Source organism: Equus przewalskii, chromosome 3 (assembly GCF_037783145.1).
Source record: "Equus przewalskii isolate Varuska chromosome 3, EquPr2, whole genome shotgun sequence".
NCBI lineage: Eukaryota > Metazoa > Chordata > Mammalia > Perissodactyla > Equidae > Equus > Equus przewalskii.
The window spans coordinates 22264848-23316933 of NC_091833.1; the positions used below are offsets into that span (position 1 = coordinate 22264848).

A 1052086-nucleotide genomic window follows, 5' to 3' on the forward strand; every position below is an offset into this window, starting at 1 on the left:
ATGGGCAACTGGCTAAATCTGAATGAAGTCCGTAGATGAGTTAATGCGTCAATGTGAATTTTCTGGTTTTGATCACTGTGTTATGGTTATGTAAGTTTTAACATTGGGGAAGCTGGGTGAAGGGTACAAGGGGACTTTATGATTCCCAAACTGTTTTGTAAGTCTGAAAATTACTTTAAAAGGAAAAGTTAAAAATTAAAAATAAATGAATAAAATGAGAAGCCCTCAGGCCTTACTCCAGAGAATTGAATTCAGTAAGTCTTGGGAGCGGGCTTCGGCGATTGTGCTTTTAACAAACGGACTGTGAATGAATAGTCAACCCATGTCAGTGGGTGGAAGCAGAATAAACAAATGAATCAATAAAAACATGGCAGATGTGACTTGTGTGTGGCAAGGGGCAGAATGACCTGGGCTATGAGTATGGGCAATTTTAGAAGTTTCTACTTCAGAAAATATTTATACCTTCCATGTTGTTAATTTTTTTCTTAATCAAATGCTCCCTATGAATCACACACTTTCTGCTTTAACTAAATCCCCAAACTCATTTACTCAAAATATGTTTATTGATAGCTTTGTGTGCCAGTTACTGTGATCAGCGTCATGGGGATGAAAATAGGAAGACACAGTTCCTGCCCCCAAGAAGTTTAGAGTTCATGGGGTAAGACACATACTGGGAACAACTCTTAAAGGGAGCAGGGTGTGATGGTCGACTCAGGGCGCCTGGATTTGACCTGAGCTTGCTGGGGGCGGGATGAGCGGTTGGTCTGCTGGAATGTGGGGGAAGGGAACAATCTAAGAGGCAGTTGGGGAGGCAGCTCTGAGGGGGGAGGACAGTTGGAAGAATGAGAAAGCTTTCCGAGAGGGATGCTCAAGGGGGAAAGTTTCCGATCCTAGAGGACCAGATGAACCATAGTGCTGTGAGCCAAAACAGGGAAGCTGGGAGAGGATGGAGGCTTGAGAGATAGGTAAGTCCTATATTTGCTGTGCTTGGGTCTGTAAGAGGCACCTGAGGGTCACCTGAGGACGGATTCCTGCTCTCCAGGATCCCACACTTGGGGCAGGAGACTAGCACAGCCTCGCTGAGCTAGAGGTCCGGACAGAATGAACTTAGTGCTCTAAGGAAGGTACAAGAGATGAGCTGTCTGGGGCTCAGGGGCCAGGAGCTTGGGGCTGGCTGGGTTTCAGGGGACAGACTTCCACTGGCCTTCGGAAATGTGGGTCTGTTGGTCAAAGAAGAAGATGAAGACTCAAAACAAAGAATTGAAACGGGCTCCCCCAGCTGACAGAGGAGGAGTTACGGAGGGAGCAAGTGCGGCTCGAGGGTCATGGAGGAGCCAAGGGGGAGTCCTGGGTAGGCTCGCCTTGGAGGACACATGAAAGCATGGTTAGAGGGGGCGTTTGATCCGGTAACCCAACTCAAACCCCTGTTGTGTGCATGTGGGAGCTCTGTCCTTGAGTTTTCTCACCTTTAAATCGGGGAACAAATAGAACCTGTCTTAAAGGAGTATTGTAGGATTAAATGAGCTCATATATGTAAAGTGCTTTAATATATGCGCAGTGCTCGACAAATGCTGCCATTAATTAGAGGGCAAGAAGAGAATGAAGGAGCAACTCCAGGGGCTGCAGAGGAAATCAAGGCGGTGCAGTCACTGGAGCCCTGGGACGAACAGGTTTTCAGAAGTAGAATGGAGTCATCATGATATCAAGCAGCAGTGAGAGGACAGGTATGGAACGTGTATTGTCACAGGCAAGTCTCAGTACAGCCTGATGAGGGAGTTTCTGTCATCATCCCCACTCCAGGATGTTACAAGCCCGAGGTCACAAGAGCATGACTTAGATTTCCTGTTGGGATCTGGACCTTGAGTGTGAAATGGCCCTTGGGTTAAAGGCTGGTTTCCCTTAGAGATGGTCATTTTTAGGATGCCTTCCAAGGGCCAAGGCTCTACCAAATGCTGGTGACCTTGAGGTGAACAAGCCTTGAGCCACGCCCTCAGTGAGCTCCAAGGACGAGGGTTCCTGTAGCCCCTTCCTCCATTGTGCCATGTCCAATACACCCCGAAAGAGGTCCATTCTTCTCCCCTGGCTCAGACACCTTCCATGGCTCCTGTGGTCTCCGGCCGAGGGACTGATCCAGCTGTACGCAGCTCTTCTCTGCTTTCAGGGCCTCATCTGTGTTCTGAGCTGCCATCCCAACCCAGCTTTATCTCTCTGCTGCCCAGCCTTTACCTGGTGCCTGGTCACACCGATCCCTTTCCTGCCCTATTAATACCCTTAATTCGTCCCTTGAAATCCCTCCACCAGCCACGGAAATCTAACCCACCTCCCTCCAAGCCCTTCCCTGGCTACAAATCCTCGCAGATCTCTTTGTCCTGTCTCTGTTTTCCTAGATTTACAGTGGCCCCACAGTGTGATTCAAGATGAGCGGTTGTACTTGGCTGATACCATGTGTCTCTGTCCTGAGTTATATATGAGGACGGAAGCTCCTTGAGCCGGGGATGGTATCTTAGCCATCTCCAGCATCCCTGCAGTCCATGTGCTGAGAGCTGTGGGGAAGTTCCAAAGCCCCACCAGACTCCTGCCACCACTTATTGCCATTGGGTGCCCAGGCCCAGCCTGGGTGGGAGGAGCAGGGTGCTGTGAGCACTGGACTGGGAGTCAGGGTCTTTTGGTCTGTGCCATCCCACCCACTGCACGGCCAGTGACCTTGAACAAATAGATCCTTTCCTCTGGGCTTCAGTCTCTGCATCTGTGAAGTGTGGATATGGCACTGGACTAGACTCTTCCCAAGGGCCCTTCTTTAATGTGCACACAAAACCCCTGGAGATCTTGTGCAGATTCTGATTCAGTAGGTTTGGAGTGGGTCCTGAGATTTTGCATTTCTAACAAGCTCCCGGCTAACTGGATACTGGAGGTTCTGTGAGCCACACTTGGAGTCACATAGGTGCAGCCCGACGGTTCTCGGCCCTAGCTGAAAAGTAGAACGGTCTGACAGGTCGCTGCTTCTGTTCCTCCACCTCTTTCCCCGTTTAAAAAATTAAATTTCCTCTGGGGAGACCAAAAATTGTGATGCTGGAGTTACACCTCAGGCCAATTAAATCAGAATTTCTCAAGGTAGGAACCTGGCCTCAGTGTTGTTTAAAGCTCTCCAAGTGAATCCAATCTGCAGCCCAGGCTGGGAACCACTGCTCTCCCTCACCAGCAGAGAATTTCGCCAAATTAGCCATTTTCAGGTAAAGCTTTTGTTTTCTGCTGCCCCCTGGTGGCCATGTTGTTCCCACACAGTCAGATTTCTAGCTCAGGCTGATTTCCCAGAGTGGAGACAGGACTCTCAGAACAATGAAGAAAGTAATGCTGTTGCCCAGGGTGAACGTCGCTGCTCCCCCAGGACCCACCCTACTGTGAGGGGGCTCCTCCACTGCCCCTGTGCTGAGCAGGATTCCTTAAACAAGGGCCTCAGTCCCAGATTCCTGAAGGCAGCCTGGTGTGCCTGGGGACAGGGAGGATCCAGGAAAGCAGGAGGAGGAGCCTCTGAGACAGCCGAGCCAGAGGCAGGAGGCTGGGTTCCAGTATCAGTGCCGGCCGGAGCTGAGCGGGTACGCAGAGAGGGCATAACCCAGGGCGTTGACGTGTCTGTGTTTCAAGACAATGATGCCTTGTATAAAAGCCCATGGTGTGAACCATAGGAAAGTAAAAGGTCTCTTTTTGACTGTGAGGAGCTGGGGTGGCCATCAAAAGGCCTTGGAGGCTGAGAAGAAAGAGGTTTTCTAAAAAGTCACTTAGTGGTTGAGTGGCAGATTCAGGGTGAAGACCCAGCTGCCTGGGCCCACCGTGTGTCCCATCCCAGCTCAGCTTGGAGCCCTGTGTTTATCATCAGGACCAACCCCCTGGTGGGCTTTCTTGGGGCCTGAGGTCAGCTGGGCACTGTTTGCTCACTCACCTGGGCAGGAGGAATTCTGCCCTCGAGAACCCTGAGTGCAGCGCAGGCAGCGCCCCAGCAGGGAGCGGTCCTGGGGCAGAACCCAGGGGCTCACGCAGGAGCAGTGGTTCCACCCTCCCCGGCTGGAGGGCAGGTTGATCACAGCCGCTGACAGAGACCAGGGTGACCTTTGTCCCGGGAATCTTTCTAAGCACACTTTTCATTGTGTCCCTTTCCTGCTTCCAACCTTGAGTGGCTCTCAGCTCCCTACTGGGAAATATTCCTCCATGCGCCGTCCCACAGACTCATCCTGAGCCTTCCTGCTCCAAGCCTTTGCTCTTAACTCTTCCTCGTCATCCCACAGGCACATCCCGGCGCCATTGCCCATGGAGTTCCCATCCCTGCTTCCCACCTCCTCTTGCCCTTACAGCCCAGAGCAAACTTGTCCTTCCTCTGAATCTGCAGAGAACCTTCTCTTGGCATGACTCCTTGGCACCTTCTCTCTTTCCCTGCCATGACTTCTCTTCCTTAGGGGCAAAGGATGGTTTAGACTTTGCGGCATCCTCTGCATGAGAAATAGTTCATGTGTATTGAATTCTCAAGTGTCCAGATTGCTGACAGGCTTGAGCAGGATTCAGGAAGCCAAGTGTTCAATGGCAGGTGGCAGGGTCAAGGTGTGAGGGCTGGGAGAGTCACAGGAATCCCACCAGACATGGACCTGGCCAGAGAGGGGAGCGGCAGCCAGGAGAGGTCGGTGGACTCTCAAGGTGGACAGCCACTGTGACCCATGGTGGGTTAGGAGGGAGGAAGAGGAAGCAGCTGGGACAAGGGACAAGTGAGGAGGGGCATTGGCTGGGTCTGTTTCCTCTCACAGAAATGTGTTTCCCCCCTCTCCACGTCTGGTCTCTCTACCTCTATTTCCTCTTCAAACCCCACCAGTCTGCCCTTAGAACCTCTCTGATCCGTTTCCTTGATACTTGGTCCCCAGCCTGTTACACTCACCTCCATCAAATCTTTGCCTCTCTGTTTCCTTGGTTGTCCCTCTCACTCAAGAAACTCCATAGGGACTGGAATAGTGTCTTGTTTTTTCTGGTCCCCAAAGTACCAGACCCAGTGGCTGGTCCACAGAAAACCATCAATGGATGATGCTGAGTGGACTCATTCAGGGATGCAGCAAGAGAGAAACAGTGGGCATGATTTTCCCATTGACAGGGATCCTGGAGCAAAAGGAGAGACTCTCCAGAAGGGGTATGCCCTGAACCCAGCCCTCAGCTTTCCTGGGCCCCAACCACAGGCACTCTTGAGAGGCAGACCTAAGGTTTGGGTTGCTTAACAATTAGACAGCAGGGGGCACTCTGGCCCTGGATTCCTACCCCTGGTGCCCTGGTCCTTTTTCTCTTGACCAGAAATGCTGACCCCAGTGGTAGGATGCCCACAAGTGGAATTGCAGCAGCTCAGAGCCTAGGGCAGCTGGCTGACTTCTCTCTGGGATGGGGGGGGGGGGGGGGCGGGGGGGGAAGGAGTTCCCCATCTTCACTGCCTGCTCTCTGTAGGGTGAGGAGTAGGAAGGTGCTGATGATGCCCCTGGCTCACAAGCGCATCGTGGCCGGGCCAAGAGTGCAGGTCAAGTCGCTACCTCGCCACTGATCTTGACGCATTCGCTTCCCCGCTCTGGGCCTGTTTCTCCTCCATCAAATGGTGGAGCTCACCCCTTCCATCCTGTTCTAGGGTGTAGAGCATCCCCCAAATCATTCTGAGCTGTGGGGCTGCTGTGCAGACCACCCACGCTTTGTGGCCCTTAGGGGACCAGAGTCATGGAAATCAGCCTTCTCCTGCTGTGGGACTGGTCCTAAGCTGGGCATTTCACATCCCCTTCCCCAAAGTCCCGCATGCACAACTGCGGGGACGAGATAGCCAGTCGAGGAAAGGAGCTGGGGCCCCTTAAGTGATGAGGCCAAAGAGGGTCCAGAAGTGGGGAGTAGGATGCTTTTTCTGTAAGTTGTCAAGTCACTCCAGACAGGATGATGTGTTGATTCTGACCACATGAGTGGCTCACATCGGTAAGAACTATCCAGAGATGGGGTGCTCTGATGACTCCAATAGTGCTTGTCCTTGAGAGGGAGCGGGTGACAAAGGAATAGCAGGGTGGTGGGGTGGGGAGCTTAGCTTTAAAATGTTTACCCATTTAAAAAAATTGGTCAGGTGCACATGTGGCAGATGGGTAAAATCTGTTAAGTCTGGTTGGCTGCTGTTTTCTGAAACCAAAATTTTAGATTTGAATGCATGTATTTGCAAACTATAAGAAAAACATGCCGGGGATGGCCTGGTGGCACAGTGATTAAGTTCACGTGCTCCACTTCAGCGGCCCTGTGGTTTGCAGGTTTGGGTCCCAGGTGTGGACCTACCCACTGCTCATCAAGCTATGCTGTGGTGGCATACCACATACAACATAGGGGAAGATTGGCACAGATATTAGCTCAGTGACAATCTTCCTCAAGCAAAAAGAGGAAGATTGGCCACAGATGTTAGCTCAGGGCCAATCTTCCTCACCAAAAAAAAAAAAAAAAAAAGAAAGAAAGAAAATAAAAAGAAAGAAAAAAAAGTCCCTCTGAACACAGTTTGTTTGAATGCAGTTTCTTGATTGTCAAAGCCTCCAGGGATGCGAACATCCCCTGCTGCGTGGTTTTCAGCAGAAACTCGGTGCTCAGACTAAAGGGTGACCATGAGGAAATGAGGACAGAGGACAGCCCTGGGGCACGAATGTCTGAGCCTGGGTGTCAGTCCCAGCCAGAGGAGGAAAGTAAGGTTGGTCCCTGCCTGACCACCAGCCCACGTGGTCCACAAGCAGCCTCTTGCTACCAAACGAAAGCAGACAGAGATTGAGGGAACCGAGGAGAGGTTTAATGGAGAAAAGATAAGGAAACCTCTGGACTCACCATTATTCTGACACATTTCCAGTTATTGGCTGACTGCTGGCCCCTGGGCAGGCCCCCTGAGTGGGCAGGTTGGGTGACTGTAAATGCGCAAGGGATGGGCCTTGGAGCTGACCTGCTTGCTCGGTAAATCAGCAACTTGTGCCGCTGGTCATGTTCACAGGGGAGCGTGCTTTGAGATGACAAGGAGCTGGCCGAGACCGGAGGCTTCCCGCCCCGAGCCGGAGCCGGAGCCAGGAGTCCCCCAGAGGCGCAGCCGAGGATGCCCGCACCTGCGGAGAGTCGGGGCAGGAGCCCTCTTCCCCAGACGGGCGGCCCACGCACGGAGCTGCCTCCGCTCCAAGCCCGGTGGCCGCGGCCACGTCCACGCATCCACTCGGAGAGCCGTTGCCCCGGGGAGGGCAGCGTGAGAGGGCTGGCCACGCATCTCTGCTGACTTCATCTCCCAGCGAGGGGAGGACGGCGGCGGCGGAGTGCAAGCCCGATGGAAAGCCAGACTGGAATCCGAATGCCCCCACCGGCTGGGGGCCCTCTGCACGCTTCGCGGTGGTCTTCGGACCCGGAGCGCCCGGCCAGGCCTGCAGTTCTGCCACTGCTGGCTGTGCCACCTGGAAAAGTTATCTAAACCTCTCTGTACCCCAGTCTCCTTCTTCGTCACCTGGTGATCATAACTGTCCTGACCTCATTGGATGGCTATGAGGTTTAAACGAGGTAATATGTGCCCAAGGTTGTTCTGAACAGGGTTTCTTTTGTTTGGAAGGATTAAAAAAAAAAAAATTGGAATACTCTCTAAAAAGAGTAACTGACCTCAGTACCCTTGAGTGCCCGGTATTGAATGAGGGGGTTCATGAATGGGCATCAGGGTGGATGGTCCTGCCTCCAACACTGCAAAGCCTTGTGTCGGTGTATTGTGTAGAAATACTTTTTTTCCCTAGGAGCCCACAGGCTAAGATGCTCAAAGGGGTCGTGACTCAAGATTGGGTGCCTAGGGGGTTTCAAGTGCCTTTGTTCTAGACTGGAGTTTCTCAGCCTTGGCACTATTGACATTTGGGGCCAGATAATTCTTTGTTGTGGGGGTCTGTCCTGTGCATTGTAGGGTGGTTAGCAGCATCGCCAGCTCTTCCCATGACATGCCAGGAGCATCCCCTCCAATTTGTGACGATCAAAAATGTCTCCAGACATTGCTAAATGTCCTCGGGGGTGGGAGGGGGGCTCAAAATTGCCTCTGGCTGAGAACTACGGCTTTGCAACATTCCCTGTGGAGGACGTCCTCGGTAAGTTGAAGCTGAGCAAGATTACTTTTCTGACCCTCGGTGGTCTCTGCCTACTTCTGCGCACTGTCTGGAGGGTCCAGTTACATCCTGGCAAAGGCTTTTCAAAGTTGATGGACCACAGACTTTCCAAGCCCCAGCCCTGTTTGCTGTCAACTATTGGTTCCCAGACCTGGCTGGGCAGCTAGATCAACTGGAACTCGGTTTTTATTATATTAATTTTTTCTCAAACCTAAAGGAGTTTTAGAGCATTAAATGCAACATAAATCACTCAGTTCATTACTATTCATTAAAACCTGAGCTACAATTAAAGTTAAATAGTTAATTCTTTGGGGAACAAGGTCTTGAGGTAATCTCCTTTTGTGGCGAATACATCTTTTTTAACCACAGATCTCAGAATTGATAGTTCCTCGTTCAGGCGAAAGATCAGAGAAGGATTTTAAGGAGAAGGCCCAGTGAGGAAACAGATGTGGGAGAAACGTCAGAAGTATTTGCTGGGGCATCCTGGATGTGTTGAGGATCTTTGACTCCCCCCCTCTTTTTTAATGATTAATTGTCCTCCATAGGCGAATCAGGCTTGGCTCTTCTCTTGCTTAACTCCTTGTACACCTGCTCCAACATGTCCCCAGAAATTCCAAATGACTCCAGGACGTGTCGCTCTCGGGAGCTTTGTTCCGGAATGCTCATGGAGCTTGCTTTGGGCAGTCCTTCAGTTGCGAGTCCTTCAGTCTCATTGTTGGGGCTGTGATGCCGGGTGCCAGGCAGCAGACACAAGCTTTGGAGATGCTATGGGTGCAACATGGAGCACCTCTGGGTGAAGATCCCTTAGACTAAGGGAACCAGGTGCTGGCTTTTGCCTTGAGTCAGTCCCACGCTCTGTGGGACTTGGGGATCTCGTCAATGACTCCAGGTAGAAGGATCAGCCTGGAGTCGACTTCTGGGAGGTATGTGTCAATAGTGCTGAGTGTGGGCATCTGAGTCCCTCTTTGCAATTGTGTGCACCTGGGTGTCATCTGCACATCTGGTCCTGTGAGCTCAGATTAGGATTCCCAGTAGTACCTTGTGACACCACAGCTGTGCCGTGACAAATGTAAAATGTGCTGAGACATCTAGAGTTTGGTAAGGCATGTGCACCATGGCCCTGTTGCCGGCTGCTTTAAAGGCATCAAGGTGGCTCTCTGCAGAGCGAATATGGCTGTTTTCATGGGTGTCTCTAAACGATACCACTAGGCTGTTGAGGGCTGCATGGTATAGATCAAGTCAATGTTGCAGTTCGTCATCAACCTGTGGTATCAGAGATTCTGGTTCCCCGTGTGAGTGTGGTAGTCGTGGAGCTGGGGTATCAGGTTCGGAATTAACTGCAAATGGCACCTCTGAGAACATGTCTCTTCAAGCTGGGCAAACTGCACCAAGGCTTGTGGTGCAAATTGTCGTAGCAGTGTGGGAGTCCTCACATTTGCTATGTAGACAGCAGAGCCGATACTGGAGTATGTCCAGTCTCCACAGGTGGGTCCACAGTCTCATAATTCTCACTTGAAAGAGCCAGGGAGCACTGCTGAGGAAGGTGAGGATTGGGGTGGCCCTGGATGGGCCATCTTTGTGACAACCGAGTTGTTTCCTTTTTGACATTATGGCAGAGTGGGTCTTCTGCTCTTACCTGAAGAAGTTAATGGTTTTGGCAAAGCACAGATATGAGATCAGTAGAGAGCTCAGATGAGCCTAGGACAAGGTATAGGGGCTTCCTTAGCAGGCATGGCCCCCTGTCTAGGCTGAGCTCCTCCAGTGAGGGACAAGGAGGACCTTGTAGGTTGGTGCATTGTTGTTGGTGGGAAGAAACAGTTTGAGCAGTGGTCTTTGTAGTGGTCAGATAGTTTTTTAAACCCCACACCTCAGATCGTTGTCTGCATTTTCCCTCTTGGGCAAAAGGAAGTTCTAACTTGGGGAAAGCACAGATTGTATTTTCTCAGTAGGCCTAAGGGGAACCATAGGTGGAGGAACGAAGGGGCACTGGAGGTCCTCCCAGGTGGGTGGGATCTCCCTGGTGGGGTGGGCATCTTTGTCTTGATGTGATCATGGAAATCATGGAAATGACAGGTGGCCCGTGACATCCTGCTATTTAGAAGAGAAGAGTTTCTTGCATCTCTTGGTGGGACCCCAGCTGTACCATGTAGGAGGCACACCACACACTCAAGGCCTCAGATGACCCCTTGGAACTGGTGTTGGGACCTCGAGTCGGGGCTGGGCTCCTTCAGCAAGAAGAGAAAGACCCTACAGGTTGGCATATTGTTGGTGCTGGGAGCGAGATTTCACCTGTTTTGATGGTTGGGCCAGAAGAGCTCTCTGATCATTGAGGGTGTCTTCCAGGAAGTTTCTGGTGACTGCTTGCTTCTTGGAGTTGGGACACGGTTTGTTGAAGAGTCTCTTTCTTGGTGTGTTTGTCCTAAAACATGTCTCAAGTTGGCAGTTCCCACTTTCTCTGTGTCAAGAGCTCTTCTAACATCCTCTGCCATGAATGAGGGTTCATGGCTTTCCTGGTTCAGAATGCAAATGTAAATTTTATAGGACCTCTCTTGTTTTTCTAATTTTTTCTCCAGGTCTTGGATTTTCTGCTTATTCATTTTCACTTCCTCAAGCAGCTTCTGCTCTTTCTCCTTCCTGATTGGCTGTCTGTGCACCATCGTGACTTGTTGCCCATGGCCTTCATTAAGGCCTGTGTGGTTTTGCCTTCATTTTCCAGGTGAGCATTGACCCGGTGCAGGGGACCCTTGCCTCCTTCCTTGCCTTACCTACTCTTCCAACACTTGCACGCTGGACGCATCATCTCGCTCAGAATTGGAAGGCCGCATCTTTTTCAAACCACTCTCTTTCTTCCTGACTTTGTTAGTGTTGCAGAGCCCTGACTTGCTGCTCATGGCTTTCTGAAGGCTTGTGTGATGTTCCTCTTGAGTTTTCGGCCGAGCATGGGCTGTGCGCCCTCTTTGTTCTCCCTGCTATGGCATGGTGATACTGCCACTCTCTGTTTGGAAGAGAAGGAGGCTGCATCTTTCAAACTGTTGTGGACAGTGTTTTGTCCGGGGATTGTCATGATCTGATCCGTCAGACTTCGTATTTTTTTTTATCCTGGAATTCGGCTGCTTTCTGCCTCGTGGCACATTGGATGCCGGGGTCGGGGGCATGAGCCATGGTAAATGGCACCAGGAAATTGGGGTATTTGCCCACCGACTCCTTTCTCTTCTTGGCTGAGGGATGCTCTGCAGGCATTAACTCTCCAGAACTTGCGGCCTCCCCGCCTTTGAGGGTCCATTTCTTTTCCCCTTTGTGCTTTCTCCTGGAGTGCTTCAGTTCCTTTCCAGTTCACCCAGCTGTGTCAGCTGCTTAGTCTTTGATGAAATGTCCTCTCTTCTGAGGAGTGTGTCCTGACTTTGATGATCTTTATGACACCAGAGGCCAAGAAAAGCGACACTGCAAAGGGAGTCAGAGCAGCAGCCCCCTTCCTTCAGGACTTGTAAGGGCCACCTTTGGGGTGAGACCAGAGATCTGTCCTCTAGGCTGTGACTGTGGGGACAGCTGGTGCCCCTTCAGCTTCTCCTTTGTGTGTGCTGACAATAATCCTTGGGGGACGCGTTGCCCTGTCCACCCCTGCCGCAGAGCCACGGTTTGCTGTGCGGGCTTTGTCATTTAGAGCATGGTTTTGTGCTTCAAAACTTTTCTTTGGGTTTTAAAATTAACATTCAGGAGGCTCGCTTTTCCTTAACCTTTAAGTTCCATTTGCAATTTCTGCTCTTAACAAATTTTAACGATCCCTTTTAAGGGGAGTTGGTGAGATTCCGGGTCCCATTGGAAGTGGTTAGTGGTGATGGCCCATCTCCTGCTCATGACAAGCTAACAGTCACAGACTGGGCGGTGCAGCCTGGTGCCGGTCCTGTTCTGCCCTGGGCTGGTGGTCCATAAGCTCATTTCTCTCTCCATGTTCCATTGAGGTGAGGCTGGCTTCGGGGACAGGCGACCTGTGCTGTCACGCAGGCCCCACACTTGGTTTAATGCTCTGCTGTCGTCATCTTGAAATTCTTAAGAATCTTTTGAAGAAGGAAGCCCCGTGTTTTCTTTTAGCACTGGGCCCTACAGATCATTTACCTGGTAAGTCCTGAAGAGGGGCAGTTACAGACCAGAGTGTGTCCCTCAGCATTACTGAGGGCAGCGGGGGAGGAGGGAAGAGCTCACTGGAGAAAGAGTTGTGGAAAGAGGCTGGGGTTAAGGAGAGAGAGAGTGGAGGGTGGGTAGAGAGGGAGAGGGCCCACCTTAAAATCAACGGGATGAATAGGATGAGAGATTAGGCATTTTGTGTGGGACTCAGAAAGGCAAGAACATCCCCGCGATGGTTTGCCTCCGCAATTATTTGCCATCTCATCAGACGGGGAGCCCCGTGTGGGCAGGGATGGGTTTGCTTTGGTTCTTTACCAGGTAACTCCCGGTGTGAGTGTAGCATAATGGACAGCCTGTAGCTGAGGCTCCGAACAATAGCCGTCAAACAATGACAAACTTCATCACTGAGCTGAATGGCAGTGGAATACGTTTCTTTGACGAGCAGCGAATCCCCGGTGGGTCAGGGCACTGGTTAAGCAGAAACCAGTGGGTCGTTGGGTGTTAATCACTGATATTTCTGTTGTTGGTTGAATGCAGTGGAGCACATGCCCTTTGGTACACATCTGGGGTTGCAGCCCCTGGCCCTAACCCCATGAATCGCTCAGTGCCTGTTGAAGAACTTTCTTCTCTCAGCATCTGGCCCTCCAATCTGGATTCTTTGTGTCTCTGCTGGGTTCCTTTTTCTTCCCCTGCCTCCCACCATAGGCACCATGGCGCTCCAACTCAAGCACCTTAAAAATGTCCACTTAACAGAATGACAGATGGCATGGTTGGTCCCTCCAACCACTTCTGTCACTTTCTGCCTATTTCCACATTAAGTACATGCTTCCCACCTGACTAGCACTCCCACCCTTACCCCTGCAACTGAACAAACCCTTTGGTCAATGTAGGTGGTCTGTATATAATAAATAGGCTTGCTTTGCTTCTGTGGTATCTACCCAACCCCACATGCCTTCCCTGTCCTGGGAGCTGCTCCCTCGGAGGCCGACCCTCCCCTGCTTCTCATCGTGCATGAATTTCCTGGAATAAATCCTCCAGGATGAGGCATCTTGGGGAAGACAAAGATGCTGGGAGTCCAGGAGAGGGTCTCTGGTATCAGCTCTGTTCTGGACACCGGTAGCTGGAGTGGGGTCGGGGAGCCCGTAAGTATTTTTCTTTGATGGGGGTGTGGGACCTCCAGTGCAGAGGGTGAATTTAAGCACGCGCCTCAGTTCATGACAGTTCATTATCAAGGGTCTACGCAAGATCCCTCTCTTGTGGGTTTTAATCTTTTTGAATGAGATTTCCCACTCTCACACCTCCCTCTCCCACTGTGGGCAACGGTTCTGGAATGCCCAGTGCGTGTCTTTTGGTTTTTTATTGCTCCAACAAAGCACTGTTCCTATCTTATGTGTAAGCACTTTTAATTCACATAGATGGTATTGTCATGCCATTTCTTATTCTGTTTCCTTTCTCACTCAACACTGTATTTTAAGACGTGATCTTCCGTTCCACATTCTTAAAATTTATTGAGATTACCCAAAGAGCTTTTGTTTATGTGGGTTAAAACTATCGATATTTACTACCTTAAAAATTGAAACGGAGATGTTTAAAAATACTTATTTATTGATTCATTTGAAAATAGCAATGATGAGCCCATTGCACATTAATGTAAATAACATTTTAGCATTATTATGAAAATAGTTTTGACCCCGAAGACTCCCTGTCCTACAATAAAGTGTCAGTTTGTTCCAGAATGTGAAAAGGCCCTGTGAAGGACAAAGTTTGGAAAGTGAATTTTATAAGACCTGCATCTGAAAAGAAACCATGGAATATATTATATTTTAGCAGAGTTTGTTCAGGTTTGATGGGCTTGTTTCCTTGGTTTACTGATTAATATGAGTGCCTACAATATGGAAAGTCATTCTAGAAGGGGGAGATTCTGTGTTTGACCAGAGAATTTTTTGGTGCTTTATGTTGAATTTACCGTGTCTAAGATTATTTTAAAACACTGGGAACAAAACGCTCCTCAATTATAAACAAGCTATATGTATACTTCTTTGTTTATTTTACTCACTTATTTCACAATCTGTGCCTGTGTAGGCTTTTAAAAGGAAAATTAACATATTATTCACCTTTTTAGAGAGTAGAGGTCAATGGCTTTTAGGCTATTATTAGGTTGTGCAGCCGTCACCGCTATCTAATTCTACCTCATTCCAGAACATTTTCGAAATGAAACCCTGTACCCATTAGCTGTCATTCCCCATTTTCCTCTCCCAAACCCCAGCCCCTGGGAATCATTAGTCTACTTTGAGTCTCAATGGATTTGCCTATTTTGGACATTTCATATAAATGGAATCACACAATATGTGGCCTTTTTTGTCTGGCTTCTTTTGCTTAGCACAATGTTCTTGAGGGTTATCCATGTTTAGTATGTATGAGGACTTCGTTCCATTTTATGGGTGAGTAAGATTCCATTGCATGGATACACCACATTTTATTTATCCTGTCATCACTTGATGGTCATTTGGGTTGTTTCCACTTTTTGGCTATTATGAATACTGCTGCTATGAACATTTGTGTGTAAGCTTTTTGTTTCCATATGTCTTCAATACCCCTGAGTCTGTTTACTTTTCAATGTTATCGCTTGATTAAATGGTTAACCGAAGATTGTTTCTCAGGCACCTATGGCATTTATTAACAAGTGTCCAGATCTCTTCTGACAGCTCTTTAGATTTTGCCTTCCCAAATAATTTAATATGCAAAGAAAAAAAGTGAAAGGGAACTTTGAGGATATCTTTCACAACTACAGTGATCTTTGAGATTCCCTGAGGAGACTTGGAAAATCACAAAGATTTGTTTTTGCACCTTATTAAAAGAGAGATGCTAGAAATAATTAGGTTCGTCTGATGTGTTATTATTGTAAGATTTGCACGAGAAGAGTTGTCAGATGGGAAGCCATGTTCAGCCTTCCTGAGGTTAAGCTTATATGGATGAGATGCTAATGTAAGTATTTTAGAAATTGTATGTTTTATGGGAAGTCCCTGGCGATCTGTCAATGCTCTCACTGCCCATATGTTTTTTCCCTCAGGGGAAATGCTCATCTAACGTCTTTTGAAATGGTTCTGTACTGTACCCTGAGAGAGATGTCTGCTCTCCTGCATTCTGATATTATTGGTTAGAGCCATCAATTAACCACAGCTCTGGCATCTCTGTCATCGTACAAATATTTCTGTTTCCTCTGATGCTTGCCTGAAGGCTCTGCTCTAAGCCGCAGCCTGCAGCCTGTGTCTTCAATGCAAAGGGCCAGTCTTAGAGCCTCTTGATAAATGACCGTACCAGGTACTTCAAACCTGCCGTACTTTAAAGAGTAGACTCCTGGGTGCAGGCTTCTGACTGGCGTCACTTAAGCAACTCCAAGACTAGGCCCGCAGACCCAGTCAGGATTTCCAGGACTCTCTTTGGTCCAGAAGCGGACGGCTTCATGACAGCGGACTGCTAAGCCAATCTAGCGGAACAAGAATGAATGGCAGGGGGCTGCATGAAGTGATGTAGGAATTTATTGTGGTTATTGGTTTATGGTGATGTTGTTTGAACACTCTGCTTTCTGGCTATGTGGGGGTGCCTTTTCTCTTCTTCAGCTCCCTGTAACCCACAACAATTTAGTAGACTCTGCTTTTGTAAATGGAAATAAAATGTTTACAAATGATGCTCGGTTTTCACTGGTGTGCCCTGGCATCTCATTGTGGTTTTAATTTGCATTTCCCGAATGGCTAATGATGTCGATCATCTTTCATGTGTCTGTCTGCCATCCGTATCCCTCTTTAGTGAAGCGGCCCAAGTTCTCCCAGCAGACTGTGGACTCTGAACGGAAACAAAGGACAGGCATAAGGAGCACCCTGAGCCAGGCTTCTGGGCAGTTTCCGGGCCCCCATCTCTTCAGCGTCTCCCCTGCCCCTGCCATGGGACCAGTGTGTACAGGTCAGCTCCTGGGCTGTGGCAGACAGACTTGTCCCCGTGGGATGTCTGCCGGGTTGGAAGACTGACACCCCCGAAGGAGGAGGCTCATCCCAGAGGGTGGCACTTTCTCTGAAAGGTGAGTAGGACTCCCCAAATTTGGAACCAGCTGAGGCCCTGTGAGGCCTGGGGCAGCCACAGAACGCCGGCTGGAAGTGGAGGAAGCATCTGGCACATCGACTCTAGCACCCACAGTAAATATTATTCCCACGGCTGCCATTCCATGATAACTATGTGCCAGGCACTGTGCTAAGTGTGTGTGCAACTAAGATTACCTGAGTCCTCTCAGAACACTCTGAGGAAGACACATGCTGACCCACATCTCATACTGTGACAGGAACACAAATATTAACGAGTAGGGGGGCTGTGTTTTTGCCTGTGTATTAGCTTCCTGTTGCTGCTGTAACCAATTTCCACAAACATTGTGGCTTAAAACAACACAAATCTATTGTCTTGCAGCTCTGAGGATCAGAAGTCCAAAATGGGCTAAAATCAAGGTATCGGTAGGCCCGTGGCACTTCTGCAGGCGCTGAGGGAGAGTCTGTTTTCCTGCTTTTCTGAGTTTCTAGATGCTTCCTGCTTCCATCTGCAAAGCCAGCAGTGGCTGGCTGACTCTTACATCTTGTCGCTCTGACTCTGATTTCTGCCTCCCTCTTTCACGTCTAAGGACCCTTGTGATTACTTTGGGTGCACGTGGATAGTCTCCGTAAGGTCAGCTGATTAGCAACCTTAATTCTTCTACAACCCTACGGCCCCTTTGCCAGGTGGGGTAATGTGTTCACTACATCTGGTGCCTAGGGCTCAGATATCTTAGGGGGGCCATTATTCTGGGGGGTTGAGGGGTACTAGGTGAGGAGGAGGCTGGGAGGAAGGGCACCCTGCGGTGTGTGGGTTGAGCAGGTGTGGCAGGAACTGTAGGGTGTGAGGATGCAGCCCTCTGGACTTCCAGTCTAGCTGGGGGCGGTGGGGGGGGGGGGTGGTGGTGGCGGTAGGTGGTTGGGAGGGGGCTAAACACACAGGTCACATGGTCATAGTGCTAGGGAGAAAAATATTGCTGGGAGGTGCTTTGGAGTGCAGGGTGTAGCAGTGGGCTGCAGTTGAATCAGGGAGGGCCTCATTGAGAAGGTGACACTTGAGCCAAGACCAGAAGAAGAGGAAGAGCGGGGTCATGAAGCAGCCTGGGGAAAGAGCGTGAAGCCCCCACCACCCCTCAGCAGTCGCAGGGCCCTGCACGAGCTGGTCCTGTGGGGTCCTTCTCCCTCTGAGCCTCAGCTCTCTTGAGTAACTGGCAGTTCCCCCAAATGAGCCTGGCTGCCTCTGGCTTTGGTGTCACTATTTACGCTAATTTTTTTTTCCTGCCAGGAATTCACGCCCATCCCAGTCTAGGTTAGGGGCCTCTTCCTATGCTTTTTTTCGGACTCACCTCTTAACCCCCTGGGTTACTGTTTTCCTCATCCATCAGGCCCAGGAGCCCTTAGGCTCTCAGCAACCAGGAACTGTCGTATTCGCTACTGTGTCCCCAGCACCCAGCATTGGTTCATCTCGCAGACAGTGGTTGAACGCCAACAATGTGAACATGCCATCTGTTTTCTGTTGGTGTCCTGACAGAGACACCAAATGCCAGGCAGCATGCCCCCAATCCTAGTTCCCCCTCCACCCTTCCCCAAACCTGCTCCTCTCCCATCTCGGTGGCTGCACCCACTAGGCATCCAGTTGCTCAAGATAACAGCCTTGGAGTCATTCTTGACTCCTGTCTTTCTCTCACGTCGCTTATCCATTCCTTAGCAAGACATTTTGATTGAATCTTAGCAACTGGTCCAGAATCTGATGTTTAACATCACCTCCCCACCACTTCCTTGGTCCAAGTCACCAGCATTTCTCAACTGCACTGGTGCGTCAGCCTCCTAACTGGTGTCTGTTTTCTCTCTTGCCTCCTATAGTTTAGTGTCCACACAGGAGCCAGAGTGACCTTTAAAATACATCAAATTATGTCGTTTCTTTGATGTCGCCCCTTCAGTGGCTTCCCTTGACACAACAAGATCTGAAGTCCTTTCCATCACGGCCTTCAACGTACCACGTAACCTGGCCTCACTTGTTTCCCCAATCTCATCTACTGTTCACCCCTTTCCTTCATTCTGCCTTGGCCCCAGTGACCTTCTTTGTGAGCCTATGGGGAACTCTTCCACCTCAGGGCCTTTGCACTTGCTGTTTCTTCTGTCTGGACTCTCTTCCTCAAGATGGCAGCAAGGTTCACTCCCTTACCTCACTCATGTCTCCACTTGAATGTCATCTTTTCAGAGAACCTAAAATAACCCTCGCCCCTTTCTGTCCCTTTCCCTTGTTGAACTTTTCTTTAGAGCACTTATCACTACATCATGAATATTTTTATCTATGTTTATGTCTTTCACCTTAGAGTATAAGCTTCATGAAGGTCCTCAATAAATGTTTGTTATTGGATGAAGACAATGGATCCCAATGGACAAAGTGCCCATGGGAGTGGCACCGAGCTGAACATTGGGAAGCCAAGGAGGGGACCCAGAGGAAGAGACAGTTCCTTTGTTACTACTGCCAAGGGGTCTGTGGGCCACACATTCGAAGGTGCTGGAGGACACCAAAGGGGGCCCTCCTCATGGGGTCACATGTTCCCTGAGTGGTCAGGGCCACACCTTCTCAGTGCCACCAGAGCTATCCCTCCTGTCTTTGTCTTCTCATTGTATCCCCATGCAACATACGGTAGAAGGTAGTTATCAAGAAAATATCTTTGTTTTTAGCACTTTCCTTGGAAAAACCGCAGGGGTCCAAACCCTTTGGAGGTTGTTCCCAGTGACTTGGCACCTGGTGGATTTGAACAGCCTGCTCTGGGAACGTCTCATCTTGGTCTTGAGATGCAACCTAATTCCAGCTTATTGAGCTAAGGTTCTGAGCACGGCCCTCCTCCTCGGGACTTCCTAAGTGGACTTGATGCCCCTGGGCACTTTCCTTTCTTTTAATAGATTGTTTCTGCTGGCTTTTGTGGTAGAAGCTGGGGCAGTTGATGGAGAAACTCAGCCAAGCCAAGAGAAAGGTGCTGGAGAACCTATGTATCCCTCACAGGGGCGGGGCCGTTCCTGGGTGGACCTGGGAGGACCTGGGAGACTAGGGCAGAACACAGGTGCCCCCCAGGTCCCCTTGCTCCAAACTATAGAGTCAGATGGCTTTCGGTAATCTTTCCAAAGGGAATTGTGCAAATGTACCCCAGAGACAATTGCATTTGAGGTTGAAATCTCTGTATCTGAAAGGGCTGCTCTATGCCTGACTTTGGTTCAGGTCCCAAGCCCCTATTTGGAATGGGAAATCCCACTCAAGGGCAGGGAGCTTGGCTAGGATCTTCCTTCAAAAGATTGTGTTTGGAGCTCACCAGCTCCTAATGCATCTGTGAGTCAGGCAGCAACCAAGTCCAGTGTTCATGGAGAGAAAGAAGCAGTTAAAATGAATCCCAGGTGCCACCCTATGCTCCCTGTCACCTCAGCCCCTGTTCACCTGGCATGGTCTCCTTAACACAGGACAGTCTGAAGGCATCACTAATGATGGCACCATGATGGCCTTGGGATCTCTCTCCTCTCTCCCTTTGTCCCGATGAACAGATATCTGCATTCAGAATGCCCTAAACGGGCTCCTTAAGGAGACGAAGTCTCCTTGAGAGCATGAGTTTCCCCTTCCACTGAGCAGAAAGTGTGCCTGGAGAAAGGGCTCCAGCACACCCGGGTCTGGGAGCTGCAACCGGGTAGAAAAGGACCCTGCTCTGTCCCCGTGTGGATCTAAACCGGGCAACTGCTCCACCCCACCTTGCCCCGATGCTTTGAGGGGAGCGCAGATAGAGCAGTGTGTGTCTGGGAGGGCAGGTGTGAACCTGCAGACTGGGCTACAGCACCTCGTTGGAAGACCAGGGATGACGGGGTGATGGCACTTGGTGGACAGGAGGTGCCCTGTAGGATACACAGGGAGGGCAGGGAAATGGATCGGTATTCGGACGTGCAGCAGGGCCTCGTGGGAGTGGTTAGATGGCCCCTCTCCCTCTGCTCTCTCCCTTTCTGTCTTTCTCATTCTCTCTTATTCTGTTTGTTTCTCTGTCTCTGTCTCTCTCTCATTCTGTCTCTCTCTCTGTCTCCCTCCTTCCTTCCTGTGCTTTTCTCTGCGTATTTTCTCCACTATTCTGACTGGCTTCCTCTCCCAGGCTCTTGGTTTCTACTCTTCCCAGCATCAGTCGGGGCTTTGGTTTTGGATTGCCATGGTGCCACCTCTCAGCCTCGGAGCTATAGCACTACCTAGCCCCAGTGCCACATGGTCTGCCTGACAGCCTGGATCTCAACCCTGGATTCCGGGAGACTCTTACTGGCCCAGCTTGGACCAGATGTCCCCTCTCAGCCCAGTCAGCTGCGGGCAGGCGGAGAGGGGTCAGGTGGCTCACTGGGCTGCACCATCCGGCTTGTGAACAGCATGGCTTCTCTTGGAAAGGGGTGTGGCTTGGAAAGAAATGAAGCTTATATCTGATCCAGGTATATCTACCCCTCTGGGGTCCATTAATCTAGATGGGTTCCTGGAAATCAAATAGAGGACATTTCCAAAGGTGACTTCAGAGTCACACCTGCCGTATTTGAGTCCTAGCTTTGCCACTTCAGAGTTGTATCACCTTGAACAAGTTACTGTCTTTGAGCTTTAGTTTCTTCATCTGACAATAGTATCCATTGCATAAGATTGTTGTGGGATTAAATGAGGTCATGTCAAAATGCATCTTGTAGGCAGTCAATAAATGATAGCATTAAAAAAAATGAGTTATCTCTCTACTCTAGGATCTCAAAGAGCTCTATGGACCCAAAGGCCAAGCTGGCCCTATATCAAGGGGTACGTGATGAGTTGTTGTGGGCTAAACTGGACTTTGAGGAGGAGAAGTTAGGTTTGTGGCATTCTAGGACTCCTGGTTGGAGGTCCCCCTGCTTGCTGGAGGTCACCTAGCCCCACTGTTCCACACCCCACTGGTATCCCTACCCTAAAGTGTGTGGATCTAATCTGTGGGATTCATACCCTGGCTCTGCCCCCAACTGGCCATGAGATGTGGGGCTGGTTACTTAATCTCTGAGTTTCGGGGTCTTTACAGTGGAGACAACCGCAGCACCTCTCTCAGAGGCTTAAGAGAGATACCTCAGCTAGACTGTTCAGCACAATACCTGGCACTTAGTAAGTTTCACTGAGCTGGTAACTGCTGTTATAACCTCGGAGACGTAGAAAGAAACAGGGAGCAAAGAACAGACAGGTTGCTGAACAGATAGGCAGTGGATGGCGAGTAAAAGCCCAGAGTCCTGGGGTCCCAGGGCCCTGCTTTAGTGGTTCTGCCCCAGTCGGACAGTCCTGACGCCCTCCCCCGTCCATGGGAGAACAGGCTCTCTTTGTCAAGATGGGCTGCGAACCGCAGAAGCTGACCACTCGACCAGAACTGGGTGAGCTTCCATGGCAGAACGTTTCCATTTTATTGTCTGTAAACTCTTCTTTGGTAAACAAGAAGACAAGGAACCCAAAGAGAAAAGGAGCACAGTGAGTCAAGAAGACGAGAGAGGGCCGCTGCTCTCCACAAACACGGACTCTGAAAAGACAGCTACGCCATTAGCGGGGAGGTGGATGGAACCTGGAGTTTGGGGAGGGTGGTGGCATCGGGGAGGGGCGGAGGGGAGCAAGAGGGAAGGGCTAGTCTGTTGGACACAGAAGCCTAAATCATACAGTGAATGAGCTCATGCATCACAGCGAAGGGAATGAGGGAACCTCCACCTGGGCCCCGCCCACCTTCCATGCAGTTGGTGCCCCGCTGCAGGCAGAGCAGAGTGTCCCTCACATCACATCACGGCTGGGTTGGGTTGGAGAGGGCTCCAGGAGGCCCGTCAGCAGCCCATTCTCCATCTCTCCTTTCCTGCTCTGCAGGCTGGCGTGTGCAGGTCGCAGGGACCGGGGCAGGGGCGCTCGTGATCTCTGGGTCTGGGTAGAGGGGGCTGGGTAGCAGGGGCAGGTCTGGGGGAGGTGGAGAAGCAGCCCTTGTCCCCAGTTTACATGGGGGGCTCGCTGCAGAGGACAATCTCCAGGTCCTTGCGGTAGAGCTTCCCAGCCTCGGCCAAGGACATGACGCTCTTCCTGTAGTTGGTGAGCTGTTGGATGTTCATTTCCTAGGAGACAGAGGCAGCAGGTAAGAGCAGGCTCAGTGGAGGGCCCCACCCAAATGGCCCCCTGGCTCAGTCACAAACACACTACCCGGAAGCTTTCTCTCATCCCATCCCAGTGCAAGTGGCCCAGAGGGATAAAAAGCATGGGCTTTGGAGTCAGAAAGCCCTGGGTTAAAACCCTCTGTCTTTCTCCTACTGGCTGCATTGCTTTGGGGAAAGTATTCAACCTTCCCAAGTCTCAGCTGCCTCCTCCATAAAACGGGTACACTGGTGGGCCTGCCTCACTGAGGAGTCATGACGGTTAAATGAGGGAATGGACGTAAATGACACCTAGCACAGTACCTGACACAGGGCATGCACTCCCCAAACAGTAGCTGTTGTGATGACAGCCATTATCTCTGCATAACGTGTATAAATTCCTCTACCCCATGGGCCTCCGTTTACTCAGTCTGGGTCCCTGCAGGTGAGGGACAGAATGCCGGGGAGACTCCCTGGTCTTGTCTTCAGGCCCCTTGGACCATACTTCCCTAAGCCGCCCCTGTTTAAACAAGGAACTCTAACTCCTGCCTGCTCCAGCAGCAAAGCTCACCAGCCTATACTTCTTGTTCACCGGCTATTTGCTGCCTTCAGAGGTGCCCCGTGAACGTACGTGCAGTCTCATATAAAATGGAGGCCAACATCAAAGAGGACACCAACATCTAATAAGCCTTGTGTTGAATATATACTTTATGAGACTTGCTTTGGATGCAAATAGCCAATAGGTCTGAAATATAGCAAAGCCATCATCAACATTGGAAAATCACTTAACAACTATCTTTTCCTTTCCTTTCCTTCCTGACTACCTTCTTCTCCTCTCCCCTCCTCTGCTCTTTCACCCCTTCCCCTTCCCTCCCCTCCTTCCTTCCTCCTCCTCCTCCTCCTCCTCCTCCTCCTTCTTTTGTATTGAAAATGTTGACAGATATTTTTCAATACTTTCCCTTCTAGGCTGATGGGTCATTGTCCTTACTCAGCTAATGAGAAAACTGAGGTACCAAGACAATAGGCTAAAGGACTGGACCAACTCCACAGTCAGAAATGTCCTTAGTCCCCTGAGTCCCAAAGCCTGTCCAATGATTTACTTGGCTCACCTGTCCTCACTCGCATCTTTTTCGGTGCTCAAAGGTCAGTCTCTTTTTGCATTGTTTCGGGACATCCCCTCCTGTTAATGATTCCCGGTTTTTGTGCCACCACCCAGCGCAAAGGCACTTTGCAAGCATCCCTAGATTTGGGGGACATCTTCCCTGAAGTTGTGAAATCCCTAGAAAAGTCACCTAACTCATAACGCTAGGGTGTGCCGAGCTATCTACCACTCAGTTAGGGGCCAGGTAAGGGACCCCATATATCAACCCCTGAGCTTGAGGGGACTCCCCCACCCTCCCCGTGCAGTGTGGCAGCAAGAGTCTCAGCAGCATGGAGAGAGGGGATGCTCACTTTCTCTGTCTAGGAATTTTGCTTGAAGCTGGGGAAGCCTTTAGCGAGTTGCCTCAGGAGCGCTAAGAAATGTCCAAGTTTGATGCCATCAGCCTATCCCTCAGGAGCCTCAAACATTAATCTGCTCAGAAACCGTATCACAGTCCATGCGGCACCAGTAAAACGGAACGAGCATCTGCCATGTGGGGTCACCAGTAATGGCCGTTCCCTTCCCAACCCAGGTGCTGGGATTTACGGTCCCGCAGCTCTCTCTTTCGACTGATTCATTCCCTCCATCCCCAGATGCCAAATGTGGAGCTCACCACAGGTGGAAGGCTCCCAGGTAAACAACTTTATTAATATCCTTGTTCTCTAACCTTCAGAATTGCTTCCTAACCCCAACACCTGGTTCTCTTTTTTTCTCCCACATCTCGAGTCAACCGATACAGCCCTATGAGTTGTCTTTTGTGTTAATCAAGAAAGAGCCTCATGGTGATGACCAGGAAATTTGAGATTTAATGCATGCTTTCAGGGTCAACCAACCTCAGGTGTAAGGCAGGACAATACGGAGAAAAATTATGCCTCATTAATACAATTACAGTTAAAGATATTGTCCTTCATGATGCCCAACATTCCTTGGACACATACGGGTGCATAAATAATTTTCTCCTGGAATTTGGTGCCAAGAAAAAGTTTGCTGAGTTCTAACGCTTGGTGAGTACTTCCTTCTTCCCAGGAAATGTTTGCTTACTTATAATTTATTTTCCGTCTCTTTCAAAAGCCAATTGTAGGTAACATAAAGAAAAAAAATAAACAGGATGAAAGAAATGAAGGATGATACTCAGGATAAGGATAAAGACATCAGAAAGCAATTAGACAGGGAGACAGACAGACTCAGAGGCTGCGATGAATTTTTTTCCCTGAAACTGAGCATTAAATTTAGCTCTAGCCTGGCAGCCAAGACAGTTAGACAACGCAAGGATTTATAGAGCATTCATCATCTAATTGAAGAAAGCAGCAAAACCATTTGCTCAGAGAAAGACATTTTCCAGGATGTGAAGGAAGATAAGCCGCAAAAGCTTGTCGCCTGGTTTCTGTTCCACCTGACCCCTCCCACCCAGGGCCCCAGAGGAGCCCATAGAGGGTCTCCTGGGGTCTGTCCAAGAGGCAACGCAACCAGCAAAGTAATAGCGTTTAATTCTCAGACTTTTGTTTGAGGGGAACAAATTCTTCCATGACTCCTTTTAGCCTCTTCCCCAGTTCCAGATGCTGCAGTTAATCCATTCAGAAACCCTCACCTCCAACTGGCCCCTGCTCTCCAAAATCTCTCCTTGTGTTAAAAGTCTTTTTTTGGGGCCAGCCCCGTGGCCGAATGATTAAGTTCCTGTGATCTGCTTCGGCGGCCCAGGGTTTCGCTGGTTCGGATCCTGGGCAAGGACATGGCACCGTTTGTCAGGCCGTGCTGAGGCGGCGTCCCACATGCCACAACCAGAAGGACCCACAACGAAAATATACAACTATGTACTGGGGGGATTTGGGGAGAAAAAAGCAGGGAAAAAAAAAAAGACTGGCAACAGTTGTTAGCTTAGGTGCCAACCTAAAAAAAAAAAGTCTTTTTTGTTGGCAATGTGGCTGATACTTCCAGGAACTGGGCTGTATCAAAACTGCCATTGCCTCATCATAGCATCATTTACAGCAGCCAACAGATGGAAGCAACCCAAGTGTCCGTCCATGGATGAACAGATAAACAAAATGTAGAATAGACATCCAACGGAATATTATTCAGCCTTAAAAAGGAAGGAAATTTTGACACATGCTATAACATGGAAGAATCTTGAAGACATTATGCTAAGTGAAATAAACCAGTCACAAAAAGACAAATGCTGTATCGTTCCACTTATATGAAGTATCCAGAGCAGTCAAATTCATAAAGACAGAAAGTAGAATGGTGGGTGCCAGGGGCTGAAGGGAAGGAGGAATGGGGGTTATTGTTCAATGGGGACAGAGTTTCATTTTGGGAAGATGAAAAAAGCTCCGGAGATGGATGGTGGTGATGCTTGCACAACTTTGTGAATGTACTTAATGCCACTGAACTATACACTTAAAAATGGCTAAGATGGCCAACTTTATGTTATGTATATTTACCACAGTAAAAGTAAAAGAATACAAAACATCAATCAAGCAACCAGAGAAAACAAAACCAAAACAAAAAACGGGCATTGCCTTGTTAGGGCTGATCCGGGGGGAGCAGAATGCACTCCGCGGCGTTCCTTCCCACCCCTCCCTCAGAGGCCTCTCTGCTCCCCTGGGGACACCGCCCCAGGCCTCTGGGCTCAGCTGCTCACCTTCTTGTTTTTCTCATACAGATCCTTCAGCAGGGCATCCAGTTCATTCTCATCAATGTAGCCACTTCCGTCCTGGGGGTGCGGCGCAGAGGGTCAGCACAGAGCTCTAGAAATCGGGCCCCTTGACCCCTGACCTTGCCTCTTGCTCCCCCCCGACCCATTCCAGGGAGGTCACAGAGTCTAACCTTCCCTTTAGACTGCGCATAAGGAGGTGCTCAGACTGTGCGGCGTCAAAATAACACGTCGCTTCTGACTTTACGAGTCAGTACAGGAATGGGACCGTTCAGGACAAACTTTTGATAGCCTTTCATGCTGGTGTTTTTTGTTTGCATTGAAAATACGAGGTTCAAGAAGTATTTAGCCAACTCCCTAAGTGCCACATTCCATAATACGATGTCAAGATGAACACAGGGGCTGATTAAAGTTTACCCCTAACCCTTTATCTATAAGGAAGGCCACTGGAGTCCCACAGGCATGGGGCAGCTAAGGTAGGGGTGACGGGTGGCATGGAGGTCCTCTCACGCCCCACTTCCTAGAAAAAACACCTGGCTCCCATGCAAAACCATGACTTGGCACGAAGGGGCAGTACTGAGCACCTCCTCCCTTTGGCCCCAGCAACGTAATCACGCCCTAGCTCCGAGCACAACCCTCTGCCACGAGCTGTTCTCTCCTGCAATTTCAAGGAACCGAGACCTTGGGCTCCACAGGCTACAGATTGCGAATGACATTTGTCTTCTCACCCAGCAGAAGATGGGAACCAAAAGGGACTGGAAGAAACCACAGGGTCCGAGCTGCCCCTCCGACAGCTCGTCTATTCCTAAGGATGAAGTTGAGCCATTCCGGTAAGCGGGCTCCCCTGGTGGTGGGGCCCCTGCACTGTCCTCCCTCTTACCTTGTCGTAAAATGTGAAGATCGCGTTGAACTCCTCTGAGGTCAGCTTCATGCCCTGGAAGGCCCAAGGTATTAAAGAGAGAAGCAAAAGCCCCGGAGTGTGAGAGTGTGTGAGTGTGTGTGTGTGTGTGTGCGCGTGCGTGTGTGTGCAGTGGACTGGGGGACAGGAACGTGGAAGGGTGAAGCTCAGAGGGATGAGGGAAAGGGAGGAAGTGAAGAAAAGCAAAGTGACCCTTTTACCTGAAATTTAAGCAGGAAATTTTCCTGTACGGGCAAGAGTCTGGAAGAAAATGTCAGAGCAGAGATTAGGAGACAGAGCAGAGGCAAGAACAACTCAGGCATCGGGGGATGCAAAAGCAGCATCTGTAGTTATGGAAACGGCCTCTGAGCACTTAATAATCAGGAGTTAGTGGAAAGCTCTAGAGAGAGGAAAGCAGACACACGGAGGTGTTGTCTAGCTTTGCCTTGAACTTTGTGACACCTGACCCGTCACTTTTCCCACTGATTGATCTTAGAGACGGGGACAGTAGCTCAGGAATGATCTGCAGGGGTCTTATTAAAAGTGACACTGGGGGTGAGGGCAGGCGCTTACCGGGACATCTCTGAGAGGCCCAATTTGCCATCCCCGTTCAAGTCAAACATCCGTAGCTGTTGGGGACAGAAAGAGGTACCTAGGTTATTCACTTTGCCCTTCTCTCATGTGGGCCCTTGACCTGCCATCCCCTCTACTGGAGAGGAACGAAGATGGGCGGAGTGTGCTCATGCCTCCTCTGAGGTCTCCTGGAGGCCAGGGACCAACATGGTCTAAATCAGTCATTGGGAAGACAGCAGGGGCTCTGTCACTGCTCCCCTCTTCCCTTCTCAGGGAGAGGGCCACAGAGGCCGGCAGACCAGCAGGCCAGCACCAAAGGCCCACCCTCTCCAAGTTTATCCTCTCCCGGAGCTGCAGAGGCTGTCATGAAAACAGATGTTTCCAGACTTACACTGGCCCAGGAGGCAGCTCAATGGGACCTCAGAGAGAGGGGCCATGAACTAGCATCCCTTTTGCCAGCTGCCAATGGGAGTCACTTCACCCAGGCCCGAAGAATCAGCCAACAAAAGACTCTGCAAACCAAGAAATCCACCAGCTTGAGCCCCCGGGGAGGAGGGACACTTCGGCCCACTCACTATGGTTTGGGTGTACTCTTGGAGCTTGGCTTCATCGTACGGCCGGTTTGCCTTCTTCAGTAGGTCCGACAGGAATCCCTGGAATACAAAAGGCCTCTTCGATCTCTGACTCATTCAGTCAGTCCCTCACTCCCTTGTTCACTCAGTCATTCAGTCAACATTGTTTTTGGAGGTCTACCACTTGTATAGCTTACATCCCTCATAATTCCCTAACCCCTTAATGCTTGTGGAGTGACCTTGAAGGCCTAGGGGTAGCTCCTGGCTGCAAACTCGCCCCACAAGACAGGCAGTAGAAACTGGCTGTGGCTCCTCAGAGAACCAGGACACAGAGCAAAGCAGTGCCTGGGATCACCGTTCCAGAGGAATCTAGGGGTAGACATACAAGCCAAAAGGCCAGTCTGCTGGACCCGCCTTGAGGATGCCTGTCCTGGGCACTGATGTGCAGAGGAGTGTGGTTTGGTTGCACTCTATGGCCTTACAGCCCCATGTTACTGACTTTACACGGCTGCCCCAAACACGTCCAACAATTCAGAGCCAAGCATGTGTACTCCTAAGCAGACCACAAACCCATGTTTCTCACCCAACGTCTCTGCCCCCTCCAGGCTCCTTAAACCCGCCACCACTCTGGCCTCAGTGACATCCTCTGAGGCCTCCACACCCTCCCCAAGCCCCAGCCTACCTTCAGCTCATTGGCTTCAATGTAGCCACTTCTGTCTGTGTCATACTTCCGCCAAGCCTGCAATGGGAACATCAACCCGTTTGCAAAGACCTATCAACATCTTTAAGCCTCCCTCCATTTCCTTTAATGGGCCAGGCCAGGTCTTGATATTCAAGAATATTATAGTGAGGTGGGGATGTGGACGTGGTCAAGCCCAGTCTCTTCAATGTCACAGATGAAGAAATGAGGGAAGGTGTCTTGGCCAAGGTCACACAGAGAGGGAAAAAATCTGCTCGGATAAGGTCTCCCTACTCGAACTGGCTACAGGCCTGGGTCTCTTTTCAGATCATCGTGTAACCAAGTTATGGTTTTCTAAGATGCTAACCAGGTAGCTTTGACCAGGGCTAGCACTAGGATGTACTGGATCTGATTTTTGCTGTGGGTATATAGGGTGTACTTTTACTGCTCTGGAAGCTTCTCATTCTCTGTGTGGGGGCTGGGGGCAAGGGTAAGAACTCTCTGGAAGGGGCAGAAACAGGCTTTGGTTATTCTTCACTGTACTCCCGCCTCCATCCCTCCATCATGATGCATATGGCGGTCATGTCTGAAGGTAGAGCAGAATTGGTAGTGTAATCAGTATGTTTAGAATATCCCAAGGCCACTCCCCTACCTTTCTGAGAAAAAGCATCACCCCCCTTTTTTTTCAGGAAACCACCCCTCTCCCATGCTCAGTCCATATGGTTCAAGAGGGGTTGACCCATCTCCAGAGGTAGACATGTGACCTAGGCCTGGACAATCGATCTCTCCCACACTGGTTCTGGGCTCTGATCTGAGTCCCAATTATTTGGTGCATGTGTTGAGTCCTGCTGACTACAGCATCTAGGACGTCAAAGAGAAGCAGCGCTTCAGGAGGTGACATGAGTCTGACCACCTCCTTCCTCTATGTTCTGGCCATCTGAGTAAGAGCAGACATTACACAGGAGAAATAAGGAAAAACAGTTGCAGTAGTTTTAAGATGTCCACAAATTCTTCACCTCCCTTCCAAAAGTGGAGCTCGATTCCTATCTCCTTGATCATGAGCTGGACTTAGTGACTTGCTTCTAATGAACAGAATATGGCAGATTTGACAGTGTGGGCCTTCTGAGCCTGGGTCACAAAGGTATAGAGGTTTCTTTCTTGTTCTCTCTCTTGGATCACTCCCTATGGAGGAAGCCAGCTGCCATGTTGTAAGGACACTCAAGCAGCCGTATAGAAAGGCTCATGTAGTGAGGAACTGAGGCCTCTTGCCAACAGCCACATGATTGTGCCATCTTGGAAATGTATCTTCCAGCTCCAGTCAAGCCTTCAGATGACTGCAGCCCAGCTGACACCTTTTTTTTTTTTGAGGAAGATTAGCCCTGAGGTAACATCTGCCGCCAATCCTCCTCTTTTTTCTGAGGAAGACTGGCTCTGAGCTAACATCGGTGCCCATCTTCCTCTACTTTACACGTGGGATGCCTGCCATAGCATGGCTTGACAAGTGGTATGTATGTGCACACCTGGGATCCGAACCAGCAAACCCTGGGCCACTGAATTGGAATGTGTGAACTTAACCACTGTGCCATTGGGCTGGTGCCCCAACTGGCATCTTGACCTTTATCTCATGAGAGACGCTGAGCCAGAACCACCCAGCTAAGCTGTTCCCAAGTTCCTGATCACAGAAACTGTGAAATAATAAATGTTCGTTGACTTAGGCTGCTAAATTTTGGGGGTAATTTGTTATGCAGCAAGAGGTAACTAATACGATGGTCCTGAGAAAATATGGTCCTGTATACAACTGCCGGAAAACCCCAGCCTTTTACCCAGGCCATCTGGTGGAGAGGAGGAGTACCATGGTGGGGAGTGGGGGAGGGTGCTGCCTGTATCTGTGACAAAAAGGCCCAGAGAACCCTGCTCCCCAAATCTTTAGTCTATTTTGATGCCTGATCATATTTCTTAGATTTTCTTTCAAGTTTTCTTCCCTTGATTTTTCTTTCCTTCTCCCTTTGCTCTAAACTGCACACCTGGACGCCAGCAACACTTGATTTTCTGAGAGTCGGCAAGCACTAATTCTTTTCCCAAATTTAACCTCCTCTTTTCCAAATCATGTCCCCCTTTTATTGTCAGGAGTGTGGGAGTTCATAGATATTTTAGGATCTTTCTCTCATACCAGCAAACAAGGCTGTGTAACTCTCACAGTATAGGAGCGGCTCAGGAAAGTTGATCCTGATTCTTTTTTAGTTATGGGTCAACGAGCCAATCGCAGCAAAAAGCTAGACTTATACTACAGACGACTTGGGGAGATGGTATTTGATTCAGGGAGCGTCCTTTCTCTGGGGACAAACAATGCCCAGTTCTGTCAAAATATTCCTTCCTTGGCCAGAAAGCCTACTCTTGAGAAAGTACTAAGAAATGTGTGTTTTCACATATGAAGGTTTTCAAATATGAATTTACCGACCACCTGCATGCATTCAGTACATTAGAATTGAGTTCTTCTAGGTTGAGCCTTGACTGGGAGAAAGGCAGACACCCCTTAAATTGCCTAGAAGGAGGATAACCTGAAGGGACCCCAGACCCTGCACAGAGCAAAGCACTTGGCTGCTCTTCGGAGTGAGAGCACCCCAGCAGCCTGACCTCCCTCCCCCGCCCCCCCCCCCCCGCCCCCGCACTGGATCCTCCCCTCCCCCACGCTCTCATGCTCCCTTCTCTGCCCCTTTCAGTACTTTGTGCTCATCCCTCGGTGGGTCATTATTCTCTTCCCATTCAAGGTAAAGAGTTCAACAGACCTGGGCTTTGTGAAATCTGAAAGAAATCCTGAGGTGCCACTAAAATTAGAAATTAAAATGTCGTGCTGAGCCGTGGGGTGGGAGCTATCTGATGGCACAAGCCTTTCAGGGCTACTCAGGGACCATTTCATGTTTCCAGCTGATAAAAATGGAACAAACAGACAGCCCCAGAAGGGGATGGCGGGGTCCCAGGAAACTTGAGAGGAGGAGCGGCTCCGTAGTTATACTGGGGCTTATAGGATAAAAGTAGATAAGAATACGGAGTTGTGCCAACCACATAGAGAGAAACCACTAATGATTTTGAGAGAGAGAGGGAGAAAGAGGTGTTTTTTGCCCCTCTTTAAGCATCTCTGCCTCCTCCAAGCTATCATCATCCCCATTTTACAGACCAGAGGTGGTACAGACGCCAATCTTTGTCTGCCTTCCTATCAGGAAAGGACCGGTCAGGCATAACACTCCCTTTTCTACAGAGAGAAAAATGGACACTCACAAAAGCAGCACCTTGACAAGTTCCAAGTATACGCAGGACTTTCCCCCCCAGATAGGCGAGAGAAGGATTAAGAAGAGAATCCAGGATGTCAATGACCAGTTTACGGAATCTTGCTATCTTGAAAAATCTGGAGAAAATTGTTTCAAGCACCATAAAATTAAATCCATATTTGATGCTTCTGCAAGCTGCTGTTTAAAAAATAACTCTTCCACCCTGAGAATTGGTTATTTCTAACCGACTTTCTATCCACGTGGGGAACTCGCTGCCATGCGGGTTTCTGGGCTAGCTCTCCAGTCATTTTAGGCAGTGAATCATGGAGTGGGGATTACCGGTGGCTGGAAATGGATTTAACGTGACGAACGGCAACTCTGAGTCACGCTGAAGGCCAGCCGTTATTTATCACAGCAGGCGGTATGTGTGTGGGGGGTATGGGTTGAGTTTCACTCTGAGGGCGCAGAGCCCCAGAAAAATAGCAAGAAATAATTGGTAGTATGCTGGGCATCAGGATTAGTAATATAGCTGGTTGAACCATATGGAACTTCCAATTTCTGTAAATCAAAAATGGTTAAATATCAGCAACTTCACATGGTTCAATCTATTGGTTGAATGTTACTCAAAGGACACTTGAGTGTGGACGTCCGATTTCACAGGAGAATCTCAAAGAGTTTCTGTTGCAAAGAGGGCAATGTCCATTTTAAAGGGGACACTGAAACCCAGACCGCAGTCAAAGATCAAACCTGGAAGATACTAGAAACTGGAATTCTCACGGGGCTTTTCCAGCTTTAAGACGGTACCTAAACCCATCCCTGCCAAGCATGTTCTTTGGAACTCTGACTTTGAGGGACACTAACGTTAGTGAGTGAGAACAAAGGATGGGGGACCCTGGAGCCAAACAGAGTGAAATGGGTCTCTTCAGGATTTCTCAGAACCTATAATATGCAAACGACTGTGACAAATCCCCAAACGGGAGATAGAGTGTAAACAGCATTTCCCAAACATACTTGACCCAGGCTTACTTTTTACCTTATTCCCCACACTTCAGTGTGCACACACATCGCCCGGGAAGCTTGTTAAAATGTAGATTCTGACTCAGTGGGTCGGGGACTCTGTATGTCTAACAAGCACCCACATGATGAGGATGCTGACGCTGCTGGTCCATGGACCACACTTTGAATAGAGAAGCGGTAAGGGGTTTAGTGTCTCCCAGGGATGGTTCCCAGGCATTCGGGTGGGCCTGGCTCCTGAACATGGGCGAAAGGCAGGCCCCAGTGTGCAGATGGAAGGCAGCGCCTCGGCCTCACCTCCATAAACTCGGCGCTGGAGCCCACGTGCTGCCTGAAGCACAGAAGGAAGTTCTCCTCAGTCGGCAGGATCTGCGCCAGCTGGGGGATCAGAGAGCAACAGTAACATTATGGAGGGCCCCGCCAGGGAGCAGAGCAGACTTCCCTGTAGGAAGGATGGAAAATGGCCAGTGGGAGGCAGCGTGGGAGGTGCATTTTGGTCCATTCTGCTTTCTTCCTTGAGAACAGCCCTTCAAAGGGGGAAGAAGGATGTTCTGAGAAGTACAGCTGAGTCACCTCAAACCTTAGCGTTTGAGTACTTGGAGGGACAGAAAGCGGTGCCACTTTATAAATGCAAGTCCCAGACTCAAAAGAATACTGAATAGATTATTCCATATATATAAAATTCTAAAAAATGCAAACCCATCCGAGGTTGGCGGTTGCTAGTACAGGATGGTCTACACCAGGCGGGGGAACTCCGGTGGCGATAGAATTGCTGTATTTGGATTGTGGTGGTGATTACATGGCTGTATGCAACTGTCTAAACTCATGGAACTTTCCACTTCAAATTGATGCAGTTTATTGTATATAAATTATACCTCAACAAATCTGACTTCAAAAATGCAAGTACCCTTGTGGAGCCAACACGGCCGGCTGCCCTCCCAACTGGCGTTCCCCCTTCTTCTGCTTCCAGCATCCTTGGTCACAGGCAAATCCTGATTAGCCTCAGCTAAACATGCTAATCCTATTTCTCTTGCCAGTGATTGGCTTATGGGTAGGCAGGTGACCTAGTCTTGGCCAATGAAATGTGAGAGGAGGTCTACTTCTGGGAAAGGTTTCCTTGTTCTTATGAGGAACCTGATCAGATTAGCTCTTTCTGCATCTGCTTGGTTGTATCTGGCTGTGATGCCTGGAACGGCTGCAGCCAGCTTGCTACCAGCCTGAGGATCAAGCTGTTTTGGGAGCAGAGAACAGAACCAAGAGAACTACAGAGAAGTGGAGCTGGACGCCTGGCCTCCTTCACCTGGAGTCAACCTTGCCCATGGCCATTCTCATTAGGAGCCTCTCGTCGTTTAAACCAGGAGTCGGTCAACTATGGCCAGATCTGGCCCAATGCCTGTTTCTATAAATAAACTTGTATTGGAACAGGACCACGCCCATTCATTTACATATTGCCTGCGGCTGCTTTTGTGCCACAAAGGCAGAATTGAAGAGTTGTGATACAGCCTGTATGGCATGTAAACCCTAAAACGTTTACTAGAATCTGGATCTCTGTAGAAAAAGTCTGTCGACCCCTGGTTTAAGCCCATTTGGGTCAGGATGTTCTGAGACTTACAGTTTAGGCATCTACAGTGGCTGCTGTTGGTGCCTGTCCCAGATCCCCTTTAACTAGGCTGGTGGGCCATCCCTCAGCTGCTGTGAAGGGTGACTGCCAATGGCTCATAGCTGTCCCCTACAGGAGAACTGCCCTTCACCAAATTAGGGCTGCCCCACCCAGCTTCCCCACCCCCACCCAACCTGCAGGGGGCAGCCTGCATCCAAGGACTGACTGATACAGGGGTACAAAGGACCATCCCCTGCCTGCCTCAAGGGGGGGCCAACTCTGCGGCACAATCCACACTCCAGAGCTCCCCATGAGATCAGGCAAGACTAGGCTCCAGCTGAGACCATGCGCTTAGCTCCTTCCTCTGCCCTTTCCTGCTGCCCTCTCTCCCCTTCTCTTGAGCGCTCTCCCTCAATAAATCCCATCCACTGGAATTTCTGTCTGTCTCTGCTTCCCCAGGGGCGGGGGACTACACCCTCAGTGTGGGCCACCATCATTATTCTTGACCCCTTGACCACGGGTTGCCAGCTGATTGTCAGAGCTATTTAGTTAGGCCTGCACACATGTGCATAAGTGTATGTGTCTATATGAGCATATGTGTGTAGGCATGTATATATAAATTGTTAAATTAAATAAGAACGCCAATAGACTGAGGTGGCCTTCATGCCTTAGTGGCTCATGTAAGCAAACCAAAATCTAAACCAACAGCCAAAACAGCCAACTAGGCTTTCCCAAATAATGCAACCACTTAAGCTACAGCCATCAAATCATCTCCTTGCTTTGCTTCCGCCTCTTCTCTATCAAAGTCTTTCCCTGAGCTTCTGTCAGTGGAGCGTTCCTAACCACTTCCGGTTTGGCACTGCCCCATTGGAATAGACTTTTGCTCAAATATACTTAAAAGTTGTTAAATATGCCTCAGTTTATCTTTTAACAATCTGTATATATCTATGCGTATATGAATACATGTGTGTATATATACACACATAAATTATAATGCTATAACTATAAATTATTTACATTTATATGTAAATATTTTATATTTATATATAGTTATAAGTATATATAAATTATATATAAGTATACATATATCTATCAGTATACACATAAATATTTATATATTTATGTGTTGAGCAATTGAGATGTCATCTTTGTCTTAGGGCGGTTGTTAGTGCTTCCTCCTTCCTTGTGAGACACAGAAAAAGCCCCATCTCTACTCTTTGGTCAGCCTAGGTCTAGGGGTGGGGTGGGGGACTTCAAGACCAGTGCCTCATGTAGACCCCTAGGACACCTGTGCATGGAGAGGCACAGGCAACAGATGGCCCTTCCCACGCAGCTCTGAGCCAGGGCAACAGGACTCACCTCTGCCATCTCAATTTTCCCATCTGAGTTCTTGTCATACTTCTGCATGAACTCCTTCATCTTCTCCCCAAAGTTGTCACTCTTTGACATCTAGGGAAAGACAAAAGGGGCTGACTTCCTGCTGGGTCCCATGTGAACCGAGGCTTTTCCGCCCGCTCGGTGCAGCAGTGCTGGGAATCATTTCGCAGCCTAAATCTGCAGGCACAGAACCAGGCTGAGCCAATCCCCTGAGAGATCAGGGCAGCACCCTTTTCCTTTTCAGGATCCCTCCAAATCCAAACGGTCTCTTCTTTGAGGCTCAGTCACATAATTTTCAAAGGGGAACAGGACAAGTGGACATGCTCTGTGCCATGTAATTAAACATGCCCCTCTGCCTTTGAGATGGATTAAACCACAGCTCTCTCAGAAGGGCGAGGACTTACTCCCATCACTCAGATGTGAGGACTGTGGCCCCATCAGTTTACTGAGGCAGCTTTTAATAAAGTCCCACTTATTCCAGTGGCCCCCAATAGGTTCTAAGCAGTCCACCATCGTAAGGTGAACGCTCATTTTCCTCTTTAAAGACTGACCGGCAATTCCACATATTTTTCACTCTGATTTTTTGCCGGGAAGAATGTCAAGAGAAAGTCTTCATATAGCCGAGGGGTAATTTGGATAGTCCCCTAGATGACTGTGACTACTAGAAGGACCAAGAACTTGAAATTTGGGGTGGGTTGTGTGTTTCCTAGGATTGGGCCGAGGAGAAGTCTACCAACTCTTAGGGTTTTTTTCTGAATCCCTTCTATTGTTTTTTACCTTTGGAACTGGTCTCAATTTATCAATATTTATTTATTTATCAGTATCTATTGCTTTACATTTACAAATGTGCATGGAACGATCCTGGCTCTTATCACAAATGTGGTCATCCTATATAATTTTTACGACAGTCCCGCTGAGGTCAGTAGCCTCTCCATTTTACACACAAATGGAGGCCAAGATGAAGTGACTTCTCCCGAGGTCACCAGTTAGTGTCGCCAGAATTTGAACTCATGGCTCTTGCTTCCAAGGCCAATATTCTTTCCATTATATAACAGCTGCTCTGAGAACCAGTCGGGGATGATGTCAGTAGAGACGGTTGTTGACAGACTTGAAAATCACCCCTGATGCTATCTGAGGAAGGGAATGACTAAGAGAAGGATTTCAGATTTGAAGCACTTCATAAAAACACATTCTTCCACCTACCGCATGATCCCAGAATCAGTTGTGAAGCCTGTGTTTTCTGTGATCCAGGCTTCATTACCCTAGTAATGAGAGGTGATGGGGGAACTGTTGATAAACAAAGCCATGAATCACCTCCATCGCTTAAGACCATTGCCTGGACATCCTCCTCACTGGGGCACTCTGCCGAGCTCTGAACCAGGAGCTGGCCAGAGGATCTGTGACTCATCTTCCCAACCGCTCCATGAAGACTTGCTAATAAGAAGTGGATTGGCCAATAGACACACAGGAGGGGAGAGTAGAGAGACCCCCAAATGGCCCGGGAGAGGTGGGGGGAGGGAGCGGGTCTGACTCTGTATATTCGAGAACCAGACATGGAATCATATCAGGCTACCTCCTACCACCTTAGCATTTCAGTGTTTCAGACGCTCTTCCAAAAGGCTTTAGTGAATTCAGTGGTCCCAAGCTGGCACCAGGGCAAACAACGTCCATGCCGTTAAGGAGCTGGGACATGATCTGGAGTCACTTCAAGCAGGTTAAGAAGGGCAGTCTGACACCTCCACACATAAGGCCAGCCAGCACCACCCGGTTCAGATACTGGTTTGGAGCAATCCTCCATTTTCCTTTAGGTCCTTCCTGAGGATTCCAGCCTTTGTTGGTCTAGAACAGTGGTTCTCTATTGGGGATGATTCTGTAGCCCCCACAGGGGACATGTGGCAATGTCTGGAGACATTTTTGATTGTCACAACTTGGAGGGGTGCTGCTGGCATCTCACGGGTAGAGGCCAGAGATGCTGCTAATCACCCTACAATGCACAGGACAGTTCCCCGCAACAAAGAATTATCCAGGCCCAAATGTCAACAGTTCTGAGGCTAAGAAACTCTGGTCCAGAATAAAGTCACTTGAAACCCCCTAGGCACCCAGTGTTGAGTCACGACCCCTTGGAGCATCTAAGATAGGCTGTGGACTCTTCCCTAGGAAAAAATACTTTTTATACACACATCCACAGACACAAAGCTTTGCAGTTTTGGGGGGTTCATCAATCCCTGGTGTCTGTTCATGAACACCCACCCAAGCACCCAAAGATATCGAGGTCAGGGACTCTTTTTCAATTTTTAAAAATCCTTACAAATAAAAGAAAAACCAAGTGTCAAGACCGGAGATGTCAGGCCCACTGATGGGTTGTATAACCTGGGATAGACAATGCTCAAAGTTATGGTCAGGATGACAGAAAATCCCAAATAATTGGGAGAGAGGTCCAGGCTTACCATGCCAGAGCCTTTTCTTGCCTTCTCCAGCTCTTGGAAAAAGTTTTCTAGCTCTTTACCTTCAATATACCCATTTCCTGCAAAGATAGCAAAGAAAAAAAAGTAATTAACCTCAGAGCTAAATAGTAAGATGGATGGTGGGGGGCAGGGAGTCAGGCGCTCCATGGAGAACACCTTCTCCTCACTGGTCAACAAGCAGGTGTCAGGGCCAGCCCTGGACTGTTAGGGATGTAGGTCCTGCCCTCAGGGCATTTGCAACTGTAGAGATCCGAGGTCAATAACGGTGTGTCTTTGGGGTATACATGTGGTAGTCAGAGAACACTGGCAGGGACCAGCATCTGGGCCATGCTGGCAGAGGTGGGCAGGAGCTGGGAGCTGTCCTTCGCCAGCTGGGCGAGCAGTGGGAGCTGGGGATCTGACAGGGGACAACAGGTCATCAGCATCAAGGCTTGTCAGCAGGTGGCAGACCCTGGTCAACAGGTGAATGGGGTCAGAGGCAGAACTTGGGGGTCTGGCGTAGGAGGGTGCACTGAGTTGAAGAATGTCCCCCCAAAATCCACGTTCACCTAGAACCTCAGAATGTGACCTTATTTGGAAATAGGGTCTTTGCAGATGTAATTAGTTAAGATGAGGTCACACTAGATTAGGGTGGGCCCTAAATCCAACGACTGGTGTCCTTATAAGAAGGCCATGTGAAGACACAGAGAGATACACAGGGAAGAAGGCCATGTGAAGACAGAGGCAGAGATTGGAGTGACGCATCTCCAAGCTAAGGAGCGCCATGGATTGCTGGCAACCACTAGGAGCCAGGACGAAGACACGGAACACGTTGCCCCTCAGAGCCTGGAACCAATCCTGCCGACACCTTGGCCTTCCGGCCTCCAGAACTGTGAGAGAATAAATTTCTGTTGTTTTAAGCCCACCCAGTATCTGGTAGTTTGTCACGGCAGCTCCAAGAAACTGACACGGAAGGGAGGGGTGGAAAGAGGAGGGCAGGGCATCTATCCCACGGGTGGGGCACCCGAGAGAGTGGGTCACAGGGACGAAGCACAGGGGAGGCAACCCACGACACGGTAACGAAGGCGGGACTCTGAGGTCGGTGGAGGCAGACAAACCCTGGTTCTGCTGCAGTCACCCACTGAACGACTTTGGGAAAGTTATTTAACCCGTCTCATCTGCAAAATGGGTTACTTTAATTAAACGGGGATTTTGTACGTAAAACCCAGCCCATTACAAGTGCACCGTAAATGTTGCTATAATTTGAGTTCAATTCAACAAACCTGCCTCTAAGATGGGAATGAACCTGGGTGAAAAGTGCAGTTATAGGACCAGAGCCCAAAGGCAATGCCAAACTTGCAAGATAACATGAAAAGTGAGAGGTCCTTGAGGTTCTCAACCCTTGAACCCAGCTGGCCTAGAGACCAGGCTGAACTGAGTCCACCGCGACAGTCACTGGTCTCTGCTGTGGCGGGAGGAGGCATTTGTGGGGGGGAGGTCAGACAGGCCTCAGGCAAGGCTCCCCACACTGCGGCAAACCAGACCATCCTGGGATCTTTAAAAAATATGGATGTCTGGCTCCCACGCCCAGACATTCTGACGTAATTGGTTTGGGGTGTGAACTAAGCATCGTGATTTATTTTTAAAGCTCCCCAGGTGATTTCCATGTACAAGCAGGGTTTGGAAACCACTGGCCTAAAGTGAGGTTCTAAATCTGATCTAAAGCATTGAGCAAGGTTCCTACAGACAACCTTCAACTTGAACAGGAAGGGGAGACCGTGGCTTGCTTCGAGGGCAAACGGAATTACAAACTAAACAAAGAAAATAAAAAAGAAGTATTTACCCTGGCCCTGGGGGGCTGAGGGGGTGTGAGGGCAGGGTATGTGTGAGTCCCAGCCTCTCCCCCTAAGAATTTAGATTCCGAATAAATAACCTTAGAGGTGCCCTCTCGTGGAGAAGATGCCACAATAAATACTGTATGAAGAGAATCACTTGAGATAAATTACTAGGTATTCTCGTCTGCAAGCAAAAGATGTGCTTGTAATAGGGGCAAGACTTGAGATCTTTTTTTTGGCCCTAAGCTAGAGTGGTCAAATTTCTCCTAGGATGTTCTGCAAAGCTTCTTGGGAGAGTTGGAGTTTCACAGTGTGTGCCTAAGGGCTTGCAAGGCTAGGTGGAGTTGGCGGGTGCTGGTGGGAAGAGGTTTCCAGGCCAAAAGGCAGTCATGTAGTTGATCTTGCCCCCTAGCTGAAGAAACGAGTGATTTTTCTCTCCCTGGTCACTCCTTGCGGTATCTGGCTATTCTGCCATTTCTTAGGCAGGAGGCTGAGCTCAGCTCTGGGCCCAGGTGCAGCTTCCGGAAGCCCGAGGCTGGGGTTGGAGCGGGGACTTGGAGCTCGTACTGTGAGCACGCATTGGGATTCCATGAAGCGGAGGCTCAGAGGTGGGCCCCGAGCCAGGCCTGGGCTGACACGTGATGAGTGCGTGTGTGTCTGTTTCGTGACTGTATCAGGAGGTGGCTGCAATGAACTTGGGCGGCCAGCCCGACAGCGCAGCAGGATGTGTTTCAAAGAACAGCTGCCACTCAGCTCTGAAGACAGTCCCCCCTAACCATCACTGTTGGGCCTGCTTTGCACGGGGCTGCCCTGCCATTTCTTCTCCAGCTCCTTCACTGCAGTGCAGGGTGTCGGCAGATTACTGGCCCTTCTTGTCGGGGCAGCAACACCTGGTTCTTCCCCTGCCTTTATCACACTCACGGATTCGCTCTGGGATGTCACCTGTCTGAACTTCAGTTTCTTCGCCTATAAAATGGGGATAATGATAATGTCTTCTTCATACAGCTGCAGTGAAGATTAAATGCAGCGATGATAACACACATAAAGCGCTGGCCCGTAGTGAGCCTCAAAAATGCCAGCGGTCATTACCACCACGGTGGGTGTTTCTGCCTGCTGCCCACACCAGGGAACATGTTGGCCTTGGGCTGCTTGCTTCAGGCTGGGATGGTTTGGAGATGCAGAGGGAGGGCAAAGCAGGCAAGGCCAGCATGGAGCCAAGCCCCATCGAGCAATCTGAACCAAAAGAGGAAAAGTAGAAAAGGGCAGACCTATGGGACCCACCTTTTCCTCGGGATTTCTCTGAAACTTACAAAGAATAAATGTATTTATTTTTACTTCACCTTGTTCTAGAAAGGTTCAAGGTGGTTTAACAACCTCAAGAACCAGACGATCAGCCAATGCCTTGCCCAGCAGGAAAGTGTGGATACTTCCAAACATCAATACCTCCTCACAAATATAACACTTTTAATTTTTCAAAGCACTTTCACCTTCTTTCTTTTCTTTGGCAGATAATTTGAGGCCTCACTATGTGTAAGGCCCCATGTGGGTTGCCGTGGGAGATATGACGATGCATAAGAGCTAGCTCCTGTCCTCCAAGTGGTCACAATCCTTTCAGACACACAGGATCACAACATTGCACAGTAGAATTCTCTCCTTGTGACAGAAGAAACTGAGGCACAGAGAAGGTAAGCAACTTGCTCAGGATCACACAGCGAGGCAGGACCAGAACTGGGGAGTCCTAATTCCTGATCTAGGCTCCATTCATTCACTCAGCATTTACTGAGCATCTGCTTTGTGCTGGCTGGGTGCTAGGCAGTGGCGTGTCCTCGAGCCTGCCATGCTAGGAATTCCAACACCACCTCCCTCTCTGTCCCCTGCCCCAACAAAGGGACAGACAAGTGGTTCAATTTGACAAGTCTTTATTTTTTTAACTGAACAACAGTTCAACTTTGTACCTGGAGCTGAGGGAGCAATAGCCAAGTCCTAGACGTGAGCCTGTTCCTCAAGAGCATTCGATGGTCTCCTGGGGTGAGGCAGCCAGACAAGAATGGCTGAAACCAACCAGCTGAAGGCAGAGGGTCAGGAGCAAAGATCAGGTAGGCAGGCAGGGGCTACGGGGCCCAGAAGGGGCATCCTCCATCACTGGGGGAAAGGCCTTGGCTACTTGGTTTCCCTCTGAGCTACTCCCCATCCATCACCCAGGATGCATCTATTGTCCCTGGCTGGGGTAGAGGACAGGTTGGCTGACATCCTTTGAGGGAGGACTTCAGCATGGACAGAGCTGTTTCCATGACCCTCATACAGGGAGGTGGGGTGACTGGCCGCCAAGCAAATCTCACGTGGATGAGCATCAGTGAAGATGTGGTTACCATGGCAACCATCACTCCTTACCTCCTTATCAAACCACACCCAGTGAACATTAGGGAGAGGGGGCTGGGTGGGAGCCAAGGACCCTGCATCCTTCCTTATTCTCTCTCACTGCCATTCTTCACCACCACTGTGCCTTGCTCTCCCCAAATTTAAAGTGAGACAACACTTCTTTACAATTAAACTGATCACAGACACTTGGAAAGCCTTGACCAAAAGATGCTCTGCCCCACAGTTGTAAGGGGCCCTGAGATTTGTGTGCACAGATTTTCTAAAAGTTGACCAGGTAAGAGGAACCTGAGTAAGAGGTATAATTCTACCACCAGCTCTGTGACTGTCCATGCGACGTTGAACAAGTCAATCTCTCTGAACCTCAATTTCTTTATCTCTAAAATGAGTATAACTGTTTATGCCCTTTCTACTTCATAGAGCCATTGTGACAGCCGTACCTAGTAATGCTGCAAAAGCGTTCTGGAAAATGTAAAATCTCACATAAATGGAAAGCATCATTTTTATACTCTGTGCTCCTAAGGTCTTCTGAACAATTCCATAGGTGAAAACCCTTCGGCCCAGAGTTCCAGCAGGACTGCTATCTTTGGAGCACCAGTTCGCAGCCCAGGCTGCGTATTAGGGTCACCTGGGGAGCTTTTAAAACAACACCACTGCTTGGGCCTCACCCTCAGCACTTTTGATTTAATTGACAGGGCGGGGAATTCTTGTGGGCATATTTTCAAAGCTCTCCAGGGGATTCTAACGTACAGTCAGCGATAAGAACATCTTTAGAGCAGCATGTCTTCAATTTTAAGGTGGGCAGCAATTACCTGGGGAGCTTATTAAATGGAGGTTCTAATTTAGTCAGTCTGTGAACGTGGGCCTGCTGTTCAAAGTGTGGTCTGTGGAACAGTAGCGTTGGAATCACCCGGGAGCTTGTAGAAATGCAGCATCCCAGGCCCCAGCCCACACCTGCTGAACCAGAATCTGCATTTTAACAATGTAGGAACATAGACATTTGAGAACCACTCCTTTAGAATGTTCTCTAGTGGAGAAACTCTTAGGGGCTCAGATCCAAAGGTGTGAAGAAAGGGACGAAGGAGGAAAGGATTTAGAAAGTCTAAAATTAACACCCAATCCTATGGATTACAAATCTTCGTCTATTTCCTATTTTTTGTCAATGGTTGCCAGGGGTGGGGGTTGGGGGAGAAAGGAGCACAGGGTATGTTTAGGGTGGGGGAACTATTCTGTATGCTACTGTAATGATGGAGATATGACACTATGCATTTGTTAAAACCACGGAACTGTGCTACACCAAGAGTGAACCCGGGGGCCGGCCCGGTGGCGCAGGGGTTAAGTTTGCACGTTCTGCTTCTCGGCGGCCCAGGGTTTGCCGGTTCAGATCCCAGGTGCGGACATGGCACCGCTTGGCAAAAGCCATGCTGTGGTAGGCGTCCCACGTATAAAGTAGAGGAAGATGGGCATGGATGTTAGCTCAGGGCCAGTCTTCCTCAGCAAAAAGAGGAGGATTGGCAGTAGTTAGCTCAGGGCTAATCTTCCTCAAAAAAAAAAAAGAGTGAACCCCAATGCCAATTATGAACTTTAGTTAATAAGAATGTATCACCACTGGTTCGTCAGTTGTAACAAATGCACCACACTCACACCAGATGCTAATAATAGGGGAAGCTGAGTGAGGGAGAGGGGTATATGGGAACACACTTCTGCTCAATTTTCTGTAAACCTAAAACCATTCTGAAAAAGTCTATTAGATTTAAAAAAAAAAAAGTTGATTAAAAATAAAAGCCAGAAATGGCTCAAAGATACTTATCTTTGAAGCTAGCAAGGTTAGCATCTTCTTCTTAGAAACCACACGGCTTTGGCTTTCCATTCCAGGTTGAGGTGGGGGGCTGGCGTGAGCCCTGAGATGGTAGATCTGGGTCTCATCTTAACAAGTGACAGCCCCTCTAAAGACTAGAGGAGCCTAGACCAGCACTGCTCAAAGCGTGGTCTGAAGCAGCAGCTGCAGCGCCCGGGAGGCTGCTGGAAATGCCAATCCCCCAGCCGCACACTAGTCCTACTGAATCAGAGTCTTTGGGAGTGAGGCCAGAAAGCTGTGTTTGTTTGTTTGTTTTTTAAACTATTTTATTGTGGTCCTATTGACCTATAACGTTGTGTAAATTTCAGGTGTAAGTGTTAGCGAGAATCCAGGAGCGGAGTGACGCAGGTTCAGACTTCCTTTAAGGTGCACAAGAAAGTGTTCGTGAGGCCAGGTCACCTGGCTGTCTGTCCGGAGTTCCAGTTTATGGCAAAGCAAACAGCGCTCTACCCTCTAGTCTGAGCACCCTCTGGGAAAGTCAAATGCCACCCTTTAAGGCAGGAAATTGGCATCTTCAGGCTCTGCCCCAAGGTTAATATTACTTTGCATGGTGCACACCATTTACCAAGAGCTTTCCATTCCCCGCCCCATCCGGTGTTCAGTACTCTGCCAGACGGACACTCTCCACCCCGTGTTAGAGAGGAGTTCAAGGGGGAAGGACATACAGTCACTCAGCTAACAGAGGGCCTGGACTAGCCTGATTTCCTGCTATTCATCCCTGGGACAACCTCTGTTCATATCTGTCTTTGTCTTGGTTTCTCTCTTTGTCAGTCATACCCATATGCACACACACATACATACACACACATGCACATGCACACACTTCTCCCAGTGGTTCCTGGGGAGGAAAAACCCAGTGCAAACAGCCACTGGATGAGTGTGCATTCACGACTTTTAATCTGTGTTTCTAGGTTGTGCTGCTTCTGGAACAGTGGCTCTGGAGCTGGGCTGGGTCCCCTGAACCTGTGGACAGCTGGCAGCCCGATGCTGGGCCGATTCCCAGGCGTGGGGGAGGCCAGAAGGATGGGGCAGATTGGGCGAGAGAGGAGGGGAGACAGCAGAGAGCCAAAGAGGAGGGGGAGAGGGCGGGGGCCAGAGGCCGCAGATGGGACTGGCTGGGCAAAGGCGGGTGCATGATGCAACTGGCCAGGAGGGCGGCCAGAGCCAGCACGGGAGAGGCGCTGTGTTGGAGAGCCTCACGTCTGCTCTATTAATGCCAACTCCCTGGGTACTGGAGGCGATTTCCCCGAGGGTCTCCTGAGCCCTGGAAACCCTCCCTAGGGGCTCAGCTAGTGAAACCCCTGAAGTCTGGAGGGGATAAACAAGGCCAGCAGGGCAGGGATGTGCCATCGCGGGGCGGGTGGCTGCCCGGGCGAGGCAGGCTGAAGGGCTTGTTTGCGAAAACACGTCCCCGTGGCACCTCCCCGGGGGAACCCAGCTCTCCTCAGACATAGCTGCCTCCACTGGCTGGCGCAATCTCCCTCCAGGAGGCAGGGCGCTGGGGCATGAGATCCGCACAGAGGGTGCCCAGCGCAGGGCTGGCACATTGTGGACACTCCACGCCAAAGGCGCGGGCAGCGAAACAAGTGGGGATTTGGGGGGTGAAAGCAGAGGCTGGGTAGAGCAACTCAGTCCTAGGAGGCTGCTCCTAAAGTCCCCCAAATCCTGACATCATGCCCAAATGAGAAAGATCTCACAGAGATGCAGCGTCAGGGTTGAAAGACATCCTCCCTCAGACAACTCCGACCTTGACTCCCCGGACCAGACCCGCCACCGCCCCGCCTTGAATGCGCCAAGAAGCAATCATTTTTATAAACCCTGTAATTAGCTTATGAATAGCACAGTTATATTGCATGGTAAACACTGCAGTATTTGTGTAAATACTTAATATATACCAGATATTTTGTAACCCTGTTTGGGTATGTCTTCCTCCTGGTATCCCGAGAGCCTTCATTTAGTGTCCCAGGGCAAGCCGCCCAGGCCTCTCCGCACCTCTGAGAGGCGCTGTCGCTTAGCTCTCCTCTTCCTCCCCACACCAGGGACAGAAGCCAGCACTGGGAGAGCCTGCCTGGGCTCTGTGTCCGCCGTGCCGGGTGAGTTTGGAGGACACTTCTGTTACTACCATCAGGTGTAGGATGACAGAGGAGGGAAGGCAGGGCAGGGCCTTCCTCAGCTCTTTGTGGTCCTGTCACTAATTTGCAAAGTCCTGGGGGCCCACACAGATGAGGAACAAGGCTCAGTCCCTGGGAGAGGCTCTCCGCATCCCCAAGACCATCTGGAGGCAGACACACACCCAGAAGAGTCTAGGCACATTCCCACACCTGCAGCTAGGTAGATAGATAGATATATATGTCTCTTTTGGGAAGAGGGGGAGGTATCCATAAAATTATTTTCTTTTTATATCTTCATTGTCTTGCTGATTACATAAGAAAAACACATGCTCTTGTAAAATTTTCAAACACTGTAGAAATTAACTTAGAAAGTAAAAGAAAACGTCTTTGAATTTTACTTAATCCACTCGGCAGAGAGAACCACTGTTATTATGTTATATTCTACCATTTTCCAGCATACATGCTTCATTAATAATAAAAATGGGCCCACACTATAATAGTGTTCTGTACAACTTTCTTAAATCCTGATAATACATTTTTGACGTTTTCCCATGTCAGTACAAAAGCTCCACCCTGTTCTCCTTGGTTGCATAGTATCCTACTGTAAAGATGAGCACAATTTATTTTTCTGTTCCCTAGCGAGGCACATCTTTTCCCCAAATTTTCAGTATTCCAAAGAACTTGGTATAGACCCCTCGGTCATACAACCTTTTGCACATGTATGAGTATATCTACGTAGGATGGATTCTTGCAGTGAGTGGATTCCCTGCTTGGTCCCTCGAACATTCGCTGGCTCTGGGAGAGACCCATCTTACCCCTACACTGTCAGTTGCTTCCAAAGGGCTGGCCGAGGCTAGGGTGTTTCTCTTCTGAGCCACAGCTCGGTCCTCACGGCCCTCCTACTGGTTGTCAGCAGAAGAGGAGCTGGTGGCCCATGTGGTCAGAACCCCACGGAGAGGCCAGAGGGAGCTCTGAGCTGGGCATTCCCTCAGCTGCCTGGGTTTTGCACAGTGAGATAGTTCCTGACAAAAAAGGGACTAGGGAACAATAGGACAGTGGACTCAGACATGGAAGGCCTTGTGAGGGTCACTCAGAACATGGAGGGAAGAGCCCAGCCCCTGCCCGGCTCACAGGGTGGGCTGGGCTGCCTCCTCCCCACCTCTGCCTTTGAGGCATGACATTGGAACCCTCCCAAACGCACCACCCTTGGCTGACCACTGGGGAAGAGTCAGGGGTGGTACTGGGGACTAGGAGACAGGATTTGGGGTCCTCCACCTTCCCACTTTGCTGTGTGATCTTGTGAAAAGAACTTTGCCTCTCTGAGTTCCAATTTCTCCCTCTCCAAACACCTGCTCCTTCCTTTCTCCACTGCAAGGCTACTAATAATTTTGAAAATAACCTAACTCTTCAGACACAGACACCAAGAGGACCACTCTTCCTCTCAGTTAAGAAATGGGCTGAGTTAGGGTCAGAGCCCCCGCCCCCATCCCTACTCTCCTCCAGACCCAGCTTCTCCTATGATCTCCTGGTCTCTGTTTATTACAGGAGTCCAGGAGGGGTGGGGCGGCGGCTCCTTCTCCCTGGTGGCTGTGACTCTGGGCTCCAGCGAGCTCACTCCAGGGACGCAGTGGGCTGCAAAGGGGAGTCCTCCCAAGGCTCCTTAAGTTTGCAAGTGGTAGGGGCACTGTTAGAGTTGGGAAGAAACCCAGATGAAAACAGAAGCACCAGTTAGTTAGAAGGAGACCCAGATAGGGCAGAGAGTGCCTCAGGGGAGAGATGGTGAGCTCCCGGCAGCCTTTGGGGGTTTGGGAGGGGAAGGGTGGGGAAGGTACAGAGCAAGGCGCCCAAAGCCTAATTCTGGGTCCCTTCATGGAATTCCAATTCAGTTGTATCCTCATTCTCCTATATCATCCCTGTGTCATCTCTGGCATTTTAATCTTCTTGCTTTCCTTCTCTGTTAGGTCCATGTTCCCTCCTTGGGATTTCCCAGAGGCTGTGACCAGAGAGGGCAATGGGATGCCTGGTGGACAAGGAAGCAAGAAGCACATATTTAGCTCCCCTTTCACATCGGAGCAGGAAGGAGCCAGAGGTGCAAAGGCTTTGGGTGTCTTTAAAGACTCTTAGGTTTAGTTCTAGCCTAGCTCTGCTCTAGCCCCGCCAAGGACTCCTTTCTGGGATTAAAGGGACTGCCCATCACCTCTGAGCCGGGTTGGGGGCTCTTCTGCGGGGAGTGGAGGGAAAGCAGGTGCCAGAAACCAGAGAGGGGCAACAGGTGCTGGCTAGTGACTGGCCCCACCGCTACCTTGCTACACAACCTCGGAGAAGTCACTCCTGGTGTCTGTTTCTCCATCTGCCCAAGGAGAGTCAGGATCTGCCCAGCAGCCTCACAGTGCAGGACTCAAGGTGTGACTGTGTTTTGAAAAGTACAAAGTCTCAGATAAATGTGAGGATTTGCATGATTATCGAGAGTGCTATTGGTTGTCCCCATGAGAACAGGGGGAAAGTAGAACTGAGTCCTGTTTACAGCTGACTCATCTGGCAGGAGGCCGGTGGTATAACCTTGGCCACTTGGTAACTTTCCTTGAATCACGCAAGTCTCTGGTGCAGATAAACTGGCAGGAGCATCCTTGGGGAATATGCATGTCATCTGGAATACTAAGAGCTGCAATCTTCTTCAGCCCTTTTCCCCAAGGGAGTTTTACGGCATGAGCCAGGATTGGAAATACAACCCCTCCTTAGCCCCATTTTACAGATTCAACAATCTACCCACCTCCTTCATTAATTCACAGGCAGGTCACGGTCCTAATTCAGGTGTCACATGCCCAGTCCTCTGCACGCCCCCTCCCCCCCCCCCCCAGCTTTCTCAGTTGGTTCCAAGGGAACAAAACTTCACTCATTAGTGTCCCCAGACATTAACCCCTGCCTCCCCAAGCACTCTGCTTGGCCACCTTTCTCGGCCACCCTAGCGAAGTGAGGACGGGAGAAGGTCAGAAGAGAGTGAGCCCCACCTGATCCTCCCTCTGGTTCCCATCCCCCTCACTCTCCATCCCAGGAGAAACACCCTGAGCCAACACCCCGCCAACAGTCTGAGACACCAGAACATTCTCGATGCCCACCCCGGCCAGGACCTCAGAGAGGGAAATCAGATCACTTCATTTGTTTTGGAGTGGTGGAGAAAAAAGTCTCCAGCTCTGTCAGAAGCCTCTAAAGGGGGCTCTCTCTTTATGCCTGTGTCAGACCATCACAGACTCTTGGAATCCTTGCTCTGGGAGCCAACTCCAAAGGCCATTCAGTCTAGCCCTCGATTTTTGAGTGAGTCAATGTCAAGACCACACAGAGCAGAGGGTTGGTCACTGAGGCATTTAAGATCGTGCCTCCTCCCACCCAGAGATGGAGTCACCCAAGCACCTAGGATGATCACCATGAGGGAATCTGTCAGGCTGGTACCCCAATCTAGTCCCCACCATACCTGCTGCTGCTGTGGGTGGGACCCGCATGCCCACAGGGGATGGAAAATGGGCAAAGGAAGCCCAAGCAGGGGTGTGCAGGGCCCTGATGCCACTCTCCACCCCTACTCCCAGCAAACAGGTCTGGGGAGGCCAAGGATTTCCTGACAAGATCCCCCAGCTTTCCCCAGGCCCCAGCACAGTGGCAGCAGCTAACCTGGTATTCAACAGAAGGGGAACCTGACGAAAGAAAGGAGTGGGTTTTTGAGACCTGTGGCTGCAGCAGCTGAAGGCAGGATATTACCTTGAAGAGAAAGGCGGGGCAGGTAAGATGGCAGGGGGAATCATGAGCCTTGCCGGCTCAGGCCTCCTCTCTGGGAAAGCTCCAACTTGCCCAGAATGAGGCTGCAAAAGCCAGTGGGCTCTCTGTCGTCTATGTCAGGGAAGAAAAGTTACTGACAGTTGTCACCAGCGCAGCAGGACGTCTCCCAAACTCGAGATCCCGACCTCAGCAGGCTTTGTGGCCAACACACCCCCTGGGGCAAACGTACGCCTACCAGCATCAGCAATGTGCCCTTCCCCTCGGCCGCAGGTCCCCTGGGGGCGAATGGGTACAGAAGTTGGGAGCTTTACTGACCGTCTGCGTCAAAGTGCTTCCAGATTTCCAGGAACTGGGACGCCGTCAGCTCGGCCAGGTGCAGGTAAGGGGGCTGCTGCTGCGGGCCAGCCATGGCGAGCCGCTCAGAGACCTCAGGCGGCACAGTGCTGTCCCCGTGCGCCGGCTCCGCTCGCGCACTCGGCCAGGTCCTGCGCGCCACGCTGCCTTTATATACAGTCCGGAGGCTGCGCCCGCGACCGGCCGCCGGCAGGGGGCGCGCGCGCCCAGGGAATCGGCCCGGGGGGCGGTGGGGCGGCGGCTGAGCAGCCGGGGGGCGCGGGGGGCGCTGGGGGCGCAGGGGGCGCGCGCATCCCCGCCGGGCCAGGGAAACGCGCTTTTCGGCACCAAGGGGAGGCTGGCTGCCCTGGCCTTTCTGACTGCCTTGAGCACCGCGTATTATTGCCAGCAGCTGCACTAATAACAGTAGTAACAAGCAACACCACCAATCGTAATAATAACGTTTGACAAGTATTGAGCGGCTGGACTTCGCGGTTCACTGGGTCTCTCTCGTGCCTCCTCTCGTCTCTGACCCTTCTACCGCAAGAAGAACAGGGACTGCTTTTCCGATGAGGGGACTTGAGACTTCAAATGACTACAGGACTTGCCCGGCAAATAAGGGGCTGTGCTAGAATTTGAACCCAACTCTTTTCCCACGCTCTCATGGCCCCTTATAGGGGCCCGGTCTTGGGGAGAAGCCAGGCATCCTCAGGGCTTTACTGGGGGGCGGCTGGAATCAGCGACACCCAGGGAGGATCCAGGTGGGAGAGGAGGAGGGGCTTCCACTGTCCCTTGGGTCTTGGGTCTTGCGCTCCCTTGGGTACCTCTCTCCAGCCCGGGTACCTGCCTCACCCTGGACGGGTTCTGGGGGCTTTTGGACCTTGTTCCGAGAGTAGCGGAACTAGATCCTCATCTACTAGTCTTAACCACGCCCACCTAGGGACATCCTGGGAATTTGCCTAGGCCAACGGCGGCTAGAGAAGGTCCGTCGCCGACTAGGAATGTTCTGCGTTGGTGTCAGAAAACAGGAGCAGCTACAGAGAGTACGGTCCCCAGGACAGCAGACGGGTCTCCCCAGGCTGGGAGCTGGCCTCCCTCCCCGTTCTCCCTTGTGGCCTGAGCCCCGGGGGCCTGTCCTGCCTTGTGCACCCGTTATCCCAGAGTGGCAGCTTGTCCCCACTTTCTCTCCTCTCCTGCAGAGTGACTGAGAAATGAATTGATGCTCATTAACATGTGCTAATGAGTGCTAGCTGAACGGCCTTCCGAAGGGAGAGCGAAAGGAAGGAGGTAAGTGAGAATCGAAAGGAGGTCAGCTAGGGGAGAGAGGAACGCCAAGAGGAGACAGAGACCGGGAGGGGTAAGCCCGGCATGAGCCTGGAAGGGGCGATATAGAGCGAAGGTTCCAAAACCACTGGTTGCTTGCCCGGAGCTAATGTGTTTAGAGTTTGTGGCAGGAAGAGACTAGGAGAGAAGGAGTCATAAAAAGCCGGCTTTTGAGGCCTGTATGCATTCCCTTCCCCATTGCTGCCAGAGAGGAGTCCTGGGCTCAGAAACTCCCCAAAGCCTCTGAGTCTCTCTTGCCCTGCCTCTGGGATGGCAGGATGGTTCAGTGGTTAAGAGCAGGCACTCTAGAATCAGGCTGCTTGGACTTGAATCCCAGAATAAGCTGTGTGACCTTGGGCAAGTCACATAGCCTGTTTATGCCTCGAGTTTTCTCTTCTGCAAAATGGGAATGTGGGTATTTGCTTCTTAGAATTATTCTGAGGATTAAACGGGCTGACACACCCTGAGGATTAAACGGGCTGACACACCCTCTGCCCTTCACGGGAACCAGAGATCAGCCGTGGTTGGCTTGGCAAGAAATTCCTTGGCCAGCATTCCTCTCCTGGGGTGATGAATGGCTCCTCGAGGGATTAACCCCAGCGTGAGGCCAAGGGGAACAGTCCAGCACAAGCTCTTAACCACTGTCCCGCACAGCCCCTCAGGCACCAGGCTCAACCCCGTCCAACTGGGACACTGTCATTCTGGCTCTTCTCACCCACCTCCTGCCCCCTTCCCTGGCCCAGATCTGTGCGGCCAGAGAGCTCATCCCTGGCTCCCTAAAGATCAAAGCCAGGACCCTCCTGCTACTTGGGTTTTCCTGGTGAGGAAGAGAGAGTGGAGCTCCTGCTTCCTACTTTCCAGAGTGTTGAGATGGGGTAAGATGTCGGCTTGACTGGGGGAGGTCCTGGGTATGACTAAAGAGTGGCCACAGGGACCTCCAGACTGCATTGGGACAGGCTGCTTTGTCCATTTTAGATGCAACGCTGGGGTCTCTTTCTGGGAGGTGCATCCCTGACTCTCCCAGACACAGGCCAAGGGAGGGCCGCAGAGCCCAAGCAAGTCCCTTTTGTCCCCAAGCCAAGTCCTGCGGAAGCGGTCACATTTAGGAGTTACAAATCTTGCTTTGGGGTCAGACAGATGTGTGTTCAAAACCCACTTACTGGTTGTGAGGTCTTGGGCAAGCTATTTAACCTCTTTGAACCTTAGTAAAAGTAGAAGTGATAATACTGGTTGCACAAAGTCAGTGTAAGGACCAACAATAATATAGTCAAGGGGTTAGCTAGCACGAATCCTGGCAGTGGTAGGTGCTTAATTAAAAGGTAGTTATTATTATTAACAGGCTGTTAGGAGGAATTTTTCTTGTTCTGAAATAACACAAAAGGGGCTAAGTACCCCACTTGTAAAACTACTCCATGCAAGCCAGGCCCCTCTCGTCCGCAGGCCTCACTAAGTCTGCCCTCCACGTCCAGCCCAGGCCGGAGGCGATACGAGGTGAAGCCTGCTTTGGGGGGAGAGGGAGTACATCATTTGTGGCTCCTCTGAAGCCATGGGACTCTCCAGGTTCGGGGGGATACCTGCAGTAAGGGGATACTGGCAAGTGCACCTGGTCCCACAGCAGAATTCTGGAGTCTAGGCCCCCGTGAAGACAGAACTGATGCTGTTTCTGACTTCAAGCTGTCTGAAGGCCCAGGCTGTCCTGTCGTGTGACTAGAAGGAAGATGGGGGCCATCCAACTCCATCCCCATTCTCTGCAGCCCTTGGAGGCCACTGTGGCTCCTGGGAAAGGTGCACGGAGTTTAAAGAAGAGCAGAAGCCAGATGCATGCTGGGTGATCCTTGGCCTTGAAGGAGGCAAGAATGGAGCTGGAAACTGCTCCCAGAAAACCTTCATCCCGCTCTGCAGGAGCCCATGGACTCCCTGAAGACCAGGGGCCGTTGCTTCTACAATCCCCAGGGACCAGAGGCTAAGAAGGGCTCCTCCCCTTTCTCTGCCCAGCCCCACCCCCGCCCCACCCAGGGAGGAGGCCCACCCCTCCTCCCCAGGCTTAGCCCTGGAGCCATGGCCCTCCTGCAGTGGGGGAGGAGGACAGCTTTGAATCTGAGGAGAGGCTGGACTTTTCAGCTGGACTGGATCAGGCTTAAGTACCTGCCTGTGAGAACACATGGACTCAGATCAGGAAATCGCTAAGGGATGGGAAAGAGAGATTGAATGAGCACCTCTGAAAGCCCTGATGATAAAAGTGAAACACTTTCAGCTTTCTAGCTCAATGAATTGAGACTCTTGTCATTATTTTGAGACGTCTGAGGTTCTGCTACGCCTCCGGGATCTCCTCTCACGTTTTATAACGATGGTGATGATGGTGATGATGATCATCATCATCATCATGGCCAGAAGGATACCTTTAGATGCCGTTAAACAGGACTTTAAAGTGTCCTGCTTCGTTAGGTCCTCACAACTAGCCTATCAGGTGTGCACGGTGAGGACTGGGCCCATTTTAAAGATAAGGAAACCAAAGCTCAGACCAAGACCTGGCTGGGGTGGGATATCAAGAACACTCTGACTTCTCCAGTTTCCAGTTTCCACTTTCCAGGGTACATGGAGTCCTTGTGGCAGATGCCAAGCTCCTGGACAGTATGTACAAAGTTCTTCCTATGTCCTGGCCACTGGAGCCACAGGGCACCTCTCCATGGCAAGGGGTGATGCCATGTCCACTGTTTCCAGGACGGCCACGAATTCAGCTGATAGCTGGTTCCTCCCTTCTCCAGAAAGGGCAAATTGGGTGCCATCCTTCCTTTTCCACCCTCAGCCCACCGTCCCCATCCTGAATGCTAAAGCCCAATATCGTGGATTGGCGAGAAGACTTGCCTGACGTGCCCTCTGCCTCAGACCCCAGGACCGCCCCCAAAAAGGGAGGGAGGCCTGCTGGCTATGAGACGGCGAGACGCAGGAGAACAGACGACAAACGACTTTCCAGCCAGTATGCAATGGGCCGAGGTAATTGGCAGAGCTCCTCAGAACACCTGGTGTTATTTAGGAGAACATCAAAGAAAAAAAAATCAGAAGCCCGACCTGGTTCCTCCCTCTGCCTGGAAATATTTCTTCCAAATATTGCTTCTTTGGTCTTTAAAATAATGGTCAGGCCTGGCTACCAGGGTGCCGGAGAGCTGGCCTTGCTTCCCAGAAAGGAGGATGAAAGGGATGCAGGAGCCCAGCAGTTTCCATGGAAACGGATCAGGTGGAGGGAGAACAGAGTCTGGAGGAACCCAGGGGTGGGAGCAAGACTTTTGGGTAAACTTGGTCTGAAGCCTGAGAATCTGTGGACAAAATACTTGCCTCTGAGCAAAGGATTCGGGTGACCAGGATAGCACCAGGAGGTGGGATAACAGTGGCTGGGGGGCCATCAAGTGACACTCTCTGCCAACAAGTAGGGGCAGGGGAGCTGAGAGCTCAGCCTCCAGAATCCCATAGGCCCCTTTCAGATCTTAGTTCTGCTGCTGACCAGCAGTTCTGCCACATGATAGCCGTGTGACCCTGGCCAAGGTGTCCACCTGCTCTGAGCTTTCATTTCCTCATTGGTAAAATGAGGATAATTCTAGTAACTTACTTGTATGGCTTTTGTGAGCATTAAGAGTGGTAATGCACATAAAGGGCGGAATAGTGCCTGGGATGTAATAAGCACTCAAATGTTGTTATTATAGATGAGAAAACTGAAGGCAATTGATGAGTCTAATTCAATCAGTGCAGCCCATCCCCCTGGCCAAAGTGATTGGTTCAAGGATAGGCAATGAGAGATCATATCCCAGAATACAAAGGAGCTCCTGGAAAGAACTTCCTCTCTACTTGCAGACAGTCTGGTATGAAGCTGTGAGGTCTGGAATTCCTGCAGCCATTTTGACACCATGAATGAAGAGTCTAGAGTGGTCCGAGATGAGGAAGAGCACAGAGTGGAGACTGAGGATGGAGCCTATATTGCAAAAGGCAGGGCAGAGAGACTGAAAAGTTGGGCCACATGTGACATCGTTTGAGCTCCTGGATCAAGCTGAGCCTGACGTACCTTCGGAGTTTTCAGTTATATGAGTTGATATATACCCATTAATGTTGAAGTCCACTTGTGTTGGATTTTCTTTCATTTTCAACCCAAAAGCCCTAACTGATAATCCAAGAAGAGGGCAGTTGTTCTCATGGGAGCTGGACTTGGGAAACCTTTAGGAACTGAGGCTTCTCTCTTTCTTTTTTCTTAGGGCAGCAGGGCCACTCTTTCACAGATTCTGTCTCCATCTGCACAGCTCCTTCACCTCCTTCTCTCCCACAGCAAGCGGCCTCACCACCTCAACTTTTGTTGCCTATCATGGCCACCCGGTATCACCTTGTCCTCAACAGTCATAGCTTCCATTTCCCCTAATGGCCTAGGCCTCTGTTCCCCTATTCCAGATCCCCAAGAGAAGAATCTGCTCGGTCTCGGTCCTCTTTTTATGTCAGGCCATTCAAGTCACAGGTTGCTGTCCAGCTGTGGGTGGACCCCACCCCTCGATCCAGTCAGGCGTGGCTGGGGGCGTGGGGCGAGGGAGTGCTGGGCAGAGCAGAGAGGGGCTGTTTCCCTTGAAGAGAGCTGTGCGCATGGTGGCATTAACTAGTACCTCTGGTACTGGGTGCTCAACGTGGAAAACTCAGTCAGTGCGACACGTTTGCTGTAACCCTGGGTAAGAAGTCCTCTGACCAATAAGCCCAAATGTAGAGGAGAGAGCCAGGGGGAGGGGGTGTCATCTAGAACAGAAGTTGGCAAACTTTTTTTGTAAAAGGCCATATAGTGGGGCTGGCCCAGTGGTGCAGCAGTTAGGTTTGCACATTCTGCTTCTCGCGGCCCGGGGTTCATCGGTTTGGATCCCGGGTGCGGACATGGCACCACTTGGCAAAAGTCATGCTGTGGTAGGCGTCCCACATATAAAGCAGAGGAAGATGGGCACGGATGTTAGCTCAGGGCCAATCTTCCTCAGCAAAAAGAGGAGGATTGGCAGTAGTTAGCTCAGGGCTAATCTTCCTCAAAAAAAAAAAAAAGAAAAAAAAGAAAAGGCCATATAGTGACTTTTTTTGGCTTTGCAGGCCACAGGGTCTCAACTACTGAACTCTGCCGTTGTAGTGCAAAAGCAGCCACAGACAACACATAAACAAATGAACAGGGCTCTGTTTCAATAAATCTTTATTTACAAATACATGTGGTGGGCCGGATTTGGCCCGTGGGACGTGGTTTGCTGACCCCTCATCTGGTAGAATGAATTCTCGGCTGTCTCTAACCTGTCTAAGCCTGTTGCTTCTATGAAATAGAGACAGTAATAGAATGCCTGTACGAGGATTGTTGTCATGATTCAGGAAAGCGATGTCCATGGATTACTTAGCACAGTGTCTGGCACAGAGCAGAGAGATATTGGCTGCTTCTGTTCTCTTCATCATTCAGTGAGATCTCAGGATAACTGCATTCTAGATCCACCAATTGGCTTTATGAATCTGGAAGGGAGCCTTCATCTTCTCTGCGCTGAGCTGGGAGCTGAGGCTCCTTCTCCATGGGAGGTGAGCTGGGTTCGCCAAAGGAAGGGGTTGGAGGAGATAGAGAAGGAGGACAAGGCTCAGGCAAGGAGGAGCCAAGGGAAATAGAGTTGCGGATGAGTTGGATGAGTACCGATCTGCAGGGCCTCCGGGGGAGGCTGGCTCGGCCTCTGCTTGGAGAACCTGGCAGGGAGCCCTGGGCTCCGTTTGCAAACAGACCTGCTCTATTTCTTGCCAGAATGCGACTTCCTGGTGGCCAGGAATTTGGATCCTTTCACCAAGGATGGGAAAAGGGTCCCCAGAGGAGCAGTGTCCCACTTCCAGGATTCCCCAGGATGCGGCAAGGATGCTGGAACGAGGCGCGAGAGGATAAGGGCTGCATTCCATTCATTCACGAATTCCTTTAAAATTTAACTCATTCATGCTCTCAAAAATAATATTTATTAACCATCTGCTTTGTGCCAGGCACTGTACCAGGCCCTACGGATGGACTGAATGGCAAAACAGAAATGGTCCCTTCCCCTTAGGAATTTAAAGTCGAGTGGGGGAGACAGACATTGATCAAACCACACAATTCAACAGAGAAGCGCAAGCTGAGGGTGTAACAGGGGTCCTGTAAATATCTCGCATTCTCGGGAGGCCATCCTGAGAGGGGATCAGCCAGGAGAAGTGGGGTGGTGAGCATTCCTGGGATTTAACCCCCATGCACAAAGGCTCTGTCAGGGAGGAACTGTGGCGCCAGTGGGAATGGAGCAGAGGGTGGGTGGGAGGCATGGTGGGGGTGATGCTGGAGAGGTAGGCATTGGCCAGGGTCCATCTTCAGGGGTGGGGGACATCTCCCTTCCACCAAGGGCAATCCCCTGGAGAAGAGTGCAGGTGTAATTGGTTGGCAGCCGACACCTGTAGCAGCTGCGAGGTGGGTGCCCTGGCCGGTGAAGGGCATCGGGTGGGGCCCCAGCAGCAGCTGCTCCACCCCAGACAGGACCAGATGCATCTAAGCGGTCCAGGCAGGGAGAGACAAGGCCAGCCACTCTGGAGCAGTGGCCACTGGGAGGACCCGTGTCCCTGCAAGTGACCTCCACCCCCTACTAATAGTTACCTGGTCATCCCTGCCCTCCCTCATACTCAGAACCACCTGGAGATGGAGGCGAGGGGAAGAAGAAAGACTGAGCATTTATCCAAAAGAAGCCAGCTCCTCCAAAAGTGCCCTTCTGGGTGACACAGCCCTGGGGTACCATAAATTGGCAATTTTAGAGGGTGCTCCTTCATTCTGGGTGCTTCCGTTCCCAGCGGGGTGGGGGCACTTGAGGAAGAGTAGATCAATTACAGGAAAGGAAGAAGCTGTATTTTCCTTGCACATCTATCTGAATGAATTTGTGACCCTGCTCCGCTCAGTTCTTCTTTGTCATCCCCACTAGAATGTAGGTTGGGACCTTGTCTATTTTATTCATCACTTTTTCCCAGCTTTCCGCACTGTTTGTGGCCCATATGCACTCAGTGAATAATTGTTGAATGAATGAATGGGTGGATGAATGAATGAAGGGCAGCAGAGCGGAAGAGGATGTTTCTGCTTATAGAATCAGGACTCTCTGGAAGCTTTAGAAATGACTCCTTGCTGTGACTGGACCAGCTCGACTCCTGGCAATCAAGTGCCAGGCAATGGGCCCACTTGGGTCGACCCCAGGAGGGCAGCTGCTTGCCCTGCTGGGGGCTGCAGCACCGTCTGGTGAGGATGAGCTGCCTGGCTCTCGTCCTCTCCCCTCATTCATTGATCCCCAGGCCTGGCTCATGGCTGCTGCCTCCTCTGCCTTCCTGTCCACGTCAGTGGGAATCCCCTCACAGGCCGGCCACAGGCTGGGGCTCGGGGGGAGCAGGCCCAGGCTGGAAGAGGCCAAGCTGGGGCGCTTCCTGGAATCTTCGGCTCCGGCTGTGATTGCTGATGGTCTCATACCGGAGCCAGAAGCCCGGGCCCGGCCCAGCCCAGCCAGCACTGGAGCGTGACAAAGGAGAAGGTCCAGAAGGAAGAGAGGAACAGGGGGAGGAGCGGAGGGAAAGGAAGGGAATGTGGTTTTCCAGAAGTCACAGAACTAGTTAGTGGGGTCTGGGCCTCCAGGGTCACCGGCTCATGGTAGATGCCAATGGCGCCCTGCCGAGGTCCCCTGTAACAATGGGACAACATTCCCCAGCTGCTGTGAGTGTTGGCCGCTCGGGCTCAGAGCTGCTCCATTCTCTGGAGAATTGCCGCCTTGCCCAGCGATGCTCCCCCGACCCCTACCGTGGGACAACCTGCAGCCAACGACTGACAGATCCAGGGTGTCATGGCTTGGCCCCTTGCTTCCAGGTGAGAGAACTGTGTGGTACCATTTGTGTTCCAGAGCTCCCCGTGGGACCAGCCGAGGCCAGACTGTGGCTGAACCCACATCTTTGCCTGGCTCCTTCCCCTGCCCCATCCTTCTCCCCTGGCTCCATACAGGATTTTCCTGAGCCCCCTCCCACAATAACTTACCTGTGTAAGAATCCCCATCTCGGGCTCTGCTTCTAGATCAGAGTTAAGGCATGCATCTCTGACTAAAACGTCTCTCTCTCCACTTGTTGGGAAGCCCATCTCTTCAGTCTAGGACACCAGTTTCTGACGGTATCTGGAAATAAGTGTGTTTTCACCTGAGGGCAGCGTCGCTTCCAGCATCTCAGCATGTCGGTGGTGTGCCAGCAAAGCGTTCTAACACCGCCATTTCTCAACCGTAGGAACTTGGACCAAGACCTTAACTTCTCAGAGTTTCAATTTCTGCATCTGAGGAGTTGGGGTCATAATACAATCTTGCAGGGTGGCTGGGAGACGGGGGAGGCGGGGGGGTAGTGACAAAGAACCTGGCTCTAGAATGGGACACACCCGCCCAGCTGTGTGACCTGGGGTGTGTTGTGGACTTCCCTAGTCTCCATTTCCTCATCCAGAAGATGAAGATAATACCAGTAGTGAAGCCTCAACACGGGGCCTGGTCCACTTAGTGAAAACTACTGTAGACGTTTATATGGTCCCTGCACAGACTAAATCCTCAATATGAAGGGAGTATTGTTGTTTTTATTAATGGGGATGATGCGTCTAAAGTCAGATGGTAATAATAGTAACACAAACCTTTGGTAATTTGGGAGAGATGCCTAAAGAGTGGTCGAGAAGTGTGGCAGATGGAACCCTGGGGGCCTGATACATCGGATCTGGGCCGGGGAGGGGCAGACAGACGGAGCCCACCCGGCTCGCTTCTCAGTCAACTGGCATGAACCCTGAGGCCACTATTCTGCAGCAGCCTGCCGCCGGTGGCTTGCGTGCACACCAGCCCATTTGTCACCCTGTCATCTCCTCCACACTTGAAAGCGGATCCCTAGGGATCATGGACAAAGCACACAGAACAACGAGCCGATTTTTTTCTCTGGGGCTGGAGAAGGGGAGTGAAGGACGGCGAGCAGCAAAGAAAGACCGAGGGCTTGTCCTTGTGGAGGGGTGCTTGGAGCGGGTGGGAAAGGTGTGCATTCCGTCTTTCTCTGAGAGCGGGGGTCAGTGAACTGTGGCTCTCAGGCAAAGCCAGCCACCTGCTGGTTTGCAGGGCCTGCAAGCTAAGAATGGTTTTTATATTTGTAAACGGTTGGAGAAAATTAAAAGAAGAATACTCTTTTCTGAAAACTATATGACATTCCAATTTCAGTGTCCGTAAGTAAAGTTTTTCTGGGACGCAGCCCCGCCCATCTGTTACTGTAGTGTCTGTGGCTGCTTTCATGCTATGAAGGCAGAGTTGAGTGACTGCAACTGAGACTCCATGGCCTGTGAAGCTGAAAATGTGCACTCTCTGGCCTTTTCGGAAAAGGATTGCCGACCCCTGACTTGCAGCAGCAGGCTGACAGAGACCAGGCGGAAAGGAAGTTGCTTCTCCCCTGCTTGCATTTCTTTCCCTCTGCTAGTCCATCTCTTTTCAGCAAGCTTTCCCTTCAGATGCCTGGTACTTTCTTAACACCTGGCTGAGGCAGAGGGAAGAAACTGATTAATGACATCACCCTAAGGTGTTGGTGACTTAAGGTATTGCACCCTCCTTCTCCCGGGAGATTGGACTAAAGGAACAAATTTTAGGAACTGTGGACCTTATGCATGTGTGTGTGTGTGCATGAGAGAGGGAGAGAAATTTGTAATCACAAAAGGTGGAAGCTGCAGGGCTGTGGCTCAAAGGAAATAGATAAATAGATTCTTTGCAGGATGAGCTGCCCGAGCAGTGTGAGCCTGACTTAGTGGCTCCTGGACCCTCGGAGGGCAGCTTAAAGCAGGCGCCGCTCTTTCTGATGTGGACTCTAAGTCTGTATGGTACAAGCCTCCTTTGATGACCAGAGAGCACTGGGAGGACATGGAATCTGTGAACAAGTCATGCCATTGTGGGCACCACCTCTTTCCAACGGGGCTGCCCAGGAGATCAAACCCCCGTGGCTTGGCCAGAGGACCGCTGACAGCTGGCTTTATGCTTTGGTGGCCTTGACGCTTGCTCTGCTTTTGGGGCCTTTGGTGCTCCACTCCTTGCCTTTCTGCGGCAGCACACCTTGTCCTCCTCTCTCTCTGCTGCCTGGATCTGAAGGTCACTCACAGCCGGAGCGCAGGGCCCGTTTAGCCTGGCCTCTGCGGCTCAGCCGTCCCGCAGACCACAGACCGGCCTCAGCCGCCCTGACTTCAGGCTCTAATTGGCTGGACGGCAGCCATGGGGCTTCACCCAGCCTGCCACCTCTGGCTTCTGTTAGCCACATTGCCCTCCCTCCCAGAACCAGGGCCAGCTCTCTGAAAAGCCAACTGTTAGGGGCTAAATTGTGTCCACAAATTCATTTGTTGAAATCCTAACCCCGAGTACCTCAGACTGTGACCGTATTTGGGAACAGGACCTTTAAAGAGGTGATTAAGTTCAAACAAAGCTGTTAGGGTGAGCCCTAATTCAGTCGGACAGGTGTCCTTCTAAGAAGAGGAACTGTGGGCACAGAGAGAGACACCGGGGATGCGAACCAATGAGGGCTCTGGAGGAAGTGTCCCAGGGACTCATCACGTTGCTCCTAAAGGACAAAGACTGCACTTCACTGATCTCTGTGAGCTCGGCACACGGCCAGCCCCTTGATGCATGGAGCTCCGCTTCGTGAGTGCTTTCTCTCAGGTCCGTGCTGGGCTGGGCCCCTCCCCTGTATGATCCCACTGACCTCCAAGCTGGAAAGTGGGCATCACGTCCTTCCCACCTCCTCCTCCACAAGGAGGAAGCATCGTAATGACCTACAGCGCTGGGCACAGTGACTTGTGCGTGCAATGGCTTCTGTGGGCTTTGCCCCCATCAGCTCACACCTGCTGCCTTCTTCAGGGACCACCTGAGCCACTTCACCTGCAAGGAAACCGGAAGTGCTCAGGCAGGGTCCGGCGGAGGCTGAGACTTCATCTAACATCAGCCCCCCGCTTGGCCTCCTTCCCTTCCCCATCCTGCCCCTTCCACCCCCTTACCGGTTCCTCCTGGCGGCATTTCCTTGATAAATCATTTGTCCCCAAATCCTCGTCTCAAGTTCTGCTTCTAGGAGAGTCTGACCTAAGATGGGGTTGGCAGACTATGCCTGTGAAGGGCCAGATAATAAATATCTAATCCATATTTTAGGCCTTGTGGGCCGTATAGTCTCTGTCGCAACTACTCAGCTCTGCCGTTGCAGTGCAAAAGCGGTCATCGACGACACGTGAATGAATGTGCGGCTGCGTTCCAATAAGACTTCGTTTACAGAAGTAAGGCGTGGGCCAGACTTAGTCTAGGGGCCATGGTTTGCTGACCTTAGACTGAAGACGACAGCCCTGGGAGCTTGGTGCGTTCTCACATCCCCATTTGATACATGAGGAAGCTGGGGTACAGAGAAGGTAAGTAGCCCACCTAAGGTCACACGATGGTGAGTGGCAGGGCTGGCAGACTGGCTCTGAGCTGCCCCCTGCCCCAGAGGTCTAGCATGCCAATAGCTCCAGACGTCTTCCAGGGTGAAAGCAAAAGGGGGTGCAGGGGAGGGGCCGGCCTGGTGGCGCACGTTCCACTTCAGCGGCCTGGGGTTCGCCACTTCGGATCCTGGATGCGGACATGGCACTGCTTGGCAAGCCATGCCATTGCAGGCGTCCCACATATAAAATAGAGGGAGATGGGCACTGATGTTAGCTCAGGACCAGTCTTCCTCAGCAAAAAGAGAGGAGGATTGGCAGCAGATGTTAGCTCAGGGCTAATCTTCCTCAAAAAAAAGGTGGGGCAGCAGGGGAGAAAGGTCTGGTTGGCTTAACTCCCCTCCATCTCAGGAAGCAAATGTGGCCTGGGTGGGTGTGGGGGACGCATCTTTCCTAAAGTTCTGAGTGACATCCTCTCAATTATTAATCGGTTCATTTGCCTTCCTAAGGCACTGGGGGTGGTGGGGAGTGAGAAGGACTCCTGGAATCCTTTGTGAAACCTACGTGTTGGAACGATTTTAAAAATAGCACCAGGCCCTTTGACAAGTCGAGTGCTAATTACCCCAATGCTATGGCACCCGAGCCGATGCGCCGCCAGGGCCCAGGCTTGGGGTCCACCCCCAGCTTTGAATCGTGAAGTCTTTGTTGAGAAGTGAGGGGTGGCTGCCGGTGCGCCCCAAATTTTCTGGCTCAGGCCGGGGAGCTGCTCCCTTAAAGGGTCTGCAACCTGGACTCCAAGGGGGATGTGGCACAAGCTGGCTTCCGGCACACGTCAGAGACGGGGATGGGAGCAGGAGGAATCTGGGTCTGTCACGCCCTGTGGCTGGTCAGCCCACGAGGCTTTCTGACCGGCTTTGTGTGTGTGTAAACTTTTCCTTAGCAAAAACCATTTATATTCATTGTCATAGGTGCTGCTCAACAAAAAGAAGAAAAGCCCCCCCGCAATCCCAGCGCCTGGGTTAGCGATTTATTAACATTTGGTTTAATTCCTGCCAGTCTTTTGCCTATGCATATATTTGCATATTATTTATATATTACAAAAAAGAGGTCAGACTGCGCACATGACTTCGTTTCGATGACTCGCTTTGCCCATCTTTCCGCGCTGTTGTACACTCTTCTCCAATGTCTGCTAAAATGGCCATGCCTCATGCATGCGGTGCACGCGGGTCTGAGCGCTGCTTTGTTTACCAATTCCCCCTTATTAGGGAAAAGGCCTCGTTTCCAGCCATTTTGCGCTTATAAACAAAGTAGCTAGATCTTCGTTCCAGTCCTTGAAGATCCCCTTACGTTTTCAGGTGTGGAATTGCTGAGGCCTGGGGGAAGCTTTGGGGAGGCTGGAATCTTCCTGATCTGTTTTAAATTATCTACAGCTTCTTGACAAGATGTTCTAAGGGAGCAATTAAGGGCACATGTTCTAAAGGTTGAGCGGCTGGGTTTGAATTCCAGCTCTGTCTAGAAACAGTTTGGGACCCTGGACATATTACTGAGCCTCAGTTTCTCTATCTGTAACGTTAGAACAATAGTACCCAACTTTGTTGTGTTACTGGGATAACAATCTGACTCCCTGCCACTGCTCTGGCCTTGTCCCCTCCTGCTCTTGCCCTTGCTCCTGCTCCCCCAGCCTCACTGATGGAAAACATCAGTGGCATGTCCACCACAGGGCCTTTGCACTTGCTGTCCCCTCAGCACGATACATCCTTCCTCCAGATTTCCACATGGTTCACTTCCTCCCTTCCCTCAGGTCTTGGCTCAGATGACCCCCTTTCTGGCCACGCCCTCTCCACCATTCTCTGTCTCTTTACTGAGTTTTATTTGTCTTAGACCACTATGACCTCCTGACATATGGCATGTTATTTGCTTTTGTCTATCTCCCCACAACCCTGAGAATATAAGTGCCTTGAGGGCATGGAGTTTGTTGTTTTGCTCATGGCCATGGCCCAGTATCCGAACTATATCATCTGTTGCTTAGAAGGTGCTCGAAGAGAATTTGTGGAATGGACGGATGTTGCGTGTGAGGTGCTGAGCACCGTGCCAAGCCCAGGCTGGTGTGCAGTGAGTTGTTATTCACCTGCTCGAAGAGCTGGATAGAGTGACTGGGAAGTTGGAATGGCGTGGTCCCAGGGTCTGAGGCGCGGGGACACTCTGAGGAGACAGGAGGCAGGAGGCAGGAGGGCTGTGGTATTTGGCTGCTCCACCAGCCCTGGGCCGAACAGGGCTTGGGGCTGGCTGGGCTTGTGGGCACCAGGGAGGTGTGGCTGCGGTGCCCTCTTCTCTCTGCTTTCAGCTCCCTTCTCCTCAGGTACACTGCCCCTCCTTCCCCAAGCACAGCACCTCCTCTTAACCATTCTCTTTCTGCGTTGTGGATCTCAAAGCGTTAGTAGGCAGCTGGAAGCCTGTGAGGAACCAAGGGAGCTTCTTTTTCCTCCCCGCTTTCTTCTTGAGCTGCGTTCCTCCTCTCTCACCCTCATTCTCCATCCTGCAGTCCCACTGCATTGCTTGATGTGCCCTGAATGCTCTCTCCCACCCCTGGGCCTTTGCATATGCTGTTATCTCTGCCTGGAGCACCTTTCCTGGTTCTGTTCACTCCCTCGCCCCATCCCAGCTCACCCTGGCTCATCCTTCAGGACTCAGCTTAGGTTTCACCTGGGAAGGACCCGCAACCCTCCTACCGAGTCTGGCGCCTCCGCAGCCCCCACGCTTCTGCTCTCATTGTTTTTCTCACACTGCGTTGTAATTCTCTGTTTTCTTGTTGGCCTCCCCGACTAAACTGCACAGTGAACGCAGGGGCTCTGCAGTGCTCACTGTTTACCCTCAGCGCCCGGCCTGGCACAGAGAAGGCGCTCGGGATTGTTAGTGCATGAATCACCGATGATGAGACAGGCACCCTAAGCGTCAGCAGGGGACAGAGCCCGGGTGCCACATCTGCTCATGGTCTCGTGGTGAATGGTGCCGGGAGCTGGCGTCTTGGGTTCTGTCTCTCAGGCCGGGCACTTGCACGGTTTCTGGCTACAGTATCCTAATGCGTCCGGGGAGCGGTATTCTCCGCTCGGTGTTGCAGCCCCGTCCGATTCCAGCGCTTCAGCCAGTTTCTATAAATGTGAACATTTCAATCAGGCGGCAGCTGCCATGGTAACTGGCTGCATCTTAGAACCCGGGCACGGGGAACAGGCGAGAGACCAGGAAGTGACCAGTGAGAACTGGCCTTGCCCAGGTGCCCCGGGAGCCGGCACTCAATGCTCCCCTCTCTGCGAAGGGCTCCTCCAAGGCTTTCTCTGCTTGTACTTGCCGTGTCTCCAGCTTATCCTCTTGGATTCCTGGTTGTGTGGGGCTCAGATGAGGCAGGCCGAGATTTTCCTTGGTACACCACAGTGATAAGACGGGAGGGGGCATGGTAAACAGGGAGAGGAAGGTTGCACTCACTTCAATATTCTGTTCCAGTTAAACTTCCGAGTAACCATAGAGGCTCGTGGGCACCTCCTTCTCCTGTGGCAGGACAATGTTTTTGAAACATTAACTAATGTTGTTTCCTCCATGGCATTTTTTTCTCCCCATTCAGACTGTACAGCTGTGTGGTCAATATTTTGCAGCACATACAGCTGTGCATATGCATACAGTTGTTCAGGTTGTGCATTGCCTAAGTCCATCCAGGCTGTGTGCATGATGCTCCCTGAATTGTGCAGTGTGATAGCCCTGAGAAGGGGTATAACAACAAAAGAAAAAGGGAGATGCTTCAGGGATTTTGCATTCAAAAGCCTTGACCTTAGGGGAACAAAATGAAATCCAACTATAGATAAAAGGATGAGAGAATGTTGGATAACTAAGAACGAGGATTCTTTAGCCCTAGGGTAAACAAAGAAAGATTCCTTGGCTGTCAGAAGGAGAAGAGAGTTAGTGGCTCACTGAGAAGAGGACCCTGCACTCTGCAACCTGAGCCCAGTCCCGTTAGGGCAGGGGGTGTGGCAAAACCCTCAAGTCAGTCTGCAGAACCCAACAGTCTCAGCGGCTTGTGCCCCATTTCTCAGGTGGAGAGCCAGAAAAGAAAGAGCTGCATGGTAAATCTAGGCAGACAGGCCATCCAAGGGTGAGGGGCGGCAGCGTGAGAGCCAGCCAGGGAGCTGCTGAAACGGAACGATCCCGTGGCCAGGAGGGGCTGTGACTGAGCAGCCTCCGTGCAGACCAGCGATGAGTGTGGCTGGGGGATGGCTGAATCCGAGGAAGCCTGTGTGGACAGGGGACAGCCAGAATCTGATCTCCCTCCGCCCTCCCCTCCTGGGAAGTTAGATGCAGGTGTGTGGGGAAGTGGGGCCAGGGGTCCTCAATTTGGCCAAGATTTAGTGTCTGTTCTCTGGTGGGGTGAGAGGTCAGAAAACATATTAAGTTGCATGAAAGAAAAATAAGGTAATGTTTCTTGCAGTCAGTCCTGAGTCTTTGATACAAAATTTGTTCCCACTACAACAAATTGCCTTGAGGTTCTTGAAGAGAAGCCTGATTGGCTGTCACTGGCTTATACCAGTTGTTATCACCAGGGCTGCTCCTTAGCATTGCCCGCGAGCTTGTCCAAACACTCGGTGTGCTTCAGACTCAGAGAACCAGGAGGTCTCGCGTGGGGCTGGCCCGGGTACCGCACTGGCGAGATCAGCACTGAAAACATGGCCAGCGAGCATCTTTCCAGCTGAATTTGCTGTGTGCTTTTGGGAAAATGTCTTCCTCTTTTTTTTTTTTTTTTTCTGTTTCTGTTTCTTTATCTGTAAAAATGAGTAAAGCCCCTCTCCTTCTGTGAGTGACTCTGACCTCTCAGAAATTGTCCGAGGAAAGATCTTAAAAGAAACCTAAAGCAATGCTGTTTATTAAAAAGCATTCCATGATTACTGTTTAAAAAGGGAGTCTCTGCCACTTAGCAATGAATTCTTTAGTATTAACAGAGGAAAGAATAAAAATAATAAAACCAGTTACCTATAGAGGGAGAAGGAACAGGTAGAGGGGGCAGGGACCGAAGCTGAGCTTCGCAAAATGTACCTTTTCTGTAGATTCGACTTGGGAACAGTGTAAATATTTTACATGATTACAAACTGAAGTTAACTCGAAAATGAAAATAACCTCTGGACACCGAAAGCAACATGAAACCTGGGAACCTAACTGTGTATCAAGGTGGAGGCGCACAGAGAAATGATTTCATATGGCTTTTAAAACACGATAATTTAACCGCACAGACTTAGTGGAATACAGCCTAAGGACAAAACCCCCTGAAAAATAGATCTTAAACTGTTTTCAGTAAAAATATCATTCGAAATAATATTGACATTATTATTCAAAACGATTTCATACATACGGTAAAATAAAGCGAATAAGTAATGATATTAGAAACCAAGATTTTCAGCGTAAGAGAGGAGATGCAAATATAAAATTAAAGACTTCAAGTAAAAATGCTGTAATTTAACATTTGAATTGGAAATAGTTAAAATTTATGATGTATTTTCTCTTTGAAAACACACACACATTGTTGTATTTCCTACATCTATAAACCCCAAAAGTCTGGAACAATGACCAACTCCATAGCAATGAGAGGACCAGAGCCCAGTTTATAGTCTTGGAAACCATTCCTCGCCAATAGAGGGACGTTTCAACAAAATGCAGTGTGTGGAACATGTTTAGATCCTGATTTAACAGAACAACGCTAAAGAAACATTTATGAAATGATCAGGAAAATCTGAAGACGAATTTGATATTTGATGAGATTAAGGAATCATGAAAATTGCATTTGGCTATGTTTTTGAAAAGAGGTCTTATCTTTTGAAGGTATAACTGAAGCATTCACAGTATTGCTTGGTTTTGCTTCAAAATAACCCAGTAGGACTGGGGAAAAAAGTGGGTGGACGTATAGAAGAAAAAAGATTGGGCATGCATTGATCATTGGTTACCTTGGAGTTCATTGTACTTAAACTCTGTACTTTCTCGTGTGTTGAAAATTTCCATCAAAATTTTTTTAAGTTGAAAGAAAGTAAGAAGAGGGAGGAAGAGGAGGAGAAGAAAGAGAGGGCATTCCATAGAGCTCCCAAATTGAAGAAATCTTAGGCTGTCCTCAAAGAGAGAAGTCCAGGCGCCTTCAAGGAGCCCAGCCACTTCCCTCTGCCCCAAAGGTCACAGTGCCTACTGGGCAGAGAGACACGTGACTGGTGACCCAGGCAGTGAAGCGGAAATCGGGGCAGTGAATCAGATGATCCATTTAGAGGCAGCTGGCTGAGCCGGCCTGGTGGAAGGGCGGCTGTGAGCTGGGTACAAGCGGAGAGAACTGGGGACCAGGACCAGCTCGGAGCGTGATCCCCCTTTCCTCTGGCCATGGCTTCTAAAGGGAACAAATCCTAGTTTTTCACGTGGGAGTCCAGCCGAGAAGGTTCCACTGGGAAAGTGTCAACAGAGCCAGGCTCTGGAGGCCCTTGTGTGATTCCAGGTTTCAAATACTTTATAATGCTAATTTTTCCCCACATTATGAAAATAACATATTTTATTAACGTATGTTATGAAATAACATATTATGAAAAAACATAATGTTTTGTGAAAGGAGCTAAATACAACAGGATACAGACTATATTATTCCATTTATATAAAATTCAAAAAGAGCAGAATTGAACTATGTTGTTTAGAGATTCACGATTAAGTGGTGATTTAAAGGAAAAACAAGGGTGTGAACGAGACGGTGAGAAGAGTCCTCTTTAGGGGCATGGGGGAGGCTGCCGTCAGACAGGACTTGGGCCGGGCTTCTGAGGTGCCCATACGGGGAGAGGTCACGTGGGTGTTCGTTCTACAGGTTACTAAGCTGCGAATCTATGTTTTAGGCATGTCTTTCCAAATGTGTTATATTTCACAATAAAAATACAAAAACAATGTACTTTGCCTGTAGAAAATGAGGAAAATAGGAAAAAGTACAAAATAGAAAAAGAAAGGTCACCTATGATCACTAAAAGTGACTGCTTTTGACCTTTTGATGTGAATCCTTTGGAAGGAGTCGAGGTTGGCGGTTAAGAAGTGGATTTTAGAGAGAAACAGACCCAGCGGGGTTCAGATCTTGGCCTTGCCAGGTCCCAAATGTGAGAACTTGGGCAACTGACTAAAATTCTCATCTTCAGAGTGAGGGATAATCACCATACCCGTCTTGGAGGGTCGTCATGGGGTCAAATGAAATAATACATCGCAAACGCCAAGAAAATAACAATTGTTCAATCGATGTTAGCTATTTTTAACTTGTTCCAACGTTTAAAAAGCTTTCGTATACACGTGATATACAATCTGTACGTTATATGCATATATATAATCTATATACTTTTATGAAACCATGATTGGGGGTCTTATCAATTCTGACTTGAGACAATTTTTAAAAAGGCAGTGATCCTTTATTGAAGTTTTTAGAGGGCCAATTCTATATAATAAAGCCTGAATAATTCGGTGTAACTTTCAAAGCTGTCTCTAACCCACGCGACTCCATCGTTCTCCAAAGCTTGATTAGCTCCTGAGCCTTTTCTGACACGGTTCCCTGTGTCTGCCTGCTCTTCCCTTTTTCTGCTAGTTGAAATTCTAATCATTCTTGGGGACCGAGCCCAACTGCTCCTGTGTGAAATCTTTCTTGGTTCTCCCACTTGGGGCAGGAGAGAGTCACCTACCTGGGGACTGCCTGTGCTGTGGGAGCCTCAGCGGAGAAGCCCACACTCTCTCCTGCCTCCAAGGTGGAACCTGAGTCAGTGTTTACCCATAAAGGTGAGGAGCGGGGCCCCAAATTGCTTCCTGCTGATTCGAAAGCCATTGGAAATAAGTCTCAGGTAGGGCTCAGGGTGGGAATACCTACCCAGATGCTAGGCCCTTGAACAGAATTTTAAACATTTCAAGCTAGTATGACTCCTTCTTATCATCTAAAAGCTAAAAAAGTTGCAGATTTAAACATACAAGAGACTTTTTCTCATGTAGAAAAAGATCCAGAGGTGAGTGGTGGTCCAGGCCTGATAATGGAGGCTCCACAATGCCATCAGGCTGACTCCTGTCTCTCTGCTTTGCCACCTCCAGTGCACAGCCATCCTTAAGTCACCTCATGATCTAAAATGGCTGCCAGTGCACCAGCCATTAGCTATCCATGACAAGTCATAAAGGAAAAAAAGGGGGGTGTGGACATGCCTGCCTTTTTAAAGAGTCTTTCCAAAAGTGCCGTACAACACTTCCATTTCCATCTTGTTGGCCAGAACTTAGTCACCTGGCCATACCTAGATTCAAGGGAGTCTGGGAAATGTTGCTGCCCAAATACAATGAGTGTCCTGTTATAAAGGAGGAAGGTGTGAAGGGTTGGGCTAAGCATCAAGCCGTCCTTGCCTCAGCTGGAAGGCTCTGCCGAGAGGCAATGTGACCTGCATGGCTCTCACCTGTAAGGGGAGCTGGCACAGAACAGGCATTTCTGGGGGTGACAGTGGCCGAGATGGGGAACATTAATGCCACCATCACATAGACAATGCCCTGGGGTCCTGGAAAGTCGAGTGCCCTGCCCTGCAGTGGTTTCCTCAGCCTCCTCCCTCTTCTTGCAATGGAGTGCCCTGCGCTTGACCCCTCCTTGAAGGAGACGCTCCCTAATTCCCAGCTCCAAAACATGGTAGGGTGATTTCCGGAAACATTTAGATTTTTGTTTTGGTATTCTGTACTTTTCAAAGTGCTTTTGCACACACAGTTGTTTTATTCTTGCCAAAGCCTCATTAGTAGTAATAGGTGGTGGCGATGGGTCTCGCCACACGCCGTGGAAATGCTGAGCACTTTCACATGCATCCTCTCACTTCATTCTCACCGTGGTCCCAGAGGCCGGAACTGCTGGAAGCCCATTTATCAGATGAAGAAATGGAGGCCCAGGGAAGTGAACTGACTTGCCTGAGGTCACAGAGGACGCAGCTGGGCTCTGAACCCAGTTCTGTTTGATTCTGAAGCCCAAGTTTCTCAATCGTAAGGCGAGCGGCTCTTATTTCCATTTGAGGAAAAGAGAGCCTAAGAGAGTGAAAGTGACGTGTAAAAGGTTATAAACCAAGGGGGTGGTGATGCTGTCAGGACCCGGGCTCCTAGCCCTCTCCCCACTGAGCTGCATGGCCTCATCACCAGGGCCTCAGAGCGCCACCCAGGGCAAACTGACTCATGTGGCCGCTCACCCTCACTCATATCGCTGCCCCTTCCATGCCTTTCCAACCCAGGGCATCCAGGCTAATCAAGGCCAAAGGAGGACTTGTGAGGTGTCTGGGAGAGGCTGCAGACTTAGCAGGCGGGAGCGAGAAGCGTCTTTTGATTTGTGAGCTGAACCCCTTTGAGCTGAAGATCCATAGGAGTGAATTGGTTAGGGAAGGCTTGCCCTGCCATGCCCCGCTTGCAGTAGCTCTTGAACGTGCCACCATCCTCCAGCATTGTGACTCCCTCCCGGATGACCCCTGCAGCGGCCCCATGGACAAGCAGGCATCAGTTGGAGTAATCATTCTGCCAGCACCAAACAGGTGGTTTCTTGCTGGTTCCAGCCCATGATATGACTTCAATATCTTTTCCCCACTGTTTGGCATGGGCAGCTGGCCCCAAGTCTTAGCTATAGGAAGAAGGCCTGGATTCAAGAGATCTTTATAGAAAATTCCAACCGGACCCTGGCAAAGCTTACTGGGAACCCCACAGGGAGCACCACCTCACAGGGCTATTTCAAGACTCTCCAGCCTCATTCAAGCGCTGAGCACTGGGGCCGGCCAGGCATTTGGGAAGCAGGGACCGCCGGGCTGAAATGCAGCCCCGGAGCTCGCTGGCTGTCCTACCAATCACTCTGAGGCTTTCACTGGCCACCTGAGCAATTTCAGGAGCACCCAGGATCAGCAGACCCACAGCTGGAAGGAATGCTATGGTCGTCTTGTCCAGGCCTGATCTCCAGGCCTAACCGCGGCAAACCAGACCTACTGGGAATATTTTCCAGTTGTCCATAATTCAGCAGAGGGCCTTGTATCCTGCTTCAGTGCCTGCGCATCCTAGGCACTCAGTGAAGAAACGCTGAATGATGAATATATGAACAAGTTTTCTCTGTAACTCATGACTTTCAAGCCAGGAAGTTCTGCAGGATGCCCTATAGCTAAAGACTGAGAGGCGCGCACCTGCGGTTGAGCAAAGTTGGGTTTATCGTCTCTTGGCACCGAAGGAGAATGAACACAGGAGGACCATGGGGTTTCCCAGCAAGATATTAGAAAGGACTAAGTATAGATTTGGGGTTGTGTTGGGTGATTTTGGGGAGAATTCAATGAAGTGGGGCTTTGTTCTAGATTGGAGGCTATCAGGAAGAAGGGGTAATTCTGTAGCTGGGTATCTGTATTTATAAACAAATCACCATAAATCTAGTGGTTTAAAACAACAAAAATTTAATCTATTACAGTTCTGGAGGTCAGAAGTCCAAAATCAGTCTCACTGGGTTAAAAGGCAAGGTATTCTGAGGGCTGGTTCCTTCTGGAGGCTCCAAGGGAAAACCTATCTTCTTGCCTTTCCCATCTTCTAGAGGCTGCCTGCAATCCTTGGCTTATGGCCCCTTCCTCCATCTTCAAAGTCGGCAGCAGAGTGCACTCACATCTCTGCCACTGCCTTCCTCTTCCAAGGACCAACATGATTATACTAGATATACCTGGATAATTCAAGATAATCTCTCCAATTAAAAATCTTCAGCTTAATCACAGCTCCGAATTCTCTTTAGCCATGTAAGGTGACATTTTCACAAGTTCTTGGGATTAGGATTTTTTGGGGCAGGGGGGTCCATTATTCAGCCTACCACAGTATCTTAATAATTCTTATCCAGAAGGCACGAGGAATGGAGTAAGGCCAAAGCTGTAATTGGCAAACAGGAGCAATCACTCATATTGACCAGAATGTGGGGATATTTGGTCACTTTTGTGTTTTGGGCAATGTTCATATTTTTGTCTGTGTTTAGACATGGTTAGGGAATGGTCTTGTTTTTGTCTCGATCCATCATGGACACTGAGTGGCCTTGTCTGACGTTCTTGTTCTGTGAAATTGTTTACGTTCAACGAGAGAACACCATGGCCCAGCTCGTGGTGCCAGGCAAGTTCTTGGCCATTAGGGCTGCCTTTCTCTTTCTCCTGGTGATGGATCCTATGAGGAAAGGTAAGGCAGTTGGAGGGGATAGTGTGTATCGTGGGGGGATGTGCTCTTATTTTACAGGCCTCTTCAGGGAAGGCCTCATTGATGAAGCTGGTGTTTGAGCAGAAACTTGAAGGATATGAAGCAGGAAGCCACGTGGGCAGAGGGAAGCGTGTTCCAGGCAGAAGGATTATCAAGTGAAAAGGCCCTGAGCTGGTGTTGGGTGTGGGGTGTGAAAAAGAGAATGGAGTCAGTGATACTCCAGAAGTTTCAGCCTGAGCAACTGGAAGATGGAGTTTCCATTTATTGAGAAAGACTTGGCTTTATTGCGGGAAGAGTTTAACTTTTCAATAAACTTTTTATGTTAGAATAGTTTTTGATTTACAGAAAAATTGTGAAGATAATACAGAGAGTTTCTACACACCTTACACTGTTTCTCCTATTCTTAACATATATTAGTATACATTTATCCCAACTAATGAACCAATATTGATACATTATTAATAACTAAAGTCCATACATTATACAGATTTCCTTAATTTTTTCCTACTGTCCTTTTTCTTTTCCGGGATCCCATCCAGGGTACCATCTGACATGAATAACCCTGTCTCCTGAGGCTCCTCAAGGCTGTGACAGTTTTTCAGACTTTCCTTGTTTTTGATACCTTGACAGTTTTGAGGGGTGCTGGTCAGGTGCTTTGTAGAATATCCCTCAATTAGGATTTGTCTGTTTTTTTCTCATAATTAGGCGTATAGAGTTTTTGGAGGAAGACCTCAGAAATAAAGTGCTCTTCTCATCACATCATAGCACGGGTACATACTATCAACGTGACTTACCATGTTGACATTAAACTTGATTTTCTGGATAAAGTAGTGTTTTTCAGGTTTCTCTGCTATAAAGTTACTCTTTTACTCCCTTTCCGTGCTGTACTCCTTGAAAGGAAGTCGTCCTGCACTGCCTACACTTAAGGAATGTTATCCTCCACCCCCTCGAGGGTAGAGGATCTGCGTAAATTATTTGAAATTCTTCTGCATTTAGCAAGTCTCCATTTACTTATTTACTTATTTATTCAATCACTTATATCAGGATAGACTCGTGGGTTTTTATCTTATACTTTGGGTTATAACCCAATACTACTTTATTTATTTTGTTGCTTAAATTATTCCAGCTTTGACCAGTGGGAGCTCTTTCATTTGGCTTCTATGTCTTTTTGATATATCCTCCTCATTATTTTTTTTCTTTGGGCCCTTCCTTACGTCTAGCCCTGCAATATGCTCCAGGCTCCTCTTGTATGTTTTCTGCCCCAGTCCTAGAATCAGCTATTTCTCCATGGAGCCTTGGTTCCTTTGATTGGAGAATGGCATTCCCGAGATCTGGGAATCAGGTCTGCTTATTGCTACTGGGATGTTGCTGCTCCTAGTCCAGGAGCTCCATTTTGGTAATATTAAGTTCAAGCCCCTCATTTGACATCCAAGCAGAGATGTATACACAAATGGCAGTTCTGTATAGAGGTCTGGAGTTCAGGGAGGGGTCTGGGCTGGAGATGCACATTTGACAGTCACCATAATGGAAATGGTGTTAAAGTCATAAGACTGGATGAGACTTCCTAGTAAGCAATAAACAATAAACAATTGAGAGATGAGGAGTGAGCAAAGAAGGTGAGGAGTGGGCAGTGAGATAGAGAGAGTGGCATCCAGAAGCCAAGTGAGGAAAGATTTTTAAGGAAGAGATGCTGATCAGCTGTGTCAAGTGCTGACGATACGGTTGGGTGAAATGAGAACAGATCAGTGTATTTTGCCATGGGAAGGTCATTGGTGATCCTCCCCAGGGCTGTTTTAGGGAGGTGATGGAGACAAAAGCCTGACAGCCGCAAAAGAGAATAGGAAGAGAACCCGTAGATACTGAGTTTGGATAGCTTTTTAAAGTTTTGCTTTAAAGGGGAACAAAGAAATGGGGCAATAGCTGGAGAAGAATATGGATCAAGAGAAGGATTTTTAATTTATCCATTAAAAAAATAGGAGATATCGCAGTGTGCTTTATGCTTATGGGAATAATCCAGTGGAAAAGAAAAAACTGGCCATTCAGTAAAAAGAGGGGACAATAACTACAATGTTTATTAAGACCTTATTATTTGCCCTCACTCTTCTAAGTGCTTTACATGAATCATCTTATTAAATATTCACAAAACCCTACAAGGTAAACATTATACCCATTTTAAAGGTTAGGAAGCTGAGGGCCAGAGAGATCAAACAACTTAGCCAAGGTCAAACAGCAAGTGAGTGGAAGGCCCAAGATTCAAATCCAGGTTCTTCCGACACCAAAGTCTGTAGTCTTAGCCAATGTACTCTTTTTAAAATCTTTCGCGAATTTTCTCTTCTCTTTCCTTCATTTGCTTCTTTTCTCTTCAGGAGGAAGAGTCTTTAGAACAATGGATATAGTGTGGGCTGATGACTCTTTCTGTGGTTGGGCCATGGAGCCACCATACTTCTCCTGAGCCACATTAGCAAGGGAATGGCCTCTGATGACTTTGAGGTGCTCCATGTTCCTCTTCTCCCATGAGGGGTCCAAGTTCTTTTCATCCAACCATCCGTCCATCCATCCACCCAACCATCCATCCATCCACCCCCAACCATCCATCCATCCACCCATCCATCCATCCATCTCAGAAATATATTGAGCCCCTGATATATGTTAGAGTCTAGGGATACAATACGGAATAATATGGACACAGTGAATACCTGCCCTCATGAAACTTACTGTCTCCTTCCTGAGCACCTTTGGAGAGAGGTGGCCAAGTCTGTGATGGGAAGTGACAGTGACCTTTTATTGTCCTCTGGTCTCAGGCAAGTAATACAAGGAAGGCAAAGGAGTTGGGTGTAGAACAATAGGGATAAGTGGGGACTGTGGTTAACTGGAAAGTTCACGGCCCATCTAAAGGGGACAGCTGCTCCTCAATCCCAGCTGAATGTGGTCCTGAGGCCCAGTGTTGTCAGATATTTGTATTTCGTCAAAAGAAGGTAGAAATTAACATTTTAATGTGAGAGCTCTCAATTTTAAGATTCGGGCAATTTGTTCTAATAAATCCTCCCCTTACCTGTCCACACCCCCTGTCCCTCCCCATATTCCCCCTTGCTCCCCACCCCCCATCTATGGGTCTGATTCAATCTATGGGCTATTGGCTTGCAATTTTTGCTTTATAGCAACCCAGTGGATTAGATAAGACTGGCAGTCCCATTTTAATAGATATTATTTCATCCTTATTATTCTTTGATCTTTTAAAAATTCAAGATTGGGACTTTAGCCCTGTAACTATCACTGGTTAAAAATAATTTCTCTGTAGTATGCCTTCTGGCTAGTAAGATTACTGAAGTGTGCCTGGAGAATGCATGACTAGACGTGCGTTTAGCGATGTGGGTATTACTTTAATTTTTAAAGTCACCTTGTCTAGGAAAAAAGTAAAAAAGAAGCGTTTCATAGGAAAACTCTTTGGTCTTTTGGAGCCCCTTTTGATATGAACAGGAAGAGCAGAGGGAAAGGACAACACAACTCAGAAACTTAGGACTGGGACATAGACAGTCTTTCGTGTCTAGGTCACTGAATTGAATTCAGCCCAAGGCAGAACTGTCTAAACACGTGAGCATCAACGGCTGCCCAGTGGACCGTGTGTGTGGGACCTGGGATTGCAATTTGCTATCATATCTGAGTTTTCTCTACCACTTGTGGCTGTGCTTAGGTGCTGCCCTTCACAACAAGCATGTGAATGCTGCCAGCACCGTCTTTCCCTGTTTAGCGGATGTGGACACTGAGGTGGAGGGAGGACGGGATGCTATGTTTAGAGAGCCCAAGAAGAAGCCAAAATTCAAGTCTTGACCTTGAATTTAGGTGTTGCCTACCATGTGTAATATGGTGTTTCCTAAATGTTATTACACATATTGATTCTTACTGTATTTTTGTGCCATCGTGCTCTTATTTACACAATTTAAAATAATTGACCTCTATTTTTGCTTAAAGACTTTATTCTGTAAGGAAGATTTATCTTACATCCATTAATCCAAAACCAGTATTACTTGCCACAAATAGAAAGTAACAATAAAGTATGATAAGTTACATAACCAGTACAGTTTTATAAATGTTTATCCATGTGTTAACTACACTCATCTTGTGTGCCATTAGTGGAAGGCATTAGGCCTAAGTCCTGTGAGGAAAAGGAGAGTATGGCTAGTTTTGGATTATATGTAGCCAGTAGGTCAGGTTCACCATTCTCCTATATCTTTTGCTGGGAAGCTGTTAGTTCTTTTAGTTCGTTAATTGATGACACATTCATTAGATCCTACTCTGAGCCAGACAGAGGTTCCCACCCCTGGGATCCCTCTCATGTGAGATTATTTCTGTGGGTCATGAATGTTGAGATGTTTGCCCCAGGTTTTTGTTGTGCTTCTTTGGCTGCAAACTGGGCTGACCTTCCTCCAGGACACACCAGAACAGTCCTACCAGTTGTTTATGGCTGACGCCTGTTCCGATCACTCAGTGCATCTGATTCGGATGGGTTGGTGGTTAAATATTTTGAATATCATTCTTAGTGGCAGACAACAGAAACTAATTCAAATTAATTTAATAAAGGAGAATTCATTGGAAGAAACTGAGATCTTACAGAATGTTTTGGAGGCTGAAGAACCAGGCCAGGGATGGGGCAGAATCAAGGCCAATCTGGGGTGCAGTGATGCAGGAGACACCAGCATGGTTAGGACCTGATGCTGGTCAGGAGCAGGCCTCACAAGGGTCAGTCTCTTTGGCTCTCTGATCACAACGAAAATCCAAGGAGAGACTGTCTGACCGCTTCAGGTTTTGGTCAACTGGACACATCTCGAGTGGCAAAGGGCAAGGCCTGGATTCTTGTATCCCAAAGAAAAGAGGTAAATTCTCAAAAGGGAATAGGGGCAGGCCCCATGGCCGAGTGGTTAACTTTGTGCGCTCCATGTAGGCGGCCCAGGGTTTCACCAGTTCGGATCCTGGGCATGGATGCGGCACCACTCATCAAGCCATGCTGAGGCGGTGTCCCACATGCCACAACTAGAAGGATCCACAACTAGAAATATACAACTATGTGCCAGGGGGCTTTGGGGAGAAAAAGGGAAAATTTAAAAAAAATCTAAAAAAAAAAAAGGGAATAGAAGTGGTTTTAGAAAAGAAAACAGAAGTGGATGCTGAGTGATCAAAAGGCAACAAGTACCCAAATATATTGCCTTTTCAGATGCGGGGGAGAAAAATTTAGGTCCCTTGCTAATTAGTAGAATGATTGTGGAATGGGAAGAAGATGAGTTTTGCCATAAACAGTAAAGTTGGAAAATGTTGGTAATAGTTACCCTCTAACCGTTTTTGAGAAAGAAATATCTTTTTCTCTCTCGGTGATTTTGTATCTCCATATTATGTGATTGTATTAACTAACTAACTATCTAAACTTGGGGGGGATTTAATGAGAAGGACCATTGTACCTGAATTGAAAAGTTCTTGTTTTCCCTCTGTGTTCAACTCTGAGCTTAACATAGATGAAACAAACAAACAAAATGATCAAATTTAAAAAACCCTACAGATGTGGGATTGAGTGAAGAGGATATTTGTCTCTGAGTCCCAGCTCTTTCACTGAGTATCTTGTGAGAAGAGATCTTTAGTGAGATGCTTTCTAGGAGAATTTTCCGTGGTCTTAGGCCAGACAAACTTCCCAGTATCTCTCCCGGGTTGATGGTTACCTAGATTGGTATTCTAAGGCAGATGAATCTATAGAGTCCTGCCCAGTTCATAAGCACTCCTACTATACCTAAAAAGGAACTAACTTTTAGGTGGAACTCTCCCATTTATCACTTTTGTAGGGGAAAATAGTTCAGTTGATTATTTAGCATCAAGAAGATCAAACTCCAGATGTCTGACTGAATTCCTCTTTAAAATTATTTTATTGAGGTCACACTGGTTTATAACATTGTGTGAATTTCAGGTGTACGGCACTGTATGTTGACTTCTCTGTAGACTGCATCGTGTTCACCACCAAAAGTCCGGTTTCCATCTGCCACCATACATATGTTTTGACTCAATATTTTTGATATTTGAAGTGCCAGCCTAAGTGCCCCAGAGATGTAGCTTGTTGGGCCATTGGGCCTGCTTTATTTATTGTGGCTAGACCAGGATAAATGGCATGTGTAAATTTAATCAAAGAGAGACATCAATAGTCAGTCAAAACAGAAATAATTTGAGAATGGATTTTTTCAACTTCAACACACACACACAAAGTTCATGAAACAGTACTTACTCTGACTATGTGCAAATGCACTAGGCATTTTTTAATTCCATTATTTTCTTTTTAAAATGCTGGTCACAATCCTCTAATATTGATTTTGCATAGACCTACAGTTCTAAAAACACTGATACAGATGGTCCAAGCTTGAGGCCAGCATCTTGTGGCCTGTTTGCTGCCATTGGAGCTGTCCACATTGCTGACTTCTGCCCACTCAATTGACTTGGTATATAAGAAAAAGCATCCTAAAACCTCTCGAGCTAACCATCAGAAGATGTACTTTTATGCTCACTTTCTCCTCTTTTCCATCCTGAAAAATATTCTCTGGCTATAAGGCTGGATGTTATCAATGCAGAATTGTGTGCACTGAGAGTAGCCCTTGCTAGCAGCTGGCCACTGTCCTGAGCACTCTGCATATGTCATCTCTTTTAATCCTTGCAATAACCCCATTCTTAAGAGGCAGACCCCATCCTCATCTCCATTTTCAGATAAATAAGTGGATGCTCAGAGATTTTATAAGTTGCTCAAGGTCACACAGTTACATAGAGGTGGAGTTGAGATTTAAATCCAGACCTCTCTGACTTCAAAGATTTTTAATAAAATTTTCTCCTTAAGATGTGTAGGTATGGGATCTGAATAATTTAGATCAATTTCACAGCGTAGTATTCGCTTTTTCACAGAAGGTCCAAATAACCATCCTCCCCGCCCGGGCTCAGAGCTGTGGTGGATTGTCACAGTGCACGACTGCACGTGATGGGCAGTGCGGGTGACTGGCCAACACCGACGACTAAGCCTTGCTGAGGGCCAAAACACATCCCTCTCAACCTCAGGCACCAGTCATCTGGAGAAATGCTTCTCTTATGTTTTGAACGATTGCTAAACACAGTAAACCCTCCTGCAGCAAAACATGCCTTCCACATGCCTATATGTTGGTTTAGAGCAAATCCAGCCAAAGAGAACACAGCCAACTCAAGAGCAGGAAGAGAGCACACATGTTGAAAGAGCACCTATATTTGTAATCCACATAAATACACTCTCTAGCTCAAACCAGAGTTTAATATATCTACGTAAATGGCCGATATTATACCCGTGTAGGCTTCTCCAAGGTCACCTGGGCATTGCAACACTTTGCAGTCCAGACATCTGACATGAACCAGATGGCTCCCTTCTTTTTCATAATAACGTGTTTACTTCTTCTCATCCTCCGTCTGACATTTATGGAGTACCTGGTCAGATGAGCAAAGAAAAATAAGACAAGGCTCATCTGCTATTGAAGCTGATGCAATCTCCTCCCTTCCACAACTGCCTATTATGGGGCTCTGTGCATTGCCTGAGGCCTCACCTGTCTCTTTCTGTTCTTCTTTTCTGTTTTTGCAAACACCTCCGTACTTTCCCCAGAGATGAGCCACAAATTAACGTGTGCATTGGAGACCAGCACATGGTGACATCAGGATTTTAAGGGAGCCAGTATTCCCTGTGTATAAATGATAGACTCAGCTCCCCATGGTTCCTCAACTTCTAATCAAATATGCTAATTCGAACCCTATAAACAAGCAAAGACTCGGAAGAAAGTGGCTTCACACAGGTGAAGTGTGCAAAGCTATTCCGAACTCTACTTACGTTGTGGGTTGATATTTCTTAACCTTTGTTCTTCACCAATAAGTATTGTTCTGCTCTCATCCTGCATTCTTTTACCAACTATATAGGATTCAGGAGAATATCTTGCCATTATCTTTATCATAGTTGACAAGGAGCACTTACCTAATTTTGGAGTTTGATCAATTGATACTCCATAAAAGTAGGCATTAGCATCTCTCTTAATCCCCCTCTAACAGCACATGGTAGGCAGTAAATACGTGTTTGTTGAATTAATTCATTAAAAAACTGATATGGGCAAGTACTCACATGGTAGTCTTAGCGCCGAGACGTTGAATAAAGCCCAGGTCCATCTAGAAAGGGTTTTCATGGTCCCTGGGCGAGGACATTGAGATAGAACATTCTCAAGAAAAAATACTTATAAAATGAGAACTCTGAGGGTCAACAGACATCTCTGGGTTGGAGGCAAAGTTCACATCTGCCAGTGTCAACTGCCATCTTTCTGATAGTGACCTTTTACTTCTCATGGGATAGGGTTATGCGGATATAGAACAAGTAAGAAAGCTACACCTAAGAAAGGGTGGTGAAATATTACACCGACAGAAATTTGGGGGACCTTTGGACAATACGTGTCTTTTTGAGTTACATGGAAGATGACTACAGCCTTTTTCCCATGAGTAGGCAAACATTAGTTACCAGTAACATCTCCCAGAATTCCACAATCCGGACAGACCTCTCTCTCTTCTCTACTCTGGCTCAGGATTCCAAGATGCCCCAAGGTCCTTAGAATCTTAGAGCTGAAAAGAACTTTTGATCTCACTGAATCCAAATGACCTTGTTTCGTAAATGAGTCTTGGACTCATTGAATTCCTTCGTTTATTCGTTAATTCAATCTCTATGTCCTAAAGATCTACCAGATGCCAGGCACGGAGCTCCTGTAACTACGGGGCCACAGTAGTAAACAACACAGAAAAAGTCCTCCTAGGTACCCTCTTTGCTCTTATGTAATTTACATTCCGATGGAATGACACAGAGAGAGAACCAGTCAGATAAAAAAATGAGCAAGACCGTTTCAGACAGTGGTGAGTACTGGGAAGAAGGTAAAACAAGGCGGCGAGACGCTGACTGAGAGAGGGGATGGACGTGAGAATAGGGCAGCCTGCCTCTATAACAAGTATTTGAAATGGGATCTAAATGACAAGAAGGGGTCAGCCTTGCAACGTTCAAAGTGGAGAATTTTCTGGCTGCTTCTCTGGCAAACACCACAAGGTGGGAATAAGTTGTTGTATTCAAGACCAGAGAGAAGGTTGGTGTGACTGGACCACAGGGAGGGAGGGTGAGGCAAGACGTAAGGTGGGCAAAATGGACAGCAGTCATATCATGCATGACTTTGCAAGTCACGGCAAATGTTTTGGAATCCACTCTCTATGCAACAGGAAACCGCTGGGGACCTTAAGCAGGAAAGGAAAGTGATTTGGTATTATTTTTAAGGGGCTACTCCAGCTGTCTAAGGAAAACAGTCCATTGGAGGTGGCAACGGAGAAGCCTGGAGTATATGGAAGAGGCTTCTGCTGTGATCCAAATGAGCAATAACTCTTCAGTCAGATAGCGAGTCAATGGCAGGCCCATGGGTAAAAATATTAGGTTTTTTTGAACAACAAATGGATTCAATACAGTTGAAAAAATATAAAAATGAAAGAGTAGTTATGGTTTAATAAGTGCTCAGTATTGCAGGCTCTGTGTGATGTGCTTTACATGCATCATTTTATTTAATAGTTGTCTTAATTATCTAATGTGGATTCTATTCTATTTTATAGATGAGGAAACTGAAGCTTCAAGAATTTAAGTATACTGTCCACGTTTCACACAGATAGCAAGTAGAGGGGCGGAGGAGGATTAAAACCCAAACTAACTCCCAGTGTCCGTAAGCCACAAACATCAGTCTCAGTACTTGTAGCGAGGGGCAGTATAGCCTAGTGGTTAAGCATTTAGGTGTTGGAGCCAGAAAGCCTGAGTTCAAATCCTTGCTCTCTTCCTTACTAACTCTAAGATCTTGTGAAAGTCACCACATTTTTTGTAACGTGGTTGAAATTTTTGCTATATTGCATCCCTCTCCCCTTTCACCTCCCCGCCATTTCCCCATGGTAATTAGTAATAAAACTCTGAAAATAAATATGACCTTTAGGCTTTGTCTTTGCAAAGAACAGAGAAGCTGAGAAGACTAGGTCCCATGTTCCAGCCATGGCTCAGAGAGTGGATGGCACTAGTGCCTGAGGGAAAGGAGCAGATGCCAATTCTCTGGATCCCTGGAAAAAAGGAAAATTGGGGGAAGGGGCTTGTATTCTGAATGTGGCTTAATAAGCAGCTTTGGGACTGGGTAGGCAGAAAGGCCTCACGGGTTCCTTAGTACATGTGTGGTCTGGAGGTCTCTCAGATCCACGTTCATTATTTTCACCGGCTGTTCGGTGTCTGTGTTCTTACACGCGATGGGCAGCAGGGGGCAGTGCAGCCAACGTATTATTTGTGAGTGAGGGGCTGTCTGCTTTTCACACAAGGGTCTGGGGAAGAGTTAGTGCTGCCTAAAACTGCTCCTATCTGAGGAGGTTCTGGGTAGGGTACTCCACCTTTTTTCTTCTCCAGGATCTTATTCTTCCCTCTTGTCTCCTGTGCTATTCTGCTTCCTCGCCTCCTCTGCTCTGCCTCATATCCCCATGTCTCACCTTTTATCTTTGTAAAGCATCCTCACACCCATTGCCTCCTTGGGTCCTCCCAAATATTCTGTAAGAGAGACAGGGTCAGGTCAAACATTTGTCATTTTGCAAATGAAGAAGCAGAGACCTAGAGAGGTGCCTGGTTGCTAGCCCCTGTTTTTCCCTCCAATATACTTACAGGACATGAAAGCCAATAGCCAAGGCTTATCTTGTTTATCATGCTAGAAAAGGCTGTTGTGCCACCAGGGCACCCCCCCACACTTGGGAATTTGAGCAAAAGCTGCCAAAGCAATAAACTGAGAAGGGGCTTGATCAGGGCCGTGGACTCTGGGGTACTGTCAATTTCCTGAGGCTCTCCCCTGAAACGATGAAAAGTCAAAGGGCTCAACCCTTTGATACCCACTTGGGACCAGTGGGTATAGATCCATCTTTGTGCTTTTTAAGAAAAGAAGCCACTGGAGCCCTTGGCCCTGGACTCAGTTGGTTGCACTGAGCCAGTGAAACCTAAGACTACATCCATTGTGCAGAAGCATAGGACAGTGAGCAAATTTCTTTATCTCTTCAAGCCTCAATTTTCTCTCCCGTAAGAGGTGATTGTAACAGAGCAGTCATGACAGAGTCTACACATACTCTGCATTCAACCAATATTGCTTTTTGTGTCAAAACAGGAGATTTACTGTTTCCATAGCTACTCATTGTGGAAGACTGATTACATCAATGGCCCTAATTAATGACTCCCTGTAGACATACGCTTGGCGAGGAGAATTTCTAGTCCCTGCTCTCTCGGAGTCCAGGCTGGCCTTGTGTCTTGCTTTGGCCAACAGAACGCAGCATCTGTCAGTTACAGGCCTCGGCCTCCAGGGGCCTTGCGCTCTTCGGCAGTCTCTTGCTGGCTTTGGAAACTCTGCCACTATCATATGAAAAAGCCTAGGCCAGCCTGCTGGAGGATGAGAACCACGCGGAGCAGAGTCCAGTTGTCCTAGCTAAGGCCATCAGACCAGGCTACAGCCAATAGACCCCCAAGCATGTGAGAGAGCCCACTTAAGGTCAGCAGGACTGCCTCCCTACCCACGGCTGACTTCCGGTACAAAAGCACATCCAGTGGAGACCAGAAGAACTGCTCGGCTGACCCATATAAACTCACGAGTAATAGCAAGTGCCTATTGTTTAATATTGCTTGGTTTCATTAGAGTTTACTATGCATGCAGCAATAGCTAACTGATACACACAAAGTTTTATGGAGGCTCCTTGAAGAAGGGGGGTGATGCTGGGTGAGACTGTTTGGAAGGTTACTAACTACATTACTGAATTCTTAAGGACATGTGATGGTCTCAAGTTCGGGGATAGTACGTGGTAGTTCAGAGTAAACCCTGGAATAAAACAGACCTGGTTCCAAATACCTACTCTACCACTTACTAAATGTGCACCTTGGGTCAAATTTCTGTACCACTTTGTGACTCAATTTATTCTTCTGTACAATGGGGATAATAAGAGTTATTGGGAGGATTGTGAAGATAAAATGGGATAATGTGTGTAGAGTGTTTAGTATAGTCCCTGACATATAGGGAGCGCTCAATAAATGTTAAGCATTCTTACTTGTAATGATGAATTTAATCTCCAAAGGACATCTCTACCTACAACCATGGGGTTGCGCCAGCTCCAACTGGTAACTCAGGACAGGATTTTGCAATTAATTCATCTAAAGCTTTGATAAAAGAAGAATTAAAATTACACGCATATTTTTTCCTCCCTTCTATAATTATAAAGTAGCATATACTGTATACCTTAACCAAAATCTCTCCTAGGGCAAAATTCCTGATTCAAACAACATTTGTATAGTGAGTGATGACTTATAATTATGGATATCGAACTCCACTTCAGTGCCTTGAGATAGACTTATTTTCTTAGAAAGGAAATGTGCACACCGTGCTCAGTTGTGAGACAGGGGCATAAATCTCTCTTTGCTGCCAGTTGTAACAACTTACCTCATATTTTGTTGAATAAGGAAGCAGAGCAGTTATCCACAATATCTAAGAGGGAAAAAAATCGTCTGACTATGTAGCTCACATGCAAAGATTTAACTTGACAGGAGATCTCAAAAGGAAACCAGATGTAGGTTTATTGTTCAGGACAAAACTCCCTTCAGTGATCCATTCCTCGCCGGCTTTCAGATGGCAGTAGTTGATGTTTATTCCTAATGGAAAAGGAAAATTGTGAGGGAGGTGGGGAGCCGGGGTGGAAATTCTTTCCTGACTAGAGAAGAATGCTGTGTCAACTCCTCGTTCCTGAACAGAATTAGGCTGCATGAGCGTTCACTAATTTTGTTGATTCTCAGTTGATTTAATTTAAAAAATGATAAAAATAAACTTGACCCTTTCTCTGAAGGCCCGCTCTTGGCCTTTTTTGTTTTGTTCTTCTTGGTCATGTCACTGGAGTATCTGGCATTAGCTACATACCTGTGAATACCCACAACACTCTTTGCATGCAGTCAAGGGGTTTACAGTTGCTCACGTGCATCAGGGCACTCCGGGGTCCTGTTTTAGAGGGAATGGTAAGTTCCCCAAATCCCATTACCCGGTGGTGGATCTCTCCAGCCCCTTCTCACACACATCAGATGGAGAATTTTCATCCCCGTATAGGTCACTTGTGCTTGTTCCTCCAAGGATCACAGTGAATGCACTTGACATTATCACTAAATCTCATCTGTGAGTTGCTGGGCAGAGATACTGACTCCCCTGTGGGCTACAGAGGAAATCTGTGATCACACCGAGGTTTCTGTGCTGGGCTGCTGCCATGACTCCCACTCGAGAGATCCTGAGGTTCTTGGGTCAGATCTTCCCCAGCCTAATTCCCTGAGCGCTGCAGTGTGGTCGAGGCGAGAGAGACATGCGCTTCAGGGTGGCGAACAGCTCGCCGGCACCCAGCATCCAGCAGTGGGGCTGCACCAGATATTTATGGTGAGTTCCCTCCGGATTGGGTGGTATTTAGGCCTTATTGGTTGTTAAATATTATGACTATCACTGCTGGTTGCAACCTAAGGTTGCAGAGAAACAGAAACCTAAAGTCTGTATTGTACCTCTCCAAATCCAGGGGAGGAGGCATAGCCAATCTCTCTCTCTCCTCATATCTGGCTCTTTCTACTTATCTTTGAGCACAGCAGAAGATGGCTGCCCCATAGTTCCTGATTAATATCATTTCACTTCAAGCCTCCAGCAGAGACCAACCAGGGTCTCTGGATTACAATCCAGAATTCCTGGGGGAGAGACTCTAATTGGCCAGGTTTGGGCGAGGTGTCCATCTCCAGTCAGCTGTGGCTAGGGGGTCACAGTCACATGATACAATCGTACCATTTAGCCAGCCCCTGAGTGATGAGGAGTGGCAATCACCTGAGAAGGGCAGCTTCTGAAACGGCTCCCAGTGATCGCTACTTCCTGGTATCCACACCTCCGTGTAATGCCCTTCCTTTGCGTGTGGGCTGGACCTAGTGACTCACTTCTAATGAATAGACTATGCCAAAATTAGGTTACAAAAGACTGGGACTTCTTTCTTCCTCAAATTCTTTCTCTCTGGTTCTTCTTGGTTACTTATCTGATAAAGCAAGCTGCCATGTTGTGCCCTGTGGAGAGGTCCATGTGGCAAGGAATTGAGGGTGGCCACTGGCCAAGCACCAGCAAGAAACCCTTCCAACAACCACAGGAGTGAGCTTGGAACCAGATCCTTCCCCAGTTGAGCCTTAAGACGACTGCAGCCCTGGCCACCCCCTTGATTATAGCCAGATCCAGAGGCACCCAGAGCCAGAGGCACCAGGCTAAGTTGGGCTCCGATTCCTGACGCACAGAAACTGTGAGGTGAAAGATGTTGTTTTAAGCCACTGAGTTTTACTCCACCATTCCAGAAGTCCCACCGCTAGGCTACTAAATTTGGGGGTAGTTTTTTTTTGTGGCAATAGCTGACTAATACAGGCTTTTCGTGACTAGAGAGGCTCTGAGGTCAGATGAGCTGTGTCTTGTCCATGGACCAGCTGTGCGGTTTTGTGCAAGTTATTGAACCTGTTCAAGTCACATTCTCTTCTGTAAAATAGAGATGATAGTAATAATGCAACCATTGTGAAGACTACCAGTGCTGGCACTTAGTTTAGCTGTATTAATACTAATAAATTAACTAACTGATATTAGCATTAGCCATGAAGTTAGCTAATGTTACTGAGCTCTCACAGCTCTGCTAACCCCCTACACTTGGGTTATCGGTGCCTCAGTTTCTTCTTCAAAGAACTCTGGAGAATTCTATGCCCCTTACAGGAATGATATAGAGAGAAACATAAAATATCCAAAAAATCTCTTTGAAGCAAATGGCTATTTAACTACTCAATATGAAGAACTATTTTCACTTTACTCATTTTGGTTTCATAGTGAAGAACAATTTCATATCATGGAGAAGTCAAATAAACACAGAATTCATGCTCTCAGATTCAAAATATCAAAAAAGTATTTGAGTTGATAGAATAGAATTTGTTTTTGCAGTTTCCTTCACACAGAGGCAATCCGACAACCTTCTGCAGCCAATTATTTTGTGCGTGGAAATGCCAGGGCACTATGCAGGCTGCCATCCATCACAGAGACGGCGCCTGAAGATGAAGTGCATGGTGATGATCATGGGCGTTTAAAAGGTTTCTGCCTTCTGAGGCCAAAGCCCGTGGTGTCAAAGGTTTGATGGGATTTGCTCATTAATTCCGAGCTTGAATGCTCAGTTACTGTGTTTCCATTACTCCTTGGGGATGCTGTTTTTCTCCCACTGGGAGCTGTGGACCTTGTGTGACGGTGGGAGATGTCAGATTTGCAGATCCCCCTCCCGGCTGCCTCCATCTTTTCCCTGCTCCATCCCAAGGCCACTGCCCAAGCCCAGATTTCCTGTCTATCTGCTTTCGCCATGCTGTGTCTTTACTACAGCACCCGGGGCTCAGCCTGTCTGCCCTCTCCTCCACTCGTTCACGCTGCTGAGCTGCTTCCTTCCTGAGCCTGGCTGCTGAGTGGGGAGCAGCCTTCTGAGCCTCCTCTACCTTGGCTGCCCTAAAGTCAAGCACAACAGAAGCCCTTTCTGTGTTAAGGGTGATGCCACTCCTTGCTGAGAAAACAAAGGGCAGCAGAAAGAGTAAACGAGAAGTGTGGTAGCCAGATGGCCTTCACAAAAAATACCAGGCTCCCTGAGAAGGGCCTGCCACCGCCATGAGGCTGGGGTCTGCTGGGGTCTGCTGGGGTCATCACGTTTCATCTCCTCCCCCACCCAACCCTGTCCCTGAGGGTCGTAGGGTGAAAGTGCCAGTCTCCTCACAATTACAAAACAACAGCACTTTTTTGCTTCCAGAAACACTCTCCCCCATCATTCAATGAAATTAACTAGTTAAAAATAATTACCAGTAACAAACAAGGAAAGAGGTTATCCTGATGCTATAAACTGAAGCGAGTCCAACAAGAAGAAAAGCAGAAGATTTTGATGAGACTTAATGCAGCTCCTACATCACTCTTTCCCCCAGAAGTGACACAAGGGAAGGAACGAAGTTGCAAAACCGTGAGAATTCTCACCAATTCCCCTGATTTGTGTAGAAGCTGATAAAATTGGGAGTAGGAAACTTAGAGAAAAATTGAGGAAATCTCTTCCCAGGCCAGAGGTTCCCACCTATGATCTCAGTATCATGGCTGAGCCAGGAAAAGGCCCCAGGTGTCATCATCTGCCAGGATTCCATGCCGAGTCAGGAGATGAAGCTTGAGGGTATCTCCCCCTGGGAAGAGGGGGTACCCCAACCTGGACATTAACACACTCTTAGAAGAAAGGGTAAACCCAGTCCTGTACCAAAGACTGCAGGAAATTTGCCAAGCTTTTTCTAAGTTCCTACCCTCAGGCTACAGGAAAGTGAATGGAATGCAACCTAAGAACTCAAAATACACCTGGAAGGGAAAAAAGGTCCCAGATGAGGTTCAGAAGTTGTCAATGAGAATTCATGTTCTTTCTATCAAAGCAAAAAGAACTAGGTAGAGCTATCCATTTGAAACATAAGCAGGATTAAAAGAAGCAACATGGTAACTAAGCAAGTGTCTGCAGGTGGATAAATTGAAAGGAAGATTTAAATGAGCACAGCAGGCATAAAACAGATGAAAGACTGCAAAAAAAATTTTCCAGGAACCTAGGAAGAGTTGCCTCCAATTGCTTCAAGCTACAGAGGAAATTAATATGAACATGAACTCAGTAAGACAAGAGTCAAAAACAAAAACAAAACACCAAAAACCTACTTTGGTGATGAAATTCAACAAACCAAAAGATGAATGAGGAGGTCAAGGACTAAAGAAACACACATTTCCAGGTGATCGTGGGACAAATTCTACAACGTATGAGGGAAAGAAAGTATAAATGTCCTTTGAAGATAAAGGCAATTGGAAACATTTTTAAGCTTGCTCAAACTTGGCATCTATGAGTCCTCTTGAAAAAAAGTTCTTGAAACTGTGGTAAAAAAGATATAAATGGAGAAATCATAGTAAAAGGACTCCAAATGAATCAACTTGCATATGATAACACCAAGGTTTGGGCCTGCACAACTGGGAGAATGAGTTGTCATCTATTGACATGTGTGAGGCTGTGGGTGGAAGAGGTGATTGGGACTGATTTCAGTTTAATATGAGATGCTAATGAGGCACCCAAGGAGATTTTGAGTAAGCAGTTGTATATAAGAGACCAAGGTTGGAAGAGAGGTCTGAGATGAAGACACACATTTGAGAATCACAGACATAGTGATGACATTTAAGGCTTGAGATTAGATGAGATCACTCAAGGAAGGAGTGTAGAGAAGAGGACCGAGGAACGAGCCTTGGTTCACTCCAAGATTAAGAATCAAGGACAAAAGGAGAAAGGAGCAAAGAAGACTGAGAAGGAAAGTCAGTGAGGTAGGAGAAAACCAGAAGAGGGTGGTGTCTGGAAAACCAGGAGAAGGATGGGTATCAAGATAATTAGGTGATCAAATGCTGCTGAACGATCAAAGTAAGATGAGACTTGAGAATTGTCCACTGACTTTAGTGCTGCAGAACTCATGGATGACTTGACAAGAGCTGTTTCAGTGGACCTGGATAGTTGAAAGCCTGACTGGAGGGGATGTAACAGACAATTAATTTTCAAGAAGTTTTGCTGCAAATGGGGCAAAGAAAAGGAGTGGTAGCTGGGTGGGATGGTGGGTCAAGATAATTTTTTTTTTTTGGAGGAAGAGTAGCCCTGAGCCAACATCCGCCGCCAATCCTCTTCTCTTTTGCTGAGGAGGACTAGCCCTGAGCTAACATCCATGCCCATCTCCCTCTATTTTATAGGTGGGACGCCTGCCACAGCATGGCCAGACAAGTGGTGCTAGGTCTGCACCAGGGATCCAAACCAGTGAACCCCAGGCCACTGAAATAGAACGTGTGAACTTAACCACTGTGCCACAAGCTGGCCCCAAGATAATGTTTTTTAAAGATGAGACTGGATGGGGTTAATTTCTAATTCTATTAAGCAATCGGCCAACTGGCTCTAGCCTCAGTAGTGAGCTCTGGGTTGGAGAAATAAGTTTGGGAATAATCAAACGTATCATCAAACTTAAGATTGCCTGGAGATTAGATGAGATATCCTAGGGGAGCATGTGGACTGAGAAAAATAGAGGGCCTAATAGAGAAATCCAAGGACACCAATATTTAATAAATAGGCAGAGGTATGGGAACCTACAAAGAAGCCTAAAGAAGAATGACCATTGGAGATTATGCTGTCACCAAAGTCATGGGAAGAGAATGTTTCAAGAAGGAAGATCACAGTGTTGAATAGTGCCAGGAATTCAATAAAGATAAGACAAAGAATTCTAGGTTGGATGTAGCAAAAAGGAGGTTATTTGGGGTCTTCAACGAGAGAGTTTCAGGGATGTAATGAAGGAGAAGCAAATTTTCATGAGTTGAAGAATTACTTGGAGATGATGAAGTGGAAACGATGAGAACAAAACTCTTTCAGGAACTTTGGATATGAAGGAGGTAGGGGAGAGATGGGGCAATGATTGGAGGAGGACAGGTTTGAGAGACTTATTTGCAAGATGGTAGAGACCCACATATCTAAACATTGATGGAAAGTTACCAGGAGAGAGGGTTGGGAGAGAGACTCCTCTGTGCCTTTAGGATGAAGTTCAGACAGACAGAGAGAGAGAGACAAAGAAGGGGGACAGAGAGAAAGAGAGATACAGGAGAGAGAAACTATTGACGGGATCAGGTTCCCTGAGAAGTTGGAAAGACCTGGGAAATGGAGAACAGAAGGAGGGACCGGTCTTAGACACCTATTCCATGATGACAGGCATGATAGGAGAGTGAGTATAGATGCTGATAAGCTTGTGGTGAGTGGCAGAATTCTGAAGAAGTTCTCTTCTGACAGCTTCCATTTCCTGTGTGAAGGAGGAGATAAGATCATCTGACGATGAGTGAAAAGACTCTTCTGTCCTTCTTCCTATGAGAAGAGTGGAAGAAGTTTGAGAGTCTCTGGGAAAGAAAAAGAGACTAGTCATCTGGAAACAGATGAAGTAGGGGAAACAAAGACAGGAACCAGGGGGAATGGAAGGGAGTGACTTGTTCCACTTTCTTCTTTGTCCCCTACACCCTAGAAATGGACCTCTTTTTAAAATGTTAAGGGTATTCAAAATGGGTGATCAGGGAGGATATGGATAAGTTGGGCTTGAATTCCTCTAAGTCTTTTAAGAGCCATTGTCAACAAACTCCTCTTACCCCTTCTGGTCTCAGCTTCGAAGCCAGTTGTCTTGTGAGCCTTCCTTGGCCTGGAGTTTTGAGGGGATTGTCGATCTAACTCCAACAGGGACTGTGGAAACCATGAATTAGGATCCTGGAATTTGGATTGAGGCAGAAAGGATGTTCAATGAGGAAAGCAGACATGCAGGAGTCTACAGCAAACGTCCACAAGCTGTGGCCATGGGCCAAATCCAGTCCACTGCCTATTTGTGTAACAAAGTTTTATTGCAGTTCAGCCATGTGTGTGGTTGCCCTCCAGCTACAACATCAGAGCTGGGTGGTTGTGATAGAGAATTTATGGCCCACAAAGCTGAAAATATTTACTATCTGGCATTTTTACAGAAAATGTTTGGGTGATCGAGGAGAGTGCTAGAGGAAAGAGGGGAAAGTTTTAGAGGAAAGATAACCTTGAGAAAATCCCAACTTCTGAGTCTGCTTCCTTTTCTGCAAAATAAGGACACCATTCATTAAATCATTCTTTCATTTAACGAACATTTATTGATTGCTTACTATGTGCCAGAAGCTGGGAGTACACAGATCAATAAGATCCAGCCTGTCCTTTCAAAGGCCAAAGCAGAGACGGATGAGTAAACAAATAGTTGGAATACTTAGAGATAAATGCTGTGTGCATGCCATGGTGATGAATGGGAGGTATCTCACCTGGCCCAGGTGGGGCTGGGAAGGCTTCGAAGAAAAACAGGAAAGGAGGAACTCATCAGCATGTAGGGGTGCTATGGATGAGAATGAAATCAGCCAGTTATTGTTGCAGCATGACTGAAGATCAAGGAGAATCAAGGAGGGGGAATTCTTGGAAGCACTAAGATAGAAGGGGTAAGTGAAGGGAGATGAAGAAGAAGCAGTGAGAGAGGCAGAAGGGGAGTGAGGAAAGTGTCAGGGGTGTATGGGACACATAGGGCACCACTACACCACCCCGCCCTTGACACACCTCCCTGGCTGGTCAGTGCCCTCCCTGAGGAGCCCAGATGTGGTTTCACAACTGTCTCAAGACAGCATTCTGGACAGCCACCACCAATCAGTTGGAGTTTGCCCCCGAGATGAAACCTATCGGTGACCGTAAGGTATACACAAGCAATCTTAAGGTATACATGAGCAATCCTAAGGTGTACACAAGCAATTTGTTAACTACAAAGGACCCCAAAAATGTAATGTGCTATCACTATCAATAGCGAATGAAATAAAATAAAAATCTAATAATATGGCAATGTGTGTAATTCAACCCAGATATCAGAATTTGAAACCTACTTTGGTAAAGTAAACATCACACAAAACAGAACCTATTTTTAATAGATTCATTATACTCTTTCCAAATTCAATCTGAGAAGCGTACTCCTTCCTGAAAATCATTCATGCATGTGATTTAGCGGAAAAAATGGATTTCTAAAGTGTATAGGAGTTTGAATGGATTTAAGAATAAGGCAGACAGTCCTCTTTTTTATGTTTAAAAATTTTACGAAATATTTCACACACTCAGAAAAGTAAAGAGAATAATAGAACACTCATATATGCACTAGCTAGATTTTAAAAGTACTAATATTTTGCTACTGCTTAAGAGCTTAATAAAAAGGCTAAAAACATTACAGATACAGTTGACATCCCTTTTGTGCTTCTTTCCCATCCCCTCTACCTTCCCAGAGGTTACCGCTCTCCGGAAGTGGGTGTGTATCTTCCCCTTCCATGTTTTTATATTTTTACTACATTTGTATCAATAAACATTAAACAGAACTGTTTCATGTGTTTTTAAGCATCATGTAAATGGGAAGGCAATGTAAAACTGTTCTGCAACTTGCTTTGATCATTTCACATCATATTTTTGAAACACGTCCATGTTGACTTATGTGTTCATTCATTTTACAGCTGGTCTTTTTTCTACTTTTTGAAACCTGCCCAAACTGTTGAAGACAGAAAGCAGATACATCTGACAGCTTCTCACTGGCAGATACGAAATAATTTGGTCTCGATTGTCTTCTCTTTTTTCCCATTCTTCACCTTAGTCTCCCTCTCTCTTTTCTTCTTCTGCTCTATTTTAAATATAAAAAGGAACAGCAAAAGAAGGAGAACTCTGCTAGGAGGGCCTGAATTTAGCACCCTATCTTCCAGAAAAGAACAGACATTTTTCAGGAGAAGCTAATATCTATCTGATACTGGCTAAGTGCAAGAATCTGTGCTAAGCACTTTACATTCATTTGTTAATCCTCAATGTGACCCTTGGAGGTCTTCCATGCCCAAGGTCACATAACTAGTAGATGGTGATTTTAACCCAGGCACTCAGATGCCAGAGCTGATGTGCTTAACCATTCAAACAGAGGAGCCATATTGATACCAACGAGGAGCGGTGTTAGGTGAGCTGTTAACAGTAGGAATCCCCAGGATTAGTGCTTTAACAACTTTTGGGATTGATTTCACTTCTAAATTAAGTATCATAATGATTGTTAATGAAAAATAATAATAAAGAGGTACTTGAAAATTCACAGAGTTGAATGTTACTTCAGCTGTTTTCTCACCTGAACTTCAGCCACCCATTGATTTCGAACTCCCTCCTGGGTATTTCTGCTGGACTAGTCCACTATCATCCCTAACTCTATAAGCACCAAGCTTAGTTATCTCCTTCCCTCCTGACCATTTCCTATTGCAGCAGATTCTGGCACCTCAGCCTGGCCTCCGTGGTCTTCCACACTCTGGCTCTTCACTATTTGCTACAGACTGAATTGTGTTCCCACAAAATTCCTATGATGAAGCCCTAACCCCCAATGTGATGGAATTTGGAGGTAGGGCCTTTGGGAGGTACTTAGAGTTAGATGAGGTTATGAAGGCGGGGTCCCCATGACAGGATTATTGCTCCTATAAGAAGAGATCAGAGAGCTTGTTCTCTCTTTCTCTGCCATGTGAGGACTCAGAGAGAAGGCGGCCATGCACAAGGCACGAAGGGGGTCCTCACCAGGAAGCAAATCTGCCAGCATGTTGATCTTGGACTTCCCAGCCTCCAGAACTCTGAGAAATAAGTTTTTGCTGTTTAAGTCACCCAGTCTACGCATTTTGTTACAGCAGCCTGAACTAAGATATACCTACATAGCACTTCAATCTCATCAACTTTCTACCCCTTTTCTGCAATCACCTTTCCTCTTGGCTGTTTTTTCACCCATGTTATTTTCCTGAGCTAGGCTTGCACTCCCTCCTCTCAAATAACAGCAACCTTTTAAGACAAAAAGTCTTAAAAGTCTCTTTTTCCCACTAATTCCCCCTTCTTCTTCTTCTTTTTTTTTTTTTTGAGGAAGATTAGCCCTGAACTAACATCTGCCAATCCTCCTCTTTTTGCTGAGGAAGCCTGGCCCTGAGCTAACATCCATGCCCATCTTCCTCTATTTTATATGTGGGACACCTGCCTCAGCATGGCTGGCCAAGCAGTGCAATGTCCACACCCGGGATTCGAACCAGCGAACCATGGGCCACGGAAGCGGAAAGTGTGCGCTTCACCACTACACCACTGAGCTGGCCCCTCCCCCTTCTTTACACTCTTATGACCCCCAATCTGTGTCATACAATACAGCCCTTAGTTGTATAATGTTATTTACTTTTAAACATCTTGTGTCTGCAATGAAATGACGACTGCTTCAAGGGTGGGCCATGTCTTGTATTCTGTTCCACGTGTCAATGTTTCCCAACCTTTTTTTAAAAAAAATCCTGAGCCAATCACACACTAATATACATTCTCTCTTAAACCCTTACGAATTTTTTAAAAAGTCATTTTGGTCATTTTTACATGCAAGAAAATAAAGAAGTGATTTTAAGTAAAAATGTATTTTAGGTCAGTATGCTATTAATGATTGTATGACGTCATTTTAAAGTTCATCTAAAATATAGTCTTTAATGATATTTATAACATATACTGTAAAAATGTATTTTGACTTGTCCTCATTTAGTAAGCGACTCACTCTGTTTAGTTAACTTTAAATTAACTATGTAAGAAAAGATATGAATTGCCGAAAAATAAATTTTAAGACATTTCACATTGCATTTTCATCCTCAAGGCAATGCAGAAAGTAGTTTAACTATGTGTTACAGGACCAAAAAAGCAGACAAAAACTGCTTTCATAACCTGATGTTTAGAATTCTTGCAATTATGCTTAAAAATTAATTGATTTGTTTCAATAATTTTTGTTTGGTTTCTAAACAGTAAGAAAGAAGAGATTTCAGGCTGGTGTTTTCAAATACTTTCCCACAAATACTACAATGTAAATGCTCTACTCAGTAGATGGATAGACAAATTAGTTATAATTTTTAATATATTTCCTCTTTTTAACATTGTATTTTGGCAGCTTAAGGTGCTGCCTGAGAATTTTGATCAGAATGCAATTTAAAGATCTAGTGAAGAGCATCATGAGGGAAGCTGGAAGAATTATTGTCAGGTTTATAACCTTCATTGACTTCTGGAATTTCAACGTCAGTGGTCTCTTAGTTTGCTGCCTTTAAACATTGGTCCAGAAGAGAGTAAGTGGAACACTATGTGACAAAGAATAGGAATAATTTAAGATTGCATAATGATCAAAACTAAGCCTGAATGGGCCAGGCTAGTGGCACAACGGTTAAGTTTGCATGTTCTGCTTCGGCAGCCCAGGGTTTGCCAGTTTGGGTCTCGGGTGCAGACCTATGCACTGCTTATCAAGCCATGGCAGGCGTCCCACATATAAAATAGAGGAAGATGGGCACGGATGTTAGCTCAGGGCCAATCTTCCTCAGCAAAAAGAGGAGGATTGGCAGCAGATGTTAGCTCAGGGCTAATTTTCCTCAACAAACAAAACCAAACAAGACAGAAAACTAATCCTGAATGGTGTTGACTAAATCAGATAAATGGATCAAATAACTGATGAAAAGAACATTCGCCTGGTCTCTACCGAGTCCGGCGCAGTTCACTTAAAGCTCACTGAGAGTGTTCATGGAGAATACTGGATATTCATTGCATGTCGTATTTATTTTTTAATAGAAAGAGATGTCATTCTTGCCTTTCATGATATGAATCCCTGTTTATTTCCCCCAATATTTTATTATGAAAAAGCGTCATCAGAGAAAAGCTGAAAGAGCTACATAGTAAACAGCCATGTGTCCACCACCTAGATCCTACGATCACGATCATTTTGCTGGACTCACTTTTTCATCAATCCATCCCTCTATCCATCCATCAAGCCATCCTAGGGGTGGTTCATTTCATAGTAAGGTACACATGTCAGTACACTTCGCCCCTAAACACTTCAGCACAAATATTTGTTTATGGTTCTTTTATTTTTTAAGGAAAAATTCTAATTAATGAAATGCTCAAATCTTAATTGTACCATTTGACGAGTTTTGACAGATACATATACTTCTTAACCTGAATCCCCTATCAAGATATAGAACATTTCCATCACCCCAGAAAACTCCCATTGGGGTTTTGGAATGATGATTTGTACAGTGTCCTCTCACAGAGTCTGTCCAAGGATGTAATTACAGACTTAGCCAGTTGATTGGTGATAAACGACTACAGAAGCAGTTTTGTTTCTATTTGTTTTAAAGGATCACAGAAGCGGTTTCGTTTCTGTTTGCTTTGATAGAGAAATATAATCAGAGCAGAGGCTGGGGAGCTGGTTGATTTAATTCTTATGCTACTTGCATTCTCATTGTCATGACAGTTGAATATAAAGAACACTCAGGAATTGGAAAGAATAACTAATTGTAGCTAGCTTCTACTCAGATACTGCGCATGTTCATTAAAATATATATTTAGAAGTTGATTCTAAGTGCATTCACATAACTGTGCATTTTAATCTAGATTTGCAAATATATTAGCGTGGGGCTTAGTTATTTTCTTTCACCCCTTAAAGTTTCAGATACTCATTTCATTCATTCATAACATTTCATCTTTTCCAAAAACTTTGCAACAGATTGTTGCTTTTAGGACAAAATGAATGAACCTCTTTTTTTTTTTTTTTTAATTACTGGCCTACTCTAAGCATTTCTAGCCATGAGTGTGGACTATAAAGTTGTTTTTAAATTACTGGAGGCAATTTCTAGGAACACTGTGCAAAAGAGATTGGCCTTGGAGTCAGGCCCACGTGGGTCCCAGCCCTGACTCCACTACTTGTTGACTACATGACCTCCAGCAAATTGCTGCATCACTTTTATCCTTGATTTCCCTGTTGATGAAATGGAGGTAATACCTGTATCTACCTCATGGAGTTGTTGGGAAGATTAAATGAGAAAAAAAAGACAGCTCAGTGCTTAGCACATATTATGTACTCAACGAACGTCAGTGAATGTGATTATTTTAGTAAGGACGGGTGCTGTATAATCTTTATTATTTGAAATATTCCTGATAATATTTATAAACCTTAGGGAACATAGTGACTGTGTTTAAGAGATCACATATCCTTCATCTACTCTTTAGTCCCACAAAAGAACTATATCCACAGCTTTTCATTTTCAATTATTATTTATTGAGAATCAGATGTAAAAAGCAATCAACTCCCGCCAATAGCTAAAATGAAAAAGATTCACAACATGAAAAGTTGGCGAGAATGTGAAGCCAACAGAATTCTTCCATATTGTGGGTAGGGATGGAAAATGGTGCAAACACTTTGGAAAACTGTTTGGAGGTTTCTTAAAGAGTTACACATTCACCTACCTCAGTGATTCTCAAAATGACAATAATGCTGAGGTTGAGAAGCCCTGATCTACTGCCTGACCAAGCCGTTCCTAGGTTTTTACCTGGGAGTAAAGGAAACATATGCTCACAAAAATGTCTTGTACTAGAACGTCCATAGCAGGTTTATTCATGATGTTACCGCCAAAAGGGGGTCTTCTGCTCACTGCAAGACAAGCCAACTGTTGAGAGGCAAGGTGGTAGGAGACAAAGCGTTTTGCTACCACTTGCTAGCAAGGTAGAAGAAGCGAGGACTAATGTCTCAAAGAACCGTCTTACAGAACAAAGACTACAGGCCAGTTATACACGCGCTGGTCTCAGGGTGGGGTAGACATCTGGTCTTAGTTCCTGATAATCTTTTGGTTTATTGGATATGCATCAGAGATCGGAACCCCCTATACCCTGATTTAGCTTAAAGATAATAAGAACATCTTTAATATGTATAGTAAAGATTACTATTTAGGACAGTGGTGCCAACAATAACAGGCCCAAATTCAGATGTCCATCAACAGGAGAAGAGAGAATTAAATTGTGGTCTATCCATACAATGGCATACTACTTAGCAATAAAAAGGAACAAACTACAGATACATAAAACAACATGGCTGAATATTGACAGGTTTCAGAACATGCTACCCCAAAATACGGTGCCTTGGCATATTGAATATTTTAAGCTAAAGGAATTTGAGCAATGGCAAATGCAGAAAGAGCTCTCTGACCTTGCCCTGAAGCAGGTCTTAGGACCTATCTCGTGCGAGATATGCCCTCCCTATACCTGGAGGAAAGGAATATCCTGTCTCTAAAGATGGAAGGCCTGCAAGAGGAATCTGAACATGCCATGTTAAGTTTCTCTCAGTTTTCTACTCTTAGCTCATACCCATTTGTCACATTTTTCCATGACTTTCCACTCCTCATCAAACCTAGTAAAACACTCAGGTTTAATGGTTTCTTCAGGTCTTCATTTCCTTGTGAAGGCTTCCACATCACATAAAACAAATCAGTAAATTTATGTGCTTTTTCTTGTTAATCTATCTTTTGTGAGACTGCCCCAACTGAGAACCTAGAAGGGTATAAGGAAAAGATCTTTTTCCCCCTAAAAATATATTAAAAAAATATAACACTGAGTGGAAAGGGGCTGAAAACAAAATATTTTAAACTGTAATCATTGAATTTATGTGAAATTCTAGAATAGGCAAAACTAAACTATGGTGATGGAAACCGGTCAGTGATTGCTTCTTGGAGATGAGAGATTGAGAAGGGGCTGGTGGGAACTTTCTGGAATATTTAATAGGTGTTTGTCAAAAGTAGTTGAATAGTACACTTAAGATCTGAGCATTTGACTGTATTTAAATTATACCTCAAAAAAACTGAGGAAAAAAAAAAGGCAACCAACCTGTGAGTTTGGAAGATCTTGGAAGATCTTTTTCCTCCAAAGAGATTTCCATTGGTTGTTCCTCACACTCTCTAACACTTATATTTTCAGTCTTTTTCATTTTAGCTACTCTACTGTGTAATTGTATCTCACTATGGGTTTAGTTTACATTTCCCCAAAGATTAATGAAGCTGAACATCTTTTCATATGTTTATTGGCCTTTGGATATCATCTTTTTGAAGTGTTTGTTCCGGTCTTTTGCCCATTTTTCCACTGGGACATCTTTTCTTATTTACTTGTAGGAGTTGTATATTCTGGATAAAGTCCTTTGTCATATATATGTATTGTAAATATCTCCCAATCTATAGGTTGCCTTTCCGCTCTCAATGGTGTCTTATGATGAATAGACATTCTTAATTTAAATATAGTTAAATTTATATGTTTTTCCTTTTGTTTCTTTTAAAGATTGGCACCTGAGCTAACAACTGTTGCCAATCTTCTTTTTTTCTTCTTTCTTTTTCCTTCTGCTTTTTCTCCCCAAACCACCCCCCCCCCCCCCACCAAGTACATAGTTGTATACTTTAGTCGTGGGTCCTTCTAGTTGTGGCACATGGGACGCGGCCTCAACATGGCCTGATGAGTGGTGCCATGTTCGCCACCAGGATCCAAACCCATGAAACCCTGGGCCTCCCTAGTGGAGCACGTGAACTTAACCACTCGGCTGGCCCCTATATTTTTCCTTTATGATTAGTGCTTTTTGTGTTGTTATAAACTTTTTGCCTACTTCAAAGTCATGAAGATGTTCTCTTATATTTTCTGTTAAAAGAGTTACTGTTTGACTTTTAAAACACAGATTGGGGGGCTGGCCCCGTGCCCTAGTGGTTAACTTCCTGCGCTCCGCTGCAGGCGGCCCAGTGTTCCGTTGGTTCGAATCCTGGGCGCGGACATGGCACTGCTCATCAAACCACACTGAGGCAGCGTCCCACATGCCACAGCTAGAAGGAGCCACAATGAAGAATATACAACTATGTACCGGGGGGCTTTGAGGAGAAAAAGGAAAAAAGATAAAATCTTTAAAAACAAACAAACAAACACAGATTGGCAATCCAAACGAAATGTATTTTTGTTTATGAGATGAGGTAAGAGTCCAAATAAAGTTTATAGTTTTTCCCACATGGATATCCAAATGACCTAGCGCCATTTTTTGAAAAGACAATTTTTTCTCCTTTGATGCCTGCCCTGGAAGACTTATAAAAGATATATTTTATATATACATATACAGTTTACATAAATGGTTCAAACCCTACACTCAGTTCTATATTCTACTATTTTCGCACAATACTGTTAACACATACAGCCTATTAATGGCTGCATCTCATTATATGAATATATCATAAAGAATTTAATTAATTCCCTTCAAGTAGACATTTAGAGAGTTTCCTGTTTTTGTTATTGCTGTTATTAAGGTGCCGAAATGAACATTTTGTCCAAAGTAAGTGCCAGTTGTTTGTTTCTAAGGATAAACTGCTAGGAGTGGGAATTGCTGGGCTAAGCGGCGAGGCCCCTTTAAAGTTTGCCTTCTAGAAGGTTTATACCAATTTTCACCCCCACCCACAGTAGATAAACCTGTTTCTCTCACCAACAGTGGCCATTACCGATCTTTTTAAATCTTTGCTAAATCGGGTGAAAAGAAAACATATTGTTCTCATTTCCAATTCTTTTTTTATAACAGGTTAAACAACTTTGTATATCCTTATTGGCTACAGTACTTGTTTTACTTTTTTTGGGTGGCTTGTTCAAATCTTCACCCATTTTTCTTGACGTTGTCTTTTTCTTATTGGCTTATAAAGATTTATGTACTTTACAATAACCGAGTGTTATCTCGCAGTTTCGTTTTTACCCTCACGCTGTCTATTGAGCACCAGTTTGAACTCAACCTGTACTAGGAACTAACTTCCACCCAACAGCGCGGCAAAGCCTCCGGGGCCAGAGGCCAGGTGGGCGGAGCCAGCGTTTGCCCCGGTCTGCCCCGCTCCACCCACCTCTCCACTCTAGGGGGCGGGGCCAAAAGATGCTCCGTCTGCGCGCGCAGCTCCCGTTGCCATAGAGACCGCGGTGAGCAAGGTCGGCGCTTTCCAGCTCGAGTAGCCCGCAGAGAAGCAAGCTTAGGGAGCGAAGACGAGAGTCGGCGGCGTGCGTAACGTTGCCGCGTGACGCCAGCCCGGACGCGAGGCGCGTGCGCAGAGTGTGCCACGGCCCTTGGGCCACCCGGCGTTCGGCGGCGGCGGCGCGGCCTGGAGGTGGGCTGCCGCTTCCGGTGTGGCTCGTGCGGGGCCGGTCTTCCTTCCCGGCGTGCCACTTCCCTCACCTGTAGAGCACGTGCCGCAAACCCAAAGGAGCGACCGGCCCGGGAAGCAGCCCGGGGAGCGGAAGTGGAGAATGGCCCCCTCGAGTGAGGAGAGCGAGTGAAGCACCGCCTCTAGACTCTGGGGGCCGAGGTGGGCGTGAGCGAAGGTAATCCAGGCCCGGGCCTGAGCCCGGGCCTCCTTCGACCCTCCAGTGGGTGAGGCAGGGGCTGGGACCGAGCTTCCTCCGGGGAAGGGACCGGGCCGCTCGAATGGAGCTTGGGACTCACTTGCACCCGCTGAAATGAGATCTTGGGTGCCCCTGGCCCAAAGTGAAGCGCGGGGTCCACTCTATAGCTATTCTTTCCACCGTTGCTCGGAGGAGGAGATGGCGGAAATACTTCTAAAACTCCTTTGTAAGTGTTAATGGAGAGTTAACAACTGTTGAGATCTCGTGGGATTTGTGTTCTGCCCACGAAATTTGCAGGAATTGCCGTTGTGGCTTTGGGCTGGGGCCTACATGACTTCCTACTCGAGTCTGCAAGAGAAGAATGTTAATGCTGTCCCTCCTAGCAGGATTATGATGCTACAAAGCTCTATGGAGTGCTTAGTGAAAGGGACAGAGGAACACATACCAGAAACTTTTTCCTTAGATTCTGGAAACCACGTGCATTTTTTTTTCGTCGTGCATTGAAGTGCTGGAGTGAAGTTCAAGTGCATTATTTTGACTCGTATTCAGAACCTAATCAGAAGAGGGCCTTTTGTGCTAAATATGATATCCGTTCATTTATTCAATAAATACTGAGTGTTTACTGTGTACTAAGTGCTGTTTTAACCTCTTGGGATCATAAGTGAGTAAACAAAACAAAGATTCCAGCCCTGTGGAGCGTAGATTCTAGTTTGGGGAAGACAAATAATAAACAGTAAACATAAGTACGTAAATTATATGTTAGAAGGAAAAGAGTGCTGTGGAAAAAAGAAATAGAGCAGAGTCCTTACCTTTGCCTTTACTGTTGGTAATACAAGGTGCAGCTTTAGATTAGGATGTCAGGGGAGGCTCGACAGAGGAAGTTACACCTGAGTAGATACTTGAAGGTGGTGAGGGAGGTAGGTATGCAGATAACTGAGGGAAGAGTGTTCCAGGCAGAGGGACTGACCAGTGCCAAGACTTGCAGGTTGCAGTGTGCTTGGTGTCTTCAGTGAACAGTGGGAAAACCTGTGTGGCTGGAACAGAATGAGTAAGGGGGGAAGTAATAGAAAATCAGGTTAGGGATAGGGTGAGGCTGGAGGGCAGAAATCTTCCTGGGCCTGTAGGCTACTGTGAAGACTTTTGCATTTACATTTGAATGAAATGGGGACCCATTACACAGGTTAGAGCAGAGCAGCGACATAATGTAACTTGGGTTTTATAAGGTTAACTCTGGTCAGTGCGTTTCAGAATAGACTGTAGAAAGCCAGGACAGAAGCAAAGAGACCAGTTAGAAGGCTGTGGCGGTAATCCAGGAGAGAGTTGACAGTGTCTACAACCAGGAGACTGGTAGCTGGAGGTGGGAGAGAAGTGGTTGGATTCTGGGAATTTGATAGTAGGAAACAATGTTTGGATAAGTTGTGCGTTATTGATCTGAATGTTATTCAATAAACATAATTTATGTATAAATATATAATCTATGTAATTTTGGTCTGTGTACCACAAGTATGGTGAGGAAGAACAATGGAGTGTTTGAATCATTTTGATTGTTCTGATGTGAAGGTATTACCTATTAGCTTGGCTAAGATTTCTGAGCTTACCTACAGGCATTAATTAGTAGGTGAAGTCAATGTCTAAAATTAGACTTTCTTCAAAATAGAATATATTTGAGATCTAAACATAGTTGTAGTTTCCAGGAAGCATAGTGTGAATTAAAATTGAATAGCTTGTTGTAATAAACTTTGGTTTGCTTTTATTTACGGCTTTAGTGAATGTGAAAATGCCTCCCTTTTGCCTTCTTTCGGAAGTTTGTCTAAATATAGCTTCCAACAGTAAAAAAAAAAATTGATTTAAGGTAGGAATTAAGAGATTGATGGGTAATTGTGACTATTAACCACACTTTATGTGGAATTTGTAAATATACTGTGACAAACAGAAATGACTAAGAAGATACTTGTTACTTCAGGAAGCTTACAAGCCAGTAGACACACTTGTAAATAACTTAAAATATAAAACGATAAAAAACTGTGCAAAAAGAACAGTATAAAATAAATGCCAATAGGATAGTCTTCTGGATATTATTGTATTTATTGTGGCACTAGCTCACCGTTATTTCCCATCTTAATCATCAAACATTGGCTTTTTGTAGGATAGTGGTGTAGATGTCCTTTTTTGCATGTTTAACAGCTTTCGATTCTTTTTGAAAACTGATGTAGAATGCGTTGAAAATGCTAAATAAATGCAGAACTCATGAGCTGAAGCACATATTGATTGACATTGTGCTAAGTGCCATGTAATACTCATTGCTCTGTCTGCTGGAATTTAGAACTATTCCAAAAGTATGCCATTAAGCCGTGCATCTTTGTCTCGTATCCCTTTCCCATCCCAGTGGACCGTTGTTTTTGGTTTCTTAGGCAGTGTTAGAATGCAAAATGTAGGGTGACTGTTTGTTATTTATCTATCCAATAAGGATATTTCTTCAGTTTTAATAAGAACATTTAATAAGGATATTTAATAAGGATATTTCTTCAGTTTTAGTGGCAAGAAATAAAGTTTTATAGTGCAAATGTGGAGCCGTCTGACCGACCAGATGAGGCAGGGTCTGTAGTTTAGAGACATGCCAGCGTGAACTATAGGTCAGTTTCAGCACTGAGCAGGCTAACCAGTCAGTCAAGTCCACCACAGTTACCAGGCAGTATGGTGATGAGTGTCAGTTGATGGCCTAGAAAGGTGATTTGGTACCACCAAAGTGCGAGAGCATGAGATCTGGACAGGTGACATATTCAGCAGTCCTGGTAGGTAGGAAGTAGATGGTAGCAGAGAAGCCTGGTGGCAGGACCAGTACTGGGTTCAGGTGCAGGATCCTCTCCTGGAAGGACCTGAGATTCAGAGGGAGCTTAAAAAAAAAAAGCTAAAAATCACTTGTTAGAGCTTGATTACAGGTCGTGTTCAGGGATGAGTCTTAGTTTAAGGGTGTGTTCGGGGCCCTGTGGGTGGTGTCTCAGGCTGTGGGTAAAGGAGAACTTTGGGGAGGAGCTAGAAAGGTTACTGTGGTAATAAGAGCTCCCATTCACTGATGAAAATTCTTTGGTATATGCTTTTTATATGCTAGGATGTTTTATCCTCATCTAAAAAAAGGTCAATTTTTTTAAAATAAGAAACTGAGACTCAAAGATGCCAAGTAATTTGCCCAAGGTCACTTATTAAGATGTAAATAGCAGAGCTGGCATTTGAGCCCAGGTCTGTTGGATCTGGAAGCTGTTCCTCTTTCTTCCAGATTGCCTCTTTATGTAATGGAGTGTGCTGATCTTAGCCTTCCCATTTTCTGAGGTTTGTCATGAGTGTGATCCGATATGCTGTGGATGAGATTTCACTCACTAATAAATTTGATTCATTTAATTATGTGTTTTCTTTTTCTAGATTTTAATTTAATTTGAAAATGAGTAAGTGCAGAAAGCCACCACTGGGTTCAAGTCCTGAGACATTCAGCCCAGATGTTCTTGCTGACGTTGCTGAACTCTTTGCCAAGAAGTTTTCTTATGGCAAATCACTTAATAATGAGTGGCAGTTACCAGATGCTAGTGAGATTTTCACCTGTGACCACAAGGAATTTAATGCATTTCTTGATTTGAAGAACTCTCTAAATGAAGTAAAAAACCTACTGAGTGATAAGAAACTGGATGAATGGCATGAGCACACTGCTTTCACTAATAAAGCTGGAAAAATAATTTCTCATGTGAGAAAATCTGTGAATGCCGAACTTTGCACGCAAGCATGGTGTAAGTTTCATGAAATTTTGTGGAGCTTTCCACTTATTCCACAGGAAGCTTTTCAGAATGGAAAACTGAATACTCTCCACCTTTGTGAAGCCCCTGGAGCTTTTATAGCTAGTCTCAATCACTACTTAAAATCCCATCGACTCCCCTGTGATTGGAGTTGGGTGGCTAATACTCTGAATCCATACCATGAAGCAAATGACAATCTTATGATGATTATGGATGACCGACTTATTGCAAATACTTTGCGTCAGTGGTATTTTGGTCCAGATAACACCGGTGATATCATGACTTTGCAATATCTGACTGGACTGCAGAATTTCGTAAGCAACATGGCTACCATTCACTTGATCACTGCGGATGGGAGTTTTGATTGCCAAGGAAATCCAGGCGAACAAGAAGCTTTAGTCTCTTCTTTACATTACTGTGAAGTTGTCACTGCTCTGATGACTCTTGGAAATGGTGGCTCTTTTGTTCTAAAGATGTTTACTTTGTTTGAACATTGTTCCATAAACCTGATGTACCTGCTAAACTGTTCTTTTGACCAAGTCCACGTTTTCAAACCTGCTACTAGCAAGGCAGGAAACTCAGAAGTATATGTGGTATGTCTCCACTATAAGGGAAGAGAGGCAGTCCATCCTCTGTTATCTGAGATGGTGCTGAATTTTGGTCCTGAAATGACCAGGAAAGCTCTCTTTTCCCATCATGTGATTCCCGAATCTTTTCTTAAAAGACATGAGGAATGTTGTGTGTTCTTTCATAAATACCAGCTAGAGACTATTTCTGAGAACATTCGTCTGTTTGAGTGCATGGGGATAGGGGAAGAAGCAAAGCTGAATAATTTAAGGGACTGTGCTGTTCAGTACTTCATGCAAAAGTTTCAATTGAAACCTCTTGCCAGAAATAAATGGTTAGTAAAAAAATCTAATATTGGTTGTAGTACAAATACAAAATGGTTTGGGCAGAGGAACAAATATTTTAAAACCTATAATGAAAGGAAAATGCTGGAAACCCTTTCATGGAAAGATAAGGTGGCCAAAGGATACTTTAACAGTTGGGCTGAAGAACATGCTGCATATCATCCTGGGCAGTGTTCTCTTTTAGAAGGGACCGCTTCTGATTGTGAGTGTCTGTTATGGCATATTTTAGAGGGAAAGAAACTGCCAAAGGTAAAGTGTTCTCCTTTCTGCGATGGTGAAATTTTAAAGACTCTTAATGAAGCAATTGAAAAGTCATTAGGAGGAGCCTTGAATTTGGATTCCAAGTTTAGGGCAAAACAGCAGTATTACTGTTCTTGTCACATTTTTTCTGAAGAACTGATATTTTCTGAGTTGTTTAGCCTTACCAAGTGCCTTCAGGATGACCAGGTTGTAGAACCTAGTAACCGAGTAAAGTGCCTGCTCGTGGGTTTTCCAACTCGCTCTGACTTCCAAATGCATATACCATTGGAAGTTCGACTCCTGGAATCAGCTGAACTCATGACTTTTAGCTGTTCATTGCTTCATGATGGAGACCCAACTTACCAGCAGTTATTTTTGGACTGCCTTCTACATTCATTGCAGCAGCTGCATACAGGAGATGTTATGATTTTGCCTGTGCTTTCTTGTTTTACAAGGTTTATGGCTGGTTTGATCTTTGTACTCCACAGCTGTTTTAGGTTCATCACATTTTCTTGTCCCACATCCTCTGAACCCCTGAAGACCTGTGCAGTCCTGCTATGTGTTGGTTATCAGGACCTTCCAAATCCAGTTTTCCAGTATCTGCAGAATGTGAGTGACTTGTTGAGTGCTCTGCTGAACGCTGATGCTCCGGAGCAGGTTTTAGAGTTTGTGCCAATGGAGGTGCTCCTTAAGGGGGCACTGCTTGATTTTTTGTGGGATTTGAATGCTGCCATTGCTAAAAGGCATTTGCATTTGATTATTCAAAGAGAGAGAGAAGAAATTATCAGCAGCCTTCAGTTAGGAAATTGAACTTGTCCTTCCTGAGATTTAACTTTATGGCTTTATACAGTTTCCATTGTTACTGCATCCTTTTGCTGTTAATTTAAAACCTTTCATTTGGGGGAAAGGTCAACTTTTGGTTGTTTAAAGTCTTATTATTTCTGGAGAACCATCTGCTAGTTCTGATCTCTAGGATATATCTTCACACACAGGCATGGAATTTTCCATGTGATGGAATCTACGCAGTGATGATATTCAACCTCAAACATGAGATGGGTGTATGTGCTTGCGGTGGACACACCCATGCTTGCCTATGCAGTTTAGTTGGTCTTATTTATCTGCTTAAGATTTGCACCTGTGTGCCTTCATTCAGATTAGATTTTTCTTCCAACTAATTTCTTCCCAATGGCTAATGCTGTTAATGAGTTGATAGACATCTTTGATGAAAGGAGGTGAGCCACTCCTCAGCAGCACTGATTTCCTTTAACACTGACCATGTCAGTTATGGATTCGGAGAACTCATCTTGCCAGTTTTCTTTGTATTTGCCACTCATTGCCTTTAGGCCATTGACCCAATTTACTGTTATCGTTCAAATAAAGCTCGTGTGCTGTTAAATGAATATTTTACTGACCACAACCATCCAACCAGACAGCATATCAGGACAGCTTCAAACCAAAGATCATGTTTAAAACAATGAAAAGTTACTGTGTGTAATACACTCCTGTATCATGAAAAGCTTCATCTAGCAATGGTGTAGTCATTTTTAACTTCCAGGAACTAATCTTTGAACCGAAAGATTTTTTAAATTGTAAAATAATGTTTGTGCTTTCATATTGGGGACATGAATGTGATGAATGTAGTGAATACTGAAGAAAAATTTTTACACTTTCAGAATGATGGTTTAGCATTTAAAATTTTTTAATTGTTACTAATTTCTTTTTTTAATGTGAAAGTAGGACTTTACCCAAAGTTAACCATGAGATGGTTATTGTATCAGTTGTTTGATTTCTTTTGAATTATATGTATTTGACAGTGTAAATGAGGTTTTCTGACAAACTGTTAAGCAAATCTTCATTACTTTGAAATTCCACAAAGTGGAGAATATTTATATTCTCATGTGTGCATTTTAGACATTTTTGTTAGTTATATGGAAAAAATGTATTCTCTGATGTATTTGGTTGATAAATATTAATCTGGATTTTTTTCATGTTCTTTGCTATTTTGAGTTCCATTATAGATTCATGAATAAAGTCATTAGCAGAGAGATTTTGTGTTCATCTTTTTTAAAGAGAATCATGGGGAAAGTTAAAAATATAACTTGGAAACAGATTTTTTTTAAAGGAAGGTTTGAGTGGGAGTTAATGTTCCTTCATTTCCTCTGATTTGTATTCATTAAAATTTAGTCCTTAATATTGTAATATTTATGGAAGCTCTACTTTGGGAAAGAAATTGAATACTTAAAGGAGAGAGGAGGGAGGGGAGATTTGGTCCTGGCCAGGGAGGGTGCGGAGGCCCGGAGGTACATTTCTGAGAGAAATGTGGTTTCCTACTGGTGACTTTATGGAGACAGTTCCAGTTGTATAATGAGAGAAGTCTGGTAGGAAATTGCTTACGGAGAGGAAAAACCACTCTGGGGAAACCATTTTGTGCTTAATATTCTTTATATCTTGGCTAGCTTAGTCCAATATAATGACACAGTTTATTTTTACTTATTTAGCCTTTTGATTAGAATGAAGTTGAAACCCTTTCCATTAAGCCCCTCAAATAAGTATCGAATGCTTAGTTTTTCAACACTAGTCTATGTTGGAATATATAACCTACTGGTGTATGCTAGAACATATTTTGGTCTTTAACCTGGCTTTTGGAGTCAGTTGCCGTTCATGCAATTTATTGGATTCACGTTTGCTTTAGAGGTGGGTGACTTGAGAAAGGTTCAGATTGAACTAGATGTTGATGACAGGTAACAGTGATTTATAGGAATTTCTCTTTGAGAAAAAGGGGAGGAAAAATGTTATCCAAAAAATGAATGAAAAAGTAGAGGACAGTAAGAGATGGTTTGTATAGTTTATCAAGGTAGTTACTGTTCTTTAAAAACATTTTTGTATATATCTTGCAAGTTTTAACCTAATTGTGATGCTTTTTGGAAAGAATTTTTAATAGCCAGAAAATTTAAATTTCACATATTTCTTCTTAAAAGAAGAAATATGTTTCTTAAAAAACTTAGTTGAGAATGAGGTCTTATAAATTTAATTTCTTCAATATTAATTTTCTCCCTTAGAAAAAAGTCAGTTTTATATTTTAATGGGGGGCTTTTGTATATTATCCTAATGTTACTTAAATATTTAAATACGTTGAAAATACCTTTTATAAAATAAATTTAAAATCCAAGTTTGTGAACTTTACTCTCTCTTTAAAGTATATTGTTTAAAAAGATTTACATTAAAAATTTTTTTTATGGGGCCAGACCAGTGGCAGAGTGGTTAAGTTTGCATGCTGCACTATGAGGGCCTGGGTTTGTGGGTTTGGATCCCTGACGTGAACCTACATCGTTATACTGTGGTGGCGTCCTACATACAAAAAATAGAGGAAGATTGGCACAGATGTTAGCTCACCGACAATCTTCCTCAAGCAAAAAGAGGAAGATTAGTAACAAATGTTAGCTCAGGGCCAGTCTTCCTCACCAAAATAAAAACAAGAAAGAAAAGGAATCTCTTTTACTCCAGAGATCTTGGAATGGAATGTAGGAAGCAAGATTAAGATATTAGAAGAGTTAAAAAAAAACATGTTTATTAGTATTTTGTTATTTTACTTATCTGTGATGAGAATACCAAGTGTTTAAAAATATTTAAACCTTATCTTTCATTTCCAGATGAGATCATTAATTGAATAGTTTTTAAATTAGTTACAGTGCTGCGGTATGGGTATATAAAATCAGTTAATCCCTCACCTTTTTGGAAATGGAAATGTTGATTATAAACTCAACCAAAATCTTATTTTCCACATTTAAATACTTTTCACTGATTTTAAAAAAAAGGGAACACTGATATTTCATTTAGTGTATTTTGTTTTCTAAGATAAAAGTAAGAAATAGGACATTTTTAGTTTTGTTTCAGTTTTTTAAATTGCTTTAAACTGATTATTTTGTAAAAACGGTACATACTTGTAAAGATTTTAACAAAAGATTTTCTGTTAATGTTATGTTCTAAAAAATAACACTTATTAATTACACTGGTACAATTAGGCTTTATTTAAATATCTTGTGATCTAATACAATTTGAGCAGAACAGGCTTAATATAAATATTATTCTCTGGTAAAATGAAAAATTATATATTGATGGTACAGATATGCAAGGCTTGCCTGAAAATTCATTTAATATATAGTTACTGTTGAAAAGAGAGACTCAATTATTTGATAATAGGCCTCCCCACCTTTTTTTTTTTAAGTGCATTAAAACTAATTTCAGGCTGATTTTAGCAGCAGAACTAGCAATACAATTTAAATATTCCCTAATGAATTTCTATTTGGATGGTAACCATTTTTTAAGATTGGCCTAATGGCCAAGTAGCAGGTAAAATAAAAGCTTGATACTATATATAGTTAGTTCATAATATGTAGGTGTGTTTTAGGGCATGTAATTAAAACAATACTCAATAAATTTATAATGAATTGTTGCTCATTTTGAGCTTCTAATCAATGCATTCTTTAGTTAGTTTATATAAAATAGCGATGTTTGAATAGGGAGTTCTTTTTTACCCCCCATTCCATTTTTTCTTTTTTCTTAGTTTTGGCTAATACAGAAGAGTTGATACTGGAATGTTTTGGAAAGAGGTGAAGCTGCTTTATGACCACAGATCCGTGAAGATGCCAGCTGTTTTTTATTAGTGAAAGTATTTAGAAATTATCTGTTACTGAGCATAGGTTAGTCTTTAATTTCACTCAACTGAAAATTTTATTTAAAGGTCTCATCTACTCGTGTTCACATATAGGTTGTGTACTCATTACACATTGTACCCCTGATAGTGTTTCTCTAATTTTTTTGAAATCTTGATCTTGATGTCTTTCCAGAGTGTCTTAATAGATGAACTAGGTGTAATCACTCTGTGTTCATTTATACCAAGTGCAGTAGCATCAGTTTAGCCTGTTACTGGACACTATAATTTCATACTGCAGCCACATTGTTGATTTGTGGCTTGAATTTGTTGTGATATAATTTAAGGGAAATATTTGCAGAGGTTTTTTCCTAAACTACTTGCGTACATTATGCTGACAAGCCACTATTATTAAAGATTCTACAGATCTTTGTGGATAAGCATATTTGATTTACATGCATATCTCCATCTTTTTGCTTTTTAAGATTGCGCTTCAACACCAAATGATTTTACTCAGCAAGACAGATGTGCTTTCACTGTCTCGACTTTTAGAGAGTTTCTATTGTGTTTCCAGTAAATTCTAGGATTGAAAAATTAGTCTGCGTACTAGAGTAGCTGAGAAAATTCAGAACAAGTGCAAACATCCTAGTGAATTTTTTTTATTAGGGTAAGCATCATTCTTGCAACCATCCAATAACCCCAGTAATATTAATCTTCCTGGAGCTATTGCATTTGCTGCTTGTATCGTTCAACTTGAGCATTACTTTAAGCAATCATATATTGTTCTTTTTTTTCCCCCTCCACTCGTTTATTTTCTGGCCTGAATTATAAACTGAAGGGCAAGGCACTGCAATGTATACTTATTTTACATCCCATATTGTCAATATAGGTGTCTACAGAATACATTTGATTTTGTTTTTTATTATAAAAAACCTTGAAACATACACAAAATTAAAATCACGTAACAGCCCCCATGTACCCTCACCCAGGTTCCATAGCTATCGACATTTTTGCTGGACTTGTTTTAGCCTCCTACACTTTTTTTCTTGGAATATTTTAAAGCAAATTCATGAAATATCTCTTAACAGATAAGGGCTTTATCACACCTAACAAAATTAATATCCAATACTTAGTCCATGTTTAAATTTTCCAGTTTGTCGCAAAAATGCCTTTTTACAGTTAATTCAAATAAGGATCCAAATAAGTTTCACACATTGCATTTACTTAATATGTCTGAAGTCCCTCAGTCTGGGAAGAGCCCCTCTCCCCATTCTCCAGTCCCAACTTTCTCTTTTCCATGCTGTTTGAACTGTCCTGCAGTTTTCCACATTCTGGATTTGGCTGATTATTTTATCTTTTAACTTGTATTTCTATGCCACATATTTCCTATAAATTGGTAGTTAGATCTAGAGGATTGATTACTCTTGGCAAGAATATTCTGTAAGTGGTGTGTACTTCCTTTTTTTTTTTTTTTTTTTTTTTATCACATCAGGCAGCACAAAATGGCTAGTTGCCGCCTCTCAGTGACATGAGGGTTAATCGGAGGTTCAGATGTCAACCATTTTATACACTAAGTTTTCTATCAGTCTTTCACTTACTAGTTTTAGCATCTGTTGAATATTGATACTTAGCTGTATTTATTAGCAGTTGCAAATTAGTGATGTTCTATGTTTCTTCTGTATTGTACTTTATAACACATATTTGTACATATAACATATTTGAAGTCATCGACTGTTTTTTCTGAAATAGTTTGTTCATGGAAAGCTGGAGAAATACGTAATTTTTAAAAACATTTGATCACTTTTCACAAAAGTAATTTGGTGTCTTAGCAACCTCCAAAGGTGACTGGTGAGACTTTTTTGCTGTAGTTTTTCAACTCTCTTTAGGAAGTCCTGCATGGTTATATATTTGATGCCCTTCAGTCAATTACAGCTCTTGTTCTGACTTGATGCTGAAGTTAACCTGTTTTGGTGTGGGTTGGGGAAGGGCTCCTTCAAGTTGATACCTATGTCATTTTTACATATTTCAAACAGTCTTTGATAGCTTCCACACTTTCTGGCACAACATGTGCCAGTTTCATCTTGTGTATTTTTATGCCCAGACCTGACATCATCCCGACCTTAGTGGAAATGTCTGAAGCACAGTGGTTCTCAAACTTTTTGGTCTCAAGACCCCTTTACTTTCTTAAAAATTATTGAGGAATCCAAACAGGTTTGGTTTGTGGAAGTTATATCTGTTGATATTTTCCATATCAGAAATTAAAACAGAAAAATTTTAGGTTTATTAAGATAATGATAAAACCATTATGTGCTAACATAAATATTTTTTGTGAAAAATAATTTCCAAAACAAAATTTAGTGAGAAGCATCATTTACATTTTTGCAAATCTTTTTTTCTTTACAGTAGAAGACAGTTAGATTCTCATCTTTTTTTTTTTTCACATTCAATCTGTTGCAATACATTGTTTAGCTTGAAGTACTTAAGAAAATCTGGTTTCACATAGATATGTAGTTAGAAGAGGGAGGAGTATTTTAATGACCTTTTCAGGTAGTTGTGGGTATTCTGTGATACTACTCCAAAACTTGACAGGTGATAGTTTCTTAAAAATTTTCTAAAATTCTAATTTTTGCTTACATGCTTGAATTTTATCGTGAAGACAAAGATTGTCAGTTGTTTTCCTTGAAGTGACTGCTCACTTTATTCATTTTTGAGGAAGTATTTGTCAGATGCTCAAGTCTGAATAACTATAGTTTGTCTGCCAGTTGTTCCTTAAAGTAAAAATGGTGTTCCATGAAAAATGCACAACTTGAGTTTGCAACTCAGTCGCACAGATGCTTTTCCTGGAGACAGCCACCCGACTTCGATATGCAGCGGAAGTGCTTTATCTCCCCATTTCTTCACCCAGAAGATTAAAGATATGTATTCCAGGGTCCACACTTAATAAAATTAATCATCAAGGATATTCATAAGTAAAAATGGCTTTTTTACCTCACCATGAAGCTTCTTAAGTGGCTTAAGCTCCTGAACTCTCCCAGAGCCATTTTGGTTCATGGCTGGTGTCTGTTGGCTGTTCTTTGCAGGGGGACAGAGGCTGGAGTATCCACTCTGCCATCTTGATGATGTCACTCTCTCATTCAGCCCTTTAAAAATCTCATTCTATTGTCTTCTAGCTTCCATGGTTTCCAACAAGATGACTGTAATAGTTTTTATGTTTATTTCTCTTTAGTGATGTCTTTTGTTTCCCTTTGGCTGCCTTCAAGATTTTCTCTTTGTTTTCTTTTTTCAAAAGTTGAATATGATTTGTCTGTCTCTGGCTTGGATATTTGTCTTGGTTGGTGGTTTAGATCTGTAGTTTGATGTAAGCCATTAATTTTGGAAATTCTTAGCCAGTATCTCTTCAGATATTTATTATACCCTATTCTATGTCTGTTTTTTCTTTCTGGAATCCTAATTGCGCATCTGTTAGATCATTTGATGTTGTCCTACAGTTCCTTTTTTTACTCTTTTTTTTCTCTTTGTCTTTTATTTTGGATATTTTCAAGTTTGCTGATTCTTCTCTTTCCTTTCTTAAGTCTGCTGATGAGCCTGTCGATGACAATCTTGTTCTCCATTACCAGGTTTTTCATTTCTAGCATCTTCGTTTAATTTTTCTTACAGTGTCTCTATCTTTCTGCTGAAGTTATTCATCTGACAAATGAGTATTGTTCAATTTTTCCATTGGAGCATTTGACATATTTTTCATAGTTATTTTAAATTCCCCATCTGATAGCTCCAACATCTGTGTTATATATGAGTCTGGTTCTGTTTATGGTTTTAGTTTCTTGGCATTGTGGGTTTTTTCCCTTGCTTTTTTGTTACACCACATCCCTAGAGATTTTTTTTTTTATAGGGGAGATGGAGAAGAATAATGTGGGCAGGGCCCTATGGCCTCCCTGCAGCAGCTGCTCTTCCCCTTTCCTAAGCCTGTACCATGAGGAATGCTTTTGCAGGACTCTTGCCCTCATTTTTTGTGAGTACCCATTGGAATCCATAGAGAAGGAAGCCTGTGAGTGCTGTGGACTCCCCCGATATAAGCAGCCTTTAAGGCTCCATACTCTGTCGCCAGCCAATACTCAGTCTCCGGCAATTTATTAGCAATTCTAGGTGAATACTTCTTACCAATGTTCAGCTGCCCCAAGTAAATACTGCTTACAGTCCATGTCTCCTTGCAGGCACTTGTCTCTTCTCAGATTTGGGGCTGGTTGGTGTTTCCTCAACTTCAACTCTTTGATGGATCCAGGAAAAGTCATTAACTTGCAGTTTGTTCAACTTTTTTTTTAATTGTTAGAATGGGAGTGACATTCTTTCTCTTTTCCAGCTCTCTGTACCCAAGTAAAAACTAGAAACCTGATCCTCTTTTTTTAACCCCCAGTATCTCTACTGGCAGGGTGACTATTTGTCCTGGTTTACAGGAGTATAATTATTAATAGCATCCCCCTTTCACTGAAGAGTTTCTTCATTTGAACGATAAGTTCTATGATTGCTGTGTCCTTGAAAATATTACATAATGAGGTTTCACCAGGAGCATATGTTAAATTTGGATGGGTTTGCTTACCCTGGATAAAAATCAACTATTGAAGGTCATTTTGGTGATATTCGAGAGGACATGAGAAGAAAAGGTGTAAACGAAAGACACATCAACCAAATCCAATGTGTAGACTTTGTTTGGATCCTGTTACAGCCCAAAAGAATTTTATTTTAGACAATCAGGGACATTTGACATGGGCTAGGTGTTAGAAGATATTAAAGAATTATCATTTTGATAAGTGTTACAATGATGTTATAGTTATGTTTTTAAAACCTCATTTATCAGAAATAAATTCTGACATATTTGGAGGTGAAATGGTATGACAGTGGGAATTTAAAGATACACAAAAACAAAAAAAAAGTGAGAGAAATGTGATTAGATAAGAATGACAAAATTGATAATTACTGAAGCTAGGAATTCATTATCTTATTATTTCATCTTTTAAAATATTTTTGTCAGTTTCCATAATAAAAACTTTCAAAAAGAGAACAAGGGGCTGGCCCCGTGGCCGAGTGGTTAAGTTTGCGTGCTCCACTTCGGCGGCCCAGGGTTTCACCGGTTTGGATCCTGGACGTGGACATGGCACCGCTCAACAAGCCATGTTAAGACGGCATCCCACGTGCCACAACTAGAAGGACCCACAACTAAAAATATACAACTATGTACCAGGGGGTCTTGGGGAGAAAAAGGAAAAATAAAATTAAAAAAAAAAAAGAATATAATCATGAACCTATTTCTTAAAAAAATAAAAATGGTAAATATGCTACAATTTAAACTGGTGAAGGTGAATTTTTCTTGTGGCGGATGAAGGGCCAGGCAGCCATGCCTAGAAGTTCATGTGAAAACTTCCCGTGCTTCAGCGGTTGTTTAGCCAACCAGATGATCTGTGATATGATAATTACAGGGTGAAAAGAGGTGAAGTGCCATGGTTTCAATGCAGTTCAGTCCTGCAGACCTATGCTGCATCTGGAGGAGGGAGGGCACCTTGCAGATGTCTTACTAATTGTGACTCAACTTAGTGTCTATTTTGTGCAGGCCTACCTTAGACAGGAGACACTCTGCTTTTCTTCCCTTTTATCCAGGTTCTCACTGTCTCTTCATTCTTCCCTGTTCATCATATAGAGAGACAAATGCCTTGGGATGTGGGGTAACAAAGCTAGAAAGTCCATGGGGGCAAGGACTGTTCAGTGTTCTGGACAGTGAATGGTACACCTAGTACCATTACCGGCACATAAAAGACATTAAATAAATATTTAATGAAGAAATGAATGAATAAATTCACATTTACTGCTTGTCACATAGAAGGAACCTAATAAATATGGTATTTGTTGAATTGTGAGTGACAGAATCAAAAAAAGAATTTTAGAGTCCATGTCTATTTAGTGCTAGGCCTCTTCAAAGTCTTTGAAAGATGTCCAGATGAACAGAATCAGCCAATGTGATGTCTGTGAACAGGCAAGAGAAGCCAGAATGAAGTACAGCTTCATTTAAAACGAAAAGAACAATACAGTTACATACATGCCACCTTTCTTTCAAATATGTTCACAGAGAAGACAATGATTTTCTCCTCCCCTCTAAGAGTCCTCATGCTATAGTTCTGCAAAGAAATCAGGAGACTTTGTAATATCCTGCCCACAAAAAGTTGGAATGACAGGTACCCTTAAATAAACAGGTGTAATTAATCATGATGCTGCTTGTTTTGATGAGCATGCAAGAGTGACAAGTTAATAATAAATCTACAGCTCATACAGGGAAGGAGGGTAAGGAGGTGCTGTGGTTTAATTTACATCTTTGGAAGGCACCGAAGATTTAATAATCTCCCTGCCTCATGCATCAAGCTAATACCCCTGAGGCAGAAAAGCAAAACATTTTAAACTTTTAATATGAGAAGCAATAAAATCCTGTCTCTGGTCACAGATAAATTGAGTTTCTGGTGGTCTCAATGGAACCCTAGTGTGCATGATTTATTCAGATTCCATAGCTGCTCAGGACCCCTGGGAACCTTGGCTGCAAAACCAGGCAAGCTAGGAGCACCATGGGAATTGCCAATGTAATCAGAAGGTCTAGACACAGGGCAGTGACTGATTTTACCTTAGATCTATCCAATAATTCATTTCACCTTCTATGTCGTCTAAAAATAGATTATGGAATACAAATATATGTGAATTTGAGATTCAGTTCTAAATGATTGCTTTTAGTTGGAATTATAACCGACTCTCTGCTTATGTAGTACTTGTCCTTAAAAGATTAAAAGCTGTTTTGAAGTTTTTACTTTCTTTTTTTTTTTAACATTGGCCCTGAGCTAACATCTGTTGCCAATCTTCCTCTTTTTTTTTTCTTTTCTCCCCAAAACTCCAGCACATAGTTGTATATCATAGTGGTACGTCATTCTAGTTCTTCTATGTGGGATGCCACCACAGCATGGCTTGATGAGTGGTGCATAGATCTGCGCCCAGGATCTGAACTGGCAAACCCCAGGCCACCAAACGGGAGTGTGTAAATTTAACCACTCAGCCACTGGGCCAGTCCCAAAGTTTTTACTTTCTAAGTGTAGGATTTTAACCTGGCTAGAGAAACTGGAATACAGAAGGGGAAAATAACCCTTCATGGCAAAAAGAGTGATTTCTGAAACCTAAGCAAGTTTTAGATTTCCAGCTCTTGACTTCCAAGCAGCTAAGCTATGAGATGTATTGAACGCATTAATTTGGAAAACTGTCCCCTTATTGATACTAATATAGAAAATATCATCTTCCTTGTTTAAAAAGTAGGCTATGATTGTCTTAGAGAAAGAGGGAGGTAGAGTTATGTGCATTTGCAGTACAGTAGTTCCTCCTTATCTGTGGTTTCACTTTCCATGGTTTCAGTTACCCGCAGTCAACCACAGTCTGAAAATATTAAATGGAAAGTTCCAGAAATAAACAATTCATAAGTTTTAAATTATGTGCATATCTGAATAGCATGATGAAATCTCGCACCATCCTGCTGTGCCCCACGAGGGATGTGAATCATCTCTTTATCCAGCGCATCCACACTGTAGACACTACCCGCCCGTTAATCACTTAGCCGTCTTGGTTAGCAGATTGACTGTCACTGTATTGTAGTGCTTGTGTTCAAGTAACCCTTATTTTACTGAATAAGAGCCCCAAAGCACAAGAGTGGTGATGCTGGCAATTTGGATATACCAAAGAGAAGCCATAAAGCGTTTCCTTTAAGTGAAAAGGAGAAACTTCTCAACTTATTAAGGAAAGAAAAAATATCTTATACTGAAGTTGCTGGGATCTACAGTGAGAACAAATCTTCTATCTGTGAAATCATGCAGGAGGAGAAAGAAATTCATGCTAGTTTTGCTGTCGCACTTCAAACTGCAAAAATTGTGGTTACAGTGTGTGTTAAGTGCTTTGTTAAGATGAAAAAGGCATTAAATTTCCAGGTAGAAGACATGAACAGAAAACGTGTTCTGATTGACGGCAGCCTGTTGCACCAGAAATCATTGAGCCTGTACAAAGACTTCAGCAAGGGGTCCCCTGAAACGAGTGACATCAAGCCATTTACTGCAAGTAAGGGATGGTTACACAGATTCAGGAATAGGTTTAGACTGAGAGAGACCACATTCACGTAACTTTTATTACAATATATTGTTATAATTGTTCTATTTTATTGTGAGTGACAAGCATATCTTGCTTTATTGTGCTTCACAGATGTTGTGTTTCTTACAGATTGAAGGTTTATAACAACTTTGTGGGGCAAGTCTGCTGTTGCCATTTTTTCAACAGCATTTTCTCACTTCATGTGTCTGTGTCACAGTTTGGTAATTCTCGCAATATTTCAAACTTTTTTATTATTACTATATTTTTTATGGTGCTCTGTGACCAGTGACTTTGATGCTACTATTGTAATCGTTTTGGGGCGCCGTGAGCTGCACCCGTAGAAGACAGTGAACTTAATCAGTAAGTGTCGTGTGTTCTGACTCTTCCACTCACTGGCCATTCCCCTGTCTCTCTCCCTCTCCTTGTGCCTCCCTATTCCCTGAGACAGAACAATATTGAAATTAAGCCAGTTAAACCAACCCCACGGCATATAGTAGTGAAGCTAGCAAAAGTCAACGACAAGGAGAAAATAGTAAGGATAGCCAGGCAAAAGAAACTAACCTACAAAGGAACCCCCATCAGGCTATCAGCAGATTTCTCAGCAGAAACTTTACAGGCTAGAAGAGAGTGGAATGATATATTCAATAATCTGAAGGACAAAAACCTACAGCTGAGAATTCTCTACCCAGCGAAAATATCCTTCAAATACGATGGAGAAATAAAAACTTTCCCAGATAAACAAAAGTTAAGGGAGTTCATTGCCACAAAACCTCCTCTTCAGGAAATCCTCAGGAAAACCCTCATTCCTGAAAAATCCAAAAAAGGAAAGGGGCTACAAAACCAAGAGCAGAGGAGATAAGTAGAAGGACAACAACAGAGAGTAGCAGCTCTACATCAGAACAGATTAAACCATGGGACGAGAAACAAAGGAAATTGAAGAAAACCGGAAAACAAGACATAAAATGGTAGTGGTAGGCCCCCACATCTCAATAATCACTCTAAATGTAAATGAATTGAACTCCCCAATCAAAAGACACAGAGTGGCAGGATGGATCAAAGAACAAGAACCAACAATATGCTGCCTCCAGGAAACACACCTCAGCCCCAAAGACAAACACAGACTCAGAGTGAAGGGATGGAGAACAATACTCCAAGCTAATAATGAACAAAAGAAAGCAGGTGTCGCTATACTAATATCAGACAAGGTAGACTTCAAAGCAAAACAGATAAAGAAAGACAAAGAGGGACAGTATATAATGATAAAAGGGACTCTCCACCAAGAAGACATAACACTTATAAATATATACGCACCCAACACAGGAGCACCAAAATTTGTAAAGCAACTCTTAATAGAACTAAAAGAAGAAATCAACAACAATACAATAATAGTAGGGGACCTCAACACACCATTAACGCCAATGGACAGAACATCCAGACAGAAAATCAACAAGGAAATAATAGAATTAAATGAAAAATTAGACCAGATGGACTTAATAGATATATATAGAACACTTCATCCAAAAACAGCAGGTTACACATTCTTCTCAAGTGCACATGGAACATTCTCAAGGATTGACCATATTTTGGGAAACAAAGCAAACATCAATAAATACAAGAGAGTTGAAATAATATCAAGCATCTTTTCTGATCATAATGCTATGAAACTAGAAATCAACTACAAGAAAAAAGCAGAGAAAGGTGCAAAAATATAGAGACTAAACAACACGCTTCTGAACAAACAATGGATCATTGAAGAAATCAAATATTATCTGGAGACAAATGAAAATGAGAACACAACATACCAAATCATTTGGGATGCAGCAAAAGCAGTCCTAAGAGGGAAATTCATCGCAATACAGGCTCACCTCACTAAACAAGAAAAAGCTCACATAAGCAACCTCAAACGACACCTAACAGAACTAGAAAAAGAAGAACAAACAAGGCCCAGAGTCAGTAGAAGGAGGGAAATTAAGCCAGTTAATAACCCTACAGTGGCCTCTAAGTGTTCAAGTGAAAGGAGAATCGCACATCTCTCACTTTAAATCAAAAACCAGAAATGATTAAGCTTAGTGAGGAAGGCCTGTCGAAAGCTGAGACAGGCTGAAAGCTAGGCCTCTTGCACCAAACATTAGCCAAGTTGTGAATGCGAAGGAAAAGTTCTTGAAGGAAATTACAAGTGCTACTCCAGTGAACACACGAATGATAAGAAAGTGAAACAGCCCTGTTGCTGATCTGGAGAAAGTTTGAGTGGTCTGGATGGAAGATCAAGCCAGCCACAACATTCCCTTAAGCCAGAGTCTAATCCAGAGCGAGGCCCTAACTCTCTTCAGTTCTGTGAAGGCTGAGAGAGGTGAGGAGGCTGCAGAAGAAATGCCTGAAGCTGGCAGAGGATGGTTATGAGGTCTGAGGAAAGAAGCCGTCTCCCGACACAGACGTGCAGGTGAAGGAGCGGGTGCTGGTGGAGAAGCTGCAGCGAGGTATCCAGAAGATCCAGCTAAGATAATTAATGGAGGAGGCCACACCAAACAACAGATTTTCAATGCAGATGAAACAGCCGTACACTGGAGAAGACTCCATCTAGGACTTTCACAGCTACAGAGGAGAAGTCAGTGCCTGGCTTCAAAGGACAGGTTGACTCTTTTGTTAGGGGCTAAGGCAGCTGACGGCTTTAAGTTGAAGCCAGTTCTCATCTACCATTTCAAAAATCCTAAGGCCCTTAAGAATTATGCTAAATCTACTCTGCCTGTGCTCTATACATGGAACAACAAAGCCCAATGACAGCACATCTGTTTACAACATGGTCGACTGAATATTTTAAGCCCACTGCCGAGACCTGCTGCTCAGAAAAAAAGATTCCTTTAAAAATCTTACTGGTCAGTGACAATGCACCTGGTCACCCAAGAGCTCTGGTGGAGGTGTACAATGAGATTAACGTTGTTTTCAGCCTGCTAACACAACATCCGTTATGCAGGATCAAGGAGTAATTTTGAATTTGTCTTATTATTTAAGAAATATATTTCGTAAAGCTATAGCTGCCATAGATAGTGATTCCTCTGATGGATCTGGGCAAAGTAAACTGAAAACCTTCATGGAAAGGATTCACCATTCTAGATGGCATGAAGAACGTTCGTGATTCATGGCAAGAGGTCAAAATACTGACATTAACAGGAGTTTGGAAGAAGTTGATTCCAACCCTCATGGATGACTTTGAGGGGTTCAAGGCTCCAGTGGAGGAAACAACTGCAACGTGGTGGAACTAGCAAGAGAGCTAGAAGTGGTGCCTGAGGATGTGACTGAACTGCTGCCATCTCATGATAAAGTTTTAACGGATCAGGAGTTGCTTCTTGTGGATGAGCCAGGAAAGTGGTTTCTTGAGATGGGCTCTACTCCTGGTAAAGATGCTGTGAAGATTGTTGAAAGGACAGCAAAAGATTTAGAATATTACATAAACTTCGTTGATAAATCCCTCGAATTTTTTGAGAAGATTGACTGCAATTTTGAAGAAGTTCTACTGTGGGCAAAAAGCTATCAAACAGCATCGCATGCTACAGAGAAATTATTCATGAAAGGAAGAGTCAATCGATGTGGCAAACTTCATCATTGTCTTATTTTAAGAAACTGCCACAGCCACCCCAACCTTCAGCAAACACTACCCTCATCAGTCAGCAGCCATCAAAATCGAAGCAAGACCCTCCACCAGCACAAAGATTACAACTTGCTGAAGGCTCAGATGATAGTTAGCATTTTTTAGCAATAAAGTTTGGTGTGTGTGTGTGTGTGAGGAAGACTGGCCCTGAGCTAACATCTGTGCCCATCTTCCTCTATTGTATGTGGGATGCTGCCACAGCGTGGCTTGACGAGCAGTGCTGGGTCTGTGCCTGGGATCTGAACCTGTGAACCCCGGGCTGCCAAAGCAGAGCGTGCAAACTTAACCACTACACCACCAGGCTGGCCCCAGCAATAAAGTATTTTTTAATTAAGGTATGTACATTGTTTTTTAAACATAATGCTATTGCACACTTAATAGACTACAGTATAGCGTAAACATAATTTTATGCACTGGGAAACCAAAAAATTAGTGTGACTGGCTCTATTGCAATATTCGCTTTATTGCGGTGGTCTGGAATGGAACCTGCAATATCTCTGAGGTATGCCTGTATGGTTGTTAATCTCTTCCTGTGCCTAATTTATAAATTAAGCTTTATCATAGCTATGTACATATAAGAAAAAATGTAGTATATATAGGGCTCAGTACTATCCATGGTTTCAAGCATCCACCGGGGGTCTTGGAACATATCCCCCACTGATAAGTGTATGTGTATACAATGTATACAGTGATATGTGTATGTGTATTCATTGCTCCAATTTGTCATGAAATAATTTTTATGAAAAATTAGATTGTAAAATATGATTTCTGCGCATCTTTTTACTAATGCTGCTTATAATTTCAACAGAATCATTTGTGATGTTTAATGCACTGTTATAGGAAATGGAAAAAAGAGCCTAAGTTGGTGACATAAAAATAGCTATTTCCTCTCCTCCTTCTATCTCCCTCCAGCCCCCGTGGCTCTAAATCACAGCTATAAATTGGGGTTGCATTTTGTTATGTCTTCCAAGGGCACAGTGACTGGCGTAGAATGAACTTCAGACTATTGCTAGCACATCTATTCAACTTAGCAGTTAGGAAAACACATACCACCCCATATACACCTGGGCTGCTTCTGCCTGCCTCTCTCTTGGGAAGGTTAGATTCTACTGGTCAGGAGTTCAGTTCGGGCCAGGTGGAGGAGGCTTAGAGGCAAATCTCTTCCTCCTTCGGTTAATTCACTTAGCAAACATCCATTGACTGCCTTAGGTCCTGGGGATGCAAAGGCCACATAAGCAGAGAGGTAAAGAGCACTGTATCTGGTTCCTATTGCTACTGTAACAAATTACCACAAACTTAGTGCCTTAAAACAACACAAATTTATTGTTTTCCTGTTCTGAAGGTCAGAAGTCTAAAATCAAGGTGTTGGCAGGTCTGTGTTCCTTCTGGAGGCTCTGGGGGAGAATCTCTTTCCTTGCCTTTTCCAGCTTCTAGAGGCCACCTGCATTCCTTGGTTCACCACCCCTTCCTAGAATCCCTTCGACTCTTGCCTCTGTTGTCACATCTCCTGCTACTCAATAAGATCTCCTACCTCCCACTTATAAGGGTTCTTGTGATTACATTGAACCCACCTGGATAGTCCAGTATCATCTCCCCACCTCAAAACCCTTCATTGAATCACATCTGCAAAGTCCTATTTTCCATATAAGGTAACATTCACAGGTTCCAGAAATTAGGATGTGGATATCCTTGGAGGGGCCATCATTCAGCACAGAATTTGGCATTGGACAGCTCTGCCACTCTCTAACGTAATATGACTATTAAGTAAGTTTCTTAACCTTTCTGTATCTCAATCTTATCTGAGAAATGGAATAAATACTATCCATCTCATAAGGTTGTGTGAAGATTAAATGCCTGAAAAAAATTAGCACTGTGTCTGACATATATTACTAATTCAATGAATGAGAAGTTCATGAATTGTTGTTCTTAATAATCAATGATGAAAGGGCACAGTCTCACCTCTTTGAGGACTTCTAAGTCTAGTGGAGAAGATAAATAGGTAAACAAATAATTATAAGCCAGTGTGAGGCAGTGTGACAAGGGCTATATTTGTCTCAGGCCACAAGGATCCTCCATGCATGACTTCAATCAGTCTTTTATAGATAATCACCTAACACTGAGTTTTGAGGCAAAGGAAGGGAAAATATAAAAGGTTGTTTGAAGCTATGGCTGACATGAAATGTCAGGTCCTGGCAGGTTGTATATTTTTATTTTGATGAGGTCATGTTTTTTCTAAGAAAAATTATTTCCTGGCCTTGAGATATTCTGATAACTCTCTTGGGCTTAGGGTATATGCCATTTAGCAAATCAGGGCCTTGGAGGGCTAAGACTGCATTGTACGGTAAAAGGAAAGATGGTAGTGTAGGTCTGTCAGAGGAACTTGAAAGTCATCCTGTTCCTCTCTCCTCCTCTCTCTACTGACTGTCAAGTCTTCCCTCCCCCAAGGGGAAAGAGTGCTGATCTGATTGGAAACATTCCAGGATTCTAGTTGGGCCAAGTTTGCTAATGACTAGAGTCCCTGTGTGTGAAAAAGTCGGTGCTCTGGGTGGGTATCATTCATGTGTCTCTCCCATCTATGTGGCTTGAGTGGCGAGGACCAGGGTCCACTCTTTTCTCTCTACGTAGCAGCTGCCCCGAGCTCGCATGCTCTCCCTATTCTGTCTGTCTTGTTCCCTGATTCCATCCTCACCTTGACTCTTCAGCAGCATGTGACACAGACTCTTTATTTGGCTTCTAAACACCACTTTCTTCTGTTTTCTTCCTAGCTCATGTCCACTCCTTCTCAGTTGTCTCAGCTGGGTCTTCCTCATTTCCTTGACTTAATATCCAAATTTGCCAAAGCTCAGTCCCAAAACCACTTTTCTGTCTCTATTCGTCCCATTCTTAGGGATTTAAATATTGTCTATGTATTGATGATGCCAGCTTTAGTTTTCCATTGCTACTGTAATAAATTACTACCACAAACTTAGTGGCTTAAAACGACGCATTTATTATCTTAGATTTCTTCAGGTTCGAAGTTTGACACAGTCTCACTGGGCTAAACTAACCTGTCGGCAGGGCTGCATTCCATTCTGGAGGCCCGAGGGGAGAAGCTATTTCCTTGCCCTTTCCAGCTTCTAGAAGCCTCCTACGTTCTTAGCTTGTGACTCCTTTTCTCTATCTTTAAAACCGTCAACATCTTCTCTCTCTGACCATTCTTCCTTTGTCAACTCTCTCTCTCTTTCACCACAGCTGAGAAAAGTTCTCTGCTTTTAAACACCCATTTGATTAGATTGGGCTCACTCATATAAGCCAGGATAATCTCCCCATCTCAAGGTCCATGCCCTTAATCACACCTGCAAAGCCTTTTTTTGCCATGTAGGGTAATATATTCACAGGTTCTGAGGATTAGGTCATGGGCATCTTTGGGAAGACAGTGTTTGCCTCCCACAATGCCCAAATATATGTCTCCAGCCTAGACCATTCTCCCGAACTCCAGAACCATATATCCAACCACCTACTTGACGTCTCCATTTGGATGTTAATAGACATCTCAAACCTGATTTGTACAAACTGAGCTCCTGAGCAACTTCCCCCAAACCTGCTGCTCTCTCATCCTTGATGTCAATTGATGGAACCACCCTTTAAGTTGCTCAGACCAAAACCCTAAGGATTATCCTTGATGCTTCTCTCTCTTTTGCACCTATATCTAGTCCTGCAGCAAATCCTGGTGGCTCTAATTTTAAAGATATCCATATGTGACCACCTGTCACCTCCTTCACTGCTATCAGCCTTGTCTCAGCCACCATCATCTCCCATCTAGATTAGTGCAGTAGCTTCCTGACTGGTCTCTCTGTGTCTCTGCTTGCTCCAGTAGCCTCCTTACTATTTCACAAATATTTAAAGCACACTCACACCTCAGGATATTCACACAAGCTGTTTCCTCTGCCTGGAAATCTCTTCTGCCAGAAAACCCCACGGCTTGCTTGCTCACCTCCAAGTGTTTGCTCAGATGTCACCTTCTCAGTGGGCCCACTCTGAAAACCCTTATTTAAAATTGTATCTCCCTCTACATTGCTCTTTCCCACTGTGTGTTTCTTGCACTTTATAATTTACTTTTTTATCTTGTTATGGTCTGTTGCCCCCACTTGAAAGTGAACTCCACAAAGGCAGGCAGGAGTTTATTCCTGTTGTGTTCACTGTTGTACCCTCGGTACCAAGAACAGTGTTTGGTTCATAGTAGATATTCAACAAAATTTGTTGAATGTGTGAATTCTCTCTAGCATTCCTGAGTGGTTTTTGGGTTAGCCTTCCTTACATCAGAAGAGTGAAGATCAAACTTGACTGTTGGGAGACTGGAACAAACAGTACAACATTGGCCAGCTCTAGCTTTAGGATGAGAGGGTTCTGGAAATTGACCTGCTTACTACCCATAAATGTTTCTATTAGAGAAATAAACAAGTAGACTCACAGATCTGTCTCTCAGTGCCTGGGATGAGAAAAGTTGTAATAAATTTAATCATTGTGATATCGTGACATAATAAGAAATGTACATTTGTTCTTCATCCCAGTTCCTGAATGATAGGGCATATTTTGTTATTCATAATAAGCCCCTTTAAATCATAACTGAGTTTATGCCTATGAGGTGATTCTTGGAGGGCAAATTCTGGTTGCCAGATGAACTTACCATGTGATTGGTTAGAAGGTGGGAGTTTTCAGTCCTGACCTCTGGGGAGGCAGGAGGGGCTGGAGATTGAGTTCAATCACCAATGTCTAATGATTTAATCAATCATACCTAGGTAATCAAACCTCCATAAAATCCCTAACGGAAGGGGTTCAGAGAACTTATCAGTTGGTGAACACATCCCCGTAGCTGGAGGGTGGTGCATCCCAACTCCAGAGAGACAGAAGCTCCTGTATTTGGGACCCTTCCACACCTTGCCCTCGGTACCTCTTCATCTGGCTGTTCATCTGCATCCTTTATTTTATCCTTTATGATAAGCCAGTTAATGTAAGTATTTCCCTGAATTCTATGAGCTGTTATAGCAAATTTTCAAAACTGAGGAGGGATTTCTGATTCAAGGGAGTTAATAAAAGGATTAGAATACCCCTCCCCATTGTCACCTAAGAAACAGGTACTCTACTGCACAGAGTTTGACTTTGGGTATCCTCTTTTTTGTTTGCCATTCCTCTTGGAAGGAGCCCAAAGCTGATTAGATATTTGAGGGAGAACAAAATGACAAACTTGAACTGGAAGTTGGGGAAAGAAGGTATTCTGAAACTTTTTCTCCTTATTTTTAAAATAATTAAGTAAACTTGAAAGGGAAGGACTTCTTTGAGTTTTTCAAAGTCCAAAAATTGATTCCAGGTTTGGGGCAGGAAATGTCTATGATGAACCTGGAACATCTTGTTGTACAGAAAGAAAGAAAACTATTGATTATTGGAGTTGTGGCAAAAGGACACAGGGAAAATTTGAGAATCAAAAAGAGTAATTGCTGCAATTGATTGAAATACATAAAATATAAAAATATCTTGGTTCATACTGATACTTTAAAAAATTGTCATCATTGGAAATTGCTATGGCACCAACTCATTACTCTGAAAATTAATAAAGGTATGGAATGATAATGTCTTTCCTATATGAACTGTGTTCAGGGAAAAATAGCTAATGAAGAAAGTTATTCTTTTTTTCTTGTATAATTTTTTCTTATTTTGAAACAATCTCACTCCTACCAAAAATGTCAAGTATGGTACAAACTACTTTTTTCCCCAAGCCATTTGAGAGTAAGTTACCAACCTGATGCCCATCACCTCTGAATACTGAATACCTGAAATACTTTGTATTTCCCATAAATAAGGACGCTCTCTTAGATAACCACTATATCAAAATTATGAAATTTCTTCAAAATTAGGAAATTGACATTGATGTCCAGTTGTCCTAATGACATCCTTTATAGCAAAAGGGTCCTGTTCAGAGTCACGTGTTGCATTTAATTGTCATGTTTCTTTAGTCTTCTTCATTCTGGAACTGTTCCTCAATCTCTGACTTTCATGACCTTGGCTTTTTTGAAGATTACAGGTCAGTTATTTTGTAGATTGTCCTTCAAATGGGTTTGTTTGATGTTTCCTTGTGATTAGATTCAGGTCATGCATTTTGGAAGGAACATCACAGAACTGGAGCTGTGTTCTTCCTTTTGCACCTTCTTGTCAAGTGGCATGTGATTTTGATTTGTCCCATTACCCATGATGTTCCCTTTGATCACTTCAGTAAGGTGGGGTCCATCAGGCTTCTTTACTGTGCAGGTACCTTTCCTCTTTGTAACTAATAAGTATTTTATGAGGAGGTACTTTGAAAATATTTAAAATCCTGTTTTTTATCAAACATTCATTTTAGTCATTTATTTATATCAGCAAACCCGTGGATTCTTATTTTAGTCAATGGGTTATAATCTGTTACTATCATTCTTTATTTTGATGCTCAAATTTCTCAGATTAGAAATGCAAGAGCCCATCCCTCTGGCCTTTGTGTCTGCTGGCACGTCCATCACTCTCTGAGTGCTTTCTGACGCAGGATGTCCCAAGCACATCTTGTACTTTCCTTGCTCTAACCCTTGGATCAGCCATTTCTCTCTGCTTCCTTTTAGTGGCGAATAGTATTTAGAAACCAAGATCAGGTGCTGTTGCTGTTGGGTATCACCACTCCCAGCCCCTCTCACCCTCTCAGTGGATAGAGCTGAGGAATATATATGTGTATGTGTGTGTATATGCGTGTGTAATGCAACATGTGACCTTGTTTGTATTTGGATTCAGAGGAATCAATTGTAAAAAGACATTTTGAAACAATTGGGGAAATTTTATAGGAACTTGGAATTAGATGATATCACGGACTTGTTAGTTTTGTTACGTGTGATAAAGACATTGTGATTATGTTAAACAAAATCCTTATCTGAGAGAGGCAACTGACATACTTACAATGAACTCTACCTTCAAGTGGGTTAAATGAGATAATTTAGGTGGAAAGGATTATCTAAATAAATTACTATTCTCTATATATGTATATGTATACACACACACACACACACACACACACACACACACACATATATATACAGACACACACATATATATACACATTGTAATTTGAGCTTAACCTTGAGTTTGGTATATAAGATCTGGAATCTCAGCCCTCTACATCCAATGTCTAGAGCTCATGTAATCCAAAAGTTCCCTGTTAAAGTACCCTTTTAACAAGCCCCATTTTATGAGACCCAGAAAGGTTTTGACCACATCCAGAGAAGACTTGTTCCTTGACCTTGAGTTTGGTACATGGTATACATCTTATCCCAAAGATAGAACTGATAATTTGAGACATTATAATGTATCCTTGGCTTTGGTTCAGTTTTTGTGACATTAAAAGGTTATTTAGAACCAAATGTGAAACCTATCCTTCATAATCCTGTCTGTGAACTGTCACTGGTATGACAGGAAGGGTCAATGCAGACATAACGACTTCTATCCCTCACTGGATAGGGGAGGTGGCCTCTAGCCCCCACAGCTGTTCCTAGCTGGAACAGTCATAGTTCCTGTGTGCTCTTTGACATCTGGAGCAGCTGCAACAGCAAGCAATTTAGCGCAAAATAATCCATCAATTAATCTCTTTGTTATTGGACATTTCAGATGCTTGTGCCTTGGTTTGTACTATAAATGAGGTAGGAAGTGGCACGACTGCTGGTTGTTACAGGCATCTCCCCATGTTATGGTTGTCCTGCCTACCCCACCAGTGACCCAGGGGGTGCTCCAGAGCCCAGAGAAGAAGAGTAACAGTGTTAGGAGGTGGTGAGACAAATGGTCTATGGGTTATACACAACTCCCTCAACACTGTCAGTGACTCCACCCTTTGTCCCCCACCCCAGGAAGAATATCAGGATGCCAGTCAGCGAGAGGGCTAACCTTGGGTCCTCTTTAACTACAAAGAAAAGTAAATGATTTGACACCTTAATACTTGGAACGCTGGTAACAAACTAGTGTCAGGATATCACAGTTCAGAGCTGCTGCTCTAGTGGAATACTTTTAATAAATAACAGAAATGTAAAACAGTGTTTACACACTTCGGCAGAATTGTCCAGAGGCCAGACTCTTGCCGAAGCTGAAAAATCCCTTGGAAATCTTCAGCTTTGCACTTAATTACCACCTCCTTTGGCTGTTTCTCTTTTACTGCTTTCTTTCCTCCCCCTGTGATTTGCCCTTCTTGTTGCCAAACGCACTTTCTCTTCCAGACACCATCTGTTTTGAGAATATATTTGTATTTTCTTTTCCCTTCCCAAAGTGGCCCTACTTTGGAGGCTGCATCTTCCCCGCAGAGGCTTCTACTCTGTTACCTCACGCGTTGGAGGGAAGGGAAGCTGGGGCTTGCCGAACGGAGAGATAACCAGGAGCCCGACGGAGATATTCTTCTGGACTCGGAAGTATGCTTTGAGTTCCCAATGCACTCACCCTCATAAGGACCTTGGGGTACAGGGATTGGTTGTGGTATGTCTTTAAAATATCTTTTGTTTGTTATAAAACTTCAAAGAATTCCAAAGTGTCAAAAGGAGAAAGTGAAAGTCATTCTCTCCAACACCATTCCTCAGAGGGACATGAACCCCTCAGCCACACAGTGATCCCAGTGAGTGCTGTCAACAGTGCGGTCTATATCCATCTAGTCTTTTTGCTGTGTGTGCATCAAAATGTGTAATATGAATATATAGAAATTTAAAACAGAAATTGGGTCATACTATGTATATTGCCTGCAATTTGCTTATTATTATTTTACATAAGTATCCTGGGCATCTTTTTATGTCAGTACACATATATTTTCTCATTATATTTAACAACTGGTATTCCACAATATGACTGCACCATGATTTATTTATCCAACCCGTTACTGATATATATTGATTCCAATATCATTATTATCACCAATGCCTACCACATTTATCTTTATACTTGTGCAGCTATATCTATAGGATGGTGGGAATTGCCGCATCAGAGAGTTGTGCATTTTAAACGTTGATAGATACTGTGCTAAACTTTAATATGCAATCACTACCAGAAGCACAGCATCGTCTCCTTTTAATTAACAGAGATTATGAGATAAATGATAATGATTTGTAAAGTGTAAAGTATTTCACAAAGTATTTTTATTCAACTTATTTAACATTAACGGATATTCTATCAGAAGATAATGTCACCTCTAATTTACAGGTGAAGAAACAGAGCCTCCTCAAAATTAAGCGATTTGCCGAAGATAACAGACTTGGAAATGGCAGAGCTGAGCACCAGTCCCTCTTTTATCTCCAAGCCTGAATTTGTTTGTCCTGCGCGACTATTGGCTTCTCATGGAGGAGTGCTAAACCTCCTGCTGTGATGGATTGACTGACCACAGGTGCACAGGGAGGGAGTGTGGAGGGAATACTGGCCAGCCAACCTTATCCTCGTGTGGGACATCCCATGGCACATCCGTGGACATACAGACTTTTCTCTCTCTGCCATCAATTCCCTTGGTGATCTCATTTGGTCACAGCTTTAAATATCATTTATGTCAGTGACTCCCAAACTTATATTTCCAGTCTAGAATTCTCTCTTTAACATATCCTATACTGAACTCTTGATCTTTCTTCCTAAACCTGCTCTACCTACGGCCATCTCAGTTGGCTACTACCTCATCCTTTTAGTGCTTCAGGTCCAGATCCTTGATTCCTCTCTCTCATACGCTTCATTCACAGAGAATATGACCAAGGCCATATTGCCAGTTCCTGCCTGATTTGAAATTAAAATTCAGGTGTGTCTTGCTCTAAAGCACAATGAGATTATACTTTATTCTAATCCCATAAGCCCGAAATGTAATTCTGATCTGATTCTTGGAATTTGTATTCTAATTTAGGAGTCCATGGACTGAGTAAATGTTTAGAAATAAGATCAGGTGCTTGATACATTTATTTCTTCTGGTTTCTAAGACCACAAAAATTGAAAGTCTGAGTTAAACACACCGAAAACATAATTCATCTTAGCTGAGGAGATCAGTGGGCCCAGACTTTGAAAACATACAAGGCCCCCTAGGTCACTTCTTCCATCTGCACACATAGGGGTGGGAGGAAGAAAAATGGGGATGAGAGGAGTCCCAGAAAGGAGCTTCGGGCTCCGCTCCTCGTTCCCTCCCTCGCAAAAGTACAGGGTCAGAACAAATGCCTTCTAGTGGAAAGGCAGCTAATTTGGGGCGTTTAAACAGGAGCTGAGGCAAAGCTGTGCATTTTCCTCAAGGCACAACGGGAAGCAAGCTCTTAAGTAAGCCATGGTAAAAATCTTGAATTATTGATCAGAAGGGGATTTAACTTGTCAGGAAGTGTTTATTTTAATTTTAGCATATGCTTTTGGTATTTGTGCATCTGTGTATGTGTTTTTGTGTAGGAAGTTGTCATACTCAGAAACCAAAAGGTGAACAGTATATATGCTGTTTTAATTATGATTCAGTTGTCAACTGGGACCTCTCTGGCCGTAGGAAACCTAGGGGATTTAATTCAAATCTTCAATGTTACAGCCTGGCTAGAGTTCGCCTGGGACGGGGGGTTCCTAGAACGCGAGCTTTCCCGGGCTAACACTGGAAAAGTCCTGCACAAACTGTGGCAAGTGGGTTACTCTAAGCTTGACTGTGTCCAGAGCCCCCACCACAGTTTTTGTTAATTCCAAACTGCTTCCCTTTGCCCACCCCCTTGTTGTGACTCCTGTGTTCAGGCTTTCTCAGTTCCACCCTGGACCGACCTGCATGCAATTCTCAGTTCCTTCATGGGTTTCCACAAAAACTTCACTTCGCACTATGCACTTAATGAAGTGAGCAGCTTTCCCGAAGATTTAAGGGGTCACATAGTACACTGAACAGCCGCTAACCATCTCTTCTTAGCACCCCTCTCTTGCTTTCTCTTCCTGTCAATCTCTGTTGCAATCAGCAAATTTATTCTCTTATCTAGAGCATTTCTGCCTCTCAGGCTCCTTGGTGGCAGAGAGGGTCCCACATTTTATTCCATGGGGATATACCAAGAAGTTTTCTCAGCAAAGATGGGTCTCATCTAAGAGGAATTCTTAACCTGGCTACTTAGAGAATAAAATTGTGTCTATTACATTACATAATGAAGAATATTTTAAACAAAATGGGTAAAAAATTTTGACTTGGTTTGGGAATTATTAAGCTGCCTTCATTTTCTCTCTCAGTTTCATCTGGTAAGATGCAACTCCACCCCCAGTTACACAGTGCTGGTTCTTTCCTTTTCTCCCGGAGCTCACCAGTACGGGCTCAAGTGAGAGTAGAGCTTAACTCTCTTCTTGTTTCAGGGACATGATGGAATTTTCTCCAGAGGTATGTGGCTTGATGCATTAACAAACCCCTAAGGATACTGGCATTGCGAAGGGAGTTGTGTGTGCATCTTAAAAGCCAAATGATGCATCTTTCCTCACAGAAACCATTAAAGATTCAAGTCTGACTTGGACCAGAGGCAGTAACAATAAGAAAGTTGTCAAAACCCTTTGTCAGGAAGGAGCTGGAGGGAGGTGAGATCAGATGGAGAGACTCTGGGTGATCTAGAGCACCTGAATAAGGATCCTTTCTGCTCCTCTTGAAACTGACACGTCTGAGCAAGCGTGGGAACCTGTTTAGGGTGGAGGTCAGAAGCCTCACCTGGCTTTCAGTTCCTCTTACTCATTATGTTTGGACTCTGGGAGAGTCAAAGAGTGTTATTTATGGAGAAGTTAGCCAGGAGAAGAGGGAGGCATGGGGAAAGGCATACAAAAGAGATAAAACGTGGGGAAACAAGAGTGGAGAGCAGGAACCGTGGGTCCTAGAGTGCTCACAGGCAAAAATTTGGATAAGTCATTGGATTAATTAATTAATAAGGCAGATTAATGCTCTTTTTGCATGCCTAAGAATATTGAGCTCTTAGCAGCTCATTGAAGCTGTGTTACGGGAAAAGACAGAGACTGTGCAGAAATAGTCACCACTGATTTGGAAACTGTTTTCATTTCCTGAGCTCCTAAATAATGAAACTGTTTTCTGAGATGGGAACAAGAACTGTTATTCTAGGATGGAAACATCCACAGATCATCTGATATAAGCAGCCACTGTAGCCAAAGCACTGGTGTTTTTGCATTCTTTGGGAATCCCATTTATCCATGGCGTAGAATGCTTCAGTCTTACATGACTCTTGGTAACTCTGCGTGGCTAGCAGCAGAAGTAAAGACCGTTTATTAAGGGTTTTAGGTGGCAAGGTGCAGACATTGATGGACGAAGACAGTTGGTCAGAAACAGGAAGAACAAATGGCCAGAACACATCATGTAATTCCACTATATCCACGTGAACTTAGGCTTTATGTCCTCATCTTCATCTTGGCTCCCAAGAAACACACACACACGCACGCACACACACAGCATATCCACCCATGTATGTGTCAGCCATGTTCCTCCACTAGGATCCCAATTTTGCCCTCCTTAATGGAATAGCGAAGAATATTTTGAAATCCTCCTTCGTGGTGTATTATCCATGCCATGACTACCTTCATTAGTGCAGTAGGCAGTATTTGATTTAATAAACAGTTGGCAATGTTGCTACAACCCTATTTTAATTTTACAGTTGTTTTTCTATTCCTATGGGGGGAATTATTTATCTTTAAGCCTAACATAATTTTAGATTTTACTTTATGGTTCCTTCCTCACCAAAAGTTATTGCCCTCAGTTTTCAAAGTCATATCCATCTCTAGAAGGTCAGCAGCTGGGACCAAATCATATCAGGGTCATCCCTGGCTGCCATTAACCCCTCTGATACATCCATCTGCTTTTCTAATGAGCTCAGGGGCCTGAGAACCCTCCAAAGCCTCAGGGTTGGTCTAACGAGGGCAATGGGGTGCTTTTAAATTGAATTTCTCGTTTCCTCCTAACATTTAGCACAGTCAGCTTGTGAAAGACCAAAAGCTCAGTATCTGCTTCCTTCTGGCTCCTTCCTGTGTCGTTATTATGGCGGCTGTACTCCTTTATGTTTAGTCTAGCTGGAAGATAAACACCTGAGAATTTTCCTCTTTGTCCCTAGTATCTGACATAGTTGGCATGGTCTTCAATGCCTAGGTGTCTGAGAAATGTGTGCTTAAATGAATGAATGGATGAATCCTTATGTATTCCTCTCTTATTCTTTAACAGGATATTATAATTATCAGAGCAAGATTTTTATACAGGCTCAAATCAAACATTTCTTTCTTTCCATCTGGATCACTTGGGCATTTCATAGATCCTTCCTCATTTTGCCAGAAAGAGAAAAGAGAATCTGAGATTGGTCACACCCCCTTCCCTCTAAAGTGAAAGTAGTAGCCCATTTCCGTGTTCGCCTTTCTGGAGTTCCTGGCTCTGTCACTCTCCAGTCTTTTGTTCCCAAGTATCTAAGATTAGATTTTATCTCAGAAATTGTCATCTTCACCATGACTAAGCCCTGATGATCCGTTTTCAGGAATGTACCCTCCTCGTCTGGAAGCCTCACCCTTCCTTCTCCTCTGCTCTCTAGGCTTCACTTGTTCATAGCGGCACCCCCAGTGGCTGGCCCAATCTGCTCTAAGAGAGCAAGGATTCAGTACAGTATTTGATGGGTCCATCAGAAGACATATTAATAAGTGAAGCAAAATTTTACTGGGGCTTCAATGGCCACTTCAAGTTCAACCTCCTCTGAAGCTTTTCTGACAACTCCAGTCAACCACGGTCTTTCCCTTCTTAACCACCTTCATGTTTATTGAATATTTTTTATAGATTATTACAGTGCTATTTATTTTGTGGTATATTGCACATTAATATTTTCATGTGCATGTGCTTCACCTCCCCATGACTGCAAGTCTCACCCAGGGGCTAATTTGTGTAGCATTTGAAGTTTATACAATCTTGAAATCCCTTTATTACAAATAAAAATTAGGTGCAAAAGTACCTAATTGTTTTTTAGCATGAGTTATACTAAATTACACCATTAAAAAAGCTAATGAATACCATATACATCATGAAATAAAAATAACAAGATTTTTATTCATTAGCTGCTTGCCACATCTCTATAATAATTTTCTCCTATACTTTTGTCTGCATAATGTTTGATTGCCCCTTCATATAACGATGGTCTTGTAGCATCATTTTCTCGAGAGAACAGAAAGATAGTTCAGGCTTTTTTCTAGCACGGTTGATATAAGTTGTTCTTATTCTTGACAGGTTCATGTTTACCTTTGTGTGGTACCTCACTCACAGACATGTTCTCTCTTTGTAGTACTGCTACGCTGTTGGGCCCTACAAACACAGGGATTCTATTTTGTGAGATTTTAATCAAAAAAAAAGAGGAAAAAAAAAGCATAGTGCATTTATAATTGTATACACTGCATTATCAAGTATTTTCCTAACAGGAGACAATTTTTGATTTTGACAGTTTGGGGTATGACAAGAGCCGAGTGCCTGAGGACTGGAAGAGCTTTTCACAGACCGGCTCTGGCTCCACCTCGTTTAAACTGCAGGTCTTCTCTACCACACGCTGTTGGTTCCAGAGCCACGTGACACTTTCCTATCATAAGTCAATCCCTGATCCTGGGCGTTCGTGTCTACCACTCTTTCAATTATGTCTCTCAGCCACCAGACGCAGCAAGTGTCTGGTGTCTCCTCTTGACAAGTGTTTCTCTCTGGGTCTCCTCTTGACAGTTAATCACTGGCAGGGTAGTCCTGTTGGCAGTTCTTGGATTTGCATTTTTAAGAAGTCCAAAACAGAATAAAATTTGCCTTTAAATTTTCTTCCAACCCAGACATAGTCCATTTTGACTAATCCTCAGGACATGAGGTAAGATATATTTTCCCCCTGCAAGCAAGACAGTGGGTAATTAAACATAGTGCTGACAGTTTTTGTTCCTAGGCCCTGTAAGAACATTATAATTAGTCTTTTAATTTTTGAGCTGAGTCTGATGTCTTAGCAGGATAAGTCCAGTTCTACAAACTGAATAAATATCAATCACTAGCAGAGGAGCAGGTGTAGAAGACAGAGTCTGCAAAGGACTAGATGGGGAAGCTGGGGGTCGTGTCCTCTTGGTTAAGACCTTAGACTCCAGTCAGACAGACCTAAATCCTGCCACTTACTGCCTGTGTGATTTGGGGCAAGTCACTTATGCTTTTGGAGCCTCAGTTTCTCATTTGTGAAATGAAGAGAGTAATCCCACAGGGTTGTGAAGATTCATGTCTGTAACGCAATTAGCACAGAAACATAGGGTAAACGCCTCAGAAATATTAGGTATCCTTTCTGCTAACATTTCTCTGTCTTCTAGGTCTATCTCGATATCTGATATCTTTGATTGTTTAAGTCTTTTCCCAGATTCCAGCCTTTTTAGCTGCTTTTCAAAAACAGCTCTTTTTGATGGTAGGTGCCAGAGCTTAGTCATTGTCTGCCCACAGTGCCTAAAAGGAGCGTTTTGCACGTAATAACCCTTCCCATTCGCTTAGCAATCTACTATTTACAAAGTGTTTTTCCAGGTTGTATTACTCAGTCTTCAAAATGACCCTCTGATGGTGGTGTCACCGGAGCTCACCATGCTCCGCCTTTCTGTTGCCTCTCGCCGAGCTCATGCCCAGCAAGGCTGCCACACCAGCAGCTCCTCCCTGCTAGATGCCAGGCTGCCCCTGTTATCATTCAGGTCTCCCCACTGGGCTCATCTCCTCATTCATTCTCCAGCAGGGCATCCTATTTTACTTGTTCATGGCACTGTTCACATCTGATACTTTACTTGTTTATTTTTTATCCAACGTCTCACGCAAGAATACAGGCTTTGTGAGAGCAGAAATGTTGTCCCCTCTGTCTCTGTGCATGCCTTCTCAATAGGGACAATATTGTCCCCAAGGGAGCAAAAAGTGATTCTTGAGGGGCAAAAAACCTCACTGTTTTTATGTATAAAGCACAAATTTATATGCAGTACATAAACAGATATACAGTGTAGACATGGTATTAAAATTTGGGAGGCATAATTAGGACAAAAATGTCTAAAAAGGCCCCTTAGGGGAGCAATAATGAAAAAAAAGGTTGAAAACACTGCTTTACAGTATTCAACAATGCTGAGCACAGAGTCGGCTCATAAATAATATTTTTTGAATGGCTGGATCATGTCCATTAATGGTTGCAGAAACTGAGGTTAGAGAGGTGAAGTAGCTAACCTCAGGACATAAAGGTGATAGATGGTAGAACTGGGTCTCGGATCTAGATTTCCTGGTCTTGTGCTTTTTACTCTAAGCCAACCAGTAAATGCTCAATATATGCTTTCTGTGTTTACTTGAGCATATTAGATATTCCCACAAGAGGAAGTAAAGCAAACATATTTTCTAAGCGACACAAGAAATAATCTCAGAAAATCGTTCTATTCAGAAGAGTCCAACTAGTCTTCTTCTCCGGGGACATTAACGATGCACTGTACATGACTCATCTTTGAAATGGGAATCAGTTCCGTCTCCTACTCTTGGTAAAATAAGAATGAAAAGGTGAGAAATATTTTTAGTATTTCAGTCATAGTTTCACAGCATCCCTGGGCCAAAAGAAATAACTAACAATTCCATTTATTAAGTGTTTATTAATAAATTCCATTTATTATTAACAGGTCCAAATAGCTTAATAAGCATATGTCCTAACAATTTAGGACATACATATCTTCCGTTGACCTGTTGATCACGGGACATCTTCTCAAGCCTTGGGATCACCACCACCCTCATTTCCTTTTCCACATTGATTTTTGTGTGATACTTGCTTTCGTCACAGCAATTACTGAAAATCCAGCTTTGAAAGGATTCAGTCATTGGAAGCAGTATCATAATCTAGCGTTGAAACTATGAACTAGCTCGAGCTAGTCGTTTCCAAAAGATATTGCTGTGATTCCTGTGAACATTTAAAACAACCTGACACCCTTGTGAGTTCACTGTGGCACTTCGAGGTGCCATGGCACACAGTTTGGGAACTATGGCAGTAGACCAAGGCAAAATAAGATGCTGGCTTGAGGTAGAGTCATAGCAGGGGAGTCGGAAAGAAGTGTGAAAGTGTAAAGATATGTGGAAGTGAAAAATTGGAGGCAATTGGTCCCCAAATGGTAAATGAACAGGATGTGGAGAGGAAGGAAAGAGGTTTGGAAAATGAAGTTTGGCGGCTGGATGATTAGAGAACTGTAATGTAGTAGATTGTAGAACTCTAATTGTAGTAGAGAACTCATGTAGTAGATGGCTTTGGGGACCCTGTCCAGCCCACCTTCACTTTCTTGAGAATGAGAACCATGTCCACACAGGAGTGGCCCTGGCAGCCGTGTTCATTCAAAGTGACTCTCTGGCCGAAGACGATTGGACCGGAGAGATACGTTGCACTTGAGCCACCTAAACCAATCAGATTTTCTCTCTCAGATGACGAGTTGCTCCCAGCCAAGCAATTCTTCCCTTGTTCTGCTGTCTGCCCACTAGTCCGCTCATCTCTTGCCCTTTAGAACTTCTAGATGGGATTCAGACACAAACCTGCTGTGTCCCCTAATACATTAAATTCATGGGTGGTCCCCTCAAAGTCCCTTTCTTTTGACTAGAGGTTAGGAGGTGGGGCTCACAGCTCAGCCCTCTTTGAGAAAATCCTCCCTAACCACCTACTCCTGACCCTCGGTGCACTCAGGACGTGAACGGCTTAAGCGTTCTCTAGCCTGTTTGCTTTGTAAACTCTTGGTCTAGTTCCTCTATTTGAAATTTGCTGCCTATTGTGCCTCACCTCAGTTGTCTACTTTAACATCTTCAATAAGATATCGCTTGTTTATTCAACTAGCATTAAGCTCCCACTAGACCAGTGCTGTCCAATAGAAATATAATGCAAGTCACATATGTAATTCAACATTTTCTAGCAGTCAGATTAAAAAAGAAACAAGTGAAATTAATCTTAATAATAATAATCTTACTTAACCCAATATATCCAAAATGTTATCACTTCAATCTGAAATCAATATTAAAAATTACTAATGAGATATTTCACATTCTTGTTTTGCACTAAGTCTTTAAAGTCTGGAGTTTATATTTGTCCCACATTCCAGTTTGGGCCAGCCACACACCAAATGCTCAATGGTCACAAGTGTCTAGTGGCTACGAGTGTCTAGCGTCTAATGGACAGCATGGAGGCAGACTGTAAGCTGGTTCTGTGGCAGGACTGGCATTCTTCTTGGTCCTTGCTGGATACCACAGTGTTTGGCATATAGTAGGCATTCGATATTTGTGCAATTGAACTGAACTATAATAGACTGTATGAAGAAATTATCTAGGGAATTGTTCCACAGCTTCCCACAGCACTGAGAGTCTAAATCATTCAATTCTGCACACATTTAGTTCGCCCACATAGTTTGTAATTCATTTATTCCGCAAGTATTTAGGCTCCATGAAGGCAGAGGCGTCTTTGTCTTGTCCCTAAGATCTACCACAGTTCCCAGTATGGAGATTTGGAGATTCACGCAGTCAACAAATATTTAGTGTCCATGCTGGACTGGTTAGTTTAGGTGCTGAGGATCTGTGTTGAACAACACAAACACAGTCTCTGTCCTCCTGGAGCTCACACACAATAAAAAGTAACAAGGACTATGAAGGAAAGAACTGAGGTGACATGGTAGGGTGTGGCTGGGAATGAAGAAACAAAGGAGTAGGGAGAAGTAGCTGACCCTTCAAAGAGCTAGGGGAGGGCAATCTGATTGCGTCTTACCACAGGCCTACAAGCTCTCTCCTTTTCAGCCACGTTGGCCTTTCATTTTCTCTAACACCCAAATTCATTTCTTTTAACTTTCTGTTTCCTTTGCTTGTGTTTCTGTCTCCCTTGCTCTTCTCTAGCTGGTGTCTTCTCAGGTCTCAGCTCCAATGCCGTCTCCTCAACATCAGCCTCCCTGACTGTGCTATCTACAGGGCTCATCCCTTTAGGCGCTGTCCATCAATCACACATTTTGTGTATCATCACAATCTGAAATGATCTTGTTTGTGCACCTGTTGTCTCCCACACCGTAAGGAAAGCTCTAAGTAATTAGGGACTCTGTCCTGACATTGGCTATCTTACAGAGGCTAGAAAAGTGCCTCTATGACAAAGGTATGACCAACAATAGTGATCAATAGATATTTACTGAATGAATGAATGAATGTCAAGAGTTAAAGTCTTTGGGAGATGTCTCAAGGCAGGATTTGAGTGAGGCCACAATCTAAATGAAGTCTGAGAAGGACCGCCCTTTTTCAATCTTGGGTCTCTGAGAAGGAAGATGGGGTTAATGCATATGAAAGCTATTCTCTTGGACAGTCTTGGGTGTCTGGCAACCTGGGTTCTGGTTCTAGCTCCTTTGAGAATCTACATATATCTATTGGGTAAACGGACCTAAACTTTTGCATATAACTTAAGGGGGTTCATGGACCTCCTGAAGAGATAAAAGGACCCCAAGTTAAAAATTCCTGTACACATGAGGACCCTCACAGCAACACGGGGAGACTAGCGTTAAATGAGCTCATGCATGAAGCACCTTTAAAGAACTAGGACAGATGCCTGGTCAAGGCTGCCCTTGGTGAAAGAGGGTGTCCGAAGAATTCCTGAAAACCAAATTTTTTCCCACCAAGCGTCCCTGCCTAGCGGTTGCTATGGACGCTTGCCTTGTCCAATCATCGAGCAGCTTGCTAAGCTGTGCGGGGCTCGGTGGTTGCTGTGGCAACGGATGGCAACAGCTCCTGGCCCGAGGCTGCACCGGAGCCGAGCGTCGGCTTGGAGGCGGGTGGGGAGCCCCTTGGCAGCGGCGTCTGTGAGTGGGACGCGGGGTTTTGGTGGGGATCGGGGAGCAGAATTGACAGGGGTTCGGGGGTGCACCGAGGTCGGAGGTCCTCGCAGTGACCGAGGGGTCACAGTGCAGGGGGCATGGGGACGGGCCTGGGGTCTCCTCCATGCTTTCCCGCCGTTTGTCCCAGAGGCTCCCTAGGCCTTCCAGACCCCACCCCTCCCTTGCCTTCTCTGGCCCCTTCTCTCACCCCAATTAAAATAGTGGCAGTTCCGATTTCTGTTCTTGGGATTCCCCAGCCAGACAGGTAGCAAAGGGGCAGGCATTGACCCGAAGGACAGAAGACCTCGGTGTTCACCTTGCTTCTGATTTCTAATTTAGCCGTGAGCCCTTGGACGAATCATTTTCCCTATTTTCTCACCAGGAAAGTGGGGTGCCACGCCCCCTCTCCTCCTTCTCCTCCCTCCCCTTTTCCTTCTCAGGATAACTGTGGGGATCAAATGCATGACCACTGCACCCTCAGATGTGCTTTACCTGTCTGATCTCATCTTATAGCCGCAACAGTCCTGTGGAGTGACTGTAATGATTAACCCGCCTTCACGGTTGAGCAATCTGGGCTCAGAAAGTGTCCCATGATCCGGGGTTAGTGAGTGGCGGTTGGTATGACTCTTAACCACCACCCAGGGGGACTACCCCGTGTCCTGTCCTCTATGTGTTTACCTTGGGTTTCTTGCTCCCTGCCTCTATTGGGTGCTGTTCTTTTCATTTCAGAATACTTCAACCAGTATGTATTTTATCAAGATGGCTCTTTCCCACTCTCATTTTCTGTACTCCTTAAAGTAATTGAGGACCCGTTTCATGTCTAGTACTAACCCGGATATTTTGCAGGCCAGAAAAGAAAATATTGTAAGATAGCATCTGTGCCCTCGAGTCACATTTTACTGTATTCGGTTCAGAAGTCAGTGCTAAGGTCAAAGATATCCCCAGAAAATCCCCTAAATTGCCCAGGAGCAACCCAATTCAGATATTGAACCACTGAAAAGATTTAATTCTGGAAATATTTAAACACATTTCACAAAATTCTAATTTATAGACTTTTCCTATTTGTCACCATAAATTAGTAGAAGGATAAATTTATCAATTCCATTATATCTTTGTTCTTCTAAATTTTGCTGGGGCCCTCATTTCGTACTTCAGTTTCTTCCTTGAGAATGTTGAGGAGGCTCTCACCATCTGAGTGGCTACCCGGACGTCACTCTTTGCTTGGTGGGCTGGTCAATCCTTGGAATCATTCATGTGTACCTCTGTGGTCTCCCCAGTCTACACTGGACTGACTCTTCCAGCGTCAATGAATTCGACACTAGCATCCTCAGGATTGCCATCTCCCCTCACTGTACAGCCCACTGACTGAAGACGGTCACCCAACTATTTTAGAGGTTATTCTTCTGTCTTTTGAGTTAGCTGACTATGAATATAGTTGAAATTTCATTATCCCCATTGATGTAACTCTTTTGGGGTCTTATTGTAGAGATTGTACTTGCTCTGCATAGGCGTCAACACTTGATATTCTCAGTCGTTTAAAACTTTGTCTTTCTGATGGGAAAATATTGACTATCACTTTGTTATAGTTTACATTTGCCAGATTACTAGCGAGATTGAACAGTTTATGATTCTTGACTGTTGATACTTGATCTTCTGTGGATTGCCTGTCTTTATCTTTGCCCAATTTAAGTTTGACTGTCCTTTTTGTATTGACTTGTAAGGCTACAGTACATACTTTGTATGCTATGTTGAAATATAATTTAAATTAATATTTTCTCCCAGTAGGTTCTTAGCTATTTTTTTAAGTCAGGTTCATGATGTATAGTTTACCTTCTGTGAATTTCACCCCTTTTAGATGTAGAGTTCCATGAGTTTTGAAAAATATATAGTCATGAACCATATAAATGTATCGAATGATTCTGTGAGCTCCGAGTGCTTCCTTGTACCCAGTTGTAGTCAATCCACTTTCCCCTCCCCCGGCACCTGGCAACCAATGATCTCATTACTGTTTCTGTGTTTTCCAGAATATCATATAAATGGAATCATAAAATACATAGCACTTTTTTCCGTGTTGTTTTATTTAACATGTTGCTTTTGAGATTTATCCGTGTTGTTGCATGAAGCAGTAGATCTTTCCTTGTTATTGTTGAGTACTATTCAGTTTAATAGATGTACCACCAGTTGATGGACATTTGGGTTGTTTCCAGTTTTTAGTGATTATGAATAAATAAAGTGGCTATAAACATTCACATACAGGTCTTTGTATCGACATGTATTATTATTTCTTTGGATAAATACCTGAGAGTGGGATTTCTAGGTTCTATGGTAAGTGTATGTTTAATTTTATAAGAAACTGCCAACCTGTTTTCCAAAGTGACTATACTGTTTTGCATTTCCACCAGCATAGTATGAGATTTTTCACTTGCTCCAAAACCTGCTAACAGGTGACAATTTTGTTAATTTTAGTTATTCTTGTAAATATGTAGTAATATCTCCTTCTGTCTTTAATTTGCATTTCCCTGATGACTAATGATGCTGAACAACATGTGCTTATTTGTTATTCTCTCTCTTCTTTGGTGAAGTTTCTGTTCATATATTTTACCCATGTCTTACTCAACTGTCTGCTTATTGAGTTGTCTTTTGAAGTCAAAAGTTTTTGTTTTGATAAATTCCCATTTATCAGTTTTTTCTTTTGTGGATGGTGTTTTGGTGTGCTATCTAAAACTCTTTGCTTAATCCAAGGTTAACACAGATTTTCTTCCATGTTTTCTTCTTGAAGTTTTATAGTCTTAGGTTTTACGTTTTATTTCATGTTTTGTATATGAGCAAACTTAGAATTATTTTGGAGAAGGCACAACAGTACCTCTGGCTTGTGTGTGAGAATGATTCACGCAATCACAAAGTAGAGGGCAAATTATTATCTGTTATGAATTAGTGGTATAGTTTCACAAACTTCAAAATAGTTTTGAGAATGTTTCTCCACGTTAGCAGCAAAAACATTTAGAACATGAAAACACATCAAGTTTGAAAGAAACCCACATAACCTGTGAGTATTGAAAGCACGTATTAACTGGTACACTTTGGGATCTGCGTAAGGCAGAGATTCTTGACTTCCGTGTTCATCTTTTGAGGGACAGTGTTTATAGCTTTCATCTGATTCTCAGTGGGACTTGGACCTCAAAGATTAAAGATCACTGGCTTAGGATGAGCACATCTTAGAATGCAGGGGACAGTAATAGGCCTCGTCACGGCTGCTGTCATAAGAAGTGAAGCATCAGCCATTTCCTGAGGGCACTCTCTTCCTCTCAAACAATTTCACCCGAGATGGGTTTCTTCGTTAACGCTGCAGGTGCGCTCAGCGTTTGGCTGCTCCTCCTATAAAATGGTCTTGCAAGACGGATGGGTGCTTGTAGGATCGTGCTAGAAGGATTCAGGTTGTGCAGAGGAGGAGAAGCGATGAACTGATACATTGCAAAATGCCTCTACTGCAATTTAATCTGAAAAACTGTGCAGTCTTTTCATTACTTCGAAGAGTTAAGGTGCTTTAATTCTCTGATCTTTTATTTTCAAGGGTGATATTTGTCCCTTGTGGTGATAGGGAAGAAGAGTGGGCTTTTAAAAAATGTTCTGTGCTTGGGGCCTGGCCCGGTGGCATAAAGGTTGAGTTTGCACATGCTGCTTCTGTGACCTGGGTTCACAGGTTCCCATCCTGGGCGTGGACCTAGCACCACTCATCAAGCCACACTGTGGTGGCATCCCACATAAAATGAAGGAAGATTGCCACAGATGTTAGCTCAGGGCCAATCTTCCTCACACACACACACAAATGGGAAAAAAAAATTTATTAGAAAAATGTTCTGTGCTTGATTGAAAGGCTTGTCATGAAAGTATGTGATATTGTTACAGTGGTGATCTTCATCTTAAAATGAATAGCAAAAAGTCAACTTGGTTGACTTTAAGGAAAAATTAGGGTGAAATGCCGGCCAGCCCCGTGGCGCAGCAGTTAGGTTCACCTGTTCCGCTTTGGCGGCCCGGAGTTCACTGGTTTGGATCCTTGGACCTACGCACCACTTATCAAGCCATGCTGTGGCAGGTGTCCCACATATAAAGTAGAGGGAGATGGGCACGGATGTTAGCTCAGGGCCAGTTTTCCTCAGCAAAAAGGGGAGTATTGGCAGCAGGTGTTAGCTCAGGGCTAATCTCCCTCAAAAAAAAAAAAAAAATTAGTGTGAAATGATGAAGAAAGAAATCTCTTGTAATTTCACTGGCAGTTCATAAGTCTCCTGTATTTTATTTTTAAATGCCATCTCCTTGCTTTAATAGACTATCTAAAATGTCCTGAATGTAAGGTTGCTCTAATAACATTATGATCTGACTGCACCCGTGTCTGTTTTTATTTCTTTAAACTACTATTTTAAGCCCAAGTTAAACAATTTTGCCTAATTCTATGTTCTGTACAACTATGTTGTTGATGCTTGTTTTTATTATAAACAATCCACCCAAGTTTGCAGCAGTGGCTTTGAAAAATCCCTAATTAAAATAAATTTCAAGGTTAAGCTATTTTTATTCATGCCTGAAAACAATTACCAATACTTGTAGCTTTTAAAATAATAACAGTGTGGTAAGCATATTTCAAAACCAGGAAGGCAGAAATTTGTGTTTATGAAAGCCAAAAAATTAGTCTTGCAATGCTTTGGAATGTCCCTGGTAACTAATTATAGATGATATGTATTATATGGAACCTCATAGATTTTAGTGAGAAGTGGATAAAAAGGGGCTTTATGTATTTCATTTCTGATAGAATCTCTGTCACTCTTGGAGAGAATTAAAGTTTAATAAAAAGGAGTAACAGAGGGATGTAATCTAAAAATATTAATTAATAGCTTTAGCTCTACCAGAATGAGATTCTGTAATAAATGGTAGGCTGTCAGTTGCTAAATCATGAAATATTGCAGAGAGGGAACAGGCAAAATACTCTTTTACAATATGGCTCGTGATGTTAAAACTGGTAGTGGTAGGGAAGCTTTGTACTTGTTAATCATTTGTGTTTTTACATCACTGTGTGTAATTACAATTAAACACATGGTTCCTAAAAAGATAGTGTGTTCTTAGCAATTAAAATCATGGCAAGCAGCTTTTTCTCCTCCCCAACATACAATTAAACTGAATAGAATCACACATGCTGTGGGTTCTTCAGAGGAAAGGTTCTATGCAGATTCGAGGAGATTAGTATTCTGTTCCCCAGCCCTGTCATCTTGACCCCGCAAACGGCGAACTTTGCAGCTGGCAGAGGGCTTCCAAACATGGGTGTTATGAAGTGGTTACCCTCTCGCCTTTCTCTCCCAATCCTATTCTTGCCACACGGGGATTAATAGAATACATTTTTTAATGAGATTTTTGGAACAGTCTAACAATAATTGGATGTGTTGTATTAATATGGCTTTCTAAATTCTGGGGGCTCAGCTAGCTCATGAAATTCCTCAAGGGCACAGAAAATTCATCTTTTATTTTCTTAAGCCAACCAATGTTGACGTGTTTGCTTGTGAAAAAAAAAAATTCTTTCATTTCATTGCAAGGTTTTTTATCTAAAGAATATAGAATTTACTTTGGGTTCTGGGGAAACCAAGTTCTCGCCTGATTTATGATTCTTATTACAGCAAATTAACTTTAGGAGATTTTTCAACCAGGATTCAGCAGTGCATGAAACATTTCACCGGTTGAAATACGGCTTTGTGGCTACTGGTCCGTCCCTTGAACCAGACCCCAGCAGTGTTAATGGGTCTCCCCCAGAGCAGTGGAGTTGGAGCCCGTGGTAATCTGTTCACAGATGAAATCTTGTAAATAAATGTCTTGTTTGCATGAGAATAAATAGGCCCAAGTATACTTTCAATGATTTTAGGTACAGGCTTTTGTGCCCACCAGTAAGCAGTTATTTGCTGGTGTAATTAACCATCTGCACCTTATTGTGAGGGTGCAGCTGGCTAATTATGCCCAGCGCCATAGGGCAGGTTAAACTTCTCATCTGCATAAGAACTGGAATTGCAACAAAGGACACTGACCTTTACAAATGAGTCCCTAAATTTAACCAGTTCAATGTGAGGTCCCCACTCATGGAATTTTGTTTTGTTTTGTTTTGTTCGGAAGTGAAATTTATATACGAGTAATGGTCTTTCTATTTGTAAAGTAATTAATACGGAACCATAGGACAGACTTGTATTATTATGAGTCAGGGACAAATGAGATCCCTGCTGAGTTCAAATTATTTTGTTTCCTCGTTTTGGAGAAGTGCTACATCAATATGGATGTACATGTGGTCGTGAACTCATATGAATGACAACTTGGTGCATCACTGAGAGTTCAAATGGGCTAAATTTGGGTATTAACCATTTCAAAATCATTTTTAGCAATAGTTGCACATCCTTCTTATGACTTAGTGGTTGGATGGTTTGAGAGAACAGCAGAATGCTGGAGAGCAGAATCTTAAATTTCCATGTAGGTCATATTCACAGTCAATGCCCATTGACTAAGTGTGGCGGAGGTCTGCTATAGGGTGAGTCTTCCCACGTTTGCTTGTCTAAGATCGTCTTTGATTTGCCCTTACCCTTGAAAGATATTTTTGCTGGTTATAGAATTAAAAGATGGCAGTTTTTTCTTTCAGAATTAAAAGATGGCAGTTTTTTTTCTTCCGGCATATTTGAATTTGTCATTCTACCAACTTCTGGCTTCCATTATATTGAGAAATTAGCTCTCTATCTAACTTGGCTCCTTTGAAGATAATCTGTCTTTTTTATTGGCTTTTTAAATGATTTTTCTCTTTATTTTTGGTTTTCTTCACCCTCTCTAGGCTAAGTCTAGGTATGGATTTTTTTCCCCATCTATCTAGATTGGGATTTATTTGGCTTATTGAATGTACATATTGGTCTGTTTCAAGATTTTGGTAAAATTCTCAGCTATTATTATTTTTTTTAAAAGATTGGCACCTGAGCTAATTTCTGTCACCAATCTTCATTTTTTTCTTCTTCTTCCTCTCCCCAAAGCCCCCCAGGACATAGCTGTATATTCTAGTTGTAGGTCCTTCAGGTTGTGCATCAGCTATTATGTTTTAGATGTGGCCTCGGACTCATCTCTTTTCTCTCACTCAAGGGTCCAGTGATGTCAGATCTCTGTCTTCCATGTCTCTATTTCACTTGTGTATTTCAAAAACTAAAGTAAAATAATTTTTTTGTCACTCCACGTACTGACCTGCATAATTCTTCTGATTTATTTTCTAGTTTAGTCATATTCTTTACAGCTATTTAAAATATACATTTTGCTTATCTATGAAATTTCTAAATTTACTGTATCTTTCATTGCTAGGTGTTCTATTTGGATATCTTTCAAATCTGCTGTATAACTTCTCCCATAACATTTTGTTTTAAAAAAATGTTTAAACCTAAAGAAAACTTGAAATAATAGTACCTAAATACCCTTTACTTAGAGTCATCAGTTGTGAGCATTCTACCACATTTGCTTTTGCTTTGCCTTTTTTCTCTCTCTCTCTATTTTTTCTTGAACCATTTGAAAGTAAGTTTATGACTGCCGAAGGGCGATCTCATGACACTACTCCTTTATATACATTAGCAGGTATTTTCTAAGAATAAGAACATTCTTTTACATAATCACAATACTGTTATCACAGTCCATAAATTAAAATTGGTACAGTATTATCTGATATACACTCCATATTCATATTTCCCCAATTTTTCGATAATGTCCCTTTTAGTGGTTTTTTTTTTCTTTATTAAATCCGGGATCCAGTCAAGGATCACATGCTGCCTTGAGTTGTTCTGCTTTTTAGTCTCCCTTAGTGTAGAACAGTTCCCTTGAAATTTCGTTTTTCTGGACATTGACATTTTTGAAGAGTACAGTTGTTTTACAGAATTACTCTATCATTTTATTTGTCGATTGAAGATATAGTCAAGCTTGTCTGTTAGTACTTCAAACATAAGAGACACGCTTGAATGTATCTTGAATAAACATAGTCATTTTATAGTCTGTAGCTAACAAGTCTCCTAGATGAAGTGTTTGATGGACTTCCTATTATCTTTAGTTTCTGCTAATTTTGCTCATGGTATCTTGTGTCTTGTGTGTTTGCTTATTTCTGTTCTTCATTGTCCTTGAAATAGTGTTTGTGGGTCTGGTATGACGGTGCCGTCCTCCATGGGAGATTTATATTTGCTTCTTCCAGGCAACTCAGGATCTTTTAGTCTGGGACTGCCCTAAATCCAGCTCATGGCTTGACGTTCTCTGGACAATTTAAATGGTATGGGCAAGGACTGCAAATTTGGGTCAGAAATGACCCCAACTTTTTGAATATTTTTTTTCCTTCTTTTTCCTATTAATTCTTTTTCTCTGCTTAGCACCATAACAAGTTTTACTGTGGCTTTCTGGGGATGATGATGGAGTGACCAGTTTTAATTTTGGGTTCCAGCCTATGGTGAAAAAGATCTCTCATTATACTTCCCATTTTGAGCAGACTCTAACCACAGACTTCTATCTTATTGCCCAATAAGGCCAACAAAACCAAAGCGCCAATGTTTCTGGATTAGCAAATGCCCTAAGGGCAGAAGTGGCTAAGGCATTCTAGGGCTTTCCTTACTGCTCTGGTGTCCGATTTCCTTTAGATTTTGGTCTGGTAATTGCTACTATCTTGACAGCTCTTTAAAACTTTTAAGGAGTTTAAAAATTTTTTCACCTCGAGCTTTTAGTTGTGTTCACATGAATGGTTGGTTCAACTAACTGTTACCAGCCTTTACTGGAAACTGAAGTCCTCTTTAATTTTAGGAGAAATTTTATTTTTGTCCTTATTAGAGATGAAGGCTAGATACAGATATTTTTCATACTTTTAATAGGAATCGATCTGGCCAAGCCCTGTGAAAACAATGCGCTAAGAATTTCCTAGTCATTATTTACCAATGTGATAACTGAAAAAAGAAAAATGGCCCTATTATATACCAGACAGCCCAAGTACAGTGTTACAATATGTAGCCAATCTCTGTCATTGGTTTTCATTACTGAATTTTGTTATGACAGCCATCCAATATGAATTAAAAGAATTACATTTGACATTTTAATAAAAGGTAGACATGCAGCATTTAACAAGAAGCTACTAGTGAGAATCTATGAGACAGTGATCAGTGTTGAAAGCACTCAATTGAGCAGGGTCAAGCTAGCTTGCTGTCCACTTGTTTCTGGGGATTGCCACATCCCTGATGGCTGGCAGAGATTGATGAAAGCATGGGTCTCTTTCTTCACTGAGGTCAGTGGGCACCATGGAGGGGTCAATGAGTAATTGCAAATTTGCTCTTCTTTGTATAACTGGCTTTATTAAAGGGATCCCAAACGTTTTGTGTGAAGGGAAATCTAATTCCCAGGTGTTATTTTTGTCAGATGGATTTGGTTAATAAATAAGATCACTTTTAAATAATGTTTGCAAATATCTCTAAGTTGTTAGTACTTTGAGAAAATGCATGTAAAATGTATCACTTTTCTGTAACCCCCTCTATAGAGGATTTACATCTTTAAAATCTGAAAGTGAAATATTTCTAGTTATCTCTTCTGGACTCACACATAGTGGGTGACCTGGAATTTTTGGATCCATGTGAACTTCTGGAGAGACCTTGTTATGTGCTAGTCGTCTTCAAATGTGGGCTTGGTAAGAGCAGAATAATTTGTATGTGGAATTACCTGTCCTGGGTTACCTAATCCAAATAGCCAATGATTTTTCACGATTTCCAGATTTCGAGGCATCCTTGATGGTACATTTGATGGTACAAATGCATTAGTCTACACATTTTATATAAGTACAAAATGTGTAAACTTATTCTCTCCTGTTCTAATAGAAATGAGGCATTTTCCACTTGCTTTGGAAATAGCAACTCACGCAACTGCATAGTAGTTATTTGCAAATCTTCCTAATAAACTCTAGAGCAAATTTCAGGTAAACATAGGATTCTTAATAAATGATGATTATTATTAGAGAGTCCTAGATTTCAAGTGACAGAAATTTACTTCAAACTTCAATACAGCTTAATGACAATAAGGAATTTCTTAGTCCGTTTAGTTAGGACCCTAGGATGGTTCATGGGGTCAGAAGATGGGTCACAGTTCCCAGGGCCTCAAAGTTTAGAACTGCTTTCAATACTGCTCTGATTTGCTCATATTCGTCTTTCTTCTCTGCTGTCACCCATGCATCCTGCTCACATTTCTGCTCTTATCTCCTTGGCTTTGTTCTGCAAAAAGTCTTCTCTATGTAGTGAGGAAGATGGCTGCCAATAGCTTTAAATTCATTTTCAGCCCATCAAGTCCAAAGGAAGAACCTCTCTTTCCCCATGTCCAGCTATCATTTAAGGAAAGGATTCATTGCATTGTTAGGGAAAATGCTCTCGCCAAAGACCAATCAGAACGTAGGAGGATAGGACACTATGATTGGCTGGGTCTGCTTACCCCTTCTGGAAGGGCAGTGAGTTCTTACAAGAAGAAGGAGAATGGGAGGGGGGAATTATACTGGACAGGCAAAAAAGTCCTGTACGAGAGTAGATTGTTAAAAAGGGTTAAAAGCTGTTAAGGAGTATTCCTGACTGAGTACACATTTTTGAATCCAAGTAAGATAAATAGATTTAAGAAAATTATTATCTACTAAACCCACTATCAGTATAGGAGAAGACATTTTCTTATGTTAGAAAATTCCATAGATTTGAAGAATTGATACAACACACTGGAGGAAAGAACGATTGAATTAGGGATTGTTGTAAGTGTTAGGAAAAGAAATTAACACACCCAAGATTTACCTTCGCTTAGATTTCTTCCACAAGAAGTCACTAAGAAATGGTAGACTGCAGCTTTTTTTAAAAAAATTTCTTTCTAAAACAGCAGGAGGGAGCCATTACTACTGTTGTTGATATTAAAATATGAATAAGCCCTCATTGATTTGATGGTTGGATCAAAATAAGGGATTTTAGTTATCAATGAATGGTAATTTCAATGTCTCTTCTTTATTGCATCAAATTCATAAGTAAATATGCATTTGTTTATGAATTTGCTGCACTGAAAATAATATGAATTGCTTAGCATTCATAAGAAGCTTATAAAATAGATTCCTTTGAGTGATTGTGTGTGTGTGTGTGTGAATCGAGGCAGATTCTGCAAATGAACGTTCATTATGTGTAATAGCTGCAGAAGCCAAAGGCATTCTCACGTGTGTGTATCTGCAGGTCTTTAGACTCTGGCAGTGACAGAATCAATGGCATATAAATTAGACGTTATTATATTTTGGTACAGCAAACATACATTTGAAATAGCTTGTCTGCTGTGTTTAAATGAGCATATTTGACAAAATGAACAAGACCATCAAAAACTGCCCTTGCAAGTTATGGTCTGAATGGCTCTCAAGTTATTCATGGTATGGTAATACATTACAAATAATAGATGGACGGCAATTATTTATAAGGAATTCACTTTGTCAAGAGACTGTGGCCACAGCATACAGCTCAGATGACGTTTGTGTCAAAGAACATTAATTGGCTCAGATAACTCAAAAGTTCCTGACAATCTAAGGATTCAAATGATGTCATTGGAACTCAGTCTCTTGGCACAGCTTTCGTTTGTGTGGCTTCGTTCTTAGACAGCCTCTCCTCTCGTGGGGGCAAGAGGGCTGCCAGCAGCTTCAAGCTCATATCTTACTTCTCAGCAACCTCGATGGAAAGAAAGAATGCCTCTTTTTCAGCTGTTCCAATAAAGTCAAAATGAAGCCTCATTGGTTCTGATTGGTTTGACTTGGATCATTTGCCCTGTCTTGAACCTATCACGATGGCCAGGGAGATGTGACATTGGGATAAACCACTCCTGGATTGGAGCAAGGAGTGGGGTGTTTCCCCAAGGAAAAACGATATTGATCTCAGAAGAAGAGTAAATGGATGCAGGGTAGTAAAAACCAATAAATACCTGACAAATGATTCTACTGTTAAATGAAGAAGGAAAACAATAAATGGTTCAGTGATTCAGCTGCCCATCCAATCATTTAACAAATATTTATTGACTCCATGCCAGGCACCATGTTAGGCCTACATACCAGTGATGAGCACAATGGTTAAGGTCTCTGACCTCATGGAGCTTGCTATCTGGTGGACAAGGCAGACATAAAAATCTAGTTACACAAATAATTTACTCAATATGTGAAAAATGCAACTGCTACGAAATATGACAAGGGAACTTGAGGGAGGTGAAAGGCTTTCTAGAGGGAGTGATGGTTCAACTGAGACCTGTAAGATGACTCTAGGTAAGCATGGGAAAGGAGGTGGGATGGAAGGAGAGAGTTCCAGAGATTTTATGTCTAAATAACCCTGTAGTTTGATCAGGGGAAGAGGGCAGCCTGAAAACCTGGACAGAAGGGAGACAGCATATACCACTGGGGGTGATGGACTTGGAGGGAGAGGCTGGGTGTTCCAGAGACAAGAACTATGCCTTTCACCATGTCGTCTGCGGGTGTCCATGATACGGAGTCTCATAATCCAGATCCAGACATGAATCAAGACTCTTCCTGAAAGAAGATCTACATAAACCTCAAAGACTCTCAATTTTAATATACCCTTTCCAAACAACTTATTGTTTTTTTGGGTTCTTCAAGTGAGAAGGGGCTGGAAAATATGCCCTTGGTTGCTGGGTAGACAAATTTAAAGTGTTTACTTTTAGCCATTAAAGTTCTGCAAGTAGCTGTTCAGCGTTAATACACTACGTGTCCATCTCAGCTAACGCTAATTGTATCTCAACCTGATGCCTGAAATGAAACAATCAAGATGTCAAGACATTAGCTCTGTAAATCTTGGATTAGGTCGCATGAATGGATTATCCAGATTAATTTCAGACGTCTGAGCAGTGCGCTAAGCAGACTTCTCCTAGTCCTGGGCACTCTTTGTATTGTGCTTCATTTTTGCATTCTATTTTCAAATTAAAAAAAATAGTTCCTTTTTTGCATTGGAAGATTCTTTAGGCATGTATTAGGATTTCTCCCCATATACCATCTGCACTCAGTAAATGAGGATTTCTGCTTCTGAGAATGGTAGACTAGGTAATGCAGGTCCACCCTCCTGCTGAGTGCAACTAGAAAAATGGACAGAAAGTCTGCTTCAAGGCACTAGAAAGTTAACAAGATGGTGAAGAACTATCAGGCCAGGTCTAGGGGCAACATGGACCCAAGCAAGGGAGCCCCAAATTTAGAGCTCCTGAGAGCACATGCAAATTACAAGGAAGAAGCTGAGAGACCAAGAGGCTGGACAGTGTTTGTGGGCAAAGGCAACAGGGATTGGTGAGCAGGGCCAGCCAAGGATAGAGGGAACCTGGTGAACTTCTTCTCTTTGGGTTTGGACCTCAAGGGGCTGCCTCAAAGGAGAAGGGATGAACTGGAAGAAGGCCCATGAAGCCACTTGAAATGAAAAAACAAGCCATAGAGAGGGCAAAGACATTTGTAAAAACATATAACTGCAAGAGGGCTTGCATCTGGAAGGACTTCCACAAATCAATAAGAAAAAGACTACCCAATAGAAAAAAAGTCAAGAGACTTGAACACTTCACAAGGCATTTCACGAAAGGGGACAGACATCCAAATGGCTAACAAACATATGAAAAGGTACTCAATCTCATTAGTAATCAAGGAAATGCAAATTAATACCACAATGAGCTGTCCTGACACACTCACCAGAGAGCTAAAATTTAGGTTGCTAATAGCAAGTGTCAGCAAGATTGGGGGCAACCAGATGTCTCATACTCTGCTGGTGGGAGTTTAAATAGCTACGACGAATTTGGAAAGCTGTTTAGCATTATCTACCATAGTCGAACATATGCATACCCTACGATTCACTGATTCCATTCCTGGATATATACCTGTCCTGGTGCACAGAGAGACATTTGCAAGACTGCTCATAGCTGTACTATTCATGATAGCCTCAGAATGGAAACAACCCAAATGTTAACTAATAGCGGAATGGATTAATAAATGGTAGTATATTTAAACAGTGAACTATTATACTTAAATGAAAATGAACAGACTACAGCTATATACAATGAACTAGATACATAAAGTAGAGCCAACGAAGCCAGACACAAATGGTTACATATTGTGTAATATCATTCTTCTAAATATTAAAAACCAGGCAAAACTATAGTGTTTAGGGATTCATGCTTAGGTTGTAAAAGAAAATCAAGGAAGTGATGTCTATAGAAGTGAAGACGATGGTTACCTTTAGTGGAGAAAGAGGGCTTAGTGATTGAGAGGGGGTGGGAATGTTACCAAAACCAAAGTGGGTTTCCCTCCTGGAGAGTCAAATCAGACTCTCAACCAGAAGTAAGTTGTCTCACAGAGTAAAATATTTTTGCAGCAAATAGGAGACCATGAGGAATCATTTCCAGAGTCATGGCCTCCCCAAACAAAGGGAAGCGGGGACCTTTTATTTCGGATGGGGAGTGAATATTCAAAAGGGAGAGGTGGGTATTCGCTTGCACAGGCTCAGTTGGAAAACATGCTTCCACATATACTGCAGGTCATGGCAATAAGGCCCGAGCTCCTCCTGGAGAGATCTTGGCATTAAAAATAAGGCAAAGGCCATAGCCAGAGCTCTCTGGTGAGGCTTGTTCTGGTTCAGGGTGGTTGGTGATTGCGTCTCCTTGACATAACAACAGGAATAAAAACAATTTGGAAAAACAGTTACAAGCTTCCAAACCCACCCCTGAGTTCCTCGGGGCAACTAGTTGGGGCACCTAGTCGGTGACAGGAGGGTCCTTCTGGGGTGCTGGCAGTGTTCTCTTCTTAGGAGGGTCCTTCTGGGGTGCTGGCAGTGTTCTCTTCTTAGGAGGGTCCTTCTGGGGTGCTGGCAGTGTTCTCTTCTTAGGAGGGTCCTTCTGGGGTGCTGGCAGTGTTCTCTTCTTAGGGGATCCTTACACAGATGTTCACTTTGTAATAATTCATCGAGCTGTAGATTTTGGAAACAGTTTTCTGTATGCATAGAATATTTCACAACAAAATCTTTTAAAAGACGGTATCACTGTATCTTTTATCAACCTCATCAAAACTAAAAGCAAAATTTATCACGCGCTCAATCAAATTACGGCGATGCTTTTCACTGAGAGATGTGACCAAGTCTGAATGCGGCAGATGTGCAGCGTGCCAAAGTCAAAATTCAGTTCAATTTCTGGGTGCTTATTACTGTATGCTGGTAGCCACATCACTAAATTTCATTTTCTCTCCTCAAAACCAATATAATTTTACTTGTAATTATCTAATATAGTGCTTTCCATGTAGTAGATACTCTATTATCTATTAAATTACAAGTTAAGATAATTGAATTCCCATGTGAGAAGTAATCTATTTTGGAACTATAATACTTGTAGATTCTTAGTACAAGTAATGAAAATGATGTGAATTGGGGCTCACAAATAAGAAATAATAAGCACTTTCTGCATCTGTGGCTCTCTCTGTTCTGTCATTAACTTCTTCCTATATGGCCTATAGTTGGCTGTTTGACTTTTCCCCTTCGTGTGTCTGGTCTGGAAGCTTCTACAGTTTCAACAAGCTTCCAGGGCTTGACATTTTCCTATGGGGAAACATTTCTTTTTGTCATTTGAGGCCTAGGAAAAATTAGTTTTCACTGTGCATTTTGTGATACTGTGATTTATAATAAGAAATATATATTTGATCTTCGTTCTTGTTTCTGGCATGGAGCTCCATAAGCCTTGGAATTTCCTAAGTGATGAGAGGGATAAAGGTGTCTTTTGTTTTGTTAATGAGGTGACTTTTGGACCTCACCTAAGGATGGGGGCTGGTTGCCAGGAGAACCAACCATGTGATTGGAGGGTTGGAACTTTCAGTCCCGCCCCCAGCCTCCAGGGAGGGGAGAGGGGCTGGAGGTTAAATCAGTTGCCGTTGACCAATGACTTAACAATGACTCAGTAGTGAAGCCTCCATAAAGACCCAAAAGGACAGAGTTTACAGAGCTTCTGGGTTGGTGAACACATGGAGATTCAGGGAGAGTGGTGCCTCTGGAGGGGGCATGGAAGCTCTGAGCCCCTTCCCACATACCTTGCCCTGTGCATCTCTTCCATCTGGCTGTTCCTGAGTTATATCCTTTTAATAATGAACCAGTAATCTAGTAAGAAAAATGTTTCTCTGAGCTCTGGGAGCTGCTCCAGCAAATGAATCCAACCTGGGAAGGGGTCTTGGGAACCTCCAATTTATAGCCAGTTGGTCAGAGGTGCAGGTAACAACCTGGGTTTGTGACTGTGTCTGAAGTGGGTCGGGGGGGCGCAGTCTTCTAGGGCTGAACTCTCAACCTTTGGAATCTGATGCTATTTCCAGGTAGATAGTGTCAGAATTGAGTTGAATTGTAGGACACCCAGCTGGTGCCCCGAGAATTGCTTGTTTATGTACCCACTTCCCCCCACTGGAACTGGTGACCGGAACAAAATACATCTTCCTTTTCCTTTTCTTCAACATGGATCAAATAAGAGGATTCTTTCTGAAGTTTGTCTCTCTTATCTACCTCAAATGTAACAAGTCACACATCCTGCAGAGACAGATTGTTCTCAGGAAGTATTTCAAGGAGAAGAGAGCAGAGGCCAGTGTGAAACCTATGAAATCTGAAGTAATCCAATTTAAAAGAGATCAAACAAATAGAAAAGCAAGGAGTATAACAGCTTTAGAAAAGTAGAAAGCCAGAAGATGCAGCAGGATTAAGAAATGAAAATTAGTCCTTTTACTCTGAGTGCCTGGAGAGCCCCTCACTGACAACAAGTCATGTTGCATTTACTTGAACATTTCCCCTAATCTTTTCTTTGATATTTTCCTGCTAAAATGGTGTTTTTGGGGTAAAGAAATATTTATCAACATCCCAGAATATAATCTTCTCTGGTCTCCCTGTAGCAGTAGCCGAAGTTGAAGATATGTGAACAGTTTCATCTTCTCTTATTTATTTCCAGCAAGGAAGGTTTAATTGAATGGAATTTCTGTCTTTTCAGTTTATTTTTAACCAAATTTTCTGCTAATAATAATACTAAGAACAACTATATGTCTGGTACTGTGCAAAGTGAGGTACTTTCCAAACTTTTTTTTTTTTTAAAGATTTTATTTTTTCCTTTTTCTCCCCAAAGTCCCCCGGTACATAGTTGTATATTCTTCGTTGTGGATCCTTCTAGTTGTGGCACGTGGGACGCTGCCTCAGCGTGGTTTGATGAGCAGTGCCATGTCGGCGCCCAGGATTCGAACCAACAAAACACTGTGCCGCCTGCAGCGGAGCGCGCAAACTTAACCACTCAGCCACGGGGCCAGCCCCCAAACTTTTTTTTTTTAAAGATTTTATTTTTCCTTTTTCTCCCCAAAGCCCCCTGGTACACAGTTGTGCATTTTTTTTAGTTGTGAGTCCTTCTAGTTGTGGTATGTGGGACGCTGCCTCAGCATGGCTTGACGAGCAGCGCCATGTCCTCGCCCAGGATTCAACCAGTGAAACCCTGGGCCGCCGAAGCAGAGTGTGCAAACTTAACCACTCGGCCACAGGGCCAGCCCCCTTTCCAAACATTATCTCGTTTAATCCTTATGGTAAACAGATGTGACGGATGTGGTAACTGGCTTCTAAGATGGCTCCCAATGATCCTCATTTCCTGGTATTCAGGTCCTTGTGTGGCCTCTCCCACAATGAACAGGGCTGATCTGTGTGACCAACAGATGTTGTGTAAATGATGATACGTGACTTCTGGGTCACAATAGACACTGCTGCTTCTGCATGTTCTCTTGGTCGGCTTGCTCTGGAGGTAGCCAGTCATGATGCCATGATGACATTTAAGCAGCCCTGTTGAGAGGCCCATTCGGAGAGGATCTGAGGCCTCCCGCCAACAGCCAGGACCAAGTTGGTGGCTGTGTGAGTGAGCCATCTTGAAAGTAGATTTTCCAGCCCTAGTCAAGCCTTCAGATGGCTGCACCCCTCCCTGCCATCTTTGACTGCAACCTATGTCATAAGGGAGGCCAAGCCAGAATCACCTAGCCCGTCTTCTTTCAAATTCTTGAATCACAGAAACCGTGAGAAATGAGAAGTGTTTTTTGTTGTTTTTAGCCACTAAGTTTTGGGGTAGTTTGTTACATGGTAATAGATAACTATTAGAGTGGGCTCACGACTGTTACCTCAGTTATACAGACCAGGAAACTGAGGCTTGGGAAGATTAAAACTCAGGTCTGATGACTCCAAAGCCCTTGGTCTTAATGAAAACAAGATACTTTCTCAGGGTTTTGGTTTATTAGTGCAGACAGTACCTTCTGAGGGGGAAAAGAAAAATTTTTTTTCAAAACTATGGGAAAATGTTTTTATCCATCAACCTATATGTTTATCTAAATGCATTGAAGGCACGCGGGCACTGCAGTCGTGTATAAACATGAAGCACGGTGTTTGGCACTGCGCTCTTTGAGGTTTGTTTTCGTCTTGCACTTTGCTCACTGGGTAGAAAAGATTTTAACTTCTGAGATTTAAACTGGGAGCAAATTGGCTTTTGGCAAAGGAGAGGTGTGGGAATGGAAGAAGCAGGCAGACGGAAAAATACAAGGAAATAAGTTTTTGAGACATTTACGATGTCGGGAAAGCAAGGAGAGATGGATAGAGAGGGGCAATGGGGTATGATGATGGTGATCATGGTAGTTACTTATGTGACACGTACGCGTCCCCGAAGCATCTGGGGGCATTCACTAACTTAATAACAGACAGCGTGAAATTCTGCCTTACCAGGCAACAATCCACTCTAAATTTAAACTCTTAGATTCAGCTTGCTTCTGCGTTCCCAGAGGTGAACAGAGCTCAACTCCCTGCAGAAAATGAATTTTGTGCTTAAAAGCATCTATTCCAAAACATTTTTTTTTTTACTTTTTTAGAATCCAGTGTTGCAGGTCTATAAAGGCAGAGCTTTGATGCAAACCACGTCCTGCGAGGTTCCCCTTCCTGAGAGTTAGCGGAGAATACATATTCTTGTCTTTTCTCTGAAAGAAGATACTGTGTCATGGCTACTGAACACTCACTTAATCTAGTCTGTGTTACACAGAAACACTAGAAGGAGCAAAAGTTGGCATTTAAATTAAGGAAAACCAAACAAAAGAGGGAAAGAGTTCTTCTGAGAAATGTTTTAGCCTTGTGAAAATTCTTTTAATGAGTGCAATTTAATATTCAATTCAATTCAACAAATATTAACTGAGCCCCTTCTGTGTGCCAATCACACATGGTCAAGAAGCTTACATTCTGGAGGTAAAGACAGGCTTGTAAGCAAATAATTGCCATACAATGTATTACATTCAGTAATAGAGGCATATGCAAAGGACAGAGTGATTGGCACTCTTTGTGTGCATTAGGGAAAGCCTTGCTTCTGGGGACCTTTGAGATGGGTTTTGTAGGATGAATAGAAGTTTGCTAGCCAGATGAGGATGGGGATGTGAGAAGAAAGGATGAACCCATACAAAGGTATAGAGGTATGAAATAGCCTGGCGCATTTGGGGACTGTGGAAAGTCATTCATGTGGATTAATTAATTAATTTAGCAGATTTATTAAATAAGCATATGCAATGAGGCACTGTACTGGACACTGGGAAGGCATTCCAGGCGTTACGTACAAGTCTGGAGGTGTGTGAGCACTTGAGAGATTGTGAACTTCAAGTTGAACATAAAGTGCAGAAAGGGTAGGTTCCCAGGATGCATGTCATGCTGAGGAACTTGCAGAGTATTCTGGACTAAAGGATTTTAGGCAGGGAAATTGCTTGACCAAATATTCCCTTTATAAAGGTCGCCGTGGCCCCAGTGTAGAGAATGGCTGGGGCATGGGCAGGCGGCGGGAGTGGGGATGTCATTCTGGAGTCAGGGAGGTCAGTGAAAAAGTTGTAGTCACCCAGCCAAGAGATGAGAGTGACATTAAGAAAGGAGGGCAGCAGGAATGGAAAGGTGGAGATGGACTCATGAGATGTCAGGGAGGTGGAGTCACAAGAGAGCGGCAGTGTAACGTCGTGATTAAGGGTGTGGACTCTGGAAGCAGAGTGGCTGGGTCTCTTCCCAGCTCTACCCTGTACCAGTGTGGTTCTTACCTTCTCTGTGCCTCTGTTTCCTTATCTGTGATGTGGGAGAATAATACTACCTACATGTAGGGTTGTTGTGGCAATTAATTGATACGTATAATGCTTGGAACACTGTCAAACGAAGTCAGTCTTCATTAAATATTTAGTTATTATATGAGTGGTTGGAGGAGAGAAGTCATAGCTGACATCTGAATTTGGGGCTTGAGCAATCGTGTGAATGATGGTTCTATTCGCAGAGGGCTGCAGGAGAGCAGGTCTAGGGGCATGCTGGGCTGGAGGTGCCTGTCACACCCAAGAGGAGACATATGTAGACACTGGGGTCGATGGGGTGGATCAGAAGGGATCTGGGTGGGACAAATCCTCGAGAACTGCAGGAGGGCACGGGCAGGGGCCTGGGAAGTAGAGGGAGGGCCTGGAATAGCTCCTGGAAAGAGAGCTGATGAGGGAAACAGGTTGGGCAGTGTAGAAGGCCCAGTGGAGGCTGGAGACTCCAAATTTGCAGTGACATGATCTGGGCTGTTGTCTGGTTTTCTCCAGCAGTCCTGACAGGCTGGGTGTAGAGGGAAGAAGAGCTGGACAGACCCAGTGTTGGGGTTTTACTGGCTGTGATGGCGAGACTTGGAATGAGGATGTCGGCAATATTGCTAAGCCGCTGGGGGACAGGATCAACTGTGAAATCTAGGCTGGAGAGGAAAGAGTGAAGACGTGAGAGGGTTGAAGCAGCTAAAGGGAGGCTGGGAGATGAAAGGGCGTGAGGAGGCTGAGACAGGTGTGGAAGTACTGGAGAGAGAGAGTGCTAGAAGGTGCTGCTTGTGATCACATGGAGAGAGAGCGTGCCCTCTCCACCACTCACCAAAGCGTTTAATTCTTATTATTTTTAAACTAAAACAGTAGCACCTGCTTTTTGTAAAACTTCAAACACTTTAGGAATTCAGATCCACTTTGGAAGTGAAAATCCCTTATAATTCTAATAATTTGTTATGATTTTTATGATTTATTATTTTAGATATATTGTTAATAGTTTAGTATATACTGTTCCATATTTTTGTATGCAGTGTTTCTTAGTATTGTCTCAGAAATGGAATCATATTGTACATACCATTCTGAAACTTGCCCTTCTCCTCCTAATTTATCTTGGATATCATAATTTCTTGTACATGTAAACCTTTGAGAATGGCTTATTTATCTTTTCATTGTCCAAAGTGATTTTAATTTTTGTCCAATTTTTTTCTCTGTTATGACTTTCGGTGGATTGAGAGGCTTTTCTTTTTCCTTAAAAAAGTATTTTTTTAACATACAAAAAGCTGCACATAATTAGTGTATTATGTTTGAGTGATGAGTTTGGAGACAAGTATACACCCATGAAACCGTCACCACAATCTATGCCATAAACTTATTCATCACTTCCAAAGATCCTCTCGTCCTCTTAGTTATTATTATTGTGTGTGTGATAAGAACATAACATAGCATTGACCCTCTTAGTAAAATTTTAAGTATTTAATACATTATTGGTAACTCTAGGCACTGTGCCTTATGGTAGCTCTCTGGGACTTACTCATCTTGTAAAACTGAAACTTTGTACCTGTTCACTAATATCGCCTCATTTTCCCCTCCCCTCAGCCCCTGGCAACTACCATTCCAGAGAGGGAGATATTGAAACTAAAGATTTTACTTAGATATAGCGCAGTGTCTGGCCGTGCTAAGGTCTGGAAGGGAGTCCATGGGAGTGCAGATTGAAGTGTAACAGGGTCGAGAGTGTTTTGAATGGCTTTTCAGCTGTGTTGATGCTGCAGTCACCCAGGATGACGGCAGGAGTTGGGAAGGAAGGGAGGAGAGTGAGCCAGAGGGCAGAATCCTCAGTGGGTGAGCATGAGAAGGGAGCAGACAGAAGAGATAAAGACAAGGAAGTGCGTGGTAAAGGGGCATGGGTAAGCAGCGTGGGTGAGGCTGCAAAGTAGACAAGCACCAGGCAGGGAAAGTGTGTGAACTTTATCCTATAGGGAGTGGGGAGCAGCGAGGATAAAAGATGAAATCATGTATTTTAAAGATTTTTTTGTAAGAATGTGAAAGACTGGAGGCAGCCAACCCCGTTGGAAGACTATTGTAGCTGTCTTGGAAAAAATCTGAGAGCTTCAGGTGTGGATAAGAGAGATGTTCAAGAGGCCAACTGGACAGGACCCAGTGACTGATAGGGTGGGGGTGAGGGAGCAGGAGGAGGTGAGGACAATCCTCAGACTACTGGCCTGAGAAAATGACAGTGAAAAATAACCAAGATGGTGAGAAATGGAGGAAGAGGAAGAACAAGAAGTGTGTGTGTGCGCATGGGTGCAGGCTGTACAGGGGAACACGGTGGAAAGAAATATAATGGCCATTCAATTAAAATATAATTCTAGAAGTTTGTGAAGTTAATTGTAAAAATAAAAATATATTCTAGATGGAAACTAAAGATTTGGAGATATGCCTAACTGGTACAGTAAATGCCCTGTTGAAAGTATTGTTATCCAGACCTCTTTAGTTAAAAAGTTCTTCGGGTCATGGCCCCTTTTACCATATTTTGACCTGAGGGAGGTCTTTAAAGCACAGTGTTAAGGTAACCCATGGATTACATGACCCAGGCATTCCAGGGGCGTTAATGCATGTGACCTATTTGCATGGATTCAGTCCTGTGTTAGATATTGGAGCAATGGGCTAGGTGGTTATCATTTTTAATGACACTCCTGAATATTGACTCCGTCTAATTTCCTGGTCTATGGCTCCTTAGAAATTCACAAGCATCCATTCTATGCGAGGCACTATGCATTATGGTCTTTACCTCAAGGAGCTTATAGTCTATCAAGGTTAGTGTAAACACACACATAACTGCAAAGTAGAAAGTTGTAGGTGTCACAAAAGAGAGACAAAGTAAGGTACTGGAAGGTCAAAGAGGCTGAACAGTCACTTCCAGCTGGTATGATCAGAAGTTGCTTCCATAAGGAAATGACATTTGAACCAAGAAGAGATCCGAGCAGAGGTGAAGCAGGGACACTGCAGTGAGAAGGAGCAGTGTGAGCAGGTTTATAGGGAAAGGTCCCTTAGCCCTTGCAGATGCGGAGCCACGAAAGCAAGATCCAAGTACTGTAGACTGGGCCTGTAGCATAGTGTTAGTGATCAGGAACAAAAAGGGAAAATAGCCAAGATTTTAAAGGACTTAAGGAATGAGTTATAGAAATAAATGAGTTTTAATTCAAAAAATACCTGAGACATCAGATTTTTAACAAGACAACTGCTTTGTGCTTCGGTTTGATGAGAGGAGGACATTCTGTTTCTATTCTGTTGAACTAGAACGGTCAGTTTCAGTTACAGCATACCTTATGAATACATCTTTTCATACTTGGGGTAAATCCTCCAGCAGAAGATATCTATGCATCAAAGAATATACACTGTTTTAAAAAATTGCCAAAATGAAGTTACTGATTTACATTCTACCTGTAGCGTATTAGAGTGCCCACCTTCACAGCATCCTCAACAATAATGAGTTTTGCCAGTCTTTCCCTCACTTTCTTGCAAAAAAACAATTTTTTTGAAATAATTATAAATTCACAGGACGTTGCAAAGAAACACAGAGAGGTCTCAAATACCGTTGACCTCCTGTTTCCCCCAGTGGTCACATCTTACATAACTATAGTATAACATCAAAACCAGAAAATTGTCACTGGTATAATATATGTGTATAGTTCTATGTCAATTTATGGCATGTGTAGATTTCTATAACTTCCACTACAATAAAGATAACAGAAAATTCCCTTATTAGGTTCACTGATAGCACTAGAAACTGAACTCATAGCTTGTAAGAAGTGAAAACCGTGCTATTAGCAAATTTTCTCTTGTTTACCCCAACTTTGTAAGTCTCAGGATTTTACCTGTCATTTTATTTCTTCTTTGTGTGTCTATTCTATCACCACGAGCATCTCCTTTATTGTAATCCCTACCCTGCCACCACCATCAGTACCATTCTTAACCCCTGGCAATCACTCATTTGTTCTTCATCTCTATAATTTTCTCATTTGAGCATATTATACAAGTGGAATCACACAGTATGTGACCTGTTGAGATTCTCTTTTTTCACTTCTTTATGTCCCTGAGATACATCCAAGTTGTGGCATATACCAATAGTTTTTTTCTTTTTATTGCTGAGTAATATTCCATGATGTGGATGTACCACAGTTGTTTCACCATTCACCTACTGAGGGACGTTTTGGTTGTTAAGGCTGCTTTGAATAACCATGCACTGGTTTCTGTACGGACGTAAGCTGTCTCTGGGCTAAAGGTCCAGGAATATGATTGTTGGGTCATTTGATAAATGTATGTTTAGTTTTCCAAGAAACTGTCAAACTGTTTTCTAGAGTGTCTGCACCATTTTACATTCCCATCAGCAAAGAGAACCAGTTTTTCTGCGACCTTGCAAGCATTCGATATTGTCACTATTTTTTAAATTCCTAGAACATTGTATTAGATATCCATATAACGCCCATTTCAAAATATCTTAACGTAAACTTTAAGTAAACAACAAAGTTTTACAGAATTACTATAACTCATTATCATTTTAGTTTGAAGAATTGCTTACTGGAGTTTTTTTAAGTTAGAGGCCTGGTTATACTAACAGAAAAATTTGAAGTTACTGGTACTATTTTTATCCATATATGTAAGAGAATAGGAATTCTATGATGTATTTTTAAAAACTTTATTGTGGTATGATTGATGTACAAAAAAACCTGCACGTTTACCATATACAATTTGATGAGTTTGGACATATGCATATACCCGCGATACCACCACAACCATCAACATAATAAACATATCCATCACTTCCCAAAGTTTCCTGGTGTCCTATACTTAACGTGAGATCTACCCACTTAACACATTTTTAAGGGCACAATGCCGCATTGTTTAACTATAGGCACTCTGTTGGACAGCAGACATCTGGAAAGTATTCATCTTGCACAACTGTTTTTTATTTTAACAGTTTTGACAGGTGTGTGCTATTTTTTCCTCGTGGTATTAATTTGTGTTTTCCTGATGGCTAAATTGCTCCGGCACTATTTTTTTAAAGGCTGTTTTTCTTCCATTGAGTTGCTTTTGCACCTTTGACGATAATCAGTTTGGAATGTTTGTGTGGGTCTGTTTCCGAGTTCTCTGTTCTCTTCCGTTGATCTACGTCTCTTCCTCTGCCAAGACCGTGTAGTCCTGGTTACTGTAGCTGTTTAACAAGCCCTGAAATTGATAGAATAATTCTTCCCACCTTATTCTTCCTTGTCAGATTGTTTTAGCTGTTAAAGGGCCTCTACCTTTCCATATAAATTTTAAAATAAACTTATGTCTAAAAAAACCTCAAAAACTTAAAAGAATTGACATCTTTACTTTCTTGAGTCTTCCAATCCATGAATGCACATCTTTTGCTTAGATATTCTTGGGTTTTTTTATCAGCACTTTGTCATTTTTAACATTCAAGTCCTGCATATGTTTTGTTCAATTTTACATCTATTTCTTTTTTGAAGGGATGGCAATTGTAAGTGGTATTGTATTTAAAATTGTAGTTTCCACACCTTCATTGCTAGTATAGAGAAATATGAATGATATTTGCGTGTTTATCTTGTGTCCTGTGACCTTGCCGTTCTCTCTTGTTAGTTCTAGGAGGTTTGTTGTGGATTCTTTGGGAATATCTATGTAGACATTCATATCATCTGCAAATAAGGACAGTTTTATTTCTTGTTTTCTGCTCTCTATTCCTTAAAAAAAATTTTTTTGTGCTTATAGCACTGAGTAGAACTTCCAGTACACCATGTCTGATAGCCATGATGAGAGTGGACATCCTTGCCTCGTTCCCAATCTTAGGGGAAAGCATTCAGTATTTACTATTTAGTATGGTGTTAGCTGTAAGTTTTTTGTATATTTTATTATGTTCTCCTATATTCCTAGTTTCTGGGAGTTTTTATCATGAACGGTGTTGAATTTTGTCAGATGCTTTTTCTGCATAAATTGATATGGTCATTTAGCCTGCTTATATGATGATTACACCAAATGAGATTTGAAAATTGAACTAGCCTTACATTCCTGGAATTAACCCACTAGGTCATGGTGTATAATTCTTTTTACATATTCTAAATAATTTGTTAAGATTTTGATAATATTTTGTTAAAATTTTTTTCATTAATATTTGTGAAGGATATTAGTTTTTGTTTGTTGTACTTTGTCTGATTTTGTCTTAGGCTTCATAAAATAAATTGCAAAGTGTTCCTTTCACTTCCATTTTCTGGAAAAGATTGATAGAATTGGTGTTAATACCTCTTCAAACATTTGCCAGAATTTTCTAGTGAAACCATCTAGGCCTGGAGATTTATTTTTTGGAGTTATAAAATTATGAATTCAATTTCCTTATTAGTTAAGTTATTCAAATTATCTATTTCATATTAAATTGTGGTAGTATGTGTTCTTTGAGGAATTGAAGAAGCAATTCATTTAAATTGTCAAATTTATGAGTGTAGCATTGTTTATAGTATTCCCTTATTATCCTTTTGATGTCTGTATGGTTTGTAATGATATCTCCTGTTAAATTCCTGATATTGGTAATTTGTGCCTTCTCCCTCTGCTAGAGGTTTGTCAATATTATTGATTTTTCCAAAGAACCAGATCTTTGTTTCATTAATTTTCTCTATTACTTTTCTATTTTCAATTTCATTGATTTCTGCTCTTATCTTTATTATTTTGTTCTGTTTGTTTGCATTGGTTTTATTGTCTCTTCTTTTTCTTTTTCTGGAGTTAAGAGCTTAGATGATAGATTTGACTTTGACTGTTTTTGAATCTAAGTATTTAATGCTATGAATTTCCCTCTCAACACTGTTTTAGCTGCATACCACAAATTTTGAAATGTTGCATTTTCATTTTCATTCAGTTCAATATATTTTTGGATTTCCCTTGAGAGTTCCTCTTTAACTTATATAATTTTTATAAGTGTGTTGTTTAGTTTCTAAGTGTTTGGAGATTTTCCTGTAATCTTTATGTTGCAGGTTTCTAATTTGATTTCATTGTGGTCAACCAGCACCCTCTGTATGATTCCAATTCTTCTAATTTTCTTGAATTTTGTCTCATAGCCCAGATTATGGTCTATCTTGGTATATGTTCCCTGGACACATGAAAAGTGTGTACATTCTGCTGTTGTTGGGTGGACTGCTCCATAAATGTTGATGAAATCCTGGTGGTTGATTGTGTTGTTGAGTTCCTCTATATCTTGCTGATTTTCTGTTTAGTGGTTCTATCAATTGTTGAGAAAAGGGTGTCGAAGTCTCCAACTACAATTATGGATTTGTATAATTCTCCTTTCAGTTCTATCAGTTTTTTCATAATATATTTTGAAGCTTGGTTCAAATCACATATTTTTTAAGTTGTTTGCTGCATTTACAATTGTGATTGAGATTGCTCTGTCTTCTTGGTAGAGTCACCCTTTTACATTAGCTGGTCTGCATTCTTCTCTCCACCTTTCAGTCTTCTTTTGTTTATCATGTATGAAATGTCCAGGGTTTTTGCTATATTTGGCAGAAGGAATAGGGAAAAATATGTCCATTTTATGAGTAGTGGAAGTCCCTTGACAGTTTAAAAACTTGATTTATTATATTAATATCTTTACCTATGAAAAATTTAAAACATGCCCCAAAGTGGAGAGAATATCATAATCCAGCTTCAATGGTTACCAAGATTTTCTTATTCTTGTTTCATTTATCCTCCTCCCTCACACACCCACATACCCACACCCACACCCACATTTTTTCCTGGAGTGTTTTAAAGTAAATCTCAGACATAATTTCTCTTTACCTGTAAATACTAATAGATTTAGTATCTCTAACAGATAAGAACTTTCTTTTAAAAAATCATACACACAGTATCATTATCCTACCAAAAAAACCCCACAATAATTATTTCATATCACTATTGTTCATTTATTGGAATCATGATCCAAACAAGGTCCACTCTTGCATTTGGTTGGTACAACAGTCTTTTAACCCATAACTGTTTCTCTCTCTCTCTCTCATGCTATTTATTAGTTGAATAAACTAGATCATTTTCCTATAACATTTGCCACTTTCCAGATTTGACTTAATTGTATTCTTACAGAATATGCATGTTCCTCCATTCCCTGTATCTCTTGCAACTTGGCTAATAGGTATAGAGGCTTAATGAGATTTGGGTTTAGATTTTTCTTAATACTTCTACATAGGTGGTGCTGTGGACTGCATCATGTCAGGAGGCACATTATACGTCTGGCTTTCACTCTTTTAGTGTTAGATTGATTTCGAGGGCTCAGGTGTTGTTGGCCTGATTAGGTCATTATAAAGTTCTTCAGCAACATCTTCCCTGACGGTTTTAGCACTGATGATCCTTCGTTTCATTAGGGGCTGCAAAATGGTGATTATTTTTCTGTCATTTCTTCTGCATTTATTAGCTGAAATTCTTCTATGAAGAATAATTTTTCCTCATTAACTATTTGTTAACTTACAATGCAATTTGTAAAAAAAAAATGTTCAGGATAAATGGCTGATTCTTCCCTTTTATTATTTCCAAAATAATTAGTTTGATGCCCTAGCAACTTCCAAAGGTGACCAATGATTTTTTTCGTATCATTTGAACTCAGATTTTTAAAGACTAATCAATTACAGCCTTTTTTCTTGGTGCTCAAATTGTCCTATCTTTGGTGAATGGAGACTCCTTCAAGTTGCTCTGAGTCCATTAGATACAACCCCAGTAGCCTTTGATAACGTCCTTGTTTTGTGATATAATAGAAGGTACCAAGTTCATCGTATACCTTTCATGTCCCAGAGCTCAAATTACCCTTTTCTCCAAGGAGCTGTGGTTTCTTTTAGTGGGAAATGGTATTTAGAGACTATGAGATGCCCCTGGACTGTCATTGCTTACTGGCCTCTAATTGCTTCTGGGTTCTTTCAGTAGGCAGGTTATTTAAAAGGAGAAAATATCATGAGCTCATACTCATATTTTCAATTTAAATTTAAGAGTATAGGGTTTCTTAATATCAGAACTTCTTTGATTTTATACTTTTTGAATGCTGAAATGCTTAGTCCTAACAATATTGATGTAACTACTTGTTTTTAAAATATTATTACTAATATTATGATCAACGATTAGACTACAGTTGACATACTATGTTTTAAGGTCAGTTGGAACAGGTGTTTTCTCTTTGTGGTTATGACACCAACAAGGTTCATTTGTTTCAGTTTGTTTTCAGTTTTTAAGAATTGATTTCTTTTCTTTTTTTGGTGAGGAAGATTGGCCCTGAGCTAACATCTCTTGCCAATCTTCCTCTTTTTGCTTGAGGAAGATTGTCCCTGAGTTAACATCCATGAAGAACTGATGTTTTAAAAGTGTTTTAAAGTTTATTTTTAGTAATTCTACTGAGATAACATACAATTCATCCATTTAAAGTGTACATACAATTCAACAGGTTTTAGTATACTCACAATCATGTGAATATGTACAAACATTCCCACAGTCGATTTTAGAACATTTTCATCATCTCAGGAAGAAATCCCATACCTTTTAGCTATCATTTCCATCCCTTTATCCCTCCCAGTCCTAAGCAACTACTAATCTACTTTCTCTCTGGAGATTTCCCTGTTCTGGATACTGCATGTGAATATACTCATAAAATATGTGGTCTTTTGTGACTGGCTTGTTTTACTTAGCATAATGTTTTTGAGGTTTTCCCATGTCTCTATGATACACGGGGGTGCTTCAGCCTCACCCCTGGATTCTGGGATTTTTCACAAAGCTGTCTTGTCTGTGGATAGTTGCCAGTTGGTCTTTGTGTAAGGGAGACTGAAGTTGCAAACCCCTTCTTTCACTATCTTACTGATATCACTTCCCATATTATTTTATATTGTAATAATTTTGTATATTACATTTGATCTGTTGTTTTTCTCTATTATGTCTTCTTTGCTTTTTCTAAAATTTCATTTGGTATTTAGGAAGATTTATCTTTATGTTCAGTAGTTTTCTTTGTATATAAACCCTTTATAGTGCCTGTGGGATCTGTTTCTGTATAGCACATTACCCCAAAATTAGTAGCTTCAGACACTGAATATTTGTTTTCTGACAGTTTCTATAGGTCAGGAATCTAGATGTGGCTTAGCTGGTGCCTCCTACTCAGGATTCCTCACATCTCCCCGTCAGGCTGTTGTCCAGGACTGTAGAGATCTCAAGGCTCAGCTGGGGCTGGCAAGTCTGCCTTCGAGCTCATTCCCATGGTGGTTGGCAGGCCTCCGAAGACCTGCTTCCAAGCTCTTTCATGTCATTGCTGTCAGGCCTAGACTCCTCACCACACTGACCTCTCTGTAGGCTTCCTGAGTGTCCCCACCATGCGGCAGCTGGTGATCCAAGGGAGAGAGCCAGGCAGTGCCCAGAGGGGATCAAGTCTCTTTCTACCTGGTCTCAGAAATGGCATCCCATCCTTGTGCCGTGTTCTATTTGTTAGAATACCTCAGTACAGCCCACACTCAGGGGGAGGGGGTTACACAAATATGGAAATGCTCGGAGACGAGGGTCTTTGGCTGCCATCATAGAGGCTTTCTACCACGAGGCCCTTACTCTTCCTTTATTCTATCTGGCTCAACAGTTTGACTCCTACCTATTACTTACGCAATTGTTAATGATCTTATTCTACTTTCAGCTTTCCTTCTCTTTTTTCCTTTCATTTTAAAATTGCATACTTTCTACTTTGTCAGAAAATATGTTTAAATTCTGTTCCTCTCGTCATGTCCTCAACTTCATTTTAATCTCAGCCCTACAATTAAATACGTGAAATGCTCACTGTCAGTGCTCTGCTGAAGTTCGTCCGTCATCCTCAAGCCTTATGCTTATTCCGTTTGAAGGGTGTCTTGAGAGAGAATGGTCAAATAAACAGGTAAAGTAGAAAACTACAAAGTATATTTATTGAGCAGCGTTCATTTGTTTATCTGGGGAAGATAAAAGTGCCAAAATGTGGGAACTGCTTGTAACTCCATGTCTTCCTGGAGCTTAGTCTAGAATCACTTGGTTTGTCTAAAAGGGATCCTAGACTTTGGGATAAAACCAAGTCTAGACTAGTAACAGGGAATACGTACTAATTACGCGGTTGTTCCAAGAATTTGATGTATTTTTGAAGATCAGTATTTTCTAACCCTTCCTGTATTTAAGAAAACTTTAAAAAATGTGACCAGAATTCAGGAATTAACTGTATTTATTCTAAAACTTTTTTTCACTTTCAGGTGAGCAAAGGAAATAACTAAAAATGGCGAGTAGAAGACTTGAGGAGTCCATGGGGGCTGTTCAGATGGGGTTAGTCAGAATGCTCAAAGGATTCCGAAGCAAGGTGTTGCCCCCTCTGAGTCCAAAGGTGGTCACAGAAGAGGAAGTAAACCGAATGGTAATGTATTAGAGAATTTCAGTGTGAAGTCCGTCATGCAGTCTCCTCAGGAGAATGACAGTTGCTACTTGGCATTCTCAGAATATCAAACGGAGAATTACTGACCGATAATATCAATTTAGTTAACATGGTAGGTTGCTGCAGAGCATAGACACCTCGTAAAGCCTGAGAAGTTTTTGAAATTATCTACATCAAAGTGGAGGCTTGACTTGCTTAAGTTAATCAGTTGAAGTGAGACTATGCAAGCAAATTATTAAAGTTTTCTAAGTATTAGGTTGAACCCTATGGGACTGTCATTTGTATAGTTCAATAACAGTCAAATATCAAAATTTCATAGGGTTTAACCTAAATAATCTATCAACTGTTGGTTGGCAAGAGTTATTTTTGCTTGTATATTTGTAGAACATAGAGCATTAATATAATGACTATATGGTATCTAGGAAAAATACATAATTTTTTTGTCGTTTAAAATAAAAAATATTTATATTTTTAATGAATTATAATGATTTGGTGAGAATTGAATTATAAACTACATACTATAGAAAATATCAATAACAATTTACAGTGTTAGCGGTAGTATTCACTACATTTTAGAAACTAGTCTCAAGTTACATTCCAATTAGAAAAATAAAATTTATCATGATTCTCTTTTATGGTGGTTATTATTTCATATTTAAAGCAACTCGACTTTTGCTTTTAAGACTTCGTTATTTTTATTTAAATCACAACAAAGCTGATACCTCTTAACATTTTAGTATTCTAATCTGGGTTCTAATCAAGAAGAGTTTAAAACAACAAACTGGAGGCTATGGTAGAAATATGCCTTTGTTTAAATAGATTCAACCACAGAAATTAATATTGTAGGGAATATGAAGAGCAACAATTTTAACCCAAGGTTAAGTGAATCAGCTAAATTATACACCTCGGAATGTTTTTAAAACATTGATTATGTTGCCACCAAAGATCACAATCTCCTTGCATATAACATAGACACTGGAACAATGTGAACATTCCAGAACAATAATAAGTAAATAATAGTGATTGGTCCTGGGTTATTTAAATGATTTTATTTACCTGATAGGTTACATTTTCTTTCTTATGACATTAGAAAGTGTTAAAGCATTTTGTGTTCTTGTTTGGTGTGTGAATATGCCTGGCTGCTGGACCTGACAATTGGCTTAGAGCTCTTTCAAAGCAAGGTCTACAGCACTTTTGTGATTTCTAAACAATTCAGACTCAATCCTAAGCAGTGTAGTCAGGCTTTCTAGACCCTTGACATTTTATCAGATCTCTTTAACCTGGTCTAACATGATAGGTAGACACCCAAAAGCTTTGCTTGTGTGTTCTAACTTCAATTGAGGAATAGAAGTATTTCAAACTCCTTAGCTCTGAAGCCCAAAGTGATTTTAGAAACTTACAAGTTTTATGCTTAGATGCTTCTTCTGAGCATAAATATTAAGCTCTTTGGAGAAGTTCCTGTGCAATTTCTTGACCCCTTCCCCCACCCCCATCCCCTGGGTTCCTTTGTGTGATTCCTTCAAAATCATCAGGAAACAGCAACCACGTGTCATTTCAAATTAGTGCACAAAGAGCTCAAAAGTGCACGTGTGCTTCTCTTGTATTATTTAGTTACCTTAAATATTTTATAAGAGAACTTAGTGGCATTCCAGAATTATCCTGAAAGCTGCAAACACAAATTATTCATTGCTGGCACTTATGAAAACACTTTTTCAGTAAAACCATTTATGAACCTTTGGCTCTTGTTGTTTTAAATCCTAGCTGACGCCCTCGGAGTTCCTGAAGGAAATGTCCCTCACCACAGAGCAGAGACTGGCTAACACGCGCTTGATGTGCCGGCCGCAGATCATCGAACTTTTAGACATGGGGGAGACAACGCATCAAAAGGTAGCTGCTTTCTGGCATACCTCCGTAGAAAATAGGCCCTGGAATAATGTGAACATTCTCGAGCAACAGTAACTAAGTCCTAGTTACTGTTTCTGGGCTGACTAATCCTTTACAGAGTTTTTGTTTTTAACATTCTTTTTCTACCTCTGTTGGTCTTGCTGTCTGTGATTTGATATGGAGAGAATTACAATTAATACAATAAGTAAAAATAACTTGTGACTAGTCACACTTCTTTCTTAGCTACTTCTGGACACTATTGTTTACAGATTAGAAGTACTTCCAAGAATGACATTTGCCAAGTCCAATTAAATTATCTTCTTAGCGCAAGAAATCCCTCCTTACCTGAGCTGTCATCACGAGGAAGGAAGAAGGCGGAATTGTTTATTAAAGTAGGCATTTGCTGTCTGTTCTGGCTCATTTCCCATAACAAATATACCCTTTTAGTCACTAAAGAATAGTTACTTTAACACGTTTCTCTATTCTAATGTAAATCACATATTCTAGGTTTTAGGAGCATATGATTATAAATAAGGTCTTATTTCTTACTTTTTAATTAGTTTCTTGAAATATGCCCTTCAGTTTTTATGCACAAATTATGGTGTGAACGTTCGTCAGTTGAACTGCTGGAGCTTAGCCTCCTCTCAAAGGGTTCCCCGGCCATTCCTGGGAGTTTTCCGAGTTGTTTCCCACGTCATGGATGAGTCCCTGAAGCTCTTTTGCTCTCAGTGCAATATTGCCTCCCCTGTCTAGGATACGCATAAACTTTGCTCTTCCTCTGAGCGCCGCTAGATCTGGTTATTCGTTGTTTCTTCTCTTCCCCATATCCGCCCTCGAACTTGAGGGCAGGGAACAGAGCTTTGCCCACAGCTGATTTATCCTACTTAAGGCTATTTGCTCCTTCCCCATAGCTTAGCTAAGACCAGACTGTGCGTGTTTTTCTGTGTGTACTGCTGTGTGTGTGTTCTAATGTACTTTGACTCCCGCCATGAAGGATGAGGAAATCGGCATACTTTCTACACCTCATCTTCTCTCCTCTGTCTTCTGTCAGCTCAGTTGCTTATTTTTACTTTATTTTCTGGAGTTTCTTTTGTCTCTTAGTTGGGTGACAGTCACCCTCTACTAATTTCTTCAAGAAAAGCTTATGGAAACTATATTTCCTTGGTTTATATGTTGGGTAATATTTACCTATTGCCTTTATACTGAACTGCAGATTTGTCAGGTATAAAATTCTTGGTCACTTTTCACCATAAGAACTTTGCAGGCATTTTCCTCACTGCCGTCCAGCTTTAAATAATGGTCTGCAGAACTATGAAGCCAGCTTGATTTTCCTCACCATAGAGACTTTAATCTTTTAGCTTGTATGCCCAAAGACTGTATATGCTTAGTTAATGTCCACTGATTTTATTAGGATGTAACTAAATTTTTCCTGAGACACCATGCACCTTTATTTTATTTCTAGAAGGCTTTTCTTGAATTCATTCATGCCATTTGTGGTCTTTTCTTTAGGAATATCAATTGTGAACATGTTGGACCTTCTTTGTCTGTCCTTCGACATGTTGTATTTCCTCTCTAATCCGTTTTTAGCTTTCTGTTCATTTCCATTTCATTGTAATTATGTACATCAGGCTATCCTCTGTGTCCTTTACTTTGAGTTTTGTGTGTGTGTTTATCTTAAAATTCATTCTTTAGTGTGACCAGTTCAGCATACCTGGTTGTCTCACAGCATTTGATGCAGTTAGTGTCTCTATTTAGTACCATTTTATTCACTTGTATCTCAGATACCACACTCCTTTGGTTTTCTTCCTACTTCACTGGTTGCTTTTCTAAATTTTATATATTGGATCTTTCTCCTCTTGCTGGTCATTAAATGTTGGGGCTCCCTAGCTCTTGATCCTTGAACCTCTTCTTTCTCTTCTGAATTTACTCCTTAGGTGACCCCTTCTAGGAACAAGGCTTTAAATTCCACTTTTTAATAATTATTTTCATAATTCTATCTCTTGCTGTAGACTATCCCCTGAACTCTGGATCATATATTCAGTTCAATGTATGATTGGCAGCTCAAAGTTAACATATTTAAGATCCAATTTTTGCATTCTGTTCCTTCCCTAAAGATGTAATTTTTCCTCTTTTGTTTCTTCCCTCTGGTGTATAGTATCCCCATTTATCTATTTTCTCAGGCCAAAAACCTTGGAGTCTCTGGTGCCTCTCTTTTTCTCACATCTTGTATGGAATCCAATGACAAGTGCTGTAAACTCTGCCTTCACAAATATCAAACCACTTTAATCAAACCACTTCTCACCACCTCGACCACCACCATCCCAATTCAAGCCACTATTATCTAGACTACTGAAATAGCCTCCCTGTTTCTGTTCCATCTCCCCATCATCAATTCTCCACAAAGAAGTAAGAGTGATTTTAAAAGATGTAAAGTAGGGGGCCAACCCAGTGGCATAGTGGTTAAGTTTACATGCTCTGCTTCAGTGGCCCAGGGTTTCAGGCTTCAGATGCCAGGTCCAGACCTACACACGGCTCATCAAGCCATGCTGTGATGGTGTCCCACATACAAAATAGAGGAAGACTGGCGCAGCTGTTAGCTCAGGGACAATCTCCCTCAAGCAAAAAGAGGAAGATTGGCAACAGATGTTAGCTTAGGGTCAATCTTCCTCATCAAAAAATAGAAAAAATTTATAAATTCGAACATGTTCCTTCCATGTTTAAAACCACCCAGTAGCTTCCTATTACCCTCATAGTTATAGGGTCCTGCCTCATCTGATCCCGCCTCCCTAATGGACCTCTTTTCCTTCTACTCTTCCCCAGCTCATTCTCTTCTCACTGAACTCCCCTCTTGCTGCTTTTCAAACATTCAAAGATAATTCCTACCTCAGGGCCTTTGCACTTGCTATTCCTTCTAATTGGAATGCTATTCTCTCAGATCTTTGCATGACTTGCTTTAGATCTCTACTTAGGTGTCATTTCCTCAGAGAGGCCATCTGTTGATTATCTATTGAAAAGAGCAACCATCCACATTCACTCTGTTTTCTTGTCCTGTTTTGGTTTTCTCCATAGCCTTATCATTGCCTGATCGTGTATTATTTTTTTATCTGTTTCCCCAAGAATGTCAGCTTCATGAGAGCAAGGGCTATGTTGGCTTCATTCACTGTGTTTGCTCAACATATGGAAAATGTTGGAAACTCAGCTAGTATTTATTGAGTGAACATATGTACGTTTTTATTGCTTATATTCTCCCTGGGCTCTTGAATATTTGCTTTACGCTCTCTGATTTTTTTTCCATTATGTTCTTTGAGTTTCTGGTGAAATGGTGCGGTTAAGATTTTCATGGCAAGACTTTTCTGTTAACTATTCTCCATTTGCCATTTTCTTTATTTTTCTTAAGTACTTTTGTGTGGATCCTGGCTCGATTTATCATTACAATTATTATCACCACTTGTCTTTGACAGAAAGACGCGATCTGTTTATAGACCGTCAATGCTGAGGCAGGGCCTGGGTGGTGTCCTGGACCAGCAGGAATTCTCCAGGATTCTCAGTGCAGCTCTTTATGAAAGAGGATTGTGTGTGACTGTGGGGATTCCTAGGATTCAGAGTCCCCCTCTTCTAGCCTGCCTCGTGACAGACCGCTTCCTATTAATATGTGTATTTGTGTTTCCCAAGTCAGCCTTGCCTTCCCCACTATTTCCTGGTGTGAGATGGCATCCAGGGAATTTCTTGTCGCCGTTCCTGTTATTCCAAACAAGCAGTTGGTGGTTTTGCCTCTCAGGATGTGCCGCCCGCCTTGGAGAGCTGTATAACGCAAGCCTCACCTGAAATCTGAAGTTGCAGACATTCTTGCTGGGCATCTTCTCTCGACTCTGCTTATTTATTGCAGGAGGGTGGGCAAGGGAGCTCAAGCTGCCAGTTACAACCTACGCAGAGTCCATCTCATATTTTAAGTGTCATTTAAGCAAAAATCCATCGTTTCCTCCTGCACTAGAGGGCCTTCTTTGTCCTGTATCCAGTGTCCGTATATGCAAAGGTCTGTTTCTGGACTTTTTCATGCCATTGGTCAGTTTGCTTATCCGTCTCCAAACCACTGTGTTTTCGTTGCTATATATATATAAGCCTTTATAAGGCTTTCTAAAAAAAGTTTTAAGTCTTTCTCTCTAGTAGAGCAAAATGCTTTGTTCTTTAAAGATATTTTCTCTTATTAATTTTCAAACGTATCTTGGCTAATTTTGGTTCTTTGCATTCCCATGCACATTTTAGAATCAATTTATCAAGCAGAGAGATATTGGTTGAGATTGCATTGTCTGTAAATTAATTTAGGAAGAAGTGATATCCTTATGATATTGGTTCTTCAAATCCATGGACATATCGTCTCTCTCCATTTCTTGAAGTCTTCTTTAATTTCTCTCAGTGAAGTTTTATAGTTTCCCCATAGAAATCTTTTGCATAGCTGTTGTTCTGTTTATTCTCAGATGTTTTTTATTTTTGATGCAATGTTATCTAATGTGATTTTCCCTCTTTTTAAAATTCTGTTATATTTATTGAGGAGTAATTTGTAATAGTATCTATTTAAAAATTTTTTTTATTAACTACTGCTACATAATATCCAGCAACCTTGCTAAAATTCTCATAGTAATTCTAATAATTTATCTATGGATTTATTTGGATTGTCTATGCAAATACTTATTATCTTAGAATAATGGCAGTTTTATTTCTTTCTTTCCAATCTTAATTTAAAAGAATTAGTAGACAATTTTTTAGAGAAGTTTTAGGTTTATATAAAAACTGATGGAAAGCACAGAGAGCTCCCACATGCCCCATCTCCCTGCACCACACAGTTTCCCCTGTTATTTACATCTTGTATTAGTGTGGTATTGTTTTTACAATTGATGAACCAATATTGATACATTATTATTAATTATAGTCCATAGTTTACATTGGGGTTCACTCTGTGTTATACTTTCTATAGTAGGCTTTGACAGATGTATAATGACGTGTATCCACGGTTACTGTATCATATAGAATAGTTCCACTGCCCTAAAAATTGCATGTTCCACCTATTTATCTCTCTCTCCCTTTGCCTGAGCCACTGACAAACACTGGCACTGATTTTTGTTGTCTGCATCATTTTGCCGTTTCCAGAATGTCGTATATCTGGAATCAGACAGTATGTGTCCTTTTCAGATTGGCTTTCTTTCAGTTAGCAATATGCTTTTAAGGTTCTTTTCGATCTTAATTTTTTATGTATTTCACTTGCGTCTGTGAATTTACTACTAGTTCCAATAGAATGCTGAGTAAAAGTTATGATCAAAAGTATCCTTGTCTTATTTGCTAGAGTAAAAGAAAAAAAAATCTCAATATTTTACCAATAAATACAATGTTGTTGTTTTCTTTGAGAAGATCTAGATAATCTTTGATTAAGGAAGTTACCTGCTTCTCCTATTTTGGTAGGAGGTTTTTCTTTTATTGTTGTGAACAGATATTTAATTTTATCAAATGTTTTCTGCATCTATTGAGATGATTATAATTATTTTATCCTTTATTCTTTTTTTGTCAAAAGTATATTTTTAAATAAAATTTTTAGTGAATTTACATATGTGTATGTGTGTATTATGAGCACACAGCTTGATGAATTTTGACGACGTAAACATGCTCGTATAACTACCACTCAGATCAGAGAATGTAGAATATAACTTCACGAGCCTTCTAGGAGCCTTCTTGTGCTTGTTTCCCAGTTATTACCTCCCCCTCCTTTCCAAAAGAACTGCTAATCATGGGTTAGTTTTTCCTTTATTTGACCTTTATATAAGTGGAATACCGCAGTATGTGCTTTTTAATTTCTGGCTAATTTCATTCAATATTATGTATTTGAAATTTATTTATGTTGTGTTTAGCAGTAGTTCATTCATTTTCATTGCTGTGTAGTATTCCATTGATGACTATACCACAATTTGTTTATCCGTTTGACTGTTGATGAGCACTTGGTTTTTTCCACATTTTGACCATTATAAATGATGTCGTTATAGACACTCCTGTATCTTGAATGCACATGTACACATTTCTATTGGGCATATAAACAAAGTGGAATATACATGAAAGTGGAATTTCTAGCTTATAGGCTATGCCTATGTTTCACTTTGGTAGGTAATTGCCAGTTTTCTAAAGTGTTTGCACCTATTTACACTCCCACTAGCTGTGTGTGAGAATTCCAGTTGCACCACGTCTTTGCTAGTAGGTAATATTGTCCCTCTCTTTAATTTAAATCATTCCATTGGGTGTGTAGTGCTGTCACACACTGGTTTACTTTGCAATTTCTTGATTTCTGATGAGGTTGAGCACCTTTTCATATGTTTATAAGCCATTTGGATATCTTTTATAAACTGCATGTTTATGTTTTTTGTCCATTTCTTACTGATTTGTAAAAGTTCTTCATGTATTCTGGAGACTAGCCCTTTATCAATTATTTGTATTGCAAATAATCTTCTCCCGTTCTTTGTTTCTTTTTCATTCCCTAAAGGGTATCTTTTGATGAACATACATTTTAAATTTCAATATGATTTGATTTACCAATCTTTTAATTTATGTTGTGTATTTTCTGTGTCCTATTAAAGAAAGTTTTGCGTTGTTCAACATCATAAAGATATTCCTCTTGGTTTTCTTCTGAAAACTTTGTTGTGTTACCTTTCACATTGAGAGATTTGATACACTTGGAATGGTGTGCAATAGGGGTTAAATTAAGTGTCTGTATATTTAAGGATTTGTTTCTGAGCTTTCTAACTTATTACGTTTGTTTTTATGATAATTCTTGTGCTAATATCCAACAGTTTGAATTACAATGATAAATAACAGTATATGATACATAATAATATGATTATAATGTCTTGCTACTTGGTAGAGCGAGTTCTTGCTCACCTGTCTTGTTCTTCAAATGCATCTTGTCTATTCTGGATCCTTTGCTTTTTCATATAAATTTTATAATCAGCCTTTTAATTTCCAAGAAAATTTCTGCTGGAATTTTTTTTCATTGGATTGCATTACATTTTTAGATCAATTTGGAGAGTATTTGATATCCTTAATATATTGAGTCTTTTAATTCATGAACATGGTATATTCCTGTATTTATGTAGGTCTTCTTTAATTCTGCTCAATAATATTTTGTAGTTTTTTTCAATAAAGTTCTTGTACATCTCTCATTGGATTTATTCCTATGTATTTTATGTTTGGGGATTCTATTTTAAATGGTGTGTTTATAAATTTCGTTTCCTAAATGTTCATTTCTAGTACATTGAAGTATAATTTTTTTTTGTTTTTTTGTTTTTTGGGTTTTTTTTTTTTGTGAGGAAGATTGGCCTTGAGCTAACATCTGTTGCCAAACTTCCTCTTTTTGCTTGAGGAAGATTGTCACTGAGCTAACATCTGTGCCAGTCTTCCTCTATTTTATGTGGGATGCCGCCACAGCATGGCTTGATGAACGGTGCTAGGTCCACGCCCAGGAGCCAAACCCGCGAATCCCAGGCTGCTGAAGTGGAGTGTGTGAACCTAACCACTATGCCACCAGGCTGGCCCTGGAATATAATTGATTTTTGTATGTTGACCTTGTACTCAGTGACCTTGATAAATCACTTAGTAATTCTAATAGTTTATCTATAGATTATTTTGAATTTTCTAAATAAACATTTTTTTCTTCTTGGGAAAATGACAATTTTGTTTCTTCTTGATCAATTTCTAATGTTAGAACAACCTTGAATTTCTGAGATAAGCCCAATTGGGTCATGATGTGTTATCCTTTTTATATATTGTGAGTTTCAGTTTGCTAATGTTTTGTCTCTCTCCCTCTTTCCTTTTTTAATTTATGGTTCATGAGTAAGATTGGCCTATAGTTTTCCTTTCTCTTACTGTCTTTCTTAGGTATATGAAAGTGATGCTAATGTCATCAATTGAGTTGAGAGATGTTTAATTTTTTGTTTTTCTTCCCTTTGGGAGAGTTTCTGTAATATTTAAGTTGTATCTTCTTTAAATGTTTGCTAGAATTTGCTTGTAAAGATATTTGGGCCAGGGTTTTCTCTATGAAAGGTTTTTACCCAGAAATTCAATTTCTCTAATAGTTACAGAACTCTTTGTATTTTCTATTTCTTTTTGTACTTATTTTGATAAACTGTATCTTCCTAGGAATTTGTACATTTTATCACATTTACTGACATAATATCCAATTATTATCTTTTTACTTAGTTCAGCTTCTTTTTACTTAGTTCAGCTTCTGTAGTAATGTCCCTATGTTCATTCTTTATTTTGGCTCTTTGTGCCTTCTGTCTTATTTTCTTAATCAGATTCACTAGATATTTTATCAATGTTCTTAGTCTTTTTAAAGACTCAACTTTTGGCTTTGTTGATTTTATAGTAAGTATAATTACTTTCTATTTCATTAATTTCTTCTATTGTTTTGTTACATCATTTTTTCATTTGTTTGGGTTTTTATTTGTTTTTTATGTTTGCTATTGTTTTTCTAAATTATTGAGATGAATACTTACATCTTCAGTTTCCAAACTGTGTGCTAAGGTGCCCCAAGGTGCAACCATGACAGGGCATCATGGGGAATTCTAAATTTTTAAGAAAACATGGCAATACTCAAAACCTGTTTGGCTCTACACAAGCCACTAGCTTGAGGTCATTCATAGTCTCAACATTAGATCATTCTGTCTTGTTAGCTCTTCAGTGCCACCAAGCAGATATTTGTTGATATAGGTTTTCTTGTTATTATCCTTGGGGAATTGGTTCAAATTACCTTATTCCCAATTACTGAAAATGGAAGTTTGAGTTGGTGTTCTAATTAGCCTATGTTTTTAAAACTGAGAACCAAAATTCCTGCTTCCTTTTGTGTTAAAGAAGTTGATGACAATAACCTTAGTGTTAATATCCATAGGTCTGTGTGGTACTTTCTTACCTTCCCCAGTCATTTCTGCCACTGTGTGACTATAAGATTAATTTGCTCTTTCAACTCCAGTTTTCAGGAATTGACCTGGATCAGGCATTATTCCAGCCCTTTCCATCAGAAATTGTATTCCAGAACTATACTCCCTGTGAAGTCTATGAAGTTCCACTGGTTTTGAGGAACAATGACAAAGTGAGTATATTTGCTGAGACAGCTGTACCTTCATGGATATATAAGAAAGGATTAAATAAAATGGGATCCTTTAGGATCTTAGATAAGTTCCTTAATTTGATAGACCTAGGAAAATAAATGAAAACATGCACTTTGACCATAAGCTTAATGAAAAGAGACTATGTTGGTTTGTTGCTATATGTTCAGTCCCAGGGCAGTGCCCAACAAATGGTAAACTCCCAATTGTGTGCACTGACATTTTGTTGAATAAAGGATTGGCTTGAAGAATGTCATGAAGTTCTCATGTGTGACCAGTTGGGCTGGGTTTTCATTTAAGACACGGCAACTACTATTCATCTTTGTATACTCTGCCTCAGAGCCATCAGTTCCCCTATTGAAAGTATAAAGTCTACTCATACGAATTACAGTTGTTGAGCCAATGCATTTATATTCGGCAAATTGTTTTTCTTTTTTTAAACTTCAACAAAATGGAGATCCCTGTCCCCCTTTTCTCCCTTCTCTCTTCTACCTCAGATAGCCTTCAGAGTTTGTCTACAGACAGTTTTGGATGGCTTCTCCCACTGTCTCTACCTTATCTCTTTGTGGTTGCAACTGAGAATTTCTTCTCCATTTTTATGCCTTTTTCTTCAGAGATAAATTAGGGTTTATTTCAAGAAAAGATATTAAGTGCCCGGAGATATCCTTGACATCTAACAATAATGAAAGAAAGAGTAATGCGGGAGGTCAGCATGAGGCACAGTTAGTGTGAAAAGTAATCAGATGAGGAGGAAGACATCTGAGAGATGCTAAACTTCAGGTGTAAAGACAAGTAGGAATACTTACAGGAATCCAAGAACGTGGAGACAAAAAATTCTAGCTATAAGAAAAAAGGGAAGATAAGTGAAGACTATGCAAGAATTCAAGGCAAATGGGAAGACTCGCAGTTACATTCAGTCCTGTAGCTCATTAAAGGAATCAGTGATGCCTTTCAGAGATCAGCGGGGTGATTGAATGACAGCAAGGTCAGACTCTGGAGAAAATGGTGTATTTAGTTCTTTGCTGCAAGAGTGTTAGCGAGAGAAGCTCATGGGACAGAAGCTAAAAGAGTAGGCAGAGAGAAGAAAAAGAATCGAAGGTGCTCAGGATTACGTCCCTAGACCTAAGGAAGAGATACATGACGTAGACGCTAGGACTCTCCTTTCATGGAGGGCTGCCAGCCGATTCAGTTTCTCACTTCTAGGTCTCTTTTTCCCTTTCTCCATTGCTTTCTGACTCTTGCACGGTATTTTTAGGCTCTTAAAGATGGAGAGGAGCTAGTCCAGAGAGGAAGTACTAATTTAGCTACTCCTCTCCAGCCCTAAATGAGAAGTGAGTGTTGGTGGGTTTATATGAGCAAGTAAAGGGTATGGGGCGTGTTTAAGTTTTGTCTGCCAAAGGGTACTCAGTTCTCATGGGTAACCCAACACCTACTTGGTAAGATGCTGCTAGAGTGTAGCACCCTGTGAAAGGAAGGGTCCCAGTTCAGAGCGAGTCCAGCTACCAAGAAGCAGAGAGATTTCTCTCGGCTACACAGGCTTGGTCTTGAGTGAGTTACTCCCAGGAACCGTGTACTAGGTGGTTGACGCAAGCCTTCTTCTCTACTTCCCTAGTTCAAGGACTTGTAAGGACCACTGGGACAGATTTGGGGTGCTGAGAAATGCTTTCTGTGCCATTCACCTTTTATTTGCTTTCTCACTGGCATGGAATGCAAAAGAGAGAGCCTGTTTGGCCATTATTTCTCTGTCTTTCTCACACACCCCGGGTGAGAGTACGCCATGAACACTCTGTAAGCGGCAGCACAATTCTACTTCGGGTACAATTGTAGGTACCCAGACTCCAGAGTCAGACTAATCTGGGTTCAGAGTCCATTTGAGCTGTCTCCTAGTTACAGACCTTAGGCAAGTCACTTCACTTCTTCAGGCTTTGGGGATGATAATAGTAACCATTTCAGTATGTTGTTTGGAATATTAAATGAGATAATGAATGTAAGGTATTCAGCTCAGTGCCTGTCATGTAGTAAGCACTAAACCAATATTATTGTTATTACTATTAGTGTCGATGGTGTTTTCCTTTCTAGTTTTTAATCCATAATGCTACTCTTGCCAAAATTATTCCCAGCAAGCTTACATAGTATCATTGAGCACATCATAAGGGCCACTGCACATTTCCCTTCCCAGCAAAGCCACTTCTGTTCCTATCAGATTTGCACACATCCCTTCCTTACCTCCCCACTCTCTAGCCTTAGGATCTGTCTGAATTCTGTGCATTTCGTCTTCCCTTCCCCATCTGAGTTTCAGCTTTGAGAGGTTGTGGGAGTTCTTTTTTCCTCGTTTTTCACCCGAGACTGCTAGGTTATGCTTAGCTATAGTTAACTTCTTTTTGCCCCCTTTGAATCTTTAAAAAAACAATCCTCTCCCTTTCCTTGTGTGCCTAGAACGTCCACCCTGACCACCCTCATTCTTCTCACAATTGCATTTCTTTTCTTGTGAGGGCTATCTGAGATAGAGACATGTACTCTGGGTGAGGCAGGCAGAGAAGAAGAATGACTTTAAAGGAATGACACTGTTTGAAGCTGGGCTGACACTGGCCTTGGGGACAGTGTCCTGCTCTCTTTGTTCTTGCTTCCCAGTGGTGTTTACCCAGGATAACCTCATAGAGAGGAAGGGTGGAGTTAGGCCAGGACTTGACTCCCGACGCCATTGCTTGGTGAAGCTGTATCACTTAGCGCAGGTGTCTGTTTCTTCCTCGGTAGAACGGGAGTCAGAATGAAGCTCAGCGGCTGAGATGAGGGTTAAGTGGCACAGCATGTTCAGTGTGGATGGTCCCTAGCAGGAGTGCAGTCAGTGTGGTTTCTTCTCTCAGGGCAGTTCTCAAATGTTGGGAAATCCGGCTTCCCTCTGCTGTGTGGGTGGGGTTTTAGATGACTAAGCAGTTAGTCTTTGAAGATAGTCACATTTAAGTAATAAAATCAGCAAAGACTTGCAATAACAATACAAATGAGTAATAATAATCATCTTAATAAAAATTAAAGCTAAAATGCATGGAATGCCTCCTCTGTGTGAGGCCCTGGGATAAAGGTAGGTACTGTCATCTCCTTTTACAGTTGAGGAAATTGAAGTTCAGATCTGACCACAGTGACATGGCTAGTAAGTAGCAGACGGAGATTTGGGGTTTAACTACGAAGATTGTACTTTTTCTTCTGCTTTTTCGCATGCACAGTGTCCATCCTTGTGTGTTTTTCTTGCAGATTCCAAGGATGGTGAAAGTTGTTGAGCAAAGTTCACCTTACTTTAAAGTAATCAGCCCCAAAGATAGCGGCCACAAAGTAGCTCCGGGAGTGCCATCCATATTCCGAATCCTCTTCACTCCAGAGGAGAACAAGGTAACAACACTGGCAAGAAATTGCTTGAATGCTTGCCACTGGCAGTGTACAATTCTGGACATTCATGGAGGAGGTGGTGGTGGCGGTGGTGGTGGTTTGATGGTGGTGGTTGTGTTTTTGATGGTGTTGGTGTTGATGGTGTTATCGTTGTCATTGGTGGTGGTGAGAGGAGTGATAGGGATGGGTGAGAGGAGGGGATGGTGCACCCCGGGAATGAGGAAAGAATTGTCAAACAGTGCTGAGGGTTTATATGAGCTGTAAGTAGCCAGGGTATAAAGAAAAGTAATCATTCTGGGTGCTCCCCCAACACCTGCCTCAGCATATTTCTATTTGACTATACAGCTAGAGGGACACTGAAAAGGTAAATAGTGTGGTCTAGTTCGCAATGAGCTGAGACAAAGAATAAAGATTATGGCTTCTTGAAGTGTGGGATCCTAGTTGGTTACATCCCTCTTCCCCAGATTCTAACTAGTTTAGGAAACAGACCCAAGATCCAAATAATGATCACAGTTTTTGTCTCATTGATGGCAAAGAATATGGCCAGGACCTGAGGCCGAGACCGGGCCTCCTCCTGCTCCCCAGTGACTGGCAGATCACCAGTCTTTGGTGAAGGACTGACCTAATAGATAGCTCTCCCCAAGGCCGAGTGGAGAGCTGGAGCTGAGTGCAGAGACCTGCCCGGCCTGCTCAACCCTGTCTGCTGAGGCAGGCTAGAAAGAGCCCGAGTTAAAAAAGGACCCCATTTCCCCTCAACACCACTATCGCCGTGGGAATCTAGCCCATTCTCAGGTGCTCCTCAGTTGTAGAAATTCCAGTTGCTCCTGGAAGCAGGGACCAGCCAAGGGGGACTGAGGGCGGAGGCCTCCTCCCCGCCCTTCTCCAAGAGCATAAAATTGTGTGTTGAGTTCTCCTCCACATGGGCCAAAATGGGGACTCATGGGAGGAGGAAAGGGCATGATTGAATGAGTGAAGACCAAAAAACAAGACTGAAATAGGCACAACAAAATATCAGCTTGTATATAATGTTAATAGTGTGCGCGCTCATCTGTATTTTGCCATTATAGTTGGAATCAAAGAGCATAATGGAGACAGAGAGAATTAGCTTTGATTCCCTGCTTCTCCATCACTAATACTGATTAGCTGCTGCGAATGTCATTACCAGTATTCCCACTGCTATTGCTACTGTTCCTACTTTTCTGGAGAGCAGGGATGGAGAATTGAATGTGGTCTGCCAAGCGTGTACCGCTGTAGCGAGTGGTTAGAAATTCCATTTTAATACACTGCTGTTATTATTTTTCCACTTTGTGGTATTACTATTTATGTCTTGGGTTGTGTTTATGGGCCTATAATTTTGTTTGGGGTACTACTGAAATAAAGGAAAAGACGAATAGCCCCAGAAGTAGTGCTTTTTGTTATATATTGTTGAAGTCCTTGTTTCTTCTCGAGACTCTATATCTAAATACTATCTGTGAAGAGAACGGTACCTGGATTTTGTTTGGGTGTCAAATTCCTACACTGTCATTTCTGTAGGAAGCTGGTCATGAGTCTTTGCTGGATTTGAGGAGTTGACTTTCCTTAATTTTTTCTGTGCTGGAGAAAGTAAGTCTTCCATTGGATAAGTATTGTTGTCCCTGCAGGTAGTCTGGCTGAGAAAGGGAAACATGGAACTTTGTGAGGAGGTGGAATGTTCTAGATCATAATTGGTGTGTGGGTTATATGGGTGAATTCATTTGTCAAATTTGTACATGTAATATTTTTATGATTTCTAACATATCTAAATTTTACTGTACAGAACTATAAAAATATAATAATAACAATAGAAGGGGGAATAGATGGAGCTATAGATGAAGCCGTATGACAAAATGTTAATAATTGTTGAATCTGGGTAATGGGTACATGGGTTTTTTACAGTATTCTGTTTTCTTGTATATATTTTAAATTTTCCCTAATCAAAAGCTAAAAGAAAAGAGAGATTTTATTACTACTTGTATGTACAGCAAATAAATAATTGAAATGTATTTTAGTACGTTTGTATTTGCTTTATAAATATGAAATGCTAACATGCCCATTGAGGATTATTACTTGGCTAAATATTGTGGCTGCTTATCTTACTCCTAGTTTTTTTATTCCCTCTTACCACTCCATTTCACCAACATTGCATGTCTTTCAGGGAGCCCCTCATTTAAAAAATTAAGTTAAATGTTGTTTTACTGTTTCCTCTTCTAAGTATTTGAAAGTTGTCAAAGGCAATGTGCAAGTATGAGGAGACAGAGAGTGTGAATAATGGCCACCTGTGAGAAATGTAACTATCCAGATTTGGATACATTAAGATTGTGCACTGGATTTGGGCTCTAAGCTATAATATAATTTACAGAATTCATTTTTCGAAGGACTCAGTGATCTCTTCTTTTGCTGACTGTCCGAGACTGATGGTGGGTATCTGGGGAAGCTCCTGCTGCTGGTTTTGGTGGCCTTCTACTGCACGGATCCTATTACACTTGCACCATCAGCAGGGCCTCACTCTCGGTAGATTTTCCAGTCATCTGGGCCTCTACATTTGCTCTTACTGTGGGAAAGCCAACAAGGCCGTTTGCAGAATGACCAGCTGGGGTTTGTGGTGCTGCCTATAGTGCTGCTCCAGAATGTGGCAGAGGAGTAACTAGAGCCTGATTTATTTTAGGAAAAATGGAAGTCAATCTTTTCACAGTGTCACTTAGTATTCAGTTGGCCAAATTGATAGCCAACAACATACGTATTTTTTCCTCCTTATCCCCTGCTGATCTGAACACGCTCCATTCCCATTTACCCTCCTCGCATCTGGAAGGCAAGATATGTAAATTGCAGCATGCCACAGCTTAATGAGCCCGTCCCCTTTCAACTGGGTTTTCAGCACCCATGTATATTAGCATGTCAAAGATGATAATGCAGTTTACGTTTTTTTCTGTCGTCTGTTAATCTGGCTTCCCAGGGATTTATCTTGTTAAGAATGCGAAATACCCAGATAACAGGTGCGGCAAATTCACTTTGGCTTTCCTTATCTCTTCTTCTCACAAGACTTTTAAAATAAATGACTGGATATGTTTTTAATCTAATGATCCTAGGGTACATGTCATCTATGGTAGAAATATAATAGTCAATGTTATCATAACACTATAAAATTCTTGAGCCTGGCATTTTTCTTGACCTCTTAAATTTGTATCTTTACTATTAAAAAGGATATGAAAAATATTAGGCTTTCATAGGAGAGCAAAACTGGGTACTTCCTTGGACTTAAGAAAGCATATATTTACTATAGTGTTGTCATGTGGAAATGGCAGCAGTGGTTTGAAGAAAATATGAAGTGATGCAATTTTATTACTCAGTTATGCTTTAAGAAAATATCTAATTTGCTGTCAAAGTAATTTTCCTGATTTGTAACTATGAAATTTAAAAATCGTGATCCAAGAAGAGTAGGGAAATGTTAACATATATTATGTTGTCTAGGTGTACAGCAGTAATGAACTATATTGCCAGCGTTTTGAAGTCAAGTGCGGCTATCATAAAATTTTCCACAATCAACAATTTTTGTTGGCAAGGATAATTATAGGGATTTTATTTTCTTCCTGCTTGGAATTCGCCCTCCCTAGCTCTGTCTGGGTCACCCCGGGAACCCCAGTGCCTATCCCAGTGCCTGACACACAGGAAGTGTGCAGTAAATATTTGTTATATGAGATAAGTAAGTGAAAATTAATATCAAAAAAACAGGGAGGAGTTTCTTTACCTTGAGGATGGCCTGCAGATGATAAAAGCAAAAGCATATAGAAAGGGTTCAAATATCTTTTTGCACCGTGAATGTATTAGATGTTAGCTTTCTCTCTTGTCATTTCAACCAGAAGAAAGATGGCTAAGTCCTCTCCAAGAAGAGTGTTTCTCTCCATTTTGTGTCGCATCTTCAGTGAGTCATGTCGCTACTTTTCAGCTTCCCGGACTTGATAAACATCATTTTATAATACGGCTAACAAGGATGTTGAGAATTCTCTTTATGAAGAACTCTTGATAGTTTAGTTCCCAAATAAAGATATGAAAAATGAATAATATTCTTTCATTCACTCTGTGTCAGGCCCAGTTCTATGAGTCAGGATGTCAGGCTCCCTTGGAGAACAGAACAAGCTTTGGCCTTCATGGGGTTTATGTTCCACAATGAATAAACAAACAAATATATAATTTAATGTCAGATATTGACATGATGGAGAATGGAGAGTAGTGGGGCTCCTGTTTCCTTCCAGTAGGAGGATCAGGGAAGACTTCTCTGATGAGGTGACATTTGGGCAGAGAACTAAATTAAGCCATGCAAATATCAGAGGGAAGATATTTGTTTGGGAGAGGGAACAGCAAGTTCAAAGGCCCTGTGACTGAAACATGCTTGGCAACAGGCTCGAGGAAGTGCAAGAAGGCCAGTGTGGCTAGAGCAGAGGAAGCTGCTGGAAGCAGGGTAGGAGATGAGTTGGCAAAGGGTGAGAACATAAAGGGTCTTAGAAGTCATGCAAAGTAGGATAGGAAGCCACCATAAAGTGTTTAAAATATTTTTACTGTGGAAGCTTTCACCGTAGGTAAAAGTAGAGAGAACAGTATAGTGAACTGTCATCACCCAGATTTTCAAGCTTTCAGCACATGACCAATCTTGCTTCACCCATCTGGCCCCCTGCCCCAGAGGATTATTGAAGCAAGTCCCGTAGTTAATGTGACCACAATAGCATTATCACACCTAAAAAATGACAATAACTCCTTAGTATCATCACATATCTGGCCACTATTCAGATCTCCCCAGTTGAGTCATACGTATATATTTTTAAGTTGGTTTGCTTAAATCAGGATCAAAATAAGGTGCTGATTGCATCCCCATCAGATTCTGTAGAATGGTCCTCTGTCCTTTCTATTTCTTATAAATTGGTGGTTAGATCTAGAGGCTGGATTAGATTCATGTTTAATTTCTTTTGGCAAGAATTCTTAGGTGATGTGGTACTTCCTATTTCATCACATCAAGAGGCACAAAATGTCTGTTACGTTTTGTTTTGTTTTTGTAATGATTCAGTGAAGATCCTGAGGTACATTCATACGGGAAAGAGAAGTGCTTGATCCTTTCCCTTTATCTACCCTGGCAGGTTTTGATTAGGAATGACACATCTGGCTTACACTTTAGGATCACTCTGGTTGTTGCATAGAGAATAGACTGAAGGAGGTGTGAGGCATAATGGCTAGCTGCCTACCCTTGACATCCGTCTTCTCTTTCCTCATTCATAAGAGAATCACAAATTTTGATTGGACTCATTGCTGCCTGAAATAAAAGATTGCATTTCTCAGCCTCCTTTGCAGCTACCCGTGTCTCAACGTTGGCCAATGAGATGTGAGCAGGATTTCTAAGGCCTGTACTTGACGAGAGCTGACACGATGGGGAGGTGCTCTGTTTTGCCCTTCGGCCTTCTCCTTCTGGCCTGCAGCTTGGCTGTGAGAGATAGCTGGCATCCCAGGAATCACTCTGCCTCCTGAGGTGACATTGAGGATGGATGCTGTGTGCTAGAATGGTAGGGCAGGGATTTAGGAATTTGAGTCTCTGGTGACACTGTGGATACCAGCCTGGCCCACTGACTTCTGGACTTCCTTATGGGAGAGAAATAAACTTCTATCTGTCTAGTTTAAGCTGGTCTTATTTTGTTCTGTTCCCTGTTAAACGTAGCAGAACTGAACCCTGATGAATACAGGGACACCAGGCTATTGTAATAGTTCAGGCACAAGATGAGGATGATTTAGACTAAGGTGGCGACAGTGAAGGTGATAAGAAGGAGGTGGATTAAGGATATATATTTTGATGGTAGAGCTGTCACACTTTGCTGATAGATTAGATAAAGGGTGTAAGAAAGAAAGGAGTCTAGTTTGACTCATGGTATCTTGGCCAGCAGCTGACCAAATGGTGGCACCATTTCCTGCAATAGGGAACAGTGGAAGAAAAGCAGGTTTGTGAGGCTGGGTGGGGGTAAGGTAGGGAATCAGGGGCTCTGTTTTTTTATATGTTAAATTTGAACTTCCCTTTAGTCATCCAAGTGGAAATATCAAGTAAGCAGTTGGATGCAATTATCTGTGGTAAAAGGGAGATGTTGGGGCTAGAGACAAGTATTTGAAAATCCTAAGTGTAAAGATGGTACTTTCTATCAAGTGGTGGATGAGATGATGTTGGGAGTGAGTGTAGACAGAGGTTGGGAAGAGGAAGACTTGTCAACAGAGGATGAACTAAGAGGGGTAGTTGTGAAGTGGGGGGGAAACCAGGAGATTGCAGTGCTCTGGAATCTGAATGGATGAAGTATTTCAAAAGGGAGGGAGAGCTCAATTGTGTCCAAAGCTATGAAAAGTGGAATAAAATAACGATGTAGAATTAGCCATTGGCTTGGCAAAGTCACTAGTGAGCTTGACAAGAAGAGCTTCTGTGGGACGTTGGGTTCTGAAACCTGATGGGGTTGGTTGAAAAGAGAATGGAAAGTGAGGAGGTGGTGATATTGAGTATAAATAACACCTTTGAGGAGTTTTGCTGTAAAGGGTAATTGGAAGAATGGGGCAGTAGCTGGAGGTGGATGTTTGGGTCATGGGTAGGTTATTTAATATTTAATATGAGGCTATTCAACTATGATTATAAGCTGATGTGTGAATGTTCAGTAAAGAGGAAAAAACTGCTTCAGGAAAACTCTGGAGAAGCCAGAATGATTGAGATCTAGTACACAAGGAGAGCGGTTGGTCGTGGATGGGAACAGCAGTGAAGGCAGAGTATGTGGATATAGAGACAGGTAGATTGGTAGATTTAAGGGTAACTTAGCAAAAAAGCTGGAGGAAATGAATTCCCTTAAGTAGATGATTTATACATGAATCGTGAAATAACCATGTTATCATTGTATATTAAGGATAAAAATGGTCAAAATAAATTTGGAAGCCTCCGGTCTCTTTTTAAGCCAAAGATCAAAGGCATTCTTTTCTTTTCTTTTTTTTTTTTTCTGCTTTATCTCCACAAACCCCGCCCTGAACACAACTGTATATCTTAGTTGCACATCCTTCTAGTTGTGGGATGTGGGACGCCGCTTCAACGTGGCCTGACGAGCGGTGCCATGTCTGCACCCAGGATCCAAAGCCTGGGCCACTGCAGTGGAGTGCGCGAACGTAACCACTCGGCCACGGAGCCGGCCCCAGGCATTCTTTTCTAATAGATGGAGAAATGCAGATGCTGCCAGGAGGCTGAGACCCCCGCTAAATCATGTGAAGAATCAGAGTGGTAGAGGAGGAGGCCTGCAATACCTGATAGTCTCATTTTTAAACTGATTAGGACTGGAGAGCTGATTCTTGCCTTCTGAGCGGTGAATTCAGATTGAGAAGATACTGTATAATAAATACCTTTAACTGGTTAGGGAATTTATAACATTTCCAGGGACACCAAGTATTTAACTCACTGACTCCTAATTAGATCTGGCTTTAGCTGTTCCTCCATCAAGGTTAGGAGTGGAGAGAAGGCAGAAAGAGGGTTGGGAGGGCTTACCCACACTGGCCGTGCTTGCCCTTGAATGCCTTGAGAATCATTTGTTGCAGGAGAAGCCATCATTTTCCTTTGCCTGAGACTTTAAAGGACAGAATTATTGCCATGTTTGCTTCCTATCATGGAGCTAATATAAAATCAAGATTCATTCTCTTCTCAGAAAGTCAAATCTGCCATTATCATATTCTCCTGATGGTTTCTTAAAGTTTGGAAGAGGGACATGTTGGAAGGAAGGCTAGCGGGCAAGAAATGGATTGGAAGTTTCATCTGGAGAGCATTGGCATATAGGGTAATATTTTAGGGCATAAAGTAATTTATGGCTAAGTCTCTCATAGTAGAGGGGAAAGAGCTCGGAATAAATATTTTGGCTCCGAGTGGTGCCCTGATTGCTCCTAATCTAAGTACAGGGGAAGGGAGTACATCAACTGAAGTAATTGCTTAGCTTGCAGGCTGGCAGAGCGTCCCAAGTCACAACATCTGAAGGGATTTGAAGCCAGTAGAGCAGTATACAATCGTCTATTACATAATCTAATATAGTCATGTTCAATACAGAACTTCAGAGATTGGAATATATTTTTAAAGAGTTGTTTAAAGAATTTCTTCTTATTCTTTTATGAGTGTGTGAATTGATTATGAAAAAATATATAATTCTGATCAGACATCATATCTTACTCATTTGGAAATTTGAAAAGATTTTAAAACATCCTCATGAATATTTCAATTAGCCTCCCAAACTATTTTCAGCTGTCTTCAATTCCTTATAGAACAAGGCAGAGAATATGTAAATGTAGAATAAAATAAGACAAATTACTTTGGGATCGCCTCTCATGCTGGATTCAGCAGGTTTTGCTCTTTCTCTCAAAGCCTCAGTTAATGTCAAGTTTCCACATGTGCCAGGAGCTTTCCAGCTTCTAATTCCCAGCAAAACCTTTGCTTGATGGTTTTGAGCTCCTAAGAAAGAGTGAAAACAGTACTTATCTCTTTAGGATTCTGATGTGATCAGACTACACTGCTTCATTGTTGAATTCTGTGCAGTTCTCTAGGATCAGGTATTCTTAGTGTAATTTGTACTTCCTTATGTCTGAATAACAGAATTTTGAGCCTGGCGTTACCATCTAGAAACCAAGATCCATGGAAGAGCTAAGAGTCCAACAACTCAATTTTAATGAATTTCATGAGTACTGTCCATTAATTTTTATTACTCACTCCCACCTCAGGACCTTTTCATTCACAATTCCCCTTGTCAGGAACATTCCACTCCTACATCTCCCTGACTGGCTCCTTTTGCTCTTCAAGTCTCCATCCAAAGGTCACCACCTCAGGGAGGCCTCCTTGGTTGTTCTAGCCTAAAGTAGCCCCTTCGCACTTTATCACTTGCCCATGTTTTATTTTCTTCAAAGCCCTTGCTGTTTTCTGAAATTATCTCATTCTATTATCATCATTATCACCAGATTATCATCATTATCATCCTAATGACAAGAGTAAACAGAAGTTGAGTTTTCCCTGTATGCCTTACACAAATCATCATATTTAATATAACGTTTTAATAATGACAGCCTACATCGATTGAATACTTTTATTACTTGCCAAATGCTAGGCTAAGCATTTACCGTGCTGGGCCGGGTCAGTGTCATCTCTTGCCTGGACTACTGCGGTGGCTTCCTAACTGGGTTCCCTTTTCCCATTTTAGCCTCCCTCTAGTTCGTTGCCCACATAGCAACTAGTGATTTTTCTAAAACGTAAATCAGGTACGTCAAGATCAGCTTTCAGCATCATTGATGATTTCAGCCATCTTGTGGTCTTAGCAATGCCTTACGAGATCCTGCGTGATCTGGCCCCTCCACACCCCTGCTGTATCTCTGACCTCACCTTACCTTGTTCCCGTCCAGCCACAGGCTCCAAATCACACTTTGCCCAGATTGCCATCCATCCACGTGGTTTCATTTCTCACTTCACTCAGGTCTGCTGCGATGTCACCCCCCTCACTGGGCCTCTCCTGACCACCCTCTATAAGAGAGTGCTCCAATCGCTCTCCACCCCCACGTCATGCTTTATTTTTTTCACTCCCCACTCCCACTGTGAGTACTAGATTGCTCATTTTCCTGCATTCAGCAAATATTTGTTGGATATTTACCAAGTGCTAGGCCCTGTTCTAGGCACTGGGTATATCTGTTAACACAGAGATATTGAGGGAAGCATAGAACAGACTCAAAATAGATAAAATAGATAACATGTTAGATGACTTTAGGGGGAAAACTGAAGCAGGATGAAAGACTAAGGAGCAGGGGGGCAGGAGAGAGAAAGTTAAGTTTAAAATGAGGTATTTGGGGGAGGCCTCAGGGAGAAAGTGGATGATTATGAAGTCTCGAAGGAGACTGGGGAGCGAGCTCTGCGAATAACTAGAGGGAAGTGTGTTCTGGGCAGAAAGAACATCGTGTTCAGAGGCTCCGAAGGAGGAGCACCTCTAGCATGCTCAAGGAGCAAAAAGGGAGCCTGAAGCTGGTTCAGAGTAAGGGAGGGGAGAGGAGGAGATGTGGCCAGAGAAATGACAGAAGTGTCGGGCCGTAGCACTCATGAGCCCTCCAGCTCTCAGCTTGGGAGAATTTGAACAGAGGAGTCCCGGAGCTGACTTACATTTTAACTGGATCCCCTGGCCCTTGTGTGGAAAATAGACTTTAGGAGAGCAAGGGTTGAAATAGAATCCAGTTAGCCCAGGATAGATTGGAGTGCCAAGGGCCAGTGTGGCAGGGTGGAGATGGCGAGAAGTCATCATGGTCTGGACATATTTTGAAGGTCAGTCCTACAGGATTTACTGAGAAATTGAGAAATAGAGCAATCAAGGATGGCTCATTCCAGGATTTTAAATCCAGGCCACTGGAAGGATGGGGATGTCAGTGCTGAGACAGGGAGGCAGTGAGGGAACAGATTTAGGGTGGAGGGAAGGTCATGGGGAGGACCTCAGCTGGCATTGTGGAGCCTTTGTGGTCATGAGTAAAAGGCTCCCCCTCTGAGCCGATGCACTAGGAGCCAGCAGAGTGGGCTGGATCTCAGCCCCCACCCCTTCCCCTCCGCAGGGCATCTTTATGCACAATTGCAGGCAGTGGCATTAATCAGGGACTTTGCTTTGGGACGTGGTGAGTTTGCGTCCAATGAGATGCTGACTGGGCAGCCAGGTATGAGTTCAGGGAGGCGGAGCGACTGCAGCTGTACAGGCTCTGCCATGGGAGCCGTCCTGTCTATTTCATCTTTGGATCTATTTATCTAAGTATTGCACTGTATACTAGATATGCTTTGTTTACCTGTTTATTGTCTCCTCCATCATTTCATAAGCTCAAAGTGATGCATATCTGTGCCTCCTACTCAGTTGTATTCCCAGACCTACCTCAGTGCCTGGCTCCTGAACACTTCATAAACATAGTTGAATGAATAAACCAACTGGGGATACCACTGCTTTGTACTTGTCCTGTGGGCTTCATGAAATTGAGTGCATGGCCGGGTCTATGTGTCACTCTATATGTCAGATATTCCTATTCCCACTCTGTGACTAAAACCTCCACCCCTGAAGACCGTTTATTACATGATTACCAGAAGGACATTCAGTTCAAAGTGGACTTTACATTTATCAAGCTTGCCTTGCAGCTAAAACACACACTAAAGTGATGGGAAAACTTAAAATGAAGAAAAATACACCTGCTTTAGATAACAAATTCCTTTCATAGCGTCTTCTGAGCTTCTGGCCTGTTCTTGAGGGGAATGTTAACACTTTCCCTTTACGTTTAGTTTTGCTTGGTGGTGAGGGTTTACTTTTAACTTTTTCTTTGCTACATGGAGGATGAGAGTTCCATTTTTCTATGCTATGAGATGATATAAAGGGAGACTCAATTCAGCATTTCTGTTGCATTTAGACTCAAGACCAGGGAAGATCCATGCCCAGGGCTCAGGATTTTTATTTGGAATGGCTTTGCACAAGAGGTGAGGTGTAAGCTGGGCTGCATATCAGTTAGCTATTGTTATATAATAACAGACCGCTTCAAAATTTAATGGCTTAGAATAATAAATGTTTATTATTACTCACAAGACTAGGATCCAGCTGGTCTTAACTGGGCCCACTCATGCATCGGGTGCACAACTCTGCTCATCTTGGCTGCGATCTCTCACATGTCTGGGGCCATGGGCTGGGCTGGCGTGGCCCTGGCTGGGACATCTGGGCTCTCATTCTGCAGTAGGCTAGACCAGGCTTGTTCACATGGCAGTGGCAGGGTTCCAAGAGAAAGACTGGAAATGCCCAAAGCTTTTTGAGGCCTCAGCTGGGAACCAGCATAGCATAACTTCTGCCACATTCCACTAGTCAAAGCAAGGGGTGAAGAAATAGACTCCACTCGTGATGGAAGAGCTGCAAATTTATATTGCAAAGAGTGTTGACATAGAGAGACCATTAATTGGAGACATCAGTCTAACACATGGGCTTGAAGGATAAATAGGTAGGATTTCGAAGGAGGATGAGAGGGAACCGCTGTGAACCTCCCCTGATCTAAAGAAAAATATGCCTTGACTGTCCCCCACCCCACCTCCCTAATATCTGGGAAACCCATGAAGCGTAAGCTTCTCTACTGGCTTGTAGGTTTTATCACTTGAACTGTTCTCTGTCTCTCAGAAAAGGGTATCTCATTGAAAGTGCATCTGTATATGTCTTGAGACGGTTTCATAGAATACATTACGTTGTTTTGCAAGCTCCCTGGCATACGGTCGTATTTCTTGCACAGTTATCTTGACCATGTTGGTGTTTCCACAAATAATGATTCTTCTCTCATAGGATTACGCCCATATGTTGACCTGTGTTACTGAAAGAGAAAAGTTTATTGTACCCATCAAAGCTAGAGGTGCAAGAGCCATCCTGGATTTTCCTGACACACTGAATTTTTCCACTTGCCCTGTCAAGTACAGCACTCAGAAGATTCTGCTGGTACGAAACATTGGCAACAAAGATGCTGTGTTTCACATCAAAACTCATAGGTATGCATTCCTTCGGCTCTTGTTTGTGATTGATTATAGCTAAATCTAGTCAGCACAAGTAATTTGCTAGAATAGCAGTCGGGGTAGAAGTGCTTGTTACAATCTTCAGCTGCAGGATTGATGCTCACTGATGTAGAGCAGACCGCCACAGGAGGAACAGTCTGCACACGTCCCACCCCCCTTGGGGGCAGGGGGACTGTCCATTTTTAGATTTCAGGCCACTTGTTTGCCCTGCAACCTCAGCTCTCTGCTGGGTTCAAGAAAAGTTGTGATTTTGTTGTTTATCTGTTTTATTTTGATTATTAGAGTGAGAGAGAGACTCTTCCCAGCTTTCTGCATCCTTGGTGGAAGCAGGACTCTGAACCACGTTCAATAAATCAACCATCAAAGGCAAAGGAAAAGTTCTTTTGAAAATCATTGTCACCTGACATTGTCCATAAGCACCTGTCCAGCTTTTGTTTGTCATCTCGTGGTGAGACTCCTGCATTTTTACTGAAGGAGAAGGAAGCAAGTTGTTCAATTGGTCCACATGACTTAGAAGGAACCAATCTTTCTTGATTTAAAAAAGGCCTCCCCAAACTACCGTCCATACTATACATTAAACACTTCCTGTTATATTGGTATTTTTCCACTGAAAAAGCGAATCCACCCCAGGCAGAAAGCAAGTGCAGGCAGCATATCTTCCCAGACTGTTTGGCTGAATCTTAAAAACTACACATAAGTGGCAATTTCTTACATATCGCATTCATGTAAAGTGAAACAAAATCACTTCACAGATTTAATAGTGTGAATTGCAGGAAATGATCTGAAACTTTTCCATCCATATAAATATAAAGGTGAATCATCTTTCCTAGTATAGAGAGACTTCTAAGGTAAAATGATGAGTCAACTCAAGGACTAGTCAGGCATCATAAAGGCATTAGAAACTCTAACCCAACCTTCCCATTTTACAGATGAAGGAAGTAAGGTCCGAAAAGGGAAATGACTCCAAGTTCCCTCAGTAAGTTAATAGCAAAACCTGGAATAAGACAGCATGGACCAGTTCTGGGCTTATTCACCCGCAGATCCATTTCTCGCCCTTCCCCTGCTCTGCTCAGTATCGCTGTGGGGCCATGTTAGCCCTCCTAGCACTGAAAGGAGATTGGAGAGTGGGAAGAAGCCAGGATATTTCTCGTCCTCCCTCTCTGACTTCAGTAGAGTCCTCAGCAAGCAGGTGCGTCTCCTCTATGCTTCTATCTCCTGTCAGACAGGCCTGCCACTGTTCCAGCTTCTGGCAGGTCCCCAGGGTCTGATAACACTTCTTCCTCTCCTTTTGTCTCCGGCTCCGTGGTGGGAATGGCTTATTGCTGTTACTAATCCTTGATCTGCCCCACTGTCTTAAGCTGGGCTTTTCATCTCTCCCATTGTCTGTGTAAACAAGTCTCTCAATTAAATTCCATGATATTTTTGTTTTCCTGTTTAGACTCTGCATGAAATAGTTTTATGTTCTTTCGACAAAATGCATGTTTTCCAACCATGTTGTCAATTCTGTAATCTACCTCAAATCCTTCCAATAAATTCCTTTTCTCTTTAAGTTAGCCAGAGTTGGTTTCTCTTGTTTGCACCTGAGAGCCCTCATGGCCACAAAGAGAAAGGATGCGGTTGGATTTGTGGTCACATCGTATTGAATCAGGATCTCTTGGGACATCCCCTGACAAGTATCCATTCTAAAAACGCATGGGTGATTGTGTTGCCCAGACAGGGTCGAGGACCATTCGTTCAGTGAACACGATCACCAATAGACATGGTAGAACATGGGAGATAGCTTGAGAATTTGGAGTCAAAAACCCAGGGTCTACTCTTGGTCTTGCCCCTTTTAGAGTCAATATACAGTTAGAAACAATATCTCCCAGGAAATTTTTTACAAAACAGATCATGTTCTTTTCATTGAAATAATGACTTAATTAATGGTTATGTTTATGAATAGTTAGGTTCGTATAAATTATGAAAAATAAAATTTCATTTATGTGTCTTTGCCCCATTAGAATGTAGCTCCTCAAATGCGAGGAGTGTATCTAACTCTTCATTTGTATGTCCTCAGCATCTAGCAAAGTCTCTAGAATAAATAAGTGCTCAATAAATGTTTGTAGAATGCCTAACCAGCAATATATCACAGAGGCAAAGCTACAACTATAAACCTCTACAATAATTTAAAATAAAAAACATGCTCCAAGGACTATAAAAGAGGCATAATGTTTTTCACACTAATAAAAGGAGCTGCAACGTGCTATAAAGTGTAGAGAGAGCAGAAACAATTACTCTTGAACTTTATTATAAATTTGACCTAAATCTTTAGTAGGTACCAGAATAACTTGGACTATTAAAGTAGGATTAATTTTGGAAGGTGAAATTGAAAGGATTAAGAAACAATTTCAAAATCTAAAACCTTGAGTTATGAATCTGTTAATAAGAAAGATTATCTGAAGAAAAATCCTAATATTATATTCAATATTTAATATAGTAGAACCAATATTTACTGTTCTGCTAAAATATTGCATCTCTTGGGTGGAATAGTTTTAGTTTTAAGAGGAGTTCATAGTGGATTAAACAAAAATTCAGAATCTTTCTTGTGGCTCATGATTTTTAGCAAACCCAAGTTCCCTCCCTAACTAACTTATTGGATATTAATGAGAATTTGATATCAAAACCAAACATTTTGGGAGACAGAGCCAGCCTTATACCCTTCTACCTCTTTGTAAGAGCATTTTTCTCTCACTTGATGTTTTCTAGCCTGTTCAGCCTGTCTGCCTTTAGTAAAGTGAAATGCAAAATCAAATTATAGACAGTGTTTAAGCACCAGAACTTAATACACTCTACCCAATTAACGTCTGATTTATTGAGAAAGCTTAGGCAGCTCTAAGTAGATGGCTATCCCAGGTGCTTTTCTAACTACTGAAGAAGTTTAGCGTGATGTGAATCCAACAATTAGCACAACGGGAAGGTTTCTGTTACCCTGTGTGGAATTTGGATTTCTGGAGGTCCTGGTGAAGGGTCGCCTTGTCCATAGAAAATTAGCTTGAGGTCTGCAATGCACCATTCACTTCATTTCAAAACTCTTCCTTTGCTACCAAGAAATGTTTGTAAAGAAAAGGAAAGCACAGTGTAGAAAGAAAAATATTAGGAACTGGGGAAGCAAAGATAGAAGAAAATAATGCCACGTTGTTTTCAAAGCCAAGAAACTGGACTCAATTCTCAACACTGCAGATTCTTACTGAAGCCGGAAGGAAGGAAGGAACTTTTAAGACTATGAGACTCACTTTCATCTCCCACGAATCAGAGGTTCTCGAGATCCTGAAAGTCTGCTCTTTTTCTGTGCCACCAAGATGTTATAAAGGTTAATTAATGATTATAGATTTTTAAAATTTCCCTTTAAAAGTTGATTGTAATTCAACTCAACGACCTCTTCTGAGCGGCTCCTGTCAATGAACTGTGCATGGGGTGGCGAGAGACACAAAGACGACTCTAACCAGGTGGCTTCTGCCTTCGGAGTGGTTCAGGGTAGGCAGGAAGCACTTGAGCTTGAAGGCAGGCTTCCATCTCTGCTGCTCCACTAGCTAGTTTGGAGCATCTGTTTTCTCTTGTCTAAAATGCAACCAGTGATATTTTCTTTCTCAAGATTTTTTTGAGAGTTAAAACAATTGACGTGTGTAAAGTCCCCAGTGTAGTACCCAGCATAGAGTCTGTGCTCGTGAAGTTGTGATTGCTTTCCCCGTCTTGTCATCTCAAGTCTCTCACTCTTGAGAGAGGCAGGCATGAAAAACAACTACAGTACAAGGTGCACTGAAGTAAGATATAAAAAGAAAGTTACAGCCTCTGAGAGGAAGGAGACATTCTTTACAAGAGGGAGGAACAGGGAAGATGCTGCATAAGAGGTGACTTTGAGTCTGGGCTGTGATAGGTGACTTCAGAAGAGTATGACATATGGAAAATGGTGAGTATTCCTGTGCAACCCTAGCAGTTCTGGAAAGTCAAGGTCGGGGCACAGTCTGCCTGGAAGGGAGAGGAGGGAAGGGAGGGAAGGCTACGGGTGAAGAAACTAAACAATCCCATCCCGTCCCACCCCAGCCTGACTTGGAGCGTAACAGATGTGTAGGATATTTGGACATACGTATGTGTTTAATGAGAATGTGAAAACTATTTGGGAGCAGATTGTGTGGGACCTCGAATGCCTAGGAGTTTGAACTTTATTATGCAGATTATGAGGGCCACTGAAGGTGTTTGAACAAAAGATGGATGTGTTTTTTATAATATCTCTAGAGCAGTGTGAAGGATTGAGAGGAGAATGATAAAAACTTGAACTTGAAAATCTAAGCACGCAAGCTCATCTCCAGATAAAAGGCTCATCTTTTATCTAGGAAATGAGGGACATAGCAATAACAATAACAAAAATAATCATAAACACTTGTTTAGCACTTGCTATGTGCCAGACATTTCTCTAAGCTCTTGATCAACTCCTTTAGTCCTCACTACGACCCTAAGAAGTAGGTGCTGTCATTACCCTCATTTTACAAATGAGACGACTGAAGTTCAATGACTTGCCCAAAGTCATGACACAGTTGAGTTTTGAACTCATTCAGCTGGCTAAGTGACTAGTAACCGCTACCCCATAGTGTCCTACAGCAATGCCTAGGGTTCTTTGGAGGATTGGTGCCATAGGTGTGGGAGAAGGACAGGCAAAGGAATGGGAAAATACCAAAGTGAATGGAGAGGGAGAGCAAAATAGAGAGCACCGAGAAAATAAACAATTGCCATGGCAGGAAGCACCAGAGGTCCTGTAGTAGTAATCTCAGGTGCCACCAGTGCTACCCTTGCCATAAGTTCTGTACCTTCATAGAAGAAAGCCTAGGTTTTCTGAAGTTAAGTCCATTATCTAAAAGGAAAATTTAAAGAATGAAGACTCTAAAAACAGTTGTGATTGAAATAAATAATCAGAAACAACTTAGCCTGACAAATATATTGTACAACACATTCTTTTGAAAAACTAGCAATTTAAAGAAGTGAAATGGACCATGAAAATAATTAAATGGGCTGGGTTTCCTATTTAGAAGGAAGTTATTTAAGGTACTTCATGATCAGATCCAGATTCTTTCTTGGTACTCCCTTCCAGGACAATTAAATGAAACTATTTCCTATTCCCCAATCCACCCTACCTCCTCACAATGTCTGCATGCTCAAATTCTACTTTCAAGACACAGAATTTGTCCCCAGTTTGCCTTTCCAAATGCATTTTCCACCCTTCTCCAGCCTGTTCTCGCCCAGGAGGCTGACCGGTATGGCATCGGTCAACAGGCTCCCATGCGTCTGGCTTCTGGTTGGGCACAGCCACTGGGAGGCCCAGCAGGCAATCAGACAGGAGAATGTGAGATCAGGACACTTTTCCTCCTAGTGTCTTTCTTGTGAGGCACCTGGGCTGGCCATCTCTCTTGACTAAAGCTCCTTGCTTCCTATAAGGCAGCCTTATCTTAGGACTCTCATGGGTTTCAAAACCACTCCTTCTCCTTGGTTCTTTGGGCCTACAGGTGGTAACAACTCTGTTATTAATAACCCTGGACAATTGCATCATCTCTTGTAGTTCCCCTCCTTCCTCCCCTTTTAAATAGACCCTTTGTTAAACTGTCCTCAAATTATCCTCATGTAATTGCTCCATCACTTTCCTTTTGGGGCTCTGGTATATTTTTCTGTTATGAAGCCTTCTTTTCTCTGAACTCTCGTAAAACTTGGTTTTTATCCCTTCAAAGGTACTGTTCTTTTGCAAATTACAGTATTTGCATACATGTTGTAAGTCTGTCTTTCTGGAATCACTCAATGAATGTTAGATTTGTAACCATGGGCCCTCCAGGACCAGTTCAACTGACCCCATCTCTTACCAACAGAGTGATTAAGAATTGCCTTTCAGAAAATCTGTGAAGTCACATATCCAGGGCATGCACAAAAGAAAAAATCTTGACCTGAAATGAAAAGATCCTCCTTCCCGTGGAATCCAAGGACCAGGATATGACCTGAACTCGAAAGTCAGACTCTTCTTATCAGAAGCAAGGGGTCCCTCATTTAGGAAGATCCAGTGTTAAAATTCCTTCCCCACCTCATCAAAAATGTTTCGAACCCTATCGTAAAAGTTTGGAACCTCATTGTGTTTATAACCTCATCATAAATATTTAAAACCTTACCATAAATGCTTGAAGCCCACCAATCAAAACCTGCCCCACCAGCGTTTCCACGTGCCAGCCTGTTCTCCCTAACCTCTTAAATTTTGCCCCAAATCCTGAACCAGGGAGACAGATCTGAGGGCACACACCCCCTGTTCTCCCTGCAGATCAATCTGGAAGAATAAAGCTGATCTCTTTTCCCAAAGGTTGATGCCATAATTAATTGCCTTGTTTATGTGCATTGGGAAAGTAAACCGCAATTTTGAACGGTAACAATGATGTGTCTCCATGTGTGTTGCAGGCCTTTCTCTCTAGAGCCGTCTGTTGGAACTCTTAATGTGGGAGAGTCCATGCAACTAGAAGTGGAGTTTAAGCCACAGACTGTGGGCAATCACAGCCAAAGACTTATCGTGTATTATGACACAGGTATGCATTATTCTTTGTTAAAAGTCCTACATGCTAAGAAAGGTCAGATGGGAAATATGGTGAAGCAAAATAGGAAATGGTTATTCTGGTGGCGTTACAATAAGCTAAGATCCACGGGGTAAAGAACCAAAGCATGAATGCCTTAAACAGAAATAATGTTGAACCAGATATAAATTCCACCTAACGGGTTTCTCCAATGCTTGAAAGCCTCAGGGCTCAGGAGGGAACCTACACCCAGAAGTCCCACTGGTAGATTGAGGCTGTTTACATGTAAATGGAACTGAAAGGTAACTTAATACCTCATGGGTTTTCCATTTGACTTATTGCTGCATTTGTCTAACATTAAAAATGTAAGCCCTAGTTCAGAATGTTCTTGTGTGTGCCCACTAGTCTATATAAGATCCAGTTGCTTTTATCCTTAGAATGTGCAGATGTCTTAACATCTTACTTAAATATAGGACTGTGTCTGTTGCCACTAGCATTTCCTTGAAGACCACACCTGCATAATCATGAAATTTACACATTGTTTTTGCAAATATTTAGTTTATAGTCACGCAGACTGCATGTACATTTTGCAAGTCTCCAAAGTTGGTTTTTAAATTAATATTTTGGGGCTGGCCTGGTGGCTTAGTGGTTAAGTTTGCATGTTCCACTTCAGCAACCCAGGGTTTGCAGGTTTGGATCCTGGGCATGGACCTAGCAACACTTTCCAAGCCATGCTGTGGTGGCATCCCACATAAAATAGAGGAAGATTGGCACAGATATTAGCTCAAGGACAATCTTCCTCACACACAAAAAATTGATATTTATCATTCCCATTTATTATTTCACGATTTTTCTGATTTTCTTCTTACTTCCTTTTTTACCCATTTATGTTGATTGACCAAGATTGTCTGTTGCAGAAGGGCATCGTAGGGAGAAAACAGAAGTACACAGCCAGGGAAAGAGCAACAAATGACATCTAGGTCACAGTTCAGAGTTTCTGGCTTTGTGGATGCGTAAATGAGCAGGACCATTCAAGACCTTGCCTAAGGACTGGTGGTTAAATGGTCCTGGCTCCACGCTGCCTGTCATAACAACCACAAATAACCAGTGGCACAGACTATATTTCTTTCCTTTTAATGTTGCCACAATTCACTGGCTGCTAGCAAGAGAAACCTAACCTGAAGTAGCTTAAGCAAAAGGTTAAAGTTTTGGCCCATGTAACCAAATAGTAGAAAGTTAAAAGCACAGCTCATGACACGCCAGGGACGCTGATTTTCCAAAATAATCATGGCATTTTACATTCCCACCAACAAAGCATGAGAGATGCTTCACATTCTCGCCAACATAGAGTGTTGTGGTGTTAATTTTAGACACTCTGGTGGTGTGAAGTGATGTCTTCTAGTGGTTTTAATTTTCATTTCTCTAATGATTAACAACGTTGAGCACCTTTTCGTGTGCTTACTGGCCATTCATATATCTTTTTTAATGAGGTGTCTGTCCAAGTCTCCGGCTCATTTTTTATTGAGTTGTTTTTCCTTTTATTATTAATTTGTAAGAGTACTTTATAACTTGATATTCTGAATACTAGTCATTTGTTAGATATATGTATTAATATATTCTCCCAGCCTGTAGCTTGCCTTTTCATTTCCTTAATGATATTTCTTGATGAGCAGCAATTTCTAATTTTGATGAAATCAACACATTATCATTTTTTTTCTTTTATGGTGAATGCTTTTTGCCTTCTTGCTAAGAAATCTTTGCCTTCTCCAAGATCATGAACATATTCCCCTATGTTTACTTTTAGGAGGGTAATAGTTTTAGCATCTATGTTTAGTTACTGACTCATCTTTGATTTCATTTTTGTGTGTATGTGAGCTAGGGACCACGTTTGTTTTCTTTTTTTTTCCCATATGGATTATTGGCTCTTCTCCATTCTGTTACCTTATTCTAGAACTCTAATTAGTTACGCTATTGTTCTATTACTTAATCTACCATTACTCTATTATTTGTTCCATTTAACCTCTGTGTTTTCCATTTCTCCCATTTTATGTCTCTGTAGCTTTCTCTGGATACTTTATTCTTATCCATTCAATAATCTCCTATTCAGTGAAATCTCATCTGCTGAGTTTTGCTTTTTCAATTATTATAATTATTTTCATTTCTGAAAGTTTTATTTGGTTCTTGTCGAATCTAATTGCTCTCTACTCTTATTTTTGAAGTTTTCCTATAATTTCTTAAATATATTAAGCATAGTTATTTATATTCTGTACCTGATAATTCAGGTGTATTGTCTGCTTAGTTAGTTAGCTTGCTGTTTATTATTTCTGATGGTTTTCAACCATGGTACCTGTAGGGGAGAAAAAATATGTTTGTCCTCTATTTTTCTAGGTTTTTGACTGGGGCCCCTGTAACAAAAGACAGATTAACAAGAGAAAAACATACAAATTTATTTAATATAAATTTTAAGTGACACAGAAGCCTGTATAAGGAAATGAAGACCTGAAGAAGCAGTTAAACCTGAGTGCTTTTATGCTGAGTTTGATGAAGAGTGAGAGTCGTGGAAAAATGTGATAGGACAAAAAAGGGTTTGAGCTAAGTGTAGTAAACTGGGGGAAGGCCTGTTTGTTTAGATTCCTCCGGGCATTCCTCTGTCTTTCGAGATTAAGATGCTCCTTTCCTCCAGGTATAGGAAGGCACCTCTCACATGAGGGTCTTACCACCTGCTTCAGGGGCAGTTCAGAAAATCTGTCTTGCACCTGCCGTTTCTCATATTCCTTCAGGTTGAAATATTCAATATGCTAAGGTGCCAGATTTGGGGGTTGTGTGTCCTGATCTCCATCATATCTTATGCCCCTTCGTGTTTTGTAATGTTTGGATATAGCGTCCCCACTTTGGGAAGGCCCTGGACTTTATGTCCTGTCCTAGGCACACAATGCGGTAGTTAAAGCAGAAGTTTGAGGGTTAACAAAAGCCCTTCGAGTAAAAGACAGCTTTGCACTGGATTATTTCCCAGCATTCTTCACTGTACTTCGATGTCCTTATTTTCCTATCAGGTTAGTGATGAATTTTAAAGTAGTTTAAAAAATATTTTATGGAGTATTTTAGCTAATTCAATCTCCAGTTTAATCTGCTGCTTAAAACTGACTCCAATTTATCCTTTTTTCACATTGTTCAGCATTGTCTATAGAGTATTTTATCCTTTCCCACTATATAATCCTTTCTATTATCATATTATGAACATGGTTTATCCCTCCATGTATGTAGATTTTCTTTAATTTCTTTCAGCAGTAGTTTTCTGGGTATAGGCCTTGAACATTTTGGTTAGATTTATTCCTATATATTCATTGGTCTTTGATGATCATGTGATTTTTTATTACATTTTTTAAATTGAAGTATAATTCAGATACAGTAAGATGCACAGATAAATGTACCGTTTGATGAGTTTTGAGAAGTGTAAATACATGTGTAACTACCACCCCGTTCAAGATACAGAATATCTATCACCTCAGAAAGTTCCCACATGCCCTTTCCAGTCCATTCCTCCATTCCCTATCGCAGAGGTTCTGATTTCTATCACCCTCTATTAGTTTGCTGGTTCCTGGACTTCAAATAAAGGTACTCATACAGTATACACTCTTTTGTGTCTGGTTTCTTTCATTCAACATAATGTTTTTGAGATTTATTCATATTGTTGTGTGTATTGGTACAGTCATGTACCACATAACGATGTTTCAGTCAGTGACGGACTGCGTATCCTACAGTGGGCCCATAAGACTAGAACCTTATAGCCTAGATGTATAGTAGGCCATACCATCTAGGTTTGTGTAGGTACACTCTGTGGTGTTCACACAACAAAGAAATTGCCTGACGACGTATTTCTCCGAACGCATCCCCATCCTTAAGTGACAAGTGACTGTAATTTTCTTTTTGCCCCTGAGCAGTATTCCACTGTGTGATTATACATAATTTATTCATTCTCTTGTTAACACAACTTTGGATTGTTTGATGTTTTGGGCTATTATGAATAAAGCTTTCATAGCCATTCTTGTACAAATCTAGTGTGTATCTGTGTGTGTGCTTGCACACGCTTGTGTACATATGTTTTTATTTCTCTTGGGTAAATATTTAGGAGTAGAATTGTCGGATCATAGAGGAGTTATATACTTAACTTTACAGGAAGCTTCCAGATAGTTTCCTAAGGTGGTTGAAGTGTTTTATGTTCCCACCAGCAAAGTATGAAGGTTCCAGTTACTCCAAATACTCATCACCTCTTGGTCATGTCAGTCTTTTAATTTCAGTCATTCTGGTGGATGTGAAGTAGTATCTACTTGGTTTAAATTTGCATATGCCTAATGACTAATAATGTTAAATAACTTTCCGTGTGCTTCTGCCTATTTTTATGTCTTCTGTTCTCAAGTGTGTTTTCAAGTTTTTTGTCCATCCTTTACTGGATTATCTATAATTTTGTTATTGGCTTGTAGTTTTTATATATTTTTGGTACAAGACTTTCAGAAATGATTCTTGTGAATATTTTCTCACAATTAGTGGATTATCTTTCTAATTTTCTTAACAGTGTCTTTTCATTAGCAAAATAATTCAATTTTGATGAAGGACAGTTTATTACTTTTTTCTTTTACAGCTCTGTGGTATGTTTTTCTAATTTTATTTCCTAAATTTTTGTGTGTGTATCAAAATACAATGAATTTTGTATGTTGATCTTTTATCTACAGACCTTGATAAAGTACCTTATTAACTCATGGTTTATCTGTAGATGATTTTTTATTATGGGTATATACAATCAGTCATCTACAAATAGTGATAGTTTTATTCTTTTCCAATTTTATGCCTTTTAGTTCTTATTCTTTCTTACATAGTCTAAGCCTTCAGTACAAATTCAATAGAATGGTAATAGAACATCCTTCTCCTGTTCTCAGTCTCAAAGGGAAGTTCTCATTGTTTCATCATTTAGTATGATGTCTTTAGTGGATATTCTCTATCAAATTAAGAAATCCCCTTCTTTCTCTGGGTTTCTAAAACTTAATCTTGAATGGGTGTTGAATTTCATCAATTACTTCTGCATTTGTTGAAAGGATTATATGTTATTTCACCTTTATTCTTCTAATGCACTGATTGATTTTCAAATGCTAAATCCCTACTATATTCTGGGCTAAACTTAAGTTTTAAATATTTTTATTTTTATTTTAATAAACCACTGGATTAGAATTGCTAATATTTTTTGAGATTTGCTATTATTGTTTGAGAGTTTGGCATCCAAATTCATGAGAAAGATTAGCCTGTAATTTTCTTTTCATATAATGCCCTTGTCTTTGGTCTAAGAGAACAAATTAGTTTCATAAACAAGTTGGAAATTATTCTCCTTTTTTATTCTCTGGGAACTTTTTTTTTTTAATATTCATGTTACTTCTTCTTTAAGTGGTTGAAAATTCATTGTTCAAGCTATCTGGGCCTAGAACTTTTTTATTTTTTTGAGGTTTTCAATTATTTAGTTTATTTAGTAGATGTAGATCTACTAAGATGTTTCTATTTTTTCTTGTGCGATTTTTGGTAAACTTTTTAAAAGAATTTTTCCACTTAATCTAAAAATGTAAATTTATTGGCATAAAATTGTTTGTATAACCATAAATATTTGTAATGTCTGTAGGATCTGTAGTGATATCGCCTCTTCCATTATTGATATCAGTAATTTGTGTCTTTTCCCCCTTTTTATTTCTTGATTTGTATTGTTAGGGCTTTATCAATTTTATTAGTTTATTCAGAGAACCAACTTTCAGAATGGTTTTCTCTATTATTCATTTCTTTTCAATTTCATTGATTTCTACTCTTATTTCATTCCTTCTACTTTCTTTAGGTTTAATTTGTTATACTTTTTCTAAATCTTAGGAGGGATTCTTAGAGCATTGACTTTTCAACCTTTCTTCTTTTATAATTAGACATTTAAGTCAATAAATTTTTCTCTAAAACTGACTTTATCTTCAGCCCATCTGTTTTTCTATGTTTCATTTTCATTAACCCTTAGTTGAAAATATTTTAGAATTTCCATCTTTATTTCTTCTTTAACCCATTAGCTATTTAGCAGTGTATTGCTTAATATTCAAACATTTGGAAATTTTCTAGTTTTCTTTTTGCTATTGGTTTCTAGTTTAGTTCCACCAGTGACAGAAAATAAATTCTTTATGAGTTCTGTCCTTGAAATTAGTTGAACCTTACATTATGGCCCAGAATATGTTCATTTTGGCAAATGAGCCCTGCACACTTGAAAAGTGCATATCCATAAATATCAATTAGGTCAGGTTTGTTGGTAATCATGTTGCTCAATCTATATCTCTACTAATTTTTGTCTCCTTGTTTTATTAGTTATTGGAAGAAGTTTTCATTTATATATTTTGAGGCTATAAAACTAGGTGTGTACACATTTAGGATTATTATAAATTCCTATTGAATTAATCATCTTATCATTATGAAATGTCTCAATGGTTAGTAAGATTTCTGGCATTAAAGCCTACTTGATGTGATATTTTATAGTACAGCAGGTTTCTTTTGATTAGTGTGTGCATAGTACTTTCTTTCAACTTCCCTGTATCCTCATATTTAAAGTGTGACATTTGGAAGCATCACCAGGTTATTGGTGGTTTTGAATCGAGTCTGAGAATCTTGGTCTTCAGTTCTTTTATGTTGAATGCAAATACTGATATATTTGGGTTTGACTCTTGCGTTTGACTGTGAAGTAATTGTTATCATTATGGGGAAATTATAGCTGAATTTCAACAAAAGTCTTTGTGTTGTTTGTGTTGATAGTGGATGACAGTGAAAAAAATATGAGTGTTAATAAACTCAGTCAGTTATACTTTTCTTCCAGCTGGATCTCTATATCTTTGTGAGATATCATTTTCATTTGTGTCAGCCCCTAAAATTAAGTATCGGAAAAAACATGGCCTTACAATTACCTTTGGTTCTCTATATCACAGGATTTTAAACCAGGAGTTTAAAAAAGAAGGAAACATAGTCAATCTTTTTGCTCTCACTAAAATAATTGTTGGCAAAACATATCAAATTATTTTTAAAATATTGTTATCTTTCTCATTCTTTTTAATATTTTGGGCTGTATTTTTTAATGCATTTGACATGAGTACTCTAGTATATGGGTATAATTTATAAACAAACAAGTCTACATATGTTGGGAGTATAATGTCAAAAAATTTTCTTTGCTTGAGTTTTGAGACCAACAGGCATGGAGAGCTCATATATCAATAGAATCAAAACTTGAGAGACTTCAGGAATAATCTAATCCAGTCCTTAGATTTTAGAAATAAAAAACTGAAGCCCTAAGAAATTAAGTGGCTTGCCCAAGGTCACATAACTAGTCAGAAGCACAATGAGAATCCAGACTCAGACTCTCAACCCCTGTGGACTGCTTTTTCCACCGTAGTGGAGCATCCTCCTACTCTCTCATGCTGCTATGGATGCAGTTTCACTCTCTTAATCCATTGACTTCGAAATGCAGCTGCATTTTCCCAGTGATCCTCTGTCTGGATTTTCCTTTTACGTGAGTATTTAGATTGACACCTATACTTACATTTGTAGTCCTGGGCTATTTGTGTATTAAAATTTAATCATTCATGGAAGTTGATTTCTACACCCTGACGTTTTGGTGTCAACTTTGGTTCATGAATAAAGTCATTTTCTAAAGATTGCAGACAGAGGTAAACTGTCTTGCAGCATTTTTTCTTACATGAAATGAACTGCTAGAAAGAATATGCTTTCATCTTTATTGTGGGTTATCAATGACCAGAACCTATAACCTTTCGTTAGTGAAAAACAGCAATGACCGCCTAAACAATTAATCATGGAGCTTTTCTAAACAGCCATGATCACTGGCTTCTCATTTCACTAAATAAGCATGGTTGAACTTTCTGCAGCTGTTTGAAGGATGAATTGATTTGAGGATGGAAATTTAGCATGGGTTTTTCTTCATACTTCCTCAAACAGTGTTCCAGAAGGAGCAGCACTGATACTCCTCGGTGGGAAGTACTCAATTACTTTTCTAAGTTGCTGGTCCTCCAGTGGATATATTCTTGATTAAATGCAGCCAGGAGATTTTGCTTTCTTGACAACCAGAGTTTTGAACCAGTGCTCTAGCAATTAAAGAGGTCGTGTGAATTTCACCAATATCTAATATTTTGCTCATTAACATTTTCCTGCACCAGAACTCTCCCCTCCTTTCTTCCTGTGTGTGCCCTTATGTAGTGAAATCAAGTTTAGGGAATTGATTTTATCCCAGAAATGATTTACTTATCTTTTTTATTGTAATCTAAAACTGAGAAAGAACTGAAGTATCTTGATACATCTTACAAACTAATCTCTACAGGAGAGGTTAAGAATACAGTTACTCAAGCCTACATTAGTAACAGCAAAACAAAACAAAGCAAAAACCGAACCAAAACAAAACAGATAAGTAAACTAGTTCTATCATTTCAATAAAACTGAGAAGTGAAAGTATTATTTACCTATTAAGAGACAAACAAATGGTTAATTGCTTAGGTTTTGCACTTTTCACCTGGGTATTGAGAAACTTTTAATCTAAAGGTTCAAGGAAATATTAGTATTCAGAATAGGTTTTTTAAAAAAAGGCATTCCTATTGAACTGTTGGTTACTTGAATAAGCACCAGAAGTAGGAGCACAGTGGTGTTTTTCTTTTTCAATACCTGGTGAGATTACTTCAGCTGAAAGGTGACATTAAGCACTGGCATAAGCAGGAAATAGAGCTGATGCACTTACTCAGCATTTTGTAAAGTATTATGTCTCTCACTGAAGAGGAGATATTTCAATTTAGGAGTCAGAAGTTGGCAAATATGCTCTTCTCACCAAAGATGTGATGATGTATTATTATTAAATATACCAGCAATAGCAATATCACTACTTCCCGGGCAGCTTTACAATTACATATATATTTTATTCTAATAAACCATAAAGAAACTCTTTTTCTCCTAAAGGCCAATAAAGGAATACCAAGATATAACATAGTAAGTAATTGTGTGATATGCTATCTTGCAGTTGAAACGACTGAATAATATGTATCTGAATATACCTATACAGACTCACCTGGATAATCTTTGTTTCCATTGTGTGATTATTGTAATTGATTATAAATGTGTGCAGTTATAATTAGAAAATCTGGCAAAACATAGTTATTGTAAAAGAAGCAAACGTTTTCACAGGGCTGTAGAGGCAATGGAAGCATTCCTTGGCCTGGTTTTCTTTTCTTCATTTCTTAATCCATAGTTTACGATGGAGAAGAGCAGAAGCTGGGACGTGCTGGGGTCAGGGGTGGTTTAGGGGAGGGGAGTGAGGGTTCCGTAAATTACACAGCGAGTGAAGACTCTCAAGTTATTAGGTGTTAGTGTTTAAAGGGACATTAGAGGACATCTCTTTAACTCCCCTCATTTTAGAGATGAGTAAACTGAGGCCCAGAGACATTAAACGACTGTATACCTATTAAAGTTGGAGCTCGAACCCAGGTCTTTGGCATCCTCTGAGGCCTGCACTCTTTCTGTAATTCTCTACGGCCCTCTCTGCAGTTTAAGAATACTGATTTTGGCACTGCCACTGATGTGCTGGGTGAGCTCAGTCCAGTCATGTCATTTGTTTCCTGAACCCTTTAAAGAGAGAGCACCTCCGAAGAAGTTGGATTCAGCAATTCACTTGAGTGGTGGATTTGACCCTGCTGTGACCAAGAGATGAGAAGCACTCTTTCCATCAACTTGTTAGTTCCCTGGAGAATCTATGGCTCCACTCATATATTTTATTTACTGTCGTCTGTTGTCAGAATGTACCGAAACCACAGTATGAAATGTATTTGGTATATAGCTAGCTTCACATTTTTTTGGGTAAAATTAGTTTTGTTCATATTTGTTTCTGCTTGATTGATAGCAGCAAAACTGGCAAGAGGTAATGAGACTTTCCACAAAATGTTTCTTTACTAGGACATAATAAATGACGATGGCTAACTCATCTACAGTGATTGCAGCATTCAACCCCAGAAGCCAAAAAGGGACCAGAATGAGAACAGGCATCCCAAGGTCACAAAAAGATCTTAATACTGAGGCCCAGGGGTCCTACCCATTCTCACGGACTTAACGCCCCTTCCATCCTAGCAGTCGTCTAGGGACTGAGGGGTTGGGGACCCTTTTAAGATTGTCTTCATGAAAGTGGGTGTAAAAAGCAAGTACTTCAATAGCTGTGGGGACAAGACAAGAGTTATTGCTTCCTTCACTTTTTGGATCTGATGAGTTTTGGAAGATAGTGGTAAAAAAAAATCAATATTAGATGGTTCTCAAAAAGAATATAGTGGCTCTTGCTATATTTCCAGGAAGGGACAGTTTTTCAGTGAGCAACTCAAATTGATGACATTGTCTCTCTGACCCCTAGATTTGTATGAAATCAGTAAGCCCTTGGATCTTTTTCCTTGATTGGTTTTTAAACAATGAAATATTTCAAATAACCACAAAAGCACAGAAATAATATGATCAACAACTATTATATTTAACACTTCTCAACGTTTTGCTGTACACATTTCTTTCAGATGTTTTATTTTCTGGATAACTAAACTGATTATAGATTTGAAGTCACCTTGTTACTCTTACCTGATCTAACTCCCATATCATAGTCCTCAGAAGAGCTGTATTGGGTGCATTTTTATGCCATTCTTACATATTTACTTATCCGAAAACAATATGTACTATTGTCTCAAGTGGTTTTAAACTTCACATAAATGGTATATCATTTTCCCAACTTCACTGTTTCATTCAACATTATGTTTTAAAGATTTAAACACATAGATACATATAGCTGTGGTTCATTTTAACTAAGGCAACACACTCTAGCATGTGACAATACTATAATTTATCTATTCTCTCATTGAGTATTAGGATGTTCCTAGAGTTTTGCTATTACAGTAATTCTGCAATGAGTATCTTGTGTATGTCTTCTCGTGCAGCTGTGTGAGATTGTCCTTAAGGACGAACATCTGGAAGTCCAATTGCCGAGTTATAGGGCAAATGGATCTTGAGCTTTACTGGATAGTAAATTGGTTAGTCAGATGGTTGCACCAATTTGTGTCTCCATCGCAGTACATGGAAATTCTTGTTCCACATCCTTGCCAGTATACTGCCAAAACAGCATTGTCAAACTGTTGGACTTTTGTTTATCTGATGGTTATGAAATGGTATTTTATTTTGTATTTCCCTCGTTGCTAGTACTATCTAGCAGCTTTCCATGTTTCCTGGAGGCCCTGTAATCCTTTTGTACATTAAAGTTTTGGATCAGTAATGTATTTGTATATTCAAAAATTAAAGCAATATTTTAGAAGTATATATTGAAGGTGTTATTTCCACCCTATCTCATTCACCGTGCCCCTGCTCTCGATTTATTGATTTCTTGTATATCCTTGCAGTGTTCTTATGCAAATAAGTGCAAACAGGAATGCATAATCTTATCTTCCCCCCAACACAAAAATAACATACTATGTAAGTTGTTCTAAACTTTGCTTTTTATACTTAATCATATATCCTGGAGATCTTTTCCCATCACTGTGTACTTTTTTTATACTTGCACAGTATTCCACTTTTAGGTATAGCACAGATCATTCAACCAGCCTTCTCTTGGTGGGTGCTTTGGCTGTTTCCACTCTATCATTATTAAGAACAATGCTGTAAAGAATACCCTTGATCTTGTTCTGACTCACATATGGGATAAATTTCTAGAAGTGGGCCAGAGGAAAATAGTTTTCTAATTTTGATGGGTATTTTGATCTGTGTCAACAAATTCACTCCATAGAGTGTGGAAGAATGGTACCATTTTGCATTCCCACAACAATGTATGAGAGTGCCTTCTCCCACAGTCTTGACAACAATTTGTGTTCAAACTTTTGTTTTGTTTTGCAATCTAATTGGAGAAAATGGAGTCTAAATGCATCTTTAGTTGTATTTCTTTTCTTATGAGAGAAGTTGAACATCTTTTAATTAATATGTATAAGGGATCTGTATATTTCTTTTTTTGTACCTCTAACCCATTCTTGTATTGGATTGTCTTATTGATTTCTAAGAGATAATTATATATTTGGGGATTTAATCCCTTTGTCTCAGATATGAGTTACAAATATTTTACCTAGTTTTTTTTGTTTTTGCTTATGAATTTTGTGCCATGCAGTATTTTTTTTTCATTTTTTGTAATCAAATTTCTTAATCCTTTTTAGAAGAATCTGGATTTTTTAAAAAAGATTTTAAAAAATTTTTTTCCTTTTCTCCCCAAAGCCTCCCAGTACATAGTTGTATATTCTTCATTGTGGGTCCTTCTAGTTGTGGCATGTGGGACGCCACCTCAGCATGGTTTGATGAGCAGTGCCATGTCCACGCCCAGGATTCAAACCAATGAAACACTGGGCTGCCTGCAGCAGAGCATGCGAACTTAACCACTCGGCCATGGGGCCAGTCCCAGAAGAAGAATCTGGATTTTGAGTCACAATTAGAAAACTTTCCCCTCTAAAGTTATGAAGAAGTTTTCCTGTGTATTGTTCTATTTTTATGGTTTCATATTTCACATTTAAATATTTGATCTATTTGGTATTTATTCTGATGTTAGATGTGAGGATTTTCCATATGGCTACTGAGTTGTACCAGTAGCACTTTTTTTTTTTTTTTACAAAGTTTATTGTTATCAATGATTTGAGATTCTGCTTTTATTGTATAATAAATTCCAACGTGTATTTGGGCCTGTTTTGACTTTTTATTCTATTCCATTGTTCTGTCTCTTTGTGCTGTTTTAATTACTGAGACTTTATACTATGTTTTAATTCTATCAGTTCCTATTTTACTGAGTTTTTTAACAAAAAGTGTGTTTTGAATTTTGTCAAATTCTTTTTCATCATCAATGGAGAAGATCATATAATTTTTCTCCTGAGATCTATTCTATATTAATGGATTTTCTAATAGCCATCTTTGCATTCCTGAAACAAACTCCACTTGGTTGTAAAGTATCATCCTATTAATGTGCTGATGAATTATGGTTTCTATTTTTTATTTAGGATTTTACATTGATATTCAGAAGTGTAATCAGCCTATATATCGGCCTATTTGTTTTATATTTATCAGATTTTAATAACAACGTTGTACTGAAAATACAATGTGGAAATTAAAACCTAATTGTGTTAGTTTAATAGTGGAATGGACACAGCAGAAGAGAGGATTAGTGAATGTGAAGACAGGTCAGTAGAAAATACCCAAACTGAAGCACAGAGGGAAACAAGGAAGAATGGACCCGAAAAAGCACACACAAAAAACCAAAAAAACAAAAACAGAACAGAAAGCAAAAGCCATGCAGGACCCAGTCAAAAGGTCCACATACGTGTAATTGGAGTCTTAGAAATAGAGGAAAGAATGGGATAAAAAAATATTTTAAGAGATAATGGCTGAGAATTTTCCAAAAATGATGAATGACATTAATCCAAGCTTCACAAAGCTCAGCAAACCCTTAGTAGTACAAATACTGCTGAAAACCAAAGCAAAGAGAATAGCATAAAAGTCGTTGGAGAAAAAAGACACATCACCTTGAAAGGCACACTAATAATACTGATGGCAAACTTCTCCGCTGAAATTATGGAAGCCAGAAGACAGTAAAATAACATCACTCAGGTGCTGAAAGAAAAAATGCTAACTTAGCATCCTTTACCTATTGAAAATATCCTTTAAAAGTGAAGACAAAACAAAGACATTTTTAGATTAAAAGAAGCTGAAAAAATATAGAATTCTGGGTTTCCATTGTTTTCTCCTTCATCATGTTGAAGAAACCATTCCATTGATTTTTACTTTCCATTGTTTCAGTCGAAAAGTTAGCTGTAATTCTAACCATGGGTCTTTTGAGGATAATCTATCTTTTTTCCTCTGACTGCTTTTAGGAATTTCTCTGTCTTTGATTTTCTTTAGTTTCACCGCAATATATTGTGTATGAATTTCTTTTAACTTATCCTATTTGATATTTGTTGGGCTTTTTGAATTGTGAACTGATGCCTTTAATCAATCCTAAAAAACTCTTAACTATCCTCTCTTGAAATATTGTCCTTGCTTCATTACCTCTTTCCTCTCCTTCTGAGTTTCTAATTAAACACCTACACCTTCTCACTCCATCTGCCTAGTCTTTTACCCACTCATTGTGCATTTTCCATATATTTTTATTTCTTCATATTGCCTTTTGTATTTTCTGAACCATCTTCCATTTCACTATTTTTTTCATAAACTTAATAAATTCTCTTATTAAGTATATTCTTAGAGTTTTTAAAATTTAGGTGATTTTTATTTTATTGCTATAAGAGCCTAGAGTGTGGCTCTTTTTCAGAATTTCTAGATCTTTTTTTGATTTCCTATTCCTTGGATATAGCTTCAAACTGATCCTTTGTTTCTTTAAATTGGTAAGCGTAGTTGGGTCATAGTCTATATTTGATGATTCTAGCATCTGATTCTTTGTGGATCTGTTTCTGTTTTTCTTGTATCTTCTGGTTTTAACATATGGACTTTTACTTCTTTGCATGCCTGGTTATGTTGGACTATGTGCTTTTTAAAAAAATGTAGCATTATTCTAGAATAAATCTCAAAATGTGTTTATACTTTGTTAATTTCTAGGTGAAAAAGTGTTTGTATCTCTGTATGGAGCTGCCATAGACATGAATATAAGACTGGACAAGAATTCCTTGATCATTGAGAAAACCTACATATCTCTGGCCAATCAGCGAACGATAACTATTCACAACCGCAGTAACATCATTGCCCATTTCCAGTGGAAGATATTTGCTACCCAGGAAGAGGAAGACAAAGAAAAGTATAGGTTTGTAAGAAAAACTGCCTGTATACTGTAATTTGGGGGAACACAAAACTCAGTGTTTATGAAAAACCAATGACTTTTGTTTTCAACCAACTCACACAATGTCAAATTTTTATAACTTGGTTCCAGTGAACAATACTCCTTTTTTCATTTAAAGAACTTGAGTTGAGCTATTTGGAACACAATGTTGTCCATCCTCAGATAATCTTCACCTGGTTATAATTTATCAGTAGCTAAACTCCTGGATTTTAAAGACCAAATACATCATTCTTCGCTATTCTCTCAAAACTAATCTACATGTGTGTATTTCTTTTCATAACCCTAACTAGATTGATCAGATTTCATAGGGTTTCTAGAAACAATCTCTTTTGGATTGGGATCAATACGGAATTTTTTTTCAGTCAGTGAAAAGATGTTTCTAGAAAGTATAAAGAATGACGAAAAAGAAGGGCTTAGATATAACAGCTTATATATTCTCAGTTTTAGTAGCATTGCTCAATCCCTGATAACCATATGATTTAATAATGATTTCTTGTTGGTATCTTTAATCTTCTGGTTTTTAAAGATACTTCAGGCAGTGGAGAAAATTAAAAAATGGAAAACCAAACAGTTTTGACTAATCTCATCACTGCTAAATTTTGAATATTTCTTTTAACTGAGTCTATCTTTGCCTCTTTTAAACTCAATTTGCAATTTTATCTCCTTCCGTCCTCCCTGAGTTAGCACTTTTGCTGCTTTCATTGGAATTTATTTCAGCCTTTTTTATTTGCCTCTCCATTTTCATTAAAGATTAGCCCTGGGAAGCTTCAAAGCTTTGTTTAAACCAAGTTAGTATGTGATAAAAATAAAATTCTTAGGTCTGTGGAAACCAGGCAGAAAGCCCCCAGTGTGCTGTCCCTAATTGAATCAGAAGGAGCTGTGACAATAACAGGACACAGTGGACCAGAAGCTTTAGCATTCAGACGATGAGCTTTAATCACTGGATTGCCACTGTGTCATCTTTAAAAAGTGAGAAAAGAAAAGCCTTTCCTGCCTGAAACCTTCATTTTGCCTCATGATATAGAAATACCAGTAGTTTAAAAAGGCAAGGGGAAACTGCTAATCCATCACTTCACTTGTCTTGATTTCCCAGCTGACATACGCATACCAACAATCAGATTGGTCCAAGCACGTTTAGAGATAAAATGGGAGAGCAAGTACAAGTAAAGAAACAGCAGATTTGCATTGTCTTTCCTTCACTATCTCTCTTGCTCTTTCTGTTATTTCCTCTAGCAATTTTTTCATAGCAAGGGAACAATAAAGAATAGCATTTTTATAACCATGATTGGAAGCCTTACTTTTATCATCTAGGATCGTGACCCTCCCTTAAACAATGAACTTGAAAAGTGGCTTCACATGCTAAATAAGAATACCTCCATTTTCACTTTGGGTGACACAGAGTGACGTAACTCATGGTTCTCCAAAGTGGATTGGTTGATCTAAGACGAGAGTCTATGGAATGCGCTGCCCCTTTCCTTCTCCCCCCTCCCCAATTTCTTATTTGACCCGGGTGTCTCTTCTTTCCCATGCCGCTCTCCTTCCTTGATATGTCCCCAAGCATGTCACAACTTTCATCTTATTAGCCATGGATTCTTGTCCTGGATGTAACTAGCCATGAAATGCCCATCCTCTCAAAAAGCAAGGCAAATACAGACAGGTTTGCTCTTTACTGAACTTTTAGTTCCTGTCTCAGGGTAGTTGCCCCTCTGTGGGTGGCTGTGCCTTGCTGTGGGTATAGGCCCCTTTCTCCTCCACATCGCAAATTCTCAAATTGTCTCTTAGGCCACACATGAGTGGCAGATAAAGCAGAATGTTCTTATATAGCTTGCTTGTGGGCAGTGGTTTGCTCATCCTCGAGAAGCAGCAGTGAGATCTTTAGCTAATGGTATAAATTCTCTCTGGAGCCCCCAGCGAGACCAGTGCAGGAATCCCTGGCATAATCTTTGCATGACTCTTCTGCTCTTGATGGTGAGCATACTCTTCTTTTGTCCTCTTCCTTCAGCAGTCTCTGCAGTTAAAATGTAGAGAGGAATGTTGACTTTGGTCCCGAACTTAGAACAGAGAAGATCTATTCTAAATGGGCTCATGCATACTTTGAGAAACTGAAATTTCCCTTTGCAGCACCCACAGGACCTGAGTTAAACCTGCCATGTAAATTTTAGGTGAGACCCAAGAGTGGGCCTGCTCCTCTCCAGTTGTAACAGTGGGGTGTCCCAAGGCATTCATCTACAGGAGCTGAAAGTTGACTTCAGGAACGCTAAGTGCTTTAACAGATGCCCTCAAGACCTTATTCCAGCCATCAGGGTTTCTTGTCCTCCAGCATCTTGATGATGTGCCTGGGCAAAGACTTGGATATCTTTTCTCCCAGTAGAGGAATTTCAGTCCTACTCAGGAATAGGAAGCCATATTCCTTTCTGGCAGTCTGTCATTTTCACCCCAGGAAGAATGACTTCTCCTTCTACTGCAGCATGTTGGTACAAACCTCGGACACATGTCCAGATTTGGGGGCCTTGGGCTCATCCCAGGCTCCAGACTCTGACAATGAAGATGTCACTTCCCCTAGGCAGAAGTTCTAGGCTTTAATTTTTTTTCCATTTTTTTAAACCTTCAGTATCAGATGTAGGGACCTTTACAAAATTACTTGTGGGTCTGTCTCCTTTCTGATGTTTTTCTGGGACTTGGAGAGAAATTAATCTCTTCAAAAACGGAGGTTGCATTCATCCCTCCTTACTTCCTCCTCCTTGCCCTGAGGGATTACAAAACATCCTACATCCTTCATGCTCATTCGTATCACATTTTATTATATTCAGAGACTTGGCATGAGTTTTTCGGGATTTCTACTCCCCATTTCTCCATCAAGCTTATGGGATTGTCTCAATGGCTCTAATTCTAGATTTGCTCTGTATAAGAACTCCTAGAATCCTCAATGAAACACCCACAAAGTGATCAGAATGGATTTGTTCCACAACGTTCCAGTGTAGGAAATGACATGTTTCTCTAGATAAATCAGTTTTAATTGGTCTTTGAGCCTTCCACCTGAATAGTAATAAAAATTTAATCTCGGGGCCAGACCAGTGGTATAGTGATTGAGTTCGCATGCTCCGCTTTGGCAGCCCGGGGTTCACAGGTTTGGATCCCAGGTGCAGACCTACCACCACTCTTCAAGCCATGCTGTGGCAGCTTCCCACATAAAAGAGAGGAAGATTGGCACAGATGTTAGCTCAAGGACAATCTTCCTCACCAAAAAATAATTTAAAAAAAGAATCTGAAGACTTGAGTGGTACTTGGTAAGCAGGAAGAGGATTGCTAGTCCTCAGCTTATAACAGTCATCACAGAGTTACTTGGTGTCCAGGATTACATGGTTTGTTTGAAGGTGGGTGGCTTCATCCTTTCCATGCCAAGTGTGGACATGGGAGTATTTCTGCCAGCTGTTAAGTCTGTGGCTCTTAGTTTTTAATCTCCTCAGCATCCAGTTACCACCTCTTGGGTGTGCTGCAAAGGAGCAGGGTGCAGGTCTCTAGCACTTCCAGATGAAGAAGCATTACTGGTTCAACACTACTGTAACTGAGACACAAGTCTTCCCCATTGACTATAGACCGTAGGCTGGACTGTACCTATGCCTGAAGGTAATGGGTGTTGAGGCTACCAGACCATTTGTAAAATAGGTTAAATCCATGGTTTTACTTGAAAGAGAAGGCTGGTGTGTTGTTACGCTCTCTAATGAGAGGTCCCATTATCTGTAAAACAGAACCACCTCTGAATACAAGAGACCATGAATGTCAGCAGGACAAGATTGCAAAACAATAAAGTGAGGTATATAGAAGCCCTTGTTGGAGTCAACTCAGCTGAAGGTGTTGTTTCACACTCCCTTCTTAGACTCTCAGCCGTGGCTTCAATTCTCCATCAGAGAACAAAGAGGAAGACGTCTGGTATCCCCACTCCCCTTTGCATTATAGGGCTGTTACTGATGCAAGAGTCCCAACAGCATGGGAGAAGAATAGCATTTGAGAATTTTTGTTTTGTTCTTTTTTGTTTTCTGGTCTAAGTGTTGAGTTAATCATACTCCTTAATTCATGGACCATTATCATCCTTGGTCCACACAAAGCAATTTATCCCCACACCCCACACCCATTAACCCCCCTAGATAAATATAATGTTTATGATTCCCATTATTTGTTTAACCAATCCTTCAATCTCTTACATCAAGTTTATCTCATTTTTTTTGTTTTGTTGCTAACACTGTAATGAACCTCTTTGTACCTCTGTCTTTGTTTACATCCATGATTGTTCATTCCTACAGATAGGTATCATAAACTCCACTCACAGGAATATGTGGTTTCCTTTCTTTCTGTGGACTGAGTTCTCTTTGATTTGCCCTGCTCTGCCCAGAAGAATAGAAGGACTGCCACTCTGGTCACCTTGGACACTGCTTCCCAACTAGCAATAAAAGGAAGCACAGAGTGCTTTCTTTCTTGGGACCAGAACACACTGAATCCATTTCTTTGACTTCTTTATGCTCAGTGACCAAAGGACGCTGAGTGCTACAGTTATTAAAAAGAGTTATTTGACATTGCTGAGTATATGGTTTGCATGAAGTCATTTAGAAAATACTTGGGGCTGGGACAGGAATTCAGTGACCTTAGGCTCTCACTGAGCACTCACATTGCTAAATAATTTGTCTCTCACCATTGGTCATGCCAGTAAAATGGTGATGATATGTCCTGAGAGGAGATAAAATTCAGTCATCAAAGTTCAGGTGAAGTAACTGATACCCTGAGTAATGTGAACACAGCTTCAGTGAGGGCAGAGAGCAGAGGGTTGGGGAAGGCTGCTTTTCTGACATTGCGATGGATATTCATGATGGATTTGATGGGTGGATGAGACCATTTCCAGGAGGATGGACTGGAGAGGAGCCTTTTATAAACTTCTTGCTGGTAAGAAGCTAGAAAGAAAGAGAAAAGGAGGTATCTCAGGTGTAGTTGGAGCATTTTATAAGCTTGACAGCTTGATAATTGCCTATGGTTGACATAGGGAGAAACTAGTATTTATTGAGCAACTGCTTTGTCCCAGAAACTGCACCAGGTCCTTGATCACATTTGATCTTCAACTCATCTCTACCATTGAGGACCTCCTATTGTCTCTATTTTATAGGTGAAGGCATTGAAGCTTACAGGAATTAGGTAACTCCCAAAGTCACAGAGCTAGTAAATAGACAACAGAATTAATATCCAAACCTAGTCCTTGCTGGCTCTAGATTCTGTTCTCCAGGTAACTAACAGCTAAGAAAGAATTAAAGCTAAGCAAGGTAAAAGAAACAAAATTGTCCTGTAAGTGTGAGAGGCAGGGTAGCTGTTAAATATTTAAAAAGCAGCCTGGAAGACACTGTTACCTAAAATAAAATATTTGTCCCAGTATACATAAGGTCTCAGGAGTAAGCAAATGGGCTTAAGTAGGACAGGGGGCCCAGGAGGACTTCTTGAAGGAAGTGACTAGAGATGAACAAACTGAGGCTCTTGAGAGGTTAAAGTACAAGGTCGCCCACCCAGTATGTTACAGACTCAGGGCAAGGAGAGACCACCCCAGGGTGATGGATGAGACCATTTCCAGGAGGATGGACTGGAGGGGAGCCTTTTACACACTTCTTCCTGGGAGTGCCAAAATAAATCTCACGTTTCCTGTATTTTCTTTAGAGTCTGTGATCATCTGATCGAAGAGGAAAAGACTGAGACCGACGAGTTTCTTGAAGAGTGCATTGTTGATCCTTCACTCCGAGAACGTCTTTCCATTCTCTCCCACACCTTTGAGAATCAGAGAAAGCTGGTTCAGGCAGACAGCATGCTCTTCTTGAATAATGTTTTCACTATTGAGCCCTTGGTGAGCACATAAATACAATCTGACCCTACAGTAAGCATAGTGGGAGCGCGGGCTTATTTTGGTAGAGTACTCACTCTGGAATTGATATAGTGAGTCCTGAGAGCGTAAAGATTCCATCTGAAGAGGCTCATCCTCATTGTGAGACAATGAGTGAAGATTAAGGGTAAGAATGCTCATAGATCACACTTTCTATGCACCAATCACTGTGGTAAACACTTTATATGTGTTACCTGATTTATCGCATTTGTATGTATATTATATTACTACAATCTTATAAGATATAATCAGTTCCCCATTCTACAGATGAGGAAATTAAGACTTAGAGAAATTTGATAACTTGCTCAAGACCAAACAGTGGCAGTGTTTAAAAATTTATCTCTGATTAGCCTGACCCTAGAGCAGGGTTTCTCATCCTCTGCACTATTGACATTTGGGGTTAGACAAGTCTTTGTCCTGTACATTGTAGGATGAATGCTATTAAACATCCATCTGTGGATGTTTAGCATCAACTGTGACAACTGAAACTGTCTCCAGACATTGCCAAATGCCCCCTGGTGGACAAAATCACTCTGGTTAACTGCTTTGTCCTTTAGTCACTCCATAAATACTTATTGACTGCATGTTCTGTACTGGGCACTGTGTGTGAACAGGCAACGATGAGCAAAACAGATATAGTCTTCGATCTTGCTGTCTCTCTAGTGAGAGCTGAGCCAGAGTTAGAACATGGTCTCTGATTCCACAGACCAAACTCTTGACCACCCTGCCCTACTGCCTCAAAATGAAAGTAGCTAGCATCTTCCATACTGATTATGTGTTGGGTACTGTGCGTTCCCTTATGCTTGGCAGTCACAGAGTGATGTGAGGATAAAGACAGCAATAGAGTTGAGAAAGCCCACTGCTAGTTAGAGCTGCTGGACTGTTACCATTCAAGCCAGTGGAGAGAAGACGTGGGCACAAGGACACATTAGAATACAGGGTCACTTGTGGGAAATGCCACTGACTTGTGTAGACCTGTTTTCCTTATATCTGCACCTCCAAATTGTTTTTAAAGGATATAACATAGAAAAGGAATTCCATGGCTAAATAAGTTTGAGAAACACTGGGTTCAATATTGTTTGAAAGGTTTCTCTGCTGTAAGACCTCTGAAAGTCTTTAATACGGTGATGTGCCTTGTAAATCTTCAAGAGGGAGCCTTCCCTTGGAGACATCCTTTGGGACTAGTGTTTTATGGGACCTGCTGTGTGAATCACTGATGAAGACAGTCAGGACACTAGGTCAGAGGCTGAGGTGATTATCACAGGCTAAGAAGTTGGAGGAGGTTTCTTGGGAGCAGAGCCTTGAATTGGTTCTTCCAGGATGAGACTCTTGCTGTTGTTGAGGAAGATCACCTTGAGCCAACATCTGTTGCCAATCTTCCTCTTTTTGCTTGAGGAAGATTTGCCCTGAGCTAACATCTGTGCCAATCTTCCTCTATTTTATATGTGGGTTGCTGCCACAGTATGGCCACCGACAAGTGGTGTAAATCCACGCCTGGGAATTGAACCCAGGCCACCAAAGTGGAGCATGCTGAACTTAACCACTAGGCACTGGGGCTGGCTCCGGGATGGGACTTTTGAAGAACAAAATTGGGGATGTACGTAGCATAGCTCATCTAAGCCTCCATGAATAGATCAGTTTGCTTGAAGAAAAGGGCTCGTGTAGGAAAACAAGATTGGAGATGTGCGTTGAATCTTCTGTCATGTCAGAAGACTGTCCAGGGCTCAGTGAGCAAAGAGATCTTCAGAGACGATGAGTTAGACAAGCAAGAAGTTAAATCAAGATGAACATATAGTCTTGGACAGACAGGACAGGTAGCAAGAGTGAAAACATGTCAAGCCCAAAGATGTTGAAAAGCATTAGAGGTCCAAGCAAGCAAGTGGCTGAGCAGGGCAGAGGCAGGGAGAAACAATCAGGGCTGACAATCTTAGACATGCCTATAAGGTCCAGCATGTGGACAGTCCAAGAGTCTTCCCAGCCGCTACCACAGATCCAGGCTGATGACTGTTGTCCTGTTTCTCATTGCCTTCTGGGAGTGATGGCTCTGGAATTACAAACATTGGTGGTCAGGAGGAGGTGGCAGGCCCACAGGTGAGTCTTGTACATTTCCAGTTCAGAAGTCAAAAGACTAGGGTTAACTCACATTTTCTTCTCCTGATGCTGTCTTTCATGAACCACGCTTCTTGATGGAGATATATGAGTGCTAAAATATGGGATTTAATATGTTTGTTTTTGAATTCCAGATGAGAACTGAGTTGGGCATTCTTAGCACAAGGCATTTTTTCACCATTAGGAAGAAAAATATTTTCTTTAGATAATGACACACAGAAATGGTACTTTTAAGTAATTGAGACTAATTTTGTTTATATTGTTTGGGGAAAATATCACTGCAAATAGGAAGGGGATAATATTCAGTTAGAGTGTAAATGGTCTTTAGGGCATCTGTAATGATTTTGTCTTTTGTGTACACTATTCAAAATTTCATCTCATGATAGTATTCATTAGCTGATTCTTAACAATTTTTGCAAAATGAAAATGAAGGCATAAAACTTTTCTTGTGTCTTCTTAAAGTCATTCTGGTCAAAACAGCAGAACTCAGTGTCAGTTATAGTGAATTATTTATTGATGTTAAATCTCCTTTTTTTTCTTCTTAAAGCTCCTGATAGTTTTATAGAAATACAGTTCTTGTGAGTGTAATATAATCTTACCTTGTACAGTACTTTTGAAGGTATTTGATGGGAAAATTCTACCATTTCATTAGCTTCTTGACCCAAATGTAGAAAATGGGTTTTTTCTACTGTAGAGATTTTTATTTTCTGATACAGGTAAATAAATGCTAAAGTAGTTTGGGATGAGAGAGTTGGAGAAGGATTTATAGAAAAGATGAGCTCTAAGCTGAATTTTAGAAGGAGGATAAGATTTAATTAAGTGTAAAGGAAGAAGGAAAATGTTTCCAGTTGGAGAAATTATGAAAACAAAGAAAACAGAAAGCATTAGGTTCCTGGCATATTAAATAATAATGAATAGAGCAGTGTTTCTGGAGCAGGAAGTCATGGAAAATATGAAAAATAAGATTTGAAAGGAGAGTGGAGGAAATCTCTGCCTGGCCAACCTGTTGTGCTATAGCCTACAGGCTATTGTCTGCCACAGTGTGGCTCTGCAAACACTGAATCTGAGGGGTCATACTGTATATTCCTTGCAAAAAGGAAGCTTTGTGGTCAAATAAGTTTGGGAAATACTTGGGAAATCCAAGTGGTAGAGCATAAGCAACATTTCCCCATGACCATACACCCCTGTTGTCACACAGCACACCATGGTTATCCGAGACTCACTACAGGGTTTGAAGCAGGAGCATGATGTGTTCAGGATGTTTTAGAAAGATTATCCTGGTAGCCACGTATGGGTTAAACTGGAGGAAGGTGGACAGAGGGTGGAATGAGTGGTGCAGGTTGGGCAGGGGAAATGCACTAGTGCAGGAAGAGTCAAGGAGCCTGAACATCTCTGTAGGCAAGTTCAGGGTGATATGTGAGGATGATGCTGACTCAGATGGTCAGCCCAGTGATAGTCGGAAAGCAAAGGAAGTGGCAGATGTGAGAAATGTTCAAAAGAAAGACACTAAAGTGCTTTTCAATTGACTGGCCATTGAGGGTAACACATGGTGAAGAATCACATATCTCCTCAGCTCTGAACTAGAGTGACAGGCAGAATTATGATGTCTTTGATAGAAATTAGCAAGTCAAGAGGTGGTTTAATTCCAAGCTTTGCCAATAGCAAATGTGACCTTAAGTAAGCCATTAGATCTCCCTTGGCTTTGGTTGCCTTGTACATAAAATAAGGATATGGGGTAGGATACTTTTATTCTTTTTGATTCACAAGTTACGATTCTCCGATTTAGGAACAGAGTCTGAACTCCTTAAGGTCAAAGAATACCTTCTCCTCATCTGTGCCCCAGGCCTAGAAAGAGAGAAGGAAGGAATGAAGGAATGGAAATCAATTAATGGTGATGTTTGGTTCCTAAGGTGTTGAATTTGAGATGATAATAGATATGCAAAAAGTTTTGGAAATGCAGGACTAAATTTGTGGAAGGTGAATCAGGAAGGGAGGCAAGATTTGTGAGTATCCTATAGAGGTATTGATTGTAAGCCTGAAAAGCAGATGGAAATTCTAAGAGCAGAACAAAGAAGGAAAATTGCAGAGGGCCCAAGACAGCCCCCTGGTGCTGACCTTTAGAGGCCCTGCAAAGAGAGGAGAGGCTATGAATTGAGAGAAGGGTGGCCGAGAGGAGTACCAGCCAGCTGAGAACTCATCAGTCTGTCTTACATGTCTTTCAACCCTGTTATGCCTGGTTCATCATTTTCTACTGAAGATCTCTTCTGAGTCTTGCTCACGTATCAGATGAGTTATGCCAAATGGCTGCTGTTAAATTTCTGACAGTTGAGCCATGCATCAGCAATTAGTTTTTTATTAGGGTGTGATTCCTTTTAATTAGCTTCTTGATATGAGTTGAGTTCACAGTAGAAGCAGAGAAGATTAAACCAAGCAGTGTCACCTTCTGATCTCACAATCAATCTCTAATTGATATGCTATTCAAAAAATAAAAATAGGGCCGGCCTGGTGGCAGCATAGTGATTAAATTCACGTGCTCTGCTTGGGTGGCCTGAGGTTGACAGATTTGGGTCCCAGGTGCAGACCTATGCACCGCTTATCAAGCCATGCTGTAGCAGGTGTCCCACATGTAAAGTAGAGGAAGATAGGCACAGATGTTAGCTCAGCAAAAAGAGAAGGATTGGTGGCAGATATTAGCTCAGGGCTAATCTTCCTCAAAGAAATAAATAAAAAATAAAATGTTGGTGTAGGGGCTTAGAGACCACCTTGCTTTCTGATGGGCTCTTCAGCTTCTGTCCACCGCGGAAGGACATTGTCTCCAAATGAAAGAAACTTAAAAAGGAAAAAAAAACTGGTTACTTAGGTTCTGAAAATAAAGAAGAAACAACATACTTATTTTCTCAGATCTATGTCTGTGCATCTTGGTTCTTCAAAATGCATCAGCTAAAACCAAGGTTAGTTTAGCCCTTATTGTCTTCTCTCCTATTGAGTGTTTTATGGGACTCTTTCAATTTAAAGCAAGTACATTCAGGATCAAGAGATCCGTCACTGTCGCTAAAGTGCCCAGAGGTGGTGATGGGTTTGAATTTAGTCAAATTTTATTAATATGATCATGTGAGTAGTTTGACTCAATGCTGTGAGAATGACTGACCAAAACCCTACAGCTGCAAGTTCTTGCTCTGTTCTGCCACCTGCTCACCACTCGGCCACTGGTTAGTGCCATCGCCTTGGCTCACTTTCTTCTCATCAAGCTCATTGCACAGGGTTGCCGTAGGGTCTCTTGTTCGAACCTTGAGGAGCTATGCTGTCTTGTCTTGGGTACTGAAGTGGTCACAGAGTGTAGAAGTGGGAATCTGTCTTTTGAGAAACCCCAGAGGCGTTCATTAATGGAGAAAGGGGGTAGGCAAGGATCCAGAGTGACCACAGAGGGAAGGCAGTTCTGGGCAGATACAGGACAGAGGTCTGGAAGAAATTTTTTTAGCCTCACTTGGTAATTTATTGATATTCTAATAGTAGCCATAATTGTTCTAGTCATAAAAGCATGTGGCATATTACTACTATTTATACCAAGTTCCTCATGTCAATTCTTTTGATAATGTCTTGAAGTATTAATGCAATTCGCCTAAAATTTTCCGTTTATTCCTTACCTAGAGAAGGTATTGGCTTCTGTAAAATACTGATCATTTCTCAAGCCACCTGCTTCTATATAGTTTTTTTCCCCATTGGAAAGGAATTGTGAAATTGAGTCTGTTATGCATGTTTTCTCCTTCCAGAAAAGCAGGTGGAATCGACTACTTTCAAAAATATAATATTCTATTTTGCTAGATGGACTCTGGCTGCACAGAATTTTGACAGTCTCATTCTGTTATATCCTCTGCTTAGGTCTCCTGGGCATTCGAGTAAGAGAGATTCAAAGACAAAAAACATGATTCAGAGAATTGAGAGGCAGAAGAATATCACAGGGCAAAAAGAGAATTAAGTTTTTGATTTCCATGGGCGTCTAGGAGTCCTCTGAGAAATTACATCACAGATGTGTTGGCCTTGTTTCTCAACTCCGGTGCTGCTGGCTCAGGTCACACTTTAAGATGTAGCGATTTTCTGAATGTTGAACACATGATACTTTCTTAAAAAGAAAGCTCTGAGAATTTAGAGGTATTTGCCCAAACTGGTCCTAGCTGATTGGCTAGCATCAGTGAGCAGGGGAAACGTTTCTGCTTCTGTTTTGTTGTCTTTTCCATCAAAGAAAACTTCATCCAGTATCCCTGAGGAAAAGTCAGCTTAATTTAACTAAGCCTTAAAAAGGGAGAGAAACTTGATAATTCCTTTTTACCGTGTGAGTAATAGTAAACCATGCTCTGTTGTCACCTAAACCTGCAGAAAACATGCAGTTCAGCAATTCAGACTTTGAAAGCACAGCTCAAATTTAGTTTACTTTATTTTTCCCAAATCAGTATAGCATGTGAGCTCAGCAGAACCAGGTTGGGTGGAAGCCCAGATGGCTACCAAAAAGGAAAGATCTAGCTTTTTACTGCAAACCCCTTCCACTTCTTGTACCATTAGCCATGAGTCACATTGCAAATATGTGGGAGCTGACACCTTGGAAATGGACACCAGAAAGGAGAAGGAGGACAGGGATCCGCTGAGAACAAACTGTCCTTGACAAGTCGCAGCTCTTCCGATAGCACGGTTTTCCTATTTTTCAGCCTCCCTTTATCATTGATGGTCTCTCAGATCTTTGTGCTTGGGCAAACCTTTTCCAGTTGTGCTGGTACATTCACTATTGTACTGGAGAAGCAGCGTAGGTGGAGGGAGGCCTAGGGAAGTCTCAGAAACAGCAAGGTTCCTCGTGGCTCATTAAATAACTCAACACCCTTCCTTGCTGGAAAAGACACAAATCTGTTCTCTCCAGAGAAAGGCACGAACATCACACATAATGACCTCGGTTCTGTAAAACCGCGGTGGCATTTTCACTGTATATGGGTTGGAGTATCTCACCCAAGACAGAGAACACCTTTTGTGAAACTTCCTCTGACAGACGGCCAGATCTTAGATCCCCCTTTTAGAAACTTTTCTGGTCATTATTTTGAGAATCAAAATTTTATGAAATTCAGTTTTTTGTCCTATCCTAGGAGATGCAATGGAGTAGAAAAATCTTCTTGCATGTCATGTGCCAATTCAATCTTTTCTCTCAATGATATTTAGGGTAGTTTACCTTCAACTTTTTAGCTTCCTTTTTTTTTTTTCTATTTGTCTTTGAGACAACTTTATTTGCTCCAAGTGATGATAAGGAGAGCCATTTTTTCTCTCGCTGATCTGGAAGTTTCTAGAAGAGTAGTTGTGGGTAGTGAAACAGATTATAGCTTCTAATTAGTGCTTCTTTTTTTTCTCTTATTGATTGATGGAAATTTGACTTTAGGAGGATGTTTTTATTTCCCAAGAGAAATTCTTTAAATTTTCCTTAAATATAATAAGATAGCTGAAAACATTTGTTTATGTTGTCAAGAATATTTCCATTTTGGTGGAACGTGATGGAATTCATCACACAGGATAGCAGCTCTTCAAATCATTATTCACTCACCTTGCTGTGGGCTGCCTGGACCCTGACCCAAGCGGGATAACTTGATAAAGATCTACCAGTGTATTTCTCAGGAGCTGCAACATACTGATGTTGACTGTGTCATCCGAGAGAACCTCCTGAGAATCACCTTCTAAGGGAGTTGAACATATGAGCATGCAGGGCGTCCTACTATGTTCGCCAGACAGAAGCACCAGTCATGCTGGCTTCATCTAAACCTGATTATTGCTTGTAATGATTTAAATTTACTCTGGCATTTTTTTATGATGTGAGAAAGGTCACTCCTGACTTCTTGTTATAATTGCAGTGAGGTTCAGGAAGTGAGATTGTCACTCAGCTAACATCCATACCAACCTTCCTCTATTTTGTACGTGGGATGCTGCCACAGCATGGCTTGATGAGCAGTGCGTAGGTCTGTGCCCAGGATCCAAACCTGTGAATGCTGGGCCGCCAAAGCGGAGCACATGAACTTAATCACTATGCCACCGGACTGACCCTGCCAGTATGATTTTTTAAGGAGATCATTTTTAAAGTATACTTTCTCATGATTGTATTAATCACCTATCATGAACCAGTGCAGTAGGTTCATAGACAGCTTTCAGAACATCTCAGCACTGCGTCCATCAAGTCACTTGGTTGTTTGTTCTTGTTCCAGAAGGAAACATGAAGTTCCATTTCCAGAGATATTTAATATTTGTGCAAAAACTGCAATATGGGAGTTTGCTTTAGACCTGAAAATTCAAAATAGCTTCCTTCTAGCAGGTCACTTGATTAATAAGTGAAATGCAGTCATGAGTCCAGGAGAAAAACAAAACATTAGCACATGAAGGAAGTTAATTAAAATATAACTGAAGGCCATTTTGACAATTATTTTCAACAAGCAAGATAATAGTCACTTATGGATTATATGTTATATACTCAGTCTCTCATTTGGAGCAGGAAAGTGGACAGGGATGGGAGAGAAGTCATATATGGAAGGAAAGCAGAACAGCAGGGCTTCTGTGTGATGAGGCTGGTTTCACAGGACTAGGAAGAAAGGATATTGATGTCAGTGCCAGTAGGGAAAATTCTGAATATTTTGGTTTTCAGAAGGAAACTTTAGAAGTGAGCGACAAAGTAAGAAAATTCTTTTCAGAGACATAAATAACATGGAAGTTAATTTCAGAAGTGTTGGAGAAGTGATATGAAATGTTTCAAAGATAGACACGTAAAAGTGGGGTCATTTTAGGCAGATTGCCTGTTTCAAGGGTTTGTTCTCTCTGATTTGCTAGAAAGTGCTGTGTTAAGTTTTTGCTATAAAGAAATAGACGTTCTTTGACTTTTAATCTCTACTGAAAAATAAAAGTGTCCTTGTACATGTTCCCAACTCCTTCAAATGACCTGATATTGAAAGCGTCCCTCTGCGAGAGGAAACCGAATGACCACACTTCAGTTTTCACAGACACGCACAGCCCTCTTAATGCACGTCACCTGCTACCGGCCCAGGAGAGGACTTTAGAATAGGATTTGTCCTTGAATTATCTCCCAGGGCTCAGTAAAAGCTGCAAGTTACCAGCCGATGTCACAGGCACAGTAAAACAACTACAGCCCAGGATAAGGAAGCACTGAGCCCACAGTCCCGTTCACTCAGTCTGAACCCTGTGACTCAGATCCCCTTGCACTGGTGTTCCCTCTCCAAGCAGAGGGGCTTCTCAGCCTTCAGGGAGCCTCTGTGGTACATGATCCTCTCATGGTCACATCTGGACATCAACACGCTCTCCTCTGGTGAGATTCTGGTTGCCTCTCTGGAGCGTGTCCATCCCACCATTTCCAACTCACCAGTTCTGATAATCAGACTTCTTTGATGATGGGTGTCCAAGAGCGCTTCTGGGAGAGAACTTAAGTGTGTTGCTTTCTTGTGTGCCTATGGACCTTGGATTCTCTTGCTCGGATAATGCTTTGGGAAGGAGTCTGGCCCACCCCAAACCAAAAGATCCCTGAATTTGCCCACTTGTACTGAACTCATCTGATTTTCAGTGTATCCTTTTGCAGGCCACTTCCTACCATTCTGGTGAGATCTTTCTAGCATGGGTTTTCTCAGGATCCAAGATGGCTGCTTTGGTCAGTCAGTTTGAATAGGAACAGGTCAGCTGTGTCCATTCTACACCAGAGTCTAAACCCACCAGGGAGATACAAATGTCTCATGGGTTAGGAAGAAGCTCAGGGCTTCAGCTGTTCTGAGATGGGCTACCCGCTGATACACCAGTGAGTGGATGAGCCACCCCTTCTGCCTGGCCTGTAGGCCCATTCTAGCCATGAGTGCTCCTAACATTCCATTTCACTACAACCCCACAAATGAAAAGGGGCCAGGTATTTGCCATGTATCAGAAGGAAACAGGTACTTGTTTCAAGGTTTGGAAAAGCACCACAGTGAAATGCCTAAATAAGTGAAAGTGATTAGGACTTCCCTATTCCCTACGTGATCTCAAAGGGCCCTTTTAGCTCTAAAATGATATGGCTTTTGTGGCTCCAGTTGAGGAGAAAATGGCAGAAACAGGCTATAAAGACGAACAGGCATCTAACCAGACAACTGAGTGGATACGACTGATTCAATAAATATGTGGAGCACTGACTGTAGGCCGCCTCTGGTTTAGGCGCTGGGGATAAAACAATGCCCACCCTCATGGAGCCTTCATTCTAGTGTGCTCAGCTGGGATGTGAGCGCTCCCAGGACCCACATGCCAGTCACAGCCATGACTGCTACTTCTCGGAGGCTCCGAGCCCTTCATCATTCTGAAGTCAGGGCACGCTGCCTGAGAAGCACACTGATCAGACTGTCGCCTGCATCAATAAACCCCAATTGGATCTAGTTTTCTCTTTTCCCCCTCTTGTTTGATGTCTGCATTTTAAACCATTTTGTTATCTGAGCCCCTTTTTTTCCCAGCACTATGTTCATTTCTAGCCCCACTGGAAATAAAATATGCGTTGGGGACTATCTAAAACTGGAGCCTGTTTATCAAGTTGTCTTTCCTTAGTTTTCTATTTAGCTGGTGGGACCCTTTATGGATTTTTGGATGTGTTTATCACTTATGCCCTACTTGGCCCTATTTACAAAAACCATAGGAAAAACACAAATTTTTCCCCCTAATTTTTCCAATGCTTTCATCTTAGTCTTTCCAAGTGACATAAAAATAATATCACCATAGTAAACAGTTATCTACTGAGCTCTTACTATGTACTGAGCCAGGGGCAAAGCATTTGACCTGTGTGTTCTCGTCGGACCTTAGGAAACCCTTTGAAGCAGGTGCTGTTAGCGTCTCCTCTTAGAGCCCTGAGAAGTAAATGAAGAGGCCGCAGGTTATGTGGTTAGTACAAAAATATTTTTCAAAGAATACCTGAAGGGGATTCTGATATGTGGCATGTTGCGTTACAATTTCAGAACTTGGTTTCCTTATTAGACTTTTGAATGGTTGAATTCAAGTGAGAAATATCACACTGGATCAGAACCAAGATTTGGTCTGGCCATTGTTCTACCTTGGGCCATTGATATGTTTTCACAGAATAAGACTATTTCCTATGTTGTCACCCCAGAAGTTAGGAATGTGGTTCCTCCTTCAAGGAAGTTGAGTACTTCTTTCTCTGTGGCCTGTCTGGACCCTATTTATATAGGCATAGCACTTATCACATATATTATAAAGCATTTGTATACATGTTTATCATCCCACCGAGATGTGAGCTCCAAACAGCCTTGGACCACACCTTTCTTCATCTCTGAAGCCCAGTGCTGGACACACAGTGGCGTATAATGAATGTTCATTTTATATGCAAATTTTAAAAATGCCCTAAAATCCTAGTTTCCCTTAGTAACTAATTATATATTTATGAACCCACTGAAATTGTCTTTGAAGCTTGTTTCCAATTTGCACCACCTCTTAACGAATAATGTAAGTTTACTACCTGTTGGGTAAAATAGCGCTTTCTTTTATTTGCTGTAAAAATATTTCCTTCAAATTTCCTGAAGTTATAGCATAAAAACAACCTTTAAAATCAGTGCCGTCTGTTTATCCTGTTGGTTTTAAATTATTCTTTCATGTTTTTCAGGAAGGTGATGTGTGGCCCAACTCATCAGCTGAGATCACTGTGTACTTTAACCCTCTGCAAGCCCAACTCTACCAACAGACTGTTTACTGTGACATTTCAGGTAAAGACTTCCTATGTGCAGTAAACTCAGGTTACCACATGCCCAGAGCATAGAGTGGGGCACCTGAGTGTGTGTGTGTGCGTGTGTGTGTGCGTTCGGGCTATCAGCAGTGCACCATATCAGCAAGGGAATATTGGAGTCAAGTTATGCACTTCTCACTTCTTTCTAGAATAGATCAAACCCTGAGGGACATTACAATTGTAGTGTGGTGGTGGGGCATGATTTTTAGAGCAGTAAGAATATTACTTGAGACAAATTCTCACAATGTTATTTTTTGTTCTTTGTATAGTATTTGGATACTTAATTTTTTCATTTTTAAGGTTTTATCAAAATAATGCGTACCAAGTGGGATGGGAAGGCAGCCTGGCAATGGCCAGAGATATAAGGAGGGTATACAAGTAGGATGGCAACCCGATGGTTTCATATTAGATATGTGTAGAGGAATTAAGCAAAAAAGTAAACATATTGAGGATAACAGGAGCCTGTATTTTTCATTCTTGGAAGAGGGAGATACAAATGTGGAAAGACGGGAGGCAAAGGGAGCCCTTTGGTAATGGAATGGAATTGGACTTATCAGTATGAACTCACAGTTGTTGATATGCATAGAGATAGAAATAAATATAAATGTAAATGTGTGTATGTGTATATGTACATACATATGCATATTTCTTAGCTATGTCCATTGAGATATCCTGGAAGTTTGAGACCCTACTAGCAATGAGCATACATAGCACGCAAAGCTTGGTTTATAACTCTCACCCTCCATTAAAAGGAACCTTGGAGAATTGACTGATTCCAGGACTGAGGCAGAGAAAGAACAAGATGAGTCTGGAACACTCTCTTGTTCTAGACAGTAAGGAAATGCTCGAAGAATGATGATATGTCAAAATGACACAGAAGCCAGCAAAGAGACTCTCACTGACTGAACTTGGAACCAGATGAGAGTCAAAATAGATAATGATGCTAATAAATAATAATCCATTGAATAAATAGGAATCTATGAATCCACTCAACAAAATTTACTATTTGGCAATCACAGTAATAATCAATTCTGGTAAAAAGTGTCAATGGATCTCAAAACCAATGGGTGAAAGTGGGGTGTGGAACAGGATTTTACATAGTTTCAAAATGTCCTCCCTCAAAATACTTATTAATTATAAAGAAAAGAAAATTAACTTTACACTGAAGAAACCTAGTAGATGTTATGTTAGTTAATACCATCAGTAATAGAGCAAATCCACCTTTTGGACTAACCACTGGGATGCAGTGAGAACACAGCATCTCTTCAATGATATTAGAGCCAAAATACCTAACTTGGGTCTGATAATGAGGAAACATCCGACTAACCCAAACTGAAGAACAAAACAAAATGACCAGCCTATAATCTTCAAAAATATCAACTTCATAAAGTCAAGAAAAGATGAACTATTCCAGACTGAAGATCAATCTAGTCAGAGAGACATGACATCTAGGTGGAACAGGTGGGCCTGCATTGGATCATTTGCTATAAAGGAGATTATTGGATATAGGATGTATAGAAGTTCTTTGTACAACTCTGGAAACTTTTCTGTATTTTAAAAATATTTCAGAATTTTTTTTTCTGCTTTTTTTTCCCTCCCCAAATCCCCCCAGTACATAGTTGTATATTTCAGTTGTGGGTCCTTCCAGTTATGGCACGTGGGATGCCACCTCAACATGGCCTAATGAGCGGTGCCATGTCCGCGCCCAGGATCCGAACCCTGGGCTGCTGAAGCAGAGTGAGTGAACTTAACCACTCAGCCACGGGGCTGGCCCCTCAGAATTTTTTTTTAAAATGCTGATGCCAATAAATAAGTAAAACATGTAAATAGTAAGATTACAAAGCTAGATAGTAGTCTCTTTCTTCAGTACTGCTTCCAAGAAGAAGCACTTTTAGCTCTTTCTTGTGGTGGTAATTTCCCTTGCTAATTCTATGCTTATATTGCTATTTGTTGATTTATCAATTTCACACATTACTTTTGAGTCTGCAATATGGAAAATGAGTATTTAGTCAATTATATTTCCTCTACCCCTTCTTGGGCTTATTGAGTTATAATTTACATGTAGCAAAATTCATCTTTTTTGGCATACAGTCATACGAACTTTGACAAACATAAATAGTCTGGTAATCACCACCAAAATCAAGTATAGAGTCTCTCCATCACCCCATAAAGTTCCCTCATGCCCTTTTGCAGGCAATCCTTCCTCTATCTCGGCCCCTGGCAACCCAGTTATTTTAATATATTTATTTTATTTTATGAATTTTATTTAAAGACTTAAGTAACATACATAAAATTAAAATTTTTGTTCCATCAACTGTGCAATATCTCTTGACATATAAGGATATTGGGACCCCTCACCTGCCCACCACCATTCCACCTTATTTCTCCCTCTCAACTTCTGTGAGTCGTTCTACTTTTATATTATTATGGTTGATAACCATATTCAAGTGTTCTGTTTTGTCTACATAAATTTTATATGCTGAAGGGCCAAATTGTATTCTTGGGTTGCATTTTATCCTCTGCTAGTTGAGTATTCTGACCTATAGTCACTCAAAGAATGCCCCTACGTCTATATCAAGTAAATTCTCTTTCCTTACTGCCCATTAGTTTCTCACAGTTCTGCCTTGTTTTAGCTTACTTCGCAATTGACTTGAGTCTTTTGTACCGCTTTTGGGGATTTTTTCCCCCTGTGGTTTCTAATTCCTCATTTTTTCACTCCTATCTAATGTTAGAATTCATGCTCTTCTCCTCAAAGACATTTTTCTCAGAGTACACCAGCTTCTTTTTCTAATTCAGATCAGTCACCTCCTGCACATTTGTTACCCAGGAATTTTTTTAAAAATTTTCATGTGTGATCCATTAGATCTTTTCACTTAAACACTTTCCTCAAGTAAGTTTCTCAGAAAGGGTATATAGAAGGGAAACTTTGATCCTTGAATGCCTAAAATGTCTTATTCTGCCTCCATACCCACTTGATAGTTTAGCTGGCTATAGAATTCTAGGTTCAAACTAATTTCTCCTCAGAACTTTGAAGATATCGTGCCAACTTACTGTAAAAATCCAGAAGTCTAAGGTCACCTCTCATTCCTTTGTAAGTGGCCTATTATGTCTCTCTCCATGTTTTCTGGAGCTTTCCTTTTGTACTTGGAGTCTAACATGTCGTGAAGCTGTTGTCCTAGAGTAAGTTTTTCTAATTCATCTTTCTCAGCTTTCTATGGGCCATTCGAGTCTGATTACTTTTGTGTCACTTCAACTTTGTATACTTTATTTAATTTTTTAAAAATATTTTTTCCTCCATTTCTTTTCACCTCATTCTTCTGGAAATCTTAACAATCCAATGTTTAGCCCATAGAATTGATCATCTGTTGTCAAAGAACAAGATTTTAATCATCAACATGAGTAACAAATGACATTAAATGCTGTTCAAAGCTATTAAATAAGGATGCCCACAGAAATACTGATACTTCCTAGTCAAAAGATTCCAGGGTAGCAGGCATCATGCATTCACAGGTTTCCTTCTAACGCCTGTGGTCTGTGGTTGTCCATTCCTATACAGATTTCCCCCGCTATTCCAAAGTAGAGTGTCCTATGAAACCTTTCCTTAGCTGAAATGGCATAAAGAAGCAATTACCATTAATTTACATGGGAAAAATTTTTGAGCATTCCCAGACCCAAAAAATAAGCTACCAAAATAAATCTAGATAAAGCACAGTTGTTTACAGACACAGTTCAAAGCTGTGACAGCTCGATGCCGAGTGTAGCCCTGGGGAAGGAGCTTGGCGGCTCTGCTTTCCCTGCGTGGGGTGCGAGCTGCCTCTATGACTGCTCACTGTAAAACAAACGCTGTACGCTATTTCAGCTTTTTTTCATAAAAGAGAAAATCTTCGGATTTCTTTCAGTTAGCAAAAACAAGTACTAATGTAAGTCTTTCATAACAGGGAAGTGGTGTAAATGAACTTTTGGATAGTGGGGGAAACCTGTATAAGAATGAGAAAATGGACTTAATTCTCAGGGTAGCTAGTACTATGAGCTAGTACTCTACTGTTTTATTTGTAGGTCTCCCAGGATATGGCTGCAGTGGTTATTTTAAACTTGGGGAGAGAGTACTAATATTGCAAAATCATTAAAATCTCTTCAAGTGCAAAAATCCTACTGTTCTGCTATGCCAGCGTGTTTGCAGTCCATAGCTATGCAGCCACATTTCTCTGTGCATAAAGGGGTCAGGCCATCTAAAAACAGTGCAGAAGGATGGGCTGCCTGACTCAAGATTGTGCTGCCCTCCAACTCCCCCACGTGTGTGTCCCTTGCTGATGAGGTTTCCTTCCCTTCCCTGGATGTAACTGTCACCTTGAATTTTATTATAGTTAATTTGCTTTTGTAAATAATTTTACCACCTAGCTATTCATCCCTAAGAAAAATAGTATGGTTTGCCTTTTTAAAAAATTTATATATTGGAATGATACTATATGTCTTATGCTTTTAGCACGAGGAAGATAAAGCCACTCAATAAATGTTGATTAAATGAATGAGCAAATGAATGAATGAGTGAGTGAATTAATCAGAGTGTGATGTGATCTCTCCCTTGCCCATGAATGTGGGATTCTCAACATGGCCCAGACTGAATGCAAAATGGATTGGGAGTTTCTGGATTGTCATAGTCTATGTCCACACTTCAGACCAGCATCACTTACCCCAGAGTTCTTAATGGGTCTGGAGGAAATGTTGGCACATCAGTGTTCAGACACAGGCTGGCGGTGCTCCAGTGGCCCCCGTGCCACAGGTGCGGGTCTCCCTCCCATCTGCAGCGCCCCTGGGACTTCGTGCTTGGCCATGTTCCCGGGGGTTGGCTGCTCTCCAGGAGGTTCCCAGACATTGCATAACTAGTTGTATTTATCTATTGTTTTGTTTGCAATTCTGAATTCTGCCGCAGAACTCACATCCTGGGTAAACTGAATAGTATAATTTTCCATCTGCATGACATTCTTTTTTTATTTTGTTAGTGATGTTTTAAAAGATAGGATTGCCAGAGAAGGGCTTTGTTTGTATAGTAATTCCATATTATCTTCCCTGTAAATTCCATACAATTCTATGTGTCTTTTCAAGGGCTGGTGATGATTCCTTATTATTATCTTCAAAGGGTTGGCAAAACCTCCTGGTTTTAGGTCACTGAGAAATACTTCTTAGGCAGATAGAATAAATAAATGTGTCCATAAAAAAAAAGTGTCATTCTTTTCCATGGTCATATAGGAATCCTTTGTGTTTACGTACCACAATTTAACTTTTAACCTTTTGTCACTAAGAAATAGAATATAGATTCAGAAATGTACATAGTACATGCTGCAGTAGGCAGACCAATGGCCTCCCAAAGATGTCCATGTCCTAATCCCAGACCCTGTGAGTATGTTACTGTGGTTATGTTACATTACATGACAAAGGGAAACTAAGGTAGAAGATGGAATTTAGATTACCGTCATGTGCCGCTTACTCACAGTTTGGTCAACAAGAGACCACATATACGTTGGTGATCCCATAAGATTAGTACCATACAGCCTAGATGTAGGCTGTACCAACCAAATTGGTGTAAGTACACTCTGTGGCGTTTGCACAACAACAAACTCACCTAACGAGGCTTTTCTCAGAACATATCCCTGTCATTAAGTGATGCAGGACTGTACTAATGAGCTGACCTTAAGGTGGGGGGATTATCCTGGATTATGTGAGCAGCTCAGTGTAATCACAACGGATCTTAAATGTCAAAGAGGGAACAGAAGTGTCAGTCTCAGTGTCAGAGTGATGCTCTATGAGAAAGACTCAGTCGCCATTTCTGGCTTTGAAAATGGAAGGACCAAGGAATTTGGGCAGCATCTAGAAACTAGAAAAGGCAAGAAAATGGATTTTCCCCCTGAGCTTCCAGAAAGAAACCCTGGCCAACATCTGATTTTAGCCCAGTGAGACCTATTTTAGACTTCTGACCTCTCTAACTTTTGAGATAATAAATTTGTACATAAAGTCACTAAGTTTGTGGTAATTTGTTATAGGAGCAATAAGGAGCTAATACACATACATCTACATTATAACAAATAATTATAAGGCAAACATTGCCTCCAAGATCGATAATAGAATATTTCCAGCCCCAAGAAGCCCCCTGTGTGCCCCTTCCCAATCACACTCCCCTCACCCCAACCTGCCCCTGAGATAATCACCATTCTGTCCTTCATGATCACTATTTCCTGGCTTTCATTTATAGCTTTTACTCCTGTGTATGTATGGCTGTATATTACAATTTAGTGCTGTCTGCTTTTGCAATGTATGTAATTGGAAGCAATCTGTATGTCTCATCCATGTGGTTGCTTGTAGCTCTAGTTGTACGTCATTTTCATCATTGTACAGTGTTCCATCGTGTGAGTGTATGTTCAGAGACAGGAAGGAGCAGAGAAGGCCAGCATCATTGGTCTTGAGGAAGGCCTCTTGGGATGCGTGCAATTTAACCCACATCTCCTACTGCAACCTTTTTTTCTTTTGAAAGCTTTTATCTCTAAGCACCATGAGTACGAAGATGTACAAAACATAGTTTCCGCCCTCGGAAAGCATAGAATGAATGGGGGAAACTGACACATAAGCCAACAGTTATGTCACAATGCTATCGAGTGAATGAGTGAATAATAGAAGAGGATACAGGACACACAGCTCAGTATTGGGTTTTTAAGGAAGGTTCCCCAGAGAAAGTGACTCTCAAAGTATTTGTTAGTTAAGTAGAAAAAAAGGAGAGGCTGGGCATATCAGACAGGGAAACACTTTGTGAAAATACACAGAGAAACACTATGCAAAAATATATAACATTAACATGAAATGGCAAGGAATTGCAAGTTCTTAGGGTATCGCTGCCAGAGAGACAGAGACAGAGAGAGATAGAGAGACTTGGGAGAGGAGAGGCGGGGGCAGGAAAGGAAGCTGGAGGCTGGAGTAATAGATAGGATGCGGTTAATGGAGGGCTGACATTGACTGCCAGACTAAGAACCTTGGACCTCATCCTGAGTGCAGTGGGGAGTCACTGAAGGGCTCTAAGCAGGGGAGTGACCCGCTTAGATCTGAATATGGCAAATATAACATCATTAAATCTTTCCAGTCAACCTGAAACTGAATTTTTTCCTTCATTTAAAATGTTCAGATTTTCTTAGAAGTAGTTAAACCTGTACGTTAGATATTTATAAAGACTTGCTGATGGTTTCATCTAGGTCCTGAAACTGATCTTTCATCTGTCTTCACTTTCCAATGAAATGTGTAAATTCCTAATTTAACCATGAAGACTACCTTTTTAAAACAACTCAAAGGGAAACTACACATATTTGGTTTGGATCACCATATGGGAACTTCAAAGGAAACAACACTTTCTGATTTAAACTGTGAAATGTTTCGCTAGCTAACGTCGTTAATGGGTGCTTCAGAGCCAAATTCAGAAAAGCAGCATGGTGGAAATGATTTGAGATCTACCTGTTTCCTTTAAAGACCCAATTAAGATGGAACCTCATTGTCCATTTTCATTCTACACATCGTAAGAGAAGCATCTGAATTTTTCACGCAATTTAGACCTTCTGATTTTTAACCTATTTGAACTAACGAATGGAGATTTAGGAAAGAGAAAGCCAAATCACGCCAATCGTTAAAAACATTTTTGAGTTTTCAGAGTAATAAGTGAGTAATACTCTACATATTTGTAGGTTTTCTTTCTCAATACTCATCATACCACAACCTCATAATAGCATACGGTTTCTTAGTCCTATGAACAAGAAATTATTTTTTTGCTCAATTATTATGCTTACTTTAAATGATACTTTCAATTAGCAAATATTTCAAACATAAAGGAAAGTACAAATATCTATGTATACATACCCAGATTTAGGAAAACTTGAAAATGGAAAGGTATGCCCATGTTTTATGTCAGGAAGATCAACATCATAAATAGGTCAATTCTCCCTGTAAATGTAATGCGATCCCAGTGACAATATCAATAAGTTTTTTTTTTTTCAATTGGGTTGATTCCAAAGTTCTTATGGAGGAAAGAAATGAAGTAGGATTGCCTAGAAAATTCAGAAAAACAAGAATAATGCAGGAGGACTAGCCCCACCATATGGTAAAACTTATTAAAAAGCTATACAATTTTATGGTTCAGGAAGGTGAAGAGAAAGTAGCTATCAAATCAATATTCATTCTTCCTTTCATCCTTACCAATCAGACGGCAGAAGCAACAGCAGCACCACACCATAATCCTCTAAACCCGCCCCTGCCCCAAATCCGCATTTCCCAATGTCCTTGATATGTGAGCAAAATAAACACCTTAACTTGTTTTAGCCACTTTGTTCCATTTATCTTTTGCTGCATAACAAAGCACCCTAAATTTTGTGGCTTTAAACAAGTAGCAATCATTTATTTTGCTCACTGATCTGCAATTTGCTCAGGCTTCAGTAAGGATAGTTCCTCTTTGCTCCACATGGAGACGGCTGAAGAGGCTTGAAGGTGGAGGCTGATAGCATTTTACATCCACCTACGTGTCTGGCAATTGATCCTGGCTGTTGGTAGAGACCTCACCAGGTTCTATTTGCCAGAACCCCTATCCGTGGACTCTCCCTGTGGCTGCTTGCTCCCTCATAGCATGGACAATGGAATGAATTATTGACACGAGGAATCTACTGAAGTCTAATTGTCATTTCTTTAGGTGATCTGTCTTTTCTATCAGATTGATACTATGAATTACTTTATGCTTTGATGTTCTACAGTTTCACTGTGATGGACTTACCTTTATTTTTCTTACTTGGTACTTGATATGCTTCTTCAATCTAAGAGCCTTTCATCAATTCTGGAAAATTCTCCCCAATTATTTCTTCAATATTGTTTTCATCTCATTGTCTCAATTTTTTCCTTCTGGAAACTCTTTTAGACATATATCTTTCCCATATAATCACCATGGATTTTAACTTCTCCTTTACATTTTTTATTTCTTTGTCTTCTTTTTTTATTTGTTTGTTTTATTGCAGTAATATTGGATTATAACATTATATAGCTTTCAGATGTACATTGTAATATATTTCGAATTCTGTGTAGACTACATCATGTTCACCACCCAAAAACTAATCATAGTCCATCCCCTCACATGTGGGTCTAATCACCCCTTTTGCCCTCCCCCCACCCTTCCCCTATGGTAACCACCAATCCAATCTCCATTGCCATGTGTTTGTTTGTCGTTGTTTTTATCTTCTACTTATAAGTGAGATCATACGGTATTTGACTTTCTCCCTCTGACTTATTTCACTTAGCATAATACCTTCAAGGTCCATCCATGTTGTGACAAATGGCTGGATTTCATCATTTCTTATGGCTGAGTAGTAGTCCACTATGTATACATACCACATCTTCTTTATCCATTCGTCCTTTGATGGGCACCTAGGTTGCTTCCAAGTCTTGGCTATTGTGAATAATGCTGCAATGAAGAAAGGGGTACATGTATCTTTATGCATTTGTGTTTTCAAGTTCTTTGGATAAATACCCAGCAGTGGAATAGCTGGATCATATGGTAGATCTATTCTTAATTTCCTGAGGATACTCCATACTGCTTTCCATAGTGGCTGCACCAGTTTGCACTCCCACCAGCAGTGTATGAGGGTTCCCTTCCCTCCACATCCTCTCCAACACTTGTTGTTTCCTGTCTTGTTAATTATAGGCATTCTGACCAGAGTGAGGTGATATCTCATCATAGTTTTGATTTGCATTTCCCTATAGCTAATGATGTTGAACATCTTTTCATATGCCTGTTGGCCATCCATATATATTCTTTGGAGAAATCTCTGTTCAGACCTTTGCCCATTTTTGAATTGGGTTGTTGTTTTTCTTGTTGTTGAGATGTCTTTGTCTTTCTATGATACATTCTGGGCATTTTTCTAAGGCCTTTCTTCCAGTTGACTAATTCTTTCTTTGGCTATGTCCACTCTTTGGTATATTCATCTGTTAAGTTTTTAATTTCATCCACTTGGCTTTTCAGTTTTAGAAGTTCTATATAGTTTTAATCCTTTCATTTTTTTCTCCTCATTATGGTTTCTATTTCTCCATTTACCTCTTTAAAGATTTTAAGAATGCTATGTTTAGAGTTTCTTTAAGAGTTTTCCATTATCTCAAACTCTTGGGATACTAATTTGCATGTTTATGCTAACCACTGATTTTCTTCATACTGGATTGTGTCTTCAAATGGTTTGAAATGTTTGTATTGTGAGCTCATATTTAGCATGTGCTATGGACTGAATGTTTGTGCCCCCTAAAATTCGTATGTTGAAACCTAACCGTCAGTTGGATGGTATTTGGTGGTGGGACCTTTGCAGGTGATTAGGTCATGAGGGCCCAGCCCTCATGAATGAGAATAATGCCCTTATGACAATGACCCCAGAAAGCTCCCTCACTCCTTCCTCTATGTGAGGAGATAGAAGACAGCATCTATGAATCAGGAAGTGAGTTCTCACCAGACACTGAATCTGCCAGTACCTTGATCTTGGACTTCTCAGGCTCCAGAACTGTGAGAAATAAATGTTTGTTGTTTAAGTCACCCAGTCTATGGTATTTTTGTTAGAGCAGCCAAGACAGCATGAGCACGGGATCACAGAAGTATTCCTTCAGAGCAATGTTTTTATTTCTTCTGTGAAGAACCCTACAACTTTTGTTTTCTCAGCTTCTGATTCTTTCACCTGTAATATAATGTAAACCTGGATCCCATACCTGTACATGGGACTTTTATTTCTCATAGGAGCTCTTTCCCCTATTCAGAGTGCTAGGTAGAGGACAAACTTCATCACTGCTTCCCTAGACCAACAGGTAGAATGTTTCTAGTTCTGTTTTTAGAAAGAGGTATCCTATCCAAGGTCCTGGATTTATGCAAGTATCTAAATTCAATTCCTCATTCCAAGATAGGAACAAAGCCATATGTCCTGTTTTGGGGAGAGTTTTAAAAATTGAGCCACTAGACCATAAGGCCTGTATGTACTTTACAAATCTCCAAATCCCCTTTTTATTTCTAGCATCTAGTATTTTACTTTCTTTCTTTCTTTTGATCTTGGATAAGTATTAAAAATATATATTTGTCTTATTTTTAATAAGCTTTTTTTTTGTATTTGAAGTGGAAGGATGGACTGAGTCAGCTTCCTCTGCCATATTGTCAGAAGTTAGCATAGTTCTGTTCATAGGTTCATATGTTCATTTATTTCTAGAGATAATGTCCTTAGAGAATCTGCACAGAATCACTTTAGCTGCTCATTAAAAATGTAGATTCCTGGGTTTCATCTATGTTTTATTGAATCAATATCTGTGGAGATGGTCCTAGAGAATATCTATTTTATTTTATCTGTTTATTTTTTTCTTTAGATTGGCCCTGAGCTAACATCTGTTACCAATCTTCCACCTTTTTTTGGCTCCCTAAAGCCCTAGTACATAGTTGTGTATCCTAGTTATAGGTCATTCTAGTTCTTCTATGTGGGATGCCACCACAGCATGGCTTGATGAGTGGTGTGTAGGTCCATGCCCAGGATCCAAACCAGCGAACCCAGGGCTGCCAAAGCAGAATGCACAAACTTAACCACCCGGCCATGGGGCAGGCCCCGGGAGAATATCTATTTTAAATGAGGACTAAAAAGTATGTGTTTAGTAAGGTTGCAGGATACAAGATCTATATAGAGAGAAATCAATTGTATTTCTATACAATGAACAATGGGAAATTGAAATTTTAAAAAGCCATATCGCTTACAATAGCATTAAGAAATACTTAGAGATAATTTGACAGAGGATGTATAAGACCTGTGCACTGAAAACTATGAAGCATTACTGAGAGAAATTAAAGACCTAAATAAATGGAGAACTATACCTTGTTAATAGGTGGTTAAATTCAATATCATTAAGATGTCATCTCTCGCCCAAATTTATCTATAGATTCAATGCAATCAAAATCAAAATCCTAGCTGCTTTCTTTGTAGAAATTGACAAGATCATTCTAAAATTCGTATGGAAATGCAGAGACCCTAGAAGAGCCAAAACAGCCTTCAAAAAGAGGAATAAAATTGGAAGGCTACTACTAACTGATTATAAGACAACTTTTAAGCTACAGCAATCAAGATAATCCAGGGTAATCTCCCCATCTCAAAATTCTTAAGTAAATCACATCTTTTGCCATACAAGGTAATATTCACCCTTTTGCCATATGAGGTAATATTTACAGGTTCCAGGAATTAGCATGTGAGCAAACCAATGTTCAGCCTACCACAGATCCCATGTAGATGCCCAGTTGTTTTAGCTCTTTATACTATGTATAGTCTATCTTTCCTTACTGATATTCAACGCCTGCTCTGTCATGAATCAAATTTACGTATATGTGTGCATTTATTCTGAGTTCTGTATTGTATTTCCTTAGTCACTTTGCACTTTCTGCCCTGATACCACGTTATCTTAATTACAATGCTTTACAATAGATTTTAGTTTGTGAAAGGGCAAGTCCCCCCAATTTATTCTTCTTTAGGAATGTCTTGGTTATTATTGGCCCTTTGATTTTACATTTAAATTTTATAATCAACTCATCAAATTCCACCAAATTCTACCTGCTGGCATTTTGTTTATTAAAGCACTGAAATTGTAGATATAGATCAGTTGGAGAAAAATTGACAACTTTGCAACCTCAAGTCTTCCTTTTCAAGAACATAACCGAGTTCTCCATTTGTGTAGATCCTTGGTACTATCTTTCAATAAAGTTTTACAATTTGCTCCTTGAAGGCCTTAAGTATATTTTATTAGATTTATTTCTAGGTACTTTATATTTTTGTTGTTATTATAAATAACGTCTTGAAAATTTTTCTGACTGTTGTGTATAGAAATGCAGTTAACTTTTGTGTATTGATTTGGTAACCATCAATCTTACTCTATCTTATTAATTTAAAAAAATATTTATATGTTCTTTAGGATTTTCCAGGTAGACAGATCCAAAATATGAGAATGATGGCAGTTTGTTCTTCCCATTTATCCTTTTTCCCCCCTTTTTCTTGTCTTACTGTAAAGGAATGGAGCTCGATACTGGACATCTACGATATCTCAGATATCTTAGACGGCAGGTGTTTGAAAGCCCATGGTCACATTTTCTGGTATTTAGTGCAATGTAATCCACTGCATTGAGAGATTTCAGGGCTGTTATAGGGGTTCTATAGTGCATCTCTCTGCTTCTTATATGTGAAACCAGGACACTGCAATTGTAGATGAGAAACTGCCCTATTTTAAAAAAACATTGAAAAATTTTGTTCTTCTAGTAACAAATCTGTCCTTAGAGCTTACTATTTCCTTCAGGCTTGTGCCTCTTACTGTCTTTTGCCAAGACAAAAAAAAAAATCTCTGCTTCAAAATTCTTGTGGAAAAATAGCATTTGTAATGTAACCCTAAAATTTAGCCTAATGCAAGGCTGGGTCTTATTTGTACTCCCATTCTATCCTGGGTAAGGGCAATGGCTAGTTACAAATAAGACAAACTCCTTTGAAGTAATTAATAATTCCCAAAGAAACATTGGCTCGCTGCTTTATTACAACACATCTTTTTTTATTATTATTATTAAAGAAGGCAGTCAAGGTAACAGATGGAGAAAGCTTTAAGCCTGACAATTATAAATAGTCTTGCAGTTTATTCCACAATATATTTGCACTTCTCATTATTTGCCATTCTGAAAGTTGGATCTCTGTCAAAATGCTTTTCTCCTGACCAAGGAGTACAAATCATTGCCAATAGATTAGAACTCTAACATAATGGATTAGGGTGACGAGGTTGGGTTCTCTAAAAGTTTTACTTATGTTCTAGAGTATTGTCAACACTAACAACTGACCTTTGGAGGAACCTCTCTTCTAGGGGTCAGATGGATTGGAGGAACCCTTTGAGTAAATTGCCTGTCCCAAATATTGCTAGGATTGTTCTTATTTCTTATACTCAAAATAATACTTTCCTAATGACCACTGTGTTGCCAAGCACCAGAGGGGAAACAGAGACAAGTGTTCTTGTCTTTAAAAGGACAGTCATGGAGAGAAAGCATTAAAGATACAGAAGTTAAATAGCAACAGAAGGTAATGGAACATAAAATGTCTCAAAGCATTATAATGATGACAATAAATTAGAAATATCACTTGGTTGTCCAAAATATATTTGTTGTAATACTGAACATTACATCTAACGGAGCATCAAAAGTATTTTGAATGTTCAAAATGTTACACACAGAGCAAGTATATCATTTTCCCTTAATAACTTGTAATTTAAGTAGTGCATATTTAAGGAAAACCTATCAAACTCTCAAAGATTTTTAAAAGTGGTGATATCCCCACTGTCAGGGAGGATGTGGAGAGACAGGAACCATTAAATACTGTTGATGTCTATGTGTAAATTGGTACTTCCGTTCTGGAGTAATAGTGCCCATAGCTGTCAAAACGTCAGATGTTCATCCCTTTGTGCCAGCAATTCTGTTTCCTATAATGGTGGGCTGGGTAGTCTGGATCAACTGTCTCTCTCTAAGAACAACTAGAAGAGCAAGGCAAAATATTTTTTCAAACCTCTTTTGGAGGCAAAAGAGAGCTACCAGGACAGTGAAGAATTATGGGCCAAGAGCCAGGAGAAGAAAGAAACCAAGACAATCACTTTGGCAGCCTCTTTATCCTTAGTGACACTGACTTTTTGGTAGATACTGCAGAGAGACTAGAAAGTTACATAGAGTTGGAGAAGAAAACATAGGCGTTCATGGGATGCCCGAGGGGAACAGGCCCTAGGAATCCCCTAGGCTTAAGTGAAGTGGGGCCTGGAAATGGACCAGCCCTCACAAGGACTGAAGCTCAGCTTTGGATCATTTCTCAATTATTGATTTGATTAAGACAGTTCTTCTCCACTGGGGTTTCAAGAGACAATTAATTCCTAATGTTCTAAGGCATCTACTGTATATGAGGAATTAGCTTATATTTACGATAGTACTTGCTACATAGCTTTCTTGGGAGGGTTGAGAAAATAGTCACTCAAATGATTTCCTGCAGGGCTTAATTCTCTCCCAGAAGCCTCACTGCAAATGGTTAGATTAGGTTATCTAGGATTGTTAATGCCCGCTAGTCACCAGCCAGAAGCTGGAGGAAAACATCTTCTTAGGGCTTCAAATTATCTCTACAATTTTTTTATACACACTGATCAGCACTCAATCAAAAATAACTGAGTATATGAGAAGATAACACAATCTGATTGAACACTGAGATAAACAATAGAAACAAATCCAGAGGGAGCCAGAGAATAGAATTATCAGACACGGATTTTTTAATATTCTTACTAAAGACAAGATTAATCAGAGGCCTGGAAACTATGAAAAAATCTAATGGAAAGTCTAGAACTTAAAAGTTATAATGACAAATTAAGAACTCAGTAGATGAATTTAATAGTCTATTAGGTACAGCCAGAGAGAGATTTTGTAAACTGGAAATTAGATGAATCAAAAGAAAGTATTCACACTAAAGCATGTAGAGGAGAATTACAGAAGGAACACAAGAGTCAAGTGGAATGTGGCAAAAAGTCCATATATGTATATAATATATATTTTCATATATGTATATATGTGATATGTATATAATATTATATATATATATATATTTAGAAGGAAAGAAGTGAGAAAATGGGTCATAAGCAATATTTAAAGAGATAATGACTAAAAAATTTTCCAACAACTGATGAAAGGCATTTATCTACGGATTCAAGAAGTGCTACAAAACCCAAGAAAGATCAGTGCAAACCACCCCTGGGAATATTATAGTAAAACTGCTCAAAACCAAAGATGAAAAGAAAATCTTAAAACAGTCAGAGGCAAAGACATAGTACCTCAAACGAGGAAAAGACAATAAGCTGTGTTCTCAACAGCAACGGCAGAAGGCAAGAAATGGTAGCATGATATCCTCAAAGTGCTTAAAGGAAATACAGGAAAATTGCTCATAAATGTGGTCAAGGATATTAATTGCATTATAATTTGTTGTAGTGAAAAGTTGGAAACCATTTAAATATCCAACAAGAAGGACTGGTTAAAAATACTTACCTCAATCTTTAGGTGATAATGTGTGAAAACGTTCCAGAAGTATTGTTAAGTGAAAAAAGCAGGTTACAAAAAATAATGTATAGGATATGCTCTCATTTACATTAACAGTATTTAAGTATGATTAAGTATGGAAAGATCGGCACCAAAATGCTAACAATGGTTGTCTTTGGTTGGTGGAATTATGAGAGAACTTAACATTTTTATAATGATCATGTATTATCAAATGAAGAAGTATCCATTTTTAAAAAGGAAACAAAACCAGGCAGTACTTTAAAGGTTTGTGCTCTGTATTGCCCTGGGGTCCATTGTGGATGCATAATAAGGGAGACCGTTTAGTAGATTCCATTACCTCTGCATGAAAGAAACTGCAAAGTAAGGGTCAGGTAAGACTCCTCGACTTGATCCCTTAATACCCTGGCTCGTCCTAAATCCCAGGGAAGGTCTGTGCAAACACCATCCTTTGGAGCCCGTGGTGACTCTCACTTGATGAGAAGCGTCAATCAGTCAGTGGTCACTCTTCCTCTAGAAGAAACTTAAGGATACAGCTAATATTGGGTTAAAAATTTTAATTGTTTTTTCTGCTAAAATGTCAGCTTAAATTGCAATATAAGCTGTTCTCTAAAGGTAAGAAACTCACGGTATGCGTGTTTCTTAAAGATAAGCTACATCTTCAGCGTCAGTTAAATTGTAGTTCCCTCAGTTCAGGGCAGGGAGTTGGTGCTGTAATCTTGATTGCTTACACTGGTAACAAGTTGTGGGTAACTGGGGGTAATGAAGCATTATTTAGGGTAACACAGTCTGCATTGTTTTCATAGGCCGAGAGATTCGTCTGCCCCTCCGAATCAAAGGGGAAGGAATGGGGCCGAAGATTCAGTTCAACTTTGAATTGCTGGATATTGGGAAAGTTTTCGTCGGATCTGTGCATTGTTATGAGGTAAGCACTAGAATTGTTCTTTGGGACTCAAACAGTACTTGGCCTTTTTTTGTTTGTTTTATTTTGTTTGTGTTTTCATTGATAGGAAATCTGTGTAATCACATCCATTTGCCATTACGCATACTTTCTCAGACCCCAAAATGATCTGACGCTTCCTCCTTTCTCCCAGCCTTGTTGAGGGGAGCAACTTTTTCCATCCTCTTCAGCCCCGTCTAACTTTATTGAAAACTCAAAAGCATCAAAGCCATAACTTAATTGTTTTTCTCCTCATCATTTTGTGGATAAATACAGCTCCCCATCTGTTTAATGCTTGTTCTCGACAACAGAAATCCTACAGATCAGAGGATAGAGAACCTTTCCAGAATGTCCTAGTGAGGATAGCTGTTTTCACACATCAGAATTTTCTCTGAATGCACTGGTCTCCAATCCGTGATTTAACAACCAATCATCATGGTTTCTGGAAGAGACCTCCCTGCTTTGTCTTTCCAATGAAATGGAAAATGATCCTTTTTCAAGATGTCTTCATGGGTTCTTCAGGATCAAAGTTGCTTCCGTGTCACCTCATCACTAAATTTGTATCTAGGGCACTTTTTTATACTATCTCAAACTGTTACCATTAAAACTTTATTTTAGAAAGATCCCTAGATTGTAAAGGTTGGTATTTCTATACCGGTAATAATAAAAGCAGTTATTTAATGAGTGACAAATAGGTGTCAAGTTCCATGTTTCGTTGTGTGTGCATGTCTGTATGTGTGTGTGTAGTTTCTAACCCTTACAAAACGGTAGGTTTTACTGTACCTATTTTACAGATGGGAATCAGGAAGCATATAGTGGTTAATACCATCAACAGCATGACCCTGCGTGTGTGTTGAGCATGGTACTAGTTCTTTGACATGCATTAGTTTGTTTAGTGCTCATGAAAACCCTACAGAGTAGATACAAGGACTATGCCCATTTTATATCTGAGGAAGCTGAGGCTTAGAGAAGTTTTACTGGATAAGGTAACATTAAATACTGTAACAAACAAATACGAAAGTATATACTATCTCAAACTTAATAGAAGTCTATTTTGTTGCTTAAATAAAGTCCCAAAAGAGGTTGCTAATCAGCAGATGGCTCTCCTCCAGCAGAGAATAGGCTCCTTCTGTCTCATGGCTCCTTCCGTCTCATGGCTCTGACATCCCTAACATGTGACCTGCAAGATTGCAGGCTCACACGTGTCACACTGGCAGAGCAGAAGGAGCATGGAGGGGCGCACATGACAGATTTTTTATTTATTTTTTTATTGAGATATGACTGACGTATAAGAAAGATTTTTTATAGGAGATGGTACTGTAGATGGCATGCATCTCTTTCGTTCACATCCCATTAGCTGTCTGTAACTGCAAGGGTAGCTGAGAAATGTAGTTTAGCTGTAAGCACAGGAAGAAGAGGAAATGGGTTCAGTGAACAGCAAACCTGACTCCGCCATGTTTGGTAGTAACTTGGCAAGGTCACACAGCTTGTAAATGTTTGTGAAGAGAAGGCCATTTGCCGGCCTTTCAACCCCTTGAGCTCTCACTGTGGGCAAATCCAGCCTAGAGCCGACTCACCACTCAGCCCAGCCTAACCTGGTGTGGGAGGTACGTGCCCGGTTGCTGTTGATAGCTTCCTACAGTGTCATTTGTCCCCAGATTCACTACTTAGGCAACTAAGGCCTAAAAGGGATGATGTGAATGTTAATGTCATGATGAGATGGAAAATATATAGAAACACAATTTAAATGAAGAAATCAGTCACATGACTGTCATAAAATGGAAAGTGGCACAGCTACTATATTGCAGTTTGAAAAATGAGTCACTTAGGGAGAAAATAAAAGATACACTAGTTCTTATTCAATTGATATTCTGTCCATAATTCATCCAGTGTGAATTTCCTTAAATCTTATAGACTGCTCCTTTATATTTTATAGACATCTTATAGACTTACAGATGCCACATCAGAAAAGGACCTTTAGTTCTGATGCAAAATGGATAGGGTTTCTCTGAGTGTAATAACAATTCCTTACAAATTTAGCAGAAGTCCACTCTAGGCCACTACTTCCCACCCTCCCGGATTTGAGTAGTAAAGCAAACCACAGCCAGCTAAATAAGTGTTAAATGAGGTGCCGCATCACACTGGACAATTTGAAAGCTGTGCAGTGGCAGAGAAGGACATGGTAAGGTGCTTCTCACGGGAGTATTTTGCACTCTCTGCATGTTTAATGCTGATGCCTCATTGCATCTCTCAATTTATTACCTTACCTACTTGAGACAAATTTGAATAACTCTTGCCCTTAGTCATTGCTGAGCTTAGCAGATACATAAAGATTAAACCATAACCCCAAGAGTCTACACTATTCCCCAGTGTAATTAGAAGGAAAACAAATGAGAGGTGAAGTTGCATCATAAATTTCCTCCTCTCCAAGGAGTGGGACTGCAAGGGTCAGGGCATTACCAGTAATCGAAATGTCTCGGAATCGTGTTCCAGATGACTGCTGGATTCTGGGTACATAACTAGGTGCTGCTTTGTTGGGGCAGAAGAATGACACACATATCCTCAAATTGGAGGAGCTGGCACCTTATAGAAAATCTGGGTCAAACATTGCTGTTAACCAAAAATATTAAAAGGCGATCCATGCATCTCCTCCGAGAGAAGAACGAGGGTCCTTCAACCACTAACTGCTAACGCCTTTGAGTTGCCATCCAGTTACCGCTAGTGCATGTCGGTTACTTCTTAAGCGGAGGTAAATTTTAAGCCCATTCTGCTTGGCACTGGGGATAGCAATAGCAATCGCTGCCATTTATAAGCACTCTTTGCCAGGCACTATTCTGAGAGTTACATAAATTAATAAATTTCATCTTCACGGCAGTCTGAGTAGTAGTACTTACATTTTACAGATGGGGAAACTGGGGCACAGAGAAGCTAAGCAGGTTTTCCAAGGTCACACAGCTATTAAGTCAATGGCAAACCTAGGATTTCAACCCAGGCATTTGGCTTCTGAGTCCTGGGTCATAATCACTTTTCTACATGGTCTCTTTAAAGAAATGAATGGTGAAGCATGAATCCTACGACCAGGGAACTTAAAACAGAGCAAGGGAGATGGGAAATAAACGTAAAAAGATGAATAAAATATCAAGCAGCAATTAGTTTTGTATCTTTTTTGGTGCATCATCCATCTTCTCTTGGCAGAAGTGGTTGTCTTCCTCTGCAAGGGCCCCTGACTATCCTGCGTATGCTCTTGATTCTTTCTTTGCTGCTTCTCAGGAGGCAACCTGAGCTAGTCGATCCCAAATCCACTTCGACCCCTTTCCCTTGGTTACCTAGCCCCCTTCTCTTATTACAGCAACAAACATCTAGGTCAGCCGCTGAGGATGCATGATCTCATTGAATATAAACCTGCTAGGTCTCCTCTACCATACCTTCCCAAAGCTTTGCCACCCCTCTTCTCACTTTTACTACTCATTTTCTCAAAACAGGAATCTAGAATAGTCAACCACCATTTCCTCTGCCCCTACTTATTCCCTAAACATTTGTACTCTGGATTGTGCAATCAGAGTCCATTGGAGTTACGCTCTTCTTCAAGGGTAGGAATGACTTCTAATTAAAAATTTTAAATCTGTGATATTTTCTCAGAGCTTATCCTCCTCAACCTCTGTCCACATTCAACCCCTTCTGGAAATTCTTCCCCCTTAGCTTCTAGATTCCTAGAAGCCCACATACATTTCTGAATGTTTCTTCATGGTCTCCCATGCTCTTTTTCCTCCAGTGCCTTGAGTGTAGATCAAGGGCAGTTCCTACATACACAGAACATGCTGTTCACCCGTTCAGGTGTAAGCATTGTCAAGGAATAGAGGTTGTGTCTTGGGAGCGCAGGAAAGAACTGTGGCTATAGTGCAGGTTCACGGACAGGAACTGTGGGAGGTGGGAGCGAGAATGGTAGAGTGAGCCAACTGTGGAGGACTCTGAATGCCAGGCACAGTCTTTTTATATACACACACCTGGTGTGCAATCAAATGGGGGCGATGACATAGTTCCAGAACACTAGTATACAGGAATAAAACTTTTCTATAGTAAAACAATCACTTGCATAATCATCCCAAGCAATTATCTATCCAATAGAGTTTGAGATGAAAATATCCCAATAGGATGAAATCTAATAGTGCAACAAAGAGAATCCATCCAATCTGGAATCCACAATGATGCTCATTTACATTCTTCAAGCTCCGTTAGAAACACACATAGGCTTGGGTAGTTGTTGCTCCTCTATTCTGACTGACTTTTTATTTTTCAGTATTCCACTTAATCTCAACTTTCTCATGCATATAAAAGAGATGCCTACCTTCCCTCGGTTACTTTACAGAGAGTATCTAAAAAAGGTATTTTAAAGCTCTTCTTCAGTTGATGCTATTATGATTAGTCATTATAGCATGAGTGTAATACACGACTAACTCCATTTTAAAGAGGAAACTAAAAACACAAAATTACTTCCTGGCTTTGTATTCCTATCTTCAAACATTCAAGATGAAAGACTGTTCATTTCTCCCCTGGAGTTTTCCTTTGGTTCTAATTCCTGCAAGTGTCTCTGTGCTGGTGTTAAACAATACATCCACATGAATATATGAAAATAAATCAGAGGTCCATTGTCTACCTTTTCATTCTTTCCTTTTTATTCATACAGGCAATACTATCCAACAAAGGCAGCATTGATGCCCTCTTCAATGTGATCCCTCCAACTTCAGCTTTGGGGGCCTGCTTTGTTTTCAGTCCCAAGGAAGGCATCATCGAACCAAGCGGAGTCCAGGCTGTCCAGATCTCCTTCAGTTCTTCCATCCTGGGGCACTTCGAAGAAGAATTTCTGATCAATGTCAATGGGACACCTGAACCTGTGAAACTGACCATTAGGTAAGATCCATCTATAACTAATGTGAAAATTAATTGAAGTTTTTACCTATTGCTTTCTTAAGCTTCAAAACTAGATCATGTCTTGAATGTCCATAAATATCTTTGTTGATAGGAACATATCAACATAATGGGGTGTCTAAATTTCTATTCGTGTTTTCCTATTGAATATGTATAACTTATCATTGTAACATGGATACAGATGCTTTTTGGGTTCTAGTTTTTCCGTAGGCTATAGCCTTATAAAATAAAGACTTAAACATTAAACTAGTTTATGGTTACTCTCTCTGTTTTAGGATATTTAGGAAAAATAAGTTATAGCAACACTTGGATAAAATCACCTTCTTGACTAAGCTTTGGCTATTATCACAGTTTTTCTAAACTCTCATGTTTCATTTTCATTTCAAGAAAATTCTTTAAATGCTTTTACCTGTAATGGCTCCAGGTATTGTAAAAGAGGCTACTTTAGTGTCAGTCAGCCAAGGCAAGGCACTTGCAGCTTTTGTGCTAGAAGCCTTTTGATGGCTTCTCCAGCTGCTTGTAATAATTGAAAGTCATTAATAGCAGAGTTTGTCCTCAGGTTTTAAAAAGAAGTTCTTTGTGACCAACCCATTGGGCAGATCTATAACTTTGGTTCCTGGTGCTTAGAAAGATCCTACCTTCAGAACACGTGGCAGATTCTATCTGGGTTCCCACTGCAACAGCTTGTTAATTACCATGGCAGTCTCTCTTATTATGGTTACTGCTAGCAGGACCTCCCTCCATCTACAGCTGAGGTCTCCCTCGGGGTCTGGAGGTAACAGAAAAGAAACAAACACATCTGGCCTGAAGAATCCCAGGAAAACTTACTGATCTTGTGATATCTACGGAAAATTCAGAATCTCAAGATCAGCTCAAAGTGGTTATCATTTCTTCTCAATTATTCCACCTAAGTATCCCTGTTACGGAGTGAATTCTGTCCTCCAAAATTCATTTTTGAAGTCCTATCACCCAGTACCTCATAATATGGTTGAACTTGGAGATAGGACTTTTAAAGAAGTAATCAAGGTAAAATGAGGTCATATCGGTGGGCTCTGATCCAATGTGACTGGCATCTTTATAAGAAGAGGATATTAGGACAGGTACACACATAGGAAAAATCATTTGAAGACATAGAGAGAAGATGACCATCTACAAGCAGAGAAAGGAATCCCTCAGAAGAAACCAACCCTATTGATCTTGGACTTCCAGCCTACAGAACTGTGAGGAAATACATTTCTGTTGTTTAAACCACCTCGTCTGTAGCAATCTGTTATGGCAGCTCTAGCCAACTAATATAACCCCTAGCAAGTAAGGAGAGTGAATGCGTATTCTTCAAGGGCTCTGTGGCATGGCTTAGACAGCCTGCTACAATCATAAACTTTTCTTACGTCTCAAGACTTATCTGAAACATTCACAAGGCATTTACATTCTCTTCCATAATACATCTGTGTTTGTGATCATAGAAAAACTTGGAGTTGCTTTCCAGATATTTGAATAACATTGACTCTTCAAGAAGATGTACCATGCTGTCCTGGCCCATGATTGACATCCCTCAGAGATATACAGCATATAAGAAGGACAGGAGAACTTTTTCACATTATATGAACCCCGCTCTGTAACAGTTCACTTCTCATGACAAGCAGTGGAGGTGGTTACCTGGAGAAGCAGGAAGAGCAAACCTGCAAATGCAACCTTTGTCTCTTGCCCTCAATAAGCCCCAGAAGATCAGCTCTTGAGACCTCCCAATGAATCAAGGCTTTCTGACTTCTTGGCATAAGGAAGTATTGTTCAGAATCGTGAGTACCCTCCACAACATCCAGCATCATAGACAGGCCTCCATACAAAAGTGGGAAAGATAAAACCTTACATCTCTGCTCTTATAAAAATTTAAGATGAAAAGAATAATGGCCCTATCTGTAGTAAGAAAGTATAGGATGTTAAAGGATCATAATTTTACTTTTCATGTAGATGAAGAAAAAGCAAAATGCTGGCCAAGACAGGCTAACTGTCCTTCAAGTTGAATAAGAAAGCCCATCCCAATTTCATTTGGCCATTCCACATTTTAAGTTCAGACTAATAATTAATACTGCATCTAATTATCAGCAAGCACACATTGCTACTCTATTTAAGAATAAATATGTATTTTGGGTATTCACCTAGTAAACTCTTATGAAGCATAGCCTCCCCACAAGGTTAGGTGTAGTGACTGGTGAATTTGGGTTTGTTAGACATTAGTGTTGCAGGAATCCTACTGTCCTAAGCTTTGACTCTGTGAATTATTTATCCAAATAATAATTGATTATTTATTAGGATGTGATTGCCCATTTCCTAAACTATTCCCTAAGCTAACTAAAAAATAAATTAAAAGAAACTTCAAGGGAGTTAAAATTCTACACTAGAAAATATCCACTTAACACAAAGGAAGGCAATAATGGAGGAATAGAGGAACAAAAAAGACATTAAGACATAAAGAAAACAAAGAGTAGAATGGAAGACATGAATCCTACCTCATCAATAATTACATTAAATGTAAATATATTATCAATTAAAAGGCATAATTAGCAGAATGGATTTTAAAAAACACACAAAACATGATCCAACTGTATGCTGTCTACAAGAAACACACTTTAGGGGCTGGCTCTGTGGTCGAGTGGTTAAGTTTGCATGCTCCGCTGCGGCGGCCCAGGGTTCGGATCCTGGGCGCGGACATGGCACCGCTCGTCAGGCCATGTTAAGGCGGCGTCCCACATCCCACAACTAGAAAGACCTGCAACTAAGATATACAACAATGTACCGGGGGGGGGGGGGGGGGGGTTGGGAAATAAAGCAGAAAGAAAAAAAGATTGGCAACAGTTGTTAGCCCAGGTGCCAATCCTTAAAAAAAATTTAAAAAATTAAAAAAAAAGGAAGATTGGCAACAGTTGTTAGCCTAGGTGCCAATCTTTAGGAAAAAAAAAAAAAAGAAACACACTTTAGATCTGAAAGTATGAATAGATTGAAACTCAAAGTATGGGGAAAAGATAGGTCAAGCAAACAGTAACCAAAAGAAAGCTGGAGTAGTTATACTGATAGACCAAATAGACTTTAAAACAAAAATTATTACTTGAGATGAAGAAGGATATTTTACAATAATAAAAGAGGTCAATCTATCAAGATATAACAATTATAAACATAGATACACCTAACAGCAGAGCCCCAAAACACATGAAGCATAAACTGAGAGAACTAAAGGGAGAAATAGGTAATTGAACAATAATAGTTGGAGATGTCAATACCCCACTTTCAATAGTGGATAGAATAACGGCGGAAGATCATAAAGGAAATAGAAGAGTTAAACAACACTATAAACCAACTAGACGTGACAGACAACTATGGAACACTTCACCTAACAAGTTCACTTGGAAAATTTTCCAGGATAAATGATGTGTTAAGCCATAAAACAAGTCTTGATAATCTTAATGATTTGGATTATACAGAGTATGTTCTTAAACCAAAAAGAAATGAAATTAAAAATCAAAAATAGAAAGAAATTTGGGGGAGTCATAAAAATGATGAAAATTAAACACACTCCTAAATTACCAATGGGTAAAGGAGAAGCCACAACAGAAATTTAGGAATACTTTGAGATCATATGAAAACAAAACAATATACCACAACTTATGAGATCTAGTGGGAAATTGATAGATCTAAGTGCCTATATTTAAAGAGAAGAAAGTTTTCAAACCAATAACCTAAATTTCTACCTTAAGAAACTTGAAAAAGAAGAGCCAACTAAATTGAAAGCAAGCACAGGAAGGAAATAATAAAGATTAAAGTGGAAATTAATGAAATAAAAAAGAAAAACAATGGAGAAAATAAATGAAACCAAAAGATGGTTCTTTGAAAAGATCAATAAATTGACAAACCTTTAGTGAGAGTGACAGAGAAAAAAGGGGGAAATACTCAAAGTACTAAAAAAGTAACAAAATGGCAATAAATATATATTTATCAATAGCTACTTTAAATGTCAATGGACTAAATGCTCCAATCAAAAGGCATAGGATGCTGATTGGATGAAAAAACAAGACCCATATATATGCTGCATACAAGAGACACACTTCAGAACTAAACAGACTCACAAACTGAAAGTGAAAGGATGGAAAAAGATACTCCATGCAAATGGCAAAGAAAAGAAAGCTGGAGTAGCAATACTTATATCAGACAAAATAGACTTTAAAACAAAAACTGTAACAAGAGACAAACAAGGACACTACATAACAATAAAGGGAACAATCCAACAAGATATAACACTTGTAACTATCTATGCACCCAGCATAGGAGCACCTAAATATATAAAGCAATTAACAGACATAAAAGGAGAAATAGACAGTAACACAATAATAATAGGAGACTTTAACACTCCACTTACACCAATGGATAGATCATCCAGACAGAATATCAATAAGGAAACATTGGCCTTAAATGACACATTAGACCAGATGCACTTAGTAGATATACAGAGAACATTTCATCCAAAAACCAAAGAATATGCATTCTTTTTAAATGCACATGGAACATTCTCCAGGATTGATCATATATTAGGCCACAAAACAAGTCTCAATAAATTTAAGAAGATCGAAATAATACCAAGCATCTTTTCTGAGCACAAAGGTATGAAACTAGAAATCAACTACAGGAAGAAAGTCGGAAAAGCCATAAAACTGCAGAGATTAAACAAAATGCTACCAAACAACAATTGGGTCAATGAAGAAATCAAAGGAGAAGTAAAAAAATACCTAGAGACAAATGAAAATGAAAATACAACATGCCAAAATCTAAGGAATACAGCAAAAGCGGTTCTTAGAGGAAAGTTTATAACAATTCAGGCCTACCTCAACAAACAAGAAAAATCCCAATAAACAATCTAATCCCAATAAACACCTAAAGGAACTGGAATAAGAAGAACAAACAAAGGCCAAAATCAACACAAGGAAGGACATAATAAAAAGTCAGAGCAGAAATAAATGAAATAGAGACTAAAAAAACAATAGGAAAAGTCAGCGAGAACAAGAGCTGATTCTTTGAAAAGATAAACAAAATTGACAAACTTTTAGTTAGACTCACCGAGAAAAAAAGAGAGAAGGCTCAAATAAACAAAATCATAAATGAAAGAGGAGAAATTACAACAGACACCTCAGAAATACAAAAGATCATAAAAGAATACTATGAAAAACTATACTCCAACAAATTGGATAATCTAGAAGAAATGGATAAATTCTTAGAATCATACAACCTTCGAAAACTGAATTGAGAAGAAGTAGAGAATTTTAATAAACCAATCACCAGTAAGGAGATCGAAACAGTAATCAAAAACCTCCCAAAAAATAAAAGTCCAGGACCAGATGGCTTCCCTGGTGAATTCTACCAAACATTCAAAGAAAACTTAATACCTATCCTTCTCAAACTCTTCCAAAAAATTGAAGAGGAGGAGAGGCTTCCTCACTCATTCTACGAAGCCAAAACGATCATCCCGATACCAAAACCAGACAAGGACAACACAAAAAAAGAAAATTACAGGCCAATATCACTGATGAACATCGATGCAAATATCCTGAACAAAATACTAGCAAATTGAATACAACAATACATTAAAAAGATCATACATCAAGTGGGATTTATTCCAGGGATGCAGGGATGGTTCAACATCCACAAATCAGTCAATGTGATACACTACATTAACAAAATGAAGAATAAAAATCACATGATCATCTCAATAGATGCAGAGAAAGCATTTTACAAGATACATTTATGATAAAATGTATCCATTTATGATAAAAACTCTAAGTAAAATGGGTATAGAAGGAAAATACCTCAACATAGTAAAAGTCATATATGACAAACCCACAGCCTATATCATTCTCAATGGAGAAAAACTGAAAGCTATCCCTCTAAGAACAGGAACCAGACAAGGATGCCCACTTTCACCACACTTTTTTAACATAGTATTGGAAGTCCTAGTCAGAGCAATCAGGCAAGAAAAAGGAATAAAATGAATCCAAAGTGGAAAAGAAGAAGTGAAACTGTCACTATTTGCAGACGACATCATTTTATATAGAGAAAACCCTAAAGAATCCACTAAAAAACTTTTAGAAATAATAAATGAATACAGTCAAGTCGCAGGATACAAAATCAACATAGAAAAATCAGTTGTTTCTATACACTAACAATGAAGTAGCAGAAAGAGAAATTAAGAATACAATCCCATTTACAACTGCAACAAAAAGAATAAAATACCTCGGAATAAACTTCACCAAAGAGGTGAAAGAGCTGTACACCAAAAACTGTAGAACATTGTTGAAAGAAATTGAAGAAGGCACAAAGAAATAGAAAGATATTCCATGCTCTTTGATTGGAAGAATTAACATAGTTAAAATGTCCGTACTTCCTAAAGCAATCTACAGATTCAATGCAATCCTGATCAAAGTTCCAACAACATTTTTCACAGAAATAGAACCAAGAATCCTAAAATTTATATGGAACAACAAAAGACCCTGAGTAGCCAAAGGAATCCTGAGGAAAAAGAACAAAACTGGGGGCATCACACTCCCCAATTTCAAAATATACTACGAAGCTATAGCAACCAAAACAGCATGGTACTGGCACAAAAACAGACACATCAATGGAACAGAACTTACAGCCCAGAAATAAACTCACACATCTATGGACAGCTAATTTTCAACAAGGGAGCCAAGAGCATACAAGGGAGAAAGGAGAGTCTCTTCGATAAATGGTGTTGGGAAAACTGGACAACCACATGCAAAAGAATGAAAGTAGACCATTATCTTACACCATGCACAAAAATCAACTCAAAATGGATTAGAGACTTGAATGTAAGACCTGAAACCATGAAACTTCTAGAAGAAAACATAAGCAGTACACTCTTTGACATCAGTCTCAGCAACATTTTTTTCAAATACCATGTCTGACTGGGCAAGGGAAACAGTAGAAAAATAAACAAATGGGACTACATCAAACTTAAAAGGTTCTGCGCAGCAAAGGAAACCATCAACAAAACGAAAAGACAATCTACCAATTGGGAGAAGATATTTGCAAACCATATATCAGATAAGGGGTTAATATCTGAAATATACAAAGAGCTCATACATCTCAACAACAAAAAAACCAACAACTCAATTGAAAAATGGGCAAAAGATCTGAACAGAGGTTTCTCCAAAGAAAATATATGGATGGCCAACAGGCACATGAAAAGATGTTCAACATCATTAACTATCAGGGAAATGCAAATCAAAACTACAATGTGGTATCACCTCACTCCGTTCAGAATGGCTATAATTAACAAGACAGGAAACAACAAGTGTTGGAGAGGATGTGGAGAGAAGGGAACCCTCATACACTGCTGGTGGGAGTGCAAACTGATGCAGCCACTGTGGAAAACAGTATGGAGTTTCCTCAGAAAATTAAGAATAGGTCTGCTATATGATCCAGCTATTCCAGTGCTGGGTATTTATCCAAAGAACTTAAAAACACAAATGCATAAAGATACATGCACCCCTATGTTCATCACAGCACTATCCCCAATAGCTAAGACTTGGAAGCAACTGAGGTGCCCATCAAGGGACGAACGGATAAATATGTGGTATATATACACAATGGAATACTACTCAGCCATAAGAAATGATGAAATCCGGCCATCTGTGACAACATGGATGGACCTTGAGGGTATTATGCTAAGTGAAATAAGTCAGAGGGAGAAAGTCAAATACCGTATGATCTCACTCATAAGTATAAGATAAAAGCGACAAACAAACACATAGCAACAAAGATTAGATTAGTGGTTACCAAAGGGGAAGGGGGGAGAGAGGAGGATGAAAGGGGTGATTAGGCATACATGTTTGGTGATAGATTGTAATTAGTCTTTGGACGGTGAACATGATGTAATCTACCCAGAATTCGAAGTATATTACAATGTGCACCTGAAAGTTATATAATGTTATAATCCACTGTTACTGCAATAATAAATAAATAAATAAAAATTGGAAAAAAAGAGAAGGAAACTAAAGACCAATAACTTTTATGAATATAGATTAAAAATCCTTGACAAAATACTAGCAAGCCAAATCAAACCAGCAGCATATAAAAAGGATTATACACCATGACCAAGTGGGATGTATCTCAAGAATGAAAAGTTGGCTCAACATATGAAAATCAATCATGTTATACGACATATTAATAGAATAAAGAACCCAAACCACATGATCAACTCAATAACATAGAAAAAGCATTCACCAAAATTAAACACCCTTTCATGATTAAAAAAAAGAAAGCTCAATAAACCAAGAATGGAAAGGAACTCCCTCGATATAATAAAGGGAATCTATGAAAAACCCACACCTAACATTATACTCAGTGGTAGAAGATAGACTGCTTTCCCACTGAGGTCAGGAACAAGACAAAGGTGTCCGTCATTGCCACTTCCTTTTGATGTTGTACTGGAGGTTCTATCCGAGGCAATTAGACAAGAATAAGAAATAAAAGACATCCAGACTGGAAAGGAAAAAGTAAAACTCTCTTTCTTTGTAAATGACATGATTTTGTATATAGAAAATCCTAAGGAACTCACAAAAAAACTGTAGAGCTAATAACTGAGTTCAGAAAAATTGCAGGATATAGGATCAGTATACAAAAAATCAACTGTATTTCTAGACAGTAGCAATGAAAATTCAAAAATGAAATTAAGAAAATTCCATTTACAATAGGTTCAAAAAGAATAATATACTGGGGAATTAATTTGACAAAAAAAGGTGCAAGACTTGTACTTTGGAAACTACAAAACATTGTTGAAAGGAATTTAAAAGAAGACCTAAATAGATGAAAAGACGTCTGTGTTCATGGATTGGACGACTTAGTATTAACTTAAGATGGAAATATTTCCCAAAATGGTGTATAGAGTCAACATGATCCCTATCAAAATCCCTGCTGCCTGTTTTGCAGTAATTGGCAAAGTGATCCTAAAATTCATATGGAAATGCAAGAAACCCAGAATAGCCAAAACAATTTTGAAAAATAAGAACAAAGTTGGAGAACTAACATTTCCTATTTCAAAACTTTCTACATAGATACAGTTATCAAGATTGTGTTGTACTGGCATAAAGATAGACATATAAATCAATGGTATAGAATTGAGACTCCAAAAATAAATTCATCCATTTGTGGTCAATTTATTTTTATCAAGGATGTTAAGACAATGCAGTGGGAGAAAGGATAGTTTTTTCAACAAAAGATGCTAGAGCAACTGGGTATCCACATGCAAAGAACGAAGTTGGACACCTACCTCACACCATATACAAAATTAACATAAAATGGATCAAAGACCCAAATGTTATAACTAAAACTATAAAACTGTTGAAAGAAAACATAGGTATACATACATATGACCTTGGATTAGGCAATGGTTTTTAAAATGTGATGCCTACATACAAGCAGTCAAAGAAAAAATGAATAAATTAGACTTCATCAAAATTTTAAAATTTTGTACTTCAAAGGACACTATCAAGAAAGTAAAAAGACAACCTACAGAATGGGAGAAAATATTTGTAAATCTCAGTAAACATATAATATAATATAGGGGCCGACCTGGTGGTTAAGTTTGTATACTCTGCTTCGGTGGCCCTGGGTTCATGGGTTTGGATCTTGGGCACAGACCTACACACCACTCATCAAGCCATTTTGTGGCAGCTTCCCACATACAAAAAAAAAAAAAAAAAAATAGAGAAAGACTGGCACAGATGTTAGCTCAGTGACAATCTTCCTCAAGCAAAAAGAGGAAGATAGGCAACAGATGTTAGTTAGCTCAGGGCCACTCTTCCTCATCAAAAAAAAAAAGGGTATATATATATATATATAATGTAATATAATATATAATTTCATATTATAATAATTCAATTATTCCATCTCTTAGTCTTTAGAATTATGATTTTAACAGACCACTGCCTTGATTGAGGGCACAGTCTTGGCAGAGACTATCCCAATATTCAGAATCCCTATTAGAATGAATGTGACCATTTCTAAATCCAGATGGTGTTCAGCCACAATTCCCTTAGTTATATGTGCCTTTGAAGAAATGTGATTTAACTCTGGTTCTTTTCACTTCTGCGTGATTAAATGACTGCTTTGTGCAATTTTGTGAGTTTCTTTCTTACTTTTGTTAGCCTTTTGTGCATTTCAGACACTTTTGATCTATTTGTTACTTTGGACCCCCCAAAATTTCTTTTACAAGTCCCATAGCCAACCCGTAGGCTTGTTTGACTTCCACTCTCAACTAGATCCTAATTCTTTGCTGAGTACTAGCCACTTCTTTTGAAACCACTTTGGATCATTAGCATGAACTAGAATAGACAGTTCTGAGACGGGCTTTTAGAATTGAAACTTGCTGCATTGAGTCTTTGCTGTGATGGCTCCTCCCAGGCTCGCAGCAGCCCCTCGCTTCGTTGTGGTTAGATCTATAGCCACAGGAAGAATCTCCAGGGCGCCAGTGCGTTCAGCATGGTGTGACACACCTCCACCAGCAACACCTGGAGCTGGATGAGTTAGGAGAGTCCTGCTTAGTGTGTTTTCTGGTACCTGTGTGTCTATAACTTTAAAAAGCTTTGGCGCATAGATGGGGAATTATTTAAGTTCTTATCTTTGGTCTAGAGATTTTAGGAACATGGATCATGGAGAAAAACAAGAATAAACAATTACCTGATGTATTGGTTTTCTATTGCTGCTGTAACAAATTACCACAAACTTAGTAGCCTAAAAGAATACAAATTTATTATTTTACAGCTCTATAGATCCTAAGTACCGGGCTAAAATCAAAGTGTTGGCAGGGCTGTGTTTCTTTGTGGAGGTTCTAGGGGAGAGTCCATTTCTTACCCTTTTTCAGCTTCTTGAAGCTGCCCACATTCTTTGGCTTATGTTCCCTCTTCTCCATCTTCAAAGCCGGCAACGGCTGGTTGAGTCCTTCGCCGATTGCATCATCTGACCTCCTCGTCTGCCTCCCGCTTCTATTTTTAAAGACCCTTGTGATTATGTTGAACCCACCTGGATAATCTAGGATCCTCTCCATATTTTAAGACCAGTCAATTAGCAACCTGAATTCCTTCTGCTACCTTAATTCTCCTTTGCCATGAAACCTAACATATACACTGATTCTGGGGAGTAGCACATGGACATTTTGGGGACCGTTATGCTATCTGCTGCATCTGAATCAGCTAGAAGCATAGAATCTCTCTGTTATTTATTTTAAGCTAGAGTATCACTCCAAGATCATGAAACCTGGCACAGAGGGAGAAATAGATCAACATTTAGAGTAAAGGGCCTTTAAAGTCCTCTGTTTCAATCCTCCCTTTTATGCATGAGGAAAAGAAACTGAAGCCTACAGAAGTAAAGTGACTGGCCAGCATCACAACTAGTTGGTGGTAGGCACTGGAATGAAACAATTTCATCAAAGTGTGGGACACGGAATGCTGGTATCATTGATTTTCTTTGATATTTATTTTATGATTAGACTTAGAATTTTTTTTTCTCACCTGAGTTAAGAACTTTTCGTGATATGTGTCTCATCCACATTAAGATTGTGTGCCATTAGTTTGGTGATGTGTCTGCTCTGCTTAATTCATTGGTAGGAATATGGTGATAAGTTTAAGATGCTCATTTTACAGAAGGAAGAACTGAGCATCATTTGCTAAAACTCAATAGTTTAAGTCTTGAAAAAGAATTTTAAGAACCACTGTGATAGACCATGATCTCATGGTTTCTTTAAGTCCTAGATTCTGTAATTGATTGAATGCCAAATTATGGTTTTCAGTACTTACCCTCTCCCCAGTTCCTGATTGTTACCCCGAATTCACTGGATTCCCTCTCCACTCCCTGCACTTGTATTCGTTCTCACAGAGGCTGTGTCATTGGACCTACCTTCCATTTTAATGTTCCTGCTCTGCACTTTGGCGATGTTTCCTTTGGTGAGTATTTTTCCATTTTAAAATAGAAATTGAGTAGAATTACTTTTTTCTCTACATGGGAGGAGGAAGTTTATAAATAATCTCTCTTACCATTTTTTACGAGTGGTGGCTAAGAGGGTCTAGAATTGCTCTCTCCTTCCTCTGCAGGAGTAGCATTTTGGTGCCATTTCTAGTTTATAGGTGACAGTTGTAACTGTGTCCTGGGCGGTCATAGCTGTCAGGCCATGGCTGTCCTAGCTCTTCCGGCAGTGGAACAGCAGAAAGCCTCACACTTCACTCCACCATCTGAACACTGTGAACAGTCTGTGCAGATTCTGATTGGTCAGTCTGGCTACACAGCAACCTTCTCATAGAGATGCTCTCAAGTTGACAGTGAACCCAGTGGTGGTTTGATTCAGGTGTTCTATCACCCCCAGTTAAGGACTCCTCTGCATGTTTGTGTTGTGTTCTCACTCAGTTACTTTGCTGAGTCATTTCCTCCCGTCTAAGCTTCCCCAATAAGAAACATGATAACAGTAGTAACAGCAGTAGCTGCAAAAGCGTCCATTCAGTGGTTCTTCCTTGAGTTCCAATCACAGCAAGTGAATTACGTGCAGTACTACATTTAAACCTTTTAGCAATCCTTTGGGGAGGTACTGTTTAAGATGCTCATTTTACAGAAGGAAGAACTGAGCATTAGAACAGTTAAGTAACTTCCTAAGGTCACACGGCAGTGGCAGAATTAATATTTCAGTTGAGATCTAAATTACACACTGTGAACAAGGGTGATGTTGCCCCCAAAGTGATGAAAATTGGTTCTTGGGGGTTGAAAAAGACATAAATGCAACAAAGGTTTGTGGTCCTCCAAAGTTCAACTCTACCCTACAGAATCTTACTACTTAGTATTTAATTTTTCTCGTCAGGGAAAAATTAAATCTAATTTAAGTCATATTTAATAAATCAATTTGATTTAAAATTAATTTATCCCAGTGGTTCTTTTTAAGCAGCAATAATTTTAACAAAAGGTTGAGAAACCCTGCTCTAAATCCATATTCCATAATCCTTTCCATTTCGCTCTGTTGCTTCCCATTTTGACTTTCCTTTCTTTTGCTTCCTTTCAAGTAGGCCCATCTACTTGGGAACAAACAGTTCTTTACAAAAAACTGATTCATAATGCCCCTTTAGCACTTGCTTTAACATTTGGGTGTTATAACAGTTTTATTTATTCAGAACACATTTATTTATACAATGCCCCCCCATCTATGTTATATTGGGTAAGGTAGATACAATAGGAAAATCTATATAAATGAAGTTGAATCTCTGTTACTATAAAATATAAAAATGACTGGAGAGATTTTTACAAATCTCTAGGGCATGTCTGAGTGATAGATAGACTCTTTTGAAGGAAAATAAAAGTGACCTGCAACCTGAAAATTATCTGGTGGCCTACCAAGAGAGGCACGTGCTCTCAGGCGTAACTGTGACTGATGCACAATAAGGAGTGGATTAGTAAACCCGAGGACCTGTGCAGTCATCCTCCAAACAGTTCAAACTGAGTCCACGGAGAGGTCTGGGCAGCTGATGCAGGGCAGCAGCCTACCTTCCACAGGCATTTAAATGCAAAGTCCAGCACAAGGACATTTGGAAAACGTGCGCTATATGGTATCGCCTTCAAGGGAGAAAACAAGTCCTATTTTTTTTTTCAGAGTACTCATTGTTAAGGTTGAAAGGAGGGAGGGCTTCTGAGGGTGAGTGTTTAGGGAAGCTTTCTTGAACTTATAGATGAGCTGGTTCTTGACAATGTTTAGTATGTGTGCATGAAGCAAGCTTGATTCAGATTGATGAAAGACTTGTAATCACATGGATCTTTCAGTTATTATTTGCTAACGTGACTAGTCTGTGAATTCCAGAGGGAGCTAACCTGAGCTGATAGCCATTAGAATTAAAGGTAAAACTCTTCACCAAAGAACTCCAAGAGCCTCAGAGAGCCTGGCCAATTTAACATCAATAATACTATTTTTACATTCTACGTTTCCCAAGCATTGTGGATTGTGAAATTTTTGATCAAAAGGTTAACACACTGTAAGATTCTTTATAACTCTTCTATGTATGACTGGTATTCCCCAGGTGGGAAAGTTATAATGTATGATTTCTTAGTCACATTTATGGCAGTGGCCATTCTGTATAAGAAGGCTCAAATCCATCTAAAGAATTTACAGACAATTACAAGAACCTATTCTGAACTGGGTGGTTTGGGCACAGCCCATTTGTGTTTGAAAGGTCTTCTGGAGTACAATTTAGACCCATGTCCCACTGCACAGTGTTCCTGGAATATGATAGCAGGATTTCTGGCAGGAGCCAGCCACATCCCCAGCTACAGAGGAGAAATTTTCCCACCAACTCTTATTCAGAGATTATCTTATCTCATCTATCATGGGACCTGTGGTTTTTTGTCAAAGGCCAGCTCAGACTTTGGGGCACGTCATAGTTGGTGTGCCAGAGCCCATTGAAGTGGACAGAGGATCCCAATTTTTGGCGATGTTTGTTTTCTAAGGCTGAGGCTGAATTTTCTGTGTCCAAAATGAATTGTGCAGATGTGCTTATTGATCTTTCATATTCTAAATTATTTCTATAGACAACCACAAAAGGACCACCTTTTTGCACAATGATCTGCCAACACATTTGCCCTTGCTTTGTTGAGATTTTTATTTTACTAGAAAAATTAGGAATCTATTGTCTAAACAATCCCATAAATCCTAAAAAGTCAACCATTTAACTTAAAAACAGTCAATTTAATTTTTGGTCTTGGGGAATTGCTAAATCAATTTAATACTCTCCTTAGCTAGGGTCCATACTTTAAGAGAGAGGTCATGCTCCAAATAATGTACCACCTTCTGTCAGAATGGAAATTTTTCCTTTGCAGCCTCATGATCTTCTGTTCCTGGTCTTCTTAGGGGCTTTCTAGACCAGGTGAAAATGCACATATTGAATGAGAATCAAACCTCTTGAGAATATTGTCTTTTAAATAGCTATTTAAATACTGGGAGGGGTATGAAGGTGCCTCTATGAATCTTTGAGGCATTCTGGCCAAGCATGTTGTTAATTATTCCCAAAAAAGTCACATAAATGTTGAGCTTCTATGTACTGGATACTAAAGAAGGGAGAACAGAGGTCTACACTATAGAGTGCTTGCATTCAAATGGAACTGTAGATAGAATAGTGTTAGGATTTGGTGCAACCGGAAACCCAGGAATGACATTCATATTAATAACCCTTCAGTCTTTAATAAAAAAATATGCCTTTCCTTTAGGCTTCTTGACAAGCAATATGGGTTACAGGTAGTTGTACAAGGAATTGTTCTAGCTAGTAGGTTATAATTGGCTTTATTCTCTGAAAATCTTCTAGCTCCAGGGAAGTAGTCTGAGCAATGGTTTGGAAGGACCCACTTGAATCTTTAAGGATCCACTTACCCTACATTACAAGAGTGTTTATTCCCATAAATGGTCAGATAAAATAAGAATAAGGGATCTACAGTGTCAAGAGTCTTTGTTGAGAAAGTTCAGAAAAGTCAAATGTAGCAATTACATGATTGTGAAACTGACTTTCTAGCAGTTCCTCTGGAATTTCCAAGAATAATCCTTCAAGTACGTGTAATCAGACCATTCTTTTTCCATAAAAGATCTCTTCCGAGTAGAATGGCGGGTATGTTATCACAAAGGAGACACGAACACGTATCCTCCAACAGTCCTAATGTGTAGACAAAGGCTCAGACATGGGGAGAGAAGTAGATGGGTTCAAGACAGCCCCTGCAGTACTGCAGTAATTACTCCAAGAGACCAACTGTATTTTATTGCAGTAGTGTTCAAGGAAGAAAGAATAGTGTTTGCATCCAATAGAAATATGCATATTTATTCTCCTATGGTTATAGATCATTCTTGTTCTGCAAGTGGCAGCAGATACAATGGGCACCTAGGGAATCCAGAATCAGAGCTCAGTTTATTGCTTGCCAGGCAAGGAGGATCTACATCTCTTAGGAAAGGAACATGAGTCTCACTGAGAAGAATGTAGGAGGGCTAGATGTGGCATGAAAAAGTGGCTTTGTCTAAGGGAGGTAAAAGCTGATGTGTTAGTCTCTGGCTGTCTCAAAAGCAGATTGTAAAGTCTCTCTCGGGAGAGGCTATTATTTGATTTTGTGTCATCGACCCTGAGAGCATGAGCTCCAGACAGGTTCTAGATGAATTATACAGTCTTGGCAGGCTCTGAGTCACACAGTGGGCAAAACCACACAGGCTTCTCCTTTCACACATGGGCAAATAAAAAGAGCAAACAGGATTCTATTTTTGGGGAAAAAAATCTGTATTTCTGTGCAAAGATTAAATGCAAAATATACTTCTGGAAGACTATTCAGCAAACTGATAACAGAGGCTGCCTCTTGAGAGGGGCCTGGATGATGACCAGGGGGCTTGTTTTTATGTCTATTGTCACTACTTAATAAATGAATAATGAGTATTCATTGAATGAATGAGATGGATTTATTAATTGTAGAGTGAAAACAATATCAGGGAGAGCTGGAGTTAAGCAAGTAGTGAGGAGTTGCATAGACGGCTCATTTAAGGGGTTCGGCAGTGCTAGGGGAAGCTGAAGGTAAAGGGAGGTATCATGGGGCTTTTATTTCTCACCTCATATTTTGTTTTCCAGGGTTTCCTCATACCTTGATATGTTCCCTCAATAATACCTCCTTGGTCCCCATGACCTTCAAACTGCGTGTCCCTGGGGATGGCGTTGGCCATAAAAGCATTTCAAGTCATGAGCAGTATTCAGACAACAAAAGACCGTTTTGGAACAAGGGCGAAATACCTGTAATGAAACCAAAAGAATTCACTATCATCCCCGACTCTGGCACCATTCGCGCCCAAGGATTTGCGGCTATCAGGGTAAAGTGCACAGCCTTCCAGGACGTGGCCCAGCAGCTCAACCCTCAGAGAGCTGTTGGGACCACATCTCAGGTTTCCTCTGTATGCCCAGGGTCATGGGAGGGGGCGCCTCTAATTCACATGGAAAAGTGGGCCTGGAAGAAAAGAAACCACTGTGGCAAAAGAAAGCAGATGCAAATGTATTGGGCAAAAGAACTGACCCTGCTCCAGTGGATTTCCATCAATCTAGATGCCTGGCCTTCACCAGAACAGTGCATTCTAGCAATTTCTAGTGAAAAAATTGCTCTATACAGATAGTGCACCCATTAGTACTAATATAGAAAGATTTAAGAACTCACTGATGTTTAGGTCCTCCTTTCCGTCAGACTCAAATCGTTTACACCAATAAAAGTCCAGATTTATGCCACAGATGATACCCAGTTTACTCAGATTTTTAATCCGAATCTGGGCTTCCTGTGAGTGCGGATGTGACATTCCTAGCAGTGCTTTATATTTAGCTCCACAATGTGATGCTTTGGTCACGGCCTTGTGGTGCCACTAGCAGAATTACTTCGTGTCTAACTGAGAAAGGTTTTACTGTCCTCCCTCACTTATCTGTTGCTTCTCCAAACAGTTAGGTCTAGCAATATTGAAGGCTGCTAAATTGAAACGCCTTTATCTTTTCCGGGAAAGCAAAAAGATAAGACTTCATAGCTAAGGTTGGTAATTTTCTCTTTAGTCATTATCTTTGAATATTTAATTCAGCTTTGGTTATATCCCCAGAATTTGTTTTAAATGCTTCATAATATCTCACCATGAATCCACTCATTCTAAATCTTTTCTGGGAGTTTTTGGCTCCTCCGAGGGCTTCTCAATAGGTCCAATGAGGTTTGATGTCATACATCGTTATAACTTCTCAGGCTTGCTGTCTTGGTCCATTTGGGCTGCTATTACAAATCCCAGAGACTGGGCAGCTTATAAACAACAGAAACTTGTTTCTTACAATCTGGAGGCTGGAAGTCTGAGATCAGGGTGCCAGCATGGTCTGTGCTGGTGAAGGCCCTCTTCCAGGTTGCCGACTGCTGACTTCTCCTCATATGCTCACATGGTGGAAGGGGCTAGGGAGCTCTGTGGGGTCTTTATAATCCTATTCATGAAGGCTCCACCCTCACGACCTAATCACCTCCCAATGGCCCCACTGCATAATACCATCACACTGGGGGTTAGGATTTCAACCTATAAACTTGGGGGGTCACAGCCGTTCAGATCAGAGCACCTGCCAACCCTGACTTCCCCAGGGAGAAGACCTACTGCAATGAATCTTTTTTTTTTTTTTGCCTCTTCTACATAGTACAGGGAGGTTTTAGAAGACATAGCATCTACCTAACAGCCTTCTGCCGGAACTGCTTGTTCTTCTGCCTTCAAACCATAGCTCAGAGACGTAAGCAAGGGCTGGAGTCTCTAGGAACCTCTGCAGGCCGGCGCAGCTGCTTCTCTCGAAATCTGACAAGTTTTCTTTCCAAATCAATGACTCCATCTTCACTTTATTTTTCCTTTATATTTGGAAAAGCTTTCTCCAAGCTTCAATTTTCCCTCCCGATCTGCAGTTCAGCCACGTCTGTGCAGATTCAAATTTGCATCCAATGATTCCCTTTGCAACCCCAAAAAATTTTAATTAGTACCTGATACATAATTTATAGATAGAAAAGCCTTAGCTGATGCCAGAAGCTGTTTTCTAGACTTACAAGTATCTCTTCCAGTACAAATCATTTTTAAGCAATTAAAAATTGTAACCAGGCTTCAAAAGCCTAAATGTAAAGTTTTGCAACAGTAAATAAAAATGTAGGGTAAAATATACTGGCCGGATATTGTCCTTGGATAGATTTTTCTTTAGACTTTGGAGCTTTCTATTTTCTGCTTTAATAATGAATATTGGGGGCAGGGGGTAAGATTTTGGTAAAAAAATAAAAAGACTAGTTGATGTCGTATGCCATTTTCTGGAACTGACATGGTTACGTTCATTCATGTTGCTAAAAGAGAAATTTAGCTGTAGTGTTTTATCAGTGTATTATTGAATTTTCATAATTTAAATAGCCCAGAGGTGTAGGAAACAATTTAAATTGCAATAATTAAAGTTTGCCTCATATTGCTCATCCTTCAGGATCCTTTTTCCCCTTTCGCAGGTATGTGGCTTCTTTGATACAACCTCTTCAGAAATGAGAAAGCTATTGTACTAAAACCATTTGGTCCTAACCTGGCCTTTGAAAAAACTCAGCATGCCCTGACCCCAAAATGTAACTCGTTCAACTGAAAATGTAAAACCCCAAACATCCTGTGAAGCGCTCAGAAGCCACACTCATCAAGGGTGGCCCTCCCTCAACTCCCTTCTCCCCTGTGCGGAGGGAACGGGACTTTTTAGAAGAGCAGCTCCTCACCTTTTTCTTTCCAGGTGACCTTATGCTCCAACACTGTGCAGAAATACGAGCTAGCCCTGGTGGTAGACGTGGAAGGTGTCGGGGAAGAAGTGCTGGCACTCCTAATTACGGCGAGGTACCATGCTCACCCGCTTTCTCTCCTCCCCAATCTCCTCTGAGCCGCCAGTAAGGGGCTGCCTCTCCAGAAGGCAGCAGGCCCAGTTCACACCGCATTTGTTCTGCTTTCCTAGGAAGGGAAGCTGAATCTGATATTCAGGTGACAAAGCTTTAAAACAGCAAGTGCACCTTTGGTGGAGATAAGAGAAGGGATGTGTATGTTTTGCAGTGTTGAGAATAATAGTGCTCTCTAATGGGTCTGCCTTTCCAAGTATATAAGTCAAAAGGTTTTAGCGGAAAGAGGCAAGCAGTTGCTGTTTGTTATTTGTATCTTTAAATATAGTACTCCCAAGTCATGCAGCAGAAGGAGTGGTGCCCACAATCCTGTGATGGAATATCCATTTCGCAAGGCAGTCCTGCCTCAGGACACTGTTACTGTGACTTGAATGCAGGCTGCAAGCAGGCCCTCAGAACAAGGCCCTCCCCAACAATATAAACCCCTGAGAACTGTCACCAACTTCTCTTTTTTTTCACAGAGGCAGCAATGAGCTCTGGAGTCTGGTTAAGATCCTGGCTCTGCCACTTGTTAATTGTCTCTCCTTGACCAAGTTACAGTCTTTCTGAGGGTGATATGTCACTTACTAATGACGACAGTGATCCTAAGTAAAATCATGGGCCACACTCTTGACAAAGCAACAAGTGTCCAGATCTGGGACGTTCGGGTGTGTATGTGAAAACGCCCTCTAAAGGAAATAGGGAAAATTACTTAGAAAAACTCTGATAATATATCAATGCCTAGGACTTAGGTCTCTCGTGACTCTTAGGAAGTCCTACCTTAGAGAAGGTGCAGACGTGCTGGTTGGTGTGGCCGTCATAACTGGCACCATTTCACGTGTCTTGGGTTTGGATGAAGCCAAAGAACAGCCCTAAAAGAACTTGAAGGTCAAGGCCTTGCCGTGATCTACTTAGTACTCCTTTCAAAGACCTAATTCTTTTGTTTGTTTAGAAACACCAAAACTTCTTTCATCTGATCCTTCCTGTACCCAACTTTGCCTTTTGCCTAGTCTTGCATTTCTTTTCTATAAGGGTTTATTCTGACACTTTCAAGCCCCTTCCCTGCAGCTATCCATAGAAATTTAAAAACAAAGGTCCTAAGAGGCTGTGCCCCTCCTACCACGTGTGCTCTGTGACCCCAGTCGAATACTCGAAACCCTCTCAGCCACAGCATTTCAGGCAGTAAAAGATTAGCTTTACGAAAGTCACTGGGTCAACTGACAGCTTCCATTATAGCTAAAAATCAACACTCATCCATGCTACCTCCCAGACCTTGGGGTTAACAAGATCCTTTTGTGTCATTATTTTTGGTGTAATCTGTAGGAACTACTCAAAGACTCTCAACAGAAGAGTTGCTTTTAGAACTTGCTCCCTCAAGAATTCTCCCAGAGAGCCAGCAGTGATGGCTCGCTGTGCCCCTACCACGGGATTAATCGTCTCTTCCTGAGCCCTGCGTGGCACTGTGCTATGCTATTCACCGGGCTCTCCCGTGTTTCCCACAACACCCTAAGAAGAGTTAATGACGCTCCTGTCAATCCCTAGAATTACCTTCATTTTACCTATGAGCGAAATGGGACTCGGGGAGGGAAAGAGACTCGCCCGCTTGCGCTGGGAGGGTCAGTGTCTGAACCTGGCTCTGACTGATCAAACACCAGTGCTCCTTGCCATTGCCCTATATTGTGACAGTGCCGCAGAGCAGGTCCAACTTTGAGATGCACAGACACAAAATAAAACCCAAGTCACCTAATAGTAGGCCAACTGCACACACAGGGCTTCAGTTTCTCTGCTCCCCAAGCACAACTCTCCCTCCCTCTCCCCCACCCCACCCCCGCCATACTGAGCACCACTGTCACACAGCCAGTTCTGGGTCGAGCAGCTGCCGGAGCCTACTGATCCAAGACAGCTGTTCTGCATAGGAATTACAATTATTACCATCATTTAGATGGCTTGAGCTGTTGCTAGGCCTCAGGGGACTCTGACTGGTCCAAAGTGTCACAGCTAGTTAGGACCCCATGCTGGTGGCATTGGCCCTGTTTACCGTGAAAACAGATCCTCTGCCCTAAGGAACTTGCACTGTGGGGGCCCCTTGCCCAGGGAAGGCCAATGAAAAACAGTGGAAATGTTAGTCATTACCCACGGAAGACAGCTGTTTAAGGAGTCCTGCTTCTAGCTCTTTTTTGATTAAAAAGTGGTGACTGGGGGCTAAGGGACAGAGATGACAGGAGGGAAGATTTGAAAATGATTAATGTAGTTATTAGAGAAAAACTACTATGTGACAGTGATAAATGTGCTTAACTTGGGACTCTGCGTGCTCCATATGTAAACAAGCTCTCTGTGCTTTTGAATTCTTTAATGGGCTCCTTCCTGTGAGCAGGTGTGTGGTACCCACCCTCCAAGTGGTTAATACAGAGGTGGACTTCGGGCGCTGCTTCCTGAAGTACCCATATGAGAAAGCGGTCCAGCTTGTCAATCATGATGATCTCCCAGGATGCTATGAGGTCCTGCCTCAGGTGAGTTACTTTATCCTTTTTCAGTGTTGATTTTTCTTCAGTTGGATTCCCTCGATGAGAAAGAGAAATCCTTCTAAAGAGCAATATTCCTGGACACATGGCTTTATGTAATTCTGATTTTCCACCCTGGGATAATCTGGGGATTGGTATTATAAAACCGCAGCTGGATTGCCACCTGCAGGAGTGAGCAGCTGCAGGTGTAAACAGTTGGTTATTTCCCAGGGAAACTGCCTTTGATAAAGAAGGGAGAGAGTCATTTAAGCCAACCTGCAGAAGTTGCACCTGCTAATAATTGCCTATGAATTAACCATGCCTGGGAAATGAGGCAGAGCTAAGAGTTTTCATTTATGTCTATGGCTGTAACTTGAACAGCATCACTAAGATATAGTAATACAATATTTATAGATGGACTTGTTGGACCAGAAGGCTAGAGTTAATACAGGAAGGAGAAAGGAGGAATTGTTTCTTAGTGTTTTGTGAAATGGATCTGTCCGCATGCCACTACACCTAGCTAGGTAGGGGACTAAGCAGTTAAACATATGTGGATAAAGATTCAAAAAGATATGTCCAGACTAGAGTAATGGAAGTTTACTAATAGATGCACTTTACCAAGAATGCATTTGGGTTTAAAACTCAGTTCTAGAGGCCAGCCCGATGGCGTAGTGTTGAAGTTCATGTGCTCCTCTTTGGCGGCCTGGGGTTCGCTGCTTCAGATCCTGGGCACGGACCTATGCACCACTTATCAAGCTATGTTGTGGCAGGCGTCCCACATATAAAATAGAGGAAGTTGGGGACGGATGTTAGCTCAGGGCCAACTTCCTCAAAAAGTAAAAATAAAACTCAGTTCTATAAATACAATACTCTAATAAAAGTTCACTCAAAAAAGAAATCAACTAGGGGTTTTATGTGGTTACAAGTTCAAATGAGTTAAAAGACCAGCGTGGTGCCACAGAACCAAGGTTGGTTTAGACTGCATCGGAGAAACACAGTGTTCGGCTAAAGGATGGAGATAGCCACCGGTCAAGCAGTGCTAGAATTTTGTCTTCAGATCTTGACATTGTATTTTTTTGATGGAAACTTGAAAAAAAGCAAATTTTGTTTGGAGAAACCTGAATGTCAGTCTACGACATCTAGGATTCCAAGTCATATGAGGAGCAAACACAGTGTTTAATATGGAACAGAGAGGACTTAGCTGGGACGAAATAGCTACCCTTCGCTGGTCAAAGGCCTTTCACATAAAAGAGGGCATTAAAATTGTTCTGTGGCTTCTCTGAGACAAAATCAGAACCTAGGGTTTGGGTGACAGGAGACAACTTTTCTAACTTTCAGATGTTCGACAGCACAGCGGCGAGCCATGAGCGGCGCACAGGTGTCTCACGCACTCAGAGCAGGGCCTGCATCTGGGACCATGAGGAAGCTATGTCTGCACAGCTGGGCTGGGAAAAGGGTGAGGCACTTGCCTCAAGTGCAAAATTTAGGGAGGAGTCAAAAAACTCAGTAATGAAGATCAATAATATGTTCATGCCACATTTTAAGAAATCAAAATTAATGCCAAAAAATCCATAGTAAATAAAATATCAAAACGTCGATAAAGATGGAATCAGTATTGCTGCTTCTTCCTTTGGCCCGCGGGGTCCAGCAGGGCCGGGCAGAACGCTGCTGCAGAGGGAGGTTGTGTTAGATTAGGCCGTGTTGGACCAGGCCAGGTGCGGATAGACCAGAGTGAACTGGACAGGGGAAACCTGCACCTCTGTTCTCCTCTCCGGGAGCCAAGGCTCTGAAAAGCGTCTCCCAGAATTACTCAAACTTATTTGGCCGTGGGATTTTAAAAGTTTTATTTTGTGTTGTCACGTAAAAGCAAGTAATATGCTACGGAGCAGGGTTCTGAGGGGCACGCATTCGTAAACACTGGGCAACATTCATTCATTCACCTACCTACGTCTCCATTTAGAAAACATGTAGTAAGCATATGTTTTGGGCCAGAAAGTGGGCCTGTCTTGCGGAGAGGCCCAGGTGGTGCCCTAGGAAGTTTACAGCCCATGGAGAAGATGGACACATTGATATTGTACGCTGTGAACCAGGACTGCAGGATGCTCCCTGGGGACAGAGGAAGAGCCCTGACTCGGGAGCACTGGAGACACCTGGGGGCATTCGGGATGAAGGTGCAGGCAGGTCAAGGGGTACGAGCGTTCCAGGAAGAGGAACCATAAGTGCAAAGGGTTGGAAGTGGAAGCAGTATCATGTGTTCGGGAAATACCAGTGGCCTCTATTGGTGGCGCGCAAAGGGAAGAGGTGGTGGGGAACAAAGCAGGAAGGCGTGGGAGGCCGGGTTAAGGAGTCGGACCGTGGGAAGCTGTTGTCCTGAACTAATTCACGTTGTGGATAATTTCTGCACTCTGCTGGGTTGTGCAATTTGGATTTGGGGCCCTATGCACTTAGCCAAAATTCCTTTAGGCTGCATTGGGGTGCTCATCCCCATTTACTTGCTTGAACAATGATACGTTTCTAAAGAATCTCCATGGACTCAGGACAACGTTTGTTTCAAAATAATCTAATATGCTGTTGATTTCATACCGTGCTGTTGACTTCATGCCTATCCCTCTGGCTGGTCTCGCCCACCAGGTACATGAGCATGCACCCGCCGTGCTGCTTTCTAGTCCCAGCCCCTGCGGAATCATCCCCCCCCACAGCACTGTTCACATACCTCTGGCCCTGGAGACCCAGGTCACTGGAGAATGCAGGTCCACAGTGTACATCTCGACCTTCGGGAGCCAGGACCCTCCTATGGTGAGAGCCAATTTTTAGAATTGCAGTTAAAAATCGCTGTACTTCTCGCCAGGCATTTCAAGCCTCCACGTTTAAGGCACACACCATATTCACAAATCCTCCAGTTGTTTATAGTTCTAGAGTTTTACATTCTCACTCCACAATGATAAAATACTAGTGCTGTGTTACTTCGGGAATCTGTTTGCGAAAATGTCTAAAAGTAGTGGTGTTCTATGGGAATTATTCTTAAACTCCTACCAGGAGTTTCTCACACACACACTCAGACACGCCTGCTCCCTCTCCAGACCCATTAAATCAGAATCCCTGAGGGGAGAGGGCCGGCACGTTGGTATGTTTAACATCCTCCTCACTTGTTCCTGGGGCAATGCTGGGGGTCACTAGCTTGCTGCACGTGGGCTCCAAGATTGGTGTCACTCTCTGCTCACTGGATCTTTTCCTGTAAATTACTGGATGTATATATAAACATATGTATATGATATATTACAAATATATAATTCCTGTGGGGACCAGCCCAGTGGCACAGTGGTTAAGTTTGCACATTCCTCTTTGGCAGTCCGGGGTTCGCCGGTTCGGATCCCGGGTGCAGACATGGCACCGCTTGTCAGGCCATGCTGTAGTAGGCATCCTACATATAAAGTAGAGGAAGATGGGCACGGTTGTTAGCTCAGGGCCAGTCTTCCTCAGCAAAAAAGAGGAGGATTGGGAGTAGATGTTAGCTCAGGGCTAATCTTCCTCAAAAAAAAAAAAATTTAAATAAATAATTCCTATTTATATCACATATTATATATAATTGGACTTACAGACGAAACTAGCCTACTGAAGCTCTTGAGAGAAGTCATCTCTCTCCAAGCACAGGAAGAGGGAGACATGGAAAGTTCTCTGCTGCTTGAGCTGAATCAAAGGATGAATCCTGAATCTTGAATCCTTAAGGAAGGGCCCAAGAGGCTATGAATCTCTAGACATTTGGTTTACTTGGAAGCCGGATAACGTCAGCATACATTTGTCTGAAGTGATTCTAGTTGCTTCGAGACTGTGATAAACTAGGATTTTGCTTTTGCCTCCTGCGTGTAAGATGCCGTAGATAAGCCACCTGAATTATAAAGCAGCATCACTAAAGCAGGCCACCCTGAAAGATGCCACCAGTCCAGGTCCCCTACCAGCCTACACTGTGCCTGCCCTGCACAGATGCAGTCCACGAGAGCGTCGTTTGCTGAGCAGGTAGCACTTTATGAAAGAAAAAGACCCCCCTTCCTCAGGCAGACACAGTGCCTGGCCAAGGGCACAGGACAAGGGGAGCAGAGCAAGGTGGATTTCAGCCCCCACCTGCACAACTGTATGCAGTGGACAGCCCTGTCATGCCACTAGTAAAGCAGCAGAGCTAGGACTCAGTCTAGACACATCTGACTCTGAAGTGCAGGTCCTTAACCCCACGCTAAGTGTTCTTGAGGCTGGAGTGCCGGGTGGCATACAGAGGACCATTATCCTGGTTTCCCCTCAGTGGACGGCTCTGGGCTGACCCAAGGAAGTGGTTCATCCTTCTTAGGGAGGAATTCCAGGCTGGATTCATAGGTCTGACCAGCATGGACATCCCTGTGTCCCTCTGGCCACAGAGTACCAGGGAGAAGGGATGTCAGTTCTAAAAGGACCCTTTTATGCCCCTGCTTTTTATTAAAGGGGTGTCCAGAGGCTTCTGTGTCAAATGATTTTACAGGTCAGCCATTTTCAGCTATTCCTGTGTTCTTTCTCTCTCTGGGAACACAGGTATGTCACTTAAAGAGCATCGGAGAAGGCCCAGTTATCTATGTGCATCCCATTCAAGTTGACTTTGGCAATATCTACGTCCTGAAGGACTCCTCCAGGACCCTCAACCTATCTAACCAGTCCTTCATTCCTGCGTTATTTCGGGCACACATGGTGAGTAAATTGTGGGACTGTTGGGTGATGAAAACAGTGTTTTATAGACAATGGCCCCATTTTTGCAAGAGGCCTTTGAAAGTGATCACTAGAGGCAGAGATTTACATGGTTCAACTGCATTAAACTTCATTCTCATCCCCAATTCCTCTTTATGATAGTTCTTTTATTGACTAAGAAACACAATATGCGTGTAGTTTGGTAAACAAGCAAATATATTTACTATAATCCCAGTTCAGGAAGATGCTTCAGAGATCTCCTTACTCAACTGTACCTGAGCCCAGCCCACACCTCCAGGAAACACTTGTTAGATGTCTCCGCACTTGAAAATCCTTCCTTAGATTTAATTTTAACCCTCCAGGCTACAGATTTGATAGTACGCTTACTCTAGTTTTATTCTCTCTTTCTTCTAGCAATATTTTAACGTAGTTGATAAGGATGTATGAAATACATCCAGGTAGCATTTTCCAAAATACTTACAAAATTAAAGAAAACAGCAAAACAAAGGTAGATATTAAATGGTTCTACAAATGAATCTGTCTTATTTCTGTGTATTTTGTAATGACATTTAGATCTGCTTATCTTCTATAAGCTAACTTTTTTTAGCAGAAATAATATCTTTTTTTGCAGAATTTTAGGAATTTCTAACCTAGTCATTAAAAGTATTCTTGATTTTAAGAAAAGTTTTCTAAATTTAAATATAAAATTTAAAATAGTATAGCCCTCCTCCTATCCCCAAATTATTGGCATTGGAATGAGTGCTAACATTTGGCTTCAACATTTGTCAGATATTTCTGAAAAATCAACTATTAATTTTATAAAAGTCACAACCGGAAGTAATAGGATCATAGTTTTCTGTTGACTTCTGACAGCTGCTCCGAGTCTTTGGTCCCGGTCAGCAGCCGTATGTCCTTCTCACTATGCATTTGTATTGTCGTTTGTCATTGCTGCTTGTAAAGGCAGCCATTTCCTGTACAGTCACTGCCCATCTTAACGTGGGGTCCAGACACAGCCCCACTCTTGTTCCAGTACCTGGTGGATCTTGTGTGAAGCAGTGTTTAATAACGTTTAAAGGAAAATCCTGCAGAAAAGATGCCTTTGCTAGTGTTTATCCAATTAGTTAGTTGATGTGTTGGTGGAAAGCACGGCGTATAGGAAGTGTTTCTTCTGGTCCAGTTTTGTATGTGCGGGGTTCACAGTGGGGGATGGAGAGAGTCAGCTGACCTGTCCAGACAATGAGAGGTGGCACGGGAGGCTCCCAGTGGATTACAGAGGAAGGAGACAGGCAGAGACGGAGAGAGCACTTACGTACAAATACAGCAATGATTCCCTTTCATTCTCAGATATCTCCAGATTTCGCTTATTATGGCAACTTTTGGTACATTTTAAGAAACAAAAAGCACATCAAGGATCTATTTTCTAATTTAAAAATAGTGTGTATATTAATATTAATATATAGTGTAAATATTATTATAGTGTGTATATTAAATCACCCAGCTGTTTGTTAAAGTGGGGCTTTTTCTTTTCCACAAAGTTTTCATGATTCCATCTTCTTCTTTTTTTTTTTTTTTTTGAGGAAGATTAGCCCTGAGCTAACATCTGCCACCAATTCTCCTCTATTTGCTAAGGAAGATTGGCCCTGATCTAACATCCGTGCCCATCTTCCTCTAGTTTATATGTGGGACGCCACCACAGCATGGCTTGATAAGCAGTGTGTAAGTCTACTCCCAGGATCCAAACCAGCAAACCCCAGCCCACTGAAGCGGAGCACTCAAACTTAACTGCTGTGCCACTGGGCTGGCCCCCATGATTCCATCTTTTGATTCTTTAATATCATCTTAAATCAATAAGCTCCAGTTCCAAGGAGCCCAAAGTGTGATATAAGTGATCTGCTGCAGAATGTGTTTCTCCCTCAGTCCTTTCCTGGAAAACTGGTGTTTACTGAGTTGATTGCCCTTATAGCATAAAAGTAGTTCCAAATTTAGCTCTCTTAGGTGAAAATTAAACTCCTTTCATATTTAGGCTGGGATTTTTGATGGATTTCCTAGTAAATACCATGTGTGTTAATATTATAGAAACTGAATTACACTAACAGAAATTAACTACAGTGGAAGGAAACTGAAATACCTTTTGTTAGATTTCAACATGATGTACAGTACTGAACCTACAAATTCATTCTTACAGAAATTACTGAGCATTAGGAAAGGATTTCAGTTGATAGTTTTTCCCTAACTAAGCCTAGAGCTCAGTACCCAGGTAAGTAGGGATCAGATGTTTATTGCATTCAATGTCTCACTCCTTCCGAAATAAGTAGGGCTGAGGGCACATTCTTCACTTCTTCTGTTGTTGCAACCAGTTAAGGTCTGGAAGTTCTCTTTTCCTGTGGGATGCCCTGACAAGAGGGCTCATTCTCTCTCCTCTTTTGGCTGTCAGTGATGTCTGCTCTCCCCAGATGCAGTACCCACTGTCAGCCATCTGTCACGCCCGGCCTTGTGCATGGGCTGCACATCACGGCGAGCACTATGATTTGATTCTCCCTTAGCAAGAAACGACTGTTTGTTGTCAGCCGGAGGGGTCGGGAGTTGGGAAGCTGAAAGCCCACCTTCACAGTGATGTTGGGAAGATAAATGACACTGAGCGATTCTGAATTTCTCAGAAACGAAATGCTGTACAAAAGAGGATTTTTAAAATCCCCTGAGACCTCTTAGAATAATGTGAGTGAAGAAACAGTGTGGATTACATTTTTTTTTCTGTTCCATTAAAGCTTAATTTATCCTGAGTGTAAAAAAATTGCTTCATACAAGAAGAGTGCTCTGTGTCCTGGAGCGGTGACTTTCCTTTGCCTTTGCCTTGGAATGCCTGGAACAGCAGCCTCCCCCTAAGGTTCCCAACGGGCTGGCTTATCTGGATTAAGCTGAAGGACTCAAAACAATAGAGAAGGTCACCTCCGGTTGGGAGGGGTGAAAAGTATCAGAATGTGAGAGCAGAGCGTGCAAAGGCCCTTTTGGCAAAAGTGTGTGGGCTCTGCTTGTACACACAACACTCCTTCAGGAAAATAGATTCTTCTCTCTAGGTGACGGCGGAAATGAAGATGAAAATATGGTAGTCTCCCCCCGGGCCCTGGGACCTCAGCACTGGGCCTTCTTTGCTTGGGTGCCCTTGCTCGGCAGAACAAGTGCATTGCTCACAACTTGTTTGGGAACATCTGGAATCCTTTTCCTTTTACTCTTGGTTCTAATGCAGCCTTGAGCACCATTAAGTTGAGAACTTGTGTGCAGTTGTCAGCGACACCTTGGGATTCAGCTGGTGCTGAAACACCATCACGGTGGCCTTCTGCCTCTGCGATCGGTGGGAGAGGCCATTGTAGTTAGATCCTGAGAGTTTCTGGGATCCAGGAAACAGGAATTCTGATGCCTCATTCAAGCATGGTTCTTTTTAAACATTTATTTTCTTGGTCACTTGCCATAGAAATACACAGTGATGTGGCATCAAGGGCTTCACTGGGCCTTTACAACTCCTTCAGGTCCTAAGCCGTTGGGTTATTTCCTCGTTTATGCAGGGGCCCCCTTCCTATATTTGCTTGTATATATGTCTGTCTCCTTAAAATGACAGGGGTCTCTGCTTTGAATTCCCAGCACCTAGCAGCAGGCTTGATGATGACCATACGATGGCATTAATTATGACATGTTTATTTAGCTCTATTTGCAACTTTACAAGCAGTATTTCATTTACTACAACTCTGTGAGAAAAATACTGTTATAAAGTCCATTTTAGCAAGGTAGAAACAGAGGTACAGACAGGTTAAGTAAATTGCCATAACCTCTAAGTGTCAGAGCCTGGTTCCAGACCCTCATGGTCTGACTAAGCTAAAACTTAGTACAGTCAGACTCAAGTTCTTGCTAGTCTGAAAATGAAATACAATTTAATTTGTATTTCCCTTTTACTATTGAGGTTGAGAGTTCTTCATGTGGGTATCGTCTTCTGGAAATTATCCATTTGTAGATGTTCTTTATACATTGTAGATACTAACCCTTTACTTATGATGGGGTTTTGGATTTTTTAAAGATGGTTTCATTTTGATGTGGACTTTATGCATCTTTTCCCCCCTTGTGTCTGTTTTTTATTTGTGCTTTAAGAAATATATTCCTGCTCTTTTGTTTAAATAGTTTCAGGCTCCTCTTTTCCATGTCTTTAATCCAGCTAAGTTTATTTTTATATATAATGTGAGTGAAGTCTAGTGTTCATTTTCTAGTTGTGTAAATTTGGACTTCTTATTCATCATCCCTGTGTTTTATCTTCCTCATCAGTAAAATAGAGACAATAATAAAACTCACCTAATCAAGTTGTTGAGAATGACAGAAAATAATACACACGAAGGACTCCTTTTCTGTTTTGTATTGGATTGATAAGTTTTCCCCAAGCCCCTTCCAACCACTACTACTTCACATACATTTTTCCTGTACTTGTTTGGAAGCTATATATTTTATTTAAGTAGCTCTATTTACATGGTTAACAAATAAATTGTATCTCTTTCTAACAATAATGGAAGAATTTAGTACCTTATTCCTCTTCAAGGATAAGACAAGAACTCTATCACACGTTTATTACCTCTTGACCTTTCCCCAACTCCCATCATTTTTTGATTATTGTATAGAGTTTTGGATCTTCTCTTTCTTATCACAAAGAAAGTTAGTTGTTGATTTTTGTCAGTCGGTAATTAACTACTCACTAGTTATCAAAACAGTTTTGCTGATTTTTCTTTATTCTTCTTTTATTTCTTATATCTCTCTGCTTCCTTCTTGGTTTGCATTTCTCCTTACTACATTATATCCTTCTTGTCCTATGCTAGATGTCTCAGAGTTTATGTATGTTTGACTATGTCTTGATTTCACCTTCACTCATGCATGGTAGTCTAGCTGAGTATAAGATTCTATTTGACAGTATTTTTTCTTCAAAGATTGATCTCTGGCATCAGTTGTTGCTGATAAAATTCCTCTGTTAGTCTGATTATTATTCCTTCATAGGTAATTTGTCTTTGTCACTAGTTGCTTTTAAAACTGTGTTTTTATTCTTGATTTTCTTAAATTTCTCTTTAATGTATCAGAGGATTTGACCCTTAATTCCTGGAATGTTTTTTGCCATTATCTCTTCACATGTTTCTTCTCTGCCATTCCTTCTATTTCATACTTTGAGGAAAAAAATATCCATATATGTGTTTGTATGTCTGTGTGTGTATACATACACAAACACACATATGTTCCTGTACAATCCTACATGTCTATTTTTATTTTTCATCTGTATTTTCATCTCTTTATCTCTCTGTGCTGCCTCCTCAGTGATATGCTCCAATTTAAAAATTCTTTGATTTTGACAAGTCTGAAGTTTATCTCATCTATTTACTTTTTTAATTTCAGTGACTGCACTTTTCAATTCTAAGATTTCTAATTGGTTATTCATAGACTCTATTCTTGATTCATATCTCCATGTTTTTGTTTCATGATCCTTGTTTTATCTATCTTATGCTACCCTGCATCTCTTTGAGGATCTCAGGCACATTTTCTAATCAATTTTGGTTAGCTCTATTCATTGCTCAATAATGAATTCATTAACTAATTGTTTGAAGCTGTCCTTCTTAGCATTTGGAATTTTAAATGAGAGATTGATCTGGGGTGGGTATGTTTTTCTCTCATTCTCAGTGCTCTTACCTCCCTGTCTAGCATTTGTTACATTTGCCTTCACTCTGGACAGATGTCACTAGTCCAGAATCAAGTGTTGAGCCTTTTTTTCCCTTGGGATATTGGAGAAGTCACAGATCTGGTCATCACACTGGACAGTGGCTTGGCCTGTGTCCTGTCTACATGACAGTCTCTGTCTCACCACCACCATATCCACCACCACCGACACAAGTCTCTGTGTAGACTATAGCCTCAGAAACATCACAGCTTTGTTCATCCTTCTTGAAAACACAGGGAAACTCTCTTGGCTGGGGAACTAGGTCCTTATCCCTTACTTTCTATAGGATCATTTTGGATTCCGTTTTTCTCCCTTGAGCTTCTTTTACTGGTTTCAGGACTTAGAGCTGAGGAGGTCTGTAGGTTAAGGGCTCCTTATTGTTTCTATTCCACTTTTGGTCCATACAATGTTTATCTTGTTTTTGAGTACAATTATGCCTGATTCTTTATTTTTTCCAAATTTTATCTCTTTTTTTTCTGTGTTAGACTGAAAAGCATGTTTTAAAGCTTAAACTCATTGATTTATAGTCAGTCCTCTTAACTACTTTTTATAGTGCTTTATCTATTATCAGTGAGCACTTACAAAAGGATGGTGAAATGTGTCTTCAGTTGACATAAGAGAGCAGAGTTCTTATATCCCTGCCTTAATTGTGAAAAATCTATAAAATAAACTCATAGGAATAAGGACATAAGAAGAGAATAACATTCTGGTTTATCATGGTGGACATCTTTTCTTTTACCATATAAAAGTCATTCCAAAATGGATTGTGCTCTTCTTGAGCCATACCAAGTGACTTATTCAGTCACAAGAGAATACCAGTGGCAATAATATCAGGAGACTTCCTGAAGCAAAGGTTTGTGCTTGACAGAGAGCTCTGAGCTTCTCATCCCCACCTTCATTTGAGACCTCTTTTACTTTGGCAAAGCTAAATGTGAAACCCAGAAGAGAGATTCCAGCAGGTCATGTTGATCATAAACCACACTGAGAGAAAGAAAGCTATTGGCTGAAAGTTAAGTAACCTGATGGGTCAGCACCTTCCCTGAATTTAGAACGACAGCTCTACTGATTGAATATGACTAGTTTGAGTATAAGCTAAAGCCAAAATGAAAGGAAGATGTTTGGTTCCCTTTCCCTAAAGAGGTATCCAGAAAATAAAAGAAAAATATATTGGTTTCCTGCATACTTTGCAAACCTTTCCATCTTCATTTTGCCTGTCCCAGCTCTTCATTAACTTCAGCAAATTGTTTTTCCTAATTAATTATTATCCAGGCATACTTGTTACCACAGAAGTAGATTAAGGTAAAACTTCTTTAAATGGATCAAACGTGTTTTCTTTTTCAACTTTCACCCTCCCTCCTCCATGTATAACTTCTTTGCCATTACCAGCATCATCATCAACCCAAGCATTATGGACTAAATGTTTGTGTTCCCCCAAAATTCATATATTGAAATCCTAACCCCCAGTGTAATGGTATAAGGAGGCGAGGGCTTTGGCAGATAATTAGTCATGAGGGTAAGTCCTCATGAGTGGTGTTAGTGCCCTCGTAAAAAGAGACCTTGGAGAGCCCTCTCACCCTCTCCATCAGGTGAGGATACAGTGAGAAAAATGTCTGTCTGCAGCCTGGAAGAGAGCTATCCCCAGAACCTGACCATGTTGGTGTTGTGATCTCAGACTTCCCTCCTCCAGAACTGTGGGAAATAAACTTCTGTGGTTTATAAACCACCCAGTCTTTAGTATTCTGTTATAGCAGCCTGAACTGACTAAAACACCAACTCATTCACTTTTCAGAGATGACTATCATTGTCATTATCAACTAAAGAATTTATTCTGCCTGTTTGTGCACTGACAGTGGGCAGTTGTATTCAATAATAATCTAGTACAAAACGAAATAAGCAGTTTTATTTAATGAACAAAGACAAGAAGAGATGCATTAAGTAACATGGTGTAAAGGTTTATTAATTGTATGAAATCTCCAGCACACATACATCATGATTACATGATGCTTATCAGGGAGCAAACCATACTCTTCTTCAGTCCCATTTGCTCTTCCCTGTCACAAGGAAAAGGATAGAGACTGGAGGGGCATATATGACTTGGTACATCTCTCCATAAGGTGGCACTTGGGTTATGTCTTTTTTTTAATGTCGATAGCAATGAAACTGTTGTATGCAACATTAAGTTTCATAGTTTGAAAGAAAAAATCCCCCTCTGGGATGTAAGGACTTTGAGTTGGGATGCGTCTGGGGGGGAAGGACATTATCTGAGGGTGGCATGGTCATGTGTCATGCACAGTTGTATTACCCATGGTCACTCAACAAACAGTTGTTGAGTATATGAGTGCTGAAGAGAGTAAGGGTGTTGTGTTCAGACAGATCTGGAATAAAGTCCAAACCCTGCATGCACTAACTCTGGGAAAGCTATTTAACTTTTCTGAGCCTTGGGTTCCTTCTTTTCAAATAGAACTAATAATGGCTTCTAGAAGATTAAACATGATAGTATATGTAGAAAGTGCATAGTGAAAAATAAGCGTTCAGCATTCAATGAGTGGTACCATTGATTATTAATGTTGACAGACAAAAAGATCTGGGTGAAATGGCTTGTGGAGAGACTTAAATTTTTATGACATTATACCTTAATATCTTTTATATTTCTTTCTTAGATAAGGAAGGAAAAGAATTAAGGCACACTCAGAGAAGCCCTAAGGTTTCAAACTAACTGATCCACGTAGTACAGAGCTCTGTGAAATGGGAGCTATAATTCTGCCTTTTTCCTCACTCTTCACTTGTTTCTCTAAATTTTTGACAGTGAAACCATCTTGTAAAATATAAAACATTTGTATTGATGAATGCATATGTGTTCTTCCACATCAAAGAAAAGAGGTTTGTTAGCCAAGAAGTTACCATTTAGAAATTTTGGTTCATTAGCTTTCTGTTTTTCTTATCTTCTTGGAGCTTACTTACTCATTTATTTGTACAGATACTCCCTGGCACCGTATAAATCATGCCTATGTGCTCAGGAGCTATCTATTTCCTTTTACTTAACTATCTTCATGCCTTGTGGTCGATCTGACACCTTTCACCAAGTCTTGAGAAGGCAGTGACTTTCAGAAAGAACATTATGGTCCTTGTTCAAGAATATATCCTAGTAGCCTGAAAAGACTGTTGGCACATATTACTTAAGAGCAATATAAATTATAAATACCTGCCTCCCTCATACAATCAAACTCAGCTGGCCTTAAAATTCTTACAGACGTTTTTTCCCCCACAAAGGGGGAAATCAAGAGATAAGGCAATTGCTTGAGTGACGAGAACTCTCAGCATATTAGTCACCAAGCCCTTTCTACTCAATCTATCATCCAAACTACTTCTCTCTAAGAACAAAGAAAAAAGCTGGGTAAAGTGTGAAAAATCATGAGTTTGAGGGGATGACAGACCAACAAAGCTAGTTACAACCCAAAATAAAAAGGAAACCGAGAAATACGTGCCCAGCATTTGTGACTGCTGTTCCTATATTATTCTAGAAGAGGTTGAAAAACCAAAAGGAGCTTTCAGAAAACTCATTGGGCTAGGAAGATAAATATTGAAATCAGGATGGGCTAGAGGGATAAAAATAGGAGAAGGATGGACTTGGTAAAACTCCCAGACTTTTGCTTAGGACTCTGAAAAGCTACACCCTGGGAACAAAGGTAAACTAGAAGAGACTCTCATTTCAAATCATTTTAATTTCTGCCTGGATAAAGGAGATCCAGGATTTCTAGTTATCCCCACCTCTTCCCCAGAAGCAAATATATATTGGCACCAGAGGAAGAAAACATTATTCTAATCCTTAAAGCATATCTACAATTTTTATATACAATGTCCAACAGTTAAAATAACCAGGCATACAAGAAGACAAGACAAATTAATAGAAAAACTACAATATTCTTAATATACTCCAGGAAACACAAGGCAAGATTTAAAATTTTCATAGAGATCTTGGAAGTATAAAGGAGAAATAATGGAAATTGAAGACCTAAAATATACAACAGTTGAAATTAGAGACTCAATAGATGGATTTAACTGCACATTAAATATAGAAGAAGAGAGAATTATGGAAGTAGAATTTAGATCTGAAGAAACTACTCAACATGAAACACAGATAAAAAGATGAAAAATGTAGAAGAGTTGGTAAAACAAACAAACAAAGATGGCAGGTATGGTTATTCGAGTACCTGAAGGAGAGGAGAGAGTGGAGTAGAAGAGAGAATGGCTGAGACAACAAGACACAGATTCAAAAAGCATTACAAACATAAAGCAATATAAATATAAAGAAAACTACATCTAAGCACTTTATAGTAAATCTGCTGAAGACCAAAGAGTAGATATTAAAAGCAGCCAGAGAAAAAAGATGATTTACCTTAAAAGGAATAACATTAAACTGGCTGCTGACTTCTCAGGTACTGCTGAGGGCAGGCTACCATGATGAAGAGAGGCCTGTAAGAAAGTCTTCATACTGAGAGGTAGCACTCCAGCCCCTTCTCCCTCGATTCTCAGAACACGGGCAGAAGATTGGAATATTTCACCAGCCATAAGAAAGGGCAGAAATAAACTGAGAGTTGGGCATCGGAAAGGTCTGTGTGGCCGTTGACCGGCTGCTCCCCAAGTACACAGCAGCTTGAGTGCCTAACTCTTAAATTTAAGTACTTCAACAGGCCCCACCAAGAAAGCTTGTAACGCAGCAGTAAGAAACCAAAAAACAGAGAAATGAGAACTGGAAGGAAACAAAGGTAGTACAGTGAGAAGAAAGCTTAAAATAAAATTGTCATTAATAGTCTTGGGAAAATAAAAGATGACTTTGCATCCATGAACAAGAACAGGGTGATATTTTTAAACAGAAGAAGAACAAAAGTGTGCTCATAGAAGTTAAGAAAATGATCACAAAAATTAAAATTTTCGCAAGAGAATTGGAAAATAAAATTGAGAAACTATCAGAAAGTAGAACAACAAGAAAAAAGAGCTAGAAATTAGGAAAGATTAGAAAATTAGATGATTTGTTCAGGAGTTCAAGTCAGTGATTTCAGAAAGAACAAATTTTAAAATGGAGGTGAAGAAATTATGCAAGAAATAATTCAAGGAATGAATTCAGAACTAACGAGACGAATTTTTGCAAAAGACTCATCAAATATGCTGCATAGTGGCTGAAAATAGGACCATATAAATGCACGCCATTGTTGAGTTCTAGACCACTGGGCACAAAGAGAAACTGGAGGAACTTCCAGAGAGAAAAAAAATTAATAGTGGAAAGCAAAAAATTAGGAGCCAGAGTGGCATTAAACTTCTAGAAAGCAACGCTGGGCCGAGAGGGGAGAGTTTCTGAAGGGAAATAAATCCTAATCTTTAATTCATCATCCAGCTGAAAGACTAAAGTGTGGGGGTAGAATAAAGACATTTCAAATATGCAAGATCTCAAAAAGTTTGTGCTCCACAAACCTTTTCCCAGAAAGAAATTGAAGAATGTGTTCCACCAAAGTGAGGAAGACATGAGATTGAGGAAACAGAGGCTCAGACCCAGGAGAGAAACCCAAGGAACGCACAGGATGGTGCCGCCTGGCATTTCTAGGATGCCAGCCATATCACAGTCCCAGAGCGCAGCCGGTCCAGACAGGAGTTGCAGAACAGATGGCTCCAGGAGAGATTTGTCTCTAAGAAGATGGAACTGGTAGAAAAATCTGATGTTTCTGAAAGTATTGAAAGGAGATTGAACGTTTTAATTGAGAGTTTGGGAAGGAGTCCATGATAGATACATTAAAAACCAAGCAAAGACAAGACAATAATTCCTGGAAAAATGAAAGTTTGTACCACAAAGGAAATGTAATCATAGTACACTTTGCATAGCTCAGCTGTGAATAGTATTTGCTTGCTCATAATGGTGTAAATTCTCACCAGAAAATAAGTTTTAATTACATTGGGAGGATGAGGAGAAGACAGTGAAGGAGAGAGAAAGAGACAAGGAGAGATGAGGCGAAAAGAGCTGTTATTACTTCCACAGAGAGAAGGAAAGAGACAATGCTCAAACTGAAAAATCAAGAAGTAGCAGTAGCATACTTAGAGATAGGGAGGGAAACACCAAAAGAAAATGCTAGAAGGATTGACAGTGGTTGCCTCCATTACTGGGCAACAGTGGGAATAATGGCGAAGGGCAGGAGTGGGCTCAAGGGACTACTGCTTTTCACAATCTGCCTTTTCTAGAACCGTTTGACTTTGTAAATTGTGTATACGTATACATTTCATAAAAATAAAATTTTAAGTTTTAAAACATGCTGCAGGACAGTATGTATAGTATGCTGTGATTTATGTAGGAAAAGTATATATGCAAAGATGCTTTTTTTAAGTCATAACGTATCTCTAGAAAGATGCGCAGAAAACTGCTGACAGTGGCTGCCTCTGGGCATGGTAACTAGTGGCCACAGGCAGGCAAGTGAGAGAGAGACTCTTAACCCTGAATCCAGTTAAATTTTACCCTGTGTACATGTATTATTTATTTTTAAAGCAAAAGCTTCAAGAAAGAAAAAAACTGGGAATGAAACTGACGCAAGAGAGCAAATAGTGTTAACATTAGATGGGCTCTGAAGAGAAAGAGTGATCATATCCTTTTAGGATGAGTTATTTATTCAATAAATATGAGTGTGTGTCTTCTTTTTACACAATTAACATCATCCTTATAGAACAAACGGAAATTAAAGTTAAGAAAGAAATCCCTCATAGTGCCACCCTGCAGATAACCACTATTAAATTTTTGATGTACACCTTCTGAAACTTGACTATGTATGTGGGTTTGTCTGTGTCTTCCCACCCCCTCCCGTGGGATAGTACTATTTCATTACCAGCTATTTTCACTCAGCAGTGTAGCGTAGTCACTTTCGAAATGAATTATTAAAGAACATTCCTGTTCAGATCATTTTCGGTGACTGAGTTTATTGCATCATTTGGTTCTTCCACAGTTGATTTAACTAATCCCCTACTGATAGGCTGTCTCCAGTTTTTCATCACTGTAAACAATGCTCCTGTCCTAATTGCTGCCCACATCCTTAACTGTTTCTTTAGACTAAATTTCTAGAAGTGCAATTGCTGGGGCAAATAGTGCGAATGTAACTAAAAGTCTTGAAACATCTTATGAAATTATTTCCCAGAAAATTTGTACTGATTTATATCCTGCCCGCAGCAGTGTTGCAGAATGTTACCCCCTCCTAAACCCTTGCCAATGTTTTGTTTGTTTTTGCCAAACCTGGCAGATGAAAAAATGTTGTATTGTTCATTTGTGTTTCTTTGGCTTACTGGTGAGGCTGAACATTTTTCATATGGTTATTGACCAGCAAATAAATATTTTTTGAGCACCTTCCCCATGCCTGGTACTGTGCTAACTGAAGTGAGAGACATACAAGTAAATAAAATGGTCTCTTTCTTCAAAGTGTTTATCATCTCAAGAAAGAAATGAATACACAGCCAGAACAGTATTACAGTGTGCTATGTTATGATATGTAGGTACAAAGGAGGAAATGATGACTTCTGTAAAACTAACAATGTTCATAGGTAGGAACATTTGAGTGGAGACTTAAGGGATAAGGTGGAGGAGGATAGGGAAATGGGGCATACATTTCCAGAGAACAGCAGAGGTAAATGCAGTTATGATGTACAGCGCACTTGGGAAGAGTGAATGATCTGGTGTGACTGAGCCAAGGATGCATGATGGAAATTGACAGTGCCTAGGAAGTCAACCTGGAAAAGTGCATTGGGGCCCTCTTATGAAGAATTTGGAATAGATCCTCCAGACCAAAGGCTCCTATCTGGTGTACCAGTCTTGACTGCAGGCTGCCATGTTTCAAACGGAAAAAGTGACAATTACTCACCATGTTTGGGGTCCATGGACCCTAGAAATTGTATGTAAAGTTAGGGGTGGGTGTGTGTGTGTGTGTGTGTGTGTGTGTCCATTGTCTACGGAGGGGTTCCATAGCATTCTTAAAGATGATAAAAGCTTTCGTACCATTGGTCCAGACATTGAAAAACCATCTAGTATCTTCAGCAGGAGAGGAACAGAATGAGGTCTGTGAAAGAGTCCTGCCAGCAGGGTAGACTGGGGAGGGCGCAAGCAGGAAGGAGAACTGGACGTGACGTTTTGAAAGATAACGTTAATAATAACCACCGTTTGTTGAGTATTTACTCTGTAGTGGACAAAGTGCTAGATGCTTGGCACCCATTTTATTTCATCTTCAAGTAGCACGTTTAACAGTGAGGAAACTGAAACTTAGATTTTAAAATTAGTCCCAGATCACCTGGCTACAAAAGGCAGAGTCCAGAGTTGACCGCCACGTCATGTGACTCTAAAGCCCACTCTTTTCATCATGACCCTCTCCGCCTCTCTTGTAAGGCTCTGGCGCCATGCCCTTTGTACTTCATCTCCTAATTTTCAGTTAATTATTTTAAGCAGCAAAATGACTCACTTCAGGGAGGAGACCCACATGACCAGAGATACCATTTAGAAAATGAAAAGGAGACAGACCTCAGTGACTGTTCATTGTTCTTGTCCCACAAAGAATTGATCATCTGCTGAGATAATAGCATAAATCCAAAGAAATCCCTCACTCTGCACGTTGGTTCCTGTTGTTTGTGTGCTCTCGTTCCATGGAAGGAAATTCTTGCAGATTTCAACTGGCAAATGAGTCATTTTGAAGAAAAGTGCTCGGTGCTGTTTTCTTCAAGCTTCACAGTCATTAGCACTACAGAATAGGAGCTCTGCCTGAGTGTATTCACTCTCATTTATTGTTGAAATGACAACAATATGGCAAACAATAGTGTTCCTGTCTTTCATGGCAAATATTAAATACATGATAAGGAACCTTAGGAAAACTCTGACTGTTGGGAGCTGAGCGCTGCCTGGGAAGTGCGCTGATGCCCTATTGTCAAATAAAAAGCAAATGTTGTCCTTAGATATGTGGGACCTCAGTGGGGAGGGCTGAACACTGATCACCAGAGGGCATGGAATTCTGACTTGCAAATAGCGCAATTTTTCCATCTTTCGCACAGTCGTGTGCACATGCGCATACAAACCTCCTGAGCATGCTCATGGGCTGCTGTAATGACTCTGGCTTTCTAGCCCCAATTCACAGAAAATAACAGAGGCAGCTGTTGCTGAAGTCTTAATGGAAGGCTTAGGGAAAGTTCATTTTTATCATCTTTGGAGCAAATATGTGAAACCCTATGTTAGTCTTCTATTGCTGTGTAACAGATTGCCGCAAATTTAGTGGCTTGAAACAACACAAAGTTTCTGTGGGTCAGAAGTCAGAAGTCTAGGCATGACTTCGCTGGCTCCTCTCCTTAGGATCTCAAAAGGCTGAAATCAAGGTGTGGGCCAAGCTGCATTCCTTTCAGGAGGCTTGACTAGGGAAAGATCCCCTTTGGGCCCCCTCAGTTGTTGGCGGAGTTTATTTTCTTGCAGTTGAATGAGAGGCCTCCATTTTCTTGCTAGCTGTCAGCCAGGGATGGCTCTCAGCTGCTGTTGACCCACCCACAGTTCCGTACCACGTGGCCCCTTCTGTAGGTCCCCTCAATTGGAATCTCTCACCAGGAAGAGCCCAGTGCCCTCTAAGTGCTCACCTGATTAAGTCAGGCCCACTAAGGATAATCTCCCCATCTGCTACTAATCAAGCAGCACCTAGATTAGCGTTTGATTAAATAACTGGGAGATATTGAGAAGATAACTATACCCCAGGAGATCTTGGGGGGCATCTTAGAATTTGGCCTACCATAAACCCTTATGAGATGCTTCTCTTCTGGCAAGAGTATTGTATATTAAATGCTTTCTTAGCATCCATCTTTGTTTTCTCATTTTTGTAATCTATTTTTTTAGCAAATACTGTTGAGCCCATAATTATATGTCACGTGGGGCATTTAAACTGTTAGTAAAATGATGACAGTAGGTGTCATTTACGAGGACTTACTATGGGCCAGACACTGTTCTGAGTTTTACATGCACTACCTGATTTAACCATCACAACAACTCCATATGGAAGGTGCAGTCAGTATCACAAGCTACAGTTGAGGAAACTGAGGCTGAGCATGGTTAAGTGACATGCCCAATGTCGGACAGCTGGAAAGTGGCACATCTGGGATTCGAACCCCCATCTCTTTTCCTTCAGAGCTCTCCTTCCTAACCTATTTCCATCGGTTCTTGTCCTGCTGTATTGTGATTTTGAGAAGGTTACCAAATGTCTCCATAGCTATGACGTTAATCATTCACTTATTCCTTCTCCAGTCAAATTTGCCATCTAATAACAGCAAATGTGATATAGACCAGGTCCTCCCCAAAAAACAAGGGACACTCCTAAAAGTCAAACACCAAAGAGAGACAAGGGTGTTAGAGCAGTTCAGAGCCTGACTTTCGGTAAGCATAGTACCCTAGCAGCTGGCATTTTAATGTGCCTTGTTCTTGGCTTCTATGATATACTTCGCTGCCTGGTTTTATGCCAAACATTGATTAATAAGCTTCATCAAAAAGAAAACTTACCAGTTCAGCCCCAGAGAGCAACTTCAGGTCTTCTTTCCAGAGCAGCCAACCTGTGTCAGCAGGAATCAGAATAGAAATGGTACGCATCCACTGAAAACCAATGTCCCCTGACTTGAAATAGCACTTATGCTGGTGACACCCTCTCTTCATTGTGAACAGAGGGTCGACCTGTGCTACCGGCTAGTGAAGGAAAATAAATGGTTATAATAGGAAAGATGACATTGACAGTACCCTCTTCTGAAAGGCATTTGTTTTTTGATAAAGGAAGGACAAAAATGGCATTGATTTATGTTTTAATTGTAAGCTGAGTCTCATAAATGAGTGAAACTATATAGAGTGCTCTAAGGCCACAAATTTAGGAAGAACGGCCCACAGGGTGAGATGATCTTACCTGGAGCGTTCTTATTTTATCTCCTAGCTGCCCCTCCATTTGTCCGAACAGCAGAGGGATATGAACTCCAGGCCTGAAATGCTCATAGGAGTTAAAATACCAAGTCATGCTCCCACCTTTGTGTTCTGATGGAGCGAACTCTTCACCTTCCAAAATGTGAGATGCAGGGCAGTTGAAGGGAAGACCTGAGGATATGGCAGTAGACTGAACCAAGGAGGTAGCTTTGGCAGACAGTAGCTATCAATTCACCATGCCCACCCCCCTTTACTCTTGGACCCAGAGCAGAAGAGATTTCCCAGCCTCCTTTGGAGTTAGGTATGGCTGCATAACTGAGTTCTGGCTAGTGGGAGTGGGCAGAAGTGATGTGTACCACTTCCAGGCTGCTTGGTGCACAAAATCTTAGCATGTGACCCTTCATTCTCTTTCTTCTCTTGTTGACGGACTGGATGTCAATGTCCAGAGTGGCTTAGAAGCCACAAGTTAAACATGTCAGAATCTGTATAGCTGGGGTCCTTGAATGACTGAATGGAACAGAAGCCCATCCTCGCTCCTGCCACCGATTGGAATTCAGAAATAAGCTTCTATTGTATTAAGGCATTGAGCAACAGGGATCGTTCTGTTACAGCAGTAGCATTACTTTATCTAAAATAGTAGCCTAGAATCTAAAAACTGAATGTAAGACTAGTAGTTCTAAGGAAGGAGAAGGGCTGGTTACTCAAGCATTAGAAATCTATTTCCATGTATTGCTTTAAGTATGTAGGTCAGACTGGAAATGATATAAGTCAAAGACTGCTATCTACTGTAATAAAAACTCACAAAATGAAGCTACATTGGTCCATTTAAAAATGTCTATAGATACCTACAACATGACTAACAATAATGTACAACTGAAATTTCACAAGGTTTTAAACTATCATAATCTTAATAAAAAAGGTCTATAGAAAATTTAATTTGCATTTATAGCCTTTAGAATTCATTTTTGTGTTATTTTTTATGATTAATATGTTAGAGGATGTTAGTATTTTCACTTTGGGACTATGTCTTAGTTTGGGCTGCTTTAACAAACTGCCATAGACTGAGTGGCTTATAAACTATAGAAATTTCTTTCTCACAATTCCAGAGACCTGGAAGTCTGAGATCAGGGTGCCAGCATGGTCGATTTCTGATAAGAGCCTTTTTCCAGATTGCAGACTGCCAACTTCTCCCAAGATAGAGAGGAGAGCAGAGGAAGCAAGCTCTCTCATAATTCTTTATAAGGACACTAAACCCATTAGTGAGGGCTCCACCCTTATGACCTCATCTAATCCTAATTTTACCTTCCAAAGGCCCCAGCCCCTAATACCATCACATTGAGGGGTAGGGTTTCAATACGAATTTTGGGGGAACACATTCAGTCCTTGACATTCTGCTCTAGCCCCCCAAAATTCATGTCCTTCTCACATGCAAAACACATTCATTCCATCCCAACAGCCCAACAGTCTTAACTTGTTCCAGCATCAACTCTAAAGTCTAAAGTCCAGAGTCTTATATAAATATCAACTAAATCAGGTATGAGTGAGACTCAAGGTAGATTCATCCCGAGGTAAAACTCCTCTCCAGCTGTGAACCTGTGACACCAACCAAGTTGTGTGCTTTGGGGCTGTTGGGAAGGAATGAATGTATTTTGCATGTGAGAAGGACACGAATTTGGTAGGGCTGGGATAGAATGTCATGGACTCAATGTTTGTGTTCCCCCAAAATTCATATGCTGAAACCCTACCCCCCCAATGGGATGGTACTAGGAGGTGGGACCTTTGGGAGGTGATTAGGATTGGAGGACGTCATGAGGCTGCAGCCCTGAGGCATGGCATTAGTGCCCTTATAGGAGTCACAAGAGAGCTTGCTTCCTCTGCTCTGCTCTCTGCCATATGAGGATACAGTAAAAGGTCGGAAGTCTTCAGTCCAAAAGAGGATTCCCACCAGATCTTGACCATGCTGGCACCCTGATCTCAGACTTCCAGCCTCCAGAATTATGAGAACTAAATTTCTGTAGTTTATAAACCACCCAGTCTATGGTACTCTGTTATAGCAGTCCAAGCTAAGACAGAAATTGGTACTGAGAGTGGGGTGCTACTGTAACAAATACCTAAAAATATGGTGGCAGCTTTGGAACTGGGCAATGGGTAGAGGCTATAAGAGTTTCTAAGCATGGTGGAAGCAGCCTACATTGCTGTGAATGGAATAAGATAGACTTAAAAACATTTGTGGATAAATTAAGAAGATGCAAAGAAATTATTTCTTTGAACCTAAACATGAGCAGAATATATATAGTGACATTCAATCCTTGTAGTTTCTCTTGCCAATAATAACTGATCTATAATACTGAAGATTAAATTCCTGAGGATTATCTTTTTGGTTACTTATATTTTAAGATAAAGTTATAAACAAATATAAGTTAATGTTCTGGAAAGACAGACTTTGCTTACTGTTTTCTTAATATTTGAGTACCTTACTGGGGCTAATTTGCTGTGAGTAGAAAAGTTAGAGAAGAAATTTTGGAAAAACAGATTGAGTCCTACAAGAACCAACATTTTTTTCTGGGAGTACACTAGTGTGGTATTTAATGTTTAATTGTTTTCTTTTATATCCATGTCTCTAGAGATGTCCTACATTAAAAGATCATGAGTAATAATAGGACTCTTGACTTAGAGTTAAATCTATACCAAAATTAAAAGAAAATTTCCTCCTCGTCATTCATCTACATCCTGGTTATAAACAATTTATAACCTTGAGAACTGTTCATCTTTGCTTCATTTAATTTATTCACATTTAAAAATGCAGTTTATTATTTAGTTCCCATGTAGACTTTCAAACCAAGAATGAATGTTACTAGCATTCTGGTCTGTCTAACAGGATTTTCCTCAATTGTTAATTGGGAAATTGCCATTTGGGTTTAAATGTTAGATTTTCCTTACTTAAGTACATGTGAGCCTATTCCTAAGAGAGTGACCGTTCAGGACCCACTGACCAAATCCAGTTTCCAAGGCTGCACTGGGGCCAGACCTGGATTTTGGTGATGTTCCAAGGCACTGCGACCCTATGAGATTCTGCCTAGGTGAAATTTCTCAATCTTGCCTGCAAATTGCAAAGGATATTCTTTTTATTTACATCATCAGTGCAACGCTATTCCAAACCCAATCTACAGTTGTCAGGAAGTTTCTGATTCGTAGCCTGACATTGTACATACACCCTCATCCAACTACATGTGTTTTTACATTTCTGTCTCTTTCTTTTTGCTAGGAGAAGTACATTAGAGAAATTAAATGGAGGAGGGATAATTTTGGACTGAAATGCCCTCTCAAATCCAGCCCACAGAGTATATTTTACATTTGTTTTTCAGTTACTGTTTTTCTCTATGTGCTTTTCTTTAGAGGGCTTCTTCTGAGCTTCCATACTCAGAAGAGTGTGAGGAGCCAAGAAGATTCACGAGGGAATAATCAAACTCTTTTCTGATGAAGCGGAAAGTTTGGCTTTGCCTCTCAGTTATTGTCCTGGAAGTTTGTAAATGGATCTCTACATCTCTTCTTTTTTCAGCCTTTCCCAATGCATTGTTGGTCATCACTAAGTATTTTCTTTGCATATTAATCCTTATAAGTATTTCTGAGTAATTTGTTCCCCCAAATAAAACAGGACTGTCAGAATTGATTTAAATGATATAGCAATCAAAAGAGGGATATGATGCTTTTTGTTAATTCTGAGATAATTGTTTACATATGAAATTATAGTAGAATAAATTTGGATTTTATTAATCAATAGCATAATACAATTAGGGATCACACCAGCTGACAACTAAGCCCAATTTCTCATTTGGAGAAAAAAGAACATGTCTGATACATTTGTCATACAGTCAAAAGGTTTCAATATCCTCTGCTCTGGAAAAGCATCTTGTTCTTTAAATTTCTCTGAAGCACTTTCAGCCCAGCCTCCTTCTGACTTGCATTTTTGTTGTTTACACGGTCTCCCTGAATGTCATCACTGTCAGCTCCTTGGGGACAGGAAATGTGCTTTGGACGTTTTTGTGTCTCCCACAACACTTGGACCTCAGAACCACTGAATATGTATTTGCTACATTTACTTGGAAAGTCTAAAAAACAATTTGCTTATCAAATTTGCAGATGACTAGGAGGAGTAGCTAATAAGTCGAATGTCATAATCAGAATTTTAAAAGATCTCAGGCTGAAAAATGTGTACAAATTATATACAATAAAACCTGAATTCAAAGTACAAAAAACAAAATTAAGACCATAATGGGTGTGTATAACAGTGAATTACACATAGCTGAAGAAAGAATTGGTGAATTGGAAAATAGCTTGGAAGAAATCATCCAAAATGAAGCACAGAGAGCAAAAGAATGGAAAATGCAGATGAGAGGCTGAGACAGAGAGGATACATTAGGAAAGTCATACATGTATATAAGTGAAGTAGTACAAGGACAGCAGAAGGAGACTGAGGCAGAAACTATTTAAACAGATAACAGCGAAGAATTTTTCAGAAATAAAAGATGCCAAACCACAGATTCTAGAAACATACCAAATTCAAAGCAGGATATGCAAATAAACCCATAACTAGACACCTTATAGTGAACCTGCCCTACAAACAATTAAATACAAGGAGAAAAATCTTAAGAGCAGCCTTAGAAAATAGATAGATTACCATCAAAGAAGCAGAATTTGTATTTTTAGATTAAATAAAGTGCTTATATTATGAGTCATTTTTTATAATTTGAGAACTTAACCAAGTTTTCAACTCACTTTGGAGCCTGATTGTGCCATATGACATTTTATTCTAAAGCTGGGATGCAAGATTTGAAAGACTTTTACACAAAAGAGGGAGATTCAATTTATTCTGTTTCGCTCCAAGGGAGTGGACCAAATACCAATGTATGCAAGATCCAAAAAATATATACTTCTACTTAATGTAAGGAAGAGATATCTAATAGTTTGAGTTGTTAAAACCTGGAATAAGTTACCTTAGATGAGAAATGAGTTCTCTAACATCAAAGGGTTTGATTAAAGGGCAGATGCATTGGTTAGTTTATCAAAGATTTATTAAGCACCTACTATGTACCAGGCATGGTTGTAGATGCTGGGGATAGATCAGTGTACAATACCAACAAGAACAAAAAAGACAAAAATCCCTTCTATGGAGAGCTCCTATCCTAGTGCAAAGAGGCAGACAAGCCCAATAGATAAGTCACTTATGCCCTGTGTTAGAAGGTGAGACGCACTAAGGGAGCAAATGGAAAAGGGTCAAGAGGATCAGGAGTGCTGGGGGAAGGTGTGCAGTTAACATTTGATAGTCAGAGTGGGCTTCGTTGAGGGGCATTGCTTGGCCAAAGACCTTAAGGAAAGAAGGGAGTGAGCTCTGAGGGTCTAATCACTTAAAGGGAACAGATTGGCGGGAGTCACTTTCAACTCTAATTTAGTCCTTTCGTATGTTTCAAATAAGTTCAGAATTTTAGCAAATGAAACTCTGTCGACTATTATGAAATAGTAGAAATCAAGAGAACTTCCTATATTGTGTTCATTGATGAAAGCTGTTCGTCCTCACTATAACATCATAGAAACTTTGCACTTGAAAGACATTTCTGTTAAAAATTCCAAATTCCAGGAAGGACTTCGTACCTTCTGTTGGTATCTCAGAATCTGGAGATTAGAGCGGATAATTAGTATAAGCTTGTTAGAGAACTGGGCTGTCATCTTGAGAAAGAGATGTAAAGAATCTTCACAGAGCATTCAGAAGTAGAATTGTAGGTTTGCTCTTCAGAATCAGATTGCTTTTTGAAAAAAAAGAAAAGCCAACAAACAGCCAGCTGCCTTGATTTGAAAAAATAATGTTTATCTCTGATGTTGAGTTCTGCAGTGCCAGCTATTTGAAGTATAGAGGGCTTTGACATGTGCAGAACAAAAAGCCAAGAATATCTTCACTGTTAACTTGTAGTCTTGTGTTGCAGGCACACAAAAAGTCCCTTTGGACGATTGAACCCAGTGAAGGCATGGTTCCGCCGGAAACTGATGTTCAACTGACGCTGACCGCCAACCTGAATGACATACTGACATTCAAAGACACAGTCGTTTTGGACATTGAAAACAGCAACACCTACCGGATTCCTGTCCTGGCTTCAGGAATTGGTTCCACCATTGTTTCCGATAAGCCCTTTGCTCCAGAACTCAATTTGGGAGCACATTTTAGGTAGGGAAATGTTATGGAGCAATTTTTCTAGATATCACATATGTTGTATAAGCTGAGCATCACTTCTACTTTGGAAAATTATTTTTAAGTACATAGAACTAGCCTCCTGAGCACCCCCACTTTTCCCATCTTCACTTTTCCCCCTCCAGATGGGTCCATCAGCCACAAGAAGAAACTTCGTAGTCATAGCTTGGTGACATTCTCCAAGCTGTGTCCCTCTACACTAGAGAAGAGATGCTTCCTAGGAAATGCATTCTTCTCTCAAGTTGTAGTGGCTTTCCTGTGACAAATTTAGAATCTCTACCATGATGTCTCCTCTTTGATTCCAATACACTGCTAATCCTTCTCCGTGAATGTAGAAAATAGATGCATCTTAGTGGTAACCTAAGTAGAGTATATCTAGGAATGTAAAAATTTATTGCAAATGTATCTTATCATGTATTGCAAGACCAGTAATTTTTTTGGTACCATGTCCTCTGCTTGCCTCCCACGATAGCACAAACAATTGAGATGGTTGCAAACGACTCCACCCGAAAAGCTAGAGAGTCTAAATATTTAAATAAAAGGTGGTACAGTATAGACACCTCTGAGCAGAACGATCTAAACGTGACTCTAAAAATGTATGAGGTTCGAATGCTAACCGTGGAGGATATGTGTGATTTGTTTGTAGTTCCTCAGAAAAGTCACGCAGCTGTCGCTCTTCGACTCTCGGGGCCCAGTTGAATTTGGCCTGTCCTTTGCAATACTGTGAACAGATCTCAAAAGTGTGCTCCTGCCATCTGGTCTAACAGGCCCTGAAACCAAGACGGACACATTGTGCTTAGAGAAGATGTGCCTGACAAAAATCAGTTAGGAGCCTCGCACAAGCCCATCCACACCTCCTTTCCTCTGCTCCATCTACAAAACATGGCATTTGATTGAAAATACCACAAACCAATAGGAATTAAGAGGCAAGTTAGCTAGATGAATTGCATGTTTTCAGAGGAGCATCCAATTACGGTTTTTGTGTCAACTAGATATAAAGACGCTGCTCTCTGCCTGTCTGTTGGCCATAAGCAAAGGAATTTTCATATTGTATACCATGTTTCTATTTCCAAATTTCTTTGTTAAGTGCACTCAAATATAATTATAGAAAACAATATGCTGCAAACCAGACTTAATTACGTGTTCTCCTTAATCTACAAATAGTGCTGAATAGTCCCAAAGGATAGTCTGACACTTGCCTGGAATTAGAGAGTTAGCTAATAGTTTTCTGTGAATATAGAAGCAAACTGTAGCTTTTAGCTGCCAACTTCTCCTGTGCCTAAACCCTCTTGTTACTCTTTTTGACGTAAAACCATGATACCAGAAACCTGCAGAAGAATCCTCAAAAGCAGGGATGGGCAGACTGAAGCCCATTACCTGTTTCTATAAATAAAGTTTTATTGAAAGACAGCCATGCCCATTCGTGTACATATATTTTCTATGGCTTCTTTCACAGTATGATGGAGAAGTGAATAGTTGTGACAGACCGTGTCACCCAAAAGGTCTAAAATATTTATTATTCAGCCCTTTAGAGAAAAGGTTTGCCAACTTTTTGGGCATAAGAGTCTAAAGAAATACCCATATGCCACTTCTTCTGATTGCATGTTTTTGGGCAACTCCCTTAAATTTTTAGAGCTTCTATTTCTTCATCTATAAAACGAGAGTAAATATACTTATTATTACTGGGTTGCTGGGATGATTGAAAGATATAGTGTGAATAAGTAACACAGACCCTGCCTAGTTTATAAACAGTTTCTATTATTTATTAGTTCTCCACAAAGCCTACTCTTAGCCATGAAGTCAAACTACAGAGTACAGACTCCAATAAGCATACTCTGTGAATGCATAATTAGATAGAAATGGTTACGCTTGACAACTGGCAAATACTCTTTCTTATTACCTATCTGATGTTTCAACTACTTATTAGATAGATGTCATTTCCTGATGAGGAATAGAAGGAATGAAATCTCAAAGCCTAATCAAATTTAAAACATTAAAAAACAGTCCTTAGATGAATTTTCTCCCTGAAAAAAATATTTTAAAGTAAGCTTATAAATCAGTAAAACACACACACCCACGCACACACACATTTGACTCATCTCCAAGATCTTAGAAATCCCAGTGTCTGGCAAAGAGCCAGACAATCAAGAGGTCCTTAATACACATTTGTGGAATAGCCGAATGAATAAATGAGCTAGCAGCATCTTTAAAGCACATTAGTCTGAGAAAAATGACCAGTCCAGGTGGTGTTCTGGCCCCTTACAGTCCCCTTGACCTCTGGTAAGGCTTGGAAGATATGTGTCATTTCTCCTCCAAGTTCCCTTCAAATTGAGCCTACCACAAGACATTTCACTCAGTCAGTGGAAACTTACTCAGCGCAGTTTGAAATATACTTCTTCTCCAGTAGGTGTTTTTGCCCTCCTTTCACTCCTCAGAACCATTTCACATCAGAGTGGTTTTCACATGAACTGTAGATGTTCTGTGGTGTGCTTGACCTGCCGGGAAAGAGCGAGGATGGGTGGGGACGCTTTCCCACAGCCCCTTCCCTGGTGATGGCAACTCAGGAACCAATCCAGGTCCCTAACCCAAGTCTATGAAGTCTGCTTTGTCCCATTACTGTGGTAGCTCCTAGTAGCACCATGATTTATCCTTCCTAAATTTTTTTTAAAATAATGTATATTTCATTTGTCACTTTTTAAGTACTTTCAGAGGAGTAAATCCCAAGGGTATAGAGCTGAACAGAACACCGTGACGCTGAGTCCTCTCAATTCCTGCTTACTCTTTTCCAGCCTAGACACCTATTATTACCGCTTCAAGTTGACTAACAAGGGACGTCGGGCCCAACAGTTGTTCTGGATGAACGAAGATTTCTGTCCCCAGCACAAGCTGAACAAGAAGGGCCTGGCTAAGAAGGGACTTGCTAAGAGCCAGCCCCAGCCCCACTGCTCCCAGGAGCCTAGGAATTCCCAAAGCCCCGTGTTTCAGCTCCACCCCATCAGGATGGAGCTGTACCCAGGCCAGACAATCGATGTGATACTCGAAGGCTATTCTGCTACTCCCAGGGTAAGAGGACAGCACATTTAGAGGCTATTTTCATCCTAAATAAATCTTCTCTCTATTTCTTAGGAGAGTCCCTTGACATTTATCTGAAGGAAAGATGTGGTTTCTCAAGGATTTCATACAGCGCTGAGTTACCATGGCAGCGATCATTGCTTTCAAGGTTCAGCTCTGATCAGTTTTGTTTGTTTCTACAGCTACCATGAACCTAACCTTAAAATGCCATTTAAAGTGGGGTTCTCATCCCCGGGGTCGACAGTGACCAGCCAGCAAGTATCCAGTAGAGGGACACCCAGCGTTCAGCCAATGCTAAGCCTCTTATTAACGCTTAGCAGTATTCAGTTCATATTTATTCAAAAAGGATGTTTCTACAGACACTCTTAGCTGCCTCTCCTATCCAGGCATTGGGACATCCCTGGTTCCTTCCCCTCCCAGCCTGACACAACAGCATCACATTTATAATCATCATGTTTTTATGTACCAATAAAAAAGCTGAATTTATCTTCAGCAACTCTGATGTGCTGTTCTTATTGATATTATCACCATTCTACTTAACATTAAAACAGATCCAAATCACATGTCTGTTTATTCCTATTTCCTCCTGGAGATTGTGGAGATTGGAAACCATCAAAAACCTAAAGGAAACTTCTGGAATCACTTACAAGCTTCTTCTACCTCACAAATGCAGACTTTGTGAATAAGAAATGATGCTTGCCTGAGCTTCTGCTGGTGTCACCTAATTAGGAGGTGATACACAACTTTCTCCTCGTGAAATAGGAAACAATAAGAAATTTGTCTCCCAACAGACAAGATGGAGAAGCTGGTCCATTGCTTAGCTCCTCTAGGGTCACAGATTGCACTTTATTTCTTTTAATCGTTTCTTCACAAAGCATTTTCAGGTAAAACACATCCTCACTGCAAAAAAAAAAAAAAGGTTGTTTCCTATTCTGGAGTACATAACATACTCTTCCTCTGTGTTATTCAGGGGTTCAGCCAACTTTTGTTGAGTGTGTACCACATGACAAACACCATGCTAGGCACTAAGGATGCAAAGATGAATAGAATGCAGCCCCTCATCTCAAGACATGGACAGCCTCTTGCAGGAGCACATTCACAATGTCGTTATCAAGAGTTAACCATATTTTTAAAGGCATTAAATCTGAGCTCCTGGGGTTCTAAATTCAGTTTAAGCTTTACTAAAAGCTTCCCTGAATGTTCTTCCAGGTTATCTACATAATTGAGAAGAGACTTGAATTCATTAACGTCTGAAACCTGAGTACTCTTCAATACAAGCTATTCATGATATAAATTCACTTTGGGTCATTTCTACTTTATAAAAATCTGGGCCTCTCGGGTCCAAAGAAATATTAGTTTCTGTGGCATGATTTTTAAATATTCAAGTACGAAAGGCACAATTTTTCCAGCCACCGTTTCTAACTAGCTTGATAAGAAATCGTGTAGCTACCAATGAAGTCCATGAAGGATTTCATCCACCTTGTCCATCACTGTTTTGTATGTCCAGTCGCTAACAGCCATGATACATAGTACATCTTCCATATATATATTGGTTGAACTGAATGTAAATTGATTGTGTCCTCAGGAGCAGTCAGAAATAGACACAGGATCCATCCAGGACATATTTAACCCATCAGACTTTGTGACAGAGAGCGATCCCTGAAAGGCACTATTTAGAAAAATGAACTCTTTTCTGGTATCCCCAGACAGGTAGTTCAGAATCAGTTTGCTGATTGTTGAGAATTAAGTTTTCTGAGATATGGATGTATCTCATCTGCAGATAGTCAAAGAAAAGCTGGTCTGCCACGCCATCATCGGGGCCCAAAGGGAGAGGAGCTTGCTGATGGCTGTGAACATCATCTGTGAGTTTGTGTCTCCACTTATCCAGCTCTCCACCAAGCAGCTCCTATACCGACTGGAGAAGGTCAGTGGGGCTGTGCTGGGGAGGCTGCGTGCTCCAACCAGGGGTCAGCATGTTCACATTTTCATTTTGGAAGCTAAATTAATAGGAAGCCTGTTACCCTCACACCCAGCCAGGTTGTTTTAAGCTCCAGAGGCCAATACACGTTCAACCAAAAATTCTGAATCTAAACCTATGTTCCTTTGAAATGTAAATTGCTATGGAAATCCTACTTCCATCATTCCTGATGGGTAAGACCAAAGTGAAGGGATATTCCAGTACACTGAAAATACACTTTAGTCGATCATTTTCCTCTAACTAGTAAAATAAACATCATAGTATAGAAAAGGTTGGAGTAGAATTATTGGTAATTATAATAATCAGTAAGAACAGCTACCACTGATTGATTGGCATGTGCTCAGCCTCAAGCCCTATTTGTTACATGCATTTTCCCAGTTGTCCCTCACAATAATCTAGGTTCTGTTATCATTCTCATGATGCACATGAGGAAACTGAGATACAAGCTATTATGTAGGTCACCTAACACTGCTTGAGAATAATCAGCTTAAACTATTTGGTTCACACTTTGATTTATATGGCTATAAATGTCCATAACTTTATGTGCCCATTAAGGGCAAGTAATAAATGGAGGAGGCAGAGAACAGGGGAGAGATGGGGATGACTGCTACTGAGGGCAGGGGCGGGATGGTGAGGAAGTCAGGGAGACATCACAGGAGGACTTGACCGAACCCCAGGCAGACTTCCATCATAGAATTACTTACCATTCAAGGCAGATATGTATGGAATGTCTCTTCTGAGTTGAGGACTGTCCTGGTGCTGAAAATCTGGCTAACCAACCAGATGTAGTTAAAGCTAAGAGACTGGTCGAGGTTACAGACTGTAAATAAATTGTTAAAATGTAGTTATTTAAAATACAATTCTAAACAGTGCTAGGAAGAAGAGGTATAAGGTGCTACGAGAGCATGTCTCAGGAGACATGGCCTTCTTTGTCCATGGGGTCCTAGACTTGAGCAAGTGCCTCAAGTTGAGACTTGAAGGAAAAATAGAAATTAGTCTGGAACAAGGCAGGGGGAGAGAATGGTAGGCAGAGGGAACAGCACGTGCGAAGGGCCTGAGTTAGGAAAGAGCTTAGTGAGTGTATAGAACCGAAAGCCCACCTTAGACAGAGAAAGTGCAAAGAATGACATGAGGTCCATCTAGAGAAGTGAGCAGGGGCCAGATGAGTGTAGCATGACTGGAAGGCATGTTCTAGCCTTTGGGTTTTGTTGTGGGCTGACCTCAGAGGGCTCCATGGAGGGAGAGGAGTGACATGGTCAGATTTATTCATTCAGTCACGCTGGCTGCTGAGTGGGACATTTATTAAGGCCTCCCATGTGCCGGGCACTGTGCTGCGCACTAGGAACACAACAGCAAGAATAGTCCCTCCCTGGTGAATCTCACAGCTGACCAGGAGGACCAAGCATTAAGTAAGCCATTGTCCCATAGTGCGGGAGATACATACTGAAAGCTAAGTCTTGAGACAGTGTCCTATCCTACAAAAGGACGGGGTGTGGCAGTGCCTCACAGTCATGCAGGAATACACCAGGGCTCCTTGCATTACCTGGAGGCTCGTAGGAGAATGTTCGAGACCAGTTATTCTGGTAGTGGATTCTGTCATACTTTATTTATATTAAATAAATATCTATTGAGCACCCACCATAGACAACGTGCTCTGCTAGGAGATGAATAAGGAAGCTTATAGTCGAGTAGGCGAGGTGAGATGGACAAGTTCAATTCAAATCAACAAATAATTTTTGAGCACTTACAGTGTATTGAGCAGCAAAGACACAGCAAAACCCTGGCTTAGCAGACTAGCAGGGAACGCAGGCATGGAAGAAGGAGAGTAGGGTTTCAGTTAGAGGATGCTAAACTAACTGTGACAAGCTCCATGAGACGTATGAAAGAAAATACTTCAAGAATTCCTGCTACAGTTATTAAGCCCTCATTGCTCTTTTTTAAATTCTTCCTTTTTTAAGTAATCGGGAAAGATATTTATTGGTGAGAGCTGCACTGAATTTTTTCATATTTTCTCTAAATGTATCTATTCAAAGAAAATTCAGTGAATATTTATTGAATAGTTATTCTATGCAAGACATTACAGTATATGTTAAATATGCAGCTTAGTTTCTTATTAGATTTTTTCGAAGCCCTTAAACACTCATATAAATGTGTGGGTAGTGTTCCTTTTCTTCTCTTTATATCATTAAGCCTTATTTTAAAGACACACACACACATATGCTTGTTTAAATGTCTATTGTTTGAATTTATCACTAGAATAAAATAGCAAATATTTTGAATATGGCAGTGACTTATTGAATTAAAAAGTGAATTGAGTCACAACTCCCTGTTTGGTTTTGCCCTTCTCTCCTTTCCCCGGATATCACATTTGAAATCTGTCCACCTTCTGTATTTTTTATTGTTTATTTCCTGCTCGCATTTAATCCATATCAGGGACAATGAAGAAATGTACCTGCATCACCCAGCGTGTGAAAGAGACCTGTTAGGTCTCGGTATTCAGATTTAATTATATAACACCCAATTATCTGTTCCGTCTCCTTGTTTTCAGCTCCAGGCAGTGTATCTGATTTAGTACATTAGACCATAATGATACTAGCCCTGCCTATGGGGAGAATTTTCCATAACCATTTCCTCAGATTTGAGCTACTTTATAACTATTGTACCATTGATAGACCACGGAGATGAAACCACATCTCTATGGAATTGAAAAGGTCAATTGAAACTAGCAGCCAGTTTGCTTCATGAAGTCCAGCAGCGAATTCTGTCTCCTGATAGCTGGGGAGACAGACAACCCAGAGAGATGGGGTCATTTTAAAATAGAATCGGTGCTCGGTGCATCGACTCCTTCTCACCACTAGCCTCTAAATGGCCTCTTGCCAAAACCAACCAAGTGTGGCTTCTTCACTTCAAAGCTACCTGCAGTGACACAGCAGCCAGGGGAAGGTCACTGGGTGGACAGTTCTCCATGCAGCCTTTGTTAATGGCCCCAAAGTACTGCTTCATCCCTCCCCCAAACTGTAATATGCAACCTGCAAATGCAAGGTGAATGCAATCCCCATAGTACTGGGTTAGAGGGAAGCGGTGGCTGGCATCTCATGGTAAGTGCCAGACCGAACCCCTGAAAGAACTTTGGGAGTGCACAGGGGGCTGGTGGAGTACAACTGAGGCAGGAGGCTCGAGCTAACTATTATGGACTGAATGTTTGTGTCCCCAAAATTCACTTGTTGAAGCCCTAGTGCCTAATGTGGTGATGTTGGAGGCGGAGCCTTTGGGTGGTAATGAGGTCATGAAGGTGAAGCCCTCATGAATGGGATTAGTGCCCTTATAAGAAGAGGCAAGAGGGAGAATCTCTCTCAGCCATGTGAGGACACAGTGAGAAGATGGTCATCTACAAGCCAGGAAACGGGCCCTCAGCAGACACTAGATATGCTGCCGCCTTGATCTTGGACTTCCCAGCCTCCAGAACTGTGAGACATAAATGTCTGTGGATTAATGCACCCAGTCTATGATACTTGTTATGGCAGCCTGGACTGACTAAGATGTGGTGGACACTGGTCAACCAAGCTTGCTCAGAACCAGGGGACCCAGAAACCACAGAAGGAAGACAGTGCTGGACAAAGAAGCAGAGACAGGGTCAGATCAAAATATGGAATCAGGAGGATTTCACTGAAATCAGAGCAGGGAGCAAAAGAAAATTGAAACAAAGAGGCCTGGAAGAACAGGCTAGAGTTGCTGTAAGAGCCAGGCAATGACTGAAGGGGGGTTCCCTTTAGGGGCCACAGGTTGGGCCCTCTGGTCACCTCCTGCTGATATTAAAAGACCCCCTTTCCAGGGCACACGAGAAATAATGTGGACCCCAACATCAGAAGAAGAGAAATCCAGTCTGACCAGAAACTGCCAGCTCAGGATCCATTTCTGATGCTATCTCCAGTTGAAAAATTAAATTTGATATGTCTAGCAGAGTGAAAAGATGCTTCTCAACCAACTATCCTGGTGGTATCAGGAAAAATTTACAAGAAACAGTTATGAGCATTTGTCAATATAACAAGATTAGTAGATTTGCAAATTGGGTATTTTAAGCATGGAAAAATATCATGTAAGGAAAAAATGGTTTATTCATTATAATAATACCTGGGTTCTTCCGCAAGCTAACGCTAGTTTATTAGACTTTGTTTATGACACTGTGGAAACTTCTACGGTAATAGTTCTAGCCAGAGGCCTGGCTTGTATAGGTGTTTTTTTTTTTTTTTAACAAGAAAGTAAGAAATCAAATCTGTGTTTTCTGGCTTATGTAGGTTCACTTCTCAGTTGTCCGCCATACATTCCAAATGATTTATCTAAATCTCTGCAAGGGAAAAAATTTGTGGAGAGACAGACACAGACAGAGACAAAGGGAGAGGGAGAAACGCTAATTCATTAACAATGAATTCGAGACTTTTGTTCCTAAAGCCTTACCACGTTTGCCGTAACTTGATTTGTTTCCTCTTTTTCCTTTTTTGCAGAAACCTAACACTGTCCTGCAACCTGATTACCAGCCCTTGGTCATGAAGAACGTTTCCACGCTGCCCGTGAACATGTTGCTCTCGACAAGAGGCCCCTTCTTCATCTGTGAAACTGATAAATCCCCACTGCCCTTAACTCCCGAGGTAACTGACAGAGGGCTGTCCTAACGAGGTCCTGGGGGAGTGGTGTGTGTGAAACAGGAAGAGAATAATATCAGTACACTACCTAAATTTCAGTCCAGAAAAGTACAAAGACCCTAGGCAACAAGGAGGAAAAAATACAGAAAATTTAAAATGAATTGTAAATAAATTCCAGTATCGATCAGTAGGAAAACTATTAGTCATGATGTAAGAACTCTGGCTCCTTGTGATAACCCTCTCATGCCTGCACTTTATAATGAAGGTGATCTTTAGAAAACAGTGACTTCCCACTAATGAGAGTACAGATCTTTTAAATCCCCTCCCTCAAATCCGACCAAAACTTCACACTCATGGAAACGAGGAAATAGCCCAAGCCCAGTCTCTAAACCAGCCAGCCCATCTCCAGATACTGAGAAATCTGAACTGGGGGGAGGGAGGAGGCTGTGAGCCCACCTGGCCACCAGTCTGCGGCAGGATGCAGCGTTCTCTAAACATCCCTACAAAATCATCTCTGTGATCCTTTGCTGGGCGTGATGACACCAGTGGAAAAGGCAGGGCCATGGGACATGCAGCACTGCAGAGCTGTGGGAAAGGAAGATTGAAGGAGAAACCAGATCCACACACCATCTAAGGAGACAGCTAATGGAGAAGTGGTATGAAGGAGGAAGGGAGGACAGGCAGCAATCGCGAGATCTCAGAAGAAGGAGCCGGTGACTTAAGATTTGCTGTGAGCCATACTCAGGGAGATGGGTCTTGGGGGGAAATAGGCCAGAGCCACTTGGTGAGAGGGTGTTGCAGACAGTACCCAACTGGAGGCTGTAAACTGCACTGCCGCCTTCCCCTGCGCCTCCCCACCCATTTTTTTAGTGGGTCTCATTCAAGCGTGAGCTGGGAAAAACCAGCCAAGATCTTTGAAGAGAGAAATAAAAGAGGGCAATGATCATAAGCAAGAGGCAGATGAAAACCTGCTGCAAGGGAACCCACGCCAGGAAGAAGACCACAAGCACAAGCAGGTAGTTCTCCACAGTCTCAAAGAAGTTACAGATGATGTGACCTGACTTTAAAAAGATGAGCTACCAGCGTTCAAAGGGGGATGAAGAGTGAACTCACTGAGCAGAGGGAAACAAATGGATGAGAACATGAGAATTCAGACGTGAGCAGCTTTCTCAGCTGGGGGTGGATTAGACCCACTCTCGTCCCTCCTTGAAACCTTAATAAGATAAAAGTAGAAATGTTCAAAACGAAAGAAGCCCAGAGCAATAAAATAAAGGGAGAAGAGAATGGGTATAAGCCAAATCATGAGAGATTTAAACAAATTCTAGAAGATAGAATGAGGATGGAGTAGGTTGACAAAAAGGCACAAAACCTGCAGCCTAGAAAATTCTCCAGTGAGGCTGCAAATATGTGGGAGTCATTCAGCCCAAGTAGCCTGGACTCAGAGGCAACAAGTGTGAGAGAGCGCTGAAAATAGAGAGATTCCGTGTGCACAGGACAGCTGTCTCACCCAACCCCACACGAAAAACACGGGCAGCTGGCTTTTGTCCCACTTTTAAAGATAAGTGATCTTCCCCAGAGAAGTTAATCAAAACATTTAGGGAAATTTAATGTTTCTAGCATGAGTGTCAACACCCAGAATACTCTCTGGTATCTGGGGTGTGTCCACCACCTGACCATGCCCTCTCTGCCCAAGGAAAGTGTTCTGTAGACAAGCCCTACCACACAAATTGAGATATGGGGGCCTCTGGACTGTGGGGATACCAGTGAGTGAGGAACTACTGTTTCTTGTAATAACTCTTGTAGTACAGTTTGATCTTTTATGTTATTTTCATGTATAACTTTAATAAAAGCATACATATAGTTTAAAAAATAAAGAGCTTCTACAAATCAACAAGAAAAATACCAACAACCCAATAGAAAAATAGGCAAAAGAAATGAACAGAGACTTCACAGAAAGAAAAATAAAATGGCTCTTAAATAAATAAAAATATGCTCAAGTATAATCATATTAAAAGAAATGCAAATTAAAATTACTGTGAAACACATTTTTTTTTCTATCAAATTAGCAAAGAGCAAAAATTGGATAGTGTTCTGTGCTAGGGAGGGCATGTGGAAACAGACACTCCCTACGGTGTCAGGGAAGTATACACTGGCAGGCAACATGGCAAGAGCTATCAAAATTTTAAATGCCCATGTCCTTTGACCTAGTTATTCCACTCCTAGGAATTTATCTTGTAGACATAGACACAATATACAAGATGACGTATATACAGGATATTCATTGCAACATTGATTATAGAAGCAAAAGACTGGGAGCCAATATCCATCAGTAGGATATTGGTTAAATAAATGATGGCAGAATTTTATGGTGGAAGAAAATGCAGCTATTAAAAAGAATGAGGCAGCTCTAAAGGCAATGACGGGTCATCTTCCAGTGAAAAAAGCAAAATGCAGAGCAAGAGTGCATAAGATGCTATTAAATGTGTAAAAATTAAAGGAATACATATATGAATGTGATTTCATATCCATATAATATCTCCACAAGGATAGACAAGACACTTGTAATCTTGGTACGTCAGGGGAAGGCAATAGTTGGCTTGGGTAAGAGGTGGGGAGATGGGCACAAAGGTCACATGCTTTTCATTATCTTATCTATTTAAATGTAGAAATTAAACATATTTTTAAAGATTTAAAAAAAATAAGTCCACATCTTGTCCTGGGACCAATGATATAGAATATTCAACAGGCAGACATATCTTAGTGAAGTTATTGGTCTTATTGATAACCAAAGAATTCTATGACATCTAAACAGAGAAGAAGAGACCCATCAAGGGAAGATTCTGGACTAACCTTGAACTTCTCCACAGTGACACTCAATGCCAGAGGACAACAGAGCAATGGCTACAGAGTTTTGAGGGAAAGAAAGGGTGACCCACAAATTTTATAACCAGCCAAATTGTCCTTTGAGTCTAAAGGTATCAGGCAGACACTCTCAGAATTCGAGGAATCAATGAATACAGCACTCATGCACCCTTGTTGAAAAACCAGTTTGCCAATGAAATACAACCATTCACAAGAAGAACCACATAAGGCATTCAGGAATGAAAAAACCTGTTTGGAAAAGACTGTTAGTAAACACTGAGTCCATTTAACTATAGAACTGAGCCTAAACAACTTTGACGGTTATGATTTCAGAACAGAATGTTTTAAACCTCAGCTGTTTAAAATAAGTGCTATAGTCAATAAAAACTTGGAGGTGTGGGGGAAGCATAGGTGCTATTCCATTGCCTTTTACAGCTGAGTGTCAGTAAGATATTGTCTAAAGTTGAAACTGCTTAATATTGAACCGTCCTTTCTCTTGATTATAAGGGGATAATAGTAATAATTGGTATCTGTAGACCATACACTGTGTGCCAGGCACTGCTCTGAACATATCACCTAGATATTAATTCATTTCATCCTCTTAAAAAGAGATCGGTGCTATTAGTGTCCCTGTTGAAACTGAAGGCTAAGAAGGCCAAGCAATAAGTTCCTAGAGCTAGTAACTGGCAGAGCAAGGATTTGAACCCAAGCAGTCTGGCTGCAGAGTCCATGATCTTGGGATTAATATATTTTGTATAAGAAAATTTTTTCAGGTTTTTTCTTTTTAGAAAAAAATCAAACATGATTTTTTTTTTTTTTTTTTGGTGAGGAAGATGGGCTCTCAGCTAACATCTGTTGCCAATTATCCTCTTTTTGCTTGAAGAAGATTATCCCTGAGCTAACATCTGTGCCAATCTTCCTCTAGTTGAAACACGATTTTTTAAATAAATTAACCTAATTCCGTTTTTGTAAAATTTTATTTATCCATCCTTCATCCCTGGACTAATGTTTACCAAATGTGAACTCTGAAAAATAGTATACAGTGAAATTTTGGATGAGTTTCTAATTTCTTCTCTGTGCTTTTGTATATAATGTAAAATGTTGTGGACATGTATCATTTCTACAGAACAACAAAGTCGTTCCCCTGGGGAAAAAATGTTTAATTCAATCTTCAAAGATATCGAAACAACAAGCATTGTGATACCAAGTGTGGCAGATGCCCTAGAAGAATGGGTTCTAAATTGTGCCCAGCCACCTGTGCCAAGTGGCCAGCTAGGCTTTCAGATGGGATCAGCCAACTCAAGAGCCATTACCCTCTCTGACTCTTGAATCAGGTGGCTGGGCTTTATCAGCTGAAACCATTTAATCGCGTCACTGAAGATCACAGTTGAATACCTGACCCTTAAAACTCAGCGGAGAGGGAATCTGTAAACAGATGCATTCCTGTGTGCATTCCTCCCAACTGCCGCGGACACTTTCTGCAAAACCAGGAGGCGGCCTTCAAGCCGATTAAATGTGAGAATTGAGCAATTCCTAAAAAAGCCAACACGTAGCCAGGCTTTCTATGGGAAGGTGTTACTGCAGCCTTGGCATCAAGGAACACTTGGGGATTTGAATCAAAGCAAGAAAAGAACAAACAAAATCTACCAAGCAAACTCTGTACAGCTCTGAGTGTCATTTGAAGTTGAATGGGAAACAGTGGAAAGTGGAAAACTCTGTGCTTACGAGTTAGAATCGCAGACATTAGAAAAGAAATTAAATGACCTAATCCGTCCCTTTCTGGGTCACCCTCTTCAGAGCCCCTCCTCCAGGGCTTTGGAAAGCCTTTTTAAACATTTCTTAAGCAAAGAACTTTTCCCACTTGTCTGGGAAGAGCATTTTTCAATCTAATTTATTTTTGGTTAAGGATGTTTTATAATAGTTACTCATTGTAGATTTTCCCTTTTACAACTCCTTAGTCCTCATAACCTCACAATGCTTATCAAAATCTTTTCCCAAATAATTCCTCTCCAGATTTTCTTTGCTTTCATTTTCAACTAATAAAATATGTGTGTGCATATATATTTAAATATCTACAGATATTGATAAATATGGATAGATACACATATTGATATAGATGTACTAGCTGTTTAATTATGTATGCGTGTGAATACGTAATTATGGATAAAGTGCAGGTAGGTATGTATTTCCCACTAATCTGTATGTATGTATGGGTGTATCTGTATGTGTGTATGTACATAAATACATATAAATAACTTTAGTTGTCTTGTTTCCTGTATCAGGTTGGAAATGCATAATACAAAGGCTGGTTAATTCCCCATCATCTTGTTTGCAGCCTATTAAACTGGAGATCGGTGGAGAAAAAAACCTGCTGGTCAAGTTTGACCCTTCCTATAGAAATGATTTAAACAACTGGGTGGCAGAAGAAATTCTAGCAATCAAGTACGTGGAGCACCCTCAGGTGGACAGCCTGAACCTGCGTGGAGAAGTCCATTATCCCAACCTCAGCTTTGAGACCATGGAGCTGGATTTCGGCTGTATCCTGAACGATACGGAGGTGATCCGATACGTTACAATGACCAACTGCAGCCCCTTGGTCGTGAAGTTCCGCTGGTTCTTCCTGGTGGACGATGAGGAAAATCAGATAAGGTACCAGCAGCAGAGGGCTCTGGCAGCCCCGCAGAGCTCCTGTCTGCTGTTCACTTTTTTCTCCTTCAGGCTTTACACTGGGCTTCCTGTATCCGTATATTCGTTTTTCATGAATACTTTCGGTTCTGACAACTAATTATTAACAGAAGTAACAAGGAGCCTAAAATCATGGTCCATCCTAGATTTTCAAACCAGAAAAGCAGATAAAATATCTTTATAAACCCCAATCCCTAAGCCTGCTTTAATTTGAATCTAGTGGTTGGATCATTAGAAATTTGTCACTAGTGGCTGGTCCCCTGGCCGAGTGGTTAAGTTTGTGTGCTCCCCTTTGGTGGCCCAGGTTTTTACAGGTTTGGATCCTGGAGGTGGACATGGCACCACTCATCAGGCCATGCTGCGGCTGCGTCCCACACAGCACAACCATAGGCACTCGCAGCTAGAATATGCAACTATGTACTGGGGGCTTTGAGGAGAAGAAGAAAAAAAGAAGAAGATTGGCAACAGATGTTAGCTCAGGTGCCAATCTTGGGGGAAAAAAACAAAAAATGCCTTTAAAAAAAAAGAAATTTGTGGGGCCAGCCCTGTGGCCAAGTGGTTAAGTTTGCACACTCTGCTGCGGTGGCCCAGGGTTTCGCTGGTTCGGATCCTGGGAGCAAACATGGCACCACTCATCAGGCCATGCTGAGGCAGTGTCCCACGTGCCACAACTAGAGGGACCCACAACTAAAATACACAACTATATATACTGGGGGGATTTGGGGAGAAAAAGCAGAAAGAAAAAAAAGAAGATTGGCAACAGTTGTTAGCTCAGGTGCCAATCTTTAAAAAAAAAAAATTTTTTTTAAAGAAATTTGTCACTAAAAAATAAAGTCTTTGTAGAGTTTTCTTAATAAGCATTTCAAACCCAAAGCATGAATTGCATAGGACAGTACATTGAGCATGTGTGGCCCTGAGCTCCATGTTGCCTGTTCTGCGTGTTGCATTCTGGCCCGTATATGCGTGTGTACAGACGCATGTATAGACACATGTACACAATAGTGGGAGGAGGTGAAGGCTGAAACAGAAAAGCTGTGTTCACAATATTTGTGTTTTGAGGTGCCTCTCCTATTCAATTAAATTTAAATTCAATTAGAAGCTAAATCTGAACTTAATTTGGAAAACACTCCTTTAAAAAAATAAACAGCCTGTTTTAGTCAGGCCTCGGAAACATTTTCATCTGGGTCCAAATCCTCATTGGTGACCAGGGTGAATGGGCTTCTGTGGATTTCCTTATCGGAGGTGTTGACAGCTCAGTTTTTAGCACCTAAATGTTGAGTGGCCATGCTTACCTGAGGAAGCCTCAGGTTGTTTCCTTCGCTTGTCAGCGCCTCCTGTACATGATCCTCATCTCATACATGACAGTCACCCTTTCCTTTCCCACGCTTGTTACCATGGTAACCACGGCTTGCTCTGGATGTCTTCCATAGACATCTAAGGATGGCCCTGCGTAGCACTGAAGCTGGGCCTGGGCTGAGCGAGGCAGCTTGCTCATTAGGTGCCCAGGACTGTTTAGGTTTGGGTGAAATTCTGAAGATGGTGAACATTTAAAATAATTATGGAAAAATCAGCCAAGCTGACCTAATGAGCTTTGAATACGAGATTCTGTGAATTTATTCTGATGTAACTCAGCTAAATGAGTTTGTCCATCTGGGAGCAAGGGACATACTTTATTTATTTATTATTTCTGACAGGCCATTTCCATAATTAAAATATTGACATTTTGAAAATGTACTTAGCCCAAACTAGAAATGATACACTTAATTTTTCATTGGTTTAAGCATTTATTTAACCATTTATTTCCCTTTCTTCAATATCTTCCTATATCTTGATACCGAGCCTCTGCTTATAATTCATTCCTTCCTTCATTCATTCATTCAGAAAACATTCAGTAAGTGACTCTTATGCACCAGATAATGTGTGAGGCATCAGATACAGAAGTGAAATGAGACCTGGTTCTTGGCCTGAGGCTACTGGGGAAGCAGATGTGTAAACCACAGTAGACACATGATAATACCAGGCCCTGAGGAAAGATAGAGCGGAGTGATGGCTCAGAGGAGTCAGAGAAGGCTACACTGGGTAGCGCAGGTCACTGTTCCAGATGGGGAAGCTGGGAAACATTCTAAGTGACAGGAATAGCATGTGTGTATTAGTTAGGATTCATGGATTCTGTTGCAAGTGACAGGAAACCTGACCCTAAGCAGAAAGGAAAAGGAGAGCACACTTACTGGTTCCCACAGTTCAAGAGTCCAAATCCATTCCAGCTTCTGGCCTGGCTTAAAGCAGGAACTCAAACAATGTCACCGGAGCCTGAGTCTGTCTCTCAGCTCTGCTCTTCCACATGTTAGCCGAGTTCCGAGATCAGCATTTTTCCCACAGTCCCCAAATGGCTGCCAGCACTCCTGGGGCCACGTCCTTGCAGATTCTGAGCCACTGGAAAGAAATATGTGCCTTTGTCCCAGAACTTCCATGAGATTGACTCTGATCGGACCAGCTTAATCACGCTTCCTGTCCCCTCCTCCAACCAGTCACTGTCAGGGGAGGGCAAAGCACTGATCAGTGTTGGCCTGGCCACGTGCCCAGCCCGAAGGGCTGCAATGGTGACCTCGGAACCACAGGGACTGAAGGAGGTGAGAGGGGGCAGAACTCCAGACAAAAACTGACGTATGAAAGATGAATTCTGGAGAGACGAATGACATGCACCTACCTGTGTCGACAGAGGGTATGTCAGGGTGGCTACCGTGCTGACTTCACTGGTAGGGGAGAAGTCAGGGGAGACGAGAGTGGGGAGGTGGACTGGCAGTAATGTGTGAGAGGCCTGGTATTCTATAATAAGGAAGTCACGATTTGTAATGAAGAGAGTGACAGGTTTTATCAGAAAGATAAATCTTAGCAGTGTTCAGCATGTTTGCCCAATCCCTCCTTCCCGAAACACGTTCCTTTCTTGGCTTGAATAACACCATACTCCCCTGCTTTTCCTCTTATCCCCTCGACTGACTACTCCTTCTCGCCTCTCAGCCAGCAGCAACTCCACTGGAGCAGAAGGAGCTCAGCAGGGTTCCCTCCTAGGCCCTCTGCTGTCCCTGGCAATTGCACCCACCCCACAGCTTCAGTTAGCCCGTTGCTGAGGCTTCCAACTCTGTCTCTCCACCTAGGCCCTTCTGCTGAGTCCCAAGTGCGTCGCCTTCTTGAAGTCTCCTCTTGGATGTCTCCCAGGTGACTCATGTCCAACATGCCCCACACTAAACTCAGACTCTACCCTGTCCCCCTGCCCCACCCGGCCTTTCCTGCCCAGTAAATGACATCACTGTCCTGGATGATGTCCACATTCATTCCTCCTCCTAACCCCCACCCCCCCATCTAATCCATCACCAAGTTCTACTCACTCCACCTTCTAGAAACCTGTCATTCCCATTGCCACTGTTGTTACCCTGGTTCAAGTCACCATCGCTTCTTGCCTGGACCACTGCGACAGCCCCTAACTGGGCTCTCTGCTTCCACTCATGTGCCACAAGTCCATCATCCACCCATCAGCCAAGTGACGAGCATGGCACTGCCCCCGTTTTCCACTTTTAATGACACCCGTGCTTCTTAGGATAAAATGCAAAAGACTTCCTGTGTTCTGTAAGGCCGGGCAGGCCCCCGTCCCGGCGTTCCCTGCAGTTTCTTCTCACTTCCCTGTCCTTTCACCCCTCGGGCCTTCTTTCTGTTTACCGACCACGTAGGCCTCTTTCCTGTCCCGCACTGTTCCTGTCGAACTGCGCTCTCTCTGCTCGAGCTCGCCCCAAGCCTCGCCTAGAGCCCTGCTCCCTCGTCAAGCCTCAGCTGAAGTGTCCTTCCCCAGGGACGCCTTCTCCGCGACCCTTCCCTAGGTGACAGCCCCTGCCATCGGCACTGGTAGCCCATCTCCTTGGGGACTCCTCGCACCTGCAATTATGGCTCAGCGTCCAGCTTCCCAGCTGGCTCTGAATCCCCCTGAGGCCAGGGAGCACGTGTGTCCTGTTGCCTCTGCATGCCAGCACCCGGCACGGTCCTTGCCCAGAGTCAGTCCTTCAGGGCATTTGTTAATCAATCAACTGCTCCCCCTGCTTCCACTACTGTTCGTACTGAGATGAGAATCATGTCATAACTGGTTTAAGATTCTTTTCTGTCGGCTTCCTGGCACCTGCCAAATGGAAAGATTCAAGACGTAAATGTCACCTTGAATAGCAAAAAAAAAAAAAAAACGTCCCTCACCCTCCAGGTAGGCTGTCTCTGTGCGGGCCATCTGAGAAACACAAGCCACTCATTGGCTAAAGGTCACTTTTATCAGGTAGAGCAACACTCACCTTTCTCTTCCAATTAGAACAACTCTAAGCCTTACAGTTAGTAAAAAAAAAAAAAAAAAAAAATGCATAAAGGAAGGTTTTCCTTTTCTTTTATTAGGCAGAGGATGAGGACGCCTAGACTACTGTCAACGTTCCTGCCTGTCACGGCACACATACATCTACTGTGTATGTGTGTACATGTGCGTGTGCGTGTGCATGTGTGTGATTTTGTAGGCAATTCTGACTCATACATTTAAAGCATCTCTCTTGTTGAGCATATTTTTTTTTCCCAAGTTTGCCCTCATGTCACATGTAAGAACAAAGAAAGAAGTGACATGGACAAATGGACAAGCATGCTAAATAAGCACACTGCCAGTCATCGGCTCAGGGACATGCGCATCCATGTGAGTTCCCGTGTATGACAGGGCTTGAGACTGACTTTGGTGGGTGACAGTCTGTGCTGCTCATGCATACACATGCAATGAGGGAGCCAGGATGAAATATGCAGGCTGAGTATATGTGCCCGGATAGCCAGCGCCGCAGGGGTGTGCCTTTTATTGGGCTTGTCTCTTCGGCCTGACTGCTCGGCTGGATGAGAACATGATGCTTCATGGCATCTGTGTGAAAGAGGAGCCTGGGGAAGCCCCTGCTTGAAGCAGCCTTTACTTCTAAGAGGCCAGAGAGAGCCAAGGGGACCCTGGCTCCGCTGGCGTCTCTGCCCAGGCTCAGAGCCGCAAAGCTGAGGCAATGCTAGAACTTAGAACACATGGGCTGAGCGGTCTCCAAGGACAGCTTTGCCTTTTCATTTCCAAATCAGATTATAAATAAATTAAATACAAGGTCCCAAGGGAGCCCGCCCCTGCAGGAAAGGGACATGTGTTGTTCTCACGTTGAGTTTTCTGTGGTGGGCGTCTGTTGTCCAATATTGTGATTGGAAGAGGAGGGTGGAAGGTCTGGAGGAGGGCTGGAGGGAGTCTTCTGGATGCTTCCATCTTTCTCTTCATCATCCCTCAATTTCTGTTGCCTCGAAAGTGGAACTTTTCTAAGACATGATATATTAGCGGTAGTTGAGGTCTTGGGCTGTGGAATCAGACATGGCTGGTCAGAGTCCAGGTTCTGTCCTCCTGGCCATGTGACCTGTGCCCTGCCTTATTCACCTGTAAAGGGATAATGGAGAATCCTAGAGGAGTTGTTGTGAGAACTAAATGAGATATGTCTATAAGATGCATATGTCCTCAAGATATGAAAGAAAATCTGAAATTGGTGGCTGTTTTGGGGTTCTCGCAGGGTCCCTTCCTCTCCTTCATTCCTTCATGTAAGTGCTACTAAGTGAAGCTCTCCCAGCATCCTCAAGTGTTAGAGCTATGGAGTCCTTAGACATCAAGATGATGGGTGCAGATCCCTTTTCCTTCTGATAAAGGGGAGAAAATCCTTTTCCTGTACCAGGTCACATTCATCAAGGCTGAAGCCAGGCATTAGCGGGTCACAGCCCGTGTGTGATCAGGAGGGCCATGCCCTCAGTGCCCCCCTGGCCTTCCATGCCGCTCCTCCCTGCAGCGGGGTATGCCCAGATCCATGATCAAGGGCAGGCCCTTGCTTTGCCCAAAGGCCTAACCAAGAAGATTAAAATGTAGGGGGACACATAGATTTTTATTTTTCTTTCAAAATAAAAATAGCTGTATTGAATCCAATGGGGTGAGCACTGGGTATCCTTATCCTCCAGTGTCCCCAGCCTCTCAGTGTGCTGGCCAAGAGCCTGGCCTCTAAGGCAGTCTCGAGCTCAGCCACCTGCCCCGTGTGGCCTTGGCGGGTGGCTGAGCATCCCTGAGCCTTGGCTTCCTCGTCTGAAATGAGGGGGATGATAATGGCACCTCCCACATTCGGACGTGGTGAGGACAGGATCAGCCCCTACCTGCAGAGCTCTTGGAACTGTGCCTGTCACATAATACGTGCTCAGTAAATGCCAGCTGTCACAGCCATTCCTTTATGGAGGAAATTGAGTGGATTGGCACCCCTCCGATGCTAACACCAGGCCGTGTTTGGGAAGCAGTATCCCAGAGGCAGCTTTGAGACTTTTCTCCTGAAATCAGTCTGAAGCCACTTCAGGACACGGGGAGGCCTCACAGGGTCTGAGGGCTGCAGGTGTCTCTCGCTGGCCTAAGCTTTTGTCCCTTCCATAAATATCCCTCTCTCTTCCCCACAGGCCCTGCACCTCTCTGAACCCTTTAAGCTTGGGCACTCGTGTTTTTTCTTTTCCACCTCCCAGAGCAGCCTGGATAAGAGAAGAGGGCAAGCATGGAGCCCCAGGGCTAGAGGGAAAGCAGCTCTGATGGGGGACCAAAAGGGGTCCAAAAGAGGGAACAGAAGTGGCCCCCACTGGCCTCGGGCAACGTGCCACATCAAGCTCTTCTGTCCCTCCCACCCCCTTTCTTCCCTGACTCTCCCCCTCCTGTGTCTGAGCCAGAATGACAATTTCACAGCCCAAAGAATGAACCCAGGGCAAATGGGGGCTTCCCGCTCCCCCGTACGCTGGCAGGAAGTAGACAGCATGCCCAAAGGATTAATCTAGGTGAGATTAAGAATGGGGTGAGAGCCCTAACCGGAACCTCTGTGGCCTCCCTCACCCGCTCAGGGTGTTACGTGATGCTCTTCTGAGTCGTGTGTGGCTGAGAGTTGAGGGGCAGTTGACCTAAGAGTATTCCCTTAGCAGCCGGGCAGAGGTACTGGGCGTTATGACTTCAACACGTGTATTTTAAGGGGGACCAAGTCAGCCCATAACAGTCTTCAATAAAAAACTCAGTAAAGATATGAGTAAACACTTGAAGAGTGAAAAGGCCATGGTAGCAGAAGCCCGAGAGGCAGGGAGAGAGGTAGCAATATGACAGGACGAGGACAATATGACAGGACAATTCCGCAGGGCTGGGCCGGGTAGGGCCTTCTAGGCCATGCTGAGGAGTTTGATTTTTTTCCACACGTAGTGAAAAGTCATGGGAGGGTTTTAAGTAAGGGAGTAACATAAGCTACCACAAAGCAGAGTGGGCAGAAACAACAATCCTTAGACTAACAGGAACTGCAAGAGGTCGCTATCAACAGACCCACGACAGGAGCAGACTCATTAAAGGAACTTCTACTGGACGTGCTCGAGGAAGGAAGAAAATTATCCTAGACATAACGTCTGAGATGCAGGAAGGATTTCTGAGCCCAGAAAATGGTACATTACAGGTAAATTTAAACTACCGTTAACTACATAAAATAATAACAATAATGTGTCATCTGTGGGATTAAGATAATATCAATATAGGACTAAAATACCATTCAGGACAGAAGGGGAGAAATTAGAGTTAAAGATTTTAAAGTCTTTGAGTTGTTCAAGAAGAGGGAATAGGTAAATCTTAGACACTGATAAGATTAATTAAAGAAAATAAATATGTAACTAGAAGAGGAAAAAAATTAAATGAAGGGGAAGAATATGATCAATCCAAAATAAATCAAAAAGTGGGGGAAGGGGTTACGTGGAAAAGATACAGAGAAAGAACTAAATAAATAAAAAGTACAGAATAAGGTGATAAAGTAAATCCAAATATACTGGTAATTGAAATCAATGTAAATAAAACTAGCTAAGAAAAAGATTGTACTTCTGAATTTTACTCAGAATTATGCTATTTTTAAAAGACACACCTAAAAAATAAGGACGCAGTAATGTAAAAAGATGGGGAAAGATATAATAGACAAATTCTAAGGGAGCTCTGGGGAAGCTAGGAAATATCAGATAGAATAGACTTAAAAACAAAAAAGGTACTACATCATTTAAAAAGTTCAGTTCACAAGAAAGATATAATAATTCCAAACTTCATGCATCTAAAAACATAGCTTCAAAATACGTAGAGCAAATACAACACTACAAGTAGAAATAGACAAATCTATCTTTAACAACACTCTCTCAAGCAGACGAAAAAATCAGCAAGATTATATTGCTTGTACTGCCCAGTACAGTAGCCACAAACCTCGTGTAGCTATTTAAATTTAAATTTTTTGACATTAAAAATGCAGTTTCTTAGTCACACTAGCCACATTTCAAGTGCTTGATAACCACATGTTGCTAGTGTCTATTGTATTCAACAGTACAGATATAGAACATTTTCATTAATGCAGAAAGTTCTGTTGGACAGCACTGCTACAGACAATTTGCACACAACAGGCTTGATATAAATGGTATATGTGGAACATTCCTCTAAGAAAAAAAATCTCCCAGCCCTATAAAATATTTATGAAAAATTACCATACATTAAGGCTTAAAACAAATCTGTTGTTAGAAATCAATAAAAAATACATATTTAAAAGCAAATAAGTAAACAAAAACATAGGCTTGGATGCTTTAAAATACACTTCTGGGGCCAGCCCCATGGCCAAGTGGTTAAGTTCGTGCACTCTGCTTCGGCAGCCCAGAGTTTGCCAATTTGGATCCTGGGCGTGGACCTATGCACCACTCATCAGGCCATGCTGTGATGGCATCCCACATAGAAGAACTAGAATGACGTACAACTAGGGTATACAACTATGTTCTGGGGCTTTGGGGAGAAGAAAAAAAGAGGAAGATCGGCAGTAGATGTTAGCTCAGGGCCAATCTTCCTCACCAAAAAAAGTATACTTTAAAATAAAGAAATTTAAAATACACTTCTGAATAACCTGTGGGTGGAAAAAATTACAATGAAAATTAGAAAATACTTAGATTGAATGGTGAGGAAAATAAACTAATGTAATGAAGCCAAAGTGTACTTAAATGAAAATTTGTAGCCTTAAATCAGTGGTTCACAACTGAAGGGGGTTTTGACCCCCAGGGGACATTTGACAATGTCTGGAGACTTTTTTTTAAGATTGGCATCTGAGCTAACAACTGTTGCCAATCTTTTTTTTTTTCCTTCTCTTCTTTTTTTCCCCAAATCCCCCCAGTACATAGTTGTATATCTTAGTTGTGGGTCCTTCTGGTTGTGGCATGTGGGACGCCGCCTCAATGTGGCCTGAAGAGCGGTGCCATGTCCTCACCCAGGATCCAAACCGACAAAACCCTGCACCACCAAAGCGGAGCTCGCGAACTTAACCACTCGGCCACAGGGCTGCCTCTTGGAGACTTTTTAATTATTCTTATCATTATTATCACAATTCGGGGAGCTACTGGCATCTGGTGGGCAGAGGCCAGGGATGCTGCTAAATATTTTTCAATACACAGGACAGCCGCCAACAGCAAAGAATTATCTGGTTCAAAATGTCAATAGTGCTGCCATTGGAAAAGCCTACCTTAGATGCTTATGTTATCAAAGAAAGGAAGCTGAAAATTGAGTTGAAGATTCACAACATTAAAAGTTGAGTAAATAAATAAAGCCAACAAGAGTAGACAGAAGGAAATACTGAATATATGACCAGAAATTAATGAGAGAGAAAATTAACATAAAACCCAAAGAATCAACAAAGCCAGGAGTTGGTTATTTGAAGAGACTAATAAAATTCACAAATTCACATAAGACAAACTAAGAAAAAAAGACACAACCATTATTAGGAATAAACAAGTAACATAACTATAGTTGCTGCAGAAATTAAAAAGATGAGACTTTCATGAATAACTTTATGGCAAAAATTTAAGAGAACTTGGATAAAATGGACAAATTCTTAGAAAAATACACCTTACCAAAACTGACTCCAAAAAAAGAAATCCAAATGGTCTCATAATCATTGAAGAAATTGAATAGTTTCAAATCTTTCTATAATAAAACACTAAGTCCTGATAAAGGCAAGTTCTTCCAAGCATTCAAAGAACAAATAATTCCAAACTTATACAATCTCTTTAGAAAAAAATAAAAGAGAAAATATTACCCAACACATTTTGTGAAACTAAGTTAATCTTCATACCAAAACCCATTAAGCCAGGTCAGAGACATAAATATTTCAGGCCATTCTTTCTCATTAATTCAAAAATATAAATGTAAAATATCCACCAAGATATTAGCAAGCTAAATTCAACAAAGGATAAAAAGAATATCATTACCAAGTTGGATTTATTCCTGGAATGTAGGATTGTTTCAACATTAGAAAATCTAATAATTTAATATACCACATTACCACATTAAAGAAGAAAAACCATATGATTATCTCAATAGATTAAAGAAAAAACATTCAATAAAACTAAACAACTATTCATGGGAAAATTCCTTAACCTGATCAAGGATAACTTGAGAAAATGATAAAATGTTAAAATCACTACCTTTAAAGTCAGAAACAAGACAAAGTTGCATTTCAACAGTTTACTGAAGATCCTAGCTGATGCGAGAGGATACAAAAATGCATGAAAGGGACTAGATTTAGAAAGGAAGAAATAAAACTGTCACATTATGATTATCTACATAGAAAACTCAAAATAATCAACAAGCAAATTATTAGAATTAGCAAAAGAATTCAGTGAGGATGATGGATGGATATGTTATAAAAGCCAATTGTATTTCTATATAGCAGTGACAAACAGAACATAGAATGTAATAAAAAATGTGCTTAGTAATAAATCTAACAAAACACTGCAAAATCTTTATGTATAAAATAACTTTATTAAAAGTCACTAAAGAAGACCTAAATAAATGGTGAGACATACTATGTTCTTTGATTTAAAAGACTCAATTTGGTAAAGACATCATTTCTCCCCAAAATGGTCTATAGCTTCAATGCAGTTTCAGTTAAGATCCCAACAGATTGCTCCTAAAACTTATATGGAAGAGCAGAGGAATGAGACTAGCCAAGCCCTTCCAAACTACGAGGTCTTTCTATGCCGGATATTGCCTTACTATAAAAATATAATAATCGTAAGAGTATGGTATTGGTGCACAGATAGACTAAAGGAACCGAATAGAGTCCAGAAACAGACCCATACATGTATGGGAACATAACAGAGTTAAAACTGTAAAACAAAGGAGAAGGGATGGCCTATTCAGTAAAGAATCCAGGAACAATCTGTTAGCTATAGAGAAAAAAGCAAAACTGGATCCCTAAACTCACAATATGCAAAAAAAAAAAAAATTCCATATGGGTTAAAAATGCAAGTGTGAAAGTCAATTTTTTAAATTTGAAGAAAATGTAGGATAATGTCTTAATGATCTCTAAATAAGAAAGAACTCCTTAAATAAAATACAACAAGCACAAAACCATGATGAAACTATTCATAATTTCTGCATTAAATCTGATAGCTTTTATTTGTGAGAAGAATTAAAAAACAGGCCACAAATTGACAGGAGTTTTTAGCATATGTATTACCTTCAAATTATTAGTGTACTTAATATATAAAGTATGCCTTAGAAGGAAAACACATAGTTCAATTTAAAAACAGGAGAAAATACGCAGTTATTTCACAGAAGATGAAATATGAATGGCCAATAAAGATATAAAAAGATGCTCTACCTCATTAGTAATGTTGAAAGTGGAAATTAAAACCAGCTAGACACCATTGTGTACCCACCACATTGGATAAAATTAAATATGACCGTACCAAGTGTTGTTGAGGACGTGGAAGACTGCATTGCTAACAGGAGTGTAAATTGATGCAATCACTTTGGAAGGCAGTTTGTCATTCGCTGGTAGTCGATCATGAACATTCCCAAGGTCATGCCCAGCCTTCTAGCCTGTCTGATTTTGTGTCATCTCTCCCCAGTTCTGCTTCTCCCCTCAGTACCCAATTGGTCAGTGCATTCCACCAGTTTTTCCTCGGAAGTGTTTGCCAGAGTGGTCCTTCCTTTCAGCTCTCCTCACCATCTTCTTACTCAAGCTTACCTCCCTCCGGATTCCTACGGCACTGTTAGGTGGCTTGCTTCTCTCTGGTTTCCCCTAGTCTACACCAGAGATTACTTTTCTTCAGGCTACCGCCTTCGTCATCTCCTGTCCTTCCCTCTAACGTCTATTGCTTTTCAAGGCCAAACTTTCCGTCTGTGCTCCTCCCTATCCGTAATCTCCCCTCATTCTTACTATGTCCAGCTCTCTATGACTTTGCCCTCAGTATGAGTGCTCTACATCTAAGAAAGCCCTTTTCTTAATCCTCTTGTATTAATCACCATCTCTGTGTGAGGAAATGTACAGAAACAATACACTAGTTGCCCCATATACCCCCCAACCCAATTTAAGCTGGCTTTTGGCCCCCTCACTTAACTGAAACTGCCTCTCTGGAAGATCAGTAATGATTTCCTTACCCAGCTGAGGTCCTTTCTTACCCCACATGTTCCTTAATACCCATTCTCTTTTTATGGTGAAATTACATCATATATGTAAAGGTGTATATAATGTACATACACAGTTTAAGAATAATAATGAAATGAATGCCCATGTTTCCTGACCTCCATTATAAATAATGACATTGTTAGTAAGTTTGAAGCCCCTTGTGAAAGAGAACAGTGGAGGTCAACCTCCAGCAGACCTGCTCGTCCTCCGTGTTGATGCCCCGGAAGCCTCCCCAGCCCTCCACCACCCAGGCCTCCGATAGCCCGTCCATCCGGAATCTGTGCTCCTGCTGTGATGGGCCAGCTAATCTACTGACCAGGGATCAGATTAGCCTCCGGGACTAATGGGAGAGCTGTCAGCCGTCTCTGAAGTCTGAACTTCCAAACACAAGTTCCTGCCTTTGTAGTTGGCCTGCAAGTGACTCAAGGGCAAATAGAGGGAGACCTTTCATTCTCTTCGTATTTAACTTAAAAGTGATCACCATGTTAGGGATCATTTAGTCTGCTTCTATTTGCAGTTCAGTTTAGTCCAGTTGCCTGAGAGACCATATCTGTTACTCTATAGAGAAATGAATTGGCCTGTTTTTCATTTCAATTTTGAGTGTTACAAAACTTTTTCTACTGCTTTTATGTTATTGTAGAAGAACTCCAGTTGCCTTATTACAGATTCGTTCTTTTTAGGGCATCTTCCCAACGTCTCTGACATCGGTGGAGGGCATCAGCCTTTTAGATATTCAGTGTGAGCTAAGCTGGCTTCTAAAGAAAGCGGTGAAAAGTACCAGTGCATGTCTGAACCTGAGTGAGGGTTGTGTCTGCTTCATTCACTCAGTGATATGATTCTTACAAAGAGTTCGTTGGATTTAGCTGTGTGTTCATATTAATTAAAATCCCCCCAAAGCCAGCTACATCTACTGAAGACCAGACATTAAAAGAAGTTGACTTTAAAAACCATCCTGTTTTGAAAATATTTCTGAAGAGCTTTGAAGCTGATTGTAAGGGAGATTTCCCAGCCTACCTGTTCGGCAGCCTTTCTAAGAGCACGTAGCAGTGGGGCCATCTTCTGGAGCTTTTATAGAAGTGGCCGTTTCTCACAGAAATCCCTCCTGAGAGCTTCAAGGTAGATTCTGGGCACCCTCCTCCACTACTCACCTCACAGCAAAACTCTTTGTGGGAAGACACTGCAGGGGCAAGGTCAACTGTGTCTTGCTTTTCGTTAGCTAGATACAATCAGGATGGGTCTCTCTTTTTCCAATGAAAGGTTCTAGACAATTCAGTCTATGTTCTTTATGTTGTGGATTCCAATTACTTTTAAAATGAAAGAGCCTACTTTATGAGTCACCACCATGGCCACAGCATGGCATCCAGTACCTGAGAAGCCCTCACCTGTGGATCCGATAGCTTGTCCAGTAAAGTTATTAAGAGCATGAGCTCTGGAGCCAGGTTAACTTAGCTCAGCCACTTGTTCTCTGAGCCTCACTTCTGTCCTCTGAAGACTGAGGACCATCAAAGTACCAACCTCGTCGGGCTGTTGTGAAGACCTAATTAGGCAGTTCTGGTAGAGAGTAAGTGATGAGTAAGTGTTGGCTGCAATTACTTAACTAGGGCCTGTCTTAGTCCATTTGGGCTGCTCTAACAGTATACCAAAGACTGAGAGGCTTATACACAATAAACATTTATTTCTTATGGTCACAGAGGCTGGGAAGTCCGAGATTGTGGTACAGACAGGTTTGGTGTCTGGTGAGGACCCACTTCCTCATTCACAGATGGCATCTTTTACTGTGTGCTCACATGGTGAAAGGGACAGGCTACCTTTCTGGGGTCACCTTTATGAGGGCACGAATTCTGATCATAAGGGCTCAGCCCTCATGACCTAATTACCTCTCAAAGGCCATACCTCCTAATACCATCATCTTATGGGTTAGGATCTCAACGCATGAAATTGGTGGGGACACAAGTATTCAGCTCATAGCAGGCCTCTTGTTTTATCACCATTCTTTGTGACATTCTTGCCACTGAATCACCAGTCAGTGATTCTCAGCCTTGAATGCACATTAGAATCATGTTGGGAGCTTTTAAATATCCTGGCTCCAAGGAAATCAGAATCTCCATGGTTGGGACTCAGGAATCAGTTGTTCTTAAAGTCCCATAGGTGATTCCAATGGACAGCTGCAGTGAGAACCACTGTTCTAGAAGCTCCAATTGTAACTCCTTTTGAGGACCTTTAAAAATATGATTTTTCACCACCTAGGGTCTGAGTAACTTGAGTTCCAGCTACTCAGTTATGTCCCACCAACTTCCACCTTAGCACAGGTGGCCAGTCGGAAGCATTCTGGGACATAACGCAGTCAGAGGGCTGGAGCAGACAGCTCTCCATCGTGGGCATATATCTGCAGCTCACTCCCCTTCTCATGCGGCAGAGCTAGAACGTGCTTGCAGGGAAGGCGCCGAGCCAGCCCCATCTGCTCCCGTCTGTCGTTTGCTTCCCAATGTGGGAGGATCAGCAAGTGTAAGACCACAAAGCCAGGCAATAAATGGAAACGTGGCTGGGACTTGGTGTTTGTGCCCAGAGAGGCTCGGGAATTTGCCCACTTTTAACGTGATTTAAAGTGATGATTATATTCTGCTCCCTTTAGAAGCGGGAATCGGGGCCTATCTAATCTGGAGCAGGTTTGTGATGTGTAGAGTCAGAGGAAGGAAGGGAGGGAGGGAAAGAGGGAGGGAGAGAGCGGTTCAAGAAAATGAAAGAAGCAAAAGTTAGCTGAGAGGAAGACTGGGAATGTAAAAAACCACCTGGTAAGATCTAACAAGTAAAGAGGAGTGGTTTGCTTAACACGGCACACAGATTATAAATTAAAAGTAATGGAAATATGAGATGTGACTGTGGGAGAAACTGTCTCAACAGTGAAATCAGTTATGCTGAATAGCACGCATTCATATCCTTGGATTATTGAAAACTCGGACTGGCCCTCTGAACTATGCTAGGAGCCTTGATAGGACACCAGTGGTGCGGTAGGTCATTTTCCCATTTTGATAGCAAAACCGGGGTAGGGGTAGGAGGCTTGAACACGAAGGGTCTTGTAAGCCTCACTAAGGAGTCGGCTTTATCCTCAGGAAAATGGAGAGCCTTCTAAAAGGTTTTAAGTGGGGAAGTGAAGTGGTCAGAAAGTTCACTTGGGTTGCAGAAGGGAGCGTGGATTAGAAGGTAGTAGCAGCCTCAGAAGGAGGTGAAAATGGAGATAAAGGTGGAGTTGGGGTGGGAAGTTCCAGTACATATTAGGAGATGGAAGGGCAGGATCACGGCCCTGGGCTGAGGATCCCATCCTGATAGACCACAACCCAAGACTCTTTCTACTGCTGCCTCTTCGGCCTGTCCATTATGAGCAAGGCTGAGCAGCTGGCTAGACAGAAGAGATGGAAATAAGAGAATAGTGGAGGAGACAGTAGGGGCCACCACAGTCAGCACCCCTTGGTCACCTATGTTCCCCCTACTATTTGCTATTTGTGCTTGGCAACCTCCTCCGCCCAATGCCAGGAGGAAGAAGCATGTGAGAACAGTAAAAAGTAAAGAGGCCCGGGGAGGATCAGCACCTCTCCAGTCCCCGTGGCTGCTCTCCCCCGTTCTTGTCGTGCCTGCCCCCACCGCTGGTCATCACTGCCTCCCAACTCATTGCTTCTACAGTCTTCATCATCATCATCATTGTCATCATCATTGTCCTCCTCATTATCGTCTGCTTCCATCTGGCACCAACCACACACCCTCCTCCTGCCACAAACTCCTCACTTATCCCTGGAGTGTCCAAGTTCTCTCGTTCCATTTCCCTTTACGGATACTTTTCCCTCTGGCTATACGTCATTTCCACTCTTCACCAAGAAAGTACCACTCTTCCTTCCAGATGCGGTTAGACTATCTCCTTCTCTATGAGGATTTCCTCACACATCCAGGGCAAGTTGGTCTCTCCCTCACTTGAATTCCAAAAATGAAGGTAATCCCCACCAACCCCAGCACAAGAACAGCTCACGTGCATTGAACGTTTACTATGACCCAGGCACCCTGCTGAGTTCGCTACATGAACTAAGCCTCACAGCAGTCGGATGAGGAGGGTTCTCTCACCGACACACTTCCCAGTCACACAGTGCATGAATGGGGAAGCCGGAATTCAAACCCATGCCGTCTGACCTCACAGCCTTGCTCTGAAGCACTGTGCTCTCTGCACATCTTGCTGTTGGAGCATTTGTACCCTGAATTATACCCAGTCCTATGTCTCTGACTCTGACCTTCTGGCCTCTGAGTCCCTTTAAGCAAGAACTGGCTTTCTCTTCTTGGGAACCATACAGTGCTCCAGCGGGTTCCCTAGGACAGAGCCTGAGATGGTTGTTCTCAGGCAGGTGATTTATTGAGGGAGGGCTCTCAGGAGAAACCATAAGAGGGTAAGAGAAACAAGATAGAGCAGAGGCAAGATGTGATTTCAGAAGAAGTCTAGCCTCTGCCTGACCCAGTGGGGTACTCTGGAGTGTGAGTTGCGTGCGAGTTTGTCCCATTCAGAGACAAGGAGGCTGGGCTCTTACAGCCCTCACCCTCACCAAACAGTCCTTGCCTGCAGTTTGCACCCTAATGGGATGGAGGACATAACCTCCCAGACAGCTCCCACCGAGCCAGGGCAATCTCCAGAGAGGTACAGCCAACACTCACAACACCCAGAGGATGGGTACACTGTCCTAGGGAAGGGGATCTCGATGGTGCACCAACAGCATCCTGCAGGACCTTTCTATCCAGCCAGTGGCTATTTTCACCCTCTGTAGTAGACACTCCCAGAATCCAGGTCCAATCAATCGATGAATAAGTCACGTGTCTACTACTACAAGGCTTGTCCCTCCTATTTTGAGACCTCCACTGCACTGCACAGACTTCAGCAGGTGTCCAACATACACCATGCCATCTCCAGATACCATCTCAACTACAACACAGAATATTAACTGAAACACAAGCATGTTTTCTGGGTTTCTATTTTGGTGCAACACTGCTTCCAGTGCAGGGAGAGCAGAAAATAGGGGTGGTGGACTTTTCTAATTTGCAGCACAAAAGATTGTATGGACCCTAACCTACCCAAGAATTGAATATAAACTATGAAGAGGGAGACTGCTGAGCCCAAACCAGCATGGCTGATCGACAGTGTGTCTGACGCTCCTGCAGCTCTGTCACGGCTAAAGGGAGGCCTTCTTTCTTGGCTCCTCCAGTGAGTCTGATGTGGGGAGCTCTGAAATTGGAGCAATATTGATTTTCCTCGCTTGCTACGCAGTCTTTTTTAAAAATAACTGAGTCTAATCCTGTCGGGGTCAGCATAACAGGAAAGCAATCATCTGTTCCTGAGGGTAAAATGAAATCTGATCCAAAAAACTCTACCAACATTCTATTTCAATTTTTTGCAGCAGGTTTTCAATTTTAATGACAACTTATGGCGTTCACGAGGATAAAGGTTGCGCTGTCTCCCGTGGCTCAGTCTGTTAGCAGTTGGGCTGCTTTACTGGTCTGTCTCCTTTGTTTGTTTCCAAAGAGACCTCTCACTTTCCAGTTGTCCAGGTATCATTGTCAACGGAGGTGTTGTTTTCCTCAGGTCTACAGACACTCCACAGCTTTGTATTTTCCTTTACAGATATTCCCATCTGCCTTTTATCTTTTTTTCCATTCAGCACAACATCCCAAGGGGGTGCAAATGTTAGATGAAAGAGTGCTATTATGTGGGACAGTGGTCTGGCAGTCTCCCCAGGCGTCTCTGCTGACCTGGGGTGATTTAATAAGTGCTCCAGATCATCCTCTGCTGATTTCCACTGTCCCTAGCTGGTCAGGCTGAGTGATAGCCCCATATTCATCACCAGCTCCAGTCTTTGGCCATGGTGTTACCCTTCCTACACATGACGGGTCCTAAATCTGGCTGTACGATAGAATCACCTGGGAAGATTGTTAAACATCTGACTCCTGGGCCCTACCTGATGCCTGCTGAATCAGAATTTACCCGAGGATGAGGTTCAGGAATCTTTATTTTAATGAGCTTCCCAGCACCCAGCCCAACATGAGGCCTCTGCCCAGAATGGTGTGGTTTCTACCTAAGGGAGTGTCAACTAGCGACGTCTGGTCTGGAATAAGCCAAATGGAAGCTTGTGGAACAAGATGAAAAGAGCTTTTGTGTCCTTCTCCAAGGCCACCCCAGGTGGGGATGGGTGGAAGTGGAGGAGCAGAATAGTCAAATTACCCTGCATGCTGCTTACCTGTTCTCGTTCAACATCCATCCATGCACCTAGCCATTCAATCAGACATATGTGGAGCTCATGCTCTCTATATAAGACCTGGGCAATGGGGGCTGTAAAGCAGGCACTCCTTGGAGCTCACAGTGTTTTCCCAAGGGAAAACTGCACTGATCTGTCTTCTTAAAAGAGCAAACAAGGCTCAGCTCAGAGCCTTCACCAAGCAAGAAAGTAATAGCATTGATTTTTTTCCATCGTATTGATTTTTCTAAATATGGTAGATAAAACTGGTTTGTAATTTATAGTAATGATATAAATTTTTCCTTTAAAATAAGCCTATTAGTGACCACCACAATGTGCTATCACTGCATGCTCATTTGAATGGTTAAAATGAAAAAGACTGAATACCAAGTGTGGGTGAGGATGTGGACCAATCAGAGCTCTCATACACTGTGGGTGGTAGTGTAAAGCGGTGTAAAACCACTCTGGAACACTATTTGGCAGTTTCCTATGACGTTAAACATACATATACAATACAATCCAGCAGTTCCCTTCCTAGAAATTTACGCAAGAGCAATGAAAACAGACGTCTACACAAAGACTTGAACACAAATGTTCTTAGCAACTTTGTTCATAGTATTAAAAGCTGGAAACAGCCAAGGTGTCCATCAACAAGAATATGAAGACACTAGTCATCCATACTATGGAATACTGCTCAACGATAAAAAAAAGAACAGACCACTGCTCCTTGCAATAACAGAGATGAATCTAAAAAACATTATGCTGAGTGGAAAAAGTCAGACACAAAAGAGTCCATATTTATGATTCCTTTTATATGAAACTGTAGGCATATCTAATCTATGGTAACATACTTATATATCAGATGACTCTTTGTCTGGAGCCAGGGTGGGGATTGACTGAGTAGGGGCATGAGGGAACTTTCTAGGATGATAGAAATGTTCTGTGTATTAATATGGCAGTGACTACACAGTTGTATGTATTTATATATATATTATATATATATTTGTAAAAATTCATCAAACTCTATGCTTAAAATAAGTATATTGTGTATGTAAATTATACCTCAATAAAATTGATTTATTAGGTGATACTCCATATGGCAGAAATCATGACGTTGGTGGAGGAATGCCCAAAGTTTAGGAAATGCACTCAGGGACATGGTAGAGAGTGGACAGTATCCTAAAAGAGGTGCAGATGAAATGCTGTGAAACTTCAGAGGAGGAAAATCTTCTCCCACTGGGAAGATGGGACAGTGGTGGGAGCTTCGTATAATAAATGACACTTCTGCTGAGCCTCTGAGAAAAATTAGAGCGCATATGGGGGTAGAATGAATCTATGTGAAATTGGGTTGAAGTTAATATGAAGGGCTTGAGATGGGGGAGGGGAAGAGACCATAAAAAGCCACGTGCACCCTGAGGGGATCAGGAAGGATGGGGGTGACCCCACCACTTTAGCGTTTGTGACCAAAGGCCTTTCTAGTCAGTGAAACCTGGACATGTGGACTTCAGCACTAGCTGATGCAGTCACCCATTTCCCCCTCGGTCGTCTGCTTAGAGAACTCGAGAGGCAGCAAAGCCCACTGGTAAGGCCAGGACCAGGGGGACAGAGTGGAGGCACAGAGGGCAGACACAGTAGGAGGCAGGGCCGTGCAGAGGCTGAGCCGGCACATCCAGGACCCTGAGAGCGAGGGCCTTGCATGCCTCACCCTGGTCCTGGCCCTGTTCTATGGTTATCTGGGAGCAGGTAACCAGGGACCTGGTAACTCATTCATCCGTAACCAGGCCTGAGTGCCTGCTCCAGGCCAGGCATTGCAGTAGATGCCATATTAGATACAGGTCCTTGGTGAGCTCACAGTCTAGCAGGGAAGGGAAAAACAAGTGTGAGAGGGAAGCCCAGGGGCTGTGGGTACTCAGAGGAGAGTCTCTGGGCCCAGACTGGAAGGGGGTGGTCAGGAAACTTTTTAGGAGAAAGCAAAACCTCAGCTAAGGTTTGAATAAGCTAAGCCCAAGGGATGGTGGAGGGCAGTCCCTTCTAGATCTGCCTGGCCTAGGATTTGGAGCTTGGCCTTAGAAACTGAGAACCCACTGGACATTGATTTGCAAAAGCTGATGTGTGCCTGTGTCCCCTCTTCCATGCCTTTGTAGCTTTGTGACGTGGCCGAAGAAGCCCTACAGTGCCCCCCTGTCCCAGGGGGAGTCCATCCCAGTAACTTCAGCATCTGCCAGCTCACCAGGAGTCCCAGCCATAGAGTCCCCTGAGACTCATCTAGGTGGTTTTGTTAAGTAAGTGCAAATGCAAAGCCAGAATGGATTCTTTTAAATAGCATTCTTTTCTCTACACTGACTTACATTCTCAAACTCACCCCTCATTTATTCATCTAGCCACTCACCAGTCAGCAGTTTAACAAGTGCCTTCTCTGTGTTAGGCCCTGGACTAGGCATCTGGGATAGGAAGTTGAAAGTCACCTCTGCTCTCAGGAGGTCCCAACCTCCTGAGTCCAGGGGGACTGAGCCCTTCCTATAAGGTTGTCCTTTCCATCTGTCCCAGGTGTGCAGCAAGGGTCAGGTCAAGGGTAGCAAGCAGAAAAGGAGATGACAATTGGCCAAACATTATATCCTCACAATAAAATGCTCCAATAAATGATGAAACTTAACATTGAGCCCTGGGGACACATCCAAATTGTCTGAAGAATTTCTAGAGCTTCCCAGAACATTTTGCAGGTTGGACATGGATTTGATAAGCTAGAAAAGAAGAATTGGAGCCTACGGAAAACTGATCAATTTGAGACCCTAGACTGCACGTTTGGGGGCAGGGAGTAACCGCACGGACCAGCTGACCTCTTGAGGAAGGCGTCCCTTGAACAGGAACGCAAGTTATTCTTTGGGGCAAAGCAGGATAGGAGAGGAGGACAGGGCTAGTGCACAGCTGAAGACTGTGTGTGATGACTGCCAAATGAATGATTCTCCACATTTCGTTGAACTCCCCAGGACTATCCTTGAGGATGAAGACGGGTCCGAAGAAAGAGAACACAAAAAGCCACAAGTGCCCACCATTGTCATCTCAGATGTACGGTTTCCTTTCCCTGGCCGGGTTGGCAAGTCAAGGGTCCTCCCCATAAAATAAGGACAGAGCCAGGAGCGGAGTGGCAAGTGCAACGCGGGGGTCTGGCTGCGATGAGGCTGCAAACCTTTATGCATGTCGCTTCCCAACCAAACACCCGCAGAACCAACACCTCTGCGAGAGCCCAGACACCTCAGCACAGGGACTTTATAATGGAAAAGTCAGTTACCAGTACGTCTAGACCTTGGTGATCTTGTGCTCTTCCCAGCCCCTAGAGAGAGGCTGCAAAAGGAGAACTATTTTCTTCAATAATTCCATAGTAAAGAAAAGAGGTGATCAAGAGAGTTTATAAATTCATACCCTTAAGTTCTCCTTCTAGAACGATGTCCTAAGGAAATCATTGGAGATACAGATTTATGTACAAAGATGTTTGTTACAACACTTTAGAAATAGCAAAAAATTGGACAAATAAATTACCATATGTCCATGATGATACACGATCTTTTAAAATAGGGTTTGTCTCAGTAGTGGCAGAATGGAGGTAAGCTGGCATTTTCTTCCTTTGCAGGCAGGGGTATGAATTCGCATAGCCTCCATGACATACAATTTGGCAAGTGTTTCAAAATTTAAAATGCACAGTTCCTCCGCCAGGATATTATTCTCCAGAAACACATTTACATTTACATAAAGACATGTAACTAACCCTGTACACTGCAGCTTTGTTGGTAAAAGCAAGAAAAATTGGAAACAACTCCACCAACAGGAGACTGATCAGATTAAATTATATCTGCACAAGGCAATACTATCAAATCTTTTTTAGAAAATGAGAAAGTTCTCTGTATACTGATTTGGAGCAATGTCTGATATATTAAGTAAAAAATACTATATGTTCTATTTTTTGAAGTATTTTAAATGATGCTTGTGAAGAATAGTTAGTCACATGGAAAGATGGCACTCACGTTATAATGCCAACTGAAAAATCAGAATACAAATATGTATATACATATACACACACGTTATTCACACACATACATATACATATGTCCAAAGTGCAACCTAATGATCGATTTGTATTTTTCTCCTTAAGGCTTTATTTATTTTCCAAATCTTTTAGAATAGTACGTGTGTATATATAAAACATTTGTCTTTTAAATGTTAATTCCTTTTTTTATTTTCAAAGATGTTTGTCATAGAAAACTCAAGGATACAGAAAAACGAAAGCAAAAATGCTCAAAATCCTACCATTCATAGAAAAATGCCACTGGAATTTTAGCAATCTCTCAGATATCTCTTTTTGCATGTACCAATCTCTGAAGCTCATAGCTTCAGGTGTGATGCATAGGCATATATCATTTTACAGAAATGGAACTGCTTTTTCACTAAATAATAGGTTGTGTACATCAGTCCCAGCCCCTAAATACGCCTTCATCCTCCATGGATAGAGAGAGGTACCACACACACTTCATTGAAAGTGATGCCCTAATGATAGGCATTCGGTGCGCTTCCAAAGTTCTGCTCCTATAAATAACACTGCAGGAAACATCCATGTACATACATTTGGGGCACTTGTCCAATTATCTCCATAGAAAAAAATGTACTATTTTTAAAATATTAACAAGATACTTCATTTTTCTGTCAGTGATGGGGAGGAGCACGTTAATGACCCATTATGAATCCTTGCTAGCTTTTCCTCACACCTCTAATTTCTAGGGATTAAAAATGAACTCTGCTGAAACAGAAAGAACAGAACAAAACCAGAGCCAGGTGGAGTTTCAGGAATTGCTATGGATCTTTGAACAGGATGAGATACTTTCCATTGGGGTAGAAGAAGTAAGTAACAACCCCAAGGGCCCTAAAGTCATCTGATACTCACTCTTCTTACTGAGCACCTGCCCCGAGTTAGAAATCTAAATCTTGCCAGAACACTATTACCGCCATTGCCGTCATCTATTTTCAGGGTGCTGGGCTAGTCACCTTTCATGGAGCCAAACAAGTTAAAGTCAGGAATTAGTCTGTGAATTGATGTAATTTTAACTCACCCTTTGCAGGTCCTTCATCCCGATAGTGCTCTAACATGGAATGACTTTCTCTGCAGGTGTTCGATGTTTTGCCCCTCTATGGAGTGCTGCAGCCACACAGTAGCCACCAGATATCTTTCACCTTCTATGGACACTGTGACATCATTGCACAGGCCAAAGCTCTGTGTCAAGTGGAAGGAGGGCCCATCTACGAGATAATACTACGGGGAGAGGCATCCCTGGTCAACTATTCCTTTGACACCAAGGATATTAACTATGGATTACAGGTATTGCCAGCCATCTGGCAGAGATTTTCTGGCTTTGCCTTAAACACAGGTCATGGTCCTTGGGCTCTAATCTCTCCTGGAACCTCAACCATTACAGTCTCTCCATCACACCTGTTCTTGATCCCTAATCTACCCCCCCCAACCCTGATCATATTCCCACTACCAACTGTTTGCCAGACATTTTCACTTGCTCTTCTCACTGTCTCCTGAAATTCAGCATGCTAGATGCAAAAATTCACATCTTCCCAGTCAATCCAGAATCCCATTCCAACCTCTCCGTTTCTTTCAATGGCATTACTATCTTCTCAGTCCCTTGAGTTTATGATCTCCAAGGCGTTTTCCACTGCACTCTCTCCTTCGTCTCCCAGCACCCTTGTAGCATCCAGGATTTGCTGATTCATCCAGCAGGATCCCTCTGGGTCAGTGTTCCCTTCCCTTCACCACTGTGATTACCACACTACAGGGTCTCATGGAGCCGTGCCTAACCTATTATGGCAGTTCTCAAACTGTACGGTGCATATGAATCATCTGGGAATCTTGTTCAGCTGCAGATTCTGATTCAGTACGTCTAAGATGGAGCCTGAGAATCTGAATTTCTAGCAAGTTCCCAGGTGATGCCAATGTTGCTAGTCCAGAGACCCACTCAAGTAAGGGATTACAAGCCATTCATAACTTCTACTGCTAACCCATCTAAACATCATCGCCAGATAGATTTTCCCAAAATTGCGTTTTCATCCTATCAATCCCTGACCAATTAACCCCAGAAACATTCAGGAACACAGTACTGAGAAAAGAACTTGGTTTTTTAGTCAGAAGAACTGGGATGTTATCCTGGTTTTACTTCCTACTGACTGCGACCCTAGCACATCACCTAACCTCTCCAAGCCTCAGTTCCCTCAGCATCTATAAAATGGGAATGGGATAGCGATGCCTGTCTCACCAGGTGACTGTGGTTACTTAAGTACAGTGTCTGGTCAATACTGTGCCTGGGTCAGAGAAATCATTCATCATGAGTTCCTTTCTCTGTCACCCAGGCAGGTCAGAGCCAGTTTCCTCCACCTGGGTCGGGGTATCCTAAGCCCTTCTATTAACCGATGCTCCTTAAACAGTAAACTTCATTTCTCATAATTCCCCATAATAGCCCATTCATTCGTTTGTGGCCGAGCTGGTTCACCCACTGGCCCTAATGCACCACAACCCTTCCTGCCTCCATACTTCCTCTTATAGTATCCCTCTCGTCCTCCACTTTGCCAACCGCAAACCTATACATACTGTAAGACCCAGCTCAGCTCCATCCCTCAGTTATCTTTCTCTTACTTTTCCTTCTCTTGGCACTTAAGTGTAGTCTTTGCCTTAATAGAATGCACTTTCTCCTTCTTGCTTTGGAATAGTTGTCAGTTAATTCTATGTCTATACATCCTCTCTTCCCAAGTAGATTTTGTGTTATGTACTCAGAGACCATATCTCCTACCAAATTGTAATGAGGATTGAACCCCCATTATTTGGCTACTGCATTGTGTGTATGCGTGTGTGTTTGTAGGTTAAGGATTGTGCCTAAAATCAAATTCACCGAACACCTGTTGAGACCTTGTCCATTGTGTCGGACAAATAGAACTCTCTTTCATTCTTTTTCTCCACAGTCCTCTGTGCAGTTGGTTCTGCCTCAGCTCCGAGTGTATTCTTTGAAGCAGCAGTCCTTGCCCTAGCTTGTCCTGAGACCCCTGAAGTGGCCTCAGTTTGTGGTTATTGGGCCTGCTGAACCACCTGCTGATTTATGTTAGCAAAATCCCAGGAAAAAAGAACATATCCAGCCTATTACTCCCATATCCCTCCATATAAATAGAAAAATTCATTCCAGAACATTCCGAACTCTAATCTTATCCCCCACGCCCCAAAAAGGCAAATCTTCTTAGTGTAGAAAGCTTACTTTAAGATCCTCTAACCTGGGTTCCTTTTAGTGAAGAAGCTGAGGTCTAGGGAGCTTGGATGCTCACCCCATGGCCATGCTACACTAAATTAGTTGTTAGAAGAACTAAGGCCAGAGCCAGGTGTCCAGGGTCCAGCGCTCTTCCTGCCAGAGTAGGCATCTTTTTTTCTGATGCTGAAATGTGGATTGGCCAGTGTCTACATCACAAAAAATAAAATCTGTGTCACGAGGCATGTTTGTCTACCCACCTTTGTGAGGATGATGGCAGCATCCCACACGATGAATGACAGAGGAGTCACTGTTCTTCTTCTCCTCTCAAGCTGTTTGACCATGTCACAGAGAAGGAAATCAAGCTGAAGAACACTGGGAAGGTTGGCTTTGAGTTCAAGGTTCTGACCAGCCACAAGTCTTCAGCAGACAACCTTCTTCCTGGAGTGCCACTAATCCTGCCCCTCTCAGTAAGTAGCCTTCCCACCTGTGACAGCCACAGGACGGTGGTGGGTGGGGCCCAAATTCACACCGACAAGCTACACCCCATCGGTATGTGAGATTACACTAAACATTCACTGCCAGGATTATGTGTGACTTTTTAATTTTTTTAATTAAAACTTAAGAGCTCTCAGAAGCAAGAAAAATAAATCCAGGCTACTCCACTCATTTATTACACAAATATTTATTGAGTCTTGCATCAGCTGGGCACTATTCAGGCACCAAGGCTTCAACAGTGAACAAGATAGATGCAACCCGGTGGATTTTTTTCATGATTATAAGAATAGTTTATTTCCACTTATGTCCTCACACTTACCTTGTAATTCCTTGAAGCCAAGAGCCCTCTCCACTGATGACAACAAATAAAAGCAATTTTTCATTAGCAGGTGAACCACATTGATTTTAGAAGCCAATGGAGGAGTTGGTTCCTTGTTCATATTATGTTGATCTATCAGTATTAAGGAACTTTTGTTGAATTTTCTTCGTCATGAAAATAATATATACTTGTTATAGAAATATTGAAAATGTTAAAAAAGATAAACAATGAAATTATAATTATTCATAATCTTACAATCCAAAGATGAGTGCTGTCATCTTAGATGACAAAATCTGTTCTTCCCCTAAATTATCACATATATTTGGGTCTGTTGCTGGTCTCCCTATTCTTCATTGATCTGTTTGGCTGTCCCTACATTAATACTCTACCATTTTAATTGCTATAGCTTTAAATAGCTAAGTCAAACTCTTTTTTTTTCTTCTTTTTCCAGTTTGTCTTAGCTTTTCTTTTGAATTTTTGTTTCTCTGACTTCCTAAATTGAATGTCTACTTTTCTTTCTTTCTTAACTAATAATGAAAAAAGGTAAGACTATGCATTTGCCTGAGTACATCTTTAGCCTCATCCCATAATTTTTAAGAAAATTATAGATTTAAAAAATGGAAGTCAACTTTGCATACTTTATATGATTTAATATCTACTATTTTAATTTTCATTATTTTCTAAGTTGTCTAGAATTATAGTTTTGTCAAGTATAATTTTAAAGCGTATGTTTCTTTTCTTTAAATTTCCAAATGACTAAGATTTTTGTTTAAACTTTTATTAATGTGGAATGAATGTTGAGGGGGTTTTTTTGTTTGTTCATGGCCAGATAGTATGACTTTCTCAATTCCTACTTTGTTAGCTTATTAATATATTTTAGTGGCCTAAAATTACTTTTAGTACTAATGAGTGTTTGAAAATAATGTTGTCTGGGCTACAGAATGCATATTGTGATGACTCTCTGTTGAGTTAACCTGAATAATTATATTATTCAAATCTTCTGTATCTTTTTCTGCTTAATTTTTCTAAGATTAAGAGTGGTATATAAAATGTCTTTGTCCATTTCTTCATCTATTATTTTCTACAAATATATAAAAATTTTTGTTTTATACATGTTCATCTCTGTGTTATTTGACACACAAGATTTCATGACTGGATATTTTATCTATTTTAATTGCTGCCTTCTTCCCTTTTAATGCTTTTTGCTTTGAATTCCACTTTGTTTGGTGTTAATATTGTGATTCCTGCTTTCTTTTTGCCTTACATCACTTGCCCATATTCTATTTCACTTTGTTTTAGGTTTATCTCTCATAAAACATAGTTGGATTTTATTTTTTAATCTTACCTAAAAGTCCTGGATTTCAATAGGGAGATTTTACACATTCATATCATTAGTATAACTGAAATCATTGGTATTTCTTTCATTGTGTTTTATTTTGTCCATTTTTAAAGTTTTCTTAATGTTTTCTTTCTATTCTATCATTTTAGCATAATTGCTATGTTTTCATTGCCCTTCTTTTTTTCTTTAGGTTTTTTTTAAAGTGTTTGAACTTACATTGCTGCTGTCAGTGTAAATTGATACAATACTTTGGACGGCAATTTGGCAATATCTATCAAAATTACCCTTTGACCCAGAAATTCCATTTCTAGGAATTTATCCTACATACATAGTCCTTCATTTGCAAAATGATATGTATGTAAGAATATTTCCTATATAATTTGTAACAGCAAAAGCAGAAGACCGGAAACAAACTAAATGTCTGTTAGGAGGGAACTAGTGTTTTAAAATGTGTTCAAACTGTCTGCTGGAATAATATGCAGCAGTTTAAAAAGATCAGGCAGCTCTAGGCGCACCAATATCAATATTGAGTTAATTCCAAGACAGATTTCTTAGTAAAAATCAAAGAAAAGGAAGATGAAAAACACTGTGCATTATATGCTATCATGTACATTTTTAAAAATATTTATTTTTTAAATAAATATATATTGTTGGATTCAGTTAGCCAATATTTTACTTACCATTTTTATATCTTTGTTAATAAGTGAAAACTGGCCCATAAATTTCTTTCTCCCTGCTGTCCTTGATCAGTTTGGACATCATAGGAAGAATTGGGAAGTTCTCTCTTTTCTATTCTCTGGAATAGCTTGTAAGTCATTCTCTGGGATGGTTTGTAAACTAAGATGACCATCTGTTTTTTGAAGAATTAACAGAACTTGCTTCTAATGCCGTATATTCCTTTTGAGGGATAATTTTTTCCCTTATTCAACTTCTCTATAGGATATAAATCACTCAGGGTTTTTTGAGTTTGGGTTGTTCATATTTTTCTAGAATAAGTGCTGGAGACAAAAGCTGAGACCCACCCCCTATTCCCAGGACACTGAGAGCAGGAAGAGCCGCTCTGTGGGAACAAGAGAACTTTGTGGATTGCTTAAGAGAGTGGGGAGGAGAAGAGAGAATGAAGGTGGGAGGTGCAGCCTGGAGACCACAAAACATGGCACACTCTGCAATTTGACCCCAGCTTGTGACCCCTACACACTCTTACACACATACACACACACACATGCATGCACACACCTTCCATAAGGTGTGCAAACTTCCATAAAGTGCTTCATGTGAAGTTTGGTGGCAAGACTCAGTTCTGTGCAGTGAAATGGGAGTATATAAGGACGTCAGAGAGTGGAGGCAGAAAGAGAGAATTAAGCAATGGCTTCTCCTAGAAATCGTGGCAATGATGTTTAACTGTCACGGGCAGTTTGGGGTTTGAGATGAGCTTATTAACTCTACCAAGGCCAGTAGACCTCCAGTGTGTGCGTGTATATGTGTATGTATATTTAAATAACATCTGGATTGATACACACCAATATGGTATCATTATTTATGTGTCAGTGGTAACCATTGGTGATCTTTATTAACTTTTTTCTTATCTTCACTCTCTAATTTGACTTCAAAGAATATGGATCACATGACATCAAAAACCTAATAAAATATGTTCAAAAATTATAAAGGGCCCATTCAAGACTGACTTTTGAAACACTTCTAAATAACTTGAACTTATGCTGGTATTATTTTTCCCAGTTCAGATTCCAGGCTGATTTATAACTAACTGTGATTCTTGCACTTTTTTTTTCTGATTACTGACCTAGAGGTTCTATTTTATTACCTTATTCATACTTTTTAAAAAATTTTAGTATATGATAGTTGACATTTACAAAAGAAATCTATTTAACATGTGTTTGATTTATAAAGCATAATAATAAAATGGCACCCATGCACCTACCACCCATCTTTAAATCCAGAATATTACTAAATCTACTTAAAGTCACTTGCTTGTTGGTATGTATGCAATCTGATATATCACAACCCACCTGGGCTCCTTTTCTATTCCATGGCGCTGCTTGCTATCCCCTAAACCAGTAACCACTAGTCTGAATTCTCTGTTTGTCGTTCCCTTTTTAACATACAGTGTTATTACCTATGAATGCATCCTTTAAAAAAGTTCTTTTAGTTTATTTAATTTATCAAAACTTTTAGGCACTTACAATGAGTGGGTATTTTTCTAGCACTGAGGATAGGATAGTAAACAAAACAGACAAATATCCTTGCCCTCGTGGAGATTTTGTCTTATGGGATTTTTCTTTATCTTGAGCTTTATGAAAATGACATCATTAAATACAATCTTGTGCAATTTGCTTTTTTCACCCAATATATGTTTTTCAAGACGTGTCTGTATTAGCTAGAGTTCTTTTTCATTACTGAGTAATATTCCTTTTGTAACTATATTGAAAGTAATTTTTCATTTTCTTGTCAAAGAACATTTGGGGTTTTTTCCCAAAATTTTCCTATTAGAAACACTCCTGCTACAAATATTCTTGTACACATCTCCTGGCCACAGATGGAAGAGTTTTCCTAGGGAATTTTCCTAGGAGTGAAATTTCCGGATCATGGGCTACGCTTATGTTCAACTTTATTAGTTTTTTTCACAGTGGTTTTTCCCATTGACATTCACCAGAATGTATATAAAAGTTTCTTTTGATGCGTATTCTCACCAAAATTTGGTAAATTTTGCCAGTCTTGTGATGTAAAAAAAATTTCATTATGATCTTAGTTTGCATTTCCCTGGTTACTTATGAGGATGAGCATCTTTAACTGCATTTATTGCTACTTGTGTTTCCTCTTTCAGGAAATGCCTGTTTACGTATGCTACCTGTTTTTCTATTGTTTGGTTGTCATTTTCTCATAGCTTCAGAGGAATGCATCTTGGGGAAGGAGTGTGAGTGGACAATAACCAGCACAATAGGCCTTTGAGATTTTCTAGTCCGTCAAACCGCCAGAAGTAGGAGTCGGTTGTAAATTTGAAAGTTCTCTCTGGTCTTTCTGCTGTGTAGGGTTTTATCAGTTCACATAAAGAGCAGGTGTTGAAGGTTTACTACTTACCTGGAGTACCTGAGGTCTTTCAAAGGAATTTCCAGATACAGATCGCCCACCTGGACCCAGAAAACATCACTCTGAGAGGAGAGGGAATCTTCCCCCGCATCTGCCTTGATCTCCCCAGGAACCTCAAAGGTACTAGTCCTCGCTGCCATATTTCCCCAGTGGGGACAAGGATGCATTTTAGCTTTGCTCATTTGAAGGTTGATGGCTGCTCACATTATTTGCTTTGCAGTCCTTTCTAGTTCTCTCCTGTGTTATTCCTCAAGTACAAAAAAAAATGTCAAGAGTTAAAACTGACTTGATGACCTGAGTTTTGTGAGCCAAGATATAATCCGCAGCAATCCCCAATTAAGACCCCTGGCCAGTTTTGCCTCCTTGACTTACTTATAGAGGCATCAGGAAATTGTGCTTCCAAAGACCTTTTCCACCAGTATATGTTCCTTCCAGCTACCATCTCTTCCTGAGTCGGCCTTTCCCAGTAACACACTCACAGATGGCCACTGAGAAGGTGAAGGCTGATTTACTGCAATGAGTACAATTTTCAAAATATAGACTGTACAGAAAGGCAGCCAAGGTTCTGAGCCCTTATTCTGGCAATACACAGTTTGGAGGCTAATTTAGACTGTTATTAATTGTCTGCCCACATGCCTAGCCAAGGCTTTTCTGGTAACATCTGGCCCCCAGAGCCATGCCTCTGTACAACAATATTTATGTCTGGTAAGTCCCCAAACTCAGCTGAACAGCTCTTTTAGCCATAGACTCTCTCTGGTTCTTTCTTCCTGACCTTGCGTATGGGACAAAGAGTCAAGAGAAACTTCTCACTCTGCTTCATGAATCCCTTATACCAAGCTCCTTGAAATGCACGTTCCCTAAACTGCTTCAGACTAAGCCCTCACATCTCGGCCTTTCTTCCCACCCGATTCCCCAAAGTCACTAACTCACCTGTTGATGATCATCTATTACATCCTAATTGTCTGAGGGCGGCCCCATGGCCGAGTGGTTGAAGTTCTGCACGCTCCATTTCAGCGGCCCCTGTTCGCAGGTTCGGATCCTGGATGCACACCTATGCCACTCATCAGCCGTTCCGTGGAGGCATCCCACATACAAAGCAGAGGAAGACTGGCACAGATGTTAGCTCAGGGCAAATCATCCTCACAAAAAAAAAAATCCTAATGGTCTGCTCCCTAAGAATATGGACACAAATATTACTAAATCTAAGACCGTGTCACACTCTAGCATCTAGAGTTCCAGCCAGACAGAGAGGTTAGTCCGACTTCACATCTAATTGTCAGGAAGGAAAGCCTTCGCCACAAGGTTGAAAACTGGGTGCTCAACTGGCCTCCTTAAGGCAGTAGACATGGTTTGGGCGGTACAGGGCTTTAAAATAGTTTACATCTGAATACCGCTAGTTGGGTCTTCTGTGCCCCAGTCTCAGTGCTGCCTATTGTTTCATAGGAGGCACCTTCATTTCTTTGCCGACCTTGCTCCTCAAGCATTTGAATTTGCACTAGCTTACTGGTGAGCTTGGGTGTCTGAAATCTTGCCACCGATTGCCTACCCTCCCTAATTCAGGGGATCGTATCTTATTCAGTTGTAGTGAAGGCAACTTGACCCAAATATATTCTTTTTCTTAATTGAGATTTAATAAACATAAAGACTAACCCAAAGGGTGGCCAGCCATCTGGGTTTGTCCAGCATGGAAGGGTTTCCCAGGTCACGCAGCTGTCAGTGCTAGAACTGAGAGAGCACCAAGTAAACTGGGATCCAGTTGGCCACCCTACAAGTGACTTAGGACGTTACTGCCATCAAGTTCTTGAGGACTATCTGGTAGCTCATTAAAGCATAATCTCATTGAACTCAGTGAGGTCTCTGATACAAATTCAACGCACTCACAAATTACATCACCCTCTGAAGTGCAGAAAATTTGGGAAGTGAAGTATCAAACAGTTTACTTTCCCTCTCTCTTTATTGACCCTGAGCTGAGAGTCTGTGTTTTAGGCATAATTCATATATTTCTAGCCATCCTGATTTCCCTCTCCTTCCAACCCCCACAGGAAATGAAAAGTATGAAACCTTCTTAAATCAGGCCAGAAAAAACCTGGAAAAAGAGTACAACAAGTATGAAACATTTGATCACTTAGATCCAACTGAGGAAATGTCTGAGGATGAATCTTCTGAGGTAAGAGTAGCCTCATTCTGCACAGAATGAATGTGGCAGAAGGATAGTATGTGCAAAGGCCCAGCAGCAAGAAGGATGTGGTATATCTAAGGAACAGAAAGGAGAAAAAGATATAGCTAGAGCAAAAAAGGGGGGAGGCAAGGGAGCCAAGAGGAGCCTAAAGAGGCAAGCAGCCATCTAGTTAACCTATTCAGGGTTTTGAACTTTATCCTGAGGGCAATAGAAAGTCACTGGGTGCTTCAAGTGGGGCCGTGGGTAATGGACTTTCATCTTAAAAAGATCTCTCTGACTGCCTCGAGGCACTCTGAGAGGACAGGGGCTTGGGGGGCTGGGGGCGGGGATGAGAGTAGATGTGGTGAGATCGATGTTTTAAAAAGCTGATGGAGTAATTCTAGATGAGAGATAGTGGTGGTGTAAACAAAGGGGATGACAGTGGGAGTATGCGGAATTGAGCGAATTCAAGAAATATTCCAGAGGTGGAATGGTCAGCCATTAGGCATTGGTTGGATGTGGGGGTGAGGAAGAGGTGACCTCCAAGTGTCTTGCTTGGATGACAAAGTTAAAAGGGGGCACTGAGATAGGAAACTCAGGAGGAGACGCAAGTTTAGGATGAACAGGGAGGCAGGGAAATGAGTTCGGATGGTCCTTATTACACATGAGATTTCTGTGCATCATCCAGGTGGAGACGTCCGATAGGGAGTTGGAACCACTACTGTGGACCTGGGGAGAGGGGTAGGCTGAGAGTCATCAGATGGTCATTGTAGGCACAGGAAGTGGTGAAATTCCTTGGGAAGTGTATTGAGTGAGCAAGGAAGAGGGTACATTCAGCACAGAGCCCTCAGGTACCCAGCAATTAACTGGGGGAGATGGACGGCCAAAGAGGTTCTGGAACAATCAGGAGTGTGTGGTGACTCCCAGCTGGGAACCATGCTAAGAGGTGGTCTCTTGAGGGAGGGAGTGGCCCAGCTTGTGAATAAAAGCTGCCCCTGCAGTGGGATGTAGAGCAAGATCCGAAAATGTCCTCCCTCGCCATTCCCTGACACTCGTCTCTTAACGGTCTGTTCCTGACCATGAAGGCCGCTTTCTCCCTGTGCTCTTCTTTTAAAATGCGAATGTACAGGAGACTGCTGTCCTAAGGAAGAATTATGTGTAGGCAGAGAACCCTTAGACTGGTTAAGAGGGGGTTCTAAAATGGCAAAGAATGGTGTTGTGGGGGAGACAGGGAGCCCCAAAGGCCACCAGCAATGACTTGTTTTGCAGATGCTGAAAGGAACCCTTAGCTCCAAGGATGATCATAATTGATAACACCAGTTACTGTGTATTGAACTCTCACACTCGGCCTGTGCCACACTATTGACCTGCGTTATTATTTCATTAACTCCTCCCACAATGGGGCCGGGTAGGGGGCGCATTTTCTGGTGCCATTATTGTCTTAATTTTACAGTTTTCCAGAACTCATAGAAGGGAAGTGCACATCCCAAGGCAGGCTGCAGGGCTAGGATTTGAATCCGGGCCTGTCCAACTCCTAAGACCTCTGCCCTCTTCTGTCCGTGAGGGGCAGCAGCGTCTCCACCCTGCTAACCACGTTCCCAGGAGGCTCCGCTTCAGAGCCTCAGCATAGCTGTCTCTGGCAGTGGACCTGGGGTGGGCTTTCTGAGGACGTGGTGGCACAGGCAGCGGGAGCTAGTCCTCCTGCATGAGGCAGGGGTCCACCGTTAGTGGCTCAGAGGCCAAGCGTAGCGTCAGCTTTGCTGTTCCGGAATCTAGATGACTGGAAACACTTGTGGGTGAGGCATGCTCCTCTCCCAGTTTGTCGCAGTTCCTGCTGCTCCCTGTTGTCTCGTCATGGGCCACTTCACACATTAACCTTCCCTGCTTGGCCCTGGACTTAAGGTTTGGACCTGCTAGAACAATATTTCTCAACGTTTTTTCACTATCACCCTCCTCCAAGACATATTTTTCCTAATACCTCATAAAATATTTTTATAGTATATAAAATGTAATCTCTTTGAATAGTTTGATATTAAGTTTTTTAACTTTTTATTTTGAAGTAGTTATAGAGTCACAGGAAGTTGCAAAAAAATGTTTTTCCCAATGGCAACATCTTACCTAACTATAGTACAAAATCAAAACAGGAAATTGACATTGGTACAAGCCACAGAGCTCGTTCAGATTTCGACAGTGTTACATGCACATGTGTGTGTCTGTGTGTCTGTGTGTGTGGTTCTGTGCAATATTTTCACATATGTAGCTTTGTGTAACCACCACGACAATTAAGATACAGAACTGTTCCATCACCATAAGGATCCCTTGTGCTTGTTGGAGAAATAAAATTAAAAACAAAAATCTCCTTCCGACCCAGAAAAACTCTCTCCGCAAAAGTAGAAGAGAAAGAAAACAATTTTATTACTGATAAAGTATTAAACCAGAATGTTATCTGTGTCACGGGCAGTCCTGTGAGGAGATCGCAAAGACAGAAAGAAATCTTGGCCTTTTATATACCTCAGCAGATACGACCCATTGCATACATATTCTCAAGGTAAACACTAACTAGTCCTTAAGGAAGAGCTATAACTAGTCCTCAAGTGACAGGACTTGACAGCATCATTTGTCACGCATACTTCATCCTGAATTCACATCGTAATTGGGGTGACCATCTGTGTTAGCTAATTGGCTTTATCCAAAGGAAAACCAAACATCTCCTGTTTTTATGACAGGGCCCTCTAAAGTCAGGCTCCTACCCCAGCCCCCAGACACTTGGAGATGGGGCTGTATCTTCCTTGATGATTCCATTTCAAAGAGATGGTTCCCAGGTCCTTGAGAAAGACACTCAGGAGCGCCACTTGAGAAAGACACAGGGTTGTAAGCTGACAAGAGGCTTATTTAACCTTTAAAAAGATTTATATAGGTTTCAAAGAGACAGAGAAGGCACTTACAAGCTTTCTAAAGCAAATGCTCTAAGAAAATGGAGCAAGGAGAAGTCTCTTCCCTTATTTTCAACAGGGAGAATTAAGCCTCTTATTTTTAATTTGTATTTGCCCTTAGATGCTACTCCTTTATAGGTGCCTCCAATCTCCCCATCCCTTACCCCTAGCAACCACTATAGTTCTCCATCTCTTTACTTCTATTTCAAGATTATTACATAAATGGAATCATACAGTATGTAATCTTTTGAGATTGGCTTTTCACATTCAGCATAATGCCCTTGAAATTCATCAACATCAACAGTTTGTTCCTTTTTATTGCTGGGTAGTATTCCATGGTATAGATGTACCGGTGCATTTACCCCATCTTATCCCACCATGAAAAATTTTCTTTTATTTTCTTTCTTTTTTTTGTGAGGAAGATTGGCCCTGAGTTAACATCTGTTGCCAATCTTCCTCTTTTTGCTTGAGGAAGATGACCACAAACCATTGTAATATCTAAGATTTTTGCGCCCCCCGTTCCGTGAAGCAATTTTTGCCCCTTTAAGTGATATGGCCCCCATTGAGAATGCATGTTCTAGAAGAATTTGCTCGCTTGCTCTTCTCTCTTGCTGCAGTTAAGTGCTCAGCTCCAGATGGAAGTAGAGAGACTTATAGTCCAGGCCTATGCCATAGAACATCAGAAGACAGTTATCCCTGACCCCGGGGATGACTTCAGGCTTCGGAGTCACCACAAACTGGCCAAGTGAGTGCCCTTCCGTGTTGTGTTTGTTTCGGAGTGTAGCGGAGCAAGCTGTGCTGCCCACCGGAGCTGCCCTGAGTTCATAGTCGATGGTCTAGGAGTGAAATCCACTCACCTCACAGACCTGCCATTCTCTAACATCCAGCCAGCCAGGCAGGTCTCTGCCTCTTAAAATCAGAAAACTCCAGCCTTGTCTAATGGACAGGCCCCTGAGGGCCCCTGAGGGCCCACACTGAATGTGTTTGAGATAATGACTGAAACAGCAGGGTGGGCTTCTGGGCCAAGAATCTTGTTCCTAGTCTCTATTCTGGAGAGTGGTTGTTCTACACTCAGGAGAATAGAACCTTGCACAGGAGATAGAAGAGAAGTGGAAAAGTGACCGGTAAGGAGATCTTGTTAACCATTTCAGAGTCCAGCTGCCAGAGTATATTCTGGACTTTGGCTACATCATCCTTGGTGACGTCCGAACGCACATCATCAAGATCACCAACACCAGTCACTTCCCAGTGTCCTTCCATGCAGAAAAGCGTGTCCTTCACGACACAGGTAACCAGGCTGGGAGACCCTTTCCTGTTGCAATTTGTCATTTCTAACAAGGTGCCCATCTGTACCGTCCTTCTGGAGGAGTGTTCATGCCTCTCCAGGGATCAGCCAGAAGAACTGTTGGGCCGTTGTTTGATACTTTGAAGGGTCGTCCTGCCCTAGAGGGGCTCCATCTGGAGCTACTGTTTGCTACTTCTCTCTCCCACAAAGAATTTTGTTTGTTTTGGTCCAGGCTTCAGTACTGAGCTAGATCGGGTGAAGAGCCTACCTTACTGTGAAACAGAAACATTTGAAGTGAGATTTGACCCACAAGGGGTCAGTCTTTCTGTTGGAAACAAAGAGGTCTTTCTGCCCATCAAGGTAAGAAAGATGCGCTGCTGGGCCCAGCTGATGCTCCCCTGCTTCCGGCTCTGCTTGCCGATCACCCGTGGGATGATCCGGCTACTATTTCAGAGCCATGACCCTTCCCCCCAACCCCATGCCACATGGTAACAGCAATTTGATGCCCACTCTAGGTAGTTGGAGGGCCAACAGTTTACATCCGTCTCCAAGCCACGGTGACCATTCCCACTATGACACTGTCATGTGGAAAAGTGGAGTTTGCCACAATTCAGTGTGGACAGTGCCTCGTGGAAACTATTCAGCTTTCCAATCATCTCCAAGTCCCTTGTGAATGGTTTGTCCTCAGCCAGAAGCCAGTTAACAAGGTAAATGAATTGTGGGCCACTGGTCCCCTTTTTTCCATTTCCATTTCAGCCAGATTTGTAATTCTAGGCCTCTGCTCTCATCATTTCACTCTCCTGCTCAAAGACGTTCAGTGATAGCCATTGCCTCTGAGTAAAATCTAGGCCCTTCTCCCACCACTCAAGGACCCTTCGGGCCATGCTGTCTGGCGAATGTCTTATTCATCTTTGTACCACTGGTATCTATCCCTGACACCTGGGACGTACTCAGTAAATGTAGGTTGAGTGAATGGAGGATGAAATAAATCCATTTTCCGTAGAGGATTATCTAATTGTCTAATATTTACTAACCAGCTGGAGAAACACATGCCAAGTTACTTAAGATGGAAACTACGTTCTGAATTCAAACAAACGGCACAAATCTTTGAAATCCAGCCCACTTCTGGAGTCTTGGATCCTGGTGAGAGGTCCAATGTGCAAGTGAAATTCATGCCCAAAGAAGAGGTAAGATTTAAAGAAATGTGATTTCATTCAGACTCTCTGGATCTCTTTGGGCTGTACTCAAACTCCATGCTTGATTGGGTTCCAGGGAATCCTTGAGTGACCTGTACCTCGCTATTCTGATTATGACATCAAGTGTTTCTGGTTCACATAGGAGATGTGTGGCCTGGTGGTTAAGAGCACCAGGCCTGGGACCAGCAGATCTGTCTAACACACTGACTTTCATCAGCAGACCTGGGTTAGTGGCCTTCTGCCTCTGCACTTAGAGGCTGCATGGCTTTGAGCAAATTCCTTTAGCCTCGCTAAACCTCAGTTTGCTCGTCGATAAAATGAAAAATAATAATATCACTTGTCGAAAATCCCTTATTGCAATTCTAAAGTCCAATAAGCTCCAAAAGCTGGAAAAAAATTTCGTAAGTTTCAGACCCAAACTCATTTGGCGGAAAAACCTCATCTGAACTGGCACGAGACTACTTAACCTTTATTTATGCCACTCAGTTTGCGGAGTCCAACATTGCTACGGTAGAAATATTAATGTGTTTGATTTCAGGGGACCACCCCAGACCCTACTGAGGATGTTATGTGACATAGGGTGCAGGCACTGTGTTTACCTTTTTAAAATCTGAATTTGAAAGCACCTGGCCTCTAGGGTTTCAGGTAAGACATTACCAACCTGCGATAGCTCCTCACAAGGTCATTTTGAAAATTAAATGAATTAATATGAATAAAATTCACAGCATACCACTCTGTATTTACTATTATCATTAGTACTTGTGATAATAATAGGTGCTTCCTGGGAGACGCACTCCCTGGGCCTCACAAATGTTTCTTTTGTGAACACTATCAACACAAAGCTACTCCTAACAAAGAACGTGGTAAAAATAATAAAATCCTAGAACCAGAGAGGATCCCAAGAGGTTAACTGTAAAGATTTTTGCTCAAAGCCTAAGGCATTTCGGAGATATTTTTCTCTACTCTGTTCTTTTAAAAGAAAACGATGCGAGTTTTGTAGAATACCTATGTTAGTTAACTCCCATTTTCCTGGTAATAGCTTTGAGGAAATGCTTAAGAATCTGTAGTGAAAAAGAAGAAAAGTGAATGACTTCATGTCTGATTCTAAAATAAAGCTTGTGTTTCTATCATTATCAAAATCTCCCCAACTCTTTTGGAGGAAAAGAGGATTAATATGTTTGTCGTTCTTAGAGAGTCCTAAGACTGTCAGGGAGTTTACTCAAGATTTCGGATGTTTTACTGAATAAGGGCAATGACAGTAAAAAAAAGAATAGATTTATCCAGTTCAATAAATGTTGAGTTGGAAGTGGTCAAAGTTAATAAAATGTTTCCCCACCAATTGGGAGAGGAATGTCTTGGCTGTATACAAGGAGTTTGTTAGCCTTGCAATCCATGCAGTCCACATCTTTGTCTCCAACAGCAGCACAGAGAAATCACCGATGCCCACACTCGTGACTCTTAGACATTTTAATGTGTTCCGAATACTCTGTGTTAGAAAACAAGGAAACGAACGAAATGTTTTAGAAATAGTTCCATAAAAAAAACAATTAAAATATGGAAGTTTGAGTCATAAGGTGCTAAGCCCAGAACTGTATAGAAAACCCTGCTAGCCCATAATTCATTCTCTTAGAGTTTCCAACAATAGATACTTCTCTGTACATGTATGTATGTCCATACACATTCCATCCATCTGATTTTCCCCTTTGAGCTAAGATGGTTAGGAGCTCTTCAAATCACAAAGCCAGTCCTGGCCTCCAAATCCAAGCCGTAAGCCCAACAGTGTCAGAACAACGTGGGCATCTGGCTAAAAATGCAGACTCTCCAGCCCTTACCCTGCCTCTGCCAAGTCAGGATCTCTAGTGATGGGGCCTGTGAATCTACATTTTTAATGGGTTCCCCAGTGAAACCAGATTAGGGTAGTTGGTATCACTATCAACTGTATTCAGATTCTAATTGTATCGGATGAACGGAATGCCCTAGCTGGTCATCCCTGACCCACTGCTTAACTGTATCTTCAAATAATGGAAATATGCTAATTCAAATTCTCCAAGAAACAGACCTGGAGACAAGGATTTGAGCGCAAGCAGTTTATTTGGGAAGAGTAGGGAAGAGCGGTAGACAAGTAGAAGGTGATAAGGGAAAAGAGGGCAGCTAATAGGGTGTGCAGTGAGCCAGCTGCCTCGGAGACTGCAGCTTAATCCCCTTGGAAAACTCGGAGGAAACAGACAAAATACACAGTTCAGAATTATCCCTTCCCGGGAGCGAGGCACCTAGGGTATTTATTTGGGAACTCCCAAGAGTCATTGTTTGAGGACTGCTCCCAGAATGTTATTTCCCCAGCACTTCTGCCCTGCCCTGCCTGCCCGTGAGCAGCAGGACCCATGAAATGAGAGCCCAGAGGTGCAGATGGTGGCAGTGGACATCTGAGCACATTGGAGGGTCTAAGGGCTATGAGCATAGCACTCAGAGGGCCTTCCACACGTGATGAAGCACTTGGTACGGTGCCTGGGACGCTAGATACACTGTATTAGTAGGGTAATACAAATTGCTCCCATGCAATTTTGTAAGAAAAATTTTCCCTCTTAATCAAAATAGGATCAATTTTGTCTCCCTAGTAGTTTCCAGTTTTACACGGCATGCAACAGAAAAAAAATTCAGATGCTTGTTTTGTTTTTACATTTTCCAGAAATTCTACAGCCAGACCCTGGTTTTCCTGATTGCCCAGAGTACTCAGAAGCTTACGCTGCTGGTGCAGGGGAAAGGTCTAGAGCCACGCTTGGAATTTATTCCTTCATTTCTGGAGCTGGGGCCACTGCTGCCTTGTGCACCTGGAGATGAGGCCGAGGTGGTGGTGAAGAATCCCTGCGACTTTCCCATCGAGTTTTACTCCTTAGAATTTGACCAGCAATATCTCATAGAAGAGAAGGTGAGCGGAGACCAAAACCAAGCTCCATCTTCCTACCCATGCTGGGCCCCGCCACGTGCTCAAGCTCTTCTCTCTGCATGGACAACCTCCTCCTGACCTTGGCCTCTTCTTCCCCTTGAACCCTTCCTCATCAATTTAAAGATCATGCAATAGCCTTTCCTGACCTACTTTCCTTGCGCTGAGCAGAATTCATTGCTTCTTTGTGATCTCATTATACATTTTAAACATCTCATTGAAAAACCAATACATGCTCATGGTTAAAATTCAAACAGTAAAGAATATATGCAGAGCCAGCCCTGATGGACTAATGGTTAAATTTCAGCACACTCTGCTTCTGCAGTCCGGGTTCATTTCCCAGGCATGGAACCACATCTCTCATCTGTCAGTAGCCATGCTGTGGTGGTGGCTCACATAGAAAAACTAGAAGAACTTACAAATAGAACATACAACTAGGTACTGGGGCTTTGGGGAGGGAAAAAAAAAGAGAGAGAGGAAGATTGGCAACAGATGTTAGCTCAGGGCAAATATTTCCCAGCAAAAAACAAGAAAGAATATATGCCACAGTCACTATATTTGAAGTGAGTTTCTTGTAGACAGCCTATAATTCACTCATTTTTTAATACACTCTGGCAGTCTCTGTCTTTAATTAGTATATTTAGACCATTTACATTTAATGTAATTATGTTAGGGCTTAAATCTGCCCTTTTTCCCTGTTTGTTCTGGGCTGCATGTTTTCCAATTACTCCTCCATGTCCCTTTTTTCTTAACTTCATTTTTTAAGAGCAGTTTTAGGTTCACAGCAAAACCGAGGGGAAGGTACAGAGATTTCCCATAGACCCCTTACCTCAACACATGCATAGCCTCCCCCATTATCAACATCCTCTACTAGAATGGTACACTTGCTACAATCGATGAGCCTACATTGACACATCATAATCACTTAAAGTCCATAGTTTACATTAGAGTTCACTTGGTGTTGTACATTCTATGAGTTTTGACAAATGTATAATGACATGTACCCATCATTATGGTATCATACAGAGTATTTTCACTGCCCTAAAAGTCCTCTGTACTCAGTCTATTCATTCCTCCCTCCTCCCGACCTCTGGCAACTACTGATCTTTTTACTGTCTCCATAGTTTGGCCTTTTCCAGAATGTCATGTTGTTGCAATCAGACATTATATAGCCTCTTCAGATTGGCTTCTTTCACTTAGTAATATGCATTTAAGGTTCTTCCATGTCTTTTCATGGCTTGATAGCTCATTTATTTTTAGTGCTGAATAATATTCCATTGTCTGGACATACCACAGTTTATTTATGCATTCACCTACTGAAGGACATCTTGGTTGTTTCCAAGTTTTGGCAAGTATGAGCAAAGCTGCTATAAACATCAGTGTGCAGGTTTTTGTATGGGCATAAGTTTTTGACTCTTTTGGGTAAAAATCAAGGAACGTCATTATTGGATTATATGATAAGATATGTTTAGTTTTGTAGGAAACTGCCAAATTTTCTTCCAAAGTGGTTGTGGCGTTTTGCATTCCCACCAGCAATAAATGAGAGTTCTTGTTGCTCCTCATCCTCACCAGCATTCGATATTGTCAGTGTTTTGGATTTGGCCATTCTAATAGGTACATAGTGGATTCTTATGGTTGTTTTAATGTGGATTTCCCTAATGACATATGATGTGGAGCATTTATTCATATGCTTATTTGCTATCTGTATATCTTCTTTAGAGAGGTGTCCGCTAATGTCTTTGGCCCATTTTTTTTTCTTTTTTTTTAAAGATTGGCACCTGAGCTAACAACTGTGGCCAATCTTTTTTTTTTTTTTGCTTTTCCCCCCAGTACATAGCTGTATATTTTAGTTGTGGGTCCTTCTAGTTGTGGCATGTGGGATGCCGCCTCAACATAGCCTGATGAGCAGTGCCATGTCCACGCCAGGATCCGAACCGGCGAAACCCTGGGCTGCTGAAGCAGAGCGCACGAACTTAACCACTCGGCCACGAGGCTGGCCCCTATTGTTGAGTTTTTAAGAGTTCTTTACGTATTTTGAATAATGGTCCTTTATCAGATGTGTCTTTTGCAAATATTTTCTCCCACTCTGTGGCTTGTCTTCTCATTCTCTTGACATTGTCTTTTGCAGAGCAGAAGTTTTTAATGTTAGTGAAGTCCAGCTTATCAGTTACTTTTTTCAACGACAATGCCTTTGGTGTTGTGTACAAAAAGTCATCACCATACCCTAGGTCATCTCGATTTTATTTTGTTATCTTCTAGGAACTTTATAGTTTTATGTTTTTTATTTAGGTTTATGATCCATTTTGAGTTAATTTTTATGAAGGTTGTAAGATCTGTCTAGATGGAGTTTTTTTTTTTTTGCACGTGAATGTTCAGTTCCAGCACCATGTATTGAAAAAAACTTTCTTTGCTCATTTTATTTGATTTGCTTCTTGTCAAAGATCAGTTGACTGTATTTATTTGGGTCTATTTCTGGGATCTCTATTCTGTTCCATCAATTGATCTAGGTCCATTTTTACTATCTCTAACCTGCTCTCGTACCTTGAGGCTGAGCTGTATGAACTACACTTTTACCTAACACCCATAGTACCCTACCTTTTAGAAACTACCTCTTAGTTCCCTACTATGAACAATAATGAAATTAGCTAGTAATCTCTTTTTCCCTCTCCCCATCACCCTTTGGTATAAAATGATATTCTTTTGCTTCCAGTTAATGCCTACAGGGTAATCATCTCACATACACTTCCTCCATGTTTCACTTCCTGTACTATTTCTATAGTGTCAGAGTTTACAATATTAAGATGAGAGAACCAAATTTCCATCATTTAGTCTTAGTTCTACACTAAAACGTATAAAGCTAAAACTTCTCCAATCGCTACTGGGATGTTTGAAGCTCATTCTCTAGTGGATTCATCAGGAAGGGATCATGGAAACAATATTCCCTGAGGACGCACATGTTTGTAACTGTTTATCTGTGGCTTTTATCCTTTATCAGTTTGATTGGATACAATATCCTTGGCTCACATTTTCAGCACTTGAATATCTTAAATGCGTTGCTCCACTGTTTTCTCTTAAGGTTTTACTGTTCATGAAGTCTGATGCTTGGTTATCTATTGCTTACCAGGTATCTATTGCAGCAAAACAAAGTACCCCCATGCTTAGCAACTTAAAACAGTAAACATTTGTTATCTTATGTTTTCTGTGGGTCAGGAATTTCGGAATGCCTTAGCTAAGGTGGTTCTGCTTCCTCTGGACCTCCCCAAATTCAGCCCTCAAATCTTCTGTCTTCTTTACCTTCAGTGTTTATGCTCTGCCCACTTTGGATTCTGCATCCAGACGTTTTTCTCAGGATGGGATTCCATCCCTCTGGAAGGGAATATTTTCATGAGGTCTTTTTGAAATGCTCGATGGCTTATGTTGGCACAGCACCCCCTGTTGTGGGTCAGTTTCAGTGGAAAGCAGAATCTAAGACTCCAAGACTTGCATGCAGAGAGGTTATTAAGGAGCACTCTCAGGAACAACACCTGTGAAGAATAAGGAACGTAGAACTGGGCAGAGAGAGAAGACGAACTGTGATGAGATTGCAACAGAGACTATAGCTGATCCCACAGGAAGCTGTGGACCTGGCTTGCCTCTTTAGAGTTGCCCCAATTTAAGCAAGTTGCCCAGACTTTTGTGTTTCTGCATCAACCAGTGTTTGGAATATTCCTTCCTTTACCCACTAATCTGCCGTGCCACCTCTGTCCTATGTCAACACTCCATTTATGAATGGGTCCATTCCAAGCTCTCTCTCTGATTTCATTGGTCAGTTTGTCATCCTGATATCAATACCACTCTATTACTCTAGCTTCATAAGCGCTGATATCTAGTAAGGCAATCTTCTCTCTTTACTCTTTATTAGCGTTTTAACTATTCCCAGCCCTTTGTTCTTCCATATAAATTTTAGAATGAGCTTATTACTAGTGCTTTTCAAACAACAAAAAATGGTGATCCTGGAGAAGGGTTACCTAACAGAACAGACATTTCACACCAATAAATTAGGTCTTATAGGAAGTAATTGCTTTCTAGGACTTTATTTTACCATGGTTTATAAATATACATAGATACTAGGATTGCCAAATTTAGAAGAAAGAAAAACAGCTTGCCCAATTAAATTTGAATTTCAGATAAACAACATGGAACATGTTTAGACTAGAAAAATTATTCGTTGTTTATCTGAAATTCAGATTTAACTGGGCATCCCATATTTCATCTGACAACCCTAATATACATTCTCTCTCCACCCCACCCCATCTCCACACACACACATGCACACACACACACATACTTAATACCATTTTACATGTTTTCCCCTGGATCCTCTGTTTATGAGACAACCACCTTATCCAGTTTAATATTGTCAACCACAATATTTTCTAAGAACATGTCACTCAAAGTGGATAATGGAGTTCTGTGCTTTTGTCAATGGAAAAAAACAAAATAAAACCAATATATTTTTTTTTTAAACAAGAAGAAAATTCTCTTCCATGTGTGAAATGCCCAGGGTCAAATGGGGCAAAACGAAGACCCCCATATCCTCAGATTCAGGCTCAGCTTTCCATTTTAGCCTCTCCCAAGAACCCCACCCTTCGTGCACACCCCAGCCTTAGGCAGGGGCAGGGGTTTTGCAAGAGGGATGAGCAGATCCACCCAGGGCTGTGGGGAGGAAGCTTCCAGTGAGACCAACAGCAGTTTCCCTTCTCCTTGAGCAGATCTTGCGAACTCTGAAGGGCTATGATTCCTACGACACCCTGCTGCTGCCTCCCCGCATTCCGGGGGAGACGCTGCCCCTGGAGGTGTACGAGTACTATAAGGAGGTGAAGCGGTCAAAAGAGGAGCAGATGAAGGCGAAATATCTGGAATATCTGGCACAGGAGAACGGTGAGAACTCAAGGCGGAGAGCCCCTGGCTCCAGCTGCGGCCCTAGCTTCTTTGAATTATCTCTGCTGGGAGATCTGCCAGTTCCTGAGCACCTGCCAGGTGACAGGCAGGTGCTAGGTGCCTTTCATGTTTCATTTCTAACCTTTACAAAATGGTCCTGATATCCCCATTGTATGGATGCGGACAGGGAGACACATTCTGCTCTCACTAGAGTCTAGTGGGGAGTTAAGACCTAAAAACAGCTAACACAGATATAGAAGAACATTTGCTAGATACCAAACCCTGTGCTGAGGGCTTTACACATACAGATGAGAAATGAAGCACTGAGAGACCAGGTCCACAGTTTTAAGGGGCAGAATCGGGATTTAAGTCCAGGTCTCTCTGACTTCAGAGTCCATGACGGTAACCACGATACTCCACAGCCTCCAAGCGTGTGCCTAGGTACATGCAAAGTAGTAGGTCATGCACAGTAGAAATTGGTGTCCTAAGAGAGGTAAGGATGGGAGAGGTGGCCCTCCACGGTCCTCAAGGCCAGACCTCAATCGCAAAGCTGGACTGTGTTCTCATAATCTGGCCCAGCATCCCTGAGTTATCCCGTCATCCACCCAGGGACCCCCTTGGACGCACTTGAGCATCAAGGTTCCTTGATGACCTGTAGGACTGTGTGGCTTGTCGTGATGTGTGTCCTGCTTCTCTGTGCCCTCACCCTGGAAAGGCACCCTCCTTGTTCTTACTTGCTCTCTTCTTCTCTGTAACAGTCATCACATGTCTAATTGTTTTCTTCAAATCTGTCTCCCCCCACAAGAAGCCCCCATAAAGGCAGTGACCACATATTCCTTACTTGTAAGCCCAGTGCATGGAACAACACCTGATACATCATAGTGCCAAATACATATGTGCTGTAAGAGTGAAGGAATAAATTGAGTGGAGTTCATTTCTCCTGCCCTTGGGCCTGTCTTGTCTCTCAGGGAAGCTAGACAGAGGTACTGGTTTGCCCTAAAAGGAGATGAGAGAAGAAGGCTGCCCCTGCCCCCCGTCTCCTGGTCATGCTCGTTGAACACTATTAGTTTGCTAGAACTGCCATCACAAATACCACAGACTGGGTGGCTGAGCCAACAGAAATTTATTTTCTCACAATTCTGGAGGCTAGAAGTCCAAGATCAAGGGTCAGCAGGGTTGTTTTCTTCTGAAAACAACCTGGGCTTGTGGATGGCTGTCTTCCCCCTGTGTTCACGTTTTCTTCCCTCCATGTGTGTCTGTGTCCTAATCTCTTCTTATAAGAACAGCAGTCATATTGGCCTTTGGGTGGATTAGGACACCCGCATGACCTCCTTGTATCTTAATTATCTCTTTAAAGGCCCTATCTACAAATACAGTCTCATTCTGAGGTACTGGGGAGTTAGGACTTCAACATGTGAATTTTAGGGGAACCCTTTAAGCCCATAAAAAGCACCCACTGTGTTCCAAGCACTGGGCTGAAGTGCTGGAAAAAAGATCAATGAAACAAGCCCCTGTCTTTGAGAGCCCACAGTCAGGAAGCGGTGGGGGTTTGGACATTTAAACTCAGGAAGGACCCTGTTGCTCTCATCTCCATTTTTTTGTCCTTGTCCTCACACACCACAATTGTGGGTCTCTTTTTCCATTCGGCCCATTGAAAGGTAGTCTAGCGCCAAGATCCAAGGGTCCAGTGGGAACCCAGGAAGGCGCACATGCTGCTGCTCACCAGATGCTTCTCTGAGCATCTGCTTGCTCTGAGTTCATGCTGCAGACCGTCCTCTGCCTCCCTCACCACATCCGGGGAGGACCAGCAGCCCGAGTCAGGCCAGCATCATTCACAGGACAGCTGCAACCTCTCTGGCTCAAATCTAAATTCTCTAAACAAAAGGAAAGTCTTGGCCCTGAGGTACAGGGGGGTCATCTTATACAATCACAGCCTGACACCCACCCCGAAACTCTGTGGAGCGGAGCAGTGAGGAGGGTGCTGGGCAGACAAAAGGATGGATGTGCTTAACAATGACAGGGGGAAAGGTCCACGATAAATTAAGGAGGGAAAGCAGGCTACAAATTGGTATGGACAGTATGATCCCAAGTTCAGTTTTGAAAAATTAAAAATCTGAGAGGTTGCAGCTCTCCTGTCCTGGTATCATAAAATTAAGCTGCAATTCCTCTGTCACCATTTCTTTATCTATCTCTAGCTCTCTTTTTTTTTTTTTCATTGGGGTCATAAAAGTTTACAACATTGTGAAATTTCAATTGCACATTATCACTATCTCTTTTTACAGCTGAATTTTGTAATGTTTTGCTCTTCTAAATTTTCCAAATTTTCTGGAGCAAATGTATAATTGGGGAGGGGGGGCTGTTAATGTTAAAATACAGAAACACTGGGCAGAGAACCTTCTTAACAGCTGACTGACTGCAGTTCTTGTTTATTTGAGTCGGATGGTCCAAGACGATGGTAATCAGTTCAGTGATTCTCTTTCTTGTCTCTCTTTCCTTTTCTGCCCCCATCTCTCTTGCCCCCTCCCAATTCTTCCATATGTTTTCATCCTTCGCTCCCTGGCAGAAGATGACGATGTGCCCTCATCGGAACAGGGAACCTCCGCCAGCACAAAGAGAACGTCACTGAGCCAAGGGGTCTCTGTCACATCCAACCTGGAAGAGCGACACATCCCTACCGTTGAGTCCAAGCTCTACCTAGATGAAGAGGAGGATGAGGACAGCCTGGAAAACATACTGTTTCAAAGTAACCAAGCATTTTAGTGTTTTGGTACCACTTCTAAGCAGAATTGGGAAGACTGTTCCATGCCTTTTCTCCTTTCTTCAAAAAATGCATCCTCCGTGCCTTCTAGCACTACTAGGTGTTAATTCTATAATAAGAGTATGCCATCACTTACTTAGCCATTTCCCTTAATGTTGCAAATTCAGCTAGTTTCCAATATTGTTTTTCAGCAGGAGAGATTCCCCAAAATGAAACTGAGTCAAAGAGTGTCTGTATTTTCAACTCTAGTGGCTGTAGATAAATTATTAACCAAAAGGGCCCTCCCATAGACCGCAGCGAGGGGCGAGGACTGCAGCAACATTTGTAGCAGATTGCATGTCATTTTAAAACAACAACAGTTACAAAGAAAAAGCTGTTTCCATTTCCATCAGAAGCCGTGTGATTTCTGGGTGTGTCCACATGCACGCACATGCGCACACGCACAGATATATTTTTAATTTGCAGCTGACAAGATACAGAGTGTCGACAGCCAATCCACAGACGAAGTTGGAGAAGTAGAGAACAACCCAGCGAGCAAGGCGATCGCTCGCTACCTGGGCATTGATATTTCTGCAGAAGGCCGCATGGTCAAGAACCGGAAAGGCATTGCCATCATTGTCCATGGGACACCCTTGTCAGGTACGCCACAACTCGGGGGGTGGGGGGGGGGGTTGCTCCTTTGGGGTTTATGGCAAAGTTTGCGCGTGTAATTTTTGAGGTAATAAAAGACTCTTTTATTTGAAATTTATATACCAAAGGATTGTCCTCGAACTGTTAAATTGCCAACCTCAGAGATACGGAAGTAGAGACAGAGTGGGGACACCTCATTCTTAGTACATCTCTGAATTGCTTGAGTTTATATTTCTTCTGTCATCTAAAAACATTAAAATATTAGAGAAAAATCCAAGACATTAAATTATTTTAAAAGAGAGAGGAAAAATATGTGCGAATAAGTCCATGCATGTTCACTGCAGCATTGTTTACCATAATACAAAATTGGGAACAGGGCCAGCCCCATGGCCGAGTGGTTAAGTTTGCACACTCTGCTTCGGCGGCCCAGGGTTTTGCCAGTTCGGATCCTGGGAGCAGACAGGGCACTGTTCATCAAGCCACGCTGAGGCGGCATCCCACATGCCACAACTAGAAGGACCCACAACTAAAAATAGACAACTATGTACTGGGAGGCTTTAGGAAGAAAAAGGAAAAATAAAATCTTAAAAAAAAAATTGGGAGCAATTGAAGCATTCATTATGGAGAACTGGTTAATTAAACTATAGTACATTCATCCAGTGAATTACATCACCATTAAAAACAGTGTCTTGTACACCCATGTTCAAAGCAGCCTTACTCACAATAGCCAAAAGGCAGAAACAACCCACTGTTTGACAGATGAATGGATAAACAAAATGTGGTACAATGGGATATTATTCAGCCTTAAAAAGGAAGGAAATTCTGACACATGCTACAAAATGGATGGAACTTGAAGACATTATGCTAAGTGAAATAAGCCAGTCACAAAAGAACAATTACCGTAAGATTCCATTTATACAAGGTACCTAAAGTAGTCAAATTCGTAGAAACAGAAAGTGGAGTGGTGGTTTCCAGGGGCTGAGGAGAGAGGAATAGGGAATTATTGTTTAATGGATACGGAGCTTCTGTTTGGGAAGATGAAAAAGTGCTGGAAATGGATGGTGGAAAATGGCTGCACAACAATGTGAATGTACTTATGCAACTGAGCTGTACACTTAAAAATGGTTAAAATGGTAAATTTTGTGTGTAAATTTAAAAAACGTGCCATAGAAGTGTATTGAATGGATAGAAAGATGGTTATGATACATTGTTTTGAGGAAAAAAGTGCCATACTTAGGATCTGTAATCTGTGCTAATTTCCCATTGCTACTGTAACAAACAACCACAAATTTAGTGGCTTAAAACAATGAAAATTTACTTTCTTACAGTTCTGGAAGTCAGGAGTCTAAAATGGGCAACAGGCCTGCATTCCTTCCAGAGGCTACAGGGGAGAATTCCTTTTCTTGCCTTTTCTAGCTTTTAGAAAAGTTACCTGCATGCCTTGGCTCATGGCTCCTTCCTCCATCTTCAAGGCCAGCATTGTAGCATCTTCCAGTCTCTCTCTCTTTGCTTTCATCCTCATATCACCTGTTCTGACTCTGACTCTCCTGCTTCTCTCTTGTAAGGACCCTTGTGATTATATTGAGCCCACCCAGATAATCCAGGATAATCTCCCATAACAAGGTCCTTCATTTAATCACATCTGGAAATTCTCTTTACCATATAAGGTGCCATATTTGCAGGTTCCGGGAATTAGGACGCAGACATCTTTGGGGAGCCATTATTCAGCCTACCAGATAACCCATTTCTTTCTTATAAGAAATATAAATAAAATAGTTATGTATACATACTTAGCAGCCATACGCTAACTGTAATCTTTCTGTAAGAGCAAATTATGGATCTTTTTTTCTTTTCTCCTCTCGTTATTTCTGAACTTTCTGCTTTCGTTTTAATGAGCAGGTATTTTCAAATGAGAAAAAAAAAATCAACACAAGTTATTCTTTAAGTCAAAAAAGTTTTCCCATTAGAATTGGAGACAGAGCTACAAGATTTTTAAAGATTATCTGATAGAATCACTTTTTAAACTGAGGAGAAAATCCAGAGAGGATGGGGGTTGCCATAGTACATGGCGCATTGGTGGTAGAATCAGGACCAGAATCCAAGGTCGCAACTCCTGGCTCAGGTCTTCCTTCTCTTTTCTGCCGCCACCTCTGGCTGCACAAGAGACTTAGAGATAGAACACTTGGAGAGATCACTTTATGGGTGGCCTCTATTCTAGAAGCTTCTTCTGTCTAGGACACTGAGCAAACGAAAGCCAGGAAATTCAACCCCTGACTTTTTTTATAGGAAAGTCAGCCACTGCAGTCAGCATTGCCAAGTACTACAATGCAGCCTGCTTGAACATCGACTCCATTGTCCTGGAAGCCATCTCCGACAGCAACAACATCCCAGGAATTCGGGCCCGTGAGCTCTGCATCAAGGCTGCCATAGAGCAGTCCATGAAAGAAGGAGAGGAGAGTGGTAAGAGCCATTTCCTCTGACTTTTTGTGGTCAAGCGGCCAGCACCCCCACTGGTGACGCCCATCTTCTCTGTTTCCCTAACTGAGCTTTTCCACCACAGCCCAGTTGGAGGTTGACTTACAACATGCTGCCAACTTAGTAGCCCAGAAGAGAATTCTCTTCACCAAGCATCTACAGCTCTCCTGGCCGCCCAGTGCAGGCATGCACTTGGCACTGCAGGCAACAGGACAATGAATAAGACATGGCCCATACCTTTGGGGGAGCAGACAGGTGCTCTTTCGGAGCAGAGGAAGATAATGTTGTAACCTGAGTATTGGCTTCTACGAAAGAGCAAGTTTGGGATGGTCAGGTACCCATAAGTGTAATATGGGGAAGATTTCATGGAAATGGGCTCTGAAAGAGCAGAAAAATGTTGATAGGCAAAGACAAAGACAAGGACATTTTAGACCAAGGAAGTAGGGAAGCTGACAGTAAACTAGAGGTGGGAGGGCAGGTTGAAGCCAATCATAGCTGACCTTGATGCCAAGATTAGGAATTTGGATTTTATTTTGAAAGAGAAGAGAAGTTGAGCAGTTTTTGCCCTACAGGAGAAATGACCAGAAAGTCACAGTAGGAAAGTAACTCTTGTGATGTCTTCTAGAGGAAGCAACAGTGAAGCTGGAAATGAATGGGCCTGGGCCAGCTGACCTGAGAGCCACCCGCATGGCAGCGAATTGAAGGAGTGGGAGGCATTCAAGATGGTCACACCAAGATTTCTAGTCACAGAAACCAGGAAGAGAGTGACATCGTTTACCAAGATAGGGAACACTGGAGGAGGAGAAAGTTTGCTGGAGAGGGAAATTAATTGAGTTTTTGAACCCCATAGTGGTGAGGCCTGGGAAAGTAATGTCAAGCTAAAGACATAATTGGGGGAGTCTTCCTCAACAAAGTGAGAGGGGCAGCCACTGAAGTGGAGGAAATCAGCCTAGAAAGCTCCAGAAAGAGAGGAAAGGGTTGGACAAGGCAGGATGGGACCTTGGGGAACACTGACACTTCAGGATGAGGAGAAGCCAAGGGAGGTCGAGAAGGCAGAGAGGTGGGCAATCAGGAGAGTGGGATGCAAGGAAGTCAAGGAGAGAGACAGCAGGCGGGAGAGGGGAAAGAAGAGCTTTCTGGGGGACCTTTCCTCCTCTGTTTTTCTCCTAGCCCTTATCACTAGTTAACATACTATTTATTTGATGTACTTATTCTATTGTCTGCCTCCCCCGACTAGAGTGTAAGCTTCTGAGGGCAGGGATTTGTGTTAGTTTTCTTCACTAATGTATTCCCCACACACAGAATAGTGCCTGGCACTTGGTAGACAGAGTAAAGATTTATAAAAGTGTATTGAATCAATAAATGAACGTAATTGGAGATTGCTGAAAGTTCGAACAGAATGAGCCCTAAGAAGAGGGCCACTGAGGTTCACACTTCAGAGCGTACTGGTGACCTTGGAGAAAACCCTTTCAATGGAGGGGATAAGCCCAAACTGACATTTGCTGTTTGCTGTGGAGTCAACAGGCTGTACCGAAGAGGAAGCAATAAATCTACACCTGCCCATCCCATGCAGGCGCCACTGGCCACTGGAAATGTGGCTGGTCCAAAGTGAGACGTGCTATAAGTGTACAATAGATGCTGGATTTGGGAGATGCAGTATGAATAGAAGACTGTAAAGTGACACAGTAATGATTTTTACATATCATGTACATGTTGAAATGATCACATTTTGGGTATGTTGGGTTAAATAAAATATGCCATTAAGTCCATTTTTACTTTTTTAATGTGGCTACTAGAAAAATTTAAATTACATACATATGAGGCTCATCTTATATGTCTATTGGCCAGAGCTGGACTAGACCACTGTTTTCAGAAACTGGCCAGTGAAGGAAAGAAGAAGTGGAATGATATCTTGAAAGAAAGGAAAAGTCAAATAAAAACTTGTATTCATATCGTATGAGGAAGAATGGGCTTTTTAAGATACAGAGGAATAATGCTATAGACAGGGAAAGGTGCCAGGCATATGGAGAGCACAGAAGAGATTCCAGAGCAATCAGTCAAGGGGAGAAGGGCCGAGGAAGAGCAGGACTCATAGTGAAGTGAGCAGGTACGGGTGGCAGGAGACTGGAACAGTCACCATCAAGGCAGTGCCTGGAGGGACACGGGGTCATGGGGCCTGGATGAACATGGGACCTACCAGCTCTATAATTGGAGTAGAATGTTGATGCAGCTGCTCCACTGATGGCTTCAGGCTCCCTCGCAGCTCCCAGGTGCAGTACAGAGTCCTTGTACCTATAATCAGCTCCTGGGGGAGGGGAGGAGGGAGCCACATGGAAAGATAAAGCAGAGTAAGTATAATGACAACTCTCAAGGGAGTTCTGGTTGCTTATTTGCTGAAATGGTCAACAAGAAGTAATGAGTCATAACGAGTCTGCCTAAGAGCCGGAGAAACAGGGAAGCTGCCTAGCATACAGCCCTATCACCCTATTTAGGGTGCCAACAGCGTCTGATACACCCCTGTTCTCCTTCAGAGGCACGTGGTCCATCCTTGTGGAGTAGGAGCCCCAGGGGACACAATGAGACAGGACTTGCATTGTGGTTGGGGGACTAGGAGAGGCAGGAGTTTATCATAAAAGCCAAAGGCACTCTAGCAAGAGTGTTTCTGAACAGCCTTCTTGGCAAACTTTTAAATGATTACATCAACCACTGATTCTGCTCTGCTGCAGGAGCAGCAAACGCCCTACCCGAGCTATTCGCTAGCATCACCACTGCCTAGAACCACAAAAGGTCAGGTGTTAGGTTTCCAGGGCAGGGCTGTTGTGTACCAGCAGTTTCAGAAATGACCGCCCTCTGGGCTGGAAGAGAAAGTGGGGCAGACTAACATGGGATCCCCTGGGAAGATGAGCAGTGAAGAGCCCTGGACTCCAGACCAGGCTCCCAACTGACCCATCATCATCCAGTCCTTGGTGAACGGAGCCTGTTCTCCCAGCCCCACTCAGCCATCTGCAGATGTAGATGGCTTCCTGTTCCTTCAGAGAATCACACTAGGTTTCCATGTGCCATCCCTGCTGTTATTTCCTTATTATCCTAATGTGACTTTTGATATAAACCCACTCTCTCCATGTAGCCCAGGAGACTGCTTTGAGCCAAAATGCCATGGGACAAATACGACTGAGCAGCGAGACCCTGGGCAAGTTAACCTCGGAATCCACTCTGGTAACCCCTGATGTTAAACCTGCTAAGACTGTGCGTGGGAGCGTGCTGCTCTCCAAAGGCAAGTCAGAGAGCCACGGCTCTGGGTCTCAGAAGCAGCATCACCAGCACTCATCTGAAACACCACAGGTATAAATCAGGGCTCCTAGGAAGGAGAGTTGAGATCCTTCCTCCTCCTTAGCATCCTGCAGCCAGATCAGCACAACTTCATTCCTATGGTCGCCCTCACCAGGCAGGCCTGAGCGCTGTCCCTGAACCACCACTCCTGAAAGGAGTATTCATCCAGCAGGTGTTCAGCAAGTGCCTTTAATGTTATAGGGTTAGGTGCTGGCAAAGTGAAGATAAGTAAAGCAAATTCCATGCACTCAAGCTGCACGAAGAGTCTGATGATGGAGATAACCACACATTCAAATATTTGTAAAATATTGAGATTAGAGACAAAAGAGGGGTGTAGCAAGAATTAGGTTGAAACATATGAAATCATCAATCTTCAACCATTTGGGAGCTCCATAACAGTAATTTCATATGGTTCAACCTAATACTTACAGAATGCTAAGGAACCAGTAATGTAGGTTGCAGGAGGGCTGCAAGGGAGTCTTGGAAAGTCATAAAGAAGTTAGAGAGTTTGAGCCACATGCCAAGGGACTTCAAGAACAATCTTGGCAGAATAGCAGGTGCTGAAGCCAGAGACAGTGGATGGCGCTGTGAGAGACAGGTGAGTGATGATTTGTCAATGGGAAAGCAGAGTCAAGTGAGTATAGGCTTCTAAGATGTTTGAAAGAAAAGGGAAAAATATGAGTATTCATTAGAAAAGCAAACCCTGGGTCAGAAAGGAGGTGGAGACACAAGCAGGTCTCTAGAGACAGGAGCTCCTGGAGAAGTATAAGGTGACCATCCACCCAAGAGGAAATGAGATTCCAGGAGGAAGAAAGAAGGGCAGGATTAAGCATGGTTAAAGGAGATGGGACCCAGCTTGCTCTAGAGTCAGTAAGGTGAAAACAGACGGAGTACGTGTAGGGGAAGCGGGGTGGAGAGCAGATTGGAGAAGGTCTTGCTGAATGGCTCTAGGCAGGATGCAAGGTCTTTCCAGGAAGTATTGAGGAGGTTGGGTTGCAGAGCGTGTTTGAGGGAAGTGGCAAAGCACTGATGCGTCCACTGAGGAATAGAACCAGAAATTGGTGGTGGACAAAAGAAAAGATAGTTGAAAAGGCTGATGGCCCAGCCAAGACAGGAAGCTACAACTTCACAGTAAGATTTGTCTAAGTGGCCCCTTTCAGCACTCATTCAGAGGCAGAGAGAGAAGTTGTTATCATTGCAGGGGTCGGGGTGTGCTCAGAACAAAGGGCAAGGGAGTTGCGAGTGGCATCAGTATGGGAAGTCCAGTCTAGATAGACAAGGAATTAAGAGGAGGACAATAGAATGGGAGAAGCAGGAAGACTGAAAACGTCTGTGGGTCTTGTTATAGTCTGAGAGCGCTATAGTGGGAGTGGGAGAGGCAGATGTTTCCGAGAAGCTTGCTGAGGTGGATAGAGCAGAGGTGAAGGTCCTTATAGGAGAGGAGGACCACATATTGGATGGAGCAGATGAATGGAGGGTTGGCGGGGCAAGTGGATGACGGAGGGTTGGATGGGGCAAGTGGTTGGAGTGGAGGTGAAGATCTTCGTGTGAAAGGAGGTATGCAGGTTGGATGGGGCATCCTGCAGGACCGAATTTGTGCCAGATAATGTCTCTGATCTTCACTTCAATCCCACATTCTTCTAATATCTTGGAAACTAAAAACATTGACTCAGTTTCTTTTGGAGCATCATCCTTTTAACCCTCTTTTCTAAGGTCTAATTTGATGTTCTTTACGTAGATGTTTATGGATGAACTAAAACATATATTTGTATTAAATAGGGTGTCATGGAGAATCATTTACTTTGGTTTGGTTCTGTCCATCTGGACAGTGAAATAAGGCTTTTAGACTACATCAAAGGCAGCAGAAAACCCCAATTCTGACTCAAATCCCCTTTCAATAAGTAGGGAACTTAGAACTTCTTCAAGACCACATTAGAAATCAGAGCTCCCACATGTGGCTGCCTGCTGCACTCCAGTGTGACAAGACTCAAATGGTTTGGACACAGTCACCCTGTCAGAGTGCCTTAGCCAGAGATGGCTGTTTGGTCTTCTAAAGCTCTCCTAAAGCATGAACTCTCCAATAACTAAAACTTTACTCATATTGCAAGTGGGAAGAAATGTGTAACATGTCGTATAATGAAGAAATGACCTGTAATATAAGGTCATGTATTTCTAAATCACCTTGTTCCAGGAAATCACCAGTTAGAAATCCTGATCTTTTGAATGATGTTTAATCCAGCGCTCTCACTTCTCAATTCCATGGCCTCCTCAGCTGCTCACTATGATGACCGTATTCTAGACTTTGTTCATCGTTTCCCATAAACTCCGGGATCTCTACATCGCACATCCTACTTCCTGACGACCATCTTCTAACTTTCCAGATGACTTATTCTGATAAGTATCGGTCACATTGAAACCTCCAATCCACATTTTCACTGCCTCGCACCCCCTTCACTTATCCAGTTTGGATTTCGTGGTCTGTCATTATGGGTGCTCCCTTGCCCCTTCATTGTACTCTCCAAGCAAAACTTCCTCCTGGTAAAGCCCATTCTCCACCTCCTCCTTGCAGGGCAGCTAAACATAGCTAGAGGAAAGCCTCGTCTCTCCTTAATGGTCTTAATTTAAATTTGAGACCTCAAATCTCAAGTGGATCCTTTATCTGCCCTAGTAAATTTGTCCTCCATCTCTTCAAGATAACTATTTTGTTGCTGTCATCATTCTCCAAACCTCTAAGACACCTTCTTCTTCCTCATTCTCAGCTAATGATCTTTCTTATGACTTCATGGAGGGAGCAGCAGCAACCAGAAAATCACCACTTCATCCTCCCACCACCAAATCTACCATCCAGCCTTCACCCTGACCCAGTGCCATCCCTTCCCTGTGCCTGAGTAACTGCCCCCGCTCTCATCCAAGGCCATCTATGCTCCTGTGCACTGGTCCCCACCCCTCCTGTCTTACTCAAGGGCTACTTCCTGCAGTTATCCCCTCTCTCCCATTTGGTTTTTTCCCTATCTATTGGATCCTTCCCATCAGCATCTATGGGCGTTGTGTTACTTCCCATCTGCAAAAAGACTTTCCTGTGACCCCAGATCCCCCTCCAGCTATTACCTCATCTCTCAGCTCCTCTTCATTGCTATTCCTCCAAAGAATTGCTGTGTGACTGCCTCCTCATCCTCATCACCATTCTCTCTTTCAACTATTCCAATGAGGCCTTTGTCCTCACCACACCACTGGCTGCTCTTCTCAAGGTCATTGGCATTCATCTTGCCAAATCCAGTGGCCAGTTTTCTGTCCTCATCTCATGTGACCTCTTGGCAGCTGATAGCTCCCTCCTCCTGGAAGCACTTCTTCATTTGACTTTCAGAACACTGTGCTCTTCTACTTTCCCTCTGCCTCCTTAACAGCTCCCTCCACTCCTCCAGTTCCTCCATCTCCTCCAGATTCCTAGTTTTTTGGAGTAGGCTAAGACTAAGTCATCTACTCTTTTCTTTTTGTTTTCTACCTTTTCTTTACAGGTGATTTCATCCAGTTCTATCTCCAGCCCTAACTTCCCCCCAAGCTCAGGTTCATGTATATAAACTTGCATTCAGTATCTCTATTGAATGGCTTAGAGACATCTCAAAATTTGTATGTCCCAAAAGTGATTCTTGCTCCCCTCCCAAACAAAACGTAACATTGTTTTTCCCTCAGTCTTTCCTTTCTTAATAAATAACTTCATTTTTCAATTTGCTCAGGTCAAAACTCAAGGAGTCATTCTGGATGCCTCTTTCTTTCACATCCCAAATCCTATTGGCTCTACTTCCAAAATACATCTTTTATCAACCACTTCCACCGTGACTGTGCTCATCCCTGCCACCATCATCTCCCGCCTTGACCTTGGAGATAGCTAACTAACCCGTCTTCCTTCTTCCACTCCTGTTACCTCACGCATCAGATACAGTGGTCTTTTAAAAATAAAAATCAGATCATTTGTCTGCCTGAAACATGCCAACGACTTCCCATACTACTTGGAATAAAACGCAAGTTCTTTACATGACTTTCAAGCCCTGCATGTTCTGGCCTGACTACGTCTTAGACTCTAACCAGCCTCCCCATCGCTTTCTCAGTTCCTGTCACACTGGGCTCCTGCTTGCACCCCAAATACCCACAAGCACACTCGTGTGAAGGGAGCTTGCTGTGTCCTCTCAGAAAGACTCTTCTCTCAGGATCTTGTCTCATTCTTCTACATTGCCCGGGTAACGTGACCACCCTCTCTAAAGAGCCATAGTCCAATCCTGTCATTGTGCTTTATTCCATTGCCTGATTATTTTCTCCCAAGCTCTCATCACTCTCTGAAATTATATGACTGATTTTATGTATTCATGTGCTTCTTTTTTATCTCCTTCATTTGAAAGTAAAGACCACACAGGCAGCAATACTGCTGGCCTTGTTTGTTGCTGTAACCCTAGTAACAAAAGGGTCCCAGTGCATAATAGCTGCTCAATAAATATTTGTTCAATGAATGAACCAAAAAATGAATGTATGTGCTGTTCAGTCCATACACAAAGCACCTTCCACCGTGTTCCCTCTTGAAGCTTACAACAATTCTGGAAGGAAGGAATCTTCCACATTACAATGCACTTTTACAGGTGAGGACATGAGGCCCAGAGAGGTTGTATGATTTTCCCAAAGTCACATGGCTTGTAAGTGTAGGAGTTGTCGGGACACAAAACTGGATTCTAACTCCTGGTCCTTCTCCCAATTAACAGATTTCCTCCAGCCCTCTCCCCTCGGGGCCCACGCAGCGTCGGCTCAGCGTCAGCGCTAGTATCGGAGGTGAGACGGGCCTCATGAGTTGCGTGCTCCCCGAGGAACTCTTCACTCAGATCCTGGCCAAGCGCTTACAGGTGCGTCCAGCCCACCTGCACGTTGCTGCAGGGCTCACACACTAGTCCCATGCTGGGGGCTGAGATTCTGAACCATCGCCCACCCACAACAGCTCAGAACCCAGGGGCCCTGCAGAGGAAAGATGGGTTTCTTCCCCCCAGCAGTCACTTAGTTGTCCTTTTGGCAGCCCTCGTCAGTCCCTGACCCGGGCTCAGTCTGCTGCCTGAAGCCATTCACCTTCTTAAAGGACCAGTGAGCAGAAAAGTTTACACATTAAAAGAGAAAAGTCACATACAGCCCTACAGTGGTGTGTTAAAAATTACAATGTAGAGCCACTAAAAGTTAGAATTTAGAGCTATGTTAATTGCTGTAAAAATATGTTTGCAATATGTGATTAGGTGAAAATTACAGATTATTAAATAGTGTGGAAAGCACAATCACATGTCTATAAAAATATTTATAAATGTATATCGCACAGTAAAAACTCTTCAAGTACATGCTAACTGCGGTTATCCCTGGGTAGCAGGATTATAGACTTTTAGTCTTCTTTATACATTTCTGAATTATTTTACAGTAACATATTGCTTTTAAAGTCAGAAACACCGTAACTCCATTTAAAAAGTTTTTTTTTCTTAAGTGTTATACGATTAAAGAAAAGAAAACAAGATCAGCGGGATTTGGGGGAGGGTAGCACTTCAGCCTGTTTGCTGCTGGTGGTTTCGAGAGAGCTAAATTGCTCCCCGGGCCCTGGAGTTGTGTGTTTGCTTTGGATTTGCAAACTGAGCTACAATATTAATTGCACAGTTAAATGTAACAAAATTAGAATTGAGGTTCCCAGAAGAGGAGGACTGTCCTCACTGGAAATGATTTATGCTAATACTGCTGCATTAAAGGTGCTATCACTCTCAACCGATTTGAGTGAGGGACTCTAATAAGTGTGCAGGTGTTTCATGCATCAGGTTAAAGGCTGAGAACATTAGTAAAGTCCATAGTAAGTCAGTAGAGCTGAGCCACTCAGAGGGGTGTCTTCGCTGAGACATGGAGCTTGGCACTGCTTCCTTCATCGACAAAGTCTTGCTACAAAGCAAAAGATGGCAGCTGAACTATTTAGTGAGATAGCTGATTTATGTTCTGACACAAGATTGTCATCTCATCGAAAACTGGTGGTAATCAGTTTCCAGCCAGTGGTGGCCGATCTAGGCACTGTGCTTGGAGTAACACTGCAGCAGAGCAGAGGCTGTTCTTCAGTGGTTAGTATTATTAAAATCATCACCCTCCAAGGCAGTAATACCACTTAGGAAGATACAAACAGCCCATCTGCTGCCGCTCCGCTGCTGCCTGTTATTCCATGGATGGTGACATCTTTCCTTTGCATCTTCTTTCCTTGCACCTCATGGCTCTTCCTAGACCCTCACTTTAATATTTTATTTGTTTTCTTTATTTCTATAGAGGCAGAATAAACCCTTTATTATACAAATACATGTGATAAAGATCTTTTATGACTGATAAACTATTTTTATTCTTTTATTTTGTAAAAACACCTTGCATTTAGCAAGGGGAAGAGCAGTTTAATGGAATTTCATCGGGGCCCAGTAGGTGTGCAGAAACAATTGCAACACCAGTAACAGCACCAACACAACAGCAAGCAGCTTTCTCCATAGAGAACGGAGGCTCTGTGGCCATGGTAACCGTCTCTGCTCTCTCTGGTTTCAGCTGAGCGACTGCTACCGAGGAGTGGTGTTTGACAGCCTCGAGACTCTCTTTGCTCGGAACTGCGCTACCACTCTCCTCTGCCTGCTGAAGGCCATTGGCAACCGGGAGCACATCTACGTTCTCAACATGGCCCAGGATTACACAGCCATGAAGGCCCAGGAGAAAGCCAAAAAGGAGCAAGAAGGCAAAGTCCCATACCCTCCTGGGCTCTCCTTCCCAAGCGCTTACAGATCTTTCCTTTAAACTGAGCTTTAGACTTTTGAAAATGCTTCCCTGCCGTGACAATCTACTAGGGTTACATGAAGCTTTCGGGTCTGCCGCCTCGTTGGCGCCCCACCTCTGCCCTGGACGTGGCTGGGAGCTCTTGTTTCTACTTTGCATCTAAGGGAACTGAGACACAAGTGACCTGTTGAGGTTGTAGAATGAAAGATGAATGCAGCTCTTCTGGCAACAGACACATTCCTCTCTCCCCGGTACCACACCCTTCATCTTCTCTATAATTACCACCAACCTGAGGGGAACACGCCTCGGGTTCCATCCTGACTCAGGTGACCAGTTAGCCTAATGGTTTTGTTTAAGCCAACTGTACATTTCCTGTAAAACTAGAGGTGCTGATAAACTTTACAAAACCACTTCTACTTTTTAACCTACTGTGTACCAGGCAGCACGGCAGACATTTTGTACACTTTAAATATCGTTAAATGACGCTTTGGGTCACTTAATCCTCACGATGACCCTGTGAAGGTTATTGTCCCCGTTGTACAGATGAGGAAAATGAGGCTCAGAGATATAAAGTCTTGTGTAAGATCAAACAGATTAGTAAGGTCTGCATAACTGTAAAACCTTTGCTTTTTCTGTCATTACACCAGTGGCCTGGAAAAAATGTTCAGTGATTGAAAAATAGATACACACACACAGTACTGTTAGCTTAAGTTCCCGATTTAGTCAGAAGCAGACTTAGCAAATCTTGGCCCCCAAGGGAGCAGGTGACACTGTGCCTGGGAGGGAGAGTCCTGCTCTGGCCTCAGCTTTGGCTACATTCCTGCCCTTCCTCACTTGGCCTTACCTCTCTCTTCTAGAACAATCTACACAAATCATAATGCTCTTCCATTTAAGGAAGTATTTACAAACACCAGGCTGTCTTAGTTCTTAAAAAGAATTCGACTGTTTCCTTATATTCTCATCAAGAGAAAAATCAGGCAGAATGACCAGGCATCCCCCAGCAGTATTTTGACCTCCAGCTTCCTGGTTTTCCAGAAAGCTCATTTCCTCATCATGACCAACTGGAAAGAAAATATCACTTTTCACTTTCTCAGTTATCTTTGGATTGAAGTGTCTCACAGTTGTGTTATGAGCTCCTCTCCCCTAAATCATCTGCATTTGAAAAAGTCCTGAGGCAGCCTACAGTAACAATATTATTATGTTAAAATCTACTTTTTATTGAACATTTATGAACGTGCCAGGCGCTAGGCCTGGTGCTTTACATAATTGCTTATTCGATCCCCACAACAACCTGTCATTATCCCTTAGTAAGTGTCAGAGAAAGGATTCAGATGCTCAAAGCTCAAACCTATAAGAATGAAAGGTGAGAATGTTGTGCAGTGAAGTGTGAAGAAGCCAAGTGTCTTCATGCTGAGTATGAACCACACTTCTAGACCTGGAATCTGTAGGGTGTGGAAGACAGTTCCAGTTGGTCTGCAAGTGGTTCTGTCACCCTGAGCACCTTGGTGGCATGTGCTCATAATGGATAAAGTCAGCGGGTGGTATATTAGTTTCTTATGACTGCTGTAACAAATTACCACATCTTGTGGACTTAAAACAACACGGATTTATTCTCTTCCAGTTCTGGAGGTCAGAAGGCCTAGAATCAAGGTGTCAGCAAGGCTGCATTCCTTTGGAGGCAATGAGGGAGAGTCCTTTTCCTTGCCTTTTCCAGCATCTAGAGGCTGCCTGCATTCCTTGGCTCATGGCGCCTTCCTCACAGCCCTCTGACTTCTGCTTCCATTGTCACATCTCCTTCTCTCCCTCTGCTTCGTTGTCACATCACTTCTCTGACTCTGACCCTCCTGACTCCCTCTTATAAGGACCTTTGTGATTAGATTAGGCCCACTCAGATACTCCAGGATAATCTCCCCTACTCAAGGTCCTTAACTTAATCACCTCTGCAAAATCCTTTGTGCCAGGTAAGGTGACATATTGACAGGTTCTGAGGATTGGGACATGAATGTCTTTGGGGCCTACTCTTCAGCCTGCCACAGATGGAGACCAATTTTGGAACAAGTGCAGGAAATTCCACCAGAGATTACGGGTGCCAGCTGCTGTACCATCACCTCTCACTGTCTCAGACGGTCTGCAGCCTGTTTAGTCTGAGAGCAAAGCCACTGAGGGACCCCACAGCCAAAGCTGGTGAGTGACTTTTCTTCACCTTCCTGTCTCTTTTCCCCCAACAGAGCACAAACTCAGGGAAGCACTCGAGAAAGAGAAGGAGCGTCTCCAAAATATGGATGAGGAAGAATATGATGCCTTGACAGAGGAGGAGAAAATCACGTTTAACCGAGAAGTTCAGCAGGCCCTCCTGGAGAGGAAGAAGAGGTCAGAATCAAGGGCTGGCCAGAGCAGACGTGGTTCCCCTGAGAGCACGACTGGGGTCATCCTCCACGGGGACAGCAGTGGCCATGGGAGACCTGGGAGGATGACCTGCTGAGAGCAGGAAAACATATCTTGCTCATCTTGGGTCCTGGTTGCTGCAGCTTTTCAGGGTTTCTCCCATTCTCTTCTCCTTCCTTCTGTCTGGGGGAGTTTGGGTCTACGGGGAAGGTTATGGAATGTAATGGATGAAGGGGCTTCTGGCCTCTGTGAAGTCCTGGGGCTCCCACTGGCTCTCCCTGACAACCACCCCCTAGGAGTGGCTCATCAACCTCTGTGCTCAGGTGTCCACTGCTGGTGACTGAGGGGCCACTCTCTTAACATGGGCATGGTGCTTGCTCCCCAGAACTCAGTCATTTCTCCTCCTTCCCTGGCCACCATCTTGGCCTTTGGTGGTGCTGCCCATCCCCTGAGGCCTGGCTGCCTCTCCCGCTTGATCCTCAGGCTGAGCAGCTCACCAGAGACCCTACACAGGCTCCTAAGCTAGCGTTCTCAGCCACCTTCTGTGCCTCTCACTGAGGATCACATGGGAACAACTGGATCCCCTCCACACCACCCAGGGCCCAGGGGACTCGGGGCCCATATCTCAGGCCATCTCAGATACAGGTAGGCGGTGGGACATATGTCCTTTCTGCCCTCAGATCTTCAAACATGCCAGTGGAGGCGGGTTCTATTGCCTACCCCTCCCTAGGATTCCAAACATCTGAGGGGGCAGAGCTAAGACACTTGCCTACAATCTAACCCCCTTCTCTCCTCTCCCTCCACCTCCAGACTCTTTCCACTGACCCCAAAAGAGCTTTTGTGTCCCCTCGGCCCCTGCAGTATAGCCTCATCTCTTCCCCTGCTGGTCCAGTGTAAGACTGCCCAGTCCTCAGAGGTATGAAAAGTCTAGCTTTGGGATTCCGAAGGAATCTTTTCCTTCTCATCCAGGCCATTGCTCTCAGGCATTTAGCTCATGGTGGACTTAAAAAATGCAGATCTGATCCTCAAAGCTCAGCAGTGACTTCTTTGTGTCACACACACACGAAGTAATGAAGTAATGATGAGTCAGCTTCCGTGGGCAGAGAGCCACAGCAACCGGGAACAACTAGGGACGCCCGGAGATGAAAATAGATGGGTTTTGTATTTTCAGAAATGCTCTCCCCTCCACGCCTGTTTGTATTTGGTGCCCGCCCTTGGTGCCCTCTTTGCCATTAGCTGCAGGGCTGAGGCAGCTGAATCCAGAGCAGGAAGAGAGAGAGAGAGAGAAGAGCAGAGGAATGTGGAGTTCAGATTCGGCTCCACGGCTCCAAGCTAGCCATGATAGGGGCTGCTGTTAAAAACACCGGTTCTTGCTGTCTGAACAGCAAACGTGACCGGGTAGGAAGCTGGGCCTCACCTGTGCTAATATCAGAACAGTCTCTGAAAGTTGCTTTTATAAAGTGCTAACATCAGGCTTATTCTCAGGCCTTGCCTTGCTCCTATGAAAGGAGATTGGAATAGAAATACAGATTAGTTGAGACTTCCTCTTCGTCGAGTTTCAGTTCATTAGTTTTGCTGAATGACCGTTCGAAGATAGACGTGAGCCATCCTTTCTCCCTTCTTGCCTCCCTCCCTCTTTCCTTCCTGTTTACCCAGCTTTCTTTTGTTCTTTCTTTTCATGCCCAAGAAAGCTCTGCGCCTTGTCCCCTGACCAGGCGATTCCAGGCCGAGGAGGGGCTCGGGCAGGAGGGCCTCTGAACTCTGTTTTCTCTGCCTGGTTTGATGAAGGGAGCTGGAGAGACTGGCAAAGGAGATGCACGAAAAGAAGCTACAGCAGGAGCTTGAGCGGCAAAAGGAAGAAGATGAGCTAAAAAGGAAGATCAAAAAGCCAAAGCCAGGAGCAGTAAAGGAGGAACCGCCCCTGAAGAAATCCCAAGCAGCAAACCGGCAGGTAGCACCCCTCCCCTGCTCCTGACCCAGCGGCGGAAGCAGAGGGCTCAGCTGTCATAACCAGCCGCTCAATCAGCACGTTTCCCCTCCAGAAAAGTGACCTGATACTGTTTGGATTTTGTGGTGGTGCAGAAGCCATGAGGAAAGGGACCAGCATTTGTTGAACACTGATTGTGTGCAAAGCGCTCTGTGTGTACTTTACGTAGTCCTGTCATTTGGGCATCCCACCCAGCCTGCGAGGTCCAGAGACACAAACTCTGTCTGAGGTCAAGAGAGATGAGGTTGCAGTTCCAGGACCTCCTCCAGTTATGTCTGACCACAGTCCTTGCTCTTTTCACTTTCCCCTACAGTCCCCTGGAGAGTGCTAAATAGGCTAGTATTAAAGATTTGTCTCCATAAGACACAAAGTCATGAAGCCCCTGCCTTCAACCAAGAGCTCATCCTTAACAACAATCAAGGAAGATGCTCTGGCGTAAATTTGTCCTTGCAGACAGGAACCAACCGTTTATCAGCCTGTCAAGCTTAGCAGTCACGTCTCAGCCCACTGTGACATGGGAAGGGCAGGTGGCCAGCGCAATGCCCAGGTGGCAATTGTGGCCAAGAGGTGTCGCTACTGGGGTGCACAGCAGCTGTTTCAGCACTGGGGTGTCAGGGTGAAGCTAGAGCCAGACTCCAGACAAGGTGCACACTGGTCCCAGTAGGTGAGCGTGAGACAATGACCACATATGGGTAGACATAAGGGCAGAGGAATCAGTGTCCAGGGGTCCCACTCAGATAGCGCTCAGGAAGGAGCAGAGCCTGAGTACACAGAACAAGTCCTCCCTCACAGGGCCTTTCTTCCCTACAAATCCACTTCTCCACGGGATAGGCTGTCCAGACAGAACTCTCGGTGTCTTGGCAGGGACTCTGTAGACGGGGAATGATACAGTAGCAGCCAAGCCCCTCCCTGCACATATAAGGTGACCCACTCCCTCCAGAAGACAGTTTTGCCAGCACTGTCAGGCCAGCTCTCTTCAGGCCATGTCAGAGATGGAGAAGTGGAGGAGGGCTTGGGCAGTGCCATGAGGGGAAGAGCCAACCCGGTCACTCAAGTGACCAAGCCTGACCTTAGTGAGGAGAAGTGCTGTCACTGGGAGAGGGGGCACTGGGCTGTGCTGCAGACAGGGATCATTGGACTGAACTGGACTTTGCGTCGTCAAAAAATAACACAAAAAGCTAGGGAGCATCGCCTCCAGGGGAAGAGAAAATCAGAGCCCACAAAGCAAGCTAAAAGGGCAGTAAGAAAAAGAATAAAGTTAGTTTCTCTGTGCCAGATTCATTAAATAAACACATATTTTTTTAAAAGTCTGAAGCACAGCCAGACACCAAACTCCTCTTTGTTCCCGACAATACCCTCTATATACGTAATCTGTGTCATTTTAATAACTTGACAGTAATAGACCCTTTTTCTGTGGCAGACACTGTTGTAAGCTTCTTACATATATTCATACATTTACTCTTCACTACTCCTCTGGGGCAGTTATTAATATTACTACCCCATCATACACATGGGGCAGAGATGTGAGATAGTGGCCCAGGGTCACAGAGCTGGCAAGCCGTGCAGCCAGGATGGACGGGATTGGACCACTCCACTCTGTGGCCTCTCCAGAGGCACCCGGAAGCAGGTGCAGAGGATCATTTTTGGTGATCTCTTCCTGCTGATCCTTATCACAGCAGCTCTCAATCAGGAGTGCACGTCAAAGTCACTATGCACGTTTTTCAAAACACACAATGGCAGGCGCCAGCCAGCTCTCCAATGAGGAAGGACTGCAAAACTGCTATTTTGATAAATGCTCCCAAAGTGATTCTTAGGCGCCAATCTAGTGTATATAAGATGTGCCTGGAATCTCGTGAAACAAAATGTCCTCTTGCTCTTCCTTATGTGATCTGCTCTCCCTTAAAGAACTGTTTTAAGCATATTTTATGTTTTTGCCTTCTAGATTCCTACTTTTTCCAAACTAGATGTCAAGATGGAGGCAATAGAAAGGAAAGTGTCTGTTAGAGAGCAGGCCATGACCGAGAAGGAAGAACTAAGCAGGAAGAGAAAGAACCAACTGGCGGAAATCCCGCTGGGCTTTCCTCTGGCCCACGAACAAGAGGACAGCGAAGCGGATCTCCCGAAGGACACTGACAAGCATTTGGCCCAGAAGTTTAAGGTCTATGAGTTGACTTTGAAGGACATCCAGAACATCCTCGCGTACTGGGACCGGAATCAGGGAGCTCTGCTGCCTCAAGCCGGGGCCGAGGACATGCCCCACGAGCCAGACGACCAGCGCCAGTTGCCATCGGGTGGTCGCAGAGGCCGCAAGGACCGGGAGAGGGAGCGCGCGGAGAAGGAGCGCGCGGAGAAGGAGCGCCTGGAGCGGGAGAAGGCGGAGAGGGAGCGTCTGGAGAAGCTCCGGGCACTGGAGGAGAGCGATGGAGGAGAGGGGGAGGGGGAGGAGGACCACGAAGGGAAGAAGGACCTGGGGGTGCCATTCATAAACATCCAGACGCCCGACCTCGAAGGCTCAAACTGGAAGCAGGCTCTGGAGAGTGACAAGCTTCCCAAGGGGGATCAGGTACAGACTCTTCTCCTGGGTGGAGATGTAACGAATCAGGTGGCCGCTACTGTGCTAATCGTCACAAAAATGTTTCCTTCTTTATCTCCTTAATTCCGTTAATCTCTGATGCCCCCTTGGGTATAAGACAATAGTGGCTAAAAGGACCTTTTTCCAGTTGGTGAAAATCCATAGAAGGTTCCACAGATCTAAATGATTTCATCTAACCTCACAAAAAGCAACCCGTACCGTTGGTTTTTGTTATTGCCAGTACTGTTGCCACAGGCTGGCGAGGCAGGTCCTCCGGGGTAGAGCACAGGGCTCATCTACTCTGAAATCTTCTTCCCAGAAGCTTCTCACACTGACAGAAATTATACTATTAGACAGCTTTTTTGTTTCTAGAAACACAAGTGTTGCATATCCAAAAGCCACTTTTGGCAATGGTTTGGAGGGGATGGTTGTTATAGCCTTTTATCTAGGGGCAAACTTTTTCTGTAAAACACGAGAGAGCAAATATTTTAGGCTGCAGGTCATATGCCGACAATATGTAAATGGCTGGGCGTGGCTCTGTTTCCATATAAATTTATTTACAAAAACAAGTAGCAGGGCAGTTTTGACCAGGGGGCCACACTTGCCTGACCTCTGGTTTAGTTTATCAGAAACTCGATGCAACCATGAGAAGTAGAGCCTCGGAGGGATACAGGGCAGGTGAGGGTTGAGAGGGTTAGGGTAATTCCTCACGAGGGTGGATTTTGATGGCACATGGCCTGACAGTGAGAATTGCCAGAGTTGTCCAGGGCAGGCCAAGGGGCAGAAAACAAGTGGAGGACACGCAACACCAGCTCCACTCCTTTCATGGTTCTGCCTCAGGTCTGCCTTACATAAGGAATCACTGTCGTGTTTTTTGCTTTTTGTTTTCAGAAATATGTTTTTTGAAAAAGAACATCTTCTCATCTTGTTTTATACCCTTGTACTATAGCCAAGATTGTCTTCTTGCCTTGGTTTATACTTTCCACATTCCAAGCCATAGGTTAGACTGTTGCTTAAAGAAACTTCTGGCTCTGTTAATTTAATAGTTGGTACAAATTACTCCTCCTTTCCTCACAGACATCATAAATCCTGGGAGTTAACTCCAGCTGCACAGTAGGCAGGCAATGTCCAGCTGCCTGACCCACAGGGTTAGACCCCCAGGATTACATGGAGGTGGTTACTCGCTCGGCCTGGTAGCCCCTTTGGTCCACGAATGGGCACTCAGATGGGCTATGGCGGTTACTGTTGCAATGACAGCAATTAATCTAGAGATAGCATCCTTATTCTCAGGGTTTTACATGCTGAGAAGGATGTTGCTACTAAGTTTTCAAGCCATCTACTCTGGAGAAAGTGCATTCATTGTGTAAAAGAACAGAATGGGAGAATGCTATAGGAATAAATTGTCTCCCTCTCAAGTTTCTTTTTGCCTTCTCTCTTCGTTCATATCCTTTACCCCATTCCCAGAACCTTTGCTGTTTTTCCTCTGCTGTATTTGACCTGCTCCAATCCTAACTTTCTTTCACCTTTGGAAAGGAAGAGCATTTAAAGATAAAGAAAAATTAACATGGGATCTGAAAGTAGATGGAACAACTCTACAAATAGACATCAGAACCTTAAGAGCTGGTCTCTTTAAGTGAAACAGAGATTTTTTTTGAGTGCCTACTATGGACTAGGCCGTATGCTATCAACCTGGTTCCTTTCCTAATGGACTGTACAGTCCAGTTGCAGAGACAGACAATTAAACAGTCACAATAAGTGACAGGACTATGATAAGAGAGGTACAGGGAGCACACAGCCCACAGCAAGAACCCCAGCCTGGTCTGGGGCGTGGGGTCTGGAAAGACCTGCAGAGCTGTGTCAGGCCCATGACGCCCCTTCCCTGACACATGCCCATTGCAGTGGCGTCTCCCAAGAATGCTGAGGGAAGGGTGGAAGGGCCTGAAGCACCCTGTGATCACTCAGTGAGGCAGTTAGGGGAAGCCCACCCTCTGCGCAGGAAACTGACCAAGGGCTTTTCCTTTAGATCCTAGACATCTTGGGCCTGGGTACCTCTGGACCACCCATCCCGCCTCCCACCTTATTCTCAATCATCTCCTACCCTATGAAGCGACAACCTTTGGCCACGACAGAAGTCCTGAAGCATTTTTTGTTTGTACTTACACCATCTGAGGAGCTCTCCCTCCTGGAGGAGAAAAGAGAATTGGAAGCAGAAGAGCTTTCCACCGCCATGGGCGCTGTGAAGGTAGAGAGCGAGCAGGTTGTCCTCCTGACCTTGGCAGGACTTCAGATGGGTGGGGAGAGTGGGTCAACCACCGCATGGCCAAAAATTGAGTATGGTGTTGGGTGCCCTCAACTCATCAGTGATCCTTCCTGGAGACCCTGAGTGGGCCTCTCCACATGGCTTTTCCCTGGGTCTGACTTTTCCCACTTCCCAAGAGGAGACTGAAAATGACTGAGTCTCATCTCCCAACCTTTCCAGTCCCCATGGATGGTTTAGGGAACTTGTCACATTGCTTTAGTAGAAACTCATCTGCAAGAAAAAATAAGCAAACCTAGCTCTTTTAAAAAGATATTCAAATATATTGTGAAGCTAAGGTAATTCGCACAGTGCATAAGAATGTAAGAATCAACAGTCACAAATTAAGGGAACATAAACCACTAGAGAAAGGACAGATTGTTAAAGAAATTATGATGGGAAGATTGGATATTTTGGGTAAAGTTACTTTTTAATGCCTCGCCTGACACAATACAGTAAAATTAATTCCAGCTGGATTAAAAATATAAGTAATCAAAATGAAATCATGTAAAAGTAGACGAAAATATATATACAATTAATAGAATAAATTGCAAAGGAAAGTAGATTTGACCAATAATATGCAGAAGGTAGGTATATTAAAAACTATGGAGGAACTCTTTATTCCCAGAGAAATATAGTGGCCCTGTTGAATCTTCCCACACAGCCTCCTACAAACCATGCATATCAGTAAAGAATAAGTAAAATAAGCAGCAAATAAGCCTTGCTACAGCACCACTAGGTGACAGAGACTACCCAAACTTCAGTTTATAAATAGGAAATCATCATCTGAGGTCAGCAGCATTGATGGGCAGGCCTTACTCAAGCAGAGTCCAAATAAAAAAGATAAAGAAGAAAAGATTGCCTCCATCAGAGGTGACTATTGCCCCAACTCATGTTCTGAAAATTGGCCTTTAAAAGGAAAGAGTTAACCATTCTTTAACTTATCATTTCTAGGAAAAACTAGTTCATCCCCAATTGACGCAGGAAAGCTCTTCATTCTAGAAGAATGGCAGCCAAAATGTTAGAAAGAATGGTAGAATTAGAAAAGCACTATTCTTTTATCCCCAGGGAAATAATTAATTAAGCAGCACCAATGGATACAAAAAGCAAAAGTTTGTTGGGGAACCAGACACTCGCTCCAAGCCAGACCATCATCCCACGGGTGACTGGCCAGCTGCAAAGGGAGAAGTCCGCTTTATCGTGGCCACATCTGGCGGGCACCATCCTAGCCACATGAACACAATTTGCATCTATAATCGTGGACCGATCTGACATTATTTGTCCCCTGTTGTGACAGAGTGTAATGTACACAGCACCCCTACAAATCTAATGAAGCTTTTAAGCCTAATTTTCAGTTTTCAGGAAATACAAGGAATAAAGAAATAAATTAAATGACACTGTGAGAATAGTCAGAAACTTTCAGACTATAGAATATTGTGTAAGAACACAGATCTGGTCTCTCCAAAAAGTGAACGTGATTGGGAGAGAGTGAGGAGTCTAGATGAAAAGATACTAAAGAAACACAACAACAAAATGCAATATAGGAACACACTCCCTGCCAGCTTTGAGCTTTCTCAGGATTTCGGCCTCCTTCTCAGGGAATAGAGGGCCAAGGAAAACACTAGACTTCTCACCAACACATGAGGCTGGGTCCTACTCTGCTCCAGGCAGCCGCCAGCATCCTGAACCTGCACCGTCACCCCAGAGTGCAGACAGGTCGTAGGCATCTATGTCTTCTATTCACATAAGATGTAAGATGTAAGATGAGTATTTAAGACCTCGTGCTTATTTTTAATTATGACCCAGGAGGAGCAGATCACCTCACTTCAGGGGAGCAGACAGAAAGTGAAAGAAAAAACAGATCAGGCCCGGGAGACACAGAAGGACAAACGTCGCATGGCCTACAACAGGAAGGGCCTTTCTGAGGGAACTTCTGGAACCACTGCCCCCCTGTCAGACGCAGACCAAAACGACTTCTCTGAGCAGCACTCCCAGGAGAAATTCATCAGGTGGGCCTCCAAGCAACCCAAGGAGGGGAAGGCCAAAGCCCCAAATTGAGGGTGTGGCTGTCACAGCATCAGATGGGGACAGGGCTGTCCTGCCTGTGGGGCCTTATGGATCACCATGCCTAACCCCAGACAGACGGGACTTCTCCCAGGCAGCAATCCTGTCTTCTCTTGGCCCAAAGGGAGCATTCTAGCTTTAAATGCTTGTGTGGTAATTTGCAGGCTAAACCATTTTCGGTGGATTGTGCCAGCCAATGGTGAGGTGACCTTGAGAGTGCACTTCTCTTCTAATGATCTTGGGAACTTTGACCAAATGTTTAACTTTGAGATCCTTGGAACTTGCCACCAGTACCAGCTCTATTGCCAAGGTGTCTGTACTTACCCATACATTTGCCAAGACCCAAAGTAAGTATATTTTACTTTAAAAGAAAAGGTTGATGGATACGTTTTAGTTTTCTCCCATGGTATGTTGAACAAAGTGGATCTTGATACTAATGTGGACTGGGACAGCATCCCAGAACTCTTATTGTATTGGCTTCAATGTCTTGGACATTGACTAAACCAGGAATGACATGGTACCATGAGACTAAGATAAGGAGAATGTTAACAGATGTGAAGAGGGGGAAAAGTCTTCCTCTGGCCAGTTAGTTTGCTTATTTAACTATTAAGTATATTTAAACAGATTTTATATTTACTGTAGGACTTTTTATCCCATAGTATCAATATATGTGTGAATCTCCATGGGTGGGCTTTTTTACAAGCTGCCAAACACCACTGTGCCCCTTATATACCACAGAAAGGCACCTGGAACCCCCCTTGGGGAAGGGGCCTTTTATAGCTTATCCACCAACAGGAACTTTTTTTGTAACACTCAGTAAGGGGCCACGTTGGACAAAGAATTCAAAACCTAGTTAATATCCACCAGAATTAGTTTTCCATGGAGCTTCTCAGGAAGTTTTCTAACTGGGTACACTGGAACAGGAAATCCAACTCAGCTCTGTCATCAGCCCCTCATTATAAAAGACACCACTGGGAATCTTTTTTCTCGAGTTCAAATCATACTATCTTCACTCAGGCTTGGGGAGAAGGAAGGAGAGGGAAGAAAGGCTCAACAAAGGCCCTCAAATTAAGAGTCATTCTGTCTCCAGATACCTGTACCTTTTGCTGAACAGGGAGCGTTGGGTTCATGTAAACATCAATGGCGGCATTGAACTTCCATTCAGACAGCCTCTCCTCTTCCCTCCCTCCCCTATGTTCAGAGTGGTATTCCCTCAGCGGAAGAAGGACATGAAGACAAATGAGGTCATCTTGAAGAAATATATTATGAGCATGGACAGGTTTTACTTCGGGCCACTGCTTTGTGGAAAATCAAGAGATAAGTAAGTGTTCCATTATTTGAAAGCAGATTTCAGCCTCCTGGGTTGGACTCATGAATAATAGTACAAGCAGAGTTCCTATGTAAATGTAGCCATTAACCCTGAGCCATAAAGCGGGAGAACTGGGTTCTTTTGCCTCAAGTTTCTGATAAGCACCCAGATGAATGGGGGGCCCATTTTCCCAGATGGGAAAGGCTGTAAGAGGACCAGGTTTTGGTGGGGGAAGGGTAGCACCAAGAGATCACTTTGGGATAAGTTGAGTTTGAGATGCTTAGGAGATATAGCTAGTAGCCACATCAAGCAGAGAATATGGTTCTGATTCTCAGAGGAGAGTCTGTCTTCGAGACAACAAAAGTCATAGGTATGGATAAGATCATCTAAGGAGAGAATACACAGTAAGGAGAGAAGGACCATGGATGGAGCCCCAAAGAACTCCATTCACAAGAGGAAAAGCCAGCAAAGGAGATGAGAAAGGGAGCCAGAGCTATTGGTGGAAACCAGGAAAGAGTAGTGTCACAGAGCCATGAGAAGAGAGTGTGGTCAGCTATGTTGAATGCTACAAAGGGGGCAGAAAGATGAGGACATCGACATCCACAGGGTTCAACAACACAGAGGTCATGGGGGCCTTAGCAAGAGCCCTCTTGGGAATTTTAGAATGAAGTCCAAGTAAAGTGAGTCGAAGTGTCAGTGGAAGGTGAGAGAATGGAGATAGGGTGTGAAGATATGTCTTTGGAAAGCTTGGCTGTGAAGGGAAACAGAGAGAGTCAAGGATGGGAGGGAAACATGGAGTCCAGTGAAGGCTGCTCACACACTGGTGTTCTCATGATGTTTGGATGCCAAGGGAAAGTAGGGAGGAGAAGGTTGGAGTTTCAGGAGAAAGTTAAGGACCATCAGTGGTGAAGTTCCGTGAGACAACACAGTGGGATATGGAGATGCTGGCCTTTGCCAGGAAGAGGAACCATCATCTCATACTAAGAGGAAGGAAGGTGAGATGGCGTCAGGGGCAGGTAGGGTTACAGATTTGGTTGGAATGGTGAGAAAGTTCCTATGCCACTGTCTATGTTCTCCATAACGAATGATGTGAGGTCTTCTCTAACAGTGAGGGAAGTGGAAGAAGATAAAAATGTTGAGAAAATGGAGAAAGTATGAAACAATTTTTGTGGAAACTGGGAGAGGGAGGATATTAGAGAAATAGATTCATATTATCAGGCAGACTTGGGGGCCCAGGTGAGGCTGATGATCATAAATTTTTAGTGATATGAGTTTTTTTCAGTTATATACAAATTTCTTATTGTATAGGTCAGGGAAATGAGACCAAAACTGGAACCAAAGTCTAACCATGTCTTCATTCAATCTAGCATTTATTGTGATAAGTAGAGAATGTTTATTTCTGTGATTACCTGTAGATTCCCTTAATACCTCTAGTTTATTTCCTGACATGCTGGACTGGAAAGAGAAGATGAAGAGGGTTTGAAGATGGGGAGGATCTTCAAAACCCAGTGGAGGTGACGGCTTAGGAGAGAGAAGGAGTGGGGGTCAGGTTGATGGACATGATGTATATAGCAGCCTGGGAGTTGGAGTCAGGTAACTCATGACCATTCAGAGAGGCATGTGTTTGGGGCACCACTGGAATTAACCAGGATTTGGGGCCAGGCAGCAATGGTCCCGGAGGAGAGGGATTGCAGCGGCCCAGGGCAACCAGGTATTATTCGTTTATTCTTTTAAACTTTGCTGAGCCTCAACCTCCTCATCTGCAAAATGGGAAAATAATAGCACTCACCCACAGATTCGTGAAGACAGAACTGGATAATGCACATGTAACTTAGCGTAGTCCTGGATGGTGGTGATTACCGGTTAGACATGAAGGCCACCACCCTTTGGCGGTTACACAGAGATTGCGCTGTCTCTCTGACTCTGATTTGGTCTCTGCCATACGTTCTCCTGCCTTCCTCCATCGTAGCCTGTTCAAAGAGCTTTTCAGACTGTTTCTGAGCACCAGTGGGTACCATGGGGCCCTGCTTCCCTGATCTGTCCTATGACCTCTGATGATGAGCGTCTTCATTGGCATTCCTTGTGCCTTCTGTGGTTCCTTTTCGGTTTGATACCATTAACTGAGCAGCTTCCAATGCCCGTGGTACTCAACTCTGTGGATCTGTCCCCAAGGTACTAAGGAACAAAAACAACCTTGTAACAGTGAGCAATGCCAAGTGAATCCATGTTGGAACAGTAACATCCTGTACGGGTATAGGAGAAGGTGGTGACGGACGTCATCTCTAACACGTATGTGATATAACAAGTTACGCAAATGATCATCTCTCCTGGGAATTTAAGTACTGGAAAGAATATAGCTGCGTATTTCTCAGTTAGAATTGTTTGCGATAATAGTAACTACCATTTATTAGGGATTTGACATCAGCAGCTGTCCTAAGAGCGGTAGGTACACTATCTCATTTAATACTCATAGAAATCCTAAAAAGTATTATTATCATCGCTTTTTAGAGATGAGGAGACCAAGGCTTGGGGAGGTCAGGTCACAACTTCAAGTCTTCACAACTACAAAGCTTGTATTCTTAGCCACCATGCCACTGCCTCAGTGTAACCATCCTCTCCTTTGGAATTGCCTTGCACCTCACAATCTCCTCTTCCACGTGAACTCTCAGTCAATCCTCACATCCGTAACCCTAATTTTTGTTCATTTCTAGGTACAAGTCATCCTTGTTCCCAGGCAACATGGAGACACTGACAATCCTGAACAACTCCCCAATGGTCGTGGAGGTGTTCTTCTGTTTTCAGAATGACATCAAAGCAAGCACCTACTTCCTGGAGCCCACCAGCATGACTCTGAAACCCAATGAGGAGCAGGTACAGTCCCATGGAAACAAGTCCACCAGGGCAAGGCTTTCTGGGGAAATTTGAGGCCTTGACATCCTTGGTGTAAATGTACTTTGTTTTGACTCTTCCATTAGATGCTGAGCGTATGGGCCTACCCTACTGCAGTTGGTGTCTTTGAAGACAGCATCGTCTGCTGCATCAAGGATAACCCAGAGCCAGCCATCTTCAGATTAAGCTGCCAGGGGGTCCGCCCAGAACTCGAGCTGGACCCCAGGCAATTGCATTTTGACCGGCTCTTGTTGCACAGGTCAGATTTCTGGATGATACCAGGACTGGAAGGGAATTTAAAGAATGTTTAGTTCTGGGGTGACCAACCCATCCTGATTTCCCTGGTTTTAGCACTGAAAGTCCTGCGTCCTGGGAAGCTTCTAGTCCTATGCAAACCAGAATGGTTAGTAACTCTTGAGTTCACGGTCATTAACCTGGGTTCAATGTCTGGACTTCAGCAGGGTTGAGGAGCCCCCTAGGATCAACTGCCACAGTGTGTGAATATTTGCATTTTTCTCAGGAGGAGGACTAGCTTTTTCCAGATTCTCAAAGCAGTCCATTACCCTGAAAGGTTAGGAAACTTTGCTCTAGAAATTAGATTACAAACAGAGAACACTAGACCAAAACTGGAACTTACATATTCATTCACTGGAACTGTATTATTCTAAATAAAGAACGTTTATTTCTGGGGCTACTGGGAAAGCATATTGTTATGATATGTATCCTGCATTCCTTGATCATCGTTACCAGGCCGCATTTCTGACAAATACTGATTAGTGAACTAAGCAATAATTGAAATCATCAGAAGTGCTTTTTCTGACCTGTCATAATAAATCAAAATCATTTAAAACTGACAAAATTTCTTTTGGTCTCTGCAGAAGAGAATTCAGGGTAGTTCACCTCCGCAACGTCACCCCCCTGCCCGTTGCCTGGCGGATCACCAGCCTGGAGCACCTGGGCGATGACTTCACCGTGTCCCTGATGCAGGGGACCATCCCTGCCAAGGCTGAGTATAGCCTGAAAGTGTACTTCCAACCCTCCAAACCCGTCAACATCAAGAAGGCAATTCGGTTGGAGGTGAGGCTTCACACATCTTCAGACTTGGTCATCAAAATGTGCACACATTGGGTTCCCTGACACACACTACCAACACACACACACTAAGCCAGGTCTCTCTGTTACATGCTCCCATCTGATCCCCATTTGACAACCCCCAACCCACAGCATCTTGCTGTACACACACTGCAAGTTCCACAAAGGCAGTCCTGTTCATGACGGAGTTCCCAGTGTGAAGAACAGAGTACTCAATCAGTGGGGATGAATGACCAAATAAATGAACAAGTGAAGGGGGTTGCTAACCCCAGGTAAGCATTAGATTACTGATTTCACGTCGCCAGACCAAGTCACCCCTCAGATTCCGATCTCAGTAAACATCACCCTCTGGCCAGTTGCTCCCAACAGGCACTGGGAATCATCCTTGATTCCCCTCTTTTGCTGACAGCCTCTCCTCCAACCCAGTTCTCCAATGAGTCTTGTCAGTTCCATCTCCCAGTGTATCTCCTGCCCATCCACTTCTCCGTCTACACTGCTGCCACCACCCTGGTCCAGGCTACCTGCAGTGTCTCTCACCTGGACTTCTGCAGAGGCCTCCTAACTGGTTTCCCTCTTCCCACTCCCCACAGTGTCCAAAGGAACCTTTACACTGTCAGTCATTCTCCTTCCTAAAGCATTTTGCTGGCTTCCCATCACAGTCAGAAGAGAGCCCAGGGTCCTCCCCTGCTTTTGAGGCCCTGCCAGCCTCTGTATCCACATCTTACTCTCACTCATGGCTCCTATCACCTGGTCTCTTGCCTTTTCCTGCCTCAAGCCCCTAGCCTTGCAGCACCCCTGCCAGAATGTTGTCCCTAGGCTCTGTGAGGGCCACCAAACGGAACTGTTCAACTGGGTTCCCTAATCATCCCACCAAGGGAATCCCCTGTTATGTGCAATCACTCACCCTGTCTTCTGTCCTTCAGAGCAGCTACCCCTTTCAGATGTCATCCTGTTTCTTACTTTCTAATGTGGAATCCATCAGGACAAGGTCTCACCTGACTCGTTCATCATCTGTCTTGGTTTCCGAGGGCTGCTGTAACAAATGACCACAAACTGAGGGTTTAAACAGCAGACATTCACTCTCTTACAGTCCTGGAGGCCAGGAGTCTGAGGTCAAGGTGTCTGCAGGGCCACACTCCCTCTGAGACTCTAGGGAAGAATCCTTCCTGGCCTCTTTCAGCTTCTGGTGGCTCCAGGTGTTCCTCGGACTGTCACCGCACACTCCACTCTCTACCTCCATCTTCACACGGCCTTCTTCTCTGCCTGTGTCTCTTCCTCATCTGTCTCTTATAAGGACACTTGTCATTGGATTTAGGGCCCACCCAGAGAATCCAGGATGATCTCATCTCGAGACCTTTAACTTAATTACATCTGCAAAGACCATTTTTCCAAATAAAGTCACATTCACAGGTTCCAGCTGTTGAGACATGGACATACCTTTTTGGGGGCCACCATTCAAACCACGACACCATCGTATCCCCAGTGTCTGGCACAGGCCTGGACGTAGAAGACGCTCGATAGAATCTGTAAAATGAATGAGTGTCACTGACTTTTGATGCCTGAATCAATTCTGCAACCATCAAGAGGTCATCCAAGTTTCTCTTTGAATATTTCTCTTTGAACGTTTCTGTATTTTAACAACTCACACGGCATCCCTGTTTGTTCCAGTTAAAGAAGACACAGTGGGTCTCCCCTTTGGCCCCCCAAAGTGGTCTAAGTCTTCTCTTCCCCAGATTACATTCCTTCACCAACTACCCTAGGAAATGCCTTGCTCTCTGGTTCTTTGGAAAGCACTCTGTTGAACTCATTTTATTTTATTTGTGTACCTCTTAAATTGTCCATCCTATTTTCCTCATTTACAAAATTTAATCTCTCCACTCCCAGTGGGGAAGCAAAGGAAATAGGATGTTCTGGGTACTTGGTATCTATCAGTAGAAAAGTACTATATAAGTTCTGGAGCTGATAATCCAAGTTCTATGTCCTATTTTTCCGCCTTGCTATCAGCCTTTCTTGTTGTAGTCTCTGTCAGAGGGTGAGCAGCAAAAGAAAGAAGGTAAGACTCAAGTCGGTCCGATTTGCCCTGTGAAACATTGACGAAGTGTTTGATGAAAGAAAAGATGGAAACTCGAAATTAAAACTTGAGTTTGGTGGCAGCTGCAGATTTCCCCTTTGGCACCCAAAGCACAAATATTGGGGAGTTGGTGACTCATTTTTCCAACTTGAGGCCTCGGCAGAGAGGCAGGTGGTCTCCAGACAGAGGCGGGAGAGCCACGCCCACTGCCCAGTGGCTCTTCCCCTTGACAAAGGGACCCTTTATTGCCCCCTCATTGGCCTCAAGAGTCAACAGTTGGGTCCAGCTGACACCTGACAGCAGTTCAGATGTTCCTTAGGACAGTAAGGGAGGGATTGCCACCAGAGATGACAACAGAGGGGACCGTGAGCAACGGGAGGCTGGGGTCTTTGCCTTTATATGTTATATATATAAAATATATAAATATATATATTTCCAACTTTAATAGTAATGATATTCATGTAAATAAGGCTTTTGAAAACCAAAAAGAAACATCAAACACTTATTTTGTATGAAAAATCTAGCACTTTTTCCACAGCTTGAATCAGAAACAACAGAACAATTCAAATTTATAAGATTAGTAGAGTAAGTATGATTAAGAATAGACAAGTTTTCCATTTCAACTGTCAAAAGAATGCTCTTCAAGTTTATTTGACTTAAAAACTCCAAAGAACACTTGCTTGCAATGTATACTCACAGCCCAAACTTCAGTAATGTAGCAACGATCGTGCAAATAATTTAAACCTAGTAAGTGGACAAGCTGGAAAATGCAGTCCCTTTTCCCCATTTTCATATGGAGTGTCTATACCAGCATTCCCCAAAGTGTGTTATGAAGACTAATCCTACCAAATGCTCAGTGAAGACAAAAGCTAAATACACTCCAGAATCTTCTGTGCCATATCACCTTTGCACAATTCCCACTGCACGTTACATAGTTTGGGCTCGAAACACACCATGGTTCTTGCTTTTACTGGATAATTTCTCTTACCCTAACAGGTTTCAGACGCAGATAATCTTGTTGGTGTTGTTCAAATTGAAAACATCGTGGTCTTTGCAGAGTCCTACGACATTGCCTTGGACATCACCTTCCCCAAAGGTCTGTGGACCACTTCAAGGAAAGGGTGTTTAGAGTCACATCTTTTACTACAGTATATTGCTTGTGCAGAGGAAGACTAGTGGTTGTTGGGGAGGAGGGTGGAATTTCAGTAAATAGTCATGCAAGCCCCAAAGTGATGTTAGCAACATTACTACGAATCTTAACTTCAACTGGAGTTGACAAGGGGTGGTCATAAATATCAAATTTGCAGAGTTCTTTTCTGAACAGTCATTTGAGAGTGAGTACCTATCTTTCTGCCTGTCTTAGTTTTCTATCACTGCCATAACATATTGCCACAAACTTTGTGGCTTAAAACAATACAAATTTATTATTTTACAGTTTACTGTTTTACAGAAGTTCAAAATGGATCTCACTGAGCTAAAATCAAGGTGTTGGCAGGGCTGCATTCCTTTCTAGAACCTCTGAGGGGCATCCACTGCCTTGCCTTTTCCAGTTTCTAGAAGCCACCCATATTCTTTGGCTCATGGTCCCCTTCCTCCGTCTTCACAGCCAGCAGTGTTGGATCAAGTCCTTCTCACACTGCCATCCGTCTTGGTTCTCCCACTTCTGTCTCCCTCTTCTACTTTTAAGGACCCTTGTGATTACATTGGGCCCCCCCAGAGAATCCAGGATAATCTCCCTATTTTAAAGTCAGATGATTAGCAATCTTAATTTCACCTAATACCTTAATCCCCCCTTGCCATGTAAACCAGCATATTCTCAGGCTCCAAGGATTAGCATGTGGACAGCTTTTTCGGGGGGAGGGGCATTAGTCTGCCACCCGCACTGCCCTAACACCCAAGTTAGATCCCTCCCTTTAGCGTGCAGTCTCCACTGTCCCTCCTTTCTCTCATAGGTCTCCTTCCCAGCAAGATTCATGGAATGTTGGAGCTACATGTTTGCCTAGATGTCATTAGTCTTATGTACAAAGATATTTATTGCTGCATTATTTATAATAATGGAAGATTGGAAATAACCTAAATGCCTATCAATAATGGAATATTATTATTGTAGGAATGATATTGTAACTTATAGAACAGCCATATCGTGGTATATTATTAGGATCACATTTATGAGGAGTTTTTAATTATGTGGGGAAATGCTTATGATGTAATGCTAAGTAAAACAATATAAATTTATATGTAATATCCCAACTCTGTATATTATACATTTGATACAAAAATTTTTTAAAAAATATGGGAAGTGTTAGCTAATGGGAAACATGAAAGGAAGGTCAGTGGTCCAAGGATGGAAGCCAGAGGAAGCCACCCCGTTAAACTGGGTGCAAGAGCAGTGTCTGTTGTTTGCTAAGACTCAATTATAAGAGGTTTTCCTAACCACAGTGTTTTCAGAAAACACACTCTCTGAAATTGTCACTATGGATCTTCCATGTGAACTTCAAGAGAAGTTCCCCTGCTTCTCGCTCCGATGTCCACTCACCCCTCCCCACCTCGGCCTCTGACCTCTGCAGGAGCTGAAGGAGGCCTTGATTTTGGGGTTGTGAAGGTCATGGAGGAGGTGAAGCAGGTGCTGCAACTGAAGAACCGTGGGAAATACGAGATCATGTTCAGGTAAGCTGAAAATCATTGGACATGTGGTCCTTCACATCCACTCATAGGGAGAAGAGTGCTGTCTGGGAGATAAAAACAAAATCTCTCGAGGAAATCATAAGAACCACCTCTGCTTTTAGCCTCTCTTGGCTTCAGGTGAATGAAATTCCAGCTGCTGAAGAGAGCAGAGATTTTCATACAGCTCTCAACTCTGAGGCTTTATGGGGATCCTTAATGCACCTGGAGCCCCAGGGGTCTGGGGATGGGGGAAGAGATGCAGGGAGAGAGGTTGGGAGGAGGAGACACTGGGGTGAGGAGAGGTCCTGGGGGTGGAGGGAGAGATTGGAGATGGGGGACTGGCCTCAAGCTGTCCTGCCCTCCTTTTGACTCCTGTCAGTTTCAGAAGTTAGCGCTAATTCTACATAAGATTTCATGTGAAGAAAGGATTTTGCAATTTTCCTTTTTAATTGTAAGAACCACCATATTATAGAACCCAAATGGCAGCATGGTGGAATAGAGCTCCAGCTGTGCTCATCTCTTGAGATTAAAAATGAAACACTAAATAAGGGAGATTCCTCAAAGAGGAAAGGTTGGCTCTGGGTGGAGACAGGGAGGAGGTCACTCAGGCAGGGTCACACGACTCTTGGCGGCAGTGCCAGCACCTATGGCTAGTCTATTTTATGGAAGATCATCCTTCCCCCAGAAGAATTCACAGTTGTTAAAGGGACTTCCTCCTTGCAGATTTGGAAGAAATTCAGTGTATTCATGATAGTTTCATTTCAGCTAAAAGAATGCTGAAATTAGAAAGGTCCCACTTCAGTACTATCATTACTTAGAACCATAAATTGAAATAAATAAACATAAATAAAAGCTAAACAAACCAGAAGGAAACCACTGTCACTTTGGAATTAGTACTGAATGGAATCTTGCCCATTTGTGAGTTTTGTTTTACATTGTGATGGGGCGTTAGCTCTGCTCTTTCAGACTGCATGGAACAAAATCGCCCTTGAGTGGAAATAGGTGATCAGGGTGCGCTGAAAGGCTGTGCCGGGAAGTGAGGAAGCACGGGCAGCAGGCATGCAGCAGTGGAGTGGCCAGGTCTCCTGGAGCATAGCGATAAGTTGGGTCCCCGCAGCAACTCCAGGTGTCCTGCCTCAACTTAAGGTCCCTGTTCCTGCTCCAGTCCCTCTGCCATTCTCACGAGTCAGCCTCTCTCTGTGGCTTCTCACCACATCCCCATTGCTCCACGGCCTCGCTTTCCAGGTGCCTCTGTTGCATGGCCTCTGTCCCCCTGCTTTCTCTCCTTCCTTAGATCCTCTGGCTTCTGCATCACTGTTCCCTCTGTGTGTACTACATTCAGTCACAGAGAAGGGAGGCAAACAGAGTGAGAGAGACACACAGATCGAGAGACAGGGAAAGAGAAACAGAGAGAGAGAGAGATGAATTAATTTAGTTGGTCCTTATCCACCATCAAGTGTCCCCATTGGACGGAGATCTCCTTCAAAGGCGCCTCTTGATTATGGGCTGGAAATGGCTCTCTGCCTCATGCATCGCTCACTGGCCCAGTCAGTCCTGGCTATTGAGGGATGATCACAGAGTATAAAGCACAGTGGGCACTGCTAGGCATAGTGGTTAAACAGGGCTGGAGACATGGCAGACACTTAACAGTCTAGAGTCTCCTCTCTAGTATCTTGGATTCCCTGGATAATGACTTAAATTGACTTTTTATCTTGGCTTTCAGCTTTTCCGTGGACTCTTTAGGGACAAATCTAAATTCCATGATCTCAGTCCAACCGCCGAAGGGCTCACTGACCACAATGGACAAGCCCACAAGTGTCCAGGTGTTCTTTCATGCAAAAAAGGAAGTGAAGATCGAGCACCAGCCAATTCTGCGCTGTCATGTAAGAGAATTCAAAGGGAAAACTCACTCAGTGGCAGGATTGTGGTATTTGTGTCAAAAAGAAGAGTACGTGGTCTAACCCATGCTCCAGGGGGAAAAGAGGACTGGCCTCGGTGGCAACCAGAGAGGCTACACCAGGGTTTGGTCCTCAGCTAACAGGCACAGGTAGGTCAGTGGGAGGTGTGCAAAGTCATCAGAAATTGAGAGCACCAGAGAGGAAATGTGGCCCCTGGTCTTTGGGGAGCACCAGAGACAAGAAAGCTGAGTTCAGTCATCGAGCGCAAAAGAAGAATGGGCAAGTAAAAACAGAGGGCAAAGTTAGTCCCTGTTGATCCATGGCTGGTACACATCAAGCTCTATGTTAATGCTTGCTAATATTATTGCTCGTGCAATAACATAAAGAGAATGAAATAAAGAACTTGGTTTCATGTCAGTGACAAAAATAGAGAATGAAGTAGACAGTCGAAGGAATCCTGGAGCTATGCCAGTGGCTGACGTCTTCCCAATCCTCCTTTCCTTTCTAGATTACTGAGCCCAATATCGCGGAAGGAGGTGAAATCATTGCCAGCATCCCAATTAAGTTTTCTGTGAATGCGTTGTTCTCCAAATACAACATCAGCCCCTCCTCCGTCATCAACTTTGGGGCTTTGATCTGTGGCAGTCGTCAAAGCACCACTTTCACCATAGAAAATCAAGGTCTTACTGACTTCAAGTTCGTCCTTTCTAGGCTGACAGGGCAGAGGCCTCCTCCTCAAAAGAAAGTGTAAGACAACTATTTACTTAACTCAGACCACTCACTCCCTGGTTAATAAGTGCTTTATGTTTTACAAAGAGCTTTCATATATTTTATATAATTCGCCTAATCCCCTTTTGTGGGTGAGACCACTAAGGTTTAGAAATGATTCATCCAAGATTATGCAAGAAGTCACCAGTAGATCTCAGTTCTGAACCCATACCTCTGACACCAGATTTCATTTATTTTCTAACTGCTGTTGAATATGTGACAGATTTTAGTTGGACAAATGTAAAATCTTATGCTTGCGATCGTGTCTGTTGTCCTGGTGCTTCCACTGTGCTACAAGACTTACCAGTAAGTCTTTGTCCTGTCTGTCATTCTGTTGGGTGGCTAGGGACCACTACAGCAGCAAGCTAAGTTGAAATACATCATAGCTGTGCTGGGGAAAGCCCAGTTCCCCCTCCTGGGCTGCTCCTTTACACTCACACTACCACTGCACTCACAACACCTCTGACCCCAGATGTTTGGATGTTTGTCTTCACACCAAGAAATTCTGTACCACCAGCTAGTTGTCCTACAATTTAACTCAATTCTGACACTATCTGCTTAGAGATAGCAACTGATCCCATAGGTTAGGGACTCAGTCCCATGAGAATGCTCTCCCATCAGGTGCCAATTGCAAGTAGTAGGTCCCCAGGTTACCCACAACTTCTGTCTGACTTGGCTGAAGATTGGAGGTTCCCATGACCTCCTTTCCCTTGAATTTGATTATCTACTAGAACAGCTCACAGAACTCAGGGAAACACTTACATTTACCAATTTATTAAAGGATATGATAAAGGATACAGATCAACAGCCAGATGAAGAGATACTTAGAGTGCAGTCTGGGAGGGTCCTAAGCACCATGGAGTTGGGGTGTGTCGCCCTCCCAGTATGTGGCACCAAGCTGAAAGCTCTCCAAACCCCAGTACTATTGGGATTTTGTGGAGGCTTCCTCACACAGGTATGATCAATTAACACCATTTCCAACCCCTCCCCTCACTAGAGAATGGCGGGTGGGGCTGAAAATTCCAAGCTTCTAATCATGGCTTGGTCTTTCTGGTGACCAACCCCTATCCAGGAGCCATCCGGGAGCCCACCCAGAGTCACCTCATTAGAACAAAAGACATTCCCATCACCCAGGAAATTCCAAGGGATTTAGGAGCCCCATGTCAGGAACCAGGGTCAAAGACAAACATTCAAATTATAGTTGCTCCTAGTGCTCTTATCACTTAGGAATTTTGTTTCAGGAGCTCCATGCCAGGAACTGGGGCAGAGATCAATACATATTTATTTTCTATTATCTCACAATAGCTGTGCTTCTTGATGGGGAATGGCAAAGGGTGTCCTGGAAATGTGGACCAGAGAAAGCATGGTGATGCCTTCAGTCAGGACTGTTACTGCCTTCTCCCCATGAAGACACTTTACTACCACAGCTCACTTAGTAGTTGTTCCAACAGCAAAGCTCCATATTCTTCAAAAGGTGGCTCTCAATCCATTCACCAGAGCATTTACCTTTTCGAGTGCTGTTTTGGCTTTTCTTTGATTATCATATTCTTTTTTAGCAAATTAGGGATGGTTTTACCAATTCCCAAGGCACTTTGTCTTGACTTCCTAATTAATCAATTATTAATTACTTTAAAGTTGAGTTTCTACTTAATTATTTTAAACAAGACATACATCTTTACATTGTAATTGTTTTGTAAATGTTTTATATTTTTAAGGATATCATCTTCCATTTTGGCAAAGTTTGAATGTATTAAGAAAGTTTTGGTTAAACTGTCTAAAGTCTCTTTCTTCCAAATTTAATTTTAACTTAATTTTTTAATCATTTATCTTACAATAATTTGATAATATTCATTTATAGTGGTTATAATCTAATTGTTTTGCTTTAAATTATTTTTAATTTTAGTTTATTTTTTATTTTAGCATGCACAACTTCATGCAAAACTTGAAAGGGAGTTGAACTTCAGTTGATCTGGTCATTAAACAAGTGAATACTTAAGTATATAAAACTCTCAAAAGCTTAAGACTGATTGCACCTCAAATATATTTGAATATTTTAGGTGAACTGGTCTCTCGACAAACTGATTATTGGGTAAATTAGCTTCAAGTGAATTGAACAGTTACCAAAATCTGTGTTTGTGCTCTTCTTAAACTAAGTCTTAGAACAGCATGACTATACACGTGAAGAAAAGGAAGAGAATTAATCTATTTGCCATTTCATTTTTAAATGAGATCAGGTACAATTTTGATGTCTACCAATAATATTCCACACAGCTTTCCAGTAAACTCAACTAAACATTTAAAAATTATTTTATCTCAGTAATTTTCAATGTCTTTATGAACCATATTTAATCAGTACAGTTACTGTGTAGTTTTCTTACAGTTGTTAAATGAGTTTGGCTAATGATAAATAAGCTTACAGTGCTACCCTGATGCCCTCTTGGGCAAAGAAGAGCCCTTTCCCCTATTCCCAGAGAAGGGACTTTTCAAGCAGACAGACAGGTGTTTAATGACACTACCCCAACCTGAGAGTGTATTCTCGCTTCTTTAATCAGAGCCAGCCATGTTAGACATGCAAGATCCCGGGAGAGCGAGAACTACTACAAGTCTGGCCCTTCGAAAGCATCCAAGTTCCCTGAGTCTGTTCAGAAAGAAGTGACCATCACAAACCAGGTGAGTGCCCTTTTCCTTGTTCACAGAAACCCTGTAAGGCCACCTCCCAACTAGTTCTTGCAACAAATACCTCCCTAGGAGAGCAGGATTTGAGTCTACCGCGGGAGGAATATTAAATAGTTATATTGAAATATCACTTTCATTTTAAGACAAGGTATTATGACTTTTAATTTGGATATCCTCTTTTGCTTTAAAACCTTCATTGGCTCCTCACTGCCTGAAATTAAGCTCAAACTCTTCATATATATTTTAATCAAGAATCGCTTGTTTATAAGAAACAGAAGCCCATTCAGACTGGCTTAAATAAAAGGAGATTTGGAGACCTCTGCTTCTGGTAAGATGAAGTAGACATACTTTTCCCTATTCTTCCTAAGTAAGTACAATTGAAAACCCTAGACGTTATGTATGGAACAAACACAGAAGACAAAGGTGGAGAGAGAAAAATCAGACCAGCTAGGGTCCTTGGGACCCAACGAACTGGGCGGTGAGTTCCCTGAGTTTCTTTTTTGCCTCATATATCCCAGACTGGATGCTGAAGAAGCCAGCAACCCAGAAACTTCAATAGTCACAGACCAGAAAAAGCCCCCAAAATAGACTTCTCCCATGAGCCAAAAGACCGAGAAAAGAGCAACCTAGCAAGACAGAAAGCTTTCAGATAAGAGTGATTCTATTACAGTCAAGCACAACAGAAAATCTACCCTACCTCTACTAGCAAAGGTTAGTAGGGAGCCTAGACATCCACCCTATCCAGGCTATAATGAGATGTCCCAACCACCCCCACAAAGTGATATCCAAGAAGGTCCAGGAAGGAGCCAGGACTTTCATTATCCCCCACCACTTCCCATCACATGGAAGCCTTGATTTCCACCCCAACCCAGTGGTAATGAGACGTCCTTCCCCACCCCCCAGTGGGCCTCCCTACTCCATGGCATCAGCAAAACAGTCATGAGGCACTCCTGCCCCTCCCCTCCAGGGAGGTGTCAGTCGAGGAATAGTGGAGAACTGCAACTCCCACCCTCGCCTGGTGGTAATGAGAAGTCCAAGAGGGGAATCTGGACTCCCACCACCACTTGGCAGTAACGGGGCAGTGCCCCCCTTCCCCTGCCAGAGAAGTCTCAGAGAAAGCCAGCTCAAACAGAAGGTTTAAATAAGATCCGGAGTCTTGTAACGTAGTACCCAAAATGTCCAGGTTTCAACTAAAAGTCACTCATCATACTGAGAACCAGGAGCATCTCAGACTGAATAGAAATAGACAAGCAATAGATGCCAACACTGAGATGACAAAGATGCTAGAATTATCTGACAAATATGTTAAAGCAGCCAACGTAAAATTGTTCTTCAAAGAGCAATTACAACCATGCTTGGAAGAAATGAAAACATAGTCAGTCTCAGCAAAGGAAGAGAAGATATGAAGAAGAGCCAAACCAAAATTTTGGAATTGAAAAATAAATAGCCAAAATTTAAAATTCAATGGATGGGTTTGACAACAGAATGGAGGGAACTGAGGGAAGAATCATGAACCTGAAGACAGAACAATAGAAATTCCTGTATCTGTTTATTGCTGCTCCCGTAACAAAATACCTCAAACCTAGCAGCTTAAAGCAATACAGATTGTTCATCTCACAGTCCTGTGGATCAGAAATCCGACGCAGGTCTCACTAGGCTAATGTCAAGGTGTAGGCAAGGCTGCATTCTTTTCTGGAGACTTTAGAGGTGAATTCATTTCCTTACCTTTTCCAGCTTCTAGGGGACACCTGCATACCTTGGTTCATGATTCGCATTCCTTGGGTCATGATTCCCTTCCTCTGTCTTGAAAACCAGCAATGGCGAGTACAGCCAGGCTCTTTCATAGCCACATCTCCGTCTAACTCTTTTATGCCTGAATCTTCCATTTATAAGGACCCTTGTGGTTACATTGGGCCCAGGATAATACAGGATAATCTTCCCATCTCACGGTTCTTAATTTGTTCATATCAGCAAAGTCCCTTTGCTGCATAAGGCGACATATTCCCAGCTTCCAGGGAATAGGATATAGACATCTTTGGGAGGCCGTTATTCTGCCCAGTCTAAACAAGGGAGGAAATAGACTCTGTTTGTCTTTATTGAGAGTCTATTTGAGTCCAGTGATAAAAAACGAACAGACCCACAGAAACCTGTGGAACTATAACGAAAAATCTAATATCTCTGTCATTGGAGTCCCAGAAAGTGATAAGAAATAGAGCGGGACTGCAAAGCTACTCCAAGAAATAACGGCCGAAAACTTCCCAAATTTGGCAGATTTAAACCTATGGATTCAAGAATCTGGACAAACCCGAAACAGGAAAAACCTAAAGAAATCCACACCAACATGCATCATAGTCAAACTTCTAAAAACTAAAGATGAAAAATCCTGCGAGCAGTGAGAGAGGAATGACACCTCACATGTAAGGGGAAAACTACTTGAATAACAGCGGATTTCTTATCAAGACCACAGGGGCCAGAAGGAAGGGGCACAACATTCTACAAGTGCAGAAAGTAAATAACTGTGAACCCAGCAAAAACAGCCCTCAGAAACGAATGGAAAATCAAAACATTCTCAAATGAAGGGAAATTAAAACGATTTGTCACCAGCAGACCTCTCTTGAAAGAGTGGCTGAAAAAAGTTCTCTCAACAGAAATTAAATAATAAAAGATGGAACTGTGGAACATCGGAAGGAAGGAAAAACATGGCAAGCAATTATGTGGGTAAATTCGATAGACTTTTTTTCCTTCGGTTTTCTTTTCTTTTTCTTTTTTTTTTTTTTTTGAGGAAGATTGGCCCTGAGCTAACATCTTTTCCAATCTTCCTCTTTTTTTTCTCCCCAAAGCCTCAGTACATAGTTGTCTATCCTAGTTGTAGGTTATTCTAGTTCTTCTGTGTGGGATGCCACCACACCATGACGTGATGAGCAGTACTAGGTCCGTGTCCAGGACGCAAACCAGCAAACCTCAGGCCACCGAAGCAGAATGCACGAACTTAACCACTCGGCCATGGGGCCGGCCCCTTGGGTTTTCTAAATTATGTTTATCAATGAAAGCAAAAGTTATATCACTTTCCGATATGGTTCTAAATGGATAGAGAGCAAATATTTTAGACACTTATAAAAGGAAGAGGATGAATAAGCAATTGACAGGCAATGTGGCAAATACTATAATTGAGTGTGTATGGAGGGAGAAGCTCCAGAAAGATGGTGGAATGAACTCCTACTGTTCCTTGTAGCTGTTAAAAGTCATTGAAATCTTCACGGAGGAGGAGGTGCTTAGTTTGTGTATCAGAATTGTGTTTAGCTGCAAATAAAAGAAAATCTAATGTTAGTGGTCTAAACAAATTTAAATAAGGTAGGCAGTTACTGGTGTTGGTTTAGAGGCATATTGATGTTTGTAACTTTCTTGACTTTTCCTCCTGATTCCAAGATGGCTGCTGCAGCTCCAGCCACCACATCTGCATTGAAGATGTGATAGATGTGTTAACTAACCTTATGTGGTAATCATTTTGCAGTATATACAGGTATCAAATCATCACATTGTACACCTTAAACTCACACAATGTAATATGTCAATTATGTATCAATAAAGCTGAGGGAAAAAAGAGGAAGGAAGCTCCTAAGAATCAGAGGAGTGCATGATAACATTCCATTTTTTGAGCACTGATTCTACGCCAGATGCTGTGCTAAGTGCTTCTCACACATTCTTTCACTGAAACCTCCAGCGATCTGAGGGTAGGGGCTTTAGCCCCATTTTATGTATAAACTGATTCTCAAAGAAGTCGCTTGTCCAAGTCCAAGGTCAATATATAGCAGGGCTGGGATTCAAATCCAGGAGGATCTGACTCAAGAGTCCATAATCTTAATCACTGCTCTGTCTGCACCTTCTGCAAGGAGAGGCCCATCTGGGTAAGTGTTGCACTATGTGGACTATGTCTGTTTCCTTAAACCCTCAAATAATCAAGATTGGTCAGAAGGACTGTGCATAGAAAGAAGCCCTGAGAGAGCCCTTCCCTGAAGACTCCCCGGACCCTCCCTGCCTCCAGGAGAAGAGCTGGAGCCCAGAGAGAGCCTACGGGGAGAGGCCCCACCAGTCCCTCTTGACACCATCTCATGACTCTGGTGGAAAGGCTTGGAGTCTGTCACCCACTCTGCCTCCACCACTCTTGCCTCTCCCACCCTTTCCTGCAGGCTCGCTTCACCCATGGCATGTTCACCGTGTACCCTGGGTTTGGCTCCATCCCTTCTGGAGGAATGCAGGTCATCACCGTTGACTGTGTGGCTGACCCCGTGGGAAGGTGCGAGGAATTTATAGCTATCGAAATCTCTGACCGAGACCCAAGAGACCATCCTGCTGGCATTCCTTACAGCCTGTTGGCCGAAGCCTGTCTACCAGGTAGTGGGCACTCAGATTGGAGAGCACCCTTAAAAGACCTTCCCCTCTAACAACCCCTCTGCCCTGCAGAAGTCTAGCAGATATGGCTGGTCTGCTTCCTTTGGGACCTTAGAACTTCCTCTAGTGTCTTCAGCCATATTTTTCCTTAAAAACTCCCAAGGCATGCACACCTAGAAGATGACGTGCAGCTTTAAACTCCTAGTCTTCCTGAGGTAGGGCCAGGATCCTCAGATGAATAGTGTTATCTGGAAGTCATGGTGCAATGGGATATGGCACAGGACCCAGGAACGCTGAATCCTGCCTGTGGCCAGGCCACTCCCTGTGGGCAACATATGCACGGAGAACAATGTCAATGACTGAGCACGCTGTGACTTCAACCCAGCAGGATCTCAGGTGAAGCACAGAGAGGGCTCCTCTTGCTTCGGCTATAGGCATCCTGCAACCTCACACCAAAGTGGGCCAAATGCCTCCTTCCTTCCTAAGCCCACCCCAGATCCCAGATCTTAGCCCTCCTTACCGTTGGGAAGAAAAGGTGGTTGGGGTCTGGCAACCAACAAGAGCAGTACAAAAGAGAAAGAGAAGATAGAGTTTGTCCCGTCACTCACATCCCGTTGTGTGAATTCCCCTACCTCTCCTCTGTGATTGCCCTTGGTCAGAGTCCAAACCTCCGAATTAGCAATTACAGAAAGTAGGAGTCAGGCTATCAGGCTGCATCTCACGGTCTTCCCTCGACTCCCCAGCCTTCGTGACAGACAACAACGCCTTGATATTTGAGGAGCATCAGATCTGTAGCAGCGCCAACCTGTCCAGCATCATGCAGACCATAGAGAGTGGGGGGCTGTTTGTAGAGGATGAAAACAAATTCATCTTCTGCAATGTCCTGGTGGGCCATCAGGCCAAGGCTCGGTTCAAGATCAGCAACGTGGGAAAGATTGCCTGTGATGTGAATATTGTAGTGAAGCCCGTCTCCAACAAGGTAGGCAGCCGCACATGGTCCTGGCTCACTGTGGTTGGCATAGAGCCAGAGAAAGAGCTCTTGGAAACCCCTGCTCTGGAGCCTCTATTCAAGAGTGGGGCTTATCTGGCTCTCAGGTCCCACAGGAAGTTATGGGAGGTAACTGGGCAGTTTCCCCTAATCCAAGAGACATATATTTATCCCAGTGGTGTCTCCTCTGGGTACCTCTGTGACAACTGGTATGCATGAATGAGCAACTCACTCATCCATCAGACACTCACTGTGTGCCTGCAAGATATAGCATTGTGTCTATTAGTCAATGGGTTTCATTCACCCTTAATTTCCAATTAGCTGTGCTACAAATACTGCCCAGTCTCATCTCAACTGCTTCAGTTCTCTGCCCAAAGGTGGAATCATGGCCCAGGTGGTCCTTGTGCCCCAGGGTAGGCATTGTTCAAAAGGCTGATGGTGGTGGGGAGGTCACCGAGAGGGTTGGCCCAGTCTAGAGCTGAGAATAAAGTGTACATTCCCCAGGGACTGTCACCACAGAAGGGTAGGGTTGGAGAGACTATCTAATCCCCTTTGTGACTTCCCTCAGGCCCTGGTGACATCCAGTCATTACTCTCTGACCTTATTTGGAACACAAAGGGGCAGCTTTCTCCCTATACTGTACTAAAAATATAAAAAGTGAGCAAGCTGATTTCTAAACAAAGATAGGTTTTTAACAGGGGATTTGCAGACATTATATATTCTCCTCCTCCTTAATTTGCAGACTATCCCTTGGAAAGAGCAAAGAAACCTTAGTGCCCTTAGTTTAAGAACAAGAGAGAATAGTCAGTCTTGAATCCTTCCTGCCTCCCATGAGAATGAAAAATCCTTTCAAGGCCATGCCAGAGGCCTACCGTCCCTAGGGTCTTCACAAAACAGTGTCATGGATGGGAACAGATAAAGTGCTGGGGAGATGTTTTTAGCTCAAGCTCTTGGAGTCGCATGGAGCAGAAACACACTCAGGATAGCCCAAACAAAGCAAAGTTGGCTTCGGTGAGTCAGACACCTCACACAGGACAGAGCACACCATGTAGCCAGACCTCTGTGGGAAATCCAACCTTCAGAAGACCATCGGAGGCTCTGTCCGTCTTTCAAGGGCCACGTGTCTCCCTCTCATAGTGCCTCTATGGTTCCGTTCTATAGTCTGGCTTCCAGTTCAGCTCCATATAAGTAACCACTGATGATCTCTGGGCATCTTAATTTAGTTGAGAGATCTGGTTTGGTTCATCTGGGATCTGGTTTGGTTCATTTATTTGAGTCAAAGATCATGGGTCTAGCCAAGCCCAGCCAGTTATTGCTCAGAGTTGGGTCCCAGAGGGACATGACTAGGCAGGCAATGGAACATGTCTACTCCAGAGCTTAGATCAGGTGGATTTCATGGCAGGGACAGTAGACATAAGCAGCAAGCCCTGTGTAAATGCAAAGTAGCTAACACATGCTGGTCCCTCCTCCCCTCCTACCCAGATCTTTGCCCGCATCGTCGACATCTTTGAAGTGGAACCCAACAAGATATGTGTTGCCAGTCGCTCACACTCCTTTGCAACGGTGTCCTTCACCCCACAGACCATGCAGACCTACCAGTGTATCTTCGAGGCTACCTTGGATGGCTTGCCCAGGTACCAGCTCCCCAGCTCCCTCTCCTGCAGCAGAGTTGCAGGCCACACTCTGTATGAAATGTCATTCCAGCCATGTCAGGCTGACAGGCCTCGATCTTCATGTTCCCTGCAGCAACCTGACCAAGAACCGAAACCTCACGTTTGACATCACTGGAGAGGGGACCCTCCCTCGGGTGACTGTTGTGCGGCCTATTCTCTATAACCAACATGGAAACCCCTTTCTCCTATTTAAGAGGCTTCTCCTTGGTCATTCGGAAAAACTACCTCTCATCCTCAAGAACAATGGCACCCTCCCAGCCCAGGTACTGCTGGGGGCGAAGCATGGGGTGGACAGGGAGAAGAATCATTCAGAAGTAAGACTTCTGACATTGGGGTCTCTGCCATCCCTAACTTACGAGGACTTCTTCTTTGACGTTCCTCATACATTAACCTGTGTAAGACATGGGACATGCAGAGGGGAATCAGGCGTGGTTTCTGCCCTCAAGGAGTGTAAGAAAGCAGATAACATAGTACACTAATGATTACTGTGCGAGGCGGTGTGCAATGATGTACACCAAGCTGAGCAGGTAGGATTATGCATATTCTTAGTGTCTTCCTTACTTTTTCACCTTTTTCTGTAATGAATATTGCATTTGTAATACAGAAAAAACAAAAATCTCATTGCGGGTGAGAGACGTAACATCTGAAGGGACATTTTGGTTCAGCAATTATGTTTTTATTTTACAAAAAAGTAATAAATTGTGTAAGTGTTATACAAAGAATTGTAGGACTTTTGAAAATGGTCCACTCTCATCTACAGAATCAAGGAAAATATCACCATAAAATGACATTTGAGCTGGGCATTCAAAGCTAGCTCGTTTCAGTAAGGGGGCATGGCCATGAGTGCATCACAGGTAGAGAAGGAAAAATGCAAAGACAAAGGCACAGATGCACAAGAAGCATAAGGCACTAACAGGAACTAGTAAGCATCCAGCTTCGTGAGAGCATAGAGCATAGGTGGAAGAGCAACGGGAGATAAAAATAGAAGAGTAGAGTAAGGGGACAACTTGCAGAGGGCCTTGGATTCTATGTAAATTTTAAACCCTACAAGACATTATTACTATTATTGTTGTTGTTTATACAGTTCATTTTATACAGTTCAGTTTGTACAGGTTCATTTAGATTTACCACATATTCATCATTTTTGTTGCTCTTCATTCCTGTATCTACAATTTTCCATCAGAGATCCTTTTCCTACCTACTGAAGAATACTCTTTGGTGTTTCCTTAATGCAGATCTGCTAGTGGTGAATTCCCTCAGTTTTTATTTGAAAATCTCTATTTATCCTTCATTTTTAATGTAATTTTTACTGGCTATAGAACTCTGGGTTGGCAGTTGTTTTCTTTCAGCAAACGGGAGATATTATTCCAGCGTATTCTGGCTTCCATTGTTGCTGCTGAGATTTCAGCTGTAAGTCCAAAATGTTCTTTTAAAACAATCTTTTCCTCTGGCTGTCTTTAACGTTTTCACTTTGTATTTATTTTCTGCAGTTCCACTATGATGTGTCTAGGTGTGGATTTATTTTGATTTACCCTTCTTGGAATTCACCAGGTTTCTTAATTCTGTAACTGATGTCTTAAATCAATTTTGGAAAATTCCTAGACTAGTCTTCAAATATTGCTTCTATTCCATTCTGTCTCATCTCTCCTTCTGGAAGGCCAATTAAATGTATGGGAGGCCTTCTCAACATATCCTCTGTTTATCACAACCTCACTGTGTTTTCCATCCATTTTTTTCTGGGCTTCATTCCACATAATTTCTTTTCACCTGTCGTCAATTCGTTAACGCTTCTATTAGCTGTATCTAATCTTCTGTTAAATGTTCCATTGTTATTTTATTTTTCGGTTCTGGAATTTCTATTAGATTATTTCTCAAATCTGCTTTATCAGTTTATATGATTTCTAGTTTCATGCTGAGATTGTCAGATGTGACTTTTACATCTTGAACACAGGAATCATAGCCATTTTGATGTTTTTACCTGATAATTCCAAAATCTGAAGTCCCTGTGGGTCTGTTTTTGATATCTGCTATTTCTGCTCACTTTTGCCCACATTCTGTCTCCTCATGTGCCTGGTTATCTTTTGATCACGTGTTTGATATTATATTTGAAAAGTTTTGCAGAAATAATTAGAATAAGGGTGATGTTATCTTTCTTCAGAGACAATTTCCATTTTCTTCTGTGTGGCACTTGGGAGCACTAAGAATTCAGGATCATCTGAAACTGGTTTTAGAGCTTGAGATTTTCTGGATTACTGAGATGACTCAGAACAGTATTGCTATCCTTGGGAGAGCTGTTTTATATCCAGCTTGCTTTTTGTCTTATGGTGCAGACCTTTGGGGTCCCAGTCCTCTCAAAGAAAGCACTCCCATCCTTCACAGCCTTGGACTTTTGCCCTTTCAGCACCAAGAGACCATCAAAAGCACAGGTCAGCCTTCCATCTACCTCTTCCAGATTGGCAGATGCCCCAGGTCAAAAACTGCCCAGAAAGTTAGGCTGGCCTCTCTGGATTTCCAAGCTCTGCTATATCTTAGTCTGGTTACACTTCATTATCTTCTTAGTTTTGTGATGCTTTTAAAATTTTTTGTATAATTAGCATTTTTTGCTGTCTTGCATCCAAATTACCTATTTTATCATTACTCTGCATTGTTGTTATTATTGTGGCTTTGTAAAACGTTTTAGCATCTAGTTCAGTGAATTCCTGCCCTGCCACTCCCCATTTTTCTAGTTTTTCTCAATTTTTGCATATCTAGTCTCTCAGATGAACTTTAGACATTACTTTATAATATTCCTCAAAAAATCCCATTGGGAATCCTATAGATGATTTGGGAAGAATTTCTGCTTTCAGAATGTTTAGGCTCTCCACCAAGAACAACATTTAGAATTCCCATCCATTTATTTAGATCTTCTTTTATGTCAATATTTTTTTCATACAATTCTTCTGTATAGTTTCTTATTAAGGTTATTTCTAAATATATAATTTTTATCTCAGAAGTTACCAATGTGATGTTGCTATTTCTTCCTTCTTAATGCCTCATTTTTTATATTGTTCAATCTTGTTCATGATGGTGCCAGCATTACTATCTTCTAAAAATATCTGCTGATTTCTCATACCTAAAATCAGATATATGGCTTTAGTTTTTTTTAATCAGATATATGGCTTCTGGTGTGCTGGAAAACATACCTTTTCTCTAAGTAGGTCAGATACGCACCTTGGTTTTCCTCTTTGTTGGATGCTCAACATGACACTCTCAGGCAACTACTGCATTAATACCTAGGAGGTATTTTTTTAGGAGCTCACCTTCATGCAAGCCCTTGTGGAATGATGTGTATTCATTTCCATTTTATTAGTCTAGTGTGTATTTTACAACTGCCCCTGTCAATAACAGAGGCCTTGGCAATCCCGTTTTGATACTCTTTAGTTGTGTGATCTAAAATTCACCTATACTCTCTGGGCCCTAGCTCCTCACTTGGATAACAAGGGCTGAACTAAGGTTTCTTTTGCCCTCTCCAGGTCTAATATTTGTTATATCTTCCTCTTAATAAGAAACTTAAAAAAGTGAGCACTAGGCACAATGACATTTTTGGGTACTTCCCAAACAGCACAGTATCTCACTCCAGATGTAAAACCCATGAGCAGACTGTAAGCATAACACTCAATCGTGCCTTCTTTTGCCAGCTGCATGTTGACCTGAGGGACCAACTAGGAGTCTTCTCTCTGAAAGGGAGGCCCACCACATCCTACATCTACATCACAGAGGAAAACAAACCACATGCAAAAGGTAAGTTGGTAAATCAGGGCAGGGTACCTCCTGGAGGGCAGTGGGTCTCAGTACCCATTTTATTAGGGGACTAATCAGGACCTATCCAGAGTAGTGTGCCTGCTCTCATCACCAATAGCCTCTCTAGGCGAGGCTCATTCCCACACTAGGGCTGCTTTCCCTTAAGCCAGGGTCTTTATGGATGTATCTTCCTTCTAACTGGTTCTAAATCATGTCTCTCTCTTCTCTTTGCAGCAAAGAAAGCTCACACGGCCTCCCTGGTTGTTCCTCCTGGAGACACAGCTGAATTTGATGTCTTTTTTCACTCCCAGAAAGTTGGGAGAATGACAGGCACCATCCACTTGTCAGTGATCGACAACCAGTATGAGGAGACAGTAATCCACATGGTGGGAGAGGGCTATGAAGATGACATCACCTTGGACAACATCCATGGGCTGGTGGCTTCCACCAGCCAGGAGGCCTCAGATATCTCTGAGGTCATTGAGGAAAACAGTATGCAGGACTTTGTGGCAGGTGGGAGAAGCAGCAGTGAGGTGTTGACAAATGTTGGCTCTTGGGTCATTTTAAATGAGGGTGAAATTTATAAAAAAGATTAGCTAACTTCCTTCGAATTTAGAAATGAACCTCCTCTTCATTACTGTATGCTCTGCCATACCTGGCTTAGTCACTGCTTTCATTCATGTGTTCCTTCAAGGAAAATTTATTGACCATCAGTGCACATGTGCCAGGCACGGCGCTGAGCCCTGAGGTTCCAAAGAGTTTCTGCCCTTAGGGAGCTTATAGTTTGAGCTCAAATTCCCGTTTATCTAATAAGTGAAATTTAAAATTCAGATTCCAGATTAGCTTAAAAGTGAGTACATGTTTCTCTGTACTTTCCACCCTCTATATCTTTTAGCTGACTTTTGTAGGCATTGTCTGAACGGTGAATCCCGCACGTTCTAAGAGAAAGGGTGGGCTTGTTTGATTAGGTGTTTGTACCACCCCCAGACCATCATTCTCCACAGCCTCACTACTCAATGCACTGAGAGCCTACAGCATCAGCGTCACCTGGGAGCTTGTTGGAAACGGGAATTTCAGACCCCACCCAGGCACTTCAGACGTACTGAGTCAGAATCAACATTTTAACAAGATCCCTGGGTGAAGTCTGTGTACATTAAAGCTTGAGATGTGCTGCTCTGCAGCCTATCAAGCCCTGCAGCTTGATTTCGTTGACTATCTTCTTTGGGATAGGAGTGAATTTGCTTCACCATTGTTATCAAAAAGCATTTGTTAAGCATCCTATCTGTGTGGCTAATTGCTATGAAGTGAGTTATAAACACAGCCTCACCGTTTTTCTAAGAGCTTAATTATAGTCCTGGAGTGTAGCAGTAGGCAGTCTATACAGCATGGGTTCAAGTCAATGCTCCTCACGTATCTGGTGTTTCAACTCTGTTTGCAGCTGCAGGGTGACATCTCTTGTCAGAGATCGAGCAGGAGCCGGCAGTGAACTCTAGTTCAGAAGCCGAGTTTCGTACTTCTGATAGGGTTACCAGATTTAGAAAATCAGAATGCAGGAGTCCTCCTTAAATTTGAATTTCAGATAAATGGCGAATACCTTTTTTAGTGTAAGTGTGTCCCAAAATATCGCATGGGGCATACTTATACTAAAAATTGCTCATCATTTATCTGTAATTCAAATTTAATGGGGACTCCTGTATTTATATGGCAACTCTAACCCCTAATAGTACTCTTTCAGCAAACAGATTGAGTCGGGGGCCTATGTTCTCTCTTATACAAATGAAGGTGAAGGCCAAGGTAGATAGATGGATGGATGGATGAGGTAGGCTCCCCTAGGAGCGAAAGCTTGCTGCTCAGGGAATCCAAGTTTTTCCAACATAACCATCCAAGGAGGAAGGGGTTGCATGAAGGTGAGGCACAGTGTCTATCGGGTGCGGCCTCCCCAGGAAATGAGCCCCAGGAGGAGGCCAGGGAGGTCTCACTGGCCTTCTGCTTCTGTCCTCTAGCTGCTCTGATAGACCACATCCAGTTTGGGGACTGCCACATTGGAAACAGCTATAATGTGAGCTTCACAGTCACTAATCACAGCCAGGTGAATGTGATACGGTTTGAATGGCCCCTTTTGGCTACAATTTCTTTCTCCCCACAGGTAAGTGAAAACCGTTCACTGTTTTCTGGACTCCCTTAGGCCTAAGCCAAGCCTGGTTTGACTGTCAGTCCGTCCCATGGATGTGTATGAGATGCAATGGATGCATCTCAAGCTGGAACCATCCCTCTCTCAGGGTGTGTGAGGAACCAGGAACCATCCCTCTCTCAGACCTGGTACCAGATGACACTATTCCTGTCCCCTCTGGTCTAAGAGCAGAGAATGAGGTCTGCCAAGACTGTTGCTAGGCTGGTGTTGAGGAATTCCATGGAGGCCTGTATGGATGAAAACAGGCCCCAGTCTTCCTATCCAGATTGTAGACCTGCGTCCCCCTGGGTGTGTATTCTTTAGAGCATTAGTCCTGCAAAAGTGGTTCACCAAAAGCTAAAATGGGGATGGGGAGTTCTGTGGACAACTGGAGACTTAGAAAATGTTGCTGGTTGCATCTTTCTCTTAAAGATCCCCAGTGCCCTTCAGCATATTAAAACCTAGTTAACTTCATTTTACCTGAAATTTTCTAATCCCTTCTTTTAGCATTTCACAGAGTACATTTTATGAATTGCTGCCCAAAGGTCTACACTGAACAAGGCCTAGGACAACATGGTAGCGGATCCTACCTCTGGCCAGCAGTGGCTTTTCACAGACAGTTCACTTCCAAGGACCCAGGACACTGGGACACCCAGATGTATCCACTGCCTCCTGCACTGTTTCGACCGCCAAGTCTGTTCAAGCATAGAACCCAGGGGGATAGAGCAAGGAGGGTTGGGGGACCCTACTTTGTCACCTTTAAATCTTTGAGTGCTATCACAAGGAAGTTTTGCTTCCTGAAGGGATGTAAAGTGTTAGTCAGAGTAGGCAGAGATGAGCTGCTTATAGTCCATTTACATACACCCACGCACACAGTTGTGCATACAGCCACACATGTGCACGCACACACACGTACACACACACACACACACACATTTGTGCCCCTGGGGAGTGCTAAGTTTTCTTCTCCCTTCACTTTCCAGAGGAGGGAGAGTTTTTTTTATCAATCAGAAACATGAAAGGACTATATGTGTATATATATATACACAGACACACATATATATATATTTTTTTGTGTATGCTAAATCACAAATAATTTTCTTCTACAGACCAAATTGGGCTTCTCAGCTATCTGTTATACTTCAGTGAGTTTCAGGCTTTTTGGTCTCAGGACTCCTTTATATTCTTAAACATTGTTGAGGACCTCCAAAGAGCTTTGGTTTATTTGGGTTATGCATATCAATATTTACCATATTAGAAATTAAAACTGAGCATGTTTAAAGACGTGTATTTATTCATTTTAAAATATAATAATAAATCCCTTACATGTTAATATAAATACCATATTTTTATGAAAATGGCTATACTTCCCAAAATAAAAGAAGTTGTGTGACAAGAGTGGCATTATTTTACATTTTTACAAATCTCTTTAATATCTGGCCTAATAGAAGACAGCTGGATTCTCACAGTCGCTTCTGCATCCAATCTGATGCAATAGCATATGTCATGTAGCCTCTAGAAAGCTCCATTGTACACTCATGAGAAAGTGAGAGTAAATAAGTCAAATAACATCTTACTATTATGATGAAAATAGTTTTGACCTCTTGGATTCCTGAAAAGGTTCTGGGGATCCCAAAGGTCACTAGATCACAGTCTGACAACTGCTAATGTACTGCATACATTGTCCATAGTTCATACAGATCATATTAATTAAGAAGCACAGGAGGTTAAGAGTGTGGTGTCTGGAGCTGTACTCCCTGGGTCTGAATCCAGCTCTTGCAATATTAATGGTATGACCTTGAACAAGTTACAGTTTCCTTGTCTGTTATTTTAGGTGCATTTTAGCTACATATAGGTATAATTGCCGTCCATCTCATAGGGTTGTTGTGAAGATTAGTAGAATTGTGTAGAGGTTTAGAATAGTGCCCAGGGAAAGTAACAGTTTGATTAAATATTAGCTGCTCTTGTTTTTATGATTATATTTCTAAGAACTTCTTGTACATATTTAAGACAATCTACATATACAGGCTTGAATGATGCATTTTTTTGCCAAGACTTTTGGCTCTACCCCTTCTCCAGTATGTCACCATCAATCACCAAGAGTCCTCAAGATTGAATTTCCAAAAATACTAATACCAGACTCTTCCCCAGATTGGCCACCTCCACCCTGGGTGTGCCAAGGATGTAGTGGTGACCATGAAGTCAGACACTCCCATCTGCCTGAAGAAGATGGGGATCAAGGGCAAGGTCTCCAAGATCATGTTTCAGCTGCCTGCAGACCAAGTCCCTGACTGGGATGACCGCATGCGCACCGTCAAGTGGGTAGACGTGCCCAGAAACATGCCTGGGACCTTCACTACAAAACGAAAAGTGAGTAGGGACATCAAGCACAAATCTGACCAGGGCTGCCGTCTTGTATGCCCACTGTTCTCAAGTTCAATGTCTCATCATTACCTTCTTTCATGGAAAAGGGAAAGGTTCACCTTCTTCTTGACCTTGATTTCAAAAATGATAAACTGAACTTCCAACCATGCCGCCTGCCATCCGTACTACACATACCACAGGAACCACACATCTTAATTGATAGAGCTTTGGTTTAAGTCTTGATATCCAGTTGAGCAAATCCTTCCACCTTTTTCCTCTTCAAAAATGTCATGGCTAGTCTTTTAGTTGTTTTCTTTTTCCCCCAGGTGTCCAGAATTAGACTAGTTATAATCTTTGGTGCATGCGTGCCCCTCTTTTAATTATTCCTTGGTTGGTTTCTTTTTAATAATATATAAGCAGAAATGAATCCACACCAACACAGGAATTACCTGACAGAAGGATTACCTGTATGTTTCTCAGCCATTCCATCTCCTGCCTCCCTCCTAGAGGTAATCACCAGCCTGAATCTTGTGTGCTCATTCCCTGATTTTTGTTTTTTATTTCTTCTTTAATTTATGCATTCTAAGAGCATGCTGTTTAGTTGTAGTTTTCAACTTTATTTTTTCTAAAAAAAGTTATTGCATGTGATCATCCATCTTGTTGCATGTGGCTATAGTACACCCATTTCACTGCTAGAAAATTCCATTATTATTTATCCACTCTTCTTTTGGAAATTACTTGGGATTTTGCTATTATGGACAGTATTTCTGTGAGCTTTATTGTTCATGTCGCATTGTGTTCATTTGCAAGAGTTTATCTTCCTAAACCAAGGTATAGGAGGTGGACTTGCTGAGTCATAAGATATGTGAATGTTCAGCTTTCCGAGATAAGCCCCAAGTGTTTTCCAAAGTGGCTCTTTGCTCCTAGGAGTATAAATTGGTACAGCCACTCTGGAAAACACTTGGGCATTATCTTGGAAAGATATGAGTATGAGTTATTTTTTATGAACTCTTAGCATTTGTCTGCAAATGTTCTCACCAAATTTACAGCCTGTCTTTTCATTTTCGCTAAAATATCTTTTCATGATATCTGGAAGTCCCTCCGCCATGCTGTTTTGTTCTGAAGTGTTCTGGATATTCTTGGCCTTTTATTTTTCTACATAATTTTGGAATCCATTTACCAAGTTCTATGAAAACCTGATGAAACTTGATTGGAATTGGATTGCCTCTATAAATCAGTTTAGGAGGAACTGACAATTTTATAATATTAATTCATCTTTTCCATTAATAAGGTATATATCTCTATTTATTTAGGTCTTTAAGGTTTAGGTTTGTTTCGCTACCATTCAGTTTCTTTAATAGGAACAGGACTCTTCAGGTTTTTTTATGTGTTCTTGAATGGATTTTATTAAATTATTTTTCTAGGACTTTTCCCTTCAACTAAGTTTTCAGAAGTATTTTCTTTTCTTTTTTTTTAAGATTTTTAAATTTTTCCTTTTTCTCCCCAAAGCCCCCTGGTACATAGCTGTGTATTTTTAGTTGTGGGTCCTTCTAGTTATGGCATGTGGGATACCGCCTCAGCATGGCTTGATGAGTGGTGCCATGTCCCTGCCCAGGATCTGAACCAGCGAAACCCTGGGCCGCCGATGCAGAACGTGCAAACTTAACCACTCGGCCACGGGGCCGGCTCCTCATAAGTATTCTCATAAATTTGTTCATACTATTTTCTTATCATCTGTTTAAATTTGCAGGATAGATGGTATTATCTCCTTTTTCATTTATGATATTTGTTATTTGTATTTTCTCTTTTTTTTCTCGATTAGTCTCACCACAGGTTTTTAAAAATCTTTTCAAATAAACAGCGTTTGGCTTTATTGGTCCTCTCTGTTTTAGGTTTGTTTTCTATTTCATGAATATCTGTTCCTGTCTTTATAATTTCCTTTATTCTGCATTCTTTGGAGTCTCTCTGACCCCGGAACTCGTGCCTGTGCAGTCCTAAAGCTCTCAGTCATCTCTTGTTGTCCGATTTCTTCCTTTCCTATTTATGAGTCATTTGGGGTTCGCCTTAATCATTTGTTCTGCAGCTTGAGCTTGTGAGTCGGTGTTCATTTGAATGGGTAGAATAAAGTACTGTCTTATCCCCCATTGTCCCCCTGAGGCAGCTGGCTCTGCATCACTGAGGACACTGCTGCCTTTGTTACAGGTGATAGAGACGGATCCTGAGCCTGCTCACACGGTGCTGGAGGAAAACTACCGAGAACTGCAGCTTCGGATCAGTGCCAATGTGAATTTTGCTTCATACCAGTGCCAAACAAGCGATGTGTGCTTTAAGGAAACCCTGATCTACCAGACCCGAGTGTTTGAGTGAGTCATCAAAAGCCTCCTGACGCTCTCAGAGAAGCTCTTCCATTTCATCACCCACTCACTCATCCATCAGACATTTATTGTGTCTAGGGCAGCTGTACGAGGCATCACATCTGTGTAACATGCACCAGAATGTCTTCGTAGGTCTAGTGAAACGTTCAGACCCACAAAACAGTTGCAGTTCACACTTGCAATCAGGATATAGACCAAGAAACGCAGTCTACCAGGAGGGTGGCGTGGAGCACACTGCAGCGGGAACAGTCCTTGCAGCGGTCCACACTGCCACCCAGGAACCAGTCTTCTTGGCCTCCCAGGTGATAGCTCAGACGATATCCATCCTAGTGGGGATGGGTCCATCTTAGCTTAGAAGCCCCATGCCCGACAGAAGCCAACATTTCTCATAACCACTCCATAGCCATAGCTATACCTTCCCATAGGGTCCTGCGGGGAGTATTCCCAGTTATAAGAGTCACTACACTCAGAGAACCCCAAAGCTATAGCTCCCCTCCAGGTAATCATAACTCCTCCCAGACCATTTACCAATCAGGGGTCAATTTTACCATACACAAGTTTGCCTGATAATACAGCTGACATTTCTCCCTTATCAGGTTCCCAGGAAAACAGAGCTAGAAAGTTAATTCAAAGTCAAAATTGTCTTTTGAAGGAGAAAAGGTTATGTTAACCCTTTCTCCACACTCAGACGCAGGTATACAAGGACGCCATGGGTCCTGCTCTCAAAGAGCTCATAATCCGGAGGTGGGGCATGGGTAGGAATAGGTGAATTGATGGTTGTAGTATGGTGTCCTGTGTATATAGTAAGAGATCTACCTAAAGCAGACCAAGATATGGGGAGCGACAGAGTGTCAGGGAAGAGTTCCCAGACTAAGTGGTGCCCCAGCTTAATTCTGGAGGTGAAATAGGAGGTAGCCAAGTGAAGAAGAGAGGAAAAAAAGGGCCTTCTAGGAAGACAGAGCCACATATACAGAGACAGGTGAAGAGAGAAGGCGTGTGACTGTTCTTTGAGAATTACAAACACAAAAATGTAAACCACTGACATTTCTACTTTGTAAAAATTAGTGATTAACTTGTTTGACTTATTTTGTATTTGTTGCACTTGAAATGTCCTCTCAAATTATTGTAAAACCAAAAGATATAAGGCAGGAAATGGGATCTTCTGCTGATGACCATTTCACCTAAAGCAGAGGTCAGCAAACTATGGCCCGTGGGCCCAATCCAGCCAGCCACCTATTTTAGTAAATAACGTTTTGTTAGAACACAGCCATGCCTTTCGTCGATGAAGTGTCTACGGCTGCTTTCGCACCACAACAATGGAGTGAGCAGTTGCTGCAGAGATGAATGGCGCGCAAAGCCGAAAACACTTACTTCTGACCCTTTACAAAAAAGTTTGCTGACCCTCGACTGAAACCAAGAATTCTTTCTATGAAAAATATTCTGTGCCACTGGGATTTCTCTACTTTATAAACATTTTCTTTAAGATAAAGACCAGTGCTCATAAATTCACACAATCAGCACAAGCCCTGGAGGGTCAAGCCCTTGATTTCAGGCGTAACTGCCTGGTCCACCTGGACTAGATAATGGAGATCTAATCCCTACGCTCCACCCAGGACTAGACCCCACCCCCAGCTCTGAACTCCTGCTGCTTCCCTAAAACCAGGAGGAGCAGGAGTGTTTCTTCCTCTTACGCAATCATTTTCTTGTATCAAGGACTCATCCTCCTGCTGTGATCAAGTTCAATAGTGATTCCAGGAAAAGCTTTCATCTCCCAGTTCTTGTCTTAGAGCAGGGAAACCTGATGCAGGAAAAGCCTCTAGAGATTCAGAATCTGAGACAAGTCGATATTCCAGCAGTGAAGGCATTTCAGGCAGAGGTCAAATGGTTTCTGACCACAGGGACGTTGTTTCTGGTGGAAAGTGACTCAGGAAGGGAGAGTCTCTGAGGTTGGCACCTGAGGCAGCCACTGTCATGTGAAATAGATTTTGTCTCCTCTCTCATGGGAACTTTTCAGGATTACCATGATGCAAGCTGAGAGCTCATCGCATAGGGTGCTAGTGGTATGCAAGATGACTTTAAGTGCTAAACATCTAAATATTTTTACTTTTAATAGCTATGTATATATTTTATATATTTTAGAAGGAAATATAACTAGTATAGCAAATGCATAATTTTAGATAAAGTTGCTAAAAACTTGCCTTTTGAAGAAACAGTTAAGAAACCAAATGACTTGACTTAAAGAAAAACGTTAAGTAATAGTATAGATGATGTACAGACATGACAAAAATCATTGGCTGCACATTTCTCAAATCCATTCCCTGATCCACTTGCAGGCTTGTACTGATTAATTCAGGAAATGTGCAGCTGGAATTCAGCTGGGTCTCAGAAGAGACGACAAAGTCTGTCAGCTTTGTAATGCCAGATAAATGCGATGTAAATGCGATGACAGGTAAATGATGCCATGCGATGCGATGACAAGGTAAATGCGATGACAGGCAAAACCCAGGGTTCGAACTGAGTCCTTAGTTAGTAAAAGAGCCTCATTCATGCAGAAACGAGCACTGCTCCAGTGGCCCCCTAAGTAGCTAAGGAGAAGCAGAGCAGAGGCCTGCTGGGCTCTGCAGAGCCACATGGGCCCGAGACACTCAAGGACTGACCTCTGCCCTCCTGGAGCCCAGACCCTGGACCCCCACTAGGTCAGCACCCCTCTCGCAGATCCATAGGAATCTTTTCTTTTAGATATTAACCTTCTGGGAGATTACAGACCCTTGGAGAAACTGAGGAAACTATGGACCATCTCCCCAGGAAATACACACCTTGCCCAATTTGCAGTTGATACATGCGAAGCACTTATAAAAGGCCCCAGCACCTGGTAGGCAAATAGCCACTACTACTGTTCCAATTTTAGATATTCCCAGACATTTCAAATGGGCCCTTATCCATGGGTCCCCAGATTGTGAACCCCTACTTTGAAACAATTATTTTCCAAAAATTTTGTTCACAGCCCATTATTCTTGAGGCAAAAGACCCACAGACATCTACTTGACGTACTCCCTTGAGCCAAAAGGAAACAAATTTGAAAACTTGATGGAATTAATAGAAGTATTTTTCACCAGTCCCCTGTGAGAGACATGAACAAATTCCTTACCCCTAGTGCCCAAAGTTAAGTGTACCTACCAGAAGAGGTGAGCTCTCAAGCCCCATAGAGGGTCCCTAAGGACCTGTGAGTGGGCTGCCTTCTCCCTGCTTTCCCACTGCAAATGCGGAATATCGTTGGTTGTCTGTCTGCCTCCAGGTTGCTCTCAGAAAGATCAGCTTAGCCAGGGCACACTGCACACAGGCAGCACTCTGGACAGCGCTGTGGACCACTGGAATGAAGCTTCCCCACCACCATTCTCTGTGGACCCTGCCTCGGGCATCGTGCCAGTGAGGAAGAGTCAGAAGCTCCAAGTGAAATTCACTCCACTGGAGATTGGAGACTTCGAAAGCAATCTTTTCTGCCAGTAAGGAGATGTGCTCCCCAGAACAAAGCTCTGCAACTCCTATCCCCTCTTCTGTCCCACTACCACCACCATTCTTTCCAACCCTAGATCCCTCCACAGCCCCAAACTGCCACATTTCCCTTTGGAAAGATTCAAAGGGGCCGGACTTTGGAGAACAAGGAGAATTTGGTCTTTTGTATTGCTCATCACCCTCTCTAGACTCTTTCTCCTGCTCACCTCCCCGGCCACATAACAGAATTCCACTGGGCAACAGAATGGTTGACAACCAGGTGGGTTCCAGTCCTGGGGCAAGCATGAACTTGAGAAAGCTTTCTTGTACCTTTTCTGAGACTTGGTTTCATTATCTGTAAAATGTAAATAGCAGTATTCACATTGTAGAGTTGTCATGAAAACCAACTGAGGTAATTCAGGTGAAGAGCTTAGAACAATGCCTGGTATAAAATAAGCACAATAAACATTAGATGGTGATGGTAGTGGTGGTGGTGGTGGTGGAGGTGGTGGCGAGGAATAGCTGGGACCCAGACCCAGTAAGAGAAAAGCCAATTCAATAACATCTGGCAATGAAATAACCCTGATATGGTACCCATTCCAAGGAAAGCTCCATGGAGGACACCCACCTTACAGAGTAATTCTATAATCCATGGCCTAGGGTGGCAGAGACCTATGTGAACCATAAGAGCCTCCTGGAAACTGTAATCGTACTGCAGGGACCCCTCCCACACCTGGGCCACCTAAGCTTGGTGATGGGCCTAGAAGTCTGCTCACATCCAGTTCACTTTCTCCAAGGAGCTCAGGATACATTTTTTAGGATTTCTGGGTCACTTTTCATATCCCACTAGATGCCTATGAGAGGACCCCGAGGGTAAGACTCTGTGCTCGTTTTACAGCAGGGAGATTTTCTCACCACTGATTGAGGAAGTAACTTGAAACCATTCTTAGGTACACAGAAGGAACCAGAATTCAGGCTTCTCATACTCAGCCCATTCATGCATTCATCCACTCAACAATTAACTAATGAACACATACTATGTATCTTGTACTATTCAAGGCACAGAAGTTATATTGTTGACCAAGACAGACCCAGCCTCTGCTCTCATGGAGCTCACATTTTGGTGTATGTAATATTCATTTCCAACCAATTAAGAAAGCAACAGTTGATTAAAAATTAAAAATAAATAAAAATAACTTTATCCTCTCAGCATTCCCAACCTGCCACCTGGAGAGCGAGGCCCAGTCCTGTTAGCAAAAGGGCGGAGCGTCTTGCCCATCTGCCATTTTGACCTGAAAAGCTCGGACTACATCAGCGGTCATCGGCGGAACCCTGATCTCCGAGGGCCTAGTGGTGGGGCTGTGGATCCAAACACCCGGGTGATTGAGTTCACCAGTGTGGGCATAGGAAGAAAGAATCTCCGGTGAGTTGCATAGGTTTGCATTGTTTGAGTTCATATCAGTTGATCCTTCTAAAGAACTCAGAGGAAGATTTCAGAGAAGCGAGCTAGACTGATTGCCAGAAGAAGGCTTGATATCCTTGGGTTTGACTTTAGAGAACTGCCACAGTAAGGAAGCTGAATTCTCTCCTCAGTTTTAACACTGGGGAAAATTTGGAAGACATAGAAATGTCTAACTACCCTAATTACCCCTAACTACCACCTTGACCACAGAGGATCACTGGGACAGAAGGGCCCTTGTTATCATTATTACGCCAGGGTCAAGAATTCTAGCCGTGCTTTGGACCCCAAAATGAGATGCAGTTTTCATTTCTACATTAATGAGGTACCCAGAACAGTTCAGAGTCCCACGTAGTGAACTGTGCTAGGGAAGGTCTTTAAAAAGTTCCTCTTAATCCTCAACCCCTTCTCTCACCCTCTGCTATCAATTCTTCCCCCTTGGCCAGGACTTTTACTATCCTGAACCCAACCAATAGCACCTACTCCTTCTGCTGGGTCTCTGAAGAAACGGAAAGTCTCCAGAACCCTCCGGCCTTCGTATGCCTTACAGAGAAGGGCTTAATCCACCCTGAAAAGAAAGCTGAGGTAGGTGTAATGAGGACTACTTGACCCAGGGCTTTCGTCATTCTAACCCTCTTGGCATGGCAAGTGTGCCATAGACCGTAGGTAGAGTTAGGGAGACTGGCCTAGGGCACGTCCATCAACAAGTATTTCTTGTGTGGCTGCCATCTATGTTAGGCAATTCTCATGAACAAGACAGACCTGAGCACTCTCGGCCATAGAGAAACAGAGAGCTCTAGTATTTGCAGTTTTAAAAAATTTTGATTGTTATAGCAGGAAAGGGGAGCTGAACACCAATTCTTGGGGACTCCAGAATTCATACAGTAATGTGAAGTAAAGAGTTATTTTTGTCCAAGGGACTGACAGCAGTGAAAGGACACAGATGTGTTTTCACTTGGTCAGGCCAAAGGGCAAAACAGAAAAGTGGAGCGCGTCCCATGGCTTAGTCCTAATGTTTGCACAGTGATTTAGGTTAGGGGTTAAGCTTAAAGAAATATGAACTTGCTGCCAAAGCATATCTACAGGCCCCAGGTCCTGTAAGTTCTGCAGAGAATCTTAGAGAAAGAAATAAATCCATGAAACAGAAATTATGAATTCAAATGCCTTTAGGAAGTTCACACAAATGAATGAAGCAGGCCAAGGGGACAATGATAGGTACTGCTGAGCCCCAGAGCTAGCTGGCCACAGTCTTCTCCGGCAGATGACCACTGTACAAATCAGTGGGCCCAGGGTTGCCGATTCTCCCGAACTTTTCCGGAAAAGCCAAAATTCAAAATTTCTTTCTGAATCTCTACATTTTTATATACCATCCAAAGATGTGATGTGAAATGTGGCAGCCCAGCGGGCAGGGGCTGTGGATGGGGTAGACCCCCTTATACAGACCTGTAAGCAGGACAAACAAACATTGATTTTGCTGGTATAGCCAAACTTACATGCTCTTATAGAGAGGGTAGAAAGAGAGTGATGACATGGTAACGTCAGCCATCATACCTCAGTGCTAACGAGCCTCTGAGAGCACATGGAGTAAGCAAACAGAGGGGCCTCTTACCACTCTGTTCCAAACTGTCTTCTTAGATCGTCTTCCAGTTCATGCCTCTCCATCTGGACGTCACAGAAGCATTCTGGACTTTCTTAATCCCCGAACACAACATCACAGTCCCTTTCCTGCTGGTAGGCAAAGCCACTGACCCTCTCATCAATCTAGACAAGTCACACATCAACTTCAGTTGTCTCCTCATTGGTAAGGCTGCCCTGTTGGTTTATGTTTAGAGTTGGCATGATCTGTGGGGCAGGGGGATGGAACCAACCCAGCATTGAGCTCCAGGAGCAGACTTGGGTGGGGAAGTTTTCCTCGTGCCTTCCAGAAGCACATGAGAGTGCCTCTATTGCTGTTCACAAATCCATGTAATCTCCATCAAGTATCTTCTAATCTCACACACCACTAACCTAAGGAAATTCAGGAGCCTTACTACAGATCCTTTTGGAAGATTCCTTTAAGGCCTGGACTGATTATGTTCATTTCCAGAGCCTCATGCCAGCCGCATCCTACTTGTGTGTGCCCCCAGATTATAGGCTGTATTTATTTGCTTCTTGATCTGTGCCACAGTGGCCAGATCTCTCTGCCATCCTTTCGTGCATTTGTTCAGTTCCACAAATATTATTGAGCTCCTTGGATGACCCAGGCATTCTTCTGTGAGCTGGGAATGCAATGGATAAAGCCAAAGTCCCCACCGTCACAATGGTTACATTCTAGTAATAGGAAGCAGACTAGCAAAAATATAAAAGCAAAATATACAGCATGTCAGATGTTGATAAGTGTTCTAGAGAAGACTAAAGCAGGGTAGGGGGAATAAGGAAGGCCAGTAGGCAGTGGGAAGGTGACATCTGAGCAGAGACCTGAAGGAAATAAGGAAGTGGCTATAAGGGCTATAAGGTCCCTTATAGCCCTGTGAGTCTATCTCATGAATGTGGGGTGTGTGTGTCTGTGTATGTGTGTGTGTGTGTGTGTATAAAACAACTAAAGCCAGAGGATTTTTTAGCAATTCATTAGATTTTTTATTTATACAAGTAGTATTTTTATAATAAGTCAATCAATGTGGTTTTGTATAAAGAAAAGTTTAACAGTCTTTCTCCACCCATACTATGTCATCCATCCCTTTCAATCAAAGGAAACCAATGCTAACAGTTCGATGTGTATTATTTCCATACATTTCTTCTACTGACACATATAAGTAGATAAGAGGAGACTATGGTGTTTAGTAAGGTTTTGAGCAGTTAAATAAGCAGTGTAACATGAGAAAAAGCAAAGATAAACAGAAAGATAAACAGAATTTAATCTATGAATGCAAGGGTGGTGCATTTCAATATAATCATTACATCAACAGATTAAAGAACAATCTTGTGATTGTTCATATTAATATATTAACATGAATATTATATTAATCATAATATATACTGAAAAGTCATTGCTAAAATTCAGCAAACATTCTCAACAAAAGCTCTAATAGTAAAATAGGAATAGAGCAAAAAACTTAAATAAACAAGATTAAGCAAAATCAAGAGGCAGATATTATCTTGTAATAAACCACTAAAAGCCTTCAATTAAACTCAGGAATTAGGCAAAGATGCTCATGATCACCCTTGTTATTGAACACTTTCTTAGTGATTTTAGCAAATACAATAAAACAAGAAAATTAAATAATTGTCATAAACTTTGGTCATAAATTTTGCTGTTGCTGATAACTTCATACATAGATAACCTCAAGAGGCTCTAGAGAAAAGCAAAACAAACTACTAGAATCCACAAGATAATTTAGTAAGTGGCTGGATGTAAGACAAGTGTGCAAAATTCAATGGTTTCTCTTTCTCTTAGCAATAAGAACCTGGAAAACAAAACAAAAAAATTCCCTTCAATATTGACAAAATCTATAATACCTAAGGATAAATGTAATGAGAAAGGCACAGGACCTATATAAAGAAAACTATAAAATCTTATTAAAATGCCCCCAAACAAAATCTGAACATTTGTCAATACTCCCAAAATTAAATGCAAATTTAATCAAGTTCCAATTAGAGTCCCAACTAGGGTTGCCAGATAAAATACAGGATGCACAGTTAAATTGGAATTTCAGACAACAATGAATAATTTTTTAGTATAAATATGTCAGTTTAAGTACGTCCCATGCAATATTTGGGACATACTTAAACTAAAAAATTATTTGTTAAATCTGACAACTTCAACCTCAAAAGGATTAAAGGAGGGGAGAATTGGAGAAAATGATTCTAAAGTTTATAAGAAAAAAATAAATGCTCTACAATAGTCAAGAAAAGTAAGAAAAAGCAAAATAGCAATGGGAGATGTATTAGTAAGCGCCATGTCAGGACAGTCACAACATCCCCGAGGTCTAATTCAAAAGAGTTCAATGGGGGGTTATTTACAGAGATATAGGCAGAGCTAAGAGGCCTACCAGGGAGAGTGAAGCCCCCATTAACGAAAGCAGGAAGGCATTGGGTTTGAAGAAACAGGGAGCAGAAACAGTCATCAGAATCCCAGGAAAGCTACGACCAAGGCAGAGAGGAGCTACCTAGCAGGAGCAGGCAATTGAGGGAGTAAAGTTCTAGAAGGAAGAAGTGCAATCTCCCCAGGGGAAGAAGGTCACTCATGGAGCAAAAGGAAGGAAGAGAGGCAGTCCAAGGCTGAGGAGCTTGGAAGAGGAGAGAAAAGAATTTGGAGAATCTCTTCTAAGAAGGCTTCCTCTTGCCTGTGGAGCAGTACCTGCTAAGATACTTCAGGAGCAGCCGTGAGGCCTCCACTGAGGGCCAATGTTTCCTCCTCAGGCAGAGAAGCCAGGGAGACCGTGCAGATCATCAATAAGGAGGAGCAGGGCTTCAATTTTGCCTTCCAGGACAACTCCCGATATGCTGAAGGTTTCAGCAGCAGCCTGGTTGTATGTCCCATGGAAGGCTGGATCCCACCACTGTCCAGGTAAAGAAAAAGGAAGGCCCCTAGGACTGCATCCTCCCAACATGGCTGTGGTCCCAGTCCTGCCACCCAGAGGAATCCGTTTCCCTCAGAGTACCCCATTTCTAAAGTCTCTTCCAACTCTGAAATTTAGATATTAACAAATGCACCTCTGACCTACCTATTCCCTGTTGTTTATTTTCCTGATGAATTGTGGAGCACTGAGAATGTTAAGCCCTTGTTCTCAATATTTTCTCTTATGTTTATATTCTTTTCCTTGCTGTCTGCTGTATTTGTGAATCTGTAAAGCAACATCTCTCCTTGCCTTGCAAATCTTCAAAATTCATCATAATTTGGAGTTATGATGCCTTTTCCTCGTATTGTGTCCACCAATCATTGGGCTCATATTCTTTAGCAGGTTTTAACAGGTTGGCCTAGTCAGCTAATCTGCTATCTTCTTCCCCAACCAGGTTCCCAATTGGTATTTTCTTCACACCAAAGCAGGAAGGAGATGTGAACTTTAATTTGATCTGCAATGTGAAAAAGAAAGCCTACCCCTTGACCTTAAATGTGAAAGCTGAGGGCTACACTATGAACGCAGAGGTCAAGTGCAAGGACAGGGCTGGCTTGGTCACTATCTTGACTCCCAACCAGATCACCCATGTCAACTTCTATGAGGTAAAGTTGTGAGAGGGCCTTGCTCTCTCTCTCGGTTTCCACACTGGCTGGGAAAGGCAGTACAAGTGAATATTAGCTGATCCTCTCTATTTCAAAGCCAGGGAGCCCAGGAGAACAGAAACATTCCAGGATCAGCTCTGTCTCCAGAATGTATATAGTTTCAATGTGAAAAGTTTTGTTTTATTTTTCAAGAGGTGGAGAGACGGTAGGGAAGGGGGAGAATGCTTATATTAAACACACAGGAAGGATGTTTGGCTACTAAGAGAGGTCTAAAAATTAAATTGCCATCTTACTCTTCACATGTGAGGGACCCCCAACACTTAGTAGCTCTTGCTGGAATATCTGACCACATTAAGCTAATGATACTCAACTCACTAACATCATCTGCCATCCCTGTTTCCCAAAGGATATTTTTCCCCCAACGTGTTACGTATCCTGACCCCAGAGAAGGGAACTGTGGTTTGCAATCACTGAACATACCAATGTTCTCTATCTCTCAGGTAGAGTTGAATGAATGTGTCCAGTGTGAATTCAATTTTATCAACACTGGGAAGTTCAACTTCAGCTTCCAGGCAGAGCTGTCCGGCCCCAAAGCCCTGCTACAGTACTTGGAATTTTCACCCACTGATGGCACTGTGGATGTGGGGCAGAGTGCACATGCCTCCTTGTCTTTCCAACCATTTAAGAAGTGTGTCTTGAAGGGCCTGGAACTCAGAATCAAGGTGAGACCATTTAACGTTGTTCGACACTAAAAGCACTCACAGCATTCTATCCTGAGACATTAATTGTCCTCTGTCTTCCTTATCTTTTGCACCCTGCCAGAAGCTCCTGGAGAGTGGTTGTGTTGGATATAGTCCCAAAATCTCTAATATAAAGGCCTCATCCATGGTTGAGGTGCCTCGTGAGTAAGTGTCAATTGAAAAGCACTTGACCACCCATGCACTGGAATACCGTGACACCATTAAAATAAATAAGGGAGATAGATGGAAAGTCGAGAGAGGGAGAGAAAGAATCTGTACAACATTTTCCAAGATAACTTATTGAATGAAAAATCAAGGAATTGCAATGTCAGCAGGAATGGCAGAGAAGGACTTCCAAAAAGCTGCTCTGCCATAGCGTTGAGAACACTGGCAAAAACTATCAAAATCAGCTTTTTCAGAACTCTCTAATCAAAGGCTTGCAACAATCCTAGAAGCATTCATGCCAGAAAAAATGGCTGAATATCTGTAAGAACAGTGAGCTTCGTGGTATTTTAACTTGCCGTGTCCCCACCCCCCTCTCCCCAGCTCTGCAGAAGCCTTGAAAACCAATAGTTCTGCAGTCAAAGTGAAAACCAGCATTACACAAATATCAGAAAAAATAGACGGTCAGACAAAAATTATTACTAGAAACAAATAAGAACATTTTGTAATGATAAAAGAGTTAATCCATCAAGGAGATGTAACAATTATAAACATATATGCACATAGCAACAGAGCCCAGAAGACTTGAAGCAAAACTGACGGAACTGAAGAGAAAAATAGACAATTCAACACTCATAGTTGGAGATTTCAGTACCCTTACAATAATGAATAGAACAAATAGAAGGTCAGCAAGGAAATAGAAGACTTCAACAACACTATAAATGAACTGTACCTAGAAGACACCTAAATACTTCAACCAACAACCACAGAATATACATTTTTCTCAAGTGCACATGGAACATTCTCCCGGATAGACCATATATTAGGCCATAAAACAAATCTTGACAAACTTAAAAAAACTGAAATGAGGGGCTGGCCCCGTGGCCGAGTGGTTAAGTTCGCACGCTCCGCTGCAGGCGGCCCAGTGTTTCGTTGGTTCGCATCCTGGGCACGGACATGGCACTGCTCATCAAACCATGTTGAGGCAGCGTCCCACATGCCACAACGAGAAGGACCCACAATGAAGAATATACAACTATGTCCCGGGGGGCTTTGGGGAGAAAAAGGAAAAAATAAAATCTTTAAAAAAAGAAATTGAAATCATACACAGTATGTTCTCCAACAACAATGGAACAAAATAGGAAATTAACAACAAAAGGAAATTTGGGATACCCAGCCTGACGCTATCTTTTTTTCTTTAAATGATGAATTTATTTAAAAGTTCACATTTATTTCTCAGAGATGATACCACATTCAACTTCTTTCAGTCTTTACCAAAATTGTTAGATATATGGTACCAATAAGAATTTGAAAAAGCTATTTACCAATAATTATGTTTTCCTTAAAGAAGATATGTTAAAGATTTTTTACAAAATAATTTTTAAGAAAATAGTTTGTTTCTGTGTTTATATAAAATTAATAAGGTTTTTGAATATTTTCTAAGACTAGTTTGGATCTGAGAGAACATATATAATAGTGACGTTTTAGTCTTGTCTTGAAATAAACAAACAAACAAAACTCAAGCCAAAAAAAATCAAAACAAAATCCCAGCTATTGAAGTTATAGTGCTTTTCATAGTGAACTGATTTTTGGTTTTATTTTCTATTCTAGGTTTTATTATTCATTTTTACATTTTTTCATTACAGTTTTTAAATGTTATTTTATTGTGGTGAAAACACTTAGCGTGAGATCTACTCTCTTAACAAATTGATAAGTGTACAATACATCATCGTTGACTATAGGTGCAATGTTGTACAGCAGCTCTCCAGAGATTATCACCTTGTTTTTCTGAAACTTTAGTTTAATAACTCCCCGCTTTGCCCTCTCCCTAGCCCCTGGAAACCATCATTCCACTCTTTGATTCTATGAATTTGACTATTTTAGATACCTCACATAAGTGGAATCATGTAGTATTAATCTTTCTGTGACTGGCTTATTTCACGCAGCATAATGTCCTCAAGGTTCATCTATGTTGTCACATATGGCAGAATTTCTTTCTTTTTTAAGGCTGAATAATATGCCATTCTATGTATATACCACATTTTCTTTATCTGTTCATCTGTTGATGAACATTTAGGTTATTTCCACATCTTGACTATTGTAAATAGTGGTACAACGATCATGGGAGTGTTGATATCTCTTCAAGATCCTGATCTCAAATCTTTTGGATACCAAAGCCAAAGACACCACAAGAAAAGGAAACTACAGGCCAATATCTCTGATGAATATAGATGGAAAAATTCTCAATAAAATACTAGCGAACCAAATCCAACAGCACGTCAAAAGGAGCATATACTGCAACCAAGTGGGATTTACCCCGAGGATGCAAGGATGGTTCAACATATGAAAATCAATTAATGTGATATACCACACAGAATAAAGGATAAAAATTACATGATCATCTCAATAGTTGCAGAAAAAGCATTTCACAAAATTCAGCACCCTTTCCTGACAAAAACTCTCAACAAACTAGGAATATAAGGAAAGTACCTCAACATAATAAAGGCCGTATATGACAAGCCACAGCTAACATCATATTCAACAGTGAAAAACTGAAAGCTTTTCCTTAAGTTCAGGAACAAGGCAAGGATGACTACTCTCATCACTTCTATTCAACATGGTACTGGAAGTCCTAGCCAGAGAAGTTAGGCAAGAAAAAGAAATAAAAGGCATCCAAATCTGAAAGGAAAAAGTAAAGTTGTCTCTCTTTGCAGACAATATGATCTTATATAAAGAAAATCCTAAAGACTCCATAAAAAACCTGTTAGAACTAATAAACTAATTCAGTAAAGTTGCAGGATACAAAACCAACGTGCAAAAATCAGTTGCTTTTCTATACACTAACAACAAATTATCTGAAAAGGAAATTAGGAAAACAATTCCATTTACGAGAGCACCAAAAAAGAATAAAATAGCAATAAACTTAACTAAGGAGGTGAAAGACTTGTATATTGAAAACTATAAAACATTGATGAAAGAAATCAAAAACACAAACAAGTGGAAAGACATCTTGTGTTTGTGGATTGGAAAACTTAGTATTGTTAAAATGTCCATACCATCCAAAGCCATCTATAGGTTCAATGCAATCCCTATCAAAATTACTATGGCATTTTTTACAGATATAGAAAAAACAATTCTACAATTCATGTGGAACCACAGAAGACCACAAATAGCTAAATAAATCCCGAGAAAGAAAAACAAGGCTAGAGGTATCACACTTCCTGATGTCAAAATATATTACCAAGCCTCAGCAATCAACATAGTCTAACACTGGCATAAAGGGCCAACTTAGAGACGAATGGAACAGAATAGAGAGCCCAGAAATAAATCCACGCGTACACAGAGAACTGATCTTTGACAAGGGTGCCGAGTACACACAATAGGGAAAGGATAGTCTCTTCAACAAACGGTGTTGGGAAAACTGGATAGTCACATGCAAAAGAATGAAATGGAACCCTTCTACACCATACACAAAAATCAGCTCAAAATGGATTAAAGACTCAAACTAAGACCTGAAACTGTAAAACTCCTAGAAAAAAACACATGGGAAAGGCTTCATGGCATTGGTCTTGGCAATGATTTCATAGATACGACACCAAAAGCACAGGCAACAAAAACAAAAATAAACAAGTGCAACTACCTCAACTAAAAGGGTTCTGTGCAGCAAGAGAAACAATCAAGAGAGTGAAAAGACATTGTCTTTATTCAGATCCCTAAGAAGAAGATTGATGAGGAAATGGGGTAAAACAATCGGAACCTAAAGTGAGTTGCTGGCCGTCTCATAATTTAGATGGAAATTAAATCATAGCACAGTCAAAAACAAAACAAAACAAAACTGTGAAACTCCTAGCCTGGAACTCAGTGGCAAAGTTACAGCCATCTTCCCTGAGAATTGCCAGGCGTGTGTCCTCAGAAGGGGCCCATCCCTTTTGAGAACTGTCTTTTTCAGAACTTTCATTTCTTACAGCAAAAAGAAACATCATATGTCATAGATCTTCCTACTCTAATTGGCAGAAAAGTTGAAGGTGATAAATTTTAATTGTTTTCAGGGAATCATTCACAAAATGTGAAGATTTTAAAAGCCTTAAATAAAATGTTTTTAAATTTATAAAATTGCTCATAAAAATTTGTACCAATGACTATGATAATGTTTATTCTAATGATGTTTAGAACGAATATTGCATATGTTGTTTAAAATCAATTGTCAGCTTATGAAATTCCATATCATAAAAAGTTTTTGAAGAGCAAATTAAGTCCATGTACCAACAGGTATGTGTATTTTCTTGTTGGGAGTCTAGGTGATAATCTATACTCTATCTTTCCACTCTTTCACCTGTGGCATGTTGACCTTTGACCTCATTCTTATCATTTCCTGGTCACAAGATGACCCTCCTACCTGCAGCCCTATGTCCCCGTTCCAGAGTGGAAATAAGGGAGAAGAGCCTGAATAAAAAAAAAAAAACTCCCAGCAAAGCTTAGCCTCTTGTTTCGAGATGGGACACCTTCTTGTCCTCTTCTGTTTACATCCTGATGACCAAAACTATGTTTAATGACCACCTTAGCTGCAAGGAAGGATGGGAAAGCTGGTATTTTCACCTAGACACATTGGTGGTTGCCAATGCACTTAGCTGAGTCCTGCAGGTAAGGAAGCCTTGGGAAGCGATGTTGGGTAGAACTAACAGTCTCTGCCACACCCCTCCACCTTCAAGCTGAATCGTTCCTGCAGAAGCAAAGCAAGAGCCAATGTGGGTCTGACAGCAGAGGATCCCACTTTGCTTTTCCTTAAATAAACAAACTTCTAACCTATGAATCAGAGTCCCTGCAGATGGAGCCCTGGGACCTGTATTTTTTTAAAACACCCAACTACTTCCCTCCTTCATCCTTTCCTCCCACTTCTCCTAATCACGCTCCACCTGCCATTCCCTCCCCACAGATCAGCCATGGTCCAACATTTACCTGCTCCATCTCAGGCTGTGCCGTGAGCCCGGCCATCCATTTCTCCTTCACCAGCTACAACTTTGGGACCTGCTTCATCTACCAAGCCGGGATGCCCCCATACAAACAAACCCTAGTCATCACCAACAAGGAGGACACGTCTATGAGGTAAGCAGTCTTCTTAGAGCTTCCATATGATTCTGAAGCTCCTTTGAGTCCTATAGCCTTCGCACAGGTGAAGTCCTGCCAAGACAGAAAAAGAAGGATTATGGGAAAGAGTCAAACACAGGTGGGCATGAATCCTGAGTCTCCCTTCCAGACCACTAATACTGATACTTGGATTACCATGAGCTACTCTGCTAAAAATCCTCCTCTTGAAGTGAGGAGGGTAATGCCAAAGGACCTGATGAGAGCTTTGAGGGCTTCCATTTATTTTCCCTGTGTAATAGATGTGGAATTTAGAATTTAGAGAATTTAGAGAAGGCAGACAAGGAGAGGTTGTAATGGAGAGGTCTAGGTGACTTCCTCCCCATGGGTGGAGTAAGGTGGACATCATCTTTGAAGATCCCTTCTGTTTGAGCAAAGAATGATAATAATAGTTGCTCACCTTTATGGAATGCTTCCTCCAGGCCCCGTTATGTGACTGATTTAGTCACTCTGTCTCATTTAATCCTCACAACAACCTTATGAGGTAGCAATCACTACCTCCATTTCACAGTTAAGGAACGAGTGATCCAAATGGGCTAAGCAGCTTTTCTGAGGTCACATGGCTAGTTAGGGGTAGAGCCTGGATCCCAACTCCTGTCTGTCCATCTCCAGAGCACGTGCTCCTCTCTGCTGTGCTTTGCCACCCAAGTGCTTTAGGAAGCACTTCCTTCTTATGAGAGGGTCCAAAACCATAAGCTGCATTATCAAATCAAGAGGGGATAAAGCGAGTGAAAAGAGCAGTGGGCAAAGGGTCATGAGAACTCGAGTTTGAGGCCTGCTTCTGCCGGGATCTCCGGGTGTGATTTGGGGTAAGTGACTTGACTGTGCTCAGGAGAATGTGGGCTGGATTGTTACTGAGGTTCCTTCTGGCCCTTAAATTCTGACTCTAAGATGGCAAAGCAAAAAAACCACTAGTGCCCAGCCCAGGGAGACAAGGGCCAGAATCAATCCCTCTAGGTCAGCCTTCTCAGAGCTCACACACTTTCCTCCTGATTTCCCTCCAGCATAGACTGTTTGTACACCAATACTCCCCACCTCGAGTTGAACTTCCGTGTTGATGTGGTAAAGCCAGGAAAGACACTGGAGATTCCAATCACCTTTTATCCTCGAGAAAGTATCAGTTATCGAGAACTCATCCCCTTTGAAATCAATGGGCTCTCACAACAAGTCGTTGAAATCAAAGGGAAAGGCACGGAAATGAAGGTAAGAGACAGCTGGGGAGATCCTCAGGCTGGCACCCGCCTTCTTGCCCTGCCCAGCCACCTTGGCCCCTCTGAGCTCACACCCTTCCTCTCCTCTCCACATCTCCTGGCCCTAAGCTGCTCTATCAGAGGTCAGCCAGTCCCACCGAGGGGTGGATTATCAAAACGGACTCAAGTGAAGCATAGATCGTCTTCAGTACCAAACTTACTGCATCAAAGGATGCGCGTAATCACAGGCACTGGAGAAACATTCTTTCTCATGAAGTTTGAGACTATTAGATGCAGCATCCCAAGCGTGTCCTTTTTCTCCCACATTAGGGCATGTTTTGTTTTCAGGTTTAATAGGCAAGATTTGTTTTAAGCAATGTACGCAGCCATATGTTTCGGTTATGGAGCATCTTTCCGTAAGACCACATTGATTACCATTCTCCAGTCAGCCACAGATCCCAGGGTTCTATTTGACTGAGGGCATTCCTTCTAACCCAATAGAAAGGGAATGGTCCAGTCATGCTGCTAACCCTTTCTTCCTGGTGTCTGGTAAACATTTAAAGTGTCTGTCTGGTCCAATGGGAAAAAGACGTGAACATAGAAGTGTGTACCTTCAGTCTTCTTTTCCTCTGTTTGTGCTCGTGGACATAGTACATTTAAGGAGTTTTTTCTAAGATCAGACTAAGACACTGTGGGGAAGTGGGGGTGGAGTTCCTTGTCCTCTAAAAAAAATTAAAATAGGGTGGTGGAAAATATAGGCTTTGGAGCCAGACAGATTTTAATTTGCATCACAAAACTAATTTTGCATAGAAAAGTGGAAGCAGTGAAATAAAAATGGCTACTAATCTTAAAAAAATAAAAAAATAAAAACAAAAACATAAAAAAAATAAAGTGTCTGTCTGGTGGGAGTATTTGCATTTACTGGAGGTTTTGGAAGACTAAAGACTTTCCAAGATTCTCAGGAATGCATGGGACATTTCAGCAACCAAGAGAAAATGGGGTAGGGGTATTCCCAGCAGCCTTCCCATCGAACCAGAGGAGTAACAGGCCCAAGCCATCTGCTGTGTCTGCACCCAATCCAGTGACAGGGTCTCTCTTGATGTCATTGGTTCACTCATTTGTTCATTCTTTCATTCATTCACTCATTCAGCACCCATTGTGTGTTAGGTACTTTGGGGAAATCCAGAGGTGACTTAAATATGTTCTCTGACCTCCAGGAGCTCACAGGCTGGCGCTAGAGACTCTCTTGCCTTTTTAGACATAATGGAAATATATGGGCTGGATATAAAGATAGTTCAGGGGAGGGGGTGCAGTTTAGTGACAGACCAAATGACAATGACCAGTAGGTGTTGCTCACTGTGCGCCAATGCCATCCTGGAGGGCAAGGCCCAGCTTGATCTGGGCCTGATCCAGGCAAACATTTTGATCAGTGCTTCAGATGAGGACTTCGAAAGGTATCTTCTTTTGCCACCTCTACTACCACCATTCTAGTTCAAATCACAATCATCTCTCAGTCCTCAAGGCTTTCTTTCTTGCCCTCTCTGAGTCCATCTCCACAGAGGAGCGAGACAGAGCACTCTCACGAAACACAGGTTTGATTGGGTAGCTCTGTGCTTCGCTGGCTTCCCACTTCTCCCAGAACAAAACCTCACATCCCTCCAAACTTATCTTCTCAAGGCTCCCCATGGCTCCCAGCCACAGGCCTTGATTGGGCCACTCCCTCCAGCCCAAGGCCTTGCCACAGGCTATCTCCTCCTCTGGGGCACTCTCCAGCCCCATGCCCACCTAACTCAAACCAGCTAGCTCCTAGCCTTCCTTTAGCTCTCAGTGTAAACATGTGTTCCTCAGGGAGGCCTCCCCAAATCCCCAGTCTGCCTCAGCCCCTTGTAATATGCTCCCAAGGTACCCTGAGTTTTCCTTCACATCTCTTAACCCAGTTGTAATTATGTAATTGTGCAATGAATTGTTTAGTGGGCATTTCATGCACATAAATTTTTATTGGGTGAGTGAATGCCAATCCACTATGAAGAATGCGGGACACCAGAAGAGAAGGAACAACCCTTGCCACCCCAGGGGAGACATACCATAGTTACTTTTCTCATTGACTAATGAACTCTCCCTCCTGCTCTCTTTTTTCTCCCACAGATTTTAGTCCTCGATCCAGCCAATAAGATTGTGAAGTTAGGAGCTGTTTTGCCAGGACAGGTTGTGAAAAAAACAGTTTCCATCATGAACAACAGCCAAGCCCAGCTCACATTTAGCCAGTCAGTCCTGTTCTCAACTCCAGAACTCCAGGAACCCAAGGTTGGTGCTCGGGGCTCCCAGTGGCCTCTTCCTGCTTCCCAGTGATACGGATGACCATGCTAGCAACACCACCAGCTCACAATTCTCATGCACCTTCAACGTGCCAGACCGTTCGAAGAACTTTCCATGTGCTTCCTCTGACCATCTTCACAAAAGCAGCATAGGGTTAGAGGTTTTCTTATTCTCATTTTACATATAAGGAAACCCTGGCTTAGAGAGGCTACATACCTCTAAAGGGCAACAGAGTGAAGTGGAGAGAGAGCTGTGCTTAATGGCATTCAGTAATCTGGATTCTAATGAAGATACATATAGCTTCATTGCAGAAAATTTGAAAAATATGGAAAATCATAAAGAAAAACATTTTACCCGTAATCTCATATCCAGAAATAATCACTCAACATTTTGGTACCTATCTTTCCAGTGTTTTTCCTACACAATTTTTTTATAAAAATAAAATTATAATGTTCATATTGTTTTGAAACCTGCTTTTATTATCTAGTAATACATTATAAATATGTCATTCAATATCATTTGTTCATTTATACCTCCATTATGTAGACAGACCAATCCTCTATTTTTGCTCATTTCAGGTGTTTCCAATTTTTTATGTTATAAACAACATTGTAATATCCGTGTAAACAAAACTTTGTGCTCATCTATGACTCTCTACCTAAGACAAATTCCTAGAAGCGGGCTTGTTGGACCAAAAGGAAGAGTGTGTTTCAATACACGTCACCAATCTGCCCCCTGAAAGGTCATCCCCTTTTACACTCCTATCAGCTGTGTGAAAGAAGCATGCTCTTGCCAAATCCACGTCCTCGAGTTCCCTGGATAGAGAAGCTACCAGTCCTGGCTGCCTGCTACGCATCTTACAATCTATCAGCTTGGGCGGCCCTTTGAAAATGGACCAAATGTGTTTCATCCCAAGGATGAACCGTATCCATTCCTTCATTTGATTTATTCTTATGTTTACTCAGTAAATATGTGCAAGGTGCTGGATATATAAAGGTGTGTCCTAGTCAGATTGGGCTGCCATAACAACATACTGTAGACTAGGTGGCTTAAACAATAGACATTTATTTTCTTGCAGTTCTGGAAGCTAGAAGGCTGAGATCAGGGTGCCAGCATGGTCAGTTTCTGGTGAGGACTCTTCTCCTGGCTTGCAGACGACCACCTTCTCGCTGCATCCCCACGTGGCAAAGAGCGAGATGGAGCTCTCTGGTGTCTCTTCCTCTTATTATAAGGGCACTAATGCCATCATGAGGGTCCCACTCTCACGATATCTTCTAAATCTAATTACCTCTCAAGGCCTCATCTCCAAATACCACTCACATATGAATTTGGGGGACACAATTCAGTCCATAGCAAGGATATAACTTAGACTTTGGTCTGGTGAAGTTCACAATCTTTTGGGGTCACAGACACATAAACAACCCCAGGACAGCCTAGAAAGTGCAGAGGCAGGGTATAAATCTGGAGGCGGCTGCTCAGAGGGGTGGGGACCCCAGAAGGCCTCACAGTGGAGAGAGGTCTGTACTGAGTTTTCCAGGATGAAGAGGTTGCTCTCAGGCAGACAGATTGGGGAGGGGTGTTTCTGGCAGGCAAAGGTATATAAGCCGGAAAGTGTCAGTTCTTTTGAAAACCTAGATGTGAGTCAGTGTGGTGGGAGCGCTGTGGACCACATGGGGATTGCAGGAGACAGAAAAATTGGCTGTGAGAGGCTGGCCAAAGCAGAGACCCAGTGGGCATCTCATCCCAGGACCCCACTGTGCCCACTTTGCATCCCAGAGAAAGAAGGCAAGCTTATTGCTTTCCTTTCCTCATTAATCCAAACTAAAGTCCTTAGTTCCAGTGGGCTGGGGCCCCTAACAGTTTGGCTGTACCAATTCTACCTCTTTGGGTAACCAGAGCAAAGCTGTCAGAGTGACCTGTGCCAACACCATCACCCTGGGCTTCACTTCCAACATCATTGTGTTTTGAGAAGTCTCTAAAATCACTTTCCTACGGCAGCTTCTCAGCCTGTTAGCTCACTCCCTGCTGCCACAGTCTACTTGGTGGTGACTGCTTTGCACTCTGCACCAAAGGGAGCTCATGGATGAAACAGGGCTTGGTTTCCTTAAAGTTGATTTTGATTTGATTTTTACCAGGACAAAGGGGAAAGAGAATACCATACAAATTCAAACAGTGGTTCTCAAACTTTAAAATACATGAGTCACCCAGGGCACTTTTGAAAATGCAAGGTCCAAGCTCTCCCAAGGAGGCTGAGTCAGTGGGCCTGGGGCAGGACCCGGGAATCTGCATTTCAACCAGGGAAAGTGTGATGCGGGTGCCCAGGGAGCGCTCCTTGAGAAAACACCAGAGCGCTGAGTGTGTTCTATTTCCTCTAACTATTTCCTCCACCAGAGAGTAGGGGATATTTACAAGGGATTGGAAAGAGAATTAACATTTATTAAATGCCTATTATGTGCCACACATTTGATACAGATGCTCCGAATCTCCACCATAGAGTAAGTCATGGGAAGTTCAAATAACTTACAAAAGATGACACAGTTGGTAATAGAGGGCAGAAGTCAGATTTGACCCCTGGGCTGTTACAGCCCCAGCAGCAAGACCTCCAGCAATGGAGGCCTCTCTCAGAAGCCCCTTTGCCCTCAGCTGCTGAGTCTCATTGTCATTTTGTCCAGGTCGTCACCTTGATACCATTCCACAACATCACTCTGAAGCCCAAAGAAGTCCGGAAGTTGGAAGTCATCTTTGCCCCGAAGAAGCGTATCCCTCCCTTCTCCGAGGAGGTGTTCATGGAATGCATGGGGCTCCTGCGCCCCCTCTTCCTTCTCAGCGGCTGCTGCCAGGCCCTGGAGATCTCCCTGGACCAAGACCATCTTCCGTTTGGACCAGTGGTGTATCAGACACGAGCTACACGTCGCGTCCTCATGTTGAACACGGGCGATGTGGGTGCAAGGTAAGAGAGTGGCACCCCCACTCTGAGGCTGGAGCACAGCTCTCTGACCCTGGATTTGCCCTGGATTTGGAATAGACCTTGTTTTACAAGACTTTTTATTTGTTTCCCCTCCCTTCCCTTAAGATGTGACAGCAGTGACCTCGCCAGGGTGATCGCAACTGCCATGTGATCTAAATTAATATGGTAGAGACCATTTGCTCCGTGCCTGCTATATGCCCTTTACATGGCTCATCTCATTTAATCCAAACAACAGTTCTAGGAGACCGATACTATGACTGATCCATTTTACAGATGAGAAAGTTGAGGTGCAAAGAAATGAAGTAACTTTTCCAAAATAATGCATTTAGCAAGAACTTACAGTGTGTAGGTGCAATGCTGAGCATTCTTACATAGAATATCCCATTTCATTATCCCAGGACCTTCTAAGGCAGGTACTATATTGTCCCTATTTCACAGATGAAGTTGAGGCCCAAAGAGATTAAGTGACTTGCCTGTGGTCAGCCAGGAAGTGAGAAAGATGGGATTAGAAGCCAGGTATATCTACAGCAGCTCTCCATCCAAGGCTCTTCCCTCTTGCTGGCAGGTGCCCACCCCTGTCATTACTCGGGCATGCTGTCACAGCTGTGCAGTCTGCACACTGCACACCTGCAGGGGGCACCCTTCACATAGACGTCAGTGAGAACAGCACCTTGAGGGTGCAGTATGGTGGCCCTGGCACTGGAAGCACTGATCTGCACCATCCACCCTCTGTCCCTGCCCAGACCAAGTGCCAGATCACCAAGGGATGACCACACAGGGCCGTCAGATCCCAAAACCAAGAGCCAGTACAATTCTCAAGTGAAGGGATCATCTCCACCTCCTGGATCTGACTGAGAGGCAGTGTGGGAAGTGGTTAAGGCCCCGGTCTCTGGAGGGTTCTAGTCCTAGCCTACTTCATGTTCCCCAATGTGTCACTTGTGGCAGCCATAAGAGAAGATGCAGCCACTTCCCTCCCTGCTCAGCTCTGAGAAGGAGCCGAGTCATCTTACCTGGGAGGGACCTGACTCTTGTCCCCACCTGCCTCTGCTTTGCCTGGTGATCTTTCTTCTCCCAGGCTCCAGGGCCCTGGGGAGTGCACAGGGGGGTGAACCTCCAACTAGAAGTGCAGGCAAAGCCTCTGTTCTCAGCAGCATTGAGGACACCTCCAGGATATTAGTAAACTGTCTTCCTTGCCTCCTTTTGTCTTGGAAAAGGTTTAAATGGGATGCCGGAAAATGTGAGCCTCATTTCTCCATCAGCCCAGAAGAAGGCTATATCACTGCAGGCATGGAGGTTTCTTTCGAAGTGGTCTACCATCCCACCGAGGTGGGCAAGGAGAGTCTCTATAAAAACTTACTCTGCTTCATCCAGGGAGGCAATCCTCTGAGCCTAACCCTCTCTGGAGTCTGCGTGGGACCACCTGCAATAAAAGAGGTCAGTAGATGCTGCCCAGGGACGGGCCAGGGGCCAGAGTGGGCCCAGCAAGCACCACAAGTGAACTCAGCCAGGCCTTCTAGAAACAATTGGCTCTGTTTAAACAGTCCTCAGTTCCCACATCAAACATTCAGACCTGCTCTTTCCCACCACAGGGCCTTTGCCTGTGCTATTCCCACTGCTGGAGTCTTCATTTTCCCCACTTCATTTAGTTAATTCCTATTCATTCTTCAGCTCTCAACTCAAGCATTATATTCTCAAGATAGCTTTAATTGACAGCTCTGGCTAGATCAAATTCTTTTATAAGCTCCGTGAGTAAAGAATGAATACCTTTGTCCCTCTCTATCGTTAAAAACATAGTAATGGCCTTGGGTTAACCCTCTGCTAGCCCTGTTCCTAGAAACCTAACAGCACATTCTCAACTGTGATCCTGGCAACATTGCTTATGGTAAAAATGACACATCATCTCCATCTCTGTAATTTTGTTATTTCAAGAATGTTATGGGTGTCGGCCCTGTGGCCAAGTGGTTAAGTCCACACGCTCCACCTCAGCAGCCCAGGGTTTTGCGAGTTCAGATGCTGGGCGTGGACATAGCACCACTCACTAGGCCATGCTGAGGTGGCGCCCCACATAGCACAACCAGAGGCACTCACAACTACAATATACAACTATATACTGGGAGGCTCTGGGGATAAGAAGAAGAAGGAAAAAAAGATTGGCAATCGATGTTAGCTCAGGTGCCAATCTTTAAAAAAAACGAATGTATGTAAATGGAGTCATGCAGTATGCTATGAACATGTATGGACAAGTCTTGGCAAGAACATATGCTTTCGTTTTCTTGGGTAGATACCTAGGAGTGGAATGGCTGGGTCATGGAGTAGGTATATGTTTACCTTTTTAAGAACCTACCAAACTGTTTTCCAAAGTGGTTGTCTCATGTCACATTCCCACCAGCAATGTCTGACATTTCCACTTGTGTCACATCCTTGCTGACACTTGATATGGTCAGCTTTTTTAATTTTAGACATTCTAATAGATATGTAGTGGTATCTCACTGTGGTTTTCAATTTGCATTCCCCTAATGACTAATGATGCTGAGCCTCTTTTCAAGTACTCGTCTGCCATCTAGATATCTTCTTTGTTGAAGTGTCTGTTTAATTGGGTTGTTTGTTTTCTTATTACTGACTTTTGAGAGCTCTTTATGTATTTAAGACACAAGTTTTACATTTATATCTTCAATCTATTTAGAGTTAATTTTCACATGTAGTGCAAGATATGGATCAAAATTTATTTTTGTGTGTGTGTGTATGGATGTCCAGTTGTTCCAGCACCATTTGTTGAAAAAATTATCCTTTCTCCACTAAATTGCGTTTGCACCTTGGTCAAAAACCAATTGATCGTGTATGCGTGGGTCTATCGCTGAACTCTATCCTTGTTCATTGATCTATTTGACTCTCTTTACATCCATACCACGCTGTCCACGTTGCTAAATTCAATGGCCAGTTCTCACCCTTCATCTTACTTGACCTGTCGATAGCACTTAACACCCTGAACAAGTCACTCCTCCTTCAAGCACGTCCTTCACATGGCTTCCAGGATACCACCACTCCCAGTTTTCCTCCTATTTCATCAGCTGCTCTTTCTCATCTCCTTTTCTGATTCTTCTTAACTTTGGAGTGTGCCTCGGGAATTAGTCCTTAAATTCCTTCTTTTCTCTAAGTACACTTACTTCTTGATGATCTCATCCAGTTTCTTGGCCTTTAAGAAAACATTACTATACTGACAATTCCCAAATATGTATCTCCAGCACGAACCTTTCCGTTGAACTTCAGATCTGTAAAGTCCACTGCCTGCGTGAGGTGCCCATTTTCTTCCAGGTGGTGAATTTCACCTGCCAGGTGCGCTCCAAGCACACGCAGACCATCCTGCTTTCGAACCGCACCAACCAGACCTGGAATCTGCACCCCGTCTTTGAGGGCGAGCACTGGGAGGGGCCTGAGTTCATCACGCTGGAGCCCCATCAGCAAAACAAGCCCTATGAGATTACCTACAAGCCCCGCACTATGAACTTGGAGAACCGCAAGCATCAGGTAGGCTGAGCTCCCACCCCCCATAAGTTTCCTGGCATGGTGGGAGGGAGGGCTTGTGTGAGCAAGGTTAGGAGACAGAGTTTGAGAGCTTAGAGAATGTTAGAGCAAGAGGGGACCCCCTAAATCATGTGGAACAATGGAGAAGCATGCCAGTTATCAAGCCCAAAGCTTGCCTTTTTGTCCGTATGTTTCATGTATAGGCGGATCTCTTGGAACCGGGGGCTCAGTTCTGAAATGGAGTCCTGGACTGAGCATCAAGCAATTAATATTTAGCTTAATTGTACAAATATATAGTTACTGTAATACAAATCAAAAAAGAAAAGAAGCCACAATCTTCCACCCTAAAGAAAAATGAAGTTTTCTTCTCTCTTCACCACCAATCCTTATTCACATAGAGCCATAGCTGCCATCATAACATACCCAATTTTGCATCCTGTTTATTTTCACTTTACGTTATATCCTGAGCTTTTTTCTGTTTAATTATGTGGTCTTCGTGGTAATGATTTTTTAAGGATTGCCTAATATTTCATTGAATGAGAGTTCCATAATTTATTTCACACTCCCCAGTTGTTGAATGTTTATCTCCAAATTTTCATCAATGGTTCTAATATGTATGTGTATGTATATATGAAACTTTTTTCCTCTGGAGGGATTTTTCTTCAGTAAGTTCCCTGGGGTGGGATTCCTGGTTCAAATACATATGAACATTTTTATGACTCTTGAAACGTATTACCAAGCTGCTTTCCTAAAGTGTTACACTTATTTGCAAAGCCTCTGTTAATTCTGTGTCACTCCTGAGAGGTACCTAAAAAAACGACCCTCTGTGTCATTCTGACCATATTTCTTCTTCTCCTTAGGGCACCCTCTTCTTCCCCCTCCCAGATGGCACTGGCTGGCTATATGCCCTGCATGGGACTTCTGAGCTCCCCAAAGCCGTGGCCAATATTTTCCGTGAAGTGCCCTGTAAGACGCCCTACACTGAGCTCCTGCCAATCGCCAACTGGCTGAACAAGCCCCAGAGGTGAGTGAGTGGGGCAAGGGGTCAGGGTGGGGGAGACAGAGGGAAGACTTCCATTGTCTAGTCTGACCCTTCCCCTGGTCAGGGCCTCTAGAGGACACTGGGGGGCTAAAATAGTGAGAGACGAAGTTCCTTGATGTGGTCATGCATTGCCTGAACTCTAAGACTCCAGAAAGATTCTCCTGTTGAGAGCTATCTATGAATGGCTGATTACTTGTAAATCTCCTAGAACAGTGCCTGGCACAAAATAAGTACTCAATCAATATTAGCTGTTATTCCTATAATCAAAACTATCATCATGGTTGTTATTATTGAGTGCTCTGTCTTATCACCTAAGCTACTGGCCAGAGAAGGACGCCCCTGTATCTTGCATTTGCAGTAAGAGTAAAGTAGAATGTAAGGACTAGAGGAGCTTGAGGACAACCCGTCTTGCCCCCTCCTTTTACAGAGAAAGAGCCAAAGCCTGGGAGAAGAGGTATAACTTAGTGAAAGCTCCTTGCTTGGCATAGTGAATAAAGGCCCAGACCTAAGTTTCTATCCTAGCTCAACCAATAACGATTCATGTTACCTGAGCATGTTATCTTTCTTCTCTTGGCCTCTATTTCCTTATTAGTTAGATGGAGATGATAATGATATCCACCTCCTACAGACCTGATGAGGTTTAAATGCCTGTAATACATGCAGAGCACTGACTCAGTACTTAGCACATAATAGGTGGTCAATAAATGGTAGTTACTGTCATTGACAGACTAGAACCATGGACCCATGTTCTTTCCATAAAATCAAGAGTAGAGCTAGCACCTTTCCTTCTTTCATGCGGGCAAACAATCTCATTTTCTCTAACCTCTCTTCTTGTACTCCTGTGCTCCCCCAGATTCCGGGTCATTGTGGAAATGTTGAAACCAGAGAAGCCAGACCTAAGTGTCACCTTGAAGGGTCTTGATTACATTGATGTACTGTCTGGCTCCAAGAAAGACTACAAGCTGAATTTCTTTTCCCACAAGGAAGGACTATACACTGCAAAGGTATCCACATGTTAAAGGCACTGCCTTGGAACTCTGAAGTTTTGACCCCTAGGTTGACAATCCTGGTGTTAGGGAGTGAAGATGCCCTCCCACAGCCTGTCTTTATCTTGCTGGGCTGACCATTTAGAGTGACCTGGCAAAAGCATTCAGGATTCCCAGCCTCTTTAAGATGAGACCAGATTGCAAGGCCAACCAGCCATCAAATAGGCCCATGTCAAGACTCAAAAGCAGCAGAATCATGAAAATCCTTAAGCAGTAGGTAACACTGAACCAGCAAACGCCAGACCACAATAATGAAAGATGCCATTTTCCGCTGTTTATAGAGCGTCCAGCACTCAACATACACAGCTAGTAACATCAGGGCCAGGATTCCACTCAGAGCCATCTACTCCAAGACACCACAGGGTCTTTCATACATGAGCTGTTTCTCCTAATTTATTCATTAGTTCAACAAGTATCTATTGAGCACGTATGCCATATACTATACTAAGTTCTGGTAACACAGCAATAATCAAAAATAGGCACAGTATCTGTTCTCATGGAACACACAGTCTGGTGAAGGGAGATGGACATTAATCAAATAATTGCACTATCAATGTATAATTCCAGCATGAGATAAGTGCTTTGAAGAAAAGGAGCATATATGGCTCAGTAGCCCACAGGAGAGGTCAGGGTTGAAGATCTCATATGGGAATGACCCATTTACAGATAGTATTTGAAGTTATGATGGAGGATGGAATCAATTAGGGAAAGATTTTAAAGTGAAGAAAAACCCCAAGAATCTTGGAACACATCTCCCCACTCCAGAGGAGATACTGGCAAAACCCACCCCACAGAGTGTCATCTCCTCTCCTGCAATCACTGGGATAGCCCACTCCACTCAGATCGCATTCACAGACAGACTAACAGAGAACCTTAAAACCAAGGAATCATGAAACATCTGAAGAAAACAAAAAGCCACCACAAAATAGAATATCAGTTCAACAAATAAGAATCCCTGAGATGAAAGAGCTATTATAGCAAACAGAAGATTTTTATTGACTATTAATAATATCTCGATGGAATAAAGGAAGATAATCATACCCATGAAATAAGAACAGGCCATTGTGGAAGAGAATCAATTAGAGACCCTGAAAATGAAAAAATAGACTATTTGGATAGAAAACCATAGACGAAGGCTGAATAGTGTAGTGGACTCCGAGGAAGAGATTATTAGTAAGCTAGAAGATAGAGCTGAGTAATAGCACCAGACTCTAGCACATAAGCACAAAGAAATGACAAGAATGAAAGGAAATAATAACAAGTGTTGGTGAGGGTGTAGAGAAATCTGATCCCTCATACACTGCTAGTGGGAGTGTAAAGGGTGCAGCTGCTTTGGAAGACAGTGCGGCAATTCCTCAAATGGTTAAGCATAGGGTTACCGTATGATTCAGTAATTTCATTCCTAGATATATCCAAGACAAATGAAAACACATGTCCACACAAAAACCTGTACATAAATGTCCATAGCAGCATTATTCATAAGAGCCAAAAAATGGAAACAACCGGAATGTCCATCAACTGGCGAATGGGTAAATACAGTGGAATATTATTTGGCAATATAAAAAGATGGAAATAAAGTACTGACACATGCAATACATGGATGAACCTTGAAAACATTATGCTAAGTGAACAAAGCCACTCATGCAAGGCCACATATTGTACAATTTCACGTATATGAAATGTCCGGAATAGGCAAGTCTATAGAAACAGAAAGTAGATTAGTGGTGCCTAGGGCTAGAGGGGAGGGACTAAGAGGATATAGAGAATGATTCTTAATGGGTAGAGAGTTTCTTTTGGGGGTGATGAAAAGCTTCTAAAACGGATTGAGGTGATGGTTGCACCACTTTGTGAATATGCTAAAAAACACTACATTGTACACTTTAAATGGGTGAATTATGTAGTATGTGAATTGTATCTCAATAAACCTGTTGCAAAAAAAAGAATGAAAGGCAGTATGAGACATAAAATATAAATCAAGAAGTTCTAATATCTATCTAATAACAGCTCTTGAAATAGAAACACAAGATAATAGAAGGCAGAGAGTATTCTACAAAATAATTGAAGAAAAATTTCCAGGGCTATTTGAGATAGACTGAGTGTTCTCATTGAAAGGACCCATTAAGTTGCCAAACAGGGTGAATGAAAAAAAAGACTCACATCTAAATACATGAGAACAAAATTGCAGAAAACTAGGATAAAAGAGAAAGTCCTAAGTGATTCTAGAGAAAATAAAAGGCAATAATAATCATGATAACATGAGATTTCTCGTGGCAACACTGAATACAAGAAGCAACGGAGTAAACTACTCAAACTATTTAGTCAGAATGATTTTAAATCTAGAACTCTTTCTCCAGACAAAACTATATGAGGGCAAAATAGACATTTTTAAATATGCAAGGATTCAAAGTAACCCAGCCATATACACAGTCCCTGTCTGAAAGAAGTACAAAATTAAAAGTTTTTGTATTAGCAAAATTTTAAAAGTAAGTAAATGAATCTAAGAGGAAAGTACAAGAATGCAATGAACAAATAATCAAAATTAAATTGATAGGTACTTTCAAATAATTACTGAAAAGCAATCTGAAATAAATATTTCATATGACCTCGATATAGGAAATAGCAAGGGGAGGAATAAAATAAGGCAATGAAAAAAATTTTCTCATTCAGTTGGAAGCAAATGGGGAAATAAGACATGTTTTCTCATTCACACAGAAGGGTAGGGAGAGAATAGAGTTACTAATAAACTGTACATATGAACAGAAAAATGTAAGTAAACATATGTATTAAAATGTAAGTGTAAAGACTTTTGAGTAAAAATGACAGTGAACCCAGATGACAGAATCTCTTTACAGTAATATGTATTAAAACTAACAATAACAACAAAAAAGTTTTTTAAAAATCAAAAGCACTTCTGCTTCTGGTTATGATGGAGAAACTAGACCTCCCACCATAAAGAACCATAAAACTGGACAAAATCTCTGAGGCAAGTCTTCTCAGGCATTGGACAACAGGCAGCACAATACTACAATCCATCAGAGAGAAGGAAAACTTATGAGATGAGTCCCCATGATTGGCTCTGTACCTGGGGATGATTTCCTGACTGCAGTGCAGTGGCTTAGAGTTTGAGCAAAGCACAGTAGCCCCAGTGAACTGAGGAGGCAGAAATTAGAGTTTGGTGCAGTTGAAATAGCTGGTCTCTACAGCGTAGGGCACCAGAGAGGAGGGAGCAGTGCATGGAAGGGGAGGAAACAAGAACCTGTATGAGCATTCCCCTCAAAGTCCTTGGCTGAGGGTTGGACTGCACAAGCACAGGGTGAGACTACATGAGACTTACCAGAGAGCAGCTGCTTTGAGGTTGATAAAGGAACAAAAGTACAATACATTAATCAGCGCCAGGGAACATTGGAGGTCTGGCCCAGCCAGAATGGAGAGATTGTGTTGACATCTCATTAACATCCTAGGAATCCAGCTGAAATACCAGAAAGCCCAGAAGAAAGACCCTTAAGATAAGACCTTCTGTGTACCAGCCCTTAAAAAGCCTAAAACTAAGCACCTACATGGTCCACAGGCAGGACAAAATTTGAAGATTGAATCCCACCAAGTTGCAAGGTCTTGAGAAACACCTTGAGCTTTCCACAAATGTGCTCTAACAAAATTTAAAATCATTCCTACAAAAGGCTAAGGTGGTAAATCAGTGATTGAACTGCCTTCTAGAATAAAATCAGCACTCTTGAGGAAGATAACAGAATCCAGAATCTCTACAATGACCATTAAAAGTGTCCAGAACACAAACAAAAATTACTAGACTTGTGAAGAAGCAGGAAGAGGTGATCCATAGTCAGGAAAAAAGCAGTCAATGAAAACTGACTCCAAGAAGGGCCAGATGTTGGATTCAGCAGACAAAGACTTCAAAGCAGCTTTTATAAACATGTTCAAGAACTAAAAGAAAACTGTGCCTGTGCACATCATAGTAAAACTGCTAAAACTCAATAATAAAGAGAAAAGCTTAAAACAACCAGAGAAAAAATCTGCTATATAAACGACAACAACAAAAATGTCCACTCACTTGTCTTCAGAAATAATAAAAGCCATCTGCAAAGTGCTGAAAGAAAAAGAAACTACCAACCTAGAATTCTTTATTCACTGAAAATATCCTTTAAAATTGAGGGTCAAATAGACATTTTCAGAAAAAAAGAACATGAGAGAATTCATTGCCAGCAGACTTGCATTACTGCATAACATGCTAATAGGTTCTCTTCAGACTGAAGGGAAATGATACCAGATGGAAACCTGGGTCTACTGGAAGGAAAGAGAAGCATTAAAAATGATAACTAAGGGGCCGGCCCAGTGGCATAGTGGTTAACTTCGGCGCATTCTGCTTCAGCAGCCTGGGGTTCTCAGGTTCAGATCCCAGGCATGAACCTACACCATTCATCGAGCCATGCTGTGATGGCAACCCACATACAAGACAGAGGAAGATTGGCACAGATGTTAGCTCAGGGCCAGTCTTCCTCACCAAAAGCAAAGGCAAATAAGTAGGTAAATATAAAAATATATTTTTTTTATTCTTAGAAGTTTATTTAAAAGACAACTGAGAATTTATAGCAAATACAATACTGTAAAGTGGATGTTCATATGTGTGTAGATGTAAAAGATATGACAATGAAAACACAAAAGATGGGGTGGAATTATACATCAGGAAGGTTATGACATTTGTGAAGTGGGAAATAAGAGGCAGGAAGCATAAAAGCTCAGTTGTAAAGGGGGAATTGATAAAATACTGACTAAATAGATTTTGGTAAGTTAAAAATTCATGTTGTCAGCTCTAGAGAAACGACTACAAATCTTTTAAAAATATAGCTAAGAAGCCAGTAGAGGAAATAAGATACTATTCCAAAAGATTACATATTGATCCGCAAGAAGGCAGGAAAGTAGCAACAGAGTACTGAAAAACTAAAAGGGACAAATGGAAAAGAACTAGCAAGAAGGCAGACTTCAACCCAAACATATAAATAATATTTTAAATGTAAAAGACTAAACACTCCCATTAAAAGACAGAGGGTGTCAGAAGCACTCTAAAGCTAAAGACAGGAGGAGGTTGAAAGCAAAAAGCTAGATATGTACAGAACTATTACTGCCTAATAATGATAAGATAAACAACCCAAAGTATTAAAAAAGGCAGAAGACTTGAACAGACTCTACTTCACAGAAGTAGATATGTGATGACCAATAAGCACAGAAGAAGATGCTCGACGTCATTGGTCAGCTGGGAAAAGAACTTACTAAGGTGAGCAGCTTATCAACAACTCAGCTTCAGGGTGAGGGGACAATATGTTGCAGTCACACGTGAGAGCTCTGGAGTCAGACCAACCTGGGTTCAAATTCTGGTTCTGACACTTCTCTGCATGTGACCTTGGGCAAGATACTTAACGTTGCTAAGTTTCAGTTTCCTCATCTTTAAAAAAAAAAAAGATGGTCAGAGAAATAGTAATGTTGCCTACAAATTGTGTGAATTAAGTAAGTACCTATAGTACCTGGCATACTGTAATCATTCATTAAGGGTTAGATACCATTATCATCATCATCATCATCATCATCATCAACTTTTCCAGCAGCAACAGGAATAGCAGTGAAGCCCCCTACAACATGAACCTCTTGAGGTCTTACTTGTTCTCTAGGGCCAGTCAGCTGTCCCCAGTGGGGACACCATCACCTTCAGCACTAGACTGTGCTGCTCTAGCCTCTTCTAACACAAACCCAGCCTATTTAATAATCGCTTACCGGAGGGGAGCCAGAGCAGAATACCTGAAGAGAAAGGCTGGCTGGTAGAGTTTCAGATGGGCTGGGAGGCCCGTGTCAGCCTGGCACCTGGACTTCATGTACCCAGGCATGGCTGAGGGAGAGAGGGAGCTCCTGTAGACGGCAGAGGACCTCGGCTAACCCCTCTACTCTGCCCTGCTTCCTCCCGCTCTCCCTGTGACCTCAGGTGATCTTCCGAAACGAGGTGACCAGCGAGTTCTTATTCTTCACGGTGAGTTTCAGGGTCATCCCCTCAGGCGCCATCAAAACCATCGAGATGGTGAGCCCCGTCCGGCAGAGCACGTCAGCCTCCATCAAGGTGGAGAACCCTCTGCCCTACTTGGTGACCTTCTCCACGGAATGCAGGGTGCCCGACATCAGCCTGCCCTCCCAGTTTGTGGTGCCTGCCAACTCCGAGGTACAGTCCTGACTGCAGGGGCCCCCTGAGATCTGGGATAGAGGCCCTGCCTACGGGTCCTCTGGATCCACATTCTGTGTCCCTGAGGTTGGGCCAGGCCTGGCGCTGGTCGGGAAGGCAGGGGACAAAGGATCAGTCACACTCCTGTTCTCTCCTTTCCTCTACTGCCCAAGTCCACACGTAAACTAGGGGCATGGAAGAGCTTTGGTTCAGATGCGTAAAAGGGACTTATTTATAACGCTTGTCTCTATTATGTGTTTGTTTGCCTTGTTCAAAGTTAAAATATTTTTCTTGTTTTTCCTAATTGTAAAAGTAACAGAATACATTTGGTGAAAAGGAAAGCAAGGTACATAATAGTGTATCAAGTGTACAACACACTCACACACACTGACATACACATGCTCGTTTATACCTAGACCACTTCAGGAAGGATGCACAAGAAACCTCTGACTGGTTGAGAGGACACGGCCTGGAATTACACACTGATGGGAAGATAAATTTCCTTTTCATCAGTTAATTGCTCCAACCTCTCACTGTCCACATTCCGTCCAAATCGCATCAGTTTCCCAGCTTCAGCCTGTCCGGCCTGCACTCCCACTCCATACGTATAAACGTGTTTGTTCAAACAAACTATTATGAAATAAGTATCTGTATAACCAAGACCCAGGCCAAGAAATAAAAAACTGCCACAACGCCAGAGACCTCTCTCTCCAGTCACCACACCCTCCCTCCCTCCCCTCTAAATGTTACCAGTATCCGTATTTTATAATAGCATTTCTTGCTTTTAAGCAATATAGTTTAGATTTGCCTGTTTTTGAACTTTGTGATAAAGAAATACTCCTCTATACATTCTTTAATGTTTTATTTCTTTTGCTCAATATTGTGTATTGTGACAGTCATCTGTGCTGTTGCATGCAGCTACGGTTCCTTCATCTTCACTGCTATTGAATATCCCGTCATATGACTATACACAAGTTTAATATCCACTCTCCTGTGGCCAGACATTTGTGTTGGTTTTGGCGTTTGGCTATCATGAGAAACGCTGCCATGGATCTTTTTGCACAAGTTCCCTCCTGTTGTACACGTGCATATGTTTCTCCACGGCGTACACCTAGGGGTAGAATCATGGGTCATAGGGTGTGCATGCCTTCATTGGCCAGTCAGTAGATGATTGCCAATCAGTAATGAGAGTTCACCAACCCTTGGGATTGTCAGATTTTTTAAAGTTTACCAATCTGATAAACTCCTGATAAACTGACAATTCCTTGAGATCTCCATTTCCCTTTTACAAACAGATCGATTTCAGCTGGGTAACAGTCTGTGTAAGAGATTTGCCTCTCTTTTCAGGAGTGGGAATGGACCACAATTTCCCTTCCCACACTCTTCGTCCAGTTGGGGTGTCGGTTTGCTTGTCATACAAAAAGAGTCGGGGATTTTCTCTCTTTCTCAATACTGTGAACGAGTTTATAAAAGATTGAAATTATGTCTTCCTTGGACTCCCAGATGAAGCCACTGAGACCTGGTGTTTCCCTTGTGGGAAGACTGTCTATTGCTGACTTAATTCCTTTAATGGGTTATTGAACTATTTAGATTTTCTGTTTCTTCTTGAGTCCGTAATAAGATCATGTCCATTTCACCCATACAGTTAAAATATTGGTATAACATTGTTGATATCCTCTTATTACCTTTTTTATGAGATGCCCCCTTTTTCATTTCTAATATTGGTTATTGTGCCTTTTTGCTTGATCCATCTTGCTAGAGGTTTCTCAACATTATTTTTTTCAAAAAGCATCTTTTGTCCTTGTTGGTACTCTCTATTGAATGGTTGCTTTCTAGGTGCTTAATGTCTGCTCTTTATTATTTCTTTCCTTCTGCTTCCTTTGGGTTACTAGCACTTCATCTAATTTCTAAGATGAATGCTCAGTGCATTAACCTCTAGTCTTCTTTATTTTCTATGATATACATTTAAGATTATAAATCTCCATCTAACTACTGCGTTAGCTGCAGCCCACAAATTTTTATATGCAGTATTTTTTCTCATTAAGTTCAAAACTGTTCTGATTTTCATTATTATTAATTCTTCTTTTTCAATTCATGGGTTATTTGAAGTTTCTTAATTTCCAAATGTGGGTTTTTCTGGTTATCACTTTTTAAATTATTTTGTGGTCAGAGCATATATCCCAGATTATTTCAGTCTCTAGAATTTGTTTACACTTGCTTTATGACCAAATATATGGTCTTTTTTTAAAAATCCTCTTATCTATTTTTGAAAAGAATGTGTTTGCCATTTGGATGTACAGTTTTCTACATCCTTACAGTTATTTTTGTCTGCTTGTTTGGTCAGTTTTAAGAGAGTATGCTAGAGTATTGTACTATGATTGTGGATTTGTCTGTTTATCCTTGTAGTGCTTTATATACTTTGAAGCTAGTTGCTAGTTAAATAAAAATTATAATATCTTTCTGGTGACTTGAAACTCTTTCCAATATGAAGTCATCTTCTTTGTCTCAAGTAATGCTTTTCCCTTAAAGTCTATTTTGTCTAATATTAATACCGCTTTCTTTTGGTTAATATTTGCATGGTATGTTTTTTTTTAAATCAACATATTTTCAACCTTTCTGTATCCTTATAATTTAAATTTGCCTCTTATAAACAGATGAGATGCATTTCATTTTTTAATCCAGTCTAGCAATCCTTACTTTTCACCAGAGCATTTACATCATTTATATTTAATGTAAATAGTAATATTTATCTTTATGTGTTACCCTGTGCTTTCTCTTCATCTTATCTGTTCTGTTTCTTTCTCTTAGTTTTGTAGAGATCTCTTCCTGCCATGTCTTCCTTGTCTATAGCAATATTATTCTGCTCACTATACACTTTGCTACCCCTTTTCTGTTGCTCATGTGAAGTTTTTCCATGCTCTTAGAAGGAAAAGCTGGTCCAGGATATCTTTCATAGCTTCATATATCCAAGGTTCTCTCTTCTGTAATTACTACGAATTTTTTTTAATACAACTTTATACTTTTAATATTTGTTTTCCCTTTTCTCCTCTCCACTTTAATCTAAGCTTTATTTTTCCTTTGGCTTTAGTATCTCAGTTATGGTCAAATAGCTTCTACTCTCAGAGGTTTCTCTCGGTCCAGGGTTTTGTCTTAGAAGGCAGTTTCAGTAACTTGGTTTTGAGCATTCAAATGACATTAGAGTCAGCCAGGACTCTAGTCATCTCAAGGCTTGACTAGAGCTGGATAAACTGCTTCCAAACTCACTCATGTGTTTGTTGGAAAGGCCTTAGTTCCTTGCTGCCTGTTGGCCAGAGGCCTCAGTTCCTCACCATGTGAGCTTCCCCCAGAGCTGCTTTCAACAAGGCAGCTCACTCCCTCTACAGTGAGAGATCTAAGAGAAACTGAGACAGCAGCGGAGAAAGAGGGCGAGTAAGACAGAATTCACAGTCTTTTTCCACATAATCTCAGAAGTGACATGCCATCCCTTTTGCCATATACTAGTGGTCACACAGACCAACTCTGGTTCAGTGCGGGAGAGGACTACACAAGGGTGTGACTACTAGGAGGCGGGGATTACTGGAGGCCATCCTGGAGCCTGTCTATCATAGGAAGACTTCAAATCTTTACAATCTTGAGATTTCCAATCCATGAGCAAATCTCCATTTATTTAAGTTGTCTTTAATTTTTCTCAATAACATTTTTTGGTTTTCTATGTTGAGGCCTTACTCTTTGTTAGATTTACTTCTAGGTTTTACATATTTTAATGCTATTGTAAAAGGCATCTTTTTAAGATTGCATTGTCTATTTGTTACAAGCATGTAGAAATCTAATTGATTTTTGAATATTGACTTTGTGCCCAATCTTATAAAATTCATTTATTAATAATAATTTTAATTATAGATTCTTAAATTTTCTAAATGTACAATCATATCATCTGTAAATAATTACCATTTCATTTCTTCCTTTTTAAACTTTTTCCTGAATTTCCTTTTCCCATCTTCTAGGGCTATCTAGGACCTCCAGAACAACATTGACTAGAAAGACAATAGAAGCATCCTTGTCTTTTTCCTGATCTTGAAGGAAACGCTTTCAAAGTTTCACCATTTATTATGATGTTTGTTTCAGGTTTCTTATAGATACCCTTTATCAGATTACAGATATCCCCTTCTATTCCTAGTTTGCTGAGAGCTTTTTTAAAACACCATGAACCAATGCTGAGTTTTATCACGTGCTTTTACTGCATCTACTGAGATGTTCATATGATTGTTCTCCTTTTAATTTGTCTGTGTGGCAACTGATTGGCTTTTCTAATGTTAAACCAACTTTTCATTCATGGAATAAATGCAACTTAGTCATGTAGTGTTCTCTTTTTTACATATTGCTGGATTCAGTTGGATAACATTTTTATTAGGTAATTTGTGTCTATGTTCAGGAGGGAAACTGGCATCCAACTTTCCTTTCTCCTATTAGCCCTGTTGCATTTTGTTATCAAGATTATGCTGGTTGAGGTGGGTTCCTTCTTCTTCTTTTCTCTGGAAGAATTTGTGGAATACTAGATTGTCTGGTAGGACTTACAAGTAAAGCCTAATGATCTTGGAATTTCATTAAGAGAAAATTTTTTACTATTGATTAAATTTCTTTAATGGTTATAGGACTATATAGGGTTTTTTTAATCTTCTTGTCTGTTTTTGTAAGTTACATTTGTTTATACATTTGTCCATTTTCAACTAAATTTTTTAAATTGGTAAAATCATTAAATTTATATACTATATTCTTTTCTATTAAACATCTACAACTTTTAATGATATCCTCTTTTTATTCTGTTTTCAATAAGAACTAGTGGTTTTTTTTTTAAAGAAACAATACCTACTCATGGTAAAAAAAAAAAAAAAAAAACACAAAATTTTAACTATACAAAAGTATATGAAATAAAATTAAAAGTTCCCACAATCCCATTTCTCCCACCCTAAGACAACAACTACTGGTAACAATTTGATATATATCCTTGCTGTCTCTTTTCTATATATACATAGACATATTCTTCTCCATAAAAATAAACTCATACTTTTTATACATTTCTGGAACCTCCTTTTTTCCACTGACAATATCATCAATACCTTTCATTCTAATGCTTATAGCTCTGTCTCTTCCTGTTTAATGGCCACATAATATTCCACTGAAGTGGGTAAACTGTAATTTATTTAACCAATCTCTTACTGCTAATGCATTGAATTGTTTCCCTTGTTTTGCTATTATAAGCAATACTCTTTCATTCTTGTTTTGTTTTGCTATGGCTGGTAACAGAGGAAGGAAAAAGTACCCCCTAAATGGAGGGAGAACCCAGGAAGCTGCTCTGAAGTTGGCTATGAGCAGAGAAAGAGCCGCCAGCCTTCAGCCCTCCTGCTGACAGCACCCCCCCCCCCCCCCGCCATCTCCATATGTGTTGCTCAAGAGAGGATCCAGCTCCTGTTTTTTAGATTCAAGGAGATTCCAGATATAGAAGTACCTGGACTAGGGAAAGCTAGAAGGGGTCCAAGGGCAGGAAAGTGAGCTAGTTTGGACAGAGGTTCCCTAGGCTCAAAAGCAGTGTGAGCATTTGCTTGTGAAGCACCATTTCTGCCACCAGCCTGCTCCGAGGTCACTGGGTGGTAGGGGCTGGGTCAGACTTTCAGCACCACAGCAGCCTCTGTCTTCTCTTGCAGGGCACATTCTCATTTGAATTCCAGCCCCTGAAAGCTGGAGAAACCTTGGGGAGACTAACACTGCACAACAGCGATTTGGGTTACTACCAGTATGAGCTCAATTTGAAGGCCACACCAGCACTGCCAGAAAAGCCCGTCTACTTCCAGGCTGTTCTTGGCGGTGGCCAGAGCATCTTTGCCAAGTTCACCAATTATACCCGGCAGAGGACAGAATACTACTGCAGGGTGAGCAGCCCCTGCCCCACCCTTCGCCCTTCCCTTGCCAGAAGTCTGGGCTCAAAAATAATGGGAGGAAGACACAGAGGGTGCAGAAGTGTGAAACTCAGAGAGAGTGAGGAGCTTCATCTCTGGAAACTCCCACTAGAAATAAATAGCACCAGGCCTGGGTTCTTCCTTACAGACTTTCTATCTTAACAAGCTGTGCTGGGGGTGGGGAGAGTTTTGCTTCCCCAACATCTCAGTCATCAATACAGGGAGACAGTAGAGCTCAGTGGTCATGAGTGTAGGCTGTGGAACTAGGGTTTGACTCCTGCCTTCACCACTTACTCTTCGTATGAATAATTTACTAAAGCTCTCTAAGCTTAGCTATAAATGGCAATAATACTCCGACCTCACAGGATTACTGTGAGGATTTTAAAATATGTATAAAAGACCGTTTTCATAGAGCCTGGCCCATAATATGTTACCTATTATATCAGTTGGAATATAGGTTTAACTACTGAAACCCAAAATAACAACAAAATAGAAGTTTATTCCTCTGTCGAATAACACTGTGGGCATAAGCAGTTTGGGTTGGAATGGCGGCTCCATGACATCAGGCCCCCAGACTCCTTCAGTCCTGATGCTCTTCCCTCGTTGGAGAGTTGCTTTGGTCCACAGGCACCAAAATGGCTTACCGCGACATCCATGTTCCAGCCAACTACAAGGGGAAAAGCAGGGAGCTGCATATATCACTTCCACTCACACTGCACTGAACAAAACTTCATAGGACCACACCTGGCAGCAAGGGGAGTTAGGAGGTGCAGCCTTCACACTGGGTGGCCATGTGCCCAGTTAACGTCAGGGGTCCTGTGCTATAGTCAAGAAGCATAGGATCTTGGTCAGTCATATCAATCAGGAGAAGCTAGGTTATGCTGTAGTAACAAACAGCCCCAATATCTCAGTGGCTTAAAACAACAAAGATTTGTCTCTCGTTTATGCTGTCTGTCCAGTGAGGTTCAGCAGGGAACTCTGCTTGTCACAGCCACTCAAGGACCCAGGCTGAAAGGCAACCACTATCTCAAATGTTTCCAGTCATAGTACCAGAGGGGTAAGAAGACCCTGAGGGGTCTTACACTGGCAAGGAAAGGCTCTAGTGTGGAAGTGACACCTTTCACTTCTGCTCGCAACTAATTGTCCAGAACTGGTCCCACCCATCCACGAGGAGCCAGAATTTTCAGTCTTCCCTGTGCACAGAAGGGAAGAAGAAGGGGTTATGGGGGAACAGCACCAGTGACTGCCATACCAACATAATCCAGCTGTGTGTCTTCAGGCAGGTTATTAACATCTCTTGATCTCAGTTTCTTTGTAGTAAAATAGGGATAATAGGAATATCTGCTCTTCAGGGGAGTTAATAAGGGCATGGCTTTTGTATCACCTGCCTGGCCTCACACAGACACAAGTTGCCTGATGTCTGAGAGTGGAGGGGCTCGGGGTGGACCTGAGCGTCTGGTATGCTCTTCAGGATCCTGTGTGAGCCGAGTGCCTTTGTTTCCCTTTCAGACCGACTCTCCAGACTTCCACACGGAAAAGGTCATTAACGCAGCCCCAGGGGCTCAGGGAGGCACCGAAGTCAGTGTGGAAGTCTATTTTGAGCCCAGCCACCTGGGTGAGACCAAGGGCCTCCTGATCCTGTCATCACTTACAGGCGGGGAGTATACCATCCCCCTCTTTGGAACAGCTCTGCCCCCCAAGCCTCAAGGTCCCTATATGATCCGAGCTGGGTACAACATAGTCATTCCCTTCAAGAATGTTTTCTACCAGCCCGTCACCTTCTCCTACATCGTGGAGAACCCGGCCTTCTCAGTTCGTGCCCTGGACTCCGTGCGGCCCAAGAAGGTCAATAACATCACAGTCTCCTTTGAAGGAAACCCGTCAGGCAGCAAAACACCCATCACCAGCAAGCTGATTGTGGTCTGCCCTCCCGGCGAAGGCAGAGAAACAGGAATTAAGTGGGTTTATTATCTGAAGGGGATCACCCCTTAGTAGCACTCAGGGTCAGCTGCATCAACAAAAAGCCATCTCCTCAGCCTTAATATCTATATCATTCTAGCCTGGCGAAGAGTAGAGAAAATAAACAGAACTCTAAAGGTACTGTCTTATCCTCTAATTCAATTATAGAGGCACTTATTTCCATATTATATGTATTTGAAACATATATGTCATATTAAACATGGTAATACACAAAACAGCTGTATTTTACTTCGCAAGGGCGAGTCTCTGGATTTCCTTAACATGTTCCCCAAGCTCAAGTACTATGTAAGAATCCCCATTTTTAATAAGATGACTCAAGCATCACACTCATGACCTTCTATCCTACAGCACTTGGCGGTGCATGACACTGGGGCACCACAATTTCCTCTTAAAAATCCATAATGGCTTAAAGAGCCCCTAGACATGGCTCTATTTTGAAGTGATATCTTATTCTCCTTTCACATAAAAGCCAAGTAAGTCAGTATTTTCAAAGCGATGAACAGATAACATCAGGGCAGTCATTGCAGGGACACGGGCTGGGGATGTTCCCTTGTCTCCGAATCCCATGTCTGTTCCCCACAGCAAGTTCTCACTGAAGGCCAGATCCTGGAGAAATGCTAATGGAGACCCCAGCCCTCCACTCCACCCCCCCAGCCCTGTGCACAGCAATCTGCCTGTAGAGCAGTGATTCTCGGACCACTTGCACATCAGAATCACCTAATTATGGTCCAGAACCCTCCTCCCCAAACTCTGATTTAATTGGTCTGGGGAGGGACCCTGGGCGTCATTTTTTAAAATTTGTACAGCAGAGTTGAGAACCAGTGTCACAGATCAAACACCTGCCTGGCCATTAATACTGCAGCTGAGTCAGGAACATTCTCCAGGGAGAGGACCACGTCCCAATTTGATATGCTGAAACTGCAGCCATTTTGTGTGCACGTGGAAGGTGATGTTTTAAGTCAGTGCCTTTCTTCCGAGGGAAAGCAGTACATCCAAGGAGGAGGATGATGTCTGCCTCAGCCGAGATTCTTCCCCTCGGTCCTGCAGTGTATATTAATAGGACCACCTACTGTTGGCACCACCTGTTGAAATAAAGATGGTTAAAGCCTGGCCCTGGAGTGGATTTGCTTCTCCACACACACATCTTTGCCGGAGAGTCCCCCTGCCTCCACCTCCTTCTCCCTACTCATCCCCTACAGCCTACCTGCAAGAGAGGGAGGAGGCATGAAAGAAGATGGCCATCTGGGAATGAATGGTCCAAAGGAGTGGTTCTCAAAAATGGTCCCTGGACCAGTAGCATCAGCTTCACCTGGGAATTTATTAAAAATGCAAATTCTCTGGGCCCATCCCAGACCTATTGAGTCAGAAACGCCGGAGGTGTGGCCCAGCAACCTGTGTTTCAGTGAGCTATTGGAGGTGTTTTTTAATGGAAACAGACTCTTCCACTACTTTTGTACGTCTCCCCAACCCTCAGCCCAGTACACTTTACAAACAGCTAGTACCAAATGAAGCTTTTCCTAAAGTATTTGCAGACTTAAATTTAACAAATTCAATTTTGTAACCACCAAAGACACTGCTAGTGGGCATAAAGACAAAGAACTATGACAGATTTTCCCACAGGTTAGATGAGAAAGGATGCACTAAGCAACAATCTGAGAGGAGGCGGAGATCAACAAGCACATGCTATGACCGCACATACACAGTCTGACGACACCAGTGGTTCTCAAATTTTCGGATGTACCAGAATCACTTGGAGGGTCGCTAAACCACAGATTGCGGGCCACACCCTCAGAGGGTCTGATTTAGTGGGTCTGGGTGGGCTCCAGAATTTGCACTTCTGCCAAGTTCCCGGTAATGCTGTTGCTGCTGGTCTGAGGATCACATCGTGAGCAGCACAGCTCTGAAGCCTTGAGTCTCCTCACATCAGCAGCACCTGGGAACTTGCTAGCAATGCAGGATCTCAGACCAGGCCCCAGACCCACTGAATCTGAGTCTGCATTTTAATGCCATCTCCAGGGGATTCGCGTGCACAATTGCTGTTGAGAGCGTGGCATTAAAGGCCACTAACAGAACTTGACACCCTGGAATCCACAGCCCTAACGCTCTCCTCAGAGCCCTAGAGAGGAGTCTCTGCTTACGGCCTCCCCAAAATGTCCCTCCTCCCACCCAGTCACAGGAGGCATAGCTGGGGGTAGGGAAGCAATTCTTCAAAAGGGGCTCCTTTTCAACAGTTTTAAACTCAGTATGATAATGGTTGTTGGCAACTGAAGAAAAGATGGACGAAAGCTGGCTAAAAGCCAGCAGCCAGAGCATGGTGAGACTCGGAGACCCCTCTAACTGGGACAGTCAGCATTTTGATATGTTCTCTTGACGATGGAGGGCTCCCAGCCACTACCCCAGACACTGGCTGCTATAGAAACTGGCCACTTCCTAGTGTCACTGCGGGAAAAATGGTGCCTTCAGGTGGCCAGGAGCAACTCCCCCTCCCCCTTATCCCTGCTCCAGCTCCCCAAGCCACTGAGTCTAGGGCTCAAAGCCTTGCAGGCCCCCAAGCAGAGCGAGGAGGCAGTCCCTTCTCCCTGGGACCATCGCCCAGCTCAGACTTCGCCCAGCACGAACCCCCTTGCAGGATGACCTGAGATGGGGTACGTCTCTACCCTTCAGGTTGTTCTCATGCTTCCTTGGCCTCAGAAAGACAATAACAAAGTCATTTCATATTGGCAAATTTGGAACGGCAAAATAGCTCAACAGAGGGCTGAAGAGGCTTGGTGACACAAACTAGTGGAAGTTACATCTCAAAGAATGCATTCTCAACAAAGCAGACCAGAAGACTTCCTACTGGGGGTTCTTCAGAAAACATCCGGGCCACCAGGCGGCACAACTCCAGGGAGCGCTGTGCACAGAATACTACATGAATGGGACCCCCTGATGCTGCTCAACACAAAGGCCCTGGTGAGTGTAGCATCTTAAGTCTAACCAGTTCTTTGGGAAGACACGCCTTAGGTCAGAGATGACGATTTTGTGACACCATGAGGGCCTGCCACATCTCAAGAAATCCCAAGTGTGGGATTTCCCAAGCCTCTTACACCCTCAACCATGTTGTCCTGAAACTCCCACAAAATTACATTGCTGTTGGATAAACCGTTACATACAGTTCAAGATTTGGGTACAATTTCTTACAGTGTCACCAGCATCCTCTTGCTACAATATCTGCAAGTTATGTAATAACAACCAGGCATTACACAGATACAGATGAGTTACAGCTCTGAAATGATGGCGAGTGTGCAAGCAGGCGTATCAGTCATCCACTAGTCTAGAAGAGTCTGAGCATGGCAGGCCTGGCCAGGGCTGGCCACCAGGGTCGGAGGAGAAGTGAGCATGTAGATATGGCAATGGGGGCCCTTGGGCTTTATTCTCAGCACCACTGCCAGTCCACTTATGCATAAATATCCTTAGTTAGTTGGCATTTTCCAAGATATCAGAGAAAAGCAACCACTTCTTTCCAGGAACTTCTAAACTAAAGGTAGGACATTAAGTAAGAAACTGGTTTCTTAGCAACCTAGTCCAGAATGTGATTTCAGGAGAAAAAGAGTTCGTTCTGGTAAAAAATATTTCTTTACGGTTTCAATTATTAAAAACTGTATCACATTACAACCCTTGGGAAATTTAGTTTGCCTTTAAGAAAAAGTCAAACCAAACAGCAAAAGTAACAGATGGAATGTTACATAAGATACGGGTCCAGGGGAAATGAATACACACAGGAGAAACAGAGCCAAATGATTTCCATTGATTTGTGTTCATTGTTTTGCATCAACCATCGTCAAAATCCTAGACATAAACTTTGTAAGACATTTGGAAATGGCCTTACCAGTGCTACTTGGTCTCAAGGTAAGAGGAAGAAACTATTAAGCAATACATTTTCTCTTGAGATAAATCTATATTGGGGGCAGTTTTCAGATTGTTGGTGAACTCACCTTCATTCATTGGATTGTGTTGGCAAAGGTTTAAAAGCTGTGAAAATCCCATCATTAAAGGAAAGCACATTTTTCATGGATTTTTCTAGACACAGTTTCTCGATGGCTTACTGAGTTTTGGGCTAGCTCTTGTATTTGTTTTCTGTGACTGCATAACAAATTGCCACAGACCTAGCAGCTTAAAACAGCACAAATTTCTTATCTCAGTTTCCATGGGTCAGGAGTCCAGAATAGACTGACCTAGGTTCTTGGCTCATGATCCCACAGGCTGAAATCAAGATGCCAGCCAGCTGCATCCTCATCTGGAGACTCAACTGGGGAAAAATCCACTTCCAATCTCTCTCAGTGTGTTGACATAATTCATTTCCTTGCAGCCAAATGACTGAAGTCCCCATTTTCTTGGCAACTGACAACAGGAGACCACTCTAGCAACTAGAGACCACTCTAAGGCGCTTGCCATGTGGCCCATCATAGACAGTTCACTGTTGTTACTGTTTACTCTTCAAGGCCAGCAGGAGAATCTCTCTCCCACTTCAAATCTCTTTTAACCTCTTTTAAAGCCTCACCTGATTAGGTCAGACCCACTCAGGATAATCTCCCTTTTTATCAACTCAAAGTCAGCTAATTAGGGACCTTAATTACATCTGCAAAATCTCTTATGTTATATAACATAATAATTGTTAAGAGTGACAGCCTATCATATTTACAAGTCTTGTTGACACTCAAGGGGAGGGGTTTTACAGGCATGTATCCAAAGGGGTAGGAATCTCAGAGGCCATCTTAGAATTCAGCCCACCATAGCCTCTCACTCGCTGTGTCCCATAGGTTCTGATCTATGGATTGGGGATAATACTCCATTTTTAAGAATGTTGTCAGTTTTACATGTGTACTTTTCATTCATTAGAGAAAACTACCGCCACATGTTATGTTCATATTTCATACTCATCGGGCTCCACTGTGGTCTAGCCCGTGTCCCAAGTCCCTGTCCACTGTGGAAGCTTATGATAAGGAACTCTGATGCAGCTCCCCGTTACTGCATCCATAAAGTGCTTTTTAAAATTTTACCATATAACTTCAGTATCTGTTCAACCATCTAGTGTGGTTGAAAGCACTTAGAGGGGCTGCTTTATAGTGGATCCACCTGGAGACCTGCACTCAGCAGATTTGGGGCTCGCGCTCTCTGTAACCCAGCCCTCCAAGAGATCAGAGCATGGTAAACACATACCGAGTTCCAAATGATGGGGTAACAGCCACTGTTGGCACCTGAGATCCTAGGTGGTAGACAGGTAGTACTGTTTTTAATTGAGAATTTATTTTAATATGTTTTAGAAAAATATATAACTATTCAAACCCATGATTTTAGGGCATAAGCACGGCTAAAGTAGGAATTGAAGTTTTTTTGTTAGTTGATTTGAGAAAAATATCTTTAAAATAGTACAAGTGGCTAGGACATGGCGAAAATCGTGATAGTATTACTCCGATTTAGGAAACACTGGCATATTCGAAACTGGTGACGAAGTGGTGAACTAGTGAGTTCAGTAAGTATTGAATAAATTATGCCAAGTGAGTCAAAGCTCCATGAGCCCCTTCTTTCTCACCAGCGTCTACAGAAGCCCACAACTCGCCAAACCCACCACCAGCGGGCAGTCGAGGGTCTGGGATACACGCCCCACAAAACAAGTCTCAAACCACTCAGGCTACGCGGAGCGGAAGGCGGGAGTGTGAGGGGAGGAGGTGGGGCCTGGCGGGGGCGTGGCCAATCCACCTGAGGCCGGCGTGCGGGGGCGCGGCTGGCGAGGGGCGGGTCCTCGCGGCGGAAGGCGGAAGCTGCTGCAGCGTCACGTGACCTGAGTAACATGGCCGCTGCTCCTTAAGCACGGCGGGTGCTGGGCGGGAGCGGGTCGCGTGAGCCGTTAGGCGGCTTGGGGCAGGCGTGCGGTGACGGAGTCCGGGTCCGGGTTCCGAGGCGGCGCGCGGCGGCGGAGCGAGCCAGTCGGGCCCGGAGTGGCGTGGTCCATGAGCCGGCGCCGGAGGAAGCGCAGAGCCGCAGACTCCCCTGGCCCCAGCGCGGCCCGGGCAGCTGCGGGCTGAGGAGTCGCGGGGCTCCGGTGGGCGCCCCGAGCTGCCACCATGAACCCCGAGAAAGACTTCGCGCCGCTCACGCCCAACATCGTGCGCGCCCTCAATGACAAGCTCTACGAAAAGCGGAAGGTGGCAGCGCTGGAGATTGAGAAGTAAGAGCCGCCGTCACCCGGGGTTGGGCTTGGGGAGCAGAGCTGGGACCCCGCCCTGGCTATGCGAGGGTCCTCCACCCCGGGGGAACTCCTCACGCCTTTCCAGACAGTGTTGCTTCTCCAGGTTTCAGGCCCTTAGCGCAACGCTTGAGAGCAAGAGATTGGGAGTCCCAGCTTTGCTTCTAACTGACCGTGTGCCTTGGGCCAATTTCTTTAACCTCCTGGTGCTCCAAAGGGTTGCTGTGAGAATGAAGTGACATAATGTGTGTATAGTGTAGGGCTGCCGTGAGAATAAAGCGACATAATGCATGTTTAGCCCTTAACACAGTGCCTGGCACATGCTGCGTCCTCGTTGTGGTCTCCATCAAAAGTAGCAAATCAGAGAGTGGACTCTGATGGAAGGGAAGTGGACAGCTTGAGAATTTGCTAATGTTGTTGACCTGCCTCACTTCTTGCCCCAGCTTCTGAGAGGTGAAAGGGACTGTTAGGTGACCCAGTGGAGAAATCAGATTTGAAACCTCAAGATCTCAAGGCTCAGAGGACTGTTTGTTTTATCTCTGTCATATCACCCTTCCCTGCAAGTGGAAGTAGGAATAATTTGACCTTTCTTGCTTCCTCGGTCTTATTACATGTATGTCTAACTAAGATCTGACATTTTGCTTTACTTCACGATGTACAAAAGAGGGTGTTTAAGAGCCAGCCCTGATGGCCTAGCAGTTAAAGTTTGGCGCAGTCTGCTTGGCAGCTGGGGTTCAGTTCCCAGGCGTGGAACCACACTGTTCGTTTGTTAGTAGCCATGCTGTGGTGGTGGCTCACACAGCAGAACTAGAAGGATTTACAACTAAGATATACAACTGTGTACTGGGGCTTTGGGGAGAAAAAAAGAGAGAGAGAGGAAGATTGGCAACAGATGTTAGCGCAGGGTGAATCTGTCCCAGCAAAAAAAAAAAAAAAAAAAGATGTTTAACTAGGAATGTTTTATTAAGATTTTCCTACTATTATTTTACATTTGATTTTTTCCAGTCACATCTTTGTGATAAAGTCATGTGTGATAAAATCATGTGGGTAATTTCAGAAGAGTGGAAAGAAGCAGGCTGTGAAAATGGAAGAATGCCAGTCTGGGAGTCAGGAAGTATGAGTTGTAGTTCTGCTTTGTCCAATAGGGTAGCCACTGGCCATGCATGGCTGTTTACATTTAAATTATTAAAGATAAAATAAAAATTTAAAATCCAGTTCCTCAGTCGCACTACTCGTATTTCAGATGTTCAATAGCCACATCTGGCTACTATAATGGACAGTGCAGATTTTAGAACATTTCCATCACTGTAGAATGTTCTGTTTGACAACTCTAATGTAGTCCATGGTGTGACACTCATTCTTTGACGCTGGGCAAATTCCTTTCTTCAGGGTTTCTTAACCTCAGCACTGTTGACATTTTGGGACAGATAATTCTTGGTTGTGGTGGGCTGTCCTGTGCATTGTAGGGTTTTTAGCAGCATCCTTGGTCTGTATCCACTAGATACTAGTAGCATTCCATCAGTTCTAACAACCAAAACTGTCTTCAGACGTTGTCAAACGTCCTCTGGGGAGCGCAAAATCAGCGTATCGAGAACCACTGCCTTAACTGCTTCGGGTTTTAGTTTTCTCCTCAACTGAGGGGTTGACTGAACTTTGCTAGGAGGACCCTCGCGTTCAGCTCTAACATTCAATATGTCCAAAACCATCTAGCTTCTCTCATCAAGCACTACTTTCTTGACTGCTTTCTTTTGATACTGCTGCTTTTTTATACCCTGGCTCTCACTAATGCTGGCAAGTCTTACTGATGGGCATCACTGTACGGTGTAGGAGACCCAGAGCTGATGTACAGATGTGGCTCCATGTCCGTGGGTTTTACTGGCTTTGAAGCTACATTGACACCCAGTTTTGTCCATCCCCCACTCTGTTTCTCAGTAATGTCTGGTTTTATCATAGCTTGAGTCATCTGTTGAGTCCTTTAACAGAGGTATTCATCTCAGCATTATTGCTGCCTCCAGCACCACCTGTGTAAGTGCTCTCACTCTGCAGGCTGTTCTGTAAGGGTTGGTTTTCAATGAGATTCGTTTTGTATTCAACATGCCCTTGGTTTGTGAAAGTCAGAGAAACCCCCTGGGACCTTAACTGAACTATGAATTCCTTAAGAGCAGAGACCCTGTTTTATGTATCCTCAGCACTTAGCACAGTGCCTGCCAGCATTTGACAGTTGGTGTCTAAATGAATGAATGACCATACATTTTCGAGGGAAAATAACATTGCAGTCTAAGAACTCTGCTACTCAAAAGTGTAGCCCACAGACCAGCAGCATCAGGATCACCCAGTAGCTTGTTAGAAAGAAATTCTCCAGCCTCACTGCAGACCTATGGATCAGAATCTGCATTTTAACAAGATGCCTAGGTGATTTGTGTGTACCTTAAAGTTTGAGAAGTGTTGGCCTGAAGGACCCTACAGTTTCTAGCCTTCTTCAGCCATATTTGGAATGAGGAGTGCCCAGTTTGATATGTTCCTCAGAGTATGTGTTTCACAAATTGTTCAGGGACAAATAGTGACTTAGTCATCTGTGCTTCACCAGAGAGCTTTCTGGTGTCTCTGCATATAGGGACCTAATCCTGTTGGATCAGGGCCACACCCTTCTGACCTCATTTAACCTTAATTACTTCCTTAGAGGCCCTGTCTCCTGTAAAAAAACAAAACTGAATACATCTTAAAGGTCTTATTGGCCTTATTGAACAATTCATGAATCAGGCAGCATCCGAAGAGAAATAGAAAGAGGCTCCAAAAAAGTGTACAAAATGAAAGACTTTTTTATGCAGAAAGCAGGTGGGAGAAGGAAGGTATTAGCAAAGAGTAGATTGTTTCGAACAAGGTCACCTTCCTTTGGGGGGGTGGCAAGGTTCTCTCAGGCAGACTACCTCACTAGGTAATTCCTGACCAGGTAATTCCAGATTGACTGGTTTAAGATTCTACTCCTGGGAGAGGCTGAAACTGTAATTAAGACACATATTAAGTCTCGGTTTAGTGACATGGGCTGAGCACAAGTAACTCCATTTTGGGCCTGTTGTCTCTTTTTTTAACACTTCAAGTATAGTGACAGTGGGGTTTGGGACTTCACCATATGAATTTGCTGGGAGGACACAATTCAGTCCATTACAGTGATCATAATAAAAAAAACTGATCATGTGTAAAGTGCTGTCTGCCCGATTTGGGGGAGGAGGGCAGTGAAACCTCCCTTGGGCCATTGTGTGCCCCTCATCTCATATACTTTCCATGGCTGCCCTATGAACCAGGTAGTGTTACCCCACTTCACAGATGAGGAGCCAGAAGCTCCTTGAGGTTACATAATCTTCCCAAGCTTTCACTGCTAGAGCTGGATAAAAACCCAGGTTCTTCTGTCTCAAAAGGCTTCTTCCCTACCCAAAAGGGGGACATATATTTAATAAAAGAAATTTCGTACTTGAACATCTCCATGGTGGTTTTAACTGCCACTTTCAGTTTTCCAGAGCCCATCTGTTCAGGTGACAGAGCCAGTACTGCAAATGGTGTTCCAATGAGGGATTAAAATTCCTAATAAGAGGAGGGTGTTTTATCTTGATGACAGGCCTCTCAGACTCTAAAAATGCAGAGAGTTGGATGCTTGGCTCAACTGGAGGACCTGTGGCCTCTAGAATCTCAAGACCAGGCTGTGTCGAGTGACTAGGATCTCATGGCTAAATGTGGGAGCCTGTGTGTACAGTCCTGGAGGGCTTTTTCCCCCACAGCCTCACTCCAACATGTCCCCACAATTTTCTAAAAGATATGGCACTTTAGGCTAAAATTTTAGAATGGGTGTTTCAGGTTCCGTGGGCTCTCAATTTCAGGGGCTGTAGTCACTGATCAGACCTGATGAAAAGGTTGGTAAGACCCCAGGCTCTGCTCGCCAGGAGAATCTAGTGGGGGGAGAAATGCCAACAGGCAGTCTGATAAATGTGGTCGATGCTCGCTCTGCCGGGGGTAATGTGCCCCACAGCGGGCACCACGGTAGCAGAGCCTCACACTGCAGCTGGCAAAGACAGTGCACTTCATGGTAACCAGTGCTGGGCTCAGTGCCAAGTTTCCAGTGTTCCTATACTTTGAGTCCCAAAAGTCAGAAAACGTGGGTACCCAAGCCACGCCCGCTGAGAACACCAAATCCCAAGGGAGGGCTTCTTGGATTTGAGCTCCTGGATACAATGATGCGGCACATAATGACCTTTCCATCAACAACAGACCACATATATGACAGTGGTCCCATAAGGTTAGTATCATATAGCTGAGGTGTGTAGTAGCCTATGCCATCTAGGTTGTGTAAATACACTCTGTGATGGTCCCACAACGACAAAATCGCCTAATGACACATTTCTCAGAATGTATCCCTTTCCTTAAGGGAGGCATGATGGTAATGCGTCCTTGCCTGCTAGGGAAATCCAGGTGGGAGGGAGCAGGGATCCCTGGCACTCTGTGAACTGTTGCATTTGACCTGGCTCTTTGGAGCCTGCCACCTCTGTGAGGAGACACTTTATTAACAAGTGGCTTACAGCGATTTTTGGAGTTTGGGTCAGAATTCCACCCAGCTCTGCTCTTTATTAGCAGTGAGACCCTCAGCAAATTGCTTGATCCAGGGGTCACAGACTGGCAGCCAGGGTCTCTGTCCTGCCAGAAGACCCATTTGGGTTGGCCTGGATTGCAGGATATCTTAAGTTGAGAAATTTTGCAGTGAAATTCGGGTTTCTGGCTTCTGTTAAGGAATTGGAAGGTGTGGCTCTGTGGGGCCCACATTCCCACAGAGCAGATCAGGGACGACCTGGGGGCCTCCCCCGTCCCACAGGCCAGGACATGGGCTCCCCAGTTTGTCTCCTGTGTTGGCATGTTCCCCACAGCCTGTCTTACCTCCCGTGGCGTTCTCACTTATACCTCCAGCCTGGCCCCCATAAGCATCTGAGTTTAACACCTCTGGTTTAACCTCTCTGCCTCGGTTTCCTCATCTTAAAAATAAATGCACCTTGAAAACATCACACTAGGTGAAAGAAGCCAGTTACAGAAGGCCTTGTATGGTATGATTTCATTTGTATGAAATATCTAGAATGGGCGAATCCATAGAGACAGAAAGTAAACTAGTGACTGCTTAGGGATTAGGGGAGACAGTTGGGCTACAGTTGGGAGTGACTACTAATGGGTACAGGGTTTCTTTTTAGGATGATAAAAATGTTCTAGAGGCCGGCCCCATGGCCGAGTGGTTAAGTTCGCGTGCTCCGCTTTGGCAGTTCAGGGTTTCGCTGGTTGGGATCTTGGGCGCGGACATGGCACCGCTTGTCAGGCCGTGCTGAGGTGGCATCCCACATGCCACAACCAGAGGCACTCACAACTAGAATATACAACTATGTACTGGGGGGCTTTGGGGAGAAGGAAAAAAAAAGAAGATTGGCAACAGATCTTAGCGCACGTGCCAATCTTTAAGAAAAAATGTTCTAAAATTGGTTGTGGTGTTGATTGCACAACTTAGTGAACCTACTAAAAACCACTAAATTGCATGTATTAAAAGAATGAATTTATGGTGTGTGAATTATATCTCAATTTAAAAATACAAGAATGCCTGTAGTGGTTGGTAACAGTGTAAGAAAAGCACTCATTAAGTGGTCACAGTTATTGTCACCTGAGATCCAAACGTGCCTCCTGCTGTCTCTGACCCGTTTTCTCCTTTAGAGTTTCTCCACTGATTGTGTCCAGTGGATGCACAGGATATTTTGTCAGTTAACCCTTAGGCCTTATCACAAGGTCTTTGGCCCTTCTTCAGAGGCACATGTTCCACTTTTCCCGTTCAGTTACTGGAGACTCATGAGCAAGTAGAAACCAAATTACTTAAATGCTCAGCAAAGCAGATGGAGATGTTTACCCAGATTCTCTGTGGGAAATTGCTGCCCGGATATGCCGTCTGAGGACAGCATGTTACATAGAGAACTGGGACGGATAATTGGACTTGCCAGGGAAAAAAAAGGCAGCAGCCCAAGTCCACGCTGAAAGTTTTACAACACAGGAATAAACGCAGCTCTGCATTTATCTTTCTGTCCTTTTTGGAGCCAGGAGCATTGCAGATTCTCAGTCAACATTTGGTGAGTGAACATGATCTTGTGTGGTGTATGTAAGATCACAGATTGTCTCTCTGATTCTGACTTTGCACTAATACTGTTAGATGAGCTTGTGCAATGCAGAGCACATTGCATATATTATTTAATTCTCTAAAAATGTTGTAAGTCATTGAAATGATTAGCCCCACCTTACGGCCAAGGATATCTCCTCTGAAGACGTGGGAATATGAGTACAGTGGCTGAAACCTCTGCCACCTCCTGGCTGGGACATTTGGACATCACCCTATGAAATGGGATTGGGGTTAAATGAAATAATAAATGTAAAGTGCCTGGCACCCAGGAGGCATCCAGCAGGTGGTAGCTGTGATATTTGAGGAGGGGGATAGTATAACATAATGGATAAGATTTTAGACCTTAGAGTCAGAAAAACCTAGGTTTGATTTCGGCACATGCATCTATAAGTTATGTGACCTTGTGTGTTTCTTAACATCTACGAGCCTCAGTTTCCCCATCCGTAAAATGGGTATTATTATAGCTAATTTGGTTGGTTGTTTTCAGGTTTAGATCAGATAATGTGTGTGAAGCATGCAGCGCATTTCATGGCACAGTAATTGCTCAGCAAATGGTTACTTACTTCCTGCTTACACAGTAGAAAACCAGTTCTAGAGTTCCATTTCAAAACATCTCAAGTACACAGCTCATCTGTGCTCCCTGTGTGGTGGAGGCATGCTTCGGGGATGTCTGACCACTGAACGGTGTGGGGAAATGTATGCAGAAAGCTGCATTTCACTCGGGACCGCAGTTCTGCAGGAGGGGTGTGCCCTCCGTAACTGGGTGTGTTCACTTTGCAGTTGATGTAGTTTAAGAGAATGGAGAGAGGAACTGGTGTAGGGGTGAAAAGGCATGGGCTTGGGGGTGAGTCAGGGGCTCAGGTCCTCTGTGACCTTGGGAAAGGGGCTTGGTTTCCCTGAGGCTCTATTTCAAATCTAGAAGATGAGACAATAATAGCTACAGAAGAGGTTGTTCCGAGGAATAGCTGAAGTACTAAGCGTGGAGTGTGCGCTTAGGAAGTGCTGGGCTCACGAGTCCTGGCACGGCCTGTGATTATCATTGTGCTGTGTTACAGAAGGGTCCAGTGAGGGGCTGTGCTGTGTTGCTGAGACAGTGCCCCCAGGGTGCCCCCCTCTTTTGGCTGGTGACAGTTCCAAACGCATCCTACCCTGTCTGTGGCTCCTCCCATTATTGAGGGGGTAGTCGGTGTGGCACTTTGTGATGTTGGGAGCGGTGTCACAAGCTTGGAGTTGGCCAGCATTGGGGTTTGTGCCTTCTGGGGAATGGGGTTTCTCCCATCCTGTGACACCTCTGACCAGTTGAGAATGGAGGCTCTGGGCAACCTCTGGAGGACACTTCGTCAGCCATGGTTTTCAGCACTTTTTAGAGGAAACTAAGCAGAAGCAGGTTCTCTTCCCTAGTACGTAGAACAGTAATGATGCCTGTGACCTCTACATCAGTGAAGGTCCCAGAGATTTGTGATCATGAGAGTTTCTGGGCCACATATTAACTTCAAAACTAGTTCAGTTTCAGATCTCCCACCTGTAGCTTACTACCTGTAGATGAAAGGGAAGACAGTGTGGTCCTTTGAAGAGAGACTAGGCTGGAACTGGGGGTGCCTGGATTTTTAACTTCACTTACTCTGCCTCCCTTTGTAGTTGCGTTTTTGTCTCTGCACGTCCCCTGTGAAGTAGAGAGGCCAAGTCCTGTTGACGGGGGCTATTTTGGAGCCCCTGGAGAGAGGTTAGAGCTCTCCGTCACCCCTCCGCAGGTGCCCTGGGCTCTTCTCAGTGTGCATTTTAGGATCCCAGGAATGGTGCCCTTTGCGCTACTAACTTGAATTACAACACTAAGGGCTTAGGACTGTGTGAATGTAATACTGATTAATCTAACAGGTTAGGTTTGGATTAGCAAACCACCCCTGTCACCGATAGAGCAGCACCAGGCTTCACTCGGGTTTGCCCTGCAATTTGTGCGGTCCTTCGGCCCTGCCCGCCTTCACACATCCAATCCCCAGGCAGATGTTGACCGATTCCCCACTTATTGTATGCAGAGCACTAGGCTCAGAGACCGGGCTGGCACTAGAGATGCAGAGAATTGTGGCACCAGTCTGTCCTCAAGGACCGCATCAAGGTGCTATGGACATAGAACTGTACACATGACAAGGAGCCGGTGACGTTCATCAGTGCATTGCTGAGTACAGAATGTGGGTCCTTGAAGCCTTCAGTGTTCAGGGGAGGAGTGATCCCTTCCTGGGATGACCAGGAAAAGCGGGGGGTTGGATTGGAGCTGCCCTTTGAAGGCAGGATAGGATGTGGAGCATTTGCTTTCCTGGAGAGTGGGGCAGACAGGAAGTGTGGAAGGAGTGGAGTGAGCAGCGCCCAGTAAGAAGGCCTGTCTGGCTGGAATGGGAAGGTATGCTGGGCACCCAGGCAGGAAGATTGGAGAGATCAGCCTGGCCCTGCTTTGGCCACCCCAAGTGCCAAGGTAAGGAGTGTGGGCTTGATTCGTGGCACAGCTCTTGCTGCTGTGTCCCAGAGGTTGACCCACAGGGCCAGGCCCAGGGCTGTCCAATCTGATGTTCTCATGGTTTCCAGAGCCTGGGGGTTCCGGGGCCTCAGGACTTGAATGGGCCATCATTTTTGTAGTGGCCTGGGGTGCCCTGAGTTGAGCCCTGGTAGGATTTGGGATGGGGTAGGCCTTCCAGCTGGCGTAGAGCAAATGAGAAAGGTGCTGCTGGGCCTGCAAAGTCAGGGGAGTGCTGAACACAAGTGTCCTTTTTGCCTATCTCCCTTCAGGAGACCCTGCTACTTTTGCAGCTGTTACCCCGACATTAGAGCCCCATTCCTCAGGCTCTCTCACCATTCAGTCTCTGTGAGCCTTTGTGGTCTTCAGAGCCCCCAACACGCCATTCAAATCCATACCGCCCACCACTGCAGGTTTCTCTGCATGGTCCTTACTGGTGCCAGAATTAAAGAACGGTTCCTTTGCCATGCACATGACTGGGAGCAGCTTCTCCAGCCCTGTCGCCTGCCTCTCCTCTACCTGTGTCCTTTGCTCTGCCAAACCAAGTGCCTCTCCTTCCCCTGAGCCTTTGTTCATGCTTTTCCCTCTGGGCTGCCTCATCCTGAGCAGCTCCAGAACAGACACCTACTCACCCTTCAGATCCCCTCTCAAGCGCTGACCCTCGTGAAGCCGCTCCTGATTGCCTCCCTGCCAAAGATGCTAGTCGTGCTCTTTCTTGCCTGTCCCCTCCTCGCCTTGCGCTCTTCTCACCAGGTTTTTTTCTCTGCTTTGCGCGAAAATGCTTGTGTACTCTTATTTCCTCTCTGCCTAACCCCAGCAGGCAGCCTCTCAGGGGCAGGGAATGCTTCCTGTATGCTGGCTCTAGGACGGGGAAGAGTGCCCTTTCCAGTTGCTCAGGGCTGTTTGTGACCTGAAACAAGGAGACGGGAGAGGAGGTGGTTGCAGGATGGCCTGTGCTGCTGGTAGGGCTGGATCTTCTTTGGATTCCCTGCCAAAGGCTCATGGATGTCCTCGCTCCCACTGCTGCTCTAACTTGTACCAAGCAGACACATGGCCTGGCTTCCCCGGGAGTGCTGTCAGCAGCCGGAGTCCCCAGGCAGGCTGTCTGCGCACGAGCTGGAGGCATGGCTGCTTTCCACAGCTTTGGTGATCCCCTCAAGAACAAGTAGGCACAGGTTCTAGATCTTTGTGAAGTTTAAGAAACTGAGTATTTTTCATCAAAGATATTTAAAACTCAAGCTAGAAACAAATCATTTTCAGTTGTCAGACTGTATTCACAAATTCTTTAGGCAATGTGAAATCTCAAATCCAATCTCTTAGGATTAAAAAAAGTTTGTGGCTGCATTGGCCGGGAATCGAACCCGGGCCTCCCGCGTGGCAGGCGAGAATTCTACCACTGAACCACCAATGCTCCAGCTGTCAGCAGCTGTGTGAGCACCTCCTTTTAACCCAGTCCTGAGCCTCCTTGTATATATGCTGATTCACAAAGTATAAGGCCAGGCTCTGATGCTGCCACATCAGCACAGCTGCAAGAACAGAAAGCTTAGACTCCAGAGCAGGAGGGAGAAGGGAGGAGGCAGAAGGTGTGTGTGAAGTTGATTTGCCTGCAGACCTCAGGAGAAAAACTAGAGCTCAAGTCCTTCCTGCTCAGTAGCAAAAAGTACATTGAGACTTTGTTCTAAGGTTTCACCCCAGCTTCCTGCTGGAGACAGGCCAAGGCTGAGGGGTGCAGCAGGGGTCCCCTCACTGGCAAAGGGCATGAAGAAGGCCTTGTTCCCAACAGCCAGTGGTGCCAGAACCCAGCTGCCGTTCATGCACTCACTAAGCAGGAAAATGGGATTAGAGACTCCCAGCACCCTCAGCAGCTGGGGCCGGGATTGGTTGAGGAGACTGGCTCCTCCAGCAGATCTCTGTGTGAGGAAACCTGCCAGGAAAAGGCAAAAGGACAGCGCTGCATTGGCCGGGAATCGAACCCGGGCCTCCCGCGTGGCAGGCGAGAATTCTACCACTGAACCACCAATGCTCCAGCTGTTCCGTGACACATCTGCAGGGCTTTTCTCAAGGGGCTGTGTCTGTGACTACTCAGAGAGAGCTCTGGCAGATCACTGGACCTCACCTGGCTGGTTTGTCCAGTTTGGGAAACCAGATGGGTTTATATAGAACCATCTTTGCTGGGCTTTATTATGCCATTTTGGGAGTGGGGGCCTATGGAACTGGCATCGAGCTTCCACCCAGAGGCCCTTGGTTCATCCATAGCCCTCAGCCCCCTGCGGTGAGCTTGATGGAATCTCACGCTATAAAGATCAAAGAAGCACCTCACAGGCCATTTGTGCAGCCCCTTCCTGGAATACCCATCTTTGCTCCCACCTCCGCCAGCACAGGAGCCAGGCCTGTGTTGCTCATCTGTGCACGCAGTGCCTGGCACAGAATAGGTGCCCCATATGGCTTGCTCTCTTAAATCTTTATCAAACCCTGTCTACCCCCCATGGAACAACTGTTTTGCAAGAGTGGTCATTGTCTCATAGCACAGCACATTTATTTTTGAACAGCTCTAATTACTACCAGGTTCCTGATACTGAGCTGGAACCACATAGACTAATTGATACCTTTTGGACTTGACCATCCTTAAAATTCTTTAAGCCAACTTGAGACCCTCATTTATACAACAGGTGAGCAGTGTACCTGCCATAATGGAGACAAAGCGATTAAACAGTGAGTCCAGGCAGCTGCTTTGAAAAGCCCGTAATCTGTAGACCGCCCTTATCACAGCTTCAACCGCTACACTGGTACCTGTTCCCATGCCTGGATGCTGGGACAGTCTCCCCCTCCTCATCCATCTCACAGCTTCTTAAGACAGTCTTTCACCAGGCTCTTCAAAACCATAAGATGCCTCCCTGTTACCCATGATATGAGATCCACTCTCCCAAATCTGAGATGCCGTAATGGCCGTAGCCCACCCGTCCTGGTTGATCTCCCACCGCCACTGTTCTCAGGGCCCCAGACTAGTTTGGCTAGTTCCTCCTTCTTGCGTTTGCCCACACATTTCCTGCTGCCTGGAATGCCTGTTTCTGTCTCCCTCCCTGCCTCCTTCAGGGTCCAGCTCAAATCCCACTTCCAGGAAGACGTCCCTGATGCTCAGGCTGCAGCTCCCCATCAGCTATCTGGGTCACTCCTATGGGTCACATATTTTCCTATGTGAGGCTTCTCACCATGGAGATGCTATGAGCTTGTGAAGGGCAGGGTGTCTTGGCCCCTGTGCCCACTGGGCTCTGAAAACAGGGAGTGGTCCCCGATGAACCGGGCCTCCCCCTGCTCCCCTGCACTTTGGCAGGGCCTGCTTTGGGAGCATCCCCCCAGGGTGACCACGTGCACGCCTTCCCATGAAAGCAGCCTCCCTCAGACCTCCCTTCTCCCTGTTAGACACTCCCCAGGTAGACACCTCAGAGGCAGAGGCGTCTCTGCCCTTCCTTCCCTCTCCCATATTGCATGGGCTCCTAATGCTTTTCTGTTTAATTTAAAGCTCTCCCCCCACTCTTTCCCACTGCCTCAGCCATATTTCAGGCCGTCCTTCCTGACCCTGATAATTGTGGTGTTCTCCTGTGGGGATTTTTCAGTCTCCTGTGAAACCAGCCCCCTGGCAGGCTGCCACCAGAGGTACCTAATTAACACATAGATCTGAGAGTGTCACCCCATTGCTAGAAAACTTTCACCAGATCATCTTTTCCTTTAATTGTCCCTAGGCACTCCCACACGCCAGCTCCTCGTCCTTCTCTGAATATCCCGAGTCTTTTCAGAGCTCCTTGCCTTTAGCCAGGCTCTTCCTAGTGCCTGAGATGCCCTGCCTTCCTTTTCCTTACCTAGAAAATGCCTGCTCATGTTTTTAAGATCTGACCCAAATGGCATCTCCCAGTCAACCCAAGGAGATTAGCCCATGGCATTTTTCTTGCTTCTGTGGTATCACTTGTGCCTGGTTGCTACAATTGTTTGTTTGTGTGTGGATCTTGCCCATTTGCCTGGGGCCCGATTCAGCAGCATCCCTGGAAGTAATGATACAGACACAGAGAACCTCTTGGGTACACAAATGGAGGATTGAGCCAGTGTTGAATAAAGACAGTTGATCATTGAGGTTTTTGGCCCCCAACAAGGTGTTCATTTGCGTTCTCTTGGATTTCTAGAAGTGAGATAGCTCCACTGTTCCTCATTCCATTCTACACAAAGGGAAACTGAGACCCAGAACAGAGAAATGGCCCTTACCACCACCTCCCAGTCAGCAGCGGAACTGGGAAAGGCCTGCCCTGAGGTACCTGACTGCTTCCTCTTTCTAAACAGATCACCTCCCTCCCTCATCCCAGCCCCTGGAGCCAGCAACAGAGGTAGCCCGATTCCACTGGTCCTGCAGCTCCTCTCTCCTCTCTCTCCAGGCTGGTCCGGGAGTTCGTGGCCCAGAACAACACCGTGCAAATCAAGCATGTGATCCAGACCCTGTCTCAGGAGTTTGCCCTGTCTCAGCACCCCCACAGCCGGAAGGGGGGCCTCATTGGCCTGGCCGCCTGCTCCATTGCACTGGGCAAGGTGGGCCTTTCTCATGGAAGGACAGACACGCCAACGATGGTCCTCACTCTGACCCCCAAGACCCAGCATGGCGTAGCAGACTTGTGTTTTATGGCCATTCTCGCCACACCTAAGACCAGCAAGGCTGGCTTTGTGGCCTTGCAGACTTGTTCCCTGGCGTGGCCCCTATCCTGGGAGGCTGCAAAGGGTCTTTAAGCCCAGCCCTCATGCAAAGCCTGTGGATCCCCACAGGAGCTGGGGTGTTGGTGGCACTATGGGCTGGGGCCTGGGGCCTGACCTGTTCTGAGCTGCTTCTCCTCCTGCCCCATCGCAGGACTCAGGACTCTACCTGAAGGAGTTGATCGAGCCAGTGCTGACCTGCTTCAATGACGCTGACAGCAGGCTGCGCTACTACGCCTGCGAGGCTCTCTACAACATCGTCAAGGTGGCCCGAGGCGCCGTGCTGCCCCACTTCAACGTGCTCTTTGACGGGCTGAGTAAGGTGACCGCTCCTCATTCTAGCTGGCTGAGCTTCTGAGACCTTGAGTGCTTGGGTCCTTTTTCCCAGATGCATGCGGAGCAGATAAGCACATGGCTGCCAGGGACACTTGTTACCTGTTCAGTCTAATAATAATTTTTTTAATGGGCTTGTATTTACATTTTTTCCCATTTCTCTGTTTATTTTTATTGCATTTTATGAAAGTATCAGTCCACCACAAATTGAAAGGAAAAAAATGATCGTTTGAAAAGCACTAACCTCCCTTATAGAAGTAAAGCTGGTGAGTCCATAGAACAGGCTGTATTTCCCCTGCGGGGAAAGCATAGCTCATAAGTTCTAGAAAAAGCTCTCCTTAGAAAGGCTTTGGAGTCCCTAATACCCTCCCGAAGGCCTCTCTTGCTTCCTAGAGTTCCCCTCCTAGGCCCTGCTGACTGCCACAGTCATTTCTAGAGTATCAGTCTGGCAGCTGCGCTGTCCCTTCCTCCAGGAGTGGAGAGAGGACGCAGTCTTCTCGGATTGGAAACACCTGAGAAAGGTCAACAGCAGGCAACCCCCCAACCAGTGGCAGCGGATCCTGGAGGTCACTGAGCAGAACAAGGACATCTACTGTGTCTCGGTCCTTACCCGGGTTCCATTTTGCCCACCCCCACCTCTCCACCTTTATTCCATCTCTTCACTGAAAGTGGTGCCCCTCCCATGTTCCAGGCTGCACCAGGCCTTGACCGTGGGATTTCAGTAGATTCCTTGTCTTGTGTATTGACTGTGACCATCTCTCTCTGTCTGTGCCTCTTGCAGTTGGCTGCTGACCCAGACCCCAATGTGAAAAGTGGATCTGAGCTCCTAGACCGCCTCTTAAAGGTATTTATACTTGGTCCCCACTTACATTTTTATAATCTATTTCTTCTATCTGTCTGTACAGCTTATAAATTCTATCACTGGGGACACTCTTCCTAATTTTTTGAAATTTTTTAATTTATATACAGTAAAATTGACTCTTTGGTGTACAGTTCTACAACAAGTGCATAGAGTTGTCACCAGCACAATCAAAATGCAGAACTGTTCTGTCACCCGTAAACATCGCCTCATGCCAGCCCCAGCCAGGGCAAAGGAGTCTATCACTTCCCACACCACGCTGCCCTCAACAATAGTGGCTGGTTATGCTAAGCTCCCCGGGGCGTTCGCTCCAGACCACAGAGATTTTGCCATTTGATTAGTTCTCTTAACTTTGACTCCTGCTCTAAATCCATCGTTTTGCTTGTCCTTTGGCCTATGAGAGGAGGGATGCTCTGGGGACCTCTCCTGGCGTGGGCTCTGCCGTTTTCCTCTGTGGCTGCCTGACCCTTGGTGCCAGCCCTGGGCCAGTAATTCAACCAAATCAGGCAGCCACTGGCCTCTGGCTCTCAGAAGCTCACATGCCTTTGATCCACAGGACATTGTGACGGAAAGCAACAGGTTTGACCTGGTGGGCTTCATCCCCTTGTTGCGGGAGAGGATTTACTCCAACAACCAGTACGCCCGGCAGTTCCTCATCTCTTGGGTAAGGTCCAGCCCCTTGGCACCATTTCTTCAGCCGTGATGAGCCTGTAGGTTAGTAAAGTCTGCTCTCTGGCACACCCTGGGCAGTTCCTGTGGCTAGAGAGAAGCCTTGTTGTTATCCCTCTAAGAGCCAGTGACATCAGATAGTCTGAAAACACGTTTATTCAGCTCTGCTCCTAAAGCCCATCATATTTGCCCCTGAGGGGGATACTGTTCTTTCCTTGTCCCAGGAAACACCCTGATTTCTCTTTGAAGCCAATAGTTCTGCTTCAGCAGTCACCCCTCTTCTAGCCTTGTCTGTCCTCGCCTGTGCATTCCCTTCTCCCTGTGGCATCTCAACTTCCCTGGAGTTAAATTACTGTTCCGCTGCACAGTTAACAAAAACAATAGCTGCCAGCGCCTCTCTCCACGTGGGACACCTGCAGTGCTGTGAAATGCTGCCTCTGCAGAGCCCGCTTCTCACTGCCCAGTCCCAGAGGGTTGGTGAGGAAGAAACAAAGAGTCTTGGGTTGGTGTAACTTTCCCTCCTGGTTTCTTCCCCTGCGTCAGATCCTGGTTCTAGAGTCCGTGCCAGATATTAACCTGCTGGATTATTTGCCGGAGATCCTGGATGGACTCTTCCAGATCCTGGGTGACAATGGCAAAGAAATTCGGAAAATGTGAGTAGGGGGAGGAGGCAGGCAGCTGCTGCCAGCCAGAGACCCGCAGTACACACACCACCCCCCCTACACCCAACAGACAGGCAGCAGCAGGAGAATGAGAAGTTCACTGTCTCCTTCCTGGCTCATGTGCTTCCTTCCTTCTTTGAGGAGTTGAGAGCTCATCAACCCCCAGCCTCTGAAAAATGTCCATCTGACTCCCTCTAGGTGACCAGCCCAGAGCAGAAATGGGTCCTGGCGGAGGCTCCTCCAGCCCTGGCTGTCATATGCTATTTCCCTTCTCTTTTTCTTATTGGTAGGTGTGAGGTGGTCCTTGGAGAATTCTTGAAAGAAATTAAGAAGAACCCCTCCAGTGTTAAGTTTGCTGAGATGGCCAACATTCTGGTGATCCATTGCCAGACCACGGGTGAGTGTGTGAAGGCCCCATGGCCACCTCCACCTCCTCAGAAGCACCTTTCTCTCTCGCTGTCTCAGAAAGAGTCCTGGAAGGAGTGTGAAGCAGTGCATCCCTGGATCCTAGAGCAGTGGAGTAGTGGGTCTCTATCAACATGGAGGCCCTTCCACTTGGTCTGATCCTAGAGGGGAGTAAAATCTGGCGACCTTCTTGCTGGCAATCTTGGCATTAGCACTATGAATTGAAATGCTTGGAGGGTGGAGCTTGTGTATCCATTAACTTCTGTTGAATGTCAAACTTTCGCAAAACGTACTTGCTTAACACAACAGTCACTGTTACTGGTCATGAGTCTACAGGTCAGCTGGGTGGTTCTTCTCACCTGAGCCGGGTATGGCTGAACTATCCTGCACCTACAGTCAACTGGGGAGTCAGCTTAGGCAAGGTGGTCTAGGATGGTCTTGCTCATGTCTGGCAGTTGGCCGGCTATCACCTGGGGCAACAGGGACAGTTGGTCTGTGTGTCCCATCGTTCAGCAGCCTAGCCTAGGTGCATTCATGTGGCATCAGTGAGGTCCCAAGAGACATAGTAGAAGTGAGTAAGGGCTTTTGAGGCCTACACTGAAGCAGGCACACCATCACTTCTGCCCCTTCTGTTGGCCAATGTAGCAAGGCCTGTCGAAGCTCAAGGAGCAGGGGAATGAACTCCATCCCTTGATGAGAGGAGCTGCAGAGCCCCATTATGAAGGGCATGGACACAAGGAGGAGTGGAGAATCGTGGTGGTTCTTACAATCTAACACAAGATTGTTGTTCCTTTCCAAACTGGTACTGTATGCACGTTGGGAAGGCAAAAAGCAAAGGTAAGAGAGTATTTGTGAAGATAGAAGCAGTGTAGGCCCTTGGATCCCACCCGGTCCTCCAGTCCCATGCTGTGGGAGGGAGCACTCCAGCTGTTCATGCTGACCCTCCTGGAACCCACCAATTGCTCTTCCAGATGACCTGATCCAGCTGACAGCTATGTGCTGGATGCGGGAGTTCATCCAGCTGGCCGGCCGGGTGATGCTGCCCTACTCCTCTGGGATCCTGACCGCCGTCTTGCCCTGCCTGGCCTACGATGACCGCAAGAAAAGTATCCTTCACTCTAGAGAGAGGAAACGAGCAGCCCCGAACAGGCCTGTGAAGTTATGGGACCTGGAGTAGGGGGGTGGGGATTCCCTTAGGATCCATCACACCTCCCCATAGTCCTTGGAATTGAGGGAGCAGGAGGCAGAGCTGAACTTGGGACTGGGAGACCCAGGGCAGCACCAGAGCAAATGCCACTGTCCCCAAACCTCACCTGATTACTTACAGATCTGGAGCAACTCTCCTGGGTCCCACGGTTCCAACCCCCTGAGCTCACACTGCCCCACGTTGGGTGGGGGAAATCCTGTCAGAGGGAGGTCCGCTAGGACGTGGGGACATCTCTCACAGGGACACCAGCGTGGCAAGGAGAACAGGGCCTTGGTTCAGACTGCCTGTCTGTCCACTAACATACTTCTGGGGAGGACTGAGCCCCTGCCCAGTGCCAGTGACCTCGGGTTTAGGAAGACCCCCAGGTGGGGCTGCTCCTTACATCAGTGGACTCAGGCATCAAGGAGGTGGCCAACGTGTGCAACCAGAGCCTCATGAAGCTAGTCACCCCTGAGGACGATGAGCCCGATGAGCTGAAGCCAGTGGTGCTGAGGCAGGCAGAACCCAACCCTGACGACTCCCTGGTAAAGCAGGAGGGGACAGTCAGTGGTGAGTAGGCTCTGCCTCCTGCCCCTCACCTCCCAGGGAGGGGCCCAGGGAACCAAAGGTCATAGGACTTGACGTGGGGCCTCACTGAACCATCCGGGGCTGCTTTCCGTATGTTAATTCTCAATTCTAGTAACAACCCAGTGAGCTAGGAACTGCTATTATCCCCATTCCGCAGGTGGCACAGGGAAGATAAGTAACCCGACCAGGATCTGGCAGCTCCTAAGTGACAGAGCTGGGATTTGAACCCTGGCAGTCTGCCTCCAGAACCCATGCTCTTAACCCTTACTTCCTCAAAGACCATTAAGCCTTTCCTTAATCTTGTTCTGGCTTCAGCTACAGGAAGTAGTTGTTTTTAATGTAGGAATGTTTGGAGCATGGCAGGAGTACAGGCTGCAGGGTTCATTTGAACGTTAGCCACAGACATCCAGCCACCCAGAAGCTGCTGCCTTTACTGTGCCCATCATTCTCAGGGCGCGAGGGTTAGGGAAGCTCTAGCTGCAGTTTACTCAGTCCTTGGGAATTTTGCTCCCAAAATCAATGTCATAAAAAATGAAATGCTCTCCTTCCAGACTCCTCTAACGTTGGTGTCTTGTTTATCTATAACAAGAAGAAAACCACTTTTATGTTGATTGGAATCTGGAGTTTGGCTCTAAATGTTGTCAAGAACTCTGATTTTTTTTTTTCTTTTATCTCTTGGGCCTCTATCCTCACTGAGAGGTCACTGATCGGCTTTGGGGTGATGTTCTTCTTTGCGGGATCAACCAGAGAGTAACTGATGCAAAAACTACTCAAATCTTGAAGGCTAACAGACTAAATTCTGGAATCTGCTCCTGGGAGCCAAAAGAATTTCTAAAACTTTTGCTCTCATTGCTGCTCTTGGTCTTCTCTTTTGAACATCTGAGCAGAATGTCACGCACAGGTCCCACGGGCCTCCTGCATGGGTTGGGCTGGTAGGATCAGGCAGCATTCCATCCTAGACAGTCTCATAGGTCAGGTTACAGCTGTACCATCGCCACTGTGAGCCAGAGCAGTAAAAACAGCTGGAAGCAGAACGTTGCTCAGCTGGAGCATTGGTGGTTCAGTGGTAGAATTCTCGCCTGCCACGCGGGAGGCCCGGGTTCGATTCCCGGCCAATGCAGCAGCTGAAAGCTTTTTGACAGCTCCTTGAAAAGAAAACTTGGCAAGATAAGTAAGTGTGGGCCTCCTAAGGCAGGAACTTTCTTCCTGGGAGAAACTAGAAGATTCTCAGGGCTAGACATATTTTGTCAACTTTCACTGATGTATGAGTATTTTATCTTCTCATTTTTTTGATTTTCATTTTAGAAAACTTGGAAAGTAGAGAAAAATATAAAGAAGCAAGATTATCCCCATCAAGAGGCAATGAATATTATAATTTTGGCATATATTTTCCATTATATATACATATATATATTTGAGATCATATGTATAAAGATATATATATATATATATATATATATGATCTACTTATATAATTCCATATATTTCCTTTTTTGTTTGGATAATAGATTTTATTGATTTTTATTTTGTTTTGCTTTGTTTTGCTTTTGGCTTGACAAGTCACAGCAAGCAGAACTTTTGAATATTTTATACTGACTTGAAAAGTTAGTGCTTCTTAATCCATAGAGTCATAAAGTAGAATAATGGTTGCATAGCCGAAGGGGAAGAAGTGATTAGGACTGACTGCTAATAGATGCCTGGCGTCTTTTGGGGGTGATGGAAATGTTCTGGAATTAAATAGTGATGTTTTCATAACTTTGTGGCTGTACAAAAAATCACCCATTGCACACTTTAAAAAGGTGAACTTTGTGTTAAGGGATGTTGTTACATGAACTATATATCAATTTTTTTTTAAAAAAGTTAGTGCCTCTTCCCCTACAGTGGAACCTGGCAGCCCGTGCCCCACCCTTTCTGCTTATGTGGCAGCAAGTCAAGCTGTCTGGAAAGGAACCGCTGCTTTCTGTGGCTCATGGCAGCAGCTAAAAACCTTCTGCCAGCTGGAGCATTGGTGGTTCAGTGGTAGAATTCTCGCCTGCCACGCGGGAGGCCCGGGTTCGATTCCCGGCCAATGCAGCTTATTTCACATTTTAGGTGGTTTTCCTAAACATTCTTGAAAGAACTCGCTGCTCAGGAGACTCTTATCTTACACCAGGATACATTCAGGCAGCTTGGCTCTGGATTTTACTGCCTCATAAACAGCATTTCAGCAGTTGCAGAACTCACATTATGGTAGTTCCCAGAGATGGGAACAGCTAATTTGGGGGCTGCACATCCGCTCCAGACCCACTCAGTTTGTAATGAACCACTACTTTACAAAGATGCCAGAAGAAGGTCCCAGCAAGCGAAAAGAGCAATGATTTAGCTAGTCAGTCAACGGGTTCATTCCAGCCTCTCCCGCGTACTCTTATTATTCTGCTCCACTCCTCCACCCAGCTCCACCTGGCAAAGGCAAGAACCTCCTGCCTGGTCTCTCTCCCAACTCGGTCTGTGTTTCTGCATCCCACAGCACAGCATGTTCTTCACTGCACACCTCCAGGCAAGGCCCACAGTGAGGCTTGTCCACCAGACCCTCTGTGCGTGAACGTATTCTCGCACACATGCTTCTCCCTCACCTCTCACCACGGTGCTCTGGTCAGGGCAGGCCCTCGTTTGTGACACGCTGCTCCCAGCCCCTCTCCACTTGCTCTGGTTCCCCTTCAGCCCTGCCAGTTGCCTGGGGCAGGGGGGGTTTTCACAGCGCAGTGTCCTTTCTCTGACTCTGAGCTCCTATGGCACTCGATGTGTCCTCCCTGATCCCCTCTATGACATTCCCTGATTGTCTCAGGTGTCCTGGCCTAGATTCTGGGGTCAGAATCACCTGCCTATGAGTCCTGGCTCTGCCGACTTCATATCTATTGCCCTTGGACAGGCTGCTTGGGCTTTCTAAGCTCAGATTCCTTATTTGTTAAATAGGGCAGCAATAATAATACTGAACCTACAGTGTGGTTGTGAGTTTCAAAGGAGATTTTTGCATTTACAGCCCTTAGTACATGGCCCAGGCCAAACACTCTCAATAATAGCTGCTTTGGTGTCAAGTTGTTTTAATGGGTTTGTATAATATATCCACCTACTTAGCAAGGTTCTCAGGGGCAGGGCTTTTGCTCCCTGGATCTTTATCATCACATTGCCCAGGTGGTAATGGGCCCCTAGTTGGGGTCAGGGATGGAAGTTCATGTACGAGTGAGGAGCAGAGCTACCAATAGGGTTTCCACTGGAGGGCTGGTGACCTCCCTTGGTGAACATGTAATGGGATCCATCCGTTTGCAAAGCTTCGATGAGACTGGGTGTGTCAGCACCTTCTGTGGACACTCAGATGCAGTTGAATCAGACCCAGGACTTGCCTGCAAAGAGCTCAGGGACAGATCCACAGATGAGTAATCATGTGACGCTGTGGTCACACAGGACTGGGGCACCAGGAGGTTGTTGGAACTGGATCTTTTCTTTCTCCTTAGCTTCCACTCCCCCAGCCCTACTCCCATTTTTTGCTCTGATTATAAAGGAAACACACGTTCCCTGTAGAGATTTTGGAAAAAACAGAGACATTCCTACTGGGAGAAGGCAGAGGGTAAACAAGTTAAATACATTGTCTGGCAGATACGTTTGGCAGCATGCATTAAAAGCCTTCAAAGTTTAAGAATTTACCCTTAGGAAATGAATATAGATGTAGGTAAGGTTTTTCGTTTTAAGCACCTAACAAATGTTAGCTCATTTATTGTCATAACAATCCTATGGTGTTAGCACTGCACTTACCCCATTAGACAGGTGAGGAAATGGAGGCACAGTCAACTAATCTGCCCAGGGTCGCATAACTAGTCAGTAGGGGAGTGAGGGCTCAGACTTGGCCCACGGGCTCCAGAGTCTATGCTCATAGCACTGTTTACACTATGATTCTTTGAAGAGGGAATTAATACAAAAGGGCAACCACAGATCTCAGCTTGACTGGGAATTGGAGAACTGCAAAGTAAAACCATGTGTCATTTTTACTCATCAACGTGGCAAACATTTAGGGGATAACTAATATCCCTGGTGAGGCTTTGGGGAGATGGCTGCTCCTCTGTTCTTGAAATGCATATATATTGGTAGAATCTTCCTAAAGGTCAACTTGGCAATATCTATTGAAGTGTCAAATATCTGGTCCTTCCACTCGGCAGCCCCCCTTTACCTAGGATCCTGGAGAAATGCTTGCACTCGTGTATAAGGAAGCATGGGAGAGATGTAAGAGTGAAAATTAGAAAACAGTCGAAACTAAGTTGAAGCCAATTTCCAACATCACATCATTTCATCTATAAATGTGTGTGATTCTAAAAGCCAAGAGGGAGGGAGGCCTCCAGGGGCATGGAGTCCCAGCTGCTGTTCCCAGCTGGCCTGCTCAGGCTTCCCCACATGTCCTCCCCTTTCCCCAGGCCTGTTCCAGCGACATGGGGCTGCTCAGCAGGCCCAGCCTGCAGCCACAGCTCCTCCTGCCTGCTCCGAACTGTGCCCAGTCCCCTAAAGGGCCTCTAGGACTGAGGGGACAGGCGGCGGCTCAGAGCTTTTCTCTTCAAAGTGGAAATCCAGGCCCCCTTTACTGGAGAGAAAAAGGTCCATGGTCCACAGGGAACAGCACTGCTTTAAGACATAATAGGAAGTGAAAAAAGCAAGTTTCAGAAAATTTACTATGATCCCATTTTTGTCTATAAAACAAAGAGTAGGATTAGCAAAAGACAGAGGAGGGTACTTGCCGAAGGGTAAAGTGGTTACCTACGTGAAGTCAAATTGAAGACTAAGGAGAGGCGGGCTTGGCTTTGTTTTATTTGAAATTTTTAGAATGAGAATATGTTTTACTTGTATAACTTAAAGTTTTTAACAAGCCAAAGCTGGTACCATTTGAACAACAATTTATTAATGGTAGTTTTAAATATCCATAGGTCCATAATGATATAAGTAGTTGGATGGATGGATGGATGGATGGATGGATGAAATAGGTAGGTAGGTAGGTAGGTAGGTAGGTAGGTAGACAGACAGACAGACAGATAGATAGATAGATAGGTAGGTAAGTTGAAAGACAAATGGTTGAGAAGGGACAGCAATGCCTGTAAAAGGATTCCAGTTAGTAAATGTAGAAGGAAAGAGCAAACTAGAAAATCACCATTAGGCAGACTCCACAGTAATAATTGTTGTAGGCAACATCCACCGATGGCTGCTAAAATCAGTGGGGGAGTGTTTGAGGAAAAAGCTAGATATCTGTCTAGTCTCAAGTATCTCCCCTGAGATATTTTTTAATTACCAAAGAAAATCACTTTACAGGGGAGAAACCCAGCAGATGCCACCGTAATCGATGATGAGGTGAACACTCCCGGTAACAAGACCAATAGATAGCATGTACCCCGATGTTATGCACCGAAAAAGTGCACCACTTCTGTGGCATTCTTCCAGAAATGCCAGAGGCTAATCGCAAGGAAACATGAGGCCACCCCAACTCAAGAGACATTCTACAAAGTAACTGACCAGGGCTTCCAAAGTATCGAGTTCACGAAAGATACAGAAAGACTGAGGAACTGTGATGAATTGAAGGGGACTAAGGAGACAGGACAACTAAATGCAGTGTGGGGTCGCAGATTCCATCCTGGAACAAAGGACGTGAGTGGAAAAACCGATGAAATTCAGATTAGGTCTGTAGTTAAGTTAATAGTGTGATGTCAGTGCCACTTTCCTGGTTTGATAATTGAACTATGGGTCTGAATGATGTTAACATTAGAGGCAGCTGGGTGAAGGGTATACAGAGAATTCTGTTACTATTTTTGCAACTTTTCTGTAAATCTAAAGTTCTTTCAAAATAAAAGATTTTTTTTTAATTTAAGAAAATAGCCATTACACCCTGTCTACTCTAACCCTCTAACTCTAACAACGTCTAATCTACTTTCTATCTCTATAGATTTGCCTGTTCTAGGCATTTCCTATAAATGGAATCATACAATGTGTGGTCCTTTGTGACTAGTTTCTTTCCCTTAGCGTAATGTTTTCAAGGTTGATCCATGTTGTAGTGTGTATCAGTACTTCCTTCCTTTTTATTGCCAAATAATAGTTCATTGAATGGCTATAACACATTTTGTTTATCCATTCATCAGTTGATAGACATTTGGATTGTTGCCACGTTTTGACTATTGTATATAGTCACAAGCTGCTATGAACATGGTATACAAGTTTTGGTGTGGACGTAAGTGTTCATTTCTCTTGGGTATATACCTAGGAGTGGAATCACATGGTAACTGTGTTTAGCCTTTTGCAGAATTTCCAGACTGTTTTCCAAAGCAACTGTACCATTTTACTTTCCCACCAGCAGTGTCTAAAGATTCCAGTTTGTCCACATCCTTGCCACCGCTTGTTATCATCATCCATCTCTTTTATTTTAGCTATCCAGGGGATGTGAAATGGTATCGCATTGCAGTTTCAATTTGCATTTCCCTGATAGCTAATCATGTTGATTATCTGAGAAGTCATTTTTAGCACCTGTTGCCCTTGGGCCAACAGTTTGTCTTAGATTTCCCAGAGGTGTTCAGCACTATTGTCCCTCTCCTTGTGAGATCCCTCTGCCTGAAAACCTGCAAGCATGGGTCTATCCCCAAAGCTTTGGGGCGTAAGTGGCTCCAGGGCCACATTCCTTTTCAAGAACCAGAATCAAGGCCAGAATCAAGGTAGGGGGCAGAGGGGAGGGCTAGAGAATCAGTGTGTCCTTATAACAGAGATCTTGTTCATTCAAAAGACCCTAACAGCCTTTAGCATGATGCCTTGTTCCTCTTACTCTCCCCAGGAGGCCCCAGTGGTTCTTGTGACTCCAGCTTCAGTAGTGGCATCAGTGTCTTCACTCCAGCCAGGTAAGTGGTTTGTTCCAGTCAGAAGTGTTTGTGGAAAGCGAGCAACCTGTATCTTTCCTGGATGCAGGAGACTACAGCGAAGACCCGAGGCATACTCTGCTTAGGGCCACTGAAGTGCCAGAGGGAATCTGAAGGACACTGAGCAAGCCCAACTCACCCAGTTCTGATGGACAGATAGCCTTTTGAGAGGTATCAGAAGCTGTTGGAGGTCAGTAAATACAAGTTGTGAAAGTATAACTATTGCATGGTGACCACAGGGAGACACTTGGAGATGCCTTTGCCCAGCACCTTCTGCTTATCAGGATTCGGTGGGGCTGACAAGGCTGACAGGGGGAAAGCTGTTCAAGGACAGTGTGGAGCACAGGCAGGATTGAGTCTGAGCACAGACGGGGAGCAGGAGCTGTCCTCCCCAGGCGCCCAGGTCAGCTGTAATAGTGCAGCCTTCCACGAGGGGGCAGTGCAGGCCAAGCAGCAAGATCATTCCCTTCCTTGCCATCCCCCTCCATACTCCCTGCCCAGTGATGGCATTCCCGTGGGGAGGGAATTATCACCATTCTGTGTCTGTCTGAGCCCCTTGGACTTGACCCATCTTGATTTTCTCTGGGCAGAATTGGCACCACTGGGGCTAGAATGGATGATGGTTCTCCTCCCGGGGTTCTTCCCTCCAAACTTGACATTGTGCTTGGGCCCCGGGGAACCAGTCACTCATGAAGCAAAAATATGCATTCAGCCCCGAGAGGCTCTTTCTCCCCAGACCCTTAGGGTCTTTCCTCCTTTTATGTCATTTTTTAATTTATTCTTATTTCCAAGGACCCCGTGCATGTCTTCAAAGTATGCAAGTACGGTTATAAATATGGACTATTCATAGGACCTCTCCCAGATTGTTCGAGCAAGCCAGTATTTGTTCATTCGTTTTCAGTTGGGTTTTACTGGTGTTTAAATCCCATGGGTCAGTAGTAGTGTCTCTATTTTAGGACTGAGGAGGGACAGGACATCAGCGGGCTGCTGTGAAGATAACAGACTTAGGAGGGACTCTGGTGGGTGCAGACTGGCTGGGGGCCACAGCAGCCATCCCAGGAAGAAGGGATAGAGGCTGAGACTGAAGAGCTGGCAGACTGGAGAAAGTTGGATAGATTTGAGATCTGTTTTGAAGGGAGAATTGACAGGATTTACTGATGGTGTAACAGAGTAAGAGGAGAGAAATGAGAGAAAGAATAACTTCTAGATTTTGGGCTTGAGCCAAATCAGGAAATCCTGGTACTTTTCCTAAGCTAGGGTGACAGGAGGAACAGGTGTGTGAGTGGGCCCGGCAAGAGCTCTGGTCCAGGTGGCTCTGAGCATCCCCAGGAGCAGTTGAGGAGGCAGGTTTGGATTCAGGAACTCGGAGGAGAGGACTAGACAGAGGTGCAGGGGGACGGTGTGTCCTGCAGAGGAGCTCCGCTTTTGTTCTGAAGGCCATGGGAACCAGCGTTACAAGTAGGAGTGAGGGGGCAGACGTGTGATTTAGAAGACCCTCTGGCAGCCCCGGGGAGGATAGCTGAGGGAGGAGGACAAAACTGGCAGCAGAAAGGCCTGTTGCAGACTTGTCACTGTCATGTAGGCTATAGGGCATTGTCCTGCTCCACAGGGTGGCAGTGGGAGGTGGGGGAGATCTAGGAGGAGGCAGAGATGGGACCGACTGGAGGGGGCACAACTCCTCGCTGCTCGGCTCGGAAAGCTGTGGGGTGGCTGGCCAGGGCGTGCCTCAGGGAGGCCTCCATTCTTGTGCTGAGGCCGGGAGCTGCCCGATGGAGCCAGGGCTCTGATTTATACCCGTCGTTCAGGAGCCCATGCTGAATCCTACCTGTTTAAAATTAAAAAACCAAACAAGAACAGATTGTCTAGTGCTTTCTCTCTCCTGTGAGCAGAGGTTTCCTCGTGCAGCTGCCAGTCTGAGTCACTAGCTGTGCCAGAGAGGAGGGTGGCCTTCAGAGTCGTGAAGCCTGGGCCAGGGTACCTGGACACCCCATCCCCCCCCGACGCGCACTGGAGATGGCAGCTGAGGACAGTAGGGTGGGGTGCCTGCTTCCTCCAGTTGGTGCTGACTGAGCTTGGGCAAGATGGCATCTTCCAGGGTCACCAAGAAACGGAACCCACCCTCCAGTTTTCTGGGTGTACTATTTGCCCAGGGCACTGCCTGCTGTTGCCGGTTTCACTCAGGTCGGGCCAGCCAAGGCTGAACTGGGGACTCCTGCAATGGCAGAAGAGCATCCCTGCCTGGCAGAACGCTGCCATGGTGGGCAACGCTCCCGAGCCTCTTGGTGGTCACTGACCCTTTGATAATGTGATGAAAGCTGTGGACCCTCTTCCTAGAAAAATGCAAAGACACGCAGAACTCTGAATATACTTTCAGGGGTCCAGGGATCTCCTGAGAGCCAATCCTTGCCCCCCAGATTACAAAACTTCCTCACTTGGACTTAAACACAGGGAGAATAACTGACTAAACCCAAGATCATTGGCCTCTTCCCGCTCCCTCATCCCCCTTCTTTCCCAGGATGCCAGGGGAGCCACCTGAATAAGCAGAGAGTGACAGGACACTGAAGGACACTGAAGTGCCAGCTGAGTGGGGCTCCAGTTAGAGGAGTCTGGGTTCCTCCACCCTCTGGGGTGGTGAAAACGACTCCCTGGGAAGGGGTGGGAAGCAGAGTGGGGGAAGCATCCCCGTGTTGAGGAGAGGATCAGGGAGGAAGAGTCTCCACCGTCCCTCTCCCGCTCCTGCTCCCCTTCCTTCCTCTTCCTTCCTCTCCCCATCCTCCCTCTTCTCTTTCCCTTCCTCTCTCTGCCCTCCCCATCTTCCCCTGCCTCCCTCTCCCTCTTCCCCTCCCAATCCTTTCTCCCTCCTTGCCTCCCTCCCTGTGTCTCTATCTCTCCCTCTGTCTCTCTGTCTCTCTGGTGCTGCTTACATGTACCAGGCACGTTCGTCTCTCGTGAATCCTCTGAGTAGTGGAGTCCCACTTTCTGGGTGTACATCCTGACTACACCACTCCTGGCTGTGTGGCCCTTGGCCAGGAGCTTAGACTCTCCCTGCCTCAGCTTCCTCATCTGTAAACTGGATGTGATGCTAGTGCCAACTTCATAGGGTTATGGACCTTAAATGAACCGAACTATGTAAAGAGCTTAGAATGGTGCCTCACCCACAGAAAGCACTTTACACATTTTAGCTACAGTTATTATTACAACAACCTGGTTATTATCCACATTTTACAAGTGAGGAAACAGGCCCAGAGAGGTTAACTTCTTGCCCAAAGTCATTCAGCTAATAGATGATCAAGTTGGAATTCAAGCTAGGTCTGTCTCACTCCAAAGCCTTTATTAATCACAGAGAGTTCCAGAAGCTTTGTGTGTTAATCGCCCTAACTCATCTGACACAGGAGCCCCGGACAGGTGTTGCTGTGTGAATGGACTTCCACTGTGATGCCAAGGGCCATGGTGTCATTGGTGACATTCAGTACAGGTCTCCTGGTGTAGCTGGCTGCCCTATACATAAGGCAAACAGAAAGATCTAGAAATCAGTGCTTTCCGACTTTTCACATCTGCTGATTGAAAAAAATTGTAATCATCTTTTATAAAAAACAACTTTGAATTAAGAAACAATTCTCTTTTTAGATTCACCGTTTTTCTAATTTGATTAGAAGTATAACATGAATCCTATAAAGAGTTAGACATTACAGAAATAAAGTGCTGCCTCCCAGAGAGAACCACTGGAATTTATCATTATTTATTGGTAGTATCAGAAGCATTCTTAAATAAATCGATATTTTAATAGCCACGGTGGTGCGATGCATTTGGAAATTGTAGTACATATATGTGTAAGACATTCATTATGAAATGCTTTATGAGAACATGCTCAGTGAAAATGGGGTTTTGCAGACACCTTGAAACAACTCAGAAGCCCCCAGGAGTGACTGGTCTAGACTTTTTGGAACCAATGCAGAAATGTAGAAACTGTGAGTGAGTTGCATTCTGTTCTATCTGGATAAGGTAAGCCAGAACAGAGGGTGCCCCATCTCAGGCTCCAGACCAGCAGCTCAGGAGCTGAGCACACCATGCAGCGTGGGGTGCATGGTTCCCACAGTCCTGGCTCCCTGCTGAGTGCAGAGCCCAGCACACCAGCCCCCCCAGCAGAGCAGCTGAGAGCTGCTTCCTCAAAGGCAGGTGGGATCATCAAGCCTCCCTTTCCTGGGAACTGAGATCAGCCTCCCTGGTGCCCTGGGTGTGCCTGTTTCCTGTGACCTTCACCTCCAGCCAGCCAAGAGAAGTGAGACCCAGGGACAGTGTATCCAGCTAAGGAAATGAGTTCTCGATACGTGGCTGCATGGCCTTGGCTGGGTCCCATACTGTCTCTCAACCTCCATTTCCTCATTTGTGCGTTGAAGGATTGGGTTACATGAACCATTAGGTCCTTCCAGTTAGGAAGTTGTTGGTTGAAGCTGACACCTGCCTCACCAGCAGTCTGAGGGTGCCTGTGTCTGGGGAGGGTTACCGCTCCTGGCATCTGCTGTGGGGAAGATCAGAAACTGTTAGTATATAAAATGGTGCCAGTTCACACACCAGCTGCGTGAAATCCTTCCTTTGTTTTTTGGCACCGACACAGTGCCACCTGAGGGAGATGCCACCATGGGCTGTCCCTTGCTTTCTGCCCTCAGTAGAGACACTGAACTGGCTAGAAGCATCTGGGGACCACTGAATTAAGGAGCCCGGCTGGCTGAGGAACCATCGAGCCTAGCATCTTGGGGCTCCATTTGGGCCACTTGGATTTGGAGTGCCCCCCACAGAAACCAGCACCAGGCTTCCCCGGTGTCCTCTCTCTCCCTAATGGAGACTCTGTCTGCCCTTTGACAAGAAAGTACATTGAAAGGTGTGTGTGTCAACCTCCTTTTTCCAGCACACAGGGCTGCCAGGTCTGATCTGGCCAGAGAGTAGCCGGTCCACACAAGGGGCTGCTGTTCTCTGCCCCTGCCAGAGGACAGTTGGAAATGATGCCATCATGGACTCTTCTGAGCATGGCTCATTAGAAGGCAGTGCTGGGTGGTGTGTGAGACCACTCTACTCAGACTGCTCAAATCCAAATTGCTGGCCCCACCACTTCCTGGCCGTGTACTCTTAGACAGGTTACTTAATGTCTCTGTGCTTCAGTTCCCTCATGTCCAGAATGGGAATAACATTGCTTCTGGCATAGGGCCTTTGAGAGAAGTAAATGAGGCTATGCAGGTACAAAGCTTAGCATGGTGCCTGGCACAGAGTATTTATTCAAGAAGCGCGAATTATCATTTTCGGTACCACTGTCATCATCATTATTTTCAGCGCCACATTCTGCCCCCCACCCAGGGTTCATACACAGCACTAGGCCAGAACCGTAGGGTGGAATCCAGGGAGCTGGGCTTGGCACTGCCTTCCTCCCCACTAGCAGCTCAGGACAAGGCTGTTGCTAGGCCAGGGCAGTCCTGAGTCCCCCAGGTGAGTGAAAACAAGGGCTTCTTCCCAGGGGGCCCGTTTCAGCTAAGAATGTGGCATGACCTGCCAGGCACAGGGTACTCATGGCACCCTGGGCCCTGTGTGGCAGCTGGTACACCCTGCAGCTCCTGCTGGGGAAAGGGACTTGCCGTGGACCTCAGGCTCAGGGGGTTAGGAAAGAAGAGTTGGGGGAGGGGGTGGAGGTCTGTTCATTGTCCCCTGCTTTCCGAGCTCCTGCTTAGTTAAGGCCTTGGGCTGCTCATAGACATCTTGAGCTTCTCCAGCCATGGGATCCTCCTGGCCCAAGGAGAAGAGCTATAGTGGAACGTGCTGGAAGGAGTCCGGTAGGAGGGCCACAGGATGGGAGAAAGAGGGACTTGGAGATAAGACAGCAAGTAGATCCTAGCCTTCAGCAGAGGGAGAGGGAGTATCTCGGGAATTGTCAGAGATGAAAAGAAAGTGCTCAGGAAGCCCTTGGATGGATTACCAGCCTGCCGCTGTGGAGCTGTGCTGTCCAGGGTGGCAGCCACTTTCTCGTGTGGTTGCTGAGCGTGTGCAGTGTGGCTGGTCTGATCTGAGATGTGCTGCAGGTGTGAAATGCATGCTGGGTTTCAAAGACCTAGGACACAAAAAAGAATATAAAGTATCTTAGTAGTGACCTTTGTATTGATTTTATATTGATTATATGTTGAAATGGTAGTATTTGGGTATATTGGGTTAATTAAAATACATCATTAAAATTAATTTTACCTGAGGCCGGCTCAGTGGTGCAGCGGTTAAGTTCACACGCTCCGCTTCAGTGTCCCGGGGTTCGCTGGTTCAGATCCCTGGCATGGACCTATGTACCGCTTGTCAAGCCATGCTGTGGGAGGCATCCCACATATAAAATAGAGGAAGATGGGCATAGATGTTAGCTCAGGGCCAGTCTTCCTCAAAAAAGAAATTTTTTTTAATTAATTTTACCTTTCTATTTTTTAATATAAAACTAGGAAACATAGAATTCCATATGTGACTCAAATTATATTTCCATTGGACAGTGAGCATGAGAGAGAGATTGATTAAGAGAGTGACTGGGAGCCCATGTTTTCCACCCTGGACTCATCTGTGCCTTAGTTTCCCTGTCTGTCTTAGGCTACCAAAGAACCTAGATGTATTTGAAGATATCTTTGAAGACCCCAGAACTTCTAGCCATATGGCTCCTGGGGAAATCTCAGTGGCAGCCCAACCCAGAGGCTCGAGTCTGCTGGGCCCTGTCACTCACACACAGCCCTTCTGGCCACCAGAGGATAGAAGGGCCCACTCTCACGCCCAAAACAAGCACCATGGGAATCATCAAACCATGTAAAATAGCCGTTCCATTTAGCACTTCCAGAGCTCAGAATTGTGCCATTTAGGAATTCACATCAAATGAACTTCAGAGAAGCTGCAGGCAAATCAGGAAAGCATAGGCATCGAGTGCCTGATGCAAATGAATAATTGAGCAGCCTGGAAATACCACGAAAGACTGTTTTGTGCAGGCAGGCAACTGAACCGCCAGCCTGGTCCTCAGGAAATGCAGCCCCTGGTCTGCACTGTCATGGCTCCTTCAGGCGTATACAGTGTGATGAAGGGAGCCCCTCTCTGACACCCTGAGGTTTTCTGTCCCTGCTGTCCCCATCCCTGAAAACTCCAGCCTCTGCCCGGGAACTGTGCTTTGGGCAAAGGGCTGTGTCAGTGTCCCAGCAGCCCCCAACCTTGGGGCTGCTTGGGCCTTTTCTCTGCCTAGAAACCAGCGAAGCCTTGGGCCAGGGAAGCTGGGGAGCCTGCCCCCCCACTGAAGCAAAGCACATTCTGAACAGGCTTCATTTCTCAGTCAGAGGCTGTGTTGCCTCTTTGCCAACTCAAACGAGAATGTTACAGCTTCAGAGGCAACTATCCAGGCATCTCAGCCAGGCCAAACACTGTGCTGAGTGCCCTGGAGCACGTGGCAAGATGGAAAGCCAGGATCCCTAGCCTCACCCGAGACCTACCCTTCAGGTGCCTGGTGGAGGACCTGTTGGATTTAAGGAGTGTTATCAGGGCCTTCCCCTGGACTCCCTGGACATGGTGGTTTGGTTTTATCAACAGAGGGTCTGGACTTACTGCCCGGAGGATGAATGGCCTTTGGGCCCTGAGGTCTGCTGGCACCCAGCTCAGTGCCATCGGAGTGGTTTTCTCCTATACAAGCCAGGCTTGTGCTGGAAAAGGAAAAGGGAGGTGGGTGGGTGCCCAGCAGACTGGCCCTCCTCCCCTAAATGTGGTTGTCATGGCTCCAGCCTTGGAGAGGGAGAGGGAACCGGAGAGAGAGAAACAAGCCCTCCGTGAGGCTTGCAAGGGTGTATGCCATCTGCCCCTCCTGACCGCCGAACCCAGGAGAGGGCCAGTGTCTGGGCCCGGGTGTGTGGGCCAAGGTGGTGTGTAGCTCGGTGGGAGAGGGTTCTGTGGGCTTCACCTCAGCTCCTCCCTCGTCTTGCCCACAGCACTGAAAGGGCCCCGGTCACCCTCCACCTTGATGGGATTGTGCAGGTCCTAAACTGCCACCTCAGTGACACAGCCATCGGGATGATGACCAGGATTGCCGTCTTGAAGTGGCTCTACCACCTCTACATCAAGACTCCCCGGAAGGTGAGCCCCCAGGCCCATCGACCCGGTACGGCCCTCTAAGCCAGGGGGCTTCTTCTGAGTCGACCTCGGTTTTCAAGGGCCTGCCCATGCTTGGGAGGGATTTGGTCATTGCAGTTCAGGAGAAGTCCTTGTAAGCAAAGGAGTGAAGATGTTTGAGGAGCCTTTTGGTGTCTGGGGGCAATGGGGAGGCGGGGAGGTGGTCCATGCAGTGGGACCCTCTCTGCTCTGAACCCCATCCTGGAGCGAGGGAGCGCTCACAGGTTCCCCGGCTTCTCTGCTCTCCAGATGTTCCGGCACACAGACAGCCTCTTCCCCATCCTGCTTCAGACGTTATCAGACGAGTCCGACGAGGTAGGTCACCAACAACCCCTTCTGTGCTGTGGCTGCCGCGTCCCCTTTTGAATGACTGAGGGGATCTCGTAGCTGAGAGGGGCTTGTTTGGTGGTGGTTTTTCTCTTAAATCAACACCCAAAAATTGCCCTCTTCCTCATACCTGGTAAGGTGCATCCTTTAGAGGGAAAGCTCTGTTTGGCTCTTGGCTTTGGGAATAAGGACTCTTCCTCTGTCGGCCCTTCTGAAGAGCATGCTGGGACCGGTCATTGCCGAGGAGACCAGTCTGCACAGGGAGCTGGCTTCTCTGGAAAGCAGCGGAGAGTGGTGGTGGGAGCTTGGCTGTGGGTCAAGGCCACATGCAGGGCTGACCCTGCTGAGCTGCCTAAACTTGAGCGGGTCACTTCGTGGCTCTGCATCTCAGTTTCCTTCTCTATTCAGTGGGAGTAGTAACAGGACATGGAGTTGTAAGAACAACATGATCCATGGAAAGTGCCAGGCGTGTGCTGAGCACTCAGAGAGTGTTAGTTGTGTTACTCATTCAGCTGGACTCCATTTTGACCTCTAGTTTGAAATTGGACCCTTAAACTTTGCTTTATTGGGGTCACTAAGAGCAAAAGGGGGAGGGTGGCCCAGAGGGGGGTAAGGAGAGCTGGACTCTGGGTCCCTTGGTCATCTGAGGGAGGAGCACACCTTTCCCCACACCACTGGCAGCCTTCCATTCCCTGGAGTTCTTTTTCAGGACTCCCCTGCCACCCAGCCAAGGGGCAGGATTTGCAGCTGGGCGTTGCCATTTGCCAGGGTGGCATCCCATCCCTCCAGCCATACCAGCTCCAGGTTGCATGTCAGATGCTGGCAGGCTGCTGCTTGACTCACTCCTCTCCTTCCCTCTTCCTGGCTCTGGGCAGCTGTGGGCTTCGGGCAGAGCTGTGTCCTCCATGAGGCAGCAGACACATGAATCTACAGACCTCCCACACTGCCCAGTGGGAACATGGGAGTAGACAAGGGCTAGGGGTTGGGGGAAAAGGGAGAGGGACATGGCTCACAACTTCCTGTGCTGTGAGGCACCTCAGTCTTCCCTGGGCTGGTAGCAGGCTTATAGGGAGCCCAGTACAGCTGTCCTGCAGCCTGAATTTACTTTCCTGAACCTGGGCTGAAAAGAGATGCAAACAGGCAGGTGTCCACCTCTAGGTCCTGTAAGATACTCTGCATTTCCAGAAAAATCCAAAACAGATGGTCTAGAAATTTGCCCTTGACCCCTCCTGCCTGTCCACCATGCACACACACACCCTCTCTTTCTCTTTCCCCACCGTCCGCTGTAGTGTGAGGTCCAGGTGGACGTGGCCCAGTTCTGCCTGAGTTGGGAGTGACTCACTGCACAGTCACAGCCCTCATTTCAATGCAAAAAGGAAGAGAAGAACTTTGCTGATTGGTTCCTTCCCTAGGACTTCACTGAAAGCAGCTGAGTTTTCAGTCCTTTAAACTGAGTTGTTTAATCCCATCCAGCTCTTTGCTTGCAATTGGTTTTGTGTGCGTGTGCATTTAAAGGGAGCAGGAGGAGATGCAGTCCATTAAACAGCTCTGTTCAGGTTGCGCCTGTGGAAACTCAATTTGCTGAAGTGCCAAATGTTGTCAGGGCTTTGGGGCACATCATGCGGGCCTCCAGTGGGGAGAGGATTGCAGCTGTTCTTGGGGACAGTTGCAGAGGTGTAAGGGGAGTGAAGAGGCCCTGCTTTCCCGTCTCTCCAGGGGAGGCATTTAGGGACCTGGATGATCAGTGGTGAGTCTTGATTGTGCCACATCGTTGTTCTTCACCAGATCACATTCCTAAGTGTCTCCTGCCCCATCTTTTTGGTGACCTTGAGGGCATACTGTGTACTTGGCAATGGAAATACAGCCATGAACGAGATAAGGTCCTTCTTTGCCTACAGCTTCCTTTCTAGGATATCTAGAAAGTGCTCTCTGTTGGGTTTCCTAATATTTCCAAACACAGCCCTGACCTCAAATTGGACAACAGCCAGACTGGTGGGGAGAGGCCCCTTCCTATTGAAGACTTCGTGGATCTTCCTTCACTGATGGAATTTAACCACGACACTCCTTGAGAGTGTCTGGCCTGGGGGCCTCAAGGCACAGGTTATCCCATTGTCCCACAGCTATCCCATTAGTAACAGCTTCCTTCTGTGAAGTCATTACTGTGCCAATAACGGTGCTAGACCCTTGACTTGTAGTCACTAGAGAACTGTCAACAGTTCTGTGGGAAAGTACTGTTATTATTTCCATTTTACAGTTCAGAAAATTTAGGCCGAGGAAGATGAAATAACTTGCACACAGCTAAGAAGTGGTGGTGCCAAGTACTAGATTGTTTGACTTCAAAGCCCATCTTCTTAATCACTTAACCACTACACCTGTGTTTCACTAAGTGCAGCCCCAGCCACCCACATCAGAACCAGCTAGGGACATGGGGAGCTTGTGTTTAGTTGTATCATCATCCCCATTTCTGGCCTCTTTCACTTGTTCCAGAAGTTCTTGAGAAGAGTTCTCAATTTAGTGTGGAGAGGGGTGTGTTTTCTGAAAAAGCTCTATTCAGCCCCCAGATGCTTTGTCCACTTTTCTTATTGATTTATAGGAGCTCTTTATATATTGGGGACATTTAATTTGTCATCTGTGGTGCAAATGGTTTGTCTCCCAGTATGACTGTGATAAGCCTACGTGCTCCTCACCCTTGGTGAGAGCCCCTGGCCTCAGGAGACAGAGTGTACCCAGGTGTAATGATGCAAGAGCTGAGGCTCCAAGTCTAGCCTAGCTCTGCCCCATCACCATGTTCCACAGTGACATTGGCACATGGCCTCACTGGGGTGTCTTGTCTGCCATTGTTTCTCAGTTCTACCCCAATGACTGCTCAGTAGTCCACACCCTTCTGGCATCCGCGTTGTCTCTGCTTTCCCATTATTCAGGATAAGTGGCTGTTTCCTCAGTACCGCCTGCTCCTTGCAGACTATCTGAAAATCCCTTTTGTCAGAAAGAATTTGCAGGTGTCAAATTAATATTCTTGGCACCAGAGTAGATATCCTCCCATTAGCTAGGGATCCAATTACTTGTTTTCAATGAAAATGCAACCCTGATTCAACAGCATGGAATGCGGGGGGCATGCTCAGAGCTTCCTGCTGGACCCTGGTGGGGAGGTGGAACTGCTTCTTCCCCTGCCAGGAAGATGCCAGTTGTCAGCTGCCTCACGAGCCTACAGCTGCTGAGTGGGCTCCGCCCGTGGACAGTGCAGGACAGGGATCCTCTCCATGTTTCTGATGTGTGGCTGGTCTGGGAGGGAGCTTGGGCTGATTCCTCACCCCCATCCCATTCCCAAGCACTACTGCCCCCCAACCTGGATTTTAAATCCTCAGGGTGTGATGCTGGGTATGTGTCTAACCCATAGAATGTCAATTAATGTAAACTAAGGACTTTGGGTGATAATGATGTGTCAGTATAGATTCATCGATTATAACAAATGTACCACTGTGGTGAGGGATGTTGATAATGGGGGAGGCTGTGCGCATCTTGGGGTAGCGGATATGTGGGAAATCTCTGTACCTTCTGCTCACTATTGCCGTGAATCTAAAACTCCTCTATAAAACAGAGTCTATTTAAAACAAACAAAAAATATGTAGAGCTTTTTAAAAACCTCAGTCTTAGAGACCTGGAAGGACGCGTGGTGTCCCTGCATGAGAACTTAGCATCCCAGACAGCTGGCCACCAGACCTGAGCTTGAATCCCAGCTCTCACCCTGCCTCATCAGGGACTGTGGACAGGGTAACCTCCGTGGCCTGTGAAATGGGGCTCATGATGTCTACACTTGCCTCATAAACCGTTGTTCAAAGAGACCGTGTAAAGCTCCCACCCAGATCCTGGCCCAGCGTGACAACCTGTCTGTCAAGGGTTCATTAGGGGAAATTGGCCTTTTCACTATTGAATTCCTCCACCCGGGAGCCAGCCTCGTTCCCTTTTGTGTAAGTCATCTTGTAAAGTTTTAAGGTCTTTTTTGTCGGTCTTATCATTATGCAGTTTACTTTCACTGTTTTAAATTTTGTTTTGATTTTGAGTGGCATCCTTTTCAGGTATTATTTTCTCCCCTGGTGACAGTGTGGCCTTGTGGTTGAGAGCACAGGCTTGGGGGTCAGGTAGTCCAAGAGTCCAGTCCTGGCTAGCTATTTAATGGTTGGTTGACCTTGAGTAAATGACCTACTCTCTCTGAGCCTGTTTCCTTCTCCAAAAACTGAGAATAATCGTAGAACCACCCTCCCAAGTTTGTTGTGAGGATTGAACAAGATCATGAATCTAAAATGCGCAGCACAGGTCCAGCATGTCTAAGCACGCAGTAAGTGTTAGCTCCTCCAAGGCTGTAAAAGGGCCTGACGGCAGACACACACACTGGAATCAGGAAGATGGGCTCTGAGTTTGCCCTAGATCCTCCCTGCCTCAGCTTCAGCAGCAAGAGCTGGCACGGAAGTTGGTCTCTCTCCTCTGTTTCCCCGCCTGTCTTCAGGACCACACAGCCCTGTGCAGGTGGCCAAGGGGCAGGGTGTTTGGGGGCTCATCATCCATCTCTAGGTCCTAGAAAAACCAAGAAGACAGTGGGCAGCAGGACCAACGCCCCTCTCTACTTTCTCCCCTGCCTGTCCCCCTCCCTTAGCCCCCCAGCACCCTGAGGTGGAGCTGGCCAGAGCAGGGAGAAAGGCCCCATTGTCAGTGGGCTGTGTTTGAGCATCACAGGGGGAGGGCTCCCAGCTGGCTGCCTGGGGTCCAGGGAAAGGAGGAGAAATGGCATTATGAGCAGAGGAACTGCCTTGGGCCTCTCACTGCGACAGCCTCTTGCTCAGAAACAAGACCTTCAGATTCTGCTGAGATCCAGAAGGGCATGCCCAGCTGCGGCCTCTAGAGGCAGCCTCCCCGACTCTTCTCAACATCTCAGAGCTGGGGTGTCCTTAACAATTTAGAACATAGGTTCTCAACCCAGGAGAAGCCCCCCTCTTTTCTGCCCCCTAGTTTCACAGTAACTGTGAGGAGAAATTGCTACAGAAGTTTGTGGCTTATGTGTCTGATATAGAAGCAGAAAAAAAGAATGAGAACTACCTTTCTGGAAAGTTTGGAAGGTAGGATTGCGAGGGCATTGTTCATGGATGGTAGTGTTTCTAGCTTGCCTTTCCTTTCCCGAGGAGCCGTTGTCACTTGGGTCTGATGGGTTGGTCAGCTGGGCCTGGGATCTCATCTCTCTGCCTTAAAGTTAGTGACAACAGGGCCTTCAGTGAAGATTTTCATCATGGGGAGCCCCCAAACCTCAGAGCTGTGCTGTGAGGAATGACCGATGGGAAAGGTTCTGAGTCCCTGTAGGTTCCTCTTCTGATTCACTTTCCAGAGTGACAGGAGCTGTGCTCTCCTGTCCCATGAAGGGAGGGCCTCCTATTAGAAATTGGCCATCCCTCAGTGTCGGCCCAAGAAATAAGGGCTTTCTCTTCATTAGAGGCCTCCTCATTTGAGGGTGGCTTAGAGAGCCAATGATGGCCCATCCAGCACTCCCACTGCTGACTTCCTTCAGAAGCCACAGTGGATGCTGTGTGTTGGGCCCCACGTTGTCTGTGGGAGCAGACTGGGAGAAGGAGAGGGAGAAAACCAGAGTTTATGGAGTAACTGCACTATTCAGAGTATATTGCATCTATTGTCTTAATGAATCTGCTCAGCAGTCTTGGGATGGTTTTAATTATCCCCAGCTTGACATAGAGGAAATTCAGGCGTGAGAAGGATAACTTGCCCAAGGTCACACCACCAGGAGCCAGAATTGGAAGTCAAGGTCTGTCTGATTCCAGAACATCTAAAACCCCACACAAGGTCTGACCTCACTGCAGAGCAGGGGTCCAGCTGGGATAGGGCACTGCTTTATCCAGGCCAGCCCCCCCCTGCAGTTCTGGCTGCAGCTTCTCTGAGCATTTGACTTTGACCTGCCCCATCAGGCTGCTCCCCAACCAAGACCCCCAGCTCCTCTCCAGGGCCCCATCCAGAAAGAGTGGGCCAGTGGCTGGCATGGCTGAGGGGCAGTGTGGGAAGTGGCCCAGGTGAGGAACAGGAGGGCAGGCCTTGGCTCCACGCTGTCCCGCTCTCCATGGGACCGGGCATGTTCACGGCATCTCCTCACCTCAGCTTTCTTCCCTAAAATGTGGTTGGCCTGGATTGTGTTCGTCCGTCCAGCTCTGACTTTGTGTGGTCCAGGTCTCCACTCCCTGGAATACTAATGTGCCCTGCTCAAAAGTGGACAGTCTTCTGTAAGAATGGGATTTGTTTTTCCTTCTCGTGTCTTTGCCTCAGTTTTTATTTCACTCCAATTTTTATTCCATCCACTCTCTAAAACCAGCAAAAACAACCCCTCCATCCCTGCTTCAATTCTGAAGATTTCTTTACAATCAGATCACATTGTCGGGTCAGATGCCAGCCCTGAGAACGAAGGGGTAAGATGTCGGGGGCCAAGCACTTGATTCCTTTTGCTGAGAGCCCACCCAATGTAGGGAGATGAGCCGGGCCCCAGCATGGGCAACCTGGACAAGAACGCATGGGCCCTTTCCTGCTGTGGCCCTCCGGAGCCCTACCAAGGACACAGAACACTTGTCCACTCAGCTCTCCCTGTGGCTGACCCTGCGGCTTCCCTCGGGGGCTTCTGAGCGAAAGTGAGAGGAGGATTAGGAAGGAGCTGGGAGAAAAGTCATGGCCAGCAAGGGACGACACGGACTCTAGTCACAGTTCCCCAGGGACAGCCAGCCCCCAGGCCCCCATGGCCCAGCAGAGGACTGGCAGTCACTGCTAGGGCTCCTGGGAGGACTTTGGTCTTCTGAAATGAGCACCTGACAGGAAGGAGAGGGGACTGCCTGGTAACAGTCCCGGAATCGCACCTAGGAGAGGAGCACAGGGCCCCTGCTCGCTCTCCTTCTTCCATGTTTCTGCACTGCGCACTCTCAGTGGCCCACTTCAGCCCCCCCGAGTATGGGGGGACCCATAGTAAGTGTAGTCAACATGGAGGCATTCCATTCTGGGGAAGGCACGTTTGTGTCCCGGGAAGGGTTTCATTGTTTATCTCTGTCTGGATTCCTTCCACTGATGGGCAAGTGAGGACCCAGAGCCAGCACAGCACCTGGTGTGTGTGGGCTGGGCAGGGGGCAGAGGCCTGCTGCCTGGCCCACCCGGGCTCCTGATGAAGGCAGAGGTTGGGCTGAGAAGGATGGGACAAGGGGAGGCTCGCTTTCCCAAAGTAGGGCCCAGCAGCACAGGAGGGATTCCACGAAGGGGAACCGGAGGGGACAGCCTTCTCCTGCGACAGGGCTGGGGGCTCTTACAGAGCCAGGCTACAGGGCTGGGGGACCTGCAGGGCTGAGGGCACTACCTGGCCCTGGGCCTGACTTCCTGCCCCAGCCCGTCTCCCCTTGAACTCAGGAAGAGATCGATAATCTTACCTAGAAAGGCCGTAGTCCAGCACCTGGACAGAAGCCCCACAACAGAGCCATCCAAACCAGGGCTGCCATCAGAATCTTCTGGAGCTTCTTGAAATCCAGCTTCTTGGTCCTCACCCAGATCTCCTGAGTTGTACTCTCAGTAGGGCCTTGTTGCCTGGGTGCTGGCATTTTCCACAAGCTCCTGGGTGATTTTGTTGCACATCTCTGGTTGAGAACCACAGATACAGACCAGCATAAGATCCTACTGGGAGACTACAGGCCGTGGCCCTGGCTCTAAGCCTTGATGCCCTCTCCCCATGGCCCTTGGGGGGTGGCCAGGCCAGGGCCCTCTGTATTCACCCCACACCCTACTCGGTGCCTGTGGCATCTTCAGAAGTGAAAATTTATTCTAAGATATGTGTTGATTTTTCCTCCTCTGGAGATGGCCAGAGCTGAATCTGCTGCATCCCCTGACAAGTCCTGGTTGGCAATTCACATGGCCCAAGGCCCACGGACGGGGCAGGGAGTTTTGGTGAGCAAAGAGATGTCGAGGACGGGCCCGGGTCCCCACTGCTGGCAGGAGGAGCTGTCACCTAACACTCGCCTGCTCTGTGCCAGACCCTGTGCTGGGCGTTCTCGAACGTGCGTGATCTTAGTTCATCGCCACAGCCACCCTTCCCGGGTGGCTTCTGTTGTATTCCCCACTTTACCGAAGGGCCAACTGAGACTCAGAGAAGCAAAGTAACTTGGTCAAGATCTCGGCTTCACTGCTCCATGAGACTTATTTGTCACACACCCCAGCCACCTCCTGTACATCAAGGCTGGCCAGGTCCCAGGAGAGGCTCAGAAACATTTTAGGAGAAAGTGAACCAACAGGAGGTGGGGCAGATGGTGAGCTGATCCTGCTCCAGCCTGCCCCACCCTCCCGGGCCCTCCTCTGCTGGGACCTGGCCTGGGCCTGAGCATAGCTTGCAAGTGCACTGGGATTAAGCACAGGCCTGGTGGTGGGCAGGAGACCAGGGAGCCCTCTGCTGCTCTCCTGGTTGCCATAGACTGGTGCCCCGGTGACAGCCGGCCCCTCGGCTCATCACCTGGTAACCGAGCTATAACTGTGTGCACTGCTCTCATGCTGCCCGCAGCACAGCAGGCCCCTTCCCCCTTCCCTGCCTAGCTCCTGGGGAGAATTTATAGAGCTAAGAGTGCACTGTCCTGGGCAGGGGCCTGGCGTCAGCTGGAAGGAGCTCCTGGGGCAGGGGATCAGGGAACTGGTCTCCAGGTTATCCTACCCCAGGCTGGCCTTTCTCTTCTCTCCCCTCAGAGGGATGGCGCTAGAATGTTTTGAGCTGCCAGAACCCATGCTGTGCTGTCGCTGTTAGTGGAACTTAACAGGAAGCATTCGGTGCTGGCCTTTTGCATAGATGGCACAGAACTAGGCACTTAGGGAAGGATTTCCAAGTTTATTTAAAAAGAAGAAAGAAAAGAAAAAGCAGTCCTGATCCCTGAGAGCAGGTGTTCAAAGTCAGGCAATGCAAACCAAGATAATATCTTTTTAAAGTTGTTTTTGCTTTACTAAGACGTAAAAGGTTTTTAATCAGGGTAGTTTTCTCAATGGGAAGTAGAACAGGTCTGAGTCTAAGCTGTCCTTCTCTTCTGCTCCCAAGGCTAAATGTCCTATTTGGCAGTGCTTTCCTTATTTGTTGCAGAAGGCAGGGCTGGGTGACCCACCCCCAGGAGATGCTGGGCATGGCCTGCTCTGACCCCATTGTAGCCAAGAGCTTCTCTGGGAGTACCACCCCTTCCCCAGGCAGGGGCCTGAGTGCTGCCTTGTACAGCTCAGGATTACTCTGTCCAGGGCGGGGCCTCCAGCCCCAGTGCCCACTGGTGCTGGGTGCCTTCTTTCAGAGTTCTGTAGGTTGACTGCTCTGGGGACTATGGGAGGCCCTGTGGCCTGCCCCGACTGCCCCAAGGAACCCTTCCTGAGGACAGCAGCCTGGCTTCCTAAGGTCAGTTCTCTGGCCTATTCCACAAGCTGCAGGAACCATTCTGTGGCTTGACCCACTGGGCTATACCCCTTGTGAAGGAAGGAGACAGGCTTCTATGTGGAAGGAAGAAGGCCCCAAGGCTTTCTGCAGATGCCCAGCCTCGGTTCTTCTGCACTTACTGTCCGCTCCACTTCCCAAGAATAAGGAGCAGCCTGACCTGACCCAGATCTCAGGCACGGTCCTGCAGCCCCACTGTTCTAGGCAGAGGCATCAGATGGCCCTTGACAGTGGCCTGCAGACCTCAGCCTCCAGGGCCTTTGGCCTGAATTCACCTCTCCTGCCAGCACCTAGTGTGTCCCTTGGAAGCACTCTTGTACCTTCCTCCTGGCCCAGACTGGAAGGAGCCCAGCTTGGGGATTTCCTGTCAACATAAGAGCTCCCTCCTCACAGAGCTGGAAGGCTGGGCCAGTTGACACCTGGGGCCTAATCAGCTGACCAGTGGCCTAGCCAAACTTTTGACAAAAGTTTCTTAGAGATAAGTGGGTAGAGTGGAGTGGGAGGTCTCCCTGTGCATCCCCTTGGCAGAAGCTATTCAGAACCATCCATCTTCCATTTCCTGCCTGGCCCTGCAGGTCAGCAAGTATTTATTCACCATCTGCCGAATGCCTCGCCCTGGGACGTCGTGTTCAGGAGTTCTGGTAGGAGGCAAGGACGGGACCCCAGCCTGGGGACTTGGCCTTGCAGAGCTCTGGGTCTGCAGCTGTTCCCAGGATGGTAAAGAAGCAGCCAAGTAGCACCTCGGGGAGAGTGAGAGAAGGGAGCCTCCCACCACAAGGGGTTTTCCAGGGCTGGTCTTTGGACAAGGTGTTGGGACAGGGAGCGCCTGGATGGACTAATGAAGGAAGGGAGGGAGCAGCCACCTGTCCTCAGCCTGCTGGAATGCAGTGGGGTGACCGCCTGCAGTGGCGCCATGCAGATGATGACTCCCCTCCCACACTGAAATAGGTCTTTTGCTAGTGTCAAGTCACCTCCTAGAAGGAAGGGCTTTCTCAGGAATCCTCTGGCTTCCTTGACTTTGCTCCCCAAGCCTCAGAGGGTGTGAAGCCCCCTCGCCTTCACCCCTGTGGCCTTCCCCTCACGGTTGCTTTGGCAGATGCTTTCCGCACCCAGTTGCCACCGACCCTTTCACTCCTTGATGGCCAGTGCACTCCACTCCAGGACCAGGGACCAGCTGATGTGCCTTCCCCACCCCCAGCCTGTTGCCATGGTAACGACAGGCACTCCTGCTCCTGCAGAATATTGCTTTCTTGTAACCTTCCTCCCTCCCTCTCTTTCCCCCTTCTTTCTCTCACACAAAAAGAAAGCACAAGTGTTTTATATTCATTTTGCAAAAAGCTGTGTAGTGCATACTAATTGGCGTGGCTTCCTCCTGCTTTCTTTGAGCCTTTCCCCATTCTCGGAGCCAGGACTGCCGGCCAGCACAGGCATGGGCCCAACCAGCCTGCTCGTTGGAAGGGGGACTAGCTCTGGGTTTCTAGAGACCCAGCAGTGTGTCTATAACTTGGGGTCTTTCGTCCGGGCCTTTAACTGGTGCCACATAAGCAAGGCTGTGAAATCACCGTGTCCTTGTCCCAGAGCTTCCTGGCCACAGACCAAAGGCTGTGAGGTCTCCAGGGTGTGGAGCACCAAAACCCTGACCTGGCATAGACGCTCAAAGCCAGGTCCAGCCAGAGGGTGGCTTCTCTGTGGTCTCTGTTGCTCTGTCCCAGGCCCCCTGTTGACATTGCCTCCTGGGATCTCTCCTTGCTCCCCCAGCAGACACTGCGTCTTGACCTAGGCCCATGTCGGGACTACTGCTCCATAGCCTCAAGTCCAGTCCCTGGGCTAAGTGGGGTTTGCTGGTCAGCTGGGAGAGAGCCAGCAGCTGGACTTGATGGGCACAGGAGCCTCAGAGCCCTGGAGTGGTTCCCTACAAATTCCCCATTCCCTTCTTCCCTTGTCCTCCATTTTGGCAGCCCCTTCCCCTCCTTGCCTCTAGGATGCTGAAGGAGATGGCAGTACTGTTCTCTGACTCCCACTTTAGGGACCAGGAGGGTGCTCTGTGTGTGTGTGTGTGTGTACACATGGTGTTGCCCCTGGCAGGGCTGTCTGTCAGCTTTTTGCCAGCCCCTGGGGACCAGAGGCAAATCTTTTGATATATAAGCACAAAAGGAGTGGCTAGGATTACTGAAGGAACCTGTAGACAACATTTCCGGCTTTAATTGTGCAATTGAAGTATAATTTGCATTCATTTGCCATTTGGTGTTAAACTTTCTAAAATAAGAGAATTCAAAATGTAAAATATGCAGCTTTGCTGGCTGGCTCTCCAGTGGGGCAGGAGGAGGTGGTGCAGGGATGGGTGATGCAGATTCTCTTTGGTGGAGAAATGAAATCTGAAACCCGCTGTGTGCACTGCTGTCCCTAAGCCAGGGCCACTGACCAAGCTCGGCTGTGGTACCAAAAATCTCCTAACAGAAGTGGTACATAAAGTATCCCTATAATCTTCACAACAGCCTTGCAAGGCTAAATCTCCACGGGCACGTGTGAGCAAACTGAGGCACCCTGTCATCTGCAAAACCAAGGTCAGACCTCTTTGTCTGGGTCATAGGTCTTGATGACCTGCCCCTACCTATGGTTTCTCCCTGACTTCTAGTCATACTCCCATCCCAGCCCCAGTCCTAGACCAAAGCTTAGCTTCCTGGAGTGTGCCACGTGGTTCTGGTTCTGTGTCCATGAAAGGCTTATGCTACTTAAGAGAATGCTTTGCATGCCTTCCTCTACCCCCTGGTTCCTTGGCAAACTGGTGCTCTTGTCCTTCAGGAAGACTCCTGGCCCCTCAGGCCAAGTTGCTGGCTCTCGTTACACAGGCATGGCATTATCAGTGTTTATTCACTGCCTGTCTCCCCCAAGGTCACTCTTGTCAGAGGCAGGGCCCATCCCACTTGGCCTTACATCTCCTTCAACCAGCACAGGCCCTTGCCCACAGTGAGTCCTCAGTAGATGCTTGGGAGAGGGCATTGTATGGGTGAAGTTAACTGGTCCAGGGTCAGGCTACTGAATGGCAAGGTCAGGATTGGAAATCAGAACTGTCTGACCACAAAGCCCCATGTAGCTTATCGGGCTCCGGTCTGGGGACCAGAGCTAGGTTTGAAGTGGACTCCCTGTTATCTTGAGCAGGTGACTATGTGTAAGGTGAGACTGATGACAAGCGAGGGCCTTAATTCTGGCTGGGAGCAAGGACAGCTTCCTCCTCTGGCTTCCCCCCTCCCTTGTAGCCTGGCTCTAGGGCCGCTCAGAGGGTGGGACATCTCATGGGCCAGGCCTCTCAGGTGTTGTTGGTTCTTCCCAAGCATCTTTTCTATGAGGAAATAAGTACCCTCCAGAAACCTGGTGAGAGTCAGTGTGGTTCTCATGTGGTTGGCATCTAGCTGACTGCCAGGTGCCGGCCTGGCCCTGGCTGCCTCCGGCCTTGCTTATGTGCCACATTTGACCACCAGCATATGCTGCCTGGAAGACAGCTGCCTCCACCCAACTGTACAGCCAGACCTGAGAGGAGTAGCCTGCGGCTCAGAAGAGTGGTCAGCACAGGGGTGCAGTGGGGCTGGCAGATGCCAGGAGATGTAAAGAGACACAGGTTTCCATCCTGGGCCTTCATGGCTGTCCTGTGAGTGTGAACCAGATGTGAGATGGTGGGGCGTCAGCGAGGCCCACTGCCTCGAGCCGTGGGCAGAACAAGAGCAAACTGCTCTGTGAGGACCACTAAGTTTACTACAGGGAACTCTAAGGTGCTGATTTGAGGTTTTGACTTGATTCTTTTTTTTTTTTAGATACAGTTCACATACTATAAAATTCACCCTTTTAAAGTATACAATTTAGTGGCTTTTAATATTTTCACAAGGTTGTGCAACCATCACTACTATCTAATTCCAGAGCATTTTCATCACCCCAAATAGAAACCCTGTACTCATTAGCAGTCACTCCCCGTGTCTCCCTCCCCCCAGCCCCGGCAACCACAATCTGTTTTCTGTCTCTATAGATTTGCCTACTCTGAGCATTTCACATAAATGGAGTCGTCATACAGTATGTGGCCTTTTGCATCTGGCTTCTTTCACTTGGCAGATGTTTTCAAGGTTCATCCATGTTGTAGCATGTACCAGAATGTCATTCCTTGTTGTTGCCAAATAATAGTCCGTGGCATGGATAGGCCCCATTCTGTTTGTCCATTTATCAATTCACGTACATTTGGGTTTGTGATATTGTGATATGTAAGAAATAGATATATTTGGTCTTCCTTCCCCATTTCTGGCACAGCTCCTAAAACGCTTGGAATTTCCTAAGTGGTGAGAGTGATAAAGGTGTCTTTTGTTAGGTCAGTGAGGTGACTTTTGGATGCACCTAAGGATGGGGGCTGGTTGCCAGGAGAACCAACCATGAGATTAAAAGGTTGGAACTTTCAACCCCACCCCCTAACCTTTGGGGAGGGGAGAGGGGCTGGAGGTTGAATCAGTTGCCAGTGGCCAATGACTTAGTCAATCATGCCTATGTAATGAAGCCTCCATAAAAACCCAAAAAGGGTTCAGAAAGCTTCTGGGTCAGTAAACACGTGCAGATTCAGGCAGAGTGGTGCCTCTGGAGAGGGCATGGAATCTCTGCGCCCCTTCCCACATACCTTACTCTATGCATCGCTTCCATCTGGCTGTTCCTTTTGTAATAAACCAGCCATCTAGTAAGTAAAGCATTTCCTGAGTTCTGTGAGCTGCTCTAGCAAATTAATTGAACCCGAGGAGAGGGGGTCAACCTCCAATCTGCCAGTGGGTCAGAGGCACAGGTGACAACCTGGACTTGCGATTGGCATCTGGAGTGAGAGGGAGTACGGTCTAGCAGGACTGAGCCCTCAACCTGTGGGATCTGCTGCTATCTCCAGGTAGATAGTGTCAGAATTGAGTTGAATTGTAAGACATCCAACTGGTGTCAGAAAATTGCGTGGTGGTGTAAGAAAAAAACACACATCAGAATTGGTGTCAGAATCTTAGGGTTGTTTCCACTTTCTGGTTATGATGAACAATGATACTGTGAACATTCCTGGGTAAGTTTTTGTGTGGGCATGTGTTCAGCCCTCTCGAGTAAACATTGAGAGGAGAGCTTACCCATGGTAACGCTGTTGAACTCTTTGAGGCACAGTTGGCTTGCTTCTTGCCTCACTGTTTAATTTGGGCAAGTTACTCCCCCACCCAGATTCCCTGGTCGCCTTTCGCCTCCCTGATCTTTAGACAATGACTTACTTGGAAAACGAGCATCCGGAGTGCATGACCTGTGCACGTCCTGTGAGGCCGGTGCTCAGGGGCTGTTCCGTGGCACAGCATTGCCCTTCCACTGCTTTGCTGTCTGTCCCCCCAAACCACCCCCTCCCTCTGGGTCATCTTTCTGCCATTTCTGAAGTAGAGAGCTTTCTGGGGGCCCTCCCTTGATGGGAGCATGGGCCTGGGCCGCCCTGCCTCTGAGCCTAGACCTACCCAGGCTCCCAGCTCTTGGTGTGGGCTCAGAGGCAGCCCTTACTCCTGCCATGTCTGGGCTGCTTAGCAGCCATGATTTTCAGCCAGCATGGATTCATTTCCTGCGGGCCCAGCAGTCAGAATGTTCCGGAATCACCTATACCGATGCACAGAGGGCAGGCAAATATGGGTCTGCCTGCCAGGCCATGGGCAGAGGCAGGTCTGACTCACCTACAGTGCCAGCACCCAGCACAGCAGGGGCTGTTCTGAGAGTGGGAGAGAGATAAGGGAAGGACTTGGTTAGACAGATGGGAGGTGGCATCTGTGTGTGAGTGCAGTGTCCAACCTAAACGAGGCCAGGGTGCAGCAGGGTGAGGAACAAAATAGCAGGCTAGTGAGGAAATTGCATGCCGAGTGTGCCATGCTGCTAGGAGAAGACCGAAGGGCCAGGGCTGGCAGAGAGGACAACAGAGGAGAAGTCACAACTGGGGCAGAGTGAGGTGCTGCTGGCATGTTACTTGCATTGAGACAGGAACCGCTTTCAAGCTTTGGGGAAAGAATAATAGCTTTATCCTTTTTTTTTTTTTTGAGATAAAATTTGCCCTTTTAAAATATGCAATTCAGTAGTTTTTAGTATATTTAAAAGGTTATGCAGTTATTACCACTAACTCTAGAACCTTTTCATTATCCCACAAAGAGCCCTGGAGTAGCCTTATGTTGACCGTGGTCATCATATTCCACCCACCTGGCCTGTCATGGCACATGTGGCCCACCCACCCACCGGGGCCCCATGCACCAGTGCTCTGCATCACTTCTGCTAATCCAGGACCAAAGCCCTCGGTTGCCATGGTAATTCTTGGCCTGCGCTCAGGCACAGTTATCCATCCTTTTAACTGATGCCTGTTGGACCAGTGCTGGGGGTACACCTGTGGCTAGGACAGGCACAGTCCCTCTTCAGAACACAGAGACGAGTGGGGATAGAAAGGGGCAGACAGCCCTACCTGCAGTGAGGCAAGGGCCTGCTCGAGGAGCTAGAGCAGTTATTGATTCACACACACAGGGTGCCCTCCCCCTCCCTGCTGAGGCACCACCTTGCTCACTATGGGTGCCAAATGAGGAGCAGGAGGAGATGGGTGCTTTGCGAGGGGAGGTGACTTCTAAGGGTGTGAGGGCTCTCTGGATTGTGGGGGCAGCCTGGGGACCCTTGTGACACATAATACTGACTTGAGCCCACACTCAGCTGTTCTCCAAGCTCAACTCTGCGTCCTCCTTGGAAGACCTTGGCAGGCAGGAGTCAGGCTCTAGGGGCCCCACTCCACTCACACCTGTGTATAAATGCCACAGAGGCAGCTGAGAACTGAACAGTGAGTCTATGAGTTAGGAAGTCCTCCATCTTGGGGCCCAGAGTCACGCCCTGAATGTAGAGAGTGGCCTTGTGTCACCTCTGCAGAAAGATCTGTCCTGTGGCCTGGGCTGAGGCCAGCACACCCAGCAGTGTGACCTGGAGGGCACAGTTGGGCCCTCACACAGGTTGACATTGGACCCTGACCCATCCAGGAGCCCTGAGATGTGCACTGCACAAACTACACCCTCGTGCCTGAGCCCCATGTCTCCTGGGACCCCTCAGGTCCCTGCTCGAGGGACCAGAGAGAGTGGTCCTGGGAGAGCTGACTCCCAGTCCTCAGAGTCCAGCTTCCTTCCTCCACTTGCCCCTGTCCTCTGCCTCGCTACGTTCTCTTCAATTCATATTGTTTTGGAACTTTCTGAGCACTGTTACAGCCATAGTCTTGGTGGCTCTCACCAGCCCATCGCCCTCGGCAGACCCCTCCCCATCCCCTGTAGGCAGCTCTCTGTCTCCAACCACAGCTCTCTCTGGAGGTCGTTGTTCTCATCCTCTGCTTTTCTTCTCCAGGTTATCCTGAAGGATCTGGAAGTGTTGGCAGAAATTGCATCCTCCCCTGCAGGCCAGACGGATGACCCAGGCCCCCTCGATGGCCCTGACCTCCAGGTCAGACACTCAGAGCTTCAGGTGCCCCCAACAGGCAGAGCCGGCCTGATGAACACTCCTGGTAAGTATTCCCCTTATGGTTACAGGCTCAGCGGCCCTTGGGGAAAGCTTGTGCTCAGTCTCGTCCCTGACTGGGTGGTCCTTTGGGCTGTCACTCTTGAGCCATTGAGTTGTGCCAGGGTGTGAGGGATCTGTAAGTGTCCTACCAGCGAGCTGGCGGTCTCCAAGAGGCAGGACACCTCACCCTCCTGCTGCCTCCTGGCTCACACTCCACAGTCCCCCAACCCCGTAAGAGCCCCTCATGTCCCTTTTTCCTCATCTTCCTTCACCTTTCCTACTTTTGAGCCATTGGGTAAATATAAAACCATCTGAGTCAGCTAGTCATCTCTTTCCCTGGGGCGGCATCTCCCCAGTCAGGAATCAAAGGGCTTTGGAGTCTTGAGTCTCACAGGTGGAAGACTAGGCAGCCATTTTCTTCCTCGCCGAGAAGCTAAAAACAGCAAACAACACGGCATGCAGCCCAGGCAGGAGAGGGGATAATTCAAACAGAATGTTTCCGGGCAGTCTTTGGACATGAAGGTGGCCATGGCATTCCTGGTGCTCACACTTCGTGGTCCTTTCAGATAGCAGGTGGCTATCAGAGAGCTGTGGTTGGAGACAGAGAGCTGCCTACAGGGGATGGGGAGGGGTCTGCCGAGGGCGATGGGCTGGTGAGAGCCACCAAGACTATGGCTGTCACAGTGCTCAGAAAGTTCTAAAACGATATGGATTGAAGAGAACGTAGCGAGGCAGAGGACAGGGGCAAGTGGAGGAAGGAAGCTGGACTCTGAGGACTGGGAGTCAGCTCTCCCAGGACCACTCTCTCTGGTCCCTCGAGCAGGGACCTGAGGGGTCCCAGGAGACATGGGGCTCAGGCACGAGGGTGTAGTTTGTGCAGTGTACATCTCAGGGCTCCCTGGGCCAGTGTGACTCCCAGCTCCCTCCTCCCAGGCAGACGCCAGTTCCCTCCAGCAACGCAATCTTGGAAAACGCCCACGGATGCAAGTTGGTCGGGAAGTACCCAGCGAATCTTGGGTGTTTGCCTGAGGTGTCTGTTGTCCCATGAGTAGCTCTTGACATCCAGACACAAGATCCTAGACAGCTCCTCCTTTGCTGCAGAAGCCAAGTGTCAAATAGGTTTGGGGCCTTTCAGTGGCAGCTTCCCTCCTACAGCCGCACCGTGCTGGTCCCGGAAGGCGTTCTGGTACCTGGCCCTGAGAATGCCTGCTGGGTGGAGCCGCCAGAGTCCCGCAGGCCTGGCTGCACCCCAGGGCTGCTAGGTCAAGTCACAGGCCTGTGCACTGACGACATCTCCCCAGTGAGACTTTGAAGTCAAGGTCCCCCAGCCCTTGCAGTGGGGTGTCACATAGGACCCAGGCATTAGGCCACTGCCACTGCATACACTCTGCCTGCAGCTGGTCCCAAGTTTCCAGCTGTTTGACTGAAGCAAAGGAGTAAGGGGTTCTAGCGGCTGCCCGGCTTCCTTCTCTAGTTTCCCCAGGATGCAGTGGTTTCCTTGCCAACGAGCCCAGTTTCCTCTGGGCAGCAGAGGCCATGGTTGAGAGGCTCCCACATCCTGACCCCGGGACCCAGCTGAGGTTCCCAACCTCTGTCCCACAGCCCAGGAGTCCATTTTCCATCCTGTGTCCCCAAGTCAGCACTGAGGGGTCAACCTGAAGTCCCCAGGACAGATGGCAGGAATGCCAGAGGTTGAGTGTGAGGGCCAAGCCCCGATGTGGGCGTGGGGCGGCCTTGATGAGAGAAGAGAGGAGAGTAGTGGAGGGGGGGGGGGATGGCAGCAAGAACTGACTGGAGGAGGGGCAGCAGCCAAGAGAAGGCATCCTGCAGGGCAGAAGCCAGCCTTCAGATCTCCCTCCCAAGGAAGCGTCTTCTCTCCTCCTCAGAGTGGGAGAAGCATAAAGCTGAGGCAGCACAGCCTTGGGCAGGGGAAGGACACTTGGATCTCCCAGGACTCTCTGTGACCTGTCCCTCCATCTGGAAGGTGTATCTTCCTCCCAGCACAGAGAAGTTGATGACTGAAATACTTACTCGCTAGTGGAAAGATGGGCCAGAGAATGGCTCTGGGCACCCAGGTCTGCAGGAGAGGGTGGCGTGTGTGCAAGGCCTGGCCCAGGAAGTCCGAGGGGAGGCCCTACGGCAGCAAGGCCTTCCAGCTGCTTGGGAACAAGGGCTGAAGGGAGCTTGGATGGCAAAGTGCTCTGAACCCCAGCTCCTGGCCCTGCCAAGGGTAGGCCACTAACGAGGCTGAGGCAGGGAAGACTTGCCCCAGTTCACCAAGGCTGTCAGACTGGCTCATGTCAGCCAGAGACTCACCCTGAATTCATAGAAAAACAACCAAGTATGCCAGATCGAAAGAAATTCCATCCTGGAAAGAACACCAAGGAAGTGCCTATAGCCAATAGCGCTTCTTGCTTCAAGGATACACAGTGCTGAGGGCCACTCGCTCTTAGCCTGAGACCCACGTGTGCACTGCAAAGTGTGGGAACCACACATGCGTGTGTGTCCGTCCACAGCTGGCACCAGATTTTTCAAACTGGTTTGTGATTTTAAAAGGTCAAGGTCAAGCTTAAAGCAATACTGTAAGAGCCTGGGAAGCCAGAGCTGGGCCCTGTCCCCACTCCCGCCTCAGCTGCCTTGGGGAGGGCACAGTCCAGGCACCAAGGACATTGTGGGTAGCTGTTTAGGTCAGAAAGCATGCAGGAAGTGTACACTCATTCCTCAGCAGGCCGCTCTTTCTCCCATTGCTTCTCAGGCACGCAAGGGGGTCATTCTGTTTCCATCTGGCGGTGCATGTGGATAGAGGCTGCAAGGCCAGACCCACTTCCTGTTTAGATTCTGCTTTCCTCTGGCTCTCCAGGGCACAGCTCAGAGAACTTGCAGACTGCAGTGCTGTGTCCCTTTAGGATAGATCACCCCACTCCACTCCCCATAAAGGGACTTTCTGGAAAGCCAAGGAGGTGGAGAGCCTAGCGAAGATTAAATGGCGTTTGCAGGGAACCAAATGGCCCCGTCTGCGCGTTGTGTCTGTAAACTCAAATGGTGCAAATTGAATGCAGCAGTGGGGAAGCGAGGCTCATCCCATGACTGGGTAGCTGCTGTGTTGGCTTCAATGCACCACAGCAGTGGTCCCAGGGGCCCGCAAGGCAGAGTTACCCACATGCGGTTTTCCCCTCTCCTGGCCTAGCGTAAACATCTCTCCCTCTGGTGTAGAGCAGCATGGTCTTGCTTCTCCTGCCCTGCTTTGTTCCTGACCTTCACAGAGCCCCAGGCTGGGAAGAGGGCCATCTCCAGCACAGTCAGGAGGGGAGCTGTCTGGGTAGGCGGCCCCAAGGGAAGCCAGTAGAGGGATACCACGTTTGCCTCCCTAGCTTGTGATTTGGTGAAATGAAATGGAAACAACCACTTGGATCTCCTGTGACTTGACAACTGTGGCTTCTCTGCCCATCTCCACTTGGGGGTCATCAGCCAAGGCCCTGCCAGGCTCTGAGGAGAGGAGATGATGAACCCTAGCTTGAGCTTGCCTGTGGGGCCTGTCCCTGAGCCTGTGCGGAAGGCTCAGCAGGAGCAGGAGGGCCCTGGGATGGGTCCCTTGTCAGAGGTGTGCCTGGCCCTCCTGGGGCCTGGACATCCCTGCTGCAGGAGACGGAGCAGCTTTGGCCTAGCATAGCAGCAGTGTGGCAGTCTGGGGCCAAAGGTCAGCCCAGGACTGATGTCTGCCCCTAAAACCCAACTTCCTTGACCTTCCCTCCTGGCTATGAGGCCCACGCTTGAGGGGATAAAACATCTCGTGTCAGTGTGCCCTGTGGGGCTCTCTCATCCAAGGTAGATGGAATTTAACCCGAACTCTAAAAACATGGGCAAAAATGAAACATTCTGATTCAGTTTCATTCCTCACAGCCGTGGCCAGTGTGGCCAGATGCAGAATCAAGTTCCAGAAGAAACCTAGAAAGCCACCTCTAGGCTTTTTGCCTAGTAATTAACAGTGGCCATAGTACGTTGAGCTCTCATTAGGACTGGACACTGTGCTGAGTGCTTCCCACATGTCAGCTCACTGAACCTCACTATGGACTGGCCCCTCAGCTGCTCACAACAGCTCTGAGGAGAGCACCGTTGTCATTCCCACCTGGAATAGGGCATTGCGACAGGCCTTGGGGCTGACCCAGGAGCCTAGCCTGAGAGCCTGCTCTCTTTACCCCCACATTCAGAGGACAGGAGTACAGGTGCCCCCCCACCCTTGCCAAGCACTGGAAGCTTCCACCACCCAAGGGGAGGAGCAGTGGTCACTGGGCTGGCAATCCAGGCTCCTTCTCTGGGTGCTGGGCCATGGCCCCAGCCTGGTAGTTCTTGGGGCTGTCCCTCCTCTTCGCAGTGACTTCAGGGACCCCATTCTGACCTCAGGCCACCTAAGCACTTCATTTCTTGCCCTTCTGCTGCCTCCCTGCCCTACCCTCCACTTCCTCCAGCCACACCAGACTATTTCCCAGCCTCTAGAAAGCCTTGCCTGTTGCCATTTGAGCCTTAAAGGCCCTTCTTCCCACATACTCTTTTCAGGCATAAAAGAGCATGGGCGCTGAGGTTGGAAAGATCTAGGTTCACAGCCCAGTTCTGCCCCGCCTATCCTGTGACCTTGGGCAAGTGTCCTGCCTCAGTGCCACCTCTTCCTCCCCTTTAAATTGGGTGATGGGATGCTTGGGCCCTCCTTGCACGGAGGGAGCTGAGATAAATCCCCCACATGTGTGAGGTGCTGCCTTTGCTTCCGACCTTCTTATTACAAGAGCTCACACGTGCTTCGGGCCAGCTCAGTGGCCCCTCTGCTGTGCGGCTTTCCAGGATAGTCCAGGTCAGGCTCCTCTCTGTGGCCTCTGTGCCTCCCGCCTGCCACACTGTGTGTGGGGGCTGAGTTCACATCTGTTTCCCTCTCGGCCGTGACCTCTTAGACCCTAGCTATTCAAAGTGTGGGTTGTGGCAGCCTCAGCGTCGCTTGGGAGCTCATCAGAAATTGAGACACTCAGGCCCACCCCGGACTTGGAATCACATGTTGTCAGGATCACCGGGTGACTTCTGTGCTCCTCACAGTTTGAGAAGCACCACCTCAGACCGCAGGAACCTGTTGCTCTCATCTCTGAGTCCCCAGCATCAGGCGCCCAGTAAGGGTCAGTGCCTGTCTTTCAGAGTTCATTATAATAACAGAAGGAGCAGGCACCAGGGCCCATCACCCCGTCACCAACACCAGATCTGAGGCTCCCCTGGCACCCCTGCCCAGGCCTTCACTTGTCATCCGGTGGACAGCCTAGCCCCTTCCAACCCAGGCCCATTGCTGTTAATCAGCCTGAGGCCTTGGCCCTGGCCCTGCTCCTGCGGCAGCAGCACAACTCCTCCCTTGTGCAGCCCCCTCCACTGCTCTGTCAGCTTCAAGTTCCTCCCCGGCCCTGCTGTAGCCCAGTAGCTTAACTCTTGCTCCAAACCGGGCAGCTGGAAAGCCTCCTAGATTTGGGTGACTTCCCAGGGCGGAGGGCTTCCCAACCTCAGCTGGGCTGGCCCACAGAAAAGAAAGTGACTGCCTTTTGGATTGGGTCCCGAGGATGCCATTGCTGCACATCTTGACCACCCTTTTGTCCACACAGCCATGGGGTTTGGGTCCTCCGATTCGGCAGACTGCACACCCCCGGAGACCCAGCTTCACAAGAGGCCTTGGCCTCCCTCTCTCTCAGCCCCTTGATTCTGGAAGTTGCCCATTCCCCCCATTCCTGTTGGTTCCATACCAGCCTCCCAATCACACAGCCCCCTCCTCAGAGCACTTCCTGTGCCAGGCACAGCGTTATGCTCCTTATCCCTGTGAGGTTCACAGATAGCAACCAGCTCTGGAGAAGGTGTCACTTCCTCTAGACTGCTCTGCCAGTCAGTGGCAGGACCTGGATCTGATCCGACTCCTCTGGCCCTTCCCCCACATCCATCCAGGGCAGTGGATCCAGATGCTCACTTGAGAGGCTGGCCAGGTGCATGAGCCCCGACCCATGGGGGAGGTAGACAGAGGGCGAGGAGCAGAGCCGGGACCCTGCCAGGCCTGGGCTGGGCGGCTAATGTTTTCGCATCTGGTTTTGTTGAACTGTAACTCGCGTTGTGTATTGAGGCCAGAGCTATTTTTATCCTGACATGTGAGGCTCCTTCACGTCATAGCCACAAAATTCAATCCAAAACATCCCAGGAAAGGTTGTTTGTGAGACATTCTGTAGATTCTCATGTCGCCACATCAGGTTTCACTTAGTAACATCTGCAGGCCTGGCTCCCCGGCCGCCCACCCCACCGGCCTGGTTTTGTATACACAGTGCTCCCAGCAGCATCTGTCTGCCCCCCAGCCAGCCAGCAGTCACATGAACTTCCTGCCAGAGCCCGCTTCTCCTGACCAGAAATGCAAGGCAAAGCGGCATTCAGCATTTGGCTGGGGGACTGGTTCTCAGCAGGATTGAGAATGGAAATCCTGCCCTCTTTGGCCACCCAAAAGGCGCTTCTCTCCTGAGACCCATGGCCAGGTTGTTCCCAGCCCTCCCTCCTCCCCTCCCCACCTTCGGGGCCCCTGCCAGAGCAGCTCGCCCACCATCTCCCATGGGCCTGGAAGACTGTGTGCTGTCAGTAATGCCGCGTCTGAGCCCAGTAGATCCTCAGAGCGCAGTGCTGGAGGCGTGCCCTGAATCTGGGAGCTGGGCTCCTGTCCTGGCTCTGCCCTATCCGATCTGCCGAGAAAGGAGGCTGATTCCCAGCCGTGCTTGTCAAGTGTGCTGATGAGGTGGGTGGAAGAAGCCCATGGGGGCGCTCTGAGCTCCCGTGGGGAGGAGCAGGCTGCGGTTAGGCAGAAGTTAGTTCAGTTAAGAGAGGCCTGTTGTTCCCTATGGTAACACTCCAGGAGTCAGTTTGTTTTCTCTCCACCCCATCTCCTCCTCCCATGCCCAGAGCCCTGCCTGAGAATATCTCTCAGGTTCCATCTCAAGCCAACTGGGCCTGAAGGGCTGATTAGTTGGAAAAGTGGCTGGTGGGCCAGTGGGAAACTGAGGCTGGAAGAGATCAAGTAGGCCTTCCCTCGTCTATGGTGAGCATTGAGATGTGCCCCATCCTGGACCAGCCCACCCGCAAGTGTTGCCCTCCCCCGCCATGAGAGGCTTGCCCTGCCCAGACCTGTCATCTCTACCCCGTTGGGCCAGGATCTCAGGTAGCTTTCCAGGGCTTCCAGCCCTGTCCTCTAGAGGCTCCTCCTCTCAAGGGCAGCAGCCCTGACCAGAATCCGCCTGGCAGATGGGAGCCTGAAGAGCGGAAGGCCCTGCCTGACAGCTGCAGGCCTGGAGCAGGCCAGGCCCCAGGCCGCTCCCCCAAGCGCCCATCAGCCTGAGCCTCAGGAACGCTGCACCCAGCCTCCTGCTCATTGTAGTCTAAATATTGGAGCGCTGGGAGGACTGAGCTGTGGAAGCTTTTCCAGCAACCCTTGCACTGTGAGAACGTGAGTCACTTGCCATGGCTTCTCCCAGATATGACTCTGCCCTCCTTCTCCCTCCTACCGAGGGTCTCAGCTCCAGGGGCCACCATTCAGGCCTGGACATTGAGAGTTGACTGTGTGGCCCAGAGTGGGCTGTAGCTAAGGAGCCTGGGGATGTGTCCAGAGCAGCCCCAGACTTTCTCTTCTGCCATCTTTAGCCAATCTGTCAGCTGAGAGGTGGGTAGATCTATCTCCCTCCCCAAATGTGGGGGTATGGGGGATCACAGGTGACCCCCCCTCCTCCTCAGCCTCCCTGCCTCCCAACAGAGCATTGTGAAATCGTCCCAGATCTGAAGTCTCCCACTGAGAGACGTTCCAGACTATCCCTGCCCAAAACACCCAGCCCCTGGGGATGGAGACTCTGACCCCGGTTCAGGAGGATTTCTTTATGGTCAGTCCCTGTGTTGGTCCCTTTGTCCTTTGGAATACTTTGGAGCCTACTCGACCCTAGGCCTGGAAATGGATCGGGACAGAGGTGCGGGACAGGGGTGCACATACAGAGGCAAGAAGGGGACAGGAACACAAGGAACCATCACAGACAAGCACCCAGGAGAAGACTGAAGTGAGCTGCGTTCCAGTCCATGCGCACCTCCAGCCGGCGTCCATGGGAACAGCCAAATTCATATTCTCAGTGTGGGGTCGCGGAGGAGGGGCTGAGAGGCAGCTGGCCTCCTCAACAGCTGTATCCGCAGCCACCTCTTCAGAGATCAGCCCCAGCTGGGCCTGGGGTAACTCGATCTGTAAGAATGTGACACTTGGTTCTGCAAACAGCCCCCTGGGCCAGGGAGCAGACACTGTTTGCCATTCCAGAGTCACTCACCACCTCCCGGGCCAGCCTGTTCCAGGCAGGAACCCAGAACAACACACTGCAAACAAGAAGTTCAGTGAGGCCGGCCCTTGAACTGGGCTTCTCCCTCAAGGCTCACCCCTTGCGTGGTTCGCAGGAACTGCTAGGAGGTTCTCAGGAGAAGGTGGTAGTTTGAATGTGTGGCTCCTGGTAGGAATCCGCATAGAATAATTCACGACTGGGAAGAGCAAAACAGAAACACACCTTTTCCAGTTCCCAGGCACTTCTCCATAAGGACCATGCGAGGACATAAGGGAAGTCTGAGTTCAGGAAAAAGAACAACTGGGGGTAGAGTTTTACTTCTTCCTGGCCACTGGCGTCTAATGACGGCAGCCCAGAGGAGCTCCTCTGTAAGGCTTACTTGGAGTACTCTGGATGGTTCTGCACGTTCTTATTTTGTGCTTTGGGCTGATGTTTCCAGGAGCTCATGTACCCTCACACAGCCAAGCTTGATTCCCAGAACCCCTCACACTGTGCCTGTTTCATGCAGGTGAGTGGCCATTCTCTCCCTGGTCTGGGGAGGAAATCATGACTCTCACAGGCTCCGGGGCCCAAGTGGGGCCAGCCCTAAAAGTGATCACCCTAGATTCCTCTGTCGGCCACTCTGTTTCCCCCAGTGTCCTCCCCAAGTTCCCAGAGAGCTGCAACCAGGTGCTTTCTCCACAGCTCTTGACAGTGTCCCTGTCTCTGGGTCCTCAGTCTTGCCAAGACCTTGGCTTTGGTCTTTATGCCATCTTCTGCCCTCCTGCTTAGGAAGGTGCCACCTCCCAGCCTGCAAACGCCAAACCTGCCCAAACCCCAGTGCCCAAGAGATGGGCAGCATGGCGGAGGTGCTGAGAACGTGGGCTCTGAAAACCAGCTGCCTGGAGTCAGGGACCCCACCACTCACCAGCTCTGTGACTTTGGGTAATCCTCAACCTAACTCGCAGCTTCTCCATGTGTATAATGAGAATAGTAATAGCACATATTTTCAAGGGAATTTTGAAGGTTAGATACTGTGTGTGAAGGGATTAGACATGCATACCAATAAATGGTAACTGTTGACTCTTAAGATATCACACTGGGGAGATGTTGGTCAAGGGGTACAACTTCCAATTAGAAGATGAGTAAGTTCTGGGGATCTCATGTACAGCATGGTGATTATAGTTAATACTGTAGTATATACTTAAAAGTTGGTAAGAGTAGATCTTAAATGTTCTCACTACATAAAAGAAATGGTAGTTATGTGAGGGAGTGGAGGTGTTAGTTAATGCCACGGTAGTTATTTCACAATATATAAGTATATCACATCAACACGTACACCTTCAACTTGTACAATGTCATATGTCAGTTATATCTCAATAAAGCTGGAAAAAATACAATAGAAAATAAATAAAGCATCTGTAAAGTAAAAAAAAAAAAGATATGTTATATTGGGCTAATTGGCTATCTGTCCACATGCAGAAGAATTTGGACTCTTTCCTCACATCGATACAAAAATTAAAATGGATCAGAAAGCTAAATGTAAGAACTAAAGAAACCTCGTAGAAGAAAGCGTATCAGTAAATCTTTACGACCTTGGATTAAGTAGTAGTTTCTTAGATATGATACCAGAAGTACAAACAACAACAACAAAATAGATAAATTGGATTTTATCAAAATTAAAAATGTTGTGCTTCAATGGACACCATCAAGAAAGTGAAAAGATGGGGGCTGGCCCTGTGGCCAAGTGGTTAAGTTCATGCACTCTGCTTCGATGGCCCAGGGTTTCACCAGTTCAAATCCTGGGCACGGACAGGGTACCACTCATCTGGCCATGCTGAGGTAGCATCCCACATGCCACAACTAGAAGGACCCACAACTAAAAATATGCAACTGTGTACCAGGAGGCTTTGAGAGAAAAAGGGAAAAAAATGTTTTTTAATCTTTAAAAAAAAAAAGTGAAAAGACAACCCACAGAATGGGAGAAAGTATTTGCAAATCATGTATCTGACAAGAGACTTGTATCCTGTGTGTAAAGTACTCTTACAACTCAATGAAAAGACAGATAACGCAATTTTAAAATGGGCAAAGGATTTGAATAGACATTTCTCCAAAGAGGATATACAAATAGCCAATAAGCACATGAAAAGATGCTCAACATCGTTAGTCATAAGAGAAATACAAATCAAACCCACAATGAGATACCACTTCCCATCCACTAGGATGGCTGTGATCAAAAAGACAGATAACTAACAAGTATTATGAGGATGCAAAGAACCTGGAACCCCCATACTTTGCTGGTAAGAATGTAAAATGTGCAACCACTGAGGAAAAGAGTCTGGTAGTTCCTCAAAAGTTAAACGTAAGAGTTACCATATGATCCAGAAATTCCCCTCCTGAGTATATAACCAAGACAAATGAAAACATGTTCATACATTCATGAATGTTCATAGCAGCATTATTCTTAGCCAAAAAAATGGAAACAACCAAATGTACACCAACTGACAAATGGATGAAAGATGGTATCCATACAATGGAATATTATTCAACCATAAAGATGAATACAGAACTTACTACAACATGGATAAGCCTTGAAAATATTATGCAAAGTGAAGGAAGCCATATACTATATGATTCCATTTATACAAAGTGTCCCAAATAGGCAAATCCATAGAGACAGAAAGTAGATTAATGGTTGCCTGGGGCGGTGGAGGGGAGAATAGGGAGTGACAGCTAATGGGTATGCAGTTTCTTTTTGGGTAATAAAAATGTTCTGGAATTAGTGGTGATTTATGCACAACTTAGTGAATATATTGAAAATCACTGAATTGCACACTTTAAAAGGGTGAACTTTATGGTATGTGAATTATATCTCAAGCTGTTATAAAAAAAAAAAAAAAAAACCCTGTTAATACCTAGGGCAGATGGAGTGGGGATTCCTACCATCACTAACCCCTCTCCAGCAGTGCTGTTGAAGTCAGCATGCATTAGAAAGGAAAGAGTGGGGAGACCCAAGGGATGTATGAATACACTACATCAAGATCACCCAAATATTCTGCCAACCCTGCCCCGGTCCCCTCCGTGCTGGATGCCTTATGGAGGGAACTGGGTGCCAGGGTGGGGTTGGAAGGAGGGCTGCACCTAGCCCTCAGTGTAGTTCCAGCTGGGACACATCTCAGAGGGAGACCTCGAATGTGCTGGTTCTAAAGCCAACTGGGGGCTCCAAACGTCTTCAAGAGAACTGCTCTAAAAGAGCATCTTCACCCAAAGAGGAGGAAGAATGTCTGATTTCAAAACATTGGGTAAAGATTAAAACACTTGGTAACATTTTGTCAGCGTGTGCTGTCTTTAATCTAGTGGGTGTGTGCATAATTTACTTTTTCTGAAGTCAGGCTGGGAAAGGAATGTGGCTTCTGCCTGGTGGATTTGTCGGTTTTGTTGACCATTGAGCTTGTGTGCCTGTCTTACCCTTTTTTCTCTTTGACTTGTTGTTTGTCCTTAACTGGCCAAAATAAAGCTCAAGTGTATTTTATTGATTGGGATAATAAGTAAAAGTTTTGCTCTTTTTTAAATTTCATAGCACCTAGCAGAGGGTCTTACACATAGGAGGTGTTCACTAAGTGATTGTTGGTTGGCTGGAGGGGTGGACAGGTAAATGGGTATTTTTCCACTAAGTAAAGTTATATTTACTTGTACGTACAAACGGCCCTCTGTATCTGCAAGTTCCGCCATCCACGAGTTCTATCAGCCATGGATCGAAAATACCCGTACTTGTATAGTCCCTGCTTTTTTGCTGTTGACTTGTGACCCTTGATTGAAGATTGTCCCTCATCTTGTTACACACAGACCCCACCACCACCACCTTTTGGCATTTACAATTGTTCATATTCTGTGGGGATCCCATCACCCTGTGGACACATGGTCAGAATAAATCCCGGCTCTGTTCCTTTCTCTACAGGTACCAAAGGCTTAGAATGTTCTCCTTCCACTCCCACCATGAACTCCTACTTTTATAAGTTCATGATCAACCTTCTCAAGAGGTTCAGCAGTGAACGGAAGCTCCTGGAGGTCAGAGGCGCTTTCATCATCAGGTCAGCCTCAGCATCCCTTCTCCTCTCACAGCCCGGGTTTTCATCCTCACGCCATGCAAGGTGTTGAAGCAACCATTTTCTCTTTCCCCCTCCCTCCTCCTCTTCCTGACCTTTGCATTTGTTCTTGAAGAAGGTTCCTCCTTCATGCCAGGTTGCTGGTGCTACTGATGTGAGGTGTGTCAGTGTCGCCGTTTTTCAAACAAGTGAATAGTTTTTCACTTGTTGAGACACTGTTTTCCCTTGAGGTTAAATATCCTCTCATTAAACATCTTTATCAGAGTCTCTGGGGAGGAAAGTAGGTAAGCCAGATAGAACGTGAAATGGGCCTGTACTCGGCTACCCACCTGCTGGGATTTTTGGCCTCAGTTGGTGGCAGCAGTGGCTCTGGCAGAGCCAGGCTCTTGAGTCATGTGAGCCTAGTCCTGCACAGCCCCAGTGGCTCAAGGCCTCTAGAACTGTCATCACCAGCAGCATGGCCGGGTCTGGCCCTTTGCCTCCTACGCAGCTCCAAGGAGCATGGTCACCAGAAGAGTGACGTTCAGGCCACCAAAATCTAGATGGGGCACACATTTCTCCAGGCTTCCCAACCAAGCCAGGCAGAGGAGTTTTCCAGAATAGTCATGTGGCTCTAGATGCTCTACAGCAGTGGTTCTCAGCCCTGACTGCGTGTTAGATCACCGAGGAGGATTAAAAAGGAAGACGGTATCTAGACTCTCCTCCTTGACCTGTGATATCAGAAGTCTGGGGTGATGGGGGTTACTGAAGCTGTCCAGGGTGCTTGGGGAACAGACTAGACTAATGTGGTCCCCAAGAATCAGGGAGGCTCCTGAGGTCATCGGGAGGTCCAGGAATTGAAGGAGGATTCCCAGCAGAGGGTCCAGCCTGCACAGAGGCTTCAAGGCAAGAAAAAGCATGGAGGGTTCATTTAGCTACAAACCAGAAGGCAAGGGAGAGAGGGGCTCAGCCTTGTGGGCCACACTAAGGATTGGGGACCTTACTCAGAGGTCAGCGGGAAGCCACTGAAAGGGTTTGGGCAGGGGAATGAAAGATTACTGTGCTGCTGGGGAGAATGGGTGGAGGGAGGCAAGATGGATGGATGTGTGGGAGACCAGTTGGCTGGCTGTGGTCCAAGTGAGAGATGGTGGCAGCTTGGTAGGAGGATAGGCAGAAGCAGTGGGATTCAAGAATTAGTAGGAAGTATAATTGATTGGTGATTGATTGCATGAGGGAGTGAGGAGAGAAGGAGTTGGGAGTGACACCCGGCACTCTTGTGTGAGCGGCAAGGTGGCTGGTGGTGGCAGTCCCTGAGATGGGAGCCCTGGAAGAGGAGCAGAGAGGGAGGAGGGTCCCATGTTTGAGTTTAAATTGCTTTGGGGACATCAAAGGAGACATGTTGAAGAAGCAGTTTGCTGTACCTGTCTCTCAAAAGAGGAACCTGGGCCTGAAATACAAGACTGGACATTGATGGGGTAGTCATTCACTTGTTCACTCATTCAGCAGATATTTACTGAATACTGACTCTGCGAGGGGCCATTCTAGATGGTTCTGGCCTTTTGGAGCTTTCATTCTTAAAGAGTGAGAACAGTCAGTGTAAAAGGGACTGAGAGGGAAGGGAAAGGGCCTGAGGCTGAGCCATTAGGAGCTCCAGTGTGTCATGGTTGGGGAAAGAAGGAGAAGCCAGGAGAGGAGGCCGAGAAGAATGGCCCAAGAGGTCAGAAGAAGCAGAGGAAAGTGGGGGGATGGCAGGAGGCCATGAGAGAGACGAGGCCCCAAGAGGGTCTCCTAGGGGGTGTGGTAGGAGTGAGCTGAAGGAGTGCGAGACAAGGCAGTGGAGGGAGCAAGCCCAGACCGCTTCATCCAGGGCTGCCTGCCTTTCAGGGGGAGGGGAGCCAAAGGGCCTAGCTCAAGGGCACCCTGGGGAATGGGGCCAGGCTGAAGGACAGAGTCACAGGAGAGGACAGACTTGGCTGGCCAGAAGGACAAATAGCAGGACCACAAAGTCCCTACCTGTTGGGAGGAAGGGGCTACTGACGGTCTAGACCACCAAGAGGTGTTTCTGTGGTGGTAGCAGCATGTCACTGTCCTCTTACTTTTCTGAGCTCTTATGGAGCAGAGTTTCTCAGCCTCAGCACTGGTGGTATTTGGGGATGGATAATTCTTTGTGGTGGGGGCTGTCTTACACACTGTAGGATATTGAGCAGCATCCCTGGCCCCAACCCACTAGATGCCAGTAGTACCGCCACCCACCCAGTTGGGACAAAAAGAGTCTCCAGACATTTCCAGGTGTCCCCTGGGAAGCAAAATCACCTGAGAACCACTGTTACAGAGGGACAGAAATGGATTCGTAGCCTTATTGGCCAAAAGAGAAAGATTTCTGTGGTTTTTCTTCACATCAAGTTGGACAGTCGGTCAGGGATCAAAGTAGAGATTAGATGTAGTGCTAGAGACCCCCCCAACCAGGAAAATGATGGGCTACTCCCACATGAGTGACAGTTAACGTAGTGTGCTTTTCCAAATTGCAGAGGTATCAGCTCTCTTGATGAGTCCTTGCCCGGAAGACGCCCGGGGAACCAGTGGAGAGAGAGGCCTTTGAACGAGGAATTGGTAGCTCGTTTCCTCTCTGGAGAACTGGGCTATAATGGGTTTTCCATCCTCTGGCAGCCTCACAGGCCCCCTCAGGGGCTTGGGGAGAGGTTGCTCAGGGGAGGAAGCAGCATCCCCAGGTGGCACCAAACAGAAGTGTGGGCCGCGTGGGCCTTCTCCCCACGCCCTCGGTCCTCACCCTACTCCAGGCTCCATGGAGCTGGTGGCCCGGCCACCACTGTTTACAGCCTCGAGGGCAGTGAGGTCTTGCATGCTTTCCCGTGTCTTCCGGGCATCCTGGGCTGATGGGAATCCTCATTTTGCAGAAGGGAAATGAGAGGAAGCCACATGCTCGCCCGGCTCCATGAAGCTGGGCTGCGGACTCCTGCACTCTGTTAATTCCATAGTCACCGCTTTATCCCTTCTGTGAGAGAGTGCAGAGCCAGGGACCTTGAGGGGCCCTGTACAACCTGCAGGCCAGGACCACCTGGGGCCCAGCTTCTCAGAGGGTCCTCCCTCCTCATCCTTCTGGGGCTCAGTGTATCAAGCATGACAATCACTCGCTGTTCCGGGGGTCACACCCCTCCTGGACCACCCTCTAGGCCATGCCTTACTCCCATCCCACATTGCCACAGGGGTCTCCTAGCCCTTGGCACTAGCAGAAAGAACCCAGTGGGCTGCAACAAAAGGAACCTTGTGACTGGGCCCCCTCACACGTGTTGTCCCTCCCAGTCCTTTGCTTCGTTTGTCCAGCCAGCCACCCCCCACCCCCTAAAAGCCTCCCCAGCACCTGTTATTACATGTTATAGCTGACAGCCACCTGGCCCAGCTTCCTCTTCCTCTGGGCCACACCAGCTCTGTGGACCTGCTGCCTGCTAAGCCAGCATGCCAGGCCACCCAGTCTGGGCTCTCAGGGCACACAGCACCGCATCGGACATAGAGGAGACCTTGAAGACACATGCTTCCTCCTCCTTGTCATGGTCAGACAGGCCCTTCAGCAGAGGTTTACTGGGGACCAGCCCTCAGGAGTGTCAGCCTGCCTGCCTGCTTTTCATGTCATTTCCTTATTTTCTGCTGATGTCTTTAAAGAGGAGCATAGTAATGGTACATGCAGACTGCTGAGATGAAGCCACAGGCCTAATAAGAAACACAATAAATGATTTCTTAACCCTCTCCTTCGGGTGTTATGCAAACTATAAGTTGCTTCTCTCAACCCGCAAGATTGAACATTGAGAAAGACAGGAAAGAGATTCTTCTGGCAAATAAGTTAAAAGCCATTATTTCTGCAGTAGTATGTTTAGCTCAGGGTCCAGGAGCAGCTGCCGTTTCTAGAAGGACAAAGGCATCCGGAGTTCTTGAAGATGAACATCTGGTGGGGGGTCTTGGCGTTGAGAAGGATGCATGATTTCCCTCAGGACCCAGGAGCGTTTCCTCTCCTGCACACGGCTTTCCCAGGCTGCACCTCCGTGGGGGGTGGGAATGGAGCCCCCGAACTCCAACCAGGGCCCTGAGCTGGTCGGACATCCTCTCTGTGTGCAGATGGCCTTGTTATCTGGTAGACATTACAGTTTAGATGCATGTTGAGTTTAGGGAAGCCAGTGGCTCCAAAACCTCATCTCAGCCAGACTCACTGTGACCTTCTTGGGGCCCAGGCCCTTCACTTGGCTGCCAGGGTTGGCCCAGCCCACAATTGAAGGGAAGACGGGGACGGGGGTACTGGAGAAGTGGGGCAAGGGAGTACTGCAAGGGGGCTAGTGCTGGGCACCCTCAGCCCTTCCCACACCTCCTGTGCAGGACTTCACAGGAGCGGGGTAGATGGGCCTCCCAGAGGCACTCGGGAGCCAGATTAACAGCGGAGCTTGTGGAGTCAAACAGACTTGGGTTCAAATCCCAGTTCCTCCAGTTTTTAGCTGTTTTCCAAGCCCGTTTTGCTTTGACTGTGAGATGAAGATAATAGCGCCTGCCTTTTCATTTTGCAGAGGGTTACATAAGACCATGCACATTACAGCCCTCAGCACAACTTGATAAAGGGGAGCTGTTATTCCCCTCATGATACATCCTCAGCCTCCCACAGTGGTCTGTGGGGAGGGGAGACCAGACTCGAGGGGGGAAATAATTGAACCTCCTGTGCTGAGAGCTGGCTCTGGCACACCAGGCCTGCTGCCCTAGCACCAGGGCACCCACCAGTGGCCCAGCCCTGGCCCCGTTAAAACAACTCTGCCCAAAGTAGGTGTTCGTGTACATTTCCCTCCTCCAGCCTCTTCCCACCCTCCATGCCAGTGCAGGCAGAACAAGCACAGGGCTTGTTTCCCAATGAACTGTTCCACTCATACTCAGGAGAAAAGGAGGGGAGGGAGAAAATGCAGCCTCTTTGATAAGCTGTGATATGAACTCCAGCATAATCCAACAGCTGTGATCTTTACAAGGCCTGCTTCTGTGTGGGAAGTGAGCGAGTCTGAGGATGCTCCACTCTGTCGGCCAAGATGGCCCTCTGGCCAGCGTCCTTTGGCTTGATCAACTATGCCTTTCCCTCCTTCTCTTCCTCCCTGCTGCCTTGCAAAGAGGACTTGCCAGAGAATGCATTCTTTTTAACCAGTGACTGTGCTGTGAACTCAAGGGCTCCAGCCCCAACCAGCCCAGTTGATGGTGGATGAGGTCCTGAGCGCCCTCCCCAGGGACAGGGATTCCCTCAGATGAGGTGGGCGTTTGAAGAGCATAGGCTGGGGCCCCAGGTGGGAGAGGGGGAAACAGTCACAAGACTTCTTCCATGAGACCCTGCCCCTGAGAAGCCCCACAGTAAGGCTTCTGGTTCATTCTGGTCCTCCTCTCGCCTCTGATACAGACAGGCCTGGCAGCCTCTCCAATTCAGCAAATGCTCAGTGTCCCTAATATGTCCCCCTGCTAATCCTGCCCTCCCCTCTCCCCCTCCCCCAGTGTCCTGGGTTTGCATAAGAGCTCTGTGTTGGGGGTGAGTGGAATAGGGAACTGATTGGCCCCTGAAGTGGGTGGGGGGCAGGGGAGCCCAAGCCTAGGAAGCCACTGGAAGCTGGACGTGTTTTTAATTGCAGGGCCCGGGGGAAGGGCCTTGAGAAGAAGCTCTCTTTCATGCCGTAATTGGGAAATTCCATTTTGCTGTCCTTGTACACCCTGCCTGTGAGACAGGCCCTTGCCTGGTGCCAAATGGCCACTGTGGTTGGGGCAGTCCCCCACCCCCCCACTGCTGATCCCTCCCAACCCCAGCTCCCTCCTCTCTGTCTGTATCCCCTCCAGCCTCTGGAGTCCATTTGGCTTCTGATACACCCCCTTTACCCTGTCTGTCTTTGTCTTTATAAGGGCTACCTTACCTGTCAGGGGGCATTGGCCAGGCCCCCAAAAGCCCATTGTGTTGATGCTAATGAAAGATGAATCCAAGTAAAGTGACAAGGCCAGATCCCAGGTTCAAATGGCCTTTTAGAAAAGCTTGCTTTGCCTCTGGCCTGAACCTGCAGGAGAGAGCTTCTAAGAGGCCCGTTCTCTTCCTCTCGCCCTTAATGGATTGCATTCATTTGCTCAGAATAAAAATAAATTGCTGTGACAAATAAGCGCCAACCTAAGTCTGTCTGCTAGAAGAGGCCCTGATCCACCTACCCAGAATGCGGGCGGGTTTTGATCTTTTAGTAGTTGTAACTATATTGATTGGGTCCCCAGTTGAGAAGAAGGGGACAGGACATTGAACAGGGCTGGAAGAATTCTTCCAAGGAATTTCCTACTTCCCTCTCAGAAGAAGCTTTTCTTCTTGCAGGCTTTAAATCAGTCTACCAAGCTCCTTGTGTGAACCTTCTGGAGCTTTTCATAGTCGTTTTCCCCTGCTGGAGCCAGGGATGGGGTGCTTTTGTTGAGATGCAGGACAGCAAAGGGAGTGTGTGGCAGAATCTATTTTGCACAACCAGCTCTTGGCTCTGATCACCTAACTGGGGACAATGGTGAGGGAACGTGAATGGCAGGGAGGCACGATCTGACAGGCCAGAGGAGATTGCCTGGGAGAAATAGAGTCTTGCCCTCAAAGGTAAAAAGATGTCCTTGTGAAGGGCAAAATTCAGGTAGCCCAGAGAGCTCAGCCAATCTATTTCCATTGTCCCTAATCCATGGCAAAGCGCCAGCATCCCAACACCTCACAGAATCATCTGTAATCCAGGGGTGGCAGGGAGGGCTAGGGGACCTGGAGGCAGGCTGGTGGCTTTGTTCTGCCTCCTACAAGCAGTCCCCACACTGGCCCTGTAGAGCACACTGTCATAAACACTGGCACTCCCTGTAAGAAGTGATATATTTTCTTCTGGAAAATGGAAACCACGTGTGATGGGCCTTGCTAGGCCAGGCTGGGATTAATTAGGTCCAACTTGGGGTGAGGGAGGAGGAGAGGAAGTGCTGGCCAGAGGGAGCCCTGCACAGTGTGCTGTGGAAGTCTGGGGAGCTTTAGAGAGAAGCGTCCCCATGTTTCAAGGGTCCTCCTGGATCCATGTGATATGGGACTGAAAGGAGGCCCAGGGCCCACTCACTTTGAGCAGGGCTGGTGGGAGTTTAGAGGTCATAGGTGAACTTGACAGAGGGAGGCCACATGACCCAAGCAGCCCTCCTCCCACAGAGCCAGCCATTGGCCCCAGTGTCTAGAAACCCCTCTGGTGGGGGTAAGGACTCAGGAAGCATTCCATGCCCACTGCACAGGCATGCCTTTTGGACTCCTCATCACATGGGTGCTGGCTCCTGCTGGGGCCCTTTCCAGCCTCTGATTAAAAGCGCTTTCTTTGTAGTCTACACACCCGAGAAGCATCGGTTCCCCAACCGATGGCTCAGGCAGCCAGCAGGGCTTGGGGGCGATTGTCAGGAACTGTTGCCAGGACTGAGAACTTGTTAATGAATTTCTTTCTGAGCTTGAGAGGTTGTTTCCGGGTGGGATCTGCAGTACTCTCTGGATCTGTTTATACTTTACCTAAGGATGCCAGGAAACTAACAAAGTTTTGACCTTGGTAAGTCAGACAGCTTGGTTAATTAGCAAGTAGCTGATGGGTATCATAATGTAGCATCTTAACAAAACAGCAGCAGGTTTGGAAGCCCCTAGAAGTTATTTCCATCCTCCTGCCTCCTTGGGGTAGGGCTGCATCTGAGCCAGGACAGACAGATGAGTGTCCTTAGTTGTAAAAGTGTTCTTAAACTCCTTCTAGAACAGCAGTTACAGGGTGTATCCTGTTCATCCATTGGAGAACGCGTTCCTCAGGAAGCTCTTTGTTATCCTGATATCACTTCAGCTTAGGTTTCCTCAGCTGCCCTTGGAGGCCCCTGTGTGGTTCTCCCCTCTCTCCCCACGAGTGGTTTCCTTTAGCAGGTAGCCACAAAGATCCACAGACACACACACACACCCTCCGCCCATCTTCAGAAAAATGCTCAAAAGGTTTCCTGTCACATACCGTTTGTGAACTGTGCAGACCAGCTGCCCCTTCCACACAGAAGGGGAGTTCCTGCCTTGAAGGAGCCTGGCCTGGGGGGAACCTTGGCGCTGAATCCAGCCTTAGACAGCAAGCACAAGCCCTTAAGAAGGAGCAAACAGGCCAGCCCCGTGGCCGAGTGGTTAAGTATGCGTGCTCCCCTGCTGCGGCCCAGGGTTTCGCCGGTTCAGATCCTGGGTGCGGACATGGCACCGCTCATCAGGCCATGCTGAGGTGGCATCCCACGTGCCACAACTAGAGGAACCCACAACTAAAAATATACAGCTATGTAACGGGGGGCTTTGGGGAGAAAAAGGAAAAATAAAATCTTTAAAAAAAAAAAAAAAACGGAGCAAGCAGTCCACGGGAAGTCTGCCTTATAACCTGGGTTGCCATGGTCCACCAAAGAGGCTCTTGGGATACGTAGTGGATAATGGAACTTTCTTTAAAAGTTTGCAGCTTCAGCTCCCAGGAGCGTGTGGGCTCTGGGTCTGTTGCTGTCGTCATATCTTTTAATGCCCCTGTAGCACCAGAACATTTGCTCCCAACTCCGTGACCCCAAGTCTTGGGACATGCTCCATGGGGGTGCTGTGTGGCCATCCAGAGACCCCAGGACTGAGGTTCTTTGTTGTCTTCCAGACTGGGTGGTGGAGGCCATTTGGGAAAATACCCAATTTCCAGTCTGGACTTTGCTTTCCCTCAGCCCTCATTGGAAAGAAGCTGTGCTCTCTCATGCCATCTCCCTTCCACCCAGGGTCATTAACCCTCAGAAAATCCCCACCAAGACCTGCCCTGATGTGACCTCCTCCTCCTCATCGTCTCCCAGGGTTATCATCCTGCTGGCTGTCACCTCAGTGAAACACTGAGTAAATCTGCGTGTCCTCCCCGGTCTTCCTTCTGGGCCCCCAGCCTCCAGACTCCTGCCCGTCCATTATCCTGGCCTACTTCCTGTCTATATTTAGATGACATAATCTCATTGGAACTGCCTGGCATTTGGACAATGAATGTCTTTTTTGGTCTAAATCTCCATTTTGACTCTTGCTCAAGAGGACATGTCTCACCCCCTCCTTCCTCTCAGATTATTTGTTTTTCCTTCTGGTTTATCACAGTTGTTCCCATCATTCACCTTAGCCCGTCTCTCTGAAGCTGAGCTGAGATGCCTTTCAAGGGCACTGCAAAGTCCTCTCTCATTTTCCTCTAGTCCTCTGTTGAGCATCCTGTGCTGTCTGTTTCAAGCCTTGCCTCTCACTGTCTTCTTTCGGAAGCTGCTTTCCTAAGTGCTAAGTTTTGCATGTCTTTCTCCATTTCCTCAGAAAGGGTGCCACATGCACCACCTCCGGCACATGCTGCCGTCACGTGACCAGTTTCCACAACGTGGGGGCCACCTGAGCCTCCTTGCTTTGCTCCCCCAGAGAGCTGCTTCTTTAGCCTTATAATGGTGCTGATGTCTCCATTTCACCCTCAGCCTTGTCATCAGTAAACTCATGGCTGTGGATGGGCCCTCTGCCCCAGACCTGCCATCTGCATATCCAGTCTCTTCCTTGTGAAGGAAGAACAGTCGTGCAGACTTGAGGGCTCCCGGCCCTTCACATTGCTTCAGAGAACATGTCTCAGAAGCTCTGCTATAGCTCCGGAAGTTCTGACTTGTTTTCAGCTCTATTTTGCCATCTCTTTAGCAAAGCCCTCTCTCTCTCTTTTTTTTTTTTTTTTTATTGTGAGGAGGATTGGCCCTGGGCTAACATCTGTGCCTATTCTTCCTCTATTTTTTTGTATGTGGGACACCACCACAGCATGGCTTGATGAGCGGTGTGTAGGTCTGCCCGAGATCTGAACCAGCAAATCCTGGGCTGCCACAGCAGAGCACACGAACTTAACCACCATACCACCAGGCCAGCCACCCTCTCCCTTTCTTAACCACAGAACACTTTTTGCTTCAGTGTCCCAGATCTGTCTTCTTGCCTTCACCTGATCAGGGCAGTGTGGCTGCCTTACCTCCCTCCATCCCTCGATGCCTGTGATGGCCTTTTTAATGTAAATTTTCCGTCAAAGAACAACATACTATTTAAAAGTACACAAATCATAAATGTACTACAGCTCAGTTAATTTTCACTAATTGTCTACATTCATGTAATGGGCATTCAGATCAAGAAGTGCAGTCGTGCGTTGCTTAACAATGAGGATGTGTTCTGAGAAATGCATCATGAGGTGATTTCGTCATTGTGCGAACATCATAGAGTGTACTTACACAAACCTGGATGGTATAGCCTACTACACAGCAAGGCTAGATGGAATTAATCTTATGGGACCACCATCATATATGCAGTCTGTTGTTGACTGAAATGTCATTATTTGGTGCATGACACTAGAGCATGTCCCGCATCCAAGGTCCCTTTCATGTGTTCTCCCAGTTGCTACCCCATCCTCCTCCCCAAAGTAGCCACTGTCCTGACTTCTAACACCATAGTTTGTTTTACCCAGTTTTGAACTTTGTGTAAATGGAATCGTACAGTTTGTGCTCTTTTACAAAGTCTGGGTTCTTTTGATCCCCCTCATGTTTATGAGATTCATTTGTGTTAGATGTAGCAGTAGTTCACATTTCTGCAGAGTATTCCATGGTATGAAGATACTGTGATTTATTTACTCATTCTGCTATTGATGGGCATTTGGATTATTTTCGTTTTGGCACTATTAGGAATAATGCTGCTATTAATATCCTTTCACATGTCTTTTGGTGAAATACCATATGCGTACATTTCTCTTAGATATACACCTAGGAATTGCTGCATCAGAGACCATGTGTATGTTTAGCGTTAGTAGATATTGTCCGAAGTGGCTGCTCCAATTTCCACTCCCATCAGCAGTGTGTGAGAGCTCCAGTTGCTCACATCCTCCTCAACGCTTGCTATTATCAGTCTCTGCTTTGAAGTTGAGAACCTCTCATTGCTAGTTGGCCTTTTGGATATCCTCTTTTGTGATGAACCTGTTGGAGTCATTTCCCCATTGGGTTTTCGGCGCTTTTCTTATTGGCCTGTGGAAGTTCTTTATATATTCTTGATTTGAGTCTCTCTCAGATGTACAGACTGTAATTATCTGCTCCTATTCTGTGGCATGCCTTATGGCTCCCTTACTAGTGTCTCTTGATGAATAGAAGGTCTTTATCTCTAATGTAGTCCAGGTGATCAGTTTTTCTTCACAGTTAGCACTTTTTGTTTTGTGGTGCTTTTTCAGGGCATTAGGAGCTCCTAAGAACTACCCATAAAGCTGCCTGCTTCTGGTTGCTGTTTCTTAAGTGTTCTTAGTGAACTGAACACTGAGTACAATCCACTTAAAACCCAGACGTATTATTTCTTAGCTCTGGACGGAGTCTTGGAGGCCACCTAGTCCAGCCTGCTTGTGTTTTGTAAAAGCAAAGATTCCTAGCCACCCTCCATTCCCCCACCCCACTGAAACCCAGGGGCTTCTCTTGCAGCTGGGCCCGCAGTGCTCTGCAGCCTGGAGTTAGGAACTGCTGATCTAACTGTGTTGGTCAGCACCCTGAGTGGCAGGAGGTGGGAACCCAGATCAAAGGCACCAAACTGAGCAAGGAGGCTTGACTAGCCTAGGGAGCCAGACCAAGATGGAGGGAGCAAGACCCAGGAACTCGGTGTTTCCCTGTGGCACCGTCTCGCTTCTTGGCTCTTGTCTGAGATCAGCCTTGCTATTTTGGTCCCTTCAAGCAGCAAAGGCATGGCCACCAGATCACATGGCCATCATGTCCCTGCAAGTTATGCTCCCAGGGAAGCTCTGATTGGCTCATGCAGGGTCATGTGTCCGCCGAGGTTGGAGTGGTAGTGGCAGGGTTCTGTGAGCGGCAGCCCTAACAGACCCCCATATGGAGTAGGGAGCAACAGCTCTCCAGAGGAAAGAGGCTGCTCTCTTGAGCACAGTTTTCTTACGTGGAAAATGAAGATGGTGATCATCACCATCTCCTACTGATCCTCAGGAGGATGACATGACATAACAAGAAAATGCTTACAAGAGTGTCTGGCCCCTGGTAACGGTGCAGTCAGTACCAGTAGCAACTGGGACGGTAATTGTGATAAGTAGCATCCAGCCTCTCTGCGCCTGTGAAGGAGGGAAAGCCCGGGAGGTGGGTGGCTGGGTCGGTGGTCGCAGAGCTGGGCCTGGCACCTCTTCGCGCCTTTCCAGCCCCTTGCTTCCTCTGATGCAGTACACTGCCACCCCCTCAGGCTCCTCCTGGAAAGTGGATGTCCTAAGGTTGACTGTCACTTTCTCGTGTGCCCTAGGGAAGACTAAGAGAGAAAACCATTGAGCAAACTAACACTTGACCCCAGGCTTATCCCTTCCTCTGCCCCTGACTGGACCCCACCCTGTTCAGAGCTGCCCAGTCAGAACTCTTGATTGCACATGACAGAAAACCAGTTCTCACCCTTATGTTGAAAAAAATAAAGGTAGCGTGCAGTCAGGGACAAGGATTGGCTCATTGAAAACTGGAAGTCCACAACTAGAGCCCTCCTCGTGTCCTCAGGACTCAGTCTCACCTCTGGCCTCCATGGCCGGCTCTTCTTCCTCCTCTTTCAGCCCTATCCCGGGTAGGCTGTCCGCCCAGTGGCAAGATGGCCACCAGCAGCTCTTGGCTCACTCCTGTCCCTTAGCACCCCAGCCTTCAGCAGCAGTCTTGGGCTTGAGTCTCATTGGACCCGTCACTGTGGCCAGAGAATGCCTGTGCGGGCTTGTGTGCCCAGCTTCAGACACAGAAGGAGTTGTTCATGGGAAGTCACAGTTCTGGAACCAGAATCCCAGGCCATGGATGCTGGGGAGGCAGACCCAACCAGTGTCCACTCCATGGTCTAGATTCAAATGCTGACTGAAGAGGGTGTGAAGCAGGCCCCAGCGAAGGCCCACGTGGTGGCAGCAGAAGGAGTGACACTTCTCCACTCTCCCAGCAGCCAAAGCCTCCATCCATCCAGAAAGGTGGGCAGGGGGAGGGTGGAGCTGCGAGTGTGACCAGCCTTCCCACAGACCACCTTGGGGGCGAGTGGGGAGTGGGACGGCATCCAAGGAGTTAGGCCTCCAGCTCACCCCGTCTCTCTGGCTTCCTTCCGTTTGCAGCACTGCACCTCCCCATAAACTAGAAGTTGTCTGCTGCATCGTCGGGGGTGGAGTCGGGGGCTTTTCCCAGCGACTATTTACTGTGAATATTTGCCTTCATGCTGCAGTCTGGGCTAGGCAGCCCTGGGCCAGCCGCGACATTTGCAGATGGGGCATTCAGGGGTGACAGGAGCATTGTAGGAGGTAGAGAAGAGCTTGGGCTAACCCACTTGTGGGGGCAAGGGTCAAAGGTTCGCTCCCCACAGGTCCGTTCTGTGACTCTTCCTGGAGCACCTGCAGTGTGCCAGGGCCTGCACCAGCCCTGGTCACACACAGGACTGAGAGCCAGTCCCTGCCTTCACCACTGTGGTGGTCTAGTGACATAGGCAGACAGGCGACAAGTAACTAAGAAATGTGTGCCCCAGTGTTGTGATTTGTGCTCTGGAGTGAACAACGGGGGTGGAGGGGTCCTTGGGTTCAGGGCAGTGAGAATGGGGTGCCCCACAGCTTCAGCGGAGCCAGGAAACTGTGACCTGGATCTGATGTTTTCTCAGAGCATAAAAGTGCCCTAGTTTCCCCTCTCCTCAGGCTCAGCTGAAGCTACGCCAAGAACTGGCTTTTAAAGGCCGCCTGAAATGTGGTTTGGAGCCAAAAATCTATAGAGCCAGTGCGTTTGTGACCTTGTTGAAAATGCTTACTGGGGAAAATTAAGGGGGTAGGATTTGGGAGGTTTTTTTTCCTTTTTAAAATTAAAAAAATATATATCCATTTGGCCCTTCTCCCCTTTCCCTCTTGGCACATTCCCTCCCCAGGATGCCTGACTCCTCCAGCCCCACGGCACTCATCTCTTCCATTTGTCCACACCTCCCCCACCCCCAATCCCTCTCCATCCCCCGTGCTTCAGGAATGAAAAATACCAAGTGGGTGAAAATAAGGACCCAGGGTATAGCCCTGGAAATTAGGCCACAGCTGTCAAGCTAGAGTCCTTGTCTCTGAGTGGAAAATGGAACTGCCGAGAGCAAGCGCTTGGCCCCTCCCCAGCGAGGACAGATAAGAGTCTCCCCCGCCCCCTCCCCTGAGGGGCTGCTGCTGTACTGGCCTAGGAAGGGCCTGGAAATGCCATTTGTCAGTGAGCAGACCTGTTCCAGTGCCCATCGGCAGGGACACCACAGCAGGCAGAGCTAGTCCCTGCCCTCTGAAGGATAGCCACAAACACAAGCAGCCATGGTGCTCTGTGGGAGCAGATGGGGTGGGGGAATGCCCAACCCCAATGGAGGGGTATGGGAGAGCTTCCGGAAAGAGATGCTGTCTACCTGAGCCGTGAAAGACAAATAGGAACTGGGTGGGAGTAGGGGTGGGGAGGAGGTGTTTCGAATGTAGTGCAGTTGGCTCAGAAGCCCAGAGGCCAGTGCCTGGGCACCCCAGGGGCAGGCCCCTGGCTGCCTCACGAGCAGCCCTGAGGTACCCAGTGAGCCACTGAAGGTCCAGAACAGGTTCAGAAAACTCCCTCCACCTTCTGTGGACATGCACAAGTCCCTGAGAGGAGAAAACGCTGACTGGCCACCCTGGAATCTTTGGGGTGGCACTGAGTCCCTTCCTTCCCCAGCCAAGGAAGGACTGCGGGTCTGGGTGAGGCCATGCCTGGGGTGGCTGGCCCCCAGAGCCCAGCGCCCTGCCGTGCTCCCAGAACTTGCAGTGAATGAAAGGGAAGTGGGGCCCAGGGTTCACGGGCTAGGGGGACACCCAGCCATTGTCTGTAATGGCTGTGGCCCTACATTCCCTCTCCCACCTGTTAGCCTCATAAAACGAAGGCTAGTTAACAAGTAGCTCAAGAAGCTTGCTTGCCAAGGGGCCTGGCTACTACATCATTCTAGAAGGTTCAGTGCCGCTGGGACTGAAAGCTTGAGCAGATAATCTGGAGTAAGTTTAAAACCTTCTCAACACCCCAGACATCCCTGCCCCCACTTGTTTGGCTCTTTAGGGGATGCTGCCTTCCGCCAGTTAATTCTGGGAGCCTGTGAATTCCACCAACTTGCCTTATCAGATCTTTTCTGCAGAGAAGAGTCAGCTTTTTCCTTCCTCCCACGTGAGCTAAGCCCCTGCCTCCTTTGAGCCCCTTTCCTGAAGGAGACCTCCGCCCACCTCTGTCGGTAGCCCCTGGCCCTAACAGTTGGCAGGTTCCTGGAGTTACCTCACTTCCTTCCTGCCCTTGAAGCCTGAGCAGCTGCCCCAGTCCAATTCTTTCTGCTTCTCCTGATCCCCCAGGAGCACAGTAATTGGTTTCTCAGATCTTCAGCTGTGCACCCCGTCTGTGAGTGTTTCCCAGCCCCCTGACCCTCCGCAGGAAGACCTGTGATCTTACTGCTGTGGGGACTCCAAGGGGAGGGGGCCACAGAGAAACGGCTGCTCCTTCATTTCTCCGCCCCCTCCAGTCCCTCTGTTCCCAGTCTTGCCAGTGATGCCTGAAATAGCTACAGGACTGCCACTTCCTGCCCAGAGCCCCACTGCTGCAGCCCAAGGTCACACTCCCCCAGGAGGGGGCTCTGGGCGTGGTGCAACAGAGCAGCTGCCCGGTGTTATCATCGTCCCCTGCTCAGCTCCCCAGATGAGTATCTGTAATTATAGCTCTTGGAAGATCGCAGCTTTCATTTCATTTCTGTGGTGTTGGGAGGAAAGCTAAAGTCTCTCTTCACGTCTTCCCAAGCCAGCTAGGGGTTTCTAGGGGAGAAAAGAGAGCCATCAAATAAATGCCCACAGGCCAGCACGGTGACAGGAGAGGTGGACCGGGGGGCAGGCTTGGAGAAAGGAAAGCAGGATGGACAGGCCTGGACAGGCGTGATGAGGTGGGGTGGAGGGTGCCACCAGCCACAGCGCCTCTCACCCATAGCTGTGCCTCCTCTCGAGGGCCCGGAGCCCTGGCACAGCCTCCAAGGAGGCCCTCTCCCTGAGATTGCATCATCTAAGTCCTCCTGCTGCGAGTCCATCCCTCTTCCTCAGCCCTGACTTGGCTCCATCCTTACCTCAGAAAGGGCATCTGAAGAGGCAGCCCGAGACCCTCTGGACTTAAATTGGAAAAAGGAAGTTGCATGAGGCGAAAGTGATTTCCAGAGCCCAGAAGGGCAGCCTTCCTGTGCACAGCGGTGTTCGTCTGTAGACTCAGCTCCCCGTGAACGGCTGCCTCGCCCCCGTGCTGCCCGTGCTGTTGGTGTGAGACAGCCGTCCCGCTCTCGCTAAAGGCAGGGGCTTCACCTCCGTTGAGGAGACGCGCCCCTTCTCCTTGGGATTCTGTTTCAGGAGAAGGCCTCCCCTGTAGTCAGGCACTCCTGCCTCAGAGCAGAGCCGGCCTTTTCTCCTGCCTGTATTATGCTAATCGCTCCTTGCGAACAGGCAGACTTGGTAGGAGGTGTGCCTGCTTTTAGATGAAACCTACGCCTTTGAAGCAAAGAGCCACAGTACTAAAAATATCATTTCCTGGCTGTTGGTCCTCTCATTTGTAAAATGCATGTTTCCATTGTTGAATCTGCAAATCTGCAGCAGCCACCGCCCTGGAGAGGGAAGCCCTGCCATCTCTGCCTGGAGCATTGACCCTAGCCGGGGAGGCGCCACCTTCCCAGAGCCCTGCTCCCCTGTGCTGCCTCTGAGATCTTCCTCAGGGAGTCCAAGACCATCCCAAAATGCACGGAATTCTAAATACCTTCTTGTGTGTTGTTAAAAAATTTAAACCACGTAAGATAAAAATGGAAATAATGCAGAAGAATATAGCATGAAGTGTGAAAGATCCTTCACCGCCTTTGCCTCCCCCAGAAGTAGCCTCTGTTTTCAGTTTCGTGTATTTCTCTCCAAAACTTTGTCTTTGCATTTATAAATATACAGCTCCGTTTGGTTTGGGTTGTGGTTGTGGTTTTCCAGCAGAGGATTCTAGACTCGGATTGTTCCGCAGCTGGCCTTGTTTTCCCTCCCTCACGCGTCATTCAGCAGAGCGCAGCTCCCTCAGGATCCTGAAATCGTTTAGACTCTGCACTCTAATCTCTAGGCCAGAGCTCAATGGCTCAGGGTCACTCTCCCTTATCAAGGCCACCACATCAGAGTTAACTTCCATCACCCATTTCTCTGCATGTGGTGCTCTGCTCCATGGGCGGTGGCGTGATGCTGTGGGCCTGCAGGGTGGGTGTTCCCCAGAAGGTCCCTTGTCTGGCACAGTTCTGCTGGGGGTGGTGGGGGACTCCTCTGTATCTGAGACCTGGGACTCCTCGGACGCTTGCAGGACACTTTCCCCAGAGGGACTTCCACGGATGCCTCACTTCTGGAGCCCTTTCTCATTCTCGTGCATTTAATCCGGGGAAGATTTCCTGGGCTAGAAAGGAACATTCTGATAAAAAAAACCCATTTCATGCATCTTAAAATTCCCTGAAAATGACTGATGACAAGAGGAATTTTGGGGGCCGGCCCTGTGGCCGAGTGATTAAGTTCGTGCGCTCCACTTCAGCAACCCAAGGTTTCGCCAGTTCAGGTCCCGGGCGCAGACATGGCACGGCTCATCAGGCCATGCTGAGGCTGCATCCCACATAGCACAACCAGAGGCACTCACAGCTAGAATATACAACTGTGTGCCGGGGGGGCTTTGGGGAGAAGAAGGGAAAAAAACAAAACATTGGCAACAGATTAAAAGAAAAAATTTTTTTGGCCTCTTGGCAGGTGGTGGAGGAGGGTACAATTAAGAGAAACCCCCCTTCCATTTGGCCACGAAGACCTTGAAGGCGTCCCCTCCACGCAGTCTATCTGACCACATCTGCTGTGGCCCCTCCACTATGATCTTTTTACCATTTTCCAGGAGAGTCAGCAGAGAGGCTGCTCTGATATTTGTTCTTTGTTACCAGCAGTGGGTGTTTCTCTCCCCGTTCTGATTTCTGGCGTTTATCTCCATGCCCTTTAGGTGGGCACGTATAAAGAGCTACAGAAGACAATTTCAGTTCATAAAATTTCATAAAACCCCCCAGCCTGAAGATTGGAAAACCAGAAAGACACTCATTGTTCTGGCTCCCCAATCACAGACTATTATCTTCTGTGGAAGCCAAATGTAGTCAGAAAGGCAGGATGGCATATGCCAGAGGCAGCGGCTGGCGAGCTGAGCTTCCTCCCCCAGAGCATCCCAGGCTGGGGAGACGAGCCAGGCATGCAGCTGCCAGAAGAGCCACGGCCTGAGGTGAGGGTGGCAGGAAAGAGTCCTGGGCAGGCACAGGTCTGGCCTGAGAGTTGATCTCCTTTTCCTTCTGTTTGAACAGAGCAAGTCGGGGCTGTGCACAGCAGGCTAAGGGAGAGACCAGCAGGAAAATAGTAAAAGGCCAGGCAGAAGCTTAGGGAAAACCAAGACCCCGGCTCTGGGGAGGTGAGGGTATTGATGTGAGAAGGAAAGCAACTGGGTTCTGCAGGCACGCATCCTGTGGGACAGCTGGTAACATCTTCCAGTTTCCACAGGAAGGGTGGCAGTACCAGGCTTGTAGCAGTAGTGGTTTGGGGTCAACGGTTCTTAGTCCTATGAATGAAACTTGTTAAGAATACAGACCACTGGCTTCCTGGAGTGGGCCTGAGCGTGGTCTTGGTGTCCCAAACAGTCTCCAAGTGACTTGAACCTAACAGCCAGGTTCAGGGGTCTCTCGACGAGGGGCTGTTCCTGGCTTGGAGGGCCCTACTGGTTCTGGAGGGTAATTGTGCGACATCCTAGGTAGGCGAGGACAGTGATGGGACAAGGGGTGGTGGCACCCCGCTGAGAGGTGTGGAGCTGAAGCTGTGCATATGGAGCCCAAGAGCAGAGCTCTGAGGCTGCCGCGAGAAAGCACCATGGCAGCCCCTGGTTGGAACCCTTCAGGGCACGTTAAGTACTTTGGAGAAAAGTCACCACAGGAATAGGAGGTAGAAGTGGATCACTGTGATCACATGGGACCCACAACCATGAGGACAGCCCACTGGAGTGAAGAATTTGGGGAAGGACACATTCTGGCCTCGGTGTAGTGACTGCGTGAACACTGGGCTGTGGGCCCAAGGTGGGCGTGTGGCTTCAGAGTTAGAGGGGCAGAGTTGTGGGACTGCTGGGGCCTCGGCGTCTGGGCTCCACGCTGACTAAGGTGGAAGGGAGATGCTCACCGTCTGTAAATGTTTGTGGTCACATAAGCAGCGGCGGGGAGCAGTCCCTTGGCCTGGAACAAAGGACTAGTTTGGGAATGATGGGATGAAGTAAAGGAAAATGTGAACAGCACAACTGGTAACAGGAGGAGTGTTGGGGCAAAGGGCATCCCCAGTCCATTCCCAGGAATGAGAGTGGCCCTGGCCAGGTTCCCTGGGCTCCTGGCACTTCTGTCACTTGCCTGCCTCATTTCTCAGAAGGTCACCCCACTAGTTTGAAGGGGAAATGAAGAGATGCTAGGATGCCTTTCCCTTACCTGTCCCAAGACAGGCTCTCTACCTCAAGGGACCCTTGCCATGGGTCCCATGCCCTGGGCTGCCCTGGGCATTTGAGCTGCAGGGAATCGGAGTCCTCAGTTAGGTGGAGAGAGGGGCTGGGCCAGGGAGGCTCTAGAGGTCTGTGTCCTGCAGGTAACACACAGCATAGGACTGTCTGGCAGGATGGAACATGAATTCTGGGTCAGGGACTTGACTCCGCTGTGGCCCTGGCTCTGTGGCCACAGACCAGTCCTTGGCTTCAGTTCCTCCCTCTGTCTCATGAGCACAGGATCTCTGAGGGCCTCCGTGAGCCTGGCTGGAAGTTGGCAGGGGCGTGGATGGGCAGGCAGGTCTGGGGCCAGAAACCAGCTTGCCAGGCTGTTTGTGTCTTGGCATTAGGGCAGCATGTGGCCTCTGCACAGGCAGGGCCCACCCCACTGGGGAGGCTGAGGACATCCTTGCAAGGAAATCCTGCTTGAAAGATGGGAGTTCAGAGGGCTTCAAAGGGAGAGAAAGGTCCCATCCGTGGTTCTCTAATGGTCAACCCAAGGGACTCCCAGGCATGCTGGGCTCAGGGATGCTGTTTCCCTGGCGGTGTCAGCCTGGATTCAGAGTACAGGCAGTCACTGTACTGAATCCCCCTCCCCCTGGACCTCAGACAGCAGCTGGCCTGGGGCCTGCACTCAGGAACAGCCATTCCTAGCAGAAGTTTCTGGGAACCTGCTGATGGAGTCACCCCCATAGATCCCTCCCCCTGGGTCTGAGTGTGGGTCCTTGCTGCAGAGCTGTGGGCACAGCTCCTGGACTCTGCCTCCTGTCAGTCCCCTTGGGGACAATCCATTGCCCCAGCAGGAAAGAACCGGGTGTGGGTGCAGGTCAGCACTATCCTGGCCAGATGTGGACAGGTGTGGCCAGTGCCTGCCACCCACAGAGGTAGCCCCAGGGTGAGGGTGGGGTAGAAGGAACTGATTTGCAGATAAACTGCCCCAGAGCCACAGGAAGGTTCTGGAGAAGCTCGGGCTCTGGTCCATCAGAAGCCCAGTGATATATGTAGCCAAGGTGCCCCCAAACCATCTGTCCTCCAGAAAAAGCATGTCGGAGCCTCTGTGCCAGCTGGGCCCTGGAACCTGCGAACTGGGTGTATGGCAAGGCAGCAGCTAAGAGCTCCAGTGCCAGGTCAGGCCAACCAGACAGGGACCTTGGCAAGGCTCTCATCTGTGCTTCAGTCTCATCTCTGTTAGAAGGGGACGGCTGAGTAACACCTGTCCATGTTAAAAGGATCCAGGATACATGACATGCCCAATGTAGAGAAGCGCTCACAAATGTCTGTTTTGTGTGGCCATTACTGGGAAGGAAATGGTGATTTGGCTTGAAGGCAGTCTCTGCCAGAAGGTAGGAGCCCGTTCTCAAGGGCTCGGAGGGTTTCGGCATTTCTTCGAGTGGATGGTCATGAAGACACCAGGATTTCCTCTAGTGCCCCCTCCTTTGTTTTCATTTGCTCTGAGTGTTCAAAAGATGAAATGCAGAAGCCGTGGGCTTCCCTACCGAGGGTTTGAGGCCTGAGGAGTGATGACCTCCAGTGCCCCGCTCACACCGCCTTCCCGCTGTCTGCTCACCCCAGCCTTGTCCTCCCAACACTGCCTTTTCCTCCAACGCCCAGCACACCTCAGCCGATTCCCCAGGGTCTTCCCTGCTTATCTTGTGGCATCCCCAGAGCCTCCATGGCAGGGGCTGTGCCTCTGCCATCTGACCTGTATGTATCCAGCTGTATTCTGGAGTATCTCCATGTGGGATAGAAGGGGCAGCAGCTCTTCTGGGACACAAATGTGGGCCTTGTCTGTAAGTCAGACCCCTGCTGAGCTGAGCCCTCACAGGCCCTTCCCTGCAAGTTCCGAAAGTGCTTCAGCCAGAACCAGACACTTTGCAAAAACCCTGATGTGTGGGTCAGCATCCCCCCAGCTACCCAGGCCTCTGAGCGTTCCATGTCCAAACTGAATTCCACGACTGCAGTGATCCACGCCACGTTGCCCCTCCTGTGATTAATTTTCTGTTCCACAAGTATCCGTGTCCCTGTTGCCCAGGGGTTTCAGACACATTCTGCCTTGTTCTGGAAGCCTAGGTCAAGAGAGGAGACACTGCAAGTAAATGTCAGGAGGTAGAGCTCAGGAGGGTGGAAGGAGATCATGGGGGACTCGCAACAGGGGTGAAAGGCCCTCCCAGGAGTCAGGGACTGGGCAGCTGGAGCAAAGGCCCAAAGGGGACTGGAGAGGTGCCTGTGAATGGACAGTGGGGGATGGGCTTGGCCAGTTTGATAACAGCACCTGGAAATGAGGCCAGGCAGGTCAGTCAGGCCACGTGCAGAGGATGGCTTCTGTCCTGAGAAGGAGGTGGAGCCCTTCACATGGCAGGAGGGGCCACCTGACCACCCTGGGCAGTGGAAGAAGTGGGAGTCACCTCTCCTGACTCTGCCCTACTCTCACCTTGGTCCCTAGTGCAAACCCCAAAGCTGGAGAGAAGAGCAGCCTCAGCACAGGGGGCTGAGGCCCCAGCTGCCTCCATGAGACCCTTTGGTTTCTTGGCTGCTCCCGCCCAAATGAAGCCTTCCCTGGAGGTCTCCAGATGAGCCCAGCTCAAGTGTCTCTGGCCACCCAGAGTCTGGCCATGCCACTCTTGAACAGAGGGACAGAGAGCTAGGTGGACAAAAAGCCCCCTTCTTCCTCTGCCTCTCCCCATCATACCGCGCCCCTCCCTCCAGGCCCTTTCCACCAGCTCCCAGCAAGACCCAGAAAAACAAGTCCTCATGCCTCCTCCTCCCACCCCCAGCCCACATCCAAGAAACTTTTAAGTGTATCAGACACCTCATTGCATTAAACACGATGCATTTTTAAGGCATGAGTTGGCAGGGTTACCATGGCTGCCTCTGCCCTGAGGGGCACACTGCCGAGGATTGATTGAAATAAATAAAACAGATTTACAATTTTCATACTTGGCAAGCAGAGAGCTGGAAGGGAAGAGGAGCAAGGGGGAAGGCAGGAGGAGGAGGCAGTGAACCTCTGGAGCTTTCTGAACTTCAGATAGGAGGCCACTCCTTCCTCCCCCGTCCTAATGCTACACTGACCCGAAAGCTGCTTTCCCTTTCAGTCCCTAAAGGATCCCAGCTGTTGGCAAGGACAAGGCGGGAGCATACTTTTCTGGTGGGAATGGCTCTGGGCCCCTGTGTTTTCTATACTTGACATTAGGCTGTACTTCAGAGTTATGGCTGTGAGACTCCAGGCGTCTCCTAGAAAAGCCTGTGTCCCATTGACCTTGGACCACTAAGGGGGTGTGGACACCAGCTTGCAGCCAAAGGAGAGAGGAAGTGAGGGCCTGTCCCTCCATGCACAGTATTGGCTTGCTCAGGACTTGAGCAGCCAGCAGCTAGGGATGGAAATGAAAGAAGGAGGCCCACGCTAGAGGGAGAAGGGGAGCACCCCAGAAGAGGAGGCAGAAATGGTTTGGCCCTGCCATCAAGAATGCCTGGACAAGAGGTGCCCTGAGGCCACTTGCAGAGAGTCCACCTGGCCCTAAGCTTTCCTCAAAGGCAGCGTCCAGTTGCAGCCTCTGAGAAGGAGCTTGAACCAGGACCGCCTGCCTGGTCGCCCTTCAGAGCCTCCACTGAGCAATGTTCTCTGCCCCAGGGCAGGCAGCGACCAGGAAGAGCATACAGTGGACTGCCCAGTGCATGCCCTCCCTGCAGTGCAGACCACCCACCAAAGAGCTGAGCTCACAAATGGGGTTCCACCCAGCCCAGTGGGGCTGGGGAGCTGGACCTGCCTAGGTGGGAGACAGAGGCTGCCAGGTGGTCCTGATGCCAGAGAGTGCAGAAGTAGAGGCCTGAAGGACCCAGTGGGGGCAGCATGGGTGGGGGCTTCTGTGAGTGTCTAGGGCAGTTTAAGGAGATGGCCCGCAGACCTTCCCGTGTCCGGGAAGCCCTCGTCCACACTGCCTGTCCCACGTGTGGCACTAACAGGGCACGATTTCTCGGGGTCTAGATGGGCCCCGGAAGGACTCATCCCATGTATCGAAGGGGAGATGGGAGCATTGAAGAGCTGGGGCACACCCACCCAGCCTCGAACTTGGCAGCTGAGGCCAATACTGAGTTCTCTGTTCGTCGAGGGGCAGTTAGCACTGAGAGGGAGCGAGGGTTGAAGCAGGAATGGACTGTATTAGTAGCAATGGGGGGAAATCGGGGGGCGGGAGGTGGGTGCTCTCAGCTTTTACACCCATCTCTCAATACTGGTGTCTCTTTCCACTCAAGCAGTTTGGAGTCCAGTGTCTCCCCCCCAGAGCAGCTGTTCCGTGCCCTTTGCTGGTGCCCATCCTTTTGGTGTGGTCAGCTTATTGCTTGGGATAGTCGAGAATAGGAAAGGCTTGGGAGGAAACGATCCCTCCAGCCTCCATGTCCCCTTAAACTTCTCTTGAGTCCATCTGGTGCCCTTTCCACATCCCTGTCCAGTAGCCTTGGGCTGACTCACCAGTGGGCTAGCTGTGTCCACCAGCCAGACCTAAAACCAGCACTGTGGGGCCACTAGGATAGGGGCATTCCTGGGCCCTCCAGGCTGCAGGCTCACCCCAGGCATCCCTGCCATGGCTCAGACATATCATCTGCTTCTGCCTTTTGTCACTCTTTAAAAGGCCAATCCTGAGGAAGGAGGGGGGAGAGGAGAGGAGGGCAACATCCCCCACTGCCCCAGCAAGTGTAGATTAGCTCACTTCCTAGCCAACCCTCAGCTCTGGGCTCAGTATCAGAACAGTTGGGAGCAGGGGTGAGGGGGTGTCTGCATGCCCTTACTTGGTGTCGGAGCTGGCAAGAACGTCCCCAGCAAATAGCCCAGGGACCTGGGAAGGATCGGCTGACAGCAAGGGTGGGAGGCTGTGCTAACTTTGCTGGTCCTGTTTTCGGAGGGAAGTGGGGTCATGGGAAGAAGTCCTACATCTTCCCCAAGTCACATGGCAGAGTCTAGATTCCCCAGAGCACGGCACGGCAGGGAGCCAGAACGCTTCCTCCCCAGGAGGGGCACCCATGCTTGGGCCTCCAGAGAGTGTATCCTGTGTGCAGCCCCTGCGACTAGCCCAGCCCTGGGATGGAGCCCATCCCCCTGCTGTCCCCACCCTCCAGGCTCTCCCGCCCCACCCCCCGCCCCGTGCCAGGCCATGCCTTCCCCCAGGCCCCTGGAGTGCGTCTGTCCTGAAAAGATCTGCTCACATTCTGCTTCTCACCACCCCCACCACCAAGAGTGCCTCTCCACGCTGACCTCGCCCTTGTGCCCTGCCCAGGCCCACAGGATGAACCCCTGCAACAGGAGGCTGGCCAGGTGGAGAGAGGCCTCTGGCAGCAGAAGCGGCCCTATTTTGCACCCTGGGAATTCAGAGGCCAGGAATGCCTCTTGTCTCCTATTTGCACACAGCCAGGGGGAGGGTGTGGCTCAAAGCCACTGCGCAGGTCTTGTCCTCCAAACCAAGGCTTGACCTTGCCGGAGTTGGTGGCCTCTCTGGGTCCTTAGAGGAGAAGCAGCCTGTGGCCCCTTTCCCACACCCGGGACAGGGTGAAGGATAGCATCAGGCTCCCTGTTGGGAGCCTGTGCCTTTCTCCCATGAGGCAGGCAGCAGCTGTGGCCTCAGGGCGTGACTGCTAGTCTAGAGCCAGTTGACACCTTCCTCCTCCTACGTGCTCTGGCCCACGTGTCACCTGAAGCAGGGGCTGTGGGTGGGTGCCACACGGGGTCCCAGGAGAGCACCTGCCACCGTGGGCCAGCACTGAGGCTGGTGGCCATGCAGGGCCAGAGTCTGGTACATGTGGATGCTTGGCCAGTGTTAGTGGTTGAAAGGACAGTAACACAAAGCTCACACCATCCTGACAGGTGTGATGCGGCCACTTGCAGGTGGGCACTGCTCCAGAGTGCCTTCCCCTGGTTCCAGTGTAGGCCTTGGCCTTTTGAGGCTGCCCCAAAGAAGGGATCCCTATAGACAAGGCAGTGTCATCTCAGTCCATTAGGGAAAGTGCGGTCCCTCTCTTGGCTCCCGGGGGCTTCAAAGCAGGCCAGAGGCAGGTTGCTCTCCTAAGAGCTCCTAGTATCAGACAGAGGGACCAGAAAGAACCATCCCCTCCCCAGCGTGAACCCAGACCTGGAGGAGGGGGAACAGCCGTCCATGCGCGTAGCAGGAGGCTCGAGGAGGGGGAGGCAGTCTACAGGCCCCGCAGTTACACACTACAGGCCACCTCCAGGCACATGCAGGTGCACCCCTGTCCTCCTCCAGCCCTAAGGTGGGCTTCCAGGATGTGCCCTCCCAGACCCTGTCCAGGTTCCCTCCCACCCCACTTCTTTGCCTTGTCCCCAAGAATCTTCCAAGCCATTGTCTCGTGATGAATAGCACCTTAATATGAGTATTAAAAAATACGGACAAATGTTTAATGCTTGCAAGCTGTATTCCATTATCGATGCTATGCTTGAGAGCCAGGCAGGCAGCTCCCGCTGGGCTGGGGCTCAACAGAGAAATGATGATGCAGCAGCCCTGTGAGGCAGCCATCTGCCAGGCCCCCATGGGGGGACCGCCCCCGGCGCCTGCTCACGATGGGCACCGAGGAGGCAGAGCGGTAAGGAGCAACAGAGGTTCTAGAGGTCGACTCTTCTGGGTGTGGATCCTCCCTTCCTGCTCCCCTGGTCAGCTGTGTGACTGGCAGTATGGGTCCTCTCTATGTGGGGGTGATAGTGTACCCTCTGCCCAGGGTTGGGAAGACTTGGCGAGATGCCGCAGGAGGAACCTGGGGACACTGAAGCCACCTGTGCAGGTCGTGACGTGGACTCAGGATTGAAGTAAAGAGTGGGCCTTCTTTCCTTCCACCCCCGCCTTCTTGACTAAAGAGGAGGACCTGGCATCCTGTTCAGGTATTCAGAGCTCTCCAAACTATGGCCTGGCCTACCTACCCAGGCTTGCCTTCCCCTTGCCCTTTAAAGGCCCAGGACAGGGCCATGACCCAGGTGAGCATCAGCACTTGCAGATGTGGGTGCTATTCTTTCCCATCACCACTCACCATCCCAAATGGATCTCTCTAACACCCTCAGCATGGTGCCCGGCGTGTGGTAAGGACTCCCGCCAGCTGGCTAATACTTCATTATTGCTGCCTTTTGGAGGCTTTTTGACCCAGCATTCTGGGAGGTGTTTTCCTTCTCCCCAAACCTAGGGTGACCTTGGGATGGGACAGGCAAGGCTGGATACGATGAGGCAGGGTGCGGAACCTCCCTCGACTTCCCTCCCTGCCTGTCCCAGCCACAGAGCCAGAGCCCCTGCAGTGGAGCCCTGAGCACTGCGGCCTTAGGCCCGCAGGTGGGGGCCCCAGAACCGTCCCTCCAGGTTCCGCCCAGCAGCCTCCAGGGCAGGGGAGGCAAACACGCTGCAGCAGGGCTGACAGCAAACAGCCAGAGCATGAGGGCCTGAAGGCCAGGTGCGCCATGTTCCCGTGTGCCTCCCTGCTCCCCGCCCCCCTGCCCCCGGCTTCTCCTCTCCCCTCTCGTCTTGGTTTAATGAGCAGTGCTCAAGGGGGTGCGGGGGGACCTCTTTGGTGCGATGTGTCTTTGCCGATCCTTCCATCCTTTAGTCTGTCCTGGCAGCACTGCTCAAGGAGTCTCCTGGGCTGAGCTGGCCTCCTGGGTCACCCTGGGTGATAAGGGTGAAAATGTAAGATCAGGGCAACTGCTCTCTGCAGACCAGGGTGTGCACAGCATGCAGGGCCTGCCTGGGGTGAGCAAAGGGGACGTTCTGGAGCATGGCACGGGAGTGTCTCTGGGCTGGTCAGTGAAACCTTGATTGAGATAAGCACGGCTCCTCCACGCAACAGTGACTTTGAGTGGCTACCACGTGCCGGGCCCTCTTCTTGGTATGAGGGACACAAGGCTCACAGACAAGACCCTGCCCTTTGCAGCTTACATTCTGGCAGGCCAGGGCAGAGCTCAGGAACAGAAGAAAAGCACAAGAGGCCAGCACGTTACAAGTAAAGGAGGAATCCTAAGAGCTGAGGTTGAAGGGGAATTGAGAAAGTGTGCAATCTGGGAGGCATGGTGAGGAGCTGCATTTTATTTAGATCCAGTAGGGAGCCGATGGGGAGTGACATGCTCCGATTAACATTTTCAAAACACTTTTAAGGATTGCTCCGCTTGATGCTTGGAGGGAGACCATTAGAAGGCAATCGCTAACACTTGCCCCAGGGTAGCAGGGGTTGGGGGGGGGGTTGCTGAGACAGGGCCAGAAGGAGGCAAGATGTGCCCTAAAGCAGAGCTGCGTGCAACACCCCCCCCCACCCCCCACCCCACCACTTGCAGTGGACCACACACAGGAGCCCAGGGGATCAAGGATGACTCCTTGGTCTTGGTTTGGGCTGGAGCAGCCAGGTGGGCAGGTGGACAGTGAGACCACTTTCTGAGCTGGGGAAGGCTGAGGGGCCCAAGTTGGGGGGTAAGCCAAGAGTTGTGTGGTGGCCCTGGCAAGTTTGAAATGTCTGTTGGGCAGCCAAGCAGTGCCGTCCACCCGGCAAGTAGGGGTGCCATCTGGAGTTCATGGGGTTCAGGAGGTGCATGAGGGAGCCACTGATCTAGAAGTAGCTTTGAAAATATCCCTGGGACCAGACAGGCCTACCAAGAGATGCAGACTAGAGAAAGCGGAAGAGCTATGTCAACACTAGAGGAGGCAGAGCAGTTGGTGGCGAGGTAGGAGGATATCTGGAGAGGGTAATGTCACTGGTGGCCAGGGAAGAGTGTTTCCAGAACGCTCCCATCCCTGGCCTTCCGAAGCTCTGGAAGCTCTGTTTAGAGACACCAGGAGGCCTTGCTCCCGCCTCTCCTTGCTGCCACCCCCTTTGCCTTTCCTTCGCACCCTCCCCAGCCGTCTTCACGTGAGAGCACCCCCTGCGCTCCGGCTGCTGGAGATCCCTTTGGCCTGTGGTCCCTGGAGAGCACTGCCTGGCAGCAGTCTCAGCTGTTGGCCTCTGTCATGGAGACGGCAGCAGCTGCAGGCGACGGGCATTTGTGACCATTTGTCAGAATGTTCCCCTTCCTCCTGGGCCTGCCCTTCTGGAACATTTCTATCCCACGGCCTTGGAGACGGGGCTCGTCCAGGGATGAGAGGATGGAGAGGGGCAGGAAGGGCTGTCTGTGCTCTGCACAAGGGCCAGGCTTCCTGGGCATGGCTGTCATCCTCACTGGTGGTACCAACGGGGGTCCCGTTCTCCATATACTGTGCACCCTACACGAGTTGTCACTAGACTTGGCGGCTGCCCTCTGAGTAGCCCCTATTGTAGAGATAGGTATTACCCCTGATTAGGAGGTGAAGAAATTGTTGCATAGAGACATTGGGCACACAGCTGGTCGGGAGCACCAGATTCAGGGGCCTTTGCCCACCCCCCACCTGCACCAGGTGAGTAGGGGAGCCACCTGGGCAATGGCAGGGCGCCACCACCACCACCCTCCAGCCCCAGCCCCCAACAGCCTCGTTTCCATTTCTAGGGTGATTTCTTGCCCATTTGCTGGCTCCGGCCACTGGGCTGGAGGCAGCCTGCCCACTGTTTGCACTTCATGGTTTGGCTTCTCTGTCACTAAATGCTCTGGGATTTTTTCCGGGGCTGGAGGCGGGGAAGAATCTTCTCCAGCCTGGCCCCAAGGTGTGGCTGGTATTCCGAGGGAAACAGGAGACCAGTCCCTGATAACGCTGAGTGCAGTGCGAGTTCAGTGACCTGGGATGGATGTTCCAGGCATGTTGGCTCTAAATGTGGCTCATCATTTAGCACACGAACCTCGAGGCCTCAGACCCTGTCCTCAGAAGTCCGAGGCCTGGTCTGTGGGACACTTCCCTGGAGCAGAGAGTAGAAGTCAGGCAGACAGACAACAGCCTTGGACGGGAAACGGGCATGCTGCGCCACGCTCGCACAGCCCCCACCAGTCAGGAGCTCAGGGCCACACCTCAGCCTCCTCACCAGCTCCCTGGCCGCTCTTGGGCAGCCCCTCCCTGCCTCCTCTTCAGTGTGCAGGAGCCTCAGGATCCTTGACTCCCAACAAGAAGGCCTGCTCGTCCACGCAGGGCCAATGGCAAACTCGGAAGGTCAACAGGCTTTCTCCAAGCCTGTCCTTGAGACCCACCTGTCACCTTGGCCCAGGAACCGTGGAAAAACTGGTTTTCTTCATTCTCTGGGTTCCCTGTTTCCTTTTTTAAAATCGAGACTCCTCCACAAAGCCCAAGCCTTATGCCCCCCAAGACTCTTATTAGAGGAGAGATGGCGGGAAGGGAATTGGCCTTTAACCAAGCCCACGACTTTGGTCAAGTCTCTTCTCCCGGCCCAAACTTCATTATCTGAGCAGTGAAGATAAAACTCGAGGGTTGTCATAGGGTTTGCTCATCCCATAAGGCCTGCTGAGCCTGCTACCTGCAGGCTTGCTCCAGGCGGAGGTACAGCACAAACAAGTTCCTGACCCCAGGGGGTTCTCCTGGGGGAGGGAGGGACAATACACAGGTGACCAGCATGTGTGCTATTTGTCACATGAACATAAGTTCTGTCTGCAAAAGAAAAGCCCAAAAGGGGCAGGGAGTGCCTTGGCATGTGGGGGGCGTTGCTGTGATATGTAGGAGATCAGGAAGGTGACTCAGGGCTCTTACGACGACACTGGTAGCCTCTCGCCCGGCTATTCCTCTTTGCCTGGGATGAGTTGCTGGGCCAGGGTGAGCGGTGTTGGGAGGCACGAAGCCATGCCTGCTGTGAGCAACGTCCCGGTATCCCCCCAACAGGCCTCAGCCAGGATCCCACACCAGACCCAGGAAAGAGCAAGTTTCCTCAGGACGCTGAAAGAGGGAGAGGGTTCCTAAGCTGAGGCCCAGCGGTTTCCGTAACCTCATCTGTGCCTGTTTTCCAGGCAGCTCTGCCTCTTGCTGAATGCAGAGAACATCTTTCACTCAATGGCAGACATCCTGCTCCAGGAGGAGGACCTCAAGTTCGCCTCGACCATGGTTCATACCCTCAACACCATCCTGCTCACCTCCACAGAGCTCTTCCAGCTGAGAAACCAGCTCAAGGACCTGAGGACTCTGGTACTCCACGGCCACCAGCTCTGGCCCTGAGTTTAGTCCTGCGTGCACACGGGCCCTCCACTGTGCCGGCCCACCCCTTCAGCCCCAGGAGGTTTGCAGGGAGGAGACAGGGGATAACATCGGAACTCTCTGGTCCAGTGTAGAGTACGGATCCCCCTGGGCTGGCTGCATGTAAGGGCCTACCGTGGGAGTGATCACAGCTGGTTTCCTTAGAGCCACCTGCTGCACAGGTCTCTGCCCACAGAAGGCTCTGGACTCTACTTCAGGGTCCTCGTGCCCTTCCTGACCCATCAAAGGCTGTGCTTTTTCTGCTCATTGACACCCCACCCCAATGCCTGCACTGCCCCCTCGGACTCAGAGTAGTTTCAGTTCTGGGGCCCCATAGTGCGACCTGGTGGGATCAAGACCACTGGGCGATGCCACTCTGTCCAAGTGAAGCCTCTGGGTTATAACTCTTCCAGAGATCAGGGGTCATTGCTCTCCTCGCCCTCCTCCTTGGCCCTGGCCCCTCTCTCACAGCTGGACACATCAGTCTCACAAGGCACTCTGTCGTTAGCTGGGGTGTCATAGCACTGCCTATCCCAGGCTTTGGGTGGGGACCCACCAGGGCTGGTCAGAGAGAGCAGGGAGGCGCTCACCATCCTACCCCCGTGCTCTAGGGGATGTGGCACAAGGCCTCATCCTGGGGAGGGGGGGCTGAGCTGCCGAGGGCCTCTGGCGGTGGCCACCATCCTGGCTGGACGTGCTGGGGGCTCTGGGGGTTTCATTGACCACCCCCATGCCCCCCTTCCTAGCTCAGATCCTACTCCTCCCCTTCCTCTCAAGGACATCCAGGCCTGTGTCTGAGGGCATCTGGGGCCGAGCCGCTCAGAATGATCCAGGCCACACCCCTGCCTTCCTGTGGTTCCTTCTAGACATTCGCAGAGGCCTTAAGAATTTTCCTCAGGGCAGGGGCTCCCCCGAGTGTGGGCTCAGCTGCTGGGCTGGTTCCCGAGTGCAAGGTGGGCTGCAGGAGAGGGAGGAGATGGCATCTGAGGATGAGAGGAGGGCGCTGCCAGGGAGAGCCTGGGCCCAAAGGAGCTTCCTGCCCGGCCAGCCCGCACCCCAGGGCCCTCCCCTCACCCTCTGGTCACCACCCCCCCACACACAGGCTCAGGACCACAGAGTTCTGGAGAAGACAATTACTGTTATTTGTCGAAGGCAGAAATGCCAGCCCAAAGGCCAGGCTCACTCCTGACCAGGCCCTCGCAGCCACCACCACATGGCTCTGTGGGATGGGAGTAATGACAGGGTCTAGGAGGAGCTGTCAGCATTTCCTTTGTGACAGCTCGTCCCCAGTGGAGCTGCCAAACAGAGCCTGGGGTGCTGAGCTGGCTCTGATGCTCCACAAGGGCCCCTGGGTCTCAGTCCCATGGCCCTTCCCTCGAAGGTCCCAGGTCGGGAAGGAGCGCTGGGGAAGGAGTGCCTGGGGAGGGACGTGGGGACTCTGTTAACTGCTCGCACCTCTCCCCCCTCAGGAGAGCCAGAACCTGTTTTGCTGTCTGTACCGCTCCTGGTGCCACAACCCAGTCACCACGGTGTCCCTCTGCTTCCTCACCCAGAACTACCGGCATGCCTACGACCTCATCCAGAAGTTGTATCCTTCAGTCTCACTGTTCTTCCAGTGCAGCTGTGGAGGGACAGGAGGGGCCCCGTGCGCCCTTCCCGCCCAAGTAGTGGGCCCAACTGCCATTGCCCAGCCCCGTTTCCATGCCCTGCCTCCAGGCCCCGTGACTGCAGGACCTGTGGGGGTGCCGTGAGAGATGTATTTAGGAGAGTGCTCTTGGCCGCAAACAAGGTCATCTGGGCCTCGTGGAGGGGAGCTGGTCCTCGTGAGTTAGGGAGCAGAGCAGAGCAGGCCCAGCCAGGGGTGCTGATAGGGCCATCTAGGTGAGGTGTCCCAGGGAAGAGGCGGGGTGCTCTGCCCGCGGCAGATGGTGCTGGGCCCAGCGCTGGGTGGAGTGAGGAGAGAAGGCTTGGCAGCAGGGGGGCACCAGGGAGGCCTGCGGGCTTGAGCACAAGCGTCAGCAGTGTTGCTGGTTAGGAGCTCAGGCAGCTTCGGGGGCCACAGAGCCTGAGCCCGGTAGGCTCGGCAGCTGACATGACGGGGAGGTGCAGGCTGGATGGGGACCTCAGAGCCAGGCTCAGCAGTAGGCATCCCGGTCAGATTTTGTTTAAAGCACTGAAGCCACCCAGCCTCCTCTGTGAATGCCCGGCCTGGGACCCTGGATGGGAGAGCCACTTAGGATGCAAAATTGGCCTCCTTCCCTGAGTGCCCTGGGCCAGGAGTTGGGGGTGAGGAATGAAGGGGCCCCGAGGTGCCTCTGTTGAGGGTCAGTTGCAGCCTTTCCTGGCTCCCTCAGGGTGCCTGCTCTCTTTCCACAACTTAGATTTGCTCCTCAGCCACTAGTGTGACCCAGAGACCACAAACCGCACGCTTGCCGCAGCCCTGGCCTTGGCCCTGCTGACGGGCATCCACTCAGGCAGGAGCAGGGGCCTTTCCTACCCAGCCCTCCCCCACAGGCTGCAGGGCTGTGATAAGTGCCTTCCAGAGCCCTGAAGGCACAGTGGAGACCTGCCAGAGCCGAACTGGAGCGCCCGTGCTTGGGGAAAGCTGGGCTGCTTTTCATTTAGAGGGACAGAAAGACGAAGAGGAGAATAGACTGGTGCCCTTCATGTGCCAAATCCTGCTCAGGCAGTAGTAGGCTCTCCCTAGGAAGCCAGGCCCACAGGGACGAGGGTGTGCTCTGAGCCGCCGGGTCGAGCCCCTGGGTCCCAGCTCTCCGGTTGTCCCCTCCCCCAGCCGAGGTCCTTCACTGAGACAAGCTGTCCTGGCCCAGTGGTCAGACTTCCCTTGACTGCCCACCCAGCGGGGACCTGGAGGTCACTGTGGATTTCCTCACTGAGGTGGACAAGCTGGTGCAGCTGATCGAGTGCCCCATCTTCACATGTGAGAGCCTTGCCTCTGGCCTTTGGCCAGCCTGGAGTAGGGCAGGAGTGGGAGCCAGCTCAGGGAGCAGCTGTGGCTGCAGCTGAGGAGGGAAATAGGACAGTCACCCCAGGGATGCTTCTGGAATGTCAAGAATGTAAGACTGGGGATGACAGGGCTGAGGACACCAGCTAGAGCAGGGCTGGGACACATGCCACCAGAAGGTGGGTCCTGCCTGTGTGCCTCAAGGTGGGTCTTGTGGACACAGGCCAGTGCTAACTGCAAAACCCACCCAAAGGCTAGTGTCATCCCTGCTGGGGAGAACTGGGGCAGTGCCGTCGGGCCAGGAGGGCAACTGTCCCGGAGCTGAACCTCCAAGCCATTCCTCCAAGCATGGTGTCCTCTGTCCTGGCTCACGAACACTGTGGGGCACCATGGGCCCACCTGCAGGTGCCCCTGAGTGCCCAGGAGCCACACCCTCATCTCTCTACAGAGCATAGTTGGCATTTGCTGGGAGCTGATGGGCAGGAGCTGCCTGATCGTAACACCCAGGCTGAATGTGCAAAACTGGCAGCTGGCTGGGGCGAGCTCAGCTCTTGGCGCCTCAACACATATGATGCCTGCTCCCCAAAGCAGGCGACTCTGAATGAAATGCGTGTTTACAGTGTGGTAGGGAAGCTGGGAGGCAGGAGGCCGCCTTCCTGCCAAGCTGGCCACCCAGGCCTCCTGCTCTCTGGCAATACCTCTGACCTGCCCGTGTTGAGCCCATTGACCTTCACCCTGGAGGCCGAAGCAGGGACTGAGGGGCCCCCCTCCCCTCGCTCCCATCCAAACAGAAGCCAGCTTCTTCAAACAGCCAGGTACCACAGTGGTAGATGCCCAGGAGACAGAAGAGCAGGAAGGAGACCCTGTTCCTAGCAGAGTGCATCAGAGCCTGTTCCAGGTGGTCCCCTGGCCTGACATCTCACTTCCCCAAGGGCCTCAGAGCAGCCAGGCATGTGCTCCCCTGAGGTCAGGGCCAGCGTGACCCTAGAGGAGCCACAAGCACCTTCTCTCCAGGCTCAGGGCTTTGTTGGGGCAACCTCAGCACACACCCTGGTCCTGCCCAGCACCCATTCCAACTCTGGGTTGCCTAGACGCCCCCCTGGTAGCTGGCTTGGCCCCAAAGCCCCAGCGTCCCCAGGGCCCAGAGCCAGGACTGGACTCATAATAGGCCCATGCTTCTTCTGGAGTCACTAGGCCTAGGGACAACTGTTTGGGTCTCCACTGGTGGCTTCTGCCACTTGGGGCAAGTGGAGGGGTCACTGCGGAAGGCTCCTGCTTCCTGGCTCACCCTGGCCCCAAGGCCTGGCTGTTCCCACTCTAGTGTCAGCTGCTGCTGTGTGACATGGTGTCTCTAGAAGTTTGTGGCTCATCCTCCACAAAGGATGCCCCAGACTGGGCCAGGAGACACTAGTGATTCTCCTGGAGGGGCTCAGAGGAAGAAGTGTGGCCCTGTTTAGTTGGGACTCAGGCTGGGCAGGACCAAGGGTGCATCTCCTCCTGTCCGGTGGGTGGTGGCAGGGCTGGTATCTGAGGTGGATTTTCAAAAGCACCCACCAGACACTCCTGGGCTTGGCATGTGGTTAACCACACACAGAAGCATTTTTCCATCCTGCCCTCCCTTGCAGCTCCTAATCCAGTCTTTCTCTCCAGCTCACCCTATTTATAGCTCTCTTGTGCTGGCACGTGCAGAGCAGACCGGGGAGTCTGTTACACTACGGGCCCCAAGCTCCCTCATTATTAGGGAGGCAGCAAGTCTTCGGGGAGAGGACTAGGCCTGGCAGCCGGTTGGGGGTCGCCAGGCACAGATCAGACAGATGGGCAGGTGGGTGGGTGGGAAGAAGCTCCTCGGCACAGCTAAGACTACTGGAGGAGGGGCCGGCGTGTCTGGCTGTTAAGAGCCCTCACCTCGCTCTAAGCCACAGCCGCCTGGCTGGCCCTCTCCGGGCCAGGTTGAGGTATCTTCGCGGGCAGTGCCTGACCTCTAACCCCTGACCCCTGCCCTCTCACAGACCTGCGCCTGCAGCTGCTAGATGTGAAGAACAACCCATACTTGATCAAGGCCCTCTACGGCCTGCTCATGCTGCTGCCCCAGAGCAGCGCCTTCCAGCTGCTCTCCCACCGGCTCCAGTGCGTGCCCAACCCCGAGCTGCTGCAGACTGAGTGAGTGCGGGCTGGGGACTGTACCCTCTGCCTCCGTGCCGGGCTGGGGCTTCTGCTCCCAAATAAGGTCAGGGCCAGATGGGCCTGGCAAGTGAGAGTATTTAAGGGGGCTCCCAAGGGTCTCCCTTGCCTCAGCACCACACCCCTCTGTCACTGCAGACACTGTCCACCCCACCTCACTTGTCCTTGGGCCTCTTGTTTCCACCTCAGAGCACCAGGCTGGGGGATTCTGGGAGTGTTTACGAGGTGGTAGGTAGTAGCAATACCTTGTCCCAGCAGTCAAGGTTGAGTTAATCTAAAAGATCCAGGGGCATACTGGAGTCACCCAAACAGAGGCCCCTGGAGAGAAACTCCAGGAGGAGGAGTTCGTGCCCCAGCTCAGAGACTGTCCCGGGTGGCAGACAGGCAAGAAAGCTAGACAGGGCCTAGTCCCGGGCCTCAGACAGCCCTCCCCTCCCATGTGTGGCAGAGGGTCAAACGTGGGCCACTGCGAGACCCTGGCATTGCTGGGACCTTCCCAAGCCCCTCCTGGGTGGGATGGGTGGCAGGGGTGCACCTGTGGCTATCCTGCTCGAGTCCTGCCTACAGAAGAACAGGTCCCAGGCAGAGTCAGGAAGAGTCTGCCCACAGAAGAACGTGTCCCAGGCCCAGCATGGCAACCTGTGGGCAGGAGGGCTGCAGCCCCTCAGGGGGGTGGTCCAGGCTCCCACCCGGAACCCACTGCTGGCCCGGCCCCCAGCGCCTGTTGGGCTGTGTCTATATTTGGTAACCCTTGGAGGCTTTGCCTCATCCACAGGCATTTGGCATCTGAGATGGAAAATTTCACTTGTCAGGTCGCCATGGAAACAAGCAGAGCCACTGAGAAGATTTACGTTGAATGGAGTGCGCCCAGCTTGCATCAGATGCCCTGTGTATCTAGAATTCCCTCCCAGGCTGTTCGAGCCACTCAGCAGGCCTGACGCCTCATTCCCCAGAAGGCCTCAGGCCTTTGCCCTTGAGGCGGACTCAGGCAGCCTTGAGATGGGCCTGCCCGGCACTCAGGGCCCCTGACTCGAGCCCCCATGCCCTCCATACTTCTGGCTACCACTGTTCCTCTCACCTGGCTCTCCAGAGGCTGGGTGTGGGGCCCCTCACAGGTCGCCTGCCCCAGGCCGGCTGGAGGGGCTTGAGCCCCCAGCACTTGTGGCCCCTGGGCCAAGGCCCAGCTTCTGCCCACCCTGCCCCTTCCCCAGCCAGCAGTGCTCTGGGATAGCAGGGCCAGGCACTGTCCCAGCTGCTCATGGTGTCCCCGGGTAATCCCCAGGAGACAGCATTCGGCAGGCGCACTGAGTGCCCCGGGGAGTTCATGTCCCAGCAGCCGCGGAGTTAGTTTAGCATTTGGATTCCCTGGCAAGAGCACTTGTAGCTCCTGGGACCCGATGGCCTTGAAGCCACACCATGCTTCGCTGGCCTGGCCTCTGCACTGGCCTTTCCAACACCCGATGGATGTTAAGGTCACCCTGGCAGGCACTAAGGAGGGAAGATGCAGCTGGAGGGGAGAAGGAGGCAGGAAGGGCTGCTTCCCTGTGACCTCTGGTTTCCCCAAGGGAACCAGCCTGCCTTCCTGGGGGAGGCCCCTGGGCCCAGCCACGGACCCCACGCTGTGAAGGGCCAGTCTCTCTCGGAGCTCTGCCCACTACATTTCTTATAGGTAGCATCCCTGGGAAGGGGAGGGAAGGCTCAGAGTAGGCAGACCTCCTCCTGCTCTCCCAGGGGGAAGCTGGGAAAAATGAGGATTCCCTCAGAGTTTCCCATAGTCAGAGTCAGGGAAGCCTTGGGCCAAGGGGTTGAAACCTCTGGGTAGAGGAGTCTCCATGTCCGTGCATGGGTCACAGGCCTAGACTAGATCTGTCCAAGCTCTGCCAAGGATTTGTGGTATGACCTCAGGGAAGCCCCATGCCCTCTCTGGGTTCTTGGTTTTTTCATCAGTAAATGAGCCTTTGGACTAAATGGATGCTTGAGGCTCTGTCCAGCCATCAAGGCCTCAGTTTCACAGCCTTTCTTTGCAAGGACCTAGTAAGAGCCGTCGTAGATATAGACAGGGGAGCAGTGGGCAAGGAAGGGGCCTCAGGAACAGCTAGGGGGAAGGGTCAGATTGCAGGGGCTGGCACAGAGGGACAGCTCACACCCCAGAGAAGGGGCTGAGGACAGTCTCAGCCCTGGGAGGGGCAGGCGGCTGGAAGACAGCGTTGGGTTGCCTGACAGGCCTGCAAGCTGGGAACAGCTGGGGAAGTTCTTGCCTCAGCCAGCCCTCACTCTGTGTGCTTAAGGCACCGGCAGAGCTAGGGGACCCTGGCTCCCCTCAGCCTTCCGGGCCACTCCCCAGGGACCATCCCCTCATGAGGCAGGAGAGCATCTGTGAAGGAAAAGCTGGGGACTCTCACCAGCATTAGCCTGGTGACAGGCGCATGGGTGGGGGTGCCTGAGAGCAGGCCAACTTTGGGTTCTGGAATGATGGCTCTGTGCTGCTGGCTGGGTGTCCCCCAGTCAGTCACTTACTGCCTGAGGGTTGTAAACATACAGAGAACATGAAGGGCCTGTGCAGCAGCCATGCCCACTATGACGGGCAGGGAGGGGAGCCCTGGTCTCTGTGCTCACAGGAGACCTCCACCCCCATGGAACACACCCCTCCCAGCTCCCAAGACCTCAGGTCAGGAAGGGTCTGCCCCAACCCAAGGGTCTGCCTACGTGGGTTGGGGCAGCATCTGGCCAACCCCCGGAGTTAGAACTCCAAGCTCCAGGATGCCCCTCGGCCTCCTCAGAACCCAGGTTGCTCTCTTGGGGCACCAGGGCCACAGAGGTGCTATGACAAGGAGATCCCTCCCCATCCCCGGGGGAGCTGAATTCAGGAGCCAGAGTCCAGCACTCAGCTCCTTTTGATGTACATTGAACTAATGTTGCCTGGGCCCCTTGGGAGGCAGGGCCCAAGCCCAGGAAAGCAGCAGCCACAGCCACCATCCAAGGTGTTCTCAGGGGATGCATCTTCAACAGGAAGGCAAGAAGGACAGACCGAGTAGCGGTGCAGGGGGCCACCTCCAGGCTCCAGGTGGCCTCCCAACCATGGGAAGGTTCCCACGGCCCCTGGTCCTGCCCCAGCAGCCTGGTGGATAGTCAGGGACACCTGTCATGCTCTGACCATTGGTCGCCTGTGCCTTACCAGGGGCCGAGGTCATTGGTGAGGGGTCCGTTTGGGTGAAACACCATCACATTTCCCCCAGAATGCACTGAGCAGCTATGCACACCAGGCCTTGAGCTGCCAGACTCTGGCTGGCCTTACCTTGGGGACAGAACTGTGATCACAGTGGTTGCCCATTGGGTACCTAGACCAGGTTGGGCGCCAGGCTAAGCCCTTCTGTGTTGAGTCTGGAGGAATCCTCACCACCACCCCATGGGGTGCTCCTATGGCATCCCCCCTCCTTTACAGATGAGGAAACTAAGTCTCATGTCTGAGGTCAAATGGCCAGGAAGTGGTCGTGTTACAGTTGGGTCCAGGTCTGTCTAGCTCCTATACTGAGCTGCTGCCTGGACCCCCCATTTGGGGGTCTCTTATGAACTCAGAGAGCGCAAGGATTCTCGTGAACAACCCACAGCTGTCATGAGACCCTTACTGGGGCCACCAGGCCTCAGGGGCTGGACGCAGATATTTGCCAGGCCACAATGAGGGAGGAGCAGCCTTTCATGAGACTCTGCTGGAGGGATGGTGAGGAATGGGACAGGGGCCCGTGGGGATCTAGTCCCCAGGGCAAGCTAAACATTAGGCTTGAAGCGGGCAGCAGGGCTACTACATTGCACAACTATAGGGAGCACCAGGCACATTGTAGTTGTGCCATGCACAACCTGTGGGGCTGTACAGAGCAACCTGGGTGGGTGGTAGCAACAGGAGTTATAGGAGCTGTTAATATGTCCAGTGGTGAGACCAGCTCTCCTTCCCCAGGAACAGGGAGTGACTGCAGACCTCTGTACCTCAACACTCAGAAACAGATGTCCTGCCAAGTCGAGGACCCAGTAGAGACTCTTCAGCCATCCCTGTTGTCCCAGGCCCTAGCCCTGCCCCAGACAAAGGGCCAGGCTGCCTCCTCCCCTTCTCCCTGGACCCTGTTCCAGGCCCCAGCTGGCTTCCTAGCTGGCTGCTAGCCCTGGCTTTCACCCCAAAGGGAGCCACTTGTAAACAGGAAATGCTTCCCAGGGAGATGCCTGCTCTGGGCGCTGTCGCTAGCCCACAGGCTGAAGGCCATATCCAAATGGCCATGTTGACTGGTCCCACCACCACAAGGAGGGGATGCTCACGGGACTTCCCAACTCTGGGGCTGACTGTTGGTGAAGGGTTGCCAGGCCTGAGGCGGACAAACTCCCCAGATTGAGTCCCACCAGCCTGCAGCCCTGCCCCAACCTCACTGCCCTCCTGTGCCTGGTGACGCTTCCCCCCGAGCAGCTCCCACGTGTGCTGAGACACTGACGCTGAGCCCTTCTCCCTCTCCCCAGAGACAGTCTGAAGGCGGCCCCCAAGTCGCAGAAAGCAGACGCCCCCAGCATCGACTACACAGAGCTGCTGCAGCATTTTGAGAAGGTCCAGAAGAAGCACCTGGAAGTGCGGCACCAGCGCAGTGGGCGTGGGGATCACCTGGACCGGAAAGTTGTCCTCTGACAGGCCTGGCACAGAGAAGGGCCCAAGGAGTGGTCCCATGGAGCACTCGGGGTCTTCGGGCCCCCTCCCCATGGTGCCCAAGGACCTGGCTCGGGGGCAGGGCTGGGCCTGGCCACTAGCCCCGAGCAGGGTGGTCAGACAGAGGCTGCTCTGTCCACCCAGGCTCCTCTCACAGCGCAACCCCCAGGCCTCCAGTGCTGTCAGCTGCACCCTGGCATTCAGACAGAGCTGGCTTCCCACCTGGGCGGGGCCCCAGCCTCAGATGCCACTCATCCTCTGGAATCAGTCTCTTTCTAATATCCTCTTATAAAAGAGCTTGACCTCCCCAGCCCACCAGAGCTCTGGCCTCGTGCAGACATGCATATACGCACCTGTGTGCACACAGGGCCAGCATAGAGGTCCGTATGAATGACACACCCTCTGCCCCAATAAAGAAATGACAGAATACCCTCAACCTGAGCCTGCCTGCTCCTTCCCACTGGTAGCTGCCCCTGGACCTCGCTCCTGGAGACCTGGTCTCATTGTGGCCCCAGGAAGTGCTTGCTGCACCAAGAGAGGCCGGCCACTGCACTCTTACCAGATAGGGACGTGGCCCTGAGGTTCCAGCTCTCACCTCCAGGACTCACTCCCTCTTCCTGGAGAACCCCAAACACTGTCCTGGCCTGGAACCTTGAACTCTACCTTCCCAGGCACCTAATCTTGACTTTTCCATCCTGATTTCCCCCAAGGTCAATGGGACATGTCCCCATTGGACGGATGAACTGAGCCTCAGGAGTTTCTGAGTGAATGGGCATTGCACATTGCAGATCCCTGGGGAGGGAAGGGAAGGCCACCACCAGTGCAGGGAGGGAGGCGGCTTCCCATGTACCTCCCCCCTTGATCTGGCTAAATGAACCTAACCTCACTGCACCATAGGCCAGGGTCCGCCTGACCCCAGGCTTTGGGAAGCCTCTTCTGGCCTCAGGAGCTCCCACGTGGCTCTCGAGGCCCCTGGAGTTGGGGGAGAAAGAGCTTGTGTGCGCTTTTCCCCAGAGCCCCAGCCTGGCACAGAGGGTGGGTTTCCCTGCCTGGAGTCTCCAGGACTGCAGGCTGTACTCGTCGTGTCCCACGTGAACACGCATGCGTGTCCACACACGTGTACCCAGGCATCAGGGATTGGAGACAGCGACCCACCTCTGTTATGCTGGTCCCACGGGGCGCCTACTCCGAGGAAGGAGGTTGCCTGAGGACCAGGACACTGCCACCCCCAAAAGCCTAGCCTTGGGCACCTCATCCTAGTGGCATCGGCATCGCTTGGAAAAGGAGCCAAAGAACTTGTGGAGAAGGGTCCTAACTCATCTGTGCCTGGGATGAAACGTCCCAAGGAGGACGGCCCCCAGGACACCGTGCGTCCCCGCTGTGGGTGGTGTGTCCGTCCCGCGGGATGCATCCGGAGGACCCCAGCCCTCTGCCTGTCTGCTGAAAGCGCGGGAAGCCCCCCGGGCCCGAGACCAAAGGCTGGAAGGCGGAGTTGAGCTCCTTCCCGGGCGCGGGCACCCAACCACCGGCCCCACTCCCACGGGGAGCCGGGCGGGCGCCGCCCCCGACCCGCGGTGGCGCCCGCGCCCGCGGGGCCCCGCTCGCCCGACCAGTCTGGCAGCGCCCGGCTCGGATTTCAAAGCCCGGCTTCCTGGCCGTGAATGGGCCTGCGCCCGCTCGGCCTTTCCCACAGCCCCCTCCCACCGCGCCCTCCCCCCTCGCCGCTCCCCCCTCCCTCCGCCGCGCCCACGTGACGCCGAGGCTCGGCGGCTCGGATTACCGCCGCCGCTCAGTCCCCGCGCCCAGGCTGCGCCGCCGGCCGCCCGCGCCGCGCCCCCCGCGCCGCCCGCCAACCCCGCCGCGACATGGCCCGCGCCGCCCCGCGGCGGCCCGCGTCCCCGGAGCGCGGCGCGGACGGCCCCTGAGCGCGGCCCGGAGGCGGCAGGCCCGGCGGCCTCGGAGCGAGCGCCCGCGCGGCCCGGCTCCCGCGCCCTGCCTGCGCCCCGCCGCCGCCCGGCCCGAGCATGGAGACGGCGGAGAAGGAGTGCGGCGCCCTGGGCGGGCTCTTCCAGGCCATCGTCAACGACATGAAGGTAACGGGGCGCGGCGGGGCCGGCGCTGCCGGGCGCGCGGGTGCGGGTCCCCTCTGGGGACGCGCGGCGGCGGGCAGCGGTGCCCTGCTGTGTCCGTGCGCCGCGGTGTCTGTGTGTCCTTGTCTGAGTGTGTCCGTGTCCGGCCTGCGTCTGCTGTGCAGCCAGGTCTCGGGTGCCTGTCTGGGGGGATGTGGGTGCTCGTGTGTCGGGGCATCCGTGCGGTGTCCGGAGTCTGTGCGCACCCGTGGGGTCCGGACGCGAGCCTGGACACACACGGGCTCCCTTGCGCCCCGGACCCCAAAACCGTGAATGGGGTTTGGCTCTGGGGGCGACTACAGCCCTTTAACAGGTCTGGGGTCTCCGGCCTCTGCCCCCTTCTACCGCCGTGCCCCCCGCCCCCGACGCCCCTGAGTCCAGACAATGCTGTCACCACCAATGCCGGGGAAATAATGAAGCAGAGAACCGTTAACTCCTTCCCCGCCAGGCCGCCGCGACTGCCACCCCCCACTTCCCTTGTCCCCTTGTCGTGGCAGCAAGCCCCAGGAAGCTCCAGGCCTCCAAGGTCTCCAGGCCGAGTCTCCCTGCATCCCAAGGCCTCTGTCCTCACCTTGGGAGGAGGACAGGAGAAGGTTGGGATTGGTGGAGCAACCCCAAGGGAGGGCCTTCCCTACCCTGGCACTCCTACAATCGCTGTGATTGCCAAGGTCAGGCTGGAGCAGGCCACCAATTCCCTGCCCACCAGGTGGGGAAACTGAGGCCTGGGAATGGCTCAAGGTCATTAAGGAGACTGTTGGATGCTGTCCCTGACCTCACCACTCACTGTTGATCTAGGGAGCTAGGGGACCTCTGCCCCAAAGAGGCCAGGGTTTGTCAGGGCTGGCCCAGGCTGACTAGGCAGAGAGGAGATCCAGCTCCAGCTCAGGGTGGGGGCCAAGAACCAGCGACCATACCCTCTCCTCTGGGGCAGGACTGTGGGCCCCCATCTTCATGGCCTGTCGCACACTCCCAAGTACACAACACAGAATCCCACGGTGACATCGCAGGCCCGGGAGGAAACACCACACACCATGCTGCAACCCGCCCCAGAGTGTCGGGCAGGCCCTTTGGGTGGCTCCCAATGCTGCCAGGGGAACAGCCCCAGGGGCCACATCCCTGCCCCTAGAAGAGGCCTGAAGCCACCCTCACCTGGGACTGCAGTGTTAGCAGCATGGAGGTGCCCCCCACCACCACCCCCCCATACAGGATCCTCCCCTGAGACCGCCATCCCTTGCAACACCACCGGGCCCCTTCTGCCAGCCCTCCGAAGTCCTGGCTTCTCTCTGCCCTCAGCAGCCCCTCCTGCCCTGTGGACATCACAGCCCTGCCACCAGGATCCCTTCCTAGGACCAGGCACCCCCTACCTCCCTCCCCCAGGCACTCCCAGGGCTGGCAGAGGGTGGGACCTTCCCACACCCTCCTCCCGCTGGCAGCCTCTCTCCGCAAACACTGCAGAGAGCAGCAGCTTTTGCTCCGCTCGGAGAAGAGGGGCAGGACCGCCTCCCTGCCTCTCCGGGCAATTTGCAAGGAACTTTGGGATGAGACAGAAGGAAAGAGATCCAGAGTGTAGCAAGAGATTCAGGCAGGATTTTCTGCTATGTGTGGGCAAAATGGGAGAGGTTTCACCTGGGGTGATGCCAAGTACCTATGACACAGGCATGTGTTCAGGCCAGGGACAGAGCAGCGGACTGGGCCACCTGGAGGCCAAACACCTGGATTTGGGGCCAGCCCCTGGCTGTTTCCCTCAATGGCCTGAGCCACAGAAGCAGGGGGGCTTCCACAGAGGAAGGTGGCCACGTCGAGGAGGCTGAACTTGTCCCCCAGGGCTTCCACAGGCCCCACAATAGCCCACTCTGACCATCTGGGAGGCCCAGCCCCTGGCCTCTGGGTAGCCCACTAGGGCAGGGAGGGCTCCCTGGGCTGCCCTGGAGCCTGGAGGGCCTAGAGGAGGATACCAGCTCAGGGATGGGGAGGGGAGCCCTCAGGAGCTTTCCCTGCCTTCTGTGCCTCGTTTAACTCAGCTTAGTTGCCCACTGGAGCCCAGAGAGGAGCGGGGACTTGCCCAAGATGACAGGACTGGGCACAGCACCCGGCGCTCTGCCACAGGCCCCCAGCAGACCGGACTGCACCTTCAGCGGAATGAATGAGGCCTCCATCCGGAAAATGGGGTCATCATCTTTGCCGATCCTCTCTGGAGTAGGGAGGATCACCCAGACACGTAGGCCCTGCCGGGCGGGAGGGCTCCAGGCAGAGGTGCAGCACTGACTGGGCACTCACTCCGGGCCAGGCACAGTGCCGAGGGCGTCCTCTGCAGTGTCTCCTCAAGTCTCCACGCTGACCGAGGACACAGGTGCCGTTCCCATCCTCATCTGACTGGTGAGGAAACTGAGGCTCAGAGAGGGGCCCTGGCCCAGGGTCACCGGCAAGCCCTCTCTCTCGGATCGCAGCCTGGGTCACTCCCTGCACAGCCCACTTCTGAACCACGACCACCACCTGGACATAGACAGTCTCCAAGGGCCTGGAGCCTCAGCAGCCTCCTTATCGGTGTCATCCCATCCTCTTGGGCACTTCTAGTGACAAGCAGGGGGCGGTGCTTGGTGTTTCTCCTGTCCCTGCCACCTCCTCACCCTTGATGCCCAGGTACTCAGCCCTCTGCCCTGATGTGGAGTGACCATCAGACATGGGATCAGATCCTGGCCCTGCCACTCAGTGGCCTTGGGCAAGTCTGAGCCTCGGTTTCCTCATCTGTAGAATGGGGGTGATAATTGTGTTCCTTTGAGGAGCCTTTGGAAGGATTCCATATGATCACACAATGGAAGGGCTTAGCTCAGGGCCTGGCCCACTGCAGCATTTGGTCAGCAGTACCAATTACTGTTATTAGTGATGATAAACCGGAGTCTTAGAGCCTGCCAGCCAGGGCATGGCCGCAGGGAGAGTGCAGGCCCAGGTGAAGACTGAGGATGCTCTCTGGGCCCTGGCTGTCCCAGCCCCTCAACCTCCTGTTTCTGGGGTCCTTTATGAATTATTGGTGGGGAGTGGAGTCCCCAGTCCTTAGAGACTGAGGTGCTCGGCCATCTGCTGAGGAGGAACTGGGCCTGGCCTCCCCCCGCCTCATCTTGTCCTCTCCCCACTGGGAGATCAAGGCTGTGAAGGCCTGGGATGGAATAGGTTCATCTGGGTGGAAGCTGAGGGAATGGGCTCAGCCCAGGGACTTCAGTGGAGTAGGGACCTGTCTCTCTCCAGCTTCTCCTAGTCCCTTGCTCTCTCAGACTGCCCAGAGGCTGCTGAAGGCGCTGAGAAGGCTTCCTGGGGGCCAGAAGAGCCACCTCTGGACCCTGCACCCCCAGCATCATCTCTCCTCCCTAGAGGTCTTGGCAAGGCTTTGGGGCTGAAGGGTCAAGGTGGCAGGAGGCTGCCACCTTTCAGAAGGCTCCTGGGCATGCTGAGATGTGGATTAGCTCCTCAGGACTGCCAGGGACCACATCCCAGTTCCCTTTACCCCTGAGCTGTGCCCGTGAGGAGACAGCCCACCCACAGCCTCCCCCTCCCGCCCCAGCCTGTGTGAACTCAAATATTTACTTTCCCTGGACCCTGGTTGGGCTGCGCCGGGAATGGAGGGACTTTCTAAGGCTTGCTGAAGCTGTCCTGTCTCCTTTCCACCCCTGCAGGCCGTCCTCAGCTGGAGAGGCCAGCTAGAACCTGCTCCGGGGTTCCGGCCAGGCAGAGCCTCCCTATGAGGCCCTGGGGGCTGCTGGGGTCTCTGCTTCCCCCTTTCCTCAGGAAAAGCGCCAGCCCCCAGTGCCCCATCCCACCTGGAAGGGAGGGTCGGAAGCCCCTTGGGGCTGGGGCTTTGCTGGCTCAGGGCTCCCCTTTGAGGACGGAGCCCTGCACAGGGCCCTTGGACCAGGGCTGAGGTTCCTCCAGGACCCAGCAGCTGCAGGAGGGCGCATTAGCCAGAAAAGCCCCTTGATCAGACTGGACAACTTGGTCGCCAGGAGCCCAGCCTCCCTACTGGGAAACCCCCTCCCAACTCATAGCTTTGGGCCAGGCTGGGATAAAGGCCACAGTGTGTCCCCAGGAGGGGAGGGGAGCCGGGGGTGGAGAAAGGTAGCTCTGTTGGCCACACAAGGCTCCATTCAGCCCAGGGCCTGGCTGTCCCGGGCAGGCTGGCCAGGCCCTGCAGCAGCCACAGCCTCCCCAGGCCTGGGAGCCACTGCTGCTGGCCTGGGATGGATAGCTGGCTGGGCTGGCAGCAGCTTCCGGGGCACAGGGTATGGGCCCCCAGAGGCCCCAGTTTAGACCTGGCATGCCTTGAGCCCTGTCACTGCACACTGTACCTCTGCGCCCGTGCCATGTGGACCATCCCAGGCTGTGTCCAGGGGGACATGGTGCCCCTCCTACAGCTCAGCCCAGATCCCCTGCCAGGCCTCTGGGGAGCCCCGAGGAGACAGGACCTGCCATTTATTGTTTCCATGTCCCCTGAGGGCCAAGATGGTTGCCACTGTAGACAGTAGGACAGACCTCCTGACTGTCAGGGAGAGAGGGATGAGCAAAGGCACCTGTTCCTAGAGCCAGGCCCTCCTCGTGCCCGATGGCTCTGTCCTTGGTCCTCTGTTCTCCCAGAGGGCCCAGGAGCCTCCCTCTCTGTGGGGACAGAGCCGCTCTCTCAGAAACTGCCCAGAATCTGATTGGAGGCATGTGGGGAGCCCAGCACAGGTGGAGCCCAGCAGCCCCCAAGGAGTCTCACTTCCTCTCCCGTCTCCTCGGCAGAGCTCCTACCCCATCTGGGAGGACTTCAACTCCAAGGCCACAAAGCTGCATTCCCAGCTGAGGTGAGGCTGCTGAGGGTGCCCCAGCTGGGGAGGGGCGGGACAGAGGACAGCTCACCCACAGACCATCCCACTGTCCATCTCCCCAGGACCACTGTGCTGGCTGCTGTGGCCTTCTTGGATGCCTTCCAGAAAGTGGCAGACATGGCCACCAACACTCGAGGTGGGGAGGGGGCGTGGCTGGAGGTTGGGGATGCCCCAGGTTGGGCTTGCAGGCTGGAAAGGCTGAGTGGAGTGTGAGCCAGGTAGAGGACACCAGGCCCAGAGTCAGGACCTTGAGTTCTGCTCTATAATGGCAGGGGCTGGTTATGGAGCGAGTGAGGCCTTCATCATTAGAGGCATGCAAGCAGGAGTGGGTGAGCAGTGACAGGGATTACTACAGGGGGCTTCCATTATTGCTGTGGGTGGCTCACTTGACCCCGCAGGCACAGTTGTACAGTGTACAGTTGTACCCTTCTGTACAGTAAGTCTGGTTATGGCTTCTCATCCATCCCATTGCCCTTCTGAGAACCCCCGGAGACAGGGGAGGTTCCCTGTTTGCCTGGGTGTCTCCTCTGCCTTCTGGTCCGAGTCGCAGGAGCCGGGGCCCCTGTTCCTTCGGGTGGTGAGAACCAAGGCAATGGACAGGTGCTCACACCTTGGTGCCTGCATCTGTGTGCAGCTGGAGGTGGTTCCCTGTGGGCGGGAGGGAATTTTGGCTGACTCTTTGCATGGTCCTTCATGCTGGCCTCTGCCAGCTGGGGCGAAGGGAGGCTCCTGGTCTGACAACGAGAACATCCGCAGCTCCAGGAGGCAGGCATGGCCGGGGTGGGCAGGGCCTGGCCCCATGCGGACTAGGGCCTGGGTAAATATTGAGGCAGGATCAAATCCCCGCAGCGGCCCGCCGGCTTGCGGAATGCGGTGGGCGGGCGCGGGCTGCGGGGTCTTCGCGGGCCGGCGCGCCCCCTGGTGGCCACAGGCCGGGACTGCAGAGGCCCGGGCGGGCTCCTTCCCACCCCGCGCGCTTGCCTCGCCAGGGGCCACGCGGGACATCGGCTCGGCGCTCACGCGCATGTGCATGCGCCACCGCAGCATCGAGACCAAGCTGCGCCAGTTCACCAAGTGAGTGGGCGCCGCGGGTGGGCGGGCGCAGGGGACGCAGGGAGACACAACCCCACCCCATCCCCACCCTAGTAGCCCTGACCTGCGTGCCCCGCCCACAGCGCACTGCTGGAGAGCCTCATCAACCCGCTGCAGGAGCGCATCGAGGACTGGAAGAAGTCAGCCAACCAACTGGACAAGGACCACGCGAAAGGTGGGGCCGGAGCTGGGGCGGGGGCTTTCGGCCCCAACTCCGCAGAGACCCCCATCACAGCGCTCCTCTCTCCCCTCTGCGCAGAGTACAAACGAGCCCGGCATGAGATCAAAAAGAAGTCTTCAGACACGCTGAAGCTGCAGAAGAAAGCGCGCAAAGGTAGAGCCCAGAGCGGCCCATCAGGCACAGCCCCCCCGGGCCCCACTCCGTATCCCCCTCCACCAGCCTCCCCGCCATGTGGCACCCCAGGGCATCATCCTCCTGGCCAAAGGAGCCCTATTCTGGACACAGGACCCTCCAACCTGTTGGGTGGGACGGAGGGAGCACCCTGCACCCCAGATCTGGCCCAGGACCCTCTCAGGGAGGCAGCAGGAGACCCCTCAGGCCCAGGCCCCCGCGCCCCCCCCCCCCCAGGAGTGGCTCTGTCCATCCGGCTGTCTTTCACACATTCTTTCTTTCTCTGTCTCTTCTCTTCTCCTCCTCCCACATCCTTCCTGTAGAGCTACTTGGTAAGTCAAATGTCCGTCCCTCCAGCTGCTCCTCCCGTCCTTGTCGCATTTGTCTGTCTCCCCCAGCTCAGGGCCTTTGGAAGGAACCTCTCCAGGCCAAGGACGAGCGAGGAAGGCTGTCCGTCGAGCAAGGGAGGGGCCTGGGGCACAGTCCTCCTGGGGCCCCCAGGGCCCCTGGCCAGGGATGAGTCGGGGGCCACTGCTGGGTCAGTCTGCCAGGCCAAGAGGGGTTGGACCGGGTGGGGTGGGGGACACAGGCCCTGGCTGCCCTGCCCCAGCCAGGCCTGCCCAGAGTCCATACCTGTCGCTTGCCCACTTCCTGTTTCACCATCTCCTCTACATCATCCTCTCACCTCTCTCTGTCTCTCGCTGCTTCTTTGTGTCACTGTTGCTGTCCTTGTGCATCTCCCCCTAAGCTGAGTGGGGGCCCACACTGAGATACCCTCCTTTCCCTGCCCCCAGGACCCAGCCCCTAGCTCTCCTGAGCCCAGCACCCTGCAGGGGCCTGGCCTAGAGCTGAGCCTCCACCCCACCTTCCTGTGCCCTGTGGGGCCAGGGGGCACCGTCCCACGGACAGTGAGGGTATCCTGGGGGTGGAAGACTCAGCTGTTGTGGAGGCCTCCACTGGGCTCCCCTGAGCACAGCTGCTCCAAGGGCTGCCCCAGGTCCTGGGTGGCTTTGCAGCTTTGGTGTCTTTCCTGTGTGCATTTCTGTCTTTCCTTTCTGCCTGCTCTGGGACCAGCCCCTCCACAAGCCCCACAGTCCTGACCACCCTCCCTGGTCCCCTGGCCCCCATGGCAGTGCCCAGCCCCACAACCAGGGACATCACCATGGGCCCTGAGCCATGGAGGCAGCGAGCCAGGCCAGCGTCCCCAGCGCGGCCTCTCCTCCCAACCCCTCCAGGGAAAGGAGACCTGCAGCCCCAGCTGGACAGCGCCCTGCAGGACGTCAACGACATGTACTTGCTGCTGGAGGAGACGGAGAAGCAGGCCGTGCGCCGGGCCCTGATCGAGGAGCGCGGCCGCTTCTGCACCTTCATCACCTTCCTGCAGCCTGTGGTGGTAGGTCCCTCAGGGGCAGAGAGGCGTTCTGAGCATCCCCACAGTTGGGCTAGTTGAGAGGTCCCCCCAAAATCCCAAGAATCAGGATTTGGGAGCCACTGGGCAAGAGTTCTTCTGGGTAACTCAGAGGTCCTGGCAGGTTGGGGCAGGCCCAGGATTGACCCTTTGACCTTCAAAGAAGGCCGCTTCTCAGTGATCCCTGGCTGGGTGCGTTCAGAGCCACATGCTCCTGGCCCAAAGACAGGTCTCATAGCTCATGCATGTATTTGGTCCAGATGGATGGTCGTGCCAGCCTCTGTCACCCCGAGCAGCCTGGGCTAGTGGGGAGGATGAGAGAGAGAGGCCAGGTGAGGCCTGTCCCTCCAGGCTGGGCGAGCAGGGAGGGCCGGTGGGTCTGACGGGCTGCTTCCCCAGAACGGCGAGCTGACCATGCTGGGTGAGATCACCCACCTGCAGGGCATCATCGACGACCTGGTGGTGCTGACCGCTGAGCCGCACAAGCTGCCTCCCGCTAGCGAGCAGGTGCGACCAGCCTTGGGGATGGGGGACCGGGGGAGGGCCTGCCCTTGACTGGGGACAGTAGAGGAGGAAGGGGACAGCATTTGGGGGAGGTAGCTGGGGACAGAGGACCAGACATGTCTCAACACCCACGGTGGGGCACCCAGGAGCACCTGCCCAGGTGAGGGGTGGCGTGCCCAGGACCCAGCAGGGGCCTCAGCCTGAGAGCAGGTGGGTGGAGTCCCAGATCCGTGGGCCTTGGCCCTGCGTCTGCCCCCAGTCTCCACTTGAGCAAGCCAGACCTGGCAATGCCTGCCGCCACCCATGCCCAGAACCTGTCACCTCCGCTAGACACAGGCACACCTGCACACACATGCCGCCCTGCCCACCTCACCCCATCACTGTGCTCCCACTGCACCAGCATCAGCCCTACCTGGCATTGCTCTCACTAGGAGCTCACTGTATGCCCAGCACTCCGCTGAGCATATCTTACTGAATCACCTCTAAGACAAGAACAGTTGCCTACATTTCACGGGAGAAAACTGAGGCTCAGAGAGGTCCAGGAACTTGCCCAAGGGGCACAGCAGAGCCGGAATTTGAAGCTCATGGTGTCCTCCATGGTCACTCTGCCTGGCTCCTCTGCCAGTGACAGTGAATCCTCAGGAGTGCTTGGTTCTCCCATGTCCCCTGTCTGGCCCAGGCTGGGCTCAGAATCCACTCAGTGTGTGTGAGCTGAGGGGGCCTGGCCCAGGTGGAGGCAGCATCCCTGAGAATCAGAGAGGGCAGAATCTCCCCCCAGCACCCCCAGCCCTCTGGCAGCCCTGCTTCCCACCTGCCTGAGTAAGGAGCTTGCATTTGGAAAAAGCTGGGGGGGCCTTCAGACTCCTGGGGGCCTCCTGCTGGGGCCTGGTTCTAAATAGAGAAGAGAGTGGGGGCCCCAGGAAAGTGATAAGGCTCTCTGTAGAGCAGGGCTGCCTCCAGTGACCCCATCCCTGTCCCATCCAGGTGATCAAAGACCTGAAGGGCTCTGACTACAGCTGGTCATACCAGACCCCACCCTCATCACCCAGCAGCTCCAGCTCCCGGAAGTCCAGCATGTGCAGGTCAGGGGGCAGGGAGGGTGATGGGGTTGGGAGGGCCAGGGGTACCCCAGGAGGGAATGGGGAAGCTCCTACCAAAGCCACATCAAGAATTGCTTCAGGGCCCCAGAATCCCACAATGTCTACGTCATCAAGGAATTTGCAAGTGTAGACGACACATGGACCCTGGTCGCAAGGCTGCTGCTGGTGCCAGACAGGTGTTAGCAGGAAGAGGAGGGCAGGAGCAGCTCCACTTACGGAGCAATAAGTAAATGCTTTGTGCATTTTCTTCACTGAATCCTAACACCACCGTATCAGGTATGGTGTTGTCTCCATTTCACAGAAGGGGAAACTGAGGCACAGAGTCCCAGCATTTAGCCACTGGGCTCTGCCTGGCCCAGCACAGTCTGGGGGAATAGTAAGAATTAGGTCGGAGGGGCCGGCCCAGTGGTGCAGCAGTTAAGTTTGCACGTTCCGCTTCGGCGGCCTGGGGTTTGCAGGTTCGGATCCCGGGTGCGGACATGGCACCGCTTGGCAAGCCATGCTGTGGCAGGCATCCCACATATAAAGTAGAGGAAGATGGGCACAGACGTTAGCTCAGGGCCAGTCTTCCTCAGCAAAAAGAGGAAGATTGGCAGCAGATGTTAGCTCAGGGCTAATCTTCCTCAAAAAAAAAAAAAAGAATTAGGTCAGGGAAGAATATGGAGGCTTCTGGGAACATATGCTGAGGCCACAAGGTAAGGGATCCTCCAGCGTGGCTGGTTCCTGAGAGCTGGTGCCCGGCAGATGCCACAGGCCCGAACCCCAACCCAGGCTGGCCCCGAGGTCTCCTTCAATCACCGGGCAGTCTCCGGATCAGGGATGCTTCCAGGGCTGTCCCCGGGGCAGGATTTGGAGGAGACAGTTAAGATTCAAGGCTCCTCAGGGGGAGAGCAGTGAGCACAGAGCGAGTTACTGGTGGGGAGCACCCTCTGTGCCAGGCACCCTTCCCCAGAACAGCCTCTGCTGGGTACTGAGCATGGGGCCTGGGAGGAAAGCCGGGCACAGCAATCAGCATCTCCTGCAGGGAGAGGAGGGCCCAGGTCTGCCGGACCCCAAGTGGGTGGCCATCACAGGAGGGATAATTGATTGCAGGGGACACCCATGACCAAGGCTGGGGGCTGAAGGGCCTCAGGGTCAAACTCAGGAGGAAGGCAACCTTAAGTGCCGGGAGCATGCCCAAGGGTGAAATGGTTGTGTGGAGGATTGAGCTAGGGAGGGTGGACACCCTCAGGGTGGAGGGGATGAGGGCGGTGGTGGGTCCAGGACCCACACAGACCATCAGCACACATAAACAACCAAATAGGATTTGATGGTAAACATCAGACTTTGCGAAGGCAGTCTAGAAATGACCACACTTGTGTCTGGTTCTAGCCCAACTGTGAAACTGTTCGACACTTGGTGACTCAGTTTCCCCATTGTTAACCTAAGGTCTACTGTTCCTAATGGCAGAGTAGGAGGCAGAGAGACAGCTTCGCCCTGGGCATACCCTGGAGCACTGGGGCACTCCAGGGGTAGGCGCTGGACCAGCTCTTCAATGCTGTCCCCTGCCTAGGCCCCGCCCTCCCCCAAGATCCCAGAACCCAGCTCCTCTGTGGCCCCTGGTCTCAGGACCTTGTAGTCTGACATTGTCTTTTCCTTCCTTTGCCCCTTCCTCTCTCCCCTACCCTCGTCTGTCACCCTCCCTTCCATACGCACCCCTGTGTCTTCTTGTCTGGCTGCTGTGCCTGCCTCTTCTACTCCCCCAGCGCCCCCAGCAGCAGTAGCAGTGCCAAGGGTGGCGGAGCCCCATGGCCTGGGGGTGCCCAAACATACTCACCGAGTTCCACCTGTCGCTACCGCAGCCTGGCGCAGCCAGCCACCACCACCGCCCGCCTCTCCAGTGTCTCCTCCCACGACTCTGGCTTCATCTCCCAGGATGCCACCTACTCCAAGCCACCCTCACCCATGCCTTCAGACATCACCAGCCAGGTGAGCCAGTGTCCACAGGACCACCTGGGGTAGGGTGCTGCAGCCTCATGCCAGCTTCAGGCTGTCCACATGTGGGGCCACCTACACCTGTTGAGACTGGCCTGGAGGTCCCCAGGACCACTGCATTGGGGACCAATGTGAGCTCACTGCTTCAAGGCTAAGGAGAGGTGGGGAAGGTGTTGGAGCACCAGCATCTGCCACAGCAGGGGGCTTTTGTGGCCCCACTTCCTCCCCATTTCTCAATTCCTTGCCTCCTATCTTCATCCCGCCGTAGGAGCTGGGAGTGGGCAGCTTGCCAGCTCTGGCGCCTCAGCTCTCCTGCATAGGCTTACAGTGATGGAGTGGCTGGCCCTAGGACACATCCCCAGGGTACCCAGGATCTGCAGACATCCTCCCCTGTCTCCACACTTGAGCCACTCACTCTGAACCCAGAGACTGGCCTCAGATGCAGGCTCAGATCCTGCAGCCTCAATGAGATGGACAGAGAGACCACAGCAGAAGACAAAAGGAGGTCAGGCCACATGCCCAAGGTCTGTCCTCAGGGTATCAAGAGTGACCCTGCCTGCATTTGTATCTGTCTGCTGTCCCTCCCCATCATGGCTAGTGCCTCCATTTGAGCTCAGCATTCTATGCTCTCTTGTTCTTTTAACCAAGGGTGTCCCCACTGTGCTGCCAGTCTCTATCCCTCTGCTGGCTCATTCTTATCAGTACCCAAACATACTCTAGTCTCATCCATCTCAAAAGCCCTCCTTTGCCCCCACGTTCTCCTCCAGCCACCTAGTCTCCTTCACAGCAGAGCTTCTCAAAAGAGTTGTCTACCCCGACCATTTCTACCTCATTTCCCACTCACTCCTGTCGTCTCCACCGATAAATAATTGAAAAACCATAGATTTGTTCATTTCTTCCATATAGTTCTATCCATGTTTCCTTTATATTTTTTGAGACTGTTTTATTAGGCGCATACAAATTTAAAAGATATTTTTCCACTGGGTTCTGGCTTCCGTTGTTGGTTAAGAGCTCTGCTATCAGTCACATTGTTGCTCCTTTGTGAGTGATCTGACTACTCTCTCTGGTCGCTTTTCAGATGTTCTCTTTAGTTTTGCTGCAGTGTGTCTATTAAGGATTTGTTTTTCTTTAACCTCGCTTGACATGTCTGTATTCCTCTATCTTTATAGTAAATTGAATCTTCTAACATGGTGTCGTTGATCCTCTGTTCCTTAGATGCTTTCTAAGTTAAAGTCTGTTTTGTTAGATATTACTACAGCTACCTCAGCTTTATTTCTGTTCATATTTATATTGTCATCTTTTATCTCTTTGCTTTTAAATTCACTGTATCCTTACATTTTAGATGAGTCTCTTGTAAACAGCATATACCTAGATTTTCTTTTCTTATTCAATCTGACAATCTCTATCTCTTAATTGGCATTTTTAGTCCATTATATTTATTATGATTACTGACATATTTAGACTTGTCTTACTTTTTTCTTTCTATCTGTTCTGCTTTTTCTGTGCTTTTTTTTGTCTCTTACCTTTCCTTTGGTTTTTATTTTTCCCATTATTTTCCCTCTACCAGATTGTAAGTTATACTCTATTTCTTTTCTTTTACAGGTTATGTTGAAATTTTACCATGCATCTTTAGCAAAGTCACAACTTCTCCTCCTGAATAATTCACGGACTTTAATATATTTTGACTTCAGTTACCCACTCCCTTCCAACTTATAAGCTATTATATGTCACTCTCTCCCTTTTTATAACACCTAAAAATGACACTTTTCTTCTTAATTTCAACATTATTTTATACAGACAATATTTCTTTAGACTTAGCCCTGTGATCACACATTTCTTTGTTCATCGTTTTTTCTTGCATCTCAAATCTTTCTTCTTTCTTTCTTTCTGAAGTAAAGTACATCCTTTAGAAGTTCTTTTAGAAAAGATCTGTAGTAGTAAACTTGCTTTTGTTTGTATGTAAATATGCATTATTTTTGCCCGTTTCTTGAAAATTAATGTTGCCCGGAACACAATTCTGAGGCGGCAGTTATTCTGTCTCCCTACTTTGAAGATGTTTTTCCACTGTGCTCTGGCTTCCATTGTTGGTGAAGAGGTCTGCTATCAGTTACATTGTTGCTCCTTTGTGAGCATGTGACTTCTGTCTCTGGCCACTTTTCAGATCTTCTCTTTAGTTTTGCTACAATGTGTCTAGTCATGGATTTGTTTTTATTTAGCCTCACTTGATGTTTGTATTCCTATAACTTTGTATTTGTGTCTTTCATTTGTTGTGGGAATTTTCAGTCACCTCTCTTTATTCCTACTTTCTTTCTGTTCTCTCCTACTGGGATTCCAGTTAAATGTGTGACAGACCTTCTCATTCTCTCTTTGTGTCTCTTCACTCTCATCTTTTCCATCTCCTTGTTTCTCTGTCCTACGTTCTGGATAATTTCTTCAGGTCTGTCTTCCAATTTACTTTTTCTCTATTTTATAGCTGTTTAACCTATCCAGTGAGGGGTTTTGTTTGTTTGTTTGTTTAATAATTTTAGTCTTGGAGGAAAATTGCAAAAAGAATAGAGTTCCCACCTACCCTCCCACAGCCTACCCTAAGGTTAACATCTATGTAACCACCAAACAATTTCCAAAACCAAGAAGTTAACATGAGCACAATGCTGTTAACTAATCTAGAACTTTTTTCAAATTTTGCCAGTTTTCTCACTAATATCCTTTTTCTGGTCCGGGAATCCAAGACCCAGGGCAGGATCCTACATTGCAGTTAGCTGTGACTAGTTCGACTTTCCAGTCTGCCAGTTCTTCAGGCCCTCTTCCTCTTTCATGACGTTGATACTTCTGCAGAGTCCTAGTCAGGTATTTTGTAGAATAGCTCTCGATTTGGGTTTATCTGATGACTTCCCATAATTAGTTTGAGGTCATAGTTTTGGCAAGAATAGCACAGCAGTGGCTTATTGCTATCCCACATCCTCACCAGCCGTTGGTATTCTACATCTTTTTCATTTTAGCCATTCTGGTGTGTGTATGGTAGTAGTGCCCTGTGTTTTTAATTTGCATTTCCCTAACGATGAATGAGGTTGAACACCTTTTCATACTTTTAAAGGTCATTTGGATATCCTCTTTTGTGAAGGACCTGTTCAAATTTTTTGCCCATTTTTCTGCTAGGTTATCTTGTTTTATTGATTCATAGAACTTCCTATATAGTATAGTTATAAGTCCTTCCTCTGGTATCTTCTCTGATTCTGTGCACTCCCTTTGTACTCTCTTAATGGGGTCTTTTAATGACCTAAAGTTCTTCATTTTAATATATGTCCAATTTATCCATTTTCTAAAATTGTTACTGCTCTTTGTGTCCTGAGATATTTTTGTGTACTCCAAGGTCACAAAGATGTTTTCCGCTAAAGGCTTTTTTGTTTTACTTTTTCCCTTAGATCTGCAGCTCATCTAGAATCAATTGTGTGTGTGTGGTGTGAGGTAGGGGCCATTTTTTCCATATGGATGCCTAACTGACAATTTATTGACAAGACTGTCTTCTTCCCCTTCTGCTCTACCATGTTGCCTTTGTCGTAACTCAGGTATCTGTATATGTATGGCTGTTTCTGGAGTTTGTATTCTGTCCCACTGGTCAATTTGTCTGTTCTTGTACCAATACCACAGCATCTTAATTATTATAACTTTATAAAAGAAATCTTGATATCTGATAATGAAAGTCCTCTAGCTTTGTTATTCTTCAGTATCACCTTGCTTATTTGGGGCCCTTTGCATTTCCTTATAAATTTTAATATCAGCTTGTCAATTTTCACCAAAAAAAAAATCTCCTGGGATTTTGACTGGGATTCTGTATGTCTCTCCATTTATTTAGGCTTTACCTTCCCTCAGGACAGTCATGCATCACTTAACGACAGGGATATGATCTGAGAAATGCATCATTAGGCAATGTCGTTATTGTGCCAACATCATAGAGTGCACTTACACAAACCTAGATGGTATAGCCTCCTACACACCTAGGCTGTGTGGTGCTAATCTTATGCAACCACCATCCTTTATGCAGTCTGTTGTTGACCAAACCATCATTATGCAGCACGTGACTGTAATGTTTTATAGTTTTCATGTAAAGATCTTGTACATCTATCATTGGAATTTTTTTCCTGGGTATTTGACGTTTATTGATGCTGCCAGAAATTATATTGGCTTCTTAGGGTTTTTTCAATTGTGTGTTATCTGCTAACATTTAGAAATATTTTTTTGTACATTTGTCTTCCCTCCACTAACCTTGTTAAAATCACTTGTTAATTCTGATAATTGTAGATTCTTTTGAGTAGTCTCTATGTGTAATCATGTCATTTACAAATAATGACCGCTTTATTTCTTCTTTTCCAATCCTTTTGCTTTTTACTTCTTTTTCTTGCCTTGTTGCACTGCTAGGACTTCCGGTGCTGAATAGGAATGGTGATAGCGGGCATCCTTATCTTCTTCCCAACCTCAGAGAGAAACTATCGAGATTTTTGTAGATACTCTCCAGGACTCATGGTCCTGTCTCTGCCCTTGCTTCTGTTTTCTCCATTCTTGATAGTTGTTTTGAGTTGGGGGGACCTCCCAGGGTGCCAGTCGCCGTGACTGCCCAAAGCAGTGTCTCTCATGCACGCTTCAGTCCATTCTTAAATGGGCCTCCATCCCCACCATTCTATGAAACAGTTCTTGAGGTCTCCACGGACGCCCCGCTGCCCTCATCTGATGGCCCCCAGCAGCATCAGCACAGCTGACCCTCCCTCCTTTGCACATCAGGCTCTTCCTCTGATTTCTGTGATGTCATCTGCTCCTGCTGTCACTCTCCTTTGCTGGACCGTCTTCTTCCCAACCCCTAAATGTTGGCACGCCCAAGGTCCCGGACCCTCTTCTCTAACTACTCTCCCTACCTAGGTGACCTTATTCTGTCCCATGGCTGCTAGGTTTGTGGCTCCAACCCTGGCTTCTCCCTAAACTCCAGACTCATAAGTACAGTTGCCTACATTGCATCCCTGTGTAGATACAGCTTAACATGTGCAGGATGGACTCTGACTTCATGCCTCCCCCCGGCTGACCTCCTGAGAAAACAGGGACACTATCAGCCCAGCTGCTCAAGCCAGACACCTAACTGCCACCCTTAGTATCTCTTTCCCTTGCCCACCAGTCCAGGCCATCAGCAGCAAGTCGAGTAATTAATGCTCAAAATGTGTGGTTCTTGGGCTGGGCCGTGGGGTAGGTCCATGCCTGTAGTGTGCGCTCTGGGCACTGCGTTTTCTGCAGATGCTCACAGCCGTGGCCCTGAGGGCATACAGGGTGTGGTGCTAAATCGAACACCTTGCTGCATGCTGGCGCTGTGACCACGTCTGTTCTCTCCTCCCTGCCTCCCGGCCTGTCCACCCGCCTGCTGGCGTCTGCATGCAGAAGTCCTCCAGCTCTGCGTCCTCCGAGGCCTCAGAAACCTGCCAGTCTGTTAGCGAGTGCAGCTCCCCGACCTCGGTCAGTGCTCCCCACCCACTGCGGGATGCAGGGAGGGCCCGGGTCTGACCAGAGGGGTGTGCACAGAGTGCCTGTTCTCGCAAAAAAAGCTGCCTGGGCACCACCTGCAGCCACTCCCCTGGGACACCCCTTCCTGCCCCTGGGCTTAGTGGGACCAGAGGTTGCAGCATCTCCGTGCTCTGCCCTTGGCCATGATTGTGAGCCTGAGGCTCACATGGGCCTGGAAACCCTGAACCTCAACTATTTAGGGGCCCCTTTGGCCATGGGCAGTAGGACCAAGGGTCCCCCTCACCCGCCTCCGTTCCCTGCAGGACTGGTCCAAGGCCGGCCCCCACGAGCAGCCCGCAGGCACCACCCTGCAGCGGAGGAAGGACCGAGTGGAGCTCCTCCGAGACACAGAGCCCAGCCCGGCCAGCGGGGGTGCCCTGGGCCCCAGTGGAGAGGAAGCACCACGACCCCGCATGTCCCCTGCCACTATTGCAGCCAAGGTAGGCGCCAGCTCCCCGGGTACCCCAGCCAGGGCCCCACCTTCACTCCCAGGTCAGGGCCGGAGCCCAGTGAGTTGTCTCAGGACCAGCTCCGAGCACCTGGTGGGGGCTGCCTGGAGTCCGGGCTGAGGGGGGAAGCAGGGAGCGAGGCTTCAGCCTGCAGTCTTACCACCCCCAGCATGGTGAGGAGGTGTCCCCTGCGGCCAGTGACCTGGCCATGGTGCTGACCCGCGGCCTGAGCCTGGAGCACCAGAAGAGCAGCCGGGACTCGCTGCAGTACTCGAGCGGCTACAGCACGCAGACCACCACGCCCTCGTGCTCCGAGGACACCATCCCCTCCCAAGGTAGGCGCCGGGGGCTGGGGGTCGGTTACTGGGCCTTCACAGCCCCCAGGCCCCAGGCCCACTGCCTCCCGTGCCCGGCAGGCTCCGACTACGACTGCTACTCGGTGAACGGGGATGCAGACGGCGAGGGCCCGCCCGAGTTCGACAAGTCGTCCACCATCCCTCGCAACAGCAACATTGCCCAGAACTACCGCCGCCTGATCCAGACCAAGCGCCCGGCCTCCACCGCCGGGCTACCCACCGCGGGGCTGCCCACCGCCTCGGGTGCACCTCCCGGCGTGGCCACCATACGCCGCACGCCCTCCACCAAGCCCACCGTGCGCCGTGCCCTCTCCAGTGCTGGCCCCATCCCCATCCGGCCACCCATTGTCCCAGTGAAGACGCCCACCGTGCCCGACTCCCCCGGTTACGCAGGGCCCACGCGGGCGGGCAGCGAGGAGTGCGTCTTCTACACCGACGAGGCCGCCTCGCCGCTGGTGCCGGACCTGGCCAAGGCCTCCCCGAAGAGGCTCAGCCTGCCCAACACAGCCTGGGGCAGCGCGTCCCCCGAGGCCGCTGGCTACCCCGGGCCTGGGGGCGAGGAGGACGATGAGCAGCAGCAGCAGCTGGCCGCCAACCGGCACAGCCTGGTAGAGAAGCTCGGGGAGCTGGTGGCAGGCGCCCACGCCCTGGGCGAGGGCCAGTTCCCCTTTCCCACAGCCCTGTCGACCACCCCCGCAGAGGAAACGCCCACCCCGCCCCCGGCTGCCACCAGCGACCCCCCAGCTGAAGACATGCTGGTGGCCATCCGACGCGGGGTGCGCCTCCGCAGGACGGTCACCAACGACAGGTCGGCGCCCCGCATCTTGTGATGGCGCCACCCTCCCACCCTCTGGCCTCCCGCCAGGCCAGTGGGCAGCGGCGGCTCAGAGCAAAGGCACAGCCAGGAGAGAGCAGAGCTGGGCAAGCTTGCTTTCTTTTAAAGTCACATGAGGCAAAGCCACTTTACGGAAAGAGACACCCAGCTTGGATCTCCGTGGCTGGACAGGAAGTGACTTCTCTCTCACGCTCGCCAGGCGGAGCCTGGGGGCCTGAACTGGATCTGGAGCCTGTTTGATACTCTCCTGGCCTCCTCTGTCCCACCTTCCTCCTGCTGGCCCTGCCTTTGCCACATCTCAGGCCCAGGGCTATGCTCCTAGTCCACGACAAGGGGCCGGCCAGCCTTGGGCCATTCCGGCCAGTGCCACAGCTCAACTAGCCTGGCCACCTGGCCCCGGTCAGGTCAGCGTGCCTCGGGCTTTTTGGAATCTGGCGCCCTCCGCCCCTGACTGAGCCCCCCGTCCCTCCCCCTTCTCTCCTTCTCTCCCCGTCAGAGAGGCAGGGTGGCCATGGAGGGGCCAGGGTGCCCAACTGGCTAACGTATCAGATGTGACCGGAAAGCTGGGCAGAGTGGCTGGTGATTGGGAGGGCAGGGGGAGGGAGGTGAGCTGCCGTGGGGGAAGGGGACCTGCGTGGAGGAGGCTGGGGATCCCGAGGCAGCCTCCCCTTCCCCTGCGGTGGGGCTGGGTTGGGGGGCAGGGCAGGAGTCCAGAGGTCCGGGAGCTGCTTTCAGGTGTCCGGTCCTCATCTGGGCACGTCAGGACTTAACTCTGGGGGCACTTTGGTCACAGTTTCAGTCCCCTTTGGGGGTGGGGGCCGGAGCTGTAGAGGGTGTGGGGGGTTATTTTATGAATATAATAAAATGGAGCTGACTGGACAAGGACTGTGTATGGGGACAGGGTGGACAATACAGGGTGTGTCCGAGAGTGCCTGAGGGACAGAGGGCTCCACAGTGGCCTGGTGGGCCATGGCGGGAGGAGGAGGGCCGAATTGGCTCCGCCGAAGCCGGGGGCAGCTGTTCTTCTCCCCAGCATCTGGAACATTGCCAAATTAAGGCTGGTGAGGGCCAGGGCCTGCAGCCTGGCTGCGGTCTGAGCCAGGGCCGCCGGCTTGGGGGCAAGTCCAGGGAGACTGGCTTTGACTCTCTGTTGCCAGAGGAGATGCCCTCCCAGGATGGTCACCCCGCAGTCCCGGCCTTGTGCTGGGGGTGGGGCGGGGTGCCCTCCCCCTCCATGTACCATGTCCCGCGCCCCCTCTAAGCAGGTGAAAGCAGGTGCGCAGGGCTTCCTGTGGTCCCGCAGGGCTCCGGAGAGCAGGCATTTCCTAGTCTGGACGGGAAGCAGTTGGGGCTGAGTCTCCCAGCACCAAGCTGGAGCCCCTGCTAGTTTTTGTGCCAGGAGCTGGGATCCAGGCAGCATGGCCAGGAGGGTCTGGGGAACCAAGGGTGCCCCTAAGTGGATGGAGCCGCCCCCGGCTCCCCGAGGGCGATGGAGAATGGTACCTGTAAGTTGCTAGGTCTGAGAAGGGCCTTGCTGAGCGCTCCGGCCAACCCCAGAGCCCAGGTTTGGGTACCTGGAGGTGGCCCGGGCGAGGGAGGGCCTGAAGGGGCTGGGAGAGCAGGTGGCCAGTTTGGGAAGCCTTGGGGTGGGGCTTACACAGCCCCTTCCCCCCAGGGCTGCGTCAGGGTTTGCCCAGGTGGGCTGATGTAAGATGCAGGTTGTGTGATGTGAGCAGGGTAAGGGGCAGTGGGTGGGGGTGGGGATGGGTCCTCAAGTCCCTGTGAGGAAGAGCTTGCCTCCTGGGGGAAAGGCCAGCACCCCTCCCGTGCTCCGCCGTCCCCCCTCCCCTCCAAGCCACCCTAGGGCTGTACATAACTCCTCCATCCCCTTGATCACCTTCGTCCATTTAGTGACCACCTCGTAGGCCCACCCCCTCGGGATCCGAGCCAACCATCCCGCGTCGCAAACTTTGGTTTGGGGGACTTCTTTACGTTCGCTTTATTTTTCATTTTGTACAGAGAAATATTCTTTTCAAAAGCGTCTTTTGACTGAAGTAACTTTTCTGGTGCTGTTGTTAACTTGTTCCTTTTTTTAATTTATTTCCCCACCCCCGGCCTCCCCTCCTGGTTCCTACTCACCCATCTTCCCTCCACCTGCCGCCCCCCCATCCCATCTGAACCATTTTGTTTCTTTTCTTTCTGTCGGTTTTTGGATAAATTATCCTCTCCTCCCCACCCCCTCCACCCCCCCCCCTTGATTTAAATAGTCACTGCTCAAGTAACAAATTCACTGTGAAGATTCCAGTATTAATAAAGTCGTACTGTAATTAACACCCCCGCCTCCGCCTCCCTTCCTCGGCTGCTGCTCACCTGCCCCCGCAGCACCCTGCCTGCGCCCCAGCCCTTTCTCATCCCGAAACCCTGGCCAGGCAGCCCAGGGCGCCGTGTGGCAGGGCCAGGAGTGGCCAGGTCTTGTGCCAGGACCTAAGTTTTGAATGCCTCAGCTCTGTCCCTGCTGGGGGCTGTCTTCGGGCAGCCAGATGGGGGGAGGCACTGCCCAGGATCAGGCTTCTGAGGCCTGATGTGCTAGGGCAGGACTGGAAGAACACAATTCCTCAAATACCTACCATTCCAGGTCCATTCCAAACCCCAATCTTCAGACTCAGGCCCCAGGGCTGCCCCGACCTCCCACCTCCTGGACTCCCTCCCACTTCCTGCGCTCGTGGCTGGAGCTGGAGGGGGAGGCGGTGGAGGCCTCCAGGTCCTCTCCAGGTCCATTCACCCTTGCAGATGCAAAACAAACCAAAACTAAACAAAACAAAGCAGGTGTTTAATAGAAAAAATAAAAGGAACTGGAAGAGCATCCACTGTGGCAAGATGTGGCGTTGGGCTCTGCCCCCTCCCCGGCCTCATGGAGTGGTGTCCGCCCCATGCCCACCCGCCCCTCGACCAGCTCTCGCCTCTGCAGGCTAGGAGACGTTCGGTGCTGCCGTCGGGCAAGGGAGGCGGCCCGGGCAGTGCCAGGTGGGGCGGGAGCTCGGTCCTCATCCACCTTCAGGTGCCCACAGGTCCCCAGGTAAGACCACATGAGGCACAGAAGGCAGGAAGCTGAGCCCTTCTCAGGCACAGAATCCCCAAAGGACAAACACCCTTCCAGGGGTTCCTCTTCCAGCGGGGGCTCCCACCACCACGCAGCCAAGTGTCAGGCCCAGCTGAACTCCCGTGGGAGCTCCTCCAGCTGCCCCACCCAGGTCACCATACAGGCTGCTCTGGAAGGAGGCCTGGCCCCGTGCCCTCGGCAGCATCACTGAGGGGGGACTCCAGCCTCAGATCCCGGGGAGCGGGGCAGGGAGGTGGGGGGCTGCTGGGGCCAAGGGTACAGCTGGGCAGCCAAACACTGTGATGATGAGGACTCCGGGCTGTGGGGCTGAGGGCTGGGCAACTCACAGTCCTGCCAGTTCAGGACGGAGCTATGTTTACCTGCAGGGGACAGGAAAAAAGACTACAGGAGTGGCCAACACCCTCCTCGTCCCCAGACCAAGCCGCACTGTTTTTGTCCCCATACCCAGGGCCCATCTGGGCTTCCAGAAATGACCTGCAGCCCTGGGGAGCAGAGGGCCTGCCCAGGGAGTCCTGGCTCTGCCCAGTGACTGGCACCTGGCACCCTGCCCCAGCCCCATCCACCCCAGCTCCTTACAGCAAGGGCAGTAGAGCAGCTCCATGACCCGGAAGCAGTTGTCCAGCAGGGCTTTGGGCCGTACCAGCTTCAGGCTCAGCCCTGGGGCACTCAGGAGTGACAACACCGCTTCCACCTGGGGGCTGACCTCCACATCCTAGAAGGAGGAAACCGTTAGGACCGCAGGTCAGTGAAGAGACAGCCACCTCCCAGGAGAGCCGTAGGGCTGTTCCTCCTGGAGGGGCACAGACCACGGAAGAAGCACAAGACTTCCCGTGACCAGGAGGCCTGTAGGCGATTTCTCTCCTTCTTCTTGCCGCAGGTGCCAAGTTTCCTGGGGGGGGGGGGGGGGGGTCCCCCTCAGCACCCCTCACCCAAGCGCAACACAGATGCTTCTCTTTCTCCATCGTTGGTAAAATGACTGCAGGGGGCAGGCCGGAGAGGGAGGAGATCGGGCCATGCGGAGTCCCTGGCCCCAGAAACACTGTCCTTCAGGATGCAAAGACCCCCACCAACTCCAGGGAAGAAGAGAAAGGACCTTCATGAGGCTCATGTGGTGAAGACAGCGAGGTCAAGGCTGCCAGCCCAGGGCATCTCCCCACAATACTTAACAGAAGGAATACACACGGCGTGGGGAGCCCCGAGGATGCCGTGGGCAGGAAGTCCCTGAGCAGGGGGCAGAGCCGTGGGAGAAGACATCTCGAAGAAGGAAATGTGGGGCCTGAGCGGGAAGTGAAGGTGCAGGGTTGAATTGTGAGCCCCCCCTCCAACCCCCAAAAAGCTGTGTCCAAGTCTTAACCCCTGGTAGCTGTGACTGTGACTCTGGAAACAGAGTCTTTGCAGATGGAATTAAGCTAAGTATCTCAGGATGACATCATCCTGGATTGAGGGTGGGCCCTAAATCCAATGACTGGTGTCCTTAAAAGAGACAGGACATGCGACACAGAGGGAAAGACCACTCGAAGATGAAGACAGAGGCAGGGATGGGAGTGATGCTGCCACGAGCCAAGGGCACTAGCAGCCACCAGGAGCTGGAAGAGGCAGGAAGGCTCCTCCTCTAGAGCTTCAGAGGGAGTGTGGCTCTGCTGACACCATGACAGAACTGTGACAGAATAATTTCAGTTGTTTGAAGCCACCAGTTAGTGGTAATTTGTCACAGCAGCTTGGAGAGAGGAGTGAGGGGAGACGGAGGGAAAGGGAGCCCACCCCCACAGCCCACTCCATAGCAGGGAAGAACCCACTGCCGGGCAGATGGGGGCAGATGTGGAGCGGGTCATGGGCCACGAACATTGTTAGAAAGAAGCGAGATGTAAATGCTGGTTAAATCTGAACGGCCCTGGTGGGCAGGGCCTCCACCTACCCACAACCTCCTTCCCGGGCCCCAGATGGGCTCCCGAGAGCTCTCAGAGTCAGAGACCCTCTCGAGGCAAAACGAGGACGGAAAACCATGTCTGCCCCAGGTCAGCTCCAACCCACCCTGCCCACGGGCACAAAAGAGCCACCAAGGAAATCGCTGGGTCCCCCGGCCTCTGCCAGAATTGAGAGAGCCTCCCCAAATTCCAGGCAGCTGCAAAAACAGTGGCTGGCCCCTAAGCGCCTCTATCCTCAGAGGCTCATGGCTGGTGCTGGGTGTTCTGGCTGAGCTGGGGAGCAGGTGCGGGTCCCCGAGGCAGGGCTGGGGTGGGGAGCAGGGCAAATGGTGGTGTGGGGAGGGGTACCATAGTTCACACATGGCCTGCGTGGGGACACACAGATCCTGTCACCTTCCTCTTCAGGCTTATTTAGAGGACGTATCCCTGAGGCCTCAGATCAGCCCCCCGAGCAGGCAGTTATCAGGGACCTCTTTCATTCTCATTATTAAAGTCATAGTTTACATTAGGAGTCCCTCCGTGTTGTACATTCCATGGGCTTTGACAAGTGCCAGATGTCACGTATCCACTGTTACAGGACCACACAGAAGAGCCTCCTCACCGGAAAAACCCCTCGTGTTCCATCTAGCTGTCCCTCCCCCTCCCCCACAGGAACCTCATCTTAGATGCAGAAACAAAGCCAGACACATCAATGACCAGCCCAGGATCATAGCCAGAGTGGCAGAGCCTGGAACAGATTCTCAGGGGAATCTCCAGTCCCCGCCCCCAGCTCCCCTGGCCTAGCCCACCTCCCGGTCAGCCCTGGCCATCTCTCCCTCTCCCCCATTTCTCCCACACCCTTCAGGACATGCTGGAATTTTCCATGTGTTTACGTCCTCCCTCGATGGCCCTTGGCCATGCGGGTGCGTGCGCGCGCACACACACGCCCTCGCGCCCACACCTCCGAGCAGCTCACCCTAAGGCTTTGCTGGACGTCCAGAAGCAGTGTATGTACCTCCTCCAGGTACTTCCAGGATGGATGGTCCTCGAGCAGCACCTCCTGCACCCACTCAGTAGCACTGAGACTCACCCAGACCCACAGGTACCGCAGCTCCTGCTGGCTCACTCGAGCCCTCTGCTGCAAGGACAGGAGAGATGGTTAGAACCCCTAGACTCAGGCCTCTGGGCCCTCCTCCCCCACTCTGACACCCCCACCCCAGGGCTTGCCCTGCATAATGAGCCGACCACGGGCATCCACTGTGGCTGGCAGGTACCTTGGGCATGGGCCAAGGGCAGGCTTGCTTGAGGGACCAGGAAAGGCCCCTGACAACAGGACCTGCCAAGACCAATATGCCTCTCAGGCTGGGCCTATGGGATGTCCCAGGAGGCAGGGGTCTCCCCAGCCCCGGAGGGGATTCTCACCAGCCTGGTGACATTGGCCATCCTGAGCACCCCCTCGTAAGGCACGCTGACCCTGTAGTTGATGGGGAAGTAGTGTTTCTGGGAAGGTACAAGAACAAACCATGAGGTCAGAGTCAGAAATGGCTCAGACATGTCCCCCCAACCTCCCAGACGAATTTGATGTAGGAAGAGAGGACCCAGGCCCAGCCCTTCGATGGCAGAGATGGCCCTCTATGGAGAAGAGATACGTGGCTCCCCATGGGATAAAGACAGCTCTCTCTCCTTGCGGACACAGGGAAGACTGAAACCAAGCATGCAGTTCCTGTTAAGGCAGAAGTTTCAGGCCAAGAAGCAGTATGAGGGACAGACCACCCCAATAGAAACGTATTCTTTGGGGGGGGGGGATTACTTTAAAAGATTACTCTACAACTCATTATGGCGACGGCTGCAGAACTGCAGCAAGTACCCTACAACCCGCTGGGCTGGACACTTCAAACGGGTGAATGGTATGGTATGTGGAGTACATCTCAATAAAGCTGTTATAAAAAAGACACACAGAGCCATGTGCCACGTGGGCGTCTCCACCCTACAAAAAGAATCAAACACTCTAATTTCTACGTCCTTATCTCCTCTGCCAGTAAGTGTCTGGGGTTCCCCCCAAGGCTTCCTGGAGTCCATTTCTGAGTCACAGAGTGAGTGCCACGTGGAGGTGGGATCACAGGTCAGATCAAGCAGGAGGGGTGGAGGTCCCCGGGGATGGATGGCAGGATGGGAGGCAGTAAGTGCAGCCCAGGCGCATAGGGGTGTGTGGTGGAGAGAAGGGCCATGGTAGGCTTAGGCTGACACAGGTCTAAGGAGGGACCTTGAATGTCCAGATCCCTACGCCCAGTGATCCCAGGGGCCTGGGAAGAGGGACACAGCAGATGCCCACGTGGTTACCATGTATTGAAGGCGGTTCCTGTATTGCAGCTTGTCCCGTAGAAAGCCGGTGACCGCGCACTCCTCACTCTGGGTCAAGGGCCACACCTCCAAACCCTTGTTCCCCAAGGCCATGCCAAGGAGGATCCCAAAATCTGTGGACCACACCCAACAGAACGCATGAGCAACAGTGCCCGGGTGTGCAAAGCTGTGCACAACCATCCTCCCTTTTCCCAGTCACCAGTATTCATGGGAGGAGGCGGGGGCGCAGAGCCCCAAGGAGGCCTTCCCACCACTAAGAATGCTCTCCCTGGGGTCTGGGCTCCAGGACAGCACCTCCAGGCGAGCAGGAGCCGACCAGCCCGTCCACCCCCACCCCTGGCCAGGAGAGCCCCCCAGGAGCCACACCCGGGCTTGGTCTCCAGCCTACTCCCCACTCCTGCCCTATGGGGCAGGGACAACTTTCCTTCCAGGGCAACCTCAGGCCCTCTGCCAGGGCTGACATGTTTTCAAAGCCTGTTCCTGCATTTTCTATCTGGGGATACAGGAGATGCAGATTCTAGTTCCAACTCTACAACTGACTCTTGGGTGACCAAAGCCGTTTTCTTCCCTGCTCTATCTGACCTCAGCATCCTGTCAGTTAGATGTACCAGCTGGTTTGCGACGGCCCTTCCCGTTTGCTCCTTCTGGGATGCTAAGCGAAACTCACTCTGGCTGTTTCTGTTCCCGGCCAATAAGCCAGCTACGGCCTTCCGAACATTACCAGCTTTCACCACTGGGGGTCGCTGTAACTTCAAAAACAGCCTGTGATTTCCGCCTGACTGAACAGGCTTTCAAAAAATATCTGACAGTTTGCAACAAATATGAACAAGGGTTAAGTCGATCAGAGCACAAACAATAACATCTAGATGGGCAAGAGACGTATCCAAAAAATCAACCTCACTCATAAAGATAAAGAAATTCACAGTAAAACAATCAGATGTCATGTTTCACCTATCAAAATGAAAAAGGATTTTTAAAAATTAATTTTATTTCAATAACACTTGGTGCTGGCAAAGTAGTGAAGCAGGTGCTCTCATTCTGGAAAGCAACTTGGCAGTTTTTGTTATTAATGGACTTAAAAATGTCCACACCCTCTGACCCATTAAACTCCTTTCTAGGAATAAACCTGAAGGAAAATCAAAAAGAGACATAAACCAAAAGATGTGTGGACAAAGACTTCCATTGCATTATGTTATAATAGTGAAAATCCATAAATGGCCTAGATGCTCAATAATAATGAAAGTAGCCAATAAAAATCACACTGCCAGGGCCAGCCTGGTGGCTAGCGGTTAAGTTCACATGCTTCGCGTCAGTGGCCTGGGGTTCGCCGGGCACAGACCTACACACCACTCACCAAGCCATGCTGTGGCGGCATCCTGCATATAAAGTGGAGGAAGATGGGCACAGATGTTAGCTCAGGGCCAATCTTCCTCAGCAAAAAGAGGAGGATTGTCAGCAGATGTTAGCTGGGGCTAATCTTTCTCAAAAAAATCACACAGTCAAAAAATGCTTATGATATGCTCATGTGATAAGAAAAATATTTATGATGTGCTTAGCGAGGTTTAAAAAAGCATGATTCAACACTCCTTATCTAGGTAGACAGCATGTCTTGGATTTTGTTCATTACATATATGTATGCATAGAAAATGTGGAAAGAAATGTACCAAATCTCTATGGGAGATTTTTATGTTCTTTATATTTTTGTAGGACATATTTTATATTCTATAATCAATTTCTACAGGTATTATTGTTATAGTCAAAAGCAATAATAATTTTTTTTTCTTTTTTCTCTTTTTTTTGTCCCAAAATAACCAGGCAGGCTGAGTCACCGCCTTGGTCCACCACTGGCAGGGATGACTGATTGGACTTTCCCCACTCACCTCCCTGGCACTGAGGAAGACTTTTGTTCTGAAACGCTTGCTGCCGTGGGCCTGCTCTCCATCGCTTCCCCACCTCCTACTCAGGCCTGCCCCCAGGCCTTTGATCCTGCTGGGCCCCTCACCAGGAGCGCCCTCTGGTCTACTCAAGCACTGTGCCCCCTACGGGCTGCAGCCCACCAGCCCTTCCTCTCGCAGAAGTCTGACAACCACATTTTTTGCAAGGTTGCAAGTCTGCAACCCATCTGGCACCTCCTCTCTCTCTGTTTTCATGTGGTCACCCAGGATTTGGACACAGGGCCTGATAAACACAGATGGAACCAGCGTTTCTGCTTGCTTTCTGTCTTGTCCCTAATCTTTAACCCTCTCAGCTTGGCACCCCTGCAGGTCAAGACCATCCTTGCATCTGGGTTTTTGCTCCCCCTTTGTCCCTGCCCTGGGCATCCTCTCACACTGCAGACCTCTTTCAAGGTCTCACCAACACTCCTTCCCTCCCCAGACTCTCCCTAGCCCCCACCAATCCCCGTCTCTAGCACCATCTGTCCAATTCACTCACTATCTTGACCAGAAAACTTAGCCCTTAGTGTGTGAATACGTGATGCTGTTAACCACAGCACTGTTTCGTTTACTGAGCACTTTGGGGGTTCACCTTGAGCAGGGAAATGGGAGCATGCATCCGAATCTCCTGGAGAGCTGGTGAAGGCCCAGAGAGCCAGGCCCCACCCCACAGTGTCTGATTCAGCAGGTCTGGAGAGGGGCCAGAGAATCGGCATTTCTTTTTGTTGTTGTTGTTGGGATTGAGGAAGATTCACCTTGAACTAACATCTGTGCCAATCTTCCTCTATTTTGTACATGGGTCGCCACCACAGCATGGCTGACGAGTGGTGTAGGTCCATGCCCGGGACCCCAATCTGTGAACCTAGGCCACCAAAGCAGAGCATGTTGAACCTAACCACAACACCACGCATTTCTAACAATTTCCCAAGTGAAGCTGATGCTGTTGGTCTGGGGACTGTACTTTGAGAACATTGACCCAGAGTGACAGTTGCAAACTCGTGTCCCAAGGGCCACGTCTGGTTCACAGAGATGTCACATAAAAATCCGAATTTCCATCTTTTCTGTAAAAGTCCGTATCTCTGCCTACACTGAATCTTCTTTCCCGTGTGGCAGTCACCCACTGGTTGCCCACTCCACCCTCCATAACCTATGCCAGGTGCCCTCATCTGAGTCCTGCTCCAGGGCCTTCGGGGCCTGGCAACTGTGGGCTCATAGCAGGAACTTATAGAGCCTCCGCGCCTCCCAGCCTGGCACACGCAGGCTGCCCTGGAAACTCTGTCCATAGATGGTCTGCCTTCCCGAAACTTACACTTCCTCCAAGTCTGCAGCCCGACTACCATTTCCAATTTTAAGCTTCTTTCCTGCTGCCTCCACCCCACGAAACAGGCCAGCAAACCGGTGGCTAGGCAGGGACAGTACGGCTGTGGCCTCACGGCCACTCAGCACCCCAGGAGCCCCACAGCCAGTGTAATCCTGGCCCTGGCCAAGAGGCCCATCTTGCCCCCCCCCCGCCCCGCCCCCTCCACCTCCAGAGGTAAGAGGCCCACAAGACAGAAGAGGAGACTGAAGAAAGAGCAACTGCCCTTTGTGCAGTGACAAATGGGGTTGTCCACCAGCCTACCTCCAGCGACCAAATCTGAACCTGTGTAGGGAGCTGAATAGCATCCTCCCAGTTCACATTCACCTTTGACCTCAGAGGCGATCTTATTTGGAGCCAGGGTCTTTGCAAATGTAATTAAGTTAAGGCTCTCCACATGAAATCATCCTGGATTTAGGGTAGGCCCTACATCCAATGACCGGTGTCCTTATAGGAAGAGAAGACACAGAGACGCACAGAGGGAGAGGCCACGTGAAGACAAAGGCAGACCAGAGTGACGCGGCCACAAGCCAAAGAGCCCTGGGAGCTACCAGAAGCTGGAGAAGGCAGGAAGGACCCTCCCCTAGAGCCTTCAGGGGAAGTGTGGCCCGGCTGACTTGGTTTCAAACTTCTGGCCTCCAGAACTGTGACAGAATAAATTTCTGCTATTTTAAGGCAAGTTTGTGGCAATGTGTTAGGCGGCCAACTTCCCCAGCACCGAGGCCCTCACAAGCCCCTGATCTCTATCCCCACCCTCTCCCTCATACCTCGGCCAATCCTTGCCAGGTTCCGCGATCTACCTTCACGAGTCTTCTCCCCTCCACCATGCCTTTCCCTTCTCGCTTCCAGCTCTGGACCTGGCCCTCATTACTTCCTGCCCAGAAGGTACAACAGCAACTCTTACAAGTACCACCAGACTGATCTTCCGAATGCAGAGTAACTCCCAACCCCACCCCAGGTCACGAACCTTCCAGGGCTCCACATCCTCTCATGAATTAGGAACTCTTCACCCCGGCTTCCAAGGCCTGAGCCACTGGAGCCCAGGCCAGCCTTCCACCCTGGCGTCTCACTGTCCCACCACTGAGCCCTTGTTCGTGCTGTTCCCTCTACCTGGGACACAGTGCTCACCTCCCCACGTCTACCTGTGTGGACATTGCCCACCTTCGAGACCATTTTGAGTGGCACCTCACCCATGCTGCTTCTAGAACACCGGGTCTGGGTCCTTCCCCTGGTCTGAATGTTCTGACCCTTTGCAGTATCCCTGCACAAGGGCCGGGGGGGCTCAACTCCTCTGCGAATCCCTCTCAGGGTCAAGCCCCGGACCGCCTCCTAGCTCCGTGCCAGGCATTGGGAGAAAGGCACAAGACAGCCCAGGTCCTTGTCACCATGGGAGTGACTCTCCAGCAGGCACATGGGAGGCACCAGAAAAATAGGTGGAACTTGAGTCGGTTAAGTCAAATCTTGGAGTCTGAAGGGATCTTGGTCTGGCCTCCTACCAGCAGGCTTGAGGGACTTCTAGACTCTTGTTTTTCTATCCTCATTTCAGCTTATTTTCTTTTTATCAACAACACTGTTCTCTGCCTGCCTTTTAATTTTGTTCTTTACCGAGGGAGGGTCAGCAGGAACAGGATGCCTTCCCAGGCATCCGGGTGCACTTCTCCCATGGGTCTTGGAGGCCCAGACTTCTCCAAGCCCCCACCCCCAGCTGGCCACACCCAGAGAGGCCAGAAATCCCTGTACTCCCCAGCGCCAATGAGTCTGGGAAGATGAGATGCTGCCACCTACCACCAGTGCCTGCCCTGTCCCTGGGACCACCCACTGACTGTGCCCACCCAGCCTAAGACTCGCACCCACCATGCCCGTCTGGGCTGGGGTCAGCTGGACACAGGGCAGGGGTGGCCGTGGGGGTCCCCGAGGGCACCTGTGGTTAACTGGGAAGCATCTTAACTTCACACCAGCAAGAATGCCCCGGTTGCCATGGTTACAGCAGAGCCTGACTCTGGCCCAAGGCCTCCTCAAGGCGGTCCACACGGACCCCCCAGTACTCACAGCGCAGCCAGGCGAGTCCCCGGGGCATGGTGGTGCGCTGGGTCCCCCCGAGAGCAGAGGTGGTGTCCCCGGCGGTGTGTCTATCCACAGAGGCCCGAGTGGGGCCTACATGGCCTCGGGTCAGCAAAGGTGGCCCAAAGTCAGGGAGGGCTGGCCACGGAGGGGCCTGGCAGGGGGTGGCAGGTGCTCCCGGGACAGCCCCCGCCCTTATCTGCCTGGCAGTGCGGAGGGCAGCCGGGGGGCAGAGGCGGTGAGTCCCATGGCAGCCAGGACCTGGCCTGAGACAGCGGTCTCGGGGTCTTCCCTCCGAGCGGGAGGAGAGAGTCCCCAGCAGGCCCCTCGGAATCTGGGGCTGGGTTGCGCTGTCTCTGATTTCCCCGTCTGCAGCTGCTCAGTGTGAAATCCGGCTCTGGAAAGAGAAAGGAGGAGAGAAACCGATTATGTAAGAGCCCGGCTGCCACTCAGCCATCAGCCGCAGGCGCCGAGAGCCCCTGTGCCTGCTGCACCCACCGTCCGCCCGGACCACCGGACAGGCTGCAGGCGCACAGCCCCGCCCTGGCGGCTGGCCGCTCGGGGGACACAGAAATGACTCCAGAGCAACCAAAGGGCAGCACTAGCCCAGGAGGGAGTTATGGTGACGCCAGCTGGCAGCCACAGGCCCGAACAAAAGCAGGACCAAGGAATGAATGGGCCGCGTGGGTTAAGCCGAGGGAGCTCCCTGAAGGAGAGACTGGAGGTGCTTGAGTGACTCCGGCTGCGGGGGTAAAAAGCAGTGGGTCATTCAGCCCTCCACTCACCGGTGGGCTCAGTCCCATTGCCATGTCAGCCCAGCTCCACCTTCCTCTTAACAGGGCTGCCAGGTGACTACCGAGCACACAGTTAAATTTGAATTTCAGATAGACCACACATGTTAATTATGTCATGAAGACCTTTCTAGTGTAAGTATGTCCCAAATATTGCATAGGATACACTTATACGAAAATTATACTCATTGTTTACCTGCAATTCCAAATTAACCGGGAATCCTGCATTTTTATTTGCTATTTTGGCAACCCTACAAGAATAATGGAATCGCTCTTCCTCACTGCTCACTATGTGCTAGGCCCAGGGGTAAGGCCTTTATATCCATTGAATCCTTGCAACAGTATTATGGGACCATAAAATCTCATTTTATCAACAAGAAAATCAAAGCTCAGAAAGGTTAAGACACTTGTTCAAGGTCACACAGCTTGTAGGAAGTGCAACAGGAATTCAAACTCGGCCTGTTGGTAGCCACTGCGGCCAACTGATGCCCACATGAGAGTTAGGAAGCCCTTATTAGCTGGGCTGGGGTCTCTCACATGGTCATCTCATCTGCCCCTCACTGGACTCGGCAAAGTACAGACTGTTGTCCCCATTTGGCAGATGAGGACACCGAGGCTCTAAGAGGCTGAGTCGGCTGGTTAATGTTCCCATTGACCCCTTGTGTGAGGTCACCGCTGGCTCTCAGCTCCTCCTCCTCCCACCCTGAAGTTCCCCTGCTGCCACAGTGTCTCCACGAATACTAACCTCACTGAAACTTTCTGTTGTTGTTACTTTTGGTTTTTTTCAGGTTTATTGAGGTACAATTACATACAATAAAATTCATCTTTTTTAGTGTACGATTTTATGAGTTTTGACAAATTCATAAAGCCGTATAATCAATACAATAATCAGGATATAAAACACTTCCATCCTCACAGAAAATTCCCTCCTGCTAATCTAGTCAACCCCTCCTCCCCGCCCCACCCCAGCCCCAGGCCACAACTCGTCCGTGTTCTGTCCAGAGGTTTGTCTTTTCCCGAATGCCGTGGAAACACGTCCACAGCATGCAGCCTTTTGTGTCTGCTCCTTTCACTTAGCACTCTGCAGCCGGGATTCAGCCAGGTTGTTGCGTGGGTTAGTGGTTTGCTCCTTTTTCTTGCTGAGTAGTATTCCACTGTGTGGACAGATTACTGTCTATCCACCAGTGGAGGGACATCTGGGTTCTTTCCAGTTTTTGATCATTATGAATAAAGCCACGACAAGCCTCTGTGTACAGGTTTTGGAGCGGACGGAAGTTTCCATCTGGCTCGGGCTTATCTGTCACCTGGAGGCGTCGTGCCCCACAGCCCTTCAGAACATGTCGGCTCTGCCTGCTGCCCACAGGGCCCCGGGCCGTGAGCTCCTGTCCAGTCCTGATCCCACCGGCTGGAGTCCCTCAGCCCAGACCTCCCCACCCACCAGAATCAGGCTCTGCACCCATCCGTGCCCCACAAAACTATCTTGGCAGCCTCTCCACTCAGAAATCTCCCTGAAAGGCCCCCAGTGCTGAATCCCACCACACATCCCAGACCATCAGACCCTAATGGAGGAACTGAGCAAGTGAGAAATGGGGTCACGGTCACCTTCATGCCACACCACAGAGTCCTGAACCTGGGTGCCACCTGTGGTCCCACCCCTTGAGCCCCGCTGATACGGGGGGCAGTGTGTGAAAGGCAAGGAAGACACAATGTGGGAGTTACCTGATGACACAGGAGCCAGCGCCTGAGCAGGGAGGGGCACGCAGGAAACCAGGCACTCACGGAGGCCCCGAAACAAGGGCCCCTCCCTGACAAATGAGCCTGAGGGTAATCCCCCGAAAAGAGTGGCTGTGGCCATCCCCAGAGAGCCCAGGGCCTCTCCTCTCCCTCTCTCTCTCTCTCTCTGGTGGGGGTGGGTCGGGTGAAGAGTTTGAAATGCCTCCCCCACCCCAGCCCCCTGCTACCCCTGGGGCTTGCATGGAGCTTCATTAGAAAGCTCACGCAAAGAAACATTGTGCAAGACAGTAAAAGTTGGAGTATTATTCTGCACACTTCAATTGGGAAGAGCATTTTCAAAGTCACAGTGGCAAGTAAGAAGCACATACTAATTTAATGGAATCAGGACGTAAGGATTCTGGGAGGACAGGGAGCTGAGGAGAGGCAGGTGTGTGGGGAGGGAAGTGGGTGACAAGGAATAAATCTTTCACGGTGAGAAGTCAACAGATAATGCCTCAAATGAAGAAGTAGTCAGGGGGCTGGCCCGGTGGTGCAGTGGTTAAGTTTGCACACCCTGCTTCTGCGGCCCAGGGTTCAACAGTTCGGAGCCGAGGCACAGACCTAGCACTGCATGTCAAGCCACACTGTGGTGGCATCCCACATAAAACAGAGGAAGACTGGCACAGGTGTTAGCTCAGGGCCAATCTTTGTCATGAAAAAAAAATTTTTTTTTAATGTAGGGGCCGGCCCCATGGCTGAGTGGTTAAGTTTATGCGCTCTGCTTTAGTGGCCCAGGGTTTTGCCAGTTTGGATCCTGGGCACGGACCTAGCACCGCTCGTGGGGCCGTGCTGGGGTGGCGTCCCACACGACACAACTAGAAGAACCCACAACCAAAACATACAATTATGTACCGGGGGGTCTTTGGGGAGAAGAAGGAAAAACAAAATCTTTAAAAAAATTTTTTTTAAGTAGCAATACCAGCATGCTATTTAGAACGATAAAAATATATTTATTGCTTAAAAAAGGAAAAAGTTGAAAGTCTGGGCAGCAGGAAATGGGGAGAAGGCAGCAGACAGCCTGTTGTCCTTCATAGCAGCATCATATTGAAGGATCTGATTAATTCAGGTGCAGGTATAACTTTGATTTAAAAATTTTGTAAACAGGCATTTCTGTGCTGCACTGTGTTGCAATGTCTGTCCAGGTTGGGCAGCAAGGACATGCTCCCCTGGGACCTTCCCTGCTCCCTCCTTTCCAAAGCCACCTGCTCTGGCTCCTCCCTGCCCAGCCTCCCCGGGGAGGGAGCTGTGGGACCCGAGCTGGAACCCAGTGGGTGAGCTCCGGAGCCAGGGCCCCAACCTGAGGCAGAGATGCCATGCTGTGTTCAGAACACATGTAGCTCAAGTGGCCACTCTATCAACTGTGTCACAAACCCCCCCCCCCCCCAATAGAGTGGCTAAAAACAATCATTTCCATTTTTTCACAAATCTATAGGTTGGCTGGGTCTTGGCTGATCCAGGCTGGGCTCGCTCACTCTGGTGGCTCGGCAGGCACTGGCTGGTCTAGGTTGGCCTCGGCTGGGTTGACTCACCCCCAGCAGGCCAGCCTAGGTTTGTTCTCATAGCAGCATTCCAAGAAAAGGAGCAAATGAGTCAACGCCCCTTAATGCCCAAGCACAGAACAACCAACCCACCGCTTCCACCACATTCTATTGGCCAAAGCAGACTCGGGGGGCGGGGAGAGGCAGGGAATAGACTCCACTTGTTGGTGGAAGGAACTGCAAAATATTCATTACAAAGGGCATAGATGGGAGTGTGCGTAAAAAACTGAGGCCACTTTTGCCACTCATCTATTACACCCACTCAGAGAATTCTTCTCCCCAAAGCAGCCAGGCCTGACCTGAGGCCCAAGGGACAGAGCACTGGACCACATGCTCCAGCCTGACCACTTCCCTGCGAGCAGAGCAGGGCCACCAAGGCCTCAGAGACATTCCGTGCAACCCTGACATCCTAGAGACGAGGAAAGGGGCTGTGGGGGAGGCAACTGGCCCCAGGCCACACGCCCAACTTCATCCTCCTCCTGGGAATCAAGCCCCTCTGCCCTTTGAGGATATCGGGAGGGACAGCAACCAGCAGCCACGAGGAGTGAGTCACAGATGCTCTAGACAAGGAGGAGGTAAGAGAAAAATAGGACTTGGTTTAGGCCATAGAAAAAGGGAGAGAAACAAAAGCAGAATCAAGGACGATTTATTCTGGTTCATCCCATTAGCCCAAGAGCTATATTTCTGAGTAACAGTTCACCTACCACCTCTGTTCTACCAGTGGAAAGAGGATTCCAGCCCTGGGGAATAACTGAGTGAGGACATCCTAGACCATGTGGCCCCAGTCAAGGCAGCCCAGAATCCTGGCCATCCCACAGAATCATGAGAAATAATCGATGTTTGTTTATTTTGTTTGAGGATGGTTTGTTACACAGCAAACGCTAACTGATACAGCACGGAAGTGCATCATCTCTACAGACTCTCTGTAAAGAGCTGGACCAATTCTAACCCAAACCATCTTCTGCAAGTCGTTCAGGTGGCTTCCCTCCTCAGAATGAAGCTCAGTTCCAGGTCAGGAGGCCTTTGCGGACAAAGGTGGGCTGTCATTGTCCTAGGGTCCAGCTCAGAATCTTCTGTTAGAAGATGAACTTTCTGGAATTCAGTACTAATCAAGACCTTTTTTTTCCTTTGCCATATTTGGTTTATTTTCTGAAAGTTTTTACTATAGAAATTGTTAAATAAACCCAAACCACGGAGAATAGTATAATGGACCCCATATAGCCATTGCTCAGCTTCAAAAATTGTCAATATTCTGTCATCCCCCAAATTTTCCCCTGGGGTATTTTAAACATTTTTTTTTCCTTTTTCTCCCCAAAGCCCCCCAGTACATAGTTGTGTATTTTTAGTTGTGGGTCCTTCTAGTTGTGGCATGTGGGATGCTGCCTCAGCATGGCCTGATGAGCAGTGCCATGTCTGCACCCAGGATCCGAACTGGGGAAACCCTGGGCCACCAAAGTGGAGCGTGCAAAGTGGCCATGGGGCCGGCCCCTCCCCTAGAGTATTTTAAAGCAAGTTCCAGACATGGCGTTTTACCAGTATGTAAGGATCTTTTAAAAATATAATCACATTACTGTTATTGCACATTCCCAAATCACTAATTCCTGATATCATCTAATACAGAATCCATGTTCAATTTTCCCTGGTTGTTTTTAAAATGTCTTTTTTAAGTTGTTTTGTTTGAATCAAGAGCTTGACATGGTAGTCTATATAGTGCTCTTGAATGATGTGTCTCTTATGTCTTTTTTCCTTTTTTTTTAAATTAAGATACAATTCACACACCATAAAATTCACCATTTTAGGGGCCAGCCCAGTGGCGCAGCAGTTAAGTTCACACATTCTGCTTCAGTGGCCCAGGGCTCGCAGGTTCGGATCCCAAATGCAGACATGGCACCGCTTGGCAAGCCATGCTGTGGCAGGTGTCCCACATATAAAGTACAGGAAGATGGGCACGGATGTTAGCTCAGGACTAGTCTTCCTCAAAAAAAAAAAAATCACCATGTTAAAGTAGACAATTGTGTTGGGTTTTTTTTTTTTTTAGCATATTCACAAAGTTGTGCAATAATCACCACAATCTAATTCCAGAACATTTTCATTCCCCCCCCCCCCCCAGAATAAACTCTATATTCATTAGCAGTCACTGTTTATTTCCTCTTCCGCCCGGCCCCTGGCAACCACTAATCTGCTGTCTATCTCTACGGACTTGCCTACTCTGGACAGTTCCTATAAATGTAGTCACCCAATACGTGGTCCTGTACGACTGACCTCTTTCACTTAGCATGTCTTCAGGGTTCATTCAGCTTGTGGCCTGTTAGAAACTGAACGCCCCTCCCCCCCCAAATTCATATGCTGAAGCCCTAAGCAGCGATGTGATGGTATTTGGAAATGGGGCTTTGGGGGTAATTAGGGTCAGATGAGATCAAGAAGGCGCGGTCATGATGGGATTAGGGCCCTTATAAGAAGAGACCCCAGAGAGCTTGCTCCCTCTCCATGCTCCCACGGAGAGAGGTCACGCGAGCGCACAGCGAGAAGGCCGCCGTCTGCAGCCCAAGGGGCGAGTCGGCAGCAGAAACGGACCATTGCTGGCACCATGATCTTGGACTGCCAGCCTCCAGAACTGGGAGAAAACAAATTTCTGTTGTTCAGCCACCCAGTCTATGGCATTTTATTACGGCAGTCTGAGCAGTCTAAGACATAACACCTATCAGTACTTCATTCCTCTTTTTTAAAGGGTCAAAACATTTTATTCTCCTAATTTTTTTTTAATAAAGTTAAACAGTAAAATGAAACTTCACAAGCTGCCTCCTCTTCACCTCCTACTGCCCTCCTCTCCCTGCAGCCTTGGTGCTGGCTGCCTTTCGGTCACCCCACTCACACAGACACAGGGCATCCAGCCGAGAAGACGAAATGGCTCTAAGGACATGGAGACATGACAAGGGGAAGAGGTGAAGTGTGTCCACATTCAAGGTGGACCAGCAAGCCTCCCTTTTCCGGCTTCTGGACGGTTTCCCTTCATTAGCCAAATTGAAAAAAGAAATTCCCGGGGCCAGACATTTCAAAGCTGAAGCCCCTAGAACGACCCAAGAATGCCGTGCAGATATTGTTGGCATCAAAATCACCCATATTCCTGCCCTCCTCATCGAAGTCCCATCCACTGTCACAGTGAGTCTTTTTCTTGAGATCAGAAAGGATGGCAAAAGCTTCTCTGACTTCCTTGAACTTTTTCTCCTCCTCCTTCTACCCTTCAGCACTGGCTCCTGTGCTGATCTGGATGGAGCACCAAGGCCCGTTTCTGATCGGCTTTCTTTTCTGTGTGTGAGGAAGATTGGTCCTGAGCTAACATCTGTGCCAATCTTCCTCTATTTTATGTGGGATGCCGCCACAGCATGGCTTGACAAGCAGTGCATAGTTCTGCAGGCGGGATCCGAACCTGTGAACCTCAGGCCACCAAAGCCAAGTGCACTAACCATTATGCCACGGGACTGGCCCCCCAATCGGCTTTTTGATCTCGTCCTCAGAGGCATTCACGTCTACTCCCAGCATCTGTAGTAATCTATGAGTATGCTTTTTCATAGTCCCACACTGCTCCCTCACACTGTTCTGTGTCCGTGTAACACTGAGCTGTTCTCAAGGAGGCATCTATGTAAGTGTCATTGGGCTTCACAGCACTTGTGCAGTCTTCCTGCCATCCTGCCATCACCTCTCCAAAGCATGGAACTAACCATACCCTCATAACTATAGAGTTTAGCATTGATTTTTATATTGTTGGGGTCTGTCCCCAGGACTTCTGTGTACAGTTCATATGCTGGCTTGTAATTTCCTTCTTTAAATGCTTTATTCCCATCTTCCTTTTTGCTTTAAGTGCTTTGGCATTTCTGCAAGCAATGCAGGCCTTCTGGTGGTCAGGAGCCACCCTGAGAGCCTGCACAAAAAAACCGAACTGCCTTCTCAATACAATCTGCATAAGGAAGGCAAAGCCCGCATACGTTCAGAGCACCCACATCGGTGAAATCCATTTGTAAAATGACATGGCCACAGACTGTCCTTCTGGATTATGACCAGCATTGCTAAATATGCTGTTTTGAGGATTTTGAAGCCACGGCTGGCAGGGACAAATTTTAGGGCATGGTTTGTGCAGAAAACAACCTTCTGAAAATCCCACCTCTCGAAATCCGTTTCTGCTACTTTCTCACAGTCTATGACGGCATCAGCATTCTTGAACTCCTGTTCTGCCTGAGCGTTTTTGTGATCCCATTCTAGGATCCTCTCAAAACTGCAACATGCTGCCTAGACATAGGTGGCATTTGCCCTCTCGTAGATGTCCCCGGACAAAACCATCATCCAACCTCACTGACTGCTGTGCATCTTCAAGGGCTTCCCAGGACCTTCCGGCCACCATCAGGGTGGCTGCTCGCTTCCCATAATAGCTCGTATTTTTAGGACACATATCTATGGCTTTGTGTGATCGTTAAAAGCTTCATTGTAATCTTTCTCGGCATAGTGTGCGTTTCCTTGTTCCTTGACAGACGCTGCTTCCCTCTTCACTTCTTTGGGGTGGAGCACCTCTGGCTCGATCACCGCCATTATCATCGCACCCCACGGCAGCGGCCATCTTACTGCCAGGACGAGTACTTCATTCCTTTTCATTGTCCAATAATATTCCATTGTATGGCTAGATCACATTTTCTTTATCCAGTCATCAGTTGATGGACATTTGGGTTGTCTTCATTTTTTGGTTATTATGAATAATACTTCTATGAACTTCCATGTATGAGTTTTTTGTGTGGACGTGTTTTCAATTCTCTTGGGTACATTCCTAGGAATGGGGTGGGGGCCATATGGTCACTCTATGTTCAACCTTTTGAGGAACTGCCAGTCTGTTTCCCAAAGCAGCTACACCATTTTATACTCCCATGAGCAGTGTATGAGGGTTCTGATTTCTCCAGATCCTCACCAACATTCAACTGTGTTTTTGACTTAAAATAAAACAGATACGGATAACATAAAACACACAAATGTACAGTTTAATGAATTATTATAAGACAATCACACCTTATAACTAACACCAGTCCAGAAAAAGAAGCTGGCCAGCCACCCCAGAAGCCCCTGCATGAGCCCCAGCCCAATCACAGAACTCCCAAAAAGTAACCACCATCCTGACTATTACAGCAATCACCTTGTTGGGTTTCTTTATGGTTTTATCAACCAAGCATGCATCCTCAAACCCCATAGTTTAGTTTTTACTTTGTCCACTTTTTTAATTTCATTTATCTTTTAAGTCTCTTTTAATCTACAGGATTTTCCCTCCATCCCATTCTTTCCCTTACAATTCATCTGCTGAAGAACCCAGGATGTCTGCCCTGTAGAGTGCCCCAGTCTAGATTCTGCTGATTGCACACCCATGGTGCAATTCAACATGTTCCTCTGTCCTCTGTTTCTGAACATTGGCCGTTGGGTCAGACTCAACCTCCAATTCTTTGTCGTCACTATAGGCGGCGCTGGGTTCTTTCAACAGGAGGCATGTAATGTCTGGCTTTCTCTCTTTTCTGATGCTGGCAGCCACTCATGCTTATGTCTACATCCACTAATTCATTAAGGGTTGCTAAGTTTGATATTCTCACTCACACTGCTATCCGATCAAGCCTTTTCCCGTGAGGCAAGCAGAGGCAGGAGCAGTAGCAGCTTTGCCAAGATGTCTGATATGAAGGAAATATGGTGCTTTCCTCCCACATTTGATTCCTCTATGAAATTAGAAATGCTCCAGGCCTATGTGATTTGTTTTCCAATGTCTGCTTCTCAGACAAGGATTGTCTGGGATCTAGACGTGGCTTTACCCTTGTGATCCAAAGTCAACTGAACAATTTTATTAAGTAAGACCCAGTCCCAGGTCCACCGCCCAAATGATGCAGCAAGTAGAATATTTCTGGCAGGTGCTGCACGTGTGTGATCAGTGTCAGCACACCTGGGAGGCTTGGCGCCCACACCAGAGCCTGAGGACATCTCCCAAGCTGGAGTACTTCCTTGGGTGAAACAAAACAAAAACCTGCCGGGAGCTATAAATGACAGAAGCGCTGAAACAAGAAAATGCATTACTCAGAACTTCCTTAGAGCCAGGAGCCTAGCACACTATTTGGGCCATATCTACATAATATATTAAGATATATTTCTCTATATTCACTCATCTTTTTACTTAAATTTCTGTGTAAAGAAAACTTTGTAACACTTTCATTAAGAGAAAAACAGTTCTCGCTTGCCAAAACGAGAAGGTAACATCAAGGAAAATCAAATAATGGCATTAAAATCTAGTGAGAAAGCTTTGCCTGCTGAAGGCTCTGAGCAAGCATCTGCTCGCTCTTTTTGGAAAAGAAAGGTTAGCAAGGGTTAGAGAGGTGTTTAAAATATATCATTACCAGACTGAGTCCTTCTCCTAGAGCAGTAACTCTCAACCAGGAGGTGGATTTTGTCCCCCAGGTGACATTTCTATGGATATTTGGGTTTTCACCACCGGGGGGAGGGGGTTCTACTGGCATCTAGTGGGTAGAGGTCAGGGATGCTGTACACATTCTACAATGCACAGGGCAGCCCCCACAACAAAGAATTTTCCAGCCCCAAATGTCAATAGTGCTGAGGCTGAGAAACCCGGTCCTGGAAAAGTAAGAAGGGTTGAAAAAGAACCAAAAAGTGAATTCTTCACTCTGGGATTCAATGTTATTTAATGCAGGATCCAGGTATCATGTAACACCATCCAACATTAACCAGGGGTACCTGACCCACACTTAGAGAAAACCATCTAAATGATGCAATGTCATAGAAACAAGGGTGACACCAGCCACTGGCGCTAAAAGAACATAGTTATGGGAAGGCTTATCTCAGAGAAGCCCACAAACCCAGCAGGAGTACTAGTCACCGTACTGGATGCTATGCTCACAGTCAACATTTATCAAGCACCTACTATGTGCTGGGAACTAGTAAATCGTGATTCCAGTGAGAGGCACGCAGGCCGGTGAGGAAGGCAAGGAACTAAACAAATAGTAGGGAACAGTATCATGGGAGAGTGTGTGCTGCTCAAGGGAAGATGAGAAACCACCCATCAGGGAACTGCGACTGAGTAGGGGTCAGGAGGCGGGAAAGTTTCCCAGGGAAGGCGATGATCCTAGTTCTTAACCCTCCCAAGGAGCTCCCTGTGGTTGGAAGCCAGGCTAATTCAAAAGCAGTGCACGGCTTCTGGCCGAGTGCATGGATCCAACCACTTTAACACTAATTTGTAGTATGTATTTATGGATCCATAAATATACCCTAAAATAATTTTAAAGAAAAAAAGCTGGACACCTGGAATATCCATTGCATTGCTGTTTACACTTGAAGAAAGAAAACTGGAAACAACCTGAATGCAAAACCAAAGGAAAGCAGTTAGCATAATCCGAGAACTAATTCCTGTTTATTGAGTGCTGACTGTGTGCCAACGGGTTTACATCCAGTGTAGCAAAAAGATTATACCTTTATCTCCTTGCAGCAACTGTGAGAATTAACCCTCCCAGCCTCTAAGAGGAGGCAGACTCAGAGAAGAGAGGAGAAAGGAGTCTTTTCAACCAATGCTGTGGAAACTACTTGACAATTTTTATGCAAGAAAAAATTCAGCATAACCCTTACCCCACATCATGCATAAAAATAACTTGCAACGGATCATAGGCTTAATTGTAAAACCTAAAACTATAAAAATTCTAGGAGAAAATCTTTGCAGCTTTGAGTTGAGCAACATATTCTTAGACATGACGCCAAAAGCACAAACCCTAAAAAAATAAAAATGGTGGTGGGGAGAAGTAACAGGAACAAGTTAAAATAATGTTATATTATCAGATTACTCAGTTTTATGGTTATCATCATTTATGGAAAGTGATGTGGATCTCCCACTTATGGCAGTGATATAAAGTTTCCTTTCTAAATAAATGTGGTCAGATTTCTAAAAGGTGAACGACCCTAAGGAAAGCAAGCGCAGGTGAGATACAGACGCTGAAGAGGTGAGGATTCTCTCATTGCCTTAGGCTCCTCATCTGTAAGATGGTCTTGGTACGAAATTCCCACCTCAAAGGGTTAAATAAGGATTTACCGAGTTTCTATACATAGAAAGCTTAGAACGTGAGCTGGCAGACGGTGCAGACTAGCTCTGGATTGACTATTATTCTTATTCACTATTACAAATAGCAGTAAAAATGGATTTTGGAAAACATGCCTTCTCTTTTATTTGTGAATGATTTCCTTTATTGCCGTTGCTTTTGCACTATCAATAGAGATCTGTGAGGAAAATACTTACATGATTGTGAAAGAAAGAAAGAAACCCAGTGTGGAACTAGTCACATGGGACCCTTGAACACTCTGAACAGCTCCTACTTTAAGAAAATTGCTGATGTCTTTCTAAGGACTCTGACCTCCTACCTCTGACTTTCAACCTCTGACCTCCGACAAGCAAGGAGATTCAAGAGTAGAAGAACAGAGTGTGGAGGGTCCACACTAGTGCCATTCTTGAGAAAAAGGGACAGCGGACAAAGGGACGCCCACAGACCTTTGTGTCCTAAAGCTTCCTTGCAGCAATAGGGTAACGAAACAAAACAAAAAGCAAAACAAAGCAAAAAGGAGTGAGGTAGCAGCCACAGCAGAGTAGCTGGAGGGTCTTCAGCTTGACAGCCCCGTGGATGGAAACCTCTGCCGAGGGCCATCCTCTCTATGCATCAAAGAAAATAAACCTCATCAAGAAAATAACCAAGAGGCCAGCCCTGTGACCGAGTGGTTAAAGTTCCACGCACTCAGCTTTGGCAGCCAGAGTTCATGCTAAGGAGGCATCCCGCATATAAAGTAGAGGAAGACTGGCACAGATGTTAACTCAGGGCTAATCTTCCTCAAGCTAAAAAAGAGGAGGATTGTCAACTGGTATTAGCCCAGGGTGAATCTTCCTCACACACACACAAAAAGAACCGAGTTCACAAGGATGTGGAGCAACTGGAACTCTCACACACTGCCCCTGGGAGTGTGAATGGGCACAATCGAATTGCACGACTACTTGGCAATTCTAATAAATTTAAACATACACCTGCCTTGTGATGCAGCAATGCCATTCCTAGTATTTAACCTAGAAAAATCAAAATCTATGTCCAGAAAAAGAATGAACAAGAACGTGCGTTGCTTCTATATTCATATTTTGAAAAAGAAGCAGTTCCAAAAACTTAAACCAACCCAAATGTCCATCCATAGAAGAACAGCTATACCAGCTGTGGTATAACCTCACAATGGAATACCACTCAGCAAGAAAAAGGGGCACACTCCTGATCCATGCCACAACCTGGCTGAATCTCAAACAACATTATTATGAGCAAAAGAGACCAGACACAAAAGAGCACACGCTATTTAACTGCATTTATTTGAATGCAAAAACAGGCAAAAAATTATAGCAGTCCCCCCTCGTCCACTGGGAATACGTCCCAAGACCCCCAGTGGATGCCTGAAACCACAAAGAGTACCAAACCCTGTATATACTAGGCTTTTCTATACATACATACTTATGACAAAGTCTAATTTATAAATTAGACACAGTATAAGATTAACAATAATAACCAATAACAAAGTTGGCTTTGGGGCCATTATAAGTAAAATAAAGGTTACTTGAAGGCCATACTGTGACAGACAGCTACTAAGTGACTAACGGGTGGGCAGCGTATGCAGCATGGACAAAGGGATGATTCGTGTCCCGGGTGGGATGGAGTGGGACGGCACGAGATTTCATCACACTACTCAGAACAGTGAGCAATTTAAAACTTATGAATTATTCCTTTCTGGAATTTTCCACGTAATATTTTCAGACCACAGCTAACCATGGGTAACTAAAACTGCAAAAAGCAAAACTGTGGGTAAGGGGGAACTACCATAGATTTATGGTCATAGAAATCAGAACAGCAGTTGTCTGAAGTAGGAGGTGGGGGTAGGAATTGACTGGACAGGGGCATGTGGGAGCTTTTTAAGGTGATGAAAATGTTCTAGCTCCTGATTGGGGTGGTGGTCACATGGGTATACACAACTATCAAAAATCATCCATACTGCAGGGTCAGCCCCATCCATGGCCTCGTGGTTAAGTTCAGCATGTTCCTCTTCAGCAGCCCAGGTTCGCAGGTTCAGATGCCAAGCACAGACCTACACTACTCATCAGCCACGCCGTGGTGGCGACCCACATACAAAATAGAGGAAGGCTGGCACAGATGTTAGCTCGATTAGACTTCCTCAGCGAAAAACAAAACAAAAAGCCGTACTGGCTTGAATAGTGTCCTCCCCCAAATTCATTTCCACCTGAAATCTCAGAATGTGACCTTATTTGGAAATGGGGTTTGCACAGACATAATCAGTTAAGTTAGAGCGAGGTCCTATCAGATTAGGGTAGGCCCTAATCCAATGACTAGTGTCCTCATAAGAAGAGAAAACAGAGACACACAGGGAGAGTACCATGTGACGACAGAAACAGAGATCAGAACAGTATGTCCATAAGCCAAAGAACGCCAGGAATTGCATGCAACCACAGGAAGCCAAGATGAGGCAATGAAAGACCCTCCCCTAGGGCCTTCAAAGAGATCATGGCCCTGCTGACACCTTGATTTTGGATTTCTAGCCTCCAAACCTGTGAGAGAATACATTTCTGTCTTTTAAGCCACCAAGTTTGTGGTACTTTCTTACAGTAGCCCTAGAAAACTAATATACTATCAAATAGAACGTTGCAGGTCTGTGCATTTTAAGTAAATTATACTCCAATTTAAAAAATTTAAAGTAGCCAAGTGGAAGCAGCAAGCTGGTGATGACAGCTCCAACCTGGCTCCTGCTGCACCAAGTTAGACAGAATGCCTGAAGGAGAGCCAGCCTGCTGCCGTTCAGAATCTATAGCTGGTGGGAGAACCCAGGCACTGCGCTCGCGGCCAGACCCCTCCCCATGACTCTCCCTTCATAGCTCATCCATCAGGCAAAGCTGCCCCCTCTGCCCACAGCAAAAATGCCCCTATACCCTTTCAAACATAAATACTACGGGGGCTATGGACAGCACTACCCAGAAGAGCCACCTTGCGGATGCCCCATTCAAAAGTGAACCAGCCCTTGGGGCTGGCCCCGTGGCCGAGTGGTTAAGTTCGCGCGCTCCGCTGCAGGCGGCCCAGTGTTTCGTTGGTTCGCATCCTGGGCGCCGACATGGCACTGCTCATCAAATCACGCTGAGGCAGCGTCCCACATGTCACAACTAAAAGGACCCACAACAAAGAATATACAACTATGTACTGGGGGGCTTTGGGGAGAAAAAGGAAAAAAATTTTTAAAAAATCTTTAAAAAAAAAAAAAAGTGAACCAGCCCACTTTGGAGGGAGTTCCAAGCCTCAGAATTAAAGACTGCAGAAAAGCCTGGTTAGGGACCAAGAGCTTTGGTCCAACTGTCCACTAACTCACAAATTTGTTCTTGAAATGTCAATCTTGAGGAATCTTCCATTCCTTTGCTTTCCATAGCCCAGACACTTACAAAAGGAGTTTATTATTATTATTATTAATTATTATTATTATTATTCTGCTTCATCTTATAAGCCTCTGACCCCGACAACTTGCCAGACACTTGTCTAAGCACACCTGCCGCTATCAGCATGAGGACTGAGGTCAGCCAAGCTCAGAAGGTCACTGAATGCAGAGACCACCTGGCCCACTCCCCACTGGATGCTCTAATCCCCACTTAGGCTCCCCCACATCTCTTGCCAAGGAACTTGCTGTGCATTAATTCATTGAACCCTCATAGCGAGGCGAGAAGTAGGAACTGTTATTATCTTCACTTTCTGATGAGGAAACTGAGGACCAGAGGGGTGAAGTAACTGGTCTGAGGTCACACAAGTAGTAAACCGCAGAGCAGGGATTTGAGCCCAGGCAACCTAACCTAGAAGGCACTGCTTTAACCGCGGGGCTGCACTGCAAGTAGATGCCTCTTCTATGAACTGGGCCCTGCATCCCCCAGCGACCAAGAACCCAAAGGCTTTTTTTTGTTACAGATCTAGACTCTTGTAAGTCCCCCACCCCTGGTCTTCTTGAGAAAACATTATGGCAGCAAGTCCCAACTAAACTTTTTATAATAGCCCAGAGACTCTAACGGCCTATTGGGACATTCTCCAGAGTCTTACATAAACAAAACTGAATGTAACAGGAAAAAGGCTGTTTAGTTTTGTTTGGGGGGTTTTTGTATGTTTGTTTTGAAATTAAAGTTAACTGAAACAACAACAGAGATAAACTGAAAAAGGCTGAGATCAGAATCATGCAGTTTTTTCCTAAATTGGTGGAAATCCCCAGCTTCTACTGCCTATTACACCAGGAAGGAGTTTGGAGCTGGGTTTCCTAGAAAAGAATCAAGCCAACAGTTCCTCACTTCAGGAGAGGACACTTCAGCCCACATGTCCTGACCCTGCAATGTCCACAGACCCTGTGCAGAGGAGCCCACAGTAGCTGTTGGATCAAAGAAGCTTTTCCAATAGGGTGGCACCACACACTAAAAGATCAAAGGGAATTTATTCCAGGAGTGCAAGGATGGTTCAACATTAGGAAACTTCTTAATATAACATAATAATAGATCCTAGGAGATCTGTAAATGGTGAAAAAGCATTTGGCAAAATTCAACACCCTTTCCTGATTGAAAAAAAAAATCCTCATTAAAGTAGGAAGCAATGGATAATCAGTTAACATGATAAAATACGTAAATCTCAGATAAAAGCTAGCATTTTGCTTAACTGGAAAACACCAGAAGCATTCCCACTAAAGTCAGGAACAAGGCACATGTGCCCACTATCATTGTACAGGAGGTACTAGTCAATGCAATTAGAGAAACTAAAGAAATCAAAGATATAAGAATGGGATAGGAGGAGGTAAAATTGTTTCCATTTATAGATGATATGACTATAAGCCTACAGCATCCAAGAGAATCAACTAAGAAACTACTACCAACAATAGCCAATTAGAAAAGACTCCACAGGGCCCAGCCCAGTGGCGCAGTGGTTAAGTTTGCGCCTTCCACTTTGGCGGCCTGGGGTTCGCCAGTTCAGATCTTGGGTGCAGACATGGCACCACTTGGCACACCATGCTGTGGTATATATAACATACCCACACATAAAAAAATAGAGGAAGATGGGCAAAGATGTTAGCTCAGGGCCAGTCTTCCTCAGCAAAAAGAGGAGGATTGGCAGCAGTTAGCTCAGGGCTAATCTTCCTCAAAAAAAAAAAAAAAAAGACTCCACAAAAAAAAGATAAAATATCTAGGGAAAAACTTATCAAAAATATATAAACTGTATATTTAAAAACTGTAAACAATACTGAAGAACACAGAAGATTTTTAAACAAATGGAAAGACGTACCATGTTCCTGGATAGGAAGATTCAACATCATAAATATGTCCATTCTCTGAAGTTAATGTATAAATTTAAGGCAATCCCAATACACTTCACAAAAGAGGATATTTAAATGGCTAATAAATATACTTTAAAAAGTGCTCAAACTAATTAGTCATTAGGGAAGTAAAAATTAAAACAATTAATTATCACTACACACACACACCAGAATGAATAAAATTAAAAAGACCAACAAAACCAAGAGTTGCAAGGATGCAGAATAACTGTAATTCTCAGACATTACTAGAAGGAGGGTAAATTGTTACATGTCTATTTGGAAAACAGTTTGGCAGTGTTTTCTGAAGGTGAACACACACACATCCCATGGCCCGGAAATTCCGCTTGTAAGTAAATATCCAACAGAAATGCTGTATATATGCGCACCAAAGCCATGTGTGAGTTATATGTTCATGGCTTCATTATTCACGATAGCCAAAATCAGGGAACAACTTAAATGTCCACCAACAGGAGAATGGATAAATAAACCTCACAAATATAATGTTGAGCAAAAGAAGCCAGATACAAAAGAATCCATGTATTTAGAGTTAAAAAAAAGAAAAAGAGTAAACCAATCTATGACATAAGAAATGAAGATGATGATTACCTTTTGGAAAAGGCTGGGGTAGTAACTTTTGGGGGGTCTCAGCAGGGGAGGGTAATGCTCTAGTCCCAGGTCTGGGTAATTCTTCACTTTACTATGTGTTTACTTTGTGACAACTCATCAAGCTGTATACTTATAATTCATTCACTTTTCTGTGTATGTGCTATACTTCAGTTTTTGTCAAAGCAATTCCAATAAAAACACCAAGATGCATGGTGTATAATTAGACATTAGATTCTAAAGTTCAAATAGAAAAACAAATAAGCAAGAATAGCTGAAAAAGTTCTAAAAATAAGGGGAGCAGCCCTTCCATACATTAAAATATATGTTTAAATATTGTAAACCATAGCAGTGTGAACATGAATGAACAAGAATAGAGAGAGCAGCCAATGGAAGAGAGTAGCAAGTCCTGAAATGGACCCACAAACAGTGTAAACAGCTTATAATAAAGTAGCTTCTCAATTCAGCAGAGAAAACATAGCCATCTGGAAAAAGAGAAAAAAAGATTGGACATATACCTCACAGTGTCCATCGGGATACATTCCAAATGAATCAAAATTTGAAGTAAAATAATAAAAGAAAATATAGGACACATCCTGTTCTCTTGAAGTGGGGAAGACCTTTGTACCCATGATTCAACATTCAGAAGCCATTATCAAAATGACTAATAAATTTGACTGCATAACCATAAAAACATGTGCATGCAAAACAAACAAACAAACCATGAACAAAATGAAAGAGAAACATTGCACTGGATGCAACTTGGACCAAAGGCAGAAGGCTAATCTCTAATAGATAATCACCTCCTAGAAATAAAAAGAAAAAGGCAACAACCCAATTTTTAAAATATGCAAAGAATATGCAAATATGAGTAAGACAACCACAGCAAAAGAAATAGAAATGGTCCTTAAACATATTATAAGTTTAAAACTTTTCATAACAAGTTTAAATTAAAACTGAGTTGAGTCACAGTTTTCCACCTATCAGATTGGTAAAAATCCTGCCAGGTGGTGACCTGATTGCTGGCGAGGATGTGGGAAAACAGCAATTTCTCATCCAAAGCTGGTGGGGGCACAATTGGTACTAACCTTACAGAGGGCAAGTTGGCAATAACTCTTGAAATTGCAAATGCAGATGCCTGGAAAGCCCAGCCCTTGGAATTTATCCTGCATACCTAACGCACTTGCAAAATGCTACATGCACAAGCAGTGTCTGTGATAGCAGACTGGAAACAACCTGAATATTCACTGATAGAAGAGTGTGATATAGTCAGTAAAACAAGCAAGGCACAGAACAGCGTGTATTCTGTTTTGTAAACTATGTTCAGCAGGCATAGCAAAGTATTATATATATATATATGTATATATATTTGATTATGCTTGTATTTGCATAAAGAGACCCTGTATTAGAATAAGTCACACTAAAGTGTGAAAGATTGGCAGCTCAGAACCCGCATCCCCACCTCCCAAGATAGTGCATCCTTCAAAGAAGATGCTTAACCCAAATAAATCTGTAATCTGATGGACTCCTTCTCAGAGTAACAAAGCGAATTGGAAAAATGCCTATACTGCAAGTCCAGAGATTTGGGGGGTCATGAAGGCAGCCATATATCAGGAGATTTCTTAGCTCTCCCAAGGATCAGCTTTAATTAGATTAGACCCAACAAACTAAAAACAGTTACCTGGGGGTGGGGGGTACTGGGTGGTTATGGAACAGGAATGAAAGAAAATTTTTCACTATCGTCCTTTTGCACATGATGTTTAAACCATATGAATGTATTATCTAATCAAAACAGTAAAAGAAGAGTGGCAGTTCACAAGCCTAAGCCTTGATCAAGACCCACAAGATCGACCTCAGCGCCTGTTCCCAGAGCCTTTGTCATTTAGAAGCAGGTAATGTTAAATAATTACAAGGAGTTTTATTATCCTGTAACAGCTCACTGATTCTGCCAGAAACCTCTTGTGTCAATATTGCTACACAAGACATGGTGAGATAGAAAGATCTTGGGCAACTCCCTTGACCTCCCTTAACTTCAGTATTCTCTTCAGCAGAGCAAAGATAAGGACAACAGAACATCACAGAATTGCTGTGAAGTGCTGGTGTGTGAGCGTTCCAGGAGGCCGCAAAGCAGCAAGAAACCAGCTCTGCGTAGGACAGCTGCCCAGCCACGGAGCCTCAGCAGGACTGACGTCAGCTCTGAGCTTCAGCGCTTCTCAAAGGTCAGCGTGCTCACAAATCACCTGGAGAGGCGGTCAACACGCAGGCTCACAGCACCACGGTCAGATCTGAGATTCAGTAGGCCTGGCACCCATGAACTTGAATTTCTAACAAGCTTCTCCTCCGGGTGATGCTGCCGCAGCTGGTTTAGGGACACACCGGAGTAGTCTGGTCCAGAACAGGGCTCCTCAAATTGTGCTGTGTGTACAAATGGCCTGTGAATCTTGTTAAAAGACAGATTCTGATTCAGAAGGTCTAGGGTGGGGCCTGGGACTCTGCATTTCTAACAAGCTCCCAGGTGTTGCAGATGCTACTGGTCTGTACACCACACTTTGAGGACCAAGGTGCTGGAATATCCAATTCCATTCATTTTACAGATGAAGAAACTGTGCCTGGGGAGAAGTACATGATGGGGTGAGGCCCTGTCCAGGGGGGCCCCCGTTCCCCAGGAGTGCCTCCCCTGCTGTCCCCAGACCTACCCTACAAACCCGCCTAAGCCACTAAGTGATGCCCATCCTTTAGAATATGGCGTGAAATTTACTAAATGATACATAGTCCTGCACTCTTCTGAGAAATAAGCCATTTACCAAGAAGCTTAGCTCAAATCACCAGTCTGTTCTTTTCAAAAATGCACTTTTGGCAAAGTTATTTCTTTAGCTGAGTCACCTTCCCTCCAGTGATGGCCACCTTTGACAGGCCCTGCTGCAGAAACCTGAAGAAGAAACCGTGTGTGGTCTGAAGATCGGGAGAGAAAGTTCGGGAGAAACAGAAATGGGAGTGGGGAAGCTGGTTCTCAGGAAAGTTGAGGAATCTTCAGGTATATGGCTCCCTCGTGAGCTCAAAAAACTATAGACTTGCACTGTATGCATTTTTCCAACTTGTTTTACCACCCTGAAAAAAAGTCCATCGAATTACAGATTTCGGGGATTAACAAGCATCTTCTTTTCAGGATGCTTATCTCTGAGTGCCCAATCTTTCACACTTTAGTGTGAATTATTCTAAAACAGAGAGAAAGGGGTGGAATTCAGGATACTAGGGTCTCTGGAGTATTTAGGGCAGAGGGGGCCTTACCTGAGATGAAGCTTGATCTGGGAGTACCGCTTCTGGGAAACCACAGCTGCAACCTTGGCCTCTGCACATTCACCAGCTGGCCCCACCCTCACCCGGGTGCCTTCAGGCTGTGCGTGGTTTGTGGGCCTGGCTCTGTCACTAACTTGCTATGTGACCGAGTAAATCATACAGTTTTAGAGACTTTAAGAGTTGGAAGGAACAACCCTTAGGAATCACCTGGACCCCTTATCCCAGAACCCCAATTTCTAAACCAAGGAATACGTGGTCCCTAATGGCCCATCTGAGTTTGGCTTCCCCAGAAGCAGAGCCTGAGACAGGGGTTCGGTTTTGCATGAGTTACTGAGGGTGCGCTTTCAAGAGAAAGCTGTGAGGGAGTGAGGGGAGCAGGATAAGGCGGGTCTCAGAGGCTCTGAAGCATTTTTAAATAGCACCACGGAGTCCTCCTACACTGAGGCAAGAAGCCTGGGCTTCAGCATCCCTGACAAGGTGGCTTGGAAAAGGACACAGTCTGCTGCTGCTGCCCCTCGTACACCACAGCAGCCAGGAAATAGGTGCAACAGCAGGTAAAGGGCATCTGGGGGTGCCAACCCTCCCTTCCAGTTCTGAGAGCTCGTCAAGTTTGTTTCTAAACAAGAGGGCCCAAAAATCAAAAAAGAGAGAAGGTGAGGGAAGAATACAAGCATTTTTTTCATTTCCAGAAGAACCCTGGCAGCTGCACTTAGAATAAATGCTAACTGCTCCCCCTGACTTCCCGGCAGACTGCACTGTGCCCTCTCCCCTAGATCCACCCGCTGCCTGGCACTGACCGCCCAGCCACACAGCAGACCGACTCCTCCTTAAGGACTTTGCCTCTTCCCTCTGCCTAGAATGTTCCACCCCAGATTTTTGCCCAGCTGGCTCCTTCTTGTCAGCTGAAACCTCACCTGCACAGAGAGGCCATCCCAGGTCATTGCCTGGCACGCGCCCCACGGCACTTCTGCATAGCATTGGCCACTCCAATACCATCTTAACTGTGTTCAGTTGTGTATGTTATCTGTCTCCCCTCAAGAAGGAGCCTTGTTCTGGTCTCCCTGCTGTGTCCCCAGAGCCTGGCACAGGCTCGGCACACAGGAGACCGTGACATCTGGTGAATAAAATCTGAGTGAATGAATTGGACATTTGGGCCAGATGCCGAAATGTCAACAGAGAAGGAGAACTACGTCAGTTAAACACTCCACACCCGGAGAAGCTGGAGGGAAACAGGGCACGAGGCCAGGATGGGGAAGGGAAAGCCACCAAGAGTTGCCTTGGCTACTTGATCCCTTTCTCCTCTCCCAGCTGCCCTCTCTCAGCTCCAACCCCTCTACTTGGAGCCAGAGTTAGCATCAACCCTGGGAGATCCCTCACCTTTCGGAAGGGCACAAACTTCCCAAAACGACCAGGGGCATCTGGGTTCCAGCCCTAGCTCTAGCTCTGAGCTCCCCTTTCCTCACTGCTCCCTGAGTGGGGCACAATCATCACGCTGGCCTGCAGGGGTTGCTGAGAGGGCCAGCCGTGGAGGCAACGCGGCTCAACCGCACACTACCGCCCACTTAAACCAGGGCGGGGTAAATTCCCGCCTCTGTGGCTCCTCCAGCTCCAGGACAGTCTCCCCCGCAGGGCGCCGGCTCTGGGCACCTCTGAGACGCCCCGCACGCTACCCGGCATTTCCCAGGGGCCAGGCTCTGTGCCAGGCACCTGCCGCGCACCTGCTGGCTCATCTGCGCAATGACGTCGCTTTATGGTCGGTCCCCACGTCTCGCGGCATCATCTCCGTTTTACAAATGAAGAGACTACGGCTGAGAGACTCAGCTACTGGCCGAGGGACACACAGCTAGTGAGCGGGGGCAGCCGGGTTCGAACTCCGGCCTGAGCGCTTTCATCTCATTTCAGTGGTTTGTCACCATTGAATAGAGCAGCCCTAGGAGAAAGGATCATTACCTTCATTTCACAGAGAAGGGAACCGCCCGCGCCTCTGGCCTGGTGGGCAGACCCCAGCTGCGCCGCGGGTCCCCTGTGCGACGCGCAGCCCACCCGCAGCCCGCGGCCCTCCTCGCGGTCCAAGCGCTCTGGCGGCCCGGCCACCACCGGCTCCTTTTCGCAGATGTGGAGACTGAGGCTCCAGGAGGCGCAAGGGCTGCGCGCTGAGCCCACAGCGAGTCCCCGGCGTCTCCCCGCGCAAGAGAACGCGAGGGCAGAGGCCGCCTCACCAGCACACGCTGCGCGGAGCGGCTGCCTGCGCCCCCAGATAGCCAGCGGCTCCCCTGGGACGGCTCACCCTGGGCTGCTCAGCCGGGGCTGCTCAACCGGGCAGGTGCAGGCTGCTGTCTGGCGGTCAGCGCTCTCCCCGCCCTTGCCCTTTGCCCCTCCCTCCCTCTACCAGGATGACTGGTCCCAAAGCCTGGGTCTCACTGAGGGACAAGATGCTCTGGAGGCACCTGGATCCCCACGTCCTAACCTCCTAATGCATTCAGTACCAGGAATGAAGGGTTGGTTCAACAAGTGAAAATCAATCATGGTAAATTCCCACGTTAGCGAACTAAAAAAGGAAAACCACGTGATGATGTCAGTGGATGCAGTCGATTTTGTCCCCTTTGAGAAAATCCAACATCCACTCCCCAAAGAAACTCTCAGCTAATTATAAATAGAAGGGAATTTCCCCAACCGGAAAAAGGGCATCTACGAGAAACTTACAGCTAAATGGTTAAAGATGAAATGCTTTCCCCCCGGAACATGGGAACACGACCAATAAACTAGTTCAGCTCAGCCAGGTTGCAGGACACATGATCAGCATATGAAAACCAATTGCATTTCTAGTTACTAGCACCAAAAGCTGGAAACAACCTCAAATGTCCGTCAGCAGGTGAATGGATAAAAAAATTTATGGTAGATCCATACAATGGAATATCACTCAGCGATGGAAAGAATGAACTATTGACATGCAACAACACAAATGAAGCTCAAAGTAGTCACACTGAGTGAAAGAAACCAGATCCCGCAAAAGAAAGATGACATTCTGTGTAATTCCATTTATTTAAAACTCTAGAAAATCCAAACTAATTTATAGGAACAGAGCAGACCAGTGGTTGGTTGGGGAGGGAGGAACTTCAAAGGGCACGAGGAAACTTTTGGCAGTGATGATGATACAGCCATTATCCGGGTCGTGGTACACATGTTCAGATTTAGCAAACTGTGCACTTCTGTGCAGTTTATTGCATTTCAGTTTTACCTCAATAAGCTGTTCGTTAAAAATTGCATATAAATTGAAGTACCTAGAACAGGCAAATTCATAGAGACAGAAAGCAGAACAGAGGTTACCACGAGGTGGGGAGGGGGGAAGGGGGAGTTGTTGTTTAATGGGGACAGAATTTCTGTTTGGGATGACGAAAAAGTTCTGGAAATAGTGGCTTAGACACGCAACATTGTGACTGTACTTAATGCCATTGAGTTGTATAGTTAAAAATGCTCAAAATGGGGGCCGGCCCGGTGGCCCAGCGGTTAAGTTCGCATGTTCTGCTTCAGTGGCCTGGGGTGTGTCAGTTCGGATCCCGGGTGCAGACATGGCACCGCTTGGCACACCATGCTGTGGCAGGCGTCCCACATATAAAATACAGAAAGATGGGCACGATGTTAGCTCAGGGCCAATCTTCCTCAGCAAAAAGAGGAGGATTGGCAGCAGATGTTAGCTCAGGGCTAATCTTCCTCAAAAAAAAAAAAAAGCTCAAAATGGTAATTTTTGCATTATGCATATTTTACCATAAGAAAAAAAAGTAAAAATATTGCCTGGCAGTGAACATTTGCATTTGAAGGGAAAGAGGAGTGTTTTCTGCTTTTCTCAGCCTCCTGTGTTGGGGGTGGGGGCAGGTCTGTCCTCCAGGAGGTTAGGAACAGCACTCCTCCCCTAGGACAGACAGCCTTCCCCTCTCACAGGACAAAGTCCTCCTGACCTTTGCTCCGCAGACCCAGGATCACCAGGAATCAGGCCCCCACCTCTGCAGCCCATCCCCCCATGGCTGACTGGCCTCAATCCCTTCTCACCTGCTGTTCCCTGAGCAGAATGCCCTTCCCCCTTCATCTACCAGCCTAATTCTCCCTCCCCCCATCTCCCCTCATGCCCACACCCCCGCCAGACTCTCTCACATGCCACCCTTGACCCACAGGAGACTGCCAGTTCCCTGTTTCCTGGAGGTGCCCCTCTCCAAGGGGGCTGTCCCTCTGTGCCCCCAAGCCCCTGGTGCCCCTCTTCCTCTGACCTGATTGCAGCGTCCTGAGCATCGACTCTGCCTCGGCTCCTGGCTGGGAGCTCCTTAAAGTCTCAGGCTTCTCCTAGCTCCCTCTGTCTCCTGACTCGGAGACTCCAGGTTGGACGCAGCACAGCCCATCAACTGCCAGGACTTGCGGCTGAACCAGGCCCTTTTTTACCAATTCAGGAATGTCCCTAGTGGAGGACAATGGGGAAAATGGAATTCTCGGGGAACAGAGCAGCTTTGTTCCTGATTTTTTGGCTCACAGAGGACGGACTGTGGGGATTGGGCAGGCCCACGCAGGGTTCCGGGAAACCTGGCTTTGGCGTCTTACTGACTTGGGACCTAGAGAGCCAATCGGTTCCTTCCTCCAGGCCTCCCTTTCCCCATCAGAAAAACGGAGCTTGAGAAATTCCTCCTCAAGCTGAGTGTGGAGGGAGGAGTGGTGGAGGGGGAAATAGGGGTGTCGGCAGAGATTCCCAGAGTGGGGAGCATCCTGGTTACCAAGGCTCATTCTCCTGCAGAGGTTTGGCCTCACACTTGTTGAGTTTGGGTTCAAGCCCTGCTCTTCCAAGGGTGCTGGCCGGGACGCTGGCCCTGGCGCACAGGCTCTCTGTTCTGGCTCATAATCAGATTCACACTGTTCCACCTTCCAGAAGCAATGGGGAGCAGTGCTTCATAACAGCTATTGCAACTGTAATTAAACAGTCATTCATCAGTAGTTTCACATCTCTCTCCCCTGCTGGGACATAAGCCCCACTGAATTCCTACTTCAGTGCCCATCCCGAGGAGAATTCAGCCATTGTGTTAACTAATTAATGCAGGGAGGCCGGCGGTAGAGGGCTGGGTCTTTTCTGCTAACGCACATCAGGATCACAGCTAAGGAGGAGTGAGACGCAGCCCCCTGTCCCCGAGCCACTTGGAAAGGGAGGTTGGGGGCCAGGGGCAAGTCGCCAGCCTCCTCGCCAGGCCACATCCCCTCTTCCCTGCTCACACAAGCCCAGTCTGACTCAGGACCAGCCCCGGTTCCACCACGACCCCGACTCCCGCCCACGCCACCTTGTGTAAGAACATGAAATGTTTAAAGAGGTCATGAACTCTGCATCAGAGTTTCCAGTTCGGTTCCACGTGTATTTGTGACCCCAGGGTCTCCTCTGTGCCCGGAGCTTGGCACACAGAGACAAAAAGCTTCCAGCCCAGACTGGAGCAGCTGACGCCAGAGGGATGCTGGTCAGAGGGGAGGGAGGTGCCTCCGTGAGCTGCACAGAAAGGACAGGAGACTGCCGGAGCAGGAACCTAAAGAGGTCTTCACCATCCTTCTAACAAATGAAGAGAATCTGCTCAATGTCCCTCATGAGGGGGCCCAGTGTGGGCAAGACTGGTTTTCCAGAACCTCCAGAAATATTTGTCACCACAGTTGATGGCCCACAGACCCATCTCTCCTCAACAGGAAGGCACAGGAGGTGGCAACGTTGGGTTCTACCAGCCCCCAGCCTCCTTCCTTCTCATCCAGCCCCCTAGCCTTTCCCACAGCAGCCCGCAAACCCAAACACAGGCCGAAGGAACTCCACTTGAAATCCTCTTCCCTCCCTTCCTCGTCACAGTCCTACTTTTGGCCTTTCTTCCAGAGAGATCTCACAGGTGCACTTTCCGCCAGCCTCAGCCTCCTTCCGCTGTTCCAGAGAGCCCATAAACAAGCCTCCCCCTCTCTCTCCTTTTTTTAATCCAATAGTAGTATGCCACACATGCTTGTAGTGGGTGGAAGAGTGGCCCCCCCAAAATTCCTGTCCACCCAGAATCTCAGAATGTGAATTTATTTGGAAATAGGGTCTTTGCAGATGGAATTAGTTAAGACGAGCTCACGCTGGATTAGGGTGGGCCCTAAATCCAATGACTGGCATCCTTAGAAGAGAAGAAAGAGGCACACACAGAAGGCTGCCTACAGGCAGAGGCAGAAGTGGAGTGACACAGCCACAAGCCAAGGAATGTCAAGGATTTAGGAAACCACCAGAACCTAGGAAAAGGTGAGAGAGGGTCCCCCACTAGACCTTCCGAGGGGGCGTGGCCCTTGATTTGAGACTTCCAGCCTCCAAAACTGTGAGAGAAAAAATGTCTGTTGTTTTAAGCCATCCACAGTGGCCCTAGGAATCTAAGAGAAGGCTGCTCTGCACCTCTGTTGACCCCTTGTCACTCAATCTATCTAGAACACTGTGATACTGTCGCATTTTCTTTCATCAGCTGCTAAGTATTCCACTGTGTGTGGACCACAACTGATTTAATCTGTCTCTCGATGAACATTTAGGCCATTTCCGATCTTTAACTTCTACACATAATGCTGCAATGACTGTCTTTGTACAGACAGCTTTGTGCCCCCCGGGGAAGTTCATACGTAGAAGCAGAATTACTGGGTCCGGGAGTAGGTACATTGGGTACCTTTACAATTTTGAAAGCTATTGCAAAAGAGCTCTCCTAGGAGATCAGACACTTTCCATTCTCAGAAGCAATGTAGGAAAGTTTTTATTGGATCACTTGTTTGTTTTTAATTGTCTTTATTTGTTGTGTTTCATGTTCCAAATCAATGCAACTTCGTTGTCACAAGCAAAACAATACAAGACAAAGATATCTGTATTTGTGTCTCTGTGCCTCCCCTCTTCTAAGGACGCCAGAAGCTGATGTCTCCCTCTCCCACTTCCTTCCCCTCCACTCTCTCCTTCACAATATTACTGATACCAACATCTACCCTTCCACACCTTTCTCCTTGCTCACTCTAACACATGCAGGCGTATATACACATAGAGAGGAAGTTTGCTTGTCTAGCTGAATAAAATTGAATCAACGATGGATATAACTTGCTTTTGCCCCCCACTTGACAGTGGGCATGTCTGCAAGTCAATATTCTAATTTTTTGCTCCTGTAGACATCAACACACACATTCAGCTATCACCCTCCACAAACGGGACCACAGCAGGCATGCCGAGAGTTGAGGGTTGTGGATATTTTCAGTGCAATTCTGTTGCACTAAAATCTCTTTCTCGTTTTTTTCTTCTCTTCTCCCTTCTCCCTCCTTCCTTCCTTCCCCTGCAGCCCTACACCAGCAACCCTGAGGGCAGCCTTCAGCATCTTCTTTCATGCTCGTACATCCATATAAGAAAACACACATGTATACAAGTGTGGGGTCTGGGGTCAAGTTTTGCTTTCTTTGGAGTTGCTTTGCAAAAATGGGATCATGTTAACATCCATCTCCATTTCTTCTTTTTCTCCCTCAATAATAAAATCCCTCAGGAACTCCTTCCAAAGCTTTTAATAGGAGCAGTATTTCCTGCCTGGGGGATGTTTACTTTGTTTCCAGTTGTTGTGGTGTTTTGTTTTGTTTTGTTTAAGGAATAATGCTACAGTCAACATCAGGGGACATTGATCCTCTTGCTTTCTTTCTTCTTGCTGCCGACTCCCTCCTGGCGGCTGGTTTCCTCGTGCATGTGGCAGTTGGATTGTCTGCTCCAGTTTGATAGGCATCCTGTGGGCAGCCTGAGCAGACTGGGTTGAAGGTGAGTCCCTCCAAAGAAGTTTTGCTTTTGCTTCTGCCACATGTCCCAAGGAGTTACCAGTCAGGAATAGCTTTTCTTTTTTTTTTAAATTGTGGTAAAATATACATAACATAAAATTTACCCAGGGTCGGCCCTGTGGCTGAGTGGTTAGAGTTCCATGTGCTCCACTTCAGCGGCCTAGGTTAGCTGGTTTGGGTCCCAGGTGTGGACCTACACCACTCATCAGCCATGATGTGGAGGCATCCCACATACAAAATAGAGGAATAGTGGCACACATGTTAGCTCAGGGCTAATCTTCCTCAAGGAAAAAAAAAGAGGGAGATTGGCAACGGATGTTAACTCAGGGTGAATCTTCCTCACCAAAAAAAAAAAAAAAAAAACCCTCTTAACCATTTTTAAGCATATAGTTCAGTAGTGTTAAGTACTTTCATGCTCTTGTGCAACAAATCTCCAGGACTCTTTTCATCTTGCAAAATGGAAACTCTGTACCAATCAAGCAACTTCCCTTTTCCTCCTCCCGTCATCCCCTGGCAGTCACCATTCTGCTTTCTGTCTCTATGAATTTTCTAGCCAGGATTAGCTTTTATGGTCATTTCCTGGCCTGGAGACTCTAGGATCAAAGGAATAGTGTAAATTTGACCCCAAATCCAAAAGAGGGCAAGTGTGTGGTTATGTATTTCCCAGAGGAGGACGTCCTCTTCCCCAACCAGCCCCAGGCCAGGTTAGAAAAGCTTGCTTCTTCTCTGCCTCTGCCAGCGGGTGAAGTTTTTCTGGTCTAACTTTCACAGGAGGCTTAAACTCTCAATGGTCCCAACTGTATGTGGGGGTCTCAGTTCTACCTCTCTGCTTCATGGAGGCTCAAAACTTTGTCCCTTGTCCCTGGGTTATCCAGAGCAGCGAAGGGCCTTCAGTACAGGCTTGCTCTCCCCCAGCTTCTTCCACATCCTTTGCCCAGGGGCTGTCCTTATTTCCATGCAGCTCAGCTATGCGTAAAAAATGTGCTGACTGCTTTGTATCCTAAGTTTCTAGATATTTTATCGAGTTTTCCCCCCAAACTATCAAATCTTCCATCTTACTGAAAAAGAATGTCCCTCACTGTTCTTTTTCCTTGTATTGGTTTTTAGCCTGGACTTTTCATGGGCTCCTGCTGTATTTCTCCAATGGAACTAGAGTTCTGGGGTCCACCAGGCACAGCCCCCAGTGGACACACAGCTCAGCGGAAGCTAGAAGAATGAGGAGAACACAGCCAGAGCTCCTAGTCAGGGCTGGCGGATGGCCACGGAGATGGCACTGCCTCTGTTTCAGGGATGTTTGGGGCCCATAAAACTTAGGTTGATAATGTTGGCAGTGGTCTACAGGACGGAGCTGGGACTACCTAAGCTGGAATAAAAGGATTAATGGGACAATGATGATCGCGATAATAATAATAGCTAATGTTAGTCACTTTATGTCATTTAATCACCCCACACACACAGACATACACATCAACATCAGAGTTAGGAATTCTCATCCTTATTTTAAAGATGAGGAAACCGAGGCTCAGAATGTTCTGCAACTTGCCCAAGGTCACACAGCTAGCAAATGGGAGAGCAAGTACTATATCTAAGTATGTCTGACACCAAAGGCCTTGCTGATAACTTGCTGATAATGTTAGAGGATAGGACAGTCTGAAGGCGAATGGAAAAGACCACATTCCCAGACCCAGCAGTTTTGTGCAGTCAGAAGAGCCTGACTGTGAGGCCAAGAGAGGCCTGGCCTCGGGAACGGAGCCCACAAGGATCTGGAGCTGGAAGGGTGACCGGAGCACCCTGCAACTTCAGAGTCACAACCCAGAGGTGACATGCGTGACCTGAGCTGGTCAGGGCAGGCCACTCTGGCTGAGCTCAGGACCTCTGGATCTCTTCATCCCTGAGGTGTCTGCCTTCTGCACTTCCTCAGAGGCTGGAAAGTCTATGGCCTTTGCCCTTCGGTCTCCCAGGTCTGGGCTCAGGCTGGGCTGGCAGCCCAGCTTTCTCGTCTTCCCCTCCTGGCAGCCAGTTGGTCAGAGGTATACTTGGCTCTGCCAGGGCCATAAAAAGGCTCCTCACAGGTGAGAGAAGACAGCTTCTCGTCCCACTGTCCCTATCCCACCCGGGACTGATGAGGCTGGGACACCAGCCAGGAGGCTGGCTTTCAATTAACAAGGAATCAGCCTCTGGAGAAGCATGTGCATAGAGGACAGGAAAATGGAAGGGAAGTTCAGCTTAATCAATTCAGAGCAGTTCATGAAGCTTCTGGGCCCAAAAGGGTACCCTCCCCTCTTTCCTGGCATATCCCACTTCTCTCAGCATCCCTCATCTCTCCCAGCATCCCTCATCTCTCTCAGCATCCCTCATCTCTCCCAGCATCCCTCATCTCTCCCAGCATCCCTCATCTCTCTCAGCATCCCTCATCTCTCCCAGCATCCCTCATCTCTCTCAGCATCCCTTATCTCCTCCAGCATCCCTCATCTCTCCCAGCATCCCTCATCTCTCCCAGCATCCCTTATCTCCTCCAGTATCCCTCATCTCTCCCAGCATCCCTCATCTCTCCCAGCATCCCTCATCTCTCTCAGCATCCCTTATCTCCTCCAGTATCCCTCATCTCTCCCAGCATCCCTCATCTCTCCCAGCATCCCTCATCTCTCCCAGCATCCCTCATCTCTCCCAGCATCCCTCATCTCTCCCAGCATCCCTCATCTCTCCCAGCATCCCTCATCTCTCTCAGCATCCCTCATCTCTCCCAGCATCCCTCATCTCTCTCAGCATCCCTCATCTCTCCCAGCATCTCCTCTCCCAGTGTCCTTTCCTTTTTCCCAGCATCCTCTCATTCCTCCCAAATGCTTTTTCCCAGGTCTAATCTGGAAACAGCTATCAACAGATTCTCACATCAGCCAGTAACGCCTCATTTCATCAAGTCTAAAGAGCAATTGATTGTAAAATGTCCCAACATTTGACGTACCTCTGAGAAAGAGAGGGAGAAAATCTGTCAATTAAATTATGATATGCCAGTGATCCTGATTACAGAGGGGATGTTAAAATGTGGAGTTGGGGAGAGGTGTACTTTAGAATCAGTGGAATATGGTAACACTAAGAGCCCTGTCGTGCATTCGATATCTTGCCTGAGGGCTACAGAATATTTCCATGCACAGTGCCCCCCTGTTAATGGCTAGTAAGCAGGCACTATATGCCCAGAACCACCCTACACTCTGGGGGATGCAGTTCTCAGCCCTTACGGCAATCACAGGCTAGTAGGTGATCTTGGAGGCAGACCTAGAGAACACCTACAGAACAGTTCAAGGCCAGTCTCTGTGGTGTGGATGATAAATGTAAAAGGTGTTTGGAGAACAGATGGACCGGAGTTGGCCAGGTGGTCAAAGGAGGCTTCATGGCGGGGACAGGGGTAGGGACTTAAGCTAGAGGATGAAGGATGGAGAATGGGGACAAGAGAAGACACTGAGGAGGGAGAAGTGGGGATAAAGCGAACAAAGCATGGAGCTGAGGCCCACACGGGAATCCACACTGGACAGGCAGGACAAGGCCAGACTACAGAGGGCCTCGAGAGCCAGGCAGCTCTTGATGTGACAGGCAGCAGAGGGCCAGTGCCCGTTCTTGAGCAAAGGAGTGACTTGATGAGCACGCTAATTGAGGAAACACTGATGTGCAGGATGAGTTGGAGGCAGAAGCTGGAGGCCTGGACACCAATCACGCCTCCAAGCCCTGCAATGAAGAAAGGCAGGTGACCTCTAAGGGGTCTCTAACAGGTCTTCATGTGCCTGGAAGGGGCTGGGGGGCAGTCCTCCCAGGTAGTTTGAGCCATGCCTAGATGGAAAAGAGTCCCAGACCCTTTGAAGAACTGTTCTTCAGGGGCCAGGCCACCCAGGTATCTGCCTGGTCTATTCCGGGCAAGTACAGCTATATAAACAATCATCTTCCACTCAGTAAAACTTGTACCACTTAGCCGCAGGGGCCGAAGAAAGCATTGCTTACATCTGTACGAGTGTACATCATCATGTAAGTCAGTCTTTTCTGCCTTTAAGAATTAAAGAGATGTATTTGGTAAGAGATAGACCTGTCTGATACATGCTCATTGATAAAATACTCTAATCTTTCTAGATTGGTCCTACCTGGCAATTTGTAACAAGAACCATAAAACTGGTTGAACTCTGTGAGGGAGTAAGTCCACTTTAAGAGGTGGGCCCCTAGACAATAAGTCAGAAATGGCCCAAAGCAGTGCCACCTGGGGAGGTGGGAGGCAGAGAGCCGGAGAAGGGTCTCAGCTCATCCAGGAGGGTCGCGTCAGGCAGCCGCCTGAGCCACTTGAGTGAGGCCCTTACAAACTTGGCAAGTTGGGGAGAAGAACCCCTGTTGTATGTGCTTCTGCCCTGGGCACTGGGACCCTGTGGAGGCAATGGAGTGTTACAGGCACGAGCACAGGTTTGGCTTGAGAGCCCCAGTTTCCTCAACTGTAAAATGAGAATCAAATCGGCAGTTATTGGCCCTGGGCCCGGCCAGTGGTGAGCTATTATTACTACATAGATGACACACACAGACAATAACAGCTCCACCCTCAGTGCAAATGGAAACAAATATTTTCAGTAGGGCTGGGGGATGGGTGGAGGGTGGCAAACGTGTGGCTGCAGGACGTCTGCTGGTTCCAGTGTCTGAGGCAGACGTGGGAGATAGCATGCCAGAGAGCCCAGTGCCATGGGTAGTAGGAGAGTCACCTCCAGCCTGGGAGGGAGACCCAGGCAGGGAAGCTGACCTGGTCCAGACCTGCCACTCAGACACCCAGTTCCCAGGAACTCACTGCCTCTCCCTGGCTCTTCATCACAGCCTGTCATGACCACTGTCCCCTGACTCTGGAGACACCCTAGCCACTCCCCTGGCAGTGTTGATCTCAGTATGAATAAGTCCCTTTTCTCCTGAAGTCAGTCAAACAAGATTAGACTCGTCCCCAGAAGAACATGCCTAAGAAACAAGAGAGGAAAGAAAATGAAGGAATTAAAATGCAGCCACCTGGAAACAGGAGGACTTCCAAGTCGTTATTCCGATATGAATCTGGCCCCAGACTGGGCAGCCTCCTTAAGCTGTCTCCTCACCTCCTCCTTATCTCTATCCATTTGCCTTGGCAAGAAGTGCTCCCTTCTAGAACCTGCTTCCTCTGGCCTTGAGCAGCGTCAGCCCTGCCCCTTGCTCTTGGCAGGACCAGCCTCTTTGCTTGAGCTCTTGGAGAATTCGGTTGGCCCCAGATAGTCCTCCGTCAGCCCTCAGCCCTCCCACAGGGATAATAATACCTGTAGGGCAGAGTTCTCGTGAGGACCAGAGACACAGGAACTGATGCCAACTGCAACGAACGTAAGCTCCATGAGAGCAGGCCTTCTTTCTGTTCTCCGCCCCATCGCCTGTGCCGGCCCCATAGTCAATGCTCAAGGATGTTTGTTGAATGAAAAATAAATATGAATATGAGCTTGAGTATGTACAAACAACCTCTAGAAGGACGCACAAGAACCTAGCATCAGTAATTGTCTTTGGATAGATGAAAATAGAGTCCTAAGGAATGGGATATGGAAAGGAAGCTACTTTTCACTGTAAACCACTCCTTATATTTTGATTTTTTTTTTACTGTGCACATATATTATCTATTTGAAATTAAAAACACAATGCCATTTACATTAACATCAAAAAAATGAAGTACTTTGGTATAAATCTAACAAAATATGTAGGAGATCTATACAAGGAAAACTATAAAACTCTGATGAAAGAAATCAAGGCAGACAAATAAATGGAGAGATATTCCATGTTCATGGATAGGAAGACTCAATATCATCAAGATGTTTGTTCTCCCCAACTTTAGCTATAGATTCAATGCCATCTCAATCAAAATCCCAGAAAGTTATTTTGTGGATATTTACAAACTGATTCTAAAGTTTACATGGAGAGGCAAAAGACCCAGAACAGCCAACACAATACTGAGGAAGAACAAACTGACGCTGCCTGACTTCAAGACAGTGCAAAACTCCAGTAATCAAGACAGTGTGGTACCAGTAAAAGAAAAGTGAAATAGATCCGTGTGGAACAGAATAGAGAGCCCAGAAACAGGCCCACATAAATATAAGCAACTGATCTTTGACAAAGGGGCAAAGGCAATTCAATGGAGAAAGGATAATCTTTTCAGCAGATGGTGCTGGAACAATTGGACATCCGATGCAAAAAGAGGAATCTAGACACAGACCTTACCTTTCACAAACATTAATTCAAAATGGATCTTAGACCCAAATGTAAAACACAAAACAATAAATTTCTAAAATATAACGTGGGAGAAAATCTAGGTGACTCTGGGTTTGATAATGAGTTTTTAGATACAACCAAAGCACAATCCGTGAAAGAAAACATTGATAAATTAGACTTAATTAAAATTCAAAACCACTGCTCTGCAAAAGACACAGCTAAGAAAATGAAGAGAAAATATTTGCAAAAGACTTATCTGATAAAGGACTTGTCCAAAATATGCAAAAAACTCTTCAGACTCAACAATAAGAAAACAAACAACTCAATTAAAAAATGGACAACAAATCTGAACAGACAGCTCGCCAAAAAGATGTGTGGATGGCAAATAAGCATATGAAAAGATTCTCAACATCATACGTCACCAGGGAATTGCAAATTAAAACAACAATGAGATAGCTCTACACACCTATTACTTTTTGGCTAAAATCCAAAAAACTGACAATACTAAATGCTAACCAGAATGCAAAGCAACAGAGACCCTCATTGATTGCTGGTGGGAATGCCAGACAGCACAGTCACTTTGGAAGAGAGTTTGGCAGTTTCTTACAAGCTAAACATAGTCTTACCACATGATCCAGCAATCGTGTTCTTTGGTATTTACCCAATTGAGCTGAAAACTTATGACCACAGAAAAATCTGCATACACATGTTTATAGCAGCTTTATTCATCATCACAAAAAACTGGAAGCAACCAAGATATCCCTCAATAAGGGAATGGATGAACAAACTACAGTACATCCATACAATGGGACATTATTCAGCGCTGAAAAGAAACAAGCTATCAAGCCACAAAAAGACGTGAAGGAACTGTAAATGCATATTTCTACGGGAAAGAAGCCAATATGAAAAGGCTACATGCTGTATGATTCCAACTCTATGACATTCTGGAAAAGGCAAAACTACACAGACGGTAAAAAGATCAGTGGTTGCCAGGGGTTAGGGGAGGGAGGGGTGACTAAGTGGAGCACAGAGGATTTTTAGGGCAGTGGCACTATTCTGAAAGATGCTGTAATTGTGGATATCACAACTGTCACAATGTCATTCATTTCATATTTGTCAAAACCTGTACAATGTACAATGAGAGTGAATCCTAATGTAAACTATAGACTTTAGCTAACAATAATATTATGGACTTTAGTTAATAATAATGTATCAATATCGATTCATCAGTTGTAACAAATGTGCCATACTAATACTGCATGTTAATAACAAGGGATACTGTGTGCCCAGGGTACGTGACTATAATGGAACTCTCTGTACTTTTTGCTCAATTTTTCTGTAAATCCAAAACTGTACTTTAAAAAAACCTGTTAATTACTTTTTAAAAGAAAGCTTAAAAAGCATAAAACAAAGATTATTCAGCCAATATTATGGACTTTGCAGGCAGACAGCCCAGGCTTTATGTCCCAGATCCTGAACAAGCCGCAGCCTCCTCCTGTGGGGTTAACAGTCACGCCTTATAAGGTTGAGTTAAGGGTTCCAGAACTCCGTCACTGAAGTGTGACAGTCAACAATTCTGTTGCCTGCAAGATTTCCACAGACGGAGACAGGAGTGGCCTTCTCTTGGGAACAGGGCAGGCATGACCAGGAGGCAACCTCTGCTGAGATATCAATCAACAACGGTTTCCCAGCTGCAGGAAGAGGCTGGAAAGCACCTGGCCCCAGCCCAGCATCTGCCAAACCAGCTGGTCTGCTGGCCTCTGTACAAAGCAGCTTCACTGGGGCCTGGGACAGCCCCTCCAAGGAGGCAAGCAGGAGGGCTATGTAGCCTGCAACCCAGTGCAGTGGAGGTGGGAAGGGGCCTGCAGAGTGAGACCTGCAGAAGGACCACCACCCTGCCCTGGTGTGCTCCTTCCACTGTGGGACCCTGGGAAGCCCCTGATCATCTTCTTCATCCATCAAATAGCACTACCAAGGCCCACACCCAGGGAGGCAGGGAGGGTAGCAGAAGGCAGTGGAAAAGAAAGCTTAAATGTACATTATTCCACCAAGCGTGAGTGTCACTAATATTACTGCTGTCAGTCCAGCAACCTATGCAGAGACTCAAGGGCAGCAGTGGGGAGAGGGAAAATCCAGGCTGCTGAGCACATGACCTAACTCTCCAAGCCTCAGTCTCCTCATCTTAATGTGGGAATGACACAGTTCTTCACCTCCGTTGCTCTGGATGAATTTGGCAAGGCAGTGCCTACACAGGGCTTAGCACCTTGCCTGTCACGGAGGTGTCCTTAAATGATAGCTCCCTGTGTCTTCATAAGGTGTGGGAGCCAACCCAGCGAACTAAGTCATTCTGGATAAACAGCCGTCCCTGCCAGGGCTTCCTCTGTAATTCTGCTCAGATCTGAGGACAGAGGAGGCCACCGTACTGCCAACATTAGGGACAGCATTTATTGCCTTGCAGGTGCTAGACTGGGAGCTTGGACAAATTGAATCACGTGGTCAAGATCTTGGCACCCAGAGAGCTGGGCTGGAAAAAACAGTTGCCAAAAGGGTAAAATGAATTCAACAGCTCTGGGAAGGACTTTGAGCCCTGGAAGAGAGCTGTTAAGCAGGGTCTCGTTTAATGGAAGGAGAAGGGGGACGTTCAGTGACAGGGAGCCTGGCATCCAATCAAGGCCAGTCTTGTCTGAACAGTGTTATCCTTGAACCCTGGAGACGCAAGCAGGTTGAGCTTGACTCGGCAGAGAAGCCAGCCAGAGGGAGGGAGGCAGTGCTAACTCACCTGGCAGGGGGTGAGCAGCAGCTAAATCCATGCCTGTGAGAGAGTCAGGGCCCATAGCTGTCAGCCAGGGGAAGGGTGGAAGGGAGCGGCCAGCTTACAGGGAGGCGGATGTGGGAGATTTCCACCCAGCATAGAGGGCAGGAGCCGGACTGTCTGGGTTCAAGTCCCAGCTCCACCACCTACTGGCTAACATTGGGCAGGTCACTTAACCCCTGGGCCTTGGCTGCCATCTATAACATGGGGGTGACTAGCACCCACTGCACAGGGTTGTGGTAAGGATTTGAGATCAAGCCTGTTGAGGATTTAACGCGGTGCTTGCCCAGAGTAAAGGGCAGCAGGCATTATTACTGTTATTTAGGGGAGGGCTGGCAGCCAGTCTTCCCATCTGCCCACCCCCTCCCTCTGACTTGGGTCCCACCTTTACACAGGCCAGTTATAGATAACTTTGCCTGGACTGGATCACATCAGAGAGGTGCAGAGCCTACGAGACCCTCTGGCTCCACCCCCACCTCAAGCACCAGTTTCTGCAGCTTGCCCAGCCCCTCCTTACATGCCTCCGCTAACAGGGAGCTCACCACCCAATGAGGCAGCCTGCTCCACATTCAGACGGCTCTGATCACAAGTTCTCTAGGGAGAGCTGAAATCTCCTCCCTGCAAGCTGCCCCATAGTAGAAGTGATTTTTCCGCCAGGGACTTTCCGACGTCTGGAATGCACCCATCCCACAAATGCTAGGAATCTCCCGAGCAGGGCATCAGTCCCCCCTCCAGCAAATGTCCCCTGAACGCCACCCTGAGCATCTCACAGAGAATGGGGCAACTGTTCCCCGTCGGGACACAGAGCCCCTCCAATGCCGGAGTCTGTGAGGTAGAAGGTTCCCATGCACCATAATAATAATAGTTCACACGCGCTGCCTCACCCAATCCTCACAAAACCCCTATGAGGCATGTACTATTTCTCCCCCAGCTTTTAAAATTGTGGTTCAATACACACGACATAAAATCCTCACCATTTCTAAGTGTACGGTCGAGTGGTATTAAGTACATCCACATTGTTATGCAACCGTCACTAACATCCATCTCCAGAACTCTTTTCATCTGGCAAAACTGAAGCTCTATAAATAACTTCCCCATTCCTCCCTCTAGTCCCTGGCAACCACCATTCTGCTTTCTGTTTCTACAAATTTGACAACTCTAGCTACCTTATCTGAATGGAGTCATACAGTGTTTGTCCTCCTGTGTCTGGCTTATTTCACTTAACATCCTCCAGGTTGATCCACGTTGTAGCATGTGTCAGAATTTCCTTCCTTTTTAAGGATGAATAATATTCCATTGTACATATATGCCATATTTTGTGTATCCATCCATCTGAGGGTGGACACCTGAGTTGCTTCTACTTTTTGCCTATTGCAAATAACGCTGCTAGGCACGTGGGTGTACTAATATCTCTTTGAGACCCCACTTTGACTTCTTTGGGGTATATACCCGGAAGCGGGATTGCTGGATCCTACAGTAATTCTATTTTTAATTTTTTGAGGAACTGCCAAACTGTTTTCCACGACGTCTGTACCCTTTTACAATCCCACCAACCGTGCACGAGGGTTCCAATTTCTCCACATCCCGGCCAACACTTCGTTTTTGGGGTTTTATAGTAGCCATCCTAATAGGTGTCAGACGGTATAGGGAGATCCTATTTTTATCTCCACTTTACAGCTGAGGAAAGTGGGACTGCAGAGGCCTGTGACCTGCCCAAGGTCCTGCAGGCAGCAGTGGCAGAGCTGGGATTCCAGCTCAGGGCTGTCTGCGGCTATCCGGTGCTCTCAGCAGCTCCCTTCGCGACAAATCCCTGCTGTCCAACTGGACAGTGTCCGCCCTGGGGCCTCCAACATCCTCTGAGCTCCGTCCAGGGCCTGGTCAGGCTGACCCCGAAGGAGACCACCCCCCCCAGCCCTCGGAGTGCAAGACTAACCTAGCCGGCAACTCTGAAGCTAGAGTTTCAGCAAAGGCCTTACCCTGCACGCCCGTAGAGCCGTCGGCCTGGAGGCGTCTTCGGGCCGGGCGTCCCTCTGGGCCGGCCGGGCGGGAGCGGGGAACGGGGAACGGGGCCCCGGGATCGCTCCGCAGCCGCCAGATGGCCCGGCGGCGTCTTGGAGCAGGGGCAGCGCGGGCCGGGAGCCGGGAGCCGGGAGCCGGGAGCGGGCGCGGGGCGGCGCGCGGACTCTCGAATCCGGCGGGGCGGGGGCGCGGAGCGGCTGCAGTGCGGGGTAGGGCCGCGGGGAAGGGCCAGGCCGGGCGCCCTAGGTGACCCGAGCAGCCAGCAGCCAGGTGCATCCCCGGCGCGGCCGCCTCCCGCCTGCGTGACCGTGGGCAAGCTGGGAGTCTTCCCTATGCCTCAGTTTCTTCATCTGTAAAACGGAGGAAACTAAGTCCAGCCTTGCAGGGAGCTGTGAGCGGTAAATGAGCAGTAAACACACAGTGCCAGGCTGAAGAGTGGGCGCCGTCAGTGCTGGCCACACTGCCTCCTCCCACACCCATGCGTCTCCTCCACCTGTCCCACACCTGTCCCACACTTGTCCCACTTCAATCTCACCCTTAACCCGCCCCTACCTCACACTGCTCTGCCCCACCCCACTAGAGGGCTGGCAGAGCCTTGAGATTAAGGGTCCAGGTTCCCAGATGACTCCTTTAAGGAGAAACGCCTTTGAACGTATTAGCACAGGTCTGCTTCTTAGAAGAACAAACGCAGTAACAATAATTCCTTCAGGTGAACAAAGACATGGTCACAAAAATGTTTGCCACTGCATTACTTATAACAGTGACAACTTGGTAGCACCCTGAATTTCATCCATAGGAACGAGTTGAATCACCATCCTACCAGGCAATGGGATATTTTGTGGCCACACTAAGGGATAATGGAGCTCTACACTTATTGGCATTTCTGTGACATATACTTAGTTGACTGGGGGAAAAAACAAGTTATAAGAAAGTCCTATATGGGGGCCGGCCTGTGACCAAGTACTTAAAGTTCCACACCCCCGACATGGGCGGCCCAGGTTTGCAGGTTTGGATCCCAGGCGGGGACCCACTCCCCTCATCCATCAGCCATGCTGTGGAGGCATCCCACATACAAAATAGAGGAAGACTGGCACAGATGTTAGCTCAGGGCTAATCTTCCTCAAGCAAAAAAAAAAAAAAAAAAGTAGGGGGAGAGGTTGGCAACAGATGTTAGCTCAGAGCGAATCTTCCTCACCAAAAAAAATTAGAAAGTCTTCTATGGATGATCCCATAGGACACAGATCTGTGTGTGCGTGTATAGATACAGACCCTCGCTGCTCCAAGTATGGTTTCCTGATCAGTAGCAGCAGCATCACCTAAGAGCTTGTTACAAATATAGTCTCGGGCCCATCCCAGGCCTTTGTAATCAGAATTTAACAAAATCCCCTGGTGATTCACATGGAAGCTATGGTTTGAGAAGCGATGAAGCAAGGCACTGTCTGGAGAGCTGCCTAGTGAAATATTATTAGGGAGTGGTTACTTCTGGGGGGTGGGATTGAGATTTTCTTTTCTGCTTGTGATTTTCTGAATTGTTGGTATTTTTTTTTTAAGATTTTATTTTTTTCCCTTTTTCTCCCCAAGCCCCCCAGTACATAGTTGTATGTTCTTCGTTGTGGGTCCTTCTAGTTGTGGCATGTGGGACACTGCCTCAGCGTGGTTTGATGAGCAGTGCCATGTCCGCGCCCAGGATTCAAACCAACAAAACACTGGGCCGCCTGCAGCGGAGCGTGTGAACTTAACCACTCGGCCATGGGACCAGCCCTTGTTGGTATTTTTATAATAAGCACATGCCATACAAACAATAAAGCTATTAAAATGCTTGCAAAGGCATAAGATCCAAAACTATAAAACTCCTAGAAGAAAACAGGTAAAAAGCTTCGTGACATTGGACTTGGCAATGATTTTTTAGTTATAACACCAAAAGCATAGGGAACAAAAGCCAAAATAGACAAATGGGACTACATCAAAAGTGAAAACTTTTGTGCATCAAATGACACATCAACAGAGTGAAAAGGTAAGCTATGGATGGAAGAAAGTATTTGCAAATATAAGGAGTTAATATCCAGAACATATAAAGAACCCCTACAACTCAACAATAAAAAAACCAAATGACCTGATTAAAAATGGGCAGATGACTTGAATAGACATTTCTCCAAAGATGATATACAAATGGCCAACAGGTACATGAAAAGATGTTCAACATCACTAATCACCAGAGGAATACAAATCAAAACCACAATGATGTATCACCTCATGCCCATTAAGATGGCTACTATCAAAAACACAGAGGGGCTGGCTCCGTGGCCGAGTGGTTAAGTTCGCACGCTCTGCTGCGGCGGCCCAGGGTTCAGATCCTGGGGGTGGACATGGCACCGCTCGTCAGGCCACGTTGAGGCGGCATCCCACATCCCACAGCTAGAAGGACCTGCAACTAAGATATACAACTATGTACAGGGGTGGGGGGGGGGGGTTGGGAAATAAAACAGAAAAAAAAAAAAGATTGGCAACAGTTGTTAGCCCAGGTGCCAATCATTAAAAAAAAAAAAAACACAGAAAACAAGAAGTGTTGATGAGGATGTGGAGAAACTGGACCCCTTCTCTACTGTTGGTAGGATTGTAAAATGCTGAAGCTGCTATGAAAGACAGCATGGAGGTTCCCCCAAAAATTAAAAACAATTCCCATATGATCAGCAGTTCCACTTCTGGGTATACACCCAAAAGAATTGAAAGCAAGATCTTGAAGAGATGTTTGTACAACCATGTTCATAACAGCATTATTCACAATAGCTAAACATGGAAACAACCCAAGCATCTGTCAACGGATGAGTGGATAAACAAAATATGGTACATATATATACAATGGAATACTATTCAGCCTTAAAAAGGAAGGAAATTCTGGGGCCGGCCTGGTGGCATAGTGGTTAAGTTTGCGTGCTCTACTTCAGTGGCCTGGGGTTCGCAGTTTCAGATCCTGGGCACGGACGTAGCACCACTCATCAAGCCACACTGTGACAGCATCCCACATAAAACAGAGGAAGATTGGCACAGATGTTAGCTCAGCAACAATATTCCTCAAGCAAAAAAGAGGATTGGCAACACATACTGGCTCGGGGCCAATCTTCCTCACCCCAAAAAAGAAAAAAAAGAAAAGAAATTCTGATGCATGCTACAACACGGGTGAACCTTGAGGACCTTATGCTAAGTGAAATAAGCCAGCCACAAGAAGACAAACACTGTATGATTCCACTTATGTGAGATACCGAGAGTAATCAAATTTATGGAAACAGAAAGTAGAGTGGTGGTTTCCAGGGGCTGGGGAGAAGAAGAGAGGGAGGAGTTATTGTTTAATGGGTATAGGGTTTCAGTTTTGCAAGATGAAAAAGTTCTGGAGATTTCTTTCACAACAATGTAAGTGTACTTAATATCACTGAGCTATACACTTAAAAATGATTAAGATGGTTTAAAAAAATGCTTACAAAGAGATTTTATACGATCTGAGAAAGCAGGAAGACAAGGAAGCAGGGAAGTTCAGGCTCTTGGGAAAGAGGGAAGGGCAGTGTGGCTGGAGAGAAGGCAGGACTGAGGAGGCATGTGGGTGATAAAGCCAGAAGTGGGGACTTGCACTTGATGGGAGAGTCCTGGGCCAAAATGTGAACTTTCCCGTGTTAGGACAAGCAACTGGCACCCGGAAAGCTTTAAAGCAGGGCATGACCTTTCCGAATAGCTGCCAGGCAAGTTCACTTCTTGTTGGCCTTTCAAAGTCATTGCCTTGACCTCAGCCTTGCTAACTGTAGCCATGGCCCCACTCATCCACCTCCCCATTACCTGAGATGGCTCCAAGGGGGAAGGCCTGGCTGGTTCTCCAGGCATGGCTATTGGGCCCTTCCTGGCTGGGATGCACAGACAGAACTTTCCCAGCAGCCCCTGGGAAGCTCTGGAGGTAGGTTCCCAGGCTAACTGCAGCTCAGTTCCCAGGGGACACCACCCCCCAATTGCGAGACATGACCCTCAAGCACAATTGTGCAGGACAGCTGGAGCCCAGAGCCACCCCCGGGACTGTCACAGGCCTGGAGGCCACGGTTCTCAGACCTCCATGGAGTCTCTTGGGGTGAAAAGGCCAAACTGTCCGTTTCAGACAAGATGCCTCTTCCTCTCAAGGCTGGGTCATGGCTGGCCAGCACAGTATCGCCTGGGGGTGGGAGGCGGGCACTGTGGCCCCCGGAGACATTTTGCAGACACCCAGAGGGAAACAGCTGTAAGATGCCTACCTGCCCTGAACCCTCACCTGAGGCAGGAGAGGAGACCCACTTACTCTGGTGGTGGAGGAGCAGGGACCAGAACCCCACCCAAGGTTCCAACTCCCAGGCCAGGCTCCCCCACGCCAAGCCTATCCTGAGAATCCCACTCTCTGCATTTATTTATTTTGGGTACCGTCAAAGCCCCTGAGATGGGGTGGAAGGCTGGGGGCATTCCAGGCCTCCAACACTATCTCCCACCCCTCAAAGCTGCCAGAACAGGCATTCCAAAACCCACTCAAATCCCCACATCCTTGAGATGAAGTTGAAATTCTCACCGGACCTTCAAGGTGCTTCAAAATTTGGTCCCCGCCAATTCCCTTCATCCTGTCTCTCCTTCTCCTCCCTTCATCCAGCCCTGCAGCCCTCTTGAACTTCCCACCCTTCCCCACTGACTCAGCTTTCGTACTTGCTGTTCCAGCTTCCTTCCCACTGCCTTATAGACTGTTCTTCCTCCTTACGCGAGGAGCTGTCCTGGACCGCCCAGGCAGCCTCAGTCAGTCTCCTCTGTGCCCACAGGATGGGCTGTGTGCCTTTATCAGGAGCAGGGAGCCTGTCTTAAGTATCTCTCTCCCTAGTTTCCAGAACCATGGCCAGCCACCCCAATATTTGTTGACCAAGAAAATGAACACATGGGTTTTCTATCTTTTATGGCTAATTCTTGTACCTTCCCAAGGGCTCTGGAACATGGCTTTGACCTTCCACAGTAATGGGTCCCTAAGTGCCAGCTGCTTTACCTATGTTGTCTCATGTAATTCTATGGCACAGGTATTAACATTTCCATTATACGGACGAGGAAACTGATGCTCAGAGAGGTCCAATGACTGCCTACTCCTGGTTATTGGTGCAGCCAGGATTGGAACCCAGCCTCACCAGCATGTGCTCATTCACTGTGCTGTGTATGCAGCCTCCCAGTATCCTACCAGGGTGGGGAACAAAAGCCCACAGACTTCTGGGGAATTCTTCACTCTGTCCAAGGATCCCTTAAACCTGTGCTTTGAGGAAGGTGGCTGAGAGACGGGAAGGGTGGCATCCAGATCTGATGGCAGGAGGAGGCTGAGAGTCTGGGGGAACTTCAGAAAGAGGCCAAGCTGACCTGCCATCCCCCAGTGCGCAGCTCTCCAGCCTTAGCACATATAGGGGCCTAACACAAAAAATCCCCTAACAGGAGATTAGATAAGAAGAGGGGAAGAGATCAAGATGCTCCTGAGATGACCTTCTCTATTCTGCCCATCTTGTAAAATGGCCCAGGGATGGCCCCCGGGCTTGAAAGAACCCTCCAGCGCCAGCTATACTAAGTGCTTTACAAACACTATCGCAGCCTTTCCTGGACGCCTACGAAGTTTTATAGTCTGTATTTTACATGTGAATTAATTGAAGTTATTAGCTGAGAGTTCAAGGTCAGGCAGCTATGCCAACAAACCCAGGATAGCCTGCCTTCAAAGGTCAAGTCCTAACCACTATGGTGGACTGCCTCCATCCCCCCTTCCTGAAAAATCCCCAGAGAAAACAAGTTCCCCACCCACCCCCTCATGCGATCACGGCCCTGGAAATTAGGAAATTAGTCTCATAATTCCTATGAGTCAGCTGAACCTACATGTAACATGAGCTGAACTACAAAAATGTTCTTGTCCTTTGCCCCAAGTATTCATTCTGGATGGAGAATAAAAATCCAAGGAGAGGGAAAAAATTTAAAACACTAGAAAAAGTTATTTCCACAGAGTTGTCCATAAAAGTTGAATTATTAATTGCAAAACACCTGGAAGCAATCCAACGTCATAATCAAGGGACAAAGGCTGCACATCCTCAGAAGAGTTCGTTAACGTGGCAGATACATGGACCTTAAAAGTGACATGGAGTTAGTTGGTTTATGTGCACTTAAATTAAATGCAAAATGTAAAGGCAGAACACTTCATTTTAATTTTAGAATACTGTCTGAATGAGAAAGGCTTACGCCATTTTATTTTTTTCCTTTCCTCTAAATAATTTTAAATCAATTAGTTTTGATTAGGTAATTCATGCATGTGATAATTCATGCACATAGTATGTCGAGGTCTGAAGACCTAAGCAATATACAGTGGAACAGCCCCCAGTAACCCATGACAACCATTTAAGAATGTGGGTTTAGGGCCAGCCATGCTGTGGCAGGCGTCCCACGTATAGAGGAGAGGAAGTTGGGTGCAGATGTTAGCTCACAGCCAGTCTTCCTCAGCAAAAAGAGGAGGATTGACAGCAGATGTTAGCTCAGGGCTAATCTTCCTCAAAAAAAAAAAAAAAAGAATGTGGTTTTATTAGTTTACAAAACTCAGAAGGGAACACAGAGAGAAGTAGCTTGCTTTATGGTTATTTTCATCAGCTTTTTTCCTGCAAGGCTGATGAAAGCAAAGGTTTAAAAATGAAACCCAGAGCAGAGAACTCACACCATTTCTCTGACACATAGTTCCGAGCTTCTTGGCCGGGACTGTCTTTTTCAAGTCTAGCTCAAATCCCTCTTACTGTGATCTGTGAAGGAAGCAGCTAAATTGGGGTGGAGAAGTCCGGCAAAGAAACTATGTGAGAGAAAACCGACTGCCTTCTTACCTGTTCACGTACCAGGACGCGGTCTTCTAGGGCTTTGCTGGTGGCTTTAAGGGCCTCCAGGGCCCAGAGCAGGTGCCTAAGGGCTGGGGGCAGTGGGTGCCAGGTAGGGAGAGGCTCTGGCTTTCCCCAGCCCACAACCCAGGCTTCTCTACTGATGGGAAGGGCGGGGAAAGCAGGCCACTGCAGCTCCAATTCAGAAACTGGAGCCAACAAGGGCGGGGCAGGGCCACGTGTCCCCAGCCTGCTTGGAGTGTGGAGTAGGAGGGAGCCACACACCCAGAGGATCAGCCAGAACTTCTGATCGAGGGCACCCAGCAAGTTAATGGTGGGAATCCCCTGAACAAAGTCCTGGATCCCAGGTAGGCTGGGCTGTTTTAAGGGGCTACCCCACTGCCTCTCCAGAACACATTTGCTCTGACAAAACACTCTTCTTACGAAACTTAGTAAAACCGAATGATGTGGTAGTGACTGGAGTGCATGTGGATGTAGGGGGACAAACATTAGACAAAAAAGCCTTCAGGGTCAGCCCCATGGCTGAGTGGTTAAGTTCGTGCACTCTGCTTCAGTGGCCTAGGGCTCGCCAGTTCGGATCCTGGGCGCGGACCCACACACCGCTCATCAAGCCATGCTGCAGTGGCATCCCACATAGAAGAACTAGAATGACCTACCACTAGGATATAAAACCATGTACTGGGGTTTTGGGGAGAAAAAAGAAAAAAAAAAGAGGAAGATTGGCAAGAGATGTTGGCTCAGGGCCAATTTTTATTACCAGAAAAAAAAGCCTGTGATAAATATCAGTGTTGAAGACCAATCAATTCCTCAGTCTACAGATGGAGACATGAGCCCAGAGAAATGAAGTATGTAACCCAAGATCACACAACCAGGGCTTCCCCATGACTCGGGACCTGTCCTGGCGTAACGTGAGATCTGACACAGCACTTACAGGAGTTCCTGGGGACACAGAAAAGAGACCCTCTGCCCTCAGCCCCATCTCCAAGGACACAGGCCTCTCACTTTGCCTGGGTCACAGCGAGTGCTGAGAATGGCTCTGCCAGCCATTTCTGAGGGCACTGCAAAGGCAGCTCCGTCTCTATCTAGTTTTCATAATAAGCTCCCCCATTTACCTAGACTGTATTTGGAGTAATTAGGGGTGGGCCAACCCCCCAAGTGATCCTTTAGCTCCTCCACAGTGGACAAGTGGGGAGCAGGGGACAGCGGAAGGGCTGCATTCAATGCATCAAACTATCCAAAAAGATAGTTTACAGCGTTTCCCTGAAAGTGAGCATAGACTCCTTCATTAAGGGGCCTCTTATTCACAGCTAAGATTCCACAGCACCTAGTTTAGCATGTCTTCTTCTGAAGGTCAGTCCTCAGCACAAGAAGTTGTTCAAGAAATGGTTTCTTGATTGGATTGACAAAACTGGATTCCAGGTTTGTCTCTGAACATTCAGCAGGACAAATGTGCCCACACTGGAATGCATGAAGCTAATTCCCCACCCCCGTCCCCAAGGCAGTGGCTACACTGGCCACACCCTCTGCAGGGCCTTGCTGTAGAGCTCTGCCAAGTTGATTCATACCAGTCAGGCAGCCTGTGGGAGGGCAAGAGGGGCTTGGGGCGATGGGGGCACAGCCACAGGATCTCACTGGGGCCTCACAGGAGCCTGAACAAACTCCACTGTGCCCCTCCAGGGCCTCTAGGCTTGGAACAATGCCCCTTTCCTCCACAGGATTGCAAACAGGACTGAAGTTCAAGATGGAGGTGGCTCCAGGTCTCCCTGGGTTTCCAGACCCAAGGTCAGTGGGCACGACCCTTCAGACCCCCTGGACACTCAAGGGAAGGCACTTTGCTGTTACTATAACTCCTGGAGGTTGATCTCATTCTCCCCATTTTACAGACAGGAAATCAAGACTGCTTAGAGATTGGCGAACCTAGGTCACCTGACTCCATCTCCGGCGCTCTTTCTATGGCCTTCACTCCTACCTGGCATTTGGCAGATAAGATCTTGTTTCTGATCACTTTATGTGGTGAAGTTGCCTTTCTCCAGTTGCAGCATCAGTTCCTTAAAGGCAAAAGATTCCCCAGCGTGCCCGGTTAACAGCATTAGGCCCTAATAACCCAGTAAATGTTAATACTTCTTTTGACTGTCACGTCACTAGCTTATCCACATTTATTCATGGCCCCAAATTATTAACTTGTGAAAACTCTCCCCAAATGTCCTAATCAAAAGCAACTCTCATTCCCTGAGATTTTGTTTACAGTCAGAGAAAGGAGTAAATTCTGTTGGGTGGGCCTGTGGATTATTTTGAAATTTTGAAAATTTGAAAATCAGACTCTAGGAGGCAGAGTTAGAGGTGGGGAACCGAGATGGGTTTGCCTCTGGAATTACAACCAAATCTGACTGGGTACTGACAAAGCTGCTAGACTGGGGGGGTGGGGTGGGATGGGGCGGTGCTAACAGGGGCTTTTAGCTACTTCCAGTTGAGTCTCTTGGTCTTTTATTTATTTCAGTAAAAGACTCCTGGTCTTTTATTGAAAACTGGAATTTTCAAACTTGCTTGTTTTTGTTTTATTTTTGCTTCATTTTGAATAAGAAGTAATGTTCCCTCATTCCCCACCAGATCTGGTGATTTCCAGGTCTGATCATTATCACCAGATTGTGAAATACACAGATGCCCAGACATCGCCAGCAGATTCTTAGGAGTATGTCTGGGGTGGAACCCAGGAATCTATTCTGACAAACTCAGATGATTCTATGTGCAGCTGAGGTTAAACTGACTGTAACAGGTTTCCTACTGTTTCCTGACCAAAAACCTTTGGCTACCCACCCTCCACCTTCTCATTTTTCAGACTTGGGACCTTCTGATTTTTCATGGAAGTCCCAAGGCTATGCCTGTTTTATCTGAGGAAACCAGAGACATGGCCCTTAGGCTCTTCTGAAACTTGCTGCCAGGCTCTCCGGCAGACTCATCTCACCACCAGCCTCAGATCGACAGGAACTTCTAGATTATGGAAACTCCTCTCCAGGGGCCAGGCCCGTAGCCAAGTGGTTAAGTTCACGCACCCTGTTCGGGGGCCCGGGATTTCACCAGTTCAAATCCTGGGTGTGGACATGGCACCGCTCATCAAGCCACGCTGAGGCGGCGTCCCACATGCCACAACTAGAAGGGTCCACAAATAAAAATACACAGCTATGTACTGGGGGGTTTTGGGAGAAAAAGGAAAAATAAAATTAAAAAAAAAAAAACTCCTCTCCAACTTCTGGATGCAGAGCAGACCTGGGAGTAGGTGGCACATAGTAGGTGCTCAATCAATACTGACGGAATAAATGAATTTAGCAGCATCTTCTAGTGGGTTAGGCATGTCTCCTCATGATGGCTTTCAAAACTTCTAAAGAAGTAGCTCTTGGCTGTGCCGGTGCAGACTGCTGAAGGGGATTCTTTGGACTGCTGTGTAGTCTGTTCTGCTGATTTCAGTTCACTTGAACTTCATACGAGCCCTGAACCCTGGGCTATCAGGTCCTCACGGAAATCAGCCACCAACCATGAAGGTGTTCACTGAGTCCCTGCCACGTACCCCCAGAGCAAGCCATCTATCCCCGATATTTGTTTGAACAAGGTTTGATTTCAGCAGCAAGAGATGGATCTTCTGAGCTCTGGATTGAGCCTTTTTTAATTAAAAAAAAAAAAGATTTTATTTTTCCTTTTTCTCCCAACGCCCCCCGGTACATAGTCGTGTATTTTTAGTTGTGGGTCCCTCTAGTTGTGGCATGTGGGAAGCCGCCTCAGCGTTGCCTGATGAGCGGTGCCATGTCCATGCCCAGGATTCGAACCGGCAAAACCCTGGGCAGCTGAAGCGGAGGGTGCGAACTTAACCACTCGGCCATGGGGCCGGCCCCATGGATTGAGCCTTTGAATGTATTTTACGGGTGCAATAAACTTAAAATACTCACATACAATATTGCATATGCAAATAAGCAAGTAGATGACTCATGCAAACACATGTCTATTTTGAATAGAAACAAACTTTAGGAATTAAAAAAAATGGAAAGCCAAGTTGATCCTATCTGAAGAATGCTTCCCAAATTTCTGACTTCCCACTAATGAGAAGCCTGAGAGGCTGCAGTCATGGGAGCAGCACACACTCTAGAGACCAGCACTCTCCCCATGAGACAAGTGAACCCCAAGAGCTTTTCCAGCCCCCGCAGCTGTCTTGCTAGCAATATATTCAAAAACACAAAGACAAGCCACATTCCATCCACCGTCCGAATTAAACGCCCCTCCCCTCAAGAAATGCTATTCTTGGCAAGAGATCTTTCAAAGGAAACAACATCTGTGGACGCTCCACCCAAGAAGTCAGGGGAAAGCGGAGGCAGCTGAAACTTTTCAGTACTTTCTTAGACTCAAGCTGCAGGGACTTAGAGCAGCAGAATGGAAGGAGCCCTAAGGACCAACAGCAAATGCCTCTGTGTCTTGACGTTATCCCCTCAGGTCCATGGCAGTCCCTGATGTGTCTTGCAAGGCCAGACAGAGTTCCCCATTTACTTGGTTCCTCAGCTAAAGCAAAGGGAGCTGATTAGGTCCCCTGAACACCTACATAGTTGGGATTTGTAATTTAGCCTCATCCAATCACTAAGTATTTGTTAAACACCTTTTGTTGGTCCTGAGGCAACAGCTATGAACTAGACACCATTCCTGCTCTCAACATATTCAAGCCTAATCCCTTGTGCCTGCACTCCAGAAATTCCACTTGCCAGAGCCCTCTCTCTTGCAGAGAACAAGCAAACTCATGGACAGGTATGCAGAGGAAGCTCAATGGTGACAATTTCTGGATATGACACCTAAATCACAAGCAAGAAAAGAAAAATTAAACAAGTGGGACTACATCAAACTAAAAAACTTCTGCAGAGCAAAAAAAATAATCAATAAAGTGAAAAAACAATCTATGGAATGGGAAAAATTATTTGCAAATCATGTATCTGAAAAGATGTTAATATCCAAAATATATAAAGAACTCATACAACCTAATAGCAAAAAGGTAAATAATCCAATTTAAAAATGAGCAAAGGACCTGAATAGACATTCAGTAATAGACAGTAGACAATGGACAGGGATAGACATTAGACAATACACAGGAATAGACATTATTCCAAAGAAGCTAGACAAATGGCCAACAGGTACATGAAAAGATGCTCAACATTACTAGTCATTAGGGAACGGCAAATCAAAGCCACAATGAGATATCATGTCACATCTGTTAGAATGGCCATTATCAAAAAGACAAGAGACAAAATGCTAACGACAATGTGAAAAGGGAAGCCTGGTACACTGTTGGTGGGACTGTAAATTGGTACAGCCACTATGGAAAACAGTACGGAGGATCCTCAAAAAATTAAAAATAGAACTACCATATGATCCAGCAATTCCACTTCTGGGAGTATAGCCAAAGGAAATGAAAACACTAACTCAAAAAGATACCTGCACTCCCATGTTCACAGCAGTATTATTCACAATAGCCAAGACATGGAAACAACCTAAGTGCCCATCTACAGATGAATGAATAAAGAAAAGAAGTTGTGGTGCACATATATATATATATAGACACACACACACACATGAGAATATTATTCAGCCATAAAAAAAAAGAAATCTTGCTATTTGTGACAACATGGATGGATCTTGAGGGTATTATGCTAAGGGAAATAAATTAGACAGAAGACAAATACTGTATGATCTCACTGATACATGAATCTAAAAATCCTGAAAACCCCTCGTAGAAAAAGACGTCAGATTTGCAGTTACCAGAGGTGGATGTGTGGCTGGGGGGACCGGAGCAAGCTGGTCAAAAGGTACAAACTTCCAGTTACCAGATAAACAAGTATTAGGGATCTGACATACTACATGATGACTGCAGTTAACACTGCTGTATGATATATATGAAAGTTGTTAAGAAAATAGATCCTGCATTTTCATCACAAGAAGGAAAAAAACGTTTTTTTCTCTTTATTGTATCTATATGAGGGGATGGATATAATCATTTCACAATATATGTAAGTCAAACCATTATGCTGTACACCTTAATCTTATACAGTGATGTATGTTAACTATATCTCAATAAAACTGGGAAAAAAAGAGAGAAAATCTTTCCAGGTGTTAAGAATTCAAGTAGAGAAATCAAGTCCAGAGAAGGTCTCTCAGTTAGGGAGCTGAAATGCTGTCTATATATCCCTCAAAACTCTATCTCATCCAGCACCTCTTTGCCTACATCAACAGAGAATGTGAGAGTCAACAGACACATCAAAAGTAAAGCAGTATAAGGGGAAAAGAGAGTATCACGTGATGTGTCTGGGGTAGGGATGGAAGGAGACTCATGTCTATGGTTATTCGGTGAACCCTAAAGAAAAACGAAGACTTTATCGTGCTGACCTAAGCCCCAACTTTTAAGAGCTCAGGTTTGACTCAATAAGTACCCACAATGTGCTGGGCTCAGTGCTGGGTACTTTAGGTATAATGCTTTTTTTTTTTTTTGAGGAAGATTAGCCCTGAGCTAACATCCGTCACCAATCCTCTTTTTGCTGAGGAAGACTGGCCCTGAGCTAACATCTGTGCCCATCTCCCTCTACTCTGTATGTGGGACGCCTGCCACAGCATGGCTTGATAAGCGGTGCATAGGTCCACACCAGGATCCAAACCAGCGAACCCTGGGCCGCCAAAGCAGAGCACAGGAACATAACCTGTTGCCGGGCTGGCCCCTGCTCTTACTTTATTCTCACATCAACCCTATTTATCTCTGTATTATGGATGAAAAGCCAACTGGCCTGACCAATGTCATGGATCTAATCAGAGGCAGAGACTTGACTGAACTCAAGATTTATAAGTTTATATCTAGACTTTGTGTGTTTACAAATTTCCATTCCAGATTTAGGGTTTCAGAATCCTCGGGGCGGGAGGGCTGGCTCCATGGCTGAGCGGTTAAATTCACGCGCTCCACTTCAGCAGCCCGGGATTCTGCCGGTTCGGATCCTGGGCGCAGACGTGGCACCACTCATTAGGCCATGCTGAGGCAGCATCCCACACGCCACAACTAGAAGGACCCACAACTAGACTATACAACTACGTACTGGGGGATTTGGGGAGAAAAAGCAGGAAAAAAAAAAAAGATTGGCAACAGTTGTTAGCTCAGTCAATCGCCAATCTTTAAAATAAGGAAAAGAATCCTCAGGGGGAGATACCTAGGAATCTATATTTTTATTAAGTGGCCTAAGGGATGATTTTCATGAATAGGAAAATTTGAGAAAAAAATAAAACAAACAGAAACAAAATTTATACTCCTAAGAGACACGGGGTCCCCTTGACTTTCTGGTATGTTGGGATTCTTAGGAACCATAATGCTGTTTCAAGTAAGGTTGGGCAACATATTTAGGGACTTCTGTGCAGTTTATGTCACATCTCTCCCTTAACCTGCTACTGACAGGGACTCAAGGCTCAGAGTTTTAAATGGCTTGCCCACTCAGCTGTCACTCAGCCAAGCCAGGATCAGACATGTTGCCTGACTGTAGTTCTTTCTACTGTAAACACATTTTGGCTGATCGTTTCACATGTATAAGCTTTCTCTCCTCTACCAGAATGTCAAGTTCACCTGGGCAGACCATGTGAATTTCTCACTGTGCTTAGCACAATGCTCAGCATATCAGCTCAAGATTTGCTGTCATCTATCAGATAACCTTTTGCAATATGCACCCATATTTCTGCGACAACCCCACTGAGTTTGTATCATTTTCCCTGGCCTTTGGGTTATAGAGGAATGGAAAAGGGGAGAATTTTACAGTACATTGGAAGCACAAGAAGACAATCCTATATAAAATCCACCCTTGCCTGGCCTACCTGTAGCTCTCCAGTGGGGCAATAATCAGATGACTACACATTCCCAGTTGTAGTATAAGATCTAAAATTAAGATTTAATATTCCATGCTGTAAAATCAGAAAGGATTCAAATGGCCTAACCTCAGGTTCTCCTCCCCACTCTGCTCTTGTGGATAAGGTTCCCTAGCTGAACAACCCTCCTCATCATAGGACCAGCACAGCTCCTGCTCATCTCTGGGCAGCAGGTTTCAGTTTCCTGCCAGTCCGCAGAGTTATTCAAACAAGCCAATCACATCCTCCCACAGGAACCAGGAGGCACCTCTTCCTTTTGATATTACAAAGCCTGCTTCCCAAAGGCTGTAGTTGTTTGCTGGGTTCCTGAATGCAACCCCTATGTGGCCTTGCATGGCATGGAGTGTCCCCCTCCCTTGGGCTGTGATTATGTGACTAATAAAACTGTCCATATCACCCCCCCAAAAAAGAAATGGTGACAATCCCAAATTCTGTAGAGAAATCAAGTTTTCCTTTCTTATACAATCCCCCTACTACTGTAGGAAGAAGTATTTCAGGAAAGGGGCTAGGAGAAAGAAGGTACTGCTCAAACATCTATGCTGAGTTTCTCAGACTATTGTATGTCAACATCATACAACGTGACAGACTAAAAGAAATGGGTTTAGGTGGGGGAGCCACAGGAAAAATGCGCCCTGGACTTAGGCTGTGCAAATCTAATTCAACAGCACTGTCTACTACGCGAATTCAAGAGCTAAATTAGAAAGAGAAGTGTTATTTAGCGATTCAATTCCTGGTAAAACCTGGGTCTTGGTTGACTGATTTAAATACAAGTCATGATTAGAGATACAGTTTCAGGGGAGAGCATCAGGAACTCTCTCTGCATGGACTCTGGGCTGTTCAGGATCCAACATTGTGTCTAATCACCTCCATTCCTGATTCTAACCCAGTGCTAGCCACAGAGAATCTGCTCAGTGGAAGCGGCTGAGCACATGCAAGAACACCTTCCTTTGTGAGGTACTGGGAAGAACAGTGAGCTCAGGTCTCTCCAGGTTCAGTGAAGCTGAGGGACTGCCTGGAAGGTTAAGGCTTCCCACAGTTGGGCAGGAGGAGGAAGGCTGAATTCTCAGGTATGGGCTTGAACATTTCTGAGACTGGGTCACTTCCAGCTGACGGGCTAGCAGTGCTACCTCCCCATACCCCAAAGACTCTCCAGAGCCCACCTAAGATGTCTGCTGCAGAAAGATTCCCCTGGTTACCCATGTGCCTTTAAATAGGGACGACATATACTGACTTTGTCCCCAAGTTCAGGTTAGTGTCTAGGTTCTTACTTACTGATCCTTCCTAGTAGTCATATGGCAAACAATCATTTCTGGAGCTGTAGAAGTAAAGGGGGCATTGTTAAGAGACTACCCAACTGGAATTCATGCCCAATCCTTTACTCTAAGACCTCAAAGTAGAATGAAGCTAAAACAAACAGGAGAAATCAGCCGCCCTTCCTCAATATCCAATGGGACAGGGTGTGGAGGATCACATGGTTATTACTGAGCCCAAGTTTCAACTGCCTAGCATAAAAGACTAGAGAAAGCCCAAAAAACCCATCACAGAGAGTGCCAGGAAGTCCAAGTAGATAGCTGGAAGGAAGGAGGATATTCAGTTCTTCCTGCTCCAATGCAGGCTCAAATCTCCCATCTAAATTCTCATCCCCAGGGGCTGGCCCCGTGGCCCAGTGGTTAAGTTCGCGCGCTCCGCTGCAGGCAGTCCAGTGTTTCATTGGTTCGAATCCTGGGCGCGGACATGGCACTGCTCATCAAACCATGCTGAGGCAGGGTCCCACATGCCACAACTAGAAGGACCCACAACGAAGAATATACAACTATGTACTGGGGGGCTTTAGGGAGAAAAAGGAAAAAAATTAAAAAAAAAAATCTAGAATTAAATTCTCATCCCCAAAAAAGACACATGGACACCAGCCACTTTAAAAACTAGGTTTATATTTCTGGTTAGGTTCCAGAGGGGCAGAACTCAGGAGTTATACTATATCCAACCTGGTCCCCACCTCAGCTTGCCTCCCTCCCTCCCACAAAGATAACATTGTACAAAACTATATTTACAAGAAAACCAGTTAAAAATTAAGGGTGTGTACAAAAGTAGACAAGAAAGCCGGAAATATCAATGCAGGGAAAGCTTTGAGGATTAGTGGGGGACCACATTCCACACCAGAACCTGGGGGCAAAGTATTATGTACCAGGCAAGGAGAAACATAGCAAATCTCAATGCTAATTTTAGGGGAAACCAATCACTCCAGGGGAAGACTGGATGGGAAAGAGCTAGTAACTTTAATATTGCAAAGTCTTAATTATCCAGCCAACCTTCTTCTGCCATATGGGTTCAAAGCCAGGTGGTGGTGGAAACAAAACATAGAGTCTCCGACAAGCCCCACAGGAAAAGGAAGAGCTCAGAAGGCATAGCGGGTCCGGATGTCCTCAAGCTTCTTGGACACCTCAGGTGGGGTTCGGTCTAGTTCTTCAGAGACGTTCTTTTGTTTGTTGGGCTCCATGGAGTTGAATTGCTCACAGAGGTCTCCATCAATCACATTCTAAAACATGGAAAAATGAGAGACGAAGAAAAAGGTTAGATGCCCAAAGAAAACAGCACATGCTTGAAAGCAGCAGCTGTAAGGAAAGCTTTTTATTCTCCCTCAGACACCTGAGCCCCATTTACAGAGCCAGGAACACTATTCTAAGCTGATCCTTGGTAGCCAGAGCTCCGATTAGCAAAACTGCGTGAAGCTTTTTCTCTGTCTGTGGTCTGCCCTAGGGGAGAGGTCTCTGAATACCACTAACCATTCTTCTCCTTCATTACTGCCTCCATCAATTAACTGCCTTGATGCTCCTTCATTCACGACTGTTCTGGTTTTTAATGGACTGTTCTGGTTTTTAATGGAGGGAGGCCCAGAGAAAATACCAGTTAAATGGGCTGAGAATCTCCCCTTTCAACCCAGATTTCCAACAAAGACTCACCTTAACAGGAAAGTAATAGGAACGAAAGCTGAGGTGGTCTCGCCCACAGAGAGGGGGATGCTCAGACCGTAGGTGCATTTCCACATGCTGGAAGAAGTCATGGTCCTGGAGGAAGAAACAAAGACTCGGTCACTAAAAGAAAAAAATGATTTCAACTACTAGTCTAGGGTTTCTAGAAGCACAATGAACAAATAAGCTATTAATTTTTACCACACAAACAGATATTAAATATCTCATCACTCCTCTGAGGACCATAGGTATTTATGCTACAACGAGATAGCTAAAACCTAAAAGAAAACCCCCCTGTATTTGCAGAACACAAGAGAACACCATATGTAAAGAGTGGTTTGTAAAATCGGATTCCTGATCCCACCTTCCTTAGCTGGAATGACATAAACCAAATTTAGCCAATCCTAGACTTGACTCTGCGAGGCACTAAATGCCCCAGTCCACATCTTCCCATCATTCCTAGTCTGTGGGGTTTGGTTCCAGGGCTTTAGTCTGACTAACCCTATACCCACATCAGAAATGAACCAAACACTGTTACAGTATAAAAAATAAACGGCTTTCCCCAAGGAAAAAAATCAGGATTCCTATCTCCCCAGCCACTTCTGTCACCTTATAAAATTTCCAGAACACTCCTATTTGCAGATGGGGACAAACGGATTTGTCCTCTTAGGTAGATTTAACACCAAGAAACCACCTTGGGAAGGCAAAGGCCAGAGCAGTCTAAGAGATTTCACCTCATGGGATGTGAATGGAACAAGGATGCCAATTCCTCCTGACAAAGTGGTATAGACAAGCGACTCTGAGCCACCGGGGATCAGAGTGGTCTTCTGTAAAGACAGCACTGTCTCCCCGACATGATAGTTCATGATCACCTCTGCCTGCAAGTAAAAAACAGACAAGTAATTACAGAAGCCTGTTCTAGATTCCCCAAAGTAAGCAGTGCTTCCAAAGTGCAGATTTCACCACTTTTAAAATCCAAAAATTACTAAAATTTAAAAATACCTTAAAATGTTCTTTACATTTACTTAGATCTTAATGCCCTCATAAACATGAAGTTAGATCAACCCTGATAAATTACAACTGAAAAATCTTTTTGTTAAATTATCAAATTTGTAATAAAAAAAAAAAGAGGAAACCACAGAAAATTATAAAAAACAGCAATTGCTAGGCTTGCCCTCTAAAACGAATCTATTTTTAAAAGGCCAGAGATGCTCTACTATAGAAGTATATCCTTACAGGAGAAAAGTAAAGCCCAGGACACACCTCTGAGAAGAGCTGGTCAGTACCAGAACGAATCTGTGCAATCACCTTTCCCAAGGAACTCACTACGCTCCAAACAGATTTTACGCTGCTAAACTGTCTCAGAAAAATTTCTATTCTACAGTCATAAAAATGGGATGGTGACTTGGTCACCTTATGTCAAAGCCAGCGTCCATCCATGTACTATCAGCTTAGGGATTTCCATACATGGGAGAGGACTCAGCAGACATGCACACTGTGAATAATTCACTAAAAAATGTTTCCTCAGTGAAGGTCGTGGGGAATGTACTACACAAGCTGATGCCTCTCCTCTGGGGCCCCTTCCGCAATCTTACCTTCTGAGAGGCTCCATTGAGCAAGCCTCGGTCCCAGAGGGCTTTGTTTCCTGTGGGATCCTCGTCCACTTCGTCATTTGTGTTAGGTGGGAGCCTCACCTACAAGGAAGTGACATAAATCACAGGGCTGGGTCCTGCACCTACTCACCTGGGTCACCAAACAACATATTTACCCAAAGTCCTTGCAAAGAAAGCCTAGGGGTACCGACTCCAGCAGATGTCGAAGTCCAAGACTCCTGCACCTGTCCTGGTGTCCGACAAGTAAGAAACTCAATCAACCCATGAGCAAGGGTCTAACACAGCAAGAGCAAGACCACAGAACATAAACAAAGTCAGACCTGGTTTAAAAAGATAAGCCAAAATTACGGCAAAAAGTAAAAATAATCATTATTCATTAGCTCAAACTAGACCTATCATTATTAAATCATGTTCTATGGGGAGGGGGGAGGTAAACCAGGGGAAAAATCTAAGACTGGTAAGAAGGCTTAAAGAAACCAAACTTTTGTTTTTAGAGCCAGCCTTGGCAGGACTGGATTTTATACCCATTTTTACTTTCCATATTAGAGATCGTAGTCCCCGGTCCTTGGCTTTACCACAAACTGAGCCAGACTTCCTACACATTACTGAAACCCAAGTAAACATCAACTTACCACACAAATGTTACCAAACTTGTCTGCCCCAGCCACAGTGTCATAGTCAAGGAGGCTAGCTGTAGTGACCCATCGTGGGTAGGTGTCATCAGCAAAGATGATGAGCTGGTTTTCATTACGCTTGTAGCGAACCCAGATGAAACTTTCTTGGACATCAGACACAATTACCCTATGTCCAATGGTCTGGATTCCAGAGATGTAATTGGCGATATGCTGGGAAAAAACAGGGACAGCAATGATGTGACCTTTGGGTTCAGAACCCACAGAAAGTCCAGCTTTCCCTGACTGCAACATATATAGGGTTTGTAAAATGGCACACATCAAAGAATAGCAGTCAGCAATAAATTCCTGGAAGGTAGGAAAAAGAGCTAACTGGTTTCAACATAGTGGAAATATATGCCTAATTCTCACAGTTAAATTCCTTATAGAAGCAAGCAAGACAGAAATCTACTTCTTAGTTTGAAGAAGTCAAGAAACCCATCTACTCCTGCCTTCCTCAAGTCTCAAGGGCCTAATTCTGAGGCTGAAATTGGGGGACTACAACAAGGTCCTAATAAAGACTATGATTTTAACAGTTACTGTCCATCATCCCTCTAACGTCTCCTCCTTCCTCACTAGCTGGATCTGGGGCCCTCTGCCAGCATATTCACCTTGTTCTCACACTTTCGGAGTAATTTCTTCTTTCCCAGGTCATATACTCGCAGAAGCTTCCCCACACCAATCAACACCCTCCCCTGGAAAGGGGCAATAGCAGCAGGGACTTCTTCCACTGGAGTCTGAGAGGAAAAAAAGGTAATGCAACTATCACAATAAACAGTTATAGGCTAGCCCCACCCCTCAACCCAAAATGCCTTCTACAGGCATCTGTCAGGAAGACGAACAGTGAGTGATACTCTCCCGCTTGTCAGAGAAATAAACTACACATACAACAGTCTCTATGAAAGAGGGCGTTTGGGTAAACAGGTCTCACATGCTGCATTTCACCCAGCAAATGGATCAATGCCACAAGTGAGACGTCCTGGGGCCTCAGAGCCTATGCTAATTCAATAGGCACCATTAATTAATAGTGAAGCCTTGGTATCTGAGAAGTGACTGCTGTTTATGGAGGGAAGAGAAAGGAGTGCTAGTGACAAATGACATCTTAGTTATAAGGGAGATATAATGAGGTCAGCATAAAGAAGGGTCTATGAAATAACTATTTCCTAGAGGACACTCCCCTTAGGGAGAGCTGGAGGAGCCACTTCATGTGCTGTCAGTGTGGAGGAGAGAACAGGATTTTTTCTTTTAAATTGTGGTAAAATGCAGTCATGCACCACATAACAACGGTTTAGTCAATGACAGCCTGCATATACAATGGTGGTCCCCTAAAATTAGTATCATATAGCCTAGGTGTGTAGTACGCTATACCATCCAGGTTTGTGTAAGTACACTCTATGATGTTCACACAATGAAGAAATCACCTAACAAAGCATTTCTCAGAAAGTATCCTCGTCAATAAATGACATGCGACTGTATACATAACATAAAATTTACAATTTTAACCAATTTTTTTTTTAAAGATTGGCACCTGAGCTAAAAACGGCTGCCAATCTTCTTTTTTTTTTTCCCCTCCCCAAATCCCCCCAGTACATAGTTGTACATTTTAGTTGTGAGCCCCTCTAGTTGTGGCATGTGGGATGCCGCCTCAACATGGCCTTGTGAGCAGTGCCATGCCTGCGCCCAGAATCCGAACCAGAGAAACCCTGGGCTCCCAAAGTGGAGCGAGCGAACTTAACCACTCAGCCATGGGGCCAGCCCCACAACTTTAACCATTTTTAAGTACACAATTCAGTGGCTTTAAGTACATTCACACTGTTATGCAACCATCACCACCATCTATCCCCAGAACTTTTTTTATCTTTCCAAAGGGAAACTCAGTAACCATTAAACAGTAACTCCCTAGAGATTATCAATTCTTTAAAACTGCCGAATTTTGGTCACAAATTGCTGCCTGCTTAGTAAGACCATAACAAGGGGCCAATTCAGTGTGCATCTATTTCCCCATTGTGGGTGGTTAGCATACAAGCTTCCTGTGAGACTCACAGGCACCAGAGCATCACTGGAGCATGAAAGCCCGAACATTTTCCAGGTGCCACCAAGAGATGGATCAGAATCAATGAGCTAGCTCTCAAAATGGTCACCAGAAGACCTGACCCACAACTTAAGGAAAAGTGGGAGACTCTAGTAGGACCTAAGATCCAGGAAAACCACTGGCTGATTCCTACCTTGTGCAAAAACTCCAGTTTTTCCCCATTGTTCACAAGCTTGTAGGTATAGACAAAACCCCCTGCTACAGATCGAGGGTTCAGTATCAGGTCTTTGGCCACGCCCACCAGCACATACCAATCATCACCAGTGTTGGAGAATCTGCACACGGCCACACTGCATACAGACAAAGAATCAGGAGTAAGGCATTAGTCACAGCCCAGAGAATTCTCGTTCCAGCCTCCAAAACCCTAGATGTCCTGGGCTCCTTACCTAAAAGCAGCCTCATTCTGTTCCAGCTGGACAAGGTCCAGAGTGTTCCCCTGAATAGGATTCATCACTCGGATCACAGAGGCCCACTGCCCATTGCCAGCCTTAGGTGCTCCAAAAATGGATTCAGGAAGGTTTTCATTGAGGAATGCTGCTGCCATCTCTGCGGCCAGCTCCCGCTCATCCTCCCCTGCTGCTTCCACCATTTCCTAAATCCAAAAAACCAATGAAGAACTGGTGTGTTCAGAGGTGGGTGCTGGATGAGAGGTGGACAAGTGCAAGAACACCTCCAGGGGGAGTTTATAATATATAAAGCAGCAAAGTCTGTCAACAAAAACCAGGATTTCCCAAAACGAAGATTAAAGGGAGAGGTATATAGACAAGGAAAAGAGGGAAGGTCACTAAAGGGGAAACCAGGTACTTCTTTTTTTAATGCCAATACAACTAACATCAGCTATGGCAAATACTTGACTAATAGTCTGAGAAACATGAAAATGAAACCACCATTTCTCTACCTAACCCACCTGATTTCCCTTGCTAAGACTATTTGTCTCCTCTCTTCCAGGCCAGATACAGTTTTACACGGTTGGGGCTATTTGTTTTTTTGCTGGGAAATGATTTCTGGAAAGGGCTGGTGTTGTAGGGAATATGAAAGTTGTCTCCTTCGGGCCCAAATCCAGGAAACAGATCACAGATTGTTTTGGAAGCTCAAGGACTGAAGAACCCTGTTCCAGAGAGAGAGAGTTGAATACTGAATAAAGGCAGGCCAGTGTATTAATCCTGAGTCACAAGAAAGCCTCTAAAACCAAGGACTGTGGTAAAGGGCTCTGCTTGAAGGATGTGAAAAGAGGCTGGATCTCTAAGTATAACAAAGAATACAACCAACAATTACAGAGATTTAAACTTTTCAACACAATTTCACACGAACGCCTTTTAATTGAATCCTGAAGGTCCAGTCTCATTACCTCTGCCATCTGCTGCTTTCTCTGAGCTTTTGTGGCCTCAGTGTAGGCATTGTGGTCAGTCTCAATGATGATAAGGTTGTTACTCTCAGGGTGGATGACAAATTTCCTGGGTGTGTACTGCAGTGGAAAGGCTACTTGATTGAAGACAGCACCTAGCTTCTCCAACGCCAAAATCCTATGGTAAAAGGCAAGGGAGTTAATAGGCCACTCACTCAGGACCTAGAAACTGGTGTAGAAACGGTCCGTGAATGGTCACAGTAAACATATCAATCCGTAAAGTTCTAATGTTGGCATTAGGCAACATGAAACAACAGCCTTCTAATCTAGAAGATTCTGCACAGGAGACAAGGGGATCCAACAGGGCCTTCCACTTCAGCAACAGCCTACCACTGTTGATAGCAATTATGGTTTTCACCAGTGAAAACCACATTAGAAGCCTCAAAGGTATTTTTCATCACTCTAATGATAATGCGATAGTGAAAAATTAAAATTTCCTCTTATTACCAACAAACCCTGAAATAAAGAACACCAATTCCAAATTCATCATGAAGCACTGCAATTACCTGCACATACGTAGTATTAGTGCTGATGGTGTTTCATAAAATAAAGTAGATGCCCTCCTGAATGAAAATCACCTACCCTTTGGAAACCCACAACAATGCAGAAAGAGAAGGCAAATAGGAGACCTACAACTTTTGCCAAATGGACAGAGAGATGCGCCTAAGCCAAACTATGTGCAAAAAGAGCAGAACCCAGGTACTCTTAAAAATATAGTCACTTCATCTCTTAATGATGGAGTTTTATTTGTAGTTTAAATATTCTCTACGGATCATATACAATCTGACAGCAGACCTAAAAAACAACAATGGAAGACAGCAGAAAACCATTTCAAAAGAAGAACCAATTCAGAAACATATAAAAAAGGAGTACATGGGGCTGGCCCCATGGCCGAGTGGTTAAGTTTGCGCGCTCCACTGCAGGTGGCCCAGTGTTTCGTTGGTTCGAATCCTGGGCGTGGACATGGCACTGCTCATCAAGCCACGCTGAGGCGGCATCCCACATGCCACAACTAGAAGGACCCACAACGAAGACTATACAACTATGTACTGGGGCGCTTTGGGGAAAAAAAGGAAAAAAATAAAATCTTTAAAAAAAAAAGGAATACAATATAAAACAATATTTTATGATATATTATGATTAAGAGCATTCCCACTCCCATGGATATCCAAATACTGAGGGAGTAATTAACATGTTTCTTTATTCAGAGAGACATTAAATCGAGTATTTTACAAACACCTGAGTAATGAAATTAACCATTTAAAAAAAAGTTGTCATTCTGCAAGAAAAAAATTAGGATGGCATAGACAAAACAAAAACCACAACCACTAATCCTACAGTTTTGATTCTTCTAGTCCAACTCACACACTGACCTGTTTTCATAAAGGCAGCCTACCATGCCAACAGGCAGACTCTAGGCAGAGGGAACACTTGCCCTCAGGGAGACACATAACATAGGAGGGAGCACAGATGCTCGCATGCTGTATTCTTCTTTGAAAATATGAGGCTAGCCAGTGTTTGTCAAAGTGAGAGCATATACCATTGGTGATACGCAAGATTGACTTCAGGCAGTAGTTCTCATATGGACTTTTAAAAATATAATTCTTTAAAAAATAATTATCCTGGGGCCCGTCCAGTGGCACAGTGGTTAAGTGCACACGTTTCGCTTTGGCAGCCCGGGGTTCGCCGGTTCGGATCCCAGGTGCGGACATGGCACTGCTTGGCACGCCATGCTGTGGCAGGCGTCCCACATATAAAGTAGAGGAAGATGGGCATGGATGTTAGCTCAGGGCCAGTCTTCCTCAGCAAAAAGAGGATTGGCAGCAGTTACTTCAGGGCTAATCTTCCTCAAAAAAAGAAAAAAATAATAATTAGCCTTTTGTGTGCCAAAGGACACCATCAAGAAAGTGAAAAGACAACCCACAGAATGGGAGAAAATATGTGGAAATCACATCTGATAAGGAGTTGCACCAAGATCATATAAAAAACTCCTACAGTACAATAATAAAAAGACAAATCAATTGAAAAAATGGGCAAAGGGATCTGAATAGACATTACTCTAAAGAGGAGGAACAAACAGCCAATAAGCACATGAAAAGATGCTCCGCATCATTAACCTTCAAATAAAAACAAATGTGAACCACGAGGTGCCAGGTTACCCTCACTAGGACAGCTAGAGTCACAGTCAGATAATAACAAGTGTCGAGGAGGACTGTGGAGAACACCTTGATGGTGGGATGTAAAGGCTGCAGACACTTTGGAAAGCAGCCTGACAGTTCCTCAAAAAGTCAAAGACAGAGTTACCATATGATCCAGCAATTCCACTCTTAACAGGTATATGCTGAAGAAAAATGACAATATATGCCCATACAAAAATTTGTGCATGAACGTTCATAAGCAGAGATGTGTGCGGGAAGCATTCCAGGGACAGGTGCACAGACAAAATACCACGAAGTGATGTACGGGGCATGCAGAGAGAGCAATCCCACTGGAATAGGTTTATAAAGGTGCTGAAGGTTAGAAAGAGAGAGAACAGTGACTATGAGAAGAACCTGAAAACTGTTGCAAAGAAATCTGGGCGTTCACTTAATAAACAGTGATTCATATAGCAATAATTCCATCGCAAACTCCATTGTGAATAGCAAGTTATAGTTCCACTGTGAATACGCAGTAGTTATAACCAGGACACCAACAACATGGGTAGCATTAAAAAATTAAAAAAGAAAAAAAACTCCCAAAACTTGAGAAAGTCAAACTGAATAGGTTATTTTCCCTTTTGCAATATAGATAGTGCTCACTCTCCCACATTATCAGCATAAACAATAGTCTATCAACTTTCAAAATAATTTATATTGAGGTTGAAGTTCAAGATGTAACACTGCAAATGACAAGACAGAGTGAGAAAACGTTATCAGTGATCCAATGCCTGCTCTAAAACTAATCCAATTGTGTTACCCTGAAAAACAAGAATCTTACATCTCAAGGAGATTGAACAGTACTGCTAAGTATGAAAACTTGGCCCTGAAAGTCTAAATAAAAGCTAAAACTCCAAACACTGAAACTTGGCTACCAGGTACTTGACTCTTGAGCCAAATGAAGGTTTCAATTGCAACACACTAGTCCCGTGGTGAAGAGCTGTTTCTTTGCCATCTCTTCATAACTTCTTCCAACACTCTGGCAAAACCACAGTCCAACCCCTTGGCAGAAAGGCTTCCCAATGGGCTTCCAACTGTGGGATTCTCTCACCTCAGGGTATTGGTGGAGATGGCCACAATGCCCTCAGGACACTGTTCAGAGGCAAAGCCAGATGCAAATTCCAAGGTCTCATAAGACAGAGGGGTGAGATGGAAACGAGATTGGTAAGAATAGCTCAACCACGAACGGCTTGACATGGCCAAGACCTGAGGGAAGAAAACATCTCCAATAAGCTTGGGAAAAACCTCAAACATGGTATACTGAGCAAACACCCCACCCCCGAATTTCAGCCTACAGAATATCCCAAGGAATTTTAGAAACCTAAAAGGCTACCTTAAGAAAAAAGATACCTAAAGAGGAGGCAGTATGTCTTAGTATTTGCTAAAAGTATGGGCTACTAGCCACATGACCTAGACTAATCACTCAATCTCTTTGAAGCTCAGTTTCCACAGTGTAAAATGGGAATACTATCACAAAGCTGGATAGTTACAAGGATTAAATGCAGTAACAAGTAAAGAATTAGCACAACACCCAGCAACACTAATATTCTTAGCTACAAAGGACACAATGTTTTCTAACCTCTTTCACGTTACAGGATAAACCATGATATTGATACAAGGTTCCTCAAGGGCAAGTGATTCCCTAGATGGGAACTTTCCAGCTAACTCAGTTCTTGCTCCGTTTGCCTAGCCTGAGGGCTGAAGGAATCAATATTCTAACCCCCCTATAACCAAATCATGGCACAGTGCCACTGAACCCCAGTTAAGAAGCTATGGATTAAGGGATCCAAGACTTCCCACATGAAGGAAACTAAACAAGATAGAACTAATGTCAAATTAACTATATACTGATGAATTCATGAAAGCAAAACTTACACCAAGGGGATTTTTCTCAGCTGCCGCCACTAACATCTGAACATGCCATGCCGCCTGCCCCCTTTCATTACTTACTGCCTCCTGGCCTTGCATCCGGACACGGAAGAGTTTCACAGGACGGGACCCCAGGTACCTAGTGCGGGTGTCAGACAGATCTCCAGTGACAGGGTCCAGGACAGTTCTCAGCAGCACACCATTCTAGTAAAAGGGAGAGGAGTGGGTGAAGCCTACCCATGATAGAAGCTTCCTTCTCTACTTGACATAAGTTCAGAGCAGATGGAAGGAAATGACTTGGTGGTTTAAAGAATATCCTAATAATGAGCCAGCCATTCATTCATTCTCACTAAATTACTCAAATAGTTACTGAGCACTTACTAACTGAAAAGCACCCTTATTTTTCACTGTCTATTCTTCAAAACTTTTTTGTGTATTTTAAACTCTTCTTTAAATTTTAAAATATATGCATAGTTAAAAACAACCAGGCCTACTGTGGTCTTTAAATACCATTTCTCCTAAAAAGAATAAGACTCCTAAGAGAAATGGCCAATTCAGGTCTAGGGTAAGATGTTACAGACGTGTGTGCCAGAAAGGAAGGAAGCCTCCAAGCTAGTGGGGTCATATTAACAGGACAAAGGAGCCAACTTCAAAGGGGAACTCCTACCCCCTAAAATGAGGCAATTAGCATCCAAAAATGACTTGAAGCACAAATATATAAAGCACAATGGTTTGAAGCACAAATATATTAAAAAACTGCAAGTTCATGATATTAAAAAACAAAAAAAATTTCATCAGTGATGTGTGAAGACTGCTATGGTACCACCTCTCCTTACTCTGAATACGGTGAACAAAGGGGAAAAAATTAAGAATGTATCTTTTCCCTATATGAACTGTATTTCAAAATAAGCAAAGATATGAAGAAGCAAATTTTGTCTTTACAGAAAAGTTTCAGCTAATTAAATGAAGAATGAAATAGAACGCCATCATTTCAGAACCCCTAATCACATGATGAATCTAGGTAATTAGTATATATGGCTGTTATTAAAGTTGATGGGGAGCTTTAAAACTCTAGTCACCAAGCCAGATGTGGCTAGTGAGAATCAAGATGTGCATTAAGTATAAAATACGAAATACCAGATTTCAAAGATTTAATTTAAAAAAAGAAAGAACATAAAATATCTTAATTTTTATGTTGATTACAAATTGAAATGACATTTTAGATATAACAAGTTAAATAAAACATTGAAATTAACTTCATTTGTTCCTTTTTTTCTGGCTACTGGAAAATCTAAATTATATGTATGGCTTACATTATATTTTTAACTAACAGCATGGCCTAGGATCTACCCAGTAGCTTACAGGAAATACAGACAGAGGAACATTAAACGTACAAGGAATGACTGCAAAATCCAGAAGATGGGAAATTCTACAAGACAAATGATCTGGTTTCTTAGGGAAAAAATGTCTTTTTTTAATGGGATGGAATAGTTATTACAAGAAACACAAAAAGGTCAAGCAGATGTAAACTGTGGACAGCTATATGTAGAATCCTGAGTAGAACCAAATGTAAAAACATTTTGGAAATAGAAAAAAAAAAACAAAACTAAACAAGGAAAACTGGAACATGGATAAGGTATCAGAAGATACTAAAGAACTTAAAAAATTTAAGACCTTAAAAAATAACCCCACACATCTGTTAGAGCCATAGTATCAAGAATTTATAGATGAAATAATATATCATCTTTCATTTGCTTTAGAATACTCCAGGAAAAAGAAAACAAGAGGAATAGATAAAATAAGAATAGCAAAACATTGATAACTGTTAAAATTGGTAATGAGTATACGGTTCATTATATTAGTCTAACTTCTCTGCACATCTGAGAATTTCTAAATTAGGAAGTAAAATTTAAAAGCAACAAACACCTGGGCTAGATTATTTACGTGTTTGAGTAAATAATCATTAAGGAAAATAAGTATATGGTCAAAAACCCTGACACTATCTGATCCTTAGGTTCCTGCTTTTCATGCCATGAAGAACTCAGCTGCTTTAACAACAGGGAACTCCTAAGGGTCCTTTATTGCTAATGGAGCCCATTATGAGCCGTGAGGTATCAGTTTCAAAAGCTGTATACTATGTGGGCCAGCCCAGTGGCACAGAGGTTAAGTTTGCACGTTCCACTTCGGTGGCCCGGGGTTTGCCGGTTCAGATCCCAGGTGCAGACATGGCACCACTTGTCAAGCCATGCTGTGGCAGGCGTCCCACATATAAAGTGGAGGAAGATGGGCACAGATGTTAGCTCAGGGCTAATCTTCCTCCAAAAATTAAACAAAAAACTTTAAAAATTAGAAAAAAAAAAGCTGCATACTATGAGAACAAGTGACTCCTGAGGACGCCAACTAGTTCCGACCCAGAGCAGCGACCACAAAGCACTTTTGAAGACTCAATGAAAATACTTTTTCTCGACCTGATTTGTTCTAATTAGAGGTGAAAAAAGTGAACACAGGGCAGCACTTTTCATGAGGTGGGTAACTGAAACTGTAGGCACAAAAATGCCCGTATTGAACAAAGGTGTACATGAAAGCTCAAGAAGGCGTGACACCAAGAATGTGAGCCTCCAGATCTCTTACCTGTAGCCCAATATTCAGGTATAGGAAGCCAATAGAGCCCCTCTCACCCAGCTCATCCTGCTTCTCAGTACCACCCATTTCCACAATACACAAGGACTCGGGCTGGGCTGGGAGAGCCTGCATACTCAGAGGTTGCAAACAGTCCTAAGAGGGAAAGAGAAAAGAATAAAACATGGGAAATGACCAATTTTGGAAAAAATCTACCCAGAGAAATCCACTTCTAGGAGTAAAGAACAACTTTCTTGTGCACAGGAAAAACCTGACAGGAGTTGAGTTCTAAATGGGTAGTGGGTTACCAGTTAAACTGAACCTCAGAATAAGCTCTGGAGAGGATCATGCTTTCCTCTTTTTGTAAAAGTGGATAATGGTGAAAGTAAATAAGCAAAGGAGCACCTCTAAAAAGTCATCCATGGCCCCAGAGCCAGTACAAGTCCTTTTCTACAAACAGGCTTAGGGTTTTTTTTTGTTTTTAACTATAAAAGGGAGCCAAGGCTTAAGCCAAAGACGCATTTACTAGTCTCAGATCAGCATCTTCAAAATGCTGAAGACTGCCGAGGCGTGCTGCTACGGCAGTCAGGATAAGCAGCAGACGGAGACTTCAGGGTCCAGTACTGTTGCTCTCAGAGACAGACATGAGGAGTGAGCCAGGTGCTCAGTTCCAACTGGAAGATCCTTGAAGTTGAGGTAACACTCACTGAGGGGTCCAGAGAGATGATTCTGACAGTGTTGTCCACCAGCCCCACAGCCAGGAAGCGAGATCTCTGCTCTCCAGGGGGCACATTGGCCAAACTCATGCAAACCACATCTGCTGACATCTCCTTCCGCTCCGTGTACTCATTCAGCTGTCCTGACTACAGGAGTAAAGACGAAGAGAGGTCACAAACCATTCCAACTCGCCCCCAAACCCTGGGCCTGGGGAAAGCAGGGGGGCTGTTAAGTTCCTTTTTGCTTCCTCTCACTCCTCTTACTATAATCAATGACCAAGTATTTCTCTACTTGAGGTCCCAAGACTGAACTCTACAGGCTAAGAGCAAGTAAAACTACTGACGAGAATCAACAGACCTCTGACGAGTACAATGCACCACAAATTTTCTAAGCCAATCTACCTCTCAGAAAATGGAAATATAATACTGTTTATCTGTTCATGAGAACACTCTGAGTAAAAGAGAATTCAAATATGGAAGTGAAAGACAAAGAAATCTCAATCATAGGTACAGTTAAACTATAGAAGTTGGCCACATCCAGAGACTTTCTGAGAGCATGACAATCACGTATACCCAACATCCTTCCACATAAAAAAGCAAAAAAAAAAAATCTGAAATGGATTCAGATTGCAGAAATTAAACCTATGGCAAATATTTGGTGAAAATAGAGCATGAAAGGCAGGAGAAGCAAGTGTTTTCATTGCTAAGATGGGATTTTATAACTCCGATTCGAATTAAGACATGAACTTACCCACGCCCAAGCCCCCCAAAAAGGGCCAGATTGGCTTATAGACACTTTCCTTCCTCAATTCTCTTTCTTGTGAATATAACCTAGACACCTGGACTCCCATCTTTACCTCTGGACCCTACACTAAGTCCCACAGTGAATGATAAAGTAACATACGGGATCCATCTCAAAATAGACCAGTTCTCCTCCTGTCAGGGCGATCACCACTTGTCGCTGGTTCACTGCACATTTCACAATTGTTTTCTTTCCGGGGGTCTTCCACTCATTGACTCGCTTGTCCGCTCGTATGTGCCGAATGCCATCAGGATACACCTAGAGCCAGTTAAAAGGAGGAAACCTGACCTTAGCAATTTGACTCATCACTCAGCATGACCTGCATATCTATCAGATCTGTCACTCCTGTCAGATCTGGAGCCACTGCATGAGGCTCCAATTGGGTCAAAGACAAAAAAGTTAACCAGCCTCAGGCAAGAGTTAATGTTTTGCAATATCTACTTCAAAGAAGTTCAAAGCTAACTAATGTGAACATAGTAGCCTATACCACAAGGAGGGCAAAAAAAGGGACAAAGTAAGGTAAGTGGGTAAGCAGCTCTCTGAGAATCCTCACCTGCACCAAGGCATCATCTCCTAACAAGGAGCAGGACAATGTTGGGGTGGTGCCCAGGAACCCAGAGTCAGTCACTTCTTCCACAGTCTCTCCAATGGACAAGACAAGTGTGGCATTCACGAAAGATACAATGATGTAGGCATCAAACTCATCTGAAAAAGGAAAGAGAAGAAAGGAATTGGTTAGCTAAAAACTCATTAGTTACAAAGCCAAATGAGACACACTAAGTTTTCTCTTCAGAAACCTTCCAAGGCACTTGTTCTATGTGTCATCATCACACACACAGTCATGTGGCAAACAGAACAGGGTAATCCAAAAGATAATTGAGGGGTCATAACAGCCTACAGATATACTTTGCTTCTTTAAATGCCTAAATACATTGAGTAGATACACCCACTTCCAATACTTCTGAAAAGTATATTTTCTTCAGACACTTGCTGGAAAAATGCGAGGACAAAGCAAGGGAATCAGAGACACGAGAAAATTTTGAATGCTACAATATTTATATATACTGAAGCTAGAGCTTGTTTATTTGTGGCAGATGCCAATCACAACCCACTCTTAAAAGACACTCCTTATAAAACCAAGAAATATCCCCAGCTTCTCCCCAAAAATGCTTTTCTGGGAACATACGGCCTAACGAATAAAACAGAGATTACTTAAGCTTCCATAAGACTAAGTGATTCTATGGGTGGAAACTGAGAATCCTAAGATGTCCCAATAGGAATGATGTGAGAACACGAGATAATCAGGAAGTGGAGAGGGGGAGACTGTTTATATTGTCAGCCCTTGACCTCTTTAGTTTTTCACTATTTAAAAATACAACTATTCAGTGATCATGAGCAACTCTGTTAGGATTTGCTTTTCATTTAATGAAATGTAGCTGGATAAACAAACACTAATGAGTTTCTCAAGGAGGTCCCATAAGTTTCTCATGCAGATCCCATGGTTAAAGGCCATCCATTTCCCATAGTCCACCCTACAACATAAAACAGCTTCTGTGTGTATCTCCTACATCCAGCACAATGTTTGGCATAAGGCTTAATAAATACCAAATAAAGGCATGTTTACTTTTTAAAGCAAAGTTGAGATTTTCCAACTTTTCATTTGAATTTTCTGTATCAATTCCCCTCTTTCTGTTCCCCTCACATGGAAATCAGGTAAATAAAAGACAGAAGGACAAGTAGACAAAGTACTAAATTGGAGTGGCTACCTCACTCTTAGCAGAAGCAGCTATAGGATTGTTTGCCTGAGCTCTCGTTAGAGCTCAATGTCATAGGGCTGATCCATCCCACTCACATCAAAGACACAGTTTGGATTCTGATTGCTCCTAAAGGGGTTCAAGCTGAACTAAGATTATTCACTTATTTCAGCAGAATCAGTATTCTTTACAGAAAAAGGGACCAAGTGAAGATTTATCATTGGTGTAACCTATAGTAGTGTTCTGACCTATTAGCAGGACATAAAATTACAATCAGCATTTTTAAATAGAAATACATAGAAATAAATATAATTTATGAAATTGGCTTCACACATAGGAAGGGCAAGTACTGTTTTGCAAAACTGCTTCAGTTAATACGTGGGTACTGACTGGGTGGCTGAAACTCAAGGATCAAAGATCTTTAACAAGGAGTGTAATATAATGGCTATACCAGGAATACAGAGTAACGGTTCAATTTCCCAATCATATGGAGTAACACTGGACAAGCAGATGGTTTTAGATTATTTTGTTATAACTGTCAACATGTTATCAAATGCTTTGGGGACACCTTATAAAAATGGCTAAGACAGCACTGTTCACCATCACAAAATATGAATAAGGATATGCACTGTTCACCATCACATACTATGAACAAGGATATGACTGTCTCTGAAATAGACGTCTTAATAGCTTACAACAAAACCAAAATCAGTCTCCACACAACACCAAACTTGGAAGTTTTACTCCAGCTCTTAGTTTTTGAACTGGAAATTTCTGGTGTGTAAAAATAACAGGAATTGCTTAATTTTAACATTATATGAATATTGTGTCCTTTCCCACGTTCTCATTACTGAAACCTAAAAACTTAAAATCTGTGCCAGAGTAAATTAAAGCCAAACAACAAAGGACTCACTAACTGGCCAGGATTTCAGTCTCTTTTGTTCAATCAAGGGAAAAGGGAGACTTCCAGAAAAGAGATCATACAACTTCTAACTACATGCAAAGAATGCGGGGAGGGTGGAAGGAGGGCTGCCTGGGTCCTTATCTTCCCTTTGACCCAATGCACCAGACTGTTCAGATATAAAAATAAAGAGATGCTCAGTGGACTCAAATAGGGGCTTACATTTGCTGGGCAACCCAACAAGTAGTAGAGCAATGACTGATATCTCAAAGCTGCTTTACCTCACAGATTTCCTCAAAATATCCATTTCCCTGTGTATACTAAGCACACTGTAAATTCTACCCTTTTCATTCTAGGCCAGGAGAACCTGTAGCAGATCAGCTGCTCAAGTCTTAGGGAGGTTACACGTTAAAAGCTGGAGTTGACAACAAAATGAAGCTTCACTCAAGGTAAATGACTATGAACTATAAATAACCACATTGCCTTTTTCCAGGGGTTTCAAGTTTTATATAAAAGAACATTAGTTCATACTTCAGTGAAGAATCTATTAGGGTATGAGAATGCATCTTTGTCTCAGTTAAATAGAACTTCTATCTGTCTGGGCGCTGCTGAAGCAGCCCAAAGGAGAGGGAATGCTTTAGTCCTCTCTCCCCTGCCTTACTATCTGAAGCTCAACAAACAGCTCACTCCGAAGGGTAAAGTAAGCAACCATCCAGATGATTTAAGCTTCCAATATCTCATTTTCACTTAATATTCAGACTACTTGGTACTTATCTTGCCTCAGCACAGTTCTGATTATACTAAAAAAAAAGGGAGCCAGGAGGGCTTTCTCCAGGACCTGATCTCTCAGTCAGTACACCTGGAAGGTATAAACCTCCAAGGAAGAGTATGAAGCTAGTAAGGTTTTTTAGCTACAGGTTCTTTCAGCTTAGTGAAAGACAAATGAATCCTATCTTCCACGTTCTGTGGTAGAAAGTAATTGAAGCTGATTCCTGCCTCAGACCATTTAATATACAGACAGATGGGTGTGTACGTGTATAATGCACATGGACGGCTAACTGCAAAGTTACCCTCTGAGAGACGCCACGAGTGTGGCCTCAATATTTTGTGCAGGTCCCTCTCCCTGGGTAAACTCTAAGACCCCATGGTAGACCCTAGCAGTAGGTACACACCTGTGGTAATCAGCACCTTCACCAGCCACCTGTGGAAGAGAAAAAAAGGCTTGGTATTGGTAGTGTGCATCACCAAGTACCAGCCAAGGTTAGTAATTGCCTGGAAGACTGCAGCATGTGTGGACATGTGAGATGTTCACTCAACAGTATCTTGGGGCATCTGGAAAGAGAATGAACAGAGGGAACCTGACCTGTTTTTGTGGGTGATCACCCAAATTATAGTTTCTAAAGAGTAAAATTTACTGGGTGTAGTCTCTTCCTAGATTTTGGTATTTAGAAAAGAAAAATTTTCGGCTACATTTAAGTTCCATCATGCAACATACAGCTTATCACTAATATCAAACGTTGTCCAAATAGTTTTTCCTGATTCTCAAACAATTGCCCATTCCCTCTCCTCTAACTCCTCCTGGCAACATGCCTCTGCCTTTCATCACATCAGAACACACAATACTTTTGTATACTTGTCTTCTTTTTTAGATGGCCAGTGCTCTGAGAGTAGGAATTCTATACTCTTGAGTGCAAGGTGGGCACTCGAAAGATTGCAGGATAGGAGTTTAAAACTTATCCTAAAAAACCATCCAGACCCACAGACTCTCCCTGCAGGATTAGTCAAATGAGCATTGGGCTGGGATTCAGGAGACAAGGCTTTCAGTCTCTACTACCTTGACGCACTATCTTGGAACAATAAACCCTGTGATTTTCTGCCTTCATAAAAATGAGGGGTGACTTTTTTGTAAATCTAAATCTATTTTAAAATAAAGTTTAAGAAGTAAAAAAAAACAAAGAGGGAGCACACTAGATTTGATCTCAAAGGATCTTTCTAATTCGAACAGTCTAGGCAACGTTTTCAAAAGCCATAACATCAACTAGCCTCCAAGCTAAAGGTGAACATCAATACTGAAAAGTTTCTTTCTGCTTACGCAAATGAGGAAATTTTTCAAAACCAACCATGTAATAATTATCTTCTCAGCTAAAATGAACCTACTAATTTCCTAATCACTTTTTCTTTCTACTCAACTCAGATCTGATTCTAATGCCTACATGCAAACAAAATGCAGCAAAATGTGTATTCCACTAATAAAAAGAGGTTTCCCTCCTACACATCTCCCAGCTCCCTTAAATTTGTTCTTTACAACAAGAACATCTAAACATCTGGAAGTTTTCCCATTGTTTTCCTGAAAACGCTTTGTATGCTGGCCAAGCTGATCCTACTGAGCAGTCCCACATTCCTGAGGGAACAAGGGGAAAATGAGGTCTAGGAATACAGAAGTGACCTACAGCCCCAAAGAATGAAAGGGAAAATGAGAATTGAGTTTTATTTCTAAGAAAGTGAAATTCAACTGTCACAAGACCTTCCTGCTGTTAGACTACTATGCATTTTCACATAATTTTGAAAATTTTAGGATGAGGTAACCATTTTCACCCAGGAGCTGACTCCCCTCTCTTTCATCCATCCCTTCTTCTCCACTCACTCTAAAATTCTGATGACATTCAGTTAATCTCCGCTTTCCTTAAGCATAACTACGCCAATTAAGCAGGACTAATTAACAAGCTTTACCAAATCTCTTAATACTTAGAATAACATCTTCAACTTCACTGTCATTTCATTTCAGCACAGTAAGAGAATATGGTTGAAGACAAATGAAGAAGCAAAAACTTTCCCTCACACCATACCTCTTACACAGATGGAACCAGTCTTAAAGACAAATACAGTCAAAGAATATCACACATGACAGCTCTATGATACTGAAGTGTATATGTATTGAATATTAACAGCCACCCTATGCACCCCTTACCCATGTGTACAAAAAGTAGTAGCAGGTGAAGGCATCCTGATTGGGAGAGCCTAAAAGACATGGTGTCAGGCCAGAAAATGATATGCTATCTAGTATATGATGCTAGATGAAGTGATATAGAAAGACTGTGAATGCAGACTCTTAAGCCTTCTATTGTCAATGGCACCCAGACCCTCATTTTGACTGTTGGCAAAGGGCTGTTTACCTTCTATGTGCCGACGAACTGTCCAGACAGCATTGGGGTTACCAGGTAGCTCAGAAACAGCCATTTCTGATACCTGACAGGAGAGGAGACAAACCACAGATCCAGTGAGCAGGGAACTCGGCTCCTTGCCTACAATTATACTCAATATGGCAGTGCTCACTGTATGCTGGATTAAAAGAATGGAACCATCTAGTCAAAAAAGAACGTAAGAACAAAAAAGCTGGAGGTATTGGCAATCCCCATAAACAGACTTTAGCAGCAAGTGACGGAACGTCAAAAAGGATGGTTGTTGCAACCAAAACCATTCGCTTCCTTTGGGTATGGCATACCTGCATCCTCCTTAAAAAGAGAGTATGTAGGAATGTAACAGTCCATCTAAGTTAGCGTCCCATTTCTTTCCCTAGCTCCCATGAGACCAAATCCCATCTCTCTTCATGGACTAATTCAAATGCCACATCCTTTAGGAAAAATCTCCCCTTATCCTTTAGGCTGGCAGTCATCTCTCCCTCCTATAAGCTCTTAGAGAAATCACAATCACCAACTTTAGGGCACTTATCTAAAAAGTGATTTAAGGAATTGTTTTGTTTTTCCTACTAGATTTCTATGCTCCTTAGGGTCAGAATCAAGAATCCTCTGAAATGTCCCATAGGTTCTCAAACATGAGAGTAAATGAAATATCTAAGATGAATTCAAAATGATCTAGAGGGGAAAACTGGATATGGGTTATACATGAACTCTCTGTACTATCTTTGCAGTTTTTCTGTAAATCTAAAACCATTCTAAACTAAAAATTTTATTAAGTATTTTTAAATGACCTAGAGACAATGGACAGCTTAATATATACTGTACTGTGTAACTAGTTTTTGTAGGAAGAACTCAATATATTCATGAAAGTTATCACCCTTTTTTTAGTTTACTGATATAATAATTGCAGGAATACCTGATCATGGTATAGGAGAATCCTGAAAAACTTCATCATCAATAAAATGTAAATTTCAGGTATGCTATACTCTGTACTGAATGTACCATCTGACAGTGACCTTGCTCAACTGACACCATAATCTAGCTCGAACACAAGAGTCAACAAATAGACATACACACACAAAGCAATGTTCAACAATTTAAAAATATTTTACATACAATAAAGATTTTTGTAGAATTGGAAAAAAGTGGGAGGAGGGAAGGAACTCAAAAACAATGATTCTTAATCGGGTCCTTTACTCTTACATTGTACATAAAATTTTCTGTTAATGCATAATCCATTTTTGGTGGAGAGTGCTTCTTAGCTTTCATCAGATGCTCGATGGGATCCAATGAGCAGTAAGAATCTAATCAAGACCTATTGGACTAAATTGGGTTGAAGTTATTGAAAATTTGGTGACCTGATGAATACTTTGGGAGCCAAAATTTTTTTTAATTTTCTGAAATAGCAATATTAATAGCTAACATTTATTGAACAGTTACTATATGGCAGACCTGGAGCTAACTGCTTCATATGCATGATCTCACTTAATTCACACAATTCTTTAAGGCAAGTTCATTTATCAAGCCCATTTTACAGAAGAGGAAACAAAAGCTTAGTAATAATAAGTGGTAGAGCCAGAATTAAAAACCAAGGTCAGGGGCCGGCCCAGTGGCACAGCAGATAAGTTTGCACGTTCTGCTTCTGTGGCCCGGGGTTCGCCGGTTCGGATCCCAAACGTGGACATGGCACCACTCGGCAAGCCATGCTGTGGTAGGTATCCCACATATAAAGTAGAAGAAGATGGGCATGGATGTTAGCTCAGGGCCAGTCTTCCTCAGCAAAAAGAGGAGGATTGGCAGTAGTTAGCTCAGGACTAATCTTCCTCAAACAAAACAAAACAAAACAAATCACCCAAGGTCACCTTGGCTGTGTTCCAATAAAAATTTACAAAAACAGGCAGTGGGCCTCTGGGAGCCTGTAGTTTGCCAACTCCAACCTCTGAAAGCAAATTGTTGCAAGAAGCTTTATTTTACTCTTAACAAAATCAAGAACAGGGCACTTGCTAAAAGGTATCACAAGAACCATGATGAAAAGAGGATGTGGGATTTGAGACAATAATTCTGAGTGTGTATATCACCTAAAAGGTCTAAAAATAAAAGATTCACTAAATAAATTCTGATTCCACTATGGTGGAATGTTACATAAACAATAAAAACGATGCAATTTAAGAGCACACAGTAATAAGGAAAAAATTTAGGAAGACAAAAATATACACACAGTACTGACACACCTAAAACTGAAAGTATTGGGGCCAGCCCCATGGCCAAGTGGTTAAGTTCACACGCTCCACTTTGGCGGCCCAGGGTTTCGCCAGTTTGGATCCTGGGTGCAGACATGGCACCGCTTATCAAGCCATGCTGAGGCAGCATCCTACATGCCACAACTAGAAGGACCCACAACTAAAAATATACAACTATGTACTGGGGGGCTTTGGGGAGAAAAAGGAAAAAATAAAATCTTAAATTAATTAATTAATTAAATAAAAGAATCAAAACACTGAATAAAGACCAAGAGTAGAAGGTAACGGAGTAAAATGTTCCATAGATTTCCTAACCTCCGTGTTGACTAGTGAGCCTGGAACTAGTAGAGGTCATTTTTTCCCTTTTATCCCCATTTGCCAATTTTTAAAAATGTGCCTATTGTGCAAACACGTTACGGAATTGGAAATTTAAACTCTAAACTTTATGGAAATAGAGAAGGAAGTAAAGACTGTCCTTTCACAGAAACCTTAAATGTATCTTGGATCTCATCAGAGTAAAGCCAGAGGCTGCTTTGTCAATGATTTCCACCAAACTCTTTGACGATCTAGAAATTCCAATCTTACCTCAAGTCCATGCCTTAAGACTCTCAGAGATGATCGGGGTCCCCTACCACAGGCCACATACAGCTGTGGAGTATCTTCATTGGCCAGATCAGCTATCTGTACAGAGAAAAAGTTAAGGGAAAAAATGTCTACTTCTGCTAAATTTTGACAACCAACCCTGATGATTCTCAGGGAACAAATTACTTTTTAGTTTATTTAAGCGTATATATTGACTACTGGCCCTGGGGGCGTAAGAGGAAAATGCTCCAGTGTTCCAAAAACCAAACCAGTTTGAAGCACCAAATTTTACCAAGAAAGGCTTATTAAGTTAACAAAGGATTTTTTACAGTTACTGAAACAAAGTGTTATATAATCTCAAACTAAATTTAGCATTTCCTTCCAACTAAAATTACAGATAAACTGTAATATTATCAGTATCTGTGACTATGTCACCAATGAACATCACATTTATTCATGTACCATTAAAGTTTATAGATACCTCTAATTATCATTTCCCTCATCACTACTTCAAAATTACACTTATTGGTCTGCTGTTGGACTGCACATGATCAGAGGGCCCTATCGATAGACGCTCCTATGGTGTAGCTGACGAACTGCTGGGTAACTGCACCTGGTTATTCAGCCACCAAATGGGGACGCCATGTATTCTCATACTGGTATCCCAGACATCTAGCTGCTTTCCAATACAATTATTTGTTGACTAATACATGAAAAGAGGTCAGTATTTATACTGTAATTCTGTCCAACTGGTCAGTTCAAACAAAAATTCCTGACCGTCTGAAATGGAGCGTAGCCTACTGTAACATGGGTGAGCATGTGGGTTCTAAGTCTATACAACCTTTACACAAACCTCTTAAAAAATTAACTCACCTATTTTAAATGCGCCATCTTTAAAGTCTTAATAAAGAGGCATATATATTACTTTCTCACAATTTAAAAAATATTTTGCTATTTTGGCTATCACATGTTTATCACTATATGCATTCACAAATATTATTCAGTGACTGGTCCAGTGTTCACAGGTTCAGATCCCAGGTGCAGACCTACGCACCTCTTATCAAACCATACTGCGGCAGCATCCCACATACAAAATAGAGTAAGACTGGCGTGGATGTTAGCTCAGCAACAATCTTCCTCAAGCAAAAAGACGGAGATTGGCAACAGATGTTAGCTCAGGGCCAATCTTCCTCACCAAAAAAAACCCAAAAAACATATATATTATTCAGAGTGGGGATTCAGATCCCTCACCAGACTAGTAGAGACAGATGGCAAAAAAAATGCTTATAGCCCTGCTACAGATACATGAACTTCCTGTTAATTTTATTCTTGATCTACAAACTATTTACACAATTATTTTCTCAAATTCCAGTGAAAGGGGGGAAATCACTAATAAATTATAAATTGCTTATACTTATTTTCTACGGCCCTCAGGACTAACCCTTTCTCAAAAAGAAAAAATAAAAGCAATTAATTTCAGAATGGTTAATTTTACCAGGAAGAGTGCCTGAATGCTGATTTGTTTCCCCAGCACACAGTGAGCAAACCTCTTTCCCACTAAAGTGTGATCAATTAGACAGGGCAGGGTGGAACCTAATGGTCACTCAAACCCCAGCAATCCAGGACACAATGACATGGTAAAATTCCTGCTGTAATTGAGCTCTAGTAGTGAGGAACACAATCCCCATCATGGACCACCCCAGGTTCCTCCCTGAGGATGTAATTAAAAAGGTTGTTACTGACTGATCCCAGTGTCTCTGGAGTATTTTAACAAGGAAATGAGATATACATATTCATAGACTGTTAAGTAATAAAAGGTCAACTCCAGAATACTGTGAAGTACATGAACCCATTTACATTAAAAAGAAAAATACAGCACCACGGTGGAGTGAGTTGTTCCCTTTGTCTCTCCCCTCTAAGTTACAACCAGGGGGACAGCCATTACTAACAAAGGACTCCTTGCACAGCACACGGGAATGCTTGAGAGATCCATGCATCTATACATCTGAAGACAGCAGTGACTCAGACACCAGTCTTTCCAGCAGCAAGGGCTGCATCCAAAACACAGGTATCAGTGGCAGGGGTAGTAGTACCCTGACCTGAGGTTTCAGAAAGCACACTGGCACAGAGCAGCAACCAGGACTGCAGGAGCAGCAACAGCACTTGAGGCTTAGCCTCTCCCCTTCCCACAGCAGTTGCAGGTGACAATTGAGACCCAAGGCTTCAGGAGCCACAGGAGAATCCATGATCTAGCCCCCAGTGGTGGCACCCCTGACACTAGCTATACCAGCAGCATGGGCTGCATACAATACCTCAGGCCTCTAGCAAGAAAGAGTGACACCTGTGAACCCCATGCCCCTGGCACAGTACTGCCAGCATCCCCAGATAACCTGGGAGCAGCAGTGCAGGTGGTGCACAGGGCAGCAGCATCCGAGCCCATGGAGAGCCCACAGAGAGCTGATGGGGGAACACGAGCACCAGGCCAACTCCAGAAGCAGCAGAAGTGCTCGTACCCAGGCAACCCTGGTGGCAACAACTGAGACTGCAGTGACATTGTACATAGCGAGGCACAGCAACCTTGGAGGTACAAGCAGTACAAGGACGGCACTGACAATGCCTCTGACAGAGGCAGTGAAGGGTGGAAAGTGCAGGCTCTCATATACAACCAGAAGCAGCTCAGAACCAAAGTAACCAATGCTGTACCCAAATAAGAAAGGTGTTTACTACCACAAGTTCACCAGGAGAGAATCAACTAATGAAGCACTATGAAGAACTATTAAATTATCAAAAGTCAATGGTAGAACAGAAAGAAAATGACAACTCTTCAGAAACCAAACTTGAAGTCACAGATGATAGCAATCTGACAGAAAATTCAAAACAGTTGTCATGAAGAAACTCAGTGAGTTACAAGAAAATTCAGACAGTTCAATGAGCTCAGAAATAAAATTAATGAACAGAAAGAGTAGTTCACCAAAGAGATTGAAACTCTAAAAAAAAAAAACCAAACAAACAGAAATTCTGGAGATAAAGGACACTTTAATGAAATGAAAAATAAAGTAGAAAGCATTGGAAGTAGAGCAGACTATATGGAAAAGAGAATTAGCAAGCTCAAAGATAGAAATCCAGAAATGATTCAGAAGGGAGAGGTGAGAAAACTAAGATTTTTTAAAAATTAAGGAATTCTACAAGAAATATCCAACTCAATTAGGAAAAGCATCATAAGGATAATGGGTATCCCAGTAGGAGCAGAGGACAAAGGAGGAGAGAACTTATTCAAAGAAATAATAGCTGAGAATTTCCCAAACCTGGGGGAGGAACTGGATATACAGTACATGAAGCTAACAGAACGCCTAATTATCTCAACACAAAAAGACTTTCTCCAAAGAATACTATATTAAAATTGTCGAAAATCAATGACAAGCAATATTAAGGGTGGCTAGAGAGAAGAAAATAATTTAGAAAAGAATCCCCATCAGGCTATCAGTGGATTTCTCAGCAGAAACTCTATTGACTAGGAGAGAGTGGGATGATATATACAAACTATTGAAAACCAAATACTATCAGCCAAGAATACTCTATCCAGTGATAAATGGGAAGCAACAGGATATACTGGAGTACATGAGAAAGCCATTTGGTGTAAAACTAATTCAGCCTGACCTTGTTTTTCCAAAAGGGCCTAACATGATTGTTGAGCATGCACTGTATATCTGCTTTAAGCATTTGCTATGCTCCAAAGACAGGAACAAGCAGCCTTAAAGTAAAGATGCAACTTCCCCCACGCTGGCATTTCCTTAAGGATAAGCATCCTCCCTAGGCTACGAATTGATTGCTGCGCTCACCCTGTGATCACCCAGCTCGAGACAGCAGACCTACTACCTACTGTGTGAACAGCCGTGCTGTGCTGGCTAGGCAATCTCATGACTGTTGTAAAAAGGACATTCCTATCATATGTGATGTATGCTCTTTGTGCCAAGAGGGTACATAACCACTCTGTACACCCCACTTCTTTGGTGCCTTTCCTTCCTCGGAGAAGGCAAGCCCTGGGCTAACCTAGTCCTCAGCTCTGGCTCATAATAAACTCACACCAATTTCGATTTATAGATTCATTATGGATTATTTTCGTTGACACCAGCAAAGTTAACCAGATATGAAAGAGAAATAAAGGCTTTCCCAGACAAACAAAAGCTGAGGAAGTTCATCACCACTAGACTGGCCTTACAAGAACTGTTGAAAGGAGCCCTCACATCTGAAACAAAAAAGCAAAGGTTTACAAAGCTTCGAGCAACATGCTGGACAGAATCAGAAAATTGCAGCTCTCTATCAGAATAGGTTATTCTGATATGATACAATTAAGTGATAAACAATTTAAAAAGCTAAAGGGAAAGAAAGCATCAAAAATAACTATAACCACTTCAATTTGGTAATAAACTCACAACATAAAAAAAGGATAATTTGTGACAACAAAAACGCAGAAGGGGAAGAGAAAAGGACAGAACATGCATAGGCTAATGGAGATAACATGCTATCAGCAGAAAAAGGACTATCTCATTTATGAGATCTTTTAGACAATTCTCATGGTAACTACAAAACAAAAAATCAGAGCAGAATCACAAATCATAAAGAAAGAGGACACTGAGAAAAACATCACAGAAAACCACCAAACTGAAATGGCAGACAAATATCTCATGATTTCACTCATATGTAAAAGATAAAAAAACAAACACACAGATACAGAGAACAGATTGGTGGTTACCAGAGAGGAAAGGGTTAGGGAGAGGACAAGAAGGGTAAAGGGGTACATTTGTATGGTGACAGATGGAAACTAGACTTTTGGTGGTGAAAATAATGCAGTCTATACAGAAGCCGAAATATAATGATGTACACCTGAAATTTACATAATGTTATAAACCAATGTGACCTAGATAAAATAAAATAGTAAAAAAGAAAAGAAAAATACAACATACACACACACGCTTATGGATGCAGAGAAAATGCCTGGAAGCAAGCACAAGAAACTGTTATTAGCAGCGGCCTCAGTGGAATGGAAGGTTGAAAAGATCAAGGCCAGGGCTTTTACTTTTCACCTTTCATATGGTTTAACTTTCTCCACTGAACATGAGTTTTACATTAAAAAAGAAAAAAAAAAGTCCAAGGATTCACATAATTTTTAGTACCCCAACGTCTACCTTTGGCTGCTTCACCTTTACAATGTGGCAATTCCATAGATATACTGACAAACTGGACTCTCAGACTAGTCCTTAACTGAACTGGAGTTAAAACTTTAAACTCGTTCAGATTCAAAAACAGTTGGCTGGCGCTGCTCATTGTGGAGGTGACTAGAAAGATTCACACCTGGCAAAACAAAATGGGAGAGAGGCTGTCCAACTCATCAACCAGCACAAGGTTTTTGAGTGGTCTTGGCTGAAAGAAGAACGTGTCTCCCTCTTCCAGAGGCATGGCAGATGAAAACTCAGGTTCTTCATCATCATCTCCAAGATGTGCAATCTGATATAAGTAACTGGGGAGAAGCAAACAAGACTTTAGTTAAAACATTTTCTGCCTGAAGATAACATCTGCCATCAATATAATGTTCATAAAGCAATTCACAATTATCCAATCAAAATTATAACACACATGATTGAGTTAGCATCTATACTTTGAAATCTCTGCTTATCCGAGTGGCGTTTTCTCTTTTTTTTTTTGGAAAGATTGGCAGCTGAGCTGACATCTGTTACCAATCTTTTTTTTTTCCCTTCTTCTCCCCAAAGCCGCCCAGTACGTAGTTGTATGTTCTAGTTGTAGGTCCTTCTGGCTCTGCTATGTGGGATGCTGCCTCAGCATGGCTTGATGAGCGGTGCTAGTTTCATGCCCAGGATCCGAACCAGTGAAACCCTGGGCCACTGAAGCTGAGTGTGCACACTTAACCACTCAGCCATGGGGCTGGCCCCTTCTCTTTCTTTTTCTTAAGAAAGGAACATGGATGAAGAAATTAAGAATACTGAATTTAAACTGGTACACTGGAAGGATCCTAGCATCAGAGTAGTTAAAAGCACTGGGCTTCCCTTAGAGTGCCGGGGTTTGAATCCCAGCTCCGCTCCTTAACTAGCCACATATTATTACTTAATCCCTCTGTGCCTCACTTGCCTCATTTATAAAACTGAATTCTACAGGAATGTGCTATTCAATGAGTACTTAGTGCACAGCACTTAGTAAGCACGGTGTTTGTCAAATAAAATGAAATACAGATGAATGAAGTCCAAAGAAAACCCATAACCATTTCCTATTTTAACCAATGACCAGGCCAAATCTAACAAACAGCAAGAACTGGTGGTGATCTTGCAAAAGTATGCAGATATTATAGTATTCTTCCCCAAAACCAAACATAAATGTACCCAGAGACAATAAGCAAGTCATCTTGCCCTTCTCCTGTCAGTCTTCTGGCTAATAATCCTTAGTGAACTGATTCAAAGGCAAACCACAAAAGGAAGAGGGAAAGCAATTTGAGAGTAGATAATCTGTAACAATATACCATCATAAACTGAGCATGCACTGAGCTTTTGGGAAGCAGTTCAATTAACATAAAACACCAAACTACCAGTCATGTTTATTCTTTAAGTAATATACTGGACCTTCAATACAGAGCACTTTAAACAATATCAAGTGCAGCTTTTTAGAAGCAGAATAAAATGACTAAATCAGGGTCTAAAATACATAAGTTACTCAATAAACGTTAGACAAATAAACCTCAGCATTTAACACTTGGTAAACACATCAGATTCTATGCTAAATTATGAAAAAAACAAATAGGGTTAGGGGCCGGCCCAGTGGCACAGAGGTTAAATTCGCACACTCTTCTTTGGCGGCCTGGGGTTCACCAGTTCAGATCCCAGGTGCAGACCTACGCACTGCTTATCAAGCCATACTGTGGCAGGCGTCCCACATATAAAGTAGAGGGAGATGGGCACAGATGTTAGCTCAGGGCCAGTCTTCCTCAGCAAAAAAAAAGAGGAGGATTGGCAGTGCATGATAGCTAAGGGCTAATCTTCCTTAAAAAAATATATTAAAAAATGTAAAAACAAAAACAAATAGGGTTATTATCCTTGAATGATTTTAAAAAGCAGTGAGAAGATAGGATACACATACAAAAAGTTAACTAATACGAACCCCTTATTTAGGCAAGATGTCTATATACAGATGATAAAGACTAGCTGTCAAAGACACCTTCAGTGTCTAGTAACTGCCAGTAACCAAAAAGATGCTGGGCTCACTATCACCATCACAGGAAAGGTTGCTTTGGCTGAATCTTAGTAAAACAATTTCTGTGACTATAGAGTTCTGCTTCAGAGGAGGGATGCTGGAACCAGGTGGTCTGGGTTTGAGTTAGATTTAGTTGTGTGATTGAATTTCTTAAATTCTCTGTGACCCAGTTCCCTAAACTGTACATGAGATAATGGCTCTGTCTCATAGGGAATGTTACACGTTAATATTTGTAAAGCGCTTAGAACAGTGCTTGGAACATAGTAAATGCTAAATTAAGTGTCTGATTGATAAATAAATAGGTTTCTTTAGGATTAAATGAGTTAACACCCATAGCACATGTTTCTGATGCCTCAAAATCACCATTCTTAAGTCTTCCAAATTTCAGCTGCAGCAGCAATGGGTAATTTCTCACAAGTTCAAACTCTCTAACAAGCATCCCACCTGTATACTGTAGTCTTTCCACTACTCTCTGCCCCAAAAACTTCTATCTTGTGGGAAGCTGCCAGAGCGAGAAGATGTGCAGGAGAGATTATGCTCCTAGGGGTAACATGCAACTCAGGAGAGAGGAGTTGGTGGTGTAAGCTTCAGGTGGCAATTCTGAGAGCCATTCTGCATGCTTCTGCCAGGTCTTGACGGAAGCAAGTTCCCACTGTCCACAGCAGGAACCTCAATAACAAGCCATTATATTGGCTTTTCCTCTTTCCCTATCTCTCCCCACTGGTCCTTCACTCCTGCTTCCTGCAATTACCTCCCAATAATCTACCTCCACCCAAGTCCTTGTCACAGGCTCTGTTTTGCAGGGGAACTCAAACTAAGACAATGTAAGAAAAACATTTAGAACAGTGCCTGATACATAGAGACAAGTACTCAATAAATGTTCATTATTAATCTTCGGAACAAAAGGAATCAACATAATATTCCTAAGTCCTTTTAGAAGACTTAATAGACAACCAGGATGCAAAATCTTAACAAATACACAATCTGTACAGGTTAATGAGCAAGAAGATAAAGCCTTCTATGTCTGCGGCTATCGCTTCCACCCACAGCCTTGTTAAGATAGGTTATATCTAAGTTTTTAATGTCTGCCAATACGCTGGTGAAAACATGACACCTTATTTTGATTGGCATTCCTTCAATTATAAATAAGCTTGAAAGCTTTCTATGTATTACACCTTTAGACCACTGGTATTTCTTTTACTGTCAAAGGCATACTCGAACCCTGTGCCCATTTTCCTACTGACTGAACTGCTTGTCTTTTTCATAATGATTTTCAAGAGCTTATTAACTTGCCCTTTGTCATGTACTGAGAGGAAAAAGGTCATACACAGCTGGTGGGAATGTAAACTGATGTCATCTTTTTGGAGGACAATTTGGGATTCCCTATCAAAATTTTGTCCCACATTTAGGAATTTAAACCATTGCTTTACTCAGCTAACATGCAAAGATGTACCTACAATGTTCCCCATGGTACTGTTTCTAATAGCAAAAGAACAAACAACTTAAAATAGCCACCAAAAGGGAGCATGGCCATAAAATAGTATCAGCCATTAAAAATGTTTCCCATACACCAAATGCAATATATGGGTCATGCTGGGATCCTGATCTGAACAAATCAACTTAAAAACTATCGAGACAATAGAAAATTTGAATACTAACTGGCTATTAGATTATATTAAGGAATTACTATTATTCTGGGGAGGTGGGGTATAAATAAAACAAGACTGGCCATGGGTTGACCTTTGTTGACGCTAGGTGGTGGGCACACGTAGGTTCATTAATTATACTATTCTGTCTTCTCATGTACCTGTCAGAACATTTTCATGATAAAAAATAAAAATTTTAAGTGAAAAATAAAGACTTATTGATATGGAAAAAAATTATGATATAATGCTTATGTGCAAAAGTAGATCAATAATTTTTTAGAGAATGATGTAGTTCTCTAAAATAAAATTACATATAAATACTAGAAAGTAAAAATACTGGAAGTAGATGCAACAAAATGTTAAAGCGACTATTCTGGGATACTCGGATAATGGGTGATTTTTATTATTTATTTGCTCTTTTATTCATTTTCCATAACTTTCTACATTACCAGAGGAAAATAACAGGAAAGATAGTAATCAACGTTTACTAAACACTTACAACACAAAGTACTTACTGGTGCTTGGCATCTGTATTATTAAATACGCACAAAATCCAAAAACGTATACACTATTATTATCCCCACTTGATAAATAAGAAAACTGAGGCAGAAAATATAGAGCCAGAAAACATAAAGCCAAGATTATAATTCAGACACTGTGTCTCCAGAGTTTTCACTATGCTCTACTGTCTCCCCAAAAATGTCCCTAACCATTACTAAAGGATACTATAGAAAACTAGGCAGAGATGTGACTAAGCAATGAACAGAAGATATACTGCTAGGCAAGCAAAGGAAAAAAGTCCAATCTCTTTAATAAAATGTTTGCCCAATAAATTAGCAAAGCATAAAAGATATATGGAGAGAGTTTCCTTGACTTATGATGGAGTTACATCTCAATAAACCCATCATTGAAAATATCATTAAATCAAAAATCCATTTAATAAAGCTAACTGAGGGCCAGCCCAGTGGCGCAGTAGTTAAGTTCACACGATCCACTTTGGCAGCCAGTTCGGATCCCAGGTATGGACATGGCACCGCTTGTCAAGCCAAGCAGTGGTAGAGGAAGATGGGCACAGATGCTAGCTCAGGATCAGTCTTCCTCAGGAAAAAGAGGAGGATTGGTGGCAGATGTTAGCTCAAGGCTACTCTTCCTCAAAAAGAAAAACCAAAAAACCTAATTGAACATCATAGCTTATCTTAGCTTTCCTTGAACATGCTCAGAACACTTACATAAGCCTACAGTGGGGTAAAATCATCTAACACAAAGCCTATTTTATATTAAGTGCTGACTATCTCACATAATGTACTAAATACCGTACTCAAAGAATGAGTGTATGAGTACAGAATGGTTATAAGTGTATCGGATGTTCACCATCACGACTGCGTGGCTGACTGGAACTGTGGCTTGCTCCCACTGCACAGCATCACAAGAGTATCATACTGCATTATTGCTAGTCTAGGAAAAGATTAAAACTCGAAGTACACTTTCTAAACAATGTGTATGGCTTTCCCACCATTGTAAAGTCAAAAAATCATTAAGGTGAACCATCATAAGTCAGGGACCATGAGCACACAGTCTTGACAACATGTGGGAAAACAGACAATACAGACTGTTGCTAACGTATAAATCAGCACAAACCTTCAGTAATTCAGCAATGTGTCAAAAACTTTGACAAGGTGTATATTCTTTAATCCAGCAACCATATCCTTAAGAAAGTCTATCCAACAACATATAAAAGTTTATTTAAGTAAATTAACTTGTGCCCACATAATGCCATATTGTATGGGCATTAAACGTAATGCTACAAGGGGCCGGCTCCAGGGCTGAGTGGTTAAGTTCAGGCACTCCACTTTGGCAGCCTGGGATTCACTGGTTTGGATCCTGGGCGCAGACCTACACACTGCTCACTCATCAAGCCATGCTGTGGCAGCATCGCACATAGAAGAACTAGAATGACTTACAACTAGGATACACAACTACACACTGGGGCTCTGAGGAAGAAAAAAAAAGAGTAATGCTACGCTGAACAAATGACGCTGGGACAAGTGGATTTCCAAATGTGAAAGAATGAACTTGAACCTACCTCACACAACATAAAAAATTAGCTCAAGGAGAGAGTGAAGTCAACGTCATGGTGGAATGAGCTCTTCCCTTAGACTTTCCCCTCTAAGATACAATGAAAAGGACATTCATAAACTAACAGAGGACAGTCACACAACACAAAACATGTGTGAGAGACTCACACAGCCATATGTCTGGAGATGGAGATGCTGGACCACCCAGGAGGAAGTAGAAGGAGGTAAGTGGAGCTCCTCTCCATCCCCAGCTGCAACCCAGGGCGTGAGACCATGCGTGGCTATGAGAAAACAGGGGGAAGGGGCAGCTCTCCACAGGAACACCTTCTCTCTTCAAGTTCCCTCACAGCCTCTGGGAAAGTTCCAAACAGAGGAGGCTAAGCTCTTGTGGGAGTGTCTTCATCAAGCCAGCACTCCTGGAGAGCAGACAGTGAGAACACCCCCAGATCACGCACAGGAAAGAAACTCACCAGGTACTCCAGCTCAGCTGGCTGGCAAGAGTGACCGTGCATATATTAGAAGAGCAGCAGCTGTAAGTGAGCAAGCCTGCAATCACAGACAGGCCCTATCAGCATAGACTCTGAAGGACAGGGACAGACACCAGGGATCACAGCAGGCTCAGGATATACATCCCTTGAGTATCCCCCCAAGTAGCGGCAAGTGGAATCTGCGACCAGATACTATCAATACTATCAGTATTCCAAGGCACAAATCCATGCCATCAAACAGTATGAAGAAATATATTAACACTCCAGATCAGAAGAAAAATGACAAACACGCAGAAATCAATCTTGAAGGCGCAGAAATTTACAATCTAAATGACAGAGAATTCAAAATAGCTATCATAAAAAAACCCAATGCATTACAGGAAAATTCACATAGTTCAATGAAATCAGGAATAAAATTCATGAACAGAGGGAATTCTTCACATAAGAGACTGAAACTATAAAGAAAAACCAATCAGAGATGCTAGAGATGAAAAACACAATAGATGAGATAAAGAAAAATCTGGACTCCTTGAATAACAGAGCCAATATTATGTAAGACAGAATTAGCAATCTGGAGCACACAAATATAGAAATGCTTCTGATGGAGGAGGAGAGAGAACTAAGACTAAAAAGAAATGAAGAAATTATCAGAGAAATATCCAACTCAATTAGGAAATGTAAGATAAGGATTATGGGCATTCCACAGGGAGACCAGAGGAGGAATGGAGCAGAAAGCTTGTTCAAAGAAACAGTAGCTGAGAACTTCCCAACCCTCGGGAAGCAGTTAGAAATACCAGTAAAGAAGCTAACTGAACTCCTAATTATATCAATGTGAAAAAGACCTTCTCCAAGGCATATAGTAGTAAAAATGGCAAAAGTCAATGACAAAGAAAAAGTATTAAGGACAGCAAGGCAGAAGAAAATAACTCGTCAAGCCATGCTGTGAAAGCATCCCAAATAAAATAGAGGAAGATTGGCACAGATGTTTGCTCAGGGCCAATCTTCCTCACAAAAAAAAAAATAAATTAAAAATAGAAATACCATACAACCCAGCTATCCCACTACTCGCTATTTATCCAAAGAACTTGAAATCAACAATTGAAAGAGACTTATGCACTCCTATGTTCACTGCAGCATTATTCACAACAGCCAAGAAGTGGAAGCAACCCAAGTGCCCATCGACTGATGATTGAATAAAGATATGGTGTGTGTGTGTGTGTGTGTGCATATATACACACACACACACAATGGAATATGATTCAGTCATAAAATAAGACAAAATTACCCCATTCATAACAACATGGATGGACCCTGAGGGTATTATGTTAAGCAAAATAAGCCAGACAGAGAAAGACAAATACCGTATGATCTCACTCATATGTAGAAGATAAATTAACACATGGACAAAGAGAACAGATTAGTGGTTACCAGAAGGGAAGGGGGTGGGGGGGAGTGGACATTAAGGATAAAAGGGCACATTTACATGGTGACTCACAAATAATACTGTACAACTGAAACCTCACAATGTTATAAACTATTAGGACCTCAATAAGATTTTTTAAAAAATTAACTCTAAATGGATCAACAACCTGTGGCTGGCCCCGTGACCGAGTGGTTAAGTTCGCTTGCTTTGCTTCAGTGGCCCACGGTTTCGCCAGTTCGAATCCTGGGCACAGACATGGCATGGCTCATCAGGCCACACTGAGGCAGTGTCCCACATGGCACAACTAGAAGGACCCACAACTAAAAATACACAACTATGTACTGGGGGGCTTTGGGGAGAAAAAGGAAAAATAAAATCTTTAAAAAACAAAAAAATGGACCAACAACCTAAAGGTACAAACTAAAACCATAAAACTCCCAGAAGAAAACATACAGGTTAACCTTCATGACCTTGGATTTGGCAACAGATTCTCTAAGAATATGATATAAAAGCACAAGTAACAAAAGAAAAAATGGATAAAGAACTTCATCAAAATTAAAAACTTTTGTGCATCAAAGGGCATTATCAACAAAATGAAAAGACAACCTACAGAATGGAAAAGAATATTTGCAAACTATGTACATGTTAAGGGATTAATATCCAGAATATACAAAAAACTCTAACAATTCAAAAACAAAAAGACAAACCACCCAACTAAAAAATGGGCAAAAAACTCTGTATTTCTCCAAAGATATACAAATGGGTTAAAAGCACATGAAATGGTGCTCAACATCACTAATCATAAGGGAAATGCAAATCAAAACCACAAAGAGATACTACTTCACACCTACTGGCTATAATCAGAAAAGCAGGAAATAATTGTCGGTGAAGATATGGAGATATTGAAACCCTCATACACTACTGGTAGAAGTGTAAAATAGTGCAGCTGATAGAGAAAACTTAGTGGTTCCTCAAAAAGTTAAACAGACTTAGCATATGACTCAGCAATTCCACTCTCAGGTACATATCCAAAAGAATTAAAAACTCAAACAGATTATTTGAACACCAATATCCAATGCAGCACTATTCATGAGAGCCAAACGGTGGAAACAACCCATGTTCCATCAACAGTTAAATAAACAAAATGGAATATATGCATACAATGGATTATTATTCGGGGATAAAAAGGAATGAAGTGCTGATACACGCTACACATGAACCCTGAAAACATTATGCTAAGTGAAACAAGCCAGACAGAAAAGGGCAAATATTATTAAGTGAAATAAGACAGATAGAGAAGGACAATCTCTATGACTCCACTCATATGAGGAATTTAAACATGTGGACAAAAAGAACAGATTAGTGGCTACCAGGGGAAAGGTGGGGTGGGGGGTGGGCAAAAAGGGGAAGGGGTGAACCTACAACACGACTGACAGACAATAATGTACAACTGAGGTTTCACAAGATTGTAACCTATCGTTAACTCAATTAAAAAAAAAGAAATAAAAAAAAAAAGAAAAGGGCTAATATTGTATGATTCCACTTAGGTTACCAGGGGTTGGGGGAGAGGCAAATAGGAAGTTATTGCATTAACGGTTACAAAGTTTCTGTTTGGGGTGACAAAAAAATTCGGAATAATAGTAGTAATGGTTGCACAAGACCGTAAATGTAATTAATGCCAATGAATTGAACATTTAAAAATAGTTAAAGTGGCAAATTTTGTTATATATATTTTACCATGAAAAAGTGGAGGAAAAAAAGATGCAACCAAAAAAGTGAATGATGTTACAGATCTGTATTTATTAGTATAGAAAGATATTTATGACATATTACTGTTAAAAAAAGCAAATTACAGAACAGTAAATATGCACAGTTGTATTTTTGTAAAACATTTAAATATACACACACAGGAAGCCTACACAAAAATGTTATCTTTGGGTGGAAGGACTGCAAGTGACACTTTTGCTTGCATGCACTTTCTAACTTTTCTACAATGAAAATCCCTTGTTAAGAAAAAACTAAAAAATTAGAAATGGATGAAGATAGACAACAGGCTATATGTGAAAAGCGCAACGGAAGACATCTAAGCCAGGAAAAGGAGTAATAAAGGAGCAGTTGGAATAAAGTCTATGAAGGGGCCCGGCCCAGTGGCATAGTGGTTAAATTCACACGCTCCACCGCAGCAGCCCAGGGTTTGAGAGTTCAGATCCCAGGTGTGGACCTACACACCACTCAGCAAGCCATGCTGTGGCAGTGTCCCACACAGAAAATAGACAAAAGATTGACACAGATGTTAGCTCAGTGACAATCTTCCTCAAGCAAAAAGAGGACTGGCAACAGATGTTAGCTCAGGGCCACTCTTCCTCACAATAAATAAATAAATAAAGTCTATGAGGATGAGTAAAAGGCATGTTTAAGACAGGGAGAACAGTTGGAGACAAGGCAGGAATGGCACAGAATCCTAGACAACACCTTCATTTTAATTATGAGGAAACTGAGCATTAGATAAGTGGTTTGCACAGACGTTAGCAGATACTGGAAAAACCTAAATTAGAAAGCAAGACTATGGCATCTTATCTCATGTAAGTAAATTGGAGTCTTAGATACTGGTCTTAAATTCAAGGCTAGAGTTCAGACTTCATCCATTTGGCAATGAAAAGCCATCAAAGATGGTAAAACAGGGACGGGGAAATTATTTCACCTGGGTTGTATCTCGTCCAATTAATGATATGACTATAAAGGTTGAATTTTATAGGAAAGTCAATGAAATGCCATATGGAAACCAGTGAACTAGTTCAGACTAATGCCACAGAAAAGGGATACAGAATTAAAAACAGAACTTAGCACTCAGCTGAAAGTGGTGGAGGACAACAAAAATTGAGATTTTATAACCGAGTTGCTAGAAATGACTTATTCGTACTTAAAAAATACTGAGGTTGGGGGGGGCTGGCCCCGTGGCCGAGTGGTTAAGTTCACATGCTCCGCTGCAGCCGGCCCAGTGTTTCGTTGGTTCGAATCCTGGACGCGGACATGGCACTGCTCATCAGACCACGCTGAGGCAGCATCCCACGTGCCACAACTAGAAGAACCCACAACGAAGAATATACAACTGTGTACCGGGGGGCTTTGGGGAGAAAAAGGAAAAATAAAATCTTAAAAAAAAAAAAATACTGAGGTTGGGAGGATTGGTGATGTGACTGGGCAGTCGTGGGTACTGATAAGTTTCAACTTTACAGTTGTACAAGTGAAACGTTTGTGAAACATCTGTTTAATACTAAGTAGTCCAATAAATATTTATTCAATGAAATAATGAGAGATCACTTGTCAAACTCTTTTTGCAGCTACCCACAAGTAACGTAAAAGGGAAAGAGCAAAACTTTGTTTTGAAGAAACTAAAAAATTCTCATGAAAAGCTCCATGGTCTTGCAGCTACATCTCCCTCCTGCGAACTTTTACAGTAACCAGGGTGAACTAGGATATTAAAAGGATTACTCACTGGTTTCCAAATTCTGATGCTACAAAAAGGAAGCCTGTTTTAAGCACACACATGGCAGCGGCAACAGGCACAGTATCAAAATACTTGAGCCGGATCTCAGTAACCTGGAGTGAAAAGAAAAAAGATTTTAGTCAGTGTGTGGGCAAGTGAAGCTAGACAGTGTTTACGTCCTCCATAATATCAGCTGTTATTTAAGGACTGTAGATTTTTCTTTATCTCATTCACTGTGTTTTTCACCTCCAACATTTCTGATTGGTTTTTTTTTTTTTTTAGTTTCAATCTCTTTTGTGAAGAATTCCTTCTGTTCATTGATTTTATTCCTGAGATCATTAAACTGTCTCTCTGAGTTTTCTTATGGAAGGTAGCCCAGTACTATAAGATACTGTAAACAGAGTAGCAAATAAATACTGTCCTTAATATCTAAACCAGGGGTCAGCAAACCACAGCCCACAGACCAGCCATGGCTATTTGTTTACATACTACCTATGGCTGCTTTTGTTTTTTGGGTTTTTAAAGGTATGCTTTTTGATGAGGAAGATTGGCCCTGAGCTAACATCTGTTGCCAATCTTCCTTTTTTTTTTTTCTTTTCTCCCCAAAGCCCCAGCACATAGTTGTATATAATAGTGGTACGTCATTCTAGTTCTTCTAGGTGGGATGCTGCCACAGCATGGCTTGATGAACAGTGCGTAGGTCTGCGCCCAGGATCCAAACAAGCAAACCCCAGGCCAGTGAAGCGAAGCGTGCAAACCCAACTACTCAGTCACAGGGCCAGCCAGATCTATGGCTGCTTTTGTTCCACAATGGCAGTTGAGTAGTTCAAACAGACCTAACAGCCCACAAAAGCTGAAAATACTACCTGGCCATTACAAAAAAAAGTCAGCTAACTCTTGAGCTAAAGAGGTATCTAAGAAATTGCCCAGGTGTTCAGAGCTCCTCCACAGGATGAAAGAAGTAACAGACCATGTGTATGAGGTATTACCAGTTTTCAGTAGACAGGGAGAGCTTTCTCTTATTCACTAGAAGTGGCATTACCCACTCTCATATTATTGTACATGAGACTACCAGACCAGAAGTCTGTTAACCAGAGGGAGAAAACCTATGATCATATAGCAGTTCCAAACTTTAAAAGCTTTAACACCTTAGGCAACCACTTTTTAAGGCTTTTGGCTTCCAGCTTTTTAAGTTGTAAAGTATTAACTGTCCTGTCTATCTCAGACTAGTTGTAATGTACACGTTTTATAAAACCACTTTGTAAACCTTAAACATACACACAAATATCAGTTTTTAAAATAAGGTTATTTAATTATATTAACTTAGAATGAAAAAGTAGAAAGTTTTATCAACTAGACTAACCGTAACCAATGGTTTTTTTCATTTTTTCCCCTCCACACATGCTCTGCTTACCATATCTTCATCTGTCTCCAAAGTGATCTTGAAGATATCTCCCTGCTCAGTTTGGGCCAAAAAGAAGAACATCGATTTGGTCTTATGGGTGGCAGAGCAGACAAAAATCATTCCTCTTTCAGGGTCATCCAGGTCATTCTAGCAAAGTGAAATACACAACCAACATCTTAGAAAATGAGCACTACTCATTTCTGGAACTCCAACAGGGATCATGCAGGCCACCCAAGGCCTAGAGGCATCTGGAGCCTCTCTTACAAGATAGCTTTGACCAAGAGCAGCCTGCCAGCCACAAGAGTAAAACACATAGCTAAAAATTCTTGTCTACTATAAATACAGAATAAAGCCTATGTACTGAAAAATAGCCACAATTCCACTCTACAGCCTGATCAGATTGTAAGGCAAGAACTATCTCCAGAGAAAAACGTCAGAGAAGAGACATGAAAAGTAAAGAATCATCATTTCAGGCTGTGAATAAAACTGTTACATGTCCACAACACTACCATCCAAACCATCCATCATCAGCCTTGTTCTACATCAACTTCCTTGGTTCCTAAAAGGCATCCCCTTGGCTATGATTTTGCATTTTTTCTTTTAAAGTTTCCAACATTTTGTATTTCTCTAAGTAAGGTCTTCAACGGCAAACATGTTTTATACTTCTCTGTAGCTCCGAAGCCAAGTAAAGTGCCTGACAGTTACATGCTCAATAAATTTCTGATCAACCAAATCGAATTACTTTCCATTCCTTACTGAGAATTTAACTTGATAAATTTCTTCTCAGGTTTTCTAAAATTGATGGAATCTTACTCAGATGCCATGTATTGGATAAACTAAATAAGTCCTAAAAGGTCCTACCCAGGACCTATACATTAATACCAAAATGATGATAAATAATCCAGGGTTGAGAGGAGAAACTAAGGAAGCAGAGGTGAAATAAGATTAGCCACATGTTGATAACTGCTGAAGCTGGGTACACAGAAGTTCATTATACTCTACTTTTGTATATGCCTAATAATTTCCATAATAAACTGCTAAAATTAAAAACAATAAAACACCATTTTCAACTACCAATGTAGTAACTGACTGAGGAGAAAACCAGTGTGTGAAAAGATGTTGGGGAAAAGAATATTTAGTCTTAAAGTTCACCAGCAGATTCCACACCAAGTACAAAAACAGAAAAGTATCTTTACAATGAAGAGTAGCAGGAAGATACCACCTTAACGCAGTGATCAATTTAGATCACCAACAGAGTCAAAGCAATATTATGAGCCCCTAATGTGATATAGTGGGAAATATGTATCACCACCTATGTAATAATTCTATCAAAAAAATACTAATATGGATACACTCATGAGGAAAAAGATTATGGGACAAACTACAAGAAAATTAGCCCCAGACTCTAAAGACCAAAAACAAAGGAGAGAGGAAATATTCTAAATTAAAGGAGACTACAGGTAGATATAAGGATCTTTTCTGGACGATGAGAGAAATTGGTATATGAACTGTACATAAGATAATTCTATTACACAAAAGGGTAAGTTTCTTGGGCATGATATTGGTAGTGTGGTTATGTAGGAAAATTTCCTTATTCTTAGGAGTTACATCTTAGGAGATTCTTGAAGTGTCAAAATGCCCGCAACTTATGTTCTAACGGTTTTGTCTAAAAAAGTATATAGATATTTCATAAGAAAGAAAAGGCAAATGTAGCAAAACATTAATAATTAGTGAATCTAAGTACAGGCATATAGAAATTAATTGTTCTATTCTTTTAAAATTTTCTATATGTTGGAATGGCGGTAGGGGAGACAAAAAGAATGAAAGACAACTTATCTCCATAAATATGGCTGGCTCCTTCAAACTAGAAACTTTCAGGAATTTCAAATTGATAATGTCCATAGGTTCTTGAATGAAATGGAAATTGTGTTGGGTTTTAATTTCCCTTCTCAAAGAATCTGTTTGGCTTTTACTAAAATATTTTACCAGCTTTATTAAAAACATTTGCAGAGAAACTAAAACTTAGACAAACTAAGAGACTACACTGTAATTACAAAAATTAAGTTCATTTCACAAACACGAATATATCTTCTCTTACGGCAAAGATCTTACCCGTCTCCTGGGAATTGGACAGCGGATATCTGGTTGGTCACCAAAGTTCTTGTAGGTGATATAGTTTTCAGAACAGATGAGCACTCCACTTGGACCATCTGACCCTCCTGGAACTGTCAGAGGAAATAAAACTTACCAATAATTTGACATAACCATGAATTACGATTTAGCTTTCAATTCCTTCTCTCCTTCAGCACCACGGTGTGCCTGAAGCTGAGAAACATTCAAAGTGTTTCTTTTCCCTAACAATTATATTAGACAAGGATGGAGCACAGTTTGGGTGATCTCAGCCTGTCCAGATATCCGATACCGCATCTAAATTTTTAGCTTCGAGCCCAAAACTCAGTTCTCAGCTTCACACCTATAATCCAAAACTGCCTATTAGACACTCTCACATGAATATTCCACAGCAGCTTAAAAATACAATGTGTTCACAAACAACTTCAAGTTCCCTCCCAAACCTGTTCCACATCCTGGGTTCTCCACCTTAGAGAACACCACCATCAACTAATAGACAACATCGAAACCTGGGTGTCACCCTTCAATTCTCTCCTCTCCCAAAGCTCTATTAATTCTACTTCCTTAGCAGCTCTCTTGGTGCTAAACTCTCATGATGCTGCCAATCTCTCTTGGTTTAGTGAAACAGCTTCCTGACCAATGTCCTGGCTTATAGTCTTTTTATCCTCCATTCCACTAGCCAAAATGTAAGCAAGTAATCTTTCTAAAATGTTAATCTTCCACAGGTTATTATTCCCCCGCTTAAAATCCTTCAGTAGCTACCTCCTCACCACTACCTTTACCCTAGCCCTTCTGCTCTAACGATCCAATCACAATGAGCTTCCAGTTCTTTCAATGAACCACGTTCTTTCTGGCATTTGGGCCTTTGTGCATCCTGTTCCCTTTGCTCACAACAGAAACTCCTTCCTCCACCCCCGCTGTATCTAGCTAACTCCTAACTAGTCCTCAGGTCTCAGCCTAGAGAGCAATTCTCCAGAAAGCTTTCTCTAACACATTTCCTTCCTTTCCCTGGATTACGGACCCGTCTTGTGCACTGTCATGGCATATGGCACACACTGGCAATTTTTTTGTTACTTGCACACAATCACCACTAGACTCAACCCTGCATAAAAGGAGACACCATTTTTAATTTTTCACTGCAGGACCAGGATCCAGTGGACTGACTTTGCACATACTGATTGTAGAGGCTCAATAAAAATTTGAACAAATGAAGCCCTCATAAATGAAAGGTGTAGTAGTATGTTACAGTAAGTAATGTGTAATCTATTTTCCAAGGTTCTTCTTCTTAATACACAAATAGTCTCTTCCTTAGATTTAATGCTCAAAGGCAAGTGCTGTCTTATATTATTCTTCTCCAAAATCCTACCCCAACAACAGACATATTTCATTTTAAACATCAATCCAAGTGCAAATGACTCAAAACAGAAAAGAATGGATCAGTCTTTCCCAGGCCTGCTGAAATTTAGATGACCACAAATAGACCTGTCCTCCTCTAGTCTAAACTAGATAAACAGATACTGATTTTCTAACAGTGACTATCTTTGAGCTCCTACAGAAATCTTACTTAATTATGATGCACTTAAAATGCTGTTGAATTTGATTTGCTAAAAGTTTAGATTTTTTTATCTATGATCATAAGTATAACTAGCCTGTAAATATTTCCTGTTACTGTCCTTACAGTTTTGTTACTGAAGTTACATTAGGCTCATAAAGTAGCATAATAGCTTTTATTCTTTTTCTAATCTCTGGAGAAATGTAAGGTTCCTGAAAATTCTAGACCTTAAATCTTTTGGAGGAAAGAGATTTTTGACTACTTCTCCAATTTCTTTAGTGGATGCTGATCTATTCAGGTTCTTAATTTCTTCTTGGATCAACTTTGGTATTGACAAAATATCAAAATTTTATCAGTATTATAAACATTTTCAAAAATGTTTCTATTTCACTAAGTTTATAAATCCACGGACATACAATTTTATCTCGTTGTGTTTGTCCATTTCATTTGTCTTTTCAAAGGACTAGGTTTTGATTTTCTTAATGAGAGTGAAAGACTGACTACAGTCAAAACATCACAGCCATCAAGAATAATCAATATTCCAAGCTGACTGCTCTCCTTGTCCTTTCTTCCCTGTCCCCACTAGAGGATAAGAGTTAACCACTGCATGAACTTGTAACCTTAGCAAAACATGGACAAGGTATTCAGGTTTACTACAAACAGATTATAGTTTCCAAATTCTATTAAATAAATCCTCATAAAGCTAAGCATAAAATGGACCAAGCAAAAGGGTACAGAGCAGCTCTGAGAGAAAAGTACCTGTAATAAGGAAGTTGCCATGTTCCTCCAAAGGTTCACTGTATTTTCGGACCACATGATTTAAACCAAGGTCTAACTCATAGAAAGTAAGTGTCTGCTGGGTATTAGCCGCTGCTTCCCCTGTTGGATCATTGTCTGCTTCCTACAGAGGAGTACAGTGGCACAAGAACTAGTCAGTACCATAAAATAAAATTTTTGGAGCTGGAAAGGGCATCAGGGTTCCTCCATTTTACAAACACAGAAGAGGCCCACAGATGCCAAATGGTTTGCCAGAGTTCACACTACTAGGTAAAAGCAGAGCTGGAACAATAACCTGGGTCTCCTATTTCTAGGACCAGGATTCCCTCTAGTGGATACTGCCTTTCATTCAAGGGAAAGAATGGTAAGCCCCACCTTTCAAAACTTCCCTGTGAAAACAGACAGTTTCACCCCCCTTTTCAGGCAGCTTTTCCCAATAAATACCCTGTTTCCATAGGGAGATTGTTCAAATCAGAGCAAAGTGCTATTATATAGTCAGGTAAGCTCTGAAACATTCCAAAGTGTTTTAGTAAGGCATTTGGAATACGGAAAAGATTTGTTAGCATAAGAGATATAAGACGTGTGATGAAGATACAATCTCAGGAAAGCAGTGAGGACAGTGGAAGAAACTCAGAGGGGAGAGGAGGAGAGAAAGGGAATAGCGGGTGGGGAGGGAGAGTGACAGACAGACACATGGTGCCATTACCTCATAATCCATTTCCAGACAAGCAAACATTGGATTTTCAAATCCCACATCTACACCAACCACATGATATACTAAAGTGTTCGCTTTGTGAGCCTCCAGGGGAGATGAAATGGTAAGTCGGGCTGCAGCATCCCTGTTCAAGATATACACCAATTTCTGTTTCTCAATGGCACCTGTAGTTGAAGGAGACAAAACATACAACATTTCCAGATAGTGAAAAGAGGGGCTTACAGAACAACTAGCTAGATTCACATCATGATTATTTTTAAAAAGTCATTAACAGCCAGCACTAACTCTACAAGTGTATTAACTTAGGATTTTGCTATCACTAACATAGACAACAGCATCAAATATCCACCTCCTTCCTAATAGGGATCTTAACATCCCACTAACTCTTCAAAATTCTTTAAGGTGCCTTAGATTTAATGATATTGGAAAACTAACTAATTCATAAAATTGGTAGCTTTATTCTCTGAATTAGACTTAAGAATTTTGTGATTGCTCAGCAAGGTTTGCTCTCTGGAGGCCTGATCAGATACACAGATTTTCTTCAAGAGGTTTATCAGAGAAGAGACATGAACCTGAATCATCACTTCAGGCCAGTGAAAACAATCATAGCCACTGTCTAATAATGTAAAATCAATTCATTGTAGTCTTTTTGCTATAGATAAATAAGAAATGGAAAAACATCTATTTTCAACTAGACAGGCAGTAGAAAAGGTGTGCCAAGACTTTTCCCAGTGTTTTAAAAGGAAAAGCAACTTTAAACCATGGAGTCAACCCAAATATGATCTAAACTTTACCCAGTTAAGTGACTTATTGGCACCCTGCCAAGATCACAGCATTGTTCTCCTAAACTAAGCATCTCCAAGACTCAGATATGCACTTCTTAGAGCAAGTCACTCACTAATCATAACAGCTCGCCCTTTGGGATCCACAGCTAAGAACTGGCCAGGAACGATGCGGCGGCATCCACTCTTGCCAAAGGTTTCTTGGTGAATTTTCTCAAACATATTCTTAGACGGCTGGTATTCCAGGATAACAATCCGACCTGAGTCACTGCCAACCACAATGTAGTCTTTGGTGCCACCTGTCAGCCTAAAGGCCATGAGCGACCGGATAACACCAAATACTTCCACAGTTAGTAGAGTGTGTACTTTGCCCGTGTTGGGGTCAGGGCGAAGTAGCTCCAAGATCTTCCCACGGGAAACAACAATTTCCTGCTGTTTGGTTCCTACATGGCCAAAAAATAAAGATCATTAACAATCAGAAAGAGTCCAAAAAGTGACCTGAATGAATCAAAATGCCCCTAAAGATAAATATAACTAAATGTTTGGAGCTCAATATTTTAATTTATTCTATAAATTTACTTAAAAGGTAATTTACCTAGGATTGAAATAACCTAACTAAAGCGGTATCAAAGTGTTCAAAGAATGGTTACACAGTTATTTTTAAAAACTTTTTATTATTCTAAGATTTCCATCAATCTGCATAATTGGGAGCTGTCTACAAATAGTTTTAACATATAATGTTTAGCTTCATAAGATTAAAAATTTCCAAAGGCTCTTTCTAGCCCATCTTTAAGGCTATTGTTCTAAAAAATTATATTGTTTTTGTGCAGTTTGATGTAGTGTCTCAAAGAACTTTTAAAGCTGCCATCTAATACATACTTTATCTTTCTAAACTCACTCCTAAAAAGTTCACCTTTCAGAACTGCAATCAACACCTCCAAATGCATAGCAGCCAACTTGTCCCCATCTCTCCCTGCGTGCTACATAATTCCACCTGGATGAGTTGTCATCAACTTCCAACTAAATGTTTAAAATAACTAAGTTCCTCCTTCCCCAAACTTCCTCTCTGGTCCCAACTAACCTGCTATCAATGTTACTGTCATTTTCTCTGCCACCCAGACTAGAAACTCATATCCTTCTCTTTCTTTCTATCCCCACTGCCCTAGTACAGGTCTACACTATCTAATGCTTACATGGCTTCCTATCCTATCTGATATCCCACTCCTACCCATCTCTATCCATTATCATTTGTTCAATGCCACCATTTATCAGGCCACCTTACTTTCCAAAGGTCCTTTGGGGATCAGCTAAGATCAAGTACTTCAAAGAGTTTTGGAAACTGTAAAGCATTATATAAATTACAATGTTCTCTATGTTTAAAAAAAATTCCTTTCTGTAATTTTCTTTAGGAAAAAAGTTTGAATTTGAAAAAGGAATTTGAAGCATAAAACTAGTAATATTAAAAATGTTAAATTCAGAAAGATAGTTAATTGAGAACTTACCAGAGAAGTTGCCATGAATGGCAAAGCTGATGCCAGTGGCTCGTTGCAAGGTCAAGTTGTACAGGAACATGGTGGCAGCAACACTGAGCCACCCACAACTCCACAATCCAGGCCTTGGTTATACCAAGTCAAAGAAAGCTAAGAGCACATAAAATTAAAAAAAATATCAGCTGGGAAATTATTAATTTAACAGACATTTCCATATGGGAACTTCTGGCTGGAGACAGCAGAACCAGTAAAGGCCTACTGAAGAAAAACCTATTTATAATTAGAGTGCCTTCTATATGCCAAGCACTATACTACATACTTCGCCTCTAATCTCGCAAGAAATCTATAAGAGTACTCAATATTATACTAACTTCATAGATGAGGAAATTGAGGCTAAAAAATTAAATCACCTGCCTGAGGTCACATAACAAGCTGTAAAAATGTTGGGAGCTGGGATCTGAACCATTAACGCAACACTATCTATTTGCCTTTACTGTCACAGAAACCAAGTAGGTCTACATTTACTTGTATCTGAATAGGGTACACATTCATGTGGTTCAGAATTCAAAAGCACAGCAAAAAGCTTCCTCCACCCATTCTGAGCCATCCAGTTCTCCCCTCTGAGGGAATCAATTTCACCAAGTTATATTGTGTCCTTCTAGATATTTTCTGTATGTACAAGCAATAATATACATTAACACTGTATTTTATTCCCTCTTTTTAATTGAAGGTTGGGGACTATATATTGTACACTCACAACACACTACAAATTACTATTTATTTATTTAATTTATTTTTTTAAGGAAGATCAGCCCTGAGCTAACATCTGCCACCAATCCTCCTCTTTTTGCTGAGGAAGACTCGCCCTGAGCTAACATCCGTACCAATCTTCCTCTACTTTACACGTGGGACACCTGCCACAGCATGGCCTGACAAGCGGTGTGTAGGTTCGCACCAGGGATCCAAACTGGCAAACCCTGGGCCACCAAAGCAGAACGTGCGAACTTAATCGCTGTGCCACCGACTAGCCCCAAAAATTACTATTTATTATTTTATCTGTCTTCAATATAGCAATAAACAAAAGGCTTTCTCATTTCTATTTTACAGCTGCAGAGTATTCCATTGACAGGGTATACTAAAATTCATTTAGCCTATACCCTACTGATGGACATTTAGGTTGTTCCCAGGCTTTTACTATTATGAACACTGCTGCAAATAACATCTCTCGTATGTACATCATTTATATGTGGATGAATCTATCTCTAAGATAAATTCCTAGAAGCGAAATTACTGGATTGAAGAATTTATACATATGAAATTTTGATATTGCCAGATCACCTTTCAAAAAGACTCTAATTTACACCTCCAACAATGTATGAGTCCCTATTCCTGGACAAACAGATCCCTGCTAATGTAACAGATAAAAATTAGTAACTTAAGTGTAGTTTTCATTTGCGTCTCTGTATAGCTCTATTATTTGAGGAGTAACTAGAATTTAAAATTTAAACCTACTCACCACCAAAAACTAAAACAAAACTGAATTCCTGCCACTTCTGCAAGAGGTCTCCCTAAGGGAGTATACAGTCACAGAAAATGATTCCTCTCATCAGACAGGACTGACGACTGCAAACTGACTGATGTACCACTACCATAAAAAAATTACCCCAAACTACATCTATACACAGCTACTGCTGGAAAAATAGATTTTTCTTCAATTAAAGATGAAACCAAGGGATCTTGAGAAGTCCAAAGTAATCACTGTGTAATTAACATATGAATTTGGTTTTGTTAAGTGACAAAAGAGAATTATGAGTGAATGTCCTCATAATTAATAATAATTTGGGGGCTGGACAAAAGCAGGATAACTAAGAGAAGAAAAGATCAATCCTCCAGTCTGCAAAAGGGTCCTGAGAGAGATAAACTTTCTCACTTGAGACTAAGGAACATCTTTAATGTTCTTCTAGGATCATAGAGAAAAGAAGGAAAATGTCCCAGGTGGAACAAGAAGGGAGTAGGGAAATGACCTACAAGAATAAGAGAGGAAATACATGGACACACACACACCCAGAAAGGCTGAGACAGTGGGAAAGTTGTGCTCAGCTTTCCCCCCAGAAAATAGGCAAAGAATATGTTGTAATTACTCTCAATTGAATAGTAGTAGTGAATGTGATTCTCAAACATGCTTAAGTCAATTTATTCTTCTGCATCTTGCTCTGGTTATAAAATTTCAAATATAATTTCAAAATCGCAGTTGAAATTTATAATGAAATCCCTATTATGCTGTCAACGTGATTCCTGTTGTAGAATTGACTATACTAAAGCTAAAGAATTGTTATTAAAAAAAGAGAGACAGACAGACAGACAGACGAAACCACTGGTCACTTTTGAAGCCCTGAAAAGCTCCCCCCAGGCTACTTTTCATTCTTTATAGCTGACCGAAGAAGTCAGCCTACTTTCCAGTTCCTTTATAACTGATGGCATCCGCTACAATCTGTGGAATTCATTTTCCTCAAAGCTGGTGGATCCACGTTCCCCAGCTATACTTTTATCTCGGGTAATGGAAGAAGTTGAATTACGGTAGAAGATCAGCCTAGAACAACAAGAACTATACACCAGGAACCATTAACACCAAAACTTGGGAAATTTTATGATTTCCTCCACGGTCTGTGATTACTAGAAAATGCGCCTGTGAATGCTTCCTCCATCCCCCTCTCCACGTGCCAAAGGAACATCATAGCGTTTAAACTCTGACAAGTCTTCAAGATAAAAATTACCGTCCCCTATTTTACAAGTGATTAAAAAAAAGGGGCGAGAGGGGAAAACAAGTTGCCCCAGTACCAAAACACAAATTCAAAACAGGGTCCTGACTCCTAAGACTGTTCCCGTTATTTACGCTTTTAACACGCTCGATCTTTGCACCTTCCCGTCGGTGTGTCGTTTACTCTCTCCAAAAGACGTCCTTCTCGCTCGTTCTCAGACCTCCCCCAGGCCTAAAAGCTAGGCAATCTCTAGAAGGCTTATTTTGAGCCACGTCTCGTTCCCATCTTGGGGACGGAAACCGGAGACCATGCCTGGGAGCCGTTCTCGCGCCCCAAGCGTTTCCCTCTAGCTCCTTCTCGTCCCTTGCCCGGACCTGTCGGGCCTACGCTGCCTCAGACACCCCAGCAGAGGCTCGGCCCACCCTCCTACATGGCCGCTCTCCACTCCCCAGACCGGGGAGGTCGGGAGGCTGCTTCTTTACCCTGCAGCCGGGAGGATGGCGTAGATATCCGATAGATGCTGAACTCCTTCGAGGCCTAAGCCACCGCCAACGCCAACCCGCCGGCGTCCGCCATTAGCTCTTAAGACAGGGACCTTCCGGTTGGCGCGCGACGGAAAAAGGTCCCCAACCGGCGCCTGAAGAATGTACATATAATTTTTAATGCTTCTGTTTTGCTCCCACGCCGCATTGAAAATTATTTAAACATACTTTATTGCCGTCACTTTTTCCAGGAGAATAGGTCTTTTAAAGTAGACTTAACAAAAATAAATGAATAAATCGGGCACTTCTGTGGGCAGCCCCAAAGATCCGGCACGCCAACGGGGAGGGGGCCTCGCGGGGCCGGAAGCGCAGAATGGGGACCAAGATGGCGGACCTCGATTCCCCTCCGAAGCTGTCAGGGGTTCCTCCGCCGCCTGAAGGGGTGGGAGGAGGCCGCTGCTCGGAAATCTCCATCGAGCTCATTCGCTCCCTGACCGAGCTGCAGGAGCTGGAGGCTGTGTACGAACGGCTCTGCGGCGAGGAGGTGGGGGGCTGAGCCTCTTTTTCCAGGAGGATCTAGGGGCAGTGGACGTAGGAGCTGTCAGTCTTGGGAAATGTGGGCTGTGGGAAGTTCTCTCCTTGCCGAGAGAAACAAAACAGCACCTACTCAGGAAGCAGTATAGTTGAGTGGACTTGACGTCTCTGTTCACTCAGTCTGACACCCCCGAGCTCGTTTTCCCTGTTATCTGGGCGATCTGCCCCACCCCGCCATTGATCATTAGGTTTCTTTGACAGAGTAAAGTTAGACTGAGGGTATACGCCAACTCGCTTGCTTCTCAAAATGAGAACATAGGCTCTCTTGCGTTGACTTAGCAGTTTAAAAATTATGAAACACTTTCACCCCTTTATCTCATTTAAGCGGGAATTCATTGCACATAAACCAAAGCGTTTTAAAACTTCCTCTTGTGGGGAATAATTTGGGGGTGTCGTTTTAGCATTTCGGTTAAATGCACAACTTTGTAGAAGCTTGAGATTTTAAGACTCAGGCACAACTATCTAGTCTTGGACAAGTCCCTTCATCTCTTGTACCCCTGCATTGTATCAAATCAGGGGCGTGGACTATATTCTGTCGAAGATTCCTTGCAGCCTCCTTCACTTTTCCGTGGCGGCCTGATGCTGCCAATCAATACATTTTTGAATGTCAGTTGGGTTCCTTGCCAGTCAGAAGAAAGAGACCTAAGCTGTCTAAAGATCTAAGCTATCTAAGAGATCTAAAAGTTTAGTAACTGTTCCCTAAACCAAACTTTTAATTAAGATTGAGCACAAAACTCAGTTTCAGCTGGGTGGGGGAGAAGGGGTGATCATTAGTATCTTCAAATATTTTCAAATATTAACTTGCACCAACTCTAGCAGTTTCTGATACAATTTTCAGCAAGATATGCTTTATAAAATTAAGTACTCCTGACTCAAGATTCCTAAGCTTGCGTTCACTGAGTCAATCAGTACTTTGGGGGAAAAGTTAACTCGATCTCTACAGACAGAACAATAGTAGTTCCATATTTGTATTTGATGACTGTCAAGGGGAAGTTTCCCTCTGGATCCTACTGGACTATTTTAATAGAAATGTATACCTAATATTAATGGCTATTATTGAATCATAAACCACATACTATGTTAAGCACTTTATGTTTGTTATTTTGTTTGGCTCACACCACAGTCCTATGGCATATGTAGTACTATCCCTTTTTTACAGATGAAACTCAAGCGCAAGAAGGTTACATTAGTTGAGGTAATGCAGTAAATGGCTGAGGGAATTATATTTATCCCTTTTGGATATTGACTGTACACTATGAAGAGACTTTTTGTAACCACCACTTTGGAGCTTTTGTTTCTTTAGCCATTATATTTTAAATGCCTTCCTGTGTTAAGCACAGGAAGCACCCTTTGGGTGTTCATCTGCTAGATGGAATACGGTACACATAAGGTAATAATCATTATGCATTGTGATAAGTGCAAAAATGAAGTATTGTTTGTTAAAGTTCTAGGGGAACTTGGTGAAAGGAAAGAAGATGTTTGAAATGGGATTCATCCTTTAGCTAAGTGATTGGGTTAGATAACTCTTAAGGTTGCTTCTGACCATTCTGAGGACAGAATGTTTCTCTGTGTTTCAGAAAGTGGTGGAGAGAGAGCTGGATGCTCTTTTGGAACAGCAAAACACCATTGAAAGTAAAATGGTCACTCTCCACCGAATGGGGTGAGTCTTCATTTCAGCAAGAGCTGTTGTAAATTCCAACAGGGACCACTGGATAAGTTATTTTTCCTAACTTTCTGTTCTAAAATGCCAGCTGAGTTTGAAATGTAGAGGAGTGTTACCTCAAGGTAAAGTGAACATCTAAGGATATGGTTGAGTGGTTCTCAAAGTGTCCTTGGACCAGCAAGTACCAACATCACTTGGAAACTTGTTAGAAATGCAAATTCTGGGGCCCCGTTCCAAACCTACTGAACCAGAAACTCTGGAGGGGGGCGCCTAGGAATCTTTGTTTTAGCAAGCATACCAAGTGATTCTGATGTATGGCTCAAGTTTGAGGACTACAGTTTTTGCAGACTTTGTGTATTTGCTAGTCATAAAAATTGCTCTTTGATCTCATCACCCTCTTAGATTGTTGGTTAGTGCATTTTATGCTCACTTAGCAATTGGGAGAATCTCTTCTCTAATTCATTGGCAATACCTATTTAGGAGTTTTTTTAGTAGTTACAGAAATTAATTTTTTTATTAACTATAGGCCTGAATTTTCAGTAAAACACTCTTGATAAGAAGCTGTGATAGAGTGAAGTGAGCTAAGAGTTGTGGGAGGTATAAAAGAAGATGTAGTCGCCATCTACAAAAAAAATTTTTCCGTCTCTTACTCCTATCCTCTGCCTCTATGGATATGTGTGTGCTGACACTGTGTGTCTCCAGTCCCAACCTACAGTTGATTGAAGGAGATGCAAAACAGCTAGCTGGAATGATCACCTTTACCTGCAACCTAGCTGAGAATGTGTCCAGCAAAGTCCGCCAGCTTGACCTGGCCAAGGTAATCTCATTCTGCTTTTGATGTTTGAGTTAGTAAAGGGCAGTAGAGAACCCACCTCATTAGAAATTGGAGCAGCACCATCCGATAGAAATCTAATGCAAGATGCCAAAACCAGACAAAGATATCACAAGAAGAGAAAACTCCAAACCAATAGCTCTTATGAATAGACATAAAAATCCTCAACAATACTAGCAAACCGAATCCAGCAACATATAAAAAGGGCTATACTATAACCAAGTGAGATTTATCACAGGAATGCAAGATTGGTTTGACATCTGAAAGTCAATTAATGTACTACACCGTATCAATAGAGTAAAGGACAAAAACCACATGATCATCTCATAGATTTAAAAAAAGCATTTGACAAAATTCAACCCCCCTTATGATAAAAACACTCAACAAACTTGGAATAGAAAGGAACTTCCTCACCCTGATAAAGGGCATCTGTAAAAAACTCACAGCTAACATCATAATTATTGGTGAAAGACTAGGTGCTTTCGCCCTAAGATCAGGAACAAAACAAGGATGTCGGCTCTTGTTGCTTCTCTTCAACATTGTACCAGAGGGTCTAACCAGGGCAATTAGGAAAGAAAATGAAATAAAAGTCATACAGATTGGAAAAGAAGAAATCTAACATGAACCACATATGTAATTTTAAATTTTCTAGTAGCCATGTTTGAAAAGTAAAACAGATGGGGCTGGCCCCGTGGCCAAGTGGTTAAGTTCGCGCACTCCGCTGCAGGTGGCCCAGTGTTTCATCGGTTTGAATCCGGGGCGCGGACATGGCACTGCTCATCAAACCACGCTGAGGCAGCGTCCCACATGCCACAACTAGAAGGACCCACAACGAAGAATATACAACTATGTACCAGGGGGCTTTGGGGAGAAAAAGGAAAAAAATTAAATCTTTAAAAAAAAAAAAAAGAAAAGTAAAACAGAAATAGGTGAAAATAATTTTAATACTATGTTTTATTTAACCCGTTATATCCAAAATACCACTTAAATATGTAATCACTTTAAAATGATATTAATGAGATATTTTACCTTCTTTATTTTTGCACTAAGCCTTTGAAATCCAGTGTGCATTTTACATATATATATATACAGATCTTAATTTGGATTAGCCACATTTCAAGTGCTCAGTAGCTACAGGTGGTTAGTGGCTACTATATTGAGTAGCACAGGGTCTGGGCTCTTGAACAAGTCAGTCCCAGCCTCAGTTTGCCCTTCTGAAGTAGCATAACCCTTCCCTATTTGTTTGTTCAGATTCTGCAAAAATATCTTACCATAAAACCCTATAGCCACACAGCCAGCAACTCACATATTAAAGTTTTTTAAACATTCTTGCTTATTCTAAAAGAAAAATACTTTCCACTTATTTCACTTTATTACTTGGTTTACAGTGTCACGTTCCCCAAATACATTCTGGTTCTATTATAAATTTAACAATATAAGCTAAATATAAATATGGATTATCCATGTTCCTGCTTCCATTAAAATGAATGATCTGGTCATATAAATATTAAACGACACTTGTCAGTGATATTGACCATCATCAGTAACAGGTTTTTTGGTTTGGTTTGGTTTGGTTTGGTTTGGTGAAGAAGATTGGCCCTGAGCTAACATCTGTGCTAGTCTTCCTCTATTGTGTATGTGGGATGCTGCCACAGCATGGCCTGATGAGTGATGTGTAGGTCCACACCCGAGATCCAAACCTGCGAACCCTAGGCTGCCAAAGCAGAGCATGCGAGCTTAACCACTACGCCACCAGGTGGCCCCTCAGTAACAGTTTTGTGAGTGGCAGTCGTGGTGTTTTTTAATTCATCAGTGAAACCTGAAAAGGACCTCTAGTTATCCAGATTCAGCACCTGAATCTCCCTACCTTCTGGAGAGATGTTTTTGAAAGCATAGGACATTATTCTAAGCACCAAGTCTTTTTGCAGAACCGCCTCTATCAAGCCATTCAGAGAGCTGATGACATCTTGGACCTGAAGTTCTGCATGGATGGAGTTCAGACTGCTTTGAGGAATGAAGATTATGAGCAGGCTGCAGCCCACATTCATCGCTACTTGTGCCTGGACAAGTCAGTCATTGAGCTCAGCCGACAGGGCAAAGAAGGTTGGCATTGCACACTGTTGATTTCTGGTTTAGTTACAAGCATCTGTAATCTGAACTAGGCAAAGTCAACCAGGAAAAAGTCATCTGTTAGGAAATTTCCTTGTCTAGTACTAGACCCTTATAAGTCCTAGACCATCCCAGGGCATGTGTTGTTGTTCCCATTTTATGGGAAAGGAACTACTTGACCGTATTGCCTACTTATAAAATTAATTTCTTAGCCTGGTATTCTGGGCCTTCCGTGATCTCCACCCACTCTCTCTTTCTAGCCTTATGTCATGCTATTCACTCATACATCCATTCATTGTGCACATATTTGTTGAGCTCCTCTATATGCCAGGGTATATACTACTTGCAATACTCCACAAATACTCTTTTCATCCTTCTGTTTCTATTTCTTTGCTCATTTCATTCCTTTTTCATGGAATGTATGTTTCTCCTATTCAGGTATCAAAATCCTGTCCATCTTTGAGAGATGGGATATCATCTCTAAGAAGCCTTTTCTGATTACTTCAACCAGAAATGTGACTTGTGGGCACCTTTCTTATGACACTTTTCATGCACTGATTTTTATTATAGTTATTTGTACACAAATCTTATCTCTTTCACTTGATTATAACTTCTGTGACAGTAGGATCATGGCTGATTCATCTCTTAATTATCCATATTGCTAGTACAGTATCTTGCACACAGTAAGTGCTTAATACATATTTTTTGAATGAATAGTAGGTGTGCAGACTAAGTGGCATAGACCTGACATAGTACCATTCTTTACGTTCATTCCCATTTTCTTCCCGTTGCACAGGAAGCATGATTGATGCCAACCTGAAATTGCTGCAGGAAGCTGAGCAGCGTCTCAAAGCCATTGTAACAGAGAAGTTTGCCATTGCCACTAAAGAAGGGGATCTACCCCAGGTGGAACGCTTCTTCAAGATCTTCCCACTGCTGGGTTTGCATGAGGAGGGATTAAGCAAGTTCTCAGAATACCTTTGCAAGCAGGTATGGGCCCCTAATAGCTTGGCAGGATAATGGTATGGTTCTCTGCCTGCAGATTGGGGCGCTGGAGGGATCTAGTTTCTGTGGATACTTTCTTGCCACAGGATTTGACTCTTTTCTGCTCTTGCTTTAGCCTGGCAGGACTGGATGCATACATTCATTCAACACTATCTGTTGCGAGTCTACTTTGTACCAGGCATGGCCTAGATATCTGCTAGGCCATGATGCACATTTATTTCCAATGGACCAAGTAAAAGAATAGGAAAATTAAAATGCAAATTCTCTGAAAAGTTGTCTCACCCTTTTCAACTTGTCAGCCAGGAACTGGCTTCTTTTAAGAGCATTTGGAGTTGTTGGTTAGTGGTTTTAAGACTTCACCAGGCTTGAGTCTCAAAATAAGCCACATTGAGATAAAGCAGGTGAGGTCACTTAAGGTTTAATCCTGGAAAAGAAACAGGCTTCAGCTAAAGTCTCAGTGCCCTTCCCCCCGACCTCAGATGGAGAGAAGTAAATCTCAGCAGACATGTGTGCAGAGGGTTGTTGAGGGTTTTTTTTAACTGTATGTCAGAGTCCATCCTCTTCCTCCCCCACAAAATTCTCTATAATGGAACACTCTTCTGCCATTAAGAAAAATGAGGGTCCAGCCCCGTGGCCTAGTGGTTAAGTTCTGTATGCTCTGCTTTGGTGGCCCAGGTTCGGTTCCCGGGCATAGACCTACACCTCTTGGCAGTGGCCATGCTGTGGCAGGAACCCACATACAAAAGAGAGGAAGATTGGCACAGGTGTTAGCTCAGGGCAAATCTTTCTTAAGCGAAAAGGGGAAGATTGGCAACAGATCTTAGCTCAGTGCGCATCTTCCTCAGTAAAAAAAAAAAAAAAGATAAAACCTGAGACAGTTCCATTTGTGCTGACGTATTTCACTCTCTAACATATGTGGTTTGTTAAGTTAAACAACAGTATGCTACCATCCCTGTTTAAAATGAGGGGGTTGGCAATAAGGATGTATGCTTGTATAAGTGTAGGATGTTTTTGGAAGGACTAACAGTGGTCATCTCTGAAGAGAAGACTTAGGAGACCAAGAGACATAGGTAACAGGAAGAATCACTTTTCACCAAACACTCCTTTGTTCCTTTTGAATGTTTAAGTGTGTGTGTTTTACCCATTCTAAAAAAATGATTAATTAGAAATAAAATTTAACTGCTTTATGGTGCTTTTTTTAATCAGTATTTTGCCCTCTGGGACTTAGAAATGGCTTCTACTTTATCCCTTAAAATTCCCTTCCACAGTACCCAGATTCCTTGTGCTGCTCCACGAAGCACCATTAGTGATAGCTGTCATACTTTGAGACAACTGTTGAAACTGAAGACTCTCCCTTGGCTAATGGCAGTACATATTTTCAGAGAAAAAGAAAGCATTACTTATAGCTCTGAATGGAAGAAGAGCTACCACTGTGCTCCAGTTCTTTGTCCTGCCTGAGGCCCAGACAACCCAGAGCTCCCACGAGAGGTTCCTCTGTGCTGCCTAGGCTTTCAAGCATCAACAGAAATATAAGGAAAAGAAAGCCAGTGGGAGATTTTTTTGGAAAACAGAGGCTAGCCTTTGGTCTGAGAAATACATGTGGATTTTCTGCTTCTTTCAGGTGGCCAGTAAAGCTGAGGAGAATCTACTTTTGGTGCTAGGGACAGACATGAGTGATCGAAGAGCTGCAGTCATCTTTGCAGATACACTCACTCTTCTGTTTGAAGGCAAGCCTCTTTCTCCACTCTGGCGAGACTGGAGACATTTCTATCTAATACCTGCATCCAAGCTTTTCTTCTCTGCCCGCTAGCTCGATGCCTTTAATTTAATCCTGTAGTTTACTATGTATTAATTTATTGGAGAATTAACTTCCCAATTCAGTGTCTGATTAGCAAAGATTAGTTAGAGTCTCTCAGGTGTTTTGATCCTCTCTAACCCTCAAGACCCAAACTCTAAGAGTAAGTTTAATAATTAATAATATTAAAATAAATTACTGGGAAGAGAGTGATGCTGATTTCTGAAGATGCTCCTATAGGAACAATCAATGTAACTTATCAAATGCCTACTGATATACCAAGCACTGTGCATATTTAACAGACAAATTTGCTTAGCAACTCCCACCAAGAACCATTTGTATTCATTTTGGGAGGTGAAACAGCCAAATAGGTTTGAGTTAGACCCTGGGTCAATCCTGGATGAAAAAAGGAGTTTATTTTGTGGGAAGAATATTTGGAATCCAACCCTCTCTCTGTCTCCTTTCTAGGGATTGCCCGCATTGTGGAGACCCACCAACCAATAGTAGAGACCTATTATGGGCCGGGGAGACTTTATAACCTGATAAAATATCTGCAGGTGGAATGTGACAGACAGGTGGAGAAGGTGGTAGACAAGTTCATCAAGCAGAGGGACTACCACCAGCAGGTGAGCAGGGAAAGCCACAGGCATTTTGGAAGCAGCATTAGCCAGCAACACTGAATAGTAAATTGCGGCGGGGGGGGGGGGGGGGGGAATGAAAAAAGTTGCAGACAGGAGAAAAATAAATCCCAAAGGCAGACTGGCCTGCATCTTGCCTATCACCAGCTTACTTTGGACTTGAGGTGTTGTCAGGATGACGATGGCCTCAGTACAATATTGAGAAGGAAATAGAAAGAGCTTACTGAAAGGAACACAACAGAAACGTTGACCAGTTCTCTATCACAGAATGTTCAACAATGCCTTTTGGTGATATTATGAGAATTTTATTTCTTAAGGTCCTAGTTAGTGTCAAGTAGTTTGTCTCAAATTTCTCCTTAGTTCCTTAAGTGCTAAAGGTACCATTTGCTTTTTCAGAACTTTATTTCTCCATTCCTTTGAGCATAGAAAGTAAGAATATGACTTAGAAATAGGAGAAGCCCCATACAATTTTGTTTCTAGAACGCTAGGTGACTCCTGACAATAGTCCATTGGAACATCATTAGCATCACTTTTAAGTGCAATAAAATAGAGGTGAGCATTCACATCTAAATCAAAAGTAAATCTTTGGCTCATCATCCTGGAAGCCTACTTTTGTCCTACCTCATAAACAAACTTGTATGCCAGAAGTTTGGAGTGACCAGGAAGAGGCAGATAGAAGGAGGATGGGGAAAGCATTCTCATTTCTGTGGTATATTGCAGTTTCGGCACGTCCAGAACAACATGATGAGAAATTCTGCAACAGAAAAAATAGAACCAAGGTAATAAGCCTCTTTCCTTCAGCCCATAGGAGTTTGAATTGGTAATCATGTATCATTCAGAGAATACTCTGTTACAATGTGGTCTATGTTTTAAAAATATTTTATCTATGACTCTTTTTTTTAATGGAATATATCATACAAACAAAAGCGTATGTGTAACATATGTGTGGTTCATAAAGTATAAATGATTACCAATGCTTTTTTTTTTTTTTACAAAGATTGGCCCTGAGCTAACATCTGTTGCCAATCTTCCATTCTTTTTTTTTCTCCCAAAGCCCCAGTACATAGTTGTATATCCTAATTGTAAGTCATTCTAGTTCTTCTATGTGGGATGCCACCACAGCATGGCTGATGAGCGGTGCATAGGTCTGCACCCAGGATCCGAACCAGCAAACACCTGGGCCACTGAAGCAAAGCATGTAACTCAACTGCTCAGCCATGGGGCTGCCCCTACCAATACTTTTGAAGCCCCCAAAGTGACTCTCCTCCTCTCGCTCCCCCAAAGATAACTACTGTCCTAAAATTTTAAAGTTTTTCTTTTTTCTAATAAAAGTAATATATGCTTGTAAAAAGAAAATCCAAACATAAAAATGTATTCATTCAATCGACAAATTTTTTACGGAGTACACATTATGTGCCAGACACTGGTCCTTGGTACTGAGGATATGGCAACAAGCAAAGTGAGCAAGACAGACATAATTCTTTCGTTGTGGCGTCTATGGTCTATAAAGTAGACAGATAATAATACTAGCAAACACATATAGTGTTTACCACATGCCCGGCATTGTTCTAAGCACTTAACAAAAATTAAATTGTTTAATCCAGGGTTTCTCGGCCTCTGTACCGTTGGCATTTTGGCTGGATAATTCTTTGTTATGGAGGACTGTCCTGTACATTCTCAGATGTTTAGCAGCATCCCCAGCCTCTACCCTCTGGATGCTGATAGTGTGATGTCATCAGACACTGCCAAATGTCCCCTGGGGAGTAAAGTCACCCCAGTTGAGGATCACTGACTTAATCCATAAACATTTTTTACAGATGAGGAATCTGAAGCTTGGAGAAGTTAAGTGACTTGCCCAAGGTCATACAGCTAAAAAGTGGCAGAGCCAGGAATAGAATCCAAGCAATCTGACTCCAGAGTTTGTGCTATTAACCACTGTAATATACTAAATGTAGAGTAGAGAGAGTATGTAATGAAGTAGTGTAAACTAAGTTGATGAAGTTCAAGGAAAAATTCCTGAGGAAATAACCTTAGATCTGAGACCTCAAGAGTAAGTAAGGATAAGAAGTGAAGAGTGTCCCAGGTAGAGTGGGGGGAGTGGGGCAAGCATGTGCAAAGGTCCTGGATGTTTGAAAAACTGAAAGGCAGCCAGTGTAGTTGAAAGGCAGAGAGTTGGGGAGAGCCTGATATGAGATGAATCTGGACAGGGTGTTGGAGTCAGGCCATTCAGGGTCTTGTATCCTAAGAGCTAGGAAATCATGTGATTATGATATGACTAGATTTATGTTTTGAAAAGATCTCTTGAACTTCAGTGTGGAAAATGAGTTAATTTGTGTATATAATGTAAAAGAAAGGTTCAACTTCACTCTTTATAATAGTTATCCCAGCACAATTTGTTGAAAAGACTATTCTTTCCCTATTGAATTCTTTTAGCCTCTTGTTGGAAATCATTTGGCCATAAGTGTGATTTCTGGACTCTCAGTTAATCTCCATGTCTGTCCTTAGGCCAGTACCACACTGTCTTGATTGCTGTAGGTTTGTAGTTAGTTTTGAGATTGAGAAGTATGTTTTGTTGTGTTTTGTTTTTTCATGATTGTTTTGGCTGTTCATCTGGTTAGATGAATGGGTGTGGGTATATCCTGAAATCTCACCAAAGCTAAATAAGAGGTTGGAGGGGTGTGGTTTCGTCTACATGAGGCATAGATAATTTTTACTCAAACCACTTTTGAAAACACACCTCCCAATCTCTTAATAGCCCTGGCAGGATTTTAGGAGATGAACGATTCAGATGAAACATGTAAATAGAATATGTGGTTGACAGCTGCCTCTGGTTATAATCCAGCCAGCAGAGCCAGGATGACTATCTGACGGAGCTGACCCCTGTGGGCCCCGGGGGGAGGGGGAGTTTGGGGTTATGTTTGCCCTGTAGCTTTTATATCTGAGGGAATCTAGTGCCCTCCTGCTTATTCCTTCTGCTCCGTGTGTCTCAGGGAACTGGACCCTATCCTGACTGAAGTCACCCTGATGAATGCCCGCAGCGAGCTGTACTTACGCTTCCTCAGAAAGAGGATCAGCTCTGATTTTGAGGTGGGGGACTCCATGGCCTCAGAAGAAGTAAAGCAAGGTAAAAGGTGTTTCCTGTATTCTCTAGGAGGGCTGGGGTATAGTTGGTACTGTTTTGTAGTAGTTAAGCCACAGATCTCATCATAGAAAATAACTAGAACTTGTTAGCTTCTGGGAGTCTGTGGGCAAATTGACTCCTAGGAGGAAATCTAGACTTACCAAATTTTGGAATTGAACTGGACCTCTGAGCCCATCTGATCATTTTACAAATGAGGAAAGCTAATGCCCAGAAAGGTTAAATGATTTTCCTCTGCTCTTTTGCCCATGCCATGCTTCCTCACCAGATCTGATTATGGATTGGTGTTTACTTTAAGTAGGTGATATGTGCACATAATAGGTACATAGACAGAACAAAAAGATACAGATATCTTCACAAGGGAACTTTTGGGAAAGATAGGAACATTCTAAAACTGGGTTGTGGCTATTGTTGCAAAACTCTATGAAATTACTAAAAAATCATTGAATTGTACCCATATAATGGGTAAATTTTATGGTATATAAATTACACCTCAATATAGTGTCAAAGTATAATATTAAGAAAAGAGTATTAATATAAAGAGTACACAAAAAGAGTATATCATGTAAAGAAAGCCTTTCACTCTCTCCCTCAGTCTCCCAGTTCCCCTACTCATAATTTTTTTTTTTTTTGATGAGGAAGATTCGCCCTGAGCTAACATCTGTTGCCAATCTTCCTCTTTTTTCGCTGGAGGAAGATTAGCCCTGAGCTAACGTCCATGCGAATTGTCCTCCACTTTATGTGTGGGTCGCTGCCTCGGCATAGCTGATGAGTGTTGTAGGTCCACACCTCGGATCTGAACCCACGAACCCAGGCCCCCAAAGCAGAGCACACTGAACTTAACCATTATGCCATGGGGCTGCCCTCCGCCACAGTTTTTTTTTTTTTTTGCTGAGGAAGATTGGCCGTGAACTAACATCTGTGCCCATCTTACTCTGTTTTATATGTGAGACGCCCACCACAGCATGGCTTGATGAGCAGTGCGTAGGTCCGTGCCTGGGATCCAAAGCAGCGAACCCCAGGCCACCAAAGCAGAATGCACAAAGTTAGCCTAAGTCACATTAGCCACGTTTCAAATGCTCAATAGTGGCTACCATATTAGACAACACAGACATAGAACATTCCCATCATCATCAGAAAATTCTGTTGGATAACACTACTTTAGAGAATGAGATGTTCTGTACCCAATATATTTCAGTCTTTGCCCTGGAAACTTACATCTTTTGAATCTTACTAATTAATCCTAAGGAAATAATGGAAAAGAAGTAAAAAAATCTTTGTACAAAAATGGCCACTATAATTTCCAATTACTATGATATCCAATTACCTCTAATAATGACAAAACATTTGGGAATAACCCGAGTGTCTAAAAATACGAGAGTAGTTTAAAAAAATACAGACTATCTACCTGATGAAATATCACACAGCCATTAAAAATAAGTAATCTAAAAAGAAGAAAAAATAAACTATGTAGAAACAATGAAAATATTTATGTATAATTTTTTAAAGCAGAATACAAATTTGTACCTGTACAGTGATTATAACTGTGTAGATTATGTACAGATTTGGAACAGAGACTAGAAAAGAATGTGAAAAAATGAAAAAAGTTGATCTTCTTCCCTTGGAGAAGAAAAGTGAGTATTCCTTTCTTGGCTGTCCCCTAGAACACCAGAAGTGTCTGGACAAGCTCCTCAATAACTGCCTATTGAGCTGCACCATGCAGGAGCTAATTGGCTTATATATTACTATGGAGGAGTACTTCATGAGGGAGACTGTCAATAAGGTAGGACAGAGGACACATCCCTTGGAAGTGGGGCTTCCTGTTCAAGAAGTCAGGCTGAAGGAAATGGCCAAGGTGTATCATATTTCTTGGTACTGCCTTGAGGTTACCCTTGCATGCAGACTAAGTGGCACCACTTTGTATGGGTAGAGGGCGTCTTTAGAGTTGTCGTGCTCTTTGTGGACCCAGCTGGGACTTCTTTCCCAAGGATCACAAAAGAACACCTCAGCTCCTCAGGGAGCCTACTTGTTCCCTTCTTCCCTGGAGGTATGTGGGTGAGGAGTCTTGGGGAAAAAGGGTCTCTCTTGAAGTCTTACATCCCGGGTAACAGTTGTCCTCAAGGCAAAGGCCCTAAATACTTAATTTTCTAATGTAATGATCAATAGGGAAATGAGCTATTTTGGCAAAGAGGATCCACATCAAGCTGTGACCAGAATAAGCCATGTTGGGAAAAACATGCACAAGGTAGAGAAAAGGAAGCAGAGCCTGGGCCTGTTCCAGGACCGTTTAGAACAGTGGCATGCAGAACTAGGGCCCTCACTGAGTGCTTTGCCTTTTGGGTAGGCTGTGGCTCTGGACACCTACGAGAAGGGCCAGTTGACATCCAGCATGGTGGATGATGTCTTCTACATTGTTAAGAAGTGCATTGGGCGGGCTCTGTCCAGCTCCAGCATCGACTGTCTCTGTGCCATGATCAACCTCGCCACCACAGAGCTGGAGTCTGACTTCAGGTATGATTGACTCCCTTTCTCCTTTCTAGGAGGCAGAAAGGTCCTAATATGACTGATTCCTGAGGCCCATTTGTTTCTTCCTGTTTTCCTTATGATTCTAGTGAAGTTCTATAGAAGATAAAAGCTCCTATCCATAACACAACATCCTTGGCTCCAGGCAGCTGTACAACAGATGTCTTATGGGCCAAATCTGTGTTCCCTGGACAGGATTGGACCAATAAGGTCCTCAGACCTAGGAAGGAGAACAGGTGGTTCAGATGAAGGCAGTAGTTGTAATATTAACGATCTTAGTTACCATTGCTACAGGCCAAGCACTATGCTAATCTCCTGCTCTTATTCAGTCTTAATAACAACCCTGTGAGTAGGCACTATTAGCTCTCTTTTATAGATGAGGAAACTGAGGCTTAGGGAGATTCTATCTCTTGTCAAAGATCACACATCTCATAAGTAGTGGAATAAGGACTAGAGTCCCAAACCAACTGTCTTGAAACCTGTTCTCTCAACTCTTACACAGTACTTCCTTTCATTAAGCTGTACTGAAGAGTTTCTTGGAGCTCAGTGATGATAACTGAAGGCCTCATAGGAAGTAAATAGTTGGCCAGTCTCCTCTGCGTGTTCTTGTCACATGAGTGCTCTTGAGGGGCTGTTTGGTCTGTCTCATACCCTGGCTGCTCAAGGTCTCCTACAGTGATCTCAGGGATTAGTTATTCCCCCGCAAAAGACCAATTTGTTCTGCTGGGTCAGGGTAGTAGGCCCTCTGGTCCTGCTGTCCTAGAGGCCAAGTTGAGTGCTGTCAATCCCCATATGCCATTCTGCCCCTAGAGACGTCCTGTGTAACAAGCTACGGATGGGCTTCCCGGCCACCACCTTACAGGACATCCAGCGTGGGGTGACCAGTGCCGTCAACATCATGCACAGCAGCCTCCAGCAGGGCAAATTTGACACAAAAGGCATCGAGAGCACTGACGAGGCGAAGCTATCCTTCCTGGTAGGTAGCCCCACAGGTTAAGAGTTGGTCAGTTTATCTCGAGAGGTTAAACTATGACCTCTAAGTTACAATATAATCAGCCTTCAACTGGAGACTTTTCCTCCAGTGTCTACATAGAAGGAAAACTCCTTTAAGGAAAGCTCCTCCTAGAAGATTCTGAAATCATTTCTTACCAGGGACCTATTTCTGAGCAGCTCAAGCCAGGACATGTACTATTCCCTGCCTGGAAAGCTGGGTGCCTCAGCTTTCCCCAGCGTTCATTCCCAAGAGCACTGCCCAGCTGTTCAGGGGCTCTACTGAGTATCAAGTTTGGCTTGCATCTGTCACAGAGCCGACTGTAATATCTGTGCCAAGCCTCCAGACTACTCCTCTGAGGACAGTCCCCCAGCATGGGTAGGTACCAGTCCTCTAGGCCTACCAGGACTGATTTTCTAGCATACTTCTTAGGCTTTCACCTGCAGAAAGGTGACCTTATTAAAGCCCTTAACTACCCAGAATGACAGATGTGATGAAGCAGTGAGTCTCATTAGTTGTGTGACACAGCTGGGCAAGGAGAAGCATAGAAGAATAAAAGGATTTATACAAGGTAAGAGCCAGTTTGTGATGAGCCAGAAAGAACACAGATGAGTCCTGAGCTCATGATCAGGCCTCTCTGGCACATGCCATCTTGGCATGAGTGGGAACAGTGCTGTCAGAGGTCATTCTGCTCCATCCCCACATTGGGCCAGACCCTGAGTCTTCTTGGCTCCTGGTTCACAGGCTGAGGAAACATCCAATAGCAGAGCTCTCAATCAACAGTCCATACATGGGGTCTCTGAACACCCTGGGGTTGGATGCAGAAATGTGCACATGTATTTTTTCTGGAAGCAGGGTCCTTAGCTTTTATCAGATTCTTTTTTTTTTTTAATTTTATTTTGGTTTATTTATTTATTTTTTAAAGATTTTCTTTTTCCTTTTTCTCCCCAAAGCCCCCCAGTACATAGTTGTATATGTTTTAGTTTTGGGTCCTTCTAGATGTGGTACGTAGGACACCACCTCAGCATGGCCTGATGAGCGGTGCCATGTCCGCGCCCAGGATTTGAACCGGTGAAACCCTGGGCCACCAAAGCAGAGCGCACGAACTTAACCACTCGGCCACAGGGCCAGCCCCTTATCAGATTCTTAAAGGAGTCTATGACCCCAAAAGAGTTAAGAGCTGTTGCTTTCAGAGGCAGGTAACTAGTCCTCAGACAGATCCTGTACGGAAGCTATTTAGGGAGCCCCGCTTTCTGTCATTGAAAATATTTTCCACGCACATGGATTCTGTCAATCTAGGATGTCATGGTTGTTGCGGAAAAAGAGGATCAGTTCCAACAAACTGTTGCCTCTGAATATGGTACCTTCGGAGAACTTTGACAAAATATCTGGCAACCAGCTTCACGTGATCATGAATTGACTTAAAATTTTCATTTTGTTTGAGTTCTATTTCATTTTTTACAGAACTTACTTTTATTTTTTGACTTCTCCACTCAGGAACATTCATTGACTCCTTGTTACCTACCACATCGAAGCTAGACATCTTCACCTGGTGGTTTGTTGAAGGCCTCCTGAACCTGACCCATCTCGCCACTCTAGTCCTATTTTCCACCAGTTGGCTTCACAGGTTCCCATTAGTCTGACCGCTGTGTGTTCGCACATTTTATGCTCTCATTCAGACAGTTTCATTGAGGGCCCAGAAGATAAGGCCAATAAGAAAGGTGATGCTAAATGCTTGGTGACAGGTTTCTAGTTTTCCTGATGCCAAGTACTTAAAATGTCATTACTCCCACCACAGGGCCTATTTCTTATGTCACCTTGATTCATTGGGCTGTCAAAATGAATTCCCCAGTGGTGCTGACATATCATTCGCCGTGAGCTGGGATAAGCCCAGTGAGTGCATGCTTACAAGGACTGTCAGTACAAGGAAACTTTGAAATCAATACCATTTGAACCCAAATTCATTTTCCTCTCATGACAGATTATTCTTGGTGTCTTTAAATGCCTCGGAAACATTTATGTTGTGGCCTTCATCCTTGAGCTTCATGACAGTGCAGTTATTTCTCTGGAAGCTTGTAATGTTAGCAGCCTTCTTTTTTAGCATGCTAACAAAAGGCCTTTAGTCTTATCCACCCACAATGGAAGTGGCCACAGCACTGTCAGCAGCATGATCTTTCAGTATTGGCTACAGGACACTGACAAGGGAGACATTCTTGGGAACATGAAAGGGATGTACTACACTCAATCCCTGGGGTTCTAGGATTCTCCTTGTACCCTGAAATCTTGAAGCTCCTGACTTATCTCTTGAAAATTGGCTCCTCCCTGCCTCATCCCTGCCTTCCTGGTCCTGCCACGAGCACACCAGTTCAGAGGCTGTGTGATCCTCTCAAACTCTGTAATTCTTCCCACATACAGCCTCTAGGTTAGTATTCCCAAACCACAGCTGTGCTCATGTGGCATTCACCTGCTTTAAATAACCCTCAGTGCCACCCCATTGTCCACAGGACACCATAGCACCCACATCCCAGTCTGACTTGACCCATCTCTGTAGCTCCTCCTCTTTCCATTTCCCTGCATGTGTCTGTGCACTCACTGCTGATCCTCAAATACCTTTTGGGGTTTCCTTCCACTCTGCATTTGCTGATGTTATCCCTTCTCCAAAACGTATTCATTTACTCATTCGTTCATTCAATGAATATTTATTGAGAAACTTCTATATGTCAGGCACTATCCTAGGTTCTAGTGCTGCACTGCCTGATATGGTTACCACTACTAGCCACAGATGGCTATTTAAATTTAAAAACCCAGTTCCTGAGTTGCACCAGCCACATTTCAAGTGCTCGATAGCCACACATGGCTAGAGGCTACCATACTGGGCTGTTCACATTTAAAATACTTCCATCATCAAGAAAGTTCTATTGGACAGTGCTCTACTAGAGACTCAGCAATGAAGAAGACAGACTAGATCCCTGCCTTCGTGGAGCTCTCATTCTCATGGGAAAGGCAAGAAACAAGCAAGATAATGTCGGATAATCCTAAGTACCATTAAGAAAATTTCAAACAGGACACTGGGCGAGGGAGAGGCTGACGGGTGGAGAAATGTACTCACCCTCCTCTCCTGTCAGAATCATGTTCCAGCCTTTTAAATTCAGCTCAGTTACCAATTCCACCATGGAGCTTTCCTTGAATCCTCAGACCAAAACGTTTTTTCTTTCCTCTAAGTGGCCATAGCAATTTATGCCTTAATTATCACTTTTGTCACATACTGCTTTTTATGATGGTTATTTCTGCACTGAGCTTAAAAGTAAATTGAGTTATGAAAGGAGGAGCCCTTGGCCTAGAGTCAGGAGGCCTGAATCCTGCCTCGAGCTCCATAGCCTGTCACTCTTTGAGTTTCTGTCTCCTTAACCTGCTTTATTTTTTTTTCTTCATGGTGTTTATCACTACCTGACATTATGTAATACGTCAGTTTATTATCTGACTTCCCTTCTGGAATGTAAATGCTGTGAGGCCGTGGATTGTGTCTATTTTGTTAACTGCTTTCTCCCTGGTCCCTAGAACAGTGCCTGGCGCAACAGCAGGCGCTAGGTAAAATTTGCTGAATCAGTTGTTGCCTGACCTTGGTAAATTCTTTCACTTTCTGAGGATCTCATCTTTACCTATGATCTGCCTTAATAATACTTGTTTTGCAGAGGCTATTTAGCAGAGTCAGGGAAATAACGGATGAGAAAATGCCTCATAGTTGCCAGGCTCTCAGGAAGTATTTCTTTAATGAACGTCAGCTTTTGCATCTTGACCTGTACTTGGAGGTTTGAAGCTCCAGGACTTCTCCCAGACCTGTGTGCCTAAACATGGGGCAAAAAAACCTGAAACCTGGGGTCACTACCTCTGAGGTTGTGGCAGGTTGGCTTTGCTGCCTTGATGTCAGGCACAGGAGAACCAGGGCGAGGCTGGTTCACCATTCTGCCCAATCCGAGACCTGAGTACCCTGCCTGATGACAGTGCTATAGGCATTCCTTAGCCCACCGCCGAGCCTCAGGAGTGCAACGGTCAGCCACTCTGGCATTGAAGTGGGTCCAAACACGAGTGAGCAGAAAGTCACATTCTTCTGTCCTCATCTCCCAGGTGACTCTGAACAACGTGGAAGTCTGCAGTGAAAACATCTCTACTCTGAAGAAGACGCTGGAGGTACAGGGGAAATTGCCTATCAGCTTTCAGCACTGCAGCCTCCCCAGGCCTCATATTGAGAGGGAGCCCTGTACACACACATCCTGATGGGGATGCTGGCATTCCTTGGCATTGAGCCAGCTCTTCTTCAGAGCACTTGAGGGGATTCACTAGTGATTGCCTTGTGAATCAAGTGGTAGCAAGGTGTCTCTGGGCCAGTGTGAAGAGCTCTGGCCCAAGAATTGGAAGATCAGAATTCAAATTAGATCTTCCAACACATACTGGGCATGTGACCTTGGACAAGTCCCTTAACTCTCAAAGCCTTAGTTCTCTCATCTATTAAATGAGATACAGCTCTCCATCCTGCCCTACTTTGGGTTTGTTGGATGGCCTAATACACTGTGTTGAAAGCACTTTATAAAAATTATAAAGTCCTCCATAAATTTAAGAGATTAAGATGAGGTAGGGTTCACCAAACCCTGTACTAAGCTGGTTGCTGGTATCATTTTTTAAAGGAAGGCCACATAGTATAGTGGAAATTGATTGGATTTAGAATCAGATACGCGAGTTCAGATCTCCACTTGATCACTGACAAATTGTGTGGCCTGTGGCAAGTCCTGTAACCTCCCTGAGCCTCAGTTTCCTCATTTGTGAAACAGAGAGAATGATCTCTGCCCCATAGGGTGGTTGTGAGAATTGAACAAGATAATGTAAAGCACCTGGTACATGAGAGGCATGGAGTGGTAGTTAATAATTGCATTAATAGATAGAAATAACAGTTTGGAGCAATCACTTTGTGAAGTGTTAAAAAATGAGGGGCCCAACTCTTCCCCGCTCCCAAACTCTGCCTCTAGGAGAGGAGGGAGGCCAGGGTCCTGCCTCCCTGGTGGGCACTCATACCAAGAAGGGTGCTTTGCTGCAGAGGCATAGGGCTCAGTGTGCACTGAGCTGGTGCTAAGTGTCAGCTTTAGGGCTGGGCAGACTAAGGAGGCTAGGAGCCAGCACACAGGAAGAGGGCCTAGTAGTTGATGTTCCTGAGGGAGGCTCAGAGACAGCAGTCAGGTAGGAGTTTACAGCAGTGATGTACACTGGACTAGAATAGGAATTTACTCCACAGTGGCCTTAAAATGGAATAAAATTAGAATGCTTGAAGTACCAATAACATGGTGTCTGTCACTTTGAATGTATTCAACAAGGTGGCTGTCATCATTTTTAAGTCACAGCATCTTAGATTACGTGCCTGACTTTGTCCTTAAAATTAGTCTGTTGAATTTTAAAGTAAAATTTGAGGAAATATTAGAAATTCATAACTGAGCTGGTAGAATTAGCCAAGTGAAACAAAAGAAGGCTAGCAAAGAGCTGAAAAAATAATTCCCATAAATCTCACCCCCCTTAGATTTCTTTCTCAACCCCATCAGCAATTCTTTGAGACAGGCAGGTCAGGTGGTATGGTGCCCATTTTACAGATGAGGTTATAAAGCCAGTTAAAGATAGTCAGTATTGGAGCTGCATGGGAACTAAGGGCCTCTGCCTGCTAGATCAGTGCCTTTACAGCTCTTCCACACTGCTGCTCCTGCTGTAGCCAAAACAGCATAAACTTTTAAGGGGTTCCAAGAAATGTGGGCAGCTCCTGGCAACCCAAAACATGGTGAGCTTCAAGCAGCTCCCCCTGTGGAGTTCTCTCCAATTAGGCTATAGTGTAGGGATTAGGAACAGGTGCTCTGGAGCCAGTTTCCAGCTTGAATTCCAGTTCCACAACTTACTGATGTCTGGCTTAAGGTAAGTTATTAACTTCTCTGTGCCTCAGTTTCCTCATCTGTACCATAGGGATAATAATAGTACCTACTTCATAAGATAGGTACTTTAATTAATAAAAGTGAAATGCTTAGGACAGGGCCTGGCACACAGTAAGCACTTAAATCTTAGCTATAATCATGACACTCTCCCTTGGGCAGCCAGACCAAAATATTTAACAAGCAGAAAGTATAACAGCAGTAGCTACTATCTCCTTAATGCCTACTGCATGCCAGGAACTGGGCTAAGCACTTATGCTTAGCATGTCTGACCCTAAAAACATGAAAAAATTTCTGGTATTCGTGTTTCTTATTCACATCCCCTGACACCAGTATCCCCATATTACACAGGGGGTAGTGGGAGCCAACTAGCTACCCACCAGGAGAGAATCCAGGTTCTGAAACCTAGCTAGGGCTCTTGCCTGGAATAGGCGATAGCTGCTCCCAGAGAAGGCAGGAGTAGGAGAAATGGCTGGTTGCACACTGGCCTGCTCTCTGCCTACCTCACATTCCCGTGCGCCAGGCATGTTCTGAAAGCTGAGTATTCTCCCCTAGAGTGACTGTACCAAGCTGTTCAGCCAGGGCATTGGAGGGGAGCAGGCCCAGGCCAAGTTTGACAGCTGCCTTTCTGACTTGGCTGCCGTGTCCAGCAAATTCCGAGACCTCCTGCAGGTAAGCCCCAGGGTCAACTGCTGGCTGACTCCTGTGTCTGTGTATTGCTCTGAGAAGATTGTTACTGGCTTATCTTGAGCTCCAAGTGTATGAGGAAACAGGGAGGAGGGGTGAGGGAGTAGCATGCAAGCCACTGAAGGCCCTGTTGGTTTCTCAGCAGTGTAGTTGTCACAGTGAAAGGCCAGCATTCTGGTCCTCTAGAATCTTCACATGGCTCCCACAGTGCCAAGAGCCCTCAGAAAGGTGCTCTGAGGAAATGGAGCCATGGGGTTACTCAGACCTCTCGCTTGGCCTTAGCCAGAGCTGCTGCCTAACACCAGGCACTAAGAAATCTCTTCTTTTGAAAAAGGACCTCATCTCTGGCCTGGACCTGAATTGGCACAGATCTGGAAAGGAACACGTTGTCCCTGGCCTCTTTTATTAGCATTATCTCTGATAGACTTCAGATAGGGTCTGCAGAAAAGCCTCAGAACTGGAAAAATATTCTGACAGTCAACAGATGGATGGAGCAAGAGAAAGGGAAGGGGTGGGGGCGTGTGCCTTCTTTGTCCGAAGCATCTCTGCCTGGTTCTTCTGCAGGAAGGGCTGACGGAGCTAAACAGCACAGCCATCAAACCGCAGGTGCAGCCTTGGATCAACACCTTTCTCTCTGTCTCCCACAACATCGAGGAGGTCAGCCTGACCACAAGCAGCCATAAAGCTCAGGATTACCCCTCCTTCCCCCAGCCCCCAGCTAGAGGGCAGTGGAGCTGTCTGAAGACTAGACCTTAAGCTGTAAGACTAGACCTTACGTGCTTCTCAGGCCCCCTTCCCTCACCCTGGAAGACTAGGTTGTTCCTGGAGTCAGAAAGGCTCCATAAGACATCTAAAGGGAGTTTGCTTTGACCTCAGTCATCCTCTTTTATTGAGGCTCTTTTTGCCCACTCCATTGTAGACTTAGGAGCTTTTTTTCTAGCCCTATGATTTCATTCCTGTAGAACATGAGATGCAAGAGGGAATAAAATGCCAGGAGCTTTACCATATCGTGTAGGCCACTGCTCCAGCCCAGGGCCACTTGTCAGTCAGAAGTGTGATGCAGCAGCAGAAGTTATTGCCAGCCTAGGTGTCCAAGTTGGCTTTGAGCTGGATGAGTCAGAAGTTATAGGAGAGGAAGGACCTCTTCCCCTGTTTTCTTAAGAGGTGTGGAAGTGGGGTGGGAGTGAAGGATACCTGGAGAAGCCCCCAGTGACTCACCTTGCTTCCTGACAATAGGAAGAATTCAATGACTATGAGGCCAATGACCCTTGGGTACAACAGTTCATCCTTAACCTGGAGCAGCAAATGGCGGAGTTCAAGGTGAGCAGAGGCTCTAGGGACTCGCTTATGAAATTACCCACCTGTCCCATACCAGCAGCCTGTGGCTCCTCATCACACTCCTGCTGGGAACCTTGAAAGCCCTTCCAAGCCCCAGCCTGCAGAAACACTCCCCAATGGCCTCATTTAACTGTCCCCACCCCTCAAAGACTCCGGTAGAGGCAGAGGGGCTAGGTGAGACTCTGCTGATGTCTAGCCTCTGTGTGCAGGCCGGCCTGTCCCCAGTCATCTATGACAGCCTGACCAGCCTTATGACCAGCCTTGTTGCAGTCGAGTTGGAGAAAGTGGTGCTGAAGTCCACCTTCAACCGGGTAAGTCAAGAAAGTATAGGTCCCCGCTCTGTTGTTTCCCCTCTGAGGAAAACAAGTCCTGTCCCCCCAGGACTTGCATCCCTCTGTCTTCCACCCCCAGGCCCTGCATATCTAGGCTGAGTCCTGCCCTGACTTCTGAGGCCTTGGAGCTGACCGAGGCACCACCTGAGGCCCAGATGGCCTTGCAGCCCAGCACTGAGGGAAATTGGGAGCCATTTCTGCTTGGTCAGAGGGCTAGGCCTTGAAGAGTGACTGGTCTTGTGTTCCCCTGCAGCTGGGTGGTCTGCAGTTTGACAAGGAGCTGAGGTCCCTCGTTGCCTACCTTACCACGGTGACCACCTGGACCATCCGAGACAAGTTTGCCCGGCTCTCCCAGATGGCCACAATCCTCAATCTGGAGCGGGTATGTGGGGCTCCCTTCACCTAGCCAGGGAAAGGTGACTGGGAAGAGAGGCAGAGATAAAATTTGGATCCCTGCTACTCCCTCAAAACCATGTCTCTGCCAGCAGCCCAGCCCTGCAGGGTACCCTCTCCTTCCTGGGCACTCCTGCTCTGCCTCTGGTGGAGCCCAAGGCCTTGTCTCAGGATAGCTCCTCCTTGCTGACTTGTCTGTTCTTCCCCACAGGTGACCGAGATCCTAGATTACTGGGGTGCCAACTCCGGCCCATTGACCTGGCGTCTCACCCCTGCTGAAGTACGCCAGGTACTAGCTCTGCGCATAGACTTTCGCAGCGAGGACATCAAGAGGCTGCGCCTGTAGCTGCCAGGGTGAGCTCACCTGGCCCATCACACTTCAGGGCCCATTTCCTAAGTGGCCACAGCCAAGGAACTGAGCAAGGCTGTCTGGCTTACGGGGAGCTCTGACAGCCCAGACCACTCCACTGCCGGCAGCAGGGAAACAAGGCTTCGACTCACTCCACTCTCTGCACTCAGACCTGTCTGGGTGGTGCTTTGGGGGCAGCTTCTGCCCACCACGAGAGGTGGGTCCCCCTGGGCTCTTAATTAGGTGGGAAAGCCAAGGCAGGCCAGCTTTCTGCATGGGTGGTAATTCTCTCATCCTTGGACACTGCAGCAAATAGGCTGCCTGCCTCCCTGCCAGCCCTAAAGGCCTTGGGTGCATCTGGGGACCTGGGGAATTAAGTTTACTCTGAGGAGAGGCTGTGAGGTTTATGATCACCCTGATTAAAGACACTCCTCAGAGAGATGCCAGTGTGCTGTTTCCAGGGAGGGTTGGATGCTACAGGGCAAGACAGGTCCACCAGTTCCCCTAAAATGTGAAGGTAAAAGCCTAAGGCCTCAGCCCCCTCCCGCACCCAGAGTGAATGCACAGCTACCGCCAGGACCCACATGATAGCAGGTACCTCATCCAATCCTGGACTCTCATCGCCCTCTGGGGCCCTCTGTGCCAGAACCTGGATCATCCCAGGGGCAGTTTCCCACAGTGCCAGGGGAGGTGGGAATTGCTCCCGGCAGGAACAAAAAAGAGCTTTATGAGGACAGCCTTGAAGGACAGAGTGGATTTATTCTAAGAAGGTTGCAATCCTAAGAACCCACTGCCCACAGACACTGAGTCACATGGCACGGTCCATAATGTTGCTGGTTAAGGCCTGGTTTGGCAGTGACTTGCTGCAGGACCACACTGGCTCAGTGCCACACACATGGGTATAGATCCCTCCCCCTGCTCCCACTCCCCCATCCAGTCAGCCTGGGAGTGAGTGTTGAGCATGAAGTCTCTACTCAGGCAAAAGCCTGACATCTAAGGAAGGCCACAAGAAATGCCTCAAAGGGCCTTTTTGGGATTGGCTTTACCAAGGGACCCCAGCCATCTGTTAAGGCTGTCATCCCCTTCTTCCAGGCCCTTGTAGAGAGTGAGAAGGCCAAGGCCCAAGCTGGGCCATGGAATTTGTAAAGGCCACATGAGACACTGAGCTTAGAACCTTATGTCCAGATGGAGCAGAGGCCAAGCCTAGGCCACTGCCAACCAGGAGGTCACAGTCCTGTTCCCAAACACCATCTCTGCTTCACCAAGCTCTAGAAGGGACTGGGCCCAAGCTCAGGTTGGCTTCCTCTGGGAGCAGATTCACAAAGAGGTGTGTAGGGAGTAGGAGGCTGAGTGCTCCCATGGGGGAAGGAAGGGAGGGGTTACGGTAGCTCCAGGTTTTCTCCTCTTGCAGAGGGACAAGCCTCATGGGAAGGGGCATCAGGTTGAGGTCTCACTCTTCAGCAGCTGCAGGCTCAGGCCCTGAGTGTCCACTTCTACCAGGTGGACGCTGTAGTTCCCGAGGCCCTGGGAGCAAAGGACAGGAGTTGTTTAGAGGCCTCTGGGAAATTTCAGGCTTTCTGGAGGCCAGTCTGAGGCTGCAGGGCCAGGGAGACTTGCAGCTATAGCCCCTCATTAGCAGGTGGGCCACAGCGAGCACTCCTGTCCCCACCTACCATACCCCAACACCGTCAAGTACCTCAGTCTTGGCCAGCACGGCCTCCAGAGCCGCTTTTTGCTGTGGTTCCTTGGTCAGTAGATAAAGAAAGCCCCCGCCGCCTGCCCCTGCCAGGCTCTGGCCATGCACATGGGGGGCCAGGATATCCATCATTCGCCGCACAGCCAGGGGCTCACAGCCTGGAGCCATGAGCTTTTTCTGTTCCCAGTATGAGGTCAGACACTGGCCCAGCAGAGGCAGGCTTCCTGGGGTGGGGGCAGAGAGGAGAATGGCGTGCCTGAGCCAGGATAATCACTTAATGCCCACTTGTAGACTGAATAAAGTGCCAAGAGGCACTACTTAACCAGTGTATGGTTAAGGACCTGGGTCCAGTGCTGGCTCCAAACAGGAGTGATAAAGCCTACCTCACAGGGTTGTCTGAGAACTAATGTGCGTAGAGCAGCAGGCACAGTGCCTAGCACAGTGTTCAGTGAACTCTGTAGCCACTCCCTTGGAACCCTGCTCAGCTCTGACTCCCTGGAACTCAGCTATGGGGCTGAACCTCTTCCCTCATCTGCTCCCTGGTAGGTGGGGCTGGAAGCCTTCCCCATGATGCAAGTGTTGTCCTGAGATATGGCTCCCACCTGGATGTGAGACCCTGGGGAAGCCAGACAGTAGGCTTCTATCCCCAGGGGCCTCATACCTGTGACCTGTGCCAAGCCCACAAAGTTCTCTGGCCTCAGACCCACAAGTGACAAGGCACTTACTCTGGTGCCCTAACCTCCAGGGTAAAAGCACCTCACCTTGGCGGAAGGCTTCAGCGCACTTCTCAGTTTGCCGCACCAGGCTATGGGCATTCTGCACGACAGCAGGCAGCCGGGCATACCAGCTCCTCAGCACATCCTGCACATGGGGCAGGAGGGGTGCAATGAGGATCTGGGCCCAGCTGAGCCATCTGCTTCCCTCCCTCCTTGGGCCGGGGCTCACCTGCAGCAGATTCCGTGCCAGGCGGGTCTTGCCAGTGTACACCAGGAGCAGGTGGTCATTGAGCTTCTGGACAAAGCCCTCAGGCACAGTGATCTCTTCCACCTCCACTTTCAGTGGCAGCTGAGCCCGGGAGCGCCCCACCTTGATGCCAGGTATTAGGCCACCCACTTGGTCCTGCCAGCCACCTCCTGTGAGCCCAGGGCCCCATCACTGTTAGAGCCTATCTGACCCAATTTTCCTCTCCCAGCACAGGCTCCTGGCCCTGCACCCCTGGCAGGGACCAGCGTGGGAAGACACCTTCCCCCAATTCCAGCTGGCCCAGGTGAGCTGTGCAGCTTCTGCCCTAGCCCTGGGAGCAGGATGAACCCAGCAAGGGAAAGGGCTTCACTCTGGAGCCAAGCTTGGAATGCAAGAGGCCTGAGTTTTCTTGCAGACAAACTTTGTGTCATTGGAATTGGGGTAAACCACATCGAAGGATAAGACCTTGCACTAACCTCTCCCCTGAGGAGAAATGATAGGACTTTCTCTGTAGCCTAGCAGTCCCCTGCACTCTGTCTTTTCTGACAAAAGGTATTGATGTTGGAAATAAGCTTTCCATCATCTCTTACTGAACTTGAAAGAGCCTGTTCACATCTTGCTTTAGTAATGAAAGGTATGGATCTCTTTTCCTCTTGCAGCTATGTAAAAATGACAAAACTTGAGATGGTTCTGGAATAGGCCCTTGATATCTGGGGAGGGCCTACAAGGAGTTAAAATGTAAAATGCAAATGGCAGGAGGCATCTGGAACTTTACAGCCAAAACATGGTGGTTAGCATAGGGCCTGAAATGTCAAGAACTCCTTAATTGCACCCCTCTCCTTCAGAGCACTTACCACAACTTGTAATTATACATTCATTTGAGTGGTTATTGATTAATGTCTGTCTCCAATAGACCAGATGACTCTTGAGGGCAAGGGCCCTGCTTTTGCTCATTTTATCCCCAGGGCCCAACACAGAGTGGATATTCAATAACTAGTTGTCAGTTGACCTAATGAAGGATTTGAATGATGTACCTAAGAAGAAAACTGAAAAGGCCTCCCCATCTGCCCTTTTCTAATGACTACCTATTATGGGATGTGAGTCATGACAATGAAGGGAGAGGACTGGGCTGTGAAGTAACCGGAGATGGTACCATATCAGGCATCTGTACGTCTTTGTGGCAGTCCCTTCCCAGAGTCATGCTGGGGACGAGGCCTGGCATCCTGAGGTGACCAGAGCATCCTAGGATCTGGGGCCAGATAAAGCTGTGGCATCTCTCCATTGTGCATGGATTCCAAGGGACCATGGTGGCAAGAAGGGAGAAGCCTTGTGCTAATAACATTCTGTTATGATCCCAGCCATGTGCTGGGCCCTCAGCACCCCCCATATGGCAAGGGGGGCACATTGCCAGAAGGGCAGGCTGAAGGTTCTGTCCCCTACTCCAAACCTAGCTCTGCCCAGCCCTGCCCTGAGGGACAGCTCTGGGTGACAACAGTCATGAGGAATAGCACCTGGTATGAACAGCCTAACACATATGAAAGGTGCAGCACAAAACCTGGCATTTAGTAGGTGCTCATAAAACATCAGCTCCTTTGAAGTAGAAACACCAGAGAGGATCAGAGTAATAAGAAGGAAGCTCTGACCATTTTAAGGAGCAGCACAGATATGAGGCTGTCTGCCAGTCCAGGGAAGCCCCTGGAGGCACTTGGGAAAGTGCCAAGTGACCTCCCTCCTGACCCAAGGCAGTCCCATACCTGTGGTGAGCAGCTGCTCCAGGTGCAGCACTGCATGGATCAGGGCCTCTGTGCCCACTGCCCGGCCTGCGGCCCGCTGCAAGGCTGCCAGGGCAGCGCCTGCCAAGATGCTGCTGGTGCCTACAGGGCATGGAGTAGGGAACCAGGCATAAACAGCTCTGCTCAGCCCTGTCCTGCCCCACTCACTCCCTCTCCACTGGGCAGAGGCTGGGGTGGAAGATCAGAGGTGAGGCTGGAGGGTGGGGATGGAGTCAGAGGGCAGCAGGCAGACAGGCCCCACTCACCGAGGCCGGAGCCATGGGGCAGCTCAGACCAAGTATGCAGTTCAAAACCACCCCCAAAGGTGCGCAGCAGCTGCTCACTCAGTGAGAGCTTGGAGCGGACGTCCACGATCCCCGCACAGATGAAGGCCACCTTCAGTAGGGCCCCTGTGGAGGGACCAGCACCCGGCAAGGAATTTGGTCTCTGAGGGCAGAAGCAGAAATCCCACCCCACCTCCACTATTTCACAGCCTAGCTTGGGGCTTGTCTGGTGGACAAAAGCCCAGCAGCAGTGCAGGCCCGGTCCCCAAGCCACAAAAGGGCCTCTGGGCTCCCCAGCACGGGCAAACGTGCCAGTTCTACCTCCTGCACCTGCATGCACCTAGGCAGGGTGACCAGGGCTCCTCCACCAGACTGGCTTGTCCTCAGGCCAGGCCTCTGTGGCCTGCAGGGTCTCCAGGGTTCCGCCCCCACCCCCCAGCTAGCTGTGTGTGCCATCCCCACCTGCAGTCCCAGTGCCCTGACCTGGGGCATGGGGCTGGCAGTAATCCTGCAGATCATCCAGGCTCCGGCACACTATCTTCATCGCCATCTGGTCCTGCTGAGGCCCCAATGCCAGCCACAGTTCAGGCTCCAGGATGCGGCGTGCCCTGGCCCCAATGGGCCGACGACCGTCCACTCGCACAGCCAGGCCCAGCACTGCCCCACCAAGCTCATAGGCGAGGGGTGGTGTGTCGCTCCAGCCCCCTGCAGCAGTTGGACAAGACCAAGCTGGTCACGGGGCTGCCAGCCCAGTTCTGAGGTAGCGACCCTCATCCCCACCTCCCACAAGGGGCTCACCAGAGAAATCCACACGCGCCGGGCACTCAGCCACCACCCACTGCCCAGGTGCTGGCAGCTCCACCGGTTCCGTGGAGACAAAGTGCTGGGCTGACATCACAGCCTGGCGGATCAGGATCTGCCCAGCCCCCTCGTAATGGCGAGCAGCTCGCACTAGCAAGGCTGGCCTGCCAAGAGGGTAAGGGAGAGATGGCAGCATGGAGCCCTAAGCTGGGGATGAACTGCCCTGGGTGACCTGAGGGCACCCCACCTCTCTCTGGGTTTCCACCTCCAAGGATGGCCGGGGGCTTCTCCAAGGGTTCTGACTTCCATTGCACTTACCTACTCAGCCACTTGTCCCGCTCCTGGGCGAGGGCCTCCACACCCCCCGCCAGGTCTCCACACTCCAGGTATGAGAAGGGCCGCATCCACTCGGGGTTGGCAGCTGGCCCACTCCGTAAGCCTCCTTGGCCCTCTGCCATGCAGCCCAGGACATCTGCCACACAGGCCAGCGCCCGGGCTGCTACACCAGGGTCTCCTGCATCAGCTGCAACTAAGGGACCAGGAGTCAGGGGTGGCTGGGGAGGGCCCCATCCCCAACACCCTCTGCTCCCAGAGACTACTCAACAGTCCCCCAAACACTCCAGACCCCTCATACCTCTTCACTTTTGCTCAAGATGTGTCCTTGCCTGTGAATGCATGCCCCACTCCTCTGCCTGGCAAAGTTCTTCTCATCCTGCCAGCCCCAGCCCAGCTGTGCCTCTTCGTCCCTCACCCAGGATGCCCATAGTGGTTAAGAGCTCAGGCTCAGGCATCAAAGCTCCTGGGGTCAAGTCTCAGCCCCACCACCAACCAGCTGTATAGGTGAATGACTTAAATGGGGATAATGAGAGCTGCCTGTGAGGCTAAGGCTGAGCCCCTAGCCAGTGTACCTGAGCCCCAGGTAGAGCTGGCCTCATCCCCCTGGGGCCCTGCAGCTCTTCGCCCACATCCTGGCACTTAGTACAGAACATGCAGGGTTTGCTGATGCTCATAGGGCCCAGAGGCTCAGCCCTAGGCCTCAGCCTGGCACCAAACTCCCACCGACAGGGATGCAGCTTCCCAGAAACCTAACGGTAAACTCCACTGTGTCTCTCCCCTGCTTTAAAGTCTCATGGTTCCCTAGTACCCTCAGGTTGATGACCCAGAGGGCAGATAGGGCAGGTGATGCTGGGTCTGGCTGCCCAGCACAGATGCCCAGCACACTTACCCTGGTCCAGCGTGGCCAGCAGGGGCCCAGGACAGCCCTCATGGACAGCAGCCTGGATCAGCGGGCGCAGGCTGAGGTCCTGCCGGGCCTCCAGCACATGCCGCGCCTTACGCAGGGCCTGGCGGAAGAACAGGTCCCGGCGGGAGGCCAGCGTGGCAGCTCGGTCCAGGCACGGCTGCAGCTGCTCCCAGGACAGACGCCAGGAGGCTCGCCAGGCCCGCAGGGCCTCACCCCCATTCTCCAGGGGGTCCAGCATCCACAGCATATCCCGGGGCCCCAGGGCCCTCGAGGGGTGAAGCACAGGAAAGAGGCGGGCACTGAGAAGGCAACGCTCTGCAGGGGGCGTGTCTGGGTCCCACAGGTCCCAGTCTCTGATGTGGGGAGAAGTCACATTAGGGAGGGAGGCAAGGGCTCCTGCTTCCTCACTAAGTTCTGACTGCCTGTCACCTGGGGGCTGGCTAATTCACAGGGACAGGACAAACTCCTCCAGAGGTGGCACAAGCAGGCAATTCAGGGAGGGAGGCCCAGCTGCCCTGCCTCCTTTCCCAGGCCACTGAACAAAATCCCAAAGCCTGAGCATTGCTAGGAACTTGGAGCTGCCCAACAGGAAGGGGCTGAGAGGATCACCCTGCCCAAAGCTACACCAGGCCTGGTGAGGTGGGAGAGGGGCCAGCTGCTTCTCTGGGGTAGAGGCAGGGATAAGCTTCGAAGAAGCAGCCACCCGGGCTGCCAAGGCCCACAGAGGCTCGTCAGGGCCATCAACCTTACTGAATGCCTGTCTTCTGGAAGAATTCACTCCAGGACATGTTGAGATACGTTCCTGTCCGCTGTCTCTGGGGGAAGAGGAAGAAGCAGTCAGGGCTGCAGCAGCCACAGGAAGGGGTTAGGGACACTAAGGCCAGGGGGCCAGGAGCTGCTCAAGAGAGGACAGGAAGAGAGACGGGCACATACGCGAGCAAGTTCTGAAACACTGCTTCAAGCCCTGGAGCCTCAGCACTCCTACCCAGGTGCCTGGAACTTGGAGCAGAATCGTGGTTCTACGCCCGACCCACCATAATTGGCTCTGCGGCCCAAGGCAGGTCACCACCCTCTCTGAACCTCAGTCTCCAGCCTGTAAAATGGGGATAAAAATCCCCATCCAGCCTGCCTCACAGAGCAGATGATGAGGGAGGTAAAGGCCTATTGTGACTCTACTGGCCACACCCTCCTCACCACCTATCCCTCAGGCCAGCACTCTGATGGCCCTGCAGTGGTGTGGGAGCTGCGCCGGGCCCCCAAGGGGCTGGCTACCCAAAGCCTGAAGATGGGGGTGAGGAGGTAGGGCAGGCACCTACTTCCCAGCTGTCCAGACGGCCAACAAGGGTGAAGGCACGGCTGGGGGTGCCATGCAGGCGCACGTGGTGTCCCCGCAGGACGAGGTCATGCAGCTCCAAGCCGTGCAGTGCCTCAGACTGGGCCATGTCCAGGCCACTCACAAAGCAGCCGGCGCCGATTTGAATGGGGCCCTGGTGAGGGAGAGGGCAAGCACCTTGGGTGGGCAGCATAGCCCCAGGCAACCCCCAACACACACAGGACCCTGGCCCCTGTAACCCTGCCCTCCCTCTACCCCTGCTCTCAGGCCTCACCCGAAGGTGGCAGTGCTGCAGGACACTCCCAGGACCCAGCTGGACAGGGCCCTCCAGCAGGCAGCTGACCACGGAGCTTCCAGCGCCCAGGAGCTGCAGCTCCTGTGAAGCCAGGGAGAAGGTTGTAAGGGCCCAGGGCCAAGGGCTACCCCAGTGCTCTTCCACAGCCAAGGCCCGAGCTGAATTCCTGCTGCTCAGTGTGCCTGCCGGCCAGCCAGACCCCAGTCAGTCCCTGCCCTGGCCTCAGCCTTAGGCCTACTCCCATCCCACCTTGTTCATGCGGTTCCACCAGGGGCATGCTCTCCCTGCATTCTCCTCCAGAGCAAATCTGAACTGAGTAATGGAGGTCCCACCAGATGACAGCTCTCACAGAAAACCTCTCCCACCCATCCAGGTACCCCACCCCTGCCCCCCCAAGGGCCACCTCTGAACTCTAAACCTGCCCCCTTCCTCAGCACCATGGCACTGACCTAGGCCCATCACCTCAAATGCACCTGTCTCCCCAAGCAGACCCTGCAGAAAGCGTAGGGGGAGTCTTCTCTAGCTTCTCAATGAGGGAGATCTAGATAGAGAATCCTGACTTGGCCACTTACTGGCTCTGTGGCCTTAGGCAAGTTACTTAACCTCTCTGAGCCTCCACTGCCTCCTGTGTGAAATGGGGGTAATAACACCTACACATGGGTAATCTGTTCCAATCATGGTCTATTCCCTCCCTGCCCTGGAGCCCCCATCCCACCTGGTCCCTGGCACCCAGCAGTCACCTCTGCTGGTCTTACCTCCAGGTGGGTCTTACCTCCACCTGGGAGTGCACAATGTGGGCTCTGGGAGCCCCAGGGAATGTGAGGCTGCGCAGAAACTCACTGGCTGAGTTGGTCATGTAGCTGTAGCTGCCATCGGGGACATATGCTGTAAAGATACAAGTACCGACCCCAACTGCATGTCTGCTGCAGCTCTGATGCCAAGCCGGGCCTCCCACCAGCAGACACATCCTCATAAGGCCCTGGGAGGGCAGGCATGGTAATAAGCCCATTGTGCCAAAAGGGAAGCTGAGATCCAGAGAGGCTTAGCAACCTGCCCAAAGTCACTCAGCTACAAAGTGGGACGACTGGGACTGACTGGGACTGGAACCCAGGAATGAGACAAAGGAAGAAGGGAAGAGAGTTGGGAGGGGGGAGTCTGCATTGGGAGAGGGTAATTGTCCAGTCCATGCACTAGGCCTGCCTGGTCCAGGAGCCCAGGGGGCCAGGCAGGGAAGAGTCTCATTCTGGGGGTCCTCACTCCCATGGTCTCCCCCCAGGAGAGCCAAGAGGCAGTACCCACCCATGGTGAGGGGCTGATCTCGAAGTTCCCTCCACAGCTTGGCCCGGGCGCCCTGCAGATAACCCGCAACATCTGCTCCTCCTTGCCCCATCTCTGGGGGCCGGCCCTCCAGGAAGTCCTCCCTGTTCACATTCCGAGCCATGCAGAGCAAGATGTCGAAAAATAGAGACAGCTGGGGCAAGAGTAGGACACACAGCTATTGAGGGGTTCCTAGGCTTAGCTGGGGAGTCCCATCCCCAGAGACGCCGACCCAGAGAGGGGAAGGGGCTGGCCTGAGGTCACACAGCCAGTGTCAGGGCCTCTCCCCCAGGCCATGGCTCCCCAACCCCCACCCCAAGTCACCTGGACAGGCCGGGCTCCAGAGTCCAAGCCCATGTAGGTACAGGCATCCAGGGGAGGGCTCACATGGGTGGCTAGGAGGTGTTCAGCCGTTTCCACAGAAAAGAAGGCAACCCCAGAGACCTGGAGGGACAAGGTCAAGTGGGGGCACCCTGAGGCCAGGCTAGGGCATGAGTTGGGGAGGGTACATGTGGATAGGCCAAGCAAGGCCAGCTGCCATGCCAGGCAGAGTCTTGTCTTCTGGGCCACTCCAGCACCCAAACTCTAGGCTTAGTTGGGTTCCCACCAAGGGACCCCTCAGCAGGCACCGTCTCGTACCCTCCTCAATTTTCAGGCCTCCTCCAAAACCTAGTTCATCTTCCCCATGGCCCAATCCCAGACCCTTACCCACAACTCCTGTCCTTGTCCGTCATTCTAGAAGGATCTCCCAAGTTGGGTTCTAGACTTCCTGCCAACTGCATTCCCAAACTCGCTCACATTCTGGTTCTAGCCTTCCTGGTTCAGGACAAGACCCTGAATTCCAATGCTACCCCTTCCTCAGATTCTTGCTCCACCTGCTCCCTGGAATACCAGTTCCAGACCTTCCTCAGATTCTGGTTCTAGCCTGCCCTAGAATTTTCCAGGAATGGGGCTCTGCCTCAGGCAGGAAAGCAAACCCTCCCTCCCCTGTTCCATAAGGCCCCCAAAGCCTCCCAACGTGGGCCTGGCAGCCATACCAGTGGCACCCGCCCATCAGGCCTGGCACACCGTTGTATCTCTGCCTCAGTGCCCTGGTAGTAAATGTCCAAAACGAAGCCCTATGTGGGGGGAGAAAACAGAGTCAGGGAAGGGAGCAAGAAAGGATCGGAAAGGAGGGCACAGCAGGGTGTTCTCCAAATGAAAACGTAGGACACCAGCCTGACAGGTGCCAGCGTACTCCTAGGGACACGAGTGCCCAAGACTCCCGCCCCCGACAGTGGAGGGCAGGTTGTGAATGTCTTCACAGGGTCAGGGTGCAACTCAAGTCTAGCAAAAGACTAAGTGAGCACAAGAGCCGCTGCCACAGGGGAAACGCCTCCGAATCCAGACAGCCCAGAAAGTCCAGGACGAGAGGCTGCCCAGAGCACAGGACCAGGAGGCCATCCCAGGACGGCTCAGCAGCCCACACTGCTGCCCCAGGGACACTACCTGGGAGTCAGTAAGGTAGACGCCATGGTTCTGGGCGTAGACTGTGCTCCCCGGAAGGGCAATCACTCTGGCTCCCCGGAAGCCATCCCAGCTGATCCCTGTGGGTGGGACAGTCAGGAGGCTCCCCGGGGGGCCCAACCCAAGGCAAGGAGACCCCAGCCAGGAGGAAGCAAGAGCTCCGGGCAGGGGCATCCAGTCACCTCTAGAGGGAATATGGTTTCCAAAGCCAAAGGGACATTCCTCTGGGAGAATGACAACACCTCCCCCTCAGAGTTCTTCCACAGAGCCATGCGGGGCAGAAGGGGCAGGGCTGAGCATCTCCATTCCGCAGACAGGCAGACTGAGGTCCAGCAGGGGAAGCCCTAGCCCCAGGTTTGAGTTTCATCGTCCACACGCTACAGCTTCCCTTCTGAATAGGGCAGTGGGACAAGACCAGCGGGTGGGCGAGGAGAGGCAGAGCCTGTGCCTGGCTGTGGCTAGGGGAGGCGGTCCCAAGTCTTGTCAGACTCACCTGGGTTTGGAGGAACAGACAGCAGCATGTCGGTGCTACAAACCCACACACCTGGTGGGGAGCCTGGGCCCAGCTGTGGAAGAGGAGAGAGAATGCAGCTGGTGCCCTGGCCCAGCCCTTCCTCTGCTCCCACACAGCCCAGTCTTGGCCTGTTCTCCATGCTCCAGCAGCCACCTTGTCCAGGGGGTCTCTGGCTGCTGAGGTGACAGGGGCCTGCCCAGACTGACAGTGCCAATGCTGGCCCTCCCGTCCTCCTCTTGAGGCCACACATCCCCCCATTGTGGCCAACACTAACTTCCTGAAGCTCTAAATAACTCTGGACACCCCTAAAGCCGTTCTTCCTGGTGACCCCATCTGAGCAAGCACAGACTATAGCTAGTGGTGCAGGGGGAGAGCTGTGGGACTAGGCCTCACGGCAGCTGCCTGCCTTACCCGATGGCTCATGATGTCCAGCAAGCAGTCGAGGTTGCAGACCACGGCCTCCACGGGGGCCTGGGGGTTCTCCACAGGGAGGCAGGTGAAGGCCCGGCCACAGTCATCGAAGGGGAAATCTCGGCCCTGAGGCAGGAGCCAGGACAAGAGAAAGAGCCCTTGGGGCAGAGAGCCTGGGGACACCCCATCAGCTGCGTAAGGGTGGAAAGACATCCTGGTAGAGGACTTTTAAAAAGTGTTTTCTCTAGGGGCCACCCAGTGGCATAGTGGTTAAGTACACGCACTTTGGCAGCCCAGGGTTCGCAGGTTTGGATCCCGGGCGCAGACATAGCATCGCTTATCAAGCCATGCTGTGGCAGCATCCCACATAAAATAGAAGACTGGCACAGATGTTAGCTCAGTGACAATCCTCCTCAAGTAAAAAGAGGAAGTTTGGCAACAGATATTAGCTCAAAGCCAATCCTCTTCACAAAAAAAAAAAGTATTTTCTCTAATTTTTTCAAATACATGATTATGATAAAAAATTAGAAAACGCAGATCTGAAAAAAGAAAATAATCCCTCAAGGATAATAACCATTGCCCTTATTTTGAGGTCTAGCGCATCAGACTTATTCATACATTCTTTAAATTTCTTTTTACAAAGAGGAGATTCTGAAAAGGTAAAGACAACAGAACTTCATATATACACAGACACACACACTCACACACACACACCACACACACACACACACACACGAACAAAGTAAAACTGGGAAATAAGCCCAGGAACTATAGCAAGGTCAATATCCCAGCTGAGATTATACCATAGTTTTCAAAAATATCACCATTGGGGGAATCTAGGCAAAGTTCACAGAGGCTTCTCCCTGTATTATTTCATGCATGTGGATCTACACTTATCCCAATCAAATTCCAATTAAAAAACTGAGATCACTCTATACAAACTTGCGTAGCGGGCCTTTTCCACTGAACAATGAAAATACATTCCCTTACCCTCCACAGTGAGCCAGCTAGGTCCCGTGTGAAGTATTTGATGGATCATCTCAGCACACTGGCATGAAGGAGAAACTGTTGCCATCCTCATTTTACAGATGAGGAAACTGAGGCCTAGAAAGGTGCAAGTGACTTGCCCAAGGTCACAGAGCTGTTAAGTCTCTTTCCAGGTCAGTGCATAGAGTTAGATGGACCTTTCAATCACTGTCTAATACTCCACCAGGAGGATATGCTTTTTATATTTAGCCAGTTCCTTACTTTCGACATTTGGATCAATTCTGAGTCCGATTTTTCTGGATTTTCACAATGAATACCTTGCATACATGCAAAGGTAGAACACCCTTAAAGTCCCGTCCAATCCCGAGGATCAAGGGTTCCAGCCTCCTGCACGGCCCCTGCCCTGCATTCTACTAACCATGTGCAGGATGAGGATCCAGGCCGAGTGCAGGACATCAGACGTGACCACCTATCAAGAGTGGGAGAGCCCTGTTGACAGAGGCCTGGGCAGATGGCACCCAAACACAGCACCATCTTACCCAGGGAAAGACCCCAAGATAAATTCACTCAGGTACCAAAGAAACAAAAGGCAAAGAGGCAGCCCTGGGCCCTCCCGGATAAAGGATCCCTGTGGCTCGGTCCCTGAGCCATCTCCCTGGCCCCTGTTCTTAGGGGAGGCTGCAGGTAAGAATATGGGGCCAGTTGGCTGCTAGGTGACTCATGGTGAGTCAGCTCCATGGCAACCACACAGTGGTCTCCTCCCCTGCCAGTGCCACCTCCATCACCAGAGTGTGTCCATTCCTGCAGCCACTTTCACTCCCTATGCCAGGGTGCCATGCAGGCAAGGTGACCAGATGAAGTGGCTGAGTGTGTGTGGGACATGGGCCGAGTGGGGACACTGATTCCCATGCCCTGCCTAATGGGGGCAGCTGCATCTCAGTTCCAGCAAACAGTTGCCATGTTGGAAGGAGAGCCCAGCGTAGCAAGATCTTCGAGTTTTTCAAGAGAAGCTGGAAAGCCTAACTCTGAGATATTGGCTCCAACTTTCTAAAACCACTATGAAGGTTGGCCCTGCCTTCTGCCCTCCCCTGGATGAGTCTGCCTAATTGACAGAAACAAAAACTGATGCCAAATGCTGAACGGGCAGGGCGATGGGGCCAGAAGAGCTGAGGACCTTGGAAACCATGTTTTAACCCCGAATCCCTGTTCTGAAGAGAACATGTGCCAGAGAATGGCACTTTATGGGCACTCACAGTGAAGCCCGCCCGGGCACTCAGGTGTTCAGCAGCCACCAGCAGGGCATTGAGGGTGGCTCCTCCACTGCCCACACGCGTCTCAGGGTCCTCCACGGCCAGTAACAGCGTCCTGGGAGGGATCTGCTCCCGCTTCTGCCGCAATTCCAGCTCTGTGGGCACAACATAGCTGGGACCTGCCCCCCAGCCTCCCCGCCCTGGTCCAAAGCACCTAAGGCAAACCTACTGATAGTCATTGTTTTATCTTCTTTGACTTAGTAGGTTTTCATGTGGTAGCTCATTAGATCTTCACCCAACTCTGTGAGGTAAGTACAATTACTCCCACTTTACAGATGAGAAAACTGAGTCTCAATGAAGTGTCTGAAGTCACATGGCTAAGAAGAAGCAGAATCTGGGTTTGAACCCAGGTCTGCCTGGCTCCTGGGGCTGTAGGGGTATGGCAAGGGAGGGGATGGGAGTTCTACATCAGGGGCAAAGTGGGTAGGGAGGGTCACCTACCTCTCTGGAAGACCTGGACGCTGTCCTTGTACTGGCACGTCAGGATGATGACAGTCCAATCAACCCCCTTTGGCTGCTCCATTCTGGCCAAAGCTGAGGGGCTCCCTGAGGCAAAGATACGGGTGTGCGTGAACTTTGTGTTTCAGTTATCACATCATTCTGGTGTACGGCTCTATGACCTCTAACACACATATAGATTCTTGAGGCGACCACCACCATCTGTACCCAAAAAAACTCCCACATGCTACCCCTTTACAGTCATACCCTCCCCCATCCCTCACCTCTGACAACCACCGATCTCTTCTCCATAGCTTTCACTGGGATGGAATCTTTTATTTTGTCCACTGAGAGTTTTTTTAATTGTGGTAAAATATATATAACATAAAATTTGCCCTTTCACAACTAGAATGTACAACTGTGTACTAGGTGGCATTGGAGAGAAAAAGGAAAAAAAAAAAGATTGGCAACAGATGTTAGCTCAGGGCCAATCTTTAAAAGAAAAAAAAAAAAGTGCCCTTTCAATCATTTTTAAGTATACAATTCAGTGGCAACAATTACCTTGACAATGCTGTGTAACCACCGCCCTCCGCATCTCCAGAACCCTTCGTCACCCCAAACAGAAACTCTATACTTGTTCAGCAATAACTCCATATGCCTCCCATCCCCCAGGACTGTAATCTTTTGAGACTGGCTTATTTCACTCAACATAATGCCTCTGAGATTCATACAAGCTGGCTGCACATATCAGTAGTTCTTTCTTTTTTGCCAAGCAGTATTCCATTGCCTGGACGTTCCACAGTTTGTTCCTCTATCCACCCCACTGAAGGACATTTGGGCTGTTTCCAGGTTTGGGGAATCATAACTAGAGCTGCTATAAACATTTGTGTGCAGCGTGTGTGCAAACATAAGACTTCCTCTTTCTAGGTGGATACCCAGGTGTGGGACTGCTGGGTCACGTGGTAAGTGTATCTCTGACCTTCTCAATCTGGGCACAGGTGATTTCCTCAGGAGAGGAAGCAAGGGGAGCAGGGTGGGCTTGACAGTGGGTCCTACCTTAAAGCAGTGGCTGCCCTTTCTGGACCACCCATCCCTCATCATTCAGTCTTTGGCTGTGAGCTGAGGGGAAGGGAGGGTGAGGGAGGTTCTAACCTCCCAGGCTGAGGGCAATTCCCTGGAGAAGAGGGTGGCTGTGGGAGGGGTGCACCAGCCTGTTCAAGGGGATCCAGGCAGGATGCCAACAGCACCCACTACAGAGACCTCAGAGGGGAGTGTCCCCCCAAAGGCTCCAAGCCAGATGGGAGCTGCAACCCCACCTGTCAGCCATCTTCCTCCAGGGCACTCTGAGTAAGTGAGGGGAAGTTGAGGCCAAAGCTATGGCTTCACCCTATCCTATCCCCCAACACTCCTCTCCTACCAGATGGGAAACCAATCCGACTCCAGAGCCCCTGGCCGTCCCAAGACCATCTGTGGACGAGCACCTAGGGGGGCCCTGGCATCTACCTCTGGCAGGGCCCCGGCTGCTGTCCCACCAGGCAACCCACCTCCACCTCTTCCCTCCGGCCCCCAAAGCTCAGCATCGGAAGGAGAGTGGAAGCAAGCTGCACGCTGTCCCAGAGGTGCCCTGCGCACACAGTCAGCCCAGGGCCCAGCCAGAGCCGACAGGAAACCTGAAGCTCAGCAACAGTTTCTTCTTCTGCCAGACTCTGCTGCCACCAAGCCTATGGTTAAGGCTGACAAATACCACCGCTTAGCAACACTCACACTCCCACAAGCTTTCAGGGAAAGCCTCCACCACTAACAGAAATTGCTCTGTTCCCTGCTCGGCCCAGAAGGGAAATCCAGAGGGGAAATTTGAGATAGAGATCTTGGCCAGGCACCTGAGAGCAAAAGCATTCCCCAGAGAGAGGACGGCAAAGGATTCCAGCTTGGCCGCCAACTCAGTGTGTGATCTTCAGCACCCCTAAGTCTCCCAGGCCTCCTGTGGCAGGGAGTGTAATTGACAGATGCCCCCAGCTTGTCCACATGGAGGCACACTTTCCACCAACTGCTGCCAATCAATGACAGCGCAGCAGGGACACGAAGACAGACCCAATCCTGGGGATTCTCTGACCGGCAACTTTGGCTCCAGGACTCCCCATCGACTCAAGGGAAACTGTCTTAGAACTGCAATGCAGTCTGTGACTCTTCCTACCCTTCCCTCCCTCCTTCCTTCTGGTGCTCCTTCACAGGGAGCAGACCTGGACTGCAAACTGACATCTCTCCCTGCCTCCTCCAGCTTCCTCCTCCTCTTTTCCCCTCCCCTGATAAATCTCTTGCAAGTCTAATCCCATCTTGGTGTCTGCTTCTTCAAGGGGGAACCAACAGGGGGAGTATAAGATCACCTCCCTCTTGGTACGTTCAAAGGAAAAATCATTGTAAGAACCTCTAACGTACTGTCTGGGAAGTACTATCCTTATCCTTACAGATGAAGAAACTGAGGTACAGAGAGATTAAGTAACTTGCCCAAGGTTGCACAGCTAAGGAAGTGGCAGAGCCCAACTTGAACTCAAACACATTTTTTTTCAGTCCATTCTCTTAACCACTACACTGAACCTATTTTGTAGGATTGAATAAAGAACAAAAGGAGTACACATATGTCAAGTGCTCAATGTGTTACAGCTATATAATATGATAAAGCCTAAACAAATACAAGGTGACAATGAAATGAGGATGACATATATCCTAACAGCCACTTGGACTGAGCTCAGCCACTGTGGCCCATAGCTAAGATATTAGGATTTTCCATCGTCACAACACCCCTGCAGTGTAAGTAATTATCTCCACTTTACAGAGGCCAGTGGATGCTGCAGCCATGACTGGGATCTGGGTTGCTCCAATTCTTACTCAGGTGATAGTGATAATGATATTTGGTCCCGAGCAAAGGTGCTGAAAGAGAGCAAGGAAGAAATGCCCCAAGGAGAGTCCCATAGCTCAGAAGGTCTGAGCTCAGTCTTGGTTTCAGCATAGTGAGTGGGAGACACAAGCAGGTGAGAGGTCATGGCCAGAGGAGGGAGACCAGCACTATCTGGACTGCATGCTACTAGAGACTGAGGCAGAGGAATAGTCTTGGGCTGGGAATCAGCCCCTAGGTCTCTGTCCCCATCTCTGTCTCTTCCTGTGTGACCTTTTTTTTTTAAGATTTTATTTTTTCCTTTTTCTCCCCAAAGCCCCCCGGTACACAGTTGTATATTCTTCGTTGTGGATTCTTCTAGCTGTGGCATGTGGGACGCTGCCTCAGCATGGTTTGATGAGCAGTGCTGTGTCCGCACCCAGGATTCGAACCAACGAAACACTGGGCCAGCTGCAGCGGAGCGCGCGAACTTAACCACTCGGCCACGGGGCCCACCCCTTCCTGTGTGATCTTAAGCAGGTTACTTAACCTCTCTGAGCCTAATCTAAAAACGAGGGCCAAAGATACCAACCTCCTAGGACTGTTGTCAGCATTAAATAAAATGTAAAATACGTGGCACACAGCAGGGGCTCAGTGAACAGTAGTGTTCTCCAGTAGTGAAAGGGAACAGGAGAGTTTAACTTGGCTCTGAAGCTGCTGGGAGTGAAGGTTCTGAAATAGTCTCTGGGTCAAAGATGCCCCAGAAGAAGAAAAAATCAAGCAAGGCTGAGGAGCATGCCTTGCCAGATGAGCCAAAATGAGATTTTATGATAACACAAAAGGTGGACGGATACTCCTGGCTAACACTTAGGGAGTGCTTTCTTCAGGCCCCATGCCACAGGCACTGCAGTCTCAGTGCATCTGACCCGCTGGACAGCCGTGTGAGCTGGATTTCATCATACCCACGTTACAGGAGAGGAATCTGTAGCTCAAAGAGGTGTAATAGGCTGCCCAAGATCACACACGGCTAGTACAGGCAGGCCTGGTGTGTCCAACTCGGACGTTTACACTCTTTACCACCCTGTGAAAACAAGACATCTCTCCTGGAGTCTCTGCCCTTTGCCATACTGGACACTTGCACAGAAATCTTAGAAAAGAATACAGGCCCCTCTTCCAACATCCTGCCCACGTCCAATAGAACTTCATCTATGGAAGCCACGTGGAAATACCTTTTAATGTTCTCAGCCACACACCGCCCAAAATTGGGATAGGAAAGGGGAGCCGGGGACAGAACAAAATAATAAGGCCTCTTCATATATGCTTTTAGAAGAGAGGTAGGGCAGGGATTTTGCACATTTTAGAGCTTTGAAGGGGGAAAAAACAGGTTCAGGAAGAGATATGATTTGCCTTCTCATGGAAAAAGAAAAAAGGCAGAAGGAAGTTGATTGGGAGTAAAATCATATTGTAAATTACATAAATGACATGTAATTAAGATTTGTGGAAAAGGAGCCCCGATGGGGTAAACTGAGGCAGGAGACGGTCTCAAAGCAAAACCAGCAGCGCCAGCATCCAGCGCCCCACCTGCTTCAGGGGTGAGGGCCCTCTGGGGCTCATCTCCCTCCCAGTCCCAGGCGTCCCCAGGTACCGCAGGACCGGCCAGGTCCCCGAACTCCCGCTGAAAGACCCAGGCCAAGGGGTAGCGGGACCTGCAGACGCCCCCTACAGCAAGTGGGCGCTCAGTGATCAGTTTGGTCCTGCCCCTCCGAGACGGTGGGCCGGGTAACCGCGGTGGAAATCTAGTGTGATTTGCTGGGACCCGCGCAGACCGACATACCTGCCTCCGCCCGGCGCTCGCCGCGGCGAGCTCTTTAACGAGTCCCTTCGCGGCGCACCCTGGGAAATGTAGTTTCCCTTTTCCGCCCGCCCTAGTTTATCCTCCCCAAAAGACCAGCTCCGAGCTCTCGCACGAGCAAGCGGATATGGTCCGGGCCGCACTTTCCTAAAGGGCAGTGAGCCTTCAGATCAAGAATGGAGGTGAGGCGAGACGGCAGCTCCATTGGCCGGCAAAACTACAACTCCCAGAGGAACGAATACGTCTTAAAGACACAGGTTCGATTGCTCGGACTCCGGTTCCAGGTCACATGGATCCTTCCGGAAGAAACAACTCTGCAGTGGAAAGAGAATCCGCAGAGTTTTTGGAAAAGTTGTGAATGGTCGCGGAAAATTGGAAACATACTCTCTCTAGGGTACTGGAAAAAGAAACCTGGCACGTCCATGCAATGGAATACTATGCAGCAATTAGATCTATATGTACAATAGGGAAGGATGTTCAAGATGTTTTGTTCAGGGAAAAGAAGCAAGCTGTAGAACAGTATATGTTTGAAGCTACTCATAAATAGTGTATGCATACGGGCAAGAACAGGACTGGAAGGAGCACATCCAGGAGCGGAGACTGCTAGGGATGGGAATAGGCAAGGAGAACTTGAGCTTTATCTGTATTGTTTGTATTTTTCTTACAAGAATATACTTTCCAAATCTACTGTCGTTACTAGGGGACCTGAGAGACGTTGTGGTCAGTCTCAAAGGAGATGAGACTCCTGCTCTAACTCTATGTAACCTTGGCCAGTCACTTGACTACTCTGCGTCTCCTGTCTGTCTGTAAAATGGGTTAATAATAGTATCAAGTGCCTGAGATTGTTGTGAGGATAAGATAAATGCTTGACTCCATAGTAAATGCTCAAAAAATATTAACCATTATTAGGATTATTTTTGTTGTTATTCCCATTCTGTCCCATTAAAGCAGGATCTTTGCTTTATATCCTCAGTCACTAGAACAGGGACATTGTAGGTGGTCAAAACAATTTGTTGGGGCCACCCTGTGGCCAAGTGGTTAAGTTCGCATGCTCAGCTTCTGTGGCCCAGAGTTTCACAGGTTCGGATCCTGGGCGCGGACATGGCACCACTCATCAAGCCATGCTGAGGTGGCGTCCCACAACTAGAAGGACCCACAACTGAAAAAAAATACACACACGCGCGCGCGCACACACACACACACACACACAACTGTGTTCCCAGGGGACTTTGGAGAGAAAAAGGAAAAATAAAATCTTAAAAAAAAACCAATTTGTTGAATGAATGAATAAAGAGCGATCTTCTGCTCAGCTCCCACTACTCTGCCTCTTCCAAACACTCTCTCTCCTTCCCTCAGCCTTCTCCCCTGGAGTCAATTGCCTCTCTTTGCTTGGCCCAGGTCTCCTCCTCTTTCCCTCACTTAAGTGCCTTCTCTTTGTTCTATGAACCCAGGAGGCCTCCAGGGAGGTGATGAGCTGCCTCCCACGGCTGCTGTTCTCAGCATTGCAGATCCCTGCTCCGCAGTGGAGTGGGAGGCAGGGATGCCTGCAGCTGCAGCTCTGGCAGGGGCTCAAAAAAAACCATGTGCTCCAAGGAGCTCAGAGGCAAAGGGCTTCACTCCACCTCCTAGGACAGGCGTGCTGGGGCCGGGGGGAGGTGGCTCCAACGCCTTTGCACTTCTTGGCCTGAGAAGCAAAGATACTCAAGGAAGTTTTTAATAAGATGAAGGCCTCAGTGCAATCTGTCAGCAGCAGACGCAAAAACGTGTAGCTCTCTGCTCTGTGCATAGTCCTACTGTGTAGGGTAGACGGAGCCATAACAAAAGTCCTGATGCTGCAATATATGATAGAGTCTAGTGGTTAAATACAGGATTTGAAATCAGACAAATCCTCCCCAGTTCCCATCACATTCTTACTGTGTGAGCAAGCCACTCAACCGCTCAACCTCTTTAAGCCTCAGTTTCTTCATCTGTGGGAATACAATAGTATTTACCTAACCAGGTTGTTGGGAGGACTCAATGAGCTAATGCACGTAAAGAGTTTAGCACAGTGCCTGGCACAGGATAGGCATCCAACTTCCTTATTAAACAAACAAACATGCTGCCAGAGCGTGAGGGTCCGGGTCCAGGAAGATTTCTTGAGGGAGGTACAATCTGCAGGACCCTGCGTGAAAAGTATGGCTGCTGCTGGTAGCAGGAAATCTCTCAGGGAGCGAGGACTACCCACAGGGATATCTTAGGTCAAGTTCCCTAGATGCGGAGCCTGAGACAGGGATTCTCGTGCAAATGATTTATTACGGCAGTGAGGGAAGCAGGATAAGGCAGGGAAGGAAGCCAGCAAAGATGTGGGTTCAGCTAAGTCTAGCCTCAGTCTGATCCCATAGGGAGCTCCGGAACATAAAATGCCCCACAAGGTTTATCCCTCGTAGCAGCAAGGGAGCTGGACTTTCTGCTCCATATCCGTCATTCATGGGCTGTGGGCTACTGGGAGGTGAGGGAGGGGGGAGCTTAATTTCCCAGACATCTCTGGGCAAAGCAGCTCATGTGGACCAAGGACAATTCTCCAGGGAAGGGTGGAGCTGTGAGGCATTAGCAGCCAAGGCTCACAACAGCTAGGGAATAGATGCACCATCTGGGTAAAGGGATGTAACCAAGAGCATTTACTACAGGGAGACTGGCGAAGGGGTGGGAACCAGGTGAAGAAAATAGGGAGAGGATATTAAACTCTTCTGCTGGGTCTTCCAAGGAGAAATTGAAATAGCTGGTATGGTTTTAAATCATCAAAACCCAGACCTGATAGAATAACCAAACAGCGTACCCCTTCTGGAGAGCTGTCAAGTGTACTTTATCATTAAGTGGGCCCTCCTCCTCCGAGTCTGACCATTGCCTTTGCCAAATATCTTGTATAGTATTTTCCAAAGAGTGCTTCTATAGGATGTTAACAAGTGTTGCTGCAGAGAGGGCAAAGATCCATTAAACAAAGGTAGACAAGTTAATTTTCTTCTCAACTTTTTTTTTTTTAAAGATTTTATTTTTTCCTTTTTCTCCCCAAAGCCCCCAGGTACACAGTTGTATATTCTTCGTTGTGGGTCCTTCCAGCTGTGGCGTGTGGGAATCCACCTCAGCGTAGTTTGATGAGCAGTGCCATGTCCGTGCCCAGGATTCGAACCAACGAAACACTGGGCCGCCTGCAGCGGAGCGCGCGAACTCAACCATTCAGCCACAGGGCCAGCCCCTCTCTTCTCAACTTTTAAAAACCAATATACTCAGGGGAAGGGGGTGCTGGCCCCGTAGCCAAGTAGTTAAGTTTGCATGCTCCACTTCGGTAGCCTGAGGTTTTGCCACTTCCGATCCTGGGCGCAGACATGGCACCCCTCATCAGGTCACGCCGAGGTGGGTCCCACATAGCACAACCAGAAGGACCCACAACTAGAATATAAAGCTATGTACTGGGGGCTTTGGGGAGAAGAAGAAAAAAAAGAAGAAAAAGATTGGCAACAGATGTTAGCTCAGGGGCCAATCTTTAAAAAAAAACAACAATATACTAGGGGGTCTGGCCCCGTGGCCGAGTGGTTAAGTTTGCATGCTCTGCTTCGGTAGCCTGAGGTTTTGCCACTTCCGATCCTGGGCACAGACATGGCACCGCTCATCAGGCCATGCTGAGGCGGGTCCCACACAGCACAAGCAGAGGGACCTATGACTAGAATATAAACCTATGTACTGGGGGGCTTTGGGGAGGAGAAGAAAAAAAAGAAGAAAAAGATTGGCAACAGATGTTAGCTCAGGTGCCAATCATTAAAAAAATATATATATATACTGGATAAACAAAACCTGGTATGTCCATACAGTGGAATATTATTCAGCTATAAAAAATAAATACTAATACATACTATTATGTGGATAAAACTTGAAAACATTATGCAAAGTGAAATAAGTCCGACACAAATGACCATGTATTGTATGATTTCATTTACATGAAATATCTAGAATAGGTAAATCCATAGAGACGGATGACAGATTAGTGGTTGCCAGGGGCTGGGAGTGAGGAGAATAGGGAGTGATTGCTTAATGGATACAGGGTTTTCTTTTTGGGTGATGAAAATGTTTTGGAACTAGATAGAGGTATCGGTAACAAAACTTTGTGAATTACTAAATATACGGAATTGTATGCTTTGAAATGGTTTATTTTATATTATGTGAATTTCACCTCAACTGAAAAAAAACAAGCTGTATGCTTGTTGCTAATGGGGTGTCACTGCTCTCAGACCTTCTCAATGGACAGAACTAGGAAAAAAACCCTACATGCATGGGGAACCTTTAGGCTAACATATAAAGCATTTCACAAACATGATAGGTTAGGGAATCCTTTTCTAGAAGAGTCTCTCACAGGACCTATAATGTAACACACCTTGGAGAAGGCTGATCCAGTGTATGGAACATTGGTGGGCAGTGGGTCCCTTGAAATGAGTCCCCTAGGGCACTAAGGATGGGGCACAAATGGAAGGATGACTTCAGTTTTCATCAGCACCCTTCTCCTGCCTTTTTGTATGGCCTTTGAGAAGCTGCGTCTCTGATCTGGGCCTCATTTTATCCACCAGAACAATGGTCTCCATTGATATAATTGAAAGAACAAAAAAAAAACCTTGATATTTTTAGTGTCTGTTAGAGTGCTTTACTAGATCTCAAGCTCGTAGTAGGTAGGGTCCAATTCTTCGATTTCAGTAATTTTCACAGTGCCTGCCTCTGTGCTTTGCACATAAAGAATAGGTAGTATAGATTGTATGGATGACCTTGGACAAGCCGCTTAACCTCCCTGAGCTGCCTGCCAATTCAGTTCTGCCAGAGGCTAAGTAATAATTTAATTAATCTAATCAATATTTCTTGAAGGTCTGTTTGGACCTTCAAAAACCATGCCTCTGCTCTCCAATAGCTTCTTCTTCTTTTTTTTTAAAGATTGGCACCTGAGCTAACATCTGTTGCCAATCTTCTTTTCTTCTTCTTCTTCTTCTTTTCCCCAAAGCCCCCTAGTACACAGTTGTATATTATAGTTGTAGGTCCTTCTGGTTGTGCTATGTAGGACGCCACCACAGCGTGGCCTGATGAGCGGGGCCATGTCCACACCCAGGATCCAAACCAGTGAAACCCTGGGCCGCTGAAGCAGAGCATGCAAACTTAACCACTCAGCCACAGGGCTGGCCCCTCCAATAGCTTCTTATCTAGTGAAGTGATGATAACAAAAGACACCATTCATTTAATCTTTAACATTTAAATCATTTTTAATCTTTCCCCTTATATGCTGTAACAAATATCCATCTCTATACGTAACTAAGAACATGTGAAAATAGGATATTTTCTTAGAAATTGCTAGGTCTAATGGTGTGTGCAGGTGTAATTTGAAGACCTTACCAAGGTGTTCTTCATAGAGGCTGTACGGATTTCCAGTCACACTGGCAATGTATAAGAATCCTTGTTCCCTAAACTTGTGCCAAGATAGTTATCAAGATTTTTTATCTTTGCCAATCTGATAGGTGAAAAATGATATCTCAGTGTGGTTTTAATTTGCATTTCTTTTATTAAGAGGGAAGCTCTGAGAAGGTAAGTGTTGATGAGGATCTGGAGAAATTGGAACCCTTGTGCACTGTTGGTGGGAATGCAAAATGGTACAGGATCCTTTTATAGTTCATGAGCACAATGATTGAGTCTTCATGCTGTTGCAGGAGCTGTGCCCCCCACAAACCTTGTTATGACATCAGCACATTACCTGTCTGATGTGAAAAAGAAAAAAAATAAAATGATACAGCCACTGTGGAAAACATTATGGTGGTTCCTCAAAAAATTAAAAACAGAACTGTCAGGGGGCTGGTCCAGTGGCGTAGTGGTTAAGTGAGCGTGCCCTGCTTCAGTACCTCAGGGTTCACAGGTTCCGTTCCCGGGTGCAGACCAATCATCAAGCCATGCTGTGACAGCATCCCACATACAAAATAGAGGACGAGGAAGATTGGCACAAATGTTCACTCAGGGACCATATTCCTCAAGCAAAAAGAGGAAGATTGGCAACAGATGTTAACTGAAGGCCAATCTTCCTCACCAAAAAAACCCGAAAACAGAACTATCATATGATCCAGCAATTCCACTTCTGGGTATGTGCCCAAAAGAATTGAAAGCGAGGACCTGAAGAGATATTTGTCCACCCATGTTCATAGCAGCATTATGCACAATAGGCAAAAGATGGAACCAACCCAAGTGTCTATTGACAGATGAATGGATAAAATGTGGTATATACATATAATAGAATATTATTCAGCCTAAAAAAGGAAGGAAATCCTGACACATGCTACAATATGAATGACCATTGAAGACATTATGCTAAGTGAAATAAGCCAGACACAAAAGGGCAATTACTGTCCTCATACTTATATGACTTGATAGTCTAATTCATAGAGACAGAAAGTAGAATGGTGGTTGTCAGGGGCTTGGGGGAGGGGAGAATGTGTGGAGTTATTGTTTACTGGATACAGAATTTCAGTTTGCAAGATGAAAAGAGTTCTGTGGATGGATGGTGGTGATGGTAGCACAAGAATGTGAATGTACTTAATGCACTTAGGTGTCCACTTAAAAATCGTTACAATGGCCCATTTTATGTTATGTGTGCTTTACCACAATTTTAAAAAAAGAGTGAAGCTCTTCATCTCTTTGTGTCAGAGCCATTTGCGTTTCCTTCTCTGTGAACCATCTGTTCACATTCTTTTCACATTTCCTGTTGTTTTCTTGGTCATCTTCTTACCGATTTGCAGAAGCACTTCACATTAGCCTTTTACCTCTGATCTAAATTGCAAAAATGTCTTCCTTTTTTCTATTCATTTAGTTTCTGTTGTTATTTCTGGGTTTTAGCTAAGTAAGAGGTAGAGATCTGACTGAAGTTTAAAAAAAACCATTTTATTATGGAAAACTTCAAATACATGTAATATTAGAAAGATGTTATAATGAACCCCAAGTAACCATCACCGCTCAGATTCAACAATTATCAATTTAGCCAGCCTTGCTGTATCTATCCTTCCGCCTCAACCTTTGATTATTTTGAAGCAAACTCCGGACATCTTATCATTCCATAAACATGTTTGCAGTATATATCACTAAATGAGGGCTTTAAAATAAAAACAGCACAACACCGTTAGCACACTTAAAACTAATAATAATTACTAATATCCAATGGTCAGTGTTCAAATTTTCCCTTTTCTTTTTTTTTTAGAAGATTGGCACCTGAGCTAGCAACTGTTACCAATCGTCTTTTTTTCCCTCCTTTTTCTCCTCAAATCCCCCAGTACATAGGTGTATATTTTTCAGTTGTGGATCCTTCTAGTTGTGGCATGTGAGATGCCGCCTCAACATGGCCTGATGAGTGGTGCTATGTCCACACCCGGGATCCGAACTGGTGAAACCCTGGGTGCGTGAACTTAACCACTCAGCCATGGGCCGGCCCCTACCCTTTTCTCATACAATTTTTCTTTCAGTTTGTTTGAATTAGGATTCAAATAACGTCCATACATTGCAATTGGTTGATATAGCATTTTTCAATTTGCGGATTCTCCTCTTTGTCTTTTCTTAAAATTTGCAATGTGTTCATTGAAGAAACTGGGTCATTTGTCCTGTACAGTTTCTCACTGAATTTTGTTGATTGCATCCCCATGGTTTCAAATAATATGTTCCTGTGATACCTGCATTTTCTGCACATTGGTAGTTGTCAGATTTGGGGTGATTTCTTTTTTCAACACTACTTTCAGTGTGTCATACTTCTATCAGGGGTCAGTTATCTATTTATCTTCAAATGAAGCCAGTTATCTTCATTTTTCATGATACTGGTAGCTATTGGTGATTTTTGATTGATCCACTAATTCATTCAGAGCCAACTTTTTAGTAGGTGATTCCCCAATTGTCCCTGCACCATTTATAGAATAATTCATCTTTCTCCCCACTTACTTGAAATATATCTTTACCATATGCCAAATTTCCATGAGTATTTGAGTTTATTTCTAGACTTGCAGGTCTATGTCACTGATCTACCATACTATTTTAACTTTATAATATGTTTACTATCTAAGAAGGCTAACACCTTTCACTACTGTTAGTTTTTCAGAAATTTCCCGACTAGTTTTGCTTGTTATTTTTCCAAGTGAATTTTTAAAATCCATTTTTATCTATTTGTACTGGGATCCCATTAAATTTATAGATTAACTTGATTTCTTTTTGATAGTCTTCCTATCTAAGATCATAGTATTTTTTCATTTGATCTTTACAACTACTCTAAAAAGTAGGGTCTATTATTATTATTCCCATCTTACAGATGAAGGAACTGTGTAACTTGCTCTGGGTCACACAAACCATTAGGTGTGGGAGCTGCCAGATTGGTCTGCCTTTAAGCTTCTGTCCCCCAAACAGAAACCTAGGGAGGGAGGGAGCCAGCTCCTCTTTGCACTTTGCTACTTATAGTAGCTGTCTGCCTCCAAAGCCCTCTACTCTCATCTGCCATGTTGCACCGCCTCCCTTGCTCTGGACGGTTCACTGGCAAAGCTAGGCTTTTAAATGAATGATGCAAATTCAAGTGCTACACAAGGGATGAGGCTCACATGGGGCTGAGGCAGTTGGGGAGAAACTTCTGGAAGAAGGAAAACTCAAGGTAGACTTTGGACAGTCAGGCAGAATTTGGAGGGGTGGAGAAGGTGGGAATGCGCAATCAGCAAGGGGAAACAGGTGAACCATTTCGCCATCTAATTGGAAGGGAGCGAGGGAGGAGATGAGCGCTCTTGTTGGAGCTGAGAGATAGAGAGGGTCTGTCTGTCCTGCCCGTGAAAAGCCATCTTAATTTCCCCCTGAATAATCTGCTAATACAGATTTGGGAGATGGATGTAAACTCAAAAAAGGCTCATTTACCTTCTGCCTGTGAGGCGGATGTTGCCATTGCACGTGACTCAGGCGCAGAGGCAAAGCCCCTGCAGGAAGGGCCTGGCATCTGGTTTTACGGGCAGAGCATGGGCTTAGCCCATCACAGCCTGTGATGGGAACACATATCTAAAGGAAACAGAAAAGCATTCCAGAGTCAACCTTAGTGAGGGTCCAGTGCCTCTGGTGGCCACTTGGCTACTTGCCCAAGGATATAGTGATAACTCACCGTTTTAGCAGTTGGTGGAGAAGGGGAAAGCTAGAGCCTGGGTCCCCAGGACTCAGAACAGATACTCCCTTTGCCAAAGATAAACAATGCCAGATGCTAGTTAAAGTGGTAAGGCCAAATTTTAACCAGTAATACACTATTGCAGTAGTGAACAGGGTCCACCGTGAACTGAACTCAACTTCAATCCGCACAGAGTGAGCCTTTCAAAGGGAGAATGAGGGAGTAGGTAGGGAGGTGAGCAGGGGCTCAACAGAGTCAGGGAAGTGAAAAATTACAAAAGGTTGGTCAGTGTAAATGCTGATTAGGCCAGTTGTATCTGTTAGCTGGCCACTCTCAAAGTTAGGATGCTATCCTCTCACAGAGCCTGGGAGAGGAGGCCCTATCCTTAGTGATGATTACATTTCCAAGGAATGGCTTTCAGGTCCTTGGGAAAGACATTCCTCAGTTGTATGAGATACATATACATCTCAAAGGGACAGAGGAAGGAGCCATAATTGTAAGCCCTTTTTAGTAAATGCTCTAAGAAGGGGTGGTCAGGGGCCTATCATCAGGTGTTGGCTAGAACAAACAGTAAATTCTTTTGGCAGCCTTGAGCTTTATCAGACACTTTAAAGAGGGCTAGAGTCATCCTAGGGATGTGGCCTTGGGCTGTTAGAAACTACGTTATTATGTGTGTCTTTTAATGCGTGTTTGGGAGGGAAGAGTGGATGAAGTAATTTGTGTTGAGAGTATAGTTGTGTTTTGTTTTGTTTGTTTTTCGTGAGGAAGATTGGCTCTGAACTAATATCTGTGCCCATCTTCCTCTATTTTATGTGGGATGCCAACACAGCATGGCTTTACAAGCGGTGCTAGGTCCGTGCCCGGGATCCAAACCTGTGAACCCCAGGCCGCCAAAGTGGAGCACACGCACTTAACCACTATGCCACCAGGCCAGCCCGAGAGGATAGTTTTCATAGGCCAAGGTTGGCAACTGTTGGAGAAGAGAGCTCAGAGGAGCCTGGCTAGGGTTCGGTCGAGCAGAGAACATTTGTCAGCTTACAGCTGAGTCCGAGATCATGCCTGAGGGTGATGGTCACCAGGTTTCCCCTGGAGAGGTTTGTAGTTCCCAGAACATCAGGACAGCAGATGGTGAGGAGAGGCTACCTGGGTAGGTATGAGAATCACTCTCAGATACTTGACAAGTCAGGAATCCACCTCCCCACCTCTCACTCCTCCCAGCCTGTTTTAGGTCATAGCCCACCCAGAGGCAGCTCATTCTACTGAGCTGACCCTTTCCTAGGTGTTTGAGGTCACGACCCCTGGTTTGCATCCATAGCTTGGGGGGTGGCACTAGGTAGACCTCCTCTGCCTGACTTTCGAACAAAAAATCTTTCCAGCTTTAGAGGGAATGATACTGGCTCAACACAAGACTGACATGAGGGAAGCCATATTGTAGAAGAGAAACCATATTGTAACTTTGAATGACCTGATTAACTAACCCAGCTGGATATGCACCCTCCAGGAGATATACTTGCTCTGTAGATTTTATGGCCCCTCTCAGCTGCGATAAATTGATAACTTTGTTCTTTTGAATTCCTTAGGAATGTGATGACCCCTGGACAGAGTCTATGCTGACAGCCATCATCAATGACAACTGAAAGATCTGGGCATAGGGTACTGCTACGGTCTCTGACACATATCCAGTAAAACAAAAGATTATCAGGAACTAAAACCAGATGCCTCCCCAACCCAGAGGCCAGCTCCCTATATAACTGGCCTATAGTCTCTCTTCTGTGAGATGGTTCTTTCAACATTAGTCAGATATCCTCCCCCTTGCTAACAAGCTGTAATAAAATCCCTCTCTCACCATCTTGCCTCTCAAACTATTGGTGGGCGGTAACAGGAACGCCAAGGGCCAAGGTCTGGAACATCTTTCAATCAGACGGCCCACCTAGTATCTTCCCTATACTGGATGAAGTGATTTGTTTATTTAATTTACAGTTAAAAAGAGCATTTCTGTGCTAAACTAGACCGAGACCCTGCCTTCCATGGCTTGGCTCTTCAGTGGCTATAATTGTACAGCAGGCCCATCCTTGAAGGACAATGCCAGAACTCTAGCCAACAAACACCACCAGCAGTAGTTTTCAAAGTGGTTCCCCAGACCAGCAGCATCAGCATCACCTGGGAACTTGTTAGAAATGCAAATTCTCAGGCTCCACCCTGGAGTTAAAGAAACAGCAACTGGGGATAGGGGCCAGCTGTGTTTGAACAAACTCTCCAGGAGAATCTGACACTCGCCAAAATCTGAGAACCACTGACCTACAGGCCTACCCTCTGCCAGAGGAGATGAAGCTTGGAGAGCGAGACTGCGGTCAACCTGGAGCCTCGTTAAGGATTTGAGCTACGTTTGGAAGTTGGAGAAAGGATGTGCTAAGAGAAGACATGGAAAAATATTAAATGTGTGCACTTTAAGCTAGGCAGTAGGGAGGTAAGGGCATCTAAAAGAAAGGGAATGAGACTGGACGGAGTGCCCCTGTGAGTGAGCACTCCCGGAAACCCACAGACACTCGGCCCCCTTTCCCCAGGTGGGGAAAACCCCATGCCCACGCAGCTCCTGGTGCTGGGCGCAGCGCCTCCACCGCAGCTCCGGCTTGCGGAGCCCGCGCACGAAGCCGAGCGGGCCTCAGGTCATGATTCTTTGGGACCGCGAGTGGTAACGGTACCCGGGGCGCGGTTCGCTGGGCCAGAGGCTTCTCCTCCAATCGGGCTTGGCTGCAGCTGGCCACTGCCGCGTCTGAAAGGCATCCTGGGCTGGTTTGCACCTCCCTGGAGATCCAGGTATTCAACCCGGGTCCGGGACACCGCAGATGCCACATCCTGTGTTTCAAGCTGCTCGGAGGCCGGCCTTCTGGGAATGAACATTTCCCATCCCCCCAGCCCTCCTGCGCGATAGACCCTCTGAGTCCCGGCCGAACCACAAAGCCCACAATCCCTAGGGCGCGCGCACTGTCTTCTGGGAGTAGTAGTTCTGGATGCGGGACACCCCTAGCAGCCCAGCGCCAGCTGGACTTCACATCCCAGCATGCCCAGGCACTTGAGGGAGGAGGTGGGTGGGGAGAGACGGGGAGGATGTGAATGGGGAGGGGGCAGCCGCCCCCCTTCCCCCACCCTTCCCTTCAAGCCGGGCTGGGGTGGGGGGAGGGGCCGGGCTTTGGCGGCGGCGGTGGCGGCGGCTGCTTTCTCTGGGAGGGCTGGAAGGGGAGGGCAGGGCGGGACTGGCCCGCTGCGGGCAGACGAGGGAGCGGCGGAGCTAACGGGTCGGGACGCCGGCGGCGGCAGCTTTCTGCACGGGCGGAGGCGGCGGCACGAGCGGCGAGCATGGCCCGCGCGGCGCCCGGCGCTGACTGAGGTGCGCGGGCGGGAAGAGGGCGGGCGGGATGCGGGGCGCCCCGGGCCCCTAGCTGCCCTGAACCCCCTCTGCGCGGGCAGCTCGCTCGGCCCGGTGGCCCAGACCGGTCCGGTCCACCCCGGCAACTTCCCTCGCATCGCGGCGGGCGGGGGGGCCCGCGTGCCGTGGCCTCAATCCCCATCCCCGCCTTCCGCTGCTGCACATCAAGCCGCTCCCAGCCCTTCAGGCGCGACTGTTCCGCTCCTTGTTAGCAGCCCCCAGCCCCAGCCCTGGGAAGCGCGCCCTGACCCATTCCTGACTTCCGATCCACTACCTAGTTGGTTCCCCCAACCCCCGCGTGCCCCGGCCTCTGCACTACCTGGAGACCCCTGCCCTGCTGCTCTTGGCCAGAGGCTGTCTTTGCACCATCAGCGCCTCTCTCCTCTTTCCCCTACCTGGCACTGCCCCCTAGCCACCCCCAGTGGCCCAGTTCTCTCTAATAAGACCTAGCAGCTTGACCTCCTTCCCACTTTGGAGAAACTGAGGCACGGCACAAGCCAGGAACTTGTCCAAGGCCATGCCCCAGTCCTGTGGGGGCTGGCCTGAACTGGTGCCTTGCAATGAAAGAGTCATTTCTTCCCTCCAGTCTTTCCTCTATGACTGGACCAAACTTCCCAGCCCCCTGCTGCAGTTCTGGGCTGAGCTCACTTTAGTCTCCCCTTAGATTTCTACCACTTCTCTTTCCCCCTCCTCCCTCCTGTCGCCCACTTCTGGTCCTCTCCACCTGTAGAGAGTCACCCACCCGTTGCTTGTTTGCTCAAGTTAGCCTTTCGATTCCTGTTTCTTTCTCACTGCATCCATCTCCCATCTTGCCTCTTGCTTTACAGCTGCGTAAAGCACTGTAGAACAGAGTGGTTCTACAGAGTTGGAGGAAAGAGAAGAAAGAGGTCCTGGTGGCCGAGAGGGACCACTAGGGGAGTACGGGGCACTCTGGGTCCTCTGGGAAATGGTCATTTCTAGCCAGTAACTCAGATTCCCATCTTGTCTTTGGGACAGTTGTCTAGAAGCTGGTTGATCATCCCTTCTTCTTCTTATGCCTGGTGAGCTCCAAAGTCCCTCTGAGATGGAGGGAACCTCCTGTATTGGTGGAGATGGCAGCGGAAGAGGAGTCTGGGAGACCACACCCCTAAGCTTCATCTTGCTTCTGCTGCTAACTTTGGAGGGAATTCCAGTTCAGGGAAGGATGCTTGCTAGGTGTCCCGAGCTCTTTGTGGAGGAGGGCGTAGTGGCTGAGGCTGTGATCTTGTTTAGTCGTGGTGTCCAGGATTCAAAGGGAAGAGGGAACCAGGGCTCAGAGAGGTGGCACAGGCTTGCCTGTATAATTCAGTGTTTTGTTTTCTCGTGTTTCTTTGGCAGATTTGCCTTTGGGTCATCCCTTTCTAGCCCAATCCTCAGTTTCCCAGTGGGAAGTAAGGGGAGAGAGGAAGGCTCAGGAGGCTCTGGGAGTTCATTGGGGGTCCTGAATGAGCAATCTTGATCTGAACCAGATGGTTCCCTGCTTCACGCCCCCTCTAGTATCCCTCCCCCTTGGCTGTGAATGGGACGCCTTTAACCTTGTAACTTGAGAATGGAGGAAGGGAGGCCAGGGGGCCAACTGTCTATGTGTGTGTGTGTGTTTATGTCTGCATCTGCACACTTGCGTGCAAGCTTGCCAGGGGCCTGTGGGAGTGACCCTGCCCGAGAGTGCATTGTTGTGATGTGCTGTGGCATGCTCACGGCCCCCTAGGAACTTTCTGAGCCCAAACCCCATTTTCCAAGCCCCTAAGAACCACTGGGTGTGGCCACATGGGAGCATTTCCTCATGTGCTAAGGCACACCTCAGGGTGAGGATCCCTCTTCCTGAGAAAGCTGCCTGTGCTTGAGGAATTGGAAATAGCAGCAGTGTGAGTGGGTTTCCCAGAATTGGTGTTCTCCTTCCCTAATCATGTCAAGAGAAGGTCTGAGGGGTTGGCCCTGGGGAGAGGGTTGGGAAGCCGATTCCTCTGCCTTGTCCTATACCACATCCTGCCTTGAGTATTTGTGTACTTGATTTTGGCCCCCATTAGATTGTGGAAGTTCTTCAAATGTGTCCTCGTTTCTGAAATACCAACCCCCAGCTTGGTCCTTGGCATGCAGGAGGTGTTCAGTAAATGTTTGAGTTAAAGTGGAAGGTCTTATGGTTAAAGGTTTAGGGCAGGATTCCTCATACTTGGTCAGGCATCAGAGTCCCTTGGAGAGCTCCCTAAGATTGCTGGGCCCCACTCCCAGAGTTTTCCGATTCAGTCAGTCTGGGTGGGGCCTAAAATTTGTATTTCTGCCCAGCTCCTTGGAGATAATGCTTTGAGAGCCACTGGTTTGGGGCCATCACAGTTGCTTGGGAGATTAATCTAGGCAGATATAAAGTCTTAAGAGAGACTTCCTTCCACTTGGCTTCCCCACCCAGGCTTGTCCTGGCAGCTGCATGGGTTTGGCCTTTTCTTTTCATTTTCTTGCTGCTCAGTGTTGGCTAGGTTAATGGCAGGGGTGCCTTGTGGTGCCTGAGCTCCCAGTCTCACTGTAACCACATAGCAGGCCCTGCCCCCTGGTTATTTGAAGGAAGGCCCCACAAAAGCAGGACATTTAGGAACCAGGGCTTTGGAAAAGGGGTGGCTACATGGACACGGGGAAGCAGATTCTCGAGCCAGGCCTTTGTCTGCCCTGTGCCTGTGTCATAGACCGAGCAGGTTGGGGTGCCTGCAAGGTGAAGTCCTGCCATGGCCGCACGCTGGACAGGATGCCTGGGACTCTCCAAACTTTAGAAAAGCAGGAGGAATCACTTACATTGTGCTTTTACTTTGTGAAGCATTTTCCACCTGTTGTTTTTAGGCCAGTAGGAGGTTTATAAGGCAGATATAGACACAGGTGGGCTTACTGAGGAACAGAGAGATACACTGTGGGTCACACAGCAGGCCCCAGGACTCGTGATTCCAGCTTCTGATGAAGCATCTGCTAAACCAGTAGCTACTAATAGTTGGAATAATGGCTGCTGTTCACTGGGTGCTTACTACTGCCAGGCACCGTGCTGGATGCTTTCACGCGTTATCTTGTTGAATCCTCACAGCAACGTTGCGAGGTGAGCATCATTGTCACTATTTTGTTGATGAAGGACTGAGAATTACAGAACTTTTGACACTTGCCCGAACTCAGCTAGTAAGTGGAGGATCTGGAATTCAGACTCAGGTCTTTCTGATGGCATACCCCATGCTGTTTGTCACTCACTGTCTGACTTGCCCAGCAAACCTGTAATTGTCTTTTGGATTGACTGCCCCCAGACCCTACGGAATTTTACTGAGCCTGGAGCTATGCTGGGTGTTGTGGAGGAGACAACAGTGACCAAGTCACTGTCCTCCGAGAGGAAGATAAGACAAATACACCAGTATCTACAGTGGAAGGCAGAGGGACAGCCAGTGCCTTGTAGGTTTAAAGGAAGTGCAAGTCATCCCTGTAGAGGGTTCAGAAGAGGCCTTTAGGATGGGCCCTGAAGGGGCACGTAGAGTTCCAGCAGTGCCTATGGCCTGTACAGGCCAACAGGTGCAGAGAGAGGCCATCATGGTACGTTTAGGGAGTTTTCCCTTTTGGCTGGCGCGTAGGGGATGTATTTCAAAAAGTAGTAAGAAGATCCTCTTATGTTACAAGGAACAATTTGGTCAACTTTGGCAGGAAAAGGCTTCCTTGGAAGACTGTGGGAACTCCCACAATCAGAGGGATGACTCAGGACCCAGCTCCCCTTCAGGATCTTGGAGTGGGTGCAGCAGGAACCAAAGGCCAGCCTTTTCAGGGTTGCACTGTCGCCAGGGTAAATCTGCTCCAGCTGTGCTCAGTAATTTTGTCACCACAGCTTGGGATTCACATCCCAAGGAGGAAAGGAAATGTCTGGTTGGTCCAGCCTGGGCTGTGCTCCCGCCCTTGGCCAGGGAAGGGCTGGTGCATGGTAGGCAGTCCCCCCCCCCCCCGGGCTGTATCTGAAAGCTAAAGTCCCCAGAGAAGAAGAAGTGGACACTGCAAGAGATCAGTCCAGAAAGGTGCTAGGCGAGGACTTGAATTGGCAGATGGCAAAGGAGGTACTCAGTTCTGACAAGTTTTTGAGCAGGCAGAGGGCAGACTGGCAGCCAACTATGGTTGAGTCATAAGGGGGCAAGGAAAGAAGGGAGGGAGGACATGGAACACTAGATAGGGTCCAGGTGAGATGTAATGATGGCTGGGACTTGGCAGTAGAAATGGAAAAGAAGAGGCTCTGGAGAGATTGTGAAAGTGGACATCATCTTCTGGAATGACACTTGATTGATCAGACACTTGATTGGCTGGGCTTTGATATTTCAGTGTCTGGTTGATGAGGTTGATTCCTTTAGGTGAAATGGGGCAGTGAGGAGGAGGAAGGGTTTGCAGGAGAGGATGATAGGCCCTTGTTTTGGAGATGCTGCGTGCAGTGTGCTGACAGCGCATCTGGAACCCTGGTGAGCACGTTATTCCTGACTCCACACTGCCCGAGGTTTGGGGCCTCAGCCCTGAAGAGGTGGGGCCACAAAGCCCCAGGGACCCTGTATATTCTGAAAGCTGCTCCTGCTTTGTGGCCCGAGCTCAGCACGCCTGCATGTCTTCAGTCTCCGCACTTGAGCCTGGGGCCGGCTTCTTCCTTCCCCTTCCCTGCTCTCAGTTGCCATGCCCCAGCTTCCCCTAATTCATGTTCAGCATACCTGACCCCTTACCAACTAAAAGGCCTGCCTCAGCTCTCTGGGGACCTGGTTTTCCTCCCTTTCTGCTCACAATGGCTTGTTAACAGTAAGTCCTTGCTGACTATTAGGGCAAACATCTCCAGGTGGTATTTCGCAAGGAGAGCGTCTGAACTTCGCCTGCTGTCTGGGGAAAACAGACTTTTCCTCCAGTTACGCCTTGCTCACCAGGGATGCCTGCATATGTCCCTAACTAGCCATTCTAGAGTACTTCTTGGTGCTTATTTGTAAATCATTATTGTAATTGCAACATATTGTCAAACGAGCTTTCATGTTGCCTTTGCAGACCTCTCCTAAGGCTCCTGGGCCCAGGCTGGGTTTTGGGCCACCCCAGCTTTCTAGCTGAGAACTGGGCGAGTTTCCTCCTACAGAGATGGGGGGCGGGGCAGGGTCCTCTCTGGAGTGGAGCAGGAAGAGCTTTATCTCCACAGCTTCTCAGAGAGAAGTTTGTCTTCCTGGAGCAAAGAGGACTGTTCCCCTCAATTCCGGCTGTTGGCATTTGAGTAGATGTGGTATTTTGCCATACATATTTTTGCAGTGCATCTTACCAAGTACAGTAAGGTGAACCAAGGGCAAGGGAAATCTGGAGAAAAATGCAATTTTTCTTTATTTTTAGTATCAGGGATAAATTTTTATTTGTATAATAGTAATATTAAAACAAAACAAACAGTTTTGGTATCGGATGTTGAAAAACATCCTCAACCAGCTTCTTCCTTCAGGGGGATGTGACTCTCTAGAAATGAGGAAGTCCAGAGAGGGTAAGCGATTTTCTGACATCACCCCCTCTGGTTGCAGAGGTGGGAGGGGAGCCAGTAGCACATGGGTCTCCTGCCTTGAGGAGCATTATTCTCCGTCCTGTAGTCCTCTGTTTCTCTCTCTTCCTCGATTATGATCTTTGTCCATTAGTGTCCTTTTCCCTTTTCTCCCCTCTTGCTCTTTTGTACCAGAAGGACACAGGGGGCAGGCCACCCTGAGGCAAAGAGGCTCCTTGTGCTCCCGAAAGGTTGGCATTGTAGGACCCCAGAGAGGGCAGGCAGGGGATCCTGGGATGCTGGGTCATGACCCGGGGACCCCAGAAAGCAGTTCTGCCCTGCTCTGCCCTTCCTCTCCGGAATCGTTCAGCTATCAGGTCCTAGCATGGGCTTGGGCAAGCAACATCCTCCCAGCCTGAGCAGATCTACAGCCTTCTGAGGAAGAAAATCAGCTACAAATGCAAATAGCTACTTGGTCTAGAGGCAACTACTCTGGTGAAGAAAAAGCAACAAGTTATTTATTTGTGTGGCTAAAGGGGATTTGGAGTGGCTGAGTGGGTAGGGAAGAGGGAAGGTGAGAGGTGGATTGTAGGAAGAGGCACAGGTGAGAGAATTGAGGGATGGGGTGGGGCTTCCTCCTCCCCACTCTTGTCACCCCCACAACTTCTTTCCTTCTTTTTTATTGAAGTATATTGACATATAACATCATATTAGTTTCAAGTGTACAACATAATGATTCGATGTTTAGATACATTGTGAAATGATCACCACAATAAGTTTGGTTAACATCTGTCACTATGCGTGGTTACAACCTCCTTCCTTCTTTGCAGGGTTCCTCTGGGTTTGAAAGGGATGTTAGTAGAACTTTGAATCTCCCCTGACCTGTGAGCGGAGTTCCCCTCAACTCTCATTCCCACCCAAGATCAGTTAAAGACAAAATACCGGCCATTTGATACTGATAGTGAACTGGAACCAGAGTTAGGAGGAAATGAAAGTCTCTGTGGGCCTGTGCTGAGTCCTCTGGCTGTGCAAGTAAAACAGACAGCAACCAAAAGGAGCGCGGCTCTGTGGGCACTGCAGGGGAGGGGAGAGAGCCCCTGAGCTCCTCCTGGTTCCTGACTCTCTTGGGTGCTGTGAGGGGCCATGTGAGTCTGGTGGCCAGGACCCGAGGGAGTTTCCAGGGGTTGGCCTTCTCTCTGTTCCGTCCTGTCCTACAGGGCTTGGTATTTCCCTAGATCCATGCCTGTTTAGCCTCTGGGTTCCTGGGGCCTCCAGCAAAGTTCAGCAGACTCCAGGTACCATGGGTAGGGGGAGGCGTGAAAGCCTGAAGAGGGTGAGGAGAGGAGTGAGGACCCTGTTCAGGCTTTTCCAGCGGAGGGGAGCCAACATCTTCTCAGATAGGACGATGCTGTGGAATGGGGAGCAAGGTAAACAGTCTGTGTCAAGGAGGTTCAGCCCAAGGCCAAAGTGGCAGTTGTTTGATGAAGGAATTTCTTTAGTGCCTGAAAAACAATTCACGCTTGATGCTAAAGCGGCAGTGGGCAAACTTCTAGGATGAATGTGAGTTCTAATCTCTCAAGTGGCATTTCCTGTCCTTAACACAGGAGATACCCCACTTCCCTTCAAACTTGGGTGAGGTATTTTGGAGGGTGTCTTCTACCCAAGCCACCTGTCCTAACTGTTCCTGCTCATCGCACATCTCTACCCTGCCATTCATCCTGGGCAAAACAGGGAGAGGAGCCAGTAGGCCCTCTGTTGGCAGCCTGTGAGGCCAAGGTGGAGGCCTGGGCTGGCTGAGGGCCCGAGAGCCTCAGGGCAGGGCTGCTTGGCTTTTCCAGAGGAGAAGCAGCTTGTTTGGTCAGGGGTCTCCTCAGTGATTTTCACAGTCCAGGGACCAGTCTGGTTGGATACATACAGGGTTCTTGCTGCCTTCACTACCCACAGGGGATTTGGTGCTGTGTGACCCAGGGCAAGTCGCTGCCCTTCTCTGGGCCTCAGAGTCCTTATCTGTGAGTATAGAATTTGAAGGTCTTTCTCTCAAACCATCTAGATCCAACAGAAGAACACCATATCCTGAGTAGGGTGGTAGTGCTAGGGACCCAGGATGGCACCATACAGCCCAGACATTCATGAGAATTGGCTGGACCTTCCTCAACCTGCTGGAGTACACTGAACTTCAGTCATCCTGCTTTAGCATCTCTCTGGAGAACTTGGGCTCCTCCAGCCAAGGGAGCTGTCCCCCGGCCTCTCATTGTCCTCATCCCCACCTCCCAGCCCTTGCTCTGACTCTGTTCTGGGTTCAGGCAGAAAAACCCATCTGGTCTTTCATCACATTCCTTCCTTTCTACACTGGCCACTGGTTAGGCCTTGGGATGACTGTTTATAGGGTTCCCATTTCTTTTTGCTCCCAATTCCCCACACCCCCTTATGCCCTGGGGTCTGCTGTAGCCGGTTGTTTCCCCAAAGCCAGGGTAGGAGATGGGATCACAAGCTGAACATGGGAATGTCCACGAACGAGGTTCAGCGGCACAGACCTATGGCAGGTCTGCCGGAAGTTGAGAACACGCCTGGAAGGGACTAGGGTAGGGTTTCATAGTAGAGGAGAGAAGGAAGGTGGTGGGGAAAAGGCCTCATGTAGCATGTATCATGTATGAGGCCTGAACTGAAAGGGCAGGGGACGACTGGGCACCTTGAGGAGTCCAGTTTGGGCAGAGCATAACGTTTCTGGATCATTGCCCAAGAAGGAGGGGCAGGTTGGATGGGTCTGGAGCCAGCCTGGCAGGGAGGAAAGTGCAGGCTTTCCTGTGGTGCTGGGCGGTCACACAAGGATTGTGTGTGCAGGAAGTGTGGGAGGGGTTGTTAATGGCTGTTTGCTCTCCACAGGCCTCCAGGCTGCCAAGGGTCAGTCTGATAAGAGGGAAGAGATAAACTCCTTAAGTTTTATACTCCCGACAGCTGCCTTCTCAGCGGCCCCACAGATACTGACAGTTTATTGTGGCACTGCTTTTAGTCTATCTCTTCTGCTTCCTGAAATACACAGTCCTTGGCTTCAGCCCAGCTGGGTTTTCCTTGCCTGGCCGCCAGCTCCCATTCCCATCTGTGGTCAGATGAGGTCTGCACTGGGGGAGGGGGTCAGACCTTGCAAGACTGAGCCAATTCTGAACCTGGCCTTGGAGTGGGAAGCCTCCCCAGGGTAGGGCCAGGGCTGAGCTGCGACTCCCAGACCTGCCTGGTTCATTTTGGTCTCAGGGTTCCCATGCCTCCTGGCCAGCCAGATCCGGGGCCGTGGGGCATTTGTGGAGTACCACGTTTACCCCCAGAGCATTGGGAGGTCTGCCTGTTTTGCTGGAAGGAGTAGAGATGGGATCTGATGGGATTTGCATTTGTGAAGAACACTTTGGCCTCCCTATGGAGAGTGAGTTGGAGGGGTCTCTTTAGTGGATCTGGCGCTTTAGCATTTAGGGAGCTACTGTAGGTGGAGGGTGACGGTTCCTTAATTAGAGTGATGGAGGGAGACGTGGAGAGAAGTAGGAAGATGACAGTTTTAGGTGGTAAAAATCAGGTGGGCTTTGTAATAGATGGCCGAGGGAGGTTGAAGGAAGGAGGGGACATAGCTCAGTCTTGGGTGTCAGCGTTGGATGGATGATGTCCCTTTCTCAGAAACTGAGAATACAGAAAGAGGACCGGATTCGAGGGGCTTAGAGCGTGGATGAATTTGGTTTGGGGCAGGTTGAGTTTGAGGTACTTTTGGGTACCTCTAAGGTATAAGATGGGTGGCATCTAGAAATGAGTGGGATAGATGGGTCTGGAGTTCAGGGCAGTGTTTGGCATCATTTGAGAAGCCAGACATGACTCTCTCTCTCTTTTTTTTTTAATATTTATTTTTTTCCTTTTTCTCCCCAAAGCCCCCCAGTACATAGTTGTATGTTTTAGTTGTGGGTCCTTCTAGTTGTGGCATGTGGGACGCTGCCTCAGCATGGCTTGATGAGTGGTGCCAGGTCCGCGCCCAGGATCTGAACCGGCGAAACCCCAGGCCGCCAAAGCGGAGTGCACGAACTTAACCACTCAGCCAGGGGATGGGCCCCAGACATGACTCTTAACAGGCTGAGAAACAGGCTTGGAAAGGGCTCCCCCCAAAATCCATTGCCAGACAAGGAATGGAAGTTAGGGTCCTGACTTCCCCTTGTGTTCCATGTCCAGGGTCATCTTCTCTTTCCCTGACCCCTTGAGCTGGTTCAGGGCCCGGCTGAGCAGCAAAACGCATAGTACCTCTCCTACCGAGTCCTCCCTGTGGTTGGGGAACTCTGGTGGTGGGCAGTGCTGACCTCAGGCTACCCAGGAAGGCTGTGCCTATCGGAGCTTCCCTTACCATCTGCATGTCTGGGCAGTGTCCCTGGCTGGAGAAGGACTTGAGTCCTGGCCAGAATTGAGCCACTGCCGGGAATCCCAGAACCACTTTTGTTCCTGTGGGCTTGTGGGCCTCTGAGCTAGGTTGACCTATCAAGTACAGGGTTTTAGGGACAGGCTCAGGGAACTTAGAATCACTGAGTCATTCCATTTACAGATCAGGAAGTGGAGGTTGAGAAATTTGCCCACTATCCTCAAACCAGTAGGTAGAAGAACTGAGACCAGAAACCAGGTCATTTGACTTTCAGACTGGAGGCTCTTTCCAGTATGAAGTGGTTTTTTGAGGGAGGAGCCCCCAGGCGCCCAGGCTGCCCATCCACAAGAAGTGGTTCATCCTTTGGACTGTGGGACAAAGAGCTGGCACAGGAGGGTTTTGGCAAGTGGTCCCTTCCTTGTGGTGGCCCAGGGCCATCTGTGTGGTGGTTGGTGTTCTGCAGGGGTCTGTCTGAGATGTGGGAGACACTGTGGCTTCATCCAGGTCCCAGTAAACAGGAGGCATTTGCCCAACTCTGGCTGGCCTCTGCCCTGGTGCTGCCTCTGTCTTCTCTTTGTCTCCGCATCGTCTTGGCTTCGTGAATGTCCACCCACCTCCGTGTTGTTTCCTGCTGGGCCTGGATAAGGATGTAGCTCCAGGGCTGCCGTGCTTTCTGGATTATGTTGGGGTATTTCCTGCTGGGGAGAGTTGTGCCCCTCTACCTTCTCCCTTGGAAGAGAATGCCCAGGATAGTGATGCCAGTTTCAGGTACAGATGGATAAATAGCGCGATTTTGTCCTTAGTTCCCATCACCTCGAGTTTGTGAGGGTGTGGATATTTGACCGAGCTCGGCAGAGGCAGGAATGGGGTGTTGTACAAAGAACTCTAGGCTTCAAGCCTCCAACTTAGCAAGAGGAGACCTCAAGTTCAGTCTGACATAGGCTTCTTGCCTTGGGTGGGTCACTCCCCTGGGATCTCTGGTCAGAAAGGGAAGGCTGTCCTCATAGAGACTTCGGACGTGTGAGAGTGTGAGTTATGTATTACGATGCTGGATGTCCTGGGAGTTTGGGGGCAGTTCTCACCTGTTCCTTGGTGCACAGGGGGTGAGGTGGGGGCTCTTCGGAGTTTGGGACTGAATTCCTTATTCATTCTGACCTTCTCCTCATTGCATCTTTCCTTCTGCCCTTCAGATATTTGCTGACAGCCAGTTCTCTCCTGAACTGTCTGCCAGCCCAGACTGATCAGGGTGCTGACCAGGGTGCCCTCTCTGTCCCTCATGCTCGGCTCCTGGAGGGCTCCTGATCTCCCTGTTTCTGTCTGGGGCCGTGTTCTAAGTGGTCCCTCAGCCTGGGTCAGACCTCCCTGTTCCCTTAGGCTTAGCCACAGTGTCTGCTCTTGTCCCTGTCTTCCTCTTCTCTCTGAGGCTGAAACTCAACGGTCCCTTGGGTACACAGTGCTTTGCAGCTTACAGTTCTCACTCATTTCAGCTTGGCAGGACCTGTGTGAGGTAAGTAGGGCAGGCGTTACGATGCTTGTTTTACAGATGGGGGACCTGAGTCCCAGAGAGGTATGATTTGCCCAGAGACACACAACTGTCAAATAGCAGAGCCCGCCCTGGAACTGAGGTCTTCTGGGTTTAGTCTACAGTTTGCTGTAAAATGTTAACTTGTAGGCACATGTTGGGGTGGGGATGCCCCAGTCTCACCAGGGAAGGCAAGGGACTTGAAAGCAGGTCCTGGGCACCACCTCTTCACAGCCCCAGGTCACCCCTGCACAACCCAAGTCCCAAACAAACACCTTCGTGTTGACCATCCCTGTGTAACCCCAAGATACATAATAAAGCCAGGCAACAGAGACCACTTCCTGGGGACTGTCATAATGGACCCCAGTCTGTGTGTTCCTCCCTTCCATGTCCCCTGAAAGTTGACAACAGTAGTGCATGTCATGACAGATATCATCTTAGCAGGGAGCACATAACTTAGGCCAGATCTGGGAGGATGAATCACACCTTGAGGATAGGACTAGGGAGGGCTCCTTACTCCCCACCCTGGCTCCCCTCACTGTGGGTGAGGGTCAGAGGCAGTGCAAGGGGAAGGCTCTCTTTGTGCCTACTCATACCAGCTGATATTGCCACTTTCCAGAGGGGCTGAAGTGGATTACCTAGCAACGTTGGGGATGTCCTTTCCTCCCGGGGGCCCTGCCTGAGTCAGTCACAGCATATTATCAGCTCCTCAATGAGGAGGAAGATTCCTCAGCCAGAGCAAGGGAGAAATGAAAGCAGGTGTGTGTGTGGATGTGTCCCAGCCCTACAGCTGAGCTCTCCAGTTTACCAGTCACCTGCTCTCTGTCTCCTGGAGCTGAACGTTAGTGACACAGGAAAAAGTCAGGGCACAGGGCAGGGGTGCTTCCCAAAGCTGCCTGCAGGGTTGGTGGTAGAAGTTACCTGATGGCATCAGGCTGGGCATGGGCTCAGGGCCTCTAACTGGAACTTCCAAAGTCTTTGTTGGAAAGGTGACGTCGAGAAGACACAGCAACCAAGAAAGGGGCCTGACTCTGGGCTTCTCCATCCTTTTACTCCACTTCTCTCTACCTCCACTCCCAGGAGAAAGAGGGGACATTGCTTCCTTTAATCTCCCAGTGCAAGCATAGATACAAATACCTTCTTTGGGTTTCCATTAGCATAGCTGCCACAGGCTGACCTTTCCAAAAGACATTACTAAATATAAAAGGAGAACAAAAGAAAGCTAAAGATAGGGTATATGAAGAGTAAAAACAGTCTGGCTCACAAAGTACAGGTTACTGGTTTGTTTCCAGGGTTTTTGGAGTATTCTGCTCACTGGAGATACCTACCTCTAGGGCCAGCGTACGTCTGCATGCCCTTCTGCCAGTCTCTGGCCTCCTAGCACTGACGCATCTCCCTATCTAAGGCACGCCATGAACGTCTACTCACACCCTGTGAATCTTCTACAAGACAGCTGGCCCACCTCCTGGTCAAGTGCCTGTCCCACCCTCCTCTCTACCCAGGCCTCACTGGCTGTGGGAGGTATGGTGCCTTCCCTAGGTCCCCCAGGGGATTGGCACCTGCATGACTACCTTATAGGAGTGTCATCTTATTCTAAATAAGCTTTGTGATTGGATGCATCTGTTGACTCAGTGCTCAGGCCCCAGCTTAGCCCATAAGCTGCCATAGAAGGGCTGGTGGTTCTCCAACATCTTATCTTGGCAGGAGCTGTCTAAGTCTCCCCACCTGGTTTCTTCCTCCCACTGGGCTACAAGAATAGAAACTGATAAGAAGTTGGCCTGGTTCATGGAAGTTTTCGGGTGGGTTGAGGGAGAGACTGTTCTGTTTTTTTAAAAAAAAAAAACAAAAAACAAAAAGAACACTTTGAAGTCATCTAGTCTTGATGAAGGAAGTAGATAAGAGCCTGACCACAAAGCTGAGTTTCCAGCCTGCAGCACCGCCTCTGCATCTTGCCTGGGATGTGAGCGGTGCCCAGGAGCCAGACAGGTGAGCCACATAGGCACTCCAAACTGCTGCCTGCCAGCACACGTGATGCTCCAGTTTCCTACCAGGTGACCAGATGAAGCCACAACAAATCAAAAGAACCGCTGCCTCACAAGGAAATATGGGGGCAAGATGGATAGAAAAAGGGAGGTTGTCATCAGTTACAGCCCACTGTCTTCTGCTAACATTGGAGCCCTTCAGATAAATTTGCCCTGTGCAACGTAGGCTTCCACGCCTACACCCCAGGCTCTCACCTTCGCCATATTGCCTGGTCCCAGAGGCTCTGGCAGACATTCGGCCTGGGTAGTTTGGCTGAGCCTTGTGGACTGAAAAGTTACAGCCAGAGGTCATACCAGCCCAGGAAGAGATCTAGCGCATTACTGGGGCTGATGACAGAGAGCCTTGTTCTCACCTGCACCTTCAAGTGTGATGCTAGCCCTAGCTACGTGAGCGAGCTGCTCCTGACGTCCAGCCCCTGGGCTGGGAGAGGGGGGAATCCCAGACCTGGGGCTGCTGCATTCTGAGGGAGTGTCATTTCTGGACCCTTACACCCCAGAAGCTCGCTCAGCATTCTCATGGCTGTAGCTTGTCCTATGCATCAGAGCTTTGGGCCAAACCCATCCCAGTATGCCACCCAGGAAGAACTGGTGTCTGCTTTTCATTTGCTGAGGGCCTGGCATCCTATTAGGTGGTCTGTACGCAGTGACTGCACAGACCCCAGTCCTGCAGCCTGCCTTGCCAATGAAGCAGTCAGTTACCCTGCTTCCTGGGCCGCTTGCTTTCAGGCTCATGGTGCTGGTGGTTGGGTTGTGACCTCTTCCCTGGCTTTGTCTCTGCTATCCTCCTATCCCATAAAGGATGTGGGGATAGATGCTGGAGTTTCAAGTTGAGTCCAACTCTGGACCTGGCCAAGGCCTGGCTGGAATTTTGAGTCACAGAGACTGTGGCCTGGATGCTTCTAAAAGCATAGCTTCTCCCTTCCCTAAGTGCACATTGGCAGGACTTGTACATGCTCTAGCTCAGCCCTTCTCCATCAGCCCCTGCAGGGGTCTAGAAGGTGTGAGCCTTCTTCAGGGTGGCCAACCTTCCAGTGCTTACAGGTAGAGGCAGAGGGAGAACCCAATCCAGAGCCCCTTGCTATGGCCCTGGCTTGGGAAGGGGCAAGAAAGGGCAGTGATGGAAAGCAAAAGCACCAATCCTGTTCCTTTCCCTGAGGTAGGGGAGAGATGGGATTTAGGAATTCTTGGAGTTGCTATCCAAGGGTTGGGAGAAAGAGGGCTCTGGAGTTAGGGAGGGAATGCCCTGCCCCTCTCCGCCATTTTGTATAAGTCACAGTTCCTTTAGGAGAGTGCTTGCCCTCTATCCCCAGCCCCTGGGGCTTCCTTCTCAGTCTGTGTCCCCTTGCCCAGGAGTGTTCCAAGAAGCTGACTGGGTATGGTGGACCATGTCTTCACTGGCCTTTTCCCTGTCATGTGGGTCCGTGAGTTGAGGAAGAGAGGGTTGAAGGTTACCTGGAGAAACCATTTACCCCTCTTCCCTTTCACCCCTTTCTGGTGAGGGTGATGGAGTGCAATGAGACTCTCGTCTAAGTCTTCTCTTGGACCTTGTCCTCCCACCCCAGGGCAGAGGGTGTATGTGTGTGTGTGTGAGGAGGCAGCATTGAGGAGAAGTGGATTAACCCACGTATCTAAGAAGAGCAAGGAGGGCTCTCTTTGATAAGAGTGAGTTTGACAGGGAGGATGGACCTTTTCCCCCAAGGGGCTGTAGGGTGAGGATTGATTCACCTCTTCCTTCTTGAAGCCCTTGGCTCGGCCCTCCACCAGTGCTCTGGCTGGTGGGTATGGCTCTGTTTATGCCCCCTCTGAAGGGCTCTGTGATAGGCTGTGGAATTGTGTCACTGGCTCCCACCTCTTTAGAGGGCGAGGCCCATAGTTGGGACCTGGGGTGCTGGTCTCCGAGGTCAGCTGCCCCATGGCATACCCTTGAAAAGGCAGCCCTCCCAGGGGAAGCCTAGCTGGCAAAACCAAGGAGCCATGGGTGGTAGGCAGGCTGGAGAGGCTGGGAAGAGTCCTCAGGAGAGAGGAGCCCCATTGCTCTGCTCCTTGACAGAGCAGGAGCTTCAGGCCTTAAAGAAGAGCTTTGCTAAGGCGCAGTGATGAGGCTGGAGGGGAGGACTAGGCTCTTCCCATGCTGTCTGCCACTCCCTGGTGGCCACCATTATTTGTTGAAAGAGCTCATCCTCTGCTTTTCTCTTGAGGTTCAAAGCATACCCCAGACATCCAGACAAGTACAGAAGGAAGAGGCGGCCCTGGCAGCTTCTCTGTGGCTCTTCGTTATACATCTCTGGTATGACCGAGATCTGAATCATAAACAGTGATGAATAGCCAAGCCACCCGGCGCTTTGAACCTTATCTTTAAAGGAAATTAGAGCAGACCATAAGCACCTAGTCCCCTGACCCTGGGAGGCAGTGTGGTCACGTTTAAGTGCCCCTGGGAGGCGGAATGGGGCAAGAAGATCTAAACCCCAGCCGTCTAGACTCCTCTCTGGCTTGCCGTGGGCCAAAATTCGTCCATCCCACTCCCTCCTTCCTCCAGAAGTCCCCAAAGAAACTTAGATTTCTTTCCCAGTCTCTAACCTTCAGGATCCTCCACGTGTCTCCTGCCTCTCTTAATATCTGAGGCTTTCAGTCCTGTGGAGAAACCCCTTATTAACTTTGTCTTTCTGGAATCTTGCTGCTAAAGAGCCACAGAGATGGGCAGCTATGGGATGGGCCTCGGCGAGCTGTTTAGAACATGCTCAGGACAGGCCTCTGTTCCGTGTGGTCTGATGAAGTAGAGCTGGGGAAGAGGTGACAGGCTCTGTGACCTACAGGATGCTCTGCCACAGGATGGACACAGCATTCCTCTCTGCACAGCCTGGGGGCAAGGGTCAACTGGGGCAGAGCTGACTCCAAGACCTCAGGTCTACACTGTCCATCCCATCTCCCTGGAAGTTTCTGCTTGCCGCTGGGGGGATGGTGGGGGTGGGCAATGCCTGTGGTTAGCCAGGAAAGGGAGCTCTGGAGCAAGACCCTGGCAGTGCTGGCCTGGGGAGGCTGGAGTGGGGCTGGGGATTCTGAGGAACCCATGATGTCTATCCAGGGTCATGGGACTCCAGCCAAGAAGAGTGGCCCAAACTGGAGCTGAGGTTAACAGAACTGTGGCCCTCAGTCTGCTCACCCCAGGAGTGCAGGCACTGAGCTAGGAGCTTTATGCCTCTCATCCTTACAGAAACCCTCCAAGATGGATGATATTCCCATTTTATAGATGAGGACCCGGATCAAAGAGGTTAAGTGGTTAGTGGCTGACAAGTGGCCAAGCCAGAAGGTGAATCCAAGCTTTTCTAGGTGCTTTCTTCATTTTGGGAGGCTTGACTGGAAAGAGGCTTTGAGCTGGATGAACAGATGTGAGATCTGACAAGCCCTAGCTAGGGAGGACTGCAGCCAGTAGCCTGCGGTGCTTAGGGAAGTGACCAGAGGGAGTTCCTCATTAGCAGCCCCTGTGTGTCTCTGCTGACAGAAACTCGAGAATGGGGCACTTTCACCGTTCCCACGGTCAGACAGCTTCAGCTTTTACACACACACCTTTCCCATTGCCTCGGAGTTGCTAAATCTCGTTTGTAGCTGACTTGTGTTTCTTGGGGATCCACCAGAAGTTGGAGAAAACTTTCACTTCTGGAATATCAAAACTGGAAGAGTGGGGCAGAATGTAATCATCACTTTCATCTGCATACTTATATAAGGATTTATAAAATTGGTTTCAAAGCATTTTTTCATTACCATTATTTCTTCTGATTCTTATAACTCTGAGGTTATATATAGAGCTGATACTCAGTTGGACAAATACTTTTTGATGCCTATTATACGTAGGCTAGTGCTAGATGATGAATTAAATAACATGGTCTCTTTACACTGAGAGGTTGTATTTTAAGTGAAGGTGATAGACATGTACATGTCTTTTTAGGTTCCATGTAGGATCTTAATAAATATGGGCCAGCTTTGGCCTGTGGTCCAAATTAGTTCATAACCCCTAGAGGGTAGGGTATGGTGAGAGATCGGGCTTAGAAGAGTGGCCTGGTTTTGGGATCTCTGGATGCTATATTAAGGAGCCTGACCTCGGCCTCATGAATAAGGGCGCCCTGTCTTGTATGCTTTTGATTACAAGATGATGAGTTTAAATCTGAAGTGCCAGATGGACACACTAAAGAGGCAGTTGAGAGTGTAGGTCTAGAACCCAGGATAGAAGGGCAGGCTCTTAGATTTGGAAGAGGATAGCACACAATAGAGAGGCAAAGAAGAAAAAAAGGCTGAGGGCAGAACTGTCAGGACACATTAGCAGCTGAAAGAAACAGTTAAGGAAGGGTCTGAATCAAGCAAGTAGATAGCAGTGGCTTGGAAGTCAAAGCGGTGGTCAGCAGGAACTGACAGGAAGTAATCAGAGAGGAAGAGGGTGGAGGTAGGCTAGCCTTCCTCTGATTGTTAAAAAATCTTGGTCCGGAAAGAAAAAATGGCTTGCTGCCTCCTGACAGCCTGGATTAGAATTTGGCTCCTGAATCCACTGCTCTTCTGATGTAACTGAAACGAAAGCCTGGGCCTACTGCAGGGAGGCTGGGGACTTGAAGAGAGTCAGATGGGCCTTTCATCAAGGGTGTCCATATGGCGAATATGCATTTTTCCCTGGCCAGGTAAAAGACTGTGAAATGGTCAAGTGGTATGGAAGAGGTGCTGAAAGCTAGGGTGGACTTGCTCACTGAAGGCCTGGTCAGACCACATCTGAAAGATTCTGTTTGCATGTCTGCCTCCCTCACCCCCCACCCTGCTCCCACCCCGCTGGGGACTGGAATGAAGATGGAGTGGGGATGGGAGAGAAGTTTTAATTGGGACTTTTGATCAGCTTACCCCAGGCTATCTCAGTCTGCTTCCTTCAGCGTGCTGGCTGGAACTCTCTGAATCTCATTAGAGATGGTTTGATATGCCTTCCCAGGAGACTGGTATTGGCAAAGATCCCCAATTCCCTGGTACAAATAGTTTAATCCAACTCATCCAGTCAAGACGGCACTGTAAATTTATACTCTAAACATATAGCAGTAATACATAAAAAGATAACATCCTAAAAACATAGTCATGCAAAACCCCTTCCCCCCCACCCCCGATGACATCCTTGTGATGAGAAGTGAAACAGGAACACAAAGAGGAGAGTGGGGCTTAAAGCTGCAGGCCTGCTGGTGTCTGAGTCTGGAAGCAGGCAGAAGCAGCTGGAAATGTGAGGTAGCAGAGCCATAAAGTGCTCCACATGAAGAATGGAATTAGAGCTAGCACACTGCTTGAACCCAGGGGCTGGAAAAAGTTGCTACCAATCCTTCTCTGGGGCTATGGCTTATTATAAAAGATGCTTACCTAGGAAGACAGAACCTTACAGACTTGCTGCTACAAGATTTGATTCTGGAGTGGGAGACCCAAAGGACCGAGGGAGGCAAAGTTGAAAACCCCTAGATGCGGAGGGAAAGTCAAATGTAAGAGAGAAGGTGAGCTTATACACTAAAGTTTAGAAACCCAAGAAAAACTAATGAGAAAAAAGGCTAATAAAATCAAAGAAAAATTTACCCAGGAAGAAATGAAAATAACAGAGTAATCAAAGAATGTCTTTAGGCGCCGGTGCAGTGGCACAGCGAGCGGTTAAGTTCTCATGTTCCACTTCGGCAGCCAGGGGTTCGCCAGTTCAGATCCCGGGTGCGGACATGGAACCACTTGGCAAGCCATGCTGTGGTAGGCATCCCACATATAAAGTAAAGGAAGATGGGCACGGATGTTAGCTCAGGGCCAGTCTTCCTCAGCAAAAAGAGGATTGGTGGCAGATGTTAGCTCAGGGCTAATCTTCCTCAAAAAAAAAAAGAAAATTGTCTTTAATATAAATAGGTTTAGGGACTTTGAAGAGATAAGGAAACACAAAATCCATTAAAGAAAAGAAAGAGAAGTTACGAAAGAAAAAAGAGTGGCTGGCACCGTGGCCAAGTGGTTAAGTTCGCACGCTCCGCTTCGGTGACCGAGGGTTTTGTTGGTTCTCATCCTGGGTGTGGACGTGGCACTGCTTGTCAGGCCATGCTGAGGCAGTGTCCCACATGCCACAACTAGAAGGACCTACAACTAGAATATACAACTATGTACTGGGGGGCTTTGGGAAAAAGAAGAAGAAAAAAAGAAGATTGGCAACAGATGTTAGCTCAGGTCCCAGTCTTTTTTTTTTTAAAAAAAAGAAACAGGAATTGTGAATATGAAAAGGTATTAAAAATTCTCACAGTGAAAAGTAGTGTCATTAGAAGCTAATACTGAGGAATTCATCCAGACTGCAGCACAGACCTGAAGGACAGATTGACAGGCTTTGGCATGTGTCTAATAGGAATTCCAGATATGAGTCAAGAAAATGGCAAAGAAGTAATATTTGAAGAGAGAATGGCTGAGAATTCTAGAATAGAAGAAACAGCATGAATACCAAACAGAATAAACAGATACCTAGGCATAAGACGGTGAAACTGTAGGCAACAGTAAAGTGAAAATATTAAAAACTACCAGAGAGGACAAGAATTCAACAGAATGACAATTAGACTGACAGACAACATTTCATCAACATTAGATGCCAGAAGATGATAGAAGAGTATCTTAGGGAAGCTAGAATTATATAGCCAGCTATCATTCAAGAATGAGGTGAAATAAAGATATTTCTGGACATACCAGGACAGCTGTATCACCTACTGACCCTTGCCAAATAAAAGAACTGCTAAAGGTATATGTCAGTAAGCAGAAAAGTAAACCTGGGGGAAGGAGCAGGTTGTTGGTGCCAACAGTGAACACGGAAATTGACACGTTATGTTGGCAAATCTAGTTAACTATAGACAGTATATCAGGATACTTTATGCTAACAACGGAATAACCCACTGTAACTTAAACTCCAAAAGATATTTAATTAGCTTATAATGAGAAGTGTGGAGGAAGGAAGGTTGGGGTGGCGGTCCAGTGTTGCAACAAAGGACCCTAGATCATTCTATTGTTCTGCTCTGCCATCCTCAGGATATGAGATCTCTCTCCTCATGGTTGTGGGATGGCTGTTTCAGCGCCAGGCATCATATCATTACCCTATGGCATCCTAAGCAGGAAGGCAGGGAGATGTTAGGAGAAAGCAAGCTTGCGTTTTTTTTTTTGAGGAAGATTAGTCCTGAGCTAACTGCTGCCAATCCTCCTCTTTTTTTTGAGGAAGACTGGCCCTGAGCTAACATCCATGCCCATCTTTCTCTATTTTATATGTGGGACGCCTACCACAGCATGGCTTGACAAACGGTGCCATGTCCGTACCTGGGATCTGAACCAGTGAACCCTGGGCCACCTAGGTGGAACGTGCGCACTTAACCACTGGGCCACCGGCCAGCCCTAAAAGGAAGCTTTCTAATCTGCCTCTTTTTCAGGAAGGAGAATTTTTCCAAAAAGGCCGGAGCAGACATCTCTATGTCTCATTGGCCTGAGCTGGTCTAACTTTGACCAGTTCTTGGTAAAAGGGAAAAAGCTTACTGTGATTGGCTTTGACCAGGCTTGCCTCATCTCCTGGGACTGGATCCTTTGCTGCCTGAACAAAATCAGGATTCTGCTGGCAGGAGAGATGGGGGAGTGGCTGCTGGTAGGCAACCAACAATGTCTGCCACAGATGGCAAAACACATGAACAAAAATCGTGTCGAATTTGTTTTTTAATTTTTAAAAAAGGAAAACTAAAATTGTTGACCACATTCTCAAGGAAGAATAAGATAGAACAAAGAGAATTTCCTTGTTAAATCACACCAAGTTTTTGCCTTCCCTAAGAGAATAGCGTTGCTGAAAACTATATACTTTATTATAAAAACGTGTACATGATAACAGCTGAAAATAGCCACTAAAAGAAGAGGAATATAATTTCCAAGCCAGGAGGAAAAAAAAAAAAGGTGGTGGGAGTAGGAATAGTATTTCAGTCCAACAGAAGGCAGGGGAAAAAAGAACTAAAGAAAGCTTAGTAAAGAGAAAACTCAAGTAAGATAGTAACATGAGTCCAAGTACGTAAGTATAATGGAAAAAGAAAAACTACCAGATTGGATGAAAAGCAAGAAGTGGTCTTGAGAGTGGAGAGACCTGGTCAGCAGGACAGGTGGTTCTGTTCTTTATACAACTTTCTATTCCTTGCCACATCTGTCCCCTCTCTCCCCGACTGTTTCTATCTGGTCTTGTCTGCCTAACGATTGAGATAATGTTGTTTTTCTAGGCTTTACTTCCTGCCCTAGTGTAGATATGTATAGCAAATTCCTGGACTTTAGCCCTCCCAAGACACGAACAAACCACACTGGGACTTCTGGAGCCAGCAGGTGTGGAGCAGAGCTGGGCTGGAGCAGAGCAGTCTGACTGAAGAGACCCCGCAGCCTAACTCTTCCCCTGCCCCGCCCCCTCCCCATGCCTCAGCCCAGCGTTCCTCCCCTTAGAGGCTGTTTCTCAGGGCGTAACATTGATCTTCTCCAGATGAAGACTGATGGTTTATTTCTCTAGGATTGATCGAAAGTTAGCCAGAATGACGATCATAAGTTTAAAGAAGTTTGTTAGCTCTTGCTTTCTGATTTCCTGGCTGCTAACTCTGGGCCATATCAGGAGCACCAGAGCCGAGATCTCAGACTGGATATTAAGTCAAGGAAGGAAGGGGCTCGAAAGGCAGAGGCTGCCAGAGGGGTTGTCACTGGGGAGCAAGGAGGCCTGAGTCACTAGGATCACTGTGAGGGGTCTGTGCCAGAGGCTGGGGCCAGAATGTTGCAATGTGATGACTTCAGTTAGCCGAATGTGCAGAGGTGCAGCAACCAGTTCTCAGACATGCTAGGACGTTCCTCACTGGGTTTGAGTTTTGTGTAAGGAAGAGGCTGTCAGGTCTCTTCCTCAAGATCATGACTGACACCCCCCTCACCCCCCAGGGCACCTTCTGCCAGGCTCAGCTGTTGCCTTACCCAGAAGGCAGGGAGTTTGCTAGGTTGCTAGGCTGGCAGGGATCTGGCCCTCGATGGTTGTACCCCAGTTAGTGGGAAAAGCCTCTCTGGAAGGCAGTGGGCGCTTGTGGAAGGAGCACTGGCCTTGGAGCCTTCAGACCTGGAGTGGCATTAAAACTCCATCACTTCCCGCCTGGCTGACCTCGTTCAGCTAGTCTTGGGACTTCTGTGAATACCAAGTGAGACGCTATGCCTGAAAACGCTCAGACACTCATAAGGCATCATGCAGTGTGAGTAATACCCTGTGGTTTGATGCCTTTACTTTGAGGCTCCGGGACACATCCTCAGGCTGTGTGTCAGTGGGTGGAAAGAGGGTGCTTCATCAGCATCTTGCTGGCCTTTTTCCTTCTCCCCACCCCTTCCAGATTCAAGCGGCCCACCTCCCCCCATCCTCTGCAGCTTATTTTGACATTTCTTTTCTCTGCCTGCCAAGAAGATTGTGTTCAGCTGCACTGGTCTGAGGCTGTGCTATCCTGTGCTTCATTAGGTTAATTTGACGGCTTGCCTCCTGGGAACTGACCTGAGAATGGCTCTAAAACCCAGTTGCCACTATTTTCTTTTTGGGGCAGGCTTTGCTGCTCAGTGCCTTACCCCTGCTTTTCCTCTCCTCTGCCTGTGAGCTGGTGAGGGCCTCCTTTGAGCTTCCATTGGTTTCTTGAACCTGCCAGAGCATGCATCTCCTGATTGGTAGAAGGCTCTAGGGGAGGGAGACCATCCATTCTTCAAGGCTCCTGCTGCCCCTGACCTGGATTCTGGTCTCCAGTTCCTGTCTTCAGCCTCAGCATCTCAAGCTCAACCAGCCATTCACGGGACATTTATTGTTAAATGGTCTCACCAAATTTGCTAGATCTGTGACCACAAATCTCTCAGAAGACTGTAGCATTGCCTTGCCACCCGCTAAATTTCCCTCGTTCCCCCCCTTCTCTCTTAGAGGACTGTTTCACATCTGATCTCTGTAAATCTCCAACTCCAACAATAGTGAGACCATCCTCACTTCCCTACTGCAGACTGCATCACTCCCTGGGACTCTGCCCCATGCTCTGCTTTGCCTCCTGTTTCACGGGTAGACCCTCTCCATGTAGGCACTGCATCCTGCCCCTTCTTGCTACTCAGGGACTTTGCTTCTCGATTATCTTCTCTTTTTCCTGCAGCAGTAACCTTCCGTCTACTAAATCATTCCCACCAGTATACAAACATTCTGTAATATCTCCCAACTTAGCCCCCATTCTACTTTATCCCATTCCCTTTTTTTGGGTAACACCTTTGTTGAGATATAAGTCACGTAGCATACAGTTCACCCATCTCAAGTGTACAATTCCATGGTTTTTAGTCTATTCACACCGTTGTGCAACCATCACCACAAATAATTTTAGAACATTTCATCACCCCAGAAGGAAACTCCATACCCATTAGCAGTCACTCCCATCTTCCCCAACCCCCAGCCCTAGGCAACCACTGATCTGCTTGATGGATTTGCCTATTCTGGACATTTCATATAAATGGAATCATATCATATGTCATCTTTTGTGACTGGCTTCTTTCACTTAGCACAGTGTTTTCAAGATTCATCCATATCGTAGTGTGTATCGGTATTTCGTTCCTTTTTATGGTTGAATAAGAGTCCATTGTATGAACATATGATGTCTTGTTCATCAGCTGATGGAACTTGGAGTTGTTTCCACCTTGGGGCTAATATGAATAATGCTGCTATAATCATTTGTGTACATGTTTTTGTGTGGACATATGTTTTCATTTCTCTTGAGTCTATACCTAGGAGTAGAATTGCTGAGTCATATGGTAAATCTGTGTTTTACCTTTTGAGGAACTGCCGGACTGTTCTCCAAAGCGACTGCACCATTTCTCATTCCCACCAGCAATGTATGAGGGCTGCAGTTTCTCCACATCCTCACTAACACTTGTTATTATCTGTCTTTTTGATTATAGCCTTCCCAGTGGGTGACAAGTAGTATCTGATTGTGGCTTGGATTTCCCTGATAGCAAATGATGTTGCGCATCTTTTCATCTGTTTGTTGGCCATTTCTCATCCAGTCAGGTGTTTACTCCCACCATACCTCTGGATCAGTCACTGTGAAGGTCGCCACTGACCGCCTTCTCTTGTCCATGTCAGGCCTTCCATAGATAATTCCTCCTGGTCCTGTAGTTTTAAAAGTGAGCTGTGCTCTGATGACTTTCAGATGTATGCCTCCAGCTCTGACCTCATCCAGAGCTTCAGATGTGTGTCCAACTGCCTATTGCCATTTCCACGTGAATGTCTGAAGGGCATCTCAGATTTAACCTGTCACAAACAGAACACTTGTTTTTTCTCACCCAAACCCATTCCTTCCTGAGTTCTGTATCAGTGAATGGCACCCCCACCACCAGGTGGCTCAGGTCACAAGCCTCCGTGTCCCCTGATTCTGGTCTTTCTTTCTCACCCTCCACCCTCCATCCAACCCATCAGTTAAACCCTTCAGAATACATCCAGCCACTTCTCACCACCTCCACTGCCTGGGATATTGAAGTCCTCCTCTCTGGTCTCCCTGCTAGTCTTACACAGCAGGCAGAGTGGTCCTTTACTGAAAAATGTTGTAACCTAAAAAAAACATAGATTTTATTATGAGTGTATCACATACTCAAAATAGTATATAGCATATATATATTCTTTAAAGAATAAAAATAAAAAGGACTGTGTACCCACCACCCGGATTAAGGAGTAATTACTCAGTACTTCTGAAGTCTTGGTAGGCCCCTGCTTGATCTTATCTCCCTTCCTGCCCCACCAGAAGAATTTCCTGAATTTTACAGTTGTTTCCTTGATTTTTTTTTTCCTATTGTTTTACCATCTATATATAGAGTCCTAAACAATTTCTGGCTTAGCTTTGCATACTTTTGAACTTTTCGAAACTCATACTATAGGCATTCATCCACGATATATTCTTTTTGCTCAGCATAATAGTTTTTTGGTCATATTTGTGCCTGTTGATATCTGAAACTGGCTTCCCTTCATTCTTACTATATGACATGAATGTACCACAATTTATCTGTTCGATTATGATGAACATTTGGGTTGTTAGCAGTTTTCAGCTATTACCCAGCGCTGTCTTGAACATTTTTTTTCTATTTTATTTTTTTTATTGAGGTTATGATAGTTTACAACCTTGCGAAAGTTCAGTTGTACATTATAATTTGTCAGTTATATTATAGGTGCACCACTTCACCCTTTGTACCCACCCCCACCCCCCCTTTCCCCAGGTAGCCACTAGTCTATTTTCTTTGTTCATGTGTTTGTTTATCTTCCACATATTAGTGGAGTCATACTGAGACTGTCTTTCTCTATCTCGCTTATTTTGCTTAACATAATACCCTCAAGGTCCATCCATGTTGTGAGTGGGGCGATTTTTTTTAAATTTTTTTTTTATTTTTTCCTTTTTTCTCCCCAAAGCCCCCTGGAACATAGTTGTATATTCTTAGTTGTGGGTCCTTCTAGTCATGGCATGTGGGATGCTGCCTCAGTGTGGTTTGATGAGCAGTGCCGTGTCCGCGCCCAGGATTTGAACCAACAAAACACTGGGCTGCCTGCAGCGGAGTGCACCAAGTCAACCACTCGGCCACGGGGCCAGCCCCCTAGGGGTTGATGTTATCCTTTTTTATGGCTGAGTCGTATTCCATTGTGTATATCTTAGTATAGATATAGATATAGATATAGATATAGATATATACCATATCTTCTTTATCCAGTCATCAGTCAATGGGCACTTAGGTTGCTTCCATGTCTTGGCTATTGTGAATAATGCTTCAATGAACATAGGGGTGCATGGGTCTCTTTGAATTGCTGATTTCAAGTTCTTTGGATAGATACCCAGTAGTGGGATGGCTGGGTCATATGGTATTTCTATTTTTAATTTTTTGAGAAATCTCCATACTGTTTTCCATAGTGGCTGCACCAGTTTGTATTCCCACCAGCAGTGTATGTCTTGAACATTTTTGTACATCTCTTGGTTCAGATGTTCATATGTACCTGGTAGCAGAAATACTAGAGTTTACCACATACCCACTGGGATGCCTAAAATTAAAAAGAAAATATCAAGGACCTGGAACAAATGGTGGAAATTTGTTACTGGTGGAAATGTAAAGTGCTACAATCACTTTGGAAAACTATTTGATAATTTCTAGTAAAGTTAAACATACGCCTACCCTATGACCCAGTAATTCCACTTCCAGGTATTTACCCAAGGGAAATGAGACTTACGTGTCCACAAAAAGACTTGTATAAGAAAGTTCAGGGCAGTTTTATTCATAACAACCAAAAACTGAAAATGACTCAAATGTCCAAACGTGGAAAAGAACAAACTATTGATATACACAACATGGACGAATCTTCAAAACGTTGTGCTGAGCAAAAGAAGCTAGACACGCAAGAGTACAAATGTGTGTTTATATGAAGTTCAAGGGCAAGTAAATCTAAGCTGTGGGGACAGAACTCAGAAAAGTGGTGGAATGGTAACTATGGAGTGGGAAGGAACACAAGGGAACTTTCTAGGGTGAGAGAAGTGCTCTGCTTCTTACGCTGGGTGCTTACACAGATGTACACAGAGGCAAACATTCACCAAGCTTTACGTTGAAGGATTTCTGCATTTTATTGTATATGAATTAAACCTCAATGAAAAAAGTAGATTGTCCCAAGTGGGGGTGAGGTTTTGGGGGAAAATGAAACAGTATATTCAACCTGTTGTCAGAATTCAGCTTAATCTTTAAATCTGCTTAATATGACAAGCTGGCTGAACTCACTGACTTTGTAATTCAGCGTTTTGAAATATTCAATCTTTGGGTGAGAAACCATTTGTTCCCGCCCAAACCTGAGGATTGCAATCTCTGAGGATGTCTCCACACATGGGAAGTCATAAAATAAATTAGCCTAGGACGACTAGGGGAACTTTCTAGACTCTCATTCTGTTCTTATGCCATATTTTCTGTGAGAAAGATGGTTGTAATTCCTCTTACAAAAAAGAAAAACACCACTGGGATGTGCCCATGTCCATCTTTATGAAGTAATTTCAAATTATCTTCCAAACATTGGAAGATATTTATTTTTTTCCCCACCAGTGGTCAGTGTGTATCAACTCCACATCCTTTCTAAACTCTTGGTACTGTTAGTTTTAAAAAATTTCCTCCAAGGATTTCTTTTAAAATATAGATCAGGTCATGACACATCCCTCCTCAAAACCCTCCATCAGATTAATAATAAATCCTAATGCCTTCAAAGTCCTCTGTGGCCGGGCCCCTCGTGCGTTCTTCTCTGGCACTCTCCCCTGCTTTGTTCCCTATAATTTCCCTGTCATCACACTTTGTAATCACCTGTGCCTTTGTATTTGCCAGTAGACTGGAAGCTCCATGAGGACAGGACAGGTATGTCCTGTCCCACACTGTCCCCCTGCCCTGGCACTGGCCTGTTAAGTATCTGTTGACTGAGCCCCCACTGGGAAGTGGCCCAGGAAGACTGGCCTGCTTCCCTTTGCTGGCACCAGAGGTGGGGGCCGATGCCAAGTGTGTGCCCTCCCTCCGGCTTTTTTGTTCTGGCTTATGCATGGGCTTAACGTGGATGACCAGAGCAACTGTGCAGGGGGGAAGCAGAATGAGGCAGTGAGCAACTGGAGGGCGTGGGCAGTTCACCAAGGAAGCAAGCTGCGTGCAGACACTTTGTAAGGGTCAGCATTGGGTGACTTCTAGGATTTTGGGTGCATGTGTAGGGGCCTCTGACATCTAGTCCCAGTTAGCAGCAGCCCCTCCCTGTGCCTGCAAGTTGAGCAGCTCAGGCTCCCAGGAACAGCCCCGCCATGGGGTTGCAAAGGAAAGGCTTTTGCTGATTATTCCACTTCTTTGCTCTTGCCAAACATGTCAAAACTAGGACTTTTCCTCTCCCCTCTCCCCAGCAAGGCAGCCGGTTACCTCAGATGCCTCCTTTGTTGGGTCAGAATCCCTAGGAGTGACTGACTTCTGCGATGGGAGAGGTGTTTCCTCTGGTGCCTCCTGCACCAGCTGCTGCCCAGCCCCCACCTTCAGTGGCCATAGTGGTCCAGGTTCACCAGAAACCAGGTTTCCCCAGCGAGGCCCCTTGCTCCCATAACTTGCTCAGCCTGGAAAGTCACCGCCTCCCAGATCCACTTGCCTCATGGCTGGCTCTCCTCAGATCACTGGATGCTGGGAGCAGGATCCTGCAAAGCCAAGTTCCTTTCCTTAGAGTTGGTTGTGGAAATGGCAGAAGAGGACCTGGAAGAGTCAATGACCTGGCTTCTCCTTTACAGACTGTCCAGCCAAGGCCATGCCTAGAGTCTGGCCTGCTAAATGGATCAATAGAACATTGGAAGAAACACATTGGAGCCAGTGCTGCTGGGGCCCCTGTGGATTACAGCCAGGAGCCCTGGGTGAGGCATGCGGCCTGGATGAAGCTTCACTCTTGATGGGAAGCAAGCTTCTCTGTCTCCTTCTCTCTCACCCCTGAGTCCCTGGGTAGTTGAAGGAGCTCATGGGCTGCTTTCTGTACCCTGGCCAGTTGCAGGCTTTGGAACCAGATAGACCTGGACTCAAATCTCACCTCCACTCACAAGGTTGTGACTTTAGGCAAGTTCCTTCACTTCCTTGAGCATCGTTTTCCCACCCAGAATAATGTACTCCTTATGGGAATGTGCCAGCTCCGTGTCCTGATGGCTTTGTGGTTTGGCTTGGCCCCAGAAATTTGAGCTGCCACGAATGGAAGGAGTGGCTGAGGTTCTTGAACATAGAACCTGAGAGGCTGTCTCTGCAGCTGCTGGCAGCAGCCAGAGGAACTGAAAGGGCTGGAGCTGGAGCTAGAGCTTTCAGTGAGAGGCTGCGAGGCCCAGGGGCCAGGTCAGAACCAGGGCTAGCCGGATTTGGAGAGGAGCTGGTGGGAACAGGCAGGCAGCCAGGTTTAAGTGGTATGGAGCCAGTGCCTAGGGGCCTACTCTCAGCGTTGTCCCTGACTTTTACCTTGGCTCCCTTGCATGTGGCATCCATTTAGGCTCCTTTCCTTAGGGCGATCCCCAAACGGCCCCACAAGTGGCCTCTTCTCCCTGCTCTTGCCTGCCAGGGCAGCACAGGGCCTCAGGCTGTCAGCATTCCCAGGGACCCTGGTATTCATTTTGTCCATAACATACAGATGAAGGTGACTGCCCAGAGGGCTGACTGGTGGTGGTGCTGAGCCCAGCACCCCTGCGTCCTGACACAGTTGGGTTCTTTCCCTGACACCAGAGCTGGAAGGGTTGTTAATGGTTCACTGAACTAACCCAGGAATGCTTCATCTATAATCCACACCCGAGAGAGAAGAGGGCAAATTCCAGAGCCCAGACCCAGCCCCGCTTCTTTCTCTGAGGGGCTTCTCACAGGCACTGTGGGTAGGAGGGTGCGAGGGCACTGGGATGGGGAGTCATATCCATGGTCCCCTGAATTTTCTCTGGGTCATTTTCTCTTAAGTGTCACCTGAAATTAACCTCACATGTCTGTACTGGGAACTGTGTAAACCTGGATCTTGCAGTGATTTGCCAGGCACTCTAGGAAACTACTTTCTGTCTTTGTTTACCTCCTGGCTAATAAGTGAGGATGGCGGGCTGATCTCGTCCTTTGCGGCCCTGAGTTATGGAGAACGGTGCTATCTCTGGATAGAGGGGAGAGCCCTTTCTTTCATCCACACTTTGGTTAAGTGGGCGTCTCCTCTACTGCCAGCTTTGTCCTCTCTGGGACTTGGGGGCGGGGCTGGGAGAAAACGTGTGTGCGCGTACATTTATCTGCACATTATTTTTCCTCTCTGCAATTTCAGGGTCACGCTGTAGCAGCCTGGCGCCTGATGAGTGACGGGGAACCTGCCAGGGGATTACTGCTAGCGAGCAGGACAGCCAGCCTCAGGGGAGTGGGGATGGGCAGAGCAGCCTTGGAGCCCGGGCCAGCAGCACCAAGACGGAGGCCTGGGCCCTGGCAGGGAGCTCGGCACACGCTCGGCTGACCCAGGCGGCATTCAAAGCAGCATCCTTCTGAGCAGCAGCTGTTCCCAGGCCCCAGAGGACCTCACAGCAGGGGCAGGAGTTATGAGACCCCCTACGCAACTGCATCCAGGGCTGTGACCTTCAGGAGAAAGGACTGGCACCTCAGATGGGAAGAGGAACAGCAGAACCTAACACAAGGAGGATCTTGGTCTCTGCAGCAGAGTTTTCTGACACCCACAGAGCTTCCTGTGTTTCTTCTCTCAGGATTGGGGCCTGGTTCCCTCCCCTGGCAGAGGGGTTGGGCCAGGAGGGCCAACAGAGGTGGGGGCGACTCTTGCATGGAATCCAGGCAGCTTGAAGCCCATGTGTTCTCTGTTGTGATTGGGGTGCGAAGGCTTCCCCCCTGTGGGGGACGAGGGGCCGCCTCGGCATCTGCTCATGAACCACAAGGACCCCGAATGCTCCAGACTGGACCGTTTCAAGCTGCCAAAGAAGGGGGCCCCCAGAGCTGGCAGCCAGCAACTCCAAGGGACTAGAGAGCTGGGATGGATTGACCTCCCTTTCGCTGGGGCGGCGGGAGAAGCAGAGCCTCTGTGGCCCAGCTAGTGACGGAGAGATCTGATGAAGCCGTAAGCAGGGGCCTGAGTGGCTCAAGGACAGGGGAGCCACTCCTGCCTACGTACTTTCTCCTTACGTTGAGGGAGGGTGGGACCCCTGCTGCTGTCCTCTTCTTGGCACGTGCCTCTATGCCCTTTGCACGTGGTGCCAGAATCGGCAGGCTACACCGTGGCTGGCCCGTCAACAGGCTGGGAACGGAGTGGCCACGGTGACACCCTCCTGCCCACCAGGCTGGTGGTCCAGCCCCCGGGGCGCTGAGCCATGAAGTGCTCCCTGCGGGTATGGTTCCTCTCCGTGGCCTTCCTGCTGGTGTTCATCATGTCACTGCTCTTCACCTACTCCCACCACAGCATGGCCACCCTGCCCTACCTGGACTCGGGGTCCCTGGGTGGGACCCACCGGGTGAAGCTGGTGCCCGGCTATGCTGGCCTGCAGCGTGTCAGCAAAGAGGGGCTCGCTGGCAAGAGCTGTGCCTGCCGCCGTTGCATGGGCGACACCGGCGCCTCTGACTGGTTTGATAGCCACTTCAACAGCAACATTTCCCCCGTCTGGACTCGAGAGAACATGGATCTGCCCCCGGATGTCCAGAGGTGGTGGATGGTGAGAGAGCCGTGGCCCCTTCTGCCTCCTCTTTGCTGCCCCCTCTCCAGGGGTCTGTCCCCCTGTTTGGGGGTCACTCTTAGAGCCCATTCTTGGATTTGGGCTGTCTGTCTTCTGGCTCCCAGAGCCTTAACAAAGTGTGAGGTCCTTTTGACCAGAACCATCTACTAGGATCACAGATCCTACAGGGCAGAGCAAGCTTTGGCCTGGAAGGAAAGAAAACAAGTATTTCCTAGTGCCTGTAGGGGCCAGGCATAGACCAGCAGTGCCTGCTGGGCAGGGAGGTAACATAGACAGGAGAAACAGATCCCAAGGGAGAAGATGGTGAGAAGCGAGGACCATGGCAACAGGGAGAGGGCCTGCCCTTTATACAGGAGGCAGCCGCTCTCAGCCCCAGCGATTGTTGCTCTGTAGGGATGTGACCCATCACTGCTGGATCTTCTGGACCTTTAAGAGAACCCAGAAGTCCAGATTTTTTTTGCTAAATATCCTAATTTGTAAATGTTGGCTCAAAACAATTTTAAACACCATGAGGGCCACTTACTTGGTTCTTTACAATTACCGGAAAAGATTTTCTTCTGGGCAGGGATAAGAAAGCATTGTCAACTCCTCTGGGGGTTAAGGGTGGTGAAGGGGAGGGGCTAAGGGGACGCGTGTGCCCACGCCTCCCGGCTCTTCTGGATTCTGTCGCCTTTCTGCTGCTTTTAATTCCCTTCACCCCATCTCTGTCGTCTCTAGAGGGTTGCTCTCCAGGCTCTGCCAGGGGCTTCTGGTTGCCACATGTATCAGGGGTGGAGCAGTATCAGTACTTAACCCAGAGACCCGCAGGCTGCCTGCATTCCCCGAGGGGGAACTTGGGAGGCAGCTCATGGTCCTCAGTTTCCCCCTGGCAAATGGAGAGGATGATGACTACCCCTTTTTCTCACCTTCAGGGAAGCTGTGAGGGTGAGTTCGTGTGATCAGGCTTATCACAACTCACAGATCCTGCTTCCTGGCCCAGACTGTCATAGTCCCTAAGGAGGAGGAGAACAGGGGTCACCAGGAGCCCCACAGCCCTTCCTGTGACAGCCTGGAGCCCTTAAAGGGTTCTACCTGTTGCTCATAGCCACAGCCTTCGTTTTATGGGAAAATCAAGGTTCAGAGAGTATGTAGGGTATATCCAAGGTGATGAGTTTCAGTGGTGGCCACCCAGGGCCAGAACAGGACCCTGGGCAGGTGTAGACCAGGGGCAGGCCAGGCCTCCTGCCTATGGGCTGGAGCTCAAGGCTATTTAAGCACCAAGCATGTTTCTTGGCTGAGATGCAACAGAGGCCACAGTCACCCCCTTTTGCCACAAACTTAGAAACTCTTGTCTCAGAGCTAAACTTCCATTCCACACTGAGTTTGTGGTCTTGTTCTTGAAGGCCTGTTCTGTGCTCAGAAGAGGCAGAGAAGCAGGCCTACCCCTTCCCCTCCATGTATTCCGTCCCCTGAGCAGCTCCTGCTGGGCCACAAACCTGTGGTGTTTCGGCTCAGACCACAGAGCATTTGAAAGCCCTGGCTTCTACCTTACCAGCTGGTGGTCCCTGGGCCAAGTCTAACCCCCCTCAATGTTTTTAAAATCTTTGCATTAGTTACCAACGTTTAGGAATCAGGATATTTCACATGAAATCCATATTTTCAGCTTCTCTTTAAAAACTGTAAAATTTGGTCCTTCTTGGCTCATTGCTTCACTCCTGTGTGTTACTTTCTGGCAACGTAGGCATCTAGTGCTGCCTCAGCCTCATTTCATGGTCTTTCACAGTCACTGGTGGTGGGAGGTACAGGGGACCAATTTCATTCCAGCCATTCTGACTTTGAAAGAATTTCTGTGCCTCCCTTCCTCTCACTGAGGGCTCAGGGAGTGGCTCTAGGTATCCTGTGGTGCGGCTTCTGTAACCCCAAGCCCTCAGGCTGAATCCCAGGGTTGTGTCCCCGTAGGCTGATTGGGAATGAACTCCTGAAGCTTGGTGGAGCTTTCCACATTAACTGCACCTCACAATAACTCTGTGTGACTCAGAGCTGCCCAGAGAGGACAGGAGAGCAGGGGCCTCTTCAAACATGACGAACCCAGGAAGTTTCTCTGCTTTTTGGCATGGGCCTGCAGATCCCTGGAGAATGTGTTGAATGGTGCCTTGACCCCTGAGCCCCCTCCAGTGCGTCAGGGCAGCTCCTCACTAGCAGAGCAGTGTCTCAGAAGGGAGACTTTGCTGCTGTTGAGAGAGGGGAGAGTCCTCACTGCTCAAGGAGAATTCCTACTCACCCTGACAGCGTGGTTAGGAGGCCTGTGTGGCTTGGACCCTGGAGGATGAAGGCAGGGAGGGGAGGTAGGTGGGAATCTCTCCCTGCTCACACCCCTCCTTTCCCCTCCGCAGATGCTGCAGCCCCAGTTCAAGTCACACAACACCAACGAGGTGCTGGAGAAGCTATTCCAGATAGTCCCAGGCGAGAACCCCTACCGTTTCCGGGATCCCCACCAGTGTCGGCGCTGTGCTGTGGTGGGGAACTCAGGCAACCTGCGGGGCTCTGGCTATGGGCCGGATGTGGATGGGCACAACTTCATCATGAGGTGAGCCCAAGGGTGAGCCCAGGACAAGCCTCCAGGAGGGAGGTCTGACCGCCCTGGCCTTGTTTGGCAGTGTAGAAGTTGCCAGCTGCTGGGGGTGCCATGGGTCTCTGACATCCGGAACCTTCTGTGACAGGCTCAAGTCTCTCACTTTTGTCTGTTGGGGTGGATGGGGAGACAAAATTCCCATTCTAAACTTTGCTTGAGGCCTGCACTCAGTTTCCAACTCTGAATTCCTCTGAAAAGAGCTGGAACTAGACTCCTGGCTGATGTCTAGTGAAAACTCCCAGCAGAGGCCCTTCCACCTGCCTGGTCCCCTCAGCAGATGGGCCAGGAGTGAGGGCCCCAAGATAGCATCTTGCTTAATAGCCACAGGTGATTCCTTCTGGCAGACTCCCAGAAGACTGAAGTCCTGGGCAGGAAAAGGAGCTGTGCAGTGCTTGCTCTGGGCTGCTGTCCCTCCCCTTTATCTCGGAAGGTTTAGATCATGGAGGGGCTCATTCATTCAGCAGACACCTATGCCCGGTCTTGAGGAAAGGAGAAGGGTTTGGAGGGCATTCATTCCATACAAAGACACAGAGTGAGGAGCCTGGGAGTGAACAGGGACTGGAGGGTAGACTTATACAGGGCTGCTCACTCTGCTCCTGAACCTCTGTCTTCTGACTTCCTCCCTAGATTTGAGGACAGGAAATGCCACAGTAGGGATCCTTCCATCCCACTCCTTGGTGGAGAAAGAGCCTTAAGAATAAAGATACTGAAAATGCCCCGTTTTCACTTTCATCTTAGGATGAGCATTGTAGAAAGACCAGGTTTCCCAGGAGGTAGAAGGAAGGGCTTTGTCTTAGAAACTGTTGCTGTCTCCATAGCAACACCAAGGCAGCAATATGTCTCTGAGGTTTTCAACATTCCTTACAAAACCTTTCTCATGTTGAGAACGGTGGGGGCTGGGGGAGAGAGAGGGATGCTAGGCCCCATCCAGGAACCCAGAGCCACCTGAGATTCTCCCCATCCTCCAAGTGCTGGCACCCAGAAGGCGAGGGAGGCAAGCTGGGAGCTGAGAGGGGCCTCTCTCCACCCAGAGACTTGGCCGAGATTGGGGAATGAGGCATCCAGCACTTCAGTGCAGTGCCTTGGGAAGCCCAGGGCAATGCTCTCGAGTGCCTGAAGCTCCTGCCTCACCTGTCCTCCCATCTACACCTAGTGGGAGCTTTCATTATACACGTTGGTGATGGTTGTGAAGCTCCAGGCTACAAGCACGGCAGACAAAAAGACTTGGCCTCTATGACTCATGGGCGATACCTGGTCAGGCCCGGCTGCAGAGAGGAATTCACAGACATTCCCTCACAGGGACCAGGCTAGGAGATGTGGTGTTTTGGAGTGGACTTCAGAATGGCTTTGTAGAAGGGGTAACCGAGATGGTAATTGGCTTTTTGCTGATCTGTATAAGGAGCCAGATGGCAGTGGAGGTGACTCTGCTTATAGGCAATATGTTGGTTTGGAACCAGTGGGGAGGCCCTCCTTTCGGGAAGCAGGACCAACGTAAGACCTCATGGAAGGGCTGAGCTGAGATACAGTGAGATGATGGCTCTACCCACCTCCCCCGCAACCAGCTTCCTCCTCCTCCTATATGTCTTCTGAGCCCTGCTGACAACTGCAAATGGAGTTGAGCTGGTCCTGCCTCTACTGGCCAGCAGATAGATCCATGACTCCTAGAATAGCATCTGGCAGATTGTAGGATCGCCATAAATATACGAATAAGGAAAGGTATTAGACGGCCAGGTGCCCAGCCCTAAGCGTGAATGCATGTCAACCCTGCCTGTGCCCCTGCCCCCAGGTACTTCTTTGGCAGCTGGAAGCAGCCAGGAACAGATAGAATGCTAGAATGCTTTTCCTCCAAGTCACAGAGACCCAGCTCATCCTCTCTATCCTGCTTTGGCCCCTTTCCAGGGCTTGGCTTCTCCAGGGTGAATCAGAGCCTCGAAGCAAAATCCTGTCCCCAGAAGTATGCCACATTCCTTCCCTTTGCCTTGGAGGCTCCGAAACATCTTTTTGGACCTCTTGCTCCATTCATTCTCAGACTTTGAAAGCTGGAGCCTGCCCAGCAAGCGGGAGGGACCTGAGGGAGGTGGAGGCTCTGCAACAGGGCTGACTGAGGAGCGGGAGGCAGTGATCCTGGCTGACACGTCTGTGAAGGGACTTCGTGAAAGCTCTGGCTGCTGATTCAGTGGACAAGTGGAAAAGGCAGATGGTGTGGGGTGGGGGTGGGGGAGTGTAGGGGTGGGGGTGTCTTCAGAAGCTAACCTAGGGCAGGTGTCCCCCTTTGATCTGCAGGACCACCTTGGCTCTCCATCTTAGGTGAGATGAGGTTTGTTTCTTGGCTACTCGGAAGAATGAACCTTGACCCCAGCCCCTGCCCGGCCCAGGCCCTAGACAACTTGAGTGTCATCATCCCGTCTTCCACCTCCTGCTGCCCCCTTCCGTACCCCAGGCAGCTGAGAAATACCATCTTTGTTAAGGCTTCCTCTCCAACCTGCTCTGTTCCTCACAGACCCCAGGGCTGATGTGGCAGAGGGCAGATCCAGACTGTGGCTCTGGTGACCATAGGACACCAATGCTGTGTGTGGAGCTGTAGCAGCCCTGGAAAACTGTTACTGAGGAATGGGAAAGGATGCTTCTTGGCTCCTCTGGGAGACAATATCTCTGAACCCTAAAAAGCAGAAGATCAGAGGGGCACCTGGACAGGAGGCAGAGGGGCAGTTAATCTAAAGAAATAGGTTTGGGGGAGGGAGGCAGGGTCTGGATCCCTGTTTGGAGGCTAGAGCACAATTGGTCCTGCAGAGAAGATTCTAGGCTTCTACTTCACCAGAGTAGAACTGACACTGCTAAGAATAAAGACTCACTCTCTAGCTCCAAATCAGGCCACTCTCAGGCTTTATAGTCTCCCAGCCCCAAACACCCTTCAATCCCTCAAGGGAAGGGAAGCGGAGGTACAGTAGTGTGACCAGCAGGGGTGCGGCCTCCTGAATGTGCTCTTACCACATCACATCATGCCATCAATGGGAGACGGGCAGAGGGAAGGCAGTGTGGGAGCCCCCGTGACACAAGAGGTCTTCACCCACCCAGCTCTGTGGTGCTGGCCACTTTAAAGATGGGGAATGTTCATACTGGTTTTACACAACGCATAAAAAGCTGGGAGAGCATGTGGAGACTTCACTCTCTCTCTCCCAGATCCCTGTGTCCCCAGTGGAGGTCCAGGTTACAGTCACCCACCTTGGTGGTCATGATTCTGCAAGGTGGTCCACATAAGACAGGAATGTTCTCATAAAGTATCACAGCAGAAAAGACCAACAAGTTTGTGTTTAAAGCTGGATCACCTGTTTTTAAGCTGCTCACCCAAAAAGGGAGCTTTGATTTTATTGATCCTATGTTTTGCACCAATTGAAAAGAAGTAGAAACCCTCTTGGCTTATTACACTCAGGGGGGGTGGGGAGCCTGTGCGGAGTTTCCAGCTTCTTCCATGACAGTGCAGAAGAGACAGACCCACACTGCACATCACCAGGGTACAGCCAAGGGTGGGCACTGTCAGAATTTGGGGCATCACTCTTGGCCTTGGCGTGGAAAGGCAGACAAGAACTTAAACTACAGGGACAGGGTGGCTGGGGCTGGGGGAATAGAGGCTGTCTTCTTCCCTCCCTCTTTTACTCCCTCCCTCCCTCCCTCTCTCTCTCTTTCCTTCTTCTCTCTGTTTCTCTCTCTTTTTTTTTTTTTTTACAAAAAATGTTATCACACTATCTAGTTTGAAGTGTTCCTTTTCTGTGTTGTAATTCCCTCCTGCTGCACATAGTAGGTATTCAAAAGACATGTATTAAAAGGAAAGAAGTAGGATAACTCACAGCACTTGGTTTTTTCAATGAATAGCTCTTGGACTTATTTCTTATTTACACACGTACATCTACTTCATTCTGATGGCTACATGGTATTCCATTATATGAATGTGCCAAAATGTATCAACCAGTTCTTTATTGTTTAATTGATTCTCCTTTTAACTATTATAAATAATAGTATTTATTTATGATAGTATTCATATATAATATTCATAAATAATACTACAGTGAATATCTTTGTACACATGTCTTTGCACACTTATGCAGCCATTTTTTTTTTCCTTTTTCTCCCTAAAGCCCTCCAGTACACAGTTGTATATTCTTCGTTGTGGGTCCTTCTAGTTGTGGCATGTGGGATGCTGCCTCAGTGTGGTTTGATGAGCAGTGCCATGTCCGCGCCCAGGATTCGAACCAACGAAACACTGGGCTGCCTGCAGCGGAGCGCGTGAACTTAACCACTTGGCCATGGGGCCAGCCCCTTATGCAGCCATTTTTATAGGACAGATTTCTAGAAATGGAATTGCTGGCTCAAAGTGTACCCCCATTTATATTTTGATGGCTAGCACCAAATTGTCCTCTAAAAATCTCTTATCAGTTTCCAGGGCGGTTTCTTCTCATATCACTCTCTTGTCCCTGCAGGATGAATCAGGCTCCAACTGTGGGCTTTGAGCAGGATGTTGGCAGCCGAACCACCCACCATTTCATGTACCCTGAGAGTGCCAAGAACCTGCCTGCCAATGTCAGCTTCGTGTTGGTGCCCTTCAAAGCCCTGGACCTCCTGTGGATTGCCAGTGCCCTGTCCACAGGGCAGATCCGATTGTGAGCCACTCTGCTGACTTGAAGTGGAATATGGGTGACAGGACTACCTGGGGAGGAGTCTTCCCAGGGACTGGATCTTAGAAGTCCTTTTACTTAATATTTTGGCCAAGAGGGGCTGATGAGGCAATAGTTGCAAGGGCCCCAAATGATAGGTTAACTGAGGCCACAGATTGTTGTGTCGCTTCCTGCATAGTGACAGCCAGCATACTGGTGGTGGAAAGGTGAAGAAAGGACAATCTAGTTTTGGTCTCCTTCCCAGGAGGTGGCTCCTGACTGTGGGAGCTCTGCCTTCTGAGAACTTTCTTTGGAGGCAGGTACCCAGTCACAACTGGGAACCTCAGGAAATTCAATACACCAAGCATTTTTTTAACAGCTTTATTGAGATATAATTCTCATACCCATACAATTCACACATTTAAAGTGTACAATTCATTGGCTTTTAGTATATTCAGAGTTGTGTGACCATCACAATTAATTTCAGGACACTTTCATATTCTAAAGGTGAAGATCTTTAAAGATAAAGATCTAGAGATATGCCTGTACGCCTTAGCCATGACGCTCACTCTCTCCACCCCCAGCCCCCAGCCCTAGGCAAGCACTAATCGCTTCTGTATCTCATGATGTATTTTTGTGTGTGTGGTAAAATATATGTAACATAAAATATACCATTTTAACCACACAGGTCAGTAGCATTAAGTAACATTCACATTGTTGTGCCAACATCGCCGCCATCCCTCTCCAGAACTTTTTCATCATCTCAAATGGAAGCTCTGTACCCATTGAACAATAACTCCCATTTCCCCCTCCCCCTAGCCCTGATAATCACTATTCTTTCTGTCTCTACGATTTGACTGTTCTAGGTACTTCATATAAGTGGAATCATAGTGTTTGTCCTTTTGTGTCTGGCTTATTTCACTTAGCATAATGTTTTCAGGGTTCATCCATGTTGTAGGATGTATCAGGATTTCATTCCTTTTAAAGGCTGAATGGTATTCCATTATATGGATATACCATGTTTTATTTATCCATTCAGCTGTCAATTGACAGTTGGGTTGTTTCTACCTTTTGCCTGTTGTCACCATGTATTTTTTAAACACAGAAGTATAAGTTACAGTTTCCTTACTTTATTTTATCTTATGTTTGGGAGACATAAGCGCTAAAATAAGTGCTATAGAGTTTAAGTCCCATAGATACTTAGAAAAGGAAGCGTAGGTTACAGGCCCCATGGCTGGCTAATAGGGAAGGAGGGATTTGTGCCAAATGTGGGAACAGTAGCGAGAGGGTCATTGTGGGCAGAGGTCAGAGCACAAACATGGTGGGTGTGAGATGAACGGTGAACTCAAGTGGAGAGTTCACAGCAGAGAGTTGTGGGAAGAAAAGTTGGGGCTGAATTATGGAAGGCTCCCATCCTTGTCTAAAACATCCTCTTTTATCCTGGAGGACATGGGGAGCCACTGAAAGTTTCTGATGATATGCTGATGAAGGTATTCAGTGATGTGCTATGGAAGAGCAGTCTGGAAGCAGGGGGCGCCTGTTGTGAGGCTGTCATCACGCAGACCTGAGCGGGAGGAAAGGCATCCCTGGGTCCCATGGAGCCATCTCAGTGTTATTTTTCTTTCTGCTTGTAGCACCTATGCCCCAGTGAAGTCCTTCCTTCGAGTGGACAAAGAAAAGGTAAGCTCCCTCCTCCTCCTCCTTATTCATCCCCACCTCAATGGGAACAGTGCAGACCTGACTCATGGTGTCCCTGGTCCTGTGGCTCAGGTGTCCCTCAGTGCCCCTCCAGAACCTTCAGAGTCCAAATCTGCTAGTATGCCTGACCCCCCACAGAGGCGGCAGGAACCACGGAACACAAACAGGTCCCCTAGCAAGCATGGAGGAACTGGCAGAAGTTGCTCAGAGCCTGGCCTGAGTCTCCGTGCCCCAAAAGCCCCTCATGTGTCTGTTACCTATTCTCCCAGGTCCAGATCTACAACCCAGCCTTCTTCAAGTACATCCATGACCGGTGGACAGAGCATCATGGGCGGTACCCTTCCACAGGGATGCTCGTGCTCTTCTTTGCCCTGCATGTGTGTGACGAGGTGAGGAGCCCAGTCTGGGGGTAAAATCGCAGGACTCATGGAATAGAGGGAGTCAGCCCATCTCAGGGCTTAGCGGTGCCTCAAGAGGAATGTGCTTTTATAGGCAGAATCCAAGTGGCTTTGATTCCCCCTGTTTCTAGGCTATAAAGTATAGATCTGCACTTCCCAAACTTACTACTTTCATGATTTTACCAAATCTGAAATCACTTCATTGAAAAGTTAAATTTATTTAAAAAGGAAATAGAATATTACTTCCATAATGGATATTATTTGCCAGAAAGAAAAAATGACCATAAACATAAATAGAATGGAAACAATGTAGTTAAGTTTCAGCTGGATGGTAGTCTCCCACAGTTGTGGGCACCAAGCATACTCTGTGTTAAAAATGGGGGTTAGTCTTTCAAGGAATCACATCCCGCTGGCGGGCTGGGCTACTGGGCCATACACGGTAGTGCTCACGCCCAGCACACCCAATTTGGCCAGCAGATTCTTCGGTGTATGGTATTGGGTGTTTGACCAGCTTTCAAATATAAGTGCTCCATTAACAACAACAACAAAAGGAAGTTAGCAAGGGTTGGAGAGCTGTCATAGCCTACCCCCAAACTGAAGCATTCTTGATGTGATCAGAAGGACGGAAGGAGAACCGGAAGGGAGCAGCGTCTCCCACTGGTCAGTGTCTTCAGCGCCAGGCGTGGGTGTCCCGCCCCCACCTCCCGGTGCCCCACCGCGCTCTGAGAATTGATGAGCTGCGGGCCTCCCAGGTGTCGTCGGGTCGCCGCGGCCCCTTTCTCCTCCCTCACCACGACCCGAGGCCCTCCCGCGCCCTGTCCTCCTGGTTCCCGACATGGAGTGACCTGCGCCGCCCTCCCCTGCAGGTGAACGTGTACGGGTTTGGGGCCGACAGCCGGGGCAACTGGCACCACTACTGGGAGAATAACCGGTACGCAGGCGAGTTCCGGAAGACGGGCGTGCACGACGCCGACTTCGAGGCCCACATCATCGACATGCTGGCCAAGGCCAGCAAGATCGAGGTCTACCGAGGGAACTGAACCCGGCCTCGCCGCGACCCTTCCGGCCCGGCCGCGAGTCGCCGGTGCGCGCTCCCAGCAGGGACTCGAGGCCAGCCCGGGCGCGGCGGCCTCGGCGTGGGCGCGGCGCCGGCTGCGCGTCTCCGGGCAATCGGCAGCGACGCCCAGCCGCGGTCTGGACCAATCAAGCTGCAGTCCAGCGAGTGCTGCTGTCCCCCGCCAATCATGAGACTCTGGGGGCCGGCCCAAGCCTGGCACCAATCAGCGCTGCAGTCGGGCTGAGCCTCTGTTTTTCCCAACCAATCATGCGACTCAAGGAGAACTTCCGGCGCTGGGACCCGCCTCCTCCAATCAATGGCCTTTGGAGGCGGGCCAGCGGCCGCCCAGTCCCCACCCCTTTCTGCTTTTGGGTAGGGTTTTATTTCATGCTTTTTATGGAGTAGGGGTTGCTTCTGCCTTCCTTGAAGTGGCTTCCTCACGCTCGTCTGGGGCGTTTCTCAGTCGCTTGCTGGCCTGACCCCTCCAGGTCACCGAGGAGGAAATGGGGAAGGCTGGGGCAGCGGCGGCTGGCTTCCCCTTCCCGGGGGTCCCTCGTGGCCTCGGGGTGGGCGGGGGGCGTTCGGCGAGCCTTTCTGGTGGTCGGGGCCGCTCCCGTGGTTTCCAGGGGGCGCGCTTTCACCCCAGGGGAAAAGCCAGCCCCTTCCCAAACCGCTCAAGGCCTCCGAGAGGGTTTTAGACCCCACCGTCTCTTTATCTGTCAGGCCCAGATGGGTGAGTGTAAACCCACCAAAGAAATGCAGAGAGAATCCAGAGGGCGCGTGGGACCCTCATCTCCCTTCCTCCCTTTCCCCACCATCGGCCACCCTATGGAATGGCCTTTCTGACCAGGGCATTTGGTGTCTCACTGGGAAACTAGAACTGTATTCACCCCTTGCTTGGGGGCGGAATTCGCTTAGGGCCTAATTCTGGGACGCAGGTGTAAGGAACAGGGCAGGGGACAAGGAGGCCCCGTCACATCAAAAGTAAGGTGCTTCTCACTCACGAGTACCCTCGGCCCCTAACCCTACTGTTCGCCCGCACCCTTTTCAGTGTCCCTCCCTAAGTCCTGGGCCTCCTCACCAGCCTACTTGTTGCTCAGAAAAGAAAATCAAAACCTGCCCTGGGATGATTGGGACACTGCTGCTTCTCCCTCTCCCCCCTCCCCCCTCCCCCTCCCCCCTCCCCCTCCCCCTCCCCCGCCTCCCCTCTCCCCCCTCCCCCTTTCCACCTCTCCCCCTCTCCCCCTCTCTCCCCCTCTCTCCCCCTCTCTCCCCCTCTCTCCCCCTCTCCCTCTCTCTCCCTCTCTCTCCCTCTCTCTCCCTCTCTCTCCCTCTCTCTCTCTCTCTCACACACACACACATACAAGTCTTTGGCTGGCTCTAGGGAGAGGGAGCGACAGGTGGCAAAGAAAGCTGGAGATGGGGAGCGCAGCTGCCTGGTGCATGCACCTTCTTCCTTTAACTATCACCCCAAAGAGGAGTAGGAAACCTCTTGCTCGGGGGTGGAATTTGCTTCGGGCTCATAATTTGGTTAACCTGAGGTTACCAGGTTTGGCTGACCAACAATGATTCTTTTAAAATTCTGAGCTGGCCCCCTGCATGCCTCTTTCCCTGCCCACGTGTCCCCCCCATGCTCCCCTCCTGCCTCCTTGCTCTAACCCACTTTCCATTTCCAGCTCTAGAAAGGCTGGGGAGTTAACAACCAGGTTACAAGTGGAAGCTGCTTGCATGACTGAACCCAGCTTAAGTCCCTAGAGGAAGCTGCTGGTGGTGGTCTCACCCTTCAAGGTGGGGACGTTTAGGAGGGGGAGAGGGCTTCTGTGAAGCTTCCAAACCACTAAAAGGATCCCCCTTCCTGACACTGATGAACACAGATACCACCCTTTTGCTTAGTGAGTTGATACCACCTAGCAGCCTCCTGGCCATTGATATGGTTCCTGCAGCTGGCTGGGGGAACAGTACAGCAGGGGGGTGTATTAGAGGAGGGTTGGGGTGTGGGGGTGGGGCAGTGAGCACCCCTAAAAGTTAATATATTGAGAACTTAGCTTGAGTGTGTTCCTTCCCAATTCCAAAAGTAGGAGGAGTAAAGAATGAGGGTGGATTTGGGGGCCTTTAGTGGAACGCCTCCTCAGGGCCTCCCTCCCCATTAGAGAGTCAAAGCTCCAGCCCTTCTTGCCAGTCTCCTCTCAGTGCTTCCTGAAGAGGCTGTTGTGAGTGTTTAGAAGAGGAAAAACACAATGCAATCATGCCAAACAGTATTGAGCAGAATAATTTATTTCTTTTTTGTTCCTTTTTCTTCTTTTTTTTTTTTGGTTTTGTTTAAACCCATTAATAAATCCCCATTCTGGAAGAGGTAGGTCCCAGCATCTAGCCCTGATCTCCTTTTCTGCAATAGTTATTTAAACAAACATTTTTTTATTTTCTTCCCTTTCTCTGTCTTTCTGAATTAAAAAGAACAAAAAAACTGTATAGTCGTTCGTCTGTTCTGAAATGTGTATGGTCGTGGAAGGAAGGTGTATCTGCAGTGGGGGGCTGTGACTGAGTAATGGCTAAGAATGTTGGGGGCATATATGAAAGGGGGAGGGGACGACTCACAGACACCCTCCCCTTATACATGAGGAGCCTAGGTCCATGGACCCTACTGTCTGAAGTTCCCAAGACATGTAAATCGTCTTTTTGTTAAAAATCAATTCATTGTTCCCTCTTCACTTTTCTCTGAAAGAGGAATGAATTGGAGAGAATGGCTGGCAACTTCCCACAGTGGCTGTCCTGCCTCCACTTTGGCCCGTCTCCATCAGTCTCATGCATTTGGGCGTGTCACCAGCTGGGCGGCAAGCTTGGCCGTCCCCACCTCTCTGAGGGGTGAGTGCCTCTAGGACAGGTTTCCCCCGCCTTTTGCATGGCCTTGCTGTCTCTCCCTCCCCTGCTCCTACCATGTCTGGAGGAGAACCTGCATCTTGAGTGCAGGAGCTAGAAAGGAGGGAGGACCTCCTTTGGGAAGGCGGCTCTCTGCTCATGTTTGCACCTCTTCTCTGCCAGCCGCCATCAGCCATCTATGTTCCCAGTGACATTTGCTGCAGTGTTCAAGTGGTGGGCAGATGAGAGACTTCTACTGCCTAGCGGCCAGCAATGGAGAAGAAAATGTCCTTGGGGTAAAGATACTGAGGATATGAAGAGCAGTGGGGCCTCAGGAACCCAGCATTAGGGAATTCTGTAAAGACACAGCTCCATTCTCTGAAGCCCAACTGAAGTGATGTTAACAGTGGGGTTGGAGCTGGCTTCTCTTTGTCCGCCTTTCTGTCCCTGATGGTTAGTTAGACCCAGCTTTTCAATTGTTAGCAACAGAGAGTAGGGAGAGCTGGGAGCATCCTCTTCTCCTCCAACCTTCCCCACCGTGGAGAAACCTGGCCCTAGAGCTTGGCCAATTTCCCTAAAACGCTGAAGGAGTCCAAGCTTAGGCGATGAGGGCAGGCCCAGGGTGCCTCAGCCTGTTCCTTGGGTGGCGCTGCTTGTGGATGGCAGTGCTATTTCGTGGGTTTAGGGTTGATGGTGGGAACAGGGAGGTAGACCATCTCTCTTTGCCACAGCACTCTCCAGTAGCATTTAGATGGCTGAATTATGAGGCCTGGTGGCAGGATGGCACACACACAGTGTGGACTGCTCAGAACTGTTTCTTGTCTGGGCCCCACTCAAAGCCGGCTGCCTTATGGGTTACCATAATTGATTGGAGCAGTACTCCCAAATGTCCTATGTGTTACCTCCAGAATCAAGAGTTCTTCCAAATTGTGTCTTTCCCTCCCCCCGCATGTTGGCCACGGACTGTATTGCTTTGATCTAGCAAAGATCTGGAACCACAGGTTGGCACTGCTGCTTGAGTACCTTTGCAATGAACTACTGTCATTCTCCATGACTTAGACAGTGAGTAATGGGATGAGGAAGAAATCACTCACCCCTGCATAAGTAGGTTTGATGACAGCACCAATCTCTGCAAATCTTCCTGGGACATGGCATTGACTTTGACTTACTATCCTGGAGATGGGGTGGAAGGCAGTTCCAGGGAATTCTGTTTGGCTAGTCCCATCATAATAACCCTCACTCCATGGGTCAGCTTCCCAATATGGGGATTTTGCCAGGTGGTAAATCTCTCTCTTCCTTATAAGACTGAGGAAGTTACCTTAAAATGGGTCTGCGGTCTCATTGGACCCACCATTAAATGGACTTGGATTAGAGCTCCATCTCTCATTTGCCATAATAGTCTCTGACTCTAACTGCTGGACCACACTGACATTCGAGTCTCAGAGCCAGTATCTGATAATTCTTGCAGGTTGGATATTTCCCTTTCCCCTGTCACTGTCACTCCTGGAAATAGGGCCCTCTGGAAAGGCTTGGGAAAGATTCACAACACACACCTAAGCAACATCAGAGGGTCACTCCTGAAAGGACCCTGGGATCCTCTTGAAAAAGAGGCTCCAGATGTGTAACCTGCATTAGGTCTGGGAACTGGGTAAGAAGCTGTGAGTCTCCATTGCTGGGACTCAAGTTTCTTCTCAGCACCCCTAGAATTTTCCCTCCCATACACATCAGTACCTTAGTAGGCTGCCCATCATTTATTTCATTTCTAGGGACCCCTATGGTCAATTAACTATTGTCCCAAATCCTTATAGGTCAAAACTAATTGCCAGGGGCTGGCCCGGTCGCACAGCAGTTAAGTGCACACGTTCCGCTTTGGCGGCCCCGGGTTCGCCGGTTCGGATCCTGGGTGTGGACACAGCACTGCTTGTCAAGCCATGCTGTGGCAGGCGTCCCACATATAAAGTAGAGGAAGATGGGCACGGATGTTAGGTCAGGGCCAGCCTTCCTCAGCAAAAAGAGAGGAGGATTGGCAGCAGATGTTAGCTCAGTGCTAATCTTCCTTTAAAAAAACCCCAAAAAACCTAATTGCCAGACTGTGGCTTCTTATGGTAAATGTGCCTACCTATCTTGGATAGTTTGACACTTATTAGGCACATTTTTGTGGCCTTTTTCATGCTGGGATCCCGTTATTCTCTGACTTACAGATGACAGCCACCAGAGAGTTCTTCAAAGATGTTGGTACCCCAATCACTAATGCACTTTTTAAATTAATTTTTTAAAATCATTTTTGCTGTGGAAGATAATACATATGCAGAAAAGAGCATAGAAATAAATGAACAAAAATGTAGAGCTTAATGAATTATTTTTTAAAATCTCCATAATAGAAATATATTTCGCAAAGCAGAAATAGGATAATATTATATATAATACGTATATTATAGATATAGATAGGATTATCTATATAATTTCTGTGGTAAAGGAAAAATAACTAACAATTCCACTGCCATTTGAATACCAAAATGGACTGAAGAAAAGGAAAAAAGAGATGGTTGAATGCGTTACATGGAAAAATTAAGAAAAGCTAGAATTTTCTTTATTTATTTTTCCAGCTTTATTGAGATAAATATTGACATTGTGTAAGTATAAACTGTACGTCTTAGTGATTTTATGTGTGTATATATTACAAAATGATGGCCATGATAAGGTTCCTCAACACATCCATCACCTCATACAGTTACAATTCTTTTGCATGTGGTGAGAACTTTTAAAATCTCTCTTAGCAACTTTCAAATAAACAAGACAGTATTGTTAACTATAGTCACCACGCTGTCCATTACGTCCCCAGAACTTATTTATCTTATAACTGCAAGTTTGTACCTTTTAACCTCCTCCACCCATTTCCCCACTCCCCCTAACCGCTCACCCCTGGCAACTACCAATCTGTACTTTGTTTCTATGAATTTGATTTTTTTCACATTCCACATATAAGTGAAATCATACGGCATTCGTCTTTCTCTGTCTGACTTATTTCACTTAAAATAATGCCTTCAGGGTCCATTCACGTTGTTGCAAATGGCAGGATTTCCTTACTTTTTATGACTGAATAATATTCCATCGTGTGTGTATACATTTGTATACACACATACATATATGTACATGCCACATTTTCTTATCTATTTCATTCATTGATGGACACTTAGGTTGTTTCCGTGTCTTGGCTACTGTGAATAATCTTTCAAGGAATATAGGAGTGCAGATATCTCTTCAAGACAGTGATTACATTTCCTTCACATGTGTACCCAGAGGTGGAATTGTTGAATCATAATAGTAGTTCTATATTCACGTGCAAAAGAATGAAACTGGATCCCTATCTTACGCCACTCACAAAAATTAACTCCAAATGCATTAAAGACGTCAATGGAAGGCCTGAAACCATAACACTCCCAGAAAGAAACAGGGAAAAAGCTCCTTGACATTGGTCTTGGCAATGATTTTGTGGATATGACACCCAAAGCAGGAGCAAGAGAAGCAAAAACAAACAAGTGGGACTACATCAAACTAAAAAGCTTCTGCACAACAAAAGAAACAATCAACAAAATGAAAACGTAACCTGTGGAATAGGAGAAAATATTTGCAAACCACATATCTGATCAGGGGTTAATAGCCGAAATATGTGAGGAACTCCTACAACTCAATAGCAAAAAACCAAATAATCCAATTTAAAAATGGGCAGAAGATCTGAATAGACATTTTTCCAAAGAATATATTCAGATGGCCAAGAGGTACATAAAAAAGTGCTCAACGTCACTAATCATTAAGGAAATGCAAATCAAAACCACAATGAGATATCACTTCACACCTGTTAGAATGGCCATCATCAATAAAAGCCAAGTAGGCCAGCCCGGTGGCACAGTGGTTAAGTGCCCACATTCCGCTTTGGCAGCCTGGGGCCCGCTGGTTCAGATCCTGGGTGCGGACATGGCACTGCTCGTCAAGCCATGCTCTGGTAGGCGTCCCACCTAGAAAGTAGAGGAAGATGGGCAGGGATGTTAGCTCAGGGCCAGTCTTCCTCAGCAAAAAAAGGAGGATTGGCAGATGTTAGCTCAGGGCTGATCTTCCTCAAAAAACGAAACAGAACAGAAAAAGCCGGGAAATAACAAGTGCTGGTAAGGACGTGGAGAAACAGGAACACTTGTGCCCTATTGATGGAAAGGTAAATTGGTGCAGCCACTATGGAAAACAGTATGGAGGTTCCTTAATGAATTGTTTTAAGATGAACACTCATGTAATCACTCCCCAGGTTGTGCAAGCAGCCCAGAGACTTCCCCACGCCATCTTTCTTGCCACACAAACCCCCTTCCTTCCCCTGAAGGTGACCACTCTCCTGACATTCCGTATTCACTTGAGTCTGTTTCTGGATCTCTATTCTGTTTCATTAGTCTGATTGCCTAGACCCGAGGCCACATGGAAACTCGGTTTATAGTAAAGATGGCCTCTCAGATCACTTAAGATGGATGTTTAAATAAATTTTTTTGGAACTAGATAACCATCTGGAAAAAGATAAAATTAGATCCATACTTTAAACCATTTACCAAAATGCCAAATGAATCAGAACTGCATGTAAAAAATAAACCTTAAAAGTGGTAACTCTTTGATATATTCAAACAGATTATATGTATATACATATATATGTATATTCATAGATCTATGAATATATCTATGTATCTACATATATTGTATATTTCAGCTTTGAAGTTGGTTTTTGGGTTGAGATTTTCTTTTCACGCTTTGTAGTTCTATATATCGCTAAAAATGGGAGTTTTTTCATTCATTTTTGTGTGTGTGTGTTCCAAACATTTTGTTAAATTCCCTCTTCTACTGATGTAATTGCTCCCATTTTATTTGTCCAAGTGACTTTATACCTTTTCATTCCTTTCCTATAACTTTCATGGGGTCATGGGAAGGAAACTTAGATAAGTGTGATGTTTAATCACCTGCTTAGCAGATACCTTTTTCTTCCTTGTTTTTCCTCTGCCGTCACAGATTTGGTTTTTTTGTGGTTGCTTATTTAAGCCCTTCGTTATGCTGGAGGCTTTTCAAATATCTGAGAATTGAAGATTGTCCTCTCTTCTGAAATAGTGGATCAAGAAGCTGCTTGGGAATTTTGTGTACATGGGGCTTACCTACCACCAAGGTTGGCATTAGGGTGGCTGGACAGGGAACTAGCCATTCAATGGGGTCGGGGGGCTAAGGATAAGCTAGATTATGTTGCATAATAAACACCCCTCAAGCTCCCAGTGACTTAAAACAACAAAGTTTATTTCTCACTCAAGCCACATTTCTATTATGGGGCTCTGCTCATCCTGGTCACTCAGGGATCCAGGAGGACTGTGGTGTCACCTATGGGTCTCTGGTCTCAGGGGCAGGGAAAAGAATCTAATGAACCACACAGTGGCTCTTAAAGCTTCTGTCAAGAAGTTCACATTTCCTTGATACCAAAGAAGTCCGTGGCGATGCCTCAGTCTAGCAGGGATGTGTCCTCGTTCTCTGGGAGAGGCATCCTATTTGGGTGAGCAGTAATAGGGCTACAACACAGAAGGTTCTTTGGAGAGAAGTGCTTGGATGTATGGCCCGGGCAAGGTGGGTGGAGACACACCTGGCTGGCACTGCTGGATGCGGGGGGAAGGAAAGGAAGCACTTAGGTATTTTATGCATCACAGGAACAGCTGCGGGCTGCCATTCAGCAGGCAAGGGACTGCTTAGGGAGTTTAGGCAAGATAAGAAAGCATCATTCCTTGTTAGGTGACGGGAAGGGTAAAATTCTAAAACTATATTTTTAAAAATCAAATTATTCCTTTCTGAGTGTGAATTAGGAATCAATGCTCTTTCTCACTACCCTTCCAGAACATTCAAAGCTTCTACAGTGAGTCTATGCCTCACTGACAACCAACCCACAAAAATGCAAAAGATGTTCCCTCCCCCGATGCTTGCTGAACTGTGGGTATCAGGACCAGCCTGTTCCTCTGAGAATATAGAATTAACACTTTTCATCTAACAACTGTTTCTGCTCCTGAGACTAATCCAGGCTCTTTCTGGCAGCGTGGCTTCTCTCCAGAAAGAAGGCTGGGTGAAGTAGAACATATGGTGTCTGCAGGCAGAGGGATCTGAATTCAATCCTCTCTTTGCTATAAAATAACTTTGCCTTTTCCTTCTTTTTTTAAGTTAAAAATGTAATACATATTCATTACAAAAATAATTCACACAATTCATAAATATATAAAGTAAAAATGAAGGCCTTCCTGCAATATTTCTTTGGGATGTATAATTTGTCATATGGGTAATGACAGGGCTGCCTCTCCACAGCTCTTCCTGTGAAGCCCATCTCCATGAAACACCACACTAGAGACCACTCAAGGGAAGGCTCTGGAATCTCCGCTTTCTTTGCTATAAATAAAATAACTAAACTTTAAGACTTGAGCGTACTTAAAAATATATTTTAAAAAATACCAAAGGAACCAGCCCTCATGGCCTAGTGGTTAAAGTTCGGCACTCTCACTGCTTCAGCGGCCCAGATTCCTTTCCTGGTCTTGGAACCACACCACCCGTCTGTCAGTTGCCATGCTGTGGTGGTGGCTCACATTACGAGAACTAGAAGGACTTACAACTAGGATATACAACTGTGCACGGGGGCTTTGGGGAGGGGAAAAAAAAAAAACGGAGAAGATTGGCAACAGATGTTAGCTCAGGGCGAATCTTTCCCTGCAGAGAAAAATATCAAAGTCACCTTAACCAAGTGCTCAAGGTTAGCGTCACCAGCCTATATTTACATAAATACCTGATTGAATAAATTCATAAATGGGGAAGTAACAACTCTCCCATGCAGAAGTTTCAAATAATTTATGTAGCTGCTCCTTAAGTGTGTGCTGTGCTGCACATAGTGACTTCCTCCTGAAGAGCAAAAAGTAGAGAAAGGGGGACAAAAGAGAACTTCACAGTGGAGAGACCTGACAAACAGTACCACAGCCAGGTCATCAAGGTCAACATCAGTGACCTTGACGACACCGATATGTTATGTTATAGTCTGTGCCTTTGATGTGATGAAAATGAAACTTTACCTCTGTGATCTTCCTCCCCAAAACCCATAACCCCAGTCTGATCAAGAGAACATCAGACAAATACCAATAGGGGGACTACCTACAAAATACCTGACGAGTTCCCAACACTGTCAAGGTCATCAATGACAAGGAAAGTCGGAGAAACTGTCGCAGCCAAGAGGAGCCTAAGGAGACATGACGAATAAATGTAATGTGGAGTCCTGGATGAGACTTCGGGACAGAAAAAGGATGCTAGAGGAAACTGAGGAAATCTGAAGAATAATAATGTATTAATATTGGTTCATTAATTATAATAAATGTACCACACTAAATGTAAGATGTTAACAATAGAGGAAACGGGGTGCAGGGCAGGGCAGATTTGTGGGAACCCTCTGTACTATCTTCTCAATTTTTCTCTAAGTTTAAAACTATTTGGGGGCCAGCCTGGTGGCATAGCAAAGTGTGCATGTTCCACTTCGGCAGCCTGGGGTTCGCCAGTTCGGATCCCAGATGTGGACATGGCACTGCTTGACAAGCCATGCTGTGGCAGGCGTCCCACATGTAAAGTAGAGGAAGATGGGCATGGATGTGAGCTCAGGGACAGTCTTCCTCAGCAAAAAAGAGGAGGATTGGCAGATGTTAGCTCAGGGCTAATCTTCCTCAAAAACAAACACAAACTACTTGAAAAAACATAATCTATAAACAACTTTTTTTAATGTAAGAAGTCAGGGAGGAAAGTGTCCATAGACCCAACCAATCAGGAGCATCCACTTTAGACTGTATGGGAGCAAGAAATAGTTTTGTTGTGTGAATCTACTGAAATCTGGGTTGTGTTTTTATTCTTGTCCTTAAAGTGAGAGTACAATTAGGGTTTAAAATCTAGGATTCCCATTTACTGAGTTTATTTCAATGACTACCTTTCTCATTTCTAAAATTTCTAATCTTGGGGCTGGCCCCATGGCTCAGTGGTTAAGTGCGCACGTTCTGCTTCAGCATCCCAGGGTTCGCCGGTTCGGATCCCGGGTGCGGACATGGCACCACTTGGCAAGCCATGCTGTGGTAGGCGTCCCACATAGAAAGTAGAGGAAGATGGGCACGGATGTTAGCTCAGGGCCAGTCTTCCTCAGCAAAAAGAGGAGGATTGGCAGCAGTTAGCTCAGGGCTAATCTTCCAAAAAAAAAAATTCTAATCTTATTTTATTCCTGCCCAATGTTAAACTGTCTCTCTGAAAACAAATGACCCTAATTTGTGGCGTTTGCTGATTTCTGTGGTGTAAATACTCCCACCACAGCCAGTTTCAAGCTACTGATGATTTACCAACCAACTCTGGTAGGCGGGCTCTTGTGGTTTCAGCACACCACTACTTTTGTCTAAATTTACTTCATAATTTCTTGCTCTTTTTTTAGTGAAATGTATTCTCTTTCTCGCATCCAAACATATTTAATCTTTTATCAGACCATTCCATAAAATTAGTGTTATCTGGGGTGAATTTGTTTTGATATTATTTGCAGTCTTAGCGTTAGATTTCATCTCTCCCCAGTTTCTGGATGTGTTTAGCACTTGGCTCCATCCAGCTCCCCACCTCCTTGGCCCTTATTCCAGAACCAGGCCTGCTGACATTTTGGAGCTCCTGCCCCTCAGTGTCCCGGGTATATCACAGACCAGGCAGGCAGTCAACAGGATTGTGTCAGTTACCGGTTGCAAGGGCCGGGGGTCCTAGTCCTCCCGCTGCCTTTCTGGGCCTGAGTCTTAGTAAAAGTCTCAGGTCCAGCTGGGGTGCGGGTAAAGTTCCAGTCCAGCTCCCGCCCGGCAGCGAGCCTGACTTTGGCTCCGGTCCTGTGTACAGTGCTTCAGTGCTTCGAGTCCCCTCTACTTCACGGGCCGTAACAGCCTGGAACGACTCTGTTTCTGGACTGGCGCCCAACGAGCTTTTGGCTTCAGCCACCACAAAGTGCTCACCACTTTGCATTTTTGCTTCATTGCTAGTCCACAGAAATATTCATCTTGTTTTTGGGTGAGACAGTGTTTTCTGTTTTCTAGTTTTACCTTTTCTGTATCACGGTTGTGTTTTTGGGTCAGAGTGGGCACCAGTTAACTGGAATGCTGGCACCCCACAGCTTCCTCCATCTCCCCTCCCTCCCCACTTCCCATGCCCTGCCTGGCTCCTTTAAGGGCACCCACCTCACCCTGCCTCCCCTCCTCCCCTGCCTTTCTGGAACCTTGCGCCCCCTCTGGCCTCCAACCTCTTCTCAGAACCCCTCCCCCACCTCCAGCTGAGGCTTGCCCCTGCCCCCCACACACACCTGCAGTCACTCTCTCTCAGTACCCGGCTTCACCCACACGGACACTCGTTCACTTTCACTCACACCTGCCCCTATCTGGACCCTTGTGTTCTCACGGTTCACTCGGTCTCCGTGACTCTGGCCCACACACCCTCAGTTCTGCCACCCGCTCACCCTGAGGTAAACGTAATTGCTCACAGCAAAGGAGCAGGGCAAAAAGATGACATTTTAAGACCTACAAGAATTTAGAAAATTTACTGCCCAAGAATTGCTGCTACAGGAAACCTGAGTAAATAATTTATCATACTGGGATGAGGAAAGTTTTTTAGCCATGACGTGAAATCCAGATTTCTTCAAATAAAAATGAAATCTGACTAACATTAAACTTTTGTGTAATATTAAGAAATAACGTTTGTAAAGACAAACTAGGAAAACATCCACCACTCAAGGCAAAGTCTAATTTCTGTAAAATAGGAAGGTGGCTAAAAGTTATTAAAGATTGACAATCCAATTATAAAATGGTGAGACAAGAATGGGCAGCTCCCCAAAAGAGAAAATACAAATATCCAATAAACCAAAAGTTTGCCAAACCTCACTAAATACAAGGCCAAAAAAGCATTCTCTTTTTGCTACTCAGACTGTTAAAGTTTTAAAACTTGATAATAGAAAGGGTGGGCAAGCAGGTAAGAAAATAGGTATTTTTGTCTCACTGCAATAACATACATTGCTAAAAACGTTTTGGCAGGCTCAACTGGCAGTATGTTAAAACTGTAAGTGTCCCCTCTCTCTGACCCAACAACTCTGCTTCCAGGAGCATATCCTAGAGCAAGGCTGAGCAGGGTACAGAGATGAGCAAGGACAGTCACTGTGGTGCTGCAGCCAACATAACACAGTGGAAACCTGTGTGCCCATCAGCAGAGGAGCCATGAACTAGCACTGGGGCAACTACACGCTGGAACACCACCGCCGTCCAGAGTGAGATAGATCTGGGCATGCTGGACATCGTCAACATGTCCAAGATACTCTATTCGCAATAGTGTGATAGAATGTTCACAGCTCTGTAAAAGAAAAGTGAGCTGATATATGCAAACAGGAGGCAGGATACTGGAATGTTCCCCAAGCTACTAGCTATGGTGATCCCAGAGAGGTGGGGACAGACAGCACTCTCACTTTACATATATAGATACACACGTATTTTTTTAATGAGCATATATTAGTCTAGTAAGCAGAAAAATACAAATAAAAACAAATCATGATTAATTAGTAAAGCGCTTCATAATTATTTTAAAATTTCTTAACATAATGAATGATGGGTATAGCTCTAATTTATCCATCCTATGAACAGCATAATCAGAGTTCTCACTTGGTCATAACTCGGCAGAGCGTGACACTCCATGGCTAAGAACCAGCTCACTCGGTCAGGCGTGTCAGATGGCTGATGTCTCCTGGCTGCCATGACTGACTACTGCTGCCTGAGCAGACAGAGCAAGTGCAAGGAGGAGAAGGCCAGCCCGGATCCTTGAAGGATTCACCCACCCTTGCTGCACCAATCTCTCGGAAGGGGCTGGGATTCACCGACGTCCGTGTTTGTCTCCAAGACTGAGGTTTATAAAAGCAGCCAAGATGCTCACTCAGGGAGAAACAGGGATATCCTCTGCCATAGGGAACAGAGGTAAAAGGGATCAGCTGGACCGTCTCTGGACTTTAGGAGAAGGAAGAGGGCTCCGAGGGCAAGAGAAACATTTGTGATAGATTTCAGTGAAGGGACAGAGAACGGGGGCAGCTCACAGGCCTCTCTGCTGCTGCCGCCCAGGCTCCATCCATGTGGCGGGGCTCACACCCCCTGTGCCCCCTGGGCCTCTCCCGAGCTCTACCTCCACCTCGATCACTTCTGCAGGGGCTGGAAGCTGGGCCCAGCACCCCTAGCCAGAACACAGGCCGGGGACCCTGGGGCCAGCAATTACCAGCAGGAATCAGATTATTGTAAAGTTGGGGAAACCGTGGCTTAAGAAAGGGGGAAAAGGACTAAATTCCCCAAAATGCAAAAATTTCCTCCTACCATCCTCCATCATTTGCACAACTTTTGTCAAGTCCAAATGTAATTTAAAATGAGGTAGGTAGTTTCTCTCCACTCGTGCCTTCGTCTTTGTGGTGACTGTCGAGGCCTGTGTCAGGAAAGCACTAGTCTCCCGTGCGGGGGGAGTGCCCAGGGCAGGCACCAGTGACTGCTGGAGCTTCTCAGTTGGCTATTTTCTCAATTTCATCCAAATCATCTGTGTCCAGTCTTTCTATTTTCTTATCTGGGGGGACAAAAGAGAATTCAAAGAGAGATCAACATGGGGCTACCATGGAGAGACACTTAGGAAAGGGACAGCACAGCAGGGAGAGAAGAAACTCACAGGTGTCTGCCCCACCTAGGGACGTGCCCTGCCTCTGGCCACAGCCATCCTTCATTTAACTCCAGAGGCTTCCGGTGCCTGAGCAAGGGACACTGATGGCACAGTCAGAGCCCAGGCTGCTCAGCTGGCCAAGGGGCAACTGTCATTCGAGTCCCTGAGCCCTGATCTCTCCAGGTGTGATGAGAATGTCCATGGTGAAGGAAAGGAGGGGAATGTGGATAGGGACACAGGCCTCTCTCAGGGCCACAGGAAAACCCACCCTTCCCCCTGCCCCTTGGACTTGCCCCTGTAAGGACAGGGCCCCGGCAGGAGACACTCCCAGGGACTCACTAAAATGCTCCTGGATCCTGTTCAGGATGTTCATGCTGTGCTTGCTGTCGACCATGTTCACCGCCAGGCCCCTCTTGCCAAAGCGGCCAGTGCGCCCAATCCGGTGCAGGTAGGTCTCGTTGTCCGGGTTCCCGTCCTTGTCCACAGGAAGGTCAAAATTGATGACGACAGACACCTGTTCAACATCAATACCTGTGTGAAGGAGAGTTGCAGAGGAGTAAGCACAGGAGACAAAATCATTGTCGCCCAGAGTCAAGCCATGTATACCAACTCTGGGTGGGAGGAGGGCTCTGGGAGGGGCCAGCTCCGGGATTTGGGAACAAGGCAGAACCCAGAGGAAAGAAAGAGAACTCTGGCAGGACCTAACCAAATTATGCAATCAGTAAGAGAGCCTCTGCTAGATAAGGATCTGGAGAGGGTGCCCCAAGAGGAGCAGGCGCTCTTCTAAACCAGGCAGATGCCTGTTTCCTTCCACCACGTCAGGACTCCTGGCTTCTGTGAAAGTTCTTATCTGCTGAGGGAGTCCAGTGTCTCCCAGAAAAGAATGTCACCCCTCACCCGTTCTCCCCCAAACCATCTGAACTTCCCATATCCAAGGGTTTCTCCTGCTACCCGGAGCCCGGCAGACCAGGACACGTTCTCTGCTCACCACGGGCACACACGTTGGTGGTCACCAGAACCTTCTCTTTGCCCTCTCGGAAGCGCTCAATCACTGCAGCCCTCTGCTCCACCATCATTTCACCACTCAGCAGGGCCACCTGGTGGCCTTCTTTTGAGAGCTCTGCTGCCAGCCAACTAGCTGTTTTGCGGGTCTAGAAGCAATAAAACATTTGAGAAATGAAGTTACTTAAAGAGAGTTGTGTTTTTTTGTTAGTGAGGAAATTTGTCCCTGAGCTAACATCTGTGCCAGTCTTCCTCTCTTTCATATGCGGGATGCTGCCTCATCATGGCTTGATGAGCGGTACATAGGTCCCCGCCCAGGATCCGAACCCATGAACCCCTGGGCCGCCAAAGTGAAGTGTGCGAAGTTGACCACTACACCACTGGGCCGGCCCCTAAAGAGAGTAGTTTTGATCTTGAACATTCTACCTGAAACTTTGCAGCTAAGGGTTACATATCCTAAAATTGTTAATCTGATGTGGAGTACCAGGAACTAACAATGTCACCTGGGTAGTAATCTTACAAAAATATTTAACCTGAATATAATCATGAGGGGGAAAAATCAGAGAAATTCCAAAAGACCACTAACTAAGCTGGACTCTTCAAGATGTCCAGAGCATGTCAAGCAAAAACCAAAGAGGGGAAACTGTTCTAGATTAAGGGAGTCTCAAGAGACATGACAACTAAATGCAACAAGCGATCCTGGACTGGCTCTTAGGTTTAACAACAGCAGCCAAAAGCAATAAAGAACAGTGTTGGCACAAGTAGGGAGAGCGGACGATGGAGCGCATATGAGATAATATTATTGTGTCATTGTCAAAGGTGTGATAATGGTTTTGTGGTTATGTAGGAGCAGGTCTCATTCTTAGGAAGCGTTAGGGGTAAACTGTCATGATATCTACAGCGAACTTTAAAATGATTCAGCGAAAAGAAAAGGTACAGACCAGTCACACACACAACCATATGCGTAAGGCAAATTGGCTTAATGTTGATAGTAGGTGAAGGGCATAAAAGTGTTCATTTTGGGGCCGGCCGGTGGCACAGCAGTTAAGTGCACACGTTCCACTTCGGTGGTCCAGGGTTCGCCGGTTCAGATGCCGGGTATGGACATGGCACCGCTTGGCAAGCCATGCTGTGGTAGGCGTCCCACATATAAAGTAGAGGAAGATGGACATGCATGGTCGCTCAGGGCCAGTCTTCCTCAGCAAAAAGAGGAGGATTGGCAGCAGTTAGCTCAGGGCTAATCTTCCTAAAAAAAAAAAGTATTCATTTTATTTTTTTCACCTTTTCTGTAGGTTTGAAAATTTCAATCCTACAGTTCAATAAAGTTGGCGGGAGATGCCACTCTTAAAAAAATTTTAAAATTACAGAAACAAGTCTTCCAATAACAGAGTATGACTTGTCTTATTCTCACATCCCTAACAGCATTTTGCAGTTTTCTTCAGAGATCTTAATATTTATTCCTAAAAGAAAAGCCTTTTTGCTATTATAAATGAGCTCTATCCTTCCACTTTCTAAGTGTTTGCTATTCGAGACTAGAAAACCACTTATTTTATATTAATTTTATATTCAACTATCTTGTTAAGTTTCTTATTTTTCCTACAAATATCAGTTGATTACCTTGGGTTTCCTAATATTGTATCACCTACAAATAACACAGAGTTCAGGGGGCGCCATGCTTAGGCTATGCACCCCTCAGGATCCCACTGTTACTACCACTTAAGAGGAAACTGTCTCTTACATCTCCACAAACCATTTCCTTTCTGCACAGAGAGGGAACCTGGTCCTCCTTGGTGTGAAGGGGAAGCTGGCTGACAGGGAGGGGACAGGGCACACCCTCCAGGAGAGCTCCTCTCCCAGCAGGCCTGCAGCTGCTGCTGCTGCTGCTACTCACATGGCAGAAGATCATGGCTTGAGCAATGGTGATGGCCCCGTAGAGGTTACACAAGGCCTGGAATTTCTCATCTCTGTTATTGCAAAGGACGTAATACTGCTTGATGGTGTCCAGCGTCTCCTCCTCACGCTTCAGTTTGATAATGTTAGGATCTGGGACCACTTTCTGGGCAAATTTCCACACAGAGTCTTCAAAGGTGGCAGAGAAAAGCAGCATCTGGCAGTTTCTGGGCAGCATCCTGCAAGGAAAGGCCCAGGTATGTGGCATGACCCTGAGTTTTTACTGGAAGGAACTAAAGCAGAGCTTCCCCAGGCTTGGATGGTCTACATGCCCAGAAAGGTGGTAAAGTTGGGGAGGAGAAGTGCAGGGAGGAGGCAGGAGCAGGGATGGGGGTGCTGGTAGATTCCCTAAATCTCATTCCTCAAGCCATGGTCAGTGCTGACATGGCAATGGCTCATCAAATAAATGATCGTGAAGGTTCCGACACAAAGAACCCAGCAGGGGAGAGAAGAGGAGTTGGATACAGCAGGAGAAGACACACAGAACACAAAGATTTTACTTGCAGATCAAGAGGCCGAGAAGTTCCTCCTGCCTCAGAGTTCCTACCTCTGGATGCGGATGCTCTGATCTTGGTGGCCCTGAGTAGCTATCATCACGTCAGCCTCATCCAGAACGAACACTTTGATCTTCTTGGGGTCAATGAACTTGAGCTTGGCGCACCAGTCCAGAACGGTCCCAGGGGTGCCAATGACAATGTGCTCACTGATCTTCTGACCTCTTTCCACTGCGGAGACAAGATGTTTTCTGTGGGTACTTCCATGGCAAAGCCAGCTCTGGAAATCAAAGCTGTGCCTATCCTTCCAGGGTTAGAACAAATTAACTCCAGATTGCAAAACACATTGAGTGTTATCCTAACGTCTTGGATTCTTCTGCTATAAAGTGGGCATGATGCCTATCTCACTGCATTGTGGCCAGGATTAAGTCCTACACAGTGAACCCTCAATGTGCATTAGTTCCCTTTTCCTATTTTCTCTTATAATTCAACCTCATCCAACCCTTTCTCTTTATCATTACTCTTATTCTTTTTTTTGAGGAAGATTAGCCCTAAGCTAACATCTTCTGCCAATCCTCCTCTTTTTGCTGAGGAAGACTGGCCCTGAGCGAACATCCGTGCCCATCTTCCTCTACTTTATATGTGGGACGCCTACCACAGCATGGTGTGCCAAGCGGTGCCATGTCCACACCCGGGATCTGAGCCAGCAAACCCCGGGCTACCAAAGTGGAATGTGCAAACTTAACCGCTGCACCACCAGGCTGGCCCCCATTACTCTTATTCTTTTCATACCATCAATTCACTCACGGTTCACTGATTTCCTTCTAAATTGGTAGTTCTGAATTCCAAGATCCTCGCCCAATGATTTTTTGCTTTGTTATCTGGTATCTAGATATTCTAATTGTGCAGACAGTCTTCCTAAGTATGAATTCTCTTTGATTTAAAAAACACTACATTACTCTCAAACTATAGCTGGTAGTGATACCAGCCCTGATATTGGTTTCCCTTCATTAAACCCAGCATATATGGCGTTAAAACCAAAGTACCCATTCCCTGCTTACTCCCTGACTTCCTTGCTCCAGAAACCACTATCCTCCATGGAGACAAATGGCCAAGTACAAGCACCTGGATTCGTTATGTCCTCCCCACAAAGAGATACAGGCTGGTGGGAAAGCTGCTGACCAGCAAGGTCATGGGCTCTCTCCTCTCTGCAAGTAGTCTCAAGGCCAAAGAAAGGCTGGTGGGAAAGCTCCGACCAGCAAGGCCATATGCTCCCCTTCCCCTACCTAAAACCCCAAATAAAAACCCTTCCTTTTAGCGTTTCACGGAGTTTGGGATTTCAGCATTAGCTCTCCTTTCTCCTTGCTCGGTACTGTGCAGTAATAAAATTCCTACTTTCTTCCACTACACCCAGTGTTAGAGATTGGCTTGCCGTGCAACAGGTGAGCGAACTCACTTCAGGTTCAAGATCAGTAGGAGTTGAAACTGATACAACCATCTATCAAAATTACTAATGCATTCAGCCTTTGACCAAAACTTCCACTATTAGGGATTAATCATGTAGGTATAGTAATATGTGTAAAATAACATATATGCAAGGATATGTATGTATTAAAAGGTAACTAATTAGCAAAATATGATATACCCAATGAATGACATCAATAAAAGTAGAAAACTGTTTAGGAACTGATAAAGAACAATCTCCAAAATACATTGTTAAATGTGGGGGAAAAAGCTGCAGAGCAGTTTATATACGAAAAGGGGCAAAAAGGAATACATATATGTACATTTTTGTGGGCATGTACATACACATTATGTATTCACACACACACACATATTATTCCTTGCCTGTAGTCACAGAGAATATCTCTAGTAGAATACATGAGAAACTGGTTAGTACTGGATGCCTTTAGGAAAGAGAACTAGGTGGTTGGGGGGCATGGGAGAAAGAAAAGTTTCTACCATATATCCTTTTCAATTGTGAGCCATGTGAATGTCTTAACTATTTTAAAAATAAATAAAATTTAAAATTTGAGGAGAAAGGGCCTTTTGTTAGGAATCCATCAAGTATCCATTGGAAAAGTTTTAAATTAACTCTTAAAACTACTGTGGTTCCCTTGGGGCCAGCCCCATGGCCGAGTGGTTAAGTTTGCGCGCCTTGCTTTGGCGGCCCAGGGTTTTGCTGGTTTGAATCCTGGGTGCAGACATGGCACCATTCATCAAGCCATGCTGAGGCAGCATCCCACACGCCACAACTAGAAGGACCCACAACTAAAAATACACAACTATGTACTGGGGGGCTTTGGGGAGAAAAAGGAAAAATAAAATCTTAAAAAAAAAAAATACTGTGGTTCCCAATGCCCACTGCCTATCAATCAAAACTGAACCTTTTTAAAAAATGATATATTAAATGTAGTTAATATAGTAATCCTTCACACACAGTGAAGTCCTATGTTATTACAGAACAATCTAGAGAAGATATACGTTGTCACAAGATTCTGGTACACTTCACTTAAGTGTACCCATCAATTTGAGATGTCAAATACACACACACAAAATTACCCAATCTACTAATTTGTGGATAAAGTACTTTTGCTGCATGCTGAAGCACAATGGTTTTCTCCAGGAAAACCTCTTTTGTGATTGTGTGGCGAGCTGAAGTAGCCATTTTGGTTTGTTGACTGACAAATTATAGATATTCAAGTCAGGAATTTGACACACACTTTCTTGAAAATGAGCAAAGAAAGCCTCTCTCTTAATGAAAACAACCAACTGTATTTGCTGCCATGACAACATTTAAGCTTTCAAGAGAAAATTAGAATTGTGGAAAACTTGTATGTGCCACTGTAAGTTTGCGAGTTTCTTGATGTGTATAAACTCCTCCAGCGAGTCTGGTTGTGATACTAATGCATGCAATTTAAAATTTTTGTACAACAAAACGTGTCAACATTTGGAAGATCAGTATAACTCAGATGATATTTTCCAAATGACCAAGGCATGATGTTAAAAAATCATTCTTGGGCAAAAGATGCATTCAAAATGCAAGCGAGACCAAGGAATTTTAATGTAACAGTACAAAAAGCTCATAATATGATTTCAGATACCACATTACAACTAACTTTTTTTTTTTTTAAAGATTTTATTTTTCCTTTTTCTCCCCAAAGCCCCCCTGGTACATAGTTGTGTATTTTCAGTTGTGGAATGTGGGATGCCACCTCAGCATGGCTTGATGAGTGGTGCCATGTCCGCGCCCAGGATTTGAACCAGCGAAATCCTGGGCCCCCGAGGCAGAGCACGCAAACTTAACCACTCGGCCAGGGGGCCGGCCCCTACAACTAACTTTTAAGTAATTACTACTCACTAAATTTTGGTGTAGTATCAAAGAAAGAACATCTAAAATTATCTGAAAGGCTAGATTCTCTCCATGTTCTTCAAAGAGAACATCTCACAATGGATTAAATACATGAGCAGATATGAGAAAGATTTGCAAAAATGTAAAAAAAAGTCATTCTCACTTTCCTTTTTGTTTTAGAAATATAGTTATTTTTCATAAAATGTAGTATTTATAAGAACACATAATGGATCTATTACTGTTGTTTTTAAGTGAATAAATAAGTATTTTAAAGATTTCTCAGTTTTACCTTCTTATATGGCAAATATCGACAGATATAACCCATAAAAACAAAAACACTTTGGGGTCCACAATAACGTTTAAGAGTCATAAGAGAATGCCTAGACCAGAAAGTTTGAGAACTGCCGCTCTAGGCAACTATGCACTGCTAGGTCAAAGGGACCTCTCTCTTCAGTTTTTCTAGGCAATGCCAAACTGTTCCCAAGAGTGACTGGACAAACACACACACTCCTCGCCAGGAGTGGGTGAGCATTCTGGGCGTTCCACGTCTTTACCAACACTTGGTATTGCCAGACTTCATTTCTGCCCATCTGAGAGGTATGGTGTGGTTTCCATTTACATTGCCCTGATGACTGATGAGGCTCATCGTCTTTTCATGTTTACTGGCCATCTGAGTTCCTTCTTTTGTGAGGCGCCTGTTCACCTGGGCCTCTTTTGTCCATTTTCTGATTAGACTGATTACTTTTCTCTTATTGTAGTTTTATGTATTCTGATAACTTTCTAATGACCTATGTTCTCATGAATCATTTAAAACCCGCCCCTCCTTCCCATTTTGACCCATATTCTTTACATTACATTCTGCAGTACACAGGGAAGAAAGACTTGGTGGAAAGATTTCTGATTTTGATAAGACCAGGTGAACTGAACATGCTTTTAGTTTACTTAAAATATTTAAATATATTTGCTAAAAGCAATGAAGTTGGCCTCTGAGGTCAGACTGAACCAGAAAGCTGAATATCATCATCACATCTTCAAAATTCAAACACCCAACCACCGTCACTGCTCAGTGCTTAGGTCTCAAGCCTTCATACTCACATTTATTGCCTCGAACAGCATAAGCAAGCTTTAGTTCCGGATGAAATTTGCCCATCTGCTCAATCACTTTTCCTGTCTGAAGCGCCAGCTCATACGTTGGGGAGAGGCACAGACACTGACAGGGAGATCATAAAGGGTGAGTTCAAGAGAGCCTTTCAGCAATAGACAATAGGCTCTAAAGGAACAAGGACGTTGGTGTCATCACCACTTGAACAGTGCAGGGAACCACCTCCTCTTCGACCAGGCCCACCTTTCAGTTGTACAGTGAAGCCTTCAGTAGGGAGCCCTAGCTGGGTGGATGTCTTCAGAAGCCTCTATTTAAGGCTGTTGCTGCTTCTGACTGAATTCCTCCCAGGTCAGGGCCTGTTGCACTAACCTAGTCTCCTGAGCTGCAGTTGGAGGCATGAGAAACGTTCAGATCCCTCCAAGGGCACCCTCGTTAATCCCCCACCAGATGGCACTGCCTTTCCCAGGGCACACTAGCCAGGGCCCCCAGGATCCCCCAGTCCTCACCTGGGGGTACCTCTCTGCTGGCTGCACTCGGCTGAGCATGGCCAGGACGAAGGCAGCTGTTTTACCAGTACCAGACTGAGACTGGGCAATGAGGTTCTGTGGGCTGGATCAAGGAAGAGAGATGAAAATAATATTGGTTAAACACAATCAAGTGTCCAAATGTTCTTTCTGGCTGACAGCAATATAGATTTTCCCCCTTTATGCTTCTAGTATCCAGGTTTTCTGCATTGAGCACAATGATAAATTTTTCATATGTCATTAAAACACTGCTCAAATATTAAGGAAAATAATCCTTGTTTCAGATGGGTTCACACCAAGAAATCCTCATTCTAGACTCTAGCATAGCTAGAGCGCCCTAGTTTTGTAACCCAAGGGCCCCCTGGAAATTAAGACTGCAGAGCAGAGCAAGATCTGTGCCCAGACAAATCCCTGAGGACATTTTCTGCCGAGCCATAATGTGTCCCCAGGACTCGGCTCCTTCTGTGTGTTCCCTTTTCCCATCTTTAAGGAAAATGAAAGATACCAAGTTAGATGCTTCAGACGGAACTTTCACATTTTACTTTATGTAACCCATTGCCATAGAAATAGGTGACATTTTTGTCATTAAAAAAGAAAAATAATAATAGAGTTGAACAAAAAAAGTTGCTACCTAAAGTATGATACCATTTATCTGAAGTTTAAAAATACATAAACTACTCTTTAGATTCTTAGGGACGGACACAGAGATATGTAGTAAAAGTATAAAGAAACGTGAGAGAATGACGACCTATTTCAGGATGAAGCTTATTTTGGTGGGGGAGGGGGATGTAAAAGGAAAGGGGTCCACAGCGGCTTCAACTGTCAACTAGATTAATGATGGCTTATTTCTTGGCAGGATGGGGTCACAGATGTTCTTGGTATTGCTCTTGACATCTTTTTACAGGTCTCAAAAATTTCAAAATAATTTTTAAAACCTCAATTTTTAAAATTGCATAGAATAACAGCACTAACTTTATCAGTTTTTATTGTTAAGTGGGAAAGGCAGAAACTGTACAAAATTCCATCTGACTCTCTCGGCACTTGCCCAGGCTGTTCCCTTGAAGAAACATGTTGCCCCAAATGGCCCATCTTGTTCTCAGGAACACTACAGCTGTTGCTGGAAGACGTTAAACTAAATTCAGAAGAGATGAACCCCGGGTCTGCATACTCACGGCTCAGCGAGCATCATGGGTAACGCATTCTCCTGTATCTTGGATGGACGGTTGAAGCCCATGGCATAGACTCCCTGGAGAAGCTGTGGTTTCCTAGGAGGCCAGGGAGAGAGAAGATGGATTCCTAGTTGTTAAAATTGTTTTAAAGGCTTAGAATTTTATCTTTCCCTATATGTAGCAGAGCAGGATGCTTCCTATCTCTATCAGATACATTTTCTATGCCTTAAAAAACACTATCTAAAACTAAACCAAACCATCACTTTCCCCACTAAATCTTACTCTGCAACTATTACACAATTCATAAAATACAAACTAGATTCCTTTCTTGGAGAAATTCATGCTTCAGCAGACTCACAAATATGGTTGGCCTTGGATGACAACTGTTCCCTGGATCCTGCAAGCATGGTATTTATTAATTCATAGTATAAATCACAGAAGACATGTCTAAAAACAAACACTGCTTGTATAGTGCTAGAATACAGAAGTCCCTTTAGAGAATGGGATTTCAGTTTTAATTTCTCAGTGCAGGTGTTAAATTGAACCACAATCATTTTGTGTTCCATTGTCCTTCCAAAGTCAGCTTTGCAAATACTAGGGACAATCAAGAGGTATAACTGATTCAGCCAGTTTCTAGGAGCTGATCAATAGTAAATAGGTAAAGGATTCAGTTAACATACTGAGCTTTACAAATGCTCAGATTTACTTGTTATGTCTAGTCAAAATAGACTTTAAAAGCACCAGCTCCTTACTTAAGCAGCTATACAACAAACAGCAATTAAAGTTGCTCTTCCATCGCATTTACAGTAAGTTCTCTGCTACCTCTAGGTTGATAGGATGTTTAACAAAAATCTCACACCAGACTGCTTCTAAAGAAAAGTCAAACCAAGTCAAGACTTCTGTTCTCTAAGCCTTTCTTGGAGTTTAACAGGCTCTCTAAAAGGCAAATTATTCTGGTATATGTTGGTTCTCAGACCTGAAGAACTTTGAAACCCTAACCTTTGATGTCTTCTGTTGGGAAGAAAAGGCTGTGAAGCTCAGCAGATTCTGATTTGGTTGCCAAAGAAACAAAGTCACTACCAAATGAGGATTCAAATGATCCAAGAACTTTTAATGGCTCATTATTTTTCTTTAATTTTGCAGATTAATTCAACTATTTTAAGTACAAAACAGACCAAGTACATCAGGTGACCTAGGTTTCACTCTGTTTCCTTTGGCTGCCAACAGCTAAATCAGAGACAACCTGCCTTTTCAAAGAGGACCATTTATCACTGGTTGACCTGAGAGCTCACGTCCTTTCAACAAAAGGAATTTTAAAAAACCATGGATACTCGGAAAAGCAAACTACCAGTTCAGGAAACAACAGAGCACATCCAGCTGCCCTGAACAGTTTATAAACAGAAGCAGAGACAACAGATTTGCGAAATGAAGCTCTTGACAGAGGAAATACACATAGAAAAGTATAATTTCCTAAAATGATTAAAAAAAAAGGCCACACCTTAAAAAACTTGTACTTAGCTATTACTTCATTAACCACCTGATTTGCTTCTAGTTAGCTGTCGTATTTTAAGTGTCTCTTTCTCTGAAGCAGTGGTAATAGTCGGCAGGAGTGTGGCCACTATTTGCCCACAGGGGGCATACTATAGATTTGCTGAACAAAGGCAAAGAATCCATTTATGCCACCACGTTCCTATTCACCAGCTACTTCTGTCTGATTTGGGTGCTGGCAGGCAGCAAGAACAGTAGTTATGGTGGGTGTTACTCATCTCACACAGCACAGTGGCACGTCCATAAACCAATGATCCGTAAATATCTCTTTACTTATTGAACCAAACCAAAAATGCGATGTGACTTTTCATAATTCCCTGCCTTTAAAATAACAGCACATTAGAAGTCATTCTTACAGCACAATGCCATAAATGTGCTCCCTTAAGGCTCAATTCTGGGTTATGGATTTTTTTTTTTAATTCTGGAACGCTGAAGGTTGCTTTCCACTGTAGGTTCCGGGAATCCTGTATGGGCTCTCTGACAGATTTTATAAAAGCAGATAGACTGTTCTTAAGACCGTAAACCCTGGAGTCTAACAAAAGGGCTTACCTAATAAGAAATGTTCCTGACATCCAGAAATCACCTGTCAGCCAATATTTTATTGAAAGTTCTAAGAGCATAAAAGAAAAAAGACTTTCAGCTATGATGAATAAATTTGTGGCATTTAAAAATCCCTACCAAGAGGAGACCTGGGTAGCCAAGAGATTACAGTGGGAGGGAGACCATCACTGTAAACTTTTTCACACTCCTTGACTTTTGAATCGTGTGAATTATTTAGTTAAAGAAGCAAATATACTATGATTTTTAAGAATAAAAGTAAAATTCCCAAGAATTTCTGAGATGGTAAGTTTTATAAAGGAGGGGCTGGCAAGGAACCAATACTCACAGCCGAAGCTCCTCAAAGGACTTCACTGAGTAGAGGGGGGAGTTTGGATCCCGTTGGAGCACTTCCACCTGGTTTGTGTTATCGACAAGGTTGCTTCTGATCAGCTTGTTGAGTAAGGACTGGGCAGCTCTGTCCTCTGTCAGGAAGAAAGCAGTAGATTTTCTTCAAACTCATGTGGCAAACCCCACCCTCATGAAACCTCTCTCTCCCTGTCTCTGTACCAGCACCTGAGCAGCCAATCAAAGCTGGAGAAAACCACGATCACACTGCCTGGCACAGAGACTAGCAGGTCTCAGTTTAAATGCTCGACCACTAGACTTAAGTGGACTGAGCTGCCCAGAGAGTCTTTATGTTTCTACACTGCACTCATTCACTCTCCATCTTCTCAGACCTCCATCTATACATTCTCTTCTCTTCTCAAACTTCTAATTCCTCCACATTCTCACTCACCTGAGGTCCCTGCTACTAACCTCACCGGGAAGTAAAAGTAATCAGAAGTACTTGCACACACTGCCATGACACACCCACACACTCACCTGCATCCGTGCCCACATTCTCCACCTTCCCTCCTGCAGTTACGGATGAGCAGCCTGTGCTCCTCAGACTAACCCTTCATTTGTACAACAGGTCCCACCCTTCTTGCCTGCATGGATATTTCTCCGGGCACTGACTCTCTCTTATATTATCAGTTTCCCCCTCCACTGGGTCATTCCCACCAGCATGTGAACACATTTTAACATCTCTCATCATAAATCTTCCTCCTTTACCCCACATCCTCATCCAGTTATTGTCCCATTTCTCTGCTCCTCCTTAGGAAACATTCCCTAAAAAGGCTGTCTATACTCATCATCTCACCTTCCTCTCCTCCCCTTCTGTCGATGTACACTGAATACGTTAACCTCCCCTCCTTGACCTCAACAGTCCTTGTCAAGCTCACCAGTGACTTCTAAACCAATAAATCAACTGAACAGTCAATTTTTAGTTCTTCTCTTCATCAGGTTATTAGCTATATTTGACTCCCTACTTTTGAAACACTCCCTTCTGGCTTCTGGGACACCACTCTCTTGGTCCTCCTTTCATCTCACTGGCTGCTTCTTCTACCTCCTTTGCTGACTCCTCTTCATCTCCTCAATCTTCTAACTCAGAGTGCCTCTGGCTCCAGAAAGGCAGTCTTGGGTCATACACTGTCTCTTGCTACAGGGTTTCAAAGAGCAATTTACCTTTCTCTTCGTCATCTGTTTTCTCTGCAGTAGCACTGGTTTTGATAACACCTATGCAAGAAAACAGTTGTTATAATCAGAAAGGCAAATAAACCCACCCAAAAGGTGGGACAATGTAAATACTAAACCTTATTTAAGTGATCAAAGTGTAAACAGTTGGCATTTCTTTATGTTCAATGGATTTTTACTTCCAGGAAGTTTTTAAGTGCCAAAGAAAATTTCAAATTTTTAGAAATTTTCTTTTCACTGATGTCAAAGTGATCAGAATATGTCACCTCTGATTTACTTATCCTAATATAGAATGCTAATAATATTAGCAAATGTAATTAGACATGAGAAAGAAAATAAAAGTATTAAAAATTAAAAGGAAGAGGTAAAACGATCACTTTTTGTAGAATATGATTGTAAACTTGCAGGACTAAGTATCAACTTAAAAATGACTACAAAATAAGATATCTCAATAAAAAATAAAAGAGCTAGGTACAAAGTAAATAAACAGAAATCAGTAGCTTTCGTAAATACAAAAATGACATAAATGAAAAGATCCTATTTATAATAGCAACTAAAAAGATAAAATACTGCACCTAGAAATAAAGTTAAAAAATATGTGAGACTTACATGAAGAGAAACTGAAATACTCTTAAAATAATGCAAAGAGCTTTAGCTAAAAGGCAATAAATTAAAATGGAGCTCTAAGATATTCAATTAACCCAAAAGAAAGAAGGAAAAGAGAGGCAGAGAAATAAAACATGAGGGGACAAACAGAAAACAAATGATAAAATTGCTAACCTAAACCCAACCACATCAATAATGACATTAAATGTAAACAGATAAAAGACTCCAATTAAAACACAAGAGATTATTAGAATAGATAAGAAAAGCAAGATCCAACTGTCAGCTATCTATAAGAGGCACAATTTAAATATAAAGACAGTGGGGCCAGGCCCCATGGCCAAGTGGCTAAGTGCGCATGCTCTACTTCGGCGGCCCAGGGTTTCGCCAGTTCAGATCCTGGGTGCAGACATGGCACCGCTCCTCAGGCTAGGCTGTGGCGGCGTCCCACATGCCACAACTAGAAGGACCCACAACTAAAATATACAACTATGTACTGGGAGGATTTGGGGAGAAAAAGCAGAAAAAAAAGATTAAAAAAATAAATAAATATAAAGACATAGATTAGTTGAAAATCAATGGGTGGAAAGAGCTATATCATGCAACCAGTAAGCATAAGAAGGCTAAAGTGGCTCTGATAATGCAGGATTCAAGACAAAAAGCATCACCAGAGATAAAGGGGGATATTTCTAATAAAAGAGTCCCTTCATCAGGAAGACATAAATGTGCATACACCTGACAACAGATCTGCAAAACACAGGAGGCCAAAACTGACAGAATTAAAGGGAGAAATAGACTATTCCACAACTGTAGCTGGAAATTTTAATACCTCTCTTTCAACAACTGAAAAAACTAGACCAAACAACAAAAAACAATCAAGACACAGAAGATCTGACAACACTATCAACTACATTGGCCTGATAGACTTTATAGGACACTATACCCAATAACTGGAGAATATGTATTTATAACACCTGGTAATTGGGGAAAGTCAAATACTGTATGATCTCACTCATAAGTAGAAGATAAAAACAAGAACAGGGGCCAGCCCGGTGGTACAGCAGTTAAGTGTGCACATTCCACTTTGGCGGCCTGGGGTTCGCCAGTTCAGATCCTGGGTACGGACATGGCACTACTTGGCAAGCCATGCTGTGGTAGGTGTCCCACATATAAAGCTGAGGAAGACGGGCACGGATGTTAGTTCAGGGCCAGTTTTCCTCAGCAAAAAAAGAGGAGGATTGGCAGCAGATGTTAGCTGAGGGCTAATCTTCCTCAAAAAAAAAAAAGAAAACAACAACAACAAACAAACACATAGATACAGAGATTAGATTGGTGGTTACCAGAAAGCAAGGGGGGGAGAGAGGAGAGCAAAAGGGGGTGACTGGGCACATGTGTCTGGTGATGGATGGTAATTAGTCTCTAGGTGGTAAACATGATGCAATCTACACAGAAAGTGAAATATAATGATGTACACCTGAAATTTATATAACGTTATAAACCAGGGTTAAAAAAAAGAGAAGAATACCTGGCAATTAACCCCAAACCCTGCCTTCTTTTGGATTAATCACCAAGATAGGTCATATGCTGGGACACAAAAGAGGACTTAAAAATTTAAATGGGTTGAGGGATGGTTCAACATCCGCAAGTCAATCAACGTGATACACTACATCAAGAAAATGAAAAACAAAAACCACATGATCATCTCAATAGATGCAGAGAAAGCATTCGACAAGATCCAACACCCATTTATGATAAAAACCCTCAATAAAATGGGTATAGAAGGAAAGTACCTCAACATAATAAAGGCCATATATGACAGACCCACAGCCAACATCATACTCAATGGACAAAAACTGAAAGCCATCCCTCTGAGGACAGGAACAAGACAAGGGTGCCCACTTTCACCACTCCTATTCAACATAGTACTGGAGGTGTTGGCCAGAGCAATTCGGCAGGAAAAAGAAATAAAAGGAATCCCAATAGGTAATGAAGAAGTAAAACTCTCGCTGTTTGCAGACGACATGATCTTATATATAGAAAACCCCAAAGAATCCATAGAAAAACTATTGGAAATAATCAACAACTACAGCAAAGTAGCAGGGTATAAAATCAACATACATAAATCAGTAGCATTTCTATACACTAACAATGAACTAACAGAAAAAGAACTCAAGAACTCAATCCCATTCACAATCACAACGAAAAGAATAAAATACCTTGGGATAAACTTAACCAAGGAAGTGAAGGATCTATACAATGAAAACTACAAGACTTTCTTGAAAGAAATTGACGACGACATAAAGAGATGGAAAGACATTCCATGCACATGGATTGGAAGAATAAACATAGTTAAAATGTCCATACTACCTAAAGCAATCTACAGATTCAATGGTATCCCAATCAGAATCCCAAGAACACTCTTCACAGAAATTGAACAAAGAATCCTAAAATTCATATGGGGCAGCAAAAGACCGCGAATTGCTAAAGTAATCCTGAGCAAGAAAAACAAAGCCGGCGGAATCACAATCCCCGATTTCAAAACATACTACAAAGCTACAGTGACCAACAGCATGGTACTGGTACAAAAACAGGTCCACAGATCAATGGAACAGAATTGAAAGCCCAGAGATAAAACCACACATCTATGGACAGCTAATCTTCGACAAAGGAGCAGAGGGCCTACAATGGAGAAAAGAAAGTCTCTTCAACAAATGGTGCTGGGAAAACTGGACAGCCACATGCAAAAGATTGAAAATTGACCAGTCTTTTTCACCACACACCAAAATAAACTCAAAATGGATCAAAGACCTAAAGATTAGGCCTGAAACAATAAGTCTTCTAGAAGAGAATATAGGCAGTACACTCTTTCACATCAGTTTCAAAAGAATCTTTTCGGACACTATATCTCCTCAGTTGAGGGAAACAATAGAAAGAATAAACAAATGGGACTTCATCAGACTAAAGAGCTTCTTTAAGGCAAGGGAAAACAGGATTGAAACGAAAAAACAGCTCACTAATTGGGAAAAATATTTACAAGCCACTTATCTGACAAAGGGTTAATCTCCATAATATACAAAGAACTCACACGGCTTAACAACAAAAAAACAAACAACCCAATCAAAAAATGGGCAGAGGACATGAACAGACATTTCTCAAAAGAAGATATGAATATGGCCAATAGACACATGAAAAGATGTTCATCATGGCTAATCATCAGGGAAATGCAAATCAAAACTACACTAAGATAACACCTTACACCCATTAGATTGGCAAAAACATCCAAAACCAAGAGCGACAAATGTTGGAGAGGTTGTGGAGAAAAAGGAACCCTCATACACTGTTGGTGGGAATGCAAACTGGTACAGCCACTATGGAAAACAGTATGGAGATTTCTCAAAAAGTTAAAAATAGAAATACCCTATGACCCAGCCGTCCCATTACTGGGTATCTATCCTAAGAACCTGAAATCAGAAATCCCAAGAGTCCCTTGCACCCCTATGTTCATCGCAGCATTATTTACAATAGCCAAGACGTGGAACCAACCTACATGCCCAGAAACTGATGATTGGATAAAGAAGATATGGTATATATACACAATGGAATACTACTCAGCCATAAAAAAGACAAAATTGGCCCATTCGCAGCAACATGGATGGACCTCGAGGGTATTATGTTAAGCGAAATAAGCCAGTCAGAAAGACGAACTCTGTATGACTCCACTCGTAGGTGGAAGTTAATATATTGACAAGGAGATCTGATCGGTGGTTACCAGGGAAAAGGGGGGATGGGGGGAGGGCACAAAGGGGGAAGTGGTGTACCCACAACATGACTAACAATAATGTACAACTGAAATCTCACAAGGTTGTAATCTATCATAACATTAATAAAAAAAAAAAATTAAAATCCTCCTCACTCCCCAAAAAAAAAACATTTTAAATGGGTTGAAATAATTCAGAATATGCTTTCTGATCAAAATGGAGTTAAATTAGGAATTAATAAGATATCTAGAAAAACCTCAGATATTTGGAAATTACACCACATACTTCTAAATAATCCATGGGCCAATGAAGAAACCACAAGGGAAAACAGAAACACATCAGAGAAGACAACTTGGATCCATATCTCTCAAATTACATCAGGACAAATTCTATTTTTTTATTTTCACTTTTTTTGAGGAAAATCAGCTCTAAGCTAACTACTGCCAATCCTCCTCTTTTTTGCTGAGGAAGACTGGCCCTGAGCTAGCATCCATGCCCATCTTCCTCTACTTTATAAGTGGGATGCCTGCCACAGCATGGCCTTTGCCAAGCGGTGCCATGTCTCCACTCAGGATCAGAACCGGCAAACCCCGGGCCGCTGAGAAGTGGAATGTGCACACTTAACCACTGCGCCACCAGGCCAGCCCCCAGGACAAAGTCTAAAAGGATAGAAGACTGAAATATCAAAACTGACTCAAATTCCAGAAACAATAATGTAAAAGACCAATACATTTGACTATATAAAAAATGTTTACAGAACAAAAATACACAAGAAACAAAGTCGAGTCAAAAGACAAAATTGGGGGCCAGCCCTGTGGTGTAGTGGTTAAATTCGGTGCACACTGCTTCGGCAGCCCAGGTTCATAGGTTTGGATCCCAGGTGCGAACCTACACCACCCGTCATTCACGCTGTGGTAGCAACCCACATACAAAATAGAGGAAGACTGGTACAGAGTTAGCTCAGGGACAGTCTTCCTCAAGCCAAAAAAAAAAAGGAAGATTGGCAACATGTGTTAGCTCAGAGTGAATCTTCCTCACCAACAGAAAAAAAAGACAAAACTGGCAGAAGTATTAGCAACTTACATCACTGGTGAAGGGTTAATCTTAAAATATGAAGTTCTTCATATTTAGAAAAACAAAAAAAGCCAGCCCTGATGACCTAGTGGTTAAAGTTCAGCGCTCTCACCACTTCAGGAGCCCAGGTTCATTTCCTGGTCACGGAGCCACACCACCCATCTGTCAGTTGCCATGCTGTGGCAGCAGCTCACACAGAAGAACTAGAAAGACTTCAAACTAGGATATACAACCATGCACTGGGGCTTTGGGAAGGAAAAAAAAAAGACAGAAAGCCCAACAGAAAAACGGGCAAATGATTCAATTCATGAAAAGGAAATACAAGTTCTTTTAAACTTATGAAAATATTCAGTCTTACTCATGAAACACAAATTAAAATGTATCATGCTGATCCACCATTTTTTACCTACCAGATCAGCAAAATTCTAAGTTTTTGACTAAAAATTCTGTAGTGAGGCTGTAGGGAAACAGACACTCTTGTGTTTTACTGATAGCAATATAAGCTGGCATAACATTTATGGAGTGTACCTTGAAAATACTGATAAAAATTGCAAATGTATATACCTTTGACCAAGCAAATCCATCTTGGGGGAATTTATCCTAAAACAAATTTGGATACATGTAAAAAGAATTAAGTTCATGGTTATATCATGAAGCACTGTTTATAACAGTGAAAGAATGTGACCAACCGAAGTATCTATCAACAGATGACTAGTTAAATAAAATATGGTGCACCAGGGGCCGGCCTGGTGGCTAGTGGTGAAGTCTGTGAGCTCTGCTTTGCCGGCCTGGGGTTCACAAGTTCAGATCCCGGGTGTAGACCTAGCACCACTCATCAGGCCACGCTGTGGCGGCATCCCACGTAAAACAGAGGAAGATTGGCACAGATGTTAGCTCAGGGCCAGACTTACTCACACACAAACACACACACACACACAAAATGTATCAACACAATGTAATACTATGCAGATATAAAATAGAGTGAGGAAACTCCATGTACTGTTACAGAAAGCTTGCCAAGCTATGGTGTTGAATGAAAAAAAGTAAGTATATTGTGTATACTATGCCATATTTTGGTTAAAAAAAAGAGAGAGAGAAAAATCTGTATTTGCTTTGTAAAAAAAAACTTTGAAAGAATATTAAAAATCCAAATCCAATAACAGTGGTTACTTATGGGATAGGGTGATGCTATGGGTTGAACTGTGTCCCCTCAAAATTCATATGTTGAAGTCCTAACCCCTAGTACCTCAGAATGTGACCTTATTTTGACATAGGGTCATTGGAGATGTAACTAGTGAAGATGAGGTCATTAATACGTTATGATTGAAGTCCTCATAAAAAGGGGAAATTTGGATACAGATATGCACAAAGGGAGAAGGCCATGTGAAGATGAAAGCAGAGACTGGGGTGATGCTTCCACAAGCCAAGGAATGCCAAAGATTGCCAGCGAACCACCGGAAGTTAGGGAGAGGCGCGGAATAGATTCTTCCTCACAGCCCTCAGAAGGAACGAACCCTGCTGACACCTTGATCTCAAACTTGTGGCCTCCAGAACTGTGAGACAGTAAACTTCTATTGTTTAAACCCCGCAGGCAGTGAGACTTTGTTACGGCAGCCCTAGTAAACCAATATAGCTGGAGAGTAGGAACTGGGTACATGATGGTCCAGGATGGAAAGGAAGCCTTTCACCTGTTTATACTTTTTGAGTTTTGAACCCAGATTAATCTTTCAAAAAATTAAATTAAGGAATTTTAAAGAAACATTATCAAGTGAATAGTGACAGTACAATCCAACAGTGACTCTTGATTTTCAGGAGTCAGAGGCTAAATAAAATCTGTAAAACGAACATAGCCCCTTCAGTAATGAAACCAAATTTACTGGCTCTCAAATCCAGTGCTGACATTTGCCAAACATTATACTAAATGAAAGCTGCTTTTCACACTGCAGCTCTGAGTGTAAAGCAGAAGTGCACATGTAGCTTGTATCCAGATTGTAGTTACTAGTGACTCACCATTGGTATCTGCTTTCACTTTCTCTTCTTTGATCTGCAAATTACCCATCTGAATGGGAATAAAAGGAAACACTTGAGAGCAGAGCCACATGACAACCCAATACCATAAATTTATTAAGCTAATGTACACAAGTCTATATGGTAAAATAAAAAAGGGGGGAGCGTGACCATCAACTATTAGGCAGCAATGTTTTAAAATATTTATTTGCACCAGCCTCCTGATAAGCAGCATGCTTAGAACCAGATACCAAGTATATTTAGGTCTGTATATGTGATATTCATATCACAGCTAGATTAGGGTCATAGGTTTAAACAGATTTGAAACCAATTCTCAGTAACTGTCTTTTAGTGAAGATCGATGCTAAACACTAGATTTTAAACTCCAGACTGCCAGAACCATATCCTTTATAATACTTTTTGATTTATTTGTGGATAATTGCCAGTTTTATATCTCTGACTTGATTCTTCTCCTAAACTCCAGGGCCACATTTCCAAATGCCTGCCGGGTACTGTGCAGAAGAGTTAACACAGCAGGCCTGATTGCTCTCCTTAGGAAAGCCAGCCTGCAAGGTTGGCCCTTGGCTGGCACCTGGGAACTTAGATTTTGGGAGGGTTCCCACCATTCCCAGAACTGCTGAGGAGTTCACTTATGCCTAAACTGTTTGTAAAAACATGTGGTTTATGCTAAAACCTGCTTTCCTTCTGGGAGTCTGGAATTTTTATACATGCGAGGCAGAGGATGACTATGTAACAGGCCCCCAATAAAAATCCTGAGCACCGAGTCTCCAGTGAGCTTCCCTTCTCTAACAACAGTTCACATGTATTGTTACAATCTGTTACTGGAGGAATGGAGCACAAATGAGGTGCAGTGTGTGACTCTACCAGGAGAAGAATCTCGGAAGCTTGTGCCTGGCTTCCTCTGGACTTTGCTCCATGTGCCTTTTCTTTTTGCTAATTTTGCTTTGAATCTTTTCGTTGTAGTAAATCATAGCTGTGAGAACAACTATATGCTGAGTCGTGTCAGTCCTCCTAGGAAATCATCAAACCTGACACCTCTTGGGGACTCCCAACACAGGTACTTACTAAGATATCCCCCTGACCTCAAATTCAGAACAGCCAAACCTGAACTCACCATCCTCCATATCAAATCTGCCCTTCCTCCCACTTGCCTAGTCCTGTTATTAGCACTTTATTAATACTACCTGTGAGATCTAGGATGAAAACAGTAATCTTTGCCTTTATCTCCCTTCTCTCCCTTTGTCTAAATTCTTGCCCATTATACCTCCACGATTATCTCTTGAATCCATGCCCTCATTTTCACTTCCACCGCCCAACATAGGCCCTCTATCTCTGCACTATTAGAGTAACTTCCACACTCACGTCCTTTCCATCAAACATCACTCCTTCTAAAATAATCTGTTCTCTACAGTCCGATAACTCTAATCAGATCGAATCTTGTCAGTATCCTTCTTAAAAATCCCCAAACTGATTAACCGCTTTAGGTTCTTAGTTAAGGTCCAAAGTACACTTCCTATGATATTTTCTATACTGCCCCTATTACAACCCAATAACTTTAAGCTGCAGCAAAAATGAGTTCTGATTCCTGTTCTCTAGGCAAGTCTAGCACTTTTGTGCATTCTCTTCTAAAATGCCTTTCACTTCCATCTCTATCTTAAATGACTCGTTCTCTAATATCTAGCTTGAATGTAAACTTCTTCACAAAAAATTTCCCTACTCATAAACGTCCTTTCCCTGCTCAGAGCTCATTTATCACATTATTCTTACCATTTTCAGAGTACTTCTCATATTCTAGTCTTTCTACCTTGACTGTAAAGGTTTTTCTTGTCCTCTACTGGATTTAGCCCATTTCAAGTATCTGCTGACAAACTGATCATCTTCCCAAAGCAATAAAGGGTGACTGAAGAAGAAATGAAACTTAGACATTAAAAAGTTATATAAGACTTCAGACTACAAGAAAATCTATATATTTTTTTTCTGCTTTATCTCCCCAACCCCCCACCCCCGTACACAGTTGTATATCTTAGTTGTATGTCCTTCCAGTTGTGGGAAATCTATATTCTTAAAAATCAATACTCCATTATCACTGAATAAACCTAAAATTAGATATAAGAACAGAAAGCCACAGTTTACACTAAAAACCCTCTTCCAGTCAAATGGATCTTCATTAATCAAGGAAAAAGCAGTCTAAGAATCTAAATGTCAAATGAAACAACTGTTTCAATGAAAGAATTTGTGGCGTCTCCCGCCAACATTTGCAGTAGACGGAAACACTACATCTAAACCTGAATCTACTATTCTGCAATGAGCTACAAATCGCCAACCATATTAAGCATGATCTAAAATATGTTAAAAATAAGCGTAGCACAGAATTATCCAAAAAACATGAAAAAGAGAATCAGAATCTAAATTTGCCTGTCCTTCAATCCCACTGAGAAGGAGGGGCAATTCAAGACGGCATGCATAGGGGACCAGAGGAGAAAAGTCTTTAACCGGCCGAGACGAAAAGATAAGGCTCCATAATGGCCTGTTTAGCCCTAGGCGCAAAGCGGGGCTGAGCGATTCCCCGCGGCAAACCTTAGGGCCATATGAACCACGGGCCTGCCCAGCCCAGGGAGCTCCCTGGAATCGAGGCAGGGTCGGCGTGGGCCCCCCTACTGCGTTCTCCCCGCCTGGAGCTGAAGCCACTGACCGACTTGACAGCCGCTTCCTGCTCGTCCACTGCCAGGGCCCAAGAGTCGGTGGCCATGGTCCCAGGAAAGGAAGGCCAACTCGAGAAAGAAATGCACTACACAGCGCGCCGACAGCGACCCCGGGATCGCCGCAGGCGCGAGAACACCACTCACGCGGGCCGGAAGCGGCGGTGCGCGAAAGTGATGTCATTTCCCGCCCGGCGCGAGACTTCACCGTTCCGCGCCTGGCCGGGCCTGTTCCCGCCCTCGCCGCCTTCGTTCGTGTGTCCAGCCGCGTCTTCCTCCGGCGCAGCCTCGTCGTTCCTTAAAATCCGTAAGTTCTACGACGTGAAACTCTTAGCCGTCACTTCATTGCCTTACTTCACACTGAAGTAACCCAGGTTTTATTTTTACACCTACCACGTCTCATATTAAATGTATAAGTCCCTCTGAACTGTAAAGCTTTACACAAAGGAAAGTCCCATGAGAATACTGTACGATGCCAGTTTCTCCTGTTAAGGCGATAGCATGTGAGACAACAAAAACCAAAACGAAACCAAGAGCCCTTAAACCCCCATAGTCCCGCCACTCCAAAAAACAAACTAAACGAAACCACACACAAGAGCATTTTCCTTTTCTGGGTCCTTGCATTCTCTGTCCGTGTGCATCATAGCACGGATATTTTACATAGTCCTAGACAAAGATACATGCAACTTTAAATGTGACGTTTTTATTATATAGCTATTTTAATAGAAATTTAATGGCTTCAATTGAATATAATTATTCAATTATAATAGTCAAGCTTATATCACGTAAATTACCCAACTCTCCTACCCTTCCCCCCTTGGGGCTATAGGTTGTTTCCTATGTTTTATCATTAATTGATAACATTTCAGTGAACGTCTCCACACCATGAAAAAGCATCTTGCTTGCTTCCAGTTTACTTTTTGTCCCTCCCCACTAGAACACGAACTCTTCAAACAAGAGCAAAGATCTTGTCTTAGTCACAGATGATTGGTGAACCTAGAAAAGTTCATGGCACATACTAGACTTGCAAAAAATATCTTTTAATGTATGGATGAATAGACTAATATGGATTTTAGTTCAAAATGTGTTACTCTAGGACACATTTCTAATCATCGCAGCATTTATGTCAAAATGTATGAATGACTTGAACACTTTACAAAAGGATAAATAGTCTAAACACATAAAAAGGAGCTCAGAATCATTAGTTATTAAGGAAATGCAAATCAAAGTGACAATGAAATACAACTACACAGTGCTAGAATAGCTAAAATTAAAGATTGACCTACTGTGTGTTGGTAAGAATGTGGAATGTTAACCAAAAAAATATTCAATGACGCTTGTTAAAGATGGTAAGGAAGACTTTATTCAGGACCATCAAGATAGGATAGAGATTACTGCAATGGGATTTTTCAGTAGGGGAGAGAGATTGGGCTCAACTCCAAATACTACATGGGCAAGTGGGAATTTATAGCCAAGGAGAAGGGTTAAAGGGTAGTCAGTGGATGGAAAATTACTAAGAGGAAACATCACAGATAAGGGGAGTTCTGGCCAACCCGATCCAACAGGATTCTTGCTGAAGACAGGCCAGGGAGATCAGACATCACCTGGGGGATGGTGGCAGATGAAGTACCCGATCAGATATTCAGGGTGACCAGATATCAAGGGTGGAGGATTCTTGCTAAATTGACTTAGCAAGTTTCTTGCTAAAACTGGGTTTTATAAAGGAATGCACAGATGGGCCAAGGAGAGGGTTCAGGAGCCTGACTAAAGTTTGGTCAAGCAAAGAAACTTTGTCAGGATCAGCTGGAACTCTTATAAGCTTCTGGAGGGAATGTGAAATGGCACAATGGTTTTGTATAAGTTTGGCAGTTTCTCCAGAAGTTAATATACAGTTACTTCATGATCCAGCAATTCTACTCTTAGTTATTATCCAAGAGATATGAAACATGTCCATAAAAAGACTTGTACACAATTGTTCATAGCAAATTTAGTCATAATAGCCCCAAACTGGAAACAGTCCAAATATCCATCAGCAGGAGAATAGATAAATTATGGTATATTTATCCAATGGAATACTACTTAGCAATAAAAAGGAATAAACTACTACTGATACGCACAATGAAATAGATGAATCTTACAGACATTATGTTGAAGGAAAGATGCCAGACACAGGAGATGCATACTGTGTGATCCACTGATATGAGATTCAAGAATAGGAAAAATGAAATCTTTGGTGATAAAAATCAGAACAGTGGTTGCCTCTGGAGGGGGGATGTTTGGACAGGATGCAAAGAAACTTCCTGGGGTGATGGAAATGTTCTGTATCTTGATTTGGGTCTTGGTTACATAGCTGTATTTAAAATGACATTGAGCCAGCCCTGATGGCCTAGCAGTTAAAGTTTGGTGTGCTCTGCTTCGGGGGCCCAGGTTCAATTCCTGGGGGCAGAACCAAACCACAGCAGCCAGGTTGTGGTGGCAGCTCACATAGAAAAGCCAGAACTTACAATTATACACAACTATGTACTGGGGCTTTGGGGGGGAAAGGAAGAAAAAAGCAGGAAGATTGGCAACAGATGTTAGCTTACGGCAAATCTTCGCCTGCAAAAAAAAAAGAGGTCATTTTATTGTATATAAATTATACCTCTCAATAGCGCTGATTAAAAAAGCAAAAGTAGGAATGAACTACTGATAGATGCAACAACACAAATGAGAGCTTTACCATCTCATGGACATTATACTGAACAAAAAAATCCAGACACAAAAGAATACATAGTACATGATTCCATTTATATAAGTTTAAAACAGGTATATCTAATCTATAGTGATAGAAATTAGAATAGTGGTTGCCTGGGGATGGGCTGTGAGAGAACTTTCAGGGGTGATGAAAATGTTCTTTATCTTAATTGGAGTGTGGTTACATGTGTATGCAATTGTAAAATCTCATGGAATTGTACACCTAATATCTGTGCGCTGCACTCTATATAAAGTATATGTCAACTAAAAATAAAACAGACAAAGAAATGAAAAAAACCAAAGTTTAAAATATACAGGTAGAAATAAATTTATTTGTATTGTTAAAAGGGCGGCGAGAGTAAGAAGGGTTTCTCAGCTCTTAACCATTCATCAAAACAGAGGGCACACACACACTAGGCTACAGAAGAAAGCATGCCAGATGCCATGTCTTCCCAAATGACACCGGCATCCTCACCACCAGTGAGCTGCTGCTTGGAGACTACATTATTAGGAGACAGCACCATGGTCTAACTCCATGTCAGCCAGCAACCTTGAGAGAGACTGCTGATTGGTTTTCTGAGTAATAATGCTCCTTCTATCTTACTGTTGTAACAGTTGCTTAGAAAAAAACAACAGCTAGATTTTGAGGCAGCACTCCTTCGTATTCTTACCTCAGACATATACACAGCAAAGCTTTTCATGAAAAGCAAAAGCAGCAACACCAAAAGACTCAGTTGTAAGTTCTTTGGGGCAGAGGATCTTGCTTAGAGCAAAAATTGAAGTCTGAGTGCCACTGCCGCCTTTGGATTGCATTTCAGTACAAAGTGCAGCTGCTCTAGCATTGAGGGGGTGATTCCTACAGTGCTTCCATTGAAACACAATTCCTAGAGCTAACTGTGGAATTGAAGATAGGATTTTTGCTTGCATTCGATTTGTAGGGTGTTTACTGAAATACTCACTTGCACCTATTGGAAGGCAGATTGCCATTTGTTTAATCCCGGTGAGTGCTCTCAGGAAAGTCTAGGCTGAGGCTCCAACTGGGACAATGAAACCAGCCAACCAGTCTTCACAGCAGCTCTGGGCAATAGAGAACTCTCTGCTAGAGCTCCCACTCCCTCCGTCAGCTAGTGTTCATGTTCCAAAAGGAGGGCACCCAGCTAGAAGCTACTGAGAATCCCACTCCTCCCTAGACCGGAGACCAACGAGAAGGGCACGTTCTCCTGAAGCTGCAGACTAGACAGCATCCTGCCCGGGTCACATTCACTTATACTGGGCAGATACCATAATGAGCTAATTTTTTTTTTTTAATGCATCCTACACAATTTACTTGAATCACCTCATTAAATTCTCACAACATTCCTACTGTTATCTCCATTTTACAGCTAAGGTTCAGAGAAGTTGACTTTCCCAAGATGGTGTGGGCTAGTAAGTGGCAAATCTGGAATTTGAATTCAGGGCAGCCCAATTGCAGAGAGCGCTGGGCAACAAAACCAAAAACTGAGGGCAGAGTGAGGGGCTGGCTTTCCTGGAATGGGAGGACTCCTTTCTGGACCTAGCTTTTGACCGGGCCAAGGGGTATCCCAGACAAGAGTTCCACCTTCTATTCACGAGCCATGCAGGCACCTGATTGGCCAAGGCAGGACAAGCCAGTCAGTCAGCAGAGGGCAATAGCCTTCCTTGGGGCACTTTCTAACTGGCCAGTGGGGCCTGAATACCTCCTGAGATGCTGACTAGATGGGCTTGAACTGCATCTTATATGGAATTGCTTGATCAGATGATGAATTTCGTCTTCATCACTCAACTGTCTCTCCCCTAGGTCACATTTAAGAGGTGAACAGAGAACGAGCCTGCCAAGGAGACTGAGAAGTGACCAGAGAGAAGGAAGCACAGTAGGTGTGGTATGTCACTTTAGTCACACCAGAAGAGTGGTTAGAGGAAGGGATGTCCATAGTGGTAAATGCTGCTGAGGAGTCAGAAATGATAACTAAAAAGTGTTTTTTGGATTAGCAACATGTAGGTCATTGGTGTCCTTGGTGAAGGCTATTTCTAAGGAGCGATGGGGTAGAAGTCAGATTGCAGAGGGATAAAGAGTGGGACTCAGTGTGTAGAAGCAACTCTTACAAGATTTTTGGCCATCAAGCAAAACTGTAAGGCTGGAAAAGGATAAAGAATAGAGAGAAGGTTGAATTTTAAATAGGAGATGGGTATGAACATGCTAAAATATCCATGAGAAAGTTAATGGGTGAAACTGAGGACAGCGTGGTAAGTGAAATAAGCCAGTCACAAAAAGACAAACACTGTATGATCCCACTTATTGAAGTATTTAAGATTAGTCAAGATCATAGAGTTGTCAGGGGCTGGGGGAAGGAGGTCATGAGGAATTATTGTTTATTGGGTATGGTTTCAGTTTTACCAGATGAAAAGAGTTATGGAAATGGATGGTGGTGATGGTTGCACAACATTCTGAATGTATTTAATACCACTGAACTGTATACTTAAAAATGGCTAAGATGGTAAATTTTATGTGTATTTTACCACACAGAAAAAAGCCATGAGCCGGCCCGGTGGCGCAGCGGTTAAGTTCTCATGTTCTGCTTCTCGGCGGCCCCGGGTTTGCCGGTTCGGATCCCAGGTTCGGACATGGCACTGCTTGGCACGCCATGCTGTGACAGGCGTCCCACATATAAAGTAGAGGAAGATGGGCACGAATGTTGGCTCAGGGCCAGTCTTCCTCAGCAAAAAGAGGAGGATTGGCAGTAGTTAGCTCAGGGCTAATCTTCCTCAAAACAAAAGAAAACAAAACAAAACAAAAAACCCCCTGGAAAATGAGGGGGTGCTAATGGTGTGGGTGAGGTTGGAAATATGAGAGGGAGAGTTAAATGGAGCAGTCCTTAAAAAGCCCAGGAGAGGGAATTAGGTGCACTGTAGAGGAATTTAGACAATAGGGAGGCTTCCGCCATTGTAACAGCGGGGAGAGGGAAGGATAGGTGTCCTTAGAGGAAGGTCTGTGGCAGAGGCTTGAGGGAGTTCGCTTATGCTGGCCGTTTGCTGGGGTTAGGGAGATTATTTACTGACAGCTGAGGGGGATAATGCAGTTGGAAGTTCGAGGTGAGTGAAAAGTCTTGAAATGGTCACAGAAGAGAGCGAGAAAGTGAACCAGAGAGGACTAATGATCTGTGAGGCTGGAGGCACTGCAGCTTTTTCTGAAGTTGTTCCCTTCATTGATGTCAAATATGAAATCAGATGAATAGAACAATATTTAATTTGTCCCTTTAGCATAATCCTCTTGTAGAAATTAACAAAGCAATGCTGTAACACTGGGACCTGTTCTGTTGTTAAACCTGGACTTAAAGGGCATTGGCTTATCCGGACAATTCCAAGCAAATTTAGAAACTGTTGGTGTCTAAGAGGAACACAGACCCAGAGAACAATACACCTAGCACACTTGGCCACACAACTTGACCAGGGCTGACTCATGTTTTATCAAGTCTGAGCATAGGGATGTTTGCTCTCAGGAATGAGCTAAACTAAGACCACTTGGCTTTTCTCCAATTGGGGAATTCCAAGGATGCTGGAAGCATATGGATGAGGTTACAGTAGTCCCCCCTTATCCACGGGGGATGTGTTCTAAGACCCCCAGTGGATGCCTGAAACCACAGATAGTACCAAACCATATGTATATACTATGTTTTCTCCAATACTGTACATGCACACCTATGATAAAGTTTAATTTGTAAATTAGGCACAGTAAGAGATTAACAGTAATAAAGAACAATTACAATATACTATAAAAAAAGTCATGTGAATGTGGTCTCTCAAAATCTTATTGTATGTACTCACCCTTCTTGTGATGATGTGAAATGATAAAATGCCTCTGTGATGAGATGAAGTGAGGTGAATGGCTTAGGCATTGTGATGGAGCGTTACACTACCATTGACCTGACCATACAGAGGATCGTCTGCTTCTGAACTGCAGTTGACCACGAGTAACTGAAACCTCAGAAAGTGAAACCGCGGATGAGAGGGGACAACTGTGTAACAGAACAGTTGTAAAGACTCACCAAATGTGTACTAGTACTTCCAGAAGAGTTCCATCTAAACACCCACCCACCCATACACACCTTCCTGTGGGAGAATCTGGCTGTAGTCCTGGGCTATAAGGATGCACTGAAGAAAGATCTGCCCCCCAACCACCTCTGCCTACATCACTAAAGCACAGGCAGTGTGTCTCATCTGAGCAGCTGGCATCTCAGCCAGCCACTACTCTCAGGCTTCACCTATTAGTCTTTTCCTCCACCTACTATCCCCTATTTTACAATTAGAACTATTATGGAGAAGCCCTTGCTCTGCTGAATACTAATGCCAGATCAGTTTCTAAGCCAAGGCAGAAGCATCCAACAATGGGTTAGAGAAATAGAGGGCATAAGGTAGGAGTGTGACAAATACCCTCCAAGCAGATCTCCACCTGGCCTCTAACTTCCCACTAGGTGTTTGAAACTATTCTGGGGAAGCCCTGTCCCACTCAGGATTAGGAAAGCAGGGTACTGGAGCCCCTACCATCAGCCCCTCAGGTTCCCTCACCCCCAGTGTGTCATTTTGGGAAGATGCTACAATCTGAGTCAGACAACAGAATAAGGAACATTTACTCTCAAGCAGAAAAGCAGTCAGGTGGAACTGCAGGGATCTCCTAAGAACCCTGGTATCTATGTCCAGGACCAAGAGAACCATGAAGAGGGCCCCTGAAATCTAGAACAGCTTGGGCAGTGTCGGAGAAGGAGAGGGGCCAGTTGCTTCTGTGTGACAGGTGACAGGCTTGGCATCATACATGCCGTGTATGACACTCATCCCTCATACTACCTGTTCTTTCCAAACCTTCGAGTTTCTCCCTAGAATTATTTTGTATAGTGCATCTAATTTATAAGAGCCAGAAGTCCTTTTTGGAATAACAAGTAGGTGTAAAAACCTACCCTTCCTCCTCTGTAATATCCCTTCAGTCCATTTCTTTGGTGTCCTCAGTACAACCAATGACATCCTGGTACTTGCTATGTGATGGGACTGATGCAATAATAATCTTCTAACCAGTTTCTCAGATGCCAGCCTTTTTCAGCTTTAATATATCCTGTACACCTCTTCTAGACCAATCCCCATCCCCCCCAAAAATCCAATTTCATCACTTCCTGTGATTTAAGCATCTATGACAATTTACTACTAAATCCAAATCCTGTTCAAACAATCAAATCTTCATTTTCTCCCTGACAAGTCTTTCTCTGCCCATGTGGCCAGGTTGCTCTCCTCACTACTCATGTGCTGTCTTTATCCTAGTGAAGTTGCTTTAGTCTTAATATTCCCTGCCCCTGGCTAGGGCACTCTTCTTGTCACTTGGAATCCCACTTTTCTCTAATAAGCAAACTCCACTCCTTCATGAAATCTTTAACCTCAGAAAACTTTCTGAAGACCAGTGACACTCTGAAGTAGCCTTCATGTTAAATAATAAACAAGAGCTGAAACAACACAGGAAGAAGACTTATTTCCAAGCCCTATTTTTATTCCTTTCCCAAGACTAGAAAAATAGAATGTAAAGACTTTGTAATTGTTGGCATCTACCTTCTTTCTGATTAGTAAGCCAGCATCCTCTGGTTTACCAGCAGGAATAAAAGGAATGTGAGGAGCCCTCTGGCAACTGACTAGGGCCCTTGGCGTATGGAGACATCCCAACTGCTCATGTTGGAGCAGTGTCAACTCTGAAATGGAATAGTAGTATCAGGTGATGACTAGCCTATGGAATAATACGTGAATCTTCACTTACGTATGATTACTAATACCAACAACCAAAAACATGCTGCTGTTTTCTTCTTATACTCATAATGATGTCTTAGTAACATGAACCCTTCATAAGTTCAATTAACATCAATAAAGAGTACATCAACAATTGATTAGTTATGCATACAGCCAATGAATGACACTCAAAAAAACCCCAATAAAATCTGTTTTTTATGGATAATGAACATATCTACAATCTTCCATTGGACCAAAATCTCCTTTTCTCAAGTGAGTTTCTCTGTTCTAGGGCACACTTTATCATTCCATACATAGGAACTTACTAAAAACAGTAAAAGAAGCTCTGGGGACTGATGCTTACCAAAAGGCTCAATACATTTTTACATCACTGATGTCTCAAGACAGCACAGGGTCCCAGAGGCAGCTGTGGATCATTGAGCCCTGGCAACCAAGCACTGGCAGGAATGAATATGGACTGTGAAGGAATATGGACTGCAGTAACACTGGGGTGACATTCCAGAGCCATCCATAGCAGTGAGTCTTACCTTTTTAAAAGACACTCTTGGAAGTCTCTCCCCAGGAAAATGCATTTAAACTCAAAATACTACATATACTTCATAGCCTCCCATGAAACCCATCCATTCTTAGGGGTCCAAGACCCCAGATAAGAACTGTTGATCTGGATTTCTACCAGATACCCATTTACTCCTCCTATTGACGAGTCTGAAGCACATCCCTTCTCATTTTCCTGCTCAGATTTACAGCTACTCAGTAGATAGGTTATATATGTTGTGAGAAGGTATGGTGTAGTCAGGCTGCAGCCTTGTGAGTAGTCTATACTCCTTTAATTATTGCCTTTGTTTTTAGTTATTTCAGGGTTGGTCCACAGGACTTTCAGGGAGGGGAGGCATTAAATTTTTTTCTTCTTATAAGACTCCCAAGGTAGGTCGGAAGCATAGAGAAGACTACACAGTCAAGTGCCCAGAGGGGAATGTGGCAGGATTGGCAGTCGGTTGGTCTCTCTGCAGGATCTGTAATGTCAGAGAAAGGAAATCACCTGGAGGCTGGCATTGGCCCCTTCCGTTCCCAAGAGACAGATCCAGCCCTAAAACAGAAACGCCTACAAGGAAGGTCTGGGACTGGAATAGTTCTCATCACAGAAAATCCCTCTTCCAGGCCTGGTCCTAGGTAAAGTGGCCACTCTGTATCAAGGTCAAAGAGCTGAAGAGGACTCCTTTTGCCTGGGGTTTCATATTGCTCTTGCAACTTGGCTTCATCTCATTTTTGCTCCGTCACTCTGGGTACCAATGGCTTTGGGCAGGTATAAGGAAGTGTCCATTCCTATCATTTGCTCTGACTGTCCTACACACAGACACCAAGTAAGGATGGAGCAAAGGCCTTGGCAATCACTCTTGCCTTCAATAGATGAATGGCTGTAGTCCATCTAGTCCCTTAGTTGCACCTGTTTGTATTCCAAGCACTGAAAAACTTGCTCTGACAAAACTTGCCTTCTGGGATCTGGAGACAAAGCAAGGAGTTGTGACTACTGCTGGTCACTTCTGGAGCTGCCTTGAGGGTGACCATTAGAGACTTGAAACCACAATTTTCACTGAGGATCCAAACTTCAGATCACCTTTTATTTGCTTGCGGCTACTAAGGGGTCAAGGCAATGTTAGGGATGTAAAAAAATGCTGCAAGTGCCTATGAGATCAGGTTTTGTGGCAAGCTAGGGCCACCACTAATTCTCCATGATGACTTCTCCACAGGACTTGCTCAAGCACAAGCAAGGGACACACCAGTAATCAGCTGTGCACTATACACCGATTGCACCTAATGAGAAGAACAGATCACAGTCCTGCAACACAAACCTGCATACATCAAAGGTCCCAGTTGGCATTTTGGTCCAAGCTTAGCAAATCCCTTCCTGCTGTGAGATCAGGACAGAGGGGGCTAACAACACTCAGATGAGTGGTCACACCCCAAATCCAAAGCAGCAGCTTACAGGCCTCTGCTGCCTCACACCATACTCCAAACACAACAGCTGGCTTACATACCTATCCTACTTGGGGCCTCTCTCTCTCTGTGTTCTCTCCTTACCTCTATTCTGTCACTTCCACAAGGGCTGGAGGCTGGCCCAAACACTCCTGGCCAGAGAACAGGCAAGGGCTGACACAAAGGATCCTGAGCAAGTGATTTAGCCACATTATCTAGATTAGTGTAATGATGGGGAAAACACTGGCCAAGAAAAAAAAAAAAAGACGGAATTTCCAAAAGGTAAATTTCTGTGTATTCACACCTAATCTTCAGAAGTCGTGTAAACAATTTTTTTCTACCTTCCCCCATCATTTGCACAATTTTTGTCAAGTCCAAACGTAATTTAAAATGAGGTAGGTAGTTTCTCTCCACTCGTGCCTTCGTCTTTGTGGTGACTGTCGAGGCCTGTGTCAGGAAAGCACTAGTCTCCCGTGCGGGGGAGTGCCCAGGGCAGGCACCAGTGACTGCTGGAGCTTCTCAGTTGGCTATTTTCTCAATTTCATCCAAATCATCTGTGTCCAGTCTTTCTATTTTCTTATCTGGGGGGACAAAAGAGAATTCAAAGAGAGATCAACATGGGGCTACCATGGAGAGACACTTAGGAAAGGGACAGCACAGCAGGGAGAGAAGAAACTCACAGGTGTCTGCCCCACCTAGGGACGTGCCCTGCCTCTGGCCACAGCCATCCTTCATTTAACTCCAGAGGCTTCCGGTGCCTGAGCAAGGGACACTGATGGCACAATCAGAGCCCAGGCTGCTCAGCTGGCCAAGGGGCAACTGTCATTCGAGTCCCTGAGCCCTGACCTCTCCAGGTGTGCTCTTTGAGAATGTCCATGGTGAAGGAAAGGAGGGGAATGTGGATAGGGACACAGGCCTCTCTCAGGGCCACAGGAAAACCCACCCTTCCCCCTGCCCCTTGGACTTGCCCCTGTAAGGACAGGGCCCCGGCAGGAGACACTCCCAGGGACTCACTAAAATGCTCCTGGATCCTGTTCAGGATGTTCATGCTGTGCTTGCTGTCGACCATGTTCACCGCCAGGCCCCTCTTGCCAAAGCGGCCAGTGCGCCCAATCCGGTGCAGGTAGGTCTCGTTGTCCGGGTTCCCGTCCTTGTCCACAGGAAGGTCAAAATTGATGACGACAGACACCTGTTCAACATCAATACCTGTGTGAAGGAGAGTTGCAGAGGAGTAAGCACAGGAGACAAAATCATTGTCGCCCAGAGTCAAGCCATGTATACCAACTCTGGGTGGGAGGAGGGCTCTGGGAGGGGCCAGCTCCGGGATTTGGGAACAAGGCAGAACCCAGAGGAAAGAAAGAGAACTCTGGCAGGACCTAACCAAATTATGCAATCAGTAAGAGAGCCTCTGCTAGATAAGGATCTGGAGAGGGTGCCCCAAGAGGAGCAGGCGCCCTTCTAAACCAGGCAGATGCCTGTTTCCTTCCACCACGTCAGGACTCCTGGCTTCTGTGAAAGTTCTTATCTGCTGAGGGAGTCCAGTGTCTCCCAGAAAAGAATGTCACCCCTCACCCGTTCTCCCCCAAACCATCTGAGCTTCCCATATCCAAGGGTTTCTCCTGCTACCCGGAGCCTGGCAGACCAGGACACGTTCTCTGCTCACCACGGGCACACACGTTGGTGGTCACCAGAACCTTCTCTTTGCCCTCTCGGAAGCGCTCAATCACTGCAGCCCTCTGCTCCACCATCATTTCACCACTCAGCAGGGCCACCTGGTGGCCTTCTTTTGAGAGCTCTGCTGCCAGCCAACTAGCTGTTTTGCGGGTCTGGAGTGAAAAGAATTGTTTTAAATGAAGCTACTTGTAAAAGAAAAAAAAAGAAGATACCTGCGAAAAAGAGGCTTGTTGCCATTAAAATACATGAAAGTCCTGCTGAGTTCAGTCAGCAGGTTACCAATTTCTCAAACAGAATTTTAGCCACATTATTTTTTTTGGACAAATTACTTAAATGATCTTAGTGTTCACCTAGGAAGAGTGTAGTTTGAGCCAAAGGTCTTCATTCCTAAATAGTCTATATTCTTAATGTTTTAAAATTATTTCATTGGATGTTATCTGGAGTTTTCCAAGTTATCTCTAAGAAGTGGGTTCAGAGAAGGTTCAGTTCTTCAGTCTTGCCTTTATAACTCATTACAATCTGAGGAGCATATGCCCTGGGGCAGGTGGAGGTGATTCATCATTTTCTTTATCGTCACACAGAGGGAACCTGGTCCTCCTTGGAGTTAAGGGGGAGCTGGCTGACAGGGAGGGGATAGGGCAACACTCTCCAGGGGAGCTCCTCTCCCAGCAGGCCTGCAGCTGCTGCTGCTACTCACATGGCAGAAGATCATGGCTTGAGCAATGGTGATGGCCCCGTAGAGGTTACACAAGGCCTGGAATTTCTCATCTCTGTTATTGCAAAGGACGTAATACTGCTTGATGGTGTCCAGCGTCTCCTCCTCACGCTTCAGTTTGATAATGTTAGGATCTGGGACCACTTTCTGGGCAAATTTCCACACAGAGTCTTCAAAGGTGGCAGAGAAAAGCAGCATCTGGCAGTTTCTGGGCAGCATCCTGCAAGGGAATGCTGGATGACCCCGAGTGTTCACTGGAAGGAACTGAAGCACAGCCTCCTTAGGCTTGGATGGTCTATATCCCCAGGAAGGGGGCAAATGGGAGGAGGAGAATTACAGGGAGGAGGCAGGAGCAGACATAGCACAGGGGCAGGGGTAGTGTTAAAGTCCTTGAGTCTCCTTCCTCAACCCAGCTGGAAGTATGATGGTCAGTGCTGACATGGAAATGGCCCATCAAACAAATGATTCTGGAAGTTGTAAAGAAGCTGGTAGGGGCAAGAAGAGGAATTTGCAGTAAAAGGAGAAGATATTGCAGATCAGGAGGCCGAGAACTTCCTCCTGCCTCAGTGTTCCTACCTCTGGATGCGGATGCTCTGATCTTGGTGGCCCTGAGTAGCTATCATCACGTCAGCCTCATCCAGAACGAACACTTTGATCTTCTTGGGGTCAATGAACTTGAGCTTGGAGCACCAGTCCAGAACGGTCCCAGGGGTTCCAATGACAATGTGCTCACTGACCTTTTGACCTCTTTCCACTGTGGAGACAAGATGTTTTCCATGGGTATCCCCATGGCAAAGCCAGATTTCCTCTCTGAAAAATTCTAAAGCTATGATGTATTTTAATGCAATTGTTTTGTTGTTTGCATTAATATTTTAAGGAAAGGTTAGGATATCACTACAGTCTTTAATGGACAAACACAAAAAAACATAATGCTGAAAAGATATAGTAAGGATATAAACAATGAGAAGATGAAAACCTCTTCAGCGTATTCTTTTTCATAATCTTTAATCATCCAATTCTCTTTTAAGGATCTGTTATTTTTATTTCTTCTCTTTCAAGATCATTCCCCCAGACCAGGATTGCATTTCCTCACAAGTAGACTTTTTCTAAGTTCTCGCTCCAGTGCATTCTCCTCCTCAGCTATCTCAGTATCTACATCACACAAGTCAGCTGCCTTTACGTGACCCCTGCCCAGGTCAGCAAATAGGATTCATTTTGAAAGGTTTTGTCTTCTCAAAGAAACACAGACTGTCTCTCTTCGATAAAGTATTTCCCAAGACTAGGTCTGGCCGACCATGACATGTTCTTGGCCCTGTGCAGTCTGAAATTGAGAATTTGGCTTTTAAGTTTGAATTAGATGGTACCTATTGATTCAATTTTTAGTCCTTAATTACAACCTTGACCAGACACACACAAGTCCCCTCTGGTCACAGCCAAAGTTTTGCCCAAATGTGAATTTGAGTCAATTCAAAGCTAACAAATGCTGCTTCTTACTTAACAAACCAATGATTACCCCTCACAAAAAAATTATTCAAAATCCTCTGCCATTCTAATGCAAATCCAAATTATAATATTTTAAATGTCTTATGATCATTTTCCATTAAGTTTTATTATTTACTTTTTTCTTCAGAACTCCAAGTTGGCATTAGGACATTGTGCGCAGAGTGGATTTCTGCAAGTCATAAAGTCACAGGTTTATGTTAAAGATCCACAGAACTTAACCAAACTTCCAACAAATTTTAAATATCGTTAGTTTGTTGTAAAACAAATGAAAGTAGAAAAGATGAATAGAGAAAAAAGAATAATAAAAATAAGCTCCCAGAGTTAATCGCCATGACCATTCTAGAACATTTTTGTTCTTCTAATGACATTAAAAAGAAATTAGACAACTAAAGAAATCCAGAATTTGGAACATTTTATAAGCAACTAGTCTAGTCTGTTCAAAAAGTCAAATGTAATGAGGTGGGGGAGAATGTAAGGAGACTCTTCCAGATTAAAAAAAAGCTTAAGAGATACAACCAAATGCAGTGCATACACATGACTCAATTTTGGTTCAAAAACAAAACAGCCATAAAGATACACTTTGGGGACAACTGGGGAAAAATGAAAATGGAGTAAATGTTAGTTATTAGAGAATCTGTTAATTTTTTTGGTTATGATAGGGTATTGTGGGTATGCTGAAGAATGTCCTTCCTATGAAATGCATGGTAAAGTATTTAGGAATAAAGAGCCACAGTGTCTGAAATTTACTTTGAAATGGTTCACCAAAAATACACAAATGCATACGGATAAAGCAAATATGGCAAAATGTTAAGTTTGCAAATCTAAATGGGGGGGCACACATGTTCACTGTATTATTTCAACTGCATATGTTTTGAAATTTTTCAGAATAGAAAGAAGTTACCAGCTTAATGAATTCGGATCACATACTCATACTCACATTTATTGCCTCGAACAGCATAAGCTAGCTTCAGTTCAGGGTAAAATTTGCCCATCTGCTCAATCACTTTTCCCGTTTGAAGGGCGAGCTCATAAGTTGGGGAGAGGCAAAGACACTGGAAGAGAAAAGGGTGCAGAGTGAGAATTCAAGACAATAGCTCTTTTTTAATGGAGAATTACCGTTAAGATTCAGTTATTCCCCCAGCTGAGGCTGAAGGAAAGAGTATAGGAAGTGCACACCATTTGATTCTTTAAGTTGCAGAGTCATAAGCTAGAATTCTTAGAGGTCAGCACTCTGGCTAGGTGAAGACACTTGAAAACAGCCATTGGCCATTGGATTACCAAAACCCACGTGTGAGCAAGGACCTGAAATTCTAATTGGAGATTAGCTTCCTTTTCACTTAAAAGTTCTCTGAACTTTCTAATGGATTATATAGTTGTATGAAGGAGGTTTTTCTTGCAAGTAAAGGAGCCAACTATATCAGCAGTATCCCAGAACTGGCAAACTATGGAAAGGGGAGCAGTATTTTTGTTGTTACTAGAAGATCAGCCGTGTTGTTTGTGCTCAACTTAAGGGTTTCTAGTTTATGTAAAGAGTAATACATAGCTTGGCTTTTAATCCATCAAATGGCATTTCCCTTCTAGCTACGCATTAGCAGAAAAGCCAAATTCACCAAGCCCTTACCTGGGGATATCTATTTGCAGGTTCCACTTGGCTGAGCATGGCCAAGACAAAGGCAGCTGTTTTGCCAGTACCAGACTGAGACTGGGCAATTAAGTTCTGTGGGCTGCACAAGAAAACAAACTGTTTAGGAGCTTAGATCTTAAGTATCCTTTCAGTGAATAAAAATTAAGAATAAAGCTTAATTAAAGAATGAGCATTCAAAATTAATTTACAGAAGGCATCCTTGGATTGTGTAGCAGAGTTACATATGCTCGCTTCACAAATACAGAGCAGACAGAGAGATTTTATGGTAGGATTTGAAGCCCTCCTTATCTTTTATCTATTCTCAACACAGTAGCCAGTGATTCTTTTAAAATGTGAGTCAGCTCATGGCACTCCTCTGTTTAAAAACCTAATCACTCCTGATTTCATTCAGAGTAAAAGTTAAAATCCTTATAATACCCTACAAGGTCTCATCTGATCTGGCTCCCCATTATCTCTCTGCTCTCATTGGCTACTACCCTCTCCCTTATTCACTTCACTCCACCACAGCCGTTCCAGTGCTGCTCTGAAAACATGCCAGCCATGCTCTCATCCTAGGGCATGTGCCCCAGCTGTACTTTGCCTGGGACAGTTGTCCCCAAATGACAACATGTCAACTCTCTCCTCTCCTTCAAGTTTTTGCTCAGATATCATCTACTTGATGAGATCTTAGCCTAACCAGTTGATTTAAAATTGCAACCTGCAGGCCCAGTGGCATAGTAGTTAAGTTCGTGCGTCCCGCTTCGGAGGCCCAGGGTTCATGGGTTCAGATCCCAGGTGCACACCTACACACAACTCATCAAGCCATGCTGTGGCGGCATCCCACATACACAATAGAGGAAGATTGGCACAGATGTTAGCTCAGGGCCAATCTTCCTCACAAGATAAATAAATAAATAAAAAATAAATAAAATTGCAACCTACTTTGAAATGCCTTAAAAAACAAGATGTACTGGTGGATACATATGTGATAAAGTATAGTAAAATGTTAGGTGGTGGGCATATGAATGTTCACTATAAAATCCTTTCAATGGTGCTGGATGTTTGAAAATGTTCATAATAAAATGATGGGGGTAAAATTGCAATCATGTCCTTGGTATTCCCAATCTCTCCTATCATGCTCCATTTATTTTTCTCCTTAGTGCTTATCACCTTTTTATTTATTTATTTATTTTTTTGAGGAAGATTAGCCCTGAGCTAACTGCTGCCAATCCTCCTCTTTTTGCTGAGGAAGACTGGCCCTGAGCTAACATCCGTGCCCATCTTCCTCTACTTTATATGTGGGACGCCTACCACAGCATGGCTTGCCAAGTGGTGCCATGTCTGCACCTGGGATCCAAACTGGCGAACCCTGGGCCGCCGAAGCGGAACGTGAGAATTTAACCGCTGCACCACCAGGCAGGCCTCTATCACTTTTTTAAAAAACAACTTTATTGAGATATAATTCATATACTATATAATTCATCCATTTAGAATGTCCAAGTCAATATTTTTTGTATATTACATTATTAATTTTTAGAAAGTGTGCTAAGAGATACAATGTAAAATTTGCCATTTTTAAAGTGTACAATTCAGTGGCATTAATTACATTTACAATAAACCATTTTTTAACATAATATATACTTTATTTATTTTTAATAAAAACAAATTGTGCGCTAAACTAGAATGTAAGCCCTGTGGGGGCAGGAAATTTTGTTTTTTTGCAGGGGAAGATTTGCCCTATGCTAACATGTATGCCAACGTCTTCCTCCATTTTCTTCCCCTCACAAAGCCCCAGTACATAGTTATGGATAGCTGTAAGTTCTTCTTGTTCTTCTGTGTGAGCCACTGCTAGAGCATGGCTACTGACGGACGAGTGGTATAGTTCCGTGCCTGGGAACCGAACCCCAGCTGCTGAAGCAGAGCATGCTGAACTTTAACCACTAGGCCATCAGGGCTGGCTCATGGAGTTTTGTCTGCTCTGTTCACTAATGTATCCAAGTGCCTAGAACAGTATCTGTCACAAATCAGGGACTCAGTGAATATACGTTAACAAAGTAAAGATACTAGATAATTCTCTCAAGTCTCTTCTAACATTAACAGTCCAAAAATGAGCATCTACGAAAGCATCAAGATCCATAAATACAAACGACTAACATGAAATAATCTAATAAATATTCCATTTAGTCACCTTTAAGTATGATTAAAGTGCCAAGTAAAAAAAAAAGACATTCATCTTGAAAAAAAGTCACTATTATAACACAGAGCAAAGAAAACTTTAAGAAAATACAGACCTAAAATATCCATTTTCAGACAAATAGGAAAAGGAGTTTCAGGATTTAAGATTATATGTGGGGCCAGCCCGGTGACGCAGTGGTTAAGTGCACACGTTCTGCTTCGGCAGCCCGGGGTTCGCTGGTTCAGATCTCGGGTGTGGACATGGCACCACTTGGCAAGCCATGCTGTGGTAGGCGTCCCACATATAGAGTAGAGGAAGATGGGCACGGATGTTAGCTCAGGGCCAGTCTTCCTCAGCAAAATGAGGAGGATTGGCAGCAGTTAGCTCAGGGCTAATCTTCCTCAAAAAAAAAGAAAGATTATATGCAATATAATTTTATAAAATCATATATAATGTAGGGATCACTTTTTATAAAAAGTTCCTGGTGCTCTAGACTCCTGTTACTCAAAATGTGGTCTGACACCAGCAGCATCAGCATCACCTGGAAGCTTATTAGAAATGGTGAACCTCAGTCCCTGCCTCAGACCTATAAAATCAGAATCTGCATTTTAATAAATTCCTATGAGATTCCTATGTCTGTGGAAGTGTGGGAAGCACTACACCAGAAAACAGCCTTAATAACTGTACTATTCTGGCCTCCCAGAACACTGTTTGGTTTTTGCCTACTGTATTTGATACAATAAATTGTATATATCCACGTAATGAAATCATGCTGTATATGAATGACAAATATATACTTACCAACATAGAAAGATGATCATATAATTAAGTTAAGCACTTAAACATTTTATATGGTTCCATTTTAAAAAAAAGTATACATAAGTAAGTTTACACAGAAAAAAGTCTACAAGTCTCCACTCCAAATATTAATAGTGTAGAGGGGAGGGTGATTACAAATGATTTCTTTTTCTTATTTTTCATTGTTTTCCAACTTTTCTAAAATGAGCATGTGTTACTAGTATAGTTTGGAAAATGGCAAATTAAGAATGGGATAGAGTTGTGTCAGGACACCTACGGCTCAGCAAGCATCAAAGGCAGTGCGTTCTCCTGTATCTTGGATGGACGGTTGAAGCCCATGGCATAGACTCCCTGGAGAAGCTGTGGTTTCCTAGAAAAACAGTTAAAGATCAAAGTCACAGTCTCTTTGGTTGAGGAAAAAAAACAAATATCTGGGGGATTTTTTTCATTTTTAGTGCTCTTATACCAATCTAAAACTAACAATACTTAAATTGTGCCACACTTAGCACAGCATGTGAGTGCAGCTTTTTCAGATTGCCTGGGAATTTTACTTAATAACTCAACACAGCTAAATTCTTAGATTAAACTTGTGTTAGCTAAAAATGCTTTGCTGTGATGAAAAAATATATAAAACAGTCCTAGGATTTCTATCTAAACGCAAAGAGAAGAGTCAGAAAGTAAACTAATACTCACAGCCGAAGCTCCTCAAAGGACTTCACTGAGTAGAGGGGGGAGTTTGGATCCCGTTGGAGCACTTCCACTTGGTTTGTGTTATCAACAAGGTTGCTTCTGATCAGCTTGTTGAGTAAGGACTGGGCAGCTCTGTCCTCTGTGCAGAAAAAGAGAGCACAATTTTTAAAAGTCCATGAAATCCACCATGAGCTCATATGAATTCAATTGCCATGGGTATTTAAAGCAATAACATGTATTTGTACTGGGACTTCTAATTCAAGGTATATCATAGTTTTGATTTATAAATATAATTAATTAAAATAGTTTGTTTTATTAAAGGGAAAGTTATAATACTCGTTCCATTTGAGCCTCATATTTTCCTCCAGAACTCTATTCCTAATCTTCCTTTCCTGAGGTTATCTATTCCTCCTATCTAGACCCAGATATTTATTCTCAAATTGGCACTCAATATAAACTCAACATAAATATAAAATTATTAGCTTAACACATCACAACAATGAAAAAAACAGAAATTAACAAAGTCTGTATCTTGATTTCATATAAGCTGTTTGCATCTTGTTATTCATGTTAAATGTGTCAAAGTATCATTAAATTTAATTTTATTAGACAATGGGGATGCAAATTAAAATTTCCTTTATACTGCCCTGTACAAGATAATCATTCAGAGAATATTTCCCGCTGCTTCTGAAGTTCATCAGTTGTTTAAAGTAAAATTTCTCCAAAATGTAAACAATTAGAATTCCTGCACCAATGACTACATTAAACTTTTATGAGCACTATGCCTCCCGTCAAAGTGAAGCTAAGTAGGGTGTAAAAATAACAATTCATTCTCTTAGACTGTAGACCCTCATGTATAACTAAGGCTGCGTTACCTTTCTCTTCTTCATCTGTCTTCTCTGCATTAGCACTGGTCTTGACAACAGCACCTTTATCAGACACAAAGTGGCTGTCATTCAAAATCACATCCCATACCCAACAGGTGAGACAATTCAAATTCTATGAGACACTAGAAATGTAAAGGCCTGGGGAGCAAAAGAATAAATGAGGAAACCAAGCCACAGATAAAAAATTTTATTGTTCCTATAAAAAAAAAGTATGAAACACTGTTGCTTATATTTCAGTTCTTTCCTATTCCATGTCCTCTCACTGTACCTCAAAAACTAATGTTAATTTCCCTCATAGCATGAATATTTCTCAAATGTTATAGAAAGATGATTACAGCAGTCAATGATCAGAGACCACCCGAATGCTCAACAGAGGAATATCTGTGCAAAGCATATTTCATCAATAGATCAACACAATAATGCCATTTAGAGTCTATATATATAAACTGTTGATTAATAGAAACATACATTCAAACAATATTGTAGTTATGTAAAAATATACAGAAAAAGATTGTAAGTGAATTCAGAGTGAGGTAAATGTTACAGTTTTCCCCCTATATTAAGTACATCAACAAAAATTTAATAGAAATCTTAGAATTTTTTTTTATTGTTTAGTTTTTGAGGAAGATTAGCCCTGACCTAACATCTACTGCCAATCCTCCTCTTTTTGCTGAGGAAGACTGGCCCTGAGCTAAGCTCCATGCCCATCTTCCTCTGCCTATTATGTGGGACGCCTACCACAGCATGGCTTGACAAGAGGTGCCATGTCCGCATCCGGGATCAGAACTGGTGAACCCCGAGCCGCCAAAGCAGAATGTGCGAACTTAACTGCTACACCACCGGGCTGGCCCCTAGTAATCTTAGATTTTTGTAGATGTGATTTCAGAATGATTACAGTAGGTTAACTCTCAGGTTGCTCATACTTTATCTCATCTCGAATTGAGGTGTATTTTAAAACAATCTTTGGCAGTATATTCTTACGGTTAGTAATAAATTTAATAATTTATAAGCCAATTAGGCATCCTCATGCTTATATTAAGCACAGTACAAAACAAAACAATTCAGTTTGTTGATTCCCAAATTAAATGACTGCCAGCATCTCCCAGCCCTTCCTGGCACATATATAACTTTTTCCAGACAGTTGTTACATCAAAACACCTTCTAAAGGAGATCACATTTGTTTTAAAACTAGCTTTTAGTTACTCACCGTTGGCATCTGGTTTGGTTTTCTCTTCCTTCAGATGCAAGTTGCTCAACTAAATGGAGAATATGGGGGGAAGTGTCAGGAAAATCACTTAAAAGATTTTGAATCAACAGAGGCTCCCCAATGAAGCTGGGGGAGAAATGAACACTATCAAGACCTATTCATTAGATCTATTCATTAGATCTCTTCATTAGGTTGTACTGCTGGGCTCCTTTTGTTTACTAAATGTTTGAGTGAGAATAAACAAAATATCCCATAAATACAGCAGTAGAAAAAGTTGGTTATACAACAGCTCAAAATCCACACTTCCTAATTACAATCCCTAGAGAGAAGAATAATTTGTGAGTTTGCTTAATGCCCTGATTACAAAGACTCTGTACACTACCATTTGAGTTCTCGTTCTCTTTCCAAACAAGAGGAAATTTAAAGAGATTGGAAAATGCAGTCATACTTCAGACCAAGTACAATGAGGTGGGAGGACAGCAATGAAAAACATCTGTAGGTAGGAATCAATTATGTTGTAGGATATTATGTTTGAGCCACAGGACCACAGCATGCCGGTATGCAGCCTCACATTCAGGTTGCCTTGTGCTGGATGTTTGATATTTTACATTGGGAACAACCTGCAGCATCGTGGCACACTGTGTAATCAAAATACCCAACAGGCTGAAGTAGGAATAGAAAGGAAGGGACAGAGGAAAGAGACATTTCACAGAAAGAGTTATTAGGACCTTAATCAAACACTGTAGATCAGAGATATCCTGGCAGGACTTATCTCCCCTATTAGAATGAAAATACCTTTTTATTTGTCAATTATACCTCAATAAAGCTGAAAAAAAAGAAAATACCTTAAAGACAGGGGATATTTTTATTTTTAATTGACCTTTGGATCTAGCACAAAGCAAGTGCTCTAATCATAAATTTTTTTTTCTCCACCAAGCCCCGGTACATAGTTATATATCCTAATTGTATGTCCTTCTAGTTCTTCTAAGCCACAGCATTACTTGATGAGTGGTGTGTAGGTCTGTGCCCAGGATCCAAACCGAGGAACCCCGGGCCGCTGAAGCAGAGCACACAAACTTAACCACTATGCCATCGGGCCGGCCCCTAATCATAAAACATTAAGTAGGGCTTAAGACATCATCTAGTCAAACGTAAAAGAATGAAAATCACCACAGTCAAATGGCTATTTCTTAAAGGACTATCTATACAGGTACTTCATGTCTTGAGGTCCATTTCTGTCTTTCCTCTAAGTCCAAGAAGGGAGAAAGGGGAGGGAAGAATGAAAAAATTGTTTGTTTTAATGGGTGGTTAGTTGGGAATGGAGGAACCTCACTTCTATTTATGGAAACTAAAAAGGAAGTTTCTGGTGTCTGCTTTGTTGTTGGGAGGAGGGGGAAGTGGTGGGGAAAGCACTGGAGAGACTGGCAAGAAAGGAAACTAGCAAAAATGGAAATCATCATAAAGCAGTAACAACCCTTCATTAATTCTGAAGGATAGGGAACACGCTAAAAGATAACAAATACGAAACAACCAGCACAGTGCATGATATACAGTAGATGTTCAATATATTTGTCTTCACTAAAGCACTCCTCCTTCACATCCTGCCAATGAACCGAGCTTAAGTCTACTATTCAGGGCTGATTAAAAAAAAGGGAGACAGATTGATTTATTGGCAATATTTACAAGAGTAAGGTTAATAGTACTCACTCCTACGGTGATAACTGCTACCTAAAATAAATGATAGGGCTGAAATATAAATGAGTTAATAAGGTACAAGTGAGTTAGAAATATCCATTACTGTAAAACATTTGAATAGTCAATGATAAAAGGACAAACCATTCTTTTTCTTTTTTGAGGAAGATTAGCCCTGAGCTAACTGCTGCCAATCCTCCTCATTTTGCTGAGGAAGACTGGCCCTGAGCTAACATCCGTGCCCATCTTCCTCTACTCTATATGTGGGACGCCTACCACAGCATGGCGTGCCAAGTGGTGCCATGTCCACACCTGGGATCCAAACCAGGGAACCCTGGACCACCGAAGCAAATGTGTGAACTCAACCGCTGCACCACTGGGACAGCCCCAAACCATTCTTTTGTTCATATATTGTTCAAATTGAAGTTAACAATAAATAAATAGTTACAATAACTAAAATGCAATGTGTAGGAAAAGTTGGTAGCAACAATTAGATGAAACCAATAGATGTAGTATTTTACCATAACAATGCTGGAGAGGTTCCAGCGGAATCTAAAAACATACTTAGCTCGTACTAGGATATAAGGATCCCAAAGCCCATAAGGCAAAGGCAGCAGGACAATGAAGTTTGTATTACTCACTGCAAAGTCAGTGCACTGCACGCTGAAACTTAGGTTGAAAGTGCAATTAGTTTACATACCTTCTTTTGCTCTATTTATTTGGACCAAAAAGCAGGAACCAATTTCTCTTGCAATTTCAGTGGAAACCATTTTGAAATCCAAAAGGCAAAAAAGCAAAAACACTCACATTATAATATCCACATTTTTCAATGCCTTTAATTAATATTTTAGTTTTTAAGATATATCAAATAATTGAAAATGATACAGTTACACATCGCATTTTATTCAAAGTTTTTGAGAAAGGATTCTGAAGACAGAAGGAAGATTTAATGGTAAATGAACTATACTCAATAGAAATTGCCTCAGGCAAAACGATGAAGTACGAGATTAAGAGGCTCACTCATCACAGTTTTGTGTTTTTTTTTTGAGGAAGATTAGCCCTGAGCTAACTCCTGCCAATCCTCCTCTTTTTGCTGAGGAAGACTGGTCCTGAGTTAATATCCATGCCCATCTTCCTCTACTTTATATGTGGGACGCCTACCACGGCATGGCTTGCCAAGCGGTGCCATGTCTACACCCGGGATCCGAACTGGCGAACCCCAGGCCGCTGAAGTGGAACGTGCTCACTTAACTGCTGCGCCACCAGGCCGGCCCCTCATCAGAGTTTTCTAATCCCTTTGCCCCCCTCTAAATTGAAATTTCCAATGGAACAAAGGGGAACAGAGAGGAGCCACTGAGGAATGAGGAAATAAATATAATTAGAATCTAATATTTTCTTATCTAAAATGAATAAGAGATAAAGCTTCATGAATATTTAAAATACAGTAACCTTCCACTGTATATGTCACAGTCACCTACGTCATGCAATGCCTGTGAAGATCCTCAGTGGGAGTTCCACAAGGAAGAGGGTAACAGGCATTTTTACTCAGATGTTCACTTTTAGAATACTGTGATCCATTATAATTTACCCGTGCATGGTTAAGTAGATTCACAAATCTTATCCACATTCAACTAATCCATACAATATGAACAAGTAATTTAAACGATTCCTGCAAAGAAACTTTGAATTATACATAATAACAACATTAACAATAATAGCTGTCTCTTATATAGCACTTATATCGGGCATGTTCATAACTCAATGAGTTAGGTACTATGAGTATCCCCATTTTACAGATGTGGAAACTTAGGCATAGAAAGTTAAGCAATTTGCCCAAGGTCTTATAACTAGTAAGTGAGGGACCCAGAATACAAATCCAAAGCTGTCTGGCTACAAAGTCTGAGGCCTTAACCTCTACACAATAGTGCCTTTCATAGATAATACTAATCTCAGAGAAAATGATAATCTTAAAGATGATACAATGGTGCAGGTGCTTTGGAAAATAGTCTGGCAGTTCCTCAAAACTTAAATACTGAGAGATCTACTATATAATCCAACAATGCCACTTCTAGATATACACCCAAGAGAAGTGAAATACACATCCACATAAAAACTTGTACATGAATGATCATAACAACATTATTCATTATGGCCAAAAAGTAAAAACCATCCAAATGTCCATCAACAGACATTGATGAATGGATAAATAAACTGTGGTATAGCTATACAATGGAATACTATTTGGCAATAATAAGGAACGACATTCTGATTCATGCTGCAACATGGATGAACCTTGAAAACATTATGCTGGGGCTGGCCCCATGGCCTACTGGTCAAGTTTGGCTCACTTCACTCCAGCAGCCTGGAGTTCAGTTCCTGGGTGCAGACCTACACCACTCGGCAGTGGCCATGCTGTAGTGGTGACCCACATACACTTGATCTTAGCCAAAAGGCCAAGAAGGGATGGTGACCCACATACAAAATAGAGGAAGATTAGCACAGATGTCAGCTCAGGGTGAATCTTCCTCAGCACAAAAAAAGAAAAGAAAAGAAAACATTATGTTAAGTGAAAAAAGCCAGACACAAAAGATCACATATTATATGATTCCATTTATACAAAATGTCCAGAATAGGCAAATCTAGAGAGAGAAAGTAGATTAGTGATTGCAAGGAGCTAGGGTGGGAGGTTAGAGAGAAAAAGGGGTAACTGCTGATGGGTACGGGTTTCTTTTTGGGGTGATGAAAATTTTCTAAAATTGATTGTGATGACAATGATCCATACTTCCTCCAACATAAAAAAATTAACAAAATGGATCATACTCATAAATGTAAATTTAAGGCTATAAATCTTCTAGAAGAAAATACAGGTGAAAAGCTTTGTGGCCTCGGGTAAAGTGTATTTCTTAGAACACGAAAAGAACTAATTGTGAAAAAATTGACAAATTAGAATTAATCAAAATTGAAAATGTCTTTTTGAAAAGTACTATGAAGAAAATTAAAAAAGTCAATTTTCAGTCTGAGAGAATATATATGCAATACACCTATCTGATAAAGAACTTGTATCATGAATACATAAAGAGCTCTCCCAACTCAATAATAAGAAAACAATCTGATTTTTAAAACAGGCAAAAGATTTGAAAAGCCACCTCAAAGAAGTTATTTGACGGCAAAGAAACACATGAAAAATTCTCAACATCATTAGTCATTAGGGAAACGTAAATTAAAATCACAATGAGATACCACTATATACCTATAAGAATGGAGAAAAAGGGCTGGCCCAGTGGCATAGTGGTTAAGTTTGCATGCTCCAATTCAGTGGCCTGGGGTTCATAGGTTCAGATCCCACACACAGACCTGCACAATGCTCATCAAGACATACTGTGGCAGCACCCCACACACAAAGTAGAGGAAGACTGGCTCATCAACAATAGTCCTCAAGCAAAAAGAGGAAGATTGGCAACAGATGTTGGCTCAGGGCCAATCTTCCTCACCAAGGGAAAAAAAAAAAAGCAAAAAAAATTGGCCATGCTGTACTCATGAGGACATAGAGCACCCAGAGCTCTCATACATTGCTGGTGGGAATACAAAATAGTACAGCCACTTTGAACAACACTTTGGTATATAACTTAAAGTTAAACATACACTTAACATATAACCCAGCAAATCCCAAGAGAAATGCAAACCTAAGTCCATACAATAATCTGTATCCTAATATACATAGTTGCTTTATTCATAATTGCCCCAAACTGGAAAATACCCAAATATTGATCAAGAGAAGATTAAGCAAACTGTGGCACATCCATACATGGAATGCTCCTTAGCAATAAAAGGGAACTACAGATCCATATAACAACATGGTTGAATTCCAAATGCCTTAAGCTAAGTAAAAGCCAGATTTTTCAAAAGGCTACACATTGTATGATTCCATTTATATGACATTTTGGAAAAGGTAAAACTATAGTGACAGAAAACAAATCAACAGCTGCCAGAGAAGTGTAGAAGAAGGAAGTGACTGCAAAAAGTTTGACGGAACCTTTTGGGGTGGTGGAAATGTTCTATATGTTGATCGTGGTGGTGGCTGCACAATGCATGCCTTTGTCAAAATTCACAGAACTGTAGCACTAGCAAGGATGAATTTTACTATATATAAATTACACCTCAATAAACTTGACTTAAAAAAATTAAAGGACCAGTACAAGAGGTCCAACATTCAACTAATAAGAGTTCTGGAAAGAGAGAATGAAGAAAAAACAAAGGGGAAGAAATCAACAATGAAATTTGTCAAGAAAATTTCCTGCAACTCAAGGACAAGAGTCTTCCAGATTAAAAGGACCCACCCAGTGCCTTGTAAAATGGATGAAAATAGACCCATCCCAAGACACATCATCATGAATTTTCTGAATACTGGAGACAAACAGAAGATTCTCCAAGCTTAGAAAGGGAAAAACAGGTCATATCAGGAATCAGAATGGTCTCAGACATCTCAACAACAAATACATAAATCTAGAAGGCAATGGAACAATGCCTTTAAAATTTGGCACTAAAATAATTTCCAACCTACGATTCTACACCCAGCCATACTATTATCCAAATAATGGGACAAAATAAGCTAATTTTAGAAACGCAATACCTTAAAAAATATACTTCCTATACACCTCCAGAAAGCTGATGGATGGCTCCACCAAATCCAGAAAGATGAAGAGAGGGGATCCAGAAAAGAGGAGATCCAGTACAAAAGAGGAGCTGGCCTGGTGGTGTAGTAGTTAAGTTCACACACTCTGCTTCTGCGGCCCGGGGTTTGTGGATTCGGATCTCAGGCGCAGACCTACACACCACGCATCAAAGCATGTCATGGCATCCCATATACAAAATAGAGGAAGACTGGCACAGATTTAGCTCAGGGACAATCTGCCTCACAAAAACCAATACAAGAGAAGAGGAGGGAATCCCCAGAATGAAGGCAAAGGGAAATTTGCCCCATTCACCTCAGACCTCCAAAATGAGTTGTGCTCTAAACACAGGGACAACTAGTCCAGTTCGAAGCAGGCTAAGAGATCTGGGAGACATGGAATTGGTAGAATACTTGATGTGTCTGAACATCCTGAGATAAACTTAGACAATTAGCAAAGAGCTTGGGGTTGACTTGGTGATAAGTACAAAGAACACAAAGCAAAAACACAAGGCAATTGTAAATTCCAAGGAAAAAGAAAGCTTTATAGGAAAGTAAAAGTATTCATGAGTTACTAATATAAACATGGAATACTGATCTAACCAAAATTATAATGAAAACATGGGGAATGGGAAGGTGTGCGTTTGTGTTGGGGAAAGGAGGATGGAGGAAAGAGTCAAAATCAATAAATACCTAAAGCAGAAAATTCAAGAAGTAGCAAAACGTACGTTATTCAGGGAACAAGGAGGTCAATATTGTAAATCAGTTTCAAGAGAAATAGTTTTCTCTGGGGAGGTAAAAATTGGTGGGAACCAGTTTTTAAAACTATTTGACTCTTTAAACTATGTGCATATATAAGGTATTTATAAGTTATTAAAATAAGACTAAGTTCTTGTTCTCGAAGAATTCACATAAGTACTACAAAAGTAGGCTCAACGCACCATCAAAACTTAGTGTTTAGGCGAGAGAAATTAATTCTACAGAGTAACATTTAACACATATCCTGCTTCCTGTGTGTCAGGCCGAGAACGAGTTATGCTGATCAGGACAGGATTTACTAACTGTCGGGCCTACTAAATGGATCATTCATCATCACTCAGCAAGCTTAGGAAGCACACATATATCAGTAAGCCATGGTCCCTGAGCCCAAGAAGCTCAGAAACCGGAGGTGAAGAGTGACACCTACAAAGGTGATTACAAGTCCAGGGTGGTGAACTCAGTCTATGATCAATCCTGATTCCAGGAAGACAGGCAGGTGGCTGGACTCATTTTCGATGGGAGCACTCACCTGCACTTAGATAACCTGGGAGGCCGCTGGGTAAACAAAGCCAGGGCAGGATCCTGGCACCATCCCCATCTGGCCCTGACCCACCTAGAGAGTGTCCTTTCCCAGGGATCTGATCCCCAGTCAGAACTGACCCCCTGATCCTTTAACGGCTGAAACCAACTCACCGACTCAGCCGCCGCTTCCTGTTCATCTACTGCCAGGGCCCACGAGTCGGTGGCCATGGTCACAGGCACGAGTGGGACGCTGGTGCCGGCGGAATCGCTGGCGGGCGCAGTGCGATCGCGGGCTCCCTGGAGTCTCGGCTAGCCCAGCGCCAGCCCCACTGAAGGGGAAGACATTCGCTCCGGCCCGGCGCGGGGGACCGGAAGCGGCGCGCCGCAATGACGTCGGAGCCGCGCCAGTCCGGCAGCCCCTCGCCCCCTTCGGGCTGTTGCTTCGGTCTCCTTCAGATCCTACTCTCACTCCTGGTAGCTCATCCTTTCTTATCCCACGTCCAGAACCGCAGACTGAAGCATGTAGTTACCTTAAAGGCCTAAGCTCCTGTCACCTGGTTCTGCAAAGAGCAAAACCACATTCCCGCCCAGCATAGCGCCATAAAGAAGCTCGAATAGACTGAATACGTATATCGAAACACAAAACCGTTACAGCAAGCCGCAAAACTGGAGACTGAAACAAGCAGATCTTTCTTCTCACTTTGCAGGTTGGTAATTTCAAATGTCCAGGAGTTGGCCAGGGTGTTGAGAATCAGCCCTCTCAAATACCGTTTGGTGTGGCAACACCACTTGCAGGATTTCACCTTGAAAAAATACTCAAGGGAGGTGCTGGGGAAATGCGTTCCAGGTAGAGGATCGGACACAAGAAAGGACAAACAGGTTTGTGCGGCTGAACAGAGTTCCCGTGGGGATTGACTAGAGCAAGGGATGAAAAAGTTGGTAGGAGGTTGATGAAAAGGGCCATGCAGAGCAGCTTAATGAGCAAGTGAGTTCACCCAGGGAACCCCTCCCCATCTGGCATGACTTTTGGAGTCAGCTGTGCCTGGGTTAGGATCCCAGCTATCCCATGTAAGAGTTGTGTGATTGTGTGCTTTTTAAAAGAGAATTTTAAAAAAGGAAAAACATTTTGGGCTTTTAGAAGAGGTAAAATAAAGATTGTGACATTTGCTCTCCCCTAACTAGGATCAAATAAGCTTCTCTGCCCTTGTTCCTTCACTAGAAAGAAGCTGAGCATTTTCCTGCAACCTGAGAAAATGAATCCCCATTTCTCTCACTTTGCCAATGTTCCACTACAATAAATTAATTTGAAGCAATAGTGGGCTCTATGTGAGATTCTACCTGTAAAGTATGAGCGAAAATGTTTGGGAAAGGGTAAAGCAGTTCCTGGCAATCCTTTACTTGCCATGATTCTTCTCCTGCACCCTTTAGGGGGTTAACTTGGGGAAGATTATTTTTGGATCCTACAGGTGAGGATGTGCACAAATAAAAAGGCAAACACAGCCAGGCAAGCCATGACCTACATCATGTCAGAAGCAACCCTGGAATTTTTTTTTTTTTTTTTTTTTGGAGGAAGATTAGCCCTGAGCTAACATCCATGCCCATCTTCCTCTATATGTGGGACACCTGCCACAGCACGGCTTGATAAGCGGTGCATAGGTAGTAGCAGTGCGGCCAACCGCACTCAGGGTCCCCAGGATCCAAAACAGAGAACTCCGGCCATCGAACCAGAACACACAAACTTAACCCTACACACCCAGGCAGGCCCCAACCCAGGAAATATTTTGCCAGAGAAATTATACTGATCACAAGGCTAAAGGAGGTGAAGGAAAAAAAAAATTTTAAGCTTAATTAAAAAATAAGTCATCCAAAGTGCAGGACTTATATAATAGGATCCACTTGTGCAAAAAAAACCAAACTCACATATATGCTTGTACATACTGTAGAAAATGTGTAAGACAGAAAACCGGTAACTGGCTGCTTCTAGTGAGGGGCTCTAAAAGTCTGGGGTGGGAGACTTCCTTTTTGTTATGTACGCTTTATTTTCTGAAATTTCTTTTCCATGTGCATGTCTTCCTTTTAAATGTGTATTTCAGACAAACAAGAAATATAACAAACATCTAGGTGCCCCACCTGAGAGTTTAAGATATAAAATAATTGATTCAGTTGAAGCTCCCTGCACAGCCATTGCTATCCCGAATTTGGAGCTTATCCTTCCCATGAATGCTTTTAGCATGTGTTACTTTGTCTATTAAAAAAAAAAAAACTTAAAAATAAGCATCAGGATTCTAGATTCTCCTAGTCCACCTCCCGCACCTGCGAGAATCCCGCTAGAAAGAATCTGGTTCGCAAAGTGGGGCGTGGAGTGATGAATGAGGGGAATAAGAGCACCTGGATTTGAATTCTGCCTCCTGCATTTACCCCCACGCGGCCTTAGGCAGCCTGCATCGCCTCGAAATCCGGGTAAGTACCACCTCAGGGCGGTTAGATCCAACGAAGTCACAGGGTGAAGGCCTTCGGCCCTGTGCCTGGCTTATGGCGAAGGCTCCATAAATATCAGCTGTTATTATTCCTGCCCCTGGCCCCAAGGGTGCGGGCGAGGAAGACGTCTAAAGGTGGAAAAAGAGGGTCTCCTCGCTACTCTCAGAGATACTCACGTCGCCAACGGGCAGGGCGAGCGGAAAGCGCCCCAGGGCGCGGCCTCGGATCCGGCCAGCTGGCCCGGCCATCGCCTCTCACCATGGCGGTTCCCTCTGCGAACGGCCACGCACCGCCCCAGCCCCGCCGGCGGAGCCCTGCAAGCCGCGCCGCCAGCCACTCAGCGGAGGGCACGAAGCAGCCTCGGGCATGCGCGCCAGGAACCTGGGGCAAAAAGCCGAGTCTAGGCACCAGCAGGGGGCGCCTCTGTGTGGCTTTTGTCATTTATTGTTGAATGTCGGGTTGCCTGGGTAGACTGGGAACTCCATGAGGGCAAGGCGGTGTCTGCTTTCCTTAATTTTGATCCTCAGAGATGAACTCATAATAGACACTCATTTGGTGAATAAATAGATGAGGAATGCACATCTCTGGGTAGAGCAAACATTTATTTATTGTGAGGAAGATTGAAACAGTAATGTACACCTGAAATTTATACAATGTGATAAAGCAATATGGCCTCAATAAAATAATTTTTTGGGTTTTTTTTGTTGTTGAGGAAGACTGGTCCTGAGCTAACATCAGTGCCATCTCCCTCTATTATAACTGATGCGGATTCAGCGAGCTGAAGGGTCGAAAGAAAGATTTCTTGGACTCTTAAGGTCTGGTGGTAGTGCTCTTTTATTCAGAGAATAGCATGGGGACAGCCTCCACGGGCAGTGAAGAGCTGCAGTGTGTTGAGGGTAGGGCTAAATATATAAGGCATAGGTATGTCAGTTATTTTTTACAAGACAAAAGAAAGATCTTGTAAAAAAGTCGTCAAAATGGAATCAGTGCAGGTGGGGTCTGGTTATTGTGTGGTCATACAACTTTAGATACGAATCAGGTCAGGACATCCTGTACTTCCCTGAGGGTGGTATAGATTGGCATGTAGGGCAGGACACCTTGGGCTTCTCTTCCTGGGGCAGCCTTGATCCACATCAATAAGCACACCAAAGCATGGCTTAATAAGTGGTATATATGTCGTGCCTGGGATCTGAACCAGCCAACCCCGGGCTGCCAAAGTGGAGTACACAAACTTAACCACTATGCTGCTGGGCCAGTCCCAAGCAAATTTTTTTTTTTGAGGAAGATTAGCCCTGAGCTATCTGCTGCCAATCCTTCTCTTTTTGCTGAGGAAGACTGGCCCTGAGCTAATATTCATGCCCATCTTCCTCAAAGCAAACTTTTTTTAAAAAATTATTTTATTGAGCAGCCGGGCCAGTGGCCAAGTGGTTAAGGTTCTGTGCACTGTGCTTTGGCAGCTCAGTTCGTGGGTTTAGATTCGGGCCCAGACCTATTCCACTCACCAGCCATGCTGTGGCAGTTTGTCACATACAAAAAAATAAGAGGAAGATTGGCACAGATGTTAACTCAGGGCTAATCTTCCTCAACAAAAAAAAAAAAAGAAAGAAAAAATTTTATTGAGGTCATATTGCTTTATCACATTGTATAAATTTCAGGTGTACATTACTATGTTTCAGCTTCTGTATAGACTGCATGGTGTTCACCACCAATAATCTAGTTTTTATCCCTCACCACACATATGTGTCCCTTTACTCCTTTTACCCTCCCCCCCTTGTTCCCCTCTGGTAACCAACAATCTGTTCTCTTTATCTATGTGTTTGTTTATCTTCCACATATGAGTGAAATTATACGGTACTGTCTTTCGTCTGACTTATTTCACTTAGCATAATATCCTCAAGTTCCATCCATGTTGTCTCGAGTGGCACAATTTTTTCTTTTTTATGGCTGAGTAGTATTCCATTGTGTATATACCACATCTTCTTTATCCATTCATCAGTTGATGGGCATTTGGGTTGCTTCCAAGTCTTGGCTATTGTGAATAATGCTGTGATGGACATAGGGGTGCATATGTCTTTTTAAATTAGTGATTTCAAAAATGTACTACAAAGCTATAGTAATCAAAACAGCATGGTACTGGCAGAAAAACAGACACACAAATCAATGGAACAAAATTGAGAGCCCAGAAATAAAACCATACATCTATGGACAGCTAATCTTCCACAAAGGAGCCAAGAATGGAGAAAGGAAAGCCTCTTTAAGAAATGGTGTTGGGAAAACTGGAGAGCCACATGCAAAAGCATGAATGTAGATCATTATCTTACACCATACAGAAACATTAACTCAAAATGGATCAAAGAGTTGAACGTTAAGACCTGAAACCATAAAACTCCTAGGATAAAAGCTTAGGCAGTACACTCCTTGACATCAGTCTTAGATGGAACTTGTAATCTTTTTGTCTGAACAAATAGGTTCGGACACTCATCCTCTAGCTTAGGGTCTTTCTGCTCCAAGTGTGATCCCCCAGCAGCATAGATAACACCTAGGAGCCTATGTGAAATGCAGAATCTAAGGCCCCAGTCCAAACTTCCTAAATCAGTGTCTGAATTTTAAGACTCCAGGTGGTTCCTATAGCGCCTTATGGTCTGAAAACAATTATTCAGTCACTCCCATTTGACTTGATAGCAAATAAATGAACATTCTAAGTCCATTTTCTAGATGCTAAAAGTAGCTGTGGTGCCATGGAAGAGTTAGAATCTAGGACTACATACTTCCAAAACTAAGTTTTTAGTTGTCCTATCTTGAGCCCCCGTTATTTTCCTCATACCCCAAGGTGAGTTTCAACCAATGTTCTATTGCAGAGCAGACCATGTGTATAGCGCTCACTCTTACCAACAAGCCTATTTGCTTAGCCCAGAGTAAGTTAGATGTTTCCTAAAATACACAAGTTGCATGTTGCATTGATAGCCTTCCCTCTATTACATATTGACGTTAAAAGAGAAAAATATCATAGAGAATTGGGTAATTATCTGAATAATTCGTGTTTAGGAAAGTGTGACTTTTGGGCCTCAATTACAGTTTCTCTTCATGTGTATTGACCCAGTCACTGGGTGAATAAAATGTTTTTTTAATCTGTCTCTAATTCTTTCATGAGTGAAGGTGCTATCCTAACAGCAACCACTCTGGCAACATAGCAAAGTTATTGAGATTACAATCTCTATTACTTTATTTTGAAAGCACAATTTGTACAATTTTGGCTTTCCATTTTAAGTATGGTGGTACAGAAGTCTGACCTATTTCTCAGATGGTTTAGGCTAAATGTGCTATTTGGGGCTAATTTGGATCAGAACACACACTTGTCTCTCTTGGTTTTGCCCTCAGCTGTCTTACGTAACCTATGGGTGCCTCGATTTCTTCAGCTGTTAAAAGCTGATGATAACAGTGACTTATTACAAGGTTGTTATGAGGATCAAAACCTTAGATCAGTGCCTCCTGCATACTAAGGGCTCAACAAATGTTAGGTGACATGATTATTAATGAGTTGCTGTGACCTGGGAAGTTAATTCAAGAGTTTTATTTTACTGGCTTTTCAGCTTGACATTTCTGTAGGCTGCTTTTACATAAAAATTTTGTGTTTTATCCTTATCCCTGTTATGACCAGTAGCACAATTTTATACCCATGTATTTGGATATATCAGATGATATAGGCAATAGTGGAATGGTTAAAAGAGTATGGGTCTTGGGGGCCGGCTCTGTGGCCAAGTGGTTAAGTTTGTGTGCTCGGCTGCGGCAGCCCAGGGTTCGGATCCTGGGCGTGGACATGGCACCGCTCATCAGGCCACGTTGAGGCGGCATCCCACATCCCACAACTAGAAAGACCTGCAACTAAGATATACAATTGTGTACGGGGGCGGTTTGGGGAGATAAAGCAGGAAAAAAAAAAAAAGATTGGCAACAGTTGTTAGCCCAGGTGCCAATCTTTAAAAAAAAAAAAAAAAAAAGAGTATGGGTCTTGGATGTGGTTTGGATCCAGGCTCTGCAACTTACTCTTCAGCGAGAACTTGGGCAAGGCAGCTACCTCATCTCTAAAAATGGGATGCTAGTTGACCTGCCTCATAGGCCATTTAAAATAACACAAAATGAGGGACCGGTCTGGTGGCTCAGTGGTTAAGTGTGCATGTTCCATGTCAGCCGTCCAGGGTTTGCCAGTTTAGATCCTGCGCATGGACCTAAACACCGCTTGTCAAGCCATGCTGTGGCAGGCGTCCCACAGATAAAGTAGAGGAAGATGGGCACAGATGTTAGCTCAGGGCCAGTCACCCTCACCAAAAAGAAGAGGATTGGTGGCAGATGTTAGCTCAAGGCTAATCTTAAAAAAAAAATGACATGAAATGAAATGTGAAATGTTTAATACAGTGCCTCACATATCAATATTAACTATTATTTTTCAAAGACAAATCAAGGACCAGATGCCAATTCAACTGTCCCTCAACGAGTAAGTTATTTCTTCCATATCAAAGCCAAGAAGGTCTGACCAGGACAAGTGTATCCATGGGTACAATATATCAGAATCTTTGAGGTCTTTATACCATTCTGCAACTAAAATGAGCAGAACTACATAGCGACAGCTGTACCCTCTACCAAACACGTGTCACCATGTCCCCTTGTTAACCACGTCAACTATTAGAACTTCCCATGTGGAAACCAAAATGTCGGCCTCCAAGAGGCCGCAGCCCACTCAGTCACATGACTGTACCCTAGTCCCTTCTTACCCGGCTGTTGCATCAGCCTATTTAGAGCCGCTCTCCCAGAAACCGACTAATAAGCCGATTCGTGCACGGTTTGATTAGCATGTTGATTCACCAATAATGTCTCGGAGAGGTAAAGCGCGGCGGGGCACTTTCTACCGGCGCGCTCTGATTGGACGGGGCGGTGCGAGTTGCGGACGGCGGTGGCGTGGGGCTGGTGCAGCTGCCCATCTGCGGGAGCAGGTAACCGAGGGCTGCTGGCGGTGGGCTCTGAGGGAGGAGTCAGGGCCGGCGACCCTCGGGAGACGCAGGCGGGTCTCAGAGAGTTCTGTGACGCCGCGAGAGCGGCTGGGCCCGGGACTTGAAAGCGAGGCTGTCGCGGCGGGCCGTGGGCCAGGCCCCGCAAGGCCTCGGGAGCCCAGGCCTGGGCTGGAGCGGGCGCCGCCGCCGCGTCGCGACACGGCGCCGGGAGAGTGGCCTTTTGTTAGCCCCTTGGAGCGCTGGGGGTGGAGCGGGTCGGGTGGCCTTGGTGAGGACCAGGACCTTGGGAGAATCACGATTGCCGTTGACTGCCCGCCCAAAGCTGAGGTTTCATCTCCCCTGGTTTCAATCCCCTAGGGGCGGGCGGTCACGATGGGGGTAATCCCGCCGTGGGCCATTCCTTCAATTCTTAAAATTAGCTAAGTAACTGATACTGGTCCAGGCCCACCTGGAAGCACCGTGCGTGCCCCATCATGTCCAGCTTTTGCTCTTTCAGATAGTCTGCTTTGCCTCGTGTGCTTTAAGTTCATTCAGAATTTGCTATTAAAGGTTTGTCATACCTAATCATGAAATACTTATTCAGCAACCACTGTGCTAGATGTTGAGGATAGACTGGTAATGGTGAGCAAAAACCAGCCATGACCCCCACTGGGATGGAACTTACAGCCTGAAAGGGAGATGGGCATTAAACGAGCTGTCAAATGCATGTGGAAATTATGAAGGAAGACCCCTGGGGCTGTGAGAATAAAATAGAATCCTATCAAGAAGGAGAAGTCTTCCTTTAATAAGTCTCTTTGGAATTGAGGTATCAAAAATGAGAAATTAACTAGGAAAGGGAAAGAGTGGGAGTGGGGTAGACAGCTTACCTGGCAAACGAAGAGCACGTTGAAAGGTCTTGGGGCTGGAGCCTTAAACCCAAACGCCAGTGTGATTTAAGGTTCTCAAGACCTTTCCAGCTCCTGCTGGGAAGTGGCATCAGAGGTCCCTCCTCTGTATCTCATACAACCTTCCGGTGTATTTATATTGAATAAATGCATGCGTGGTGATGGTGACACAGCTTTTGATAGTCCTAGCCTTTGACATACTGCAGTTACTTCTCTGTGTGACTGTCTCCCTGTTAAGGGCATGGACTCGCATTCAACTCGATTCCCAGCACATAGTATGCATTCAGTATGTTGAATGAATAAGCAAAAATGGAGTATTCACGTGTCTTGAAATTTAACTGCTTATTTACCTCAGATAGCCCATATAGAGGAGGAGCAATGCACGCTCAGTCAGAATTGGCACCGTATATTCATTTTTGCCACCATTATTAAGATTCACTGGGAGCCAGGATGAGAAGGGATGAAGAGGAATGTGGTGTGACAAAGTTTCTAAAAACCTTAGCCTTAACTCCTTAGCATGGACATAAAGTCCTCATCTGTGGGAATTTTAGTCGGCTCTTTGGCTCTATCAGCCAGTGTTTCATGTCTTTTTTGCCCAGAGGGCTTTTGTTTGAGTAATGAGTTGATTGAGTTGTGAATAAATCAATTGAAATTGGGGTTAAACATAAATCTGAGAGTCAGAGTCTTATGTTCGCCGTGTACATCATTGTTGGATCTTCCTCATAAGAAAGAAGAAATCTTTGAGTTAAGAGACTTGAATTAATAGTATCCATTCTGTCCCTTTAGCGCTTTCCAGTTTCCTCTAGGGCTTTCCAATTTACAGATTGCTTCCAAATACAGGATGGCTTTTGAGCCTCACAACAGGCCCATAGAGTAGGCAGAGTAGATACTTTTTTACAAAAAAGGAAACACTCAGGGCTAAGTGACTTATTTAAGATTAGAGTTGAGTCTAGAATTCTAGACACTTAGCTAATGTTGTGAAAGAGATGGTTCCCCTTTCTCTAGACACCCGGCGCTGTATGGCACTACAGCACCGTGCCAGTGATTGGTACCTCCACCAAGGCCTGTCGCTTCTCCCCAACGTGCCTCTCAGAGAAATCATAATACGTGTGAAAGAGCTTTGAAATTCTAAAGTTGTTGTATTTCTGAATTTCCGCGTCTTCTGATTCCCTTTTACTCACTCAGTGAGCTCCAGCCCCTCAGTGTGGCTGTTACATCCTCACTCCCTAGTAATCTAATAGCTGGGAAGGCAGCAGTCTACCAGTTGTGGTTCTGGGGGTGCTCAAGCTGGCCAGAGGTAGGTGCGTTCCTGCTACTTGCAGATGGTCCCTTGAACAGATAGGCCCATCCCCAGGTCCACTGCTGCTGACAGCAGCCTCCCCAAGGTGTCAGGCCATGTCTAGAGACCCTGGCTTTGGGGATGATGGAACTTTGCACAGTTCTAGGCATGTAAATTAACACAGAGCTGGAAGGGTCCTTAGAGTCATCTAGTATGGGCCCCTCCTTTCTTGATGAAGTGATGTAACTCCCTTAAGGACTTGGAGCTAGGACTGGGACCCCGGTCTCCCAAGCCTCCCCCCATCCCCACTGGGTTTCTCTGCTGGGCAGTAAAGATGGAGTGTTTTTATCCCCATTTCCTAAGTCCTGGCCTAGAGCCTGGCACGGGGGATGCTCCATACATGTTTTGGAATGAATGAATACATGAAGAAACCACCTCCTGCTCTACTTGGTGTGATGGTGTATTGGGCCTCTTGAGGTTGGCATGGGAAGGAGGAACTCATGGAACTGCAGTCTGCTGGTGCAGCAGGTTTAGCTTTGAGATGATTTTAGCCTTGGACATTACAACATAGAGGTTTTAGGATCAAACAGCTTACCCATGTCCTGCTATGACTTGGCCTGAGAAGCCAGGAGTCTTGCATAATGCCTACGTATTTCTTAGTTTCAGTTTCCCTAATTTTTCTTCGTTTTTTCTTTTGTAAGTTCTGTTGGGTTACTTTCAAGATGGACTCAACTCTAACAGCAAGTGAAATCCGGCAGCGATTTATAGATTTCTTCAAAAGAAATGAGCACACCTATGTTCATTCATCTGCCACCATCCCATTGGATGACCCCACTTTGCTCTTTGCCAATGCGGGCATGAACCAGGTAAAGGTTTTTTCCCTTTCTCTTGGCTATTTGTCTACATAGGAGGCAGCAGAGCAGTGATAAAAGCCAAGCCCCTGCAGTCAGACGGAATTGTGGGTCTGTCACTTACTGTGTGATCTTGTGGAACTTACTTTGTGTCGTTGAACCTCTGTTTCTTTGTCTGTGAAGTGAGAAATAATAATAGTGCTTGCCGTTAGGTTGCAGTGAGGAGTAAATAAAATAATGCATAAAAAGTGTTTAGCATAGTATTTGAGTAAGCACTCAAACATTAACCATTATTATTTTCAGTTATGGTGAGAGACCCCAATACCCATGGATCAAATTTGTATGCCTCTCAAGAAAAATATAGCCTGCGTCCAGCCTGTAAAGTTTGCCGTTTTTTTTCTCCTAAGGCAAAAGCTGTGTTTTCTTATAATCAAAGAGGGGGTTACTATTGCTGAGCCCTGAAGAGACTTGTTACTTCAGCTGTTGTGCTTCTCCTTCATCTCTTTGTTATTCTTCCTTTTTTTTTTTTTAAAATAAAACAAGTAAGTTCTTCAGGATTCTTTCAGAGCTTTGCTCTCATTCCCATTCTAGGCCATGCACAGTTTTATTGATTTTTTTTAAACCTCTTTCTTAAAACTATTGCCACCAATGCCAGTCTGGATCCACTGCTGAAGAAACTTTATTAGTAAGATTTGCATTTGGGGCAGTTGAACTATAAAATATATTTGAAAGTTTCGTTGTTAGAGAGAAGGTTTTCTCTTGACATAATGGGAGCATCAGAAGTTTATAAAGGAGTTTGTCAATATGCCTGTGACGTTGAAAACTGTTTCCTCGACTGGAAGTGGATTCAGGGAGATGGTGCCCTCAAGGCTTTCTTTTGGTGGTTCTCTGAGAACCCTGCTTAGCCCAGTGGACCCACCAGCCCTTAGGATGCATCTCACTCTGGGATAAGTTGACATTTTCTTTTCTCTCGGGTCTCTTTTCTGGCATGGAAAATTAGAGGCAATGGGAACATTTTCCACCTTGTATAACATTAACTATGAAACTATAAAAATGTTTTCAGTTACATGTGTGAGTCCTTTGTGTGCACCTGGAATTGGGGGCACTAATTTTAGGCGGACTGTTTCAAGGTGATGGGTTTTCTGGAACAATGGAAAGGTTCTATTCTATTCAGGCAGACCTAGGCACGGGCTTGTCTTCTGCCCCATGTGCTGACTATACTTGGTAGAAGAACCATGGGAGCCGAATGTTGGTAAACATTCTCTGGATAACAGTAACTATAAGCCTGCACGTGGTACTTCTATGTGCCAGGCACGGTTCTCTGTCTTTTACATATATTAACTTATTTCATCCTCCCTTTGTACCATCCCACTGAGGCGCTGAAAGCTCAAGTCGATTGTCCAAGCTCATACAGCTGGTAGATGCTGGCACTTGGATTTGAACCCAGGCAGTCATTTGCTTAACTTTTGTGCTATATTCTCTTAATCAGAAATACATTGACTTTTTTTTGTTTGCTTTTTTTTATATTTTGAAATAGTATTTATTTGGAATCTGCTCTTTTTCAGGTACTACTGTGCTAGGTGCTGGATATACAGAGATTAGTAAGATAGTTTTTGCTTTTAAGGAGTTTATGGTTTAATGCAAGACTGTCCAAAGGAACTTTCTGCCTTGATGGTAATGTCCAGTATCTGTGCTGCCTAGTGTGGCAGCCACCACTCATGTGTGATTATTGAGCTAGTGAGACTAAGGAACAGAATTTTTCATTTTTAAAAAATTTTAATTGATTACTAATTATTTCATTTTAATTAATCTAATTTCACATAGTCACAAGTGGCTAGTGGCTATCAAATTGGACAGGTCTAGTGGGAAAAATAAGGCAAAGTTACACAAATAGCAATGATGGTCAAAGTATAACTTGATAAATCCTCAAAGTAAGGTAACTGTCTCCCTTCACATCCAGTCCTTCACTAAGTTGGGCTGATTTTACTCCTGTAATAGGTCTCAAATTTTTTCTTCCTTATCATCTTTACTACCAAGCTGGCATGTCAGTTTTAGAATAAGTTCTTCCAGAAAGATAGTGTAAGCCCTGACCGTCAGAGACTTTTGAGGAAGCACAGGTTTCACCGCCTCAACCTTTAGCTGTTATCTCAGATCTGGAGGCCTTTCCCCTGCACAGGTGGTGTCATTGGCAGTGGTGGGGACCATTAGAGACCAGGGAGAAGCTGCCCCAAGGTAGGCTGCCTGTGCTGCAGCCTCGTAGGGCCACCTGCCTCTGACACTTTTCTGTATTCCAGGCTAATTAAATCATGAACAGAACAGTTTATATGTCGTCTTTTCCTGGCAGCGTGTGACCATCTGATACACCTGCAGCTCTTTTTTTTTTTTAATTTTATTTTTCCTTTTTCTCCCCAAAGCCCTCAGGTACATAGTTGTGTATTTTCAGTTGTGGGTCCTTCTAGTTGTGGCGTGTGGGACACCGCCTCAGCATGGCTTAATGAGTGGTACCATGTCTGCACCCAGGATTCGAACTGGCGAAATCCTGGGCCATCGAAGCGGAGTGCACGTACTTAACCACTTGGCCACGGGGCCAGCCCCCCTGCAGCTCTTTAAAAGTTGAAATGTTCCCTTGCTTTTTTAGTTCAAACCCATCTTCCTGAACACTATTGACCCATCTCACCCTATGGCAAAGCTGAGCAGAGCTGCCAATACCCAGAAATGCATCCGGGCTGGGGGCAAGCACAATGACCTGGACGACGTGGGAAAAGATGTCTATCATCACACCTTCTTTGAGATGTTGGGCTCCTGGTCTTTTGGAGATTACTTCAAGGTAAGCTCAAAGCAGGAAATCCATTGGGATTTTGAGCAGAGTGGTCATATCCACTGAAGGAAATGGGTTCTAATTTTGCTTGTTTTAGAATATGAAATAACATCTAGGAGGTTCAGGAGTGAAAGACATTTAATTCTAAGACTCCCTAGAAGCAGTACCTATGATTTAATGTGTTCACTTTACCTTTGGAGATATTATATAAATTGATCCTGTGGTGATGATTTTGTAATGTATAAATATCGAATTGCTCTGATGTACATCTGAAACTAACAGGATATTGTATGTCAACTATGCTTCAATTTTAAAAAATTGATCCTGAGTTCAGGTGAGTTTATGGTGAAGATATTGTAGTTTTGTATCTGTGTTCCCAGGATCTGGATTTTTTCCTGCTGATACTAAATAGATTTTGGTTTGGCCATGTTCCACATCTTTCTTTTTGTTCTTTTTGTAGGAATTGGCATGTAAGATGGCTCTGGAACTTCTCACCCAAGAGTTTGGCATTCCAATTGAAAGACTTTATGTTACTTACTTTGGTGGGGATGAAGCAGCTGGCTTAGAACCAGACCTGGAGTGCAAACAGATCTGGCAAAACTTGGGGTAAGAATGCAACTCACATGTTGAGAGTATTGAGGAATAAAATGATTCCTACGCTCAGCGCCAGGGTGAGGTCTTATGACTTGGAGTGCATTGCCATTGCCCATCTTGGGGTGTGCCTTTTGAGATGCAGATGGGGGTGACTGGGAGTAATTATCCTTTGGTGCTTAGTATGCTTAACTGATCATTCTGTTTTTGAAAGACAACATAAAGAGTCTCTCGTTTTTTGTTGGTCTTTTAAATATTTTTAGAAATTATGCATATAATGCATATATCGTAAAAATTCAAACTATATAGAAATGTGAAAAATAAGAAATGGAAGATCCCTAAGATTAATCATTGTTAATAGTTTGATATCACATATATGGTCTTCCAGGTCTTCATATTTTGTATTTCTGTAACCCTGTGTGTATGTGTGAGTCTTTCTCAACAGAGTAGTGTTCTTCATATGAAGCAGTTTATTTCTTATGGAAATGTGATGGTGTCAAACAGGTCTAGGACACAGGGAGTTTTCTGTCTTTTTTTTTTAATGTAGTATAATTCTAAAGTAAAATAACGTAGCATAAAAGGTAACATGGTAGATGAACTGTATGTATTCTGTGCTTTGAACTAAATAGAATTCATGAAGTGCTGCCTCAAGAGGAATCCGAATGTGGGTGATACACTTCTGTAGATAGCAAGGATGCCCATGATGTCTTTGTCTCATTTTCTTGTTCTCTTTACTTAACTCTCTTATCTACTAGTACATAGCTCTTCTGGTTTTTTTTTTATTACTTTTACTCCAGATATGTTATTCCAATCCAGCTTCCCCTTGTACTTGGTCTGAATCCCCTACTTAGTTTGACTCTGTAGTCTAAATGTACTTGGACATTTTGGGTAGTAACTTGTGAAACTTAAACACTAATCTTGACTCATTTTTTTTGGTGAGGAATGTTGGCCCCAAGCTAACATCTGTGCCAGTCTTCCTCTATTTTTTACGTGGGATGCTGCTACAACATGGCTTGATAAGCGATGTGTAGGTCCACGCCCAGGATCCAAACTCATGAACCCTGGGCCACTGAAGCGGAGCACAGGAACTTAACCACTATGCTGGTAGGCCAGCCCCTAATCTTGACTTTTTAAATTCTGTTTTACTTGGCTTATATATATCTGTAATTTGTTTATCAAGCAAGCACAATCCTTTTTGAATGCTCTGTTGTCTAGCAGCTTTCAGTGGAGTCAAATATTTTGGAAATGTTTTAATCTTTTTTTTTTAATTTCTTTTTCTTTTCTTTTCTTTTTTTTTTTGAGGAAGATTAGCCCTGAGCTAATATGTGCTGCCAATGCCCCTCATTTTGCTGAGGAAGACTGGCCCTGAGCTAACATCCGTGCCCAACTTCTTCTACTTTATATGTGGGACGCCTACCATAGCATGGCTTGCCAAGCCATGCCATGTCCACACCCAGGATCTGAACCAGCGAACCCTAGGCCGCCGAAGCAGAACGTGCGCACATAACCACTGTGCCACCAGGCTGGCCCCCCAAGAAATGCTTTAATCTTATTCACTTCTTTTTGGTATCATTTTAAGGTAAAAGATGACTAAATTGGGGGTATAGAGAGGTTACTTTAAATAATTAGCAGCTTTTTTTTGTTTTTTTTAAAGATTTTATTTTTTTCCTTATTCTCCCCAAAGCCCCCCCAGTACATAGTTGTATATTCTTCATTGTGGGTCCTTCTAGTTGTGGCATGTGGGATGCTGCCTCAGTGTGGCCTGATGAGCAGTGCCATGTCCGCGCCCAGGATTCGAACCAATGAAACACTGGGCCGCCTGCAGCGGAGCGCGCAAACTTAACCACTCGGCCACGGGGCCAGCCCCAATTAGCAGCTTTTCTAACACTTATACTGTCATATAATCATTTTTTAAAATGAAGGAACATTTGCAAAGAAGATGTTTGCTTAAATTCTGGTCATATGCAGCATAAACATTTCTATTTTTATCTGTTCCTTTCTAGGCTTTGTCCATATCTTTGCATATTTTTATTTAGTTATGATTGGAGCATATGTATATTTTGTATTCTGTGGTAGTCACTCTTGAGAAGAATCATATTCTCCCCCTTTTGTAGGATTTGTCTGGAGGCTTAGCATTAGTGATTGCCGAAGAGTTGGCCTTCTTTCTAGAAGTGCATAAGGATCTCCTTTTGCAGTGGATGCAAGTCTGGGCAGAATTCCTGTCAGTAGCTATAACTGGGCTTATCTTCCGTGCTCTGTGCAGGCTAGATGACACCAAAATCCTCCCTGGCAACATGAAGGACAACTTCTGGGAGATGGGTGACACGGGCCCATGTGGTCCCTGCAGTGAGATCCACTATGACCGGATTGGTGGTCGGGACGCCGCACATCTCGTCAACCAGGATGACCCCAATGTGCTGGAGATCTGGAACCTTGTGTTCATCCAGTATAACAGGTGGCCTTGGAGTCCTGCTCTGTTCCTACTAAGAGCAGCACCTTTCCTCAAGCCAAGGAGAGAAAGAGGAACTCAGCACATGGCTGTCTTGTCATGCTCGTCTTTGGGGACAGAGGAGCCGCACTAAAGCAGGCACTAAGGGCATCATGGGCTCTTATGGCACATCCTTTACATTTCACTTCTCAAGTTTTCCCTCTGATCTCTGGGATAAGGCTATAAACTAGTTTTATCCCACATAATATCTGCTTAAGGGCTATTCCTGTAATGTCATTTTTGCTATAATTTGGACTGCTCTTTTAAAGCTTGTTTCTTTGAAACTTGCCTCACTCTTAAATGGACCCCAGAGTACTTCTCCTTTCCTTTCTTCCTCTACTCCTCTCCTCCTGCCACACCAGGCAGAGGTAAATGGCAAATAGTCACAGCCTGCAAACTGTGCTATGTACATGAGTTTAACCAGCAGGGAGAGGTACAGCCTGGGTCCTTGTTTCAACTTCCTCTTTCTCTGGATCATGCAGGGAAACTGATGGCGTTCTGAAACCTCTTCCCAAGAAAAGCATTGACACAGGGATGGGCCTGGAGCGATTGGTGTCTGTGCTGCAGAATAAGATGTCCAACTATGACACTGACCTTTTTGTCCCTTACTTTGAAGCCATTCAGAAGGTACTAGTCCTATTGCAAACTTCTGTGGAGGTGTCCAGGCTGGACTCTTAGCAGTACTGTCACAGATAAAATAACCATACACTTTGCCAGCTGTGTGTGGCAAAATATGTATGTGGCATACCTGTGACCATCTGCCAACTTCATTGTTAATAATATGAGGCTCTGAGCTCAAGGCACTGTTATTTGTTGAGTGCAGGGGCCTGGCTGGATGCTCTTTACTCCCACTACTGTCATCTTTCTTGGGGTTATAGGATGTGGCAAGAGGGTCATCCCTTGCCCTAATGCCCCCTCAGTCCTCGGAACCTTCCAGGGCAAGGCAACGCCAGAAGGGCTGCTTCCTGATGACCTGCTTCCTGCGTTTTATCCGTAGGGCACAGGTGCCCGGCCGTATGCTGGCAAAGTTGGTGCTGACGATGCTGATGGGATCGACATGGCCTACCGGGTGCTTGCTGACCACGCTCGGACCATCACTGTGGCACTGGCTGATGGTGGCCGACCTGACAACACGGGGCGGGGGTAAGTATGTTGTGTATGGGGCAGTGTTAAGACTGATGCCATAAGTTTTATGACTCTTTATGGAACTCAAAGCCATACTTTATTAGTGTTTTCTTTGTCTTCTATTTAGTTGAAGGGATCTCTTTAATCTTTTAGGGACGAAGGGAGTTTCAGCTCATGTTAAAGAGTTACCACTATATTAAATCTTTGCTGCTAAAGAACAGGATCATAAGGATTGTATTTAAGCTTGTCTGATAGGATATCAGCAGGGGCGGGGTGAGGGTAGGTATTGAGTAGCCCAGGTAACTTCATTACTGACAGGCAGGACCTGGGACTGTGGGCATCAAGTCAGCCATCTGGTCTGTACTTCTTGCCTCCATCTCTGGGTCAGCAGAATGTGGTAGGAAAACAAACCAGTCTTACCCCAGGTCATCCTTGATGCGTGTTTGTGGGTATGTTACTGAGTTTTATGTTGGGATTAATGTTAGTGACCTTGGGGAAATGCAAAAGAAGCAGGCTTAGGATAGAAGAAAGTCTCTGAAAGAAAGACAAGAAGTTGATCATCTTGCTTTGGGCAGAATTCCAAAGGACCGCTACAAAACACTCAGCAGGGAATGTTGTCTAGCAGGGGACTGGGTTCTGCCTCTTACAGGTATGTGTTGAGACGGATTCTCCGCCGGGCTGTTCGATATTCCCATGAGAAACTCAATGCCAGCAGGGGTTTCTTTGCTACGTTAGTAGATGTTGTCGTCCAGTCCCTGGTAGGTATATTTCCCTGCTTACCTCTTCTGTACTAAAGCACATACCTTAAGAGGCATAGGGTGGGAGATAGCATCCTCATACATTAATGAGAATTTTTAGAGAAGTCATGGAATAGTCCCTGGCTTCATTGGGCCAACATCTCTATTTCCCCTTTGCCAGGGAGATGCATTTCCTGAGCTAAAGAAGGACCCAGATATGGTGAAGGACATTATTAATGAAGAAGAAGTGCAATTTCTCAAGACACTCAGCAGAGGGCGTCGCATCCTGGACAGGAAAATTCAGAGCCTGGGAGAGAGCAAGACCATTCCTGGTAAGGACCAGTTTGTTCCTTTCTTCATACAAGCCAGTTCATATTTCTGGAAGAGGCAAGCCCTGTTGATAGTGGACTCTCATGTCTCCAAAGGCTGAGCATAGCTTGGTTAAATTGCTTTTGATGTAAAATGGGGTTTATAGTAAAATTGTAAAAGTAATACGTTATTGTGGTAAAGTACTCCAACAACACAGAAGTAAAAAAGGAAAATCCTCTTTCCCAAACTCATTTCTCAGAGGCAACAACTCTTAAGAGTTTGAGGTGTAACTATTCAGGACTTTTCTGTTTGCAAACAAATATATGTAGGGGTGTGTGTGCATGCATGTGTGTATTTTTCAAGCAAAAATGGGAACATATGGTATATTCTATTTTGCAACATCTTTATTTTTTCCAGACAAGAAAATTAATTCCAAAAGATTTTTTTTTTTTTTTACTTTTTATTGAAGCATAATATAATGTATAAGGGGAAAGTCTGATGAATTTTCACAAACTGAATGCACTTGTGTTCAGATTAAGAAACAGAACTCTACCAGAAGACCTCTTGTGGTAATTCCTCCAGGTCAATTCCAGACTTAATGGATTTTTCTGACAAGCGCACAGAACCAATCCTAGCTTGCCTTGTCTCGTTAATCACTTCTGTCACTGCCATCATCTTCCTGGGAAGGGCTTGGGCTGGAAAAGAAGCGAGCTGTCCATGTTATTCTGACACAATTCCTTTGTGCTGTATAGGGGACACTGCTTGGCTCCTCTATGACACCTATGGGTTTCCAGTGGATCTCACTGGACTGATAGCGGAAGAGAAGGGCCTGGTGGTAGATATGGATGGCTTTGAAGAGGAGAGGAAACTGGCCCAGGTAAAGAATTTGGGGAGTGAGCAGGAATCCTAACACGAAGCAAGGCAGGACTTGACTGCAAAGCAAGCAAGAGTTTCTCTCCATTAAAGTCTTTGAAATTCTCTTTTTCTCTAGACCAGTGGGTCTCAGCTGGGTGCAGTTCAGCCCCCCAAGGGGACATTTGGCAATAACATCTGAAGACATTTTTGGTTTTCACAACTAGGGGAGGGATGCTACTGGCACCTAGTGGGTAGAGGCCAGGGATGCTGCGCAACATCCTATAATACAGAGGACAGCACCTCACAACAAAGAAATACCTGCTCCTAAAAATTATTAGTGCTGAGATTAAAAACCCTGTTCTAGAACTTTACATGGGGCATAGTTTAGCAATTTTCAGTTCTTCAGAGTTCTTTTTCTTCTACATTAGGGTAACTTATGCGTATTTCTCTTACTGGCAGCTGAAATCACAGGGCAAGGGAGCTGGTGGGGAAGACCTCATTATGCTGGACATTTATGCTATTGAAGAGCTCCGAGAAAAGGGTCTGGAGGCAACAGACGATTCCCCAAAGTATAATTACTATTCAGACTCCAGTGGGAGCTACGGTACGTTACTGTGCTTATCTGGGAGGTTTTTGAGAGACAAGTCTCAAGATTAGGTACCCAGGATATCTCTGGTAGAAAACCAGTGTGCTAAGCTCTTTCGTGGAGTCTCATGGGTTTGCTTCCAAAATAAAATGAGACAATTAGAACCTAAGGAGAGTTTGAGAAATAGAATCCAGCAAAAGCCAGCTATGAATATGTAGACGAAGTCATTGATCCTGTTTCTCCCCCTTCTACTATCAAGTGTTTGAGAGCGCAGTGGCTACAGTGATGGCTCTGCGCAGGGATAAGATGTTTGTGGAAGAAGTGTCCACGGGCCAGGAGTGTGGAGTGGTGCTGGACAAGACCTGTTTCTATGCCGAGCAAGGAGGGCAGATCTACGATGAAGGCTACCTGGTGAAGGTTGATGACAGCAGTGAAGATGTGAGCCAACAGTTCTTCCTTGTTAGCCAGGGAGGGGGTCTGCTCAAGGGCTGGGCCTGGACTCGGGTAGCTTTTTGTGGCTCCTCAGCACTTGCCGCCTTGAGGAGCAGATACCGCTGATCTTTGGGTTGGGTTCCCTTGTCAATGTTTATGTGCTCGAGGTTGCTGCTGCTTGCACTCTGCTGCCTTCATGGCCATTGGGTCCCCTTGTAGCAAGATCCTTGCAGCCAGGCTGCATAGATTGATCCTAGGTTCTTCCAGCCTCTCCTCGTGAACAAGAGGCAGCTTTGTGGAGGGTGGACGTCCTTGTAGAAGACTCAGCCTCTAGCTCTGCCACTGCTGACTCTGGTCTTGAAAGACCATGAGCATAGTCTGCTGGGCTTTGAGTTTCCTTGAGATGGCTTTAAATTCTCTAAGACTCTCCTTAATGGGATGAGTATGTGTGTGTATATATGCATATGTGTGTATGTGTGTGTATATATATATGTTATATGTAATGGTATATATGTGTGTAATGGATGTATATATAACATATATAATAGTAATGATGGTATATATGTATATATATGCACAGTCTTGGTTGATATATATGTAATTTACATATATAGAGTTTACATATATTTAAATTTATTTACATATATAGAGAACATTTACATTCTCTGTATTTTTTTCTATCTACATATATATACACACGAATTTATTTATTTATTGATCTCCTCCTTGGCTCTTTAGAAAACTGAGTTTACCGTGAAGAATGCTCAGGTGCGTGGAGGGTATGTGCTACACATAGGAACAATCTATGGCAACCTGAAAGTTGGGGATCAGGTCCGGCTGTTTATTGATGAGGTGAGTTGCATTATGCTGGTTATCATTGGATCTGGTTAGTAATCATCTTTTTTAAAAAAATTCAGCTTTGGGCTGGCCCTGTGTCATAGTGGTTAAGTTTGGCACCCTCCACTTTGGCAGCCCAGGTTTGCAGGTTCGGATCCTGGGCATGGACCTACACCACTTGTCAGCATGCTGTGGCAGCAGCCTACAAACAGAATAGAGGAAGACTGGCATAGATGTTAGCTCAGGGCTAATCTTCCTCAAGCCAAAAAAAGAGGAAGACTGGCAACAGATGTTAGCTCAGGGGTGAATCTTCCTCAAAAAAAAGGTCAGCTTTGTCGAGCTATAATTGACATATAAAATTTTAAGATATTTAAAGTCTGCATTGTGGTATACATGTATACATTTGATATACGTATACATTGTGAGAGGAATTCACCTCTTCCTTCAGCTTTAAATTGGTCCATCATTATTGTCACTCCTGAGTGAAATTATAAGTAGATTATTGTAAGTAGAGTGCAGGAGTAAATTTTAGGAGGCCTATAACTGAGAGTTAAATCTTTATGTTCCCAAGTCAGACCACGATGATTTCAGCTGAAATCCTATAGCCTCATTTTCATGGATTGCCTTTGTCTGGGTTAACCTCAGATACTTCTTTAGGAGCCAAGGATCCTGTATTAAGAAATAGGTTCTGTTGCATGTGACAGAGTTCCAAAGTAACAGTAGTTTAAAACAAGATAGAAATGTGTTTCTCAGTTAAAAGTCTAAGCTGATACAGAGGCTCTGCCCCTACACAGTCAGGAGGCCCAGCTTTTCCTTGCTTCCTGCGCTGCCATTATTGGTGGGGTGTTGCCGTTGATTTCATGGTCCAAGAAGGTAGCTATCAGATCCGTTTTCTAGGCCAGGGGTTGGCAGACTTTTTTGGTCAAGTGCCAGATAGTAAGTATTTTTGGCTTTGCAGGCCATACAGTCTCTATCACAATACTCCACTCTGCCGATGTAGCACAGAAGCACTGTAGGCTATGTGTAAATACATGGGTGTGACCATGTGCCCGTAAACCTATTTATAGAAAGGGACAATAGGCTGGATTTGGCTCTCAGGCCACAGTTTGCCAACTCTTGTCCTAGGCAGAGGCAAAGAGGAAGGGGAGGGCGTGCCCCTTCCCTTTAAGGGTATGCATCACTTCTCCTCACAACCCATTGAACAGAACTTAGCCACATGGCCACACTTAGCTGTAAGGGAAGCTGGGAAATGTAGTCTTTATTCTGGGCAGCCACGTGTCCAACTAAATTGTAATACTCCGGAAGAAGGGGAGAGCAGGTACTGGGTGACTGGCAGTCTGTTGCAGACCTCTCCAGCAGCCAGCTCTGTCCTTTACAGCCCAGACGGAGGCCTGTCATGAGCAACCATACAGCTACCCACATTCTGAACTTTGCCTTGCGCTCCGTGCTTGGGGAGGCTGACCAGAGAGGCTCCTTGGTTGCTCCTGACCGCCTTCGGTTTGACTTCACTGCCAAGGGAGCCATGTCCACCCAGCAGATCAAGAAGGCGGAGGAGATTGCTAATGAGATGATTGAGGCAGCCAAGGTAGGTTGGATTATGTGTAAGCTCTTGGGTCATGAACCTCACTCCTTCCCGTATCATCACTTTCTACCCACGGAGCCTCAGCCCTCCAGATGCTTTCACTTCATCATACCATATTCTGTCTTGCACACAGATTTTCTTAAAGCAGTGATTCTCAACTGTGCTGGGTGGGGGGCAATGGCAGTGTTCAGCAGAGGGACCTAGGGCCTCTGGGGAAGGAGCGCAGAGAGGTCTTTGCTCCACTCCCTCCTTAGAACAACCAGAGATCTTCTACTCGTGTCTGTCATAAGATTTGGTCCACAGTTTACCAAAATAGTTGGAAATTTCCTATTTAGATCCCCTTGACTTTACACCTGGTGCCTTATTTCAGGAGGCTCAGGATACATGATGGGCAGAGGCGTGGTTAGAAACCCAGAGTCCTGCCTGCAAGACCATACTCTCCCTGCTGCTTCCCACTGCACCTCAAGAGAAGATCTCTCAGGTTTTTTTTCTGTCTTCTTTCCATGGCAGCCTGTCTATACCCAGGATTGTTCCCTGGCAGCAGCTAAAGCCATCCAGGGCCTGCGGGCTGTGTTTGATGAAACCTATCCTGACCCCGTGCGAGTCGTCTCCATTGGGGTTCCAGTGTCGGAGCTGTTGGACGACCCCTCTGGTCCTGCTGGCTCCCTCACTTCTGTTGAGTTCTGTGGGGGAACGTGAGTACCTTGGGGAGCGGTAGACAGGGTCACCTGCTTTTTATTAATTTGGCATTACCCTTGGAGGATGTGCATAATAGGCTAGAATAGCTCTCATTTTTCTAAGGTTGAAATGAACTCCTCAGAAATACACTTGCCAAACAGCATTCCCAAGATCTTAGCATCCTCTTGCTCCAGTCAGACCCCTCAGTGTCTGACGTTAACATTTCCAGGGTTTGTGATGAAATGTTCTTCCTAGGAGGAGAAAGTGAAAAAGCTTATCTTAACACTTGCCACCCAGTTGCTTGCGCTTGTTCCCTGGGCTGATCTTGACAAGAAGGCCTCTGAAGTCAGGATTCAGCAAGGCCGTGGAGTGCTTTGAACTTCTCATCTGGTCCTAGCCCCTTTCCCTTCCTAGGGCCTCACTTAGCTCCCTTTGCCAACTAGAGCAGCATCTGGGCGATTCACCGTTGTCTCAGAGCACCTGAGTGAGGCCACACGGTAGACCCAGCGCAGTTTGGCTTGGCAGAGCCTCTGGTTTCTGCCAACTTAGATTCCTCCATAGCCCTTGGGGGCCTTTTTGGGACAGTCATGGTGGCCTGGGAAGTTCCTGCTTCCAAAAGCAGCTTAGTGAAAAGAACGTTCTTTCTTTCTTTATTTTTTTCCTTTTTTCTCCCCAATGCCCTCCGGTACATAGTTGTGTATTTATAGTTGTGAATCCTTCTAGTTGTGGCATGTGTGATGCTGCCTCAGCATGGCTTGATGAGCGGTGCCGTGTCTGCACCCAGGATTCGAACTGGTGAAACCCTGGGCCACCAAAGCAGAGCACGTGAACTTAACCACTCAGCCATGGGGCTGGCCTGTGAAAAGAACATTCTTAAGGTCATGGTAGAGCCCATCCAGGGCCTCCTGAGGCCTCAGACAAGCAGGGAGCGGGTGGGCATGTGGAGGGTGGGGAGAGATCTGGTTCCAGGCCTCCCTCTGCCCAACTGAATTACTGCTTCCAGTGAGTCCCACTTCTGCCTTAATATCTCTTGACACGATGCTCTTCAGAGCACAGGAAACAGCTTTCAAAGACCTTACACCACCCTCGCAAAATGACTGTGAGACACAACTAAAATATACAACTATGTACTGGGGGGATTTGGGGAGAAAAAGCAAAAAAAAATTGGCAACACTTGTTAGCTCAGGTGCCAATCTTTAAAAAAAAAAAAAGACTGAGAGTTAATGAGCATTTGAGGTTCTCTGAGCAACTGGGGAATAAAACCTATTTGTTTAGGGAGTTGTGGTAAGATTTTAAAGGTAATCTCCAATTTCCTCAGCCAGTGAGCAAGGATAGAAGAATGTAGCTTTTGTTCTACCAAAGACGACTAAAAATGTGCATGAATGTAGAGCACGCCAGCAGTAACACTGTATTGGGTATTAGGGATTACAAAGCACTTTTGTTTGATCTCATTTGATTTTCACCACAGTCTGTGAGGGAGAATTATCCCCACTTTATACATGAGAAAACGGAGGCTCGGAAAGGTGGTGTCTTGCTCAGTGTCACAATGCTCTCCGCCCCAGGCCTCCTCTGATCTTTTCCCCTTCCTGGCCAGAGCTGTATTCTGAAATTCCCTTTCCCCACTGTCCTTGGGGGAGCTTCCCAGGAGCGACTATTTCACAGGGCTTGTGTCCCCCAGCCAAGGGCCCCCAGGGTGCAGTGAGGAGGCCAGGGCACCTGGGCTTCCTGGTCACCACAGACTTTTTGTTCTGCCCTCAGGCACCTGCAGAACTCAAGTCATGCAGGAGCGTTTGTGATTGTGAGTGAAGAAGCTATTGCCAAGGGCATCCGGAGGATTGTTGCTGTCACAGGTGCCGAAGCCCAGAAGGTGAGCAGATCAGGCTGCTTGTAGCTTATTTGAATAAAGCACGAGGAGCCCAGTCTGTGAGTCCAGAGTGCAGACAGCTAAGTGCCTGCTGCAGTCAGAACTGCAAGTACAGTGCTACCCCCAAAATGTCCTCAGTTACTCCTACCTGGCAGGAGAAAGCCACCACTGCACAAGACTTCTGAGCTATCTTATGTTTAATGTTGAAAAATATATGTAACTTCTGCCATCTACTCTATCATATATCCATGTGTAGGAGGGTCAGCCATAGTTTTGCTGTGGCTTCTGGTGCTCCAGTAATTACCCACATCTCCCTAGGGGTATGTGCCTAGTTTGAGATGCATGGAAGACGGAGACAGTTGCTCTAGCGGTGGGGACTATAGCTTGTTCATGGGGTAAGAAGGGCTCCTGACTCACGAGTTCTCGGTCACCCCCTGAACCCGAGTTAGTGCAGCCTTTCTGCTGGTCAGGCGTGAGGAAGGTGCTCCTGTCTGGGGCATGAGGCTGCAAACATTTGTTCCCTGAGAGAAGAGAAGCTTCTGGTGTCTTGGGATGTGTTGTTCCGTAGCCTGCCATTAATAGTGCTTGCCATAGTTGTGTGCAGACAGAGTAGTGAAGCTGAAAGTTACCTGACCCGGAGTTTACCCCTCCCAATGTCCCTCTCCCAGGCCCTCCGGAAAGCAGAGAGCTTGAAGAAATCTCTCTCTGTCATGGAAGGCAAAGTGAAAGCCCAGACTGCGCCAAACAAGGATGTGCAGAGGGAGATTGCTGACCTGGGTGAGGTAGGGCGGCCTCCCTCTCCCTCCTCAAGCCCTCAGTGCCGGGTCCCAGGCCTGAGGAATCAGACACTCCCTGTTCTTGAAGAACTCTCAGGTCCTGGTTCTCACTGCAGTGGGCCTTTGCCTGACTGCTGTTGTCCTCCAGCCTTGAAAAGGGGGCTCCATGGATCTTGGTCTATGGGCCCCTGGAACCTCCTGCTGCCCCCTTGCCGATGGCAGGAGCACCCATTCCAAGCATGAGTGGGCACTGCTGTTGAGAGTTGGGGGAGGTGCCGTGGGTGCCCACTATTTCCAGGCCTCCTGGTGTTTGTTGATATTCAGGGCTTCCTGTTAGCCCATCACAGGTGTGTTCACTACCTGCTGGGGCCAGGTCTTACAGGGGATCCCAGCTCTCTTTATTCTGCCCCTTTCTTTCTACCCCTTCTCATTACAACTATTGCAGTTGCTCGTAAAGTGACTGCTTCCAAGGCCAGTGGGTACCTTTTTGGTTTTTGTTTTCTTTCTCCTTCCAGACTAGTCAGGGACTTTCGTATTCAAAGCCAGAAGCGTGGGATTGGCTGGAGCCTCACATCCTAGCTCCTTGTGGCCCAGAACCCAGGGTATTCTGTTTCTGGTTCTAGGCCCTGGCCACTGCAGTCATCCCCCAGTGGCAGAAGGATGAATTCCGGGAGAATCTCAAATCTCTGAAGAAGATCATGGATGACCTAGACCGGGCTAGCAAAGCTGATGTCCAGAAGCGGGTGAGTCCTGGCAGTGCTGGGGGCTGGAAGGGAGGATTTACCCAGCAAAAGCTGTGCAAACTGCTGTCAGGGTGTTGGAGTCTGGGCCTTTGACCTGAGGCCTTTCTTCTGGACTTCCTTCCTTGCAGGTGTTGGAGAAGACAAAGCAGCTCATTGACAGCAACCCCAACCAGCCTCTCGTCATCTTGGAGATGGAGAGCGGCGCCTCAGCCAAGGCAACCTAGGGGCTAGGGCTCCAGACACTGCTCTGTGCCTGTCCACTGCTTATCTCCTTTTCTTGGGGTCTCATCAGCCCTTTGGTGGCTGAAGTGTGAGCTTTGTGGCTCTGAGTGGAATGGTTGCCTGAGGGCCCACTCTCTGGAATTGAGGTTAGGCTGAGCCCTGGAGAGATCTAGTGGCTGGCGAGCTATGGCTCCTGGAGGTGGAAGGCAAACCTCAGAGGCAGAGTGTGGGCAACGTCTGTGCTTGGGTCCTTCCCCATACAGGCTCCTGGGACCAGCACCTGCTCTTAGAAGGGGGTGAGCGTGAGGGGTGGGGAGCATTCTGAGAACTGAGCTCCACAAACTCGCTGCACTTGTGGAGAGCATGACCGCCTCCCCAGGGCCATGGTCCAACACCAGCTTCTCCCCACAGGCCCTGAATGAAGCCTTGAAGCTCTTCAAGACGCATTCCCCTCAGACGTCTGCCATGCTCTTCACAGTGGATAATGAAGCTGGCAAAATCACGTGCTTGTGTCAAGTCCCCCAGGTCAGAATGCCCCGCAGCCTTGTGCCAGTGGAAAGTGGTGTCTCTAGCTTTTCTGAGGGAGCTTGGTTTTTCTTACTGTTGTTTGCCAAGACCCATGTCTCTGTGCAATCCCTGTTAGACATGGCCATTCTCCTGCCCACCTGTTTGTCACCTCCTTCAGCAGCCTTTACCCTCAGGCCCTCTCCTTGGTGGATATGTTTAACTCTGCTGGCTGCTACCTGGCTTTGCCATTCAGTATGCCTCATCCTGGCCATGGTACCAGCTGTAGGATCTGTGTCAGCACTGGCACATCACCCAGGACAGGAGTGGGTGTGTGTCTACTCCATCCTTTTGCTTTCTCTCCCCTCTCTCTGTCTCCCTCAATCCCATCCCATGCCCTGATTTCCACATCCCCTTCCTGTGTTCCAGAATGCAGCCAACCGGGGCCTGAAAGCCAGCGAGTGGGTGCAGCAGGTGTCAGGCCTGATGGATGGCAAGGGTGGTGGCAAAGATGTGTCTGCTCAGGCCACAGGCAAGAACGTGGGCTGCCTGCAGGAGGCGCTGCAGCTGGCTACTTCCTTTGCCCAGCTCCGCCTGGGAGATGTGAAGAACTGAGGGCAGGGATGGCTTCCACTGGGAAGCGTTTCCCCACCACCTGGATACATCCGTCCAGCCAGGAGCTCTCCATCCACCACAAGGACGTTTGACTCTTGGGATCTTTACAGCACCATCTGTTCTTCTAACCCAGCAGTAACAGGAACTTACCTAGGAGCCAGCCTGTGACTCAATGCCCACATTACATTTCTGCCCTGAGCCCTCCATGGCAGCGCCATCTGTCTAGAACCACTACTCCAGGATTGCTATTTATCATTGTCATGCTTGTGTCTATAGTTTTCTGCAGACCTAAGGCTCTGGGTCTGCAGGGAGGAATCGTTTTTGCTGCAGAGAATAAAAGGACCATGTGCAATACTTGATGATGCTGTGTGATCCCTAACCCCTTGTCCCCCTGCCTGCTAATAGGTACCCCCCGTGTAATGGCCCACGGCTCCCTGGGTGTCTGTGGAATAAATGCTGTGCCTCCAGCTGGCTTCTGGTTGCAGTGCTCTGCTGAGACCAGCTCCAGACCCCTGAACTTTGGGAACAGCCCCTGGGATTCCCTCAAGATGTCTGTGGAGGTAGCCCTCAGAACAGGCAGGGTCAGATGGAGAGAAACATTTATCATTCAACAGAAGATGACCCACGGGGTTACTGGAAGCAGAGAGGCTCCTTTCTTGGAACTGCTCCATTTCTTAGGCCTTTGTCCCTCTTCCCCTCCCTCGTGATGTTGAGGTTGGGGTGTGGGGTCAGAGGTGTTCTGTGGTACAGGAGGTATTTGGGGTGCATCCGTTGCCTCCCCTCACCCCCTCACATGGACAGTGAGCATGAGACCCTTCCCTAGCCTTGAGTACCTTCACCCAAGTCTGAAGACAGCTGGGTTTGGAAACAGTAGTGTGCAGGGAGGTTAAAGGTACTGGTTGCTTGTGCCAGCTCTGGCTGATTTCATGTCCCCTGGGTACAACAGGCTGGCCCTGGGGCCCAGGGTCACTCTCAGCCATGCTGATGTGGAGGGAGAAGGGAAAGCAGGTCTATACTGGGAGAAGCATTAGCGACCAGCCGTCACAAGTAGGCCTGGGGGTGAGGGGCTGTCCTCACTCGGAGTGAGAGAAGCAGGCAGGGGAGGCACAAGAAACGTGCCAGGTGAGGAGTGTTAGGGATACAAAGAGCTTACACAATCCGGTGTGGGAGACAGTTCCATTCACTCATTCAACAGGCGTTTATGCCAGCCAGGGCACTGAGGGTACAGGAGTGAACAAGACAAAATGTCATTACCCCCTTGGGCAAGGCAGTGGGGAACACATATAAAATAGTCACACAAGTAACTGCAAAACTAAAATAATTACAACCTTCACAAGTGAAAGGCAGAAGACACACGCCCTGGGATTGCCCTGGCCCAGGAGGCTAGAGGTCACCCGGGCCGGCCCAGGTCCCACTTCCGCAGGCCTGTCGGTCTATCCACCCCTCAAGCCATCGAGCTCTGCGCGTTCTTGCTGCGGCCCGGGGGCTGGGCAGCACTCGCCCTTCTCCCTCCAGGGCAGTAGGGGGCGGTGCGGCGCCGCCCTCCGCAATCCCGACAGCCCTCGCGCGGGCGCGCGGCTTTAAGCGAGCGGAAGAGCACGCACGCTAGGCCGGGCGGGCGGAAGCGGCGCACACGCCCGGCGCCGCCATGCCCGGGGACCACCGCCGCATCCGCGGCCCGGAGGAGTCGCAGCCGCCGCAGCTGTACGCCGCCGACGAGGAGGAGGCGCCCGCCGCTCGCGACCCGACGCGGCTGCGGCCTGTGTACGCGCGCGCCGGGCTGCTGAGCCAGGCCAAGGGCTCGGCCTACCTGGAGGCGGGGGGCACCAAGGTGCTGTGCGCCGTGTCTGGTCCGCGCCAGGCCGAGGGCGGCGAGCGCGGCGGCGGCCCGGCCGGAGCGGGCGGCGAGGCCCCGGCCGCGCTGCGCGGCCGCCTGCTCTGCGACTTTCGCCGCGCGCCTTTCGCGGGCCGCCGGCGCCGCGCGCCCCCGGGGGGTGGCGAGGAGCGCGAGCTGGCGCTGGCCCTGCAGGAGGCGCTCGAGCCAGCCGTGCGCCTGGGCCGCTACCCGCGCGCGCAGCTCGAGGTGTCGGCGTTGCTGCTCGAGGACGGCGGCTCGGCCCTGGCCGCCGCGCTCACGGCCGCCGCGCTTGCCCTGGCCGACGCGGGCGTCGAGATGTACGACCTGGTGGTGGGCTGCGGCCTGAGCCGTGCGCCGGGGCCCGCGCCCACCTGGCTGCTGGACCCCACGCGGCTCGAGGAGGAGCGCGCCGCCGCCGGCCTCACGGTGGCGCTCATGCCCGTTCTCAACCAGGTGGCCGGGCTGCTGGGCAGCGGGGAGGGCGGCCCGACCGAGAGCTGGGCTGAGGCCGTGCGCCTGGGCCTCGAGGGCTGCCAGCGCCTCTACCCCGTCCTGCAGCAGTGCCTGGTGCGGGCCGCCCGCCGGAGGGACGCCGCCGCGCCGCTCTGAACCAGAAGCCAGGGCAACGACGGACGCCGTGGACCGAGCTGCCGCGATCCCCGAAAGGACCCGCCCCTTCGGCTTCCATGCTGGGCTGAGCTGAGAACTCAGAGCGCGGGAGAGGATCTGGGGAGGCCTGCGCGGAACTGATGCCCTGGACAGGTGTGTTGGAAGGGCTTTTTACGAATTGTTCCGTCAAAGAAACTTTACTTGAGCTGGCTGCCATCTACGAACCAGTTGAAGAAACCTGTGATGCAACCTGACTCCCAAGTTCGAAAGGACTTCCGAGACCTGGAGCTATGGTCTTGTAAGGGGTGGATCCTATGCAGGCCAGCCAGTGACTCCCTCCTGTATAGCTGGGCTGCTTTTGAGGGAATGGACAAGGAAGCTGTGCCTTCTCACTTACAGCTGAGCTAAAACAAAAACAAAACTGTTTTATATCTGAAAAAGCCTTCTATCGTGGTGGTTCTTGGTACAGGATTTTAAAAAGCAAGGCTAAGGGGCCGGCCCCGTGGCCGAGTGGTTAAGTTGGCACCTCTGCTTCAGCGGCCCAGGGTTTCGCCGGTTGGAATCCTGGGCACCAACATAGCACTACTCATCAAGCCATGCTGAGGCACATGCCACAACTAGAAGGACCCACAACTAAAAATATACAACTATGTACCAGGGGATTTGGGGAGAAAAAGGAAAAAATCTATTAAAACAACGCACATGAATAAAAAAGAGCAAAGCTCTTCTGAGCTGGATAGTGCAATCTTAGACCCCTCGTGTCCAGGGCTTGGGACAGCATTGTCCTAAGTGTGTCCTGTCCCTTACACCAACACAAGCAGAAGAGACCAGCTGAAACTGAAGGAGCTGCAAAGGTTGATGTAGGGAAATGAGTTTTGGAGGAGAAACTGCCCCTCAGGTGCCAGAGTCAGGGCCACTGCTGACGTGTGACAAGAGTAGAAGGGTTGTATGGCTCCAGGAGCACACTGGGTGCACCCCCAGCCTCTGGTTTGGTGCTTTGCAAGACCATAGCTCAGGGTTGGGTAGCTGGGAAGGGTTTGGCTCTGGGTGGAAGCCAGATCCCATCCTTCCTTGGTCATGTGCAGAGCAGCACAGCCAGAGACCTCCACTGCTGATAAGAAATGGGGGCCCAGGCTGGCTTCATTATTGGTGCCTTTGTCCAGTCTTGGCTCCTGGGAGAGGGCAGATGAACTGCCAGGAGCAGGAGTTTCCAGACGCTGGAAAACCAGATGCAGCCTGGCCATTCTGTAGGGCAGAGCCAGCCTGGATGACTGGACCACAAGGGTAGGATTTTCTTGTGTGGCTCCTAAGCCCCTTGGGTTTGTGCTCAGGTCTGGGTTGGAGGAAGGCAGGGCAGGCTGGTCCCCATTCTGTGCCCTGGTTTGATATAAGCTTCTGAACTTGTGTGTCCCAGAGGCCTGCTCAGCTTCTCTAGGAAGGGCTGGCCGGGGGCAGCCCAAGGACCAGAATGAGGCTCTCAGACCACACCAAGAACCCCTGACCAGGGAAAAGAAATAGAAACTTTATTTTTCCCCTTCTGATGTAGTATTTCCAGAGCAGATCTGAAATAGTATCACACCAGCAAAAGACAAAATAGAAAGGGGACCTAAAAATGATACCCCTATTCTGAAGGATGGCTTTGTAGGGTAGATGGGGAGTCTGGAACCAAAAGGGGTTATGTGCGGCACGTGCTGAGGACCTTAAAGCTCAGTTTCAGACTGGAAGACCGACTAGGAACAGGAGTACATTTCCTCTGCACCACTGTGGCTGGAGAAAGCTGTCTGGGCCAGCTGCTCTAGGATGCTCCACAGCCAGACAGGACTGGCGGGGCCTTGGGAGGGGAGAAGAGCAGCCAAAGCAGCACCTGCAGTCAGACAGGGCTAGTGGCACTCCCAGGGGGACCCTGTCCAGCTGCTCCTTGCAAGACTGGGCCTCACCTTCATGAGGACAGTTCTGTGCCTCCTCCCTCCAGTCCCTGCCAGTCCCTGGACTATCATCTGGAAACTACCTGCAAAGCTAAAGCTACCCTTAGGGAGGCTTCCTGGCTGGTCTGGATGAGCTGTGCCTCCACTTCCCGTTGCCCTCACTCCAGACTCTGGTTGCGTGGGTGCGATCGGGAGGCCTTTGAAAAACCACACGAGGGAAGGAATGGAGCCACCCGGGAAAGTGCCTAGAGCTAATGAGCCCGGAGGGGTTCCACCTTCTACTGGCCGACCTGGTCAGATGCGTGATTTTTCACCTGTAGGAAAAACAGAAGCAGGACTCTGGCCAGGAGGGCTAAGATGCACGGTATGGCTGGGAAAGGGAGGGCCATCTGCTAACATCTCCCAGTCTTCCCCACCCCCACCTCCCTTTCTTGGCAGCTCTGGCAGCTCAGTGCTATTCTAGATTCTTCCTGAACCCAGAACCACCAGACAAAAGAAAGCATTCTCTCCATCTAGCCCAGTCTTTTCCCAGATGTGACTCAGGCCTCGGTCTCAGTGAGGGCCCTCTGGAACCCAGCAGGCCCAGGGGCAGAGCTGGTAGGTGGAGGAAGGGGAGCTCATCACTGCCGACTCCCCAGCAGCCCCAGCCTTGCTGAGATGGCCCAAATAGCAGTGGGGGCTTGGCCTGCCTCAGGGACCACCCATAGGGAAGGAGGATATGGTAGGGCAGGGAACATTCCAGCCCTTTAGTGCTGCACAAAGGGTCATTATCAGATCAGGTGTGGATATTCTCCATCCAGAAAGGTCTGTGCCACAGCTTCCCTGGGGAGCATAGTACAATGCAGACAGTCCAAAGACCCTGGGGCAGCAGGTGAGTGCACCGGACAGGAAAAGGGCAGAAATCTGAGTCTTAACAAGCTTACCAGGTGGTTCTCAGGCAAGGGATCTGGGGCCGAGGGCACAGCTGTGACATTCCCTCTACAATGCTCAAAGCTCTACCCCCCTCCCTGCATCTTCCAGGATGAGATGGTATTTCAGCCCAGAACTGGTCCAGCTGAGCCAACCAATCCCTAGTTGGAATAAAAACCAGGGCAGGACCCATCTTCTCCTGGGCATTGCCTGTGGTTGAAGTCATATGTCTCCCCCAACCCACTGTGGGCTCCCACAGAAGCCCGAGTCCCTCCCTTGCTCATAGGGAGGCCACAAGGACCCAAACACAAGGAGGGTGAGGATAGGGGGAGGTGTCAGGCCACTCACTGCCTCCTCCGGGTCTGTGCTCTCCTTGGGGCTGTCTGCCTCTGGATGGGCGCTCTGGCCCCTGGGCTCCTGCTGGGGCTCAGTAGGTCTGCATGAGGAACCCTTACTATCAGGGCTCCTGTTGTCTTCACTGTCCTCTGTCCCTGTGCAAGGAGAGTCACCAGTCAATGGCTGGGTTTGGAGGTCCCAGCCAGCTGCTGAGTGGGTGGGGGTGATAGGACAACCCAGAAGCCACAAGGGTCCTCAAGCCACAAGAACAGCCAGAGGGAGTGGGGGGAGGGGGCGGGGGAAGAGCACTCCAGGAGGCAGGGAGGAGCCCTGCAGACAGGAACAGCAGGTCCAGGACCCTGAGTGCCCCTGGCACCCTCAGGAATAGGAAAAGCTGGAGCCTGCTAAGAACATGGCCTGGGCCCACTCTTGGGGGTGCCTGACCTGGATGCTGCTCCCTCTGCTGGTGCATGCGCTCCAGACTCTCCAATAGGCAGTCCACCTGGGCTTTGATCTGGCTCAGCTCCCCTCTGATGGAGTACAGCTCCTTAGTCCGCACTGTCGGGAGAGGGGCCAGAGTTGGTGCCCCACTGGGCCCAGGGGGCAGAGAGCAGTGCTGCCAGGGCTCCCAGGCCTGCCCTCACTGCTAAGGGCTGCCCAGCTCCTCCCTTTTGCTGCAGGTGAGGGCTGTGCCCCCTCACTCACGTTTTATCTGCCCTGGGGGCAGTTGGCTATTCCTGGGGACCTTGTGAGGACTGAAGCTGCTCTTCACTCCGACGCCCACATGGGTCCTCCGGATCTTGACAGGCACACGGTTGAGGAGTGGAGGGATCCTGCGGTATTCATACACCCTATGGGACAGGACGAAGAGGGAGTCAGGCCAACCAGCCCCATCCGTTTGCCCAGAGGACCAAGTGGGCAGGACCCACCCACCTGTAGGGGACATCTTCCCTGTACCCCTCGTAGTCCAGGTCATAGTTACCGCACCTGCGGAAGAGACAAATGCGGAAGAGGTCAGTGTCCAGGGCCAGAGTCCCTGCCCAGACCCCAGTTTAACTTGGGGAAATGGAGGTATGCAGCTTTTCCTTAGAATCCCAGGATTCTCTACCCAAAGGGCCACTAGGCACTTGCCCAAGGTCTCTTTGGGAGACCACAGCAAACCAGCTTCCCCTGGCTGGCCTCTGATAAGGAGCACCTTCCAGTGGCTCCAGGTGGCAGGAGGGGGACAATTGCCTGGTGGCTTCTGGCTAGCCAGAGGGGGACCCTCCAAAGTCTCCTCTGCCTGACCCAGGCACTACTGATGTTCTGGATCTTAGTCTGGCAAAGGATGAAAGGGAGAGTTGTCAGGGCCCCAAGCCACAGTGTGGGTGTGCGAGCCTTTAATCCTTGCATGGGAATGCCAGGATGCAGGGCCCAGCACTGGCAGAGCCAGCCAGGCAGGGTTAAAGCCGTGGCCAGGCCACCTTCCCCTTTGCTCCAGGCCCTGGGAGAGGACCAGCCTGGAAAGTCCCGGGTTCTCACAGCCCGACCTCACCCCATTGTCTCATCCACCACGCACTCCGGGGAACTGGTGCCCAAGAAGGGTTGGGGGATCCGTGCAGAGAGACAATTAGGTCCTGGCCTGGGCAGGAAGGCCCTGTGGGGACACAGCTGCAGGAGCTTCAGGTTCCGCCTAGGGCAAGTGATGCGTTGTCTGGGAGGGGAATGCATGTGGGCAGTGAAGTTTCTAAAACAACTTTCTGGTACCCAGCGCCTACACCCCTGGCTCAGGCCCAGCCCAGGCGAGGGAGGCCTTTGAGGGCCACTGGGGCGGAATAGAGGGCATTCGGACCCCCTTTCGTCTTCATCCCCCGAGGTCCCCAGGTCTGGGAGTGAGATTTCCGGCCACCCCCGCCTCGGCTTTCTGGCTTCAGGAGGTCTGGGTAGGCGGCCCGGGAACCGCAGGGATGCTGATTCCGGTGGTGGGAGGCGCAACCTTGGAGAAAGGAAAGCGAGCCAGCGGAGCGCGGGGATGGCTTGTCCCCACCCCGCGGCCTTGCAGGGTCGGGGTCCCCGGCGCGCTGCCGGAAACAGGCAGACCCCTGAAGGCCAGGAAAGACCGAGCCGGGAGGGCTGGGGACTAGGACAGACTCAAGGTGACGAGCCTCAGCTGAGCACGACCACTCGGGGGAAAAGCCTTGCTCGTCTGGATCTCCATCCTCGCTCCCGCGACTGCTCCAAGAACTTGGCAGAATCCAGACAAAGCGCAGGGATCTGTGGCAGACCACCTGAGCTGCCGTGGAAGAACCCAGACTACCAGAGCATTGGTGGTTCAGTGGTAGAATTCTCGCCTGCCACGCGGGAGGCCCGGGTTCGATTCCCGGCCAATGCAGAAGGAGAGACCTTTTACCTTCCCTTGCTTACGTTTTTCCCTAAAATGACTTCTTAAAACAGCCAGAAATGAGCCACAAAAAAGAATGGGATTTCACTGAACACAGACTTGGGAAGTGCCAGGGTTGAGACAGAGGCAGGGCCTTAGGGGGGGGGGTTAGCGGTTAGGGCGCATGCGCCGCTGCAGCCACGGCTGCTGCAGGCGAGGGGGACCTTTAGGCGTGATGGCTTCCACGCTCTGCGGTTCTCTGCTGTCCCCGCCCCACCCCAGGTCATCAGCAAAGGCTGAGGCCTGCGCCCTGGATGGGTGGCTTTGCTCCTTTCTCCCCAAAGGGCAGCGGGCTGGTCGTAGGGGGTCAGGGATTAGCAGCCGCAGCCCTCCCCTGGTTTGGGCTAATGGTTACAGTCTGCAAGCCTGGGCTTCCCTCAAAAAGAAGTAAAACGCACCGTCGGAATGGCGTGGTGAGCAGAAGTCAAGCTACCCCCTCCAGTGTCCTCAGGGGCAAGGACAGGGGAAGAGGACCTGGGGCAATCCTTCCACCACAAACCTTTCCCTCCAGGTTGACAAATTCCAATTTGAGGCCCAAGTCAGGTGGCCCAGACTTGATCAGTTATTATGGAGAGGTCATTCAGCAGCTCACCAGCCACCAGAACCCCATTCCCAGCCTGCCTCTCTTCTGGGCACCATCCAAAGGGACCACAGCCACAGTCACTCAGCCACTGTTGCCCCAAACCCATGCTGCCCCAGGCCCTGGGAAATGCTTCATGCTTCATTCTGGAATCCCCTGGGGACACGCGGCACGGGTCTTAAGGAGGCCACCCCTGCCCCAGACCATGAATGCTGGAGTCTCTCTGAATGGAGTCTGAGCCCCTGTGAGACAGCTGTCGTCACTTCCCATTGCTTCCCTGTTCCCCCACATGTGCCCCTCAGAGGGCTGACAGGACTGGGTCCCAGCCTGCTGGGCAAGGAGGTTGGGAGAGGGGGGGTATGAAATCTGAAGAAGGTGACTGAAACTGAAGAACTGAGGAAGGGCTTCCCCCAGCCTCAAAAGTGGCCACGTTAAAAACCACATGAGAGGACTATGGGAAAGAACCATGTACCTCCCATGGGACAGATAATTACAAAACCCTCTCAACAGACAGATGCCCTAGATAAGAGGCGCACATGTGAGCCAGCAAACCAACACACCACATACGCAGTTCTGTATCACTGAAGAAACACGGGCACACTCACAGGGTGACGCGGACCCTCAGGCTGCCGCTAGCAGGGAGGCATTTGGTCTAATCTCTCTTGAGGTCAACTTGGAGGTGTAGAGACTTCCTAAAACAGCCCCTGAGCCCAGCCTTGCCATCCCACTTTGGCGGAGACGAGCTGAGGCGAAATCCAAAAGGAAGCAGAACCTTCGGCACCAGCGTGTTTACACAGTGCTGCTCCTAACATTAACCGCCTGCCTCACTGCCTCCCCGTCTCCTCTGTGGCAAGATAGAAACCACCCAGATGCCCCAACAGGGCCAGGGGCTGAGCGCAGCCATCACAAATGCCCAGCTAAGGGGACAACAGGGCCACGGTGTTCACACACACCTTCGTTACGCCTGTGAAATTGCGTGTTGGCTGGCAGAGGTTGGTGAGCTCCTTTCTGAAAACATTTTAAAGGTTTCTTTAAAATTTCTTTAAGTTGCTCAATTTAGGGGCAAGATTTTGTTTAGAAACGTTCCCATTTGCTACTTCCCAAATATCTCTACCTGGAAAAAGCCCCCAAGCACCCCACAAATGAGGCTCCTCTTGGAAGGACCCACGTCCCCTCGCTCCAGGTGGGAGGAGGGGGCACCTTGCTTCTGCCAGCAGAATGGTGGCTAGAAGCGGCCTTGGAATGAACTGGGTGGACTTCCTCAGTTTACAGAAAAAACCTGAGGCCGAGGGAGAAGTGACATCCTCAGGTGCCACAGTGAATAGGCTGGGCAGCTCGAGCCAGCTGGATGTGCAGTGCACTAAGCAGGACTTCTGGGGTCCTTGTTCCAACCCAGAGGAACCCAGAGCCCTAAATAAGCCGGGGACCAGCCTCCCTCCCCGGCAGGCAACCCCGGACAGACTCACCAGGAGATGGCTGTGCCCCGCTGCCTCTTCTGGCTTGGCTGGGCAGGGCCAGGCTTGTACTCTCGAGCCATGTCTAAATCTGAAGAGAGAGCAAGGGAGCGGTGCAGAGCATGAGCGGAGGGAGGAAGGGGCCAGGTGCACATGCGCCCCGCTTGCCTCTTGGCTGGCCCTTCCCAGGAAGGAAGCGCCCGCCCCAGATCAGTGGGCAGCCAGATCAGTGGGCAGCCTGGCCTGGCCTCTGACGGACCTGGGGCCCACCTACCCATCCTCAGGGGACTGGTGCTGAGACCAACAGACCCTTTGGCTCACTTCAAAACAAACCCGAGAATGGGGAGAGTGTCTACTCTTTCCTTCAAACCCCATACCCAGTGACCATTAAAATCAACTCCATTGCCCAGGCCCTGGAATGTGGGGGTGTACCTTCAAAAGGCAGGAGAGGAGATGTCCGTGATCCTTGCGTCCTCTGAGGGGACGCCTAGTCCTGGTCGAGGTTAATTCTCGAGTGTTCTCCTGCTGCCTGTCTGCCCGCCCACTGGCCAGCCTGCCTGCTGCCAGGCCCACGCCCCACAGCTGCCTCTGGGCTAAGCCTCTAGGCTGGCTGCATCTGAAATGGCCAGGGTGGCTCTGAGTGAGAAACAAAGGGAGTAGTTGGCCCAGGCTGGGGAGCGGACACCTCGGGCACCCTGGTGCCCTCTCTCTCCGCAGGGGAGTCAAGAGTCAGCTGAACCCCATTCAGGACAGGGCTGAGAAATCAAACAAGGCAGCCGTCTGTGCACCAGGATGGGCAGATCATCTCATTTCTTGGCTCCTCCCCTTTAGCGTTCACCACTGGAGAGAACATCTCTACCCCATCCTGCTCCCCGCTGTATCCCCTCCACTCACGCAGGGCCTGGCACTTAGTAGGTGCTCATTTGGTGTCTGCTGAACACATGAATGGAACTCCATTAAATCAATTCTGGCTTTTGTTTGTGGGTATGGATCAGACCCCAGAGTTTCATCTGTGACTTCGAAGCCCCTCCCTGAGCCCACCCTCTTCCTTCCCAAATCTCTGATCATCATCCATGGCCCACTTTTGGCTGCCAAGAAAGTAGCAAATGTGAGCCTTCTCCTTTTCCTGTTCTCAAGACTTCCTGCAACACCGTCACAAAGAGCAGTTACTCAGCACCTGCTTGCAGTGGCAAGGCACAAGGAGACCAGCAACAATGTCCCCAAGGCACTGACAATCCAAATCGAGTGCTTAATTGGGAGGAAGTTGGTGATTTTGCATCCCAACCTTCAGCCTTTCTCTTCTTTTCATGATCCTAATTCATCCACTGAAGGACACGTTAAATGCCCGTGCACCCAGGCAAACCCCTGCACCTGCACCTCCATGTCATCTGGCTTTCTGTGTCTGTTCCCTTGGCATATATGCATAACTGTGGTCATTTTCACATTTGCAATGTCCAGAGTGGACAGAAAATCACATTCATGTCCACCACACAGGGCAATAGTACATGGACACCTACAAATGCCTGCTATGCCCAAGGTAGAAGGCACAGCAGTAAACTCAGCCTGGCATTCTTTTTGGGCTAGACATCATCACTATCCCCCAAAACTAGAAATACTCAAGAGGCCTCGATCATGAGACCAATCTTTGGGTCAAGTGGGAAAAACCATTCAATGGCCACCAGGTTGCCAACTGGGACCAATTATCACAAGGGGGCTGGTAGAGTGTCTGGGAAGTTCACCATCAATGGTAAACCATGTCTAAGTGTGTTGTGGCCATCTTACTGGCCACCTGCCATCTGCAGCCCAGAGCAGGCAAGTATAGGGTTGTAGGGGAGAAAGACAATTCCTCTACCCATTCTAGGTCCTTCTGGCTGGGCTATGAATTAAATTGACATGAGATGGAATAACAAGAAGAAATCAAGCAAAGCTTTATAACATGTATACATGGGAGACACCCAGGAAAACTGAGCAACTTGCCAAAATGTCAGAGGTCACCACCTTAAATACTATTTTCAGCTAAAGACAAAAGAGGGTGTTGGGGATAGCAGTTTGAGACTTCAAGGGGGAGGAAGACAATTTATGTGGAGATGGAAATGCAAATAGGCCAACTATAGACAATGTGACCTGAGAGACACATTTTACATTGAGTTACAGTTATCTTACGGTATTAGCTCCTTCCTGGAATGGGCCCTTCTATTTAAATTCTTTAAGGCAATTGGGGGGAGGTCAAAGTTTCTTTCAGAGTCTTTTGTTCTTAAAAATAATCAAGCCTTACAACTAGAAGAACCCACAACTAAAAATATACAGCTGTGTACTGGGGGATTTGGGGAGAGAAGACAGAATAAAAAAAAAGAAGATTGGCAACAGTTGTTGGCTCAGGTGCCAATCTTTAAAAAAAAACAAAAAATCAAGCCAAAGAGACACACTTGGGGTGGCCAATTCTGATCCCCCACAGGGTCATGGCTGTGCCCCACCTCCATTCAGGGGCTGAATTAGTCAAGGTTCTCGTCCAAAGAAACCATACCAATAGGATGTATATACATATAGAAAGAGATTTATTATGAGGAATTGGCTCACACGATTATGGAAGCTGACAAATCGCAAGATTTGCAGTTGGCCAGCTGGAGACACAGGAGAGCCACTAGCAGAGTTGTAGTCCAAAGATCAGCAGGCTCCAGACTCAGGAAAAACCGATGTCTTAGCTCAAGGCCGTCAGGCGGGAAATGTTCAGTCTTACTTGTGAGGGTCAGCCTTTTTGTTCTATTCAGGCCTTCAACTGACTGGATGAAGCCTACCTACATGAGGGAGGGCGATCTGCTCTACTCAGTCCACTGATTCAAATGTTAAACTCATCTGAAAACACCCTCCCAGACTCACCCAGAATAATGTCTCGCCAAATATCTGGGCACTCCATGGCCCAGTCAAGTTGACGCATAAAATTAACCATCATGTAGGGCTAGCCCGGTGGCTCAGCGGTTAAGTGCTCATGTTCCGCTTCAGCGGCCAGGGGTTCGCTGGTTCAGATCCCGGGTGTGGACATGGCACCGCTTAGCAAGCCATGCTGTGGTAGGCATCCCACATATAAAGTAGAGGAAGATGGGCATGGATGTTAGCTCAGGGCCAGTCTTCCTCAGCAAAAAGAGGAGGATTGGCAGCAGATGTTAGCTCAGGGCTAATCTTCCTCAAGAAAAATTAACCATCATAGGGGCCAAGCACCAGGAAATGGGGTGGAGGTCTTTGCTCTATATTCATCTCTGCCAAAGATCCTCACACGGATTCCCTATCCCCCAGGCTGTGAGTGCTCGACTGCAGGAAATAGGAAAATTAATGACTGGGAGTCTAAGGAGTGAGAATAGATGTCGTAAGGACAAGGAGGTTGGCAGTCAGGTGAGAAGAAGGCAGAAGGTGGAAACAGAGAAGCCAAGTGGATGAAAGGACAAGAATAAGGAAAGAGGAGAGAAGTAGAAGGGGGCAGATGTATTGAAGAATTGGTCCCCAGAGTTCCCTGAGCCAACTCCCAGACATGTCCACCCCTGAAGTGATCAAACGGATGCAAACGACACGTTTTCATAGTGCTCCCAGGAAGAAAGGAACAAGTCATTGTATTTTGCCCAATATTAAAGATTGGAAATGATGCAGGCTTGGTGAACCAAGGAATCGAAAGAAAGATTTCTTGGATTCTCAAGGTCTGGCAGTAGTGCTCCTTTATTCAGAGAATAGCATGGAGTAGCATGGGCGCAGGACCCATGGGCAGTAAGAGCTGCAGTGGGTTGAGGGCAGGGCTAAATTTATAAGGCATAAGTATGTGAGTTATTTCTTTACAAGACAAAGGAAAGATCATGAAAAAAATCATTAAAACAGTATCAGTGCAGGTGGGATCTGGTTATCGGGTGGTCCTATAACTTCGGGTAGGAATCAGGTCGGATCAGGTCAGGACATCCTATGCTTCCCGGAGGATGATATAGATCAGGATGTAGGGCAGGACGCTTTGGGCTTCTCTCCCTGGGGCAGCCTTGATCCTCATCAGCAACCAGTAGCTAACAGTTACCGAATTCCAACTATCTGCCAGGCATTGTGCTACACACTGCACATCCATCCTCTCATGCGATCCTCACAGCGACCTCACAGGGTCCATGCTATTAGTACCTCCATCCTACAGAAAGGCTACTGTATGTGTCCAGGGTCACATGGAGAGCAACCTGAGAGGAACAATGAACTCTCAGTCCCATGCCTCGAAACCACGACAGTGTTCCCAGAAGTTAGAGGACTTACTGGAAGATAGCTGGTGGGCTCAGCTACACACAGAGCCTGGTTCTGTGAGCGCCTCCAGGCCATGCTGCCTTTGCACAGGGCTGCTCTATCACCTGCTCCGCCCTGCACAGGATCCAATGGCTGGCGAGGCCCCTGGTTAGAACATGGAGCTGACAAGGCCAGCGCTGCAGGCCCGAGTCCCCAGTGCACCAGGTGGCTTCTTGAAGTGGACATGAAGCTTTCTTTTGGCCACTCCACATCTGAGCGCCCTTCTTGTGTTAGAGGAATCCCCCAGCTTTGAGTCAGAACCTGCCTCCCACAACATGAAAGAAGCTGAAAATGCTTCTGTCTGCCTCCCTTTCCCAGCCTCCCTTGCAGCGAGGGCCTGGGCACATAACCAATCAGACCCACATGCCCAACTTTGAATTAAAGCTGCCAATGTGAAGAAGCCCATCTCAGCAAATGATGGTGGCAGTGGCAGCAGACACATCCATTGTTCAAAGGCGGTGGCACCTCCGACCCATGTTGGTGGTGCTGATTGTGGCGTCTGTGCCAGGCAGGGGCAGTAGAGTCCCTTCCAGATCTGACCCTTTGACCTTTCCAAGAGCTCCTGGGAACTAACCAGTATCTCCAACAACTTCCTTGTTCACTTAGAGTCGCCAGAATCAGTTTCTGTTGCTTAAAACTAAGAACTTTGACACAAAAATAGGACTAGGAGTGGATGGAGCAAGACGCCCTGGGGAAATGGGGGCAATCTAAGGCTGGCAAGTGGCTAGAGGACAGTGAAAATCCAGCTCGTATTAAGGGCCAGGACACCAGCAGCCCATGGCACGCCGTTGTGAGACAGTTAATCCTGTGGTCCCCAGAACAAAGTGCCCATCAAAGGCAAGGCTTTGGGGACCTGAGCCTCCTGCCATACAAGAGTAGGAAGATTACCATGAAGTCAAGGGTTGTTGGCCAGGAGGTTGTGCTAAGGGCACTTCATAGCTTAAAGGACAGAAAGATAAGATGAGAGTCCAAATTCTCAGCTCAAGGCATGGTTACAAAAACAGGGAATTTTTATAACTTGCAGCTACAAGGTTGAGAGAGTAAAAAATCAAACTTAAAAGCATGACCATTGCTTATAAAATGACACCATCAGGTAGCTCCACACCCTCACCAGGTCTCCCATTGGGAAAGAGTGGAGAGCAGAGGCCACTAGAACGAGGCTCTGAAGGAAGGTATGGAAGACTTGGGGACCATACCACCACCCTCATGGAGCCTCTTTTGCCAGCAAAAGCAATCGTCTTGGTCTTTCTGAAGATCCTGGTGGCAGAAACTTGCTGGCTAATTGGCAGACCCATATCCCTTTCATCCTGGGCACACATCCAGGTGGAGTTTCCCATCCTCCCTTGCAGTTAGTGTGCTATGTGGCTGAGGGTTGGCCAGTGGCCATGGGTGAGTGGGATACACGCCACTTCCAGGCCTGGCCAGGCATCCTCCAAGTGGCTCTCCACCCTCCTGCTTCCCCAGTTGGCCACCTGAGTGCTGATGCCCTGGGTGAGCAGGAAACCAGGTGCTGCAGGTGGCAGGGCCTCGCTCAGCCTGGGTTCTCCCTCCCCCCTTGCCCATGTGTAACCACAGAGAGTTCCTTTAGCCAGCAGCCAGCATTTCCTTAAAGGATCCACCCTGTAATGACCTTTCCCTGAAGAAGTCCCCTTGTGTGCCCTAACCCCCGACCCCTCATTTCATCCAGACTGAAATAACAAGTCAGATGCCTGCAGGCCCCCAGGGGCCAATGACTCCAAAGCTGGGAGGAGAATATTGAATCACCAAAAGAACCGGGAGATTTTGCTAATTTATGTTGGCAAAAACCTGGCAAAGTCATCTGGGAATGGATTCTGAGGCCAGAGGACCCGGGAAAGAAGACAATAATGTTAGATGGGGTTGAACATATGGATAGTTAGGAGTCTATGGGGCTGGCTTCAGTAGCTGGGTCGTGCTAATTGTTTGCTCTAAGGGTTGTTTGAAATCTGGGCTCAGTTGTGGACAAATAATATCAGCTAATAGCTAATATTAATAATGAGAATAGCTAAGACTTAGTGAGCATTTACTCTGTGCCAGGCACAGCTTTAAGCACTTTACTTATTTAACAAATTTACTTAAGGAACAAATGAGGTTAGGATGGTATAATGTTGAAGGAATAAAAAAATCAGGATGCTGGCTCAGCCGAGCTGACATTCATCAGTGTTTACCAGTCTCATCAGGCTTTGTTTCAAACACTGTAATGTGTTAACTCATTTTATTATCCTCATTTTACACAAGAAAATGAGGCAGAGGGATGTCTTAGGGTGACCAGCTGTCCCAGTTTGCCTGGGACTGAGGAGTTTCCCATGATGAGGGGCTTTGACTGCTAAACCAGGACAGTTCCAGGCAAACTGGGACGGCTGGTCCCCCTCGGCATTACGTAACTTGCCCAAAGTCACACAGTTAGTAAGTGGCAGAGGCTGTCCTCAAATTCAGGTGGTCTGACTTTAGATCAAGCTCTTTGCCTCGGCCAGTGGCTCTCACACCTGAGCCTGCATCTGAAGTACCTGCAGGTCTAGTTAAAACCCAGATTGCCAGGCCCCCACCTTGAGGGGTTCCTATGCAGTAGATTTGCTTTTCTAACAAGTTACCAGGTGATGCTGAAGCTGCTGGTCCACGGCCCAACTTGGAGAACCACTGCATTTTGCTGCCTCGCCTCCCGATGAGGAGCATGTCGGATGGACTTTTCAGGTAGGTCCTGCTCACTGCCACCTCCACCCACGAACCCTGAGATGGCCCCAAGGATGCACCCTTGGCCACAGCCTCGAGAAATACATTGGTAAGGGAAGGGCCACGACACCAGGAATGCTGAAGGGAGAGGCTGCAGCTGAATGGGAATCTGGTGTCTGGGGTATCAGAGGCCTGGAAGGCACTGGATTGCCAGAGTTAGTTGCTACGGCAGAGGTGGGGTTGCCACAAAGGTGGCTCCAGCATCGCTGCTGTGAGAGTACGCTCTGCAGCTCCTCTGCCTGGCAGCAGTGGCACGGGAGTGGACCCAGACTGGCTTTGCAGCAGGAGTTGGGGCACTGTTTCTGGCAGCACAGGGCCTAGCCTGGCTTTCTGACTCTCCCCAGGATCCTGTGACCAACATTGCCCCTTTTTTAAAAAAAAATTGAGGTGAAATTCGCATAACATGAAATTAACTAATTCAGTGGCTACATCCACAATGTTGCACAACCACCACCTCTATCTAAATTCCAAAACATTTTATCAACCCCTACCCATTAAGCAGTTAGTCCACTGTTCTCCTGTTGCCCCAGGCAACCACCAATCTGCATTCGTTTCTCTGGATTTACCTATTCCGAATATTTCATATAAATCGAATCATACAATATCTGACCCTTTGTGACTAGATTCTTTCACTTTAAAATAACATTTTTGAGGTTCATTCACTTTGTAGAATGTATCAGTACTTCATTCCTTTCTGTTGTTGTTAAGGAAGATTAGCCGTCAGCTAACATCTGCTGCCAATCTTCCTCTTTTTGCTGAGGAAGATTGGCCCTGAGCTAACATCTGTGCCCATCTTCCTCCACTTTATATGTGGGATGCCTGCCACGGCATGGCTTGATGAGCCGGGTGTAGGTCTGTGCCCAGGATCTGAACTGGCAAACACTGGGCTGCAGAAGGGAGTATGCGAACTTAACTGCTGGGCCACTGGGCCGGCTCCAGTACTTCATTCCTTTTAAGGGCTGAGTAATATTTCATTGTATGTACATCCATCCACAGATGGACATTTGGGTTGTTTCTACCTCTTGGCTGTTGTGAATAGTGCTGCTATGAACTTTGTGTATAAGGATTTGCTTGAGCACTTGTTGTTTTTTTTCCCAAAGATTGGCACCTGAGCTAACACCTGTTGCCAATCTTCTCTTTTTTTCTTCTTCCCCCTCACAGCCCCCCAATACATAGTTGTATATTCTAGTTGTAGGTCCTTCTGGTTGTGCTATATGGGATGCTGCCTCAGCATGGCTTGATGAGTGGTGCCATGTCTGTCCCCTAGATCTAAACCAGCGAAACCCTGGGCCACCGAAGTGGAGTGCACGAACCCAACCACTCAGCCATGGGGCCGGCCCCCATGCTCAAGTTTTTACAGAGATTTGCAGCCAAAATGTTTGGAGAACCTACAGGCCACTACATTTGTGACAAGAGAAGACTCTGCCAGGGCTGGTCCATGGCCGAGTGGTTGGGTTTGTGCGCTCCGCTTTGGCCGCCCAGGGTTTTGCTGGTTCGAATCCTGGGCATGGACATGGCACCGCTCATCAGGCCATGCTGAGGCGGTGTTTCACATGCCACAACTACAAATACACAACTATGTACCAGGGGGCTTTGGGGAGAAAAAAGAAAGATAAAATCTTTAAAAAACCCCACAAAAAACAAACTCTGCCTTGTGGAACCAGGTTTTAGAAGGCTATCTTGAGCCAGAAGGCATTCCAAGGGAGTCCTCTGCCCAGCTCTGGGGAAAACCTCAGGAGAAGGCTTGCTTTCTCCTTGGAAGCATCGACTACTTGTTCCACATTTTCCCTCTGTCCCTGGACGCCAGCTGGCCCCCACTCAGTTTGGGCCGCACTCAGCTGGTCTTACTTATCTCTTTCTTCTGGGGGGAAAGCTAAACACAGGTAGGGGCTTTCAAAAAAACAGATTAAAGAACTAGGTTGGACCTCATCCCTTCCTCCCATACACGAAGGAAGCACCAGGATTTTTATAGACTTGGGAAAATACACACCCTGGCTTAGAAGAGTTTACCATATGGAGTAAAAACAAGTTCCCAAGATAAAACTACAAAAACAAATATTCTGTACGTCAGGTCTTGTAAGTTTTGCAGAACTCACTAAAGGGACCCACTGGGAGATGAAGAATCTTTATCATAATCACTCTCCTATTCCTTTGTCAACACCTTCTGATCCACAGAGTGGACATTCTCTCAGGAATGCTGGGCATGCGGAGATGCAGGGGCCAGGAGTACCTGAGAGAACGAATGAAAAACTAACGGAGGAAGCATGGACGGAGTTGGGGCTGCCCCAGGCACTGCCTGGCAGGGAGCTGTGAAATAGAGGGAAACAAGTGAGCCAACAGTGGGGCAGTGAACTCCAGAGGAGGCAAATGGCTCCCCAGCTTTCATAGCCTCTTCACGCCGTGAAGTTTCTCACCTGCCCCATCAGTGGGTCTTCCTTCAGGTGTCCAAAGCTCCAGGCTATGCCGACCACATAGGTGACTCGATAGACATCCCTCAGTTTCCCTGGTTGTGGCCTTACAGGAGGCAGCAAAGGAAGGAGCCTGGAGACCAGTCTTCCTGCACCTAGTGTCTACACCTGCCGGGATAGGGGAGGAGACCCCGTCCCCAGTGACACCTGCCTACACACACCTGACTCCTGACGCCGCGGGGTTTGGGTGGGAGGATCTCGGACCGGTTGCCCCGGCCTGCCCTGCAGCCGATGGCCCCACTTCCCCGCTGCCTTGGCAGCACGCACCCCGGCCATGCCTCGCACCCCTGGCGGGCGCGCGCAAAGCACACTCCTGTCTCCGACACACCTGCTGGCAACCGAGGGACCAGCGCGGGCCCGGGGCGCCCAGGGTTCCCCGCCTCGCCCCCGGAGCGTGCCATCGCCCAGTGGGCATGAGGAGGGGGCAGCGCAGCGGGCGCAGGCAGGAGGCGCGGGAAATGGGCAGTTGAGCGGCCACGGGGCGCAGGCGAGGCGGCCTGCTCAAGGGCTTCGGCCGGGTGACCCGCGAGGCACAGCTGGAGCGAGTGGGGACCGTCCCGGGGAGCTGCAGAGTGGGCTTGCAGGGATGGTGGGCCGCGGGGGTGGCTTGCGGGGAAGGCAGGGAGGGGGCTCTGGGCGCGCACTTGGGCAGGGCGCTGGGGTAGGAGCCGCTGGGGCATAGGGCCACGTCTCACGGCGCGGGCGTCCATGGCTCCTGCCGAGTGGCCGTGCCCCGAAGAGAAGCTTGTGGCCGGATTGCAGTCTCTGCCCGACAGGATCAAGGAAGAGAGGGGAGGGGGACGGGTGATGCCTCCCACCTCCCACCTCCCACGACGCAGTGAGTGCAGTGGGCAAGCCAGCCCAGAAAGTGTGAGGCCTGGCCCTTGCAGGTGACCTTGGGCAAATTTCTGGGTAGTGGTCTGGGGCTTGGTCCTGCTGTGACTGGCCCCCGCCACCCCCCAACTACGGCTGCCTTTGCTGGGTGGTTGAGACAGTTGGGGATATGTGTGTAAACTTCCTGCGCGTTCCTGTGCTCTGAGCCAGGGCACAAGAGAGCTTTCCCCACTCCTGCAATGAAACAGGCTGAACCACCAAAAGAAAATAGAAAGGTTAAATGATAGCTACACTGGCTGGGTTTGATTCCCAGCTGTGTGACCTGGGCAACTTACTCAACCTCTCTGTGACTCCATTTCTTCAGTATAAAATCAGGATGTGTGAGGGTTTAAATGAGTTACTCGACGTCGTGTTAATTGCAGTGCCTGACGTGTAAGTGTGAGCTATGATGAGCTGTGATGTTCGAGGAGCTGGGCAAGGGGATGGTACTTTCCAGATTCTGATTCCACTGTCAGTCCTGCATTTGTGAAAGTACTCCACCAGGGCAGACAACACACAGACACACACAGGAGCTCAGAGTGGTTTCTACCCCGTCTTCCTGGGTCCTAGCTCTGGGAGTTGCTAGAAAAAAAGACCCGTCACTGAGGCAGGGAGGCTGGCCTCCTACCCCACTGGGGAACTTGAAAACTTACAGAGGGGGTCTGGGCTACGTGGGTGACCAGTGAAGGGACTAGGGTGGGTAGGAGACACCAGCAGTGAAATCTCAGGTTCCCTCTGGGTCCTAGGATCATCCAGGGTTGTCTGAATTCCCTTTCAAAATGAGCGTTCTCAAGTCTGGCTGATTCATAACTTAGTTTAATCCCTTGTGGGGTGCATCCTGGGCAGCAAGGAACCTCCGTCTGCCACAGAGGGTCCGGCCCAGATGGAGGAGACTGGTCCTTTCTGACGACTGGCCCTGGCTTCTGCCTTGGCACCTAATTGAGGCCCATCTTCCCAATCAACAGCAGGCTGAGCAGCCCCAGGCTCCCCTCTCCCTGTGCCAGGCTCCCTATTGGCCTCACTTGTACCCCCTGCTCCACTTCCTGTAAGATCTAAGACTCTTTGGATGTTGGGCTTGTAGTCCTGGACTGGCCCTTGTTCCAGAAAGGTGGGCAGACAAGCAAGCAGGGTCTGGCAGGGGAGATGTCTGGTCGACCCTCAGGGCCCCGGGTCCCACCGGGAAATGTGCTCCTGAGCTGGAAAGGAAGCATAAGAGCGTGAGGCACAGTGGCAGCCCAGGCAGTCCTGGGATGGGGACCCTGCTGCACTTGGTTCAGAAGTGCCCATGGCCACGGTCCCTCGTGGAGCTCCAGACCCTGCCAGCAGGTACTGCTGGAAGCTGGTTCTGGGCCAGGTTTCACCTCTGCCCCCACCTTAGTTCATGGGGCTTTGGGGAATCAGGGACACTGGGGAACCCGACAGTTCCCCAAGTAGTGGCTTTAGTGACAGGAGGAAAGAGACCTTGGAGAAATCCCTGGCCAGCTATAGTTCTGTTCCTGTCACTGCGTGGACATGCTATGTGAAGCTGGGCCCATCTGTCCTCCTCTGGGCCTCAGGTGCCCGAAGGTACAACAAGGCCCTGAGCAGGACATCCTTGGTGCCCTGTGTGCTCAGACACTCTCTGGCCTGTGACCTGGATATCCTAGCACCTGGAGTGGGCCAGTGGGTACCCCAGGGGACAGGGACCAGAGGAGGGGAGCCATGGGAGGGACCTCACCAAACTGGCAGATGTAACGATTTCGGGTTTTACAGCGTTGGTCGTTCCAGTTGAAGGCGGCCGAGGCCTGCAGCTCCACGCAGTTGCCAAACCTGCCAGGGCCCGAATGGCAGGTGCTCAGGGTAAAGGAATGAAATTAGGAATTTTGGGGAGGCTTAAATCCTCCACCCAGCAGGCTCCCTGCCTCTAAGAGGCCTATGTGCCCCCATCCTGCACATGGGGCTTCTGGGAGCCAGACCACCCCCACTCCAGGACCCACGCCTGCTCCCCAGACCACTGCAGCTCTTCTCAGGGAAGCTGGGAGGCCTTGGCAAACCCCCTACTGGGGTAGCAACTCCACCTACCCACCTCCAGCACTCAGCCACACCAGTCAATGAGGTGGGGGGACCTGGAACAGACAAGCCCATGTCCGTTCTGCCTCCCAGCTGGGAGAAGGTGTGCCTGGGAACCTGACCAGGCCAACTTCCTCTAGGTGATGGACCAGGGACATAGGCCTGGCTGCTGTCAAGGAGGGGGAGGGCTAGGCGAGGTCTTTGGAGCCCTTGGTGGCCACACAGCCTGACTACCTTCAGCCCTGTCACTCCTGCCCTGGGCATTCCTGGGTATTGAAGACCAGGGCAGGGCCACATAAACAGAAGGGCCTCAATACAGGCTGGCTGGTGGGTGGATGTGTGTGTGAATGGGTGCAGGTGGGCGAATAGCTAAATAATGGATGCCAGAATCAGTGTATTGATACAGACAGAGGGAGCGTGGTGGGGGGAGGGGTGGATGGCTGGTGGAGGAGAGGAGGAACAGCTGAGGGGACGATGGGGACCGGTGCACGGACGAAGCCTTCTTGAGTTCTCTCTCTTTTACATGGAGGCCAAGGATGAGCCTCTTCTCAGCACTGTGCCTGCACCCAGCTGTGCCCGGACTTCTTGGGCACCAGGGAAGGCCCAGACCCTCAGAGGGCTCAGCCAGGCAGCAGGCCGGGTGGTGGTTCTTCAGTGCTGTTGGGAGGCTCAGCAACAGGCCCGGGTGAGAAGGTGGGCTTGGGAGGGAAGGCACCCCAGACTCACCCCTGGTTGTCAGGCTGCCCGAAGGCAAAACTGGTGAAGGACTGGTGCTCCCCAGTGGTCCAGCGGAAGGAGTCCTTAGTGGTCTTGTAGGTGAGCCCTGGGCCACAGCAGCCAAGTTTGGCCCCACTACTGGGGATCCCTGGGCCGCACCCAGAGCCCAGGCTCCCTGCTTAATGCCTGCCCAGCCCCCAGCCCTTAGCCCCCTTCCTAGCTCTTCCAGACTCGCTGGCGGTTCTCCCTCCCCTCAGCTCTCTTCCCAGGGAAGGGGGTCACCTCCTGACTACTGACCCCGTTCTGGGCTCCAAGCCCTCACCACATACACCCTTCCTGTGGTGCTCTGGGTTTCCAAGGCCCCAATTCCTGGAGCAGAGTGGGGTATCCCAGCCCCTGCAGTCACTGCACCCCCAGCCAGTCAGGCACTCACCGATCCAGAAGTTCCTGGTCTCAAAGTCACTGTCGGTCACCTCGTTGGTGGTCTCCAGGCGGCCCAGGTAGAAGGCGAGGATGTCCTGCACTTTCTGGCTCTCAATCTGGGCTAGCACCCCGCCCTTTCCCTGTAACCCCCACTCTGGGTCATGCTGGCAGGGCCCCAGAGCTGAGGCCAGCCCTTCCTGCCCAGCCTGCCACCCTACCGCGGTCATGGATGTCAGATCTGTGTGCTGGCCAGGCTGTCGTCATCACCCCCACCACGGCCTCCTGCCTCTTAGAGTAGGGGACCCCTTCCTCTCCCCTGCCTGCCTCTCCTCTCTCTGTGCGCAGGGGCCCAGGCTGGCCTCAGAACGGTTTTGTTTCATCTGCTCAGTGTCTTAAATACATTTGAATTGGTTGTTGACGTTAATAAATCCCAAGATGCCAATGAAAATCTGAATTTCCGATTCTCTTGAAAAATCCTAAGTTCTGGCCTCCCTGAACTCGTATTCCTGTCTGGCAGCCTGCAGCTGGCACTGACTTAAGATGGCCCTTTAGAGGGGGGTTGGGTGGGTCCTCATCCCTGGGTCCTTTAGCTCATTAAGTGACCTCCAGGCTTCCATGGGCCTCTGAGTTTGTGACTCCTGGTTTATACTAATGATGAGAGTCAGGTCAAGAGAAGTCGAGGGAACCATCTCTTAGTCCAGGGTCCCTCCATTAAGACCCTCGCTTGAGACTCTGGGGGGTCCCTGGGAAGTCAGGGATTGACCGTCACCTGGCATTTCATCTTGGCTCCATAATAGGTGTCTGCCTCCGAAGACACCATGAAGCAGTCTCCATCAATCCTCAGGTCACAGGTGTGGAAGGGAAAGTGCACCTTGGCTGGGGGAGGGGAGCCTGAGTTCATGTGTGGGGACCTCAGAATCGTTACCCCTTCTGCCCTGCCAGGAAGCTAAGCTCAAGGTGCCCCTTCCTCTGGCTATCCGCTCTAAGCTGGAGAGTGGGTGGGGGTCAGTGGTGTACTGGAAAATGGGTAACAACCAGCTCTCGCTCTAAGAAAAAATCTACGATGTGTAGCATTTGCCAATTTCTGTGGTGTAAATACCCCACCATGGCCAATTTCAAGCTGCCGATGTGATGTCACTGAATGGGGAAGAGATGTGGGCAGTGGGCTCCTGTGAGCTGGTATGAGTTGGATCCAGCACTCCACCGAGAGAGTCTGGGAGGAGCCTGACCCTTCAGGGGCCTAGGGGCAGGACTCACTGGCACACTGGGCTCCCCCGTAGCCAACATCACAGATGCAGGAGCACTCCTCCTCCCGGAACCGGCCATGCACACACTGCACGCTGCACCGCACTGCCAGGATGGGGCAAGAGGGGATGGCGCTCAGCCCACATTCCCTGGACCCCATGCTGCCCCTCGCAGGCCACAGATGCATGGGGAATGGCCAACCAAGGCAAGAACATCCCTCTCAGGGATGGAACCCATCAGGCCTTCCACCGCTGCCACCCTTGGTGTCTTTGGTTTGATCTCATTGTAGAGAGGAGCAAATTCGGGTTTGGAAGGCAATCTGTCCATGGACACAGAGCTGGGGAGTGGGGACAGTGGGACAAGAATCCACTTCTGGATCCTAATTTTGTCCTCCTCCCACCACCTCAGAGCCTAAGGGGCCAAATCTGATTCCACTTTGAATCTCCTGCACAGCTCTGGATCTGGCAGATAGTCGGTGCCCAATGAACGCTTGTTGAATGACTATATGTAGTGTGCAGATCAGCAAATACATGGTCAGCACCCTCTAACTCACTCAAGACTCCTTCAAAACCCTCTCAGTGAGTGTAGTGCAGTCCCTGGACACACCACATGAGCATGTGTGCGAGCATCCCAGCTCAGTACCTCCTCACCCCCCGGGGCGCCTGCGTGTGCGCTGGGCCCAGACTTCACTCACTGGGTCCCCCAGGCAGCTGTGGTCTGGAATTCCAGGTGCCCCTCACCTTGGCAGTATCTGCCCGTGTAGCCAGGGGGACAGTGGCAGTGACAGGTGCTGACGTTGAGATGACCATGGTTCCGGCAGCTCATGCGACATGGGTTCCTGGGGACCTCTGGTTAGATGAGGAGGGAACTCTTAGAGGGGGCCTTCTCCAGGCAGGTGCCTCTCTGGGTGCTGAGGCCCAGGGCTTCCAGGATAGCCCCTCAGGATGCTGCCACCCTCCTCCAAGGTCACTAGATCAAGTTCTCATGCACCCCATGCTCCAGGAGGAGGCAGCAGCATGGGGCACTTACCACAGAGCCCGCCCGCGTGGTCCCAGGCTTTGAAGCAGCCCGGGACGCTGGCTGTGCAGAGTGAACACCAGGCGCCCTTCTTGTAGGGGACGATTGTCTTCCCGTTTACCTCCCAGTTGCCTCTGTGAGAGCAAGCACCAGAGGGCTGGAAGGGCCTGGCCCTGGGCAAGGCAGGAACGGGCCTTGCTGCCTGCCCCAGTGGCCCCTTCAGCTCCTTCTGGCCCAGCCAGGGAGTCAGGGAGCTGGGTGAGACAGGGAGATTTCCTAGGAAAGAAAAGATGACCTCCAAACTCATACTGGCAAATTCCCCGGAAGCAGGATAGCGCCTCCCGGAAGGATATCTGAGGAGAAGCCACATTCTGCATGGCCAGAACGGTAGATGCTGCCCACTTCTGTACCCTCTCCCTTTCCCCCTTCTTCCCTCTTCCAAGGTACAGACCAAGGTGCAGACCAAGGGGTAAAGGCCTTTTGGGTGGGTGGATGGGCATCTCACCTGGTGAAAGTGTCCCCCCCCCCACCCCAGCAGGGGATGGCAGGGAAGCTGCTGCGGTGGGGGCTTACCCGGGAGAGTAGGCACAGACAAAGGCTTCCAGCTCAGCCTGAGCCCCAGAGCAGGGATGCCGCCCACAGCCCAGCTGGCTCGAGGTGGCCCACACGAGCTGCGGGAGACACAGTGGCTCAGAAACTCTATCACAGGCCACCCCCACTCCAAGTCTAGGGGCCAGCAGCACAGATGATGCTCGCCTGGGGAGGGGAGACACAGCTTTTGCCCCAAACCAGGCAGACTGACAGCTCCCTCACCCCCCTGGGGCCTCAGGAGCTGCAGCTGTGCTAGGCAGGGCTATGAGGATGGGCGGGAATAGTCTAGAAAAGCTTTCTAGGTGCGGAGTGAGGGTTAGCAGATACCTGAAGGGAGGGGAGATTGTGGATGGGTGGAGGAGAGTGGCAAAAGCAAGTCTTGGACATCAAAGGTCTTGTGATGGATTGCAAAAATGGATACAACCCTTCACTTCTCCCTATGGCCCCCTCTTTTAAATGTGGCTTTGCATTTCTTTGCATCAGGAGGAGGACTCTCTTTCCCACATTTTGAACCTGGCTGGCCCTGTGACTTGCATTGGCCAACAGAATAAAGCACAAGTGATACTAAGCTGGTTTTGAAACTAAGCCTCAGGAGACCTTGCAATGATCACTCACTCTCATAGAACTCTCATGCTCAGCCACCACATGAAGAAGCCCGCTGGAGGTTGAAAGAGCTCATAAGGCAGAGATGAGCCAGCTGAGCCCATGCCAACCATGCAACCCAGCAGCTGATTGTAGTTGCACAAGTCAGCCTAGCCAAGACCAGAAGAACCTCCCAGCTGAGCCCAACCCAAATTGCCAACCTGCAGAGTTGTAAGATGCTAAATTTGGAGGTAGTGTGTCATGCAGCAAAACCTCACAGATATAGGTCTTTAACAGTATTCAAACTTGTATTTAAAGTCTTAGAATCCATGACAACTTGGAAACAGTAGAAATGGTAAATACACAGGAATGGCTAGGTAAACTCTGGTAACCACTAAAAATGACAAGTATGAGGTAGGCAGATATGAACATGTAGTCATATATAGGTATCTACCAATTAGAGAATATACATTCTTTTTAGGAGTGCATGGAACTTTTGCAAATGTTGATCCTGTGGTTCACTAAACCATAAAGCAAGATTCACCAGATATCAAAGAACCGATATCCTAGAGGCCACATTCTATGAATTCAATGCAATAAAATCTAAAGTAAATAATTTAGAAGTAAGTAAAGGAGAAAGCATAGTTTAGAAACGTAAATATACACTTCAAAATCAAAGACAACATCATGATGAAAAATAGAAAACACTTGGACTAAATGACAATGAAAACACTAAATATCAAAACTTATGGGATGCAGCCAACAAAGTTTAGAGGGAAATGTATAGCTTTAAAGGCATAGAACAGAAATGAAAAAAGACAAAATTAATGAGCTGAGAACCCATACCAAGAATATAAAAAAGAATAATAAAATAAACCAAATAAAGGAGAAGAAAGTAATAAAAATAAGAGCAGAAATTAATAAAAAGGGTAAAAACAAACAAAAAGTTAATTTGTTAAAATAGACAAACCTTTGGGAAGATTGATAAAGAATAAAAGAGAGAAGGTACAAATAAAGTTGGGAATTTTAAAAGGACATAGCTACCGACACAGTAAGTATTTTTAAAATCTGTTTAATTCTAGTTTTACATCTCTGTTAAATAATTAACAATTATAAAGTTTAAGTTTTCTCACTGTCACCGTCTACCTGGCATTTTTTTGTATAGATTCAGGAGCTTATATTACATTTGTAATTGAATGTTAATGAAAAACAAGCCACCAACCCTTTTTTTTACCAATTCATTTTTCAGAATCTGAAAGACTATGCATGGGCTATTCTATTTATAATTAACTCATAAAATAAACTTTGCAACAAATAAAAAAAAGAACAATCATGACCAATAAATTGAAAAATATAAAAGGGAGAATTTCCTGGAAAATAGAAGCTTGGCAAAACTGTCTCAAGAAGAAACAGAAAATCTGAAATGACCTATGACCATTTCTAAAAGTTGAATCAGTAGTTAAAAATCCATGTAAAGGGGGCCGGCCCCGTGGCCAAGTGGTTAAGTTCACACACTCCGCTGCAGGTGGCCCAGGGTTTCACCGGGTCAGATCCTGGGTGTGGACATGGCACTGCTCATCAGGCCATGCTGAGGCGGCATCCCACATGCTACAACTAGAAGGACCCACAACTAAAAATACACGACTATGTACCGGAGGGCTTTGGGGAGAAAAAAGAAAAATAAAATTTTTTTAAAAAATCCATGCATACATCCACATCCACACAAAAAACAAACAACCCAAAAATAGAACAATGCCCAAATAGTTTTAGTGGAGAGTTATAGCAAATATTATAGAAATTATTCTAGGAATTAGAAAAGGAGGAAAGCTTCCAACTCACTTTGTGAGGTCAATATAGCATCACTATAACTCAAGTTAGGGCAGTATGAGAAAAGAAAATCAGAGGTCAATTTCACTATCAAATAATATTTAGCGGGCTGGCCCAGTGTTGTAGTGGTTAAGTTTGTGCACTCCTCTTTGGCAGCATAGGGTTCGCAGGTTTGGATCCCAGGTGCAGACCTACACACCACTGATAAAGCCGTGCTGTGGAAGCGTCCCACATACAAAATAGAAGAAGACTAGCACAGGTGTTACCTCAGGGACACTCTTCCTCAAGCAAAAAGGGAAAGATTGGCAACAGATATTAACTCAAGGCCAATCTTCCTCACCAAAATAAAAATAATAATAATATTTAGCAAACCAAATCCAGCAATGAATTAACAACAACAACACACACATGCACACACACCGCATCACATTATTTCACACGACATGACATGTCAAGTAGGTAGATATTCAAAATATTTAACAACCAGTAGGCATGGGTGCTTGCCAATAAGACCAGATGCCGGGCTGGAGTAGGATCCTGGATACCCACTACAGTGCCAGGCCTTCACCTTTTGGTTCTAGATCATAGGAAAGATCCTAGGTGTCCCAGGGAAGAGGCTAGGCCAGGTACATTCTGGGGACTTGGGGTAGCATACTGTTTACTAATATGTAAGTATTTTAGCATTTGAATAACTTATAGCATATGGTGCATAGATAAATTACAGCCTGCCCTGCACGTAGGAAGGCAAGGAGGAGTTAATATTTAAAAATATATATTGATGTTGGTATTCTGATTACGTTTTTTAAAAAGAGCAAACTTTTGGAGATATATACGTACTTATGGATAAAATTATATGATGTCTGAAATTTGCTTAAAAATAATATAGGAGGAAAGGGAAATAGGTAAGGATACAGATCAAATAAGATGAGCTATGAAGCCATGAGCGGATAATTGTTGACGGTGGGTGATGGGTACATGGGGATTCATTCAATGATTCTGATTGCTTTGTATATGTTTGAAATCTTCTATAATAAAATGTTTAAAATATGTGACCAGGAAGATCCAGTGTCATGTAACAGCTTTGTACACACACACACACACAAATTTGTCACCACTTTAGTAATTATGGAAAAACCATATGATTATTTCAAAAGATGCAGAAAAAGCATTTAATAAAACACAAGACCTATTCATGATTTTTAAAATCCTTGACAAACTTGGATTAGAAAGAAATGTCTATAACCTGATAAAGGCTATCTATTAAATTCATATAAAAGAATCAGGAGCCAAGAATAGCCAAGAAAGTTTTGAACAATAATAATAATATGAGAGATTTTCCTGTCAAAAGTTTTTATAAAATCATAATAATTAAAACACAATTTGTGCAGGGATGAACAGAAAGATCAACAGAATAGAACAGAGAACTCAGCAACAGACCTGTATGGATATGTGAGCTCGGTACATGGCTGAGGTGGCATTATGAGTCAGTGGAGGAAAGATTCAACACTCAATAAAGTGTGTCCATGTGGAACAAGAGAAATCCTACGTCACACCAAGCACAAAAAATTCCAGGTGGCTTAATGACTTCAGTATGAAAAAGGAAAACATTTAAACCTTGGAATAAAATACAGGAGGACTCTCCTTCCAATGTCAGAGTAGAAAATGATTTCTTAAACATAAGACAACAAACGGATGAACTATAAAGAAAAAACCCGATAAAATGGATTCCATTAATATTAAAATCTTCTAAAAGATTTATCTTATAAAAGATAGCATAAAGAAAAAATACAAGCCATATGCTAGAAAAAGGTATTTGCTATCCAGATGACCAAGAAAAAGTATAAGAAATATAGGAAGGATGCTTACAAATTAATAAGGAAAAGACACAATCAACAGGCAATTAAGAAAATATGCTCAGTCTCATAGGTAATCAGGGAAATGCAAATTAAAAACAGAATGAGTGGGGGCTGGCCCGACGGCATAATGGTTAAGTTCTCATGCTCCGCTTCTGTGGCCCAGAGTTTGCCGGTTCACATCCTGGGTGTGGACCTAGCACCGCTTATCAAGCCATGTTGTGCTGGTGTCCCACATTTAAAGTAGAGGAAGATGGGCACAGATATTAGCTCAGGGCATGTTAGCTCAGGGCCAACCTTCCTAAAAAAAAACCCAAACAGAATGAGGTGGCATTTCACAGCCTGGAGTTGGAAAAATTATAAGGAACTCGACAACACAGGGAAAGTTGGTGCCATCACTCCGGCAATAGCTAGTAATGTTGTAGGTCTCCATGTGGCTCTCGACGACCCAGCCATTACCCTTCCAAGTGTGTCCTAGAGAAACTCTGGACACGTATGACAAGAGGACCTGAACTAGGATTTGCGGTTGCGGTATGACATGTAATAGTAAAAAAGTAGAAATAACCTAGATGCCCATAAATTGCAGCTTATTCATAATGAATCACTCACCCATGGGTATCTGGATCAACAGAAATAAATCTTACATACCTGGTCTGGAGTGATAAACACAAATGCAAAAGGAGACATGAGAGAGAGCACTTGTGTGGGATTTAATAACACACAACCCACCTTCACACACAGAAAAGGTATGAGAACACTTCCACGTGTACTAGAGGTATTAAAACACGCTTGGGATTTTGCCTGTATTCTTCAGTGCTGTAGCCCGGCACCTAAACAATGCCAGGTATATAGAAGACACTCAACAAATGTTTGTTGAGTGAAAATAAAAGGGGGGGAACATGCTTGGGAGTGATCCACCTGGACTTCAGGACTTCAGGAATGTTACTCTGGGGAGGAACAGAAGAAAGGGCACAAGTAGGGCTTGAGTTTAGCTTCGTTGTTTGGGTTTTTTAAAAAGAGATGAGAAACAAAGTTAACATTTTCTAAATCTAGGTAGTGGGGTAAGAGGGAGCCATTACTTGATTTACTTTAAAAATATTTTATATTTAAAGCTGAAAAACAGAAAACTAAACAAATTGGAGAAAAAGCAACCACCAATTTTAGGACAAACTGTAGCCCTCTGAGCTGACTCCAGGAGCCCAGGGGCCTGGCATCTGGTACCCTGGTCTCACCTGAGTGTAGTGTGTGCAGGTGGCATTGGGGTCACACTCCGCTGCCGCGTAGCTGTACTGCTGCCCCTCTGCGAACCACAAGCCCACCACGTGGATGAAGGATGCCGAGCCCACAGGCAGCAGCTGCACATTCCAGCCCAATTGCGGGGTGGCCCCAGAGGCAGACACTGGGCTTGCGGCCGGGGCACCGCAGAGGGCCGCCCTGGCCTGAGCCCATTGGGCCAGGCTCTCGCTCCAGTCCTGGGGTGGCACAAACAGAGACAGCAGTAGAGGACCTCTAGGCCAGGCCTCAGTGATCCCATTCCCCCACTGGGTGCTGGATCATGCAAAGAGCACTGGACCGGGAGTCCTGCTTGGCCGCCTAACCTCTCTGAGCTGATTCCACCCACTTCACCAGGGCCAGGGAAGGTCAGACAGGACTTGCAAGAAGCTCTCCAAGGTGTGTTGGAAAAAGCTCCTGCAGTGTCTGCACTCCTGCCCCAGAGGCTGGCTCTGCCCAAGACTGAGAGTCCGCATCCTCCCGACTCCTGGGTGGGCAGCCTCAGGCCCTTCCCAGGGCAGCCCTCGCCCAGGGGGACAGGTGTTCCTGAGGAGTACTGGCAGCCCAGGCGATGGGATGGGCTTCAGCTGTAATTTTTCCCATCTGGTAATGTGAGCCTTGGGCAGTGCCCAAGCCTTTCAAACTGGTTCTGTGTTCTCCATTAGGTACAACTAGCCCTGGCCATTGTCAGAAATTGCTCCACTTAGCTTCTCTTCTTCTATGCAAAAAGCCGCAGCAGCCTTGTCGCTGTGTCTATTCCCTGGCCTTGGAGTGTAGGGGCATGAACAGGGAAACAGGACCACAGGGGGTGTGAGGGGGCTCTTGGGCCTCTGTGCTGTGGCCCCCTGGAGCTGGCCCACCCATGCACTGGCTGACCTCCTCCATCACCCCCACCCAATAGTCCTCCCTCCCCTGAAATGAGGGGCTGGGCAGTCAGAATGGCACGTGTTCCCCCGTGACCATGCCCTGGTCGAGTCCAGCCACCTCATTCCAGCTGTGTGACCTCCAGCAGTCCCCAACCTCCATGAGACCCAACGTCCTCATCTGTAAAATGCGGCCAATAAGTTACATATCGGATAAAATTGTCATGAGGGTTAAATGGATGCAGAGAGGAAAGCCCTGTGCTCAGGGCTGATGCACAGCAGGCCTCCAGCAGATGCTGGTTGTGGTTTTGCCTCTGATGAGGGCAGTGGGGACTGCCCGGGGCCCCTCGGCAACCCCATGCCAAGGGCCTCAGCCTCTTCTGGGTAAAAGCCCCAGAGGCCCGCAGGGGTCTGTAGAGCCAAAGCCGTGGGTGTGAGGGAGGCTGAGGGTTGGGGCTCTGCTTGCATCTTTTATGAAACACAGTTTTCTAAGACTTGGCAAAAGGGCCATGAACAGTGTAGAGACTGCTGACCAGCTGATGAGGAGTGCCCCACACCAGACTCTAGGGCTGGGTGTGTGGCGAGTGGCGAGTGGGAGCCGGGACCTGGGCCAGAGGAGGAGCAGAGCTGCTGCAGAGGGGGAAAAAGGGAGAGAGGCGACCCCCACCTGCCTGCCCGCCCCACCCCCACCTCCTGGGAAACTGACCCCTGAGCGCTCAAGGTCGCCATCGCTACACAAGCCTCAGAGGAGTTTATGGGAGGCAGCCATGGGGAACCCTGCCCGCCCCCGCCCCATCCGCCCTCATTCCCTGGCCTGTTAACATGGGCTGGGGCAGCTAGGATCCCACACTATGGGGGCAGCATTTCTGGGCCCCAGGATGATACCTCCAACCCCGCAGCCGCAATGGGAGTGGTGGAAAACCCTACGCCCCTCCCTGGGCCCCAGTGAATGAGCAGGGAACTTGGAGGGGCCCCTCCTAGTTGCCCAGACAAACCCATGGAGAAGCACTGGGTCCTGGTCACACACAAGCCCCGGCCCCCCTCCCAGTCCCCTGCCCCTCCAATCCTGCTGGGATTCCTTTGTGAAGCTCCTCTTTCCTGCTGGCTCCTTCCATGTCTCCTGGTATCCAGGACAACGGGATGGGATTCGAGGAAAAGCCAAAGGACTGCCCCTCTGAGGAGCAGAAAGCTGTGGAGCCCCCAGCAACTATGCACATCCCCTCACTGGGCAAGGTGACTGGCTGTCCCTCCTGCCCTGTCCAGGAGGAAGGACTCCTGCCCCCGCCGCAGCCTCCTGAGTCCTCTTTGGGGTTGCCCCTCCAGCCACCCCTCAGCGACCCTGGGTACTCACCATTCTCTGCATGTTGGCTGCAGGGGGGTGGACCCGGCTGCGCAGGCGGTTGTGCAGGGAGAGGAGCAGGAAACTCTCCTTCCTGCTCAGGGCTGGGGCAGGGATAAGGTCAGGCTGCCTGAGCAGCAGGACCTGGGCAACCCCAGGTGATGGGTGGGGGTCACTATGGCAACAGGAGAGTGCAGCCCTGCCCTTGGGAAACAAGACCTAGGATGGGACAGGAGGATGGTGGGTGTGTGTGGAAGGGCCAGGAGCAGAGGGCTGGGGGCACCGAGAGGTAGAGAAAGGAGTAGGGGTTGGAGAGAGACTGAGATATAGAGTGCTTGGGCTGAGAGCTGGGGGTGAGGGTGATAGAAGGAAACAGCGGCCGGGGGCTGAGCGTGAGGAGGGAACCAGCCCTGGGTTGGCAGCAGCCCCCTGGCTGGGGCTCCTCTCAGCCACTGAGTCTCTCCTGGGGCCCAAGCTGCAGGCTCCGGGCCAGTATTCCTCCTTGATCCCCAGGCCTGGGCCCACTCCCCTTCATTCTTCCTCTCCCCAGCCTCCCCCATCTGTCTAGGGCCCCTGGACTGTCTGAGGGTCGCTCTTTAAACCACACCAGCTTGCCCAGGACTCAGGCCTGGGAACTGGCTTCCAGAAATCCCCCAGCACTCCTCTGTAGAGCTCATAGCTCCTCCACCTCTTTCCTCGCCCAGGTGCTCCTTACCTCCAGGCATCGGAGCCTGCTCTTCCCGCAGCTGGAGTGACTGCATCTCTGCCCAGGCGATGCGGAGGAGAGCCAGAAGCATGGGCAGGAGGCCAGGCCGGCAGCCCCCCATCCCAGCAGTGGGCTCTGACAGCAGCATGGGCCTGTTGGTATCCCCGGTGCGGCCTGGCTCAGCCGTCCAGCTCTGTCCAGCTCGCTTCCCAGGCTGGATGGAGCTATTCACAAACTCCAGGAGTCAGGCTGGGCTGGCAGACAAAAGGGGGAGGTTGTGAGTAATCGGTGTGTCCAAACAGCCTCCCTTTGACGCTGGCATGAAAAGGGACAGACAGTTAGCTCCAGTCCCGAGGCTCCCACCCTCCTCTGGCCACTGGCCTGGCCAGCCCTCCCCGCCGACAGCCGACCAACCTACCCAGCAGTGTGCACTGACCCTGTGGCCTCTGCTAATCATTGCAGGATTATTACAGCCCTTGGGGAGCCCTTGGAGACCCCCTGATTGGCCCGCAGACATTCCAGTGCTGTGGATTAACGAATGATGGCTGTGCCCAGGCTGGGACAGTGTCCTCCGGGCCCATTGGCAGCTTCCACTCCCAGCCCCAGGCCCTGGCTCATGCTATGTGCCCTGCGGGTGGGCAGGGACTGGGCAAGACCCAGGGGAATTCTTTCTTTTCTTGGGAAGTTCCTCCCAACCCCCATCCATGAATTAAACATAGGCAGGTGGTAACCACACACCAGACAGGTGCGACCGGTGGGTTTGTAGGGGAGTGGGCTGGGACTGCACCTGTGGGAGGAAAAGGGTGACTTAGGACAGTCTGGGCAGTGTAGGGGGCTGGGCCCCAGCCCTGGTGCCCCCCGCACACACACACACCCACGTGACTGGAGGCCAGGAGAGGGCAAGGCGAGCCAGTGGGGAGGAGAGCACGTGATGCCCTTGGCTGACTCGAGTCCTGCTGGGAACAAGTCAGCCTCTAGACAAACAGCCGTTGTAGCAGGAGGGCAGTGAATTGCCATGATGCTCCGGGGCCTGGCCGCGGCCCACACAATCCCACCAGGATAAGTTGAAGCAGCTCTGTCCTGTGGCTCTCATTTTTTAGAAAATAAATGGCTGTCCTGTAGGCCATAGCTAAATGCCCACATTCCCTTCAGGGCAGATCACAGGTTATTCAGCCATCCCAAAGGACAGCCTTGCAAGCCACCTACTTCCTCTTTCTGGAGTTTGTGTGACCTCTGACCCCTGGGCCAGCACCCTCTCAGAGCCAGGTGTCAGCTCCCTGGAAGCTCTGCTGAGATGCAAGTGGACTTGGCTTTCCCAGGGGAAACATGATGGACCATGGATCTCATCATGGGTATTGGGGTGTGGGGGCAGGGCCAGGCACAAGGACCTCTAAGCCAGCCTGGGGTTGTATGTCCCCCCATAATACCTAGGGCATCAAGTGTTTCTTCTCCCTCAAAGGGATGACCAGGCAACCTCAAATTCACCCTGTCTGGATCCCAGCAACGCTTAATAATAGCAGTCTTTTTCTATAGAGCTTACAAAGCATGTTTACATATGTGAGTTCATTTAATTGTTGCAACAATCCTGCATAGCAGATGCGGTGCTCATGTCGTAGATAAGGAAGCTGGGCTCAGTGTGTCTAAGGAACTCGCCTCAGCTCACCCGGCAAGCACATGGAGTGTCCCAGCTAATCCGAGGTCTGTCTTCACATTCTGAGACAGTGGTGCAGATCGGCTTTAATTCACATCCTGGTCCTTTGAGTTCAATTCCCATAGCCCTGCTCTATACCAGGTAACAAAAGACCCAGTTCCTGCTCCTGGACGTTGAAAATAAATGCGGCTAGTTCTCCTATGTAGCACAATGCCAGGCACTGGAGACAGGCAGGAGGAAAAAAATATTTTGGGGCCCAAGGTGGAGCAACTTTTGAGGGGCACTGGCTCACTACAAGTAGAGGCCACGGCAAGTCCTGCCTCAGGAGTCAGAAGAGGAGGAGCCAGCAAGTAAAACACCGGAGGAGACATCTGAAGGCCTAGGTTCTAACCAGGTGCTCTGTGTGACCCTGGGACTGTCACTTCCACCCCTGGGCCTCGGTGTCCAGTGGTGTAAAGCAGGGATGATAACCTCTGTTGGACTTCCTAACCAGGGCATTGCACCCTGGTTTACATGATATTTCCTGCTGGGTCCAGACTAGCAACATACAAAAAGGATTAAACGCCATGACCAGTTAGGATTTATTCCAGGAATGCAACGTTGGTTTAACATTTAAAAATCAATTAATGTAATAGAACATATTAAGAGAACAAAGGAAAAAAAACCACGTTATCATCTCAAAGATGTAGAAAAAGCATTTGATAAAATCTCAAACCTATTCTTTATGAAAATTCTCAACAAACTAAGCACAGAAAGGAAATTCCTCATGCTGATAAAGGGCTCCTGTTATGGGCTGAATTGCATCCCCCCCAAATTCACGTATGGAAGTAGTAATCCTGATCCCTCAGAATGTGACTACATTTGGAGATAGAGTCTTTAAATAGATAATTAAGGGGCCGCGCCGTGGCTAAGTGGTTAAGTTCGTGCGCTCCGCTGCAGGCGGCCCAGTGTTTTGTCAGTTTGAATCCAGGGCACAGACGTGGTATCACTTATCAAGCCACACTGAGGTGGCATCCCACATGCCACAACTAGAAGGACCCACAACTAAGAATATACACTATGTACTGGGGGGCTTTGGGGAGAAAAAGGAAAAAAATAAAATCTTTAAATAGATAATTAAGATTAAAGGAGGTCATTGGGGTGGGCCCTAACCCAATATGACTGGTGCCCTTATAAGAAGAGGAAGTTAGGACACACATACTCACAGAGGGAAGAGCATGGGAAGACACAGAAGACAGCCATCTGTAAGCCTAGGAGAGAACCTCAGAAGAAACCAACCCTGCTGACACCTTGATCTTGGCTTTCTAGCCTCCAGAACTGTGAGTAAATAAATTTCTGGTGTTTAAGCCACAGACTGGGGTACCTTGTTATGGCAGCCCTAGCAAACGAATACAGCCCCTGTGAAAACCCTACAGCTAACATCACACTTAAGGGTGAAAGACTAAACGCTTTCCCCACTAAGATCAGAAACAAGGCAAGGATGTCTGCTCTCACCACTTCCACACAACTCTGTACTGTTGGATGTGCGATTAGCGCAATGACGCGAGAAAAACAAAGGCATTCAGATTGCAAAAGAAGAGGTAAAATGATATGATCCTGTACGTAGAAAATCCTGAGAAATGTTTTTTAAAAACCTCCTGGAAAAGAGGTCTCAAGATACAAAGTAAATATGCAAAAATCAATTGTATTTCTATAAACTAGCAACAAACAATCCAAAAATGGAATTGAGACAACAATTCCATTCACAATGGCATCAAAAAGAATAAGGCCTAAACACATAAGACTACAAAACATTGCTGAGAGGAATTAAAGAAAATCTAAATAAATGGAGAGACATTCTACATTCATGGATTGGAAGTCTCACTATTGTTAAAACGGAAATTATCCCCAGATTCATCTCCTGATTCAACGCAGTTCCTATCAAAATTCCACAGCCTCCTTTTTTTTCCTTAAAGAAAGCCAGAAGTGGATCCTAAAATGTATATGGAAAAGCAAGGGGATTACAAATAACCAAAACAATATTGAAAGAGAAAAAATTGAAGAACTTATACTACCTGATTTCAAAACTTGCTGTGAAACTATAATAATCACAAGTATATGGTGTGGAAAAAGGATAAACGTATAGATCAAAGGAAGAGAATAGTCCAGAAAGAAACAGTTAAATTTATGGTCAATTGATTTTTGACAAAGATGCCACGACAAGTAAATGGGGGAAAGGATAATCTTTTCAACAAGTGGTGCTGGGACTGTTGGATATCCATGTGCAAAAACGTGAATTTACACAATTACTTCACACTATACACAAAATAAATTTCAAATGGATCATAGACCTAAACATAAGACCTAGAACTATAAAAGATCTAGGGAAAACAATAGAAGAAAATCTTTGTGACCTTGGCTTAGGCAAAGATTTCTTAGATATGACATCAAAGCACAATTCATAAAATGGATTTCATAAAAATTAAAAACTTTTGGCTTTCAAAAGGCACAATTATGAAAATGAAAAGACAAGCCATACACTGAAAGAAAATATTTACAAATCATATACCTGATAAAGAACTTACACGCAGTGTGCAAAGAACTCAACAACTAAATAAAAATGACAAATAACCAATTAAAAATGGGCAAAATATTTTAATAGACATTTCATTAAAAAAGATATGAATGGAGAAAAAGCGCATGAAAGATGCTAAACATCATTAGTCACTAAGGAAATGAAAATCAAAACCACAATGAGATACCATTACATATCCGGTAGAGTGACTTTAGCCTGAAAGACAGATAATACCAAGTTTTAGGAAGATGTGGTGAAAATGGAACCTGAATATATTGCTAGTGGCAATGTAAAATTGTACAGCCATTTTGGATAATGGTTTGGCAGTTTCTTAAAAAGTTGAATATATACTGACCACAAACCCCAGAAATTCTACTTCTAGTTACCTGGCCAAGAGAAATAGACACATATGTCCACACAAAGGCTTGTACACAAATGATCATAGTAGCATAATTCATAATAGCCAAAAGCTGGAAACTACCCAAATGTCTATTGAAATGTTGAATTGATAAACTTTGGTATATCCATATAAGAAAATATCATTCAGCAATAAACAGGAACAAATTTTTTTCCAGCTTTGTTGCAATGTAATTGATATACAAAGGAACAAACTTTTGATTCATGCTACCACATGGATGAATTTCAAGTGCTTTTAGCTTAAGTGAATGAAGTCACACAAAAGATGATATATTGTATGATTCCACTTACAGGAAATTTCTAGAAAGGGAAATCTCTAGATGCGGAAAGCAGATCTGTGGTTGTCTGGGGCTGGGGATGGGAGAGGGGCTGACTGTAAAAATGCATGAGAGAACTTTTGGGGGTGATAAAAATGTGTTCTAAATTTGGATTGTGGTGATGATTACACAAATGTATAAATTGACTAAAAATCATTCAACTGTACATATACAATGGGTGAAGTTCATGGCATGTAAAATATATCACAATGAAGCTGTTTTTTTAAAAAAAACAGTAGGAAACACTATCGAACTTATTTTGTGAGTCCGGCATTACCCTGATACCAAAACCAGATAAAGACATTACAAGAAAAGTATTTAGGGTGAAATGTGACTGATGTCTACAATTTACTTCGAAATGCACCACAACCAAGACAAATTAATGAATAGATATAGCGATGAATAGATGAATAAAGATGGGATCAAGGATGTTTAGTAAAATGGTAGAATGTAGCTGTAGGTATTTGGGTGTTCGCTGCAAAATTCTTTCAACTTTTCAGTACATTTGAAATCTTTAAAAATAAAATGGGAAAAAGGAAATGGAATCATAGTGCATGACATGGCTCAGCTGAGAATAATTTTTATAAAGTCAAGCAATGTAAGTAATATTGATTTAATCCCAAAAGGGAAATAAAACCAAAGTTAAAAAAATAGATGGCAAGTGGGGGGAATGCGTGTGGGTGCGGTGGGAGCTTAATGATCTGCCGAGTCGGTAGAGAATATCTGAAAACTTACAAACCAAGAAATGCCAGTATGAGCATGAATGAAGAGAGAAAGAGTTATTCTCCAGAAGAAGCCGTTAGAGAGGAGTGATTACCATGGGGGATCGAGAACCCCAGGGTGGGCTGGGTCAGGGAACTGCTGTTCATCATTATAAGCCTTGCAGTGTTATTTGACTTCAAACTACTGTCGGTATCACTTTGATAAAAAGTAAACTTTAAAAATCAGTCACAAAAAGCCGACGCTTAAGCTCTAAGAAAAGTAATAAGCAGGTCCTACGGGAGTCAGCAGCCCGAGGCCTTCACCTGGTTGGGGAAATGGTCAGGCAGGAGACCCAAGGTGCCCAAGCCTGGCTCCCTTGGGTCAGGGCTGCTCCTCTGGGGAGGGCTCCTGGCTGCTGAGGGTGCCGGAGGGGCCCCTCCCCTCCAGAGTCTCCAGATCCTGCCTCTGCCTCACCGGGTGCTGAGGGGGTTAGAGGTGGCAAGGGCCTGGTGGCTGCATCCTCATCTGTCTCTCTTGTTCCTCTTGGCTCCTGACTGGCTGGGCAGCTGCAGCTGGAGATCCTGGAAGCCTGCCTGGAGGAGGAAAGCATGGCCTGGCTAGGCAAACAGAATTTTATGTCTCGGATGAGGTGTGGCACCAGGTCCTGTGAAGAGTCTGTGCCTAGTCCTTACTGAGAAGACTATGACACTAGACATTTACAAGGCATTTCGAGAGGAAAAGGTGAAGCCTAGAACAAGCAAGTGTGTTGTCAGGCCCTGATTCCGGACTAAGCGGAGGGAAAGGAGAGTGGGATCCTGCTTTTACATGCCCAAGTGCTCTGTGCTTGTTCCATTGGGATTTCTCCTCCCGCGATTCTGCTGAGCTTCAGGTTAAAAAGCTGCCAAGTGAAGGAAGACTTGTCACCAGTAGGGGCTCTCTGCTTGGGTGAGACTCTGGCCAGGCTCCCCCGTGCTCACAATAGGAATGAAGTGCAAACATCCAGCTCCAGGCAGGGCCCAGAAGAAGCTGGAAAGCACAGAGGCCAAGTCAACCAAGGTCATGGGGGGCCCGGAGTGGAGCTGCTCGCGTATGATCACACACGTGCACGTCCTGGGTACAGACAGAGAGCTCATGGGCTCCGACAGTGACACTGAATCCGGGGCGCATCCTGGGGTCAGTCTATGCCAAGCCCCAGGAGTCAATAAACAAGTCATAAAGAGCAGAGTTGAAAGCCGTGAGTGCCAGCGGCACTGTGGGACTCCCCCCCAGCCCCCATCACAAGCCTCCGGCTCACAGGGCTGGGCGTAGGTCCCTGGTCCCTCGGGCTGGATGTCCCTCAGCCTCCTTGGGTCACTCAGTTTTGCTCGTCTCCCACCATCTACCACAATCTGGAAACCTCAGGTGCCAGGCCACACAGTTCATCTTGCAACACTAATGACAAAAGCAGCTGTCACGCACTGAAAACTGTGGCAGTGGGCCAAGTATTTTATACACACTAATTGAATCTTGCCAGAAAAAAAAAATCATTGCCCATTTTACAACCACGGCTGAGAGGATCAATTATGTGGGTCAACTTGGTGGGGCTGTGGTGCCCAGATGTGTCCAGGCACAGTGCAGATATTGCTGTAAAGGCATTTTCCAGCTGCGATCGACATTTCATCAGCAGACCTTGGGTAAAGCAGATCGCCCCAGCTGTCGTGGGTGGGCCTCATCCATTCAGTCGAAGGCCTTAAGAGAAGAGAAGAGGCCCTCCAGAGGAAGGAGGAATTCGGCTCCAGACTGCCTTTGGACTCGAGACCCCAGCGTCAGCTCCTCCCTGGGGCTGCATCCGGCCAGCTGCCCTGCAGATTTCAGACTTGCCGGCCCCACAATCCCGTGAGCCAGTTCTTCAAAATAAACCTCTCTATCCTTCTCTCTACATATACACACACACATCCTGCTGGTTCTCTCTCCTTACACACAGTGCCTACTGCGGACTAATACAGAGGCTCAGGAAAGGTAACCCCCGCTCACACACCAAGGAAGAGGCAGTGCGGGCATTCAGACCCGGGCCAGGTCAGCTCCGAAGACACGCTCTTCACACCGCCAAACCGCGCTCTCATCTTGGCCTCTGAGGGGCTTGAGTCAGATGCTGCCCAGATCCCAGTGTCTGAGGGTCCCTAACTCTACGCAGCCTCTCACGGGAAGGGCAGTGGGCGGGAAAGGGCACGTCGCTCTTTTCGAGGCTGCATCAAAGGAGCCTCGTCTTAGTCCTCCTGTGCTACAGGGGCGTCCCTGGGTTATCACGTCTCAGGGGGAGATTTTCTCAGTCTGACCTGGGTTTCTGATGAGTCCTGACACAGAGCCTTCCCCAGAGCGGCTGGGTGAACCCAGGAAACCTCAATTCACACGCCGCAGCGCCACCTACTGGTCAGCGAACATGGTCGAAAGCGGCAGATGAACCACATCTCACCCACGAGGCCACCAGAGCCTTATCCCCTTTCACAGATGGGCAAACAGAGCTTTTGCTCTTCCCTTTCCCCCAGTCACTTAATCACCTATTAAGTGCCAGGCACAAAGCTAGATGTTGCGGTTTCAAAGAGCCGAGTCCCCCTCAGAGGGATTTACAGAACCAGCAGGGGAGAAAAACAAGGAAAGACACAACTGAAAGGGGTACAGTGGGGACACCAAAGGGAGGCCACGTGTCCTGGGGAGGGAAAGGCTTCACCCAGGAGATGGTGGGATCTTGGGCTGAGTTTCCGAAAGTCCGGAGGGGTCTGCAAGGCTGACTGGACGGGGTGTGGGGGGTCATTAGATTCTAAATTCAGAACACTCCCATAAGCACGGGGGACCAGGGGCCAGGAAGGCAATCTTAGTGAACAAAAGACGGATAAGGAAAGACCTCAGTGTGACTTGAGAGCAGGGTGCAAGACAAGATAGAGCTGCACACAGGGGGAGAATGAACCAGGATTCCGGTCCCAGCATCGCACACAGCGTGGGGCTCGGAACACCTCTGCCAGTCCCCCCATGAAGACTGTTGTCTGCCCTGCTAAGGACTCTGAACTTCGTCTCCTGAGGAAGGGAGAGTCACGCGAGGGTTTTAAGCCAGTGAGTAAAATGACCTGATTGCTTCAGAAAGATAACCTGGCAGAGTGAGGACAGGGTGACTGAGAAGCAGGAAAATCACTTAAGAGATTATCATCAAGGCAGGCGACGCTAACTCTGAACTCCAGCAGCGGTGGTGAGGAGACAGAGGTCAGAAGAGACAAGAGCTATTGAGGATTCAGAGGTTGTTGGACTGGTGATGCCCTGAAGGTGCAGGGAGAAGCGAGTGGGGCGCCGAGATGACTCCCAGGTTTCTGGCTTGGTTGGCCATTCAGGAAACTGGGAACAAAAGGGGCAGATTTGGAAGACAAGATGATGTGATGGTTCTTGACGTGTTGGCCTGTGGGATTTCCACATGTAGCTGCTCAAAAAGTAATTGGATAAGCAGAATAAAGACCACTGACTTCCAAGGTTGCAGTGAGCAAAGATTTCCTTAAGGAGCTGCAGGCCCTGATTTCATCACTCCTATATAACTACACTATCAGAGACCCTTTATTTGAGCTGCAAAAAGGCTGCATAACACACCAGCCCATAATAGGCTCTGTACGACAAGCATTTAGACTCATGCTCCTGAGCTTGCCTGTCACTGCAGTTTGGCTGGGCAGCCCTGCCTCAGGGGGTGGGTCAGTCAGGTTGGCTTCAGGCACATTTCGGGTCTGTTTCACGCGTCTCTCATCCTCCATGGTCCAATGGCTACTCAGGTCACCATCTTACGATGAATGGCAAGAGTCTCCAAGAGCTAATGAAAATGCATGATACCTCTTAAAGCCTAGTTCCAGACTTGCAGACTATGGCGTCTGCTCACCTTAAAAAAAGTCATGTGGGGGCCGTCCAGTTACACAGCGGTTAAGTTTGAACGTTCCGCTTAGGCAGCCTGGGGTTCACCAGTTCAGATCCCGGGTGCGGCCATGGCACCGCTTGGCAAGACATGCTGTCGTAGGCGTCCCACGTACAAAGTAGAGGAAGATGGGCACAGATGTTAGCTCAGGGTTGGTCTTCCTCAGCAAAAAGAGGAGCATTGGCAGCAAACGTTAGCTCAGGGATAATCTTCCCCCAAAAAAACTTTTTAAAAAAGTCATGTGGATGGCGGAAGTGAACTGACATCAGTGGGAAGAGAAATATACTCCATGCACTGCAACATCACAGATAAAGGGAATAAGGAATTGAAAACAATATCCAATCTACCACAGCTAGTGGAGCTCCTTACTGTCACGTTGTTTGCTCTTGTCTCTCTGTGTCTCCAGTCATTAGGTCACCCAGCCTCAAATGCCCTCCTGGCCACTTGTCCTCTGGTGTACTGCAAAGATCCTTGCATTCAGATATACAACCTCGGCTCCATTTCCTGATCTTCCCACTAGCTGTGTGATCTTGGTAAAGTCATGTTACCTCCGAGTCTATCTCATCCACTAAAAACATACTCAGAAGATTGCCAGAAAGATTAAAGGGATGATGTCCTAGAAAAAACCTTGTCTTGATAAAGCGCTTCCTCTAAGAACCAGCTAAAGTCCTCCCTCGTCCACAAAGATTTCAATAACTACCATTTCTCCTCCCGACTCTTAAAGAGTTGGCATCCAGTGGCTTCTAGATACAAGAGGAGTTCCTGGAAAGCTCTTCAGAAGTGCTGATCTGTCTTCCAGCCTGTTGGTCCAATTCATTCAGAGAGCATTGGCTTAGATTTCCCCAGGTGACTCTAAAGCACCACCTGCGGTCTCTACCACATTCCTCAGCACTTCCCGGAATAGTTCACTGTCTCACGTGTGGAAGACTGGATGTCAGTCCTGGATTTCACAGTCTGCACCTCGAGAAAGTACTTCTCTAAGCCTCACTTTCCTCAGGTGGAGTGGGGACACTCTCATCTCTCTCACACAGCTTTGGGGAAGTTTCCTGGGAAGCACAGGGCACTCGGCACAGTGCCCGGTACTCTAGCAAGTTGTCACATTGCCCCGTCTTACTCGGACTCCGTGTAATAGCTCCATTCACCCAGCACAGCACTGAGTCCAGAGCAGATGCGTCACTGTGTAAATACACGGTGATCTGTGGATGGAAGTTGGCGTAGTGAGGACACTGGCTGCTTCTCTCAGGTGATGCTCTTCTCTCCCCACAGGTGTGAGCAAGAATGCACACACGGCCCTATTTTCCACACAAACATGGCTCACAGGTACATGAGTGACACGTCAAGTGCCAGGTTCTTACTATGCATTTTCATACGTCCCAAGAGCTGACCAGAGAGGAAAGTGTTAACTGTGCTGCTAGAAAACCCTTCAGTGAAACAAGCTGCAGCATCTTTCTGCAGCATGCCATCTGTCTGGGGAAGGAGAGGCTATGCGGGTTGGTGGGAACCCTCTACTTTTCCTCCTTCCCTCTCTACACCCACCATGTGACATTCTGGAGTGGAAGGCACTAGAAGCTGGCGCGGAGAAAAGAGGTGCTCCGAGCTCTAGTTCCTGGTGTGCAAAGGGAATCCTGGCATAGATCTTTCCAGGCAGATGCTAAAAATATCCTCCCCACCTCTTAGACTTTCTGTCCTTGAGAGACAAAAATGAGAAGGCAGAGGGAGGTTGGCAAAGGATAAAACTAAATGCATCTAATAGAATGAGACAGTGGCCCACGAAGAAATGTGTCATTCTCTGTGGGATGCTCTGCTCTGTGAGGTCAAGCATCACACAAGGAATACCTCTGATGCTCTATGGGAAAAGCAAAGCCAAAAACATAAAGACATTCAATCCTCTTGAAAACTAGTGCTTTGGTGGTTCTGAGAGCCTGCAAAGTGTAAGACTCAACAGTGACGATGACAGGAGCCTCAGGACTTTGCATTTGAAAGAGGAGGCCAAACATAGTGACTGGTGAGGGAAGCAGAGAGCAACCTGCACAGCTTGTTCACTGCTTACTGCCTGTAAACAGAACACAATAAACATCACTTCATTTTACCCACCATTTCCTACAGATGACTAGGCTTCTCCCAAATTTACGTGCCTGGAAATGGCAAAGGCCAGATGGCTCATCAAGAAAACTTGTGAAGTTTTTCTCTGGAATGTGCCACTTCTGGGCATCAGGAAAGGCTTCCCCAAGGATATACCTCAGACCTGTTAAGTCTGATCCCTCTTGTTTTGGGGCAGGTAGGTGAGCCCGAGCTCTAAGCCCTTAGCTAAAATATTAAAGTAGTTATCTGGCCCAGAAGCACAGGATCCCTTCAACTTTCACGCATCAGAGTAGCAAGAGGCAGAGTTTCTGTTCTCAGGCAGCCAGACCTCACCTGGGCTGTCGTGTTTGAGTTAAGCGGTGAGTCCATGGGGTATGAGCTATGCAGGTTGTGGGCTGGCATGGTGACACCCGGGGCCCAGGAGCTTTACTGCCATTCCCTAATGGCAGAGGCCCTCTTTTCTGCCGAATCCTACCAACCTGCACAGTGCCTGGCCACGAGAGGCCATCGATCAAATAAGACAGGCGTGTGTGGTGAGATGGGCCTAAATGCAAACAAAGGGAACTGCAGTGTGGCCCAACACGCAGTGATGGGCTGTATCATTAGAACGCTATCCATTCAAAGAAATATCTACTGGACGATGTGCCAAGCACTATCGAAGTGCTGAGAGTAAGATTTAGGTTCTGTCGTGAGAGGGCAGGGTTTGCAACTAGTGGGAAAGGCAATCAACAAACACATACTTTAGATAGTGCTGAGTTCCGTAAAGGAAAGAAAATAGGGAGGGGTAGATGGGAGATTCTCAGAAGGTGGAGTGAATGACTCCTCTTCCTCTGGGTCCAGACAAGCTGGCAAGGTGCAAGGAGTAAAATCTGGCCAGGAACTCAGGTCGTCTAATCCTGCCTCCCAGCTCGAGCCAGGCCAGCAGATCGCATTTCCGATCCGCTCGGTACGAGGGACTTCCAAGAAACAAAGGGACTGTGAGTCCCAGAAGCCTTTGAATGCCCTGGCTAGAGCATCTTTGGGCTGCGCACCCACGTGTGGCCAGATCTGGCCAGGCGCCTCAAGGGTAGAGAGAAGGCCCGCGCTCCCCACTTTCCAGCGGGGCCTGTCGCGCACCCGCAACATCCCGTTTCCACTTGCACAAATCAACACGCTGCGAGTTCCCGGTTCTAAAGCGACAGCGAAAGACTGCACCCGCAGCTCGCCTCCAACTCGCCAGACGTAAAGCGGCCGGAGGGGCGGGGCCTGGCGAGACCCAAACAAGTCCCACGTGTCCGGGGCGGGGCCTCCCCATGACGTCATGGAGCGCGCGTGCGCGACTGGGTTCACGCGCTGGCGTACCCTTGCTGCGGGGCCGTAAAGCGCGGAAGGTCGTGGCCACGGTCTCCCGCTTCCCCGGAACTTTTTCCTCTCTCCGGCCCGGCCCCCTTCCCATTCCCTGTCCCCGTTCCGGCGTCTGGGTTCCCCGCCAACTGTTGTGGCTGCAGCGCCGCTTCCGCCGAGTGTTACCGAGCGCGGAGCCCGTGGGGGCCCATGAGGTAAAGAGACAGCTGCGGGGCCGCGCGGGCCTTAGCGCGCCGGGACCCCCAGCGTCCCTTCGTTCCGCTTTGGTCTCGCTCAGGGTGGTCTCGGCCGTCCCTGGTTTCCCGTCACTTCTGCCTCGTCCTCTCGGGAAGGCGCGCCCTGGCGCCAGGACTCTGCCCGCCCGGGCCGAGAGGGGTCCGCCTGATCCCCCTCCGTCTCTGCGGCTGTGCCCCGTCGGCCGGAGGTGGTCGAGGCCTCGGGGACCGGAGCCCGGCTGCCTCGCCCCGGCTCCTCCAGGCGTCCGCAGCCGGGCTCGGAAGCCCAGGGCGCCTGGGGTGACCTCGCTGCTCGCTCCCCGCTTCGGGCTTGCACACCCCCGCAGCGCCGGTGAGGCTCCTGCAGCTCGGACTGCCTTCTCTGCGGGCGGAATCGTTTTCCCGCCTGGAAGCGTGTGGTCCGCTTGCGCTTCACTAACTAGTGAGACGGCTGCAGAAAAAGGCAGTTAGGTGACCGGGGGAAGGGCGTGCGCTTTCTTCACTGTTTGACCCCTTGGGCCTGAGTGAGTGTCACTCATTTGATTCGGGAATCTTCAGGTCCATTTCGCCCTTGCATGGAAGCGTGTGTACGGGGATGTTCGCGGGGTGGGGTGGGCGGGTCAGGGTGCTCCTTTCGCTGCTAGGGATTTGTATTAATGTCTTAAACTTGCCTTATCATTTGGTACACTTGTTGAAAAATACAGCACCCTGGACCAGCAGCAGGATCAGAATCCCCAGAGGTGGAGCCTGGGAATGTGGTGGTGTTTTTTAAACAAGTGTCCCAGGTGGCTCTTATGCTGAGGCAGGTGCGGGAAATGTGTTAATCCGTCCATACTCATGTGTCTTCCTCGTGACCAGCAGCCCTTTTGTACACACCGCTGTGAGCAGACGGAGGAACAACGCAGAGGGAGTGAGAGCTGTCCTCTTGCTCTTGCTGGTGTAAGCACATCTGAGCATAACCAGCCCCAGTATTAAGGTGGTTTAGCAGAAATTATTCTTCTCAGCAGAGAATATCATACATTTGATTTTGTTAAATGTAATTTCATTTAAACTAGGTAACGGTGTCTTGTTTCTTTGTCTTTGACATCTTCATTTTCTTCTCTCCCAGCTTTACCTCCTTTGCAATCAAGCTTTGCTTTGGTTTTGCTGCCACACCTACTGAACAGACTCTGGTGCCTTCCTTTCCTTGAGTGTTTGCATCCACTTTAATTCCTTCCCCCTCCCAACCCCCCCATCACTTCACTCACTCTTTTGAAGGTCATGATGAGTACAAGGTCAGAAATCCTTTTCTTGGTTCTTATCACCCTGGGCTTTAAGCATTGTGTATTCCATCTTGAAACTCATCTGTTAGTATGTTTCTTCTGCCTGCTGAGGGTGTGCCTTGTGGTTCTGTCCTCACAGCCACTGTTTCTTTATTCATCTGGTCTTATTTTAAAGACAGCATGGAGTAATGGTTAAATGACAGACTCTAGTGCTGGGCTGGCAGGGTTGTGTCCTGGCTCTGCCTTTAACCAGTATCATAGGACTTCCCTTCTCTGTGCCTCAGTTTTCTCAAGTGGAGAATAGAAATTATGATATCTACCTTACAGGGCTGTGAGGATTAAATCGGTTGTACACATAAAGTAGCATCTGGCACGTTGTAACTACCTATCAATAGTACCTTTTTCTTTTTGAAAATTCTTTCAGGTTATCTAGATATCCCCTCAAATCGGGGAGCCCTGCCTTGGATCTCAGAATCGTCATTGAATGTTTTCCCATCTCCTTTGTTCTGTCTTATCATTCATTCATTAAATTATTATTTCCTATTCCTACACTGAATGCTGGGAAAACCACGATCAAGTTATCATTGGTCCTTGTTTCAGAGAGCTGCTTTATAATGGGGACTGAAAACTCCCATTTCCTGGGTGTTTCTTAGGTATCAACTGCCCTGTTTTTCCTGCATTGTCTGATTTAGTCTTTGTAGTCGAAATGGGAGGTATTTTCCTAGCCCTTGTTTTCGATGAGGAACCTGAAGCACAGGTTGAATAACTTGCTCAAAGTCACACAGCTGATGAGCGGTAGGGGAGATTTTCAAACCCAGATCTGTCTGCCTCTCAAGGCCGTGTTCTCAAGTGGGTTGCCGCGTTGCTTCTGTGGGTGGCAAACAGGCCGTTATCCCAGAGTGGTAAGCTCTGTGCTGGGAGGACTGCAGGATGTTATGGGAGAACGAGGACGAGTCGCCTAACGTGGTGTTGGGGACGAGGGGGTGGGAGAGGCTGTCGCCTAGGCAGGCTGAGAGCTGAGGGGATTATCTCTATTTGGGGAGAGGGCTGGCAGGACCTATGCCAGTTAGAAGGAGCAGTATGCACAGATGCTGGAGGTGAAAGGAAGAGTTCATGCCCGACACGTGTGAGGAGTTACAAGTCCAGGCATATCTCGGAGATGTTGCGGGTTCGGTTCCAGACCACTGCAGTAAAGCCAGTCACACTAGTGTGTTGGTTTTCCAGTGCACATGAAAGTTATGTTTCCACTATACTGTAGTCTCTTAAGTGTGCAATAGCATTGTGTCAAAAAAACATACCTCAGTTAAAAAAGACTTTATTGTTAAAAAATGCTATCTATCATGTGAGCCTTCAGTGAGTTGCAGTCTTTTTGGTGGTGGAGGGTCTTGCCTCCATGTTGATGGCTGCTGACTGATGAGGGTGGTGCTTTTGGAAGGTTGGGGAGGCTGTGGCAGTTTCTTAAAGTAAGGTGACAGTGAAGTTTGCCTCATCGATTGACCCTTCCTTTCACGTCAGTTTCTCTGTAGCCCGCGATGCTGTTTGATAGCATTTTCAAAATTAGACTCACCCCCCCAACTACTTCTTTAAGAAGTATTTATGTAGTATTCTAAATTCTTTGTTGGTTTTCAGCAATCTTCCCAGCATCTTCACCAGGAGTAGATTCTATTTCAAAAAATCACTTTCTTTGCTCACTTTCTTTCTGTAAGGACTACTTGGAGCCAGCGTAGTTCAGTTTACCTGCTCTGCTTCAGTGCCCAGGGTTTGCAGGTCCAGACCCTGGGTAAGGGCCTAGCACCACTTGTCAAGCCATGCTCTTGTGGCATCCCACATACAATAGAGGAAGATTGGCACAGATGTTAGCTCACCTACAATCTTCCTCAAGCAAAAAAGAGGTAGATTGACAACAGATGTTAGCTCAGGGCCAATCTTCCTCACAAAAAAAGGGGAAAAAGTAACTCCTCATCTGCTAAAGTTTTAACATAAGATTGCAGCGATTCAGTTAAATCTTTAGGCTCCACTTCTAATTCTAGTTCTCTTGGTGTTTCTACCACGCATGCAGTTACTTCCTTCACTGGAGTCTTGAACCCCTAGAAGTCATCCATGAGGGTTGGAATCCACTTCTTCCAAACTCCTGTTAATGCTGATATTTTGACCTCTTCCCATGAATCATGAATGTTGTCTTTTTTTAAAAAAATATTTTTTTGCTGGGGAAGATTCACCTTGAGCCAACAACCATTGCCAATCCTCCTCTTTTTTCGCTTGAGGAAGATTAGCCCTGAGCTAACATCTGTGCCAATCCTCCTCTGTTATTTGTATGTGGGACACCACCACAGCATGGCTGGTGAGTGGAGTAGGCCCATACCCAGGATCTGAACCCATGAACTTGGGTCGCCGAGGCAGAGAGCGTGGAACTTTGGGCCTGGTCCCACGGCCGAGTGGTTAATCATGAATGTTCTGAATGGCATCTAGGATGGTGAATCCTTTCCAGAAGGTTTTCCTTTTCCTTTGCCCAGATCCATCAAAGGAATCACTATCTATGGCAGCTGTAGCCTTACAAAATGTATGTTTTAAATAAGACGACTTGAAAATCAAAATTACTCCTTGATCTGTAGTCTGCAGGATGGCTGTTGTGTTAGCAGGCTGAAAACAGCATTAATCTCATTGCACACCTCCATCAGAGCTCTTGGGTGACCAGATGCATTGTCAGTGAGCAGTAAAACTTTGAAAGGACTCTTTCTCTGAGCAGTAGGTCTCAACAGTGGCTTTAAAATATTCAACAAACCGGGGCCAGCCCCGTGGCCGAGTGGTTAAGTTCACGCGCTCTGCTGCAGGTGGCCCAGTGTTTCGTTGGTTTGAATCCTGGGCGCGGACATGGCACTGCTTATCAGACCACGCTGAGGCAGCATCCCACATGCCACAACTAGAAGGACCCACAACGAAATATACAACTATGTACTGCGGAGCTTTGGGGAGAAAAAGGAGAAAAATAAAATCTTTAAAAAAAAAAATTCAACAAACCATTTTGTAAACAAATGTCTCGTTCAGACATTGTTGTTCCATTTATAAAGCATGAGCAGAGTAGATTTAGTATAATTCTTGAGGGCCCTAGAATTTTTGGAGTGGTAAATGCGCTTCAGCTTCAACTTGAAGTCATCAGCTGCATTAGCCCCTAACAAGAGAGTGAGCCTGTCCTTTGAAGCCAGGCAGTGACTTCTCCTCTGTAGCTGTGAAAGTCCTAGATGGAGTCTTCTTCAGTGTACGGCTGTTTCGTCTGCATTGAAAATCTGTTGTTTAGTGTGGCCTCCTCCATTAATTACCTTAGCTGGATCTTCTGGATAACTCGCTGCAGCTTCTCCACCAGCACCCGCTCCTTCACCTGCACGTCTGTGTCGGGAGACGGCTTCTTTCCTCAGACCTCATAACCATCCTCTGCCAGCTTCAAACTTTTCTTCTGCAGCTTCCTCACCTCTCTCAGCCTTCATAGAACTGAAGAGAGTTGGGGCCTTGCTCTGGATTAGACTTTGGCTTAAGGGAATGTTGTGGCTGGCTTGATCTTCTATCCAGACTGCTCAAACTTTCTCCAGATCAGCAATGAGGCTGTTTCGCTTTCTTATCATTTGTCTGTTCATTGGAGTAGCACTTGTAATTTCCTTCAAGAACTTTTCCTCTGCATTCCCACGTTGGCTTTTCGGTGCCTACCTTTTAGCATATCTCTACTTTCAAAATGCCTTCCTCACTAAGCTTAATCATTTCTAGCTTTAAAGTGAGAGTAAAGATTTAAAGTGAGAGACATACCACTCTTCCTTTCACTTGAATATTTACAGGCCATTGCAGGGTTATTAATTGGCCTAATTTCACTGTTGTTTCTCAAGGAATAGGGAAGCCCGAGGCGAGAGAGAGAGAGAGACAGGGAAGGGTCGGGCAGTGGAGCAGTCAGAGCACACACAACACTTATTAAGTTTGCTCTTTTATATGGGCAGAGTTCATGGCATCCCAAAACAGTTACAATAGTAACATTAAAGATCACTGATCACAGATCACCATAACAAATATAATAATAATGAAAAGTTCAAAATATTGTGAGAATTACCAAAATGTGATGCAGAGACACGAAGGGAGCAAATGCTATTGGAAAAATGGTGCCGTTAGACTTGCTTGACACAAGGTTGCCACAAACCTTCAATTTGTAAAAAATGCAATATCTGCAAAGCACAATACAGCAAAGCTCAAGAGAATGAGGTATGCCTGTGGTTCATTATGGTTTGATGACAGCGTGAGAGGAGAAGAATGAAGAGGAATGAGAACAGAGATAAGATATGAGTCAGATAGTGAAGGGTCTTGCCCTTCATATTAAGGAGTTTGACTTTCCAGAGAGCATCAGAAAGTCACTGAAGGGTTTTAAAAAGGGGTTTGATAGTATTTTCATTTTAGAAGACTTGCTCAGGCCCTTGTGTAAAGGTTGTGGGGTGTGGGGAGAATGGTGTGCAGATTAGAGGCTGGAAGCCCTATTAAGGAACTTCTGCAGAAATCTGAATGAGAGAGGATGACGATCTGGACTCAGGTAATGGCCGTGGAGCGGGAGAGAAGTAGATCAGTCTAAGGGAAATTTAGAATGTAGAATTGTTACGCCTTGATGATTGACTGGATGGAAAAGATCAGTGAGAGGGATGAATCCAGGATAACACCCAGGATTCTAGTATACTGTGTAACTGGGGGACACGGGAACTGGAGCAGATTTTGAGATTGAGGAAGATGGGTTTACCTTTGGGCTGTGCTCAGTTTGACCTATGGGAATCTAAGTGGAGATGGCCATTCTTCAGCTAGATATGCAGGTGTCAAGCTCAGGATGGCTATGGGTTAGGCCATCAGTCATTGTAGATGAAATCATCCTGGAGAATGGTGGAACGAGAAGAGAAGCTGGTTCAGAGAGCCATGAGAGTCGTCAGCACATAAGGGATGGCAGAGAGAAGCCAGCAAAGCCGTGAGCAGGGAAGGAGGTGTCAAATAAAACAAGGAAAGGGTGTGTGAGAAGGAGGAGCCATCAGCAGTATTAACTGCTGTGGAGAGGGGAGAGGTCAAATTAGATGGTGCCCAGAAGGTATCCTAGGAAATTAGCAACATTAGCTTTCCTGGTGAGATCAGTGTCAGAGGCGTGGTTGGGCAGAAGTCCGGCTGCTCTTGGTTCAGGAAAGGGTAGGATGGAGGAAAAGTGAAAAATAGATAACATAAGCAGCCTTTTCTGTATATTACTTGTCAAGTGAAAAAGACAAGTTATGAAATACATTGACAGTAAATTTTTGTTTAACTGGCTGGGAGATTGTGGAATCATGAAGGTATAAGAAAAGAAGGACTTAAGATGGAAGTGGTGGCAAACAAGCGGACATTGCTGCCAAAAAAAAAATTCTGGGAAAATATGAACAGTGGTATTGGTTATCTTTGTGTGGTGGGAAATCTTAATTTCCTTTTGTATTTGAGTTTTTGTGAAGACCATAATTTTTATAATTTAGAACTTAAAGTGCTGAGGAGAAGGAGGGGAACATTGAAGGTACATGAAAGAGGGAGGACAGTTGATGGAGGTGGAGAAGGAAGGAGTGGGATCCAGGGCTCTTGTGGAGGGATTAATTTTTGACCCTGTGAAAGAAGGAAGAGGTGGTTGCAGATGCAAGTAGGTTTGTAGAAGAGTTTCAGGGAATGAGATGAGACAGGTTATGTGTTTAGAATGAAGGAAGAAAGGAGGTGGGGTCAAAGATCAGGAGAGGAGCAGAGTTATGGGTTCAGAACCCAAATGTAGACAGAGATCTGCCTGTGGCTTAACACGCCGTAGCTGGAGCTAGGTAGGGGTGCCTGCTGGTGTAAGCCACAAAGGAACCGGGTGTTTTTCACGCATGACCAAGTGGTAGTAGTTTGGAAGCGAGAAAGATGCCGACCCTGCCTTTTGATGGCAAGGTCAGTGGAACAGGGCTGGCCATGTGGCAGTGGCAGTTCCCTCAGAAGAGCGGCATTTCCATTGAGACAGAAGGTAGAGAGAACATTAGTGAAGAGGTGGGTGTTTAACTTTGGAAAGGAAGTTCTAGAGGGCATAGTGGAGAGGTTCAGAGGGAGAAAAGCAGAGAGAGAGGGGTTGGGTCAGGGGAGAGAAATTGGTCATATGGAGACTACAGGAAGACTAGCTGTGTGGAGAAGCTTCTGTCTTGAGACAGAGTTCTACAGGGACCAACGACAAAGGCATGGTGGCAACCTCAAGGTGGCCAAAATAATTATCCCAGTTGGATGGGGTTGCTCTTGGGACAGTCTGTGACTGCATTGGTCACAGTTCTGAGAGTCCTCTCTGATGAACGGGCATCCATACTTTGGCCTTAGACGGTTTGGGCCGCTTGTGGAACTGATTGTGGGTCCTGAGACTGGAGGTGGAGGTGGTGGTGGGTTTACTAGCCATGTGCTGCCCTTATGTGCACTTGTCTGCCACCACTCTTGCCTTACGCCCTCTTCTTCTTATACTTCAATGACTGCCTAGTCTGCCAGCAGATCTTTCTTCAGTTTCTTGAAACTTGAACAGTCCTCTGTTTTGCTGTTAGGTTATTTTTGTTAAAACTCTGCCTTTGTCACATTCAGCCTGTAGTAATTCATTATGGTATACAGGACCAAGTCAGACTAAGTATACAGAGTCTTCCATGGTCTGGCTCCACCTTACTTCAGTTCCTGCTACCCAACACTCATAGACACTGAGGCCTCCAAGTCAGGTCCCCTACTTTTATCCACAAGCACAGATGGTCAGACTTGTTCTGTAACTTTGTTTTGTGTCCTTCCTGTCTCTCTCTGTCCAAATTTTACCCTTCCAGGGCTTAGCGTACGTCCTTCTTTCTGTGTGATCCCTTCCCTGATGGCTGTGGCCTATACTCTTTTCCTTCTCTAACTTATGATATTTATTATCCTGTAGAAATGTGTGCGTGGTTAGAGCCCGGAACTCGTGTGTATGAGTGATAAGCCTAACATGGCTAATCATCCTCTGCTTTTCGGGAAGAGACAACTTGTACCTTAAATCTGCACCACATCATCTGTGGAAACACAAGGCATGCACCCTTCACTTGGGGCTGAGATTCCTTCTCTCTTTCCTTCCCCAGGACCTCATTCTTTGTTACTGCTTCTTGTTTCTCACCATCTCTTTCCCTTTTACTGGGTCATCCCACCACCAGTGAAATATTCTTAATAGCTCCCATCTTGAAAGCAAGCAATAACCTTGTTCTACCCCGCATTCTTCCCTCGCTTCTGTCTTGTTTTTCTGCTCCCCATCAGAGCAAAATGCAACGGAGCTGTCTCCACCCCCTCATCTCACTTACTCTTCAGTTTGGTCTCATCTGTATTTCATCCCTACCATTCCCCTGAAAATGTTTTTTTTGAGGACACCAACGACCTGCGTGTTGTCAAATTCTGGTGGACCCTTGGCCATCTTGCTCCACCCCTCAGCACCCTCTTTAGTTAACCACTCTTGAAACAGTTTCATCTCTTGGCTTCTGTGACGCCTCTGGCTGGTGCTCTTTCTGTCTTACTAACCACTCCTCTCTTCTCTCCCCACTTTCCTTTATCTGAACACTATGTGAGTCTGCCATAGCATTCAGTCCTGTCTCTAGTCCTTTCTTTCTCTTCCCAATCTGTAAGTGCTGGGGAACCTCAGAGTTCTTCTTGTGCCTTGAAATGCTAGGGCTTTATATATTGTATATCTGCTAATGACTCACACCTCTTCCCCAAGTTTCAGGCTTGTATATCCAGCTGCTGCTTGGTGTTTCCCTATGGATGCCTGATGGCTACCTTGCACTTAACACGTAAGAGTGAAACATTTCACTGTACAAACACGGTCTTACCCCTCACACCCTTCCTTCTGGTCATTCTCCTTCCCTGCCTCCTTCCCTTTTTCCAATACTTCACACTACAGGAAGTGGCCCCTGTTGCTTAACCCAGAAACTTAGCCATCATCCTTATTAATCTCCCTTTTTCCCATTTTAACATCCACTTCTTTGGCAAGTAAGTTCTATCATTTCAGCTTCCAAAACAATCCAATCATTTCTTTGTGTCCACTGCTACCATGCTTGTCTAAACCCTGATAGCCCCCTTGGACTATGGCAATAGCTTCCTACTCATCTCTGCTTTTCTTCTCATTCTACAGTCCACTCTTCTCCTTGGAGCCAGACTGATCTTGGAAAAACATCTGAGATCATTTCATTCCTTGCTTTAGTATTTTCCTTTGCACTTAGAATAAATCCCAACTCCTCATGATGGCATCCAAGGGCTGTGTGTACTTGGTTTGTGCCTGCCTCTCCACTTTGTCTTAGATCATCTGCCCCTTGCCATCGTGCTGTGGGCATGCTGGCCTCCTTTCTGTGCTTGGACTCATCAAGGTCTCTCTCACTTAAGGGCCTTTGTACATGCTCATTCCTTTGTCTGGAACACTCATAAAGCTGGTTCCTTTTCACCCATCAGGTCTCTTCAGATATCACCTTCTTTCCTGACTGTCATATTTTAATCTGCCCCTAGTTACTCCATCTTAGCCTTGTTACTTGTTTTATTTGTGTATTGGCTGCCCCTGCTCCATACATGCACACTTACACACCCTCACACCCCCCCCCCCAAATGTAAGTTGCATAAAGACAGAGTCCTTCTTATTCTTGTTTAATGCTGTATCTACACCTTGCAAAATGTCTGGAACTTAGTATGTCCTGAAATGTTTGCTGAATGAACCATTATTGTTCTTCATAGCATCCTTTTCTCATTAATCCTATGCACTGAGTACAATGGAATGAAATGTATTTTTTTTTTCTGTCCAGTTTGAATTCTTGGGATCTCCTTCTTAGCTGAGTGAGAGCACATCTCCCAGTTGCTGTCAGACGTGATGTTTTACTGGTTGCTATCGGTGGTCCGAAGACAAAGAATTAGGAGAGGATGGCAGAAGTGGTCCTCAGCCAGAAGTGGTGCGTCAGTTGCTGAGGCTCATTCTGTTGCCCTGCCCACCCAGGCACAGGTGGTCATCTGCGGTGGTGGAATTATGGGCACATCTGTGGCCTATCACCTCTCTAAGATGGGGTGGAAGGATATTGTCCTTTTGGAGCAGGGCAGGTAAGGATTGAACTGGACATGGCTTGGGGCTATGCTGCACTAATTGTATGGGCCTCCCTCATGCCCTCTCCTTTCAGTAGTTGTCTCACCAGTAGCTAATCAGTGTTGCTAAGGAGCGTGAGAAGAATCACAGGAAGGTGAAGTCTCCTGCACTTTGTTTTGCCATGCCTAACACTCATGTTTTCTGGTTTTTAGAGAGTTGGCAGATTCCAATGAACCAAGTATCTAAAGAATGTATTTATTTCAGCTTCACAGCACATCTTACCATCTTGTCCTCTGTTGGAGTCATACAGCAAAATAAATCCTTGGCTCAGGAGCTCCCTCTGTGAGCCGAAATGAAATTGGCTACCTTCTTTATTTCTCTTCCTCTTTTTCATCTAATTGACTCATTTTGGAACAGTTTTATTTATTTACTTTTTGCTGAGGAAGAGTCACCTAAGCTAATATCCACTGCTTCTCTTCCTCTCTTTGTATGTGACCTGCCACCACAGCACGGCCACTGACAGACAAGTGGTGTAGGTCTGCACCTAGGAACCAAACCCAGGCTGCCGAGGCAGAGCACACCAAACTTCACCACCAGGCCACCGAGGCTGACCCCAGAGCAGTTTCAGATTTACAAAACAATTGCAAAGATAGTACAGAGTTCCCATATACCTCAGACCCAGTTTCACATATTATTAACATCTTACAATTAGAATTAATGTTTCAATTAATGAACCAATATTGATCATCATTAACTAAAGTTCTCACTTGATTTGAATTTTTTCTCTTTTACCTTAACGTCCTTTTTCTGTTCCAGGCTTTTTATGTTCTGTTGCCTACCACAAATTGGACAACATTTTTACAATTTAAATGGTATTTATTTCTGAATAGGCAATACATTTACATTATTCAGAATTGGAAATTGTGGGGTGTACAGGGAAAAGTCTCCCGCCCATCCCTGACCTCTCGCTGCAGGTTTGCCTAGCTGGAGGCAAGTTAAGGTCCTTGTGTACTGTTCCAGATACTCTCTACATATATCAGCAAATATGTATTGATCTGTGTATATATGTGTATATAGGTATTCGGGTTTTTTTTCCTTTTTATACAAGATGTAGTATACCTTAAACACTGTTTCTAACCTTGCTTTTTTCATTAGGATTGTTCCATATTGGTGCATAAAAGCTCTCTCATTCCTTTTTTATGGCTGTATAGTTTTCGATTGTATAGGTGAACCCCAAAATTCGAAATTGGTCTCATGTCAATGGATATTTACGTTGTTTCCATCTTTTGATATTACAAACAATGCTATGATGAGGAACCTTGAACTTGTTGCAGTCACAGATGGAGTCTACTTAATGGCATTTTGCATTCATCCTGCAGGCTGGCTGCTGGCTCTACGAGGTTTTGTGCTGGCATCCTAAGCACTGCCAGGCACTTGACCATTGAGCAGAAGATGGCAGACTATTCAAACAAACTCTACCATCAGTTAGAGCAAGAAACTGGGATCCAAACAGGTAAGCAGGTGATCTACCATTTACTGGTCTGCCTGTCCCCCAGACTCTTTTACTCAGTACTGTATCTGGTCCTACCCCATGTTTGCCTGGTGATTTGATAAATCAGACTTGAGTTTTGGTCCAGGCTCTGCCACTGGTCAGGGTATTACCCTGGGCAAGTCACTTAGCTTGCTGGGTGTCTTCAGATTCCCTGTCTATAAATTGAGGGGATTCAATGAATATCCCAGATCTGTTTCAGATCTTATAATTCTTATGATATGGAAGTTTTCCTAGCCATTTGCTGTATATTTCACTCATTGAATTATAGTAAATGGCAACACTTGGCTCCTAAATGAAGAGGAGGAAGAACTTCAGTTTAGCTGCTGGGTAGTTTAATATGGTCTGACCCACTGAGCTTCACCAATTTCCGTTAAAGATATTTCTGACTAAGAAGCTTAAACATACAGTCCTGCGTCACTTAACGATGGGGATACATTCAGAGAAATGTGTCATTAGGCGATTTCATCCATGTGCGAATGTCTAAGAGTGCGCTGAAGGGGAACAAAATTTGCCACCCAAAATGTGTCTCTTTAACACGAGGATTATTTTAGGCTGATTATTTTTAAGAAACAAAATACTCAGAAAGTTTTTATTGTTACCTCCCGCTTTACTGCCTAAAAGAGTTCAGATTGAAAAAACCCTGTCTGAGGAAGCAAGCTGTCACCTTAGCATAACACGAACTAGGCGGTAGACAGGGAGGAACCCAGAGAAGCCTGTTTGTTGGGCTCCCTCTATGTTCTTCTGTTTCTATGTGGCCAAACAAACACTTGTTTTGCAGACATTTGCTCCTTTTCACCTACCTGTGAATTGCCTTCCTTCCCTTTGAAGTCCCTGACTCTCCCCACCTCCAATATCTTCTTTTGTCTCTTGCTGAAGATGGTATTTAAAGTGAGGGCTTTGGCCATTTTGGCAAGTTACTCAGTTTTCCTGGGTTTCTTCCATGTATACTCGTAATTAAACTTTTGTTTGTTTTTCTCCTGTTAATCTGGCTCATGTCAATTTAATTCTTAGACCAGCCAGCAGAGCCTACAAGTATAGATTCTTCCTCCCCTGCAGTGCTTGCACAAACCTAGATGGCACAGCCTACTACACACCTACGCTATATGGAACTAATCTTAAGGGACCACCATTGTATATGCATTTCATTGTTGACTGAAATGTTATGTGGCACATGACTGTATATTTCCCCTTATCTGTGTAATCAGGGGGAAAGGACACAGGGAATTATAAGCTAAATAGTACTAGAATAAGTAGGAACTGTTCCAAGAACAGGAAGACTAATCTACACTATGGTCCCGTACAATAACAAGGTAGAAAGGTGATGGATTAGCCAGAAGCCCAGAGTTGAGTCTAGTCTTGTGGCTGATGAAACGGTTTGGTGACCACGCTAATTATCATGAGAGGGTGGCAAGGCCCAGTGATGACATTCAGGACACTTGCGTATGTGAGGGTTGCTCTTTTGAAGAGCTTGCATAATTCAAATCACAGATAATTCAAGACCAATCCTGACAAAGGATAGCAGCCTTTTCTATTTGCCAACTAAAGTGACTGCCATGTGATCATAGTACAAGCACAGTTTATGGTTTACTTAGCCAGCCAACTTCGAAATTATGTGACACATGACGTAATTTTAATTAGGGGAGGTGAGATTTGAATTATTCGAATTATGATCAAAAAGGTTTTATAACATTTCTCTTTCATATAATTCACACTTTCATAAAGCGTAACCTTATTTGTAAATTGTAGATTAAGACTGAATTTCTAGTAACTAGGACTTGATAGACATGGAAGTGGAGAGAGGAGATGCCAGAAGTAGAGGCAGGGAAGGAAGAGGCTGTATATTCTTGGCCACACAGGCAGGGCTGGGGCTGGGGTGAGGCACGCATGGCTCCTAGGCTGACTCTGTGCTGGCACAGTGCTGAGAGTGAGTGCTTCCTTCACAGGGTGCTAAAGGCACCTCACTGGCCTCACCCTGGTCCCTGCCCAGTGCCTCACTCCCCATGGTGTCATCGAATTTGGCCAGGTGTCATTTTTTTTCTTTTGTGAGGAAGATTCACCCTGAGCTAACATCCTTTGCCAATCCTTCTCTTTTTTCGCTTGAGGAAGATTAGCCATGAGGTATCATCTGCACCAGTTTTCCTCTACTTTGTATATGGGATGCCTTCACGGCATGGCTGATGAGTGGAGTAGGCCTGCAGCCGGGATCCACACCTGAGAACCCTGGCTGCTAAAGCGGAAACCCTAATCACTCCACCATGGGGCTGACCCCAGGCATCCTTTCGTGAGGCAGGGGCTCTAGAGTGAATGAAGTAAAAGTAATTCCTGATGCTACACTCTCTCTGACTTTTACTAGGAAAGATGCCTGCTACAGGCAGGACAGGCATTGAACAGTCCCTTTTGGTTGGATTTAATTTGATGGCAACAGGGTACCTAAATCATCAGGTATTAACCAGGGTGAGTCAGAAGAGGGTCCACATAATAGGCCCAGAGATGGAACTTCTCACTCTCGGTCCTTTGGGTTCAGTTCCTAGTGCTTGCTGAGCCTTGCACCACTCAGCTGGTGGGATTCCAGAGGACTTAGGGCCATAGGCCTCTTTTCTGTAAAGTATGTTAGCCTAGCTTTCATTCTAGGTCACCATCTGGAACCTCTTATTTGGCCTGACTTCTCTTTGATGCTTGTGGGGCAGTGAGGAAGTCAGGCAGGGGAGTGTAGGGGCATCACCCTCAATCTGTCACCCTCATTATAGTTGACCTATGGTGCAGCGAAAGATGACCTAAGGACTTCCCTGATGGAGAATTCTATCATCTGTCAGAATGTGCCGGTGTGCACTACCATGATCACTTCATTCAGTGGATGGCTTTTGAGTGATAAATAAAGATAAGTGATATATGTCCAACCTAGATTTAATGGTAAGATATTATATGCTAATCCTCTGAAAATAGTTCATTTACATGAGGTGTATGTTAACTACTTTTTAATCAGAATTACTGGATCACTCCAAGAGTCCTCATTCCCTGAATGTGTGAATATTAGTTTCTGGAGTGCTTCAATTTGCATGTGATATAACTTTTGTCAAGTGAATGAATGTGATAATCTAAAAAATTGTAATGATCTTTTGAAAGTATTCCATATATTATTTGACCTACTAATATGGAAAGGTCATTCTTTTACAGATGAAGAAACCTAGATGCAGGGAGATTAAGCCAGTTTTCCAAGTCAGTGACAAATCAATTTTTAAAATTATTTAGTGATTTAAAAGAAATTTTTAAAAAGTTTTAAATGTATGTAATGTTATATATTAATTATAAAAATATTAACAATACAGAAATATAAAAAATAAAATGTGAAAATCTTTTCTCCCCACAGAATACCCACCAAAAGGTTGTCACTCTCTTTATACCCTGTTAGACTCCCTTTTTTTGTATGTGTATACAGCTATATGTTTTTTAACCAAAATGAGATTGTATTAAGCATGTTATTATATACCATGTTTTTTCCACTTAGCAATGTTTCATACAAAAATATACATGCACAAGATTATTTATTGTAACACTGCTTAATTGCAAATGTAGGATTGCAAATTTAAATGGCCATGCATACGAGATTGGTCGACCAAAATGTGTATCCACACAAAGGACTATTAGGTAGATGGAAAAAGAATGAGGGGGGCTGGCCCCGTGGCCGAGTGGTTAAGTTCACATGCTTCGCTGCAGGCGGCCCAGTGTTTTGTTGGTTCGAATCCTGGGTGCGGACATGGCACTGCTCATCAAACCACGCTGAGGCAGCGTCCCACATGCCACAACTAGAAGGACCCACAATGAAGAATATACAACTATGTACCGGGGAGCTTTGGGGAGAAAAAGGAAAAAAAAAATAATAATAAAAAAAAAGAATGAGGAAGCTCTCTGTGAACTACTTGCCATGGAGTGATTTCTGGGATATGTTGTTAAGTGAGAAAAACAAAGTATAAAGAAAGTACATAGAATGTGCTACTTTTGTCTAAGAAATAAGCATAAAGAAATATGTAAGTATATACTTATTTTTGCAAAAAAACAAGGAAATACAGGAAACATAAAGCAGAAACTCCTGAGGGTGAACACCTTCACAGCGTAAGTGGGAAAACAGGGTGCAGGGGGGCCGTAGAGGGTAGTGATATTTCTGAGTTTACTCTGTGTAGTTTGACTTTTAGAACCATGTTAACATTTTGTATATTCAGATATAAAATAAATCATCAAGCAGGGGAACCTCCAGTGGAATCCTACCAGAAATAAAGGAACCCAGCTGCAGTTCCCATGAATCACAGCTGCCCCACAGGGGGAAGAACTCACCTGGGGGACTGTGACCACAGCACTTTGACTGTGGACCCTCAGTCCAGAGATAAAAAGAAATGTGAACAAACCTTGACCTCGAATCAGCAAGTTTCTTTCTTTTTCACAATGGTATGCACAATTCTTTTTTCTGTGTATTCTAGGATTGAGCAAATGAGTAAATATATTGAAGATGAAGGGAGCCAGGTTTCTCATGGTTGGAGAAGGAGTTGCAAATGTGGAAAGGAGGATCACTAGAATGACTCCTGGGTGTGGGATTGGGATTGAAGGTGTTGTCAGTATCAAGTCATGGATTTTAGGAAGAGTGAAAAGCCCCAAGGGGCCAATTTCCAGCTTTGTCAGCTGAGAGGGCTCAGAGGCAATGGCATCCCCATAGCATGAGCACACCTAGTGCCCAGATCTTGGTTTCAAAAGACATTCTTACCTAACTGGAAGCTTCAGAGCTTCTTGAAAAAAGGACTGATTCCTGGCTGAGGCTGGGAAAGTGCAAATAGTGAGCCTGGAACTTCTTACTGTGCCAGAAAGTAAGGAAATGGTCCCAAAATGATGGAGACATGTCCAAGGACACAGGAGCCAGTTTGAACTGACTCCTCGTCAAATCTGGGATAATTTGAGCAAGAAAATAAATGAGAGCAATGGATTATAACCCATTGTGTGAAATAGGAATCCATATTGATAAAGTAAGTACAACAATAAATTGAGAAGAAGGGAAAACTGTACCTTAGTGAGGAATGCCACCTAATAAATGTGAAGGAATGATGGAATTAGAAAATCACCATTTGGCCTCCATCATAGTAATAATTATTTCAGGCAAGAATTTCCAATTGATGCCGTCACTACTGGATGAAATTAAGGAGGAAACAGGATGTTTAAATAGTCTAAAAGTATCTTCCAACAAGTTACTTGCTGATTACAAAAGGAAAAATAGTAACTTTACAGTGGAGAAACATGGCAGACACCACTTTAAGGATGTGATCACAGTTAACGTCACCGATAGTGGGACAGGCGGTCATTACAGAAGGAAACAGCATCATTTCTGGAGTATTCCTGCCAAAAATGCATACCCTGCTTCTGATGGTGAGGAACTGGCAGACAAATCCAAAGTGAGAGGTGTTCTGCAAAACACCTGACTTGGACTCTTCAAAAATACCAAGGTCAAGAAGAGAAAGAAAGGAATTGCTCCGGATTGAAGAAGACTCGAGAGACATGACAGCTAGATGCGGTTCCAGACCCCGCATTAGATCCTGGGCTGACGGCACAAAGAGCTGCAAAGGACATCAGTAGGACAATTACTGTAGGAAATGTGAGTATGGACTCTGGATTAGATATTAGTGTTGTATCATGTTGATTCACGGATTTTGATTACTGTGATTCTATAAGAGAATGTTTTTGTTCTTGGGAAATGCACACTGAAGTAGTTAAGAATAAGGGCACAGTGTCTGCAACTCCCTCTCAAATGCTTCAGGAAAAAAAAAGTCTGTATTTGGAGAGAGGGAGGAAGGGAGAATATGAATGATAAAGAAGGCAAAATGCAAACAATTGGTGATTCCCAGTAAAGAGTGTCAGGAGCTCTTTGTACTGGCCTTCTAACTTGTCCCTGAGTTTGGAATTATAATGAAAAGTTACCTGTCCCCCCCAAAAAAATCACCTAGGGAGCTTTTAAAAAGTCCTGGTGGGACTGGCCCCGTGGCTGAGTGGTTAAGTTCACGCGCTCTGCTGCAGGCGGCCCAGTGTTTCGTTGGTTCGAATCCTGGGTGCAGACATGGCACTGCTCATCAAACCACGCTGAGGCAGCGTCCCACATGCCACAACTAGAAGGACCCACAATGAAGAATATACAACTATGTACCGGGGGGCTTTGGGGAGAAAAAGGAAAAAATAAAATCTTTAAAAAAATAAAAAATAAAAAGTCCTGGTGCAGGGACCCCATCTTCAAAGATTCTAGTTCATAGTTCAGTTTGTTGGTTTGGGGTGTGGCCTTGGGCATGTATAATTTTGAAGCTTCTCAGCTGATGTGCCTCCAGGCTTGAGAAAGAATCATTGTACATTGCAATTACCTGTGTCCAGGCTGCACCCCAGACCCATGGAATCAGAATCGGCGGGGTCAGGCCCATGTAACTTTTTAAAACTCCCCAGGTGATTCTTAATGTGCAGGTGGGCCTGAGAACCACTGACTTACCTGGAATTGAAATTCAACTGACAAGTCATAGTGTTTAGCTCCAGGGCTCCTCTCTTTGAACTGACCCAATATACTGGCTTATGTTTTCAAAGTTAGACAATAACTACCTGCTTCCTTCTCTCAAGCTGTCCAAATCCTGCCCGGCCTTAAATATCCTGATACATCAGTTCTTCACGCAGTGTCCATTCCAGACCATCCAGCCCACAGGGGTCTTGTCTCTCCAAATTTATATGTTACTTCTTGTCAGTGCTATTTGTGTAACAATTGATCATGTGCTCTTTGTATCTGGAATTATTTCTCTGTTGTTTTTTTTTTTTTAAAGATTTTATTTTTTTCCTTTTTCTCCCCAAAGACCCCCAGTACATAGTTGTAGATTCTTAGTTGTGGGTCCTTCTAGTTGTGACATGTGGGACGCCGCCTCAGCGTGGCTAGATGAGTGGTGCCATGTCCGCACCCAGGATATGAACTGACGAAACACTGGGCCGCCTGTAGCGGAACGTGCGGACTTAACCACTTGGCCACGGGACCAGCCCCTATTTCTCTGTTTTGTGTTCATTTCATGTTTCCCTCAAATACAGTAACATTTTTAATAATCGTTAAAGGGTATTGTAGGCTGCTTTCCAAATCAGCACATACGTCTGTTCCATTTTTTATAACTGCAGAGTGATGTTCCATAGTATGTGTGTTCCATAGTTTTTACCCATTTTCCCATTACCTGACATTTATAGGTTTTTCTCCTCTTTATAAATAATGATTCAGTAAAAGTCCTTGTCTGTATATCTTTATTTTCTCTTGCTATTTATAAAGGATAGATTTCTAGAAGATGGACAATTTGGGCAAAGGGTGTGCGTATTTTAAACTGTGATAGATATTGCCAGACCATCCTCCAAAAGGGTTGTACCCTCTCATCGTCAGTGTGTGAGAGTGTGTATGTCTTTCCAGTCTTCTCAGCTTTCGATAGTTTACTTCTTGCTAATCTGAGAGATGGAAAAAGTTATCAGATTCTAATTTACATCTCTTTCAGTTAAACATTATTTCATAGATTTATTGGCCATTTTTATTTCTTCTTTGACTTGCCTTTTAATGTCTTATGTCACCTTTTTTTCTTATTGACTTGTGAAAGTTCTGTTTTATGGCTCTTAACATTTGTCAGCAAATTACGTGTCAGAATTGCGTTAGACCAAACTTTAGAAATCCGGGCAAAACAGTGGACTTTTAATCTTGGTAATGGATGATATGTTGTTTGGATACGTAGGTCTGTTTCGGGCTGCATGATTTAACATAGGATAACATGATCGATACTGTAGGTTCATATACAGTGGTATTCTCCTAGATGTAGTCTTTGCTAGTGAGTAGAAAATCACTGCTGAACCCTTTGTCTGTCTGATGGTGAAATTCAGAGTCATGAGCCACAAGTCACTGGCCTGGATCACTGCACTAGTCTGCTATATCTCCTAGTGTTAAAAAAAAGCCTCTGAAATTTCAGTTCTCTAAACTGGGACATTCTTGTCATGTCAGTAAAATGCATACAGGCATACCTCGGAGATATTGCGAGTTCGGTTCCAGACCACCACACTAAAGCAAGTACCACAGTAAAGTGAATCACACGAATTTTTTGGTTTCCCAGTGCATGTAAATTTATGTTTACTATATTGTAGTCTATTAAGAGTGCAATAGCACTATGTCTAAAAAACTAATGAACATACTTTAGTTAAAAAATGTACTTTATTGGTAAAAAATGCTAACCATCATCTGAGGCTTCAGTGAGTCATAATCTTTTTGCTGGTGGAGGGTCTTGCCTTGATGTTGATGGCTGCTGGCTGATCAGGGTGGTGGTTGCAGAAGGTTAGGGTGGCTATGGCAGTTTTGGGGTTTTTTGGGGGGTTTTTGTTTTTGTTTTTGTTTTTGCTGAGGAAGATTGGCCTTGAGCTAACATCTGTTGCCAATCCTCCTCTTTTTGTATTCTTTTCCCCCCAAAGCCTCAGTACATAGTTGTATATCCTATTTGTAGGCCATTCTAGTTTTTCTATATGGGATGCCACGACAGCATGGCTTGATGAGCGGTATGTAGGTCCACACCCAGGATCCAAACCAGCAAACCCTGGGCCACCAAAGCACAGTGCGCAAACTTAACCACTCAGCCATGGGGCTGCCCCCCTTGGCAGTTTCTTAAAATTAGACAGCAGCGACGTTTGCCACATTAACTGACTCTTCCTTTCATGAACGATTTCTCCATAGCATGCAATGCTGTTTGATAGTATTTTACCCACAGAACTTCTTTCAAATTGGAGTCAGTCCTCTCAAATAAATGCTGCTACTTTATCAACTAACTTTATGTAATACCCTCAATCCTTTGTTGTCATTTCAACTAACTTCAGAGCATCTTCACCAGGAGGAGATTCCATCTCAGGAAACCACTTTTTTTACTCATCCATAGGAAGCAGCTTCTCATCCGTTACAGTTTTATCATGAGATTGGCAGCAGTTCAGTCACATCTTCAGCCACCAGTTCTAATTCTAGTTCTCGTGCTCTTTCCACCACGTCTGCAGTTACTTCTTCCCCTGAAGTCTTGAACCTCTTAAAGTCATCCATGAGAGCCGGAATCAACTTCCTCCACACTCCTGTTAATGTTGATATTTTGACCTCTTCCCATGAATCATGAATGTTCTGAATGGCATCTAGAATGGTGAATCCTTTCCAGAAGGTTGTCAATTTAATTTCCCCAGATCCATCAGAGGAATTACAGTCTATGGCAGCTATAGCCTTACAAAATGTATTTCTTTTCTTTTCTTTTTTTTTTTGGTGAGGAAGACTGGCCCTGACCCAAGATCTGTTGCCAATCTTCCTCTTTTTGCTTGAAGAAGATTGTAGTTGAGCTAACATCTGTGGCAGTCTTCCTCTATTTTGTATGTGAGATGCCACCACAGCATGGCCCAATGACTGGTGCATAGGTCTGCACATGGGGTCCTAACCCATGAACCCTGGGCTGCCAAAGCAGAGTACATGAACTTAACCACTACACCACTGTGCTGCCCCCTACAAAATGTATGTCTTAAATAATAAGACTTGAAAGTCAAAATTAGTCCTTGATCTGTTGTCTGCAGGATGGGTGTTGTGTTAGCAGGCATGAAAACAGCATTAATCTCATTGTACACCTCCATCAGAGCTCTTGGGTGACCAGGTGCATTGTCAATGAGCAGTAATATTTTGAAAGGACTCTTTCTCTGAGCAGTAGGTCTCAGCAGTGGGCTTAGAATATTCAGTCAACCATGTTGTAAACAGATGTGCTATCATTCAGACTTTGTTGTTCCATGTACAGAGCACGGGCAGAGTAGATGTAGCATAATTCTTAAGGGCCCTAGGATTTTCAGAATGGTAAATGAGCATCAGCTTCCACTGAAAGTCACCAGCTGCATTAGCCCCTAACAAGAGAGTCAACCTGTCATTTGAAGCCAGGCACTGACTTCTCTGTAGCTGTGAAAGTCCTAGATGGAGTCTTCTTCAGTGTACGGCTGTTTCATCTGCATTGAAAATCTGTTGTTTGGTGTGGCCTCCTCCATTAATTATCTTAGCTGGATCTTCTGGATACCTCGCTGCAGCTTCTCCACCAGCACCCGCTCCTTCACCTGCACGTCTGTGTCGGGAGACGGCTTCTTTCCTCAGACCTCATAACCATCCTCTGCCAGCTTCAAACTTTTCTTCTGCAGCTTCCTCACCTCTCTCAGCCTTCACAGAACTGAAGAGAGTTGGGGCCTTGCTCTGGATTAGGCTCTGGCTTAAGGGAATGTTGTGGCTGGTTTGATCTTCTATCCAGACCACTCAAACTTTCATTTTATGGATTGTATCGGCTCAAAACAATTACAATAGTAATGTCAGAGACCACTGATCGTAAATCACGATAAAAAATATAATAATGAAAAAGTTTGAGATATTTCAAGAATTACCAAAACGTGACACAGAGACACGAAGTGAGCAAATGCTGTTGGAAAAACGGCACCGATAGACTTGCTTGACGCAGGGTTGTCACAGACCTTCAATTTGTAAAAAATGCAATATCTGAGAAGCACAATAAAGCAAACCATAATAAAACGAGGTACGCCTGTATGTGATGCTTTCAAAAGAAATTAAGGAAATATTTAAATTGTCCTCACTCCCTTGTTAAGAGATACCTGATTGATTCAGCCTTTTCTTCATAACAACTAAGAGTAATTGCATTCAGGAGGATTGTCATTGCCCCAAGTGTAAGAATGGTTGTATCAGGTGTGTTGATTGCAGACAGCAGGTGTCACCTCTGGCTAACTTGGGCAAAAAGGAGTTTGATGGAAGACTGTTGGGGGCCTTTAGAGTTGGCAGGAGGCCGCCAGCTGGAGGCAGCATGGAGGCCAGGATGTGGGGACCCCTCGAGTAGCCGGCAGTTCCTCAGCTGGAACACGGGTCTGGGATGGCCTGGCCAGGACGCTGCTGCTCCTGATGAGTGACCTCCAGCCATTCACCTGCTTGCTCAAGACCCAGTATTCCAGGAGGGTCTGATTGGCTGAGCTCAGGTCACGTGCCCACTGGCTGTACTGGGGAAGGACGGGGAGGGGCCAGTCTTCTGGGGGCTCATGTTGTGAGTAGCCTTCACCAAGGGTCACACTCCCACCAAAGCTAGGAGGAGAAAGGTCAAATTGCCTAAAAAGGCAAAGAACAGAGACGCATTCTAGGCTGCATCCTTGCCCCCAAAAGATATTTTAGCAAGGCTATCTTTCACTTTTATTGTAGGAGCGATTTTATGTACATTAGAATCTCATTTGATCCTCACAAAACTGCGAGCTGAGACTGTCTGGATAGGGAACGGAACCTTCGTGTTAGTGCATCCGGTGTGCTTTAGATTTTCTGCAGACGCTCAGAGGAATCTAATCGACTTGCTCAAGAATAACCAGTGGCAGTCCCTGGACTCATCACAGTTCTTCTAACTTAGAATCTAGTGGGCTTGCCTCTTTGCCACCCTATATTTGGCCTGGACTGTCTCATTTTGGGCTGACTTTTCTTACAGGTTACGTAAGGACAGGCTCGATCTTTCTGGCCCAAACTCAGGATCGGCTGATCTCTCTGAAGCGCATCAACTCAAGGCTAAAGTACGTATGAGGCTAGGAGCCTGTCTTGACTTTACTGTCAAACTGACCTCTGCCAGAGGGCCAGTGAATGTCATTGTCCCCCTGTGTTCTGTGGCAGTGTTATAGGCATCCCTTCTGAGATCATCTCCCCCAAGAAAGTGGCCGAACTTCATCCTCTCCTCAATGTGCACGACCTGGTGGGGGCCATGCATGTTCCTGAGGATGCAATGGTGTCCTCCGCCGATGTGGCTCTTGCCCTGGCAACTGCTGCCTCCCAAAATGGTAAGCAGGTTTTGGGTTAGGAAGGTAGAAGTTACGTAAGAACCTGTCTCACAGTAGACAATAACACCAACTCAGCTTCCATTTTTGGACACTGGTTCTTAAAATTTTTGTTTTAATATATAATGTCTGTTAAATACTTCTCCTCAGGGCCACATTGTTCTTATTAAAGTTCCAAGGAAATGCTATTAGTACTGATTAATGCACTTCAGACTGGAATATTTTCCCCCACAGGACCCGAGAAGCACCAAGATTAGAGCACACCTGGGGATTTAATCCACAGCTTGGATCATGTCCCAGTATTGGAATGAATGAGGGAAAACTAATCAGTGTCCACGGTGTTAGACACTTTGAATGAACTGATTCATGATGTGGGTAGAGTAGGATTACCCTATTTGACTTTTTCTTCCCTGCCCCTTTTATAGTCCTGGAATTTAATTGTGTCCTAAAGTCATGGTTTTGTTTTTTTTTTAAAGATTGGCACCTGAGCTAACATCTGTTGCCAATCTTCTTTTTCCCTTCTTCTCCCCAAAGCCCCCTAGTACATAGTTGTATATTCTAGTTGTAGGTCCTTCTGGGTCTCCTATGTGGGATGCCACGTCAGCGTGGCTTGATGAGCGGTGCCATGTCTGTGCCCAGGATCAGAACCAGCGAAACCCTGGGCCGCTGAATCGGAGCATGCGAACTTAACCACCTAGCCATGGGGCCAGCCCCTAAAGTCAGTTTTTAAATTGGCCTGCTATTTTCAGTCTTGTAAACGATCCATTTGCAGAGTCTCAGGATGTGGTTCCTAGGAGTTTTTTGTTTTTTAAAGTTAAAGCATTGACCTGGCCTTTTCAGTGTTTCTTCTGAGTTGAGAATCTGCTGTAGATGCCTTAGCTGTGGAACATCAGGATGGACACATCAACTCTTTCTTTACCTTGGAACAGGTGTTCAGATCTATGACCGGACAAGCGTTCTTCATGTAATAGTCAAAAAAGGTCAAGTTACTGGCGTGGAGACAGATAAAGGACAAATCCAATGCCAGTATTTTGTCAACTGTGCTGGTCAGGTAGGTTAGCAACAATACTGGGTCACTGGTTTTTTATTTAACTTTTATCTTTGGGATTTTTTGGTATGTCGTGGTGGACTAAACAGGTATCAGGGACCACACTGTTTGGACTGGAAAACTCAGAATTCTTCTACTCCAAATCAGAAACCTGTATCCCTCCAATAGAAGCACCTGTGATCTTTGCCTTCCTCCACCTTGGGTTAATTGGTGCTATGCTGATCAGGAAGGCCAGCGAACAGTTGGGCATTGACCTAAATCCTTGGCGTTGGGTCTTTTTGTGGTGTTTCATTTCATTCTACAACGTAGCAAATAAAGTATTAGGCTATTCTATATTGTCAGGAGCGTGGATTCAGTTTCCAGAACACTAAGCTGCTCCTACTTTTAAGGCAGATTTGTCCCTTGCCTTCCACTCTGAATCTTAAGGTGACCTAGGAATACTTTTTGCCATATGAAGTTCATTTATGGTTGGTATTTGGAGTTTGTAGTTGAGGCCAGGTATTTTGTTAAAAGGGCCTCATTTGCTCCCCATGAGCTTATTTTACTAGCTGGTAAATCTGTCTTCCTTTGATCTAAAAGTAATTTTTATGGTTTAAAAAGTATAGTGTTGTTCCCCATCCAAATTGAACTCTACAGCAGGCTGAAACTTGGCTTCCCACACCTGACGTTGTAGCAGGAGCACACACAAGCCACTTGAAATTAACTCTTTTCAAGTGGCTGAAGCTCCTCATTTGTCTTTCTCTTCCTCTCCCCACCCACAAATAAATCTGTCCATTTGTAGTGGGCATACGAGCTGGGTCTGTCCAACGAGGAGCCGGTTAGTATCCCGTTACATGCCTGCGAACACTTCTACCTTCTGACTCGCCCCTTGGAGACCCCTCTGCAGAGCAACACACCAAGTGAGGACCTGCACTTTGTTTGTCATCTTCTTTCCTTGCCCCCGTTCTGTCTTCTGAGAAGGAAGACTTTCAGCTGGGGACAGACTGCGCCTGAAAGAGTCTTGTTTTTTCTGGAGCATGTTACAGGGAGGTGGACGCAATTCTAACTTTTCTTTAAGAACTCTTTATGAAAGGATGGCTAAAATGGGCATTCCACTTAAACAGTTTTTTGTCGTTTTTTTGCAAGCTAATTGTAGTCCCAAACAGAGGTCTAAATTGAGAATATTGGAATGTTACCTGGAGTTTTTGACTTGAATGCTTGCCTTGTAGAAATGTCACGGGTAAGCTATAAACTCAGGTTGTTCAGTGACCCCGAGCGCCGTAGGAGAGGGTTTGACCTCACTTTGAAGGTCTTAATCCCTAGAATGGGCTCCGCAGCCCTCCTTTCGCTTAGGCGCTCAGGATCTCACAGTGAGAGTTAGGTAGTTTGGTTGTGAGGACTAGTCAAAGCTTTTAGGTAACTAACTGGGTTAGGGGTAATCAGAGAAACAGTCTCTAGTGTACGTCTGAGAGGGAGGATCCTCCTGCATGACCTCAAGGGTGTTTTCAAGCTAACGAATGCCTTTGTTCTCTGGATGCTGTTTGGTTAGTGAAGCCTATAATGGGTGTTTCTGTTTTGCCTTTTTCTTTCCATTTAGAAAGCTGGCTTACCTCTGAACGCTATTTCTCTCTTCTACTCCCCACTCCCTTGTCATTTCTCTTCCTCAGCTATTGTGGATACTGACGGAAGAATCTATATTCGGAACTGGCAGGGTGGCATCTTGTCTGGGGGCTTTGAGAAGAACCCGAAACCAATTTTCACTGAGGGCAAGAACCAGCTGGAGATTCAGAATCTACAGGAAGACTGGGATCATTTTGGTGTGTGAACTACATTATAACAATAATGCCCTAAATTTACCTAAGATGTTATATTTTTCAAAGCGTTTTCAGGAGGAGTTCCTTATTTGATCTTTGTAACAACCCCATGTGGTGGTTACAGAGAGCAGTCTACAGAGTTTTCCTGGTCTAAGGATGCAGTTACTATGTAACAGATTCAGGGGACTAAAATCTAGGTTAAGGGACTTCTGGCTTATTACTTACTCATCTAAAATCACTGCTGAAATTTTAGGCTGGGAGGAAACCTTTCTGTACGACTTCATATAAGACTGAAAAAAGTTTTAGAAAGCAGAATTGTTTTGTTAATATAGTCTTTTACTCAATTTTTAAATTATTTTATTTATTGAATAGTTAAGATAGTCACATGGTTCCAAATTCAAAAGATATGAAAGGGTCTATAATGAAGTGTCCATCCTGCCCTTGATGGACTTTTTAAGAAAAATTTTATTGTGGGAAATTTCAGACTTTTAAAAGTGGAGAGAATAGTAAATAGAAACCCCCATGTACCCACCAATTGGCTTCAGTCTGGTTTCATCTATTACCACTATCCCACTGGACCATTCCTAGATGATGGACTGACTTTAAAACAGGCTGAGGATCTGTCTTTTGCAGCTATTCCAACCTAAGAAACCCCTGTCTCGTTGTATCTCTCTTTGGGTGCCATTTAAGAGCTTTTCCACAAGTATCTTCCCTTTGAGATTCTTTTTTTTAAAGATTGGCACCTGAGCTCACAACTGTTGCCGATCTTTTTTTTTTTTTTCATGCTTTTTCTCCCCAAATCCCTCGAGTATAGTTGTATATTTTTTTTCAGTTTTGGGTCCTTCTAGTTGTGGCATGTGGGACACTGCCTCAATGTGGCCTGATGAGCGGTGCCATGTCTGCGCCCAGGATCCGAACCGGCGAAACCCTGGGCTGCCGCAGTGGAGCACGCGAACTTAACCACTCGGCCACGGGGCCGGCCCCCGCTTTGAGAGTCTTATCTGTAGGCACATGTATTATGGGTTCTTCCATAGCTCCTTCCCTTTCTCAAGAGTATCTTTTTTCTAAGTTTTTATGCCAAGCACTTCATAGGTGTGTCTCATAATTCCACCATGGGTTCTGCTTTCTGATAAATGACCTAGTTGGCTCTTCTTAGAAAACCTCTTCCAAGAGAATTTCTGAAAGGAAAGGGACTAGGAAAGTATAAAGAGTTTAAAGTTTTGGAATTCCCTAAAGCTGAGCACTCTGTTGGGTTTTGTTTTTATTGCTCAGAGCCCCTGTTGAGTTCCCTCCTGCGTAGGATGCCCCAGCTGGAGACTCTGGAGATCATGAAGTTGGTGAATTGCCCTGAGACCTTCACACCAGACATGAGGTGCATCATGGGCGAGTCTCCTTCAGTACAAGGCTACTTTGTCCTGGCAGGAATGAACTCTGCTGGCCTTTCATTTGGTGGAGGAGCTGGAAAGTAAGTCTTTCTTACTCAGACTCAGCTTGCTAGGTATTTGAGTTTGGAAACACCCAGTTGTGGTGAGATAGATGATCCTGCTGAGTAATAAAGTTTTTATTTGAAAGTTAGGTTCTAATAGAAATAAACCAACCATGAAAAGACAAATACTGTGTGATTTCACTTATATGAGATACTTAGAGTAGTCCAGTTCCTAAAGACAGACAGTAGAAAGGCAGTTGCTAGGGGCTGGGGTTAGGGGAAACTGGAGAGTGACTGCTTAATGGATAAAGCAATTCAGTTTGGGGCGATGAAAAAGAGTTCTGGAGATGGATAGTGGTGATGGTTATATAACAGTGTGAATGGATGTGATGCCACTGAACTTCACACTTGAAAATGGTTAAGATGGTCAGTTTAATTTTATGTGTATTTTACCACTATTTTTAAAAGTTTTCTTCTTTTTAATGAGGCCGTTTTTCTTGAGTGACTTGTAGAATGGCTCTGAAAAAAGTTATGGAAGAGGAGTTACCCAGAAACATTTGGAGCAGAGGAGGTGTGGTCAGATAACTCTATAACCTCCTGAGGTGTCTGTTTTATAGAAAAAAACCATTGGATGTATAAATTAGAATATATTTTTGTGTCTATTTTAGTCTTATTTCTTCATAGATGTGGCTTATATCTTAAACACTTTCTAGGGAATATTATCATCAGAGCTAAAATCCTCATAATGGTCTTGTGCGAGCAGTAGGTGGATCCATGTTTGTTTCTTCCAGAAAAGTTAAGGAAATTGCCCAGAATCACTCAACCAGTCTGTGACAAGATGGGATCTCTGAGTCTGTTGGTTTTTGATTCCTAGTACAGTGCTGAGGGTATCCCATCTGAGGCCCATAGCTTCCCCCACATCTAAACAGGTACCTCGCAGAATGGATGATGCATGGGTATCCCTCAGAAAACGTCTGGGAATTGGACTTGAAACGTTTTGGAGCCCTCCAGAGCAGCCGTACCTTTTTGCGCCACCGGGTCATGGAAGTCATGCGTAAGTGAAGCTTTCTCCCAATTGCACCTAGTTGCAGATGTCTTCCTCGGGGCCTGTTCTGTCATTCAGAGCGGCAGATTTTTCCTCAGTTCTTTAATCATTGCTTCAAATGGGGCTTCTGATTGACTGTTTCAGGCCTGTGTTGGGGGCATCATGGCCCACGTGCTATTTATGGATAATTTTCTTTAGTATATCGTGCCTTGTTTACTCCAGGGGAAGAAAAGTAGAAGAGGACTTAGGCTGGGAGTTCCTGTCAGACTCCCTGCAGCAGCTTCCTGTTCATTCCCAGCATGGCCTGCTTTCCACTTTGCCTGGAAGACCCTGTGTCACAGCGAATGCTCTCGCTCTCCACTGGGTCTTGAAGATATGGTTTGCTTTCCAAGGCAGAGAATTTGCCAAGTTATTCTCAAAGCTTCAAGCTTCTCTGAGTGATTTTTGTCATTAACCCCTTATACGCTAGCAAGATAGGAAACCACTTCTCATGTAAACACAAAACATACATTCTTGCTCTCTTTGTCCTTGACCTTGGTTCCCTCCAGCTTTGAAGGACTGGCCTCTTCATTTTAACTTATTACCCTACCTTGTCTCTGATTTATTTTCCCATAAACCCTTAGAGACAGCTTTTGTATGAGGAATTGAACCAAATCAGATTGTAATATCATTTTCCTATACTGAGGAACTATTCTCAGACTTTGCCAAAATATATCAATATTTCAGATATATTTATGCTCAGGACTAAGTTCCTACATTGGTTGTGACCACCATTCTTGATTAAGAATGAACTGTTGGGGGCCGACCCAATGGCATAGTGGTTAAGTTCGTGTGCGCCACTTTGGTGGCCCAGGGTTTGTGAGTTTGGATCCCGGGTGTGGACCTACACAGTGCTCATCAAGCCATGCTGTGGTGGCGTACCACATACAAAATAGAGGAAGATTGGCACAGATGTTAGCTCAGTGGCAGTCTTCCTCAAGCAAAAAGTGGAAGATTGGCAACAGATATTAGCTTAGGGCCAATCTTCCTCACCATAAAAAAAGAATGAACTGTTGTTTCAGTAGGGAAGTTCCATTCACAATGAGGCCATTGGATGACCTTTACCACCTGCATGCTCACTTTTGTCCTGTGACAGGGAACTCATGTCCATGGGAGATAAAAGACCTGCAGCACTGTGTGTAACTGCTAAGGTTCTTTATTTTTAACAACTCTGGTTAAAATGTTGAACTATTGTTAGTCTAGATTTCCCCATCCATAGTTACTTTAGAACCTGTGCAATCATAATTGAGCTTCTCCTTGATGAGACGACACTTTTCGTAGTCTTCTCCAATTCTTATAAAATAGAAATTGCAGGCACCATAGAAAATGGGGAAGGGGAAAGTAGAACCTAAAGTACCAGAGGAGATGGACAGGTCGTCAGAATCTAAGGAAGCCAGTGTGGCTTCTTCTCTTTAATCTCCCAGGCTCCCCACTACCCTGATGGACCTCTTGGTTGGAATGGTGTGAGGTCAGGTCTTCTCTTTGGAAGGGACTAGAGATCACACTCTTTCTGGCTATTTTTACTTATTGCTGTTGCAGATTGGACATTAGGAGAAATGAATTCTGACCCTAGCTTTGTTATGTGAATAATGTCACTGGGACAATACTATGCAACCTGTCAGATTTCAGAGCCACCAAATCAAGGTATGCTATATGCCCTTTCACTTCAGAAATGGGTTAAATATTAGAGAGGAATTGTCTGTAACAGGTCTGAGATCCCAAGAACACAGGCACTGTTAGGAATCAAGTGCCATTTTCTTCACACTTTGGAATCACCTGTGTCCCACTTAGCTATAACCTTTGTCTCTGCTGTAGAACTTAGCAAGGTTTAGAACTATGACTTTTCTCTCATTGTTTCTACCTACTAATTTGGAATGATGATTGTGAACAGAGACCTACAGTCATTATGTGACTCATAGTTATATAACTCTGTGGAGGGAAGATATCAGCTCTTGCAATGTTTTCTTTCTTCTGGAGCATGCTGTTAGACTGGGTACTGTTTGGCAAATTTTAGGCTACGTTAGCCCAGAAAGCATGCTCTTTTGAATAGGAACAATGCCACAGTCCAGTGGATATTGACTACTCAGCTCTGTGGCTTGTGCTTTCATAGACTGTTCTTATCTGTTTTAGCTCTGCTGTACGATCTGAAGGTTCCCCGTTGGGACTTCCAGACCGGGAGGCAGTTACGCACATCTCCCCTCTATGACCGGCTGGATGCACAAGGAGCCAGATGGATGGAGAAACATGGATTTGAGAGGCCAAAGTACTTTGTGCCACCGGACAAAGGTATGAAGAGACATACTCATTTTTGTTTGTTTTTTTTTTTTGCCCTGATTCTCAGGGCAATGAAACTTAATTTTAAATGTATATAGCTTAGAATGTGTTCCTGGAATAAAAATCTGTTATACTGTGCTAAACTATACAGGGAGACTCCCAGTATAGATTCTCTCCTTTTCTCTCTTCCTTTTGTTTTTTCCTTTCTGCAGACCTCCTGGCATTGGAGCAGAGCAAGACTTTCTATAAGCCAGATTGGTTTGACATTGTGGAGTCTGAAGTCAAGTGCTGTAAGGAAGCTGTGTGTGTCATTGACATGTCCTCTTTCACAAAGTTTGAAATAACAGTAAGTCTTTGGGAACCAGTATAACAGATTAGGAAACTTGGCATGTTTATGGAATGCCTCCTGGTTTTCATCTGTCACTTCACAACTGATTCTGTAAGAACTCTGATATATTTTAGTGTCTTACCTGTATTGTAAGTTTTCTGAATTTCTCGCTCTTTGTTTCTGGCTTTTAATCTGCTTGCAGAGGCCTGTTTATCATTAGAATCAATAGCTAGCTTTCTCTGGAGCTTCTTGCAGTGGAGTAAATCTGCAAATATTGTTGCCTGAGTACTGGCTAATTGAGTTTTCCCAGAAAGTCCCATTGCCTGTCAGGCCGCGTTACTCAGCCAGATGCTCTTGCGCTCACTCTGCTTTGTTCCCTAACCCTACAGTCCACCGGGGATCAGGCATTAGAAATTCTACAGTACCTCTTCTCCAATGACCTTGATGTGCCTGTGGGCCACATCGTGCATACTGGCATGCTCAACGAGGGTGGAGGGTATGAAAATGACTGCAGCATAGCGCGACTGAGCAAGCGCAGGTGAGGATGACCGCCAGCCGCCCTGCTTCCTCCCACACCGCTTCCTTAAGGGTGCTGTGGCAGAGCAGAGCACCCGACTCACTTTCCAGGAAACCATACTTAGACCAAGGACAAAAAAAGTTCATTGACTCATGGCCAGTTTCTTAGCAGCCCAGTACAAAAAGAAGTCACCAGAAAAAGAAAAAAGAAACTCACCAGATTATATAAAACGATGTGGAAAAATTAGTTACCTTACTAGGAGAAGATGCCTAATCTCAAATTATTAGGTCTGTATAATTTCTTGGCAGTAACAGGAAGCCAGAATCTTTCGTTTTGTCCTCATGTGGTATATCCTAGAATCCTGTGCTACTGGCCCTCCCTGAAAGCTAAGAGGTCATTTGCCAATATTCTGCTCATTGCTTTGAAACAATCTGAGAACTTGCTTCCTTCCCGGTCCTTTTTCTGCTGCCTGGTTTTGATTACTTTGGGTCTTACTTTCAGTTTCTTCATGATTTCTCCAACCGACCAGCAGGTCCACTGTTGGGCCTGGCTTAAGAAACACATGCCACAAGACAGCAACCTGCTTCTGGAGGATGTCACCTGGAAATACACTGGTAAGGTGGCCCTCTAGGGTCAGCTGTGCAAGAAAAGGCCAGCCAGTACAGCTTTGTCTTCTCCATTTGCCTTCTTTATATTTGACATTTCAGAATTGATTGTCAGAAGTGTGGAGGAGGCTCTCTGGCCATAGGAAGTGGATCTCTGATCCTCCCCACGTGTTCATAAGTGCAGTGTGTGATGGGCTAGTGCTTCCGTTTCTGTTGTTCACTGTGATATCCACCACAGCCAGCATGTAGGAATGCAAATATTGTTGAATGAATGAGTAAATCATTTTTAATTTATTAAAGTCATTAGCTTTTTTTCTTTTAAATGAGTGAATAATTTTTAAGGACTACTTCAATCTCCTGATTCTCTCTTCCTCAGCAGTTCTGTTGGGGGAGCAGCCTCCCTTCTTCCACCTTATTCCAAGTTTAACCCCTCCCTCCCCCCACTTAACTGACTCCTGCCCCTCACCCCACCAGGCCCTCATTCTCAATTCATCGTAGCAGCAAATATGATTAACTTCTTGCTACAAGATTGGCAAACTACAGAATCTTATTGAAGCAAAGTTGTTTTCTAGCCCATATGAGGGTAGTTGATGTGTAATTAGCATAAGCTGCTGTCACAAACATGACAGAACCCAGGGTGGTTGGGCAGCTCTCCTGTGGGTGCTCATTTGGGATTGGAGCATTTTCCATCATGTAGGCATACTGGGAAGAGGAAGGGAATGGGAATTGAGTAGGGGGTTTATGGCCAGTCCTAGAAGTTGGCTCCTATTCCATTGGCCAGGACTTGGTCTCCTGATCCCATCTAACTGCACAGGAGACTATGCAATGTTGTCTTCCTGTGTACCCAGAAGAGGAAACCCACTAGCCAGGCTCTTTGATGCCGGTGGTCAGTAGCTGCATGTAGCAGGCCTGTCAGGAGAGGTGTATTTGCCAGAATCAGGGTGCTCTTTGTCCATCCTTGGATTGCCTAAACAAAGGGATGCTTTCGTGGTCTTGCCACCTAGGCCTGGCTGTAGGTGAGCAAGTGCAGAACAAACCTTTCCCATTGGCTCAGCTCTTCACCTGGAGTAGCCAGACATCTCTTGTTCTTTTCGGTTTAGCCCTCAATCTGATTGGTCCTCGAGCTGTGGATGTGCTGTCCGAATTGTCCTATGCCCCTATGACTCCAGACCACTTCCCAAGTCTGTTTTGCAAGGTAGGTTCTGGTAAAGTTCTAGTTTTTAAATGGGCAGGGAATATTTTTTTTGTAGAGATGGCAATTACATGTTCTCACTATGACGTTAGCACCCACAAAGTGTGTTTTTTTTATTAAGCAAACAAAATTAATAAATTCATTTCTTTATTTTTTCCACCCTTCAAGGTTTCATTATTTAATAAGCATTAGGATATCTTTGAAGTGGATTTAGCTTCTCTGAATATCAGTTCTATACATTTATTGCTTTCTGTAGCAGTGGATTAAATTTTTCAAGTTACGAGATTATAACACTGACACCAAAAAATGCCAGTCGAGGTGAGGTCCCTTCTCTCCATGCAAGGCTTCCTCTTTTCCATTCACAGAGTAATTTCTGTGTATGTGGCATCTTTGGGTAAGAAATGGTTTAGGTGAATCCCTAAACAGTTTACATAATTTTCACTATAACTGAGTGAAACAGATTGTATCTAAATAAAAGAAATGATAACTGAATATGAAGCGGCTGATTAGAGAGGTCCAAACAGACGTTTTGGCAACCTGTAACAAGCAGCTGCGGGACAGTTATGACAGAGGCTCTTTGAAGTTCAAACCAAAGTTGGGATCCACTGATTTTACAGGCTAATTGATTTTACAGTGTCCCTTTTCTCCATGGCAGAGTGAAAGCCACGGAAAACTCTCACTGTTAGCCATCAGCAGACCCCTTCCCAGGACTTTGCTGCCTGAAGGAGTGATCCGTCTGCATGCGCCTACCAAGTACAACATTGTGTCGGGCCTCCTGTGGAAACATTTTAGTACTGTCTGGGACTTACCACTTTCCTTTATAGGAAGAGTAGTTGAGTCAGAGGCCCATTAGGTAACTCAGCTGCTCTAAATGCATTTTGAACGTTAGAAGCCTAGTCTCTGACCCCAGGGTAGCAGGTGAACCATGTTCTGTGGGCATCAGGCATCATCTTTTGTGGGGCAAGTGCCCCTGAGAAGACATTTGCCTGGTCTTCATTGCTCTCAATGTCCCTGACTAAAACAAAGCTTTAGCAGGACTTTGCAAAAAGAAATATTTCATGCTTGTCAAAGACTTTGCCTCCACTTTGTACCAGCTGCTTGGCTAGCACTCCTGAAATGGCGATACTCCTGAAGATACGTTGTAAAGGCTGTGCTCCATTCCTAATGCCGGGAAACACACCTGAAGATGGAATTCTTTCATTCACGTGTGTCTCCTTTAGAGTCAAACAAAGGGCGCAGAGCTAACGAGAGGGGTCTCCCTCAGGTTTCACTCCTTTAACAACATGTCGAGTGCCCACTTCCCCTGGGAGGAGTTTCCATGCTGACCGTCTCCCTTTATTTCCACAGGAGATGAGTGTGGGCTATGCGAACGGGATCCGGGTGATGAGCATGACCCACACGGGAGAGCCGGGATTCATGCTTTATATCCCTATAGAGGTGAGACCCATGGAAGGCAGGTGTGCTGGCTTTCCCACACCCACTGAGCACTGGCAGGGTTAGGGGGCCATCTCTGATTAGGCCTTGGTAATTGAGGTAGGCTGCATTAAACAGATTTTAACATTTTTGACTAAGTTATTTTACTTCTTTTGAATAGGTAATACATTTACAAGGTTTAAAAATAAAGACCTATAGGGGCCGGCCCCGTGGCCGAGTGGTTAAGTTTGTGTGCTCCACTTCAGCGGCCCAGGGTTTCGCTGATTCAAATCCTGGGTGCAGACATGGCACCACTCATCAGGCCATGCTGAGGCGGCGTCCCACATGCCACAAATAGAAGGACCCACAACTAAAAATATACAACTATGTACCAGGGGGCTTTGGGGAGAAAAAAGGAAAAATAAAATCTTTTAAAAATAAAGAAAGACCTATAAAAAGTATTCAGTTTTCCCCTGACCAGTTCCCACCAACCACCACTAATGATAAAACTGTTAGTTTTTTTGTACGTCGTGTCGGATTGTGCATATGTAAGCAAGTTCAAGGACATGTTCTTTACCCCCTTTTTGGAAACACAAACAGAAGCATACTGCTGTTCTTCATCTTGATTTTTTCACTTAACAATTTATCTTAGAGGTCTTTCTCTGTCAATATCTAAAGAAAAAGAGCTTCCTCTTTTTTTCTTTATTTTTTAACAGTGGTATAGTATTCCATCAAATAGCAGAATCATAATTTATTTAACCAGTCTAGTACTATAGACATTTTTGGTGTTTCTTGTCCTTTGCTATTATAAAAAATTCTGCACTGTATGAGAGTGCCTTTTTCCTTATCACATGGAGCAACACATAGAGTTGTCAAACCTTAGGCTGATAGGTACAAAATAGTTTGTCAGTGCAGTTTTAATTTCCCTTATGCACGAGATTGGGCAGCTTATCAAAACACAGGTAAAAGCCCATCTACAGGCCTCCCCAGTTCTGCCTGCCCATTCTGCACACTGTGGTTTCACCGTCTTCTCTGCCTCTCACTCCTTGCCAGTCTCTGAACAAGCTTCTGCCTTTACCCTGTTCTTTCCCCTTGGCACGTCCTTCCTCCAGAGAGACTCCCGAGCTCACAGCCACACCTGCTGCAGATCTTAGTCACGTGTCACCTTGATGAGGCCTTAAAGTTGCAACTCCCCCCTGCCCCCTACCAGTTCTCCTTGGCCTCCTTCCCCGTTTCATTTTTGTCCATAGTGCTTACAGCTGTCTAATAAAATATATTTTCTTTGTTTCATTCATGAGATTACCCATTTAAAAATGTAAGTTCCCTGAGGGTAGGGATATTTGTCTGTTTTAACTTTTAGATCCCTAGAACCTAGAGAAGTACTTGGCACATAGTAAATACTTAATGAACGTTGTGTGAATGAATGTTCTGGTCATAGCCTTTGTCCATTTTTGTATTAAATTATTGGTCTTTTTACCAATTTAGGCGTTCTCAGACAGCCCTTGTTGTTGAAATTTTTTTTTTCTAGTTTGTCATTTGTCTTTTGATTTTTTGTGTTTTTTGCCATGTAGAAGGGTTTTTAAATTTACTTTTTATTATGGAAAATGTTTCATATGTTGCATAAGTTTTTTTTCAATTTTTATGTAGTTGAATTGATCAGTCTTTTCCTTTGTGGTTTCTAGAGTTTGACACATAGAAGGGGCTTCCTCACTCTGGGGTTATAAATTTTTTCCAATTTTCTTCTGGTGCTTTTATAGTTTGCATTGTTGCTGTTTATAGGTTTATGGGGTTTTTTTAAAAAAATGTAAATGCCTCCACCCTTTTGCATAGTCTCTTGATGCACCTTATGAGGTATGGATCAAGCTGGTTTTTTCCACATGGATAACCAATTGATGTGAGATTCTACCTTTATCAGATACTAAATTCCTATATGTATTTTAGTTTATTTCTGGACTTTTATTCTGTTCTGTTGGTCTACTGTTCATGATCCAGGATCACACTGTTTTAGTTACTGAGTCTTTATTATATATTTTAATATCTGGTAGTGTTTATCCTCCCTCATAGCTTGGAAAAGAATAATTCCTGTTTCCTTATTTTCCCATGTAAACTTTATAATCATCTGGTTAAAACAAAATAAAAATGCACTGATGATATTTTTTGGATTGTGTCACATTTATAAATTAGGGAGAATTGACATTCTTTTGATGTGTTGAATCTTAGAAAATATGCCTTTTATTTTTTACTTTTTTTTTGTGACCTTCAGAGCTATCTGAGTTTCCTTCAAATAGATATTATACATTTAAGTTTATTTGAATATTTTGTTGTTGTTGTGAATGAGAATGGTGTCTTTGTTCCATTATCTTCGAAGTAATTATGATTTATGAAAGCTATTTTCTTCAGTATATTAATTCTTTAACCTATTTTATTACTAAATTATCTTATTGTTTTTGTTTTTTAGTTGATTCTCTGGAATTTCCAGAGTTCAATCTTACCATATACAGTCATGCACTGCATAACAATGCTTCAGTCAACAATGGACCACATCTACAACGGTGGTCCCATAAGATTATAATGGAGCTAAAAAATTCCTACCACCTAGCCCACCTATGATGGTTGTAGCCATCATAACATTGTAGCACAACACATTACTTACATGTTTGTGGTGATGCTGGGGACAGCTCCATGCATTATTGCCCCTGAAGACCTTCCAATGGGACAAGATGTGGAGGTGGAAAACAGTGATATTGATGATCCTGACTCTGTGTAGGCCTAGGCTCGTGTGTTTGCTTGTGTCTTAATTTTTTTTTTTAAAGTTTAAAATGTAAAAAAAATTAAAATTTTAAAAATAGAACAACACTTATGGAATAAGGATATAAAGAAAGAAAATATTTTTGTACAGCTGTACAATGTTTGTTATTACATTTTTTTTTAAAAGATTGGCACCAGAGCTAACAACTGTTGTCAATCTTTTTTTTTTATTCTTCCCCCCAGCGACCCCCAGTACATAGTTGTATATTCTAGTTGTGAGTGCCTCTGGTTGTGCTGTGTGGGACGCCACCTCAGCATGGCCTGATGAGCAGTGCCATGTCCGCACCCAGGATCCAAACCGGCGAAACCCTGGGCTGCTGAAGCGGAGCGGGCGAACTTTACTACTTGGCCACAGGGCCGGCCCATTATGTTTTAAGCTAAGTGTTCGTACAAGAGTCAAAGTTTTAAAAAATTAAAAAGTTTATGAAGTAAAGTTACAGTAAGCTAAGGTTATTGTTGAAGAAGATTTTTTTTTTTTTTTAAAGATTTTATTTTTTCCTTTTTCTCCCCAAAGCCCCCCGGTACATAGTTGTATATTCTTCGTTGTGGGTTCTTCTAGTTGTGGCATGTGGGACGCTGCCTCAGCGTGGTCTGATGAGCAGTGCCATGTCTGCACCCAGGATTCGAACCAACGAAACACTGGGCTGCCTGCAGCGGAGCACGCGAACTTAACCACTCGGCCACGGGGCCAGCCCCAAGAAAATTTTTTTTTTAATAAATTTACTGTAGCCTAAGTGTACGGTGTTTGTAAAGCCTACAGTAGTGAACAGGAATGTCCTAGGCCTTCGTGTTCACTCACCACTCACTCAGAGAAACTTCCAGTCCTGCACGCTCCATTCATCCTAAGTGCCCTGCACAGGTGTACCCTTTTTCTATCTTTTATGTCATATTTTTACTGTACCCTTTTCTGTGTTTAGATACCCAAATACCATTGTGTTGCAGGTGCCTACAGTATTTAGTGTAGTAACATGCTGTACAGGTTTGTAGCCTGGGAGCAACAGGCTAGACCCCATAGCCTAGGGATGTAGTAGGCTCTATCACCTAGGTTTGTGTAAGTACACTCCATGATGTTTGCACAACGAAATCGCCTGACGTTGCGTTTCTTAGAACTTATCCCTGTCATTAAGTGTCACATACCTGTACAAATAGTATAGTTTTTCTTCTTTCTTGAGAAGCAGTTGTGAGACTGGTCATTTCCTCAGTGGTGAGAATGCTTGTATGAGCTTTTTAATAATTGCTGTATACTTAGGTCACTCTCCTAAATGTTTTAGACAAGTGAAAAGATAGGGATGCTGTTTTCATGGAGCTTAAGTTGGGTTAAGGGGGCCTGACTCGTTATTCCTGGGCTGTATGTAGCACTTTCGTTTGTTGAGGATGTGGCATCCTGAGAATTTTAGACAAGCTTGTCCCTCGTCCAGGTTGGTACATGAGCCAGCAGGCACTGCCAGACACATTCCATGTTTAATTCCAAAGGTCTCCTGGTTACTAACCTTTCATCTCTCCCTCTAGTATGCCCTGCATGTTTACAATGAAGTGATGAGTGTTGGGCAGAAATATGGAATCCGGAATGCTGGGTATTATGCTCTTCGTAGTCTCCGAATTGAGAAGTTTTTTGCCTTCTGGGGTCAGGATTTAAATACCCTCACCACCCCGCTGGAATGTGGACGAGAGTCTTGGGTGAAATTAGAGAAGGTACTGTATCTCTGCACACTCTACACTGTCACTCAGCTTCCTGAGCAGTGGCTCTGCCGTAGAGTAGGAAGAGGAGCTGATGTGGAAGGAGAGGTGTATGAGGATTGAGACCCTGGTGATAGCATCAAGTGACTCATGACAATTAGGATGTGCTTAGAATGAAAAATGTATCTATGGGATAAAACATCTTAATATGAAAACATAATACACACACAACACTTATTTGGAGTACTATGCTCTCTTTTAGACTGAATGCTCTGGGAAGTCTGATTCATTAACATGCCTTAAATATTTGTACAAATTAGCATCTTACATTCAGTTGCCTAATTTTTGTTTCTTTTCAAAGTAATATATGAACATGATTTTTTTTTTAAAATTATAGTTCGACAGGGTATTTGGTGAAGAGTCTCTTTTCCACCTCTGAACCCCACCCAGTCTCACTGTCAACTTCACCAGAAGCAGCACTTTCCTGTCTCTCCTTAGGGGAGCGTCAGCATGGTGCAAACAGGAGTGTACAGTTTCCCGTCACCTGTCTAGCCTAGATGGTGGATACTGCCTGCTGGCTATGTTGCACCTTGCTTTTTTCACTAGCAACACATCTTGGCAATCATTCTTTCTCAGTACAGTAGATCTACAGTATTCTTTTTGAGCAATTACAGATAACTGTTTTCCTCTGATATAAAAGTAATGAATATTTATTTGGGAAAACAGGGAAAAATATAAAGAAGAAAATTAAAATCATTCATATTTTATCTATTCATAATTACTGTTGAGTTTATTTTATCCTGTTCATGATTTTTGTACATAGCATTTATAAATATATATGCATTGAATACAGATTTATGCATGGACTTTTTGTTGGGATTATATAAAAACATTTTTCTGAAACAATTCTAGCAAATATTTTTGAATGTCAATTTTTCTTCCTAAATGTTTTTCCTCTGTGTGGTCTTGTGACTGAAATCTGTATTTACAAAATAGAAAAAAGAAAAATTCTCTGATGATGTCTTTTTATATTGTGAGTGTACTTTTTAACATGGGGTAAACACTCCATTTACCCAAAGCTTGCTTGCAGGGTTGGGGAGAGAGTGCTGCACTCCACTGCGGTGACACCAGGGGACCCTTCCCTCTGTGCTGCTCAGGTGCCAAAAGTCAGAGTGTAGACGACATCTCAGCATTGCCTTTCTTTCCTAGGGGATGGATTTCATTGGGCGAGATGCCCTGCTGCAGCAGAAGCAGAATGGGGTATATAAACGCTTCACCATGTTCATCCTGGATGACCACGACACAGACCTGGACCTCTGGCCTTGGTGGGGAGAGCCCATTTACCGAAACGGGCAGTATGTTGGCAAGACCACCAGCAGTGCCTACAGCTACACCCTAGAGCGCCACGTTTGCCTAGGCTTTGTGCACAATTTCTCCGAGGACACTGGGGAAGAACAGGTGGTGACAACAGATTTCATCAACCGGGGAGAGTATGAGATTGACATCGCGGGTCACCGGTTCCAGGCCAAGGCCAAGCTCTACCCAGTTGCCTCCCTCGTCACCCATAAGCGCCGAAAGGATGATGTGGAGCTAAGTGACTTGCATGGGAAGTGATGCCAGGCAGTCTCGCCGCCTCCCATCTTCTTACCATCTTAGGAGCTTGTCCTCCTCCTGAGCCTGACCCTTTTGATTTAAGCTTTGCCTCCCATCTCTTATCTCTTTGATATGATTTTAAACTTTTCCTACTTTTAAACTTTTTGCTTTGCAACCTCTCGTCCATCCATCGTCTCCTCCTCCCTTTTGCAGTTTCCCATCTCCTGATACTCACTCTGGGCCGTTCTTCCCGTCCCTCCACCCCTCTCAGATTCTCATGGTGACAGGAAGCATGTCTGACAGGCAGGACAGGAGCAAACTCCAGTTGTGGAAGTAGGTTACTGTGACATCTGATTTCAAATGCTGTGTCTTAACACAAGGGAAGCTGGTGGCGTGCAGGCCTCAGGGCAAGAGTCCAGCTCCTTGGGGCTAAGTTTTCTTGGAGTAACCTGTTAATTTTGGTGGGTTGCTGTATGTTTGATAGAGCCCTGTGGAATAGTTTGTGCCTTTTAGCCAGGCAGATCATTCTCCTGTTCCACTGTGCTGATACCCTGATACCTCTAGCAAGAGGATGACCATCTACCTCACTGATGAGAGGCATCGTGTGGATGTGATCTGGTCTGTAGGAGAGATAAATAGTTAACCTGGCACCCTCCCCAGCCTCCCTACCAAACTAGTTATCATACTCTTGGGCCAGGGCCACTTGCGTATAATTTCTTCATCTCTTGCTAATCTCTATAATTGAGGGGTTTTGTGTGTTTGTTTCTTGGCTGAGTAGACAAGACAGTCACAGTGTTTGAAAGGGGAAAACCATGTTGCCTTTTGTGTTGCTTATCCCAGCTGAAAGGGTCTGACCTCAGGAAGTACACCACCGCTGATGCTGAGTCTTCTACGATTAAAGCAGTGCTGCTGTTCTTTCAGCTACTGAGTTCAGTCATCCCATCTTGGATTCTCCTCTGCTCTGTTGCTTGCATTTGACTTGATCAGTTCAGCCTCACCTGTCTCTCCTACAGTAGGCTCACTAGCTCAGCAACATGTTTCTCTCCCTTTAGAACAGGGAGAAGGTAGGACGAGCCATCCTCGTTGAGTAATTGAACTTTGCTGGCCATGCTGAGGTTCAGAGAGCTACTAGAATCCCAAGTTTTGCTTCCTCCGGCACAGAACAGACAGACCCACACGGAGAAAACCCACATGGGTCCAGTGAGAGTTCTGAGTATGGAGGGCGTACCTTACACGAGCCTAGAAGACTGCTTCCCCTCTTTTCCTTCCAGGCTCTTTTTTTCTCCATCCAGCCATCTCTCCATATCCTCTGGAATAGAAAATGACTTGGGGTACCCCAAGATGGCCCTGCACACTTTTAAGGGGTATCACAGTGGTAAGTGGTATCACAGACTGTGCTGTCCATCCCAATACTTCATTTTCCCTTGCGCAATAACTGCCCTGATCTGATTCCTTTTTAAGTGCCAAGTGCTGTTAGAGAAGTTAATTAAATATAGCCTTTGTTGTCTTGGTATCTTGGAAGCATTAGCTCTGATAAGTCTATAAGAATCTTAAAGATCCTTTCGTTTTACCAGAGCAGCTTAAGATTCTGCCCACTCTGGCATTTCTTTGGGATCTTTGTTTATCCACTTAATCAGGCTGGTTCCTTGTAACATTACTTGTCATTTCCCCAGCCAGACCACTCCTACTTGATTACTGACTTTAGTGTCCACCCTTTTTAGGAGGGCTTAGTTGATTTAGTAAGGGAGCAGCATGTGATTAGAATTGTTTGGAGGCCTTGCTATTTGGGTGCAAATGTGTATTTAACTAGCTGAGAGATGCTGCTCCTAGGCAAAGAAGAGAGAGGAGGAGAGGTCTTGCCCAGCTGCAGAGCAGAGCTGTGAACAGCTGCTGTGAAGGACTTGGGACAGCAGGAAAAGGGCACTTGGCCAATGCGGGTGTTACCAGCAGGGAGCTGACGGACCCAAGAAGATGGAAACATGTAGCGCTAAAGGTATCACATGCTCTGCACCACTCCAAAGTCAATTTGTAAATGAAAAACTATTTGGGATTGAATCCAAAAGAAATTGTAGATTTATGCATAAATTTCATCTTGTCCATAAATAGGAGTCACACTCCCAAGACACTGGTAAGATGTTAATCTTATGGGGCATTACTTATTTATTGAGTGCCCTGAAACATACCTATTTATCTTTTGGCACTTTAAAATTCAGCCTTGGAGTCTCTTTTGGTTCATTCAAATATAGGCAGAGTGGATCTGGTAGTTTTCTCTGTTTGGTCCTAAATCTGAAGGAGGTGAGTCTTTCCTGCCTCTTGCATAATTGACAATCAAGATACCCTCATTTCTGTGTCATTTCCATCTCTTGGACAGTGGGCCACGTGTGTTGCCCTGTGTGACAACTTAGCTCTCCCTAGAGAGTCGAGGGATTCTGGATTCTTGTGAATGGGTAGCTGGATGTTGGTCTTAGGTGGCTGGTACTTTTTTCTCTCTGAAATGATCCGCCATCATCTCTTGGGGGAGAGGCTCTGCACTCCTTTCTATCTTGTTAGCATATTCAGTTGAAGAATCTTTTTGAACCTAGAAACACACAGTGTGTTGGCCTCAAGCAGATGAAGACCCAGGGTTGTAAGTCTCCTATGGGTCTTCTTCTTCCTTGACGTATGTTCCAAGCCCCTAGTTCCTCATGCCCCATGTAAATCCTGTGTCTTGGCACTGCCACGGTCGTTTGACTTACATTGAAGCTTGCATCCGAAAGATGTCCCATCTGAAATCAGGATGGGAAAACTGAAAATTCAGAAAGTTTTAAGAGCAAAAAGGGTCAAGAACTACCTGCTTGGGTAGCCTGTTTGATGTCCTTTAACTTGTGTTGCAGTCACATAGCACCTCATGGGCAAGACATGCTCCACGAGAGAGAACTGAACAATTCCCACTACATTTCCAGTGCTTTTCTGGGGAGCCTCTGTGCCCCCAAATGTGGGGGGTGGTTAACCTCAGCTTCCCTTTGGCCCCCAAAATCCCAGTTCTATAGGAGTAGAGCCCAGTCATTTTGATTCTCATCAGGAGGTGTGCAGTCCCTGGATTCTATCTCCTTGTACAGACCAAGAGTTTCACCTTCTTCCCTGGGCTTTTGTTTCTAAGAAAATAACTAAAACGTGAAAAATAACTCTAGCCTTCTCTATTAACCTGCCTTTGCATGCATTTGAAATGTTAACCCCTCCCCACCGCCACCACGTATGTGGCAGGAATGACAGCTTTCTAAAAGTGGCTTTGCTTCACTGAAGAAATGACCCACTGCCTTGATTTCTGGCTCTGTTTATCCTTGGGCTTATGGACACATTTACTGGCATCTGAGTGAGTGTTCACCATCCTTTGAGAACCTGAAGTAGATAAAGGGGAATCTTCTATGACCTGTAGTCTTGGTTCTTTCTGACCCATAGAAGGCTGTGTCCTGGTACAACAATTGCATTGGCTTTCTTTCAGGGTTACCTGCAAGGTTCATTTTTTATCTCTTTGTTGCCGCTTGGCCAGGTAGTCAGCACGGATCCTTTTTAGTATCTAAGCTAGAGGTTTGGTCAACAGTGCTTAATTCTGTATTCAGACCTCCTACTGTTTTCATTTTCTTTCTGCACACCCCCTCCTCACATGCCTCACAAACTTTGATATAAGCAGCATTTTATCAACTTGATATAGGGAAAATTTTCATGAGTAAAGAATTTTCATCTTGCACGTGGATTCAGGAGAAGCACACAAGTGGAAGAAATGGTAGATGAAATAAGATGTTTTAGGCGTTATAAGCACGTCCTGCAGTAAGCCATGGATGAACTGTGGGTCTGCCTGTCAGCGCCTCCCTCCCCACTACCACTTTTGGCCTCCACTTCAAGGTGCTGAGTTGTAAGGCTCCTTCATTGTCACTATGGGGCTCCCATTTGCAGTCCCTCATCACTACAAATGCACTATTTTTCAAGAGGACTGAGTATTTTTGTATGTCTTTGCCTTCTCTTTGTCCATTAAACACCAGTTGTTCCTTGTATAATGTGATTCTTGACTTGACAGAGCAGAGCATCATGGGCCGTTTTCTCATGATATTTAGATGCACCTATTTTTATCCTTTGCAAACCTTCTGCCTTCTCATTTTTCTGTCTCTCAAGGACAGAAATTATAAGAGGTGAGGAGGATATTTTTAGCATCTGTTTCAAAAGATCTATGCCAGGATTTCCTTTGCACACCAAGAACTGGGGCTCGGAGCACCTCTTTTCTCCAAGCCAGGTTCTAGTGCCTTACACTCCAGAATGTCACATGGTGGGTGTAGAGAGGAAGGAGGAAAAAGAAAGTAACTTCCTTTCAGTCTGACAGTTCCCATCCACCCTGCATAGCCTCTCCTTCTCCAGACAGATGGTGTGGGATAGAAAGCTTCTGCAGCTTGTTTCAGTGAAGGGTTTTCTAGCACATGGTTAACACTTTACTCTCTGGTCAACCCTTGGGATGTATGAAAGCACCACTGTAATTATTGTAAAGTGCTATAACTCATTATTTGCATTTGTAAATGTGCGGTTCAGCTCAGCCCTTTTCTGTCCCTGTGTAGAGTTTAGCATGTGGTCCTGAAGACATTCAAGGCACTTTAGTAAATGGGATCTGTCCACACAAGCCCTGGTGACTATAGGCACACAGGGTGACCAAGCATTTCTGCCCTCCATGAATGTGATATTAACATTGTGCACTGTATTTCTATCAAGCCAGATTTCAAGTAAGATTTTCTTTTCACGTTACTAGGTTTGTAAATGAATAAACAGACATTTTAATTACTTTTGCTTTGTCTACTGGTGAAATGTTCTTCATGTGTAGTAACCCAATATATGTATTTGCCATCTCCAAAGATAAACATACATAAAACATAAAACCATTTATACCAGTGTCACCAAAGATTAGAAATTTGGAAGCCGAGGTAAAGAGGCATTTATGGTGGTGGCATGGCTGGGGAGAAAAGCCTCTAGTCCTCCTCTTGGAGTCACTATCCCTCTCACTGGATTTGGCATCCTGCCTTACAGCTGACTTCATGGTAAGAACCTAGCACTTGACACATCACCCACGTCTGTGTGGAAAACGGTGTGTGTGTGTGCGTTCTCGCTCACAACAGTAGGAAGAGAAGAATGTTATCTGAAAGAAGCAGCCAGTGATCCTTTACTATACTGAGCTTACATCCACAAACTTAGTCATTGGACTTTATTCTGTCTACCCAACTATTTTTTGAACTACATCCAGGAATCTTTAGGAAGGCTAATGTGTCTATGACAATCGCATCAACTTTTCTTCCAAACCGACTCCTGTTATTTCCAGTTTTACAAATAACAACATCTGTTATGGCTGAAAGAGTATAAGAAAACATCCCACAGGCTCCGTGGCTAACACCAAAAGAGGAGTTCCAAAAAACGTACTGCACAAAGATGTTTCTGGAATTTGAGGAGAGCCTCCTCTGGTGATTACTTTGAAGGAGACAGCTCTCAAGTTATATGAGCCTTCTTATTAACGTACCAGATTAAAAATATTACATACCATGTTAACAAGTAATTCTAGAAAGGAGGAAGCCCAGCAAGCTAGGTCTAAGTGAGACTGACTTTCCAGCCATTATTTTGAGGAGAGATGATCTCAGAAGGGATGCCTATAACACTGCCACAGAACACAGGGGGACAATGACATTCACTGGCCCTCTGGCAGAGGTCAGTTTGACAGTAAAGTCAAGACAGGCTCCTAGCCTCATACGTACTTCAGCCTTGAGTTGATGCGCTTCAGAGAGATCAGCCGATCCTGAGTTTGGGCCAGAAAGATCGAGCCTGTCCTTACGTAACCTGTAAGAAAAGTCAGCCCAAAATGAGACAGTCCAGGCCAAATATAGGGTGGCAAAGAGGCAAGCCCACTAGATTCTAAGTTAGAAGAACTGTGATGAGTCCAGGGACTGCCACTGGCTATTCTTGAGCAAGTCGATTAGATTCCTCTGAGCGTCTGCGGAAAATCTAAAGCACACCGGATGCACTAACACGAAGGTTCCGTTCCCTATCCAGACAGTCTCAGCTCGCAGTTTTGTGAGGATCAAATGAGATTCTAATGTACATAAAATCGCTCCTACAATAAAAGTGAAAGATAGCCTTGCTAAAATATCTTTTGGGGGCAAGGATGCAGCCTAGAATGCGTCTCTGTTCTTTACCTTTTTAGGCAATTTGACCTTTCTCCTCCTAGCTTTGGTGGGAGTGTGACCCTTGGTGAAGGCTACTCACAACATGAGCCCCCAGAAGACTGGCCCCTCCCCGTCCTTCCCCAGTACAGCCAGTGGGCACGTGACCTGAGCTCAGCCAATCAGACCCTCCTGGAATACTGGGTCTTGAGCAAGCAGGTGAATGGCTGGAGGTCACTCATCAGGAGCAGCAGCGTCCTGGCCAGGCCATCCCAGACCCGTGTTCCAGCTGAGGAACTGCCGGCTACTCGAGGGGTCCCCACATCCTGGCCTCCATGCTGCCTCCAGCTGGCGGCCTCCTGCCAACTCTAAAGGCCCCCAACAGTCTTCCATCAAACTCCTTTTTGCCCAAGTTAGCCAGAGGTGACACCTGCTGTCTGCAATCAACACACCTGATACAACCATTCTTACACTTGGGGCAATGACAATCCTCCTGAATGCAATTACTCTTAGTTGTTATGAAGAAAAGGCTGAATCAATCAGGTATCTCTTAACAAGGATAGAGTGAGGACAATTTAAATATTTCCTTAATTTCTTTTGAAAGCATCAGACATACAGGCATACCTCGTTTTATTACGCTTTGCTTTATTGTGCTTCTCAGATGTTGCATTTTTTACAAACTGAAGGTCTGTGACAACCCTGCATCAAGCAAGTCTATCGGTGCCATTTTTCCAAAAGTATTTGGTCACTTTGTGTCTGTCACATTTTGCTAATTTTCACCATATTTCCGAGTTTTTCATAACTATATTTGTTATGGTGATCTGCGATCAGTGATCTTTGATGTTACTATTGTAATTATTTTGGGATGCCACAAACCACACCCATATAAGATGGCGAACTTAATTGATAAACGTTGTGTGCGTTCTGACTGCTCCACTGCTCTGTCATTCCCCCGTCTCTCTCCCTTGGGCCTCCCTATTCTCTAAGACACAGCAATACTAAAATTAGCCCAATTAATAACCCTATAATGGCCAAATGAAAGGAAGAGTCACACACCTCTCACTTTAAATCAAATGCTAGAAATGATTAAGTTCAGGGAGAAAGACATGTTGAAAGCTGAGACAGGCCAAAAGCTAGGCCTCTTGCACCAAACAGCTAACTTGTGAATGCAAAGGAAAAGTTCTTGAAGGAAATTAGAAGTGCTACTCCAGTGAACACACGAATGATAAGAAAGTGAAACAGCCCTATTGCTGATCTGGAGAAAGTCTGAGTGGTCTGGATAGAAGATCAAACCAGCCACAACATTCCCTTAAGCCAGAGTCTAATCCAGAGCGAGGCCCTAACTCTCTTCAGTTCTGTGAAGGCTGAGAGAGGTGAGGAAGCTGCAGAAAAGTTTGAAGCTGGCAGCGGTTGGCTCATGAGGTCTAAGGAAAGAAGCCGTCTCCCCGACACAGACGTGCAGATGAAGGAGGGGGTGCTGATGGAGAAGCTGCAGCGAGTTATCCAGAAGATCCAGCTAAGATAATTAATGGAGGAGGCCACACCAAACAACAGATTTTCAATGTAGACACAACAGCCTTCTATTGGAAGAAGATTCCATCTAGGACTTTCACAGCTACAGAGGAGAAGTCAGTGCCTGGCTCACTCTCTCGTTAGGGGCTAATGCAGCTGATGACTTTAAGTTGAAGTCAATTCTCATTTACCATTTTGAAAATCCTAGAGCCCTTAAGAATTATGCTACATCTACTCTGCCTGTGCTGTATACACGGAACAAAGCCTGGATAACAGCACATCTGTTTACAACATGGTTTGCTAAAGATTCTAAGCCCGCTGCTGAGACCTACTACTCAGAAAAAAAGATTCCTTTCAAAGTATTACTGCTCATTGACAATGCACCTGGTCACCCAAGAGCTCTGATGGAGGTGTACAATGAGATTAATGCTGTTTTCATGCCTGCTAACACAACATCCATTCTGTAGCACATGGATCAAGGGGTAATTTTGACTTCAAGTCTTTTTAAGACATACATTTTGTAAGGCTATATCTGCCATAAATAGTGACTCCTCTGACGGATCTGGGCAAAGTAAATTAACCTTCTGAAAAGGACTCACCCTTCTCAATGCCATTCAGAACATTCATGACTCACGGGAAGAGGGCAAAATATCAATGTTAACAAGAGTTTGGAAGAAGCTGATTCCAACGCTCACAAACAACTTTGAGGGGGTCAAGACTTCACTGGAGGAAGTAACTGCAGACGTGGCGGAAAGAGCACGAGAACTAGAATTAGAACTGGAGCCTGAAGATGTGACTGAACTGCTGCCATCTCATGATAAAACTGTAACGGACGAGGAGCTGCTTCCTATGGATGAGAAAAGAAAGTAGTTTCTTGAGATGGAATCTCCTCCTGGCCAAGATGCTGCAAGGACTGTTGAAATGACAACAAAGGATTTAGAATATGACATAAATAGCTGATAAAGAAGCAGCAAGGTTGGAGAGGATTGAGTCTAAGTTTGAAAATGCTATCAAACAGCATCGCGGGCTACAGAGAAACTGACGTGAAAGGAAGGGTCAATCGATGAGGCAAACTTCACTGTCACCTTACTTTAAGAAACTGCCACAGCCTCCCCAGCCCTTCAGCAAGCACCACCCTCATCAGTCAACAGCCATCAACACGGAGGCAAGACCCTCCACCAGCAAAAAGACTGCAACTCACTGAAGGCTCACATAATGGTTAGCATTTTTTACCAATAAAGTCTTTTGTAATTGAGGTTTTTTTTTTTTGACACAATGCTATTGCACACTTAACAGACTACAGTATAGTGGAAACATAACTTTCATGTGCACTGGAAAACCAACACACTAGTGTGACTGGCTTTACTGCAGTGGTCTGGAACCGAACCCGCAACATCTCCGAGATATGCCTGGACTTGTAACTCCTCACACGTGTCGGGCATGAACTCTTCCTTTCACCTCCAGCATCTGTGCATACTGCTCCTTCTAACTGGCATAGGTCCTGCCAGCCCTCTCCCCAAATAGAGATAATCCCCTCAGCTCTCAGCCTGCCTAGGCGACAGCCTCTCCCACCCCCTCGTCCCCAACACCACGTTAGGCGACTCGTCCTCGTTCTCCCATAACATCCTGCAGTCCTCCCAGCACAGAGCTTACCACTCTGGGATAACGGCCTGTTTGCCACCCACGGAAGCAACGCGGCAACCCACTTGAGAACACGGCCTTGAGAGGCAGACAGATCTGGGTTTGAAAATCTCCCCTACCGCTCATCAGCTGTGTGACTTTGAGCAAGTTATTCAACCTGTGCTTCAGGCTCCTCATCAAAAACAAGGGCTACGAAAATACCTCCCATTTCGACTACAAAGACTAAATCAGACAATGCAGGAAAAACAGGGCAGTTGATACCTAAGAAACACCCAGGAAGTGGGAGTTTTCAGTCCCCATTATAAAGCAGCTCTCTGAAACAAGGACCAATAACTTGATTGTGGTTTTCCCAGCATTCAGTGTAGGAATATGAAACAGGAAATAATAAGTTAATGAATGAATGAGAAGACAGAACAAAGCAGATGGGAAAACATTCAATGACGATTCTGAGATCCAAGGCAGGGCTCCCCGATTTGAGGGGATATCTAGATAACCTGAAAGAATTTTAAAAAAGAAAAAGGTACTATTGATAGGTAGTTACAACGTGCCAGATGCTACTTTATGTGTACAACCGATTTAATCCTCACAGCCCTGTAAGGTAGATATCATAATTTCTATTCTCCACTTGAGAAAACTGAGGCACAGAGAAGGGAAGTCTTATGATACTGGTTAAAGGCAGAACCAGGACACAAACCCTGCCAGCCCAGCACTAGAGTGTGTCATTTAATCATTACTCCACGCTGTCTTTAAAATAAGACCAGATGAATAAAGAAACAGTGGCTGTGAGGACAGAACCACAAGGCACACCCTCAGCAGGCAGAAGAAACATACTAACAGATGAGTTTCAAGATGGAATACACAATGCTTAAAGCCCAGGGTGATAAGAACCAAGAAAAGGATTTCTGACCTTGTACTCATCATGACCTTCAAAAGAGTGAGTGAAGTGATGGGGGGGTTGGGGGGGAGGGGAGGAATTAAAGTGGCTGCAAACACCCAAGGAAAGGAAGGCACCAGAGTCTGTTCAGTAGGTGTGGCAGCAAAACCAAAGCAAAGCTTGATTGCAAAGGAGGTAAAGCTGGGAGAGAAGAAAATGAAGATGTCAAAGACAAAGAAACAAGACACCGTTACCTAGTTTAAACGGAATTACATTTAACAAAATCAAATGTATGATATTCTCTGCTGAGAAGAATAATTTCTGCTAAACCACCTTAATACTGGGGCTGGTCATGCTCAGATGTGCTTACACCAGCAAGAGCAAGAGGACAGCTCTCACTCCCTCTGCGTTGTTCCTCCGTCTGCTCACAGCGGTGTGTACAAAAGGGCTGCTGGTCACGAGGAAGACACATGAGTATGGACGGATTAACACATTTCCCGCACCTGCCTCAGCATAAGAGCCACCTGGGACACTTGTTTAAAAAACACCACCACATTCCCAGGCTCCACCTCTGGGGATTCTGATCCTGCTGCTGGTCCAGGGTGCTGTATTTTTCAACAAGTGTACCAAATGATAAGGCAAGTTTAAGACATTAATACAAATCCCTAGCAGCGAAAGGAGCACCCTGACCCGCCCACCCCACCCCGCGAACATCCCCGTACACACGCTTCCATGCAAGGGCGAAATGGACCTGAAGATTCCCGAATCAAATGAGTGACACTCACTCAGGCCCAAGGGGTCAAACAGTGAAGAAAGCGCACGGCCCTGGCTTAGACTTCCCCCGGTCACCTAACTGCCTTTTTCTGCAGCCGTCTCACTAGTTAGTGAAGCGCAAGCGGACCACACGCTTCCAGGCGGGAAAACGATTCCGCCCGCAGAGAAGGCAGTCCGAGCTGCAGGAGCCTCACCGGCGCTGCGGGGGTGTGCAAGTCCGAAGCGGGGAGCGAGCAGCGAGGTCACCCCAGGCGCCCTGGGCTTCCGAGCCCGGCTGCGGACGCCTGGAGGAGCCGGGGCGAGGCAGCCGGGCTCCGGTCCCCGAGGCCCCGACCACCTCCGGCCGACGGGGCACAGCCGCAGAGGCGGAGGGGGATCAGGCGGACCCCTCTCGGCCCGGGCGGGCAGAGTCCTGGCGCCAGGACGCGCCTTCCCGAGAGGACGAGGCAGAAGTGACGGGAAACCAGGGACGGCCGAGACCACCCTGAGCGAGACCAAAGCGGAACGAAGGGAGCGCTGGGGGTCCCGGCGCGCTAAGGCCCGCGCGGCCCCGCAGCTGTCTCTTTACCTCATGGGCCCCCACGGGCTCCGCGCTCGGTAACACTCGGCGGAAGCGGCGCTGCAGCCACAACAGTTGGCGGGGAACCCGGACGCCGGAACGGGGACAGGGAATGGGAAGGGGGCCGGGCCGGAGAGAGGAAAAAGTTCCGGGGAAGCGGGAGACCGCGGCCACGACCTTCCGTGCTTTACGGCCCCGCAGCAAGGGTACGCCAGCGCGTGAACCCAATCGCGCACGCGCGCTCCGTGACGTCATGGGGAGGCCCCGCCCCGGACACGTGGGACTTGTTTGGGTCTCGCCAGGCCCCGCCCCTCCGGCCGCTTTACGTCTGGCGAGTTGGAGGCGAGCTGCGGGTGCAGTCTTTTGGTGTCGCTCTAGAACCGGGAATTCGCACCGTGTTGATTTGTGCAAGTGGAAACGGGATGTTGCGGGTGCGCGACAGGCCCCGCTGGAAAGTGGGGAGCGCGGGCCTTCTCTCTACCCTTGAGGCGCCTGGCCAGGTCTGGCCACACGTGTGTGCGCAGCCCAAAGATGCTCTAGCCAGGGCATTCAAAGGCTTCTGGGACTCACAGTCCCTTTGTTTCTTGGAAGTCCCTCGTACCGAGCGGATCGGAAATGCGATCTGCTGGCCTGGCTCGAGCTGGGAGGCAGGATTAGACGACCTGAGTTCCTGGCCAGATCTTACTCCTTGCACCTTGCCAGCTTGTCTGGACCCAGAGGAAGAGGAGTCATTCACTCCACCTTCTGAGAATCTCCCATCTACCCCTCCCTATTTTCTTTCCTTTACGGAACTCAGCACTATCTAAAGTATGTGTTTGTTGACTGCCTTTCCCACTAGTTGCAAACCCTGCCCTCTCACGACAGAACCTAAGTCTTACTCTCAGCACTTCGATAGTGCTTGGCACATCGTCCAGTAGATATTTCTTTGAATGGATAGCGTTCTAATGATACAGCCCATCACTGCGTGTTGGGCCACACTCTGCAGTTCCCGTTCTTTGGATGCAAGCCCATCTCACCGCACATGCCAGTCTTATTTGATCGATGGCCTCTTGTGGCCAGGCACTGTGCAGGTTGATGGGATTCGGCAGAAAAGAGGGCTTCTGCCATTAGGGAATGGCAGTAAAGCTCCAGAGCCCCGGGTGTCACCATGCCAGCCCACAACCTGCACAGCTCATACCCCATGGACTCACCGCTTAACTCAAACAAGACAGCCCAGGTGAGGTCTGGCTGCCTGAGAACGGAAACTCTGCCTCTTGCTACTCTGATGCGTGAAAGTTGAAGGGATCCTGTGCTTCTGGGCCAGATAACTACTTTAATATTTTAGCTAAGGGCTTAGAGCTTGGGCTCACCTACCTGCCCCGAAACAAGAGGGATCAGACTTAACAGGTCTGAGGTATATCCTTGGGGAAGCCTTTCCTGATGCCCAGTTGTGGCACTTTCCAAGAAAAACTTCACAGGTTTTCTTGATGAGCCATCTGGCCTTTGCCATTTCCAGGCACATGAATTTGGGAGAAACCTGGTCGTCTGTAGGAAATGGCAGGTAAAATAAAGTGACGTTTCCTGTGTTCGTTACATTCTGTTTACAGGCAGTAAGTAGTGAACAAGCTGTGTAGGTTGCTCTCTGCTTCCCTCACCAGTCACCATGTTTGGCCTCCACTTTCAAATGCAAAGTTCTGAGGCTCCTGTCATCGTCAGTGTTGAGTCTTACACTTTGCAGGCTCTCAGAACCACCAAAGCACTAGTTTTCAAGAGGATTGAATGTCTTTATGTTTTTGGCTTTGCTTTTCCCATAGAGCATCAGAGGTATTCCTTGTGTGATGCTTGACCTCACAGAGCAGAGCATCCCACAGAGAATGACACATTTCTTCATGGGCCGCTTTCTCATTACATTAGATGCATTTGGTTTTATCCTTTGCCAACCTTCCTCTGCCTTCTCATTTTTGTCTCTCAAGGACAGAAAGTCTAAGAGGTGGGGAGGATATTTTTAGCATCTGCCTGGAAAGATCTATGCCAGGATTCCCTTTGCACACCAGGAACTAGAGCTCGGAGCACCTCTTTTCTCCATGCCAGCTTCTAGTGCCTTCCACTCCAGAATGTCACATGGTGGGTGTAGAGGGGGAAGGAGGAATAGTAGAGGGTTCCCAGCCACCCGCATAGCCCCTCCTTCCCCAGACAGATGGTGTGCTGCAGAAAGCTGCTGCAGCTTGTTTTAGTGAAGGGTTTTCTAGCAGCACAGTTAACACTTTCCTCTCTGGTCAGCTCTTGGGACGTATGAAAATGCATAGTAAGAACCTGGCACTTGACGTGTCACTCATGTACCTGTGAGCCATGTTTGTGTGGAAAACAGGGCCGTGTGTGCATTCTTGCTCACACCTGTGGGGAGAGAAGAGTATCACCTGAGAGAAGCAGCCAGTGTCCTCACTATGCCAACTTCCATCCACAGATCACCGTGTATTTACACAGTGACGCATCTGCTGTGAACTCAGTGCTGTGCTGGGTGAATGGAGCTATTACACGGAGTCCGAGTAAGACGGGGCAATGTGACAACTTGCTAGAGTACCGGGCACTGTGCCGAGTGCCCTGTGCTTCCCAGGAAACTTCCCCAAAGCTGTGTGAGAGAGATGAGAGTGTCCCCACTCCACCTGAGGAAAGTGAGGCTTGGAGAAGTACTTTCTCGAGGTGCAGACCGTGAAATCCAGGACTGACATCCCAGTCTTCCACAAGTGAGACAGTGAACTATTCCGGGAAGTGCTGAGGAATGTGGTAGAGACCGCAGGTGGTGCTTTAGAGTCACCTGGGGAAATCTAAGCCAATTCTCTCCGAATGAATTGGACCAACAGGCTGGAAGACAGATCAGCACTTCTGAAGAGCTTTCCAGGAACTCCTCTTGTATCTAGAAGCCACTGGATGCCAACTCTTTAAGAGTCGGGAGGAGAAATGGTAGTTATTGAAATCTTTGTGGACGAGGGAGGACTTTAGCTGGTTCTTAGAGGAAGCGCTTTATCAAGACAAGGTTTTTTCTAGGACATCATCCCTTTAATCTTTCTGGCAGTCTTCTGAGTATGTTTTTAGCAGATGAGATAGACTCGGAGGTAACATGACTTTACCAAGATCACACAGCTAGTGGGAAGATCAGGAAATGGAGCCGAGGTTGTATATCTGAATGCAAGGATCTTTGCAGTACACCAGAGGACAGGTGGCCAGGAGGGCATTTGAGGCTGGGTGACCTCATGACTGGAGACACAGAGAGACAAGAGCAAACAACGTGACAGTAAGGAGCTCCACTAGCCGTGGTAGATTGGATATTGTTTTCAATTCCTTATTCCCTTTGTCTGTGACCTTGCAGTGCATGAAGGGATGGAATGTATTTCTCTTCCACTGACGTTGAATGGCTTAGGCCATCCATGTGGCTTTTTTTTAAGTTGGCAGGAGACATAGTGTGCAAGTCTGGAGCTAGGCCTTAAGAGGCATTGTGCAATTTCATTAGCCCTTGGAGACTCTTGCCATTCATCATAAGATGGTGACCTGAGTAGCCATTGTACCATGGAGGATGAGAGAGGCGTGAAACAGACCCGAACTGTGCCTGAAGCCAACCTGACTGACCCACCCCCTGAGGCAGGGCTGCCCAGCCAAACTGCAGTGACAGGCAGGCTCAGGAGCATGAGTCTAAATGTTTGTCGTACGGAGCCTGTTTTGGGCTGATGTGTTATGCAGCCTTTTTGCAGCTCAAATAAAGGGTCTCTGATAGTGTAGTTATATAGGAGTGATGAAATCAGGGCCTGCAGCTCCTTAAGGAAATCTTCACTCACTGCAACCTTGGAAGTCAGTGGTCTTTATTCTGCTTATCCAATTACTTTTTGAGCAGCTACATGTGGAAATCCCACAGGCCAACACGTCAAGAACCATCACATCATATTGTCTTCCAAATCTGCCCCTTTTGTTCCCAGTTTCCTGAATGGCCAACCAAGCCAGAAACCTGGGAGTCATCTCGGCGCCCCACTCGCTTCTCCCTGCACCTTCAGGGCATCGCCAGCCCGACAGCCTCTGAATCCTCAATAGCTCTTGTCTCTTCTGACCTCTGTCTCCCCACCACCGCTGCTGGAGTTCAGAGTTAGCATCGCCTGCCTCGATGATAATCTCTTAAGTGATTTTCCTGCTTCTCAGTCACCCTGTCCTCACTCTGCCAGGTTATCTTTCTGAAGCAATCAGGTCATTTTACTCACTGGCTTAACACCCTCGCGTGACTCTCCCTTCCTCAGGAGACGAAGTTCGGAGTCCTTAGCAGGGCAGACAACAGTCTTCATGGGGGGACTGGCAGAGGTGTTCCGAGCCCCACGCTGTGTGCGATGCTGGGACCGGAATCCTGGTTCATTCTCCCCTGTGTGCAGCTCTATCTTGTCTTGCACCCTGCTCTCAAGTCACACTGAGGTCTTTCCTTATCCGTCTTTTGTTCACTAAGATTGCCTTCCTGGCCCCTGGTCCCCCGTGCTTATGGGAGTGTTCTGAATTTAGAATCTAATGACCCCCCACACCCCGTCCAGTCAGCCTTGCAGACCCCTCCGGACTTTCGGAAACTCAGCCCAAGATCCCACCATCTCCTGGGTGAAGCCTTTCCCTCCCCAGGACACGTGGCCTCCCTTTGGTGTCCCCACTGTACCCCTTTCAGTTGTGTCTTTCCTTGTTTTTCTCCCCTGCTGGTTCTGTAAATCCCTCTGAGGGGGACTCGGCTCTTTGAAACCGCAACATCTAGCTTTGTGCCTGGCACTTAATAGGTGATTAAGTGACTGGGGGAAAGGGAAGAGCAAAAGCTCTGTTTGCCCATCTGTGAAAGGGGATAAGGCTCTGGTGGCCTCGTGGGTGAGATGTGGTTCATCTGCCGCTTTCGACCATGTTCGCTGACCAGTAGGTGGCGCTGCGGCGTGTGAATTGAGGTTTCCTGGGTTCACCCAGCCGCTCTGGGGAAGGCTCTGTGTCAGGACTCATCAGAAACCCAGGTCAGACTGAGAAAATCTCCCCCTGAGACGTGATAACCCAGGGACGCCCCTGTAGCACAGGAGGACTAAGACGAGGCTCCTTTGATGCAGCCTCGAAAAGAGCGACGTGCCCTTTCCCGCCCACTGCCCTTCCCGTGAGAGGCTGCGTAGAGTTAGGGACCCTCAGACACTGGGATCTGGGCGGCATCTGACTCAAGCCCCTCAGAGGCCAAGATGAGAGGGCGGTTTGCGGGTGTGAAGAGCGTGTCTTCGGAGCTGACCTGGCCCGGGTCTGAATGCCCGCACTGCCTCTTCCTTGGTGTGTGAGCGGGGGTTACCTTTCCTGAGCCTCTGTATTAGTCCGCAGTAGGCACTGTGTGTAAGGAGAGAGAACCAGCAGGATGTGTGTGTGTATATGTAGAGAGAAGGATAGAGGGGTTTATTTTGAAGAAGTGGCTCACGGGATTGTGGGGCCGGCAAGTCTGAAATCTGCAGGGCAGCTGGCCGGATGCAGCCCCAGGGAGGAGCTGACGCTGGGGTCTGGAGTCCAAAGGCAGTCTGGAGCCGAATTCCTCCTTCCTCTGGAGGGCCTCTTCTCTTCTCTTAAGGCCTTCGACTGAATGGATGAGGCCCACCCACGACAGCTGGGGCGATCTGCTTTACCCAAGGTCTGCTGATGAAATGTCGATCGCAGCTGGAAAATGCCTTTACAGCAATATCTGCACTGTGCCTGGACACATCTGGGCACCACAGCCCCACCAAGTTGACCCACATAATTGATCCTCTCAGCCGTGGTTGTAAAATGGGCAATGATTTTTTTTTTCTGGCAAGATTCAATTAGTGTGTATAAAATACTTGGCCCACTGCCACAGTTTTCAGTGCGTGACAGCTGCTTTTGTCATTAGTCTTGCAAGATGAACTGTGTGGCCTGGCACCTGAGGTTTCCAGATTGTGGTAGATGGTGGGAGACGAGCAAAACTGAGTGACCCAAGGAGGCTGAGGGACATCCAGCCCGAGGGACCAGGGACCTACGCCCAGCCCTGTGAGCCGGAGGCTTGTGATGGGGGCTGGGGGGGAGTCCCCCAGTGCCGCTGGCGCTCACGGCTTTCAACTGAGCTCTTTATGACTTGTTTACTGACTCCTGGGGCTTGGCATAGACTGACCCCAGGATGCGCCCCGGATTCAGTGTCACTGTCGGAGCCCATGAGCTCTCTGTCTGTGCCCAGGACGTGCACCTGTGTGATCATACGCGAGCAGCTCCACTCCGGGCCCCCCCGTGACCTTGGTTGACTTGGCCTCTGTGCTTTCCAGCTTCTTCTGGGCCCTGCCTGGAGCTGGATGTTTGCACTTCATTCCTATTGTGAACACGGGGGAGCCTGGCCAGAGTCTCACCCAAGCAGAGAGCCCCTACTGGTGACAAGTCTTCCTTCACTCGTCAGCTTTTTAATCTGAAGCTCAGCAGAATCGCGGGAGGAGAAATCCCAGTGGAGCAAGCACAGAGGACTTGGGCATGTAAAAGCAGGATCCCACTTTCCTTTCCCTCCGCTTAGTCCAGAATCTGGGCCTGACAACACACTTGCTTGTTCTAGGCTCCACCTTTTCCTCTCGAAATGCCTTGTAAATGTCTAGTGTCATAGTCTTCTCAGTAAGGGCTAGGCACAGACTCTTCACAGGACCTGGTGCCACACCTCATCCGAGACATAAAATTCTGTTTGCCTAGCCAGGCCATGCTTTCCTCCTCCAGGCAGGCTTCCAGGGTCTCCAGCTGCAGCTGTCCAGCCAGTCAGGAGCCAAGAGGAACAAGAGAGGCAGATGAGGATGCAGCCACCCGGCCCTTGCCACCTCTAACCCCCTCAGCACCCGGTGAGGCAGAGGCAGGATCTGGAGACTCTGGAGGGGAGGGGCCCCTCCGGCACCCTCAGCAGCCAGGAGCCCTCCCCAGAGGAGCAGCCCTGACCCAAGGGAGCCAGGCTTGGGCATCTTGGGTCTCCTGCCTGACCATCCCCCCAACCAGGTGAAGGCCTCGAGCTGCTGACTCCCGTAGGACCTGCTTATTACTTTTCTTAGAGCTTAAGCGTCGGCTTTTTGTGACTGATTTTTAAAGTTTACTTTTTATCAAAGTGATACTGACAGTAGTTTGAAGTCAAATAACACTGCAAGGCTTATAATGATGAACAGCAGTTCCCTGACCCAGCCCACCCTGGGGTTCTCGATCCCCCAGGGTAATCACTCCTCTCTAACGGCTTCTTCTGGAGAATAACTCTTTCTCTCTTCATTCATGCTCATACTGGCATTTCTTGGTTTGTAAGTTTTCAGATATTCTCTACCGACTCGGCAGATGATTTAGCTCCCACCGCACCCACACGCATTCCCCCCACTTGCCACCCATCCCTGAAATTTTGTTTTATCTGCCTTTTTGGGTTAAATCCATATGCATTATTTACATTGTTTTAACTGTGTAAATATTATTCCCAGTTGAGCCATGTCGTGCACTATAATTACATTCTCGTTAGTTTTTCTTTGTCTGCAAAAGTCTTTACTTCGCCTTCATTCCTGAAGGATATATTCAGTGAATATAGAATTTGGGGTTGAGAGTTCTTTTCCTGTCAGCTCTTACAGATGTTCATCTTTAAGAACATCTGGCTTCTCTTCTTTCTGCTGAGAAGTCCAACTCATTCAAATTCTGTATGAAATTTGTTGTTTTTCCTCTTTTCAGGATTTTCTCCTTATCTTTGATTTTCAACAGCTTGGCTATGAGGTGTTTAGGCAGAATTCCTTTCAAATTTATCGTATTTGGGGTTTATTGAGATTCCTAGGCAGTGAATTTAGTCCCCATGGCACGCGGGAAGTTTTCTCTCCTTCAGTCTTTTTCCTCCTTCTTCTTTGGATCCAACGATTTCTATTCACTTGCCTTCATCTTCACTGACTCTCTCCTCTGTCCTTTCCATTTACTAGTAAGCCCACCCATTGATTATTTTTAAAATTTCAGATTTTCTCCTTTTAGTTCTAAAATGTCCATTTATTTCTGTTTCTCTGTTGAAATTTCCTAGTTTTTTATTCACTGAAAGCATATTCCCCTTTCTATCACCGAGGATGGTCAGAACAGCTGCTTTGAAGTCCTCGTCTTGTTGTTGCCGTATTTGGGTCCTCCTGGAGTTGGCATCTGTTAGAATTATCTTTTCCCCTGAAGGTGGGTCCTATTTCCCTGCTTCCTCATATGCTGACAGATTCTCGATTGTGTCCTGCACATTGCAAATGTCATGTTGTGTAGATTCTAAATTCTGTGCTTTTGCTCCAAAGAGCGTTACGTTTTGGTTTTGGCCGGCAATGAGCTCTGTTAGGCGTAATGCAGTTCTTTAAGACTTACTTACAGGCTGCTTCTAGGTTACACAGCGTGTACACTTTTCCACGATCAGCCAGAGACCTGGGTGAGTTTACACGTGGAATTGAGGGTTCCCCTTCCCCGACTGTCTCCTTTCAGAGGCTCCCCCTCACTTTGTGACAGCCCGGGTTCCTCTGAGTCTCCTTCCCTGGTTTCCAGAAACATGGTAGTTTTCACCACTGGAGTTTTAGGAGCCAGACGCTGCAGGCTGCTTGCTCCAAGTTTTGACTCCCCTCTCAAAACTGCTTGCTTTTGTTCAGCCTCCAGAGTTCTCAGGTCATTGTTTTCCATATTTTGTCCAAAGTGTATAATTATTTGTGGGAAGATCAGCTTTCTCCTCCATAATGGAAGTTGACCCCCTCTTCCTGCAAAGACTTCAGCTTTCTTATGTTTATCTAGAGCTCAATGTTTACTTAAAGTTTTGTTTTTTCCATAAAATTTACTTACAATGAAAAACATATGTGTACCATTCCCTTTTTTATACAATTTTGGGACATAGGGAGTATATGCGTGCCGTATTCTTTAAAGCAATACTTCTTTTAAAATTTGCCTATTTAAAAAATGAAAACTCTTGCTTGTCTTCCTCTCCTTCCTCGTGGGGTTTGGGTGTAGGCTCTCTAATGGCAGTCCACGTGTTTACAGAAGCCACTTGGCTTTATCTGCTGATGGATCAGCTAGAACCACCCTCCTCCTCGGCTGCCGGCTTCCTGTTTGACACCTGACACCGATCACTTCTCAGAATCTTCTTTTCCCTTCAAAGTGTAATTGAATCCGCTTCAGTGCTGCTCCTGTGAACACTTTGGGACGCTTCAACCTGTGAGCAAAATCTGTTTTGCCTCCACTTTGAAGATGCCTGCTCTGGCCAGACAACCGGATGCCCCACACTGAGAAGCTCCTATGTCAGAGTAAGAGAGGGATTCTTTCTCAATTGTCTCCTGTGTCTCTTACCACACACGGTTGTCACTCACCGTGTCAGGAAGACTCAAATACCACCGCAAGGCTCTCCCTTCCCTCAGTCCACTGGCTCCCTCATGCACAGCGGGTCCTTCAGCTGGCTCTTCATCCTTGCCAAATCCCACGGGAGTCTGCCTGTCGGTCAGTTTCTGCTTAGTGATTTGTTCTTCAATAAGGAGACTTGATATATGTTTTCTTTTCTATAAGTTGCGACTATAGCTAAATGAAACAAATTGTAACTGGATGAAAGAAATGATAACTGAATACTCTCCAGGAAGCAGCTGGTAAGAGAGGTCCAAACTGACATGTTTCCATTACCTTTAGTGAGCCACTAAGAGACAATTACTGATGGAAGCTCTTTGATGTTCAAACCAACATTGGAATCCACCTACAAACTGTTTTTTACAGTTTTCCTTTTTCTCCACTGCAGGGTGAGAGCAATAGAAAATTCTCCACTCGTAGCCGTCAGCAGCCCCCTCCTCAGCGCTCTCTTCACTGCTTAGAAGGAGCGATCCATATGCTTGCACCCTGACAATGCCCATTATGTCCGGCTTCTTCTGGAAGCAGTTTGCTTCAGTGCAGTCTGGGACTTACCACTTTCTGAGTCAGTGGTCCCTGTTAGGTAACTGAGCTGCTGTAAACAGGTTTTGAAAATTAAGTGCCAAAAACTTGTACATAAATGTTCATAGCAGCATTATTTATAACAGCCAAAAAGTAGAAACAACCAAGATGTCCATCAACTGATGAATGGATAAATAAAATGTATTATATCCATACAATGGAATACTGTCCAACAATAAAAAGGAATGGAGTCTGGCACAGGCTACAACACGGATGAACCTTGAAAACGTTAAGCTAAATGAAAGAAGCCAGACATAAAGGACATGTATTGTATGATTCCATTTACATGAAATACCCAGAATAGGCAAATCTATAAAGACAGAAAGGAGATGAGTGGTTGCAAGGGGCTGGGGTGGGAGGTTGGAGAGAAACAGGGGTGACTGCTGATTGAGTATGGGGTTCCCTTTTGGGTTGTTGAAAATGTTCTAAAATTGATTGTAGTGATGTTTACACAACTCTGTGAATATACTAAATATCATTGAATTGTACACCTTAAATGGGTGAATTGAATGGCATGTGAGTTAAATCTCAATAAAGCTGTTTTAAAAAGTTAGCTGCGAGGGTAGCAGGCGAATCCCGTTCTGTGGGCATCAGGCCTCATCTTAGTGGGGGCACCTCCCCCGCGGGTCTGCAGAGCCTCATGCTGCAGGACTCTGTGAGAGCCAGAGGACTTTGTTATGGGATGACCTGCAGTTCCCTGATATTTGGACATGAATCTAGTGCTCTGCCCCCACTCCATCTTCTCTCGAGCAGGGACATTTGTAAGTGCTAGATGGCAGCAACTTTTTTCTGTTTTGTTTGTTGTTTGTTTTCTAATTCTGCAAGGGGCGGGTGCTCAGTGAGATCTTCAGAAAGAAAGGCATCGGTGGGCAATCAGGAGAGCTGGAGAGGGGCCAGCCCTGTGGCTGAGTGGTTGAAGTGCCACACTCCACAATGGTGGCCCCGGGTTTGTGGGTTCAGATCCCAGGTGCAGACCTGCTCCACTCATCAGCCATGCTGTGGAGGCATCTCACATACAAAGTGGAGGAAGATTGGCACAGATGTTAGCTCAGGGCTAATCTTCCTCACACACAAAAAAAGGAGGGCTGGAGAGCCTGTGCCACTGCTGACTTGAGGCGTGTCCTTGCCCCTCCCTACCCAGGTTCCTCAAGTGCAAAATGACAGGGCCAGGCCCCATGATACAGGCTCTCCCCTGCCCCACAGCTATGTGATTTTCTAGAGTTTAGCGGATCCCTGAACACTTGGGTTGAGTTTCTCTTGGGCCAGAAAGAGGAAGGAAATAGCTCTGACCAGTGGCCACTGGTCACTATGGAATATCGATGTAGAAATTGACGAGGGGCATTGAGAATGGGGATTTGAGGACTTGCCTTGAAGCTGCTTCATTATCTGGGGGGAAGGAGTTTATGGAGATTATGGGAGTGCTAAAGTCCTCCCAAACTACCCCCCACCCCATGGGTGCCATCGCTTGGGTTGTGGGAATGGCACTGCTCCCCTTGTGAGACCACTGGTTAGTGGGATGGGGGGGTGGAGGTGGCAGGCAGTTGTCTGCTCCTCTGAAGGGCCTGCTCACTGTAGATGCAGCTGCTGCCCAAGGGGTGGAGACCTGGTGGAGCAAATGTGAGAGGCCAGGAGGCAGGACACCTAGCTGGAAGATTTCCAGAGGAGACGCCTCATCTTCAGGAGTCAAAGGAGGACTGGGCACTGGCCAGCTTCTCACCAGGAAGCCGATTTCAGGAACCTACTCCCATCCATTACGCTGTCTGAACCCCAAAGTGCTGCTGATCCAGAAACCAGGCAGTGAGTTCAGGGAACCGCCACACGCACTGGAGTCAGGCAGCCCCGGGTTCAAATCCTGGCTCTGGCTCTGGCCAGCTGCTTGATCCTGGGCAAGTTATTCCACTCTTTGAGACTCAGTTTCTTCATCTATAAAACAGGGTAAAAATATTTATCTGGCACACAGAATAGTATATTTTAAACTTTTATTTATTAAGAATTTGAATTTATTAATTGCCTTAAAATTTGAATTTAATTTTTAAAATACAAAGATTAAAAAACTTCAAAAAGTATACATTGAAAATTCATCACCCACTCTTGTTCTGAGTAACCTGTTAGCAGCTACATCACCGGGCCAATGTTATTAATGTGAGTGGCTACCATTTCTCAGGGGCTCACTTTGTGTCAGAATGGTGCCTTATAACTCACTGCATCACCCCTGTTTTGTAGACAGCGTTATCCCTGTTCTCGGGCAGGAGGCAGTCTCAGAGGGGTAGGACATTTTGCCTGGTAATACAAAACCTGTAAAGGGAGAAGCCAGGATTTAAAAACCCAAGTGATTTCACGTTTGTAAATCTCCCAGAACAATGGATAGCAACTCCTCCCACCCATGCACCTGATGCCTTTCCATCAGGAGCTGGGCTGACGAGCTCCCGGAGGGGGGGGGGGGTGTGTTGGTTTATGGGTGTTTTTATATCCACACAGACATCAGACAATACTGTGGTAAGAATAACAGTAGCAGGTGCCAGGCTGAGTCTGCTAAGTTCCTGACATGGATCAGCTTATGTAAGCCTCATACCACCCTCTGAGGTAGGTACCACCATTCCCATTTTATAGGAGGTTAAACCAAGGCTCAGAGAGCTTAAAGAGTTTCTAAGCTAACTTCTTACGGCTTAGACAAGGGGTGGCAGAGACAGGATTCAAATCCAGGCAGCCCAACCGGAGAGCCCAAGCTCCTCAACCCTCTACTCTGTCCGCTGGGGAGGTGGCTAAGTGAAGCCAAAGGGCTGGAGGCCGGCTGAGCAAGAAGGAGCTCACGTAATAGACGAGAAGAGTGGGTGGGACTGGGGTACGGGCATCCCCACAAAGAGGGGGCGGGTATGAGACCTGAAAGGGTAAGACTCGACGGTCAGGAGCAAGGTTCTGAGGCTAGAATTCCAGAAATGAAAGAGATGATGTGCGTCTTCTAGGAGCTGGGGGTTTGTTGAGAGGACAAATATAAACCACAGGTGGATGAACGGAACTAGGTCAGTAGTGTTAACAGCATTACAGACTTGCTGTTCCAGTTCTCCCTGCTGCATAAAACCACCCCCAAACATAGGGGTCTAAAACAACCGTCATCTATTTTGCCCACAAACCTGCAGTTTGGGTAGGGCTTGGTGCGGTCGGCTTGTTTCTGCTCCATGTGGCATCAGCAGGGGTGGCTTGAAGGCTGGGGGGCTGCAATCATCTGAGGCTTTGCTCACTTACACGTACGGCGGGGAAGGCTGGTCATCAGCCGGACACCTACATGTGGGCCTCTCCCTGCCAACGCTTGGCCTGCCCCCAGCATGGCTACCGGGTGACATCACTAATCATTAGGGTATGCAGATTAAACTACGAGATACCACTACACACCTAGTAGAAGGTCTAAACTAAAAAAGACTGATCATACTCAGTCAAGGATACTCTCATACAACCGCTTTGGAAAATGGCTTGGCAGTTTCTTAGGAAGTTAACCACACACTTACCGTATAACCATATAACCCAGCCATGTACCTCTGAGGTATTTACCTGAGAGAAATAAAAGCATATGTCCATACAAAGACTTACACATGAATGTTCATAGCAGCTTTATTTGAACTAGCCCAAAACAAGAAACAACCTGAATGTCCATCAACAGGGGAATGGATAAGTAAATTATGGTACAGTTATCAATAAAATACAATTCAGCAATAGAAACTAATTAACTATCGATACACGCAACAACATGGATGGCTCTCAAAATTAGAACGAAAGAAGCCAGAGCTCTGGTGGAGGATGGGCTGGAGCAGGAGAGAGCTGTCAGCAGGACCAGTCCCGAGGCCGGGGCCTTCCAGGGGGCGGACCAGGCAGACCTGGGCTGGGGAGGCTTTGGCGGAGGGAGGAGGGGGAGTGGGAAAACTGCCACGTAAGAGCAGTCTGCAGTCGGGAGAGGAGACCCTGCTGCAGGCTGGTGCAGCCCGGGTCTAACGCGGGCACGGGACGGGGCCTTTCCTCACTCGAACTGTGGAAAAGAGAGCGGAGAACTGAGGAGGCCTCGCAGGGAGCTACCCTGGGTGCGCTAGTCCAGGAGACAGGAGAGAAAGGTGGCAGGACCAAGACTGAGGGTATGGGAGGGGCTGAGACGAGCGGGAGGAGAATGAGGCTCGCCCAGGGTGGCGAGGAAGGCGAGGCTTTGAGACGGAGTGGTCTGAGTAAGTGCTGCAGAAAGGTCTGGAGGCATGAAGGTGAGGAGACGCCATAAGGCACCGGGTCTTGGTGTTCGTGCTTGGTGGGAGGGGGGCTTGTTTTTTTAAATATGTGAACATTTTCATTTTTGTCTGATTGTTAATATTAAAGCATGAAAAATACCACTAAACAGGAGTAGACGTATTAAAAGGTGTAAGACCTCCCATAATCCTAAACGCACACACTGCTACTATTAATGGTTTCAATATTTCCTTCAGATTTTGGAATACGAATAAAAACAGATACATAGGTATGTACGAGAATTTCAATTGCTCCACTTCTTTGCCGAAACTACATATTTCCTGTCATTTCCATTTTAGCCGTTCAGGTGTGTGCGCAGCTGGTCTCTCTGTATTCTTAACTTCAGGTTCCCTGATGACTAAGGAGATTGAACACCTTTCATATGTTTATTGACCTTTCAGAGGTTTGTTTGGTGAAGGGCCTGTTCAAGCCTTTTGCCCATTTTTCTACTGGTTTCTTTGCCTTTTCCTTAATGATCTGTAGGAGTTCTTTTTTTTTTTTGAGGAAGATTAGCCCTGAGCTAACTGCTGCCAATCCTCCTCTTTTTTTGCTGGGGGAGATTGGCCCTGAGCTAACATCTATGCCCATCTTCCTCTACTTTATATGTGGGACACCTACCACAGCATGGCTTGCCAAGCGGTGCCATGTCCGCACCCAGGATCCGGACTGGCGAACCCTGGTGCGCAGAACGTGCGCACTTAACCAGCACGCCACCGGACTGGCCCCTGTAGGGGGGGCTTTATATAGTCTAAATAGCACTCCTCTGTTGGTTATGTATTGTGAATATCTTACACTTCATGGATCTTTTCGCTATTGTTCATGGTGTCTTTTTAATAAACAGAAGCTCCTGAATATAATGTTGTTCAATTTACAGTTTTTCTATTATAACTGACATTTTTTTGGTGTTGTATTTAAGAAATCTTTGCCTACTAAGATTTCTTTCTAAGATTTCTGCTCATAAAGATATTCTCCTGTTTTCTTCTAAAAGCTTTCCTCCTTGACCTTCCCAATTTCGATATATAAGTCAGCTGAAACTGATTTTTGGTTGTAGTCTGCTAAGAGTAGAGGTTAAAATTAATATCCTATGGCTATTGAGTTGACCCAGAACCATTTACTGAAAGGACTGTTCTTTCTCCATGGCCTTGCAGTATCCTTTGTCATAAAAGTGTGTGTGTATTTTGGGTTCTGTCTTCTGGTCCATCGTCTACGCGATACCACACTGTTTTCATTCCGTCAGTCTGTTGATGCCTTGCTTCCTGCTGGTGTGGGTCCTCCAGCTTTGTTCTTCTGCAAGATTTCCCTGGATATTCTAGGTCCTTTACATTTCCGTAAGGATTTTAGGATCAGCTTATCGTTTTCCACAAAAAGACCTGCTAGGGTTTGATTGGGACTGCTTGACACCGTGTATCAGTTTGGGAAGAACTGACAACTTTATAATACGGAGTGTCCCTCTGCATGCACATGATACATCTCTCCATACATTTTAATTTCTTTCAGTAATGTTGTCTAGATTCATGTAGAGGACTTGCATATTTTTTGTTAGATTTATTTCCAGGTATTTGATGTTTTTTGAGGTTATCATAAATGATATTGCTTTGTTAATTTCATTGTCTATTTGTGGCGATATGTAGCAATACAATTTATTTTTTTATATCTATAACCAGTGACCTTGCTAAACTCATTTATTTTATTTTTTTTAAAGATTGGCACCTGAGCTAACAACTGTTGCCAATCTTTTCTTTTTTTTTATTCTTCTCCCCAAAGCCCTCCGGTACATAGTTGTATATTCTAGTTGTGAGTGCCTCTGGTTGTGCTGTGTGGGACGCCACCTCAGTGTGGCCTGATGAGCGGTGCCATGTCTGCACCCAGGATCTGAACCAGCAAAACCCTGGGCCGCTGCAGCAGAGCGCGCGGCCTTAACTACTCGGCCATGGGGCCGGCGCGTAAACTCATTTATTAATTCTAGTAGTTTATACTTTTTAAAGTTACTGGGATGCCATCAGGCTGTCTACAAATAATGAAAGTTTTATTTCTTCCTTTTCAGTCTGTATGTGTTTTTAAAACAACTTTTTTTGAAGTATAAATGCCATAAAATTCAGCCATTTTAAGTGTACAATTCAACTGTTTTTAGTAAATTTACCAAGTTGCACACCTATCACCATAATTTAGTTTCAGCACATTTTTATCACCTGAATAAGATCCCTCCCTCGTGCCTTTTTACAGTTACTGCTTCAGCAGCACCCCACACATTTTTTGATGTGTCCTGTTCTTATTTTCATACAGGTCAAAATACTAATTTACTTCCTGATTTACTCTTTGACTCATGGGTTATTTAGAAATATGTTGTTTATTTTCCAAATATTTGGGAATTTTCCAAATATCTTTGTGTTATTGATCTCTACTTTAATTCCATTGTGGCCAGAGAACATATTTGTGTGACTTGAATCCTTTTAAATGTATTGAGACTTGTTTTATGGCTCAGACTATGGTCTAAGTTGACAAATGTTCCATAGCTACTTGAAAAGCAAGTGTATTTGACAGTTGTTGGGTGGAGTGTTCCATAAATACCATTTAGTACAGATTGGTTGATAGTATTATTCAAGTCATCTTTATCCTCAGTGATTTTCAAAAGATGGGTGTTAAAATCTCTGGCTATTATTGTGGATTTGTCTGTTTTTCAATGCAGTTCTATTATTTTGGCTTATTTTATTTTGTTTTTGTGAGGAAGATTAGCCCTGAACTAACATCACTACCAATTCTCCTCTTTTTTGCTGAGGAAGATTGGCCCTGAACTAACATCCATGCGCACTTCCTCCACTTTACATGTAGGATGCCTGCCACAGCATGGCTTGATAAGCGGTGCATAGGTCTGTGCCGAGGATCCAAACCTGTGAACCCCGGGCTGCTGAAGTGGAGCACACAAACTTAACCACTATGCCACTGGGCCAGCCTCTGCTTCTTTTATTTTGAAACTCTGTTATTATGTGCATAAATGTTTAGGATTGTTACATTCTCTTGATGAATTAATTGAACTCTTTAAAATTATGAAATAGACCTTTTTACTGTCAGTAATATTCTTTGCTCTGAAATATACTTTATCTGATTTTGATACTGCCACTTCACGTTTAAAAAAAATTCGTAGTAGCATGGTATAGTATTTCCATCCTTTTTATGTTAAACTATTTTTGTCTTTAAGTGGGTTTCTTGTGGGTGGAATGTAGTGGGGTCTTGTCTGTTTTTTTAAGATCTGATCTGACTTTTAATTGAGATGTTTAGACTACTTACATTTAATATGATTATCGATATGGTTGGGTTTATGGCCTCCCGGTGGATTGATGCTTTTACATCATGAAGTGTACAACTTTCTCTCTAGCACTATTTCTTGCCTTAAAGTCTACTTGGTCTCATATTAGTATAGCTACACCAGTTGTACTAATATTTTTACTTTCAACTTTTCAATGTCCTAATTTTAAGGTGTGTCTCTTGTTAGCAGCATACAGTTGTTAGATTTTAATCCATTCTATCTTAGTTTTTTAATTGTAGATTTAGTCCACTTATATTTAGTGTAATTACTAATATATTTGGGTTTTTATCTACTATGTTGTTTCTTGTTCCTTTCTCACTTACTTCTTTCTTCTTTTGGGTTATTTTAAAAGACATTATTCCCTCCTCTAATGACTTGTTAAACATTCTTTTATTATTCTTTTAGTGGTTACTCCTATGCATTTCTGACTTAATAGTGTAAAGCAATATTACTGTGATCACATTTCCAGTAAGGCTAGAACTTTAGAGTACTTTAACTTCACTTGCCGCCTCCCAACTTTTGTGTTCTGCTCATAAGACATTTTAAGTCAATATATATTTTAAATACATTTCTATTGCTTTGTTCAGACAATATTTATTTATGTTTAACCACATATTTACCCTTTCTAGTGCTTTTCATTCCTTCATGCATTTCCATATTTCCATCCAGGATCATTTTTCTTTTGTCTGAAGATTTTCCTTTAGGATTTCTTTCTTTCTTTCTTTTTTTTTTTGAGGAAGATTAGCCCTGAGCTAACATCTGCTGCCAATCCTCCTCTTTTTGCTGAGGAAGACTGGCCCTGAGCTAACATCTGTGCCCATTTTCCTCTACTTTATATGTGGGATGGCTGCCATAGCATGGCTTGCCAGACGGTGCCATGTCCACATGTGGGATCTGAACCGGTGAAGCCCAGGCCACTGAAGCAGAACATGCGAACTTAACTGCTGCATCACTAGGCCAGCCCCCCTTTAGGATTTCTTATGTGCATGTCTGATGGTGACAAATTGTTTCAGCTTTTGTTTATCTGAGATCTTTATTTATTTATTTTTTTAAAGATTTTATTTTTTCCTTTTTCTCCCCAAAGCCCCCCGGTACATAGTTGTGTATTCTTCGTTGTGGGTTCTTCTAGTTGTGGCATGTGGGACGCTGCCTCAGCATGGTCTGACGAGCAGTGCCATGTCCGCGCCCAGGATTCGAACCAACGAAACACTGGGCCGCCTGCAGCGGAGCGTGCGAACTTAACCACTCGGCCACGGGGCCAGCCCCTGAGATCTTTATTTTTTTATAATTTTATTTATTTATTTTTTTTGAGGAAGATCAGCCGTGAGCTAACATCTGCTGCCAATCCTTCTCTTTTTGCTGAGGTAGACTGGCCCTGAGCTCACATCCATGCCCATCTTCCTCTCCTTTATATGTGGGATGCCTACCACAGCATGGCTTGCCAAGCGGTGCCATGTCTTGGCACCCGGGATCTGAACTGGCGAACCCTGGGCCACCAAAGTGGAACATGTGCACTTAACCGCTGCGCCACTGGGCCAGCCCATTTTCATTAGGTAAAAAAATTCTATGTTGGCAGTTTTTTTATCCCAGAACTCTAAGTATGTCTTTTCATTGCCTTCTGGCTTCCATGATTTCTGATGAGAAGTCAGCCATCAGTCTTAGTGTAACACAGTACAATGACCAAAATCAGGGAATTAACATTAATAAAATGATTTAATCTACAAATATTACTCAAACTTCCCCAGTTCTTTCATTAATATTCTTTAAAGCAAAATAAATAAATTTCTCGTCCAGCATCCAATCTAGGGCCACATACTGCATTTAGTTATCATGTCTCTTTGGTCTACTTTAATCTGGAACAGTTCCTCAGTCTTTATCTTGATGGAGTGCAGGCCAGTTATTTTGTAGTGTCCCTCAATTTGGGTTTGTCTGATGTTTCCTCATGATTAGATTCAGGTTATGCATTTTTGACAGGAATACCACAGAGAGGATGCTGTGTCCTCAGTGCATTATATCAAGAGGCACATGATGCCTGTTTGTCCTCTTCTTGTTGATGTAGCTTTAATCACATGCTTAAGCTGTGTCTGCCAGGTTTCTCCACCATACATGACTGTTTTTTGCCTCTGTAGTTAACAAGTGATTTGGGGGAAGGTACTTTGAGAATATATAAATACTATGTTCTCAAAACACAAAAAACCAAACCAAATCAAAAATGCAAAACATTCACCCGCCAGTTTTAGCATCTATTCATAGTTCTTGCCTGAGCAATTATTACTCTGGTGGTTGTCAAATGGTGATTTTCTAATTCCATAATTCCTTCTACGTTTATTAGCTGGAGTCTATGGAATGTCGTTTTGATAGACTTCCATCTGCTTCTCATTTGCCTCTGTTCCTGGGGCCTAGCCCTCTAGGGCTTTCAACGGAAATCCTAGTGTATTTCACCAGAGTCTCTCCTTTTGAGAGATCTTGAAGTCTAATCTTTATCTTCTCTGCACTGTGATTCTGCAAAATTCTGCTCTGCTTTACAGAGGTTTGGGCTTAGCTTTTTAGGATCCCATCTTGTAAAATTTCAGATTTCAGCAAGTGGCATGAAACCAAATATATATTTGAGACCCCTCAAGCCTTCAATTTTGTCACTCCAGCCCATGAAACTATAAAAAACCCTGCTAATTTCTCCTTCTCCCACCTTCTTTGGCCTGGGGAGAACCTGGGTCCTCAGCCTCTTGCCAGAATCGGCAAATGCAAGTGGCAAGAGATTGTCAGCTCACCTCTCCATGGTTCTCCCTCTGCACAATCTTAACCCGTCTGGTCACTGTTGCTTCTGCAACTCTTAAACCACAAAAATCACCTGTTTTGCTGGCTTTTCTACTTATTCTCACTGGGAGCATTATTCAGCTGTAAACTCCATCCTACCCAGAAGTGGAATTCTACATTTTCCCTTTTGGGGGCTGCATAGTATTGCATCACATGGGTGTCTCATTTTAAAATTTAATCTCACCTCTAATAATAGTTGTTCAGTTTTTAATTATTATAAAGATTATTATAATAATCATCCTTGTAGGTGTACTGATATACGAGTTTAATTATTTTCATAGCATAAATTTATGAAAACAGAATTGCTAGATCAGAGGGTCTGAGGATTTACAATTTTCATAGGTATTTCTAAATGGCCCTCTAGAAAGATCTTGCACTAATCTGAGCTGATAGTTCAGTGAGTGCCTAATAAATGACCATGGAGTTATTCTGAGTGGTCATTATCCTCTCTGCTTCCTCAAGTGCCTCAGAGGTCTTCCAGCCCGCTGTTCCAGCCGCAGCCTTCTGTGGTGAGTGGACAAAGCAATCCAGAGAGCTGGTGTGTGGTGCGGGCCAGTCCGCTCAGGGCCTGTGTCGCATCTTGGTACCAGCAGCTGATGTGGAGTGGCCCCAGCTCCTTGCTGAGTCAGGGAGAAGGGGGTGTGAATCCTTGCTTCCTGGCAGAGGTGGACTTGGCCCAGAATGCTGCATGCTTTACCATGGGCAATGCCAGCCCTGCTGACAAGGGCACCTAATACTGTGCCATGTGGTTTTTCAGGCCAGTATGTCTTTGGAGAGGGTACCCATCTGCTCTGTCAGGGTCAGTCCTAGGGTGCAGGGCCCTGGGGCCTCTGGTGTGTAGGACTGCAATGGAGCATGTGGCCGTTGGCTTGGGAAGAAAGGTGTAGAAGATGGATCCCCTTTGGAGGAAGCCTTGGTTGGTAGCGATGAGGGGAATAAGAGAACGCTCAGAAGAGTGGACAGTCAGCAGAGAAGACACTCAGGCTTCTTGATGAGAAGACTGACCAGAAGCGTTTGAGGATGGACACGAACACCTTAGACCACACCTTTAAGGTCCAGGAGGGGAAGCCTAATCAACAAGATTAAATCCATTTCCTTCCCTTGCTCTGTAGGAAGGATACTGGAGGCCCAGAGGAGGGAAGGTACACGTGGCAGAGACAAGCTCAGAGATCACATTCTGCTAAACAGGCTAGAAGGCTAACTGTGGGGAAGAGTAGATTCTGGGAAAGGCAAGGGAAGGCCATGGAGGAAGGAGGAGTCTCCGGAGGGCCTGGGAAGAAAGGGGATGCAGTAGGACTACGGGTTTGAGAGAGGCTGGTGGTGTTGCGTGACTTCCTTCTCCCCTTCATTCTCCAGAGCCGAGATGCAATCCCTGGCTCTCTGGCCACTCCAGCTGAGCCTGTTCATCCCAGCCTCTGGCCCTCACTTCCATGCACTTTGTGTGGCCCTAGGACACCACCCTGACCCTCTGAGGGTCTCCTGGGTCCTGAGAGGCCAACACCAGGAGGAGGAGGACTTCACTGGGGGAGCTGGGGATCCCAGTCAGCTGGCTGCAGCTGCCTCAGGAGATGGCAGGGATGTCTGTGACCTGCCAAGGCCTGCAACAGAGTGGAGCTTCTGAAGTGTGTTGCTCCTGCCCTGGGGTCAAGGCAAGTATAGCGAACCCAGGAGTTGTGCTCCAGTCTTCCTGATGCAACCACCCGGAAGCTAGACACCCAGATTACCCCCTGGCTACCCAGAAGGTCAAGATGGGCACTACTGTGTGTGGCAAAGCACGCCTGGCTCTGCCCCTGCCTCCAGGTAAACCTGGACTTGGGCACTGGAGCCTGTGCAGTGATGTTGTGGGACCAGCCACCCATGAGGTCCTCAAATCCACTCAGTCACTCCTGTCTTCTGCGTTCTCTGGTGGTGAATGCCTGTTTCTTTCCTTTGGGGGATACAGCAGAGGGAAGCTATTTGAAGGGATCTGCTCTGTTCCAGGGTGCAAGAAAAGGCTGGAACTGTAAAACTGGAATCAGACTCAGTGAAGACATCCTCCTTGGTAAAGACCTCCACAAGACTGACCTGGGCTCCCCTAGGTGGTAAAGCCATGACTTTTCACTGTCAAACTGACCCTTTCAACAAATATTTATGGAGTACTAAGTATTTGCCAGGGCAGAGGGATGACTGGAACACGGTCTGGACGTTAGGGAGTCTCGAAAGCTAGGTCAGACGCTGAAGCAATGTTTAGAATGCAAGGAAGGCTGCGCTAAAGGTCTGCTGAAGGGCAGGAACAGAATACATTCAGGAGCTCAGAGAGCGGAGGCACCCTCCCCACGGAGGACCTGGGAGCTCCTGTGGACGATGCAGTCAGAGCCGAGCCCTGAGCTTACGGCTGGGGAAGTGCGCAGAGCCAGCAAGAGCACCTGGGTCCAGTCCTGGTTCGCCCCCAACTCTGTGGCCCCTCAGGTGAGTCTTTTACCTTCTCTTGGCCTTAGATCCACCCACCCACCTACTACACCCAGTCCAAACCGTCTCTGCCTTTAGAGACCTTCAATCTAACTTTCCCATCTATAAATGGGGAGTAATACAACCTCTAGGAGGAGAAAGTGAGCCGGAGAAAGCTCTTTGGAAGGAGACAGTGGCAGGGAGGAGACCATGAAGACGCAATGTCAGAGGGCTGGCTGGGCTCACCTTTCATTCTGGGCCTGTTTCCTCCGCAGTGGAGGTGGAACAGACCATCACTGCCATCACCTACTGTTACCCGGGGCTGCTGGGTGCAGCGCTGGTCTACGGCCTCGTCCTCGCTGCTCTGTTGGGCCCACCCTACGGAGCCCTTCACCTGAAAGGGTCAAGGACCAGCCCCTGGTTCCAGGATGCAGGCGGGTGGAAGGCATACTCCTGCCAGGGCCATAGGGCGTGAGGGGCCAAGCCCCAGCAGCTTCAACGTCCTCAAGAAGCTGCCCGTGCCCCAGCCTCTCCCTCCTTGCTCCAAGCAGCTTCCTCCTAGTCTGCTGCCTTTCATTATCCCTTGGCTTCTTCTTTTCCCTCGCAGACTGTCCAGCTTTCTCCACAAATACAGGGACTTTAAGAAGACAGTACTGTGCTGTGGGCTGCTTTGGGAAAGCGAGGTGGGACCTCAGGACCAGGACCAATAGCTCCTAAGGGAGGCCTGCCGGGGGTCTGCAGATGCCAGAGTCAGGTCAGCCGCCCCCGCCCGGAGTCTGATGGGGGCTGGGGTTTTAGTTTGGTCATACGGGTCCCAAAGCCAATCTGGCTCGTCAGACGAAAAAGCATATGGCAGGGGCAGACATTCTCGTTTTGCTGCTAATCAGCTGTCTGTGAAAGCAAGGTCCCTCCCCGGCTCTGCAGCTCACTCCTTCATCCAAGTGAGAGAGTTGGATGGTCTAAGGTTCTCCCCTTTTTGTCTAAAACCTTTTCATTCTTAGCCCCTTTTAAGAACAAATGCCCGATGT

General features: G+C 45.5%; 17 protein-coding genes, 5 long non-coding RNA genes, 8 other non-coding genes and 1 pseudogene across 86 annotated transcripts; 17 read left to right on the forward strand and 14 right to left on the reverse strand.

The window, feature by feature from the left end:
- The first annotated feature begins 778 nt into the window (after positions 1 to 778).
- LOC139082210 (uncharacterized) lies at positions 779 to 15951 on the forward strand. Its single transcript, XR_011537985.1, has 3 exons — positions 779 to 965; positions 1559 to 1724; positions 7013 to 15951. It is a non-coding gene; the product is annotated as an uncharacterized lncRNA (long non-coding RNA).
- Positions 15952 to 21734: 5783 nt separating this feature from the next.
- Positions 21735 to 51154, reverse strand: CALB2 (calbindin 2). The gene is made up of 11 exons (XM_008521357.2): positions 50937 to 51154; positions 38677 to 38753; positions 36212 to 36301; positions 33550 to 33630; positions 28976 to 29032; positions 28297 to 28374; positions 27722 to 27777; positions 27370 to 27409; positions 27131 to 27184; positions 26239 to 26310; positions 21735 to 22447 (listed from the first exon to the last, which is right to left on the reverse strand). Exons 1-11 carry the CDS (start codon positions 51028 to 51030, stop codon positions 22331 to 22333), a joined length of 816 nt encoding a protein of 271 aa, XP_008519579.2. The 5' UTR covers positions 51031 to 51154; the 3' UTR covers positions 21735 to 22330.
- Positions 51155 to 104584: 53430 nt separating this feature from the next.
- CMTR2 (cap methyltransferase 2) lies at positions 104585 to 111879 on the forward strand. 2 transcript variants are annotated; one of them, XM_008521359.2, is made up of 2 exons: positions 104585 to 104880; positions 108319 to 111879. In XM_008521359.2, exon 2 carries the CDS (start codon positions 108338 to 108340, stop codon positions 110642 to 110644), a length of 2307 nt encoding a protein of 768 aa, XP_008519581.2. In that variant the 5' UTR covers positions 104585 to 104880; positions 108319 to 108337; the 3' UTR covers positions 110645 to 111879. The 2 variants fall into 2 exon arrangements, with proteins under 2 accessions (XP_008519581.2, XP_008519582.2); XM_008521360.2 differs by having other exon boundaries at positions 104610 to 105127.
- A 34116-nt stretch (positions 111880 to 145995) lies between these two features.
- On the forward strand, positions 145996 to 481553 carry HYDIN (HYDIN axonemal central pair apparatus protein). 6 transcript variants are annotated; one of them, XM_070612302.1, is made up of 86 exons: positions 145996 to 146106; positions 177532 to 177689; positions 179469 to 179594; positions 188596 to 188715; positions 191981 to 192115; positions 204478 to 204677; positions 211164 to 211288; positions 225965 to 226166; positions 231894 to 232077; positions 243875 to 243974; positions 260918 to 261036; positions 265736 to 265959; positions 277912 to 277979; positions 282657 to 282892; positions 285321 to 285421; positions 287831 to 287966; positions 290589 to 290753; positions 292515 to 292667; positions 315322 to 315560; positions 318374 to 318647; positions 320437 to 320580; positions 325137 to 325280; positions 330472 to 330785; positions 351780 to 351917; positions 352623 to 352701; positions 354406 to 354525; positions 354791 to 355000; positions 357248 to 357385; positions 362119 to 362296; positions 364219 to 364343; positions 367885 to 368012; positions 368419 to 368555; positions 368785 to 368912; positions 369068 to 369259; positions 369590 to 369739; positions 372435 to 372674; positions 377441 to 377609; positions 380173 to 380352; positions 380833 to 381006; positions 383284 to 383457; positions 386600 to 386814; positions 391551 to 391688; positions 393382 to 393565; positions 395832 to 395973; positions 397777 to 397939; positions 399918 to 400538; positions 402571 to 402789; positions 404650 to 404852; positions 405072 to 405254; positions 406109 to 406228; positions 408928 to 409087; positions 409192 to 409364; positions 409984 to 410182; positions 413265 to 413364; positions 414836 to 414935; positions 416656 to 416815; positions 417339 to 417577; positions 420151 to 420268; positions 424462 to 424666; positions 425407 to 425642; positions 427134 to 427285; positions 427398 to 427587; positions 431002 to 431104; positions 431339 to 431617; positions 433108 to 433250; positions 435426 to 435644; positions 437841 to 438001; positions 440347 to 440462; positions 441309 to 441516; positions 442716 to 442928; positions 443411 to 443549; positions 444600 to 444765; positions 447363 to 447510; positions 447957 to 448164; positions 448665 to 448886; positions 454000 to 454169; positions 455213 to 455411; positions 457544 to 457702; positions 460387 to 460664; positions 461897 to 462116; positions 463995 to 464207; positions 465065 to 465228; positions 466100 to 466250; positions 472279 to 472509; positions 478212 to 478436; positions 479973 to 481553. In XM_070612302.1, exons 2-86 carry the CDS (start codon positions 177555 to 177557, stop codon positions 480453 to 480455), a joined length of 15342 nt encoding a protein of 5113 aa, XP_070468403.1. In that variant the 5' UTR covers positions 145996 to 146106; positions 177532 to 177554; the 3' UTR covers positions 480456 to 481553. The 6 variants fall into 6 exon arrangements, 5 of the variants coding, with proteins under 5 accessions (XP_070468403.1, XP_070468404.1, XP_070468405.1 ...); XM_070612303.1 differs by having other exon boundaries at positions 380176 to 380352; XM_070612304.1 differs by lacking the exon at positions 354406 to 354525.
- A 4650-nt stretch (positions 481554 to 486203) lies between these two features.
- On the forward strand, positions 486204 to 590616 carry VAC14 (VAC14 component of PIKFYVE complex). 3 transcript variants are annotated; one of them, XM_070612311.1, is made up of 20 exons: positions 486213 to 486651; positions 499538 to 499662; positions 499784 to 499934; positions 500248 to 500415; positions 501208 to 501270; positions 501842 to 501949; positions 502498 to 502607; positions 502907 to 503013; positions 503993 to 504127; positions 504625 to 504777; positions 511625 to 511688; positions 519680 to 519824; positions 520110 to 520175; positions 537046 to 537202; positions 549493 to 549625; positions 580131 to 580305; positions 581823 to 581941; positions 583215 to 583294; positions 585328 to 585478; positions 590000 to 590616. In XM_070612311.1, coding segments are annotated over exons 7-20 (1650 nt in total). In that variant the 5' UTR covers positions 486213 to 486651; positions 499538 to 499662; positions 499784 to 499934; positions 500248 to 500415; positions 501208 to 501270; positions 501842 to 501949; positions 502498 to 502605; the 3' UTR covers positions 590163 to 590616. The 3 variants fall into 3 exon arrangements, with proteins under 3 accessions (XP_070468411.1, XP_070468412.1, XP_070468410.1); XM_070612310.1 differs by lacking the exon at positions 499538 to 499662 and having other exon boundaries at positions 486204 to 486651; XM_070612309.1 differs by lacking the exon at positions 499538 to 499662 and having other exon boundaries at positions 486233 to 486651; positions 586312 to 590616.
- Positions 496703 to 496773, reverse strand: TRNAG-GCC (transfer RNA glycine (anticodon GCC)). The gene has a single exon. It is a non-coding gene; the product is annotated as a tRNA-Gly (tRNA).
- Positions 497315 to 497385, reverse strand: TRNAG-GCC (transfer RNA glycine (anticodon GCC)). Its single transcript has one exon. It is a non-coding gene; the product is annotated as a tRNA-Gly (tRNA).
- On the forward strand, positions 505845 to 505915 carry TRNAG-GCC (transfer RNA glycine (anticodon GCC)). The gene has a single exon. It is a non-coding gene; the product is annotated as a tRNA-Gly (tRNA).
- On the forward strand, positions 506798 to 506868 carry TRNAG-GCC (transfer RNA glycine (anticodon GCC)). Its single transcript has one exon. It is a non-coding gene; the product is annotated as a tRNA-Gly (tRNA).
- Positions 560276 to 566599, reverse strand: LOC139082212 (uncharacterized). The gene is made up of 2 exons (XR_011537988.1): positions 565779 to 566599; positions 560276 to 561959 (listed from the first exon to the last, which is right to left on the reverse strand). It is a non-coding gene; the product is annotated as an uncharacterized lncRNA (long non-coding RNA).
- A 1448-nt stretch (positions 590617 to 592064) lies between the features above and the next one.
- On the forward strand, positions 592065 to 613109 carry MTSS2 (MTSS I-BAR domain containing 2). Of its 3 annotated transcripts, none has more exons than XM_070612313.1 (14): positions 592065 to 592273; positions 597080 to 597141; positions 597228 to 597301; positions 598155 to 598239; positions 598341 to 598432; positions 598517 to 598591; positions 599845 to 600002; positions 600417 to 600524; positions 601506 to 601603; positions 603463 to 603589; positions 609014 to 609088; positions 609400 to 609576; positions 609755 to 609920; positions 610002 to 613109. In XM_070612313.1, the coding sequence occupies exons 1-14, from the start codon at positions 592205 to 592207 to the stop codon at positions 610769 to 610771; spliced, it is 2136 nt and encodes a 711-aa protein (XP_070468414.1). In that variant the 5' UTR covers positions 592065 to 592204; the 3' UTR covers positions 610772 to 613109. The 3 variants fall into 3 exon arrangements, with proteins under 3 accessions (XP_070468414.1, XP_070468413.1, XP_070468415.1); XM_070612312.1 differs by having other exon boundaries at positions 592066 to 592273; positions 603367 to 603589; XM_070612314.1 differs by lacking the exons at positions 592065 to 592273; positions 597080 to 597141; positions 597228 to 597301 and adding an exon at positions 599008 to 599147 and having other exon boundaries at positions 603367 to 603589.
- Positions 613110 to 613585: 476 nt separating this feature from the next.
- On the reverse strand, positions 613586 to 670913 carry IL34 (interleukin 34). Of its 16 annotated transcripts, none has more exons than XM_070612318.1 (7): positions 670697 to 670913; positions 623503 to 623911; positions 618142 to 618275; positions 617224 to 617301; positions 616778 to 616939; positions 614474 to 614609; positions 613586 to 614256 (listed from the first exon to the last, which is right to left on the reverse strand). In XM_070612318.1, the coding sequence occupies exons 2-7, from the start codon at positions 623528 to 623530 to the stop codon at positions 614081 to 614083; spliced, it is 714 nt and encodes a 237-aa protein (XP_070468419.1). In that variant the 5' UTR covers positions 623531 to 623911; positions 670697 to 670913; the 3' UTR covers positions 613586 to 614080. The 16 variants fall into 16 exon arrangements, with proteins under 16 accessions (XP_070468419.1, XP_070468426.1, XP_070468423.1 ...); XM_070612325.1 differs by having other exon boundaries at positions 616778 to 616936; positions 670697 to 670872; XM_070612322.1 differs by having other exon boundaries at positions 670709 to 670849.
- LOC103552409 (dnaJ homolog subfamily C member 7-like) lies at positions 630503 to 632364 on the reverse strand (annotated as a pseudogene).
- Positions 670914 to 670948: 35 nt separating the features above from the next.
- LOC139082475 (uncharacterized) lies at positions 670949 to 674383 on the forward strand. Its single transcript, XR_011538525.1, has 3 exons — positions 670949 to 671055; positions 672424 to 672490; positions 672592 to 674383. It is a non-coding gene; the product is annotated as an uncharacterized lncRNA (long non-coding RNA).
- A 6156-nt stretch (positions 674384 to 680539) lies between these two features.
- Positions 680540 to 732860, reverse strand: SF3B3 (splicing factor 3b subunit 3). Its single transcript, XM_008522375.2, has 26 exons — positions 732722 to 732860; positions 729493 to 729630; positions 728107 to 728433; positions 727200 to 727372; positions 726476 to 726617; positions 724147 to 724259; positions 722044 to 722181; positions 720639 to 720742; positions 709606 to 709771; positions 704257 to 704352; positions 701408 to 701480; positions 696133 to 696284; positions 695682 to 695837; positions 694769 to 694924; positions 694074 to 694217; positions 691524 to 691646; positions 690625 to 690779; positions 687322 to 687496; positions 686360 to 686565; positions 686107 to 686263; positions 684493 to 684618; positions 683843 to 684055; positions 683193 to 683291; positions 682332 to 682475; positions 681589 to 681693; positions 680540 to 681164 (listed from the first exon to the last, which is right to left on the reverse strand). Exons 2-26 carry the CDS (start codon positions 729560 to 729562, stop codon positions 681024 to 681026), a joined length of 3654 nt encoding a protein of 1217 aa, XP_008520597.1. The 5' UTR covers positions 729563 to 729630; positions 732722 to 732860; the 3' UTR covers positions 680540 to 681023.
- Positions 722422 to 722511, reverse strand: LOC139082715 (small nucleolar RNA SNORD111). Its single transcript, XR_011538918.1, has one exon. It is a non-coding gene; the product is annotated as a small nucleolar RNA SNORD111 (small nucleolar RNA).
- On the reverse strand, positions 727723 to 727801 carry LOC139082716 (small nucleolar RNA SNORD111). The gene has a single exon (XR_011538919.1). It is a non-coding gene; the product is annotated as a small nucleolar RNA SNORD111 (small nucleolar RNA).
- Positions 732843 to 757508, forward strand: COG4 (component of oligomeric golgi complex 4). The gene is made up of 19 exons (XM_008522374.2): positions 732843 to 733265; positions 734893 to 734975; positions 735681 to 735795; positions 737739 to 737913; positions 738716 to 738909; positions 740546 to 740651; positions 741188 to 741345; positions 742078 to 742136; positions 744348 to 744481; positions 746161 to 746279; positions 746841 to 747007; positions 747830 to 747995; positions 752136 to 752198; positions 754526 to 754642; positions 755222 to 755314; positions 755894 to 755977; positions 756205 to 756306; positions 756581 to 756709; positions 756932 to 757508. The coding sequence occupies exons 1-19, from the start codon at positions 733095 to 733097 to the stop codon at positions 757064 to 757066; spliced, it is 2370 nt and encodes a 789-aa protein (XP_008520596.1). The 5' UTR covers positions 732843 to 733094; the 3' UTR covers positions 757067 to 757508.
- Positions 757509 to 757808: 300 nt separating this feature from the next.
- FCSK (fucose kinase) lies at positions 757809 to 776891 on the reverse strand. 8 transcript variants are annotated; one of them, XM_070613859.1, is made up of 25 exons: positions 776646 to 776691; positions 775774 to 775892; positions 771943 to 772047; positions 771445 to 771596; positions 770610 to 770660; positions 769205 to 769330; positions 768773 to 768845; positions 768262 to 768359; positions 767811 to 767891; positions 767098 to 767217; positions 766756 to 766927; positions 766229 to 766341; positions 765436 to 765537; positions 765145 to 765315; positions 764579 to 764643; positions 763811 to 764181; positions 762904 to 763114; positions 762583 to 762749; positions 762268 to 762489; positions 761767 to 761910; positions 761483 to 761602; positions 759711 to 759898; positions 759527 to 759626; positions 758766 to 758989; positions 757809 to 758593 (listed from the first exon to the last, which is right to left on the reverse strand). In XM_070613859.1, exons 3-25 carry the CDS (start codon positions 772022 to 772024, stop codon positions 758507 to 758509), a joined length of 3240 nt encoding a protein of 1079 aa, XP_070469960.1. In that variant the 5' UTR covers positions 772025 to 772047; positions 775774 to 775892; positions 776646 to 776691; the 3' UTR covers positions 757809 to 758506. The 8 variants fall into 8 exon arrangements, with proteins under 8 accessions (XP_070469960.1, XP_070469961.1, XP_008520592.1 ...); XM_070613860.1 differs by having other exon boundaries at positions 775404 to 775892; positions 776646 to 776684; XM_008522370.2 differs by lacking the exon at positions 775774 to 775892 and having other exon boundaries at positions 776646 to 776891.
- LOC139082474 (uncharacterized) lies at positions 772716 to 774266 on the forward strand. Its single transcript, XR_011538524.1, has 2 exons — positions 772716 to 772901; positions 773360 to 774266. It is a non-coding gene; the product is annotated as an uncharacterized lncRNA (long non-coding RNA).
- A 5436-nt stretch (positions 776892 to 782327) lies between the features above and the next one.
- On the forward strand, positions 782328 to 782431 carry LOC139082718 (small nucleolar RNA U13). The gene has a single exon (XR_011538923.1). It is a non-coding gene; the product is annotated as a small nucleolar RNA U13 (small nucleolar RNA).
- A 5993-nt stretch (positions 782432 to 788424) lies between these two features.
- On the forward strand, positions 788425 to 833834 carry ST3GAL2 (ST3 beta-galactoside alpha-2,3-sialyltransferase 2). Of its 10 annotated transcripts, none has more exons than XM_070613869.1 (8): positions 788980 to 789214; positions 818022 to 818141; positions 819551 to 820931; positions 823325 to 823518; positions 828039 to 828218; positions 829847 to 829892; positions 830180 to 830299; positions 831175 to 833834. In XM_070613869.1, the coding sequence occupies exons 3-8, from the start codon at positions 820593 to 820595 to the stop codon at positions 831346 to 831348; spliced, it is 1053 nt and encodes a 350-aa protein (XP_070469970.1). In that variant the 5' UTR covers positions 788980 to 789214; positions 818022 to 818141; positions 819551 to 820592; the 3' UTR covers positions 831349 to 833834. The 10 variants fall into 10 exon arrangements, with proteins under 10 accessions (XP_070469972.1, XP_070469969.1, XP_070469970.1 ...); XM_070613870.1 differs by having other exon boundaries at positions 788989 to 789214; positions 817907 to 818141; XM_070613875.1 differs by lacking the exon at positions 831175 to 833834 and adding an exon at positions 830786 to 830968 and having other exon boundaries at positions 789006 to 789214; positions 817907 to 818141.
- A 10938-nt stretch (positions 833835 to 844772) lies between these two features.
- Positions 844773 to 869584, reverse strand: LOC103552403 (ATP-dependent RNA helicase DDX19A). The gene is made up of 12 exons (XM_070613867.1): positions 869396 to 869584; positions 866686 to 866734; positions 859232 to 859282; positions 858012 to 858147; positions 855581 to 855673; positions 854391 to 854493; positions 853878 to 853992; positions 849484 to 849661; positions 848878 to 849115; positions 846973 to 847135; positions 846324 to 846515; positions 844773 to 845894 (listed from the first exon to the last, which is right to left on the reverse strand). The coding sequence occupies exons 1-12, from the start codon at positions 869450 to 869452 to the stop codon at positions 845833 to 845835; spliced, it is 1437 nt and encodes a 478-aa protein (XP_070469968.1). The 5' UTR covers positions 869453 to 869584; the 3' UTR covers positions 844773 to 845832.
- On the forward strand, positions 869573 to 875931 carry LOC139082481 (uncharacterized). The gene is made up of 2 exons (XR_011538530.1): positions 869573 to 869709; positions 873952 to 875931. It is a non-coding gene; the product is annotated as an uncharacterized lncRNA (long non-coding RNA).
- A 2177-nt stretch (positions 875932 to 878108) lies between these two features.
- LOC103552402 (ATP-dependent RNA helicase DDX19B) lies at positions 878109 to 901661 on the reverse strand. Of its 5 annotated transcripts, XM_070613865.1 has the most exons (13): positions 897502 to 897696; positions 893572 to 893618; positions 891180 to 891228; positions 889961 to 890014; positions 889089 to 889224; positions 888673 to 888765; positions 885419 to 885521; positions 884735 to 884849; positions 882871 to 883048; positions 882277 to 882514; positions 881569 to 881731; positions 880920 to 881111; positions 878109 to 880486 (listed from the first exon to the last, which is right to left on the reverse strand). In XM_070613865.1, exons 6-13 carry the CDS (start codon positions 888732 to 888734, stop codon positions 880425 to 880427), a joined length of 1113 nt encoding a protein of 370 aa, XP_070469966.1. In that variant the 5' UTR covers positions 888735 to 888765; positions 889089 to 889224; positions 889961 to 890014; positions 891180 to 891228; positions 893572 to 893618; positions 897502 to 897696; the 3' UTR covers positions 878109 to 880424. The 5 variants fall into 5 exon arrangements, with proteins under 5 accessions (XP_070469966.1, XP_008520582.1, XP_008520583.1 ...); XM_008522360.2 differs by lacking the exons at positions 893572 to 893618; positions 897502 to 897696 and adding an exon at positions 901476 to 901661; XM_008522361.2 differs by lacking the exons at positions 893572 to 893618; positions 897502 to 897696 and adding an exon at positions 898993 to 899205.
- AARS1 (alanyl-tRNA synthetase 1) lies at positions 899208 to 927435 on the forward strand. 2 transcript variants are annotated; one of them, XM_070613864.1, is made up of 21 exons: positions 899208 to 899528; positions 909170 to 909334; positions 911958 to 912146; positions 912598 to 912743; positions 914992 to 915183; positions 915699 to 915843; positions 916214 to 916359; positions 916991 to 917099; positions 917260 to 917410; positions 918140 to 918264; positions 918702 to 918846; positions 919088 to 919266; positions 919999 to 920112; positions 921476 to 921682; positions 922190 to 922374; positions 924116 to 924224; positions 924890 to 925003; positions 925621 to 925740; positions 925869 to 925955; positions 926374 to 926487; positions 926896 to 927435. In XM_070613864.1, exons 2-21 carry the CDS (start codon positions 909191 to 909193, stop codon positions 927079 to 927081), a joined length of 2907 nt encoding a protein of 968 aa, XP_070469965.1. In that variant the 5' UTR covers positions 899208 to 899528; positions 909170 to 909190; the 3' UTR covers positions 927082 to 927435. The 2 variants fall into 2 exon arrangements, with proteins under 2 accessions (XP_070469965.1, XP_008520581.2); XM_008522359.2 differs by lacking the exon at positions 899208 to 899528 and adding an exon at positions 905983 to 906287.
- A 1216-nt stretch (positions 927436 to 928651) lies between these two features.
- On the forward strand, positions 928652 to 930285 carry EXOSC6 (exosome component 6). Its single transcript, XM_070613878.1, has one exon. It carries the CDS (start codon positions 928730 to 928732, stop codon positions 929546 to 929548), a length of 819 nt encoding a protein of 272 aa, XP_070469979.1. The 5' UTR covers positions 928652 to 928729; the 3' UTR covers positions 929549 to 930285.
- A 755-nt stretch (positions 930286 to 931040) lies between these two features.
- On the reverse strand, positions 931041 to 937710 carry LOC103552413 (RNA-binding protein Raly-like). Of its 4 annotated transcripts, XM_008522380.2 has the most exons (7): positions 937604 to 937710; positions 937184 to 937262; positions 933652 to 933705; positions 933424 to 933569; positions 933163 to 933276; positions 932731 to 932873; positions 931041 to 931787 (listed from the first exon to the last, which is right to left on the reverse strand). In XM_008522380.2, exons 2-7 carry the CDS (start codon positions 937252 to 937254, stop codon positions 931752 to 931754), a joined length of 564 nt encoding a protein of 187 aa, XP_008520602.1. In that variant the 5' UTR covers positions 937255 to 937262; positions 937604 to 937710; the 3' UTR covers positions 931041 to 931751. The 4 variants fall into 4 exon arrangements, with proteins under 4 accessions (XP_008520602.1, XP_070469980.1, XP_070469982.1 ...); XM_070613879.1 differs by lacking the exons at positions 937184 to 937262; positions 937604 to 937710 and adding an exon at positions 934253 to 934559; XM_070613881.1 differs by lacking the exon at positions 931041 to 931787 and having other exon boundaries at positions 932460 to 932873.
- Positions 935019 to 935089, forward strand: TRNAG-GCC (transfer RNA glycine (anticodon GCC)). The gene has a single exon. It is a non-coding gene; the product is annotated as a tRNA-Gly (tRNA).
- Positions 937711 to 948359: 10649 nt separating the features above from the next.
- Positions 948360 to 962615, reverse strand: LOC103552400 (C-type lectin domain family 18 member A-like). Of its 5 annotated transcripts, XR_011537989.1 has the most exons (14): positions 962462 to 962596; positions 962053 to 962297; positions 961350 to 961441; positions 959096 to 959335; positions 953584 to 953681; positions 953023 to 953144; positions 952734 to 952841; positions 952006 to 952098; positions 951518 to 951624; positions 950759 to 950888; positions 950335 to 950431; positions 949625 to 949664; positions 949277 to 949368; positions 948360 to 948755 (listed from the first exon to the last, which is right to left on the reverse strand). XR_011537989.1 is itself a non-coding variant. In XM_008522355.2 (13 exons), the coding sequence occupies exons 2-13, from the start codon at positions 962189 to 962191 to the stop codon at positions 948718 to 948720; spliced, it is 1356 nt and encodes a 451-aa protein (XP_008520577.1). In that variant the 5' UTR covers positions 962192 to 962297; positions 962462 to 962596; the 3' UTR covers positions 948360 to 948717. The 5 variants fall into 5 exon arrangements, 4 of the variants coding, with proteins under 4 accessions (XP_008520577.1, XP_070468434.1, XP_070468433.1 ...); XM_008522355.2 differs by lacking the exon at positions 949625 to 949664; XM_070612333.1 differs by lacking the exons at positions 949625 to 949664; positions 950335 to 950431 and having other exon boundaries at positions 962480 to 962615.
- A 12365-nt stretch (positions 962616 to 974980) lies between these two features.
- PDPR (pyruvate dehydrogenase phosphatase regulatory subunit) lies at positions 974981 to 1021596 on the forward strand. 4 transcript variants are annotated; one of them, XM_008509339.2, is made up of 18 exons: positions 974981 to 975226; positions 985329 to 985617; positions 986980 to 987113; positions 998696 to 998777; positions 998875 to 999038; positions 999965 to 1000086; positions 1000865 to 1000982; positions 1001730 to 1001879; positions 1003149 to 1003341; positions 1004232 to 1004356; positions 1006517 to 1006672; positions 1006873 to 1007006; positions 1007378 to 1007526; positions 1008007 to 1008119; positions 1009211 to 1009305; positions 1010650 to 1010739; positions 1015033 to 1015215; positions 1016410 to 1021596. In XM_008509339.2, the coding sequence occupies exons 2-18, from the start codon at positions 985394 to 985396 to the stop codon at positions 1016812 to 1016814; spliced, it is 2637 nt and encodes an 878-aa protein (XP_008507561.1). In that variant the 5' UTR covers positions 974981 to 975226; positions 985329 to 985393; the 3' UTR covers positions 1016815 to 1021596. The 4 variants fall into 4 exon arrangements, with proteins under 4 accessions (XP_008507561.1, XP_070468436.1, XP_008507563.1 ...); XM_070612335.1 differs by lacking the exon at positions 1000865 to 1000982 and having other exon boundaries at positions 975016 to 975226; XM_008509341.2 differs by lacking the exons at positions 998696 to 998777; positions 998875 to 999038 and having other exon boundaries at positions 975016 to 975226.
- Positions 1021597 to 1052086: the final 30490 nt, after the last annotated feature.

Coding starts and splice junctions, on each gene's coding strand:
- EXOSC6 (XM_070613878.1), top strand. CDS start 928,730: ATGCCCGGGGACCACCGCCGCATCCGCGGCCCGGAGGAGTCGCAGCCG.
- LOC103552402 (XM_008522360.2), bottom strand. CDS start 901,547: ATGGCCGGGCCAGCTGGCCGGATCCGAGGCCGCGCCCTGGGGCGCTTT. Junction 889,225..889,960: donor GACAGATGAAGAAGAGAAAG/GTAACGCAGCCT, acceptor TTTTCTGCACAG/AGGACAGAGCTGCCCAGTCC. Junction 883,049..884,734: donor TGCTGTTCGAGGCAATAAAT/GTGAGTATGAGT, acceptor TTGTCTCCACAG/TGGAAAGAGGTCAAAAGGTC.
- SF3B3 (XM_008522375.2), bottom strand. CDS start 729,562: ATGTTCCTGTACAACTTGACCTTGCAACGAGCCACTGGCATCAGCTTT. Junction 686,566..687,321: donor GAAAGCAGCAGATGGCAGAG/GTAATGAGACTG, acceptor TTTTGGATTTAG/GAAATGGTGGAAGCAGCAGG. Junction 681,165..681,588: donor CCTATTACTTTCCTGTTAAG/GTGAGTCTTTGT, acceptor TCCATGTTTTAG/AATGTGATTGATGGAGACCT.
- LOC103552403 (XM_070613867.1), bottom strand. CDS start 869,452: ATGGCCACCGACTCTTGGGCCCTGGCAGTGGACGAGCAGGAAGCGGCT. Junction 866,735..869,395: donor AGGAAGCGGCTGTCAAGTCG/GTCAGTGGCTTC, acceptor ATTCCCATTCAG/ATGGGTAATTTGCAGATCAA. Junction 859,283..866,685: donor AGTGAAAGCAGATACCAATG/GTGAGTCACTAG, acceptor TTTCTTGCATAG/GTGTTATCAAAACCAGTGCT.
- ST3GAL2 (XM_070613871.1), top strand. CDS start 820,593: ATGAAGTGCTCCCTGCGGGTATGGTTCCTCTCCGTGGCCTTCCTGCTG. Junction 823,519..828,038: donor GGGCACAACTTCATCATGAG/GTGAGCCCAAGG, acceptor TTGTCCCTGCAG/GATGAATCAGGCTCCAACTG. Junction 828,219..829,846: donor TCCACAGGGCAGATCCGATT/GTGAGCCACTCT, acceptor TTCTGCTTGTAG/CACCTATGCCCCAGTGAAGT.
- HYDIN (XM_070612302.1), top strand. CDS start 177,555: ATGGCGAGTAGAAGACTTGAGGAGTCCATGGGGGCTGTTCAGATGGGG. Junction 427,588..431,001: donor ATGGCACCCTCCCAGCCCAG/GTACTGCTGGGG, acceptor TTCTTTTGCCAG/CTGCATGTTGACCTGAGGGA. Junction 438,002..440,346: donor TACCAGACCCGAGTGTTTGA/GTGAGTCATCAA, acceptor ATCCACTTGCAG/GCTTGTACTGATTAATTCAG.
- CMTR2 (XM_008521359.2), top strand. CDS start 108,338: ATGAGTAAGTGCAGAAAGCCACCACTGGGTTCAAGTCCTGAGACATTC.
- CALB2 (XM_008521357.2), bottom strand. CDS start 51,030: ATGGCTGGCCCGCAGCAGCAGCCCCCTTACCTGCACCTGGCCGAGCTG. Junction 29,033..33,549: donor CCAGCGCCGAGTTTATGGAG/GTGAGGCCGAGG, acceptor TTCCCATTGCAG/GCTTGGCGGAAGTATGACAC. Junction 27,778..28,296: donor AAGAGTACACCCAAACCATA/GTGAGTGGGCCG, acceptor TGTCCCCAACAG/CTACGGATGTTTGACTTGAA.
- COG4 (XM_008522374.2), top strand. CDS start 733,095: ATGGGGACCAAGATGGCGGACCTCGATTCCCCTCCGAAGCTGTCAGGG. Junction 735,796..737,738: donor GCCAGCTTGACCTGGCCAAG/GTAATCTCATTC, acceptor GTCTTTTTGCAG/AACCGCCTCTATCAAGCCAT. Junction 752,199..754,525: donor CTCTGAAGAAGACGCTGGAG/GTACAGGGGAAA, acceptor ATTCTCCCCTAG/AGTGACTGTACCAAGCTGTT.
- AARS1 (XM_008522359.2), top strand. CDS start 906,165: ATGTCTCGGAGAGGTAAAGCGCGGCGGGGCACTTTCTACCGGCGCGCT. Junction 909,335..911,957: donor CCAATGCGGGCATGAACCAG/GTAAAGGTTTTT, acceptor TTGCTTTTTTAG/TTCAAACCCATCTTCCTGAA. Junction 912,147..912,597: donor CTTTTGGAGATTACTTCAAG/GTAAGCTCAAAG, acceptor TTCTTTTTGTAG/GAATTGGCATGTAAGATGGC.
- PDPR (XM_008509339.2), top strand. CDS start 985,394: ATGTTTTACTGGTTGCTATCGGTGGTCCGAAGACAAAGAATTAGGAGA. Junction 1,006,673..1,006,872: donor CTTTGTGCCACCGGACAAAG/GTATGAAGAGAC, acceptor TCCTTTCTGCAG/ACCTCCTGGCATTGGAGCAG. Junction 1,007,007..1,007,377: donor TCACAAAGTTTGAAATAACA/GTAAGTCTTTGG, acceptor CTAACCCTACAG/TCCACCGGGGATCAGGCATT.
- LOC103552400 (XM_070612333.1), bottom strand. CDS start 962,191: ATGCTGCTGTCAGAGCCCACTGCTGGGATGGGGGGCTGCCGGCCTGGC. Junction 959,336..961,349: donor CAGCCAACATGCAGAGAATG/GTGAGTACCCAG, acceptor GTGCCACCCCAG/GACTGGAGCGAGAGCCTGGC. Junction 953,682..959,095: donor CCTGCACACACTACACTCAG/GTGAGACCAGGG, acceptor TGTCTCCCGCAG/CTCGTGTGGGCCACCTCGAG.
- IL34 (XM_070612315.1), bottom strand. CDS start 620,812: ATGCCGATTCTCTGGCCCCTCTCCAGACCTGCTGAATCAGACACTGTG. Junction 617,302..618,141: donor GGAACCGCCTTCAATACATG/GTAACCACGTGG, acceptor GTACCTTCCCAG/AAACACTACTTCCCCATCAA. Junction 616,940..617,223: donor TGGCCAATGTCACCAGGCTG/GTGAGAATCCCC, acceptor CTGTCCTTGCAG/CAGAGGGCTCGAGTGAGCCA.
- VAC14 (XM_070612309.1), top strand. CDS start 486,548: ATGAACCCCGAGAAAGACTTCGCGCCGCTCACGCCCAACATCGTGCGC. Junction 504,778..511,624: donor GCAGGAGGGGACAGTCAGTG/GTGAGTAGGCTC, acceptor TACTCTCCCCAG/GAGGCCCCAGTGGTTCTTGT. Junction 519,825..520,109: donor ACATCAAGACTCCCCGGAAG/GTGAGCCCCCAG, acceptor TCTGCTCTCCAG/ATGTTCCGGCACACAGACAG.
- LOC103552413 (XM_070613879.1), bottom strand. CDS start 934,428: ATGCATTCCCCTCCCAGACAACGCATCACTTGCCCTAGGCGGAACCTG. Junction 933,706..934,252: donor GTGGTGGATGAGACAATGGG/GTGAGGTCGGGC, acceptor TCTCTTCCGCAG/GTGCGGTAACTATGACCTGG. Junction 933,570..933,651: donor AGGGAAGATGTCCCCTACAG/GTGGGTGGGTCC, acceptor CCTGTCCCATAG/GGTGTATGAATACCGCAGGA.
- FCSK (XM_070613860.1), bottom strand. CDS start 775,425: ATGCTGACAACAGTCCTAGGAG. Junction 766,928..767,097: donor CTGGAGCCCGGCCTGTCCAG/GTGACTTGGGGT, acceptor CTCTTGCCCCAG/CTGTCTCTATTTTTCGACAT. Junction 764,182..764,578: donor TTCCAGAAGACAGGCATTCA/GTAAGGTTGATG, acceptor TCCCCACATCAG/AGACTGGGACCTGTGGGACC.
- MTSS2 (XM_070612312.1), top strand. CDS start 592,205: ATGGAGACGGCGGAGAAGGAGTGCGGCGCCCTGGGCGGGCTCTTCCAG. Junction 597,302..598,154: donor CATGGCCACCAACACTCGAG/GTGGGGAGGGGG, acceptor TTGCCTCGCCAG/GGGCCACGCGGGACATCGGC. Junction 609,089..609,399: donor AGTGCAGCTCCCCGACCTCG/GTCAGTGCTCCC, acceptor CGTTCCCTGCAG/GACTGGTCCAAGGCCGGCCC.